This window comes from Halichoerus grypus, chromosome 4 (assembly GCF_964656455.1).
Source record: "Halichoerus grypus chromosome 4, mHalGry1.hap1.1, whole genome shotgun sequence".
NCBI classification, from domain to species: Eukaryota; Metazoa; Chordata; class Mammalia; order Carnivora; family Phocidae; genus Halichoerus; species Halichoerus grypus.
This window is the reverse complement of record NC_135715.1, coordinates 181,557,554-182,710,986: the sequence shown is the minus strand read 5'-3', so window position 1 is coordinate 182,710,986 and position 1,153,433 is coordinate 181,557,554. Positions and strand designations below refer to the sequence as shown.

General features: G+C 40.2%; 7 protein-coding genes, 5 long non-coding RNA genes and 3 pseudogenes across 37 annotated transcripts; 9 read left to right on the top strand and 6 right to left on the bottom strand.

The window, feature by feature from the left end:
• Positions 1-21,936: 21,936 nt before the first annotated feature.
• On the top strand, positions 21,937-25,372 carry LOC118523833 (protein mago nashi homolog pseudogene; annotated as a pseudogene).
• Positions 25,373-25,590: 218 nt separating this feature from the next.
• Positions 25,591-36,680, top strand: TM4SF20 (transmembrane 4 L six family member 20). Its single transcript, XM_036073989.2, has 4 exons — positions 25,591-25,773; positions 30,948-31,013; positions 34,519-34,670; positions 36,392-36,680. The coding sequence occupies exons 1-4, from the start codon at positions 25,591-25,593 to the stop codon at positions 36,678-36,680; spliced, it is 690 nt and encodes a 229-aa protein (XP_035929882.1).
• A 6,859-nt stretch (positions 36,681-43,539) lies between these two features.
• MFF (mitochondrial fission factor) lies at positions 43,540-74,940 on the bottom strand. Of its 14 annotated transcripts, XM_078071391.1 has the most exons (13): positions 74,749-74,939; positions 71,369-71,480; positions 70,412-70,589; positions 69,276-69,496; positions 68,162-68,331; positions 62,366-62,454; positions 59,675-59,749; positions 58,590-58,667; positions 55,090-55,248; positions 51,731-51,763; positions 50,112-50,171; positions 47,213-47,297; positions 43,540-44,389 (listed from the first exon to the last, which is right to left on the bottom strand). In XM_078071391.1, the coding sequence occupies exons 3-13, from the start codon at positions 70,447-70,449 to the stop codon at positions 44,258-44,260; spliced, it is 1,140 nt and encodes a 379-aa protein (XP_077927517.1). In that variant the 5' UTR covers positions 70,450-70,589; positions 71,369-71,480; positions 74,749-74,939; the 3' UTR covers positions 43,540-44,257. The 14 variants fall into 14 exon arrangements, with proteins under 14 accessions (XP_077927517.1, XP_077927522.1, XP_077927520.1 ...); XM_078071396.1 differs by lacking the exon at positions 58,590-58,667; XM_078071394.1 differs by lacking the exon at positions 59,675-59,749.
• Positions 74,941-74,997: 57 nt separating this feature from the next.
• On the top strand, positions 74,998-118,403 carry LOC118524033 (uncharacterized). 2 transcript variants are annotated; one of them, XR_013447399.1, is made up of 4 exons: positions 74,998-75,146; positions 86,880-86,963; positions 95,468-95,639; positions 117,354-118,403. It is a non-coding gene; the product is annotated as an uncharacterized LOC118524033 (long non-coding RNA). The 2 variants fall into 2 exon arrangements; XR_004911398.2 differs by lacking the exons at positions 86,880-86,963; positions 117,354-118,403 and adding an exon at positions 97,662-97,761.
• COL4A3 (collagen type IV alpha 3 chain) lies at positions 79,336-202,712 on the bottom strand. Its single transcript, XM_036073797.2, has 52 exons — positions 202,625-202,712; positions 146,234-146,290; positions 144,108-144,197; positions 141,203-141,247; positions 140,468-140,512; positions 139,677-139,739; positions 138,948-139,001; positions 137,669-137,695; positions 137,050-137,124; positions 134,847-134,909; positions 134,656-134,691; positions 132,735-132,776; positions 132,441-132,518; positions 130,671-130,733; positions 130,217-130,276; positions 128,959-129,003; positions 128,400-128,453; positions 127,420-127,461; positions 125,266-125,350; positions 124,004-124,039; positions 121,632-121,796; positions 118,740-118,832; positions 117,944-118,039; positions 115,689-115,759; positions 114,685-114,867; positions 112,640-112,808; positions 110,573-110,665; positions 109,816-109,920; positions 107,693-107,790; positions 107,017-107,167; positions 106,559-106,672; positions 105,419-105,586; positions 103,889-103,978; positions 103,452-103,586; positions 102,663-102,761; positions 101,388-101,477; positions 100,918-101,057; positions 100,335-100,461; positions 99,008-99,088; positions 98,579-98,677; positions 98,300-98,347; positions 95,487-95,672; positions 94,714-94,844; positions 92,041-92,113; positions 89,700-89,771; positions 89,487-89,612; positions 88,570-88,668; positions 85,517-85,729; positions 84,734-84,911; positions 84,269-84,383; positions 82,889-83,061; positions 79,336-82,095 (listed from the first exon to the last, which is right to left on the bottom strand). Exons 1-52 carry the CDS (start codon positions 202,709-202,711, stop codon positions 82,011-82,013), a joined length of 5,013 nt encoding a protein of 1,670 aa, XP_035929690.2. The 5' UTR covers position 202,712; the 3' UTR covers positions 79,336-82,010.
• A 2,373-nt stretch (positions 202,713-205,085) lies between these two features.
• On the top strand, positions 205,086-323,456 carry COL4A4 (collagen type IV alpha 4 chain). Its single transcript, XM_036073722.2, has 48 exons — positions 205,086-205,236; positions 220,417-220,569; positions 221,704-221,746; positions 225,700-225,777; positions 241,531-241,665; positions 243,226-243,270; positions 243,929-244,045; positions 247,561-247,629; positions 251,450-251,485; positions 252,846-252,908; positions 253,252-253,287; positions 253,511-253,552; positions 257,022-257,102; positions 257,905-257,958; positions 258,224-258,283; positions 259,183-259,227; positions 259,543-259,596; positions 260,358-260,427; positions 260,973-261,077; positions 264,594-264,758; positions 266,923-267,012; positions 268,083-268,246; positions 273,384-273,456; positions 274,424-274,530; positions 276,199-276,382; positions 277,800-277,868; positions 278,832-278,939; positions 279,426-279,644; positions 281,450-281,611; positions 282,689-282,859; positions 283,454-283,597; positions 286,132-286,239; positions 287,152-287,333; positions 288,171-288,234; positions 292,132-292,206; positions 296,299-296,406; positions 297,012-297,119; positions 302,761-302,832; positions 304,017-304,145; positions 304,236-304,349; positions 305,516-305,671; positions 307,794-307,901; positions 308,977-308,985; positions 311,667-311,792; positions 317,394-317,510; positions 319,301-319,489; positions 321,274-321,560; positions 321,923-323,456. The coding sequence occupies exons 2-48, from the start codon at positions 220,508-220,510 to the stop codon at positions 322,184-322,186; spliced, it is 5,067 nt and encodes a 1,688-aa protein (XP_035929615.2). The 5' UTR covers positions 205,086-205,236; positions 220,417-220,507; the 3' UTR covers positions 322,187-323,456.
• On the bottom strand, positions 312,960-313,360 carry LOC118524024 (large ribosomal subunit protein eL31 pseudogene; annotated as a pseudogene).
• Positions 323,457-330,327: 6,871 nt separating the features above from the next.
• On the bottom strand, positions 330,328-1,014,240 carry RHBDD1 (rhomboid domain containing 1). Of its 10 annotated transcripts, XM_078071379.1 has the most exons (8): positions 452,304-452,465; positions 432,500-432,600; positions 425,349-425,857; positions 423,959-424,091; positions 390,302-390,390; positions 387,102-387,158; positions 380,185-380,328; positions 330,328-334,069 (listed from the first exon to the last, which is right to left on the bottom strand). In XM_078071379.1, exons 3-8 carry the CDS (start codon positions 425,779-425,781, stop codon positions 333,975-333,977), a joined length of 951 nt encoding a protein of 316 aa, XP_077927505.1. In that variant the 5' UTR covers positions 425,782-425,857; positions 432,500-432,600; positions 452,304-452,465; the 3' UTR covers positions 330,328-333,974. The 10 variants fall into 10 exon arrangements, with proteins under 10 accessions (XP_077927505.1, XP_077927506.1, XP_077927507.1 ...); XM_078071380.1 differs by lacking the exons at positions 432,500-432,600; positions 452,304-452,465 and adding an exon at positions 1,014,114-1,014,240; XM_078071381.1 differs by lacking the exons at positions 432,500-432,600; positions 452,304-452,465 and adding an exon at positions 452,729-452,873.
• On the top strand, positions 481,959-544,811 carry IRS1 (insulin receptor substrate 1). The gene is made up of 2 exons (XM_036073842.2): positions 481,959-486,222; positions 540,291-544,811. Exon 1 carries the CDS (start codon positions 482,494-482,496, stop codon positions 486,199-486,201), a length of 3,708 nt encoding a protein of 1,235 aa, XP_035929735.1. The 5' UTR covers positions 481,959-482,493; the 3' UTR covers positions 486,202-486,222; positions 540,291-544,811.
• Positions 984,991-1,001,624, bottom strand: LOC144381528 (uncharacterized). Its single transcript, XR_013446801.1, has 3 exons — positions 1,001,564-1,001,624; positions 1,000,675-1,000,938; positions 984,991-985,032 (listed from the first exon to the last, which is right to left on the bottom strand). It is a non-coding gene; the product is annotated as an uncharacterized LOC144381528 (long non-coding RNA).
• LOC118524254 (U6 spliceosomal RNA) lies at positions 989,133-989,216 on the top strand (annotated as a pseudogene).
• An 11,038-nt stretch (positions 1,014,241-1,025,278) lies between the features above and the next one.
• On the top strand, positions 1,025,279-1,030,148 carry LOC118523855 (uncharacterized). The gene is made up of 4 exons (XR_004911294.2): positions 1,025,279-1,025,624; positions 1,025,779-1,025,919; positions 1,026,707-1,028,955; positions 1,029,868-1,030,148. It is a non-coding gene; the product is annotated as an uncharacterized LOC118523855 (long non-coding RNA).
• A 39,279-nt stretch (positions 1,030,149-1,069,427) lies between these two features.
• Positions 1,069,428-1,146,531, bottom strand: LOC144381662 (uncharacterized). 3 transcript variants are annotated; one of them, XM_078071387.1, is made up of 4 exons: positions 1,146,061-1,146,531; positions 1,111,894-1,111,962; positions 1,109,323-1,109,382; positions 1,069,428-1,069,525 (listed from the first exon to the last, which is right to left on the bottom strand). In XM_078071387.1, the coding sequence occupies exons 1-4, from the start codon at positions 1,146,107-1,146,109 to the stop codon at positions 1,069,476-1,069,478; spliced, it is 228 nt and encodes a 75-aa protein (XP_077927513.1). In that variant the 5' UTR covers positions 1,146,110-1,146,531; the 3' UTR covers positions 1,069,428-1,069,475. The 3 variants fall into 3 exon arrangements, with proteins under 3 accessions (XP_077927513.1, XP_077927512.1, XP_077927511.1); XM_078071386.1 differs by lacking the exon at positions 1,069,428-1,069,525 and adding an exon at positions 1,100,902-1,101,536 and having other exon boundaries at positions 1,146,057-1,146,531; XM_078071385.1 differs by lacking the exon at positions 1,069,428-1,069,525 and adding an exon at positions 1,100,902-1,101,536.
• LOC118523912 (uncharacterized) lies at positions 1,098,035-1,107,983 on the top strand. Its single transcript, XR_013447398.1, has 4 exons — positions 1,098,035-1,098,371; positions 1,098,471-1,098,684; positions 1,106,783-1,106,911; positions 1,107,870-1,107,983. It is a non-coding gene; the product is annotated as an uncharacterized LOC118523912 (long non-coding RNA).
• LOC118523914 (uncharacterized) lies at positions 1,145,962-1,152,053 on the top strand. Its single transcript, XR_004911329.2, has 3 exons — positions 1,145,962-1,146,095; positions 1,147,753-1,148,019; positions 1,151,844-1,152,053. It is a non-coding gene; the product is annotated as an uncharacterized LOC118523914 (long non-coding RNA).
• Positions 1,152,054-1,153,433: the final 1,380 nt, after the last annotated feature.

Sequence of the window (1,153,433 nt, the reverse complement as noted above, 5' to 3'; positions counted from 1 at the left end):
TTTAGCTTTTTGTGAGGATTAAATGAAATATTACATGAGGACACTTAGCCCAGTGTCTGGCATTAATTAAGTGCTTGAAATAAAGTTAGATACTGTTTTGTCAAGGGGAAAAATACAGTTACAAAATAAGTTCATAAATACCAGCTACCAGTTCCATAAAAAGTCAGCGAACAGAGAGCTACAGACCTTGAGTAGCAAGAGGAACTTCTGTATTGGTGAGAATCTTTGACTAGGACCCAAGCTCTTCTGCCCTAAAAGTGAAGTTAGTTAGGAAAGAAAGTTACCACTTAAACAGTGCTTGAGCAAATAGATGTAGATGATTTTAAAAAAAAAAAAAAGCAATATATATTTTGCTGTTTGTATTTGTAAATCTCGGACCACACTGTATCTCTGAGTCTGTTTCTAGGAATTATAATAAATTTGAAATTTTATTTTTAAAAGTTCAGTCTGGAACCATGAGAGACTATGGACTCTGAGAAACAAACTGAAGGTTCTAGAGGGGAGGGGGGTGGGGGGATGGGTTAGCCTGGTGATGGGTATTAAGGAGGGCACGTATTGAATGGAACACTGGGTGTTATATGCAAACAATGAATCATGGAACACTACATCAAAAACTGATGATGTAATGTATGGTTATTAACATAACATAATAAAATTAAATTAAAAAAAAGTTCAGTCTGTTGTTTAATGGGTATAGAGTTTCAGTCTTGCAAGAGAAAAAGTTCAGGAGGTAGGGCAATGTTAACATACCTAACGTTAATGAACTATGCACTTACAATGGTTAAAAAAGATAGGGGGCCTGAGTGGCTCAGTTGGTTAAGCAGCCGACTCTTTTGATTTCAGCTCAGGTCATGATCTCAGGGTCCTGGGATCGAGGCCTGTGTCAGGCTCTGTGCTCAGCGGGAAGTCTGCTTGAGGATTCTCTCTCTCCCTCTACCCCTCCCCACCACTCGTTCTGTCTCTCTAAGATAAATAAATAAATCGTTTTAAAAAATGGTTAAGAAGGCCAATATTTATGTTATGAATTTTTTTTTAACCACCCATCAAAACAAAAAAAGATAGAGAGAGAGAAAAGAGTTTGATCTGTATCTTATCTTCACATGGTCTGTAGTACAGGGCCTGCCCTCAGGGTTGAAAGTAAATAGCACGCTCAGGGGCCCCATCTCCATCAGTAGGAGCAGGGGATGTGAGCAGACACCGAACGGCTTTCGAAAATCTCTTGATTCCACTCAAGATTTGGTGAGAAATTAGGGTGACTCATGGAACGTGGGGTTGGGCCTTAAGTGGGCTCTGCTTTTACCCTTTTGAAAGTAGCCTATTACAATTGGGAAATAGGTCCAAAACTGAACTCCATTTTCTTTGCAAAACTGCTCCTTTTGTGTCCCAGCACCCCACCAACCTTCTCACCTACACCAGAAACCTGAGCTATGGTGTGCTGATAAATGCATCACAAGCTCTCCTGGAAACAAAACAGCATGCCTTCATGCACATATGTGTATGAAAACTATTACTAAGATAGAGAACGTATGGCACAAAATTTACAAATAGAATAAAATATATAATAATCTTTACTGTAAATTCTTACTGAATGCTTCTGTCGGTTTTTACCGACCTCTCGTAACCACAGCCATTGTATTGTGGAACAGATGGAAGACAGTGGCTCCAACATGAATGTTGCCTAATATTTATATTTTTGTTTGCAATAGTGAATATGAGGCAAGGAAGATATATATTGGCTCTTCACTCATTCATCTATGATGTGGATGACTTCTTAGCTGAATCAGATAATAGATTTGAGTACCAGAAGTTTCAGGGTTTTATGCTACTCACAATGTAATGCCTTCAGACATGAAATCCTTTAATGTTTAACTTACATTATTAACAATTTCTCCATCACTTTTTTAAAAGATTTTATTTATTTATTAGAGAGAGAGAGAAAGAGAGAGAGCACGAGCAGGGGTAGGGGCAGAGGGAGAAACAGAACCCCCTTGAGAAGGGAGCCTGACACGGGGCTCGATCCCAGGACCCAGAGATCATGACCTGAGTGGAAATCAAGAGTCGGACACTCAACCGACTGAGCCACCCAGGCGCCTCTCTCTGTCACTTTCTTAAATCTAGAACAAGCGTTGGCAAACTATGGCTGGGCAGAAAACAAAAGGAAAACCAAAATATCGGGCTGCTGCCTGCTTTTGTCAACAAAATTCTACTGGAAAACAAGTTCACTCGTTTATGGATTGTCCACGGCTGCTTTCACGCCTCAGTGGCAGAGTTGAATGTTTTGACGGGGACTGTTTGGCCCAGAAAGCCCTGTCTGGCCCTTTGTAGTAAAAGTTTGCTGACCTCCTGATCTAAAAAATCAACAAAGCAACAAGGTAAGTCCTGATTTGTAGCTTTTTCCCATTTCCATAGTATAAATGTCGCCACCATGGCAGATTTCAAGCAACTAGTGTCAAGTTAGGAAGAGATGCTCAGGAGCACATCCTTATGTGGTAATTCCAGCGGACAGATAGGGGAGATGCAAATAACCCCAAAAGCTTAGATAACAGTAAAAGGTAGTTAAATAATTAGCGATGACTTTTGAGAATTTATTACCTTTGTATTTAATATAATTTATTTTATTGTCCATGTATATAATTTAAATTTTAGTAATAGCTATGTATACATACAATGGGATTGCCTCCTGGCTCTGCCGTACCACCCTTTGAAGGTCATGGGAGCTCCCCACTTCCCTCATGCCACCTACCCCAGTTTTCAAGTCCTATAATTCCATCCCCTGAACCTCTGTAACGTCTGCTCTCCTTCCTTAGCGTTAGTGCTTTCGCTCTGGACATCTTCATCTCGTGGCCAGACTATTATAATTTCTTAAATTGTCTCTTGACATCCGAACACATCCCTCCAATCCGTCCTCTGGACAAAGCTTCCTAAACTATAAAGTGCATCTGCATCATCTGGGATTCTTATTAAAATGAAGATTTCCCTCTTCATGGGAGGTCTTGGGATTCTGCATTTCTAACAGGCTCTGGGGCGGTGGTGATGCTGCTGTTCCTCCGACACTTGAAGTAGCAGAGCTGGGCTGCTGCTAAGCACTCTTGCTAACATGTAACTCTGACCTTGTTACTCCCTTCTTCCCAAATACCGCCGGCTGTTTCACACCTTAGCGCTTTATAAATATTGCCCCCTGTGCTTGAAATCTCTCTGCTCCCTTTTGCTCCCTCTTGCCGCTGGCTGGGAAATGCCTTCTCTTAAATACTGCTGTGTGGCAGTCCCCTGTTAAAGGAGCGCCCTCCCATCGTCGGGTCCCCGCTGCTCCGGGCCAGCACATTCATCTAATGACACTGCTGCGTTTATTTGTGTCGCTGTCTTCGTCATTAAATTCTGACAACCCAAATTCCCTAAGCCATATTCTGACCTCAACTCAAATACCATTTCCTCAGAGAGTTCCTCCGATGCTCCTGAGAAGCCCTCACATCCTTGCCTGGTCACTCTCCATTCTACCAGGCCTGTTTTTTTGTTTGTTTTGGTTTTGGTTTTGTTTTTGTTTTTTGAGAGCACTGTTCACACCCTACAATTACCTTGTTTTAATTTTTAACAGAAGCAGTCTCGTTTAATGTAATTGAGACCAATAGTTAGTAGGTTGCTTGCACATGAGGCACAAAAATTGGGGAATCATAAAAAAGTGATCTATGTCTATGTCAAATATTTTTGTGAAAATTTAAGTAAATGCATGTTAATTTGCCTCAGTATTAACCTAGAGACAAGGTCACCATCCTGAACAGGAGTTCACTGATTCAAGTTCAGCATCATATTTCTTGCATAAACTACAACCCTAGAGCATCATCTCTAATTTCTGGTTTCTGTTGCTTTAACGTGGAGCATGAACATACAGAAACTTGGAAAGCAAGATTGAAACATTTTTCCTTGTCTTTTACAATTACGCCTTGCCCACATCTAATTTAAAGGCATTGTTTGAAAGCAACCCACAATTATCAAATCTTCCAAAGCATGTAATTTAGTTTTTTGGTTTTTTTTTTTTTTTTTTTTACAACAAACATTTTATTTTGGAGTAATTTTAGATTTACAAAGAACTTGCAAAGATTGTGCAGGGGGTTCCTAAATACCCCTCGCCCCACTTCTCCCAGTCATTAACATATCAGCATTTGTCAAAACTAAAAAATTGACAATGATATATTATTATTAACTATTAATAACTCCAGGCTTTCTTTGGATTTCCCCCCCTTGGCCATTGCCTCTTCCTGTCCCAGGAGCGAGCCCCCAGTGCCACATGGCATTTGGTTGACCCATCTTCCCCTGATTCCTCTGGTCTTTGAGAGTTTCTCCATCTTTTCTTGTTTTTCATAACCTTGACCACCTGGAGAAGTACTGGCCAGGTATCTGCAGAATGTCTCCCAATACCTGACATTCTTTTCATGAGACTGGAGTTGTGGATTTTTGGAAAGGACACACAGAGATGAGATGCCCTTCAGGCACATACTATCTATCCACTGGCACCGCTGTTGATAATAACCTTCATATCGTTTACTTTTTATAAAAAGAATGCTCGTCCTTTGAGCACTTACATTTTGTTGAGTTATGTACTATTTCGTTGAATAAGGTAACCAGAAACATAAATATAAGAGGCACCCACAGGATCCGCAGCAAACACAATGGCTCCGGATCAGCGTGGGTGTCGCCTGGCGGGAGCGGGGGGCTAGGAACGCGACCAGCAGCCTGACAGCGTCTGTTTCCCTCCTCCCCCCATGAGTGCTGGGGCTGGTCTGACTTACTCCGCCCTGAATCCCCAGTACTGCGCGCAGGGCCTGGCCCTCAGCGGGGACTCAGCACGTGCTTGTTGAATGAATACAAGCACAGAGCAAACTTCAGGTGTCTGTCAGTCAGGGTCCAGTCAGGAGATGGTTGAACAGAGAGAACTTAATGATCCACTAAGTGCCAAGCTGTTAACTAGATAACAGAAATGGCAGAAAGAAGGCAATAAATGATCACGGAAGCAGCAAGTGTAGGAAGCAGCCATCACCCCTAGGGCTTGGAAACAAAGAGAAGAGGCCGAAACTGTTGAATCTTGGGTGCTCAAAGGAAAAGCCCCCCAGTGTTGAAAACCAGACCAGGAGCAAAGATGGCTCCCTGCCGGAGCGTGAGGAGCGCGGCTTCCGGAGCGCCGGAAATGCCGCAGACCGCAGACCGGAAGCGGAGGCTGCCCTGGGCCCTGCGGAAGCGTTGCCAGGCTGCCGCTCACAGCCGCGGGGAGTGGTCAGGAAGGAGCCTACCTTTCTCCCTCCTCCAGCCTTGCAGTCCCCCTCCAGCGTCTTCTGGGCAGAGCCTTACAGGGAGCCGGCTTCACAGCAAAAATGTGGTCAACAGCGCTTCAGCCCAGAATCACAGAGCAGGGTGTGGAAGGTTGGGTTTGGAGCGGGGAGAAGACAGCTTCGTGCCTGCCCAGGTATAAATTAGGTCAGATTGGCAATGCAATTTCCCCTTCCCACCCACACCTCTGCAGGGGTTCAGCCGCCCTTTCTTGGCTCCTTTCCCTTCTGGTATCTTGCGGGGGGGGGGGCGGGGAGGGGTCCCTAGAAGTGTCTCAGCTACAGTAGGAATGCCTTTGGTGCACAGATTTCAACGCTGCCCACGTCTGCAGGTCAGTGACCAGGGTTGTGATGATCCAGGCTGGTGGTCTCATCTCGCCCTTTTCACTAAGGGGCAGTTCCTCCTCTTCTGGGTTCTGTGCTTAAATGGGCCCATACCCAGAGTTACTTGGACCCAAGGTGTAACACGGTTAAGTCAACAATTCTTTTAATTTTACATAAAATCCTTTTCTCCGCAGGTCATTGACACACCTCCATTTATCTGGCTGGGTCAGGTGTGGGCTCAAGAGCAGGTGACTCCAGATTTAAGACCTGCTTGGTTTCTGAATAATAGTCACACACGGAGGAGGCTGAAGTCGAACCTTTACTATCTACCCCAATTCTAGAAGCCTATTCAAACCATGAATCTACAGACATTTATTTTGATGACAAAATAAAAGCTGATGAAGTTATAAACAGTTAAGGATGTGAATCCAAACATTTAATATAAAAGCTGTTTTGCACATGTTTCATGGAGGAGATTTTTTTCTTCACTGAGGTTTCCAAAAATATAAGTCCAGTAGAGTTTGGACTGAAGATGCCTTCCTTTTCTGGTAAATCTGCTCAGCAAATATAGCCGTTCCTCATTGCAATGAGGAATTTCAAATCAAATTAAAAGGATTATCTTTCTTAAACAAATAAGGGGTATTGTCGGTGTGTTAAGCACCGAGGCCTGCCGGTGCTTGGAGTGGTAAAGGGACAGGCTAGGGCTTTTGCGATGGCTTCATGAATGGCCTTGCTGCTGTTTCCTCAGTTGACTGCCTAATGCTAGTCAATCATTTTAACTAATTTGGGCGGAAATCTCCCATGTTCCTGTAGGACAACCTGCAGCTGCCCCCTGAACTCTGATATGCAACTGACTCATTTCCTAAATTTGATTGAACCATCCTCTTCTTGGGCTACAGACATTTTACTGAGCCTCTTCTTGAGCATTTCAAAATTTCAGAAATACTGTCAATAGGGAGAGAATTTTTTAGGGCAGTGAAGCTCTTCTCTATGACACCATAAGGTGGATCTGTGTCATCATACACTTATCAGATACCATAGAATGTACAACACCAAGAGCCAACCCTAAGGTAGACTATGGGCTCTGAGTGATAATGACATGTCCATGGACGTTCATCGACAGTGGCAAATGAACTACTCTGGTATGGGGGTGTTCTGACAGCCGTGTGTATGTAGGGGCAGGAGTATATGGGAAATCTCTTTACCTTCTGCTCAATGTTCCTGTGAATATAGAACTGCTTTGAAAAATAAAGTCCATTAAGAAAAATTAAAAAGTAAAATATAATAATGCCTTTGCTAAAATCATTATTTGGCTTAAAGGCAAGCCACCATGATGATGACTTTTTCTCCTAAGGAACCTTAGGTTTCCCTTTCAATTTGGTGTCTATTGTCCACTTCCACCTTCCCAAGCCAAATTCACCATACCTGGGAGGGGGTGGCCAGGAAGAAGGGTTGTGGTCACCAGACATACTCAAGCCTCAGTTTTGGATCATCCAAGAACCCATGTCACCCTAAACCTTTCTTTCTCTCTCTCTCTCTCTCTTTTTAAAGATTTATTTATTTGAGAGAGAGAGAGAGTGCATGCACGAGCGGGGGAAGGGGGCAGAGGGAGAGGAAGATGCAGACTCCCTGCTGAGCAGGGAGCCAGCCCAGGACCCCAGCACCCCGAGATCATGACCTGAGAGCCAAAGGCAGACGCTTAACGGACTGAGCCCCCCAGTCATGTCACCATAAGCCTTTCAATGGCAGGGACCGAGTCTGATTTATGTGGGCTTTCCCAGCACCTAACGTAGTGCCTGGCACATACCATTTGCTTAATAAATGTTTACTGAGTGGATGAATAAAGAACAAACGAGAAAAACAAATGGAGATTCAGGATTTGGTTAGAGGCGTTTGGTGGAGAAAAAGATAAAAAAAAAAAAGAGAACGATGACAAAGCTTGTATTTTTAGTATCCCTTCTTCTGTTCCTTGGCAACTCCCATGTGAAGAGCAGCAGAGACTGAGTCAGGAAGCCTCACTCCAGGTTTAGAAAACACTGTCAGGGTGGCAGGAGAACCTAGTCCCATCCTTCCTACCGGCCACGCCCAGCCTGACTCCGTGCTCGGGAACACGCAGTTCGGAAGCTGACATTTCCAACAGCAGCGGCTTAGAGAGCCCCACGAATTTCAGCATCCCGAAATCTAGGGCAGAGAGAAATTGGTCAGGGACTGGGTGGGTCAGATACAGCCACATAAATACGCGCGCGCAGACCCTCGTTGCGGCGAGGCATTCGTAGACATGAACACAAAGGAGTTTGGGCACATTTCGACCTTCAGTTTTGCCCTCCAGGCTGCCCCGGGCAGGATTCATAAACTGTTGGATCCCGTCCACAAGGGGGGCAGAAAAAAGTTCTGGCATAGGTGTTCTTTTGGGTTTTGTTGGTTTTTTTGTTTGTTTCTTTTTTTGTTTTTTTGTTTTTTAATTCTAATTCATTGCCAAGATTTAGAAATTGAGAAATTTCAGATCAAATCTGGATTTCCGGCTTCTGGTGAAAAAGCAGATCTGGGAACAGCTGGCCTGTGTTTCCTCATGGCCACAATATGCTGGCGGGGGGAGGGGCAGCTTTCTTCACCTGACTGGCCTCTCTCTTTAACCCACCAGCCTGGCCCTGTGGGTACCGGCTGGTACACCCCCCCACTTCTCCGAACACCACCCAGCAAGGGCCTTCATGGGACTGAAGCTGATGGTGAGGGCAGACTTGTGTGATAGAGTCCAGCAAGTTCCACCCAGCCATTCTGTGTAGCAGGAATCGAAGCTTCCTGGAGCCTCTCCAGTACAAGCCCCAGTAGAGAATGTCACAATACTGTAATTGTATTGGGTGATTTAAAGATCCAAGGATTAGGTTTTATCAATAGGACTGATTGTTCCTCTCTTTGCTCTGGTCCATTTGGCCCATTTCAGATGGCAGGAGAATGCCTTCATTTTTATATCACGTGTCTATCTGGGCCAAATGTCCAAATGGAGGTACGTTTTCTTCCACATTTAACATTTCACCATAACTCAAATTAAGGAAAGACTGCTGCGAGAAATAGTCTTAAAAAAATTGGCTGAATTATGAAATTTGCACTTATTTGAAATACCATTTCCTACTGACATTTCCCTTCCGGCTGCCTTGGCATTAATGTAAGAATTATTTATGACTCAGCATTTCCCCACAACAGCTGCCCGCAGGACAGAGCACGAACGGAGGAAAAGAAAAGAACCACGCTGACTTCACCAGTGCGGCGTCAGCACTCCCAGCCGAGAAGAGGCAACCGCTCCAGGAGGCAGGGCACGGACGGGCTTCCCTGGGGCCGAGCTGAGTTCAAATCCCAGCTCTGGAATGTTCCAGCTATGTGACCTTGAAACTATTATCTGCAACAGGGGTCAGCAAATAATTTTTATAAAGGGCCAGCTCGCAGATACCTTCCACTTTGCTCTCCAGACAGTCCCCGTCACAATTACCCAACTGTTAGCAGCTGTTGCTGCCCAAACCCAGCTGAACACAGGGTATTAGTCTACCGGGGCTGCCATAATGAAATACCACAGACTGAGTGGCTTAAACACCACAAATTAATTTTCTCTGGGTTCTGGAGGCTAGGAGTCCAAGATCGAGGTGTGGGCAGGGTTGGTTTCTTCTGAGGCCTCCTTCCTTGGTTTGTAGATGGCCGTCTTCTTGCTGCGTCTTCACGTGGTGATTCATCTCTGACGGTGTCCTCTGTGTCCTCATCTCTTTCTGTCAGGACATTACTCCTATTGGATTAGGACCCATCCTAATCATTCTAACTTAATCACCTCTTTAAAGGCCCTATCTCCAAATGCAGTCATATACTCAAGTACTGGGGGTTAGGACTTCAACATTCGGATTTTGGGGGTGACACAATTCAGCCCATAACAGCACGTAAATGAGAAGTCTCGCTGTGTTCGAAATGAAACTTCGCAAAACGAGGCCTGTGGCCACATTTGGCCTGTGGACCCAGGTTTGTAGACGGCTGGTCTCTACTCTCCCCCTCCCTGGAATCCCTCCCTCTCCTTAGACTCCCTCACATCCTTCCACCTAGAGGCCTCCCCTTAAGGTCACCAGTGGCCTTGTCTCTCTTGCCCCAGCAGTGTCAGCTCCACACAGGTGACCTCCTAGTGAGTCTCTCTTCCCTGGACTCTAGTGAAGCCACACTCCTTGGATTTCCGACTCTTCTAGCCCGCCCCTTCCCTGATTCTTTGCTGGCACTTTCTCCTCTTCCCAACCACTAAATGTTCTATGGTCTTAAAGCTCAGCGAGGGGCTCTCCTCCCTTCTTGCTGTATAATTTCTTCCAAGGTAATCTCATCAACACTTCTAATGTCAGTTACCCTCTAGAGCTGAGGACTTCCAAATATATAGCTCTAGCCCATACATCTGATTCCCTCCCCCAGATTTCCTCTTGTCAGTGTTTCTGTAATTTTGTGTGGTGCCTCCTGGCTGTTTACTATTTGCTTTTCTTTCACTACTATAATCTCCAGGGTAAATTTAGTTGCATCCTAAAACCATTTCACAGCTCATCTTCCCTGACCTGCCTCCCTGCCCCACAGTAAAGGCCAGAACCCTCTTTTACCTGTTCCCCAGGCATGCCATATATTTCTTCTTCCTTCTTCACAGTTTATAATCACAAATGTGCATGATTGATTGATGTCTCTCTAACTTTGGAGGACAGTAAACCCAAGTAAACCCAAGAGAAGGGAGGATCTTGTCTTTTGTTCTCTTAGCATAGAGCCTGGCACATGCTGGGGCTCAGTCACTATGCATGAGACGATCAAGAACTTTAAGTAAAATAATGAAATTCTCTGAGATACTGAGAATTATTTGATTTCAGTTCAGAATATTTTCTGTTAGGCTCTGCTTTTTTTTTTTTTTTTTTTTTTTAAGGTTTTATTTATTTATTTGACAGAGAGAGACACAGCGAGAGAGGAAACACAAGCAGGGGGAGGGGGAGAGGGAGAAGCAGGCTTCCCGCGGAGCAGGGAGCCCGATGCGGGGCTCAATCCCGGGACCCTGGGATCATGACCTGAGCCGAAGGCAGACGCTTAACGACTGAGCCACCCAGGCGCCCTAGGCTCTGCTTGTTTAAGTTGTGACCTTCAGGAAGGTGTTCCCTATATATTTCCATTCCTTCTATTTTTCTACCTGTGTGGAAAATGGAGGTCATTGGAAGAATGAACATGCTGGCTTCTCTGTATTTCTTTAGTTTTGTGCATAAAAGGAGGGATAGCACCCTGGAGGCAGACAATCTTGGTTCAAATTCCAAGTCCACTCCTTACTAACTGTGTGACCTTGAGTAACTTGCTTAACTTCATTATTCCTCAGTTTCTTCACCTGTGAAATGGTGATGCTAACACTTGGGTTAAATGTACGGTGTATGGACAGGTGTATGGACAGGACTGATGCAGTGCTGGCGTTAGTCGGGTTTCCTTATTTGTTTCACAAATATTTTTTATGGGCCCACAAATGGGAAAGGTACAGCAGTAAGGGAGTCAGCCCAGTCCTACGCTTGGGGGCTCACGTCCTGTTTGGGGAGACAGAAGTAAAGACAAAGCCAGGCGACGGTACAGAGATTGATGGTGAAGGGGTAGATGGGGGGCATTTTAGCTGTGGGGATCAGAGAAAGCCTCCCTGCTGAGCTGAATGGAAGTAGGTAAGAAGGAGACACCCGAGTGAAACAAGGATCCCCAGATGTTGGTTTTTCTCCCATTTTGCTCCCCTCCCCCCGGAAGGGCAAATTCTCCCTCCACCTGGTCACTAGGGAGAATGCCTCACCCCTATTCATTTCTGTCTGGGCAGGGGCGGTGCCAACAGAAATAGGAGGTGGGAATCAGGGGGCCCTGGGCTTTTATAGGCACAGATTGTTCCAGTCAGCTGGGGGTCAGATGTCAAGGTCTTGGGCGTGGTTTCCAAACTCCATAATAGTTGATATGCAGACTAGATAAGGCATAGAGACATGCTGCTGTGTGATGGAACTTCTGCTCTGAAAACAATAGGTAAAAATAAAACTGCAAGAAATCCCACGTCTCTTTCAGTTGGGTTTGAGGTAGAAGTTGGCAGGTTTGTTTTGCCTTTGCTCGCCTGTGAACAGAAAACTGAAATGAGTCAAAATGCAGCCAGAATGGCATAACTTGAACCTAAAGAACCTTAAGAGTGCCCTGGGAATCCTCAAGGATTAGATCCAGGGATCTAAGGAGGCAATGTGGCTAGTTTGGCTATGCCCTGGTGTGGTTGCTTGTCTTTCCACACTGTACCTACTCCTAGAAGAGCAGGAGTGGCTTGGTTGAGTTACTACCTTGGCATGCTGGACTTGAATAAAATTTGAAAGACTTAAGATCTTCGCACTCAGTAATTTCTCCCCAGGAGGCCGCATACACTTTCTCTTGTCTGGTCTAAGTGAGGGAATGAGGAGCAAAGAACCCTGTCTCTCACAAAGAACCCAGATATATTTTGTAGAACTAATAAACCCAAGTAAAAGGACTTACCCCCCCCCTTATCTCCAGAATCCCTCTCCAGCCATATAGCTTGTAGCAATGAGCAGGTGGGTCCTTATTATGTGAGAGGTAAATTTGGCTGCCTGGGGGTACCAAGAATTGTCAACTTGTAAATAAAACATTTCAGTCAGATAAACAGCTGAACCTCAGAAGCAGTTGAGAGATTAGAGAGGGTACTGATACATTAAGATTTAAGAAGCTGAGGATTTTCAGAAGCATTTGATTGGTCACCACGTCTCAAGTTCTTAGAGTTTCCAAGCTCCAATGTAGCCACAGCTGCGGAGCATACCCCCAAGAACCACCCCTCTCAAAGTGCTGAGGAGGGGAATTTGAAAGTTGATATGCATCTAATTCCTGAGGCAAATTCCTTAGCAAGGAAGTCAGACTCTTCTCTCAGACATCTAAAAGTATCGAACAAAAACAATTAAGTGTCCAGGTATCTTTGAGTCCAGATCAAAGTGAAGAACTTTAATTCAAAAACAGTACATCAATAAAATAAGGGTATAGACGACAGAAGAAATTTGGTCATCCCCATTTCTTCCTTACAGCCAGCATGTATGGGGGTCTTCTTTGTACAAGACACTCTTCCAGATGCTATAGAAGAAGAAGAAGATGAATTCGACCCACTCTTGGGCCTGGAGAGCTTTCCCTTGGGGGTTGTATGAGGTGGAGCAGAGCATAGCAAAAGACAAAAGCAACTGATTTCTTGTGTCTGAGTGATGGCCCTTGGCTAAAAGCTGTGTTGGTCTGGCTGAGCCCGGCCTGTTAATGTCGGCTCATGCCACTTGACCAGCTGCTGTGGTTCCATTCAACTCCAAGCTTTGGGACCATCACAGGTGTGTCCTCCCAGACTCAGCCAATTCCCTAGACGACCCAATATGCTCTCAATGACCAAGTGTCCCCTCTTGGAGTGTGGCTATTTGGATCCCAACTAGCTTTTTCCTAGTTTTTAATAACAAAAGACCTCATCTTAAGAACTCTATTCCTTCATTTTCAATGTTTGAGGCTCTTCTCTTCATTTCAAGGGGAAATGACTAATAACCATAAGTAAGGAATGACGAACTGGATATTAAGGCACAAGAAACATGCTGTAATTTGTTTGGTTTTTGTTACATTGCTCTAACAGAGATGTGACTGAACTCGTAAATCAGTCTGGAAACATCTTAGGGATTCTGAAGTTGGCTACAGCATGTTTCTTGTGCCTTAATATCCAGTTTTAATTGGACGACCATTTTAGTGCATTTAGTATACTTGAATGTATACTTAATATATGGCTGTCAGAATTCATCTGAACTGAAATTAAAAAAAGATGCTCTCAAGAGACAAATGACGAATATCTCTGCTAATTTATATAGAGACTCTGTTCAGGAAGATGTAAGACCTGGTACCCGTGGTTGCCTCTGTTGGGAGGAGCCAGGTGCCTGGGAAGTAGGGTGGACATCTGGAGGTTTCTCCCCTGTCCTCACCTTTGAACTTCCTGCATTTTGTACTCAACATTAAGTAATTTTTTATTACATATTAAGTAATTTTTTATTACATATGAAGAAAGAGCTGTAATGCTTATTTATTTTTGTCATGAAGTCACTCCCTCTGACACTTTTTCTCTCAAGTCAGAAATTCTCTCAAGCCCTGAGGAAAATGATGATTCGAACTTTTCCTGACAGGAAAGAAAAGGTCTGAAAATTCTGCCTGACGGAGAGAAGGAAGAGTCCTGGCAAGAGCCGAGGCGCTGACAGACGAAGACATGTGCATCTGACAGAATCTGGACTTTTCACCAAAACTGAGTTACAGCAAGATGTGAAATGTGTTTGGAATTATATCTGCCTTCTTATTGTCAATCTATTCAGCCAATCAATGTCCTTTTTAGTCATGGCATCCACTTGCCAGCCTCACTCAACTCACTGTGGAGCCTTTCTCATTTCTTCTGAACCGACATGAAAGTCAAGAGCCCCACGTGGGGTTCGGCACCTGTTGCTGACTGGGTGCAGTTTTCACTGCACGATGGTTCCCCGCGCCCTGGCAATGACCTGTGAAGGCCTCTGTGCCAGGAAATTGCGAGATCCAGCTACGCAACCGCGGTTATAGGAAGGGATTAGCGGCCAAACAGCCCGTTGGACACATGGGGCGGGGAGGGGTGCTCCCATCAGGCTGTTTAACAGAAGGGTGCCAAGGTTTATGGATTAGGTCATAGCCAAGTAGCTCTTTCTGTGGTGCCCTTTGAGCTTTTTTGGAAGGTGAACCACACACAGCCAATGATAGGCTCCAAACTTGAACATGCTGCCCTGACGCGAAAGGGATAACAAGGGGCTGGATCCAGAGTTTTTCATTACATCATTCACTGTAGGATTAAAAAACAAAAAAAAAAGTCTTTTCTGGGGAGGGTTCACGAGTGTTGCCGCCTAACGGGCGAGACGTGTGTTGTGTGGGGAGCCGGGCTGTAGTGTACGTAACACAATCAGCCCTTCTGTTCCGTCTTTCCTCAAATCCTGATTTTTTTTTAAATAGCTAATGGCACGGCAGCTTCTAGAAGACGGGAAAAGCTGGCAAGGAGCTAAAACGGGGTACTATGGGCAGGCATCTGAGGGAGCCGTGGTCTCCCACAGAAGCGCCATGTCGTGCGGGATTTAGAGGGGTCGGAGTTGGCCTCTGGCTAAAGAGATTAGGGAAGGTTCGGCGAAGAGGAGCATGCATTGTTCCTTTTGTGGAATAAACCCCCAAATCCATGAAGTGCAAGCAGGCTAAGCCAGAAATCATCTCTAGGGCCAAGACCACACGCATTTCCCACATCCCCTTTCACTTGGTAAAAGGTTGTTGCAATCGCCACTTTCCACTAGGCAGTCAGAGCCACTGGGACCAGATGGTATCTCTAAAAATGTGGCCTGCAGCCATGATTGGAGAGTCGAATGTGTGACTTGCATTCTCTCAGAATAAGAATAGATAATGTACGATTGTGCTGGTAAGGACTGGCTGGGAGAGGAAAGAAGCTGATAGATAGGTGGAAATGCGAGCCTGAGCTTATTCACTGTTGTCCTCATTTATTCATCCTGCCCTCCTGTGAGCAAATAAGCTTCAGGAGGCCAGGCGCTTGGGCTCTCCGACTCAGGGCTGCATCCGAGCCCCTAGACTCACGTCGGGCACAGAGCAAACATACAGTGCATTTTCCTCGAATGCATGAGGGGCTTTCCCAGAATAAAGTGTTTGTGAACAGTGATCAACACAGCTGCTGATGCTCTGCAGTCTTCAAGTCTGCCGTTTCTGAATGTCCCAACAGAGGACAAGTCTTGATTACAGTCATCCTGAGCCTGGATTGCACTACAAACTGCCTACGGTTGGTCCTGAACTCAAGGACAAGAATTCTTCCCAGCTCCCGATAGGCTGCCTGCACAGTCTCACTTTACATCCAGCCTCTTTGACTAGGCTTCGGGGCCAAGGTTGCCCCTGCCAAACATATTTTATTAATCCCTTTCAGCTCTGGGAGTTAGCCAACAATTCCAGGAGGAGGTTGAGTCCTTTTCCCCTGCCCAGGTTGACGTTTGAGCACACACCGCCCCCTAGTGTCTACCGCACACTTGACAACATGATTCTCAACATCTGCTAAAGCCCCGCAGAATGAAGTCTTCCACGGCTCAGGCCCAAGGATCTCCGCATTCGTGGGGAGGGAGAACAAACATCCCAGTTTGCCCAGAATAATCCAGCATGTTGTGAAGATGGCACTAACTACCCAACCCAGAGCTTTGAAAATATAATCAAATAAAATAAAATCAGCCCTGTCGGAATCCAAAGTCAAGAGCCCATAAATAGAGGATTCTACTTTGAAACGGAGTTGGACATTTTCTATAAACTGAAACTTGGACTATGAAGTAGAAGCATGAGGATGTACCACCAGCTTTTTCATGTTCAAGGCTTTGCCTTTTGAATCCCCTTTCATGTCCTTTTTTGTGTTGTTTGTACACACACACACACACACATATGCAGAAATAAACCCATGGACTGGGTTACGCTTTCAGTCTCAGTGTAAGACTGCTTGTCTTGCTCACGTGCCTTCTCGTGGAGGGAGAGGGACCTTGGGTCTCTAACCCTGACGCATCCCCTGCTCTCCATTCCGTTAAGCAGGTGCAAGGTGGGTTTCTGGCACAGACTGACAAGCACCTGAATCTAAAATTCTCATATTCACTGGCCCAAGCATGGCCCTGGATGAGACCGGTGGATGGAAACCTCTGTTCTATTGTTTTTTTGTTTTTGTTTTTGTTTTTAAGAAACTAGAACAAAGACACTTTCACCATTGACATTATAAAAATCATCTTCTGAACACTCAAGTATGTGTTGTCCTGGGTTACATACTACAAATAAAGAATAAAGCCACACTTTGCATTGAAGGAGCATGCTTTTTACGGATGCCCCTCATACAGGTGCAAAAACTGCAATTAGGACCTCTGTGGGAGGTCCCAGATGCTATGTAAACAATGCCTCCGAGGGTGTGCAGTGCACAACCCGGACACCTTTGTGAAGCAGCCCCGATAAAATACCTTTTTGACAAAAGAGCGTGAGTGCTCAGACTACGCCTTTCAAACCCCACTTTGGTCACTACTCAGCAAACTCAAGAAGTCAAGCTTGGCTTTCCTCTGTCTCCTTCTGAATCCCCATTCCATCAGTACTCTGCCTCCTCCCTGCCCCCATTGACCCCTCCCCCACTTTGTGCTTTGAGGTACACCCTGTTTTTAATGGGGCACAATCCCTTAGCTCAGAGGAAGAGAGCTCACAGGCCTTGTTACTGACCAGCAGATGAGGGAGATGCGGGGATGGCACTTCTCTGATATCCCTTTAAGCACACTTCCTATGTCTGTCCTTGTTATGTCTGTGACAAGAGGCCTCTCTCTCTTCTTATTTCTTATCCCAAACTCACTGACCAGAGGACACTGGCCCCTTCGCCGTGTAAGTCTGACCTTTGCCTCGAGAGCCTGCAGGGGGCAGCACTGATCCCACCTGTGTAACTGGCGGGGAGGACTGGGACTTGCTCTGAGCTAAATTCTTCCGGTACATTTTTTTCTGACTTCTCTTTAAAGTGAATTGAAGCTACAGGTAAACAGCAGGGCTCCCGGGGTCACAGTTTTCTCCTGTAAAAGAGACAAGATTAGAAACATAACAACAACTCAGTTACCTCCAGGCTAGTTTCTAAGGTGTCCGATGCCCAACTGGGTTGATTAGGTAAGTAGGTTGGTTAGCCCGTCAAAGTGATTCCTGGAGACATTTTCCTTTTCCTGAGGCTGGAGAGGGGTCTCTTCTGGGTGGAGAATCTAAGAGAAGTCTAAATGTACACACACACACACACACACACACACACACACACACCACCGCTCGAGCCAGTCCTTCAGCCTGTTTTAATCGAGCCCATCACACCATCCAGAAGGTTCGTGCAAGTTCTTATATTGCTAAATCCAGGGCACCATGTCTGGTTCTCCTCATCCTCGAGCTCTTTGTAGGATCTGCCCTCTCGGAAGTTGCTCATTCTCTCCAGAAACATTCTCTTTTCTTGGCACCTTTCCTGGCTTTCCTACCACAGCTCTGCCTCTCCCTCCGTAGCTCCTGTTGGGGCTTCCCTGACCTGGTCCTTTTCTGGGTCTCAGGCACGTTCATCCCACAGCCTACGTGGCATCTCCATGACATTATCACAGGTATTTCCAGTCCTTCGTGAGTGACCCCCAATCTTGTGTTCACCCCCAGCCACCCAACAGCAAGACTGCTCCTCCCACACCAGGTCATTCCAAACCCGGAGCCATTCTTGATCATGCCCCTCCCTCATCAACCTTTAAGTCCCTTCTAAGAAAATGGCAACCCATTGACTTCTTCCCACAGCAGGTTGTCACAGTGGTCCTTCCAGCTCTCTGCCTGTCACAACAGCTCCCTCACTGTCTCCCCATCTCCATCTTCATCCCTTTCCATGCCATTCTCCACACTTCGGCCAGTGGACTCCCCCTGTCCTGCTTAGAGCATACCCCCTGCTCTCAGGAGAGAGTCCAGAATTCCACAGGTCCTGAAACGCTCTCCTCAATGCAAGCCATTCCCCCTTCCTTCGGCCACAACCCATGCGCTCTAGCTTTCTTTCAGTTCCTCAAAGTCCAGAACCTTCCTATTGCAGACCCTACAAACCTGTTCTTGCCTTTCCCTGGCACGCTCTCGTCCCCCCGTGTTTGTGGCCAGCTCCTGGTCAGACATCAGCCCTCAGCTATTTTCTCCAGGGACCCCTTCCCTGGCCCACAAGCTAGGGTAAGATCCTTCTGCTATATGTTTCTCCTTCAGAGCACCCCTCACCACTGTAACCAAAATATATCTTTAGTTCTTCATAACTACCACTGCCTTCCAAGGAAGGTGGAACCCAGGAAGTCAAAGGACCTCGTGGCTGTTGAATATCTTAAGGACTCTGCCTGTGAATGTTTATGGGAGAAATAAAACGTTCTACCAAATACAGTGGTAAGAAGTAACAACAACGACTGGATTTTTCTGAGCAAGCCCAGAAGCATGAGCAAAGGTGGGCAGTGAATGGGTGCTGTGGGCCCAATGGAGTGACTGGAAAAGCCTTTGGGAAGAACAGAGTTAGCATCAACAATCAAACATTGTGCTTACCCAGGACTCTACGAACGGCTGCACCTGTCTATGTGAAACATTTGTCCTTGCATAACTCAACTCCTGGTGAACGTGAGTTCATGACAAATTTCTCTTTCAAGTAACCAGAGAACTGTCTGTAGGAGCAGCGGACAGGATCGAGATAGAATCGCGTGAGGGATCTCCACCCCACCCAAACCCCCACCTGCCAGGGTCTGCGCTCAGATTCCAGGAGGAAGCCAAGCGCAAGAAGGAAGTGAGAGGACAGGCAGGGGGAGATGCAGAGGCAGGGCAGGGGGGAGGGGAAGTTGACAGGCAGGCGGCCTACATTCGGTCCTCCTCTTTTCTCAGAATGAGTTGGCCCAAGGCTGGTAAGGAAAGCCAGAAGTATCACCTTGGAAATTCCCCAAGATCAATCGTTAGCTGGTAATCCATTCAGTGTTTCCAAAGACGTGCCATTAAGGCACATTTATAGCTAATCTGTGCATTCCTAGTCACACGTGGGTGGGAATAAATCCTCAGCCAGGACAGAGACCAATACAGCCAACATCTCTGCAGTGAGGCCCCACTGGCCTGTGCACCCTTGTTTTTATCAGTTTTTTGGAAAATTTCCCAGAATAGTAGTATTTTCTTAGTTAAGAAAAAAATTGCATTCTAGTCAATTAAGTATATGTGCTGCCGAAGCGAGCACATCTAGTCAATTAAGTAAAGGAAGCCAAAAGGAAGTTATGCCTTTGAACAGGGAGGGTCACCAACTTTTTCTGCAAAGGGTCAGGTGGTAGATCAGTCAGGCTTTGTGGCCACCTACTGTCCCTGCCCCATCTTCTTATTTTTTCTTTCTTATTTTTACAACCCTTTTGCAATGTAAAAACCATTCTGAGCTTGGGCACGGTACAAAACCAGGCCAAAAACAGACTTGACCATGAACTGTCATTTGCTGACCCTTACTTTACATAAGGAGAAAGAGTAACAAGAGTACTAGATGACACCTTCTGAGCGCTCATTATGTGCCTTAGGAGGCGGCATCAGACGGAGGGGCTGAGGTCAGGTCAAGCTCCATAAACAAGAACATGCAGTGCCCAGCTTCCAACTCGGGCCACCTGACTCCAGAGCCAGGTTCTTCATCTCTGTGCCAGCCAGAATTTACAGTGCTCGTCTCTCTGCGGGATGCACGCCCACAGACCTGAAAAGGGTGGTCCTATGGGACGCTCACCACCACCAAAGCACATGCAACAGTTTCACATGTGAGCAACCACCCAAAAGACTCCTGAGAACCAAGAGGGAAGGACTCAAAACCCATGCTCCTCTCACAGTGGGTCCACGGTGCTTTCCTCATATTTGTAAAGTCACTCATAATTATTTTTATCGCCTATAGAATTCAGAGAAAACTCTCCTTCTATATTTGGTTGGGAGTGAAGGTTGGGATGAGGAAAGACAATGTTTATTCTGTTTTTACTGTGTGCCATTCACTGTTGTGAGTGCAGGGTTTCCCCTGTGAGTTCAGGGTCTCCAGCTCTGAGTGTAGAGTCTACACTGAGTGTAGGATTTACACTGAGTGCAGAGTCTACATGTGAGTGCAGGGTCCCTGTTGATGAGGGAGCAGAAGACCAGCTGAGGACAAAGCACAAGCTGACACATTTCTCAGGCACTCCTGGCTGCTCTAAAATTAACGGAAGGAAAAACAAATGGTTAACTAGTAGAGATGCCAGTCCTGCAGGCCAGGAGTCTCCATCAGTTCACAAATGTCTTAGTGATTAACAAGAAAAAAGCATTCTTTGGGTCTCTGGAAGTTAGGTTATTGATAGACCCAGAGACTGCATTTCCTGAGCCATCACCCCACCCATCCATAGTGATGTAGGAAACAAAGATAAAAGGAAATGCAGATAAAATTAAATGTCCTTATAACCTGCAGCCCATTGACAAATACTTGAGGCAGAGTATAACCTTCCTCCAGGAAGCTCCCAATTGTCTTAATGTTAATGCTTTGCTAGAAGGAAAAACCTTAGCTTGGCACAGCCAGGCCTCCAGGATCCTGGGAGTCTTCTTTAGCACATCAAAGCCCTTTTGGACACCTCCCTTTTTCCTTACGTCCCCCAACTCCCAAGTATGTAATCAGTCATCCCTCACAACCCCGGGGCAGCCGCTCTCTCTGACCACAGGTCCTGTCCCCGTGCTTTCATGAAATCACCTTTTTGCCCCAAAGTCGTCTCAAGAATTCTTTCTTGGCTGTGGGCTCCGGACCTCGCCAACATTCCCAAAACGATATTACTGTGAGTGCGGGGTCTGCAGCTCTGAGTGCAGGGTCTACAGCTGAGAGCTGTTTGCTCTCACCACAATCGTATTACAGTGAGGGAAGATAGACAATAGACAAGTAAACCAATAAGGGATCTCAGGTGCTAAGAAGTGCCAAGAGAAGGAAGGTCACATGAGCAAGAGGATCCTGTAGAGGAGTGGTTAGGATCCTTGGAAAGAGCAGATCTTGATGAGAACAGAGAGCCTCTGGAAGAAGAGGGGCTGGAGGGTTGAAGCAGCAGGAGCAGCTCTGTCTGTTGGTCTTTCCACTCTCACTCCACCATGCACCCCCCCCCCCATACACACAAGGGTAGCCACTGGGACCCATGTTCTGCAGGCAGATGAGGCCACTCTTCCTCTCACACTGCAGTGGAATGTGTGGGCCTTGGCAGATGGGAGCTTTGGCGTTACACGTGCCCTTGCACACCTGGCGGGTGTGCCCATCAGCAGTGGTTTCTGACACACACACACACACGCACGCACACACGCACACACCATTCTCTGGTGCTCAGCTCTGGCTGTGAGGCTAAAAGCACCTGTCCCCTTCCAGTCCTTTCATTGTTATGCATCAGGGTCTCAATGAAATCTTTGCCCTTTAAAACAATTGCTAGAGTGGCTTCTCTTTTCCTGATTCAGTTCCAACTGCTACACACCATGAACACACAGTCCTGAGGTGGGAACAAGTTTATTGGGGTCTGGCAGCACTGGGGCAGGGCGAGCGTGGTGAAACGGGGGAGGATGGGAGCCAGAAGTAATCCACAAACCAGGAAGGGCCTCATAAGGTACTCCAACAAGTCCGGATTCTATTCTGGAAGCTCTAGGAAGGCACTGGGAGTTTAAGGAGGGGAAGGGAATCAAACAGGAAAGAGGAGAAATGGGCAGGACCAGACTGAAGAAACAGACAGAAAGAAGTAAGGAAGTATAAATCATCATCATCATCATCATAATAAAACTTAGAATAACATGTTCTGGTGAAGAATAAAATGGCTAAAAGGTAATTTGGTAACTGTTACTTAACACGTGTAGGGCTCTTCGATTTTTTACTTTTGCCAGATATTCCACCTATTCTGTTTTCCACCGGCTTTAAGCTACAGAAGAGTTCAGGTTAGTTACATGGGGGAAAAAAAATCCTTGACTGCAGAGAAAGAGGTTAAATAACCTGTTTTCTGGAGAATCTATAAGGATAATACAGACAACTAATGATTTTTGATGGATGAAATCTGGTTTAAGACAGTGTTAGAGGGATGCCAGGGTGGCTCAGTCAGTTAAGTGTCTGGCTCTTGATTTCGGCTCAGGTCAGGATCTCAGGGTCCTGGGATGGAGCCCTCTGTAGGGCTCTGCGCTCAACGGGGAGTCTGCTTCTCTCCCTCTGCTCCTCCCCCTGCTCGCGCTCTCTCCCTAAAATAAATAAATAAATAAATCTTAAAAAAAAAAAAAAGACCACGTTTGAGTGTCCCTAGCAATTGGATCCACATGGTTATTAGTTATTTGGCCTCGTGTGTACACCTGGCCCGTGAAAACTGGGACTTGATCCTAACGCTGTGTGTTGCCTGGCCTCTGTGTGTTCAGAAAGTCTAGGCACCTGGAAGGGCAGAATACACAATCGGCACATTAAGGAAACAGATAATCTGGAAATAACATACCTCGTATAATATGGTCACGAGTATGTTATAAACTACGTCAACAAGGATAAGAAGTCACTAGTCACTGCGTATTATAAATTACTTACTGACCATGCGATAAGTCTGTGGCAGGAGCCCGGGTGATGGCCCCATAGACAGGGAATGATGAAGGGAACAGAGCTGCCATGGTAGACATCCGAGACTCAGCCCTCCCACTGACACAGGCACCCAGCCAGCAGGGTCAACTCTCCAACCCCAAGCTAATCACGATGGTATCTCGGGAACAGGGTATGAGACATGACCTTCAACACCCCTCATCTGTCAGCTCTGGGCTCAGAAGGAGACTGGCTCATGTGAATCAGGCCACCAGCCCATGGGTCTGTCACCTGGAGCTGTGACGGGGGGGCCTATGAGAGAAATGGAGAGTTTCTACCCTCAAGCTGGAAGCCAGGAGAGCAAACCTAAAATTGGATCCCCCTTTCCTGGGGCCAAACATTTCAGGAGACCCAGATAGGGGAGGGAGGAGTGAGAAGCAAGAAGGGAGCAGGCCAACGGAGAGGTGGGCCAGAGTGAGACCCCGGGTACAGGCCCCTCCCTCGCTGGCTGCCCCACAGAATGGTCAGAGCCTGCTCTACATCACTATTTGGGGGACCTTGGGCAAAGTACTTGACTTCTTCGAGTCTCAATATCTCACCTTTGAAACTGGAATACTAGAGTCTTCATTATCCAGGAGTAATTAGCACAGAGGGCAGATAACTTGAAGTGAATCTAGTTAAATAGGACCTGAAGTGTCACAGCAAATAATTTAGTAACGAGTGTGATTCCAACCTTATCTTTAAAAAGGAAACTAAAAACAAAGAAGAAGAAGAAACAAAACAAGCAAAGGAAAAGAGAGACAAACCAAGAAACAGACTCAACTCTAGAGCACAAACTGGTGGTTACCAGAGGGGAGGCGGGTGGGGGGATGGGGGAAATATCTCGGTGAGCACTGAGGACTTATAGAATCCTCAAATCACTATATTGGACACCTCAAACTAATGTAACACTGCATGTTAATTATACTGGAATTAAAATAAAAATGTAAAAAATAAAGTAATTATTGATAGGTTGAAAAAAAACTAAAAATTATGCATATAAATTATTTTGTTTTAGAGTTAATGAAACATAGGTTATCATTCCAACTATGTGCTAATTTCTAGAACAGCGAATGACTCAGATGTGATTGCAGGGTTTTTGGCATGTTTTTCCTGACAACATTATCCATGCTGAAGGGCTCTGCCAGTTTTCCTGAGGGTTTCTCCTCACATTTTGCTAGGCGAAGAATTCTTTCCCTGTGATGTGGCATCCAGTTGTCAATGTATCCCTTTCAAGAACAGCTATAGAATGAACAAATCTAATTGTTGTTTTTCACTTTAATGTCAGCTTTATATACCTTTCTAAAAAATTCTACGGATCACTTCCATTTCTGGCAGGATGGTAGATCCGACACCCCAAAAAGTCTTCCCTCTCTACAAAATATTTAGAACATGGGAAGAAGAGGAAGAGGACTACAAACTCAGTGGGTGAGGGGGAGAACTGAAGCAGGGACCCCTGTAGAAAGTGTGGACCCTCACAGGGTCACTCTCAATGAGAGCAGGGCTTGGAAAAACCCACCGGGGATGAAGTGACCTACCTAGTGTGTCTGCCACAGTTTGGGTGGTGGGGAGATGGGAGATGTGCAGAAGCACATCAAAAAAATTTCTTAATTTTGTGTATGTGAGCATACAGTCTGAAACCGAGCCCTAACATTTTGATGAATCAAGAACATTTGCAGCAGAGAAAATTATTTTGTTTCATATATGTTCATTTTCTTATTGAACATTTTCAAAATAAGGAACTTCCATAGGTGGTAATAATATCAATACAACAGGAAAACATACTTTTTATAAAATGGATAATCTTGTTTTTACTTTTTATAAGGCATACTAGTAAAATGTAAATTAAGGAAACATATCCTAAACCCATCCTTTTTCTCCTTTTTTCCTTTTTTTTTTTTTTTTAGTTTTCATCTCTTTATTTTCTTGCATAAATGTATCTAACAGAAACTACAGATTTTTTTTCCCACTTTCCTTCCCCTATGGAGCCAGGGAGAGTGACCTTTATCTGCATTATTACGTGGGTCACAAGGGCAAGTTTGACCTCAGATTCCTGTAGTTTCAGTTCCCACCTGATGGGAAATCGAGATGTGTCATCAATTGCAATTACACAAATGATGTCACGATCAGGCTTTATGTACATCAAAGTGCGATGGAGATACTGAGGAGAATGATTGTTGGCAGCATGATAACCAGAAAGGATGATGCTCTGTGGCCTCCTCCTGATAGGGTGGGCTGGCAGGAGTTTGAAATTGTCATTGGAGATGAACACGTTTCTTTAACATCAAAAATTGGCTATCTTATTGATGTCACTCAATCCAAGGGTCCAGAAGGCTTACAGGTATTTTATTATCTTGCCCAGGACCTGAAGTGTTTTGTCTTCAGTCTTACTGGATTACATTTCCAGATTAAGCCAGTGTAGATTGACTATTGAGGTGGACACAAGGGGAGTGGGTGGGAGTAGCTGTTTTTAATAACCATTATCAGGAAATTTTTGTGTATATCAGGGCAATTTTTTTATAAACTATAAATAGTTGTTGTTAATAAATATATAACGAACGGCAAAAAAAAAAAAAAAAAGAAATCCAACTTACTTCCTCTAACAGTTCTCATAATAATGCCCTGCCCTGCCCTACTGGATGGACTCTGAACTTTCTGCAGTTATTCTTCATAAGTTCTAGACTTTAACCAGAAGGCTCAGGATAAAAGGCAAGACAGTGCCATGCCAGCCGCCACTTTGACAAGGGTTTCTCACTGAACCAGGGGGTGACCATGACCTGCTGTGAAGGGTGGACATCCTGCAATGGATTCAGCTTGCTTGTTCTACTTCTATTCGGAATAGTTCTCAATGCAATCCCTCTAATTGTCAACTTTGTGGATGGAGGCCAATTTTTTCACAACCCCATCTCTTGCTTTGAGTGGTTGTTCCCAGGGATTATAGGAGCAGGTCTGATGGTGAGTAACATTTATTTGGCTTGATTTGGAGAAAGGACTGCCTATTTTACCAAACTCCTAAACACCGCCTTTCAGCTTTACAGTGGACTATGTCTTGGCTCAGGATACTGTCAGGAGCAGTGGAATGGTATTAGTTTATACCCTCATCAGTGAAGAATGACAATTTAAATAAACTGTGGTATGGACTAGGGAGTCTGGGCAAAAAAATTAATAATTTGATAAAAGTTGGTTGGATTGTTACCTATCCTATTTCTTCACATGTGTTATGCCGTTCTTCTAAGCTTTAAAGTTAGTGTTCAAGGTGTTTTGAATCCCTTCCCTCAGCTTTCCTTTGCCAATACTAGTCTCTAAGTATTCACTCCAGGAATACGGGAGTGGTAAGTGGTACCTAAGGGAGTCTGGTTAATGTCCGAGAAATGAGCTTTTGTTTGAACGTGTGTGCATTTCAGTGGTGCTGAGTGCCGCTGCTGGTCTTAGCCCAGACTTTATGAAAACGCTCTTGGGTCATTACATGTTAAACTTTAGATAAAAATTTGTCCTTACACAAAGTTATTTGTTTTTAAAATCAGTACTTTTTAATGAAAACAACTTGACCAAAAATCTGTCACAGAATTTTGAGACCCATTAAAACAAAAGTTTAATGAGAAAAAAAAAAAATTTGTCCTTTGGCTGGCACACTGGATTTGAGACCACATTGGCCCCAAAAAGCCATTTTAGGAAGCATTCCCCAAAAGTTGATGGTTTCTTTCCCTCTAACATCGTGAGCAATCTATTCACCTTGCTTTAGGCAGAGGGGCTATTTCTTCAAACAACCCTGAGAGTTCCCTTCCAGGCTGAGAGAAAGTGATCAACAGTGCTCAGCCCTGATGCAACTGCCAATCCTTGTGTCTGCTTTCTGCCCTTCTAGAAGCTTCTCTCCACTTAAATAGCATGAGCTTCCTTGCATCTTGCTTAGACCAAAAGACAGGAGCAGCTCGCCAAATCTAACCAATGAGGGCAATTTCCACGAGGCCCCAAAAGTTCCTCAGTTAAAACAATCCATTTAGAATAAGTCACGTCTTTTTAACTATAAATTGGCTCTACTACAAAACCTGTCTCAGTTAAAAACAATTTCTTGCTCGCATTAATGGAGCCTGAGTTGGTGATTGTACACACCTACATTCCATGTGTGTTTATGTTGGTGGGGGGCGGGGGGGAAGGTGAGGGGGTGAAGACAGAGAAGGGCGCACAGAGAGTACTCTTAAGTGCCAGCTACTGGGTTTACACTATCTCATTTCATCTAATAATCTGGCTAAGCAGATATTACCATTTGTATTTTAACAGATCAGCAAACAGAAGGTTAGGACTGTTAACAAGGCGCATAGTAGGTGTGAAACTCAATTCCAGATTTATCTGATTCCAAAGCTCTGTTTTCCACCAGTATTAGCACCATAATCCTCAACAGCTGTCTCCAGTTGACAAAGGGGAAAGATAAAATCCATAACCTAATCCATAAATTTAAGTGGCCAGGAAACAGAAGCATAGAAAGGTGAAATAAATCTGCGAAACAGTTCCAGAAAATCTGGACTTCTTGGTTCTATGACTAGGTTTACTTTATCATCCTCAATAAATATTAATGAAGACCCGGAATCACATGAGGGATCTCTTTACGCAGTACCGTAGAAGGTCATCAAGGCAGCAAACAACCTGAAAATTTCAATAGGCGTTTTATAGACTGAGCCTCAAACTCTAGACTAGGCTCACAAGCAGACTGGTAGGTGATAGAAGGGCTCAGAGTACAGGTACATCTTCATGCTCCTTGGCTATAAATAGAATGTGAAAGAATATCTTTTTCAAAGGGATTCATTCAAAATATTGAACTCTTCATATACTTGTAAACACGCAGAAAAGTTAATAAGGAAGCATTCACTACCTGTGAGAGTACTCTTGTCATAGCTCTTGAAATCTTTCTAAAATTGCTGTGGCATTTTAAATTTTCTTCAAAAACGGGATTTTGCAGGAAGTAGCTAGTAATAACTATGGAATTCATTATTGATTACTTCATAAAATACACATTCATTTTATGGTTTTATGATTTAGTGAAAAGAGAAGTGAACATTTTCATCTTTTGAAACCATGACTACGAGTAGATATTACATAATTATCTACAATCATTGTCTGCTAAGTGGAAAAATCAATACATGTTATTTTTTTTTTCAGGTACTAAAAAGAAAGACTTGAAATGTTTCCTCTAAAAAATATAAAGGACACTTTATTTTTATGTGAGATCAGTTGGAAGTCTGATCTTAGTCATGCTTATTCATTGAGTGTGCTTATTACATAATGATAATTTATCAGTTACTAAAGTCTTAACAAATTGTTGAACATTAACCAAATTAGAAGATATTATGTACAGCAAGAATTCTCAAAATGTAGTTTTTATATTTATGATGAACTATGGCTTTGTGTGTTACTCTCATGTTCAAGTACTTAGAAAAATCCCAAAAGTTGCATTCTGTCCAAGTTTTAATGATCTAAAAGCTTTCTATTACTTCATTTGTAAAATTGTTTACTACCTTACTTCTAAAGCTGGATAAAAGTATGGGTTTCTATTAAAATAAATGAACAATACTACTTTTTTATAAAAACAAATGTCTATCAAGATTTTTAATTTCACAAAAACTCATGCATTCAAGCGTGCTTAAGAATTGAAGAGAAAGAGTATTTTCCTAATTACTCATTTTCACAGGAGATTATCTGGAAGATTTATTATAATTCAGTTACATATGCACGCACATACTTTCATATTTTACTGTCCAGGGGTGCCTGTCTCAGTCGGTGGAGGGTGCAACTTGATCTCTAGGTTGTGGGTTCGAGCCCCATGGTGGGTATAGAAATGACTTAAAAAAAATAAAATAAAATCACATTTTATTGTCCATCTTATAAAGAGCCCCTCCAACTTCCAAAACTTTGAATGGACAAAATGGTTGAAATACAGTGAATTATCAAGTTACCTATAATGATGGAACAAAGATGTCATGAAGTCAACTGGGTGAGGATTCATATACTGCAAGCCATTATTACTTTATAAAACACCTTTGCAAGGGAGAAGAACTACAAAAGTAAATGTTCAGCATTTCTGAGATAAATTAATCCTCCAGAAAGTTAAAGTTTAATTTACATCAATAAGGAAAATGGAATGATTTATCCATTTAAGTTGTAACTTAATGTTGTTCCACCTTTAACAGACTCATTACATTTCTAAATCAGGGGTTGGGAAATTTTTTATTCTATAAAGAGCCAGATAGTGAGTATTTGCAGCTTTGCAATCCAGTCTCTCTCACAACTATTCAACTGTACCATTGATGTGTGAAAGCAGCCATGCACAATATGTAAGTGAATGGGCATGGCTGTATTCTAATAAAACTTTATTTATAAAAAAAGAGATGGTGGGCCACAGTTTGCCAGTTTCTGTTCTAAATTATTTGTTCCTTAAATTCAGAAGACAGTATAGCTTATGAGTACAACAAAGGAAGCTTAGTCCATGAATGCTAACACCTATTTGGGAGCTAAAATTTATTTTTCCTTTTCTTCTGGGCTCTCAAGCTATGCCCCAGAGTGGCTGGGCTGTCATACATACCTGTGCCCCCTGAATTATAAGAGTGTTGGTGTTCAAGGCAATATATAAGCAAAGCTTGATAACAATACTCTTCTCCACAAGTGACATGGAGTCAGCACATGGTCAGAACGGGGTGAAGTTTGTCAGGAAAGCTGCCTTGTAAGGTGCAGATCTTAGACCTGTTCTAAAAGAACAAAGGTGGATGTGGACTTGAAAAGAAGCATCAGGGAAAGAGCAGTAAGGAGGATGATGAGATGAATCAGGTGGTGGTGTGGGGGCGGTGGGGGCGGGGGGGAGGATGAGAATGAATAGACTCTATGGAGGAAGAGAAAACTGTCAGAATTGGCCAGTGTAGAGTCATGGTTGAGAGTCTGGGCTCTGGACCCCAAATGCCTAGCTTTGGATCCCCACTCATCCACTTTCTTACGTCAGTCACTCAAACTTGCTGTGTCTCAGTTTTTTCCTCGGTAAACTGGGAGTAATACTAGCGCCTACCTCATGGGATTGTTATGAGGCTGGAATGAACTGAACCATGTTCAACACCTACAACAGAACCTGGCCTGTTGTTGGAACTCAATAAAACATTAGAAAACAAGAGTGGGAAGAAGAAGAGAGAACTGCTTTAGGGCAGTTGTGCTGAGAGAGCAGAAAAAGCTCACAGCTAAAATTTCTACAGTGGAAGGAAATGATTTACATTTCACTCTTCAATGATACAAAACTTTTTCCAGTAAGAATTTCTAGTCATGGCTACTGACTAGATATTACTCAAAAGTGAAACCTAATCCTGAGAATGAGGCATCATTTCTCACAGTTTTCCTCAGCAATGTGCATCTCCCTTGACATAGAAAGCACTATATGCAGGATTCCCAAAAAGTGAGCTCATGACCTGTCATGGATCCATGAGCAGAAAGGAGAACGTGGAACCAAAAACAATTCTCCGGTCATAAGCTTGGTGACGGGTGAGATGGTGGTGACCCTCTCTAAATCAGGGGTTGGGAAATTTTTTCCCAAAAAATTTCCCCAAAATCAGGGGGTAGGAGGGAAGTTAGGAAGTGGGAGAGGGTGGGGACAGAATTCTTAGTTCCCAACTGCCAACCAAACAATTCCTTTTCTGGATGTTTGCCAGATTAATTTATACAATTTTTGGGAAATTGGGTAAGTGGTCATAGATTATAGTAACTTAAAAAAAAAAAAAAAGAAGAGGAAGAAAGGAAAAAGAAAAAAAAAAGAGAATTTTGGATGATGCAAACAATTCTTTCAGAAACATTCCTTCCAAAACAATGAATAACTAACTCATTCTAATCCATTTAAAATCCAAGTCTCTCTAAAGATGAGAGTAAGAATGTAGATGGAAGAGTTGGAAGCTGTTATCCTGAGATGTCCCAGCCCTCCCCCACTTTAATCTTCGTGGTTGAAATGGGGATCCCAAAGTGCACGAGATCAAGGGATATTGCCAAATTTCCCCTTTTGTTCTCTTGAGCCTTGATTTCCCACAACTGTGGGAGGTGGTGATGAGTGCTTTTTCCATCTGATGGGAAGTAATCATACTCATCGTTCCTGTTGATGTGATTTCCAGGCCATTCCAGCAACAACAATGTCCTTGGCAGCAAGAAAAAGAGCGTGCTGCAACAACAGAACTGGAGTGAGTATCGTGCCATCGGCCTGGAGCCAAAGCACAAGAAGAGTTGGTGACTGATGAGTCATCAGTATCTGCCCAGTCAGTGGCAGGACCACAGCCATAGAAACGTGCAATTTACAACGATTACATGATATTATGGAAAGCGTGAAGTTTTTCTTTTTTCTTTTTGTCCCCATAAGAATTTAGCTTTGGAGTCAGTCTTCAGACCTTTCCTCAATCTCCAGTTTCACTACCCAAAGGTTTTCAAAGAAAGGAGATTTGGAAGGCACACCCAGAGCTGTAACCAATTTCATAATTCTTGAATACTTGTTATTTTCGTGATGTGTATAAAGACTTCGGGAAAGTGTACCCGCAATTCTATGAAAGATGGCTTTGCTAGGATCAGAATAATTTGTCCTTATCCAGTTAAAGGAGACAATGGTTATTTTTTTCAAACATTTACTGTGCACCCATTATGTATAAAATTGGAACTAAGTTAAAAGTAAAGGAAGTGAATATTTGTTAACCTTCTGTTACTATGCTCAGAACACTTCCAACTCTACAACCTTATTTAATTCTCTCAAAACCACTAAGTGGGAAATATTATGGTCTCTGTTTCATTGACTGAGAAATTGATCCTCAGAGAAAGCAAATAATTTGCCAGGGTAGTACAGCTGGTAAGTAGGTGAATTTTTATCCAAATCTATCAGACTCCAAAATTCACAATCTTCACACTATTTATGCCATGGCCATTGTTATTAAGTAACACTGAGGACTCTAATAATTCTCTAAGGGCAGGGGGTAGATCAATAAACAAGCAGTCATAGTAAATATTCCTGGCTGAGCTTGAGGTTTGAAAACAATGGTGCTCAGCCTTAGGAGAACATTAGAATCACCCAGAGTGATCTTAAAAATATCAATGCCTGGTGGCCCCCAGAGATTCAGTATTTTTCAAAAGCACCCTAGGTGATTCCAATGCAACCCCAGGGGGGAGACCCAGTGTTTAAAAGCGTGCATATTTATATCTGTATTACATATTTATATTTTTAAAAATTACCCTTTTCTGACATTTGATATTTATCTAGGATTATAATTACTTTGCTAATTGTTGATAGTCCATCTTTGTTCCTGATACACCATAGATACTTGGAAGATACACGATATGACTTAAACACCAAACTTTTGCTGTGCACCCATTATGTATAAAATTATAACTAAGTTAAAAGTAAAGGAAGTGAATATTTAACCTTCTGTTACTATGCTCAGAACACTTCCAACTCTACAACCTTATTTAATTCTCTCAAAACCACTAAGATAACTAATGATAACTATGATAATTAATATCAATAAATATTAGTTTTCAGTTTCCCCTCTCTGGCACTTTTCTTTTTAAATTATAATTTGCAGTTTGACTTTGTCTTACCTCTATATTCTACTTACATTCTTGAGAAAGACATCTTGAGATATTTCTAAATCCCTGAACTCTAAAATATCAGAACACTTCTCTAGATTTTTGTCTCAAATCATATTTCCATTAAGAATCTTTTCCCCCCACATGTCTTTAATGACAAGTCAGCTTTTCAACGATCACTTAGGTTTTTTCTGTCCTTGGAGGGCCGTACATTGAGAATAAGCAAGACACCTTTTCATGCAGGTGTGGGGCTTAACTCAGCAGGATTTTCTTCCCCATGCCAACCTTGAAAATCATTGGAATTCATGCCTCAGCAACATTACAGATTATTATGTGCCAAGGAGCTATAGGAACTCTGGAGTGCCGGAGGGGGGGTGCTATATAATACAGCTCATGCTCTATTAATAATAGTGGTGCTGGCTATTTATTTAAAATTTCCAGCTTATATTGATTATATGCAATAAAGTGTTCCTAGGCACTTTTCTCACTTCGTGGCAGTCGTGGGAAGACTGGTGTTTAAGTCATATTATGTATCTTCCAAGTATAGAAAAGACCAAGACATCATAAAGGTGATAAAGGCTAGATCTTAAGGTGGAAGATGGGGTCACCAAGGTTTATCTCCCGTATTAACTGTTCCAACTATTTCCTGTACTTTAACTGTTCCTTGCTCCTTCCCTTTGTCCAATTCTTGGTTTTGTTTCCACATGCTTTGGTTTTGCGGAGTCATTTACATGAACCCCCACAGGATCAGTTCTAAAGCCAGGCCCCTTTGTAGTGATAAGAAGTTAGAAATAATAAATGACCAAAATATAAATAGCGCACTTCTTGATGAGCAAATTAACTGGCACAGGCCACAGTAGCGTGGAAGAATCTGGATTTGAATTAGACCCCAGGTCCATCATTCTGTGCTTTCAGCTCGATGAATTCTGGTGTAGTGATTAAAATCTGAGCACTAGCATTTCTCAGCTGTGAGATTCCGACAAGTTTGCCAACCTCCCTGAATTATATTTTTCTCATCCATAAAGTGGGAATAATAGTATCTATCTCTTGGGGTTATTGAAGGGGTTAAATGAGATAATATATGTAAAGCCCAATATCCCACAACATGCATAAGGTACATAAGGAAGCCACTTCTTCTGCCTACTCATTTAAGCCAGGTCTCCTAAACCCTCTGGAAGTGGTAGTATTATTGCATCCAAGGAAAAGGACAAGTATTCCTTCATCTCTGCAGATTTTAAATCATAATTATCATTGACTAACAACTTCACTGAAGCAACATAGAGCTTTTTTTTGGAAAGCATACACATATACCAACATTCACTTGGGCCATAACATTTCCTATTGGCAAATTCCATGCTTTTTTTCTGCTTTCTCTGATTCTCTTTCATGAAATGAAAGGTGCTTAAAGCCTTACAATCTTTCTCCCTAACACAATATAATTCTCCATCAGGGGCAGTTCTGCCCCCCAGAGGGACATTCAGCAGTGTCCAGGACACATTTGGTTGTCAACAGTTTGGAGGGGTGGAGGGACTGCTGCTGGTATCTAGTGGGTAGAGACCAGGGATGCTGCCAAACATCCCAGAATATACAGGAAAGGCCCCAAAACAAAATGCCCAATGTCAGCAGTGCTGAGGTTGAGAAACTCTGCTTAACACTACACTATTGATTGATCCCTGCAGAATGGGGACCACTAGCCACTCACAGCATCGGGGCCAAATCTGGATGAAAGAGTTGGGAGTCAGAAGACCAGACACCAAAATGTGGGTGGTTAGGATCTAGTCCAGGTTCTGTGGAGTAGGAAGTACACAGAATGCGGAGGAGGTACCAGATGTCAGTGGTCTCTTGAAACGGACAAGACTCAGGTACATAAAGGTGCAGATTTTCTGGAGACAGTAGCAAGCCCAACACTCTTTTAATAAGTCTAATCAAATGGCAGAGACTTTGCCCTCCTTGTTCTTTGATAATTCAGACCTAATCAAATGGAGATCTTAAGACCTAGGACCACGGGGGCTCTGGAGACCAGCAGCAGTTGATCAGAAGCCTGCACCTGCTGCCGAGTCTCGAAACAGACCAGGAACACGTAAGAACGTGTGCCAATGCTCCTCCTTTATTTTCCAGATGCTTCTGTCATCATTTCTGAATGTAATCACGGTCATTGGTGCTGTGTATTGCATGTTGGTATCTATCCAGGCTCTCTCGGAAGGTCCTCTCATTTGTAACTCTCAAGAGAACAGCACTTCCAGCTGTGAATTTTCATTCAATAACTTGACGTGAGTATCCTGATTTTCACAGATTGTCTTACATGCTGCAGCTAGCTCCATGAGAATAGTGTGGTGCTGACACGGTGCCATGCTGTGCTTTGATGGAATGAGTGGAACACAGGTTCTTAGGGATTTAGCGCCTTAATGCCACTTGGTACAATCTCACAGAAATGGAGGAAACACTCAGAATGGTTTGGGGGGGGGGCGGGCAGGAAGGGCAGGAATCTTGTCCAAAAGGAGTACTTGACTCAGATGGCTTATCCCATGGCTGCGTGTGCGTCTGTGTCTAAAGAATTTCTAGAAATATACACCAGAAACTTAACTTTTATCCTTGAAGAATGGCCATGGGGGACGCCCTGGGGAAGTGAAGGGAGCACAAAATTTCTACACTTCCGAACTAACTCAGGTTCTCAGTCCTAATCATGTGTTACCTTTATAATTTAAAAAATGGAATAAAAACACAATACATAAAATCTAGAGCCTTACTTATAAGCTCTAAAAGAAACAAAAGCAGTTGATGGATTCATGCAGAAGTACTATAAATATACTGCAGGCATGGGAATGGATCAAGGTTAACTCATATAGTGACAGTATTGAGGAGTTACTTGTAAGTGGCTCATTTCAGACTTGTCACATGGTTCTGTGCCTGAATCTAGGCACAATCTGTAAAACTGGAAGAAAAAAAACAATCTGACTCTTGGTTATCTGTATGTTGCTCAGTTTGGATAAGAACCAGAATTCGCTTTTATAATTACATGAAAAAAAAAAATCCCCCTCCTTTTCTCTTGCTACCTTAAGAAAGAAAAATCTCTCAAAATTTGCATACTGCAGTTGTTGTGACTCAAAATTAAAAAAAAAAAAATCCCTTTCCTAGTAGATCTATAGTTTAAAATAAGACATTTCAAGCACAGATGCTCTACACGTTTGGCCCTTAGGAGAGAATAGGTCACCAGGCACCAGGCTAAGCTCTGGAGATAAGAGCCACTGCAACTGGGGAGACATAGTAACGCAAACAGTTACAAGACGGATCCTATGCTTGCAGCAAACTGCAAAAAGTATACTCCCATTCCATGTGTTGAAGATACTATTGTCTTCCCAGGATAAATGTCAGTTGTTGGTATCCAGAAATGCAAACTCTCTAAGAATACTTAGCCTTACTCTAGAAAAACCGGGGGGGGAAATCATCTTAGGGCAGATGGCGTTTGGGCTAGAAGTCTCTCATTTTCCATACCTTGTTACAATGGGTACAAATCCCTTTAATCAGACATTTTTTAACATGCCTTTTGTCAGTAAAAGTTGTATAGCCAGTTTAAGAGCAGATGCAACACTGCAGTTTTGTACTAAGAATTGAGTTCCGTGCAGGGAGGGGAGGGGGCTCCTTAATTTACCTGTCTTTAGCAAGTAGAGGACCGCCTGTATAATTAGGTTGAATCATGTGAGATTAAGAATATTCGACCATTTCTGACATAGAAAATTTCATATGGTTCAACCCAAGAGTAGGTACTATAGAAATGCTGGTTAGAGGATGGACAGATACTCAATAAAAGTTTTGTAGCTGTCAGAGTACATGGAGAGATGATCAGAAACCCAGATCTTAGCTACAGCTTCTGGGCACAGTATTTCAAAGGACTTGCTGTTTTAGTATACTTGCCCTTTCCTGGGCACGATGATGCATTCTTTTCATGGTAAGTGATATTCCTGAAAATCTTATATTGTTTCTTTCATTTCAGTGACATTCATCCAGAATCCTTCAATCTGCAGTGGTTCTTCAGTGAGTCTTGCCTCGCTCCTACTGATTTCAGTAATCTCACCATCGATGGCTTCATGGCCAGTGACTGGAGAAAACATACCTTGCACTTCAATTCTAAAGAAAACAAACACAGGGTGATCCATTTCTCAGTGTTTTTAGGCCTACTACTTGTGGGGATTCTGGAGCTCCTGTGTGGGCTCAGTCAGATGGTCATCGGTTTCCTTGGCTGTCTGTGTGGAGTCACTAAGCGGAGAAGTAGAATTGTATAGTTTCATGGTAATAAAATGGAAATATTAGCAGTTTTGAATCATTTGAGAATTGCATTTAAAAGACATTCTTTGGGGCGCCTGGGTGGGTCAGGTCTTGATCCTGGGGGGGGCTGCTCAGCGGGGAGCCTGCTCCTCCCTCTGGTTTGTGCTCTCTCAAATAAATAAATAAAATCTTAAAAAAAAAATAAAAGACACTCTTTTAGAATTTCAAAAATGGAACACTGTCTAGAAAGCCGTATGAGTCTCTTTACGCCAAAAATCATCTTTGAGGTGATTAAAAAAAAATCAGCCTTTCATGTATTAAAGCAAAAACAATCCTCAGTGGTTGACTTTGGGGAAAGGTGGAGAGGAGTTTTCAATTTGTTTTGTATCTTTTGGTACTTCTGTAATATTCAAATTTTGTAATTCTATATTCTTGTGTGTGGAGGGAGAAGGGAGGGAGGGGGAAAGGAGAAGGAAGACGGGGAGGAAGGGGGACAGGAAGGAACAGAAGTTATCCTGGAAGTGAAAATATGGAACTTCTTTATGGTATTTCTTTATACTTAAAAAAAAAAAAAGAATAGACAGATAACCTGAATGGTTTTAGACCTAATTTCCAGCTTATAGGCAATCTGGGGAAGAGGACATAGACAAATCCAAAAGGTGGGGCAGTAAGCAGACAATAGCCCCGTTTTCAACAAGAAAATATATAGGAAAAATAAAAGGTGGGGCGGGCTGAGGGAATTAATCCAGATTAAGAGAACAAAGAGACAGGATTCAATGAAAGGTGTTCCGTAGACTCATTTAATTGGGGGTAACTGGGGAGACTTGTACAAGGATTGGTTTAGGGGGATGCCTGGCTGGCTCAGTCAATGGAGTTTTTGACTCTTGATCTCTGGGTCGTGAGTTCAAGCCCCATGTTGGGCATAGAGCCTACTTAGACAGACAGACAGACAGACAGGGATAGGAAGGAAGAAGAAGGAAGGGAGGGAGGGAGGGAGGGAGGAAGGAAGGGAGGAAGGAAGGAAGGAAGGAAGGAAGGGGATTGGTTTAAGTCATATCAAAGAATTACTGTTAACATTTTTAGTCCTGACAATGGCTTTATGGTTACACAGGAAAATGTTCTTATTTTTAAAGAAATGTATATTTTTGTGTTTGGGGGGAAGTATGTTTTTAAAATACTTCACTCAAAAAATGAAGCTATGGAAAAATGTTGTATTTAGGTGACAGGTATATGGCAATCCATTACACTCTTCTATTTTCCTGTTTGCATTCTTCCACAATTAAAAAAAATAAATGCCTCGAAACAAAAAAGCCAGTCTTTCAAAAGCTGCTTTCTACACATGCCAATCTTTAAAAGACAGGGTAACAAAACCATGCATTTACCATATTAAAGTGTTTTATAAAACAGACAAAACTGAAAATCCAATTTTTTTTTTTAAAGATTTTATTTATTTATTTGAGAGAGAGAGAATGAGAGAGAGAGAGCACATGAGAGGGGGGAGGGTCAGAGGGAGAAGCAGACTCCCTGCCGAGCAGGGAGCCCGATGCGGGACTCGATCCAGGGACTCCAGGATCATGACCTGAGCCGAAGGCAATTGCTTAACCAACTGAGCCACCCAGGCGCCCTGAAAATCCAATTTTCTGAATGTGATCATTCCTGCATTTTATTTCAATTATTTATATTTTCTGGGCTTAAGTTCTAGAAATAATTTTCAATACCTATATAGCCGCCCCCTCAAAATTAGTAACATCAAGGACACACAGGCATTTTTTTCTGAATCCATTTGCTGTATAAAGACCTTCTCCCTATACTCCTTTATAGGCCTATTTATCCTTGAGGTCTAGCTTCAGTGTCTCTCACTTGAGAAAGCTTTCCCAGGGTGCAGGATTCCAACAAACTAAGTTAGCACTTACCCAGACCACTGTTATCATACCTGTCACAATGCAACATAAATGTTTGTGTGTCCACTACTACCAGAAAATGTGAGAGAACAGGAACCATGTCCTTCTCATCCATTTATTCATCAGCTCTTTTAAAAAATTTTATTTAAATTCGAGTTAACGTATAAGTGTATTATTAGTTTCAGAGGTAGAATTTAGTGATTCATCAATTGCATAGAACACCCAGTACTCATTACATCACGTGCCCTCCTTAATGCCCACCACCCAGTTACCCCATCTCCCTGCCCCCTCCCCTCCAGCAACCCTCAGTTTGTTCCCTATAGTTAAAAATCTCCTTTGGTTTCCCTCCCACTCTATTTTTATTTTATTTTTCCTCCCTTCTTCTATGTTCATCTGTTTTGTTTCTTAAATCCCACATGAGTGAAATCTTATGCTATTTGTCTTTCTCTGATTTATTTAGCTTAGCATAATACCTTCTAGTTCCATCCATGTCGCTGCAACTGGCAAGATTTCATCCTTTTTGATGTCTGAGTAATATTCCGTTGTATGTATATACCACATCTTCTTTATCCATTCATCTGTTGATGGACATTTGAGCTCTTTTTGTATTTTGGCTATTGTAGATAATACTGCTATAAACATTGGGGTGCACGTGCCCCTCTGAATTAGTATTTTTATATCCTTTGGGTGCATACCTAATAGTGCAATTACTGGGTCATAGGGTAGTTCTATTTTTAACTTTTTGAGGAACCTGTTTTCCAGAGTGGCTGCACCAGCTTGCATTCCCACCAACAGTGTAGGAGGGTTCCCCTTTCTCCGCATCCCCGCCAACATCTGCTGTTTCCTGAGTTGCTAATTTTAGCCATTCTGACTGGTGTGAGGTGGTATCTCATTGAGGTTTTGATTTGTATTGCCCTGATGCCGAGTGATGTTGAGCATTTCTTCATGTGTCTGTTGGCCATAGTTGTAGGTCTTCTTTGGAGAAATGTCTGTTCCTGTCGTCTAGTTTTTAACTGGATTTTTTATTTTTGGGGTGTTAGGTCTGGTAAGTTCTTTATAGATTCTGGATACTAGACCTTTATCCAATGTCATTTGCAAATACCTTCTCTCATTCTGTTGGTTGCCATTTAGTTTTGTTGATTGTTTCCTTTGCTGTGCAGAAGCTTTTTATCCTGATGACTTTCAATAGTTCATTTTTGCTTTTGTTTCCCTTGCCTCCGGAGATGTGTTAAGGAGTTGCCGTGGCCAAGGTTGAAGAGGTTGCTGCCTGTGTTCTCCTCTAGGATTTTGATGAATTCCTGTCTCACGTTTAGGTCTTTCATCCATTTTGAGTCTATTTTTGTGTGCGGTGTAAGGAAATGGTCCAGTTTCATTCTTCTGCATGTGGCTGTCCAATTTCCCCACCACCATTTGTTGAAGAGACGGCCTTTTTTCCGCTGGATATTCCTTCCTGCTTTGTCGAAGGTTAGTTGACCATAGAGTTGAGGGTCCATTTCTGGGCTCTCTATTCTGTTGCATTGATTTATGTGTCTGTTTTTGTGCCAGTACCATACTGTCTTGATGATGACAGCTTTGTAATAGAGCTTGAAGTCTGGAATTGTGATGCCCCCAGCTTTGGTCTTCTTTTTCAACATTACTGTGGCTATTCGAGGTCTTTTCTGGTTTCATACAAATTTTAGAATTGTTTGTTCTATCTCTGTGAAAAATGCTGGTGTTATTTTGATAGGGATTGCATTAAACGTGTAGATTGCTTCGGGTAGTATAGACATTTAAACATATTTGTTCTTCCAATCCAGGAGCATGAAATGTTTTTCCATTTCTTTGTGTCTTCAATTTCTTTTGTAAGTGTTCTATAGTTGTCAGAGTACAGAGTACTATTCCATTGTATGTATGTATCCACCCATCCATCCATCCATCCATCCATCCCACATCTTCTTTATCCATTCATCAGTCGACAGACATCTGCGCTCTTTCCATAGTTTGGCTATTGTGGACATTACTGCTATAAACACTGGGGTGCAGGTACCCCTTCAAATCACTATTTTGTATCCTTTGGATAAACACCTAGCAGTGCAATTGCTGGGTTGTAGTGTCTATCTTTAACTTTTTGAGGAACCCCTTGGTTGCTTCTGGTCCTTAGCAAGGTCTCTCCTCTGCCCAGTCCCCAGCCCCCACTCATCTCATCTCTCTGGCTAAGGCCTCTTCATCTTCAGACTTCAGCAAAACCATCAAGTTTTTCTGAGGGGACTTCCCTAACCACCTAATAAAGATTTCCCTTAATTTTCTCCTTTAGCATTCTGCCGTTGATAGTACTCATCACAATGGCAACAGCACTTTTATTTGTGCTTGTTTCTTAAATTTTACTCTCCCCCCATAAGACCATAAGCTCCATGATTGCAGAGATGTTTCTTTTATTCACTCCTGGTATACTTGGTGCCAAATACAGTGCCCGATACAGAGTAAGGTAATTATAAATATTTTGTTGAATTAATGAATCTTTTTTACTTAGCTTTTAGTGAGACTCAATGCTTACTGAATCAATGCCAAACTGCTAATAGCCATAAAATTAAAACACAAGTGAAACGAACATGACCGCTCATGGACTTGACTGAACAATACAAGGGTCAGTGACGGTGCAACCACTCTTCTCATCACCTTGGAAATGGGTGAGATGATTCTAGTTCTCCACAAGGTCATGAAGAGATAGGAACTCAAGCCTCTCGTGTCAGAGGGCACAAGAGAGGATGGTTGGCAGTAGCACAATCAGCTGAAGTGGCTGGTAAGTTATTTCTTTGCTTTTAGTCTTGTGGACACTACTGCCATGGATTAAATGCTAAAGCCTACGGGCCACTGGTGGTTAAAGATCTTTTGGGGTGATGCCATCTCTGCTCTGGTACCTAAACTTACAAATGCATGTATGTACACACACACACACAGTCCACATCTAGTCATTTACAAAGCTCCCTTGTCTTTTTTTCACTTCTGCCCCCATGTTCAATCTCATTTTGGAATCTTTACACTTTCATTTTTTTGCTGTGTCCACCATCCAAAACACTCTCCTCTCCCTATCCTTCAGCCTGTATCTCAAGTTCCTCCTCATTTTTATAATCCTCTAATTCTTTAATAAGCCTCCCCCCGCCCTCCTCCATGAATCTGTCAGCTCCTTAGGGTCAGGGCTTGTGGCCTCCCTGCTGTAACTGCTCACTACAGAGGTGTGGTGCACAAGTGAGTTTCCATTTAGTGACAGAACAACACATTGTAAGTAAACAGCAGTTACGGTAAATTAAACCTTTCTGAACTTGGGGCCCAGAAAAAGAGTTCGATTTCAATGTCAAACATAATTAAGAAGCTAGAAAACAGACATTCATGCAAGAAAGGAAGGAAATTCCTCTTGCAAATATATTTTCCTAAAATTATCCCTCAAACTGTAAATAACCTGCTACTGTTTCAGGAAGTATTCCCAGAAGTAGAGAAAAAAGAAACTCCCTTAGGTAGAGTTCTGTACTTAGTTGTCGATGACACTAGCCTGTTAGGTTGAGCACTGTATTACTGGCCCTACCTGTAAACTCTTTTCCCACCTTCCCTGTCCCAGGAATCTTTTCTTCATTCTCTGCTTTTTGAAATCGTGTGTGTGTAAGTATGTATTTCAATGTTCAGCTCAAATATCTGCAAGTGTTTCTTGACCATCCTGACCAGGAATGAATTTGTTCCTCTGAACTCCAAAACCACTTTCTTACAATGATGAACAACTTCCAGGCGAGGGAGGCTGGTGGACCAGGGCTTGGCTCTGGAGTGAGAGATTCAAGCTCTTCTACTTTTTACATCTGTGACAAGGCGAAGACACGTGTCTTTATTGTCCCCTTTTGGGTGGTAAGTTGATTTCCTATCTACCCTTTCCCTGAGGGCACAGTCTTTTGGGGTCCCAGCTTCACGCAGAAATCTCCTGTCACCGCTAGTGCCTTGCCTAAGCCATGGGACTGTACTCTCCTGCCTTCCGTACAGCCACTACGGGAGAAAGTTCTAGATCTCCAGGGTTTGGTAAAAACTAACAGGAGAAAACAGCTTTTATATTTGCTTATCTCCTGGAATGCCTGCTTTTATTTCATTTTTAGCTCTAGCAGAATCCTTTTCATGCCTGCCCAGCAAAAGAAGTGCTAATTTTACCCATCATTTCTATCATTTTTGTGGTTTCAATTGGGAGGATCACTCAGAAATTACCCTGTGATATATATATATATCACAGGGTGTGTGTGTGTGTGTGTGTATACACACACACACACACACACACACACACATATATATATATATAAAGCTAGAATTAATATAATCACATCATTAGGCTGTTATAAAGGCAGACTTTCATGGGTAAAAAAAAAAAAAGTCATCAAACTCATGATAAACTCTAGGAAGCAAAGAGAAGAATCCTTCCTCCAAGTATTTTATTTTGGAAGGACAGGGGAGAAGCAAGAACAGAAACATTAAATCTACCTCTATCTAAGGAATTTCCCTCAACTGCCTTTCCTAACACTGACCGCCTGGGTGGAGAGATACTGAAGATGTGTGGTGAATACTACATTTAACTAAAATGCTATCTGTTTCTGAATACAAAATCGGGGGGATAATTCTGAGAGCTAAAGGCTCCCAGGATTTGGTTTCATTGGTACACTTAAAGCTCACAAGATTTAGTATCTTAGCTAAATACTACAGTGCAGAAAGCATACACCAACCAAGCTCTTCTCCTCTGAAGCACCTGACAGACACCACGACTTAGAAAACCACCCGTAATGCTACCAGCGCCGGCTGCTGACAGGATGGGAATCGGAAAGGAACCACGGTAGGTTCTTGCTACCAGCCAAGTCATTAGTGGCATTACCTCCTCCTGAGACAGGAGGACTCGGGTTCATTCATGGTAATATGATATGAAATACAACTCACACCACAATATGATGAAATAAAATTTTTCGACAAACATTGCTTTAGTTGACAGTTTATTAAATATACTACATTTGTACCTTATTCTGTAGTTTTTTAAATCATTCACACAGGGACTTAGTAAAAACATACTTTATAGAAAACCATCTGCAAAACTGAAATAAAAATAAGAACACACATTTTACACACATATTAGATAAACTGCTGGAAATGTTAGGAATTACTGTAATGAAGGTGACTGGAAACATGAAGTGCCTTGACTTTATCAGATCTAACACCAGACCATGACTTCAGAAGTGTTAATGTTGAAACGTGGATGCAAAAGTGTCTATTAACAAAACTGCTCAGCCTAACAGTGTTTGAGAAACAGGACAAAATAAAGTACTGTTTTTCTTCTACAGATACTTTTCTAAATCCATTTCCTATGCACTCTCTCTCCCATTCAGAGAATTAATTGTGTGAGCTGATGAGGCAAAAATTCCTTTAAAAAAACAAACAAGAGCCTATTTACAAAACATGCAAAGGGAGAATTTTAAGGTGTTTGTTACTGCAGATCTGCGTAAAAGTGACTACAGCTGAGTGAGAGAAATATACCTTGACTTCTGCAAATATCAGTCCTTCCCCCCTCCTCTCTGGAAGAAATACATGTTCAGTGCATGGACTATAAAACGGCATACAATGCAGAGACAGAAACAAAGAAGTTTGCCAATTCTTTATATTTCCAGCTGTTGGGAGCGTATTTTTGGGAGCTGAGGTCACCTCTAGCGGCGAAACCAGAGCCAGCTATTAAGCAGCCAGAACGCTACAGTAATGGAATACATGACCATTTCTCTTTTCGCACGCTCTTTGTTCTCCTCTTCTAGAAGTTGTAGACGTCTATTTAGTTTGATTATCTAAGTGAAAAACAACAACAACAAACAAAAGAGAAACTTTAATGCACGGAGCAATTCGGTTCTTATAAAGCAGTATGATTTTTCAGAAGAATTCTTATAAACATGGAAAGTTTCGTGGGGAGCAAAATAAACTATATGTAGAAAAAATGTTACCCATGACAGCTTAAATTCACTGAAATAATCTTCTCCTTTTCCCTTCTCCAAATTTCTGAGTCAGAAAAAGTGTAGTTTCCTTCCTTCCTCGAGTCAATGTGGGGCGAGGAAACTGTTGCGTATTGCGTGCTATTCTGATCGAAAAGACCCAAGTACACATTTAGGCAGGCCTAGCACAGCAGAAAGGATGAGGGGCTCCGGCTCCTTTCTAGAAGCTTCTGTCACTCAGCTTCAGTTGTTCATCTTTAACCTGCTTTAAGTGCTTTCTCCGTCCACTTCTGAGTGACTGGGAGAATCTCCTAAAATAACCTATTACAGCGGGCCCTGTGCTCTGCCACCCAGACCCTTTGGGACTGAAAGGCTAGTAATTCTCGGGCTGAAGGAGTGTCACTGGTGGACAGCACCCTGCCCTCGGCTGTTGGTCCCTACTGTGCACAGCGCACACACACGGGGCTGAACGACTGCCCTGGCTTAGGCTCCTTCACTGGGGCAGCAGCATCTATAACCAGTCAGTGATGGGGTGAAAGGCCCAGGCCCCTCATTCCAACTCTGAATGGTCGCCCGGCTTCAGAGCTCCGCAGGAGGCTGGCCACATGCAGCCCCTGTTCTGACTACACTGTAGCCCAACACTCCCCTCTCGCCCCATCCTGCTTCCTTTCCTTCCCTGAAGGTGGTCGCCTCAGGAGCACTCCCTGGGAAGCTCTCTTCGTGCAAACCGTCATCCCAGAATCTGCTTTCTGAGGAGTCTGACCTGCAACACCTATGTAAAAACACATTATAAAAGCAAAAGGGATTACTAATGTTTTATCAGAGAGGTTGAAGGAGGAGCATTTTCATAATGCAGAATCCTTAGCACTTCAAGGACTGAGAGAACTACAAATTGGGGGTGCGGGGTGGGTGGAGCCAGGAATGGGAGTCTATGGGCAGAACCAGACATAGAGGTGCAGAGATAACCATTTTAACCACCTGAAAAAGTACTTCAGTTTTGGTCAGTGCTGAGCAACCATTTTTCACCTACAGCCAATTCAGTTATATATATATATAAAAAAAGGAGTGCATAAAGATTACCTTTTCCCAACCATTCACAATGAGAAGGGCTTATTCGGTCCCATGGGATATAAGGTTCTTACACTAAACAATCCATTTTATTGTCAATGAAAAAAATCGGCATTGATCGTGAGCCGTTAAAATATTTTTATCTGGGCTCATCTGAGAAGTGGCAACACCAAGGCAGCTTTTGAATGTCCCACGCTGATCGTGGACTACACTGTGTGTCTTGGAGCCAGGTGGCCCGCGAGTCCCTCATCCCTAGCCTGGACCCGATGGCGTGCAGCTTGCTGAGTCTTCACGTTGGCAACAGGGCAATGACAGCCAGAGAAGCATAGCTTCCAAAGCCGCCAGGGTCACAAATGTGAATTCTGCAGAATCTTCCTGGGACTCCGTTTTGTTACTGATCTCAGAAACTCATAGTTTCCCAGATGGCTTCCTACTACTTTTAAATTCTCACAGAATGTGTGTGACTTGCTTATAATGACTGGTATCTTTGTCCTCCACTCGTTCACGCTCTAAGGTAAAGACTGAATGGATGTTGTTAAAACTCTGAGGCTCTTATTACACTTTCAGGAAGGCAAGGTTGTTGGTGTAATGGTGAATTCAAAGACAAATGCCAAAGAAACCCCCTTCCTTCGATAGGCAAGGTGTAAATAAGTATAAGAAAATATGTAAGAACTTATAATACAGCATCCATTGTTTTAATAAGTGAGACTCAAAAAAGTAGTATTTGCTTCATATTATCTTTTTATTATATTAAACCTTTAAAATGATATTCTGATTTATTCTTAATGCTAAAATAGTTTCTTCATCTTAGAAATACTTTATTTCATTCACCTCTCCTCGGCACAGACACAATTACAACACCGACTATGCCTTCTCCACATGTACGTGTCTATGTGATGCTAGAGGCTGAGGGACGCATATTAAAAACGTGTGTATGCAACTATAGTTCCAAGACAGGACTTTTCATAGAACACAAGAACTGTGTTTATAAAGACACTGTGTGAAGTGGAAGCAGTGACTTCCAAAATGGAATTCTCAGGGTAACACAGGTCCCCAAAGTGACTGTTCCACTTTTCAAAAAGTCAAACAAGCAATTTATGACTATACCAGTTTGCTAAAACTTCAAGATTCTTTGTTATTGGCCAGAATTATACCAATCCATCCTGGTAATACTGTTTTATGCTGATCAAAACATGTAAATGGTGGTTTAACATATCTTTAATGAAAATGGAAGTCAGGGCCCCTGGGTGGCTCAGTCAGTTAAGCGTCCGCCCTGTGGTTTCAGCGCAGGTCATGATCTCAGGGTCGTGAGATCGAGCCCTGCGTCGAGCTCCGAGCTCAGCAAGGAGTCTGCTAAAGTTTCTCTCTCACTGCCCCCCACCCCGTGCTCACTCGCTCTCTTTCTCTCTAAAATAAATAAATAAATAAACAAACAAATAAATCCTTTTAAAAAAAATGGAAAAGTCAATTACGGCTTATTAAACAGCATAACAAATAAAATATTTCAATTCATGGGTTCCATAGGACAGAAAATGATAAAATGTTAAAAAAGTATCATTTAAGATATTGTATGACTATAATTTAGGATTACATCTTATCTGGTACGTTAAATACCTGTCGTCTTAACGAAGCTGCATCTACAACAGTCATGTCGTCTGAAGTTCCTTCAATTGTTGTATCTATATGTGACATGCCATGCCTAGCAGATGAGAAATAAAAATACAATTTAGTATTAGAATAGAACTAAGAGTATCTGGCAAGTCATGTCGTGTGATGGGTTACGCTCAAAGAACTGTTCAAAAGACTGATATTATTTCACAATATGAATTTGACTAAAATATTTTACCATCTGAATTAGTACTAACAAAGGAAAGCAGAGGAAAAAGTACAAGTATTTTGAGCACTGATTTAAGAGCTGCCACTCTAGGATATAACAATGCATAATTCTTCCACAAACTCATGTCCGTATGTACTTCACAAGAGTCCCTGCTGAGACTCACTGGCAGGGAACACAAAGTAAACTAACTCTAGCTAAAAAGATAAGACAGATTTTTTATTTCTCCTCCTCTTCTTACTGCCTTTTCTCTTGCCATTTCTACTCTTTAACTTATTTCTAATTACCTATCTCGACTGTGTCTCCCACAGAAGCAATTATAAAATTGCCTGAGTACATCCTGTCACTACGTTCAGATCCAGAATTGGCTCAATGATAAGTCATTTAGAGGCTTGGTGTATAAAATAACATTGGAAAGCCACTAAGAACAACTCCAGAGAAAGCACATTAAGAAATACTTCTTTTGCAAATACAGTTACTTCTAAAAGAGCACTGATTTTTAAATGCATGACAATAAACCTCTGAGAAACAAATACACACAAATGCTATTCTTCCCCTTGCCTGGATTTCCACTTTTTAAGCTTATTTTAATTAAAGGCTTAACTGACATATAATTTACATGCCATACAATTCACCTCACATGTTTATATCCTATTTTAATCCTGTATGGTTATTTCAGTACAATGGCATAGTAACTTTCCTGAATGAGCAGAATATAAATAAACTGAATTAAAAAGTAACTCTTTTGTAATCCATAGAGAGTTGGCACATAGATCATATATTCTAATCTTTCAAGCAAGTCCCCATTACAGAAAGCACATTATCACACAAAGGGGTATGAAGAGAATTACAGTTTTCATCCAGACATGTTAAAGACACGTCTATTCAGAAAATCCTTGTTTCATATGCTATTGAAAATTTAATAAAGTATGTGGAACAGAATTTATAATTTTTCAGTGTGCTCCCAGCCAGTGTCGTCATTCTGAACACTGATGATAACTATACGTGTTGCAGTTTCAAGGACTGATGGGTGTGCACTGACTCTAGATAATCTAGAACAATCTCTAAATGTTCCTTTTATGGTGAAATGAACTTGCTTTCTCAACTCCCCGCCCCTTCCTTCACTGTTAAGACTAAATATCCTGCAAGACTGAGAGCAACTGCATCAGTAAGGTGAGCTAAGTGAGTAGATGCTGGGACTATGGGTTTATAAATATCTGAGTTAATTATTCTCTTAAACATTAAGACAGAATTATTAAAGGATTAGAGGAGAAAATAAGGGTAGAAGATTCCTTTTCTCTACACTTGATCTTCAAAATAAAACTTTTCTATTTCTCTGAGATTACCTATGAGATATAAACTGGGCGGGGGGAGAGGGGGAAGGGAAGCAATGGCTTCAAAGGTAGAGGGACCTAGGCTGAACATGGAGAAGGAAGTGTAAGTGAAAGGGATTATTCAATTTAAATCTTGAATTAAGTAAGGTGTTAAACATCTGTAAAGGAAATCTTCATTTGCAAAGAAATCTAAGGATATGGCAAAAGGCTTTACCTATATAACTCAACGTACAACAGAAAAAAAATTACTTTAAGGTGTGTCTTAAACTAAAAGCTGTATTTATCAGAACTAAAAACTGTAAAAAATGCTAAGTCAGATCACAGACCGAAAGTTCTTTCACAGAAAGAGAAAAGGATCACAAACCTAAGTTCTAACTTCGGGAAATATGCAAGGGTAAACTTACAATGGATTGAATTAATACTGTGAAAGAAACCAGTCAGCAGAGTGGTAAGGGACCACCAAGGATACACGTTTCAATTCCTCTAACCTGAATTCAATATTATTAAGAAACTGATGTTTCCCTCTTCTCTTGCCTAAAAATCAATGTGCCAGATTCCTCTCATCATAGAAATAACGTGGACAGTTTTAAATCTACTGCAACAGAGCATATATTTCTGCTTAAAATAAAATTAGCTCGGAGAAAACGACAGTAATGGTATCTGTGAATACCAACCAATTTTCTTTTCCCCAGAAGGTGGGAGATGGGGATTTTGGCACTAGAACCCTGAGAATTCCTATGTGCCATTCGATCTGTCTTTGTGCATGACGGGAAGAATTAATTACTCAGGCTAGGAATCCTGTGTGAAAGCGCTAAAAGGGCAAAAGTAAGAGGGAAAAGCTTAAATCAACAGATGATAAAAACTCTTCAAACTAAATTCCTTTTTTAAACGTTGAGCTTTCTAGACTGTGAATGCTGATTTCTCCCCATTCAAGATTACGCCTTACACAAAGGTTTCTCCACACACTGCAAGTGACACTACAATTAACAACTAAAAAGGAAATGGTAGACAGAACCCTGGGCAACAATTATAATGATGCACATAAAACAAGATTTAAGATGACTTTTTCTGTGTTTCAGCATGATCCTCTGTAAGCTCCTAAAACTGTATTTAAATAAAATATCTCAGATGTTCCCATGATACCATTTTTCTTCAACCTGTAGTAGGCAAATGTCATGAATGACCAGGCTCGCTGTTCTCAGAGAAAAACAGGATGTACTCAGAGAGGAAAACTGTGGAAGTTCGAGCTATAATATACAGGCATGGCTACTACATGCATTATGTCCTGCAAAATACAAATTCAGTCAACTATTTACCCTGATAATTACAAAGTCTCAAAATTTACCTGACGTTGTCATGATGAGGATTAGAAGTGGCGGCAGCAGACCCACCACGCAACACAGGTCTAAGGCAGGTTTTTGCGGGAGAAGGCACAAGACAGAATCAGGAAACAGAGAAGTAATAAAACAAAAGCAAAAACAAGACAAAAAAATGTCAAATAGGATTATATTGTATGTCGTAATACAATATAATATCTTTCAAATACTTTAAAAATTTTTGTATCACATGGCCTCCATTTTGATTTTCATAAATTTAATGTTTCACCATGGGCTAGAAAACAAAAGGGATCTATCTTGTGTGACAAGATAGCACACACATCAAAAAGTTTTCTTTGGTGCCTATTATTTTAATTTATGAAATTCAAGACAGAGGACAACCCTATTTAAGAAGTCTAATTTCTCTTTTCTAGTTGGAAAAAGAAAATCACTAGCCACTTTTGGAAGCATGTCAACAACCGGTTAGTAACACCTGCATGATCATGGTTGCTCGTCTGATAACAACAGCCCTGTCTCGAAAACTAAACATGTCAAGTAACTCCCATTTCCCACAAGTCCTTCCCTCCCACCTCATTTGATTCACGCCTGATATCTTAACGTAGCTGTGTCTCATTCAAACTTCGGCTCTGGAGAGCAAAGCCGTAAGCCTTGGTTCTGGAGCTGGGGCGGTCTGAGCACAGGCTCTGAGGGCTACGTGACGGCACATTACAAAGTACAATCACATGTGTGAGTCTCATCCTGAGACAGCCAGGAGTGACATACAGGGCTGCTGGGAATGAAGACTAAGGTGCACTGGAAAACTTTGTGGGGCTTTTCATCAGTTTCAGTACATACTTTGGTTCTAGAGGACAGTTAGTTCTCTACCTAGGTAAGCAGTAACCTTTGCAATGAATTTCATTTTTAAAAATCAGAAAACAAAAGCTCTCTGTGGTTGCTGGTCAATTCCCCCAAAAGTAATCAGCAACATTTACAAACCAGAGAAAGGAGGCTGAGCTATAGGGTCCATATGAGGATTTTAAGAATTATTACCTTCTGTTTTAAATGTCTCATTCTCTAAATACTGATGAGGTTTTTGCCTGAATTGGAAGTATCAAGGCAATACTTAATTTTGGTAAACATTTAATACCAAACGAATTAGTTTTTTCTGTAAGTTGGTACAGCTGTAGAATTTTGGTTACAATACAAATCACTACTTTCTGTCGAGTTAATTCATACAAGGAAGTTTTAATGTTTAGCTTGTACATTTCCTAAAGGCACTACTGGTGCTTAAAGAAATTTCTGGGGCCTAGAGAATAAGAGATTCAGAGACTTTCGGGGGAGACATGTTAGACTTCTATCGTGCTGGCTAAATAAAGAACAGTGAGAAATCACGTATGCTTGAAACAGGTTTTTAAACCGTCCCATCCTACTCATATATTCACTCTGTGGCATTAGGAAAACTTACTTCACTACAGTCTTGTTACACTAATAGGAGAATGGTCAACTAGATGAAGCACCCGCGGTGTGCTACCTAAAGCTCTTCTTAAAAAATTCATACTGGTATGTTCAAATGGATCTGCCATATTCAACATATTCCACCACAGAGATTTCCCTTTTATAATGCAGAGCCAGAAAATAATACAGTTACCTTTCACAACGTATTTCATTTTGTCTTCTCACACTGGCAATTGACACATATAATATAAAAGTAAATTAGACAGGTATTTGGCAAAGTTAGAAACTTCATTCAAGTACCACTTTCTACCATAAGTATGATTTAATACATTAAAAAAAATCTTTTTAAGTTTGATCATATATTCGACAATAAAGTTTTGTAACTGAAGCGGCAAAAGGGAAAGAGATCCAAGATTCTCCAAGTTCTAGCACTAACTTGTATATTAACATTTTTGAGTAAATAAGTGCTCTGACTTAATAAAGTATGTGCTTCTTCACTAAAAAAACGGACACCGCTATGGTGAATAAACAGTAATATATTTATATGCATACTTGCAAAAATATCAATTATTTACACAATGATTTTGTATTCTATTCACTCAAAGCCAATACAATCTGCTCAAGAAAAACTGTATAAAAATAATCAAGCTCCTTCTAAAGATAAAACTTAAGCATGCTAAGCATGACTAATCTGTTGATATTTAAATAATGTTCTTACATGAGAATTAAGTTTCTTTTTTTAAATGTCAATATTTTGCACTGGAGAATGAGATATGGAGTTCTAGGAGATGTCAGGAGACCAGCCAAGGACTAAACATAACAGAATAGCAATAAAGTTTTTGATACATCAATTTTCCAAATGCACAGCACTGACCTGTGTAAATAAACTTTTCTAATGTGTACCAAGGATTTAGCTTTGTCTCCATGTGGAGCTTGGTTTTAGACCAAATAAGTTCTCATAAGAGGAGAAAACAAAAATATAGTACATAAACCTTTCCACAATGTTCCTTAAAATGTCAACTAAAAATTGTTCTTCCATCAAGCAACTGTGAATCTGCATTGATAATAAGGCAGGCAGGAAGTTTTTTTCTTTCTTTCTTTCTGCCAAATAGTTCTAGCTTAATTTAACTGTACCTAATGTGAGGGCAGAAGACCAAAGATAGGATATTGCATTAGCATAACCACCAAGAGTAATAAAATTGAAAAGAAAAAAATGATATACAGAGCAAGGAACATAAAAGCACTTAAAACTTTATAAGCAGTATTATTTTAATAATCATGCAAGTAGAACATTATCCAAATTTCACATTCCTACTTCTTATATCTGCAAAGTCATGCCAGACAGTTCTCTTGTAGAAATAAAAACTGATTTGGTACTTATAATTCTGATTAAATCTTGTTCAACATTTAGATCATAAGAAATTTAAATATAATCATGGAGGGGAAAAAAAAAAAAAAGGAACCCTTTCAATAATGAAAGCATCCAGTAAGACTAATAAGAATCTAACCCTCCAGGTTCCAAGGTAACAACTAATGGTGTGTATCCAGGAGCAAAGAATTATTAATACAATTACTTCATGAATTTTAAAAATCTCATTTAAGTAAACAAGAAAAGATCATTCCTTTTCAGAAAATGGATTTTAAAGCTATCAATTCATTACATTAAAAAATAAAGAAAATTTCATTTAGGGCTCAAAACAGTTTTTCATAATAAAAGAATACAAAGTAAATTCTAGAATAGTAAGATTTCTGATTTTGTATTTTTGAACTTGAAGCAAAATTCTTTTCCATTATGGAGAAGGACTGTTTTGTGAAGCCATAATTACTTAATTTATATCAAATTTATAAATATCTTTCTCATTCAGATATTTTCCCTGTAATAGCATTTGATATGACAAAATTTGACCTCATAACCTGGTCTCTTCTAAGGACCTACTGTAATTAAAAAGTGAAAGAGGGTACCTGGTGAAGAATAAACCTATTTTAAGGAGGGAGTTTTAGAAAATAGGCCTTTGGGAAGATCAGTTCTTAAGTGCCAGGTACTTTATATTCAATATCGTTGGAAGCATCTGCCATGACCCTAAATAAGGAATTTGATTGAGGCCATTATTACCTATATCTTATATAAAGATGGTGGTGGGGGCGGAAAGAGTCCTCACCAGAATCTAGAAGACTAGGTAATACTATTACTATCCTTCTATTTATAGATGAAGAAAATGAGGCCCAGAGAAGCTAAGCAATTTGTCCAAAGTCCTCATGCAGCTAGCTATTCAGTGGGGCGGATCATGACGAATCTGACTGGCCCCCTGAATCCATGCTTTTTCTTCTGAACCATGCTGCTTCTTACAGAATACAAATACTCTCAGATAGTCCTCTAAACCCTTGGGGAGGGGGATGCATATGTATACACACATGCATACATACACATACATGTACATATAATTTTTCCCTGCTACGAGCTTTCTGTTTTAAGCTCTTTCCTGGTGCAGCTTTAAGTTCTGGGGCCCAAATGGATAGCACTGCATCAGCCCTGGGAAGGCTTAGAAACACCAGTCGACAGTAAGGACAAGTGTTCACGAAGTATGGTAAAACCTCTGAGGCTTGTATGAGGATCAAAAGCACTCAACAAGAAAGTCTGTTCAGAGCGAGCCACAAGACATATCAATTCCTAAGGTAAGAAACAAGGTTTACTAGAAGGGCCAGCTTAATTTACTGGGAATTCTTCAAAAGTTAACAGTCTACTAAAATGACCATGAAAATTCAAACACTGGCTCACAGAGTCACTAGATCAAATGCTTGGAGTTGAAATGAAACTGCCTATACCTTTCCCACACTATGCCAAAAAGCTCCCCAAATGTTATCTTTTAAAAACACTATGTAGTGAAGAAGCAAGGGCAAAAAAAATATCTGAAATAATGGCCAAAAAGAATTTGTATGAGCAAGCCTAAGTGTACTACTACTGATTTCACTTGGGGATGTTCAAAAGTGAGAGAAGTTATCAATACTGAAAAATATCAGTATTTCCAAAAAGATAACAGCACTTGGGATTTTCAGTATAGGCCTAGAAATCCGTAGCTAAAAGGAAAGTAAAAAAGTGTCCTGGCAGCTACACTGATACTGTCCTCTCAGATTTGCTTCATTAATCCAACAATATTAGTATCATAAATGCTTCAATCAAAAGACTTACTACAGAAAATCAGTACGCTTCAGTCCAACAGCCTACACTCAGTCCAACAGGAGGCCTCCCCATATTCCAATGGAGTCAAGTACTCAGAACAGGTCAACAAAGCCTTTGAAAAAAATCATTATACTTCCTGTATATAGTTATTAACTGAATACTCTCCCTGACCGAAGAGAAGCTAACAGAATCTTGTGAAATGTGAATTTTGGACAATAATTTCAAATTAAAAGAAAGCAAAGCAAGTTGTTTAAAACCACTTCATCTTGGAAAGAGACGAAGGTGCAAACACAAAAGGAAGACACCACAGTCCACTAACAAGGAGCCAAAAAAATATGCATTACAGCCAGCAAGAGTCACTGATGGCCAATCACCTGCGGTTTTCATCCAGCACATCCAAGATCTGCTGGTAAGCCCTACGGGTGGAAGACTGGATAAGCGACAAAATGCCTCGAGCAGAGGAAAGGTTAGCTCCATCTTCAGGTAACACTGGGGGAGGACAGACCCGAATCTGCTGTGGCGACGGTGTCACACTGTTCACACGAGCACAGCAAATGAAGAGAAAAACACTCCAGTCAGATTTTTATAAAACTTCAGCTGAGCCGTTTCCCCAAACCCTTAATATTTTAAGAATTATCTTCGTTTTCTTGTCCCTTGTCCCACCCTTCACTTTCCCCGACGAAAACAGTCAAACCAAACAAGTTAATAAAAGTATTAAATTGTTTTTTAAAAAAAAGCAGCTACGGTGCGACACCTGTGACTGTGCACCCTTACACATCGAATTAAGCCAACTGAATGCGAAAACCCACTCTGGAGCAGGAAGAGAACTACAGCGAGCGGCGGGGTCAACCCCGAGCTTTGGAGAAGCGGCGTTCTTTACTCGGTGTATGTGTTCCAATCCAGTCAATCAAACCGCTCACAAGCAACACTGCCCTGTGACTCAGCGGTGGTGAGAAGGTTCAGACAGAGTTCTAGTAGAACAGGTGTCGGAGCTCAAACACACGAATCAAAGTGATTCCATGAAAACGCCATTTCAAATACTTCACAAACAAAGACAATGAAGCAAGCCGAGTTTATGATGTGTAAATTAAAAATGAATTAAAGTTTCAGGAAGCTGTAACAAAAGCATTTTGATAGCTTCATTATATTAAAGCATATGGTCTCTAGCTAAATGACTAAAACATAAAACTACTCCCAATTCTGTGCAGAGAGTGAACAGAGGCAGGAGAGTTCTTAATTCTCCAGATGGGTGTTAAACAACCATTTCTGGGCTTCTTGGTGACATAATCTTAATCTTTCTTCCCTGTGTAAGCCGAGAGTCACAATTTCCTTGGCTCCACTGCCAGTGCTTAATAGAAGCTAAACATACTTGAATGAAGCGATTTTAGTTCTAACATAAACTCTTGAGCTTGGTGTATTTTCACAGAGCAGCTTAATGGTAGGGCATGATCAGCGGTGTGAGGTATTTAAGTGATACCAGGACTTGGCCATCTGGTTTGTCATGTTAAGAGGCTTTGTTGCAATAGAAGGACCATGACCCTGGGATGTGGGCTCAACGCTTTTTCTCAGGGTCAGGGCAAAACCCCTTAGGCTAAAACTCATCCTTGTATATTTCATCCAAAAGAATGAAAGTGGAGCAGACAGTGAACAACTGAAAAGAGGAAAATCTTTTATTTTGACTTGTGTAATCTTTTCTCACTTAACATGCATTTTGTTTGGAAACCACAACATAAGTGGGATCATTTTTGAAAGGACAGCTGACATCTAATATTATTCCCAGAGTCCCCAGAACATTAAAAACATTAAAAACAAAATCCACAATTTTGTGAATAACTTTGAATGTCTTGATAATCCAAAGTGAGAAGTATTATAAATACGAAAGCCATGTTCTCCAAAGACTATTTAGAAGAGAAAGATCTAAGCCATATCTTGGCATATTGAGAAATTAACTTATCACGGCTGATTCTTCACAGGAATTTGGCCTATTGCTGTCAAGATAAATGCAAACTTCTAGGTATAGGCTCATGGATGATTACCCTAAATGTCTGTCCAGAGATTCTGGAATATATATAAGCCAATTTAACAACTGACCCATGATACTTGGCCAAACCCATATTGAGCATCCAAGAAGAGTAAAAAGAAATCAGTATTATTTGGGATACAAAGTCTAGGTACAAACCTTCTACTCAGCCTTCACTTTAGGGAGTACAGGGAAAACCTGAAGTTCTTGCTCTTTGTAAGAGACCAGACTGAATTCATGTTAGAAAAGTGTCACCAGAAGCAGAAATAAGAAGGCCAGTTCTGCATTACTATAATCAAACAATCCAACTTACACTCTCTTGATAGAGCTGCCAACAAACTGGGCTAAATTTACTTAGGTTGTAAAAGACTAACCGGTACAATATTCTGATTTAATAATTAAAGTTTTTGTCTTTGCATTTTAGGGCTTAAATCGAACACTTCGCACATCATTCTGCATCAGTAAATACATTAGCTACACACTAACATATTAAAGGCTATAATAATAATCAATATTTAGAATTATAATCTTAGAGCAACAATGTCAATAAACTAAATCCAAATTCACGACAAAAGTTTGACGGATTTTTGTCCACTAAAAATTACAGAAAGGTTACTTCCTTTGAGAGAAATAATTTTGTCAGAAACAAGTGATAGGAACTATTTATTTAAAGTTCTAAAAGTACAAGTATTTCCTGTCCATACATGTGAAATCAGGTGGTCATTTATAAAGTAGTCAAGCATAAACTAATTTCAGAATAGCTGCAAAGAATTCTTAGGAGGGAATGCAGAGAAGGTTGAGTATGAAAACAGTCAACAAGATCTCTGCTGATTCTAAGATTCTACGCATGATCATATGAAAATTGGGATATGATAACAAATGAAAAAAACTTACAGGTTCCTCAATTGTAACTTAATGAGAAAAAATATTGTAGAAAGATAAAAGATGAAATTAAGTCTTTATCAATACTAGTAAAGATATTTATTTCATCAAAAGCACACTTGGATTTCTGGTTGTTTCTCAAAAGAAGTTAAAGTTCCAAAGAGTAGTAAGAAATTTAACTTATTACTTTTCTGTATTTATTTGGTAATCCTTCATAAATACCAAAAACAGAACAGGAACTATTTTTAAAACTGTTGACCACTTTGGGCAGTATATGTATAGATTAAATGCCCTTGATTAACATTTATTTCCATCTACAGTTGAACCAAATGATTAAATCACACATGACCAAAATTACCCTAGTTAGAAGCAATAAATACTTTAGCAATTTTTTCTTTTTTAAAGCTTCAAGTGGTCTTGCAGGTGTCTTTTTACGAATAAATTTAAGAACAAAAAAGAATAAGCCCATTTTAGCAATCAGCCTGATGCTAGCTGGAACTTCCACCACTGACTGGCATCAGCTGTGGAAGGAAACAGTGCTTTTAGGATTTTCATCTCTGTCCACTCATCCACGCAACCAAGGTGTAGTGACTTTTTGTTTTGACAAGTGAACTATTGTGAAAAACAAAAAAGTAAACATATTGCTAAGGCACTGGGATTATTAAAGCAAATGTTATAATATTAGTAATTTAATAGAAATGTACTTCGATAATAAATTGATCCAAGTAATGTTATAAAACAGCAAAATCTCAACTTTATCTTTTTCTTTTACAAAAGATTAGGAAACTTTGAAGAAAGCACTCATGTTTACCATATCATTTCATCAGTAATAGATCCACCTCATGCCTATATGAAATCTTACTACATGAATGTTAAGTAAACAACACTAGCCAATGTGAGAACTAAAATTTAAATGAAAATTTATTTGGCATAACTATGTCATTATTAAAAGATCAGTCCAAAGTCAAGTACCTCTTTCCCCAAGGGTTTTCACAGGAACAATGTTTCTCAAACTGTGAGGGTATAACCTCTTTGGTGAGGCTCCAACCTCTTCCAAAAAAACAGTAAAAGTAAAATCATGAAAAGGGGGAGAAAAAATTTTCATGGAAACACAAATTTTGTACCATTTCTCTTGAAAACATTTTTTTTTTTAAGATTTTATTTATTTGACAGAGACAGAGACTGAGAGAGAGTGAGAGAGAGCACAAGCAGGGGGAGCAGCAAGCAGCGGCAGAGGGAGAAGCAGGCTCTTTGTGGAGCAGGAGCCTGATGTGGGGCTCAATCCCAGGACCCTGAGATCATGGCCTGAGCCGAAGGCAGATGCTTAACCAACTGAGCCACCCAGGTGCCCCATTTCTCTTGAAATTTTAAATAGAAAACTTTAATTTTTTGCCACTGTCTAAGGCAATTTCCTGGTTCCTAGAAGCATAATAAGAGAACTAGAATAAGAGAAAAATCAACTTCTGTGATGAACTGCATTGGCTGTTGAATTCCTATACAGCAGGCTGAAATATCTCCACAAGAGGTCAGTCACTCCCACACCTTGTTCTGTCACACTTATAGAAAGAATGGGTTTAAATGATCTCAAAACATTCTTCTAAGCATTATTTTAATCTATGGAATTAAAAAAAAAAAACTTAATGACAAAACACTCTTAAACCCCATTCTCCTTCTGGATGAAAATAAGGCAGACACCAAACCTGGTTAAGTTGAATCTATAGAGAACTAATATGCCAACGAAAGCAAAAAAAAAGAAAATAAAAGAGGATGCTTGGTCCTTATGTGCAAATTATTCCATTTTACTTTCACCGTTATACTCCAAATCATACATAACTTCCTTAATTGGTCTAGTTGTCTTTTTCTTCTTCTTTTTTTTTTCTTAACAAAGTGTATGATGACAGTTCGAGAAATCCTAAAACCCAGGTACTGAAAAGCCAGACAGTAAGAGCATTAGGGTATTATGTGATGATAATTACTTAGCGAAATATTAGTATAACACAAGCCTGCAAAATCAAAACAACTGCTAGTTGTGAAAAGCACAGCAGATAAAATCTTACGTGTACTCCGGTGCAGAAATCGGTGCCTGGAACCTTGAAATTTTATTTCTTGGGGCAGAATCTGATCTGTGCCACCTTAAATAATAATTATGCTTCTTTTACATATTCAGCTTTTATAACAGAAAGAAAAAGCTAGATACAAGTCTACTGGTCAGAATTCATTTTTGTGTCAATAGCGGACAATAATCAATCCTACTAACTCTTGAAAGCAATTAAGAAAACAAAGGCCAGTGCTCCTGCTCTTACGTCTGTACGAACTTCCTACTCTTAAAGCCAAGGAATAAAATAAAATGGAGGCAGGCAAAGGTTCATGCACAATGACACAATTAATTTTACATTACAAAGAAGAGACTAAAATAGGCAAAGACAGCAAAAGTTTAATAACTACATTAGTGGAAGTAAAACGTAGCTGTTTTACATCAACAATTTCTTCGTTACCACATTACCAACACTGAATATATAATAAAGCTCATTATATAAAATTCCTAACGTTAATTACATATAGAAGGCTTACAAATGAATTCAATTATAAATTTTAAAATTAATAGTGGTAGGGGAAGAAAAAGCAAGGTTACATTATTAACAAAAAGATGGTCAAGCATCTTTCCATAACATGGCAACATACATAATAAAAAAGTATGGTTAATCTAAGTATGGTAATATAAGAATTTCACTGTGAAAATGTAGTTAAATATGCATGTTATTTTTACCACCAAAAATTAAAACATGAGATTTTCAGTTTTATTAAACATCTAGAAAGTGCCATTAAGGCAAGTGAAACACAAAAAGAAAGCAAACATTAGTTAACTCTGTTAATCTTCTCTGTCATAAGGAACTTAGGTTATTGGTAAACTACAAAAATACCTATGAACTAATCATCTACTCTAAATTATACCTCTCTAGGCTGGTTTTCAAACATAGTAAAGCTGTTTCCTTTCTCTTCAACTCAACTCAGCTACCGATAGTTACTTAAAAACCAAAAGTGATGCTATACTAAAATAGTCCTGTTTTTATCTCACTAGTGTGAAATTTCAAGTTTATTAGAGACCTGAATAATAAACCACATCTTCATATAACAGAAAAGTTTATTAGAACCCTTTGCTACCTTGAAAAATATTACAAATAGAAAATAACAAAAGCCCTTTGCTGTATGCTTAATCATTCTGATAGGTACTAAATATCCAGAAGCTATCCCAGCCATCAACTAGGTAGCCTTTTTACTATTTGTGTAATATATCTGGAAATATTCTAGAAAAATGGATTTCATGGACCAGCTGACATCCCTGACAACCAGGTATCTTCAGAGAAACATAACTACCGTAAAAAATTGTCATATTAATGGTTGAACTTTTCAGATATTTCCTGAAGAAGAGACATGTTCATTTTCACTTACTGTCTTCCTATATAACCCTTCAGAATAACTAGAACTACTTTGGGAGACATTTCAAGATTTTCCAAGAAATCAGAGCAGTTACAGCTCTCTTTTGCACCCACCACAAGAGGAGAGAGAGCCTAATCCCATCAAAGCCCCTTCTGCATCCGTATATTCTTCAGTCAGTTCCAAACTAGAACTTGATGTGGTTTAACACAAATGGTATATTGTACTGTGCTCTACTTTATCTGTATATACATTTAAGTGTTTCGCTTTTATCTAGATTTGCAAACTCTGAGAGAGATGTACCATCTCCTGATTCTGTTGCAGTTCCCAGAGAAGCTAACAGGATGCTTGGCATCAAATATGGTTCATGATGAATGAGTTCATGAAAACTGACCAAAAATGTAATGAGGAAGATATATTAATTTACATAAACAATCTAAATCATCTATTTAAAAAAGCTACAATCACCAATGGATTTGACACTTAAAATTCTGAACAGATTAGATTTTAAAGGGATATTTTATCTGTAAAAATCCATTAATTTTAATGAAACAACAAAAAAATCTGCCTGATCTAAAACATCTTATAGCGGGGTAGCTTTAAGATCACAGTATGATAATATAACCAAATAAAAAAGAAAAGTTTAAACAAACAGCCCTTTAAACAACATACTTGTATTTTTGGAAGATGAAATGGATCTAACAATTCAATGACTCAGTAGGCAGAGAGCTAAACAATAACCCAAGGAAAGTAAGACAATTCCACTTGCCTAAGCTACATTGTTTACCATGGCTCTTTAGAAGCAGAGCTGGAAGGGCTGGTTCACAATCTGAGGACAAATTGAATAACTTGAAAATAAAGACACTTGCTTAGAGTGTTTTCCTTTTGTTTTGTTTTTTCAACCTACATGCTAAACATTTTTGAAGGTTGCACAGAACTGAGCACTTACATTTATCAATCTCTCTTAAGTATACTTTATAAGCAATTCCCCAAATAAGTAAATCATACTTCTAGAATTCTGCCATACACATAAAAGAGGATATTGCTACTGGAAACTTCTCACAGCATATTTTAAGGCTATAAAAATAACTGCAAAAATGTAAAATTGATGTAAATGTAAAATAGATTTCAAACACTTAAAAGCAAATTATTTACTTTTTTCTTAGGTTCTTAGGCAGGAAACACATACTTCCCCTCTTTTTTTTTTTTTTTTTTCATATTTGGGAGTAAAAAAAAGAATTATATAGAAAAAGACGGGAGAATACATGGAGAAAACTAATGAAGGAGATACACTGCTCAGTGGTTCTACTCACATGGAGTCAGCTCTGACCAGCTGTCCGTTTTGGCGAACAGCATTTTCACTCATAGAGCGCTCTCTTTTTAGCCTGCCAACTGCACGGATCTGTGGGGCACAAAGAAAGGGAGAGGAATAGAAAATATTCTTAGTAGCCTAGTAGCTACTTAGCATCAAAAGAACCTTAATCCAAGGTTATTCACAAAATTTACAGAGAACATAACCAAGATTGCTGCCAAGCATGAGTACTAAAGACAGGTTAAAACAAAACAAAACAAAACAAAAACCACCTACTTATTATAATGCAGATAAACTTAGGAATGCTTCTTTACCTACTGAAAAAAACTACTTCTGGTTTCTATTTTTTTTTTTTATAAAGATTTATTTATTTATTTGACAGAGAGAGAGACAGCGAGAGAGGGAACACAAGCAGGGGGAGTGGGAGAGGAAGCAGGCTTCCCGCGGAGCAGGGAGCCCGATGCGGGGCTCGATCCCAGGACCTTGGGATCATGACCTGAGCCGAAGGCAGACGCTTAACGACTGAGCCACCCAGGCGCCCCTGGTTTCTATTTAAGTATCAATCTTACTTGGTACAATTATATTTTTATTTATTGTAATTCATATAATACATTTATATTAAGAACAATTTACAACAGTTTTTAAAGGCATGTATATTATAGGAAATGGCATGTAGTTGTATTACAAATAAATGTTCCAGGCTTCTGGCGTTAAAACAAATTCAGATTTGGTTGGATATTTGAAAACTAGACCAAAAAAAGCCTTGGTACTAGCTTAAAGGTTTTGGCATTCCAGAAATGGCCACAATCTCCCATCCCACATGCTCTTCTTACAGAATATATCACTGACCTTCTCCATTAAGGGATAGGATTTATGTTCCCTTCCTTTGAAATTGGTTGGGCTGGTGACTGCTGTAGAGATGATGCAATGTGACTTCTGAGACTAGGTCATAAACAGCAATAAGGCTTCTGCCTTTCTTCCCTAAGCCGTTCATGTTTGGAACGGGGGCACCATGATGTGAAGATGCCCACGAGTCACATGGAAAGGCCATGTGTAGGTGCACCCACCAGCAACTGAGCCAGTATCACCAGACATGGGAGTAAACCGTCAGATGATCGTAGACTCAGGCTGTAGAGTCATCCAGAGCCATCCCCAGCTTTGAGACTTCCTAGCTTAGACCCAGATGTTGTAAAACAGAAACAAGCTTTCCCCATCATGTCAGCTGCAAATTCCTCACACACAGAATCCGGGTCCATGAGCAAAATGAAATTTTGGTTCTTCCTTTTTGTTTTAAGCCACTTCATGTGGGTTATTACAGAGCAATAGAACAATGGTAATCACTAACTTTCCTGTTTAGGGGTTTTTTGTTTTTAACTAGAAACAGCCATGGCAACTTCATGGTTTTTTTTTAAAAAGTAAACTTTACTATAAAGGACAATTGGTATGTGAACCAAGGGACTTGAAAGTTAAGATTTTAAAAAACACAAATCAGTACCTAGTGATGATGTTTTAAAAACCTGAGAGTAGATTACCAGGTTACAAGCACCTTTGATGGAGAATAAATCCAGATTCCATGACAACAAAATTTAAAACCACACTATACAGTACATAATTTCAGAGCATGGTTTAAATTCGGTTATGGGCTATGAAACACTTAACCACTTGAGCAAAAGGAAAAAAACACTTCTAGAAACAAAAAAGGAGTCAGTTTGGAGCCTACTATAGGAACTCTTTACAGTTAAACCAAAAATAAAAATTACTTTAAAGCAATATATATGTGTGTGTTAAGTTATATACAACTTAAATATATATATATAACTTAACAATATATTGTTATATATGCATATATATATACACATATATATTGGTATTATATATATGTATATAGCTTAACACCTCCTCAATCAAGTACACTTGATTCAGAAAACAGTACTGGGGTGATCTGTGAGAATCCCAATGATCCCTGCCTTCCTACCTACTGCACACCTGTGCTCGCTTTCCCTAGACAACAGCTCTTCCATGTTGCAGGGATCAAGATGAATTCTCTACTATTTCTGCTGTGTTTTGAGAACTAAGATTTAAGCAGGACAGGAAGTGACAGAAGACAAATTATGTCTACGACTTCAACACAGACTGGAAACTAGAGGATCCTAAGCCTGTTACTTTCACCATCTGAAATCTGATTTAAAGATAACTTACCAGGAACACTAAACTTGATACTACTGCCATAATGGAGGGAAAAAGCAACTTCAGACAAAAACATACATTTGTCATGCCTTCTAATATGACCAACTTGTATCCTATAATACCAAAGTGCATGGACACAGCCTGAGGTGATAAGGAACATATCTTTCAAAAACTTCCATGCTTTAGTTCAGTCATGGTGGTGGTTTTTTCAATCCAAGGTTTTTATTTATTTTTAAAAATTATTTTTTTCCAGCTTTATTGAAATCTAGTTGACAATTCAATTCATTCAGACCCGACCGGCACTGATTACCCATTTAAAAACTTGTATTCAGTCCGGAAGCTGAGAAAGTTTCCCAGCTTCAGGTAACCTCCTGTAGGTCTCAGGGTCTTCTGTGTCTGATAATAGGCTTAAAATTCCTCCCTCCTCATTTATACTGCCTAATCAATGCTAAGAACACTAAGAACTGCCATGATTTGGTTATTTTGCAGTTTCTTACCCAGATCAGTTTACCGCTCAGTTCCTTTATTAGTTTCCTGCAGGTAGAATCATCAAGCAATGGTCATGTCCCAGAGTTGTCTTCCAAGTACAGATTAGGTATACTGAAAGGGTTCATCAACTTCCTCTCTACCAGCCAAGCCTCCAGATTTTATAAACCCTGTCTATGCAAGGGGATTATCTGCATCATGCTTTAAGCCCTCTCCATGGGTTCCCTGGGGTTCTTCAAGCCAGTTTAGGAATCCAAGTGCAGTTACTTTCTGCAAACTTATTCCTCGTATCAGACAACATTTTAGACAACAATTTCTATAGCCTTCTTCATAAGCCACCTTCTTGTAGTCTCCTTTCTTGCCATAGACCAGTGGTTCTCAACTAGGGATGATTTTGCCCTCGGGGACATTTGGCAATGAATGGAGAGAATTTTTCCTTTATTTTTATTGTGATAAACTACACATAACATAAAATTCACCATTTTAAACTACTATACAATACAGTGTATTTGACGCATTCAAATGTGTAACCATCACCTCTACCTAGTTCCAGAACATTTTTATCACCCCAAAAGGAAATCCTATAATGATTAAGCAGTCATTCCCAATTCCCCTTTTCCTCAATCCAGCGGATTTGGGGGGCCAGGAAGCAGGGCCTCTAACTGAAAGCATGCTATGATTGATACCTTTCCTCTCACATGACGATACTCATACCTTTCATTATTCTCTGCTATTAAGAACTTATGACCACTAATCTGCTTTCTGTCTCTATAGATTTGCCTATTCTGGATATTTCATGTAAGTGAAATCATAAAATACATGGCCTTTTCTGTCTGGCTTCTTCGATGTAGCATAATGTTTTCAAGGTTCATCCACGTTGTATAATGTATAAGTACTTCATTCCTTATTATGGCTGAGTAATATTCCACTATATGGATATACCACATTTGGTGTACCTATTCTTCAGTTGATGGACACTGGGGTTATTTCCACCTTTTTTAGCTATTAGAGACATTTCTGATTCATGACTTGGAGGATTCCACTGGTATCTAGTACACAAAGATCAAGAATGCTGTCAAACATTCTACAATGCAAAAGGACAGCCTTCACCACAACAAAGAATTATCCAGTCTAAAATGTCAACAGTGCTGAGGTTGAGAAACCTTGGCATATGCTGTAAAATGACTACTACAGAGTCAATGATTCAGGGGATCTCACTTGATAGGTTCTGACTAGCATCTGAATGAATCATCAATGCAGCACTCAGGGCCTTACTGCCCTCCTCTTTCAATCCATCTTCTAGAAGCTACTAGAACTCTGGTTCTTTTTCCTTTCTCCTCTAGTCAAGAGGTTGATTGCCTTGAAGGCTGCCGGACCCTTCCGTGGACTTGAAATACAGATCATCGTCTTTGCTTTCCTTTCAATAGGCAGCTGGTACTAATGTCTGAAACGCCTCTCTTGCATCTCAGGATTTGGCTCCTGCCACAGGATCTTAACTTTTATAACAATAATATTTAAACATACAAGCTTTTAACATAAATTAGAACATGTGCTAAACACACTACACACAGTATTATAGTTAATTCTCACAATAATCTTAAGCACTTGGCATTATTCTTATCTTTCTTTTAGAGATGAGCCTTGGAATTGTTAAGTAAGTTACCCAAGGTTATGTCATTAGTAAGTAGCAAAGTAGGCCTTCAGAAGTAGGTCTCATTCTCAGCCTAAGTTTTTCACTCCAGTGCTATGTACTTTGGGCATTTATCACTTTTGACTAAATATACTCCTACTACTGCAGGAGTAAACCCCATAGGTCTATTGAGGGCAATCCTGGGAAAGTAATCACTCCAGAAAGTGCCTGACTTGTTTTCACTCAGTTCTTCTCACCAAGTAGACAGTTAAGTATCTAAAATAGTGGGAGCAGAAAGATCAAAAGGAAAACAAAACTCGAAGCGTATTCTCCCCTGGTAGAATCCTCACTCCAAGATATTATTATCCACAGCAGTAATTTCCACTGGGAACTTTTGGGGGGCCAGGAAGCAGGGCCTCTAACTGAAAGCATGCTATGATTGATACCTTTCCTCTCACATGACGATACTCATACCTTTCATTATTCTCTGCTATTAAGAACTTCGTATCTTCTGTGTGTATTGGTGTCTTTCCCTCACTCATGCCACCATGCGGGAACTCTATCTCACCACACAGGGTCTTACACAAAAGCTCAAATAATGTTTGTAAATAAATACAATTCTACAAGTATCTCAGTGCCTTTTCACCATGTGAACACTCAAATTTAGTGCTTTTCACCAAGCATATATCTAGAATGTCCAAACTGGCACCTATATTACCTCAGTTACCTCAGCAGAAACTTTCAACCTAAGAATAGGCCATCCCCGGCACCAGGACACTGCACTCCCCTGGGTTATGTGGATACTTTACCCTCGTCGGTAAGGACTAACATGAACAATGACACACAGGCAGTTCCACTCTCAATAAAAACATGTTTGCACATTGTCTTATACTAGCTTCATGACAACACAGAAGTTCAGAAGCTACAGTGTAAAAGCTGCAACTCTAAGTATCATCACAGAAAAGAAATTTTACAAGATTGGCCCTGAATCAATGGGAGAGGCAAGATCTGAACTTTGCTACTAACACCTCATTAGTCCAAGCTGCCATATTTAGGTCAACAGGGCTATTAATGTTACAAGGTACATTAACTCAGTCAGGCTTTTCAGCAAGGAGGGAGACGAGGTGGTATCAAGGAAAAAAAGAGCTTTCCTTGCCCTGTTTGCCAGACTTCTTTTGTAACAAAGTGACGCATTAATTTTCTATGCTAAACTCCCAACTCTTTCAGTATTGCTTAAGGTAACCCCTGGCTATAACTCCTAGACCATGTGAATGTTAATAATTTCCACAAAACTTCCATTTTCCTGAAACATAACATTTAAATTTTAAAAAATTATTTGGGGTATCTATATACCAGAATTTATAGTAAGCAATGGTCCATGTGGAAGGCTTTCATTACATATTGCTAATGTAGGATTTATAGCTTTCAATCCTCTTTACCTTTTGCTTTTGTCTATATTATTTCAAATTCAGTTGATGTTAAAACTCTACTTACTTCTTCATTTTGAGGGGTTGGAGGAGGTCTTTCTAAATCCAGAAAATCTAGTGGTCTTTCACTTAGCGTAAGTACACGAGGTGGTGTTTTTAGTGCCAGAGGTTTAAAGGGAGTTGACTGAATAAGGTCAAGATCTGCTGGTCTTGAAAATGGAATGTCTTCATTATTTCCTGGGAGTAAAAAAATAAAAAGGAAAGGAGGGAGGTTTTAAAAGACAGTGGTTTTATTAAAATGTATCTGCCACTACACATCCCCTACAATGACTAAAATTAAAGACTGAGAGTACAAAGTGTTGGCAAGGATGTGGAGCGATGGAAACTCTCATACACCACTGTTGGGAACATAATATGTACAATCAATTTCAAAAACAGCTTGACAGGTTTTCATAAAGTTAAACATAACTTATGGTATAATCTAGCAATTCCACTCCTAGAAATACGAAAACACACATCTCTACAAGAACTTGTACTTTAATGAAGCTTTATTCCTAACAGACCCAAACAAGAAACAACCCAAATCTCCATCAATAGGTGAATTCACAAACAAATTGTGGTATATGCAAATAGTGGAATAGGACTCAGCAATAAAATGGAATGAACAACTGATACAAGCAAGAACAGGAAAGAATTTCAAAAAACATTACACTAAGCAAAAGCCAGACCCAAGAGTATGAACTGTATCATTCCATTTATATGAAACTCTAGAAGAGATGAATCTAGTCTCTGGTTATAGAAAGGAGATTATGGTTGCCTGGAATTGAGGGGGGAGGAACTTAAGGAGATGGGGCACAAGGAAACCTTTCAGGGTAATGAAAATGTTCTATATCTAGACTGTGGTGGAAGGTCACTGGAGTACATGCATTTGTCAAAACTCATCAAGCTTCACACTTAAAAATTACATGTATTTTATGTATGTAAATTATGTCTCAATTAGTTGAATTAGTAAAAAATACTGTCTGAAATTTCAGGCGATTATAATAAACCTTTTGAAAATAATGTAAAGTTGTATTTCCCATCCCCTTTTCTAAATAGTATTTTGAAAAACCCAGAAGTTTTCATAAAAATACATAAAACAAAGACTTATCAGATAACTTTATAAACAAATGTAAAAATACCTGCTACAACAATCCTCTCTGGAACCTGCATAATGACACTAGCGTTTGGAACTCCTTCTTGGAATCCTTGTTCCAGGTCAGCATTTGGTGGTGCTACCTTTAATTTCTCCGGGACCCTCATTTGCTGACTAATACCTTCGGTGTATTCCATTTCATACTGAATTCGACTAATCTCCGCCATCTCAGCAGCAGTGGGAGAAGGAAATGCTGCCCCACTCACTCTGTGGGCAAAAATTTAAAGACGGGGTGACTGTTAAAATGTCAGTCTTCTTTACGAAGTGAAGTTAGAAGACAATACCTTGTAGGAAGCGCAAAAGGAGACTTCTCATTTGTGAGTAGTGAATACATACAAAGGAAAAGTAAAAGACTGAAGAAAATGTTTTCCTCAACATAATGCCTTCTCACTTATCAGCTGAAATGGCACCCTAAGGATATTGGTTAAAAGCAAAATTTAAAATTATTGTATAACCACAAAACAAATGTGCACACACATATACACTACCTTTCTCTCTGCATAGCTATGCATGCAGCTTATAAATCAAAAATGAATGAAATAAAACTTAAATTAAAATTTCCTAGTTAATAATTTGAGGGAAAGCTGCTAGGATTTTATAAAAATAAATTAAGAATTGCTGTCATGCATGAAAAAAATAAAACCTTTTAATGATGAAAATCAAATTCATAAAGTAAATAAGGCTAATTCTAAATTTATTTAAAAAATGTATTCCCCTGAAAAATCACAAGATACAAATTCAAACTTCTCTTACTGAATGTATACCTGGTGACTGAGATGCAATGAACACCAAATATAGAATATGTAGCAATGAATCCTTCCTGGATGCATTCGTTTCGTGGGATTAAAAGCTTCACATTAACCTGTATTTAATTTCATATTTACATGTATATTTTTTAAAAAGCATGACATGCCTTAATGGGGAAAGACAGTACAAATGCATTGAATAACTTTCTAAATTAGAGAAGGATCCATGCTTCAGGAAAATGCAGAGGAAAGTTACCCCCAAATACAAAATGTTGAAAGAAGTGTAAAAGAGCATGGTTAGCCGATGGCAATCAGCTTTAAAGCCACTATCTCTCAAGCCTACAGCACCAGCTCAACTGAATAAAATGTCACTGACCTTCCTAGGGGTGTGTCACTGCTTGTTCTTTTACTCATTTTTAATACAGTAAATACACGTCTAGAATAGCTATTAAGATACTGCTACCCTGCAGTTGAGTTTACTTTATACAACAATTCCCCTACAGATCTGAACTTTTTTGGAGGTGTACATAACAACACGGACACTGCTTTTCCAGCTGTAAAAAAGAAAGAATAAAAATCAGTATTTCAACAATTCATTAAAAAAAAACCATGAATAAAAGTAAATATCTACTTAAAATTATCTCTAAGACTTGATTTACAAAACCAATTTTCATATTTCTCCCAAACAGAGTTATTCTATACCTCAAAACTCATAAAGATGATTTTACACACAGTCACTATTTTATGATTTCCCAAACAGGATAATCAAACGTATATAAATATATGAAGTCAGAGTAAAAAAAAAAAAAGAAAAAAAAAAATTTGCCATAAGACTCCTTTAATCATTATATTCTGAAAGGGGAAAAAGTCCTTTTCTTTTTTAAGGCTTAAGTACAATACAAGGAAGAAATCATGAAGAGAATGTAAAGGGCAGAAGTAAATATATCTGACATAACCTAAAAAATTGATGTATAAGTAATGGTTTCCTTAAAAGGAAATGACTTCAAAAGCCAAATTACACTGAATTTTCAGCAAAAGATATTATATATAAATCAAGGGCAATAAAAAGTAAAGACGGTATAAAGGTGAGTCATACCTAGGGTATTTCCTAAACTCCATGTCAGAGATGTGTTACAACCCTTGAACTACCTCAATAAGATGCTTAGGAGAGTTCTTGGAGGTTGCTCAGAGTGCTAAGCCCTGACAACTGGTTAATTATGACTGCTAAATTGCTTCCTTTATTCTTTACCAAAATGTGTGAATTTTAAGGATCTGGCATGCAGATGGTTTAAAGACTAAGAAAATAGATTCAAAAGACAAAATTTTTACTCACAAATGTGTACCAACTACAGCTTGCTATTTGGCACTATCTGCTTCTGTGCTTCATATTAAATCCTTTAACTCGCTTCAATGTGCCTGTGCTGGATTTAGAGCCACTTTTGTCCCTAGGGGAGAAAAATAGGAGCTCATTGAAAACCTACATGATACCAACATTAGGGATTCATTGCTGGAAATCCTCTACATGATAAGTCACCAAAGATACACAACCTTATATTAAGAAACCAATACAACACAGAAAAAATTAACAAGCTTACCACCAATTTTAGTCCCACGGACAGGGCCCTACAATCATTCATTAGTTAATGCAAGATAAGATAAAGAACTGTCATCATTTCTGATTTGAATTCAGGAAGATGTGACAGATGAAAAATATTTAAGTTTGAAAGACTCTTAATACTTATGTGTATATAGATATATATTAAGGAGGAAAAAATGCATTTTGGCTAAATTTTCATTCAGCTATTTTCATGCAATACTTGATTTAATTTCATATTTATTTCATTCACAACTTTCAGTCAGTATTTGAATTTGAACCAGTAATATATGCACATGGTACAAAGCACACAAGAACATTCAGAGAAAACACAGTGTCCCACCAGACCCTATCCTACAACCACCTAGGTCCCCACAGGCAATCTCTATTATAATTTTTGTGCATCTTTCTAGAGGAGAAACTCCTCCAATACTTGTGTGTAGATGAAGCACAATAAAAGCTTATATTCAGATATGATATTGAAAAGAGGTATCTCAAAATAATTATAGTCTTGGGACATTATAAATTCAAGTTTTATAATAAACAAGGGACACAAATAACCAGAACATTATCTCCCTGAAATGTGCTGTTCTCCCCACTCCATTTACTGCATTTCAGTCATATTGACTTTCCACCAATACATCATCCCATGAGTGTCAAAATTTCATTAGTTTCATTCTATAGCAGCATCTTATGAGAATCTGTCAGCCTGTAAAATATCACAGACTCAGATCATAAAGATAGATGCTGAAAAGACAACCTCTAGAAAAAGCCAAATTTTCCTGTAGCCTATTTGAGCTACTTAAATTTAAAAAGTAAATAGAGGGGCGCCTGGGTGGCTCAGTCTTTAAGCATCTGCCTTCAGCTCAGGTCATGATCCCAGGGTCCTGGGATGGAACCCCGCATCCGGCTCCCTGCTCAGCGGGAAGCCTGCTTCTCCCTCTCCCACTCCCCCTGCTTGTGTTCCCTCTCTCGCTCGCTCTCTGTCAAATAAATAATAAAAATAAAAATAAAATAAAAAAATAAAAAGTAAATAGAACTTTTCTAAGATATAACACTGTACTGTCCTAATTAGATCAGAATCTATCTTTTTTCCTCCCTCATTAGACTGTAGCATTTTTGGTATTATCTTTTGGCAATACGTAAAATAAACTTCTCATTTGGAGTTAAGATATTAATTCCAGGGGTTCTGTCATTAGAATCTATTAGGCAGCCAGTACACGATTCTCCGTCATATAATTAAGGAGACAAAATCTCTCTCAGAATCACAGATGATTTTAGACCTCTAATCTCTAAGCCTACAAGTTCCCAAATACCAGTAATTTACCAATTTTATAGTTTTTCCACATTCCCACAGTGCATTTACTCTCAACCTACATTTAAGTTTTTCTTTAACTCAACTTTTAAACATCTTAAATGTATTTTATTTTTTTACTGCCTTAAACCATACATGTATAAATACATGTAACCAAAACATAACTAAAAGAAAAAATCCTCATCCATATATTATTTAGAATCAAGTCAAATTCCACTCCTGGAAAGTGTCCCAAATTTGGGACAAATGATTCAAGCTTGACTTTCTTATTTTCTATATTAGAACACTGGAACCCAGAGAAATCGTCCAGGAAGTCGCAGAAACAACTTGGGTCAAATTGATTGTGGTTGCAAAGATTTATATAATTCTCCAATTATTAAAAAAAAAAAAGTCCGGTTCTTTATCACTTATTGTGTGGACCTAGTTCAAGGTTTTTATATAGGTCACCCTGTTTCCATTCTCTTTTCAAGCAACTATACTTAAAAAATAGGTGCATTAGCAAATCAGGTTGTAGTAATGCAGGATTAATTGTAGTTTGGAAAGAAAAGCCACAAAAACTTGAAAAAAAACACAAATCCACAAATTTTAAAATAAGCTTATGAATCCACAGAAAACAAGTTTCAACAGCAGAAGGGAGGAAAGCAACTGCTAAACTTTGTAATCCTGAAACGAGGCAGCCCTATCGGACAGGAAGGGATAGAACACACAATTTCCTTTTGGAAAGAACAGCTAAACCAATTCCCAAGTGTTTGAAACCAAAAAGATAGCAGGTCCTACACATAATTTAATTACACGGGGAGAAGACTACTAAGTATAACTAAGTCGTTCTAATTCTTTCCAAATCCATTTTCCTGAGGGTTTTTCCTTTGGGATCTCATTAGCCGACGAAACTGACACAGAAACAAATGCTTTTAATCTAGGGAGAGAAAACACTTAAGGTCCTTCAGGTCAAGTCTCTCAGCGGACGGGAGCCTTGAATACAACTGGCTCCACACTGGGGAACAAGGGCTGTGGGGCGTTTCTTATCTGTCGCAATGAAAAGCTGTCACCACTTGGAAAGGGTACTCATGCCTACAGAGCGCCCCTTGCTCTAACGCTGTAGGACGCGGCCCGGGGTGTTCTTGCACCATCCAAGGGGCCTCGTCCTGCAGGTGAAGGTCGGAGGCTCGGCGGAACCGGCGCCCGAGCTTTCCTCCTCCGGCTTCCCGGCTCCTGGAAGGAAATCCGAGGAGCGACTAACTCCCAGCATCCACACCTGGGAGCAAGCGCGCTTACAGACCCACCCGACCCGGGGCCTCCCGCCGCCGACCGGCTTCCAGCACCGCCTTCCTTTCCGAACACACGTATTTCCCACAAAGCAAAACAAAACAAAACAAAACAAAAAACTACTTGTCAAGCTGGCTGGCGTCTGGTCCAAGGTCATTCTGAAAGGGGCCAGAGCCTCGGCCGGGAAGGATGAGGGGAAACCCCCAGCAAAGCTCCGCGTTCAAGCTCTCAGGACGCCCCCAGTGTTTCCCCCACCCCCTCTCCCAGACTGTCAAAATGAGACCCCGACCTAGAAAGGTGGGGGCAGGTTAGCCCCAAAACGTTCGCAGGAGCGTGTGCTGCTCTCCTCAGGGACCGAGGAGGTGGCAAGGTCCTGAGGAGGAGGAAAGGCCAGAGCCCGGAGGTCGGGACTCGCGGGGACGCCATGGACCGGCCGGGGCCACCGCGGGCCCCTCCGTCGGCCGGACGGTCACGGCCGCGGCGCTAGGCCTCGGGCCGCGGGTCGCGGGTCCCGGGTCGGGAAGGCATCAGCACTCACCCCTGGGCCCGCTGGAGGGTCCCCGGCGAGGGCCGCCGCCCGCCGGCTCCCGGGGCGTTCGGCTGGGCGCTCCTAGAGGCGGTTGGCCGAGCGCACTGCGGCGCCGGGGCAAAGCACCGGCCGAAGCGGCCCAAAGCGGGCCGGCAGAGACGCGAGAACGGCCGGGGCTGACCCTTGCCAGGAGCCGTAGCTGAGGCGGGTTCGTGGTCATGTGACGCAGGGAAGGGCGGATGTGAGGCTCACGCACAGGAGCGGGGGCAGTGCGACGGCGATACGGGGACATATTTGTTGAGGGCAAAGTGCGCCAACCGGAGGCAACAACCCTTCCGTGGTATGAGTTTGGTTCACGCTTGAACTTAACTAGAGTTCGTGATCTGTAAGACCCACGTGTTTACAAGGTAAACCTTCGATAGCCAGTTAAAATGACTATTTTTCAGGACTGTTTGCATCAAAATCTCTGTGGCGTGAGGCCTAATACTCTGAATATTTCACCAACACTGCAGGTGATACTCCAATTTTGATTACTGGTCGAGCCCTCTAATTATTAGATGTCTTCTTGACGGTGACCGCTGCCCTGACTGGCTTCACTAATCCCTCACTATGAGAATGCTGGAAAAGGAGAAGTTCGGTTTCACAGTAGTTAGCAGCCTTGTTTAGCTTCGGGAGAGCCCTCTCTGGATCTAACCAGCTAACTAACTTCCCGTGGGAAACTCGGGGCTATGCTCCCCAACATTGGGACAGACTGAAGCCAAATCGCGGGATATTTTGTATGCCTGAACTTTAACAGTCGAACAAGGACATACACGTGAGTAGGTACTTCTCTAGAATCTAGAGATATTCCAGAGCGGTTACCATTCTTCAAAATAATTTGGGAAGCACTTTGAGAATTATGTTCTTGGGTCCCTTCGTAATAGTGGCAAACCATTCTTCTGTGAGAATAGATAGATTTTAGGAATGATGCGTCATTCCAAACCAACCTTTTGGGGGAGGATAGAAAGACCAAGCTGGGTAAGCCATCCATAACTAAGACTTGTGGAAATGAGGGCCCTGCTGCTTCCCACACCCTTCCACTTCTTAATTACTTGCAGTTTGCGTTTTACTCCTGCCCCCTCCGCACAAGAAAAACGTTTTGAACAAATGAAGGTTGTGAACCAGTTGCCAGATCCGGTCTTCTCCCTTAATTCTGATCACGCTTAATCTTCCTGAATCATTTGATTCTGTTAAAGGAGTCAGTGTGGTACATGAAACCACCAAACATTGGTAGTAGATTCTCAACGGAAAAAAAAAAAAAAGAAGGCTTTTTCTCTCCCTTACCTGGAAACTCTGCCCCCTTGTTTTTTGTGATACAGCTTCATGCTGGGTCTTCCATCATTAATGTAGACATTCCTGTTTAGGATTCAATCCATCACTGACTATCTTTGCATCCATAACTGTCTCAAATCTTTTGTGGGGAAAAGGTGGCATATAAATCTAAATAAATTAGCACATACATTTCGTCTCATCCTGTTGCACTAGTTCTAGCCAATTCTTCATAAGTGCCCCTTTAGAGTTTTAATCCTAACAGGGTTTCAAACTCAGATTTTCTCCTTCTTCCCAGTCCAGATACCTTCTCTTGATTTTTTTTTCAGGTAATGGCAAGATTATTTTCCAATCATCAAGTTTCAAAATTCTGAAGTCATCATTCACTGTTTCCCAAGCCCCCATCCTCAATGCCAACTGCCCTCTTTCTCTGTCTGTTCTGTTCCCACTGCTAAATCACTACCCATCATCTGGGCTGATAACCTTTTAATTGGCCTCCTGAGCTCCAATCATTTTTCTCCTCTAATTGTTACCAGAGGTTGAATCCACAAAGAACCTAGTTTTAAAAATTGTGAAATCCCAAATTTGAAGCCCCAGGTTTAAAAGAAATTGATGATTTATAGTTCTCTACAATTCAAAAGTCCATTAACAGCAATCCAGTAATTTTTAAAAACACTTGAAATTATGAAATAGCCTGGCAAGGGCAGTATATAAAATACTGGGCCTTCTAGGTTACCGTTTATATGATCATTCTACTCTTGTCAGAATCTTCACTGCTCTTATACCGGCCAATGAAATACAAGTTCAACCTGGTATTTGAAACTCTATCTAATATGGCCCTAACTCCTACAATGCCAGTTTATTTACCACTGTGTATGTGTATGCACATGTGATGTTTACATATACAGAGAATACATATATTCCATATATTCCTATCTATTCCATGTATGTTCTTGTACTCTATATATTCTTGACCATTAATTATTCTCTGAGATTGCTTCATGCTTTCCTAACTGCTTACCCTTATCCATAATATTCCTGCTACCTGGAATGCCATCCTGCTTCTGGCCTCCTTCTGCTTCTTGAAATCCTAACTGCCCTTAAAGGACCACCTAAAAATTTCTTCTTTCATAATTATTTCCTGAGGCCTCCAACTTTTGAATCACTATTTGTCATCTCTTACGGCACTTATTCTGTCCAGTGTTATAATTAATCTATGTATTTGCCTTATTTTCTGCCACCAGATTAAGTTCTATGTTTGAGACCAAGGTCTATGTCTCACTCATCTGGATGTCTTCTGTGTAGCCAGATATCTTGAGCATGCTGTAGGTCTCGGGTATAAAGTGATGGGACCTACTTCCTGGTTTGGCTGATAAACCCAATTCCAAAGCAATAGTTTAAAAAGGTTTTGAGCAATGTCAGCATTTTTAGAAAAACTATAGAGTCTACAAACACCTGGAGAGGGTCATATTTTATCTGGATGTTTAGATTTAGCCTGGTTATTCAAAATCAGTTACTTTTTCCTCTGTGTTTGGTTGTTTCTCAGTTTCCAGTAGGCAGAGCTGGAAATAGGATGAGGTGAACTAGGCAGTGTTAGGGCTCTGCAAGTCCCCCATCAGTAGGTTGCTAAGAATCCATTAGAGACTGATCACAATTTTTCCTTCCAAACAGACTTGCAAGTAGAGAGAGAGAGATCACAAATACAATGTTCATCCCTCTACTTGCCAGCAGTAAAAATATGTTCATTTAAAGGTATTAACACATTTTTTGGGCTCAAAATGTTTTCAATGTAGATTTTTTGGCCCAATTATTAAAATATTTCTAATATATTTGAGCAACAATCTTCTTTGTCTTCTTAGAACTATTACCCAAGATCACTGTTCAGTTTCTTCCTTTGATAATCTTGATTGGCATTTAACACAGCCTGAAAGTTCCTTACTTACAAAATTTCTTATTTTGTATATTAAAAGCATTCCTCTTTACCATTTTTCTACATTTAAAATTTTATGAATATTTTTCCTTGAATGAGGAATATTTATATTATAAATGGGAAACATTTATCAAAATGTATGACCCATAATTTCTGTAATCTATACGTTTTCTTACTGATTTGTAAAAATTTCTTAAACACCCTAATAGAAAATGAGCAAAGATGTGATTACGCCCTCCAAAGGAAAACAAAAAACAGGCACTAATACAAAATAAGCAAATACAAATAAAAATAAAAAAGCAAATACGAATTAATTAAAAGAGCAAATACTAATTAAGTGACAAATATGCAGCATCACTGGTAGTGAGCAGAATGTAAATTAAAGTGGGATAGGCAAAATTGTAAAAGAACAGCTATATCCAGAATTGGTAAAAGCATATGGAGATGGGTGTTTACATTGTTGATATAGCTGGAAATTCTAACCTTCCTGGAGAACATTTTTTTTTTTTTTAAGATTTTATTTATTTATTTGACAGAGAGAGACACAGCGAGAGAGGGAACATAAGCAGGGAGAGTGGGTGAGGGAGAAACAGGCTTCCTGCCCAGCAGGAAGCCCGATGCGGGGCTTGATCCCAGGACCCTGGGATCATGACCTGAGCCGAAGGCAGCCACTTAACAACTAAGCCACCCAGGCACCCCTGGAGAACATTTTTATATGTATACCAAAGACCTAAGATCCTGTGAGTCCTTTGATTCTATAATTTTCCTTCTAGAGATTGATCCTGAGGAAGTAACTGGAAAATGTTAAATGAAATGTGTACAGTATTTCCATAATAAAACTAAATTAAGTGTCCATCAATTGGGGGATTCATTGACTTATGTTGTAAATCCATGCAGTGGACTATGGTGTAAATAATGATTAGTTCTTGTCTATTGATGTGAAAAAATATCCATAGAGTATTAAGTTAAAAAAAAACTGGTTACAACCAGCATGTTTTTATTCTATTTTTGTTCAAAAACATATTTATAGGGAAAAACTCTGGAAGGGCATATACCTTAATTATTTTGGGTGAGGGTGACTGGTTAGATCATGGCAATTTTTATATTCTTCATAACTTTTGTATTGTCTGTTGTTTTTACAGTGAACATTTATTTTTACAATTCAAAAAAATTATTTCCACTTTGAAAAAAATAAGACCAGAAAGAATTTTTTCAATTTTATTTTTAGACAATACAATAAAATAATTTTAGCTATAATTACAGAAATATTAGTCCATTACAATATTGTAATGTTGTCAGGATAATAATATAAAATATTCAATATATTTTAAATATATTTCATTTGGTTATAGAGTAAACATTAAATTAAGTTTAGTTGCAGTAAGTTACATTTGCTGCATAGAAAGATCTTTGTAAGTTAAATTAGCAATAAAATTCAAATTCAGCATTATTGTAATACTTTTATAAATAAGTTAATAATGTTTACCTTGCAAAAAGAGAGACTGCTGAGAAATCCATTATTTTAGTACACTGTGAAATTCAAAAGTTGAAGCCCCATTTAGAAAAGAAACAAGTTATTTACATTTTATCTACAAAGTTAAGTCTTCATAACATTGTAAGCTACTCATAGGCATCTGGAAAGTAATGCATGAGAGCCGTGTTTTAAGGTTCAGTCTCAAAGGTATTACTGAGCAACTGTTAATATGGCTTCACTGGAATGTAAGGCTTTAGCATCACCTGGCTTTCTCAGAAGTTAAACACTGCTAAGAGGGCAAGAGAACATGGAGGCTTGGATAAGCAGAGGCCAGTAATTAGGCATTAGCACCAATCTAGGGGTTTTACGTATTAGTAAAATTAGACGATCTTAGGGTCGTTTGTGATTTTGGACTTTAAAGCGAGGCACAGATGGAGTAGTTATGGCCAGCTGTACCTCGTAACTGCCTGTAGAATCGTTTCTCGGCTGTTTACCTACAGCACTTTGTTCTTAATTTTGAGTGTGTCGGAAATGACGTGGAGGGCTTGTGAAAATGCAGATTTCTGGGCTTTACCCCTAGAGTTTCTGAATCTGTAGGTCTGAGGTCAGCCCTAAAATTTGCATTTGTAGCAAGTTCCCAGAGGCTGCTGATGCAGCTGGCCCAGGGACCACACTTTGAGAACTATTGTCCTATAGAGGGTTTGTGGCCATCAGTTAGCCCCTATACGCCATTATGGTACAACTGGGACAGGAGGATATTTTTCGAGCAAAAAAGTCTTAGTATCAGGTGAGTCTAAGTAAATAAGCTAAGTAAAATGCCCTTTATAATGTTTAAATGTAAAAATGGCTTGAGAGCAGTCACCTGAGCAGTGAAGGGTGGGAACCAAGGTCACAGTCTGTGCTGTCCTCTGGGGTCCCACCTTCACCTTCATTTACAGAGCAACTGAGACTGAAGCAATAACCTGAATTTAAATATCAGCACCACCAACGCCACCTGGGTGGATCAGGAAGCATCTTCAGAGCTTTGCCTCAGGATACCTGGCCTCTGAGATCCATCAAATAGCGCTACCATCAAGTTCAAGTGGTTCTTAGTTTCTTGCAGATCTTTGTTTTCTTAACGTTGTTCCTACTTTGGCTTCCGTGATGCCTAAGAGAAGCTAGATGTCCTGGGCTTTCCCTGGGCAGAGATCTTTTTGTAAACCTTTATTGAGGCCTACTGAATGATGATGATGGAATATAAGAACAGTGACGAAGAAAAGGGGCGAAAAAGCCAGCTCAGAAACGTGGGAGTCATAACAGCAACAGTAAGTTAGTTACTTTTCTGGGATATCAGATCAGAAACATTAGTCTCTTTTTCTCCCTCTTCCTATCTGTAATTTAGCACAGTGCCTGGGGCATGGCTTGGTGCTAAATGAAATGCTTGTTCAGTTGAATTAAGTAACCTTGGGAATGTATCAACACACTGAAAAGCAAGTCTTAAGTCTTATATCTGTAAAGCTATACAATTTGTGCATTAAGATTTTTACAGGACTCTTTCAACATGGTTGGTGAGACTATGTAATATAAAACACATAATTTTTTACAAAAGAAGAATTAGAGAAGTAGTCAGGGAATAAATCTGGAAATACCCATGTTACACGGAATATGAATGGATCACAACAAAGGAAAAATATTTTGAGCCTGATTAGCCAGCAAATGTCTTAAGTTTTCTCAACATTTATAGGGATGGGGATAAAGTACATATCTAATAAGTAGTATCCTTGTTATTTGGGTGGGTGAACTGGTAAAAAAAAAAAAAAAAGATACATTTCAGAGTATGTGTGTAACATCATCCTATTAAAATTAATTCACTAAGGGTAAAAATTTGAATGCAAGCAGGTTACATTGCTGCGGTGAAATGAATTCAATGGACAAACAAAAAATCTTTTTAAAAATATGAACAAAACCATTCAGAGAAACCCTCTTTTGGCCTTAGTCTTGGGTACAATTGAAAGAGCCCTAGAATAACCATGAACCTTAGTTCAGTTCTGGTTTCCTCAGGCTTTAGTTTACTGAACAGGTCTGAAAGTCCAGTCCAGTTAACGAGGCGCCATTACTCCACCTGACCCCGTCTCCATCCAGTCTCAGGGGCTAAAGGGGGTGGTGGCAACAATCTAAAACCAATTTAGCCTCCCTGAGTTTCAAAGACTGGAATAGAAGGGGCAAATCTTGGGAATCCAGTGACCAAATAGCTCTTAACTTGTAGCGTGAGACTTTATACAATTGCCATTGAGATCATGCAATGGATACAAGTGGCATAGGATTTCAGTGGTATTTTTTGAAAAGTCTGCTGCCTTGCCCTAGGAAACTTCGCAAGAGCACAGATTTAGATACCAGGATGGCAGAACTGACTTAAAAGAAATGCTTTGTTGTGTGGGGAAACAAATAGAAACTTTGTACTAAGTCATCACAGAACCATATTGTTTGGTTAGAGAAAAATACCTAAATAAATGTATATTCTGCATCATTACTTGGTTATTTAGGATGAAAAATAACAGTTCTGTTTTTCTTTCGATTTCTTCATTGTCTTCTCTTCATGCACACCCGACAGCGACTTATTATCTTTTCTAACTCCCCAGCTTTCACAGTTGATGGAATAGGTTTTCTGAAATAAAAGCAAAAAACGCAAACAAAAAAATCTCATCAATGTATAGATAAAGAGGGAATACTTGCTGGGTTTGAGATTTATTAATAAATATTGTAGCTCATCTACGGGTGCCTGAGTGGCTCAGTCGGTTAAGCGTCTGCCTTTGGCTCTGGTCATGATCACAGGGTCCTGGGATTGAGCCCCACCCACATCGGGCTCCCTGCTTAGTGGGGAGTCTGCTTCTCCCTCTGCCCCTCCCCCTGCTTGTGTTCTTTCTCTCTCTCTGAAATAAATTAATAAAATCTTAAAAAATATTGTAGCTCATCTAAACTTTATTATAGGAGGCATATTTCTGAAAGGTATATATGTCAACATTTTATAATTTAGTTGTATTTCAGCAGCAGTGAGGAAAACATAGGCTGTGATGCAAACTTACAGATTCTCTATTTTGTAATAAAAACCACCCTTACCCTTTAAATAGTCTGTATTACTCACAAGTCTTGCAGTACAGTAAATTAAGAGCAGCAGATCATTTCGTGGTTTTATTCAGTAACTTGCTATAAGTTCATATACAGATGTTAAATATATTTGGTGGGTGACAAAAATCACATTTTTGGCTCTTTATTGGTGCAATAGTACAAACCCATGGCTACTTGTTGACTGTAGAACACTTGTAAACAGGATTTTGTTGGCACGGGGAGCTCTTTTAAATGTGAGTTCATCAACACACAGGTAATGAAAATCTAACATGGCAACCTCTGAATAGTTCTGCAACTGAGTCATCAGATTAAACTTGACTTTGAATAGTTACCTGAACATTCTTTGGGGGTTTAATGAAGCCAACCAGAAACTGTAGGAATTTGAATAGTAGTTGCACGCTCCTCTTCCATGACATTCTATAAATGGACTGGCTCGGAATTCTTCCAGGCAGGAGCCAGGGGAGGCCAGTGCTTGCCCAGCGCCCTCAGAACCCGCACTTGTGAACTATCACGATAAAAATATCTGGATAAGAATTCTGTGCATGGTGTTCAAATTTTCAGTGCTCTACTTTTTTTTTTTTTTTTTGTAATAGTAAGAAAAAAAATAGTATGAAATAAACTTCTTATGCTTCTTTACCCAGATCTGCTAATACTCCAGGTACTTTCCAAGTTGAGGATTAGTCATCAAAAAGAAAGGAAAAGCTATTTCTTCTGCCTGAAATGCTCCTTTTCCTCAGTCAGCTAGCTCGTTCTCATAGTTCAGGGGTCTGCTTAAATATAACCTCCAGGAGGCTTTCCTTGACCTTGTCCCTTTCACAATCTCCTATTTCCTTCAGAGTACCAATCACCATCTGAATTCATTACCATTATGGTTATTTTGTCTCCTTGCTTGTTGTCTACCTTCACCACTAAGATATAAGTTCCATGACCAGCAGGAACTTTGGTTCATTGTTGGTGTTCTTCTTAGTGCTTAGAACAGTCATGGCACATGGTAGGTGTTCAATAAATACTTGTTGAATTAATGGTTGCATGAATGGATGTCTGTGAGTAAAGAAGGGGGAATAATGTGTCATAACTGATGCTATACAAAATATGAATAACCACCAACCACATATGTGTGGCTATCAGAATCACTGATGGTCAGTCCATAGATTTCTTCATTTAGCACTTAACATCTGGGGCATCTTTCTTTAAAAGGCTTTTTCTCTTAGCCCCCATCTTCATATGAATGTCAAAGGGGCATAGTGTAAGGCAAAAAGAGTTTGGAGCAGACAGACTCAGGTTCAAACCCTAGCTTTACCACTTCCTAGTTGTGAGACCCTGGGGTCTTCATTTTTATTTATGAAACTGTAGAAGACAGGAACTACCTCCAGGGCTTCCATAAGAGTTATGGAACATCTATATAAAGCAGCTGCCGCATTAAAAAAAAAAAAAAAAAAAAAGGCATTCTATTACTAATATGGCATTACTCATCACCTAAATGTCTTATTTAGAATTTGTGGGTAGAGTCATTTTTTTAAAACGCTCCATTATTTACAAAAAACCAACTTACTTAAAAAAAGTATATTTCCAGATTTTAAAGCAAATGTCCATGGAATATTGTGCACATGAATGTCAGGCAGCATCATTCTTGGGGGCCACATTTCACCCAGTCCAATGTAAGGTTCTAAGGGTAATCTTTACTGTGAATTCACTGTTCCTTTCCTCCTTACCATGATAAACGAAAATCCTTTCCAGAGAGAAATCCAGCCATTGGGACATGAGGGAATGTCAGTGGTTTGGCTGTGAATGGCTATGGCATTCGTAGGACCTTCACAGACAGTGCATCTGTAATGTGAAATACAGAATATGGCAGCTGGGCATCTGGGTGGCTCAGTTGGTTAAGTGTCTGACTCTTGGTTTTGGCTCAGTTCATGGTCTCAGGGTTGGGAGATCGAGCCCCACATCAGGGTCCGAGCTCAGCATGCAATTTTTCTCTCTCCCTCTGCCCCTCCCCCCACTCACACACTCTCTCTCTCTCTCTCTCTCTCTAAAATAAATAAATAAAATCTTAAAAAAAAAAAAAAAGAATATGGCAGCATCACCACTTTCTGCACCGTGATGTGTTGCCTTACGTTCCGTTACAAATGAAATGATTCACCTGGTCCCATCACAAAACTAAGGGATTAGATCCTTACCTGCTAATATAAGGCTCCAGGGCCCTGCCAGTAATTGGAGCCATGTCCATCGGCATCAGAGCTGGAGTTGACAGCCAGTATGAATAATCATTTCGAGATGCAAAATTACATACATCATTGATGTTACAGAACAAGAATGGCATTGTGGTAAACCGCTGCAAACAGCTGCCAAGAGTTCCTAATGAAACATCAGACTGAGTATCACTTTCAGTAAGTTAAAATTATTTTGAGCATCATTACTAGGTAGAGGCTAATTAAAACAACCTATGGCAAGAATAAGACAACCAAAAGTTATTTGCAGAATGTGTTATTAAAAAGTTTTTATGATGATAGAAATCAAAGATCCAATAAAAGCAAACAAATTCTCCTTCTCCTCCCACCCCCTTAATACTCCGGGTGACCTTTTCTAATCAGTCTAGCACTTGCAGACTAGTCGAGGTCAGTTGGGAAAATGTCTTTGTTTCAAAGTATTCCCAGTTCTTCATATATATATAATAGCTAATAACTAAGCTTCAGAAAAGATGCTGCTTTTAAGATTAAAAAGCAAACAGATGATTTAAGAGGATGAGCTAGACTGACATTCATTAGCTAGGCTCCTTCCAGAGCTGTACATTCCAGAATGAAAATTAGACATTAGGCCAATGTTGTTTTATTTACTCTCTTTAAAAAGTGCTGTAAGGTACTCAGGCTTGTTCACACTTCAGAGAGAAGTACCCCCATGCTATAAAAGTTGACAATCAGTATGTGGAACAAAATGACTGAAAAGTAGGGCTGGGACATTACCCAGGTCTTGTCCATGGGCTTGTTCATTTCCTTGTACAAAAAGAAGAGAAAACCCACTATAGAGCGGCTCTGTCCCTTCTGGACAGGAGGGAATCGCTGTGGTCTGACTATGCCTGGTGAAGATAAAGCCTCTCATCATTGTCGCAGTTACACGTGGTCCAATGTGTCCAGGTTTCCCCTTCAAGCCTGGCAGTCCATCTGATCCAGGTGGTCCTTTAAAAAACACATTATACGTGTTGTGATACAAACAAAACCTCAAACTCATTTTCCCAAAGTACTAATTTCAATGTTTATGTATATCTGTTGAGCCCCACTTTAAGGGGTCCTAAAGGAGAGTGGCTTACAAAATGGCCAAACAATATTAAATGTTGACTAGTTTATCGCACAATGCTTCTTCTTATAAATATCTGTGTATATTGTATGATGAATTTTTGAGATCAGGTCTTCTTTCTCTTTTCATTCTGTGGTACCTAGCACAGTGGCCTGCATCTAGTAGGTCTTACGTACATTTTTTATGTATGAGTGAATGCATCCTACGACGTGGGTGACTAAGTCAAATATCTATTTGTCTATTCAAGTGGATAATAAAAAATTACATGTGCTTTTGATAAAGTCAGTAAACACTCATGGAAAACACCGGAAGTTCTTTTTAAAGGTGTAAACTTCGAGAAAGTTTTTACTCAGTAAGGCAAATAGGAACAGAAAATACTTTTTTTTTTTTACTGTTATAAGTTACTTTCTTTTATCTATATGAGTTTAGGGCAAAGTAAGTGGTTTTTATACTTTTTTCCTCTGCACTAGAGTAGGCAAATACATGTTTGTCACTTTCTAAATAAGGACCAGAGAGCTCTCCTTTCTCTCCATCCTCCTGTTCTTTCCTCTCCTTTTATTCATCAGATAGCTATTATTTATGATATCGGCACTGGCTTCCATCCCCCTTTGGACCCTAACCCATTTCCACTGCCAGTGCACCCCAAGCTCCACCCAACCCACCTTGGTTCCTAAAGAAATGCAAGAGGGTAGAGACTGTTGGATTTGGGGCCCACGAGTCAAGGGAGGTATTATTGTTTCCCACAAACAGCCAGGCCCTGGAGTCAGGCGGTACCCCCGTGTAGTCTTGCCTCAGAAGTCAATGCCTTTCCCCAGGATTTGTTACAGCCCCAAGATTCTGTATTTTTCAGTCTACCCATCATTCCTGTCTTTTCCGGGGTCTTGGCTTATTCTTTGAAATTAAAAATTAGGTCATACCTAAATTCATCAAAGTCTCATGTCTTACTTGAATCATCCAAAATTGTATGTTTTTAATATCAGATAGAGAAGATACACCTTCTTCACTTTTCCCCACATCTACCCTCATTCCCAGGGGGCTGTAACTGGCCACAAGCAAAAGATGCCTCCAGATCTCTGCACGGGAATTGTGATTAGAGGAGCAGGACGGGAACTGGAGGTGAGCTGCCATGCAGGTATGCGTGATCAAGGATCTTCTGCATTTCTGAGAGAGGCCAGGACTCTCAATTTATACCTGTGCTATTTAACTCTTAGATCCTTTAATCATTCTTGTGAGGCGTTTATGGCATCAGGACTAATTCTATCTACTTGCTAATGGTTCTCAACACAATTTGTATTGTAGGACCCTCACTCTTGCGAGGGCCCCATTCTGAAACTTGGTCAATAAAGTTTTTAATTAGTAGAATTAATTAGTAGAATTACTAATAAAAGTTTTACATTTTCCCACTTTGGAAAACACATTTTAAGGAAAGTTGAATGATTAAGCGTGCTCTAAAGTGCACTCATGACAATACTAAATCATGAGTGATTATGCAATTAATATCATAATTAATATTATTAGCATTATATTTGAATTTTTAAAGATTTAAGTCTTTAGTCTTTACAGTTTTATTACAGTGGATCTGGTCATATGTCAATAAATTGGAAAATTGCATTTAGAATTTTTTTTATTTACAAAATCAGCATTTCTAAAAAATAAGTTTTGGATATGTGGGTATTTTCTAGAAAGTGCTTTTGAAACTTTTGCAGAAGGTAGATTTTGATCCAGATATATCAAATTGACATATATAGCTTATGTTCAGACTAAATTTTTTTTTTTACAGGAGAGCAAATCTACACCTTTATTTATTTTTCAGTAAGTTAAATCCTTGGGGGGTACAGCATCACACGGATTCTGTGGTCAGTGGCTTTAGCAGGAAGGTTGCTTTCGAATTTGGCAGAAGCAGGAGCATGAGTTACTTTTCCCCAGGTTACTCTGGCTTTGTTCAGTTTGCCACCAGGTCACTGTGTTGTTCTTTGCTTTGTACACATAAGCAAGCACATCTCTTGCCTAAATAGAATTTAGTTTCATCTCCAGCATAAACACCTTCAATTTTAAGAAGAGCTGTGTGCTTCCTCTGGTTCTGGAGACCCTGTGTATAGCCAGCAAAAATGGCCTTCGACCATAGCCTTCTAGACATATTTGTCATTTTCGGCATCCTGTTCCCAAAAGGCCCCACATATTTGCCCCCGAAGTTCAGCACCCTTACCTCCACCCTAAAATATTTAAGAGGACCTTTTTCAGAGTAACACATGAGCTGTTCAGTCATTCAATATTCACAAATGGCATAGCATAGTTGAAAGATGGCTTTCCTAGATAAAGATACAAAGTTGCTCTTCTATTCACATCAAGATAATATTTTTTCGAACTATGTACTTATGTGCCACTCCTATAAGTAGATACTATTAAATAAGTACTCCTATAAATAATTAAAAACAGTACTGACCTTTCCAAAAATAGAATTCATGCTTTATTAGGTCTACTTGTCCCCAGGCTAAAAATTTGGAGTACATGTGCCCAGATAAGAGATAGGAAGAATGGTGTATTCCAGTAACTCTTCGTTTTTCATCTTCTTCCAAATGAACATTTTGTTCCTGGCTTTCAATGTGAACAACACAAACTGAAAGACCTAGATGACTCTTAGAGTCATGTATTCAAACAAGACTTCTCTGTATATTGAAACAGCATTCATTCAGTGAAGAGAACAAACCAGCTGTCTATTTACCTTGCTCTCCTTTACAACCTTTGTTTCCTTTTTCTCCAATTGGCCCAGGAATTCCTGGTATTCCATCCTTGCCTGGTTTACCTCTTGGCCCACAGGGTCCTAGGCAAAAAAACAACACTGTGTTGAATGGTTCATACGGGATAAAATGTAGGGTAGCCAACCATCCCAGTTTCCCTGGGGCTTCCCCAGTTTCAGCAATGAAAGTCCTACAAACTGAGCTGCGGACAAACTGGGACAGTTGGTCATCCAGCTTGTTATACCCTCAAAAACAAACTAGGAACATACGAAATAACAGCAGTTTAAAATTGTGCTGCCATTTTGATTGACACTGTTCCAGAATTTGCTATGCCCTTGTACTGATCAAAGTAATATCTCTTTTATATCCCAGGTAATTCAGGCAAACTTAAACATAACCATTCTGCTCAGAAGGCTATTACAGTGTGCTAACCCCAAATAGGGGGTTAGTTCAGTTTCCATAAACCAATACTTGGAAAAGATTTCATAAGATTAAGCATACATTTACATTTACTGCTCTTCCAAGTGCTGTACAAAGTGTGAGAAAAGTGTACATACACAGAACTCAGGTTTATTCAGGCAATCATTTCGAAATAGAGCTCTAAGACTGAGAGTGTCAGAGAAGACAGACATAATACTTGAGCTTAATAAAAAAACACCTGTAAGTGCCCTAGAGTATATTTCCTCAAGCTTATACTATACACAACAGTTTTCAGTAGATTCAAAAGATCTTTTATCTGCTGGCCAAGAGTAAAATAAGTTCAATCCTAAAACTGATTGTAAAAAACACTGTAACGTGTAACATATTCTGTGAAGTTGTATCGCTTGCTTCCAAAGCACTTTGCAGGTATTTTAGTTTGACCCCTTCCTAGTAATCCATGTCAATGCTGCCAGTGCCACACCTAGAATTCCTGGTGGCCCCGGTGGCCCAGGTTCTCCTTGCATTCCTGGTCCTCCAGGACGGCCAGGGGGCCCTGGGCTTCCTGGAAGGGAGATGATCTTAACGGTGCCAGGGTCCCCACGTACACCTATTGATATGAACATAAGAGAATGATGACTTCACTGATGAGTTACCTTTTCTTCATGAAGAGCAACACTAAGGAAATAATATTTACCGGGTGGTCCTTTTGGCCCAATTTGCCCTGGAGGTCCAGCTGGTCCTAGAAATCCTGGATTACCCTTCTCCCCTTAAAAAAAAAAAAAAAAAGGTGATTTGATTTCATTTAGAACAATGGGTTCCCTAGCTCTTCAGGTTTATGATCAACCGGAAAAATAGACTCTGGAAGTTAGGACTAGAGGTGCTGGGCACTGTGATAATGGCTACAACTTTTGGCATTTTATTTGGACTCAATCAGTCATGTTTAATGTCTATTAAAAAATATACTCTAGAAGTTGGCATTAAGATCTTGTAGTTTAGTATAGAAGGAGAAGAATTCCTAAGAGTTCACTTTTTAAGTCCAGAAACCAATCCAATTTAATATTTGACTTAGAGTATGAAGTGACATTAAAACCTCTTCTAGTGCTTATGTCGATTGTTATAGTCATCTGTTTTCTTGGCTTATTACTCTAGATTTACTAAGAGCCTGTTATGTTAGGAACTCTCATGAACACATATAGAATATCTGCTTTCATGTAAACTTTCCAAATGGTACGATTTCTCTCCCAAATAGTCTTTGACAGGAATAAAAGTTTACCAAGAATCACTGATTTGGAGAAATACTCTCTTTTTAAAAATCTTGAAATATTGTAGCTATTACATCTGATCACTTAGAAAGACTTTAATACTAAATATGATATTCACAGAAGAAATACAAGGGGTCCCTGGGTGACTCATTCAGTTAAGTGCCTGACTTTGGCTCAGGTCATGATCCTGGGTCCTGGGTCCTGGGATCTAGCCCTGCGTTGTCAGGCTCCCCATTCAGTTGGGAGTCTGCTTCTCCCTCTCCCTCTCCCTTCGCCCCTCCCCCTGCTTGTGCTCTCTCTCTTTCAAATAAATAAAATATTTTTTAAAAAGAAGAAGAAATACAATAAAATAATTATAGTACCAAAAGTTAACTGGAAACTACACTCTATCCACTTGGTATCAGAACTTAAGGAAGATGTCCATATTTATATACATCAGAAGAAGCCTAACCATTTTTCCTTTTGGGGATTAAAAATTTACAAATAAAGTACAAACTTGTCAGTAGTGCCAGCTGATAGATGGTGTTATTCTGAAATCTAAGAAAAACTGTATGTGTTTCATGGGACATATTTCAAAAGAACTGATTTTATGAATCTCCCATCTAAATACCTCTAAATATTTCACCGGAATGTTTTTCTCTAGTGAAGCCTTTATATAATTTTTTTAAAAGATTTTCTTTATTTGAGAGGAGAGAAGGACAGGGGGAGGGGGAGGGGCAGGGAGAAAGGGAGGGGCAGAGGGAGAGGGAGAAGCAGACTCTTGGCTGAGGGCAGAAATGTGAGGCACATCTGGATCCAGGACCCCAAGCCTTTATATAATCTTTTCCAATCTTAGATATTTCTGTTCTGAGAGGTAGGGAGTGACAGGTGGGACACGTTTCTCAGGCTGCCTGCCAGTGTTCACCCTTCCCCACAATGTCTAGTGGGACACCTCAGAATCAATTGCTTTGATTTATTCTTAACTAACTTGCTCCTTGAAGAGTCAGCAGTTGGAAGCATTGAGAAGGCTCTCTTTGAACTCTATACCTTGTCCTCTCTTGGACCTGGAAAAGGTTTTCCTTTGTGAAAATGTGGCTTTGTTCCCTTTGGCTCCACATTCACTATTTAGCACCTGCATAGTCTATAGTAATAGATTCCCTGCTGACAAAAACAATGCCAGAGGATTTAATCAGTGAAGACAACAAATACAATATTCAAAACCTTATTTAAAGTCATAGCATCCTTATGGAAGACTTGAGAATTATTTTCTGAAACCTGAAGTTTAAATTTATGTGCATGAAAATTTTAAACTTACCCCCCAAATTATAGTTCTCTTCCAATTAAAACATTAATACATGTGCCTAAACAAATATTTAAATCTTCATATAAAAATTTACTCACCCTCCCCCATTCACAGTTGAGTAAATATTCATTTAGATTTTCAGCTTTTTAAAATTATAACACATACACAAGTTAAAATAAGCAAATTCAAAGCAATACTATTGATATTGATGTAGTTCTCCATCCCCAATCCAACATACATCAGTATTCTCAAAGGTAATTACTTTAATCTGTTTATTTTTTTTATAGTTTCTATTCTTAAGGTATGGATTTAATTATTAAGACCCCTGGGGTTGGGTGCTGGTGGTCTTCCTTCTTCACTCATAACTGAGGTCCTCTTTGCACCCCAGCTGTCCGTGGCGACTGGAGTTGTTCAGTAAACATTTTCATGCCCTAAAATATAAATCAAAATCATTGTCTTTGCATCCAAAGGGTAGTGCACAAAGACAGTACCTTTTACACCTGGAAATCCATGGAATCCAGGATCACCTCTGAGTCCTGGCAGACCTGGGCTTCCTGGTGCTCCCTGTATTTCAGATAAAAGGGAGCAGAACCAGAGACAAATTTTAAAAATCACAATAGTCACTGCCGTTCTTTTTTTTTTTTTTTTTTTAAGTGAATAGTATATAATATGTTGGGTCAGAATGAGCTGAATTGACAGACATCATTTTTACCTTCCCATCCATCCAATCCCCCTATAGCTCTTCCACCACCTAGACCTCTCCTTAGCATTGTCAATAAAACAGAAGCAAAACCTGTCCTTACCCTCAAGAGGAAACACAACTTCTGGATATTAATGTCTGTTGTATGAGTATTTATTACAATTGAATATTCTATATCCTAAATGGAACTGCCCAATATTTGGAGATCTTTCAGGAAGAGCAGGCACTGGACTGCCAGAATGAAAATTATAATTTTTCTTTGTAATTTTTGCAAACACAGCAGGGCCAATATTGAATTGTGGCACCCACCATTGTTCTAATTCTAAGCTGGCAGAGTTATAAATTACTCCTGGTCAGAGTGGTAGACAAGTCAAGTGTCTAGGGATTGGGATGAAGGGATTGTCAGGGGAGCTCTGACATGCACTTTTGGCAGGGATATAGTGATCTGACCAGGAGGAGATGCTCCCTCTTTATGAGGCCCACACTAGATGCCCTTGTAGCCATGGAATACTCAAGCAAGCCCACAGGAGTAGAGGGAAGGGAGCAGAGCTTCAGAGAGGAGCTACATGTCAGAATGTAAGTTAAATCTACTATTACACTGCCCATATGAGTTGAGACAGGATACTGTTACTTGGAAACAATGAACTGAAGGTCATTCAAAATGCCAAGAATAGCAAAACTGGCCTCTGAGCCAACTGTCTTTGGAGCAAGAAGACAAAAGAAGGAATAGTCCTAATGCTTGAATAAGGTGTTTTGAGGTGAAAAAAGAAGAGAGAGAAAACAGAACCACCTGGTCAAGGACTCTCAGGCTCCCGAGGTCTGGCCTATTCTCCCGAGGCACATGTTACCAGGGAGGAGGGCCTGGTGCCAGGCCCAGCCCTTGGGTAAGGAGGGAGCAGCTCCATGCAAGGAGAGGGTTGTTCAGGGCACAGAGCCAGTTTAGACATCCTTCAGGAAGAATTACCTTTCAAGTGCAAATGTTGAAGCCCAGTGGACTTAAGAGAGATCACATTTCCAAACAATACTTTCCACTGCCCAGTGTCCTTGGAAGGACTTTCCCTGTGATTATAGGATCAGTGTTTGCCACTTTCAAAGAATCATGGAGAACATAAGAGATACCGAAGACTGGGCAAATATTTCATTTAAAAAAAAGTCTTAAAAAGGTAGATTCTGGAAACCAAATACCAAGAGAACTCAAGAGAACATAACATGATTCCTGACACGCCACCATGTTAAAGTATCTCATTGCGCATCACTGATGAAAACACAGAGCGTCTATGACATAACTCTGACTTCCTCATCAGTCTCCCAGAATTTGATGTAAACAGGGGTGTCTGGTGAGAAATTCAGAGAATTTCATAGGCTGGGAACATAAGCCTAACTGAACACAATGACAACTATAAAAAATAAATGTGAAATTTCTGCACCCCAGTCACAAATAAACAGACAAGAACTAAAAGTAATGGAGAAAACTTAGAAGCCATTTATGAGGAAAAGGCAGACAGACACACACACACACACACACACATATACACACACAGGCTCTGGCTGACCAGAAGCTCACTGTGTAGTGACGATGTGGTGACATGGGAGCTGAACAGCCCAAGTGGAATTTTAGGTTGGATTATAAAATGATGATGTTCAAGGTGGTGAGACTCTTCTCTCCTTTAACCACTCCATGGGGGACCTGAGTTCTTACTCCCAGGGGGTGCTTGTCTCAGGGGCTGTGTTTTTAAGGGAGATATTGACCAACTAGGATATATTCAGAATACAGGCAGGGTTGATGAAGGGTTAAACTGAATTTGAAAAACACAGGTATTTATTAGGGGAGAAAAATACTGGAAGGAAGTGGCAGCTATTTATAAACACTGGAAGGTATGTCAACAGGAAAAAGTAAATAGGGGATAGCTCAGATAACTTTGAAAGCATTATTAATAGAGAAAAATTATGTTGTCCTCTAGAGTGATCCCAAACTCTTAGGTGTTTTTTAAAGATTCCATTACTGGAATTGTTCAGTGTCTAAACAAGAAAAAGTCAGGAATGACATAGAAAATAGTCCCCTGGGACGCCTGGGTGGGTCAGTCAGTTAGGCGTCTGCCCTTGGCTCAGGTCATGATCCCAGGGTCCTGGGATCAAGCCCCGCATCCGGGTCCCTGCTCTGCAGGAGCTTGCTTCTCCCTCTCCTGCTCCCCCTGCTTGTCAAATAAATAAATAAAATCTTCCTCTCTCTGTCAAATAAATAAAATCTTAAAAAAAAAAAAAGGGTCCCCTACAAATCAAACTTCTAGAGGCCAAATCTGTCCAACTCTTAAGATTCTTTGAACCTTCCAGACTCTTCCTTAGGTGCACAGAAGCAACATAAATGGTAATCTTTTTTTTTTTTTTTTTTTTGCCTCTGGGTACATCTGCTCCTGGCAATTGATTTAGAGGAATATAAGAAGTCAAAATAATTTCCCACACTTACCGGCGGACCCGGTGGCCCCTCGGCTCCTACAGTTCCGGGCAGACCCCTGGGGCCAGGCTCGCCCAGGAGTCCCTTGTCTCCTTTGATGCCTCTTACGTGGCTCCCTGGAGGTCCCGGAGGACCAGTCTCACCTGAATTTACAAAGGGCCTGTCAGTATTGCCTGTCCCGGAGCGTGGCCGGTTCTGTGGGTGATGTTTTTGGATGACAGGCAAACTCTGCACCTTTTGTTACCCCGCATGTTCTTTGTGTTGAGTGTGATGGGCTTGTGGTAAAGACTGAATGAGATAATGCCAGGGAAGCACCTGGCTCAAGGCAGGAACTGGTTCTCCGTCCCGAAGGTCTGTTAGAGCAGGATCTGCACCCAGCACAGTCCTCAACACATAGTAGCAACTCCATAAATCTTGGTGATGGGATACATCTCTCTCACTCTTTTAGGCTTGTTACTTTGGTATTTACTAATTTTCCAAAAGCCTCAACAACACCAACAGCTTTGATGAGCACCGGGTGTTATACGGAAGTGTTAAATCAATGTTGTACACCTGAAACTAATATTACATTGTATGTAACTAACTGGAATTAAAATAAAAACAACAAGACCACCACCACCACCAGCAGTTTGCTGCTTTCTATGCAAGAATGAGAGCGAGTGGGTGGGAGAAGGTGAAGAGCAGAGGGAAAAAGAAGCAACGAGGTCGCACCAGCGGAAGGTTGAAAGCTTCTGTTGTCAAACGCTCTTTTCATTCTTTATCTTAGGTAAAAGTAGGCCCTCTACCTGGGTTTCCTCTGAAGCCTGGTGGGCCTCGATTTCCTTTCTGGCCAGGGATGATTGCGCCAGGAACACCTGGTGGCCCTGGGAGTCCTGTCACGCCAGTGGGTCCCTGTGGCCCCGCATCTCCCACTGCCCCTTTCCTGCCCGGGAGGCCAGGTAAGCCCGGGGTGCCCCTGTCTCCTTTGGCTCCTGCAAAGAAAATGGTTTGGTAAGTTTCCGTAATGCCCTTATACTTGGAGTTACAGTTTAGGGGTAACTCTGGTAATGCAGAGACACTGTGCTTAAAGATTCACAAAATATTTTTTAATAGAGGCTGGTAAAAGAACTATAGGTCTACCAGGAAGTGAGTCGAGGCTTATTTCTGCCTTAGTTCAGTTCTTTGATTTTGGCAAAGTCACCTTACTGTTGTATGTGTCACTTTTCTTATTTTAAAAAATGATGGTTAATACCTGATGTAGCTCAGTCTTTAAAGGTCAAGTGAGATGATACACAGATGGAAAAGTGTAGTGTAAGCTCCAAAGTGTTCTGTAACTATATGCTACAATTATTATCTGATGAACTTTAATTATAATGCCATTATTTAATCACTGACAATTCAAGAGAGCATTCAGAGCCAAACGTCCCGATACTGATGTGTGCATTTGAAGAATCACCCAGCTACACCCAAAGGAGCAACAAAGTTGGGATCCCTATTCTGTCCGCTGGTTGCTTCTCCCCCCAGAACACAAACACTAGTCTGGAAGGGACAAATGTGGCTGGAGGTTTGGATTTACCAAAGAGGATACCCAAAAGGTCACCACTTAATTACTAATATTTTTCATCTTGGAGAACCTTCAAGGAAATTGTGCTTTGATGTTCATGAATGGGAAATGTTGTATGAACTGAAAATAATCACTCCCTCCTCTTTCCTATCTCTGGGTTATTCTAGAAATAGTGAATGGCACACTTGTAGGAGACAGACAGGAAGGAGAAGAAGGGAAAGTGACGGTGAGGCTGCTAGCACAGGGAAAGGCTTGGGAAGTTATTGTGCAGGAAGACAGAGTGATCAGGGCACCTGGGTGGCTCAGTCAGTTAAGCATCCGCCTTCTGCTCAGGTCATGATCCCAGGGTTCTGGGATCGAGCCAGAGTCAGGCTCCCTGCTCAGCGGGGAGCCTGCTTCTCCCTCTCCTCCCTGCTTCTTCCTCTCCTCCCTGCTTCTCCCTCTCCTCCCTGCTCATGCTCTCTCGCTGTCTCTGCTATCTCTGTCTCTCTCTCTCAAATAAATAAATAAAATCTTAAAAAAAGAGCAATGATGAGATGAAATGGATGAATATTGAAATATTGAATATCTAGACTTTTTCTATCATGTTCTTTAGCTTTTTTATGCCTGTAATTTGTGCTTTTTGAAGACGGGGGGTAGATGATTTCAGCTCACTTCGAGCTCTGAAATGCTGTATTTGTTTGACAGGGTCTGGCAATGGTCGGAGGCACCAAGATGCAGTCTTAGGTTATATAGTCCATGCCCATGAAGATGCTTCCTTGTTTACAATATGATTTCTTTTTAGCATTTGGGAGAATTAAAACTAAATAAAATGATTCATACCTTCCAAGTCTCGATGAACTTTTCTCCATATTTAGTTATCCTACGGGGATTGAGGTGCATAATCATTTGCTTATATAATTAGGCTAGTTGTTATGTTTTTAAGGCCTTTTTACTTAAGGTATGATCATTTTACATCAAATTTTATTTCCAAATAGATGCCAAAGTGTTCTCATTCCAAATGGTTAAACTCTGAGCCTAGCCTAGGGAAATAGGCCAGAAACTCTCCTTTTGACCATATTTCTAAAACTGATCTATGACGTGGGAGAAGCCTTTATGCTCTTAGGGGAAGGGGGAGCCTGGGAGGTTTGAGGACGTTGAGCTCAGCCAAAGAGACTATGTCATTATCAAGAAACAAATGAGAAAGGACAGCTCTTGTAGACTTTGCGCAGTTGAGCTGGTAGGTCAAGAGGCAGTTCCTGCCCCTCTGAGCTTCTCTATAGCACCTAGCTACTCCTTGCTGGTTCCTGTAAGCCTCAGTACCCTGAGGTCTTCGTTAACTAGAGCCCTTTCTGCTAATAACATACTCCTCTCCCCAGGACCCACATCTGGGAAGGGTCAATAGAAGGTGCAAACAATCTAATATTTCTTATGGCAGGTTTCTCTACGACACGGAAAAAGTTTGAAGAAGCTGCTTATCTTGTCAAACACTGGCATGAGAAATCCAGACCCACAGTCTGGCAACCTAAAAACCTGTATATCCTTTGAATGACATGTTTGGTAAACTGCCATGTTTGGTGTTGAGGGACTTATTGGTAGCCCTTAATAAAAAGTAGCATGAACCACGAGCTGGCTCTGGGGGTGGGCATCACCCCCATTCCCACAAGCTGGGAAAGAATTCGTGGTATGGCTGCTTTTACTGCCCTCCCTACTCAGAATAGCAGGGAGGGAAGCTCTTGGAGAAGCCAGCTACGCCTCCTCTACCCTTTTAGGGGGTGGTACATTTAAACCATGCCAACAACCACAACGAAGGAACACATAGCAAATCTTTTGATTTTTAAAGACTTTCAGTAGAAGGAAATTCCAAAACTGGATCCCCATTTCTAATTCACTCACTTTGTTGTGATGGTAATAATTTTTAAGCATTTTTACTTGAACAACCGAGAATATAAATATCCTATATTCCCACTGGGACTTCTTTCATTCAATATGTGGAGTTTATTTGATATATCAGGCATTTCTATTAGCTTCTGTTCTTGAAGCTATCGCCAGGGTCAGGGAGGAAGCACTTCTCACCTGGAGCACCAGGGCTTCCTCTCGGGCCTGGATGTGCCCCCAGCAAACCTGAAAGAGATAATTTTGGTGCGTTAATATTTTATATGTGGGTAATTTCATTTATGCCGCTTGGTCAGTTTCACTTTGGCAATAGAAGGCAGTTTAATTACCATACATCTGGACATTAAAGATCATCAGTTCTGTGGGAGAAGAATCTCTAGAGCCGTGAAGAATTACACTGCCGCTAACCATTCAATGGAAAATAAAGCCAGGGGATCCGAGCTAATGAGCAAGTGGTACCTGTTTCTCCTTTTTCTCCCGCTGGACCAGGAATTCCATCATGTCCCTGGCTGCCTCTCATACCCATTGGTCCAGGAGATCCTAGGAATCCTGGAGGTCCTGAGAAAAGAAACGTCATGTGTTGAATTCTGTTAAAGGTGCTCCTTTCCCAGAACTGTGATTATGTGATGCTCAATTCACAGTGAAAACTATGAACAGAATAATACTATCATGAGGATTATCACGTGAGAATGTGTGGGTTGGCAGATCTTTGAGTTAGATAGGTATAAATATCTAAGCTCACAGTTTTTGCATTTTTGTCCGGGGACCGAGTAACTGGGAGCTACCTTCTAAAGGGCAGCAGATAGGTAGATATACAGAGATTCCAACCTCAGGAGAAAATGTGCCTCCCTTGTGAAGGGGAAATAGACAAAAGTACAAAAATGGAACCTGGAGGGCCTTTGACTCCTGGAGAACCAGGGAAGCCTTTGATGCCTTTTAACCCCAAATCACCATCAGGGCCCGGCTTGCCTATAAATGAAGAGAGACGAGAAGGAAGGAGAACAGCACAAGATGAATGGTTACGATGATGGCTGAAGTGGTCAGTTCTTACACCCCCTGTGCTCACACTGGCCCTCAGGCTTTGTCCCGGCTACGGTTTCTCCACAGAAGCACAGCAGAGATGTGTCGAATCCCTTTCAAAGGTGTGTGTGCATCTCCCACATGGACCACTCAGTATCTGATCTGTTACTTTAATTGGGAGTTAACAGCAAATCCACTGAACCTTTCAGTATTTGAAAAGATCGTTTAAATAGTATCTTCAAGTAAGCTGTAACCCAGTAGCTTGGCAGTTGTTTTTAATAAAACAAAACAAAAACTTAAACTCAAATGATAAGCAACTAAGAAGGCCAATGCTCAACCTGGAAACAGGCCAGAAAAAAAACTGCAACACTGTTACAGATTAATTGTGTTGCCCCCCCCCCCAATTCACATGTTGAATTCTAACCCCAGTACCTCAGAATATCACTGTATTTGGAGATAGGGTCTTTAAAAAAGCAATTAAGTTAAAAGGAGGTCATTGGGGTGGGCCCTGATCCCATATGCCTGGTGTCCTCGTAAGAATTGATAAGGACACAGACACACAGAGAAGACCATGTGAAGACACAGCAAGACGATGCCCAATACAAGCCCAGGAGAGAGGCCTCGGAAGAGACCAACCCTGCTGACACCTTGATCTCGGACTCCCAGCCTCCAGAGCTTTGAGAACAAATTTCTCTTATTTTAGCTACCCAGTCTGTGTTGTTATGGAAGCCCTAGAAAACTAATACGAATATCATGAGATTGGACAATGAACTAACATTTTGTGTTTTTAGGCTAAATTCTTTGGGACAGCACTTAAGTTTTGTTTATAGGATCAGGTTTTGTTGTTGTTGTTGTTGTTTGTTTTAAGTAGGCTCCACACCCAACATGGGGCTTGAACTCACCACCCTAGGATCAAGAGTTAGATGCTCTCCTAACTGAGCCAGCCAGGCGCCCTGTAGAGGATCTGGATTTTAGAGGTCAGCCCACCAAACTGGCTGATCAGTAAAATTTGCCCCCCCCACCCCGATTAATTTACTGTTCCTTAGTGTCTAAGAATTTGAAAATCAAAGTTGAATGAAAGCAATTGTAGTACAAAAACCTAAATAGCTTCCTGTTTACAGAGCTGATTCCAGGAGGTAAGGGCTATGCTAAGTGTCACGCTTCTGGCTTTCAGAGTTACAAAGCCCTCGCTCACCTGGATGGCCGGGACTTCCGGGATTTCCAGGGGCTCCCTCAGTTCCAGTAGGCCCCGAATGTCCAGGGGTGCCAGGTAGCCCTCTTTCTCCTTTCCTTCCCATGTCACCTGGCAATCCTGGATCTCCCTTAAAGTCAGTCAAACACCTTTAAAATCCTCATATAAGCAGGATATGTGATCAGAATTGAGTATGAACTACGTTTGCTTGCATTTAGTTATTCGGTTACTTAGTGAGCAATGCGTATGACATGTCTGCCGTGTACCAGCACTGTGATCGGGGCCAGGCATGGGATGGCAACGGTATTTGTGGGAACCAGTGCAAAATGCAAAGACGGTACACATAAAGTGCAGGGACAGTGATGAGCCATTCCTAGGGGATTGAAACAGGAGGGATGAGCTCGTAAGCTGATAGCTGTATGGTAGGTATTCTGAGCTGTGGAAAGAGGGTAAAGAACCCAAGTAGTTGCCTGAAAACGCAGAGGTATTGTTAATGTCCTTTGCCCACACTGAGTCCAGACACTTGCTGATACTTGCTGAGACTCACTCCACCACCAAAACATAACTACTTCAGTGGCCAGTATACCTTTGGTCCTGGTGGTCCTGGCCTTGTATCTGCCGAATAACCTGGCTCTCCCTTATCTCCTCGGAGACCGTGAACGCCTGGGAGACCCGTTCTTCCAGTTAAACCTGGTAGTCCCGAAGTTCCCCTGTGTCCTTTAGGACCTGAAATTAGGAAAGAAGTCAGGTAAGATGGGGCAACACAGGGATCTTGAAGCATTCTACTTCTAACTTTTGCACAAACCACCTTTCTCCTAAGAAGCTGGCTTTTCAGAATCACGAATGCATTGGGGAGTTATAATGGATGATTTTTACACAATATGACTATTTTGTTCTCACTTGTGTTCTAAGGGCACACAGTACATTGTCTAAAAGTAAATCTCATTTTACACCAACTTTCTGCCAAGTGGAAAACCAAAACAACAAGCAATACAGAAAATTTAGAATTGAGAGCCATCATGAGCTTTAAGCTCATAATAGGATCTTATACCTTACCTGGCACCCCCATGTTCCCCATTCTTCCTGGCCCGCCATGCAGTCCCGGTTCTCCAGGATTCCCAGTGCTGCCTGGATCTCCCCTGAGGCCTTGAGAACAAATAAATAGTCACATGCCCTGCACAGTTCTGGACAGTGTAGGTGCTCAATGAATATTTGTTGCCTGCATGAACGAATGAATTCTGAGCAGCCAAACCAGCTAGTTTAAGTGCTCGTGTAGTGCCTTTTTGCCTCCAAATGAGGAGGGGACTGAGGACCCGGACAAGGTAAAATTAGAGAAAGTTAGATTCTTGGATTTCAAACATCACAGTCATCCTAGGACCAATGCCAGCAGACAAGAGGGGGCTCCTGCCACCATATAACAATAGATTTCCAAATGCAATACTGAAATGTGATTGCCCACGTAACATATTTTGTCACCAATGTGGCCATAGAGAAGAAGGGGCTATGTTAATTCAGTTTGAAAATTTTCTTTGCAAAATCAATAGCTTGTTTAAAAAAGAAAAAGGCAGATCTGAAAACCTCTAAATCGTTATCTGATTTTCTTCTCTGATATGTAATATCGTGATAAACTATAGTATGTGTATTTCATAATATGTATCAGCAGTGTCAAAATAACATTCATAGTACAAAAATGGAACTTTGTGCAAGTTAATATTTTTTTAGTTAATATAGGCTGACTATAAACAGCTTAATTTGGGTTTAATTTCAAAGCAAATGTCTGTTGGAACACTATGCGAGCAAAATTCATATTCAACCCAGTAAGTCAAGAGACACATTTTGGCTACATTTAGATCTGGGAACACTTAGAGCCTGAGATTTCTTTTTTTTTTAATTATTATTATGTTATGTTAATCACCATACATTACATCATTAGTTTTTGATATAGTGTTCCATGATTCATTGTTTGCGTATAACACCCAGTGCTCATGCAGAACGTGCCCTCCTTAATACCCATCACCAGGCTAACCAATCCCCCCTCCCCCCTCCCCTCTAGAACCCTCAGTTTGTTTCTCAGAGTCCATAGTCTCTCATGGTTCATCTCCCCCTCCGATTTCCCCCCCTTCATTCTTACCTCCTGCTATCTTCTTTTTTTTTTAACATATAATGTATTATTTGTTTCAGAGGTACAGATCTGTGATTCAACAGTCTTGCACAATTCACAGCGCTCACCATAGCACATACACTCCCAGTGTCTATCACCCAACCACCCCATCCCTCCCACCCCCCCACCACTCCTAGAGCCTGAGGTTTCTATCAGAGAATCAGCTATACCTGGTGGACCTGGTGGTCCAGGTGGTCCTTCCAGTCCTTTTAAACCTGGGAACCCTGGAATGCCTCTGTTTCCTTTCTCACCAGGCTTTCCAGCAAATCCTAAAGTTAAAAACCATGTATGAGGGAACACAGGTTAGAATTTTATCAGACTTCTCTACATCCTGATTAAACTTGATGACGTGTTAGTGTAATACCGCGTAACATATTTGTTAAGAGCACGGGCAGATGTGGGCTCTTTTCCAAAAGAGGATTAAATGAGATAATACGTATAAAGCATTAGCACAGTGCCTGGCACAAGTTGGTTCTTAAATAACACTAGCGATGATAATATTTACACTTTAAATGAACATTTTAACAATTAGTGGCCTGGGGCGCCTGAGTGGCTCAGTCCTTAAGTGCCTGCCTTTGCTTCTCCCTCCCCCACTCCCCCTGCTTGTGTTCCCTCTCCCGCTGTGTCTCTCTCTGTCAAATAAATAAACAAGATCTTTAAAAAAATAAAACAAAATGGACTAGTAGCCATTTAAATAAAGCGGACCAAATGCAGAATTAACGTAGAATTATCATAGAAATAAAAAGTCATGCATTGAGGAGGCAACAGATTATTGTGCAAGGCATAGAAGATCCAGTTTTCATCCAGGCTGGGGCCACCAGCTGGCTTTGTGACGGTGGGCAGGACATGAAACACCAGCTCTCACTGTCCTCATTTGTCAACTACAGAGATTTTCTTGGATAATTCTTAGTCTCAGAACCAGCTCCGATGTTCTGATTCTAAACAGAAGAAGGCTGTACCTTTGAGACCTGGTTCTCCTTTGTCCCCCAGTAACTTGGATATTTGAGAAGGCCCCCGAGGTCCTCTATCTCCTTCTTCCCCCTTGGCTCCTGGGGGCCCTTTCTCACCCTTTGCTCCTGGAATTCCAAAGCTACCTAGAAAACAGAAGGAGCAACATCAGTTCCTTATTTCTTGAAGTAGTTTGTAAGGATTCAAAAGTTGACAGTGCTTACCATAAAACAAAACAAAAGAGGACAGATAAGCCAAAAATGGCAGGGAGAAAATTCAGCTCCATTCAAATGGAAAAAGGAATACAGAAAAGAGCAAGATCAAAGACATGGTTCTCTCGGGGAAACTACTTTTCCCTCAAAGGATAAAACAGAATTTATTTTGCTGCTAAATAAGAGAACATTGTTGCTCATGCCTCCTGATCCTGGGAAGATACTCTGTCACTTACCCCTCTGTCCTGGGGTGCCTGGGTTCCCGGGGGGCCCAGGAGGGCCAGTGTTTCCCGGATAGCCCATCATCCCCATCATTCCTTTTTCACCTATAGAAACAAGTTCACACAAAGCAGGTCAGGTTGTGCAGAATGAGAGAAGTGACATATTCCATAAAATAAAATAACTTATACCTCTAAAGAGGGTTGAAGGAATGGTTTCTGTAAATAGAATAATAACTGTATTTGTCTGGGAGATAGGTTAGTACACGGTCTTTATTACATTATGTATGTGGAGGTCATTGGTAGCAAATCACATTTGCAGATGAAAGGAGAACATGTTAAAGTTTTGGAGCACTCCCTCCCCCCAGTCCTCGACCAGCGACTTTCTATTATAGTCCCTTATTTTATTTTCCTCAAAGCAGTTGAACTTAGTTTTTAAATGCATTTGTTATGGTCTCCTCCAGTTCAGAGGTGGAGTCTTGTCCTCTGATGTGTCTCTAGGACTTGGAACAGTGCTGACATGTGGTAGGAGCTTAATAATATAAACGAAACGGGGTGCCTGGGTGGTTCAGTCGTTAAGCGTCTGCCTTTGGCTCAGGTCATGATCCCAGGGTCCTGGGATTGAGCCCCATATCGGGCTCCCTGCTCCGCGGGAAGCCTGCTTCTCTCTCTCCCACTCCCCCTGCTTGTGTTCCCTCTCTCACTGTGTCTCTCTGTCAAATAAATAAATAAAATCTTTAAAAAAAATAATATAAATGAAAGAACACTTTGCAGATTAAGTTGTTCTGGGTTCTTCTCTGGAGGAGAGAGATCAGTGAGGTCCTTATGCCATGAGGAGACTACTGGAATATTCTTCCCAAACATATAAACTATAAAAATAGTGATGAAATAAAAAGAATGATAAGGGAATACTATGAACTCTATGCCTGCAAATCAGATGACTTAGATAAAATGCACAGCTTCCTAGAGAGGCATAACTGACTGAAGAAGAAACAGAAAATCTGAGTAGACCTATAACAAGAAATTGAATTGGTAATGTAAAGACTTCCCACAAAGAAAAGCCCAGACTCAGATGACTTCATTGGTGAATTCAACCAAATGTTTAAGGAATATCAATTCTTCACTAACTCTTCTAGAAAATACAAAAGAAGGAAATACTTCCCATCTTGTTCTATAAGGCCAGCATTACCCTGATACCAAAACCAGGCAAAGATATCATGAGCAAAGAAAAGGACAGACTAGTATCCCTCACAAATATAGATGCAAAAATTCTGAAGAAAATACTAGCAAATGTTCTTTAGTAGTAACATATAAAAAGGATTGCACAGCCAAAGTTGTTATACCTTGGGTAATTGTGAAATGTGATCATCCCACCACCACCATTGCGCTGCTCTCTAACCCCTTGCAAGTAATTCAGTAGGAAACACTTATATTAACTGAAAGAGGAGTGTAGAGTTGAAAGCCTAGGCCTATGTCCAATTTATACAGCCACCTTAAAAGAAAATGTGGAAGAAGATGGAAGAAAAATAAAATCACAAAAAAGGATACCTGGTAGTCCAAAAAATCCTGGATTTCCTGGATATCCTTTTTGACCAGGTGGTCCCATTTCACCTCGATGACCTGGCATTCCTGGTGGTCCAGGTTCTCCAGGAAAGCCTGACCTATCCAAGCCTGGAATACCTGGGTCTCCCTTTGGCCCTGTTTCACCTCTTCTGCCTATATATGAATAAATGAATGAATGAATGAATGAATGAACGAACGAACACACAGCTGCCTTCCCCAGCAACTCCAGAAATATATTTTTTATGGCTATAAATATGTAGCTGTGTGATTATGGACAAACCACACATTTATCTGATTGATTGATTGATTGATTGATTGACATCCCCTTCTGTACAATTTCTAAGATCCCTTCTAGCTTTAACATTCTGTTTCAGTGATTCATGCAGTAATAAAAGTGTAGAATTTAGATCTATTCTCTAGTCCTGCAGACACATCCTGGGACTGCGCTTTACGACTGTAGCTCAGTCTTTCACCTGCAGAATATATCACACAACCACAGGTGGACACAAGCCACCAGATACCTCTGGAAGTAATAATAGCACGACTACAACCATTAATGTCTTGGCCAAAAATTGGTTTGTGAACATAAAAGCAATGTGACAGCCCATAGGCATTAGCTGAGTTCTAAAGGATTTTTCTCAGTTCACAGATCTGAATGAGAAGAACCAGCAAAATAGAGTAAGTTTCTCATAATCTGGGCCACCTAGCCTGCAGCATTTAGAGTTATTTCACACCCTTATTTTATGTTGCTTGGGAAGCAATTAACTACATAATCTATTTACCACTTGATATACTTAGGGAGGTAAAGATAAAACTTTCTCTGAGAGTTTATATGTATATAAATATACGTGCAAATATAAGTTTATATGTATCTTCAGTGTTCACATTGTCTTGCATACAAGACACAAACCAATTTTACTGTATTAATTTCAGGTCTCTTACTCTCTAGGTGCTACTCACTGCAACCAATCCATGACAAGGTTTAGATTGCTAAAATAACATTTCCCACTGAACAGTGGTCAGGTCTTGTTGTTGGGCAGTTCCCATGTTAAGCAGCAAAGCACAGAGCAGGAGTTCCATGTCACCTGTCCACATAATGACTAGTTTTCAAGGCCTTCCTCTTACCTTGTTGCCCTTCCAATCCATTTAATCCTGGAAGTCCTTGGGCTCCCCTGGGACCCTCCATGCACCTTCCTGGGGGTCCTTTTTCTCCAGGTGGTCCAGGCTTCCCTGGATCCCCTGCAAAATAGAGGCCAGGAATATATTCAGGTGCCAAAACCCAAGGTCCTAGTACTGCTATCACAATCCTTCTCCTGTAAATTCCCCCCCTAAATTGAACCTATATTTAATACCACTGATATGCCTTTTATAAAGGACACTCATTATAAAGGACAGAAGGAAGGAAGGAGGAAGAAAAGAAAAAAACAAAGGGAGGGCAGCAATGTTGAATGGAAAAATAATTAGACCCCACAGATTGTATTTGTTAAACTAGAAGTCTGAGAAGAATTCTTCGTCCCAGAGTGCCTTCAACTTGCTGCATTTTAGCTCACTATGGAGAAAAGTAATCACACTTGCTATTATACCTTGGGGTCCATCAAGCCCTCCAGTTCCTGGAATCCCAGGGAGACCTGGAGGTCCAGGAAGTCCAATTTCTCCATTTTCCCCAGAACTGCCTCTTTCTCCTGGAAAACCTGGTGTTCCTGGTTCTCCAGGCATGGCTAGTCCTGGTTCTCCCTGTGGCACAGAAATTGTATTAGTTTCACTATGTAACACTTCCAACTCTTTCTTGGCTATTGACTGGTCTTTAGGGCTATTGACTTGAAAATAATCCTTCTTGCACAGTTACCACCAATCTACCATTCTTTCCTTTTCAACTCTAGTTGCTGAGTTTCTATAAAATTATGCTTGACCATTCTTGAGGCTCTGTAACTGCCACTTTTGCAGAAGACTGAAATTGTAAACAGTCTAGATGTCTCTATTTGTGACAGCTTTTCTCAGTGATCCACACTTTTTTAGAGCCCTTCCATTTTAAATACTCTGAATGTTCCTAAAGATTAGGGAGGAAACGGTGAGGCAAAACTGTCTTCTAACACCACTTTTCCTTTCTAAAAGGGAGGGAGAGAATCGTTAAAAAGTATTTAATATCTTCATCATCTACTAATATATAGATAATTCCTATACCCAGAGGATCCTAACTGGATGATTGTGATTGCCCCCCGTCATCCCCACACATCCATCTGAGTTTTAATTCTTGAAGACCTTGGCTCCTGGGAGACCCGGTTCTCCAGGTGACCCGGGCTTCCCCATTTCTCCTGGACAACCCGATGCTCCTTTTGCTCCTGGAAAACCTTGCTCTCCTACAGAGGAAACATAATACAAGTTGCAGGAGTATGCTTAGTAAAAGATTTAGAGCAGTATCTCTGTTATTTTATCTATGTTTTTATGGGGCAAGTTGCTAGAGATGTTTTTATGAAAGTCTGAATGATGAAAAAGCCAACTGCTACATTAGCAAAAAAAAAAAAAAAAAAACCCATTCCAAATCAGAGCCTCAATTGAAAAAATGACTTTCTCCATTTTGTTGTGTAGAATGGCTACAATTTTGATGCCCCCGTTGAAAAGACTTTTTCTTTTGGAGTGTATTTTACACAAAATATACAGCCAAATGAATATTTGCATGTCCAGAAACCTATCCAAGCATGACCCAGACGAAGATAAAAAGCATATCCAGGGGCGCCCGTGTGGCTCAGTCGTTGAGCGTCTGCCTTCAGCTCGGGTCATGATCCCAGGGTCCTGGGATCGAGCCCCGCATCGGGCTCCCTGCTCAGCGGGAAGCCGGCTTCTCCCTCTCCCACTCCCCCTGCTTGTGTTCCCTCTCTCGCTGTCTCTGTCTCTGTCAAATAAATAAATAAAATCTTAAAAAAAAAAAAGATATAAAACATATCTGGTGCCCTAGGTAGCCTTTCTCAAGAGAATTACTTTCTAATGCCATTGAACATAATGGATTAATTTCTTTCTCATATATTTATATTAGAATTTAGAAAGGAATCACACATATCATTTGTTCTGTTCCGTGGTTCGCAAGAGGAAACCCTGGTGAAGAAGGGCTGCGTTCAGAGAGTTCTTTTGTGCCTCTAATCTGACCAGTTTTTAAAAGATTTTATTTATTTATTTGACAGAGAGAGACACAGCGAGAGAGGGAACACAAGCAGAGGGGAGTGAAAGTGGGAGAAGCAGGCTTCCCACTGAGCAGGGAGCCCGATGCTGGTCTTGATCGCAGGACGCTGGGATCATGACCTGAGCCGAAGGCCGTCAACTTAACGACTGAGCCACCCAGGCTCCCGGACCAGTTTTTAATTCATCATTAGTTTATGGGATTATTATAGGTTCAACTGGGAAATTTTGAGTCTGAACTTTCAAGGATTTCTTAGGCTACTTCTGGTCCCCATAATTTACAGTCTCCTTTCAGAGGGTGAATCCGTAGGGTTACAAACAAGGATACAATTTCTTAATGCAGGGTCCAAGATGGAGTAGGCAAAAATACGGGCCAGGCTGCATGAGATCATTGGGAAGACATCCAAGAAATTGGAGTCAAAGACATTCTTGAAGCTATTACATTTTCTATTTCAAATATTCATAAACTGAGATCAATATTCCCATTTTTGTGTAGGACTAATGCATGATAAGCACTGATGACATATTAATCTAGGAGATCAAGTACCAAAGAGTGGATTATAGTTTGACAGTCACTTTAAATAATATTGAAACAAACATAAAAAGATTATAAAAATTTGAAAATCTATGCAACAGCCCAGGGACTGAAATGGCTAGTATGTCATCCTGGACAAGACTCTGATGTATTTGTTAGGTTATGGTTTGAGTTCTCAGCATCTGGATTTCTTTGGGGTGATTTCCCTTCGATGGGAAACAGCATTTGTTCCCAAAGGAAAGTAACTTCTGTAATTTATAGGGGAGTGTATAGGAAAACCAATTATTGGTGATTTAATAGTTCTTTTTTAATTATAAAAGAAATGTATAAAGTGAAAAAAATGCGTAAGTGTAAAAAGTGCAGACATTTATTAAGAAGTAAAGAAAAAATTCCTCGTAACTCCACACTCAAAAAGAACCACTACTACCGTTTTGGTGAATTTTCTTTCAACTTTTCCTATGTATTTTAAAAAACGTAATTGAGATGACACGCATAAATATATGTGAATTCTGCCTTTTGCATAACATCATTGTAAGATTTTTTTTTCCCATTTAAGATGGGTGGAAAACGTTATTTTAAATATCACATTATGGATCTTTTCTATGTTATTCAGACCTGTATTTATATTTTCTAAATATCCACAACAAAATTTATGTTTTAAAATTTGTACATTTACCCTTAGGTCCAGGGGGCCCAGGGAAGCCGATTCCTGGAATTCCTGGTTCGCCATCAGGCCCAGGAAGACCTGGATCACCACATTTTCCTGTGGATCCAGGAACACCTGAAAACACACACACATCCACATAAGAAACTTCCCTTCATCTTGTCTTGAAACAAAAATCTAAGTTTCTGTGTCATCCTAGGCCTTTTTGGAAATTAAGAAATAATTTTAACATAACCCCAAGTGTATACTCTTCCTCCCTCTCCATTCTTATCCAATGGACTAATCATTAGGAGCAACAAATAATGTTTAATATAGAAGTTAATTCCTACAAAGAAATATTCTAGATATCTTGAGCTACATAAGACTCCCATCATGCATGCAAAGTTAAGTTTTAGATCATATTGGCAAAGAAGTTACATTTTCAAATGAAGAAGCTGCAGGAACTGGCTTGACTAACTGCTGGCAAACATCACTTATTCCTCCACCAAAAATCCATGGAGATTGTTCTGCTCTCGAATTCCTTTTAAGTAATTATATTGATTCTTTTTTCTTTTTTGGAATCAGAGGCACCAATGGGAATAATTTGGATAATCCCAAAGAACAATGACAAGTCCCCTGCCTGTGGGCTTGTTATCTAACAGAACTCTGGCCTCTGCTCTCTTTGGCACCAACAAATCTAGTTTTTCCTTACATAGGGGACAATATTTTTTGAGGACAGTCAGGCTGCCATTTGATGTCATGCACCAGACTTGGCAGAGGGGATACTCACCAGGTGGACCTTGGGGGCCAGCACGGCCAGGGGGCCCTGGAGGTCCTGGGGGCCCTGGGACTGGTGTCGAAATACCGAATTCTCCCTTAGGACCTTAAGAAAGTTTGTGATCATAAGATTGGTGTGCATATTGAAGCTTTTTTTGGTTCAGAGGGAACAAATGTGATATAAGGGGTTTACAAACATATCCCCAGAAATAGAAAATAATAGTCTCTGCTTCATAGGCTTCAAAACTGGCGTAAAGATGACTAACCCACTGAAACTTTCTTATTCAGTTGAAGAATATTTATAAGCACTGACTATTGCCTAAGCTTTGTTTTAATTAATAGCCCACCTCAATGCTGGTCTATTGAAAGAGAGGCTGTTCTAAAAAAAAAATCGATAATATGGAATTCATCTTAAACATTGGCAAATATTTATTTGGTAGGATATTTATTTATTGGGCCACTAGTTTGCATGGGAAGGAAGTACAGTATGCTGAACAAAACATGAAGTGTGGCTTGGGCACATATCTTAACCTCTGATTAAGTTCTTCATGTGTCATTGGGGAGATAAAGCCTACTCAGCCCATAAATATTTGAGATAATGTGGCTATGGGGGCCAACATTAAAAACATGTTAGTGATTTGTATTATGCATATATTTATAGGAAAAAAATAAGTTTACAGTAGTGTGATGGGAAAAGCTTGATAATATATTTTACGACAATGGAGTCCTTTGCTAGAAATTCGCACGTAGAAAGAACAGAAGAAGATTTGAAGATGGATTAGAAGGACTTCTGTAAAGGGCCAGATAGTAAAAAATCTGGGCTTTGTAGTCCAGATGGTTGTGCCACTACTCAATGCTGCCATTGTAGCGTGGGAACCGCCGGAAACAGTATGTAAGTGAATGAGTGTGACCGTGGGCCAGCAGAATGTATTTATGGACACTGAAACTTGAATTTCATATAATTTTCACGTGCCAAAAAGGATTATTCAAAGGTCTTTTTCCCCCAATCATTTAAAAATAGAAAAACTATTTTTAGCTTGTAGGTCATACATAAATACGTGGTAGGCTGGATTTAGACGATGGGCCGCCATGGTTTGCCAATCCTTGGATTAGCACCGTAGCCTCAAAAGTAAGATGCAGAATATATATATATATATATACATACCTACATATATAATCATAAAAGAAGCTTTATGTAAATGTATGGACAGGAATGCATGTAAACAATTTAAAAAATATATAAATACTTGGGGGGAGGCACTTACACATTTTTTACTAATGAAGGATACCATAAAAAGATTTAGAGGCCATTATTTTATTGGGTCTAACCCTTTAAAAAGTGATGTTAGAAGTAAAAAATGATAGGGGGACATTATTTGTTAAAAACTGTCAGTAACATGGCAATTCTCATCTTCTGCCATGTTCTCTGCCACAGGTTAACATTGAGGATAGGCTCCCTCCTGAATCCACCAACTATGTTCAGTACGTGTGGATCCCAAAAGTTACTGGGACTTTAGAGCTATTATCAGAAAGCCTTTCTTCATTTATCTTAGATATTTTGAAGTTTTATTTATAAACCATCCATTTGATTATGGGTCAAAAAGAACAAATTTGTAATAACATTAGTGGGCCCTTGAGACTTATAAGAGGCTTCTCAAGATCAATTTCATAGATTTCTGCCTCCCCTTTGTTTACCGTAACTGACTTCCACTCATTCCATATATTTTTTTAAGATTTTTTTTTAAGTAATCTCTACACCCAACATGGGGCTCAAACTCATGACCCCGAGATCAAGAGTCTCAAACTCCACCAACTGAGCCAGCCAGGTGCTCCCCATCCCATATATTTCTATTAGTAAATGTAGAGAGACTATCAGGAAATTTCAGCTGAACTCAGTAAAGGGAAAATGAATGTTCTCTAACCTATCCTACATATTCTTTCCCAGTGTCTGTGAATTGACATATTCTACTTATTAGAAGCAAGTTTCTATGCCTTCATTAGTCTTGGGGGAGCTTCACTTGCTCTAGGAACCATGGACCCACTCCACAGGAAAACAGGACTGGAAAGAAAACTAACCAACCGGCTTCTCCAGGTGGTCCAGGGGCTCCAGGAACTCCTTGGGTGCCCTTTGGACCAGGCTCTCCCTGTGGTCCATAGTTTGATGGTCCAGGTGGTCCTGCAGGTCCTGGGGACCCAGGGGTGCCAGGATACCCTGGAGGACCCTGGTCCCCCTTCTCACCTCTCAGGGCCTGTGACAATAGGAATATGTTTGGATAGTGCTTCAGTCCAGTATCTCCTTACACGGGTTAATCTTACCATGAAGAGGAGGACCAGATAAGCAGCCAATGAGAAAATCTTGAATTACAAAGCAGTTGGCATTTGAAGGGAATTATTACTAAAATCAGAGCGCGGTCTGGTTTCTGCCGTTTTGTGCCCTTTGGATTTCAGCAACATTTCATGAACTTGCAGTCTCTTGAGCCCCACTGGAGGTGTCCTCCAGCAGGATGTTATACATAGAATAGCCCCTAAAACTTTGTTCATATCAGCCAACAGTTCAAATAGCTTAGAGCGGCATTCATGGGAATAGCGCGTTTCTAAAGTAAAGCCAGCACAGCAAGCCTTTGTTTGGTCTTCACCGGCTATTTTCATCACAAAGGAGATACAGATGCAGATAGGCTGTGTGCATTTTTTTTCTTATAAAATATCTTTTTGGCTTTTTAAAGATTTTATTCGTCAGAGAGAGAGAGAGAGAGCAGAAGCTGGGGGAGCTGTAGGCAGAGGGAGAAGCAGACTTCCCAATGAGCAAGGAGCCCGATGCGGGGCTCGATCCCAGGACCCTGAGATCATGACCTGAGCTGAAGGCAGACGCTTAACCGACTGAGCCACCCAGGTGCTCCATAAATATTTTTTTGTAACTGCACAGGCTATAACTTTGGAAATGGCTTGTATATTTTAAACAAGTCAAATGTGACACAATAATCGAGCTCCTCTTCCTCCCCAATATGGCCCCAAATAATAAAATTGACTCGATTTTTCATTGTTCAGTATCATTGGGTGACCTAAGTGTTGTTTTTTTTCTCCTTCTTCTGTAATGACAGGGTGTAAGACTCAACATATCACCGCCTTAATTTTCTTCTTTACTTTACTTTTACTGGAACTAATAAGGAAATTAGTGAGATGCAAAAGGAAGCATCATGTCAACTGTCTTAATACTAGACCAGAGAATTCTAGACTCTGTCCCTCTATAAAGTATAACTGCACCGCCCCCTGTCCCGGGACAGCCAACCCCTTTGCCAGAGGAGAGTCTGAGAAACACTGAACCTGCTAGCTGGTCTCAGCCAGAAAATATTTTGTCGTCAAAAAGCTGTTGGGAAGACTGTATACCACATCTATATTCTGATACTAAAGGGTGTGTAAACGAATCTTCAAATTTATTTGCCAAATTTTCCTGTTCAAGGCGGGACCCTCTTAACTGGATAACACTGATAAATCCTGGAAGAACCTGGTATTTCCTGGAGCTGACTGGGCAGCATGCCTGGCAAGCTTCTCACAAATACACTGGGGGGAGGTGCTCAGCCTCTGATCCCATGATGGTTTAAAATTGCTCCTGGTAGGAATCTCTCAAGTGAACATGTGAGAGATTCTATCCCTATCTCATGAAAAGAGAATCTACAGAAGCTTAAATATTTTAGATGACAAAACATTTGATCTGTTTTATTTGATGGCGCTACTCCTAAATATTCTGGTCTTTAAGTATTTTTTTTCACTTAAAAGAATGAACACTGCCCCCAAAATATTGACCAAAACTTTCCATTATTTATCATTTTCTGACCTTGTGTATAAACTCACCGGACACAAACGAGGGATTGTAACTTGTGTAGGAGACAAGGTCATTATCAACACAGAATTTCATCTGGGCTAAAAGCACCATCAAGTCTGTGTCGAAATACTATACATACTTGCTGGGGTTATTACTGCTCCTTCCAAGGCACCTCATTGTGCAGTTGGAAGGACCCACTGTGCTGAGTGGCCAACCATTTTCTGAATGGAAATTGCCCAATGTCGTCCCCTCAGAGCATTTCAGTTGCAGGGAAGGTAATCTGAAAAAAGTTACTTGATACCAACCGGTTCACCTTTGGGTCCTTGTGATCCTTTGATCCCGGGAGTTCCAGGAATTCCATCCAAGCCCCTTCTTCCAGGATACCCTCTGGGCCCGGGGTCCCCTGGGGCACCCACTTCTCCCTCAGGCTGAGACACTTCACCTTTTTCTCCTTTAAGTCCTGGATCCCCCGGAGCACCCGGGAATCCCTAGGGCGGTACAGAAACAAGGCTGCATTGCATTTGGGTACGGCTGTTCTTCTGCCAATCTTAAAAAGAAAATGTCAACCAGGATTTTTCAATTTTAATGAATGTGGGTTTTTTTTTTTAAAGACACTTTCTTTGGCCTACAAGTATAATGTCAAGTTTTTTGGTTTTCTTTTCTCTCTATTTGCTTCCAAAACTGGAAAAGAATACGGTTAGTGCAATTCAATGCCACACACCCAGTAATATTATTCAATATGATACAAACATCATCATAATTTAGATTATGTTAGAATATTGGTAAATTTTAACATGCATCTATGGATAATTTGATTTAAATATATTTATCTTTATATAACTTTCTGATTCACCGTGATAATCAAAATTTTAATTTCTGAAAGTTTATTGAGGTATAATTTACATATCATGAGATGTATCTGTATACGAAAACAATTCAATGATTTTTAGTAAATTTGTAATTTATGCCACAGTCAATGCAATCCAGTGTTAAAACTTTTCCATCACCCCCCCCAAATTCCCTCAAATCCATCTGCAGTCAGTCCCTGTTCCCAACCTCAGCCCCAGGCAACAACAGATCCGCCTACTATCTCTGATACCGTTTTAAATGATTATAAATTCATTACTTCATTCCCTTATTCATTCACACATCATTCATTCATTCATTTAGTCAAGTATCGATCAAATGCTCTAATATTAAGCACTCTTTGCCAGGAACCAAACTGATAAACTTTGTGTGGCACAACTGTATTTCCAGAGTGTGCTATTTCCCAAATTGACACTAAAGCTTCCAAAGCATGAAATCTTACTGGAAATCCTGGAAGACCCGTACTTCCTGGGGACCCCGGGCTTCCTGTAATGCCAGATGGCCCTTGTCCTCCTGGAAAGCAGTAAATTATTAAATATTCATTGAATGCCAACTCTGAGTAGCCAGGGTAATGCAGTATATGAAGAGAATAGGGTGTTTTCTTCTGAGGAAAGAAAGACAACTGCATCTTAAAACACCCAGTGCAGGGAGTGAATGGGAGTACATAAGTGGAATAAGAGGTGATGTAAAAAAAAATAAAAGGCATTAAAAAAAAATCTTACCTTCCTAAAATTCTTGTCTTTATAATTTTAAGGAGAAACACTTATTTGTTTTGATCATAAAAGTACCATATGCTCATTGTAAAAAACAGATTCAGCAAGAAGAGAATAAAAAATCACCCATAAATCTACCACCAGAAGACAATATTTGCTAAAATTTTCATGTATGTTACTCATAAAATTTTATATCCATAACACACTGGACATATACATGGTATTTTGGAATCATATGTCAATAAATACAGATTTATAGCTTCACTTAAAGGGTTGCGTAGTAGCCTATTGTGTGGGTCAACCAACATTTATTGAACCAACTGCTGTTTTTAGAATTTAGATCTTTTCCCAACTTTAGTTCTAGTAAACAATGCTATGATAGGTATCCCTAAGTATTTAGTACTTCAAAGTTATCCAATAATTTAAATAAATTCCTAAAAGTGTAAGTGCAAGACCAAATGGACACAAACTTGTCCGAGGCTTTGGATATCTGTTGCCAAATTACATTTTACTGTACAATTTTATACTTCCTATATGTATTTAAATATCTCTGTAAAGATGATCCTTTAGAAGGTCTTTTGGACGGATCTCAAGCCAATGCGTTAACAAATGTATATTCAGATTTTATTTTTTGCAAGATTTGAGTCAGGGTATATTTTTTGATACTCATCCAAATGGTTTTCCTGTTTATATATCTTCTGTGAGCTATACCTGTAATATGCCAAATGTAGAGAAACCAAGGAAAATTCAACACGGCTAGTTGGTCATCAGTGAGCTGCCCTCTTGCATTCTACCCTTGGGCTAGAGGTCACTCAAAGGGAATGTAGGGAAATAATGATTGCTTTCCTCCTATTCTTTCCCTCCCTCCCTCTCTCCCCAGCTCCTTCCCTTCCTTTTTAGTTTTTGTTTTAATAGGACATTTCACCCAGAGTCTTAGGCACTGAATAGGAGCTGCATGAGGAATAGTCCGCCCCTTGCCCCAGCCCTTTGTCCCCTCTTTCCCTCCCCATCCTTCCCTCTCAGGCCCATCTCAGGGAGTCAGGGGGCAGAGACTACAGAGTAACTAAGGCATTTATGAAGGAGCAGGAGAGTGGCAGGAGGGGCAGAGGAACCCAACTAATGAGACTTTCTCTGCCTCAGGGTTTTGTCTACGGCCAGTTCTGTGCCCGAGGAAGGGGGAGGAGGTAGGGCAGCAGGGATGTGATGCCTGGAGCAGCCAGGTGTGGGGGAGGGTCCTGGTTTGGCACAGAGTTCGACAGGAGAAGTGAGAGGGCTCTACTTAGCTCTCAGAATATTGGCCTCTGAGATGGTTTCTTCCCTCAAAAATGGAGTTAGTAGCTAATATTGAAAAAAAGTAAGACTTCAGATAAAAACCCTCATTTCTTTCTTCTCAGGAAAAATTGGAAGATTTATCAACACAGGGCCTAAAATGTTGAAAAGTAACAATAGGCTGGAGCTGGTGCAGGATGGCCCCTCCAGTGTGCCTTCCAGTTTACCAGAGTCCTCACCGCGCCATCGCCCCCCATCAGTGTGCTGATTTATTGCACTTACATCCTTCTAAAGAATGAAACCGAGCATCTGCCCTTGGCTCTACCAAAAGTGGGGACCTTAAAAAAACAGACTGAGGAGAGTTGTGTCTTTTAAGAAGAAAAAATGAGAGAGCTTATTTCTTTATGGAAGAAAAGGTGGTGTGTGTGTGGGATAGCTGCCTTACCCCTCCTAAGTCCTACCCCTGGAGGAACCCCAGTCTATAATTCATGGGGAACCCCATGGTTTGCTAGAATTCAGCAACTAAAATGCAACGGGGGAAATGCCAGTTTTTGTGTTATTTTGGCTTGCTTTATGTTAACAGAGTATGCTTTTGAAAATCTCTAAGTTCATGCAAACCACATCATGACATCCAGATGTCTGATACCTTTTTTCACCACCCAGTGAGCTGACCCTTTTGTACTTGCCTAAACCCTCGTGTGCAAAATGTCTGTACCTGGGATTCCTTTTATGCCGTCCAACCCTGGCAGTCCTGGGAGACCTGGGGGCCCTGGGACACAAGGACATTGTATGCACAAGAGGCCAGGTTCCCCTGCAATGAGAGCATGCGTACATTACTCATAAACCCACACCAAGTCTGCAGAAAGGACAGATGTTTCCCAAACACACAGTCATTTATTACATTAAAAATTTGGGCGGGGGTAGTGAAAATCATCAAGGACATTGTGCATGTTAATAAAAAATCATTCATCTTGGGGCACCTGGGTGGCTCAGTCAGTTAAGCATCTGCCCCCCGCTCAGGTCCTAGTCCTGGAATCTTAGGATCAAGCCCCATATTGCATTGGGCTCCCTGCTCAGCAGGGGGTCTGCTTTTCCCTCTCCTTCTGCTCCTCCCCCTGCTCATGCTCTTGCTCTCTCTCCCTCTCTCAAATAAATAAACAAAATCTTTAAAAAATTGTTCATGTATTATATTGGCTTACTTTTTCTATCCGACCTTCTTAATATTCTTAGAGGAAATCCTGAATCAAGAATAAAATATCTACTCTCTCAGTACCTCTCTCCTTCAGTGCAGGATAAAACTCATATTCTAGGCATATCCCACAATTTATTGCATGGGTGCTAAATACATGATTGATCTGCAGATAAATGAATACTTTTAGGCAATTCTTTTGCAAAAGAAGCCACCCCTGACTGCAGTTTGGGATCATTGTTGTTTCGAGGGGCGAATCAGTGATAGGAATGATGATGAGAATGGCTTGCTTTCATAGAGCATCACCACTGATTGAACCAACCTTTGGGCCCATCGGCTCCCGGGATTCCTGGAAACCCTACAAGGCCTGGGAGTCCACCATCTCCAGGTGGACCTTTGCGAAAAACGATGTCACCTGCAAAAAGACAACACCAAAGCTAGTGTTTTGTTTCTTTTTGTGTTTTTTATTCAATTAGCAAGTGTTTCAGTAAGATGTATTATTCTATGTGCATTTCCCCCATATTTGTTTTGGAGGCTGCATCTTTTGAAGGTTATCTGCAATTGAAGACTGAAGTGTGTTGACCAGCTTTTCCTTTCTCACTACAGACATGTGATATTTTTTGATACTAGTGCGGTGATTCTTTGAAAGTTTGTTATCTGGTTAGTTCTCATCATAAAATCAACCCATGTTATTTTAGCCAATTATTTCCAATTATTCCAAGACTATCCTTTAGAATGTTTAGGCAAAGGGTCACATCGCATTCTATTATCTCAGGTACACTGAATCTTCCTGATATATTGTAGATGCTTAATACATATTGAGTGAAAAGGTTTTGATAGAGTATCATCTGTTTTCTCTGCATGGCTTGCTCACATCAATCGAGTTTGTCATTCTTCAAGAAACGTCTTCCCAGTTTTTCACATGTATCTGCTACCATAATGTTACAATGAACAGCTAATGCTCTTAAACTCTTGTGTTCTATGACTGGATTTTTTTGGTCTTGCCATTTCAAATCTAGGTTGAAGGAAATGCTGATGAAACTAAATATTTCAAAACAATGCCTATAGCTGCTCCAAATTTCAGAGCAACAAGGTATCAGTGGAGACATTTAATTGAGATGGAATGGGGTGTGGGTAATGTTTGCTTGACTCTGAAAGGAATGCTCATTTTGTGATCCAGTTTTCTGTGTCTTTAAGATGGCTGGATAGTTATCTTTATTTTTATTTATTTATTTATTTATTTTTAATTTTTAAAAATTTTATTATGTTATGTTAATCACCGTACATTACATCATTAGTTTTTGATGTAGTGTTCCATGATTCATTGTTTGCATATAACACCCAGTGCTCCATTCAGTATGTGCCCTCTTTAATACCCATCACCAGGCTAACCCATCCTCCCACCCCCTCCCCTCTAGAACCCTCAGTTTGTTTCTCAGAGTCCATAGTCTCTCATGGTTCATCTCCCCCTCCAATTTCCCCCCCTTCATTTTTCCCTTCTTACTTGGATAGTTATCTTTAAACAGTAAAATGTAATGGCAGTTTTATACTTAAGGTAGACATATATGTATACTTACATACTTATACATTTGTATTTACTTGCACATTTTCCTAGTCATTTCATACTTAAGTCAACAAATATTTGAGTACCTCCAATGTTCCAGCCCCTGTGCTACATGCTGAGCTTAAAAGAGCAAACCAGACACAGTGTCTGACCTCAAAGAGCTTTGAAGTCTAGTAGGGGAAACTGACAAAGACCGGCAATGTGAGAAACGCTACTATCGGGACAAGCTTGGGTGTTACAGGATGTGGGCTCAGTGTAAACATTCTGCAGGACTTCAAGCTGAAGCTGCAATTGGATGGACAGACAGGTGTTGCTTAGGTAAGAGAAGACAGGCAACCAGGGCCACCTCTATGGGGAGAGGATGCATGGTGTCTTGCAGAGGGAGCTGTATTACCTCAGGCGCCCGGGGTCCAGAGCCCGATTACCACACTCATTAGCGCCAAGAGCTCTGCACATCAGGCCCCTGGTCGATAAAATGAGCACATTAAACCTACATCCTGAAAAAGACTTGGAGGACTAGAAATTGTTAAAATCCCCGACACAATGAAAGGTTTTAGTTAAGTTTTATTTTGCTTTGTTTTCCACATAGGTTCACACCAGAGCTTGACAGCTTTTGTTCTTGGACATTGTATTGTTTTATTAATGGGATAATTTCTTAAATAGCCATTGGCCTAAAGGCAAGCTTTTATTTTTTTTCAAATATTGCTCAAGTAGCCAGACATTTAGCTGAATTATCTTATTAACACTAAGAGTTTTCCAGATTATTCTTTTGGATCTTCCAGATTTATAATCACACTGTCTATAAGTAATAAATCCTTTCTTAAAAACAAAATCTCTGACACAACAGAAGATTCTTAGGGCTGTTAGGAAGGTTGAGTATAAAACACAAGACCTCCCAGGCACCTTCCAGAGAGGTGTTTTAAGAGACAAAGAGTGACCCATATGTTCTGAGGTTCTGTGTACCTGTCAGCCAGCAGAGAATGCTAGGTGGCTGTGGGGGGCTAGAGAGGTGAAGACAGCTCCAGGCACTGGAGTTGTGTGGTCTCTGACCTACTTTATCTGTCAGCATCTTGCCCCATGCCCCTGCTGCACCTCCAGCCCACACCTCCTTGCCCTGGGTCTTCCTGCTGATGCCAGGGCATGGGATGCCCTGGGAGCCATGCTAACACAGCCTGGAAGAGTGTGTGTGTGTGTGGGGGGGGGTTAGTGTGGTCCTGTGGGATATATCTTCGACCCATGACTAATAGGAATGGGTAGATAAATTCTTGCCTCTTGTTCCCCTGGGACAAACTGTCCTGACACAAAGTTGTAGCTTTTAGGAAGATATTCTCCAGGGACCAGGCAAGCAGTTGCAGACTTGGCCGAGGCCAACCTGATAACCATCCCTCCTTCTCTGCTTCACTGTCCCTTGTCCCTGCCTCGCACTCCGCCCTCTGTGGGAGCTCAGGCTAAAGCCTTGCTGCACCTGCGATGTCCTTATTCTACCCAAGCTGTCTTCACAGATAGCTCATCAGATGAAATGGCAGCAGAAAGATTGCTCCTAAGGTCGACACAGACTGACGGCCAAGATGCAAGTAAGGTTCATTGCCATTGATTTGCACACATCTGTTATTGGGCAATGTACACAATAGGGGCCCGTTAGGTATCTACCTGGTGGTCCTGGATATCCCTGCAACCCAATAGGGCCTGGTGAACCAGGACAACCTGGGGACCCAGGAGGCCCCACTGCAGTCTTTCCTGGGGGCCCTCGTTCCCCTTTACTTCCTTTCACTCCTGGAGATCCAGGGGCTCCTCTGGGGCCAAGCCTCAATGACCCTTGGAGAAAAGAATCATGTTAGTGCATTTTCAATGTTTTCCTGACTCATATATATTACTTTTTTAATTGCAGAAAGTAACGTATTCTTATTAACAAAAGTTACACAATCGAGAGGCATAGAAACCATATAAAACAAAAAGAGAGTATCTTCCTTCCTTCATCTGTGGCCTTGTTAAACTTTCACGGCACAGCGAAGCCCAGAACGTCCCAGTCCCATGAGGTAAGTAAGACAGGGACTTATTTATTACAAGGGACTGAAACAGAGTTAGAGACACACTGTTGTCTTTTTGTTTAAAAGGACCTCATGAGAAATTCTTCGATATGTGCTGCTTTGTGGATTTTTTCATTAGCGACTAGAAGATACCTACCTTTCAGTGTCTGAAATGAGAAAGAGAGACTGTCCTAATTGGACTTCATTCCTGCCAAACATCTTAGTTATAAAAGAGCATGGTGGGGAGGTAGGCATCTCCTGGGAGACAAGCCTTGCCAGGTGGTACAAAGCCATTTCATCTGTCCCTCTTAAGGTGACAAGGATGTGAGGAGAGGGCCCGTCTCGAATCCATGCCTTGCAAACAGTTTAACTATAAAGAAGAAAGACCTCACCACCAAAGGGCTGAGAACCAGCAGGGGCAATATCTGATTATTTCTGATTATTGAGCATAAGGATTTTGCCATAAAAGCAAATCCCTGTGATTGGCATCTGTTTTAGAGATTTGTAATTTTTTACTTCCTAAAGGAGCCTATTCATTACTTGGGGGGCGCTGGTGGAGAGAAAAAAACTCTTCCCTAATCTTTGGCCAGATCTCTAAAATATCCTTTTGTATTCCAACTTCAAGAGATACTCATTGTTGGGGCGCCTGGGTGGCTCAGTCGTTAAGCGTCTGCCTTCGGCTCAGGTCATGATCCCAGAGTCCTGGGATCGAGCCCTGCATCAGGCTCCCTGCTCAGTGGGAGGCCTGCTTCTCCCTCTCCCACTCCCCCTGCTTGTGTTCCCTCTCTCGCTCTGTTTCTCTCTGTCAAATAAATAAATAAAATCTTAAAAAAAAAAAGAGAGAGATACCCATTGTTAACAATTTGGTGTATATTTTTCCGTGCACATGCAGGTACCTATAATATTTATCCATTTATCTATTTTTTTTACAATGGGATTATAAGATACATATAGTTCTGCAATCACTTAATTTCAATTCATTTTCAAAATTATGAAATAGTTTAAATATACAACAAGGTATGGAGAAAAATGTAATCAATGGCAGGGCTTATCAAATCTTTGGTATTTTTTTCATGGTTTCGTTTCCTCTACAAAATGACACATGACAGCATTTTAGTTATAATTAAAGCCACTTAGGTTAATCCTTGATTAAATGTCCTTGATCCTAGTCTTCCTCTCTCAAGAGGCAACCACTCCAGTGACTCATGGGTGTTTTTATAAAACATAAACACATAAAAGGTTAATCTATGGGGTGCCTGGGTGGCTCAGTTGGTTAAGCCAGCTACTCTTGGTATCGGCTCAGGTCATGAGATCAAGGTGTGGGATCGAGCCCCGTGTAGGGCTCCACGCTCAGCAGGGAGTCTGTTTGAGATTCTTTCCCTCTGCCCCTCTCCCGGCTTGTGCGCGCTCTGTCTCTCAAATAAATAAATAAATCTAAAAAAAAAAGTGCAATCTATGTACTTACACAACATGGGGTACACTATGAAAACTACCACTTTTAACCAACCTAATTACTATAAATTACTGTTTTCTACCTCTCTGCCTCCTCTGAGCTTCAAGGCTTCTGCTCCTACACCAGTTATTGCCTTACACTTTAGTTAAAACCACTGAGAAGTAAAAGAGCATTCCTAAGTCGCTTTGTGTCAGCTTCCACTCCCTTTTCTGCTATGAGTCACAAAGCTAACAATGAAGAAGCTGGAATCATTTTTAGATCAATTAATGAAACATTTTATGTAAGCAATGCAAACGTGATTTTCCTTTTTTTTTTTTAAGATTTGTTATTTATTCAATGGAGAGAGAGAGAGCATGAGCGGGGGGAGGAGCAGAGGGAGAGGGAGAAGCAGGCTTCCCGCTGAGCAGGGAGCCCGATGTGGGGCTCCATCCCAGGACCTCGAGATCACGACCTGAGCCGAAGGCAGATGCTTAACCGACTGAGCCTCCCAGGCACCCCCGTGATTTTCCATTCTATTGGTGCCCCAAGAAACATGTACATACCAGCACTTCCAGGAACCCCAGGGGAGCCGCTGGGACCTACAAATCCGTAACAGTAACTGATTACTCATAAGGACATAAATACTTCCCTCCCCCCATTTTTGAAATCTTGGCTGACCACATTATCGTAATTAATAAGAAATACTTTCATACTTTTTCTTCCACTCTCACATAGATAAGTATTAGAAAGCTTCACTTATTTAGACAAACTACAGAGAAGAAACTAGTCTGAGATGCCTAACACTCAGAAGCGGATCACGGCACCTTACCACCTGCAAACAAGTCAGCAGACATTTACTAGGAGTCTGCTCTGCTTTTGACGCTTGGCTGGAATGGTGCAGACGGAAGAATAGCAAATAGCTGGAACTGTCCAGGTCCTGTGGTTTGTCCAGCTGTTACCTCTCAGATCACTTCTAGCCGTGACAGTGCAACGGGGTTCTAATTCTCTGATACATATGAGTGATTTATAGTGGACATACCAGATTAAAAAAAAATCTATGTCCGTGTCTATACTTCTCTGTCCATTTATTTAAGAACACTGGGAATTTGTACTCTTGTAAGTGAAATTCTCCTTTGAAATCTTATTTGTATCAACAATTTGCCTTAGGTTGGTGGTTCTCGATCCTGCCTGCACACTAGAATAATCTGGGGAGCTTTTACAATCTCCCAGTGCCCAGGGCCCCCCTCCAGACAGTTACATCAGAATGCCAGGGATGGGACCTTGGCATGTCATTATTTAGAAGTTCCCAGGGATTCTCTGATGTGTGGCCACAGAGGAGAGCTCTTGGCCTACACCTTTCTAATCTATCCAAAGGGACAGCATCTGAGTAGATGTGACTCTACTTCATGGTGCCAGGAGTCAGGAAACCCAGGTTTCAGGCCCCTCTTGTCACGATTGGGTGGATTTTCTCAAGTTACAGTTTTTCAGGGTCTCTGTTTTTTTCTTTTCTATCCCCCTGAGATTGCCGATTCTTCCCATTCCCTCCTCCTGCCCTCTGGCCACATTTGTGTTTTCTTGTCAGACTTGAACTTAATGCTTTCACACACAAAGAGAATTTAATTACCTTCTATGGTATAGTACCTATGGAATTTTCATATAAAAGTATGAAAATTAGGACATACCAATACTACCATCCATGAAAATTGGGAAACCTTCCTTTTGCCCCCTGCAAATTCTAGGTCTATAAGCACGTTTGTTATACATTGCCTGGAAATAAACACATGGACATGGTCAGCAAATGCTTTAGGAAGAAATTTATTCTCACCCTGTGGGCCACGAGCTCCTTTGGGCCCTGGTGGGCCTGGAAGTCCTTCATCTCCCTTTTCCTGGTATGAATCATAATATTCTGTCTTCAAGGAAAAAATAAACAAATAAAGAGAAAGGATAGCTATTTATGGTGAGCTCACCAAATGCAATATTTCAATGTCCTTTCCCCCCACCCCCAAATGGTATTTTCCTGAATTCGTAAGTTTATGTGTTAGCAGGAATAAAGTCATGTATACATGATGGATAAATTTAAAGATCAAAGTTGATGTTTCTGGTATCACCATATCATATATTTCATGGGCTTTCAGTGAGAAACACATTTTATGATGTGAGCCAGCTCACACACTCACAGTTCTATCCATATCTAGATATGTGGGGATATGTATACTGAAATTAAAGTTTCACAAGCAGTGACTTACCATTTTGACATATTATCAACTCTGATTTGTTTTTAATTATATTCTATTTCACTTTTTTTAAAAAACGCTTGTCCTCATGGACTAACTTTATTTCAGAGTATGTTGGGACCCACACATCAAAAAATACTCCATTGATTGTTTCTTTGAATTTCAGGATACCATTGGTCTGCAATAATATTGAGGGTTATTGTTTCTAACATGCTTGGTGGACCTACTGCTGGTCTCCTTAACCGTCTGCTTCCTAAGTAGAACTTCCAAGGAAGTTACTAGAAGCTGCAGAATTATATAGAATTGAAGCACACACAGCAAGCTAGGAATGCTAAGAATTTCTCTCAAGCGCAACTGACAAATCGATTTCACTTAGAATTCAGTACACTTATCTTGAAGGAAAGAAGATGGAAATATAAAAGTTTTGGTGTTGTTTTGTTTTCTCATATGCTGCATGGGGCCAATTACTTTGTTGGTGTGTTTAAAAAAGATAACAAAAGTATTGTGGTTAATCAGTTATGTATAAAATCACAAAAATAATTCATAATAGTGACAGTAATGATAATGTAATAATCTCCATCACAAAATCCATAATGACATACGTGCACCTGCCAAGCGCTGGCTAAGTGCTTTCACAAAATGGCTCATTTCTTCTTCCTGGCAACTCCATAAAAGTATTTTGGGACTACTTGCATCTGGATCATTGGCTTGTTGTGTGAAGATGTGAATTTCCAGGATGCTCCTCCAGTTACTGAGTTAAATTGCTTAGCCTGAGGGGTCTGAGAACTGCAACGCAGTAATGGAACCCCCTCATCCCCACCCCACGAGTGTTTTATCATCATGGACCTTTCCATACAACCAGCATAATCACAAATGGCAGCTCTGCTCAGCACACTGAATGTGAGAACTAGTGTTTTAAAGGCAGGAGAGAAAGGGATACCAGAATTCAGAGCCTGGGTCCCTTTTACTCATCTCCTTAAGCTACAGGGTCCCAAAATAGAGAATATGGGCACTCTGAAGTCAGGAGCTGACAGACATCAAATCCATGTCCATGCTGGAGACAGGAGACTGCCTGCTGAGAGAGTTTGAGCTGGGGGGTGGGTCACTGGTTTTCGCTGGCCCTGGTTGAGCTCCTGGTGCATGGAAATACAGGTTGTCATATGTGGGCCCAGCTGGAGTGGGTGGAGCGGGCTCCCTCTCCCCTGGGTGCCCCAGCTGACCTCCAGTGCACCCTTCCTACTCTGCTCAAGGGCACAGGTCTCTTTGGGCCATGTCTGATTGGACAAGGGGTTTCTTCTTTCCCACGGCCCAGGGTGGGCATCTCTAGTGCCTTCCAGAGACCAAATAGGACCAAATAGAAATATTTATCCATTGTCCAATGGACAAATAATGACAACAGCTATTTTCTTCCCTGGTTTGATAAAAAAGTAAATACCATAATCTCTATCTTTAATGAGAGATTCAAAATTTCCTTGATACTTTGAAGGACTTGATCAAATATGACATGGATACTGTCTTTTTTTTTTTAAGATTTTTTTATTTTTATTTATTTGACAGAGAGACAGCGAGAGAGGAACACAAGCAGGGGGAGTGGGAGAGGGAGAAGCAGGCTTCCCGCTGAGCAGGGAGCCCGATGCGGGGCTCGATCCCAGGACCCTGGGATCATGACCTGAGCTGAAGGCACACACTTAACCACTGAGCCACCCAGGTGCACCGACATGGATACTGTCTTTAGTTACACTTACTGGACCACGAAATCCTGGAGGGCCAATGTCCCCTTTCCACCCCTGTATTGAAAGACAGTTACAAATTATGAGGACATTAATCCAAAGTATTTACATATTTAGTATGCTTAAAAAGCAAAACAGTTAAACAATAAATGCTAAAAGTCATGTTATTTCCATGTAATGTACAAACCAAGTTAAAATGAAAGGGACATTGACTTTGGGTCATTTCCCTGGAGGGCCATATCTGGGACAAGAATCCTGTCATCAAGGTCTTGGGAAGAGGTTGTTGTTCTAGTAGCTTTTACGTGTTTCTTCCATGTCAATACCTTCAGAGGGTGTTCCTATGCATTTCACATCCCCATGTTCTCCCCCAGATTACAGGCACAGCAAAACCAGCCTGCAGGTTGTGTGCAATTCCCAGGGTCCCAACTAACCTGTAACCAACCCCCTTCCTTACCAAATCAGGACAGCACTTTCAGAATTCTACCAGAAGTCATATTAGTATAGGATAAATCTTGAATCTGCCCATATGCCTACAATGACTTGAAACGACAATCTTTGAAAACATCTGTAACATGTTGTCAGCAACAAATGAAATGGAATACAGTTCATAATTCACTGATCATGACCTTTGAGTGTGTCATGACCCAGAATGAGACTCATGGGGTTCAGCCTACACTTGACCTCCAGTGACCAGAAACCTTCACTTGCAGGACTTGTCCAACTCCTTCCTCATGAAGAAACTAAATCTCACTGGTCATGATGTCAGGCAGCTTCCACCACACAGACAAGTTTTAGATCTTTCCCACAAAACTGCCCTTTGGGTGTCTAAGGAAATTTGTCACATCTCTCATTTCCTCTTAACAAATAAAACTAAGCTACTTTAATGAACTCTGATTGCAATCCCTTGTACCTCTTTTCAGGGCATGACCGGGAAAGGGTGGGCAAAACCCAACCAACTAAAAAGCCTGAAGACAGGATGTTAGAGAGGGGATCACCTTAATGCCGTCTTTACCCCGTAACCCAGGGAAGCCCCTGTTGCCTTTGGCTCCCTGTGGAAAAAGAGAATAGGTCAGAAGACATACAAGTCAATTTCTTCTGTGGGAAGCAGGAACAGTTGGAACTCCCCCCCCCCCCATTTTTTTAAGATTTATTTATTTATTTGAGAGAGAGAGAGAGCATGTGCACCCATGAGTGGGGGAGGGAAAGAGGGAGAGGGAGAGAGAGAATCTTCAAGCAGACTCCCGGCTGAGCATGGAGCCCATTTCGGGGCTCAATCCCATAATGCTGAGATCAGGACCTGAGCCAAAATCAAGAGTCGGACACTTAACTGACTGAGCCACCCAGGCGCCCTGGAAATCCTTTTTGAAAAGACAAAATAAGATGTGTTCGGATGATCTCTCTTCGCAGTGAGGGTGTAACACTATGATTCTCAAATACAGGTTTAAAAAGCTACATGCTTTTGCTAGCTTCATAACTAATAGTGATTCCCCAAATCCTTCTTTGTCTAATGGGACTGACATTTCAACAACATCAATGGGCCAAACATGTCTTTACCTCAGTGCCAGGGAAACCAGGGGCCCCATCTTTGCCAGGTTTTCCCTAAAACAAAAACAAAGCAAAAACACATAATTTAATAAATATGGATAACTTTAATAAATATGGAAAACGTAAATGATATGATCATTTCCTCTTGACCTCGGGCAAGACAGCCTGACTGAAACTTCCCACCCATTTGTTAGAAGAAAAACCAATTAATCACAGACCTTCTCTTGCTGAGGAAGGCAGAAGCCAGTCAGAATGGGAAATTAGGGAGGGAAAGAAAGATTGGAAAGTAAGATTAGCTAATTAAATGAGGTTTGATACTGCCCATCCCAGCTTGGAAGAAAAATTGAAAAACCAGAGAAATGGACAAAAAGACCTAGAAAGAGGGAGGAGTTCACATTCAAATTATTTATTTGAAATGTTGGCAATTCCTGACCCGCACACGTGCCAATATTTGAATGTATTTATAAAGGCATATTGCAGTGTCCCAAACAGACAAGGCTTTTAGATGAACTATCACAATGTTTACCCTCTGTGATAGAGAATATTGACTGAACACTTTTTCTTAGAAAAAAATACTTTTCTTGATGTATAATCTTGAGAGTCTTTAAACAATATATGTGTTTAAATCTTTCCAAAATAGAGCTGGGTGGGTGAGTGGACCCCGGTTGCTTCTGTCTTCCCAGCACCCATGCCACAGTGTGCCCCATCTTCTGTGGAGAGCTGCCCTTTCCTCACTCTGTGTGGGTCTCATGCGACTGTCGGTCACAGTAGCCCCCACCCCGCTGGCCTGGCCAATCCTGGGAACTTTCCCTCCTGGCCACAGTCGTCTCTCCAGGGTGAGACATAGGACCAAGCTGGGCCAATTAGAGCGATTCTTGGGGGTGTTATTAGTGGACACAGGGAGACACACTATCTTCTTGGATGCCATTAACCCGAAGCGGTCCTCTGCTACCTCCTGCTCTTCCTCCCCATTGACGCCTACGTGGAAGATCAGTGTCAAAGGAGACCACGAAGCCAATACCCACAGAGGAGGAGACATGATAGGGAGAGTCCTGCCCATCTTGTTTCAGGCTCTGAAGTCCTCGAAGGCTGTTTTAGCCTTGAAATCCTCAGATACTTGAACAAATAAGTTTCATTTCTTAAATCTTTAAAAAAAAACTTACAAAAATCAAAGCGAGTTTGAATTGGGCATCTTACACTTGCCTTCTAAAGAGACCTAAGCATTGACTGATACACGCTGCACACGATACTGAGTTTCCAAATTTACCTGCAGGCCAGGCTCTCCAGGAGCACCTTTCTGAGATCCATAAGATTCTCCAGGCGGTCCCTGTAATTAATGAGAGTTACGTCAAATTTTATGAATTGATTTTTTGACTCACCTCGATTGTCATTAAGTTTTTCCTTCTGATTATTCTGTTATATTTTAAAATGTTCAAATGGGGGGTCATCTCATGTATAAGTGTTCATTTAAAAACAGATGCTAAAATACCAGATGCTGAAGATAAATCATAAGATGGGAGAGAGGCAGTGGGTGGGTGTACAACCTCGCAGGGATTTCAGCTAGAAGAGGCTGTGAAGTAATTCTAGTATATTCCATGATGTCTGTGGTGAAATATCATGCTTTAGCTAATATTAAGATTTAAAAGTAGATCATACATCCAAATACACACTAAGGCTCTACTTCATGTTTCGAGGGAACAGCATGACTCTGAAGAACCTACTGAGGGTCCAGGAGGTCCGGATTTCCCCAGGGCTCCCTTGTCTCCCTTTTCCCCCTTGAGATCCTGCGACAAAAACAATTTAAAGTCATTACACACAGATCAAACAAGATTATACCGCTTTTACTTGAAAATTTTCTCCATCTGTTCAACGAACTGGATCTACAAACTACTTATGTATCTCCTGTTAACATGACAGATTATCATTTTTCCTATTTCAGATTTTATACTTGTGAACCCATTGAAGCCATATATGAACTTTTGTTGTTTTAAAGAAAGTATCTTTTGGATCCAAATATGTTAAATCAATTTAATTCCTGAATCAGTTTTCAATAACCACATTCAAATCATTCCCAATGTATCTTATTTTCATTTTTAATATAAATATACAGAATTATTTTCATTGGGATCAATTAATTTCTGATCATATGTTATAAGGAGGATTTGATTGTGTTGATCAGGTTTGTTTGTGTTCTTATCACATTTATTGACTGTATTTTCTCCAGTGTGGGTCTCCTCTTGGAGCATCATTTTTTTCAAACTCAAAGATTTTCGCCTAGGTCAAATCTTCCAGATCTAGTTTTTGTCAAGATAAGATATATTTTTCTGTCCATTTCCAGCCAATAAAATTTTAGACTTCATTAATTTTATTTTTGTTGATTACCTCTGAGAAGTTTAGTTATTTTCCTTACATCAATTTTTTCCAATCTTCAGTGATATTATTTTGGTCATATCAAATTTCACCATGTTTTGTTTTAACTCTTCTCAGTTCTGTTTTGATAAACAAAACTTCTATCATTAAGAATTAATTATATTGGAGAGGCTAAGGGGTTTATTTTTTAGGTGATGAAAATGTTCTAAAATTGCATGTGGTAATAGTTGTACAACCCCACAAATACACTAAAAGCCACTGAATTGTGTACTAAATAAGTGAGTTTCATGGTATATAAATTATATCTGAATAATGTTGTTAAAATTAATTATAACTAAAACCCATGAGTTTTATTCTTTAAAACAGTGAATTATATGGTATGTGAATTATATTTCAATCAAGCTATTACTAAAAACAATCAGAAGTTTAAAAGAGAACAAGAATTTATATTTATTTCTTAGTTAATCCACAAAAAAATTGTTAATTAACCCCTCACTTCCGCACCCCCCCAGACATTCTGGGATCAACCTTGTGTCTAGGTTTGGGGTATTATATTGTGATTCACTTTTTCTGAGCATTCAGTTCAGTTCGATATCCTGGTCCTTCTAGCTACCTCATGGTGGAAGCAAAAAGCAGATGTTCATTTTGAAAAACAGGGCCACAGTGTCCTTGGAGAAGAATGCAGGCCACATTGCCCTTGGGGATATAATGGCAGGTAAAAATGTCCCCTTTGATTATAATACCATTCCACTGATATCTTTAGGTCATTACTATTCAGTTGGATCACAGCCATACACCTATTTTGTTATCATTTATCAAAAGTACTCACCAAATCCCCATCTGAGTTAGGAACAATGAGAGGGGGTGAGGATAAAAGGTGAGCAAAATTAGATCCAAGCTCTACCTTCTAGAATCGTGGAAGCTGCTAGCCTCTGATCTTGCCTCAGATCTCTGTCTCATGTTTTCTGGTTCACGAGTAAAAGATGGGGAAAAAATAAACTCCAGAGGCTCAGGCTGGCTGAGAGAGCTCAGAGGGCAAAGCTTATAAAAGGTAAGGGATCACGAGGACCTCACCCCGGAAGTGAGAACGTACAACCCGAGTAATAAAATGGAAGAGTTACCGTTCTGTTATCTGGGCCTGTTAGCGTGACAATAACCGTTCCTGGTGGTCCAGGGGGTCCTGTTAATCCTTTCACACCCTAAAGACAAACACATTCAGGAATGCAAAACCAAACAACATCACCTTTGCTTTTTGGAGAGAAAGACTCTCCTCTTTGGTTCTTAGGTAAGAAGATAGCGCAAATGACAGAGCAAACATGTTTGTTCCAGGGTCACTTAGTGACTAAGATGTACAGGATGATTGCTATAAAACATAAAATGTCTTGCCCACAAATAAACCACAATATTTGAATTACCCGCTCTCCTTTTTGTCCTATCACTTTATCGCCCATGTGACCCTGTAAGAAAAGACAACACTAAATTATTTTTTAAAAATGGAGATGAAGAGTCTAAATCCATTGACGTTCCAATGTTTGTAACTGAACGTTTATATTTTAATGGTAATGTTAGTATTATAAAAATTACTTTAGCTATTTCTTGGAGGAGAGGGGCAATATGTTTCTTTCAAAAGTGGAGATCACGAAGTGCAGAAAGCTTAATGGATTGACTTTCTATGGCAAATGATGACATGATGTGTGGCGGGATCAGAAAGGGAAACCAGCTCAGAGGACATTTTCTGGCTCAGCCACTGGCTGGTTATCTAATTTTCTGATGCCCTAGTTTTCTCGTCTTAAAGATACGAAGGAAGGGTGGCTGAACTTCTGGATTCTGAAATTCAAAAGTTGATAGGGAGGTAAGAAAACATTTCAGGCTATCTGACTTCACTAATAATTTAGTGAAATGAGCTATGTCTAATGTGAACAGTCTGTCTCACTAACAATGGCTGATCTATCATTTCAACCAATGCCTCCTTGCCTTTTTTTAATTATTTATTTAAATTTTGTTAGTTACCATACAGTGCAATACTGATTTCTGGAGTAGAGGTCAGTGATTCATCACTTCCATACTATAGCCAGTGCGCATCACAAGTGCCTCCTTGCTGTTTTACTCTTGAGTATACAGATCTTCCCCCCATTAGCCCACAAGGTATAGGACAAAAGCTCAAGATGAGGAATCAAAAGACTTTAAATCTCAGCTCTGTCATTTACTGTCTCTTTGACAACTCACGTAAATAATGAGATAATAATTGTGAAAGCACCTTGGCAAGTTCCCTACACACAAAGTCTAGCTGGTAGTAGCAAGAGATATGGCGTTAGGACTAATTTCCTAGGGGCCTCAGCCTCACTCAGCATTTTCCTACTTAGTTAAACAAGGGGCTCAGAATAAGCCACCCCAAAATATCACTTTGGCATAAGAATTATTTTGAGCTCCAGACAATTGAGTAACAGCAAATGCAGAAAAAGTTCTCTACCCTCCTCCGTCTACCTAAGGGCAGGGCATGGAGGCATCTTCCCTTGGTGAAGATGTCACCTGGCTCTTCTCCTGTACCAGGAAGAGGAGACAACTCTTATCTCTGGAGCCAGCACTGACTGAAATCTGCATCAGCAAACCTTACTGAAATAACCCTCATCTTCCATTAGTTTCCCCCTTATACTTACTTTCCCACAATTTACTACCCCTACCAGCTCAAAACCCCTTTCCTTTGTCTTGTCACTCCTCCACAAATGTATCACCCTTTGTTAAAATGTTACACAAGCCTCTGGCCTGACAGCCTCTTTGGGGTTTTCATTTCATTTCTGTGAGGCCCCCACATGCATATGAAATAAACCTTCTTCTCCTGTTAATCGGTCTTTTTTCAGTTCCATATGCATGTCCCCACGCAGGAACCTAAGAGGATAGAGAAAAGTTTTTCCTCCCCAAAACTAGCAATCGGTCTTTTCATGAGAAAGACATGCAGGACTCTGTTTAATGAGCACATGAATATTCACCCTTCGTTTCCTAGCATCAAGATCAGGTTGGTGTTGGGAAGCAGGCCACCACAAATTTTATAGGATGAAGTGTTGGATGATCAGTAGGATTATTGGAAATGAGAAATCTATGGACTTGCCCTTTCTTAATAGGGAGCTCCTTATAACTGAATTATCAGGGATCAAGTTACTAAGTGCAGGGAGAAGAGAGTGAGGGGTACAGAGCTGCCTGTCCTGTTCCCTTCCCTGCCGGGAATCCTGTGGCTTCTAGAGAGGGGCCAGGCAGTGACCACGTGTCCAATCAGACCAGGTTTGGCTTTTAACTTGTTCTCAGTGTTCTGGCTGTTGTGATATATGAACTGTAATCTACCTTAGGTCCTGGAGGTCCCATGGCTCCTGGAAAGCCCTAGAAAAAGCCACAAGTAAAAAAAAAAAAAAAAAAAAGCCACAAGTTAAAATTACAGCAGAAAATGTGCCAAGCCGAAAACTCTGTGTAAAGTTTTTCGCTATAATGAATTTATTAGGTTACAGGGTCTATAGCAGTGATGACTTCATACTCACTGAGAATCCCGGAGGGCCAGGTGGACCAACAGGTCCTGGAAAGCCTGGAAGGCCTGGTAAACCCTGTAAATTAAGAGAATAGAGTGAGTTTGAATTTACTTCTCACCTAAGAACAATGTCCATTAATTAAATCCATTACAATATTTTAATGAAACCTGAGGAACATGACGCCTGTCATTTATGGCTGCAGTTAATTACAAAAAAAGAAAAAAACAAGATGCCTGAAAGTGCGTTGCCATGTATAACAGGCAGCCAGGAATATCCTGATGGCAACATTTCCAGGAGAATGACCAGAGCAGTAGCTTTATTTTAGAGGAGGTTTTTAAATTTTTAAAATTTTGCTTTTCTGTCTATCTCTCTGTCTGCCTGTCTGTCTCTCTCAGCCAAGCATGCTCCTTTGGTAGGGCCTTCCACCTGCTCTCCTTATGCCTAGAACCTCTTTCCCCAGACATATTTATGACTCATTTCTTCTCCCTTTTCTTATTTTCACTCAAATGTCATCCTTTCCCTGTCCATCCAATCTAAAGCCACAACCCTCCTTCCAACCTGGACACTTCCTCTCCCCTGCCCCTGCATTATTTTCCTCCTTGAAATTTACTATTTAACACACCATGCACTTACTAATTTATATCTTTTCTGTTTTCCCCTACTAGAATGTCAGATCCATGAGGGCAAGAAATTTTTTTTAACCCTTTCTTGGCTAACTTATGCACCATGGTATCTCTAGAGCCTAGGACAGCTGCTGACACATAATTGGGATGTAATAAATATTTCTTGTATAGATGAATGTCCTACTGCTCTATCTTCATCAGCAGCACTTGGTAGTACCTAGCCAACACTCAAGGTACATTTAAGGGGCACATTGATGTCCCAGATCGCTGCTAATCTCTTCTTACTAGATCCCTTTCCTCCAGCATCAGGCCCCATAAATGTTTCCTAAGCAAGAAAAATGAAGAGCCATCATGTTCTGCATCTTTCCTCAAAGGTCAGTAAAGGCTCCTAACTGCATCGTTGTGTCATTTTGTGGATCACGATCAGTTGGCATGGCTCACCATCAGGGAGTTCGACAACCTACACTCAAACTCTTTGGCTCACTTAGACAAATTTCCAGAAATTTCCACATACACTTCTGAACTAAGTTAAGATATTTCTGGTTAATTAACCTGGAAGTTAGTACCTGTGCCTTAGGTTTATCAAAAGACCCTTTTGAATCCCAAAGTAAAGCATACACAGTCCCCCAAATAGCTGTGTCTCTTCGTACCCATTAGGGATCACACTCAGATCTACATACATATAGATCAGAAGGTAAACCACTCAACAGGAGAAAGATGCATTTAAATAAAACCCAGTTACTTACTGTCATGCAAAATTTGAAACAGGGCTGTTATTTAACATTATAGTTTTAAATGATATTCAATGTATGATACAAACCTATCCTTGATTTCAACAAATACAGAATAAGTGGAGCATAACTATTCCTTGAAGATTCCTCCTTAGGTTTAGGAAAGCCTGGGTAATTGAGATTTAAGAAGAGATTAAAAGACTTAAGCACAAAATCATCCTTTTATATTAGTTTCATGGAGTTTCTTATGAGGTGAATGTTTTAGAATGAAATGAAGTCAATGCCAACAGAAGAAATACGAATGTCTACTTCAAATGTTCTTGTGGTTGTCAGAGGTGGGGTTGAAGGGAGGGCAAAATGGGTAAAGGGGGTCAAAAGGTAGAAACCTCCCGTTATAAATAAATAAGTCTTGGGGGTATAAGGTACAGCACAGTGACTACAGCTAACAATACCGTACCCCAGATCTGAAGGTTGCTAAGAAAGTAAAGTTCTCATCACAAGAAAAAAAGAGTATTTGTCACTGTGGTTATGGAGGTTAACTAGACTTATTGTGGGGATCATTCCACAATATGTACAAATATCCCATCATTACCTTGCACATCTGAAATGAATGTAATGTCATATGTCAATAATACCTCAATAAAAAAAGAAAATGAAACAAAAAAGAAAACAGAAAACAAACCATAAAAATGTTCCTAAGAGAGTGAGAAAGAGATTTGGGGGAAAAGAGAAAGAGGAGAGACAGACAAAGACAGAGTCCACAGAGACAGAGAGGAGAAAAAGGAGAGGGACAGATAGACAGAGAGCCAGAGTCAGAGCCAGAGGACTGAGAATAATGAGACCTTCTCTGACGTGCAATACCTGGAATCCCGGAGCTCCTGGCAACCCGGGGTCACCTCTTCCATCAAGTTCTATACCTTCTGCAGCAGGAGCACCCTTGAAAATGAAGAACTTCATTAAACATAGTCAATGTTATATTTTCAAAACTCCTTTAAATGCTTCTTCAAGGTCCTACTCCTTCAAGGATAAAAGTGCTTTTCAGGATATAAACTTGGGGAAATGATTTAGGATTATGTAGTTACTCCATTTTGAAGAAATAAAAGATTTTCCTATCTCCTAAAATTGACAGTTTACTGTGGAAGGAAGAAAGACACAAGGATGAGAAACCATTTCTCAAGATACCAAAATTAGTGGCAACTCTTGATCTAGAAGGTGGGGCCCCCAGGCTGAGGTTAGTTCTCTTCCCCTAGACTCTATTCCCTAAAAGGATTTTACAAACATTGTATTCCTTAAGAGATATTTATGACAAGAGCTAAAAGAAGTTGTTGAATAGGAATAAATATCATGTCCCAATTATTAATTGGTTTCTGAATTAATTATGAAGCCTAATTTGTAATTTCTTATACCTCATTATTTAATAGAAATCTTTTCATATGTCCACTTAGAGATTTTCAATAATAATATGCCACACGTGACTTACCTTTTCTCCTTTCAAACCAACAGCACCCTAAAAAAAGGAAACCAAATACTTAACATCACTGCTTTGTCCTTGCTGCTGTTCTGCCCCCTCTCCCACTGTCTACTTCCCACCGTTTTTTAAAATTTTTTATTGAAATTCAATTAATCAACATACAATGTATTATTAGTTTCAGAGGTAGAGTTCAGTGATTCATCAGTCTTATATAACACCCAGTGCTCATTACATCACGTGCCCTCCTTAATGTCCATCACCCAGTGACCCCATCCCTCCACCACCTCCCCTCCAGCAACCCTCAATTTGTTTTCTATGATTAGGAGTCTCTTATGGTTTGTCTCCCTCTCTGATTGCATCTTGTTTTCTTTTTCCCTCCCTTCCCCTATGCTCCTCTGTTTTGTTTCTTAAATTCCACATATGAGTGAAATCATACGATCATTGTCTTTCTCTGATTGACTTATTTCGCTTAGCATAATGCCCTCTAGTTCCAGCCACGTCGTTGCAAATGGCAAGATTTCATTTTTTTTGATGGCTGAGTAGTATTCCATTGCACATATATTCCCACTGGTTTTTAAACATGCTCAAGTTTCTTTCATTTAAACAAACAAAATCTCCCCCCACCAGTCTCTCCTTCGTGTCATCTGCCATCTTCCCATTCTGTTCATTCCTCAGTGCCCCACCTGCCTTCTGCCTCCATCCATGCTGGAAATATCCCTTTCTAAGGCTTGCAATGATAATGACGTTGCTAGAATCAATGACAAGACCTCAGATCTTACTGGACATCTCAGCAGCATTAGTCAGCTGTCAGCCACTACAGCCACTACTCCAAGAGGAGTATATTATGGAAGCCCAGGAAAGATGTCAAAAACATCTTTCCTGGGCTTCCATAATATACTCCTCTTGGTCTTCTTTCTACCACGAGGCCCCTCCTCTTTACAGGTGTATTCTCCTTGACCCAGACATCCTGTGCTGGGGCTTGTCTGTTCTGAGGTTCTTTTCCCCTCCTTCTCTCGCTCCTTGTGTCACCACCATCTGGGGCCTCTCCTCTAAGCGAATCCAGCTGCCTATCACTCATCTCTGCTTGGATGTCTCAAAAGCGAAATAAAACCTCAAAGCACAAACCTGAACTCAAAATGCATTTATTCATTCCTCCCCCCACCCATGCGCTGAATGTCTACTACCCGCGGCCCCCGACTTCCGCAAAGTTGTGATGGATTTCAGCACACGGCCATTCTGTAAATGACTCGTGTTTGTACTTTATACAGAGTTAGAAATGGATACCTACTGGGATCCCTGGGTAGCCTGGTGTCCCCGGAAGGCCTGGAAACCCTTGCTCACCCTGGAAGGCATACAAAGCTTGTTACTCTTTTTAGTTGTTCTAGAACAGCCTATTGAGATATTTACCCTGTTTCTCTCTTCCAGCCCTGCAGTGGTAAATCTAGACTAAGTAACCCAAATTCCTTATGGCTACTGGGTCATGAGGCTGAAGGCCAGAAAACCATTATCTTAATTGAAAACAGGATTAGAATCTACTGTTTCTCAAATTGTGCATAAACGGCAAAAGTGTAATTGTGCCAAGAACTTTTTAATTGCTGTTTCCTTGAAACTTGAGTAATTAGTTCTTTCATGGCCACCATTCTGGGGGAAAGGAGGGTGCTGTCACCAAACAAATGGCATGAGTGAACACTGGAAAGCTCAGTCACTTTTCTCAAAAGACCAATTTTGCATTCCAAGCTTTCGTTTCTGATTTACATACACTCACAACCTTAGGTGAAGGGTGAGCCCCCAGTTGTCCTTCTGTGGAAGAACATGAGAGAATGTCCTCAAAAGACAATCAGAAACCAAGCCATAAGAAGAAAGAAGACCATCATGTTTCTGTCCTGAAGACACATACCAATGGTTCTGGCTAAAAGAGTCTCTCAAGGAAAGTCTGTGCCTTCTCTTTCCTCCTTCCCCTTGATTGATTCATTCTGCAAAATGTTTCCTAACCATCTCCTGTGTGAGAAGTACATACCTTAGACCCATTGCATCCTGGGACACCAGCAGGTCCATAAGGCCCAGGATGGCCCGGGATGCCCTGAAAACAGAGCAAGTCTCAGAGAGGTGGCATCACCACCCGGGCCCCAGGAACAAGTAGCCATCGTGAAGGACCCAAGGCGAGGGAAGAGATGGCCTAATTTAGATACTTATTTAAATACAAATGGCTATTAAATAGTTAAATAGTATATTTAGTTATTTTAGATAATTTAAATAAAAATTATAGCAAATAAAATGGGCTAATCAAAACCCAAAATTATCAAGTGAGATACAGATATTTTAGATAAAACAGAAGACCTTTCTATATAAAATGAAGTCCCTTAACATGCTGTTTTAAACTGGAAGAAAGGAAAGGAAAAAGAAGAAGGATGTATACACAAGGTAACTATTATTTTATTATTCTACACTATTAAATAGAGTTAATCTATTCTATTCCATCTATTCTATTCTATTCTATTCTATTCTATCCTATCCCATTCATTCTAGTCCATTCCATCCCATCCCATTCTATCCCATCTCATACTGTCAAGTCCCATTCTGTCCCATTCCATTCTATTCCATTCTGTTCTGCTTGGATTTTAGGAAATCCAACTGGACTTGTGTGTCCTACAAATCCACACTCTAATATATTATGTGATTCTACTGTAACATTTTCATCATGTAGCACATGTCTCAGTACCTATTTCTTTGTGCTATTGCTTTAACCTCTTTATTAAAATGAGCTTTCTTTTTATTTTTTAAAATTTACACATTTTCCCCATTACTTACTGGAAGTCCAGGAGGACCTGAAAATCCCGGCAATCCAGTTATTCCCTGCAGACGTAGAAAAGGGGAAGGTGACAAGAAAAACACTTAAAAGTGTTTCAACCTATAAACATAAAAGTATTTACCATTCTGACAACCCCATCCTGCAACTCTAATTAGGAATGGCTAAACACTATTTGGAAAACAAAACAAAACAACAACAAAAAAAGGTTTGACAAACTTTTCAAAATCTTACATTTATCAAACTTCTTTTTTGAAATTTTTATTTAAATTTTAGTTAACATACAGTGCAATATTTAAAAAGAGATGATTAAGATTATTTTTGCCTTTTTTGGGTGGACTTTTAAGGTATAATTTGCATAGAGTAGAGTACCCCAAGCTTCTGCAAACAGTTTAAGGAATGTTTGCATATGTGTACATGTTCATATTGGTATCACCACCATCCCATCCAAACAGGGAACATCTCCACCCCCCATGGTTCTCTCACACCCTGTCCCAGTCCATTAATACCCACCCCCAACAGAATGACCACTGTTTTCTGCCGTGACAGATTCCTTTTACCTGTTCTTGAACTTCATCTATAGAGTGTATCGTACAGAATGTACTCCTTTGTGACATTTGTATAACTTTTACAGAGCAGAGTTCTTATTTTTTATTTTTTATTTTTTCAGAGTTCTTATTTTTTAAAGAAGAAGAATTTTCATCAAACAATCAGGATGGACCAGTTGGACTACTAACCCTCACACCTTTGGGACCAGTGAGTCCTGGGAGTCCTGGTGAGCCCTAGATCCAAGAAAAAAAAAAAGGCACTGGAAATTATTTGGCACTAAGAAACCATAAATTAAAAGTCCCCATTCTATTCACACGCCAAACTGTTTTGTTCTTGTGATTATTTCAGTGTTAACACAGTGAAATTGCTTGTTTGCTTAATTGAAGCTAAAACATTTATCAGAAAGGACCAACAGAAATTCGTTCAAAGCCCCGCTGCTCAATGTGGGGTCCAGGGGCCTGCAGGATTAACATCACCTGGGAGCTTGCGAGCAACGCAGGCTCTCAGGCCTCCGCCACGTCTCAGACGGATTGATTCTGAATCTACATTTTCACCAGATTAGAAAATAACTCTTGTTCACATTAATGTCTGAGAAGAGCTGCTGTAAAAACCCCACATTAGCCAGACAGCTGCAGAGGTCTGATAAGGATGATGATACAATTACAATGGGGGGATGAGAATGGCAGCCAATATTTCTGTGCAAGAGAAAGACTTTATTAACAAAATGGGCCTGGCATGCACAAATAAATAAATAGCCAAGTAAGAACTGCCTGAACCAGAGATAAACTTGCTTCGGGCAAGTTTTTTATCATTCCTGGGAGTTTCAGTATGTTTTGGTATTTTTGATATTTTTTTTGAGAAAAGGGTTGTTACAGAGTCTTCTGAGATTGGATGGTCAAGGCCACAGTTGGCCTTCGCTGACTGAGGTGGAATGCCTGGGCGTGTGCCCATGTTCTCCTTCTCTGCAGGATGCTATTTGTGTTATGCACAAGACCCCAAAATTGTAATTCTTTTCATGCATACAATATTTAAAATTAAGAGGAAATTTTTAAACCTGAAAAATATTTTTGGTCAGGTTTTTTTTTTTTATATTTTATTTATTTATGTGACAGAGAGAGACACAGTGAGAGAGGGAACACAAGCAGGGGCAGTGGGAGTGGGAGAAGCAGGCTCCCCGCTGAGCAGGGAGCCTGATGCGGGGCTTGATCCCACTTAAAAATCTTTTTGGTCAGGTTTTAATATGCAATAATTGTCTGCCTTTGATCAAATTATCTTTTGTAGCTACATCTATAAAGTACACTGTCGTATACAAACTCCATGACAACATGGCCCCCAAATTTTCTGGATTAACTTTATGGAATACCTCCACATCACATAACCCATCGTAAGCACCATATGTTTGCAATGATTATTTTAATTGATTGTTGGCTTCTCTAAAGAAATGCCAGCATAACGAGAGGAATGGGAGTAAAGAACAAAACAAAAAGGAAGAAGTTGACATGAGTTGATCCAAGTCCAGAGTTGAAGTGGCAAATTCATTTTATTAGTGAAAAGTGGGACTATCCTGGAATAAGGCAGTGGGAATGGTCAGACACTGAATGGGTCCAAATTCAGACACTAAATGTCCAGAATCTGAATGATTTTTTTTTTTTTTTTCAAAATTAGGGTCAGAAGAAAGAGAAATGGAGAAACTACACATACATGAATCAGACAGACACGAAATGGTAGAATTCCTGGAATACCACAACATTTTGCTTGTTTACTTAGAAACTGTAGGTGTGGGTTTAGTTTCTTTGGTTATGGGAGTTTGATTCTGGCATCATATAAAACCAGATTTGAACTCTGATTTTGTCACCTTTAACCATGGAGCACAGGATAAGTTACTTAAGTGCTCTGAGCATCGGTTTCCTCATCCCTAAAACGGAGAGACTGAGTCACCATAGTCATGATTTCTGGGGTTCAACGTGAAGAGTAGCTGAGAGACAGTCAACAGTAAACGTCCCAATGCCTGACACAGAAGAAATTCGCAGTAACTGTTGCCTTTGATGACCAAGTAAGTAGTCGACACATTTATGAAATTTAAAAAGACTCTGTGGGGATCAATTACAATGATCTTTCATAGCTTATTCATTAGTTCATAGCTTGCTGGAGGCCTGCAGTCAGGGGAACAACCACGTGAGAGCGAGAGCCCAGGCTTAAGTCTAGCTAATGTCCGCAGCAGGAAAGAGCCATCAGCACATCTAGTGGTTATGTAGTTCTTTAGCAAATCCTCTAGGGTATTTATTTGAACAAAGCCCTTTGTTGTATCACGGACTTTAGGATAAAAATGTGTGATGAGTTGAGAAAGAGGAACCCATGAAAGAAGAGAATCGGAGGAGGGATGATTCCAGAAACAAAGAGAGACAAGTGTTTCAAGGAGAGTGATCCACATGGTGAAACAAAGCAGAAGGACACAAAAGTCATGGGTGATTTCTGCAGGAGCGTTTTCAGGGCAGGGGGATCAAAGGAAAATTATGGCGGCTGAGGAGCGAATAGGAGATGAATTACAGTTAGCCTGGTTAGTTACTTTGTTTGTGTTTAAAATCTTGACAGAGAAAGGGAAGACAGGGAAAGGATGGCAATCCTTTGCTTACAGGACCTGAAATAGCCAGAGGAAATTTTATATAAGCATGGGGGGCCATTTGCATTCTTGAGGATTAAAAGAGAAAAGCTAACAACAAAAAAGAAAGGAATGGCCAAGAGGCATGGTTCTGGTGGGAATCCCAGGACCAGGACACAGGGGTAAGAATAGGTCCTGAATGAAAGGCCAAAAGAACTCACCCTTTCATGCAAGACGAAAGAAAACAGGCAGGTATAGAAGCTATCTGGATCAGGGAGGAGGAGGAGGAAGTTGAGTAGGGAACTTCAAGGTGATGAGCATTTGAATCTCTTGGGATAAGAGAGGACCTGGCTAAGCCTGGAGAGCAGTAATTCACCATGGCACCCACCAATTGGCTGAGATGCCGAATTCTCTCCAGGTTCCCAGCAACCTAGGGGTAGGCATAAAGAAGGTTAGGTGAATTGGGGATGTTCCAAGCTTATACACTGACATACCTTGGGTCCCTGTGGTCCAGGCAAGCCTTCGGGACCTGGGAATCCTTTCTGGCCTGGATAACCAGGAGGTCCAGGAAAGCCTTTCTCCCCCTGTTAAAAACCAACACAGGATAAGAAACACACAGAATAGCACTGTCCAGCAATAAACATACCCACAACCATTGCTTTCTTTTCTTTACAACTTAATGAGGACATTTGACCTATCTTTTTTTCCCCTTGGAACAACAAAATTGACACTCAGCAGTAAGTATAACAGTAAATGGAAAGCTACCCGCTTTTAGTATGTGTCTATAATAGGCTTGAAAGTGTTTGCCTTTGGTCTTGTAGGAACTACTTTTCCCCAAACGGTGGCGCTACACAGAGCAGAGATCAAGAGAGAGGGAATCAAGAACTGGAGGGGGTAAGGCCAGTGAGAAAGTTGAGATTGGTGTGGTGTGTTTGCTTGGGGATGGAGAGAGAGTGAGGCTAAGGCACAAGAATGTGTTTGGGGGTGCGCATAATTGCTTTGTAGCTTGAAAAGAACAACATGCAGGCTATCAGTTTTAGCCCTTTCTTGATTGCACAGGAATTAGTAATTCAATCTGCTCTTTGTGTAGGAGATGCAGGAGATATCGAGAATGGCATAACCAAAAGGGTGAGCTAAATTGTTTTTTAGAAAGAGATGATATTATGAGAATGACCCTAGTAATGAGTGAGTGAAAATAATTTAGGCCCCATGAGTGACACGTTTCTGCCAACAAATAATTTTCTGGTGAACATGGGTCCTGGGATCACTCTTTAATAATAAAGGTCACTGGTTGATTCAGTCAATTTAATTACACAATTGGTAAGTTAAATTTTTAAAAAGTTTAGAAAGAGATCAAGTGAGCTATTTCACATGGTTATGTGCACACACATTCCATAAAAAGAGAAACAAAAGAATTTGCTAGTCCTCTCTCAATACTCAGTTACTCTCACACATCCTAGAATAGCATCTTGCACATAGTAGGGACTCAATAAATTCTTGAGAGCAAAAATGAATCCCGGCTTTCCAACCTGCATCTGAATATACTACATTCATAGCTTTAGGGAAAAACCTAAATCAAAGTCCGTGTTAATTATAGAATAACTGAAAATAAGCAGAATAATTATTATATAGTTAGTATATAAATTATATGCAGATTATTTGATCTAAAGAGCTAAAAATACATTCTAAAAATATTTTTAGTCACTCTTCAACATCGTTAAGCAATTCATTAGCGTCCCTGAGGAAAGGGTCTGATAAACAAAGAAAAAACTTTAGTTCGGCCTCTGTCTTAATTATCACAAATTGCAAGTTAATGGAGCGAATTAATGAGATTTCGTGGCGTTCTTTTTTTTCTTGAATTCTGTAATGGAGCTACGGGCTTGCCCCGCTATCTGAAGGCACAGAGTTCCTACGAAACTTTTCCTAAATTGAAATGGTGTAAAATGGTGTAAAATCCCCGCTTTCTGAAAGTTCGAATTACACCACTTTGCTTTTATGAAAAACCTACGTTGGTATGGTAATGTTTGTTTGTTGTTGCTGTTTTCATAGAAGCAAAATCCTCTTTGCATTTCTTTTGGTTAGCAAAACGAATGGCAACGTGGGTCTTTGCTAAAAGCGGAGTGGCGCAAGGCGAGCTTTCAGAAAGCGGGGGACACCGGGAGTACTTCCGGGGGCTGCATTTTGGCCTCAACCAGGGGGCTGTTGCAGGATTCTTTCGCCAGGGGGCGCGCCTGCACCAGTGCTGCAGGCCTGGAGGTCTTGGGATTTCAGTGCCCGTGTCAAAGTGAGTGAATCCAGTTGTTTTCAGTTCTCTCGTGTTTATCAACATTTCTACATAGAGAGGCATTCTGATAAGCTTTCTTTTTTGCTAACTTGCTCCTTTTTCTTTACAGACCGAAAGAGTTACATTTTTACCTGACGGTATTTACGCAAGTTGTCTGAAACTTACCAGAAGGTTTTTTGTTTTTGTTTTTTTCCTTTTCTTTGGTTAATGTTTATATACAATTTCTTTAAAATTGGATTGGGGAATGGAATAACACACTGCGGGTCTTTCTGATAAGAACAAATTCCTGGATGAGCTCTACAGAAGAAAGAAGCAATATTAAGATTTTGTTTTTACCTTCTCCCCTTTGATCCCATCACAGAAGCACGGGCCTTTGTCTTTACAGACACAAGCCTAGGAAAAGGGAAAAAGAGAGAGTTTGGTTTAAAAACAGCTTAATAGGGGCGCCTGGGTGGCTCAGTCGGTTAAGCATCTGCCTTCGGCTCAGGTCATGGTCCCAGGGTCCTGGCATCGGGCCCCGCATCGGGCTCCCTGCTCGGTGGGGAGCCTGCTTCTCCCTCTCCCTCTGCTGCTCCCCCTGCTTGTGCTCTCTCTCTGTCAAATAAATAAATAAAATCTTTAAAAAAAAAAAAAAAACAGCTTAATAAATCCTGGCTGGCAGGGCAAAAGCAAACATATTTTTCTGTTCTTTGAGCGTTAAACACCATTTATTAGGAGCCATGCTATACTGGGGCAATAATAAATCAAGAGAAACAGAGCCGAGAAGTGACAAGATGTTGCACGTAAGAGAACTGTCTGGTGAGTGTGCATCATTTTTATTGTATTTGGGAATTCTAAGTTATTTATGGAAAAGGCGAAGTCATCTTTCCTTTTTTCAGGATAACGTGTAGTTGTACCATATGAAATTGCCATAACCGTAAGCAGAAAGTGGTCTAATGTTGGCAACTTAGATTTAACATAATATATATAATATGTATATTATATATGTAAATATGTATATCATATATATAATATATGCATATGTGTGTATTAACTGGTCATATCTTCTATAAGTGATTCGAAGGTTTTCTTTTCCTGAAACGATGTTCAAGACTGAGAAAAGATGATCAATACCCACTATGTGTCTTTAAGGAGAACAAACTAATTCACTAATGTAGTGACATATTCTTGGTATAAAGCAAAAACAAAAATTCAGCTGTGAGCTTGAGAACTCTTATCCTGTCTCAGTTACTCTGACACGTTTTAGAACCTATGGACAGGCCAACTCTAGTGAAGGTTGATTTTTAAAGATTTCTCTGCCAGCAGAGGACCAAAGAGGTAGTTGAAAATACTGAATTTAAAATGTGTTTTGACACATGTTCTATGTTTATGTATTTACCTTTTAAATTTTTTTCTTCAGGTTAATATTAACTGAGAATGAGTTTGCTTTCCACAGGAAAAGAATATTAATTCACAGCAAAGGCAGGGCAAGTCTAGGACCTGTGCTGGCTGGTTGGTAGAAAAAATAAAAGAGAAATTGCTTCAGACATTTCCAAAGTGGAGGACCCTATTTGTTCAATTAAAATAAAATGCTCAAGCAAAAACATCTTTAATTAAATATATTTCCTGAGCCTAGAGCACTAGGCCATGCTACCTTTCAAGGAAGGGAAGTGTATAGTAATTTTCAAACACCACGTTTATACATACCTCACAATTTGTATGAATGGAAAGTGGTTGACTGAAAAGGAAAATCTATGTTCTCTCCAAGTGTTGGATATTTGGTACTTTTTAGAAGACTAGATTTTTCTGATTTTCCTCCTAGATGTTTGGGGTCATTAAGTCATACCTTGACATAATATTTTTAATCTTGTCTTTCTAGATTTTTCAACTTTTATGTTCATTTCAATCACATATTCAAGCATACTCTACTAAAGCAATAGTTCTCAAAGTGGGGATCCCCTGATCAGCAGCATCCACATCACCTGTAAACTTGTCAGAAATGCAAACTATCGGCCCACCCCAGACACACTAAATCACAAACCCTGGGGGTGGGTCTCAGTATTCTGTTTTAATGGGCCCTCTGGGTGATTCTGATTCCACTAGTCTAAGCTATCACCCAAAATCTGAGTCTGCAAGCTAGAGCTAATCCTCTAAATGTTTCTGAACACTAGATCATTTGACACACTAATTTGCACATCTGTTTTTTGTTTGCGATGTCTTTTTTCCTGTCATCCCAAGCAAGTAACCAGGCTTTTCTGTCCCTCACTTTTGGGAAAGCAAAAGCTGCCTGAAGACAAGAGCCTTAGTTTTTGTTTCTGGTTAAAGTACCTGCTGACAGGTGGCCCCAAGGGTTGGAGGGACAAGCACGCTGCTCCCACACAGCATTTGGAGGGGGCAGCAGGGCTTCAGAAAGGAGTCTGAGTCCTACACCCAAGAGCACTAGATATTGGGCAAGGAAGTGCCACCCGCGCGAGGACCCAATGCTCGAGTTCCCATGGTGGTGGCGGGCCACGGTTTCAAGTGGACAATGAGCATCTCTGACCCTTCTGCCTCCCAGACACAACACAGCACTCTCTGAGACTCTCTGGGCCACGGGTAAGAGGAGGCAAATTACCAATCCTCTAACCTCTGAGAAGGTACATGGAGGTCATGAGACAGGCCTTATTTTATTTCTTGGAGTAAAAGCCATGTTTGCTGTACGTTACTGGAAATCTTTCAATGTTAGCTTGAACAAGTGTTCGCCCCCAAATGACATGAGGTCCTCCTTCTTATTTGCTCCTATGTTTAATGTATATTTTCCCTGGTGCCTGTAAGCCCTAGGAGGGAAGGAATTCTAGTCTAATTCACATCAGTAACCCTGATGTATAATATATCCTCAACCAATGCTTGTGGATTGATTAAATGGATCAATGGGTAGATGGAAAACTGGTAATTTTTTTACAGCCAATTTGGACCTGGAATTTCAAGACATATGAATCATATTGCTATTGTTTTGCTCTACTGTGACTGAGATATTTTCTTTACGCATGAATTATGCACAACTATCCATGAAGTGGCAGAAAATGAAACTAAAAGCCTTGGTTATTTTAATACAAGTTAAAATTAACACCAGGCTAATTAGTTGTTAGTTGCTTGGACTGAAAAGGTTTTTTTGGAAAATTTTAAACCCTCCGAGAAGTTGAAAAATATGCCCTTTTAAAAATATACAACAAAATAAAAAGGCTTCTCTGCATTTACTGCTTCATCGTTGCTTTCAGTTCAAAATAATTTTTATGTCGGAGAGACATATTTGGGGTGACATATTCTGGTTTCCTGCCTGTCCCCCAGCCTCTCCTCCCCCACGCCCAGCCTGGCCTGGTTTAGGGTAAGGGGAAGTTGGCAGCGTTCAAAGCTGGTTAACACTCTACTGAGCAGGTCTGTTGATTCTGCATTATGATTATTGATCCTTTGCCCAGCCAATAGCCTGAGGCGAACGTTTTTGTGTGTGAAAAGAGCTGACCAAGTGTGGCTGACTGAGCCAGACAGACTCCATGAACTGCTCTTCGCAGGGCCCCTCCATCCCGTGTCTGCCTTAAGCAACTGACCGTGAGCCTTGGCAGCATGCCCTCCAGTAAAGGGGAATGACACCCGTGCGCCGCTCTCGCGGTGGCCCCTTCTTCCCCACCCAGAGCCGCTGTCGCCCCACTTGGGTATCGCAGAAATCTCACTGGAGATGCCACTTCCTATCTTTCAAGCCCTGTCCAGGGAGACACCACTAGTCTAGACATCTAAATCAGCCACCCGTTTTTGTTTTTCTGGACGACAGCAAGCATGCACATTACTGGCTCTGACAAAGAAGGGGGCAATCAGAGGTCTCTGGTACATTTGGGAATAAATCGGTAAGAAAGTTCCATCCATCTCATGTAAGGCAGTGAGTGGGATTTATAATCGTTAACTCCAGGTTTTTTTTTTTCCTTGTCCTAAAATGTTTTGAGTCTAGCAGGTCTAAGAGGCCTTCACCATTCATTTAAGATTAATAGACTCTGAAGGATCCCATGATAAGGATGCTGTAGAGGAAATGAACTTGGATCCATCCTATGATGATTTCAGTAGTTAACATTTTTTTTAAGATTTTATTTATTTGTTTGATAGATAGAGAGAGCGCAGGCAGAGGGAGAGGGAGAAGCAGAGTCCCCGCTGAGCAGGGAGGCTGACATGGGGCTCGATTCCGGGACCCGGAGATCATGACCTGAACTGAAGGCAGACGCTTAACTGACTGAGCCACCCAGGCGCCCCGATAGTTAACATTTTTTGAGCAGTGACTGCATAGGGCACTGCTCAGGCTCCCTGCCTCATGCACGGCCTCATTTACACCCAATAACAATTCTGTGAGGCAGGTACTAGAATTAACTCCACCTTATAGCTAAGAAAACTGGATGTCGGAGGCTAGAGGTTGTTGTGAATGGAGCTGGGGGATATGAATCCAGGTGGTTTGACCCACAGCCATATTCTCAAGCACTGTGCTATATTTAATTATCGGCTGGCTTTGTGGGCTACTGAGGCATTGGGGGAGGGACTCAGATGTATCTCTTCCCCTCACACTGCCGCTGTGCCCCCGACAATGGGATGTAAAATCCCAGTGATGAACATAACGTGGTAGTTCATGGACTTCGCAGTATAAATCAGGAGTTGGCATGCTGCAACCCACAGGCCAAATCCAGTCTGCGGTCTGTTTTTGCACTACTTTTGAGCTAAGAATGATTTTTCTATTTTCAAATAGTTGGAAAAAAAGAAAAAGAAAAATAATATTTTGTGACGTGCGAAAATTATCAGAATGGCACACAGGCATCTCTCTCTTCCCCCCTTTCCCTCCCTTATGTTCCTCCCCTTCTTCCTACGACACTTCAGTCTAAGGGTTGTTGGCAGGGAGGGCCCAGGTGATGCAAATTGTGGGTGGGAAGAATCCAGAAGATCGTCTAATCTAAAAGTTCCTTATATTTTGAACTTCACAGGGCAATAAAATAAAAAAAATTAATGGAGACCAACAGTGGATTGTTTTATTTATATTTTGATATGTAAGGGCAATGGCTTTCTTCAAACACAAACAAGCAAATCTACCCTCCCACCCATGAGCCAACAGCAAATCTATCATCTACTATCATCATTCCATAAGAAAAAAACAAGATTTTTTTTTTTTAAGATTCCCCTATTCATTTGAGAGAGAGGGAAAGTGAGCATGCAAGGGTTCTTGCCCGAAAGGGGGAGGGACAGAGAGAGTCTTAAGCCCAGTCAGCACTGAGCCTGCAGTGCAACCTGACTCAGGGCTTGATCTCACAACCCCAATCACGACCCCAATCATGACCCCGATCGTGACCCCAGCCAAAAACAAGGGTCGGGCACTTAACCAACTGTGCCACCAAGGCGCCCCAAGAAAAAGCAAATTAAAACACTGTAAAGGAAGCAAGCAAATAAATGCTCACGGACTACAAGGTGCTCCTTTAAAGTGAAAATAAATAACTTTTACTTCATAAGCAATATCTACGCTGTTCTTACTTTTCTCATTTCCCTTGGTCTGGTGAAAGTCTACACTGTCCAACACAAGCATGACTTTGGGAAGCACGAAACTAGTCACAACTGTCTCCGCTCTTCCATCCACAATCCTTCTGGTCAACCACTATCTGCTTTGTTTACTACTACGGTTTTCCCTCTGAGAGGTATCAGCAAGCTAAACTCATACAGTGTAATGCACACTAGTGAACTAATTTTTAAAAATATGCCCTGTAACTGACACATTTTTTTACTGATAAATGCCTCTTTTTTTTTTAAACATTTTTTTTTTTTTTAAGACTTTATTTATTAGAGAGAGACAGCGAGAGAGAGCACAAGCAGGGAGGAGAGGGAGAAGCAGGCCCCCTGCCCAGCAGGGAGCCTCATGCGGGGCTCGATCCCAGGACCCTGGGATCATGACCTGAGCCAAAGGCAGCCGCTCAACCAACTGAGCCACCCAGGTGCCCCACTGATAAATGCTTCTTAACACACACACACACACACACACACACACACACACACACACACAGTGTGCATAAATGCCCCAAGTGGTAGAAAATTCAAACAACTCCGGACTGACAGGTGAGACACATGTTGGGGCAGATGGGACCCCTTAGCTTGCCTGCTTGGTTTGCCTGTATGTAGGACCAAGTTTTTCAGAAAATATCTTTGATACTATTACTTGTTTAAAAAAGTAGCTTGTATATAAAACTCATCTATTCCTTTTTCATGTGAACAACCAGTGAAGAAGGATATTCGAACCAGGCATGTCAGAGTTCTTGTTGATCTCTCCAGGGATGGTACTTCCGATGGGAGAAATCTGGAGAAGCAGCCCTGAGCTCTTGTCCATGTGGAGGATGATCATGTGCCTTTCACCACTTCCGGGATTTTCAAAGTTTTACATTTTTCAGCTTTGGGTTCTGGGAGAGTTGCTAGAAGTGTTTAGAAACCTTGCACTTCATCACATAAATATAAGGCATTTCAAGGGAAAATCCATTTTCTATCTGTGAACCTAAAGGTAACCTAAAAGGAATATAAGAAGCTGAAGGTCACCCTTACGACTAGGCCAGTTTTCCAAATGGAGGCCTTCTTTGGATTTTTGGGAAGACTCTGATGTGATACTATCTGAAAATATGGACACTACTTGGGTAGCAATATTATTTTGAATAATAAGGAGAAAAAAAAACAGGCTCACTTATGTATGTAAAAGTTAATCCAGGGGCGCCTGGGTGGCTCAGTCGTTAAGCGTCTGTTTTTGGCTCAGGTCATGATCCCAGGGTCCTGGGATCTAGCCCCGCATCAGGCTCCCTGCTCAGCCGGAAGCCTGATTCTCCCTCTCGCACTCCCCCTGCTTGCGTTCCCTCTCTTGCTGTCTCTCTCTCTGTCAAATAAATAAATAAAATCTTTAAAAGAAAAACATTAATCCAGAAAGATAGTTGTTTAAATACTTTTGCATTTGTCCTTTTGTGTGTGTGTGTGTGTGTGTGTATGAAAACCAGAATAAGATGAGGGATAAAGAATAAAAAAGAGTACCAACTCACAAGATGAGAAAAACAGGTGAGCAGACAAAAACAGATGAAAAGTGTCAACTGTTGGAACCTGGGTGGCCAGTGAAAGCGTCACGTCAACTGGACCATTGCATTTGTAAATACTTTGACACATATCCTCTGTTCCAATAAAAGATAAGACACAAAACCAGAAAATAAAAAAGACAAACTCAAAAACAAGATAAATATTTCTGGTGAGCAACATTCAATGACAACACAAAGCAGTGGGGGGGGGGGGGACTGAATCATCCCATGTTTGGACTGAGTCTAGAAGCCAACTGTGGTGGTTTGGAATTTGGCTCCTGTGCATAATAGGGAACATGAGCCAAGAAACACCATTTTAAAATTATTTGGATTGGGGTCATGAAGTATTCCCAACAGGGGCCATTCCAAAAGGGTGGGTACACACAGAGGAGAAAGAAAAAAGAAACAACAAAAATTGGAATACAGAGCTGTGGTAGCCAGTCTCCCACATGGCCCCCAGTGATCCCTCCTCCTGGCATTCATGCAGTTTCGTAGTCCCATCCCATATTGAACCAGGGCTGGTCTGTAGGACCAATAGAATAGGACAAGTGTGATGCTATGTCACTCTGAGACTAAGTCATAAAAATAACATTGTGATATCTGCTCTGTCTTGGGTTACTTGCTTTGAGGAAGCCAGCTGCCATGTCAAGTCAAGGAGCATTATGAAGAGGCCCATGTATTGAGGAACTGAGGCCTCTGGCAACAATCCTGTGAATGAGCTATCTTGCAAGCTAGTCTTCCAACTCTGTCAAGACTTAGATGACTATTGCCCCAGCCTACAGCTTCTGAACCCCATGAGGGACCTGGAGACAGCATCACCCAGACTCCTACTCAGGATTCCTGACCCTCAAAGAATGTATGAGATGATAAATGTTTGCTGTTTTAAACTGAAAAATCGGGGGATAATCAATTAGGTAGTAGTAAATAATACAGGGGTCCAACTAAAATTAAAAGTTTGCTGGAAATGATAAAAGAGAAATTCAAAAATCTTCTCAGAAAATAGGGCAAAAGAAAAAGGGGTGAACAATAAGGAAAAAAGTGCAGAAGTTTTGAGGATCAATTCAGGATGTCCAGTATCTGACCAAATGGAGTTTCAAAAAGGCCATGGAGAGAAAATTGGAGGAAATTATTAAAGAAATAATATAATAAATGATTTTCTCAGTAAAGAAAATAAATGTTTTAATTGATAGGGCCCACTGAATGTCCCCCTCTTACAAATACACACACACATCTGAGGCACATTATCAAAGCATCCCAGAACACTGGGGACAATGAGAAGATTCTAGAAGGAAACAACAACAAGAAGAAACAGTCATATACAAAGATCTTGGAGTCAAAACGGCTTTGGATGTGTCAACCGTAATACTATGAAGGAGATATGGCATGAGGCTTTCAGAATTCTGGGGTGAAATTGATTTTCAATGTAGACTTTTATACTCACCAAATGATACATTAAGTTTGAGGAGACACAGATTATTTTCAGGTCCATAATGAAGCAAAAATACTACCATCGAGGCATACTTCCATGGTTAACTACCAGAGGATGTGCTCCACCAAAAAAACAAATTAGGTCAAGAAAGGGGAAGACCTGGGATCTAGGAGTGAGGATCTAACTCAGAATGAGTGTCTCAGGATGACCATGGTATAAATAACTTAGACTGGAGCCAGAGGCTGGCAGTCCCTGGGGGACACCAAGAAAATTGTCTGACAAGTGTGACTAGAAAATTTAAAAAGCTTCAGGAAAAACAAAAGTTTGTCCAAGAAAGTTCACAAACATGAAAAGCAGTGGCTTAGCAATGAACATACTTTCTAAAACCATATACTGCTGATTTAACCAAAAGTTTTGATCTAAGCATGTTGGGAACATTTGAGGAAAAGGAGGGTTGTAGGTCACAGAAGTGTCCTCACCTACTGAGCTGCAAGTCAATAGTGTTAAAATAACTCTTATGAGCCTGTTTTTCAGAAATATGGAAGTAAATAAGTGGAAGAAATAGCTGGAAGATTTAAAAGCGTTTGCCTCTTTGGAGGGGGAGGTGGGGGAGGGTAGGCTGGACGGGGACTTTGCTTTTGTTCCAGGTCTTTTAATACTACAAGTATTTTATTATTATTATTTACTATCCATATTTTTTTACTCTGCTCAAAATTCACAATAAAAAAGAAAGTTCATCTCAAAACCAGAAAACTTCCTGTTAATTTCACATTTGAAGTCTAATAACGTATTGTTTTCTCAACCTAAGAAGCATTCTAAGTTCATCTTCAGTGATGTTTTTCTCCAATTTGGAAAATCACCAATCTAGCTTTGACTTCCTGGTAGAAAAAAAACACAGTAAAAATAAACATAGGAAAATTTTAAAGAAAAATGATTCAATCACTTGATGAAGACACCTTCAGCTGATGCTCTGCCGATGAAGGTCAGTTCTGGAGGTTGCCTGACCTCCCACTTGCTAGTGGTAGGGTGGGGGACTTACACTCTCTGTTGTTCTAAGTCATATGCTATTAAGACTGTAAGAGGCCTTAGGGTTTATCTGTCTCATACTGAGTCCAAGGTTGGTCCAGATTTTATGTGGAGCTCAGAACCTCTCCTTTTCTCTTGGGCAGAGGAGCTGACTACATTTTAGGGAGACTGGCAAACTTCTAAGCAGAGAGGCCATTATACATGCTAGTTCTCCTGCCCACTGCCCAGGCTAGATTGGAGAGGTAGGGCCCACAAACCTGTGGGCTTTGTCTCAGCTGTGCCCACATTAGAGAAGAATAATTCTTTATGGCTGAATTAGGTTGGGGCTCCATTCCTGGCTCACGCTGGCCACTATCGTGAAACTGTCTTCTCCCTAAGCCTGGAGGACAGTAAATGCTGTCTACCTAACACTTTGATTGGGGCAGGACATAAGCCAACAAATCACAAACATAAAATCTCTATAAAGGATAAGGAGAGAATCTGATATCCCGAATCTGCTTTTTAAAACAAACTATAGAAATGTTTGGGGTGTTTTTGTTGCATTTGTTATGATTAACACGCTTTTTTGATGGCAGTAGTTCAAATCAAATTGTGATCAAGAAAAATCTCTCCGTTTAGTTTCATGGTATTCCAACTGAAAGTTAGGATAGTGGTTCTCAACCACTAGTGTACAAAAATTATCTGGAGCCCTTAGTAGTCTTAATTTCTCCAGGACCCCAAGTCTAGAGAATAGCCCAGGAGACTGGGTTGCAGGGATTCCCCAGACCACACTTTGAGAATCAACTTTACCTTTTGAGCATTAAACAGAAATGGAGACTCATCTGGAAAACTATTACACTTACATCTGCGGTATTTATGAAATAAGGAAACAGTATTTCTTTTTAAAAATAGAAGTTAGGATTAATTATCAACCATAAATAAATTTCCCAGATTGTATTATGTCACTCCCCTGATTAAAATTGTTCGTTCATTCCTTACGGCTGGCGGTGCCAAGTCTAAACTCATCAGCGTGACGTACGAGGCTCTTTGTATTCTGGTCCCCCCTATTTCCTCAGGCTCAGAGGCCACTGGTCACCCCGAGCTCTCTTTTACATTCCTGGGATTTTCCACATGGTCCTTTGGCCTGAATGCCCACTTCTCAATACCCCTTACTCTGCTTGGCTAAGTTGTACTCATTCTGGAGCAGTTCAAAGGTTACCTCTTTCCAGAAGACTACCTCCCTAAATCCTCTAGGTAGTTACTTGTTCTCTCCTCTGTTTTGTGCATAACTGCTCTTATAACACATATCTAATTGCATTGTAATTATTTGTTTCTTCATCATCTAACAAAGCTTCTCATAAGAACCAGTCATAGTTCGGGGCACCTGGGTGGCTCAGTCGTTAAGCGTCTGCCTTCAGCTCAGGTCATGATCCCAGGGTCCTGGGATTGAGTCCCACATCGGGCTCCCTGCTCAGCGGGGAGCCTGCTTCTCCCTCTCCCACTCCCCCTGCTTGTGTTCCCTCTCTCTGTCAAATAAATAAATAAAAAGTCTTTAAAAAAAAAAAAGAACCAGTCATAGTTCATATGACTATGAACATAGTCATCTCTATGTTCCTAGGAGAGGGGAGAGTTTACAGAGCAGGGGAGGATGAGAGCTGTACTCCCAGGGGGGAAATTCGGCTTAGCTGTGTCACGTGACATCCGGGCTTGTTTGATTAAAAAACGAGGCCCTCAAGACGAACCTGAGTGGTGGTGGGGGGGGGGGTCCATATATATGGGATATATATGGAAAGGTATAAAGAGAAATGTAACAAATACCCTTTCACCTACGCCCCAGCGTAAGAAATAGCACATTACAAATATGGTTGAAGTCCCCTGTCTTGTCTCTGAATCTTCAATAAAGTTTGTTCTGTAAAAAACTGCCTTATCCTGGGAAAACTGAACAAGAAGGACACTGTCCTGCTCTGCTCTACAAGTGAAAGAATAATTGTGGAAATTGAGATGTTGGTGCGATTCAGTCTTCAGCAAGTACAGGAAATCAGGAGAAGCTACCGAGAGAATGCAGGCCCCAGGGACTTTGCAGAAATCTTGGGCAGAATTTGGATTTCCCATGGATTTGAGATGGTATTCAAAGAATTTCAAGTAGTTTTAAATCTCAAAGGACAGGATCCTCCTACATAACATTGGAGTTATAGTCGCTAATAGTAGATGTTCAATAAATATTGACCCTATGAAAAAATAGATTACCGGGTACTAAATACATCAAGTTGGTAGGCATAATTTATATAACTATATAAGATAGATAACTATTATTAAAGCAACAAAACAAAGTTAAAAGTGAAACTGGGCACATGTCAAGAATAATACAATGCTCCATGGGACTGAAAACAGACTATGGAGAGATAAGCATATAAATATGATGATGACAGCTGGAGTGAGACATCATACAAAAATAAATAAGAAAGTGTAAGCTATGTCTCCAGAAAAACAAACATTTGGATATTTTAGACATTTTAATGATTGAATTTTTTCTTCTCATCCAGACGACTAATGCCAAGTAAATAAAAATCATAGGAGCAGGTAGATGAGAAAGCCAGGGGAGAATTATCCAGAGTCCTTAGGATCTGCACTCGGAAAAAAGAAATGTTCTAGCTGGAACAGTGTAGTATTACAAGTAGGAGGGACTAAGAGAAGGTAAAGGGCATGAGCCTCAAAGCACAGTGAGCGGAAAAGGCAAAGATAAGGTAGAAATAATGGGTCAGGGGACAGAAACTTCATTCCGTGCTTTTATTTTAGATCGATAGAAGGGAAATTCTGCACGATGGTGACATCTGTTTTGGAAGGATACAAAAGAATATGAAAAACGGAGTTTTTATTAATTCCCTATTTTAGAATAAAAAGGAAAAATAGGCAAAAATAAAAATTTAGAATTCAAAGCAATTGAGATCTAGGTCACTAAATCTCTAAACGTTAAGCATCGGATATCTTTTGGAGCTCTATGAAGATGATTGTATTTTCACACTTCCCTAGTATCTGCTTTGCTCTTCATATTAAAAATAGTGTTTGTTGTTGCTAAAATAGAGTTTGATTGTTGAACTTGGATCAACAGAGCAGGCATCTAGATAGCTTGCTTCACTGTTAGTTTTGGAAAGAAGACTACAGAAAGAACAACAAAAGCATATTTAAATTAGTTTTCTTAAGACAGAGATGTAATCAGTATCATATCCCAATAGAAAAATGCAGAGCTTTGACTTTTACATGACATCTTTTCAAATGTGCAACTGTATTTAGAAAACCCTAAGGAAAGGTTTAGCCATTCTGGCAAATTCAAAAGAATTACACACACACACACACACACACACACACACGCATGTGCATATACACACGCATGTGCATACACACACGTAGACAATGGTGCAGCTATCCTTTGATAAGACTTTGGTAGCTAGGGCTCATGGCGGCAGCAGGGACGGGTGTTGTGCGTAGTCTTTATACAATGTTGGTATTCAGTCACATTCAGGTATTTCAAAAGTCATTCATTCTGGAAGTTTGAATATGAATATCACAGCAGGGTTGAGAGTATCTTCAGCCCTCCCGCAAGCAAGCATGGTCTTGTTTGCAGGAACGTTCTGCACCATGGAACGAGCAAAGCCAGTAATGTCCCAAATAATGTTTAACTTTCAGGCCTCTAAATTTTTTTTAAGGATTTTTATTTATTTATTTGAGTGAGAGCGAGAGAGAGGGTGCACAAGCAGGGCAAGGGGCAGAGGAAGAGGGAGAAGCAGACTCCCCGCTGAGCAGGGAACCCGATGCGGGGGGCTCGATCCCAGGACCTTGGGATCATGACCTGAGCTGAAGGCAGATGCTTAACCGACTGAGCCACCCAGGTACCCCCAGGCCTCTAAATTTTAATACTTTATCTCCAAAGAAAAATACTTAGGTCCCATCGGAGACTATGGCAACCAAGGATTCTGTATGAGCACATTTCTTCTGAGTCATTATCTCTACTACTGAATCCACTTGCTAAAACCACACATTTTATTTCTGAATCTTCATGTGGTAAATAAACTCCTAGATAACATACAGATGATTCTCACAATTTGCAATGTTCCTAGAAAAAGAGAGGAAGACCCCTAAATTAACCATTATGTAGTGATGGTATACCCAGCATTATTTTTTTCTGTCCTGTGTCAGGTTTTTCTATAACCCAAACCTACGAACTGCGGTTATTGGCACAAATACCCAAATAAAACAGAGCTATAGCCAAGAAAACAGGGTGATTAAAATGAAGTTATTGCAAATGTTTAAAACCAGCAAATATGACTTCATAATGTGCACACCTGTTGCTTGGTGAATAACATGCTTACAAATGGCTTGTTTACAAAAGTTGGTTGAAATCAGCATAAATAGATAAAGTCACTAATCCATATACGATTGTTGAACAAGAGTCTCATTTGGACCCAAGGCTGTTGGGAAACATGAAACATTCTAAGAAATACAATTTCTAGATAACTGAAGTTTACCCCTGAAGTACCCAATCTTTGATCAACTGTCATTGTGTTTCATGGTCTTTTGCCTTTGTAAATAGACTGTAAGTGACATAATCTTCCCTTTCTAAACATTGCTGTCACTGTCAACACTTTTGTGCCCCAGTGGATTCTTGGCACCCAACTGATGATGAAGAAATATTTGTTGAGTGATGCTATTGCATATATTGAGATATTTGCATCTGTATCATTTGATTGCAGGATGGTATATGGTTTCAGTTGTTAAATATGCTTTTCTTTTTCTTTTGAGGGAGGCTCTTTTCATTAGGCATTCTGCTTTTCCTTCTTTCTACTCTTGACTTCCTGCCTGTAGCTGTCTGTACCTCTCCCCACATTTCTAACTGTTTCATACGTGCTATTAATTAAGAACTCAGGTAACTAAAGTTTGATAGAATTGCTTATAAATTCAGAATAAAGAGACTCTGGGTAAGGTTTGAGGGCCTCAGTGATAAACAAAGTTCAGGAGATTTGTAGCATTGTTCTGGTTTTTGTTTATCTTTAGATAATTGAAATCGTTAGGTAATGATGTGTTTATATAATGAATAAGTAAATAGTTACAATAAAATATATACAGTCATATTTAAACATCCTCTTATTTAAAAAACTTTTTGTGGTACATATTCATAACATAAAATTAATCATAACCATTTTTATGTGTGCAGTTCAATAGTGTTAAGTACATTTGCATTGTTGTGTGACCCATCTCCAGAATTCTTTTCATTTTGCAAAATTGAAATTCTGTTCCCATTAAACAACTCCCCATTTCCCTTCCCCCCAGCCTGTAACAACCACCATTCCTTCTTTCTCTATGAATTTGACTACTCTAGGTACTCCATATAAGTGGAATCATGCATTATTTGTCTTTTGGCGTGTGTAATGAGCATAATGCCCTCAAGGTCCATCCATGCTGCAACATGTAAATACCCTCTTACTTGTTTTGTCATCATTCAATTTTTTAAAAGATCTTATTTATTTATTTATTTATTTATTTGAGAGAGAGAGCGTGAGCACTAGCAGAAGAAGGGGCAGAGAGAGAAGGGGAGGGAGAAGCAGACTCCCCACTGAGTGTGGAGCTCAATGTGGGACTCAATCCCAGGACCCTGAGATCATGACCTGAGCTGAAGTCAGACGCTTAACCGACTGAGCCACCCATGCACCCCATAATTAAATTTTTAATATCAAAACATCTGTCATTGAAAGCCAAGGTCATGAGATGCATACCCACACATATGATGCTAGGAAAAGCTGAGGGAATATAAATGTGCCCATAAGACAGACAAGATTTCCTAAGGACTCAGTTGCGTACATTATGGCATATCAATACAGTGGAATATTATGGAGATGTCTAGAAAGATGAGGCAGATCCAGGTGTTTTACCTTGGAGAGAAGATATGACACTAAGTGAAGAAAATATACTGCTAAACAGTATGATCATAGTTTTGTATGAAACACATGTGTATGCACAGAAGTATGTCTGGAAGTATATACATAGAATAGTTAAAAATGGTTATCTCTGGGGCACCTGGGTGGCTCAGTCTGTTAAGCATCTCACTTTGGCTCAGGTTGTGATCTCGGGGTCCTGGGATCGAGGCCCGCATTGGGCTCTGTGCTGAATAAGGAGTCTGCTTGAGGATTCTCTCCCGATGCCCCTCTCCTCTCTCTCTCTCTCTCAAATAAATAAAATCTTTTTAAAAAATGGTTCTTTCTAGCGGTGGAATTAAGGTGTCTTTCAAATTTGACTTTTTACTTCCTTGAATTATCTTATAACTTTGGCATCTACATTATTTCACAATCAGGGAGAAAAAACAATAATAACATTTTCATTTTTTTTTAAAAGGAAATCATAATAATGATGAGGGAATGGTAGATTGGTGACCCTTCCACAAAAATGAAAAACAAAAATGCTTTGCTGAGAAAAGTCTATTTTAGGTTTAGTTTATGTTACTTTCTCATTTCAATCCTACATTCTAAGCCAATTAAACAAACAAACAAAAAAAAAACAATAAAAGTTTCAGACATTCAAGAATGAGTCAGTCTGAAAAATATTTTCAGGTACACTTTTCATTTTTGTGGAGTTGATAAATAGCGTCCTTTGTAGGTAATGATGTGATAAGAAAGTTCTTAAAGGAGACACCCAGACTATAGAGCCCTATGAGTTTACAACAAGCCTCTTCAGAATATGAATAAATGGGAAGGAAGTGAACATACCTAGCAACCATATTTCAAAGGACTCAGCAGTGAGTCTCAAGTTCTCTACACACAAATCTTTGAAATGTTTTTCACCTTACACAGCCGTGCCTATAATAATGAACAGGTATTTGAAGAATGGAAAGCTAGTTGTATGCCTAGAGATAGGATTGTCAAGTGTTTTTATAGACTCCGGCTTAAGGAATAAAAAATGAAAAAAGACACAACCCTGGACACACTCTATAGGGATCTGGATTTACAGCAAGAAACAGAGAAAAGTTTCTGACGTTAAGCTGTCGTGAAAACACATCTTCCTTTAAAATGTGTGAGAGACAAACAACTTTTGTCTAAGCCACAGAAAATACAAACAAAATAATCCCCATCAAAGAAGACATCTCTAATAGAACAGTAGAAATACTATTGGCATGTCTATATGCTCGTAGTTATAATATACTTGGGTTTGAAGAAACTCTAAGAATTACTCAATACAACCTTTTAATCTTCAAATGAAGGAAAAGTATGATATATATTAATAACCCTGTTGTCCCCTTGTGCATATTTAAGGGATTGTAATACACATGCATGATATTTTACCAGATGATCAAGAAATCTCACATCAATTTCTATTCCTAATTTTGTGGTTTGGTACCAATGAGTCCCTGAGGCATACAGACTTCTCAATGTGTGGAAGTTAAAATGAACCAGATTTCAAATGTCTTAAGCCATCTTCAGAATGGATGCTCAAATATATACAGTACAGAACTAAGTTTCTGTCTGGGAACAGTGTTTCACCTGTGCTTGCTTGTAACACACAATCAGAATCTTTGTTACTTTGGGGCTTTGACTTTGTTTTCATGTGCTCCTTATCATCAAAAGGGCAGAAACAAGAGTTTTCATCTCCTAGGTGTGGATTAGAGCAGGGGGGCGGGGGAAGAATACAGCCTGTGGGGAACATCTTGTCCGCTATTTTTGTCTGGACCTCAGGCTAAGAATGGTTTTACATCTTCAGATGTAAAAAGACTATTAGCCTTTCCAGGAGAACAGTTGCTCAGAATGTTGAGGACATTGCCTCTTGCCTCACAAGCCTAAATATTTACTATTTGACTCTCCAGAAAAAGTTTGCTGACCCCTAATGTAGAGGAGAAAGATTTGGAACTGGACAGAAGGCAAAAATACTTGAGTAACTTTTCAGACTGTATGACTTTGGGCTGGTTGAAGACCCTCTCTGGGTCTCCATCCGCTTACACACATGGTCTCTTTGTCATTTAACTCAAGTTTGTGTTTTGTGCTACACTGTAGCTATTTAAGAAATCCTAACAAACCTAATTTAATTTGCACAGCATGCAGAGAATAGCACTGTGACCTTGATTTGCTTTGGAAGAAGCCAATCTGGGTCAGGATGAAGGGAAGACATGATGATGTTTACAACTTTCTAAATATTAAACCCAAAAGTTTAACCAAAACAGGTTTGTTTGTGAATGGCTGTGGCCCTTCTGATGGAGTCAAGAAGCATCTCTAGGGCAAGGGTCTTGGGTTTTACTTTAAACAGGTTTATAGTAAATAAGGGCAATGTTTGTCTTGACTCTGAAACCTCTCAACTACCTTCCCCAGGACCTTATAAGTCATGGATGTTCACCCAGGCTGTTGCCTGACATCTGAAGCCCCACAGTAAGAACTGAGAATGTTCCTTTAACATAAAGACAGTAGCAATATGCACTGGGGAATGACCGAGAGCCACAAAAAATTGGAAACACCATTCTAAAACATATATGGAAGGGAAATGGGCCCATAATAGGCAAAATATATCTGAATAAAAGAACCAGGGAGGGAGGATGCTTTTCGAGATTTCAAGACTTATTATCCAAAGCTTTAGGAATGAATACACTGTGGTGTTGGTGTAGAGATGGAACAACATAAAGAACCAAGAAATAGACCTGCCATATATATGTTATATATATGCCATATATATATGTTATATATTATATACATATATTTTTAAATTTATTGATTTATTTTAGAGAGAGAAAGATAGAGAGCATGCACAAGAGGAGGGGGACAGAGGGCAAGGGAGAAACAGAAGTTCAAGCAGACTCCGCACTGAGCTCGATCACATGACCCTGAGATCATGACCTAAACTAAAACCAAGAGTCAGATGCTCAACCAACTGAGCCACCCAGGCGCCCTTGGATCTGCCATATATCGAAACCTTACATATGACTGAGCCAGCAAAGCAGATCTCTGGGGAAAGGATAGACATGCAATTAATGGTGCTGAGTCAATTGGTCATCCATCTAGAAAACAATGCAAAGTTTCTCCAACTCGTACTTTGCAAAGGGCCAATGCCAAATGGACTAAGGACTGAAATGAAAAAGACAAAATGTTTAAACTTTTTGAAGAACATTTAAGAGTATTCCTTTATGACTTCAGGGTAGGGAAACGTATCTTAAACATGATGCAAAAGCACACTGTCAATGAAAAGACTAATACATTCTACCATATTAAAGTGAAAAAACTTTCGTTTTTCAAAAGATCACATAAAGACAATGAAAAGATAAGTCATAAACTGTGATAAGGTATGTGCAGCATATATCACCAACAAAGAATTAGTATCTTAGGAATCAATAAGAAAAAGACAAAACAATGGATAACAGATATGACCAGTTATTTCACAGATGGGGGAACACAAACAGACCATAAACATATACAAACGTGCTTAACACCTTCAGTGATCAGAAAAACTGCAAGTTTAATCCAAACTCAGGTATGACTTCATGCACACCATTTTCGTGAAAATTAAAAGTGGGCTGCAGAATGGCAAAAATTAAGTCCTACAGCACCAACCATTGGTGAAGATCAAGAGAAACTGAAACTCATATCCCTCAGGAGACACTATAAGCTGTTTTCCAACATGAACATAGCATTTCCTAATCAAGATAAACATGTGCATACTGTATCCCACAGCCTTCTAGAATATTCTCTAGAGAAAACCTGACACAAGTGCACCAGGAGAGATGTACAAACGTGTTCAGCACACTATATTGTTTGTAATAGTGAAAATAGAAAATCTCCACATATGCTTCAAGGGAGAATGGAAAAATATATATGTATATTTATATATTTATTTAGAAATACATACATATATGTGTGTGTATATCTATGTATATATACACTATATATATATCTATATAAATCTATATATCTATCTATATAAATCTAGATATCTATCTATATATATATATATATACACACACACACACATATATATGTATATATATAGTGAAACTGTAAAGAAAAAAAAAAATAACATGAAATTCCAGATCGCATTTGGTGGCCAGGAGATTGTGGGAAGGGAACACAGTTGTGATAGATCAATAATATCCTGATAATATCCTATATATTAAAGCATGCACACACCAGGGAGTTTACTTTGTATTCTTTATACTGAAATAGGAGTCTAGTGCTTGAATCCCTGTTCCACTACTTTCTAGGTGAACAAGGTACCAAAACTTCCTGAGTTTTCAGTTTCTTCATTTGGAAAATGGGGCGGTGATAAAGAACCCTTCCTTCTGGGTTCATAGGAAGCTTAGCAGAGATGATAACCCACACCATCGAACACCATAGTGTCAGTGTTTGTCATCAGTATTATTAATCTGTGATCTAGCTTGACCTCAGTGTGCATACAAATCACCCGGGGGGCTTGTTAAAATGCAGATTCTGATTCAGTGAGTCTGGAGTGGGGCCTGAGAGTCTGCATTTCTAGCAAGTTCTCAGGTGAAACTCATGGTGTGACTAGAAGGATCCAGACAATTCCTTTATTCCTATTGTTCCCACATTGACTCTCTTTTGCTACCTTCCTGGTCCTCTTTCTTCTGCTCTCTCATCTTCTCTTATTATTCCTGTCCTCTGCCTGGTCCGCTTCCCAATCTATCAAAATCCTACTCATTCTTTAGACCCCCAAATCGAATTGATTGCACATTAGAATTGCCCAGGGAGCTCTGAAAAACCTGTGAAGTCCCAGAATACACTGCAGACCAACTGAATCAGGATTTCTGGAGGCTGAACTCAGTTGTCATATTTTTTAAAGCTGTCCAGATGATTTCCATTGGAAGTCCAGGGGGAGAACATCTGCCCTAGAGCCTCTGCTGAGTAGCTCCTGATCGCCCCAGATATGGTGGGGTAACTTACCAAGACAGTTCTCTTACGACATTTGGCATCTTGCTGTTTTATTTAGTTACTTAGGTCCTTGTCCTATTCTACTTCATCAAATGAAAGTTCCTCCAAAGTGGAGACTTGTCTTGGTAATATTTAAAGCTCATGTAACTCACAAGAAGAGCATTTTGAATGAGATTTCCTGTATTGAGTTGTGTACTAGTATGAGTTTCAATTATGAGATGGAACATAGTAACATCATTGATAAATATTAAAAAAATAATTTACTTGCTTCCATGTTATTTTAATTTCAGTTGATAGTAATCTCAGATATAAATTAATATTTTCAAAAAATGTATACATCTCTGGGATTATTTACAACGGTAAAAGTAATTTCCAACATAAAACATCAATTCTGAGGCTCCTGGGCGGCTCAGTCGGTTAAGCATCTGCCTTCTGCTCAGGTCACCATCCCAGGGTCCTGGGATGGAGCCCTGAATTGGCGGGGGGGGGGGGGGGGGGGCGGCGCACGCTGCTCAGGGAGAAGCCTGCTTCTCCCTCTGCCCCTCCCCCCACTCATACTTGCACTCTCTCTCTCTGAAATAAATAAAATCTTAAAAAAACATCAGTTCTGTAATTATGGAATATAATGAAAACACTGTAGGTCCTAAGGTTTTGAAAATAAATTCTCTGTTAAAAGGAATATCATATGTTTGTGCTACTGCAGATATTGTCAATCTAGAACAACAGAATTTTATTGTTGTGTTTTCACTCCAATATATGGATTCGATTGGTTAAAACTGTGAAATAAAAGAAAATACATCAGACCTTTACATTTCAAGATAACACATGAAGTTTTATACAATTTTCGTTAAGTAACCAAATCTACGTTTCCGCCTAAAGAAACTTCTGTTTCTTGTGTGGAATATAATTGAATCTTTCCATCATTTTCATTTACACATTTTAAAGGTGAACCAAGAGGACATACGAATCCTGTTTTTCATCACGGCTGCTGCACGCATACACACTCTTAGCACCGTGTGCCTGCCCCTGCATACAACCGGTCGTTAGTCAAGCATACTGGAAATATTAAAAACGATTTTGATTTTTAAGATTTGTGTTCATGTGTGTATACATTCACAAACACACTTGACACCACACATTTTTGTTCTGAGGATCCAGACACAGTGAGGGAATGTCATAGTTTCCTTCATTAAACATTTCCCTGATTAAACAGGGAAGCTACATAAACAACTTAAGAGAAAAAGGGTGGTTGAGGCAAGTCTGGGGATAAAATTGGAAAATCCCTGGATTCTTGGTCCTGTGTCCAGCTGGGCAATTGTTGGGTAACAGGATTAAGCTAAGAAAGAGGCATTCATAAGGAAAGCACAAACAAGGAATTCTGTGAGCCTGTCTCCAGAAGCTACAAAATTCTGTATTTTTGAGCCATCATTTGCATGGGCCCCTTCATGTATAGTGGATTAAGTAATGTCTGTGAGAGTCTCTAGCAGGATTGTAGTGAAGGAGAGGAGGGAGGAGAAGGGGAGAAGGAAAAAAAAAGGAGGTAAGAGGACAGATGGAGAGAAATAGAAGCAAGAGAAGAAAAGAGAGCAATAAGCATAGCACCAGGGCATCTAAAAATAATACCTTAGATTTACTGAATACTCACATGCCCAGACATTGCTCTAAGTGTGCTATTTTTAAAATTCATTTAATCCTTACAACATATTACAGATAAAAGAAAATCAAGGCACCGAGAGACTAAGTGATTTTCCCAAGGTCACCCAGCTAGTAAATAATGGAAACTGGATTTGAATCCAGGTAGTCTAGATCTACTACGTGCTATCAAGATGACACCCAATGATATGCATGCTGTAAATTGCTGCTCTCATGAAGAAGGCAAGCTCCACACTGCCAAAGATCTTATCATTTTTTCAGTACTGCATACCCAGCTTCCATTTAAAAGTGAATATAAGTCAGTGAATATTTATTAAGTCCTTACTATGTGCCTGGCACTGGTCTAAGTGCTGGAAATCCAGCAGCAAACATTCCACACCCACTCAAGCTTATGTTCTGGGGGAATGTGCTTGATATGTAGAAAATATGTGTGGAGAATGCTGAAAATAAAATGAACTAGGAGATAAAAATGGACTGTCATATGGGGCTCTTTTTTTTTCTTTTAATACTAGTAAACCGATATCCTCGGTCTAATACAGACAGCAAACTTCAGGTGCTAAAGAAAGACGCCATTGTTAAAGAAGTTAGGACTTCAGGAAATACATATAGCAAAAATTGTAACATTTGACAGGAAGGACAATGAAACATGAAAAAACATGGGAATAACCACAAAGAAAATACAGACAAGTATAAATTACGCAGTTGTCTGAACACAGGTGAACTACATAGCTCAGGCAAGCTAGCACTTTGAATGCCCTGCTATTGAAACACTAAAATGTTAACCCTGCAATCGAAACATCGAGGTCCAATGAAACTTTATTTAGGAGTACACCGTACTACAATAATTCTGGAAAAGAATTCTGCACCTGGATTTTTATGCTGTTAACCAACCTTGAAATCCCACTGCTAAATAGGGCTTAGTGCACTGGCAAATCTTGAAGTCCTTTTTCATCAGCGCTCAGGTTAATGGTTAAGGGTTGGTATTTAGAGTATACCACAGTTTCTTTTAGTTAATAATACATCATCCCATGGGGTCTAAAGGATCTGTCAAAACAAGTAATGGCAAACTAGACCAATGCCTCATTTGGAATTAGAGGGTGTTTTGGACAAAATGAGCCTGGTTATCTGATTCCAATAGACACAAGTCATTCATTTCAATTGGAGAAATATATCCAACTGGAATGCTTGAGTCTCATTGATGGTTTTAAATCCCGTGTTCCATTTAGAATCCTTTCTATTTTACAGTTGTTTCTCTCTGGTGCCTGTAGTAACATCAAGTATTTCTCAGTTTTGAGAATGAACTATTTGTTTCTTTAAACACAGGACCCCACACCTTGGATTTCACGTCTATTGAAATCAAGGTCAACTGGAAACTAATACTCTGCTTCCATTCTTCTTTTTGTGTCTTCAGACTTCAGCTGAAACCACTGAGTGAGAGGATATCCCAAATACAATGTGAGTCTGGGATGTGACAATTTGCTTTCCAATCCCAAATAGGTTGGGTTCTCTTTCTTCCTTCCTTTCTCTTTCTTTTTCTTTTCCTTCCTTCCTTCCTTTCTTTTCTCTTATTTTTGATTTTGCTTTTTGATCCTACTCAGCTATGTTGCTCCTATTATATTACTGTTAACATTTTACCAACAAGGAAATTTTTTTATTCCTTCTCAGTGGAAATATTTCATGTCTTAAAACTATTCATGAATTTGTAAATAGGAAGTTTTTTTTTTTTTTTGCAGAAAATATTCCCTTGGTATTTACACAGATGCTAAGTCAAATTTGTTCAACTTTTTTTTTTTTTTTTTAAGATTTTATTTATTTATTTGACAGAGAGAGACAGCGAGAGCAGGAACACAAGCAGGGGGAGTGGGAGAGGGAGAAGCGGGCTTCCCGCCGAGCAGGGAGCCCGATGTGGGACTCGATCCCAGGACCCTGGGATCATGACCTGAGCCGAAGGCAGACGCTTAACGACTGAGCCACCCAGGCGCCCAAATTTGTCCAACTTTTATTCTCTTGGTTCTTTCTTTTTTTTTTTTAAGATTTATTTATTCATTTTAGAAAGGGAGAGAGTGCATGAGCAGGGGGAGGGGCAGAGGGAGAGGGAGAGAGAGAATCTCAAGCAGACTCCCTGGTGACCGTGGAGCCTGATGCAGGGCTCAATCCCAGGACCCCAAGATCATAACCTGAGCCAAAATTAAGAGTTGGCTGCCCAATCAACTGAGCCATCCAGGTGTCCTCTCTTGTTTCTTTCTTTTGGGGGATGTTTGGTTCTAGAATACAGATTCATCAAGATAACATCTCAATCCAACTTTATAAAATGCATTTGTTCAAACAAAACTATTCTAAAAAACAAGCAAGACACTTTGTGATTTTCACATTAAAATTAAATGTGAAAAATACAATTTCTAACCTAAGTTTAAGTAAATGTAAGGGAAAAATTCTTTCAAATTTCCTGCAAGGTTGAAAATCCCTATAATAGAACTTTAGAAAAAAATGCAAAACAAAACCAAGTAAAAAATATGCAGAGATGTTACCCTTGCAGTTGAAAACTGAAGTCGTAATCATTATTGTGAATTAATGTCATGTACCTGATTATAGAGACAAATTTACAAGTACAAAGCACAGAGAACTAAGATGTTCTTTTAGTTCTCTTAGAGAACCCCGCTTTTGGGTGTGCATAGGTTTCTAAAATTAACAGTCTAGACTATAAACATTTTAGCTCTATGTGTGTTGCTGAAGGGGATCAGGATATGCCACCTCAAAATATGCCACTTTGGTATAAGGATTATTTTGAGGTGAAGGCAACTGAGAACAAAAGAGATAGAGGGTACATGATGTGCTGCTCTCTGTCCTCCCTTGATCTGCCTCAAAGCAACGCATGCATTCCCCTTGAGAAGGTGTTCTCCACTCCCCCATACCAGGAAGAGGAGAAAAACCCTTACCACCAGAGACAGAGACAGTATTGAGATGAGTCTGCATAAATAAACTTTAATAAATAACTCTTATTTACCATTAGTTTCCCTCACATATTTATCACTCACAAGCCTCAACCCCCTTTTCCCTGTCAGTCATTTCTCCATAATTTATTGCCCTTTGTTAAAATAGTATTTAAGCCCCAAGTCTAACCACTTCCTTGGGTTTTTCGATTCTTCTCTGTGAGGTCCCTGTGCGTGTAAAAATATTACCATCACATAAAAGTTGTATGCTATTCTTCTGTTAATCTGTCTTTTGTCAGTTTAATTCACAAGCCTCTGGCATACCACCTAAGAGGGTGGAGGAAAAGATTTTCCTCTCCTACCCAGACAAAGGGCCTGCTATCAATGATTTTGCGAGTCTGAGCAGTTTTTTAAGTCCTAGCACCCGTGTAAACTAGAAACCTCCACCATCGCCTTTCTTATTTTCTAAAAATGGGCAACTATTAAATCCACATGCATTCTTTAACCACCTATGGTGTGCCATAGCTAGGTTTGGAACCATGAAAAAATCCCATGGTGGGCCAGCCTCCAAGGAGCCAAAGATGTAGACAGAAGAGAGAGAAGAATGAATCAGAGAACAATCAGTGGTTGAAACGCTATGTGGAACGAGTGCTGAAGACCGTGGAGAGAAGAGGGTGCCAGGGATTTCTGGAACCTGGGAAAGACTCTGTGAATGCCTGAATCCAGTATTCTCATGGAAAGTAGCTTTACATTAAAGACAAGGAAAAAAAGAAAAAACAGCCCCTGCCTAGAACTATATATACATATATACACTACGTAAAGATACAAAACTGTTTCTGCTTTCTCTTCCCATGAATATCCAGATCACAAAAAGAAATGTCTTTTTTTTTAAAGGTTTTATTTATTTATTTGACAGAGAGAGACACACTGAGGGAGGGAACACAAGCAGGGGGAGCGGGAGAGGGAGAAGCAGGCTTCCCGCGGAGCAGGGAGCCCGATGCGGGGCTCGATCCCAGGACCCTGGGATCATGACCTGAGCAGAAGGCAGACGCTTAACGACTGAGCCACCCAGGCGCCCCAAAAAGAAATGTCTTAAGATGGTAGGGTGAGAGGACTCATCCCACAGTCGGCTCTGCCAGTATTTAGCCTTGCGCACCTGGAAAAGGCTTCACTCCTGATCCTCAGCTTCCTTAGACTGGTCAAAGCCACCTCTAATAGCACCTTCTACTTCCAGCATTCTATGCCAAGGTCAAACTGCTCTGCCTACACAATGGGATATCTTGAAGGCTGTGCATAAACATGCAATGTAATTTACTAATTAACATATACTATGTAAAGATAAGCACTTACCTCAACTTACCTACCCTAAAAATCATTGAAGGCATGAGCCATCTTTCTAGTTTTTTGTTTTGTTTTGTTTTGTTTTATTTTTAACATTTTTCTGTGCACAAGAATTACCCAGGAAACAGGGCAAAAGTACAAGCCCTTCTGAACTTCTGCTCCCTACAACCAGTCCTCATTCTGATTCAGTGAATCTGGGCTGGGCCCGGGAATTTGCATATTTACTTTCCCCCAGGTGATTCTGATGCCAAGGATTGTTGTCCTGCCTTGTGGGCAACAAACAATTCAGGAACACTGAAGCAGGGGATTAAGCCTGACCCTGAGCCATTTCTCCAGCTGAGTACTTTCAGAGAGTTTAGGGAAGTTTCAAATCAATCTCTTTGGAATGCTTCAGATTAGAGATAAACCCCTTAGATCTGTTTTGATCCAGTCATAGTTGTAGACCGAACCAAAACGAACTACAACAGCGCATTGATTATCTGGTTATATTTAAATCTCTAAAATACTTTTTATTTTTTTCTTTCTAGAATGATGGTGTGCCAGGGGTAGGAATTTCCACAGGCAAAAATTTCCAAGTTGTATCAGTGATAGAAACAACACAAAGGGGGGGCGGCGGGGAGAATAGACAAGGAAATTAGTAACTAACTCTGCTATAAAACTACTGAGTTTGCAATTACCAAGGTAAATCCTCCAGAGGAACACAGAATTTTTCTTGTGATAAACTTCTCAAGATGTTTATTTTGAAATGCCCCCTTGCCATGCTGACTGGTCTTCACTTATGGGTAATGTGCTTCTCTGTGCCGAGCCTCAATTTTTATTCCTGAACTCATTTTTCTCTATTCTGTTCTTAGCTAAGAGTAAAAAACAAATGGTACTCTCCACTGTAAACCAAACCAACAAACAGAGAAAACCTTTTACATACAAGGAAAATATTAAAATAGCCCCTCAGTTTAGTCATCTTATTTTCAAGTGTGCTGAACGCTATTTTGGATCTTCTGTGAACATGCCTAAATTTTCAGAGACGTAAGTCATTTGTCCAAAGCCATATCCCCACTGGTGGGCCAGCCTGCGTGCAGCGATGGGATGCTAGGACAGGGTGGGCTCTAACGTCCCAGGCCCTTGCTTTGATTCCTTGGATTCAGTAGGACCACCCCAGTTCCTAGGATTTTCAGTCAATTTTCTTTCCAGCCACCCTTTATACCCTCTTTGGAATATAAGGCTATGTTGATTCCCTGCTAAAAACCCTACATTGCCTTCAATATAAAATTGTAATTACTCTAAAATGGAAAAAGAAGAGGAGGGGCTTTCATAAATATGGACTATTTCTCCCCCTCCTTCTCCCCACCTTCTCTTTCTCCCTCTCCTTCTACTTCCCAAGAACCTTCAACTAGGCCCCTAGAGCTCTTCTCTCTTTGAATGCTTACCTCACTATAGCAGTTCTATAAGTAGTTTGGAAACTTTTCTAATCTACCACTCTGATAGGAATTACTTGGGCTCATTGTTCTTCAAATCCCCAGCACTAGCACATGGCCTGGAGTTTTTGTTAAATGAATATATTTTTGAAAGAAAGTAAGAAAGAAGAATTTATTTGTCTCAAAAATTAATGTATATATTTCTTTTTTAAATTTTTATTGTTATGTTAATCACCATACATTACATCATTAGTTTTTGATGTAGTGTTCCATGATTCATTGTTTGCGTATAACACCCAGTGCTCCATGCAGAACGTGCCCTCTTTAATACCCATCACCAGGCTAACCCATCCCCCCACCCCCCTCCCCTCTAGAACCCTCAGTTTGTTTTTCAGAGTCCATCGTCTCTCATGGTTCGTCTCCCCCTCCAATTTGCCCCCCTTCATTCTTACCCTCCTGCTATCTTCTTCTTCTTCTTTTTTTTTTTTTTTTTAACATATATTGTATTATTTGTTTCAGAGGTACAGGTCTGTGATTCAACAGTCTTGCACAATTCACAGTGCTCACCATAGCATAATGTATATATTTCACGTGCTTCATTTAAAGTAATAAGAAATAATACGTTTGTAACCATATTCAATTCTCCTTAGCTCATTTGAAACACTTTAGTACTTAATTGATGTAACAGTTCATGTTCTTCATGAACGATACATTATATATATTTTTTCTGTTTTTATAGACGTTTTGTTTCTTTAAAAAATTTTTAATTGAAGTATAGTTGACATAAAATATTATATTCATTTCCAGTGTACAGCATAGTGATTTGACACTTACATACATTATGAAATGCTCACCAGGATAGGCCTACCATCTTCACCTTACAAGGTTATTACGATGTTATTGACTCTATTCCTGAGGCTGTACTTTTCATTCCCATGAGTTACTTATTTTATTAACTGGAAATTTTTACCTCTTAATTCCTTTCACCTGTTTTACCCATCCTGCCACCTCCCCTCCTCACTGGCAATCATCAGTTTTCTGTATTTATGTCTGTTTCTGTTTGTTTTGTTTTGAGATTCCCCACGTAAGTGAAATCATATGGTATACTTGTCTTTCTCTGTTTGACTTATTTCACTTAGCATAATACCTTCTAGGTCCAGTGATATGTTATAGTTAAATTTTTAAACAAGCATTGTGATAATTAAAAAAAAAAAATCAACATTTGAGGTTAAGTACCTACTTCTAATCAAACTCTGATAGCCATTCACCAATCCAAGTTTGCTTGATTAAAGCTTGATTCAGGAAACAAACATCTCAGTTCCAGACTTTGGTTTCAATGCCATGAGGGGTTACAAAATGAAGATATCTGCCCCCACTATCACTTACAGAAGATGACCCACATAGATAGCTAAGAACTGAATAAAATCTATTCTAACCAAGAGAAAAATGCAACAATCCAATGAGTGGGCCTCACTAATACACAGGTAAGAGGAAAACAGGGGCTATTTCCTTTCTTTCTTTCTTTCTTTCTTTCTTTCTTTCTTTCTTTCTTTCTTTCTTTCTTTCCTTTCTTTCTTTCTTTCTTCTTTTCTTTTTGAAACAGGGGCTATTTCCAAGACATTTGACATTTTGACTATTGTTCACTTGGGCATAAAAATGATTTCCATATTTACAGAGGACATGGAAAAGGCAGAATATTGGAGTGCTCACACCCAGGGTTCTGGAGCCAGAATGCCAGGCCACTTTACCATTCACCACTCTCAACACTTCACCTGTCTCTGCCATTTCCCCATTAGTAAAATAGAATAATTGTAACCTCCCTCATGGGAGTATAGGGGCATTCTAATTAACAGGGTGGAACGCTTACCACCATGCCTGGCACATGGTAATTAGGCTCTGTAAGTGTTAGCTCTTATAATTATCCACTTACATCTACTCTTCCAAGTTTTGTGTGTGTGTGTGTGTGTGTGTGTGTGTTGTGAGAAATGGAGAAATGACCGGAAGTTTTTCAAATGCTTTCTAGTATCTATAGGGAAAAGGTTATGTTTTTCTTTTTTGACCCATAAACGTGGCCAATTTATTCATTGATTTTCAAAGATTTTATTTATTTATTTAAGAGAGGGAGAGAGAGCATGAGTGGGGGAGGGGGCAGAGGGAGAGGGAGAAGCAGACTCCCCCAGTGAGCAGGGAGCCCGATGCGGAACTCGATCCCAGGACCCTGGGATCATGACCTGAGCCGAAGGCAGACGCTTAACTGACTAAGCCACCTAGGCGCCCCTAAAAATGGTCAGTTTATAAAGAAAAGTATTAAATAATTTTTCATTTCTGTAATGATATGACTTGTTCTTGGTGTTTTATTATTTTTTTAAAATACTGTACTGTTTTTAATTTTCTTACTTTATTTTATTTTGCCAATGTTTTATTCAGGACTTTTTCATCGGGACACTTACAGGATTAACACTCCTGTTGCTTTTTCTGCAATATCTTGCTCAAGTTTAGAATTGATTTATGGTGGTTTGTAAAGTAACAAAAATGGAAACAAAAAATTAGGACACCTGTTGTTTTGTTTTATGTACTGGGACCATTTAATAGCCTGAAGCTTAACTACTTCCTGAAATGGAGAAACATTCACTTGTGACAACTTTGGGGTAAGAGTTTCCTTAGAGGGTAATTATTAGAGAACTTTATTATTTCTTTCAATATTATTGGCTAATTCTATTAATTCTCTTAATTTTTCTCTTAATAGTTTTAATAATTCTCTTATAAAATTCTCAATTTTGATAATATATATTCTAATTGAAAATCACCCCAATTCATCTACGTTTCAAATTTATTAGCATAGAACAAACTATTTTTACTTTCACTTGTATGTGTCATTATTTCCACACTCTCGTTTTGTATATCAATGATTTTTCTATTTTTTAAAAATTAGATGAGCTCGTATTTTTCTACTTCCAACTATTTGCCAACAACCTAGGTATCGTATTTATGAATTTACAGTTTTTCTATTTTCACTGAGACTCACTTTTATGTTTTTAGTTGATTTTCCCCCTTCTGATTTAGTTTTGTATATTTGAATTTTTAAAGAAGCCTTTTCAGTTGATGGCTTACTACATGTATCTTCTTTATTTTGGGAAGAATGTGATTTTACAGCACGGGCAGGTAACTCTGGACCTCCTTCCAGGCCTGCTCCTGGTCCTGGGAGGCTGACTGTGAGGTCCACAGCCCGGCTCCACCGCAAGCGGTTCCTGAGATGTCAAGTATTTGGACAGAGATGGAGGGAGGGAGGGATCAGATGAGGTTAGGGTCTTCATTGTCCTGGCTCCCTCCCTGCCTGGTTGCCTTAACCACCATAAATCAATTCCAAACTTGAGCAAGAAATGATCCCTCTATCTGTGTTCCCTGCACCCCTCCATTTAATGACCAGCTCAGTACCACTGTATTCCTGGGTCCCAGGAAAGGAAGCAGAGGGGGGAACACCTTGGATGCTATAGTATCTCTGCTGGTTTCCCTGGACCTCAATTTGTAAACAGGGCATCCATAAATAAACTCTGCTCAAATCATCTGATTTTGAATGTGCCACGTGTGTCTTGTTGGGACATTGACTGACACAATAGCTATGCATTTTCCTCAGAGGACATTTGAATACATCCCATAGGATTTTATTCCTCATCTTCTCATTATCGATAGTTATTTAAATATCATGCCATTGCGATCTTGACTTCTTCCTTAAGCTAAGAGTTTTTGTTGATGTTTGTTTCTAATTTTATTTGTTTATAATTTTATTGCATGGTGAGCATTTTGATTCTTACTCTATTTGTGGAATTTGTGGGATTCCATCAGGTTTTCTTTGTGGTAAATTATGGTCAATTTTTTATAAACATTTTATGAGCACTGGAAAAGATGTATTTTTGTATTCAGGTAATAGTTTGCATATCAGATTAATTATTAATTGCATTACTCAGGCCCTCTAAACCAGTGCAATTCAAAGCATGGGTCTTAGTTTCTAAACCTGCTCATAATTAAATAAATACAGAACTGGGCAGTAAGGATTTAGAAAGTTTAGAGCAATTTGACAGAGCTAACAATGCCGGTTGAATCTAAAACAAAATGTTTGGGCTTATACTTTATATATTTCCTATTCCACTTTCTTATAATTCATTTTCATCATATTTTATAATAGTAATGTTCCAAGATAAAATGGAAAGTAAACCACAAACGAAACTGTTCCTTCACTATAGAAAGTTTAAGAAACATTGCTCTAAACTCTTCCTTATTTTGGTCAACTTGATTTATCAAAGATCTTTTATTCCCTCTTCACTTTCACCCACACAGAGGACACATCTGTATGCTCTTCTTCCAGGCCACTTCTCCCTACTCCCCCACCCCTAACCCCCCCCCCCACACACACACAGCAAAGTCCCAGGAAAAGGGACACTTTCAGAGATTGAGGATTTTTGTCACAGAAGAGGACTATCATGTAGTCTCTTTCCAGTGACAGTACTACTACTTTCAAAGAGTTTTCACAGTTCCATCATCAACCCCAAGACAAGAGGGACATATTCACATCTGCTACATCATTTCATCCCCACAATAAGCTGAGATGTATGTAGCAAGAGGAAATTGAGACATAGATGATAGGTTGCCAGGACCTGGAATAAGGGGATTGATTAACCATTTGTCTTTCAAATACATTTTGCCTCCAAATGGTATAATGTAACTTAGTATTTATACTCTGTGTCTTACTTTTCATCCTATAACCAGAGAAATTAGAATGAGTACTTGAATTTAAAGCAAACTAATTCTTTCTTCTAAATGGTGTGCTTCAGTGAATGGAGAAATGACACACTCACAGAGAAACTTAAGCAAATAAAAATTTCTTTCTTTCAATGATTTTTTTTTTAACTCTCCATGACTCTTATTGCCCTGTTTTTGATAAGGGCACTGCCCTTGAAGAAATGATCAAACTTATTCCAATGTCTTTGTGCTTTGTAAGGAAAAAAAAGAGAGAATTAGCATCATTCTAGATTCTTACTATTCTTAGTGTTTCAGAAATGGATTATGAAAAAAACTTTATTTTTAGGCTTTGCAATTACCAAAATAAGAAAGTGGTTTCCATTAAAAGTTATGTGAGATTTCACAGTCGATTTCTATTAGAATTACACGGAAATTTCTTGAAGTTGAAGCCAAGGGTGTAAAATTTTAGCCACATCTGTCTCCAAGATGAGTTATTAGGCTGACTTTGAAATCTGATAACTCTGTTTTGCTGAGTCACTGTAATCTACTGCGGCCCCTTGGCACGTTTTGCTTTGAATCCTTGATATGGGCCTGGCCACCAGGGGTGCTTCATAAATGCTTCTTGGATGGAGCCGTTCGACATTTTTTATATTACTGATGCAGAGTGATTTTGTGGAGTGTTTTTCAAAACACTTTCATAAAGCTGATTGTATTTCCTGCCTTCTCACTTTTTTTCCCATAATATTTGAATTCAATAAATGGGTCTTTTGTATGTATCGAGAATCTTAAACATTCACATCTTTTGACGTAACAATTCCATTTCTGGGAATTTATACAGAGAACAGAATCCTAAACCGGAAGCAGAGTGCCATATGCAAATATGATTATAGCAGCATTATTTTCAGTAATAAAAAACTTGGAATGTCCTGAGTGTTCACCAAGAGAGAAGCAGCCAATAAAGATGGAATCTTAAAAAATGTTTACAAGACCACATAAATATTATTTAGAGTCTATTTTTGTAAGAAAAAAAAGACCATAGAATTGTATACACAATATTTACATCTATATTTGTAAATATCCTACACATAATAAAAATGCTAATGGAAAATACTAAAAACATTAATGATATTGTCTTTAAATAGTGAAACTACGACTGACTTTTTCCTTTCAAATTTTCAGAATTTTGCACATTTTCTTTCATTAAGCACACATTACTTTTATCATTGAAAATCACACATTTTATTATTAATCATTATAAATCTTAGCCTTATTACAGAGAATACAGAAAGTCCCTCATCTGTTACATATTTAGTTCTGAAATAATAAAATTATGTATGTTCTTAAATAACACATAAAATACATGTATCGATTTATGTGTTTGCTTTAGACTGCAACAGTATTTCAATTTTAGTTATTCAGGAATGGATATAGACTGCTAGGAGAGCATCATTTTATGTCCAAGTTTTAAAAGAGTATCAGGATCTGCAAAAGATGAGATTCAAGGTGTGTCTGCAGAACCAGCAGAGAAAGTAAGTGGGTCACAGGGCAGATGGCCCAGGGCACCGGTGAGGGAGAAGCACCCCTCTCTTGAGCATGCTCCTAGCTTTATGGGGACCTGCATGCCCCTGGCACTAAAAGATGAAAATTTATTTCAAAATATCCTTGTTTGGTGAACTATTTCAACTCATTTACAACAGCGAACTTCAGTTAAGAGGCAAAGAGAAATTTACTGAATGTAATGGATACTTGGTTTCTTTCCCTATGCTTGACATTCTTTTCCTTCCTCTTAGTTGGAGCACGTCTTTCTCTCTGGCCACTGTGATGGCTCCAAGAGCATGAGACTCCAAAAAAGTTCCCTGAGTGTTTCTGGGCAATGAAACTTGCAGTTTGGGGAGGTAATAACTGGTGGAGATGGTTTCTCTTCATGGTAGTCATGACACAAACATGGAAGTATACTGTGGAGGCCATGCAGACATCATATAAAGAACAGGAGCAAAAGAAACCAGGTCTTTGATGATATCATTGAACCAGTGGGTCCAGCCTCACCTGAAACTCTCCTAGCCACTGGATTTTTAAGTTATGGGAACAAAAAATATTCTTTTTATTGTTTATGCCATTAAAAAAAACAACAACAACAGACTGTTCTTTGTGTGTGCTGTTTTTATTTTAGTAATCTCTAGACCCAATGTGGGGCTCAAACTCATGACCCTGAGATCAAGAGTCACATGCTCCACCGACTGAGCCAGGTAGGAGCCCCTGTTTGTGCCATTTTGTATAGGGTTTTAGGTTGCTTACAATTACCGGGCTGCTAATTGAAACTCTGGGTTATTTCATTCTTACTTGATAAAAGGAATGCATACTAATATGGTAAAACAGATAAGCTCCTTACACTAATTTATAATATGAATGTAGCACAAGTCCTTAGTTGAGGCCAGGGCTTTGATGCTGACTTTGGGTAGATGGAGAGCCATCCATCTACCATCATATGGATTAGACCTAAACAACCTCACAAATCTGCTTGCTTCCTTCCACCCTCTTGACTCTTATCCTCTTTCAGACCACCTCCATCTTGTACCTGGGTCACTACCATGCCTCAGTTTCTCCCTGCCTCCAGTCCATTCCCCACACCACAGCCAACGTGCTGTTTCCAAAGCATAAATCTGATCGTATCTCTGTCCTGTTCAAGACCTTCCTGTGCTTGCCATTACTCTCAGGATCAAGTTCAAACTCCTTAACCATGATCCGGTGCGATAGAATCCTACCCACCTCTCCAACCTCCTTTCTCCTTCCTCCCCTATCTCTCCACATCCAGGCGCATTGGCCCTTTCTCCGGCCCTCAGATAGGAAGCCCTAGTCCAGTATGGATTGTTCTCTCTACTGGAAGATTCTTCTCTCCCATCCTTCCTGGCTGGCTTTTCCTCATCTTTCAGGGCTCAGCATGGATCTCACTTTCTTGGGGAAGCCTTCTCTACCACCACCCTACGGGCCTATTGCCCCGCTCTTACTGGCCTGGAAGCTCTGTGAGGTCAGGCCCACCTTCCTCACCCTTCGGTCCCCAGCTGTAACACAGAGCCTGGCGCACAATAAGAGTTCTATAAATACTTGTTGAATGAATTAATTAGAAGATTATTCATATGGTAAACCAAACACATAATACTATCTATATATATATATATATAGTATATTGTGCATACATATATGTGTGTCTCATCCTGAAAGTTAGTTTTTTGGCATTGTAGCACACTAAGTAAAAGTGGTTCCAGTTTTAAAGAAGTTAAAAACATTTCATTTGGGTTTTCATTTCATGAATTGCAGAACCTGTGCCAATTTTCTAAGCAAACTGCTCTAACTCTGTTACGTGAGATGGTGTGGGGGAGAGGGCTTTAAAAATAGCCGACCGGATATCCCTCTTGGTGGCTTGGGTTATGTAAAAGTATTTTGTGTTAAGCCAATGTCTCACAATGGATCACTGAGCTTTGAAAAGGCTATTTGGGATCCCTTTTTCAGTGTTAAATATCTGCTTATGAACAGAATCGGACTGAAAATCTCCTAGAGAAAGGGTACAATGTCCAAAGAGTTATCACTTTTTAACTCCAGGTACTAAAAAAATTCCCATGTTAATACTGAAAGTGATTTAAGAGAAATAAATAAAGTCCCTTAACAACTCAGTGAGAAAGAAGCCAGGATTCCTATAAAGAAAAGTTGTTAGATTTGGGCTTAAAATACTTTTCTAATAGAGCAGAACAATCAGATAATATCTGGCTTTATTAAATATTTACTTTAGTTTTTAAAAAGAAGTAATCTGGGGACACTGCTCTCATGAAGACCCCATAAAAGCAAAATGATAGGGATTGTTGTTTGAGAGTTTATTAGGGACTGAAGCCTTGGACACAGCCGAGTGGACTGAAGTAGATGAGTCCATTGTCCTGTGCTATGCCCTGAACCAAAAGCTATATCCAGGCAAAGATGGTATGATTAGCTGGATGAATAAGATTCTCTCTGAAGTGGAGAATTATGTGTTTGGTAGTGGGAGTGGATGCCCAGACCAACAGAGAGAAGGGGAAAGGGAGCCACTTTGGCAGAAGATGTGAATGAACAGAAACCATGAGATAGGACACACACAAGGGAGGGGATGAGCTGGTTGGTTAGCTGGGGCAGGAATGACAGAAACAGAAACTTCTACTGAGTTGCTGCTGATGAAGGGACAATGAGATAACTTGGTCACTAAACCTGCATCTTCCTACAGTAACTTCCATTATCCATGAGACCTGCCTCAAGACTTAGATGCCTATTTCTCTTATTGGTAGGTGTGTATACCTACAAAAAATGTCTTTCTTGAGATATCAGAAGAATCTCTGTTCCCCATCAAAAAAGCCTCCTCCAGACAGAGATATTCAAAACAGCACGCAGACTCATGTGGGTTCTACACAACAGTTCCCTGCAGCCATACTTTCTCCTGGGCGTGGCCACACCATTCAAAGCCCATTAGTGCAAAAGCCTTGCCAGATTCACCAATCTCATCCCAGTTAGAGTGGTGTGATCGCCATCATTCCCCCCTCTTCACTCCCATCCTTCCTCCAATTTTCTCAGTTTGCAGAAGAACCCATTTAGCATCTTGGTAACTCAATATCTGAATGGTTTCTGCGATCCCTGATTCATGAAGAAGATGGGGAATTACTCTGTTATCCTGAGTAAGGTGTTCTGAACTTTTAAAAACATTATGGCATCTGGATTACAAGACAGAAGAAATGCATTGCCAGACACCTGCAGTTTGGCCATGTGTACTGAAAATACCTGGGAAATGACTAATAAATGAGAAAACCTTCAATGAGAGGAGTTCCAAGTAGTTTCTAACTAGTTGTTCCAGGTGGGATTTTCTGTCCTATTGACAAGCACCTAAATGTATGACATTGTCAAGAACTAAATTTTCTTCATTTTCTCTACATTTTGGCTCTGCATTGCTAGTATCGATGTATTATTTAATTTTCCTGCCAAGTGTGCTAAAGATACAGTAAATACTAAATAGGAGGCTGATTCTTAAATGCTTATTTCTTGATGTGTTCAAAACCTCTTTGAAGATAAAGGTTAACTTAACAATACAGTTGGATTTTTGAATATATGTTTCCTGGAGCCTTTTCTAAAATGCATCTGTTTTATATAGTAAATTACACTGATGACCAAACACTAGTTTTTTTTCCAACTAAATTAATTGTATTTTTCTTCAACCTTCACACAACAAAGTCTAATTGCTACACAGTGTGTTACATAGATGCATATATATTTCATTGTCCAACACACAACCAAATAATTAACATAAACATGTGGCAAAGTGAATCTATAAGATAATTATTAATATGATTCTGAAAGCTGACTTATGAAAAAGAATTAGGAAGAGAACCTCTCCTATTCTTCTCCTGTGTCCTGAAACAAGGACATTTCATCTTATAGAATACCTCTCAAAAACGTATGGTTTACACTCCTCCCATGACATACCAATCATATTAAAATCTACAAGTAGGGGAGCCTGCTTGCTCCCTTATAAAACCCAACTCGGGATCATCCTACATTGGTAGAGAGGAAGAATCTCCTTGCAGGAAGAAGTGGCTTGACTTTGTAGCTTCGTTTTGGGGTCAATCAAAGTCAAATTCGCCTTGGAAGGTCTCTCACTGTGAGCTCCCACCTGTGCTAGTGAAGAGACTAGAAGCATTGATACCAACATAAATAACTGGCTTGGGGGAGAGGGGTCGATACCACATTCTGCCCTTAATTCTTAGTAGGACAGCAGAGACCATGTTGTCATCATAGTTATCACCGCCGGACAGTCATCGTCAACCAACCTCACTATCAAAAGAGCCAACATTGTTTGACTTATTCCTGTGTAATATCCCTGATCTCGGTCAATTCTAACAGCGGTATGATGGACATACAGTGGAGCCCTGAACATAGAGCAAAAATCATATCGAATAGTCCCTTCTCCCTCCCCCAAAAATCTTCACCAAAGGAGTAAGTAACACACAGCCAGCCACAGTGATTTACAGTGTACGGTCCACTCTCCTATTTTGCTAGAGTCCTCCCTGCCCAATGTAGAGCAGACCCTCCGTAGGAGAGGCTGACTTGTTCGACTTTGTTTAACTGTGGGAACTTTTTCAGTGGCCGGAGGAGGAGGTCTAGAGAGAGGCAGGCATTCCTCTCTCCCATCAGCATGAGGCAGTGTTTCTACAAGAGAGCTTGAAGGACCCCTTGTACCAGAATCATCTGAGATGTGACAAGTGAAGATTCCCAGGCCACACCATGAGGATTTTGTCAGGAAATCTGCACTCTAGAATAAGCTCCACACAGGACTAATACACAGACTGAAGTTTGAGAACTGGTCTAAGGCTTTCCTTCTGAATTTCACTTCTCCTTTTACTTCTTTCCTGTCAACTGACAGATTATTCACCCTTTTCTGTGGGGATCATAATTATCCATGAACTAGGGCCTCACCCCTCTGGTCTCAACAGGGCCAAATATGTATAAAAGAGGGGAACCGGCGCACCATATGACACATGAAATGAAATCTATTCCTTTTATATTTGAAGATGAACACAGTATCTTAAACTTACATTTATATCGCTCCTCCAGTAGTGACTACTGATTTGCCAGATATACAAGAGCAAAGACAACTTGTAGGACTGGTCTTTCCCTCGGACAGCTAGAAGTCAACCAGTCCATATGGAGATTTTATGTGATCTTTGTATACTGACTAACAGCACCACGTACTACCTACCTGGGGTGATCACTGAGAGCCCTGTGGCAAACCGCCTCAAGCTACCCATTCTTCATTTAATCAGTAATCAACTGAACCTTGCACTTGGCCAGAAGCTCTTGATTTTTTACAATTTGGTTGACCAAATCCACTTCTAAAAAACAAATTCAACCTGCTGTCAAAAGTTCAGTGAGGCAGCTATGCAGAGTAAGGGTCAAGAATGCGTACACCAGTTTACAGAGAATTTTTCCAAAATGTGCATAACGAAGAAAACAGGATTAGATTTTTGTATGTACTTAAAATGCTTTATTTGGTTTGTATGGTTCTGTCTACGAACTTGAAATGTGTTCAAGTTGAATTATTGAAAACAGCTAAAAAACCCACAAATATTGCTGGTGAAGAAAAGGCACAAAGTGAAAAGACATATTTCATGACAGTAGACTTAGAAATGAATACCAAAAGATAGAGTGCAGCAAAAATTTTGACAAGATCCTTCTTGGTACAAAAGGCAAGGGCCATAACTTCTCGAGAGGCCTGGATGAGCAAGGCAGAGGGCTGCAACTAAGCTGGAGAGCGAGCTTACCTCAGCAAAGGTCTAAGTCAAGTAGCTAGTCCAAGTTACATCTTCTGGGAAGAGATAATAGTTCAATAGCTATCATTTCTTCTATACATTGATTGAGCCAATCTTGATTTTTACCTGGGCTGGCGCTCCTACTAGAGGCATTCAAAATGGACAGTGCCTCATAATTTGGTGATAAGCAATGATTAACCATTAACTCAGTTCTCACATTCCCCTAGTCCATCTTGGGTAACTGCCAGACCAGTTTTCTAGCAAGAGTTCACCCATGTGCACTTGCTGGCCTGAATTTGTTGCTCCTGAGGGGAACTCTCTCCTCACATGTTAATATAAGAGACTTCTTGGCTAGGGGAGAAGGTTGCTGACCCACCAGTTCTGCTGGCCAGACTGGTGTCTGGATTCCTGGATCCTTGCCAGGGTTCTTTGGTGGCAAGCAACAGAAATTATTTAGGCTAATTCAATGATAAAAGAGGAATTTGTTGGAATGACATGGGGCAGCACACAGAAGTTGAAGAAAAGTTAAACAAACAGGCCTCAGAAAAGACCAGCCTCAGGGCTGTTGTGAGGATCAAGGTACAAAAACTAACAGAAAGTTTTTCAGAGCACTGCTGTCAGGATAAATAAGCTCCTTGCATTTTCGGTTGAAGATCCAAATTCCTGGGGGAGGGCACTTACTGGCTCAGCTTAGGTCATGTGCCCACGCCCTTGGCAATGAAGGGATGATAGTCCCCTAAAGTAAAATCAACATGCTACCACCAGAGAGGGACAGGGGAGAGGTCAGGAAAAAAGAGCAGATGTCCACTGCACTTTGTTTTCTGGGGTCACCTGGTTTCCATCCGCCTGCCCTGCCTATTGACCTTGGGCACACTGTCTCCTCTCTGTTTAGGTCCTTCTGGCCAAGTCTGATAACCACTAAGTTTGAGTCAATCTTCTACCTGGCCTGACCTAAAGTCTGAAGTCAAATGAATTCCAACGAGCCTTCTGATTTGTGTTGCCCTTATTCCCACACACTTCTTTGCTCTGGTCTCTGCTTGGAACATTCAGATGTTCCTGGATCATCAGTTTCTCCAGAAATCCCCCAGATTCACCCTGTTTTTATGCTGGTCACTATTATCCCGGACTCTCTGGCCCCAAATGCTTATTTTAAGCAGAACAATTCAAGCTGTTTATATATGTACTTCCAAATCTTTTTAAAAATGGCAAAGCAAGCAAGCAAACAGAACCACTGTACTTCCTTTGGAAATGCAGAACCCTTGAGAATCTATTTACATAGAAATGACTTCACGTATGTTCAAAAGTCAGATCTTTCAAAAATCCAATGTCAGTGAGTACAATGCCATGAGGAACAATTCTAATTTAATTTATGTTTATTCCTGCTGGTAAACTGAAATAAAAAATTAAAACAAATATTTTGTGATACCATCAGAATCCCGTTTTTAAAAATGAATATCCCACCTGATCTCCCAGGTGTTTCACAAGAGACTGGAAAGTAAACTGAAAGACTTTTGACTGCTGGGTTCTAGTAGGTAAAAACCCAGATGATGGTTTGGTCAAATACTGCCAAATATCACCACTCACTACCAGCAACACTTAACTGAGTTCCTAACATGCCAGGCACGGCGCTAAGCTTTTATAGACATTATCGTATTTAATCATTATGATATATATGAACCGATACACGCATATTTTTATCCCCTTTTTACAAATAAGAAAAACAAAGCTCAACAAAGTTCGCCAGGGACACGCAGCTAATTCTTGGTGAAGTGAGTTATGTAAGGACTGACTTTCTATCTTCTCAAATAAGTTTGTGAAAATGTTTTGCCCAGGGAAAAGGTTCTCCTAGTAAAAATGGTGAGAAATGATGGATTTAAGAATTCAGGGAGAAAATATGATTGGAATTAAGAATCCCTTGATTTTATTCTAATGCGTAACTCTGTTCAGTTGTACTTCTCCAGAAGGCCCCCGATACAGACCACTGGAGATCACCTCTTGGCCGTGGCTCATTGTGGTGGTTCTGATGAACACCATCACCTTCAACGTGCCTGTAGAATTAGGAACTACCACTCCAATATTAGAAACACAAAGCACTGCTCTTCTTCATAGTGAATAAACAGGAAAATTCTAGGCCAAGAAAAGCTTATAATAACAACAACAAAGAGCCCACTCTATTTAGCCCAAGTCAGTGATTTATCCAAATGAAAAAGCACAGCAGTTTCACATGTGAAACAAGTCTGGCTTTTGTGAAACTTTTCTGACTGCTACTTTCTGAAGGTGAACTGTATGGAAATAGATTCCCAAGTAAATCATTTACAGTATGTTAGTGGGTGGATGTTAAGAGTAATTGGTATTAGTCTTCTGTTTTTACATCAGAAAATGTTAAATGCGTTGCATTCATGCCAACCTTAAATAAAAGGTTCCTGAGTAGTATATGTGATGAGGTTCAAGAGGGGTCCAGGTGGTATTTGTTGCAATAGGTCAAAATTTCCAACAGTTTTCCTTTACCCCCTTTATGGGTCTTAAGGTTTTCCTTTATTGCAATTTTTTTCTGCAACCATATTTGCTTCTGAGGTTACAATGTAGCCATTATACAATCTCCTGAGATTGTATGATTGAGTTACTGCTCAGCTTGTCATAAGGAAATCAATTTGATTTCGATGCATGGTTTAGGCCAGATTGGCCTTCAAAAACCTAGAAAAAAGTCTAAGAGATTCTAGGCCCAAATGTCACCTGCTGGGAAGTCGTAAAAATGGGTGAGAGAAGCAAGAGGAGATGGGGTAGATGGAATGGCGTTGTGAGAGAAAAAAATATTGCTCTTAGGCATATTGATTGGAAATGGTCCATTTTCTCCAAATGACTGGAATGATCTAAAACCAATGGGATGTCCTATGGTGATGACTAGTGGGGGTCTTTGAGCCTGAGAAGGAAAATCTGTGTCCTAAGATGGCCAACTGAGCCAGTGAGAGAGTCCCAGTCCTTGCCCCGGGGCTCTTCCGGGTTCTTCTCCCTGCCCCGCTTCACACACGCGCCAAAAGTGCCCAGTAGGCAGAAGCAGAAGTGTATAAATTGCCCCCTTTGTTTGTGCTTGGGGCTCAGATCTTTGGAGACAACTCTCCTCTGACCCCGCCGGCCTTAAATAAACCTCCTATTCTCCAAGATCTCCGGGTGCCGCTTGGTTCTTCCGTCGGGTGATCCAGTCCAGGTTCCGGTTCCGTAACAAGCCTACCCCCTTCCAGATGCAGAGCTAAGAGTGAGGGATGAAGGGGCACTGAGAAATGGTAAACTGATTGAGGCAAGAGTCTTTAAATCTATCTAATGCTACACTGACTCTGGGTCTATAACAAAGAAAATAACTGGTAAACCCCATATTTTATTTGTGGCCATTAGCCATGCATCTCATCATCAGCTCTGTGTTCTAAGAAAATCCTGGCTCTATTCAAGATATTCTTTTGGTTCATTTTTGAGCAGAGCTGAGATCACAAGAAGTCAATGGGGGAACAGGTAAATTATTATAAAACTAATGTTGGGAAAATTGACTAGTTTGGGAAATTTTAAAAATTTAGATCCTTGGCTCAGGTCATACACCAAATCATATTTTGGATTAAGTAAAAAAAGACAATAGAGTATATATCAAAATATTATCTCTAGTTATATTTACATGATAGGATTTGGACTGATTTTTTTCTTTCTACTTACCAGTATTAAAACTATGTCTATCATTTGACAAGTAGAATTTGTGGTATAAAAAAAGAAAAAAATTATACCAGTTGATCTAATTAATAATTTTACTATAAAAGTCTATTACAAAAAGGTACATGGGCAAGAATTCATCATAGCTTTGTTTATAATATCAAAAATTTAGGTTACATAAACCTAATCATGGTATATAAACATGATGGAATAGTATGGAATCATTTTTAGAAGATGTTTAATGATGTGAAAAACAATAATATAATGTCAAAAAAGCAGGATACAAAATACCTTATACGATACAATCTCATTTTTATACAAATATAACAAAAGATTAACACTGGCTACTCCTGGGTTCTTTGACTAGGAGAGCTTTTTAAAAATATACTTATCTATGTATCTTGAATGTTCACAAATGGGCATAGATTACTTTTATTGTTAGGAAAAAAAGATCAACATAGAAAAAATATTTTCACTTAGTCTGATAATTAGTTCCAGCAGCCTCATTATCAACCTTCCCAAGGAGCCATCCTGTTTAGAGGATATTCCAAGAGTTTCCTTACCATAGTGCACTGTACTTAAGATGTTCAGTGAATGTGCACCAAGTGAATTTACACTGTTGCTGCCCATTACACATTAATGGGATCTGAAGGAGGCTGTGTGCCAAAGCTGGTTGCATCTCTTCTAAATTCATGCCAAAAAACCTATATTTGAAAGATAAGAAAGGACCAAATTATGACTATCAAATGTTCCCCAGCATTATCTCTGTAATTAACAGGTATTTTAGGCGAGGTGTTTGGAAAGTCACCATGAAAGTGATGAAATCACCAGATGAGTTTTAGCATTAGTATTTACATGGGGTGGTGTAAGGTAAACACACTGTTCATTTTTTAATGGGGACAGTGCTCAGGGAGGATGCCATTTCTGCTGATGTTTCCAAATAACGTTATTAGAAAATACCAGCAGCAAAGAATGCACTGAATATTTTTGAAAATAAGAAACTCCTTAATACATTCCAGGAAGTTGATACTGAGTCACAAAGTAACAGGAGAATTAAATGAGTGTAAGAAACTTTGGACTATTGCTTTTCTGATATTGAAATTCATTCCTGTCTCAATACTACTTGGCATTTGTAGAATGCAAAATGTGTTTAGTTAAATGATTTCTGGAGATAGAAGGGATGGGTTTTATCTGCCACATTTCATGATTGAGGCAATGGAGAGCCTTGGAATTCAAGGGACTTGCCCCAACTGTCCCAACAGTGACTCTTGGATGGTGGCATGTCTCAGATATCCTTGTCTCCATGACTGGTCTCCTAGGGTCTGGGGTTGCTGCTCCTTCGAGTCACGTGTGCTCTGAATGCTCTAGCTCTGAAAGGCCTGAGCAGGTCACAGTGAGTAGAAGCTCTGAAGGTTCCATGGGCACAGCCACGGGCACATGCAGTGCTAGATCAATCCACCTCTTGGTGGTCCTCTCCAGAGGATGTGGGCATTAGAGAGTGTTGGCGCTTGCATGGGCATGTCGTGTGGCTTCCAACCCGTAGGATTCTTATCTCATGAGATTTCAGATACCGTACTGTTCTTAGTTTTTTTCTTTTTTTCACTTTTTGGAAGGGATTGCAGGATTGCTTTTGCCTAACATGGCGAAATAAAGAGAATCCCGCCCATGTGTGTAAACTCTGGGGCTCTGCTAACTGAATGCTAACGAGGGCTCCGGTGGGGGTGGAGGCTGGAAGCAGGTAGGAGGACAGCTAGTAACTCTACATGCTGCTTTCTGCACTCATTACAACAGTTTTAAGTGCTTTACTTTGAAGATGAGCTGCGTTTTCAAGCCACTGAGACCTTTCTGGCTCCATTGTCGTTACACGATTTATTGCCGTTACATAATAAAGCCCACATGTCCACTGTTCTGGACATTTAACCGATCTTTATTCTTCCTTTTCAACTCCAGTCAAATTTTGCTTTTCTGTATTTGGCCTGTTATAGCATATCTGATTTTATTGTTATTGTCTGTGTACTTATCTAAAGCCCTCATTTGGGGGTATTCTCTGTGAGGGCGGGAGGGACCATGTTGGCTTTATCTACCTTTGTTCCCAGCATCTAGCTGAATTAATGGGTGATGCATTCAACATTTCACCTGAAGAATAATGTTTTGTTTTTATTCTTGTGCCAAAGGACTCAAGAATCTACTAATTCTTTATTGCCTTTTTAGTTTTACTGTTTAAAATAAAATGTTGGTCCAATTCCATAAACCTTCATTGAGGACTACTAATAGTCATGCCAAGAGCTGTCATGCCAAGAGCTGAAACCAAAAAGAGGCATAAGATAGAACACTTGTCTTCCAGGGCATCAGTAGGGGAAGCAACATGGAAATAGGATAAACTCTTTCTAGATTGCAGAGACAAATAACACTTCAGTAAATAAAAGTATTGCATTGATGTTTTGATTGTAACGGGATAAAAGTTTCAGAAATCATTCTTTCTGAATAACCAAAGCCTTTTAAAAACCAATCTTATTTCAAATAGTGCATAGTTATTTAAATAATGAATAAAGTGATATCTGGTACTCCTTTTTAATCATCTGGGAAGTTTTGGTAAGACAGAGTCCTACTAAAAAACCCAAATAACCAGAACTCCTAATTCTAAACCTACTTCCTCCACGAATTTGATGGGTTCTCTTGTTTCAGACTCTTACCTGTTAATCAGGAATGATACTACCTTGCCATCTTATTCAGAAATGCACAAAACCAGACATCTGATAAGAAAGCATCTACATACACAATTATTTAAAATATGAGTTTAGTAAGTGTTAGTCTTCAAGGAGTTCCATTGTAGCTTTATTTCTAAACAATTGGAAAGACCCCAAAAATTCAACAGAAGGGTATTACCTAAATAAGTTATGGTACCAATCTACAATGAAGTGCTCTGTAGACATTTAGAGATGATATTTGTAATAATTAATAACTCAGAAAATTTTCACAGTCCACTGTTACATGAAAAAAGTAGAATAAAAAAAATAATAATCTGGTAGGGAATAGAGAACAGTAATCTTCTATGGGTAATATGATTATGGATCATTTCTATTTTTAAATTTCTTTTGGTACTTTTAAATGTTTTCCAGATTTTGTACAACACAGGAAACCTTTTTTTAAAGCCAGCATGTGAATGCTTCAGCTTTGCCGATATCATACACAAATAAACAGAATAAAATCATCCTATCATCTAGTTAAACAAGGAAAATGAATATTAACCTTGTTGTTTCGGGTCTCTCCAGACATACTTTGACATTTGATTCAAGGGAAAATATTGCAGATTTCTCAACTTTCCACTTGTAGAACTTTTTCCTTGAGAAATTCATGTAACAACAAAATATCCTGGTGGGAAAAAAATCCAGTGACCTGACTGTTTTGTCTACCTAATGACAAATCTCCCAAGGTTTCTAAATACACTTGAACTCCTTTTTAAACATTGGGATCACTTCTCTAAGAAACGAAGTTGGAAATATGATCTAATTAACAAACATCAATCTTAAAGATTAAAAATGGAAAATTCCTAACTTACCCCAAAACTACTGTCAGAAAAATAAAAGATCTTTATACAATTACATTTTAAATAGCTCTGAGGATTACACTTTTTAAAAAAAACAGTTATCTTATTGCAGTAATACCAAAATATGAGATTACCAAATACTCCTTAAATGTGTATTTATATGTGCATACACACATACACATATATACTACCTACAATGATGTGTGGAAGTATTTGTTTGGTAGCCTGACATTGTATGTACAGGGCACCCGACTGGATTTTTAACCCTCTCTCATTGCATGAATCATTATCAAGTTAATTGCACTGAATCAATTAACAGGGACACATCGAGCAACTGCTGCGTTGATCTAGACTTTTCTCCTCCATTCCTCTCTGACTGCAAAGCCAACAGAATCCAAAAAAAAAAAAAAAAAAAGCACCACCAAGATTTGCTTCCTGCTCTGTCACCTCTCCTTTACCTAGGCTCGTTTCCCAAGGAGAACAGTCAACCTTCTCTGTGTGTCAGTCATACAAGTCTTTAAAATAGAGATCATGTGACAGTTCTTTTGAAATGCCCCAGTGCCATCCCCCTGCACCTTGAGGGACCCTTTAGAGTCCTTACCAAGGCTGGCACAGTTCTCAGATGATAATGTACCCAGGAATGGAATCTCCTGGGGAACTGATCAGTATGCAGATTTTAGTTGGGGTGGGCTTGGGGAAGGGCTCAACATGACATTCTGCCTTCCTAACTAGCACCCACCAGGAGAGGAAGCTGGTGCTGTGGGTCCTATGAGTGAGGAGCTCTTCACCTCCTCTGGGAGAGCCTTCGCTGGGTTTCATTCTTCCCTGGCTTGGAACGCTCTCTGGCCCGGGACCTGTCAGCTAGGACAAGGGCTCTTTGGCCCAGCTTTAGCTTCTGGCCCTGGGCCTCACAGCCACATTTGGCAAATTCAAACCCGTCCCAGTGAGGTTGAAGCGAGGATGACAGAGACACATCAACAAGAAGGAAAGAAGAACATTTTCATCACATCTCTTTACATGTGGGCCCGTTACCAAGTTATAGTGTGAATTCATTACTCATCCATTATTAATGCAACAACTGTCTTGTGAATAGCATAAATATACTATATTGTCTCTTTTTTGTTAAAATATTAATTTGTTAAGTGCAAACATTAAAATTATAGGATGATCACCCACATGCTATCCTGTGGATTTATTTCAGCTTACCCAGGGAGCAATTCCCCTGCTTAATTAGCACAACCACCATGAGCCTGTCCCCCTCTGGAGCACCCTGCCTCCCTGCTTCCCATCCCCTGCCCCACCTCTAGTAAAATACCCAGTATATGTATTCCCTCATGGTGAGTAAATAAACTCAGCATTTTCTTTTTCTTTTTCTAAAACTTCTGTTGGTCTTGGTTTTATTCTTTGACAACCCAGGAGCCATAACATCAGAAGCATCTCACCTCTCTTCACTCTTGAGAGGCCTTGGCCTGAATCACATTCCTCAGTGCTTCCTACATTTCCCAGTCTCCATATAACGCTGTGAGTCATTTCGTCAGAAAGGTTTTCCCCAAGGACCTCTAGCTAAGGTAAATGCTCTCCTTCTCCATCACCACATTATTCTCTCCTAGCAGGTACCCCAATCTACGGTTATACGTTTGTTTACTGAGCTGCTGTCTCTCTCCCCTATTCCCCTGGACACCCAACTCCACCATGGCCAGGGATGCAGACTGTTCATCAGTGAATCTCCAGTACCTAGCCCACATGCCTATGTCTCTGTCCTATTATCTCCTTCCTGCTTTTAATAATAATAATAAAATAATTGTAGCTAGATGATAAGAGCTGTGGGTCCTGGCGAGTAGTTTATCTGCAATAAATATGTACTATAGTTATATATAACTATCACTTTAAGAAAAGCAGAGATTCTTTTGGAAGTAACTTGCTTAAAGGAACACTAAACCTCTTGCCTGGCTAAGTTGTAGTGATACTTAGTTTATAGTTTAAGAGGAAGGCAAGTTGGTTTCCAATATATTTCTCCTTTTCTCCTTTCCTTTTGCCAAATGGTCACTGCTTTGTGATGTTCTTTCGACTCCTCAGGTACACAACTTACTCATATTTTGATACTGGAGCAATATAAATAAAACTGTACAAAGTAATTTGTGCAACTTTAAGCATTGTAGCCAAGGTCAACCATCTTAACTTTCTGGAGAAAAAGTTGCACAGATACTTAGGCACAATCCGTGCTGATTTATTGTCTTTAACTGAAGTTTGTCATCTTGACAACGTGCTTATTTCCTATGGCAAATCAGCAAACAAAACGTGTTCCATTCAGAGATATGACCTTATGGACAACATCTCCCTCTCATATCTGGACACCACGTATATGGGTCTGAGCTATCGAAGATGGTAGCCCCACGGGGCTGTAGACACTTGAAGTGTAGATACTCCGAAGTAGGATGTTCTAGAAAGGCAAAATAGATACCAGATTTTGAAAACTTAATATGAAAAAAAGATTGTAAAATATCTACTAGTGTTTTTACTAGTGATTACATGTTGAAATGATAAAGTTATGGATGTGTTGGTGTAAGTGAAATATATTCAAGTTAATTTTACCTGTTTCTTTTTATTTTTTAATGTGGCTACTGAGAAACTTAAAATTACATATGTGGCTCATCGGTATGGCTCACGTTCTTCTATTGCATAATGTGGACACCGATGTTCATTTATCTGAACTTACAAAACCATGTAAGGTGGAAAAATGATAGAACCAATATACTTTCCTTCAGTCTTGGCTAGAAAATGTATCTGAAGCCAGAGGTCTTAGCTGGCAGATGCACAAGGAAGCCCAGGAAGGCTGAAAAGACTGACATGGGTGCTTTCAGAAGACAAGAGCCAGCGATGATACCTTGGGAGATAAACACAGAACTCAGAGTGAGAGGCTTTCTTATCTGATTTTTAGAGATGAAGACATCTCAGAGGGATTATGTAACTGGTCAAGGCCACAGTGGGAGGCCTGAGAGGGAAAATGTCTATTCTGTTAAGAAGTTGATATGATCTCAGTTTCCTTATTTTCTGAAACTGAAAACAGAGGTGAAATAAATAACTTACAGTGAAAGTCTGTTATGATTAAAAAGTCTAGGCGGGGGCCAGATATATACTTTGTAGAACAAAAATGCTCTGGGCACCATGTGCTTTCACTGATCTTGGAAAATCTTTTACTCCATGGTGGATGGACGCTTTTTGGCTGAAGGCCACAGCATGCGTATGGTCAGATGCACACGGATGAAGGACCACAGGGCATTTGCAAGCCAGACAGCTCTGTTGTTGGAATCGGACACTGAATTTGAGGGTTTTCATCAATTGTAATATTTGACAAAGTTATCCTTACTCATAGTTAACACTAGACAGTTAAGGCTGTGCTCTCCATAACAGGGAAATTTTATAAGGGAAATGCAAAGACAGATTTCATTTAATTCAGTTTTTCCAAGGATCATATCTGAAAGCAAACTAGTTACTATAAGCCCAGAGAAATGCTCAAGGAGGAAGGCCTGCCTCAGAGAGGTTGAGGAGGCTGAGAGAGAAAGCTGGTGGCTTTGCTGTTGTTGGCCTTGACCCCCACCTCATCTAATGGAAGTCAGAATGTTTGGAGGAAATGGGCAGTGGGAGGGTCTGGAGGAGGGTGGCCCTGAGAAGACAAAAGGAAACATGTTTGGGGCCCTCCATCCTCCCAAACCATTACGACGTAAGTCTATTCTAATGGGAAAAAATTCTCCTGGGAGCCACAGAACTACTTTGTTCTTTTTTTTCCTCCCAGGGCAGAACAGCTCCGATCTGTGAGCAATGAGGTGAAATGGAGGGGGTGGGGCAGGCTGAGTGATGACAGAGGAGGCTTTTATTTCCCTAAACTTCTCATTCACATGGTCTCTCCATGGGTGATAATAGAAGACACATAGAAATCATAGAAAAACAATGAGAAGGGGATTGGGTATAAAATGAGTATGTGTAAAATGATTAAAAGCATAAGATGGAGGGGGAAATCTACAAAAAAAGGCAAAAAAACAAAACAAAACAAAACAAAAAACCCAACCCCAGACAGACTTAGACTCCAAAAAGGACTCCTAGAGTAGTCACTGAAATTAAAATTTAATGAATAAAAATAATTATAGTTAACATTTATTGAATGATTACTCTGTGACAGGCATGGTAAAGTATGTGTTATGTGTATCAAATCACTGAATCCTCATAAAATCCTGAGCTCTGTCTCTTACTTCCATTTTAAGATAAAAAAAATTGAGACAAAAAATGTAGAAGCTGGTAATGAATGGATCTGGGGTTATAAACCCAGTTGAACGGTTCCATCCAGAGTTCTTTTTCATTACTGAAAATTACAATAGATTGAACAATCTACTGAAACTTACAAACAGCAGAAGAGAGAATTAGAAATTGAAAGAAAGATGTGAGGCAGCTTCACAGACATGGGAGAAGCAGCGCCTGGGACAGAAGCTGGATATGCTACCCCTGGGTCTAAAGTCCATCTGATGATTGGTCTAATGGTGAGGCTGGGTGAACCTCTGCACTTCTAACCAAGTTCTTCTGTGAGGAGAAGAGAAGTTATGCAATGGCTCCCATCGCCCACGGGTTAAAGATGTGCCCCACAGGGGTTAATACCCTCCATCTAAAGGACAACAGGGAGCCATGAGTGGAGTCTAGAGAAACCATAGACTGTTTCATGTGCAAAATCTGTGGTCAAGCTGGCAGCTGGGGTAAGTCAGTGGCCATAGCCCACGAGCAAGGTGGGGCCCAGAGGATCCAAATGGCATATGAAAGGTCTCCGTTATAAGAAGTTAGGAGAATTGGAAGAGAAGACGAGAAAGTCCAGGATGCATCCTAAGAATGCCAGGAGTAGAGATAGCTGGAAAGGAGAAGTATAAAAAGGGGATATCTGAGAATTTTGAAGATTTGATGAAAAATGTACTCTCAGATTAAATATCCACTGAGTAGGATTCATAAGAAATACATGGGCACAGGTAATTTTAATAACATGATTAAAAAATCTTGACCTAATTGAGATATATATATATATCTATCTTTGAAGCCAGAATATCATCTCTATCATAATTTCATAAAAAAAAAAGATTAACTAGAAAAATCTCCCCATGTTTGGAAATTAAGAAATAAGTATCTAAATAACCCATAGGGTGAAGAAATCAATTAGAAAGGATGCTGAACATAATTATGCTAAAATAGTGCTTGTTAAAATGTGTGTGTGTAGTTAAAGCAGTATTTGGGGGAAGGTTTTTAGCCTCAAATGCATTTGAAAGATTCAAAGTTGCTTATGTAAAGTCAAAATACAAAATTCAACCAGTTTGCTATATCTTTGATAGTTAGGCTATTAAATTTTGAAAAAAAAAAAACCATTTACAATTGTACTGAAAATATCTGAAAAATTAAAGAAACAGAAAACTCTAAAACATAGTGAAAAGTGAAAGCCCTAAATAAACAGACCCATAAATGAATACAAACAGACCTATATATGAATGAGTGATTGGTACACATGTTTGCAGATATAACAGTGCAAAACACTGAGGGAAAGAATGCATTGTTTAATAAATAATGTTGGAACAATTTGTCATCTATATGGAAAAAGATAAAATCATATCCCTTAAGTAGAAAAACAATTCCAGGATTAAGAGTCCCAAATGTAAAAGAGTTAAATCGTAAAACTTTCTTTTTTTTTTTTTTAAGGTCAGAGAACATTTTTATACTCTCAGGGAAGAAAAGGATTACTTCAACAAGACACAAAACACAAAATATCAAGAAAACATGAATTGGTTTGAGAGTCTAGTGAAAAACAACGTTGTATGTTAAGGCACCAGTAACTAAATGAAAAGATAAACCAGAGAATGGAATGAAATCTTTGCTGCACACTTAAATGGCAAAAGTTTGGCATCCAAATACATAAATAACTCCTAATTATTAGCAACGAAAAGGGCAAGGCCACAAGAGATCAAAGGGTTGTCCATGCAATTCACCCGGAGGTAAATCTAAACTGCCAATTAAAACATGAAAAGATCCACAAACTCACTAGTCAAAACAGGATCCAATTTTGTACTCATGAACATCTAAACACACCAAATTTTGCTGAGGATGTAGGGAAACAGGTGCAACTCTTTTGGAGTCCATTTCACAATTCCTAATACAATTTAAAATATGCTCTCTCTCATAGCCCTCTTTGAATCCTGTGTAGGAATTCACAATCTAGTTGTCACAATGGCACCTATACAAAGATGTTACATTCCAACTTCCCCAAACAAGACCATGGAAACAAACTTCCTGTGTTTAGGGGGATGGAAAAATAAACTGTGCTTTATTTACATCCATATGTATGTGCATGAATCACATCTATATGTATCAACATGGATGAAATCCAAAACCGTTATATTGATTGATGCAAGCAAGCTCCAAAAGGTACCTATTAATGTGAAACCATTCATTGCATTTGAAGGACCACGAAACAATAGTATTTATTTTTCACCGTGACTAACACACACACACACGCACACACACACAGTGTGTGTAAATACAAAACCATGCACAAAAGAGGGGGCAAAGAATGTGTGTATGACTTTTTGCATTCATATACTGTTTTCCCTAAAGGGAGAGATGTTACTCTTATGTAACTTAATGTTGCTGTTACGTTACTTTTTGTTTGTTTGGAATGTTTCCCAGTTCAACTTACTTTTTCTTAAAATTTAAAATGAAATCAGTCGAGAAAGCATCCTCCCTAAAATGTAGCTGTTACTCAGCTTCTGATAGTTGCTTGCTGCATTTCTGCTGTCTGGAATTTTAAGGCAAAAAGAGGAAGTAGAAGCCGTGTTTCAGACATGAACTTCACCTTCTGCAGCTATCAGAGAAGGAGCTCCCTCTAGCCCATCTCCCAGATCTATGGCCTGAGGCAACAAGCAATGCGCCTCCCAGTTTCAGGTTGACCAGCTGGGCCTGGGAATAGCGATAAACCTGAGGATGCACTGAGCAGCCAGGCCTGGAACCACAGAGGGATTTCACTGACGGGACTTCAGAACAAATTGTGTGGGTGTACAGTTCCACCCTGTCTGAACTCAGAATGTGGGGTCAACACCACTACTACCTCCCTGGTTTGAGAAATCGCTAAAGTACAATTGCAGAAATTGAAAGCAAAATATGTTCTTTAGGAGCTCAGCCCCAAGATGATAGATACGATGGCCCAAAGGCTAAATTTAGCCTGCACATGTACATTATTTGGCCCTGTGTTTGTTCAGCACTTTACAAAAAAACAAAAAACAAAAAACCCACAAAAAACCACTGTGTGTTTTGCAAAGTTTTGACTTATTTGCTAACATCTAGAGTTTGAGAGATTTCTAATAGAAATTGGATCCATCCACTCCCCACCCCACCCCCCTTCTCTCCCGAAGAAAGCAGGGATTCTGGCATTGCTGAGCCTGAATTCTAGAATGCCAACAAATGGTTGGCCCTGAAGACGGTCCCCCACCCCACAGACTGACTCATTCATTATCTCACCTGCTGGCCCCTCCAGGGCTTTCAACTCCCTCATTTTACAGAGGAGAAACCTGAGGCTCAGAGAGGTCAAGTGCCCTGTCCAGCACCAGAGTTACCTTGTGGAGGGAGGCATGCTGGCATCCTCTCGACCAGTGACCGGTTAACTTATGATTCCTTTTCTCTACACACATTTCATGGTGTCTAATGACAATTTTTATATAATTCAGCAGGTGCAATGGAAATGATCATTCTCATCAATTTTAACAAGAACTTGCTTCAAGCAATGATAAAAATAATACAATGGGTTAATTGTATTATCAGCAAGAAGGCATCAAGATTTGGCCAAACTCAAGACAAAAAAAAAAAGTTACATGTAAAAAGTAATAAGGGAATATGACAATATAATTAAAAATTGGCATAATTAGAGTTTGTATGATCACAGAGCATCACTTTTCCAGGCTGATCTTTATGTACCCCTCATTTCCCAACACTTCCCCTACCTCTCCTCTTCTTTGGAGTCTAGAAGGATGTGCAAACCCTGCTCAGGACCTCTGCCCTGGCCTTCCCACAACATATACTTTCTTTAGGTTTTTTGCTTGTTGTATTTACTTGCTCTTGGATTAAAGTTGGTAGATAATCTACACCGACTTGGATGAGTTTAATATACCATGCCCAGAAGTATTGAGTTGGGCATTCCTAGTCTATGCAAAGGGCATTTTTGTTGGAACCAGCTACATGAAGAGATTACATGGATTACAAAATCCCTTAGAATGTAAAACACTCAATAACCTAAATGTAAATTGACAGGGAGATGGTTCAATTGACTTTGGCATATTCGTATACTGTGGAAAATCATGCAACAGGGCAAAAAGAAAAAGAGGTGAATGTATCTCACATACTAACACAGACAGATCCATAGGTTGCAAAAGGATGCATATAACATGGTATCGATTATGTTAAAAAAACACCAACACAACCATATGTTGTTTGTGGGTCTATTTGTGTGTACCTAAATGCATAGAAAATGTCCAGAAAGAAACATGAAGTGGTGAGTGGATGACCTTTGTTTAGATGGGAAGGGGGAGAAGAATAAGGATGCTCAAAGAGGGTTTTAGCTTCATCTTTCATGTCTTAATTTAAAAGAAAAAGTACTTAGATTACATATGGTCATAACACATATTTGTGTGACTGTTGACTTCCAATTATAGTCTCAATCATGAAGTTGTAAAACTGCTCATCTTTGGAAATGAAACTTATGCTACACCAATCCCCAATTAACTTTTTAAGTGTATAAATCACAGACTCATCTGACAAGTTAAATTTTACTCTCACAAGTTCAAATCAAGTAAGTCAACTAGGAGTTATAATAGTTTGGGGGACACCCAATTTATCTTTGCAAAGAATAAGAAATATGGAGTGCATTTAAATGAATCTGGGATCTTTCAAATTATGAATCAAAATCAAAGTGACAGATTGCTTAATTCATCCTAACATGAGTTTTATTTCTAAGGTGCTAATAAGTTTTCAGTGATGGCATTAGCTTTTCCCAACAATAGTGATGAACACTGGAGTGTGAGTTTTGACAAGGGGGAAATCGAGCCCCAGAGAGGTCAGAGTTCAGTGTGAGGTGACATCTAGGAAATGTCCCAGCCCTCCATGCTTTATGCCAGGCTAGGCTGCCTGCTCTGATTCACCAGTATGACATAGCATGTCTCTGTAGCTGGTGTTCTCATCCTTAACCATTATCTCAGACCTATGTCTCTATCTATCTATCTATCTATCTATCTATCTATCTATCTATCTATCTACCTACCTACCATCTATCTACCTACTATCTATCTATCTATCATTTATCTATCCATCCATCCATCCATCCATCCATCTATCCATCTGTCCATCTATCATCTACCTCTGGAGGCCTTTCCGCAGGATCCCTGACTCAGAGGGAACCAGACAAGCTTGCTCCTCTCCTCTTCCACCGGCCTTCCTCCAGCGCATTCCACCTGTTACCCGGGCATGCCCGCCTGCACGCATTCCCATGCCGCCCGCCCAGACACCGGCGTGGAGCCCAAAGTCACGCACGCACCGGGGGGCTCAAGGCCTGAGCCCCGCGGGTGGGGCCCGCGCGTTCCCGGGCCGAGGGGCTGGGTGTCGCCCGTCGCTCACCTTGCCTGTCGTGGGCGCCGCCGCCAGGAGCACCAGCAGGAGCGGCAGTAGCAGCGCGGGCGGCCTGGGCGCCGTCCCGGGGCTCATGGTGGGCGCCCGCTCAGAGCCCCGGCGTGTCCAGTGACCCGCAGGCTCTGCGGCCACCGCGTCCCTTGCGCGACGCGGGTTGGGGAGCCTGGCTGTGAAGCTCGCCTCGCCAGCCCGCCCGGGGCGGGTTTTGTAGGGCTCAGCCACGCCGTCCGTCCCTCCCCACTGTTTTTGACTGTGGCTCCAAGGGAGGGAAGAAGTGGCTTAGGTCCCGCCCTCGTCCCCCCTCCCCTTCAACTCACCAGGCAATGTCCCTCCGACCTGGGCATCGTGCCCAGCGGGCGAGAAAAAAAAAAAAACTGTGCGCTGCGGGGCAGGTGGGCGCGGATCCAGGGTAAGGGGTTAGGAGAGGATGCTCCCAAGGTCCCGGGGCCGAGGCGGGGCCGGGGGGCGCGGGTCGGAGGTGGGGAATTTGGGGGTGTGCGCTGGGGAGGCGGCTGAGCGGGGCGGGGGGGAGTGGCCAGCGGCGGTGCCCAGATTAAGCGGGAGGCGCGCCGGGCGTCCGCACTCGAGCGGCCCAGCCTGCTGCCGGCTCCCGCGGTGGTGCCATCGCGCCGCTCTCCGCTTCTCAACCCGCCGCGGACTCGCAGCCGCCGCCCTGGGCGGTGGGAGCGCCGAGACCCGGCCGCCGAGGCGCGCGTGGATTTGGACGCGGCCGAGCCGGGAGGTGCGGTGCCGCGCGCGCTGCGACCAGGCGGCTTCCGGCGCGGAGGGTGTCTCCCGAGGTAAGGCGCCCACCACCCAGTCTGGGCAATCGCTGTCCCTGGGCACCTGTCTGGGGTGGGGGTGGGGGGTGTGGGCAGTGGAGGAAGGGTGGCAACTGAGGGTGGGGCGCGCGGGGTGGCGGGCGGGGCTGGGGAGTTGGGGTCCCGGGGTCACCAGAGGAGAGCTTGTCTGGCTCCCGGGCTTGTGTGCCCGGGCTTGAACTGGGCGCTGTGTTTTGATGAATTTGGAGGCTCGAGTTATCAGCCTGGCAGTCTGGGCACTCCGGAATGCCAAGAGCAAGAGGCAGCTGAGGGGAAAGAGAAAGCCCATCCTATTCTCTGCTGCGCTGAACTGGCTTTTCAGGGTAAATCTTATCTGCGGAAATGCAGAGGAAACCAAAAGCCAACTCTGTCCAGGGTGTCTCCCTCCTGAGGGTGCCCTTCGTGGCGGTGCAGGACCTGGCTTGTTAGGGCGCTATCTTCAGAGCAGGGCTCCTGCCCTTTCTTGTGCCACTGACCACGTTGGCCCTGGGGAAACATTTAGACCCCTTTTCGGAATCATGTCATTAAATACACAAAATCACAGAATTAAATCAGAATCAGTTTTACTGGAATACAGGTATCAGTGTATTAAAGTCAGGATATCGTGACAGATGTGCGACATTATTATTGCACTAAATACCTGCAGCTAACAACAGATCTGTCAAACACCTGTAATCCCAAACTAGTGGTGACAGCAAAACTAAAATGTGACGTGGAAACACCAACAGGTGCCCTCTCAAGAGCTGCCAAAACGATTGTAGTTTGTTGCCTATATTCATAACTGCATGAAATGCTGAACTTCCAGGAAAGGTTAGTGAAAAGAGACTGTACTTTTTGTTGCCGTACAAGTTCACAGACCACCTGAATTCCATCTCCACCTTAAGGACCAATCTGCAGTAGTTGGTCATCAAGTACCATGTGTGAAATATGTGCTTTGGTCACTGATTGTGGAGAATCACTTGCTCGCAATTAGAATACGGTCTATTACTATATTAGACCTACGTAGCTATGTAGGTAGGCAAAACCCTGACAGTGAATGAAGACATCTCCCCCCCTTTTTGGGTGAGTGAATTTTACTGTCTTCCCTCTGTTTTTCATGACAGCGATTGTTGACTGTGGCTATGCATTAGAATCTCCTAAGGAACCTCTAAGAACCCTGATACCCAATTCATCCCAAACCAATCACACCAGATCTTCCAATGGTAGGACTCAGGTATGTTTAGAAGTTCCCTGGAGATTCCCATTTGCGGCCAAGTTTGAGAACTACCGTTTTATGCATATTTCAGTTAGCTGAATTGAATTAGGGCCTCTCCTTTGTGGAAAAATCAAAAGGACATATATTAAACTCTCTATTAAGACTTATGTGTGTTCAGGCCACAAATATTGCAGTGTGGGACATAGTAGCTTCTCCCTATTGACAGGGAAGCCTCTTATGGAAACTTGTCTTGTCACTCTTGTTAGATAGAACATCAGGTGCTCGGTTGATGAAATAAAAGTGTCCAAGAATTCCAAGTGTGATAATATTGCATGAACTGACATTACTTCCTAGAGGAAAAAAAGAAAAAAAAACCCTCAATGCTAGTGCTAAATATTTTTTATTTTTGCCGAATTCCAGAAGATCTCTCAATTTTGGTTTTTAATTGCTTTTTCCTGAAACCAAGTCATTTTTACAGAAGATCAGACTTGGCTTTATTAACTTTGAACTGGGAGGCAGCAGTCAACGGCAAGTCACTTCTGATGCTGCAACACAGCAGGAAAGAACCCTGTGATGTAAACACGGTAAGGAGGAAGCAGTGGCGAAGAGCTTGGTCTCTGGGGTAGCCAATGGATTTTGAATCCTTTGCACACTTACTAGTATGAGCTAACCTCTCTGGTCTGGGGTCTTCTCTTCTGTAAAATGGGCCATAATCATAGCACCCACCGCCAGGAGTTGCAGGAATCCAGTGCAGTAATGCATTAGAAGCCCCCTGTCCAGGGTCTTCACAAAATAATCTTATCTTGGGATCTGATTCTCCAGTTGCATAAAGGAAAAGTGGGGGAACCTAATGAGAAATGGTGGCACAAGATGGAGATACTCTTCTCAGCTCAGTAGGAAAGCAGTGATAGCCAAGCACACCCCACCTGCTCCCTTGAGGTCAACCAACTACTAAGGCATCTAGAACCTTGTTACTTGGCATTCCTGGGAGCAGTAGCTTTGGCATCCTGGAGAGCTGGTTAGAAATGCAGAGTCTCAGGTACCACCCCAGACCCATTGATTCAGAGCCTGCATTCACCAAGGTCTCCAGCTGATCCTCCTCACATTAAACTTTGAGAAGTGGCTTGTCTAAAAGCCAAATTTCACCTCCCATTCCTCACCGCATTCCCCTCCCCCATACATACATTCCCTTTGGTACAGTGATGTATACTTGAAACTAATATAACATTCTAGGTCAACTATACATAAATATAAATAAAAAAGAATAGTCACACACACAAAATGTTTGGTACACTCACTAGGTGGTATTAGTAAACCAGAATTCTTGATTTTTAAAAAATAGGCTTGGGGTCAAGAGAGTTGATTTTTCCACTGTTGTTTCTCTATTTTTCTATTTTTATTTTGTTTGTTTTTTTTTCAATTTGTCTTTATTTTTTTTAGTACATCACTAGTTTTTGATATAATGTTCAATGATTCATTAGTTGCGTATAACACCCAGTGCTCATCACATCACCTGCCCTCCTTAATACCCATCACCCAGTTACCCCATCCAGTGTAATAAAGCAAAAGTAAAGTGGGGATGGTTCTTTTTGTCTGTACAACGGACACAGAGACCTCTACGTTTTACACTGATGGCAGATGAGGGTTTTTGAACCAAGTGAAGTGGCCATCGCCTCTGACAAGCTCGATATTATTATTTTGCTCCTTTTTCAAAATCTCAATATCATGTCTGTCTTCTACACAGTGCTTAAATGCATAGCATTTGCTTCCCTACATGGGAGTGGAAGCCCCATGAGGGCAGGGGTCTTTTTGGAGTTCTTTACTGTTGTTGAATGAAGGGAGTTGAATGATGTAACCAATTCCCTCAGGATTCACATGGCCTCATGCTGCGCTCATCATCTAAGGATGGCGGTAGCTTTCTAGCTCGTCCCCTGCAAGTTCTCTCTGCAACTCATCTCCTAAAACATTGTCAGAGCTCTACCTAAAATAGCATGTTGTGTGGAAAAGGACAGCTTACTCTTGGAGCACTTATAAGCAGTCTCCAAATTTCAGAGGCTTACGGTAATAAGACTTTTTTCTCCCCATTTTCCTTACATTTTCATCACAGAGTGTGGGGAGGTAAGGAAGGGGAAGATGCTCTGCTTATCATAGTCACTCAGGAACCTCTTCGAAATTCCCATGCAACACATTCTCTGATCTCTTCAGAAGGGAAAGAGAATGTGCCAAATCAGAAGCTGCTCTAGCACATACTACTTATACACTCACATTTCATTGGCCACACTTCATTTTGTAAGTGATGGGGAAATGAAGTCTACCACGTGCCTGGAAAGAGAGCTGGAAATATTTGGTGAATGTTAGTAATGCCTATCACTTACATCACCCTGCTTGCTTATTTTAAAGCATCCAGAAACCCTTCTTTGTCTACTTTATGGCTAATTTTACACTACTTAGAATAGAATAGGGTGGTCCCAAATCAACTTTTTGTACTGTATGTTACTTTTCTGGATTACAAGGCCTTCGAGGGCAGGGACAGAGGGTGATTTTTTTTAACATAATAAATGCAGCACAAAAATTAATTTACTGCACTGTAATTTCTGTACCAAGAACAGTACCTATTTAAAGTACACAATCCGGGGCGCCTGGGTGGCTCAGTCGTTAGGCGTCTGCCTTCGGCTCAGGTCATGGTCCCAGGGTCCTGGGATCGAGCCCCGCATCAGGCTCCCTGCTCAGCGGGAGGCCTGCTTCTCCCTCTCCCACTCCCCCTGCTTGTGTTCCCTCTCTAGCTGTCTCTCTCTCTGTCAAATAAATAAATAAAATCTTTAAAAAAAAAAATAAATAAATAAAGTACACAATCCAAGATGCATTCATCCTGTGAAACCATGATACAGAGCTTTTCTCTCATTTCTTGCCCCTTGGTAGTCCATCTCTCTTTAATCCTGTTCCCAGGCAAACATGGATCTGCTTTCTGTCACTGTAGATTACTTGGTGTTTTCTAGAATTTTATATACATGGAATCAAACAGTATGTGCCCTTCTGTGTCTGGCTTCTTTGACTCAGCGGAATGATGCTGAAACCCATCCATGTCGTGTGTAACGGTGGTTTGTTTCTACTGCTGAGTCGGGTTCCATTGTAAGGATAGCAGCTTTTTAAATGTCATTTACCAGTGGTTGGACATGTGATTTGTTTCCAGTTTGGGGACTATTATAAATAAAGCTGCTCTGAATATTTTTGTATAAGACTTTGTGTGGACACCTGTTTCCATTCTCTTGAATATATACCTAGAAGTGAAATGGCTAGATGTATGTTTAATTATAAAAGAAACCGTTTTCCAAAGGAGTTATATCGCTCTACATTCTCATCGGCAATGTATGGGAGTTCCAGTTTCTCCATATATTTGTGGTGCATTCTTTTGGTATCCTCAATGTTTTTAATTTTATTGTAATAGTTATACAGTGGTATGTTGGTGTGCTTTTCATTTGCCTGATAACTAATGATGTTGAATATCTTTTCATGTACTTATTAACCATTCATAGAACTTCTTTTGTGATGTGACTATTCAAATGTATTCCCCATTTAAAAAAAAACATTGATTGTTTCTCTTCTTACTGTTGAGTTATAATAGTTATTTATATATTCTGGATACAATATCCTTGCCAGATATATTTACTATGAATATTTTCTCCCATTCTCTGGCTCATCTTTTCATTTCTTTATTGGCGTCTTTTTAAAGCAGATATTTTTCTTTTAATGAAGCCTAATTTATCAATGTTTTCTTATTTGGTTTGTGCTTTTCTTGTTATCTGAGTAATCTTCACTTACACTAAGGTTACAAAGATTTCGCCTATGTTTTCTTCTTCGGTAGTATTTTTACGGTTTAAGTCAATGATCCATTTTAAGTTAATTTAGGAGTATGGTGTGAAGCAAGGATCTATTTTAAATTTTCCTTTCTGTATTGTTATCCAGTTGTTCCAGCACCATTCACTGAAAAGATTTCTCTTTCTCCACTAAATTGTCTTAGCACCTTCATAGAAAACCAATTAATCATCTATATTTGGGTCTTTTTTTTTTTTTTTTAAGATTTTATTTATTTATTTGAGAGAGGTGAGCAAGAGAAAGCATGAGTGGGGGCAAAGGGAGAGGGAGAAGCAGGCTCCCTGCTGAGCTGGGAGACCGATGTGGGACTCAATCCCAGGACCCTGAGATCATGACCTGAGCCGAAGGCAGATGCTTAACCAACTGAGCCACCCAGGTGCCCCTGGGTCTTTTGTTTGTTTGTTCCCCTGATGGACATGTCTCTTCTTTCACCAATACCGCATTTCTTTATTACTATAGCTTTAGAGCAAGTCTTGAAATCAGGGTATGTAAGTTTTCCAACTTTGTTGTTGTTATTTTAAAAAATAGCTTATGCTATCCTAGGTAATTTGAACTACATATATGTGGATTTGATTAGCTAATGTTGTGCTAAGGAGAGTTGTGTCTATGTTCATGAGGGATATCGATCTGTAGTTTTCTTGTAATATCCTTGCCTGTTTGGTATCTGAGTAATACTAGCCTCATAAAGTGAGTTGTCCAGCATTCTCTCTTCTGTCTTCTATAAGATTATGTGAAGAATTGGTATCATTTCTTCCTTAAATATTTGATAGAATTCACTAGTGAAGCCAGCTGACCCTGGAGCTTTCCTTGTGGAAGGTTTTGAATGACTTAATTAATTAATCATGAATTTAATTGATATAGGCTAGACAGATTTTCTATTGCTTCCTGTGTCAGTTTGGATAATATTCATCTTTCATGAAATGTGTTCATTTTTTATACATTGTCAAATTTATTGGTATATAAGTGTTCAGAAGATTCTGTAATGATCATTTTAATACCTGTAGATCTGTAATGTTTTCCCCTTTGTCATTTCTGACATGGGTAATTTCTCAAGTAGATCCATTTTATTTACCCTTTCAAAAAACTGAAGAACTAACTTAGAATTTCTTTCATTTTTCTCTATTGCTTGAGTGCTTTCTCTTTTACTGAGTTCCTTTTCTACCTTCATGATTCCTTAGCCTTTACTTCAGGATTAATTTATTCTTCTTTTCCTAGTTTTCTAAATAGGGGCTTAGATCATTGATTTTAGACTTTTCTTCTTTCCTACTATGAACACTTATAGGTATATTTTCTTTCTCTGAGCTGGGTAAGTTGTATCCCATACATTTTGATATGCTGTTTATCGTTCAGTTCAAAATATTGTCTTTGACCCATGGGTTATTTGGAGTGTGTTGATTTCCAAATATTTGGGAATTTCCTAGATGGTTTATGGTTGAGTTCGGATTCAGTTCTCTGCAAGATTTCAGTCTTTTGAAATCTAGAGACTTGTTTTATAGTCCAGTGTATGGTCTGTCTTGGTGAACACACAACATCCATTTAGAAAGTATATATTTTGCAGTTGTTGAGTGTAGTGTTTATATATATGTATATAAATTAGGGCAAGGTGGTTGATGGTGTTGTTCAGATCTTCTGTATCTTGACTAATATTTTCTACCTTGTTCTATCAGTTACCAAGAGAAGCATTAGTCTCCAACTATGTTTGAGAATTTATTTATTTCTTCTTTTAGTTTTTCAGTTTTTACTTCAGGTATTTTGGTGTTCTGCTATGAAGCCCATATATTTATAATATTTATATAGCTTTCTGGTATATTAACTTTTTGATCATAATTGTGTATTCAAATCTATTTTATGTGCTGTTGGCAAAGCCAGTCTGTCTTTCTTATGTGTACTGTTTGTATGGATATCTTTTCCTAGCCTTTGCTTGCAGTCTATTTGTGTCTTTTTATTTAAAGTGTACATCTTACAGCACATAGTTGGCTTTTTTTTTTAATCCAGTATGACAATCTTTGCCTTTTAATAGGAATTTCTAGTCTGTTTTCATGTAAAGCAGTTGATATGGCCATATTTTTAAAAAAGATTTTATTTATTTATTTGACCAAGAGAGACACAGCGAGAGAGGGAACACAAGCAGGGGGAGTGGGAGAGGGAGAAACAGGCTTCCCGCGGAGCAGGGAGCCCAATGCGGGGCTCCATCCCAGGACCCTGGGATCATGACCTGAGCCAAAGTCAGACGCTTAGTGACTGAGCCACTCAGGCGCCCTGATATGGCCATATTTAGGTCTGCCATTTCTCCATTTCTTTTCTATCTGTCTCATCTATTTTTTGTCCCTTTCTTTCTTTTTGCCATTCTTTTGTGTTATTCATTTTTAGTATTCCATTTTAATTTTTCTTTGGCTTCTAGTTACATCTTTTTGCATTGTTTTTAGTGTTTACTTTAGTGATTACAATATATGTCTTTAACTTTTCCCAATCCCCTTAAAAGTAATATTTTATTATTTCAGGTAAATCAAATTCATTTTTGTATCTACAGTGCCTAGCATGGTATTTGATACCAAATGGGAGATTGATAGATATTTCTTGGATGAACAAAGTCATAGGTATTTATTTATGTTGTACCAAAAATACATGGAATTGACTCCAGAAAAAATTTTTTGGTTAATGCTGGGCAAGTTAAGTGAAAATCACTTCAAATTTTAAACATTATTATATTTTTAGTGGATTTGAATTTACAAATCTTGTTATTTTCATATATAATCAAGATTCTATGTATTATTTTATTTTCTATATGCTTGATATTTTTGTTCTAAAACATATAGACCTCTTCCTATCTTTAATTTCTGAAGTTTCAAAAAATCTCACTTTCAAATTTTAGAATGGGAGACAGTCTTACTTTAACAGTGGAATTCTGTATGATTTTGCGAAACTTCCGGCTGTTAATTGTCTTGGCCACTCTGCCCGCATGACATCCTCATCCAATACCCAGCACATTGCCTTGGCTTTGCGCTGTTATTTACTGATGTGTAATGTCCACAGTGAAACACTGAATGTGTTCTTATGGTCTGTAGCAGATTATAGGATGGCCTAGCTCTGAAGCCCAGGTTTGAGGGATGCCCTTAAGATGTTTCTTAGGTTCTAGAGTGGCAGAAGCATTCCTAGAGGAGTCTAGCTCCAGGACTTGCCCAAAGGGGAGACCCAGTAGGAGATCCTGAGTTTCTAGGAGCCAGCTCCTGGCAGAAGCAAGACAGATGGACACTCGGCAGAAGATGCGAACACAGCCAGAGGAAAAGGAGGTAGTTAAGCTTTCCTCAGAAAAGGTCTAAGAGTTTCATGAGTACTGTGCTCCTTCTCACCAAGACAAAGCTTTCCTCCTATTTTGGAACCAATTGCATGCTCACCCCAGTATTTTTGTTTAACTTTCAAGTTCGTTTGGACACTTTGGTGAACTCTCCTTCTTTTTTGGCCTACACAGCCGCCTTAGATGCTTGGATATTTGACTTCTCTACATTCTAGTTAGAAATGGTGCCTTTTAAGATCTCCAACCATCCTATAGCAGTTTCCAGACATTAAGACCTTCCCACAAGAATTCAAGTTTCCTGGGATTCACAGGAAACGAATGTCTTTGGGTCCTAGCGCATCACTGCATTCAGCACTGAGTGTCCTTGTTGTTGCTATGTTGGGGGCTAAGAGTCGTTCTTCCTGGACACGCATCCCTGAAGCTCACCCAGGAATTTTCATGAACTTTGGAGTTGTGTAGTGTAATAGTCAATAGGGAAAGCTTTGGCGTTTGGATCCTGGGTGTGCCACTTACTGCCCGTGTGACTTACTTGTAATCATATTACTTACCTCACAGGGTGACTGTGGCGGCTGCGGCACTGAGTTAAGCCCTTAGCTGTGCTTAGCACCTAGGTGGCCCTCTGGAGATGCCGCTCATTATACTTCCTTGTGGTGGGGATGGTGGTGACGATGGTGATGATGAAGAGGAGGAAGGAAAGGAAGGCAGAAGAAGAGAAGGAGGTCTAAGAAGAGTGTGTGTAATGGGGTGGGGGTGGGGAGAGCTGCAGCAGTTACCACAGAAGGGGCTGGTTTTCTGGTTGGTGACACCAAATGCCAACCTTTTCCTGGTGTCCTCTAAGAGTCAACTTAAGTTGACTCGGTGACTGTCTGCTAACCGAAGATTCATCCCCCTCCATAATTTCTCTCTCCTCATGTTTAAAAGGTACTTTAGGAGGGACTCTCATAGCTTATTCCTCTTTTCATTTCCCCAGATCTTCCTGCCTCCTCAGATCAATCTTGCCCTCTCTCTGAGTTCTTTCCAGGCTTGCTCTAGTTCCCAATTTTCTAACCTTTTTCTAATATAGTATATACGGGAGCTCTTTTGCTCCTACAAGGAATTAGGAAGGAAGGAAACAAACATTTCTCGAGCCACTGTGCCAGGCATTATGCTGGGTGCTAATTTAGACTCCTGTAATTTCACATGCTGAGAAGTCAGGGGTTAAGAGGAGTTACATACTTGCTTGGGGTTCTGCTGCTAAGTGATCAAGATCTAAACACAAGTCTTTCTAACTCCAGAGACTGTTTTTATCCCTAACATGAGAGCACATGGTACCAGGAGTAGAAGGCAGAGTGTATCTGTGGAGGAGGGGAGAAGTCACTGAAGGTAGACATTAGCCTCACAGTGGGCCCTGCCTGCTGGGATTGTAGGGTGTTACTTCCAGAGCTCAACACAAAGGCAGTTCCCAGAGGTCTGAAAGTTCCAGAGAATTCATACAGAGTCACCCCAGTCCTGCCCCGAGGGGAAAATCACAGACCAAGAACAACCTGGGGGATTACTGTTTTTGGCAAGAGACATACAGCATTCTGAGTCAAGAATGTCATTCTTGGGCGCCTGGGTGGCTCAGTCGTTAAGCGTCTGCCTTCAGCTCAGGTCATGATCCCGGGGTCCTGGGATCGAGCCCCGCGTCGGGCTCTCCGCTCAGCGGGAAGCCTGCTTCTCCCTCTCCCACTCCCCCTGCTTGTGTTCCCTCTCTTGCTGTCTCTCTCTCTGTCAAATAAATAAAAATTAAAAAAAAAAAATCTTTAAAAAGAATGTCATTCTTAACTTAGAGGTAAAGGGACCATCTGGTTTTGAAAATCAATTGTATATTTTTGGAACATATATCACCTCCATGTGGTTTCCGAGTGGTGACATTATTACGTTTATTGTCAACTTTTCTGTTGATATTCAGAGGAGTTCTCAAGGAGAAAATGATAATAAAAGCCTATGTTGGCAGAGTAGTAGGTGAGCTGAAATATGGTCCAATTGGCTCTGGATTAGCAAACTGAACTCCAAGGTCAACTAAAGACTCCATAGCACTCTCGGGCGCCTGGGTGGCTCAGTCGTTAAGCGTCTGCCTTCGGCTCAGGTCATGATCCCAGGGTCCTGGGATCGAGTCCCACATCGGGCTCCCTGCTCGGCAGGAAGCCTGCTTCTCCCTTTCCCACTCCCCCTGCTTGTGTTCCTGCTCTCGCTGTCTCTCTCTCTGTCAAATAAATAAATAAAATCTTAAAAAAACAAAAACAAAGACTCCATAGCACTCTCAAACAATTCAACTGAACCTGGAGGGGGGGGCAAGGTGGGAGTGGGCTTGGTCATAATCCAACAACATTCTGGTCAAGTTGGAACTGAGTCATTCTCAAGAATTTACTTGAGTAGTTCTCAAAGTTTTCCCATGTTGCTTCTCAGAGAACAACATGGAGCTGCAACCACATTCCAGTGGTCCATGGACCACCCAGATTCATGACCTGCTTTAAAAACCTTGTGATATTTGTTGAGATTGACTGTTTTTGCTAAAAAGCTCAAACCAACCTGAACTCTTTGAAAGTCTGAAGGTAGAGTCAATCTAAGAATATGGGATTTTCAAAGGACCAAAACCAAATAATCAGCTTGAATGTTGAGGAAAGGTCAGATCATCTCTTAACAGGGAAAGTGTAAACCTCAAAGGGAGATATCCAGCCACCAAGGTGGACAGAGCATGTCATTCTTCTCCTGGAAGCACTATCCTTCTATCTTTTGAGGCCTTTTGCTTATTTCTTTGCAAAGATGAGCCTTTAGGAATTCTATTTAGAAAAGATAAAGGTATATTCAAACAGGTGTTCAGACCACAAAAAAATTTTTTTTTGCCTTGGAAAGAGAGTCTTCAGATAGCTCAGTGTCAGAAGGTCAAAGGAAAGAACATGTAGATGTTAAGTTAATAGGAATTTATTTCACTGAAAGAACAAAAATGTTATTATTAAGAAGAGGTTAAAGACTTAATGTTCCTTGGAAAGAAAAAAGACATTGTACTTATACTACCTTTTTGTGACTGGAAGATTTTAATACTCAGTCTCCTGCAATCTGGTCCTCTAATCTTGGCCATTGCCCGCCCCATCCCCCAATCGATGAGAACCCAAGCAGGGTGTATTTCTTTTCAAGATTGGGTTTCAGAGAAAACAAATTCCTCATAGTAGAAATAATGATTTGGAAGATCTCAGATCTTGTTCCCAGACATAGTATTTGGAAAACATCAAGTGGAGACTCATAAGGAATCCCAGGGGAATTGGAGTCCAGGAACTTTCATAAAGGAGTGAAGAAAAAGAAGAACCAGCCCAGGGAGTTGGAGGAAGAGAAGCTGATGACATTTACTGAATATACATGCTAGAAATGACTGAAATAAGTAGAGGCTGGGAAAGAGCCTGGGCACCTTACTTGGGTTGTGGAGTGAAACCTGTGTCGAAGGTCCAGAGTGCTTATGTTCCACCTCTGGCAGAACCTCCAAGAGAGCTTCCGTTGGGGTGTCCTAGCCTTGGGACCAGCTGCGGGGATGGGGCAATGCTTTTCATCAGATTTTGCTGGACAGGTCAGTTTGCTCAGGTAAAGGGAACAAACTATAAGCTTGCATCAGAAATGGGGCAGCTCTTAGGAAGGAGCTAGTCTTTCATTCTCTCATCATAGACACTCCGTCTTTCTACTTTTGCATTTTCTTCTCTTAAAAACAGCATTTTATGATTACTGAGAATATCTGTTTCCTCTGAATTCAGGCTTGTCCTTCACCTTGACCTGTCCCAGCCTTCGAGTGGCTGACTATACCTCAGGTGTATCTCCTGATGCCCCCTTACTCCTTTATCCCCCCTTTCCTCTCTTTCCTAATTTCAGCTCCAAGAGGACTGATCCAGATTATCTTCTTGCACCATCCTCCCCAGCCCTGAGTCAGAGTTCTAGGTCCAGCTCTGGGTCCGGCTGCCTTCGGGTCCAGTGGTTCTCCTCCTCTGCACTGTGGCTGGGTGATGAAAATCTGGCCGCACCCTTGCTTAGCTGGGCTGAAGGTGGGGCCTGAGTGGGTCCTGACGCAGTAGCTTCGGGAGAATGCTCCCTTCCTGAGAATAACAGTTGGCCAAACAAAGCATGTGCTTTGAAAGGTGCAGAACTTTGGCAGAAGTTTCCTGGGTAGGCACTCTCCCAAAGCTGCTGTTTGCATACCTTTTAGTGGCACAGCCCTTTGGGTTGTTAAAGCTTTTTTTCTTTTTTTTTTTTTAATGTACTAATGATAGACTCCATTGGAAATTCACCGCCTTGGTCAGTGAGTCCAATCCCTTGGAATGACAGCCATGTATTTGGAGAAGGTAGGTTAGAAGGACAGTGTTCTGAGCGAGAGTATTTTTGTTTGTTTGGTGCAGTCAACAGCTTGGTTGAGACAAAAGTTTTTATGCTCTTAACACAGGCAGTTGCAGCAAAGAAAATCCTCTCAGATTGCTGTGGATTTCCTATGTGAACCGTAGGGCACAGTGCACACCGATGTTCATGGTATCCAGCTGATAATGAGATGGGCCCTCTGCTCAGCTATTGGTGCAACTTAGACAGGAGAACAGTTATAAATTCTCCATGACTTCTTCATGGCTAGTTTTGGGCTCAACAGACATGCGGGATAAGCACATGGTCCCTCCAAGGCTTGCTCCAGGTCAAACAGTGAACATGGCAGGTTTTTTGTTTGTTTGTTTTTGTTTTTTACCTTTAGCAGCTCATCTAGAGCAGAGATCTTCAAGATGACGTACATACACCTCGGGACACAAATAGATTCCTAACAGTTGTGTAGGCATCTTGGAAAATTAAGTAAAGGAATCAATTTTTAGATTCTCAACTGCTATAGATACTCGTTCTTAGAATTGTTCAATCTGAAGATGGGCCTTTGATTCAGGTTCTAACCAAGCCCTTCATAATTTTCCTTTTGCTACTTTACACCAAGGAAGCACAACCCCACCCCCAGCCATCCCAGATGTTACCACCCTGCTTTGCCCCAAAGACAAGAACTGTTTGCAGGCCAGACACGGCAGCGTAAACGCAGGTGCTAAGAACAGAGAGCACTCTACCTCTCAGACTCCACATCCCAGGGCCAGGTGGTTCCCAACTTTTTGCTTTCATCACAATTGAGGAAGACTTATCAGATAGATCACTCAAAATGATTCTTGATGATGAATTCTGTATTGCTTTTGGTATACAACTCAGGAGAAGTTCAAAGCATTGAGTGATATATAGAACAAATTCCTTCCATTCACAGCTTGTTTTTTTCTGTGAATAGGTTTATTAGAATTTACAGTTTTAAGACACTAAAATGGAAGCAGGACAGTTGCTTGATCATTTCTTGACCAGATCTCCTTATTGATCTGGGCTAAATAAACTATTTGAGAAACCAAAAAGCCCAATTCATTCATTGTCAACTACATTTCCAGTAAAATTTCATTTGTAATGTGTTGAATAATTATTTATCAAGATTTAAATTTACTTGGTTTTGGTGGATTATATACTACTTCTCATCATAATGACAAATAAATTCAGGTGAAAAAAATTTAAGACTTAGAGATTTGTGATCATAGAAAATAAAAAGTAATTTATATACATATTTTTGTTGCAGAGAAGTATGGTAGGGTGATCAATATAAGATTTTCAAGTATAAAAATATATTGCACTATGATATATGTAGGGGAGTGGAATGGAAATATGAATTCAAGAAGAAAAATGATATAAAATTTCTAGCTGTTAAAGAACTTGTGTGCATGAATTTTAAACTGATGGTGGTGAGAACCATCCTTATGATGGTTATGATGGTCCATTAGCTACATCTAAAATAGTGCTGTAGGGCACCTGGGTGGCTCAGTCGGTTGAGCATCCAATTCTTGACTATTGAGTGTCCAGCTCAGGTCATAATCTCAGGATCATAAGATTGAGCCCTGCGTTGGGCTCTGTGCTCAGTGGGGATTCTCCTTGAAATTCTCTCTTCCTCTCCCTCTGCCCTCTCCCACTCATTCTCTCTCTCTCTTGCTCTCTCTCAAATCAATCAATCGATCAATCTTTTAAAAAATTTTAAAAAATAGTGCTGCAACTGTTGTTATTTTCTAGGTCACCGTGTACAATGTTCCAAATTCTACTTTGCAACTATTTAAAGAGAAAATGAAAGTTTTTAGAGGTTAACTTGTAAAAAAAGAAGAGGGGGTGTGCATAATTTAAAAACCATTCCTAGGGGAGTATGAGAGCAGACATCTGCAGGCTGCCATGCTTAGGTGTCTACTGGGAGAAGAGATACATATTGGAATCAAAAAACCCCAATTCTACCATTTATTAGCTCTGTGATTTTGCACCAATTACTTAAATGGACCTAATTTGGTTTTCTTTTACAACAGAATCAATACTTTCCTTACTAAATTGTGGTGAAGTAAGTGACTTGATGTGCACAGCACTCTTAGCAGAGGGTCCCGGATGTAATCAGCATCACTCTCTCTCCACTTCCCCCAAGGCTGTATGATCCCTCTTTCCATCTCCCTCTTTCTCCTTTCCTCCATCAACCCATGTGTATTGGCCTTATCTTATATCCTCTATTAAATATATTTGATTCACATTCTAAAGGTCCCAAAGTAGCTTCTGTAAATTCATTCATCCAACAAATTTATATATATATATATATATATATAAAGCACTAAATGTATTCCAGGCACTACTATGGCACTGGGGATAACTGTGAATAAAAAAAGACAAAATCCCTATTGTCACAGGGCTTACTAAGTGCATAGTGATGAGGATGCATTGGCGGCTCCCAATCAGCAAGGTCCTTTCACTCATGAGAGACTAGTTAGATTTCTGCGGATTGGTCCATCTGTCCACCCAACCATGCATCCAGCTGGCCAGCCATTCAATTACAAAATGTATTGAGAAACTCCTAAGTGTTAGGGCCATGATCAGGCATTCTTGTTCTGAAAGTGACCACAACAACACTCTATTTTAATAAAATCCCTTTTTGTACACCCTTTATCACAATATGTGTGGAGCTTAATTGCATCATGTGTCTGTTTGGGGGTTAAATGCAAATGTCCCTGGTTTTCTTTAATTTTTGACTGTTTCCTATTTGTTTAAAATAACGAGTACCTTTTGAATGATTCAAGCCAGTTTGTGTATTCCTTCCAAGTCAATAATTTGTTTTATTGAGACTTGCTCCCAGAATGCAGCTTCAAAAACTATTTAAAATGATGGATTTGGGGATAGGAAATGATCTGGGCACTCAGAGTGATTCTGCTTCTACTTGATTTTCAAACTGGATCATGGAAGGTGGTTCTACCACCTACTTGGAGAACTAGTCTCCCGTAAATACAGCATTGAGTTAGTTTATCCAGATTTTATCCAGAAATTTAAAAATAGCTCCAACACTCCCAATTTTCCTCTCTCTACCCAATTCTCATTGGTACAGGTCTTCAGAGAAGCCAGGGTTTTTAAGATGAGGCATTTCAATTTCAAGACACTTCAATTTCAAGACATTCCTTTAAGTCAGAGATCTTTTATCAAAGATACAGAGTGCTTGGAGTCAAATTATTTTTTCTTTTTTTTATTGAGATAAAGTTCACAAAATAAAATTCACTGTTTGAAGCCTTTTAAAGTTTATAATTCAGTGGTTTTTAGTATATTCATAATGTTGCACAACCATTACCGCTAATTCCAGAACATTCCATCACCTCAAGAAGAAACCCTGTACCTCCCAATTCTCTCCTCCTCCAACCCCTGACAATTACTACTCTATTTTCTGTCTTCATGGATTTGCCTATTCTGGGTTTTTCATATACATGATACCATGTAATATGCGACTTCTTTCACTTAATATAATGTTTTCAAGGTTCATGTATGTATCAGTACTTCATTCATTTTTATGGCCAAATCCATTATGTGGATGTAGCACATTTTGCTTGCCCATTCATCAGTTGGTGGAAATTTGGACATTTTTGGCTACTATGATTATTTATATACAAGTTTATGCATGAACATAGTGTCACTTCTCATGGTATATACCTAGGATTGGAATTGCTAGATCATATGGTAATTCTGTGTTTACTTTTTGAGGAACTGCCAAAATGTTTTCCATAGCAGTTGTACCATTTTATATAAAAATATTTTTATATGTATTTGCTGTTTGTGTGCAAAGTGTGTCTTTCTATACTAAAGGGTTCCTTTCCTAGTTTCAAAAAGTAAAAAACAAAAACAAAAAAACTCACTTAAGTGAATTTTAACTTGGATTTTCAAGGGCAAATGTTATGTAGTAGAAAATACCACATAACAAAATGAAACAATAACTTTTATATGAGCATTATATACACCTCTCTTTCATTTCTCAAAAATATATTTATGACATAAATAACTGGAAATTATTTTTATTTCCAAGAATGAAATTGATATTTATTCAGTTTAATCATCACTAAGATTCTTATAAAAAAATTGAATTCCCCTTTTAGGAAATATTTCCATTACTATGAATGATGAAAGTCATTGTTTTCAACATTATAATGCATGTTGTGTTTTAAGAGATATACTTATATTTAATATATATAAACTTTAAACCCAGGGCATAGAACCTCTCTTATAAGTCAGAGTCTTCTGGAAGAGAAGAGAAACCTGACAGAATTTTTTTTAAGTACCAAGACTTGAAGTAATCCATGCACATGGCGTCAATAAGGTGCTCATTCAGGTGGATCAAGCCCTTGGCCGCAGATCCCTGGTGAGTGTCCTTAGTGTGATCACTTGCTTTTATTCAATAATTTCTCCTAAACGTTGGTTTTATAGTTATGAATTGTCTGAATGTTTCATGTGTCAAAAAGCCAAATTGTTCCAGAAATCTGTGCATTATGACTGCTTTTTTTTTGTGATTCATTTTTATTAAACACCAGTACTCTCCTTGAATTACACTCCCGTCATCACCAATGGGAAAGACACTCATCTAAAGGCTGTGGATTCTTGCTCTATTACTAGGTTTGAAGAGCAAATCCTTCCTAATGTCCAGAGCAGCAGGGGCCCTTTAACTAGCAGAGTTAGGACAGGGTGCTTCACGGGTATGGTAGGCAGGATAACAGCCCCTGAGGAGGTCCACATCTTAATCCCTGGATCCTGAGAATATGTTCTGTTACATGGCAACAGGGAATTATGCTTGTGGATGACATTAAGTTTGCTCATCAGCTGACCTTGGGGAGATTATTCTGGATTATCTGGGTGGGCCCAGTATAATCACAAGGGTCCTTAAAAGTGAAAGAGGGGGAAGGAGAGTGAGAGGCAAAGAAGGAGATGGGACAATGGAAGCAGAGGTCAGAGGGATAGACAGACTCGACTGGCCATTGCTGGCTCTGAAGATGGAAGAGACCATCTGAACTACTTAACTCTTCCCTAACTGGTTCATATTATTTTCCTTCCCTTCCAAACCATCTCCCCAGTCCAGATAGGTTTTCTTCCCTCCTCCCTCCTTCCAGCTGGTTCCACTTAATGTCATTCAGGGTACACTGGTCTTTGCACTGTCTCTGAACACAGCTGCCTCCTTCCCTCGCTCCTCTGCATTTCATTCAGAGAGTCGTCTCCCTTCCCTCAGCTACCCATCTGGGTCTCGCCTTCAGAGTGTCCCCAGGGTCCCAGGCACAGTGAGGATCCCATTAAAGGGCTGTGAGTACTTCTTGACTGATTAGCAAGAGGGAAGGTAATGATGGCAGCCAGAGAGGGGATAACATTTATCTTGTCACTGATGACAACGGCCTATTAGAAATAAAAAGAAGCTTTCTGGGATTTATTCCTTTGTTCTTTCTCTTTTTAGTTTGTTTTGCATGAAAATGAACAGTTTAAATTAATCTGCATTTTTGCTGTTTCATAGGTCACTTATACTTATCCTCTTTTCTGTACAACATGTATATGGGGTAAGTACATTAATTAGCTCTGACTGCATGCATTACTCTCGTTATAAACCTTTTTGTTTCAAGCAAGCCACTCGTGGGACTCAGTTTTCTTATCTGCAAAATGAAGGGTTGGATTAGGTGAGCTCTGAGATTTCTTTTCTATTTTACAGTCAAGACTGCTTAAAAATTACCCAGGTATTGGAGATTTCTTTATTTGATAACATAATCTTTTGTTAAAATCTTTTTTTTTGGAGAGGGGCAGGAAGCAGTTGGGCCACTTCAAGATTAAATCAAGAAATATAAGATTAAATGTGAACATTTTAACTCTGGAGAAAGATAAGCCTAGAATATTCTGTAATAAGATCTCCTTCTTCTGCTTCCTCACTGAGGAATCTGAGTTATTAAACCCAACCCAGACATTTCTGGGAAATTACACCACAGACCGCCTGTAACTCGGGTAGATGTTGAGACAACGGAACTGGTTCAATCACTATTGAGCTCATCTGCATCTGTCCATCCTCTCTAGCTTGAATTTACCCAATCCAATTTCTGTATTATTTAAGTTAATAACATAGGTCTTTTCAAAGCAAATCAAAATAGAAAGTTGCCTTCTATTCTCCTTTTCCTACCAGTCAGGAACAGAAAGCACACATGTCAAGGAATGAGAAGCTCTCCCCAATTAGGGATAGTCAGACTTGCTTCACTTAGTTCACATGCATTTGAGAGCATCATCTGAAATAATGAATGGAAACACATTGAAATATATATGCCTGGATTTTTTTTTACCTGATTTTTCCAAGTTTATTTTCTGTATTATATTCTTTTTTTTTCTCCCATTATAAGAGTCTAGAGAGTCTTAAATTTCACTTCCTTTGTTTCTTATGTTCCATATGAGTGGATATAATAATTCTTGAACCAGACTGTTCTAGCCTGGATCCTCTTAGCAAATTGTGCTATGCAGAGGTTTTAAAGATTTCGCACAAAAAGTAGCTTATACTATAGTTGGGTTTTAAAGGTAGTGATGTAAATCAATGCAGTACCTATGGAAGGCAGCTTGGCATTATCCACCCAAATTGCTGTCAATCCTGTTGACACAGGGATTTCCCTTTTTGGAATTTATCATACGTATTTATACTGACTTGGGCATAAAGAAAATGCACAAGAATACTGGTTGCAGGGGAGCGTTCAGTAACAAAAGAAGGGAGATAGCTAAACACCCATCAAGAAGGACTAGTTAAACAAGCTATTGTACTTCATCTGATGGAGAGCCGTTCTGTTAACCTGGAATGATTGTGAAGGTGTCTGATTAAGAGAAAACAGAAAGGTACAGAGAAATATACCATTTGGGTAAAAATAAAACAAGACGAAAATCACCAAAGAGTGCATGTGTGTGTGTGTACGTGTGCCTGGGTGTACATGTGAGTGCATGTGTGTATGTCTGCATGTGCGTGCGTGTACATGTATGTGCGTGTGCATGTACGTGCTCGTATGTGATCATGGCGTGAGCATGCTCATAGCTATCCAGACCCTGAGTGAGAACAGTGACTACCTCTCGGTGAGGGAACGGGGAGCCTGGGTTGGAAAAGACAATTTATTTTTCCATTATACTTTTGCCCTATTTGAATTTTTAATTATGTGCAAATGTTTTTCAAAAAAAATCGAGGTAGACATGTAGGACTGGTTATTAATCTAGAAATTAAGAACTTCTTAAACTTTTTATTCAACATACGTTTGTTTAAAAATATCTGAGATAAAACGGATGGGTATTTTTCTGGTTTCCTCTTTGAGGAGTAGTAACATTAGTTTTTGAGAATGCCAGTGTATTGCTGGTGAATATGGTTTATACTTTGAATGTTTCCTTGTCTAAGATAAGGTCTTTATCTTTGTCAAATGGTTTTATATGATCTGTTTTTGAGGCACAGCTTCTTCCGTTACAAATGCCTCCCCCTTTTAAGGTGGCATTTATTGAGAAATGTCTAATGTAGAAGAACTTCAGAGACTAAAATTACCTCTTGCCTTTTTCTCTTATCAGTACTAGTCAAAGCTTTATATGTGACTATTTCTGTTTCTTTATTATAATCTGCTAATTTATTTTAAACTGATTCTTTCCTGAAATGTAATTTTGCTGCAAACATCTCTGTGATGCTTGGCACAATTAAGTAAAAAACAAAACAAAACAAAACAAACAAAAAACAAACAATAAGAGAACAAACTTGCCTTTATTATCAAGCCAGCTAATCAACCGACCTTCTTTCTCTGGTTGTTTTGATATCTCACTGAACACATAGTAATGAATCCCAACCTTAAGTGAACCCAAGTGTTCAGACTAGTTATTTTAAGTGTTTTCATGCTGTCCTGGACCTGGCATTTCATTTTTTTTCACCTTATCAGAGTTTTGAACTTGATGTTTCTGCATTCATAGATAACAATGTGACTCAAAACTCAAGAGGCATATATTTCTGAAACTTCAAATACATTTTTTTAACTTAACTCTTGTCAAGGTTCACATTCTTATATACTTCCAATGACCTTAAGGAGTTTTGTTTATAATAATGTTTTTTTATTAATGCTTAATTTAAAGATTTTTTTTATTGCGTCTGAGCATATTTTTCTAGAAAAAAGAGGTCTAAATTGTGTGATTGAAAAAAAAAATTCTGGATAGACTCTTTTCCCTCCCATACACATATTCGTATACATGTGTATGTGTACATGTGTGTATTCATATGTACACATAGTCAGATGTAATTTACATTTATACTTATGCACATAGGTGTGTATGTATGTATAGAGGTCTTCCATCAGAACTATAACTATTGGTTCGAATGTTTTATGTTCCCCGTCATACTTTGGCGTAAAGGCTTAAATTTACAGCCTTGAGTGTAAAAGCTCTGTCAGTCATAGAGATGTGTGGTTAATACCTAAGCATTGCGGTGAGGGCTGGCCCAGGCAAGATCATGAACTAGGCCAAGTTTATCCCTGGTGCCCTTCTGATATTCCTATCCATGTTCTCAGCTCCTAGCACCTGGAGCTGCTTTTGCCACCCCCTCCCTCCCAACCCACAGCCCCAGGCTCTGAAGGAATGCTCAGTGTGTCCATTGTCAGCGCAGGTGCGTCATGGTGGCTGTTTTGTTGTTAAGGTGTCTGCTTATGGAAATAGTTACTCTGGGATTATGCTTTTGTACCGAAGTGACAGATGACTCTGGATACAGACCATGAGGATTTGTGAGAACAAGGGGCTGATTCTTCCCAAAAGGCACGTGTGTGTGTGTGTGTGTGTGTGTGTGTGTGTGTGAATGTTAAGAAAATATGTGAGGGTGGAGTAACTCTTTAAAGAGAATGTTGGAGAGAAGTTAGGGAGAAGTGGAGAAGGGGCCCAAAGGATTCAAGTTCAGGAGATTTCTGGTTGAGAGACACATTAGAAGAACCATCTTAGAGTTTCAGCAACTTCCTGGAAAGAGTTGTCACGTGAAGTTCAAGGCTGTGATTCAAGCAGTGACCAGGAAGGACTCGATGGTCTTGGAGGGGAAGCAAGAAGGTCCTGAAAAGCAACCGAATTTATATTTAAGTGAGACACCATTGTGTACTTATGATTTTCCCAACCATATAGTTTACACTCTAAGATGATCCACAACTTAGTAAGTGATGTCTTGGTAGAAGAGAGACATTGCAGAAGATTCTGGCCAATGAAAAGTGGCTTCAGAAGCGGGCTTTTTTTTTTTTTTTCTTTTTAATGCTAGCTCACATGAACTTTTATTTTGCTTGCATAATCATCTGCCCTCTTATCAAGCCACAGTGTAAGTTCTTTGCCTTTTTATATATCAACATTAGCCTTTTCTTTTGCAGATCCAAAGGTCAAAGTACACTGTGGAATTCTCATGGGTTAGGGAAACCAAGGTGCTCCTTAGAATGTACACGTCAGGTACTCAGCTAAGTGAGGAATACTGCTTTACTAAACCAGATGCTTCACTTTCCAGAGTGGAAAGAAGTTTGTGGGTCCTTGCGGAGGAAGAGATTGCTCAGTGTGCCAGTGCTTTCATGAAAAAGGGTCTCGGGTAAGTGATGTAAAAATCAGCATGGCCAGTGGGAGGGAGATATGGGGAGTTGCTAGTCAAAGGGCATAAAGTTTCAGTTGTGCAAGATGAATAAGCCCTAGAGACCTGCTGTACAAAATCTTCCTACAGTCAACAATGACGTAATGTTCACTTAAAAATTGGGGGAGAGGGTAGATCTCATATTAGGTGTCCTTACCGCAATAACATTTTTAAAAAAGGTAAGCATGGACAGCATACTGAAATTTGAGCCATTGTGAATGCTTAATATTAAGTAGCCCCAGATTCTTAGCATGTTCTGGTAATTGTCAGTGTTTATATGTTTCACAGTTAAAGTTCTGTATATCCCGACAAGAGATCCCAATTATATTACGCTACGTGTCATGCTTGGAAGTGCAAGCCATGATTCGCCCAGTGTTTTCTACGACACTAGTCTTGTGAACTGCTTTATGCAAAAAGGGTCGTCGTGTCAAATGGTCTGTACTGGGTCACCACCATCTTGAAACTCAGGTTGTATATCAGCATTTTAAAGGCTCTGAGAAGTACCGCAGTGAGGGGAGAAAGAAGGCTTGTTTAACCTTATTTAAAGTGGTATATCCGGACATTTGACTCCAAGACCCTTTTTTGGATAACGCCTATTGAAATCACGTGGAATAGTGTTCTATAGTTGAAGTGATAGCTACATTGATTGTGTGCTTCTCATGTGTCAGGCGCTGTTCTGTGTTCTGAAAATGCTTTAGCTCTCTGGCTCCTCGCGACAGCTCTCTTACCATCTCATCATGCCGACTTTGTGGGGCAGAAGATCAAAGCTCAGAGAGGTGCAGTGTCTTGATCAAGTCCACCCGGGATGGCCCTCTGGGGGACTACACAAGATTCTCTGTCCTGCTTTGCACGAGAGGCCTCTTGGCTACTGTGTATCAGGTCATTGGGATATTTGTGGACCTCTCCCTTACATCTGACAGTAGCAGTTGGCAGCCCACTAACTCATTTGGGCTAGAGCATTAGATCCAACAATTCTTTTGATTAAAAATACTCCCACGATCTTACAAGAAAAGAACATGCTTCAGAAACTTCAGACGGGTCTTTTTTTGAGTCAGATCAATGATTCTGTTGGAACGAGTCCACATCAATCCTATAGGGCGTGATGCTCAAAAAGCACAATTCGGTAAAGATCAGTCTACAAGGACGCAAAACATCTCCTAAAAGAAGGGGCCGTGTATTTTCCCCAGAGCTTCACTTTATCTGCACACAATACATGTGCGATCTGCCAGAGGCCCCTCTGTTCGGCTCTCTCCCTGAAGGCAGCTACCTTATTGAGCTTCTGCTGTGGCAAGTCCCTTTCTGCTTAAGCTGCTTTGTTTCTTTAGTACTTCAAAAACTTTGGTGCTCAGAATTTATCTTGAGCTTTTTAAAGCTGCCTTCATGATATAATTTAAAAACAAAAGGGGCAAACTTCTAGTTTTAAAATAGTAAGTCCTGGGAATATACTGTTCTGTATATTTGGAAGTTGCTGAGAGTAGATCTTAATAGTTGTCGTCCCAAGAGAGAGAAAACCAGTAGCTGTGGGATGATGGATGCTAACGAAACTCATTGTGGTCATCGTTTTGCAATATACACACGTAACAAATTTTGTTGCCGTATACCTGAAACTAACATGGTGTTATATGCCAATCATATCTCAATAAAAATTCTTTTAAAAAGTGAGGATGCCTAAAGCTAGCAATCTAAGAAGTGCTTTAACTTTTTTTCATATAAATGTACACATTATTCAGGGGGGGAAAAAGCCTGGCCTTTGTGTGAATTTTTTTAATATAAACATACCAAGATCGTATAAATGAGAAGGAAAAGAAACCAGTGCATCTAAATATTAAGACCCTTTGAGTTTAAGACCCAAGAAAAATGGATCGATCAGCTTTGTGAGAGGAAGGGGATGGGGGCACCACAAAACAAAGAGGAACAGTTGCTTGGATAAAGCTCTGATTTAAATGAGGCCGAGAGCCATTTTTAGTGGGGACATTTGGCGATGTCTAGAGACGTTTTTTTGGTCATCACAGCTGGGTGGCGGGGGCGCTCTTGGTGTCTAGTGGCTACAGGCGGGGAGGTGCTCAGCACCTACGATGCACTGGCCGCCCCCACACCATAAACTTACCCGTCTCCAAAAGCCAGCCGTGCTGAGGTCGGGAAACCCTGCTCTAATCCCACCACAGCTCTGTGAGGCCGCTGCAACAAATACTGTCCTCTTTCCATATAAGGAACCTGAATTTCCAATTGCTAGTGTGTGGAAGAGGCGGGAGCCACACCCTGGTATCTGACTTCAGTTTCAGCGTTTGGCCCACCATCACGAGAAGATGACGTCACTCAGATTCGAACACCAGACTTTCGTCATAACTTTGTGAACTCGGGTGCGCACCCGAGCCTCGGCTTCCTCGTATTTACACCATTAGTCCTTTCTGTTCTGTTTCCTGGGGTGTTCGGCAGTCACAAGCAATGCACCTTGCGTCCCATAGCGCAGTGTCCGGTGCCAGGGGTGGCGAGGGCTCAGGCGCTGGGCCACACTCTGCCGTCGGTGTCCCTGTTCCTGGGTGGTCAGCGAGAGCAGAATGCACGACACCGGTCCACCTCTGCCCTTTCGGAGACAGATGGCTCCCACGCGAAGGCTGCGAGTTGCCGGCAGCGATTTCGATTTCGGGCTGGGAGTTGGGGAGCTCGGCTTGTGCATAACTGGGAGGTGGTGTGGGAGGTGGGTGCTCGCAAGTGCCCAGCAGCCGGCCAGCTCACGTACCATCTCTGGGGCTGCAGTGACAGCTCAAGGGGGACTGGAGAAACAGGGCTATGCCGAATCCCGCAGGGTCGAGGAGCCTGTGAGTGGCACAGGGCAGGCATTCCTCAGAAGGAAATGACTCCCCCTCTAGGGGTGAATGCCTGAGTGAGTAGTTCAAGCCCGTGTCTGGAGCAACTGCTGGGAAGCCAGGCTGGCGCCGCGCCCGTGGAAGGACTGGGGTTAGGGTTGGAACTGGGGACCCACGCGGGAGTTTGAGGTGGCGCTGGGGTGTATCGAAGGCAGGGAACCGAGGACGGGTGCCTTCAGTTCTGACAGAGTGAAGTTCAGCCGCATCAGTGGACCCTGGAGGCCCCCGGTCTAGCTTCCCCGTGTGTTTCCACCAGCGACCACTGCTGCTTCCCCTTTGCCTCCGCCCCCCCTCCCCCCCTCCCCCGCCAAGCTGCATCGGTTGCGCCGCTCACTCTCCCTTGGGCATAATCTGAACCTTCTCACCGGCCTACCCTTTTCCCGACTGTCTTCCCACTTGCACTCAGCCTCTGTCTTTCCTGCCCTCCCCAGGGGAGCTCGGTGGAGACCCCAGCCCTCCCAAGGCGTCCCCTCCAACTCCTCCCAGCCAGTGCTGATGCCCCTGTTGGGGACCCCGTTCCCTTCCCTCGTACTGCTCATACCCGGGCCTGTAGCTCTGTTTGGGTGTGAGCGCGGATGCCCCTGACCCTCTTGCTGAGATCGTAAGCATGCGCTCCTTCAAGGTGCTCGTATGGACACGTGTACAATGTTGATGTTGGCTCCTGGCCCACAGTGGACACTCTAGAATCGAAGCTGCTTACTTGTGTTTCACCCCTTAAGAACTGGGGGTCCATTTCTTGTACTACTTCGAGATGATCACGTAGATGGCACATAAAAGTCTCTTAGTCATGAATCAATACATTAAAACCAGACTCCAGCCTGGGCAGGGTTGGGAGCCTGGAGCGTGCGGGCAGGGACACCTACCATATCTGCAGGGGGGAGCAGAGTTAGCAGGGAGCCCCTCACTTCCGTCCTCCCCCCACCCCCACACACACATGGTTTAAACCTGTTATTAAATGCATAATCTCAAGTAAATTCAAATTCCCCTGTGGCGGGACGCCTGGGTGTCTCAGTCGGTTAAGCCCTTTGCCTTCGGCTCAGGTCATGATCCCGGGGTCCTGGGATGGAGTCCCTCATCGAGCTCCCTGCTCAGTGGGGAGCCTGCTTCTCCCTCTGCCTTTGCCCCTCCCCCTGCTTGTGCTCTCTCTCAAAATAAATAAATAAAATCTTTAAAAAATATTCCCTTGTGGCTTCAGGTAGGGCCAGAAATAAGTACTTAGAGCAGTGGCAGCAATCAGGACCCTTTAGCTCTAGGTAGAGGGTGGGAGATTGGAACGCCTGTGGCTTCTTTCGGGTTCAGAGTCTCAGCTGGGAAGTAAGGGTTTGTACTCTGGGGCTGGTCCTGTCCCTCCAGGCCCTAACAGCTTCAGGTTCTGTGATGTGGGCATGGCCTTTTACATATAACAGCTATATAATGGGCTTCCAAAATATTTTGCAACTGTGCCCTAACATCTCCCCTAACCTCATGGTAGTCCCTCTTTAAGGATATGAATGAGGTGGCATTGGGCAAGATTTTAAAGTTTTCTTTACTAATTTCAGTGGAGGAATCTTCATGTTTTTGATGGCTGCCTCTATGCAAGGAAAATTATGTGTCTTTACAGACTAGGATGGGGCCTTTTATAAGTTCCACTTTAGTAACTAGCAGGATACTAAAGACACTTTCTACAGCTTTTTTCAGAATAAAATATATATATCCATATTGTTTTTCATTCAAGGGAGTCTAGCAGCTGTTGAACTGTTAACTGTTGTATTAAGAACTTTGTAATTTGGTGGTTTTTATACAAGGGGTCAAATAACTTAAAACTCAAGACCTGTCTTAGTTTTTGTGGTTTGAAAGCTAAAATCACACATTAGCAAATCAGTGTTCCATGTGGGAATTTTAAATCATTAAAAAATGTACAAGTATTTTTCCCCACAATCTCATTCATTTGTCCCTCACACTCCTAAGAGCCTGCATTCCATGATAAAAATGGAATTTGCTTGGGGGATTTTAATTATTAACATTTTTCACCGTTAAATTATTTGCACACAAAGTTCTAGACCTCTATCCCTCACACAGCTGTATTCTAGTACACTCTATAACTGTAGCCTGATAAATGGTACAGAGCAATTATTTTTAGGTCCCAAAGCTCACATAAGTCACTTATGTTATATTTTGGTGTAAGCCGATTCCATGGACAACTGACAAATTTGATCTGTCACCCACCTCTTAGATTTTTGGTTCTGCTTTCTTCTCTTCCTTCCACATCTTTCTCCTCCAAGAATGCACTCCCTAGCTCATTTTGTCTCTGTTGGAGAATTCTCTGAGAAATGATGCCGTGCCTGAGGGAAGTCTCAGGGGCTTTCAGGGGACAGCAGGTAACCTGAGTGAGGGGCCCCGGGAAGGGACGTTGGCCTTGGGGACTGTGGGGAGCTGGATAGTGCATTTGTCACGTAAAGGCATCAGGACCCAGAATTGGAGAAAACATAGTGCCTACGAAACAAATTTCCCAGTACAATTTAGCTCACCAGCTGTTTACAACTTTGGCTTTGCTTGTTAAAGTGTTCCCCTGTCAGGAATAGTAACCTTGATTTCTGAAGAATGAAAAATTTGCAGACGTGAAAAGAATGGATCTTCAGTCATAGGTGCTGGAGGGAGTATTTCTGAACAGGGCGTGGGAAACCAAGTGGGGAGAGGGAGGATACATGCCTATCATTTCATACTATTTGGCCCATTAATAATCATAGTGGTAGAAGTTGCAGTGGCAGCTCGTGTTCATACACAAGAATGACTCCAACTAACTAACATGGCTTTCAGTATGCTGACAGAGCTCTCTCTAAATCTAGCATTTGTGTTGGAGAAGGCAGGAGAGAAAACCAGCTTATATTTGCCTACAATGTTGTAGAACATGTTGTTTTTCCAAACAGGCCAGGGGTGCAGAATCTCACCGGGGAATCCTAGTGGCAGAGTGGGTCTGAAGGTAGGTTTTGGCGTATCTGCCCTGATCAGTCACCTCATTAAATTGCCAGTGATTTGCAGCAGAGCCTTTGGCCTCCTCATGTGGAGTTCAATTCCATAGCAACGAAGACTGCTGAGCTCTGCGACCCAGCGTGAACTGAGGCCGGGCGGCCGCAGAGCTCAGCAAATGTGGGACTACGCTGAACTTGAGAGGATCAAGGTCATTACCAAAGGGGAGACAGCCTTGTTGTTGGTGAGAAATAAGGGCTAGCAATACAGGTGCTTCCCAAAGCAGGCCATATTCCCCACAGGAAAATGGGAAGCAGTATTTGTAGCTCTAGAAAACCTCTCTAGTGCAAGGGTAACATCTGACTAAATTAATTAAAATGCCGAATTACAAAGAAGGTAAAAGTAGATTTCTTCTTTCAAATACCATTTTCAGTAAGTTGCCAAGAAATCCACAGGGAAACAGCCATGTCTCAAAGGTGCTAATTTTTTCACTCCTCAGTCATAGGAGCTTATCTGCAATTCATTCAGCAGATGGCCATTCATTCGTCCCATTCATTCATAGTCATTGAGCATTTGCCCTGTGCCTGCCATCATGAGGCTTTGATGATAAAGAAAAGGTCCTGTGGCCTGGAGCTCAGAGACCAGCAGAAGGGACAGAGATTCACCTTTTGGCCATTATTTCTGGGTGCCTGAAGAGTGCCAGGCACTGTTAGGAGCTTGGGGTGCATCAGGGTAAGAACTGACAGAGATCCTTGCTCTCTCCCTGGGATAACTTGATGCCCTAATTCAGTTTTATATGGGAGCCTGTGTGGGGGGTGGGGCGGGGCAGGCGGAGACCCCAATTGAGTCAGAGGCCACCTAGTGATGGCCTGGAAGCATGTCCCGACAGTTCCTAGGGCGGCCATAACAAATTACCACATGCTTGGTGGCTTAAAACCACAGAAGTTTATCTTCTCGCGAGTTCTAGAGCCAGAAGTGCACAAGCAAGGGGTTGCTATTGCCGTACTCCCTCCACAGGCGAGAGGGGAGGCCCCGTTCACTGCCTCCTCCAGCTTCTGTGGCTACCAGCATCGCTTGGCTTGTGCCCATGTCGCTCCAATCTCTGCCTGCCTTCACACCGCCTTCTCTGTGTATCTGTGACAAATCTTCCTCTGTGTCCCTCTTATAAGGGTACATGTAATGGCATTGAGGACCCATCGGATGATCCAAGATCAACCCCTCCTCTCAAGGTCCTTAACTTTAGCACCTCTTTTGCCATCCAAGGCAATATCCGCAAATCCTATCTTTTTGTGGCCACCATTCAACCCATTGTGCAAGGGTCTGGGCTGAGAGAACGGCCTCTGTTCGGGTCCTGAAGTGAGAAGGAGACGGGCTGGCATGTTTGAGCAACCAAAAAGTGGCCAGAAAGGTTTGGTTGTAGTAGGTGAGGGAGCAAGGGACATGAGGTGCAGTGGGAAAGGCAGGTACAGGTCCTCCTGTCTGTAATAGGAAGGCTCTGAAGGATTCGGAGAAGGGTGGAAGCGTGTTGGACATAGGTTATAAAAAGATCATTCAGGCTGCTGTTTGGAGAATATAGTGAGTGTGCGTGGGGGGCGGTGTTAGGGGAAACCTGTCAGGGGGCTACTGCAGTCCCCAGGTGGGAGGTGAGGTTGCTTAGCAAGGGAGGTGCGTGAAGAGGTAGGGGAAGCAGATGGGTGGCAGGAATATTTGGGAGGCAGGATTGATAGGAACGAGGGGGACAGTGCAGGTAGGTGGGAGAGGTGTGAACAGCTGTACGGGCAGTGATGTATGACCGAGGAGCACATTCGGGGGCATGATCGTGGGTCTATAAGTCCCGTTTTGGATTTGTAGAGCTGGAGGTCAATTGAATATGGCCAGGGCTCCACAGAGAAGTCTGGGCTAGGGAGGGACGTGGAAGGGTTGGTTGTTCAGCATTAGATGCCATTAACTCCATGGAAAAGGTCAAGTTTGCCCAAGAGAAAGTGAGAAGAGGCCAGGGCAGCCCTGTGGAGCTCCAAGGGGCTTCTCCCAGTAGGAGGAAGGGGATGGGCACAGAAGACACAGGAAAAACATACGGAGAGGACAAGGGGCGGGGACACTGGGAGAACAGAGTGGGGGTCAGTTGGTTCCAGCTCCTCAGGGAGGCTACCAAGAGCTCTCCACACTGCCTCATTCAGTTCCCACAGCAGCTGTATGATGTTGGGCTGCTCTTACACCGTTTTTAAAAATGGGGAAACCATTCTTCAATAACCAGGTTCAAGAGGTGACTATTTATGGCTCAGCGGCAAAGCCCTATCTTCTGGTTCTCAGAGCAGTGTTCTTTCCGCGGCACCACGCAGCCTCTTAAGAACACAGCTGGAAATCCTGAGTCAGTGCTACTCCAGGCTTAATGGACCAGTTTATCCTCTTATTAACAAGAGAGGTGATCTTAAGGTACAAGAAAATACCCCGCCACTGCAGTCCAGTCTCCTTTGACTGTCTACTCCATGAATAACATCTTTTTATTATTTATTTTTAAAACCCTTTATGATATCCAGCAGTTTTTCCCATTATAGGGGAAGACCCTGGAGGCACTTATTTAAAGGATCTACGCTATGCATGGAGTCCTTGGCGAGGCTTTAAGTGATGTTACAGTGTCACCTAGTGGATAAATCTTTGAATTACAGTCAAGCGTGAAAAAGGCAGGAGGGGGTGCCACTGAATTGTTCATTTTAATTATAAAGTCTTAATCCATTCAGTAGTCCATGGGTTCATGTTTAGAATGTATATCGTGCAAGGCAGTGGCCACGGTTCTGGAGTGGTAATAAAATGTACACAGATCCCTGACCCCAAAAAGCTTATCAGAATACATCACCCCAAGCAGATATTAATTAAAGTAACATGCATGAAATAATAGTGAAAAATAGGTCATGAGTCTATTTACGTGTTATTTTAGGGTGGACAGAAGAGTTTGTACAAGAGTGAGATTGATCAGGACTGGGGTAAAAAGAGAAGCAGCGACTGAAGTCTGAGGACCTGAGTTCGAATCTCTGCTTCCCTAGGTGATAGTCCAGTGGCCTCTGGTCACTTGCTTCATCTCTCTGAGCCTCAGTTTCCTCATCTGGGAGACAGGGTGGCCTCCGGCTTTATGGATGTAAGGATTCCATGAGACGAATGCACAGTGCTCTGTCAGTGCCTAGAACAAGTACCATTGCTCCACCACCACCATGATGGTTTTGGTTGGAGGAAGGTCGAATCTGAGCTACAGAAGGCACACGTGTGATTGGAGCAGAAGGTGTAGGTGAGCAAATGACAGGGAGTAGGTTTGGCTGCGGTGGAGAAGGGCAGACTGTCCCCATTATAGGGGGTGATGAAAGCAGTGACGGGGGCAAGAGAAGACTGAGGAGGAGTTGGCAGTTGTCTGTAGAAGTGGGTAGAAGCCCAGAGTGAAGGAAGGGAGGGCGGCTGGTGCTTGGGTAACCCACGCGAGATGACAAGACCAGGACAGGGAGTCTCCGCAGGGGGATGACAGTAAGACAGACACATGAGATTTGAGTCAAGGCAGGAAGGGTGACCTTGGCTGCAGGGTGGACATGGAAAGCAGGGGAGAGCTGACAGCCGTGGGGTGAGCTTACATGATGGAAGGAAAAAAGTTGCCATCTGCTGGGGTCTGGGAAGAGGAGAGCAGGGAAGCCAGTCTGGGAGCGATGTGCTCAGCTTCTGACGTGATGAGTGTGAATTAACGGAGGAGGAAGGTTCAAGAAGGCGTCTAGAAAACAGCTGGACCTACAGGATAGGATTAGAACATTGGATTTGAGAACGACAAAAAGAGAGGTCTTTAATTAATTTGATGAATACTGCTGTTTACTAAAGAAACTTTACAAAAGAACATAGAGTACATTAAGATAATTTTCTTTTAAGTTTAAAATAAGACAAGGCTGGAGGCAACGGACAAAGCAATGACAAGGTCTGGGGAGTGGTGGGCACATAACCGAACTCCATAAATAAATTCCTTCCCTTCCTGGACACTTTGATGATCACTGTCATGGTCTTAGAGACCAAGGGTGATTTGGGAATGTGTGCATAATTAGTATAATAAAAGCATCTTTCATAGTCATTTGTTCATTCGTTAACGAATGAAGGAGGGAACAAACGTACATTTATACTTCTTCGCACTGATTCAGCTTCTGGTTGGGAAGGAACAGAGAGCTGTCACAGACAAAGTGTGAATGGATATATATTTGCAGTTGTCTCTGTAGTTATTTCTCCCAAGCCTCATACTGCTAAAATGACAAAGGGTTTCTTAGATTTTTGTCATTCCCCAAAGGGTTTGGTCCCTGGGGGCAAGCACATCAGTGGCAGCCCAAAGGCTGAGTTGAAGATTTTGGTTTTAAAAATGTACATAATTTCTCATCTGTTCGTCTGTTCTACCAAGTTGTGAAATAAAAATGATTTGATCTTAGCCCTGCTCAAGAGCCGTGCCTGATAGAGATGATTCACAAGTGACAGAATCCTGAAGGAATGCCCTGGCCCCAGAGGGCTGGGTGACTCTCTCTCCTCTCTGATCACCGTGATCCTCTATTTGTACAGCTGGCCTGGGAGCCTACTGCTTCTGCAGCCTCAGGAGGGAGGCACGTAGGGCAGGTCCAATGACATGGTGTCAGCGTGGGCTTCCAGGAGGACGGAGGGGATGACCTGTGGGACATCACAGGGCTTTCCACAGGTCCCTCAGCTGCCAAGATGACTGTCATTTCTGGATTCAGTGAATCTTTTCTGATTTCGCTCTCGCTGGAAGTCATAAGCCACAGAGGCAATTCTGTGCACACAGCAGCAAAAAAAGAAAAAAAAAAGGAGAAAACAAAAGAAAAGAAAAAAAGAAAGACAGAGAAAGGAAAGGAAAGGGAAGGGAAAGAAAGGAAAGGGAAGAAGGAAAGAAAGATCAGGGAAACTACATCTGAAAGTCAGTCATTCATTCCACTAGTGTGCATTTCTTTTTTCCTTTTTGCTAGCCTGAATCCAGTGTAGAGCAATCCAGTGTATATCATGTTATTGTTCCTAGGTGGACAGGGCATAGTTAGGAGCAAAATATTTCTTTAAAATTCTTTTTTAAAGATGCAAAATTCTTTTGATTATTTAATGATTCTCTAGTTACAGAAATATCTCCTATGGGCTTGTTATTTATGTCTGTTCATCCTGAAGTTAATTCCATTATAGCCTTATAAATGAGTAAGCTCAAATATTTACTTGTATGTTACAGTTTTTTTTTTTTTTTTTTTAAGATTTTATTTATTTGACAGAGAGAGACACAGCGAGAGAGGGAACACAAGCAGGGGGAGTGGGAGAGGGAGAAGCAGGCTTCCCGCGGAGCAGGGAGCCCGATGCAGGGCTCGATCCCAGGACCCTGGGATCATGACCTGAGCCGAAGGCAGATGCTTAACAACTGAGCCACCCAGGTGCCCCTATGTTACAGTTTTTTAAAAACTGACCTACTTTTAAATATGAAATAGTTTAAGGAGATTGGCATTATTCTCTACATTGCTGTGGATAAATTATTTACTCAAACCGGATGAACTAGCAATGACTATTTCTAAGACTGGTGTTTGGAAAAATTTCATGAGCAGCTTTCTGACAGATTTAATATTGTGATACAAGGTTTAGTGTATTTCTTTAAAAAATTTATCCTATAATGAATTACCTGTTAATATGCAAAAAAAAACTAGTACTAACTATAAAACAAACCACAGGTTTCCCCAGCGGTTGTAAATAAGTTGGCATTTAATATTTTATGCTAGTTTTTCCACCTGCAAAGTAGGGGTTATATTTACCATTTAATATGGTTGAAATGAAGGTATGACAATGCCTGTGTTCTCTCTCAACGAGAAGTTACGGTATCATTGCGATCAGAGCCATTGCTCATGATGTGGGGCTGTGCTCTGCTCACCTCAATGTGGAATCAATGACTGTTTCACTGTTTGTATTATTTTCTTAAGTATTTATTGTCCTTCCTACCATCATAATCTTGGGCATATAGCCTGTGCCCTGCAGGAGCTCATGGTTAGCAGTTGTGGGGTTGGGGGATAAAGAGATGGTCACTGTAATAGGCGAGGGTGTTATTATAGAAGCATCTTGGAGAGCCATCTAGTTCTGAAGGGTGTGTGAGGGGAGGGCAGGAGGTTGGGGAGTCTTTCCATGCGAGCACTAAGAGATGACCTTGGGAGTGGGAGGGACAATTCTGGGACAGGACGCCAAGTCTGTGAAAGAACAGAGCTTATTCAGAGAAGGCAAGGAAGTCAGTGTAACAGATCAGGGCAAGGGAGGAGGAAGGGCATGGGGTCCAGAGTTGAATAATGCAAATAACCATTCCTTGTTTTATTTTATTTTAAAAGCATTTTAGATGGCACCTTCTCAAATCAGAACCCATTTCTATCATTTCTTTACTGAGTGGCGTTTTATCATTCTTACCACCATTTGGACATTTCCACTCCTTTTTTTTTTCTTTCTTTCCTTCCCAAAGTTCCATTAGCTCACTGGATCTGGCCTTGTATGTCCAGAATGAAGCACATTAAGGAGATTTATAGGCAGTTAATTGGCTGTCTCTTTCTCACTTACCCTTTTATGTTGAAACGTACATTTTGTTGTTTCTAAATGTTACATTATTGTGAAGTACAGCATTCACAAAAGATAATTTAGGAGGTTTTTTTGGTAAATTACCTGTAAGATGAAAAGGTAAATTCCCAAACTTAATGAAAAAGCAGTTAATTTCCTGAGGCTTATATTCAGGAAATCTTACTAAGAGCAATTAACATAGGTTTAAAAAAAGTAGTTGAAGTCATTATTTATTCTTTTAGATTGTTGTTTACAATTTGTGCAATATTTAAATTGATATGCCCTTGAAATGCCCCCAAATGATTTGTGCCTATATAATTACATTTCATATTTTATTGTTGTCGATTTTGTAATACATATTTATACATTTAAGCTTCCTTGAAAATTCTAAGCTTTTAGTATTTTTATGGATACTCAATAAATAGTAGCTGTTATGATGATGATGAAAAAGCTTGAAGAGAAGGGCAGATTCAAATGAAGTACGATTTTGATTTGTGAAGTTTAGGCAGGTGTTAAAGGTTGTTGATAATGTTTGTTGAGTCGGTGACTTCATGGTGAAAGAGAAATGTTAGTCTTTATTATAAAGGTTGCATTTGCTGTTGGTAAATGGTAACATTGCCCTGGCTTGCATTTTCCCTCCTGGGGCATGACAAAATGCTATTTCTTGTATATCCTTCAAGAAATATTCCTTTATAAACATGCATTTAGAGAAGATGTCTGTCCATTTGTTTCTCTACAGGTGGGATATGACATGCAGCTTGTTTTCCCCCCTTTGAACAATGAACTAAATAGATACTATAATAATTATAATAATATTATAAATATAATAATAACAATAGTTAGCATTGTTGTGCCAGGCACTGTGCCATAAACATATGCCATGCATTATTCTTTTTACGTTCACCAGCCACTGACAGAGAAAGAAGCTGAGGAACAGAGAGGGTAAGAAACATGCCCAAGGTCACACAGCTAGTGGGCCCGGGCTTCAAACGCAGGGGCCTGACTGCAGAGCCTGGATGTTCAGTCACTGTCTTCCTCATGAGCATCGTGAGGGTGATCTGTGTCAGCTCAGAAAGCCTTGCTTGCTCTCTTTGATGTTCAGGCCTTCCACATTTCCATCAGGTCTGTTACGTCTGTGCTCTGCTCTGTGCCCGGGGCGTCTCCAGCTGCCAGTCTCTGCGTCTCTCTGCGGGCGCTCTCAGAGCCCCAGTTGCCCGCTTGGCAGCAGGCACTCTGCACCCACCACCGTGGTCCTCCAGCGAGGAGCTAAACACCGCAGCTCCCTCGCTCTTGGATGGGATCACACTGAGGGTGTGTAATCTACCCTGATTCCCCGAGTGCCTGATCTGGGGTGTGTTCCAGTGACCCACCGGTAATGTTACTGGAGTCGGATTCTTGGGCCCCACAAGAGAAACGAGGCTGGACCCCAAAATCAAAGGCCCAGGCAAGGCTTTCTTGTGGCTGCCACTTGAACTGAAGGGAGACTCAGCACCAACAGAGTGTGGTTAGGCTGACCCCTCCGAGCAATGAGCAACAGGGAGGCCTCGCTTATCTGGAGAAAGTTCCAGTTCACTATGCTAATGAGGGAAGGGGGAAAAAAATGCCTCTATCTGATTGGTTAGCAAGGGCCTAGTTCTGATTGGTTGGCAAGGCCTCGTCCTGATTGGTTGGCAGAGCCTCGTCCTGATTGGTTGGCAGGGCCTCATCCTGATTGGTTGATATTGGCAGGCAATTCAGGCAGCTTACTGGTGCTTTTGGAGCAGGGGCTTCAGGTTGGTGGAGCCTCTGTTTTCAGTCAAGGTTGTGTATGGAGCTGGGTCCTGGTTCTGCTCTGTAGGAGAAGCGGTTTAACAATACAGCAAACAGAAAGCGCCCCAGGTGCATAAGGTTTTTCATTTGGGGCTTGTTCCCATGGTCCTAACTGTCTCAGTGACTGGCTTGATTCTGCACCCTGATTGCGGGCCTTCCCTTTTCTTTAATTTTTTTAATTGTTATGTTAATCACCATACACGAGCCTTCCCTTTTCTGTGTCACGTCCCCGCTTCCTTACCCTATCTCCTTTGATTCTCAAACAAATGGTTTGCATTGACTCCTTGTCCTATGCTTTGCTTCTGGGGCACCCAGGCTAAGGCTGTGTGGTGTTCCATTGTATGAAGGAACCAGAAAGAAGAATATCAAGATGACTCCAGGATTCTGGCTGGATTAAATGGGTAGTTCAGGAAGGTTGACAGTGGATTAAATTTCGGAGGAAAATCAAGAATTCCATTTTGGATCTTTTTTTAAGTTGGAGGTATCATTATATCCAAGCAGATGTCAAGGAGGCAGCTGGATATGCTCAGTCTTCCGGAAGTTAGAGAGGTCTGTGCTGAGATATATAAGTGGTGCTATTTGAACCCATGATATTTAAAACTTCAGTCCTAGAGGGAACCATGAGTGTGCAGACTGTGGAGAGAGAGAAGGGAGCCTGGAACAGAGAAGAGAGCAAATCATGGGGGGGCCAGGGAGCGTGTTCCTCTGAGGCCAGTCTTCCCTACTCCAGAATAGAGAGAGCTGTGAGACTCAAAGCTGCTTCTAGTGGGAATAACTCAATGTCCATGTGGTGCATCAGCCCGTCTAAATGCAATGGAGGACAGGCAACAAGGGAGCAGAGAGTTTCTCATGTTTGTACTGGAAGTGTACCCACTGTGGGTTCAGGGGGAGAACTGAGCTCATGAAACTTCTTCACCTAAAGTAAGAGGTGACCCTTTCATTCATGGAAAGTCAGATTGCACAAATATAAATTGACATGGAGAGTCTACTTCCAAATTAAATAGATATTAGGTAAAAAGCAGCTAAAAAAAAGAAACGTTTTCCACTAAAAGGACAGAAAAATCATTAGCCATATGAAATTTTAAAAAAGATCTGGCATATTTCTCCACTCTTGATTTGTGTCACTAACATAATCGTAATGACACTTTGATTTTTTTTCTTGCTTTGTTTTGCAAGTTCCTTGCTTTGCTAAACAGCTCAAGATTTATAAATGTCATCGACAGAATGAAAGTAGTAGGGGAACTATAACCAAGTTGTGTGTACGTGTGTGTGTGTGTGTGTATACACATGGAATAATTCAAGCTTATTGTATGCTTTAAATTCCGATTGAAAAGGGCAAGGTTGATGTTTCTTATTTTTGTGATTAATAGATCATTTGTGCTTTTATTATTAGAATTTGCTCAAACTCTAATTTTCCAGGCTTTTGTCAGCCAAGTGAGCATGTTTGTGTTAGAAGACAATACTTAAGAATCAGCCAGCCCTCTGCCTTTTTAATCTTCCTTCTTAGGGTCAACCAGGACCACTGGGGCCACAAGGTCCTATTGGACCCCTGGGACTGCCGGGACCCATTGGCATTCCAGGAGAGAAAGGGATGAGAGGTGACAGTGGTCCTCCTGGGGCAGCAGGTGACAAAGGTGATAAGGTAAGACTCTTCTTAAGTGAGAAATTCTTACTAACAACTCACCAGTGCTACCATGCCTGATTTTTTTTCCAGCATAAAGTTTGTATTTCTTTTTTTTAATTTTATTTTATTATGTTATGTTAATTACCATACATTACATCATTAGTTTTTGATGTAGTGTTTCATGATTCATTGTTTGCGTATAACACCCAGTGCTCCATGCAGAACGTGCCCTCTTTAATACTCATCACCAGGCTAACCCATCCCCCCACCCCCCTCCCCTCTAGAACCCTCCGTTTGTTTCTCAGAGTCCATAGTCTCTCATGGTTCGTCTCCCCCTCTGAGTCCCCCCCTTCATTTTTCCCTTCCTGCTATCTTCTTCTTCTTCTTCTTCTTTTTTTTTTTTTTAACATATAATGTATTATTTGTTTCAGAGGTACAGGTCTGTGATTCATCAGTCTTAAGCGTTCACCATAGCACATACCCTCCCCAGTGTCTATCACCCAGCCACCCCATCCCTCCCAACCCCCACCACTCCAGCAACCCTCAGTTTGTTTCATGAGATTAAGAATTCCTCATATCAGTGAGATCATATGATACATGACTTTCTCTGATTGACTTATTTTGCTTAGCATAATACCCTCTAGTTCCATCCACGTCATTACAAATGCATGCCAGATTTTTTTTATAATCACAAGTAGTCCGTACTAGCACCTTATAATAAATTAAGTCTAAACTTATCTTCCGTAATCAGCCCTCATTCCCTAACTCTTTTCCAGAGGAGCATGTCTTTCTAGACTTTTCTATGCACTTAAATACATGTGTGTACCCAATGAAGGGTTGTATTCTTTGATGGCTTTCCTAAAAACCTAAGTGATATATTTATCATGCTAAGCCTTTCTTTTTTTAGTCAACCATATGGCTTAGAGATCATTGCATATCAATTTATGTAGATTAAACTTATTCTCTCAAAAATACTGCACAATATGCCACAATATAGATAAAACTATAGTTTATTCCCTGTTGATATCCTGTCCCAACTTTGTGTTGTGCCAGGTGCAAAAGCAATCCTGTAAATTACCTGTGTTAAATTTAAGAGTTTATTTCTCTTGGAGAGACAGATTCTGAGAAGTTGAATTTCTGGCATATAGGGTATCGAATGTTTTCTTTGAACAGATGCTGCCAAGTTGGCTTCCTAAGTACAAAAAGAAAAGTACAAAAGGTTTTTTCAAATATTGGCATTTAAGTTAATTAATGTAAAAAGGGGCGCCCGGGTGGCTCAGTCAGTTAAGCGTCCAACTCTTGGTTTCAGCTTAGGTCACGATCTCAGGGTTCTGAGATCGAGCCCTGTGTAGTGCTCTGCACTCAGGGAGGAGTCGGCTTGGGATTCTCTCTCTCCCTCTGCCCGCCTCCTTTCTCTAAAATAAATAAATCTTTTAAAAAAAGTTAATGTAAAAAATAAATGACAACTGCTAAGAGTTTTTTAAAAAATGAGTTATTAATTATTTATGTTTTCAAGTAAATCAGTCTGTTAATCTAATACTTTAGTAACTTTTGTATCTTTGTTTTCTGGGATGTTAGGGTCCAACTGGTGTTCCTGGATTTCCAGGTTTGGATGGCATACCTGTAAGTATCCTTAAATTTTTTCCATTTTTTTTTAAAAGGAAAAGCACTCATCAAAGCCCTTAAAATCACATTTTATCTCTCACTATATATATTTATTTGGCAAACTCTTCTTTATTTTCTCCTGGTAGTACATGGAAGGATGCTTGCATTTTAATGTTGTGTAATAACTTTGAGACCAAAACACTACTTGAAAAGCAAGGTTTTCAAACAGATTAGAGAAAAACATTCCAAAATCTAAGCTACATGTACTTGCCATGTTCTAGAAATAAATGTATACTCATAGTGAAAGTTTTTATTTGCTGGTTAGTTTTAACAGAGGAAGGGGGCTTAATCTCTCATTTCTAATATGAAAACCAAATGAAAGGAGAGAAAGGTGTTTCAAGGGCTTTATAATCCATTAGAGTCTTTCTAAGGATTTTTAAAAAGGTGCTCTCCCAAATCTCTCAGAATATTCCAAACTAAATTAATTTCAGTTGGGCTATATTAAAATTTATCTGTATTTTTAATGCGCTACATAGTACTTGTGGGCGGGAAGGAAGTTTCACAAATTCAATAACACATGAGTCAAAGTTGCCATAATTTGGGTACCCATATTGCAGAAACTTTGTGTTACAGTATTCCTGCAAAAACACCTCACTCATCAGCTTGTTTCTTACAGGGGCACCCAGGGCCTCCTGGATCCAGAGGCAAGCCTGGCATGCACGGCTATAATGGTTCACGAGGTGATCCAGGGCTTCCAGGAGAGAGAGGAGTTCCTGGCCCAGGAGGCCCCCCAGTAAGACCCCCACAGCTCATCCTAAGGGGAATCTTAAGTGAAGGGCTCTACAAGGGGCACGAACTTGATGTGTTCAAGAAACAGTGTTCATACAAGTGTGCTGGGAGCATGGTGAATGAATGGGGGTGGCTGGAGGGTGAAGACAGAGAGGTGTGCAAGACCCAGAGCTCTTGGGCCTTGCACACTGTGGGAGGAGTTTCTCTACATGCCATGGGAAGGCACCGGGGGGGGGGGGGTTACAAGGAAGGAAGCAGTATGATCTGATTGATGTTCCATTAAGATGCTCTAGGCTGTCGTGCGGACAATGGATAGTAAGGGAAGGAGCAGGGAGGTCAGTAAGCAAAACTTCCATTGTTTATCATTCAGGGTTCACAGCAGACTCATAAACCCGCTAGGTATTTCAAACAGGAAGGCATTTCATAGAGGGAATTTGACACATATTGGAAAGGTTGGAGGAGTGGATTTCAGGGACCACTGCTGGACTGTGATTCCAAGGGCTTGCACTTAGCTGAGATCCAGCAGCCAGGAGGCTTTCCTGCACATGACCACTGCCTCCCACCCCCATGTCCAGACACCGGCAAACAAACACTCAAGTTTCTAACCTTACCTGCTTGGCAGTAACGACAATACAGGAAGAGGATGTCTTCCTCACTTCTGCCTTCCAAATCTCATAAGCACATCTCCTCGGTGGATCCTAAGTCCCATTTCAGCTGCAAAGGGATCTGGGAGATGTAGTGTTAGCTTTCTCATCCCCATGATGCAATAAGAAAAAGGGAAGGCATTTGAATGGATGTTTAGAAACAGTTGACAATATCCAGCACTTCAGAAAACGTTACTGCTTTTAGGTTTTTTTTTATTCAGAAATGTGGACTTTTATTTAAATATGAATTTAGCAAGAACTATTCTTTCCGTACCCCTGATATTCCCTTTCTCTCTCTTTTCCTTTTTCTCACATAAAGATTGGAGATGATTTGGCCTTTTAAAACTGGTTTTCTGAGACTTCGGGAGCCTTTCCACTTCCCTGTAAATACTATTTCCCAAGATTCCTTCTAAAAGGTTTTCTTACCATCACCACTGTAATCATCCTGCTTTCTCCTCATGGGTTTTCCATTTGCTCTCAATTCTTGTGTGACTGACCTGAACACAGAACTCAAAAACAATTTCCAAATTTACATCTTTCTTTAATACCAAGGAAGAACAACAACCATCTTCTGTAGTTAAGCTTCTCAACCACCCTTTGTTTTCAAACTCAGCCATTTGAAGGCTCAAGTGCAGTCTGGTGAATGCACGTTTCTTAAGATCTTCAAATTGGGTCAAACCCCATTCTGCTGAGTGTCCATGAATGTTCAGAAGAGGAGGAATTCTCGATTTTAGCTTTCCCACAGCGTGCCGTGGTGACCACGATACTGAAGTTTGCCATAATGGTGTCTTTGCAAAGCAGCTTTCTTCCCCTTGGCCCATTTCATTTACAGTCGGTCCTCACTTTGCCCAGTAGTGTGAGGCATGAAGAATGACCATGCAAGCTGGCCCCACACAAGCAACCTTAACATCCAATGGGAAAAAGTAGTATTGTTCCATGACCTCTAATACGTTTTGTTAAAATATTAAAAACTCTCTTCGTGTGAGTTATAAATACATAGGGAAAATTTTTAAAAAACTAATATTGATTTAGTACACTGTCATTTAAAACACACACAGTGAGAATTGAAGTGTCTCAGGTCTTTGCAAACACTTACCGAGAGTGTGTTAAACAGGGCCTTCTGGCCGTGTGACTTACAGTAATGAAGTGAGTACGTCTTTCTGTGCTCTGGTGAACTGTCATACTATTTCTGAGTTTGGATCAGCTTTTAGTGCTGTGAACTGTATCTCAGAGTCCCTTTGCGATGAGGGTCTTGAGCCTGCGCCATGTCCTCTGGCAATCTTTAACCTTTTTGTCCCAGCCATTTCCCTTTTTTGTGTTGAGAACTTTGTCTTCGTGGAGTCCCTCTGGCTCAGGAGTTTCAACATTCCACGATTGCTCAGTTATTTCTTCTAAGACTCCACTTACATTCTGTCTGTATTTCACTGCCAGCTTTATCATTTTTCATTCCCTCACTTATTTTCATCTTTGATGGCCAATTGCCTCTTGCGGTGGGGTCTATTTTCATGAAATATCATTTGGGTTTATCACTGGGAGATAAGGAGGGAACACAACTACACACTTTGCTCGTGTGTGTGCGTGCGTGTGCGCACGCGTTTGCGCCTACTGACTCACAGATGTGCAATGATCAATCATTAACAGACTGAAAAGAGTGATGGGACCAGGGATCATGATTCCCATCTGTTACTTATCCATGCCGATGAGCTAGTGGTGTAGTTACTCAGTTAATAGAAGGTGGTAACTGAAATTTGAACCATTTAGTTGGAGGACTGGTGCTATTTAACTTAACTGTGGAACTAAAATTCATGCATATTGGAACTGTGTGAAGCAAGGACTGCCTGTGTAGGCCCATCTGATTTCTCAAGGGAAACAGTTGCTGTAACTTACCATAAAAGCCTTAAGTGTCTCCCATTGGAAGCACAGTCAGGACTTTTCCAGAAGGGATTAACTTTGAAATCTGCATGTCCTGCACGGGAGCTTGATACATGAAGATGGTAGAATTCTTATGTGATAACCAAGTTAAGATATGTTAAGATATCCAGTAGGAAACCTTTGGGGGAAAAAAGAATATATTGAGTTATTTCATTCACTTTTTAAAAATACTCTCAGTAAGCTTGCAGCTGCTTACAAAAACCTTCCAAAAAGAAGATATGTTTTTAAAAGTTAATCTTAGGACGCCTGGGTGGCTCAGTCGTTAAGCGTCTGCCTTCGGCTCAGGTCATGATCCCGGGGTCCTGGGATCGAGTCCCACATCGGGCTCCCTGCTCGGCGGGAAGCCTGCTTCTCCCTCTCCCACTCCCCCTGCTTACATTCCCTCTCTCACTGTGTCTCTCTCTGTCAAATAAATAAATAAAATCTTTAAAAAAAAAAAAAATAAATAAAAAAAAATAAAATAAAAGTTAATCTTAAAAGAATACAGAGGCTCTATTTTGAACACAACAACTGAAATGAAATCAATTTTTAAAAAACGATGTCTAGGGCATAAATTATTAACTGACAATTGCAAAATTGTTTACTTGTAAGAATAATACATATGAATTATTGTGTTTGAGGAAAAATGTAATTTTCCTGTTGAATAATTAGTAAATGGCTATGTATATTATTATATAATGTAACACTTACATATATATTTATAACATATGTGTATATTAATAGATACTCTGTCTTTGGAGATTCATTAATAGATCTTAACTGAATATTGAATAAATATGTATGAGAACCTTAGGATGATAGCAATAATGAAGAGAAAAAAGAAATCTCCACTAATAAAACATGACTATAATGGTATTTTACTGGTAATATTTCATACAAAAAAGAAAATGCTGAAATAGTAATATGCTTTTTTCCCCCTCTTAAGTGAATATTTTATTTTCAGGGCCTTCCTGGGGAAAGTGGAGAAAAAGGAAATTCAGTGTTCATTTTAGGTGCCATTAAAGGTATTCAGGTAAGCTTTATGATCATGGTGGGTTGAAAAAAATTATTTTTCCATCTAGGTAAACCCAGCCAGGAAACACATGGACATATCTCTTTTGAAGTGTCATGGAGCACACTGTTTTTATCATTACCCTGCCTCTCTCGATGGCACCATACTTCTTGTGTGAAGGCACTTGGCTTTAATTGCTCTGGCTGTAAATTCCAGTATCTCCTAACTGTTCTTGCAAAGTGTGACAGACACAGTTATTTCAGGGTTTCTCAGTCTTGGTACTATTGGCATCTGGGGCCAGATAATCATTTGTTGTGGGTGCTGACCCTGTGCATTTTAGGATGTTGAACAGTATCCCTGCCTTTACCTACTAGATGCCAATAGTATCCCCCCACCTAAATAATATCTCCAGATATTACCAAATGTGCCCAGGGAAGAAAAATCACCCCAGCTGAGAAGCACTGATTTATTTCTAGATAGAATGTTGTAATGATAATACTTACCATCCAGGATAAGAGAAGTCACCACTTTTGAACTTGAAAATTATGGAAACCTTATAGCACTATCCTGGGTAAATTAAATGCTTTCGTGTTTTTGTATACAATGATATACAAACATTCAGAAATAAACTCTTGAATGACCACCTATATCTCTAATATGAGTACCCTGAATAAGCAGAAGATCAGTAGATATAAATCAAGAGGAAAAATATGGTACATTTGCAAAACATGGTCATTTCTCTTAAGGAAGAATATTCTACAACGGTTAGATAAAACTTAAATTTCTGCTGTTAGACCCTAAGTTTCACCTGAGTGGTGATTCCTTTAGTGAGCTCACAGTATTCATTTGTAACCTCTGAGCCTATACACACTTGTTAAGCAGCAGGAACTATGCTTTTGTTTATGGCTTAAATGATATGTTAAGCTTAGCATCAAAAGCAGGGTCATTCTAGGAACCAGTATGGTGTATTAGAAGGAGTAAACTGACCCTTACCAACCACTGTGACTTTGGGCAACCCCCTCAACCTCTCTGAGCCTCATTTTCCTTATTTGTGAAGGAAAATAAAGTAATATCTACCCTGCCTTCCTCTCAGTGCTGATGATCCATTGTAATAATTTATATGAAAACACGTCAACTATAATGCACGGTACAATAATAGTCATGATGAGTTTTTAAAATTTAAATTCAGTATAGTTGACATACAGTATTTTATTAGTTTCAGGGGTAGAATTTAGTGATTCATTAGTTGCATATAATACCCAGTGCTCATTACATCAAGTTCCCTCCTTAATGCCCATCATCCAATTATCCCTTCCCCCCACCTACCTCCCCTTCAGCAACCCTCAGTTTGTTCCCATAGTAAGAGTCTCTTATGGTTGGCCTCCCTCTTTGATTTCATCTTATTTTATTTTTCTTTCCTCCCCTATGTTCATCTGTTTTATTTATTAAATTCCACATATGAGTGAAATCATATGGTATTTGTCTTTCTCATTTCGCTTAGCATAATATCCTCTAGTTCCATCCATGTCGTTGCAGATGGCAAGATTTCATTCTTTCTGATGGCTGAGTAATATTCCATTGTGTGTATATACCACATCTTCTTTATCCATTCATCTGTCAATGGACATCTGGGCTTGTTCCATATTTTGGCTATTGTGAACATTGCTGCTATGAACATTGGGGTGCATGTGCCCCTTCAAATCACTGTTTGTATCCTTTGGATAAATGTCTACTAGTGCAATTGCTGGGTCATATAGTAGCTCTCTTTTTAACTTTTTGAGGAACCTCCATACTGTTTTCCAGAGTGGCTGCACCAGTTTGCATTCCCATCAACAGTGCAAGAAGGTTCCCCTTTTTCCACCTCCTCGTCAACATCTGTTGTTTCCTGAGTTGTTAATTTTAGCTATTCTGAACAATTTTAGTCATGATGCATATTTTTTTTGCAATAGTGCAAGAAAGAATAAGTGAGATAGAAGGAGAAGTGGATATAGAGAATTCCTCATCTTAAAGAGAAACAGAAGATCCCAAATAAAAATGGTCTGCAGAGGGGCACCTGGGAGGCTCAGTTGGTTAAGTGTCTGACTCTTGATTTTGGCTCCAGTCATGATCTCAGAGTTGTGAGATTGAGCCCCACTTAAGATCCTCTCTCCTGCTCCCTCTGCCCCTATCCCTGCTCTCTCCCTCTCTAAAAAACAAACAAAAAAAGGTCTGCAGATCAATAACCTTAGAGAACCAATACTTTTAAGAGCTCATATCTACTTCACAGCCATTTGGATGGTTATTAAAAAAAACCCAGAAAATCCTAAGTGTTGACAATTATAGGGAGAAATCTGAGCTCTTCTGCATTGCTGGTGGGAATGGAATTAGTATCGCTGCTCTGGAAAATGGTATGATGGCTCCTCAAAAAATTAAATGTAGAATTACCTTATGATCCAGCAATTCCATTTCCAGGTATATACCCAAAAGAAATGAAAGCAGGGTCTCAAACAGATATTTGTACACCCATGTTCCTAGTAGCATTATTCACAATAGCCAAGAGGTGGAAGCAACCCACGTGCCCATTGTTGGATGAATGGATAAACAGAATGGGATCTATACATACAACCCAGTATTATTCAGCCTTCAAAAGGATGGGAATCATGACACCTGCTACAATGTGGATGAAGCCTGGAGGTCATCATGCTAAGTGACATAAGCCAGTCACAAAAGGACAGATAATGTATGATTCCACTTATATGAGGTTCCTAGAGTAGTCACATTCACAGAGACCAAGAGTAGAATGGTGCTTGCTAGGAGCCAGGGGGAGGGGAAATGTATTTAATGGCTCCAGTTTCCACCAGGGAAGAGGAAAATGTTCTGGAGATGGAAGATTGTGATGGTTGCACAACAGTGTGAGTGTACTTCACACCGCAGAATTGTACACTTCAAAAGGGCTATAATGCTAACTCTTATCTTATGTAGACTTTATCATATATTTTACATTAAAAAAGAAGCTTTATTCAAGAGAATATACACCCTTGATTCTTTTTTTTCAGCTACTTTTATTTTTATTTTTTTATTATGTTAATCACCATACATTACATCATTAGTTTTTGATGTAGTGTTCCATGATTCACTGTTTGCGTATAACACCCAGTGCTCCATGCAGAACGTGCCCTCCTTAATACCCATCACCAGGCTAACTCATCCCCCCACCCCCTCCCCTCTAGAACCCTCAGTTTGTTTCTCAGAGTCCATCATCTCTCATGGTTCGTCTCCCCCTCCGATATCCCCCCCTTCATTTTTTCCTTCCTACTATCTTTTTTTTTTTTTTTTTTTTTTTTAACATATATGAATTGTGTAAGACTGTTGAATCACAGACCTATCCCTCTGAAACACCCTTTGGTTCTTTAAAGCACTGTAGATGCGCACAGAGGCAGGTGCGAGAGAATTTCCATAAGAATTCCCTTTACATCTACTCTAGGGGGATAAAAAGCAGCAAAGTGTCTATTAGGGGAGGCAAGTTCTGGCAGTTAGACCAGAGACAGTTAAACTGTGATCAAATGGGACCACTGGATTGAGAATTTAGATTGTAAATGGAAAGATGAAAGTCTCACCTTGACTCCGTGTCATCACGACTCGAGCAATCTTTGGTTTCAGCCAAGTAGAAGCAGGATTCTGGGGTTAGGAATGGACACAGAAAGTCCTCTCCACAGAGCCCTCCACGGGTGTCAACGCCGGACAATCGAACAGCCTGCACGGACGGTCCAAATAATTCCTGTGTGGACTCCTCCTTTTACATCATGTGTGTTTTAGGAAAGTGGTGTCGCTCTTCTAAAGCAGTGCATCGTTCCTATTGCAGGGCGACAGAGGGGACCCAGGACCTCCTGGCTTGCCGGTAAGTCTCCCGAGCAGGCCCTGTGCTTCTCTTTGCTCCTCGGTCAGCCTGTGGTCTGCACTGTTTGCATCCTAGCAGGACCAGCTGCATCATTTACAGAGCACACCGGTGCAAAATCAAAGGGTAGATCTCTTGCTCAAAAATTATTAAGAATTTCAAGGTAGTGCCAGCAGAGCGTTAAATCAGGCATGAGCCCCTATGTGACCACACAGGTCCCAGGCCCATGGAACTGTCCTGGAGTCTCAGCAAGCTTCTACTTACCTTCCTCTTCTGTCTTTTAATGATCATTTGGCATTACTCGGGGACATACAGTCTCTTAATATTTGGGAAGCTAAGTTTCCCTCAAGTCTACCTAAATAATACATGTCAAGTAGAAATGATTTTCTCTGTACTATTCTGCCTGCTGAATCAGTAAGTGTGTGTTGCATTTAATTTTTTGCTTCATCTTTATCTCCCTGAAATTTGTAATTCAGTGATTATATTAGTGTTTGCAATTAATCAATCAGTGTTCACAAGATTAAAATTGAAAGTAGTTTGCCTCCAAATTGATTAATATATATAATTTTTGCTTGGTAACTTCTGGCTGTAGACAGGATTACTCTCCCACATTACTTTCCTCGCTATCCCTGAAGCGAGGGTAATCAATGTAATCGATGAGATACTTTCGTGTCACTGTTAAAATAAATACCAATTCATCCTCCTAGAGAGAGTAATTTCTTGCACACTCGCAAATTATTTGATGTGGGCAGGTTTGGCGGGAGAACAGAGAGCCTCTCTCCACACTTCTAGGAACGCACAGCTATAACCCCTCCTTGTGAATTTGTGTGGAATTATGCTACAACCTACATGTTACAGAAAGTGGTGGCTGAGTCACCACCTTAATCTTGAATTGGGGGCATTTCTATTCACATTAATCTGATGGGGCATATTTTAAAAACATAACGAAGAGTATAAATACATTCATATTTTAAAATCAATTATTAATTACTATGAATATTTTAAAAAACATCCGGATGTATGTCAAAGTTGTAACATTTATGCAATTTAGGAATAGCTGGTAACAAGTTTTCTTTGTGCTCTACTTTTGCTATTACAAGATTTATTTGCAAACAAGTAGATTGATTTCTCGGTCTTAATTCAATCCTAAACATAGGAGTTGGTCACACCTGCCGGAGTGCTGCTATCATGGACCTTTTAATGGCCGTGTCAACTGCGGTGAAGGTGCTCCTGCTACAGGGCAGGTGTGTCTGTGACCGTGATTTTTTGGAGGTTTTTATCCATGTGGGATTACACGTAGGTTTTGCTGTGAACGATGAGTTTGAGTTTTGGTAACCAATGCACTGACTGTTCTCATGTTTAGGGATTGAGGGGGGCAAGAGGACCGGCGGGCCCAATGGGACATCCGGGAGAGCCCGGGTTAGCCGTAAGTAGAGCACTGCTCGTTCTGTCCCTCTAAAAACCTGGCCTGGATGTTTAAATTAAACCGACAAACAAACAAAAAGGCAAATTGCAGCCGTGGGTGGGGCGCAGGTGGGTCATTTGAGAGGTTATCACTGATGAATCCACGTACACCCCCCATCACCAGGGTGAGTTTATCGTGAAGCATGGGTCCCCAGGGCAACAAGGAGCCCAGCTGTGAGGGGCAGTCCAGCAGGCATGTCTTAAAATTCAGGGTTTCCTAAGGAGGAACTTGGGGCAACCAACGCCGACACATTGTGATTTCTGTGACTGATAAATTGATTTGTGCATTTTCGCCCTTGATTTAGGGTGCTCCAGGCCATCCTGGGAGACCGGGCTTGAAGGTGGGTGGTCATGAGTAACATGCAACAAATAGAGACTGTCCATGTCCAATGAGCTAAGTGACCGCTGAGCTCTGTCTGAATTATGTCTTTCCCTTAGTAGACTTCCCCAAATACTTTGTAAACTTCAATTAATTGCTTAACCAGAAGTCTTACTTGTTTGTAATTACCTTTTTAATATTCAAAAGCAATTACATTTTTTTTTTTTTTTCCTTTTCTTTCCCAGGGTAATCCTGGCGTGGGAGTCAAGGGGCAAATGGGAGACCCGGTAAGAATCCCCTTTCACCCGGAGGAGCAGGTGCTAAAATGCATGTGCTGCCCAGGTGGCAGAGGCTGTTTTGATTATCACTTAAATTGTGTTCATTATCCAGTCGCTGCCCAATTTTATGGCCGAGAATTTTTTTGCTGAATTATTATGGCGCCATTACCCTTGACCGTAAAATGACAGTTCTGACAAAATTTAACACTAAATTCAAGTTAATGTATATGACGCATTTTACCCTAGCAGAAAGAGATTGAACATTTCTGATAATTTAGTATATCGCAGGGACAGTTTGTTTAATTACTGGTTTGTGTGGCTTAATTTCACAAATTTCCTCAGAATCCTAAACTCCGCCGATAAATAAAAGTATAAATACCTGCAAGCAAAAGCATTTAGCAACAGTCTCCCACTCCCTCCCACCTCACACCCATCCTCACCATCCCTTCCCTCCCTCCCTCACACCCACAGTCCTTTCTGCTGAGGCAGGAAACTTAGCAAAGATAAGCTTTAGAGAGGTATTTTAAGATGGCAGCTCATCTGCAAACAATCTGAATGGCTACCAATTGGTAAGTGGCTCGTGCCACAACTGTGGGCAAGGAGATATTGAACGTCTACTCTGTGCCAAACCAGGACTGGTGCTGGACGTGGGGAGTTAGTAAGACAGACCTGATCCCACTTGCGTGGAGTCCCAGTGTGGTTGGGTAAGTTATGGTAGAGCCGTTGAACAAAATGACTCGATTGCCCGAAATATATTGGAAGACGTCACGATGTGCAGATGTGCCTATGTTATAATGTTGATCAGAAAGCACAGGTTACAAAAGTATAAGCTCAATTTTGTAAAAACAACACGAGACATTAAAATAGACACTTAGAGCAGGATTTTACAACGTCGACACTGCTATTTCCTTGTTGTGGAGGCTGTCCCGTGCATTGTAGGGTAGGATAGTTAGCTGCATCCCTGGCTTCTACCCACTAGATGCCTGAAACTGCCCTTCCTCCCCAGTGGTGACAACCTAAAATGTGTCACGACCTTGCCAGATGTCCCTGGGGGGAGTAGTATGTCCAGTTGCTTACCCCCTCTCGTTAAAAACCACTGACTTAGAGAAATGACTGAAAGGAAACACACTAAAACAAGGTTTTTCAGACTTGGGAAGTCGTGGACCCCTGATAATGTGCTTGTCGAAGCCCCAGAGGCTCATGCAGCCCGGCTTGAGACCCTCCGCCTTGTGGAGTGAGGCAGGCTATGCTAGTCTCGGGACCTCAGCACCAGTGCAATCAGATGCAGTCGCAAATTCAGGCCATAGAATCATGTGGAAATGTTTGGCTATGAGGCGGCCATTCAGATGATACAAAATAGGCTTATTTTAATTCTTTTGGATTATCTGCTAAAGGAAAACACCATTTTGAAATTTCGATGCAGAACTCTCAGATGGGCAAGAACATGTTTGCCCACAAAACGCTACCCCACGCGGTGGCTGCTGGTTTGTCCCAGGTGATGCGATTATGGGTCGTCTACATTTTGTTCTTCATGATTTATGTTCCTTGCACTTCTGATTAAATGAATGTCTGGTACTTTTTCAATGTGAAAAAATAGTGGCATGACCAACATTTTGAAGAGGCTCCCTTGCTTGTCAGCCGTTGTGGGTTTCGGTCGGGCTCATTACAGCGGCAAGAATAAGAGCGGTTGTGTTTACCAGCGCACGTTACTCACTCGTGTACGCAGCGTCTAAGCGTTTGTTCAATCATTCGTTCACGTAACAGACATCTTCAGAACAGCCGCTGCAACAACACTGTGTTAGGTATTGGGGTACAGCGACAAAAAGAGGCCAGCGTCCCTAACCTGGTTCTTCTGTAGTTTCCAGGGGTAGGGAGGCATTGAAGTGCAGGCTGTCTGACTTCATTTACGCTGGAAATAGTATTCTTCTTCCCCAAATCCCACTTACCAAAAACATTAATGACTTAATAATCATATATTTGAGAATCTTCTTTGTTCCACTCAGTGTAGTAAGTACTAAGCATTTTATGTGCATTATCTATTTAATAAAATAGAATACTTTGAAGTAGGCAGCAATATAACCCCCATTTCACAGAGAAGGAAAGTGAGATTCAGAGGAATCAAGGAAAAAAGGCTAAGAGAGATTTTAAGGAATTTGTCTGAAGTAGCAGTCAGTCAGGGCCTGGTTTGCAAACACAGGTGACCGGCTCTATCACCTGCTCTTAACTGTGTCTCAGTGCAGAATAGTAGATACAGTCCGAAAAGTAAAAAATAGTTATCTGCTAGTTAAGGGTGAGAATTTATGCTTATTTATGACAAACCCAATTCAAGCGACATTTTATTCCCAAGAGAGTAACATTTCTAATGACATAAATGACAACTTTTGGCTAATTATTTTATACAGAGAGTTTAAACGTATTATTGAAAACAAATTAGAAATAACCTAAATCTGGGGCACCTGGGTGGCTCAGTTGGTGAAGCATCTGACTCTTGATTTTGGCTCAGGTCATGATCTCAGGGTGGTGAGATCGAGTCCCATGTCAGACTCCGCACTCAGCAGGGAGTCTGCTGGAGATTCTCCCCACCCTCTGCTTGTGTGAGCACTTGCTCGCTCTCTCTCTCTAAAATAAATAAATAAATCTTAAAAAAAAAGAGATAACCTAAATCTAACCAGAGTGGAATGGCTTAATAAATGATAGCGTATTCTTATGATGGGCACTAAAAATCAGGTTTTTGAAAAATTTCTAGTATAATTGGAAAATGTGCAAAAAATAGTATTATAAAAGACAAATGTAAAATTATTTTAAAATTTAAAACTTTAAAAAATATAAAAATAAAAACCATACTGTGTATTTTAAATTATGTTTACATATGTTATATAGCATTCTGATTATATTTTAAATTGTATTTAACATCTCATTTGGTTACATATACATGTATATACATATGTACATTATTTGCATACATGTATGTTTATAGACACATCCACACAAGCACACACATCACAAAGATTTATACCAAAGTTTTTATTTATTTTAAAGATTTTATTTATTTGAGAGAGAGCGAGCACAAGCAGTGGGGAGCGGCAGGCAGAGGGAGAAGCAGGCTCCCCGCTGAGCAGGGAGCCCAAGGTGGGGCTCGATCCCAGGACCCTGAGATCATGACCTGAGCCAAAGGCAGACGCTTAACCAACTGAGCCACCCAGGCACCCTATACCAAAGTTTTAATAGAGATTTCTGACGGTAGGATTAGGAATCACTTTTGTTTTTGAAACTTATTTTTAATGATAAATATCATTACTTATAAAAAACAATAAATACTTCAAATTACATGACGTATTTGCCATGATTTATCTTTTAAATCCATGACACACGGGATTGCATGCATTATATCATGATACGTGGGTGAAAATCTTCACTTCAAATCTTATTTCAAAATAAAGTTAATATGAAATTCCTACTATCTTGATTTTTTTGAAAGGGTGAAGTTGGCCAGCAGGGTTCTCCTGGACCCACCTTATTGGTACAGCCACCTGATTCTTGTCTGTATAAAGGAGAAAAGGTAATTGCCAATCCATATGTTTCCTGGATAAAGTAGTAACAGCCAGCATTTCCCAAACATGCCCCTGTGCCAGCAAAGTGCTGGGCACCTGCAGGCATCACTGCATTAATCCCAAAGCAACCTCAGCAGATTGGTACTGCTAGTAGTCCCATTGTACAGACGTGAAGAATGAGGCTTAGAAAAGTTACCCATATTCTCAAGTTTATTCAGTTGCTGAATCACAGACCTAGCGTGGGCTGCTAAACCGTGACGTGTCCCCCAGTGTCCCCCATTGACACTGTATTTGATATATGGGCTGAAAGGACCACAGGAAGCCCAGTTGTTATTACATATGGGCTTGAGGTTTTGATGATTGAAAAGGTAGCAGGTGCATAGTACTGGGCACGAAATAGACTCCTGGCGAATATCACATCCTCTACCAGCCTGCAGTACGGATGTTACTGATGCCACCTGAAGATTCTGTTGTCAATTTTCAGTTACTGGATTAAATTTCACTAATTTGATCCAAATGAGTCACTCCTCTCGAGGACGACATTCCCAGCTTGGATCTGCTGCCCTGGCTCCGTGGTGGTCACATCCCCTGCGCCCCACGAAGCTACAGCTCTCACACAGAGCTGGCCTGAATTGTGTCAGCTTTATAAATGCACCTGGACCTTAGTCGCTAACTAGCAACAACTGAAGAGTAATCCTTTATTTTAAAAATTAGTACAATGTTTCTTGAAAGAGATAATTTCTGAAAGACATGGCATTCAGTATGTTAAATAATAAGAGTGAGCCTGATTATATTCAGTGTGATTTTTAGGGCATAAAAGGAATGCCTGGCATGACTGGACCTCCAGGACCACCGGGACCCAAGGTAGTTTATTAAAATACCCTTTTTTATTTGATGATACGATATCTTAATTAAAAATTTTTTTGCATGGTCTTTATCATTGCTTTAATGCTAATATATATTACTCCAAGTTTTCACTATTTTATCCTGATTCTGTAGGGCATCTCTTCTAAGGTGGTTGTTTTCGTTAAGCTGCTGGCAAGAATTTTTCTCTCTCATTTTGTGTTTGCATTCCATGTTGCTGAAATATTGTTGCTTGAACACCTCCAAATGTTGTCATCTCTTTAAGGGAGAACCTGGAATTGGGGCAAAAGGAGAGAAGGGTATCCCTGGGTTCTCAGGACCTCGGGTAAGGATCATTCATGCCATTCAGGCTGCCCCTAACATCAGTGAGTTGGAGGCCTTCCTCTCTCACATTTTTACAAAACTAGATCTATATTTCTAACAACTCAAAAGTAGAGATTTTCTCAAATAGGAACAATACATTTTGGACAAAAATTATGTCATAGCTAACTGTCCCAACAAGACATCCCTTCCAGTGACATCGTTTAGATAAAATGGGCAAGCGGAAGATAGAATTGGTGGGAAGTAACAGGATCGTGGCATTTCCTTCCACAACTGGGGCTCAGTGTCAGTGTGATAGCAGCTTGGAATTGTTCATTTAAGCCTACTTGATAAAAGAGGGTACTGATCTCGGGGCAGTAGCTACCAAAAACTATAGCATCAGGACTCAAACATCACCAAACATGCCACTAATGGGGTCACCATTGATAGGGTCACTCTAGAGGCCAGAGCCCCCATGGGCAAGGGCCCTGAGTTTATTTGGCTCCAGATTCAGTAGTTAATGGGATGACATTGGCTTCCATGGTAATTTTTTTGCTGGTAATGCACAGAGTGCCTATTAATTTCTACACAAAGTATATTGCAATGATTCCAAAAATATTTAGCCCAGTGCAAGCATTAGGGTAAATAAGTTAAAACACAAGAACAACAACAACAAAAATATGTTCTTACTTTAAAACACTGGCAAGGACATGAATTTTTAAAGTAAAACCGAAGATCAGTTGAAATAGCAAATGTTAAAAAGAAACAGACTCTATTTTATACGTATTTCCTTTTATTCAGCTACCTTTGCAGACGAGTTGAAATATCCATAAAGCAGCTTCGTAAGATGAAAAATAATGCATTGAACTGGTTTCAAGCACTTTGATTTGATTCTGCTTGTGTTGATTTTTGTGAATTTATTAGGGTGATCCCGGTTCCTATGGATCTCCAGGTTTTCCAGGATTAAAGGTAAATGCACACAATTATAGAGATGATAAGTACATTTTTATTCATAAATGCAATTCAGTGTATTCAAAAGTTGTACTAGGGCATGCAGCTATGCACACACTAATTGGAAAAGGAGACACATTTATTTTGCAAATTGCAGAATCTAGCTGTAGATGCAAAAACTAACACCCAAAACTGTCTGATACAACCCAAAAGCAGTGTTAAGATTTTGCACAGAATCTTAGTGAGTATGTGTCATTCAAATTAAACAAGAATGAGATAATTTGTCACCCAGCCAGATTTTTCTTTTAAAGGCATGTTTGTGGTTATTTGTAGGGGGAACCAGGACTGTTTGGAGAGCCTGGATCATTTGGATTTTTTGGCCCAAAGGTAAAAAGGCAGGTGTATTTGGGTACAGCCTGATAAAATTCTGTATCCCTTATGTTAACTAATTCCTTTTAAAAAATACTTGAATCATTAAAAAACATAACTTTTAAAAGAGACAGAGTTAATTGTGTATTATTCCAGTGCATGTTGTAATGATTACGTTTTGCATTTGAGAAAGTGTTCAACCTTTTGAAGGTGAATAGTAACAGAAATTTCAAGAATTCCATGAGGATTATAATCAGATGGAGCAGTGGAGAGCTCCTGACTTTTTCTAGTGCATTTTTTTTTTGTCTTTCCTTTGTACCTCTGTGACCTCACATCCAGCATTTGCTCAGGACAAGCCATGGTGGCAGTAAGGGGACACAGTTGAGGGGAACAATATTTGCTGTTAAAATAAGATGTAGATTCAGGTTCTATAGGTGAATAGACTATTTGTCCTAGAGTGCCAAGTTCAACGTGAATGCTCATAGGACATCTAAAGAAACTTCATGGTTTCAGAGGTATCTAATTTATGAGCATGAAATCGTTTTTTGGGAATTAATTTTTTTTCTTTTGTGAGAGTTTTGTCAGTTGGTCATCTTCTGCTTGTAGGTGGGAGGCTGGGTGCCTTTGTTATCCCAGAACTCCATGAACCATTCATGTTTCCAGTCAGCCTATAATCTTCATTTCTTATATGAATGCACTCTTGTTCCTTCCAATAGTTATGGGCAGCATGAGAAAAATACTAATATTTCTAAGAAAAGCATATGAATGAATGATTTCAGGGGGATCCCGGAGACCGTGGGTACCCAGGACCACCGGGGGTTTTGGTAACTCCATCTCTTCCACTCAAAGGTTTGTGTTCAGTTTGCTTCCTTCATAAATTATTAGGAAATGGGATTTGGGTGCCCTGACAGAAGAGTCTGGCCCAGTATTTCTGTACATTGCATACCTGGTATGCTAAATACATTAATTTTGGCAAGAATGTATAATTTACAGGTGCCAGTAGATAGGTGCATCTGAATCATCTCTATGGGCATACGACTCCAAATGTGGTTTTAGGATGCAGAAACTGTTATCTCACCTTTCCAAAAGTAGGGTTTTTTTTAATTGCTAAACCATTTGATTAAGACCTACCGAGATGCTGCCTCCAAGAAAAAAGTGACCCATATCACTGAGAGAGACAGTGCTTCCCCCAGTTCATGTGTTTGCAGAGCAGGGGCAGCTGAAGAAGGGGGTTCTAGTTTGAGATCCTGCAATTTTTTTTTTAAATGTCGGGAGAAATCGCAAGAACAGTCTCTTAGTTGTGCTCAACCAAGTCTTACAAGAAGTAATTGTGTGTGAATTTTAAAATGTATGTATATAGTTATTATATTGACATGTGTTGTTGTTTTGGGCAGGCCCTCCAGGGGATCCGGGGCACCCTGGCCGCTACGGAGAAACGGGGTCTGTTGGACCACCTGGTCCTCCCGGCCCCTCCGGTCCACCAGGGGAGGACTGTGCAGGTAGAACTCTCCTGGCTCTTGTACGCCAGGTTTCCTACATCCTCATCCTTAACTCTAGCTGATACTGAGATCAACTAGGAGCGTTTCAGAAAAACTCATGACTGTCCCGCCCCCCAGACCAAGCATGTTGGGCTCTCTGGGACATGGATCTAGGTGTCTGCTATTATAAAAGCACCTCCTATTTCTAATGGACAGCTGGACTTAAGAGCCACTGAACTCAAACCAATGAGTGGCTTCCTTGGAAGAAAGCCAGGCTCCTCAACTGCACCTCAGAAATATTCAGTCAGCATCTCGGGGCGGCGGGGAGGTGAGGAATATGTGTGGGTAAGAAGCATCCCGCAAGGTTGTCACAGGCAGATAAGATTTGGAAATGGGTGCCAGGGTAGAATGTTTTTTCAGGTCTTAAAACCCTCTTGGAAGGCTCTCCCTGTCGACATCTGTTCGTTAAAATTGAGTTCCTCTCCTATGTGAAAGGCGCAAATCAGATTATGAATTTAAAAATGTTATTAATTAAAAAATTTAAAAAATGAAATGTGATTCAGCCTTAGTTAAGAAACCAAAACCAAAACAAAAGTCCTCACCTCCCCCCCCTCCCCCCGCCAAATCCGCACCCCCTCCAAAAACAAACAAACCAAGCAAAAACACCTTAGAGCTCATGGTAATAGTGGAGGAAGAGCCTGGGAAAGAATCCTATTGATAGAGGACTTTGAACTCCTTCAAGTGCTGTGCTGACTGATATTCCCAAGTAAGATTAGGAATAGAAGTTTAGAGGATATTTGCATTCTGTGAACTCAGGAGAACTGATTTAACATGTGAAGAGAGAGTCTTGAATAGATGTAATTTTATCCAGTCTGTGTCTCTTGTTATATTTACTGAGAAGGAGTAAGAAGTTTCCTGAGATTCATCTGTTAACTACCAAGTTCTTTAACTATCCCCGATTCTAGCTTCCACTTTGTGGGATCTGATAACCCACTACAAAGGGGGGCAAAGCTTTGTTTAGTTGACTTAACTGTAGATACTGTGGCCTTGGCTTAATTGACCAAGGACTATAAAAGTCATAGAGAGAGTACTCAACTGGTCAGGAATCATTAGCACCTGGTCTTAGATATCTCCTTTCGGGCTTGGTCATAATAAAATAGGGGTTCCAACAGATTGAAATAAAAACCCAGTGGGAGTAAGCAACACATATCTCTAGCGGACTGAAAACCAAATGTAATAGAAAGACTCTTATGTCCACAAGATTTTTAAAAAGAATTAACCCAGTGGCTTTCAAATCTTGACTACAACCCATTATAAAAAATACATTTTATGTTATATTGCATTTACATTGCATTGCACACACATACATGTATCCACATCCACATACGATTAAAATACAAATTTCAAAAGAAAAAAAGAAACACAAATTTCACAAAATAATACCTTTTTGTGTATGATATATTATATTTTCTGTGCCACTTTTTTCTTTTGAAAAAAAATTTTTAATGCTGGCCACAACTTAATTGATTTCATGGGTGGTCAGGGCTGCTATATGCCAGACACTGTAACCCATTTTCCCTGTTGAAAGGCTGTTGAGGATTTTCCATGGCACCGGGACAAGATACCAGGTAGCATCCAGGTCCATCCAATGACCGTAGGGGTTTGGAGACAGGTCTTAGGAGTGACATGAAGACAAGATGGCAGCCAAGTCCACAGGAGCACGTTTCATTTAAGTACACCAATGTCTATAGCCTTTATTATACATATTTTATAATCATCTAAAGTATTTACCATGAGATAAGCAGGAGTTTGGACCTGTGACTGAATCCCAGCCTTGCCCCACTTCATGTAGTATACTGAAATAGATATGCATTTACACTATGGTCTAAAATCATTCCACGTTCTACTGCATACAAACTGTGTGACCTTGGGCATTTACTAAACCTGTGCCTCAGTTTTCTCATCCTCAGAGGGCAGTTCTCGTTAGGGTTGAAAGAAGTAATATGTATACAGTTCTTAGAATGTTAGCTATTATTATTACTCATGTGTGGCCTAAATTTTCTGTGCCCTATCTATAAGGTACAAACTTTTTGCAGGATTGTTTGAGGAGTAAGGATAACATTTGAAAGTGTATGTAAAGACCCAGCACATGCACACAATAAGGAATGCTGCTAATTTGGCTAGAGTGCCACTTAACTGATTACTGACAGGGTTTCAGTTGTCTATTGCTGAAAAAATTACCCAAACCTTAGTGGCTTAAAACAACAACCAGCCTATTACCCCTCACTCTGTGGTTCAAGAGTTCAGGAAGGGCTAAGCTGAGCAATTCTAGATAGAGATGTTCCTATGGTGGCAGCCACGTAATGGCCGGAACCAGAACGTGAGGACTGGCTGGGCGTCTCTGTCCTCTACCTTTCGTGTAGTCTCATGGCCTCTCTGTCCTGCTCTGTACTTATTTAGGCGTCCTTATAGCATGGTGGCTTCAGAGCAGTGATACTGCTTCCATGGTGGCTCAGGCCTGCAATCCCAAGCATTTCAGCTCACAAGACAGAAGCTGAATCATCTTTAATGACCTAACCTTGACCTTATATATATATAGTGTCACTCCTGTTGTACTTCATTAGTCCAAACAATCACGAAAAGCTGTCACATTCAAGGGGAAGGGGACATGTCACCTCTTGCTAGGAGAGCGTCAAGCTTCTACAACAGTGTGAGGGAGAAGAGCTACCATGGCGGCCATCTTTGAAAACTACGGTCTTCCACTGAGAGATTCATGCTCAGGAAGAAGGAGCTGTGAGAAGTGGTCACTCTCATAGGAAGGCTTCGAGCTGTCTTTAGCCAAAGTCCCCAGCAAGGGGGTTGGATGCCACAGGAAAGCAGGATTTAGCTTTGACTCACTCTGACCTCTGAACACACTGAACATCTCAGCATTCCTTGAGCGTGTGCAATTACCAGCTATTGCACTAAGGTCCTTACATGAATTATTTTATTTATTCCTCATAACAAGCCTCTGAGGTAAATACAGATGAGTAGAGAAGTTCAGTAACTTACTTAAGTACATGTGGCTGGAGAGACAGAGGTTGGGTTCAAATCCAGCACCTCTCTGCCTCCCCACCAACCTAGGTTGCTATGAAAGGTATGGTATTCTATGTCTCGCATAGATGATACATGAGTCTGTATTTTTATTTACTACATGTGCTAATATGTTCATTCAGATTATTTTTAACCAAATTATCAAAGTGGCAAGATTAAAAAATAGTATTTTTAATTAAATAATATGTATTTTCCCCCAATAACCCTAAATAATAGGGGAAAAGTAAGAAAATCTGATTCCTCAAACCTGTTTCCATTTGTGTGCTTATTTCAAAGAAGGTAAGGTATTTTTGTGGCTGGGATATTAAGTCATTTTGAAGTACATTTTTTTTTTCCTTTAAAAGTATTTACAGCCTAAGGAAGAATGTACTGATTTTCATTTCTTCTAAACAAGAGTTTACTCTGAGAGATATATGTGGTTTTAATTCTTGATTTCTCTTTGAGGCATGATGGGACCTCCTGGGCCAAGAGGGCTTCCTGGTCATCCGGGATTTCCAGGCGCAGCTGGTATCCCTGGGAGAGCTGAATCCAGTCCAGGAAAGCCAGGGAACCCGGGACCACCCGGGTTGCCTGGAGCCCCAGGGCTGCAGGGACCTCCGGGATCAGATGGTAAAGTGCTCCTCGTTCACATTCATTGGCATTTATGTTGCATGTGATATTTGCAGTGTCATGCAGAAAATGTGACTTTCTAAATATTTTTAAAAATTATCTGATATTTCATGAGCCAAGTTAGTATTATTAATAATACTAAAAAGTAGACTGATGTTGGATATCACATCAGCTACAGCATATGAAAATATTTGGTTGAGCATTTAAGTGTGAATTACGGAATTTTGTAAGTGGATATGATTTTTATTTTTTAAGTGTAGTTTTAATTTTTATCAGAGGTACAGATGGACTGCTTGAGAATCAAACAGTTCTATGAAGAACTTCCATCCCAGGCAACCTTCTCCTGTTCCTTCCTCCCCAGGGGACATTATTTTCACACAAGTAGTTGGATTTTCTGTTATTTGACTTTCTAGTGACCTTCAATGTACTTGTATTGCTATTTCTTAATTTTTTTGGGGGGGGGCAGAGGGCGAAAGAGAGAATCCTAAGCAGGTTCCATGCCTAGAATGGAGCCCCATGTGGGGCTCAATCTCATGACCCTGAGATCCTGACCTGAGTCGAAATCAAGAGTCAGTCGCTTAACCAACGGAGCCTCCCAGGTGCCCCACTGTTTTTTTCATTCTTGAGTTTGAGCCTAATCTTTTGACTTCCTTCCATAGAAGATGATCAGATCATCTGATCCCGGAGGTCCCTGCAGCCCTGGGGATCCAGGCAACCCGGGTGGTGACTAACAACGTAATAAAATAAAATTTAAAATAATAAAATAATAAAATAAAATAAAAATTTCTTGAAGTGTTTCTCTGAAGATACTTCATATCTTCAGTTTTCTCCTTCTGGACTCTATACATTTGCCTGTTAGAGAATCCACCCTACGTGTCTCTTTCTCTCATCCTTATTCTTCTTCACCTTTATATTTTTCTGTAACACTTTCTAGTAGACTTCCCCAACTCCATCTTACAACTCTGCTCCAGAATTTTTCAATTTCTGCTTTCATAATAATTTTTTTTAATTTCTTAGGGTTTTGTTGTTGCTATTGTTTTGATGTTTTCTTTTGTAGCCATCTGTTCATGTTTTAGGGATGAAATGCCTTCTTTCATCTACTTTTTAAATTTTATAGTTTACTTCAAAGTTTTCTTCTTGCTATGTTGTCGGTTACCTCCAGTTCTGAGGGGTCACGGTTACTGCTGTAATTTTTGAGAAGGAGATCTTAAGATTGAACTGTTTCTTTAACCAGTCATTCAGATTGAGGCATCACTGTTATTCTACTTCAAGGTACCAATTCCTGGGGCACCTGGGTGGCTCAGTCAGTTAAGTATCCAATTCTTGATTTCAGCTCAGGTCATGATCTCAGGGTCATGAGATTGAACCCTGCATTGGGCTCTGTGTGGGGCATGGAGTCTGCTGAAGATTCTCTCTCTCCCTTTCTCTCTGCTCCTCCCTCCCCTGCTCCCATGCACATGCTCTCTTTCTCTCTCTTTCAAAAAAAAGGGGCCAATTCCTGAAGTCTGGGAGAGATTTCTCATGTAAATTGTGCTCTTTTTTGCCTTTCCCCACAGCCTGCTTAGATGTCAGCTTTTCAGGGTCTGCTAGGTTCTCTCATATTTTTTTGCTGTTGTTTTCTGTCCCCTTTTCTTTGTCCTGCAGGCTTACGCATTTTTATAATATTCCTGTACTATTTGCTATGTTACTGGGATTTGGGAAGAATAAGGAATTTATTGTTTGTGTTTAATGTCACCTTTAATCAGATGTCTCTGGATTTATACTTCTATGAGCTATGTGTTATGCTTTCTTTAATTTGGTAATTATTCATAATTGGAGGAGAAAAAGATCCTTGTCATACAGTTATTTTGTTTGTTTTGTTGGTTGTTGGTTTGGTTTGGTTTGTTTGTTTTGTTGTCCGTTGCCTTGCTCTGCCACCCACTAAGTTGGGATTGAGAGTAGGATGGCTTTATTGCTGGCTGTGGTAGCAGGAATATGCTGTGACATTTGTATGATCTATTTGTATATATATGTTCTTCTATCAGAGAGAAAGAATCATGGGGAAGGAGTGGAAACAAGGTGGGCTTGAGAGGAAGATGGGAGTGCAAGAGGCACTCCCACTTGTTCTCTAGAAGACATTCACAGAGACTATGTGATTCTCTCGCCCCCCTTCCCTACTATAAAGTTATATATTGTAGTGTTGGACACCCTGGACCACAAGGAATAAAAGGCAAAGTGGGTCCTCCAGGAAGAAGAGGCTCAAAAGGAGAAAAAGGCAAGTATGCATCAAAGGTAGGATTTCCAGAAGACTGCAGCATACGGAGGGTTGGGGGCATTTATGACGTGAGCAATGCGCCACTTCACTTTGACGCGTTATATGCCTTACTTACCCCTGTGAGCATTCCTTTTCATCATGTGCTTATGAGGTGATTAGAACTTACCAGAAGTCAAGTCCTTCTTTTCTTCTCTTTTTTAAAATTTTATTTATTTATTTTTATTTAAATTCAATTAGCCAACATATAGTAGTATATCATTAGTTTTTGATGCATTGATCAATGATTCATTAGTTGCATATCACAAAATCAAGTCCTTCTATCTGAGGGTCTACAGGAGACACTTGCCTGCTGTGAAATTTGCCTCAGAGTGGTGACTTGTTTCATGAGGTCCTTTTTATTCCTTGAAAAAGCAGAGATAGGATAGTATGGATCTTTTATTTCCCTTTCTCTCTGTGCGTCCATATTTCCCAGACACATCAAATGTCTCTGGCTTTAGGTTTCTCCACCCTAAAGGTTGTTTAATGCCTTTTTGACCATCTGAGATAGGTGGGTATGAGAGCATAAACACAGCTGAGTTCGACTATCCTAAAGGCATTTCTTTTAGACTGAAAGTCCCAATGATTAGAAAATGCATTGTAGTGAATTATCAATTATAATACGCAATGCACTCAATAGTCCTTTTTCACATATTCGTTTGTTTATTTGTTTAGAGTTTATGCTCCAACCCATTTTTTTTTCTGTTTCTTCAGTAGAAACTGAATAAAAGATTTTCACACTTTAAAAAATAAGATCGCTTTTTTAAAGTTTCTTTGGTAGAGTTGGATATCAACTTTCCCCCTAGAGTTTGTCAGGATGGGTTTCTTAAGACCCCAAATACCCCATTTGTCTAAAAATGATATATCTGCCCCACACAGACCATGCCTAGCAGCCCCTGCACAGTGCCCCATGCCCCCACGTCACACATTATCAGAACCTTTTGTTCTTATTTCATTTCTGGTTTTGTTTAGTAAAGGCTTTTTGGGGTTTTATGCAGGAGATATGACAAAGCTGCCTTTTATCCTCTGTCTAGGAAACACGGGGCTCTGTGCCTGTGAGCCCGGTCCCATGGGCCCACCAGGACCTCCGGGACTTCCTGGGAGGCAGGGTAGTAAGGGAGACTTGGGGCTCCCTGGGTGGCTTGGAGAGAAAGGTCACCCAGGCCCTCCTGGAGCTGAAGGATCTCCAGGACCACCAGTGAGTAGCTCTTATCAGTAACAAACTTTCTAGTTGAAAGAGACAGATAGAGATAAAATTCAACTGTCCTTCTTTCTGATGTATGGTGTGATATATATATTTTATGTTTTGAACCTATATATATATGTATATTAATGACCCAAAAAATCATCTATATTCATTCATTCATTCATTCATTCATCAAACTAATATTTATTGAAGACCTACTATGTTCCAGGTGCCGTTCTAGGTGCTGGGGATACAATAAGGAGCAGAACACAGTCTCTGCCCTCCTGGGGACTCCAGGGGTTGGGTGGAGACACACTATGTAACAAATAGATGAGTGTTTATGGATGATGATGATAAAGGCCATCACCATCTAGTGTGGCTTGAGGGGCAGAGCTGGAGGAGATGAACTCAGGGGAGTGGCTGGAGGTTAGGAGGGGCTGTGGAGCATGGGGTTTGGTAGGTGGGTTGGATTTGAGCTTTTGCTCTGGATGACATGGGACAGACAGTGGAAAGTTTTAAGAAGAGAGAGACATAATCTGACATTAGCTTCAAATGGATCACTCTGATAGCGCTGGTAAGAACAGATCACAGGGGACAAGGGAAGAAGTGGGGAGATGAGCTGGATGATGATTACAGTAATCTTGGTGAAATGTGATGGTAGACAGATTAACATGTTGGTGCTGGGTATGCCAAGAAGTGGTCAGATTCTCAAGATGTTTTGAGGACAGTGCTACTAGATGGGCTGTTAGGCTAGACACGGGATATTAGAAGAAAAGTAAAGGCTGAGGCCCAAATGGGGAAGACAATGTGAGGTGTCGATGTGCAATGGGGGGAAGGAAGCAGTATTATTGGTAACGTCTTAGATTTGAGGTGCCTGTTGGGGCGCCTGGGTGGCTCAGTCGTTAAGCATCTGCCTTCAGCTCAGGTCATGATCCCAGCGTCCTGGGATCGAGCCCCGCATCAGGCTCCCTGCTCGGCGGGAAGCCTGCTTCTCCCTCTCCCACTCCCCCTGCTTGTGTTCCCTCTTTCGCTGTGTTTCTCTCTGTCAAATAAATAAAATCTTCAAAAAAAAAATTGAGGTGCCTGTTAGATCAGTCGAGGTGTTGAGTAGGTAGTGAGATGATATTCAAGTAAGGGATTCAGATGAGAGGTCCAAACTCAAAATACAAACATTGGCTTTGCCAGGTTTTTCGTGATATTTCGTGCACAGAGTAGATGGATCTGTTTTGAAATGGTTCGCATCCGCTGACCGTTATAAGTGACTCGAGTTGAGGAACAACCTTTCAGCTACTTGGCTGCTCAGAACAAAGTCACTGCCCCATAGGGCACTCCTCTGAAGGCTAGACAGTGCCCACCTGTCCCATCGTTATTGAAGAGCCTTCATCCCGGGATGACCTGGAGCCTAACCATCAGCCCCAACGTGCTCTTTTCCATTTTCCCCAGGGAATGCCATGAAAATAGGGCTCCAGTCTGAAAGCCTTAAGTGAGGGTGACAGTTAGGCTCTCCTTGTACCACCCTTGACACCCGTGCAAAGCACCCTGGCAAAGTCCACTCAGCAAGAAGCTAATTCCTTAATGCATGTGTGTTGAATGAACATGGCTGCAGCTGTTAAGTACTTTGTATTTTATTGCTGCTTTTTTAATTAAATATTTTAGCATAGTCATTTTTTTATGTTGGTACTTAATCTTCTTAATGAAGCGTATACTGGCTCTAAAATATTTCTGTGGCTTCCTCTTGAGTTGCTTCTCAGGGCTAACATCTTTTAGTGTGAATGACTAGTTCATCCAGGGTTGTCCTGGCTGAGCTTTCTGCAATTCATTTGCTCTAGGGCTCACCTCTTTGGGGAGGTTCTATTTCTAACGTCCTTTTTCTGTGTCTGATTCTGTCCATACGACTTCTCTGCATTAAATTCATCACAGGGTGGTCATAGTGAGGGACTAGGTCCATAGCATGGGCACCATGAAAGGAAAAATGGTGGAGGGAGAAGAATGGGTAGAAGGAGAGAGCACAGAGGAGCCATGGGTGATCATTGTGGGTGCTCTCACTTCCCCTGACATGTCCTCTCTCAGCATCTGGTCCCTGGCCTCAGCAGCCACAGATGGGTAGGAGAGTAGAAAAAAGAAAAGTAGGTTTAGATTCTTTGCAATTTTTTCTGTGGTTAGACCAGTGCTTTGTATTTATCACCATAGTCTGAGGATGGGGGTTTCCCACCAAGATGCTATAGTGCAAGGCACGGGGCCTTAGGGGCACGTGGACCCACCTTCACATCCCAACTATGACATTGGTGAGCTCTACAGTCTTCTTGAGCTTCAGTGCCTCATTTATAATATGGATATAATGACACCTGTCTTACAGGCTTCTTGGTAAGGATTCAATTCAGCAGTATATTTTGAGGACTGTAAGGTATACACACCAGTGAACAACCAGGGTCAGTGCCCCCAGTGAGTTGCAGAGCAAACCAAAGGTCACAAACTGACATGGGCTAAATCTGATCCACTGGCATGTTGATTTTGCCTTTGTGGTGTTTGTTTTTGTATTATTAATAAGATTTATGGCTACCCTTGAGAGATTGGAAGTTCATTAACACAGGGTCAGTGCATTCCTACAGTTTCCAGGAGCTGAGAGGTGGCCATGCCTGTGGGAGTAGGGCTGGGTGCTCATGTCCCCACGCAGTCCATCCATCTGCTTCCCTTGGTAGGCACGGCCCCTCAGCCTCTGTGGCTAAAGTCCCTAATGTAGACCATGTTTTAAACAACCGGTACATGCCTGGCAGAGAGGGGTTCTTTTATTGCTGCTGAGATTTTGTGGTTGTATTAACACATGTATTTAGTGATCTCAGATCTTAGAACAGTGACAAGTAGCTCTTGATCCCACAGCTGCTGGGAACCTTTGGCCCAAGAATCTTTTAGATTCAACATTTGTTTCACTAAGAATCTAAGTGCCATGAAGGCAAGATGGTCTGCTGTTATCTGTTGTGTCCTTGTAATGTGTATTATTGAATATTAATCCATGTCAAAAACCTGGAAACCTACCATTTGCTTTGCACGGGTGTCAAGGGTGGTACAAGGAGAGCCTAACTGTCACCCTCACTTAAGGCTTTCAGACTGGAGCCCTATTTTCATGGCATTCCCTGGGGAAAATGGAAAAGAGCACATTGGGGCTGATGGTTAGGCTCCAGGTCATCCCGGGATGAAGGCTCTTCAATAACGATGGGACAGGTGGGCACTGTCTAGCCTTCAGAGGAGTGCCCTATGGGGCAGTGACTTTGTTCTGAGCAGCCAAGTAGCTGAAAGGTTGTTCCTCAACTCGAGTCACTTATAACGGTCAGCGGATGCGAACCATTTCAAAACAGATCCATCTACTCTGTGCACGAAATATCACGAAAAACCTGGCAAAGCCAATGTTTGTATCTCGAGTTTGGACCTCTCATCTGAATCCCTTACCTGCTGTTATCTGTTGTGTCCAAGTAAAGCCTGGCACTTTAGGTTCTCAGTAAATGTCTCTTTAGTGAATTCCAAAATAAGTGCTGGCTATCACTTTTTTTCCTTACTAGCTCACCTAAGTCTGTGATCTGACTCTAGTGCTTCAAATTCTGTATCTGCAGAGCATTAGAGCAATTGAGAGTACATTCTAAATCTCCAATGTGCTAACTAACAAACTGCTCAGACTCCCAGGAGCACTCCACCGGCATTGGCCTTCTGGAGTGGACTTGGTTCACAAGCTTAGTGAATGGTTTTATGTGTTGATAGTTTATCAGAAGGACGTTATCATTATCTGCCTCTTGGACTGAATACTTTGGCCCTGTCTGGTTGTCACTTACGACATAGCATATACCGGAAAATTAAGAATTAAAGCAACATTCAACCCATATTAGCACTTTATAATTTCTAAAGTTCCTTTCCTGTCTAATTCAGCTATTTCTACTTGGAAATTTGTTCCACCCACCTTTTTGGTGTCTCATAAACATTGTTACACAGTATGCTATACTATAGTGATGCTTCTGGGGGTTTCGAGGGGGTGCGTGGAAATGCTTTTTCTCTACATCAAATGGCTCCCACGCATTTTTGCCATTTGGGTTTTTAAGCCTGTTGCATAGGGTTTTGGCTTCTTCTTCATTCTTACTGCTTAATACTGCCATTATGCTTATCTCTACTGGCACCTTCTTCTCTTAGTAGTTAACTGCTTATAAAGTGCCTGTTAAGAAGGTAATTAAGCTTGCATGAACATGTTGTTAGATTGTATGAAAATAAGACAAGGTGGCATCTCTGTGAGAGAAGAATTGTTTGCTCAGTCATTTTCACCTCCATCTAAATTCTTGATTTAGAGTTTCTTGATTTTTGAGATCATGGGATAAGTAACCTTAAGCTATGTATGGTGTTTCTGTAGCTGTGTTTACTATGATGCTTGGCCACTCTAATATACTGATGGTAGGTTTCCAGGTTTTTGACATGGATTAATATTTAATAATACATAATGCTTATAAAAACCATGACCCAAATAGTCGAGTCTCAGAGCAATGTGGAGGTCAAAAGATGATGAGCCCATTGGCCAAAATTAGCTGTTTACTTGCTATAGAGAGGAAATATATGAACTATAACAAAGGTTCTTATTTTCCCTCCTCTTGCTCATCAACTTCCCGCAATATCACACACTTGTTGCTAAACCTCTCCCTTCAGCTTTAGTGGCAGCTCTTGTGGTTAACCTACCCTCCTCCTCTTTCCTCTACACTCTACATTAAAATGCCCAAGATAGTTAAAGATTTTATTTTGAGATAAATTTTATTTTTGACCCAAAGAGGTTGCACAATCATGCAGAGAGTTCCCATGGACCCTTCATTCAGCTTCCCCCATGATAGCATACATAACCATAGTACATTGCCCATACCAGGGAATTGATATTGGTATACATTTCTGTTGAATCTGGTACAGACCTTTTCCAGAGTCCACAAACTTTTAAATGCAGATCAAGAGCCTCAGTTTTGTAAGGTAGGACCCACGTTAGAGGGCAAGGAAGAGAATGATACTAAGAGTACCAAACCAGAATCTAGAACAGGTGATTTAGAAGGAAAGAAGAGAGAGATTAGATGTACATGCATAACTTTTACCTCATCAAAATTAAACTGATTTGTTCCTCTTATTTTTCACCAAGGGGAAACATGGTGCCTCAGGACCACCTGGCAGCAAAGGAGAAAAGGGTGACATGGTTGTATCAAGAGTGAAAGGTGAGCCTAGTCAATCACGTAGCTCCCTGCCATTCAATGAATGATACAGGAACCATCCTCTTGCATTCTTTTCCCTTGTGACCACAGATCAATTCTCTAACAAGATTCAGGGTTGTTGAGATTGCTTAAAATATATTCCTTGCCCCTCCCGTTTCTTGTGAGAATGTTGAGCCTCAAATCCTCTATCCCTTATTTGAAAACATAAAAAACATATTAGAGTCCTCATTATTGTGAATCTGGGTTTGACACAAGACCACCTTTGACTTGCCTACTGTTTATCCAGTGCATTATAGCATCCTGTATTAATCAAGACTATTTTGGTCAAGAGAGAAACCCAGCTTGAAGTCATTTTAGAGAAAAAAAGTAATTTATTGACTCACCCAAACAAAATTTGAAGCAATAGATGTAGGGTTCGCACTGGGACGGCTGGATCCAGGAGATTCTTCCTGCATTTTGCATCTTTCATTACACCATCTACATTTCTCCCCAAGACTAGCTTTCCTGGGCTGTGGGTATGCTGCCCTTCCTGCCAAAAGCTCCAAGTTCTTACAAAAAGAAAGAGAGCTCTACGTTCTCAGTTCTAGTTTGAAAAAAAAAAAATCAAGAAGAAGTGGACTAGGCTGGGGGCAGTGCACAACCACAGACTGCCCACCCCCCCCATTCACCACTGCCAGGGGATGGGGCACCATGTTTGGTGCCATACAAGCAGGGGCAGATGCTGTTCTGACTGGTGCCTCCACACACAGCCTCCCTGGCAAATAAGAGAGTCAGTGGGTTTGGCAATTGTCATTCTTCTCTCCGACTTTTGCATGGTTGTCTTTGTGTGACTGTAGTCAACTGAGACACTCCGAGGCGTCTCTACCAGCCCACGCAGAGGCAAGGTCATTGCTTTTATCTTTGTCCTGTGTTTCCTTCTACTTCACCTGCTGCTGAGAAGGCTTGAATATCTTTTGGCCTTTGTTTCCAGGGCAGAAAGGAGAAAGAGGTCTTGATGGGCTCCCAGGATTTCCAGGACAAGAGGGACAGCATGGTCAGGATGGACTTCCTGGAAAAAAGGGGGATCCAGGCCCCCCAGTATGTATAATTCTTCTTTGGCTATCGAATTTCCTTTTCTTATATGGCCATGAAGCTTCTGTTTTCACCTTCTCAATTTAAAACTATAATGCAGTCAAGTGTCAACGTGCTAGAAATCAGAGTTGCCTTCTAGTGACTGCCACGAAAAGATGATTGTTATAAAAGGTGTGGCGTAATTGCAGATGGTCTGAAATCCTGAGTAATGGTTTAGTTATAGCAAGACTCCCTGTCCTGTCTTCGGTCTTTGTATCATTCTCATGGTGTGTATCTGTTTCAGGGGCCCTCACATCTATGAAGCCCCCAGTGACCTCAGGCCTGTTCAGTTAACTCTATAGGACGGAGGATAGAACACAGGTCCTGATAATGACCTTTGGTTCTGTCCCCAGATGAAGAGGCACATGAGGGGAGGTCGCAAGCAAGGGAGGGTCAACTAGTGCAAATCCCCTGAATTTTTACATATTGGCTGATGGGAAATCCCACTGACAAGTGATATTTCTGCACTTTTCAAACACGTTTTGGGTGGAGACCATGTGTAGGTAACGCAAGTCATAAGAAAAGACTATGAGACATGATCCAGTGCTAAGGAACTTAAAATATCTTGGGTACATGAGGCATTTTTGATTGATTACAATGTCACAAGAACTGAATGAGGTGTTTCGTGCGTATCATCAGTCTTCTGAAGAGCAATTCGCTTCTAGATTTTACCATCAGAAATGGAGGCTAAGGGTATGTTACTCCAGGTCACCTACCTATCAAGTAGGCTAAACTAGAGTGAAAACCCCAGTCTGTCTTACGCCAACACACGTGCTGCTTCTGTTAGACATGCTCCCTGCCATTGAGAACATCAGGCCTTCCTTGTCCGTGAGAGTCCTGGAAACTGTTCATTCCTTTGGAGTGAACGAGATGAGCCCCACATGGGGCAGACGCGGTGGCAGCCGGGGCTTGAGAGGCTTCTTCTCCACCGGAGCACAGCTTGCAGGGACCCTATGGGGAACTTGCCAGTTCCAGGAACCACCGCTCGAGGAAGCCCCAACAAGGGCTCCACAAAGATCTTTCTAGTTTTCCAGACCAGGTGCAAGCTTTGCAGCGGGGATTGATTTTACCATAAGCAATGCTGCCTTGTGATGTACTTGACACCCTGTTTTTATGAAGTTGCCTGAGGAACAAAACTAGACGATTAAGCAAAGGTCAAATTCTTAAGCAGGAGCAGAAAGTGTTTGTCAGCCCTTGGCCTGCAGATGTGGAGGGTGGTAGAGTCTATCCCTGTGTCTCCTCATAAGAATACAGGACAACAATTTCAAATACGTAAGAACTTATTTGTTCAATTTGTAAGCCTTCTACCTCCCTCAAATTATATATTTCTGTATTTCATTATTTTGGTATCAGCGAGTTGTTCTCACATAAAATTTCTCAAGTGTATTTAACATATAACACACACATGGCTTTCTGTATTTGAGGCTCAACCCCCCCACCAGCATATAAGTGTTTGTAAATATTTATGTAAAATATGAATAAGAAGCTGAGTTAATCATTTAAAATTACGTTTGCTATTGAGTCTCCTGGAATTATGAGGTTTTTCTATGTGTTTCTATAGCTTATGACAATGACTGCTTTGAACTCATGGACTAGCAAAGATTGCTAACTGACTCATGATGCAAACATTCCCAGGGGGATCATGAAGACGCATTACCAGGTGATGAAGGGTCTCCTGGACCGCCGGGCCTCCCGGGCAGAGCAGGACCTAGGGGACAACCAGGTCTGGGATTTCCCGGCCCACCAGGAGAGAGAGGGCCACCAGGAGCTCCAGGCCGCCCTGGTGAGAGGGGCCTCGAGGGCTTGAAGGGTCAGAAAGGTAATTTTGAATGTTTTGTGTTACAGAATGGCAAGGGAAATAATGGAAGCTAAAGTGATCCTCTCTCCTGGGCAAAGTTATTATAGCTATGGTTAGAACCGCTAAATAACATTCCTTCTAGCTGCTGTTCAAACCTTGATTGTTGTCTAACAAATAAAAACATTATAGCACAATCAATATTTAAAACAAATTCTTAAAATACTAAAATGTCTTTGTTGCTGTATTTGTCTGGCATACCAAAATTGCCTTTCATTCAATTTCTCAGTACCAACTCGTGCAATCTGTATTTAAATTTACATACATATTCAAAATATCTATTTGTTTACAGTCTTTTGAGACAGTGCAGTGTATCTTAATAAAAAACACTAACATTTCATTTTAAAAATACATCATTGTCCTTGAAAACCCGTGTGTAAGCATTCTAGGAAGAAAAACAAAGAAGGGATTTCAAATATATTTGACAGTTATCTGAATTTAAACGGTAAAGTGACTTGCAGTATTAGAGCGGAAAGCTTTTGAAAAGGCTGGAGGAAGATTTATTTAAGATTTTTTTCCTTTGTAATATGTACATATGCCTCAGGCTACATTATTAATTGTGAAGTGTTAGAACTGAGATAGTATTGTTCGTTCTTGCTTTGAAAACATAGGCAATAATTTGGTCCTCAATAAGGCTTAAGGTTATGGTTCTGGACCCATCAGAATCTAACATTATTTTTATTCAGTTGATACATTTTTGATTTGAGAGCATATGAAGCAATACATTATAATCCATTTGTTCTCTTATAAAAGAGAAATATTCCATTTCAAAGGGGGAGGGAACCAAGAGGCCCAAGCTTTGGAGTCTTCCTGTCTTCACCAGTGAAAATGGGGGGATGACAGTGACCACAGTGCAGAGTCATTAACAAAACCAAGAGACGATACATATGAAGGCCCAGATCCATGGCAGGCCCTCCGGAAATGGCTACTGGCATTAATACCTCACCGAGTGTCCTCATCTACACAGGCCTCCCACCCCCAAACCAGGAGTCCAGTCCTCTGAGCTCACTGTTCGATGTCGCTCCTACTTCATGATTTGCTAGGTCTTCCGATTCCATTGTATTGGGTGTCATTGGGCCTGTCAATACATTATTTTTTTTTTCCTAGGCTATTAAAACTGAAACTTCTTGGGATTTTTCTTATTCCCCTTATGTTCATAGCTGTCTGATAGTTGAAGCTCAGATTTCAGGACCCATCTTTTAAAAATTCAGAATAAAGGTAGTTCAGATGATCTAAGAACACTTGGGAGTCTTCTTTTCCCTTGAAATCCACATATACTATATGAAAAAATATCTTGATTGAGTTATCATTGAGATTCACTTTACGTGGGGTTATCGGTGGTGTGAATGCCACTTTGTTTGTTTGTTTGTTTTCATTCCAGGCGATACAATTTCTTGTAACGTCACTTACCCTGGGAGGCCAGGGCCCCCAGGATTTGATGGGCCTCCAGGTAGGATCAATGAGAAATTGCTGTTTTACACATTCCCCAGAGTAAAGGAACTGGTGACAGATGAACCGATAGTTAATCATCTGGCAACTAGTGAGGATAATTATCATCAGGTTTTGAGGGACTCTGGGAAAACAGCATTTGTGGTAAGTCACACTGGGGCTCAAGTCTACTGGTTTGGACATACTCTAGGTGGGGTTGTTTGATTTATTTTTTAAATTTCTGTGCAACAAAATTTACCTTGATGTGATCACGTATCAGTAGAAATGTCTGCCCTTTGAGAATTTTAAAACTGTACCTTCTTTCTTTTCTTATGCCCCAAGAGTGAAAAATGATAATGTGCTTAGTGATTGTAAGTTTTACTCTATTATTCTTTCCAAGCCTCAAGGGATGTGAACACTCAAATTTTAACTTGGCGGTTATACCTCCTTTAAAGTTATTTTAGCTGAGAGAACTTCCAGTAAGAAATCACAGAACGTTTAAAAAAAAAATCTCGATTCCTTTTGCAGGTGCTTCTAGCCTATACTTCCTTTGAGGGCCATATAATAAGGTGCAGGGAAATAGATTTTGGCCTTTATCCTGGTGGTTTCTTAGCAGGCCACACGCTGGCTGCCGTCTCCTTCCTCCTACAAGGAGGAGGTTTGCTCGAATATTTGTGTTGAGACGGAGCATGGGAAGGCACCAAAAGATTTATTGGAGTGGTGGTATGTGTCTCAAAGGCTTTTAGGGAGAATCCTTTAAAGTATGGCTTCTGAGAAAGTGCTTTAACAAAATCACTCTCTTTGAAACACTTACTTGGAGCACAGGATTCATAAAATGATTATGTAAACCAGGTGAGGCAACATCATTACTTACATAAAGTAGAAATACTCTGAAAATGACAGTGTAGATTCTTTTTAAATCACTTGATTTTGTTCTCATTTGATTTGTGTTTTATTGAGCCTGTGTTTTGTTATTATTATTTAGGACCAAAGGGATTTCCAGGTCCTCGGGGCACTCCGGGGTTGAGGTGTTTGGATGGGCAAAAAGGTCAGCGTGGCAAACCAGGAATATCAGAAATACCTGGTCCACCTGGTAAATAAGTGTTTTTCATTTAAGAATGTGTATATGCCTCCTAAACTCAATGAGCTTAGTAAGCAGACGGCCCAGGGAGCCCTACATAATGGGGGGGAGGGATGTTTTTTCTTGAAACCTTAAGCTCTTAGCTATGTTTTGATAACTTTTAGGTGCTGGTAATTTTGTAAATTCTCAGGGCTCCTTCCACCTGAAGCATGAGTTCCAGCCTATTATTGGTCTGTTATTTGATAGAAACTGCTCAGTCCAGACAGACTGTCAGTGAATGAAAGCAATGAGGGAAACATCGTTGGCTTCTAGGAGATACAAAATCACAATGTATTTTCTTACAAAAGGTGGCAAAGCAACATTGCCTAGTAAGTTATTCTTAATTTTAGTTAATACTCTTGTATTTTTAAAAAATGTGTTTTTATCAAAGTAGTAGCCTTCCATTTGTATTGGTTCTATATTTGTACATTTAAAAATTTAAACTATTTTTTTCAATAGGGTTTCGTGGTGACGTGGGCGATCCAGGTTTTGGAGGTGAAAAGGGGTCCTCCGTTCTCGGGCCCCCAGGCTCACCTGGTTCTCGTGGAGCAAATGGTCAGAAAGGAGTCATGGGAGACACTGCCTATGGCCGACCAGGTGCCCCAGGCAAGAGAGGTCTTTCAGGAGTGCCAGGGTCAAAAGGACACAGAGGTGACCCGGGACGTCCAGGCTTTTCAGGTATGAGGGCCGCTCTGTCCCTGTGGTCCATAAAGCTGGCTCAGCTCTGGAACAGGTCACTGCAGAGTATTTAGACTATCTAGCCATAGAAATCTAGAATGCAAGATTTCCCCCCTAAGCATCTTCCCTCCTAGATGAGCACTGGTCACATTTCAAGGAACTTGCATCTGTAGCGTTGTCTTTATATTTTATGGGTTGTTTTCAAATTCAGGGCAGCTCACTGTGGCTCAGTCCATTCGGGTTGATTCAGCAGCTACTGGACATCTGTCTGCTTCGGACTCAGGATAGCGTGTGAGCACTGTAAACGCCCAAGGAGCAGGCACCGGGTCACCTGCCCACTGCCGAGGCCAGGTTGAAGGAGGACAGGCTGCAAGAGGAGGGGCAGCTCAGGGGGGCAGAGCAGTGTGCAATGGTGTTCAGGGAAGCTGGCTGTGGGCTGGGCCCTGGCAGACACACTGTGTTATTTGGACAGGTGACAGGATGGAGGGACTTTCATTCCAGCAGGGGCAGCGGGTGAGGAAGGTGGGAGGATGGCCCTGGCACTGACTTACGTCTGTTTCCAAAATCACTAAGGATTCCTCAGGATCCTCAGTACAAGTCTTTAATGTATTTAGCAGTAACCCTGGGTAAGGATCCTTAAAATCATCATCTTTGGGGCCCCAGTCTCAGGAATTTTGATTCATTACATCAGAATTGGCTGGGTCCCAGCAGTCCAGCCCCTTGGGTGATGGTGACCAAGAGTGGACCCCAGACCAGACTTTTACAAACACTGTTCTGGTTCTTTTCGAGCAGTAGATGGGCCAGTATTTATTAGGTATCCGCAATAGTATCATAGTACAGGGCAAATGGAGGGCAGGGGATTAAGTCACCTTCTCTGTCACCAGGGAGCTTACTTACTCTGTAGTTGGTAAGTCAAAGTATTCATATACAAAACCCCAATTAGTTGGAAAGTAACAGGAGAATACATTCTGTGAGTCAATGAAAAATATTTTGACTTAGTAATCCTACTCTCTCACTTATGACAATGTATCTAAGGAAAGTGTTCAGCAGAAAATAAAGGTTATTGTGAAAATACTCTTGTATTATCCACAGTAGATGAACAAATGGGAACAATAAAGAGAGTTAAGTAGTACACACACACACACTCAAAGGAATACCATTCAGCTATTTTCAACTAAAATTATTTCAACTAAAATTATAAAGATTATAACAAAATGGAAAACATTTGCAGATTAATATGCAATGTGAAATAATCCAACAATTATGCGCTGTGATTACTACTTAAAAGATGTAAACTTATGAACAGAAGTATAATGAAAACATGGAAAAATAGAATAGATTTTTAGGTTAGGGCATGGGATGATGGGGGGATTGATTTTCTTTCCTGAAAATTATTACTCTGCCTTTCCAATATATAGAAATTTAAGAGTTCAAGGGATGAAATAGCTTACAAAAAGCACATCCATAAACTGCAAACTGGGTGTGTAAGCACTGTGGAGATTTGGTGTAATGTGAGAGGTTAATTAAAATCAAGAAGAACTGCATGGTGTTTAAATTTGCCCAAGCAACTTCTTTGTTGCCTACGTAACCATAACAAGTAACTCTATTAGTAATGCATGGTTTTCCCATTCATTTGGAGCTCACTACCATCCAGGATAAGAAAATCCTTTGAGAGACTTCACTCGTTTGAGCCCTGAGCTGGATGGAAATGCTTGTTTCTGGTATTGCTATGCATGCCCCTGTTGCGTCAGGCTGACTCCCTAGTTTCATACCAAGAGTGTCACGAGTGCGTTGTATCATTTCAGGGCAAGCTGGCAGGCCGGGATTCCCAGGTCTCAAAGGCCCCAGAGGCAGAGAGGGAAGTGCTGGGTTTCCAGGAATCCCAGGTCCACCTGGTCAGTCCTGCAAAGGAGGCGCCCCAGGGATAGCAGGACCACCGGGAGTCCCCGGGGCTCCAGGCCGGCCAGGTAAGTGTGAGCATGCACCAAGCCCTGTGAAGAGTCTGGGACTTGACCCTACTTCCGGAGGAATGAGCCCACCTGCTGCTCTTTTACGGACCAGCGCAACCAAGACCCTGCAGCAGAGATGAAGGACTTTCCTGTTCTAGAATGGCAAGTGGCATGTGCTTCCTGGTGGTTCGGGTCATTTCCCCTTGTCACCCTAGTCTCACGGGGACACCGAAGTGGGGCTTGGGGATGTTGCATTGCATGCACAGTGGGTCCCAGGATCTGCAGGGAGCACGGAGCCTGGGGAGCTGCTGCTTCATAGCCGCGGGCAGGACAGCCTGCTCCTTATGCTGGGGCAGGTGCTGTGTCATCCGTGGGCAGCACACACAAGCTTGAGAGCTAGCCCAGTTCTAGCCCATAAAGAGCGGCCAGGACCTTGTATTTTTGGTGCACCCAGCAAGACACGTAGGGGCTCAAGAGACCCAGGAAGAAGTGTGTCTCAACCCAAGGTGCTAGAGGGCTGTTTCCAGTGTGATCTTCATTTCACCATTTGGTTTGTCACCTGTTATTTAAATCCTATTGCATTTATCCAAAAATGGCAGCAAAATGCCCTCTGAATGGATCAAAATGAGATTGGGGCAAACCCTGCCACTACAGCTTTATTTCTAGCACCAGTAAAAACTAGATGATGTTGCTGTGATTTCTACAGTTCTCTCTGGTGAACAATCTGACCAAGTTTACTTGGCCAGAGCTGCAGGAAACACCTGAAAAGTTTACTTCCATTGGTTTCAAGAGTAAATACAAATAATATTTTTGTTCTTCACCCTTCCCCATTTTCCATTTTTAAAATGCTCTTTATAGTATTCGTGTATCTCTACTGGGAAATATTTATTCAAGTAATCTGCCTTTCCTTTTATAGCAGCCAGAAAAAGACGTTCCGAGACTGATGGAGAATTGCCACTGTGGTTTTAGCTGATAAACATTGTTTGTTTCATAGGAACGGATACACAATTTAAGCTATCGGGAACTTTCTTTCCTGCCCGTGTGTGAAGCCAGTGTTCGGTCTTCACATGTTGTTGTCCTTGTGTTTTTTCTCAGGTGCCCCAGGTTGGAAAGGACAGCGAGGGGATATGGGGCCTCCTGGTCCATCTGGAATGAAGGGCCTCCCAGGAGTTCCAGGACGGCCAGGGGCACATGGTCCCTTAGGACTCCCAGGTGTCCCAGGCCCTTCAGGGGATGATGGACTGCCTGGTCTTCCAGGCCCAAAGGGTGGGTAGCACTTTTCCATTATTTACCCCTATTTTATAAACTTGAAATCCACTGCCAAGTGAAGACTATTACATATGATCATACTATTGAATTACTGTTATTTCAGCCTGATATTGTCCTTCTCTTAGTGACAGCTCCCTTCTTCTTATCTCCTATATTTTTATTTCCAGTGGCAGAATGTTTTGGCATATGTAAATGGGAAAAGGTGGGTAGGGAGATTAAGCCCACAGAACCCACAAACACTTCTGCTCAACACACTAGGTAGAGCAGATCAGGTGTTGGGTCAGGGCTAATGTACTTCCACATCGGATGAGCCCCCACACGCCAGCCCCACGTCCCCCCCCCACATCTTAAAGCGTCATGAGATCAGGACTTAGAAACGTAAAGGCTCCCACTTCAGCCCTATGGGGTGGAAAGCTGAGTAGGCGAGCACAGCCAATACATGTGGCGGGGCTGATAGTGGTCATTCACCTTCGGTACAAACTGAGGTCCGAGGGAGGGCAAATCTCCATGCTGACGACAAGGAACGCAAACCTAGGAAGCATGCTAGCCTTTAAAATGTCTTTCTACAAATTCATGTTCTCATTTCATCAGGATCCCAGGGGCTGCCTGGCTTCCCCGGTTTTCCGGGGCAAAGAGGAAAGCCTGGCCCCGAGGGACGTGCTGGCCGTAAGGGGGACCCGGGAGAAGACGGTCGGCCTGGCTTCCTCGGAGACCGTGGGGTGAAAGGTGCCAAAGGTAAATGCACTTGACAGCACGATGATGCCACATTGGTGGTTTTGGTATTTGATCAGAACGTATAGAGATGGTCTTTGAAAAATAAATGGGACGATTCTGCAGCTTGGATTCCTCTTCCTTTTGGATTGCTGGTGTTTGTTTTAGAATCTTTTTTTTTTTTTTTTTTTTTAAAGATTTTATTTATTTATTTGACAGAGAGAGACACAGCGAGAGAGGGAACACAAGCAGGGGGAGTGGGAGAGGGAGAAGCAGGCCTCCTGCCGAGCAGGGAGCTTGATGCGGGGCTCGATCCCAGGACCCTGGGATCACGACCCGAGCCGAAGGCAGTCGCTTAACCGACTGAGCCCCCCAGGCGCCCCTGTTTTAGAATCTTAAACCAAATTCATTTTCCAACCTCTCAGTCTTATTGCATATAACTGATAAATGAATTGCTCTATTAATAGAAAAAATAACAAGGGCTTTGATATATGGCTATTGGGTTGAAAAGAACCTTCTCACCAGTTGGGAAGGGGGTGAGGCCCCCAGTCTCTGTTTCAATCTTTTCTTTCTTTTTTTTTGGTAAAGAGCCAGATAGTAAATATTACAGGCCCCTGTGGTCCCTGTTGAAACCACTCAGGTCAGCTTCTGCAGCATGGAAGCAGCCAGACATTGCAGGGAAACACGCTAATATAACTTGCGTTCCAATCGAATTTTCTTCATGGACACTGAAATTTGAACTTCATTTATTTCACATGTCACAAAATGTTATTTATTCCCATTTTGAGTTCTATCCCCTAATAATTTAAAAATGTAAAAACCGTAGCTCACGGATTATACGTAAACTGGTCACAGGTGGGATTTGGCTCTCAGGTTGTAACTTGCTGACCTCTGAAATAGAGTAAGTCCACTTTCATCTGAGCCATGAGTTACGCCTCCCCAGCTTCCTTTAAAGGAAGAGTTTTCAGGGCACCCTGGTGGCTCAGTCGGTTAAGTGTCCAACTCTTGATTTTGTCTCAGGTCATGATCTTGGGGTCCTGAGACCCAGCCCTGTGTCAGGCTCCAGGTTCAGTGAGGGGTAAGGGGGTCCTGTTTGAGATTCTCTCCCTCTCCCTCTGCCCCTCTGCCTGCTCATGCTCTCTCTCTCTCTCTAAAATAAATAATAAATCTTTAAAAAAATTAAAGTTTTCAAATAAATAAAATCTTAAAAAAATAGTTGTCCTTACTATTAAAAAATAAAAATTTCTAGATTACTGGTGTAAATGTTCTGTGTCCATCCCTGTTACATATTTACTTTTACCACTTAGCTAGGAGGCCATAGTGAGTGAAGGTAAAATCTCATTTCCAGTTTTGAGAATGAATGCTTGACAATTTGAGAAACAAGTTTTTTGTCCTTAAAGCACTTTGGGTAAATAGCCTCCTATATAATTTAAATTACTTTTACTTCTTAGTGGATTGATTCTACTCTTATTTTTGTTTTACTAGCCTGTAAATTTTTTTATTTTTTTATTTATTTTATTTATTTTTTTTTTTTTTAAAGATTTTATTTATTTATTTGACAGAGAGAGACACAGTGAGAGAGGGAACACAAGCAAGGGGGAGTGGGAGAGGGAGAAGCAGGCTTCCCGTGGAGCAGAGAGCCCGATGCGGGGCTCGATCCCAGGACCCTGGGACCATGACCTGAGCTGAAGGCAGACGCTTAATGACTGAGCCACCCAGGCGCCCCAGTAAATTTTTTTATAAAAGAATCAAGGGATCAGAGTCACTCTTAGCTAGCTTAGATTAAGTGATGTTTGCTATGCTATTATGGTCTCCAAAATAAAACAAATTTAAGAAACTGATATTACACTGTATGTTAACTAACTGGAATTTAAATAAAAACTTTTTAAAAAAATGCCCTAATTGGTGTTTGCTCCCGTGGTAGAAATACTCCCACCATGGCTGATTTAAAGCTGCCAGCACTTTAATAACTGGTTTACAAAATTCTTGGCTTGTTAGTAATTGGCTCTCACCATGCTGGTATGAGCCCACTTGAGCACACTTCTACAACTGGACAATGTTTATGAAAATCAGGTAGAAATACCGTATATTCGTCCTACCTTTCAGAATTCTCTATGTGGAGAAGCAAGTTGAAATAAGTGTTCTTTTAATGTAAGGAAAATAATAGAGGGTGGCTAGGAAGGGAAAGACAGGGAACTGTAAAATATGAGATGGGCAGTTCACGTTTTACTGGATGAAGAGACATATTTCAGATTTGGAACTTTTCAAGCCTATCTGTTTTCACCTAAGACTCGGACACCCATTTGGCTGAATTTAGCAAGTATCCACTGATCACTGCCTGTACCCCAGACCCTGTTGCTGGACACACTGGGAGGGGGATGTAAAAAGGTGCGGCCCTTCCTTTGGGAAATCCATTGTGATATTGTGCAAGCTATAAACATAAATATGGTTTAGGAAATGAAATGTGGATTTGCAAACTGGACCTGAAGTGTCGTAACAGAAAAATCATGTGTGTGGTGCTTCTGTTTGTTCTTCTCTTTCATAATTAATATCTGAAGGGGAGAGAGGACCCCCAGGAGATGAAGGAGAGATGGCTATCATTTCCCAAAAGGGGAAAACTGGGGAACCCGGACCTCCAGGAGATGGTGGATTCCCAGGAGAAGAAGGTAGGTAAAAGCTCATTCTTTTTAACTGTATCAAATGAGTTGGCCTTTCTAGATCATTCAAAGAAGCATGCATAAGGGGCAGCTTTCCTAATAATGCTGAGATTAGAGAAGGTCACTTTTTTTAGATACAAATATACACGGATTAACCTCATGTTGCATTTTTCTTTGGCTTTTCCATGCCAGAACTTAGTTAAAGTTCATACGTATGTATAGGTCTGGATATTCCAAACTAGGATCAGTCCTAAGATTGTACATCTAATACCAGTTCCAGCTTCCCAGTACCCCCAGTTGTGGTGACTGGTATTAAAATGAGTAACACAGTGATGACTGTCCAGGTCGTTTTGACCCATGCTTCTCCATCTTCAGCATGCCCACGAACCCCTGGGGCTCTTGTGAAAATGCAGATTCTGGATTGGCACGTCTGGGGCAGGCCCCACTCTTCCTTTCTAACAAGCACCCCAATGCCTGTGCTCCCCAGAAGCAGTATATGGCAAGGATTTTGGCCACCACATTTGTATTCTCTTGCCCCCCAAGTTCAGGTTTAGTCTGCGTGAGGCCCGGGCTCTTGTCTTGGCTCTCTCCTTAACTAGTTGTTAGGGGGCGAATGTTTTTTAACTGAGCTAGGTAAGTTCTTCATTTGTGAGATGAGTGTGTGACAAAGCAGATGGATGACCCTGCAGGCTCATTCCTCCCTTGGAGTCCCTTCATTCCTCCCTGAGTCAATTCATGGGCGCTTCTTTCCCAGTGAGGTCACTGAAGCCCAAAACCATCATGATGGGGCTTAGGGCAGGAACCAGGACTCCCCAAAACCTTGGGCTTCATCTCCTAAATAGAGGACCCAAACTCTCAGCCTCACTACTGCTCCACCCAGGATTTCCTCGAAGAGGTTTGTCACACTTGTAACCCCACCAGGTGATAAAGGCGATCCTGGGATGCAGGGGAGGAAAGGAGAGCCGGGAAGACACGGAGCACCCGGATTTCACAGAGGGGAGCCTGGTAGAACCGGGCAGCCAGGGCTTCCCGGCTCCCCAGGCCCCCCAGGCTCCCCTGGGCCAAGAGGGATTATTGGTTTTCCGGGATTTCCAGGTGACCAGGTAAGTGGCTTTGGTTGGGGAGGACAGAAATAATACAACCCTTTTGCTCTCGGATGCCCATAGGAGTCATAATTTGCCAGTGTACATCATTGCTCTTTGACTGGCTTTTAGAATGTAAGCGAAAAGAATGGAAGCTTCTGGAAGGCCATGATGTGACTATAATTTCTAAGCAGGGCTCATGCCTGTTTTCCCGTGACAGATGACAGAGTCACTTACTCCACATACTACCCTACCCCCCCCCCCAAGCCTAGTTTAAACAGCTCCACAGAAACTTTCCTCGTGATTACTGGTTTATCAGAGTAAAGAATCCTCTGAAAAATAACCCAAATTCCAGTGTCTAAACCTTCCTATCTGGTTGCAGATATCACAGATTTTGCTGTAAATACATTTGGTCTTCAAAACCATGAGTAAAATACCCCACTGAGAAGCCAGGAGGTACAATATGTGTCATAGACTACATCACAACTTCTAGAAGATGGATATAATTTGCTACCCATCTTTTGGAATCAAATAGATTTTTCAAGTTTTTGGTAAAAAAAAAAAAAGTCTTCTAACAATATTTTATTTGGTAATAATTTGCTCAATCAATCCTTAAAATTCAAATTATGTGATACATTTACTGTTTTGTAATCATGCTACCTGTTGGTACCTCTAATTCTGGAGTTTTAGTCACTTTTAAAAAGCTAGACACATGTATTAGTATGCTGCAATGCACTTCTGATTTTCTTTACCATTGCAAATATATGGAAATGGGTTATGGAAGATTATAACTGGATAATGTTATGAATATGTCATTTGTATTTGAAACCAAATTAAAGTCTTTTGTTACACTGTCAGGGTGAGCCAGGTTCTCCAGGGTCCCCCGGACGTTCAGGAATTGATGGAATGAGAGGACCTAAAGGTATGCTTTGGACATACAGCAGCCATCCACCAAGTTCATGTTTGTAATATTGTGAGCATGCACATTTGGTATGAAAATTAAAGTATATCCAACAAACTGCAACATCAAAGGGCTTCTTTTTTACTTTTTATTTTTTAAGTTTTTATTTAAATTCCAGTTAGTTAACATACAGTGTAATATTAGCTTCAGGTATATAATATAGTGATTCAACACTTCCATGCATGACCCGGTGCTCGTCACAAGTGCCCTCCTTCATCCCCATCACCTTTTTCACCCATCCTCTGACCCACCTCCCTTCTGGTAACCAGCAGTTTGTTCTCTATAGGTAAGACGCTGTTTCTTGGTTTGCCCCCCTTCTCTCTCTTTTTCCCCTTTGCTCATTTGTTTCTTAAATTCCACATATAAGTGAAATCATATGGTGTTTGTCTTTCTCTGACTGACTTATTTCACTTAGCATAATATCCTCTAGCTCCATCCATGTCGTTGCAAATGGCAAGATTTCATTCTTTTTATGGCTGAATAATATTCCATTGTATATGTATATACCACATCTTCTTTATCCATTCATGAAATGCTAGATGCTTGGACTGTTTCCATAGTTTGGTTATTGTAGATAATGCTGCTATAAACATCGGGGTGCATGTATCCCTTTGAATTAGTAGTGTATTTTGGGGTTAAATACCTAGTAGTGTGATTGCTGGATCATAGGGTAGTTCTATTTTTAACTTTTTGAGGAACCTCCATACTGTTTTCCAGAGTGGCTGCACCAGTTTGCATTCCCACCAACAGGGCAAGAGGGTTCCCCTTTCTCCACATCCTTGCCGACATCTGTTGTTTCTTGTGTTGCTGATTTTAGTCATTCTGACAGGTGTGAGGTGATATCTCATTGTAGTTTTGATTTGCATTTCCCTGACGATGAGTGATGTTGAGCATCTTTTCATGTATCTGTTGGCTGCCTGGATGTCTTCTTTGGAAAAATGTCTGTTCTTGTCTTCTTCCCATTTTAAATTGGATTATTTGTTTTGGGGGGCATTGTAAGGGTTTTGATATATTTTGGATTCTAATGAATTATTCATTATGGGGGTTTTGTAAGTTCTTGATATATTTTGGGTACTAACCAAGGGGTTCTTCTTAGACTCTGTTAGACGTCAAACACTCAAGACCCAAATCATCCACATTTGTCATTCAGATCCGAGGGTAGCAGGTAGAGAACAGCATGCTTGCGAGCACAGAGGTCTTTCTCCTCAGTGGGGGTCCTTGAGCAGTCTGTGTGGTGACTGAAGCTCCCTAAGTGGCAGCACAAGTACAAGGAGACCAGATCCACATTGTGGGCAGCGTCTACCTTGGCTTGGAAGCCTCCTGCCCCATAGGAGGTAATGTCTCTTCTAAAGACTCTGTAGATAGGGCTTTTAGGTTCCCAGTGACAAGAGTCACAGGACACAGAGAAGGCCAGAGCCATGACTTCCCTCCAGGTGTTAATACGTCACTTAAGAATTTCTGGGCCACATTTAATTTTCAGTTGGGTTATTTTTACCGTAAGCCAAGGGTCAGCAAGTGTGTTTTTTCAAGGGGTCAGATCACAGATATTTTCAGCTCTGTGGGCTCTGTTGTAGCTACTCAACTGTGCATGAAAGCAGCCAGACAATATGCAAACAAGGGGTGTGGCTGTGTTTCATTAAAAAGTTATTTACAGAAAGCTACAGGTTAGATTTGGCTTCATAGTCTTGGTTTACCTTGTGCCAAAAACAATGCTGCCTCATAACACAGCTGACATTCTACCTTAATCAGATTTGTAGGGAAACAGAAACACAAAGTTACCTGTGGATAAAAATATTCTTAGAGGTTTCATTTAACTTTTATTCAGACAAACAAGCAAACAAAAATCAGGATATCTTAAATTGTGATGTTTACGTAAACTTTTTTTTTTTTTAAAGATTTTATTTATTTATTTGACAGAGAGAGACACAGTGAGGGAGGGAACACAAGCAGGGGGAGTGGGAGAGGGAGAAGCAGGCTCCCCACTGAGCAGGGAGCCCGATGTGGGGCTCGATCCCAGGACCCCAGGATCATGACCTGAGCCGAAGGCAGACGCTTAACCACTGAGCCACCCAGGCGCCCCTTATGTAAACTCTTTAACATTGTTACTGTCCTTGTATACCAGTGGGTTAATATTTTTCTTTAAATCTATTTAAATATGATTCACTGTTTTAACCTTAGCTTTAACCTCACTATCTGTGAATTCACAGGTTTGATGAGCAGTTATATTTTACTTTATACAGATGAAAATGAATAACTTTAAAATATAAAAGAGTAGGGGCACCTGGTTGGCTCAGTCAGAATAGCATGCGACTCTTGATCTCAGGGTTGTAAGTTTAAGCCCCATGTTGGGTGTAGAGATTACTTAAAAATAAAATCTTTAAAAAAAAATACAATGAACTATAAAAGAGTAATTAATGAACCACCTAAAAATCTCCTCCCTTACCACAAAATGCTTTGCATTTTGAGAGACACTCCATAAGTAATAGGATAACTGCTATAAGAAAAAATGAACTGTGCAACTTATTTTTTCAGAAGGAATAATCTATATATTTTCCTCAGAAATAGTTACAAGAAGGGAAGTTCTCATATTTGAGTTGACATTTTATAGCTTCATGGTTTAAAACTCAGTCCTCTTCTAATTCCCTATGCATTTATTATAGTCCCTTTGCCTCTCTCAAAGTACAAACCTACCTCTTCTTATGTTCTTCATTCTTGTATCTGGCCATGTTTGCAAGGAACTGAAATGCACTCGTGGTCCCTGGAGTAAAAGTGGTCTCATGAAGCCCACCATAAGGCTAATGAAACCCAGCCCTTAGGCAACCCATGGTTTCTCTCTTGAGACTGTTCTGCTTTTCTTTATGGGCTGGCTTTTACTTACCTGCCAACTGGCTTCATCACCAGTATCCTTTCTGGATCTTTCTGGATATGTCTGGATTGCAAACATGCTCTGCATCAAAGCATCATGCTAATGACATCGTGATGATCCTTTTGGTCGCTGCCTCAATAACCAATGACCTCAAACTCTTGCTTTTTATCCCAACTTCTCAAGGAAAGACTTGCTGACCTGAGATGGACCAGATTTCTATCCCTCAAAGCCACAACTATGAGCAGGGTCAGGTGGAAGAGAAACTTCCACAAATGTGGGTGGGACCCCTTTGAAAGGGGTGTGGGTAGGAAGATATTATAAATCATACCTAATTGACTCTTACTCTCTCTTATAAACCCATCTGTTGTCTTGCCCGTCCCTGCCACACCATTTTGAGACCTCCGTTTATAACTGGCCCCCAGCTAGAAGTCCTGTGTCGGGAAGAGCACAGCCACAATGTGGCACAGCCCTGTGGTACTGTGGGAACCATTGCCTTCCGTGGCCTGCGAATATGTGGTCTCTTGTGAAGTCATCAATAAAGTGTGCCTTTTAATTTTGTTTTTACAAGGACACTGAGTTGAACTTCCTTGCAGAGAGCTTAAAATGTGATTACAGCAGCTAAAACAGGGGCAATTTCTGCTTTTTGTTTCTAAAACACCATATAAGAATATAGTCAATCAGTACCAAATAATTTCTTAAATAGATACCTAAATTTGAAACTATTTTTGGGAACTTAAAAACTCAAACTTATTAAGATCTATAGTTTCTTATGATTGTTATGAACTATAAAAATGATGTGTGTGTGTTTTTAAATCACATCTTGCCTCTATGTTTCCATTTGTTTTTATATAGGAAAAAAAGTATTTTTTCAAAAACTCTTCTGTAATATTTGAAGATAAATTATAAAGACAAATATGACAGTTATTAAGTCATGTGTATGAAACAAAATTAAATTATCTTAAATAATGTTATGTGCATTTTATCACTTACAGGAGACAAAGGTGATCCTGCAAGTCAGTTCGGCTCACCTGGTCCAAAGGGTGAACCAGGTAGCCTTGGATGTCCAGGTATAGCCACATGTTTTTCTTATTAAAACAAAAACGAATAGGGGCGACTGGATGGCTCAGTCAGTTGAGCGTCTGCGTCTTGGTCTCACCCAGGTCTTGAGCTCAGGGTCATGAATTTGGGCTCCATGTTGGGCTCCACGTTGGGCATGGAATCTACTTAAAAAGCAAACAAACAAAACAAAACAGAATAAATTTAGTTTGAAAAATAGAGCAATTACTTTATACTCCTAGCCGGCAATACTTATATCAGTATTTTCTTCCCCTCTTTACACACTAAGGTACATCCCGAAGGATTATGTATAAATGCTGCCACCACATCCTTGGCCCAGAAGGACATCAGGATTATATCCCAGGGATTCTCAGGCTTTTTCCACCATGGCTCACATGACCTATGATGTTGACATAACAATCCACTCCCCTTGGCATGCCCAGATTTTGACATGGTCAGAAATGATTATGGCAAGCAACCAAAAGCTGAACTATTTCACAATCTCTAGAATTATAAATGATACATTGGCAGTAACCATTCACACTGACCACAGCCTCAGGTTGTCATTCCTGCCCTTTCTTTCCTACTCAGAAAATCATATGTGAATGCCAGTGAGGAGTGCCATTGTTGAGCTATCATTGAATATCTCATTTACTAAATATCTAATTTACTAAAAACCAAACCAAAAAAAAAAAGTAAAATTTCACCACCAACAATGAATCTAAATTGTTCAAAACGGTACTTTATCAGTGATGATTGACATGTAATCCCTCAGAACGGATTACGATGTACCTGTGATCTTTTGCCTTCCGCTCAAGGCTGTGGCTGGGCTACAGTACATGACCCATCGTTGATGAAATATACATGCCTTTTAGCTTAGTAATTTTACTTGTAAGAATTTATCTGAAGTCAATTATCAGACAAATGTATAAAGATACATGCACAGGAATATTCATTGCATGGAAAGAACAAATGCCATCCACAAATGATAGGTTAAAGAAGTACACACGATCTCATTCAGCTGGTAGTGGATAGGTTTCGATGCGTCCCTTGTAAGTTAAAATATCTCCTATTAATAGTTTTGTGCATTTTTTAAATTTATGTATTTGAGAGAGAGAGGGAGAGTGGGAGGAGGGGCAGAGGGAGAGGGAGAGAGAGAGAATCTCAGGCAGACTGCCCATCGGGCTTGGAGCCCGACTCGGGGCTGGATCCCAGGACCCTGAGATCATGACCTGAGCTGAAATCAAGAGTCAGCCACCCAACTGACTGAGCCACCCAGGTGCCCATCGTTTTGTGCATTATCTTAAAATTGTCTTCGACATTAGTCATGTTTCATTACATACAACAGAAAGAATATATGAGCAGAAGTATTATCTGAAATTTTTGTTTGTTTTTATGCCATAAGATTGCTAAAATAGAAGTCCAACAGAAAAACAAGCTATTACAATGGCAAGAACTTTCCCACTCTCTTTCATATTGGTCTTCCCTCTGACATGGTCAAATAGATTTAGATAATATAGTATTTTAACCAAAGTGTGCAGCTGAAGTGTACATTTGGAGGGGAAAATAGTTTTGAGCTTAACATTATGGGGGTTCATAATAAGTACCAGAGTGAGAAAGAAGCCTGAAGAAGGGAAACCAGTGGTTCAAAGTCAGTCTCCATTATTACTGTCCGTGTGGTCTTGGGCAAGTTGCTTATCATCTTTGAGCTCAGTTTCCTCACTTGTAAACTGGCCCCATGCATAATTATAGGATTGTTCTGAGGATCAAATAAGATTCCTTGAAAGCAGGGGGTAAACTGAAAATTCCACCTTTACTGATATTTTTATGTAAACCATTAAGACAGTAAGATTTTATAAGCTGAAACTAGTCCAAAATGGAAGCCTTGGTATTACCTAGTATTTTAAGTGAAAAATTATAAATCTGAGTTATTTTACACTTAGGCTAACTTTTTCAAGAAAATTTGCCTTAGCCTAATTTCCCTGGTGTCCTGCAGTTGTCACCATTTAATCTGTTCCCTTTCTCATATGCCATAGCTTTAGCTTAAAATTTCCAAATTACATCATATGTTATTCACCAGCACAGAGTTTACCTAAATACACAAGTTCCATTGACTGGGAAAAGCTGCGTTGATTGAATTTGAATGAGCCCAACGAGAAGGCATCGAGCTGCTGCCTGTCTCAGGGGATTTTAAATGATTGTACTGGGTATAGTTCTACCCCCCCATCACCCCATTCAATTCAGCGAGAAAATTCGGCACAGATTAACTCAGAAGCTCTGTTCTTAACACAGGTGCAACTGGGGAGGCAAGCCTCAGTCTTTCCATTTGGAAATGAGAATCACACTGTTGTACCTTTACTGCAGGAATGTTTTCAGGATAAATAAAATAACACACAGTGAGGCTCATAGATCTTAAAGCTGATCAGGGACCAGGTATAGACTAACACAGGCTTGTTTCATGTGTGTTCTAATAAATAATGACTGTGCCTCCCACCACGGGTTTGTAAATCCAGAGGCATATATTTTATTTGCAGATTCAACTGGCTAATTTCAGCATGGACTATTGGGTTATCCTGTAAATCTGAATTGTATTAAAGTAATACATTGTAAATAAACAAGGGGAAATAGTCATCTTCTCTAGTAATCAAAGAAATGTAACTAAAGGAAGTCTGAGTTATTTTCTTCTTACTGAATTAGCAGGAAAACAAACCAACAAACTCACAAGTCCCCAGTGAGCACAGGGCAGGCACTTACAGTTGCTGTAACCAGTTACACGCAGTGGTGTGCATTCGGGCAGCACTTACCCAAACCACCTGGCCACCTCTGTCGAGAACAGAATGGTCTATTCTGAAAGACTAAACAGCAGCTGGACTGTTCTCGTCAGCAAGTCTCTGTCCTGAGATAGAGACTGTAGTAGATTGTTTCCTTTAACTTAAGGGATGTAGCCACCAGACGCAATGTGTGTTTCTGGAATGAGAGTCAGTGTGGAGAAACCAGCTGTGAAGGACATTAAGGGCCCAAGTGGGGGAACTCAAGTATGGAATGAGTACGGGATGATATTAACAATTGGTATTAATTTTCTTGGCTGCGATGATGTTATTTTGGCCATGTAGAAAAATGGTTTTTTCAGGCATACTTCCTGAAGTATTTAGGGATGGAATTCCATGATGCCTGTGATTTACTTTAAAATACTTCAGCAGCTTAAAATGCATAAAAATGAACCAAAATATAACCTAGAAATTCTATGCCTAGGAATTTTTCCTAAGGAAATAATTTGAGAAAAATGGATTAAAAATATATAAAGATCATTATGCATAGCAGCAAAGAGAAATAACTTGCATGGCTAATAGTAAGAGAAAATTAGGTTAATTAATTAAGATTAACCCAATAAGCGGGCGCCTGGGTGGCTCAGTCGGTTAAGCGACTGCCTTCGGCTCAGGTCATGATCCTGGAGTCCCGGGATCGAGTCCCGCATCGGGCTCCCTGCTCAGCGGGGAGTCTGCTTCTCCCTCTGACCCTCCTCCCTCTCGTGCTCTCTGTCTCTCATTCTCTCTCTCGCAAATAAATAAATAAAATCTTAAAAAAAAAAAAAAAAAGATTAACCCAATAAGCTATCAGCTGGTCATTTCAAAACAACAATTAGAGGGGTGCCTGGGTGGCTCAGTTGGTTAAACATTTGACTCTTGATCTCAGCTCAGGTCTTGGTCTCAGGGTTGTGAATTCAAGCCCTGTGTTGGACTCCACGCTGGGCATGGAGCCTACTTTAATAATAATAATAAGAAGAAGAAGGAGGAGGAGGAGGAGGAGGAGGAAGAGGAGGAGGAGAAAATAATAGCAAATTTGGAAAATTACTTATAATATGCTAATTTAAAAAATCAGAATATAAAATTGTGGGTCTTATTTGCACATTGTTGTACACATGAGAAATTGTATTAAGGTGGTAGGATTAAAGGTGTTTTGTATTCTTCCTTAGTGTTATCTTTTCAACAAGTAAACAAGTACTACTAGAAAATAATGTCAGGTGCTGAAGTTGGAGGTTTTATAGATGCCCCGCCTCAAAGACCAATCACAATTACTCAGATGTTTGATTCTTCTTTCTTTAGGACATCCCGGAGCACCCGGGGAGCAGGGCTTGCCCGGTGTTCAAGGGCCCACAGGACCACCAGGAAGTCAAGGACTACCTGGTGCCTTCGGACCACCAGGGTGTCCAGGTATTTTGAAAGGAGCCTGGAAATTTCCAGAGCACTCATCTATCTTCTAGGTTATCAGAAAGAGCCAACCTTCGCTTAGACTCTGCCACTTCCCAGATCTGTGACTTTGGACAAGTCACTCACACTTAACTGTTCCTCACCCATAGGGTGGAGCTAGTCCAATCCCAGTGGGTTGGTCTGGGAGTAAACCAAGACAACACCTGTTAAGAGCCTAGCAAGGTGCCAGGCACAAAGTGAGGGGCTGACAGATAAAAGCTCCTTTCCATCCCTCCTTAATCCCCCTGCGACTCAGATGCTGGTTTTCTTTTCTCCTTTAGACTTAAGACACATATCACATTGACAGCACAACATGTTAATGGCTCCTCGTCTTGCCGATTCAGAATATAGTGAAAGTTTAAAATTATAAATGGCAGCTGTAATCATTCCAAAGTGATTTGCTGCATCTGAGGTTAAGTGTGCTTTTCTCTCTAGAGTTAGGAGGTCTAGGGGAAAAAAGTGATGACAATGTTCCCAATTACCCATCTGTTAAGAGCACAGATGACCTTCCCCATTAAGGTAACTCCTACCTCATGCGGGTGTCTGCAGAACCTCCCTCTCATCCTCAGGTAATCAAGGGGTGCCTGGGCTGCAGGGACCTCCAGGAGAAACAGGGGATCCTGGGCCAAGAGGCATGATGGGAGATCCAGGGGCATCAGGTCTTCCAGGAATAAAAGGTGAGTGGAAAGGAAACCCCACCCATGAGGGCAAATCAATAGCGCTTTTCTCGTGCTGCATGTCACCTCTGTTGGTCATGGCTCCTTACTCTTTCCCACATGCCCACCAAGTCCTTCCTCTTCTTTCTCACTCAGAGCTTCAGGCAGCTCATCTAGGCTCTCCACTTGCCTTCTACCAAAATATGGTGCTGCCTTTGTTGAGAGCATTTCCCCCAGTGTTTTCCATAATGTTCAGGCCTCTTCACTTACTCTCTCCTTGGATAGTTAAGCTCCTATTATGTTCCAAATTGTGTGTTAGACACTAGATGTACAATTCTGAAGAGAATAGACCTTGTTCTTGCCTTCAGGGATCTCATAGTGTAGTCGTGGAGACATATTAAAAACATACGTGTAAATAAATCTACATTTACCAATTGTGATAAGTGGAAGGAAAAGAATAAAAATGCTATGGAGAAAGAGTTACCAATATTCTTTATCTTTGTTAGATTAAAAAAACATTTTTTCCTGGTTGAATTTTTGGTCTTTATGGGTAATAGTAAACTGGTTATAAGTTTGGTTACAATAATACCATATATCCTATCGTATGTCATATTTATTTGTTGTTAACAAAGCTTCATGCCCCTCCATTCCTCCGTAGTCCTTACTCCTCTTCAGTCCATTTTTTCCCATTTTAGAAAAAAAAAAATGTTTTTCCTGGTTACTTTGTATATACTTCTAGCATGGCACCTATGTCCTACACATTTGTATGTTTAGAGGTCTTTCTCACCAAGTAGAATATGATTTTTGTATCCTTGGCACCCAGTGGATACCCAGTAAATCTCCTGGATGGTTATTGTAAGTATTTTTAAATTTGTGAATAAATTAATAGAGGACTGGACAAGTAGAAGAATGGACAACTGAGCTAATAGCTATGAAGTTGAGGGTCTTCACTTGAATAAGCAGACGAAGGGTCAAGCCTTACTTAGTAGATTTCTATAACTAACCTCCTCTCTCTCCTCCTTCCTCCCCTTAGCTTCTGCTAGGTGACTCATCCATGTACTAAATTTTGGCCAAATGGAAATTACCTCCACTCGGAAGAGTTGGAAACCCCTCCTTTGGGCTTAATTGTTTTATTGTTTTGAAAATCCAAATTAAAATTTTCCACGCTTTCATCTCTTCTCTCACCAAATAGCTTTCAAATCATGTTTGTTTTCCAACACGCAGTAGTGTGGTACATGTGACATGGTAGTATTCTGCAGAGAGGGGGGCCCTTTATTTTGGAGCGCTGGTACCTTACGTATTTCCATGTGGCCAAATATTACTTGGCTTCTGGTTCCCATAACTAAACAAGACATCTTTGTACTGTTCTTCTCCCTCTTCATTGACATTTAATGCAAAGTCCAGTGATTTGTGATAAATTTAGGATTTCAAGCAATGCCATAATTTTTTTAACGTTAAAAGTTTATCTAGTGATTGTGGCTGTTTGCTGTCCCTGGAAAATCCCTGTAGCCTCGGTGGGGTGTCCTTGGACACTTTTTCGAGTGTCTGGAAGATGAAATTGGTAAAAACCCAAAAGAAAACTTTTCCATTATTAACCACTCCTACTGCATTTCCCCTTCATCTCACCCTCCTAGTTTAATAAAAATAGCAAGGATTTTCAAACCTCTCAGTGCCATAACAATATAGACACTCAGTTTGACTAAAATCACTAGGCTCAGGTTGCTGTTGTTGATTTGTCCTGCCCTTGAATTAGTTTGCATTTATCACATAATTTCACTATGATATGTTATTTAAAAACTAATAGCCAATGACGTTGATTGAGTAACAGAATTACTCGAAAAATAATCTCCAACCACATCGGAGTTCTGTGCTATAAAATAATGAGTTTGTCACGAGAAGGTGAGGCAGTGACTCTGTCACCCCAAATACTCACCCCAGCACACAGACGACGGACGCGGCAGTGGTGCTTCCTGGCCACGCAGGGACACTGTGTCCCTGCAAACTGCCCAATGAACAACCGGTCTTTAAAAACCCAACCCGACCCAACTAAACCGCGAATACATTCCTAAAAACGAAAACGTCCACAATATAAATCCATTGTTGCAGTTTATCATGCTGATATAAAAATGAACCGTACTCCAGCAGAAACACTTTGATCTGAGAAACTAAATATTTGAAGTATGTTCTAAATAAGTCAAGGGGACTGATTATCTTGTTTGAACAAACCAGCTGTTGAACTCCAAAGTTGTTTGCTCTGCTGGAACGGGCCATGTGGATTCTGAGTCCTGCTTGTGTTCAGTCAGATTTAAACTCTAACTTAAACATATGCTAAAAATGGCTTGATTTGTAGATTTAAATTAAGTTCAAGCACATATGCCCTCTAAAGGGAAGACACTCGGTTCCTCGTTAGGCGTTCATGAGATTGGAATAATGAAAACCTAAAGACAACTGTCTGCTCCATGGCAACAACCATAACGATGTGGTTTGGGGTGTTTTGGCTGGTGGCAAGCGAAATGTTTCCTCAGAAATAAAGGCACCTAGAAATGTCGTTTATCTGGAAAGAAATGCCATGCATGTTACAGCTGTGGAAGTCATGGGAATGTTCTCCCCTCTTCTCCACTGAGAGGAGTGTCTTTCCAGCCCTGCCCCCACAGCACTTACCATTCCTGAAGTAATTGCCCATTTGTTCTGTCAGGTCAGGGACTGCTTCTCTCGTGCTCTCCATTGTCTTGTCAGCAGCTGTCACCGAGGACATTTGGGGACAGAAGCTCTGGGGCTTAGGAGACCATGTCTTTATGCTCTTGTCTCCTCAGTAGGCACTCATGTAGTTTCTGAACCAAAAATCATATATATCTTATTTCAGAATCTGTTTTGATACGTTTTCAACTGTGTTCGACCATTACCTGTAGTTACGTGGGTCCCTTTCCCATTGGCTTTCACGTTCGGGTGACCAGCTGTCCGGGTTTGCCTGGGATGGAGGGGTGCCTCAGGATGCCAGAACTGGGCAAGTCCCCCATGCACAGGGACGAGATGGTCACCCCATTTAAAGTATAAACCTGTACAAAGGCCACCGGGGATAGAGTAGCATTTTCAGGCTTTAGAACAAAAGAAAACCTCAGTGAGAACCCAGTCTCTGAGTGGGCTGGCTAACTGGGATGGAGGCTGTGATTCCCATTAGGTCTGGGGCAGGAGTTTCGATTCTCTGACTGGGGGGAGCGCGTGCTGTCCCATGAGCATAGGGAGGTGCAGCCTTATGTGAAGGGTGTTAAGCAGGAGGACGGCCAGAGAGGTGAATAAAAAATCCTCATTACCAAGGAATGTGCTTTGTTAGCCTAATTGCCTCTCATCTGCACTGTATATATTTTATGCATGAACAACTTTCTGATTTAGAGATGGGATTGATAAAAAGCTTTCAGTAAAAAGGAAAAATTGCCCTTAAAATCCTACCCAGATGTAGCTGCATTCGATTTAGAAAGATAACATTGGGTCAGATAAGGGTCGGCCAGTTCAACAATGGTGAGGGCCTGGGCCTGTGACAGCCCGGGATCTGGATGCGTTGATGGGACAATGGAGAGTTGGCAGAAGCTGAGACATTCCACCCCAGCTAAGTCCCCCAAGCCATCAATCTTGGTGGCTCCAGCTGGAGATCAAAACACATTGAAATAGCAAAGTGTTCTCAAAAAATTTATTATCATTTCAGATAGATTGCAATAAATATCCAGATTTGGCAGATGAAGAAGGTCTGTGTGTGCTTTTGGTGCAGACTTGAAAGGTTGGCTCATTAAGAGGAAAGAGGATTGAAAAATAAACTCAGCCAGAACTGTGAAAAGTGGTTAGGAAATAAGAGCTTTAGGAAAAATAAGGGTGCATTCCCATTTTTTTTTTTTTTTTTGGGTGGGGATGAGAGAATATGGCTCATTTGCACCAATCTAAAGTTTGAGTTTAAAAATAGAATAATGTCCATTTCAAGTACTGATAATAAATAGAGTGGAACTAGCTTAGTGTTCTCTCTTTTAATAAGAAGCCCACAGAGGACTTGCATTAATGAGTAGATAATAATTAGCACTTAAATTATTTATACACAAATGGATGCCTCTAACTTAATCAAATCTTATTCCTCCCATAAATCTACCAAAGAACATGTAACATGCAAATAGACATTGTACCCCCTCCTTCCCACAGCTTTCTCTCCACCCATTCACGTCCCAGCCCTCCCTGTGGTAAATTTTCTCATTCACTCATTCATGCATCCACTCACCCATTCAACCAACACGTATTGAACACCAACTGTGTGTCAGGAGACATGATAAATGGGGGCATGGGATGACTAATAAGACTTTATCTTGCACTCAATTAATTTACCCAAGTAATCCAGTCACCCAAAGACTTGCTTGTGGCATGGTGTGGGACAGGCACCAGCAGAAGGGCATCGGGGAGCTCTGTGTAGGTATCATGGGGTAGCTGAGGGCCATTTGATGTTTACTAAGGCATTACGATTGCAAAGGACAGGAATGTGGCCCTAAACTGAGTGAGGGGCTGGCTGGCTCTCAGCCTCCAATAAAGATCCACCAATGAATTTGGAAGGTCACCAGGTTTGGCCAGGGGCTGGGGAGAAGATTCTTTCCCCCAAATCAATGAGACAAGACATGTATGAGTCACCTGGCGGAGGGCTCAGCTCCCGGAACTGTTCTGTAGGTCTCAGTCGTCTGCCTTCTTCCTTTCCTCCCTCTGTCCTTCCCTCTGTCTGTCCCTTGTTTCCTTCCTCTACTCCCTCCCTATAAATCTATACACTTATATATCTATATGTTATAATATAAATGTATTATAGATACCTTAAACATTTATATATTTATGAATCTATAGATTGATAGGTGTTCAGTGTTCACGTGAAGTCAGGCTGGTAGATATCTCCTTGGAGGACTACCCTGATGCCTGGCAGAAAGAGATCATACCTAATTACAGAGACAGGAATTTTCAGTGATCGTTATGAAATAAATTTAGTTTCAGTAAAGAGATATCAGAGTGGTTTGTTTTGAAAGAAGTAGTGGCAAAGAAATAGCGCCAACCAAAGTTGGCCTGCAAGCTTCTTCTTTCTGAGTAGTATGGTACTTGAAGAAAAGTTAGGTAGGTCATGTATTCCCCAGTTTGTCACAGACCCCACCTGTCCTTATTGTCTTACTACATTTACCTGACTAGATCCTGAAGAAATTAGTATCTACAGACCATGGTGGAGTGGACAGGTTCTGAGCCTGGGAGGAAGGAGGCCTGGGTTTGCTCTAGTCCAATCTCTTTTCTCTCGTCTAGGATGAGTTCATTGTCATAGAACCGAAGGTCCCTTCCTACACCAAGATTCAGTAATTCTAGACTGTATCTGGATAGAGAGAGAGATGGTCATAAACCAAGAGAAGTATGTTAAAACCAAAGAAATGTGTTAAGCTGTCTTGCAGACAATGTCCATCAAATGAATGTGTTAAGTAATAACCACTGGCATGGATTTAGCCTTGATAATGACATCTAGACAGTGCGACCTCATGGCTCCCGCCTGGACAATCTGTCGGTGGCCATCAGCGAGTCGTCCCCTGGGCGGTGCCTGTGCCCGGTGGCCGGTGAACTTCAACACTGGGTCTTCCCTGGTGGATCACAGGCCTGTGATGTGTTTCAGGTCCCTCCGGGTCGCCCGGTCTGAACGGCTTGCATGGTTTAAAGGGTCAGAAAGGAGCCAAGGGCACTTCAGGTAAGAGAAAATCCTTTGCAGAAGATTGAACTGCGGTCAGCAGCCTCAGATACTGGTGGTATTCCTTCACTACACAGGATTTGGGGTGCCGAACTAAGAAATTGGCTTACCTGAGAGACACAGTATTGGACTGTTCTTAGTACTGAAGACGACTTCTCTAAAAAGGACCCCTGAGAAAACCCAATTTAAGAAGGAATAGATGGTTACCAGTGACTTCTGTTGATGTTGCTTGGGATTATCTCTCTGCTAAAAATATTCTGAATAATTGCATAGGTGGAACTCGAATTTTAAATGTTACAAATAACAGATAGTTGGGAGGTTTTTTCTTTTTGGTATTCAGTGTAGTGATGGCAAGTACGACCACGTGGGTCTAATGAGTACCTTTTGCGCCCCCAGTGGGCTGCTGCTTAAACAAATGACCTGAACAAGTCGCTGTTATCTTTGCTATCCCGAACAGGCTAATCATCAACAACTGCATTGGAGCTTGTTCTGGTATCTTAACATAGTGCTTGTTTGTTGCTTAAGTGTCTCAGAAAAACAGCCCACAACCAGACAGGGCAGATGGACTCAGACATGGAGGTTTGAGGGTGTTTGGGCAGAGGGTTGGATTGTCGCACCACCGGGTTTGACGCAATTGCTGGAGAGAGACAGAATCTTGATACAGTGTGGAAGGCCAAGAATTAATTTAGATCACATTGGATTCATTTTAGAGGCTCCTCCACATGGCCTGATAAAATGTGTGCCTCCCCCAAGAAACCAGTGATGTTCTCCCGCTTCAGTGTGAAATTCCGCAATGGTTATTTACATGCCAGTTTCCACCTTAAATTTCAAACCAGTGTATTCATAATTCCTTATGGCTGGATCTCATTTGGTTTCACTCTGGGGTAGAGGTTGGAACGTTGATACGCTTTTGTTTTTTTGGTTTTGTTTTAACCGGGGAAATAACCATAAAATAAGCCCATGGCTGACCTGCGGCTGACCTGCGCTGTGGTGGGGCGTAAGAGGGTACGTAACGGCCCACCCAGGGAGCGTTTTCAGCCTTGGGGCCACCCTGCAGCAGGTGGTCGGTCTCAGCACAACCCGCTGGGTCCCTGTCACCCCGTCTGGAAGCAGTTCTTTTCCAGGAGCCACAACAGGGACAAACAGGGAGAAGACGCAGTACTAATGCTGTTTCCCTCGCCAAGGTTTGCACGACGTGGGCCCACCTGGTCCAGTGGGCGTACCCGGGCTGAAGGGGGAGACGGGAGACCCTGGGAGCCCGGGAATTTCTCCCCCAGGCCTTTCTGGAGGAAGAGGTCCCCCCGGCCCCCCAGGTAAGACGCAGCATGCTTTGCCCCTCTTAATAACTAAATCAGAACCTTCCAACCGTGAGGAGGCTGACATCTGAACACGTCCCTCCCCAGGGAGACCTGGATCCCCTGGTCCTGCAGGTGCCGCCGGAAGAGCTCCTAAAGGGGACATTCCTGACCCAGGTCCCCCTGGAGATCAGGGACCTCCTGGCCCCGACGGTCCAAGAGGTATGAGAAAATCCTGGCAAAGGATGGTGACACTCCCTTCCTTAGATGCCGCCAGCTCCGGAGGGACGTCGGACCGGAGAACGGCAGAGCTGAAGCCCCTTAGCAGCGCCGCCAGGCGGGCGGATGGGGAAGGCGGGGGGTGTGGGCGGTGCGGGGCTGTCAGGCCCAGCCCGGGCCGGGGCTCTCGGGCACCAGCTCTCTGGGGACGCGCTCTGACCCTCAGCGGGGCACTCCAGGCGCCAGCCCCAGCACGGTGCTGAGCACGAGGGTGCAGAAGCCTCCGGCCGGAGGGAGTCTCACGCTGCCCGGTGGTCTCCGGCTCCGGCCATGAGAACCACCGCGCCCCCGGCCAGTGTGACTGTGCCCGGGCCTGGCACACACACAAACAGAGTCTCTTCAAGTGCGGCTCCCAGTACATGTCGTTCCTCTCGGCACTTGGCAGGGACGAAGTCCAGCAAGGCAGTATTTCACAGAGTGGGGTCTGACCGGAGCCGGCTGGGGCCTGGGGCTTTTGCAAAGGGCGGACAATCATGTTGGTGATAGCTCCTAGCGCTCCTTCAGACAGACCCAACCCACTGCCTTTACAGCTTTAGGATTTTGGTCAGGGTGAGCTAAAAGATTATGGGATTCTGTCTGATGCTGGGAAAAATTAAAATGCTCAAAAATACCCTAGGCAGTGTAGAAGTTAAGTAGGAGTAGAATTTTGGCTCACTTCCTGGGTGTAGACCCCTGTTTTCAAATAGGATTAAATATTTAATTGAGTGAATATTCCTTTTCCATCAGCCAGATTTTTCTCAAAAGCCTGTCATCTATGTGTCTGTTCGCCCGTCCATCCATCCTTCTACCTATCATATTAAAGCAGTGGGATGACAATGCAAAGAAAAGCCATAAACCCCTGCTTCCAAAAGGGCTGGCTTGGAAGGGAAGGAAGGCTTTCTGTAGCCTCATTTGTCTAACAGTTACTAACACCATTTACACCGTCTCCCAGCTTGGGGGCTCCGTGAGACAATCCCTGTTTCGCTTCTGATATTGTTGACTTTTTTATTCTTCTGATTCCCTCCATCTCTTGCTTGCATTCAGTTACTTTTCTTAAGGAGCTCTCAGGTAGCCCGCAGTCACATTTGTCTTTGACTGAAAGAAGTTTTTTGCCTCCTCCCTGTGGTTAGGAGTGCCCGGGCCCCCAGGCCCCCCTGGGAGTGTCGACGTTCTGAAAGGGGAACCAGGAGACTGTGGTCTGCCGGGGCCTCCTGGTCCCCCGGGCCCACCCGGCCCTCCAGGACACAAAGGCTTCCCAGGATGTGATGGAAAAGATGGCCAGAAAGGTAGGAATGCACATTGTTCCTTAAGTAGTGCCTGAAGACTTTTATTATCTTGCCCTTCAGGGTCTGGGTTTCTGCACCCCTGGGAGGTAACTTCATTTCCTATGGATGTAGTCACTGCATTTCTAAAGTGCCCTGAATTTCCCAGAGTCCTCAAGTTTGGGGAACAGTTGGACGAGTGAAAAGAAGAAACACAAGTTCATCTTCAGCCCCTAATAACATACTTGATAATCTTCTAGACCAGAACTAACAACAGAAATAGAACACAAGCTATGCATGTAATGAAAAGGCATGGTAGCCCCATTTGAAAAAGTAAAAAGAAATAAGTGACATGAACTTTCATATTTCCTTTAACAGAATATATTCAAGTATTACTGCGTTAGCATATCATCATTGATATAAATTACAAGTGCAACGACCAGGGCTGTTGGTACGACCTAATCCCTCTCCCAGCTAAGACACTCCTCCTCCCCAGCTTTGAAGTCTGGTTCGTGTCTCAGCATACAAGACACCCCAGTTTGGACGCGCTGATTCCAAGTGTTGAGTAGCCACATGCTGTTTGTGGCTTCTGTAGTGGACAGTTCGATTTTAGACTGCTGACCTTGCTCTTTTATTTTCATGAGAGAGTCTCCATTATTGGATTCCCCCAATTTTTAAAGCCAAAATATTTTTTAATTCACTTTTACCTAACTGCTAATATTTGGGGATGTGAGCTTTTGGTCACCAGGTTTCAGAGAATTATTCAGTTCATAGAACTTTTTTGTTGAAAAGGGACCAATAATGGTTATCATTTTGTTCCTTATGTCATAGATAAGGAAGCTGGATAGAGAAGCAACTGTCAAAGTCAGCCCAATAACTGGCACTCTGCCTGACTTCTGAACCGAGTGTGAAATAAAGCAAAAGATTAGGGCAAAATGAAGATCAAAATTACCACAAGGCTGCCATGACAACAGTGCAAATGGCATCCCTGTAATGGTGCAGTGCACAACCTGCACAACAGTACACAACAACCCTCTTCAACTTTATTAGCAATAAAATCAATTTTAGAGAATGTGGCTTATATCTGCAGGTATGTGGGCTTCCAATTATCGAACCCCAGAATTGGATAAACAGGCAAGCATGCTGGTTACCAAAGGGAAGGAAGAGGCTAGCTATATAACCTTGTTCCTTTCCCAAATAGACACTCCTTCTTCCCAGTTGCTACTCTAGAGAATGAACCTCCACCTGGAAATATTCTTCAGGATTGGGAAAATATTATGCAGTATAAGTAACAGCAACCAACAAAAGGATATACAACGACTTAGAAATATTGATGAAACCACTAAGCATGCTTCTTAACTCCCATCCCTGTGGGCGTATGGTCCAAAGAGTGTTTAACTGTGGAAAGGAGGAGGGATTTTCTTCATTTTACCTTTTCAGACTTAAACAGTGGGAAATATTTGATCTAGTCCACAAACATTTATTAGGTACCTACAGGAATATAACAGTGAGCAGGTTTAAACAGTCCCCACTCATACTCAGTGTAGAGTTTCATTGGGGAAGACAGACATTCACACTAAAGGATCCATCAATATAAACTGAGGCAGGTGCTCCGAGTAAGGGACACTCTTCTATGACAGCACATCAAGAGCAAGTGGAGTTGGGTTGGGGTCCCAGAGGGGGTTTCCCCAAGGAAGTGAGGCTTGGTAGGCATAGAAGAAGAGAGGGAACCTCACGCATGAGGCGCTGAGTGGCTGGCGGGGCTGAAACAGGAGATTGTGAGGAAGAGAGGCAGGAGCTCAGGGCCAGGAGGCACATTGTCCCACGTGGCCAAGCCCATCCCCTATTTTCCCTTCACTCCCAGTCCTCTGTCTCCAGAGAAAGTTCAGGATGACAGGGCTTTTCATTCTATTTTAGTCTTGTCTTGATCATGAAACCATTTTCCTTACTCCTTTTGATGGACTCTTGTTTTTCCTTCAGACAGAGGCAGCTCTTAGCTTTACAGAAAAAGTGAGAGGCTCATCTGGATTCTAAGGCTGACTTTGCCCTGAATTTTGTTGGGGTGAATCTCTGAGTTCAGTCCACCTGACTGTCATTGTCTTGATATTGCTCCATTCCAGTGCCCCTGTCTTTATGTTCCTTTTAGGACCAATAGGATTCCCAGGGCTGCAGGGGCCACAAGGACTTCCTGGGCTCCCCGGGGAGAAGGGTTTACCTGGCATTCCAGGCAGACAAGGGCAACCCGGTCTTCCAGGTAAGCTCCTAATGCCTAATGATCTCACCCAGCAGCCTACAGGCAGCCTTTTGTTTCAATATTTACTGTGAGGGTCGACTTGAAGCAAGTAATTTATTCTCAAATTGCCTGCAATTTCTAAGAGTTAAGCTGTATTTATTTCAGGCCTCACTACACAATCTTATGTTTGGTAAACTAATATTTATTATTAGAATGAGTAAGTTTGCAAATTAGGAGCTGATTTTACAGAAACATTTCTAAGTTAAATAAATCTGTGTTTCCCTCACACAAGAGGCAAAGGCTGATTTGATTACTGTATGTGAGGACCATATTCATTTCTCTCCCTGAATTCCCACTGATTTTCCTAGATGTTTTATTTAACTTTTTTTGTAAAACACATTAGTTCCTACAAAGACAAAAAGGCTATTCAATTTAAGCTCAGTCGACAGCATGTTTTCAACATAGGATCAAAATAGGCCAAGGAAAATTTGGGAGGGCAAACAGACATGCGTATTTGAGATTGGCAGAAATAATATCTTTTGAGATCCTAAACCAATATTACGGTAATGTGATGTCAGTTCGGAATATTTTGCAATCTCCTAAATTAGTGCTTTAGTCCAAAGAATAAATAAATTGCACTGCTTTACGATGGATCACAGAACAACATGACAAATAGCTTATACTTGGATTCATCTCATATTTCCTTTCTGTGCATAACCTATAAACCTTGGCTAAATAATATGAAATTTTCAGAAGCCTGCCTATAGAACAGAATTTCTATATATGTAAAATTAGGGTATATTTGCTATAAGAAATCAACTCATTTTATATTGTACAAGAGAGCTTCATTTCACATTTTTCTAGATGTGAAAGCTCTATTATTAAATCAGAGCTGTTCTTGTCAGTAACATTGATGTGGACTTAGTTATGTAAATAAGATGCTGTCATTTTGCTCATCATTGATGCCATCCTCAGGTTATTATGTATATTCTCAAATAACCCATGTCACTTTTGTCCTAATTGACAAATTCAAAATCTCTTTCCACCATATGAAAATCGTTGCATGGCTTCAATTTTTGACTTTGGATCACTCCAGGTCCCAGAGGTAAGTGCTGTTATAAAATCAGTAATTTCCTCTACATCTGGCTTCTACTTATTTCTATACTGGCCTTTTTCATTGTACTTGTGAGTTATACTTTGTTACATTTTCATAGATGGGATGCTGTAATTATATGAGGCATCAGTACCCTCGCTTCCTCATTACAGATATGGTAACCATATATTAGAGCATTCTAAAGCCGAGTCTCATTATAGGTTGTCAGGGCAGAGTAGACACTCAGCTTACATAATTTCAATTCAGGCGCAGAGTGTGAGTGCTTTCTCTGTCAAATGCTACAGCACATACCCATATAAGTTTCTTTTATAAATTCTACAATATAAATACATAGAACATCCCTAAGATAAGTAGTATCAACAACCTGAAAAGATGGGTCCTTCACACCCAGTAAGGGGCTGTGACAAGGTTTTCCCATAACATTGAAGTCCATTTCCAAGGAACAAATTTCTTTGCGTGTTACAAGGAAAATGCTGTTATTCTTTTCAACTAAGTGTTCACCACAATGCAGAAACAACATATTATTTCATGTCTGGGGTTTCCAAAGAGACTAAAAAGAGTTTCTTAAAAGAAAAAAAGAAACTCAGTGAGTGTACACATTTTTGTTCTTTCCAGGCATCTCTTTATTAACCCTAATGAAAATTTGCCCTGAATGCAGGGTCCTTACACAAGAGACACTTTGGCCCCTTTCATTCAGCTTCTGGTTTATTAAAAAGTAAAGAAAAGCAAAATCAGAATTTAAAAAGAATCCTACTCTTTTAAATGTTTCTATTTAAAAATTACAGTTGCAGGATGCCTGGGTGGCTCAGTTGGGTAAGTGTCTGCCTTTGGCTCAGGTCATGATCCTGGGGTCCTGGGATGGAGCCCCGCATCAGGCTCTTTGCTGGGTGGGGAGCCTGCTTCTCCCTCTGCCTGCCACTCCCCCTGCTCGTGCGTACGCTCTCTCTCTGCCAAATAAATAAATAAAATCTTTTAAAAAATAAAAATAAAAATTACAGTTTCATATTTAATGTTTCCACTTCCATCCTTTTAGTGTCTCTCTGTGTTTGCATGTATAAACTCATTTGAAGATAACATTAGAGTCCTAACTATGAAGCACCAGCCAAATGCCTACCCTCCCCCCCCCACCCCCGTTCCCTTACCTGCTTCCTTCACTCCACCAGAATCCACAAGGTGATTCAGGGAAAATAGGAAATATTCATATGCATCTCCCTCAAGTCACCGAGAGTGGAAAAGCCACATTTTACATTAAACTGTATGTACTGTAAAAATACACATGTGGTTTTATACAATATTTTATAAGAGATTAAATTCCAAACAGCTGACAAGGGTTCAAGTCTGTTTTTTTTTAAAAGGTTTATTTATTTGAGAGCAAGAGAGAGAGCATGAGCTGGAGGAGGGGCAGAAGGAGAGGGAGAGAGAGAGAGAGAATCCTCAGGCAGGCTCCCACTGAGCACGGAGCTGGATGCGGGACTCGATCTCAGGACCCTGAAATCATGACCTGAGCTGAAATCAAGAGCCGGACGCTCAACCAACTGAGTCACATGGGTGCCCTGGGTTCGAGTCTGTTTTGCACAGACATACTAACTACTGGGTCACCTACGTTGTCACTATGGCCAGATTTTCTACAGTTTTCTTGCTGCCTAATCACTGCTGTTCTTACACTTATTTTGCACATTTGCATGAATTTTAACAAAACCACAACTGATAAGCAGTGTGTTTTTAAAATATGTTGTATTTCTTGGAATTCATCACGCAGATGTGAAGAGTTCTGTAGGTCTTATGGTGTCCTGGTTACGGGCACAGGTTTAGACCCAGGCCATCTTTGATTTAATCTAGACTCTGCCATGTGTTAGCTGTGTGACCTTAGATATGTCAATCATTTCCCTGAGCCTGGGTTTTCTTACCTGTAATACTCTAATAACAGCGGCGCATACACACACAGGCTTGTTGGGAGCCTTTCATTGTAAAGCACTTAGCACGGGACCTCGCACATGATAAGGCATTCAAGAAGTGTTAGCTGTTATCATTATTGGTTAGTGTTATTATGATTTCTTTTCCCTTGTGGAGTATTTGCAGGGTGACCGAATGAAGCTTTAGGAAAAACTATCTTAAACATGTGAACATAACCAAAAAGGAAAAACACGCAAATCTTTAGAGCAGTGATTCTCCAATAAGATCTGCAGATCAGCACCGTTAGCCTCACCCGGGAACATGTTACACTAGCCCAGACCTATGTGCTCAGAAACTCTGGGCTCTGACCAGCCGGCCAGATGATTGTGATGCGCTAAAGTCAGAACTAGAGCTTCTTAGCGCTGAACAGTGAGGGAGCCCTGGCTGACACTGGAGTCATCCGGGGAGCTCTCCCACTGCTACCTGTGACCGGCACCTGAAGATCGGAAATCCAGTGAAGGTCACCAAACTATTGCTGCCCCAATCAGCCTTCACTATTCTGTTCTTGTTTGGCTTCCTCTGAGATCCCATTCACTCACTCACTCACTCAGTCGTGTATTTAACACAGTGCTTTCTGGAAAGTTTCTCACGCGACCCCCAGTGAACAGAAGTCCCGTTTTCATGGAGCTTATTTTGGGCTGTTGAACACTCTGGAGGGGACAGAAGGAGCTTGTTTGTAAGGTTGGAATCTGTCACACAAGTGGTGATTGCAATTTCAGGTGAACCAGGGCCACCTGCCGATGTGGAGTCCTGCCCCCGAATCCCTGGGCTTCCCGGGGTACCAGGCCCAAGAGGACCAGAAGGAGCCATGGGGGTCCCTGGAGCAAGAGGGCCTCCAGGACCAGGTATGAGGCTCACACTGGTTGTTCATTTATCTGCATCAGATGCTGTTGGAAGGAAAATCTAGGTGTCTTGCTATGTAGTTTTTAGCATGGAGCCTAAACACCTCGTGAGTAGGAAGCAATGTAATCTCCTTCCTCTTACACAGTTTTCTACATTTCTTCCAAGGTTTGCTCATGTCCTCACTGGATCGGCACAAGCCTACTATTTTTATGTTGAACTCCTACTTGAATGTCTCCTACGTGGGCAGCTTTGGGGCACGAGGTTTTGAAGCCCCTTGTACGACAGAGTAGATGCTCTATTAATAGTCATTAATAGCTGTTGACTTGATTTTGAATTACAAACACTTGAATTGAAGCTCAGTGGAGCAGAAACAGCCTAGGAGAAGGGGGGAAGGAAGTGTCTCGCTTGGAGGAAGGACAGAGAAAGGGGAAGGGTCATTCTAAATTATGGTCATGACCGGAGTGTTCATTTAATTGATTTGCTCATTGCTCATTGTCAGGGGTAGCAGGATCCTTATTTAAGCACTCCAACCAAACCATTCCTTTAAAAACTATCTTCCAGATGCTTTATTTTCTCTTCACAGATCCCCATCACACTGGTCACTGACAAAGAAATTAGGGAGTCCAGGCTGGCAGCTCAAGGTCACTGATCTCTTCAGACCAATTGGCAGTGCCCGGGATTCTAGATAGCCTGTGTGCAAATTACCCGAGGAGGCAGGAGGCCATTCTCTCTCCTGGCTTCCCACTGCCCAGGTGTGGCCTTGGCTCTTTCTGGTTCGGGGACAAAGGAATTGGAAATAGAACTTGAGTTTTGCATCACCTGTGTGTGTGTGTGTGTGTGTGTGTGTGTGTGTGTGTTTCCCCAAAGCCAAATAGCTAAGGGCCCAAAAGATATCCCCTCTGTTGGCGTCTGAGAAGTTGTTGGGTAGCGTCCAGAACCTGGAGCCTCCCTCATACTGGTAGGCGTTTTGGTTTGTTTGTGTTTGCTGCACCGCATCGTGTTTATGCACTAAGTTAATTGGGTGTCACTTGGAGCAACTTCCATTAACAGCGTGGGGGACACTGGGAAGTGAGCATAGGTCTTTGTCACTCACTGCATGGATCAAGCTCTGCGTCCGTCAGAATCACTCGTCACTCAACCTACTTTTTTTGTGTGTGTGTGTTGTTTTATACCTTTATTTGACAATCAGCGATTAGTTCTCATCCACATTAACTGTCTGTAGATTTTTGAAAGTGGAGACAGGTACATAGGTAACCAGTGTGTAGAGCTTGTTTGGTGAATCTTCCTCCTCGGTATGTTTTCTGGACAACTGCATAGGGATACGGTATGGAACATTCCTTATTCCTTTGGCCCAGACAGCTTTGTTGAGCCTGGTGTCAATGCGCTCATCTGGAGTTCCCATCTCCTTCATGACAAATTTCTGGATCTCTTTGAGTGCCCGAGGGGCACGCTTCCTGAAACCCACTCCATGGATGTGCTCGTGAATGTTGATGGTGTATTCTCTGGTCACTACCTTGTTGATGGCAGAACGGCCCTTCTTCTTCTTGCCACCCTTCTTCGCGGGAGCCATTCTGCCGGGGCCCCGGTTGGAAAGGAAGCCACTCAACCTACTTTTCAAACCAACCCCGTTGTTATGTATACAGTTGCAACTGAGGGCTGGGACCCCCCCACACACACATATATACACACCCCTTTAAAAAAATCCACTTTCAAGTAGACGATATGGCCAGTACTGGGGTTCTGCAAATTTATTTCAGTAAATACTTCCAGATCCTCTGTGCTCTTTAGAAAGTATGGTACTAGGTGTTGTGGGCAACACAAACATGAGTAAGATGTGTTTTTCCCTCCAGTGCCTCACAGCCTCATGGCAGAAATCGCTGGCCGAACATAAGTAACTCTAAATAATGGGAGTTCATAGTCTGTGTTTTCGAGGAGTTTCTGGCAAAGGGCTGAGGACAATGGGACCGGAGAGGTGAACTTTAGTGTGGAGGGCTGCAGGACTGCTGAGACCGAGGCAAGAGCCGGCCTTTGAACAGAGCCTATAAGGAGAGACAGGGCTTTGAGGAACCAGACTTTCCAACAGGGAGATGGCGGGGGCACAGGTGGGGTAGGTCAGCTGCATACTTGCTACTCAAAGTGTGGTCCAAGGACCAGTAGCCACTCAGGCACAGACCTACCAAGTTAAAATCTGCATTTTAACAAGATCCCAGAATATTTATATGTATATTCAAGTTTGAGAAACCCTAACCATATGATATGAGTGCTGTCCTTAAAAGAGTCAGCTAAGAGCGACACCATCCCTAGGGACTCAGTCCTCGCTATGGAGGGGCTGGAAACGAGAGCGATGCCTCCTCCCAGACCAATGGGATGCAGAAGGGGGCAGACCCCGAGGATCAGTGTTTTGGAAAAGCTCCCCAGATGACCCGCTGCTGCCCCCAATACCAGTTGAGACCAGTTGGGCGGTTGGGCTCACCCATTGAGGTGGCTTTGGAAAAGAACCAAAGAAAGTAACTGAGAAGAAAAAAACAAATGGGCAAATAGTTATCTTGGGCACATTCAGGATTCTCTGTCCATAGATTGTGGGTTTCTGAAAGAGCGCTGACAGGCAACACTACATGGGCCCAGCTGCGACTGATCACCTGTCATCTCTCGTTCTGCCCAACTTGGGGTCGGATGAGCTTATCTGGTTGCAGGTGGCCTCAGAAGGTCTTCTCTGGCTTCCTGTGCCCTCTCCTTATTGATGTCACTGACCCTGCCTGCTGGCAGTGGGGGCACCTGAGGCCACTGTTGCGCCACAAAATGTGACAGTTATGTTAAAAAAAAAAGACAATTGCACAGCCCTTCCCGTGAGGGGCCACCCATTGGTCTCACAGTGGTGCTGCGCTGCTCCATGGCTCAGCTTCCCTGGAGCTCCTTTCTGCCCTCCCCCCAAGCACCCACTCCCACGCCAGTGTTCCCTTTTGGCTCCCTCTTCTCTGACATGGGCCTCCAGCTCTTGCTATAAAGGACCCTCTTTGCCTGCAGTATATTCCTTGGCCCCCTTCCCCTGCCTGTTTCTGCTGGTCACCCTGGATACATTGGCCACACTGTCCAGTTGCTGAAAAGCAATAAGTCTATCCTGAGGGTCCAAAGTGGCTGAACCCTGACTGACTTGGGTCATCTTCAGGGCATGTGGCTCGTCATCTGTCCTCTCCTGAAGGTGATTCTTTCAGCTCGGTGTTGGGGGTCATATGTGCTGCCCCCGAGGTCGGTTGCGAAGGATCAGCTGCCACTGGGAAGGACCACCTCCACTTCAAATGACATTGTTGGCTTCTTCTTGTTTTCCCTTCCGAACCTCTTTCATTGCTAAGCTGATTTTGTAACCTGGTGCTGTAGCCGAGATCTATACAGAAAAAAACAAAGTTCTGGCTCTTTGCTGCCCAGTGTGAGTGGGTAACAGCCACACTAAATATAATTTGTTTCTGTTAAGAGTCCTCCACCATGGAAGGCCTCCAGTTTTTCTGCTAGCACGTCTCTTTGATCTATAACTTTTCCTTCCCCGGGGGGCCCTCAAAGGCTGGGGCTTCCTGGGATGAACACAAAGGTGGTTTCCATAACAGTTTGAACTGTTACTGCCTAATGGACATCCCCACATCCTGTTAGAGTGTGTTTAATCTTCAAGTCAACATGTGACGCTTTCCGAGGAGGTAATCCATCAAACACTGGAGGGCTTTTAGATGTAGCCCTAGTCCTTAAAACAAGTTCCAAGTGGAGAACAACTCCACATAGGGAAAGCCGTAGGCACACAACTCGGTTAAAAAGGCCTTCCTTCCTATCTCTGGAAATTGCCTGACAATTTCTCCAAAGGGAACAAAGCCTATATCTCAATATCTTGTGGGGGAGCTCTTTCCCCAGATCGACAGTGATCCTGCCACACGTTGATATTTCAGGAAGATGCCTGTGGCCTTTTCAATGATCAGACCGTTTGTTGGCTTGTCAACACTTGGGCAGCCCTTTCCAGAATAGCACAGTGGCCCCAGGTTGCAATCATCTCGTGGGGTGGGAGAGATAAAAGAATGCTCTGAGCTCACCATCAGGGCCCTGTGTTCCTTCCGAAGTAACTGATGTTCCCTTTGAAGCTGATGGCACGGAATATGCCAGCCAGCGCACAGCAGCCCCACCCGGAAAGAGGTTTCTGCCCAGTTACTGGAAAGGAGAGGGCATCTCTCACCCAGATGGGGAGAGGGAGAGGTTTCCTTTCTCACCTCCTGAATGATGATCATGGACAGAATGCAGTCCAGGAACTGCATGACAATCCAAGGGAATTTGTTTAAAACCCAAGGAAGTGGAAAGTGAAATGACAGTACCCCAAAAGCCAGGCATACTGGGGATACCAGCATGGGATGTGGAGGGGATGGACTGGCTGGTGGTGGGGACAGAGGAGATTTGCATGGGACACTCTCAAGCAGGCAATATTAGAACAGGATTTCAAAAGCAGTGAGGTTTGGAGGGGCATGCATTTCAAATGGCTGTAAGAGGGGGTTCTGTGGGAGACAGGAAACTGAGTGGGACATTCAGCTGATCACCCGAGCATCCAGTCCCCCGCTCTCAACCCTCAGGTAGCTCCCCACTCCCTTGAAGAACAAGTCCAAGAGTGAAAACGTGAGCCCTCTCTGACTTCATGGTTCGTTTTAGGCTAATTCGTGGCAGAGAGAAAGATAGAACAGAGAGAGCGGGAAAGGGAGAGTGAAGAACAGGTAGAAACCAGAACCCTTGGGGGGCTAGTAATGCAGGGAATTCAGGCTAATGGCAAAACACTCCTCCACAGCCAAGGACCCTATCTGCTACTCATGAGAGGAGATTGTGGCTAATGATTTGATGCCTCGGACATAAGGAACCAAACATTGAACCCCTCGAGTATCCGTGTGACTGCTGCCAGGCCCCCAGTTTACGTCCTCCAGGGGGCGCACCTGAGCTCCGCAGCTTGTCATGAAGCCTGCCTGGGCGCGGTTGGTTCCTCAACACGCAGGACTGGCTCTGTCACCTTCCTGACCCTCAGTCTCCCCACTGGCAGGCTGGCATACGAGAGCGCCTGGTCATGTGGCTGTTGAGAAGACCAAATTGGCTAATCCACGTAAAGGGTGGTACCTCCCACCCTGTGAACCCTCAATTATTATTTTAAAAAACTGCTGCTCTTATCTTGCTCCAAATGTAACTTGACTCCCAACTGAATCCTATTAAGTTTTACTTATTCCTCCACTCAGCTTTCTTAAAAAAATCATTAATAAGGATAATATTTAATTATAGACATCATATATGTTCGATATAAAAAAAAATTAAATATACAAGAATATAAAGAAACGTGAAGACCTCTCTTCCAACATCTCCCTGGTCTGGCTCCAAATCCTGGCTCTGCCCATGACTGGCTTATTACTTAAGCAAATGGCTTGATCTCTCAGAGCCTAATGACCCCACCACCAAGCCGAGATAGTACAATCCCAACTCCATGTATCTGGCAAGACGACGTGAGCGAATGCAGTGTAGTCCGAAGGGGGAGCCCCGGGCCGGAAGGGCTAGCCGCTGTCCTGCTGTTCTCACCAATGCCGTCGTGAACTCTCATGCAGGGTGCAAAGGAGAGTCTGGGCCAGATGGCAGGAGGGGTGAGGATGGACTCCCAGGGTCCCCTGGGCCTCCTGGAAGCAAAGGGGACACGGGAGAAGCCGGCTGCCCTGGAGTACCAGGTAAAAATTTTCAGCTTCTCTTTTTTTCATTGACACCATAGATCTGGGAACTGTGTATGAGATCCCTGGCCTCTCAAGCGGCTTTCCAAACTGATCCTATTAAAAGCATTTGCCTCAGATGTGGACTCACCAGGTATTAGGGAGGCAGAAGCAGCAAGAGTGGAACAGGATGAATCCCCCATGTTCTGACTGATCCCCAGCCACCAAAAAGATGAGTCAAGGCCTTCTTCCCCCGTTTAGTATTTCCCCAAACCACTATGCATTACCATAAAAGACTCAGCCTTTCCCAAGGCAAGCCTGGCCTTGTGTGGGATCGCTACTGAGAGGCCGTGAGGAAGATGAGGGTGGCAGGGGTGTTCTCGCCCTCCACGACTGGCCGAATCACTTGGCCTCAGTTTTCGGAGTTCCCTTCATCTTATTGCACAACTGTGGATGCATTTATATAGAATACAAGGCTCCTTCTTAAGAAAAAAATTGGGGAGTAGGCATTGGGTGAGGAGAGAGGTAAGACATGACAGAATAGTAATTTGAAATATAACGTGCCAGGTAACATTGCTGGATGCTGGGGACCCCAAGACTCCCAGGTACAGTCTCATCTTCGCAGAGGATCTCCCGGGTTGTTAATGAGGAGTGAAGGGGGCTAGTGATGTCTGTAACAAAACGGAGCCTACAGCTCAGCCTCAGTCAGTTGCTGTGTGTAGAGGGGAGAGTTCCATGCTGCCTACACCCTGCTTTCCAAGTCCAAGACCCCCGCCGTGCAGTCTGGACTGGTCAAACGGAACAGGGGGTCAGGCCAGATCCAGCGTACAAGCTACCACGTTGTAACCTCTGGTTTACAGTATAGATGGGGAGAGCCTGCCAATCTTCCAGAAATGAGTTTAAAAAAAAACAAACAACTTTTGGTTTCCCCTTGGCTCTTGGCAATTAGAAGTAGCCATTGGCTTCCTTCAGTGGGCCAGCCCCTTAGAGATGCTACAAGAGACAGCCCTGCTGGCATCGTGCAGAGCTACTCAGTTCCCACCTGCCGGCAAGAATGCCCGAACTAGGGCTTCCTTCCTCCTCCCTGCCTCCTAAAAGAAGGTCCAAGTGGTGCATGTGGGTCCCAATCCCTTGCCTTTCCTGGATATGCCAGAACTGTGGGAGAGGTCTGGGAGGGGTAAGGAAGACCCGCTTTGACAATCACCAGGCTCCCAGTCCAGTCTGAGAAGGTCACACATACCTGGGAGGTCACACGGCAGGGGTGACACCACCCCATCTTTTTCTTCTCAGCATTTATCACTTCCTAACACATTTTATGGTTTGTCATTTCTCTTGTTCAAGTAGAATGTAAGCTCTAGGAGGGCAGGGAGTTTTGTCTGCTCACTGTTTTCTTTTTGTTTTGTTTTTTGTAGTTTCAAGTTCTTATTTAAATCCCAGCTGGTTAACATACAGTGTAACATTAGTTTCAGGAGTAGAAGTTAGTGATCCATCACTTACATGTAACACCCAGGGCTCTTCCCAACAAGTGCCCTCCTTAATCCCCATCAGCCATTTAACCCATCCCCCCTTCACCTCCCCTCCCGCATCTGTTTTTATGCTAAATTAATCTGACCACCTGGGAGATGCTTGGAATAAATACTTGCTGAGTGAGTTGTTTGTATATTATTGCAGTCCTGTCAGGGGCCACTCCTGAGACCGGCCCTGTCATGCTCCTCTCTGCTCCCTGGGTGCTCAGAACGGAGGTGCTCAGAAGTGCTTGTTAAAGCAACCCCCTTAACCTGCCTCCATTTTTTTTTTCTTTATTCCTCCAGGCCCTCCTGGGCCCATTGGGGACCCTGGGCCCAAAGGGTTTGGGCCTGGATACCTCAGTGGCTTCCTCCTGGTTCTCCACAGTCAGACGGATCGCGAACCCGCCTGCCCCGCGGGCATGCCCAGGCTCTGGACGGGCTACAGCCTCTTATACTTGGAAGGACAGGAGAAGGCGCACAATCAGGACCTTGGTATGTGTGGGGCACGTGGTCGTCCACGGCCGTCGCTTAGGAGGACAGCTTTTGGGTTAATTTTACAGACTCATCAACATCTTCAGGGATCACTCCTCTCCCGTGGAGTTTTCTCTTTTGAAACAAGCATGCTAATTGCCAGTGAATTCTATGAAAGCAGCGATCCTGTGGGGCACCAGAGCAGCTCAGTCTGGCTACAGTACTTACCATCTGGCTACTGACTCATTTTTAGAAAATGATCCTTCCTCAGCAGGTTCAATTTAACTCTTATATAAAGTGTAGTCTTTACCTCCAAAAGTACATTATTTAATCAGGCCGTGGTCAGTTCCTGTGTTTACATGTCAAATGGCGCATCCACAGCGGCCGGGGGGCGGTTAGATGATGTGCGATTAGCCGGCACCAGCTCCCCGCCCCACTCCAGCTGGTTTTTTAAATTATAGGACTTGATTTTGGGAGTCATCCCTTGGTGCTGCTTGTCTGTTTTCTTATTTCTTTGAGAGAGTATGCGCAGGCACACATGGGAGTCAGGCGAGGGGCAGAGGGAGAGAAACTCAAGCTGACTCCCCGCTGAGCCAGGAGCCTGACACGGGTTGATCCCAGGACCCTGAGACCAGGACCTGAGCCGAAACCAAGTCAGACGCTTAACTGACTGAGCCACTCAGGCGCCCCACGTGTCCATTCGCATTAGTAGATCTGTAAGCTGCAAGGACTGATTTCGAGTCAGGAGTTTACCCCGGTGCTGGCAAACGCGGTCTCACCCAGATGGTGGTGGTTGGGTAGTGGGTGCAGGAGGGACATGACAGCAGGGGGCGCTGATGGAGGGGGAGCCTCTCACTGCCCTCCCTGGGCTATGACCCCTGCTCTTAGCAGGGGTGGGCAGGAGCGCAGGCCTAGCTGTGGCAGTTGCTTACAGGTCGTTCCCCGTTGGGCTTAGCCGTGGCCCTTCCCAGTAGAGGGCCTGGGGTCAGGGGGAAGGAAGAAGTAATGTTAGTATTTTGGCTCTTTTACTTCTCGCCTCCTCGCCGCCCCCTTGCCTGGCCTCTGTGCCATCCGTCTCCTCCCACCCCGGTCAGCCAGAGCGTCCTCACAAAGCTCTGCAGAGCCCTGGGATAAAATCTAAGCTCCTTACAAGACAGACAAAACCCCGCAGCCTCTGGTCTGACTTCTCTCTGGACCCCTGAGACACACAGACACACAGACACACAGACGTCCACCCCCCCCCACCCCCCCACGGAATTCCTTTGATTTCTTTGAGCTCCACACTCCCTCACCTCTGGCCCTCTCTCCTGCTCTGTCTCCTCCTCTGAAGAGTCACCATCTTCAAACCTGGCCAAATCCCGTTCGTATTTCAGGTCCTAGCATAGATCCATTCTTCCGGGTATCCTCTCCGAAGTCCCCGTGCGCCTGCCTCCTCACTCCTAGGGCTGGCCATGCTGTGTGTTGACGGCCCAAATGCCCAGCCGTGTCCCCAGCCAAGCCAGGGCGTGAGCTTTGTGGAGACAGAACTGGACTAACCGCACCCCTCCAGCGGCTGGCCCATTGCTCGGTTCGGTTCCCGAGGGAATGAGGAGTGACTGAGTGGATGAGGGCTGGCCCCGGGACCAGGGAGGTGGCAGAAACGGTCGGGCGCGTACCCTGCGCTCCCCGCCTGCCACAGAAGCGGGCTTTGGCAGGTGCATCTGGGCGGCGGAACGCGTGGCTGCGGAGGGCGCGCGCGGGCAAGGTCCCTGCGCACCGCCGGCCCGGCGCCTCGCCCACCACCTTGCCTCGTGTTCCCTCCCAAGGGCTGGCAGGGTCTTGCCTCCCCATGTTTAGCACGCTGCCCTTCGCCTACTGCAACATCCACCAAGTGTGCCACTACGGCCAGAGGAACGACCGGTCCTACTGGCTGGCGAGCGCCGCGCCGCTGCCCGGGACGCCGCTGTCGGAGGAGGAGATCCGCCCGTACATCAGCCGCTGTGCGGTGTGCGAGGCCCCGGGGCCCGTGGTGGCTCTGCACAGCCAGGACCAGTCCATCCCCCCGTGCCCGCGGACCTGGAGGAGCCTGTGGATCGGGTACTCGTTCCTGATGGTGAGCCCCTGCGCGCCCCCCGTGCCCCCCGGGGACCCCAGGAGCTCTGCCGGAGGGACAGACAGCACTAGGACGTGGGGTCGTGAAGCCCACCCCAAACCCCAGCCTGTCGAGATGCGGGGCCGTTCCTTCTTACTGCCGATCCGGGTTTTTTTGTTTGTTTGTTTGTTTTTATGATTCTGCGAGGGTGTAGACATTGGATTTGTCTCAGTCCCCCCAGAGAAAGTGGTTTCATTTTGTGTCCCCCGCTCCTTGCCTCGGGGGATCCTAGTCAGCTATTCCTGGGAGCCCTCCACGTGGCGCGGACTGGGCCTGGGGTCGTCTGCCCGTGTCTGAGCCCTAACTCTGTCTTGTCCTGGCAGCACACAGGGGCCGGGGACCAGGGAGGAGGGCAGGCCCTCATGTCCCCTGGCAGCTGTCTGGAAGATTTCCGAGCCGCACCGTTCCTCGAATGCCAAGGCAGGCAGGGAACTTGCCACTTTTTTGCAAACGAGTATAGCTTCTGGCTGACGACAGTGAGACCTGACTTGCAGTTTTCGTCGGCACCCTCACCAGACACCTTAAAAGAGAGTCAGGCCCAGCGCCGGAGGGTCAGCAGGTGCCAGGTGTGCCTGAAGCACAGCTAGAGAACCCACAGCTCGCCAGCGTGTGGCCAGGAGAAACTTCCTCGGGGCCCCCGGGGGCCCAGGCTGCGCTAAGACATTAATGGTGCTCATTTCAGACTCCGGCTTCAGCTGCCCCTTCCGTTTATGTGGTTTTTCCCACTGACCTCTCATCCCTTCCTCTGTTCGGGGCAGATTAGCAAATGCTCCTCGTATGGATTTGTTTGGACCGACCAATCTTGATGAAACCCAGATATCCTTATGTTTTTGCGGATGATGGAAGAGCCAGCTTTATTGAAAATGATGCTAATTCACAGGAAGGCAAAGAGATGATAAAGGCCAGATTACAAATTACATTACTGAGAACTTCACTCATTGGTTAATAGCACCTCAAACAATTGAAGTCAATTACTCTGTAATACAGTGGGCTTCCGGATGGATTTTTATAGGAAAAAAAATAAATAGGCCGACAAATGAAACTAGAAAGTAGAGATTTCCAACATCTCAAAATGATTTCTTCTGTAATCTGTTTCCCCATGCACTTTAAATAATTGTGAAACCGTGACCCAAGAAGATGTAAAAAAAAAAAAAAAAAAAAAAAGAAGAAAGAAAGAAAGAAAGAAAAGAAAGAAAAAACCCACACAGCCAGTGTTAACAGTTCATTTCAAAGCAGAATGAATCATTATGCCAGGAAGGACCCCAGTGGCTGGATTCCGGAGATGCTACATTAGCATAAACACATCACAGATGAACATAAAACGTGTTCTCTTCTGCATTTTTCAGAGAATGGAAATGCCTACTTTGGCAACCCTTTTTGAAAAGTAGCATTTATGGAAAAAATTATATTCAATAAGGGATTAAGAGCCTTAGAGCTATTAATGAATATTAAGGCAGTGATTCACAAAAATGGACTCCCCATTGCAGTGAACTTCCAAACAGACGGCATTTGCCCAGTCGGGGTCCAGCTAGTCTTCGGTGTGCGCACGCTAATGGGACTGAAGCCACATGGGGCTCACTCAGACGCACCAGCTCACACAAAGCATCCTGCTCCCCTCCCCAGGAGCGCCTGCAGAGCTGCCTCGAACGAAGCCTGCCACGGACGCTTTTCCTCCAAAACATAATGGCATTTCATACCGGGAAGTGACAGAGCTATCATTATGCACTTGGGAGAAAATTAAGGGCCGGCTTAATTAAACTTAGGTAAGAAGATTCATTTAAGTCATGGTCACCCCGCCAGGAAGATATGGTGCTATTTTAGAAAAAAATAAAAAATAAAAACAACCTACAATTTGAATTTTATGTGCCTGTTACTGGTTTTTACAGAAGCATCTTGTTTTTCCAATTTCAAAAAAATTCTTCTATTTTTTGTCAGTATCCTACCAAGGCAGCAGTTTGACATTTGGTATTAATATTTTCTATAAAAGTTTAGAAGATATGTCAATTTAGAATGAGTAGTTTTCTGAATAGCAAAAGATACATTTCCTATTCTGATAGGGATTCAGTGGTCTAATCCTAAAAACCAGAAACCTTGTTGGAAATAAATTGGAGGAAACCTGCCTTCCTTATTTAAAAACACGTCATTTTAGAAAAAACTAAAGAAATTTCTCATGAGCAAGTGACACTCATTTTCGTGCTTAGTTTCAACGCGCTTAAAAATAATTGAGAGAAGAAAAACGTAATAAAATTTTGTTTATAAGATGTTTTCCTTGCCAAACATTGATTAGCAATGAGCTCTTATATGTAGAACATATTTCAAATGAGCCTTGTTATGGGCTACTCCCGGGATGGCAATTTATTTTCATACTTTCCAGTAAAAAGAAAAAAAAATGTACATTTTAAGATGAAAACAGAGTATTTCCTGGTTCATTTGACCCATTTATTGATTGTTTTTAATCGTGCTATGGCATGTTACGTATTTTTGAGCACCTGAAATTAAGCCAATTTCAACCTCGTTTATAATTATTACACTTTTCTGTTCCCCAAGTTTTGTTATGTGTTACCAAATGTCAAGCCTTCTAAAATTTCATCTTGTTCATTCATGAATTTGGTCTGAGAACATTTTCTGGGAAGAGATAAGGGTGAGAAATAGAACGTTAGAGACATACCTTGCTTGCTGAAGTATTTTATGCACATTAGAATATTATCTTAGTAAGCTTGCCAGATACATCTTAAAACACAGGCTGAATTAAGTGGGCAATTTACTCACGGTGAGCCTGGGATTGTGTTTGAGACTGTTCAAAATACTGCTATTGCAAGAACCCCTCTCTAAATGCTGCACAATTGTTGCCTTCCAATTTTGGAAAATTATTGTAACTGGTCTAAAGGGCAAAACTGTGGAACAGATAACTCCTCAGATTAGAAGACTCTGCTTTCTTCACCTGGTTAAATATCAGTGTACTTTGAAATGTCCTTTCTCTGTGAAGGATGAACAAAGCTTAGTGGTGGCTAATCCATGACTGGTGATGATCCTTATCAAAATTTCCTTCCCAGGAAGCCCCTTGGTTAGAAAGCATATACACTGTCCAGTGGGCATTGCTCTGGGTCACGCGGGGGAGGATGGGATGTTTCCTCCTGGGTTCTTGTTCTCAGTGAGTGGAGCCCCATCCATACAGGTGTCCAGGTACCCAGGTCTCTGTGCTGCCAGTGGGTGGCTCATTCCTTGTCCTCTCATATTTCCCAGACCGAAACTCAGAGGCCACTTCCTGTGGATTGCCACCTTCCCCTCTGGTCTCACAGTGCCTTAATGCAGCCTTTGTCTTTCCCCCATACTTTTGATGGTAAACAGCTCCCAACGGACGCCTCCACTTTTCAAATCCCAGTCGTTTCTCCAAGATGCAAACTTGTTCTTGTTTTTCTTGGGCTTAAAAAATCGTTCAATGTCTCCTGTGCCTGTGAGGTCCAAGTGACTTCCGGTGGGGTGACAGGCTGCCCGCAGCTCACCTGTGCACACACCCCAGAGGCCTGTTCCCAGCTCTGTGACCCGGCTCCTGCTCTTTCTCCCAGTGACGTCCCCGCTCAGGGAAGTCCCCTGGAATGCAACAGCTTCTTGACAGAGGGAATGAGCTGGAGGGGAGAGGTGGGTGCGAATTTCCCCAGGGAGACTCGGACTCCCTTCCACTGCTCCCAGGACAACAGATGGGCCTGGCCACTCTCCTATGGCCCTCTTCGCCCCGGTAAGGTCTGCTCACACTTCCTCCATGCTCTCTGGTCCAGTGCAGGCCCCTGGAGGGCAGGGCCAAGCTTCACTCAACTGTACACCAAGTGCCTACACAGAGCTGAGTGCATTACTGATAATTCTGCTTTCAGTGACAGTTCAATAAGTACCATTAGGCGTTAGGTGCAAGTAGGGCTCTCGTGGACAAAACGGTAACAAGTATAAACCATTTCTTACTTCAAAATATGTGAATGCACCCACAGATCTGCACACCCACCATCTCCCCTTAACAGTTACTGACAGAAAGCCAACTGATAAGCTGTGACCCTTACCCCCTCCTGAAATACAGCTTACTTTTCCAAAACTGAAATTTCAGAAAGGATAGGATCCTTGAGATTTGGCTGAGAGAAGGCTCTTCACTGAAATGTGACAAGACTAAACTCATGCCGTAACCTGTACTCCCTCCTCACGTGAGAGCTTCCTAGTACAAGACCACATTGACGAAGCTTGTATACGTGTTTTCTGTGCTTAGAAAAAGAGTCAACGGAATGGTCCACTGAAACTGGATTGTATCAGATTTTATTTTGAGCCTCTTGTAGATTATAACAAAGCAAACCATTCTGTGCATTCCAGGAAATTGCATTAGATTTGTTTTGATCAGCTCGCCAAACGAATTTGATAATTTTTACTTTTATTTTGTACGACTGCAGGAATAGTGGGAAAATGTGGACTTTGGAGTTGGTTTGGAGCTGGCTCTGTCACTTCCCCGCTGTGTCACCCGGGGTGAGTTACACCTACTCTCTGAACCCCATTTTCCTCATTTATAAAATGGGACATAACACCTACTCTTACATCGAAAATTAAGTTAGATTATACGTCTAGCACGTAACAATCATTGCGCATTTATTCTGGTCACATCTTCTATTTAAAACAATTTAATATGAAAAAACATTTCTTGGGTTTTTTTCCGTAGTAGAATTATATTATGATTCTTACAGGGCATATAAATTACTGATTAGAATTATTATACCTGGCAATTCTTTGTGTCTTTGGGAATGTTATTTTATTTCAATTCTCAAAGTTACTGTAACCTGCCCCCCCCTCCATGCACACACAAAATCACAATTTCCTACAGGGACATTATCAGGAAGTTCTGCAGGGGACAAAACAATTGACATTAAAAATCAGTACTCTGCAATTGTCACTGTTATTATCTGCCAGAGACTCTGCATAATGCATTTTAAACCGCCAAGGCTGGCTGCCACATCCATGTGAAATGCTTGAATTTTATGGTGCTTAAATATTTAATGATTCATAGGAAAAAATGTGAGATGTGTCCAATAAATTGCATCCCTCTCTCTAACCTATGGTTGTAAAGTATAAAGATTTTTAACCACGTAACACTTGCAAGATACCTGGTCTGCTATTGTCACCTAAATCTTGGTTGTATTATAAGTTATAATATTGTTCATTATATATAAAATTCTGTGATGACCTCCAAAAACAGCTGTTTTATCTGGTGCATTTATTTTCTTTCAAGCTAGAGTCAGTTTACTTTCTGATGTACCTCACTCCTACTGTGGCTCGTTTTGGAGCTGGCTTAGTGGGGAGAATGGGTTACATGGTCAAGGTATAGACTTTAGGGGGGAAGAGCATGGGCAGAGTGTAGGAAGTGCCCCCTTTGAGGAAAGGATGGGATTCGGAGGCTCTGGGAAGTGTTGGCCGCACACCGTGACAGGGTGGGTGATGGACAAGGAACCGGGTCTCAGGGCCAAAGGTTCTGCATCAACCCCTGTTGAGTTGTGTGGGCAGTAGCCCGGGGGCTCAGACCCTGCGGACCTCAGTTGTCCTACTAGTTGAAGGAGAATGAGACCACCTGCTTCACAGGGTTGTCCTGAGGATTAAAAGTTAGAGATACAACTACAAAGAGAAAAAAAAGTAAGGTACTGTCACTGATAACCATAGTAACTGGAAGTTAGGGGTTAGGCATTGATAGTCAATAACTTTTCATAGAGAAAGAACAGTATTTAGCATTTCTTGAGCGCCTGCTAAATGACAGGAACTGTATTAACCCTGTTGTCTGTGCTCCCCCCAACCTCCCAACGATCCTATTTTACAGACAAGAAGACTGAAGTGTAGGGAGAATAAGTAACTTGCTCAAGGTCACAGTCAGCAGCCAGGGGAACATGAACCCTGGTCTGTCACTAGAGATTGTGCTCTTACCTGTTAAACCATCACCTCCCAGAAGCTTCCCCATTTGTAGGTTGGCTAGTAAATGAAGGGTCTCATGTAGATGTCACTGTGAACCGTTGCTATCACTGGAAAGTCCCAGTCCTTAGGCAGTCTGCCCAGCTCGATGTGGAGACGGTCTTCAACTGTCCTTGGAGGGAGGGAGGTGGGGGGACCAATGAGGGCAGAGTGATCTGGGGGAGCCGGAAAGGCCCACTGTATCTCAGGGTCTGCTGAAAACTGGCCAGGCCTCCGGAGCCCCTGGATGTCCATTCCAGTTCAGCCATTCAGGAGAACCTCTCTGAGTTGGAGAAATAAGTATCTGGAGGTCCTTCCCTGGAGGCTCGGTCACTGTGGCACCAGCCAACTTAGCTGTTTTTATTCTCCTGTTTGCCAGCAAGGCACTTTCTGTGATGCATTATTCTGGGCTTGCACCCTCAGTGATAAAATACCTAGGCTTTATAATTTTATCAGCTCACCGTGCAATTCTCAACCAGTAATCATTTTCATCTCTTTATCTGGAAAAAGTAAGACAATTTTAAAAATGAATAAAAAGCTTTGGTCGCCAAGTAGCCCCTCTGCTTTGCAATACACACAATACACGGGGATCACCAACCTGTGAGCACGTGTGCAGGCTGGATCCACCGTTTATGCTGCTCTCACAATAAACCAGGAGTAACCAGCACCTTGCACATCTAGAGTACGTCAGGCCGGTCCGGTTCGGACCCCACAGCTCTGCGCACAAGTACTTCTGATTGGTACCTTGCGTGCAAGAGGGAGGTGGTATGTGGCTGCAAGTAAGTTCTTCCCCTCGGGCTCCCTTCTGCTGAGACCAAGCCCTCTCTTTCCTGCTCCACACAACAGAAACAGCAGGGGTGCTGCCAGGTACAGGCTGCTGACCCCGGGGTCCCTCACCTCACCCCTCTGAGCCTCGGGATCCTGGTTGAAAACAGGGTGCCTGGTTCTCGGACAGGATGGTTGTCACAATCCTAGCAGATAACGGATGATCATCTCTCTCGCTTTTTAAAGGTTTTATTTATTTAGGAGAGAGAGAACGGGGGGAGGAGCAGGGGAGGGACAAGCAGACTCCACACTGAGCACAGAGCCCGGCACGGGCTCGATCCCACGACCCTGAGATCACGGACCTGAGCTGAAACCAAGAGTCTGACGCTTCACCGACTGAGCCACCCAGGCGCCCCCCCGATGATCATCTTCAAATGCATTTGTGCACACTGAAATTTGAGAAGGATTTTGGTGCCTATAAACTACTTGAGACCAGTTTTTTTTTTTCCCCCACTTCTACCTCCATATTCTCATTATTTTTCCCTGGTGATGAGAACCATTAAGACCCACTTTCTTAGCAAATTTCAAGTATACAATACAGTTTTATTAAGTATAGTCACCGTGCTGTTAAGATACCCAGAAGTCATTCTTCTTGTAACTGAAAGCTTGTGTCATCATCTTCCCATTCTCCCCACTCCCTGGTAACCACCATTCTATTCTGTTTCTGGGTTGGATTTTTTTTTTCTTTTTCTAAGATTCCACACATAAAAGAGATCATGGAGTATTTGTCTTATTTCACTTAGCATAATGTCCTCAAGGTCCAGCCATGTTGTCACAAATGGCAGGATTTCCTCCTTTCTCATGGCTGAATAATATCCCGTTATAAATATATACCACATCGTCTTTATCCACTCATGCACACGTGGGACCTATTAAAATGCAGATTATGATTCATTTGGTCTGGCAACAGGAGTCAGAATTTCCAGTGAGTTCTAGGTGCTGCTAGATGTGTTGGCCCAGGGCCCACACTCTGAATAGCCGGCAAGTTGGCCCTGGTGCTGTTCTTTAATGAGATCCTCAAGACCTTGTTCAGTTGTCTTAAGAATCATCTGCTACTACTAAGGACGTGCAGGATATTTTTAAATTATTGATGGGGGGGTGATCTTACAAGGAGACCACATCTCAAGGTTAAAGTCAGACAATAACTTTTAAGGACCTCAAATAAGTACCAAGAATCTATGAAGTCACATACTTTGATTTGTTCTTGCTTTTAACACTTGCCTCCAGACACTACACTGGGTATTCAGGAGGGAATAAATTGAGAGAAACAACTTCGCCACTTCCTGGCAGGAAGCCCGGCCAGTGGGTGAACAGCTTGTTTCAATGTTTAGGAAAGGGACCCGCATCAGTTGTGTTTACAGGGAGCCATGCGGTGGGGTGCTGTTTCTCGGGTTCTGCTTGTGTGTGCCCCAGATACCAAGAGCCTCTTTAAGCCACACGATACTATTGATCATCCCAGTCTCTTCCCGAGCACCAATATGTATTACTACCAAATTTAATGATTTCTACTGGCCATGTTCTAGTTTTCGCTGATAAAGCATAAATCACACGTTCAAATCGGCCAGTTCATTTCTGTCATCTGAACAAGATGTCAAGATCACTCTCCCCTACCCCTAAATATAATAGAAAGAAAAAAGGTTAATATGGACACATCAAAAGCATTCCTGCAAAGTATAATGACCCGATTTGGTGGTATACACACGGAGGCCTCAGTGACATTTTTTGGATGTACTGGGATCTTGAATGTTGTGCCATGACGTGGGGTGTGTCTTCAGACAGACTCATGAGGGTGGTGGTCCCTCCCCACCTTCTGATCAGTAAGCGAGCTATCCTATGAAGCCTGGGAAAAGCCTGAAATTCTTTCTAGGGGCAAATCCTCTCCTTCAAGTTATTCCTTCCTTGATGTGATTCAAGAAAACACCAAAAAACCACAACAGTATCAATTAGCAACATGCGTATCTTTTTATATGTGCCACTGGGGATGGTATCAATGAGTTTGTTTCAATCCACAGGCATTTATTGGTTCTGAATTCCAGACAGAGCACTGCTCGAGGTACTGTGAGGAGATACACAGAAACGGCCATGGTCCCTGCCCTCATGACGCTTACAATCTAGAGAGAAAAATTCTCTCACTGCAGGATACCTAGCAGTTCCAAGAGGCTGTGGAAACTATGACCAACAGCCAACAAGAGCAGTAGATCATTCTGGGCTGTGGTATCTGGGGGCAGGATGGGGAGGTCTGGATGGGCTGAGAGAGAGGAAGAGACTGTCCCACGTCAAAGCACGTCACAGTTAAGTCACGGGTCAGGAAAGCCCATGCCTTAGACGGGGAGACCCGTGAGCAGAAGTGCAGACTCTGTTACGGATAACTGGGAATGAGGTCTAAAGCTTGGCTGTTGAGTTTGATCTTCGTGCTTTGGCCAAAAGAGACAATAAAGGGTATGGAGATGAGTGCTCAGCACAAGAGTCAATTTTGGAAGATGAGCTAGCAGAGCTGGTAGAGCTGAGTGAAGAGGTATTTTAAGTATCGAGTAGAGCAATGAATTGAGACATGTTAAGGTCCTCTAAGTAGAGTCTGTGGTTCTAAGATGCAAGAATGGGGCAAAAACAAAAACAAAAAACAAAAAACCAGGAAAGGATTGCAATACCTCATAGGAAGAGAAAGGAAGAGCTGTATATACAAGGTTTGATAAAAATGACCAACTGAATACAATTCTTTACTGAATACTGAACCTCTCAAGAGACACAAAGCCTGGGAACGAGGAGGCCAGGGCTGCCACACCCTGTCTTACGGGCTGTTGTGGGTGGCGGGTCTCATCTCTTCTATACCCGCTCCCGCAGGGGCAGAACGGGTGTCAGATACGTAGGCTGGCCCTGCTCCTACCAAACCCTGCCACTCACTGCAGGCCCGTGCCTCGGCAGCACACGGCTCAAAGGAATGAAGGAGCCCGAACTAGCAATGGAGGACTTTGGAATCACAGGCAGTGCACTCAAGGTCATTACAAGCCACTGTAACCGTTCCCTCAGCTTCAGAAAGATTCTGAATTGAGAGGTCTCCTAAGGGGGCTGATCAGAACCAAAGTATGGCGACTGGATGCTTAATAAGACAGGAAATTGCTATTAACCACACTACCAACCAGATTTTAAAAAGAGCCCGAAATGCTTATTCTCTCTTAGAGGTAATTCGTCTAATACACTTGCTTTTGTTCGTCTTCCTCCTCCCAATTCCAGTTCGTTGACATAACTGTGGGGATTCCTTATCGCTGGAAAAAAAAATAAGATGGACACTGAAAATAATAAGCATTGGTCACAGGCCAGTCTATCAGCAACAAAGTAATTATAATGATTTCCAGAACATCTTCGTTGTTGCGCTGAGATATTTGGTTTGTATTTGTAACTAAGACCTTTCCCACATCTCTGAAGTTGAGTGATGTTCCACTCCATAAATAAAGGTGTGCATGTTATATTACTTATACCATTCAAAATCCAATTCCAGTGTCTTTGCATCTATTTGTTTAGGAACGGAGCAAGGAGCTATTACTACCAGACTCAACAGCCGTTAAGAAAAATACTTCCAGATACAGAGGTTGGACTTGAATGTCATAAAAAGAACAGTTTGGGAAAACATTCAGGGAGTGCGTCCCAGGAGCCAGGGCTCCTGGTGGCAGGGGAGAGAGGGACAGTGCAGCAAGATAAGACACAGTCCTTGTCCCTGAGCCATTCGCAGTCCACGCTCCCCGGGCAGAAGTCACGCTTTTGTGTAGCTGTGCACAAATAGTAACAGGGCAAGACATCAGAGAAGGCAGTGTAAGAATTGGGGGAACTGGGAGAGAAATCCGGAGAGTCTGGGAGTGAGAGAAATGACATTTAACTTGAACATTTTAACATGTTTAAGGCAACCAGACTCACAGACACGACTCATTATTACAAACAAGCTGCGTGTAGCTTCACATCGATTATAAATGAACCCTCGGAGCTCAGGTATCCCTGTCCAGGCCAGAACGGCCCCCAGGACCTGAGGGTCTTCTTAGCTCATCTGGATCCAGGTATCAGAGCCTCTCCCAGATCAATTCAGATGAGAAAGTGGATACGAAAGCGCATGGCTGGTATGCTCCAACTTCGTCAAACATGTACAAAGATGAGAAAGTCGTGCCCCCAAAATGTTAACCTTGGGTACCTATAAATGGTGAGAATACAGCTGATTTTAATACTGTACATGTATTTATTTGTAGTTTTTATATTGTGAATCTTCTCAGTGCCGACATAGTACTTATTAAGTGCATTATATAGTTCTTGCTTTATTATTACATAAATCAGTTTTCCTGATGGCAAACGCAATACACATACATACAAATACACACATTTGAAAAAGACTGCAATATAAAACTGTAAAAAACCAGAAAGCAAAATCCTATGTGCTCTACCCCCAAAGGTAACTTTAGTTAATGTACGGGCATAATTCCTTCAGGTGTTTGCTTTGTGCATATAGAAGGCATATATATTACTTTATCAGAAAACTAGATATAAATGCTAGGAATATAAATGAAAATAGGAGGATCCTTTTCTGCTTCCAACGCTCTTTAAACACAAGTATCTCAGTGACAGTAAGACAGCAGAGATATCGGACTTTGTCTTTTTATTCATGGAACCCAAGCACCAGGAGTGACCTGGACGGCCTGTGGGCTGATGCTGCAGGGATCCTGGGCCTGGACAGGACAAGTGGCTGTTACCGTGGCCATTTAAAAGGCACTTTTTATGAGGAAAAAATACCTCCTCCGGAGGGATTTCTCAGTGACCAGCCCACCAGACGAGTTTGCTTTCCTCTGCCCGTCGCACCTGCTGGCTGCTTCACTAACACAGGTCACAGCTCTGGGAACCCGTCCTGTCACCAGAAGGGCTGGTGCGAGCCCCAAATGTCGGTGCCACCTGGCTTCTAACGGAGTGTGTGGGTGGCCTCCCCACCTGAGATCTTACCCAAGCTTTTTCAGCCAAACCATAAAGGCAGAGCCACGTACGAACGGAGAGAGGACGTGGTGAGCGCCACCCAGACGTAGGGGCGCAGGAGCCGGGGCGCCTGGGCAGGGGTGACCACAACAACGTCCTGTTACGGTGGCCACCTTGTGTTCCCGGGAGGTCACCAGGACAGCGTGTCAGGAGGCCCAGGGACGGCTTCTCACTTCCTGCCAGGTCGAGCCGGGGCGCGCCGGGCACGGCGCGGGTCGGGGGGGCTGATCTTCCAGGCTGGTGAAAGTCACGGTCTTCGTGGACTGAACGAGGCAGGGGCACCACGGAGTGAGCAGCAGGAGAGAGGCGTGTGGAGGAGGCTGGTGCCTGCGAGGTGGAACCGCCCTTCTGCATGTGGGGCGGACGGGGGGGGGCGGCAGGAGAAGGGCCACTCCCCGACAGCTGTGAGCTGCACCCAGAGGGCTGGTTTCAAGGCAAGTCAAAGTGGCCGTGCGCAGAGACCCACGGGGGCCATGGGACGGCGGGCCGAAGCCGACGGCAGAGCAGGCTGCACTCGGCTTCGGTGCAGAGTCAGGGCTCGGGGGACGAACCACATGGGCAGTAATCCCGCAACTGGACCCCTCACTGGTGGTCAAATCTGCGCAGCCGCTGCCTTCTCATTTCTTCTTCTGCTGAGAGATGGAACCCGTAGGGCGGGGGGCTCGGCTGGCTGGTTCCTGTCGGGGGAAAGCACGAGGGAAAAACGTCAAGCGCTGCTCATCCATCGTTCTGGCATTTACAGGGCACTGTTTCCGAGGATTTCAAGGGGGAAGAAAGACTGATGGCTTGGGTGTCATCTTTATTTTAGCACGAAGCAGAAACATAACAAACATATTTCAACCTCTGCTGTCAATACTCAATTTCAACATCAAGTAAATATTTTTGGTGTGGTCCAGTCTACGAATCTAATCCACTCATTTCGAAGATTCTTGACAAAACTCCCCACTTTTATTTTTTTTTTCCATCATGCTTTGTAATTGACATCATCTAATGTCTACAAGGTCCCCAGGGCTTATTTATTTATGCCCAGAAGTAACTCGTTGCTGTTTCTAACTTCCCCACCAAGTATACAGTTTGGTGTCTCTTCCTCAGCCCCGGGTCCTCCCTTTTCCTCCCTCTGCCCCGCGGCCTCCTGCAGCCCCCCACGCCCAGCCCAGCCAGACAGAATCACGTCTGCTTGAAGCACACACGCACCACAGAGTACCAGGGGCCCCAGAGCGGCGGCCCTGTTACTGTGATGACCAATATCTGGGCAGGCAGACAAAAATGCAGGCGTAACATCTGAAAATCACATGAAGGACCATGGACACCGTTCCTGGAAAGGGTTTCTGCTCATTCTCCAAGAGCAGTGCCTTTTCAAAGACGTTCCCAGGTCATAGGTTTTGATAGGATGATTGTTAAGAAACACTATGGTGAAAAAAATGTTAGAGAAAGCCCAGGAAACTAAGTCAGCCTTCTCCCAAAGGAAGACAAACACCATAGGACATCACCTACACGTGGAACTGGAAAAACCGAGCGTGGGAAAGCAGAGAGTGGAATGGCAGCTCCCCGGGGCTGTGGGGGGAGGTGTTGGGGAGCTTCTGTTTAAGGGCACAAACTTGTAACTCGTAGATAAGATCTGGAGATCTAATGCACAACACTGTGATTACAGTCAAGAATACGGTATTACAAACTTCGAGGTTGCTAGGAGACTAAATCAACTGTTTTCAACACAAAAAAGGAGCTGGGAAGTATGTGACATGTACAAGTCCTGGTTGACACCCCTGTAGTAATCATACCGCAATGTACAAATGTATTAAACCAGCACGTACACGCCTTACGTTTACACGATGTTGTATGTCAGTTACAATGGATAAAAGAAAAAATTGATAAAAAAATCAGTCTGCTCAGTCCACCACTGGAACTTCAGAGGTCAGAAGACAAGAAATTTTTTAAAAGGCAGGCAAAAGGTAACCCTGCTTTCATTCTGTTGCTTCCCTAACACTTACCCTTGTTTGGTTCTCCTTTCTTTTTGAGACCATGGGAGAAGTACCCCCCAGAAACCCTGCAGCCTTTCCTGCCCAGGAACCCACACGTGAGCTGGGCAGGCCTGGCCCCATGCTCACTCCTGCTGGCTACACTCTCCTCCAAGAGTTTTTGGGACAGTGTAACCTATGTCAATTCATCAACCTTCATTAAAGATGACATTCAAACATAGAACGGGCTTATAAGACTTTAACCATAAAGAGTTTATGAATACTATTAAGACTGAAGTTTAACTGGATACGGTTTTGACTGTCTATATTTAAAAAGGAATTTCTCTTTTAACAAAGAGGCAAATGCCTTGAAATTACAGAAAGGGGCACCTGGGTGGCTCAATCGCTTAAGCATCTGAACTCTTGATTTTGGCTCAGGTTGTGATCTCAGGGTGGTGAGATCGAGCCCTGTGTTGGGAGGGAGAGCTGTGGGCAGAGCCGGACGCAAGCTCGATGTGGCATGTTGAGTCTGGGCTACGGGGCACAAGCCCGTGGAAGCTGCAGGAGCACTCAGACTCCCAAAGTGAATCACGGTGTTGCAAGAGAAAGCCCGAGAATGAACATTTCCATGGAGGGAGGGACTTAGAGCTGCAGACTGTGAAGGCTCCTGGGGTCCAGCTCTCAAAATGAGCAGCCCGCACACATGCACTTCGGACCCGCTCACAGGGCATTTGGGGAGAATGGGGCTGAGCCAAGGAAGTGCCACGTATTGAAGCCGATAATCACATCAAGGAGCAATGATCACTCTTTTGCTCACAGAGCCCTTTTAAGGTGCCCTAGGTCAGTCAGCTCGCACTCCCAATTTTGTGATCCCAAGTTTACAGACGAGGGAGCAGAGGCACAGAGAGCGTTAGGGACACACATAAGGTCATGAAGCCGGCCCGAGTGGCAGCCAAATCTTGCACCTGGGGCTCCCACCCACTGTCCCCACGACCCCACATCATTGTCATCACCTCTGGCATTTTGCCATCCCGTGCGCTCCTGCCCAAACCTAGACGGGTATGTGCAGAGCTCATGAGATCTGGAAAGAGAAGATCCAGCTGAAAGCTGTCAACTCGGCAGGACTCTGCTGTCATCACAGACATGACTACAACGTTCCCACATGGGTCCCCTTAAGTTCCTGGCTTTCCGGGACCAGCAGAGGGCCCTGGTTCTAACAGTAACACAACAACAACACCTGATTTGTAATCAGGCCTGATGTTGTGGGTATTTAAAATCCTTCAAACTCAGTGTTTCTGGTATCATCAAAGCCACCCCACTCTCTGAAGAATGCCTTATTTGCTTCATTTCAGGCTCTGAACACTACACTGTCCTTAATCCCAGTGCTTAATTTTTTTGGAAAGTTCTCAAGTGTAAATTAATCTTTGCTGTTTTGGAGACAGTAACACATTTGATGTCAGTCATGAACGATGACACCATTTGTCACGTCGGTACTTTCGGTCAGTGCCACCCTGGGGACAAGGCCTCTGCTGTCCCATTCAAGTCTCAGCTAAGCTCTGTCTTCCAATCCCCTGCTATTCACTCACTTTTAAATGCGCTTCTCTGTTTCTATAGTTTTCAGTTGTGTCACATGATCTATCACTTCCCTCCGCAGCCTCCAGGATCCTCTGCAGGCATTTCTCAAAGGGTCTTAGAAGTGGTTTTGATATGTACTTACATTTATTAAGCACTTGGAAAAGATGTGGACAGGCCTCTGCTGGGTGGTAGGAGGAGATGCAATCCGCTCCCCGGGGACGTCATGGGAAAGGTGCTGGGAGGGCATCAGGCAATGCTTCCAGCCCTACCTGGAACCAGACGGTAGAGCCCAGGCAAGTCTCTGTTCTGCAGCTTCTTGTGCGGGGGGGGAAGGGGGGGCTCATGTGTGAGGGGAGGCTGCGCAGCAAGGTCACTGCTGGGTCCCTCCCAGCACGGTGTGGTCCGATCACCTGGGACTAAATCCCAACCCCTCTACTTTTAACTGCACATCCTGAAGCAAGCTGGTTACTTCATTTGGTCTTAGTTTCCCTATCTATAAAAAAGGACTAAAGAGGAATTCCTTCCCTGGATTGTTGAGAGGCAAGAAGAGAGATGTTGCTCATGAAATGCTTAGCTGAGTACCAGGCATGCAGTGAGTGCCTGATGAGGGCTGGATGTTATCATTTTTCATCTCTAACATCATCATGAATCATGTGTCAGATGTCTACTCGTTAGCATCGTGAACTAACTTGGTAGAAGATACAAAATAAAATGACAAAAACAGTGACTGCTCAGAAGACAGATCCCAATTCTGTCTGAAGCCCATTTGGCAGGGTTTCGTACAAAATGTGGAGTTGCTGCTTACTGAAGATTTGCTTTCTAAGAAACAGATACCGACAAAAGGTAATGATGAATAGCCTCCCGTTCACAGCAGCTTTTGTAACACGGAGGAGCCTTGCAGTCACTGGGAAAGCTGGTGGCCCAGCCAAGACCTCCTTCTCTCTGCCGAGTTAAAGCATGCACTGAACATTTACAGGCCTGGCTGAGACAGCCCTGCTCCGGTGAACCTGGTACAGAATATTAGTATTTATGAGCCTTGCCTCCGCGTCCCTGTAAATGGAGGTCAGTCCTCAGTGTTACTCAAAGAAACGGTGAGCATGCTTCAAAGAACCTCAGGAACAGTGCCCATTTTAAGACGATTTAGCTCAATTATAGCACCAGAAGTGAGATCATAAGATTTATTGATTCGTGGTTCTTGATGGAAAAATTTTCAGTTCTCTACCCTTATGTATAATGCAGTAACCTCTGCATTTTACATCGAAGGGAGGAGAAGCAATTTCATCCAGATAAGAATTGCTAAAAAGAGCACCACGAGTTGATAGCCATTTTGCCTCCTGTCCGCCAGCCCTGTAAATAGAGATGTTTAATTTGCTGGTATTCACAGACCTTGCCCATGATCTGAGGAGCACTCTATACCATTCAGTGAAATCATACTGATGTGAGTCACAGGATAGCATATCATTCCCTTATATTAGGAAGCTAAAGAGGCAATCACTTTTTTTTTTTAACCAGGAAACCTCTAAATAAATCACCAGTGTTCTCAGGGATTTCTACTGTCAAATGAGGGCAGAAGCATGGGACCCACATTCTCTCTTTTAAGAAAGTTACTTTATTAGAATTCCATGAATTACAAAGCTCCCAAAATGCCTTCTGAAAGGATGATTGCTAAGTCATTGACTGACAAAGACCAAAAAGGCTGGAAGAAATTCCAAGTCCAACAATTTGGCAAGACATTCTTTGAAAAGGGGAGATATTTAAGGACATAAGACCACTTTACTTTTGAGTCACTAATTGTAACATCTCTCTATCCATCTATCTCTTTAAAAAGACTTTGAAATTCACCTAAAACCTCCTAACTCCATACAAACGGAAGCTTTGTTACAGTTTACAGGAAAGGTAACATTTAGAAGTGACCTGAGAGAGAAAATAATCCCATTTCTACTCCTCAACCAATCAAGTCAGCCACAGTGGGGATATTTCTTTGTTCTGAAATAGTATCTGGAATCTCAAAACGAGAAGCTTTGAAACGGAGACCCACTCAGTTGCTACGACGTGACCTGTTGTCCTTTTCTCTCTGATCTCAAGTCAGTTAATTTGGGAAATCTTTATGGCTACAATGAACTTAAAATAAATAGAGTATTATCCAGTTAGCAATTCAAGTAACCCAAAATATTGGGTCTACTGTGTCAGTTTTCTTGCAGTATAGACAATGTATGGTCTGACCTCTAGAACAAAGAGAAAGTTCCAGAGACAAGGGATGTCTGCTGGACCATTGCTACATGCTCACCCTACTTAGTCTCTCTACTTTTAAACAAGTGCACAGCTTAATTAATTTTCATGAACTCAACATGTGGTACCAATATCCAGATCAAAATACAGAACATTTCCAGCATTCACAAACCTCTATGTGTACCCTTCTAGTCACGGCTCCACACTCAACAATACCCACTATCCTGATTTCCAACGGTGTGGATTCCTTTGTCTATTTTTGCACATAAATGGGTTCATATAATATGCAACCTTTGTGAGTGGCTTCATTTTGTTTTGTTTGTGATCCATATTGCTCTATGTGGTTTTTATTCTACTCACCCCTCCAAGTAAGAACTTTCTCATCTATTTACAGACAGAGGAACTGAGGCTTAAAGATTTCAAGTACCTTGCCAAGGACCCATAGTCAGGCAGTAAGTGGCTGAGTCAAGACTCAAACCCAGATGGATCCCTTTCTACTCTGCTCCAGATTTGAGGTGTATGAGTTGTCTTCCTTAATCCCAAACCAGACTCTGTAAACCTAAACAATACTATTGCTTTAATCATGACTTGGAGGCAGGATCTGAAGTTTGCCTTCTGCCGTAGATAGGGCTCGCGGCCAGCAGTAACCTTTCTTGGGTAATTGGAGGGATCTGGGATTAGGATCTCCTTTGATGAGGCATGTAGTTTTAGCAACAGGCCCAGCGCTCAAGGGCAGCCTTGGTAGTTCCCTATCAAGTATTTTTTTTTTTAACAGAGAACAGTTTATAACTTCTTGCAGAAATAGTTCTTGGTGCACTTTCTCCCTCACTATGCTGGAGGAACAGCACGGGAGGAAGGAGAGGCTGAGTGTCCACCTGTCCTCAGCAATCACTGGAACACGAGGCTTTTCTTTCTAACTGGAGTCTAGTTGACGCGCAATGTTACACCAGTTTCAAGTGCACCACACAGCGATTCCACAGTGCTGTGCATGATGCTAGGCTCACCACAGTGAAGCAACCATCTGTCACCACGCTAGCATACCGGTGACTATATTCCTTACATTGTGCCTTTTATCACCATGATGTGTTCCTTCCAGAACGGGAAGCTCGGATCTCCCAAAACCATTTACCCATTTTGCCCATCCCATCCTCCCCGTCCCTCCCCTCCGGCAACCATCAGTTTGTTCTCTGTATTCATGGGTCTGTTTCTGCTTTTTGCTTGTTTATTCATTTATTTTTCAGATTCCATATGTAAGTAAAATCATATGGCATTTGCTTTTCTCTGACTTATTTCACTGAGCATCATGCCCTCTAGGTTCATCCATGTGGTGCAAATGGCAAGATCTCATCCTTTCCTTTACGGCTGAGGAACGCTCCATTGTATATGAGACCACCTCTTCTTTATCCGTTCATCTATCGACAGACACTTGGATTGCTTTTTTTTTTTTTAACGAATGAATGTGAATTTTAATACTAAAAGACTTTCCTCTTTTTAAAATCAATCTGTCTTAAATCCTTTGAAAATACCATCGCCACCTTCATACTTGAGCAAGATGGGTTTTCATGACACTAGAAATGGTTTTCAAACACCTTTTACATACATTTAATGATGCTTTGGAATGTTTCATATTTCCCTTGATCTAAAACAAAATGCCGTTTGGTCAGCAATCTGGAGGTGTCTCAGTTTACCCATCCTACCTGCTGATTTTGGGAACTGAAGAGGTTGACTATCTCTGAGAATATCCATGTACTTTGGGACTGAATTTTTTTTTTTTTTTTTTCAATTCAAAATCATCCAGGGATATTCGCTGGACAAACACACGCAAATCTTGGAAAACCAGACACAGTGCTCCCTGGGGACAGAGGCTGGCTCTCACTTCTGTATTCTCCTTGTCTGGTACATATGAGGGACCCTATGTGTCTGCCTGGGATGACAGAAACCAAACGTGGGCCTCGTCCTGAGACACAGATTTGAGAACACACTTTACAACAGAAAAAAGGAAACTGAAGGCAGAACTTCCCATCTGCAAGGGAGGAAGGAGTTCTGATCAAACACATACATACACGAGTGTGGACAATGCTAGAAAAAAAGAGGCCAACTCTTCGGGAAATGAGAATTCTACAGTCCTCTCAGAAGCTTCAGGGCCTGTGCTGACTGGTCTTCAGAATGAGGGCAGCTGTTGAGCACACCCACCCAGCCTGCCTCTCTGCTGGACCCCACTCCAGGAACCCTCAGAGGCATGAAGGATTCCCCAGGTCCAAATGGCTATCTGCACCAGTCTCCGGGCTCCTCAGCCCTGGGTCAGCTCTGACCCTCTGGCCTTTTATCTCTTGGGCAGAAGCTTACCCGTGGGGGAAGGGCTGGCAGGAAACCTAGGAAGCTGCATTTTAATGAGCACCCAAGGGATTCTGTTGTAAGAAGTGTATCTAATCACTGAGAAGTGCTGTGGAAAAAAAGCACACCTCACCAGACGTAGGTTTACATCCTGACTCCGCCAGGACCCTGGACAAGTCACTTCTCCTCCCCAGGCTTTGCGCTCATCTGTGCCTTGATGGTGCTGGACTAGACATTTCACCCTCTGCACAGAGATTCCGAGACTTGTGTGGTTCCCAGTGAGACATCTGGTTGGCCTAAGATGGGAGAGTGCAACGGGCCACATGGGCCACGGCCTCCTCCTCTGTTGTCCCCAGCCTGGGCCGCTACGCTGGAGGACCCGGCCTGCCCCCGGTGGCCAGCCTGGCTGTGACCTCCGGCAGCTGAGCACACAGTGGGCCATGCTGTGCTCCTTGGCAATGTCCTCCAACTCAGCTGGTCTATTTCAGTGCCCCTCTGCTCTGACATTTTAACTTTTAGTAAACTTTTTATTTTGGAATAATTTTAGATTTGCAGAAAAGTTACAAAAATAATACAGACAATTCAATTCCACTAATGTTAACATCTAACACCACCATGGTATGGTTGTCAAAACTAAGGACTCATTTCCAGGGACGGGTGCAATCACTATTATCTGAATTCTAGACTTCATCTGGGTATTACCAGTTTTTCCACGAATTTTCTTTCTCTGTACTAGGATCCAATGGCACATTTAGTTGGCCATGTCCCCTTAGCCCCTTCTGGTCTGTGGAAGCTTCTCCCATCTTTTCTTGCTTCCTATGACCTTGACGATCTCGGGGAGTACCGGCCAGGAAGCCTTTAGGAACGGCCCTCAGTTTGGTTTGTCTGATGTTTTTCCTCATGTCTGGACTGGGGTTATGGGTCTTAGGAAGAAGGCCACAGAGGTGAGGCACCCTTTCCGTGATCATATCCGGGGTTCCCGCTATCAACATGACTAATCACACGTCATGTATGTAACCTTGAGCACACTTGGTTCAGTCGTGTTTGCCAGGTTCCTCCACTTTTAAACTTTTTTGATGAGTTCTGAGGGAATGAAGCATTGACTCTCGCCACCAAGTGTTACCAGGATAAAATGGGAGGAACAGGCATGGGGACCTCCAGCGGGCTTTGTCCCGGGGCTCCAGGTCCCTGAACTGCTGTGCTTTTCTCATACTGATGTGAGTGTGCAAATCGCCGCACCAGCTGGTTTGAGAGTTTCCAGTTCCGTCGGCTTGGCGTGGAACCCAGGTCACTGTATTTCTAATGAGCTCCCAGGTGATTCTGACCTGCACTAGCTCTGGGGAACCACGGAGCTACAGCTTGGATTTCTCTTCCAACCCCGGTTTCGGTCCCGTTTTTACACTTGCCAGCAGGTGGACCCAGAGGCCTGTGACACGGAGTCGGCTGACGAAAACTAGGGCAAATTCCAGCCCACAAAGCATTCCGCATCGTAAGCAGAATCGGGGTTATTTTGAAACAGATGGGCTCTACAGAAGCTGCTGCACTGAACATGAAGGAGTTGTTTATTGTCTCGATGGTCTGAAACGCGGGGATTATTTGCCAGCATCTAGCAGCTTCTAGGTCCCATCAGACTTCTTCAAGAGCAGAGGGCGCTGACGGGGCACTCAGAGGGTTAGACCTGGGTACGGACGTGCATGTGGAGACATATTTTAACCAGCTCTAAACTCAGAATCTACTCCTGCTGTCTTGCATCCCAGAGTGCTTTTTACTGCAATGATTTGTTTCACCCCAACTCCAAATTAGAAAAGATAAACAGATACAATCTGTGGTAATAAGGCAATCTTGGATGCAGTGATACTAGAAACGATTTATTTTAAAACCTAATCAAAGCGGTTCTGCTTACAGGTCCACATTTTCACCCAAGCCCCCACTTATACCTGCCCCCGATCCTCTTTCCTTCTGCCCCTTCTCCTCGTACCACCCCAGCAGAATATCAGGAGGAAGGAAGCGAGATCAAGAAGGGCCTTCTGGGTCCTTCTGCCTGTGCCTGATGCGGTGGTTCAGAGTGTGCAGGGCCAGGACTTATAAACGGAGTATTCTGTGAGTTCTGGAAGTCTGCAAAGAACTCCAGCATCGATGGTTCCTCCCTGGAAGATGTTTTTAATTCCTTAGACTATGACCCCAGACACTTAGCTGCCGTCCTGGCCAGCCACGGCCCAGAGGGGCCATGAAGGGGTCTTGGAAATTGGCAGCTTGGTAACTGGTGGTCTGGCGTTCTTGGCTGCTGGGCAGCCCCCAGCGATCTGAGGGAGGCGGAGATGTGCTTCCTGGTGGCTGAGGCCCAGCCTGAGGTGGTGGGTCCATAACCGCCTGGCCCGCAGCTTCCCGGATCCAAGGGGTAAGATGCCAGGTGCGTAGTCCACCCCCTTTCATGCTCAGGGAGAGGTCCTTCACTCAGAAACAACAAAGTCCCCAATGCTATTGTTTTTTATTCTGGCTTTCAAAGCCCCTGTTCAGACAGAGGTACAGAGAAGCATTTTGGATGACATTTAGACCTATTTCATTTTTTTCTCACTCCCTCTGCCTTGAATTCCAAATCAGAGACAGCTCAAGTTCCAGCTCTTTAAGCAAAGGCTTCCAATAATGTTTTCATTGATTTTTGAAATCACAGACCATTTAAAATTAGACAATATTTCACTCAAAAAACCTCCATCTTCTGAAAAACACTGTTTAGCCTTTGGGCATGAAAATACAAATAAACGTCATCACAAGAAATCAAGGAATAAGGAAAAGAATATGGAGAGCCAGTGTGAGGAGAACTTTGGAAAGGGACAAGGGAACCTAGGTTGGAAACCTCTGCTGACAGCGACCACTCGGGGGTCAAATCCAGGTCGTCCTGGACAACCAGGGCAGGTACCCGCATGTCAGGAGGAATGAGGCTGTGGGGCCTGGGGAGGCACGGGGGTTGGGACAGCTGACTCCTAGGCTCGGTGGCCACAGGTACCAGGCCCCACAGCTACCCAACGCTGCCCTGTCACCCGGGTCCTGCAAGAAACATGGCGTGTTGAAGCACTAAAGGCCAGATACTGGATCTAGAACAGGAAGTCCCAAAGCTGGATGTGGAGGAGCTAGGTGAGAGGCAGATTCTAGGTTGTAACTTGGGAAATGCCAGGCCAATGTCTGTGCTGGGGCCCAGGAATCTGCATTTTTTTCCTTCAAGCACCTACAGTGAGCTGCTGGCCCCACCTGGAGAAACCTGGATCAAAAGAATGCCAAAATGTGTTTTGGGTGGCGGGGGGGGGGGGGTCGTTTGGCCTTGACCATCAGCACCAGCATGGCGACTGGTTTCGTACAAGGAGGTCTTTGGTCACATTTTTCATGAGCCGGAGATGCTGCTGGTTTCATGGGATGTTTGTGCTCAATCCTGGATGATGTGTAAGATATCAGCGTAACCCAGCTCTCCTGAAGAATATGACAAATACCATTATGGTACTGCCCGGGAGATTCTATGAGTCGTAACATCAGAGTAGAGGAAACTGGCCCACCATCCCTCCCCCAGTCCTCGGAACGAAGTGGTTCACCTCTGGGTCCCTGATGCCTGGTACATGGTGCGTGCATCACAAATGTCTGGTGAATGGGCAAAGAACCAACTGATGTTCTATCCATTGGGGCTGGGCAGAGAGGGGGTCAGGATGACCCGGCCAGAACAGTGGGGCCAGAGGGCACCGAGAGAAACGAAGATAAATGGTGGCAGGTAGGGAATTTCAAGGTCTGGGGATCTTGGTTTCTGGCCTGGGCCGCTAGCCAGCTCCCAAACCCTGAGATGTTCATAGGTGAGGAACAGGTGAGGGGAGGCCACACACCCAGAGGCTTCAGAACACAATTCAGCCTGTTTCCTCTATGAAATTCCTGAAGTTTTCCTGGGCTCTGGGGCTCACCATACTTTAGAGAACGTTCAGTAGCCAGAAGCAGGCCAAGATAGGAGATGGATTACGTACATCCCAGCTGAATGCATCTTAAACACTTTAAAAATTCCAATTATTTCTGCTTTTCAAATACCATAGGCCTGATTAGTGCATAACCGCATGTCCAGAGATACTGATATCAACACAGAATTGAAAAACAATCCCTGACCTAGGAAACCGTCCCTGACACTGTTGATGGCCACGGGGAACATCGTGGTTTAGAGCTCTCACGAAAGCTGAACGCCGCCTGCAGTGAGATTGCTCTAAGAAACCCCACCACAGAGCAGGCCACGTCCATGGGGCGTAGGGGGGGGCAGGCGGAGGGCCTCCGCGGCAAACAAGCTCTGCACCCTGCCACGAGCAGATGAAACAGTGAGTACTGTGCCCCGATGGTTTAAAGAAAAAAAAAAAGGGCAGGAGAGGGAGGAGGTGGAAATAAGGGAAAGAAGGATGAGGCACCCTTGTCGAAAGTATGATAGCCGTGAATTCTCAATGGTGATGGCTGGTGGCTCTGAAAACAGGGGTGGGCTCCTCTTACCAAGGCGTCCATACCAGGGAAGGGGAGGACAGCACAAGCTTTGAGCCTTTCCCAGATCAGCCCCAGGAGATAGGCGGGCGAGAGAGGCCATTGGGGGAAGGACACAAACCAGCAGGAGCCTTGTTCTCTGCGCCCCAGAGCCGAGAAATTCTCCACCTTGAGCTGTGCTGCTTATGGATTTCTGGGATGTGATAAACTATCCCACAAGTATGACGGTCGTTTTAAAAACATGCTTGCTTCTGCATTCGATGGTATTTAGCCCAACCCTGGGCCTAACTGCCACTTCTTGTGTGTTCTTTTAGGTCTGGTTAGCTCACTGCTACCCACACCCCATTCTGATCTTGTGCCCCATTAGTGTGTGTGCGCGCGCATGCACCTGCTTCTGCGTGGGCGCGTGTACGTGGGCGTACACACACACACACACACACACACACCGTGACAGGAGCATCTCTCATAAACAAGCCCTCCCCTCCCAGCCTTGGGAAGACCTGGGGGCTTTCTCAGACTGTTCTCAGCCCCTGAAACGGCCTGGCTCGAACTGCCTTGAACTGACCTAGAACTGCTCAGAAAGGGTTCTAAAATGGCCTCTGCTCTTGAGAGGTACTCAGTAACAACAAACAGTGACTTATTCTTACAGGTCTGTTAATAATTTCTAGTAAAATAAAACTTACTTTATGAACATTAAGGGAGACCTCGGGACTAAATTTTTGGAACTTTAAGTGCCAAGTTCGGAGTCTAAAACTTGGCTTATCTTGGAAAATGGATGATTTCAATGAAGGAAAGGATTATGTTGCTTTCTGAGCCTTTTTGGAAGTGTGGGCTATGTGTGTGCTACAGCCAGATTAAAAGCTCCTCCTGGAAGGCCTGTCCATGGCTTTAAGAAGGAAGCTCTGAAGATTCGATCAAGTGTGGGCAGGAGATTCTCTGTGAGAAGCGTCCAGTCCATCCTAAAAATCCCAGGTTTTCAGAGCGGGGGTGGGGGGGTCACTCGGGATGGTGGCATCCAATCGGCTCATTTCGGAGATGGGAGACAGAAGCCCAGAGAGGGTAAATTGTTTTCCAGTTCATGCAGGACCAGGAGCCAGGTCTGTTCTTACCGCCCGGCTTCCTTATTTTCTCTTCTAGGCGTTGCATCCTGCATAACCCACAGCTCCCTTGTCACACCTGGAGCAGACACTGGTGGTTTACCTGGCTCTGGCAGGGGACAGTGGGAGGGAACGATTTCTGGAGCCAGACAGACTGGAGTTTGAATAGCACCTCTGCTCCCTGTTCTGTGTCCTTGGTCAAGTTACTCTCCTCCCTGACCCTTGGTAAGTGGTGCCTATTATTTTACTAATGACCCCCCTTTCCAGGCTGCCCCGTCTGGGGAATGTCCCCACCCCACAGCCAGTGAGTCACACATACCCAGACCCTAGTCATCCTGGACACCTCCCTCTTCCTCGCTGCCCCTCTGGGACACACCACCAAATCCTGGCATTTTAACCTGAACATTTCCTGAACTCGTCCATTTCTTCCCAACCCAGCCTGAGCCACCTGTTTCGTGAGCCTGGACTGGCGTCTCAGCCCCTAAATGATCCCCCCACATTCTCTCTGGTCTTCCTATGGGCCATTCCCCACACAGTTTGTGGGAGAGCTTTTGGAAAACACACACCTCATCAAGTTCATCCTCTGCCTGCCAAGGGCTTCCTTTTATTTAAGTATAAACATCAAAATTTGTACCTAGCCCAGGACGCCTGCCTTCCATCACCTCCCACTCACCGCTTATCCCTTCCCCAGCAAATACTGGATCCTCAGGAAAGGGACTGCGTTCCCTGGAACTCTCAGTGAGGAGGTCCTCTGCCCTCCGCTCTCACAGGAGCACGTCCCCTTCCTTCAAAGCACAGGAGGCTGCTATTAGTAATTTGACAGGACTCATTAGTTCAGTAATGTATGTCCTCACTGGGCTGTGAGCTCTGCGGGGTAAGAGGAGTGAGGGGCTGTGTTCACATTCTCTCTCCAGGGGTGATTAAATGAACGAATGGATGCATGAATGAGAGAGAGGGAGGCAGGGACGGGTAGAGGAGTAACTACTGTCCTCATTTTACAGATGGCCAAACTGAGGCTCCAGAAGGTGTGCGATTCCCTGAGGTCTCATAGCCAGCAAATAATGTGGCCTGGACACCAGGGGTTGGATCTAAGCCCGCTGTTCTCTGTACACCACCAGGCTGCTCTGGAAACCAGCACCCACATCTTTCCCTTTAACATCCAACTTTCTTCACTTTAACCAGTGGCTCAGCAAAAAATTAGTGGGTTTTTTTAAAATGGGAGGCTATGAGGGCACGGGAGGGGCCGTAATTGGTACATGAAAAAGGAAGAAATTGCAAGTTGATACACTGGATATTTTGAGTTAAGAAAAAAAAAAAAGATGACCATGAAAGGCACAGAATTCGTTGCTATTTAGACCAAGTATAACCACATTTCCAGAATTGTTTCTATGGGTCTGAAGATAGTAGATTAAGGGCAACTGACTTGGCAAAAGGCCTAGACCTGTTTTCAGATGCTCTTACGTTAGAAAAAATAAGGACAGTAAAAAGCCCCGATGAGGACATTATACCAACATGACTGATAAAAATGGAACATACTTCTATGAGTCATTTGCAGCTTTAAATACTATAGAAAAAAAGAATTTATAAAACATGCCCAAACAGCCTCCCTTTGATGTGGTGAACCCTTTTAAAACCACATTGTTCAAATTTATGTTAAAATGCAAACCCTTCATGTTTACAATGGTACTCTTGAAGGAATGCAATATAAAAGTACAACTGTTAAATTTCAAAGACAAGACTTATAACCTCAGAACAATAGGGCATTCCCAGTGCAAATTTATGAGCTGTTAAACCTCAAAAGGTTTCTTCAATTAGCAGGGAAGGCTTTTGACATATTTGCAGCCTGATATAGGGGCTGCTCTTTATCTAATTTGGGGTGTACCGCTTTTATCAGAACTTTTCCTCACTTTTATTGACCTCGGCCGACAACTATTGTGCTTCTCTCTACACAGCGTTTGATCCTGCTAATTATGCTGTGGGGCCGGGACGGCATTTCACGGTTTACCATCGCTCCTGGGGCGCGCTACAAATTATACATAATGCATTGCATTGTAATTGCTGCATTGTGAACTTGGCTCGCCTTTCCAACATAAAATACTGACATCCAAGTAGTTTTATTATATATATAAAAAAAAAAAAAACAAAAAAAACAACCCATAAGGGATTCTTTCGGATTATAAACATCTGAAGACATAACATTCTCATGAATTCCAGCTGGCTATTTTGGACACACGGAGGGCAGACAAGGCTGAAAAGCAAAGCAAATATACTTCATATGAATGTTTACAGAGAAAAAGAGGAGGCAGTCCTAAAGGCAAGGCTCTACTGAATGCAAAACGAAACGGAAGGAGCACAAACCGAAGGGCAGACAGAAGTCCAAACTGAGAAACCAGAGACGCAAATTCTCGTGACGGTCCCTTCGCCTCACTGGGCCTCAGTGCCTCATTTTGAAAACAAAGGCATGGACCCAAATGCCCACAAAAGTCGCTTTTCCCCAAGGATGGGGGCCTCAGGAGAGCAGCCGCTTGTTTTCCGAGTGCAGTTTGTAGGAACCTGCGTCTTGTACCAAATGTGAGGCCTCTCGCCAGGGCCCTATTGGTTTGGGGCCTCTTACATGCCTCTTTAAGGGGGGGAGGGGCAGAATGAATGAAGCTGCAAGTTTTATATATGCAATACTGCCAGGTGGAATCAAAATCACAAGAACAGCACTGGGGGCAATGAGGCTTATCGCCGCTGCCTGCCTGCCCCAGGCCAGAAGTCCACGCTCCAGCCACCCCACCGCAGGCTGCTTGGAGTTCCGGACCTGCAGTTCCTGTACCAAGCAACTCCTAGGTACCAGGCGACTACTCCTGATCCTCTTTTCTCACCGCCCCCCCCCCAAAGTGAGACGGTAACCTGATCTATGAATTCAGACTGTTTCTTTTCACTTCCTTTCAGGGAGAAGAATGTTCTAGAAGAGCTTAAGTGGAGGTGGCACTCAGCCTGAGCACATTCCGCATCAGTGAGGAGGCCATGATCAGAGAAGTGGAGGCGGTGGGGGTGAGGGTGGGGTGGGTGTGGGTCGGGCTCACACATCTTAGCAATTCACAACCAATCATCACTGTCGCTGTTCGCCACAGTGGCTGGAGTTAGGAAGTCGGTGACTTGGCATCCTCGTTTCTCTTGTCTAATGGTGTTTCTGGGTGGAGGGTGGGGGGGTTGATGTCGAAGATCCAGGATGAGCGGAGGGTACCGGCTGCCCCCAGAGGCCCTGCCTGCAAGCTATGTTTGGGCTGGCTCTGAAGGGACAGCGGCCAGTCCTGTCACACCTTCACAGCGTCCCTCGTGCCAAAGACTTGGGAGGTTTCATCCTTGTTCCAATCCACACTGCGTTTAGTCTCCAAACAAAAAACTGAGACTTGTAACCAGGCAGGTCGGCCATGCCAGTGGAGATGGAAAGGTTGACTATTTTAAACCGAGCCCACTAGTGTAACTGCTCTCGTATTTTCTCCGTTGCTCAGACCTAGAGACGGAACACAGCGCCCCGGGTTCAATCAGCTGACTCCTGCAGCCGGACACGCTCAGCAGAGCCCACAGGGGGACGTTTTCAGCTCTCGCTTGCCGTCAGCAATGGCGAAACTTGGCTTATGTGTAACATCTCTTTTCAACTATTCCCTAAATCATATGTAGTTTCTATAAGCAACACCACAACTTCTAATGTGCCCGTAAAAAGCAGTATCTATGTTTAGATTGTCATTGAAAATTCCAAGCCTAACAGATTTTCAAGGGTTCCTTGTTTGTGTAGAAATACACCCATTTCCATGCCCTTCTGCACTAGACAACATTGGACAGTGTCTTTGCATCCAAGCAGACTTCCTGTTCTGCACCAAACCACCCCCTTTCATCAAGAGCCTGGGTGGCTCAGGTGGTTAAGTGTCTGCCTTCGGCTCAAGGTCATGATCTCAGGGTCCTGGGATTGAGCCCCATGTTGGGCTTCCCACTCAGTGGGGAGTCTGCTTGTCCCTCTCCTTCTGCCCCTCCCCCCACTCATGCTCACATTCTCTCTCTCTCTCTTAAATAAGTAAGTAAATTCTTTAAAAAAAGAGAGAGAGAGACTAACCAACAGTTTCTGTTCTCTAGGTGGGACTGGCCTGGCTTCTGAGGGCTCCAAGGGGAAATGAGAACATGTCAGGAAAATTGAGAACTGGCTCGCTCCAGGAGGAAGGGCCCTTCTTCAAGGGGTTGACCACTCTGAGGAAGGCAAGCAAACTGTTCCTGAGGGAGGGCCTCAAGGGCATCTACTCCACAGGTGTCCGACACGGTCCTGTCAGAAAGAGTCTCTTTATGCTCCTTTATCCTCCGGGCACCACGTTAAACCTTGGGAGACCCCACATGAGCTCAGGTCTGAAAGCTCAAATGTTAGAAATGGAACTGCTGACTAAAGGGAAGGAACACACTGGCAGCTTTAAAAACACAATTTTCTTAGCACCACCGGGAGACCCGACTCTCCCCACGCCCTCCGCGGGGTCACGGCACTGAATGAGCTAGGGCAGCCAGCGCTGCTGCTGGTCCATATGTGGGCCCAGGCCTCACGTGTGCCGTGGGAACACAGCCTAGAAGAGATACATGGCCTGAAAATGGTAAAGGGGGCACCAGGTCACCTACGTGTGAGGCCAGGCACCTTACAGGAGCAAGCTCCAATTACAGGACAACGCCCTTGGCTCCAGATGGGTCACCACCACACTGCCCTCAGTGAGGGGTACCAGTCACTAAAGGGTAGCCTTCGCAAATCACTTCCAGGGTAAACTCCTAATTTATTTTTCAACCAACTAGAAGAATCAAATGGCCAGATGTCTCTTCTGAACATCTTCATTAATGAACAAGAGACCAGACAGAAGTCACCACCTGGATCATCGGGACTTGAAAAAGGCAACACTCACACAACACCATGGGGTCAGGTCCTGGCTCAGCTGAACCACATTTGAGTTCCACCCTCACCACAGTGCCCAGAGACCTGCCCTTCCGGGGACTGACCCTGCAAAGATCCTGTGAGCCAAATGTTAAGTCTAGTAAAATTTGATGGAAAGGAAACGTGCTCTCAAATTTCAGTTCTATTGAGTGATGACCCACCTCGTTTGATAATCTTCAGCTAACGAGAAAACTCACAGTCTTCTTCCTATGATGAGAGCTGACATTCTGCTGTGTGTCTTCCAGGCGTCAGGTGCAGAGTGAAGGACTGAACGTGCATCATGTGACGTGACCCTCTCGCGGTGATGGACAGGAGTGTGCCTTACCAGCCAGTGACAGCCAAGAGAGAACACAGCTAGTTTTCTCATTTTCATCTCTCTAACCTCCTTTATTTTGGTTTAGCGCTTGTAATTTCTAATTCTACCAAAGTTTCTGAGGCAGTCTGAAATTTTAGCAACTTGCCTCTCCCCTCTTTCCTTAATTTATATGACCAACATTAACTGAAAACACCAACTGGGGGTCAGGCACCATTCTAGATTAAGGACGAATAAGGTACAGTTTCTTCTCTTGAGGAGCCCATTTAACCTAAGATGAATATGGCTATATGGTTTAAATGAGTACATATGTTCACATCCATGAGACCTAAAGTGCATGAAAACCAGTATTAAACGTATAGAGAATTTCTAAAGCTAACGAGGCCACCTAGACACCCCCTTGTCTTACAGATCCTGAAACAGAGTTCACAAAAGCTAAGAAAACTTTCCCAGCTCCCTCAGCTAGCCTGCATAACTCTGGAACTAGAACCTCGCCCTCCTCATTCTTACGGACTACAGACATGCCTCCGAGTCAGCACTCAAACAATGTATGTGCTGCAACCAGGTTTCCAGCAAAAGGGGTCATTCTGATGGCTCAGCCGGCCACAGGGCATTGCTGGCCTTGCTCACATAACACATAACCCGACTCTGTTAGAACTTCTCTTTGATGTCAGGCCACAAATACTCAAACATGCAGTTGGTGGGCAGTGAACCTCCCATCAAAGAGTTCTGTGTTCCTCAACGAACTGCTCCTCCCACCTGGTTCAATAGCGAGCAAACAGCGCAACTAATTTCAAACCAAACTTCAGACCTATATTTGACAGCAAAGTATGTTCAGAACTTTTGAGTGCTGGGCAAACACGACAGTCGGAATCCTAACTATTTATTCAAATTGTTACACCCAGTGCCGTGTAAAAGGAATCTTTGACTCTGGTCACTTGTCAAGGTGTAGGCTACTGGGTAAGGATGCCAAAGTGTGGGAAGGCTGTGAGGCAGCCCCACCACAGACCCTGCAAACCCACAAGTCCAGCACATGCCCGGCGGCCAATCTAGTACCTGAACAAAGACGGGACTCTCAAGAGGGAGCAGCTAGGAGGGTCAACGGTCAGGATTATGATTTTAGGACCAAAGGCTCTATTGACCGTAGAGATGTTCTAAGGCTCACAGAAATTCTGGAGGGGGATACAATCAGTGGCAATTTTGTCCATGAATGAAGGAGCTCTACATTCTTCTAATTTGGTTTTCACTCCTTAAGACAATAATGGTGATAGTCACGAAAGACATTTTCGAGAATGATGATCTCTAGAACTTGCAGGCTTGTTTCCTCGTGGTCTAATTTACCATCTTCTCTAAAAAGAACAACTCGAATATAACATATTAGAAAAGTTCTTGCTGAAGGGGGCTGGGCAGGGACGAAAGAGTCAATAGGAGAGGTGACATCTAGGAATTGCTTGGGAAATACACCCAAGGCCATGGAGCTTTACTCTAAATAAATAAATACCAATCTTCCGATGGGGATAGTTTTGGGTATGCTATTGCAAATAACATGAGGAAGCAGAGTAGAAAAGGGAATATGAAAATACCACCTTCCCAATTTCCTTAGACAAAGAGGCCAGACGTCTCCCCTCAGGTACCCACTTATCCTTAAATTGATGGCAGGCAAATCTTGTTCTTTCTCTGGTGAGAATATGCTTTGGGATTCCTGCCACAAATTAAATGCCCTCAATGAGTTTAGGAAAAGGTCACTTAAGAACCATATAGGTATATACATGCATGCAGAAAGGAAATACTGAAAGTGAACAAGAGTCTCTGGGTTGGAGTTCAGGGAGGAACCGCCATGAGGAAGGGCAGTGCCAGAAGGCCCAGTATAAACTCAAGAAGGGCTCTGCATCTTCTTATTCTGCAGGCCAGGTCTACTAAGAGATTTGAAAAGAAATACAGAAGACTAATTTAGCAGTGGAGAAACTGAACTTTTACATGCCCAATTTTTATGCAATAGGCTTCCTTCTCCATTCTAGCTTTAGCTTATATACAGAAGGATTCAGGAATATACAAGGTCACTTGTGCATGTGCAAAAAATGAGCAATAAAAAAGCAAGACATGTCAAATATACTTCAAAAAGGTACCCTGAGGAGCAAGAGCTTGATCCAGTGTGGAGAGACAGACCCTCTGGACAAGTCTGTCCTGGTCACTGTGGTGTTGCTAGTGCAGGTGGCCAATGAGTATTTGCTGAATGACAGAATCCCAAAGAATTTTCATGGATGGAGGGCAAGTTGCACCATTTCTGCCTTAATCCAGAAACTCAGCCCATCAACCAGCTTTGCAGGCTTTTGAGTTTAGTTCAAGTATACTCTGGTGGCCTCCAAAGAGGTTTGTGAGGAGCAAGTACTCCCATTGTCCATCCACATAATCGTGGACCCCTTTTCTAGGGTGAAATCAGGTCTGAGTAAGAAAAGGATGGCTTTTTAGATAATCCTAGCCTCGCCCCTCCTCATTTAGTCCCTTTGTATTTCTTTCTTTCATAAGAAAGGAGCTCTCTCTCTAGCTTTCCACCATGTTCAATAGGTCACTCGCTACCAGATCCTAGAGCTTTGAAGAAAGATGAAGAGTCACCTTCGGATTAAAAAAAGTCCCACAGTCATATGTTTTAATATGTTTGACATGCTATAAGGTAGGACTTCCAAAAATAAAAGCCCACAAAGTCTTCAAACATCCCCACATGATGGACGGACATCTCTGCTCTCACGGAGCTTATAGTCGAGTGGGGTCTTAGGCACACACCAACAGCCACCATCCCCTTGTGAAAGAGCTGAGAAAGTAACTTCTCTGAACCTCAATTCCCTTATGAAAAAACAACCGACCCAAACCCAGAAACCACAGCCTTCACGGCAGTTTTGAGGACCGAAATAAAAACAAACAAACAAACAAACAGCAAGATAGGGAAGTATTTCACAAGCTCAAACTGATGAGAAGTCAAATTGTTAACCCCTGAAATCTGGGGACCTCTGGGTGGTAAATGTCTCTTACTATGTTTGACGCTGCACCTGCTGCCTCTGAAGGACTGGGTCTCAGGATGGACACATCTCTACCCAACCCTAAAAAGATGTTCACGATGGACAGACACACGTAAACCAGGATGCTTCACGCACAGACAAATCTTGGTCCGTATCACGGGACTCCAAAGAGACAGAGGTTTAAAAAAAAACAAACTTCTTTTTGGAAAAAAACATGAAACCAATTAGCTTCAGCCCTAAGCAGGCACCACTATTTACTTGCCCTAAGAATGAAAAGCCATAGGCTGCTCCTGAATTCAATTTTACTTCTCTCTTTTGTAGACATTTTATGAAACACCTAAATCCTCCCAGCTGGCAATGCTAGTAGGTAAAAGGGGAAAATGAACTCCGTTTTGGGAAGAAAGGATTACGTGGCACAGCAGAGAAACAGACCCTAGGAGGCAGTCTGGCTCTATTATTTTCCTTTTTTCTTTTCCCTCTTCTTTTTCGTGGGCACCCGTTCGGGGAGCAGCATGGGAGAGAGCAGGGGTGGGATACGACCAGGTTAAAAGCAGCCCAGGACACAACAGAAAACACTGAAGGATAAATGATAACATTTACCAACTTGTGTGAAGAGGAAACTGGTGGCTTCAAACGTGTTAGACTAGACCCTCCTTCTGGCTTCAAGACTCCCTTTGTGTCTCACCACAGGATGTGTGTTAAGATGATGGGCAGTGTGTTTAAGTAAAACAAGAAAACAAACCAAGAAAAATTTAGCGTGATGAAGAAGGAAAATCTCCTAAAAATACTTTACTACGACTTCAAACATGAAATCACATTTACAAAATAACATTTTAATGACTTAGGCATAAGTGACTCAGGAACATATGGATTAAATTTCCTTCAAAATGCATATGGCTTGAACAATTGGGGGGGGGACTTGCTTGGCAAAATTAGCTTGGTTTGTAGAGCACAGCTCTGGAAAAAGGAGAAAAAAAAGCAGCGTGTCAAACTGCACTCACTGGAGCGTCCCTTTCTGGAATTCTCTCTGGTGACTGAGTCAATTGGCTCCATCAGCCATTACCTAAGAAACTTGGAACAACTTTCTTGGAAATGGTTTAATTCTTTTTCCCTATTTAGGCAAAGTATTTAATAAGTTTATAATAAATGACTCTTCTTCATCCCCAATATCGTGTCAAAAACAGAGGTCCGCTTCTGTAAAAAAAAAAAAAGTTGAGTCGTCTTAGGCCCAGAGCAAATGGCGTCTGTGTCTTTTCGACAATGGGGCGCAGCTACGTACACAGAAATGTTTTTATTTCCTTTCAGTCCATTTGGAACAAACTTTTGAGAATACCTTTCTTCCCCCTGAGTTAAAGCTGCAAATTTTAGGCAAAGTCCACAATAATCAGGCACTGTTTTACCTGCTCAGACTTTTTTTTTTTTTAACCAAACTTCACATGCAAATACTACCACCACCATCATCACTATAAACTACCTTAGCATCCGTAGTGTTTACTGATTCCAAAATGTACCTTCAAGTATCATCTCATTCCATCCTAGGGGACAGTCATGATGAGCATTCGACCCTTAAATGAGCAAACTGAGATCAGGTTCACAGGAAGGTCCTAGAGCACCTACCAGCCAATGTGGCAACACCAATTATACATTCCTGTCTTGGTATCTTTTATTGTCCATTTTTATTTTTATTTTTTTAGAAAGAGAGAGAAAGGGAGAGGGTGCGGGGGGTAGGGAAGGGCAGAGGGAGGGAGAGAGAGAATCTCGAGCAGGCTCCACGCTGGGTGTGGAGCCCGACGTGGGGCTCGATCCCACGACCCTGAGACCATGACCTGAGCCACAGAGTCAGGCGCTCAACGGACAGAGCCACCCAGGCGCCCCTGCTCATTTTTATTAATATTTAATAGTGGTGCTCTCTAGAATGCCTCCTCCCTTTATCCCTGAGTCCTAGAATCTCCATTCTTTAAGGACTGGAACAAATGCCACACCTGTCAAGATAGGATCCTTGAACACTCAGCCTCTAAGTGTGATGGTCTTTTTTTTAATGTGTCAACAGGGCTCAGCTGTGGTCTGCAGTTACTCCATCAAACCCCAACCGGGGTGCCGTTGTGAAGGTATTCAATAGATATGATTACAGTCCATAACCAGTTGACTTTAAGGGAGATTATTCTAGATAACCTGGGTGGGCATAATCCAGAACGGCCCTAAGACCAGAGCTCAGGTTTCCTTGAAAAAGAAGAAATCCCACTTGTGGATGGCAGCTTCAGCCTGCCCGCCCTGCAGGCATGCCCTATATATTTCAGACTACCCTGTTCAGTGCCCTCCAGTGCATAAGCCAATTCCTTGCAATGAATCTCCTAATACATGTCTCCCACTGGTTGTTTCTCCCTCTAAATGATGTTCCTGTCATTTATATAATTCTTAAGCCATTTCTCTAGCTCATTGCTAGTACTGTAAGTTCTTTGCAGGCAGGCCCAGGTCTCGGGCCTCTCTGTAAGCCACACAGTACTTAGCCTTACGTATGAATAAATATTCACGGAAGAATTAAATTATGTAATGCAAGAGCAGAAGAGAGTGCCTCCTCCTCCTGTGAAACAAGTAAACCTGATGACAAGATGCTCACGGGGAAGGAGGACAAGCAAAGGAGGGTCACAGCCTTACAGGTGATTTCACCAAGGGGAGATTTCTGTCACCTACAAACCGGTTACTGGTTTCTCCTTGCTAGACAGGACAATCCTCTGCACGCAGGACAGTTAACATTCCTGGGCCTGCGGCACTCAACGATGATTACAACCTTTCTCCTTCTACCCTGTCGATGCGACAACAAAAAAAGACACGTTTCCAAATGAGCCCCCTGCAGGGGCCATACGATGCTTATCAAAAATTGCCTTCTTAGCATTATAGCAATTAAAATTTATCAAAATACACAGTAAAAAATTATACCGACAATGGCTTCTCCTAAAACAAGTTGCGGAATTATGGATCACAGAAGTGGAAACAGACTAGCAGGTTATCATGAATGCCAACAAGCGACCCCATACAGGAAGTCATAGGCAGGCGGGATAAGGGATCTCAACTTCAGACACTTTACCCAGGCTAAGGATATACATCTCTGTATTAATTCAACAAATACTCAGGAGCCCTTCTGTGAGCGAGAAACTCGTTGTTACTAGCTCATGAGAAAACAGCTAGAAAGATTTTCAGGGAGTGCAGAGGGGGTACATTTGGGATGTCCTGACTTTAAATATTAGTTATGTGGCATTCATGGGATTCGTTCTGGGGGATCTGGGGACCTCATAAACAGGTGATCCATCTTCTACATCACGGCCTCAAGGTGATTTCCAGACCAGCATCAGAGCATCATCTGGGAACTTGTTAGCAAAGCAAATTCTCAGACCCCCATCCCAGCCCTGCTAATTCAGGAACTCTGAGGATGGGGCATTCTGCTTAGTGGGTATCAGACTCCTCTGCAGAGCCTGCTGAAACAGACAGTGGGTCTCACCCCCTGGTGCTTCTGGTTCAGCAGGTCTGGGGTGGTGTCCCAGATTTTGTATTTCTAACGGGTTCCCCAGGACACATTTTGAGAAACCGTGCTCTAGATCTGCACTAGTCCAGTGGCCACTAGCCACACATGGCTATTTACACTTAAGTGAATTCAAATGAAGTAAACTAAAAATTCAGTTTCTCAGCTGTATTGACTACAGTAGCAGTCCGTGGTTTTGCTTTCCACTGTGAACCATGTATCGTCACGAGATCAACAGCAGCCCAAGGCTACGTCATTCCCTTCACTTCACCTCATCCCGTAGTCATCTTATCAGCTCACATCATCACAAGAAGGGTGAGTACAAGGTATTTTGAGAGAGACAGAGACCACATTCACTTAGTTTCTTATTATAGTCTATTGTCACAATCATTCTATTTTACTATTGTTGTTCATCTCGTACTGAGCCTAATTTCTAAATTAAACTTTATCATAGGTATGTATGTATAGGAAAAAATGTAGTTTATGCAGGGTTCAGTAGTATCTGCGGTCCCAGACGCCCATGGGGGGCCTTGGAATGTACGGAATGGACAAGGATAAGGGAGAACTGTTGTACATTCCCAGGGCTCAGCACAAGTAGCTAGTGGCTCATCTACTGGACACCGAGGACACAGACCATGTCCACCACTGCGGGAAGTCCTGTTGGACCGTGCTGCTCTCAGTTACTGACAAGCCCCCTAGAAGACCCTTTCCATATATAGTCAGGTACTGTAGGCAGAGAAAAGACCAATTTCACGTATTAACCTTACAATGAAAAGCACAAGGCCAGATGGTCCAAGTCAAAGGCAAAAACCGCTTTGTGATGAAGCTTCTTCTCACATGGACAATTCTCTGTAGCTCCAGGAGGAGTAACATCAGGGGTTTCTTTATTAAACACCAGCTAAGGCTGGGGAATCCAGTGGCAGTAATGCAACTGATGTCAGGTATCAGGTTCCTTTTCATTAGTTATCAGGGGTAGAGGTGGGGGTTAAGAAACTCAAGCCTTTAAAAGCACAGGACCCCTGTTCTAACTCCGATGGAACAAGAGACAAAAGCAGAATCTATAGCACCAGCCACTGTTCATTTCCTAAGGAGCTCTTGTCAAGGCTCTTGCTGACCTTGGCCTTCCTGAATCCAGGGCCCATTTCTCAGCTGTCATCCCACAAGGACTACAAGGGCCATCTGGCACAGCTGAGCGCTCCTTCCTCCTGGATTTATCTTCAAGGAGCCACCCTCTCTTCTTCTCCATTTTCTCCCCACATTGCTGGCTCCTTCTTCTCACTCTCCTTTGCTGGTACCTTCTTTTCTCTCCAAACTTCATGTCGGAGCGCAGGCACTCGGTCCTCGATCCTCTTCTCTATTTACACTCACTTCCTTGGAGATTCCATCCAGTTTTATGAGTTTAAATACCATTTATGCCATGCTGAGGACTTGCAAACATATTTCCAGACCACACCTATCCTCTGGCCTCTTACAAACCACCTCCTCACCATCCCTACGTGGAGCTCTCCTCTCACCCTCTCCAGGTCCAAGACTGAACTCTGTTTTTTCCCCACAGATCTGTTCTCTCTGCATGTTCAGGTTAATGGAAATTCCAACTTTCCAGTGCCCTCAGCCAAAACCTCTCTCTCCTCTTTTTCTTACCATCACAACTATTCTGTCAAAAAATCCTTCTGCACCACTTTCAAAATGTACCCAGAAGCTGACCTCTTTGCATCTCCTCCAGGGCAGCTGCCTGATGGGAGCTGTGGTCCCCGCTTACTTAGACTGATCTGTCATTGGGTTTAGGGTCCACCATCTTGAGATCGTTACCTTAGTTACATCTGCAAAGACACTTCAGATACGGTCACATTCTGATGGGGTCTTTTGGGAGTCACCACTCAACCCACTATGCTGCTCTACAGACCACTGTCAACACAGCAGCCCAAGTGATCCTTTAAAAAAGTTAAATTATGTTACTCTGCTGCTCAAAACCCTCTCATGGCCTCATGTCAGAGGAAAACTAAAGGGCTTAGACTGGCCTAAAAGGCCCTATGTGATCTGGCTTTTTTACCTATCTTCACCTACCTTCTGGGCACAGAGAGCACTGGCTCAGACTAGTGCATGTGGAAAGAACTGGAAGAACGTGAGCCATGTTTTGAATTAGCACCAACAGGACTTGGTTACTGACAGCACTTGATGAGGAATAAGTCATGGAGGTAGAAAGGTATTATGAATTTGGTTTTGTACGTGCTGCATTTGGAATGTCCTTGAGTGTGTTATATGTAATTTCAGAAGCTCAAAAAGAGCTTCCTCTGGTCTGAGGAGATAAATTTGGAAGTTGCTGGCATACAAACAGAAACTGAAGCCTTGGGAGAAGAAAAGAACAGCTAGGGGCGCCTGGGTGGCACAGCTGGTTGAGCGTCCAACTCTTGGTTTCAACTCTCACGTCCTGGGATTGAGCCCCACGTTGGGCTCTGTGCTCAGTGTGGAGTCTGCTTGGGATTCTCTCCCTCTGCCTCTCCTGCTTGTGCTCTCTAAAATAAATAAATCAATCTTTCTAGGCAAGTGTCCTAAATACAACTTCTACCTGATTTCTTTTTTAAAGCTTCTCTCTACTGCAGTGGTTCTCAACTGGGGGTGACTGCGCCCCCCAGGAGACTGTCGACAAGGTCTGGAGATATTTTTGGCTGTCACAACTAGGCGGGCAGGTGCACTCCATCCAGTGGGTGGGACCATGTACTACTCAATATTCTATGATGCACAGGACAGCCCCCTGCCACCTCAACAAGGGACTATCCGGCCCAAAAGGTCAATACTGCTAAAGACAGCCCGCTCCAGAGCAAAGCTCCTTGAAAATGCAGGCCATTTACAACAGACAGAAGAGGGCTCAACTGTGGGATCGAAGTAACTATCTTCAAATTTTCTGTCCCAGAAACATCCCAACGGCCTAAACAAAACCAACTTAGTTTTTGGAAAAGGCATCAAAACAAGTACACAAAAAGGCACAAGGTTTAGATAGTAAGAAAGCCTATGGATGCACTTGACTTCTCCCTCCTTCCTTGCCTTGCTTTCCCATCCTCTCGTTTACTTCTTTCCCGCGTGCTGGAGAGTTAAGTTCTAATGATAAATTCATCTCGACAAAATTCCTTTACCAGAAGTAAATGTGAAAGTTGGAAGAATTTAGTAAGACAGCCTTTTGCCCATATATAGAAATGATGAAAGACCAGGCCACGATTAAAGTCTGAGCAGAGTAACATAATTAGCAAATTTATGAATGGGTCTTCTTTTCACGGTTCCACTGTCAGGACTAATTACTTATATTAATTAGAACTGTCAACACATGAATATGCTTGTTGAGGCTGCTTCCTATGGTAAAATACGAGGCTTGTAAATATCAAGACACTTGGAAAGATGCAAAGACTTTCATTTATTAGCAGCTCTAAATGATGTGGAGGCACCGCCTACACAATGAGCCTTGGGAATGGACTGTAAATAGGTTCCTAGTTAATGAATTTGCTGTTTGTTCTTCCTTGCTTAGGCATTAGTCTCCGTGTAGCCTCTAGATGAAACAGCTGATACATCACTCCTTTGGAAGGACTGTGGCAAGGATAAGGAAAGAACGTGCACGTTACTGAAAACTGGAAAGCGTAGCCAGGATGGTTAAGGTAGGCAGGAGGGAGGTCCTGTCTCTTCTCTGAGTTGTCAGATCTACTGTAAAATAAGTTTTAAGAACCGCTTGAGCAAGAGGGGAAAGACAGCTGGGGGACGAAGAACCAGAGTTGGAACACCACTTTTAACTCTGTGTGACCCCGGGTAAGCAGACAAGTTACTTAGCCTCTCTGTGCCTTGGTTTTCTCACCTGAAAAATGGGGCTAGTGACCAAGCTTGTCCAGAGTTGTGGTGAGCTTCTAATGAGGCCGTACACGCAAGGGGCTTCGAGCAGCACCCAGGTGAAGCATGTACTAGCTCTTAACTGTTTTCATAACACTCGTCATCTGGGATGGGGGCAGAGACAGAAGTGAAGACTCCTGGAAGGAGATCTGTAGAGTGACCTGCACAGTGATGAAGAGCTCTGGAGTCAGACAGGTCTCGATTCATACCTTGACTCTATTACATTTAATTTCTGAGCCTCAACGGTGCCTGTCTTGGAAGTTCTTGTGAATAGTAAACAGAAAAAAAAAAATGCATGTAATGTACATGCTCTGCGTGGTCTGTAAGAGGCTTGCTAAATGTTAGTGCCTTAAGTGTTCATTACCATTATTACCTTTTGGGAGAAATCTCGGAAATCGAAATGGATGCCAAAAGAAAGGTTTCGGTAAGTGATCTAAGATAAGTGGAGAGAGAAAACGTGTGGCAAAGAAGAAAGGAAAGCGAAGTGGCAAGAAGAGGTGCTAGAGTGAGTGCCTTCTGTGCCATGTGTCCTTCATCCATGTCTCAGGTGGCGGCCACCACCACGGGCCTCGAGCACGGCTTAACTCCCTAGCCACCAAATCTCCATAAATCCCTTAATGACCCTGCTCATTGGTGAAGGAGGGACAGCTGGGATTCCAACTGGGGACCTGACTGACTGCAAAGCCCAGACCCAGACTGTGTTGAGGTGGGAAAGTAAGGCTGCAAAGAGCTTCATCACAGACTGAGGGGTATACAGACACTAAGCTCTTTCTGCTTCCTTTTTCCTTTTTCCCTTTACATACAAAAAATAGTAATCAGGAGCGCTTGGGTGGCTCTGGCGGTTAAGCATCTGCTTTCGGCTCAGGTCATGGTCCCAGGGTCCTGGGATCGAGCCCCACCCACATCAGGCTCCCTGATTAGTGGGAAACCTGCTTCTCCCTCTCTCTCTAACCCTCCCCCTCCCTCTGCCCCTCCCCACTGCTTGTGCTCTCTCTCTCTCTCAACCTCTCTCTCTCTCTCTGGCAAATAAATAAAATCTTTAAAAAATTAGTAATCAAATTCTTGATAGGCAAAAGCTTGTTCTGGCTGGTTGGCTAAACTTTACCTGATAACTACCATAAAATACCATAAAATGTTAAATTAGGGTCAGTTAATCATTTCACTTTTAATTCCCTTAAGTACCAACTTGGCACCAGTCCACAAAAGGTGGAATCATTCTGTGTTTTATTTGAGAAGGTCCTTCCAGGGACTCCTATTTCTGACAGTGTAAGATGGCCTATCTCACCAGTGCTGCAGGGAGTGGTCCAGAAATGACTGAAGAGGGCATCTGCTAAGGTCTCTCCCAGTCCAAAGGTTTTCTATTTCCGAGTATCGCAAGATGTCGGTACTACAATTGATTTCTTTTTTTTTTTTTAATTTTTTTATTGTTATGTTAATCCCCATACATTACATCATTAGTTTTAGATATAGTGTTCCATGATTCATTGTTTGTGCATAACACCCAGTGCTCCATGCAGAACGTGCCCTCCTCAATACCCATCACCAGGCTAACCCATCCTCCCACCCCCCTCCCCTCTAGAACCCTCAGTTTGTTTTTCAGAGCCCATCGTCTCTCATGGTTCTTCTCCCCCTCCGATTTCCCCCCCTTCATTCTTCCCCTCCTGCTACATTCTTCTTCTTCTTTTTTTCTTTCTTAACATATATTGCATTATTTGTTTCAGAGGTACAGATCTGAGATTCAACAGTCTTGCACAATTCACAGCGCTTACCAGAACACATACCCTCCCCAGTGTCCATCACCCAGTCACCCCATCCCTCCCACCCCACCCCCCATACTCTGGTTTCTCTTCAGATCGCATAAATCTTTTGCCTTTTACTACAATTGATTTCAATTGAAAATCCATTTCTGTATAAAACATATAAAACTAGACAACTAATAAAATGTGGTAAGTTTGACACCTAATCTTGTCTAAACATCGTGCAATACCTTAAAACCAATCGGGTCAAAAGTTTATAGCATCAAAATACTATATGAAGAGAACATCTAGTTGGAGAATGTTCTGGATCATTTCACAAGGATATTTGTTAAATGCAAGATAACAGAAAATCCACAGAAGTTCCTAAAGACATATTAAAAAGGAAGCTGATCCACACTAACCACTGGAACCTGTTAAAATTTATTTTAAGGATATATCTTCCCACCTCTACTCTAGTTGCTCACTAATTGCTTTCAAAGCAAAACAGGCACCAAAGGATCCTCCTGACAATCCTCTAAGGTAGTGGAGAATCTTTAGTAATGGTTAGAATGTGCATTATTGCACATCAAAGAACTCCGTTGTTTTTTTTGTTTGTTTTTTTTTCGATTGCACATTATGCTTAAAAATGAACTTGCATGATACAGTAGAAACAGCTCTAAGAGGGGAGTGTAATGATGTGGATTCCAGGACAAGCCCCAGGATGGATAAGCCATGAAGCTCTAGCCAATAACAACCTTTTTCCCCAGGGTGCACATTGCCAAGGTGGTTAGGACCAGGCCATTCCTAACGCACTTACAGACTTAGAATCCCAGGAATCACTATGTTAACAAGAACTCTGGGTGATTCTCATAAGGCCAAACCACTGCCACGGGGCCCATAGACGAACAGTTCTGCAGTTGCTAGGAGTGTTAGCTGAACTCTTTAAATGGCACAGCCGACCCGTCAGGTTAGAATTGTCTCTAATTGGTGATCTCGTGAACTGCAACTTCCCTAACCATGAAAAGGCCTGTAAATTTCATTCCTCTACGAAGAAACATGTTAAAAGGCAAAATAATAATACAAAGAAGGACTACGAGCAATAATCATTAAAATTCACTGCATTATTCAGTAATATTTAAGTCTGGAGAATAGAATAAACAAAAACCAAACATGTTATAATTTCTAAATTGCAAGATTTCCAATAAGAATTTGTATGTGATATAAGACGGGCTTAATGTTTGTTTTTTGTTTTGTTTTTTCGTTTTTTGTCATGGAGATATGTCAAGAAACCATGTACCACCCCTTCTTCCATCCTTCACATCCCTAAACATTCCCAACCAGCCTTCCCCCTTCTCTTTTACTAACAATGGTTTCACCTAAATAAGAGCTATTTTTGCTGATGCCTTAGTACTTCCCTCCCTCCATACACCCTTCCTCTTTCTCCCACTTGACCAAGTTCTCTGAAGGCAGGAAATGTGGTCTTCATCTTCATTTTGGGGGAAGAAGGGGAGCTATCTCGCCCCTATTTGGCACAATATGTGTTTTCCATACATTCTAAAAATTATATACAAAGAATTTAGAAATCTAGGTACTATTGAAATGGGTGGTATTATCTGTACCTCCAACTTAAAAAAACGAAAGCACTCACTGCCTTCTGTTAGAGCTCCTTAAGGAGCAATGCAAAGATTAATGGGAACCTCTCACCTTGGTCTTCAAGGATCTCTCCACCTGAAGACTGGGCAAGATTACAAAGAATCTCTGTGCACACTCCCTCAGCCCAACCCCACCAGCTGTGGATCCCGACTCATAATTTTAAAAAGGTCCCCATGTGATTCTAACAGAAGGGCAGCTAAGCACCACTAAAATCTCTAAACCATCTCCTCTAGTTACTTAAATACTAGTCAACTGTATGTTTGGTCTTTCTTGAATTACAGTCCTTGGATGCACCCACGGTCACCATTCACTTATGGAAACACATGGGACAACAATGGTTATTCTGTTTTCAGAAACCAAGTGAGGTCACCGAAGTTAGGAATATATTCAGTTCTCCTTGCTGACGGTGAGCTGTATCTTTCAGAAAAGTCCACTCTCCTTTATTCTTAATATTGCCTTTCCTGTCTTTCCACTGAATTGGGAGATTCCATCTACAGTTAGCTGATGTTACCTGTGGGCTGGAAAACATTTTGGGATTTCATATCCCCTGGACTCTCACATGTATCCACTGCTGGCCCTGAAAAGACTCAACCATGAAATCTGCCACACATGTTCCCATACAAAGCTTAAAGTGGGCCAAGAAGACATACATTAACCTCTCCTTGGAAAACTTAACCTGAAACTTTTTGATGAATAATTTACACAGCTCTGATTCACTAAAATTTCTAAAATTTCATTCCAATAGGAATGAGTATGAATACGAAAAAAGAATTCACTAAGCTAGTAAAGTACTAGCAGCATTTCATAGAATACTAGTACTATTATTATTAATTAAAATATGGTGATGACAACCCTACCGATAGAGTATGAGAGGGAAAGTAACAGTGACTGAGTCCAGAGACTCTGGAGCCAAGACTGTTTGGGCTCACATCTACCGCCTACTAGTTGTGTGACCTCAGTCGGCATCCGTTTGGTTTCGTCTTCTCTGGAATCGGTAAATAGTAAAACTCACCTCATTGTTGTTGGATCAACACGTGTACACGCACACGCATGTATACACACCGATGCGGGTCACTTACAATGGCGCCTGGTATGCCAGGACTCACTCAAACTCCGTCTCTCCCCCTGCAACCCGATCCTCACACACAGCACAGTGACCTTCAAATCCGTATTTGCTCTTATTGCTCCCCTACTTAAAACTCTCCCTGGCTTCCACCGTCCCCAGGGCCAGCTACAAAACCCTTAAACACCATGGACAGGACCTTTCACAAGTGGATTCCCACCTAGCTCGCCACTTGGGGGCTCCACGTGAAAAATATCTTGCAGGCCCAGACAACTTAGTTTTTCCAATGGGCCATCCTCTCAGCTCGGGGTCTTCATCCATTTTCTCTGTTCCCCTCTTGGTTCAAACCCTTCACGACTCATCACTTTCAGCGGAACAACCATAATCCTTAGATGGTCCATGGTCTGGAACCCACTAATTGAAACTTAGGGTCAATAACCCAGATCACCCCCAACTTAGATACTATACATCCATTCATATGAGAAAGGATGCTCACTACCCACGTGTTCCGCCTGCCGAACTTTATGACACGTAAGGTGACGGCAGATGTTATGTATGACGTCACTACTCCGGAGGAAGATCCCTGAATTCTGAGTCTCGAGTGAATGGCGTCCTCTCTGTATGCCTCTGTCTTCTGCTTGCTGTAGGTGCAATTTTTAAGTTATTTTCACGTTAAGGAGTTGTTTCTCTGTTCATGGAACTGCAAAGAGCAGAGCAAGGCATGCTTTTTAGAAAATACAAGTCTGGGTGATTTTAAGGACAGCGCTCACTTGATCTCATTATTCGGCCAGGTAATTGACAGGAAAGAATGTCCTAATTGCTCATTAACTCTGAAGATGTCCCCCTTGCACGGTGTCAAGGTCTAAGCGACACAGGGCACGCAGCATCTGTCCAAACAGCTGCTGCTTTGGGGGACAAAGCTTTAGTTTCATGCAGCTAAAAAAACAGCAGCTGTTTTTGATTTTGGCTTTAAACAATCTTATCTATAATCGAGTAGAATTTGGTGGGGAGTTATTTTCTCCTCGGGCTAATAAGATGAACCACATTGCTGGTTAAATGCTATTTTTCTGGGGCCACATGGTTTTTCACAACCTTTGCTGATGGAAATCATTTTTGGTTCGATTGTAATCTGCCAAAATGGCAGTGGATTTTTATTTTATTTTTTTATTTTTTTTTTAAGATTTTATTTATTTGCGAGAGAGAGAATGAGAGACAGAGAGCATGAGAGGGAGGAGGGTCAGAGGGAGAGGCAGACTCCCCGCTGAGCAGGGAGCCTGATGCGGGACTCGATCCAGGGACTCCAGGATCATGACCTGAGCCGAAGGCAGTCGCTTAACCAACTGAGCCACCCAGGCACCCGGCAGTGGATTTTTAAAAGGTCCTCCAGAGAAAGGCTCTCCCTGTGAAGCTCTTTCACGTCCACCCACCCGTCCCTATATGCAGGGGACTGTAATGAGTAAAATCAGAGCAGAAACACGCCGTCAGCATAGGCACACCTCAGGTCTCTTCCTCACAGTGTACAAAGAAATCCAGAATTCCACTGAACAGCTATGCCCACATACCAAGAAGAATGGTCTACATGTTTCTGTGATACGGAAAACATTAACATGATAATTAGCAAATCATTAGGGCTACCAAGGGCTAGGATATGTTGTAACTTGACAACCATCATCGTGTCAAAATTATGCTCAAAATGGGCCTTCCTGGCCTGAGTTATCTAAGTCAGGGGCTTAGTCCCCTCTGCACCCCCAAATGTCTCACCAAAAAGCATCCTCTACACAACAGCAAATTACTTGGGGTTTAGAATTTATCTTTGTCACAGCAGTGTGTGCCAAAAGAAGGGCCCTGCGAACCCCCAGAGATGCAGCTTATTTAAAGTTGTAATGAAGACAGCAGGTGTTCTATACAGATGTCACTTCTTCTAGAAGACACTTATTAAACACTTTATCTCCCTTAATGTCGAAGGACTAGCTACATTTTATTTTCTTTCAGCATCACTGTAGCCAAAAGCAAACTGTTTCTTTTTAGTCTCACTGAGCTGAAAATTAAAAACTACTGGGCTTTGGGTGGTTTAGGTTGATTTGTAAAGAATTCTAAATGCAGTGATTCAAGAGTCAGCCCATACTGTTTTCTGGTAACACAAAACTGTATTTTGCAATACAAAAATGCTCTTCCACAGAAAGCACGCCATACTTCTCCTCTCCCTGGTGACCCAAACCTCTGCGTTCCAACTACCACACAACCTTTCGCTCAGATGAAGCAGAACAGATAGGAAAGGACCACTCTCCATAAAATGTACGAAGCTTTACATTTCATATACATACTGTCAGGTAAAATGGAACTGCCTGGTGCCATGGTTCCTAACCTGTGTGCTAAAGCAGCCACAAACTAGGAATCCAGTGTGTTCTGGGACCTTAAGAAGGAAATCACTACAGTAGGCAGGGAGAGCTAGCTACTGATGACAGGAGCAGTGGGCCTTCTTGTCTGCAGGGTGTGGATAACTTTAGCCTGGAAGGTTCAGAATAGAGAGGAGAAGGGAAAGAGATAAGCAAAAAGGAAAAGGGGAGACAGGATCTCACTGGGCTCTTCTCAGTCTCCCCCATCACTCTGACTGCCCATCAGGAGCCTGCAGAGGTTGGAAGCACGAATGCATGACGTAGAGGTGTCTGAATTTCTCTGCAGCAACCTGATGCCTTCAACAGAATGGGGCCTGGAGAGAACATCAGAGAAGAGCATGGCTAATACTGAATATTTTTAGCAATGCATAGATTCATTTTAATAATATGTTTTTCCTTCTAAAGGTTCCACATGATTTTGCAGAAATTTTAGAAAATGGAGTTAAGCCAAAACAAGAAAATAAAAGTCACCATAATCTTATTCTTGAGAAATAAGGATAATTGGCATTTTGTTAAATATTATCCCAATCTTTTTTACAGCACATTTACTAGGTCTTCCAAAAATAAAATGGGTTTTTACTAAGAATACTGCTTATATCCCTGCTTCTCATCTGATACACCGTGAACCTGCCTCTCTGTCTTTTTAATGGCTGAGTATTATTCTACATCATGATTTATTACTCTGTCCCTTATCGTGGCATGATTAGGCCATTTGCAATTTTTCCAAAGCAGATGATTTCAATGTAATTTTAATCAGCTTAATATTTATAGTAATCTTCATAACATTGCACAATTTCAGTCCTGTGTTATAACAAAAATAGATTTAAATAACACAGATGTGACACAGGAAGATTTCTGGTCCCTAATTGAGATTCATGAAGATATATAAATACATATTATGCATGATTCTCACATCTGGCTCTCCATAACTAAGTACAACAGAATTATAAATAGTTCTGGACCCTTGGAGAACCGCCATGTGATGAAACTAGACCACTGTGAAAGCTATTTGTGATTCTATAATAAATGGAAATCAACATATGACTCTTGGTTTTTCTTACTAGCAACACAACACAACAAAATGGATAGAAGACTGCACGACTCTGAGCAAGAGGACTTTGAGAGGCAGAGCGGACAGCATTAGAAATTCTCTCGGGAATAATTCCCACTCACAAGGAGCGGGAGAAATGTGTAACAGCCTGATGTAAAATTCTGATGTCTTCAGCCACACTTAATGTGAGCACATATTCTTTTTTTGTTCTGAATCATTTCTCTTCAAAAAGGAAAGCTACTGAACAAAAATAGAGCCCTATTTAAATGAATGATACAAATATCTTTAATTAAAATGTCACTAATGTATCTGTATTAAAAATATTTTCATGCTCATATGCTATAAATTTTTGTAGAAATGAATGACAGCCAAGCAGATGATTTATGATTGTGTACAGTAAGCATTTTTTTTTTTTTTTTTTTTGGTGTGTGTGTCCTGTAAGGTACCTGAGATGCAGGTTTCTTGTGTAAAAGGGTGTTCTTTCCCTACATAAATGATTTATTTTGCTTTTTCAAATACTATCAAGATCTGTTGCTTCAACAAAACCAAAAACCAACCAAACAAAAGAACTTAGCCAACCATTTATGGACAGGTGAGGACCACAGTAAGAGAAATGTCCTTGTTATTCTAGAAGTAATAGTCTTTCTAAATGTAGCCCAGACTGTTCCTGAGCGGCCACACCCATCTCAGTTCTCAGAATTCTGAATTCGGGAAGATCACAACAGCCAATCCACCTGCCAGAGCACAAACAAAACTCTAGCTCAGTACCGTCCTGACTATATGGAGAGCAGTCTCTACTGTAACTGACAATTCGGTGGCAGCCTAGAAAAGCTTCTTCTAAAAAGGCTCTGTTGTATGATACAAAAGTGTCCCAACTAGGAACAGAGAAGCCTGGCCTCCTTGTCTGTTGTTTACAACTTAGAATGTGACCCTGGGCAAATCATTTAACTTCTCTGTGCCACCGCTTCACAATCTGAAAAACGAAGCTAACTACAAATGCTTATTTCGTAGCGCAGTGTGGGTATGTGAACCTTCCCAGCACCATGGACAGGCACTTAATTCTTGTTGACTTGGAAATAATTTCACCAAAGCATTTGCGGTGCTTTCTTTTGGGCGCCCATATTATGGATAGCTGCAAGGATACACCTCAAATGTTATGTGGTTTTTCTCTGGGTGGTGGGGTTATGGATTATTTTTTTGTCTTCTTTTCTTATTTGTATTTTCCACAGTGAATATATATTGCTTTTTATAACTAGAATGACAAATGCTGCCCAAATCGTAAAAGACCGTGATAGATGAGCTCAGGTACCCGTCATCACCTGTCTCAGGTCCTCAGCACCATCTACCTTAGGACATCTGGAATTCAGGTAGAACTTCCAGAAAAGGAGTTGAGTGCTGCCCACTCCCATGGCAAAACAAAAGCAGACCCACACAGCGCACATCTTAACCGGTGTTAGCACACATACATGAGAGCCACCTGTCACACTTCCTCACCCATCTCCCCCTTCCCTGGAAGGCCAGGTGGACTCTGCCCCTGGCGACAGGGGAAAGCTGAAAGTCTGTCTGGGGTCAAGAACAGAAGGCTCACACAGGGGTTCAGCTCTAGGGTAGCCTCATAGGAGCCCTAGAAATGTGGGTTCAATCTCGCACCTTCTAGGGAGGTCCTGACTTCCAAGCTCCTCACACCTGCCTACTTTACACCTGCGTCCCCAGGGCAGGACACTGTCAACAGTAACCGAGGCCAAACTCACAGACATGTATATAGATGGTGAAGGGCTTCTCTGAGTCTGTTTCCTCATTGGGTGAAAGCAGGTGTCAGATATGATGACCTCTAAGGTCATGCTCACTGCCAGCATATCACAGTTACATTTGAAAATGGTGCTGCTTTGTCTCATTCTTTGTCACTGACTTTAAAAATAATTTAAATAAATTAAGCAAAGGATCACAACAACACATCCTCCCCAAGATTTAAACTGAAGTCATGTGCTTAATATGCTCAACGATGTGGCTCTTTACAGACCCCAAACTCATGACTGGTGTTGTAGTTCAACTCACAGATGAAGATGGAATATTAAGGCACAATCATGCAAAATATTATATATACTTTTGATGTGTAATTATAATGCTGAAAGAGGAATTATAAAGGCTCAAATAAAAAGAAAATAAAATCCGATTCACTGAAAATATCAACTACTGAGTCTATGTAACAAAGTCTGAGCCTTCAGCTCAAAAAAAAAAAAAGACTGTTTTGTTTTATATTTTAGTATAAATACGTAGGATTAGAAACTTCCTCATACCCTCAATTGTTTGATTAATAAGAACGTAAGATCCACTGTAATTTTAAAGCACTCTATGATATCTCTTTTCCAAATTAATACACTTCTGTAGAAACAACAAGAGTTTCTTAGGCCTAAATTGTTTTCTGCAATTATTTGATTTTATGAAAGACTGAATATACACGTCAAATACTTCTGAGATTAAAAACTGTATAGAGAGCTTGAGTATACAAATCATTGTATTAGTAAACTTGATAGTCTATAAAATTCTTATATAACTTAGGGAATCACGGTTGCTGAAATATTTCACAGATGGGTTAAGTAAAGTGATCAACTCATTTTGAAAGTTACTAGGGGCACCTGGGTGACTCAGTTGGTTAAGTGTCCGACTCTTGATTTTGGCTCAGGCATGATCTCAAGGTCCTGAGATTGAGCCCTGGGCAGGCCCAGTGGGAGCCTGCTTAAGATTCTCTCTCTGCCCCTCCCCTGCCCCTCTCCCCACTGGTGCTCTCTTTCTCTGTCGCTCTCTCTTAAAAATATTTCAAGAGTTACTATATCTCTTTCGAGAATCTAATATATTGGTTCGCTGAAGTGAAGTAAGTCACTTAAATCTCCTATTGTTCAGCAAAAAGAATAATATTTTTGGTTTGATAGTAAAGAACAGGATTTATTCCTTTTTGTAGCCTACAATGCTTAACAGTATCTGACACTTACAAGAGGCTCAAATGCAGATTTGCTGAGTAACAGAATGAATGATGATCTGAGCAACATGAGCGTGCAAGGTAGTATTTCTGAAACCGTTAAGATTTGGTAGCCCAAAAGCAGTCTCCAAGTGTGGGGAGGATGGCGGGGACATGGGTGGGTGGAATTAATTCATTAGCGTTGTGTTTATACTTTTTTTGTTAAATCTACTCATTAGCATCTGAATAATGCTTTCAATAAATGGTGATTGTGGGGGGTGGCAGAGGAAAAATTATAAATATACACATAACCATTACTGTCAAGTTCCCAAATATGTTTAAATTTCATGTATCTTTATTTCTATTTTGTTATTCCAGTAACAGCAGGCTATGGTTAATATTTTAAAATTTGGGATCTCAAGAGAAGTGGGCTCCTTTACAATAGGGACCTACACAGAACTCTGTCCCACTCATTTTATTATTTTTCTCCCTGGCTGGGATATTCACATGTTGTTTCACAGATTTTAAAACTCATATACTTATGTTTCTTTATGTGTACAATTTGACATCTAGACACAGTCTCGAATATGAAACTTCACTCACCGAAGTGAGTATCTCCAACACAGAGTAGCAAGTGAGAATCATAATCCAAAGGAAGTGTTCTGCAATGAAACTGCTTTTAGACAATCTGGCAGATGGTACTTTTTCATTACATAGAAACTTTTCCTAGGGGAAAACACAGCAATTTACTTTAAAAAAAAAAAAAAAGTGAAGCGGTTACACAGAAGTAGCTGCACATCTCTGTCCCGGCCTCCAATGCCTCTTCGAAGCCAAGCAGGCCAGCCACGGACATTTGCATATGTTAAAAAACGGCCCAACTGCATTATGCCTGCACTGGGCCAAGGAAGGACCATATAATCGTGCAACCGAATAAGATACCACCTCGTAATCTACGTATGGATCGGCTGAGATCTGCTGTCGATAGTTGTGTCAATTTATATTCCTGAAACGGTCTTTCATCCGTGAGCCCTGAGATCCACGTGCCACACGCCAATATTCCTGACGGTTCCCAGTGCCTCCACCTCTTTCTTGCTACACCCCTCCTTCTCAGTCCATTACCACAGAATAATGGAAAAGGAAGAGAGTACCCAATTCAACTCTTTGCTATAAAAAAATGATAATAAAACAAAGGTCTGATTAGACTCAGTCATTCACACCTCAAGTAAAGCTAAGTTCATTAATAAGCCAGGACTGAATGCAGGCCACTGACATTCCCATCATTTTCCCTTTGTACCACACCGGGAAAGATAAAAAGAACGAACATAATGCATTTCATTTTTCTCAAAAATGTCCACACAATAAAGAAACAAGACAAATGCTGCTCTTATATACGTTGGTGTAGCTTCAGTAGAAGGAAAAATGTACAGTAGTTCTCTTTCTTTACCTAAAGTGTGTCTCAATTGGTCCCTACAAACACATGATGCTTATAAACAAGATTCAAAGATACTGTCAAATCATCTGTTAACAACAAAAGCACGATATTAATTTGGAACCTAAATATTTCTTTTTCCCCAAAATGGCTTCCCTGGTAATTTCACATCCAAAGACCGAGAGACAAAGCAGCAACCAGTTTCATTCTGGAGCCAAGACCTCTGTAGTCTATTCCACCATAGTTTCACATACGGCTAACCAGCAACCCCAACGTACAGTGTGGGGAGGGGGTGGGGGGCGACAGAGCTGCTTGATTTTCACAAGAGAGCCAAAGTGTGACTGCGGCCATTTGCCTTGCAGAGGAGTCTAAGAAAATCAGCACAAGTTACGCCACGTGCCAGTAAGGATTTCCAGCTTTAACCAGTACACATGCTCCAGGCTGGCAGATAGGAGCTGAGAAGGACACAGCTTTGTACCCAGTCACTGGCTGAACTTGGTGGCAGGCTATTTAAAAAAAAAAAAAAAAAAGTCACAAATTATACATGGAAGGATGTGGGGGAGTGGGGAGAGGAAAATGCAATGAGCTAATGTTCCTACTTGGCATCTGCCTTTTGACTCAAAGAAAGGGATGGCTCTTTTCCAGAATTTTTCTATTATTGTGGTATCAGCTGCCTCTTGGACTTGCTTATAAAAGCGGAGACTGCCAACAGAACAAGACAAGATTTCTGTTGATAGTAGTAAACGTGCATGTTCCTTGAAATAATACGGATTTCGAGATTTCTCCTACAAAGGCTACTTTGGTATTACTATTCCCGGCATGAGCTTCTGGACCTGTACGGCCAGGTACTGGTGGGGACCATGAAAACAGCAAATTCTGAACTTAAAAAGGTGCTACCTTGATTCTTTAATTTACTCCTCCAGTATATTTAACTAAAGAATAGTTTGAAACTAATTGGCGCTGGATGTTTCTTGCTGGACTGGCATTCTACCAAATGAATTTCTATTAGTTGGCCCTTGCAAGTCTCAGTGTTACTCTATTACACTAACTTCTTACTCTGAAAACTATAAATCAAAGAGAAAAAATTAAGCATTTATCCAGGCATTTAAAAAAGGACTATAGATTCTACCTACTTCATAAGGGAAAGATCTTCTTTACTTAAAACAAAAAAAAGGTAGTAAATAAATGTACTAAGAATGACAGATTCAAACCCCAATGAAGAATAAGGAATGTTTCCAGCTTCCCTTTGGGGTGTAGAAAGCTAGGAAGAGCATCACTCCTGTCTTATAATAAACATAAATGTGAGACAATCTGCAAATTAGTGACTTTTTCTCAACCCATCACGAGTTGAAGCAGTCAGACAACTAACTAAACAGAGGCCTAAAGAGGTATGGGAGCACTTGCTCACCTAGGTCACACTCCACTGAACACTAATAAAAAGAAGAAAAAATATGTAATAATCTCAACATATAGAATTTTTAAAAAAAATTACTATTTACAATAGCACACCTCCCCCTCCAAAAAACATACTTAGGTATAAATCTAAGATAATACACGGAGGACCTGTACGTTCAAAACATTTAGTGGTATGAAAATCTGATTACAAGATAACACTGAATGAAAGCAAGTAAGGTACAAAGTAGTATGTATATATGGTCAGAATTTTATAAAATAAAACTCAAACCAAGTATTTTTTCCATAGGGAAAAAAAGGCTAAAAAATATTAAGGTCTTTAAAACAATGTCTCTTTGGTTTCTTGTTCTTAATAAGGCAATCACAAAGTGTTTTAAAGAAAATAAAACTGAAATTAATATAAACAATTTGTAAAGCTAATTTCTTTGCTGCCACCTGTTATTATATAATGCACTTCACGACGTCTCCTTAGGTCAGTTTTCTTGGAACTAGTTCCATATGCTCTTAGAAAACATTAATTTAATAAATTGGTTTCCTAATTGCAGAACTAATTAGAATCGTTAGTATACCAGTGATATTCTGGATCTTTAACGGGGTATAGTTTGCTATATGTTCACAGTTTTGTGGCGTTTTCCATATTTATTTGAATACAGTACTTGTGCATAGGCTGGTGAGAGAGACAGGACAGGTTGCCTTGGCTGACCTTCCAAAGTAGGTTGCAGACATCACATTATTTTGCTTCTAAATACTTCAGTGTGTATCTCCCAAGAATAAGGGACATTCTGCTACTTATCTACAACACCATTATCACATCCAAGAAAGTCTGATTACTTCCCTAACAACTTCTAATATCTACCCAAATACAAAATTCCCGTTTTATAAAAAAAATGTTTTTATAGTCAGTTTTTCAAGGTTTTCATGTTATGTTTGGTTGTTATGTCCTTTTAATAAAAACCACACCCTGTTTTTTTCTTTTTGACACAGATTTTTTTTTCCCCCCCAGACCAGTCTCATTGAATTGCAGAAATCCCATGTTTTGTTTGATTATTTCTCCATGGTGTTACTTAGCTTGTTCCTCTATCCCATGTGTTTCCAGTATGTTGACGCTTACACTGGAAGACTCAGAGTCAGGTTAAACACTTATAGCAAGAACCTGAAGCTATGTTCCTCAGACTGCATCATATCAGGAGACACGCAACAGGCCAGCTCACTGATAATACCACCGAGCTTGATCACAGCATTTAGGTGGCGACTGCCAAATCTCTCCCTTGCAAAGGGACATCTTTCCCTTTGTTATTAGCACTTCCACCATGAGGTGATACATTATCACTGTCCTGTCTCTCAGTAACCTTCTAAGTGATGGTTTTTGTAGTCCTTGATGGTCTTTGCAGGACTACCAGTTATTTCATTGGGTTCCTTATTAATTCTTATTTACCTCTTTAAAATTTCTTGATAGGAAAATTCGGGTCTTTGTGATATACAGGTAGGTGAGTTCTGACAAACACAGAGTTTCGTATCCACCACAATAATCAAGATACAGAATAGTTACATCACCTCAAAAAATTCCCTCTCACTGTCCCTTTGGGGTCCTAAATAAAGCTTGGTACAAAGTCCATTTTCAGTAGATTTACTCCAACCTTACTTGTCCCATAATATTCCCTGTCTCGCCTAGTAGTGATTAAACTGCTGTGTGCATAGGAATAAAACCACGAAAATTTATTTTAGTACAGGCTCTGGGGCCCTACCCCCCAAATTTAGGAAGGCTAAGGCAGGCTGCTTGCGATCATGATACTATTAAACCACTGAGTATATGCGATACAATGACTACGGGCATGGCCCTAATTCTCTACTTTTCTTTCTATCCATACTCTTTGCAGCTCCTGCCATGAGGAGGTGGAGTGTGTTTCTGAATCCCATGGGTCTGGGCGGTCACTTGTTTCAGCAACAAAATCCAGTGGCATTGGCGTGGCAGCAGCACAAGCCTTGCTTGTTTCTACTCTCCTGGAACCCGTGGCCTGAGGCCTGGCAGATGAGCCTGGGCCAGCCTGCTGGACGAGGTGGGGTGTGCGGCCTCACCTCCACCATCACCTCCAATGACAGTCAGTGAGGCAAGTCAATGGGGTCATCCCAGAGCAGCCAGCTCCACGCGACCCCCTGCAGACCCCTTAGCACACGGGCCAGGCCAAGATCCTGTAAGCTTGGCCAGCGGACCCATATGCTCAAGAGCAAGAAGAAATGTTTATTGGTTTCAGCCATGTCAGGGTGATTCGTTACGTAGTAACAGATGACTTATACACCACAATTCTGATACTCTTTACCCAAGGAATACTGACTTATCTCTTCCTCTCCATTCCCCACCACGACCCCGCCCCCTTCCTCATTTGGGCTTTTATTCCTTGTTCAGACTGCTGTTGTCATTCTACCTCCGGGACGCTGCTGCTCTGGACTGTGTTCTCTAAAGTCAGAGGCCAGGTTGCCATAATGTATGCATTCCTACCATCTAGCATAATGCCCGGTGCCCCCCACAGGTGCTCAGTCCTTGTCTGTGGAATCACTGTTGCCAGATTCATAAAGCACAGCTCTGGTCACATCACTCCCGATGCAGGACCCTACCAGCACTTACAGGACATACCAGGTCCGTTTTCCACCTGGCTTACTTGATTCTAGGACCTCTGTGATCAGGCCAAAGCCTCGCTCCCCACTCTTCTTCCCCTTCTTCTCTTAAGGCTCCGTTCCAAAGTGAGGGCTGGCTGACCACGTCCTTACTTCCTGTCTGTGTGATACTGACTCTCCCCACATCTCTGTAAACGTGACACATTCTTGAAGGTCCGAGTCTTCTGTGAGAGTCTGGTAGGTCTAGTGAAGGAAGAGCTCACCCCTTCTCCCTGGATCTAGCAATTAGCCTGAGCCTCCCGTAGCTGAGCGCTCTCACCTGAGCACCTGATACTATGCTTACCTGTCCACTGTCCATGCATCTAGATGTCCATGCATCTAGCAGGCATCTCCTCTACCTGAGATTGTGAACTTTTTGAGGGAGAGTACATCTTTTACCTGTCTGTATTCCCTATGGTACCTCACGCAGACCGCAAAACATAGTAAGACCTTCATAAATGCTTACCGAATGAATGGATGGTTTTTTGTCACTACTAAAACAAGAATAACAGTAGTAAGTCAACCCCACGCCAAAGATGGCACAATAAATACAGTGGTTTTCATATATCAGTCTATAAAAGAATCTTCTGGAAGGCCTGTTGAAGATACAAATTCCTAGGCTCTGCCCCCAAAGAGATGGGTTCAGTAGGTCTGGAGTAGAACCCTAAGTTTGAATTCCTACCAAGCTGTCCATGTGACTTTGGGGAAGGTTTGCGGGCAACACTTTGATATACACAGTGACATACAGCCTGCTTTGTAGATATGAAGTCCAAAGTAAACTCCTTTTTTCACACACCTAAGATTTTTTTTTTTTTTTTTAAGTTTCTTAACTTTAATGCCAAGGCACTGAGGAGCGCAGCAGGCCTAAAAAAGAACAACTTTAACAATACATACATAGTCTGGCACCTTATTAGCTTAGGTTGCTGGGAATATGGCATCACACCCCATTCTTTGTAATCACAATCTGCACACATTTTTTTTCATCTACATACCCTTTTTATAAACTATTTAAAGTTTAATTTGCTACAAATAGTCCTTTTTCAGACCATCTCACCATGTGAGGTATGCTTTAAAATAAGTGAAGGGCGCAAAATTCCTACCTCGGTCCCAGAGGCTGGCTCTTAATGCTCTCTCTAGCTGTTCCTCCTCACTCAGTCCTGCTGTGTATGCATCATAGTTCCTGGATATGTCTTCAGAGTAACCTGGCTGGCCATATGGGTAATAATCCTGATACCTGGAGTAGCCTACAGGCACAAGGGAAAGGTTATAGAGCACAGCTGTGTACTGTTCTTGCCATTCTTCCCATTTGTAAGCAAACACAATAAAATAATCTGTCATCATTCTGAGTATAGTAATAATCAAAATAAGAAAAGATGACAAATGCAGAATTCCTCCATGACCGTGGGCAATGACAGTCTTATCACTGTTGCACCAACAGTGCCCAGCGTGGGACTGGACATATGTGAGTCCTTATGAGCTGAAGAGGAAGAAGATACTAATTTAGAAGGTCTGAGGGGTACTGGAGAGGGGCTGGTATGAGCTATTTTCATCTGGAGTGGATTCTTGCAGTTTAGAGCTATACACTACTTGGAGTATTTTCTGTAAAGTCCTGACTAGGGTCAAGGGAATGGTTGAAATAATAGTTGATCAAGCATTTCTGTCTGCTGGCTCCATACGATGAGAGGCAGACTAACATTTAATGCAGATACTGCAGGATTTCTGTGCTGGGTGTGATACTTTGTACAGTAATAACTACATTGAGATAAACAAGGCGATGTCTCTATAATTATAATTTTATGTCAAAGAACACAGTTTCTATTAATAGCACTTTCAAGAAATTGGTTGCTAGATAAAATGAGAGAAGAAACAACCTGCTCATTAAATAATGCTTTAAGTATCAGACTTACATATCCCATTAATGAAGGTCAATTACAGAGCAGAGTTCACTTTTGCAAGGTGTTTCCATCAATATTTTCAAGTTGGTTTGAGTTTACTCCTTACATCTTCTTTAACTGCCCACTTTTATGTAGTTTGTTTGGAAGAGAATTTTTCCCCCCAAAAGATTACCAGTCTAATTCTGGTGTAATGAGAGAGAAGAGTCTGTTTAGCTTTATTCCTTCTTTTCTTCCATTATCTTACCCTTTGGGGATGAGTTTTCAAATAGTTAATTAATGTGCTTTTTGTTGTTGATGAACATTCCTACCCTTTACTTTGAGTCATGTGTCATAGGTCTCCATATCATCAACAGAGTACACACCTGAGTCTAAATTTCTTATTGCTTTAAGACTAAAGGAAACACACACACACACACACACACACACATAACAAGACCAAAAAGAGGAACAGTATATGGCAGAATCTGGTTAATTAAGATTTAATATTCAGAATATTTGATAATTAGTCCTGAGGCTATTTTATTTTTTTTTAAGATTATTTATTTATTTATTTATTTGACAGAGAGATAGAGAGCACAAGTAGGCAGAGTGGCAGGCAGAGGGAGAGGGAGAAGCAGGCTCTCCGCTGAGCAGGGAGCTGGATGTGGAGCTCGAGCCCAGGACCCTGGGATCATGACCTGAGCTGAAGGCAGCTGCTTAACCAACTGAGCCACCCAGGCGCCCCTGTCCTGAGGCTATTTTAAAGTTTACTTTTGTGCTGGTTATAAATAAAATGCAAGCTTAAAAAGGAAACAGTTTAACTCCTTCCCATAAGAATTTTCAGGTACTCCAAAAGTATTTTCATATAAACAATGAAATGATAACACACTGATCTAGTTTCAGCTGATAATCTAATGTAACTATACACATTTACAATAAATATCTGTCATGTTATATGTGTCTATTGGTTATGTTTTTAGAGCAGCCTTAATGAGACATAATTGACATACTATATAATCCATCAATTTAAAGTGTACAGTTCAATGGCTTTTAGTATATATTCATAGAGTTCTGCCCTCACCACAATCAATGTTAGAACATTTTCATCACCCCCCAAAAGAAAACTGTACCCTTTAGCTATCATCCCCCATCTCTCCCAGCCCTAAGTAACCACTAATCTATTTTCTGTCTCTATAGCTATCTATGCCTATTCTGGACAATTATATAAATGGGATCATAGAACATGTGGTGTTTTGTGTCTGGCTTATTTCATTTTACATAACATTTTCAAGGTTCGTCCATGTTGTAGCATGATTCAGTACTTCACTCCTTTTTGTGGCCAAATAATATTCCATTGCATGATTATATAGCATCCATCAATTGATAGACATTTGGGTTATTTCCACCTTTGGACTCTTGTCAATAATGCTGCTATAAACCTTCATGGACAAGTTTTTATATGGACATATGTTTTCATTTCTCTTGGGTCCATAACCAAGAGTGGGATTCCTGGGTCATATGGAACTTCTATGTTTAACCATTTGGAACTGCCAGAATGTTTCCCAAAGTTGTACCATTTTACATTTCCACAAAGCTATGTTAATGGGTTCAGATTTCTCCATTTACTATCTATCTTTGTAATTATAGCCATCCTAGTAGGTGTAAGTGGTACCTCATTATGGTTTGCATGACTAATGATATTGAGTGGATATGGTTTGGATGACTAATGACTAATGATAATGATAGATAATGATATCTAGTGTTTAGATAAACCCTCTTTTCACGGGTTTATTGGTCATTTGTACATCTTTCTTTGGACAGCAGTCTATTCAGAGCCCTTGCCCATTCTTACTGATTATTACAACACTCTTCTTTTTTGGTAATATTTTACAATGTCCTTGAAAGTCACAAAGTGAGTGATTTAAATAAACATTAAATAAAATTGTTGAGGATTTGGGGGACTGATTCTGACAAGGCTTGCTCCTAAAGTAGTAAAAATTAGTGGGAATTTACTAAATACCTCCAATAACCCAACTTCCACATTCTCTCTCCTGTTTCCCATGTCAGAATATTAACATCATGATATTTGTAACAGGGGAAGGATATAAGTAAATTTCCCAAATCGTCACACTAGTGTAGGACTGAAGTTGGATCTGGATTCCAATTTAAAAATCAACAACCTTCCTCAAATTGGTCTCTACTCAACAGACCCATGAAAAAAAAGTTAGCTCCCCCTGCTATGTTGGGGAACACCCACCAGCAAGTTTCGTATCCTGAGAGTAAAGAAGACTGTGGCACTGTTACAAATACTGCTTTCTAGATTTCCCACCAAAACGACAACAACGAAAAACCTTTATTATAAGGGCAAATGGTTAAAATACAATCAATATGTCTACTTCACAAAGAACAAAAGAAAGGGGCAACCATTCCAAAACATAATAGAATACTTATGGAGAAGTCGCTGAACACCATGGTATGCTTCAGCAATCCCTGAACAGAGAGACTGCCTAATTCCCTAAGAGTGCCAACTACCACTTTCAAACCCCTGTGGAAAGTCATTCTATTATAGAAGGGTCGAAGCAGGACTTCTACCTATCTACCCTCGAAAATGTTCAGCTCACTCAGAACCCAAAATAACCCCAAAGCTCTGAATACCCATCTATACAGATATCAGAAATACTGCATACATCTATAGAGTTTCAACTGCCAGGTAAATTCGCTATAATTTGAGGCAATATTTTCTTGACATAGAAAAACTTTTCTTCATGTTATTTCTTATTTAAAAAACAACCCAGCATGACCTTAATGAAATAAGGTCTACAACTCTAAACATCTGAATATTATAAAATCTAATTTGGTACTTGTCAGACAAAACATGGGGGGAAAAAGGGAAAGCTTCACCGTGTTAAGTCAAAAAGACTAGTGTGGTTAAAAGTTCTATATCATCAGTCATAAATCATCAAGAAGATCAAAACTCCTATCAATATCTATTATAATGAGAGAAGGTTTCCTAGGACAAAAAATTTTCTTCAGCTGTTCCTCTGGCCCAATCAGATATTTTTAAATCTTCATAATAAACACGGTTGGAAAAACCCAACAATCAAACACTTAGGATAAGTAAGTTTAAATTATATCCTGCAATGAACAGCAGTTTAATATTCTTTTGTAGCTATATACTTTGGCTCTGTAGTAAAAGAAATTCTGGTTATCATTATTCTATTAACTACTCCATCTGTTCTTTATACACATACCAGGATTTCATGGCAAAAGAGATCAAGAAACACCACCAAGATTAGAAAAATTGGTAACAGCTTTTTAAACATTCATGAGGTTCTTTGACCTATAAAGACTCTTCCAGCTAAGGACGGCCATATTAAGAATAAATCATTACTTGTAAGAGATACATATGCTCTCATACAAGTTCCCTAGATGAACATTAGCATGGCCACCTGGCCTTATGTAGCTCTGCTTTTGAAGAAATCCAGTCACTTCAGAGGAAGGAATATAAATATGGTAATCTTACAGGGGATAAGAGAGAAAGGTAAAAGGGGCTTTTATTTTTGCCTTTAATTCTATGGTCTGTGTCTGCTAGGCTTATGCCTCTTCCACACGAAGGAGGAAAAGATGTTTCCCTTTTTCCTTTTTTTTTAAATAAATGCAAAAAAAAAAAAAAAAGGGAAGTCTAAAAGACAGTAAGGGGAACTGTCCTATTTCGTAAGGATAAATCAGGAGAATGGCCATCTCCTATCCCTGTAATATATAAAAAGCAGAGGCTAGGAATCAGTGAGTTGCATTTTTGGTCCCTGTTTTATCACTATTTGTATGATGTTAGCCAAATGACTTAACATTTCCAAACTTCAGTTTCCTTGTTGTCACACAAGACGTTAGGACTAGGGAATCTACAATAGTTAAAGGCATGTCTGTGCACAGTTATGTTCTTTTTCTCTTTGTCCAGAGGAACACTTCTGTTACTTTCGGGGATTTAATAAATCAACCAGGCGAAAAGCCCTTTATCCTCTACCAACTTCCAGGTGTTAGGGGCCATGTTCCCTGTGAAGTGGAGAAAATCAAGTCAATAAGAGGTGAGAAATCACAATGGGAGAGAGAACCAATATGGTCTTCCTGTCCAACTCACCTCTTCCTAGTCACGTAGGCCAATAAAGCTCTTATACTTCAGTCAGTGTAAGCTTGGTGTCCAGGACCAACAACAAAAAGGAATGGACACTCTTCCAAATGAGTGTATTTATCAGCTTAGTCAATAACTAATCATCACCCTTCTCTTTAGGTGAGCTGGCATTGTCCAACAACCATTCCTCTCCTGCACCAAGACCACATTTCTAGTGTTTTAATCATTCAGATTGGCAGAGGCAAAAGCCTCAGAAGTGAGGCTTTTCTTGGGCATCAACAGTATTCACTTCTGTGGCCCCCAGGTCTAGGTAAACCCCATCATCTAGGCCTCTGTTCTTGATCTCATTAAAATCACCTGGGAAGCTTTGGAAAAAAAAAAAGTCCAAGTTCCTGTCTCTATCCTCATTCTAATTTAATTGGTTTGGGATGAATTCAAGGCATGGATATATTAAAAAAAAAAAAAATCCTCAGGAGATTCATATATATAGCCAGGATTGATAATCATGATCCAAGCCTTTATAACTACATCAAAAACAGAGCTTGAATGTAACTCCAATAGTATTACTCCACTGATTAAATCCTTCAGTAGCACTCCAGCATATTCTGGATAATCTCAAACAGGCCCTTTAATAAGAACCTGAAAAGCCCTTTCCTCCCCAGTGCTTTCCTTAACTTCTACTTACTCATTCAAGACCCTGCCCTCCACTTCCTCTGAATAACCTGCACTAACCTGCACTACTCCTCCCTCACAGGCTGAACACTGCTAATACTGCAGAACTAGACTTCTACCTCTGCCAGAAGGAGTAACTGGGACTTAACTAGCCCTTCCACCATAATCAGCTAGAAAACTGGAGAACATATATGAAACAAACGTTTTCAGACATCGTCTAACAGGCAATACAAGACTTTGAACATTGAGAGAAAGGAAAAGGAGCCTGGAGGTACTTTCTAGACTGTGGTATAGGGACAGGGGACACAGCAGATGCAACAGACTCCTAGAGCAGAGCTGAAATTTGCAGGGCAGAGAATAGCAAAGGAGGAAACTAAGTGTACAGAAAGACCTTCAGAAATCTGCGAGGGTTGCCTGGAGATGTTGCTGAATTATTAAGCCACACATGTGTGAGTGAAATGCCACAGGACCAGACAAAGAATGACAAAGAGCTACGAGCTGAACAATTCTAGGAGCTTGGGTGGGGCTGGGAGACCTTCGCTTTTCAACCAACCAGAACAGAGAGCCCATTTAGGAGAGATCCCAGAAAAGTGATACCTCAATAGCAGCACAGAATTAACCCTAGAATAAAAGTTACTTTAGACCCACCTTAAAGGACTTAAAAACAAGCGCTAGAGGGATCAAACGGTCCTCCAATGGAATGACTATAAAAGACACCCAGACTTTCATAGCCTACGGCTTCTCTAACTCCTGTCTGCTGGAACTGGCCCTGGGAACCGCAGGGCAGCCTCCCCAGCATGGGATGTAAGGGCCTTCGTCTAAAACAGGGCAGATGCTTGAACAGGAAGTCCCTTCTACGTATTTGCAAAGACATCTAGAAAAAATATATTCTCTTCTTTAAGTCACATGGTATTAACTCTTAGAGGAATGCCTATCTTAGCCTCGGAGGTTAGGCGTGATTCTTCCTGAATGTGTAGGTGGGGTGGAATGTGGAGAATCGTAGATCAAAAACTGACTTCTAACACTCAGCAGGCAGTCTGGACTTGCAGACTGAGAATCAAGGGACCCAGGTCTAGTCTGAATCTTACCATGGTTGAGAGACCTCACACCAATCATACAATACCTTCAGGCGAGAGTGACCTCCTTCCCTGGCCTTCTCTACCAGTTCACCCAAATATCTCCCTGGGGTCTGGCTCCATCTAGCTTCCAGGCATGTTAGTGGCACGAGTACGTAAGGGCAGATGACTCCACAGCAGCGCAAGCTGGTATTACCCTTCACAGCTCGATGGCGGCAAACACCAGGATTTTTGAAGATAAAATGTATTAAATCAAATAAAGTGCTTACCTGAACTATTAAAGTGGTACTGATGTCCGTAATAATGCATATTGGAGGAAAAAATGCCTAAATGAAGGAAACAAACATTTTAATTGTAGCCCTAAGGACTCCCCCACCCCAGCTTTATTGAGGTCTGACTGACAAATAAAAAACCGCATGTACTCAGGTTGTGTAACATGAATTCTTAAAAAGTATATCTCATGATGATGTGATATACACACACATATGAAATGATTACAACAATCAAGTTAATACCCTATTACCTTACATAGTTACCATATTGTGCATGTGTAAACATAAGATCTACTCTCAGTAAATTTCAAGTATGCAAGACCATATTATTAACTGTAGTCACTATACTGTACATTAGACCCCCATAATTTATTCATCTTATAACTAGAAATGTGTAGCCTTTGACCAACATCTTCCCATTTCTCCCATGTCCCCGGCCCCTGGAAACCACTGTTGTACCCTCTGATTCTAGAGCTCACCTTTTTTAGATTCCACATATAAGTGCGATCATTTAGTATTTGTCTTTCTCTGACTTATTTCACTTAGCATGATGTCTTCTGGGTTCATCCATTTTGTCACAAACGATAGGATTTCTTTCATTTTTATAGCTGAGTAAGTCCATCATACACACACACACACACACACTCTCTCTCTCTCTCTCCACATCTTCTTTATCCATTTATCCGATGGACATTCACCCTCTCTTGGCTATTCTGAATAATGCTGTAATGAACCTGGGAGTGCGAATCTCTCTTTGAGACACTGATTTCATTTCCCTTTGAATATATACTCAGAAGTAGGACTGCTATACCATAAGGTAGTTCTAAGTCTTTGAGGAACCTCCATACTGTGTCCCACAATGGCTGTGCCAATTTACATTCTCACCAACAGTACACAAGGGTTTCCTTTTCTCCAAATCCTCACCAATGCTTATTTCCTGTCTTTCTGATAGCAGCCGTCCTAACACTTCCCTACTTCAATCTGTATTACAAAGCCATAGTAATCAAAACTGTATGGTCCTGGCATAAGAACAGACACATCAACCAATGGAACAAAACAGCCATAAGTAACTGATAATCCTTCCAACAGTTAGGAGGTTCTTTATAACAAAGCCAAGTCATTTCAAATGATTTCTAAACAACTGTTAAAATAAACTCCCTTTTGTTTGGGGCTAGCCCTATAGGGAACAGAATGTGGGGAACCTTGAAACTCTTCAATCCTTTCTGCAGTTCCTGAGAGGTTTCTGTTGACCTAAGAGGGTCTTTGCCTTCCGAGGTACTGAGCTTGGGCTTTGAGGCCCCGTCCCAGTAGAGATGCTCTGGATATCCAGAGGACTTGCCCCCAACAAGACTGTTAGAGGAGCCGTGGTTCTTACTCTTCTTCCTCTGTCCCTAGAAGGGCAGTACGACCGACCGTCAGTTCAGCCCTGCTGAAGGGACAGACAGTGGGTGCAAGAGGCACACCTCAGCGTAATGCTGCTTTTCTCCAGGAGCTGTCAGAAAACAGCTTCATGCACTTGGCTCTTTTCCACAGGCTTCCTGTGGTGCCTCAATTCTCAGGTCACTCTAGAACTTTCTCAGGCTGCCCCGGAAAAAAAAAAAAAAGGCAGAGAGATTTCAGGCTATTTGTAAATAGCACTGAGTGTTTGTTTCAATTTTTCATGTCCAATTTTCTATTGGATTACTTTGAAAACGACACGATGTAAAAAGTAAGTCTCCATAGAAGGTAGGCAAGGTTTTAAGAAGGAAAGCTGAGAGTGTACGTGGTATAATTGTGGGGGAAATCCTCTTTAAAATCAAAATACTCCCCTAAATTCCATAAAACGTCTGCAGAAGGCTTTACAAACCACTTCAACTTCAGACACACATAGAAAATGAAAGAAAACATTAAACTCCCAAGAATCATTTCCTTTCCTTTATTCGTACTGAGAGCATTTGGGCAACAAAGCTCGTTACTAGATTTCCATAATTAAGTTGTATCAAAAATATAATGGAACTGGACATTTTCAATAAATGCAGTTCCCGCTGCCTCCTCCAAGCACACACATTGAAAACACAGTAATAAGCAAATGTAGGAAAATGGGAATGTGTTTAGATGCAACACAGCCTGTAAAAATGATCTGAAAGTGAACACAACCCACTAATAAAGACGGCAGCACAGTGCCTGGAAAGCTTTCTAATATCATGAATATTATATAGTTCTCAAGAATACCAGTCATCGGCACAAACTGTGAAAACAAATTATTTATGGTTCAAGGAAAGGTAAAATAGTCTCAGAAGATTTCCCATGAATAAAAGATGAAATATTGGAACTCATATGGTCTATAAAACAAGTGTTTGCAAAATAGTTTTCCTATAAGTCAAAGCCGGTATAGCATTTTAAATTAAGAGGGCTAAAAAATTCATATATTTCTTTCTTTTTTTTTTTTTAAAGATTTTATTTATTTATTCATGAGAGAGAGAGAGAGAAGCAGAGGGAGAAGCAGGCTCCTAAGGAGCAGGGAGCCCGATGTGGGACTCGATCCCAGGACCCTGGGATCATGACCTGAGCTGAAGGCAGACGCTTAACCATCTGAGCCACCCAGGTGCCCAAAATTCATATATTTCTAAATAAAATAAAGTATTTTCATTGAGCATCAATTTGACAGGGAAAAAAGCCAAACAAAACAAAACAACCAACAACAAAACTTTTAAAAGCAGGAGACATGCTTCAAGCAATAGGAGACTTGCTCTGGCCATGCATGAAGATTCATCTTGCCTGCCGAGAACCTAACGGTCATTCTGACTTCTTTCAAATACTGGCCTTGCACTTCAGTACAGATTTGTTTTTCTTTTTTAACTCTGCCTTGCACATATATTAATTCGTGGAATACTACAGAAGAATGCATCATTTTAAACCCACTTTAGTTCTCTGTATTTTCAAGAAAATCACGGTTTTCTGTGAGTGCCATTACTGCTGAAGGTAAACATACTGCTATTTGTCTCTTAAGAAAGCTTCAGGTTTACAATTTGGGTTTGCTGCCTTTTCCCTGGAGCAGTGTGAGGAACTGCACCAGCTGTTTTGCCTCTTGGTTTAAAAAGAGCCTATTAGGGAATTCCTAAGCGGAACCACAGGGAAACCTGGGGTTGCCTCTGTTTCCATTAAAATTAAGATGAACTTCCAGCCTGTTGTCGGGCCAAAGGTGTTTTGTTCTGTACCTGCACATTTTTTCATGATTTTCTGCAGAGGCCCGTGAGTGTACATTAGTCCAACAAGAATCCCGGCCAGATGCCCAGCGAAGGAAGTCCTAGGAGAGAAGGAGACCCTTTGTGAGTATATTTGTTCTGCCTCTGAGTAGATACATTCTGTCTTCTCATTAGTCCGGGGCATGTCAATTTGTCACAGTCTGCAGGCTTTGTTCCGTATCACGTCCTTTATGCTGTGCGGCATTTAACGCCGTCCAAAGAACGTTTCCTACCTTAAAAAAAAAAGGTACAATGAATAACAACCACCACGTGTTTAAGATGCAGTATCCTTCCTTGGCCAAGAGAAGTGGGCTGGCTCCTTCCAGAGCAATGGAAGCGTTTGGTCAAGACAACGCATACTGTTTCTTCCAGTTTTTCTCTGTGGCTCTTATCTTAAAACATAAATGAAACCAGTTTTCTCTGAATTACATCTTGAACTTTCCAGCCACTGTGAGGCCCACTAGCTATCTGTGTAGTAGAGCAGATTGCTGCATTTTTATTCACCGCTGACCAGTGAGGCAAAGAGCAGGAGAAACCCAGCAGAGGAGAGAGACTAGAATGTCCACACCCATCCCCCTGAAGTTGTCTTCGTAGGTACCTTTCGGTCACTCAGCAAAAAGAAACAAAACTGTAAACTTCTAGCTTGAAAGATGAGTTAGGGCATTAAATTGGCTCCATTCCTCTTAAAGTAGCATCTAAGCTTGGCAACTCAAGCTTATAAATTCAAGGCAAGCCCCAGCTAAGTCTTTGTTGAATGAGTAAAAGAATAAATGAAAGAAAATCATCTCGCCGTCTCCCTGCCCCCAGCTCTTGCTCTCAGTGCATCCCACACGGCCATCAGCTGTTCTAGAACAGTGGGGATGTCATGTCACCACCAACCGGGGACACTCTGACCCGTCTGCTTACAGTCGTGGCCTCTGGGCACTTGGCCTTGCTCATCCCTCCCCTCCACCCTCATAGCCCACTAAGCCCATCTCCTCGGCCCACTGCCAGACCCCCATGTGCTCACAGGTGACCACAAGGCTGAGCTGAATGGCAGGCACCCCTATCACAAAGATCATGTCCCTCTTTCCTTCCACCTTCCCCCAGTCATTGCCTCTGCATTTCCCATAGCCTGTATTCGGCCTGCTGGGTCGTGACGCATTTACACGCTGGCATGTCCGTCTCTCTCTTACAAATTCCCTGAGGGCAGCAATGATGTCTTCTTACTCATCTGTTATGCTACATTAGGAGCTAAAAGCAAAAACAAAAAAGGTCAAGTGCATGAATACTTCCACAGCTTGGGGAAATGACCCTCACTCCAGAAGTGGGGGCAACCGAAAGTTATTAAGGAGCTGATGTAAGCTCCAGGAGTACAGTGAATTTTGCGGTTTTCACTCATGTGTTGCACACTCCTCGGGCTATGCCTGGCACAGGACAGACACTCGAATGTGGGTTAAATGAGTGATCCGAGTGTCCCAGGACCAGAAGGCAAGCTAAACCCATTACATCTTCAACTCAGAGCACACACGGAGCCACGGCAGTGATGGAGCTCGGGGGCTGATGTTCTGCCCCCTCACCCCCACCCGCCCTGCCAGGAGACCTAGAATCAGAGCCAACACACTTCCCCTCTCCCTGCGGCAAAGACCCTGGAGAAGCACAAGCAAGACAGCCACGAGTCATTCTCCCTGTCATGGAGCTACCAAAAAGACCTGTTGGCTTCCAGGAAAAGAACAGACAATGGAACACTTAGAGAAAAGACGAGAGGCAGCCTTCTATGGACAGGAAGGCACTGCTGTTCATTCCATCAGCCAATTCAAACCCACTGTTGCTCAAACAAGCTCTTGCAAACGTCCACACACACGGCAAGTGACAGTACGTGTGCTTGCATGCATATGCACATACAAGCTTCATGCACACGGTCATTCCTTCAAGAGAGCTATTACTTTCATCACATAGATTTACCTCAAAGTATGTGTAAACTGATAATAAAAACATGGGATCAGATGCTTGGGCTCCCATTTTTCAGGGAAGAATAGCATGAACTATGCTTTTCTTTAGCTTTTCCAAAAAAAATAAAATTGTGCTTATTTTACTCTATTTTTAGGCTACATAAAACTCTTCAAATAGTGCTAGGAATGGCAAAGAAAGTGGTAGTTTGAGGGATAGAAAGAAGCCAGAATCAATTTTTTAAAAATAGTAACCTCGATTTAACTGAAAAGAACAAAACGGCATCAACATTTTTAAACTTTTTAAACCAATCTTTATGGTGAATCATATAGACATAAAATAACATGGGAGAAAATTTCAATTTAAAACCCCAACCTATTAAACAATCAGTCCTGAGCCTCATTTACAATTTAGAGTACAATACAGTGAAATGAATTTCTTATCTCTCTAAATGAGTTTGCAGAAGTTTGAGTTAGAATCTAATTGTCCTAATATAATTGCGAATAACCAGGGATGGAAAGCTGGCTGGCCAGAGACCAGACTACATTATCACCCAAATTCCAAATTTTCACAAAAGCCCCATCTCAAAACCCTAGCTGTCCTTATCCCTACATTTAAGCTCTATACGGGTGTTTTTCTTTTAAAATAAGAAGAGATTATGATCTGATCAACTCAAACTGAGAATTTCCCAACATGACACACAAAAAAAGGGAGATGCCGCCAACGAAGAAGGAAATCCAGGCCCATTTTAAGAGGCATATCAACGTTCTCCATACCTTTGTTAAGCATTTGACAAACCACCTCCTGGGCCCTCGAAGAGACACCTGTGTCCTGAGAGAGGAAATGGAACTGGAGACTGTCTCCTTCCCAGCAGGACAGGGAGCCCCCGTCCCAGCGCTAGGATGCTTCATCCCTGCCTGGGGGTGCTGCGGAGCCACAAGGAGGCCCCTGCCTGGGCTTTGGAGGAAGACCGTTAACAGCTTCAGAAGCAGATTGTCTTATTATGATCATCACTCTACACATAAAGCAGACGTTTTGATGTTTGTGCTGTCCGAGGAGGCCCATGGTTGAGTTATAACCTAATTGTTTGGCGGTCTGGGACAGCCCACTGCTGTCCTCCAAGTGTGCACGCTGCTCTGTTCGGAGTTACACCCACGGGCTGATCCCCATGCGTCAGGTTCTCAGCAACATGGCTTTCTCTGGACCTGACTGGGTCTTACACCGGGACTGAGGATTTGGTGACGGCCTGCCACCCTCCATCCTAATTCAAAGTAATCCTCAGGGACAGCACCACCATATTCAACCCTATACCCATGACCTTACTTGTGCGGTAAACAGCCTGACACTAGCACTCAACAAGTAACTACTGAAGGAGTGGAGAGGTGGAATTAAAATTACATATAAAATGCACATTTCTAGCATACATTACAGTGTATTATAAAAACACAAGTTATGCAAGGTCACCCATTAATAGTTGTTTTAGTATCAAATCTCATCAGGAGAGAGAGTGATTGAACACAACACCCTCCCCATCCCGCATACCTGGACAATGTGTTACACAAAACATGCTCTCCATTAACAAAACAGCAGGACTAAACCTAGGATTACATCCCAAAAGTGGTCACTTAGAAGCTTTATTTCTTCTGATAGCTCAATACTAACTCCTTTCAGAAATCCTAAGAGCTATAATCAAACCCTTACTGTGATTTGTAAGACACTTCGCGGCCATGTACAGTCATATAGGTTGTGCACTGCACGGATGGACTACAGGGAGAAGAAATATCATTTGTCTGGGGTCTCAAGAGTGCTGCAGAGATCCTATATTCAAATTCAGGTCACCATTTCTCAACTTCGGGGCAGGTACCAATGTAATTTCATTTCAGTAGGGGACAATTTCTTGATCCAGTAGTTCTTAAGCTTGCTCAGGTTCTAAGCCCCTTTAAGTGTCTGATGAAAGCCACGAATCCTGTCTGCAGAAAAATTACATGCACAAAATATGTCACCTATAATTCTAAGATGTTCATGGATGGCTTGAATTCCAGACCCTTGCCTGAAGTGAAAATCATTCATCACAAACACAGGAATTCCAAACCTCAGTGCCAAGTTTAAGTACTTATACACTCAGTTGGAAAAACATCTTGTTTGTCCTCAAATCCTAAGACAGAGGCAGCCATTTTGTTTAGATGGTTATTAATGAGCCCAATCTGTCTGAGGCACCACTGCTCTGTAATAGCGTAACTTACTCCTGGATTCAATTTCCTTCCTGCGAAAGTCTGCCTGTTAGTCATTCTTCCAGTTCAAGTCTGAGGGTAAAAAATTCTGCCATTCTCTGTATGTCTGAAAAGGTCTTTATTTCAGTCTCCTACTCGAATGATAGGCATAGGATCAACGGCTCCAGCTAAGAAATGTAAGCTGCACAGTCCTTCATCTGTCTTTTCTCTGGGCTTTTAAGATTTTCTATTTATTTTGGGTACACTGTCATTATGCCACAGTCACTCCGGTTGTAGATTTATTTTATTTACCCTCCTTGAGATTCGCCATGCTTTTTCCATCTGAGGTCTCATGTTTTTCTACAACTCTGAAAAATCTTTAGCCATTATTTTTTGTTCTCTGGACCTCCAGAGATGTAGCACGGACACAGAATGGGGGCTCAATTCGTGTTTGTAGGGGAAAAAAAAAAAAAAAACTAAAAGAAAAAAAATGGAAAGTTAAAATCAAACCAATGCTGGTACACATTACTTGTAAGGGACAGGGATGGTAGAAAAGTAATTCTGAAGCAAAACTAAGATGAAGATATTATAGATATTATTGTGTGTTACATGTCAAATATATTTCAATAAGGCTGGAAAGAAGATGATTGTGGATTTCAGTTATGCAAACTATATGCAGATATTATTAACACCAGTACAGAGTGTTCTTTCCTATCATGCCGGCATAAACTGCTCCCTCACTCCTTTCAGAGGCGACTTGGAAGGTTGAGCTAAGTGGTTATGCAAAATGTTCCTGCTCCCATGTGCCACTGTTAAAGAATCAAAAGCTAAAGCTATGATTGAAAGCTGTGACAAGCTATAAAGGTCCTCCTCTGCTAAATGGCAAATTCCTTCCACAGCTGAAGAAGCTTCCATCTCAGGCATAGCTCAGAAAGCAGAAAATGTATGACTCTGAGACATAATCTCATGGTGTATGCAGAGCAAACGACCTCATTAAGGACAGAGCTTGATGGAGACACAATGTTAGACAAGGCAAGAGAACAAGGTAAGGGAGGAGGCAGTCAGCTAGGAGTGGTCTATCATATCATATGTCCCATAATTTCCTCCTGCAAAAGCAGTTAATACCAGGCAGGGACTGCACTGATCAGAAGTTCTGCATTGTTTGGGGATCTTAATAAATGGTCTTAATAAACTGGCATTACAACAAGAAGATGTGGCAAGAAGTTTTCAGACTTTGAACAGTCATGCCACTAGGAAAGACCTTGATAGGATTGCTTCTTCCCAACATAAACTGTTCTTAAATTGTCTAGTTTCTGTCCTGGATGCTTTCTCCAACCACTATGCCACTGTGTGTCTTTGGCAATGGCAATGTGGGAGACACTTGGTCTATATGTTCTTTCTCTTTACCACATTCCCTGGCACACCCCCCTCCTGCCACCTTGGGCTGCAGAAGTAAAAACTATCCCCCTTCCAATATTATATTCCCTCTCAAGGGAGGCATTGCAATATTGGCCATGCAACCTCTAATATCCATGTTGATTTATTAAACATGGCACCAACCTCCAGCCTAGGGCTGGGAGCTGACCACTGACATTTACTTGAGTCCCAGACAAACACGATCTGGAGAAAAACAAGGGTATTGCAAAGGGAGAAAAAGCCTCTTCTACAAAAGAGCCTCCAAGAGAATAGACGATGCCTAGCCATTCCTTCGTTCTCAATTCCATGCCCCTCAGTCTGGCAGCAAGAGAATTTCATGAGCTGGTTCAAGAAGGTAGCATTCATTCATTCATCAAATATTTACTGACTGGTTACTGCATAAATAAGACAAACATGGTCACTGCCTCATGGAGCTTACAAGCTGGTGGGAGCATGTGTGTGCGCATGCACACACACACACACACACACACACTCTCTCTCTCTCTCTCTCTTTCCCTAACTGCAAATTGTGCTAAGTATAAGGAAGTGAGTCTACTTTTCCTAGAGTGGTCTGGGATGGCTCCTTAAATGACATTTAAAGTGACATCCATATGGGACGCCTAGGTGGCTCAGTCGGTTAAGCGTCTGCCTTCGGCTCAGGTCATGATCTCAGGGTCCTGGGATCGAGCCCCGCATTGGGCTCCCTGCTCATCAAGGAGTCTGCTTCTCCTTCTCCCTCTGCTCCTCCCCCCTGCCGTGCTCGCTCGCTCTCTCTCAAATAAATAAATAAAATTAAAAAGAAAAAGAAAGTGACACCCATAGCATTTGGAGCTTGCATGCTCCAAGGTGGCGGGGTGGGGGGGGGGTTCCTGCAGGGAAAAGCTGTGACGCTGGGAAGAACCTGGTATCTTTCAGGTGACTGGAGCATCGTGAGGTAGCATAAGGACATCCTACGGCCTGAGATGAATTTGGAAATATGGGCAAGAGCCAGATCCTATAGGCCTACGTGCATGGGGAAGAATTCAGGTTGTTTCCTAAGTACAGTGGGAGGCCGTAGAAGAATTTTAAATGGGAGAATTTTTAAAAGTGCTCTATTCCGTCCGCGGGGAGAGCAGACTCTAGAGAGGCAAGAATGGCCAGTGGAACAGACCAGTAAGCAGGCTAATGTAGCTCAGATGGAGAGTGATGGCAGCTGAAAGGAGGTGGGCACAGCAGAGGGGGAGAGAAGTGAGTGGGGCGGAGTGTATTCTGGCAGCAGAGAGAAGAGAACTTGCAGAAGGACTCCATGTGGGGGGTGTGGGAAAGGGAGAAATCTAGGCCCCTGGCTTGTGCAACAAGATGGACAGTGGAACCCATTACTGGGATGGGGGAGACTGGGAAGAGGAGAGGACCGGGTGCAGAGAATTCAAGGCTCGGTATTGATGTGTTTATGGAGAGATACCTGCAAGACAACTAAGTAAAGGCACCTAGTATCATATTCAGTAGGTAGCTGGGTACTAAGTTAGAAACTGAGGGGAAGGATGGTTCAAAATATTGCTCTCATATCTCACTTTATTGGATTTCTGGACTATCTGTATACACTATATCTTTATGTATATAACATAAAACACATTATACACATACAAATATACATATACCTAAAAAATAAGATTACTTTAAAAAAAAATAAAAAAATAAAAAAAATAAGATTACTTTTTAAAAGATTTTTTTTAAGTTTATTCATTTGACAGAGAGAGAGAGCACAAGCAGGGTGAGTGATAGGCAGAGAGAGAGGGAGAAGCAGGCTTCCCGTTGAGCAGGGAGCCCGACACAGGGCTCGATCCCAGGACCCCGGGATCATGGCCCGAGCTGAAGGCAGAAGCTTAACCCACTGAGCCACCCAGGAGCCCCTAAAAATAAGATTTAAAGGAAATACATTAAAACAGCAACAGATAATGTGTGTGTGTGGCAGGGGAGTAACATCCCCCTATTTTCCAAACTTCTTATAATACTGTTTTAATGACTACATAATTATTTTTCAAATATAAAGGGCACAGAAATTGGGCAAGGCCCTCATTTAAAAAACAGTATTACTCTCATCAGTGTGGTGGATAAATCTAAATATTTTTGTTGTTGTTAGGGTAAATCGTGAAGAATGCTTTCCCCCATTTGGCACCGGCAAGTGTTTTTAAATAGCACTCCAGATGAAATCTGTAGTTCGGCAGTATTACTAGGTTTCTTAAGAGTCTGTTGTGGTTACTCAGATTTTCAAAACAAAATGAAAGGTGTGCCAAATAAATTGAAAGCAACAGGTAAGTTTTATTCTACACGCGAAATAAATGAGCAACCATCCCCTCCCCAACACACACACACTTAATTGGGGCACGGACGTGAAAGAGTCAATGCAATTCCAGAAGGGAGGCTTGTGTTCCTTTCCCTGCCAGACACTTCACATGACCAGACACATCCTAGACCTCCCTGCCCCTCATTTCCCATATTCACTGTTCAGTAGCTATCACGTGCCAAAAGTCTCTCCGTCTGCTCTGCACCATCCCACACACACCCCAGCCCCTCGGGTAATCCAGGCAAGTGTCTGAGAACACAGAACTGGAGTTAGACTGGGACTGAATCCTGGGTCTGACACAGCTTCAGGACCAATGTGCACCTTCCCTGGCTCTCCCAGAGGCCACCACCTTAGCTCAGGCCTCTCCCTGGCTCAGTCCCCCGTGCCCTGCTCCAGCCCCGTTCAGGTTCACCGCTGTGACAAGCATTCTCTCTAACAAGCAAGCCTCCTCCCAATCCATAAGCCTCTTGGTAGCTCCCCAGTGTTCCTAGAATAAAATGCAAGCGAGGCTTATTGCATCTTCCATGTGCCTCTGTCTGCCTCCTAGGCTCCACTCTCTACTGCCAGCCCCCAGCCCTACTGCACGCCAAGCTTGAGCCATTGCTTTCGCCCTTCTTGACTTGGTTAGTAATATTCCCTTTGCCCTCCACTTCACCCAGCTAAGCCCTAGCAAAACGGCCTCCCTAATCACACTCCTGGCCAGTGCGTTCCCGCAGGACAGGGTAGGGCTGCTCCTCTGGCTCCTGCAAAGTATCCTCTGCATTTGCCTAGCATCCAGGCCTTTCCTTGTCTGCTGATTTATCTGCTGTTGCCCTGCTGCATAATCTAATGGCTCTCAACCCTATCACAGCCAATGCCCCCTTAAGCCCCAACAGTTTGTAATGCTCCCTCTGTTTTCTTGAAATGGAATTTACAAACAAACACATACTTTTTAAAACACAGACACATACACAAACACAATCTCAACTCAACATAATGCCCTGGCTGTAATATAAGGAAAAAATTTCACAAGTGATACAACGAAATAATAGGAACGATTTTACACATACCACCACCAGAAGACACAGAAAATGGTCCTTTGCTGGCCCCGATGTACAGAATCTGCATGAAGGTGAGAATAATAAATGCAGGCAGATACAGATGGGCTTTCTGTGACTCAAAGACCATATGCAGGGTTCCATCAGTGACATGATTTTATGTGAGGGAAAATAACTTTTGATTCCAAAAAGAGCGAAGTATAATTTTCCCTTAAGTTACATTTACAATTCAATTTACAATTTTCCTGGAAAAAGTCATTGTATATTAAATCCATGCCAAGAAAAACAAAAAACAAAAAAAACAGAACACAAATCTTGTGTTTATATGAAAAGCACAATTAGGTTTCAGGCTTGGATAATCATAAACAGCTTGTTCACCTACATAAATGTTCTCTCGACAGATGTGGGGGCAGGGGAGTTACGTAGGATCATTTTTGTAGGGGACTGTCCCGCACGGTGTAGGGCAGTTAGGACCTCTGGCCCCTCCGTACCAAATGCCCCAATGATTAGCACCCCCACTAATCATTATGATAAGAAAACACAACCCAGCAAATTTCCAAACTCCTTCCTGGGGTCTAAGCCACCTATCCCAGTGGAAAACCACGGGCTTAGCACACAGTAAATGCTTATTAAATGTTTGTTGAATTGATGACCTTTACTCATTAGGCCTCAAAAATATTTCTTTCCAAAGTACTTCCCATGTGACTACACTATGCACAGATTCCAAGGATTCCAAGTAAATCTACAACATATTGAACTGATATGCAAGAAAACTTCCCACCGACTGAAAGGCACATGGGGAGTTAGAATATTTGAAAGAGGCCATGATCACTTCCACATTGCACTGTGGTAGAGTGAATGCAACTTGGCACGTGAAAAATGCTCTGCCATCTGCTATTACTATAGACAAAAATATTTCTGGATACCACATGAATGATTATTTGCACATCACCTCCAGAAAGTAAATATAAAACGAAAGAGAAGTTGGATTGTTTATAGCCTGATTTTAACATGTGCTACTGTTATGAAGCAAATAGATGTTCCTGTGAGCTCAGCCTTATGGAGGGGTTTGCAGAAGCAGCGTGGATACCTGAGAATCCCGTGGCCCTTCGCTAGCAGGGCTCTCAGACTGCAGGAAGAGACTGGCATAAGTGACCTCGACTAACAGGGGTCATCACAGGGACACACAAGGAAGAAAGGGCGGCAGGGAATGATCTCAACTGTGAACCATGGAAATGACTTTTACACGTTCTTTCTAGCCACCGTAACACAAGTAGATGGGCTGCCCTTGCCAGCAGGGAGTCTAGATCCACTGTTTCTCAGCCTTGGCTGGACATGAGAATCTCTTAAAGAGGTTTTAGAAGTTACAGCTCCTTGGACTCCACCCTCAGAAATTCTTCAAAACTGCTCTAGAAGTAGGACCCTGACGTCATTTTGTTTGGTTATTTTCTGGTTTTGTTAATTCCCTAGGCGATGTTAATGTGTTGAGGTCTCCTGATCTTAAGCCAAAGTTCAAATTCTAATGGTGAGAGTACAGCTGCCATAACAGGCCAATAAGAAAAACATTTTGAGTATCGGCAACACTCTCTACCCTGCAAATTACCCCATAGAAGTGACATCTGTTTCCCTTCTTGGTAAGTTGGTCGTAATATAGTCTGCTGTAATGCTGCAAGAGAGTAAGTATAACTTCGGAAATTCATGCAAGGAAGCATGTGAGCTGACTTCAAAAGATCTGCAAGTTCTTCGGACTTATAAAAACCTGGTAATTCAGCGAGTGTACCCACATATCCAAGAAAGTCATATATACACGGCCAAAGATGACAACAGTAAAGAGTTAAGGTAATCCCCAGATCCGTAGATCCAACACAAAGACTGGGACACAAAACTGGATCCTAAAGTTAGCCTACAATTTCAGAAAAATCAAACTCTACTTGTGGTTAAATCTGGACTGAATCAAAATTCTGAGTCTGGATGCCCCACCTCCTGTCTGACTCAGAGACCTGGGCGTGCCACTGCTATCCCAGATGGCTCCCACAGCAGCTCTGCTGGGATGCCTAGAAGGTACGGGAGCACGGTCCCACCGGCGACACAGTTCTGAAAACAGCCTAGGAGAGGAGACTGTGTATGCGATGTAAGCTGCTAGGCTGAACATCTGTGGAAGCCGTGAGACCCATATGAGCTCATCTGAGAGCACTACCACAGTCAAAGAAACAGTCCCCCCTCCAACGGAGGTCCAAGGCGGGTAGATACCCCTCATCTCTCTTCCTCGCAGCTCGTCCACAGGCAGGGGGCCTCTACTTGGCCAGTGAGATACACCTTGCATTGAATCTTGAGAATCTAGTGACGAGAAGCCAGTGAAGCAGCGTCCAGGGTCCATCTAGTTCTCTCAGGTGTTTCCAGCCCAGTGCTTCAGTATTCTCAGCAATTCTAGAAAACGACAGCCTTCCAATTAGTCCTTTTGTGGTTAAGTGTGCCGGAGCTGATTTCTAATGTGTTCAGCCAAGAATCCCAACTGGTAGGTTCCAGGTACATAAATGGAAGCTGAGGAGATATGCTGCTCTATTTTCTCTAGAAGTGCCACTCACCCTAAGATGATGCAAGACAGGAGCCTGTGGTCAACTCTGCCACCATGTGGGAGAGCTTCTGCATGTGAAGAATGAAGTTGTGGTAGACAGATTCTAAGATGGGCCCTGATGATCCTTGATTCCTGGTATTCAAACCTTTTACAATCCTCTCTTCCTGCACATGGGTGGGACCTGTGACTTTCTCCAAAACAGCATACAGAATGCCACTTCCACTACTGTGTTACGTAAGATTATAACTTCTACCTAACTAGCAGACTTTTTTTGCTGACTTTAATGAAGGAAACTTCCATACTCTGAGCTAACCTATGGAGAGATTCCAGTGGCAAGGGACTGAGGTTGCCCCTGGCTGACGGGTGACAGCAAAGCTCTTAATCCAACAACCCACAAGGAACTATGTTCTTTGATCAACCACATAGCTTGATCCTTCCCAGGTGAAGCCTTCAGATGAGACCTTAGTGCCGGCTGACACCTTTGTTGCAGTCTTGTGAGAAATCGGGCAGCCAGAGACCCAGATAAACCATTCCCAGCCTCCTGCCCCACAAACACCATGAGATAAAAAGTGTGTTCTCTTAAGTCACTACACTTAGCATTTATTACAGAGCAATAAATAACTAACACAGAAGCCAACACAGGAAGAGACAAAATCCTGATGCCCTTGCTTGCACACCCAAATTCCATCATATCTCATGTCTCTAAAACACTGACCTGCAGCACTGGAAATTTTAGTTATGTAAGCCAACAGAGGTCCTTTCCTTTGATCAAGTTAGTTTGAGCCAGGCTTCTTTGACCTATAACTAGAAGAATCGCAACGAAAGTGTCCAAAGATGACAGAGGCAATGTAGAACCAACAGATCTCAAAGTCTGAAGGGGAATTCTGTGATACACTATCTCATTTCCAGTGTAAGCTAAGACTCCAGGTGGAATGGGGGACTTGATGATCCTAATAACAGAGTCAAAAGAATGTCACCACACTGAAGAATTATTAACCCAGACGTTCATGTCACTGAACTAATTCTCAGAACCTACACCCTTATATTAGATACAGCTCCGTTCCTCATGTGCAGGAGATAATAATAATGACATTGAAAGGATTAATAGAGAAAATACATATAAAAGTATTCCATATAATGCCTGACATACTGTAGGTATCAAGCAAAATGGGAGAAAAAAATTCAAACATCTCACTTTTTTAACTGAGAAACGCTATTTGCTATTTCTATGAAGGAGCTCTTTGAAATTCATAGATATTTTATTCAGTAAGTTGTTAGCACATACTTCCAAGGGGGTTGTGGGACTCACATAGCTCTGGAAGACTTTATATGCTCGGACTAGCTTCAGTTATTCTTCCCGTAGCCACACAAGACAACTTAGGGGCACTGAAGTGGGGGTAGCTCTTTCGAGGAGCCAGACACTGAGCTCAGGGCTTTCCCCAAGGTATCTTTTTAATTCTCCCAGAAAGTCCATTAGACAGGTACTATTATTGGTCCCATTTCACAGATGATGAACTGAGATTTAGAGAAGTAAAACCAAGGGCCAAGGTTATGAAGTGGAGAGCCAGGAGAAAGTGGGAGTGGCAGTCAATAAATGTGTGCAGAAAGGCGGTCTCAAGAATGGATCCATCCCCAGGATGCCCTCGCTGATGAATACACCTTCTGCTCGACGTTGCCTTAGACACCGTACATCTAAGAAAGTTTAACTAGGATGTATAATATGCAATGAGACTCCAAAAGTATGACTAGAAGCCAGATAACTGTTCATGTGATTTAAGTCTAGCGATACTATGGGTCACGTTTTGACCCTCAAGGCACGTCCCCAAAAAATCAAACAATCTACTCTGATTTCTAAGTTGCATTCCTCAATGATCTTTTTCAAAAAAGAGTCTGCACCTTCTTCAAATCTACTGAAAGTTCTATTTCACCAGGTGATTTTAATTTCCTTTACTATTTTCTAAGATCTTTTGCTGCCCATTCCCCATCCAGTCTTCTTTTTACCACTGATCCTGAGCAGGACCTTAAGAAAACTCAACTGAAATTAACATGCAAAAATTTATGAAACCCAGACTTGAGCCATCATTAAAGACGAAGCCCTCTGAGGAAGATCTTGGAATAATACGGAGCACATGCAGAACACCCCTCTCATTAAGCAGGCAGTCTACCTCCACCCGTATCGGGAACAACAGCGCTGATGAATCCTTCCAGACTAAATACGTGGGACGAGTCAGTCTGCGGCACTTGAAATACATTACAAACGATGTGTGTCACAGTGTATAATCAGCGTGCTCGAGAAGCCTGAGAGCAATCACCGGCAGCGTACGCACAGAGACGCTGGAGTGGAATTTATGAATTTTAAATGAATTTCTACTGTTTCTTCCATCAAATCTTTAAAATGACTGCTACAATGCAAAAAGCGTTCAACTTACCGTTCCAAGACAGGTGTTCTCACCATTCCTGTGTCTACTATCTAACCATAACCCTCCATTTTCTGTGGCTATGACTCAGTTGGCTCCCAAGCCCTGCAAATACACCTTAAATCTTTTGCCATGAAACTGATCTAATTCCTAACTCTGAGAATCTCAGAGATTTGATAATTCCTGAACATGAATAATACGATTATGACTAGTACAAAATACTCAACTGAAGAAAACGAAACCAAGTAACACTCATAATGATGACAATGAAGAAAATTGTTCTGCCTTCAGAAAAGCCACAATTCTTTATTGGCAAATACTGTGCATTCCATTCAGCCTTTTCACATAAACAAGGTTGGCTTTGTCACTCCTTAGAAAAAGAAACTGGGGACAGGAAGATCAGGAGAAAAATAAGTTTTGAGTAATGAGTCTATGAGAAATATGGCTAAGATTCATAATAATCTATGACCCCTACTTTTTCACACAATTAGACTTTTGAAGGAGGGGGCTCTTCTAAGCAAACCATCCTCCCTGTCTACTCTATCCTTCCTCATTCAGCAGCTCACAGGAGGGAAACAAAGGGAGAGAGGCTGCCATGAGTCACCATCAAGTTAGATAAACTAGACAAGGCTTGCTTTCAGAAACCTATTTCTCGGGGCACCTGGGTGGCTCAGTCGTTGAGCGTCTGCCTTCGGCTCAGGTCATGATCCCAGGGTCCTGGGATGGAGCCCCGCATCGGGCTCCCTGCTCGGCAGGAAACCTGCTTCTCCGTCTCCCACTCCCCCTGATTGTGTTCCTTCTCTCGCTGTCTCTCTCTCCCTTGTCAAATAAATAAATAAAATCTTAAAAAAAAAAAAAAGAAACCTATTCTCCATATGCACACATGTAGTGTCTATGCCGAAATGACTTTAAGGAATCACCTTAAACCCTGCATTTTCTGTGGGGTTTTTTTTCCCCCCCAAAAAAACCCCAAAACATTAGTAACAGCAAATTTTTATCACTACTACACTGGTTATTAGTAAAAAGATGGATCGGATAGTGTTCATTTTTAATTTATATACTCTATTTGTATATTCAGTACAAAAGAGCATTGCAAGTTTATAAAGTCATTTTTCTGCCGCCCGCGTAAGTACTGAATTATTTAAAACTCATTTGAAAAACACACACACACACCTGACAGTTTTTAAAATACTGTTTGACAACAGCATTTTCAACATCTATAAAAATACGTGCTAGAAAAGCAGATTCTGTACACACTGTCTTTCGTTAACAAGTCCTAAGATATTTTTACCCACCGGTGTATCACACTTCACAAAATCACTTGAGAGAAATGGGGGGAATGTGACCCTTCGTTCAGAATTCAAATCACTCGGTATATATCATCCAGTGAACCTATACCACCCTTAAAGTAAAATTAACTGGTTCATCAAAATCTGCACAATGTCAGTTACACTGGGAAATCCTCCCTCCACAGTTATAGGGTCAGGAGTCCTGGATAAACTGACTCTACAAATGAGCGTTCTCTCGGTAAGAGCTCATCAACTCTATGGCTTTGGATGCAACAGTGATGTAGCGGTTGGAATACATCAGAGAAACTCAAAGACTTAACAAATTATATATTAAATATTCCTTGGATCACAAAATCTCCATGTTCTCGCTCTTAGAAAATCTGGCTTTAATAATACCAGTCCAAAACTTTAATGAAAACACACACACAGAAACCCAGTGATCTCTTAAACCAGGAAAAGATATTTCCCTTCAAACATACGTCCTTCCAGAAGTTGAGCTAGCTTCCTCCACACCAATGCTTCCATTTCCTTTTTCATATCTGCTGTTTCAGCTAATTCTAATTCTCTTAGTCAAACCTGCCACAGGCTTGCCTACTTGATTTGTCTTTTCAAAGACAAGACTCCTCAATGATCAATTCTATCATATTTTCCCTTTTTGGTTTATTAAATTTTGCTTTCATCTTTACCTTCCTCTAACATTTTATTTGTTCCATTCGTAGCTTCTTAAATTGAGGGCTTAAGTTATTCACTCTGTAAACTTTCTTGTTGTATTATAAAAAAAACACTTCAGAATTTGCCACAGCCCCTGGATTTGATATGGAGTGTTCTTAACTGTTCATTCATAAAATTCTTTTTTAAATTTCCTCTTAAATCAGGGAGTTATTTAAATTTCCAAGTGATTAGGATTATTGGGATTGTACATTCCTTTGGCTCATATTTAGTTTTTTAAGTCTTTATTATTACTTTGTGATCACAGAATATGGCCTATGAAATCTCCCTGTTTCCAGAGCTGATTGAAGGTGCCCTGGTAGGCTCATGGACAACGCCCGTCCATCTCATGCAGGCATCTGTAGTCTCCGTGTGGGATGAGGCAGGGCGCTTCATCCATTCTCGCATGGGTGTTGAGCTGCCTTTTCAGTCTTCTGAAGCCTATTTTCCCTTCTCTTGTTTGAATCCTAGACTTTGCCTTCCAGCTCTGTACTCAGATTTTCGATCTGACTTTTCTTTACTACCCATCCTATACTTCTGGACATGGGGCAATTACCTGGCTATTTACACTTTGCCTTTTGTCTTTAATCGGGCCAGCCACCCTACACTCTGGCTTTATTCTACAAACAAATTTACTGAGTAACTGTGATGTGCTAGGCACCATCTCAGACACTGAGGATAAGTTGTGAATGGGATAGACAGATGATATTCTTGCCCTCCTGGAACTTACAGGAGACCAGCAAGTTAAGATTGATGATAGTATGAAGATACTCATGAAAATATTCTACTATATATTTATATCTTAATAACTCCTTTTCTCTACTGTAAATAATACATGTTCACTATAGAGAATTTAGAAAAAAAGATAAAAGAAAAAATGATAAACAATTCCACAACCTTGAATTAAACATTAAGCCTATTCTTACAGGTTTTTTTCTAGTCCTTTCTGTGACTATTCTTTAGGAAAAAAATTGAAATCATATTACGCATAATACATTGCATTCTACTTTCTACCCTTATCTCACGGATTTTCAAATTTAATTCTAATATTTCCAATATTTAATTCCATTAAAATAACCTCTGAACATGCCATTTTAATGGCTGTATAATATTCTATTGCATCATGATTTATTAAATTATTTACCTGTTATTGGACATTTAAGTGGTTTCCAATACTTCATGACAATAAGTATACTTCTATTGATCTTTTTCTGTATTTCTGGTTATTTATAATTTGGGCAGGTTCCTAGATGGACAGTTACTGAATTAAAGGGTATAAACTTTTTATAGCTCTTGATATGGATCATCAGATTACTTTTCAGAAAGTTTGTACCAATATGGAATCCCATCAGAAGTTTATGTATACTCCCATTTCACCGAATCCTCAACAACAGTGATAATTATTTAATCTCATTAATTTAATTAGTAAAATAGCTTATTATTGTAATTTGCCTTTATTTGATTAACAATGTTCATGTCATACAATTATTAGCCACTGATGTTTTTTTCTGTCAACTGTCTGTTGATGAACTTTTTCAATTTGCCTATATTTTTCTTATAGTATTATTCATCACAAAAGTGACCCTCTTTTTCCTAATTTATGCCCTTTTTGCCTTTTATTTTGCCACATAACCTATTAGGATCCAGAAAAAACTGTGTTGCTTTGCCTTCATTTGAGATTATGTTCATTGCATTTATGCTTAGAAATTTTCTCCCAACTCAAGAACTGAAAAACTTCCTTCCCATAGTCTTAGATATTTTTTACGTGTTTTTAAAATAGTCTAAACATAATCTATAAGAAATTTGTTTTGAAGTGTAGTGAGGTAAAGCTCTAACTTTAGTTTCTTCCAAGTAGTTAATTTTTCAAGTACCATTTGCTAAATAACTCTATTTTCCCTACTGATTTTTGATGGTATCTTTATTATGTTTGTAGCCTATTTGGTCCTAAAAAGGTGTAGAAAAAAAAAAAAGTGTGTCTTAGAATCAAAGAACTATGCTGATATAAATAACAGAGGAGACATATGTTGCTAGAAATAAAACTTGTTTATTTGACCTGTGTGTTATAAATGACTACAAAATTAAAATGCTCTCCTCTTGAATTCAGAGGGGAACAATGTTCATTTAAAGAGAGATAAATTAGAATCAAATTATTTTATCTCTCACATAAGCTAATGAGAAGCCAACTTTTAAATGGAAGGAGGCTGCAGCCTGTTCTCAGCTGGTTATCACAGAATAATTGATGCACTAATGATTTCAATTCATAGCACTGACTGCCTTCATTTTGCATAATTTGAACCAAACCTGAATGTAAATGGAAAACAGTCCTCTTGCCTATTTAACTCCCATGACTTTTAACTAAAAATCACTTAAGACTGCAGAAGTGGAAGGAAGAAATTAGCAAATATAAAGAACTTTCTATTTAAAAACATCCCTTCCTATACTGAAAGGGAATTCAGTAAATATATCAGAAATCTCCAGAGATGTGATTTATCAGCTTATTAGTTGAGAGTGAATACTTAATTGTATAACATTTATCTCCAACAGTGACTCCTGAAAAAACAATTCCAAATAGCCCAAAGTGCATTCTAAATACTCCAAAGGGAAACAGATGTGCTTCACAGAGTTCATTATTTTTTTAATGAAAAAATACTAGTAAAATGAAAATCAAGTCAAAATAATTGCTACATTTGGTAATCAACTTCTGGGATTAAAAAATATCCCTTTTCAGTAAGACACATTACACAGAGCTCTTCAATTTAATAAGATGCACTTACTGATATCACCTTTGAGCACAGAATATATAACTTTTCAATTTTTAAAAATACCTTTTTAAAATAACCCCCAGTCATTATTACCTGAGACATCCAACACCGTGAACCCATGTCTTGCACCTGTCACCAAGTCACCAGAATTGATCATTAACAAGTCTAGTTAGTTAAGATTTGGTGGGTGCCACCATCCACACACCCACAGTTACATCACAGCATGATGGCCAATTAGTTTTAACCTGGGTAGTGAGCCTTATTCCAGACAACTCTATGTTCAACTGGAAAACCAGCTGCCTCCTTATTTCTACCTACTGCTCTTCTCCGTTATTCTGAGCCAGCCAATTGGGTAAAGCAGGCCCCAAACAAGGTCTAATTTACAGACAGCAGACAGCTTCTATTCCGGTGCGCTCTGGTTGGGATGGAAATTTCTCATACTCCCCTCTGTGATGACGTATACATTTTAAAATGGAACCACAGCAAGACTGTCCAATTACAGAAAACAATATGGGTTCATACACCTAAATTAAAACTTCCTTAGAAGTCATGTTAGTGGCTAGCTGAACACAGCTTCTGAATCACATGAGGACAAATAAAAGGAAGTTAATGCTTATACACACAGACATTTAGGAATAATATTTTACAACTACTCATTAAAAATTAAAAAAAAAAAAAAAACTATCACAGCCAAGAGAAGCTACTATGGACTGAATTTTGTCTCCACCCAAATTCCTATGTTGAAGCCCTAACTCTCCAAGTGATAGTATTTGGAGATGAGGCCTTTTGGAGGTAGTCAGTTTGGATGAGGTCATGAGGGTGGGGCCCTCATGCTGGCATTGGCACCTTTAGAGGACAAGAGACCAAAGATTAAGCCTGTGTCCCTCTCTTGTTCTCTCTCCCTACCATGTGAGGACACAGTGAGAAGGTAATCATCCACAGGCCAGGAAGAGATTCTGCACCAGAAACTGGTCATGCTAGCATCTTCATCTTGGGTGTCTAGCCTCTAGAACCGTAAGAATATAAATTTCTGTTGTTTAAGCCACCATCTATCTTATCTTGTCATGGCCGTTGACACTGACACAGGGATCTAAGCAGATATGAAGGCTAAATGTTATATGGCATCCCAGATGAGATTCTGGAATGCAAAAAGGACCTTAGGAAAGTATGAATAAAGTACAGACTTTAGTTAATAATGTGTCAATACTAGCTCATTAATTATAAGAAATGTACTATACTAATGTTAAGACGTCAAATGGGTGAAAATGGGTATGGATTATATGGGAACTTTCTATAGAGCTTCACAATTTTTCTGCAAATCTAAGGACATTCTAAAAAATAAAATTTATTTAAGATATATAAGTAAATAAAACCTGTCTTCAGTCTTCCCCCAAAACACTCCATCATATATCATTTATTTTTGTAGTAAAGAAGTTTCTGTTCTTAGCTATAGTTTAGAAAATATCTTCAACCATTAATATCAGCAAGAAAAAAAGTCCCCATAAACACTGTCTGCAGGGGCACCTGGGTGGCTCAGTCAGTTAAGCGTCCAACTCTTGATCTCGGCTCAGGTCATGGTCTTGGGGTCGTGCGATCGAACACTGAGTCGGGCTCTGAGCTCACCATGGAATCTGCTTGAGATTCTCTCTCCCTCTCCCTCTGCTCCTCCCTCCAACTCATGCTCTCTAAACAAACAAATCTTAAAACAACAACAACAACAACAACAAACCATTGGCTCTGTTATTATTTATAGAACATAAGATTGTACTGGGTACTTAAGGTCTCTCAGTATATAATCGAATAAGAACTACATGGTATTCAATAACACAACTTCTTAAAAACAACGTAAGGGACACAGACAAATCACACACAACGAAACACAGCTTACTGAAAAGGAAAAGGAAATGATGCGTTGTCCTAGTTCACTAATAAAAAAAAAACTGTTGTAAATAATAGCAATGGAATAATTTTTGTTATATATCAAATTTAAAAAAAAAAAAAAAAAAAACAACCGAAGAGAATATTCAGGCTGGCCAGGAAGTGGGCCCCTTCATAGGCTGTCAGTGGACTATCAACCAGAACAAACTTAACAGAAAGCAAGTTGGTAATATGTATAAAAAGCCATGAAAATAAGTCAAAGCCTGAGCTCACTGATTTTATTTCTGGGAATCGATTCCGAGGACGTCTTCAGGCCTGGGAGCCAAGACTTGCAAATAATGCGCTGACAGACATCCTCACTTGTAATTTGAATGATTAGGTAGTAAAATTAGTATGTAAAATTAGTGAATGAGAAAATAGACTCAAGGAACCACAACAGGAATCCTGACACAGCCATTAAAACCGAGGCTTTTGAAGAAACTGTGCTTACAAGTTAACAGGAATTAAGTGGGAAACATAATTGTGTATGAGGGCAGTGGTGTGTGATAGAATGAATGCTAAGAGTAGTTTTCTCAGGGTGAGGGACCACGGGCAATCTGTTTTCTTCATCATACGTTGACATATTTTCAACTTTTCTACAATGAATATGCAGATAATTGGAAGATTAGCAACTGAGAAATTAGATCACACTTCCACTTAGCTGCTGCTTTTTTTCAGTTCAATTATTTATGTAATTTAACCAATTTTTAAAAGAAATCGTTATACAGATCTCTTAGAAAAGAATAACTAAAGAAAACTCAGTAGTCAGATGAAATTGTCTTTTCTGTTCTCCCCAAGCCTCCTATGCAGCTCAAAGTTCACTCTGTCCAAGTGGTTCAGGGCAGGACTGGGTCTCCCTGCTGTCCACAGGCTTGGACTCCAGAGCCAGAGAGATGATTTATACACCCCCTTCCCCTCAAGGAGTTCCAATTCTAGAGGCAGGGAAAGTTCCCTGCCTCGAAATTTCTCATTCTCTTCTCATAAAATCTAACTCCAGGGAATCATTGCTTTGGTTAAGTATTGCTCTCACCTTGAGTTCTGTTCAAATATAAGCCCTCCTGGGAGACAGACAAATTAACTAACTCTTTTATATGATTCATATAACTTTCGTTTATGGGAGCCTATAAAGAGGGGAGGGAGGAAGTGTATAAATGGACATCCAAGGAATGCAGAAGAAAAATTTCCCCTACTTCACAAAATTTGCTCGGAATAGTCCTGGAATGTTGATTCAAACTGCTCTCCTTAATAGGCTGTGAAAACATGTTTCCATGAAATGAAACAGAAGGTGAGTAACAATGCTATAAACATTTGTCATCCAAGCTTATTAGAAAAATACAACAGCCCAGTAGAAACAAACGAAAGTTGTGAGTATATATTATAAACAGAACACCGACACTTCAGAAAATGCTCATCCTGGACAATGAATAAACAGATTTGTATATGCACACATATACATGTACATACATAAACACAAACACACACGAAACAACCTGGCAACATTATATTAGACCTACTAAAAAAGTTTATGTTTTAAATAATGATACCGAATGCAGGTCAATTGCAGACAAAAATGATATAAGAAATTGGCCTAAGTTCTTGAAAAACAACTTAACCCACCCTTGAAAAACATGAATCCCTCTCTCCTCTCAATGAGCTGCCAAAACACCGCCCCAACCCTAAAGGGACCACAGTTCCTTCTCAGGCTCATCCATCAGGCCATGTCTGAAGGAGCTTTCTCTCCCCAGCATGATTAATTTGGGTATCACTGGAATTACTTATTTGTCACTTGCTTGTTTATACAACCCTCCCCCCCCAATGTATATTTTGACCCTATAGCCATTTGGGTTTTGTTTTATTTTCTACTAAGCTCTTGGAAATATTTCCACATTTAAACAGTTTAGAAAGGAATGTTATGCTTTCATTTGGGAAAAAGTGTTAACTCTTCTACCTCATTTTCTGCTTTGCTCTAAATAACCCCCCTCCTTCGATTTTCAAAGGATTTTATTAATAATGTTGTTTATGACTGAACAACTGTGACTAGCAGGTTTGGTTTAGGTGAACTCTAAATCTGTTAGCACATATTTCTATACAGAGAACTATCCTGAGAGCTGGTACAGCCTTTACCAAGCCTCGTGAACAAATAATACTCATTCTAATTAAAGACAATAAATTAGTAAAAATCCGTGATCACAGCCTGTTCTTCTCATTGCCACCAACGTCCTGGCAGTTCATTACCGCTGAGGACAATGAATGACACTGTTCCTAAACATATACATTTCGCTCTAGTTTAAGCAACTAGTAGCTGCTTGAACACAGTACCTCTTGAAATTTGTACAGGGTCCCACAATAAAAATACATTTTAGATTTGACCTAGCTCACATACACATACAGCTAGGGTTCCTGGATATAATACTTATTCTTACTGTATCCAACACTAGTATCTCTAGTCCTCCCCCCACCTTCCACTTCCTTCTTTGCTTTCTGTATACCAGCTGTAACCAACTAAACTGACTTCAGGGTCTCTTAAAGGGTTAGAACCCACAGTTGAAAACCACTGCTTTTAAAGCCCCGTTACTGCTGGCCAAGGTTGCGATGACTCAGGGCAGCCCAGCATCTGGGCATGGATTTGCCCCACACCTCTGTCCTTTGCTTCCCCTCCAACCTCTGCCACTCCCCAAACACTGTCCTCTGTACTCACTGTTCTTCATTCTACTTTCCCCCTTTTCATCCAACTCATTATTGTCATGACAGCTTCTGCGGAGCGTATCTGCCCAAACGCCGTGGCATAACACAAGCATTTTCTTTGACTCACATTCAGGAATTTAGAAAGACCACGGAGGGGTGGATAGTCTCTGCTCCATAACATCGAGGCTAGGTGGATTCACGGCTGTCTCTAAAGGCCATCCACTCCCATGGCACACGCCACCTCTTCATGATGGAATCAGGGGAGCTGGACTTCCTACATGGACCCCAGGGCCAAGTATTTCAGCTCACCAAGCAAGAAACATGTTGCCTCAGAAGTAATGAGGCCCCTTTGCAGCCATCTACTGATTACACTGGGTCACAAACCATCCAATTCATGGGGAGGTGAACTGGACCCCTCCTCGTGATGGTGGAGTGGTCAAGTTCTAGAAGAACATGGGACAGGAGATGGTGTCAGAGTCATGTTCTAAACAGTTCTTCCCCAACCTCACTCCTAACTCCCAGGCAGAGAACCAACAGTCTACCACGTACGTAGATCCACATGGGTGTCAAATGGCACTTAAAATGCAACGTAGCCAAGCTGATCACTGTCTTCTTCCTTTGTGTTCCCTATCTCAGTACTACTGGGGGAAAAAAAACCCCGTATGTTGTGTTTTAGACAAATATGCCAGAAGCAACTTACCACAAACTGTAAGCAGATGGAAGAAGAGAACTCAACGTAGCATGGACGTTCCATGCAGTCTAAGGGATTCTGTCCCACATAGAACACAGGCAGATTTTATAGTCAGTCTCCGGGATAAGAGGGACAAGTAGCCATTCTCCTTTGGACAAAGAGTTAACCGCTCACCTTAACAGTTGTTACTGAGCAGTTTCAGTGGTTATGTATATTTTCACACACCCCACCGTGTCCCTCCCTCTCCCATCTCTGACTGCATGAAGCATCCCTGGAAAAGATTCTAGTTGCCCAGGTTCTATGTCACCACTTTTCCTTTCATACAAGCTATGAAACCTTCACATGACTAGAGAGGCAGCATAAGCGCTTACAGCAGCAGTTCTCCAAGTGTGTTCCGTGGACCTGTTAGCCTTTAAGAAAGTACCACTTGCCAAGTTTTTGTATGGTACAAAGAAGAGTATCCACAATTATCTGAAAAGGCTATTCAAATGCTCCCTCCTAATCTTTCTAAGCATACATCTGTGTGAGGCCAAATTGTCTTTCACCAAAATGATATAGCTCAACAGATTAACTGGGGAAATAAATACAGGAGTGAGATTTTTTTCTATTAAGCTAATCATCAGTGAGTTTTGCAAAAAATTTTTATTGCCATTCATTTCCCCTTTTGCGGTGTAGGAAATACACTTACTTTCCATAAAAAATATTATTTATGTGGACATATATTGGGTTAGGCTTACTATTATTTTAAATGAATTATTACTAGTAATTGAGGTTATGATTTTAAGTGAATTATTATGAATATTAATTTTTAAAAAAATTCTCAGTTTTAATTTCCAGTATGATCAAAATTGATAGATGTAATCCACATAAACCAAAGTCCTTTGGGGTCACCAATAATTTTTAAGACCTTAAGTTTTTCTAATGACCAAAAAGTTTAAGAACCACTGGTTTAGAGGTTGAATTCACAGACCTGATTGCTGAAGCTTAACTTCATTGACTATCCCATTTATTACCTGGTATTTGACTAACTTTATTTTATTTATTTATTTATATTTATTTATTTATTTAATTTGAGAGAGAGAGAGAGAGAGCACAGAGTGAGAGTCAGAGAGCACACGCAGGGCTAGGGGCAGAGGGAGAAGCAGATCCCCATTGAGCAGGGAGCCTGACTCGGGGCTTGATCCCAGGACCCTGGGATCATGACCTGGGCCGAAGGCAGATGCTTAACCGCTGAGCCACCCAGGCGCCCCTATTTGACTAACTTTAATAAGGTATTTAAAAATGTTCATGCCTCAGTTTCCTTATCTGCTGAGAGAAGTAATTACTCCTCCCTTGCAAAGTAGGTGAAGAAATACAAGAGATAATAGATACAGAGCTTACAAAGGTACTTGGCAGGTAGGAAGTCCCCCATACAGGAAAGTCATGATGATTATGCCCCAGGGACCATCTTATTGGCCTCAGCAACCTCTCCCCCATGTGTTCCCTCCTGTTCTTTTCTCTCAGCCCCTGCACTAGTTCTGGTCTCTGGTTTCTTCTCTAGTCTAGGTCAACGTTTAAGTTAGACTCCTACCACCAAATCTAAAGACAATTTCTGGTCTTCTGTCCTAAGCCACAGGTCAGTTCATGGCTGTACCTCCTCAGAAACCAAAGCCGTCTCCCTGCAAGCAAGGTCAGAATCCATTAACCTGCCATCCAGTTTGGTAACCAAGGCCCTCTACAAAGTGGCCTCATCCCAACACTGGTGCCAGGTGCTTATAGAACGTACCTTGAGGAACACTTGTTCTGTAGAGACTGTTTCATGCTAGTACTGAACAAAAGGGTGCCACCATCAAATAAAGTGGGGAAGCTAATTGGTTACCCTGATTTCTTTCTTTCTGAAGTCACTTCCTGAACCTTTCAGGTGTTCTGTGTTGTGTGGCCACTGGACTGAACACAGAATTACACATGTGCTGTGTTTACTGACTAGGGAACCTTGTTGCGGGGATGTCTCAGCAACTAGTGTTTGAAAGGACACATGTGGGGGAATACTGCTAGTCTTATCTCAGTGTTTGGGGGTAGATTCTTTGCTGTTTCCTAAACTTGACATGCTTCCTGGTTTTTGTTCTTTCTATTCTCACTGCAAAGAGTAGTCTACCTATTATCTCCCAACGCTCGATGCACATACCCTCCCCTCTGCAAAGCCTCCTAATTTCTCAAATTGGAGTTAATTATCCTCCTTTTTTGTTCCTCTGCTTTTATTGAACTAAAATTTCTGCCTTCTGCTTTGTTTCAGTTAGTTGTTGGTATGTGTTTCTTTCACTAAATTGTGAAGTTGTGCGGGGGGGGGCAGCGAGGGATAGCACATTGATTCAGGTCAATATTTAACAAGAACCCCAAAAGCAAAGGCACAAGAGAAATAAATCTGTTCTTACTCAAAATTTAATTCAAAATTGCTCAAGATTACTCCCTCCTTACAGTTGAATGAGATACCAAGTTCTAAAACAATGAGATATTGGTCCACCTTATCAACTGAAAAAGTAATAAAATTAAAATATTTGACAGATGTCATAAAGGAATCCATCAGAAGATTTCAGACCAAAAGTAACTGCAGAAACTACAGGTCCCTTCAATGACTATACTAGGGTTCTCCAGAGAAACACCCCAATAGGATGCGTGGATATATAACATATTTAGCTATTGTATATATAACGTATGTATTTATATTTACACATAATTTATATATAAATTTATCATAAGGAGTTGGCTCACATGATTATGGAAGTTTAGAAGTCCTGTGATCTGTCATTTGCAGGTTGGAGATGCAGGGAAGCCAATGGTGTAAATTCCAATCTGCGTCTGAAGGCCTGAGGACCAGGAACCCCGACGGTGTGAGTCCCAGTCGAAGGGCAAGAGAAGGCTGATGTCTCAGTCCAAATAGACAGACAGAAAGAGAAGACTTCAACCTCCCTCCACCTTTTTGTTCTATTCAGTCCCTCCATGGACTGGATGACGCCCATTCACAGTGAACTTATGTTCATTCAACCATAAATATTTACTCAGTGCCTACTATGTGTCAGGCGGGTGAGGAAGATACAAAGATGAGTAAGGAAAGATGCTTAGTCTCAAGAAGCTCCTCGCCTAGAGAAGAAGGAAAAGAAAAGGATAAATTATATGAAGAAAGTGCTTATGGTAGAGAAATCTACAAACACTATTGGAACAAAAATAAAGAATTAACTCTGCCTGGAGGAATCCAGGAAAGCAGCACAGAACAGGTTATCATTTGATTTGGGTTTTGAAGGATAACCAGGAATTCACAGGAGAAAAGAATAAAGGGTATGCCAAAGAAAGGAAAAGGAGATGCACTCCCAGAGGCCCAGACACTTGTGGTCGGTATTTTGAGTTTGGGTCTTCACCACCTTCTCTACCCATCTTTGATGGTGTGGTAGGCCAAATAATGACTCCTTGAAATATATCCACGTCCTCATCTAAGTTAAAGACTCTGAGATGGGGTGATTATGGTGCATTATCAGGGTGAGTCCTAAATGCAATTCCAAGTGTCTTTATAAGAGGGAGACAGAGGGAAATTGGACACAGGTAGAAGAGGAGAAGGCAATGTGATTTTGGTGGCTTTTGGGTGATGTGCCCACAAGCCAAGTAACGCCAGCAGCCACAAGAAGCTGAAAGAGGTAAGGAATGGATATCCTCCAGAGCCTCCAGAGAAAGTACAGCCCTGCCAACACCCTGATTTCAGCCCAGTGTTACTGATTTTGGACACTTAATTTCAGAAATCATGAAAGCATAAATTTCTGTTATTATAAGTCACCACATTTGGGGTAATTTGTTACAGCAAAAATAGGAGCCTAATACAGACGTTGTCTGCTATCTGTCTCTAGTATCATTTCCTGACATCCATGGAGGATTCTGGAATAATCTCACTATCTTCATCTCTACCCTATCTCCTATAATTACCCCAGGTGATATCACTGCCCATGTAGATAATCCAGCCAACACCTGAACCCTACCATCTCTTAAGCTCTTTGAGTCCAATGAGCCACCATTTCTCCAGTTTCACACCTACACAGACATACCAGTAAAAACTCCAACATCCTGTCTTCTGACTGCCAATTCCTATTCTCAAAGCTCTCTCAATTCCAAACTTGACAAAACCTCCTAGGTCTTAACCCCTCCATTTGTCCATCATGTCTAGGCCTCTCCAGTTCCCTTCCCTTCCCCATATGCATCACTGGGACAACCCTTTCAACAGAATCCACAGGTGAATTTGCCAAGACGCTCACGGAGCAATAGGCCTCTCACTTGCCAGGGATCCTTCAGAGCATGAGAGAGGTCCCAGCAATGTGTTCATAGGGTCATATACTTTTGTAGAATTGTGAAAGTGGGATTTCTTAACCACACTGGTTAAAACTGCTATCTCTGTGTACTCCAACTTCCGCTCTATCACACTTCCTTTGTCAGGTGGCACTGGTGTGGCCATAGACATTTTCTGGATTCAGCTAAAGGGAAGCTGAGTTGAACCTACATTTAGTTGGGATTCAGTGGGGTTTATTTACATGGTTCATGGTCATTTCAGTGCAGAGTAATGGCTTCAGGAAATCCTCTTAAGGCCCACTCTGCATCTTTAACCTGAATTGTAACAGGAGGCCGAGGGGCAGAAGTCCTTCGGCACTCTCAAGTGTCCTGGGGCAGCGAGCACCACCAATGTAGTGTCAGAGCCCAGTGTCTGGGAAGTTCTCCCGATCGCCAAACATGTAAAACTATAAATGGGGGAATTCAGTTCCCACTAATACACAGTAAAAACAGCCATGGAACAGAAACTCTCTTCTGCCGGGAATCTACTCAGTAACGCAGCGTTTGCAATCATAAATGCGCCATCCATTTGCTGCTTCTTTTTTGAGAATCATGCAAAATCAACTTTATTGGAATTCCTGTGTTTGTAGCTCTCAAAAATATTTTCAAATCAAATCAAAAGCTGTAAACTGAAGGAATAAATAGGCTCTTAGAGTTCTGGTAATCCAATTAATGAAGAGCTTTAATATTTAAATTTCTTATTGATTTGGCACAAAGTATTAGTATCAGTGAAGAAAACGTGAATCTCCTACCATGCCACTGAAGATCAGGGACAACACTCAAATCATTCAAAGTACACTAGATATTGGTCACTGCACAAATAATCTTGAAAAGCCCTGAAATTTTACAGCTTCTATGTAAAAACGCTTTGATGGAGATTTTTTCCAAATCAGAAAACAATGCTAAAAATTTACAAAAGCTGTAAAAGTTCTCCTAAACTTTCGATAAAAAATTAATTTTGATACACCATGCTATTCTCTCTACAGAAATGTTATTGCCAAATTACTGTCAGATGAAGAAGAGATCAAAAGCACTCAGCCAAACCTGGAGGAAAATATTATAAAGGCCTGGCAGGGAGTTAACAGAATATTATATTACTTTTAGGGATTTTATAATGTTTATGGTATTTGTCAGCTCTTTAAAATTTATAAATTGTTGTGCTTTGTATTGTCATTTAAAATTCTTACTTTTGTTTCCAATTTTGTATTTTTTTTTTTTTCCTAAAAAGAACCCACAAAACTGAATAGCTTCAAGCCTACCAAAATCAGATCGTCCCTTGACAGAACACTCATCTTCCTCAATCCCTTGCCTCTGGGTCTTAACCTCTAACCCTGGATTAACCCCACCTAATAAATGTAGAAGGAATGATAGATTTAGAAAATCATTCTTCATAGCTCCCCCTAGCATATACTGAAAAGGTAGAAGGTTATTAACAAGCTATCTGCATGATGTCCAATTATCACCCCACAGATTACTTTCTAAGTTGCAAAGGGATAGATGTATCCTCACAACGGAGACTATCCTAATTGATCAAATTTAGAATTCCTAATAGAGGGACAATCAGGCATTATGTCCTTCCTGTCATGATGCAATATGGTCTTGGGTAGGCTTATGGCATCACCCCTATGAAGTATTCTTGCCAACAACCCAGTTTAATCTGAATGTAAGTAAACCTTTGTACCTACCTCCCAGTTTACAGAAATGCAGGGGCTAAAGGAAGGAGTTAAGTAACCCTACAAGTAAACAAGAAATCTAGAAGTTGGAACATTCTACAAAATCTAGTCTCTTCACAACTCTTCCATGAGTTATTTCTCAATGTCATAGGAAAATAAAAAGGTAGAGGACTGCCTTAGAGTAAAAGGGAACAAAAAAATATAATCAAATGTGCGAACTTTAACTATATCCTAATCCTCTTACATCTCTACCGCCCTCCCCCAAAAAAGCACAACAGTTACAAAAGATGTTTGAAAAATGGGGAATTTTAAATCTAAACTAATCACTAAACAACACTGGGGGAACTCCTGTTAATTTTCTTCAATATGACAACAGTAATGTGTTTATATAAAGCAATATATTTTTAGGAGACAACACGCTAGAAGTTCTTAGGGGTGAAGTTAGCCTGATGTTTGCAACTTACTTTCAAATGGTTTAGCAACTTCTCTTTATGTTTGAAAATTTTTACAGTTAAAAAACTGAAATAAGTAAAAAATGTATTAAATCTATTTTTCTCTCACTTGGTCAATCTAACCAATAAGTTTTTCAGAGTCAGAGTAAATTCCTCTCATCAAACATTAGCAGTGAAGCAGTACCAAAGCCCAGGGGCTAATGTTTTCAGAACAGCCATATTACACGAAAGAATCTCCTAGGGTCTAAATGCAGCCATGGCCTGCTTAATTTGTGTTTATGAGTAGCCCAAGGGAATTTTTAGACTGCTAACTGCCATTCTGGGTGGAAAAGTCAAGCAGGAACAACGGGGCAGGGGAGAGACAGAACTGAAGCAAACAAAATTCTGTTTGACTTACTTTATTGATTTTAGGAATAAAAAGAAGTAGGATTCATTTCAGGGACACTACACACTCCCAGTGACTTATCTCATAATAAAAATGATGAGTGAAGTACTTTATAATTTATAAACACCCTCATTTAGACCACCTCTTGGACTCCTTAAAACGGACTTAGCAAACAGAGAAAGCAAGTAATATTCCCAATGGGCAGAGGAGGAAAATGAGGCTCAGAGAGGCTGCAGGAGTCTCCTGAGGTCCCACGGCTAGCAGGTGGGCCCAGCTCCTTCACACGTGACCACTGACCTGCAGCAGGGTCACTAAGGGGCTGTCTCACGGTGGGCAACACTCATTTCTCTGAGCTTCAGTTTGGGACTAAATAGCCTTGGGTCCATATGAGAAATTGCAGAGGTTGGAGGCAACACTTGGCATTAGACCCCCTCTCTTCCATCAACAGGAGGGGGAGGAGGTGGGAAGGACCAAGAGCCCAGTGGACAAGGAGGCAGCCTCCTGAAGGGGCCCGCACACGTCCCTGCTGGGCCGCCTCAGGGGCAGGGACACTTCTTCAAACACAGTCCCCTCCCTAGCAGGGTCCCAGGACACACCAGGGAATGAAAGGACCATGTGAGGCACAGCAATCACGGAAAACAAGGTACAAACAAGGACTGTGAAAAGCGAAAGCACCACATATGAGTGTGATTCCTTCACTCCGCTGGTCAAGTCCAGCCCCTCACAGTGCCTAACGGCCGGCTGTTTGGAGTGGCTTGCCTCCATAAGACGCTGTAACTGGGGGAAATTACTAATTCCGTGGCTTTCATAAGACACAGAGGTCCACCAAATGTTTGCTTGGCAGGTTTTTTTTTTTCTCCCCAGAGGGCAGCTCATTAAGTCTGACAATAAAGCGGGCTTTGTTCTAAAGATTTACAGTGTTTTCCCAGTGCAAATTCTAATTGACAACCAGCAGGAGAGCAACAATGCAGAGCAAAGAGAGCCCTGGTCTCTCCCATTCTTCCAAGATCCATCTCAAAGAAGCACTCACTTCTTAGTTTCCTGGACCAGTGTTTAGCTTGGTCTTTATGTAGACGCAGGCAGAAGCAGATGCTTGGGTATCAGAAGTTTATCATTCAAAGTAGTCAAATCTTAAAACACCAAAAGAGATTTATTCTTTCAAACTTCAAAGATAGGAAATTTCATGTAATTCCCAGGCTCAGGATATCAGGTCCCTCCATGCAGAATAAGCATATTACATAAAAATGCAACCATGCCTTTTCCAGGGAAAGCGGGGGTGGGGGGGGGACGCTAAAAAAAAATAAAGTGCATGATGATTGAGAGTCTTCAGAAATGGTTGCATGAGAATATTAAAGGCACAGCCATTCAAACGGACCCATCGTGGAATAAAAGTTCAAGTATCAGAGGGAGTGATTTCAATATGAATGTTGGGTGTTGCGGTCACAAACAAGAGTCTCGCGTCTACACAGAGAACCAAGTCACATCAAGCAAGTCAGGGAACTGTGAGTGACAAGGTATAGAGAGGCCTGTTCAGACAAGGGACAGACATTACTGGGCCCTTTTTCAAAGAAAACTTTGAAGATTTTGTTAGGCTTTCTTCGTGGAACTGTCACAAGGTAACAATACAGTTGCAAATGAGTGGTGCTCAGTGGTCACATCCCTGCCTTTTGCAGACCAGCTGCCAATGGCTGCCCATGATGGGAAGTCAGCATTAGAGAAGGGACTCTCTCTGGAGGTTACTGGGCTGAGGCACAGCACAAAGAGAAAATTATCAAATAGAGTCCAACACCCAACACACCCACACGAACCAAAAGCAAAATAAAACTGCTGTCTGGAAAGAAAAGTGGCCAAAAATACAAAACAAAACAAAACAAAAAAACACACCTCCTGACTTCTTCCTGAATCTTCCTGAATTTCCCCCTTCTCCAAAGAGTATCTAGGTGCTTACAGTAAAAATAAACAAAAAACCATGTGCTTCCAGTAGCCGATACAGACTAAGAGAAGGGAAACTGGTGGGAGGTGGGAGAAAAGCACAATTCACCCTCCCTTTTCTAAACAAAAGCAGAGAAAGGAACCAAAGTGGGAAAGCATAGCACCCCAGTCAGGAGCACCAGACCAGGAGTCAGGAGGTCTGCGTCCTTACTACGCTAGTGTCTACCAGGAGCTGTTTGGAAAGTACCTTAACCTCACGACTTTTCCTGTCCTCATCCGAAAAGGAAGGGATTCATCTAGATCAATGGTTCTCCCACGTATTGCTTGGAGCACAGGGGGTAAGGCAAAGGGAATGGGGTCCCATGCTTGCTCTCAACCTTAAAGAGTTCATCACTGATCCATTTAACTTATTGAGGTTGTGAGTCAAGTCTTTTGTTTAAAGAGATCTATCACCAAGACACCTCACAACTGAGATGGTTTAAAAGCACTGGACCAACATGTCTTGTGATTTTTTATCTTTATGATTATGTGGTTTCTACGTGCCTCTCTGCATTACTATTATTAGAATTCATGAATAGATAGTCTCATTGATACGGATCCTCCAATCTGTATATTGGGTTCTCTTATTCCTACTTAAAGGGTAAGGGCACTGAACGTCAGATAAGGCACAGTGACCAAAATCACAGGGCTCAGTAGTTGACAGGATTCAAACTCAGGAATGACATTGAAACAAGTAAGCTCAGTGCCGTCCTTAAAGAATAAACTTCACTGCAAAAAAAAAAAAAAAAAAAAAAAAAACCCAACTGGTTACCTCATTATTATTGCAATTATTTCTCCATGGAACATCAGGTTCTTCACTTGTATTCTCTGGGAGGAAACACTTACCCTGGTGAGATGAAGTGAATAGCCACAAGTTCTGCCCAACAAGCAAATCTGTTGGGTACAGGAAAGCCCAAAATGTTGGCAAAGCCTCCAGGGCAATAATGGTTGTTAAGAACTTTCAAAGCAAACAAAACTCCTAGAAGAGAATAAAGAGCATACAAATATCAACAATCCAAATGTGGAGATAATCCACACTTAACAAAGAAAACTAACTGAAAGCGAAAATGATTATTTGACTTAACCCCCCTTCTTGTTTTGAAACACTCTCTTCTTTACAAGTCAACCCAGCTTTTGGTAGAAAGACAAATATGTTCAAGGTAATCATTCTTTTGATGTTTCTTGATGCAGAAGTTCGTACTGACTTTCAGTATGCTAGAAAATATACAACACGTAAAATGGGAATAAAACACCTGAAATGGTGCTAAATGCCACTTAACTGTTCACGTCAGCATCGTTAATTTTTTGCTATGTGGTTTTTTTTTTAAAGATTTTATTTATTTATTTGACACAGAGAGAGAGACACAGCGAGAAAGGGAACACAAGCAGGGGGAGTGGGAGAGGGAGAAGCAGGCTTCCCACAGAGCAGGGAGCCCAGTGCGGGGCTTGATCCCAGGACCCTGGGCTCATGACCTGAGCCAAAGGCAGACGCTCAACGACTGAGCCACCCAGGTGCCCCTATGCATCATGATTTTTAAGTCCATGAAAAAAAATAGCAGTAATGTGTATTTTTCGAACCTCTATGCAAAGACATGTTGAGGGCAGGGCATGTTTCCTTTTTTTCCCACAACTGGCTGCATGAGGATGTATCTTAAAGGAAAGGGGGCCAGATGGCAGGGAAAGTAGAGGGAAGAGTTAGATTTCCTTCTGTTCCAGCACTATTTCCCTCCTGCCCGTCACATTCTAACTCTTAAGACTACCTCATTTTGGCCCCGATGGCCATTCCGTCCTCCGAGATACAGGCAGAGTGACTATCATGGTCCCTGAAACATAGTGAGCGTGCCACGGTAAGGTGTCGTACGTGTATTTTAATGCGGTTACTGAGAGGCATACTCATCGTTTTAGAGAATTCCTTATCACAGATACACCAGCGGGTCTTTCTACCATGAAGGAGCCAGTGTGTATTTCTAGAACTATCTCCTCCAAAACTACCTTGCAGCAGACCCTGGTCCAAACTGTCCAAGAGTGAATGATGCAGCGTTAAAATAGAATAGCAAGATCTATGTCCCTCCTCTGCTCCAATCATCCTTCTCTCCAAAATCCAAGCCCCAGCGATCCTTAGCCACTCAGAATTCAGTCCGCTCCCCAAACAGGGACCCCCGTTTCATAAAATGACAACAGTCACACCTCCCTTACTGTCTTCATGCATGCTCCCTTAGAAATGTGTCTGCCTTACCTGAGAAACCTACAGCACAGTTCCTTCTGAAGCCAGGTTCATCCATGAATTCTGCAAGAGCAAATTCTAAGAACAGGTACACTGCTCCAGTGAGTAGGGAGAATGTGACGATGATGTAGGCAAACCATCTACTTCCAAGTCTTCTTTCTAGATTTATTCCTTTCCACAGCATGGATGCCATGTTGAAATACAAATGCCAGTCGTCTGCATGGTGAAAGGGAGAAAGCAGCAAGCGCTGCCAGTCTTTTTGCTGGTAACACTTCTCCACGCTAAGGCAGGACTCAAACAGCGGTTTCAGAGGATTCAAAAAGAACCAGATGTTGAGAACCAAAGTTGCTAGGGTGACAGGTGGAATATTACTGATCCCAACATGGAAGATTTGAGAGAGTAGCAGAATCAGTCCAGTGTTAATTCCCCTTGATCTCCGCTGCATGGTTAGGTTATCAACCCAGTATTGGGAAAATGTGATCAGGTTTTAGGAATCGGGAAAGATATATAGGCAGCTGAACCTAAAACACAAAATGCACGTGGAAATCCATCAATGAAGACTTAATAAACCGATAAGGCATACTCATTTAAAGATGAGCTTACATGATATATACCCCACCTCCCATCTGACAGAAACATTTTTTTTTAGTGTTTTCCAGAGTAACATCAGGATGCTGGCTGCCATCCTTCCTCATTTTACATTCTAAAATAGGAATTTTCTCCCAAATCCCAAAGGAGCAGTTAATGGATGGGTATGCTTTCTCTGACAAATACGCCATGAAAAAAAGACTTGTCTTCCTTATAAATAAGCTTGTAACCTCATAAAAACCCTACAAAGATAGTGTGTAAATATTTAATAATGATTTCTACTCCAGATGCTGAACAGGATTCTTTATCCCCTTAATTTTTTTTTTTAAAGAAATATTCAATTTTGATATATTCAATACAGTCTGCCCCAAAGTTTTTAAACTTCCACAGGCAGGTTTTAAAGTGCAAGCATTTACTATCTTCTACTCCATATCGCCAGTTATCAACGGCTAGGATGCTTTATATCGTCACAAAAGTGAGTCCGGCAGAGCCCAGCCTAATTTACTGACCCACAGAACAGTGAGCTAAATAAATCAGTCTGTAGCTTTGCCAAGTGTTAGAGTGCTACGTTATGCAGCAATTACTAACCAATACAGAAGGTATTTGCTTTGGTGGGGGCCTCGGTTATGCTTACGGGAAGAAGCTGGCAAAGAAAGAGACACAGACTAAAGATGCAAAAGATACACAAAAAGAATCAACTCCTTAGGGGGAACCAGCCTTCTCCATAGTAACAGGAAGGAAGAAGAAAAATGTCAGTTGCAGATACGGGTCAAGAGGCAGATTAGGGGCAGGATGCTGGAAAAAGTTCTCATCTAGTGGTTTTTCTCTGTGGAGCTTCTTGGGCTCCCAAACAAATACGTGACTTACTCTGATCCCCTAAAGATTCTCATTCGGACAGGACACTGGAAGGTATGTGAGCTTTGGGGCAAAAATGGTTACAGTTCTACTTAGAAGCTCTGAGACCTAGGGCAAATTACTTAAACTCTCTGAACCTCACTTTCTTCACTTTAAACTAGAAATGATAATACCTCCTTCCCAGGATTACTGTAACACGTCTGGAACGAAGCAGATGCTAAATATATAGTGGCTACACTTTTCAATACTCTAAGGTAATCTCACCTATGTGAAAAAGCTTTGCAAATGGTAGCATCCTAATAAGGCTCAAAGGTACTCCCCCCATCCTCTTCCCATATGCATTCTAAGAAATGACCAAGAAAAAATTACACATTAATGTATGTATGCATTTGTGCACACCCCCGTTATTAGCACAATCCAAGTTTTTTTTTATTGCCATGGGCTTATTATTATAGCTCTGTAGCATTCTCAGGAACTAGAGAACTTAATAAAATTTCAACTGAAGAGCTCCCAGGCTATTTTAGAGAAACAGTCTATATTTTTCACATTGACATTCAAGTCGATTTTCAAATCTCCAATTAGTCTGACTTTTTGCAACATTCCCTAAATAATTTTACTATCAAACCTCAATACCTATAATAGGAGCAATGGAAAAATCCGGCCTTGATCATTAAGTAATCAGCTTACAAGAAATCGCAAAATGAACCCTTCAATCTCAGTATAAATAGTGTCCTAAGATGCCAGGCTATGCACAGCACGAATCAAAACTAATTAGGTCTTTGCTTAAGAAAAATGACCCCCCTCCACCGCGATGGGAATCATTAGTGATGAGCAGTATAAACAAAAAGATAGTGGAACTTCCTCAATATTATTTCACCCTGCACCCAGGCTCGTTTTGCACTTGCTTGACTTCTGCCCAAATCCGGTGGTTCCTTTCCCTGAGCATCCCTCTCACCACCACCTCCGGCTGGTGAAGGCCCCTGTCTCCCTGGGACCCGCTCTCCGGAACCTCCCCCCCCCCAGCAATCCCCCTTCCTCTGCTTTTCCTTCTGCCTCTATTCTTGCTCTCTTCAACACACACTCATGCAATTCTACTCTCGTGGCTTCTAAAATTCGTTTTGTCATTTGGATCCCCAAATTTCTATTTTGCATCCTTGATTTCTCAGTAGGTTTCAGGGGCATAATCTTATTGGAAGAATACAGCCTGTCTGATCTCTTGGTTTCTGAAACCTGAATTACCCCCACCTTCTCACAAAATGTCTACTTAGCCATTCCTTAGGTCACTCATCTGTTTAATAAATATCAAGTGCCAAGCACATGCCGGTCTCCATGCCAGACAGCAGAGGTATCGCAAAGAACAGAAACCCTCACTATCTCAGCCCCTAAATGACCCATTTCTATTTGCTGAAAAAAATAAAAATATTGGCTATAGAAAATCAAAGGATGAATAAAATGATGTGGTTCACATTCCCAACAAATGTATACTCAATGGGAAGGCAGACAGAACCATAGCCAATTTGAGAAGTGCAGAATATATTTTGGGCTCCACGATTACAAATAAAGGCCACTAGAGTACCAGTGTGGGTAGAACGTAAGTCTGGGGTGTTCAGTAGCACAAATAAATGGGCATATTTCATACCAACTCTACGGCCCACTTTCCTTCCAAATAAGCTATCAAGTCAGCCTTCAAAAGTGAGGGATGCAGCCTCTAACAGGGTAACAGAAAATCCATGTGGTCCATGCGAAGGTCACATCTGTAACTTGACCCTGTGGGCCCAACAGGCAGGGTTCTAAGAATACCAAAGAGAAGAGATCACAATAAGCCAGCACTGACTGTAAATGAATGTTGTTTTGTTCTGCTCATCAAATGTATAAAAACGTTCAGACTGCTGAGCTGTAAGAGAGACCACAGAGGCATGATTGGTTATAGCAACTCATCTATAAGCTGGAAACCAGTTCAGCCTGTTTGGTTTGGGAAGTGATTTATTTATTCTAACTTGTACCCGGACCATAAAGCAGTTACCAGAGCCCAAGGAAGAGCAGGCTAGTCCCTGCACTCCCCCAGCTCATAAACCCATCCTTCCCTCACGTTCAACCTGCCTCAAGCTGAACGCTGGACCCATCCCTTCCAATTCCGTTCCTCCTCTGTGTTCAGCATCTCAGGATACAGAATCTCCCGCTCCCCTGCTGTTCAAGTCAGAGATGCAGGAAACATCCCTGACCCACCCTCTACCCTCATCGCCCTCCTATCCTCCCATCCCATCCACCACACTTCGTTAATTCGTCCACAGTTTCTGTCAATCTACTTCTTTCTAGCTCTTGAGACCTACTCCAATCTAAGCCACGATCATACCTTGCCTAGATTATAACAAACTCCCTAACTGGATTCTCTGCTTATCCTCCTACAACCCACCAACCATTTTTCCACCACCGCCCAGAATAATCCCTGTAAAACTGAAGTTGGATTTCCCTGCAGTAAGCCTGCGACGGCTTATCATTACAGTTAGAATAAAGTCCAAACTCTTCACCATAACCACACACTTGTGACAACCACTACCCCGCCCACCTCTCTGGTCTCTGCCCCAGTCACGGTGCTCCCTCCACAAGGTGCTCCCAACACAGGAGCTCCGGGATTGCAGCAGAAATGGCCAAGGGCAGAATCACTTTGTTTTGATTACCACTAATTACCCAGAGCCTAGTACAATGACTGACATACAGTCAGTGCTTACAAGTTCTTTGCCCAAGGACTCAAAATGAGTATTTTTTAATATATCCACATTATACAATTAATAAGACTGACTGAAAAGACTACGATCTGTTCATCTTCTAAGTATTTTTCCTACAATTGTAGCGACCTTCCCCATAGCATTATGCATACTATTCCATTTACATTTTAGTTCTAGAAGAATGTTTATAACATTTATCTCAACTTTACAGAAATAAACCTCTGATCCATGTAAAGTGTATTTAATAGGTTGTTTTGCCAGAACTATTTGATTAAAAAATGGCATTTTAATTATGTAGTAATACACACTAGATAGCACTATATCAAAGTTGTGACAGAGAGAAATGGAAGACTTCTTGAAATATTGAAAGGAAAAATAGCCATATCTACTTTTAATAAGAAATTAAAAATTAAACAGGTATGTAATAAGAAAAACTAAGTGGCTAAAACAAACAAAAGAAACCGAAATCTTAACTTGGGAAACCAATGTGTCTCAAAGGGGAGAGAAAGGAGTTTTATAAAAAGGGGAAAAAATCTAATTACAGTGATTTTCAATTCTACTTACAAAGCACAAAATACTTCATCATTAGAATTTACTAGAGTGGTAAATGTCTCAATTTTCAGTTAAAATGTCCTATATCCCCAAAGGGGCATCTGATAATAACAGTGTTCATCCGTTCACCAGTTGATGGACATTTGGGTTGTCTCTGCTTCTTGACTCGAATGGATAATGTTGCTAGGAATATTCATGTATATATTTTTTTGGTAGGCACACGTTTTCAGTTCTCTTAGATACCTAGAAGTGGAATTGCTGGGTCATATGGTAACTCTATGTTTAACTCTTTGAGGAAATGCCAAACCGTTTTCCAAATTTCGGCATCATTTTGTATTCCCTCCAGCGGTGTATGAGGATTCCAATGTCTCCACATCCTTAACACTGCTTGTTTTCATCCACCTTTTTCATTTTAGCAAGCTGAGTAGGTGTGAAGTGGTACTGACTTAGACTTTCCTAATGACTAATGACATTGAGCAAACGCCTAAATTTTCATTGCTTAAAATATAATATAAACACGCATATTGATAGGTATGCAAAACCATACAGAGAAGCTCACGCCCTCTCTCTCCCTCTCTCTCTCTCTCTCTCTCTCTGAGAAACAGTTTAACAAGCTCAGGTCAAAAGAAAGCTTCAGAAAGAAAGACGGAACCACAAAGAAATCATTGTGGTTAACCTGCCAGGATTTCAGCACTGCCGTGCCCCTGGATGGGACGTGTTAAGAGTGAATGTGAGTGTACCTCACTAGCAGGGGCATAGGCTCCAGCCCACTCATTTGACAATAAATACTGTAAAATCATTTTGAAAGAAACAGAGGGTTAGTATGTTTTATTGCTTCAAACAAAGCAAAAATGCTATGGAAATAGCAGATTATGTTAAACATAAAAGTATCCTCTGCTTTTTAATTTACGAGAGCTGCGCAACAAATTAGCACATTGTAAATGCTGCATTAACTTGGTCAAAATATACACAAAACACAATGCATTTTTTTTCTCTAAGAATGAACTCTCTCTAGGAATGAACTGGACTCAACCATTTCTTCTCACTCCCTAACTCTCTCAGGAATCCTATCATTCATGGCTTTTCTAATCCAAACACAAGATTGTCTTCTTTACTTCTTACTATAGGGCCAATAGATGGGAGCATTTTAGTCTGGCACAAAATAATAAAATTCTTTGTTCTTCCAATAAAATTTCTTAGAATACTTTTATTTGTCCTAAAAGGTAGTAGCTTCCTTAGGTCCCGAGAGAACCCAATTAGAAAATGTACATTTCCAAAATATTTTTGAAAATAAGAAAATGGTACAGTGTCATATGTATTTGCATTTAGCAAAAAACAATAATTAACTAAACACTTGCAAAGTAATTTGTTTCCTCTTTTCAAATATATGAAATTCCAAAAAGTTTACGTAGCTCATAGGCAATATATGGTTGTTAAATGTAATACACAGTCATATGAGTAACATGTAAATTATGCTTTTAAAACTTAGTATTTCGGGCGCCTGGGTGGCTCAGTCGTTAAGCGTCTGCCTTCGGCTCAGGTCATGATCCCAGGGTCCTGGGATCGAGCCCCGCGTCGGGCTCTCTGCTCGGCGGGAAGCCTGCTTCTCCCTCTCCACTCCCCCTGCCTTGTGTTCCTTCTCTCGCTGTGTCTCTCTGTCAAATAAATAAAATCTTTAAAAAAAATAAAATAGAACTTAATATTTAAATATTAAGTGTAACAGCAAATGGTATGGCTTCACATCACTACCCCATGTTCAATTTACCAGAATGCATCATCCACCTAGGCTGATTAGTAAATGGGGAGTCCTGGGGGTCCTGGGTGGAATCTTTGTCAGAGTACCATAATTGTTTAATGGCAAGTTGCACATAAATGACAAATTTCTTCTAGCCATCTGGATCTAAGTGGCTTCATGAACCACAATAATGTTAAGGTCAAAGAATCAGAGTAGGACTCTGTTTTCCTATTTCATATTAAAGGCACAGAGATCTAAAGAAATGAAAACACTCAAGTGAATGAAAATTGACTTCATGAATAAAAAATGAAAACAGGAATCAAATTATATTAAGAAGGTAATGGGGATCTAGTCATGAACATTATGACACTCTCAGTAATTGCATCCTACTCACAGAAATATCCACAACTTGGACTCTTCCAGAAGAAACTGGGAATTGAAAGCACTTTTCCCTTTTGAGGGCTTCTGAGACTTCAGAACCCATTCAATGGTTCTCCACCCTCATACGCTTCATCATTACAACCACATAAGAAATTGTCTTACATGGCTCGATATAACCATTAGACTATCTCCCGAATGCCAACGGGCTAAATCGTTTTGACTTTAAGCTACCAGACATAGAGTTTTTAAGACACAAGACTTCCTCCTTCCTCTTTTCCCTCATCTACCATCTCTCCCAATGAAAACAAATGTAAGATTTTGCATACCTTAATAAGACACTGCCGAAATGTTGTTTAGAATAGCCTGCCTTGAGTATGAATATCAAGGCAGAATCCTTGACCTCTGAGGGGGATGGGATTTGAGACCACTAAAACAACATAAGAAGTAACAAAATGTTCCAGATAAGTAAGAAACCATTAACAAGGGCATATACTATGCAGTGACAGACCGCACCAAAAGTCAAACACTTATCACTGGACACTCTTCCCCCAATCCACTTATATGATGCCTGACTAGATTTGCTGAAAATCCAATCTCATCATATTATCCCCTGCCCCCAATCCATCTTGTTTCTTATGTATGACGGCATTCTCTACAACATCTTCATAAGACTGAAGAGTGTCGTAGTGAACAGCATGGACTCCGAAGCCTAAGGCCTGCATTCAAATTCTGACTCAACTGCTTGGAATTGTATGATCTTGGTCAAATTCTCAGTCAGCCTGTGCCTAAGTTCCCTCATTTATAAAATATATACTAAATAATAATAAGACTTGCCTCATAGAGTTGTTGATGAGTTAATACTTGTCATCCATGCAGGACTATACCTGAAACCTAACAAGCACCCTACCGATGTTAGCAGATATTAAATTTTTACCCTCATACCTGATCAACTTGAAGCATTTCAGCCTAGGATTCAAAGTCTTATAATATTTACATACTTCCACAATAATAACTAATATCTAACACATTTATTTATAGTTTTCAAAGTATTTATATCTAATTTGTTTCATATAATTCTCACAAATGTCTGAACACAAACTTAGTTCCATGTTATCCTCTAGCTGGTCTACCCAGCACTTGCCAAGAAAATCACCTAACTGTCCCGGTATCTGTGCTGAAGCATACTCTTTAGAGCTACCTATATGAGGAGCAGCTCAATGTAGCTTCTGCCCTTGAGACTTTCTGGGGATGTTCAAACTTCAGCCCTCGGCTTTCTCTGTCCAAGGTGCTTAGTTAGTGGCCATCTCCACAGATGGACAGTAACGCTTGGGGCGCTCTCATCACCAGAGGTCGCCAAAGCAAATTTCCCACACGTCCCATAGCTTGCATTTTAAGTCTGCCCATTCCAAACACAACTGCCCAATTTGATAGAAATCCTTTCAGCAGTTTTGGTGGGAAACCATGAGACAGAGAAAGAAATTCCATTTTTCTCGTATAGATAAACCAAGATGGTAGTGCTTATAAACTGGACTATTAGGACTCAAATCCAGCCCTTCCCACCAGGCGGAACTGCTTATCTGGTGCTCTCTCTCACTACTGTGACCCTTCCTATGAGAAGCTGTCCTCAAAGGTCTGCACGTCCACAGCATATAACAAATGCCTCCAAGGTCTGCAAGTGGTTAAATAAAAATCTTTGAAAATTCTAGGCTGTGATCTAGAGGCAGGCCAGAAAATAGTTCAAAGTTCTGCTTCATAACCAATATTTTTTAACTTAACTCACTACCCTAGGAACTCTGAAAATGCCAGCTACCTTTCTTTCACATAAACCCTTCTTGGGAGGGTAAACTCAAGTTTGGGAGAACTTTTTAAAAGTACGAAAAGGGAATAAAACAATGTTTAATATTTAGTTCAATCGCTACTTACATGGTGTAAAGTTTTATTAGAACTAATTTAAGTAATAATGAGGAAAAAGTGAATAAAAGTGTGAAGATTTCAATACTTAACCATTTAGCAAAGGGCTTCCTTTTATGAAAAGATCTCACCAAGAGCAATAAGGCAGAGCAATACATTTTAAGTTAGATATTGCTTTCAACAATGAGGGTCACTGAAATACAATGTCTCTTTAAAAAAATTATTATAAGGAGACAATTATGTTTTTAACACTTCAAAAGAAGTAAAAGGCATCTTAAAGTAAAATTCCTAGAAAACAAACCAATGTGAAGAAATTCTGGGGCTTAAACCGTAAAGTTGCTGAGGGCAGAAGGGAATGTTAGCAAGATTGGAAAAAAAAATGGGTAAGACTTGCATAGTTCAGAAATATGGAGACAGTGTTCACTGGCGGAGAAAGTTAATCTTCATGATCATCCCCCCTTAAATTAACATAAATCTAATTAAAAACAGCATGCTTGCTATAAAACACAGCTTCAAGGCATCCCCTAGTTACTAGCCCCCAAACCTGCACCCCACTTCCAATCAGATTTCTACTTCTGAGACCCTTAGATACAGAAATTCTAGAGCCATCAGAATTTCTGGAGCCGCTGCACGCAGATATTTTAATAAAATTTATTTTATACACACAAAAATAACTGAGGCAGAGCTAGGTGGTAGCTATGAAAAGAGTAGTTTCAATTAAAGATGGGAAAGTGATTTCAAATAATACAATCATCTACTCTGAGCCACAGAAATACATGCCCACTGCAATAAATGGAATCACCAAAAGAAACTGTCAGGTCAGGACCTGATAATCTGTTCTTTCCTGTGGATTCTTAATATTCAGGAAGTGATAAGATTCAGAGTGCTTAAGGCAAAGGTTCCATCAGCTTCACCTAAGAGGGAATATGGTGCAGTAGAAAGTACACAAGTTTAAAAAGAAGACATCAGCTTCCATCCCGGCCCCACCATTAAGAAAGAGGACAGAAAGGCTGAAGAAGTAAAAGATAAAACAAGAAAACACAGAAAGCCACCAACACTATCACAACAAAAACCAAGTTTTTCTACTTCACTAGGGACTGACTGAGGATGGGAAAAGGCTTCACCCAGGGCTGAAAGTGTTGGTGATCATGGATTATCTTGATGGGTTACTGGGTGTCTGTCCTGCTCTCACTGTCTACCAGAGCCCGGAGCTCCTCCACTGTCCCATCTGACTCAGTGATCTTGGTCAAGAGATAACTCTTGAAGTAGTACTTGGGCTGAGGCTGCAGAACTAGGCCAAGCCCTTCTAGGAATGAGAGAATCAAGATCATTGTCTCCTCTGGCTCTATCATGGGGCCACATGTCATCAAACTTGTGGAAAAGTCTCTGCTTTGGGGAACAATGAGCTGGCTTCACATAAAGGCAAAAGACTCAGGAAAGGAACTTCAGATTTAGGAAATGCTTTAAAATAGTTTCAAGAACAGTAACAACAGAAGAGCTATGGGTGCCAATTTATTTACACAGAATAGAGGAAATTAAGATTCACCATACATTCCAAGGAACCAGGGATTTTGTCAAAGTGAAAGGAAAAGACAAAGCCTTGGTCATGCTGAGCAATATTCTGGGGATTCCCCCCAGCAATTTGAAAACTTCAGGTCAAAAGCATAGTGAAGATTAAAAGGAACCAGAGAGGGGCACCTGGGTGGCTCAGTTGGTTAAGCGACTGCCTTCAGCTCAGGTCATGATCTCAGGGTCCTGGGATCGAGCCCCGCATCGGGCTCCCTGCTCGGCGGGAAGCCTGCTTCTCCCTTTCCCACTCCCCGTGCTTGTGTTCCCTCTCTCTCTGTCTCTCTCTGTCAAATAAATAAAATCTTAAAAAAAAAATAAATAAATAAATAAAAGGAACCAGAGAAACTATTCTTGATGAGATAGCACTCTGTCCCCAACTTCTGCTAGCTGTCCTGGTTTTACTCAGCCTAGGTCTGCTCCTTGCTTTGGGGTTCTGAGTGTCCAAGAACACCAGCCTCTGGAATGGGCCGTTTCTTCAGGCTGAGTTGGATCATCAAGCTGCTTTGTGGCACATAAAGCTCAGAAAGTATGAGTCTAGTCATAAGAATGATCTATCTTCCCCAAACACACGCATCAAACACGGAGACTGATATACAGATGGAGAAAGAGACACAGAGATGCACACACAGGGAGAAATCCATCCATTCGGCCTGGCAGAAGAAAGTTTAACTCCTTCTCAGCCTGGAAGAGGCTAAATTTTAACAAGGTCACCTATGCGATCAGTCAACAAACAACATACTGACCATCTACCATAGGCGAGGCAGAATTAGGCTCAGAGAAAGAAAAAGACAAAGTGCATACAACTGTTTCTTGTTTCCAACGAGATAAGAAGTTGCTCTGGGGCGCCTGGGTGGTGCAGTCGGTTGAGCACCCAACTCTTGGTTTTGGCTCAGGTCGGGATCTCGGGGTCATGGGATCAAGTGTCATGTCGGGCTCCACACTCAGCAGAGTCTGCTTGAGACTCTCTCTCCCTCTCCCTGCCTCCCCTCTCTAAAATAAATAAATCTTAAAAAAACAAAAGTTGCTCTGATTATTCCATGCACATAATGAGAGAAGCAACAGTGCTTCACCCCCACAGGGTGATAAAGGATGTAGATTTAGAGAAACACAAAATAGTTCTACAGAATTACCCTGCTTTTGCAGAACATGATTCTGTAGTAAGCAGGAGTCCTTTTATGCACACAGATCCTTCTACTCCATTACCGCTGCCCATTTGCTGGATGGCTTTCAAACAATTTCAGTGGAATCGGGGAGGGCTGCTCAGAAAATCATACACAGACACAGGGCCTCTTAAGTCACCTTGCCTTAGATTTCTCAGGGATAAGATCATCAGGAAAGGGGGACAGTGTAAAGGTCCCCTCCACTATAAACCTGCCCAGAATCGTGCACATGCATGTGCAAGACCAGGATGGTGGCCCCTGAGAAGGGCGGTCAGGCCTTGTTCCTCCCTGCACTTTCCTAACTCTGGAAAATCACCAACGTGCCAAAGTCTAGATAATGTGGGGGCCTTCTGATTTCATAAATCCAACCCAAGCAACCACTAAAAGGAAGAACCTCTTTGTGCAGCTTTGTAATGGCAGAACAAGAGACCCTCCCCTTAGGCCCCTGTAATTATTAAACTTAAAACACTGAGTACTTGACCTTATTTTCTATTACTCTTCTGTGCCTACTTTCCCGATCAGGTCATGCTTGTCTCTAGGTCTTTGCTCAGCAAAAGCGGTGGTTACGAGGGTTGCCTTAGATCAGATCACCCAGCTGTTCTGTTTATTAGCTATGTTAGTCACCCTGAGCAAACTAGCTCATCAATCCAAGCCTTGGTTTCCCCATCTGTAAAAGGGGTTGCTATGAGGATTTAATTAGCACACTCTTGATGATTACAGCAGTTTGTTTTGGTATTATTATACATTGTTTGGGCTTCACCAAGAAGCAGATGCTAAGACAAGGGTCTCTGTGCAAGTAATTTATTTTGGAGGTGACACACTTGGGATTTATGGTAATTTATTTAGGAGGCAACTGACTAGTAGAGGAGTGGGAAAGCAAAACAGGGAAGGCAAAACAGCCAAAACTGTGTGCATTATCAAGCAAGCCATCATGATGGGTGCCTGGGGCTTAATTTCACTGGGAAATCTGGGAGCTAGTATAGATATGCCCCAGTGCTATCACCCAAAGGGCTGAGGGTCTGCCTTAAGTCCCTGTCACTTGTGGCTTGCCACAGCAGGCAAAGCAAGCGACAGGGGCCAGAGAAAGCACTCAGGCAAAGAACTGCAGGTCTTGGAGGCTAGAAGTCTGTCAGAATGCATGAAGGGCATGTGGGCAGGGCCCTGCTGGCATCACTCCCGGACCCAGGACACATTCCCCCGCCCCCCCATACCTCCCAACCCATTCAATTCCTCCTCAGTCGCAGAGCCCAGCTCTCATCCAGGCTCCTCACTGACAGGCTCCCTGACCACAGCACTCATGTCCCACACTGCTCTCAGAATGGATGGCCCACCACTGTCAATAGGATGTCACCAGAACCTATTATCATTTTCTCCAAACTCCATGTTTTCAGTGTATCTTGGGGATTGAGAGCACACGCTCCAGAGTCCAAATTGGTCCCACAGACTGGCGTTAGCATTAAGTGCTGTGAGAACTTACGCAAGTCACCTAAAGTAAGCCTCAGCTTCCCGCTACGTAAAACGGGGTTGTAAGTACAATAGCTAAACATGATCCTAGGATTCTTGTAAATATTAAATGACTGAAAACATCAAAGTTTTTAAAATACTGTCAAGCACACAGTAAACACTCATTAAATCTTAGCTATTGTTTTAATGACTTAAAACAGAAATACTCATTTTCCACTGATTGATAGTTTTTCTAAAATACAGGTCTAAAAGAAAAGTCAAATCACTGCCTACCATTACACACACGTATTACTAGTTCATCTTTGGTAGTACTGCTCTCAAACCTTACATGTGTGCTATTATCTGATAAAGTTAATTCATAGATCTGGACCCACAGATGGAGGCCATACCAATGGCCCAGCCCATATCACAAACCTAAACTGTAGTCAGTCTATACTTACAAGAAAGGCCTCACTGTCAAGGAAATCTAAACACTAATACCAATCCTCCATTTTTGGTTTTAGGTAGCTCATCTTACTCTAGAAAACAGGACCTGCCAGCCTCATAAGGAAATCCCTCACCCCCTAGGCAACCATACCCTGTTTCCACATTGCCTCTTCTAATATCCTATACCATTCTCTCTTGCCCAAAATCCCCAGGGAAGAGTGATCCACTGCTTGTTGAGTATTATATTGCCTGCCCCCAAATCCATGGATTGTTTTCCTTTGGATAAAGATACCAAACTCATTACTAAATGGTCTTAGTTTTGTTATTTCACGTGTCTCATTCAGTCCTCTAAACTTTATTACAGGTATTATTATTATTATTTCCCCATTTTATAGATGAGCAGAAATTTTAACCACAATAAAATCTAGCTCCAGAGTCCCTGTTCTTCAAATGAAGTTATGAGTCAGGTTTGTCTCTGCAGAAAAGTTGAGTGTTTTTAACTCTCAAAGTAGCCTACACTTAGGCTCCAGAAAGTCACTGAAATTACCATTTAAATGGTCCTACTAGTTACTACCTTCAGTGGACCCAGATCCAGGTAAGCTAATCACAGGGTAGCAGAATATGCCACCAATATATGTTACCTGGCATAACCATTTTTTCTGAGCTGAAGGCAACTGAGAAGAAGCAGATATAAGTAAAGGTCTTTGCCCTCTCATTTACCTAACAGCAGGACACGAATTTACAGGTGTTCCCGTCCCTATCTACCAGGAAGGACAAAAGTTAATCACTAGGGACAACCTTTGATCTGCCACCTGTGGAATCTACATAACAAACTTTACTAACTAGTCTGTATCTTTCATTAGTTCCCCCACATATATGCCTCCTATAGAAACTCAAAGTCCTTTTTGTCTTGTCACTTCTCCAAAAAAGTACTATTCTTTTTTTTAAAATTTTTTTATTGTTATGTTAATCCCCATACATTACATCATTAGTTTTAGATATAGTGTTCCATGATTCATTGTTTGTGCATAACACCCAGTGCTCCATGCAGAACGTGCCCTCCCCAATACCCATCACCAGGCTAACCCATCCTCCCAACCCCCTCCCCTCTAGAACCCTCAGTTTGTTTTTCAGAGTCCATCGTCTCTCATGGTTCTTCTCCCCCTCCGATTTCCCCCCCTTCATTCTTCCCCTCCTGCTACATTCTTCTTCTTCTTTTTTTCTTTCTTAACATATATTGCATTATTTGTTTCAGAGGTACAGATCTGAGATTCAACAGTCTTGCACAGTTCACAGCGCTTACCAGAGCACATACCCTCCCCAGTGACCATAACCCAGTCACCCCATCCCTCCCACCCCACCCCCCACTCCAGCAACCCTCAGTTTGTTTCCTGAGATTAAGAATTCCTCATATCAGTGAGGTCATATGATACATGTCTTTCTCTGTTTGACTTATTTCGCTCAGCATAATACCCTCCAGTTCCATCCACGTCGTTGCAAATGGCAAGCTCTCATTCCTTTTGATGGCTGCATAATATTCCATTGTATATATATACCACATCTTCTTTATCCATTCATCTGTTGATGGACATCTTGGCTCTTTCCACAGTTTGGCTATTGTGGACATTGCTGCTATAAACATCGGGATGCATGCAAAAAAGTACTATTCTTTTGTTAAGATGCTATATAAGCCCAAGTTCTAACCATCCCTTTGAGTTATTCATCTCTGTGTACCCCCAAATGCTAATAAAGTTGTTTTTCTTTTGTTGATGTGTGTTTTGTCAGTCAGGTTTACAGGGCTCCAACTGGAGAACCCAGGAGCATAGAAGGGAACAGAAATTTTTCCTCCCCTACACAAATTTGTCTATGATTCTCGATATCAGCCTTTTCAGATTTGGGAGTGAGTTTGCCTATGTCCTCAGTTCTCTGATGGATCTAAGAAGTCTTGATTTTCAGGTTGTTCAGCCTTTGTCCTGTTGTGAGGACCAGGGTAACAACTTCTAAACTCTACAAATGTCAGAGCTGAAACAGGAAGTCACCCCACTGTCTTTTAATAAGAGATATGATACTTTAACCACCAAAAAAATTAGGAAGGGCATAACCTCAGCCTGAAGAATAGTCTTTCCCAAGAAAGGGCAGTTGGTGACTTCCACTAAACATGTCAAAATGTGTATGTATTTTGAAAATATTTCAAACACAGAAAATCTTACTACAGAAAACTTTTACTCTATCAAATCTAATTGTTTTCTTGATACAAGTCAATTTGTAGATCTATATTTAAGAGAGTAGTACAAAGTAACATTCAAATACCCCACCTCTTTTGGTTAATTATCACAGAGCCAATGGAAACAAGAAAAAAATCAATTTAAGAATCAAGTTAAAAACAAAAAAGTAACAATAACCCAAATGTCATTTTTTCTCATTTTGGAATATACATGCTATACAAACAGAGAAGCTGAGGAACAAAAGCCTCCATGCCTTCTCTGACTTTCTCCCACCAGGGCCAGGCACCTTGCTGGGAAGGCCTCTGGAAAGGTGGGTCGGGGGGGAGGGGCAGTGAAATGCACCCTGCTTGGCATTCTTTCACACACACACACCTGCAGTCCTATCCTACAAAGTAAGGTTTAATCTGAGAATGAAGTCATGTAGAAGCAAAAATATCTTTTCTACCTTTTAAGAATTGCTGGAATAAAGGATCACTATCCCAACTTATAGCCCTGTGTTTTACCAAATCTCCAAAAGCTGCATGGTCACATCATGTCACTTTGCCTTTGAAGAATGACTGTTACAGAAATGCACCTTCATATTATTTGAAGCCTTGACATCGATCTCCCCCACGGGACTGCCACATAGGAATCAACTTCACATTATACAATCAAACTTACTATTCCTTGTGCAAAATCCCATCAGAGCTAGAAAAAACTTAATTTCTCCTAATAAATGGATATGCTTTCTTCTGCTAAGAACCACTTAGCCATTTTGTTGTTTATCCCCCCTTTACTTGTGTCTTGTGTCATTTCTAAACCCAACACTTTTTGGAAATAGGCAAGTAATGTACAAATATGTGCCAATTATAGAAATGTTAAGTCAATCCAATTCAGAGAATACCTTAATGAAGCTTCCTCGCCTGCACCAGGCTTTGAAAGATAAAAGGAGGGAAGATATTTCTAAGAAAGGAAACAGCATGCATGTGCTGTTAGCATAAATGCTTGAACTGTATTAGAGAAGTGTAAGTTAATTAGTCTGGTCAGTTCTGCTATAGTGCTTGTTTTGTAACAAGCAAATTTGTTCAAATGCAATTAATATATCAGGGAACAACTGAAGCATAATGCAAATTTCCCATTTGATTATGTGTGATTTCATCTGCAAAAAGCATTAGATGAAAGCAGAACACTGCACCCAGCTGAAGCAAACTACAAAGAAATTCACCAAATGCACATACTCACACACCTCAAACATCTACCAGCTACATAAGTTCGGAGAGTATTTTAGGAGTTATACCCATTCACATCTGCAATTACAACTTGCCTCCCAATTCCAGATAATCCTTATTCTACCACTTGACAATAATTCACAAGTTGCAATCCCCTGACAACCACTTTCACTAGCACAGTTCAGGATTTTTGGAAAGCAACATGCCGTATTTATTGTAGTATTTTTGTATGTCTTAACCACTTAACATGTGTAACTGTGCTACCATTTTTTTTTTTTTTTTAAATGTACCACTGACAAAGTTTTGTGAGTGTTTTGCTCCTGCCACCATCTATTTGCACCGTAAACTCTGTGGTTTTACCGCATGATTTTGCACAGCATGGTGATTTCAGGAATGCCTACGTCTCATCCCAGCAGAGCTGCTATAAGGCCAGTGTCAAGTGTATGGGAGGCAGGATAGCTAACTTAAGAACTGCTGCTTGTCAGTCATTATTACCACACTTCACTCCATGTTTCACTCCTACAATCCTATCTTTTAACCAAACTCACCGAAGCTAGAGGCTCCCATCACTCAAAGATTTAGAATACCATGTGCCCTGACCTTTCTCAGACAAATTAGAGTAAGAGGGGACAAACTCTCTCTCTCAACCTATCAAATATGCCCTTACCTTTCCCCTTTATGTCTTCTCTACCAAAAGTTGTTTTACCTTCCTTCACGTGGAATTTAAAATCAAGATTCCTTTAATTTTGGCAGTTGTTTACTTGACCACATTTCCTTAATGTGCCAATGTTTATCTCTGATTATAATTACTCAAGGACATAGACCACACTTGTGTTTGGCCAGATGCTTTTCGTCAGAGAAATCAGTATAATATATAGTTTGAGTGTACCAATTTCAGCAAAGAGGGAAGAGTAAAACTAAGAACGCAAGATCAGATGCTCTGACAATACACGCAGCTCAATGAAAAAAACTGCATTTACATGCATTGTGCATGTTTCACTTCTAGACAGCATACAAGGTCAAACCACTAACTGTCAGTTACAATAAGCTTCCAAACTTCTGGTCAATTACCTGGTTAATAACAAAAGACAAGGCTGTGACATCATTACAGGTATAATTAATTTACACACATCAGCTTCCAGTTAATCAAATACATCTTTTAAAACCATTTAATTATTTTTCACCTAGAAAGCAACACTCAGCTTTGTTAAATGAAAAGCAATCTTGCTGAGCTCAACATGAAAGGCTGTCAGGCTACTCTAAGAAGACACAAAGGACAAAAGGCTTCACAGGGCATATTGTTGCAATGAAGGAACATTCACAGCAAACACAAGCTCAAGGTGATGGCTAATAACAACACATCTGGACAGTTTCCGAACATAAAGAAGTTGTCAGGGAACAGGGTAAACAGATAGGCTTTGGGAGGAGAAATGTCCCAATACTTTTTGTCAAAAAGATACATGGGGGCAGCAATATTAACGTATGCAGTATAGGACAGTAGTTAAGGGCATGGTCTTTGCTAAAAATTCTACAATATGCCTTAGAAATTTGTTTGCCAGTTTCTCACCTGCAAAAGGACATGAGGCAGGCTCGTTTGGTTTTGCAAGGATTAAATAAGATTACATATATAAAATTGTAAGTTGGGAAATAATAGTGCTTTTATCCATGTAAACAAATAAACTAAAATAAGACTGAAGATTAAAGATTCTAAATAGCTTTAAAGTATTTTTACAACTTAGTAACCGATTATCATTTTTCTGGGCTTTCTGTGATCCATTATTTTTAAACTGCATATGATTCAAGTATACATACATTTTAAAAACAATATGATGGGGTATGTGGAAGGTATATGAAAGCAGAAATCATTTTTTAATTAAATTTTATAATAAAGTCTCAAACCAGAGTTTCTGTCAACATTATCTGATAATTTGAGAATTTAATGAGCCTCCATTTTAGGATTAAAAAAATCTCAATATGTCAGATGACAAGGTTTTCATTTTTTTCCACCTTTTTAAAGTGTTACAGTCTTAACAGAAATGATTAGATTATCTTTATACAGGTAAAAATGAAACTACTGGATTTTGTATATAATCTTGACTTTTGCTCCATGGTGAGGTGAATTAGTGTCAACTCCAATTCTGATCCATCAGCACTTATGATTTCCAATATCAATCATAAGCCGGTTCCTTCTCTCACAGACTACACATCTTAGTGTAATGAGGGCTCATTAAAGTTCTCCGACTGACAGCCACTCAGACGTAGGCCCATAACCAGGAGACGCACGTGGAGCAGCAATGCCAGCACCCACCATCACTCCCTTCAGGAGGATTCGAGCAATTCCATGCTCACCTTTGCTCCACACCAGATTTCTTCATTTATCTGCCTAAAGTTAATGAAAAAAATGATAGCCATCCCCCCACTTAATCTCTGTGTAAGAACTGTTAGTGAATTATGTACGTGACTGAAATCCTCCCAGCACAAGAACTAGTCAAGAGGGAGATGAGCATGGCTGACTTCAGAGATGCTGTTCATGTTCCCACAAAGCACATAGGACGTCCACTAATCACTGGGTGGTGGGGGCAGCTTGGAGTTTTGGCCTGCCCAGCAGCAACAATACCTCATTCTTTCAGGAACAGGAAGCTGCCTCCCACCCTCACTGGATATGGTCCTGGGAAGGACCAACAATCAAAGGTGCCCTTTCCCACACTGACTCAAGGGTGATAGTGACCAGAGCTGACATAATAACTCTCTCCCTGGAATCTAAAACTTGTGCAGAGACACTAAGACCAACAACATCTGGAGTGGATAGAGCTTTAAACTTAAAGTACTGTCCAAGCCCACCAAGTCTACCCAACCCTTGAGAGCTCACCTAGCTATTACCCTTTACCAAGGCTTGGTTGTTTGCTTTTCTGTCTATTCCCTGAGCTTATCCATAGACTTCCAGTAAATCTCTTGTTCTTGAATAAGCTATCCCGATACCACAGTTAACCTACTTTCCTTTGTTTTCAAAACGCTACCCAAACCACTACACTTGCAAAGGGCTAGCAAGCAGATTCTAGTCTATTTCAAGCATTACTAACTCTCATTGTCTCCTGGTACAGCACTCTAGCCCATGGGAGAACCAAAACATGCTGTGTATATAAATGGTAGCAAAGGTCTGCTATGGCCATGCTATCACCAGAGAAAGAAGAGCACACCCAGCTAAGGATGGGAGTACAAGAGCCAACTTCTGCATAAATAAGGCAAAGCCCTCTTAAAGCCATAAACTAAGTGTCTAAACTTGGACACTGGATGAAAAATGCAATCACAGAAGGAAAAATGTATGGTCTAAAATTTGTCTTTTGTTTATATAAGGTTGTTTTTAAAAGAATACATCTAATTACTGACTTTCAAAACATACTCCTTGCCTTTGTTTTTCATTGAAAATAAGATTACTCTCTACATTTAATAAAATGTTGTCACTTGAACACTTCTGACTAAACTTTGAGACAATGAATCATTTAGATTCACCTACAAAAAAAAAAAAAAAAAAAGGAAAGGAAAGAAGGAGGAAAGAAATTAAGAGGTTCCTTCAACCTGATAGCCTTCTTAAAGGCTATTAAGAAAGATCATGGAGGGGCGCCTGAGTGGCTCAGTCGTTAAGCGTCTGCCTTCAGCTCAGGTCATGGTTCCAGGGTCCTGGGATCGAGCCCCACATCGGGCTCCCTGCTCAGTGGGAAGCCTGCTTCTCCCTCTCCCACTCACCCTGCTTGTGTTCTGTCTCTCTCTGTCAGATAAATAAAATCTTTAAAAAAAAAGAAAGATCATGGAATTATCCTGCATGCTTTTCTGTGGGTTTATCCCTTTGTTCCACCATCCTGTAATTCATCACATTTCTCTAATTATAAGCCCCAGAGAAGAAAATCAATGAATGTGAAACTATAGCAGTAAAAGCATTAAGCAGATAATTTTATATCTCACTGTCTGTATTCTTTCATTTAATAAATAGGAATGCCTATGAAGGGAGAGGTACTGTCCTTTCAGGCAACCACAGCCTAGAAGCCTAGAGAGCAGAAATACAAACAGAGACATTATGGTGTGATAACGAAAACAGGAATGCATATAAAGGTGCACGGAATGTTTAGACAATAGCAAAAATAAGTTTTAAGGTTTTGTATGGGGTGTGGGATAAAGAATGAAAATACTGGGCAGCCATTATCCTGTGGGCAATGCAAAAGGAGATGAAATGATCCGTGAAACTCATAATCAAAAGCAGGAGAGTAATCTCACAAAAATAAAAGGATTTAAGTCATCACGTGGTGGACATAATAGCTATAAGCTAAAAATTTGGAAAGCCAAAAGGTCCCTTATTAATACAAAATTAACATATCTTGAAAGAAACGAGTAAATCTTGAATACTTTGGTAGAAAGGAAGGGACTAGGTGGGAAGTATGCACAATATTTATTCCTACATTGGTTCCAACTTAGAATCAAACTGATTCATTACAACCACATGACTGCAAATTGCTAGTATTTGTAACATAAAAAAACGTAGCAAAGTTTCAGTGTTGCCCAAGAGAATCCCTCAAGGGAAAAAAAAAATCCAAAATTAGAAGTAGCTGCCAACACACACAGACCCTACACAGACACATACACACTCCCCTATATATTATTTATAAGGTTGAAGTCATTGTAATATGTATTAAATTTCATTCATAACTATCCTGATATTGTGACTTTGGATTAAAAATGCATAAGCAAGTTTACACCATGCAGAAACAGCTGTTGGTATAATGAGAACATTCCTGGAGCTGAAGCCAGATTTGGGGTCAAATATGGATGCCATCGTTTACTAGCATGTAGCCTTAGGCAAATCATATAATCAATCCTGCTGAGCTTCTGCTTCTTTATCCATAGATGAGAAAAATTCTACTTACTTACTGGAGTCATTGTGAAGAATAAATGAAATAGCATATTATGTGAAAGCACGTAGCACACTCCCAAAGTTTGTTTTCCAATCTCCCTTCCTCTCCATAAAGTAATGAGCCTTTCCCCCCATGGAACTAGACTTTATTGCTTTATAATTATGATGTGCATGTAACAATGTCCAAGAAACTAGATGGTAAAATAACACCAACACGCAAACCTGAATGCACACATTGTTAGTTGACTATCATCTAGATCCCAGAGGGCTCTTATATGGCTCTTCTGCACTATCTATTGCTTCCCAGAAATTTGACACATTTTATTCTCTGAATACAGCCAAAATTATCCCACAGGCTTTGAACTATGGCCATCATGATGTTGCACCGAGCAGCAGGCTGACTGAAAGTGACTCCCCCTCCCCCACACTCCAGCTGTCACCAGGAAACCCTGCTCAATGTGTGAAAAAAGACAAATGTGATATTACTACTACCCCTATTAATAACAACCTTACAAATACTTAGTGTTTGAGATTATTTTTCTTATGAAAGCTCACTATTAACTAAAAATTAACTCTTTAAGAAAAACCCTTTACCATACAAATTGCAAACCAGCTGCTTTCATACAACAAAAAAACAGAGGGACAGTAAACACAGGTAATATATTTCCATTGACCTCTTGTTTCTTTTTCCTTGAGTCATCTGTAATGCTAAACAATATCCAGTTAAAATATTAAATAGCTTTAACAGTGATACAGCTGTCACGGCTTAGAGGGAGCAAAAAAAAAAAAAAACAGATGATTTCTCAAAACGCATTCATAGAACTCCTCTTTTTTGTAAAAAAATGGGTCATATTGAAGACTGGATCTTTTCCTTTTTTTTTTTTTTTTAAATAACCACTCACTCCTCTGCATGAGAAGTTACACATACATTTGACATTGCCAAAAATCCTGGGAATTGTCTTCAGAACAAGTTTGCGAATCCCATTCACAATAATTCTTAATGCCATGACTTTTTAGATATAACTGTCTCTTGACGATTTCTATCCCACAGATGAAGAGTTTCATACCCAGTGCCCTGGACTCCAGGGTTCTGGGGACATGCCTTGGAGTATCACTGCAAAAAGTTCAAGATGAGCACCAGCAAGCAGAACTGTGCCCTTCAACCTCTCTTAAAGCCTCTCAGCTCCTAAGCTTTTTGGGTAAGATTCTGCTAAAAAGGGTTCCCTGCTTAAAAAAAAAAAAAAAAAAATCTAAGGACCACTGTTTATGCGACTAGAACTAAAGCATAAAAGGAAATCTATCTTCTTTTTTTTTTTTTTTTTATTTATTTGCGAGAGAGAGAATGAGAGACAGAGAGCATGAGAGGGAGGAGGGTCAGAGGGAGAAGCAGACCCCCCCCCCCCCCCCCGAGCAGGGAGCCCGATGTGGGACTCGATCCCGGGACTCCAGGATCATGACCCGAGCCGAAGGCAGTCGCTCAACCAACTGAGCCACCCGGGCGCCCCAGGAACTCTATCTTCTTAAAGCATCATTTCTATCTTTTAAATGGCTTTTATTTATCTTTTAAATGGTTTTTTAAAAGAATGTTTAGGGGCGCGTGGGTGGCTCAGTCAGTTAAGTGTCCGACTCTTGAGTTCTGTTCAGGTCATGATCTCCTGATTGTGAAATCCAGCTGTGTTGGGCTCCCTACTCAGCATGGAGTCTCCTGGATTCTCTCTCCCTCTCCCTCTGCCCCTCCCCCAGTCGCTCGTGCTTTCTCTCTCAAATAAATAAACAAAATCTTAAAAATAAATTAAAAAAAATGTTTAGGGGCACCTGGGTGGCACAGTCGGTTGAGCATCCGACTCTTGGTTTCAGCTCAGGTCGTGATCTCAGGGTCATGAGATGGAGCCCAGCATCAGGCTCCAGACCCAGCATAGAGACTGCTTGAGATTCTCCCCTCTCCTGCTTATGCTCTCTTTCTCTCTAAAATAAATAAATCTTTTTTTTTAAAGGATGTTTATATATACATGCACCCATGTAACTTTACATAAATGTACAGATTATTTATCCCCATCTCCATATTATAATACATTGCCAAGTAAACAAAATTATGACCTGGTATGACTCCTTTCAAGTATTTTCCATGCTCATATATATTATATACACAAAAATACAGGATAATTTTTTTTTTTTAAATGGAAGATAAATGCACAGTGCATATTTTCAGTGAGGTTCCACCTCCTGGAACATAGTGTCCCCTCTATAGTGGACTGTCCTGGTTAACTAACTGAAGATACTTAAATATTAATCATCCCCTGACCTTGACCTTCCAATAAACACCCGAAACAATTTTATGGAATTTGTTCTGTTACAGTGATAAAACTGAAGATAGTGTTTTTCTACCAGGTTTTAGAGTTTTAATTTTTTCCATGTGTTTGCTTTCTCTCAACGTGAAAGCTTTGACTCTTCGGGATTTTAGCATTTAAAAAGAAAAGCAGTGCAGTTAGGTAATAACAAAATTACCTCATTTATAAAAATAGTATGAGGAAATGAATGAGGTAAAGTTAGGTTTGGGGTGATAACTACCTTTTTTCCCCCTGTCCAACTGCAGCATTTATTGGGTCTCTCTGCCTTCACATGGTAGACATGCTTTGCACTTTCAGTTAATTCAGTGTCCTGAGGTAGGCACACACCATGACTCCTACTCTACAAAAGAGAGAATTAAGGCCGAGAGGATGTTAATTTGTTTAACGAACGCAGTAAGTAGTGGAGGCAGGGTTCAAAACAAGGTCTGACCAAAACCACTGCCATAGATCTGCCTCTTTAACACAGAGAACAAGAGGGCGCCTGGGTGGCTCAGTTGGTTAAGCGACTGCCTTCAGCTCAGGTCATGATCCTGGAGTCCCTGGATCGAGTCCCGCATCAGGCTCCCTGCTCGGCGGGGAGTCTGCTTCTCCCTCTGACCCTCCCCCCTCTCATGTGCTCTCTCTCATTCTCTCTCTCCCAAATAAATAAATAAAATCTTTAAAAAAAAAAAAAAGAACAAGAAAATTGTTTAGGGCCTTTGAAAAATGAATGTTTCATGATGGGACAGTGTTAATTTAGTGGTAGTATTAACAAATTTATTCACAGAAGCAGATATCCAAAGTGACTCATGTTTATCCGAAAACTCTCACCCACAGTATCTAAGAGCCATGGTGTGGCTCAGGAGCAGTGTGCTCTAATCAAAGTGACATGTTGTTTAGCCACGGTGTGGCACTGATCCTTCTCAAAATTGAATGAGTCTAGGTTTTACCGCAACTGCTTCAAATCCAAAATATCCCCCCCCCCCCCCCCCCCCCCCGGAAAAGGGAAGGGAAAAGTTGTAAGTAAACATTGCAACTGACAATCCAAAAAAAAAACAGCAGGTGAAGGGCACAGCTAACTTAGCTCCTGTGATGCTTCCAGAAAACAGGGGTATAGGGAGTAGTTACCATGAGGCCTCCTCCACTTCCTGGATCTACATGACACATGGGAAATAAAGATAAGGACAGAAACATCTTCAGCCTAGGCTTCTGCATGCAAGTCATGGACACCCCTCAGCTCTATGGCTAAGGCTTATCTCTGGTTATCCACCCAACTTGTTTACCAAGTTCTGGATCAAGAGAAGGTATAATTAAGCTGAAAAGACCAAAAGGCCAAAGAATTAAAAGCTACTCTTTAACACAATTACTTATCTCATTCTTAAAAATACTACAGTTCCAGGGGGCCTGGCTGGCTCAGTTGGTAGAGCCTGCAACTCTTGATCTTCGGTGGTGAGTTCAAGACCCACATTGGGCATGGGGCATATTTTAAAAAACAAACCAACCAACCTGTAAAAAAAAAAAAAAAAAAAAAAAATACTACAGCCCCAATAGCACTGGTATTAGCACATACTGCTATAACTTTCAACAGAATATCCTGCATCCAACAATCTTGACTATATAGACTATAATTAGAATCCAGAAATAAACAAGTAAAATGCCCTCTAAGCCATGGTCACCATACTCAGGAACTTCAACTCACATTGAACACCATGAAAATCCTTTCAGCACGATCTAAGTAGTTAACTTTATGCAGTTCTAACAAGCTATTAAATAACATCTCATCTTTGAGTGTTTTCTTACATGTGTTAGTGTTAAACTTATCTTCCCTGCTTTTTCACACTGAATATTTACAGCCCTACGAAGAAACTTTTAACTGGTCCCAAGGTCTTACACCTAGGAAAGGCTTCACCTGGTTTCACATTCCATTCTGTGACTTCCCCTCTTTATCACGACAGCAATATTCACATTAGCACCCACGTGCAGTGGATTAACTGCAAATCTTGTTAAAATAGATTTCTGGTTAAGTCTGGGATAAGACCCCAAAATTTGCATCTCCAACAAGTTCCCAGGTGATGCTGATGCTAGTAGTCCTGGTACTATTAGGAGTGTATTGCTGCTATTCTTTGTAAAATTACTTGCTTCCCCAAGCTGCCATGTGAGCAGCAAATTATAAGTCTTTAAATTTATACTTTATTGGAGCTGGCAAAAAAAAAAAAAAAAGCGACATAAATGTGAGACATTAGACTTTTAGACTAAAAGCAGCAAAATCCAGCTGCCTCTGAGTGTCCTGCAAAAAGACCTACACAACTCGATGACTGAATCATGACAATGCAGAAATTCCTTCTAATAGCAATCCTGAGTCTTCAAAAGTTTATGCACAGTTTGGAAAAATGAAGCATGTGATCCATTTTTGGACAGGCTTTTTAAGGTGTGACTAGAAAAAGGGTTAAATCCACATGCGGATTTCCTATCCCCTATTAAGAGAAATACCACTATTTAGTTAGGATGGGGTTTGCCACACACTTGTTCATAGAAACAAAGTTACCCCTCCGGCGCCTGAAACTGCAAGTTGTTGCTGATGCAACGTCACTTTCAACTTCCTGCTTTCCGAAGGAATCTTTTAAAACTCCCACAGAGCCAACCCCATCCTCCCAGCACGTAGTTCCCGGGGCGGTCAGCCCCAAGAAGAGGCCGCTGTGCAGACGATGGGACCCCAGGGCGACTCGCTGCGGGAAGCACCCACCGGGCTCCCGGACTTGACCAGGGTGCCCAGAATGCGGAAGCGCGCCACCAGCCCGGCCCGCAGCGCGGCCCCGGGAAGTGCCGACTGGCGCCCCGCATCCCCTCAGCGCCCCACGCCACGGCCCTGGGAAAAGGGCGAGAGACACCCGGCAGAACAGACGACGCATAGGGTGCCAAACAGACGCGGAAACTCACGCTCTCTACGGCCCGCCTGCGTCCCCACGTCTTCGCGCGCATGTGCGTCATCACGCACGGGCGCCAGATACCCAACGCTCCTGGTCCCCGGGGCCTGCGGGGCGGGGAGAAGAGAGCGAGGGCGGCGCGGCTCGCGCAGCATGGCTGGCAGGGCAGGGGTTGGAGAGGGACGTAAAGCAAGAGGGCCAGTCTCCTTCCGCGCATGCTCAGTTGCGCGCTCGCGCTCTTTTTTTTTTTTTTTTTTTTTTTTTTCCCCCCCGCGTGCTATGGCGGTTCCTCGGGGCAGGTTACGAGGGTCCCGCGGAAGAAGGTCCACCACAGAGAGCCGTATGGGGGCCTTGTACCCTCGACTCATCCCCCTGGCTCCGAGTGACACGAGGATAATATTCCTTCCTGCCATAAATAACTGGTGGTCGCCTACTCACACGTGAAGCAAAGGAGCGACCTGCTTTCCAGGGACTGGACGTGGGGACAAGCGGCGAGTGGGCCCGGTGGCGGCTGAGGACCTGGCTCATCCCTGCCGTGAGGTCCTGCTTCTGCGTGGCGGAGTCGGACACTGGCTGTGAAGTGCTGGTGGGAGAGACAGAAACTCCCACCTTCGTGGCTTAGCCGCAGACAGCAGGAGAGCGGCCGTCTGGTTGGCGGAGCCCCCAGTTAGAAAGTTGGCCACCCAAACAAGGTCATGGGCATGCTGCTCACTCCCCAAAGCTTAGGTTGGAGCCGGCATTTATTAGTCTGTTTGCCCATTTAAAGGCTTCGGGTGTGAAGTATTTCGATGGAAGTATCCTTTGATGCTATTTTAATTAGGGGTTCTGCTTCTACTGTGGAACGAGTTTTATGTTTAGTTGTAGGAGTCAGGTTAAGTTAAATGCAGTAATGCTGTTATTTATTTCCTGCAATATGGAGAAGCTATCATACTGGCTGGTATGGAATTTTCTCATAACTAGGAGGAAGACACGCATTTTTCAAGGAGGACTCCAAATGCAGGTGGTGGTATGCTGTTCTGTATTTATTGGAAGTTGTGGCAGCTGTGTTTAGCGAGGCTACCTAAAAACTGCCTAAATCGGAAGAGTTTTGATTGTCTTTTGTTTTGTTTATTGCAAGCACTCTTCATGGAAATGTTTATTTTGGAGTTTGAAATTTAAATGAAAATTTGGCTCATGTACAGGGGACAGGGGAATATAACAGATTTTCAAGTGACAGGAAAGATTCTTAGGAAATTGCAAGTTATTCTTTGAGCCTTACAAGTTATCTCTTTCTTCTGAAAACAATATGCTGATCAGAAAGCTTGCCCACAATGAGAAACTGCATTCCTAGAAAGTCAACTGAAGGGGGATGTGGAGTAGATGAATTGCCTATAGAAGTATTTTATAGACTTTTCTAAGGAAAAAAAAGGTAATTCTTCAGAAAGGTCTCCATTTATCCTTCTGATCCATGATCATATGCATCAATTCAATTAATACTAATCCTGTCTTCCATTCTCTCACACCCCTTGCACCTTTCTATAATTGCATCATTTTTCTTGCTCTTATCTTAATCCATCAAATACAGAAGTAATTTTAAGGGAGCCACAAGTCAAGAAGTCTCAATACAGTAATCTCAAAAATGTCATATATAGAGGTTAAGAATATACTTAGGCAATTAGATTCCATTTCAAATATTATCTGTGATAAATTTCATAGACATTTAAGAGGACGGAAGAAGTCTACCTTTTAAAAAATGACCTTTTTTGTCCTATATGATTCATTCAGTAGACCAGAACTTTTTAAAATTCCTATTGAAATCAGCATGTTGTATACTCAAGTCCTATTTAAATTGGCACACATCACTTAGATAATAATTGTACATCTTTAACATGAGGCAGTCGCGCATCCTTTCACTGAGGCAGGGCTTTAATAGCAAATAATAGAACAAATAACAAAGAATCAGTGCCAGAAGAAGACCTTTAACATTAAATTTATGCAGTTGTTACATTACTTTGTAGGATGATTCCTAAACACTCGAAGTATTCATTATCTTAATCATGAGAAAAAGCAGCATTATGCACATTGTGTATGATATTCAAGACCCATCTAATGATCTGAACAATTTTCTAATTTTATCAAAGGTTTGTAAGAGAGCAACAATACCTGGGATTAAGCCATTTGACGTAAATGAATGTTCCTAAAATGTGGTCCTTGCATACAAATAGAGAAGTTGTGGTAACAACATTTATACAGTTCATAAATGTAGGATTGCTGCTGGCAGGAAGGCAGATTAGTCATTTTCAGCTTTCAAAACCTGGCCTGAAGGAGAGAGGACATCAAGCAACAACACCATGAGCAAATAACAACTGGATTATTTTTTTAAAATAATTTTTAAAATTTTTCTATCCTCTTCTTATTAGGACACTACTAATAGAGGATTAAGAGCCAATCCTACTCCAGAATGACCTCACCTTGACTAATTACATCTGCAATGACCTCATTTCCAAATAAGAATACATTTTGAGGTCCTAGGGGTTAGGACTTCAACATATCTTTTTGGGTGATGCAATTCAACCCCTAACAGATCTATAACAACCTAGGTCTATTTTAAAAAGTTAAACATACACTACAATACAACCCAGCAATTCCATAGTTAAGAATTTACCCAAGAGAAATGAAACATATGTCCACAAAAGACTTGAATGCAAATTTCACAGCGCTATTATTCATAATAACCAAAACCTGCAAACAATCCAAATGCTTATCAACTGTTGATTGGATAAAGCAATAAAAAAGATACAAGCTACTGATTATTCCTACAACATTCATGAACCTCAAAAACAGTATGCTAATTGAGAGAAAGCAGACCCTAAAAACTATATATTGTAGAATTCCATTCTTATGAAATTCCCAGAAAATGCAAATCTATACAGACATGAAACAGATCAGTGGTTGCTTGGGACTGGAGGTGGGAGTCAGGTTAACTAAATGGACAGGAGGGAACTGTGAGGGATGATGGAAATGTTCCAAGACTGGATTGTGAAGATGGTTTCCCAACTCTACAAATGTATTAAAAATTACATAGGGACACTATACACACACAATGGGTGAATTTTATGGTATGTAAATTCCATCTCAACAAAGCTGTTTAAAGAGAAAAGATAACCAGTCTGTGGACACAGGTGGCCAGTCATCCACAAGGCCTAATAAAGAAGGAGCATGGCAAACTACACAGGGCCTACCCATCCACATGCCATGTTCACAGCATAATTCTTGAGTCAGGGGATACCAATCAGATATGGATGCCATACTCTAGGAAAGTCTAGTCCTAAAAAGGAGCCAAGGGATCTACATAAATTTCAGTGAAGCCAGATAGAGCTAACTTTTTAAAGATTTTTTAAGATTATATTTGTTTATTTGAGAGAGAGAATGGGGCAAGGGGCAGAGGGAGAAGCAGACTCCCCACTGAGCAGGGAGCCAGATGTGGGGCTTGATCCCAGGACCTTGAGATCATGACCTGAACCAAAGGCAGACACTTAACCAACTGAGCCACTCATGTGCCCCAAGAGCTAACTGTTCTTTATAATGTTTAGTGCAATTAATTTGGGACTTCAAGGAAGAGAATATTAATAGGAGTTGGAGAGATGAGGGGGTGCTTTGTGGAGTGGACATTTGAAGAGTATCCTTGATACAGAAGTAGGATTGGACCCATGAGCATGAATGGAATGGAGCATTCTAGGCCAAAAAGAAAACAATAAAGAACAATATTGTGAGGAATCACTAGGGTGGTTTATGCTCTATGTATTATTTGAACCAGGGTATTATTTTGATCAGTAGTAACAGATGAAAAAGGTGTCCATGATGTCCAATATTCTTGGTATATGAGCATTACAATGTAGATACTGGACTAAAGGGAATGGAGAATATCGGAGAATAACAGGAAAGGTTAGCTATAGAATATGGATGTAAGATAGAGAATGTTAAATCTTACTTGAAAAAAAAACCATTAATAATAAAAATGCAGTCAATTAACATGTTTTAGAAATTCTTATAATGATCTTGTCTTTGAGTCTTTATATGGAAATGTGTGCTTTAGAATTCAAATGGTTTTTTATTGGCTTAAAGGAAGAATGTAGAATTAAGGATCTATCATGATTGAGTTTATTCTACAGCCAGTGAGAAAAGTTCTGGTGGTAATAAGGTATACTAAAACCACAAATAACAATGGACTTGCAGTAGACCTGTGATGGTTAATTATCCTGACATTATTATGGACATTATTATAATTGCGTATGAATTTTCACTAATCAACTCTCAATTAGTCTACTGTGACTGAGAAGAGCTGTGATAACACTAAAATAATTCATGTTACTCTGCAGGTATTTTAAAACTTACAATTTAATGCTTAAACTCCTGCCCCTAAATCAACCTCTTCCTGATTTCCAATCATACCATAAACAGATAATTTTATTTCTTGTATTGGGGCATTAAACCAATAAAACTTCATTCTCTCCTCATGTATTGTCTAAATTTTTGTCTAAGAAGTAATCCCCTCCCATCATAGAAGATAAATAAACCTAAATTTCCTTGTCCCTATCCCAGTAACCACTAGAGAACAGGAATATAACATGGAATCTGTTAGTCAAAGCTTCTCTCTTGAGACTTGGACTCTTAGGAGATCTGGAAATGGTTGGAGACCATCATCATCTCAGCACCAGGAATGACAGTGCTTCAGCGGGAGAGCTGGAGGCTGAGTACTCTTTAAAGCACCTTTAGCATGACTATCTCAAGAGACCCTGAACTTTGGGGCACGTGGGTGGCTCAATTGGTTGAGTGGTTGAGCATTGGATTCTTGGTTTTGGCTGAAGTCATGATCTCTGAGTCGTGGGATTGAGCCCTGTGTCTGGCTCAGCAGACAGCACGGAGTCTGCTTGTCCCTCTCCCCTCAGCCCATTCCCCCCACTCTCCCTCTTTCTCTCTCTAATAAATAAATAAAATCTAAAAAAAAAAAAAAGATACTTTGAACTTTAACTCAACCCTTGACCTACTCCTGCTAAGACCTTCAGATACAGATTTTGTTTTCGTACAACTCAATATTATTTTGGTAAATTGTAAAATTGTTTTCTTAATCCTCTAACATCCTACAAAATCTCACTTTTACCACCACTATGACCCCCACTTCTTATGTAAGTTAGTACATTTTGAGGTCTTACCAAAGTGCCTGTTACACAAATATTCAATACATGTTCACTGTCATTATAACTACTATTAGCTACCATTTGTTGAGCGTCTACCGTGTGCCAGGCACCTCACCTCTCTTTTAAAAAGGAGGAGGGGAACCTGGGTGGCTCAGTAGGTTGAGTGTCCCACTCTCGGTTTCAGCTCAGGTCATGATCTCAGGGTCCTGAGGTCGACCCCATGTCAGGCTCCGCACTCAGCGGGGGTCTGCTTGAGCTTCTCTCCCTCTCCCCCTACCTTTCCCCCCAATAGTGCATGCTTGCTCTCTCTAAAATAAATAAATCTTAAAAAAATAGAATAATAAAATAAAAATGAGGAAACAGAGAGTCAGAGTCTAAGTAATATATCAAAGCTCACATACCTAGTGGGTAAAGGGAATGATGGCTCAAACTTTCTATTATTTTTACTTCTAAATATTAAATATCCAGTACTGTATGCCACTAGATGCAGAATCATCTATGTAAGAGGTAATTTTGTTTTTATTCGTATACATGCTTAAAGTTTTCATTGTTTCATTAATTAAACTGTTAAAAATGGAAATAACAACCATTCACTATCCATTTCAGAATTATTTTGAATGATTGTGTTTCTTTCAATTTTCCATATTTTTCTACTTTGAAAAGTAGTTTTTCTATTGTTTTGGATAGATCTTCCTTAATCTTGTTTTCACTCATGATTATCTAAAAATTAAATTGGGTTTACAGTTTTCCCATTGTTTTTATGTTTACAAGATAGTAGAGAATATTGTTTGAAAGTCCCTGTTTCTTTCAAATAATAAATCCTAAATAATCTATTTTAATAATTATTTTTAACAGTTTAGTATTTTTCTATTACATCTGCAAATGCCTTTCTGTTTTTATATCAACTAAAACTCTGATGCCTCCATGACTACAATGAATGGTTTGACTCCGATCTGCCAAATCATATTTTCTATGTGCTATCTGGGACCTCACAGGAGAACCCCTAAACCACATCTCCTCAAATCTGGCAGAATGTATCATGAATACAGAACATGTGCTTTATGAAAAACTTAGATAACGAATTCTTAGAAAAGGAAGAGCTGTTAATTTTCTTGCTAGGGGAAAAAAAATGTCCAAAAAGGAATTTGCATCAAAATATGGGACACGAGGGCGCCTGGGTGGCTCAGTCGTTAAGCGTCTGCCTTCAGCTCAGGTCATGATCCCAGGGTCCTGGGATCGAGCCCCACATCGGGCTCCCTGCTTGGTGGGAAGCCTGCTTCTCCCTCTCCCACTCCCCCTGCTTGTGTTCCCTCTCTCGCTGTGTCTCTCTCTGTCAAATAAATAAATTAAAAATCTTAAAAAAAAAAAAATATGGGAAATGAGGCTATGATCATAGCAGTAGTAGGTGACTCAGGTATCTGGGCCAACTTCCCATTTGCCTGTAGCCCGAGTGATTTCAGGACTTACCCTGGACACATAACAAGCCTGTCCACACCCACGTACACACAGCTTTACCTCAACCACTGCTTGCTAATAATGAAAATCACTTCGAAAAGGCCTTTCCAACCACACTCAAACATAACGTGTTTAAAATGGAGCACTGTTGAGGGAACACTTAGAAGAGAATGAATGTCAGTGAAAGGTCAATGGGTCAACCTGTCCACCAGCACATGGCAGTCCTGGGTAGTGCCTGGGGTGGGGGGGGGGACTGGACACAGAGGGATCTCAGGTGGAGGGATCCAGGGACCAAAGACGTAGTTGAAAAACGTGCAAAATTATTGCTAAGGTTCTACCCAATGTATTACAATAGGCTAGGAAAAATAGAAACCACGGGGCAGAGCACGGGGTGGGAGGAGTTCTCAATATCACCTATAATGACAGAGAGCTCCACTTTACCTCATTTAGATTTGTCTTTTTGTGTTTTAACACACCTGATTTCCAATCAAAGCATGTCTTTCCCAGGGGATATGTGTTTTTGAGCACTAACCACATAAGTAAAGACTGTCATTTGTCTGAGAACATTAACTATATATATGTAAGAAAAGGTTTTTTACAGGTAATTGTTTGTTTTTCTTAAATTATAAGTGTGCCAGCCATTAAGTGGATGTCAGATCATACAAGGTTTTATGTTGTTAATTACTTTTTTAATTTATTTTGAAATAATTGCAGGGGCGCCTGGGTGGCTCAGTCGTTAAGCGTCTGCCTTCGGCTCAGGTCGTGATCCCAGGGTCCTGGGATCGAGCCCCGCATCGGGCTCCCTGCTCCGCGGGAAGCCTGCTTCTCCCTCTCCCGCTCCCCCTGCTTGTGTTCCCTCTCTCGCTGTGTCTCTGTCAAATAAATAAATAAATCTTAAAAAAAAAAAAAAAAAGAAATAATTGCAGACTTTATAGAAAAGTTGTACACAAAATGTCCTAAGTGTTAACATTTCTCTCTCTTCCTCTCCCTGTCTTTATATATAAATTAATATTAGTATATTAATATATGTACACACACAATTTTTCTCAGTTGTTTTAATGTAAATTGCAGATAAGATGCTCCTTTGCTTCTGTATGCATTTCCTAGAACAAGATTTGCTTTCTAAGAAAAGGTTATTAATCTTAAATTTCCAGGGTCAATCTAGCACACTATTCTATCCATTTTACGCTGCAAACCACCCAAGTGCCATGAGGCCCAGTTGTGAGGAAATGTTGCCATCCATTCTATTCTAGACCATACATTTAACTATTAAGTAGAGCACAACCTGGATTTAAAAAAAATAAAATGCAAATTGACCCTTTGGGCTGAACTGCCAACATGACTCCTAAACTTCTTTCTACATGTGCACAAAAGAACAAACATTCCAACAAAATTTAATTCATTTGACTAATAGCCCAGAACCTTAAAATTAATTGATTGATTGACTGTAATATAATCCATAAGGAACAAGATATCAAGGATGGGGCAAGGTGGGGGTGGGTATGGGTCTAACAGCCTGTGGTAGAAATTATTGTTATATAAACCTTTAAAGCTATTTGAAGGCCTGATACAGGTTTTTATTTCTTTTTTTTTTTTAATTTTTTAAAGATTTATTTATTTATTTGAGTGTGGGGAGAGGCAGAGGGGGAGAGAGAAAGAGCCTTAAGCAGACTCCACACTGAGAGTAGAGCCAGATGCGGGGCTCCATCTCAGGACTCTGAGATCACGACCTGAGCAGAAACCAAGAGTCAAACACTCAACGGACTGGGCCACCCAGGAGCCCCCAGGTTTTTGTTTCTAATGTTTCTGACTTAGAATAAGCAAGAAAGCATCAAAAATTGGAAAATGCACAGAATATGGTTTCAACTCTGCTGCTGTTATGAGGCCTTGAGTTAGCTATTTGGAGCCTCTGAAACTTCATTTTCTCCACTGTAAGATGAGGGAATCACATGAAGTTATTTCAGTTCTCCTTCAGCTTAAATATTTTAAGATTCTAAGATGTAGAAGAAGAAAAAAATAAACAGCATGCTAGAAAAAAAAATCAAAGTAGCCAAAAAATATAAAATGTGACTAAAAGTAAAAGTTGCTGAGCCAAAGGAAAGTTTTAAGATACAGATTAAAAATCACCGTAATTTTTAACACTTAAAAATTCACACGAGTTTAACTAAAACTTTAATAGTGAAGTAAAAGGAATAAAACATATAGTTTTGCTATATTTTAGAATGAAGAAAATAGAACCAAGAAGCAGTCAATAAACTTTGTACAACTCACAATTACTTAATAAATATGCCTTGTGTTATGATGAGAGGCAATTAGAGCTCTGGACAAAGAAATCTAAGTTATAGATAATGCATAATGTGAAAAATAAATCAGCATAAATTTAAAACATTTGTATCTATTGAGAGCCTGTAAGTCATAGGGGGAAAAAAGAAAAATATATAAGCAAAGTCAACAACTGCAAAACCAACTCAAAGAATAAACTGATTATTTTTAATGTAACAGGAAAAAATACAAAAATTCTTTCACTGCCTTTAAAAAAATACAGAAAACACTAGTAATCATTATTGCATTCATAAGTAGCTTGAATTCAGACAAACCAGACTTCAGTCCCAGCCCTAGCCAAGGGCCTCAGTGATCTGACCAACCTCTTACCTGGGGCAAGAATTCCTTCCAGGGTTAACGGAAATAAGGCATGTGAAATGTATAGCTCAGTGACTGGCACGTAGTTAAGGGTTCAAGAAAAAATTAACTGTAATATCAGCCTTTCCATTATTCATACTCAGTTTTCTGCTTTGAGGAGGAAAAGGCTAGATGAAGAGCAGAAAAGTTCTGACTGAGGCTGGGGGTGCTGGGTACCCACCTTCCTGGGCCAGCTAACAGGCCCCATTTCTTCAACACTGTTCTCTGGAACAACAGCTAACTTTCCACCAGCTCCTTTTTCCATTTGTGTTAATAGCTTTTCTGATCTAACTTCCAAAAATTAAAAGTTAATCTTTAAAACAAATATTTACTTCTCTGTGGCCTTCTTTTGAATATGCTCGGGATTAACGGAAGAATCAGCATGAGTCTTGGGAGTGATGACTAGGTCTTAGCCTAAACAACGCTCTGTCATAGATAATATATTCATTCGCCTTTTCCTTTTGTGGCGTGAACAAACTCCTTAAGAGACAAATTGAAACAAGGGTTGACTAGTTACTTTTCGGGGGAGTTTTTCCCAGGCCTTCGGAAATACTGTTTAGTCGGTATCAGAAAAAGAATCACTGATTAAAATAAAGGCTATCATTTATTGAACCTGGGCCATGCACTTTACTCATCAAACTTCATTTCTCCTTCTAGTAAGTCTCTGAAGTAGGACTATTCTCTCCTTTTATAGACTCGAAGCTCTGAAACAAAATGACTGGTACAAGTTCACAAAGACAGAAAGTGGGAGACTCGGTACCTAAACCTAAATCACCATGAGTTCGTCCACAAATCTTCAGTTGCCCTAGCTACAAGGGGGACCTGATTTGTAGGAGAAAAATACCAGCTTAAGTAGTTTTCTTACTTAAACCTCGACTTGTTATTTTATTAACAGGTTTTTACCTTGAATTTTCTTGAAACTTATTTTCAGGGCACATGATCAAGGGACAAAAAGTAATGAACGAAAGGCTGATTTTTCCAGTGCCAGGTTACATTTAATCTTGGGGAAAGGCAACATATTGTTTAATTTTGAAGTCCCTACTGAGAAATAATATGACATATTTTAACTATATTTTTATGGAATAAATATAAGACAGGTTGCTTACTGAATATTTTTGGGCTTTTAACCACATGTGATTGATTTAAGGTGAGTTTTTAAAAGTAGTTTTTAAAATTATTTAATTTATTTTTTGGTAAATGATTCTAACCAACTGCGTTTCCTATAAAACAACAGTCTCTATTAGCAGTGTCTTTCTTTTGGCTGTAAAAAAATATTCACAAAATAAAATATGCACATCAATTAGATGTGGCAAATTGTGTAACCTCTTAGAAAGACTTGAGTTAGATTAGACCTTCTTTTGATTAATGGGCAATCTTTAAATGAATTAGCCCAGATTCTGCTCAGGAGCATAGTCTGGCCATCCCAGGGGAAGGCACTAGAACAAGTCGGAACGTGGAATATCTGTCTTCATCATCAAATACTGCTCAAAAGCAATTGGTTTTGAAGTACTCTTCAGACAGAGGTCGCAAACTCCAGTGCCTGGAGGAGGTAGGCAGGTGATACAGAGTCAAGCGGGCTGAGTGGAGGAAAGAACCTGACACATGATGGTGATAAATGGCACCTGACACTTGGCCATGGAGTCAGAGAGATGATCTGGAGCCATGGGACTATGGCAAACTGGCCATCCAAAGGGGCAGCTGCTTTTCCATTTTGGCTGACTGAGGCCATTTGGGAATTGGGGCTCAGTGCTTTCAGATCATTTGATTTTTAAAGAGAGATTAGAATTTCAAATTTTAATGGATCATCTTCTAATGTTTAATGTTGACAATTAATTTTAAAAATGCTATTTGGGCCAATTTACAAAACCACCCTGGACCACATCTGGTCAACAAGCTACCAGGTTACCACCTCTGATTTAAGGAAATAAGGCAAATAGTAATAGAAATAATACCTGAAAATGATCTCATGGTTCTGAGTTCTTTTATCTCCTTATTAGCCTTTAGATAACATTAAAAATGCACTTGAGTTATACTTTACCAAAACAAACAGGAAAGATGGTGTAGGCCTAGCATACTATATGAAACCATACGGTGTGTTTCTTGATACGTGAACCATACACCACTTCCTTCGGAATTAACTAAAGAGCTTATTTGAAATGCGCATGCTGGATTTACATTAATTAGGTCTCAGGTGGCTCCTATAAATCTGACTGTGCAAGCACCTCAATCCCCAGATGATTCTAACAGCCATTAATGGAGTTCCCCACTTTGAGAATTTGCAGGCTGTGTGGTCACTTCCCTGCCAGCCCACACGACTGTATCTTCTCTATTCTCCCAGGCAGGGACAGCTCTGATTTAAAGGGATCCTTTGGATCCCTGCTTGGTTGGGTGATCCAGAACACGTCTGTGCTTTTGGGTCATTCAATTCCAAAGTTACAGGTTGATACTTCATAATGACAAATGTCTACCTCATTAGTTTGCAGTTTATGGTTGCTCAGTATATGTCTTCATTTAGCTAATGTCTTAGTGGGTTATTTCCTCTTGGCTCCCTACTGAGTATCAGTGTAATGTACCTGATCGGTGCCCAGTAAGTAATTTTTGATTGACTATTATAATGTATTAATTACAACACTGTCAACTAGGCACGCTGTCTGTGACTGAACCAAACAATCACTTACTTTAACCCACTAGGCATTTTAGGTAAGCCAGTGATTTGACTAATTTTTAGCTCTCAGAAAATTATTTGATGACATTGACCAAATGAGCCCATTGTCAAATAATATGACTGCTGACCTCACCTGCTCTTAAATTCAGGAAGTAAACATATTATAAGGAGTATATATCTCATTATGCATTCTTATCCAGGATGAAAATAGTATCATGAAAGTGTTAGAGTGACACCATTTTAGACACTGGAAACATTAGCTGCAGAAAATGCTGATCGACTGACACGTTCAATGAACTACGCATTTTAGTGTGTCTAGGGAAAACCACAACTGAAATGTAAATTGTTATTTTGTTTCAGTGAAAAATGAACCAAAATGCAAGTTGTCTTTTAGAAACATTGAGATCAGGAAAAGGTATTAGACCTGTGTTTTCTATCTGGTGTTCATACCCTGTCGACAACAGAACCTGGGTGTGAGGCCCAGTTTAAGAGATTATTCATCACTTAGCTGAGACTATAAATAAGCTGCTTCTTAAAGCATTCCACCCATTGTTAGACGAAAGAAATGTTTGGCCTCCAAGGTAACCTTCTCCAGAAGATAAACTGATAATTTCTTGCACAGCTTGTCTTTTCCCATCATTTCCATGCTATTCTAGTTAACGCAACCAGCCTTGCAGTTCAGAATATTCAAATATGCTATTAGGGTCCTGGACACAGTGATGGGTCTTGAATTCACCCTTGCAGAGGTGAAGTAACATTAAATTTGTCACCGCCTCCTCTCAGTCAGCAAGATGGCCCTGGATAATATCTTTAGAAATACTAAGTTAAGAAGTCCATGGGGAAGAAGGTGAAAAGAAGGTTAGTGTAGACATAAAATCAGGCACCAGTTGTGATGACCCTTCATCAGAGGCTTTGTAGCCTGCAAGTCAGCATAATGTTATCGAATTCACCTCCTAGCTGAAGCCAGACGCATTGACAAAGGCCACCCCACCTGCACACTAATAGATAAGCCATCAGCATCCCCTCACAAACTAGAGACACAGAGCAGGAACAATTTATGAAAAGAACTTAAAACTATAAATAGCCTCTTTTATTTTCTATTCCCCTCACCCCAAAGGATTGACCTTTTATTTTAATGCCTCAAGAACCCGTGAATATAACTTAGAGAGACATAAAAATTAACCTTTGGATGCCAGAATCCTGAAAATTATACTTTGAAGAACTTATGGAAAACTCAGGCTTCCGTTTGTTGAGCAACTGGGATAAAAAAGAGGGACAGATAGAGTGATGAGTCTTCAAATAAGCTTTTTCTTACACAGAACACACTTGGCAGAAATAACTTCAACTAGAATTAATGGAGTGGAATAGAAATTGCAAGTTCTAATTTTTATTTTTGCTTTCTATTATGTAGGTAAAGTTCATGGTCTTGGAATTGATCAACCTTGATATGCTTTGATTAATACAATATAAAAACTTCCAAAAGAGTTCTGTGTTACCTAGAGGAATTAAAAAGTAAAATACCCAATGCCTTTTTAAAGCTTGGATGAAATGTATAGTAACTGTATTATCCGATATGCAGATCTTTATTTTAGAAAAGAGAATCCCCAAACTGGATGAGAAGTGGGATTCCAGAAGGCAGATTCTAGGAAATTGTTCATGATGAAATGTGATTTTTGAAATTAGAAAAATAATTTCAACTGTGCCCATTGCAGAAATTAATTCATCACATAATTACATTATGTGGATGGGAAATTACATGAAGACAACCAATGCCCTCATAGTAACTAACAATTAGAGTTCATGAATAAGGATCGTGGGAAGAAAAAATTAATTTGGTTGAGTTTGGGCCAAGAAAAGAAAATAAATTCAAGCCAGTTAAACCTAACAAGTAATCCAATGCATGCACTTTAAAGAATGGTGTTGGGAGGGCATCCGCCACCGGCAGGAAGAAGTCTCAAAAAATTCTGAGTGGTCAGCCTGCAGGCTTCTCCAATTGCTGATGCTGAGCAGTTTCTGTAGCTGGTCACACAGGCAACCACAGAGGTCAATGTGCACACAGCATGACTGCCCTAACTGCCCACTCCAGGGGACAGCAAGGATGGGAGGGTGGCTTGTTGGCTGCTTGCTGGGCTGGGGGCCTGGGCTCTTCTCCTGCCCCAACCCCCCCTTTATGTGCAGCCTCCATCTCAGCCACCTGTGTTCCCCTGGTGGACTTGGGGGGATAGGGAACTGGCGCAAACCTGTCGACTTCTGGATCCTGCCTTTTCTATGAGTAATAGAATCTTTCATCTCAGAGAAAAAGAAAAGTGATGAGATGTTCCACCAGCCTCGCAATCACTTGGGATTAAAATTCCAGTCATCTTTGACTTCTCTCGCAATTGTCCCGGACATCCAACCTGTTTTCAAAGCCCGTTGTCTCCACCTCTGGATTTTTTCTGTATCTGTTCCTTCCTCTTCATTTCTACCACCATAGACCTAACCCCGACCCACATTATCTCATTAGGTCTGTTGAAATGGACTCCTTACTAGCCTACCCCCGCCCATTTTATTCTATTTCCTGGGTCTGCTCATGTCACTTTGCCTGTTTCTCATACCCAGTGCTCTTCTTTATGAATGAAATAAGCCCAAACTCTTCGATCTGCATTCACAGTCCTCTCTGTGGGACTCAAGGTTACGTAATGGCATTCTGTCCTACAGTTGAGTATCAAGTGCCTGGTATACAACAAGGACATGGCACTAAATGTCCTGAACAATTCTTGAATGAAGTGGACACTCTTCTCAAAGACTTTGTAGTTGCCACTTCTTATCGTGGCTATCATGATGGTTAATGGGTGCTAAATACTTTCCACGCATGATCTCATTTATAGACCAGCCACATGTTCTCCTTACTCCGGTCCACATGGAATGCCCGTGTTTCTTCATGATTTTCCCACCATTGTTCATATAGTCCCCTGCCAGGAATGCTTTCTTCAGCCACCTTTCTTTTCTTTTCTTTTTTCTTTTTTTAAAGATTTTATTTATTTATTTGACAGAGAGAGAGACAGCAAGAGAGGGGACACAAGCAAGGGGAGTGGGAGAGGGAGAAGCAGGCTTCCTGTGGAGCAGGGAGCCAGATGCGGGGCTCGATCCCAGGACCCTGGGATCATGACCTTAGCGGAAGGCAGACACTTAGCGACTGAGCCACCCAGGCGCCCCAGCCACCTTTCTTTATTGCTCACCCAAAGACAGCAGTGAACAAATCACACACATTCTCTACTTTTTGAGAATAAATAAGTATAAAATGTGTCTGGTGATATTTAAGAAAAATAAAGTAAGTTAAGAGTGTCAAACTGACAAAGTCTTGCCCCTTCTTTAGGGACAGGATTTCTGTGATCCTCACCACTCTATGGTAGGCTCTGTTCTGCGATGGGGTGTGGATTGAAGGGCGGGGGGAGATGAGGAGTGGTGGGACTAATCCCATTCAAAACACATGGTTGAGGACAACAATAATAATGCTGATGATGACTAATATTTACTGAGCACTCATAATATAAGCTCTATCTGCTTAAAACCTCACAATGATTCAGTGAAATGCTATTTTATTCCCATGTTACTGATACTTGAAACATGAGAGAGATTGAATGAATTGTCAGCATTTACAGTGATGGTAAGTGGCAGAGCCAGTTGACCCAAGGCAGTCCAGATCTGAGATCTAACCTAATAGTCATTCTATGAATTGACCTATGGAATATGAGGGTGTTCTTGGCAAAAGATGGGGAAACTTAGTGCTGGGTAGATGCCCAAGAAATTTCCATGTCAACTACCTCTGTGCCTCCAATCTCCTCTCTTCTAAACCGGTCCTTCAAAACTACAAGAGCTATCTATTCAATATGAAAGTCCAACTTCGTCGTTATCCTGATTAAACAACCGAACGTCGTCCACTGATGGAGAGAGACACCATTACTATATATTGCTCTCTAATAAAATTTATGAGGTGGTGTATACCTTGGCTGTCAGTTTAAGAAAATCTCTACACCACACACACCTGGTACAGAAGGAAAAGTTTATTTAGTGATTTGTTTTATTAGCCATTATGAAGAGAATCCTTATTGGATATCATTGATAAACTACAGGGAGATTTAGTTTTTTTTTTTTTAAGATATTTTATTTATTTATTTGAGAGGGAGCGCACATGAGCAGGCGGAGGGGCAGAGGGAGAAGCAGACTCCTTGCTGAGCAGGGAAGCCCAACGCAGGGTTCAATCCCAGGACCCCAGGATCACGACCTGAGCAGAGGGCAGCCATTTAACCCACTGAGCCACCCAGGCACCCTGGAGACTTAGTTTTTATCCACAGAAATAAGTCCTCATGGGTACAACAACAAAGTCAGAGGCAGTTCAGGGTGGCAAAAAGAAGAATAAACACAAGGGTTTTGGAGCCAGAGTTTGGAATCATGGCATGATGCCTCTCAGAGCTCCTGCCCCCTTATCTGCAGCAGCCTCAAGTGCAATTTGAGGAAATGTTTTCTTCTTCATAAGGTTGCTGTGATGATTGAATGAGATAATATATTAATGGGCTTGAAACAATGTCTACATAGAAATTCTTAAGCAAGCGATAACCACTATATATCATTAAAATTCATTGCTCTACCCTTGTTATATTTAGTGATAGTAGTTTAATTCAAGTAGTAATATGTGAATGTTGTTTCAAAGACAAGCAAGAAATCTTAGATTGCTTGAACATGGGATAAAAATTCCTTCTTCCAGAGAAAACCATGCTAAGATTTCTTATTTGCCCTTCTAGAATTTTTCCGTATGAAAATATACATGTGCTCTTTAAAAAAAAATACATGATAGTATTTATTATACAGTTTGCATCTTACCTTTTTTTTTTCCCTGTAAGGATGATTCCGTAATGGCACTTATAGATCTACTGAATTATCTTCAACAGCGATGTGGTATTTCAATATGTAAATTTAACAAATTTTCTACTGATGGACATGTATGTTGTTTTCAGTTATTTTCTATGACAAAAGAACATTTTGATGAATATCCTTATATATTTATTTTTTAGAATTCATTTCTAGAAGTAGAATTGCTGCATCAAATGGTATATGCATTTGAAACTTGGATAGCTCTTGTTCAACTGCCTTCTGAAAAGGCTGAAAGAATTCATACTCCTACTCAGTTTAGTATAAAGAAGCTATTTAAAAAACACTCAATATTCTTAAACCAATTTTCTCACTATCCCAGAAAACCCCAAGCTACATTCCTACCTCCTTTCCTGTAATCTTCTTTGCTCCTAGCCTAGAATTATCCTTTTTCTCATTTGTCTATCTAAATCTTGCCTATCTGCATTAGTAGGACATATCCAGTTGCAAGTAAGAGAACTCAAGTGAAACTAGATTAAGGAAAATTAAAAGACAGGGGAGGATAATAACTGAATGGATTCTAAGTAGTTCACAGAATTGAAAGATGAGCTGCAGGTTCTAGAGCAGTTCTAGAGACCTGGGAGCAGACACTGCACACATGGCTCTAACTATTCAATTACAACTCTGTGAATCTCTGTATGATTTAATTTTCTTCAATGGTAGGCTGGTGGGTCTCATAACTGTCAGAAATGTGAAAATGGGGACGCCTGGGTGGCTCAGATGGTTAAGCATCTGCCTTCGGCTCAGGTCATGATCCCAGGGTCCTGGGATCGAGCCCCACATCGGGCTCTGTGCTCAGCAGGGAGCCTGCTTCTCCCTCTCCCTCTGCCTGCCTGTCTGCCTACTTGTGATCTCTCTCTCTCTGTGTCAAATAAATAAATAAAATCTTTAAAAAAAAAAAGAAAAGAAATGTGAAAATGTAGCAAAGTATAAACATGAAACTTCAAAAGATGTTTTACACTGGCAACTTTCGGCTATCCATACTTTTGGTATCTTCTCCTTAGATGGAATTCAAATGAGACGTTTAGAAAGCTGGTAGAACGTCCAGAGAAATCATTCCTCCTAAATATCAGGGAGTCGGAATTTCACTGTTATTCTTTATAATAATGTCCTTTAAGTGAAAGATGTCCAGCAACAATTCCAGAATCATCTCTTCTTCCACCTACATGACTAGGGTATTTTGGAAGCGCCCCCCTTGGTCACGCTCTCCGTGGTCCTGAACTACCACATAGTGCACTGTTTCAAAGTCCATTGAAATGTGATAGGAGGAGGAAAAGGGAATAGAGAAAGTGAAGAAGCTGTTGAGAGAGATAAGAAAATATTTTTGTTTTGTTAATTTTTAAATACTCTCAGTAACCAACAAAGAAACCATGATCAACCTTGTCCAAACAGAAAGAGAGCAAGCAATTTCGTGGGAAGCATGGTCATCTGTGCAAATGTCTGCATAAGCAAGGTCACAGGGGGGAGTCAGCAGATCATTACTGGGTAGAGGCAGGATGGATCAACTGTCATTCACAGCAGACATATAACAAATTACATGGATTTTCTTTATTTTTACTTTTATATTATGGTGGGGAAATTGCAGAACTAAAATCATAATAAAGTCTCACAATTCACAAAACTGTGTTTAAGTATATTTTGTAGTTCTATAAAGATTCTAAGAGGTATGGTTTCTACTCTGGTAAATTGTGTGCCTATCGATGACACAGTCATTTTTATCTTACATAATTATATTGTTGGTATTGATTTATTTTACATAAAATTTTATTTCTTATTTTTCCAGCTTAAAATTAAGTGCTAGTATTAATATTTGCCTTTTGGATGCACTGCATTACTTTCCATTAATCTTTAACAGTAATTCAAGATAAAGGGGAGAGCTATCATTTGTTTGGGAAATTTTTTAATCAGTAAAATTTGATTAATCTAGAAGTAAATTTCTAGAAATAAGCTTTCATCTAAAAATATTATTTAAAAGTTTGGTAAAAAAAAATTAGGACATATTCTCTTGGAAATTTTTTCTATGGCTCTCTCTCCCTCATCACCCTTCCCCCTTCCCTCCTTCTGTCTGAATTTTAAGAAATGTCTAGAAGTCTAGGTTTCAAAGATAAGAAGGTAAAAGTCCTTGTTGAGAATTATCTAATATAGCATCAAACATACCAATACCTTTATCCTCATGGCAATTTTTCAAGTTAGAGTTATTTAGGAAATATGAAATATGTTGCCATAATTATCCATGTAAGCCCTACAGATTTTATTATATACATTTACTGTACTATATACATGTGAGGAGTGGATTGAACACTAGTGATTTCCCTGAAGAATCAAATCATACCCCAAGCATGTTGTGTGTACCTGAGATAAATGCTGATTGGTCTCATATATAACACAAACACAATAAGGCTAAAGCCTGTGCCAATTCCAAGGTTTACTCTGATTAGACCATCAGCAGCAATTGACTCAATAGTTTCTTCTCCCTGATACAGTACCTTCCCTTCTCCTTAAAGAGAACAACCGTAGTAGTTGCTCTTCTCAGTCTCCTTTGCTGGTTCTTCTGCACTACTCTGTTCTCTACTTTCTGTCTCTTGATGGTCTTGTCCAGTATCATGGGCTTTCAATTCCACATATGCTGACAACCTTCACATTTACATCTTCTGCCCAGGCCAGTCTTTTCAACGGCAACTTTATATATACAAATGCCTACTTGATATCTCCACTTACGGGTTCAACAAGCATCCGAAAATCAACATTCTCTTCAATCAGGAACTGAATCTTCCTGATCTTCCCATCATCCCTGTACCTGTTTACCCACAGTCATCTAATCTGTGGTACTTAAAAAAAAAATGGCTACAAATTCTTTGTTATTCCTCCCAGGAAGAAATACGGTCCAGGTTCCCTCCCCTTTAATCTGGCAGGGGTCGGTGACTGCTTCGACCAACAGAGTACATACAGAAGTGAAGCTCTATGATCTCTGAGATGAGATCATAAAAGTCTACACAACTTCTGCCTGGTTCTCTTGGAACACCCCTCTCTGCATGTTTGCTCTTGGGGTGCTCCATCTGCAGCCTTGAGCCTTTGGAATTTAGCCTTCATGCTGAGAGAAGCTCTAGCCACATGTTGAGAGCAGGTGTAAGGACTCTGATTGACCTAGACTTTCAGTCATCCCAATCCAAGTGCCCAACATAGGAGTGAAGACACTTTCAGATGATTCCAGGCTCCAGCCATTCAATTTGCCCCCAACTAGTCATTCCATCTCATCCAGGGTCCTAGACATCATGGAACAGAGGCAGCCAACCTCACAGAGCCCTGACTGAATTCCTGACCCACAGAATCCTAGAGCATAATGAAACGGTTGACATTTTAAGAGACTTCCTTTGGAGCGGTTTCTTAACCCACTAATAGAAAACTGACACACTACCTCAGCTCATGGAAACTTTACCTTTCTGGATGCACAGATTAAAAAGGCCTTTTTCTCTCATGTCACATCCAAACTACCTGCAAATCCTGCTGACTCCACCTTCAAAATATATTCAGAATTTGACCACTTCCTTCCATCTCCACTGCCAGCTGGATTTCCACCTCTTGATTAGATTTCTGCAATAGCCATTTAACAGGTCTCCCCACCTCTGCCTTCATTCCTGTCCCCTCTCCCCTGACAGTCTGTTCGCAACAGAACCAGCAGAATGGGTCTTTGAAATATAAGTCAGATTCTGCCCATGCTCTGTGAAACACCCTCCAGTGGCTTCCATCTCCTTCAGCGTAAAAACCAAAGTCCTTAAAATGACCCACATGATCTTTTATGATTTCATCTACTGTGCTGTCTTGAATCTCTCTTCTTCCTATTCTCCCTTCCCCTGCTTGGCCACAGCAACTCTTCCTTCCTCACCGTTTCCTTGAATGTGGCAAGCATGTTCCTAAACTTGGGCCTTTTGCACTGGCTACTTCCTCTGCATAAACACTTCACCATTTTCCAGTTGGCTATTAGCTCACCTTTGTTGGGTCTCAATGTTACCTTCTTGAATGAGACGTACCTGGGTGGACCATCTACTTATAATTGCAACCCTCTGCTACTACCAGCACTCCCAAACCTCCTAATCTTGATTTAGTTTTTTTTTCCATGGCACTTATCACCTTCTAACATACTAGATGTTCTAATCATTTAGGATGTTTAGTTTTATGGCCATTTGTCTTCCCTTACTAGAATATAAGTTCCTTGAGAGCAGATACCTATCTGCTTTGTTTGTGCTGTACCTCAAGCACTTGAAATAGCGACTGACAGATAGTAAATGTTCAATAAATATTTGTTGAGTGAATGAATGAAAATTAACCCTTCAAAATGGAATTTCCTAGTACTTGGAGAAATTTATGTTTGGTAAGTTGGGTACAAAATGGCATTTAACATTTTAACTAGTTTAATGAAATTAATGTTGATAAGCCTAATTTAAATTACTAATAAGTAATTCATTTTTAAATACATCTCCTTTACAAAAAAGGACAGTCCTTTCCTATGTAACCTCAATCCAAACACTGGTGGAAAATAAAATATAAATTTATATGAGTATATTTTACATGCATTTATGTCTACTTCACCTCTCTCCCCCAAATACTTTATACACAGTGCAAGGTAAATGACATTAACTCAATATTACAAGAGACTAAAATTGGGAAATGATAATAAACGTTTGTAATGTTCAAGAAAATAGTAATTGAATTACTTTGTGTTCTTAATTTGTCTTTTACCTGTATTTAGATTTCCATTGTTAAAATAGATGGAAAATTTGAGTGTAGCAGATTTCATTGCTTAGCAGGTACAGATTGGCTTCAGCTTAAGAAAAAAAGTAGTGGAAAAATCATATTTGGTTTATACTAAAAATAGTATAATTTAAATGAACTAGAATCCATCAGAAGTACGATGTGCATTTCCTCCTTAAGAGACTTGTGGTTAGCACAACCAAGGAACTAGAGGTGGTGGTTGTTTTGCTTTTGAATTCAGAAATACTCATGTAGTGAGCCGAATTGCAGATCGTGACACCTTAATGTGCTCGGAAACTAACTTAGTGGGTCTTAGCAAGCATTAAAAGAAGAAGAGCATGCGAAGGAGAGAGATAGGAGTAAAGAGATCCGAGTGCACTGCAAGGCATAAGGGTAGGTTGTATTTCAGTTGCTTGCCTGCATTTGTACAGGGCTTGATGTACATTGTGTTTGTAAATATTTTTAACTGGGGGTCATGGTCAAAAGTTTTCAAGTCACGGGGCACCTGGGTGGTGCAGTCGGTTAGGTGGCCAACTCTTTGTTTCGGCTGGGGTCGTGATCTTGGCATTGTGGGATTGAGCTCCATATTGGGCTCTGTGCTCAGCCTGGAGTTTGTTTAGATTTCTCTCCCTCTCCCCTGCTCTCTCTCTCTCTCTAATAAATAAATAAATCTTTACCAAAAAAAAATTTTTTTAAGTCACTGCAGTAGAGTATTTCAGAATAAAACTATTGACCAAAGGTGAGTCCTTATGTATTTCATATAATATTTTCATTTAAAATATATGGTTTTAGGTATAAGCTGATGAGTCATTTTCAAATCTTAGCACATGTAAAACTCAATGGAGGAAGTACACATTAACCTAGACAGCATCCGATTTCGTAGAGTCGGGGTGGGATAGAAAAAGCTGCACATTTAACAAGCACCCAGGTGATTCTGATGTGGCTGACCCTCTGGCAACACCAGAGGTATCGATGTAATTACAAATGTCTTGAGTTCAAATTAACTCACATGTTCCTAGTACACACATATTCCTAAGCTTCTAATCAGTTGTGTAGTTGTGGTTTTTGTTTTTTTTTTTTTAAGATTTTATTTATTTATTTGAGAGAGAGAGCAGGAGCAGGGGGAGGAGGGGAGAGGGAGAAGCAGACTCCCCACTGAGCAGGGAGCCCGATGCGGTGCTCGATCCCAGGACCCTGGGATCATGACCTGAGCCGAAGGCAGAGGCTTAACCGACTGAGCCACCCAGGCATCCCTGGGTTTGTTTTTAAGTAAAGGACCTTGAAATCATGAGCCATCCTCAGTCTGAGGAATTACTTCAAAAAGAAGAAGGAGGAGGAGGAGGAGGAGGAGGAGGAGGAGGAGGAGGAGGAGGAGAAGAAGAAGAAGAAGAAGAAGAAGAAGAAGAAGAAGAAGAAGAAGAAGGAGAAGGAGAAGGAGAAGGAGAAGGAGAAGGAGAAGAAGAAGAAGAAGGGAAACAAAAGATATGATTATTAATCTTGCCATTAAGGGTGGTGGGTGGGAGAAAAGTGAGGGGCCATGGGAGACCCGGGGATTCTTTGTTAGGAAAACCAAATTATTTTACCTCCAGACCCTGACTACTAAATAAAAGGCATTGCAACTTCATCGTTAGGGAAATTCTTATTAAAAAACAAGTAAAGTTGCAGAATTATTTTGAAGACATTTTTTGGTTATCAAATTTTAGACTGAGGGCACCAAAAAGACAACTTTAAGATGAACAATGGGTCAAAACCAGTAAGAGTTGTTGTAAAGTCTATAAATCCTTCTAGGCATATGCTTTTCTAGATACAACAGATGTCTCTTTGAATACAAGAAACAGCTGGGGGTTCCTTCCTTGGATTAAGTGACCAAAAGAGTTGGTAGCATTATCTAAGATGAAATATTGACTGGCAAACCTCCAGTCCTTACCAAGGAATGCAGAAAACGAGAATATATTAAATCAATAAAATTTTTAAAAAGACAAAGCAAGTCTTTTAGATAGGCGTCAGTGATTAGGGACTAATCTAAAAAATCACCAGTCAACAAAATTTCTGAAATGGAAGAACTAAATAGTGACAGAGTTTTCACCTTCTCCCTCTCCTCCAACCTCAGTCATCTGTTTATTTGATGCTTTGTTTATACCAAAAACAGCAAAAGGTTTGAAATTGTCTGTTGAGGGTATTAATGCCTTTCTAAAATCCTGTGTTAGTTTGCAGTGCGTTTATCTTCTCTGAGTTCTCTAGGATAGAGGGAGGATGAAATCAAGACCAGAGCAGAACTGGATTTTTACTGGCTGACGGCCTGTAATTGGTTTTTCCCAAAGACTCAGAGACTTACAAGGCCTGGGTCACCGCCTACTCCACGGTAGAGACTTTTGTTTACTAGTTAAGGCTGTACATTCACCTGTTCCCAAGATATTTAATTAAACATTTCCCTTTGTACCTAAGCCACTGATTCTTAAATTTTAGTGTAAATAAGAGTCTCTTGGAATGCTTCTTAAAATGCAGATGGTGGGGGTCCAGCGTTCTCTAAGAGATTCTGATTCAGTAGGACTTGGATGTGGCCAGAACTCTATATTTTTAATCACACCTTGGAAAACACTCACACAAGTGCTTAAGAGACATAATAACTCTTCACACTTGTCAGAAAGATTTGATACCAGTGAATGAAAAGAGAGAAGCCCCAATGCAATAACGCCTCAGTTAAGTAGAATCGTTATTGCTGTTGTTCTCTTGGAATGTCTAGAATACTGAAATGTAAGTACTCTGCTTGCATTTCCCAGGAGCATATTATGGTGCCTTTCGACCAATCATCAGTCATCTGAAACTGTGCTAGAGAAAAGGTGGTGCCCACATGTACCCAGAAGAATCAGTATCCCTGGGAATGTGTCAGAAATGTATGCCCTAGACCTGAATCAGAACCTGCACTTTAGTAACATTCTCAGGTTTGAGAAGCATTGATCTAGCAGATTCTCAAGCCCAATGTGACTTTCTAGGTCACTTTCAATTTCCCTACTTCACATTTTTTTTTTTTTTAATCTGAAAGGATGAGAGATTTTAATTATAAGAGAGAACAAGGTTGTGGCGCCTGGGTGGCTCAGTGGGTTAAGCAGCCTACTCTTGGTTTTGGCCCAGGCTATGATCTCGTGGGTTGTGGGATCAAGCCCTGAGCTGGGCTCCACACTCTGCCGGGAGTCTGCTTGAGGAGTCTCTCCCTCTGCCCCTTCCCCCACTTGCGAGCTCTCTCTCTCTCTCTCAAATAAATAAATAAATCTTAAAAGAGAGAGAGACAGAGAGAGAGAAAAAGGTTATTAAGGGGAGGGGCATCTCCAGGCTCCCAAATCATATTGTTTGTGATTGATGACTTTTAAATCAGAAGGTAATAGGGCGTTATGGGATCTCATTTGTGCTGTGTATACTGTTTTTTTTTTTTTTTAAGATTTTATTTATTCGAGAGAGAGAATGAGATAGAGAGAGCGTGAGAGGGGGGAGGGTCAGAGGGAGAAGCAGACTCCCAGCTGAGCAGGGACCCCCGATGCGGGACCCGATCCCGGGACTCCGGGATCATGACCTGAACCGAAGGCAGTCGCTTAACCAACTGAGCCACCCAGGCGCCCCTGTGTCTACTGTTTTTTACAAGAGAGATCACAGTGCTCTGTAATTGTATTCATTTGTTTCCCACCTTTACTGTAAGCTTCTTGTGGGCAGGATCATATGTCAGGAATCTAAATCTTAAGCACCCAGCTTCATGCCTGACAAAGGAGGTGCTCCACAGCACTTGAATGGGGAAAAAAATTGCCTATCACTTATCTGAGTGATAGCCACCCTTCAAGTTCAAGCTTAAAGCTTCTCTCCTCCACAAAGATTTCTTAGTTATTTCATCCGCCATGATCTCTACCTGCTCTCAGTGAATACCCTTTATTCCACATTTAACACACACACACACACACACACACACACACACACTCCTTTGGGTATCATTCATCTGTATTTTGTATCTCTTATTATGCCATCAAAGCTATAAGAAGCTGTCTCTTTTATGTATTTTATACCACCTTGCAGAGTAGGCATTCAAATATTTGTTACCATGAAGCTATCTTAAAATAACAAATAGACATTACAATGAAAAAATTGGCAAGTTTTTATTTCCCTTCAAGCATCATTCTAAATTGCCCAAATCTTAAAGATGACAATATTTAAACAGCTCCTCCAGGTATAAGCTATTTATCCTAAGTAGAACATGTTTTGATATAAGAAATACTTTCTAATTGTCAAATTCTTAGTTGTACCTTCAGCCAATTCAAATTTAATTTCTGTTATTTTTGACAGTAACTTCCACTTCTCTATGTTGACAATATGTAAAATGTTTAATTTATAACAGATTAATTCATAACCAAAATAAGTTTCTAGTTAGAGATCACTTTAAGGATATATGTAATAATTTATAAAGTTTGTATAATGTCCCTGATAGCATTACACAGTGCACCCATGGAATACGAAGTCTTAGCTCCTGGAATCATAACTGCATTTGTGAATATCAACATAACTGTCCCAGTGTTCCCATGAACCATTTCAGCTCTGTTTTAGTTTTAAAATGCACTTTAGTCTATTACACAAATCATCTCTAACTATCCTATAGATGGCGGCATTGAGCAATACATTTGGTAATAGGTTGCTTTTTGGTTTCTGTGCATTTTCAGCTAAGACTGAATATTTCATACGGTGTATTTCATTACAGTATGCCACACGACTAATTTAGCGTACGGTGACAGGATAATACTACTACTTCAGATTCCACAAAAGCATCTCTTTCTAGTCTATATCTTGTATGAACCAAATGTGCATTTCCAGAGTTATCTCAACCCATTAATAAAAAAAGTGAATAACAAATGAACTTACTATAGTATAATTAGAATAAATATTAACCACCTTTAACGTTGGTTAATATTTCCTGTTATTTGGTAAAACATCAGCATGTAGGAAGAGATGGCAGTAACATCCCATGATCAGCAATTACCCTCCGCCTGAAACCCACTGGTCTGAACAGAATTTGTTGCAGCAATCTGGCTTATCCCATGATTTCTATAGAACATTTTAGCCACTGAAATTGAATTTTTAAGGCATAAATCCTTTCCCACTGAGACATTAAAAAAAAAAAAAGCTTTTATATAATTATGTAGTAATTTGTTTTATATGATTAAAATCCAAACTTTTCTGTGAAGGTTATTGGAGAATATTTGCAAATTAAATCGATCTTCCTGCCTTCTTTTAGCAAGAGTATTTTGTTTTCCATAGAGGTATATTCCCTTTAGCTTTTGGGGGGAGGGCGGGGAAGGAAAGGATCATTTGAAAAGTGAAAGTCTATGGATTTGGACTGTTTTCCTACAAAATGTGAAATATCCTCCACTCCCATCCGCGCTAACCATCAAACCTGTAAAAAGCCCTTTGGCCTTAGATTACGTTGTTACTAACAAACAACCCTTTTATCCGACTTTTTTCTTGCCAAGGTTAAAACCCCACACAATCACACTTTACTACTAACTTCAGTCTTCCCTGCTCCGCATCCCCCCTCCCCTGCTCCCCATAAAGCAAGCTACGCTCCCAGAATCTCGGTCACTGTTGTTACCGCCTCCTTACCAGCTCCAAATATCTGCTATTTATAGCTTTGCAGTAGTGGGCACGTGTGCCCCCATCACCAAGCTGTCAGAGGGAGAGAAGGGCGGGCTCTCAATTCAACAGTGTGTACACAAATGATAGATTAACCAGGTTTAGATGAGCCCGCATGATGTTGGGGAACCTGAAGGTAAGAGGAGAAATGAGGAGCTCCCAGGCTTCCGCAGATGCCGGGTCCCCCAATTCACGTACCACACGCCACTGAATGGCGCCTATGGCTCTTCTCTTTTATTTTATTTTTTTACTACGCTTTGCAACCTACCTTGGTACCCTCACCCTCTGTCCCCACCTCCCCTCCTGCAATGCAAGGCTTGAAAGACAGCCAGCCCTACCAATCAGCAGCTTTCCCAAGAAACAGTCCCCGCCCCTCACCCCCGCTTTAGGCCCAGGCGCGCTCCTCCGCGGCCCAGCCGGCCGGGCCACGGAGCATGCCCAGCACTTCCACTGCCGCCTTTCCCCGCGAGCATCCCGCAGTGTCTGAGAGCTGGAGGCAAAGGACGGTCCCCGGCGTGGAGAGGGGGCGGAAACCCCAAACCGGCCAGGAATGGGGTGGATAAATAAGATAGCAGTACACCAAATGACAAACGTCATCTTCGTAGGGTCCTTACTGCCGACTGGGCAAGCAAGGGACACACTGCTTGCTTATAGGTCAGCTTAAAAAAAAAGAACAACTTCGGGGAGCGTTTGCTTGTAGTGCGACTGATACCCCAAGGTGACTGTAAGAGTCTGTTCAAGTAGATCCAGGATGCTGGCCTGTTCTACTCGTGAAGTACCCATTTTCCCATAGCGTCGAGGTGGCACGATCCTTGTTTTCTCCCGATTATCCTTGTGGTCAAGGGTAAAAATTTTATGGGGTGATTCAATGGGTGTGGAAGCTGTGCGTGAAACAAACACTTAAGCCAATATTTACACAGTAGGGTTTTGGCCTTATGAACCCTCTGTAGGTCCCTAACCTCTTTTTAAAAACACAGGTAGATTCCGGAATGTGATAACGGGCATCTCGTTTTCTCGCCTAGCCTTTACTCCTGTGGATTCCCGCCCCTTCCCTAGGAAGGATGGGTTGGGGCGGAGGGGGAGCCGAGATATTTACATTTTCTCCCTAATTGATCAGCAGCTAGCCCCACAGCGCCGGACAGAGGACACTCTACCGGGATCCCTCTTTTCATTTCGGAGTGATCAGAATCCCCCAATATACGCCCTTGGGCGCACCTCTGTTCCTTCGAAGTACCTCCCTGCAGTGATTTCGGGGATTCCAAGGTGGAAGGCTGGCCCAGAAGTCCCTTAGTAGACCTTATAAAAATCCAGATTTCCGCGCTGTGGCCTATCACCCTGAAACTGAAATCTAGGTTTTATATTTTCTGGGAGAAAAAAGCTTGACTAGAAACCTCCCTCTCTAGGGGTCGATCTTACCTGTTAGGTAAGATATAGTCCAGCTCCCGCGCCCCCTCCTCCCCGGACCCTCCCACTCAGGGCCCCGTAGCCGCAGTGCCCCCCCGCCGCCCCCCACCCTCACTCCTGCGTCTTCCCGAGCTCGCCCCCCCGCCGCCGTTTTCCCAGACTCCCCTCGTGCTTTCGGGTAGCCACCCAAACACACCCGCCCGCACCCGCGGCGGGGATTCCTGCGGGCCGGGGGCGCCGCGGGTGGCGCGCGCGGAGGACGGCTCTGCGCCGGGGCGGGCGGCCGCGCAGGGGCGCTGCCCAAGCGCTGGTCCTGGGCCCGGCGCGGGCGCCGCTGCGGCACGGCCGGGGGGCGGAGAGGGGCGGGCGCGGGGCGGGCTCGGCCGGGAATGTAGAGACCCGGGCGGGAGCCTCCCGGCGGCGGTGGCGGCGGCAGCGGCGGCGGTCGGGCTGCGGAGCGCGGAGGCTCCGTCACGTGTTTTTCTCCTCCGAGTGAGACGGCGGCGCGGTCGGCGGGGGCCGGCGCACAGAGCCAGACGCCGCCGCTTGTTTTGGTTGGGGCTCTCGGCAACTCTCCGAGGAGGAGGAGGGAGGAGGGGAGAAGTAACTGCAGAGGCAGCGCCTCCCGGGGAAGAGGCGTCTTCCCCGACTCCTTCCCAAACCTCCCTCTTTGCCTCCCGCCCTCGTCCCCTCCCCTCCTCCCCTGCCGACTGGAGCGAGGGGCAGGGATGAGCCTGTCCCTCCGGCGCGTCCCCAGCTCCCTCGGCTGCCCAGTAGCGTTTTGCGTGGAGAAGGCACTTTCTCCGCCCGCCGAGATGGGCCCGAATGGGGGCTGCAGCGGACCCGTCCGCGGACGGCGGCAGCAGCAGCAGCAACAGCCGCAGCGCCGCGGTCTCTGCGATTGAGCTGGTATTTGGGCGGCTGGTGGCGGCGGGGCGGTTGGGGGGTGGGAGGAGGCGGAGGAGGAGGCGAAGGAGGAGGAGGAGGGAGAACCCCGTGCAACGTTGGGACTTGGCAGCTCGCCTCCCCCTGCCCAAGGATATTTAATTTGCCTCGGGAATCGCTACTTCCAGAGGGGAACTCAAGAGGGAAGGCGCGCGCGCCTGGAGGGGCAACGCGGGGACCCCCCGGCCGCCGCCGCCCGCCTGCGCCAGACTCCAGCCCGGGCGGCGAGAGATGCATCTTCGCCCCTTTCTGGCCGCGGCGGCTGCGAGGAGACTTGGTTCTCGGAGGATCCGGGCTTCCCTCACCCTGGACGCACTGCCTCCCCCCCGGGGCATGAAACGCCCGTAAACTCCGGCCGAGGCCATCTCCTGGGCGCAGCAGCTGCGTCCCCGTTCGGCTGCCCCTCCCCAGCGCGGGGGGCGGCGTGGTTTTCGGAGTCGGGGGTTCGGCAGTCTCCAGCCCTGTTTGCATGTGCGGGGCCGCGGCGAGGAGCCTCCGCCCCCCACCCGGTTGTTTTTCGGCGCCTCCCTCTCCTCGGCGGCGGTGGCGGCGGCAGCATGGCTAGCCCTCCGGAGACCGACGGCTTCTCGGACGTGCGCAAGGTGGGCTACCTGCGCAAACCCAAGAGCATGCACAAGCGCTTCTTCGTGCTGCGGGCGGCCAGCGAGGCGGGGGGCCCGGCGCGCCTCGAGTACTACGAGAACGAGAAGAAGTGGCGGCACAAGTCGAGCGCCCCCAAACGCTCGATCCCCCTCGAGAGCTGCTTCAACATCAACAAGCGGGCGGACTCCAAGAACAAGCACCTGGTGGCCCTTTACACCCGGGACGAGCACTTTGCCATCGCGGCGGACAGCGAGGCCGAGCAGGACAGCTGGTACCAGGCCCTCCTGCAGCTGCACAACCGGGCCAAGGGCCACCACGACGGGGCCACGGCCCCCGGGGCAGGAGGCGGCGGGGGCAGCTGCAGCGGCAGCTCGGGCCTTGGGGAGGCTGGGGAGGACCTGAGCTACGGGGACGTGCCCCCAGGACCTGCGTTCAAGGAGGTCTGGCAGGTGATCCTGAAACCCAAGGGCCTGGGTCAGACAAAGAACCTGATTGGCATCTACCGCCTCTGCCTGACCAGCAAGACCATCAGCTTCGTGAAGCTGAACTCGGAGGCGGCGGCCGTGGTGCTGCAGCTGATGAACATCAGACGCTGCGGCCACTCCGAGAACTTCTTCTTCATCGAAGTGGGCCGTTCCGCAGTGACAGGACCTGGGGAGTTCTGGATGCAGGTGGATGACTCTGTGGTTGCCCAGAACATGCACGAGACCATCCTGGAGGCCATGCGGGCCATGAGCGATGAGTTCCGTCCTCGAAGTAAGAGCCAGTCCTCCTCCAACTGCTCCAACCCCATCAGCGTCCCCCTGCGCAGGCACCACCTCAACAACCCCCCGCCCAGCCAGGTGGGGCTGACGCGCCGCTCGCGGACCGAGAGCATCACCGCCACCTCACCGGCCAGCATGGTGGGCGGCAAGCAGGGCTCCTTCCGTGTGCGCGCGTCCAGCGACGGCGAAGGCACCATGTCCCGCCCGGCCTCGGTGGACGGCAGCCCCGTGAGTCCCAGCACCAACAGGACCCACGCCCACCGGCATCGCGGCAGCTCCCGGCTGCACCCCCCTCTCAACCACAGCCGCTCCATCCCCATGCCTTCTTCCCGCTGCTCGCCTTCCGCCACCAGCCCGGTCAGCCTGTCGTCCAGCAGCACCAGCGGCCACGGCTCCACCTCGGACTGTCTCTTCCCGCGGCGGTCTAGTGCTTCTGTGTCGGGTTCCCCCAGCGATGGCGGCTTCATCTCCTCCGATGAGTACGGCTCCAGCCCTTGCGATTTCCGAAGTTCCTTCCGCAGTGTCACCCCGGATTCCCTGGGCCACACGCCACCGGCCCGCGGTGAGGAGGAGCTGAGCAACTACATCTGCATGGGAGGCAAAGGGTCCTCCACCCTCACCGCCCCCAATGGTCACTACATTTTGCCTCGGGGTGGCAACGGTCACCGCTGCGTCCCAGGAGCTGGCTTGGGCACGAGCCCAGCCCTGGCTGGGGATGAAGCAGCCAGTGCTGCAGAACTGGATAATCGGTTCCGCAAGCGGACTCACTCCGCGGGCACATCCCCTACCATTTCCCACCAGAAGACCCCGTCCCAGTCGTCTGTGGCTTCCATTGAGGAATACACAGAGATGATGATGCCTCCCTACCCGCCAGGAGGTGGCAGTGGAGGCCGGCTGCCTGGCTACCGGCACTCTGCCTTCGTGCCCACCCACTCCTACCCTGAGGAGGGTCTGGAAATGCACCCTTTGGACAGGCGTGGGGGCCACCACCGCCCAGACTCCTCCACTCTCCACACGGATGATGGCTACATGCCCATGTCCCCAGGAGTGGCGCTAGTGCCCAGCAGCCGAAAGGGCAGTGGCGACTATATGCCCATGAGCCCCAAGAGCGTGTCGGCGCCACAGCAGATCATCAACCCGATCAGACGCCATCCCCAGAGAGTGGACCCCAATGGCTACATGATGATGTCCCCAAGCAGCAGCTGCTCCCCGGACACTGGAGGCGGACCCAGCAGCAGCGCCGCCCCTTCTGGGAGCAGCTACGGCAAGCTGTGGACAAATGGGGTAGGGGGCCACCACGCTCACGCCCTGCCGCATCCCAAACTGCCCATGGAGAGCGGGAGTGGCAAGCTCTTGTCTTGTACTGGTGACTACATGAACATGTCGCCAGTGGGGGACTCCAACACCAGCAGCCCCTCCGACTGCTACTACGGCCCGGAGGACCCCCAGCACAAGCCAGTTCTCTCCTACTACTCATTGCCAAGGTCCTTTAAGCACACCCAGCGGCCTGGGGAGCTGGAGGAGGGTGCTCGGCACCAGCACCTCCGCCTTTCCTCCAGCTCTGGCCGCCTTCTCTATGCTACAACGGCGGAAGATTCCTCCTCGTCCACCAGCAGCGACAGCCTGGGCGGGGGATACTGTGGGGTGAGGCCGGATCCTGGCCTCCCGCATGTCCACCATCAGGTCCTGCAGCCCCATCTGCCTCGAAAGGTGGACACAGCTGCCCAGACCCACAGCCGCCTGGCTCGGCCCACGAGGCTGTCCCTGGGGGACCCCAAGGCCAGCACCTTACCTCGGGTCCGGGAGCAACAGCAGCTCCCGCCCCTGCTGCGCCCTCCCCCGGAGCCCAAGAGCCCCGGCGAATATGTGAATATTGAATTTGGGAGTGATCAGCCAGCTTATTTATCTGGTCCTGTGGCTTCCCGCAGCTCGCCTTCTGTCAGGTGCCCATCCCAGCTCCAGCCAGCTCCCCGAGAGGACGAGACTGGCACCGAGGAATACATGAACATGGACCTGGGGCCAGGCCGGAGGGCGACCTGGCAGGAGAGTGCTGGGGTCCAGCCAGGCAGTGCGGGCCCTGCACCTCCCGGGGCTGCTAGCATGTGCAGGCCTACCCGGGCAGTGCCCAGCAGCCGGGGGGACTACATGACCATGCAGATGGGCTGTCCTGGGCAGGGCTACGTGGACACCTCACCAGTTGCCCCCATCAGCTATGCCGACATGCGGACAGGCATTGTGGAGGAGGCCAGCCTTCCAGGGGCCACAGTGGCCGCTCCCTCCTCATCCTCTGCAGCCTCTGCTTCCCCCACCGCGCCTCAAAAAGCAGGGGAGCTGGTGGCCCGCTCTTCCCTTCTGGGGGGCCCCCAGGGACCTGGGGGCGTGAGCGCCTTCACCCGGGTGAACCTCAGTCCCAACCGTACGCAGAGTGCCAAAGTGATCCGTGCGGACCCACAAGGGTGCCGGAGGCGGCATAGCTCTGAGACCTTCTCCTCCACACCGAGTGCCACCCGGGCGGGCAACGCAGTGCCCTTTGGAGGGGGTGCTGCTGTAGGGGGCAGCGGTGCTGGCAGCAGCAGCACAGAGGATATGAAACGCCACAGTTCTGCTTCCTTTGAGAATGTGTGGCTGAGGCCTGGGGAGCTCGGGGGAGCCCCCAAGGAGCCGGCCCAGGTGTGCGGGGCTGCTGGGGGTTTGGAGAATGGGCTTAACTACATAGACCTGGATTTGGTCAAGGACTTCAAACAGCGCCCTCAGGAGCGCCCCCCTCAACCGCCCCTGCCCCCGCCCCCTCATCAGCCTCTGGGCAGCAGGGAGAGCCGCTCAAGCAGCCGCTCCAGCGAGGATTTAAGCGCCTATGCCAGCATCAGTTTCCAGAAGCAGCCAGAGGACCTCCAGTAGCTCAACTGGACATCACAGCAGGTGCGTTTCATGGTGACAAAGTCAGAAGACAAAACTGCTTTTAACCTTGTGCTGCAGTTCTATTCCTCTTTGCCTAGGCCCCTTTCCTCTCCTTCCCACTGCTTCCTTAGGGAGTGCTTTCACAGCATGGGGGAGGGGAGGGCACACAAGGGGCTCCCCCCACCAGGACACTTGGCTGACTGTCAATAAACCTGTTGGAGCCTCGGCCCAGGAGGCCTTTCATTTGAGGCTCCCAAGTGAAGTACTTATTGTAGTATTTTCAAAATATATACCCTATACCAGTTCTGAGGCTTGTGAAGTTCATACATAACAACCTTGTTCTCTTTACTGAAGTTTTCTTTTGACTATATATTTAGGTCAGTCCCTAGAAGGAACAGCTCTACAAAAATATTTGTTAGCACAGGGGCTGATCCAAACCCTTCATTTCAGATAGTTTCTTGGAGCTCTTAAGGGTGATCTTATCAAGTTGCTCTGTGTACTTTAATTCTGTGATTTCACAGTACCGAGGCAACATAAATAGCAGTGGAAACATCAATTTTTATTCTTGCTGCCCTAAAAAGATTCAGGAGTAAGAGCTTGTTTAGGCTGACATATTTAGGGAGAAATACCTGTCTATTTATGACTCTCTGTAGAAAGTAATTATGGGTGACATTCTCTTTTGGCTCCTGAACCAGGATTTGTGAAATTTTTTTTTTAAGATTTTATTTACTTATTTGACAGAGAGCAGGAGAGCACAGGCAGGGGGAGCAGCAGAGGGAGAGGGAGAAGCAGGCCCCCCCTGAGCAGGGAGCCCCATGTGGGGCTCTTGATGTGGGGCTCTTGATCCCAGGACTCTGGGATCATGACCTGAGCCAAAGGCAGATGCTTAACCGACTGAGCCACCCAGGCGCCCCAGGATTTGTGAAATATTATTCACACACTGACCCACCACCTCACAGGCGTGGCTGCTTTTTGCACGGGGTCTGCAGTAAAGTCTGCATGTGTCTGGGACCCATTATTAGTGAAGAGTTAGGAAATTCATCCCAGCGTGTCTGCCTTACAGTTGTCTGTTCTTGCAAAGGCCTGCAGGGAGACATCACACAGATCATTTGGGGGCTACTGTATATCTTCTGTAAAATTACTTAACATTTTTACTTTGAAAAGGAGTATTATGTTAGGGAAATGCCGAGCTTTGGTTTTGTTTTGCACTAATGTAAAGGCTAGGAGTACTCTTCCATTTTTAGAGCATTTATTGTGTGCCTTTAAGTGCTGGAATAGACACCTCAGTACATGTTGAAAGTTGGCTTTACGTCTTCTGTGGCTAAGGCTCTATTGAAAATGAAAAACATTTGTAATAGGAAATTTGCCTGTCCTTCATTCTGTTGAGCCTGTTTTCTGGTGGTCATAATTGTGGGAAGAAGAGAGTATAGTCTGCAAATAATGTGATGAGTTGGCAGTGCAGAAGTTTCCAGCATTTGGAAACACTTTATTCTGACAAACTGATTATCTTGTGATAGTCTTTTTGATGTATACTTCATAGAATGAGCTTTTAAATATGTGTCCATTCATAAGAAATTGTGCATTGGGTTCCTCTTGGTAGGTATTTGTTTATTAGGTAGTCTCAGTCTCCTTGATTCTAACCAACTTCTAATATTTGACCCATATCATGTGCTGGTTTCTGGAACAAGATATAGGTACACATTCAGACTAAGATTTTAGGTGAGATGATATAGAAAGCATTATTTGATTAGCAGTCAGTGTTTATTTTCGTGATTGACTAGAAGAGATTTAATTATATTTGTCAACATCAAAAGTTAAAAACTTTGGTTATTTTTAAATGATAAAAAAAATGACTTTTTAAGGAATGTGAATCCCTCTAATGCTTTAACCATTTATGTTGCAAAATGTTTCATTTATAAAGTAATGAGGATTTGTAGGAAACAAACCCAGCAGAGCCAAAATTTTCATTTTAGAGAAGACGAAAGAAGAAGCTAAGAAACAATAAATTTTCCTCACCTGTTTTCTTAGTTTGAACAGGTTTCTTTTTATAGAGAGAAGAAATAATATTTTGCTCTGAAAGAAATTGATGACCAAATAGAGTTTTCCTCTCTTAAAGGAGCTTTAAAATAAAGTCCTCTTTATGTGGAAGGTACATTAAAAACAAAGTAACCAAAGCAAAACGATCTTCTATTCTTAGCTTTCTTAGGGAGAATGTAACATTCTGGAATAAACTTATAATCATATCCCTAATAATCTTGGAGTAAGCAATACACCATGCTTGGGCAGCCCCATGGCAGAAAAATTCTACAGTGTGTATTTTGTAAGCTGTAGATGGAGAGATGAGAGGTGTTTGCAGTGTGTTTTAAATGAGGCACCAAATGCTACTTGACACCCTTCCATCCTGAATTCTCCCTCCTTTGCCCTGTTGAGTTTAAAGATGTGATCTGATCGTCAATTATCTGAAACAAAAAATCCGACCTTCCTTGGCAAACAACTTTTCCTAGGAATGAGTATTTTAGTTGTGAAAACATCCTTTTCCTAACTTCCTCAGAAATTCCTATCTTTGCCTCTCTTGTGCATGGCTCTGGTAAAACCTGAAACAGGAACGGAATGGGGAGCTAGAAGGGGTGTGTGCTTTCTCCCAACCCCTCATTTTAAACATTGAGGCTTGTCTAGTATTTTTCACTGACTGTTAAAGGAGAACATCAGTGACGCACGCAGCTCAGGTGCTCAGGACTGGTGCTTGTCCTTCCGAATGACCTCATGTCCAGTGACCAATTTTTGTCCACCTGTGCTTCCTCTAACTTCGTTCTGATTTTGAGTTCTTGTTTTCCAGCATCCCCTTCTCCCATTCCCTTTGTTTCCCACCTCTTATTTCATGTTTCCGGCCATGTCTTTTTTTCTCTTTTTCTCCATTTCAGAATTTCGCAGTCCTTGTGGCCTACTCTCTGCAGAGAGTGGATTGAGAGCCCAAGAGGACAGAAAGGACACAGCAGCCCAGTTATCTTTAACCAGCTTTTACCTCAAATTTGTTTTTTGTTTTGAAACTGCAGCTCCGACAGATAGAGCAGGCTTTGGCAAAGGCACAGACCCAAGCCGCCCCGTTTAAGTTCCCTTTATTTATTTTTTTGTCATTTTGTTATGCCCCCCCCCCCAAAAAGGGGGGGCATTTCTCTTCCTTTCACTCCATTTCCTTGTTGTGATTTCAAGGATTCCGTACCTCCAGGACTACCTCTCCTCTCTCCCTCCTCCTCCCTCCTTCCCTTCCCCTCTCTGTGTGGCCTTTTTTTTGTCTGGCGCATACCGTCTCGGCTCTGGCACTTTCCCGTTTCCCGGGTCACCTCCGCTTCCTGCATTCCTCCCTATTTATTTGGCACTTGGCTCCCCTCCCTCTTCCAAGCCCCTTTAGCCGGGGGTTGGGGAATCTGCAGCGGGGCTGAGGCCGCCCTCACAAATCTCCCACCCCGCCCACCTCCGGTCGCCTGGAGGCGCCGGGCTGCCTGGCCCCTTCCCCGCCCCGCCGCGTGGTCCGCGGAGGCTGGTGAGCCCCGGCCTTTCCGTGCAGGTCTGGCTCTGAGTGGGCGGAGCGGACGGGTCCTGATTGGCTCCGGCCAGAGCCAATCTGCGCGAGTATCTGCCGTGCTGCCGAGGGCGCGGGGTGGGGCCTCGGGTCGGGGGATGGGGTGGGGGCCGGGGGCTGGGTTCAGCGGTGGCCCCCGGGGCTGGGCGTCAGGGCCATCAGCCCTCGCAACTCTCTCCCTCCACCTCTTCCCTCTAGTGCCTGTGGAACTGAGCCAAATACGCACCCCCTCCTACTCCCCTCCCAGAGGATGTTATGCGCTCAGCCTTATTCGTGCATCCAGCCCAGAATCCTAAGAATGAGAAAGTCCAACCAGCCCACTGACAGAGGCCGGAAACACACACTTCCTCTTATTTTTAATTGAGAAAAATCCAGGCCATGACCATGTGACGTGCCCCATTTTGTTTCCCTCCTCTCTTTACTACGGTTTACTACGACGCCACGTTCCTTCATCTTCCTGTCTGGAAATCCACGAGCACGTGGTTGTAGGATTGATTGGGTTGGCTCAAGATTCTAACATTTATGTCCCTTACTAATGGGAAGGAGGAGGGGAAAAAAAAAAAAAAGGAAACACAAGTTCCTGGCTGGAACTGTTTGGGGATCATTCAGGAAAAACTCATTTGGCTGGAAATTGTATTAGGGTCAACACTATATATCGAGCGGCTGCAGTTTGCAAAGCTTGGAGCCAGATAAGATCAACAAAAACTGACCCTTCTAGGCCCAGGGGAGCTCACAGTGAAATGAAAACGCCGGATATAGCTTGCAAATCATGAGAATCTAGAGATTCATTGCAAGGGCCTGGGTAGAGTTTGGTACTGAGGTTGGAGGAAATGCTGCTTAAGCTCTCAAAACCAGATTTGTTTTTTTGACCAGTGACAGCCCAAGTGAAAGCTCATCAGGGCAGCCTGGGCTAACTCTCTGAAAGCTTGCTAGATTTGTGTTGTGGCCTCAAATAACCAACGTTATGTGATGTATTACTTTATGGGATGGAAAATTTGTTCTGATTTTCCCTTCTAAAATAAAGGAAAGTAAGAGAGAAATTAATGGAGGTGTTCCCCCCTCCCCTTTCCCTCTCCAGTAAGTCTTTTTTTGCCAGCCAGCCTCCCTCCCTCATGCATCACTGAATCATAAGCCCCAAAGGCAACGTTTGTCCATAGGTGTAAATGTAAGGCAGAAGGACTGCCCTGGTGTAAATGCTATGCCTCATGCAGCTTCTGAGCTATGGGAGAGAGTTTCTCTGTTGTTCCAGAAAACTTGGAACAATCTTCTTAATCTCTGACATTGTTTAAGTAGCTTTTTATGGTAAAAAATAAATCCGTAGAAAATTCCACATATTGTAATCATTTCTCTGCCCCCCCCAATAAATACTGTTATATTGCCTACTACTGTAAGGGACTTGGAATTCAAAAATTCATGCCTCCCCTGCTCCCTGCTGTTTGGTTTTTTTATTTTGTTTTGTTTTACTTTTTTTTTTTGGTTTGTTTGTTTATCAAAATTCCTGGAAAATAGCTTTATGTTATCTTGAATGATGCAATGGAAAAAGCAGTTCCTGGGAGCCAGAGATCTTGAGTTGTAACACAGCCTGTGCCCTTCATTAGCTAAGTGACCTTGGGCAAGTCACTTAATTTCTCTGGACCTATTTCCTCATCAGTAACTTGAGAGTTTTGTTCTAAATTATTCTGACCTCCTTTGCAGCACTAAACATAGGAATATTTTGGAGAGAATGACTGATATACTTTAATGGGTCAGTTGTAATGAGGATTCTTTCTGAAGAAGCTGTTGATAGGGTCATAATGAAGTGTATTAGAATATTCTGTTTCCTCCTGTTCTAGCTTTTGGATCACTCTTTATGGTTTGATTCAGGACTTATTTTAACCTTTCTGGTTTGGAGGGGAGCAGATTTTAACAGACCTTAAGACAAACCCTCCAGACTGTACAAGTCTAAATTTTTGGAACCTTCTCTAGACTGAACTGGGCTCCTCCCTCTCCTCCCCTTTTAAAACATTAAATGTGTGTGAGAATGCAAGTCAACTGCTAGTTCCTTGCATCCTAAGGTCAACTGTTGGAAGCATCCCACCCCAGGATACAGGTCAAGCTTTAACCAATCCATGTCTATGACATTATTCTGTCTTCAATTAGAAATCACCCCTTCTTCTGCAGGTGTTCTGTGTATGGATAATGTTTCTCATTTGTACCATCAGAATCCTTCCTTCAGTGAGGTATATCCACTTGAGTGAATAACAAGGAAATCTGAGAGGCCAACTGAGGACTATAAGAAGTCTTCCACAATTTTTTGTTTGGTTTCAGTTTTCTCTGTCAGGTGTGTGAAAAAGCTCAATATTTCTCTTGCCGGCAGCATGAGTGTTTGTCCAGCTTTTTGTGTTTTAGGATTTTTGATTTGTTAGTTGAGCTGTATACTGCTTTGCTGACCTAGTATTATCTTGGCTGTCAAGATGCCAGTGTATTCAGAAATTCTGACCCTTTGGGTAGCTCTGTGTGGATTGCATTAGAATAGTCTATTGACTCTTTCATTCAGAACTTCGTTGACTTATTCTTTTCCAGTCCTTCTGCTACAATCATATATATTTCTTAGCTGTATAGTATATAAATGGTTCCTTTTATTTTGGTGGGTTGGTAATTTTAGGATAATGGAACACTTCGCAATTGTAAGGTTTTGTTTTAAAGCTATTTTCCCAATGATTTCCTCATGTTACAGAGTTACTGGAAATTGTATTCAAGTAAAATAGTGTCTCATGAATTCAGTTTGAAGTCAGTTTCACACTAAAAATTCTGTAACTTTCTTTACCACGTTTACAGCTATGTACTTGATTTATTCCCTGCCTTACAAGTCCGTAGCTACGTGGAAAACTCTAAAAAGCACTTTTTAAAATGTTATTGAAACATGTTTGGAAGCTGTAATCACTTTGAATTTTAATCTAATACAATTACACTCTAATATGTGTATGGTATAATAGTATGCTAATTTCTAACTAATATGAAATAGTTGCAAAAAAAAGTTACTGTAAAGCTTTTTAAAATGATGGTCAGGAAATGTTCTTGTCTGACATCGTGTTCTTGTCTGACATTGTGGAAATGGTAGCATCTCTCCCATTCTTGATTCACAGAAAAAAGGGAGAAGATGGATTAGATGAGTATAAGGTACTGTCATCTGTGGAGAAAGGAACATTTTCCATCTTAATAATATTCTTGCTGCAGGCTCTGTTATAATCTATTTGTTAAAATAAAGTTGGTTGGATAAATGTTATTTGTGCTTCCTCAATGAGCCAGTGATCTTTGAATAATAGAGCTTTTAAAAATGATGTGTTTATATTTAAAAGGCAGCTTTTCTTTTTCAAGTCCCTTTCTGCATTTTCATTCATGATGGCAGGAGAATTGAATATGTTGGTCAGTCTATAATTTTAATTGGATCTTCGAATCTGTCTTCAAGCAGAGAGGAAATTTTGTGGTTTTATTACCCCTACCCTGAATGTTTAATTGAGTAACGTTTTACTAAGTAAGTATTAACTGCTTTCCTTTTGCCCTTCCATGTTTGTTCCTTTGTTTGCTCCCCACTCTGTGTCACTTTCTGCCCTCCACCCTGGTCCTGTTTGAACCAAACCCACATACACTGGATGCTAATTGGTTGGCCTGAAGAAGATGCCAGTAAACCCAAGTTCATAAACTTTCCCCCATTTTCTGTTAACCGAAAAATACTTTGATACGAGTTCTCTGATCAGCCCTGACGTATTTAGGTCATGTTGCTGAACAGTTTCACTTAATCTTGAGAAATTGATAGTTGTGTTATGTTTGTTGAAATGATTAAAGAAACATTCTCTCTCTCTTTTTTTTTTCTTTAAACGTATATAGCATGGCAAACAAATTCTATTTTGCACAGAAAGTCATGATTCTTAGTTCTAGGAAGGTTATAGATCCATGTGAAACAGGCAAAAATATAAGAAAGACATTTATAAAAATATAGCAGTTAGTTTAAGGTCTCCAAAATATTCAGTAATTGCTCTGTCTTCCACTGTTATTCATCTATTATTCTCTAAGGATGGTGTCCCTGTTTATTTTAAAATTATTTGAAGGGCTCGCTAGGATACTGGAAATAATCACACTTACCCTTGAATTTTAGGGATTGTGGGAATAATCAGAAGAACATTAGCTTCTCTGGTACAAGATCAGAGGCCACCTGCCTCCCAACCTCAACATGAATGGTCTGCCTTCAGTCAAATAGGCCCCAGACCTCAGTTTCGTGTTGGTCCCATTTCCTCTTTTCTTCAGTAAACAGCAATGAACACCTATTGTGTTCCAATAATGCATATTTTGTTGTAAGAGAATAGGGGTGGACACATGGAAATGGAGGGGGGAAAAAGATAGTAAATGGAGTTCATCCAAGTAATTACCAAATTTCTTCTGGCACAACTTATCTGGGGGAAAAAATCAAGATTCAGGATATGTAATCCATGAAAGCATTTTTCACATACTTACTGGGTGAAAGTGCCCATCTACCTCAAAGTATTATGGTTTTCTTAATCATTCTAACCCTGGCTTCCTGGCTGGCAATAACATCAGCTTACTTAAATAGCTCATGAGCCTCTTGAAACTATTTGGAAGAGTGGCCCCTTTTTAGATATTCAGCTGGCAAACATAATATTAGCAAGAAGTAAAAAAAAGATAATCTTTGGCTCTTTTGTCCAAGTGAAGCAGTCAGGAGAGGTGTCCAGGTGTTAAATGAACAGGAGTTCATGAGTAGGAAGCATGGGGTGAATATTGGGGCTGTAAAAGAAATTGTAGTCTTTTCTTTCCATCCTAGAAGCTCTATCATTGGAGAACTTTTTTTCCCCTTTGGGTGGGTGGTTTTTATTTTTAGTAGTGAAAGGCTTTAACCCTCTGACCTCTGGTTCCTGTGCTTGCTTCTGGCTGGAAGTATAACCTCCTTTGAGATTTTGTCATTGCTGTTTTTAAGTGTGTTCGCTTGCACTCTCTCCGCTTTGATGATGTGCAGTCATATTTGTTTTTAAGTTCAGAGTAGTTTCTTACAGAAACCTAAAAAAGCATTTTTTTTTTAAGACCACCTAGTTTTATGATAGCTTGCTGGGTCTATTCACAGCTTTTTTCTTTCATTTTTTGGTGTTGGCAATTAATGCACATGCTATAAGTAGTTTAAAACAATGTTTTAAAGGTATAAAGTGAAAAATAAGATTCTTTCCCACTCTTGTTCCCCAGCTTCTCTTCTCAGAGGCCACCATCGATGCTGGATTTTGTTTATGTTTCCAGAGATGAACTGCTCATAAATTTTGAAGCTTAGTAATAGAGAGTTGGTGAAATGCCCAATTGCTTAGAGTCTTCCGTGGAAGAACATGCTCAGATCCCCACGTTTTGCATTGAAGGAACACAGCATACAGCATACCTCTTACAGTAGACTCGTTGCTTTTTTGTTTGTTTATTAAAAGGAAAGAGAAAAGTACTCTTTATTTCCCATGCCTCTTGTGACTCTTCAGGTTATAAAAAAAAGCATCATCTAGTATAACCCAGTGATGGGGGGAAAGCATTAGTTAGGAAATGATCTGCTTTTCTAATTTTGAAGCATTTGTGAAGGGAAAGGTGTCCAAGTGTGAGTCTTTATTACTCTGTTTTCTCCCCTGTTTTTCTGAAGTATGTCAGCACTTCCCTGCCCCTCCACGGGAGTGAATAACTAGTTCTTAATATAGTGTGGTAGGATTAACTATAAAGGTTAAGGAGCCTTTTGAAGACGTTCTGGTCACCAAGGTCTCCTATTTGTGAGAGTTCAGAGGAATTAAAGCTTTCTATTGGAATAAGAAAGAATGGCAAAAACGATTTCAAATTCTGGGAGCGGGTTATTTTAGTCATAATAATTGCATGTAAATAATAGAATAAATTGTTTAGTGACTTCCTCTCACTCCAAGTATTAATAACTTTGGAGGAAATTAGTGGAATTTAGAGAATCTGTTCCATCTCCTAAGGAGATGTGTGTTACTATGAGTATGACTGAGATAATCTCTACTTTGAACCAGAGAGGAACTCAAATAGTTAAAAACATTTATAATTGATGCCCTGATGTTCTTGCTGATTGTGGTCTAGGTACAGTGTGAATAGGATGGAGTAGTTATCATTACAAAATAGAAACTTTCAAGAATATGATAACAGATGACCTTTAAATCACAATTATCAGTATTGTATCATTTTTGGTGACCTGTCAATATGAATATGCTAAAACAATACCAGTTTTCTTCCAGATCATCTGGAGTGAAGACTGAAATTCAACAACCTGCAGAAACTTTTAAGAAAGCTGTTAAAGGATTTAATCTATGAAACAAGCTAGTTTCTTAGGGGTATGCATCATTTAGCTTTGATCTGTAAGAAACCACCCCAAAACCCATGGCCTTAGACCATCGGTCATTTGTTAGATCGCAGTTCTGAGGGTTGGTGATTTAGGCTGTGTTCAGGGTGGGGAGTGCCTGTCTCACCTGGGAAAGCTTACGTGGACGGTTGGATGGTTAGCTGCGGGCTGGTTGGTTTAGGACTGTTTCCCTCACTTGTCTGGTGGATGATGCTGGCTGTCAGTTGGTGCTTGCTGTTGATTGAGCCACAGCACGCTAATCCAAACTTTACATAGTATTTGGATGAGCAACCAGCAGCAGTGAGAGAGGGGCACAAGTATTTTTCAAGCCTCTGCTTATATCGCATTTGCTCCTATCCCGTTGTCCAAAGCAAGTCACAAAGCCATGCCCAGTTTCAAGGGATAGAAAAATAGATTCTTCTTGATGGGAGAAGCCATTGTGTCTGATTTATACATTGTACAAGTGTATTTATAAATGCAGTTGTTTATACCATCATTGACCATTTATTGGTTGCATGTTGAATGCCTAAAGTTATTCTTAAATGTTTATAATGAATATTCCTAGCTTTGGATGAAATATCAGTGATTTCCTTCGTATTGGTGCTATCACTTCTTTCCTTCTAATTTTCCTTTGAGAAACATGAAAGTTTATATTGTCTCGGTAAACTTTTATTGAGTTCATACTGTGAGTCAGGCACTGGGGACTGAAATAGGTGTGTCCCAGTCTTCCCTGTGCTTGTAGAAGGCAGAGAACAAAGAAGGAAACAATGAATTGCATTACTGCAAGATGTGGGGACAGGAAATGATTTGAGAAAATAGTAAATAATGTGGTTCTGTCATTCAGGTTCCTGAAGGGATGGCAAGGATTTTTATATCACAGATTCAGATCTTTCTTTAGAGTTTGATTCCCTCTTGAGATCGGCCTCTTATGGAATGAGTGAAAGCTGGAAGTTCACCTCTAAGGAAAATGTGAACAATGACTACTGGGGTTTCTTACCAGAGATTGTCGTCTATATTTTTAGTGCCATTGGTGGTTGGTGAAAATAGTTAATGCTCTTTGCCCGAGGCTAGAGGACTACACCGTGTTCAGGCAGCTCCCACAGGCCTGCAGATGAAATATGGTGCTAGAAAGTAGCCCAGAGCCACGGGACATCAGGCATCTTGTACCATCCTCCCTCCGTCCCTTCGCCAAGACTGCCTGCCCTTTCTCCACATACACAGCAAGCTGGACCAGAGCAGCACTTGCTCAGAGAATGAGGCTTTTTGTGGGGAGCGGTGGGGAGCAGTGGGTGAAATGGAGCCAAAGACTTCAGTGGTTTGAAAGTCGTGTTCCCACCTGAGCACAGATAGGGACTCTGGTAATGCGGAGCTGCTGATTCTCGGGAAGCAAATGCAGATGGTTGGCAGTATCCCACTCAAAGCCACGGTAGTGGTTTCTTGAACCCTGTCTCAGATCTCTTACCAGCCAGTATTTACATTTTTCCTACACCAGAACCTCGAATGCCTTAACGTTCCTGAGGTTACAGAACAAAACAAAATCGACACACTGGGTAACATACGTCATATTGGGAGGAGGGAAGGGAGTCCCTAAAGGGTTTTGAGGGGCCCGTTGAGTGGTGTATTTATATCCTGATCTTGGCAGCTCCCACCCACCCCCCAGCTCCTCTTTGGCTTGCCCTTTCTGCCCCCTTCCCAATGCCAAGGCACTCTTTGAACCACAGTTAACAATACCTTCCTTTCAAAGCTGATCCCATTCCCTCTGGTTAGATTAAGGAATATAAATATTACATGTTTTTCTAAAGAATGGGTAATGACTTGACTTCTGAAAATATTTTACTTCCATTGGTAGGATACCCTGGAAGTCATTGGGATTATAATGAAAACTTTCCCTTTTGCCTAAACTTGTCTCTGTGTGTGTGTGTGTGAGTGTGTGTGTGTGTATGTGTGTGTGTGTGTGTGTGTGTGTGTGTGTGTGTGTGTTTGGAGGTGAGGAGGGTTAGGGAGTGGAAACTGCATTCCAATAAAAAATGTTACATTCCTAAAACTAGGTCTTTAAAAATATTTTGCAGCCTGAGCCTTTGGTCCCTCACAAGTTCCTACAAGGGCAACCTTCAGACAGTGTACAGGGTTGTTGATTCTCGGGCCTTTGAACTGGGTGAGGAATGTGTCTCAAGTCGGAAAAGGGAATGGTTCATTCGTGCTTTTAGCCTCTAGCTTGAAAGCTGGAAGAATGTTATTGTGTCTTCAAAGCCTCTTTCCCAGCACGCTGTATTAGATGGGCTCTTGGAAAGCCTCTTTGCATTATCAAGTACACAACAGAAACCCATGCCACCCAATTCGATTTAATTCAATGGCTACTTTTAGGTGCATTTGAAATTAATGTGTCTGTTCTGTAAGAATAGAGCCCCATTCCACTCCTCCCTCTTTACCCCAATTGAGGTGATTTATAGTTATTCACTAGATAAGAAGACTTTTGGTCTTCGTTTGGAGGGGGGGCTTGGGGAATATTATTTTAAAAAATAGTGGCAGAGGTATTTAGGAAGGTAAGAGTGCTTAGCTTCCTAGAATTGCGAATGCATTTCCATGGGAAGTAAGTCAAATTGCATTTGCATTGTAAAATCAATACATTTAAATGATCAAAGAAAACATTTAGAGTATGTTATTGGCTGGGTTCAAGTACACCTACCGCCCTGTCTCCCTCCTTGCTTTCAAAAAGTTTACCCCTTCCTGCAGGGATGGAAACCCCCATCCTTGCTCTAGTTACTCATTTCCCACCCCTCTTTGCTAATAAAAATTGTGAGTGTGTTGAGAGCAGACGCCAGTGTCTGAGGAGGAGAGGACCCCGAGCCCTTGCCAAATTAAAAACTTGTTTATCAACAGTCCAGAGGATAGTTGTTGAAGCAAGGCAGAGGATAGCTTTAGAAAAGTCCCAAACAGAAACAATGCTATGGATATATTCTGGGTACCTCAAACCATTTCATTCGCTGGATATTTTAAAAATCAAATTCAAGGGGCACCTGGGTGGCTTAGTCAGTCTGCCTTTGGCTCAGGTCAAGATCTCAGGGTCCTGGGATTGAGCCCCCTGTCCTTGGACTCCCTGCTCAGCGGGGAGTCTTCTCCCTCTCCTTCTGCCCCTGCCTTGTGTGCTCTCTCTCTCTCTCTCTCCCAAATAAATAAATAAAATCTTAAAATCAAATTCAAATTCAGATTTCACATGATATTAAACATAATCAAACAAAATGACAAGAGTTCTTGCAATCTGATAGGACTGGAAATGCAGGCTCCAGTGAAATTAATTAGTCGCCTCATTCCTATGTCTGAAATCCTGGGATACTTCCTCTGTTTCCCCCAAACCGTTCTTTTAAAGGTTGACGGAAACTTTGCCTTATTTTGAGGAGTTTTATTTCTCTGCTTCCAACAGTCTGTTACCAATTTTTCTTCTACTAGTATAGTAGAGTTGTTCTGATGTTAATTGCAGTTTACTAATGTAGGTCAGAGCTTAGTGTTTTCACTGAGGCTTAAAGATACCAAAAGTGATGAGAAAATGATTTGAAAAATAATTATTGTATCATAGTTACCTCTATTTTTAAAAAAGAGGCCAGTTACTCAGTGTGTGATTTGGAGAGTCCCCTTCTAATTTGTCCCCTATGCTCATGCCTTTTCTTCCTCTTGAGTATAAGGTTGCTAGTTAGCCCTTCTACTGAAGTACCAGTAAGATCTGGGAAAAGGAATTAAATTTACATGAATGCATTTTGCCACTGTGGCACTTGTTAGCTACAATGTTAACCTTGGTCTGGGAAGTTGAACCTACTTGCCAAGATAGGAGACTGTTTGCCTGTGTTCTGGTTCCACACTTCATGGAAGCTGGGCTGTTTTGATGGCCACAGTGATAGAATGTGTATTCTAAACTAGTTTGTCACCTTTTATAGCCATTCTTCTTTTTTTTTTTTTAATTTTTTTATTGTTATGTTAATCCCCATACATTACATCATTAGTTTTAGATATAGTGTTCCATGATTCATTGTTTGTGCATAACACCCAGTGCTCCATGCAGAACGTGCCCTCCTCAATACCCATCACCAGGCTAACCCATCCTCCCAACCCCCTCCCCTCTAGAACCCTCAGTTTGTTTTTCAGAGTCCATCGTCTCTCATGGTTCTTCTCCCCCTCCGATTTCCCCCCCTTCATTCTTCCCCTCCTGCTACATTCTTCTTCTTCTTTTTTTCTTTCTTAACATATATTGCATTATTTGTTTCAGAGGTACAGATCTGAGATTCAACAGTCTTGCACAATTCACAGCGCTTACCAGAACGCATACCCTCCCCAGTGTCCATCACCCAGTCACCCCAGCCCTCCCACCCCACCCCCCACTCCAGCAACCCTCAGTTTGTTTCCTGAGATTAAGAATTCCTCATATCAATGAGGTCATATGATACATGTCTTTCTGTGTTTGACTTATTTCGCTCAGCATAATACCCTCCAGTTCCATCCACGTCGTTGCAAATGGCAAGATCTCATTCCTTTTGATGGCTGCATAATATTCCATTGTATATATATACCACATCTTCTTTAGCCATTCATCTGTTGATGGACATCTTTATAGCCATTCTTCTTAAACATTGCTTGATATTTCAAGTATTAACCTAAAACGTAGGGTCCAAGCAATGTGACACATAGCAAAGCATTTGTCACCCTTTGTTCTAAAACCATGCAACTCCCCAAGATCTTGTAACATAAATGTGTTCTATTTTATTTTAAAGAGGATTTCCATTTTCCTGGCCCTTCACAGTCATTTGACATTTATGCTACTTTCTAAAACTTAGTAGTGTTTTCTAGCAGGTGTGCGGCTGGTGTCGAGCTAGGCTATTTCTCTCTCCACCAGTGTGGTGACTAAGTTCAAATGCTTAGTGTAGTGAGTTTGGCATTTGGTTGATACTGTTTGTTGTAGATACTGAATGAATGTGGGACCATATGTTTTTAAATCACAGTATGGGAAGTATGCCAGTACTTCATTTATCTGTAGACCAGAATCATATTCTGAATATTCAGGGGGACAGAGAGTTTTTAACTACACTATTGCTACCTCACACTTGGTGAGTACTTGTCTGAAATTTTTCCGCTCATTCCATAATTAAGCTGTTGTAATTACTGAACCTGGACATTTGAAGAAATTGTAACTGTTCATAAAGATAGTGGTGAGGAATTGCCAAAGAGTTAAATGTTTATAGGCCAGACGTGAGAGAATGTTCTGGTTCATTAATGCAACAAGTAGTCCGTGAGTTGCTGCGGAGTACCAGGCATATTCCTAAATTCTGGAGTTATAAATGAAAAGAAAACAGATGCTAATTCAGGCCCTTATAGAGCTTCTTTTCTCTGGGACTGGTTGAGGGAGAAAGCTGTCAAGGATCAGCTTCCCCAGGGGACAAATGAGACCCACTGAGAGATGGGACAAGAGTGGGATTTCTGGCCCACTTCACGGACTGGAGAGGTAGACAACATTCATTTGTACACACACTTTTACCTTAAAATTCATCACAGTCTCTCTGCCTGGATGGAAGTACGTCATTTGCACTCTTCATGGCTTATCAGTCATGATTATGTTTACCTTGTGACTCATAAATGCAGCAAAGTCAGATTTTTCTGCTGTAATAGGACAGTATATGAAAGAGAAGGAAGTAGGAGTTGAAACTGATATGTGTCCGCTTGGAAGAGATGGTCTCATATGTAAAGTCAAGATCTGCTACAGATGACAACGAGGGAAAGAGGGTGCGGAGTACGTGATACCTCTGGGGGGCCCTGGGAAAGACCGGGATTGGCCAAAGGTATGGCTGCCATTGTGTGTTGGGCCACATGTGTGTGTTGGTTTCATGAATCATAGCCCATGTTGCAGTGTTAAGCTTAGTAATTTTCACTGGGTATTAAAGCTTTTTCTTTTGAGCATTGTTATGCAAAACTGCATAATACCCATCCTTTTCTGAAATTTTGTATGAAAATTCTGTTGGAAAAGTATTTAGTATGTTTGCTTTTCTCTACATTTATTCCTTGTGCAAAATGTTGGTGAGGAAAGACCAAACTCTTGAAACTACTCTTATATGAAAAGCTTTTATTTCAATATTGTTGTGTATTTTACTAGTAAGGATCTTCGGGTATATTCCTGTTGGATCCATACATCAGAAGAGGAAATCCCACAGTTTGAGGTAACTTCTTCTAGTGGTTTAAAGCTTTTATGGTGAGGAAATTTCTTTATACCTAACTTAAAATCCCTTATTGACAAGGGAGAGCATTTCCCTCCTTCTGATTTTAGTCGTGGTGACAAGTAATGGGACAAGTGGTGACAAGTAAAAGGACAAGTAATGTCCTTTTTTTTTTAAATTGGGTGTATAAATTTTATTTTTACCGAAAGATTTAAATATACATATAAAATCGACTGTAAGGGACAGTAAGGTTGTAAAAACAAATTAAAAAATAAAACATAATGGCTATGTTTAAATGTTCAGAAGATAAAACAGGAAATCATAACAACCTTGGTATTGTTACTAGTCAGTTTGCTAAAAGAGGAAATAAGGCTGGAAATGAATTTAAACAAATTCTTAGAAGAAAATCGCCATAAACACAAAACGTTTCATAAGTGATTAGAAATGCTAATTAACCTGGGTATGACTTTTAGGTTTCAAATACAATATATATTCATTTGCTGAAATTACATAGTCAAGTTCCTCTGAAAGAAACTTTCCATCATCCAAATTTTTGATAAAAAACAATGCACCCATTATAGTTACAATTTGGTGTTCTTTAAAGATTTTAATTTTAGTAATCTCTACACCCAATGTGGGGCCCAAACTCAAAACCCTGAGATAAAGAGTCACCCAACTGAGCCAGCCAGGCACCCCCAATTTGGGGTTCTTAACAGTGTCCAGGAAGTTTAAAGGTGTTTGAAAACCAGTTAGCAGAAGTCATGAATATTTATAGAATTTGTTTTTTCAAGCAAACTTGTCTTATCATTTATTTTTTAAGGATTTATTTATTTATTTGAGAGAGAGAGAGAGAAAGCCAGTGCACAAAAGGAGGGAGGGCAGAGGGAGGGGGACAGAGAGAATCTCAAGCTGACTCCACGTGGAGCACAGAGCCTGACTCGGGCTTGATCCCACAACCCTGAGATCATGACCTGAAGCCGAAACCGAGTTAGTCACTTAACTGACTGCGCCACCTAGGTGCCCCGCCTATATTTTTAATTCAGTAGTATTTTTTTTTTCAAGCATTTCCTTACTTTCTGACACTATAAGATGCTCCAGGATCATCTTATTTATTTCCTGTCCCAGTCCTGGAATCTTCCGTTTCTCCAAGAGGCCCTGGTTCCTCTTATTAAGAGAATTGTATTGGACACCCCCATATTGGCACTAGATGTGTTTGTTGCTCCTGGGCCGTCATTTATTTTCTGCCCTCTCAATTGCCAGAACAAGGAAATACATGTGTGTATCATAAGCCACATATATACACATATCTATAAATATTTCTATATGTAACCATCTGTATCTATACTAAGCTACGCATAAGTTCATACCGATGTCTCTTAACTCTAATGGATTTCCATATGGATTATTCTAGCGTTTTCCCTTGTTTATCTGTCACCTCCCACTCCCAACAGTGAGAAACTTGGCTGTCACCGTCCTCCATCCATTTACTTCCTTGTTCAATTCTACTGCGTGCATACACAGAACACTTCCAGAATTGTTAACCTATGCCCCCTAGGAAGCAACTTTATCAACCAGAGCATGGTGCTTGTGTACGGTTTCTTTTGCCTTAAGTCTTACAGATTCACCTCATTTCCAAAGTTACACTTTGGTCAGCACCTTGTTCCTTTGCCCCCTTCAGTGACGTAGTCTTGTGCGTTTGTGATACATTTCAATTCTGTCACATTTTGCGTTCCACCTGTGATCACTAACCTCTGAATGATTTTTAAAAATTTGCATCCGCAAGGTTTATTCTTTGTGCCAAGAAAGCGCTATGTTTTGACAAGTGCTTGATATCTTGTGTTTGCGACAATAGTGTCATGAAAAAGAGTTTCCCCACACAAAACATCACCCGTGCTTCGCTAGGCAATCCTTCCCTCTCCCCGGCCTCTGGCAACCACTGATCTCTTTATCATCTCTGCAGCTTTGCCTCTTCCTGAATGGCATATAATTGGAATCATACATGCACACATTTATCAGACTGGCTTCTTTTACTTAGCAGTATGCATTTCACATTCATCTAAGCTTTTTTGTGCCTTCATACGCTCCTTTCTCTTCACTGCCGAATAGTATTCCATTGTGTGGATGTACCACAGTTTGTTTATCCAGCCCACTGGCCTTTTATGGGATATTTCCCTACATGCGTTTGAAGACCCTCATGAAGTGAGCTCTCAGTTTTCCCTTAATATTAACCATTTTTAAGTATTACTCATCATTCTGATTTCTCAAACCTGCAATCAGTTTTGTGGTTCTTTCCAAGACCTATACAATTTTCCCAATTACTCCTGCCCAGAATTGGCCAGTGTTCTATAGTTGAGTGTTTCAGACCAACCCAGGGTACAGGTGAAGGTCGGCTTCCTGATTTCTCTGCATTCTTCCCATTTTAATCTGCTCTCTGTCAGAGTTTAGTTGTGCAGTAACAGCAGAATGGTACAGATTTTTGTACCACCTTGGAGCCACATGTGATTGTCAGAGCCCATTTTGGCCCTCTTCCTTGAAGGACTTAGCTATCTGGATGTTTTGAAACCGTGTTATTTGAATCCTTCTACTGGTAGTCTTTTTAAAAAATTATTTTGTAATCTTGCCTCATGGTAGATATTTATAAAATCTTCATTTTGCCTCTGCATAATTGACTTCCCGGTCTCCGGGAATCCAGTGAATACAGTTAACTTGAGCCTGGTCAGCATCAGCTCTAGACGCCCAGTGGGAATCTGGAATTGGCTGCACACTCCTGCGGGGGGCCGGACACAGTCTGGGTCACGTGAGGCAGCCACAGGGCTCATCCCCATCTGAATTTGTCATCTGGGGACTGGGCTTTCCTTGCTGGACTGCAGGAAATTGTTCCTGGGCTTATAAAGGGGCCACTCTTTATTCATGCTGATCACCTTTGAATTCATGCTGATCACCTTTGCACGAGAAAAGGCAGCTACTTAGCAATTGGCCGAAAGGGGCTTGAAGATCATATTTATACACAGTCTTTCAACACTCAATGAGGTTTTTTTGAGCATTTACTACATACAAGCTGTAATCTGCCTTAAGGCTGCTCTCTCCTGGGGTGGTGCCACTGACCAAGAGGAGACCCCTTCCTAGCCATGGGGGAGTGGGTGTGCTGTGGGGCAGGTAAGCAGAGGAGGGGGTGACAAGGGGGCCATAAAGGCACAGATGTTTTGTTCAAATACTGGGACACAAAAGACAAATAAAATCCAGGTCATTTGTGCTCCATAGTCTCATTCCATACAGCTTTTTTTTTTTTCCTTTAAAAACACAGACATTGATTTTTTTTTTTTCTCTCTCTCTGAAATTGTCTCAACTTGTGTTTCTGGCAGTGGAATTCCTGACATACTAGATCATAAAGATTACAGCTAGGCATCTTTTATATCTGTGTGTGTGTCTGTGTGTGTGTGTCTTCTCCATATATTTAACCTTGGGTTACATGTGTAATTTTTCAAACATTCCCTTATAATCAGTTTTGTTGCCTGTACTTGTTGGCTATGAAAGCCTCTGGAAAAGTTGCTTAAAATACAGGACTTGGGTTTCTTGATACGTATCCTTTTCACCAAAAAGAATCTCTGGATAAAAGTTATTTTTAAAACTGCTTGAAAATTAACAGACCTAAAGCAAATCTTATATTCTTTTTGAACCTTATATTAAAAAATAGGAATATATATATCTGTTAATGGCCATGATTTCAAAATGTCGAGAAATATCCAAGTAGTGTTCCATAGGTCATTGACTAGAGACATTCCTGGTGTCCTCCATACAGTTTCTGGGGCTGCTTGATTTTGCACATTCCAGATTGTCACCAGAGTCTAAAAAGAATTGGTATGACCAGACTATATTTGCATTTAGAGTGTTAGCAACCCTCCAGAGTATACACACTGGGCTATTTATGAAGCAACTTCAGCTGACAGCTGAAGATCAGAAGATTCTATTTTGGGAAGTGTCCTAAATGTGAGGTTCTGTGGTGAAAAAATTTAGTGCCCTACAGATAAGAATACTTAAAACAGGAAGCAGTGGTAATTTATTGCTTCCTGTGTAAGTATTCTTATCACTATGATAAGCTTTAGGTTTCAGTTCTGCTTTCCTGATCCCAAGATTTCTTTTCTTGTAATCAACACCTATAAGAGGATTAAAAATGGGGGAAAAAAAAAGGCAAATGTAAAGGGGGGTGAGGGGGGTGGAGAGAATTTACTAGCATGATTTTTCCTGTGTCGGGAAGATTCTTGTATTTCCTACCACTCAATAGTAATTGGTAGGCTAAGAGAAAAACTGTCTACCACTGTTGGCTCATTCCTTTGGCTCCATCTGTTGTGTGTGTGCATATGGCATCATTTCCAGGTTCCTGTAGTGCAAGACTGGGTTGACTGTTGCATACGAGAGGTCGAATAATGCACATGACTCTTGTACATGATAGAACCAGCATGGGTAAGGAAAGAGGAGATGGGAATTTTATTCCTGATTCTGCCACTTCCTGGGATCTACCATTCTTTGGCCTAGTTTTCTGGTTTTTAAAATTAGAGGTAGTAGCATTTCCCCAATCTATCTGATAATGCTGTCCCGAGGAGCAAGCGAAGGACTCTATGGAAGTTCAGTTCTGAACTGTGAATTTCATCTTGAGCCCGAGGTTTATAGTGGTTTCACTCAATTCCTACCACTCCCTTTTTGCCCTTAGAATACAAGGGTGCTTTTGGTTCATGTTCCTTCCTTATTAAAAATATTTTTCAAATTCAGTCAGCTTCCTAGACTTCTTGGCTGGATGACTGCATCGTGATTGAGTGCCTGAAAGGAAAGATGCATCGACATTGACTCTCTATTTCAGATATTTGTTTCATGAAGTAGGAGTGTGTTGTACTGTTAAATTCAAGGGAACTGGGTTGCATTTATTAGCTTGGCATAGAAAAATCAAAGTTCTACACATGGGCTAAATTATTTTATAAGCTGTAAGTATAAATCAGGATTAAAGACTGGAACGTATTTATTAAATTTAAAAAGGAAGTACGTACATGCATTTTATAGTTCCTATGGATTTAATTATATACTAAATACGGAAAGTAAAAGTATTATTGGGTCACACTGAATGTTTTCTTCCACAAAATTCCTGTTGATAAATGTCTTTACTCTTGAGTCTCTGCCCTCTTTGCCCGAGAGATCTGGTGTTACGTGCTGTGCTAGGCAGAAGGGACGACCATCTTGAAGAGATGGGTAAAGGAAAGTCAACAGCATGACTTACTTATTTAAGTGAAGGAGCTAGATCAACTCTTTAAGGTTAGTCATAGAATCTAGATGATGCAATTCACTTTTCCCAAAGAAAGGCAGCTTTGGAGAGTGCAAACCAGTTCAGTCATCTCCTAGTTCACTCTTGCTCTTACAGAATGACTTTTTGTAGTGTTGGCTGTGTGGTGATTTTATAGGGTACCATGTTTCTATGTGAGTATTCAGGTGTGAGCTCATTCTTGGTCCTGACTTGGCATTTGTCAAGGTCACAGGTTTATAGGAAGGATGATGACAAGAGGGTACACATGGCTTGTGGAGGAGTTCACAGTTCGGTCCCCTTTCCTGTGCTCAAGTGTATGATATTAGCCAACTATCCCAGTTATTTCAGTGGCTCACTAGGCTCATTTGTGTTCCAGAATTATTTCAGAGCTTTGGCTCCATTGGTGAAGGAAAAACAAAATAGAGATAAAATGAGAAGATCAAAGAGGTTAGCGGAGGAGTAAAATTCATACAACAGTTTGGTAGGTAGCCATTGACCATAGTTAATTAATGGTTTATAATTACCCAGAGGTCAGAAGTTAGAATTTTTGTTATTTTTCTATTTTGTTTTCCATGTAGAATGGATTATGCAAACCTTATATGAATCTTTGAATTTATCATGAAAAAATATTAGGCCTAAATTGTCCTTGAAGATGATAACATTAAAACAGTCATTCTATAGATAAGTAAATTCAGGCCCAGAGAAGTTAAGTAAATTCGTCAAGATGATACAGCTGTTTCATGGTAGAATCAGCAAAGAACCCTAATATATCTCCAGCCTGATGCTTCCCCCCGCCATGCTATACTGTATAAAGATGGATATGCATATAATGCTTTGTCAATTTTATATTATATATATATATATATATATATATATATATATATAATGATGTTACTTATGTTAGGGGCACCTGGGTGGCTCAATCGTTAAGCATCTGCCTTCAGCTCAGGTCATGATCCCAGGGTCCTGGGATCAAGCCCCACATTGGGCTCCCTGCTCAGCGGGGAGTCTGCTTCTCCCTCTTCCTCTGCCTGTGGCTTCCCCTGCTCTCCCTCCCTCTCTCTCTCTCTGTCAAATAGATAAATCTTTTAAAAAAATGTTACTTACTGGGCGCCTGGGTGGCTCAGTTGGTTAAGTGACTGCCTTCGGCTCAGGTCATGATCCTGGAGTCCCTGGATCGAGTCCCGCATCGGGCTCCCTGCTTGGCAGGGAGTCTGCTTCTCCCTCTGACCCTCTCCCCTCTCATGTGCTCTCTCTCATTCTCTCTCTCTCAAATAAATAAATAAAATCTTAAAAAAAAAAATGTTACTTATGTTACATTCTTATATATGTGTGTGTACAAAGGATATGTGTTATAGATTTAATTGTTTAATTTGAGGAACAAATAAATGAACAGGTACTGTTTTGAGTGCTTACAATATAGCTAGGTACTGTTTGGGGTGCTAGGTACTATATTGGGTGCTAGGAAAGAAGAGTCAGTGTCTTCCCTCATGGAGTGCGTATTCTAGTGGGACGGACAATAAACAGATCAATGTATTTCAGATAGTGGTAAGTACTCTTAGGAACAATTGAGCAGGATGGAGGTAATGGGCAAAATGCATGATCATCAGTTTATCAAAGAAGCTAAGTAGACTACACTCAGATTTAATTTTAATTTTTGTTTTTGAAGTAGTTTTGAAAACTTGTATTGGGCCAGAAGCGTTCGGATTTTCAAAGATATGTTTGGGAAAAAATTGTAAATTTATGAGACTAATTAAAGGATTTAAAAGATTGCTTGTTAAATGCAGTTTCCTCTTTTATATGCAGAGTGTTTGATTATTAGCCATCCATGAAAATAATTTATGAGCACTGGTAATTAACTGCCTGTATCCATGACTTAGTCAACCCTATCCATAAAGTTTTAAAAATGCATTTATGACTACTAGGACTTTATTAGAGCTCTTTTTTCAACCTCCTGTTTCCTTTTTGGGGAGGAAGTGCTTATACTGCTCTGCCCACGTAGGAGAGCAGATAGGAGAGCCCTGAAAATGGTGATACTATATTTTATGTAACTTGGAAGGCCATACCTTAAATAATAGTAAGGAAGTCAATGGATAATATGTCTTAACTAAGACAAATGTATGCTTGTTATCAGTGAATAGCCCTAGTTCATTCAGAAAAGTCCAAAGACTCTTATTTCATTGGTTTATGGCTTATTTTTATATGTACCAGTTTTCCTGCAGTCATAGATAAAACGTTTCCTGAAGATAATGACAGAGGAGTCCTTCCCTACTATCTCTCCTATTGCCACTAGAAAGCTCGCTTTGTTAAACTACTTTGATGTTGTAGCAATGAGTTGATAAGTTGTTGCTGCCTCCCGTGAAACTCTCAGGAAGCCTAAGATGGCATGCCCCGCATGTCTAGGTCTTCCATCCATAAGCTGGGTGGCTGGAAGGACAGGCCCAGAAATGGCTCTCTGTCCCATGGGGTGCTGGGGGCCTGCATTGTTTTGACCTGATGTTTGGACTTTCTGAAGACACTCTGGGCAGTTTGGCTTGAACTTGTTTTCCTTTTGGTCACTGATCATTTGAACCTGGACTGTCCTGATTTTAATGTCCATGTCCCACATGGCCAGTGTCCATTCTTGGCTGGGCATTGGCTGGTGTCCTAATTGTCTTTAGTTTCATTGTTTGTTCACGGCTCTTTTCTGAGTGTACTCAGTTGATGGCAATCTTTGGCATGCCTTCTGTGCTTTGAGAGCATACTTGTGGCCACAGAACAATTTGGTGATGGTGATAGAGTTGAATTAGGAAAATTCTAGTATCAGTTTTTAGGTTCTGATTGTCTTTCCATTTGCATAAACTGTTTTGAAATATATTAAACATAGTCACATAAAATACATAGAATGTGAGTGGTCCCGTTACACGAACAAGTGTTACAATGTTGGGGAACAGGTTGCGGATAGGGACATCTATCTTGCCTCAGTCAGTTCTGATGACTTTAAAGAAGAATCAGGATCTTGGTGAATTTCTGAGGGCCTCCAGATTGGTTTCGTAACAGCCAAAGCTAGTTTCAAATGGATTTTGAGGTCAGCAAATATAGGGGAGTACTCAAGGCAATTTTACCAATCAACTCTTGACATACTCTGCGGTATACAAACATCTAAATCTTTGATTAGCCCTTGGGCTTTGGTTTGGTTCATTTTCATCTTATCAGTGGTTATTTGCTTATTATATTCATTATTATTTCATAAAATATATTTGTATCCATGCAACTAATATATGTCCATTCACTCATTTCATAGGTATTTACTTACTGAGTGACTACTGTGTACCCAGCTACTTTTTTTGGAAGATGGAGAGTCTAGTAAATTAGGCAGAATTAGTTTTTTGTCATCACGGAGTATGTATTATCCTAGTGGAAGAGGCAAATGATAAACAAGAAAACAAAAGTATGTAATTTCAGGGACTAAGAGCTACCAGGAAAATTAAATAGTGCAAAGTGATAGAGAAGAAGGGGGAGGGTGGGCTGTTTCTGCGAAGGGTGGTCAGAAAGGAAGGAGCAAATACCTGAGTGAAGTGAAGGAGAAGGCCACGTAACTATTGGTGAAGAGTGTTCTCAGGAGCAGCAGATGCAGTTCTGCAAAGGGAACAATTCTAGCATATTCTGGTGCGTCTGGAACAGCAGAGAGCGGGGTAGCAGATGCGACTGGAGTAGCAGGTTAGGGCCAGACTTTGGAGGGCTTGATAGATCATGCCGAGTAGTTTGTATTTCATTCCAAGTGAGGTGGGAAGCCCAGTTAGAAGGTTAGCTTCTGTTCAGGGACCACCCTGAAGGCCTACCACCGTTTACACTGGAGAAACATGGAATTCTTCTGTATAATCTCTTGCTCCCCACATCTTCACTTTTGATTGAGGCCAATCGACTGGGGCCTCTTCTATGAACTAAAGCTACCTCTGACCTGGATTTTCATAGGTTCCTTCCTAGCATCACTCAGGCAGGCATATTCTAGGGGTACCTCAAGGAGATCTCATCTTTAGTCTTGCCATGGCAACATGTTGCCCAAGCTGCTGAGATGCTCGTGGACCAAATCAGACCCTTGGGATATTGTGACTACAATTCAGTCCTCGTTCCAGGACTGTCTGGATGCTTGGCCACCCACCTAAGGATTGTTGACACATTCCTTGAAAGACACGCCTACTCTGGTTTCTTTCCAGCCAGATCCCAATTATTCTATAAAGAATGGCAAGGGCCCTTCCTTCTGGAGTAGGATCCTCGATGTAAGCCTCCAACAAGCATTCTAGCTGTAAATAATAGAACCCAGTTTTGATCTGTCTAGATTTGGTCATTTTGTTTTGGAATCTGTGTCACCCGCCATGACCCGCTCGCATATTGGCCCTGTTAGTGCTCACACTTATTTCAGCCCTCTTTTTTATCTTAAGTGGTTTTTAGGTTATAAGATCCAAATTTAGACTTGCTGATAACACTTGGCTGCCAGTGGACTGGCACTGAGTAGAAGTCTGTATGTTTTAGGAAGTACAGTATTAGTTCATTTTAATCCTTTAATCTTCCCATATGCTAGATACTGGTCTGCTCTAACACCTACATTTCAGAGCACTTTTTTTTTTCTGTGACATTTAAAAGCTATAATGAAACATATGGCACCAATCAGGTCGAGTGAGTTAGCTTTGACTTTTATTGCTTTTTTTGTTTTTTAACTGGATTTTACCTACTTCCTGGAAAATGTTGGCGGAGTGCACTTTCAATGATGTTTTTGATATGCCATTTGCTTTTAGGTGTTACTTCTGCGATCATTCTTGTTTTGAGCTACTCTGGACAGCTGGTTCTAGTGGTTTCATGGGGACATCCTCGTGGGTTGATGAGCCCTGAATATGTGTGTGGCACGGGGAGAGTGATCTTCATTAGCTGAGGTCCTGCAATCATAAGGATTTAGCAGGGAAGTAGAAGCTATAAAAATATTCACTAAGGAACTAACCACTTCTAGAATCTCTTCTTGCTTATTATCTCTCTATACTTATTACCAGGGACTGCTCCCCCCCAGTTTTTATTCAAACTTGAAAATGTTCATCTTGCAAAAGATGCAGGATTTCATGAAGTCCGTGAAAATGATGTTGAAGAACTGCTGGGATTCCCAAGTAGTCACTGACAAGTACAGATCTAGCAGAATTAGATGAGCCAACTGTGGAAGAAACAAATCAAAAATGATGACTCCTGGGGTGCCTGGGCGGCTCAGTCAGTTAAGTGTCTGACTCTTGATCTCGGCTCAGGTTGTGATCCTCAGAGCCGTGAGATCGAGCCCCACTTCTGGCTCCCTGCTCAGCTCCGAGTCTGCTGGAGAGAACTCTCCCTCTCCCTCTGCCCCTCCCCCCCCCCCCCCCCCGCTCTAAAATAAATAAATCTTTAAAACAAAAACAAAAAGATGATGACTCCTTTAGGGAATGGTAAAAAATATAGGATTAAGAAAGGCCCATGGGAAATGGATAAATATTTGAATATTTCTATAAATATGATCTTTTTTATGATTGTTCCATGCAAACCAGAGAACTCAAAGATGAAATATGCAGGAAAAATATTCCAAAAAAACGAACACTTTGATCACACTTTGACATTCTAAGACTTTGCCAGTAGATGCAACTGACTTATATTTTGCTAAAGATAGGTAAAATAGCTTTTCCCATATATTTTAGTTTTAATATTTATAATATTTTAGTTTTCCAATGTAAAATTCCATCAAAGTGCTTTTTGCTATAAAAATGGGCTCCCTCTTTTAAGTGGATTTTACTTTTTTAAATGGCCTTTTTCTGGTACCAGTTATGGTCAGCTGATAAAGGCACTCTGTGTATTTCTTTCATGCATGTGACATAAGACAGTCATGGGGAGCCCTTCCCTTTTCCTGCCCAAATGTTGCAAAACAGAACCTGGAATTTCTCACTGTCAAGTAGGCAGGTAGCAAAACTCCGGGATACTTCACTCTTGTAAGCCCATTAGTGCTCACGGGTTGTTTTTAAAAACTCATTGGAACGGAATGATGCTAGCCAACTTATAGAAAACACAAATATGTTGTCAATTCCACAGGGTCCCAGTAAAAATTCTTCCTGGCCCTTCCAGCTGGATATGGATCAGTCCATAGAGAGGACCTTCTAAAGACCTTTGTCTGACAACAAATAGCCATTTGTGAAAAGCTTGCTACTGGCTAGTTGATAAAATTTAAAAATTTTAAGGGTATTGTCTCATGTCTAATTCCCATTTCAGCTCAACTGTGTTTTTCCTGAAGGAGGTGAGTTAGAGTAGATTTTTTTCCAAAGAAAGGAATATGAATCGATGAAGCCAGAATGTGAGGTTGGACTAGATAGGGATCCAAGAGGAGGGAAATGAAAATATAAACAGATTTTCTTGGCTCTGAAGAGAATTACCAAGAAACAAAGTTTGTTTAATAGAGTTCTAAGCACTCTATTGATGGCATTCCCATAATCACCATTTTAGTGTGATGGTGCACTGTTAGGTCTTCAGGGAGCACTTAATTAGTGTCCTGTAGAAAACAGGCAGCTGACCAGTTTCTGATCTGCTCACACATAAATGAGCATTAAGACCTTAAGAACTGCAACACAAAGGATAAATTGTAGTATCATTTTTGTACAGAGATGATGCTGCGAATGGCCACCATGATCTGCTTTACCTCCTTCTGGATTCATCACAGTGTCCTCATTCATTCTTCTCTTTTTCCTGGTCTTCATGTTTCAGGCTTATGGAGTCCTTTCCATAGCAATTTAAAAAATCCATATTTCAAAATCTGATTCTTTGTCACATTCTTTTGGTGATTCTGTGTTACTGCCAAGCGAACACATACTTTCATTAGTGCAGTGAAAGCAAAAGCAAAATATTGTTTAGAAAATCTGGTAGAGGGAGAAACCATAAAATGTATTTTCAGATGGAATATTTTCAGATGAAATGGTATTGGATTGTGTGCTGTTAAAGTTTATCCATGTTCTATCTTTCATCATTTGGCATGAACTACAGAGTTATGTATAGGGATTTTCATTTTATTGGTACTTACTGTAAAACATTGATACAGATGAGTTTTGAAGCCCTGACTACTAAGTGATTGGCCTAAAGATTATCATATGAAATAGGACATATTAATGCCCTGAGGCTCATTGTTGGTATTGACAACGAAGAGAACAGTAGCTTGGGTATTGCTCAAGAAAAATTTGATTCAAAAGTTGACGTTTTTGTGAATGGAGGATTTATGTAGGGTCTTTTTTGATGGCATTTGAAGTTGATTTAGAGTTATTGGGAGGGTAATGAGTAATTGCAGATGGAGTAAAACTTGACTTATAGAAACCAAAACAAAAAGACCACAAAAATGTTGATACCTTGGCCATTAGAAATCAAATGCACTATGATCTAATATTTTGAATTGCTGATGCTAGAGAAGAAGGAAACTATTTCTCTTGCTGTTTTGCTTTTGGAAAGCAGATGGCATCTTTTTAAAAATACCCTTGAAATTCAAGCTCTCTGGATCGCTCATTTCATTTTCACGTTGGCATTAAAGGGGGTAACCACTGGGATCTGAGATGTGGCATCTATGGCACTTTTTGTGGATTTTGTTTGTAATATTTTTGTCAGAAATGTGGATAGCAGCCTTCCAGAGAGCCTTAATACAGGACTCTCAGAATCTTGCATAATTTCAGGACTGAAGAAACCACACCATGGTATAAAAAGAAAAACCCCAAAAATGTAGTAATTTGAATAAAAAGGAACCCAAAATAGGATGGTATGGGAAATGTTTAGGGAATGACGAGTTAGAACTAACAAGACCCTCCAGTGTAAGGCTGGCAGCCGTGCATTCTCTCCTCTTCCTGTATTTCTTATGCTAGCCATTTTCCCTCCTTGCCTTGAAGGGTTTTGTCTCTTCTCCTTTTGTCTTTCCATTCAGAAAATTACTGTACAGTCTTCACTATAAAGGCATTTAAAAGAAGAGGGGCGCCTGGGTGGCTTAGTCAGTTAAGTGTCCGACCCTTGATTACTGCCTCAGGGTCATGAGATCGAGCCCCCGGTCGGGCTCCGCGTTCAGTGAGGAGTCTGCTTGAAATTCTCCTGCTCCCTCTATCCCTTCTCTCTCTCTCTCTCAAATAAATAAATCTTTAAAAGATTTAAAAAGTATTTAAAAGAAGATAATGACACAGAATGCTCTAAGTTAGTCTTACTCTCTTCTGGATGATCAAAATAGTATTATAATATTTTGTAAGAATAACAAATACATATTTATCCTTGACAGACTCCTCATTAGCTGTTTGCTTGCCTGATTCCTTGCATTAGAAACGTGTTCATACTCAAAGGGTTGTTACTCTGAGCTGATCTGGGTTTTATGTGTGGTCCTCTTTGTCTTCTTATTCCTGACTTACAGTAAAATATGTAAGTCTACTTTACACTACATAAGGAGTTGACAAACTAGAGCCTGTGGGCCAAAATCTGGCTGTCGCCTGTCTTTTATAGTTTTATGGGGATAGAGCCACCCTGTTCTTTATGTATTGTCTGGCTGCTTTCGAGCTGTAAGAGGAGAACTGAGTTGTTTCCATAGAGATTGTAGGTAGAGATGGTAGGTAAAACTTACATTGTGATTGCTCTTTAGTTATTTTGTGCATTTCTATGGTCTCATGGCATTTTAGATGGCTGTACCAAAGGAGGCATGAGCTGTGTGTCTTTAATGTGACATCTGGAATGACTTCCCAAAGAATCCTGGACCATGGATTCCAAGTCAGGATGCCACCTTCAAATGGTGATAGTGCCTTTTTATAGTCACTAAGAGCAAGGTTTTTATTTTTTATTTTATTTTTTTATTTTTATTTATTTATTTTTTAAGAGAAAGGTTTTTAAAAACTTAACTAAATGAATAAATCATACCAAATTTGAATGTGTCTTTCTGGAAGGTAATGATTGCCAGTTGTTGAAAGAAAGTGAACCTTAGGGAGCCTTCTAGTTTGTATTTGGAGTGTTTCTGTAGTGAGCAAAGCCTGGCTAGATAAAGGGCTATGGATCAGCCCTTCGTATTGATGAATCATCCTAGTCCTGTTTTATAGGTTTCTCGGATAATCAGGATGAAGTGCCTGTGTGATCCAGTACAGGGGTCTTTGCTAAAATTAATGAGAATCTTTAATCCTCCTATAGTTTATGATGGAAAATAATAGCACGTAGCAATCTCTATTCATGACCATGCTTATGGCTCTGTCATAATTTCTAAATTACACTCATGAAACAGTTATTCAATATTCAAGATTCAAAGTTCGTAGTTGAATCAGGTTAGACAATGCTTCCTTGGGCAGATTCCTTGGATCTGGAGAATTTCAGGTTTATCGGAATACCTATAAATTCTTAGTTCTGTTCAAATGTTAGAACTTGTATCATCCACAGTTTGGATTCTTTGGGGGAAGAAGAAGGCTCTTTGAAACCTCAACCAGCCTGTATTCAGCATAAGGTTTAATAAGAAGCAAAACTTCGTCACTGTGAATGGCAGTTGACCGGTATGACAAAGGTGGCTGTTAAGAATTACACCGGAAAGTATCAGATAAAATGGATAATTTCCAGCTTTTTCTGAGGCATAGCTCTCGGTAACTGGTTTAGAATGACTTAATAAAACTTACAACCACCAGACTGTGTATGGCGCCATTCACAGGGCTGTTTTCACACAGTGGTATAAATAGCGCCCCCTATAGTTGTGCCATCCTAACCTCAGTTACAACAAAAGCCAAATTAATACCAAAACACATTGCCCCTCCCTCCCCCATTCATGTGCTCTCTCACTCTAAAATAAATAAATAAACCTTTAAAAATAAATAAGATAAAACTGGGAGTTGAGAATTGGCATTGTTTGTAGGTTCACACTCCTGCAGGTTAGGGGGTGTAGCTTGCTGCCGAACTCAGCTTGATTCTAAGTTTAACTTCACATCATGAGCCAGCAGTGAAACCTAGAAGTATTGGTTTTCAGGGAAGCAGTGTGGAAAACCTCAGCGGTTCCTGCCTCTCTACCGAAATGCACATGTGTAAGTCCACTGCTCTGAGGAGGACCGAGCTCAGGGTCGGTCGGTCACAAGAGCTCACAAGATCGGCCTCAGCATTCTGCATATTTGCTCCCAAGTCTTCTAGTGAGGGTAAAAGACCGCACCTTGGACTTCATATAGCTTCAAGGACAAATTTTCAAGTTTTGTTCTTGCAACAAGGAATTATTTGGTGTCTGATAAAACTACAGAATTTATTTATTTATTTTTAAAGATTTTGTTTATTTATTTATTTGACAGAGAGAGAGAGAGAGAGCACAGCAGGGGGAGTGGCAGGCAGAGGGAGAAGCAGGCTCTCCGCTGAGCAGGGAGCCCAATGTAGGGCTCGATCCCAGGACGCTGGGATCATGACCTGAGCCAAAGGCAGATGCTTAACCGACTGAGCCAGGCAGGCACCCCAAAGTACGGAATTTAATTAAAAAAAACAACAAACCCAACTCATATTTTTTTTTTCTAGCTTCATTCAAAAGTGGGAAGAAGAGGGTGCTGGAGGGATTCACCATTTAGCCAGTGTCTGCAGACACATAAGTGGGTCCCTTCATACGTGCCCAGATCTCGACCAGCTGTGTACTTGTTCATCTTTCACGGGGGTGAGGGTTTTCTTCTGACGTAGAGACATTCCAGATGGACCAGAGTATAAATGCCAGGTTACATTTTTAGGGGCTTACTAATGGAGCCACAGCAGATTAAGAGGGGGGGAAAAAAAAAGTATGACTGCATATATTTGTAGGGAAGTGTGGACCGGACACCATTAGATTAGCTCTTCGTGAGATCCTCTTTTATTGACATTTTATAAACTCATTGGGTATTTTCAGCTGTCTCCAAGGAATAGAAAGTAGATTCTTAATGTCACCTTTTGTTGAAATAATATTTCAGGCAACCTTTTAGTAAAGCCACTTATTGAATCTTGGTTTTAAAGTTAATTGTTAATCTTGTCTTAGGGCAAAAGACAACAACGCAAGGGAAAAAAAAAAACAAATTTAATTTGTGCAATTGAAAGACTTGTTTGAAGGGTGAGCTTACTCTGTGAGTGACTTTCCTTTCTTATCCAAGCCTGTGGACATGTTCTAACAGCACGAGGTCAAAGCATTTCAGTTGTATTTTCATGGTTTCATTATTCACGGTGCTGGTGCCGTATTTGTGTTTTATTATGATTTTTGGTTCTCTTTTTTAGTTTTCTCTAGTGTAAAGAAAGTGCCATGTTTTAAATTATAATTTAAAAAAATGGATTTTGTTTGTCTTTGCCTGATTTTTGAAAAAAGAAGTTGCTATGTTGCTTTTCATTCAGTTTTTAAATGCATTTGAAAACGTGTATCTGCTTTGATCATAATAGTCCTTTTCTGCTTGCATAATCTCATTCAGCCTTAGTGAGGAAATAAATTTCACTGCATATCAACATTTTACTATATTATAGGAAGGGCTACAGAGTTTTGGAATGTGTCTTGCTTCAGCTGCTGTTGGTGGTTAATGGCTCAGGACATTCGCCAGCTGCCGTGGTTTGCTGGATGTCCAAACCTTTGTAACTTCAGACTCAAGAGCCCACTACTTATTTGCCCCTTTATTAAATTCAGGTGCCATGTTTAGAAGTTCCTTTGCTCCAGACCTCCATAAAAGTTTTCTCTGAGCAAAATGTTTTGCTTTGTAGAACGACCTTTTTCCATTGACCAACATGGCATCATAAAAATATGGCAACTTTATCTCACATTTATAAATAAGCATTTGGATTTGGCTTTCAAAGCCACATGGATGCCTAATGAACATTACTTGCTAGTTGTGACTTTTATTTGTGCTTTGAGCCTTGTGTAATATTTTTCCCCCTGAAACAGGCAATTTTGGGTATTAGGGCTTATTTTTTCATTATCCCCCATTGGGCCTCTATGAGTCATATTCTGGGCACAAACAGAAGTGAATGTATAATTGTAGAGCCTCTCTTATTCCACAGTTACTGGATAAAATAATTTCTAATGTGCACTGAGTGTCTTTGTTAGAGGAATTTACAAAAATGTCTTCAAGACAATCTCCATATCTATCTGTAGTTTCAAAAATTCCACTTACTTGGACATTTTATTTTATTTTATTTTATTTATTTTTATTTTTTTTTAAAGATTTTATTTATTTATTTGACAGAGAGAGACATAGCGAGAGAGGGAACACAAGCAGGGGGAGTGGGAGAGGGAGAAGCAGGCTCCCCGCAGAGCAGGGAGCCCGATGTGGGACTCGATCCCAGGACCCTGGGATCATGACCTGAGCCGAAGGCAGTCGCTTAACCAACTGAGCCACCCAGGCGCCCTACTTGGACATTTTAAAAACCTTGGATTATGTCCTATCTGGCTAATTGTGGGGGTTGTTCTCATTTGCATCTGATAACTTAAGGTCATCCCTTCCTTACCACCTTTTCCTTTTTCCTCCCTGTAAACATTATGCTCGTTGTGTTTCATTTCTGTATTTCTGGCAGTATATGATCTATACACATAAAGATATTTTAGAAAATATGTAAATCATTCCAGCCTTTTGGAAACCAAGAAAGGGATGCAAGTAATAGTCTGCCACATTGTAATTATTTCTATATTATAGAAGAGTTTAACCCCATATAGTAAAACTTCTACCCAAGTCCAAATAGTCACATTTAGACATTCAAACTTCACGTGTTCCCAGTATCCATAGCTGTATATTGAGAAAATATTTAGGCTAAAAGGGAATATAACATTCTTTTTAATATTTTGAAAAAGTATGGTGTTTTCATTTACGATGTTTTTTTGTAATTTTAAAGTACTCATTGGGGATACCTGGATGGCTCGGTCGGTTAAGCGTCTGCCTTCGGCTCAGGTCATGATCCCAGGGTCCAGGGATTGAGCCCCGCATCGGGCTCCCTGCTAGGTGGGGAGCCTGCTTCTCCCTCTCTCTCTCTCTCTGCTGCTCCCCCTGCTTGTGCTCTCTTTCTCTCTCCCTGTCAAATACATAAATAAAAATCTTTTAAAAAAAGGTAAAAATAAAACAGCTTTCATACATGAGCCTTGAAAACTGAAGAGTGGTTTTCTGAATTCAAATTGAGTTTGAATAATGAGGGGACGAAGCTTGCTATCTCCACTCTTCATTCTCTCTCCCCACCCATAAATAAATAAGTTCATTTTCCTTCAAAACCTGAGCAGCCAACAATTCTTTTGACATATAAATTGTATGCCAAATTATAAATTATTGGTGTATTAACATCTTATTGACTATAATATGAAATAAGATCTGCATATTTTCTGATCCTAAGTTTGGGAAACACCGGGTTAAACAAAATGTGAAGGCTCTGATATCAAGAGGGAGATAGTTCCTAAATGGTGTGGGCCAGGGAAGCTTCTTTCTCATGGAGCTCATGATCGAATGTGTTTGCTACTGCCAGCTTACTACCTGCCCAGAACTGGGTTTGCAGGAGGGCATGAATTTGGGGGCACCAACCATCCTCCCTGATGGAAGCTTCTTACTTTGTATGTTGCAGGTTCCCCCAAATGTCAGTATGACTTGGAGTCATTGTCATGACCCATTAGTTGTAGTACTTTGTAAGTAGACAAATATATTTGTGCTTCTTACACATGCCCTTCATCATTGAAAGCAAGCACACAGGCATTGAGACCTTTCTTTGGCTATATAAATGGCTGCCTTCTCAGAAGCCTGTTAAGGAGAGGAGGAACCATTATATTTCACAGGAGACAATTTCGGGCTTCCCCAGAATTCTGTCCCATTTGTGGTTTGGACCATTGCGTTTGAATTCACACTGCTATTGTAATGCATTGATAAGGATATAATTGATCAATAAGTCATCTGATTTCTAAAACTATCTTCTTTACTTGTATTCTGAAGGCAAAATATATTAGTTCTGTGTATTCATCCTCCTAAACCTTCAGATGTGTGTTAACACATAGAGCTTTGGATGTCAGGACATTGACTTCTAGTCGTGCGGTGAATGTTTTCAAACAGTGCCCGGTAACTTTTGGGCCACGGATTCGCTGATCTAGGAAGCATATCCAGGACTGTTTCACCACCTTCAGGAGAGAATATGTTTTCATTCAATGAGGTCATTGGTGCCAGATTTGAACATCAGAATTTTCTCAGTAAGATGAAGTTGGTGATTCACCTTGGCTCATCCCTCAGACATGTGGGTATAGGATAAATGCTTTCTTAATGAAAGTTCAGGGCAGCCAACTCTTTTATCTGCCTGAACTTCCTGGCTCTCTTACCATTGATATTAATTGGCTACTCCTGATGGAAGTGAGCTTATGTTACAATTTAAAAGTACTTAGAATGAAGTATCTCCCTTTCTAAGGACAATTGAAAGTACATGTGTCAAGTCTGTAGATGGACACTGTGTTTTAAAGACTTTTGCCAACTGTTGATCTCTTGGAAATGTAACAGAATGTTAGAGATTTGACTCCTCCCTGCCCTCTTCTACCTACATGTGTTGGGATGGGGAGATCCAGGCTTGTCGGGTTAGCTTTTTGTGCCATTCGTGCTTTAATGCTTGAAGGCAAGGATTTAAAAACTAGTTGTTGGGATGGGGCCACCCTGTTTTCTAAGCCTGAGGATCAGTAATAAGGCTGATCAGTCTTTATGGGTGGCCCTCATTGATAGGGAGAAGCTATTAAGGGAAAGTTAAAAAAAAAAAAAAGTTGGGAGGACGAGGGGGGAGGGAAGCAAGGATGAAAGGACAGGGTGTCTCCAATAACGGCATCCCCTGTCACCCACGCCGGTGCCCCCCAAGTTCAACGCGCAGAGCTTTTGGATTGTTTTGATTTGTTAAGCCGCTTGTATCCCCTACAATGCGATAGGGAACACACACCCGGGCTAGATGCCATTTTAAAGGTTACATATATATTTTAGAGTTTTCTGTAGACAGAGATAATTAACACAATTACAGCTCTCCACTTGAGCCATGTAGATCAGTTGCTGCCAACTAGAATAATGACACCGAAGCTCTGTTTATATGTAAACTGTATAATATCTTAAAGCTAACGTCATTGTTTTCCTCTCCTCCAGTACAGCATGTTTTGATCTACATAGGGAATATTTTTAAAAAGTGGATGTCTAAGAATGTAAACAGTTGGAAGGGGAGATGCAGCTGTTTATGATTTACTTTTTAATCTTCTGTTCTTTGGTGGCTGCTAATGTCAAAGGACTTCTCTTTACATATTATAGTGTATGGCTTATGACGATCAATATGCTCTTTCTGGTTTTTATTTTGGCTTTCTAAATAAAGGGCGGAAGGACTGAAGGACGATGAGGTGGATAAAAATATCTCCCCCGCAGACTGGATCCTGCAACTGGGAGCACTGGGCCAGAAGAGCCTGCAGTCTTAGAGGGACAGGGTTTCTATTTTATGGGGCCCATAAATGTCAGGCCGTGCGCTTTACCTTTCGTCTCTGTTTGTGTGTGTTTGTCAGAATCTATTAGTCACAGCCAGTTGCTTGCATCTACCACTGTCTAGACTCTTCAAGAAATGAGCGATTCCGTAGTTAGTATTTTTACAGGAGGGCACATAACAAGGGAGAAAAGCATGCTTTTTGATGGCAATCTCTTTGGCAGACTGTTTTCCAGAAGTGGAGGTCTTTCTGATATCCAGGTGCCTGCCTCTTGTGTGAAATGGTGTTTTAGCTGATTTCGTGTAGATTTATCAGAATGGCATTTTGCTATGTAATTTCTCATTATGCTCTGTAAACAACGAAGCTTACCCCCATTTCCTGTTATAAAAATAACTTTGTCTATTCCGGTGGACTGTGTTTAGATGAGAGGCTTGCCAATACTTCTACCCATGCTTTTTCTAGCATTGTCTGTAAATGTGTGGTCACGAGCAGGGATTTTGAATCCCGGTGGCCCCATTTACTTAGCTTTGAGATCTTGAGGAATTTACTATCCTTTCCAAACCTCAGTTTCTCAGTTTTAAAACAGGAATAGTAATACAATCTCAGGATGGTCCTGAGGATTAGGTGAAATAATGCGCATTCAAACTCATAACATAGTGGTTGACACGGAACAAACGTGGGGTGTATTGCTGGTGGGGACTCTGTGTGTGTGTTTCTGTGTGTGTGTGTGTGTGTGTGTGTGTGTGTGTGTGATGTGTTTACCTTTATTTTTTAGTCATATTTAATTTGTAGTATTAAAAACTAGATTGAGCTTTTTTAAAAAAAAATTTATCAAAAGGGGGATAACACTGTTAAAAGGTTAACAAACCCCTACTTACTGTTAAATGTAAGGGAAACTGCAAAAACTTAAGAACCATTTTTCTTTGCCTAAAATTACTTTTTTTAAAAAAGATTTATTTATTCATTTATTTATTTATTTATTTGAGAGAGAGAGAGAGAGAGAGAGGGAGGGAGAGAGTCTCAAGCCGACTCTGTGCTGAGCATGGAGCCCGATGCAGGGCTCCATCCCATGACCCTGAGATCATCACCTGAGGCGAAACCAAGAGTTGGATGCTTAACTGACTGAGCCACCCAGGTGCCCCTAAAATTACTCTCAATCAAGTCATAGGGACCTTAGAATATGTGTGTATGTGCATCTGATTTTCTTATATATACCTTTATATCTATAAACAGTTATTTATTGAGTGCCAATTATGTATGAAACACAATGATAAATCAGGTAGAGGTGGAGATGACAAGCATCAAGAACAATTTGGCAAATGATGTTAATCAAACCGAAGTTTATTCACAGAGTCAGAAAATTAAATTTCATGGCATATGGGGAATATAGTATGATTCTACCATGCCTAGATAGAATTTTACCTTTCGGCTAATGAAGTATAAAAATTCAGGTTATAAAAGTTTGGGGTGCTGGGGGTACCTGGGTGGCTCAGTCGGTTAAGCATCCAACTCTTGATTTTGGGTCAGATCATGATCTCAGGGTCCTGAGATCGAGCCCCATGTCAGGCTCTGAGCTCAGCACAGTGTCCGCTCGACCCTCTCCCTCTGCTCCTTCCCCCTCTTGCGTGCACATGCACATACGCTCTCTTTCTCTCTCTCTCTCTCAAATAAATAATTAAAATCTTAAAAAAAAGTTTGGGGTGCTTTAGAATTGCTAAGGGCAATCCATTTTAAATCATGGATCAACTACTAAAATGATAAGTTCAGAGCAAAACAGGAAGCCCCTTCATACCCAGTGATAAAACAATGGGACAGTATTCCTTATGGATGATGAGTATCATTAGCGGGCTTCTACTGACACCATTTTTTGAGGTGCTTCTCTCTGCAGACACCCCAGAAGTATTGTAAAGAGCGGGGAGCTTACGTGGCAAATACCTTCCTTTTCCTTTGAGTTCCTCTTTCTCCCCCCACCCCAGTGGCTTCTTGCTTCTGGATGGGCTAGATTAATTGTTCTATAATTGCTGAATGGTCAGGGTCTGGGCCGCGTATTTTACAGTCAGTATCTCATTTAATCCTCACAACAACCCAATGAGTGGGCACTTTTATCACCATTTTACGAGGAACAGCAGCTCAGTGATGTTGATTGAGTGCCTGATTGCCAGGGGGAGCTAGGGTCTTACCCCCATCAGGTAGCCACAAGGGCAAGTGCCTTGCAGACAGTTTCTATTCCTGCTATATCCCATAACCCTTGATGAAATGCATTTTCATTCTGTCCCCACTGCTTAGGAAAACAACTCATGGGCATTGCATAGCTTGCGAATTGCCCACCCCAGCAGTGGTTTTAGAATTAGCTCTTGGGGAGTATCTCTGGCCACCCCATGTTCCTTCCATTTCCTAAAGCCATTAGAAACCTCTGCTTGCCTCCCTGGGGCTTCTCTTCCAGAGCAGTAAAGCTGCACCTCCTGGTCAGAGCAGCGGGTCAGGCCCAGTGAATGAAATTGCAACTTCATTGATGTGAAAATGGAACCTTGTAGTAACGAACTTGCTATTAAGTTGGACTGAAGGGCAAGCTCTTGATTCGGGGCTGTTTGCCTTCTTCTAGCAATTGGACCAGTTTGCTACTGTCTGTTGATGTGAATGGAAGTTACTAGTACACACAGACCATCCTTCTGTGCTTAATTTTGAGTCTTTTCCATATTTTGATACCTTGGAGTCATGATGGCTTTACTGCTTCCCCGGATGCAAAATGTGCTTCTTCTGGATCTTCCTCTGCATGCATCCTATGTTTCTGGGGATGAGATCCCTGCACAGAGAGTTAGCCTTTTTCTACAGAAACATTATGGAGGATGAATTAATGCTCTGTGGAAAAATGGGAGCATATTTTGATATCAGTACTTTTGATGCTTCAAAGTTGAAGGTGTTGTAGATCGCTATAAGCATTTCGTTGTTTATGTTGTTTATATTTATGTTGATTCTACTCTTGTATTACAGATGAGATCTGAGTTGGCTTTTCCTACCTGCTGGTCCCCTCGAATAATAAAGACAGGGAGTTAAGAACTAACCTCCAATTTGTGCCTTGAGGTTTATTTGATAAAAGACGGCTGGAGGGCAGGGTGTCTGTATTCCTTTGGGTTGTGGTGAATGCTTGTTTATTTGGGTTCTATCATCTGTGAGCTAACACACATGGCCCTGCTCACTTCCTCTTGACCAGGACCTCCAGACATCAAAGTAATCTGCGTCCGTGTTTTAAAGAGATAGAAATGTATTGGATCACAGTTTCCAGCCCTCTTTTCCCAGTCCAACTGTCTTTAGTCTCCCGCAGCCTGAACACTAAGCAGGTAGAAACCCATCAGTGTGGAGTCTATTGTCTTCCCAGTGTCTTCTTTGCAGTCATCCAGATCTTCTGTGTTTTTTTCAGGAGTCCCGAGGCAGAGGTTTCTCATTCTTGTCCAGTTAACTCTTCTAGAAACTTTCGGCCTGGAAATTTTTCTTTGTGTTTCAGTTCAAAACTATTGCTGTAATTTAAGCTCATTTACCCTACTGAGATGGAGAACAGATGTCTTATCATGTAGCCTTCCTTAAAGTCCCCAGTTAAGCCCTCTTATTATTCTTTTACTGAAATTAAATAGTATGTTTCTCCTTTTCTTCAAGGTTCTTTCCTCCTTTGCTGCTCAGAGTGTGGTCCTCAGACCAGCAACATTGGGTCACCTGACAGCAGGTTAGACATGCAGAATCTTGGGCCCTACCACAAACCTGGTGAATCAGAGTCTACATTTTAACGAAACCCCCAAGAGATCCTGAGCTCATTAAAGTCTGAGAAGGATGACTTTATTTTATCGCTTAATAATTTAGTTATTATTTTCTCCAGTAAGCCTGAGAGACCAAAGCTAGATGTGGTATTGTAATAAGTGGAAATACCTAGTGTTTATCTATATCTCAATTCCCTATTAATTTAATACCTTGATATTATAATAATTTTGAACAAAATTGATGTGTATTCTTCATTTACAATAAATTTGTAGTCTTCAGAGACTTTTTGGGGTCTTTTTCTACTATATGTTTGCCCCTTTTACCTAATGGAAGTCCCCACTGTATAGTTGAATGACTTGGCTGCTAAGAATCTTGCTTTGCATTCTTATTGGATACCAACTTGCTTTTCCTTCTTGGGGGGTCTTTTCTTTTTGGGGGGGAGACTGTTTTCTTTTCTGAATAGTTGGGCTATTAAGATTTTAATGACTCATGGTTAGAAAAAGGATTGTTAGGCGTGAGGAGACCCCAAATCTTACCTCAGTGCTACTCTTCACCATTTTCATGGGCTCAGGCAACATGATTCTAAGTCTTAACAATAACCATATGATCGAGGAAGTCCCCGTAATACCAGGTGTGGGACTACTTTGATTGTTCTGTTTATATTAATCTATGAACCCTTTCTACGATGACTTGGTCACACAGTGGAAGTCACCTGTTGAAATGGGAATGGAGCATCTAAAACAAAAATTGGAATAATTGTCATCCAGATGCATATTTTGGTTAGTCCTTATACTACGCTTCCCACCAGGTTATTTACTTATGCCGAATGGTTCTCAAGTCACCTTCCTGTTAATTCCCTCTAGCTATGCATTAAAAGAGGAAATCAGCAAGGATCTGGCTGCTCTTAATCCTTGCACCTCTGTTTGGAAGACTCTGGGAAGGTCTTTGTTTCTCCTGGAAGCTCTGTGGGGAAGATCCAGCAGAAATGATGTGTGTGAAGTCAGTGGCTGTGTTTAGAGGCTCTGTTTGGTGCTGCTGATGGTTGGGAGTGAGGAGAGCTCAGGGTGGAAGGACAGGAAGGAAGAGAAGCATCTCCTAAGAAGAAGATTTGACATGGACACTTAACATAGTGATGCTCTTCCTTATACCATTCAGAAAGGAAAGTGGGAGTAACCAAATGAAGAGGTAGACTGTTGCCCATTTGTGACATGGTTTTATGGGAAAAACATAAGGCATTTTTTGAGCAGAATTAAGCAAAGTACATCATAGGGATGTTCATTAAATGTTAATTATAGCCTGCCACTGTTGGGAAGTAATGGTGAAATTGTGTGGTTGGGTTTTACTCGGAAGGCATTCCGTCAGCTTCGTCGGCCACGGTGTAGAAAGAATAGAAGCTATTGTTTTCTTTATGAACTAAAGCACCACAGTAACTTCTGTGGCTTTATTTCAGGAGGATTTGTTCTTATTTACCATTACCTTTGGGTTCCATCTGAAAAGCTTCATACTTAACTACCTGGAGATCAACTTGTTCTTTCTGTTCATCATCTAATTTTTGGAATCTTGAACGCTGCATACTCTCATTGATGATGGTCTCTGTGCCCTGCCCCCCACCCAGCTATTTTTCAAGTTTAAGTTTTAGGGAAAACAGACCCAAAAAGTATCCTCCTAGAAAGACATCTTATACTTAGAAACAGCAACTGAAATTTCTATCTTGAACTTTGACTTTTTTTTTTTTTTGTAATAAATCATCTTCCAAGGTGAATATTTCATAAAGTGAAAAAATTCTCTAGGAAATAGTCTGACTTAGGAGTTGCCTCTTAGCAAAATTAGTGGATTTATTTTAAAAAGTTGACTAATTCTGGAAGAGAGGGGACCTAATTCTTAACTTCCTTTTACTCCCAGATATTTGAGGACGATGAGCATGACTAATAGTCACAAATAACAAAAGGAAAGTCTCTTCTTTCTCGCTGAGTTTTACAAATGATTGTGAAGACTAGATATTTTCTCCATTTCATTAAATTGTGGAGGCAAAGAGAGGTCAAGTGACTTGTCCAAGACCATCCACAAAGTACTGGCTCAGTCGGATGAGATACAAGCCTGGGAGTGATCAAGGGTATCTCCTTGTGGGGTCTGTCTCTCATGGTCAATGTAGATGGAGCAACCTCACACCTGCTAGCCTTCCCCAGACTCTGCTGCTTTGGCCTCCACCATGTCTGGTATTCTCCCCTCTTTAGTCATTGCTTTTATATCCCAACCAGACATTCTTGTTTTCCTGTGGAGGAGGGACAGAGGAAAACATGGGCCTGGACTGGTTAATCAGATCGGCTATCTTCTAGTAGAAAAGGAAGGGAATGGGATACAGCAAAAGTAAGTTTCCAGCAGTGACAAGTTGCGAAAGGCCATGAGCCTGGAGTGTACCCATTGGGATTCTGAAGTGTGGCCATCATAAATAAAGGAAGGCCTTGGAACAGGACACCTACCTCTTCCCTCACTCTCTCCCACGGAACTGGTGTGAACCCCAGAAACAGTTAACAAGCACGTTTGGTGGCTTCGGCAACAGCTCTGGAGCGTGGTTTCTCAGCCTCGGCACTCTTGACATTTGGGCCCAGATAGTTCTTTGTTGTAGGTGGCCGTCCTGTTCGTCGTGGGAGGTTTTAGGAGTATTCCCGGCCTCCACCCACTAGATGCCAACAGCTTCTCTCCCACCTCATCCCAACCCCAGTTGTGACAACCAAAAATGTTTCCAGGCATTGCCAAACATCTCTTGTAGGGAGAAATTATTCCTGCCCACCCGAATTGAGAACTCGAGATTTAGTGAAATGCTTGGAGGCTAGAAGGTCTCCGCAGAGAACAGTGGTTTAGCCCCATGAGTGTGTTTCAGCTGAAATCCAGATAGCTCCCTGCCTGGCACACCGGTGGGCCTGAGGATCACCTTCACAGACCCCCCTCTATCGCCCCTGGGGCTGTGATCCCCTCAGGGTCACTGATAAATATTCTTTTTTTAAAGATTGATTTATTTATTTGAGAGAGAGCACATGCTAGTAGGGGTCTGGGGGAGGGAAGAAGCAGAGGGAGGGGCCCAAGCAGACTCCTTGCTGAGCATGGAGCCTGACATAGGGCTCGATCCCACAACCCTGAGATCATGACCGGAGCCGAAATCAAGAGTTGAACATTCAACCGACTGAGCTGCCCGGGCGCCCCTGAGAAACAGCCTTCATAAGGAAGTTATGAGTTATGAGTTATGAGAAGTTAAGAGTTGCCACCACCTCTTAGTGAGGAATTTGTCCCAGCTGTCCTCAGGAGGCTTCTAGTTCAGCCAGGCAGCCAGCTCAGGAGCTGGTGTAGGTCAGTTCAGCATCCTGTCCCCAGGGAACTTCTCAGCAGATTCTCCAAATGAAAAAGTGAATGGCCGAGCTGTCAGATAATGGGGAACAGAGAGAGGAACAAGAGCAACGTGGAAGTGAGACTTGAGAGATGAAAGCAAAGGACCACGAACTCTGGGGTCAGCGGGTGAAAGGTCAGCCGCTCCTTGTCAACGGGAAGAATTTGGCCTCCTTCTCCTGGACAATAGGGAAGTGTTTGCAGTCACTTAGAAATCTGCATCATTGTCTGCTTCAAAGACCTTAGCGATGCAAGCAATGTCTACATTATCAGTTATTTCAGATTATCTTTCCAGATCCCCCCTCCCCACCGCCCCCCCCGCCACACACTAGCTCCCCAACCATTAGCCGTGTGCGTCTGGCAGCAATTTCAGTTTTTTGTCAAGTAAGTCAGGCAGCGTTGACTGCCTCTGTCACACTCCTATTCTGTTCCTTCAGACACAAGACTGGGGACAAGAATTCGGAAACAAAAGCCACCCATTTCCTCCCCCAACAATTAGAAACATGCTTCTTCGGAACCTGGAAATAGTGCAGGAGAATCTCACTGAACATCCATTTAAGCCTTTGTGAATCCTTTCATGGAGCATTATAAGTCTTTCATTAGCAGGGACTTAAAAGGGATGGGGGGAGGGAGGACTTCAGGCTTCTAATGTCTTCTGAGAAAGCAAGAGAAGTGGGCTCTCAGCAGTGTTTCTCTAGATGGCATTAATTTAAGATCCGCTCAAAGATATGCTAATGCTCTCTGTCCTAATATTTAACTCCTGCTGTTCCCTGTGTAGGTAGACGGGTCTTTGTCTAAAATCCTATCCCAGGGTCTTATTTTTAGCTTTACCTCTATGACGTTTACCTTCTCTTTTTGTTTGGGCACTTCCGTGATACCACCACCCCCTCTCTCAAATATTGTTGTCTCCCTTCCCAAAACACATTCTGATCTGGGCTTTGGCCTCAGCCCTTGGCTGGCATCTGGCCAATGGATTCATTCTTACTTGTTAGTTCCACCAATGCATTTTTGGTTGGTGTATGTTTTCAGGTTATCAGGAAAAAATCGGAGATCCAGGGCTATCTAGTTCTTCATAAGAATTCTTACCATAAGAGCTAATGTTCGAGGGCTCATTGTGTGTTAGGCACAGCGATGAGAATTTTTCATGTATTATCACATTTAACTTCAAGGCATAACCCTATGAAATGGGTATTGTTATCCCGGTGTTACAAATGAAAATGTTGAGATGGAAGAGAGTTAGTAACGTGCCCGAAGTCACAAAGAAAAGAATGAGAGATCATATAAGTTGTCTTAGTCTCCTTTTAAATTTTAACTTGGAAATAAGTTTTGAGTTAAAATTGATCAGGCTTTAAAAAGCTAACAGCCATGTGGTAGGACCATCCTCCTTCTCAAAGTAACTTTTTTGGATTGAAATTCCTAAATTACATTTTGGGATTGAGAATCCCATACAGGATACTCATCACTCAAGGTTGCATTACTTTATTGCGAGCCATGTTACACCTTATCTTGAACATAACCCAGTTACAAAGAGGTCCCACCTGTGGCCTTCTGTAGCCTAAGATGGATGGGACAGTTTTCCATCCGCCTTCACATTGACTTTTAAAAAGGCTTGCTTTCATAGCCCAGAAATCTTTATGACTTGCACTTCTGTAACAAGAATTCTTAAGGTAAGACAAGCCACAGTTGTGCACTGAATACATTTGAAATATGCTTCCCTATACTTCTGTATTGATGACCAGTTTCAATCGGTTTCATTCAGTTTTCATTCATCATTTAGACCCCAGAAATAACAACAGCTCACTTAACTGTGAAGAATCTGTATCGAATTCTTCCCCACAATCTCCCCTTAGCCTTCTCAAGGCAAGAAGGAAGACAAAGAGTAAAACCTTTTTCTTTGTGATTTATGATGATGGCCTCCAGGAGATGTTAATTAGATGTGCGCAGTAGGGAAAGTCTTCTATTGAGCTTGACCTTACTGGGAACAGTTGGGAATGGCCCTGCCCTCCATTAGGCCCGTTTAATGACCAGAATACCTCCAGATCAGGGCCACACAGCTGAGGTACCTCGTGGTTTCTTTTAAAGATGCTTGTTCGGTTCAGTACATTTTTCTTGCATTACCAAGTTCTTCCATAAAGTCAACCACAACCCATATTATCGGGGACTCCGGCTGAAACTTGTGGTGAGTAGGAAGTAGATTAACCACAGGTTTTCCTTTTTCTCTGGCTGCCAAAAGTGATGTCAGTGGTGTTAATGATCCTTACCTCAGCCCACTGCAGACCCCGGGCTGTCTGTGTGAACGCTTGTTCTGTGCTGTGCTTCTTAGGCTATTACGGAAAAGCTGCTGATGGTTGATAAGAAACAATTGGGTAGTCAGACAATTACTCAAATGTAAAATCAGCCCCTTGCTTTCTTGAAGCCATTTCTGATACGACTCTGGGGAGGGTGCAAAGAATGCAAAATCTGTTCAGTGTTTAGCAGAAAAATTAAAGGCAGTACAACCGGGCTGAGCCCGCTGGATTCCCTTTTGCCTAATTACAGAAACGGTATTGCAAACACTTTTTTACTATCTCTACACCACATTGTAAACTAAGTTGTGATTTTAACTTAAGTCTACTGGTTTGTATCAAAGCCAGACCAATAAAACCTATATCCTGTATTTCTGAACATTAAAAACAAAACAAATCAACAAACTGGTGTGAAATTACAATATAAACTATAAACCTCAGAACTGGAATTTAATTCCTAGGAGCGAGAATATACTGCAGAAATAGGTCCCATGAAAGGAGAAGAAAGACCGACTTTTATGACTTGTTTTCTCAGGTAGGGAAGAAGGCGTCATATTACTTTCATGTCTTCAAGCAACAGGTTGATTTTGGTTGAGCTCCATTAAAATTAAAGCTTCCTGTTCTACATTATGTGGTCTGACTTGTAATGGAGAGGGATTGTTTTTCTGAGTTCCTCTACCTTGACTGTCATGTATGGGGGGATGCATTCTAATTTCAGTAGAAGAGAGATTGGAGACGTTTTGAGTTACGTTGCGGGGGGATGGGGGAAGGGCTCTTATGGTGTTGGCCCCCCATTTACCTTATTTTTTGCTTTATCAGCACACTCCCTATTAATAAAAAGAATGGGAAATAACTAAAGTGAATATTCTTCGGCTTAAAAGATTTCTGAATGCTTTTTCAGATTTCTTTAATACATTATTGCCAGAATACTGTTTTTTTTTTTTTTTAAAGATTTTATGTTTAAGTATTCTCCACACCCAACGTGGGGCTCGAACTTAGGACCCCAAGATCAAGAGTCACACGCTCCAGGGACTGAGCCAGCCGGGCGCCCCTGGCAGAATGCTTTTAATTGTTGTGAACCATATGTTGTTGTTGTTGTTTTCATCTGTCTTCTCCATAAATCTCAAACCCTCTTGACAAGTTTCCCGCCCCAGCTCCTGCCCTTTGTTGCTGGGGCGGGAGAGGTCCGTAACGCTGCTGGGATTCCCAGCGGGGGCGCACAGGCTGGGGGGTCAGCTCCTGGGTCAGCCCCTCTCTTCTCTTCTTTTCATAATACATGTGCCTTTCTTCGCTGGTGGGCTCCTGAAGTCACCAGCCCTGCCAGAAGGACTTTCACTGGGACACAAGGGGAACTGGAGCGAGGTGGCCTCTCACATGTTGGCAGCTCTCCCTGAATGTTCCTGCCTGGCAGCCCTGCTAGCTGGAAGGCGCGGCCGGCAACCTTGTTATCTGCACCCGCTCTCGCCCATGTGACTCGCACCAGGCAAAGTGCTCCTTAAGCAGCCCCGTGAAAGCACCCGCCTGGCTGGTCACTTACCCTTTGCCTTTTAAGACCATGAAACCAAGTCTTGCCAGCTCTGTTCTGGCCTCTTTGAAAAGATGTTGGTTTAGCTTCTTGTTAACATAAAGTAGCAAACGTCTTGTGGTCTTAATCTCTAACTTTAATTCTTTAGTTCAGTTCTGGGACGCCTGCGTGGCTCAGTCGGTTGAGCATCTACCTTCAATTCGCATCAAGATCCCAGGGTCCTGGGATTGAGTCCTGCATCGGGCTCCTTGCTGAGGGGGGAGCCTGGTGCTCCCCCTGCTTGTGCTCCCTCTCTCTCTTCCTCTTTCTCTGACAAATAGACAAAACCTTTTAAAGAAATTCTTTAGTTCAATCCTACCTTGATTTTTGTTTTCTTTTTCTTCTTTTTCTTTCTTTCCCTCCTTCCCTCCTTCCCTCCTTCCCTCCCTCCCTCCCTCCCTCCCTTCCTTCCTTCCTTCCTTCCTTCCTTCCTTCCTTCCTTCCTTCCTTCCTTCCCTCCCTCCCTCCCTCCCTTTCTCCTCTCTCTCCACTTAGGTCTGTCCTTTACCAGAGTCTCAGCTTGCCGACACTTCCCAGGTGTACCTTCTAAAGAGCAGAGTGATTCTCCCTGTGTCCAGAACGTGAAGCCCGCTGGAGTTAGCTTTTCTAACTTGGTGTTAGCTTCGGTTAACTTGGTTAGCTTTTTCTTTACTTGGGTGATTACCATAGCTAACAGGACTGAGCTCCTCCCTAAATGCTGCCATCCAATCCCCCCGTGGTAGAACCAAACTCTAAGCCAGGAAACTTCTTTAATAAGTGTTTCATACCCATCAAATGGGTCAGCGGTCTCCTTTATCCATCAGAGATTGAATAGTGTAAATGTTAAAATGCAGGGCACCTCTACGCTCCCAGAACTATGAATTTATTTATACTGATGATTTCTTTTAATTTGCTGGCCTGTTCACCAGAATCAGGTATGCTTAAAAGCAGAATACTTTTGCAGTGTTTTTGTAAGGTGCCTTATGAATAGGTAAGCATTCTAGAAGACTTGCTCTTCTTTAAATGAGTGGTAGCATGAATTACTACATCAGCATCAATGAGGTGGCTGAAGAAATGAATTGCGGTCACAGTAGTGCTATGCAGTTGAATATAATTGTGTCAAATCAGAAATCAACAGGCTTGGGAAGACAAGATATAGAGAGAGGTCACAGGTGCCATATTCAGCGTCCTACCAGGTATGGAGCTACACACCACGCCGACCATTTCTCTCTTTATTCCCAGGCGAGGGGAACCGTTTTCTCTTCTGAGAGGAATCCTCCCCTCCTGTTCTGAATACTTTCCCTGTGCCGTTCCCTTAAGGACGTGGGCTTTTGGACATCAAAGCCAGGAAGCCAGAGGCTTTTTCTACTTCAAACTGCCATACTCCTCCCCATACACAATGAATTGGGAGGAAGGGAAAGGAATAGAATACCAAGAACGTTTAAAAGTTGGTTAACATTTCAAATATCTTCCCATCACAGATTTTTTTTTTTAAGAACAGGGAAGATCTAAATATGATGGGAACATTATTTTCCTGTCCTATTGAAACATTTTTGACACTGGATGCAGAATTTTAAAAGTTCAAGTCCTTTAAGCAAATAGTAGCTTTAGAACCACATCTGAACCGTGGCTTTCCCTGGGTGACAAGAATTCGAGAAATGTTTATTGCTTCTTTACATTTTCCTGTGGTCTATAAATTTTCTATATTATAGTCAAGAATTTTTTTTTAAGTCACAGCTGTTTATTTTAAGTGAAAGAGAAATGTGCTGTTTTGACACATTTCTTTAAGTGGAGGAATTCATTTATACCAATTTTTCTAGTTGAATCTACAATATAAGATTTCAAACAATGATCTCCATTGAAGAAAAGTCATTACGGTAGTCATTTTTTTTTCACCCGTAGTTGGGTGAGGAAGAGTTACTTTGTGGCTACATTTTGGTATATGACAATAGCCAAGCAACTAAGACTATTTTACTTCTAATTTCTTAGTGGAAGTAGACTGCTAGTCATGCTTTAACCAGATATTTATAACTGTGTTGCCCTTGACTCAACAAATTGGCAGGAGGTTTCCAGGCATTTGAATACAAGATAAAACTTTTAGTCAATGGGTTGGACCAAAAATTCATTGTTGAAAGGGTGTGGGTCCTTCGTTGTACACGCATCGTAATCTTTCGCTGTTTTCAGCTGCTTTACAGTGAAGCCTAATCAGTAGGCTGAGTGTGAAGGAAAGCAGAAGCTTTATCTGTTTCTCAGCTCTCATAGGCATAGTTTAAGTGGGTCAAGTCCGGAAGATGTAAATTCCTACCGGATGCAATAATGCAGTAATCCATAGGTCTCAAGTAGCATTGCTCAAGTGTTGACTTATTTGATAATGCTTTAAAAATTACCTTTTTCATTACCGGCAACACGATTAGGTGGGTTTTATCTTAAGAGAAGACACAGGGAAGGGGACAAGAGATGCTGATGTGGCGATGAAATTTTGTCAAAATGTAATTTCCTGCTACTAAATCTCGTGACAGGTGCATCATCTTTCTGGGTTCAGAAGTTATTCCCCAGTGAGGTAACTAGAGAGGATGTATCCTAGGAACATCACCATTTGATATTTGCCCAGCTCTTCTCCAAGGAAATGTTTTGCTTTTTTGTTTCCACTTCATGGGTGTTACAGATGAGTTTCTGTATTTGTAAAACATTGTTGCAATATATCCCTCATATGGTTGGTGTGAGTCAGTCCGGGTTGTATATATAAAGTGCATCAAAGGTACCTCTACCCATGTCATCCTTTTCAGTGCTTAGGATAGTCCTTATCGCTGCCTTTTTGTCAGTCAACAGATGTTTCTTGAATTGAATGACTGCGGGAGCCTAGTATCGGTATTGGTTTTTTGTTTTTTATTTTTTTAAAGATTTTATTTATTTATTTGACAGAGAGAGAGAGACAGTGAGAGAGGGAACACAAGCAGGGGGAGTGGGAGAGGGAGAAGCAGGCTTCCCGAGGAGCAGGGAGCCCGATGCGGGACTCGATCCCAGGACCCCGGGATCATGACCTGAGCTGAAGGCAGACGCCTAACGACTGAGCCACCCAGGCGCCCCGGTATTGGTTTTTTAAAAACATATCCCAAAAATGTATGATCTGCATGCGGGCCTTTCTTCGAGTGCAGTTGTGGCCTTCTTGACCGCTGTTGTGTAGAGGCGGGAATAAAGGCAAATGAACGTTAGCCCCATGAACATTACCCTAAGGTCTGTCTGTAATGTCCTCAGAGTTCATTTCCAACAAAGCTCATCAGAGCAATTGTGAACAGCTATGTTTTGGGAACTTTAGTTTTGGGGTTCTTTGGATTTAGATAATACCTCACTGGGAACCATTACCCGGCTTAATCGGCCCCTTTATTCACCATATTTGGCTCCCAGAGCTTTTTGGCCATTTCCACAGATCAAATGTGCCCTCAAAGGGCCGAGACCGGCTGCTAGAGAGACCGTTCAAAAGAATACACCCAAGGCTGAGAAGGCAGTCACAAAAAAGAAATGGGAACTTGAGAAAGCATTCCAAAAATGCTTCCAGCGATGGCTGCTTGCTTGAAATAAGTGTACAGACCCCAAAGAGGCTGCAGGAAAGGACAGTTCTCACTCAGGGATGTCTGTTAAAAATCCGTATCATTTACCCAGGAGCTACATTTTCTGTACACACACACACACACACACACACACACACACACACACACGCCCTTGAACAAAGATAAACAGATGTGAACTTCAGACTTTCGCTTGAAATTTTTCCCGGCCTCTGTTGCCTGCTGAGCTCCTCTGTGCCCATCCCCTGCCTGTCAGCATAACCTCCCTCTTTCCCACTTGCTCGCTTTTTCAGAGATCCCCAAGCTGATGGCACCAGTAGGTAGCATTAGGGGCTGAGACATGTGTTGATCAGGATTTACGATAAAGGGCTTTGAAAAGTAGTATGCTGAGACTTTAGAGGGCAAGTTTATGGTGACATTGGTAGATCCTTTTGTTTCCTGCTCTTTGAACATAAATACTTGTGGGAAATTACAGGGAGGGGTTCAGAGTGGCCCAGAGCAATAGATTTCAGCATCTGGCAAAGCCAGAGGGTTTTCCCTCCCCAGAGAGGCCCCCAGTCTCTGCCCCTCTGCATCCATGCGGGGTTGGCACGTGTGAGGACAAAACTGGATACAATTTGTTCCTGTGCTGAGCTGTGCATTCAGCCATTCTGGATGAGAGCCAGCTATAAAATGAAAAGCATACCGTGTGCCCTTCGCTTGCCCCCCCCCCATTTTCTATAAATGAGCAGTTTGTTTGTTTATCTCAAGCCCTTTAATAAAGTGTGGACTTCCCACTTCATCTCGGGCCCAGAGCTGTGAAGCTGTGTGGAGCTCTGTCTAGATATTCTTGTAGGAACATTCTGATAGATTGCAGTGTGAGTTCAGGAAAAACTTGAAAGTAAGTAAGAGATCTGGAGATCAGTCTTCAGGGTTTTTGAAGGGATGGGTTTTCTTTTCACTTGTAGGAACCACACAAAGTAAGTCCTGTTTCTCTGGCAATCAGAGGGATAAAGCCTGGAGTCCTTTTTTGTTTTTACATTGGTGTCTCCATGGGAAGTCTTTGTTTGTCTATAGAGAAACAGACTGTTCACCTGTCATTTAGGGGCAGAGTTAATATTAAAACAACAACAGAAATCTCATAAAGTAGAGTCCATGTTTAGTAAATTTCAGCTTACATGAAAGCCAAATGGTGAATGCTGACTGGTCCCAGCTAATACTCTCCTTCAAGGGAAGAGAGAGAAAAACAGTTATGTTGATCAGCATATACATTGTATGGATTGTAGACTCTGTTCCTTTTCTTGGAGCTGACATGGATTAGTACTGCTACACCTGGATGTATCCTGAAACATGTCCTGGTTGTCCCTAGACTTAGAAAAAGATACCTTAGCCTTTCATTCGGGTTTCTTCACCATCTGTCCCACCTACATTTGCAGATTTACCTCCTTCGACCCCTTTTCACATACCTTAGGATCCAACACAACGCATCCTTCTCCATGTGGCCTGCCGTGGCCATACCCTTCCCGGCCTTGTTTTATCACGTGCTATCAGTGGGACCTGTGCTTTGTCCCTTTGATTTGTTCCACTCGTATTTAGTGAGTCCTTACTGTGCGCCAGGCCCTGGGGACACAGCCCTGAAGCAGCAAAGATACGATCCCGTTTCCACATCCCCAAGCTATTCCTTTTCTTCCAGGCCAAGCCAGATGTGTCAGGTACTTCCTTTCTCTTCCCAGCTAGAAGCATTCTTTACCTCCCTCCATGCAGCTAAAGCTTCTTTCCTGCGCATCTGCCATGGGATTTACCCCCTTTTTCTTTTGCATTCTTTCTATTTATGAATGGAGCTTACCTTCCTCCCTAGATTTTCTAGAAAGCAGGGCCTGTAGCAGAGTTCAGCTTTATATCCCCCCGTAGTATTTAATGCAACCAGTTATCCATTCGGCAATATTTACTATCTACTCAGCGCCATTCTATAAGCATTGATATGTATAGATAACTTTGAAATACATAAAAAATGTGGGCTTCAGAAGGCCTATCTAATATTAATACTGGAGAGCAAAAGAGGGCTTATGAGGTTGAACAAGGGGTCTCCTCTCTGGAAGGGCATGGGTGATGCCCCACGAGGTCTGCCTTCTGGACTTGCATAGAAGCAATGTGCTTCTGCCAGAATAGCATTTCTATTAGATCTAAATCAGAATCCCTTTCTTTTTTTAATTTAATGATTCACTATGCCTGTTTCACTTGGGTCTCCTTCTGCATCTAAAATCCTCACGTCGAGCCATGTCACATTAAAAACTGACTTCAGATTTTGTGATGTTAGGCCCCGCAACTTCAAATTTTAAAATCTGCAGTTGACTTTGAACCAAAAGAAGATGAAGCATAGCCTGACTGTAACCTGCTTACCATATTTTATAGTACTTTAACACAACAACTGTAATTCACATTTTTGTTTGGACCCTCAGAACATCAAAGTATTTTGTGTTTTTGTGTTACTAAACTCTGAAACCTCCAAATCCCATCGATCTGTTGACTGATTCAATATTGACTATTTTGAGTTTGTATTTGCTTTAGACTCTTGCATTTTGAAAGGGGGAAAAGTTAAATACAGTTTGTTGATTTTATTTAAGTACACAGTACTGTTCGTGCCTGTGACTTCTGCCTATCCGATACCGCCTCCTTTTTAAAGAAAAACCCTTAAAAACTGATACAACGTGTGTTTTGCGATATGCCCGTGGTGACAAATCCTTTCGTTTTCCTTTTCAGAATGAAGACCTGAATGACCTCAGCAAATCCTCCCTTTCCTCATGGGTACCCAGACTCTGAATATTTCATGATTCACAACCAGGACCTCACATCTTCCTCCTCAGTAGATGGTACGATGCATCCATTTCAGTTTGTTTACTTTCTACAATCCTCAGGAGCTCCTTGACTGAACTGCACGTACTATATTGTGCCAAGCAAAAAAGCACTGTGACACCAGAACTATGAGTCTGCATAAACTTCATCTTCAACCTTAAGGACTTAGCTGGCCACGTGAGCTGATGGGCCCACCACCATGTCACAAGAGAATGGGTTTACTCTCATTGCATTTACAAGATCCATTTCATCTGCTGCTGAAACTGTGTATGACAAAGCATCGTTGTAAATTATTTCATACAAAACTGTTCGCGTTGGGTGGAGAGACTATTAAATATTTAACATAGGTTTTGATTTATATGTGTAATTTTTTTTAATTAAAATGTAACTTTTCTTACAGCACATCTTTTTTTTGGATGTGGAACTGAGGTATACAATGTTCTGTTGTAAAGAGTGGAGCAAATACTTAAAACAAGGCTAACAAGAGTAGACTAGGGTACGATCCTTGTTTTAAGATTGTAATTCAGAAAAATAATATAATAAGAATCATAGTGCCATTAGATGGTTCTCAGTTGTATAGTTATATTTGCGGATACTATCTCTTGTAATATAGCCCTGATGTTGAGCTGAGATCCTTACAAGAATTGATCTTAATTTTGTATTTTTCCTGTAAGGCAATAGGCCATGTTAATTAAACTGAAGAAGGATATATTCTCCTGGGTATTTTCAAGTGTCAGCTTAAAATTGGCCATTGAATGGAAGCAAAATTACAAGCAAAGGAAATCAAAGTCTTCCATTGTATATACTGTAAAGAGGAGGAGACTTGGGTGATCCCTTTAAATCAAAAGCTCTCTTTGGAATGAACAATGTGGGTGTTTGTAAATTCTGGAAATTTCTTTCTATTCATAATAAACTAGAGACTGTCGATCTTTTCTTCTCCCCCTCCCCCCACTTCTGTAAGTTTCCTGCTACCATTTTTTTTTTTCCGTGCACACGTTAGGGTATTTTATTTCTGGCATTTCTCGAGAAAGGTGGTAAGACAAGTGAGTGCTTGTCTTTGACTTCTAACCAGAAGTTAAAATTCCAGAAAAATGGTTTTTATCACGACCAGGGCTATGTGTCACTTTCCACAGGACGCTTCTCTCTTTATTTTCTGAGACCATCCCATGTTACATGATTTAACTGAATGTAAGCGGTTCCATTTGCCCTGGTGGGTACTGGCCTATTAGCGATTAGTTAATAAAACCCAGTGTACAGAGAGCCTGTCAAAGCATAATGACCAGCTCCTGAAACATCTAGCCAGCAGTGAAGGTGTTAATCGTCCTCTTGTTTGGAAAGCACACACATCTTGGAATTTTTCCTTGTGAAAAAGAAAAGGCCGTGGACGTACTTAAAGATACTGCCTACCGTGTTTTTAATCTTTTTTGCCAGGAAACTTCCTAAAGGTTAAGTGAATTAATGCCCAGGTCAGGCTCCCTCAGAGTCCATGTAAACTATCCGAAGTTCCCAGCCCTGCTGTGGAGAGGAGCAACATTTCATTTCTCTGATGGGTTGAGCTCCCCGGGTCGGGGAGGGGCTACAAGGAAGGGACAAGGTTGGGGGCCATTGCAGGGGCTGCTGCCCGTCGTCCAGCTGGTCGGGGGGGACCCCTACTCTACTCAACAGGGAGTGGAGATAAATGGAACCCCTCATGCTGCTGAGGCCTGTGTTACTGTTAATTCAACCGGACGGCATGGACCTCACAGACTGTTGTGCGACGTTCATTGTTGCAGATTCTAATCATTTGCATGCTCATCAATTTCTAAGATGAATAGGTCTGTAGTCATAAGAATCCATTGTTTTCAAGGAACTTGCTGAATTACATCATTTCCTATGAGGCGAGAACACTACCGATTTTAAAAATCTGCTACGAATATTTTTTTTTACACTTTTATAAAAACGACTTTCTTGGTCAAACCAACTTAAATTTTTGCAAGTATTCTGACTACTACTCCTGCTAATGTAGGAAGAAAGCAAGCTGTCCTGCTTTCTTCCAATGAGGGCATAAGTAGTTACACAGACATCAATGAACAAAGTCAGCCCTGACCGTTTTCCTGTAAAGCTGGTTATTATTTCTCAAGGAAACTATACTTTGAATATGTGTTACCGACATACCTCTGCACATAGAATATCAACGTGTTTTGGGTGAGAACAGAAGTGAACAGACTGGAAAAGCCATTTCTTGGTTAATTTCTCTGATGTTTTGTTGAGTCAAATAGCATAAAGGTAGAAATTCTTATTTAATAAGCTGCTTCTAGTGGTCCCTGAGCTGGGTTTGGTGGTGGTATCAGACTTCACCAATTTAAAACTGGAAGTTGCTGGTATTTAAGGCAAAAACGCATGCTCTGCCTACAGAGGGGTTGACCTTGAGCAACATCAGCTGCTAAAATCCTTGTGTTCAGTTCCTATTGAAAACTGGCTTTTATCCATTTCCAAGTATTTGTAGGCCAGCCAAGGAATTACATTAATGGGGCTTCTCGTGGCCTCTGGTTAACCTATAAGTTAGTGGCTTTTTCCTCATGAGACCAACCTTTTACAGTGTTCTTTCTTAGAGACCTAGGCAGAGTTTTAAAATTCTCCTTTGTGGAAAGAACAAATATAGTTCATGACTTTGATGATATCTTCATTCTGGGCAAAAAAAAAAAAGTCCTAGAACCAGCTAGAAGTGAAGAGAATCCATTAATGATCAACCACCTGAGTCAATAATGACAATTCAGTACCGATGTTACGTTTGTGGCTATTTCTTGCTAACTTTCAAAGGTCAGGGACTCTTAACTAATCTAGGTTGACTGCAAAAATGGATTTACTAAAAATCATCTAGCCAAAAGTAGAGATTTTTAACCTTTATTTTCCCCTATTGTCTCCTGTCTTTTAAATTTGAGACATTTAAAGTACTAGGAAACAATTTTACTATACTGTAAGGAACAGTATTGCACAATACTGAAGCCCTGTTTTGTTCAGTCTTGCATCCTGAATGCAATATGCCAGGTAGTTGAAAACTTTAATTTTATTTGCTGCAGGTGGTTTAAAAATGGGAGGGGAGTTCATCATCCACTGACAGTAGAGCCATGACAAATGGGAAGAGCTCCGAGTGCTTTGGCGGAGCTCTGTGGGGTCAGTCCATCACGCAAAGAGGCCCTGAAACCAGAGACACTGTGGGAATTAAGACCTTGACTGGGGAGAGGAGGACCCTTTGGAAGGCATGCGAAGGAGAGTGGATGGAAGCCAAACATGAAATCGCTTCTTTGCAATGACTTGACGGGGGAGTTAGGGTTCCTAGGACATCGTGTGTACCTAGGAGGTAATGCTGCATTCATAAAGGCTGCTGAAAAACTTTAGGAGAAGAAGCATGCACTTCTTGGGAGGTGAGGAAATATGGCCTTGCCAATACTAAGAGAAAGACCTCCAGTCTTGTGAGCTTAGTTTTGGAGAGACTTTGGTGCCTTTGATCATTTCCAAAGTCAAGCCAGATAAGATCTTGGGAGTTCCCACTATAGCTCTGTCCATCCATCTTCTAAGCATGGGTAGAGAATGTGTGGGTCGGATGGCATGTTGGGTTTCCCAATGCTTGTAACCAGAGCATCCAGTTAGGTGCTGAGAGGAGGTAGAAAGATCGTGAAGGTGTTTGACCCTATTCTTAAGGAATTTACCAGTAATAAAGAGCTTATAATCAGCTAATAAGATTAGAAAACATGACTTAGCTGGAGAGTTGTCTTCCTTTCATCGTTTGTTGATGACTTGGCATTTGTGATGTGTACACCAGGAGCTCTGGTGTTCTAGATCCTTGCCATTCACCTGGCATTTAAATCTCTCTTTGCTTATGTTCATTTCCCCAGCGTTAACCAATATGCGCGTGATAGGACAAATTCAGTAAACAGGAAAACTTGTCTGTATTTGTATAGGCATCTTTAGTGCTGTTCTGTTTTTGTTTTTGTTTTGTTTGTTGATCTTAGAGCTTTGCTATTGGCTTAAGAATGTAGTTCCCGGAACAATTTTTCTTACAAAGTTCTTTCCTTACACCTCTTGGCTGCAGGGTGGGCCAGATTAAATACATAGATATTTTTTCATTTAATGTATGTGCAGTTGGGTTTCTCATCTTCAGATGGTGGTGCTGCCGATGGTGCTACTTCATCTGTGTACAGAAGGACCAATGCATGGTCTGTGTTGCTACCAAAACATTTATTGTATATACGTGTAGAACATATGTATTATGTATATATGTAATGGGTACCAGGCCAGGTATATACTTTTTATTTAGAAGTGTTTCACTTTTCTGAGTTTTCTTTATAGTGTTATGCTTATTTTCAATTTTTTTTTTCCCCCTGATTCTGTCTGGTACTTAGAACTGTAGTGTCTTCATCGTTAATTAAAGAAAACTGTCTAAATGAATTCAAGGATGTGAATGCTAGTGATCCTTAATGTTTTTGGTTTGGGACATGAAACAGAAACTGCCAATTAAAAGTTGCTGGGGCATTTGGGTAAGAGTGGTGGACGCTATTTAACATACTTCAATTAATAAATGATTTTGGAACAGAGAGCTTTGCCTCACACTATCCCTCTTCAGTTGGCTTTCAGTGGCCAAGAGGATAAAGAAATAGACATCTGGAAAGATTTTAAGCTGCTTTTGTTGGTAGTGGTAAAATGGGAAGAGGGAGTGGGGAGCAAAACTCCATCCTCCTCGGGATGGAAAGTTAGATGTTCTGTTGATAGGCCCTTTCACAGCCTTGTCAAAACCTTCAGTTGCACATGGATTCCCCCAAGAGGTTGTTCAAATGCAGATTGCCATTGAGGGTTTGTGCACAGGGGGCCAAGTCCAGAGGTGCTGATTCACTTTGGGGTGAGGTCTGGGCATTGGTCGTGGCTATGGGCTGGGCTGCCGCTTTTTACGCTCTCCAGACTAGTACAGGGTCAGGGCTGAAAACCACTGTGGAGAAGGGCTGCCCAAACTTGTTGGATTACTAGAGTCACTTAGAAATGCTGATTCCCTGGAGCTGTCTAGGAATGTGTGTTTAAAAGGTAACTCATGGTGGGCAAGTTGGGAAAGCCCGATTTCTGTGCCAGCAGAACCTTTTGGATTGTTTCACCACTAGAAGGGATAGGACACTGATGGTTTTTGAAAATAATAAGCCACCTTGCCAATAGAGAAACAGCCAACTCCCCCACCTTCTCCCAACTGAGCTTTCTTGCTCGAACAATTTAAATAGATGATTGGTGTGTCTTACATTGTTAGGGCAAACTCAAATTATTGAACATTGTGGAAACAGATTGAAGATTAATTTTTTAATTTCATTTTTTTAATAAGCATGCTTCTCCACTGAGAGTAAGAAGCTTGAGTTTTCTTACTTGGCGCATCAGGCTAGAGGGGTCTTCCCTCTGCCCAGCGTTGTAAATGATATCTTCATTGTTCCCAGGGGGCACAGAACGTGATTGAATAAATGCTTGAAGTCATTATTTCATCTTCACTGTCTATTAACTGTGTCCATTTACTTTTAAAAGAAAAACAATGACCACAACTGATTTTTCCCTCCCAGTGGTGTCACACAGCAAACATCACTCTAACCTCTATTGAAATCATACGCAGACATCAACTATTAGGCGGTAATTGAAGGAAGTCTAGTTGGAACGGATCGGTGGTGCAATTTATAGCATAATTGTCTTATTGCCTTCTGCACGTATACAAAAACAAAGTATATCAAGTAAACCATCAATAAAGGGCCTGCGAGAATTAATAATCAAGAATTTGGGATTATCTCTCTGGTTCTGCTACAAATAGTGTCATTTATTCTGCATTCATCATAGGTTAGCTACCAGGATTCACATCAATTATCTCACTTCTTCCTTCCAGTAACCCAGAGGTAGGTACTGTCTTTATCCCTCTTTCCCAGATATGCAAGCAGAGGGGGGAAGGGGCGTGTCTATGTCACCATCTCCGATGCAACAGAGCAGCCTCTCCAGTGAGGATGGCTTGACAGCCGAGTCTGTATTTTCATCGGCGCCGCTACAAGTCTCTGGGTTCCAAGTACTTAAACAAAAAATAAGTTCTGTACACAAAAAGCATTTATCACTCCAGCTGCCTTGTGTCATGAATTTGCTGAGCAAGTATGATCTCACAGAGCCCAAAAGTGAAGCTCTGTCCATCCTACAACTTCCACCCTACAAAGTAACAGGGCCTCATCAGGTTTGTTTCCAGTCTTTATCTTTATGCCTAGCTTAGTTTATTTGTGTCAGAAATCTCTTTCTGATTCCCTATTGTTTTTCTCAATAAGTACCCCCCTTTGCAGCAACAATAGAAATACTCGGCTTTATTTTAGGAACAAGGGCAGCAGGTGAAATGTGAAAGCCAGATAAAACCCAAACCCCTGGGTTTTTAGGCATTAGGTTTTATGTATTAACTCTGTAAACAGAAGTAAATCAGAGCTTCTTAAAATCTCTGTTAGAGATATGGATGATCAGATAAATGACCATGATTGGCCAGAGGGAAACACGTAAGGAGGTGGATGCCTGAGTCTCAACTGAACTGAAGAACGAGACCTTACCTGAAGTGAAAGAATGGTGGGAGCACCTCCAGTCCAGGAATTCCCTCCCTGGTAGACCCTGCAGGGGAGGAAAGAGTTTTCCTCCACTTTTGAGGTCCCTGAAAATTAAACTGACCAAGATAGATTGACAGGAGGAGAGCATCCAAATGTATTCAGTCTAAGTTTTGCATAACATGGGCGCTTTCCTCAGGAATGAAGATCCAAAGAAACAGCTAGATGAGGATGTTTAGGCTTGGTTTGATGAAAAGTGCGCAATTGTGGAGGAAAGCAAAAGGTTAAGGAGTCTGAGGCTATGGTAGTAAACAGGGAAACAGCAAAGCCTGTTAATTCTGATTCTTCTCAGACACCCCTTTGTCTTCAGAGATAAGTACGCTTTTTTCCTGTGGGTGTTGGGCAGGCACCACTCACATGAGGGTGTCATGACCTGTTTCACAGGAGAATGTCAGAATGATCTTCCTGCTTCTGCTGTTTTCTTAAATTTCTTCAGCTTAAAATATATAATATGTCAAGGTGTCCTATTTTGGGGTAGCATGTCCTGAACCTCATCAATCCACAGTGCTTCTCAAAGCTTGGACTATACATGAACTGCACAGAATTTCCTGAAGAGCTGATACCAAATAGATTTTAACACAGACCTCATGAGACTGTATTAGTAATCAGTTGTTTCCCCAGAACACACATCTCTCCAGGGTTATTTTATACCCTGAGCTTAGAGGAACGTGTTGTTGATGTTCACTAGGCATTATCCTTTCTGATCTCTTCTGTATGTGTACTGCTCCAAATCTGAAGCATCATGAGCTTAGTTGTAAATGTGAGAGAAGAAATGATATTGCTGGAGATCCTCACTGTGTCTGGAAAAAGCATTCTATAAAGTAGAAATTAGTAAAATTGGCCTAAATTTAGGTAGGAAATAGTATAAAAATAAAGGCATTAAGTAAACTTGCACTTATAGTATTATACAGCATTATCCTGAGTCTATGGAACAAAATCCTAAATGAAACAAAATATCCTAAAATATTAAGAAGTGGTATGTCTGATGGCATTATAGATGATTTTAATTTTAGCTTTTCTATTTTTCCGTAAGTTTTAACAATGATCATGTCTTACTTTCATAATGCAAAACAAAACAAAATATTATTTAAAAAACACAAAGGGGATTTGATGGGAATCTCAGTGAATCCCCACATGTCTATATTACATCACACCATGCCATGATCAGTCAATCAGGGGTCAGATGACTGTGGCCTGTAAGCCAAATCCAGCCAGCTGCCTGTTTTTGTAAATAAAGTTTTATTGGAACACAGTCATGCTCATTCGTTTATGTATTGCATGTAACACTATCACAGCAGAGTTGAGTAGTTGGGACCAAGACCAAATGGCCCCTCAAATAAAATACTATCTGACCTTTAAAGGAAATGTTTGCTGACCCCTATGACTGATGTTTTTCAAGAGAGATATTTGGGATGAGGCAAAGTTTTGTGCACTGGGATTCTGGAATTCTCCCCAATGTGCTGAAAGAGTGTCATGAAGCTCTGCAGCCACCAATATATTGCTGTTGGACAGAGTTTATGATCAAATTTATCAGAGTTTATTAGTCCCTGTACAGTTGGTCACTGAGCTACCTAAAGGACTTCTTTAAACTTCATTTACAAATCCTGAAATACTTCTATAGTTAGGCATGTAGAGTTGAATTAGAGTAAATCTAGGATGATACTTTTTTCTTGGTACTTCTAGATTAACAGCTAAAAAAAGGGGAGGGGGTAGAAACCAATTACAGGTTGTGCTTTTCTGAGGAGGGTTGGATTTCCTCAAGAAATTCCAAATGGAGTTCAAAGTAGATTTTAGTATCCTCAACCAATCGGAGAGACAACAAACAGGCACCCTTTTCCAGTCTCCTTTTCTAACTTGTCATCAGCTGCCATGCTGAGAATTGAAATCAGTGCCTGGCATGAATTCCAGTCAGGAAGATAATACCTGGTAACCTACAAGACAAAGATAAGAGATTTCAGGATTATTGGATTAAAAAAGAAAAAGAGCCATTGTCATAAATTGAGTCATTAGCTAGGAAGACAATTCCTTGGGTATTTTTTAAATTATTATAGAGTATTAATATTTTATTCATTCATCACACCCACAATAATATTGAGGAACTATTCTATGCTGTGTGTGAGAGATACCCTCATAATGACACAGTTCTTGCCTCCTTGGAGCTCCCACTGCAAGTAATCTCAGATCTGGACCACTTGTTTTACGGATAAGGAAATTGTATTTTAGTCCCACTCTCATTGACTGTGACTTTATTTTAAAATTGAATTTATACCAGATTGATTAAGTGGATTCCTTATGGAATCCACTCCTGGCGAGTTTGGGGGGGTTCTTCCAGGGGCCCAGTATGCAGTGTGTGAAGCTGATGCACAGATTTGAGAAGTCCTGACTTTCAAAGAGACAAGAAAGCATCCTAGAATCACAAAGTGTTGCTGCTGGGCAGAGTCCTTTACCTGTTGTCTGGTGCAACTTCTTATTCTCAGGTAAAGTCAAGAAACTAAGGTCCCATGAGTTCACAACTTCCCCTGGATCAGATACAGTGAAAACCCAAGTAACCCCCCAGCTCACCTTTACTGAGCATTTTGCTACGTGCCTGTCTGGTCATGGATCAGCTCATGTGCCCGTGTAAACTTTCATTCCAAAGGCTTGTAGATATTATATAAAACACCATTTTAGAGAGTAAAAAAAAATCAAAGGCCTAGAGAAGAACTTGTCTAAGGTCACTCAGTGGGTAAGTGTAGAGCTGGAAGCCCAACTCAGTTCCAGTGAAGTCCAGAGCTTTGTTTTTAAAGTGTAATAATTGAAAGACATGGAAACAACAACAAAAATCCATGTTCCTTGAAAACCTGTGAGGGTATCTCTCACACACAGCATAGAATTTATATAGAGTTTACATTTATGACCCTAGGTTGTCAGAAAATGCCATGTGGGAAGTTCCTGATTTACAGTTCAGTACTCCAGACACAACCTGTGCCCCTCCCCGAGTCCCTCACCCCCATGTCCAACTTTCTCCAGTGCTTTTGAGAGTTTCTGGTGAAGTCAGGATGAAAGTGTCACTTGGACGTCTCTTACTAGTTTCTTAAAACTTGATTCTTAATTAAGTGATTTTCCTCACCAGGTTAAATGCAGCTTCAAATTTGCTTGTCACAGAAGTTGGCAGCCAAAAGCACACACACACACACACACACACACACACACACACACACACACACACACCCCAATTCAGGGAGGAAATGTTAATGAGGCATCTAAAACACCCAACTTATTTTTTCTATCAGCAGCATGTTTCTGGTTTAAATTTGAATTGTTCATTTAATTTTACACCCCTCTCTCATCCCCACCACACACCAACTTTTCCAGTTAGCAGGGACCCATGCCCCATATGTGAACAAAAGTGTAGACTTCTGAATCTGGCTTACTTCATCTGTTGAAAAATAAAATGAGTTTGGCTGAGCTAAACAAACTTCTCCCTGAATCGAGTAACTCTACTATTTGTGTTTGCTGAAATATTTGACAGACAGGAATCTGATTTGGGGAGGGGGGGGGATTTCTTTTAATGGCTGTGTGACTACTTCAGTTCTTGTCTTTGCTTTGCCACCACCTGTGTGACTTTGGGCAAAGCGCTTCTCTCTGGCCTTCCACTTCTTTGTTTATAAAATATGAGGGCTACTTAACCGTAACCTGGGGTTCAGAAACTTGTCAACACGAAAATCTGAAGCAATGTTTTTCACAGGGTTGTCAGTGTTCATCCCCTCCCCCCCCGGGGGGGTGGGGAGAAGGGACTGTGATTTCTAGTGGATTCACCAAAGATTCAGAGCAGAGAGATAGTTTCTTGGAATCACAGAATTTTACAATTTTTATGATGCCCTGGCAAATGGTATAGAATTAGGGACTGGCCCAGGTCAAAAATAATTAGGTCAGCAAAGTTTATCTCTAGAGCTTTCTCTCTTCAATTGTACACATTGGTTGAGGTGGGGTACTCTCCTTCACCAAATATTTTCATGAGGTCCAGGGTATTTCTGGAGTGGAGAAAACACATGTGATAAACTATTTTTTTTCCAGAGGTATATGACATCAATGTATTAGCTCCCAGGGCATTTGGCTCAAAAAAGAAAACATACCCAGAAGGAAGAGAACACTTTGGCAAACAGAAAGTAATTGCTAATGGTGGGATTTTAGCTATCCATGTGGGGCTTAATAGGGGGTATTTAGTTTAGTTGAAGCAGATTTAATGCTTTATAGGCACTGAGCCTTGAAAAGGAGTATGATGAGGCGATCCCTTTCTTCTACATGAAATTAAAATAAAACTTTACTTTGACAATGACATAATACTTGCTAAATTAATGATAACCTCACTTTCTAGATTTTCGGAATCATTCCAATTCTGAGTAAGTTCATCAAAGCTAAACTTTTTCTCTCCTTTGTTTTTGGGGCGTGGGGGTCCTTGCCTGGCTGGTGCTCTCAACTCTTTTCCGGGTTCAACACCCTTGGCTTTACATCCCTGAGGTCATCTTAGTAGGTGACCACCTACGCCACCCATTCGTGAAGTTGGCTCAGACCCACGCAATGATGAACCTTGCTTAATTGTTGGCAGAAAAAGAACTGAAGCAGGAAAAGAATGAAAGAATTTCCTTCTGGCAGACAAACAACTCCTACTTGTTGCTACTAACGGGAAATCTATTTTTACTCTTCTGTGCCCTAGCAAAGGAGTTGATCTTCATGACACAAAGAAACCCTCAGCCAAAAATTGAAAAAGAGCATTTCTCTTTGGAAATTACAAACTCAAAATAGGAAACCACACTATGGTATTCCAAGTAATGGAATGCCCACCGTGTGCGTTCCATACAAATGTTGAGCCTCCAATGAAAACATTACCAACTATCAAAGATTTTCAACAAAGATGACCACACAGTTGAAATCTGCCATTTAATTTTTCCTTTTGCGGTCATGGAGAGATAAGTTTTTATTCTAGGAAAGGGTTGGAAAGTGTTGGAATTAAACAGTTCTAGGCCAACCAGGAAATCCTGTTTACTAGCTAAGAGACCATGGGAAAATTGCTTAGCTTCTCAGAGCTATAGTTTTACCATGTATAAAGTGGGGATGATGTTATTTACTCTGCAAAGGTTTGGTACGCATTATAGGTCCTCCCGCCATACCCAGCGCGCCTGGAATCATGCTTTGCCCATAGTTGGCACCCTATGCATGCAGACCCTGGATGGTAATTTTGATTCTAAATATTTTCACGACTTTTGGACGATAGTTCTTCCTTTGTGCCAAAGCGGTTTGGTCTATCTTTTTATTTCTGTAACTTTTAAAGGGCCTTAGACACAAGGTGTCTACCTTGCCTGGTCTTTATTCTGTATTTCTGGCGAAAAAGGCCCATGCTCCAGGGAAAGTTGATGACGGAGCCCCAGGTGGAATTTTGTGATCTCCGTGTGGTTTCTTAGAAATGCACTCGTGCAGCTTTCTGAGTGCAAGACTGGCACCCATGAGGAACCTGGGCATTAAGAACAACAAATACGTTAGCTGGTTCTACCTTTCATTCCAGCTACTGCATTATTCTCCTCAAGGTAGGAGCCGGGACGGGACACTCGCCTCCCATCCAGGCACCGTAACCTTTCCGTTGGATTCAGCTTGGGTCCCCGGGTCTCATCCTCTCACACTCCCTGCTCATCCAAACACTGCTCTTCTGGTCTTACTGCAGCACTCTTTTGGGGATGCTTGTCTATAACAAATGCCCCCTGCACCATTTGGTCTCTGGGGTTGGCCAGGCTTGAGCCCACCTCTTTTCATATTTAAGATCAAACTTTATGAAGAAAAAATATTGAAGAGGAAGCTGTCGTTTCTGCTTCATTTGTAGGGTAGGTTCTCCCCGTCACAGGGCTCTTAGAGAGGGGGGCGTCCAGGGGACCCCAAGAGGGTAGGTTCAGCCACCCCACGCTGTGGAGGGAGCCTTCTGCCCAAGACAAAGAAGCCCGGCAGCCCTGAGCAGGCCCTGCCTCTGGCCAACGTCCTCTCATCCTGTTTCATGCCTTCTCCTGCCTTTCATTTCTCTTTCCCTCCATTTTAGGGCCGGGCCAACCTCACACGGCATTATTTTTAGTTCTCACATGGGAACACTGACTTGTCTCTCTCCTGCTTTCTTTCTCCCCCCTTACCAAGGATGTGCGATTGTTTTTCTGCTGTGCGTTCAGGGGCCCGGGAACATCATGTGCTTACGTTTAACCCCTTGCATTTCCCCGAGGTGCTTCGTTCAGTTGCTCATGAACTTTTAATTTTTTCCAGGCTTGTGTGTTTTGTCCAGACTGCAGCTTTTCTGGAGCTTGGCCGGCCTCTTTGTTTTGGGGAAGCTTATTGCTTCACAGTGAGACCATCTGACAGTTGTTATCTGTGACCTGAGAGCCAGAGGCAGCCAGGAGCCTGTTCTTCTGGAAGACCTCCCAGCTCCCCAGCCCCCACCGCCATCTGGGACCACCCCAGGGAAGAGACCAGTGTGACACCAAATGTTCACAGGAGGATGAAAGTTTTCTCTACCTACCAAGGCCAGCCTCGAGCTGTCCTTGCGGCACCGACAAGGGGGAGAGCCATCAGATTCGTCTGTGCGGGTGTCTACTAGGATCTTCTCTCCCTCCCTCCGGCTCTCCTTCGCTCTCTCTCTCTCCCTTCCTGGCTTCCTCCCTTCCCTTCCTCTCTACCTTTCACAAAAATCTGTGGGCCCACTACTGGCTAACAGCTCTTCAGGAGGCAAACACAATGGCAGATAGAAACCTGAATACAAGCCAGGGAACCGTGTCTTTTCAGGAGGTTCCCAATCCCATTGAGAATAAAATCTGTGCGCTTGACCAGGGCCAGCATAGCTCTGAGGGACTGGCCCCTGCCTGTTTCTTCCCGCCTGACCTCTAGCATGCTCTCCTTCGCTCACTCGGCTGTCAGCTCATTCCCCACCCAGACCCTTCACATTCCTGCCCCCTCCTCTGAAATGCCCTGGCTTCAGAACTTCTCATAGACGCTTCCCTCCCATCCACCAGGAGACCGCTCAGTCCAAGCTCCCTTCCCAGAGTGGCCTTCACTCATCTCCCCTGCCTCTCCTGCTCTCTACAAAATATTTTGAGTTTCTTCACAGTGCAATCTTCATCTGAAATTATCTCTGTATTTCTTAGTTTGCTTGTTTGCCTTCTGCCTTTATCCCGCAAACCCTCTGTCTTTTGCTCCACGCAGGCCCCCCGTGCCTGACACAGACTTTGTCTTCAATAAATACCTGTTGAAGAAATGGATAAATAAATACTTTGGTAGGGGACATAAGAATTAACCAGAATAACATCACAAATAACGATAATAATAATAATAGTGATTGACTTCTCTTGGTATTTTACCAAGAGCTGTTTTATGTATGCTATCTCCAATCTTCAAAACAATTCTGAGAGAGAATATTATTTTTATATTTTGCACGCCCCCCCCAAAAAAGGAGGCTTCCAAGAATCGGTATTTTCCCAAGGCCACCCACCTAGTGAGGGATGGACCTGGGATCCATCCTCAGACAGGTCTGCCTCTACAGCCAGCAGTCCTTTCCTCTTGACCATGATGTCTAATACACGCAAACAACTATAATACAAGCCAGAAAGAGATAAGCTCCATGAGAGGCACAGATAAAACATCATGGGAATTCAAAGGAGGAAGAAGTGGCCTCTGGAGGAGTGTAACAGGAAAGCCTTGTGACAAGGTGATTTTGTTTTTCTGGACCTGTGCCCCTGACGACTCGGGACGGGGGGAGGATTTGGACAGTTGGAGGTGGGACGTGAAATCCCAGGGCGTGCTGAAGTCACACACCAGAGGGCCCCGTGTGTGCACGTGCGCACGCGCGCATCGGAGCTGCGGGCAGAAAGGCAAGAACTTTCTGCCCGCAACTAAGGGCAGAATTTAAAATGGTATTTTAAATTCAATTCAGAGAAAGCTACGAGTTGTAATAAGGGAGTATTTTCTTCTTGTCTCCAGTTCTAACTCTGATTATTATTTAAAGACAAAAGCACACATCCGTATCTATTAGGGTAAGAGCTTCATATAAACAGCTATTATCTCGCATTTCTGTTTAAGCAAACCTCACTATTTATCTACAAAAAAAAATGTATTTTCCTACCGACTCACATCTGAATCTCAGATGTAGTCTAAATGTTCCCAGGCCTATCTGGCCTGAGGGTCACATGAGACCACGATGCCACTGAAATCCAAGTTTTCATGATTCAGTGTCCCCATCTCCTTAGTAGGATTTATGTTCCCTGTGAAATCTCTGACCTGATTTTCCTTGAGTTTTCAGGGACACATCAGCTGTGTTTATAGCCAAGTCCTTCCTGCTTGCTCTGCTTTGCCCTCTTTCTGCTGCTGGGCACTTCAGCCTCCACAGGCTCATGAACCGGGTGCTTTGGGCCAAGCCCCTGCCTATGGCTCCAAACCCAGATTCCCAGTCTCCAAACCGGCTGCATTCCTCTCAAGTCTTCCTGGCACTGGGGCTGTGCGCTCTGCTCCTCACAGGACAGGGACAAAGGCCTTCTCTCTTCTGAGCCTAAGACCTGTTGGCGGAGGGCTGGCAACCAGAGTCGAAAGCACAGCAAAAGGCCTGGCAGTCACAATAGATTCCATTTAGATCGATACTAATTTGTTGTTAAGGAACTGAATGTAAATGTTATAAACCCTGATGATGTCAAGGTGATCATAACAGTGTGACATAGCAGAGGTTGCCTGGGTGAGCTGATTTCCTGATCTCTCAGCTGAAGAGAAAACATAACTTATAGCTGATACACCAATGGTAGAAGTAAAAGTATATTCAAAGTGTAAAAATAAATATTTGAAACTAAAATTGATAATGCAGGAAAGAGCCGTGGGGAGGAAATAGAACTGTAATAATTCTGATCTACTGGTTGCCTTCCTAACTATCATATATCACAGTTTAGTATGATAAAGAGTTCAATTCAGAGCAAGTTTCTAACAGTTTCGAATACATAAGCCTAAGAATGTAGTATCAACATGCATAAAGAAAAAAAATTTCAGTACAACAAGATACAGGCAAAAATAGTTTCTAGGAAGAGACTTGAATGCATTCTCCTAGTCCATGGCAGATCAAGGGAATAAAAAGTAATAAAAGCAGTAAAAGATCTACACAACAAAATTCACAATGGAAATCCAATTGCTATATCTCATACTCTGTTCCATGAACACAGAGCATATACTTTTTCCCTAAGTGTCCATGGAACAGTCACAAAAAAATACCGTATATTAGGACACAGAGAAACTAGGCAAAGTCCAATCTGTACAAAAATCATCTGATCATCATGGAAAAAAATTAGAAGAAAACAAACAGTAAGAAAAGCTCTACTCACCTGGAATTTTTTTTTTTTTTTATGTTTCTTAGGTAACTCTTGGGTCACACAGGAATCCAAAACCAAAATTTCAGGGCGTTCAGAAAATAATGAAAATGAAAATATTACCTATCAGAACTTGTGTTCTAAAACTATAAATTCTACTCTATTCTCTTTATATGTAATAAAATATGAAAATAAACTAATAAAGAGGAGAGAACAAACCAAAGGAAAGTAAGAGAAAGTATGAAAGAGCAAAACATAAATTAATTGAGAAAATAAAAAGTAGACTCAAAAAACTCCCCCAAATCTGTTTTTTTTAAAAAAAGAAGCAATGCAAAGCAAAACTATCAGCTAATCTAAGTAAGTGAAAAAAGAAGACACAAAATGAAAACTATATAAACTAATAATAAGGAAATAACCAAGATGGGCGACTGGCTGGCTCAGTCTGAGGAGCATGGGACTCTTGATCTCTCAGGGTTGTGAGTTCGAGCCCCATGTTGGGTGTAGAGATTATGTAAATAAATAAATAAATAAACTTAAAAGAAGAGAAAAGAAAAGAATCACAGAAAAAAGGGGGATTAAAAGACTTTCAGGGAATGCAGTGCATCCCTTCATCAAAATAAATGTATGAACTTGGTTGTAAGGGATAGTTTTTCTAGGATAACAAGTTATAAAAACTGATCCCAGAATAGATAGGAGTTGGAAATACTAGAAAATAACAAAAAGAAAGCCTAAAACTCATATATTTGGAAACTAAGTAACATAATTATATAACTCTCAGGTTAAAGTGGAAATTATAAAGAAAATTGGAAAGTATTTAGTAATGACCAATATGAGAATACTAGAGTTCAAAATTTGTGGGACAACACAAATACTCATACTCAAATGTTCACAGAAGACTTATCTATATTAACCCCAAGTTGGAAACAAGTCGAATGCTCATTAACAGGTGAATGGCTAAACAAATTGTGGTATATCTGTAGAGTGGAATAATACTCAGGAATAACAAGGAATGAAGTATTGTTTCACTCAACAGCAGAGATGGACCTCAAAGACATTATACTGAGTAAAAGACACTGGGCATAAAATAGTACCTTGTGTATGTTTCCATTTATATAAAGTTCCAGAAAAGGCAAAACTGATATATAGATCAGTGGTTGCTTTGGTGAAGGATCAGAAAAGATTGACTGACAAGGGGCATGAGGGAACATTTTGGAAAGTAGCTGAGATGTGATTGTGGCTGGTTATTCAGTGGGCTGCATAAGTTAAAACAGCAACCTGTCCACTTAAAATGATTACATTTTATTTAATTTAAATTACGTCTCAATAAAGTTGGTTTTTAGCAGCACTTTGAAATAAATTTACTTGCAAACAAGGAAGATTAAAAAACAAAGATGCTAATCAAAGAAATGGAGAGATATTCATGCTCTTGGCTGCAACGAATTTACCCATAATTTCGGTGCAACCCTAATCAAAATTACATTTGGATTTTCAAAAAGAAACTTGATAAATTTATCCTAAAATGTACACGGAAGAGTGAAGTTCTACAAATTGTTAAGTTAATCAAAAAAGGAGGCAAGGAGTGGGATTTGTCCTACCAGGTGTAATGACAGAAATCACAGACTTAGTTTTACAAAAGAAGGGTTAATACTAAATCATTCCATCAGACCAACAATCAGGATACAGAGCTTAAGGCCAAAGCCCTGAATGTATGGTCTTTAATAAATTGTGTTTAAAGCTAAAACTATAGTACAAGTCAGGGTTCTCTAGAGAGACAGAACCAGTAGGATATGTGTGTATATAGATTTATTTTAAGGAATTGGCTCTCAGAATGTTCACAGTTTATCTGAACTCCTCCATGGTACTGCTGCTTTGGCATCCATTTTATTTGGCCAAGCAGGCATTGGGGGCCTTAATCTGACTCTTGCCCCTCATGCAAGCCCATGCCCTAGATAACAGCCCACAGGGTCGCAAGTAAGTGTAGGTTACTGTTGTGACTTCCACAAAGGCCTTTGTAGTAAATAGTCTCCCATAGTCTCAGGACCTTCTGCTTGGATAGAATCCCCATGGAGCTTAGCAAAACCCTGCTTTTTAAATTTGAATTTACCAATCTTGACTTAATCTGAGAACCCCAAAGCACTCTACCCACAGATCCTAATAAAGGCATGTGCCCCAGATCCTGTCACTTTCTCTACCTGCTCCTTCCCTTGCCTTTCCTGTGTAGAACTTCCAAGAGTGCTGTGTACTTCCTCCAGCACCTCTGAGTAATAAAATTCTCTATTTTAATTTCTCCTGTGGTCTTTTATTGAACCATGACTCACCATCCAGCTCCCTGAACCTTCACTTAACGAGTGTTAATTTAACAAAGTAATAACACATGATTATGAAGGCTGGCAGATCCAAAGTCTACAGGTGAGCCAGCAAACTGAATACCCAACAGAAGTGATGGTGATGCTGCAGTTTAAATCTAAAGATGATCTGCTCCAGAATTTCCTCTTGCTCAGAGGAGGTCCATCTTTTGTTCTTTTCATGCCTTCAACTGATTGGACAAGACCCACCCACATTATGGAGAGCAATCTGCTTTACTCAAGTCTACCTATTTAAATGGTAATTTCAACCAAAAATACCCTCACAAAAGCATCCAGAATAATGTATGACCACATATCTGGGCACCATGCCCAGGTAAGCTGACACATAAAGTTAACCATCACAACTACACAACCAGTTAAGGTGGTATTAGAAAAACTTGGAGGAAAATTCAGCTAGATTCTTCCTGAATATCTCAAATAAAGGTAAACTTTAAATGGATTTAATCAGATAGTTAAATCTCAAAGGAAAAATAAAACCAAGTCAATAGAAGAAAATATGGAAGAATATATTTGTTACCTAGAGCAGGTGTGATATTGTGATTTGTGATCATAAATAAATGTTTGGTCTTTGTCCCACTTCTGGCACAGAGCTCCTAAAACCATTGGGATTTCCCAAGTGATAAGAGGAAAAACTATGCCTGTTGTGATACTAATGAAGTAACTTTTGAAAAGCACCTAGGTAACCTAAGGATGGGAGCTGGTCGCTAGGAGAGCTGACCTACAGGCTTAGAACTTTTAGCCCCATACCCCAACCTCCAGTGAGGGGAGAGAGGATGTAGACTGAGTTCAATTACCAATGGCCAATGATTTAATCAATCATGCCTGTGGAACAAAGCCTCCATAAAACCCCCAAAGGGAGGGGTTCAGAGAGCTTCTGGGTTGATAAACACATGGAGATTTGGAGAGAGTGGAGTGCGCAGAGAGTGCTTGAAAGCTCTACATCCTTTTCCCATACCTTGCTCTTTGCACCTTTTCCAGCTGGCTATTCTTTTTTTTTTTTTTTTTTTTTTTAAAGATTTTATTTATTTATTTGACAGAGAGAGACATAGCGAGAGAGGGAACACAACCAGGGGGAGTAGGAGAGGGAGAAGCAGGTTTCCCGGCGGTGCAGGGAGCCCGATGTGGGGCTCGATCCCAGGACCCTGGGATCACGACCTGAGCTGAAGGCAGACGCTTAACGACTGAGCCACCCAGGCGCCCCTCCAGCTGGCTATTCTTATTTATACCCTTTTATAATAAGCCAGTGATCTAGTGAGTTAAATATTTCTCTGAGTTCTGCGAGCTGCTCTAGCAAATTAATCGAACCCAAGGAAGGGGGTCATTGGAACCTCCAATCTATAGCCTGTCACTCAGAAGCACAGGTGACAACATGAACTTATGACTGGCACCTCAAGTGGCAAGCAGTCTTTGGACTGAGGGACTGAGCCCTTAAGCCCTTAAGCTGTGGGGTCTGATGTTACCTCCAGGTAACATGACGGATGGGGTCACAATTGAGTTGTGCTGTAGGACATTCAGCTGGTGCCAGAGAATCACTTGGGTGTGTAGGAAAGCCCCTGCTCCCCCCAATTAGAATTGGTGATCAGAAAGTTAGCAGGAAAAATTTTTCAAGTGAAACCTCAAAAGCAAGATCATAAACTAAAATTCTGAGAAGATCGATTACATCAAAATTAAGGATTTCTAGTCCACAAAGGTCATCATGAATAAAGCAGAGAGATCAATGACAGAAGAAGAGAAGGCATATGCAATGTCTAAAGCCAAGGATTAATATCCAGATTAATCAAGAAACCCTTGAAAACCAAAAAGGAAAAATAGAGCAAGTCCATTAGAAAAATGGGCAAGGAATATGAAAGGGAGGATGCGGAAGACCAGTATTTGGGTAACTGATATTTGAAGAGAAATCAGAATCAAAATTAAAGTAACAATGATATTATTGGTGGGCACCTACTGGGCTGACAACAATCAGAAAGCTAGATAATCAGTGGGGTTCATGGAGTAGAAATCCTTATACATTGCTAGCAGGAGTGTAGGCGGCTCAGCCATTTTACTCAGAAGAAATAATATGTCCCCTGTGGCTTCAGCCATTCCACCTGTGAATTCTCACATAGGTTTCCAAGGAGCCAGATACAAGGATATTAATTGCACAGCCACTTGGTGGGGGAGGGAGGAGTTGAGGACCACCTGGGTGCCCACCGCTGGAAGAGTACAGGTTTTAAAATCAAGAGGCTGCACACTTTGGAGTCATTGTGCCAGTTAGAAGCAGTGGATTTCGTTTGCCAAGTAACATGAATGGCTCTTAACACATAGTGCTTGAGAGACAAGATGATGAATGGAGTAAGATACACAGCACAACACCATCTATGTAGGTAAAGGAATGCATGCTCACACACACACACAAATGCAGTATATATATATGTTTTTAGAAAGATGCTTAGGAAACATGAGAATGGTTGCCTATATGAGGGGAAAGCGAATGGGAAGAGAGACGTGGGGGCAAAAGGAAGAGATGCTTTTACAAAAAATGAATAAGGAGGGGCCCTTATGGAACAGGATAATGATGTACCATGAAATGAGGCGTCTGATAAACCCAACGTTCTGTTCCTGAGCCTTCAAAAACAAAACTAAACCAAAATACACTCTGGGCAAATAACATAACTAAAACAGAGGCGTTTGTGAAAGCAAAACCTTGGAAAGCCCCATGCCCAAACACTTTCACAAAGAAGTTCTACCAAATCTTTAGAAAAATGGAGAACTCCCATGTTACTCAGGCTGTTTCAGAGCAGAACAAGGAAAGCCTCAAAAAAAGAACAAGGAAAGCCACTAAATGATTCTTATGAGTGAGGCAAGGACAGTACTGATCTCACAACCCAACAAATATAGCGCAAAAAGAAAGCTGTAAACAATATTATGTGGTTATCAATGCAAAACTCCTCAATAAAATATTAGCAAACAGAACTCTAGCAAGAAGTATCATTATTAAAAGAAATAAATCACCATAGTCAAAAGGGAATTATTTCAGGAACATAAGGGATGATTTAAAAATAAGAAGTTTAACATAATTTAGCAAATCAGTAGCTAAAACTATGAGAGTCATTTGTCTCAATGTATGTGGAAAAGGCATTTGATAATATTCAATGTCCATTTTTTTAATTAAAAAGGCTCCTTAATAAAATAGAAAGAACTGGACACCTGTGTAGTCGTCAATGGGGATTCGTTATATAAATTACGGTGCATACACACAATGAAATGTTCTGTTCCTATAAGAGAGAGAATGAGGGAAATCTTCATTGCTGACATGGAAAGATCTCTAAGATACATTGTTCAGTGATAAAAAAAGCAAGGTACAGAAGAGAGAGCATTACATATTATTAGCATGTAGAAAGGAGGAAAAAAAGACATATTTGTGTTGCCTTGAATGTAAAAATGTATAAATAATATCTAGAAGGATATTAAAGTGAAATCATGGTAAATGGTGTGTGTGTACACACGTGTGTGTGAGGGAGTAGTTGGAACCGAATGGGGGAAGGCAGCCTTTTTATACATACTTTTTTATACCTTTAGTTTTGGGATCACAGGAATCTATTATCTATTCAAAATCTTAAATAGATAATTTGAAAAAGAAGTTACAGGTTTGTGCTACTATGGTTATCTGTGCTTTCACTATAAATGATAATATTTCCAATGTTGCTTTCTGATCCAATCTTGGATCACACTGCAAATAAATGAACAGTCACAATGATTTTGGGAGTGTACCCATAGGACTTTTAAATCTGGAGTGAACACTAATGGTCATCTGACGAAATCCAAAATCTCATTTGCCAAGGGCTAAACATGCCACCCAGAGAAGTGAAGTGGTCAGAGCTAAGCAAGAATGAAGGCATCTTGCATTTTCCTATTGATTCACTGGTGAATTTAGTTATTATCATATAATACATTTTAGGCTATTTTAACTCCCCTGCTCTACTTAGGTGGTTCTTCCTCAGTATTAATTGTGTAATAACTATTCCATGGTTCTTCCAAGTTTGTTTTTCCCCACTAGGGAATTAGATCCTTGAAATTCATGGCCAAAGCCTGGAGTGATAACTAAATTCATCTGTATACAGAGACATTTTGCTTGGGGTCTTATTCTGAATTTATGTCTCACATAACTCCAAGGAATAGAAATTTGATTCTGAGAGTCAAGAATTTTCAGTAATTTGGGGATGCTGTGCAAGCTTTCTGTTTTCCTGGAATACTAGCAATAATAAATAATACAGCTAACATTTATTGGGTTCTCTCTATAAGTAAGGATACAAACAAGGTACTCTACCTGCATTAACCCATTTAACCTTCTTTATAGTCTTATGAGACAGACAACTGTCATGAAACCTATTTTACAGAGGAAGAAATAGTCAATAAATGCATGAAAAGATGGTCAACATCAGTGGTCATTAGAGAAATGAAAACCAAAACCACAATGAGACACCATTTCTCATCCACTTGGGTGGCTGCAGTAGAAAAGACGGGCAGTACAGAATAGAATGTAGAGAAATCAGAACCTTCACACATTTGGGATTATAAAATGGTATAGCCATTTGAAAAACAGTCTTGCTGTTCCTCAAAAGTTTCAACATAGAGACACCATGGAATACAGCAATGTCACTCTTGGGTATATATGCAAGAGAACTGAAAGCAGATGTCCTCACAAAAACTTTTAGGTATTACTCATAATAGCCAAAAAAAAAAAAAAAAATGAAGACAGCCCAAATGCCCATCAACTGATGAATGGATAAACAAAACTTGGTATGCCTATACAATGGTATTGTTCAACTGGAATGGAGGTGGGTGGGGGGATGGGTGGAACAGGTGATGGGGATTATGGAGTGCACCTGTGATGAGCGCCAGGTGTTGTTTGGAAGCATTGAATCACCATATTGCACACCTGAAACTAATACTATACTCTATGAACTAACTGGAATTTTTTTTTTTAAAGATTTTATTTATTTGACTGAGAGATAGAGAGAGCACAAGTAGGCAGAGTGGCAGGCAGAGGGAGAGGGAGAAGCAGACTCCCCGCTGAGCAGGGAGCCCAATGTGGGACTCGATCCCAGGACCCTAGGATCATGACCTGAGCCGAAGGCAGACGCCCAACGACTGAGCCACCCAGGCGCCCCACTAACTGGAATTTTTAAAAAAGATTTATTTACTTGAGAGAGAGAGAGAGAGAGCAGGAGGGGCAGAGGGAGAGAGAGAATTTCAAGCAGACTCCACACTGAGCATGGAGCCCCATGCAGGGTTCGATGTCATGACCCTGAGATCATGCCCTGAGCAGAAACCAAGAGTTGGATGCTTAACTGACTGAGCCACCCAGGTGCCCCATGAACTAACTGGAATTTAAATAAAAACTTAAAACAAAGAATGAAATAGTGATACATGCTACAATTTGAATGACTCTTGAAAACACTATGCTAAGTAAAAGAAGCCACATAGTGGATGACTCCATGTACATGAAACATGAAATGTCCGGAACACACAGATCCATAGAGACAGAGAGTAGATTAGGAGTTGTCAGGGGCTGCAGTGAGGCTGCTAATAAATACGGGGTTTCTTTTTAGGATGATGGTAATGTTCTGGAATTAGTGGTGATAGTTGCACAACCTCATGAATACACTAACAATCTGAACTGTTAAACAAGTGAATTTTATGATTTATAAATTATATCTCCGTTAAAAAAAATGTGATAAAAGTCAGATACCAAATGGACCTATGAAAAGATTAACCATATGTACATTTCAAAAGATATATTTCAGATTCTCTTGGATTCCTAACCCAAGTGACTCTCACCTAGATGAAAGATATAAAGTGCGGCCTTGTGCAGACCTCCAGAATCACATCTCCCACGTTTTCTGGGAAATATTCATTTGTGCAGAGGGTCTTGCCAACCTTCCAGCTCTGCTTTCCAGCAAATTAAATGCTTTCCTCTGAAAGGTAAAGAGAAAGAGGGAGCCCTTGCAAAATAAATAACACAGTTAACAGCCCGATGAGCTGCAAATGCATTTTCTTAGCAGGTTGATGATCGAGGAAAATATTCACCGATAAGCGCTTTCTCACCTATGCCACCTCTGGCACTGCATAAATTAATTTCTTTGACAAGTAATGATCAGCACTTTCTACAGAGGATCTTGATTTTAGAGGCTTCATAAGTTTATTTCAGGAGGTGCTTAAAGACAAAGTATATGTTAGAAATTCTACACGTTTATATCATTCATTAAAGTTCAGGAAGGGATCTAACAACACAGACACATGTTTATACCGAGGGTCAAAAGAGGGACTTTGAAATATGCTATTTGGTTAAATGGTATAGAAGTCGATGATCACAAATACGATAGTTATACCAACTGGCATTATTTTGATGGCTGTCTTGAAATACTCCCTTCAAAAAATAGTCATTTCTACTGAGAGTTTTAAAGGGATGCTTCTTATTCTATACATTTTTATCTATGGAAGGAAAAATAATTTTTACTGGATTTATATTCTAAAAGAACCCTGCACTATTTGTAAGCTATACATTGAGCACTGATTTTAAACTATTTGAAATCAATAAATAAGGGATTCTGGTGTGCACTGACCTAATCCAACCCTCACATTTTATAGATGAGGACATTGAGGCCCAGATGTGATATGTCAAAGGTGAGTTCTAATTCTAACTCTAATTAGAATATAGTCTAATTAGTCTAATTCTAAGACCAACCTACTTTCTACCACCCCATGCTGATGGCAGATCAGACGTGCCACCGTTTATCAACTGTCTGGAACAGTTTCCTCAAAGCTCTTACTCAAAGTCAACTTGGCCCAAACAATAGGAATGGAGTTATAGTAGCTAAGCCCATGTTGTCCTGTCGCTTCCTGTTGAGGATGAGATGGAGGAACTTTATACCTTGCCCTTGATCCCTGGACATCATTGCAACACTGTGATTTCCTCTCTTGTATACCTAGGGGAGGTGGGGTTGCAGGGAAGCAGTGGTTTGGAACTGTAGCGTCATGATGATCTCTGTGAATTTGCAGTGTTTTACCTTGCTACTGTTGTTGAGGAAAAGCAGGTGATCTTAACAGAGTTTAGGACACGCGGATCCTACTGAAGCCTGCCCTGTAGTCACACCTTCCTCCAAGCTAACACACCAAAGGCCAGAAGAAATGAGAAGTCAGTCTTTTAGCGGTCATCAGTGGCATGTGATTGACCAGCTGTTGCCCTTCTTTGTTCCCAAAGCATCTGATGATTGTTTGCTACTTATTTAATAGAAAGAAAAATGGACGTACTCAATGAATGCAGAACAAACCGGTTATTCATGAGTGAGAATGAGTCTGCGTATTAGTTACCTGTCCCTGCTGTAACAAAAGACTGCTAACTAGATGGCTTAAAACAGCACACATTTATTCTCTCATGGGTCTGGAGATCAGAAGCCTGGACTGAGTTTCACTGGGCCAAAATAAAAATGTCAGCAGGACTGTGTTCCTTTGGAGTTTCGAGGGAGTGATTACATTTAGCACCCACGTGGATAACCCAGGATAATTTCTCCATCTCAAGATGCTTAATTTAATCACACCTGCAAAGTCTCAGAAGGTTCCAAAGACTGCACACTCAATATATTTGGGGGACCATTATTCAGCTGATTACAGTCTGCAAGGTCAACAGGCTTTCTCAAGGGTACACATGAGCCCTGCTTCCAAGCATTATTTTAAGCATAATTAATTCTTCAGGGCCACTGTGTACAATCACCATGCCAAAGTGGATCTTAGAAGCCCAAAGAAGTTCATCTACTTTCCAAAAGTCCCAATTTACGCCCAGGAAGGGGCTTTGGAACCAGGTTAGATTTTTATCCTTAACAGCTACTACTCTTACTTTATATTCAGTCTGTACGGCTATTAGGAGTAGGCTGAGTTTGCTTAAATGTGTGCAGATTTGGAGATAAGCAGAAGAAGGATTATTCCTTCCTCCTCTTGTGTTCTTCATTCTTCCAAATATAGGTCTAATCACCACACAGGAGCGTTGAGGGGAAGCCCTATTGGCTGGGATCCTACTGGACCTCAGCTAGATCCGGAAGGATCCTGCGGGAGGCTCTGGGTTTGGCTGCTTTCTACTCCATGATTGGGAGCCCCACCCATGACACTGGCCAGTGACTTTTCTCCCAGTCTGCTGGACATATAAGCCTTTAGACTTAAGGTATGTGTGCTCGAACCTCTGGAGGCCGGGATGCTACAGATAGAGGAGGGGGTGAGTGAATCTTATGGCTGGATACCACGAATAATCCAGATGATGTCAGAAGAAGAATCTGGCTAAAGATTTAAAGGCTCAGGCTCTGGAGTGAGACTGCCTGGGTCTGGATTTAGTCTGTGTGACCCTGGGCAAGTTGAGAAACCTTTGGGAGCCTCGGTTTTCTTCACTGTAAAATGGGGGACAATTGCAGTTCTTAGCTTCTAGGGTTGCTGGGAAGATTGAATAATAATCTGAGTCAAGTTTTTAACACGATGACTGGCATCTAGATGCACTCAATCCATGTATATTCTACTTTACCTTCCTATATCCAGGAGATCCTTACTCCTTCAACTCCCTGAGATGTCCTCTCCAGATCAGGCTGACTGTATTAGCTTCCCAGGGCTGCCATATAGCAAAGTATCACAAACTGGATGGCTTACAACAACAGAAATTTATTTGCTCACAGCTCTGGGGTCCATAAGTCCTAAATGAAGATGTTGGCAGGGTTGGTTCCTTCTAGAGACTCTGAAAGAGAATCTATTCTGTGCCTCTCTCATAGCTTCTGATAGCTGTTGGCCATCTTTGATGTTCTTTGGCTTGTGGTTACATCACACCATTTTTGCCTCTAGTTGTCACATGGCCTTCCCCTGTGTCTCTTTCTTGTCCTGTCTCTAATAAGGGCTCTCCTCTTCAGATTTAGGATCCACCTTTTTTTTAAAAAATATTTTTAAATTTATTCATTTAAGACACAGAGATACAGAGAGAGAGAGAGAGAGAGCATGAGCAGGGGGAGAGGCAGAGGGAGAAGCAGGCTGAGCAGTGAGCCCGATTCGGGACTCGATCCCAGGGCCCTGGGATCATGACCTGAGCCGAAGGCAGACGCTTAACCATCTGAGCCACCCAGGTGCTCCTAGGATCCACCTTCATTCAAAGTGGTCTCATTTCGAGATCTTTACCTTCATTACATCTGCAAAGATTACTCTAAATAAGGTCACACTCTAAGGTTGAAGGTGGATATCTTTTGAGGGACACAATTCAACCCAATACAGTGACTATATATATATATTTTGTTGTTCAAGCCAAGACATTTTGGGATTGACAAATGCTAAATTGGATGAAATGCCAGCCAACTGTCCTTGCTTGGGCAGGCTGTATGACGACCTTCTAGATAAGCATATACCATGTTCCCCTAGGAGGAACATCAGTCAGGCCATGTGGGTTAGAAGAGGAAATGTGAGGATTGAATTATTCTCTCTCTCTCTGTTTTATTAAGATTTATTTATTTACTTGAGAGAAAGAGAGAGAGAGGGCGCATGGGCAGGGGAAGAAGGAGAGTGACAGAGAAAGAATGCTCAGACAGACTCCTACTGAACATGGAGCCTGACATTGGGCTCAATCCCAGGACCCTGAGATCATCCTGAGCCAAAATTAAGAGTCCACACTTAACCAACTGAGCCACCCAGGTGCCCCGGATTGAACTATTCTTAATACCGACTTCTGAGTTTTTCCAATATTCTTTGGCAAAAATTCACTTGCTTGTTGAGTCTTCTCCTTTAGGGACACTGAATTTGAAACCTAAGTCACTTCCTGTTTGTCCATCACTTTCCCTCTTTCAAACTTTGTGGTGTCTTCTTCCGCCATTCTCCCCTCTTCTTTTTGTTAACGATTATACGTCACTTTAGTGGGAAAAAAGACAGCGAGGAAAAGAGTACCTCAGGAGTTAGGAAGGAGGAAGGATAAGTATGGATGTTTCATCTGCTTTTGTGGACACGGATGTGTGCAATGCACAATTGCAGTTTGGTTTTACTTTAATGTTAAAACAGAAGGAGTGAATAAGTATAAGGAAACCCTCACCCATAATTTAAGAAATTGCAATTTAAATGACAATTGATACTTATATTTAAATGTCAACCCAACAGATTCTTTTTACAGTGATCTTGTGATATTTACCATTAGTGGGGACATGGGGAGAATAGGTAAGTCTAATGCATTGCTGGTAAAATGTAGATCACCAGACTTTTCTGGAGGACAGTTTGACATCAGGTATCAAATGCCTGAAAAACATACACAGCTATTCACCCAGTTTCACCTCTAGGAAGTTACCTGGAAGAAAAACAAAACAAAAAAAAGATTTGTTACAAACTATGTATGAGGGATATGCATAACAAACTCTGCATAAGTCCGAATCAGTTGAAATGTTAATATGGTAACAGCTAAATTAGAGGACATCCACAGGACAGCATTGCACGCAGCTGTTAAGAATCATGTTTTGAAAGAATATTTAATGACATTGCCAAGTGATCAGGATATTATTGAAAATTTGAGAGGCAGGTTACAAAGCAGTCTGTTGATAGTAATCCCTGATTTTAAAAACCCAAACAACTTTATACATGGTAAAAAACAAAACAAAAAAAAAACAAAAAAAAACCCAGCTGGATAGATACATGTCCGAATGTTAAAGTTCAGTATCTCTGAATGATGAGATGACAGGTGGCATTTTATTCCTATTTTTGTGTTATTTTGCATCCCTATATTTCCTACAGTAAGCATGTATTACTATGTATTGCTGTTATATTAAGAAATTAGCCCAGGAGAGCAAAGACAAATGAGAAGGGGCGCCTGGGTGGCTCAGTCGTTAAGCGTCTGCCTTCGGCTCAGGTCATGATCCCAGGGTCCTGGGATCAAGCCCCACATCGGGCTCCCTGCTCGGTGGGAAGCCTGCTTCTCCCTCTCCCACTCCCCCTGCTTGTGTTCCCTCTCTCGCTGTGTCTCTCTGTGTCAAATAAATAAATAAAATCTTTAAAAAAAAAAAAAAAAGACAAATGAGAAAAATGAACACAACAGAAAAATGTAATCTGAGTCCCTGTCCCTTCCCCTTCTGTAGTGTTCCTCACATGGGGCAGTGGCAAGATATTTAGGGAATGGAATCTATATGTATATCTATATGTATATCTATATCTACTCCCCTGGGACGGCTGGTCTCTTCCTACCACCTGTGTCTTTGGAATCCAGCCCTTGGTGGCCTTGTTTCATTGAGATCTGACCCCCATAACGTTTCCCTAAGCCTGCCTTGTTCATATGTCATAGTCGGGAAACTCTTTAGACCTTGGGGATGAAAGAGATTTCTTTTCTTTTAGCTACCAATGTAGAGCAACGTTCGAACAGTCTTTTGTATTGCTTACTATCTCTCCATGGTGACCCCTTTCTGCAAGTCACTGGGTTGAAACAGAGTTGTCACTCCTTAGTGTACAAGTAGTGAAGAATTTAAGGTGAACCTGCCATTCTTCCCTTTCATGTAGTCATTGGCTTTACCTGACAGCTAATCTTTTGGTCAGACAGATAATCTTGAACTTCTCTGGCTTTGGGTGTTAGTAAAGTGTTTGAAGCTTTTTTTTTTTTTCTTCAGAGGTGTTGACTGGTCAGTTCCACATACTTGAGAAAAATCCAACACCCACTCTCCCCCGACCCCATATCCCACCTTCTCCAAATTCACTAATCAGAGCTGAGATGGTATAATTTCTTATCTTTATCTCATTGTCCTATAAGTCACTTTCACCCAATTTATGCCTTCAAGGCACCCTCTTCCTGCTCAGCACTGTTTCTTTCTCAACTTCGTGTGTGTGTACGTGTGTGTGTGAGTGTGAGTGTGTATGACTTGCAGATAAACAGCAAAATGACAGTTGAACAATTGGATGTTTGCACACATGTGATAATCTGTTTGGGATTAAAATGTAAGACTCTCCATTTGGGGTACTCCATGAACATTTATATGCTGCTCTTTGTTTAGGTGACCTTAGATTTTGAAGGAAAAATTGGGATACATAATGTGATATATTTTATTCTAGTGTTTAAATATCTATTAGGTCAGTCTTACAAAGGGATTAAAAATTAAGGAATGTTTAGTTTAAAGGTTACCCATATTGATAAAATAAAATTCTATGACATTAGGGCTGTTTTAGAAAATCTTCAGCATCTGGCCACTATTGTATTTTACCCTTGGTTGGGGGTGTGTGTGTGTGTGTGTGTGTGTATAATGCTCACAGATTTTCAATCCACTTTGTATACAAGAGGTATTATATAAATAATTCCCTGGTATTAGAATACATAATATCTCAAAATGCAGTTTACATTGACCTATCAGCTCGTTAACTTAGCCCCAAACACATTTAACACCAAGCAGGTTTAATGTTTAATGTTTAAATGTTTATGGCAGGTTATTGCTTGCTCTTCTTGCCTGCCAGAAGAAGGAATGCTAAAAATGGCTTTGTAGATTGGGAAATTTATACCTTTATACCTGTAGATTGGGAAAAATTTATACCTGTAGATTGGGAAAAATATACCCTAAAAAAGTGATATTATTTATTAGAAACACAGAGTGGGAATTTTTAGAGCAAGAGTTCCAGGTTCCTGTGGCTCAGATGGGTGTGTGACCCGTTGTCCAACCTCCTCCATTGTTTATCTGACTATACAATTTGTTTATTGAAAATAATTTATTAAATATTGAAATATAGAAAAGCATAAAGAAAAACAACAATAATTCAATTTCAACACTCAGAGACAACTTCTATTAAGAATTTGACTTTTAGGGGGCGGAGCAAGATGGCGGAGGAGTAGGAGACCTGGATTTCGTCTCCTCTCAGGAATTCAGCTGGATAGGGATCAAACCATTCTGAACACCTACAAACTCAACAGGAGATCGAAGAAAAGAAGAGCAACAACTCTCTGAACAGAAAAGCGACCACTTTCTGGAAGGTAGGACGTGCGGAGAAGTGAATCCGAGGCGATATTCGGGAGGATAGACGGCGGGGGAGGGGCCTCCGTCGGCCGCTTCTGGCAAGTGATAGAGCCGCGGGGCACAAAATCGGAACTTTTAGAAGTCTGCTCCGCTGAGGGACGTCACTCTGGTGGCGAAGTGGGGGGTGGAACCCTCGCGGGACAGTGTGGTCTCAGGGCCCTCGGGGTCACAGAAAGACCGGGGGTGCCTGAGTGCGGCAGAGCTCCCAGGTATCGGAGCCGGGAAGCCGGCTGCAGAGACGGAGCCCAGGCGCGGGCTCTCAGCTCGGGGTTGCTATAAACTGTGATCCGCGGCACAGTCGGGCCACTGCTCCTCCAGCAGGGACCCAACAAGCGGCAGATCCAGGGAGACTCACCTTCTTCCCCCGGGAGGAGAGGTGCGGGAGCGCACCGCGGGGATCTGCTGGGTTTGGAGACTCCACCCGGGGTCAGGTGCCAGAGATAGAAGTGCGCGGTCACAGGCCGGGTGAGCGCGGAGTGCGGCCAGAGACCGGGGAGACGGGAGTGACTGACTGCTTTTCTCTGGGGGCTCGCTGAGGAGCGGGACCCCGAGTTCTCGGCTCCGCCGGGGCGGAGACTGGGAGGCCGCCATTTTCACTCTCCGCCTCCAAAGCTGTACGGAAAGCTTGCAGGGAACAAAAGCTCCGGAGAGCAAACCCGAGCAGATTACTCAGCCCGGACCGGCAAGGGCGGGGCAATTTTGCCTCCGGCAAAGACATTTGGGAACCACGGCAACAGGCCCCTCCCCCAGAAGATCAGCGAGAACAGCCAGCCAAGACCAAGTTTACCGATCAGTGAGAACAGCAGAACTCCAGTGCTAGGGGAATACTGCACATAGAATTCATGGCTTTTTTACCATGATTCTTTAGTCTTTCAAAGTTAATTATTTTTTTTTAACTGTCTTTTTTTCTTTTTTCCTTTTTTCTTTTTTTTTGAATTTTTCTTTTTCCCTTTTTCAACCAACATCTTATCAATCCCTTTTTTAAAAAAAAAACATTTTTATTTTTCATTTTTAAAGTCATATTCTATCCCTTCATAGTAGTTACCCGTATTTTTGGCATATATATATAAGTTGTTCTCTCTTTAAAATCTTGAGATAGTTTCTTCTAACAGATCAAAATATACTCTAAATCTCTAGTGTATGGTTTTTTTCTACTCCCCTGCCTGATCACATTCTCTCCCTTTTTTCTTTCTTTCTTTCTTTTTTTTTTTAATCCTCTTCTTTCTTTTTTCAAACAACTTATCAAATCCTTTTTAAAAATTTTTTATACTTTCCATCGTTACAGTCATATTCCATCCCTTCATCATATCAACCCTTATTTTTGTACATATATAAGTTTTTCTTTCTTTAAAATTTTGGGAGGGACTTTCTTTTAACAGACGAAAATACACCCAAAATCTAGTGTGTGGCACTGATCTATAATCCAGCCTGATCATATTTGATCACATTCTGTTTTTGTTTTGTTTTGTTCTGCTTTTGTTTGTTTTTATCTTTATCTTTTTCTTTTTTCTTTTTTTCTTTCCTTTTCTTTTCTCTCTCTTTCCCTTTCTTTTCCCACTGCTTCAGGTCTTTTCTGATTTGTTTAGAGTATATTTTCTGGGGACGTTGTTACCCTGCTAGCATTTTGTTCTCTCATTAATCTATTCTCCTCTGCACAAAATGACAAGACGGAAAAAATCACCTCAACAAAAAGAACAAGAGGTAGTACCGACTGCCAGGGACCTACTCAATACGGACATTAGTACGATGTCAGATCTAGAGTTCAGAATCATCACTTTAAAGATACTAGCTGGGCTTGAAAAAAACATGGAAGTTATTAGAGAAACCCTTTCTGGAGAAGTAAAAGAACTAAAATCGAACCAAGTAGAAATCAAAAAGGCTATCAATGAGGTGCAATCAAATATGGGGGCGCTAACCGCTAGGATAAATGAGGCAGAAGAAAGAATCAGTGAGATAGAAGACCAAATGATGGAAAATAAAGAAGCTGAGAAAAAGAGAGAAAAACAACTACTGGATCACGAGGGCAGAATTCGAGAGATAAACGATACCATAAGACGAAACAACATTAGAATAATTGGGATCCCAGAAGAAGAAGAAAGAGAGAGAGGGGCAGAAGGTATAATGGAGCAAATTATAGCAGAGAACTTCCCTAATTTGGGGAAGGAAACAGGCAACAAAATCCAGGAAGCACAGAGAACCCCTCTCAAAATCAATAAAAATAGGTCAACACCCCGACATCTAATAGTAAAACTTACGAGTCTCAGAGACAAAGAGAAAATCCTGAAAGCAGCTCAGGAGAAGAGATATGTAACCTACAATGGTAGAAACATTAGATTGGCAACAGACTTATCCACAGAGACCTGGCAGGCCAGAAAGGACTGGCAGGACATATTCAGAGCACTAAATGAGAAAAATATGCAGCCAAGAATACTATATCCAGCTAGGCTGTCATTGAAAATTGAAGGAGAGATAAAAAGCTTCCAGGACAAACAAAAACTAAAGGAATTTGCAAACACGAAACCAGCCCTACAACAAATATTGAAAGGGGTCCTCTAAGCAAAGAGAGAGCCTAAAAGCAACATAGACCAGAAAGGAACACAAACAATATACAGTAACAGTCACTTTACAGGCAATACAATGGCACTGAATTCCTATCTTTCAATAGTTACCCTGAATGTAAATGGGCTAAATGCCCCAATCAAAAGACACAGGCTATCAGATTGGATTAAAAAACAAGACCCATCGATATGCTGTCTGCAAGAGACTCATTTTAGACCCAAAGACACCCCCAGATTGAAAGTGAGGGGGTGGAAAACCATTTACCATGCTAATGGACACCAAAAGAAAGCTGGGGTGGCAATCCTTATATCAGACAAATTAGATTTTAAACCAAAGACTGTAATAAGAGATGAGGAAGGACACTATATCATACTTAAAGGGTCTATCCAACAAGAAGATCTAACAATTGTAAATATCTATGCCCCTAACATGGGAGCAGCCAATTATATAAGGCAATTAATAACAAAAGCAAAGAAACACATTGACAACAATACAATAATAGTGGGGGACTTTAACACCCCCCTCACTGAAATGGACAGGTCGTCTAAGCAAAAGATCAACAAGGAAATAAAGACTTTAAATGACACACTGGACCAAATGGACTTCACAGACATATTCAGAACATTCCATCCCAAAGCAACGGAATACACATTCTTCTCTAGTGCCCATGGAACATTCTCCAGAATAGATCACATCCTAGGTCATAAATCAGGTCTCAACCGGTACCAGAAGATTGGGATCATCCCCTGCCTATTTTCAGACCACAATGCTTTGAAACTAGAACTCAATCACAAGAGGAAAGTCGGAAAGAACTCAAATACATGGAGGCTAAAGAGCATCCTACTAAAGAATGAATGGGTCAACCAGGAAATTAAAGAAGAATTAAAAAAATTCATGGAAACCAATGAAAATGAAAACACAACTATTCAAAATCTTTGGGATACAGCAAAGGCAGTCCTAAGAGGAAAGTATATAGCAATACAAGCCTTTCTCAAGAAACAAGAAAGGTCTCAAGTACACAACCTAACCCTACACCTAAAGGAGCTGGAGAAAGAACAGCAAATAAAGCCTAAACCCAGCAGGAGAAGAGAAATAATAAAGATCAGAGCAGAAATCAATGAAATAGAAACCAAAAGAACAGTAGAACAGATCAACGAAACTAGGAGCTGGTTCTTTGAAAGAATTAACAAGATTGATAAGCCCCTGGCCAGACTTATCAAAAAGAAAAGAGAAATGACCCAAATCAACAAAATCATGAATGAAAGAGGAGAGATCACAACCAACACCAAAGAAATACAAACAATTATAAGAACATATTATGAGCAACTCTATGCCAGCAAATTAGATAACCTGGAAGTAATGGATGCATTCCTAGAGATGTATCAACTACCAAAACTGAACCAGGAAGAAATAGAAAACCTGAACAGACCTATAACCACTAAGGAAATAGAAGCAGTCATCAAAAATCTCCCAAAACACAAAAGCCCAGGGCCAGATGGCTTCCCAGGGGAATTCTACCAAACATTTCAAGAAGAATTAATACCTATCCTTCTGAAACTGTTCCAAAAAATAGAAATGGAAGGAAAACTTCCAAACTCATTTTATGAGGCCAGCATTACCTTGATCCCAAAACCAGACAAAGACCCCATCAAAAAGGAGAATTACAGACCAATATCCCTGATGAACATGGATGCAAAAATTCTCACCAAAATACTAGCCAATAGGATCCAACAGTACATTAAAAGGATTATTCACCACGACCAAGTGGGATTTATCCCTGGGCTACAAGGTTGGTTCAACATCCGCAAATCAATCAACGTGATACAATACATTAACAAAAGAAAGAACAAGAATCATATGATCCTCTCAATAGATGCAGAAAAAGCATTTGACAAAGTACAGCATCCTTTCTTGATCAAAACTCTTCAGAGTATAGGGATAGAGGGTACATACCTCAATATCATAAAAGCCATCTATGAAAAACCTACAGCGAATATCATTCTCAATGGGGAAAAACTGAGAGCTTTCCCCCTAAGGTCAGGAACGCGGCAGGGATGTCCACTATCACCACTGCTATTCAACATAGTATTGGAAGTCCTAGCCACAGCAATCAGACAACAAAAAGAAATCAAAGGCATCCAAATTGGCAAAGAAGAAGTCAAACTCTCACTCTTTGCAGATGATATGATACTTTATGTGGAAAATCCCAAAGACTCCACCCCAAAACTGCTAGAACTCATACAGGAATTCAGTAAAGTGGCAGGATATAAAATCAATGCACAGAAGTCAGTGGCATTCCTATACACCAACAACAAGTCAGAAGAAAGAGAAATTAAGGAGTTGATCCCATTTACAATTGCACCCAAAACCATAAGATACCTAGGAATAAATCTAACCAAAGAGGCAAAGGATCTGTACTCAGAAAACTATAAAATACTCATGAAAGAAATTGAGGAAGACACAAAGAAATGGAAAAACGTTCCATGCTCATGGATTGGAAGAACAAATATTGTGAAGATGTCAATCCTACCTAGAGCAATCTACACATTCAATGCAATCACCATCAAAATACCATCCACTTTCTTCAAAGAAATGGAACAAATAATCCTAAAATTTGTATGGAACCAGAAAAGACCCCGCATAGCCAGAGGAATGTTGAAAAAGAAAAGCAAAGCTGGCGGCATCACAATTCCAGACTTCCAGCTCTACTACAAAGCTGTCATCATCAAGACAGTATGGTACTGGCACAAAAACAGACACATAGATCAATGGAACAGAATAGAGAGCCCAGAAATGGACCCTCAACTCTATGGTCAACTCATCTTTGACAAAGCAGGAAAGAATGTCCAATGGAAAAAAGACAGTCTCTTCAACAAATGGTGTTGGGAAAATTGGACAGCCACATGCAGAAGAATGAAACTGGACCATTTCCTTACACCACACACAAAAATAGACTCCAAATGGTTGAAAGACCTCAATGTGAGACAGGAGTCCATCAAAATCCTAAAGGAGAACACAGGCAGCAACCTCTTCGACCTCAGCCGCAGCAACTTCTTCCTAGAAACATCACCAAAGGCAAGGGAAGCAAGGGCAAAAATGAACTATTGGGACTTCATCAAGATAAAAAGCTTTTGCACAGCAAAGGAAACAGTCAACAAAACCAAAAGACAACTGACAGAATGGGAGAAGATATTTGCAAATGACATATCAGATAAAGGGCTAGTATCCAAAATCTATAAAGAACTCATCAAACTCAACACCAAAAGAACAAAGAATCCAATCAAGAAATGGGCAGAAGACATGAACAGACATTTTTCCAAAGAAGACATCCAAATGGCCAACAGACACATGAAAAAGTGTTCAATATCGCTCGGCATCAGGGAAATCCAAATCAAAACCTCAATGAGATACCACCTCACACCAGTCAGAATGGCTAAAATTAACAAGTCAGGAAATGACAGATGTTGGCGGGGATGCAGAGAAAGGGGAACCCTCCTACACTGTTGGTGGGAATGCAAGCTGGTGCAGCCCCTCTGGAAAACAGTATGGAGGTTCCTCAAAAAGTTGAAAATAGAGCTACCATACGATCCAGCAATTGCACTACTGGGTATTTACCCCAAAGATACAAAAGTAGGGACCCGAAAGGCTACGTGCACCCCGATGTTTATAGCAGCAATGTCCACAATAGCCAAACTGTGGAAAGAGCCAAGATGTCCATCAACAGATGAATGGATAAAGAAGATGTGGTATATATATACAATGGAATATTATGCAGCCATCAAAAGGAATAAGATCTTGCCATTTGCAACGACGTGGATGGAACTGGAGGGTATTATGCTGAGCGAAATAAGTCAAACAGAGAAAGACATGTATCATATGACCTCACTGATATGAGGAATTCTTAATCTCAGGAAACAAACTGAGGGTTGCTGGAGTGGGGGGTGGGGTGGGAGGGATGGGGTGACTGGGTGATGGACACTGGGGAGGGTATGTGTTCTGGTAAGCGCTGTGAATTGTGCAAGACTGTTGAATCTCAGATCTGTACCTCTGAAACAAATAATGCAATATATGTTAAGAAAGAAAAAAAGAAGAAGAAGAATATAGCAGGAGGGGAAGAATGAAGGGGGTAAATCAGAGGGGGAGAAGAACCATGAGAGACGATGGACTCTGAAAAACAAACTGAGGGTTCTAGAGGGGAGGGGGTTGGGAGGATGGGTTAGCCTGGTGATGGGTATTGAGGAGGGCACGTTCTGCATGGAGCACTGGGTGTTATGCACAAACAATGAATCATGGAACACTATATCTAAAACTAATGATGTAATGTATGGGGATTAACATAACAATAAAAAAAAAATTAAAAAAAAAAAGAATTTGACTTTTAAAATGATTTCTGTGGATATATAAATATATAAAGATCTTATTGCATATATAATTTCGTATCCTGCTTTTTTCACTTAACCACATATGTTAAGCATCTTCTATATAACGAAAAACTCTTAAGAACATAATTTTTTTTTTTAAAGATTTTATTTATTTATTTGACAGAGAGATAGACAGAAGAGCACAAGCAGAGGGAGTGGCAGAGGGAGAGGGAGAAGCAGGCTCTCCGCCGTGCAGTGAGCCCAATGCGGGGCTCGATCCCAGGACCCTGGGATCATGACCTGAGCCGAAGGCAGATGCTTAACCGACTGAGCCACTCAGGCGCCCCAAGAACATAATTTTTAAATCATGTAAACTCTACTGGGGCAGAGATGATTGGATAGTGACTGGACATAGTAGACACTTGATAGCTATTGAATGTACTCTAACTTATGTGTTTACTCTCTAGTTGTGGGCAGTTTCTTTCTTTTATAAATTGTATTACTATGGATGCTTCTGGACGTATTATAAATCATAAGTTTTGGGAGTTATTTCCTAAAATTTGATACCCTAAAAGTATAACTATCAAGTCAAACAGCACAAATGTATTTATGGCCCTTGATACAAACCGTTTTTCAGTTATGGTGCCAACTTCAAGAAGACCAGTAGAAATTGTAGATTAAAATGATCTCTTCGGACAGAACATAGGTAACCAGTTGATAGAAGAATCAAACCATGACTTCCCTGAAATAATTTAACTAAGATAGTTTACTAGTCACAGGGGAGAGGGACCAGTGGAGTCAATATATCTAAATGTGGATCACCCTACAGTTAACCCTAGAAGGATTTATTATTTATTCAATAACTGTGTATGGAGTGCTAATAATGAATTGTGTGCAAACCCTGGGAAAACCATGTTGAGGACAGTCTCTGCTTTGAGAAAAATCAAGGGCTTACAGTTGATTGGGGCAGACTAAGGTCTATGGAGGTCTAGCACCATCTGGGAGTGTTGAGTCAGAGAGATCTCAGAGCTCACTTCTTTGAATGCATTGGGGAAACTACATGTAATTTACATATTTCTTAAGACATGCTGTTTCTTCTCTTAGAGAAGGGATATTCAACATCATTAGGTAGAGTTTGGAGGGAGAGGAGACTGAAAGTGAACCTTTTATAAGGCATGTGTGAACCATGTATGAACCACGTGTGAAGCATGTACAAGGCACATACAAACCATGTATGAAACGTGCATGAGGCACGTGTGAAACATGTACACTGCACTGTGGACCATGCGTGAAACATGTATGAGGCATGTGTGAACATGTATGAACCATGTGTGAACTCCAGCAGAGGTCTTGGTCTCACCATTTAACTTCCCCAGGTCTTGGTTTTTCACTTGTAAAGTAAAGAATTATAAATTCAAACTCAGCTCCAGTCTTTGAAATCTAAGCTTCCAGGGTCTCTGCTTAGCAGTTTAGAGGTGATCTCTAGGCCACCAGATAATATTCATTGATCTCTAAAGGCAGGACTTTGTGCTCCCAGACAAACATAGGATTTTGGAAACTTCCTGAGATGGTCTATGAGTAGTTTTTCTTTAAAAAAAAAAAAACTTTATACTCAAAATTGGCAAAATTGAGCCCCCATCTGTCTTCTGCCCACTGATCTTGACACCACATCTCTGCCCACTGATCTTGACACCACATCTTTTTTTTTTTTTTTTGGCCAATGTTTTGGCCATATCCAGAGCCCAGAGCCTCTAGGAGCCAATATTGATTCCTTTTACACTCTTCTTTGGCTTAAAATGTGTTTTAGCACGATAGAATGACAGATTTATATTGTTGCGCAGATACGGAGTACATGCCTTTTCTTTCATCTGTTTTATATTGTTTTCTGTTGTGGGGTCCTGGATGATACCTCATCTGTGTCCTTTCCTAGATGAGCAGGAGCTGAGACACTTATTGGCTGGTCCTGAGGGGGCCAGGGGTTGGCTGTTCCATGCCTTTGGATGCTAATGCTCAATCACTGAGGGAACAGTCTGGAGAGGCACCATCTGGGGCAGAATCTGAAAACAAAATCACATAAAACTATCCAGCTGGTTTGTCGATCAGAAGGACCCAGCAGAGGAAGAAAGTCCTGTCGATGGGAAGGAAACCAGTTGAGTCCAGAGGGTTCGAACTGGAAGGGCAATGGAGCCGGAGCTGTGGGAGTGGCTCTAGCAGCTTTTTGTAGGCACCTTGTCACCTCTGGGGACCGCAGGGAGTTACCATTAAGAGCAACATCTGGACTTGGCCAGCTATTAAATGACTCGAACAGTACTAGTAAACAGGATCCTGGCTGGCCAGCAGCCAACAGCAGATTTCACTGGAACTGCCACACCAGCTCAGGGCCAAGGAACATATGGCAGGACCCCTGAGTTATCTGTGCTCTCTCTCAGGTCTTCAAGAGACACTGTGCAGTGCTCACAGCGGAGCATCGACTGATACTGAATGATTTTGTTAAGCTTGTGTATCGACTACAGTTGCAATAGATTTTATATGATTGGAGTAAACTTCCTTGGGATGCTTTGTTGCCAGAGAGCTCATCAGCAGGTGAGCTGGTGGTGTCAGCCTTCAGGGCTGCTCAATAGATGGCCTTTCTCAGGTGAAGAGCCGTTCGGACATGACTAGATGACAGAGCGCTAGATTTCTCTGCCTCGGGGGCTCTCAGAGTCAATAAGGGGACTGAAGATGAGTTAAGAGAGAAAGGAAACGTCTCTTCCATGAGGTAGAAATTGGCACTCTTCACATGCCCTCCCCCAACTTAAAAGCCAGCAACAAAGTTATGTCTTTACACAACCATGATTATGCCAAGGAGCCTGATGGTTGTCTTATTAGTCCTTGAGTTTTTGGATGACTTGAACTGTACTTTTTCCTCATGTTAATAACTGTAGGGCTAAATTAGTACTGTGTGTGCTAATTTAAAGTTTTCCTTTGGGAACCGGCATTATTGCTTCCGGTACTAGCTATTCTTCTTTTATTGAACAGTAGCAGATATGCTACCCGGTTTTAAATCCATATTTGGCAAGTTCTCCATGGGTCAGTGTCAAAAAAGGAGATGGGGCCAGCTTTACTTGATCATTATAAGAAATTTAATTCTTTATTTTAAAAGACGTTTGCTAAATGTTTACATTAAAAATAAATATATCTATGCAAACATTATTTGACTCAAATTAGGATAGGCTATGCTTTGAATTTAGATGAGATGAATTGTTTGCTAGAATGGAGACTTATTCAATATTCAACAAACATTTATTGACTTCTCACTGTTGGCCAGGAATTGTGCTAAATACTATGAGGTTTGTATTGATAAATGAGATAATCCCCACCTTCAAATCACTCACAGTCTCTTGAGGGAGATATATAATAAAAGATTAATGGCACGGTGTGGAGCACCTGGGTGGCTCAGTCGGTTAAGCGTCCCACTCCTGATTTCAGTTCAGGTCATGATCCCAGGCTAGTGAGATCGAGCTTCATGTTGGGCTCTGCACTGGCCATGGAGCCTGCTTAAGATTCTCTCTCTCCCTCTCCTTCTACTCTGCCCCGCCCCCCGCCCACCTCGTGCTCTCTCTCTCTTTCTCTCAAAATAATAATAATAATAATGGCACGTTGTAATTAATATTTAGGTATAAGTAAGCACAGGAGGCTTTAAAGCCATTTTCAGGGCTCCAGACATGGAACACTAGGCTCAGAATATCAACAACTACCTATGTGGATCCTTAGTTTTTTGAGTTTCCCAAATGTTCTCTACATGTTACAAGGTTTGATAGCCTGTTCTCTTCAGGTCTTTCCTCAAATATCACCTTCTTACTGACCATCAGATTTAAAATTGTGTCTTCTGCCCCCTTCCACCCAACCCCCTCCCCCCACCCTGTAGTCTCTACTCTTCTGCTCTTTCTTTCTCTTCAGCAACTGTCACCATTGGATAGAATATATGTTCCACTTACTTGTTCAACTATTTTTCTCTCCCATCACTGGAAATATAAACTCTGTTCTTATATAGTCATATTCTGAGCACCTAGAATAGTGGCTTTCACATAAGAGGGGCTCAGTAAATATTTGTTGACCAAAATTAAGGATGAGGACTTTTATCATTTGTACAAAGTTAAGGATATATCTAAAGCCCTCTGCATTTTATTTTTATTCTTTGCATAGCCAAAAAATTCTAAAGGGGGAAAATATTAGATAAAAGTTAGACAGGAAAGTTACCCTGCAATTAATTAATTAATACTTATTGAGTGCCTGTTACACACTAGGCATAGTGCTGGATAGTATGGTAAATACTGGAAGCTCAAGACACATCTTTGCCTTCAAGTATCTTCAGGTATCAAGTATCTTCAATTTAAGTGGTGAAGGAGATATAGAACCAGGCACAAAAAGGTAAGAACACAGAAAAATAGTATGAGGTGTCTTAAGAAGAAAAAGAGAAAGAGCTAAGGGAACATCTAAGCAACCTTGGCTGAGTGGATGGAGGATAGACTGGTTGGTCAGGGAAATTTCCTGGAAAACACTGGACTTGATCTGGGGTGCAGGATTTAGGGAGAAACAAAGGAAGACTATGGGGCAGGGGTGATGGAGGCAGAGAAATGTGCAACTGTGCAACACCATGGCACTGGGTGGCATAACCTAGCATGAAACAGCCCTTAGATTTTTGCATGAGTGTTCTTGAGCAAAGTTATCTTGGGACACAGTAAACTTATTCCCATAATACTACCTTTGCTCCAAACATTGTGAGATGGCCCTTTGGAAATGATCGTTGGAGACTGTGACTTGTGTTTTTGAACTTTCTCATTGGGGACATCCTTCATTACTGGAGAATGTATTTAATATTTTGAGAAAAGCCAACACTGGTTCAGGGTCAAGCTAGGTGCTATAGACTGAATATTTGTGTCTCCCACACTCCCAAATTCACATGTAAAATCCTAATGCCCAAGGTGATGGTATTAGGAGGTGGGGCCTTTGGGAGGTGATTAGGTCATGAGGGCTCTCACAGGATTAGTGCCCTTATAAAAGAGACTTCAAAGAACTCCCTCACTCCTTCCACCATGTGAGGACACAAAAAAAGATGGCTGTCTATGAATTAGAAAGTAGGCTTTTCTGAGACCGCAGTCAGCTGGCACCTTGATCTTAAACTTTGAAACCTCTAGAACTGTGAGAAATAAATGTTGCTTATAAACCACCCAGTCTCTGGTATTTTATTATACCAGCCTGGATGAACTGAGACACTGGGTTAATAAAGTGACCGATCAAGCTGGACAATACCATTTGGGCCTCCACTGAAGTAAGATTTTAAAGTAATGGGCCAAATTTTCAGAAGTGTCTCCTACACTGGAGCTGAAGGCAACTCCAAAGTCAGGGTTTATTTTATTTTAAGATTTTATTTATATTCTTGAGAGAGAGAGAAAGCATGAGCAGAGGGAAGGGCAGAGGGAGAGGGAGAAGAAGACTCCCCACCCAGCAGGGAGCCTGACGCAAGGCTCAATCCCAGGACCCTGAGATCATGACCTGAGCCAAAGGCAGTAACCAACTGAGCCACCCAGATGCCCCAAAAGTAGGGGGTTAAAAATGTGTTGGGGGACAAAAAAAGATGGTGGAGGAGTAGGGGACCCTATTCCAACTAGTCCCCGGAATTGAGCTGGATATCTACCAGACCACTCTGAACACCCAGCCTGAGATGTAAGAAGATAGATCTGGATCTCTACAAACAGAATATCGCAGATGGTTGGTTTCGAGGTATGAAGCGGGAAGCTGTGATTCCATGGGCAGATATTGGAAGATAAATGGAAGGGGAAGGGAGCCCTCGGGATCCTGCACCATGGATGAGCAAAAGCCTCCCACCCCTGGTCAGGGCACAGACTCACAGACTGGTAGCAGCAGGGAAAGGACTTTAGGGCAGCCCCTGAACAGAAACCCGGAGTGGCGGGGTGCAGGTACAAACTGGGGGTGGCTGGCGGTTTTAGAAGCATGAAGGGCAGAGATGGCCCGACCTGGAGGTGAGGACTGGGAGCCCTGTTGAGGGGTGCACAACCAAGGATGTTGCAGTTTATAGCAGCACGGACAGAAACGGAGACGGTGTGACCTGGAGAGCTCTCTGAAGAACAGACTGCGATCTCTCTGTTCTGAGGCAGAGCATTGGAAATAGTCTCTTCTGCTCTGACTCTTGGAAGAGATGTGGAAAGCCGCCAGGGAAAGCAGCCAGAGAACAAAAGCCCCAAAAAACTGGTTTTCACTGAGCCCATATCCCCCCACAGGCGGCAGGGCAACTCTGCCCAAACAGGGTTGCCTGAGTAACAGCGGGGCAGGCCCATCCCCCAGAAGACAGGCTGGGAGAACAAGAGGCCGACAACCCTAAGGTCCCTACAAAACAGGTGCATTTTGCTTGGCTTGTGGTCAATAATTTGGACTCTGTAATTCCCTCAACCACCCCTCAACAGAATGACTAAGAGGAGGAACCCCCAAAATAGGAAAGACTCAGAGATTGTGACTTCTGCCACAGATTTACAAATGGATGCAGATATAACCAATATGTTGGAAATGGACTTCAAGGTAACAGTTATGAAGACAATAGCTAGAATGGAGAAATCAATTAATGGCAACATAGAGTCTCTAAGGGCAGAAATGAAAGCTGAACTGGCAGAACTTAAAAATGCTATCAATGAGATCCAATCTAATCTGGATACTCTAACAGCTAGGGTAAATGAGGCAGAAGAAAGAATTAGTGACCTAGAAGAAAAATTGATAGAAAAGAAGGAAAAAGAGGCCTAGGAAATAGAGGAGGCCTGGGAAAAACAGCTTATAATCCATGAAAACAGAATTAGAGAAATAAGTGACGCCATGAAACATTCCAATGTCCGAATTATTGGGATCCCTGAGGGGGTGGAGAGAGAGAGAGGACTAAAAGTTATATTTGAGAAAATCGTAGCTGAGAACTTCCCTAATCTGGGGAATGAAACAAACATTCGTGTCCTAGAGGCAGAGACGATCCCTCCCAAAATCAAGGGAAACAGACCAACACCCTGGCATGTAATAGTAAAACTCGCAAATCATAGAACCAAGGAAACCATCTTAAGGGCAGTTAGGGGGAAGAGATTCCTTACATACAGAGGGAGGAACATCAGAATAACGTCAGATCTATCCATAGAGACCTGGCAAGCCAGAAAGGGCTGGCAAGACATATTCAGAGTACTAAATGAGAAGAACATGCAGCCAAGAATACTTTATCCAGCAAGGCTGTCATTTAGAATGGATGGAGAGATGCTGAGTTTCCAAGACTGGCAGAAACTGAAAGAATATGTAACCACTAAGCCGGCCCTGCAGAAATATTAAGGGGGGGTTCTATAAAAGGAGAAGGACTCCAAGAGTGATATAGAACAGAAATTTACAGAGACAATCTATACAAACAGGACTTCACAGGTAACATGATGACAATAAATTCATATCTTTCAACAATCACTCTCAACGTGAATGGCCTAACTGCTCCCGTAAAACGGCACAGGGTTGCAGATTGGATAAAAAGACAGGACCCATCCATATGCTGCCTACAAGAGACTCATTTTGAACCTAAAGATACATCCAGACTGAAAGTGAAGGGATGAAGATCCATCTTCCATGCGAGTGGACTTCAAAAAAAACCTGGGGTAGCAATTCTTATATCAGACAAATTAGATTTTAAGCTAAAGACTGTAGTTAGAGACACAGAAGGACACTATATCACTCTTAAAGGGTCTATCCAACAAGAGGATCTAACAATTGTAAATATCTACGCCCTCAACATTGGAGCAGCCATCTACATAAGCCAACTGTTAACCAAAATAGTCATATTGATAATAATACGTTAATTGTATTGTACTCCACTCTCAGCAATAGACAGATCATCTAAGCAGAAAATCAAGAAACAAGAGCTTTGAATGACACACTGGACCAGATGGACCTCATAGATATATACAGAACATTCCACCCTAAAACAACAGAATACTCATTCTTCTCGAGTGCATATGGAACTTTCTCCAGAATAGACCACATACTGGGTCACAAATCAGGTCTCAACCAACACCAAAAGATTGAGATTATTCCCTCCATATTCTCAGACCATAATGCTTTAAAACTGGAACTCAATCACAAGAAAAAATTTGGCAGAAATTCAAACACTTGGAAGCTAAAGACCACTCTGCTCAAGAATGTTTGGGTCAAACAGGAACTCAAAGAAGGACTTAAACAATTCATAGAAACCAATGAGAACGAAAACACATTGGTCCAAAACCTATGGGATACTGCAAAGGTGGTCCTAAGGGGGAAATACATAGCCATCCAAGCCTCACTCAAAAAAATAGAAGAATCCCGAATTCACCAACTAACTCTACACCTTAAAGAACTGAGAAAAAGCAACAAACGATGCCCAAGCCACGCATTAGAAGAGAAATAATTAAGATTAGAGCAGAGATCAATGAATTAGAAACCAGAAACACAGTAGATCAGATCAATGAAACTAGAAGCTGGTTCTTTGAATTAATAAGATCAATAAACCACTGGTCAGACTTACCCAAAAGAAAAGAGTAAGGACCCAAAATAATAAAATTATGAAAGGGGAGAGATCACGACTAACACCAAGGAAATAGAAACAATTATTAGAAATTATTATCAACAAATCTATGCCAGTAAATTAAGCAACCTGGAAGAAATGGATGTCTCCTGGGAAACCTATAAACTACCAGGACTGAAACAGGAAGAATTGACAACCTGAATAGGCCAATAACCAGTAACGAGATTGAAGCAGTGATCAAAAACCTCCCAAAAAACAAGAGTCCAGGGCCTGATGGATTCCCTGGGGAGTTCTACCAAACGTTCAAAGAAGAAATAATACCTATTCTACTGAAGCTGTTTCAAAAAATAGAAACATAAGGAAAGCTTCCAAACTCATTCTATGAGGCCAGCATTACCTTAATCCCCAAACCAGGCAAAGACCCCATCAAAAAGGAGAATTTCAGACCGATATCCCTGATGAATATGGATTCCAAAATTCTCAACAAAATCCTACCTAATAGGATCCAACAATACATTAAAAGGATTTTAAAAGTTTCAGGCATCTAGTGGGCATCTTGGATTTACCCCAGGGATGCAAGGGTGGTTCAACATTTGCAAATTAATCAGTGTGATAGAACACATTGATAAGAGGAGAGAGAAGAACCATATGGTCCTCTCAATTGATGCAGAAAAAGCATTTGACAAAATACAGCATCCTTTCCTGATTAAAACTCTTCAGAGTATAGGCATAGAAGGAACATTCCTCAATTTCATAAAATCCACCTATGAAAAACCCACAGCCAATATCTTCCTCAATGGGGAAAAGCTGAGAGCCTTTCCCCTAAGATCAGGAACACAACAAGGATGCCCACTCTCACCACTATTGTTCAGCATAGTACTAAAAGTCCTAGCAACAGCAATCAGACAACAAAAAGAAATAAAAAGTATCCAGATTGTCAAAGAAGAAGTCAAACTCTCTCTCTTCACAGATGACATGATACTTTATGTGGAAAATCCAAAAGACTCCACCCCCAAATTACTAGAACTCATAGAGCAATTCAGTAATGTGGCAGAATACAAAGTCAATGCACAGGAACCAGTTGTTTTCTTATACACTAACGCAACTGTAGAAAGAGAAATTAGAGAATCTATTCCATTTACAACAGCACCAAAAACCATAAGATTCCTTGGAATAAACCTAACCAAAAAGGTAAAGGATCTATACTCTAGGAACTACAGAACACTCATGAAAGAAATTGAAGAAGACACAAAAAGATGGAGAAACATTCCATGTTCATGGATTGGAAGAATAAACATTGTTAAAATGTCTATTCTGCCCTGAGCAATCTATACCTTCAATGCCATCCCGATCAAAATTCCAATGACGTTTTTCAAAGTGCTGGAACAAACAATCCTAAAATTTGTATGGAATCAGAAAAGACCCCGAATCGCCAAGGAAATGTTGAAAAAGAAAAACAAAGCTGGGGGCATCATGTTGTCTGATTTCAAGCTATATTACAAAGCCATGATCACCAAGACAGCATGGTATTGGCACAAAAACAGACATATAGACCAATGGAACGGAATAGAGAACCCAGATATGGACCCTCAACTCTATGGTCAAATAATCTTTGACAAAGCAGGAAAAAACATGCAATGGAAAAAAGACAGTTACGGGATGCCTGGGTGGCTCAGTCGTTAAGCGTCTGCCTTCGGCTCAGGTCATGATCCCAGGGTCCTGGGATCGAGCCCCGCGTCAGGCTCCCTGCTCTGCGGGAAGCCTGCTTCTCCCTCTCCCACTCCCCCTGCTTGTGTTCCCTCTCTGGCTGTCTTTCTCTCTGTCAAATAAATAAAAAAAAAAAAACCTTTAAAAAAAAAAAGAAAAAAGACAGTTCCTTCAATAAATGGTGCTGGGAAAATTGGACGTCTATATACAGAAGAATGAAACTCGACCATTCTCTAACACCATACACAAAGATAAACTCAAAATGGATGAAAGACCTCAATTTAAACAGGAATCCATCAAAATCCTAGAGAAGAACATAGGCAGTGACCTCTTTGACATCGGCCACAGCAACTTCTTTCAAGATACATCTCCAAAGGCAAGTGAAACAAAAGGGAAAATGAACTTTTGGGACTTCATCAAGATAAAAAGCTTCTGCACAGCAAAGGAAACAGTCAACAAGACAAAGAGGCAACCCACAGAATAGGAGAAGATATTTGCAAATGACACTACAGACAAAGGGCTGATATCCAAGATCTATAAAGAACTTCTCAAACTCAACACCCAAAAAACAAATAATCAAGTCAAAAAATGAGCAGAAGACATGAATAGACACTTCTCCAAAGAAGACATACAAATGGCTAACAGACACATGAAAAAATGTTCATCATCATTAGCCATCAGGGAAATTCAAATCAAAACCACATTGAGATACCACCTTACACCAGTTAGAATGGCAAAAATGGACAAGGCAAGAAACAACAAATGTTGGAGAGGTTGTGGAGAAAGGGGAACCCTCTTACACTGTTGGTGGGAATGCAAGTTGGTACAGCCACTTTGGAAGACAATGTGGAGGTTCCTCAAAAAATTAAAAATAGAGCTACCCTATGACCCAGCAACGGCACTTCTGGGTATTTACCCCAAAGACACAGATGTAGTGAAAAGAAGGGCCATATGCACCCCAATATTCATAGCAGCAATGCCCACAATAGCCAAACTGTGGAAAGAGCTGAGATGCCCTTCAATAGACGAATGGATAAAGAAGATGTGGTCCATGTATACAATGGAATACTACTCAGCATTCAGAAAAGATGAATACCCAACTTTTACATCAACACAGATGGGACTGGAGGAGATTATGCTAAGTGAAATAAGTCAAGCAGAGAAAGTCAATTATCATATGGTTTCACTTATTTGTGGAACATAAGGAATAGCATGGAGGACATTAAGAGAAGGAAGGGAAAAATGAAGGGGGCGATCAGAGGGGGAGACAAACCATGAGAGACTATGGACTCTGAGAAACAAACTGAGGGTTTTGGAGGGGAAATGGGTGGGGGGATGGGTTAGCCCAGTGATGGGTATTCAGGAGGGCATGTACTGCATGGAGCACTGGGTGTTATACAAAAACAGTGAATCATGGAACACTACATCAAAAACTAATGATGTACTGTATGGTGACTAACATAACATAATAAAATAAAATAAAATTAAAAAAAAAGAATTACATTTTTGGGATGCCTGGGTGACTCAGCCGATAAAGCATCTGACTTTGGCTCAGGTCATGATCTCAGGGTCCTGGGATTGAGCCCCACGTCAGGCTCCGCACTCAGCAGGGAATCTGCTTGCCCTCTTCCTTTTGTGATCTTTCTGTCTCTCTCAAATAAATTAAATCTTTTTTTTTTTTAAAGATTTTATTTATTTATTTGACAGAGAGAGACACAGCGAGAGAGGGAACACAAGCAAGGGGGAGTGGGAGAGGGAGAAGCAGGCTTCCCGCGGAGCAGAGAGCCCGATATGGGACTCGATCCCAGGACCCTGGGACCATGACCTGAGCCGAAGGCAGTTGCTTAACAACTGAGCCACCCAGGCGCCCTCAAATAAATAAAATCTTAAAAAACCAAAAAAAAAAGTGTTGAGGAGAACTGTGTCTTTGTCATACATCACCTTCTAAGATGACTGTTTTGAAAGCCATTGCTCCTTTGGATGAATAAGTGCTTAAAAAAGCAGCATTACTCCTTAATATATTAGTCACTCTTCATGATTGTAAAAATGGATTCCTTTCTAATTTCTCTGGGATTCCTTCTATGAGCCCTTTGCATGTGGAAATGTTTTCTCTCTGTATTTATTGGAATTGAACCAATTAGCTGTGATGTTGAGAAATGACCTCTCTGACCCAAGAAAATCATAGGGAAGAGAGCATAAACTCAGCTGTTACTTAATTATTACATGAGCACTATTGGTGTGGTCAAAGGAGATAATTAACTTTGATTTTGTCCTTAATAAAAGAAAAATCAGGCGGTGGCTACATCATGTGAACAAGACCCAGTGCCCACTTGGGAATACACGTCCCTTTATGTTCTGTCATATCCAGCTTTATGCGTCAAACTTTGGCCTCAGGCCTGAGTCCTGAGATGCTCTGATGACCGGCTAGCTGTGTGCATGATCATCTCTAAACTTTGCCTCAGCTTTCCTGAGTAGATGCCATTTCCATGTTCTTCCACATTGGATTTTTTTGGTGATAGAGGGATTATAATCACCAAACCATTTCTATTTTATGTGTAAATGGGCAGAACAATAATCCCATCTGATATTTGGCATCCATAGAAATTATTCATTACAGGAGCTTACAGAAGACTTTGACAGAACCAAGTGCTGATGGAGAATATTCAAAAGGCCAATCTGGTCACTGTGGCTTTGAAAGTAATTCACCTCCATGCATCTATCCCAGGGTGGACCATTGGAGAGAGAAGAGGTAAGTGTAGATATCCACTCGGCTAGAGTTTCACTAGCTGCTGACAAATAGATCCTAAGTTCAAGGGATCACTTGGTAAGAACCAGCCTTGTTAAAAGGGGCAAGGTCAAGTTTCAGGAATGGCAGTTCAATTGTCACCTCAGGTCTTAATATCCACAAGACTTATAGGCCGCAAGGCATAATGGAGCCCCCTAGTTATGCTGTCCTTGAATACATAGAGCATTACGGTAGAAAAGGACTGGGGAAAAGAATTCATTTTCCCAGATTCACATGTAATTAATCTACAATTTGTCATTGTTGCTTAAGGCGAGTTAGACGTATCTCCAAGGCTAGATTGCATGTTTCTTGGGCATAATACAGAATATATGCACTTATGCCGTCTCCACTTAGGTTAGCAAGTGTTGGACTATTTGGAAACACACAGTTAAGTATGTTGAGTTACTGTGAGGACCAACCATTTGTACTTGTGTTTGGGTTTCATAATATCTGTAGAGATACACAGAGTGCAGAAATAAAGCAAGTGGGGGGATACAGTGCATTCTGTTACAGGCAAAGTGACGAGAAACAAATTATTTTACAGCAGACTTTCCTACCTCTCCGTAGTTCTCATAGCTATATAAGTCACTTAGCTATGTGTTTTTAGCTTTTTACTGGTGATCACTGTCAGGTCTATAATCTTAAAGGCAACGTACTAACTGGTGTTTAAGGAGGAAAAGAAAGACTACGGTATTTGCAATGAAACGCAGGGAGAACAGGAAAACACGAACATGTTGGCACTTTGTAGATCATTATTGCCCTTGCTTAATAAAGTAATAGATGCTTCAAAATTGCTTTGAAGTGGTTGCCAACTTCCTCCCAGCACTGTGAAACCTGATACTTCTGCCTTTAAACCATGCGTGAAAGTGCAAATAGTAGTACTTGTGAATTCATTCAGCGACTTCCAAACTGTAGTCTAAGCAGGGAATGGGAACCCAAGACTGAGGAAGGAGGGAGAAATGGCCTCTGCAAGATTCGGTGGTTGGATGTCAGATGTGGCTGACTTTTAGTTATGCAGACTTGAACTTTACAGAGATAAACATTGGTTTCCCCAAAGGATCTAAAGGAATTAAAAGGAGGAACTTTGATCTTCTCAACAATTTTCTTTTAATTTAATAAGCTCATGGCAGAGTTAAGTGAAAGCCAGCTCAACCCATATTTAATCAAACACTTATCGGACTACCAAATTTAATAGATGTGTTTTAGAAGGTGGAAATTAGCATCCAAATAATAAAAGGGTAAGTCAGAGGAATATTGTCTGTGCTTGAACCAAGATGATGAGTGCGAGAGACTGGCTCAGTCCTAAGGCTGAAATCGTTTTCTGGTATCTGTCCTCCCTCTCTGAGCAAGTGGTCCATGCGCTGGGGTTCTTGAAAAGGTCAAGAGTCATTTTCATAAGTGTCCTAAAGGCCACACAAGAAACCGAGGAAAATAAAAGCCTTATTTTTAGAACTGCATTATGGCCTTGGTTACAGACGCATAATCTCTGTTGTATTTGGGGAGAACATGACAACAGATTGTTGTTCTTGCCAATTTGCTTGCTAACAAAGTGGTTTAGAACAAAGGTTGACTCCTCAGCTTCTCCTTGCCTGCTGGGTTGTATAACAAAGTCAGAAGGCTGAAATCTGTGACTTCAGCTATTCCTGAAGCAACTAGCCACTAAGTCAGACAAGCAGAGAGATGATTTTCTTGTGCAACACAGTGGGCAGGACCACAGAGTCATGTGGTGAAATGGAGAAGTCTTTATGGGAATACCGGTCCAGAACAGCAAGTCTCTCTCCAATCTGGCTTTAGTGCCAATCTCCATAAAAGCTCCATGCCTCACAGCAGCGTCGTTCGGTGAAAGCCTTGCCACAGCTAAGGAACTGTTCTCTATCCGCACCGTCCACTAGGGTAGCCACAGGCCACACGTGGCTACTGAGACTAAGAAAGTGAAATTTAGTTTTGCTTATTTTTAATTCATTTTAATTTCAGTTCTCACTCACATGCGTCTAGTGGATTCTCTGATGGACAGCACAGTTCTAGAGGGACCACAGCGGGGCTATTTGTGAACACCTGCTTCGTGTGTAATACAAAATTCACGGACACAATGTCTGGTGTCTTTTTTTAAAGTTGGGGAACTCCCGTTTATTTTTCTCACGAAGCTGCAGTGCTGATCATAAAAACAAGACACATTCCTGCAATATGATAAAGCCCTCATTAAAAACCAGAAAGAAATGAAATGAAAAGGAAAGAAAAAAAAAGCTAAAGTTACAGGTGTTTCTTGAGAAGCACTGATGATTATTTCTTGGCCAGACGTTTGCTGTGATGAAAAGCAGTAATGTCTCAGCAAGCAGACTACTCTCCTACTGTCATTCATTTCTGGATGCTGGGTTCCTGCGCTTTTATCTGTGTTGGAGAGCTGTCTAACTCCTTTCCAAGCCACATCTTAGGGAAAAACAAAACAAAACAACAAAACAGAGAGAGGAAGATGTGCTAGGTGTGGGAAAAATGCTTAACGACGCAGGTTTCAACTTGCTACCAAGTCATTCCGTATGTGACTGTGACTTACTTACTTGGAATCTGGAACACGCCGTCTATGGAGGCACTTATAATTTGCTAGCTTCCAAGGCTAATCTCTGGTAGTCTATTTTCCTGGTCATGGAGTTGATGTATGCATATTTGCAAAAAATATGAGAGAATACTACTGTGGAATACTTGTTGTTGGAAACTGACATCAAAACACAGCAATATTAATTATTTGATCCTGCTCTCCAAAAATACGTATGAAGTTTGAAGAATTGCATAAGAACTGATTTTTTGTTTTGTTTGGAAGTGTTGATGCTCAAAGAAAAGCAGATTAAACTTAGAAGAACTGTAGTCTAAGCAGGGAATGGGAACCCAAGACTGAGGAAGGAGGGAGAAATGGCCTCTGCATTAGAAGAAGAGGGAGACTTTGGAGGACATTCTGAAGAAGGTATTTAGGGTATTCTGGCCTTATTTTTAAGAGTGTTTGCGCTTTTTAGTGCACTATATTTCACTTCAAATATTTTATTTCAAAGTCCATAGCTTTCCTTTTCTTGTCTGTGGGTATAGCAGTAGTGTTGCTCTTAGAATCATTAAGTAGCCTTGTTTGGATTTGTGACTGGAACGAATTGGTGGAGAGAAAGAAACATTGAGAGGGAAACAGACTGATATATAATGGACAGAAGTTGAAAGAAAGTAAAAGGATCAAGCCAAGGTTTAGGATGATTGCTGGAGGTGAAATTCACAGACTTGGGAATAATAATTGTCTCCACTTACAGAGCATTTCCTTCCAACACCAGGAACTGAGCTGGATGATTTACATTAATTGTTTCTTGTAATTTTCATGACAACCCTATGAAGTTGATCCTCTCCCCCTGTGCCTCAATGGGGAAACCAAAATTGAGAGTTGAAACAATTCACTCAAGGCACCCCCCTCACCCCCTCCAGGTAAAAGTAGATGAGTCTGGATTTGAATGCAAGGCTGTTGAGTGCCAACGCCCCTACCCTTCTACCACGCTGACTGGTGAAAAATGGAAGATGTGGGTGGTTATGATGGGTATGAGCCCCTCGGGAGGGATGAAAAGGGCCACGGAAGAGGGTGTGGGTGGCTCCCACTGCTTGTCAGGAAATAGATGATGAGCTCGTGAGGAGCGAAATGGGATCCATCATGGAGCAACTAGCTGGTCGCAGTATGAGAATTTTAAGAAGCCAGGAGATCCAAACTGAGGAATGCCTCTTGTTGCCTCTGTGTGAAGGAAAGCTCACTACCAGGGAGAAACAACTGAGACAACTTGCGGACTCCGACTGGTGGTCCCATTGCTGGGAATGTGTTGGACGTTGGTGGGTTTGCAATGCTTACTGTTCCAGGGAATTTGCTTCAGAGCATGTTCTCTCTGATCTCAAAGGGTAAACTGTGCAAAATGATACATTCATTCAAGCGATCTACCTTTGCTGAAGACCTGTTGCTCATTGTCAGTCTTGCCACATTCCACAAACACGGAATGAATGCCTTTTATGTGTCAGGTGTTCTTCAGTACCACCTACTGTGAACGCTGACTCCATGTATTGGAATAATGTATTTAAAAAGTCAAATTCTAATTTACTTGACCTCTTATTTTAATACCCTCACTACCCTTTATATCACAACACTGTGTGGCCCTAAAATGGTACTTAAAGTAAATGAGAGCATTTTCCTTGCAGTGTATTTATAACTTTCTCTGGATTTAGGGCTTGACAGGGCTGAGTAGAAAACTAAATATAACCAGCATTTGTATTTTTCCCTCATAAGCCTGTTGGGCATTTAAAAGGAAGGATGAGAACACAAGCTTTGTGAAAAAGGCTTCCAGTGTTAATGAGCAGCTGTATGTATCTCAGGAAAACAGTTTGTAACTAAAAATAGAGTCTATCTAACTATAGCAACTCAGAGCATTTAATACCCAGATTCTACAGGGGCAGAAATGAATTCCAAACAAGTGTGCGATTGAGGAGGGTGGAATGGTCCCCCTGAAGGGGTCTGAAGAACCAGGGCCCCAAATCCAGGGTTGCATCAGTCCTCCTCAGGAACTTCAGTCAAATATGCTTAGTACATTCACAGGAGATTTTCCGAGTCTCAAAGACAATTAGAAATCAGTTTGTAACAATGAAGCTAAAAGGAGAAATAGTGCACACAGGCTATTTTTAGCCCACTTCACCAAATTGGGTTTTTTGTTTGTTTGTTTGTTTTTAGGTACAAAGACTAAGTAGAAAGAAGGAAATATAAATACTCAGAAAAAGGTAATGTAAGTTACTTGGTTTGTAGCCCTAGTTTACTAAAGATTCCAGGTATGTCCAGAACATCGAGGACATCAGTTTTAAAATGGCCATCTCTGTTATTTTATTAATATTTGTTAAATTTGGAGATCTCCAAAGTGCTTTCTAAGCTGAATTAGAACTTTTGAGAGGTATCTGTTGTTGTCGTTGTTGTCGTTAACCAGTGCCATGCACTGAATTATGCCCCACCCCCACCCCCCATTCCTAAGTTGAAACCCTAACCCCCACTGTGTTGGCATTTGGAGGTCGAGCCTTCCGGAGGCAGTGGAGGAGTTCATGGGTGCAGGGGCCTCATGAGTGGATTAGTGCCCCCATCAGAAGACACGCCAGAGTGCTCTCTCTCCCCCTCTCCCTCCCTCTGCTCTGTGAGGACACAGTGCAAAGGGGCCATTCGCGAGTCAGGAAGAGATCCCTCATCAAGACCAAATCTGCTGGCATCTTGATCTTGAACCTCCCAGCCTCTGGGACTGTGGGAAATCAGTGTCTGTTGTTGTAGCCACCCAGTCTATGGTATTCTGTTATAGCAGCCTGTGTGAACTCATACAACTAGCATTGACCTCGTTGTGTTGAAAAAATAAGTTGTATGGCTATTGTTGAGTAATTGAGGAATGACCAATCAAGCATTTTTATTCCTCTCCATATTCTTTTTTCCTTCCTCCGTGATGAATGAAATCTGTTAGAAATGTCAACAGGTAAAGATATCTCCTAATACCTGTTCTGATCTGGACTGGCTTTCTCTTGATAAAGCCTTTCTACCATGTGCAGATTTTTAAGTTTTAATTAAAGGCAAGACCCGCGAAGCTAAGCATTTTCGTGTCTTTGGCAGTTTAGTACTGAAAAGAGGAAGAGGGAGGCTGCTAATGTTCCAATGACTGATAGCCACACCTTTGTTTTGAAATCGTAATTGTTACGTTCTTGGCCATGGAGGATGACCTGATTCCGTAAATACCTGTAAACACATTAAGGAAATAAAACTTCCCACATTGAAGGATCTCCACGATGGTAATGCTGACTTAAAATATAGTTGGTGAGTTCCCTCCTTGTAAAAACAACCGATTACCTTGAGAAATGAAAATATAACAAAATTTTAAAAAGAATACAATCATTCTTAAATCCTTGATACACATTATCTCATTGTTATTTGTGTTTTGGGGTCAAATCACAGTGGCAGGTATCACTGTACCCTATTACTGATGGAGAAACCCAGTCAGAAAAGTTCAAATAAAAGGATAATTTGTTCCTCTCTGTTGGATGCTTTCTCAGAAACTTTAAAATAATAGCTTTCCATTACTCGAGGACTGAGACCGACCATTCTTAAACTCTGTTGATGCACTTTTTTGCAGTGATGAAGGGTCCAGAGCTGAGGAAGAAATTCCATTACTATTCTCAGATGTATATTCCCAAACATGGGTAAAAACAGGGAAGCATTTCTAGCACTGTGTATTGTTGAAGTCCCCTTGGGTAAAAATGGAATAAAACAAAACAACAGAAAACAAAATAAAAACATTGTGGGCAGCCTCCTTCCACCGACTGCCTATCCATTGGGTAGGACTGGGTGATTCTTCTCAGTCTCTTCCCAGGTCATTTGAAGTGCAATGTGAATACTAAATTGACCCAGACCAAATTGTTATTTTTGTGGGTCAGAAATGGCAAAGTATTGGCAATTCCTGACAGTCCTACTTACAAGAGATATTTCCCAGTTTATAGTGCTCTGGCTGATTGTAAAACTGATCAGTAGAAGCTCAGGCTCTTTAAACTTTCTTCTCTCCCTCCTCCTTCCTCCACTACAATGATTAGTTGACATTTCCAGGTGCTACACTCTCACTGGACGTATTCAGATTTTATTGAAACACCAAAATAGGAGGGGAGTCAAGGGATGGACTAAGGACAATAATGGGTTTTATCATCATAAGAATTAAGAGCCTCTGGCTTAGCTAACATAGGCCATAGGATATATTTTATTCCAGAGCAGAAGTCTACAGCTCTCTCTCTCACAAAAGAAAGGGTGAATGCAGTTGCCACTGATATAGGAATAACCTAGAATTGGCTCTGACTTATTACAATCATTTTCCAACATCGGTAATGAATTATTTCCAGGACATTTTATGCCTAATATACCTGGCATCCTGACCCCATGGGTGAGAACCCTTAGCATTGCCTACAAGTCCATGGGCACGAAAGGGTTAAACTCTAAAGCCTTGAGCCTGGGCCCCAGGGAGCAGGTATAAGGGGCTGCCCAGGGACTATCAAGATGACCAGGAATTCCACAGGCCTGGGAAACCTCTTCCAGCTTGTAAGTTACAGTCAGTTGCGTTAAAAACCCTCCCAGATACTGCGGTCCCTTGGAGGAGGCTGGATGGAGCCTCAGGGGCCAAGATCACTCAAGGTACAGAGTAAAGGCAGAGCTGGAGGGCCTCAGGAGCACAGCCAACAAGCCCATGTCAGATAGGAGCCGACATTTCCGAGGGTACAGAATGAAAGCAATCGCAGTAGCACTGGGGTTGATAGACTGTTCACCTGAAATCACCACTTAACGCATCGCAGACTGAGGACCATTTGCAGCTGATATGAAATACTTTGCTGCAAAGAAACAGTCCACCAGGACTCATAGGTTTAGAGCCCCTTGAAATGGTCTTCAGGTGACAGAATTGGGACTCTAACCGCAGGAGAGGATGCAGACGAGGCCAGGGACAGGCTAAATCCTACCTGGCTAAGAATTTCCACCGATTCTTTAGTTAGCAAGGAATTCACTTAGAAGAGAATACCAGAACTTCATGAAACAGTGTTTGTAGTTTGTTTTCTGGGTGCGGTGGTGGTAGCTGGGGTCCAGTTTGTGTGTGGGAGTATGTGCTTATATGAATTAGTAAGTCATCTGTCTCTAGTTTTTTATTTCGTAGCATGGGTTTTATCACTTTCAATGGACTCTTTATAAAGGATGGAGCTAAAGAGCCTGTTGAGATATTTTTATAGACATAGCTGCACCAGGTGGAATCAACTGATAAGGTCACAGGAGATTTAGATACTCCGAGGAGGCAGGCCAGACAGAGTTCTTACAGAGTGCTGAGACAAGGCTTGTTGCAGCCTGGGCATATCCCACCCGCCCCGCCCCGTACCCCAGGACGAGGGCATGCTTGTTCATGCTCACCAACTCATTCTTATATTTGCCAGAGATAGGGAAGGAAACCCATTTACATATTTTTTTTCTAAAATCAGAGTTTTGCGATAAATAGAATTAAATTTGAGGGATACCTAGGTGGCTCAGTCGGTTAAGCATCTGCCTTTGGCTCAGGTCATGATCCCAGGGTCCTGAGATCGAGTCCCACATCAGGCTCCCTGCTCAGTGGAGAGTCTGTTTCCCCCTCTGCCTCTGCCTCTTTCCCCTGCTTGTGCTCTCTCTCTGTCAAATAAATAAATAAAATCTTAAAAAAAAAGATAATTAAATTCTAAAGGCTTTCAAAATAGGTATATAAATGAAGAGAATTGGATATTATGATAATGGTTGAAAAAAGGGACAAAGGCTTGAATCTTAGGAGGAAATACTTGTGCTATTAATTAAATAATAGTAATAAAGAAATTCCATAAAAGAGGCTCGTATAAGACAATAAAATTCACATGAAGACTTGAACACTAGGTCAGCATTAGATCATCAAGGTTTTGTTTTTGTTTTTTTCTCTCTTAATTTCGATTTCCTGGTTGGACAATGAGATTATAGTGAGGGGAAGAAAGTCTGAACTCTACCGGGTCATGGGCACCGAGGGTAACGCGGAGTCTGACCCCACCACAACTTCTGCAAACACCCACAAACTCTGAACTTGATGGGAAAGAAATTTCCTTCCAGAAACGTGTAGCTTACATACGAAGTGGTATCTGAAGTGAGAATTTCTAAATCTATTTTTTGTCAATTAGCAGTGAAGCACCCCTCGTTGCTGGCGCCTGCAGTTTCTTACCTGTTTCTCCGGGAAGAAGTGGCGCTTTTCTCTGTAGGGAAAGCAGGACTGGAATGGGCTGATTCTAGGGCATGGAACTCGGGCATCAGTAAGCTGCAGAACTGCCAGTCACTGTAATTAGGCATATTGGGGTGTGATGGTCCCAAAAGGCATGCATTTTAATAATCTCTAAAAATATTTTTGGAAGAAGGCAGGGCAAAGTAAAAATTTACATTTAACACTTTTGCCTCGTTTCAGCAAGTTGTGATCAGAGAAGACAGAAGAGAAAGAAAACAAAATCTCCCACCCACCCGTCTGGTCTGAGAGATTTCCATTTCACAGCCTTGAGTTTTGAGGGGTCTGATGGAAAGATGTGACAGAATTTGTGGCAAGGAGGGAGGAGAAGTCAAACCTAGAGAAACAAGATTATTTAGTTAGTTATTATTTATTAACATCGCTTGAGGGGAGGGCAGGGATTGGGAGGGGCTTCGTTTCTACTGCCCTGCATTTCTACATGGAGGCCCTTCATTTCAAGCAGAGATTCTTACATGTTGGGGGGTCTTTTCGGAAGTCTGGCAAAACTGACGAACCCCTTCTCAGAATAATGTTTTTATTTTTATTTTATATGTATTTTTTAAAAAGTTTTGTTTTCTTTATTTTAGAGAGAGAGAGAGCATGAGCAGGAAAGGCAGGGGGAGAGGGAGAGAGACTCTCAGGCAGATTCCCCTCGGAGCGCACAGCCTGACACGGGGCTCAATCCCAGGACCCTGAGATCATGACCTGAGCTGAAACCAAGAGGCAGATGCTTAACAGACTGCACCACCCAGGCGCCCCTCAGAATGGTTTTCGATTATATAATATATATATTATATACACGTATATTGTGTTAGTCGAGGAAATTATATCCTATCATAGAGGAAATCAGTTATATCAAAATGCCATTATTAAAATACTGAAACAAATCTAAATTTGTGATGTAACATATATGTTTCTTAATATATACTAAATAACAAGGTCTAGCAGCACGTCTGCACCTCCTTAATTTCGAAGTGCTGAAGCACATGAGTGGGATTCTGCCTCTCTGCACCGTGATAATGTGGTGTGGAAGCATCTGAGACGTCTACTGCCTACAGAATCACATGTACTACTCATGCAAGTCTGGCTTATTGCCTCCTTTCATAACTGGAGGAAATGCTAAATTTCAGCTAGAGGTGAGTAGGTCAGATAGAGTTCCATGACAATAAAGAAGTAATTTTTCCCCTCTCCAATTTCATAGCCCCCTGAATTTTCTCCGGGGACATCTTGTTAAGAACCTCTGGCTCTGCTTCCTTCCCTCATTTCCACGGGATGGGGGTGGGTGGGTGTTGGTTATCTGCCTGCTGACTTGGGGAAAACAAATGCAACCTGCTCCTCTCTGCTCAGCTGCTTTGCAGGCTTCTCTCTGTTCCAGTTCGCCTGTCTGCACGATGCCTTCTTTCCCACGGCTCTCTGTCCCGCAGGGAGGCCTGCCCTGTAAGGGAGACCCACAGTTGTCATGCTGGGCCAGACACTAAGTGGGCAGCTCTGTCTCTTTCAGGGCTCCTGCACACTCTCCTTATAATGGTACTGAGTCTTGTGTTCCAACCCCGTTTTTTAAAGGGAATAAAGCTACCGTCTTGAGCTCCAAATGCCTTGCTGCGGTCAGCCTCCTTCGTCAACCTCCCTTTGCATCCCCAGGCAGCCCGAGTGTGTGGCTGAAGCCCATAGATTCTGGAAGCAGACAGCTTGGGTGCCAAGCCAGTCTCTGCTGCTACCTGCCGGGGACTTTGGAAAGTGATTTAGTTCTCTGCCTCAGTTTCTTCATTTGTAAAATGGGGCTAATAGAACCCCACCCCATAGGGTTGTATGAAAATGTAATGAGTTAATCCACATAAAGGTCTTGGAATGATGCTGGGAACAGGGGAGCCAGCTGTTTATTCTGAATGGGGAGTGCGGGAATGGGATGCTACTGATTGAACCCCTGACCCCAGCAACTTCCACTTGAGATCTCTAACATCTAGTTGCTTGTGTGGGTTAAGTTAACTAGATACTTGCCAGATCGTGCCTACTTGTGCTGGGTGGCCGGAGTGTCAGACTCTGCTTATTTTGGGAGACATAACCTCTGTGCGTGCACCGACATTGGTGTGCTGGTTGTGAAAATGGGGAAGCTTTATGAAATCAACAGTTTTGTAGGCCGAAAATGGTTATATATCGGTAATTTCATGCGATTTAACCTGATACTTCCATACTGGTTGCTAAATAGCCACTGTTTCCCAGTCCCCAGGGGGATTGCCCCCAGATTCCCTAGAACTCGCCAACCAAAGGGGACCCCAGGATCTTGCTGTGGTGCTGAGGCTGACATCCGTTCTGGCTGTTTGGTGCCCTTTCAGTTTCTTTTTTTTTTTTTAAGATTTTATTTATTATTCAGTTTTTTTTTTTAAGATTTTATTATTCAAGAGAAAGAGAGTGCGCATGCGCATGCATGAGCAGGTGGAGGGGCGGAGGGAGAGGGAGAAGCAGACTCTCCGCTGAGCAGGGAGCCCACCGTGGGTCTCCATCCAAGGATTCTGGGATCATGACCTGAACCGAAGGCAGACGCTTAACCAACTGAGCCACCCAGGCGCCCTGTGCCCTTTCAGTGAAAGAAAGGGTTTTAAAAGTCTAGTATTTATTCAGTATCTGAGGACTTGTGTTGGATGTTGAGACCATATAAGGCCCTCAACTAATGGTCTGGACTTCAGTTTTCTGAAGCAATCCCTAACCTCCCCCCACCAAAAAAAAAAAAAAACAACCCTTAAAAGACAAAACAAAAATCCAAACCACCCTCCCCAAAACAAAACAAAACAAAAAAACAACAAAAAACCAAACAACACACAAAAAAACCACTAAGATTCAGAGCTTCTGATTGTCTGCTTGGAAACATCAAGGCATCTGTGGTGTTTCTTGAACCTCTACGCTGTGTTCCTAGAAATCTAATTATCTCAGTGCTCAGACACAGAAGACTTAACGTCTAGTTCTCTTAGGAGAAGCACAGCATGAGGACTGATTAAGCAGAAGCTCCTGAAAGGATTATCAGCAGGCACAGGGCTCCCAGGGCCCACAGGCTGAGTACCGCCTCCTGGGGTGTGAGGAGAGATCCTGTTATGGCGTTACTTCTGGCCACTGTGTAAGTCACCCCATGCACACATCCACTCTGACATCTGAGCTAATCTGGGGGAGCAGACGGTGAGAGAATAATTACTTTGGCTTTTAAGAACTGCTGGGATCTGACACTATTTCCTAGCCTCTTGGCCAACAGGTGGTCCCATGGGGATGTTCACCTCTGTGTTTTTGGTTCTGTTTCCCCCCAGAAGTATCTTTTTCTTCCACCATTCGCTGTGGAGACGTACAATCCAGCTCAAACGCCACTTCCTTCTCAGAGCCTCACTGGGCAGACTGTACAACATGACGGTTTCTGGATCACATCAAGGCTATACACAGGCTTCTTTCACTGTGGGGGACTCAGGTCAGAGCTTCCTTTTTCAAAGGCTGGAACAGTAGGAGGAAGAGGGTTGATGGAGATAAACACCAGTTGAGCTCTTGTTATGAATCAAATACTTCTGAGAACTATTGTTTGATCACTCATAGGGCAAATATTTATGTGCCAACCATGTTCTAGGCACTGGAGATAGAATGATAAGCAGGACATAGTTCCTAAGTTACCCTTAAAATCTAGATCTTTCTATTTATGAAGCATGGCTTTTAGTAAGGTTGTTTGCTATTCTCTCTCTCTGTCCAATCATGTACACAAACACACAAATGCAAATGGAACAAGAACTAGAAATATTTCTTCCACTGCAAAATTTCCTCTTTCTCCAAATTAAGAATTATGATCACTACTTTTCTAACCTAACCCCTACGGGCACTAGCATAAAATAGAACAGTCATAGAAACAAACTGAGATGAAAAAGCCCAGGGTCTGTGTGCCTATTTTCACTTGTGACTTAAGACCCACTGACTTCCGCCACGTCTCTCTGGACATCGGTGTGTCACCCCCCCATAGCACCAAGCATTTGTCACTGGGTTACAGGGACAGTGTATATGCAAGGCAGGCCACCTGCATGCAGAGGCCTGCTTAATTTACCAGCCAGCGTGTGTAGATATGGAGAGGTCCAGACTGAACTCAGTGGCGAGCTCATGCTCAGATAAGCAAGGTCAGGTGTCCCTGGGGACACAGGCAATTACACGAATGACAGCTCATTGCAGCCCCATAGATAGGTTGCCATTTGCTTCTTGCTTTGTTTTGGGCTTGGGGCCAATGTTATACAGGGAGAATTATATTGTAGTATTCACTTGCCAAAAAGAAAAAACAGCCTGTGCTTGGTTTTTTTGTTTTTTTTTTTTTTAAGTATAACAAATAATCTTGTTAATGTAACCCATTTTGAATTTTATAGTTCTACAGGCCTCATTTTTCATTTTTAAGGTGAGTGGTTTTTGAAAAATATTGTTTGCTTTTTGCTTATTTTTGCAAGCATTTTGTGAAGTGTAAAAAAAATGATATGTGTGATCCACTGTCATATATAGTAAGCATTTTTTTTTTTTTGTGTGAGAGCAATGTAACTGCTGCATATTACCAGGTGAAGATATTATATATAAAGTACTCGGTCGATATTTGTGTCCAAAGATACTTTTGATTGGGGAAGTTTCTCAGAGATGTTAGCTTGAAGATAGTGTTTGGATGAGGATACTTACAAAGAGTTATGCATATTAATGTAGCAATTTCTAGTTAGCAAAATGACTTTCCAATAAACAATCTAGCTATGTGTCTAAGGAGCAATGTCTTTAATTGCCCTGTGATAAACTACTAAGGAAACCCACAGCTGGATAACAGATAGCAGTAAAATCTGTCAATAAAACCAATATTGTTATGCTTCACCAGCTCTGCTCACTTGTTAGAGTGCGTTAAGCAGAATTTTAATGGAGAATTATTTGAAAGACATTTAGGCATGCTGGAACATATTTCTGCTCGTATGATGTGATTTGCTGGAATGTATTATCCTTCAAAGCTAATCATAAAAAAGCAAAACACTTACAAAAACATTTAGGTAAAAGTTTCCTTCTTTTTTTTTTTTTTTTTTTTTTTAAGAGTTTCTTCCTTTAAAGGCTTATGTGTCTAAACGGAAAACCTGGCCAGGATTATTGCCCCTGTATCACGTGTGTGAACTCCTTGTACCGGCCCAATGTGGTTACCTTCTAATGAGGCCAAACTTCACTCAAGGTTAGTAAACACTTTCATTACAGTAGTATTCTTGGTCTGCTTGATGATGTTTGTTATTAAACCTTTAGTTATATTGGGGCACTTGGGTGGCGTAAGTCGGTTAAGCATCTGGCTCTTACATTTGGCTCAGGTCGTGATCTCAGGGTTGTGAGATCAAGCCCGGAATCGGGCTCCACACTCAGTTCGGAGTCTGCTTGAGATTCTCTCTCCCTTTCCCTTTGCCCCTCCCACTGGTGCGCTCTCTCTCTAAAATAAATAAATAAAACTTTTAAAAAGCCACATTTTGTTATATTAAATTTTCTGAACTCAATCTACAGTGTGATTTTTTAAATAATCTACTATGTGATTTTTTGATATGACTCTGATTTATATGGATGGGAATTACCATGATTTTATATTCAAGGTGGAGAATTGAACATAGTCAGATTACCTTTCAGAAAGTCGTAAAATAAAGAGTAAGACCCAGAGAGCAGGTCAGCCTGTGGTTAACCATGGCCTCTCACTGCCCTGCATGCTTTTCCAGTGTTCTTCTGATAACAGACCTTTGTTTTCCTTTCGGTGTCAACCCTGCCCATTCCATGTGAACTTTGTGGGGCTGGCAGTCACATTGGCCTACCCTCTCATGACCACAGAAGCCAGACACACAATTCAGAGTACCCGTTTGGTATGGCTATGGTGATTAATTCAAAGATTGGCACATGGACTGATTTGAGCCCATCACTAATGACATCCCCTAAAATCTGAGTTAACTGTTTTCTGCTGGAGTTGCTAAGCTGAGAGAATGTGGTAGGCAGCCACTGGAGGTTGTCTTGGAAAGACACGGGTTGAAGAATGAAGCCAAGCGAAGTCAAAAGAGATGAGGAATGGAGAAATGGAGACCTGAAGGCTTTATTTAGTTCCTGACACCAGCTGTCCCTGAAATCAGGGATAATTCTAGACCCTCCAGAAATATGGGATTGGCCTTTTTTTGGCAAGAGCTAGTTTGAATTGAATTTCCATTATTTGAAATTCAGAGTCATGATTAATACAGAGGGTTACCTCTTTGTTTGGGCAACGTTGAAAGCACACTTACCTTGATTAGAAAGCCTAAGTATAATTACTAACAAATCCCACCAAAACAGGGGTCTTCTGCTAAGGTGGAAGTTTGGAAGACAATCATGCTAATTCAACAAAGTATATCGATAAATGTTGCTCGAGACTTTCGAGAATGATTTTATACTATTTTCCCACATACTTTCTGCTTCGGTTAAACACTGTATATTTATAGAGAGTCTCCACTTTGTGAGATAATTCATTTAGTTTGTTGATTTATGCATACAAAGCGGTAAAGAAAACAAAAAGCACGCTGCACAATAAAAGCAAAAGAGAGCATACTTCTTTCTTACATGGTAGTTATAAATACTACCTCCGAATTGGCTGAGTCTTGTTTCTGTGGCTCCTCTGAGAAGGTAGTAGCCCTCCCCTTATTTGTGGTTTCAGTTCCCTGAAGTCAACTGCGGTCCAGAAGCAGATGATCCTCCTTCTGATGTATTGGCAGAAGGTCAGTCGTAGGCTAACGCTATGTCACAACGTTGACATCATTAACATCACTTCATCTCATCACATAGGCGTTTTGTTCATCTCATATCATCACAAGAAGAAGGGTGAATACAGTACAATAAGATATTTTAAGCGAGGGAGACACCATATTCACGTAACTTTTATAAAAGTATGTTATTATAATTGTTCTAGTTTATTACTAGTTATGATTGTTGATCTCTTACCCTGCCTAATTTATAAATTGAACTTTATCATCGGTATGTATGTATAGGGAAAAACATAGCATATATAGGGTTCGATACTATCTGCAGTTTCAGGCATCTAGTGGGCATCTGGGGATGTATCCCATGTGGGTAAAGGGGGGCTACTCTACCACTGTTAGGCTTGCCCCAAAGACCTCATGTCCCCATGTTTTTCTGATTTGAGTCCCCAATTTTCTGACCCCATTGACTGACCCCCCAGCTTCCTCTAGGTCTTCATACCTTCATCCTGTCTTTGTTTTGCTATTTCTCGGCCTTGATCCAATTTCAGAGACTCCCTTTTCCACCCCCAAACTGTCATTCCTTCTGGGCTCTGTGTGTTTAACCAGAGTTCTTTAGGTAAAACTCCTCCTGGACTAACCTATACTCCAGGACTCTGACTCTTTCTTTACTCACACTGACTTTGAGAAGTCTCCTTGCCTCCCGAATCCAGTCTGTCATTTCTAGTATAAGACATGAGAATCATTAAGGGAGACTTCCCCATCAGGTCTCTGAAATCTAAATTTCAGAGATACATTCTCTTGTCTTGTTTCCTTCCTTGATAAAATGTCATTGATAATGATTTTTTTTGGGGGGGGGCTGTGTTAGACCTTGTGATTGACTCTACAATGTCCATTCCACTGCCACCCCACCCAGCGGGGGTTGGGGGATTGCGCCAGCTCCAGGGTAGGTGGGACCCTGATTAGTCTCAGTCAATAATGGCCCTTCTTCCCCTTATCAGCCCTTGGTTCAGGAACTCAGACAGAGCACAGCATTCCATGTATGACAGATTAGGGGTAAATGACATCTGTTGGTCTAAACAGAAAGAAGGCTTTGATTCAATGGCTGGGGAAAGCGTCTATCTGTCTCTCCCTCTCCTGTCCCTCTTCATTTGCCCTTCCGGGAGACATGAAAGAAGAAGGATATGGCTCTAAGTGACACACTCAGCCATCCTATAACCACAGCGAAAACAATCTTAGGCTGAAGCCGACATTGTGTTTGGCAGAGCAGAGAGATAGAAAGAAGCTGAGTGTTTTGTGACATTGTCCAGTCCCAGGATCTCCCAATCCTTATCAACACGTCCAGAAAAGTGAGTCATACATTCTGCATTCAAACCCTTAACTTTAAAAAAGCGAATGTAACTAATACAATGGGTTTATTGGTGTTCTTTTCTGTGATCAGGTTTTGAATCCAGGAGAATAAACAGAGCCTGGAAAGAGGTCAAAGGAAAATATTTCCCAGCGGAAGACTGAATAGGGTAGAGTCTAGAGTGAGGGAGTGAGGAACACCAGAAATAAACTCTTCATGCTTCGCAACGTGCTGGAGGTCAGCTCTCTGTCCAAGTAGCCTGGAGATATGATTATTTTTTTTTTCCCCATCAATCAGGGATAAAGGCTCCTTTTCAGAAATTTTCCTTGAAACCCTTTCAATCATGCTACAGTGATGGAGAGACTTGTCCAGTGTTTCCAAGCAAAGATCATAAGGTTGGGCCACAAGTCCAGCAAATAATAAGAGCTAACATTAACATTTATAAACCATTTTTCACTTTACAAAGGGCTGCCACTACCTGATTTTATTTGAGCCCAAGAACAATTCTCTGGAGTAAATGTGTATCATCTACCCTGTACAAATGAGGGAACGAAGACGCGGAGAGACAAACTGAATGAATGGCACAGAGCCACCCAGCAGGAGATAAAGAATCCAGGCCCACATGCTGGAGTTCTGACTCGGGGCTTCGCGGCTATGACCACCCCACGCCACCTTTTCATGTGGTTTCTCTGTTCCCTGGGGACACATGGGCTGCCTCAACATTCAGAATTAGTTTTCCTGGTTGGCATCTCTTTGGGAAGGCAGCCCCAGGGCCTTCCTTATCTGTTTGCGGTTGCTGGACTTCTCTTACCATGAAAAGGGCTTTATTTCTTGGCATCTAATCCCCTTCCTTATCCACTCCCTCTTCTCCATGACTTCACCGGACTTCCTGTTGGTTTTGGGTTCTGAACCCGGTGGGTTGACAACTGGAGTCAATTTCTGCATTTGATTCAAAGGAAACTGGGAGGGATGCATTCCACACAATGGTGAACTCAGTGGATCATTACATCTGAAGTAATTCCCAGGAAATGTGATGAAACTATAGAAAAGGTATCCTTAATCCTAAATCACGTGAACTGAGAGTGAATAAGCTCTTTGGTTCTTAATAACACCCAGGAGACTGTTGATATCTGACTGTAAATGTGGAAGGAAGAAAAAAAGAAGAAAGAATGAACAGACCGACGTGAACAAGTAGAAGGAGAGAGGGAGAAAAATAAACATAGGTACAAACATTGGGAGTCAGAGTTTGTATATGCAATAATTTTCTAACCTCTAAAGTTTTTCTCCCATTTTTGAGTTAAAGTAGGCATTGCTTAGTAAGCACACTTGGCCATTCCGCAGAGGCTTTGGAGTACCACTGAACACATTAAATCAGTAATTCATGTGATGGGCTGATAGAGTTAGCAGCTGACAAAATGGCAGATGTAATCGATAACTTACTGACTCACAAAACGGTTGATTTGGCCCCCAAATACCTATTATGTTTATTTGTGAATCTCATGTACAGAATATAAATTACAAGACAGTGTTGATCATTTTCTAGAATTGTTTATTTTTCTTTCCCTCCATAAGCCCTTACAAATTAAAATGCAAAGTAGAGGTTAGGAATTCATAGGTCAAATCTTGTTTTGCTCATTTTTCCCAGTGCACATTTGCATTTTCCATGGCTAACATCTTTCCCTCCCTGCCTTAGCAAGGCATGCAGTTGTTTTATTCTGCCTTATAAATATTATGATTTAGCTAAGGTGAAACTTGGATAAGGATCAGAACATGTCAACCAGGAACTATTAGGTTAAGAGAACTTTCAATCATATTTGTCCTAGACCTCTAACCTCTCTTTGTGGCTCGTGATGTCTTTGAATCCCCTGACATGGGAGGTTTGGGTACTGGGGTATCCACACTCAAGAAAATGATAGGATGAGTTTCAGATAGACTTAAATGTTGTCTTTTATAACCAGGTGGCAGCCAATTTATTTAAAGCACTGATGAATTAGAGCAACTCGGGAAGGGAGCATCTGACTCATCCTTATCTTGACTTTGAGGATGACGATAATCCTTGGAATCAAGGAGCATTCAAATAAACCATGTAATGACGGATCCATCTGATTAGCTTCATTAGTAGAACCGTGAGATTTATTGAGAATAATTAAAAGTTGGATTTGGCACATATCTTAATTGTTAATATACAGAAGGCAATAGAAGAAAAGATTTCAAATATTCCAGATGAGAGAGTTATAATGTAGATAAGTGTGGGAAAACATTTGCAAAGTTTGTCCGTATAGCATTCCTTAAGTTGTCATACAATATATTTGTGTAGTAAAAAGTGTTCAAGGAACAGACACCATGGGATGCCCGTCCTGAGTGCTGTTTCTCTGTACTGATTCGGGGGAACTTGGTAACTAGAGCAAAGCCATAAGCAGTGCAATCATTCTGAATTTGCATTCACTTAAGAAAAGATTTTTAGTTTTTAATTTAATTTAATTTTTAAATTTTTTTTTTTTTAGATTTTATTTATTTATTTGAGAGAGAGAGAGAATGAGAGAGAGAACACGAGAGGGGGAGGGTCAGAGGGAGAAGCAGAGTCCCTGCTGAGCAGGGAGCCCGATGTGGGGCTCGATCCTGGGACTCCAGGATCATGACCTGAGCCGAGGGCAGTCGCTTAACCAACTGAGCCACCCAGGCGCCCCTAATTTTTAATTTTTAAAAAGAATTTTTAAAGGATTTTATTTATTTAAGAGAGAGAGGCAGAGAGAGCACAAGCAGGGGGAGGGACCAAGAGAGAGGGAGAGGGAGAAGCAGACTCCCCGCTGAGTTTGGAGCCCAATGCTGGGCCTGGATCCCAGGACCCTGGGATCATGACCTGAGCTGAAGGCAGACGCTTAAGCGGTTGAGCCACCCAGGCGCCTGTTAAGGAAAGATTTGTAATGTTCTAAGTTGCTTTTACTTTTTCTGAACTTCATGATTCCTATCTCATTGCCATAGTGTGCATTTACATAGCAGAGCTCAGCTGTGCAGGGTTTTTCATTTTTCGTTTTTTGTTTTGTTTTTCTACTTTTAATTTCCTATCCAATCCGAAGTGAAGCTCACCTGAGGGATGAGGGCTGGCTGCTGCTAGTGAGTTACGAACAGGTGAAGGGATATAAGCAAGCCACGCTCCGCCTCCATGCTATTCAAGCTTTTCTCTCTTAAGGTTTCTGAAGTGTGTGTGTCTGGCAATGCTGAGAGATAAAGGGAGGTCATCTTTCCAGTTCCTACTTCAGAGAGACTAACCGGCACAACAGCCACAGCAAATACCACCATTACTGGGGGCGCCTGGTGGCTCAGTCGGTGAAGCATCTGCCTTCGGCTCAGGTCATGATCTCTGCGTCCTGGGATCGAGCCCCGCATCGGACTCCCTGTTCAGCGGGGAGTCTGCTTCTCCCTCTGTTGCTGCCCCTAACCCCACTCATGTACTCGCACTCTCACTCTCAAATATATAAATAAAGCCTTAAAAAGAAATAAAATACCACCATTATTTAGTACACAGTAGAAATGCTTTTATATCCACTGTCTCATTTAGTCCTCTCACTACCCGGGGAGGATGGTGATGCTATTGCATTTGACAGATGAGGAAAGGGAGAGGCAGAGAAGTTAGGTAAATGGGCCCACCCTTGCACAGCTGGTGACTGAAAGTGTGAGAGTGTAAACCCAGACTTGGCGCCTGCCGAAGCCCGTGCATTTATTACTGTGCCCTGCTGCTTATTTATTTATTTATTTTTTACAGATTTTATTTATCTGAGAGACAGCAAGAGCACAAGCAAGGGGAGTGGCAGGCAGAGGGAGAGGGAGAAGCAGACTCCCTGCTGAGCAGGGAGCCCAATGCAGAACTCGATCCCAGGACCCTGGGATCATGACCTGAGCCAAAGGCAGACGCTTAACCAACTGAGCCACCCAGGTGCCCCTGCCCTGCTGCTTTTTTAAAGCAAGGTTGTGAGAAGGTAGAGGATGAGATGGGGCCACTGGTTATAGGAGTCCTTCTATAATGGCCTTATTCTCTCCCGGTTACATTTCCCCCTTGCTTTTTTACCCACCACACCCAAGCAGGAAATTATGGGACAGAACCAAAAAAGAGACACTACTAGTTGTTACTGATTTAGAAGGAAAGGAAGCTAGTCTTCTAAAGTAGACTTTAGAACGTAATTTGGCCATGTTCCCACATTCTAAACTTGGAGGCGCAGCTCTTTCCATTGAGCAAATTATCAAGAAAATCATTTAGATGGGATTTCCTCTGAAATGTAGATAAATCTTATTTCAGAATTTTGTCTATGTAAGACCCATTATCATTTATTTGCTTTTCAGTCTTACTCTGTGGGTCTGATCCAGTGGTTCTCAAACCTTCGTATGAATAAGACTCATCCAGGGGTGAGTCAGTTAGTGTTCTTCAGTTGTAAGTAACAGAAATCTTCCCTGGTTACTATAAGCAGCAAGGTTTTGGGCAGCTCGCAGAAATAAAGGGAAGCCAGGAGAACAGGGGCCAGAAAAAGGAGAGAGACAGGCAGCTCTCAGGGTGTAGGTAGGAGGGAACTGATTTTGTTTTCTATATGCATTCAACTTTGTGATGTCATTGAATCCCAAGATGTTTAAGTAACTATCTCTAGCGGTCAGAATTCTAAGATGGGCCTCAAGATTCCCACCCACTGTGTCTTAGTGTTCTTCAAAGAAACAGAACCAGTAGAATATATATATATATATATATATATATATATATATATATATATATTCTGGATATAAAAAATCTACACTGTATTTATATTTATAAATAATATTTATATGTATTCTCTCTATATATATTCTGGATAAAAAAATAAAAATAAAAATATATAAGAGATATATTTAAAATAAAAATAAAGCAAATATAAATATTTTATATTATATGGATTATAAAATAAAATAAAAATATAAAAAATATATGATAGATATAAATTCTGAAATATTTAAATATATATCATACACATATAACATACATATATATATTCAGAATTTATTCAGAATCCTGGTTCACAGGATTATGGAGGCTAAGGCCCACAGTCTGCTGTTTGCAAGATGGAGACCAATGAAGGCCAGTGGTGGTACAGTCCTAGTCCAAACCAAAAGGCTGGAGAACCAGGAGCTCCTATGTCTAAGGGCAGGAGAAGATGGATATCCTGCCTTAACAGAGAGCAAATTCACCCTTCCTCAGTCTTTTTGTTTTACTCAGACCCTCAACAGATTGGGTGATGACCACTTGCATTGATGAGGACCACCTTTTTTATTCAGTCTGCCATTCAAGTGCTAATGTCTTTTGGAAACACCCTCACCGAGAGACCCAGAAATAATATTTTACCAGCTATCTTGGGCACCCCTTAGCCCAGTCAAGTTGACACATAAAATTAACCATCATGCCCTGGTATACACATCCCGTGTAATCCCTTGAGTGTGGGTGAGATTATGAATGATGGGGTATCACTTACGTCAACAGGTTACTTACTAATCAGTGGACTTTGAGTTTATCAAAAGAAGGATTATCCTAGTTCACCTGATCTAATCAGGTGAGATCTTAAATGAGGGCTGGGCCCTTTCCATGGTGAGAGATTGTATGAGAAAGAGATTCTCTTACTGACCTTGAAGCAGAAAACTGCTGTAGACAAGGCCATGTGGCAGGGAGCTGTGGGTACCTCCAGGAGCTCAGAGTGACCCTGAGCAATAGCTAGCCAGACAGTGGGACTTCAGTCCTACAGTTGCCAGGAGCTGAATTCCGCCATGAAGCAGCTGGGTTGGGAGAGGACTGAAGCCTCACTGCAGCTCCAGCCAACACCTTGATTTTAACTGTGAGAGCCCAAGCAGAGAACCAGCCACACTGTGTCTGGACTTCTGACCCACACCACTGCTGACATCATAAATGGGTATTGTTTTAAGATGCTCAGTTTGAGGTGATTGAATCTCTACCATCTACATGGTGATGACTCTGCAATCCAGACCTCTCTCCTAGCTTCTGTCTGATATCCAACCACCTCCTTGATATCTCTGCTTGGATGTCTGATAGACATGCAAACATAACATGTCCCAAACTGAGTTCCCCATGTACCTTCCCCTCAACTCACTCTTCCTACAGTCCTTTTATGTCAAAAGTGACAACTCTATGTTTATAGTTGCTTATGTCAAAAACTTTGAATTACGTTTCACTTTCAATCCATCAGTTTTAACCTTTGACTCTCGTTTCCCAGTATTTCCAGAATTAACCACTTCTCACTAATGGCTCTGCTGTCATTCTGATCTATGCCACCCAGTGTGTTTCACATGAGATAGTTCAATAGCTTCTAACTGGCTTCTCAGATTTCACCTTGGCTCTCCTACAGCTGGTTTTCGACACACCATCCAGGCTGATGTCGTTAAACGAAAGATCAGGTCAGTCATCTGCATAGAGCCTCTCTGGTAGCCTGAGTTATTAGTCCCTATTCTCATCTCTCCCTTTGCCGTGTGGCTTTGCAGTCCCTCTCACTAGAGGTGAACTATGTGGTCCCACTCCTTGACTTGGGCTTGGCCATGTACTTGCTTCGAGTAAGTAGACAGAAGTGGGGAGAGGTGTGCAGAAATGACAATGTATCAGTTTTGAGTTTAGACCTTTAGTGCCTGTTTTCACTTGCCCTCTGCACCCTCCTGTTGCTGAGAGAACATGCCCTGGCTAGTCCAGTTGTTCAAAGAGGATGAGAGACACTTGGAGCAGACATGACTCAGCCCGCCACACTTAATGCTGTCCAGTTGAGTCCAGCCTCAATTTGGCTGGCTCTAAGCTGACCTGTAGGTACATGAGCAAAATAAATGTAGTATGCTACAGAGAGTCTGTGACTGGTTCTTTCCAAGCAATAGCTGATTGAGACAGGCTCAGAAGAGAAACCAAAGTGCTTGCAATGGCCTGGAAGGCTCTGCCCATTCGTCCCCACAAGAGACCTCATCTCTCCCTACCACTCTCCCTCTCACTTGTTGTAACTCCAGCCGCATTGGTCTCTTTGCTTGTTTTGGAACTTGCTGGGTGCACTTTCACACAGTCCTTTGTATTTATTTCCTGTTTGGAATCCGTCTGCCTGTGAGAACCTCTTGGTTCCTCTACTGCCTTCAGGTTTTCACTCAAATAGCATCTTCTCGGTAAGCTGTTTGCAATCTCAACCCAGCCATTTCCCTGCCCTGTCTCCCTTCCTCGGTCTGTTTTTCTCTACAGTACCTATTACAGTACTATATATTGACAACCTCCCCCCATCCCGGCCCCCCCCAATGTAAGCTTCCCAAGGGCAGGGTTTTTTGTCTGATTTGCTCACTCCTGAATCCCTAGTTCTTGGAATGGAGCTCAGTAATATTTATTCAATCAATGCAATTCAGTTCTGATAATTTTAACAGGGAGTCACTTTTTTTTTTTTTTCTCATTCTATATCATTCTGCCCAAGCACTAATGTCTCAGGAGGGATTAGGCCTGGCTTGGATCCCAGTCCCATGCCTTTGTCAGGGCAGAGCAGGACACCTTTACTCATAGTCCTTCCAGTTGGGAGGGAGGACTCCCACAAAGGAACTGGGCATGCTGTAACCCAAACCAGGGGAAATGGATGGCAGGAAGCCAAGTAACAGAGTGGTCTATAATATCTAGCTCGAGTTAACTAGGTCCATCCTCATACCATTCTAGAGCTTCCATCTCACAGTGTCAGCAGCTCACATTTTGAGAAACATCAGATGCAGTAAAACATCTTACAAAAGTCCTTTGAGAATTCCAAAGAAACACGGGGAGATTTGAATCTCTTTTCTATGTGCAAGCGAAAGAGAAATCTCCATGTGAAGCCATCGGAAGAGGTAAACCTTGGACACTGGGAATAGGGGACTCACACAGGATAGGAAGCATCCCCAGAGACTTCCAAGAGTTTCCAGCCTTGCCTAGTTGTTGGCATCTGGAACCCCTGACTGAGCCCTTCAGCATCCCCCTGGCCTTTTCTCCACCGGAGCCATTGTCCCAGGCCTCAGAGGCCCAGTGGACCTTAGCTCCTACTTCCTGGTTAGCAAGTAAGAGGGGAAAGGTGGCCAGGGCTATGGCATGGGAGATGCATACTTTCCCCTGTTGGCCATGGTGTGAGGTCGCTGGGCCTACAGTGCACTTGAGTCATGTGGTGAGTGTAACAGACTTCTGTGGGGTGGCCCCAGGACCTGACTACACCATCAAATGTGTGAAATAGCATTTTGGGTGGCAGACACACAGTAGCTCTCCTGTTGGTGGGATGCAGATCGTTTGTGAGTTGGAAATTGTTCATACTTCTAGAGAAGGAGAATTATACAGTCTTTCTAGGTAAAGTACTCAGCATTTAATAACTTGCTGAGATTGACTTCCTGCCGTACCAAGCTCCCTGTCATTTTGATGTACGCATCAAGTTGGGATGTCTGTTGTGAAGCTGGGATAAAGTCTTTGGTTTGCACAATAACAAACACTTGTCCCTTATGTTCCAGAAGCTTGTTACCAGCGTGCCTTTACCATAGTTAAGTAACTCAGTTATCCATTTTCAAGATTTCTGCCTAATGGGAATAAATTTACTTCTCATCTCGACGGCTTGTGGAAAAATGGATTAAGAAAATGAAATTATGTGACTAACTGTGAGCCCTTTAGAGATAGTTGTTATTTAAATTCATTCATTTATTCATTTATGCATTTTGATAACATGCCTATTGACTTGTTATTATCTTATCTCCTGTTACCAGTTTAAGGCATTTAAAGCTTTACTTACAATTTTAACACTATAGGTATTTCTATGTCCTGGAAATGAGGCTTGAAGGGTCCGAGTATTTGAATAGTGATTACAAGAGTAGTAGTGGTAGTAGAAATGACAGTAATAATGAAAACCACCATAATCATCATAGAAGCCATCATTTTGAGGATTTATCGTGTGCGATGGGCAGGGCTGGCATATATAGTATGTCACTTAAGCTTGCAAATCTGATTCTTCTCGTAGCAGGAAAATTCAGGTTCATTTGGGGCGTGCAGGTTTTAAAGTCAGATAAACGTGGGTCCGAATATCTCCTCTGCCACTTAGCTGGCTGGGTGATATTGGGCCAGTTAGTCAACCTCTCTGTAGGGTGGGGGGTCGCAATCCCCTATCTCACGGGATCTTTGTGAAACAAAGCTAAACGCAAGTACGTACATAAAAGATTTGGTATGGAGTCAACTAGTCATCTCTTACCAGACGGTGGCTATTTGCAACGATCATAAATTTATCACATGTTACACACAGCAAAGTTCCTTCTTGCGAATAATCAAAGAGGAGTGAATGAGTAGGGAAAACTACCACTCAGAGCTCCTAGAGAGAATGCACGCATTTCGATTTTGACTGATGGTCACTATTTGCCAACCATTATTAAACGTGAAGATTAGAGGACCCTACAAGGACTCTGCCCGTAACTACATCTCCAAATCTGAGCTGCGCTGACCATCAACCATTCCTTCTAAACCCTTTATTACTTTCTCATTAAGGTCTCAGTCCTCAAGCTGTGAGCACCATCAATAAAAAGCGCAGTTCATGGGAGGTGGGGGTGGGGAAGCAGGAAAGCCTCCCTTTAAAGAGTACTTAGCCCAAGATAATTATAACCACTGTAGAAGGATGCAGGCAAATTAGCATCATAATCTATGGGAGCAGAAGGCGCAGCGATGATTTTCCCATAAGAAATACATCTATTTTGGAATTCTCAGTAGTCTACCACTTTCTCTACCATGGGAGTCAACACAGTTTTGATTTACTGACTCATTGTCTCTGGAGTGTTTTTCTCTGAATTTTAAACCAAAAAAAAAAAAAAAAATTGGAGATAAAGAGTAGTAGAAGAAATGCAAGGCAAGAAGGAAAAACAGTGAGAAAGAAAAGGAAATGAGAGACAAAGAGGGAAGGAGAGAAAATAAAACAGTGTACTGTCACAGAGGTTTAGAATCAAAACATAACATTTCGCTTTGTTCCAATTGGGTGGCTCAGTCATTAAGCGTCTGCCTTCGGCTCAGATCATGATCCCAGGGTCCTGGGATCGAGCCCCGCATAGGGCTCCCTGCTCCGCGGAAAGCCTGCTTCTCCCTCTCCCACTCCCCCTGCTTGTGTTCCCTCTCTCACTCTCTCTCTCTGTCAAATAAATAAATAAAATCTTAAAAAAAAAGTTGAAAATATCATTCTGATTATTTAAGTATTACTGAAATATCAGTAAGTTCAAAATTTGAGTATTTATTCAATCTGGAAGCATCCTGTTAACCTAATTGCAAGTGTTTGCTGAGTATTTGTTGTGGGTCTAATTTTGCCAGGTACTGGGGGGTGGGCAGTCTGGGCTTCTGCTCCCTAAGCACTTGTGATTTGGTTGGGGATATAAAACAATTAGAAAATTAGATATTCTATAATCAGGAAGCAAAACTGATAGAAAGGTGGTTTGCTGTCGTTCCACAAGCTTCCAGAAGGGGAAAGAAATGGCCCAGTCAAATACCTTTGGGAAGTTCTGCAATCTGCCTCTTCTAGGAGACTCTCTGTGTGTATTAGTGTAGTCAAGTTTCCCTCTTCAGTAAAGTAACTTCTTAGCCCGGGTTCCCTCGGGGACAGAGGCTGCTAAAGCTGTGTGCAGGGAGTTTATTAGGGGCAGTGAACCCAGACAACACGGGCAAGGGCTCGGCAGTAGGGAAGGGAAGGGCATGAAGGAGAGGAAGCCAACACAAGCATGTTACTGACCTTGAGTCAGCCAACATCAAGGGCACCTGGTACTTGACCTTGTGGGGCTTTTTGCTGGAAAATGAAACCAAAACATGGAAAAGCAGGGCAAAAATTTGAGAGAGAGTGAGTTGAATCTTGGGAACTATCCTTTCAGCCTCTGACTAGAGCCCTATCAAATACGTCTCAGAATTGTCCGCCTAGGAGACAAGAGGGGGCTGTTAATTCACTGGCTCTTGAATGCTTTGGTCAAGGGCAACCCCCATGTGTATTGACTCCCTGCCCCTTTGGGTTGCACATCAAGGATTGTTTAGCAGTTCCCACGGGAGAATCTGCTCCATACCCAGTGGCTGGAGGATGTGGTGGGCCCAGGAGGGCTTGGAGTGGTATGCAAGTGCTGGCCAATCCAGATGCCTAGTGGAGCTTTAATTCTTGTTATCTGCCATCCTGTGGAATGATTATTCTGCTGAATACATTTTAGTAAATCCAGGAATGCTTTCTTTGACCGTAGGAAGAAGAGCTGGCCCAACTTCAGGCATAGCTCTATCCAGGAGCTCAAATAATGTTTCTCAGATATTTTTTTTTTTCCCTCAGCTTTTGCCCTGTTTTGCTATATTTTGGTTTCATTTTCTAGCAGGCTCCTTTTCCACATGGTAGGAAAGAGGGACCCTAGTAACTCATTCGTCCACTTGCCCATTCTTCCTGTTGCTCTGGGACACCTAATTAGATGATTTTCCCAGTCTTGCTTTGCAATTCGGTGTGAACACATGATGGGTTCTGGTGAGCGGGAGGTGGACAGAGAGATTCATGGCAGCCTTCCTCAAGGGCCTTCACTCTCTCCCTCTTACAGTCTTTTCCCAGCTGCCTGTAGGTGTAGGGGATGCAGGGAGGACTCCCCAAATAGAGGGAGCCTGGCTTCCTGATTCTCTGTGTGGAGGGTCACCTGCCAAACACCCACAGGGGACTATTAGGTGAATAAGAAAAAAAAAAGTCTATAGTGGGAAGCCACTGCAATTTTGGTGTTGTTACCGCAGCTAGCCTGCCTTAATACAGCACTCATGATGCCCATGTCTAGATCAGCTCTCGGACAGAATTCTCGTGATCGCAACTGAGGTTATTTGACCACACACTAGAGAAATCAGGGTTTCTAGGGGGTTGGGGAGAGGTAGAAACACTTGCTTCCCATCAGAAACACGTGGAATGGGAGCAGGATAAAGTGAAGAGAGGCGGGAGGGGAAAAAAAAAAGATGCTATGGCAGTTGTTACAGGATCATATTGGCATTGGATTCCAGACTTGGCTTTGCCGTAACTTACGTGTGTGGCTGGGGGCATGCTGCGCAACCATTCCGGGTCTTCTCTGCTCCCTCGGTACAGTGTGAGAATTGAGCTAGACAGTTACTTTCTTTCTTCTTTTTCTTTTTTCTTTAGAGTGGCAGGGAAGGCAGGGGCAGGGGTGGTGGTGGGGGAGACAGGCTCCACACTGAGCACAGAGCCCTGTGCGGGGCTCGATCCCACAACCCTGAGATCATGACCTGAGCCGAAATCAAGAGTTGGACACTTTTTTTTTTTTTTAAGATTTTATTTATTTATTTGACAGAGAGAGACCCACAGTGAGAGAGGGAACACAAGCAGGGGGAGTGGGAGAGGGAGAAGCAGGCTTCCCGCGGAGCAGAGAGCCCGATGTGGGACTCGATCCCAGGACCCTGGGATCATGACCTGAGCCGAAGGCAGACGCTTAACGACTGAGCCACCCAGGCGCCCAAGAGTTGGACACTTAACTGATTGAACCACTCAGGTGCCCCTGGGCTGGATTGTTTCTAATGTCTTTTTCAACTTTGAGATTGGTAACAAAATGGTAAAAAATTAAACTGGACAGATTTCTCTTTCCTTTGTTGATCGAGTGGCTTCTGCTCCCCTCAGTTTTGCAAGCGTTTTTAAGAAATACGGACTGCTGCCTGCCATCCTTGGCATGCCTTCCGCTGTGCTGGTGAATCCAAGCTATGGCCACGGAAGTTGTAGACCCGGAGGGTCAGGGTCACCCACATGCAGTAAAGAGGAAATGTAGGCAACTCTTCGGCTCGCTCTACATCTGTAGGGGCAGAGTGGCCGTGGGTCCCGCATCTCGCTTGCGTCAGGGTGTTTGAAAGGAGGAAGCTAGGAAGTGCCAGCGTTAGAGCTATTTCCCTTGTGGATGCTCTCCCTGGTGGCCCTGTCTTAAAGATCTGGAGCTTTCTTCGCATGCACTGGGTATGATGAGGGAAATCCTTGCCCTGCTCACTTGGTAGATGCTTAGTGAAGAAAAAGATTGAGTGTAGACTTAGAAATGGCAGAGGCAGGGTCAGCTCAGCGGCTGGTGGCCATGTGGGCAGAACTGAGAACAGAGGGATCCAGTGAGAAAATGCAGAAGGAAAGAGAATGTTTCCAGAAGCGTGTACAGTACCCTGAAGGGTGCAAGGCTGTAAGAAGTGACATTTGTAAGGATTTACAGGGATAATAGCAAAATACCAAAATAAACAGTAATAACCACATGCTGAGTCACTTTGGAACTATAATTTCTTAGCTGCCACCTTAAGAACAGAGCGGAATGTAACAAAAGAGGAAAAGGGAAAAAAGAATCGGGATAGACAGGCAGAGATGCGGACCTAGTCAGTCCTGGCCAGATGACCTTCACCCTATTTCTATGAGGTAGGATCTGTGGTCACCGATAGTAAGTGAATTGTTTGAATGATGTGTTACTTTTCCTCATACTACTCTCTTTTTGTGGGGAATCCTTTTGCAGGACTCTAATGAGATACTGTTTCTATAGCAGGGGTCCTATTTTGAATCCAAGTTGATGTCTTTGCATGTTAGGAAGACTAACGGGGAGAGCCCTGACATCTTGTCACGAGGGACCAAGTTGTGTCCTAGGAGAGGGATGCCCTTGAGAAAAGATCTGGGCTCACATTCTAGATTCAGTAGAAAGTGACTCAGTGTTTTGGGACAGTCTGTGGAAGCGGTTGTCATGGCGACGGATCTTATAAGTGCACATCTGAGTTGGTGGGGATGTGCAACCAAAAACCTGGGGAGAAGTGCATTCACTTGAACTGTCTAACAGTCTCAGAGGGCCACATGGTTGAGGGAGGCCTCACCGAGAGCTTATAGAAGCTGGCCCTACCAAGGCAGGGCAGAGAAGCTCGTCCATGGAGCAGCTGAGAATCCACCCCCCCGCCCCGGCCAGGACCTTCCTACTAATGAGCGGACAGAACTTTCGGTGGGGCTGGAGAAATGTCAGGAGAGGTGACAGTCAAGGACGTACAGTCACTGCTGTTTGGTGATGATATTTTAACTCCCAGGCTGGTGCCGCGAAACCAGGGACGTAGATATATGAGAAATACCTCAATGTAGTTGTCCCTTATGGCCTGGTGGTCTCAAAACAGTGCACAGGTATGGATAGACTCTCCGTTTGCAACCTGATTCGGAGGGCACAAGTCCAGGGATAAATATATCTGCACTCTCCGCTGGTGGGAGCACCCTTTGAGAGGCTCTTCCATAGCCAAATGAACATACCTGACTTTTAACGGACAAAAAACAGAAGACACATCATCTCACGGGATATCTGGAAGTTGGATTCTTTCCCAAGAGAGGCTGGAGGGAAGAGGAAAAGTGGTTTCTTCTCTCTTTCCTGCTAGGAAAATTCTCGGGTTTGCTGATTCGAAGGGGAGATTGAAGAGAAGCTTCTTTTTATAGATGCTGGTTTTGGAGTAAGTTCCAGTCATTGGAGGTATCCGTCCTGTCTGCTCAGTAAACTTGCTGTGACCTGACTATGAGGGAAAGCTTTGGCGGCCTCCCCTCCTGGGCTATGTTGCTGACCCAACCTGAAATCCTTCTTTAGGTTGAGTCAGCAACATATCCCATGACTTTTGGGTGATAGGTTTTTTTATATAAGACCATAAAGCAGAAGGCCCTTTCTGCATCGTGTTGAATTTCCCAGACGCTATGACCAGGGATTAGATCGAGGTAAGAAGTTCAAGAGATAATGCTAAGAAGCACTGAGGAATGTATAACTTGGCTTAGGCATGCCCTTCAAGCGTTTGTGGAGAGCAAATAAGACCATGGGTCATTGAGAATAAAATGTGTTGCTTTTCACACGTTGGAATAGCTCAAGTGAAAATAAATCCCTTTAAACATTTTAATTTCAATTAACTTCATATTATAAGACACACACATACGCAGTCACACATTTTTTTGGCTTGCATCGCTTTTGCTATGGATGTAGTTCTCCAAGTCCAATGTTACGTAAGCACAAAAAAGTTTTTCTTAAAAATTATCCAATTTATAATCTAAATATTAAAGTCTGAAAAGAAGGCTGTGTCAACACATAACTAAGCAAATAGTTCCGATCTTTACTCTTCTAGCCTTTGTTTATTTGTTTGTTTTGGCCTTCTGATACTCATTCTAGGTCACTGGTTATCCACTATGCCCACCCTCCCCACCCCCTTCACTGATGCTGCCCTTGGCAACCTTGCTGCTGGTCACAGCAGCTCCCTCTGGATGCTACACAGACTCTAAAGTTCTCCTTTCGCATGTATTGATCTCAGACACTTCAACACCATGGCGACCCAACGTCATGGTCAACAACTGCTGGTCTAGGTTATAAGATGGTCAGTATGATAGGAGCATGACATCTCAGACTCTAACTGGTAGGATGGTATCATCCAGATCTGTTCACTTCAGCATTTTATTTAAACAGGAGGCCTAGTTTGGCCAAGCATGAACAAAAACGGATATTCCTTAATGAGGAAGTGTTTGTAGTAAAAAAAAATAATAATAATAACAATTCTCCCCTTCCTCCACCCAAAAGCAACAAACTTCGTTCCTTGTCCATAAGAAATCTGGTCACGGTCAAATCCAAGAGGTGACATGACCAGCTCTGTGACTGAGCAGATGGTTCAACTTATTCTGCATTTCAGTTTCCTTATCTCTAAAGTGGAGCTAATAATAATCAGCCCTAACTCACACCCGGGGTTATAATAATCACTCACAGTGAGATAAGAGAGAGTGGTTGTTAGTTTGAAAGCATCAGGCTTATGTAAAACTGCATTCGGTCACGAATAATTATTGAGCACTTACTAACATGCTGTCATCCTTTGTGCGCTAAGCTTGAAGTTCAAGATCCACTACAGGGTATAAATAGGTAAGACATGGTCCCTTGCCCTCAGGGATTGCACTAGGAGAAGCCCGTGAAATAAGAAGAAACTGACATTCTCTAACATTACATAAATGTAACATTACTAAGAAGTAATGAGAATTTAAACTGTGGTGAATCAGCTTCACAAAGATTCAAATAGCATCGATTGAATTTTTGTGCTTCGGGTTCAATTTTGGTTTTGAATCAAGGTGGTAAGGGTTGACACCTTCACTTCTTTATTAAAACAGAACTTTCGTTCAGATTACACGAATAAACTATACGTATTTGAACTAAAGGCTACAGAATTGCGGAAAGTAGAAATTATAAATACCTTGGCTCCAACTGGGTTTGAATCCTTAACTATGGCCGTGACACCTCAGACTGGCAATTCCTTATCACTAAAGTGAGGTTAATAAATACAAGTGCAAAATCTTGTCACAATTATGAGAAAACTGATTTAAAATGTCAAGGATGATATTTGGTGCGTGTTTAATAAATGTGGGGTTTTTTTCCCCCTTCCTTTATTTTGAAAGTTAATTTGAGAGGAATTAACTTTATATGTAATATAGTCATCTGAAGAAAGCCCAGTCTGTTATGAATATATATTTGGCTCATTTCAGGTTCCATTTGTGCATCATGAATGTCTCCAAATCCCAAGTGCCCCAAGGAAGGCCCTTCTATGCCATATTACGAATGAACCTTCTCAAGGACTTTCCAGAGAGTCTACCATTTACTCTCAGGAAATGCCTCATCCTCATATTCTTCTGGCTTTTTTTGAGGAAAAGGTACATTTAAAGAATTGTCTTTTTGTTTGTTGAATAACTAACCCCCAAACACAGTCATTTCTTTTCCTGTGGCCACATAGTAAAGTGTCCTCTCCGAATACTGGAAGACTGAAGTAATCAAAATAAGTAAATAGTGAAGTTTCACTTTTATTATTCTGTAGGAGTGGTTTTATTGTAAATTATGGAAAGAGAACTTACTGCTTGGCCAAGAAACAGAAAAAAGTTTACTCTCTCTCTCTCTCTTTTTTAATTAATTTATTTGTGTTAGACAGAGGGGGGTAGGGAGGGGCAGAGGGAGAGGGAGAGAGAGAATTTCAAGTGGACTCCACGCTGAGCACAGGGCCCAACACGGGGCTTGATCTCATGACCCTGAGCCGAAATCAAGAGTTGGACGCTCAACCAACTGAGCCCCCCGAGCGCCCTGGTTTTCTCTTTTGTCTCACATGTTGTGAGTCAGGGCATCTCAGATGGAACAACAACACTAATGAAAGCAGGTTGTGTTTGCTCCTCGGTGAAAGCAAGAGGTCCCACAGAAGAGTGGACATGCTGAAAGGACTTCTCCAAGGTCTTCCATGGGGTAGTAGGGCTCTCCTGGTGACATGGAATGATGATTTTCTTTTTGCAGGAGGAAGGCATGCTATTACAGACCGAGTCTGCCCTTTGGTGTCACAGAGCTGTGTTCACACGGGACTCTAAATCCTATCCCAAGATCTAGGCAAGTTGGCAAGCTTCCCTGAGCCTCAGTGTCCTCATCTCTGATTTGTGGCCCCGTAAGAAGGTTGAGAGGACAGCATGGCAGAATAGATTCCTATTTCTGGTATATAGTAGGCATATAGTAAATCTCTGTTCTTTTACTCTCTGCCTCCCTCACTAAAAATCTTAGGCTAGGTAGTTTTAAAACTAAATATCTGTCATTATACGGCAGGCTGCAAAGTGCTTTCCCATCGTCATCTCCTTTGATTTTTCTAAACAACCCTGTGAAGGAGGTGGTCTTGGACATAATACGAACACCATGTACATATAAAGAAACAGCGCTCCAAGAGGTTTTGAGAATTAGCCACCCAAACTCACTTGGCTGGTGAAGCAAGATGCAAGGAGAGGGTCCAGGCCATTTGGCACCTAAGTCTCTGTTTTCCGACCCCTTACTTTATAACCCCATCCTTTGTGGAAGATCCAAATGGCAAACTGGAATGGATTCTTCTTGTTCTCTGATGATAACTCTATCTATCAGGGTTCAAACCAGAGAAGCAGAACTGGTATCAGACTTATCACAAGGAATTGGCTTACACGCCTAAGGGGACTGGCCACGCAGGCCTGGAGTCTGGGGGGCAGGAATCAAGAAAGGAACGTCATGAGATGCCAGAACCCCAGAAGTGTGAGCCTTCTTTTAAAGGGCTTCCAACCGATTAAGTCAGGTCCACCAGGATGGCCTCCCTACGGAGGAACTTGACGTCAGCTAATTAGGGGCCTTAATCACATCTGCAAAATTCCTTCACAGCAGCACCTAGATTAGCGTTTGACTGAATCCCCAGGAAAAGGCATGTGTCTGCCACCACATGGCTTCTGCCTACCTTCCTTTCTCGAACTCCCAGGAGAGGATATCCAGTTTGGTCCACCCTAACCAGAACATACTAGAAATGGAACTCTTGGAATCATAGTTCAGTTGGGTCAAGTTGAAAAATCACACAGCTATTGTAATAGAAACCTGAAGCCCCCCACTGAAACAGAGTTTTCTAGTACCATCTTTCTCTGGCATCTGTGCACACCTTCTGGTCACTCAGAGGAGCCTGAGCAAACTGGGGAAGTGACGGCTCATCATGAGTTTAGTCTTAGCATTTCTGCTATCAGGTTCCAGGGACAGAGCTCTCGTGGATTAGATCTCTGGGACATTCCCAGAGGAATCGCACACATGGCAAGTGTCTGCTGGTGGTTGTAATGGGTGCAGGACTCACGGCTGAACTGGAGGTATTTCACTGTCTCAGGCAAAACCAAATCAAAGCAAAAACAGCTGAACCAAACAAAAACGACACCTATAGCAATAACAACAAAGCAAGATCAACGGCAATGATACTAATGACATTATCATGTGTAAAGTTTTTATTCTCGATGACTTGAATTATTTGGTAATACTGAAAAAATCAAGGGATGGCATACCTGGGGACAGACCAGCCATTTGTCTTTACCAAGCAGGGAGTACTCTTTTGTCTTTATGCCTGGCACAGTATCCCACTAGTTGTATTATTTGGGATTCTTCAGAGAAAAAGAACCAGTAGATGTGAGCGCGTGCACGCACACACACACACACACACATTTATTATAAGGACCTGGCTCCTGTGATTTTGGAGGCTGACAAATCCCAAGATCAGCAGTCAACAAGCTGGAGACTCAGGAGAGCCAATGTCTTAGTTTGAATCCCAAGGCAGAAGAAAATCCCATATCCTAGCTCAAGGGCAGTCAGGCAGGAGGAATTATGGGAGTCTCAGCCTTTTGTTCTATTTAGGCCTTCAACTGCTTGGATGAGGCCCACCCAAATTAGAGAAGTCAATCTGCTTCATTCGTTCAATCAATTTAAATGTTAAACTCATACAAAAGCACCTTGCAGAAATACCCGGAATAATGTTTGACCAGATAACTGGGTAGCCTGTGGCCCAGTCAAGGGGACATAGAAAATCAACCATCATAGTAGTTTCAGTTTATACCAAGCATAAAAGAAATTCCCTGAAGGGGCTCTAATCCTCTTTTCTCGGGGTCCCCAGATTTTTCTTCTGGTTTTCCCAGCTTAGAGCATTCCAAATGTACTTTCCTTCAAGCTCCCCACTCCCAGTGTTTCTGCCCGGAAACACGAGGTTGAGCTTTTACTGCAGATGTAGTTACCTGAGGCCCCTTCCTCTCTGCTACTCCTCCCACCTCAGGAGCTGCAAATGGTGGGATCAGGTATTTGTTGCCAAGCTCTGATCTGACGGATCCGAATGCTGTACTCAGTCCCTGCTGACACGTGCCCTTACCCTGGAAGGTTTAGAGAGTATGGCATTAGGGAACACATGTATGAGAGGTTTGGGGGAGATTGCAAAAATCGCCCCAGTTTTTCATGCCTGCAATTTGACTTCGAAGCTCCTCTTATCAAAAAGCGGGGTTAATTTCCCTATTGAAATAGGGTGGCCTTGGAACTTGCTTTGGCCACTGAATGCAGTGGAAGTGATAACGTGTTTGTTGGTTTTGAGCTCAGGCTCCAAGAGGCCTTGCACATTTCCATACTTTCTCTTCGAACCCTGTCCAGATAATTTATGAATAAGCCCAAGCTAGTCTGTTGGAAGATGAGAGAATGTGGAACAGAGATGAGCGAGTGCAGCTGAGACATTTCTAGACCAGTGTACTTCAACTGGCCTAGCAGCCAACCACAAATGCATTAATGACCCCAGCTGGGATCAGAAGAGCCCCGCCCATTGATCACTGATCACAGCCCCAATTACCAACCTGAAGGACTGTGAGCTAAATAAATGGCTGTTGTTTTAAGTCATGAAGTTTTGGGGTGGTTTGTTAGGATCTTCATTTGTAGCATACAAGCCTGGATGACATAAGACACTAGGCTTTGATTATCTGTTTCCGTAGCAGTTCCATGGACCTTAAAGGTTTAAGAAGGCAGGGGGGCTCTATTCTTGTTCAAGTAAATGCAGGTTCTAACTGGCCAAGTGGCCTGAGCAGGTGATAACTACACTCATTTCCTACTGCATTTATAATCTCCTGCTGAATTTCCTTGACCTCAGTGGGGTCACAGATTTGAAGAATTACAGAGCAATGTACTAGAAGTGAAAGAACAATTTCAGAGGAGATTCATAGATTTTGATGACTATGAATCATACCTTAAGAATTTGTGGCTACCTTTGAAGTGCAGACCACAGGATGTATCTGATTTATTCAGCATCTGTGCTATTCCTGTGGTTCAGTTTCCAAAGGACCTGACTGAGCTGAAAATGAACAGTACTCACCAACGAGACCACTGGTAAAAACGGGGGCTGTATTAACCAGAATTGTTCTGAATTTTCTGGCCACGGGGCCAAAATCTTGCTCAGGTTTGGGTTTTGTTCACGGAAATGTTTTCTTCCAGGAGACTTTTAAGATCAAAGCTGAGTCTCTCTTAGGGATGTAGATTGTGATTCAGCAATGCAATGTGCCCTCACTGAATGTCCTCCTGAGATTCTTCAGAGTAGCTCAGTTTAGGATCAGTTTTCTTATTGACTGATCAGGATGTGCAAGTGATGGGCACTTGGCTTCCAAGAATGGATTTTTGAATGTGTTTGGTCTAACAACTTTTTTTTTAGATTTTTTTCATATTGAGTGAAAAGAAAGTATATACCAGAGTGTCCTCTAATTATAAGGCTAATCTAATTAGTGTACCAATCTGGCAGATATTTTAGCGTAACACAAATGGATATTTTCATTTGCTTTACCTGCTTTGTTTAGTTGAAGGGCTTGGTAGAATGCCATGCAACTTTCTAGGAACTATATTCACTGAAATGATTATATAATTTGTTGGAGAAATTACCGCTCAGGCCGCACCCCAGCAACCTGCACTGTTTTGAAATATTTTCTGTTTTGATGGAAAAAAGATACTATTTTTCAACTGACAAATCATCCCTTTAGATGATTTCAGAAACATCTTCCCTTTAGAGGCCTTGTTTCATTTGGCAGAAGAGACTATATCTTCCTAAGGGAAGACATGATGCTTTCGGCTGAGCCAAGCCCAGCTTTTTCAGCCTCTAATGAAAAAACTGAATCCAATGACTATTGATTAACTTATTATTATTATTATTATTATTATTAATAGTGGTAATAGTAGTAATTACATTTACTGTGTCCTGGGCAAGACACTAAGTAAAATTACCCATAGTGTCATCTCTTTTAATCCCCACAACAATCTTCTGAGATGAGCACTGCTATTATCGCCATTTTCAAAAAAGAAAAAAATAAAACTGAGGCAGAGAGGAGTAAAATGACTTATCCAAATGGCTTAGCTAAAAAACAGAAGAGTTGGGGCCCAAACACAGTTTTGAAATAGCTATGAGCTTTGAGCCTCACAAAGCTCATAGCTATTTCAAAATACTGTATAATATTAAAAGAAGTACTAAATAATCTTTTTTTTTCTTATTTTATCAAAACACGATAGTGAGTGGCAGTCCCTTTGCATAGGCAAAGTGGGTGATTAGAACTGTATGGGAGACAAAATAATTTTCCATCTACCCTTCTGAGTTCTTGGCTGAGACCCCTGCCATCAGGGACAGATCAACAAGAGAAAAACAAGTTTATTAACTTGTAACCCTCATGTATACATGGGAGATACCCAGGGAAGATGAGTCATTCAAAGTAATTCAGGCTTACATCCCATCTTAATAGGGAAAGGGGAGGGGGCACGCAGGCCTCTTAGGGGAGAGTAAATGATTTTGGGAAAAGATGAATGGACCCTTAGAAGAACAGGTGGGAGATGACAGTTTGTGACAGTTTGTCTCCTCTCCTGGGACAAGAGTCAGTCTTCCTCAGTTGATGAGTTTCCTGGGGAGAAATTTGTACCAACTGCGTTCCTTCTGGAGGATATGTCTTTCAGGCAGATAAGAGTTCAGAGAAAGCCGCTCCCACCTTTGCTGGTGTTCAAATGACTGCAGCTGGAAACAATGAATGTACTCGAGTGGCATATTTTGGGGTGGCACGTCCTGTGACCCTCCAGAACTTAATGTCTGTTGGTTTCACTTTTGGTTAAGGGACACTGTGTGCTGGCTGACTCCTAGAATAGAGGATGGGGGATGATGTCAATCAAGTTCAATGTCTCTGTTGGGTCCCACTCTCAAAGATCTTTTAGACTCTAGATTCCATTCATGGCAGAATATTTTACCACAATCCTGGAGTTAGGGGAGAGGAAGAGAGGAAGAAAGGGGCAGGGAGAGAGAGAGGCAAAGATGGAGGATGAGAGAGAGCTGCCTTTACCACAACCAACCGCTGACCATCCGGTGTCTTTCCAGCTTCCATGTCTTGCACCCAGGACATAGCTTAGTATTTCAGTTGCATTACCTGAAAAATGAAAGGTCAGAACACAGTATCAGGTGTGGTCTCTCTTTGGTCACAATCTACTGAATTGTATACACAGCTGGTTTCATTTCGGCTCAGTTAGCCGTCTGCCCTTCTGCAAGTGGCTGCTGCGTCCCACCTGGCCCAGCATGTGTCTGTCGGCACATGGGGCAGAGTTCGTGTGCCTCGAAAAGCCCGTGAAACGTAGGTAATTTGACATTTCTTAGAGCAAGCCCCAGTGGTCCTTCCCTTGCAGAGGGGGCTTCCTGGCTGGAGGGAAACTCATGGCCAATGCCCTTCCCCACCCAAACATGTTTGTGACATTTTCCTGTGTAACCATGGACTTTGTTGGGTAGGGGGAGATCCTCTGGTGCCTGGAGAGGTGGGGGACTGATTCTGAAAATGGGGACTTGGTGGGCCTGCAGCTGCCTTTGAGACAGCCTCTGACAAAGAAGAAGGAAGCCCCCAGTTCTCTGGGATGACTCACTCCACGTTCTTTGCTGGGTGGTTCGCACCCCCGCCCGCCTGCCGGAACAGGAAGGCCCTCATTGTGCTCAATTGTTTTCCTGAATGCCTTTCTCAACAACAGCAAAAGGAAACATTACTGTTTGGCTTCAAGCCATCCAGGCCCCTTGGTACTTACAGGGCTTAGAATGTGAAAGTCGGGCTCAGCCGAGATACCAGGGACGCAGGGACGCTGTTACTTCTGTGTTTCACATTAAACGGCTGCCTCTCGCAGTAAACAGTCCCGGGTGATTTAAGACAAACGGGAACTCCCTTTACTAGCAACAACCCCCGACCCGAAGTCGGACCGTTTGTTTTATGAGCCTGTTTCTTGTCCAGTAACCCCAAGGGCGGGGTTGAGGGGGGCGGCTGACACCACCACCCACCGAGTCGCTGGAATAAAATATGAAAGACCCGGCGTGCCAGCTACCTCCTTCTTGGCTCTGACTGCCCCAGCGGACTGGGCGGGTGGGGAAAGTGTGGCCTGGGGAAAAGAGGGAGGAGGAAACCAGAAGTTTCCTTCATATATAAAGGGAGGAGAATCAGGATGGCCCCTCCTGCCTGGGGCTCTCCAGCCTCTGGGTGGAGTTACGGGGACAGTAAGGTCCACATGGCAGCCCTCCTATCACCCGAGGCTCCTAGGAGACCTCACCCCTCGCCCCCATCATTGCGGGGGTGGGGGGGCTCCTGCTTGGTGGTGTTCCTCCATGCTCAGTAATGCGTCTGGATGCTTCTTCCTCTGCGGACACCTTGACCTGACCGGCCCTCTGCCTCTTTCTCAGCTGTTGCCACTGTTCTCCCAGAGAAGCCTACTCCACTGGGCTCAGGGGCCAGTTAGGCTGCAGTTTGTGGCGGAAAGTGGGGTCTGGGCATAGGGTGGCAAGGAGGCTTTTGGGCCCCAGCGGCCTCACTGTGGGCACAGTCTAACCCGCATCCTTCCGGCCAGTGTCCTAAACTTCTCTCCACTGAGGCTCAAGCTGGAGGCCATGGCGGGGGTGGGGGGTCGCAGCCCCAGGCCGATTCTGCTTCATTCTTCCCCTGAGGCCTCCTCACTCTCCTCCTGCTCGCTTCCTTCTTTCAGGTTTTCCTGCACCAGCTCTGCCCACTTCTTCAGCCCCGACCAGCCCACTGACGGATCACCTGGGGGAAAGCGACACAGGTGGAGGGTCGCAAGGAAAGCTGAAATCAGTTCGGGCTCCCCCAGAAAATCTGCCTCATGAGCTTATTTCATATCCTTAGGGGGTTTTTGTCATTCTATATCAATACATACCCAAAACAAGTGGGTTGCCAAAAAGTGAGCCACGCTCAAAATAGTTTGGACAACTAGAGTAGAGAAAAGCAAACAGGTTCTTTGCTGGAGGACTTTTCAGGGACGTAACTGTGCAGCTGTGGGCAATGGTTTTGCAAAGAGGTAAGAGTGTGCATAGGTCACCTTGTGCCTTCATCTGGTTAAGTAATACTCTTTCTAGTTGCAAAGGGGGGACGATAGGCAGGTGCTTCAGCTGAGTGGTCCTCTCTTAGAGAATGCAGATTCACTAGACAGGAGTTAAACTTGAGTGAGCTTTGTGGCTGCCTCCAGCACCCTAAACCCATTGCGGGGGGCAGGGGAGAGTCCAAGCTCAGGAGAGGGGCAGACTTGCAGCTTTCAGAGCCCAGGGGAGGGTAACATGTGTGCTGCTGACGGGTGGAAGCAGCCAGAGTCCAAATTTAATGCACTTCATTGGGAGTGGGGTGGGGACAGCAGGGGAGCTGGCTAAGAAAGGGCCAGAAGCCTCATCCTCTTGGCAGGGCCAACTGGGTAGAGTAGGGGCTCCCGATGCAAACAGCCAGGCTTGCACAGCTAGGGTGTGTTTGCTGACATCACACAGTTCCCTCAGGTGCCTCAATAAGTAAGCAAGCCGAATCTCACCCGTACAAAGAAAACCGGTCACACTCTTAAACTCACACATCACATTTGCACACACATCACGCTGCCAGTGTCTTATAATCAGATGGAATCATCTTGCTCATTGCTTGGGCCCAGAGTGAAAACCTTATTACGGAGCCCAAAACCTGGGGTCCAGGGGCGAGGGGAGGGGAAGTTCTGAAAAACACAGTCGATGCACAGTTTTGCTAATGTTGGAACCACTTCTACCTTTTGTTTTGTTTTAAAAAGAAACATCTCCTATTCAAACTTCTTGGAAATAACATTTCACAGAGCCCTGTTAGGAAAGTGCCTGTCTATACAGATTCCGACTTTCTTTGTCCTCTTTACAGAGACAGAAGAGATAAGCAGAATACCGGAATCAAAAAATGAACAAGATTCCAGCCCATGTGGGAGCACGACGAGTAAGTGTATAAGAGGCATTATCTTCCAATTTCCTTTCCTCTTCTGTGACATTCTAAGTGAGCAAAGTGAAGGATAAAGCGCTGGATGGAGGGAGGAGGGAGAAGGACGTACCAAGAAGAGGGCCAGGCTATGGCTTGTGTCACTAGAACTGACAATCGGTGTTCACCAAGAATGGGAAAAAGGAAGCAGGCATAGTCTTTGGGAGAGAGGGAACTGAGAGAGGGAACTGACAGGAAGTTGCTTTTGGAGACATCCAAGAGGAACTATCCACCAGGCAGGCAGATATATGAGGCTGGAGCTCAGAGATGTCTGGGCTGGAGGCATAACTTGGGGTCAACAGAGAATTGAAGCCATGAATGTGCATGAGATCATCGTAGTAGATTGTTCTGCGTGAGCAGCAGGGGGCCCTGCGCTGGGCTCAAGGCAGAAACGGGGAGGGAGGCCAGGCGAGGAGGCTGTGGGAAGCAGGTGCGCTCATGAGATGCACACAAACCCGCCTGAGCCAGGATGGAGTCAGCGGTGCGCAGATCTGCATCAGACAGTTACAAGGGGCGTGTTTTTGGTTGCCAGTGTTACTTTTCATTTGCATTCTAAAGTAGGGTTTTCAGAGCACTTTGTCAGTGATTTTATTTTATTTTTTAAAGAGTTTATTTATTTTAGAGAGGGAGAGAAAGTGAGCAAGCTGAGGAGCAGAGAAGGGGAGGGAGAGGGACGAGCAGACTCTGCACAGAGCTCGGAGCCCAAGGAGGGGCGGTGTCTCTAACCAACATCTCACATACTATCTTTTCTTTCTCCATTTTTTTGGTAAGAACAAGTGAGTGCTACTCTCAGCAAATTTCAGTTAAACAATACAGTGTTACCAACTGGAGTCACCATGTTTTACATTTGATCCTCAGACCTTATTCCTCTCGGAGCTGAAAGTTTGTACCCTTTTCCCAACCTCTCCCTAGTTCCCTCACCGCCCCCCCCCCCCCCCCCCCGCCAGCCCCTGGCAACCACTTTTCTACTGTGTCTATGAGTTGGATGATTGCACACATAAGTGATGCATGTGGTATTTTTATGAGCTTCTTTTTAAGGATAAGGAAGTTGAAGCTCACCTGTGGGGGAGACAGGGCAACCGTAGTTAATTGGCACTTGGCATTAGTGTCTCTTTCTTTGTACTTCACTTTGGCTCATCAGATATGACTTGTGCACTTTCCTCCTGGATTGCGTGCGATGTACTTGCATTGGGAATCCTCCCGGGTTCCTTTCCCCGCAGGCTCACCCTCCTCCATCCAGCACCTTCCTTTGTAACTCCAAAGCATTTGATAAATTGGGGGAGAATGGAATCCACAGTAGGACCAAAGCATCCATGGGTTGCATGCTTTGAAGCTTTCATCTATGGCTCAGCAATTCCCTACTACACAGCAATGGCTGTGATGGGTTTTGTTGTAATCAGCAACAGAGCCTCAAGAAGAGATTAATACATCCTGTGAGGGAGGCTTCCTAGGGAATTCAATATGACCAGCTCAACAAACACTTTTTGGATCAGTATGTATTTTTACACAGTTCTCCCTCCTTTTTTTCTCTCCCTAATCACACACAAAACTGCATTGGAATCTGCTTTTGGAAACGTGGAGAAGCAATCTTCCTTCATTTTTTTAGAGTTTAAAAAATATAATTTTTTTTATAACTTTAATTTTTGGCTTGTTTTCCCCCCCCTATATATTCTATTTTGCATAACTTTAAATTTATTTCCTCTGAGTTTAGACACTCATAGGATTCCTAATATTGGCCAGTTTCTGCCCTGGGCTGTTCAAAATGAGGGCAATTCATAAAGCAGAGGGGAGAGAATGTGGGCTTTGACTTTAGTAGATCTAGTGTGGGCCCTGGGGGGTGACCTCAGGAAGTTACTTAGCCTCTCGGGTCTCTTGCTTTATCTGTGGAAGAAATCCTATGGCCTTCATAGGGCTTGAAATGAGAATTAAGTGAAATGTACCCTAAAGGTAGCTGAGACTTGCCTATACTATGTGCTAGATGCATGTTTATTTCCATCTACTTCCTCTATTTTAAACTCCGACACATATTTATTATGTAAACTTGAGCGAGCTCTTTCAACACGGAGGCGTATCTGTTGTAGCTGCCATTTACCACTTCTTACTTCTCCCATTAAGCTGTGCTTCCCACAATAGATTCTAAATACCTTGAAGATAGAACGATATATTTGATATTTTATTTTTCAGGTGTTTTTATGTCCAACCCCCTGCGATATGCTCATCGTCAAGTAGGTGGGCAGATACTTTTTAACTAGCTTTTCTTTACTTCGAGGACATCATTTGTCATGTAGTGATGACGACAGTGTTTGTCCCTGTGAAAGAAATTAATTAGAAATTTAAAACAATCCATCAATGACAGGTATTCATGGTGGAGATGTGAGGTGGTGGTATTGTTACCATTGATTTACCCCACGATTTCCCTGATCAGAGGATACTCGGATCTATATTCATCCCTCTTTTCTCTCTGTGTGGCAGGATTCCCAGCACAATCTGCAAATTGGCAAGCAGTGAAGTTTGTGCAGACACGAGTGTCAGTTAGAAATAGAGTGACTATATAATTTGTTGTTCAAATGGTAACACATGTGAAAGTGAAAAGAGGAGCTTTTTATGATTGTGTTGGCTCAACAGTGGTAAAGCAGGGCCATCCCGGGCCAGCACAGCAACTCTGATTATCACAGAGGGGTACCGAGGTTATCTCTGCCTTGTAACAGCACCCCCCCCCAAACTAACCTCATTAATAAGATATGGAAGCGATTATAATGCTAATTGAATTTTGTATGCACTCAGCAGCATGCATTTCTTTACCACCGTCTATTAGTATCTAAGGGGGGCTGGTGTTGGCTAAATTAAGCACATCATGTGGTAGAGAAGGAAGAGAAGTAACCTAAGTAAGAGAAGATTCCAAGTTTGGCAGAAGAGAAATCATATGGTGTCTTTAATTCGTGTAACTCACAATTTGAGGAGGGCCACGGGTGTGTGCTACGGACCTATCTTGAGGATATTCTCCCCTGACCCTGAACCCCAGGCTACCTGCTACTTGGTATCTCTGGATAGCATAATGCCAGTTCTAAAAATCTTCTCTGAAAGGAAACATCATCAGTTTACTCCAGGAGAACTTACTGCAATTTACTTTGTAGAACTGGGGGAGAAATTTCTTTGCAAACAGAAGATGCGTGAATACTACTGTTATTAATACTCTGCATTTGTCCTCATTTTATTAGAAAAAGTGGCTCTCTGAGGACTTGTAATGTCTTCGGTGATATGGAATAACCGCTGAGATCATAACCTTGTCTTTCACGAAATAAATCGGCAAAGAATTTAAAATAAAGATGGATATTTAAACTGTTTCATCTATAAGTTCCTGTTATCCAGATGGAAATGAGATGCCTCCTGATTTGCAGTCAGTCAGTAAATGTCTTTTTTTTTTTTTGTAAATAAAAAATGATCTTTCTGAGCAAGGTCGAGGCTGTCTTTTGCTATTGCTCACCTAAGCAATAGGTTTTTGCGGCTTACCAAAGAACCTACTAGTCACTGTAACAGCATCTTAACGGTAAATTTTGTTCATCAGGGTATTAGAAAGAGGACAGAACTCAAAGAAAATCAGGTTCAGACCCATAGCCTGCCTTTTATCTTGGCTTGAGACCAGTCGCTTTATCATGATGGCCCTCAGTATTCTTATTTGCCTATTTCTTTTATGGATCAAATGAGATCACATGTGTCCAACACGTTAGGTAGCCCCTATAGGCACAAAGTTAATAAACCTAATCAGGATGTAAGCATCATGAGAGTGGGCATTTTGTTTACATCTCTACACTGTATGCCTGTGCACTCAATGCATATTAGTTGAATGAATCAATAGTATTCACTGGAAGAAGAGTTGATAATTTTAACATGTTACCACGGATTCACTTAGTACGGTGTTGTACCTTCCATCTTTCCTGTTCTGAGCCCAGAAGCAAAAAATGTGAAAGATAGGGTCAGCCCATGTCCATAGTTCTTTAAGTGAATTCCTAGTGAACAAAATTTACCAGTAAGACATTGTTAGAGTGGTAATTAGGCTCTTCAGCCAGGCCACAAAAACCTATTGCTAGGTGAGGAATAGCAAAAGACAGCCTCCCCTGACTCAAAAAGATCAATCATCATTATATTTGTTTGTTCCTCCCTTGACTCCAGCATCTAATACATGTGTAGGTCATTATGAATCTCTGTCGCCTTGCTTCTTGTGACCAGCAGGATCTCAGAACTTGTCAGAAGTGAAGAATCTTGGGCCGGCTGTGGTTTTACTGGATCAGAATCTGTATTTTAACAAGATACAAGTGATATAAGTGAACCTGAGAAGTCCTGCTCCAAGAAGGAAGGAGATCTGTTTGGGGCCTTCTAGGAGCTCATGATTTATTGGGAAGCAAACATGTGCACAGGTAACTAGCCTAGATTTCAGGCCACAAGCCTCAGTGTGCGCAGAATAAGACTTTATTTTTCCTATAATTCAATTTGATTCCTGTTTCCAGCTCCAAAGTGCTGGCATGATAGAAACTTCATCTTAAGCAATTTGGAGTTTCCCTCACTCTCTCCTGATGTATTAATAGCAAGCTGTTGGGGATGAGGGATGATCAGTTCATTAGTCTTGCGTTCAATGGGGTGTCCTCTGAGATTCCCACAGGCTGCTTTGATCCTTGGTCTCTTACAAATGTGATAGTCTTTTTTTTTTCCTTATGGGCTCCTTTGAGTCCAATGACTTAAGGCCTATAAACTGATGCCATGTTGGGGATTTCGGTGAGACTTCCCAGGGCCCAGGGGGCTTGGACACAGTCCATGAGTCTCTGCTCAAGAAGGAGAACAGGTAAAGAGTATGTGTCTCTGTGTGTGTGTCCACATGTGTGTCTATTTGTATATGGGTGTCCGTGTGTGTCCCTGTGTGTGTGTGTGTGTGTGTGTTAGTGGGAAGGGGTTTCTTTCTGAGACCCACTCAGGACTTTGCTCTCATTTCTCCATCTCTTATTCTTACATCAGGTCAAGGAAACCTTTTTCTACCCTAGAGGATATTCTTTCTTTTCTTGTTTTCTTCTGTTTCTTCAGAGGCAAACTGTACAGTGATGTCTACCTCAGAGGCTCTAGCACGATCTCTTAAGTGTAAGTTCTTAGAACCACAAATGCCAGGAGATTCTGCCACAATTATTGCCTGGGGCACTGCGCCTACCCTTTGCTTATATGGGGGAAGAGGGGAAATTACTTTGGGGTAAAACCAAATAAAATCATGTCTCAGAAATATCATTTCACTACAGGAACGGAAAAGGGAAGAGAAATCAACCAGGTAAGACATCCACAGGGGCCTGACAGTAGTAACAGGTGAATGAGTGAATCATTCACGAGGGACAAGTCATGCAAGTTACCATCTTTAACCAATAAAGACCGAGTGCTTTTCTGTGTTAACGTGCACATGCCTGGCCCAGCACTCCACAACCTTCAAGGATGGATTTAAAGATGCCCGGTGCTTCTGGAGGGTGCTAACCTTCGATCCACCTGCACTGTCGTTACCTAGTCATGAACGGTAAGCTGTTGTTGGAAGTGAAACCATGTCCCTCTGGCCACAGCGAATCTCTTAAGGGCTCTGTGGCTGAGCCACTTTTGACTGTTTATGCTCCCTCAGCTGACCACATGGAGATTGTTTGGATGTTCAGCTATTTTCTGTCCCCTTCACGATCCCCTTCCAAATGACAAACATCCCAAAGGGTGAAAGGTGTTGAGTATAGAATTAAATAATGTGCTGTCTTACAGATACATAGACAGTCTGCTCACCGGGCGACTCAGGCTTGAGTTTTCAATGCAAATAAGGCTTTCTTTTTCTTTCTTTTTGTCTCCCTTTGTCTACCTGCTTCATTCACTTCAGCTTGTGGGACTAGTGGATATTTTCCCAAGCTAGTACCTTCTATGATGATGGAATAGTGGCCTCTATGGTAATAGACCCTGGCCTGGGGCCTCATGAAGACTGTCCCAACTTGCCTGGTATGCAGACAAATAGCCATCTGTCTTCCTCCTTCAGTCTTTAGGTATGCTACCAAGAAGGTATGCATCTTCTTCCTCTGATTGTAAATAATTAAATGGGAAAGGTGTCTCTTACCTGCTGGCATTTGTAGGTAAAATAGCATTTAGGCACATGATTTGGAATCAGTGTCATTGGACACAGAAGAGTTGCTGTAACATTAGAATCATCTTATAGTTTTTAAAGCACTTTTGTATACATGTCTGTTAATGCATTTGAGCTTCACAACAATCTACAGAAAGAGACAACTGGTTTTCCCTGTTTTATAAATGAAGAGATTCAGCTAAGTGACTTGTCCAGGGTCATATAAGTCGTAAATGGTAGACCTGGAACTTCAGCCAATTTTAGAAGCTTCTGGTTCTAAGACTTCTGATGTACAATGTTTAGTAGAGTGACATAGATTGATTTCTTCATTCTGTGTAAGTGGGTTGGCATAACATACTGCTTTTGACCTCCTTAAAATTTAAATAGATTGGCTTTTATGGTAACAAGTGTGCACACCTGTGGATTTCGCTTTCTTAGCATCCAGCCCTCTTCTTTTCATAACGAAACATTGATTTTCCTTTGAGGACAAAAATCTTCCCTGTTACATAGATTTATGGGCTAGTACACTGGTTTCTCACTGGCCTAGGGATGAGCAGCTTCTCTCAGCTAGATTATCTTGGGAATTTGAATCTTCAGCTGAGTGACTTAAGGATGGGACCGCTCTCCCCAGTCCATGGCAGCATGTCCCCGGAGACTATGAACTTCCGTTACCTAGAACTTTGGAAACTTCTTGTCCCTAATCCTTTTTTGAGGTCTGTATAATCAGATTTTTCTTTGATTTTATGAATTCCTCCATATTTTTCCAATGGATTCCTTTGTGATTAGTTTAGCCAGATTAATTTTAGTTGCTTACACCAAAAGCTTCCTAACTTATACAGGAATTATGAAAGAAATCACAAGGAGAAACAAGATTTTTCTTGTGGCATATTTAACTATAGTATTGTCAGAGATATTCTCCCTTTTTCTCACTTCTGTGGAAGAAGAATACCTTCCCACTCCATGAGACTTGACCACGTGACTGTCTTTGGCTTCATAATAGAGGATACTTCCTTACCCCCTTTGTTTTGGGTTTAGAATGTGATTTGCTTTGGCTAATGGAACATTAGCAGGTGTGACTCAACGGAGGCTAGAAATGCTCTTGTAGGGTAGGTCTCGGGCTCTCCCATTCTGCTATTGCCATTCCCAGATTAGTCCACAGGTTGCAGGAGGAGGATGAGAGACATGGTTCAGAGTCACCCAGCTGAGCTGCTCCAGCCTGGCTCAGCACCTCCCCAGCCAATCCACAGACATGTGAGCTAAATAAATGTTTATTGTTGCATACCACTGAGATTTTGTAGCTGTCTTTTATGCGACATTTTTGTAGCAAGAGCAAACCTATACAGGAATTTGTATTATTAATAAGTACTGTGCTGGCTGTGCAGAAAAACCCAAGATATGTGGGCTGAGTGGTGGGTGTAGGTTGGAAAAATGTTGAAGAAACTCTCATAAAAGCCTGAAGAAATGGTGACTCATGTTATCTAACCGCGAAGCATTTGGTATAACGATCTTCTGTGGCAAACTGGAAGATAGAAATGTAACCAATGAACTCGTGGACTTGGGCAAGATGGTTTCTATTAGAATGTTGAAGTACTAGCTGGCTTCTTTTAGCTACATATGATGAGCTCAGAAAATAACTAGCTGGTTTGTAATAGAAGTTTGAGGAACTTGCCTGTTTAGGGAAAAACAAGTTTCTCATACCAGCTTTCCATTCAGTAAGAGATTCTTAAGTGAAGGCATAGGTCGAGAGTGTATGTGGAGTCCTCATCTCCAACAAGAGGTAGACCTCCACTCCAAACTTTGCTCCAAGGCTTAAAGACCAAAAGCAAATGTTGGGTTGTAACACCTCTAAAAATCCCTGGAAAGGAATCAAATGGCAACTAGAACACGCTTTCAGGTGAAACTTAGAAAGCTAAGCGTGTGTCCAGTAGCAGCCAGATACATCCAGTACCTGTAATTAAATCGAGAGAGAGAGAGGCGGTTTGGAAAATAATGGTGGGTGTGGCTTTTGTAGACCATGAACTATATATAAGTATAGCAGATGTTCATTCATTTAAAGAATAGTCAAAATAATTCTAAAGAAAGGACTTTTTTCTTTTACATACTGAAAATGTCTAAGCAACTAAAACCTAGATATCTACCATATGCAAATATGCCCTGAGACAATGCACAATAAAGAAATATAAATTTTAATGTAATGGGACATCAATTAGAATGAAATGTCAGATATTTCCCTTCCCTGCCAGAAACAAGTTGAAATTATATGTCATTAGTGGACTATGACCATGCAGAGGTTTACAACAATAAAAGGCCAGTATCAGTGATATAGGGGGATATTCATAAGGCATATGATAAATATTAGGAAACAAGCTTAGAGCAGGAAGTTCAGAATTAGAGGCAGGTGAAATAACAGCACTTCTAACAAGATCTTTGAAACTGAAGAGACAGCATTGAAAAACAAGGAAGACCAAAATTAAAGTTGGCTACAACGGGTCTGTTATGTCTTGGGTTTTATTCAGTCCATTTTATAACATTCTGTTCCCAAACCACCAACATTTATGAAGTTAAAAATGGAATTAATGTACTATTAAAAAAAACACAATAATTTTAACAACGGGAGAGGTAGATTTGGTCTTCCTTATCTTTTACCAGTAAAAATTAGGATCAGCTTTCCAAAATCTTTATATTGTATAGTCCAATGAACTTGGCCCATGTTTAGTTGTGGTAAAGAGCCCATTATCCTCTGTTTTCTAAAACTTTTTCTTTTTTCTTTTTTTAAGTAGGATCCTTTCCTTATTGAAAGGTAAGATCCAAGGATCGAGGACCACCATAAATGTCCTTTACATAGCCGAGTCATTAGAAATATACTGTCCAATACAATAGCCCCTAGCCACATGTAGCCACTGATTGCCCATCCATTATACTCTAGTCACATTTCAGGCACTCAATAGCTGCATGAAGCTAGTGGCTACCATATTGGACAATGCAGATATAGAATGTTTCCATCATCACAGAAAGTTTTAGAAAGAACAATGTTGCCCAAGAATATAATACAGTGTCTTGCATATCATAGGTACTTAATAAGTATTTGTCAGCTAGAATTATCATAATGAGTTACAACTTTCAAAAATTTTAAGAAAATATGCAGATGATCCTATGCCAAGGGACTGTCATTACCAAGTGTGGTCTGGGGGCACCCCGATGTTATAAGTTTCAAGGAGGAAGCGGTAAGGAGGACCAAGAAGGAATGAGTGAAGTAGGAGAACAATCCTGAGACCTGGCAACCAAATGAAGCAAGATATCAAGGAGGGATTTATCAACTGCTCAAATGTTGCCCACAGATCAAGTAAGATGACAACTGGGATTTAACCATTTCAGGTTTTATTTTCCTGATAGCTGACTGGCAGTGCAAAATAATATACTTCTACTTCTCTTTTTTTATCAAATGTATCAGTGCTGATCTCTGCTCTTTGAGGTAAAAGATTTGTCTTACTTACACCCGCTTTTCTTAAACTCTCCTTTATGTTATATCTAGTTCATGATCACCTATGTAACTCCATGCACTATGCATATTTATACTTTGCCTTAGCCCATTCAGGCTGCTATAACAAAATACCACAGACTGGGGGGCTTATAAACAAAAGAAATTTATTTCTCACAGTTCTGGACCCCAGAGAGTCTAAGAGCAGGGTACCAATATGATCAAATTCTGGTGATGGCCCTCTTTGGGGTTGCAGACTGCTGACTTCTTTTGTCCTCACATGGTGGAAAGAGATGAGAGAGCTCTCTGGGCTCGTCTTCATAAGAGCACTAATCCCATTCATGAGGTTCCACCCTCACGACCTAATTACCTCCCAAAGGCCTACCTCCTAATACCATCGTCTTCGTCATTAGGTTTTTAACATGTGAATTTTGGGGACACATTCAGACCATAGCATATTTATATCTCTCTCTTTTAACTCCTTGGTTTTAGGTAGTATTTCTTCAAGTCCTCACTACAGAGGTTGAGGAAATTTGTCTCCCATGTGTCAGTCAGCTTTTTCTCTTCTGACTGACTGCTGACTTTCATTGGTTCTGCCTTTCCTTTTACATTATTCAGGTTTTGAGCATTTACATTCTGTTCTATAAATGGAATTAAGCTTCTCATACTTAATCTATGTCTTTAGTTTGATTATAAAAATGTAAAAACAATAAATATAAATTATGATGTTATAATACATCTCTGTTGGTTGTTAATCGGTCCATTAGATTAAAAAAGCTGTTTACTTTGGGAATCATAAAAAATGGTATACTTACCTTAATTATTATATTTTACCCTAAAACATTTAAATGTTTAAATAGGTTTATTTGTCCATATTCTAATGTAAGGTCAGGACCTTACATGTCTAATAATCACTATAAGAGATCTGTAATATTTGAATCCCAGCATCTCTTGGAAGCAAGCTCTACTGAAAATAATGATATATTTTGGGTCACTATAATGATAGTTTCCATGAATGAATAATATTGTCCAATAATTGACCTATTAAATGATGTGAAAACATTCTTTCTGATGAAAACTTATTACATTCCCATGGTTGATGCTGTGTTAATAACATTCGAATTGGTTACAGAAATATGTGTACATGAACAAAGCTATTGCTTTTATGCTACAAACCCCCCATGTTTTTGGTGTTATTCAGTGCCAAAGCAATAATGAAAATCACAAATAATACTGAAGCAGTAAAAATTCAAATTATCTGCAAAGTAATTGTATAATTTATATGAATGAGGTAACTTCCTCTGCATGTGAAATTTCTTTATTGGCCTTCCACAGCCTTCCTTTGTGGTAGTTCAAGCCCCTGCCCCAGAAGTCCCATCTGAAAGGTGAAGAAACTCTTTTAACAAATGGTGAATTGAGTTTTTGCTCTGTGCTACTCAAACAGGTTTTGGGGGTGGATTCCAAGTTTGGCAACTTTGATGCTCGGAGCTGTGGTTAATTTTTCATCCCTGGGTTCGAAGTAATGATACTTGATGAGAACTTTTTTTTTTGAATCATTAAGTGCTCCTCTTAGGACAGAACATGAGCTCACGAATTCTTATGGAGTCTTGTTATTTCTGGGTGATAACTTGGTGTAAGCCGAAGAGCCCAAGAACTTTCTTTGTATGTGAAAAGCTCTGTGCTCTTCATACCTAGAAGTATACTTGAACATTTGCTCATATTTGCCTCTGGTCTTTTTTTCTTAATAAAAGAAATAAAATGCCCTCTGTTCTTTTTAGTACAATTCTACACACATACCCTGAGAACAAAGGACTGTTTTGACAGTGTAGAGTTCTAAGAAAGAGAAGCCTAGATTAAACAAATAGGAGTGCCACTACATCGCCTGGCAAAGGAACAACAGTGCTTGGGTGATGTTTTCCAGGCAACTCCGTGGCATAAATCTTTAATCCCACTGCCTTTCATGTGACATTTATATATAAAAACTGTTTATAGAGAAATGAAACCGTTCCTTGTGTTCATTAGGGTTTATCGGGGCTGCCAATGCTTCGATTCTCATGATATAACTGCTCACAGTACGACAGCAAATATTATCGAGGCATTTTGCTTTTGCTCTTTGTTTGGATTCTCACCAGAACCAAATAAGGTGCTGATCTACCAGTTACAAAACAAGGTCAATGTCAAGAAGACAGCGGACCTTGTGCAGCTCGTGCTTGCAGGCTCCCGTGAATGTTTTGCATCAGACCGGAAGGGAAGATTTGCTCGTCCCAGCATCCGTGAATTTTGACTTAATTAATCTTCACAGAAAATGTAGGCATGATAACTTTGATTTAATTTAAATAAAAGAAAACTGGTCCAGGAATGGATAAATTGGCATTCTATATTAGAAAATAATCTGCCCAATTTAGAGAATAGAGTATGTTTTAGAATCATAGATCTGGAAAAAGCCACTGAGAATAATTTTTCCATTTATTGAGTAAATTAGAAAACCAATTTTCAGGGATATTCAGCAAACTCTATGAGGCTCTTGATTGCAAATGATGAAAACGCAACTCAAACTATATTTTGTGAAAAGGTTAATCGACTGGCACAGGTAACTGGGGAGGCAAAGAGGTACACTTGACTTTGGGCATAGTGGCTCCAGACCTTGTAGATAGACTTCCGTCAGCTGGCTTCCCTCTCATCCTCACCCCAGGAGGGCGCACAATGGCCCCCAGATGTTCCAGATGCAGATGGTTTTCAGTATTCCTAGTTGTAGAGAAGTAACAGCTGCCTCTCAGGACAAGAGTCCTAGGGATGTTATGATTGGCTCGTTCCTGATCTAATCACCTCACCCAGAGAGATGGGCTCAGTCCTGTGGCTGACCTAGCCTAGGTCATGGCCACTTCTTTAGCAGGAAGATGGTATTAACACCACCTGTACTATGTGGTCTAAGGAGGCTTCTAGAGAATAGTGGTGGGATCACTCCCCAAAGGAAGGGTTGCTGGACAGATCAGAAAAATATATGCTTGCTATAACTAGTCATTTGACAGCTCTAAGTGGGACATGAGGTATGTGACTCTCAACGCCATGTTTCTTTGTATTGGTTGATTCTTAGTTTCTGTTGCCTGCCTAATCAGTATTTCTAGTCGAGAGAAGGTGGATGTGTGTAGGTTTGTAAAAATCAGTGTATACACATTTGTGCTTGGGTTTGGAAGGCTAAGGGTTAACAGAGGAGTAGGCTGATGACTGGAAGGAGCTCTTTACTAGGAAGTTCACAGATGGATCATAGACCAAAAAATATTGAGAAACTTTGTTCGTCACTAGGGCATGCTTTCTTCTCAATGTGGTTACATGTGAATTACTATAAAATTCAACAGTAGTCTGGGCTTTAAGGTGGTGGCCGATGGACAAACTAAAAATGTGCATTTGGGATAAAGAACCTAATGCCTGGAGTTTTATCTGAACCTTTTGAGTGTAAAGAAGGAAAATCATAAAATAAAACAAAATAAGACAAACAAACAAACACTGGTTTGTGTTTTCGTGAGAAAAAAGGTGCCTCCTGAGATTCATATCTCTTTTGCTGATAGTCCCAACTGGAATAAGGAAATTTAGCAAGTGAAATTTAACAAATGAAAACTTTTTTAATATTCTGGAAACTTGCAAACCTCAAAACAATTCTGTTATTGTTTTTTCAGTTTTTATTCAATCAGGTCCACTTAAATGTCCTCATACTTCAATTGAGTAAAACTGGAAGAACAAAGACTACGGTGGGAATATATCCGTTATAAGGTATTAAAAAGTTAATACATGAACAGGTTCCATTTGAGCATGGCATCATCACAATCTGTGTGAAGGAAGAGAAGAAGGAAGATGTTTTGTCTTTTATCAGGTGTCAATAGATTTTCTAGTACATTTCCCTTTTCCCTAAAACAGTGGTCCTCAAACTATAAAGCACATCAGAATCACTTGGGAGGCATGTTGAAACCCAGATGGCTTGGCCCCATCTCCAGAGTTTCTGATTCAGTAGGTCTGTGGTGGGCCCTATAATTTGCATTTCTAGCAAGTTACCGGCGTGATGCTGATGCTGCTCATCTGGGACCACACTTGGAGAACCACTCCTCTAGGCAAATCTCAAAGCTCAGCTCTGGATGAATCATCATGATCCATAGTTCCAGCTGAGATGGGGGTTGAGGCTGCCTTGGGGGCATCAGTAGCCAGTTTCCAGTAATGGTGATAGTCTGAGTTATGCCATAGGCACAGTTCCAGAAAAGAAGCTTATGGGTGAACAGAGGACTCCAGCTCATGTGTGGGGTAAAATGGCAGGGTTTGCATCCTTGGGAAGATGTTCCAAGCAATAATTAAGCAGGTTGTTAGGGCGCTCACCTGGATTTTAAGGGCAGTTTCTAGGACTAGCTAGGAATTTGAGTGCCAATTAGGATAGAAACCTAGTCAAAGAGCCTGGTGCTATGAATGTCATAAGAAAGGCTGAAACCGGAGGCCATGTGAATTCCCAGGCAGCTTACCTGGACTAGGCTGAGGCAATAAGGCTAATTCTAGTCTCATGCAAGAGGGAGGCTGGTGCTGAGCAAATGTGGAGCCAAGATTAACCCAGGATGCAGGCCTAACTCTATCTGAATGTTGCCTGTTCAGTGTCATGGTCAGGATTAGGGTGGGCAGGGCCTATCTGAAAAATTATTTTGTTTCTCAAACTTCTTTTGACATTGACATACACTAAGAAACACAAAATACATTACAGAATAGTACACACACACACACACTTTCCCCAAATAATATTTCCCTTACCAGGTACAATGTACCTTATTCTGTTTTGTTCTATTTATTCTATCATATTGCATTATTTTGTGAAAATAACAAAAACCTTTTGCTATCCAATAATTTATTTTATGACCCACTAATGGGCAGAGACCCGCAGACTGAAAATGTTCACTTAGAATTTGCAATGTATGCCATCCATAGCCTTGACTTACAATGGGCCTTCCTAGCCCCCATGCAACAGCTAACACATCAAAACCAGCTGCAGAACACAAAGGCATTTCCAGTGAAGAGGCCAAGCCCTTCCTGCTTCACCCAGACCACACTGTTACTTCCTGGAGGCTCACTTCTGGGGTTAGCCTCCTTCATCTCAGAGCTCCGTGGCTTACTGCATCCTATGCCTTGCACAATTTTTGGTTTTGACTTCTTTTGACATTGTGAAAAACCTCGGGGAAGAGGCTTTTTCCTCCAGGCTTGGCTTTGGGAACCCCATCTGTTAGGCTGACCCTCCCTTCTGCACCGTTGAGGTTGGACCAAGACAGAAAGCAAGGCTTATCTTGCTTTCTCCTTTGTTTAAGTTCTCTTCTTCTAGTTAAATGTTTGGCTAACAATTTCTTAAAAGCCCCTATTTATGTTAGAAATAATAACTACGTAAGTTAAAATAACTGCTGATAAGTTCCAGTTGATAAACAAAACCACACTAGTGTGAAAACTGAAACCATGGTACTATTCGATAAGGAAGCAGTTCTAATATCTGTAGCAACCACAGTGTGGACAAGAGGGATATTAACCAATCAGTCTATCAACCAAACAAAATTCCCAACAACCCAAGTGTTTGAAGAAGCAAGCCATAGTTAAAGCCATATGCAAACATAACCAGAAAGATGGCGTGGTAATAAAGCCACATTTAAAAAGGACAATCTGTGTGTGTCTATCACAGTAATAAAACAATGATAAAATAACTATTTTCAGGCCACCAAATCAATCTCTGCCCAAAGATATATTCCAACATTTTAATGCTTTAAAGACTATTGTCACTTGTAAATTGTTATAGTCACTATGGGACACAGTATGGAGGTTCGTGAAAAAATTGAAAATAGAGCTGCCATATGATCCAGCAATCCCACTTCTGGGTATAAATCCAAAGGAAATGAAATCACTGTCTCAAAGAGAAGTCTCTACACCCGTGTTCATTGTAACATTATTCACAATAGCCAAGACATGAAGGCAATATAAGTTTGTCTATAGATGAATGCATAAAGAAAATGTGATCTATGCATACGGAATATTATTCAGCCATAAATAGACGGAAATCCTGTCATTTATGAAAACATGGGTGGGCCTTGAAGATGTTGTGCTAACTGAAATAAGTCAGACAGAGAAAGACAAATGCCATATGATCCCACTTACATGTGGAATCAAAAAAAAAAAAAAAAAAAAAGCCAAGCCAAACTCGTAGAAACAGAGAATGGCACGGTGGTTACCACAGGCTGGAGGGTAGAGGAAATGGGGAGATGTTGGATAAATGGTACAAACTTCCAGTTATAAGATGAATAAGTTCTAGGGATTTACTATCCAGCATGGTAATGACAATTAACAATACTGTATCATGCACTTAAAAGTTGCTAAAATAGTAGATCTTACATTTTCTCACCACACACACAAAAATTAATTGCGTGAGATGATAAGATGTTGGCTAAACCTTACTCTGGAGATCATTTCATAATATATACATGTATCAAATGATCAGGTAATACACCTTAATCATGTGTCATTTATACTTCAATAAAGCCGAAAAAAAACTATAGTCACAATGGCCAAGAAATGTCATAGAAGGTACACTTCATTTCTCACCACTGTTCAATTTTCAATCCAAGATGGTACTTTCTTGCATAGGTTAATTTACCTCTTTAAATAGCTGTTTTTAAGAAATCAAAATGCATAAGGCTTACCCCAGGAAATGCAGATTCCAATTTCTAATGCTGCATTAGAGATTCTGATCCACTACCTCTGGGGTGGGGAAAATGAATCTGCATTTTTAACACTACTGTTTCTTCCCTTGTGCCTCTCCTTTCCCAACACTGCTGCAAGTGATTTTGATACACAGGTGAGTCACAAAGGCCACATTTGGAAAACATTATCAGGGGATAAAACAGTTTATTTCAAGGGCTCACTGAGCCTCTTCCATAGATGCGTATTTCGGTGAGCTGACATTTGATGGAAGGATGAAGTTGTTTTTCATATTTCTTCTCTCACTTGATGAATGGTCAATTTCTAGAACTTCCCATGTGACTGTTCTCAAACTCTGGCAGGCCGGCTTGGCGTGAGACCTCTCAGTTCCAAAGGCAACACAGGCTGTGAGAATACAAGGATGGGCAGGGGAGGTAGAGAGGTGCCGCTGGTGTCCTGGCTACTTCTAGAACAGCGTGTGAGTCAGCACCTGCCGCCGTGTGCAGTCACGATGCCCACCTCCTCCCTCACAAGCATTTTTTATCCTCAGGAAGTTCCAGAAAACTTCACGACTCAAACTCCGAGATCACAAGTAGAAAGCAAATTTTACCTCGTGAAATCAAGGACAAATACAAAAATAAAATGAAATACTAGGTCATTTCCAGACAGACGTACCAAAAAGAGGATCTGGAACAACACCATGATCTTAAAAAAAGAAAATGCAGTTGTAAAACATACCTAAGGAGGGAAATGTGGTTTTTAAGAACTTGCTGGCTCATAGTCTGGCTTAGTTTCAGAGACCTAGAACTTACCATCCCCAAAAAGTCATTTATGCCTCTCTGGCTGAGTTTCTTATCTGTGAAATGGGACACAACGGCTATTTGCTTCTTTTTTTTTTTTTTTTAAAGATTTTATTTCTTTATTTGACAGAGAGAGACACAGCGAGAGAGGGAGCACAAGCAGGGGGAGTGGGAGAGGGAGAAGCAGACTTCCCGCCAAGCAGGAGCCCGATGCGGGGCTCGATCCCAGGACCCTGGGATCATGACCTGAGCTGAAGGCAGACGCTTAACGACTGAGCCACCCAGGCGCCCCACGGCTATTTGCTTCTTAAATGATGCACAGGAATATCATGCGAAACTATTAGGCAAATCTGTGTTTTTTGAAACAATATTCTTGTGATTTTCTTGTGCAAATGAAAGAATTTAGCTGATTAGTGCCTTCAGTCAGAGAGAGAGAAACTTTTTTGGGCATGCCATTATAAATGACAGTAAATATCAGCTCCTTATTGAAAAATAAATAAATAAAAAGAATTTCTCAGAAGCTCCAGTGTGCTTAAATAAAGAATCAAGTCCTCTGCAGGTTGAAGTGATTTATTCTCAGACAATTCACCTAGAGACATTTTTCTCCAATTACTAAAGGTCTGGCGAAGAAGAATTTTGAATGACATATTCAACAGAAGATAACTTGGAAGGTCCTCTTAGTTCCTCTTTGGGATCCAACAAGGGGACAAAGTTAGAAACTGGGAAACATTTGGCTGGCTCCTCATCAGAAAAAGAGATATTTAATCCCATCTAGTATTACATGCAGCTTCGCTCAAAATAAAGCAGCTGCTTGGGAACTGATTTCAGCCTGTTCTGTTTAAGCAGATCCATTTTTTTGTGTGTGTGTCTTCTTCAGCTGAATCTGACTTGTCAGGCTGAAAACATATGTGTGTGCCATTCTAGAGAGAATGCACATTTATTTTCCTCCCATTTAATGTTTGAACATGATCACAGTCACCAGATGGGTCAGAAAAACAATGACAGCATGGTATAAATCTTCAGAGGGTTTATCAATCTGATTGAATTGAGAAGATAAAGTGGATTTTGCTAGAAATCCAATAAACTCTCTTCACCACAAAGAATAATAAGGGTTTGTGCCAATTTTCTCCTTTATTACCACCTCTGCCCTTTTGCTTTTTATTCTCTTTCTGTTTCACTTCCTTCATATTATGAGGCTCATTTTACTCTCTAAAGATGTTCGGTGAACCTCAGTTCTTCTAGACTAATTAATCAAAGAAATTGGAGACAGCATATTGGCAATGGAAACAGCACAGGGCTTAGAACTGGACACACAGGAGTTTGAAAACAGCTCTTCCTCTACCCCACTGTGTGGTCCTCGAGGCTCAGTGTCCTTGTGTAAAAAAAAAAAAAAAAAAATGAGGCTAACCTTTCCAGTGGTTGTGAGTTCTGGAGATTATGGATGTGAGGCACATAGCGTGATTTCTGGCCCTGTCAAGGGTGACTATTGTTATCTCGGGCACCCGAGGTTAGATTTGTTAGCCAGAAGTTCATTCTCGTTAAGGAGGCAGAAATTGTTACCAAGAGGGGAGGAACATTCTTTACCAAAGATCTTTAATAGTACCATAGGATATAACCTGTATCCTCTGATTTTGCGGTGGTCCTGACTGTGAGAAGCTGTCCAGGTCAGTGATTTTTTTTCGAAGCATCGAAATGTTCAATTTGCTATTGTGCACTAATCAGAAAATTGCAGGTCATATTTCTACATGCAGCGATGGGCAAAATCAAACGCCAGTACCCTATTCCACTCAGATGTGACGCTTCGGATATCTGCATTTAAAAATATAAGTGGTGAAGTTCTGCTGGAACTTACTAGAGTTCCTGGTGATCTTACTTCCCACTGTAATTAGCACATGGAAATTTGCAAAATTTACCTACTGAAGACATCTGAGATTAAAATGCCTTCATTTTGGCTAATGAACTTAATAGCTGGTAAGATAAAAGACAAAAGATTTCACTTAGGTCACGGTTCTTTATGGCTGCTTTCACTGGGAAAAGTAGACACCATTCTTTTTTATTTTATTTTATTATGTTATGTTAATCACCATACATTACATCATTAGTTTTTGATGTAGTGTTTCATGATTCATTGTTTGTGCATAACACCCAGTGCTCCATTCAGTACGTGTTCTCTTTAATATCACCAGGCTAACCCATTCCGCCACCCCCCTCCCCTCTAAAGCCCTCAGTTTGTTTCTCAGAGTCCATAGTCTCTCATGGTTCGTCTCCCCCTCCAATTCCCCCCCCTTCATTTTTCCCTTCCTACTATCTTCTTTTTTTTTTTTTTTAACATATAACGTATTATTTGTTTCAGAGGTACAGAGTAGACACCATTCTTAAAATGACTTAGAAAACAAGAGAGGGAGATTTTTAAATTCAATAACAAACAAGGTCATTTTTATGATCACATTTTAAGACTTCATATTTAAGGAAAAAAAAAAAACCTCTTTGAAGAGGGGCAGTTTGAATTGAGCCACGTGAGGAAGCCCAGCATGCAAAGATTTGACAAGAACATTCCAGCAGAGTACTCATGATATCCTCAAGTGGGAATGGATTGGTGGTTGAAGAACAGTAAGAAGGATAATATAGCTGGGATGTAGGGGATAAGGGGAGAAAGGTACAGGGTGATGGGGGTTAGGGAACAGAACATGGGAACAGGGGGCGCCAAGCAAGATCTTAAAGCTGGACAGGTCACCAGTGGATGTCTTTAGGCAGATAATGAAATGCCTGGCAGAGAATGGATTGGGGGGGGCATGCATAAAGGCAGGAGCCCAGGTGGGAGGCTAGTACAGTGGTACAGGTAGGAGATATTAGGAGATGTTAGTGCCCTGTGCTAGGGAGTGGCAGCAGAGATGGAGACAAGTGAATGGACCCAGGATACATTTTGGAAGTAGCCTCTGAATAGAATGTGCTGATGGGTTGGCTGTTGGGAGCAGAAGGGATGAGGCAAAGAGAGAAATCAAAGATGACCCTTTGGTTTTCAGTTTATCAAAGCAGCTGGTGGTGGGTGCTGATGCTGAGCTGGGACAGTGGATGGAGCATGGATGGGATGACACAAGTCGAGGAGTCAAAACCACAGATGTTGCTTTGGCTGTGCTAGTTTAACCCTAGCGATGGTCTTTAGAATTGGATATGAATCAGCTATGTGATTAGTGGAAGGATGGGAGGTAAGTTCACCCTCATAAAGATCAAATTACTGAAGATCCTGTGCAAAGACAAACCTAAGCTATGGAGAAAACTGAATGTAACTCTGAAATGTCATTTAGACCTGCCACTTTTCCTTCTTCCTACAACTCTCAGATGCTCCTTTTGGGTGCCTCCTCCTCACCTCGCTTCCCCGGAGCATACCTAGAGAGAGCCCGGTGTTTTCTTTTCTCTTTGCCTGCTGGGCTTTGTTCTTGACATCTTCACCAGTTCCTGGCACCTAGCAAAAGGCTGGCACAGAGCTGGTGGTCACAAAATGTTTTTTAAATGAATGAGAGAATGAACGAAGGCATGCTGAGGCCCCTAGATCTCCACTTCTGGTCCATCTCATTCCAGACTGTGATTTGGGGGTTGGGGGACCTTGGATTGAAGATATGCATCAGCAGTGCCTTGGTTCTGATGTGAGCTTCTACTCATGCATGGCACAGAGTTTTCTTCTTCCACTCTCAGTTTGGTAAATGGCTGTTCATTCTGTTGTGCCTAAAGTCTTACCTTGTTAACCTAGCCACACTTCCAGGCTATTGAGGACAGATGCCCACCTGCTTTCCAGCGTCTTACCAGCTCCCTGTCCTGACTGTATTCCATCCTCTTCCTGCTCCCTTGAGCCCAGGCTTGTGATGAAGCTTTGGCCATTTTCCTGAAAACTATTGCCTTCTCCCAGGTCCCTGTTTCTGAGCCTTCTGGCCCAGCAGGTCAATCCATCATTCCTTCTTGGACCTGCCCAGTGACAGCTGGTTGCTAGCATTCCTATTTGCTGCCCATCACTGTTTGCTTTAACCATATACTACTTAACCATAAGCCACCACAAACCTTAACCACACCTCGATTAATGTGCCAACTCAAGGAACATAGCCAATTGGATTTACAGGCACCTTCAACTATCCAATCACAGCTATCATTCTTCAATCTGGCCAAGTCATAAGAGACAACTAATATCATCAAACAAAACACAGAGGGGAGAAAATAAAATATCCTACTGGTGTAAAGAAAAGCAGCAGGCACGGGTCACATGACTCCAGAAGGTCACATGGTTATAAGGTCTATTGCACACAGAGAGAGAGAGAGAACAAATAACCTGACACATTTATCTATGAATACTTCCATTTTTCAGTTGTTTACTCTCTTCATCTTCTAGGAGAAAACTTAAGCTCTGCCACACTGCCATAAATCAACAAACGTTAAACCCTTACGGAGGAGTTGGATATATGCTAGGAACTAGGGATACCAGTTTCCGTCCATTCACTTATTTAACCAATAGAACTGAACCCCTGCCATGTGCCAGGCATTGTTCTGGCTCCAAACCCATCCTCGAACGTCTTTGACCAAGATGAATTTCGGAGGTTCCCTCTCTTCTAGGGACTTGCAAAGAATGACAGATAAATTCCTTGGTGGCCCTTTTTTACCCACGATATGATTCAAATCCAAACAACTCTAAACTAAAAAATGAGTATAAGGAAGTCCAACAAGGTACTGATTTTTTTCCTGTGATGATAATTTCAATAATTTGTTAAAATAAATATTAAATACCAAAATATTTTTATTTTTCATTTTTGTTGTGGCTGTTGACTCTTTTGCTAAGGGCCCATACATATTTCCTGGTTGGTAATCCGGCACTGCTCCTGGTTAATGGGAGTAATAGACAGGTAAACAGATTTGAATAAATAATTGTGAATATAAAGAGACACACCCTATAATAGAAGCATATCCAGACTAACAGGGATGTAAACACAGTTCTGTGTGAACATAGCACTCCCTGCCCCTCCCTCCTTTTTTTTTTTTTTTTTGCCTCTACATTCATACTCAGGGGAAATTATTTCCAGATTCAGGACAAAATGGAATGTATGAATGTAAATCACAGCTCTCACAAAAAATAAGGTAACATATGGTGATTTAGGTCTTTGTGTGAGATGAAGGAACGAACTCAGAAATATCCGCCTGTACTTTTGAAGCTTTGTAGGTCTTGTTATTGCAACCCTAAGGTGTGAATTGTGTGCACTGTGTCTGAAATTAAAGTTTAGGATAGCCACTAGCTCAAAAGCTTCATATGCTGCTTTTTTCTTCTTCACTAAGTTTTAGCTTACACAACTTGTTCAAAGGATAGCATCAAAGGCTCATTTTATCAGTTAGTTTAGGGTAATAGACTGGGGCCGAACTCTAGTCAGTAAAGGGAAACTTTTCAGACTTGGAGTTAAAGTTCAATCTGTTATTCTTGGCAAATGGCCCAAGAGGGAAACAGAATTCATGGAGGAGGCTCGTTGGCTGGACAGCTATCTGATCCCACAGTTGCTATGAACAGATCACAGAATGGAATCATCAAATGAATGTTCACGCACTACTGACAGCATGGAAATATTTCCTTTTCCTTGCATATCTGTTTCTTTAAATGCTGTTCTTAGTGCTCCTTCAATATAGCAAAATCTCAGTCACTGTGAGTGAAAGAATAAATGTCTCCATGTGGACTCAATTCTTGTGTTCATTAGATTACAGCAATCAGGAATGTATTTCCCTTGGGACTCATGTTTCTGCTTCATGTTAAAGGTGATTACTTGATATTCAGATCAGATTGGTAATGATTTCCTCCCCTCTGAGGTCCAAAGACAAGAAAGAATTCATGTCTGGTGCCACTTGTGGAATGATTGAGACCAGTGGTCAGCGGGGGCGGTGCCAGGATGCTCCTTCTGGGTCTAATGAGTAGTCTTCCCTGCTCTTGTCTTAGAACCAACATGAAGGAGGGGTCACAGGAGTAGAAAGAGAGGGAGAGAGAGGCAAGAAATTGGGTAATGAGGGCCCAGGACTGTTCGATGAATGGGCATGCTCCTACTTGATCACGCATGGGCACTGCCGGTGGCTGCTGAAAGGAAGTCATTGCTGGACCCAACCCCACTGCTCCTGAGCGCAGGCCACGCCCCCTCTGCTGTTCCGGTGGAGCCTGGCCAGCCTGCGTGTACGTGAAAGGTGTGCAGAGAACGGAGGCTGGTCTGTGTCTAGGGATCGATACCACCTGTGAGTCTGTGGCCTCCCCTTGTCCAGTCACTTTTCTGGGCTCCACTGACCTCTTTCTGCTTTGTGTCTCACTCTGCCAAACCCAGAGAAACATTCCGGTGTCTGGTAGAAGTTTTGCCCTTCCCCCGCCACCCCCTTGGCAAACACGTACGTTTTTCCTAATCTATTACTTAGGCACAGTCGTCATTTCAAAAGTATTATCTCACTAGTATCACTTTCCTCATCATCCCATAGGGCTCACAGGGGAGGATGGAGAGTGGAAGTGTCAGTGCAAATGCAAACATGTGACAAGATGATAAACCTATTCAGAGGTAAGATATTTAAAAAATATATAAATGGGGCGCCTGGGTGGCTCAGTTGGTTAAGCGACTGCCTTCGGCTCAGGTCATGATCCCGGAGTGCTGGGATCGAGTCCCACATCGGGCTCCCGGCTCAGCAGGGAGCCTGCTTCTCCCTCTGACCCTCTCCCCTCTCATGCTGTTTCTCTCTCTCTCAAATAAATAAATAAATAAAATCTTTAAAAAAAAAAAAAATATATATATATATAAATGGGGGGGCACCTGGGTGGCTCAGTCAGTTGAGTGTGTGACTCTTGATTTTGGCTCAGGTGTTGGACTCTTGATTTGGTCTCAGGGTTGTGGGATTGAGCCCACTGTAGGGCTCCATGCTCAGCCGGAAGTCTGCTTCTCTCCCTCTCCCTCTGCCCCTCCCCCTGCTCATGTGTGCATGCTATCTCTCTCTCTCTCTCTCTAATAAATACACAAATAAATAAATCTTTAAAAATATACATATAAATGGAAAGGTAACGAATATGATTGAAATCCAATTGCTCAAACATATGATGATAATAATAGCGAACACCTACAGAGTGATTCCAAGCACTGTTTGAGGGTTCTGCTTGTAGGAACTCACTTATCTTCACAATAACTCGGTGAGCTTGGTGCAGTTATTGTCTCCATTTTAACAGGTGGGGAAATTGAGGTGCAGAGATGTGAAGTATTTAGTCACACGATTGGTAATCCAGACCTGGATCAGGGTCTGTGTACTTCACCAGGGCAACACATGAATATAACATATTAGTTGAAGCAAGAGGACATTCTGCAAATAGGCAAACCACATGGATTTGGATTCAGAGGGCTCTACTGCTGGACAAGTCACTCAACTAATCTGAGTCTCAGTGTCCTCAGTAGAACACAGAGATAATGTGCCTGCTTCACAAAGCTTTGTACTGAGGAGGACTTTCATGGGAAGGCACCTAGCTCTAGGCCTGGGGCAGAATGAGCATGCAATAGTGTTTTCTTTTTCCCTCCCATATCCATCCAAGTCCTCAGCTGTCAGACTCACTCTTCAGGTATATTGCTGCACGGTGGAGACAATATTATTAGTGTGTACTCCAAGTGGAATTTTTAATTTATTTAAAATATTGAGTGTTGTGGCTTATACAAAAATGGCTCCCCAAAGATGTCCATGATGTAACCCCCAGAATCAGTGACTTTATTTATTAGCATTGTATGGCCAAAGAGACTTTGCAGTTGGAAGACAGGTTGCTAATCTTTAAGTAGGGAGATTGTCCTGAATTACTCTGGTTGGCCCAATATAATCACATGGGCCCTTAAATGTGGAAGAGGAAGGCAGAAGAGTGAAGGAGAAATGCAGTAGAAGAGGAGGCAGGAGAGATTCAAAGTGTGAGAGGGACCCCACTGACCACTCTTGGCTTTGAAGATGAAGGGGGTCATGAACCAGGGAATGCAGAAGGCTTCCAGAGGCTAGGGATGGCCCAGTGCCCATAGCCAGCAAATGAGCAGGGGCCTCCGTCTTCCAATCACAAGGCACTGAGTTTGGCCAGCACCAGGAGTGAACTTGGAAGTGGCTTCATCCACACAGCCTCCTGAAGGGAAGGCAGTGCTGCAGACACCTTGATTTCTGCCTCTGAGATCCTATGCTGAGGGCTCCTGCTGAGCCGTGATGTTCCCGGACCTTGGACCTGCAGAACTGTGAGATAATAAACGTGGTTTTCAACTGCTAACTTTGTGGGAATTTGTTACCATGGCAGTAGAGAATCATACAAGTATCCAGTTTGTCCCAAGAACTTGGCGAGGTCCTGGGAATACAGCTCTGAGCTGCACAGATTGCTATCTGGGCAATAGGCACACCCAAGTCCAGAGATCGGCAGAGGCCATTTCTTTTTCAATCCTGTTTGCCAATTGTCCCTAAAGCAAGTTGCTTGCTGGTGTGTGCCTCAGTCTGCAGCTGTCAGATAGTCATAACCACACAGGGCTTTTCTCTGGAACTGAGGTGTAAACACTTGTGAACTGTTTTCCATATAGTCCTTGGATGACCTGTGGAAACCCAACTTCCTCCTAACGCTGTCTGTGTCCTTCCCAGATGTTGCTGTGCCCCTGTGTTCACAGATGTGGTTTGGAAACATGCTGCCTCCAGCTTAAGGGGGAGTGCTTATTGGATGGGATAATTAGATTAGTTGCCCAAATTAGTTTTTAGGAAATATCCCCATGTGTGTCTTTTTTGACTGTAGCCCCTTTTGTAATTCTTTAGACAATGGTAATTATCAGATGAAGGAAAGAATTAAAATGGAAAGACAACAAAAGTGTTCTCACTGTACTGATCTCAGACAATTTGAGATCATCAGACAATTGGTTGCAACAAACCAAGGTCACATGCAAACAAACGCAATTATCTAAAAATACAAAATACTGTCCTCAGCAAACAAACCTTAAGAACTGAACAAATATTTAGATTTGTCAACATCTGTTGAAAATCTGTGTGAAATGTCTCCAATAAACTGAACAATGCTTGAGAAACACTTGGGCTAAATAACCTGGAAAGAAATTATTCATATTTACTAAGGAATTACATAAATCAAAGCCACGCATGCCGTAATATAACCCTATCTGGAGAATTTACCTCCTGGGATAAGCTTTTCCTGACCATCTTGTCTAATTTATTACACTAGTTAAGTCTCACTTCATCCTATTTATTTTCTTTAGAGTATTTAACACTGTTTGGCATTATCTTCTTAAAGTGGTTTGCTGATTGTCTCTCTCTCTTTCTAGAATGTGAGCTCTATGAGGGCAGGGCCTTGTCATTCAGTTGAGATGCCATTCAGGCATCTGGCAATTAATGTGATTTTCCCCTGGAGATCCTCAACTTTCTTCTGCCCAAGTATTTTCAAGGAAGTAGAAACTACCCTGAACTCCAGATTGGTTGACCGATGTATTGTCATGAGATAAGATAGCTGTAGTTCTGGATACACTGGTGACAGTGGGAGGTACAGTAATCTGACTGGTGCTATATCTCAACCTGTGGTTCAGTGACTTGTTCTTAGTCAATATTTTAATGTGAAGAAGAAAGAGAAAGAGGTGGAGCACCGCTCTAGAGAATTATGTGGAGGCAAAAGAGCAGACTTGCAAGAACAATCTTAATACAAGAGGAAGAAAATCAAGAATTAATCATTAGTCCTGCTCTTAGACCAACCCACTGGGCACATTGTGAAGTTGTAGGTATTTATTAGTGAGGACATTTTTGTTAGATCATAGATAGGAACAGAAGAACTTATTCGGAAGGCCAGGTCTTGATAATCTCAAAAATCTCATAGAAAAGAGAAAAGCAAAGAGACATTGTAGGAACAGACATTTAGATATACATCTAAAGGTATGTCCTAAACTGCATGCTTCAGTTCTACAGGAAGGTCTTGGCAAACTCCACAGAACACACCACATGTGCCTTCAGCAAATGTCCAAAATTACTTCATGTAGATGCATGTGTGACTAAAGGGAAAGGTTGAGATTTCAGAGGGCTGGCTAAATACCTGGCAAGTGTTGGAAATCTGGGCCCAGGAAGACAGGTGATTCTTTTCCCCTATTTGGATCACTCAACCTTAGTGAGGGGGAAAAACGTGAATCTAGTACATCAAGAATCAAAATATCAAGACTGATTCAACACTGAGCTAGTAAATAGCTGACCTAAAATCCTCTGATTGACTACAGATAATAGGAGATAAATGACTCTAGCTTCAAAGGAAGGAAGCACAAAGTGGGGGTCGCTGTGGAAAATGTGCCCTCTACCTATCAGATCCCAGGCTTAGTCAGCAGGCTGGCAGATGAAGGACAGGCACTGTGAGAGAGTTGTGCCAAGGCAGACAGTCTGACCAAGTCTAGCAACAGGTCATAAGAGGAAATGTGGGGGGGTGGGTGGGTTGAGTAACTGGGAGTTGGTGATAAACAAATTGCAGAGGTGCGGAGAAATAGGTGGTCCCAGGAAGGTAGGATACAGCTCTCCAGAAGTGAGAACTGTGGCTCAAACAAGGCAAAGAGTCCTTGTTTAAAAGGCTTGGAGTAGGGGGTAAGACATAAAGAACAAATGTCAAATGTAGGAGAATTGGATAAATGAGATTTCTAGATCTCAAGCACAAGGATGAGACGATGTTGGGGTGGCAGGGATCTCCTGTGGCTGAGTCTTGGTTCTGCACTCTTTTAACTTTAGGGTGAAGGTCAGTCTGCTGTGGACAGCTTGAAATCACAGCTCTGGAGATCTGAGGGCCATGTGGATAAATAGGATGTAGAAACTCATTATAGGTCTTTATTCCTCAAATTTCTGTTCTTGGCCGTTCTCTCTTCACTCTTCTTGGATGTTTTTCCTCCTGATTTCAGCTTCCAGCTACAAACTGAAACTTTCCTCAGCCCTTTCTCTCAATTACCTATCATCTATCATCTATCTATCTCTATCTATCTATCTATCATCTATCTATCTATCATCTATCTATCTATCATCTATCATCTATCTATATCTATCATCTATCTATCTATCTATCTATCTGTCTATCTATCTATCATCTATCTATCATCTATCTATCAAATGTTAAAAATTGCCCTCAAATGCCCCTGGGACATTTTTGGCCATAACAGCATGGGACATAACAATGTAACCCCAGGAGATTAGGAAACTATCTTGAAAGACTACCTTATTGGAAGTTAATGATTCATGTGATAGCATTACTCATTCATTCATTCATTCATTCATCTGTCCATTCAAAACATATTTACTTAATTAAATCCCTGCTTTCATGGAACTTACAGTCTAGAACTCAGTTTCATTTCTAGTCCTGAGTCTTACATACATTTCAGATTTAGTGTGTTCATGTCACATTCATGAGAAAACATGTTATTTGTTATGTTGTATGGTTGGTCTGAAATGCTGCATATTTTGATGGCTTTATATTAACAAACAACTTTGACCTGAGAAAGTAGCTTGGTAAAGATCTTCAGCAGTTTCTAGGACTCTTTCAAGCCAAACTGCTGCACTTCCAAGCAGTCCATAGATTAGGGATGCACAGGTAAAAAGTAACGATAGGAAAATAAGTTAATGTTTCTTATTAGAGATATATGTTTCTTATGGAAAATATAAATAATCAAAAATAATAAAATCTCCTATAATCCTACTTAGAGATAATCACTGCTAATTATCCAATGTATTGCTTGCCAGTTTTTATACATATATATAGCTATCTTATACTGTCTCATGTTCTTCTTTTTATATATTATATCACAAATTACCTTTCTATACTATAACCTTAGTGGCTATCCATGTCCCATCCTACAGATGTACTGTAATTTATATAATTTATCTCATATTACTTGAATATAGGTTGTCGCCAATATTTTCAGTGTTACAAATGATGCTACAACAAACATAATGTTATTTTTGTGTCCATTTCTTTTAGGACAAATACTCAGAAGAATTTGTGGCTCAAAAGATATGCAAAACTTTCAGTGCTTTTGTTATATGTATATCACCAAATTTCACTCCAGAAAGCTTTTATGCCCACATTTACAGTGAACAATTATGATCAATTCCTTAATTATGCTATGAACCTGACTCTACAAACTCTCCTGATAAGTGAATGCAACTGAATTGACTGTTAAAACTTCTGCTTTCCTTTCTTTGCACTGTACCCTTTTCCTGGCAAATAAAGTATTTCATATTCAGACCAAATACCTGAAATTCTGGTGGTGAGGTCCTATTAGACCATGTGTAATGGTGTATTAGATAAAACTATTTTCAAAAATTTATTTAAATATGTTAAATGTATCAAGTGGCCGGAGTCCTGATGTCAGGGTAACCTCATGTTGATTGCACTTCTGGGTTGTGGTTGAACATGGAGAGTTTGGGGCTCTTTGGAATGCATGTCTTCATTGCAGTTCTGGCTACAAGAAACTTTGTTTCCTTAGGCATCTAGAGAGAAAACAGATGAAATTGGTGGCTACTCCCCAACCCCTCATTGTTCTTGAGCCATGTTAAAGCTGGAGTTTTTTAAAACTTTGGAAAGTGGGTTATGGCATCTCTTTTCTTTTTTCTTTTTCTTTCTTTTCTTTTTTTTTTATGGCATCTCTTTTCTTAACTTTTGTTTTAAGTTCCTTCTGGCACAGTTTTACATGGTCTTCTTAATTTCTCAAAGACCTCTATCCCCAAAGCAGATCTTTAACTTCTTGCAGTATTTTAACCTGGAAAAATCTCGCTGTTTGTGAGGGAAGTGTGGTGGTTTAAACATGGCCATAGATCCTTTGCTGCTCCTCCCAATAGGAAATATAGTCTGTTTCCCTTCCTCTAGAATTTGGGATAGTTTTATGATCTGCTTTGATCAATGAAAAGTGAAGGAAGTAATGCTGAACAAATTTTAGACCTAGCCCTTAAGAAGTCTAGCAACTTCACCTTTCCTGTCTTGGAGTGCAGCCTCTATGCTGCAAGGAGGCTCAAGATAGGCTGCTGAGTGATGAACTAGCAAGCGGAGAGATGCCTTGGCCAATGAGAGGCTCTCCTTGATGTCCCGGCTCCAGGTGTGCTCCCACCTGGACCCTGCTGCCTGAATAACCTCAGTCAGTTATTACTATACTTGTGGAGTAGAACTACCCCGCTGAACCCATTTGGCCCATAAAATTATGAAAAAAACTTTCTAAAATGTTGTTTTTTTTTTTTTTTTAAGATTGAGGCCTGAGCCTTTTTTTTTTTTTTAAGATTTTTTTTATTTATTTATTTGAGAGAGAGAATGAGAGACAGCACAAGAGGGAAGAGGGTCAGAGGGAGAAGCAGACTCCCTGCTGAGCAGGGAGCCCGATGTGGGACTCGATCCCGGGACTCCAGGATCATGACCCGAGCCGAAGGCAGTCGCTTAACCAACTGAGCCACCCAGGCGCCCTCTAAAATGTTGTTTTAAGCTAGTAAGTTTTGGGGTGGCATGTTATGCACAAATAAATAACTGAAACAAAAATAAACGTACAATTTCAATTCATAGTAATACTGGCTATAAAGAAATAAGTGATAAACATGAGTAGATATCAACACTTACTGAGGAAGTCAGAAAAGTCTTCTTTGGAGGAATGATCCTTGACTTCAATTTTGAGGAATGAATCAGAGTTTCTGGGCAGATGGAGGGAAAGAGTCTTTTCAGTGAAATAAGCCGCCCAAAAGATGAGTTGGAGACTTGAAATAATGGGACATCCTCAAGGGAACTGATAATATTGACGGGTTTAATCGGGTGGTCTAGAGAGCACCTCTGTGTAAAATTAAGAGAAGGAATAATAACAGTAATCTCACACTTTTCTTTATTTTGTATCATTTTATCAGGGGGAAAGAACCTGTAGTTGATGCATTTCACCTACTCACATTTTCCAGGGCCAAACATTTTCTCAAGTATTAATGAGACAAAAGGAACTGCTTTTGTTGAAAGGCAGTGTCTGATCCTCATTTACTATTCTAACTAAATGATTAATTCATTCCAGAAACAAAAACAAAGACACAGCCATATTATAAACATGAATTCCTCAAGAAACCCGTCTATGGACCACCTAGAAGGCTCTCAGGGACCACCAGTCAGGATTGGTCTGGGCAAGATTATGACGTGGTTGGAGTTTATCTTGGTGTTCCCAGCCTCCCATCTCTGTGTCTTCAATTCATTGTCTCAGTAGCACCAGGATCTCATCTTCTCTGAGAAAATCTGCTTCCCAGAAAGGATCAGATACACGTGTTCTTACTTAGAAGCATGACCCCAAAAAGAGGGGTATTGCCTCTCCCCCAGAGGGATGTCCATTATACTTGTTAGAAGACAAGGACTTAAGCTAAAGGGATGATTCTGTGATGGTGGACTTTTTTTTTTTCAACAAGGAGGTGCCTGGGTGGCTTAATCAGTTAAGCATCTGACTCTTTGTATTGGCTCAGGTCATGATCTCAGGGTTGTGGGATCGAGCCCCAAGTCGGGCTCTGCACTTGGTGCAGTCTCTGCTTGTCCCTCTTCCTCTGCTCCTCCCCCCCAACTTGTGTGCTTTCTCTCAAATAAATAAATAAATACATAAAAAGTCTTTCAAAAAATAAGCAATTTAGTGTGAAAGAATTTGGAGTTGGGGTAAGGAAAGAGAACATGTTGCCTTCTCAGTTTTTTTATAATCACATCCTTTTAAGAGACTGCCTATGACTCTCATAATCAATCCATTCAAGAAGTTATCAAAAGAAATAGGCTAGGGTCAGGTTAGGTGCTGTGGAGAATACAATTGTTAAAAATAGTAGCTGACCTCAAGGAGCCATAGCCTAGTAAAAGAGGTAAGAATTGATAATGCATGAGAATAAAGCAAGCCAGAATAAATCGTAGATAAAGACATACACAAAGTACTATATGGGACTGCTCCCCAACCCTTGGCAAAAAATAAAATAAAATAAAATAAAAATTACATGATTATGTCTCAAAGGTGAAAGTCACCAGAGTGGAGTAGTGGTCAGGGCAAGAGAAGGGCATTGTGTGGTCGGTATTTTTAGCCCTATATAGGAAGCATTAGAAAGTAGAAGTTCATGAATTTAAGTTACTTCCTGAGTAACCTAGCTCATGATGTGTTCTGGAGCTTAGGGTAAGTGGAGGCATGGAGTGGGAGATGGTGTAGGGGTCATACTTTAATTCCAGAAATAAGGGGAGGCATTGAAGTTCTCTTGTTCATTTGTGGGGTGGAGTGTGTTGTGGGTAAAATATGACATGATATACATTTAAGATGGCTTCTCTGATATTGTGAAGGGTGCGGTTAGAAGGGAAAGAGACTGCAGGCAAGGAGACACATTACAAGGATTTATCTATTCATTCATCCATCTATTCAACAGAAGTTTAATCAGTATCTACTATTTGCCAGGCATTATGAAGAACTTTACAATAACCCACGTAAAAGAAGGTGAGATATGGAGTGAGCTGGAGAGATGGAAGTAGGATTTTAAGGGGATGGGATCATCCTTCTGATATCTTCTCTTTGGTATTTTTCTCAAAAGCAGGGCATGGCCCTTGCCAGTTGGCTCTCTGCATATTGCAACTGGCTGGCTATAAGAAGAAGGGGTGTGGGTAATGATGAAGCTCTGGGAGGGGCCTTTGTTCTCTGGATGGAAGTGGAGATTCTGAATCCAGAGCTTCTTCCCTGAAGTCCAGAAGGAGCAGGAGCTTCTATATGTCTCCATCTCATTCGAGCCTCCTCCTTAATAAGACCCTATTAATTTTCTCTAAATGTTTTGTTGCCAGGACTATCTTTCTCTGCAGACTTATAGGGACCCAGGGACCAGAGAATTAGATTCAGTGCTTCTCTGCAAATTGTAGAGAAAAATGTCTGAATACAAAAATTAACCTCAAAACATCTAAACCACATATTCAAATGATACCACCTTCTAGCAGCCTTTGGGAATGTTCCCTCTTCAATAGCACTAACTTGGGAATGTGGTCAAAGAATCTGGATGGTGTTGATCAGTGTGGGTGTTCTAACTGCAGAGGTGACATGTCACTAGGGAGAGGGTGAAGGTGAGTAATGGGGTGGGAGGAGCTGTGGGTTGAAGGGGGAAAATGACAGGATGATATATCCACCCAAAAAACTCCAGGGCAATTGGAATATTACCAGTTTGCATTTATTTCTTTCAAATTTGTTCATTTTCTTTCTTTACTATCTGATCTCACCTTTCTACCATTTCTTTAAAATGAATAGTATAGTCAAAGTTGCTTTCTCTTTGTAGATTTCTTGATTTTCCTTTACTCACATTAATATCCTGTTCAAAGTACACTATGATCTGTTGTGTTCTTTTGCCTCTGGTGGAATTATCTTTATTTTTGAGCAATGTCTAGTGAATTTAAGTGAGGAGATTTTCCTGGGATCAGTTTAATAAAATAGGGGAAGCCATGTCCTTCATACAAATATTTTATTCCATGGTGCCATTCAGAGAGAATTTTATTACCATGCTCTCAAATTAAGTCTATGGTGTCAGTTGGGAGACAATATCCTCAGTGACTGAGACTTTATGTGTTTGTAATTATTTATTTATTTATTTATTTATTTATTTATTTATTTATTTTTAGAGAGGGAGAGAAAGGGAGGGGAGGGTTGGAGGAAGAGGGAGAGGGAGAGAGAAAATCTTAAGCAGGTTCCACACCCACTGTGGAGCCTGAGTCAGGGCTTGATCTCATGACCCTGAGATCATGACCTGAGCTGAAATCAAGAGTCAAACCCTTTACTAACTGAGTCACCCAGGTGCCCCTATGTGTTTGCAATCAGAGACCAATTAGGGCTGTCTCTCCCAGGGCCAGAACATGTGGGTCTGGGATGTGGACCTGGGAGTGGATCCTCTCACTAATAACCCAATTGTGACTATTTTGCTTTTCATTTGTTTTGGAGGTCTTGGTTCCTGAGAGCTAAAAGCTTCAACCGGTGCCCACAACAGCAGCAACCGTGGTTTCGTTGCATTGGAAGGTGAGACTACCACCTGGCCATTTTGGGATCCTTGTGCCACTGAGCCAGCAGGCCAAGAATGGGTTACTCTACTGGCTAGGGGATTGACATGATTATCAAGGTAAATTGGTTTGCTACTCACAGTGAGAGCAAGGAGGAGTATGTGGTAGCTGCTTTCTGCAGTTGCTATCTCTGTGATACCTTAGGGCTCTGTTTCTGGCTTTTCAGTTATGGGTAGCTGAGGAATATCTAGGAGATAAGGTTCATTTGGAAACATGAGTAGAGATTTCCTATGGAAGAAAAGGACAGACTTCAAATATAGGTGTTTTGATCTTTCAATTTCCATTAGCTGCACAGGAGCCAGCTACCTGAAAATTTACTGATAAGCATCCTTTGGCGGGATGGGTGAGGCTGATGTCTCTTTTTGGTCACTGTCATTTTTTACCTACTCTATGTTTATATTAAACTTCTCACATAACTTTTTGCTGTCTCCTGATAGGACCCTGACTGATACAGTCCTTCATAAGACTCAGTATCATATATATAATAAGATTTGCTGTAGAGAGGTCAACTTTAGACAGGTAATCCCAAATTCCAGTCCCACCACCTGTGATTCACTAACTTAGAGTGCATTGATGAGTGAAATGCATTTTTGTAAGTTAGAGTCCCTGGGGTAAATGGGGGAGGATGCCATCTGCTCTGGCTTGTCCATAAGGTTGAGGTAGGAACTGAATACAATAGTGTCTGAGGCTGTGCTTGGTCAATCATGAAGAGCTGTACACATTTCAGGAACTACGATCACAAAAGCTGAAGACAGTCTCAAATGAAGACACCGACCTCATCTGTCCCACTAAGAGATGCTTATTGGTAACTTTTCAGGTAGCTGGCTCATTTGCAGCTAATGGAAACTGAGAGGACCAAGAGGTCCATAGATGAGTCTCGGTGCTTTTTTTAGATGGAATATCTCTACTCATATTTCCAAATGGACTTCATCTCTTCCCGATTGCTACTTCCAAATGTTACCCATGTTCTATTTTAGTCTTGGCCAGTTATGAGAAAAATGTCAACATTATTATCATTGCAATTTTGCTTTTATATTCTGGATTAAATCTGGTCCTCTTGTGCTATAAGGCATTCCGGATTTGCTTGTTCCAGGGCTCGGATTCTAATTCCATTTCTGCCTCTTGCCAACTGTAAGCCAGTTATTTACCCTTGCTGGTGTCAATTCCCTCACCTGTTAAATGGAAATAATGTTGTTTTGCTATCTGTCTCACAAGACTTTTATATTTCATAAAAAAGTGCTTTGTCAATTCAAAAAGGGGTGTTACTATTATTGTCAGTAGTGTTCATGGTAGTGGGAATTCAGGATTGTTTAAAAGGATCCTGCAAGCAGTATCTGGAAATAGCACCTTATGAATTAGCATTAAAATGTGCTGTTTCAAATCTTTTCCATTGACGCGCATTAAACATATCCTTGTAAAATACGTGGCATTGAATTTCAACAAAGCATTAGTTTCTGGAACAAGATCAGACACTTCAGCATCTTTCCTGGCAGTTTTGATCTCATGAATTTATCCTAATACTGCAGCCACTTGCTCATGTCTGAAAGAATGATTACATCGAAGAGACATTCATGCATTAGGAAAGGAAAGACTGACAAATGAATACTCAGAGATTCCAGAATCAGGAACAACTGATTCCAAGGTTTTAAATATCAGAGATGTGTATGTTAGAAGTGACATGCATGATAGAGCCATTGAACAGAAGTGTGGAAAATATCCCAGACCAAATTACTTCTCTGATGGACTCCAGAATAAATGTTCACCAACCAAAGCTTACTTGCCATACGTTTTTCTTTTGGCTACTGTTTTAAGCTGCTTCCAGACACAGGAGGGAAATGGAGAATGGAGTCAATTATCTGCAGAACTCCTGCTAACAAGCAGTAAAGGCTCATTACATACTTATTAATTCATACAAAATCAGTTATGTCTGACTTATTTGTGTTGGCTGTCTATATTGATTGGATTCATTATATAATTGCTAACCAGTTGAAAGATGAAAGGATATCGCTCACTTAAGAAACAACGAAGACATGATTTGTATGTGTGTGTGCTGCTTTTATTTCCACTGTAAAACTAATCAGATTTAATAAGACAATCAAACCAACTCCTGCCAAAGAAACACAATTGAAATACTTAATAGTTATTGAGTCTCAAAATCATATAACAGGCTGTTTCTTGATTAAAAGGGCATATGTTCATACAGAAAAATGCTGGCAAATCACTACTCCTTCCTGGTGAATTATTGGCTGTCTATCCAGTTGTGAATGTGTGAAGATCACAAGATGAACTAATTTTAGCTTTTTGTTAGATTTTCCGTTGGGTAGATGAGAAATAATTTACAGGTTTCCCCAACTGTCTCTCAAATCATTCCTCACTTTGAAAAGAATGTCTTCATTTAAGGCTACTATTTCATGTGATGTTTTCCTGTTTCTCAGAATTTCATAGTTAGACTTCTCAAAATCATTAAACTGCCAGTGGTTCACCACAAAACTCTCATCTGTGTCTGCAAGCTCAAAACTGTTAAACACTTATGGCTTTTTAGGTATTTTATTTCCAGGACATACCTGGTTTTCTAGTGAGCTAGCTCCTTTTCCAGCAGCCTTGATTTAGCATGGGAATGTGATTGGTAACACAGCTTACAACTTAGGAACTGAGGACTCTTAGGTGCATACTGTCGTGCCTCCAAGGGTTGAAAGAACTCCCTGACGAAAGTATGGTCATCTCCAGATATGGGGTGGAGATGGTCTGAATCTGGCTGACCTGAAGTAGGATCCTGGTAAGGTGTTCCTTAATGCTATGGATCACTGGGCCCTATTTTGTGTTTTTTATCTGCTTTAAGGGGGAAAGGCAAATCTTTTATACTGGTTAGGCAGCAACAGTTCTTAACTGAGATGTTTTTTTTGACTAATACATTTGTTTGTCAGTGAAGAGCACCGCCTTAACAGTCCCCATTGCTGTGGTGAATCCTCTCACTTACCGTTTATGTTGGGAGGAAATTCAGACGTAATTGTTAGCAAGCGCCTTCACCTCATTTTACCAAAGAGCAGCGCAAGGCCTGGAGAGATTAACTGGCACAGAGCCTGTGGCAGAGCCAGGTATTTTGACCCTTGGCCCACCGCCTATAGACTTTTCCAGTAATAATGAGGTGAACAACACAAGATGGCTACCTTTGTCCTTCAGGATTTCTGAAATCAGTGTTCTTCATTCTCTGCAGATATAAATGAGCCATGTCAAATTAAAAATGACTCTTCTCAGGAAGAGCCTATTATGGGAGAAGGAGGTTTTATGTTATCTACCACTGCATAACAGATTACCCTAAAACTTAACAGCTGAAAAAAACCACACTTGTTATCTCACAGTTTATGCGGGTTAGGAGTCTGGGAATATCTTAGCTGGGTTCTCTGCTTCAAGGTCTCTCACAATGCAGGTGTTGGCCAGGACTGCGGTCTCATCTGAAGGCTCGCCTGGAGAATGATCCACTTGTAAACTCACTCACATGGTTGTTGGCAGGATTCAGTACTTTATGTGCTGTTCAGCTGTGGGCCTTAGTTCCTCACTGGCTGTTGGCAGGAGGTAACCCTCAGTTCCTTGCCATATGGGCTTCTTCAACATGATGGCTTGTTTCACGGAAGCCAGAAAGCTGAGAAGGCAAGAGAAAGAGAGAACTCTAGCAAGACACAAGTTATAGTTCTTTATTGCCTAATCTCAGGAGTGACAGCCCATCACTTTTGCTATGTTCTATATTCATATTCATTAGAAGCAAGTCCCAAGGTCCAGCCCATCCTCAAAGGGAGCAGGCCACACAATGAATACCAGGAGGAAGGAAACACTGGGGAGAAAATTTTCTGCCATTTTAGAAAGTCATCTACCACAGAGGTGTCATCCTACTTGTCACATATTTAACACGTATTAAATCTCATTTACTTTGGTTTGTTAGAGTTCATCAAAATGTACTGTCATAACTTGAGTTCACGTTATCGCCACTAGAATACAAATGGGGATAAAGAGTGGATAATCCCCCTCTACCTTCTTCATCCTCTTCAGTTCCTGTCTTCCCACTCTGAGGCACACAGAGGAAACCGTGCTTACAGGAAGTGCTTCAAGATCTTCTGTATCCTTCTAGATCAAGATAATCACAAATTTTTCTCCAGAGAGTCACAGCAATGATACTGTAAAGCGGGGCTGATGAGAGGCACAGCACCATCCATCTATGCCTCTACACTTTAGGGAAGAGGAGGCTTGACTGAATCTCAAGTCTTCTCAAAGCTTTATTGATTATTTTAAGCACTAAACTGACATTTTGAATTATTTCTCAGTAAAAATAGGGAGTTACCTATTTGTAATGACACAAACAAATACCTTTTATTATTTAAGAAAAAAGTCAAACTCTATAAAGTACAGTTGTCAAAGAAAAGAAAATTCTAACCCCTATAATCACCGTTTTCTATCTCTCCTAACAGAACCAAGAGTTTGATTTAGGCCTTTACACATACATAGAGGAAGAAACAAGTGTGAGAGCCAAACACAAAAAAAGTTATTTTTGGCCACTATGCTCTCATACATCATGTGGGTGATGAGCCTGAGATCCCCAAAGACCACATATGAGATTTACATGATAGTATCACATTCAAATGGCCTTTTTTTCATAGGCTAATCTCTTTGGTTTCAGCTACTCATTCTCTGTGCTCGGTTAGCATTTCGCTCACCAAAGTGGATGGATACACGTGCTCTTTGATGTCAGTTTGACTTGCTTTCCTCTTGAATAGTTGCTGCAGAAATTTAGCCCTGGTTTAAACATATCAAATTCACCCATTATCCTCAGAGAAGCAGGCTGGTTTTCTTCCCTGGGAAGAAGTTCTCTTATAAAAAGGGATTCTCCTGGACAATGATGAAAATTAGAGGTTTTAAACATCCAAGAAAGGATATTCAGAGCAATATTTGGCCAGAGAGAGAGAGAATGAAAGCAAGAGTATGTTCATGAAAGGGAGAGGCAGAGAGAGAAAGAGAGAGAGAAAGAGCAAGAGGGGAGAAAGAAAAATCCCTTTGTAAATAGTCATTGAAATACAACTTCAAATACTCTGTGTTTCTGGGAAGAAAGCCTCTATGTAAAAAAAGTAGCATCCCTCCAGTAAGTTCTAAATTAAGTTAATAAAAACAAATCGAAGCAAGGGCCAAGTCTGCTTTCTGGAGACCACTGTGAGAGTTGGACTCTGGCAACTGTTTCCGTGAGAAAAATTGGTTGACTGTGGGAACCTAATGATTTCTGTAGATTTATTTCTGCTGCAGATATATGGTGAATCAGGGCATCATGTCACTCTTCCTCTCTTGTCCTCTCTCTTTTTAATCTTCCTTAAAATTTTCCCTTTATCATCCCAAAGCAAAACAAATAAAGTCCCCCTGTCTCCCTGCCTTTGGGGGCCAAAAAGCAAGTGAATAGATTTGTCACGGGCCATTCAGCACTCTTGAATTGGAACAGAGCTGGAACAGCTCAGGTGTCTGTAATACAGATAAAAGGGGGTTGCCCAGTTCCAAAAGAATCTGTTTTTCTTTGACTGCACCTCAGGAAAGGTCAAATAGGATTAAATTTTTAAGTTGGCCAGAACAAAGATAGATGACTTGATTTTCAGTGCAAATTTGGTTATGTCAAACCAAGTAGCACCAGAAATATGATCGATTAACCTCTGGAGAGTCAGTGGCATATTTCATTTCACTCCCTTCGGTGTCACCGTGGGCACAGGGCTGTCTTTCAGGATGATGGATTTACAGGGATTTCCAAATGTCTATTAATGCCCTTCACCCACTTTGCCAAGATCAGTCATGTGAACAAATGGTTTGAAGATTTTGTATGAAGATGCTATAAAAAGAATCATTGGTTTTTCTTGTTCATAGTAGTTATCATGTACATAGGTAGGGAGACTTGAATTTGAGAATTAATGTCATTGAACATTAGAGCAATGTTTGAGAGCCTTGAATTCCCTGAAGAGTTCAAATAAAAGTATCTATTTTGAAGAGCATCTTTATTTTCCTACCTATTTTCTGGAAGTACATTTTTCTACAGCTTTCCTTACACATGTTTTATTTTACATATTCCTACATGCCACGCAAGTTACAAAAATCCCAAATTTTCTGTACCTGAGTACAATGGGGTTGGTAGAAAGGAAAATGTAAGAATAAAAGCAAAATGGAGAATGTTTAGGGACAGTGATAATCATCATGGAGAGCGGTGGTAATTTTCAACCTACACGTTCTGTGCTAAGGTGAGGGAGGGCCAGCAAGGAGTATGCAAGCTGCTAGAATCTTCTCAAAAACAGAACTGAAGACATTGTCTGAAAACTGCATTTTTTAAACATTTCCAATGGAAATAGCATTTAAAACGTGTAAGATAGATACACACACACACACACACACACACATATAAAATAGACACTTAACAATTTTCTATTGAGAGATTGCTATATATTAGGAAATGTGGTAGTTAAAATGGTCATTTTGGACAGTCCACCCTGAACACTGAATATGAGGTGAGGAAAATGATCACATGAGCTAAAAAAAACAAAAGAAAAAGATCATACAAACTCTAATACAACGTGAATAAAACCTAAATGCTGGGCAAGAATGATAAATCATGCACTACAGGGAAAACAGAGGGGGATGGATTGATTTGATTAAGGAGGAAGAAGAGGGAGAGGGGAGGAGAAAAGAGGAGACATCCCCAAGGAGGTGAAAGCGGGAGGCTTGAGGTGTGAATAAAATTTAGGCTTCTTAAACAAAAGGGTAATGAATGAAGGATAGGGTTAACAGGAAGAGGGGAAGATGTGGGTGATAATAACATTCATTCCATAAATATATATTTACTGAATACCATATACCAGGCACTGTTCTAGCACATTCTAGCTGATGGTGTTCTCTGTGTGTGTTCCTCAGGAAACCTAGTGGGGAGATATTGGGAGAGATAAACAATGTTAAATGCTAAGGAGAAAGAAATAAAAGAGGGGAGGGGAATAGGAAGTCTGGAGGAAGGGTGGGACTTTTAGATGGGTGGCCAAGGATGTTCTCACTGAGAACCAAAATCTTGAGTGAAGACCTGAAGGGAGGAAGGGAGGGAGCTCTGTGGCTCCTGGGGAAAGAACATTCTAACAGAGGGAACAGCAAGTGCAAAGGCCCCGGGTGGGAACATGCTTGCGAGAGAGAGCACAGAGCACAGGGGCCACTGGGGCTGGAGTGGAGGAGGGTGACAGGTTCAGAGGGTGACAGGTTCAGGGGGTGACAGTGAGGGGAGGAGCTTTGGGGGGAGGAGCTCTGAAATAGGGGCAGGCCTCTGGCCTTTGGTCTGAGTGAGATAGGAAGATGTTGAAGGGTTTAGAACAGAAGTGTGGCCCTATCCGACAGGATTTCAGCGTCTCCCCAGATACTGAGTTGAGAGCTTACATTTTTGTACCACTTTGCAGTTTGTAAAGTGCTTTCACATTCAACCCCACACAACTCCTCATTCCCCTGATAAAGAGAGTGAAGCCCAGAGATGTTAGAGTAACTTGTCTGAAATCTTTTAGCTCACGAGGAGTTAGACCAGAATAAACCATCCTCTGCAGGATCTAAGTTGGGGCTGTTTCCATCACATCCCCTGACTCCACCATTGTAGGAAAACACACAGGGACACTCCAAAAAAAGGGAGAAACTCCAAAATTCCCAGTTTATTCATTTTTCTTTTTTTCTTCTCTCTTTCAACCAAAAACACTTTATAAAGTTGCTGTCCCCACCCTTTACTTCAAATGCTGTTTTGGTGAAATGCAGTGTTCTTAAAGATTGGGCGTATGAGAATCAAGGCCTGAATCACAGATGTTGATGTTCAGTTTATCAACACGTAAGCGTTTGGCTGAAGAACATAGGCTTACACTCTTTCTTAAGGCTGGAGATAGATTGGGGGTTGGAGCTGGTCATGACTCTGAGTTTCAGAAAGTAATTCTGTCAAAATCAAGGGCTGGCTGTTCAGCTTTCTGGCGGTATAAATCCCATCTCCAAGTTAGGATAGACGGACGAGAAGGAGTGGATTCAAATGTCCTCCTATCTACTTCCTCGCTGGTTGCGCTATTGCATTGTAAGAGTAGTGTATGTAGGCAACAGATCCTGTTTCTCAATTCACTCATGTCTTTGCCAGAAATGTTTCCCTGATTCTAGAAAAAATTTGTGCTATTTTTAATTTTCAATGCCTTTATGAATTTTTACTTTTTTGGAGGGCTTTATGTTAGCATTGCTGTATAAAGATAACTAGCATGGCCTCATTTTTAACTTTTTAGATGAAATTAGTGCACTTAAGTTTTGATGAATATTTACATAAATAAAGCTGTGTAACCATTACCCAAGATGGACAACAGTTCCAGCCCCCTAGAAAGGCTCTCATGTGTCGTTTTCCAACAATTAGCCCTTATCTTAACTCAAAAGCTTCTGTGGTTTTGACCTTCCATTTTGGCTTATTTTCAGTAAAAATTTTACTCCTGGTTCAAAATAGAAGATGTTGTGATTATATGGTTATTATTAATGTCTGTTATAAACATCTGTTTTTGATGAAAACGTGTAAGAAAACACTAATTACATTTTACTTATCATCCATGTGTGTTTAAATAACCAAAGAAGGAAGATTTGGGGTCAATTACCATTAAAGTTTTTATTCAACACAAAGATACAACAACAAACACTTGGAAACAGAGTGCCAAGCCCCAATTGCCTACTGCCCTTCCATTTATCACATGTTCTAAAACCACAAAATTGAGGTACTTAATGGACACTTCTTTTAGGAAAAAAATAAAATCTTCATCATCACTTTTTTTGTTGACTTGGTATGCTGCACCTATCCACAAGTAATGTGGAGGAAGCTATTTGCAGCAATTTTCACTTTATTCAAACTGAAGAGAAACTGACTGATTCCCAACTGGGAAAGAAAATCAATATCCTGCTACCAATACTTCAGTTTCAAGTATAGATGTAGATTATCAACCAGTGATCATATTTACTGTTTCTTCTTCAGTGAACATTTTAACATTTGTGTTGATTTGATAATGCATATTTACTCATGTTAACTAGTTTCTCAATAAATTCATTGCTGAAATATGGAACATGTATCTAACATAAAAATGTGAGTGATAGAGGTGACTTTAGAGAGACTTCTGGCAATTGTTTAAAATTAAGATGTATATTGTGTTTGCTCGTGTCTTAGCTCTCCACACTCAGGGAAACCACAGCACATACTCCCACAAAAAAGTGCTTTATTCTCAAGCCATGGGACTGAAGCTTATTGGACTGACTTAGGGAACATGCCCATTCCTCAACCAATCACTAGGGCCAAAGGAATAAAATGTAATGATGGGTCAGATTTGGAAAATGCGCCTATCCCTGGGTATGGAGGGATATAGGAGGTGGCTCACTCTACAGAACCACTTTAGACAAAAAGGGAGGGAACAGCATATTCCAAAGGAAATTCTAATGTTTCCAGAACCAGAAGGAGTGTAGGCTCAGTAGACAAAAGGCTTGCAGGTACATGGGAGGTGTGGGGAGTAAGTGAGCTCCGAGTTCAAAGTTCAGGGTAGGAAGGACCATTTATAAAGCTGATATTTTAACACCCATCTGATCCTTTGAATGACCTGTGGGAAATTGGAGAGGTGATGATGTATCCTCCAATCTCCAAAAATATGACCCACCCTGAAAAGTTGTGTGGATTTCCTGTGATATATATGAGCTGCCTACTCTAGCACCTTTTGCAAAGAAAGTTCTTCCAAAATACATTTCCCTTTTCCTTCCCCTTTGCCTTATAACTGCTCCTTAGCATTCCTGCAGAGGGCCAAGACTCGAATTTGGTTGAAGGTATTACCAAAAGGGGGAAGATGGTTATTCTTGGCTAATATTAATTGATTTTTAAAAAAGATTTTATTTATTTAAGAGAGAGCGAGTGCACCCTAGCAGTGGGAGGGGCAGAGGGAGAGAATCTCAAGCGGATTTTATGCTGAGTGCAGAGCCCGACACAGGGCTGTATTCGGGGCTTGATCTCACCACCCTGAGATCATGACCTGAGCACAAACCAAGAGTCGGACGCTTAACCAACTGAGCCACGCAGGCATCCCTAATATTAACTGATTTTTTCCACATTCTTCTGAACCATAATAGCAACTCATCTTACTTAGAATTGACTATGCTCTTCCAACTCATACATATGGTGAAAGTTAATTTCTTAAAGAGGGTCTTAGTAAATGTGGTTGTTTTTTGTATTTTTCTATCCTTAGTATCCAGTTCTGAAATTTTAGAATATTTTTTAAAATGTTCTTAAAAATGATTTGAATGTTCTTTTGGGTTCCAGATCGATTCTCACATATTTGTAAACAAATAATCACATAAGCAAAACCATGGCAGCAATGAACTAACCAGTTTCAATATCATATGTATGTTTGGGCCCCACAATCTGGCTTTTGTTGTCCTGTTGAATCTTGTTTTCTCCTTGATCTTCTGGTGATTTTTGGTGTAGTGGATTCTTTTTATTTGCTAAGAGATGTGCTATTAATGAGCTCAGAATGAGGATTATTTGGATCAAAGCTTATTTATATTTTTCTCTATTTTTTTAGGCATGGAGTCAATCAGTGTTTCCTTCCTAATACTACGTTATTTCTCTCCTCCAGAGTCTCTCCTCAATGTGAATTTTTTTTTGGGGGGGTTGTTAGTGGGGAAGGGCTCTTGATATGCACTGCGAAAACCCATCTCTTATTTTCAATATGTGGGCTGTACGCTTCTCTGCTCATCCTGCCAAATTCTGTCTTCAGTGTCTTTGTTCTCTTCTCACTGCCTTATATGGGTATGGGAAGTGTTAATTAATTAACACTTAGAAAGAGCTTTGAAGATGAAAGTGCTTTGCTAGTACCACCATCTTCTCTTGGCTTCCCCTGCCTCTGGATTTTACTATGTGGAGGTTCCTCCCCATTCTGGGCAGCAACCCCTCCCTCAAGGCAGAGACTCTGTTTGGACTTGTAGGGATAGATTACTGGATTTTCAAAGAAAGAAAACCTGGGTTTTGTAGGAGAGGATAAAATAAAACCAATGGAAGCATTCATTTTATTACTGGACTTGACAAAACATAACAATCAAATTTTAGGTCAAACTCCTTAACTTTAGATACTTTTTTGAGGTGGGGGGCACTGAATATATGTAATGGATTTATATTCCCAAACTTTTTTTTAAAAAAGATTTTATTTAATTTTGTGACAGAGAGAGAGAGACAGCGAGAGAGGGAACACAAGCAGGGAAGTGGGAGAGGGAGAAGCAGGCTTCCCGTGGAGCAGAGAGCCCGATGCAGGGCTCGATCCCAGGACCCTGGGATCATGACCTGAGCCGAAGGCAGACGTTTAACGACTGAGCCACCCAGGCATCCCTATATTTCCAAACTTCTTATAACCCGAAATGCCCTTACCACCATGAGACAATCTCCAAGTTAGTCATTTTCACTAACTTTTTCTCCTCACCCCCACTTTCACTGCAGCTGACTGGGGTCCTGGTCTCCTCACACTCCCCTGAGGTTCCAGCCTCAATTTTCTGTCATAATGAAATCTCACATCTTCAGAATATCTCTGCTAACTTCTTCATTAAACCACAGAGAGAACACTATTATTACTATGTCAACATTTTTCCAGCTTGATGCCCCTTGTCATACCAGCATCCTATCCAGAAAGTGGATTGGTCATTGATGGGCTTTGGTGGACACAACAGATGTAGTCATAGATTCCACCCACTCACTGTCATGTGAGCATGGCCCTTCTACAAACAGTACCATGGAGTCTTGCCCCTTCCTACTAGTGCCAGTGAGCTCTGAGACCAGCCTCAAAATCTTAGTGATCTATTACTCTCCTTTTTGAGTGACCTGAAATGGCTTTTTGTAAGTGGAAGGAAGAGAAACTTTTGTGAAAATTTCAAAGACATGTAGAATCCAAACCAAATGAAGACTATATTTCTTAATTTTCAGAGACAATGGTGATGACTTGTAAATAGATGTACAGCCAAATAAAATATTGCTTTGGTACATTTTGCCCTCATGAAAATGATTCCTTCGTTTGGGATTGCTGAGCGAGTATTCAGGTTTGAGTTCTTGTTGTATGTTTTATTTGTCCTAAAATTGTGTTTAAAAAATAAATTTATTTCTCATGTCTTTATATGATCTTGCTATATATACTTCTGTTTTCTCATTTGGTTTAGAGGAGTTTTACAGAATAATTATGATAATTACCATAGAAGAGCACCTGCAGTATGCCAGGCACACACGAAATGCTTTTCTTCCAATATTTCATTTAATCCTCACTAGAGTTCTCTGAAGTAGATTTTACTGTTCTCATTTTATAGCTAAGGAAATGGAGGCTAAGAGAGCTTACTAATTTGCCCAAAGTCATGGAGCCTGTAAACAGTGAAACTGGGATCTAAACCCAGGCCAGACTGTGTCCTGATTCCATGCCCAGAGTCCATGCTCCCACTGATGTTCTGCCCTCTTTAGGACTGCATTTACTGTAGCAAGAGAAAGCTGATTCTCCTCTGGTGCATAAAATGGATGAAGGACTCTACAACCCACCCCAAGTGTCATCTAGCATGGTAGAAAATCTTCAAGATTTTCCAAGCTGATTCTCTAGTCTCTTTGGGTTGCAATGGGTACATATTGGTGGGGGTGACACTGAACAGGCTTCTTTAACCCCTTTGAGCTTCAATATTTGCTCCTGTAAAATTAGGATAATGATAATACCCACCACAGGGGATTTTTGCTATGGGATTATGTACAGGAAGTGTAGAGTAGTGAGTTGCTATATCACATCGGTTAGGATGTGATTACATTATTCTTTATGAGAGATTGTGAAACTCTGAACTAATGATAATGGAAAGGAGACTACAGGCAGGGATCACAGGAGGAGAAGCAGGCTTATCAGGAGAGATAGGGAGTTCAGTTTGAAACATGTGTTCAAGGTGGTGGGAGAATTTCTCTGTTGATAAGTTTAGCAGGACTTTGCATGGGAAGTGAGAAGGCCAAGTTAAAGATGTAGGCTTGAGAGTCATCTGGACAAAGGAGATATTTTGAGATATCAAAGTGAATGAGATTTTCCAGGAGGAGAGTGTGAAATCTGAAACAAATTCTGGATACAGAAACTTGTGAAAGCCTACACTTAAAGAACAGGCATGTAAAGGGGATTCCGAGAAAGTTCTGAGAGGAAGTGACAGAGAGAGAAAACTGAGGGAATGAATTCTACCACAAATAAGGAGGGGGTTTCAAGAAAAGGTTGACATTAGAGTTGAGTGCGGCAGAAATTGACAAGGATCACAGAGTTGTGATTTTGTAATTCAGAGGTTGTTGGAAACTGTTGAGAAAATAGTTTCTGAAGAGGAGTGGGAGCCAAAGCCATAGTTGCAAGGGTAGGGTCTACAGAATGATTTAGTTTTGCAATGCTGGAGCAAGTGAATGAACACTACTCGATGGATCTCAAGTGAGACCTTGAGCATGTCTTATCCATTGAGGAGTAAGAGGGTCTAAAATATTTGGTTGGGTAATTTAGCCTCTTGGGTTGGGTTCAACCAAAAGCTGACTTAGGCAAGAATTTGAGTACAAGCAGTTTATTTGGGAGATGGTGCCAGGAAGAACCAATAAGGAAATGAGGAGTTGAGACGGGGAAGGGAAAAAAACCAATACAGGTGTTATGCTCAATTACTGCTGGAGCCCATTTTTGCTGGAGACAATATAGAACACACCTCAGACTTGCCCTTTTGGGGAGGTAAGGAAGCTCAGTTATTTATTCTCCAACTCTTATCTGTATCGACTGAAAGTTGTTCTCAGGGTGTCAACCCCTAGCACCCCTGACCTGCTTCATGCTTGCAGAGAGCCACCAAAAATAAACAAAACCCTCCAAACAAAAAACCAAAAATAAACGTGAGATAGAGTCTCAAGTGCTTGTAGTAGGAGGCTGTCCATATGCATGGTGAGTTCAGAGGGCAGTGGGCAGAGTCTGTTACAACTAGGAATGGGCAGGGCAGGATGGAGACTAAGGAAGGGGAAGGAGGAAGATATTAACCTTTATTGAGTACCTAATATATATAAAGGATACTGTGGGTGCTCTCGGGTGTATTTCAGCCCACTTCATCCTCAAACTTCCACATGAGAAAACTGAAGTTCAGAGAGATAAAGTAACTTTGCAATGAGCAACAGAGATTCATTTCTTCCTTAGATCATTTAAACACAGAGTTTCCCCACCATGGGGTAAGTGAACCTGGTGCCTTAACGGGGGCATAGCTGAAGTAGTGGCCCGTGGTGTGTTTGGACAGATCATCTCATTGAAGTGATGCTCTTTGTTTCAGAATTTGTGCTTTCATACCTTCTCTCATTTGGAAGGAGTAATTAACAGTCTGGTTTTTAAAAGGTCCCCTGCACGCTTACAGGCTGCACACGGAAATCAAAATAACGAAAAGAATAATGAAATGTGTTAACAAAGGATATTATTATCTCTTCTAATTATTTATGTTGTTGGAAACTTGAGCATAAGATTTGCTATGATTATCCTGGGTTGCTGCAAATAGAAATTATTACACTCATCTTGTCCCTCTTGGTTTCCTTCCTCTTTTTTCCTTGTCCTCTTTCCGGAGCTGTGTCCTATGAGTCTCCTACCTACGCTCAGGCCTTCAGATTCCTTCCCCACCTGCTGCCCATTTAGGGCTCTGCCTGACAACACTAATTTACTTGCCATTCCTGGTTGACTCTGCCCTTTTCTTCCTATTCATCTTTTTACCCCCTTTCCTTGAAGGTCCCTTTCTATATCTACTCAACTGATCGTGCATCTCAGGCAGTTGTGTTGTTTCTGGCTTCCTTCTGCTTCCCTTGATACTTTTCTGTGTCCCAATCCTCAGGCTCCTGGCACCAACTCCAGCTAATCTGATAAAGATCATTCTGGTGAGTGCTCTCGGTGGGAGAGACCAGAGCAGCAGGAAGCCCTCCAGGCAAGCCCCACCTCCCTTCCCAGGAAGAGTCTCCCTGTAAATGGTAGTATTCTGTTAATGATTTTCCAGTTTGGGTTTCATGTTTTTTAAAATGTAAGATGTAAAGATAACAGCAAAGAATGTTACACACACACACACACACAAAATAATGGAAATGAAAAAAAAAAAAAGAACCCAACCCACCACCTCAACATCCTAGTTAGTTTCTTTCTGCTTATTTCCTGCATGTCTTTTTTCTAGTTTGGAGTCTGGATTACTGCATTTTTTTTTTTTTTAACATGACATTATTTCAGAATCATTTTAAGTCTATTTAGACACAATTGCTGTAACCGTCCTTTTTAATGACTGATTAATGTTCCACTGTGTTGGTGGCATCATATTGAACAATTCTCTTCATGAAAACACATTTTCATGTCTCTAGGACTAATGACCAAGAGTGCAATTGCTGAGCCATTATGATAAATCTATTTTTAGTTTTAAAAAAAACTGCCAACTGTTTTCCAGAGTGGCTGTACCATTTTACATGCCCATTGGCAATGTGGGAGAGATCCAGTTTTTCCACATCCTCCTTAGCATTTATTTGTTACTAGCACTATTTTTTATTTGATTCATTCTAAAAGGCTTGTCTGCAGTAGTCTCAGATCTAGCTTGTTGCACTGAAATTATTGTTTTTAAGATTTATTTATTTATTTGAGAGAGAGAGATAGTGGGGGGGGCAAGGGAGAGAACCCCCAAGCAGACTCCTTGGTGAGTGCAGAGCCCAACTCGGGGCTCAGTCCCATGACCCATGAGATCACTACCTAAGCCAAAACCGAGAATTGGATGCTCAACCAACTGAGCCACCCAGGTGCCCCTCCACTGAAATTAATAGTGTGCCTTCTACCTTCATATGGTAGCAGTTTCCCTAGTGCAAGGTATGGTCACCCTGCAGGGTCACATTATAGAAGTAGCCACCTACTTCACCCCTACCTACTCACTGTAGTTATACCTCTTGGTGGTTTAATTGGCACTTCCCTAATGGCTAGTGATGCTGAACAGCTTTTCATGTGCTTTTTTGTCATCCATGTGTCCTCTTCAGTGAAATGAATGTTTATGTCCTTTATCCGTTGGATTATTTATGTTTTAATATTGAGGTTTTTAAAAATGTGTTGAAATACCTATAGCATGATATATACCATCTTCACTAATTTTTTTTTTAAGAAAGAGAGAGAGAGAAAACAAGTGAGCATGAGCAGGGGGAGGTACAGAGGGAGAGGGAGAGAGAGAATCTTAAGCAGACTCCACTCGGGGCTCAACTTCATGATCCTGAGATCATGACCTGAGCCCAAACTAAGAGTCTGAAGCTCAGCTGACTGAGCCACCCAGGCGCCCCCCCACCATCTTCACCATTTTTAAGTGTGCAGCTCAGTAGTGTTAAGTACATTCACATTGCTGTACAAACAAATTTCCAGAACTGTTTTCACTGCAGAACTGATATTCTGTACCCATTAAACAACAACTCCACATTCCTCCCTCCCTCAGTCCCTGGTGATCAGGAGTCCTGCTTTCTGTCTCTATGCATGTGACTACTCTAGGGACCTTATGTAAGTGGAATCATATAGTATTTATCTTTTTGTGACTGGCTTAATTCACTTAGCCTAATATCCTCAAGGTTCATCCATGTTTTAGTCTGTGTCAGTTTCCTTTTTTTAAAAATATGGAGTGATATTCCACTATGTAGATGAACTACATTTTGTTTATTCATTTATCCATAGATGGATAATGCTGAGTTTTAGAGTTCTTTGTATATTCTACAATTCATTTATTGGAGTTATAATTTGCAAATATTTCTCCCGGTCTGTGATTTGTTGTTTATTCTGTTAACAGGGTCCTTCACAGACAAAAAGCCTTTAATTTGGATGACATCCAATTTATCATTTTTCTTTTTATGAGTCATGCTTTTGGTATCAAGTCGAAGAACTCTTCACCTAATCCTGTGTCTGGAAGACTTTCTCCTATTTTTTTTTTTTTTCTAAAACTTTTGTAGTTTTATGTTGTGATTTTAGTCTGTGATCCATCTTGAGTTCATTTTTGTATAAGGTGTGAAGCTCAGGTCAAGATTCATGTGACTTTTTAAATGTAGGGAACCTTATTTAGAACAGTAGTGGGATTAATAAGGCAGAAAGTATGCAACTTTTAAAAAAATGTGGGTTTTACTTCTAATTTAGAGGGTGACTATGATAATGGGAATCTCAAGTGCTGGGAAATTCAGACTCAGTGTGAGGAAGGAGGACAATGTAGCACTTATTTTCATTTTATAGGCAAGGCCACTGGGGGACGGAGCTAAGGAACATGCCCAAGTTTTTGTGGCTGGGAATGATAAAGCTCTGATTCAATCTGGGCAGAGTGGCCCCAGAGGCTGCACTTACCCACTGCTCGTCCACCCCTCTCTCCATGGCGTTCAACACATGTGCAAAAAGAGCTGAAGACTGAAAATGTTAGAGTGGTGAAGGAGACTGCTCCAAGTTTCCATACTGTAACCAGCTTAACAATGATGTGTGGCAAGTAAAATAGACTGTAGACTAATAAAGCCAGAATATTTCTCTGTGTGTGGGAAGCACAGGTGTAATAAAGACTTGGTTAGAGTTGCAGTTACACATCGTGAGACCTTGGGCAAGTCAACCTCTTCATTAAAGGGGGATCATGGAATATCTAATTCGCATAAGGTGTGAGTTTGTAGGCAGGTGATGAAGGTTGGTGGTGTTACCTGAGTTACATATCAGGAAATCATTGGAGGGGCACCGGGGTGGCTCAGTTGGTTGAGCATCTGACTCTTGGTTTTGGCTCAGATCGTGGGATCGAGCCCACACTCTATACTCGGTGTGGGGAGTCTGCTTGAGATTCTCTCCCTCTGCCCTTCTCCCTTCTCTCTCTCTCTCTAAAAATATAAATAAAATCTTAAAAAAAAAAAAAAAAAGGAAATCATTGGAATGCATTGAAGTTGTGGTGTTTATACCTTGGTCTGAAAAGTCACAGTTCATTCTTTTGTGTTCCTCTGTCTGCTCTTGAACAGTGGCAGAGAAGCTTCCCTCTCACACCCTAACCGTTTAGTAGGTAAAGACAGAAATGACCTGAACATACATGTCAAAAGAAGCTGAAACTTGGGTTGATATCCAGGTCTTGTCTTTGTTTCTGAAGCAACTTTGCTCTTACTTTCCATCACATCCCTGAATGGAATAGACGTTTAGAGCTTGTTGGTAAGGTCCAGTTTATAGCACAAAACTAGAGGCAGCATAAAGAGACACTTCGTTCTGACACTGCATTGAAATTCCCACTGAATATATGGGAAGCTGTGTGAGTGCTCTGGGTATGATACCATTAAGCTCTGAGTAATTTTTATCAGAACAATATGCATTCCCATCCATATGGATGGTGCTGGAGCGTTTCAAGTTGTATCACTCTGCAAGGGTTTGAAGAAAAACAACAGCAGATTCAGTTAAAAGTAAAAGAGAAACTTAACTGTCCCTTCTAATCCAGCTCGAAATGATGACCAGAGAAGAGACCTATTTTGACTGTGTGGATGTTGTGGAAAACACAAATTAAAACCATGGTAAGGAGAGGCATTACAGACGCTCTGGGGTTATGTGCTCTGGAAGCAAGTTTTGAATCCTGATGTGACTCTCTGAGCTGCCATGCACTAGCCGGGGCCCTGACCAGTTCCTTATTCCTTGTGACTCAGTTTCCTCATCCTCAAGATGGGGATAATAACCCTGCGCCTGTCTCATAGACAAACGAGACAAATGAGTCTTTGCTGGCAAAGACTCAACGAGGGAGCCCACGGAGAGTGTTTAAAACACCAGCCGCCACATAGCAAGTCCACAGTATGCACTGATTTTTGTTTATATTAGCTAAAAACCCGTGCTTCTAAGGCAGCTTTTCAATGAAGAGGTTGTGGAAACTTACCTATAACATCACATATAATCTCTTGGTAGACCAGGACTTCTCAACACGTCTGTTGAGGGGGAACAGTTTTTAAGGATCTCAGTTTCTGATCTGCCTGAGCGGACTGATTATTTCGTAAAACAATTACATTTTGTAGCAACGTGAAATTGCTGTAAGAGTTTCTAAACGCCTCCTCTCACTTTTTCTCCTTCCCTCATCACTGGCTAGCAACACCAGTCCAGATACCGGCGGCCCCAGTCCTTTGACGGTACTCTGAGTGGCACTGGCCTGTATTTTCCACTTTGCCCTTTGCTGTCTGCAGTGGATGTGGGTTCCTCAGCATCCCTTCACCTTTGCCCTCGAAACAGCATCTCCTTTCCCTTTGGGAAATGCCCCTCCACCATCCCATATGCTCCAGTGGGGTTCTAAAGCAGAGGGCTCTGCCCCTCCTGAATACAGGGTGGGTCCATCCCGGTCCCAAAAAGAAAGAGATAGCACCTTCAAACTGGGTAATGTGAGGACAATTTAATAATGACAATGTTTACATACTTAGGGGGCAGGATTTAGAGAAACAAATAAGAGATAATGCAAGACTTTGGAGCTGAGAAGAGTGAGGCACTCTTGCTACCCCTGAGCCTAAAAGGCGAGAGGAAGAAGTGGGTACTGGGCCCTGGAGAGGGCAGCTAATGAAGAGGGCTGTCTGAAAGTAGCTGAGGTGTTTAAATGAGCCATGATTCAGGGACCAAACACCATGACCCCACGCTTCTCCCATTCTTCAATCTCATGTAAGCACCTCCCATTGGCCAAACCCAACTGGAAGCCAGAGAGAAGGGAGCCCTGATGCTTTCTATGCAGGTCAGGCTCTTGGGCAGACGATAGGGATAGGTGGAGAGTGGATCAGAGGATGACCACCCACTCAGGTTTGCCTGGGTCAGGAGGGTTTCCCGGCCCAGGGATCTTCCAGTGCTAAAGCTGAGCCAGTCCCAGGGATCCTGGGACTGTTGGTGACCCTAGATATGGAGGAGCAGAGAGGGTGGCTTAGGTCCAAGTCTGACCAATCATAATACATCCATTTTCTTAGCCACAACAATGTGCCTACTTTGTCCATTCATCACCCCAAGCTCTGTGTGTGTGTGTGTGTGTGTGTGTGTGTGCATGCGCTCACGTGAGAGTAGTGAGTAATCTAATGCAATTAAGTCTAATAATGAGTGTGAGGCCCTTAGGCCTCATTGAAATCACTGGGTGTTCTGGGCAGGGGCTGGCCCATTAGGGATCCATAGTGATTGGTATAATCTTAATCACACTGACCAGTTGTTCTCAATTTTGGCTGCACTCTGGAATCACCTGGGGAGCTTTAAAATTACTGTTGCCTTGGCTCTTCTCCCTGATAATCTGATTTAATTGGTGGAGATGTAGCCTAGGTGATTCCAATGTGCAGCTGGGGTTGAGAAATAGAATGACCTCAAATGGGGATACTAAGGGACTTTGTGAAGAAAGAGCAGTGCTCCAGTTTGCTGTCCGGAATGCTGGAGACAGGCTGAGAGCTAAATGATTAGCTTCATGTTCCATCAGCTGGGATCAGGGCTTTATGCAAATATCCTGCCTTGGTAGGAACTGAGACACCGCACATCTCAGGCTCTCCCAGTGACCCCATCTGGAGAGGGGGAGGGGCGTCTAAGCTCTTCCAACAGTCTCCTCCCCTAGAGTCGTATTTTCGGAGTATGAGGCTGGGTCTTTAGTGGGAGGCTCTGCCATGCTCCTGATGTCTGAGGGAGAGCTTGCCATCCTAAGTGCGGGCAGCAAGCCCTGTCCTGCAGAGCACTGGGACAAGCCCATCAAATATATTATCCTGCTGAGCACTTAGCTGGCCTCCCAGGAAGCATTTGGGAGAATCATCCACACGAAGTAAGTACCACCTGCAGCACAGGATCGGGACTAGGTGAGGCAACAGTGTGTCCGGGAACAGAATTTAAGGAGGCATCTACTCTGGCCCTGAGATCAGGTGCCTGCTTAAAATTTGCACTTTTGGCACCTTGCCTCACCTCATCTTTGCCCTCTGCTGCAATTCCTAAGTCATCCAGAATTGCCCATTTGACAAGCAGCTCACACGTGTAGTTTGGAGCATATGCTTCCCTAACAGGTTGACTGGGCTGGGAGGGGGGTAAGTCACATCAGATTCCACTACTCGTTTTTTTCTCCCCAGTCCACAGTGACCCAGATAGCAGCCACTTCCCGGGGTCCCAGGGTCGCTCCCTCCCTGTATCACATTTCAGCTTCTCTGAGGGATCCACCTACATCTCTTGGAAGTAACTTCTTGGTTGGGCTCTCCCGGTGGATTTTTGTTGAGTGTTATACCGCCTCTATTTTAAGGCAGACAAGCTGGAATATCCCTTCCAAATTGGAAACTAATCTGGACCTATTATCTCCAGGAGCTATGGCACATGACTGTCTGCCTATTTCTTTCAGGTGCCTTGCTGATTTTTAAACTATCAGCTGCAAGCCTATTCTCCACATTTAGTACAACTCAAATCAGTTTTACATGATATGTTTCCAAACAGAAACTTCACTGTATTATTCGAATTGACCTTTGTGTACTCAATAATTGTTTCTACAGAAAATTGCCTTCATTTCCAATAATGAACTTAGGAGTTTAGTTATGAATCAATTTATGCATCTGTATATTTATTTTTTTCCCTTAAATTACAAGTCAGTATTATTTCTTCCCAACAACGAAGGCACTTTCTGCTCTTTCGTCAAGAGAGGTTCCTAGTATTGGAGCTCTAAAGTTTCTTTCAAGTGAAGAGTGCTTTAGAACCCGGCTCTGGCTTTTGCTGGTGGTATGGGGTGCTGAGCACTTTCCAATACTTAACACAGCAAAACTATAACAGCCACTTTGTACTCATCGTGCAATAAAAGCATTGCCTATCACGGAACACACCACAAAGTTAATGTTTCATAGTTGTAATGGCCACCAGCAAGAATGTATCCTGACCTGACCCTTTTTGTTTGTATAATGCAACATAAACTGAAGAATCCACACAAAGGGCCCTGTTGGGGGATGGCTGTTGGCTATTGTCTATTTCCCTGGGACAAAGAAAATGGCCTAGAGAATCCGGGAGTATAAGAACTTTGGAATGATTACCAAATGAAAGCCTAAAGGGTGATTGTAGGATCCTTTCCCTGGAAGCCTGCGGGACATTCTTCATGCCTTTTGGAGGGAAACAAGGACAAAGGTGCATTGCCTGAGGTCACAGAGTGAATCAGCATCTACTTGGAGATTGATTCCTAAGCCTTGGCTCAGGCCGTGGCAGTGGTGCGGGCAGGGATGGAGTGGTGGGGGGAGTGGTGGGGGGAGTGGTGGTGTGGACAATCATTGACACCGAACTTTAATTTTTTTTTTAACATGAATAAAAGCTTTGGAAATCAGTTTCCTTTCACCACCACTATTGATTTTCTGCTATTGATAGATTTTTTTAAAAAGACCATTTGCATGTAAATTGAGCAGACACGCAGACATTTGCATTTATATTAGCAGGGTGCTCATTGTCATTAATTATTTATCATTTTTAGTTATCCTGAAAGGTGGGTTCGCTGGTCTCCCTCTCACAGCTGAATCAGGTTTCTGAGGACTGTGCTGCTAATTCCAAGTCAGGTGGGCTTTCGTAGCTCATTTAAGCCGGAGCGGAGGACCTTCCTTCCCTGGGGTGGGTACTCCTGTGTTTACTGAATGAATGTTTACATAGATTATCATTTGTGAAAATAATCACCAGCGTTTTGAGATTTTATTCACTGTGTTATGGAAACCTTTTGGTGATTTGTTGTCAGCATTGTTGGTGAACTTTCACTATGGAAATTGTCAAGCATCCACACAAGCAGAGAGAGCAGTATAATGACCCCCAGGGATGCACATCCACCTTCCCCAATGATCAACATTTTGCCAGTTTTATCCCCTCTACCTCTAGCCTCTTGTTTTATTTTTTATTTTTGTTTTCTGAAATACTTTAAAGCAAATCTGAGATCCTGTAGACTTTTACCCATAAATGCTTCAGAGAACAGATAAAGACTTTAAAAAAAACCAGAATCCTAATACTATTATCACACTTAATAAAATTAATGCCATCATATAATGCTATCTTAATCCCAACCCATGATTTAAAAATGCCTTAGTTTAGGGGCGCCTGGGTGGCTCAACCATTAAGCGTCTGCCTTCGGTTCAGGTCATGATCCCAGGGTCCTGGGATCGAGCCCCGCATCCGGCTCCCTGCTCGGCGGGAAGCCTGCTTCTCCCTCTCCCACTCCCACTGTTTGTGTTCCCTCTCTCTCTCTCTCTGTCTCTCTGTCAAATAAATAAATAAAATCTTTAAAAAAAATAAAAAGTAAAAATGCCTTATTTTATTTGGTTTCTTGAGTCAGAATCAAATATTTGTTGCTGTTGATTTTCATTCTTTCAATTTGATAAGCATTGCCAAACATCAATTATGGGCCAGGAGCAGAGGGCAGTGAAGACCAGTACAGCTTAGTCCCTGACCTGGGTGTGGTCACAGTCTTGCAGTGAAGACAGGCACAGAAATAAATCACTCTAATATAGATACAGTGCAGGGAAGGCTAAAACCAAGTTGTGTATTATGGGTCATGCGCACACTGGTGAGGGTTTTGGGAAGCTGCAGGGGTGACAGCAGGACATTTCAGATCCCATTAGCTACATTTATAAAGCTGTTGCTATGTGCCAGGGATTATTTCAGTTGTTTATTTCTTTTTAAAGTAAACTCTACCCCCAATGTGGTGCTCAAACTCAGGACCCTAAGATCAAGGGTCACATGTTCTACTGACTGAGCCAGCCAGGTGCCCCACCAGAGACTATTTCAAATGTGTATCAACACATTTAGTCCCTTCAACATTTCATATTGTTGTTTTAATAGCTTTTGTACACATTGAGGCCCCAGGATGTTTAAATAATGTAATTATTGAAAGATGAGTAAGAGTGACAGGTAGCAAATTGGGCAGGGTATTTGAGTAGAGGAAATCCAGTGAAGAGGTAACTCTGATGTGAAAGTTTACAGTAAGGTGCCCACAGTGGCTAGTGTGTGTGTGGGGGGTCAGTAATAGGGGTGGGAGGTGACAGAAGTGGAGGAGGGGTGACTGGAGGTTGGGAATGCTTTATAGATACCAACAGAGGAGCCTGGACTCTTTAGGAAATGGGGTATCACTGAAAGTTTTAAAGAAGACAATGATAAAATTGGATTTGTATTTTGGAAAGCAAAATATGCAGTCATCATGAAGGATACAATAGAATACAGATTGCCTTGAGAAATCTTTGGGAAGGAGACTGTCAGTGGGACAATCCAGGAAAGATCAACTCCACACTGATTTTTTTCCCTAAAGAAAGTTAGGATGTTATTTTCTTACTATAAAAAGTAATCCATGCTCATTATAGAAAATTTGGAAAAGATAGCTTTTGCCTCTTGGGGAAAGATACCCAAAAGAGGTATCTTCTAATATTTTGCTATGTCTCCTTCCAGTTTTATGTACATATGTGTGCACACATTTTCTTTCTTAAAATTTGGATCGTAATAATTATTTTGAATCCTGTCTCTTTCACTTAATATTATGACTTAATATTTTCAGTGTCACCAGGGATTACAAAACATGATTTTGAATGAACATGTTATTCCATCAAATAGTGGCATCATCATCATTTATTAATTATCCTCCTCTTGTTGGACATTTAGGTTATTTACTCATTCCTATTTTCTTTGTTTGAATTTCAGAGGGTAATCTTTGCTTGCATTTATACCAAACTTCTACACCTATGTCAGAATTATAGTACTTGATCCCCCATTGTTCTGACTCAAGCAATTACTCAAGTTTTCCACTGAAACTGTCCTCTCATGTCCAAAAGCAACCAAGCAGTAACCACAAGAAGAGGAGACATTGAACTTCAAGAAGCTGGAGTGTAGTCTGGACTTGCAGCTCCAAACTCCACCCACCGAGTGTATTTTGGATAACAGCTCATCAAGCAAGTGGGTTGACTGCGCTTTGACCTGGGTCTGTAAATCAGGTTGGCACTCCTGTTGTTACTGGTGCCCACAGCAACACATTTTTTCTGGATATTCTTCGCTTACCACAATAACCACCCTTTTAATCTATTAATAATAGCTACTTCCATAACAGAAGGGAGTGAGAATGAATATCTTTGACTTTTGAGAATCTGCAAAGAAGGGGCAGGTTGCTCAGCTGCTGCCAGTAGATGCTATTTTTTGGAAAACATTAGAAATACTCCAAGGGTCATTTGTATGCCATCATGGACGTTGTTAGAGTGAGTTCATCTATTTTCTCCTAAATTATTTTTTACTGAAAACCTACATCGATCCTTTGAATTCTTTTGAAGAATGCTATGGTTGGATTACTTGGGAATCTGTCTGTATAAAATAAAATACAATCTGTCCAGTGTTTATATGTAATCTTATCACACCATATCTAATTGAACAATAGGAATTAGAGGTAAAGGATCAAATCAATTATTTACCCTCTTCCAAAGTAATACAATAAGCCAGCAGAACAGTGTGAGAATACAAGAAATTTAGTTGGTGGTGCTTCTGATTAAAAGAGAGGAGAAACAAAAATAAAATGACAAAAACAATAGAAAGTTGAGGTATGTTTCCAAGGAAGTTATTTCTTCAGTAGAGTCCATTTTGATGTGCCCAAATTTTGCTGTTTATATTCAATGCATTTGGACTACTATTAAAGTCGATGGTTTATTAATGTAATTGCTGACTTTGAGAAACAACCATCATGTACCACTTAAAAGCTGGTCACACCTGAATATTGTGTGTGCACCATGAGAGTGGAAGGCCCTGAGTATCCAGGCAGACCTCTGGAAGATGGAAACCAGGGAGCTTTCCTCAAGAGAGAGCCCTGTGATCCGTGAAAACTCACTTCTGCAGAGGCAGCCACATGTCTGTTAGGGATGCTTGTGTGAAGTCGTATTTCCCCACCTACCTCAAAAGAGTGGAGAAAATTTTCTTGCAGGTTGGGCAGGATTTGGTTGGGATTGGTAGTCTGGATCTGAGGTTCCAAATTCCTCTTTATATTTTTAGAAACATGATTCTCAAATACCAACCTTGAAGTTCCTTCTCAGACATCTCTGCTGTGATGCAGTAAGGAGCACAGAGCAGGCATTTGTTAATTGTGGTTTACTAAAAAATTGAAATACAGCATCCTAAGGAATTGTGTCTATGGAAGGTGAGAAAAATGGAATGTTGGAAAAAGAAAACAGTTCATTGAAATACTGTCATTTGGCAGGATGTAGATATGAACTCATCTAGTGAAAGGCAACCATTACTATTGTGATGTTCCCCTCCCCTTCCTTTTCATTGAGTTGCTCAGAAAAGAAATTGAGGAGGGAGGAACCAGGGTAGAGATCCAGGTGGTGTGATGGGCTATGGGGTGGGGTAGGGGACAGAGGAAGGAAGCAACTGGTTTATGTAATGCCTTTGCATTTCATTTCTTGTTTTCCTAGGATGGGTTTTCGATTCTATTTGTGTATGTAGGAGTCATCATATCTCAGGGCTCTCACGAGGGGTTGATCGGACAATTTTACCCTTAATTCTGATATTGGGAGATAGTACTGGAATTCCTATTTGTTGACTTTTAAACGTCACTCTTCTTTTTTATTTTTTTATTTTTAAACATTTTTATTTTTTTATTTAACAGAGATAGAGAGCACAAGTAGGCAGAGCGGCAGGCAGTGGGAGAGGGAGAAGCAGGCTCTCCGCTGAGCAGGGAGTCTGATGCAAGGCTCGATCCCAGGACCCTGGGATCATTATCTGAGCCGAAGGCAGCTGTTTAACCGACTGAGCCACCCAGGTGCCCCAAGTCACTCTTCTTTCTTTATTAAGGTACGTTATGAAGAGTCTGAAAAATACAGAGAAATAAGGGAAAAAATAAGATAATTCCCATAATATCATTATCCAAAGAAAGCCTTTGTTAGTGTCTGCGTCTCTTTTTCTGGTCTTTGTGGTTTTCCATGTACGTGTACGAGCACAATGTCAATATTTTTGGAATCAAGTGGATATCAGCTCAAGTACCTATTCTTCTACCTTCCAGCCAGGAAGAGAGGTCTCAGCAAAAACCAGGCCTGCTAATACCTTGATCTTGGACTTCCAGCCTCCAGAACTGTGAGAAATAAATGTCTGTTGGTTAAGTCCCCCAGTCTGTGGTATTTTGTTGTGGTAGCCTCAGCAGACTTATACCCCACCTTACCCACCCTACGTGCTCACACACACATGCACACAAATGCACCCTCACACACATACTGGTGAGAGAGAGAGGGCACCCAAGTGATCTACTTTATATCTTTGCCAACACTATGACCCTATGGGATATTCTTTGTGAAATGTACCAATTAAGAAAATACACATATGAAAAAAATGATCCTTAATTCGTAAGTAGTTGGTATGAATCACTGTGACTAATAGGACAGCTAAAAGGCAAGAGGAGGAAGCTTCCGGCGAAGGGAGGAGCTAAAATTAACTTGAAGAAAAAATGAGTCTCCCATTAAGCAATAGAAGGCTAAGGTGTGTCCACCTTGATGTCCTCCCAGGCCTGCACCTGTGTTACCCATCACCAAGAGATGACTTCCTCTCCTGAGCACCTGCTCAGCGCCCCGTGTCCTCATACCACCTCTCTGTGTGCCCTGCGCCTGTCCTCAGCCACTGTAGTTCATGCCCCATCTGAAGAACTCTTCGTGGCACTCACAGGAGGCCAGGGTTCCTGCCGTACAGCTATATGGAGGTTTTAAATGTCGTAGGTATTCTTCAAAGATTCCCAGGGGATTTCAAAGCACGCTTATCTCAGGGACTCTAGCCAAAACCCTGAAAATGTATTGCTCTACAAACCTGAATCCATGCATCACATACTTTATTTAATAACTTGAAACTGCACTCTTTTTAGTGCTACCTGCTCGTCAGCACGTAGTAAAGCATTCCTGCACTCTGGGCTGTCAAAGGGTGCTTATTTCTGGTTTGGACATCAGCTATTAACTTTGTTTGCAAGCCCACCATTGTCTTGCCAGATTATAAATGGAAAGATTTAAGTCATCTCATGTCCTCAAGCCACATTGTGTATCAAATCAAATCAAATCAAATCAAATCAAATCAAATCAAAGCCCTACCACCTGAAAGCTTCTTAGATAGGTGTAGTTTGGGATGCAGAGAAATTTAAATTATATGCCTTGGCTTTAAGGAATTGATAGTCTAGCCTTAGACTAGGGGCTTGCATCTTTTTGACCTCAAGAACATGAGAGATCAAAATAAGACATTTCAGAAAGAAAGGAAAAATGATGATCATTAGTCATGGAGTCATGGGGGTTTGTTGGTGGTGATGGACATAGCGACAAGGTAACAAGATAGAATAAATGAAAATCTAGCTCCTGGAGTCTGTGTTTGGTGATATCCTGTTTCTTGCTTACCCAGATTCTCAGCCTCTCTCAGCCTTGGCTTCCCTGTGGCAATAGGGAGATAGTAACCAAAGCCCATCACCAGATACCACTGTAAAGGGTAGTAAGCAAGGAAATGCATATAAAGCGCTTCACAAGTGCTTGCTAGGGAGTAACCTTTCAATAAATTCTAGGATAGTTCATTGGCTTTTGTCTTTTAAATTTAAAATGCATTTCCCCATAGGTGGGATTTTCAGAATAAACCACACATTTTTCTTTGTATTTATATGAGCTATATTTTTAATTTGATCGGGGGCCTTAAGTGTAATAGCAGGAGGAAGAGAGTTTTTTCATTCCTAATGTGAGATTTTGCTATTTTCTTCCTTCACCTTTTTTTGTTGTTGTTGTTGTTGTTGTTGTTAATATCAGGAACGAAGAGGAGGAAGCAGGCCCCACCTGGGAGACTGGGGCTGGGAGAGACATTGATCTGTTCCCAACTGCCTTGCTATTTCCTCTCTTTAAGTTCTAAACCTTATGATTCTTTAAAAGCTCTAAGGGTCTTCAGTTTCTCTCCTCATGGGAACAGTTGGCACACCCTCTAGTGTGCTCTGATTTGGGGGCTGGGGAGATGGGTTAAGAGCAAAGTGTCTATGAGAATCTGCCATCTGTAACTTGAGAGTTTGGAAGTTGTTTCTTTCTATATACCAACGGTAAGCTGGAATATAAACTGAAGTTCTACATAGAGTTTACTGTGGTCAAATTGTCACTTTTCATGTGTGTGCGTGGACATGGGAGAGAATTTTTCTCTTGTGCTTGGACACAAAAAATCATTCTGGACTAATTTATAAGGGTCAGTCTTTTTTTTCCCTCATATTTTAAAAGCAGTATCATAGAATGATACCTATATTCATTCCAAGTCTCTTTTGTGTGTATGTTTTTCTCTTTCTATAGCCTAGAACATTTTCTTCTGCATTTCATCACCTTTTATAGCCAGGAAGTAATTTCTTTCAATTGATTAAACTGCAAGGCTGAATATCATAATTATATTATGACAGATATCATTAAAAATACATACAACTGAATAACAACAACAAAAAATTCCTTCGACTGCATTTTTCTTTGTTCTTTATCCACAGAGGAAATAAATTCCAAGTACCTAATTTTGACGGGTGAGGTTGGCTAGCCTTAGGGTTAAAATTCATGGTAGATATTAAATTTGCTAGAAAGCCAAGCAATTGACTGTATACTTAAGTTGTAAATTAACATGCTCTTTATATAAATATAGACTCACACAATCTTCTCCTTTAGTATCTTCTCCAATTTGTGTGTGTGTGTGTGTGTGTGTGTGTGTGGTGTGGTGTTTTAGGTTCTAATGAAACCATAAAGAAAGGACAAAGAAAGAAGTTCACAAATTTTTTTTTTTTTTTAAAGATTTTATTTATTTATTTGACAGAGAGAGACACAGCGAGAGAAGGAACACAAGCAGGGGGAGTGGGAGAGAGAGAAGCAGGCTTCCCACTGAGCAGGGAGCCCGATGCGGGGCTCGATCCCAGGACCCTGGGATCATGACCTGAGCCGAAGGCAGATGCTTAACGACTGAGCCACCCAGGTGCCCCAGAAGTTCACAAATTTTATAAAATGTAAATATATAGAGAATTATAGGTGTTGTGTTAATGAGAGAATTATAGGTGTTGTGTTAATGACTTTACTAGATAAATACTGCTTCTTAGGTAGTTGCATTAATCTTAAGAAATAGGTGCTTCACTGAGGTATTTAAATGTTTGTGACTGCTGTGTACAAGGCAGTTCTCTTCAGAAAAAAAGGGAAGCCAGCTATTATAAAAAAACTAATAACTTTTTCAGTTTAGATTTATTTATATTTCTTAAAGATCTAATAATGATTTTTCTAGATCCACTTGGTGTTCAATTCTGCCAGACAAGGAATCCTATTGTTTTAAATTCAACAATGTTATTTTCCAACGTTTTGTTTTTGTTTTTGTTTTTTTTTCCCAGAGGGAGTCTTTCACCTCTATCTGTACTGATTGTTTATGTACTTTGCTGTTTATAATGGGTAAAATACAACTGAGGGGACTCTTAATTGCCAAACATGGTTGAGAAATAGGATTCATGACAAATAAGAGTGTTGGAGCAAATGTCAGTTTTAATGCATGGATGCAGAGATGCTCAGGGAAAATGAACATGGGCTTCTCTTTGTCAGAGGGAAGAACCTTACTGCTAAGTGGGAGGAGGCACGTGGTAATGATTTGGACATATATCAGGTCACTTGTGAGTCGTCTTCAGGCACACCCACCTCCCTAGCTGACTCCTCTCTGACCTGTTCTTTCCAAGGTGTGGATCCCTGTTGCATTCAGCCAGGCACTGAGTCTCTACACTGGGAGGCGAGGAGCAACTCAAATTGTTAACTTTTGACTGGAAAAACAAAATTAAACATTTTTATTCTTATGCTGTATATTAAGAGAAGGAACATCTTGTTATTTAGATTTTAGGTTTTACTTACTTTATAGAGTCATTGATTTATACTCTTTGCTGTGGACTGAATTGTGTCCCCCTCCCAAATTCATTATTTTGAAGTCCTAATCCCCAGTGTAACTGTATTTGGAAATAGGGCCTTTTAAGAGGTGATTGGGATTAAATGAGGTCATAAGAACGGGGCCCTAATCCAATCGGGCTGGTGTCCTTATAAAAAGAAGGGATGTGTATGCACAGAGAAAAGCCCACGTGAACATGGTGAGAGGGTGACTGTCTGCATGTCAAGGAGAAAAGTCCTAGGAGAAAACTGCCCTGTTGACACCTTGATCTTGCATTTTTTAGCCCCCCCAGAACTGTGAGAAATAAATGCCTGTTGTTTAAGCCACCCAATCTGTGGTATTTTATGACATCCCTAGCAGACTAATACACTATTGATTAGTGATTCTAAAGGAGTTGTGCATCAAAAATAAGTCCATTGTATTTATTTCTACCATTTGCATATATGGTTGAGTATTGTTAGCAAATTGTCCTCTTATTTATTGAAAATAATATATCTCAAGCCTTACCAGCTTTATTGTCCTATAATTAAAGAGACTGCAGAACCCTAGAATCTTTTCTGAGAGTACGGTAACCCAGCCACTATTGGAAGATCCGGGTGATTAAGAATAGTCAATCTAGGGCGCCTGAGTGGTTCAGTCAGTTAAGCAGCTGCCTTCGGCTCAGGTCATGATCCCAGGGTCCTGGGATCGAGTCCCACATCGGGCTCCCTGCTCAGCAGAGAGCCTGCTTCTCCCTCTCCCTCTCCCTGCCTCTCTGCCTACTTGTATTCTCTCTCTGTCAAATAAATAAATAAAATCTTTAAATTAAAAAAAAAAAAGAATAGTCAATCTAATTATCAGAAGCACTTATGAATACAAGTCCATCAGCATGTGAGCTCATAAAGAGACTGAAAAAATCTACATGTATTACATTCATCTATATTTCAGGAAGACTCAGCAGCCTTAAATGGGAAAGTCTGAAACATAAGTGAAAACAGGATAGCTGGCCACACACACGTTGCTTGAACTAACTCACCCTTAAAAGTAGGTGCTCTTGCCATTTGATTATATAGTAGGAAGACAGTTTGGGATATTAAATTAACTTATAAATATCAAGAGATGCCTCATATGGATCATTACAGTAGAACAAAAGAACTAAATTCTTGGCTTGTTGTTTAAGCTTTAAAAATGAAGCTTTTTTATGTATGCATATAACACTGATGGAGTAAGAGAGAGCAACCTCTTTCTCTACTTACCTTTCCTTTTCTAGATAAAGATTCCATGCGCTTGGCATGAGGTAAGGCAAATTTGAAGAAGAAAGTTTTGATGCCAGTAGGTTCTTGAGACGTGGCCCAGAGCTAACTTGGGCAAGGAGTAGGGAACACATTGTTGAAACCTCAGGTAGGTTAGGTCACGTGAGAGTTGGGGAGACCTATTCCTTCCTAGGTACAGCTCTTAGATATAAAAATGTGCTCAGTTTATGAGATGCTCTGCAAGGCAGGGGTACTCTGAGCAGAAGTGTTTGGTCATGTGGGTCAGAAATCACCACGTGGAGTTTCTTCACTCCGAGTCATAGATTTCCTGTGTGTTCACCAGGGGCTCCGATATGGACCTAGGAAGGTCTTATGCTGGGAGGAGGAAATCTCACAGCATTGTCTCTGAAGCTCCACCACCAAAGAGCTGAGACCATGAAGACATTTTAGGGGCATGGACACTTGGTGTGTCTGCGCTACTAGGCTTTGATCTATGCGTGCCCACAGGAGTCCTCAGGGCTATCTCTGGGGACAACCCTGAATTTTGTGAGATTATGTTTCTCTCTTCCTTATCCTTGCCCAATGAAATGGGCACTCTGAATGAAAACTTGAGTTTATTGTAAACATGGAAAATGTTGGAAGATATTTCTTTCTTATTGATCTGAGTTTGGGCTTGAAGGTCAACTGTATGTCAGCAGTTGATCTTAACCATTCCACTCACCTGGCAGAGTGGAAGCATTTTTTATTTGGAAAGCACATGTAGAAAGGGGAGATATTGTCCAGCAGGTCACTTCCTTGGGCCTTGAATATCTACTTCTCTAATTGGTTAACTTTGAAATATTGGGAACTTATGTTCTAAAGGTTGATTGCTCTATTAGGGCTTTTGGGAGGGGGCATCGCTTCTAGTTCTTTATTTTTGGTCTTGTTTCAAATCCCCTAAAGAGACTACTCATAGCCTAATCCTCAACCTGGCAATGTGTATAGATTGAAGGTTGGGGGTGGTTCCAAGTAACCCAAAGCAAACTAGATTCTTACTACCAACTGGAGTAAATGCAGTCAGACTGACCTTGGAGCTAGGCTGGCTTTCTTAGAACATGATGAATCTGGGAGGAACTGGATCAGGGACAGAGGTACTAGCTTGAGAATAGTCTAGGGTTTGCCATTCCCCACTATGCACTCATCTTCAGTTTCAGCTAGAACCAGAATGGTCTTCAGATGAGTAGATCTTCCCTTATATTTAGCCCTGAAGGCATTTTCCTAAGTGCACCTAAACAAGTCTCATTTACCTAAATGACTTTATGCCAGATTCTGTTCCAGGCCACATTCTTAATGACTTGAGAGCAAATCTGATTTTATTCTTTGTGCATCTTCTTATATAAACTACCCTCCCCACCCCATGCTTTGCGAATAGCTCTTTAGCTCTTTTTTGCTTGTTAAGCCCCTGAAGGTCTGCAAATATTTCCTCCTCGGGATGGAAACTCCAATTTCTCCTTTGAGCACCTTGAAAGCACAACCCACCCAGTGTATAATGATTAGATTTTCTTACTCCTTTGCCATCTATTGATCTTCTTAGAATGACCTGCTTCTTTTCTGCCTTCTGTTACAGAGCTGTTGTAGAAAGCCAGGTAGAAAACAGGGCACACAATTTGCTGTTTGCTCCCTGAATGAGTGTGTTTTGTCTTCGGAGGCAAGGCTGGGGTGTGCAGTGTCAGAGAAAGCTACAGTGGCATTAATGACCTAAATAGGAGATATTTAGTAGCTGGTAAGGGACTGGGTGTTGAACACTGGGGAGACCCAAAGGTAGGACTAATAGCCCAAAGCTTCCTTCCAGAACTTACTTACTTACAGAACTCATTAGCTGAAAACAGGGAGTGTCCTCTTCCTCAACATGAGCAGGATTGTAGTTCCAGCCACGAAGAGCTACATACTAGCTGAGATTGACAAATTACAAATACAAGAATGCAGTGAACCCCAATAACACATTTGGGCAAGGGAGAACCACACCTTCAGGCATCCAAATATATTCATTTCCTCCAGCCAAGAATAAAGAGTCCTGCTCACTTCTAGAGCAATCACAGCTTAGCAAGGGCCATGGGACAGTGGTTCTCAACCAGGGACTATCTTTCCCACCCTTCCCTACCTCATAACACGAGGGACATCTGGCCATGCCTGGAGATATTTTTAGTGATCACAAATTGGTGAAGGAGAATTCTACAGGCATCTAGTGAATAGAAACCAGGCTTGCTGCTAAATGTCCTACAATTCAAAGGACAGCCCCTGACACCCAAGAATTATCCAGCTCAAATGTGAATATGCTACTGTTGAGAAAGTCTTGTCTAATGTTAATTCCAAATGTTTCAAAATCAAGTAGGTGCTCAAAACACAATATCTCTCATCAAAAGATTGCTTTTTAGACAACTGCCATGGATTAGACATAAAGAAAAGTGATTTATAGTTGAAATCACTGTAAAAAAATGACTTACAGCTAAAATATAAGCTGATAAACCTTCTTCTCTTTTTGAAGGAACTGATTTATAAAGAAAGGATTCTGCTTTTTTGTTGTTGTTTTCAAAATTTGTTTCTTTATTTCCAGAAAATATTCTTGCTTTTATGTGTGTCAATGAATGTGAAGTCTTCATAGAATTTCCACACATTTTTGAACATGAATAGTGAACAGACACTTAAAAACCAATTTATTAGACTATGGGATGATTACCTCACTCTGATGTACACATGGATTTTTTTTATTCCAGATCTTGTGGGGAATAAAAGTGCTTATTTTAGATGAAAATGGACACTGTACTCAAATGCCCCACAAAATATGCATGTATTTCAGCCTCGGGAAGAAAATTGATTGTTTGTTATGAGAAAGATTACAGCTTGTTCCTGCCATATTTAAAGCCTGAATCATTAAAGTTTAAAAGTTTCACAAGGATCTTATACTTTAACCACTTAGAAACTGTCACTGGCTGAGATGTCCTTGGGAACGAATGGGGAGATGGCCCAGTGTTTACAGTGGCATTCTGTGTGTGTGTGGTCGTTCACCTTGCTGTGGGACCACTCCATTTTGCCCGTTGAGAGACAATCAGAGTGTTGTAAGACTCTTAAATCAATAAGAGCATGACTTTTCTCTATGATGTTTCATCAAGCAGTTGGATTGATAATGAGAAACACTTTCAAAGACAGAATCTTAATATAGACCTTTTAAGCTCTTAGAATTCACATCAATAGAATTAATAAGCTCACTGTCGCTAGGCTAGTGTGTGTGTCTATTAAGTGAAACTAATTTCACTTAATCTTAATTAATTTTCAATTTCTATCTTGTCTCCTCAGTTCCTGCATATTCTCTTAATTACAGCTTATGCTTAGCTTTGCTGATACTAGAAATAAAAATTAAATGAGGAAAGGAAGCCAAGTCCAAGGCTGCTTAGGTGGCAGGGTCTCTATGACCAAACTGTTACTTGAATATGGAGATGGAATTTCCTCTGTATGTGTGTGTGTGTGTGTGTGTGTGTGTTTACCTCAAGTTTCGATTTCCACAGAAACTAGCCCCTTTCCCAAAGTGTCAGTTTCCTTTTGAAATGGTTGGGGACTTTTTCTATCTAGAAATACCTTTTTGAACTATCCATAATCATACTACTGTTAGTACTTAGCAGTTGTATAAACTTACTAGAATATAAATTATAAACTATAGCAACCATTCTTCCTAAATTGACCTAATTACTTTACTATATATATATATATATATATAGAGAGAGAGAGAGAGAGAGAGAGAGAGAACTGAAGAATCCTAGAGCCTTTTCTGAAGGGAATTGTAGACTGTCATAGCCAGTCACAAACTGAACACTCAGTGTCAGTTGATATTTATTTAATCTAATTTCTAAGTACCCGGTCTTGCTTCCTAAATTAATTTTTTTTAAGTAGGCTCCATGCCCACTGTGGAACCCAGCACAGGGCTGGAACTCACAACCCTCAGAGCAAGACCTGAGCTGAGATCAAGAGTTGGATGCTAAACTGACTGAGCCACCTGGGAGCCCCCTAAATTAATTTTTTATTTTATAAGATTGGGTTGATTTTTTAATCTTAATTCCTGTTTTTTTTTTTTTATACTTAGGAATTAAATTTTAGAGATTGATCTTAGAAATTAAAAAAAATAAAAAGAGTTTTCTTGCAAATTTTATTCTGAAAAGTAGTTGTATCACCCTGGGCCAGTATGAAGGCTGTTCCTGAGCTCCCTCTGCCTCTTCAAATGCAGTCCTACTGAGCCGCTGGGGACTCTCAGGGAAGCTGCATCTTATTCATTGTGGCTCCATGCACTGCTAGAAGAGCTTACATGTCTGAATTTTTATCCTTCTCGCTAACACGGTCAGAAGAGGAATACAGGTATCTCATGACTCTGGTCAGTGGACTGCCATGCCCATCTTTTCATGAATAATACTGGATTGAGGACAGAGGAAAACTCCTTCCTCAGGATCCACTTCAGAATTGACCTCTGGCCAGTAGCTAGAACAACCACAACTAAGCATTGATGGCTGGTTTCCACCATTGAGTCTGAACAATATCCTCCTCAGTGGTCCTGAAAGTGGACAGGACACCCATTTTCCACCCTCTGCTAGCAACATAGAACTCAAGTCTTTTGTTCTTTAGTCTTTAGTTCTTTAGCATCTTTGGATGCAGGGTATGCCAATCCTTCTACTTCTCCTTCTATTCCCAGACTAACAGTTCTAGAAAGCAACTCACCGAAAGGGAGAAGGGTGATGAGGCAGGGGAGGGGGTGGGGTGGATGGAAATGATAAGGGTAGATGCAAGTGGAAACAGAAGGTATCCGGGTTGTATTGTATTTTCTTACTTACATTTCTTCAAAGCCAGAGAGCTGAACAATGAGGTTGAGTTGATCCCATTTCATTCATGAGAGGTATGTGTGTTAGTGAAGAGAAATTCGCTTAGGAGCTCTGTACACATCCATCTGCCATCCACATGGAGATCTGAGAAAGAAGAGAGAAATTTGACCAGGACCCAACTGGGCAAAGAGAGCCAAAGTTAATGCATACATCCTGCTTTTTAGATGCAGGTCTGGACAGATCTCTTATTTAAACAGAAACACACACACATATGTTTATATAAGCCTAATATATATATATATAATATATATGCATATATATAGTTTTTATATATAGTTTATATATATAATTGATATATATTTATATAAAAACTATATATGTACACACACACATATATATCTTGTTCTGTCATATATATATACACACACGTATATATCAGAACAAGAGAAATAGGACATCATTCAGAAGATACAAAGGAAAAGCAGAGCCCTGAAAAAGATTTACTGTAGGAGTAAGAAAAAAATGTAGAAAAGTGGCAATATCTATGGGATTAAAAAACAAAAAGACAAGGGTACTATAACATAGGAACAGAAATCCATATTAGATGAAATTATAGTTGGGTCAATTAGAAATATGGAAAAAATAAAGATGCACTAACAGAATTAAAGCAGCGGAGTTGAAGAGGTGTTATAAACAATCAAAGCAAAAAGGAGAGAGAAATTCTATCAGGATATGGAGGAAAAAACAAGGGTTGGGAACAGTGACAGAAAATGATATGTCTAAAGGATAGAGAATGGAGAGGCAACCTGAGAATTACAGGTGTTCCAGGAGAAAAGTAAGTAACAAGCAGAACAGAAGCAATTATTCAAAGATATAATTAAATAAAAGTTTCCTGAGTTGAAAAAGAGTGAACAAGAACAGATCAAAAGGGCTCACTGTGTTCAAAGTAAATTAAATGAACAGAGAACTTTGTAACATTTGAATTACAGGGATGGAGAAAAAGAGACTATAAGCATTCATGCAGAAAAAATAGGTGAAAAACAAAAGAACAAAGCTAGGCTGGCCTTAGATGGACTTTTCTGTGGACACAATGGAGCTATGTCTGCAGAATTTTGAAGGAAAAAGTTGTTACATGACCATTTTATGCTTAGCCAAGTTTTAAAAATATCTGTTAATATAAAAAATAAGACATTTACAGATACACTGAAAATATGCCAATCATCTGATTTTCCTGAAAAAAAAAATTATCCTTTAATATATGAAATTCAAGAAGAGTGAAGGCAAGGTGAAACATGACTGCTACAGTACCCAGTGGTACAAGAGATGGGCAAGAATACAGTTTATTTCTCAAGTCCAGAGGCAAACTGTCCTCCCAGCAAATGGTTAAACTGGCCACGTTAACAAAGCTGCAAGAATCTGAAGGAATTGTTGCCTCTTTCTGCAATGTCATCTGGGGGTAGACTATAAGGAAATTCTTTCATTATTCATTGTTGCTCATTATTTTGGGAATAGCTTTTTAACTAGCCACAAGTTCCTCTGAAGAAGCTCCTTGTATTTTTCAGATGAAATTTACCACTAATCTCAGAAATACATATTTTTAGTGATTGTGAAACAGGGAATACATACAAATATATTTATGTTTTCTTTGCACTATGGTGGTTTCTTTCTTTTTTTAAATTTTAATAAAAATTTTTTTCCTTTGAAGTACAATCGACATACAACATTTTATTAATTTCAGGTATGCAGCATAGTGATTGGATATTTTAATCATTGCAAAATGATCACCACAATAAATCTAGTTAATATTCATCACCCTACGTAGTTAAGAAAAATTTTGTGCGTGTGTGGTAACTTTTTTTTAGCATTGATGAGCACTTTTAAGATTTCTTCTCTTAGCAACCTCCAAATATGCAAGACAATATTATTAATGTACTCACCATGTTGTACAATATATCCCCATGACTTATTTTATAACTGGAAGTTTGACCCACTTCATCCATTTCTCTTCCCTAGCCCCTGTTCTCTGGCAACCAATCTGTTCTCTTAATCTATGAGCTTGTTTTTTGCTGTTGTTGTTGTTTTGTTTTTAGATTTCACATATAAGTGAAATCATATAGTATTTGCTTTTCTCTGTCTGACTTATTTTACTTAGCATAATGCCCTGGAAGTTCATCTTTGCTGTTGCAAATGTTAAGACTTCACTCATTCTTTTTATATGGCTGAATAATATTACATTGTATCTATATTGTGGTGATTTCTTTCTTTTTGTGTTTCTCTAGTTTACAAGATTTTACTTAATGAACTTGCATTACTAGTTAAACAGAGTATAAGTTTAAAGAAAAATGATCATTTAAAAATAAAAACAAATTATAGCTCTATAATTTCACATTTATTATAGCAATAACGGGTTTTACAATTGGAGATAGTTCTAATCCTACCACTTTCCTGTTACCTGGACTTGAATTTTTCTTAGAATCTAGGAGGGGGTGATGGCATTTCCTTCTAGGGGTTCCTGCAAGTAGACATTGTTTTTACCCTCATCTTGGCCATGATTGGTTGAGGATTCCAGCCCTATGCTTTTCTGTATAAAAGAATTTGTCCTAAAAAAGTGAGTTGGAAGAGAGAAGAGCCAAGAAGGTTCTGGGGCAAAATAGTTACTCAGATCTGTCCCATTTCTGTCATTCCAGTTCGCTGCATCAATCTGTCCCCAACTACAAGCAGTGAAGGAATAAATTTGTTCCAACTGCCTTTGCGGTGTTCATGGTATGGAAGCAATTCTCCACTGTCTCATACGTCCACATTGAACATGACTGTGGAATCAAACAGCCAGCTTCAGCTTCATCCTAGTGGGGAAACTACGCAGATTTAGGCACCTACCAGACGACTACAGTTTTGAAATGATGGGAGAATGCTATTGGACTGGTCTAGATTTCCTAGTTTTTAATTTTTACCTCTTGGCCTGCCCTTTGTTCTTTGGTGCTTTACTCCAGGATATAGAATGTGGTACAGCGCTTTTAAAAAACCATTCTTCCATCTGTGCTATAATGCCACATTTCATTCTTACAAAACCTCTATGGTTTTAGTGGCCAAGCCCTAGACCATGTATTCCATGTCAGTAATTGAACATTTCACTTTTGGAGAAAACCAGGCATGTAACCATGGTTTGTAAGTAACTCATAAAGTGTATTTTGAGCTGCGTGTGTGCGCGTGCATGTGTGTGTATGTTTACCAAGCTTTTTTTTGCACATTATCTCATTTCTCCTGAATAATATTTTTTGTTCAATGACACCATTAACATACTGCTTACTTTGAAATCAATCTCTCCAGCTGTTTTAAATTTTTCTAAATTTGTGTGGTTGTTGTTGTTGTTTACTGGCATTCCTTAGGTCTCCCTCCTTAAGGATTTTAATTTAGTGTCTGACTAATGTGCGGTTGTTATTAGCATCCTTTTTACATCAGTTTTATGAAAGTCAACTTCCCAGATAGGGGATAACTCTAAAAACAACCCCCCCATGGTAACTGTCTAGAGTTTTGGTTGCTAATAATGATGAGCTAAAATTATCGAGAAAGCTAACTGTGTGCTGGGCACTGAGCTAAGTTCTTTATTTTTGTTTTACTTTGACCCTATCTTACATAAGAGCACGGAGCTCTAATAAACCCAGTGCACGGACTTACTAGCTGTTAAATTAGAAAATGCCACTTATCTTTTCAAATGACTCTTTTTTAAAGATATTTTTTAAAATAATACATTTATCAAAACTACTAAAACCCTCCCGATAACAATAAGATTCAGGCACTATTTTTGATCATTATTTTACAAACAGGACAACTGTGGTTTGGAGAGGTCAAACGGTTGTCCAAGTTTATGCAGAGATGACAAGGGTCTTGGGTCTGATTATTTCCAAAGCCCATTCTCTTAATTTCTACACTGAATTGCCTCTAGTTGGACAACTCCTGGGTATTTCTGCTAGGTTTCAGTGGACGAATTTTGTACCTAAGAGACCAGTTTGTCTTGAACACTACAAGGATGTTTCTTCTTTGCCATTTCCAAGAAGAGTGATAAAAATCAGAAAAAAAAAATTTCCTAGAATCATCAAATATTAGGAGGTTCCAGGAAGTTCATTTCTGACTAGTGTTAGTAATCTGTTAACAAGTAGATCGAAACAGAATTAAATGAATTTGTAACTATATGGAAGTGTTTAAAAAATGAGGAGTTGCGTGTGATCGGGGCACCTCTGAACTTTGGGAGGCAGGTTTGCAGGAATCTTTCCTTTTGTTTTAGTTTGGGCAATGGGCATGTTGTAATGGAAAAGCAAAGGAAAAACATTTCAACTCCAAGTGACACGTGCTCAGAAACCACACCTCTTCTGAATATCATCGACTGTTTAAAAAAATAGGTTTTGTTCTTTATGGCGCATGTCATAAAGCACCAAACACACTGAGAAGCTTTAGCTTGTCTTCTGAGTTAAAAAAAAAAAAAAAAAAAAAGGCAGCTCTGTCTTGTCTGAAAAATGTTTACATCACCGATGGTTTTGCTTTTGAAGTTCTAGACAGGTGACTGTACCTGCCGGAACAGACCTAACTCATCCAAATCCTTGCTCTCAGCAAAGGGTGAGGGGAGGTTTGGTGGCAGACAAATGCCGATGGTGTTGGACCTAGAGCCCCACTGTGAGAAGAAATCCTTTCCACGCCCTGTACTTTGACAAACCTGTTCTTGCTTTGCTGCCCGTGTGCAAGGAAGCAGTTTTCTAAATAGCTATGTTTAGATTAGAACTTGGTCTAACAGAGGTTCTAACATGTTGTACTGATTAAACAAATTGAGATCAAAACAGACAGGCAGAGATACAAACAAACAGGTATCCTTCTCTGAAATGTCCCATTTCTTAGAGAGCATGGAAAAATCCCTGTGTAATTTTGGAAAAGGTCGCTCTAACTCTGAGTAGAACAAAGAGACTTTGGGAAATAGACTTGCTCTTTATTTGGTTGGAATAAATGAAATGCAGGAATAAAAAAAGACTCGCTTTTGCTTTGAAGATGGGACTGCACGCCTGAGACTGAGAGCCTCGCTGTGAGGGATGGAGCGGTGACCCTGAGTCATTTGGGGGTCACAGCAATTGAGAATCAAGAAATCTTGCCTGGGGATGTGTCCTTGCACCAAATCCCTCCAGCCCGTTTGCCAGATGCTAACTCAATTGGAGGAGAGGGGATTATGCCCAAGGAATGGATAAGTCTTCTCACTGATACTCAGACATGGATGTTATTTTATGGTTCTTTTTACAAAGGCAGATGATCGGATTTAAGGGAGGAAAGTGGAGAGCAGGGACAAGTGTAAGCTGTCATGGTGATCTTACTACTTTAATCTTTTAAGTGCATTACCTTATTTTCTATAGTAGATAGAGTTCCTCAAAAGCTGCAATGCCGTTAGGTTTTATGTAGTTTCAGTAGTTTTGATAAATGTATTATTTTAAAAAATATCTTGAAAAAAGTCATTTAAAAAGATAAATGGCATTTTCTAATTTAATTATTTAATAACTAGTAAGTCCGTGCATTGGATTTGTTAGAGCTTGGTGCTCTTATATAAGACAGGGCCAAAGTAAAACATAACATGGATGGTGATATTTACCAAATGATTACGTAATGATTGCTTATCTATATAATTGTAACTTGCTGAGTAATAAAGCAGAAAACTGATTTTGATATCCCCAGTTCCAGCTGTATTGTATTAAAATAGAAAAGCTCTAATACTTCTCCTGGAGTTGTGCTCAGGAGTCTCCGAGATGCTTTACTCTGCTGTGTACTTGCTCTGATTCAGAGTAGAATACTTCCCCTTTCAAGTGGATCAAAGACATATAATTTGGAATCTGAAATGCAGGCAGTAAGGAAAGTATGTTTGGCATAACTTCTAAGTTTAAAAAAAAGTATTCGTATCCTAATAAAGATCTTTTACAATATCTTTCAGTGTCGGGCTTAATTGTAGGTGCTTAATAAATGCACTTGTGATTCTTTTCTTTTCTTTTTTTTTTTTTTAAAGATTTTATTTATTTCACAGAGAGAGACATAGCGAGAGAGGGAACACAAGCAGGGGGAGTGGGAGAGGGAGAAGCAGGCTTCCTGCTGAGCAGGGAGCCCGATGTGGGGCTCGAACCCAGGACCCTGGGATCATGACCTGAGCCGAAGGCAGATACTTAACGACTGAGCCACCCAGGCGCCCCGATTCTTTTCTAAGACATAATAAAGGCAATAGTATTTGAAGCTTTGATAAAGCATGACCCAGTGGGTGTAGGGAGAGGGGGACAGGGCAGGGATGGAAACATTTTTGGCCTTTCATCACAGACACTAAAGCACAGCTGTTAATTGCCAGTTGTCATAGACTTTTGGAAAACCTGACCTTTGACACCTCTTAGGAAATATCTTCCTTGCCTCCCTCTGGCTGTGTTGAATTCCTAGCCCAGTCTAGACTTGGACACATCCCTGTAGAGACCACAAAGCCTCTTTCCAATTCTCCTTTGAGCGTCCAGTTATGTACAGATCCCTTAACTGTCAGCTTACTCATAGTAAATCACACTGCACTCCACTGGGTAGCTTGCACCCTGATGAGCGGAGCTAAGCCTTCCATCTTGTTTTCTTTCAATAGGGTGGCTCATTAAGGTCAATATGCTTACCTGTGCCTTGGCCTCACCCAGCCCATTCCTTACTCAAATTCTGCTTGTCCTCTGAAGACACACCTGGGGGTCCCTATGATGCTACCCATGCACACCTATGCACACACACACCCTCATACACTCTTCCTTTAAAGGCTCCCATCCAGGTTTCTGTACCTTCCAGCCTTGTTTGAGAGAAGGGGACCTGGACTGGCTTAACCAAGAACTGGGCTTGGGGCTGGATCCAGAGACTTGCCAAGATGTCCTCACCTAAGATAAGGGGAGTTGGCAGTACTGGGAGACCTGGGTAGGAGAGCTGAGGGCCAAATGCCATGAGAAGAGTTGGTAGAAGCACCTAATCCAGGAGGCACTGGACACAGAGAAGGAAGAGAATCAGGCATTTGAAACAAACCCACTGCTAACAAAGCAGTGTTCATGAAGGAGGGAGGGCCGGATATTTACCTGAGAGGGTGCTTAAGCAGACAGGTGGCAGTTTAGGTTTGTTTTCATGGGCGACAGCAATCAGGCACGTATGTGAGTGGGTTAGTGAACAGAGGCATTGGTTGGCATGCATGCGATTTCTGTTTTTCCTTTGATCATCAGGTTTCATGAATGAATGGACTATACCTTTCATATCCCCTCTATAATGTCTACTCTCTCCTTTTCTGCCTGTGTAGAGGAAATCCTCAATTCATTAAAAGCCAGGGGGAGGTTGGTTGATAATCGCTGTGTTAGTGTGCGAGGGCTACCATACCAGAATACCACAGACTGGGGCATTAAACAACAGAAATTTATTTTCTCACAGTTCTAGAGGCTGGAAGTCCAAGATCAAGGTACTGGCAGGTTTGGTTTCTACTATGGCCTCTCTCTTTGGCTTACAGATGGCTGCCTTCTTGCTGTGTCCTCACATGGTCTTTCCTCTGTATCCAAATTTCCTCTTCTTACAAGAACAGTCAGTCAGATTGGATGAGAGCCCACCCTAATGGTATCATTGAACTTAATCACTGCTGTAAAGGTCCTATCTCCAAATATAGTCACATTTTGAGGTACCAGGGGTTTGAGAATCAACATGTGAATTTCGGGAGCACAAAATTCAGCCCATAAAGCTCTCCAGTCTCCAAAGCCATGCAGACTGGGCTCACTCCCAGGGGGTGGGATGAGGTGCCATCATTAGGGTCCCATCAAATCCCATGTCACATGCTGGTGCTCTGCTGACAGCTTGGGCCATCCCTTCATGTCCTCTGATAGCTTTTCTTCCTTGAGGTTGGAACTGGTCTGCTCTCAAGCCAGGGTTGGCCTGGGGCTGGGTTTTGTTTGACTCACCCTGTGTTTGAAAAGTTTTAATTAGTGGCTAAGATTAAAAGGCAGATGTTGATATTTTACATAAGTATCTCACTTTCTGGCCTTTCTTCAAAGGCCGGAAGACCTGTGAACACTGGGTTTGATTTCCACAAGACCGCCCCCGGCGAGGACTCTGGTGGCCGCCTCCAGCCTCAGGTCCATTCAGCTTACGTCTCTCCTGTAATTGACTGACCTGAGCCCTGAAGGCATTTGGATTTTTGACTCCTAAATTATTGACAGACCCACTACCCACCCCCGGTTCCCAATGCTTTGACCTGGTTCTAGTCTCACGCCTCTGTTAGCAGCTAGAACCTTTCCATTTGATCCCGTTCTGGCACTTGAAATCAAACCTCTTCTCATATGTTAGCACAGGTCAGTTCAAATGCCTGGCTTTTTATGTTAATAAAGCCTTCTCTGTACTTAGTTCTTGGGAGTGGGCTCATCACTGACCTTCATCTCCAATGCCTCCCTCTATTTCATCCCATTCACCTGCCCAAAGTGCCGTGCTTATCTATTACTTCACTCTTGGTCAGGCCCTCACCACCATGTGATGAGTCTGGATTGTTGCAAAAACTCCTTAGCTCATCTCTTCTCTTCTAGATTCTATCTACTGTCTCCAAAACACTTACTAAAACATTATTTTCAATATGTTACCTTTTTGTTTACTCTTTTACCTACAAGTCTAGCCTTTTACAGCCCTGTTTGCCATTTTAGCTTCGTTTCCTTCCTTTTTGCTCAGTGATTGGCACGTTAGTAGGTGTTCAGTCATGATTTGTTGAGGAGTGAGTGGTCCATTCAGAACCCCTGAGTGTGTCATTGTGTTTGCCTTGACTTGCCTGGCTTCATCCATATCCTCCCACCCCCAGATCTCCAAATTCTTCTTAATCTAATCCAAAAAAGTGCCTTAAACATGTCTTTGCCTTTTCTTTTGTGTGTGGTCTAAAGCTTTGCACATAGTAGGTATGCTACCAATAGCTACAGATTTCATTTTAAATCACTAACATACCCAACAGAAGTCTCTATGTTCTCTGATCCCCAACCTAATTCACTTACGGTGAGATGGCCCTCAGCAAGCCTTGTGGTTTTCTTTTACTTGTTATCTTAGTAAATATTAATGAAATAAATACACAGATTTTAATTACAGTGAAGACACTATGGAATTTACTCTCCTACTCAGTTAGTCAGCCAGGAATTACAACCTGACTTTGACTTAAGGAAAGTTTGAGGTTTCTATCAATCAGAACAATGGAATAGTCTACCTCATAAGCAGAAAGCTTCCTGTTCATTCATTCCTTTATTCAACAAATAACCATTAAGGATACTGTACATTAAAACTGCCTTCTTTTCTACTTTTTTTTGGAGAAATGCAGTTCAAGGACAAAATTTTAAGGAACAGGAAGAAAGTGTATTTGTTTCCTATTGTTGCTGTAACAAATTACCACAGATACTGTGGCTTGAAACCACACAAATTTATTATCTTATAGTTCTGGATTTCAGAAGTTTGAAATGGTTCTCACTGAACTAAAACCAAGGTATTGGTAGGGTTGTTCCCTCTGAAGGTGCTAAGGAGAATTATTTTCATTGTCCTTTTCCAGCTTCTAGAGACCACACTGCTCACATTCCTTGTCTTAGGGCCATAGACCCATTTTAATTGGTCCAGAACAACTGTCTCAAACTGAATCTTGCATTATCTTTCAACAGTCTGAGCTCAAAATTGAATTTATCAAAAATTATCTAGCATAACATACCAACATATTAATGTAAAGTTCATTTTACAAATGCAAAAGAGCTATTTTACATAAACACTCAAAGTCTATTTTTATAAATGTACTCATTAGATATTTTCCTTTGAGAAATGGTTCAATAGAGCTCTTACTGTTTCTTCCAATTAGTAATCATTAATGTTATGTAGCATTTCCCTGAGAAAGAATATTAAAGGGCTAAAACAATGTCACTGGGGGCAGAACTTCTAAATTTGGAAGCTATGTGAAAATCAATGATTCTGGGATCAAACACTTAGTTGGTCTTATGACTGCATAACATCGTTCTTAGTCTTTAGGATGAAGATCATCAATATAGATGGACGTTAAGAGAATCATTCTTTTGTTCTTTTGGCACACTACAATTAAGGAAGCATTGGCTTCAGTTCAAAATTTAACTTATACTTATAAAATTATAGATTTTCTGTGAGTTACTAAAAGCTAAATAGGCATGGAAGAAAATACCATTCAACTGAAATGTTATTTGAATGCCAGTGATGGACTCCTTGACTTGAAATCCAGAAGGCTTTTCTTGACTGTTATTCTTAATAATAATAATAGTACTTTACATGTATAGCATTTTACAGTCTATAGATTTGTAAATAAATTATTTGATAATCCCTAACTTCTCTGTGTGTTCCTGTACAATGATATTCATCTTTCTGTATTGAATTGTCTGTTCTATGAATTCTTTGAGGGCAGAAACTGTCTCTTCTGAGCACCTATCAAAATTACTAGGTCATAGCTGTGATTCACTGCTGTTGAATGAATAAAGGGATGGTGTCCATGTTTCTTATTGTTGCTCAGTCTTCTCTTTTTGAAATTTTCTTCTCCTTTGGGTTTATCATGACATGCTCCCCAGCTCTCCTGCCCTTTCTTCTTCTCCTTTTTTTTTTTTTTTTAAATATTTATTTATTTATTTGAGAGAGACAGAGAGAGAGAGAGAAACAAGTGTGGGGGGACAGGCAGAGGGAGAGAGACAGTCTTCAGCAGACTCCCCATTGAGCGTGGAGCTCAACTCAGAGCTTGATCCCATGACCCTGAGATCATGACTTGAGCTGAAATCAAGAGTCAGACACTTAACCGACTGAATTACCCAGGTGCCCCATCTCCAGCCATCTTTCTTGACCATATTTCCTTCTTTGTCCTTCTAACTTTCATTTCTCTCCTTTGACTCTAAAGTTCTATGTTCATCCTTTGCTACACTCTCTTGCTACTCCCCCCACCCCCCTTCTTGGCTCATTCACTAGCAATTCTCATTGTGTCAACTCTGGCTATTTAATGCCCATGTTATTTCCAACCTTGATTGCTCACCTGCATTCCAGTTCTGTACCTCTCAGGTATTCTTCTGACACTGAGAATATAATGTTGAAACAAAGTCCATGGTTGTATTATTCAAGCCATTCAAGATTTTATCATAAAGAATTCCTGATTTCTTTAATGCCATTAATAGTCTACTTATCACCCAATCTCAAAACCATGAATTCATTTTTTATTCATTTTTCCCCTCCTGAACCCCAACCAGACAGCTATCCCAATTCAGCACTGAGTTTCAGTGTTTTTCACATTGGAACAAAATGTTTTGATCCTTCCCTTCCCTTCCCTTTTCTTTTCTTTTCTTTTCTTTTCTTTTCTCTTCTCTTCTCTTCTCTTTCCTTCCTACCTTCCTTCCATCCATCCTTCCTTCCTTCCTTCTTTCCTTCCTTCCTTCCTTCCTTCCTTCCTTCCTTCCTTCCTTCCTTCCTTCCTTCCTTCTTTCCTTCCTTCCTTCTTTCCTTTCTTTCTCACTACTTTTCTACATTTTCCTGTTATTCTGCTCTTCTCAAGAAGGTGTCTTCTTTCAAGATCATCCCCTTCCTTCTCATCCGTCTGAATCTTTCCTGTTTTCTGCACCTAACTTTAGTACCACCTCCTCAGAGAGACCTTCTCTTATCTTCTCCTAAACAAATGTGAGGTCTCTCCTGGCAACAAACCCAGAACTTTATTTTTATGTGGTGGGACTTTGCACATTTGTCTTTGCTCTCTACCAGAACATCTAAGTTCTATAAGGGTAGGGATTATTCTTGAAGGGCTTTTGAAATCTGAACAGGTCTGGCACAGTTTCTTACACATGTTAAGTGCTCATTAACTATTTGCTGTTCAACTATATGAAGACAAGAGGTGACAAGATGTTTCTGTGGAGACCAACTTGGTAAGAGTCGTGTCCCTCTGTAGGATAAGCTTACATGTTCAGCTTGAGGCCCAGTGGACACAGAGGTGGAGAGGTAACTGGCAGTGAATCAGACATTTCTAAGATGTAAAATTTTCTTGTAAATACTTCTAGACTCTCTATTATTTCTCCTCTTGTGTCTACCTCTAAAATACTTTCCTTAATAACTATGCACTTGGAAAACAAATAATGCATTATATTCTCATCTGTATGTATTTTCCTCTTTCTTTATGAAATTCACATTCAGAAATTTATTTTATTCAAATATTTTATTTATTTCAGAGAGACAGAGTGAGAGGGAGAGAGAGAGAGAGATCACAAGCAGTGGAGAGGAGTAGAGGGAGAAGCAGACTCCCCGCCGAGCAGGGAGCCCAATGTGGGACTTGATCTTAGGCCCCCGGGATCCTGACCTGAGTTGAAGGCAGATGCTTAACTGCTTGAGCCACCCAGGTGTCCCTCACATTCAGAAATTTAGAGAGAGGGCCTGGTGTTGGGAAGAGATGCTTCCTATAGGAAGGGTATTGATTTGACCCTGCAATATTAGTGGTTGGCATTTGCTTAAAGATAGCAGTGTTTCCAACCACTTCACAAGTGTCTGAAGTCCATCTGCTAGAAATATTCCTGACTTCCCTATTAGTCAGAAGCTTATTTTAAATTTCTGACTTTCATAGAAATGAAATTTCTCTACTTAGAAATCAAATGTTCACTATTTCACTTTCTTACATATTTGCCCAACTCTAAAGTTGGTCCAAGTTAGTCTCTGCTTCATTACTCTATCTTGGCACTTTTTTGTTTCTTGACTTCTCACTGATTACACATTTTCAAAGATTCTACTAGCATTTTTATACTCAAGAAAAAAGGTAAACATGATCATACTTTCGGAAAGCCCTGGGAGCATTTGCTTGTCTCTGGTCCTTATTACTAAGAACTTTGATAATGATGTACCGCTATGAAAAAAGTCACAATATGCTTTAACTTTTTCCATTATGAGCTAATAAATTACCAATTATTTTCCCTTAATCCAGAACATTATTTTGTTATTATCTATCAGTTTAAATAAGAGTAGAAATTAAGCATATCAGGATGATCTCACTAGCTCAAATAATTGGTAAAAGAGCATGAGATATTTAGGATGAATTAATTTATACGTACCTGAGTTTGTGATGAGAAAGGGAACAAGGTTGGCAAAGGAGGTTACAAACATGGCTTTGTTATTTGGCTTTCATCTAATCAGTCTCAGCCATATGAAATTTTCAGGTACCTATGGAGAGATTTAAATGCAATTGCTGATTTTCTGTCCAAATAAGCAATATGGTTACTACCAATATATTTCTAGTCTAATGGGAAAAATGACATATCAGAACTTTGCAGATCTGAAGAAATTCTAAAGATTTCCAACCTCCTTTTATAGGAAGCAATTTTCTCAGGTTCTAGACTCTTGAAAATTTTCCTCACCCAAAGAATGTAACTATACTAATAAAACAGCCATTTTCTCTTTAAGTGCAAACCATCCTGCAGATTGTGGTACTAGAGACATTTTTGTTATTTCCCCCTGTTAATTAACACATAGAAATCAATTAGGTTTGCTCCTGTAATTTTCATTTAGAATAGAGCATTAAATTTAACAGATGATCAGTCTCATTACTTTCACTGAGAGGTTTCTTGTAGCTAGTAGCCACCTGCTTGCAAGCATTTTTATATGAAGTTCCACACTTGTTTCTGAAAGCAGATTCTCACACCATCTGTATCAGAATCACCTGGGATGCTCATTAAATATGCATGTTGTTGGTTCTTAGGGAGGTCTACTGAGTGTGGCCGGGGAATGTTAACCTTAATGAACACCTTCAGTAATTCTGATGTACATCAACATTTGAGGAATGATGCATTCATGAGTATGCTCTCAGACAATTGGGATGATTCACATGACAATGAATTATGGCGATACAAATAATCAGTGTCAATAAGTAGTTATAGCCAAGAATTCCTGTGTATACTCTCACTTTTGACATAAAGTGGAATGGTCATTTGTGTGTTGCCATTGAAATGAATTCAGAAAATTCACTCCAGAATTGCAAGATAATTGCTATAGATAAAAGCTTAGTTTGAATTGATAGTGTCACCTCAGCCTTAAGGGTATCATTGGTTCTGAATGCAAAAGATGGCCAGGGAAAAATGGTCAGAATGGAGAGAAGTCAATGCCATTGAAGGTATAGTTTTAAGGAAACAAAAAATTCAATTGTTAACAGATATATACTGTTCTGATTCAAAGGAAAGTACAAATGTATATTGGTAAATCTCAGGATTGCATATGGAAAATACTACTCATCATCTTTTAGAATTATGCATAAAAGCCTAAAACAGACAAAGTCAAGTGGATTTTTTATGTTCTTTTTTACTTGATCTTTTTTCTTTTAAAATAAGAGATAGGGAGGAGCAAGATGGCAGAGGAGTAGGAGACCTAAATTTCGTCTGGTCCCAGGAATTCAGCTGGATAGGGATCAAACCATTCTGAACACCTACGAACTCAACAGGAGATTGAAGAAAAGAATAGCAGCAACTCTCTGAACAGAAAAGCAACCACTTTCTGGAAGGTAGGATGTGCAGCTAAGTGAATCCGAGGCGATATTCAGGAAGATAGAGGGCGGGGGGAGGGGCCTCCATCACCCGCTACCAGCAAGTGATAGAGCAGCAGAGCACAAAATTGGAACTTTTAGAAGTCTGCTCCCCTCAGGGATGTCGCTCCAGTGGCTAAGCAGGGGGTGGAACCCTCGCTGGGACACTGTGGTCTCAGGACCCTCGGGGTCACAGGAAGACCGGGGGTGCCTGAGTGCGGCAGAGCTCCCAGGTATCGGAGCGGGGAAGCCAGCTGCAGAGACGGAGCCGAGTAGTGGGCTCTCAGCTCGGGGTTGCCATAAACCGTGATCCACCACACAGTCGGGCCACTGCTCCTCCAGCAGGGACCCAACAAGTGGCAGATCCGGGGAGACTCCCCTTCCTCCCCCGGGAGGAGCGGTGCAGGAGCGCACCACAGGGACCTGCTGGGTTTGGACACTCCACACGGGTCGTGTGCCAGAGATAGAAACGCTCGGTCACAGGCCAGGTGAGCACGGAGTGTGGCCGGAGACTGGGGAGATGGGAGTGACTGACTGCTTTTCTCTGGGGGCTCACTGAGGAGTGGGACCTCGAGTTCTCAGCTCCTCTGGGGCGGAGATTGGGAGGCCGCCATTTTCACTCTCCTCCTCCAAAGCTGTAGGGGAAGCTTGCAGGGAACAAAAGCTCCTGAGCGCAAACCCCAGCAGATTACTTAGCCCGGACCGGGCAAGGGCGGGGCAATTCCGCCTCCGGCAAAGACATTTGGGAACCACGGCAACAGGCCCCTCCCCCAGAAGATCAGCAAGAACAGCCAGCCAAGACCAAGGTTAACAAGCAATGAGAACGGCAGAACTCCAGCACTAGGGGAATACTGCACATAAAATTAATGGCTCTTTCCCCCCATAATTCTGTAGTCTTTCAAAGTTAATTTTTTAAATTTTCTTTTTCTTTTTCTTTTTGAATTTTTCTTTTTCCCTTTTTCAACCAACATCTTATCAATCCCTTTTAAAAAAATCTTTTTTATTTTTCATTTTTAGAGTCATATTTTATCTCTTCGTAGTAGTTAACCTTATTTTTGCTATATATACAGAAGTTGTTCTCTCTTTAAATTTTTGGGATACAGTTTCTTCTAACAGACCAAAATATACCCTACATCTCCAGTGTATGGCTTTGTTCTAGTCTCCTGCCTGATCACATTCTCTCCCTATTTTTTTTTTAATTTCTCTTCTTTCTTTTTTCAACCAACTTTATCTTATCAATTCCTTTTATAAAATCTTTTATAATTTTCACCTTTACATTCATATTCCATCCCTTCATCATATTTACCCTTACTTTTGTACATATACAAGCTTTTCTTTCTTTAAAATTTTGGGAGGCAGTTTCTTCTAACAGACCAAAATATGCCCAAAATTTAGTGTGTGGCACTGATCTATTCACCAGCCTGATCATATTTAAGCATATTCTTTTTTTTTATTCATCTTTTTCTTTTTCTTTTTTCTTTCTTTCCCTTTCTTTTCCCAAGGTTTCAGTTCTCTTCTGATTTGTTTAGTGTATATTTTTCTGGGGTCATTTTTACCCTGTTAGCATTTTGTTCTCTCATTCATCTATTCTCCTCTGGACACAATGACAAGACGGAAAAAATCACCTCAGAAAAAAGAACAAGAGGCAGTACCGACTGCCAGGGACCTAATCAATATGGACATTAGTAAGATGTTGGAACTAGAGTTCAGAATGACGATTATAAAGATACTAGATGGGCTTGAAAAAAGCATGGAAGATATTAGAGAAACACTTTCTGGAGAAATAAAAGAACTAAAATCTAACCAAGTCAAAATCAAAAAGGCTATTAATGAGGTGCAATCAAAAATGGAGGCTCTAACTGCTAAGATAAATGAGGCAGAAGAGAGAATTAGTGATATAGAAGACCAAATGATGGAAAATAAAGAAGCTGAGAAAAAGAGATAAACAACTACTGGATCATGAGGGCAGAATTTGAGAGAAAAGTGATACCATAAGACAAAACAATATTAGATTAATTGGGATCCCAGAAGAAGAAGAGAGGTATATTGGAGCAAATTATAGCAGAGAAATTCCCTAATTTGGGGAAGGAAACAGGCATCAAAATCCAGGAGGCACAGTGAACCCCCCCCCAAAATCAATAAAAATAGGTCAACACCCCGACATCTAATAGTAAAACTTACGAGTCTCAGAGACAAAGAGAAAATCCTGAAAACAGCTCGGGACAAGAGATCTGTAACCTACAATGGTAGAAACATTAGATTGGCAACAGACCTATTCACAGAGAGCTGGCAGGCCAGAAAGGACTGGCATGATATATTCAGAGCACTAAATGAGAAAAATATGCAGCCAAGAATACTGACCTGAACAGATCTATAACCACTAAAGAAATTGAAGCAGTAATCAAAAATCTCCCAACAAACAGCCCAGGGCCAGATGGCTTCCCAGGGGAATTCTACCAAACATTTAAATAATTAATACCTATTCTTCTGAAACTGTTCCAAAAAATAGAAATGGAAGGAAAACTTCTAAACTCGTTTTATGAGGCCACCATTACCTTGATCCCCAAACCAGACAAAGGCCCCATCAAAAAGAATTACAGACCAATATCCCTGATGAACATGGATGCAAAAATTCTCACCAAAATACTAGCCAATAGATCCCACAGTACATTAAAAGGATTATTCACCACGACCAAGTGGGATTTATCCCTGGGCTGCAAGTTTGGTTCAACATCCACAAATCAATCAATGTGATACAATACATTAATAAAAGAAAGAACAAGAACCATATGATCCTCTCAATAGATGCAGAAAAAAGCATTTGACAAAGTACAGCATCCTTTCTTGATTAAAACTCTTCACAGTGTAGGGATAGAGGGTACATACCTCAATATCATAAAAGCCATCTATGAAAAACCCACAGCGAGTATCATTCTCAATGGGCAAAAACTGAGAGCTTTCCCCTTATGGTCAGGAACACTGCAGGGATGTCCACTATCACCACTGCTATTCAACATAGTCCTAGAAGTCCTAGCCACAGCAATCTGACAACAAAAAGAAATAAAACGCATCCGAATCAGCAAAGAAGAAGTCAAACTCTCACTCTTTGCAGATGATCTGATGCTTTATGTGGAAAACCCAAAAGACTTCACCCCAAAACTGCTAGAACTCATACAGGAATTCAGTAAAGTGGCAGGATATAAAATTAATGCTCCGAATTCAGTGGTATTTCTGTACACCAAGAACAAGACAGAAGAAAGAGAAATTAAGGAGTTGATGCCATTTGCAATTGCACCCAAAACCATAAGATAGCTAGGAATAAATCTAACCAAAGAGGCAAAGAATCTGTACTCAGAAAACTATAAAATACCCATGAAAGAAATTGAGGAAGACACAAAGAAATGGAAAAACATTCCATGCTCTTGGATTGGAAGAGAATGTATTGTGAAAAAGATGTTAATGCTACCTAGAGCAATCTACACATTTAATGCAATCCCTATCAAAATACTATCAACTTTTTTCAAAGAAATGGAACAAATAATCCTAAAATTTGTATTGGAAATACAATGGATGTAATGTAATACATAACATCAACTTTTTTCAAAGAAATGGAACAAAAAATCCTAAAAATTGTAAAATTCTGAACCAGAAAAGACCCCGAATAGCCAGAGGAATGTTGAAAAAGAAAAGCAAAGCTGGTGGCATCACAATTCCAGACTTCAAGCTCTATTACAAAGATGTAATCATCAAGACAGTATGGTACTGGCACAAAAACAGACACATAGATCAATGGAACAGAATAGAGAACCCAGAAATGGACCCTCAACTCTATGGTCAACTAATCTTTGACAAAGCAGGGAAGAATATCCAATGGAAAAAAGACAGTCTCTTCAACAAATGGTGTTGGGAAAATTGGACAGCCACATGCAGAAGAATGAAACTGAACCACTTCCTTACACCACACACAAAAATAGACTCAAAATGGATGAAAGACTTAATGTGAGACAGGAATCCATCAAAATCCTTGCGGAGAACACAGGGAGCAACCTCTTTGACCCCAGCCGCAGCAACGTCTTCATAGAAACATTGCCAAAGGCAAGGGAAGCAAGGGCAAAAATGAACTATTGGAACTTCATCAAGATAAAAAGCTTTTGCACAGCAAAGGAAACAGTCAACACAACCAAAAGGCAACTGACAGAATGGGAGAAGATATTTGCAAATGACATATCAGATAAAGGGCTAGTATCCAAAATCTATAAAGAACTTATGAAACTCAACACCCAAAGAATAAATAATCCAATCAAGAAGTGGGCAGAAGACATGAACGGACATTTTTCCAAAGAAGACATCGAAATGGCCAACAGACACATGAAAAAGTGCTCAACATCGCTCAGCATCAGGGAAATCCAAATCAAAACCTCAATGAGATATCACCTCACACCAATCAGAATGGCTAAAATTAACAAGTCAGGAAATGACAGATGTTGGCAGGGATGCGGAGAAAGGGGAACCCTCCTACACTGTTGGTGGGAATGCAAGCTGGTGCAGCCACTCTGGAAGACAGGTTCCTCAAAAAGTTGAAAATAGAGCTACCCTATGACCCAGCAATTGCACTACTGGGTATTTACTCCAAAGATACAAATGTAGGGATCCGAAGGGGTATGTGCACCCTGATTTTTATAGCAGCAACGTCCACAATAGCCAAACTATGGAAAGAGCCAAGATGTCCATCGACAGATGAATGGATAAAGAAGAAGTTGTATATATACATGTATATATATATGCAGCCATCAAAAGGAATGAAATCTTGCCATTTGCAACGACGTGGATAGAACTAGAGGGTATTATGCTGAGTGAAATAAGTCAATCAGAGAAAGACATGTATCATATGACCTCACTGATATGAGGAATTCTTAATCTTAGGAAACAAACTGAGGGTTGCTGGAGTGGTGGGGGGTGGGAGGGATGGGGTGGCTGGGTGATAGACATTGGGGAGGGTATGTGCTATGGTGAGTGCTGTGAATTGTGTAAGACTGTTGAATCACAGACCTGTACCTCTGAAACAAATAATACATTATATGTTAAAAAAAGAAGATAGCAGGAAGGGTAAAATGAAGGGGGGGAAATCAGAGGGGGAGATGAACCATGAGAGACTGTGGACTCTGAGAAACAAACTGAGGGTTCTAAAGGGGAGAGGCCTGGGGGGATGGGTTAGCCTGGTGCTGGGTATTAAAGAGGACACATATTGAATGGAGCACTGGGTGTTATATGCAAACAATGAATCATGGAACACTACATCAAAAACTAATGATGCAATGTATGGTGATTAACATAACATCATAAAATTAAAAAAATAAAATAAAAGCTAGAAGTCAGAAAATGATAGAATAATGTATTTTCAAAGGAGGACACATGCAAATACTTGTACAATTAAAACAAGTTATAGATTTAGTGCAAGTAAGACTATTTGGTATCTTTTCTGTGACCAGAACTATAGTATGTCCCAAGAAATCAAAAAGCCACTGAATCCATGCAGGAAACTTAAATGCATGTTACTAAGTGAAAGAAGCTGATCTGAAAAGGCTGCATGCTGTGTGATTCCACCTATAAGACATTCTGCAAAATGCAAGACTCTGGAGATAGTAAAAAGTTTAGTGATTGTGAAGAGTTAATGGGGAGGAATGAATAGAGGAACATAGAGGATTTTTAGGGCAGTGAAACTACTCTGTATGATACTGTAATGGTGGATACATGTCATTATACATTTGCTCAAACCCATTGAATGTACAACACCAAGAGTGAACCCTATTGGAAACTATGGACTTTGGGTGATAATGATGTGTCTGTGTAGGTTCATTGATTGTAAAAAATGTACCTTTGTGGTATAGGATGTTGTTAGTGGAGGAGGCTACAAGTATGGGGTTAGGGGTGGAGGTTAGTGGATATATGGAAACCCTCTGTATGTTCTGCTCAATTTCCTGTGAACCTAAAATTGCTTTAACAAATAAAATTTATTAAGAATAGTTACTGAGGGATACCTGGGTGGCTCAGTTGGTTAAGCATCTGCCTTTGGCTCAGGTCATGATCCCAGGGTCATGGAATCGAGTCCCACATCGGGCTCCCTGCTGAATGGGGAGCCTGCTTCCCCCTCTACCTGCCACTTCCCTGCTTGTGTTCTTTCTCTCTCTCTGACAAATAAATAAAATTAAAAAAATAAAAATAAAAAACTTATATGTATAAAAAAAAGAATAGTTACTGAGACTTCTTGAAAGAGACTAACAGCTTAATGGTTGGGATTGAGCTAAAATACCCAGTAGAGTCCAGAGTCATCAAGGCAAAAGGCGAAGTAAATACTAAGAAGTGGGACCACATGGAGGAGGAAACAGTTAACTATGGAGAGGGAAGGATCAGAGAAGACCTTCAAAAATGGGACATCTGAACTGGATTGTGAGGAGACAAACCTGTCAGATACATTCAATCATATTGACATTCCAGTGTATTGGCCTTGGTTGGGGAACTGTAAATCATCTGGTATTGTTGGAGCAAAACTGGAATAGTGGGGAGAGCAGTACGAATGAGGCTGGACAAGTAGGCAGGGGCCAAGTTAGGAAGGCTGACATGCTCACACATCCATAGATATATATATATATATAATATACATATATATACATATACATATACATAATAATATACATATACATATATATATACATAAATGCACATACACAAATGCATACATACACATGCATGTACACAAACATACACACATATTCTAAAAGATTAAGGTCTTTAAACCTGTTGGGAAACCACTGAAAAACTTTTAGCAGGAAAGAGATGTGGACTAATTTGCATTTTATCAAGAACCCTAGGGTAATTATGGGGAAGTAGAAGGGAACAGAAGCTGGTTGGAAATATCCAGTCAAGTTAACTGGCTGAAGTTAAGATTTTATGGCAATAAAGGAAAGAGAAGATTCAGATTCAAGAGATATTTAAGAAATTGGATCAGCTGAACTTGCTGAGTGCTTCCTTGTGAGGGTTAAAAGAGGGAGGAATCAGAAATTTTCTCTCAAGTTTTGAGCTTAAGAAAATGAAAGGATGCTACACTTCTCATGGTGATAACCACCTGGGCTAGTTACTGGGGATTCAACAATGAACAACAGGTCCTTGTCCTTGTGGAGATTACTGTTAGTGAGAAAAGAAGACTTCCCACAGTAGCTACAGGTATGATGTCTGTTATGAAAGAGGAAGTGTAGCTATCTATATAAGAGAGGTCTAGAATGGAGACAGTTTTGAAAGCCATCAATATATAAACAAGGGTTGACATCATAAAGATGGATGAGGTGGCCAAGAGAGGATGACAAATGAGAAGAGGAGAGCGTTGCAGAACAAAGGAGCCCATGAAGGAATGGTCAGAGAATTATGGAGGGAGAATGATGGCATCAAGGGAGGGACTTAAAGACAAATGAAGTGGTCAGAACATGCTATGGAGAAGTGAAATTAGATAAAGCCTCAGAGTCATCTCTGGGTCTTGCAGTGTAGAAGACTTTGTGATGTTTGTGAGAGCTGCTCTTGGCATGGCTGGAGTCTCATCAGAGTGTGTTGAGGCTGAAGAAGTTATAAAGGAAGACAACCAAAGATGACATCTTTCTGATGTTTGGTCTTAGAAGGAATGAGAGAGAGGGGAATGTAAATAGACACAGGATAAGGGGCAGGTGCTTGAAAATGGGAGGCATTTGAACACACTGATTAATGAATGAAAAGAAGCTAGTAAAGAAGGAAGGGTTGAAAATGAAACAGAGAAGGGCTAATTTATGAAGCTACATCCTTTAAGACCAGGAGGACATGGGGTTCATTGATAGGTCTTAAGTTAGCTTTAGACAAGGAGAAGATAGTTTTCCTTCAAAGCTAAGTGGAAAGAGGAAGAGTGTGTATGGATATATGGAAGCAAAGAAGGGGAGGCTGGGGGGGATCTTAGGGGACAGGTTACTAAAATAGAAATACAATTTTTTAGATGTCATTAAAATTGTCAGTCTTGATCATTTTGATATTTATATCCCATAGCATACTATCTCACACTTAAACTTTTGGCTTATCTGATTAAGAAAAATAATAATAAAAAAAAAACTGTAGGTCCAATATGAAGTGAATGTCAAACATAAAAAATGGATTCGATTTTTAAAGGTCCTCCCTAGGGCTTTATATTTAAACAAGGCAAGGGCCTCTGAACCCTATAGATCACAACAGGAATATGATTCCAGAAAATTCAGAGGTCATGTCATTCTTGGAGATTTTTCTAACAAACAGAAGCTTTGCTGTGGAGTTCTATAAATATTTATCAGCCACGACTTTTACCCACGGGAGGTTAAAGATCTCTGAGTTTTGGATGAGAATGCATGGTTGTCTGATTTGACCTGAATAGGCAGGCAAAAAGAAATCTTCAGATTCAAAACTACTAAGTGCAACAAAATAATGACATCTTTTGCAAAACATTACAAGATAATAGGAGTTGGTCCAGTCACTTATGAAACAATGTAAGTACTGTAATAACTTTTATCATTATAATCACATTTAATACATTATATTTGCTTTCAGATTGGTTTTGATTGCCTCAGAAAAAAATAAAATGGGACATATTCTTAAAATACATGAGATGTTAACTGGGTTAATTTTAATGTTAGAAATTTGTTAACCTCCTTTCTTTTCAACTGTTTCTGGTTCAAATCTGTCATATGGCATGCCGTTTTAGTCAAAGATTTACCAGGTGTTCCCATTAAAATGCATGATTTTTTTTAAAGATTTATTTATTTATTTGAGAGAAGCGGGGAGGGGCTGAGGGAGAGGGAGAGAAAGAATCTCAAGCAGATTCCTTGCTGAGCACGGAATCTGACGAGGGGCTCAATCCCATGACCTTGAGATCATGGCCTGAGCCGAAATCAAGAGTCAGATGCTTAACCGGCTGATCCACCCAGGCACCTCTGCATGATGATTTTTTACTTTATAACATTAAAAATTTTAAGCTTCCTAACATAGGTAACTTCTTGATGGTTTTATTACATTGGTAGATCATTTTATTGATTTAAAAAACAGCCATGAGATGATGTATTCAACAGGTCATTCAAGAGAGAGATGAAGGACAGAAAGGAAACAGATACCATTATCAATCACTTTAGAAATATAATTATTTGTGATTACTTGGATCACCTGCAAAGTGTTTCAAAATAATAAAGAATATTAAGGTGAAATAAATACAATTTTTCTCTTAATAATTTATTGGTGTTTATTAAGATAAACAGAAGTGTTTTGGTGTGAGGCAAAGTGGAATAGAGAACTATTGTTATATTTTATGGCTCCCTCCTGTCAGCAATATATTTGACAAGGTGGGGTATATCGTTATTAGTGTGACAAGCAGCACATAAAGGAGAAGCTTGATAGAGGTTTCCTAAATGTAACAACTCTGAAATTTACATGATATTACAGAAAATAAGCCATGAAGCTGAAAAGAAGTTTTATAAACTGTCAATAATAATAAATAGATTTCAACCAACCATGCTAGAGGAAAGTGCGTTTTTTCTCTTCTCTCTATGGAAAATGATATTACAACATAATTTTCATATGAAAAGGCCATCAAACAGTATGCATTCAAAAATATAGGAATAAGTCTTATAAATATGTTTAATTAATAAAAGCTGTTTAATTAATAAAAATGCTGTTTTTCCAGATTTTGTGTTGTTGGCTATAAAAACTTTGTGATGTGTGATTTATTTTCTCATTATAAATAAATATTCATTTGCATACTTAATTTTGTATTTTGCATACTTTTTTTTTAAAGGCTCCACAAAATCCTTATCTGCCCTAAGGCAAATTTTATATTTTTCATTGAAAATAGCTTTTCCCAGCGAATTTTCAAAAATGTTTCAGTGTTTGATGTTCCCCCGGAGAAGCTTCATTTAGCCCTGTCCAAAGGGTCAAAGTATTTTCCTTACATTTTCATTGCTGTGAAATCTTATATTTTACAGTACTTATATCTTCCTTAATGATCAATGCCTCTTTTTATAGTCTATTCGACTTTATCTTTTTTCATACTAGTGGTTCCCATCCCGCAAAAGAACAAAACCAAGGTGTCCCTGTTTACAGTATAAATCATAAGACAACATTTAGATAGATGTGTGTGATTTGAAGGGTGTACATAGAAGTAAACATAGCTGCTGAGTGTTTCTTAGCAAAAATAGCTAAAATGTTTCTTCCTCTTGTAGTATACTTTCTGCAATTAGAAGCATTTCTAAAAACCAATACATACAAAATCCTGAATTTATAGGGAACTTCTCATTGAAGGGGTACTGATGTTCGATGCATGTGTCATTAGCAACAGACGTATTGCCCTGAAATAATGGCAGTTTTAAAAACTCTACTAGTCTATTTCTATTTCAGGAAAGATTCAAAAGTAGTTCTTTTCATATTAGTTTTCTAGAGTTTTGTATCTGGGGAAACAAATATGTATTTTTATATATCTGAATAGCACACGTTTGGCAATCACATATGAACTGATGATTACAGAGTGACTTGGGGTTTTCTTCTCCCTGATATCTTGTCATGGCTGCCTTAATATTCTTTTTTTTTTTTTTTAAAGATTTTATTTATTTATTTGACAGAGAGAGAGACAACGAGAGAGGGAACACAAGCGGGGGGAGTGGGGGAGGGAGAAGCAGGCTTCCCGCTGAGCAGGGAGCCCGATGCGGGGCTCGATCCCAGGACCCTGGGACCATGACCTGAGCCGAAGGCAGACGCTTAACGATATTCTTGAACCTTACATTAATAAGGTGTCTAAAAGGGTCATTGAAGTTCTTCCAAGTCTGAGAAGACTTATAACTTCTTAGAAGTCAGGGCAACTTTGGTTCTCAGCGTACGTAAGCTTTTCTTTTTTTTTTTTCTAAATGGACGTGGTGGAAAGCAGGAAGGATATGGTAAGGTTGTGTTTTGACTTGTCTGTATGAGAAGGCAGTGTCCCAGAAAACAGCTGATTGCTCTAATTCTGCAGCATCTGATAATTTATGGATGTTGTCTCCCAGTGGCTTTCACAAGGTCAAGATTGAGATTGACCCTGAGGACAGAGCCATGGCTGCTGTCTGTACCCGGTTCCCAGCCAACTGTCTGAAGATGTGTGCTGGTGTTCACATGTTTGAGGAGAAAGGGGAAATTAGGCAGAGATAAGTGCAAATGTATTCCTACTAGTGACAGACTAATTCACTATCTACCTACCCTGGCCTGGAAAATGGCAAATCCATAGCATCATCTCCGTAAATGAAGGAGTGCATGTTATTGTAGACACCAATTAGTGGGGGGTGGGGGGGGAAGAGTTGCTAGTTTGAAAACAGTTTGTCACTTTGAAAATCAAGCTCAGTAAACAGGATTGCATAAAAAGCAATCCTGAAATATTGCATAATTGTCCTACTCTGGCATGTTTGGCAATATTTCCATTTATGTGAAATTGTATGATGCTAGTTTTTCTGTACTTGTATCTATGCATTTCTGTTGACAATTGGCTAGAAGTTAAAAGGCTCTATGTAGTAGAGCCAAAATTTCATCCATACAAATGAAATAAAGGATATTTACTTTGACTCATATTTTTTCATGTGTGGCAGCTATGGATTCCAACTAGACACAGTGTACATTTTCCCCTAGACTTGATGTTCTTTAATGTTAACACAGCAACAGATCACAGGATTTATTTTCCTCTGTAGAATCTACTGCAAGCTACAACTACCTTGTTTTCCTGAATTCCACTTACAGCAGTACTTTGTCTTAGGAAATCGAGTTAGAATTGAGTGTGGCTGTGAAACATATAAATGGTATGATGATAGTTCTTGATGAACTATAGTGCTTGGCAAAAGTGGTTTCCATCCAGGGCTGATACAAATCAAGATGGGAATATGATCCTTTATACCTAATTGATAAAAGATTTCTCTGCTCACCCTATGAATCATTGACTCCCATAAATGAAAATAGGAGCTCATTAGGCATTGCCAAGCAGTAAAGTCTGTGGACTAGCAAGAGTAATTATAGAGCAGCTTTATCCATAGGGCAATGGAGCTCACAGACAATTTAGGAACAAAACAGTTTGTCACATATTTTCTTTCCTTTGTAAAAATCTATTCCTTAACACAATGAATTTTACTACATAGCTAGTACTACCCTATCATGTTATTGCATTTTGGGGGCATATTTAAAGATCAACACTTTCAATAGCAGAAAGCTCATGAAAGCCCATGTAATTCAAGCATTGATTTTAATTCTCTTGTACTGTTTTAATGCCAAATTAGATTTCATTTTGAAAGCTTGAATTCTTAATGAGTTTTTATTATTTTTTTATTGGTCCGTGGTTGGAGTCTTAGAACAGTTTTTAAGGCATTGGTATTTTTCCTTTTTTGCAGTTCTCAAGCAGATTACAGAGAAATAAGTATGCTGTATAGAGTCTCCCATTCCTTCCCCCCCAACGACATCAAAAAACCCCACCCCATAAAAAACCCCTGTGAGGCTGAATTTTATTTTTAACTCAATGGAAATTCACTACTAATTTGTAATAGGTGGCTTATCCATGACAATAAATGTATGAGTTCATTATATATTTACTAAACATACTTATTTATAAAAAGCCATGCTGAGCTGTTCTTTATCATTTCAAATGACAACCTGTGTTTTGGTCATAAATAGAATTATCAAGTTGACTGCGTCTGACTGTTTTAAATTAGGATGATATAACATGTTTTTGCCTGCTGATGAGTAGGGAATGAAATCAAGGTAAGGCAGATGTAGAGCAAGATTGGAAAGACTAGCTGTGATGGAAGACATAGTTTATTACCCCTGGTTCTGCTCAGAAGTCCAACTGAATTCAAACAGGCCTTCTCCATGGGTACCGATGCCTGTTTGAGCAAACGACCAGGAAGGTGAAGGTAAAAGTCAAGGTAGAAGGGAAGGAGAGCAGAAATGAAATTCACCTCTGGGTAAAGACACATTGGAGTAACTTAACTGACAAGCAAACAAACAAAAAACACCTCTTTTTCATCATTCAGTGACTAGAGTTCTTCAGGGGGGACTTGTTAGCTAGTGGAGAGCTGCAGTGAGCACCAGGAGCTGTCCGTGGTTCAGAAAGATAGGGAGACACCATGTTCTGTTTTCTTAGACTCTGTATTGGTCTATTTGGCATCTGTTCATCACAGCGCCAATTGTATTAACTATATTTTCTTATTTTTTGTATCCTTGATGCTCTGGCATTTGTGGCCTCACTTACTGGAGAGTCAGCAACCCTCCCCACCCCACCACAAAGGCCACCAAGGTTTTAGAGAAAATGTAAAGCTCATCTGGGAATACAACTTTCCTATGTAAACTAACAAATTAGGAGCCCACACCCCCTAACTATCTCCTTTAACAAACTGTCTCATACCAAGCCAACATTCTCTTTCCCTAGATCAACCCAGGTCAGGTACCCGACAACTAGGGAGAGCCTTTATGCCCCAAGGTTTGCTGGAATTATTCAAACCATCCTGTCCTAAGCTGTTTAGCCTGCCTTGCCTTGTCTTCCCCATGAAAGCCACTAAGGTCTCTGATCTGGATTTTCCTCTCTCTCTTTCTGCTTTCTGACCAAAACTGGTGCTTCCTTATGTGCCCCTGTATGATGTGGCATGTCCCTTCTTCTTGGGAAATGTAAATAGTAAAATTCTTCTCTCAATGCTATTGGTCTCTCTGTGTCATCATTCAGTCACTTCTATAAATTAAAATATTTTGGGTACGTTTGGAGACCTACAGTCTTGTTTATGTAGTGAGTGGTTAGGGGATAAGCGCTCTTCTCTAAGGCTCTATTTTCCAGTAGTTAGGGTATTTGTAAGGATCTTTCTTGGCTCAGCACTGAATGGACCAAGCTTTTATGTGACAGTCATCACCTTGGGTAGTTAGAGCAGGCAGAGACAAAGAAATGGCTGAACAGTATCAGTGTACAGCAATAGTTCAGCCAATTTGGAAAAAGAAACAGAGAATTTACATCCTATATTAAGAATGCTTTTCCCTTTTTTAAAAGTCAAGTCTTATGTTCATTAGTTAGATTATTAAACTTAATTCTGTGGCTCAATTTATCAACATATATCTGCTAAGCACCCTGCCAAGTGCTGTGGAGGCTGAAAACAGAGGCAAAACATTATTTTTACTCTTAAAGGCTATAACAATCTAAGTAGTAACACCATTTATGCTAGCCTGAGTTTCCTAGAAGTTGAAGCCAAGATAAGATTAGATGTAAAAGAAACTTTCTGGATGAAATGAGAGACAAATGGATCTCTTGCATTTCTGTACATCTCGTGAGAAAAGGCACTGACTGCCCTTGTTCTAGATTATCTTCTCAAGGACGTTTGTATAGTGAACAGCCTTGAAATCAGAGGTAGTGTCTCCTTCCAGAGCATAAGTCAGAATGTTTACTGTCTAGTATAATGAAAATAATGTCTCCCTTCAGAGTGAAGTTCAGACAGACCTAATACTTGTTATAAGAAATTCAAGTTTTTCTAAGCTTGGGGAAATTTTCTCAAAAAAAAAAATCTCAAAAATAAAACCCAAAAATAACCACCCCCCATATGTAAGGGTGTCACTTGGCCTTAATATCATCCTGTGGGTGTTGCAGTTTGAGTAACTAGAGCAAATGTTGATATTGTAGCTACTGCTATTGCTGTGAGCAAGACACTCTCCTTTGTCTTTCATCCAATGGTCTCTTGTCTTCTGCCAGCATCCATGAAATGGTGGCAAGCTAACTTGCTATCTTGTAAGCAGGATAAGAAAATCTCAGACCCTTCAAAATTCTTGACAAAATACCTGAGAAGGAAAATAAGAAGGCAACTGGAATATCCTGAGACAGCTTTTAGACCATGATACAGGTTCTTGTATTAGAGAAAGGGAAGGAAAAAAGGTTGGGTGGAAGAATCTTGGACAGTGTGTAGTTATAAGAAATTTTGGAAAGGCTGATGGGGAGTCTTCCAGCCAATGACACTCTTCATAGCTGCCCCACATCTCATACAAATGGCTTGCTCACTGTTCCTGCTACACTCAGTCATTGGCTGGAATCAGCCTGTGGGAAACATGGCCTTGGATGAAAAGTGCTGGTGGATTCAGAACATAGCATCTGGGACATTGGTCAGTACTTTATAGTGAAAGATCTGAGAGGCACATTTTCATGGCTGTCACATCAATTAAGGATCCCATGATTCCAAAATGTTTTATTTTAAAAACAAAGTTGACCACACCAGTTCAGAAAATTTAGCACATGGAATGTTTAAAGGTTAAGTTGAAGAGTGTGTTGAATAGGACTCTTGGTTATAAGCTCTGAAATCCAAGTCATAGTAATTTGAACAAACAAAAAAGAAAAAGGGAGTTTATGGCCTCATGTACTGAAGAGTGAAGAGTCAAAGCTGGTATCGTATCTTTCAGAGATATCTGGACTGGGAGATCAGATGATGTCTCTTATTCAACCTTCTCCTCTGCTTTCCTCTGTGCTGGTTTTTCTTCAGGCAGGTTTTCTGTGTAATGCTCTATTGTCCTTGTAGGTATTGATCCCAGAGAAAATGGAGGTTCTCCTCTCTGAGAGTGCCCGCCAGAGCCCTTGGACTGACACTCATCGGCTCAGTTTGGATCAAATCCCTTGTCACAACCAATTGCTTGATTTGAGGGACGTTTTCTGCTTGCTCAACCTTAGCCATGTGCTCAGCCTTATGCCAGGAGAAGTGACCTGAAGCAAATCAGTAACGGCCCAGGAAGTGGAAGAGCAACAGTTGCTAAAAAGGAATGATGTTGGGTAAATAAAGATGTTCATTAGAAGGGGAACATTTTTTTTTTTTCTCAAAGCTTCAGTGATGGTGATAACTATTGAGATTGGTTGGTTGTGGCTGAAGAAGCTGAGAAGTTTGGTGTCAGCTGAGGATATAGAGGTTAAGAAAGGTGTTGACAGAGAAAGCAGATTAAATCAATGGTTAGATTTAGAACACTCTCAGGCAAACTGGAGCCTGTAGGCTGTATATTGATGCCCTCTACATTGTTGTTACTCTTTGTAATATGACTTTGGTCACTCAAAGATATCTTCAGATGACATGGCCTCTAAGAATAGAGGTTATACTGGAACGTAAAAGCATAGCTAGATAATAAGATTTTTAGAAATTCAGAGAAAGAAGAGATACCTTTGACTTTTCCCTTAGTTATATTGCTCTTTGGTAGAGAAGTGTTTAAAAATTTGTTTTCCAGAATACTTGAGTTAGTAATTAGTAAATTTGGCTTTGTGAAGACTGTCTTCAAATACACCAAAGTACAAGACAATTTTTGGGTTCCAAGTGGGCTTGTCCTGTTTCTTTCCTTCATTGAAGTTCAAGGTATCAACAGACTAACCTGATGAATGACGTTCTTTAGAGTGCAGTTTATCTAATGTTTTCTCAGACCCAACGGTCTCAATATTTCTTTTCTAACTCATTCTCAGAGGCAACTTGGTACTAAGGCTAGGAGTTAGAATATCTGGGTTTTTGATCACTGCTCACTATGTCCTGAGGAAAACCCTTTAGCTTCATGAGGAAAAATGGGTATAATGATATATTTCTTAAATTGTTGAGCCAATCAACTGAGGTAATACATGCGAAGCTCTACTGAGATGCAAAAGATGAGAGCTATTTTATTCTCAGAGATGGGACATTCAGGCCAAAGATGGAGATATAATGAAATCACCTTCTTTGTTTCTTTTAAATTATAACACATAGGGTGGAATCTCTTTTGCCTACGCTGAGGATGATTTTTGCCAATCAGTTTGCTTTAAAAAAAGAGTTGAGTTGTCGTAACTCAGAACTCAGGCAAACCTGCAGATCCCCATGACACTATGAAGGAACACACTTATATTTTCCTCTCTTTGTTTTGGTAATTGTCAGTCTTTAATTTATGTCCTTTGAGGAAAAGCTTATCTCACCATCAACTCATTAGTGGCTTGATATAGGGAAAGCTGATTATAGGCAATCTGAACAGCAAATGTTCACCCTGCAGAGCAATCAAGCTAATAATACCTTTCAAGAATATTTCCCCTGAATCTATCATTTTGGTTGATCTTGTCAGATTTTATGTGTATGGGCATCTTCAGTGCTTCTTACCACTCTGTTTCTGTGAGGCTGCATGCGCTGTAGTCTTTCCAGAGAAAGGCCGCATGAAGTCATATGTCTAGGGGGAGCGGAAATGAAATTGTTTATACATTACCACTTGTTTCTCAGTTTGGTACTTGATCAAGATATCCCAAGATTTGGTCTGAAAGAAAATATGAGATAATGTTACCATAGGGTGTGGGGATTAGGTAACCAAAGTGGAAGCAAAGAAGATTCACACTGAGTACCCAGGGAGAAATGAGGGAATTTGAAACCCATCTGAATCCTTTCCTTTTAGTCTGTCTCCACGAGGCTAAAACATCTGGTGAATCACATCAAAGACTCAGTTTTTTGGTTTTTATGATGCCAGACATCTGGATTGACTGAGTTTCTCTTTTCTTTAATTAAATCAACTAGATGTTTTTGCTTCCTGAAGAATCAGCTTCAGTCTAAGTAATAGACATCACTGTCCTGTTTGTACTCCTATTCAGTTGGGATACTTTTTGTTTTAGTTTTCATTTCTATTAACTGAAAGATTGGTTGAAAATAGTTTTGAATACTGTATAATATATTTGAGCATTAATGTAAGTTTTAATAAATAAATCCAAAAAACAAAATTGACTTGATTGCCTTGCTTTTTTTAAAAGGAACCTGGGATGTTACCTACAATGAACAGTAGTTGGAGAGTCAAAGAAATGTTCAATAATTATATGGCTGGTTCCCAGCAGAGATCAAAATATCCTCTTTGATATAAAGACAGCTGGCAACAACAGTCCTTTTAACTGTGTGTGACAAGAAAACACAGTTTATATAATTCATGCATTCCTAGGTTTTCTGGTCTGTAAGGATTTGTTCTGGTTTTGTATTCTTTTCAGATACTCTTTGCATTCTTATCTGGAAAGGCTTCTGGGCAACTTGATAATGGGAGGACATTATTATCATTGAGCCAAACTGGAAATTTTATAACTCTGTTGTAAGAATTATATGATACACATCTAAAAACAATACCTAAAAGTTTTCACCAAAATCAGGCGCAGCCCCATTCCTGCAGAAAACCCCCTAGCGTGCCTTTAGTCAGACCAGTTACTTAAGTAAAAACTAAAGTGAACTTTGATGCTATTCTACCAGATGTGGATATTTCTTTATACTTTTTCTGGAGTTGACCTTGCAGATGTTTCCAGTGCATTAAGTAGCTTTCTCGGGACTCTCCACTGATACTCTATTAGTCGATAGAAAGTTCCAGATACTCCCGTGCACTTTATGTATATTATCTCATAGCTACTGCTCATAACAAGCCTATGAAGAAGATACTGTTATTAACAGTGGCCCAAACTGAAGCTCAGAGAGGTTAAGCAACTGACTCAGAGTTAAATCAATTTTTGAATTAGCAGTATTTATTTTAAAAATATGTTTGTGTGTTTACACACATATTCACGGCAGACATTTTGGAAAAGATAGAAAATTTTTTAAAAAAGAAAAACATATACTCAAAATGTCATTTCCCTGAGATAATGATTATTGATTTTTGGTGTACTGACTTATTTACACATATTTGCATAACTTTTTAAATAAATGCATTTAAAACCATAAACTCCTATTAAGCACATTATTTTGTACTATTCCTTTTCATAAACATAATTGACAACTTCTTCCATATCATATGGCTTTTTCTATAGCAGGGATCAACAAACTTTCTATAAAGGGCCAGAGGGTAAATTTTTTTTTTTTTTAAGATTTTATGTATTTATTTGACACAGAGAGAGAGAGAGAGAGAGAGCACGCAAGCACAAGTAGGCAGAGCAGGAGCAGAGGGAGAGGGAGAAGCAGACTCCCTGCTGAGCAAGGAGCTTGACAGGGGGGCTCCATCCCAGCTGAAGGCAGACGCTTAACCAACTGAGCCACCAACGTGCCCCCAGAGGTAAGTATTTTATGATTTGTGGGCAATACTATCCCAGCTACTTAACCTTGAGAAGTCAACAATACACAATGCATAAATGAATGTGTATGATTCTGTTCCAATGATACTTTATTTACAAAAACAGCAATGGGTCAGATTTAGCCTGTGGGCTATGGTTTCCTGATCCTTGTTCTATAGAATCATTTTAAAAAATGACACCAATCAGAGTTTATCACATGGCTATATTATTATTTACTTGTAAGTATTTACTTAGCTTGTGTCTATTTAGTAGCAATAATGTGATGAAAATTCTGGTAACTAAAAGTTCATACACATGCACTAGATTTTCCTTAAGATAATTTCCTAGGAAAAGAATTTCTGGGTCATATGGAAAGTCTTTTCATAAAGTATGTGATATTTATTACCAAATTATTATCCAAAGGGTTATAATTTCCATTCTTACCAGTGGTGTTAAGGAGGACCGTTTTATCTATACCCTTGTTAATCAAGAATACTAGAGAGTTTTGTTTTTTTTGTTTGGTAAATCTTGGCCAATTTGACAGACAAACACAACAGCCACTTGTTTGATTTTACATGTTTTGATTTTTATTCACATTGATAATATTTTCTGCTTCTTACATGCTTAATATTTAACCATAAATCAGTTATTTCTTTAGGCCAACCTAATTTTATAAATGATGGAAACATGCAAATTTAGTTTTAGTACATTTAATGATTTATATCCATAGTTAGATCAGCTCATAAAGAGTTAGATTAACACTCAGGTGCTATCAAAGCAGTCCCTGCCAGTCCCCGGCATCTACTCTAATGGTAGAATAAACTGTTTCTCTTCTAATTTTACTTCCTTTGACTCTGTCCATAAAATAAGGAAGTGTCTTTTTTTGAAAGTTTTTGCTCTTCATTTCCCCCTCACTGGACCCTCTCAATGGAAAGCACATTTTATCTGACTTACTGGATGGCAAAATTTTGATATCCCTTTATCCTGACTTCTCTATGTGGTGGAATAAATGTACTAAATATCATGTGGGCATTGTTATGGGTTGAAGTATATCTTCCCAAAAATCTGTTGAAGTCCAAACCCCCCAGTACCTGTGAATGTAACCTTATTTGGAAATAGGGTCTGTGCAGATGTAATCAAGTTAAGATGAAGTTGTTAGTGTGGGCCCTGATCCAATACAACTGCTATCCTTATAAGAAGTGAAAGAGACGGAGAGAGATAGGGAAAAGGTAAAGGGGGAGACAGAGTTTAGAATTGTGCTGCCACAAGCCAAGGAACACCTGGGCTACCAAAAGGTAGAAGAGAGAAGGAAGCGTCCCTCCTAAGAGACTTAGGAGGGAACATGGCCTCACCAACACCTTGATTTCAGACTTCTAGCCTACAGAACTGTGAGAGAATGTTTTAAGCCATGCAGTTTGTAGTACTTTGTTATGGCCACCCCAGGACACTTGCACAGGCATAGATGACCGTCAACTATTTTGGAACTACACAGTCCAGAGGTTCTGCCCACTCTCCTCTCCTTCAAGTGGGGCTTTCATCAGAGCAAAGCTCTTGTTCTCTGATGGCTGATCTGCCAGGGGGTTATTTATTATAAGAAGGAAGAAGGAGGAAGCTTTTTGGGCTTTGGGTCAGACCTCTGTCTTATACCTAGCCAAGCTATCATTACAGCTGATATTTTGATCTCCTACATCTTTCCTCCAAAATCTCCACAGGAAGATGGACCTAGAAGTCTCAAGAACAACACAGGAGACTGGCATTTTGGTGACCAGAATACCACCTTGAGAGGCGTGGCTCCTTGCTTTGGGTATGGTGGCTGAGGTCTGAGTGGGGATATAGATGATTTAGCTTAGATTTACAATGAGTGTGGCTTCAGTGCCCCTGTATCTCATACTGATCCAAGAAGGCGTGTTGTGGTCACATCTAGTATCACAGATCTTTGATTGTTGGAAAGGGAGATTTTAAATTCCAGTTAAGTTTTACCTTAAAATGAATAACACCATTGTACAGATTTTTTTCAACACTGGTGGAAGAAATGATTTGTTTCCCTTTATCTATATATTTTTTTCCAGCCAAGACTTTGAACTGGAAAGGCAGGTACATTTCCATTGGGACTCACAGCACTTGTGCATGAGGATTAACATTTCATTTAGTTTTATCCTGAATAGGCAGCACACAAGGTGCATTGCCCTGTAACTACTCCTTCTTGTCTTATTTTGAGGGATGAGGAAGGAGCTGTAGAAGGGTTAATCTCATGAATTCATGAAGAATGGAAGTCCTTATCACACCCGAGATAAATAATCTTGAGTTAAAAAAAGAAATACTCTGTGATTATTTTTAGAAACTCAAAGGTTAGAATGAAATCTAAAAAGGTTGTTCCTGGAGCACTGATTTTAGAAAAGCTTACCCAGAAAAGCTGGGAGGGATGCAATTGGTGTATGTAACATGTTTTCATCTTCATGTCAAAACATGAGCAGTAGGAGAGGGAAAGTAAAGTCATGCTGATTTCAGGGGGGCAGGTGAAGTATTTTATTAGTAGAAACATTAAACCCTTGGTTGATAGATAAAAAGGTGGTTGGTAGAGATTGGTTTATAAAGGCGGGACCGGGGGCTCTCTGCAATGAAGTTATAGGGTCAAGGGCTGAAGGAGAGAATCAGAGAGATGTTGGCATGACTGAGAGAGGAGGCAAAGTCCTATCAGCCAGAGTTCATGACCAAGCTGTGATGGAGATGGAGGGATCAGGCCTTGGGTGATACCATCACAAGTTCCAGCAACAGGCAGATTCCCAAGGGTGAGGCCAGTTCAGAGCAGCAGGCTTGGGGTGGGGGCCATCGGGGCCAGCCATTCAGCTGCAGGGGGCAAGGGACACAGAAGGTACCAGTGGATTCGAAGACTCCATCTCTTCTTTTCTGACATAAGGCACTGACAGCCATGCCTTGACCTCATATAGCCAGAAGCAATTTTAGAGAAGAGGACCCGGGAAACCGAGCCCTGATCCCAAGGGACTGCTTAAACTATTGCTTCAAACCAAGTTTATCTATTGAACTGAAGTATAGTTTATTTCCCCTGCTACCCATCAGATAGGGTGTCACGAATGATTGGATGAAAGATCAGATTATATTTCTCAGTTTTAGAGAAATAAAGTACCATGTCTTTTTGTTGCACATTTGAGTACACTGGAAGTAAATTTAGTCCTCTAGTATACAAGGGTTTTATTATGGAAACACAGGTTCATGGGCATATACTATTTCTAGCAGGCTCCCAGAAGAGGTGGGCCTTCTCCTTGCCCACTGGCCCCTAGATTTTATCCTAATCCCACAATCTCTACATACCCCCTCTTCATGCTTGGACTCTTCTAGAATGTTCTTTACTTATTGGGCTACTCTAGAAATAGGTGTGGAGGATGAAGAGCCAGGTACATAATTTTAGGCCACCGTCTCCTCCAAGTTAGCCTTTCATCCAGTTTTGAAAAGCTGATCTGTGAATGAGGATCCAGGATGAGACTCACTGAAGTGATGGTTGTGTGCTTGCAGAGCTACCTTGTGACCTGGGCTGACCATCAGCCTGGGCTACTGATTCCTTGTCCATTTATTCCTTCATTCATTAAGTATGTGCTGATGAGGCTAAGCAGTGCTCTTACAACCAAGAAAGAAGAGTTGTTACATATTTTCCCCTTAAGGAGCTTACAGTCTGAGAAGTGAACAAGGAGCAAAAAGTGCAGAAGGGGGATGGTGAATTAAACCAGTATTTTTCACACCAAACTTGTTTCAGAAGTTGAATGTGGGAGAATAGGGCTTGGTAAAATATGAAAAATGAAATTATGTATTTTGGGTAGACATAGTAGATTGATGCTTTCTGAATGTCTTTGGCAACTAGATATCATGAAAGGTCAGAGAAAGAACACTGAGCAATAATGACCTTGTCCAATTACCTCTGTATCTGACTTAATAAAAGAATTTCTTAGAGAAAGAGCTACTTTATACAATAACAGCAAACTGAGGAAAGAGGGGTATGGAACATCAGAAACTTCTTCCTTAATGTGGAAAAAAAAAATTTTTTTTTCTGTTGTTGGTTTGTGATGTCATCTTTGAATACCAGGGAAAAACTATGTTTATACACATTAGGAAAAGGAAGCCCAAGTATAGCCAATATTTATGCAGGAAATGAGCACAACATGTGGGACCCAAACTTGCTTCTGTCTTATTTCCCAGTCTTTTGCTGTTTTGCCACACTTGGCCACCCAGTGTCATCGACTTTTGAGGCCCACCCAGGGGATCTTGGTGTCAGCAAGAAGACACACAATTGCAGTTAGGCGTAAACATGAAAATTTGTGTTAAATGTGCTAAATCACAGCTAATGGGATTCCAGGCATTCCCCTGTAATATGCAGTGGGATTTATAACAGTATGCTTGTATAAACCATGCTAGTAGGACTACTGGGCTTCCAACCTTTAAATAAAAATAAAAATTAAACATGAAGATAGTTAATATGAAGAAATATGGTAAGTGATAAAGATTATGTTCTCCAAAAGAGATGAGGGTGTTTTGATTTCTGGTCACTTCTGGTGCTTTGAACTCAGTTCTCCAGCACAGTCTACAGAGCTAGGAAAAACATTAGCACCAGCGTCACTTCCTGACCTGGGCTGAAGGCTGGTGGTGTCCCTTCTTCAGACTCTTCTTTTCTTGAGTGTGAGAGCAGCTATACGTTGTTTACAGATAGATGTTTTGTAACTGACCTATACTTGCTTTACATGAATACATGACTTTCTCACCTTTATAATTAAAAAACTATAACCTATTAATATCCTCGCTAATGGCAAGGCCAGCTCAAGCATACTAATTATACATGTCATAATTTATTTAGCTTTACAGTGACCATACTTTTCAGTTTGTCTCTGAGAAATCTTCATGTATATTTGTGATCCAGTGTGTTTATTAATAGCAGTCTCTGACTCAGAAATATCCTGTTTTGGGCGGGAAATTATAAAGTCAACTTAATTTAGCACCGTTTATGTCCTGGCTCTATGCTAAATATCTGATAGGTGTTGTCTCATCGAATCCTAAGCAAGGAAGCAAGCAAACAAACTTTCATGATTTCTGCCACTGCCTTTAACAGATGAATCAGACTCATTTTCACACTGAGATTTGATGGGTGAAGATCTCAGAGAAAAAGAAAGCACATTCTCTGCTGCTTTTCTCCTTAGGACATTTGTCTGTTTGTTGACCATGAAAAAGGAAAGAGGCTAAGAAGAAATAGTGGTTCAGAATTTTAACATATACATTATATACAGAAAAGTACATAAATCATAAGTATATGGCTCAGTAAATTTTTACAAAGTAAAGACTTCCAGGTAACTACTGCCCCCATCAAGAAACAGCATTTCCGGGGCGCCTGGGTGGCTCAGTTGGTTAAGCGACTGCCTTCGGCTCAGGTCATGATCCTGGAGTCCCTGGATCGAGTCCCGCATCGGGCTCCCTGCTCGGCGGGGAGTCTGCTTCTCCCTCTGACCCTCCCCCCTCTCATGTGCTTTCTCTCTCATTCTCTCTCTGTCAAATAAATAAATAAATAAATAAATCTTAAAAAAAAAAAAAAAAAAGAAACAGCATTTCCAGCATCCTCTCATGTGCCCATATATCTTTTCAAGGGCATTACCTGCCACAACAGTGGTCACTGTCTTGACTCCTCTCATATGTTAGTTTTGCTTATTTGTGAACTTTATATAAATAGAATCATATAATATATACTCTTTGTGTCTGGCTTTTTTTCACTCAATTTTATTGTGTGAGATTCACCCATGTTGTTCTGTAAGGTAATAGTTTGTTCATTTTCGTTGCTGTATTCTATTGTATGAATGGGCCACAATTTATTTGCTCATACTACTGTTTGATAGAGATTGTTTCCAGTGTTTGGCTATTATGAATAGTGCTGATACAAACACACTTTTGTTTAATATATACCTAGTGTAGAATAAGGTAACAGAGTATATGTCTGTCCACTGTTAGTAGATGTTATTATCTGAGGTGGTTGTACCAGCATATATTCTTAACTCCCAATATAAGATATATTCAGGCAAAATTTATGATTTAGCAAAACCATTAAATTAGGGAACTGTTATATGGTTTTCAAAAAGATTCTTGTTTTATAAGAGAACACTTAAGAGTAAGCTTATTTCATATATTTAAAGATATATCCAAGTTTTCACCTAATTTCTGGGATAAAAACTTAATGGGAAAAGCAATATGCAGAGCAATTTTCTATTTGTTGGTTCTCTAGGTAAAAACCCTGAAAGTGAGACAAAGGTTATAAAATCATATTATTTAGCTGTTACTTAATCAAAATTGGAAATTCAAACTATGCGTATTATTATTCTGCACTCACTACTTGAGGGTTGTGGGGAGGAAATAATTTCTTAGAGGACCAATTTTCCAGGTATTCCAAGATAAATTTTGGAATTTAGCCACATAGAGAGCTTGTTCTTAGAGTGAAAAAATATTTCAATGTTATTTATATTTGCATTTATTTGATATTTACTGAGGTTGATGACTTTTTTAGAGGGTTTATATTTCTTAGTTTGGGAATTGCCTGTTCATATGTTTTGCCTATTTTTTATTAGTACTGTAGGTAGAGGAAGGAATGGTGGCTCCCAAAATACATGTCCATGTTTTGACCCCTGGGACCTATGAATGTGAACTTATTTGGAGAAATAATTATTTTGTCCATTCCAGCCTATTGATGGTGATGCTCTTGACTAGAATGCTGAGATTCCTACCTAGGCTGTGTTACTAGTTGCAAGCCCCACAGACATTTCCCCCACTAGAGTCAATGTTGTGGATGGACGAGCCCTTTTATTTTCTGTTATGATCACAGGATACACTCCAGCAAAAAGCCATAAGGGAACATTGAGTAACAAGATTTATTACTCATAAGTCCTGAAAGGCACATGACATGAGGACACAGGAGGAGGGGGAAGAGACAAAGAAAGAGGGAAAACCTGGGGCTTTGCCTTTATTAGGATCCAAGGGTGGGATGTCCGAGGTTTCAAGGCCACCCATCATTGGCTAACTTGATTAATTTGGGAATTAAGGTGTGGGAAAGTGATGGCAGGGTCATCCAAGCCATCATTACCTAGGTTGCCCTGGGTTTTCTGAAAGGAGAACTTCATGGGTGTGGGGGACCTGGTTCCTTATCGTTTGCTTGCTTATTTATTTATTTATTTATTTATTTATTTGCTTTGTTTCAAATGATTTTTTTTTAATGATTGCCTTGGTAATCAAAAGCTTGTAATGTCAGTCACTTACATTGCACTGGTCTTTGCAGCTATAATTAATGATCTCAAGATGAGATCATCCTGGGTTATTTGGGTGGGTCCTAAATCCAATGATAAGTATCCTTATAAGGGTATGAGTAGATGACACACACACAGAGGAGAAGGCCACCTGAAGAATGGAGGCGAAGACTGGAGTTTTGTAGCCACAAACCAAGAGACTCTTGGCTCATCAGAAGGAAGCTAAGAGTGGAAAAGAAGGATTTTTCCCTACAGACTTTAAATGTTCACTGTGACACCTTGATTTTGGACTTTTGGCTTCCATGACTGTGAGAGAATAAATTTCTGTTTTTTTTTCTTTTTTTAAGATTTTATTTATTTATTTATTTATTTGAGAAAGAGAGTAAGCATGAGACAGATCACAGGGAGAGGAAGAAGGAGAAGCAGACTTGCCCCTGAGCAGGGAGCCTCATGTGGGGCTTGATCCCAGGACCCCGAGATCATGACCTGAGCTGAAGGCAGATGCTTAACTGACTGAGCCACCCAGGTGCCTCCAAATTTCTGTAGTTTTAAGCCATTAATTTATAATTCCTTACAGCAGCTCTAGGAAATTAATATAGTGTATTTACAGATTTTTTATACTGCGAGCACAATTTAAATATTAAAGCTATTAACCATTTTCCTATTATGCATATGACAAGTATTTTCCCCTTAATTTTTAATTTTTTTTAATTTAAAAAATTTTGTTATGGTTGTATTGTTCCAAGGTCCTATGCATCCTTGCCCATGCATAATGTTTGCTCTGCCTGCTGCCAGCACGGATTGTGCCCGGAAGCAGATATTGGCCTCGTAGACCAGTTCCCAGGGATCCTAGTGCCATCTGCCTGTTCTCTGCTAGGTAGGGGAGATCTCATGTGCATCTCTTCATGGGCATATTTCAATTTGGGCAGCAGTGATGTTAGAGGTGCAGAGCCTCTTTGTCAAGTAGACTTTATTCATTTACTATGCTTTGTGTTTGAGTCTTGATATATATTTCATAATCCAGATCCAACTCTTTTATAATTAATGCCGATTCCTTCTGGATTCTGTTTTTAGGATGATGATCAATCACAGTTTTTCTGAGAGTTGTCAGTGTGTGCCTTTTTTGTGAGTGTTCATTTGTATTTAATGAGAAACTGGGGGAGGTTATGATGGGGACTGCTTGCCATTCATCATTTTGAACTTGTCTAATGTATGGTTACTCCTAAAGATACCTGTTTATATTTAACTTACCCTGGTCAAATCTCATAAGGTTAAACTTGGTCAAAACATGTTGGTTGTGTTTCAAAATCTTGTACTCTGATCTCTTTGAAAAATTTGCAGAGTCATGCTGAGTCATGCACAAGAGACCTTCCGGAGTTGGTTAATTACAAGTAGTTTAAATAAACTCTTTCATAGGAATAAAACACAGGTATAAAGAATAGGGCAACAATGGTTGAAGAAGAAGGGGATAACTCTAAAGAGTCTCCCAGTTACCAATCTATTTTTCTTCTTTATAAAACTTATCACAAATACGATTAAATTATTGCATAATTAATGTCTTCTACTCTTTCTAATGCAAATTTGATGAGGATGAGCACTATGTCTCTTTCTTTTTTTTTTTTTAAAGATTTTATTTATTTATTTGAAGAGAGGGACACAGCGAGAGAGCAAACACAAGCAGGGGGAGTGGCAGAGGGAGAAGCAGGCTTCCCGCCGAGCAGGGAGCCCAATGCGGGGCTCGATCCCAGGACCCTGGGATCACGACCTGAGCCGAAGGCAGACGCTTAACGACTGAGCCACCCAGGCGCCCCCACTATGTCTCTTTCACATAGAACCTTGCACATAGTGAGTGCTCAAAAATATGTATCAAATAAATGAATAAGGGTTACTATTGTCACAACCTACTCTCACGCCACACTTAAAAAAGCATTCTAGCCTCAAAAGAAATGGTAATATTTAGTAGAAACTAGCTCTTTTGAAAAATTCTGACCAGATGAAGGAAAAATGACAATTCTGTATGTATCAAAGAACCCCACTTTTTATGTGCTTGAACTTTGGGCTGGGAAATGCTAAGACAGAGATGACCAAGGAAAATGATCATGATTAACTTTCTATTTCATTTAAAAAAGTAAAACACCAAAACAAAACAACAGTAAAAAATAACTGTCCTCAAAAGTGTTTGTAGTGAGTTTAAAAAACTAAAATATAATTTAAAACAATAGTATTAACCACCCATATATGTTTGTACATCTTTTGGATGTACAGATTTTTGGACAGTGATTGTCAGAAATATAAAGCAATTGCATGGTTTTTCCAAACATTCTCAAATTATGGTCTAATGTCTTAAATCATAAGAAGTACCTCTAGTCACTAAAGTAAGCATCTCTGTTTGGCTTGATGTATGTTTAGTCTATTTCTTCTTGGCAAAAATATTTTAGTGTAAGTGTCCGAGCATAAGGCTGACAAAATGTTTTCTTTCCTACCCATTTGTGTGGTCTTCTTTAACAAAAATTATATAGACAAACTCGTATTTGTTCAGAGGAAAGATAGATAGATAGATACACACACACACACACACACACACACACACACACACACATATATATATATAAGCAGTTTACTTGGCATTAAGAATAATTGAAAGGTAGATGAATTCTAAGTGAGAAAAAGCAAGAGAACATTTCTATCATCAGTGTTCCAGCTATTAATTACAGTTTTGCCTTATTTCATTAGAAAAAAATGAACATCACACAATAATAAAATGATTATAATTTTTAAAAATAATTGTATTCATAATACCTAACCACTTTTGTTCTCACTATTTAATAATACATAGGTGTGGATTTGTTTCTACTTTTTTCTTTTTTGAAGCTGTGGACAGGAAATTCTGCATTCCATTACATTGTTCTTACAATATTAATACATAGGTACCTGGGATGACAATTAATCTTAATTCAGAAAGTATGTATTGAATTTGTTTTAGGTCCATCGTCAATAATGTTGCTGAAGTGTTCTAAGGACCTTACAACATAAATGACAAGATATATTCACATGGTGTAATTATATGTCACACAAATCATAGTGTGACAAGCTACTGTAGTGGACAGTTGAGATTTGCTATAAAAATAAAGAGAAGAATGTTGCAGTGGGCTAGAAGCGATTGAGTATGACTTATAGTTTTATCTTAATATGGATTCCGAGAAGAGTAATTTTATTTATTTATTTATTTATTTATTTATTTTTAAGATTTTATTTATTTGACAGAGAGAAACACAGCGAAAGAGGGAACACAAGCAGGGGGAGTGGGAGAGGGAGAAGCAGGCTTCCCACCGAGCAGAAGCCTGATGCAGGGCTCGATCCCAGGACCCTGGGATCATGACCTGAGCCGAAGGCAGACGCTTAACAACTGAGCCACCCAGGCGCCCCTGAGAAGAGTAATTTTAAATAAAATAAATGAATGGTGGAGGTCATGTCCTCTCAGGAAAACAGTATGAGGAAAGATTTTAAGTTGAAACTGGGCATAGGGCAGAAAGTTTGAGTGTAATGAGGTTGGCCATGAAGGGTGGGACTAATTTCAGGAGGGTCTTGAAGACCAGACTCATGAGATTGGTTTCCTTATTTCAGACAATTAGGATGAAAGTTTTGAAAAGGGGAATGAAATGTTGACATTTATTTAAATTCAGAAACAACATATAGGATCAATTGGAATATGGAGGGGTTAAAGGCAAAAAGACTATATCTGGTGTTCAGATAGTGCCAATGTTAGGATTATGGTTGTGGCTTTCTTTTCTTTCATACTTTGTGTTCTTAGATGTCTTCAAATTTTTTGCCTGGGCCAACTAGGAGAATGAAAGTGCTGAAGAGGCTGAGGTGGAAGAGTCTTTTCTAGGGATGATGAATTTGGTTTTGATTATGTTGATTTGGAGGCAAAGCTTGGTTGTACACATATGAATGTCCCTGAGGTAGTTGGAGATCCAAGTTAGAACTAACCAAGAAAACAGAATGGAGATGCAAGTCTGAATCCTCAGCATAGGAGCAATGATTAAAATAATGAGAAATGATAACATATAATGATGCTTTAGATAAAGGGTCAAAGGTAGCTTTGGACAATTTCCCCAGTTAGTGACTGGGGGAAGAAAGAAAAAGTAGAAATGAACAGTGGGACTCAGGAAAAAATAAAACAAAAAACAAAACAGTGTCAGTCAAGTAGGTAGCTGAGTTCTACCTACTTCAAGAAAGGTAGATGAGTTGTAAATGAGAGGTCAAGTCTGAGGATTGTGAAAAAATATCTTTAATTTGCCAAGAAGAGAGTGATTTAGCCTTTTGTGGGGGTGGGGCACATGTAGGTGGAAAAGTATGAAGAGAAGTAAAATAGAATTTCAGGGCACTGGGGAGTAGACTGGGGTTGTAGAAACAAGTTCATGATTGTATGTTGTTAGTTTAAGAAATTTGGCACGGAAAAGGATGGGAGCACGACTGTAATTAGGGAAAACAGGAGTGAAGAAAGACATTTTTAGAATGGGTAAATGTGTGAAATATACAAAATAAAGAGATTTTATCAGGGAAAAAGGAGCTTTTAAAGGTCACTGGGGAGTGAAAGAATATGTGAGCTGCAAGAAGACAGGAGACAGGTGGAGCTTCACCTTTAAAGGGATCACGTTTTATTTTTTAAGACATTGGGAACAGGGTCTAAGGGAGGGTAGGTGAGGGAACTAAGGGCTGACAGCTTTGTTTTTTGCAGGAAAATAAGGGCAGGAATTTGCTGGCAAGACTAGAATGGAGGGGTGAAAAGAATAGAAATATTTATATAGTAGAGTCATATATCAGTCCCATATTTAATTTATGTGAATATTACCAAATATTCTTTGGAGAAAAAAGCAAGGTAATAAGTGCCTTCAGTTTCATATGGATAAAATTATTGAATCTGTTCTTTATATAAAAAATGATTTATTTTTGTTTTTCCTTGGCCGTGAAGTGAAAATATTAAGTGTATCTTGCATGGTGATATGAACCCAGATCTTCCTGGGTTGAAGGATCTATTTCCCCAGATGCAGGGAATACTGCCAGACAATACTCTTTAGCTGTCATTCCACTTTGGAAATTGCCTTGGCTGAAGAGATATGCCTCACCCAAGTTCATGTCCCCTTCTGGATGGCCCACAACCACTGACTGATCAATATAGGAGGTAAGACCCAATCCCTTTTCCCCAGCAGAGAACCAACCAATCTGAAGATCTATCCAAGCTCTAGAGCTTCCTACAAGGTCTGCTAAGTTCTTCACTAGGATATATCACAGCTCTTGCTTTTCTTTCCTCTCCTTTTAACAAGTGCTCAGGAACACTCCCTAAACAACCTTTATCTACGTTTTGAAGTCTGCTTCCCAGAAAAACAAACCTGCACCAGTCGAGAGACTTGTTTGGCCAGTAAGTGGAAAGGCTGCTAGAAGAGAGCCATCAGATGTTAGTCTCCTTTAGGATTTATCTCAGTTGAAGAATACTTTATCTACCAAGTCATCTCTCCTTCCAGAAATAGTCCACATTCAATGGCTAATCAATGTGGTGATGTAAAGGGCTTGTCATTCTCACTCTAACTTGGGACAATTCTGATAGGCCAACCCACATTTTTACGGCATTGACCAAGGCCTTAGTTGGGACTGCATTACTGTTCAACTTTTCCCCCTGCCCAATTCTCCTTCCTTTCTTTCCCTTCCATAAGGGCCCTCCTTAATCAGCCTTCTGCATGCTCAACTCCATCTGAGAGTCTGCTTCTTGTGATACTTAACCTGTGCCATTTGCTGACCCTGGTATTATTTTTTAACACTGTTTTTTTACCTTAGCAAAGGACTCCAATAAAGTTCCATTCTCTTATTCGACTTTTCTAAAAATAAGTAAGTTGTTAATACATTTTATTTCTTTTCGTGAAGATATTTTCCACCAGTGCCCATAGTTTAAAGTTTTAAGGCTCACTGATAATGCCACCTGGGTTAGAATGTTTATGTGTCATCTTTCACTTTATTGATCTCAATTATTGAATATTCTTAAACTTTGAGTTTCTTTTTATTAAATTAAATTTCTAATTACTTGATACTCTATAGAATATTAGTTAATACCTATGCCTATTTTAGCCACAATATCTAGAGGATGATTTCTGTTATTCTTTTACTAAATATTGAACAAGTGGTCTTATCATGCTGATAACTTTAATTGAATAGGACAGAACTTGCTGGTTGTTCTCCAATATCCATTTCCCTTTATGATTTAGTTGTAGTTTTTCCCTTTTTCTTTTTCTTTCTTTCTTTCTTTCTCTTTCTTTCTTTCTTTCTTTCTTTCTTTCTTTCTTTCTTTCTTTCTTTTCTTTCTTTCTTTCTTCTTTCTTTCTTTTTTCTTTCTCTCTCTTTCTTTCTCTTTTTTTCTTTCTTTCTTTCTTTTTCTTTCTTTCTTTCTTTCTCCCTTCTTTCATGAGCATAAGGCTATCTTGTTAAATACTATCTTCCCTTGCAACTAGGTGTGGCCATGTGACTAAATTCTGGGCATTTGCAATACGAATGGGAATGATGTGTGCAACTTCCAGGAAGAACAACTGCCTGCTGATGGATGTGAACACAAGAGCAAGAGCTAGAGGAGGGACCTTGAACCACGTTGAGGATGGCAGGATGGCAAGACAGATGGAGCTTGGCTTCCAACAAGGGCCAACACATTAGCCAAGACTTTTATATGAGACAGAAACACATATCTTATTTAAGCCATTATTATTTTGGGTCTTTCCATTACAGCAGCCAAATCAATTCCTTAACTAATCCTCTAGGAATATGCATATTTTAGGATGCTTCCTAATGTTATATTCATGTAATCAGTTAGTAGTTGCTTGCCAATAGATTGGGAAATACAAGAATTCTGCTAAAACTATGCTTATTAACCGGAGCTTTTTGTGCCTCTCTAGATAAGTGGTGGTGTGCAAAGTTTGAGAATGCTTAGAATCAACATGACACATCCTCCCTGAGTATTGACTTTACACAAAGTTTAATAAAATATTAAACGTCAAAAATTTCCCAAAGATAATTAAATTAAGTCATTAAAAGTTTTATACAGATATATATAAATGTTTAATGCAAAGCTACCATGATATTGTAGGAGAAACACAAAACTTAAAGACATTTAATGCTTGAGATGAGCTATTTTTGCTATGTCTCCTGCCTACCAGTAGGCTCATGTTCCCAGTCCATTTGTTTTTATGGTGCTTCTGGGGAAATTTTTGGAAAGCACTTTTCTATGGAGATGCTCTGTCTCAATGTCAGGAGCTCCCAGGCTGCATCAAAATGATGTTTTCCTTATTTATATCGGCATTTAATTTGTTGCATGGAAGTCAAGATACCATTTATTAAACTGATGCTTTGATGTTTTAGAAATAACATGTTTTAGAAATTTTAGAACTAAGTTTTGTAGTTTTTCTTGACTTTATTCCTTGAGTTTTTTTAAGATATTCTCATTACCATTTTCAACAGAGGTCTTATTTATTCCAGCTCAGTAGTTATACATGGTTGAGTCTGGCTCAGACCACGGAGGCCAATTTATTGTTTTTGGCTGTCCTTTTCTAACTTTGTTATTCAAACCCTTGGGTGGCTGTATGCTCATTTTTGAGTGTCTGATAGAGTTTGAGAGATTCCAAGCACATAAAACGGGATGTTAGAATGCTTCTTGGGTTCTATTCAGTGATATAAGTTTTGGTATAAAGCTCAAAACTACAAATATAAATGGATTTTCTTCCTGATTGCAATTAAACTTTAGCCTCATTTCAACCTCCAGAATATTAAACCTAGGAGTTAACAGTGGGGACACAGTTCAGATAGAGAGTTGAACATGTTTAATATAGTTTTGAAGAGGGACATTTTGGGGGAGCTTTGGAATGTTGAATGGAGCTAATCAAGATACATAGTAGCTGGCATTTATGAAACCCAGGTAGAACACCTTCTGTCTGTGGCCTTATGAAATGGGTGTATTCTTGAAGGTGATGCAGAAAGGGTTAGGGAACACGCTGGCTTCGTACTAATCATCAACAAAGGGTCCCTTCTCCTTAGTAGGGTCACTACTGAAATTAAAATATTGGATAACATGAGGCAATTATCTTATATTTGTAGTTTCAGATGAACCTCAGAGTGCTAACCTTATGCTGAGCAGCATGAGGAGAATAAAGATCAAGGGACAAACAAACAAATGGGAGAAATGGCACAAGAAACAAAGAACAATGCAAAGCCACTAGTGATTAACTGCCAAAATGCTGTGGAAGTTGCACTTGGAGCATGTTGGGCAATTGATCATGGTACTTGGCAAAGTCCACTGCAGCTGAAGAAAAGCCTGAAAAACAAAAAACAGAAAAACTGAGGTGTTGTAAAGGCGACTCTTTACACAACCACAGTTATGTTTCAGCAACTCAGTAACAAAAGCTGTCACTTGGCAAGAAGATGGAGTGGAGAAATGAGCAGTGGTGAGGGGCCTGATACTTGTGCCTGCTCTGTGTGGGGAAATGCCAGCAAGTCACAGGTCTGCTCTGGCTCTTGTTCTTGTCACTCTAAGATGTTTCTCCCTGATTCAGCTAGGGTACTTGGTCTGCTACCATGGAACCCAGTTTTGCCTATTTAAGCAGAAGAGGAATTTATTGGAAAGCTGTGAGGTTTTTACAGAATCAAGGGGAATGCTGAAAGAACCAAGTTAACTTTGGGAGTTTAGGAAGTAAAAAAGGAAGAATGTCAACCCTGGGATGAATCCAGTATTTGTGCCCTTTGGTCTAGGATCAACTTTCAAGAAGACAGAATCTGATTTGCCTAGTTTGGGTCACATGGAGGAGACTGGGGTTGGACAGGAGATTTTGCTTGACAGAACTTTGAAACTTTTTTCAGTGAAGAAGGTAGAAAAGGGGAAGATCATACTATCTTTTTGTATTTTCCAGTTAATGCATAGCACCATTCTGGCTTTGAGTGTTGGTTGTTACGTTATATTGAGGAAGTTAATTAAAATGTTTTGAACTTCAGCTTCCTCTTCTGTAATGACAGTGTCTGATTCCAAGCATTGTTGAAAGTATACATTGAGGTCTGTTAAATCTTAGGCTATTGAACGGAACACAGTGAATACTCAATGAATATTCTTCTTTCTCTTACTCTTTGGAAGATGGTCCAGTGTATGCTTTAGGATCTGTCACATATCTATAAGTATATTCTTGTAGGCACAGATGTGTTGATGGTGCTCTCATGTCTATCTATGCTTGTCTATTTCTGATTGTATCATTATCAAGGAATATTTATGAGTACTTCTTTGGGTACACTGTGCTAGAGATACAAAGATGTATAATATGGTATTTGCCCTCAAGGGAAATTGTAAAATGCTAAAAAAAATAAGTTTATGACTGCATTAAATGTAAAATATATATGGTAATGTTTTCAAGTGCTAAATAATAACTTCTAAGCAAAGTATAACCACTGAAGGTTAGAGTGGTTATATAGTTTTTTCTAAAGAAAACTGGACCACTTTCTTACACCATACACAAAAATAAACTCAAATGGGTTAAGGACCTAAATGTGAGACCAGAAACCATAAAAATCTTAGAAGAGAGCACAGCCAGTAATTTCTCTGACATTGGCCATAGCAACATTTTCTAGACATGTCTCCTGAGGCAAAGGAAATAAAAGCAAAAATAAACTATTGGGAGTATATCAAAATAAGAAGCTTCTGTACAGCAATGGAAACAATCAACAAAACTAAACAACAGCCTACTGAGTGGGAGAAGATGATTGCAGATGACATATCCAATAAAAGGTTAGTATCCAGATTAAAGAACTGATATAATTCAACACCAAAAAACCAAGTAATCTGATTAGAAAACGGGTGGAAGACATGAATAGACATTTCTCCAAAGAAGACATACACATGGCCAACAGACATGAAAAGATGCTCAATATCACTCATCATCAGGGAAATGCAAATCAAAACTACAAAGAGATTTCATCTCACACCTATCAGATAAAATAAAAAAAACACAAGAAAAAACAAGTGTGATGAGGATGTGGAGAAAAAGGAACCCTCGTGCACTGTTGGTAGGAATGCAAACTGGTGCAGCCACTGTGGAAAACAGTATAAAGGTTCCTCAAAAAATTAAAAATAGAACTACCCTACAATCCAGTTATTGCACTATTGGGTATTTACCCAAAGAATATGAAAACACTAATTTGAAAGAATATATTCATTCCTTTTTATTTGCAACAGCCAAATTATGGAAGCAGCCCAAATGCCCACCAATAGATGAATGAATAAAAATGTGCTATATATATAATATATATACAGTGGAATATTATTCAGTCATAAAAAAGAAAAAAATCTTGACATTTGCAACAACATGATGGAGCTGGAGGGTATAATGCTAAGCAAAATAAGTCGGTCAGAGAAAGACAAATACCATACAATTTCACTCATATGTGGAATTTAAGAAACAAAACAAACAAACAAAGGGAAAAAAAAAGACAAACCATAAAACACTCTTAACTATAGAGAACAGAGGATGACCAGAGGAAAGGTAGGTAGGAAGTGGGTGAAATAGGTGATGGGAATTAGGAGTACATTTACCATGATGAGCACTGAGTAGTGTATAGAATTGTTGAGTCACTACATTTCACAACTGAAACTAATAAAACACTATATGTTAACTATATTGGAATTAAAAAAAACTTAATAAACTAAAAAACTGGAAATATATCATATATTCAGGAAAGTTTATATATTATAAATAAGTGGCTCGATGAATTTTCAGTGAATACCTTCTAGTGTCTGACAAGCTCCCCTTTGGGCTCTATCCTTTCAATAACCACCTTTCACAAAAGGCTAAAATTCCTGACTTTTACCATCAAAGATTAGTATTGTCTATTTCTGAATTTTGTGTGAACAGAATCGTACATTATGTATTTCTTTGTATCTGGTTTCTTTTGCTCAATGTTGTATTTGTGAGATTCTTCCATGTTGTGAATAGTGGTGGTTTGTTTATTCCTGTTGCTGTTTGGCATTCCATCGTGTGCCTATATTAACATTTACGTATCTATTCTACTGTTGGTGGACATTAGGGTTGTTTCTGATTTGGGCTATTATAGACAGAGATGCTATGAGCATTCTTGTCCCAGTCCAACAATCTTGGATAATTATGAGAAATTAGAAGTTTGAGGATATGGTAGTAAAAGGAACCACTGTGTATTAGTTCCCTAGGGCTGCTGTAACAAAACCACATACTGGATAGCTCAAACAATAGAAATGTATTGTCATACAATTCAGGAGCCGGAAAGTTTGAGATCAAGGAGTTGGCACGGTTGTTTCCTTCTGAGGGCTGTGAGGAGAATATGTCCTCTGTCTCTTTTCTAGTGTCTGGTGATTTGCTGGCAATCTCTGGCACTCCTTGTAGATACATCTCCCTGATCTCCATCTTCACTTTCATCATTATATGGCATTTTCCTTTGTGTGTGTCTTTGTTTCTAAATTTCTCCTTTTTGTAAGGATGCCAGTGGTATTCGATAGAGCTTATTCTAATGACCTCATCTTAAGTTGATCATCTTCAAAGATCCTATTTGCTTAAATAGGATCATCATATGGTCCTGGGGGTTAGAACTTCAGCATTTTTTTTGAAGACACAGTTCAACCTATAACACAGAGCATGGGCTATATCAGAGTACATTGCTATTGAGAAGGGTACAATATTTAAAGTAGGAATTAGAGATTTTATTATCATTTATGATATTTTATTATATTTTATCACATATTGTCATATTTCACCACCATATATGAATGTGTGGCATGCAAAAGTTGAACATCAGAGTATAAGAATATCTGGTGAATGTTTGTTTTCTAAGGAGTGATAATTTTTATTTTAATTCCTTTTCCTTCTAGAATTGCCTGCAACTATTTGTATGCTAGATTCTGTCTAAAGATATTCTGAATTACATTATTATTTTTAATTAAGGGTTTTCTCATCTGTAATCGGTTACTAGCTCCTTCCATCTTCCCTTCCTTGTCAATATTTTCTTCTCGACAATGGGAAATTGGCTTCCTGATGCTATATGCTTGAGCCACTGGAACTGAGCACATACTCTACGCCAGCAGCTCCTGCCTCCTCCATACTCCTATAGTCTCTGTCTAGCTACTTAATTATGAAGTTAATCTTGCCCATAGGAAAGGGAATCTAAAAGTGCTTCAGGCCAGCAGCTCACTGAGACAGATTCCCTTATGATGCCGGCCCACGGTTCTTAACGCAGCTTTGCAGGCCCCTATCTCCTTTCCTTTGTATACATTGCCTAGACCTTTTAGTCTTATGCTTCGATCTCTGAATCACCTTCATTTTCACATTTTCTGGAGCCTTCTATGAGAGTCAGCAGAATGAGAGGACTTTGGAAGAACAGGTGTTTGCTCACTGAAGCTATGCTATCAAGACTTTCTTGTATGCATATTCTTCTCTTTAGTATCTTTTGGTATCTCCTTTCGCATGAGCTTCGTTCAGCTACCCTGGCCTTGTTCTCAGAATATACCTGTATGTTTTATCAGTGCTTCCAGTTCTTTCCAACCAAGAAGTACTGCTCTCAGCACTCTTCATCTTTCCTTTTCTTTCTAATTTAATCACTCAAGCTCTGGGCCCAGCAGTGATCAGCACCCATAACATTACATATGTATGCTCAGAATCTAGGTCTTCTAATTGATCCAAGAGAAAACATCAAGGCAGCATATTCATTATAACAAGGCCTTAGTTTATTAAAAAACCATTAAAAAAACCAAAAAAACCCCATTGTACATTTGAAGTAAATTGACCACTTTTTATGAAGGAATGTTTAAATATAGCAATAGGAAAATGGATGCATATTAAAAAAATTGGGTGCCAATAATTGGTTCTGAAGCTCATTAAAACAAATGAAAGATTTGGAATATTTTCTTGCATGTGTTTTTTTTTGGCAGAAATTACACATCCACATTGCAAGTTTAATGATTCTAAGCTTGTGATTAAAACTCGAGTAATAATTTTTTTCCTTTGAAGAACATAAAAAAATGCATGTGGCATCCATAATATTCAGTACTTCTCTGTCATATGGTAGAGTTTCTGGGTGCTTAAAAATATTAACTCCTCTGCATAATACCACTTGGGAATAATTTCCATCTTATGGATCCCATTATATCAGAGAAAATAAAAATAGAAGGATTGTGTCAGGTTAGTGGCAGGATCCCAACAAAAATCCAATCACTCATGTAACCCAAGCCCAAGGTTAGAGTCCCAGGTGGGGAACTGGGAAGACCTTATTGGATTATCTACCATATGGGCTCATGAAGTCAGAATCATATCACCTTGCCTCCTCCCTTTCTTCTTATCATATGGACCTTCCATGGATGGAATTAATTTCTAGGAATCCTTATGCAATTCCACTTATACTTAATCTACACAGAATTAAAAACACAAATCTTGTTCCCAATGGGTAATACAGAACGCATCGTTGCCGAACTACTCGTTTGTTCCCTGCTTTCCCGAACAAACCACTTTATTAATTCATTAGTGTGTTTCCCCTATTCCAACACCCCACCCCCAACAAAAAGGAATCCAAGTGCAGGGGAAACACACAGTAGGTTCCTCAATTTTATAAAGGCAAAATCAAATTGAAACTCTTCACAGGAAACCTTCACCTTTTTTGATCAATGAGCCGCTCTCCGAGTTCTGGCAGTCCTGCCAGCTTAGGAGCTTGCCAGGTTGGCTCTGGGCAGCTAGGCATCAAAGGATGACCCTGCTTGTCTGTTTCCTGAAGGTGGAGTGTTTACTCTTGGCTTTGCTCAGTTGCCTGGCCAATCAAATAGGATTCTGTTTAAAATAGCAGTTTTTTTCAACCTTGGCCTCTGAAGTCTTCCAGAATATTGGAAATCTGCTAAAGCATAAACATATGTCATGCAGAGAGAGGGATAGTCAAAGAAATCAGGATAGCAAAGTCAAAGATGCAAATTAAAACCCAAGAAGAATCAATTAAAAAGGCACCAAAGGTCTGTTTAAATGATTAAATGAGACAGAAGTGCATCTTGAGATGAATAAATTACAGGAATGTGCGAGAAAAGAAATGAAGGCATGAGATCCTGAGGGGGAGGATAAGTGAATAGATGTGAGAGAAGAGATTTAATACATAGGTGATGTGCATATAGTCTCAGGTTTTGATTATTAGATAGATTAAGAATGCAAAAATGTCACCATACCCTCCAGGTAATCGTACAAAACATGACTACAAATGGTGATCTCTCCCTGCTAGAAGAATAACAAGAGGAAAGCCATTGCATTCCTCATGGTGCTAGCGAGCACGTGTCTCCTAATCCCCCACTGTTCCTCTTTGTACCAAATGCAGCGTGTCCTCAAGCCTAATCATGACCAACTGTGCCTTTCGGTCTCCCTCCTCCCTACTGCTTGGCTAGAGAGACCTGGGTTAGGCCGCTCTGTAATAATCTCTGTCATTGTATATGCTTCCCTAAGTGCTTTCACATACATCACGTAATCCTTAAAACCAGGTGAGAGTGGAAGCACGATTAGAATTCCAGGTCTTCAGGGACAGAAACCAGAAAGCAGAGAAACCTGGGTACCCATGTTCACAGAGAACCGGGAGTTGGCTTGTGCAGTTGGGTAGGTTGTGCAGTGCACAGGATTATCAGCTATGAAGACAAATGTGGGCTGAAATGACAACCCTGTCCACAGCACCACACTGGGCAGCTTGGCATGGGGCTTGTTTGCTTGGGGCAGGAGCCTTGTTTCCTAGTTTGCAAGGGAATGATTTAAAGGCCAGTGGTGGCCCTGAGCTGGACTTGGGTCTCTTGATGCTCCTCCTCTCTGTTTTGGTCCTGCCCTAAGATAGTTCTCTTCCTTCCCTATTCCTATCCAAGTCAGGGTCCTTTCTTCATCTCAGAGCCACCAACCTGAAAACACAGTAACCCTTGAGCAATGCAGGGGTTGGGGTTCCAAACTCCTTGCACAGTCTAAAATCCACATACAACTTTTGACTCCCCTCAGACTTAACTACTAATAACCTACTGTTGACCAGAAGCCTTACTGGTAATAAACAGTCCATTAACACATATTTTGTATGTTATATGTATTATATACTCTATTCTTACAATAAAGTAAGTTAGAGAAAAGAAAAATGTTATTAAGAAAATTATGTGAAGAGAAAATACATTCACACTACTACACTGCGTTTACTGAAAAAAAATCTGCAAATAAGTGGACCCACGTGATTTACTCCCGTGTTCTTCAAGTGTCAATGTACTACTGTATTCAGTTATCTTTTAATGGTTTTCCAGTTTGCTTCACATAATAGTCCCTTCAATTTTTATTGTTCTTTACTATTTCTTAGGATTTTCCATATATCGTCTTAAAAGCAACCTTATGCAGAAATGATTATTCTCATCTGACAGAAAAGCACCTCAGAGAGAATGTCTCAAGGCCATGGTGCTCACAGGAGGCAAAGCCTGGATTAGAACCCAGTGCAGATGCCTGGTTCTAGGCTCTGTCCACTGCACTACACTGCGCCAAACCTGCTTCCTCCCCTACTCTATCCTAATCCCTCCTGGCTTCTCTCCAAGTAACTGTAACCATTTTTACCTCTTCCATGAATCTATGTATGGATTCATCAGAGGTGGGCCAATAACATCTGGTGTCTTCCCTGCTGAAGTGTGATGAAACGTCCACTGAGTCTTGGCCCAAGGCAAGTTAAGATCAAGATTTTGGCCTTGGCTCAGTTCCTTTTGTTAACATCCCCATCTGATGCACATATTCCATGGGGTCTATCACTCGTCCCCTCCTCTCCTCACAAAACCCTCTAAAGGGGCCAGTTTATCTCATCTCCATTTTTCTCCTCACCAGACTCTGAATCAATTCTGAAATTGTCTCTGGGGTTCAGGAGAAGAAACGAGTTTTGTTTATGGATAGGAGGAGGATGTGGTTAGGACCCAAAGCCAAAGTGTAGTTCTGATTATCTACCTTCCCTGCTAGAGCTGGCACAGGTGGGGGAGGAAGACTTCCTGCAAGACAGGTGGACAGACATAAGGAAAAAAAACGTGCTTGCTTCAGAGATAGATTGTGTCCAGAGTGAAATCCATGAGCAAGAAGTATTGCCCATTAACTCCTACTCCCACCCCCCAAGAGAGGCTCCTGCCATCTTCCTCCTCACTTGGGATGAGAGAATGGGTGGTGGGGAGAGAAGCAGGAGTTCTCCCTGGGTATCTTCTTTTTTGGGATAGTGGAAGGAGTGGCAAAAGAGCAGAAGGGCTGTGGCAGGAACGTGTGCAGCAAGACTATCTGGTTCACAGGAATGGAAGGGCCTCAAAATAACCTTTAGGTGAGCTCATTCTTGGAGCGAGCACCTCTGAAGTTTTCCCTGCCCTCCCCATAGAAGAGCCACACAGAGTGTACCGCCTCCTCTCCAAAATGGTTCTACAGAGAAAATCTTCTGGAGTAGAATGCACTCTGTAGAGCTAGAGGAATGGTTCTGCCTGTTCCATGTAATGGGAATTCCTGCCCTGTGGGTATATTTGCAGGGGATGACATTCCTGGGGCAGAGGGAAAAACTCCACTCTTTTTCTCGGCAAGCTATTGCTGTTTGGCCAGACCATCCACTGAACTGGAATTTTATCCTTTATGCATAGCAAATGAGAAACACATCCATTATAAAATTATTTACATGTAAATATGTTACTGGATAATTTGAAGACCGAGAACACTGAGACTTAATTCAGTCAGACTTAAGCCACGAAGACTCGCCTGGGATTTAGGAGACAGATGATTGTTCAGATCCTGGCCCCTGTGGGATGTTGGATATGTCTGGATACATCCCTTCTCCGCTTTGGCTGTCAGTGTTTTTCCTCACATAGCAAGATTATTTGAGGGGGATCCTTCGAGGCTCCCTGTGTAATGTCCGCTGTGTAATGACCTCTGCGATCTTAAGAACAGTAAGAAGGCTCCTGGTTGACTTGGTGCTAAACATCAACTTGCTCATCTCCAAAATAATTTTTCAGAGCAGTAGGAAGAAGCTGAATTTGACACAGATGTGTGCAGTATCTCTAGTTGTCACCGTCCCAGCAAGTGGCCAGACTTTTTCCTTATCTGGTTTAGTAGTAGAAATATTTTATTTACAAACACTATCTAATCAGAAATGATGAAATGCACCACAGAGCAGAGTAATGGTAACAGGTCAAAAGACTGTTGGTTAATATTTCACAGGCAAATTATCTCTATGAATATAATCTTGTTGCTACTGAGAATGGGTTGTTTCTTTACGTCTCTGGAGCATTAAGAAAGACATTGATTTCCGATAGATATAAATCAGCAGAGAGGGTTAATATACATTTTATAGAAAAATCTATAGAGGAGGAAATAGGGAAGAATAAATGGATTTCTTTAGTGGTAAGGATTAAGTATGTGAAAGGCTATATTGTTATAGATACTCACCTTCATTTCTCCAGGATGTTAAATGAAGATAGTCTTGCAACAAAGAAAGAATCATGTTAATTGGACAATGTCCCTTTTTTACAGAAATGTGAAGGTAAGGGGAAAAAGTGAGACAGCAATAAGCAGGATTCCAGGAATATATGTGGCAAGGTTTTATTCTTTAAAGTTCAAAATTGGTATTCTGCCCTTTTCTTTTTTTTTTTTCTTTTAAAGGAAATATTTTGAAAACTGAAACTTGTACTGGAAACTAGTGACCAGTCATAAGTCTTTTCTACCCCGGAAACTTGGTTGAAATCCAATTTGGATAGATTAGCTAAGTGTTATTCCAGTTATAGTCCAGCTTGGTTTTCGTTTTTAGAATTGGGTAGTTTTATTACAATTAATTCACCTTAACTTCAGCTAAGAGAAAATATTACACCATCTGTCAGAATTCCCAATTTTCTTCTAAGCTTGAGATGTTTTTTATGTCCTGACAGCAATATTCAGCTTGTCTTTGCTGTTGAACCCCCTGAGTACAGATTCTGTGTATTTCTAAACCTATTAAGTAGACCATCAGCAACTAATAAATTTTCACCCTCTTTAAATTAAATATGCAACTTAAAAATTACAGTACAACTCAAAAGTGAAAGTGACTTGTATAGGCTCACGTAATTAGTTCCTGATATGGTTAGACACCTGTTCTCTAGATTTATAGTGAACTTTCTTCATGACTGCCATAGTTCTGAGTCTCTCTGTGTCTCTGTCTTTGTCACACAAACACACACACACACACCCATACATGCACTCATGTACACATCTTAGAATTATATATATTATAGGAAGAAAGAAAGCAAATGGATTATTTAAAATTATGGATAATGCATATATGTCTAGAAAATACAGTCATAATTTACAGCTCATCAAAATTAAAATGACAGTAGGGAGAGATGAATAACTTGGGTTAGCTTCCATGTTACAAATGCATTGGGAAATTCCAAACTAATACACTATCTGTTGAGTAGAGGAAAAATTTCTGAAAGCCTAAAGCTAATTTGAGAAATGTGTAGATGTAGATGTAGGTATAGATATATGTGTATGCACACGCACACACACACACACACACCACATTTTAAGAGAATGGCATATATATTGGGTCATTGCATTGCATACCTTCAGGGGCCACCATTCATATGAAGTACAACATGTATGGGAACTCCCCTCCCCCCAAGAACAGTACAATGTGGAGTGCTGAACATTTATATTTGAATGTGTCAGAGCTGTCATCATATAAATGCATAATTTCCTCGGGCATGTTCTCAGATTCTTTTAAAACTTCTGAATCACATATGAGTTCTTACATATCATTTTTTAAATGAGTGTAATAGTTTTGCCAGAAAACTAATTGTATTTAGAAAATCAACCTAATTTGGAGGAGACTGGTGGACTTAACAAGACTTATATCTGAGGTTGTTACTTTAGTATCAGTAGATTTAATGTAGATGAAACCCATTCTACTTGTTGGCAAAATAAATAGTGAAATCAGAAAGTCCCCAATAAAACACAAGCTAAGACAATTCTCCCCTTGGCATCTACCATGATGTCTGGAATTCCTGATATTAGTCATTTCTTTGAGTTATGGTGTTGTCTCCAGGACTCCTATAGGGCCTTGTTAAGATTATCATGCGTCCCACTCAAGTGGGGCAACGTGTACGCTTTTAGTCATTATTATGAATTCAATAATACTTTTATTAAGGACCTGATATTTTCCTGACAATAAGCTATAGTTCAGATATAACTCCATTTAATTCCAAAGAGAATTTGAAGCAACCTAAAATTAAAAAGTTTATACAAACAAACTTGTTCTAAATGTATTATGATAGTTATCTGAAAAGGCAGATGATGAGAAGTGTGTATGTTTCAGTGGGTGTGTGAATGGGTCGAAGAATTGTGATTGCAAAGTGCTGGTGGTGGTTTACTATCACACTAGCTAAAAGTGTGATCTGCTGTGGGATGAAACATTCATATGCATTTATGAGCTTTCCTCCTTCTCCCCACCCCTGGAACTAAGCAGTGCTCTCAGAGCTATTATGCATTTTCCACAATTGAGTAGAAAGTCTTGAGAACAGAGCAGCATTGATGGACAAACCACCCAGGGAGTAGTCTGGTTCCTTCCTGCTTTGCTGACCATCCTTTCCCACTCCCTGTCCATTTGACTCAAGTAGGCTGGCATATCTGATGCCAGGAATGGAGTCTGTGACCCAAGCTTGGCCATTAAGAGCATGAAAACCCCTTAACTATAGCGATGGTTTCAAAGGTGGAAAGGAGCGAATCCAGGGGATGTTCAGGAGTTCCTGGGAAGAAACATCTTCTCTTCTCTGCTGGATTGAACATGGGACAATGAGCCTAGAGTTGTCAGAAGTCCTCAACACAGCAGGAGGCTGAGTCAAAAGATCGAGAAATTTTGATTCAAGCACTTTATTTGAGCCCCTGAATTAAAACCTACCTGACGCTAAAGCTCTTCCCCGTGAGCTTCACGAACGTGGGTATTACTGATGACAAACCCATACCAACCAAAATGTTCTGGTTAAGTCCCTCAGTTACCTGAAGTTATTAGACACAATCATATGTTGAAGCCTTCAGACACAAGGGGCATTGAGTATTATCTTGTTAAAGACTTGTGAACTATAATGAATTTGATTTTTATCCCTCCCCTTTTTAAACACTGTCTTAAAGATTTTAAATTAAATTAAAAGAAAAACGATCTTTCTGAATTCTTTCAATGAAATGTAACCCCTTTACCTCTTGAACACTCATAGTAATTTGCATTACTTTGTCATAAAGCTGTTTGTATACTTGCCTTATCATCATAATCAATTTTAGGATCCTTTTGAGAAAGGGCAGGTCTTACACATATTATAACACAATTCTCTCATAGCACACCAGGATCCATTAATTGAAGTTACCTGGAAGCATGTGAGAAGTCAGGTTATGGAGGTCTGAAATTCAGGATGTGAGTCAAAAATTAGGTAAAGAAATTAACGTGGAGCCAAGATTCACTGATACTTGAAATTAGCCATATTTAATGGTTGGCCACCCACTAAGGGAAGGAGACATAGGCAGAACCCCAAACAACAGCTAATCCCTGTATGAGATAGGTTTCATTTCAAAACCATTCAAAAACTTATATGCATGTAAACACACATGGCCATTCACAAAATGGCTGACTTTAAACGATGGTAAATGTTCTCTGTGTTGTCATTTGTTTGTGTGTCTATCTCTTGCACTAGACTGGCAGCTCCTTAACTTATATCCATAAAGCTTGATACTCAGTAATATTTAATGAATGAATGATTACAGAATAGAATGAATGAAAGATTTTCCCCCTCTCATTTTTATTGCTCATTTGAAACATTTCATTCTAATTTTGCCTACTGACTGTTTTTGCCTGCCATTTGGGTGGATCATTGTAGACTATGCATGTGTATATGTGTGTGTGTGTGTGTGTGCAGGTGTGTATGGCAGCAGTGGGGAGAGTTGGGGTACTGTAAACCTCAGATCTTTCTAGAACTCTAATATCAAAATATTTCTGCCTTTGTCCTCAGTTCCTTGTGTAATCATGGGTTTGTATATTTTACTTACCTTTTATTTCAGGTCTCAGGTGGAGTATCAGAACACAAATGGATATCTCTGATAGTATGTACTATGGATATATTGGTGGGAGGGTGGTGAAAAATACATATCAGGGAGGTGCCTGTGTTCTCCACATTGCCATAGACTGGCCTTGCTGACAGAGATTCTGGCTTTGTCTGTATGAAAGGAATAGCCAGACTGTGAAACAGTTTGCTTGTTTTGGCCCCTTATATTTTTGGATCATTTCATAGCCCAATCAGTTGTGTAGCAATTGGCTCTAAATTTGCCCAAATGTAGTTAGTTGAATATATATGCACACTTAGGCACTTGCACACCCACCCTCACTGTGCCTGGCCTGAGCATCTTGTAGGTGGGCGCAGACTCAGTGGCTCAGGACCTGCATTGATATCATGGGAGGCAGAAGAGAGTAGGGATTAGTGGCCCAAGTTCTAGAGTAGGATTGTCTGGTTTCAAGCTCAGTTTCTGTCACTTACTAGTGTGTGGCCTTGAGTAGGTTATTTGCCTAATACTTCTGTGCTCCAGTTTTCTTACTTATTAAATGGGAATGAGTCTTACATTATAGGTTTGTAACGATTGGACAAGACAAACTGTGAGAAATGCTGAGGTTAATGCCTGCCAGATAGTAACTCTCAATAGTTGTTGGCTATCATCTTTGCCATCACCATCATCATCATCAACACCTTTATTAACATCAAAATCAGCATCATCTCTGAAGGACAGCTATTCTGATAACAGGCCAGAGGAGGGACTGTTGGGATTTGAGGAAGGGATAACAAATTTCATGTCAGTGCACATAATCTCTGGAAGTTGGGCACCACATGCAAATTAGGTTAGGATGTATTTGCTTCTCTTGGATGAGTGACTACCTAGATGTGGTCCTAGAGGACCAGGCCAAAAGATGGATCATGATTTAATTATTGAAAATTCTTGATAATTCCCAGGAAATTTATTATGTGTTAACTTTTTGATGAAAAGTCATAAATATTACCTTTATGTGAAAAGATACATGCACAGAAAAACAGTCACAGGTAAGATGGGGAAAGAAGTTCAGAAGATCTATCTACAGTGGCTCCTGGGTGGCGCAGCTGGTTAAGTGGCTGAGTCTTGGTTTCAGTTCAAGTCGTGATCTCAGGGTCTTGAGATCGAGCCCTGCGTAGGGCTATGCACTCAGCGTGGAGTCCACTTGAGAGTCTCACTCCTTCTCCCTCTGCCCCTCCAACTTGTGTTCTTGTTCTTGCTCTCTCTCTCAAATAAATAAATCTTTAAAAAATTTTTAAAAAATGATCTATCATCTACCTATATCTACCTACCTATCATCTATCTATCTATCATCTATCTATCTATCTTTCTATCATCTATCTATCATCTATCTATCTATCATCTATCTATTATCTATCATCTATCTATCATCTATCTATAATCTATCATTTTATCATCTATTATCTATCTATCATCTATCATCTATCTATCTATCTATCATCTATCTATCTATCTATCTATCTATCTATCTATCATCTATCTATCATCTATCTTTCTATCATCTATCATCTATCTATCATCTATCTATCATCTATCTATTATCTATCATCTATCTATCTATCATCTATCTATCTATAATCTATCATTTTATCATCTATTATCTATCTATCTATCTAATCTATCATCTATCTATCCATCCATCATCTATCATCTCTCTATCATTTATCTATCATCTCTTTCTCTCTCTCTCTATATACACACACACACACACACATATATGTATACATATGTTTTCTAATATACATATGCATTTTGGAGATCTTTGTCATATCTTTATACATAATTCTTTTCAATTCTAGAAATGACAGCAAAATATCTCTTGGGTAGAAATGTAGTTATATGTGAGTGACTGCTTGCCTGCATAGTATAATCTAGGGTGGGTGCAGCTGTGAGATTTGCTGTGGAAGGCAGACTTGAAAGGACTCTGGAAGAGGGCTGTTTCTCTTGTCTCAAAGCCTGGCATGGATGGAAGGAATGCATCAAAACAAGTTCTCCAAAGTAAACAACAAACTAGAAGCCCTTATTGTGTTTTTGTGACTCTATTAGTTTGTTTTTTAACTGCAAGTTGTCCCCACATGGGAAATATACATTTCAATGATTTCTAGGACATTAGCTCCATGATTCTGGTGTCCAGGCTCACTCATTTTCCCTCCTAAACAAGAGCTCTGCCTAAGATGAATGCTCCTTGATGGCTTAGAATTCTTGACATTATTCTTCCACATTCCCAGGCGTGTAATAGTCATTTATGGAAGGCCTCCTTCTATTCCCTTTCTGAGGAGGAGTAAAGAAGAAGAAGGAGAAGGAGAAGGAGAAGGAGAAGGAGAAGGGGAGGGGGGAAGGGGGAAGAAGAGGAAGAAGAAAGAAGGAAGGAAAATGTGAGATATGGTGACAAAAACACAGAAACATCCAAGACACTGGACAGAGATAGGAGAAGTTGACCCACATGTTCCACCTCTGGTCTCCAAAGGAAATGATAGTTCATAAATCCACACATGAACTGCAATTCTGCTGGGTGTTTTTTTGCTCTCTTGAAATATTTTCCTTTTTACAGAGCTGAAAATATTTTGTTTTCCTTTCCTCTAGTTTTCTTTCTTATCCTGGGTTGTATACTTTTTTAACATGTATTTCTCTTTTTCTTTTTAAAGCTTTGTCTTCCTTTCCGATTTTCCTTTGTTTTCTTCAAATTGTGTGTGTGTGTGTGTGTGTGTGTGTGTGTGTACCTGTGCATGTGTCTGTTTGAATAAAGAGTGTGAGGGAGAGGAAATTTGAAAATTAGGGAAACCAACTGAATTTGGAAAAACTTGTGTTCTCTGAGGCACATTCTCTTTGCCATGTGCTTTGAAAGACATGTCCTCAGGCGTGTGGTACACCAAAAACCCACAGTGAGTGCAAACAGTGGAAAATATGTCTCTTTTCCTGCTTTCATACAGGCTACACTAACTGAGGTCATGGGCTCTTGGGTTGAGCCGTGTCTCTTCTGCTTTCCAGAGAAAAGTCAGTCAAGAGATAGCACGCTGAGCCTGGTGTCAGAGGCTGCAACAGGACACAAAAGCGGAGTTATTTTACAAGTTGCACAATGAAAGAACGTTGTTTGTGCAAGATCTGATGAGGACAAGTGCTTATTAGGTGTACCTTGTTAAACCAGTGCCCGATTTAATCATAATGATTGTCGTTGGTGGTGGGGATTAAATTACAGAGCCTCTTCTGTGTAAACAGGTAGACAATTGAAATCTTGCTGAAATGAAAGGCACCCATCTTGGTGCTCCCGGAAATATCTAATTCCTCCGAGGTAGAGAAGAATTTGAAAAATCTGACATTATAGCCTTCAGGCAGTTGGGGAAAGGAGCAAATATATATGTATATATATTTCAGTCTGATATTCATTCCTGCAAGATGAAAACCAAACCCAAACACAAGCCAACTCATAATCACCTTTCCTATTCTGGAAAACCCTTAGGAACTGCTTTGAAAAGTTATGATTCTTTTGTGTTTGTTTGACTTTTAAGTCTTAGGTAGAGACTGCAATTATAATTACTGTGCCTCTCCCTTCCAAGACCTGAAAAATTTAATAGATACCTGAGCAGGGAGGTTTAATTTTTGTTTTCAAACTCTGTTATGATAAAGCTTGGAAATGTTATCGTTTATTTTCTCATTTCAAATCAAAGTCATTATAAACAAGTCATTTTTTGGAGACTAAATTATAACCGCAAGGCCGAAGTCTTTACAATGGCAATTCCCATGGAAATTACAAAATCTAGCGTACAAGGTTCATCAACAAGATAAGAAATAACAAGTGTTAGTGAGGATGTGGAGGAAAAGGAACCCTTGTGCGCTGTTGGTGGGAATGGAAATTGATGCAGCCACTGTGGAAAACAGTATGAAAATTCCTAAAAATATAAAAAAAATAGGAATACCGTATGATCCAGTAATTCCACCACTGGGTATTTACCTAAAGAAAATAAAAACACTAATTTGAAAAGATATATATTGCAGTATTATTTACAATAGCCAAGCTATGGAAGCAACCCAGGAGCCCATTGATAGATGAGTGGGTAAAGAAGATGTGGTATAAACACACACACACACACACAGAGGAATATTACTAAGCCATAAAAAGAATGAGATCTTGCCATTTGTGGGTGTATATCTATGGTTGGACCTAGAAGGTATTATGCTAAGTGAAATAAGTGAGACAACAAAAGATAAATACCATACGATTTCACTTATATGTGGAATCTAAAAAATGAAACAAATGAACAAACAAAGCAGAAACAGACCCATAAATATGGATGGTTGCCAGAGGGGTAGACAATGGGCAAAATGTGTAAACGGGAGTGGGAGATACAGGCTTCCAGTTATGCAATCAGTAAGTCACAAAGATAAAAGGTACAGCATAGGGCATATAGTCACTGACACTATGATAGTATCGTATGGTAACAGATGGGAGCTACACTTGTGGTGAGCACAGCATAACCGACAAAGTTGTCCAATCACTATGTTGTACTCCTGAAACTAACGTCACATTGTGTGTCAACTATACTTCAACAACAACAGAAATAGTAACTGTGCCCATCATCATCATGATTCTGATCTAGAATAATGGTTTGTTTTTCCTATTCATTTTAATGCAGAATAATTTTCATTAAAATGCTATAATGATTTGAGAAGAAAGTGATTTAAAGAGCTAAAGACTTTGCAACCCACTGAAATAGCCTACATTTATCAGTTGGAAAAAATTCAATCCAAATTTATGTCTCATACTAAATATAAATGTAGAGTCTAATTATGATGTACATAATAAAATAATGAATATGTAATGTTAGAAAATTTTAAAAATACAAGGTTCATTATTTGAGATTATTTGAAAAGTAATTGAAAGGTTTTTTTTTTTTCATCTTAAGATGTACACATACAGTACATTTAGAATGATTAAGATGATTTACCTAGTCAGATACAATTTATTGATTATCTCTTTTAACAATTGTCCTGATTAACATGTAAAGTTCTGCTAGATTCTGCTGCATCATTTGGTGCCTGTGAGTTGAAATGCTATTTGAAAAACTCTCTGTAAGATATCATGGAAAAAAGAAAGGAAAAGGAAATGAATTTGAAATAAATACCAAATATATTCACACTCAAGTGTAAATGATACCAAGGAAAAAAATTAATGAAAAGTTTTATTTTGAAGTAGTGCCTTCAACTCTGTAATTTCATGCCTATAAGGCACACATATGCTGTCTAAATTGGCTCCAAAAGCCTTTCGTGATTGTTCATGACACACATGCCTGGTTCTGGACCTCAATTTCTACCCAATCCCCAATATGATGTAAATTTTATAAGTGTGAAATTAAGTTAAATGATGTATATCTTATAAGAGTTATAACTATGTAAAAGCATGACCTAATTTCCTTGATTTTCTGATTATGTACTATTCTATTTTCTAATAAATATTTGTTTTATTCAAACAAAGGAAAGAAGTTTGAGCTACATATGATTTTCTAAATTGGGTTATTAAGCAAATCACTTTTGTTTTCTTTCCTAGGAAGTATAACGTTTGACCCATTTGAGATGAACTTTTCCTTCTGATAAACTTTGCTCTTAAGTGATAGTTTAAAGATACAAATCAAACACTATCATATTATGAACAAGTCAAAAGCAACCAAAATAAAATATCTCAACTTTCACTACACCTCTGGGTTTGAAGGCTTTTAAATGACCAATCTGTGCAATGAAATTCAAGTACCACCCCAGACTGTAGGCACAAGAGATTCCACATCTCAACCTTTACGTAAGACAGTCTGTCTTCTTGGAATGCCTTTCTCTGTGTTTTTCCAAGTCACCTATTTTTCAAGGACAAATAAAATGCCACTCTGTGAAGACTTTCCCTTGCCTTCTGTCTGCTTTCCATCACATGCAGGATTAGAGGTCCCCTTTGCCATGTCCCCAAGATAACTCTTCATCCATCTGTTGTAGTATTCATTTTATTATAATGATTTGTGCGTATACATTAAAGGGTAAAATATTTGAGGGAAGTAACCATGTATTGGGCTTTCTGTTCTTGTAACCGAATCCATTATCAGACATAGAATAGATGCTTAGTCACATGGAACAATATATTCAGCCAGGAAACCAAATCCTGTCATCTGTAATGAGTGGCTTTCAAGCTCTCTGTACAGTAATGCTTTGTAAAAAATACTTATTTTCATCACAACTCAGAACATACTTACACAAACACAATTGACAGAGTTGTATGACACAGCATTTCCCTCCCTCAGTATGTGTGATATACATTGATAGTTTCTATTCTATTCTATTCTATTCTATTCTATTCTATTCTATTCTATTCTATTCTATTCTATTCCATTCCTTTCATTTTTAAATTTGGTTCTAATCCACTAAATTGATTTCCTGACTTCTGCGGTTGTGACCCAGTTTAAAAAACACCAATCTTTGTGGTTTTAGGCATATCTCTTTCTTCATTATCATTTCAAGGCAATCTATCCTGTTTTTAAAGGTTACCAGAGATTCACATTATTATAGCTACCTTCTAAACACTTGTTCCACGGGAGACACCAATGTATAAATAAAATGTTCCAAAATCTTCCTATTACTAATTTTCCCCCAATGCTTCTCTCTTATATTTTATCACAGAGATTACTAGCAAGTGAAAGGTTGTCTAATTCTGGTTTTACTTAGTCTGCTACAGTGTCCCATATGAGGTCCTAAGGGGTAATTAAAATGGTCATGTGTCCTGATAGCCAGGACGTACAGTGTATCTAAATTCATGTAACAAGGAATCTGTTTCCAAGAAAATTGCAAAAGTTTGTTCTTAAAATAACTGCATGGAAAACTCAAAGTGAAAGTCTTAGGAACTGATCATAATTCTTGACTCCAAACCCACAGAGGAAAAAATATTGAACAAAATCATTTCTATGATCCAGAAAGTGAAGACCACAAATCAACTTACAAAAACATTTAACTACACACCATGGTCATCCGGCTGTGCTTCAGTTACAATGGGGCAATGACTCATTGGGCAACTTTTAGTGGAAAATGTATAGTCAGGAGCAGATCCTTCTCCCTGTGGAGTCAGAGGGAATTAGCCAACCTCTTCATGACTTCCATAATATTATCCACCACTGATAGGGCTATCAAAGCAGATCTAGAGATTAGATAATACTTCTGACTAACTCAAAGGAATCCCTTTTGGAAGTGAAAATGTTTTTGAAGTTTTGTTACACTTGAGCTAAATATAAGCACAGCATCGTATTTATTTATGTGGGGCTTTTGATAGGTAGATAGGTATCATCTTTAAAATCCAGCAAAGCCACTATAGTCTGATAATTGGTAGAAAAATAATGTAAATTTTTCAGAAATGTTTTGAATGTCTTGACTCAGTCAGTGAAATTTTATTCTCTAGAGCTGCACTGTTCAATATGGTGGCATTTAGCCACATGGGGTTATGTAAATTATAATTAATTAATATTAAATAAAATTTAAAAATCCAATTATGGAGTCACAGTGGCCACATTTCAAGTGATCCATTACTGCAGAAGTTTCTATTGGACAGCACTGTTCTTGATAGAGAACATTTTATTCAATTAACATCTGACTTCTTTGGTCACTTGTTTGATTGTTGAAAAGGAAGGGTGGGAGAAGTTGAGATGTGACAATGAAGCGTAGTCCATACCGGAAAAACATTGACTTCAGCCTCTACGGGCCTGCTTTCTTACAATCTTCTATCCCCACTGTAACTTGGTCATTGACATGAATCTATTTTAGCTTCTGACTTGAGTCTCTTCAATCTGTCTTTCTTGCTGTTTCCAGAATTACCATTCTAAATCAGAGGTCAGTGTAAGTCTTTGTTTTTGTCCTAAGAAAACTTCACATGCTCCCCGTTATCCAGAGTAACTTTTTATTCTTCTTGGTTTGCATCCAACCTGGCCCCAATCAGCAGCCCTTTATTCAATTCCTCTATGTAGATGATGTGCTGGTGACACTCTTAGCCACCTACCCATGAGTCTTTAGTCCTTTGCTTGCACACATCTTGGAGTTCCAGGAAAGGTGTTTTCCCTGTTGGTTCTGCTTACCTGCCAGAACCATTGTGGAAACTTCTGTGATCCCATCAAACAGAAACTTGCCACATTTTATTTGCACCTCTGTTACCAAATCTTTTTCCAATTAAATGTTTCGTTGCCTAACTCTCCCACCAGTGTATAAGCTTGTATATCTCAGTATCCTCCATAGCTTTCTACACATGACTGCTTAACAAGAAATAGAGGGCCACTTCCATTTAATTTGGAGTGAGGAAGAGAAAAACTGGTTAACTGGAATCGAGGGAGCTTTTGCCTAGAGAAATGTCCCTGGGGGCTGTGTAGGGTTTTAAAAGATGCAGACAGGAGGAGGGCTGAGGTTAAGACCAGAAATCTAACCTTGGCAGTGCCGAAGAGCGTAACGGAATTGTGAGGCGGCACTGCGGACTGCCAGGGCTTCATAGGTCACAAAACACCACAAGGCATTCCTCCTGATGGAGATCAACCTCAGGCAGCATGACTCATTCTCTCCCTGAGCTCATATGGCACTTAATCCATAGCTCTGCTGTGTTCCATGTTCCCAGGCTGGGCACTTCCTGGTGTCAATGCCACCATCTTACTCTATCTGCTCTCTGCTCCCTTTGCCCTGTCCTTCGTAGGTCCCAGTTTCAGACATCCAGGAAGGAGGTTCTCTGTAAATTGTGGCTGCACAAGTCCCACTGTGAGCTGAGTGAAAGGTAGAATGTAAAACATGTACCATTATCGAGTACAAATAGGAATGTGGAACATGTTGCTGGAGTTATTTCATTTCTTTTCAAACAGTGCAGGGTCTTTGGGTCATCTCTACCATTTAACCTAGCAACATCTTGGCATGCCTGGAATCCTGAATACCGTTTGATCAATCATCGCTTCTTTTTTCCACAAAGGGCCTGTTTTTACTAGAGATAAACCTCCTTCCTCATCTTCACAAGGAAGCTCAAACTGTTAAAAAACAAACAAACAAAAAACCCCTCAAAACAAATAACCAAATGCTCCCCCACCTCCCCCTCCTTTGACTTTTCTCCATCTATGTTTCCTAGGGTCAATGTGAAGTGAAGGTGAATTTGGAGACTCAGAACTGGAAGTGTCAGGAATGTGGAACTCTTTTCCATGAGTGGGTGGGAAGTTCATCAAAGTACCTGTGTGGTCAGGGAAGCTTAAAAATAAGGCTGATTTCTAAAGGAGAAAAAGTAGAATTAATTAAGCTTTCAATAAGCTACTTTTTTTCTTAAGGAATCAGTTGATTTACTTACAAAAAAAAAAAAAAAAGAAAGAAAGAAGGAAAGAAAGAAAGAAAAAAAAAACTGCCAGCAGAGGAAAAGTCAATGCACTCTTCCAAAAAGATCCTTTGACTAGAAGGAACACGTAAATTCCAAGAAAAGTTAGTTAGAAAGAACAGTTTATTCTCACTGGTTCCTTCTCATCACATCAGTATTTATTTCCCCCAAATGCCCTTTATTTATTCATTTTAACCATCCTAGGTGTCTACATGTTGGTTCAGGGCATAAAGAACTTTTCTTACCACAAAGACCCTTTTGGGACACCAAGTGGAGACCTCAGCTATCCTTTTAAATTCTCAGGACTCTAAAACCTAATGTCTGCAGAGACAAACAGGAGGGCTACTGCAAGAAGGCAGGAGCCTAAGTAGTTAGGATGTAGGCCGCTTACCAAGAAAAATCACGGGGCTGTTCCAACATGAGCTGGTTTGCCATCAATCCATAAGATGGAGATAGGGTGTGCCAATTTCAGACTGTGTAACTTCTATTTACTGAAACTGTAACACATATTCATTGTAAGCTACAATTATCCACAGTTTAGTCTGTTTATGAAACCGTTTTGTGGTTATTTATTAAAAATAAAATTTATGTGTGCTTATTGAAGCTATATTTTGGCAGGCAAAGGAGGTTGGCAGAAATGTCTGAGTCAACAGCCAGGCTCCAGCCACTCTGTATGTCGTCATATAAAAACTTGTCAAATAATATTTAGTTTTTAATCTTTAGTTGCAAACATAAGGTTAGTCATGAAAATATTCTGTGAGTAGTTCTCCTTGAAACAAGAATCCGGGTGTTTGGATTTCAGTAAAGGTGATAATTAAGTTTCTGGCTTGTTTAGGGGCGATTTGTCATTCCTTTTCTTCCACCAACTTCTATTACCTGTTGTTTGTCCAGGTTCCTCACATCTTTAAAGAGCTGTTTTATAATGATTTTTAAAATATAAGCCATCTGTTTATCTATCAAATATAAAACCCCAAACAAATATGTCATTCATGATTAAGGAGACGTTATCCTGCCAGTTAAGTCATGGTTGTCTCCTACTGGAGATCTTTTGAATGCAAATGGATTATTTTTCCAGAACTTTTCAGTTATTTAAATCGTTATACAGTTGACCCTTAAACAATAAGTGCTTGGACCTTGCAGGTCCATTTATACACAGTTCTTTTTTTTTCTTCTGATAAATACAGTACAGTCCTGTAAATGTATTTTTTCTTATGATTTTCTTAATAACTTTGTCTTTTCTCTAGCTTACTTTAAGAATACAGTATGTAATACATATAGCATACACAATATGTGTTAATTGACTATTTATGTTATTGGTATAGCTTGTGGTCAACAACAGGCTTTTAGTAGTTGAATTTTGGGGGAGTCAAAGTTATATGTGGATTTTTCACTGTGGAGGGGGTCAGTGCTCCTAACCCCTATGCTGCTCAAAGGTCAACTGTACTTACTTTTCTAATGAGGAAGTTTCTTTTAAAGGGGCCACAGTTGTTAGCTTTAAAAATGTATAGTTGGTTCAGTTGGTTAAGCAACTGCCTTCAGCTCAGGTCATGATCCTGGAGTCCCGGGATCGAGTCCCACATCGGGCTCCCTGCTCAGCGGGGAGTCTGCTTCTCCCTCTGACCCTCCCCCTCTCATGCTCTCTGTCTCACTCTTTCTCTCTCAAATAAATAAATAAAATCTTTAAAAAAAAAAAGAATGTATAGTTCATCTCATTTAGCTGTGTGCACTTATATATAAGCCAAAATGATAGGAGTTTGTTGATAGGGATCCTGAATAGAAAGGAAAATGTCATTAAATAAAGGGTCTTGGAATTGAAGAGAAGGGATGTACTATGAATAGGGAGAATAAAGTAATTCTTTGCTTTGGATCCACTTGCACACGATTCAGTGAGGGAAGAGAAAGGACTTAATGGAACAGAATAGATCAAGCATGAATTAATCGAGAAGAAACTTTACCTGAAAGGGAGTTCCTGAGATGTGATAATCAGGAGTTGAGGAAAGATAGCCCACTACACTTGCTACTTCCTTCAATACCTTGCATCCAAGTCATTGCTGAGGTTGTGCTTTAGTTTGCCTTAAAAGACTTTCTGATCCCAACTTTATAAGGCAGTTAAACACTTTATATATCAATTGTCTCCTGTCTTTCCATCCCCTTTCTCCATTGGAGTTTGGCTTTAGCTGTAGTAGAAAGCTGTTTGAGGATTCCCTCACTGATAGTGACTTGGTCCTGCAATTTAGAATTTGTTGCCAAGACACATACCTCAATTCCATACACATTTTATTTATTGGGCATCTGCTGTGAGCAAAGCTCTGTGCCAGGTGCTATAGAGAATGTTAAGTGGCTCTAAGACAGAGCCATTCCTATAAGAAGCTTATAAAGTGATGAAATGTGTTATCTATGAATGATCTGCATCCCATAGTCTATAGTGGTTTGGATACCATTAACATGATGAAACTTTATTTTGTATCCTCCAGTGCACAAATCCTGAGGAGTTTGCTAAAACACCTGTAGGAGTTTGGTGCATTTGAAGACAGAGACTCAGCATGACTGGAGCAGGAGGGTCATAAGAGAGGAATCTTTCTAGATCAGAACCCCCAAAATACGATTGTGGGGTTTCAAGCAGGGAAGCAAAAGACAGCTGCAGATTGCTTTCCAAGGATGCAAACTGAGGCAGAATTGAGTGGAAAAGATGCTTATTAAGGAGTGCTCTTAGGATTAGCATCTGTGGGAGAAGGGATAAAACAATTGGGCAGAGAGAGAAGGTGACTTGGGGTTTGAGTCTAACCACAGCCTATTTAAATGGAGCAGTGGTCTTTCGTAGTCCCAGTGATGCCAAGATGTTTGGGCATTTATTCTTCTACCTCAAATTGGATATGGGCTTCCCTGGGATGGGGTGTGACCTGGGGCAAGGCAGTTCTTTGCAGCCATGGCCACTCTAAAGGGATTGACATCAGTCTCACTTTCTGGATGCCAAGTCTCTCATTGAAGCAGAATCTGAGGGATGCATCTTGGTGCCCAGCACAAAAAGCTTATTTGCTTTTAAAAAAATGAGGCTGGTAGTTTGGGGAGAATGGATTAAAGTGGAAAAGAGTAGGAATGGGAAACCAGTTAGGTGCTCTTGGAATTGTTCAGTGGGAGATGATGATGGTTTGAACTCTAGGGAAACTATAGGGTCTCAAAAAAGTGAATGGAGTCAAGAGATATTTTTGACACAGATCCTATAGGAATAGGGGGTGAATTGGATGAGGGAAGTAAGGAGGCTAAAGGTACCAAGGATGAATCTCCGAGTTTTGGCATAATGAAACAAGAGGATGGAGAAACCACATACAGAAGAGTGGAGTACTTGAGGAAGAGAACTGTGAGTCAGAGTTGATATGTTCACCATTCAACCAAGTGGAGACACCAAGCAGAAAGTCAGATACACCATTCCTGAGCTTAGAAAGGAGGTCTGCCATGTTGTTTTACATTGTTGCTATTGTTGGTACAGAGCCAGTTGCAAGGGCAAATTTCTAGGGAGGGAATGTGGTAAAATGGGAAGGGAGTTCAGCAGAGAAGCCTAGGGAATGGCCACCCCTAGAAGCAGAGGAATGAACAAGGGAGACAGAAGAATGAGGAAAACCAGGACAATATGATGTTGTGGAAGTTTAGGGAGGAGAGCATTGCAGGAGGTGTTGTTTTGTTAGCATTTCTTTGAATATTAATGAGGAAGAACATCTCTTTTAATGTTTATTGGTCCTTTTATTAATAACTTTATTGAGGCATATTTAACATATCATATAATTCACCCATTTCAAGTGTGCAATTCAATGATTTTCTTTTTTCCTTTTTAGTAAATTTACCAAGTTGTGCAACCATCACCATAAAATCAGTTTCAGAACATTTCATCACCCAAATAAGATCCCTCATGCAGAGTCATTTGTTTTTCTTTTGTGAAGTGGCTTTAAAAGTCTCTTGCTTTCTATTTTTTTAAATATCGATTTGCTAAAACTTAAATAGATATTTTAATTTTTGAAATTTTTAGGGGAATAAGCTTGAAAATAGTTTTGTTTTTGTTTTTGTTTTTTCAGGTTGTCCTTTATCCTTCAGTCTCGTTTTGGAGAAATATTGCAATGTAGAACTTCACAGTTTTATGGAGTTAAATGTGCTGATCTTTTTCCTTTATGGATGTTTACTTTGTTTTTGATTTTTGAGATTGTTAGAAAGTCTTTTTTTCCAAGATTATTAAAATATTTTTTAGTATTCTTATGGTTTCATTTTTTTTTTTTTTTTACATATTGATTTCTGATTCATCTGAAATTTGTTTTAACTAAAGAAGTAATCCAGTTTTACCTGTGTTTCCAAACTGTTGGCCCTTTGTTCACAAATTATTTACTAGACCACCCTCCCTCCTACCCTTGTTTGGTTAAATTACCATAACCTGTCCATTGTTGACTCTATTCTTGCCTCGGTACCACTCTGTTTTATTTACTACCCCTTGGCAATGCATTTTACTGTCTAATAGCCTGAGTCTACAATAGCACTTGGCTAAATCTCTATGTGATGGAGTTGATTCAGAAATTTACTATCATTTACTATCCTCTCTCTAGTATCCCCCCCTGGCCTTTTTCCCTGCCTTTGGCTGCAATCTGGCCCTCAACCCAAGTAGAACCTGCCCATCCTCAGGCTTTAAGTCTATTTATTTTAGTCACCAAACTCTCAAAATAAATCTGTTTCTTCAGCCAGACTGGTAATTTAGAAGTTTGACTGTTTTGTTCGCATGAACATCCAAACTGGCGTGGCTGCCTGGTAATCTGAGGGTAGCTCACCATCACCTGCAAGCAGCCTATTTTGTGGGTAATGTAAGGTAAACAGTATCTTGTGATGCTGAAAAGAAGGGTTGACTATTACAGTTTTATTGGCCATTTGACCTATTTAATTGAGTTCCCTGTAAGTAACAGACTTTTGTGTCAGTTTCGTGTTGTTTTATTCTTTCTGGTCGTCTTCAAATAAATCTGGAGTTGAGGGTTGTTTTTCCACTGGCTGCATAATGACATTGACTATCTTTATTTATTTCATCAGCTCAAAGCATTGCCCTGATCCTGCAGAGCAGTTTGGTGCATGCTCTTTTTATTATTATTTTTTTTAATTTCTTTTTCTGCATACAAGAAGGCTTCTGTCTATCAGCATGAAGACCCTGGAATTTTGATGACTGTGGCCTGTGAAATTAAAGGAATTCAAAGGATAGGAAGTGATTTCACAACCGGTTTCTTTGCCTGTTGTTATTCATGAATACAGAATGATACTGGGTAAGATTCTTATATCAAATGCCTTTCCTCTACACTGATGGGTGAGAGGTTGTCAGTTACAACCAAAGTTGTACCTAGTTGATAGACCTTGGTTACAGTGTAGGATAGTAGGACTTTTATTCAGAGCACAAGCCTAGAGGTAATCATGGAGGGGTAGTAGAAGAAGCAGAGCCAGTGCCCAAGATGTGCATTTGGCTCCTGGCTCCTTGAGTTAGTGACCTTGTGCAGGGGAGTTAACTTCCTGGACCTCTGATTCCCGGTCTGTGAAAAGAAGTGATAATAAACACCTATCTCATAGGTTTGGCATGAGTACAAAATAACACATGTGGAAATGTGTTCGGTAAGAGCCATAGAAATCTTGAGTACTGTTGAGGCTAAGTGTCTAGCCTTTCCTTGGCTTGGAAGTGGTCAGGTTAATTGAAGGCAAAGTAAATAATGTTGTTCATCTAATCTAATATGCCATAGATTGTAAGATACATCATTATTTTATGTACTGCTAGGGAAAAATATGCCCAATATTATCGTCAAGGGTAAGACATAACCTGATTTCTGTGATGATAATATCTGAAACAATTCTGTGTCTTAGAATGGATGAAATATAGTAAGTAGAGAAAATATTGAAGATTTGGACCAACTGAGGAGAAGGCCAGTCTGAATTAGTGATAAGTCAGACCTACTGAATCTTTTATGAAGGAATACGGGTTGTAACTTTTGAGTTATAATAGCTGAAATGGATTAATGAGTCACAAGAGCAATTGCCTTAATGAATAGATAATTGATTTATAATTGGCTTGTTTTCAGGAGTCAGAATAGGATAATTGTTTGGGTCCATTATATATCCATGCCACCTGGCCCCAGCTGGGCTCTCAGTTCCTCCTCTGATTGAGCTCTTTGGGGACCTTGTTGAATTTTTCACAGGAGACCTTTCAAGTGCTTTTTACACTCTCAAATTTCCAACCCCTGTGTCTATTAGTCAGCCAATGATTTCTCCTCTTATACTTGAATGTGAGCAACTACACTTTCCCTGATCTTCAAATCAACGTGTCTTTCCTTCTATTTTAATTAAAAATGTGTCTTTTCTCTTCCACGATTAAAATTACATGAGTTCCTTTCTCACCTTTTTTGAGATTTTGCTTTACTGTTTTCTCTCAACTTTCTCCACTAGCTTTTTCTATTTTGCTTATTAGTGGGTTAACATTTTCCAAATTAAAAAAAAGAATCCCTATAACCTATTATTATTCAGAGGCAATATAATTAAGCAGATAAAAGCATGAGCTATGGAATCACATTCTCTGAGTTCAAATCCTAGTTGTCCTACCTCTCAGCTGGACACACTGGGCAAATTATTTAACACATCTCTTCTTCAGTTATTTTCATCTGGAAATTTGGGCCGTAAAATTGTGTTTGCATCTTAGATTTGGTGAAGGACTAAGTGAATTATATATAACACACTTAAGACATTGCCTGGCATATAGTAAGTGCTGAATAACTGTTATCTATTATGATTATTATTCCTCATTTTATCAGTTTGTTTCATTTCTTTTATTCTCATCCCAACATTAACAAAGTTTTTTTTTTTTTTTTTTAAACCACTGCATTGGACTGATGTCTGGTTTTGCCATATTTCCTTTCATGCCACTTTCTTTTATACCACTTCTTTTGGGGAAACTTAGAGAGGTAAAGTCTAATGGACGTAAAAATGTTACCAATTCCCCAAATCTATTTCAGTACATCTTCACATCTGATAACCAAGGCTAGCTTTCCTGTTTCGTTCTATCCAGGACAGTGAATTCCTACTGTCTTGTAATGGTTGCAAATTTGATTCTTGTGTTTTTAACTGCCAAGGATCAACAGTTCTATCTATAGAAAATTACAGAAAGACATGTAAACACATTTCTGAACACTCCATTTTGCAAATGCAAAAAAAAAAAGCTAACTTTACATAAAGAGCAGATATCTATTTGTATAAATGTACTCATTATATTTTCCTTTAAAAAACTGTTCAATAGAATTCTCACTGTTTTCTGATTTGGTATCCCTTAATGTTCCCCAGCACTTTCTTTGAGAAGGTGAGATAAATGATTTGAGTACAACCTACATCTTGTAAACCCTGAAATGATAACATGTGCATGGCTTTCTGTACCCGAGAAGCAGTGTAAGCTCTTGAAATACTGATTAACTGAAAGCAGGGGTTGACAAATTGCAGCCTGGCTGCTCAATATGGCCCATCACTTGATTTTTGTAAATAAAGTTTTATTGGAATGGAGCCATACTCATTCATTTATATATTGTCTGTGGCCACTTTTGCCTCCCAGTGGCAGAGCAGAGCAGTTGTAGTAAATACCATATGCCCCACAAAGTCTAAAATATTTATTATCCGGTCCTTTACAGAAAAGATTTGCAGATGTCTGACATAGAGTATCAAAGAAATCTTGCTTTTTGTCCTAGTTCTACTCAGTTACTCTCATATATGCATGGCCTTGGATTCATGACCTGTCTTTTTTAGGAAATAGCTTATTTGTAGGTGCCTGTTATGAAGTGACACAACAGAGATGATAGAAGTTAGATTTTGGAAGTTAAAGTTTAGGAACCTGAAGTTGTCTTACAAGGGTGAGGAGGCTGATGTTAATCTTGAGGGTAGGTGACAGTCATCTCAGGTGCCAAGACCTAGGGGAGGAGGGGTTGAAGTTTAGAGAAATTGTTAACCAATTTGCTCTGTTGGTACCCTCTATAGTGCTCTTTAAGGAAAAATATTTTGTATTTGCTAAGTTAAAAGTGCCCTATTTTGTACGTCTTCTGTGATTGCAGACCTGGCCCAGGTGAGAAAATAATTTCCATGTTTTTTTTTCCCCATGCAAGAGCAACAATTATTGGTTTTAATTTGCTTAAAAATCCTCTGGAAAAGGCATGAGTCAGGATGCACAACAGCATGAATTTTGTGACCCATTCCAGTTTAGAGCAAGCATGATGTCTGTCTTATTGAGCACCTTTAACGATCTGGCTCATTCATTCATTCATTCATTCAAAAGTTATTTACTAAATGACTATTCTGTTCCAGCACCTCTTCCACATAATTGAGATTCAGCAAGAAAACAAACCAACAAAGAATGAACAAGGCAGGTCATTCCCCCTTTAGGGGGCCTAATCTTATAAATCGCATAGCATTTTTGAAGTAGATAAGGATATGGAGAGGCATAAGGCAAGGAGGGAGGATAAGTCCTACTGGGAAAAGGGTGGTAAAGCCAACCCCACAGAGAAGATGACATTTTTGTAAAGACTTGAGGGAAGTGAGGAAGTGAGTCATCTATTCTAGTAAGTGCAAAGGCCCTGAGGTAAGAGCACAGCTGGCATGCACTACAACCAGCAAGGAGACAAACACGGCTGGGGCAGGACTACTGAAGGGGATAATATTATCAGTGAGTTGGTGATATAATGGGGAGCAGGTCAGATCATATAGGATGTTGTAGGTCACTATAAGGACTTTGGATTTTTGACTAGATTTTCAACTTGATGGATTTTCTACTAGAAGACCTTGTAGAGCTCTGAGGAGAGGAGAGATCTGATAGATGTTTTTAAAAGATTACTCCGACTGATTGACTAAAAGGTGAGGTGATAATGTTGAGAAACTGTCTCAATAATCCAAGTGAGAGATAATCTAGTTTAGGCTTTGTGTTATCAGTGAAAAGTGGTTAAATTTGAGGTATATTTTAAGGCTAACAGGGTTACTGATGGAGTGATTGTGAGATGTGGGAGATAAAAAAAGAAGCCAAGGATGTTTGAAAGTTTTTGATCTTAGCATCTGGAAGCATGTGCTTACCCTTCACAGAGATAGGCAGACTGTGGTCAGAGCTGGTTTGCTGAGGAAGAAGAGAAGTTCAGTGTAGATCCTACTGAGTTTTCGATGTCTGCAGGCCAGTGGAGATGGTGAGTCTGCAGTTGAATACATCAGCATGGACTTTGCTCATGGCCTGAGCTACAGATAGAAAATAGAGTTTACAGGATAAAGGGTATTTAAAGCCTTGAGACTGATGATATCACCAAGGGAGAAAGAGAAAGAAATAGGAGTCAGGACTGAGACGTGAACAATTCCAGTATATCGTAGGCAGGGAGGTGAGAAGGGAGCTAGAGAAGGAGGGATTGGCCAAGGGGCAGGAACATGGGGAGAGCCAAGGGAAGGAAGGGCTGGTGGGGAAGAAAAGTCATGTCAAGTATGGCTGACAGGTTAAAGAAGTGGAAAACAAACGTCAGTGGTGACCTTTACCGAAACACTTCAGTGGAGTGTTGTGGTTGTTTAATACGGTAGAATAACAGTATGACCAAATAGAGAGGGAGAAGCTGGTGAAGCAGAAAAGAGTGGATAGTTACTAGAACAACAACCTTGAGTAGGCAAGAGGGCATGAAATCGGGTGCACAGGTGGGAGAAGTTGATTTTACTCAGAAGTGCACACAATCTGGGGAAACTGGAGGGAAGGCAAAGGATAAGGGTGCAGAAGCTGGTCGGTGAATAGAAGTGATGGAAGTTCTATTCTGGTTGTTGCTGTTCTCAGTAACATCGTAAGCAAAGTCATCAGGGAAGAGTGAAGACTGAGGAAGAAGTGTGAAGTTTCACCATAGTCACCCAGGTGGTGGGAACACGGAGAGAATCGGAAAATCTACAGGGATTGGAAGGGCCCCCTGAAGACAGTAGCTGCAAATTTAAAGTGATACTAGATTTTCTTTAGCCACATTTAGCTCTTCTGCTATAGACCAGAAATGGGTTGAAGTTTGGTCTTAACCAGGGTTGAGGTTGTTTTTTTGTTTTGTTTTGTTTTTGCTGAATGAGTAAAATAACAACAATATGAATAAGTGATTTGAAATACACAGCATGTTCAAGGTATGTTCAAGGGAGAGATGAGTTCCTGGCCAGGGTCAAAGGGCCATTACAGTGAAGGCACTATAGTTAAATTGAGGTCAGAGTGTGGCATTCTTGGAATTGGATTATAAAGGTGTTGCATTTTTTTGGTAATGGTGAGGTCAAATCTGAGCAAGTATCAGAATCACATGGAGAGCTTATTAAACAGGAATTGCTGTGCCTCACCCCACATTTCCTGATTCAGTAGGTCAATGTGAGGTCTGAGAATTTTTATTTCTAACAAGTTCCCAGGTGATAGTGAGGCTGAACTTTGAAAACCACTGCTCCGGTATATGAGCACAATAAATAAATGGCTGAGATAAGTTGAAGAACATTAGCATTAGAATACAGGGATTCAAGAATCTCAGAAGTCAGAATGTAGGAAGAATCATCTAGTTGGATATAGGAAATGTCCAAGAGAAGGAACAGTAGGTCCAGGAGCTGAAGCACTGAGAAATGAAGGGGATGGCTGCCATAGGGAGGGGAGCTTGGTGGTAAAGTTTGATAACATGAAATTTAATTTTGGTTGTTTTAATGAAGGGAGAGTGTATGCAGGAGTGCTCTGTGAAAGGTTGGGCAGGTCGTGCCCTGTATATCTCTAGGGAGTGCCATCCACATCATGATCCTGAGAACAAGAATGGTCTGTCAACTTGATTGAAACATAGAAAAAATAAACTTACTTCTTAGATTCCAAGTCCACAGGTATATGGGCTGGATATATGCTTGAATAATTTCTGCCCTAAAGGAAGATGCTTGGGTCTGCTTAAAATTGTGGGGCTCTTAAAAAGCTTTCCCTTGGGGTAACCAATGCAGGAAAAAACCCACAAATAATCACATACGGCCCTCCCTATACACATGCAACCCTGTGCCCAAATGGGAATGAGTTCTTCTGACATCCAAAGTCCTTAAAATAGGGTCCTCAAAGTTCAAAGAATATCACAAATGTCTCCCAATAAAAAATTAAACAAAAGCAAGGGGTATTTTGATATTTGCTATTTAACATAAAAAAAGTCTGCTTCACAGTCTTGTGAGGCAAAGGATCATGTCGTTTTAGAGACAGCAGCTCAGAAGTATTAAGTCTGCTGCCCTGTCCCTGCCTTCTTTATTTGTTCTTCCAGCATGTTCTTTCTTCCCTTTACTCTCTCTTTTTCTGCTAATTATATGTATATCCTTTTAAGTCATCCCTACACTCAACATGGGGCTCGAACTCACAACCCCAAGATCAAGAGTCACGTGTTCTACCCACCGAGCCACACAGGTGCCTTATATATATCTTTTGGCCAAACATCATCATCCATTAAATCAGATGCCCAACTCTTACTCATTTTCTGGATCGCTCTGATGGAGGACAAGAGAAGTTGAGGGAGCATGCAGGATAGGATGGGTCCATCCCTTTGCTGAAGTTACACGTGTCCTGTGTGTGTCCAAGGACCCCAGCGAGGTCCCTCCTTTCTGTGGGCATGGTATTACCTGCTGGAGGATCTGGTTCTCCTGAGTTTGTAAATAGTATCTGATGATAGCCCAGAATTGGCAAGTAAAATGAAACTTTAATTTTCATAATTTAAAAATCCTGCCTTTACTTTCAGGCTTATGTTTTAGTACCAACTAACAACAAAACATAGAAGTGACTTTACAAGGAGAGTTTTAGTTGGCTGGATGGATAATACCCTCAGAACACAGGTGCAGTGCAATTATTTTCAAATGGCCATGAAGATCCATATTAATGTGTAATTTCCTCAGATGAGATGAAATTAAAAAAAAAGGATCAGAGCATGAAGAAAACAATTGGGTTTAAACTAACCTTAGAAAAGGTTTTTATTTTAAAGAATCGCTTTGGGTTTAAGTTTGCCTCTTGTTTTTATTTTTATTTTCTTGTTTTTTGCTTTTTCTGGTATTGTATTTAAAGTTCTTAAGGAAAAATGATGTGTTTTAATATTTTCCCTAGAGTATTTGAGATATCTTAATTATGTTTGGAGCTTGTTTTTATGAAGATGGAAATATGCTCACTCTGTAACAGCAATGCGTAAATAATTGCAGAGATTATATGTGAAGGGTGATAAAAAGTAATTTACTTTTCATGGTCCTTCTTAAAAATACCATTGAGGTATAAATACATGCAATACAGTGCATGGATCTTAAGTGTTCATGTTGAGGGATATTGACAATTGTATATGAACAAATAATCATTACTGGAAAGATTTTCGTCACCACAGAAAATCCAATTGTGCCCCTTTATGGCCAATATCCACCCACATTGTCTGAATGGCACTACTTACTGAATTTTAATTTTATACAGTAACTTTGTCTATTTTTGAAAGTCAAATAGAGATGACCATAGATATGTATTTTTGCTGTGTGTGTGTGTGTGTGTGTGTGTGTGTGTGTGTGTGACTGTGTGTGTGTCTTTTTTTCTCAACACAATGTTTAGGATTTATCCATGTTTAATGGTTTTAAGATTCATTCATGCTGTACCCTGTATTAATAATTTATTTCCTTTTATTACTAAATAATATTCCATGGTATGGGTAGATCAGTTTGTTTATCCATTTATATATTCATGGGCATTTTGGTTGTTTTCACATTTGGGCTATTATAAATAAAGTGGTCATTGATAGTCATGTATAAATCTTGGCATGGACACAAGTCTTAACTTTTCTTAGATCCAGAATTTAAGAATGGCTGGGTGATATGTTAGTTGTACAGTTAATCTATTAAGAAACTTCCAGACCACTTTCCTAAGTGGCTGAACCATTTTACATTCCCAAAAGAGCAGTATTTGAGAGTTTCAGTTTCTCCACATCCTTGCCAACACTTTGTATGGTTAGTCTTTTAAATTTTAGCTATTCTAATTGATGTATGGTGATAGCTCATTGTGGTCTTAAATTTTCATTTTCTTAATGAATAATAATGTTCAATATCTTTTCATGTGCTTATCTGTGAAGTGTCTGTTCAAATCTTTTATTCGTTTTTGTAACTGGGTTGGTTTTCTTATTATTGAGTTTTGAGAATTATTTATATATTCTTAATACAAGTCCTTTTTCAGATATATGATTTATAAATTTTTCTTCTTAGCCTGCGACTTGTCTTTTCATTCTCTTTACATTGTTGTTTGAAGAACAGAAATCTTAATTTTGAGGCCCAATTTATCAATTGATACTTTTGTAGATTATGCTTTTGGTTTTAGATCTAAGATATCTTTGCTCAATCCAAGGTCACATATACCAAGCCACTTAAGGTTGTCTCATAGCTCTCTAATGTTCTGTTTATTTTTTAGATTTATCATTTTTTCATGTGCTTTATTTTGGATCATTTCTATTGCTATGTCTTCAAGTTCACTATTCTTTTTTCTGCAATTTTTTCTTATCTGCATGTCAATCCCACCCCATGTATCTTAAATCTCACACATTATAATATCATTTCTAGAAGTTTGATTTTGAGTCTTTTAAAATATCTTCCAGGCCTTTACTTAACTTTTTGAAAATATGAAATATTTTTCTGATAACCATCTTAATGTCTTTGTCTGCTAACTTTAACATCTGTATCAGTTCTTGGTTGGCTTTAATTGCTTGTTTATCTCCTCATTATGGGTAATATTTTTCTCTTTCTTTTCATGTGTGGTAATTTTTTATTAGAGGCTGGACATTATGGTCTTTCCTTGTGGAAAAAACACCTTGTGGGTGTTAATTATTTTTGTATTATAAATATTCTAGAGCTTAGTCCTAGAAACAGTTTGATACTTTTGGATCTTGCTTTTAAGATTTGTTAGGAGAAAGTGGAGCAATGCTTGGGGAAGTCCTAGTTATTCTCCATTACTGAGGAGAGACTCTTAATTCACTTTCTGCAATTCTCTATAGGTCATGAAGGTTTTCAGTATGTCTCCTGGGAAAATATACTATAGCCAGCTCTCTATGAGTGTGAAGAACTATATCTTCTAATTCTTTTGGGTAGTTTCCTTGCACGTGTATATATATCAATACTCAACTGGATATTTGAGGGAGACCCTCTGAGAAACCCCAGGGTTTTTTCTTTGTGCAGCTCTCTCCTTTTTTAGTCCTCTGTCCAGAGGACTTTAGATGTGCTTGTCTTCCTGAATTCTCAACTCTTTCTCACCTCAGGGAGTCCACTGGGCTCCACCAGGTACTGTCTGAGTTTCCCTTCCCTATGCTGCAAACTGGAGGCAGTAAGCTTGGGGAAATTGTAGAGCTCACCTCATTTGCTTCCCATCTCTCAGGGATCATGAGCTTTCAATGCACTTATACAGTATTTTGTAAATCAGTGTGTCATATATGCTGTTAAAAACATTGTCTTAGGCAGGAGAGTAAGTTCAGTTCCTGTTATTCCATCTTGAGCTGAAGCAGAAGTCCTCTCTTACTCTTGTTAGTTTTTGCTTCATGTATTTTGAAGCTTCGCATTTGGTGCATACACATTTAGGATTGCTCTTAAGCATTATCTACTTGACGAATTGATCATTTTCTCATTATGAAATGTTTTTCTTTATCCTTGATGAAACTTCTTGTTCTAAATTCCACTTTGTCTTATACTGGTATAGCTATACCAGATTTCCCATGTTTGGTGTTTATCTTGTATACCTTTTCCCACCTTTTTACCTTCGGTTTGTCTCTCTTATATTTAAAGTGTCTATCTTTTTTTTTTTTTTAATTTTTTTTAAGATTTTATTATTTATTTGAGAGAGAGAGAGGGATAGAGCACAAGCAGGGGGAGCAGCAGAGAGAGAGGGAGAAGCAGGCTCCCCGCCGAGCAGGGAGCCCGATGCGGGGCTCGATCCCAGGACCCTGGGATCATGACCCGAGCTGAAGGCAGACGCTTAACCGACTGAGCCACCCAGGCGCCCCTAAAGTGTCTATCTTATAAAGAATATACAAGACTTGCTTTCTCACCTTCCACCCCAGTTTGATAATATTTGCCTTTTAGCAAAGTGTTTATTTACCTATTCCATTTACTATGTTTATTAGTATTATTAATATGGCGTGCTTCATCTCCCATCTTGGTTTTTGAATTTTATTTTGTTTTAGTAATCTTATTTATTTTTGTTCCTCTTTTCTTCTTTCTGTTATTATTTTGAATGAATCACATAATTTAGGTATATCTTTGGAGTTATCTTATTAATTATTCTAGATATTGTGATGCACATTTTTATGTTATCAAAGTTTACTTCCAATTAAATTAACAGTGTAGGAACTTTCACAGTGGTATCATTTCAATTACCCTCTCCCATCACTTGTGCTATTTTTATCTCATATTTACTTCAATACATATGCTATATTCCTCCCAATACAAAGATACTATTTTTATTTTAAATGGCCAATAGTCTTTTAAATTCAAAAGTATATATTCATGTAAAATAATAACACACATTGCTAATTCATATTTACACAGATTTATTCCTTCTGCTACTCTCCATTCCTTCTACAAGTCTGAGTTCCTTCTGATACTATTTTCCTTCAGATTAAAGAATTTCTTTTATCATTTCTTATAGTGTATGTTCCTGGATGAATACTTTGTTTTGAACTGTTGAAAGCATCTTTATTTTACTTTATTTTAAAAGAACATCCAAGATCTATAAAGAACTTCTCAAACTCAACACCCAAAAAACAAATAATCAAGTCAAAAAATGGGCAGAAGACATGAACAGACACTTCTCCAAAGAAGACATACAAATGGCTAACAGACACATGAAAAAATGTTCATCATCATTAGCCATCAGGGAAATCCAAATCAAAACCACATTGAGATACCACCTTACACCAGTTAGAATGGCAAAAATGGACAGGGAAAGAAACAACAAATGTTGGAGAAGTTGTGGAGAAAGGGGAACCCTCTTACACTGTTGGTGGGAATGCAGGTTGGTGCAGCCACTTTGGAAAACAGTGTGGAGGTTCCTCAGGAATTTAAAAATAGAGCTACCCTATGACCCAGCAATTGCACTACTGGGTATTTACCCCAAAGACACAGATGTAGTGAAAAGAAGGGCCATATGCACCCCAATGTTCATAGCAGCAATGTCCACAATAGCCAAACTGTGGAAAGAGCCGAGATGCCCTTCAACAGATGAATGGATAAAGAAGATGTGGTCCATATATACAATGGAATATTACTCAGCCATCAGAAAAGATGAATACCCAACTTTTACATCAACATGGATGGGACTGGAGGAGATTATGCTAAGTGAACTAAGTCAAGCAGAGAAAGTCAATTATCATATGGTTTCACTTATTTGTGGAACATAAGGAAGAGCATGGAGGACATTAGGAGAAGGAAGGGAAAAATGGGCGGGGGGAACTGGAGGGAGAGATGAACCATGAGAGACTATGGACTCTGAGAAACAAACAGGGTTTTAGAGGGGAGGTGGGAGGGGGGATTGGTTAGCCCGGTGATGGGTATTAAGGAGGGCACGTACTGCATGGAGCACTGGGTGTTATACGAAAACAATGGATCGTGGATCACCACATCAAAAACCAATGATGTATTGTATGGTGACTAACATAACATAATAAAATTTAAAAAAAAAGAAGAAGATGTGGTATATATAACATATATGGAGTAATATTACTCAACCATCAAAAAGAATGAAATCTTGCCATTTGCCATGCCATTTGCAAAAAAATCGAGAGGGAGGCAAGCTGTAAAAGATGCTGAACTCTAGGGGAAAAACTGAGGGTTGCTAGAGGGGCGGTGGGTGGGAGGAAGGGGTAATTGGGTGTTGGGCATTAAGGAGCGCACTTGATGTAATGAGCACTAGGTGTTATATGCAACTGATGAATCACTAAATTCTACCTCTGAAACTAATAAAAATAATAATGATAACAATAATAATATCTATGTAATCATTAGCCTGAATGATAAGCAAATTAATGAAGTATTATACAAATTAAGCCCCGGACGTGGGGCTTGATCCCAGGACGCTGGGATCATGACCCGAGCCGAAGGCAGATGCTTAACCATCTGAGCCACCCAGGTGCCCCCAAATATGTTTTCTGTTTAATCTCTGTCTTCTCTCCTTCTGGACCTCTATTTAGATCATTTAATATTGTACCATAAATTATGAATATACCATAATTCTGAACTCTCCTCCTCCTCCTTCTTGTCTTTTCATTTCTGTTTCCATTTGCATACTTCAAAATGACTTGACTTGCAGTTCGTTGATTTTTTTCTTCTGGTGAATCCAGTTTTCCCTAAAACCAATCAAATCAATACTTCACTTTTATTTTTTTCTAGCATTTTTATTTCTTTTTTTTTTTGTTTTATAATCTACTCAAATTTCCCATTCATTTAATGCATGTGGAATTTAGTTCCCTTCAGTTTCTTTGCATTCTCATATTATGGACAATTCAGAATCTACTATTTTTTATAACTGGAATAGTTTTTATGATTATGTGGATAAGAGCAAAAGTCTCTTGCAAATTTCTATGTCCTAACCAAAAGCAGAAATCTTCCACTGATCTTTTTTTTTAAAGGTTTATTTATTTATTTTAGAGAGAGAGAGAGATAAAGAGAAAGAGAGCATGAGGGGAAGGAGAGGGGGAGAGAGAGAATCTCAAGCAGACTCCCCACTGAGCATAGACCTTGACATGGGGCGCCATCACATGACACTGAGATCATGACCTGAGTCAAAATCAAGAGTTGGACACTTAACTGACTGAGCCACCCAGGGGCTCCCCACTCATCTACTTTTAAAAACTATACATTTGAGTGATCTTTTAAGATCTTTTAAGATATAAGCTCTATGTTCATTCAGATAGGGCTTCCTTTTATTCTCCTAAATAGAATTTTTATTTGTACCTGTTAAAGAATAAGTGATTGGTTAATATAGACATATGATTTCAATAATTAATAACCTGATAAATTTTATACTGCTTTGTTAATGTATTATATGCTGAAAAAAGAGAAATGATAATACATGGCTTATATAGTCATGCGCCAACACTTACTGGAAATTTTTAAAAAAAGGTAGTTGTTTTATCCTTCTATGTTAGGAAAATTCTGAGTAAAATCTGTATTAATTGACATTAGTAAAAATTAAAGAGGAGAAAAGACAAAATTTCTTAGAATGGCAAAGGAATATTTTCTAAATCCTTACAGTTAAACCTTACTTTATGATAGAATTGAAATTGTCATTTTAAATTCTAATCAATGGAATTTGAGAATTGATTAAGGTTGCATTTACTGAGCCAAAGAGAAGTTTTATATAAAATGATAAGAATCCTTTCCATAGCAAAAATGTTTTTATTTGCTGTACAGGGTTTAGAGATGAAGAGGTAAGAATATTAGGAAATAAGGTGATGACTATTTGAATATCTAACCATAGGAGTTGATAAGGCCAGAACACTATTGGCAAAAGGCTCTCTAAAGTCTGTCTTAAATAAATACAGTGTATTTTCTTCCAGTTATGAGACTCCACTTAGCACAAAGAAGATGGAGTTATGTGAATAAAATTGGAGCCCATTTAAATTATTTGGCTTGTAGCTGAAATTTACGTAAAGTTTGTTCTATTTGGTTAGAGTGGAGATTATGTTACTGCTCCTAGTTATTGTTGGCCTCTTTGTAAGAAGATTGTATATTCCAACCCTTTGTTGTAAGAACCAAAGCGTCCTGGATGGTATGCATCCTGATCCCATTGTGTCAGGCTTTTTACTGAGTTGCATAAGCTAATGAATGTGGATAGAAGTGACTGATATGAGCAGAAACTTCAGGAGTTTTGTATGATTCTTCCACTGCTCTTTCTTTCTCTTTGCCCAAGGTTAAAGTCATTGCTGCCTTATTGCCTCTGTCCACTGAATTACTATTTAGAAATATAGCACCTGAAATTTTATTTAAGTATAATCTGAATACTTGGAAACTATGGCTGGCATCATTCTTTTATAATTTTAATATATGTGTGAAAACTGATCATGAGTTGACAATTATTCAGTGAAGTGAGGTTATTAGAGCAAAGTTTAAGATATTCTAATAGAGACCATCAAATTACAGTGGCTTGAAAAGAGAAAAAGTTTTCAATTCCTCATACAACCATCTGTCTAGTTTAGCCTGGTTGGGAAACCCTGCTCCGTGAAGTCATTAAGGGACTTGATCTCCATCCATTTTATTTTTCCACCCACTGAGTCACAGTCCTTTTCTGTGTGATCAAAGTTGGGCATTGATTTATCTATATTTATAGCTCATGATAAGGGGAAAGAGAAGAGGTCTTGGGCACGGCATTTTCTTTCAAATAAACAATTTGGAAGTTGTACACAGGGGAGTCTCATTCATATTCCATTGCAAAGGAAGCTGAAAATGTAGTCTTGAGAAGGTTGCCCATGATTCCAGTCAAAACTAAAGGGAGTAACTATTATCATGAGGAAGAAGTGAGCTGATAAAGTGAGACAGCGATCCTCACCTCACAAACTAAGATGGTCATCCAGATCATTTGGCCTCCCTATAGATTACTTTCTTCAGAATTCTTGAGTTGAAAGAGGTTCTAGACGCTCTTACACTCAGACCCCTGAGAGAAATAAATCTCTCTCTTAATTTTTAGCTTTCTGAGGCAAACAATTTAGAGCTCTTCTTGGTTGCTTACTTTGGTACCCTGGGACACTAAATTATGAAGTTCTTCACAATGCCTGGCACATAAAAGATGCCTGATTGAAAACAATATTAAATGAATGCATAGTATATTTATTAGGCTTTTAGGACAATGCTTGTTAGTTAGAAAATATTCAACAAATGTTTGTTGAATATGGAATGAATGGCTAATGAAGTAAATTTTAAATTATTAAGTATAAACAGGCTTCCCATTGAAAATGGTGAACTGTGTACTTGGATTAATTTTTCTGCCTCCAGAGACTTAATAAAAATGATAATAAAAGAATAAAAATCAGGCATTTTTCTAGGAAAAAATCTAGCTGGGGCAAACTGAAGTAAACAAGATATTTCAAAAAAATTCTTGGATGATGAAATATAGAACATACAGCCTATGTTCTGTATTTCAGAACAGTCATAGACTCGAGCACTCTCAGAGAAAGATGCAGCCAGCTAGGAATGCAGCTGTCAGAGGCTGCAGGGATGAGGAGACATGGGAATGAGAAGGTGATTAGAAATGAAGGGAATAATTTAAAGTCTGTATATAGATGAATCAGCTCTATCCAAACCCCTTTCTTCTCCTACCTCCAAAGGGAAAAATATATATTTTTTCCAATTGTGCAACCCACTCTCCCAAACTCAAGTTTTTATAAAGAAGTAGAATCAACTTTATGGCAGGTGTGGGGAGAGATGCTGCCTCAAAGCTTCCTCACTTTGTCATCTGGGCCCTCAGAACAGAGGCCTCCTGCCTCAAAGAGGTGAAGAGCCTGCAGGTCCAAGAGCCCTGCAATACACATGGAAAAGACATGAAGATACCATTGCAGGAATAAAAGCACTTTTAAAAGTGGTTGACTATTATAGATGGATTAAATATCCAGAAGGAGCTATTACTTTTTGCAATGGACTGAATCGTGTCCCACCTCAAATTCGTTTGTTGAAGCTCTAAACCCCAATGTGATTGTATCTAGAGATAACATCTTTAACAGATGATTAAGGTTAATGAAGTCATAAGGTAGATCCCTAATCTGATAAAATGGTGGCCTATAAGAAGAGAGAGAGTCGCACCCCCATCCCCCCATTTTATCTTGGTCATGTGAAGACACAGCAAGAAGGTGGCCATCTACAAGCCAGGAAGAGGGCTCTCACAGAACCTGACCATGCTGGCACCCTGATCTTGGACTCCCAGACTCCAGAACTGTGAAAAGATACATTTCTGTCATTTAATCTACCCAGTCAATCATATTTTGTTACAGCAGCCCCAGCTTCCTGGTACACCTTCATTAAAACACCTTTTTGCTCTTTGATTTTTAGTATTTTGTGGATGTCTAAATTGCTTTGAAAAACCCAGACTAAACAACAGTAACAACAACAAGAAATAAATGAGACCTTCAAGCTGGTTCAGAGTGGACCAATCAGCTTCCCTTTTCATAGGTGGAAAACACTTCTAAAAAGCTAAAGGATTTGCCTAGGGCCACTTAATTTGAAATTCAGCCTATTTAAAAACTTATGATAGTTGGATTCCGTGTCAAGCACTGCCAGTGTTTGGTGCATATTCTGTAATATATTTATATCTTAAATGTATTTGCTAATTTCAATATTTTGGCTAGATTGAAAACGTACCATTTTCTGATTTAAAATTGCCTGATTATATGTAATGGCACCAGAATATTTTGATAGTATAAGTGGAATCATTATCTATACAGACAGCTTACACAGGGAAAATACTATATCCACAACATACAAACATTCCAAAGAATTTAGGAATATCTGAGCATTTTCATGTTCCCGTGTTTGAGAAATTGCCTAGTTTAGTGAAAAGTCGGAAAAGGTTGGAATTGTGGCTTTCCTCTATATTATCCATATGACAATGGCAATACCTGAAACTTTCTAAGTCTCAGTTTCCTCATCTTAGCATGAGGACAAGGCTTGCATACCCTACAAAGATGTTGCAATGATCAAAAGAATTATAAATTATTGGACATAAATATAGTTTATATGACGATAGACCCTGACACGGAAGAATCCACAGATCTGACTACCTGGATGCTTTATTATACAACTCTCTTCAGATTATTGGATCTGTGGCCCTGATTGATTCTGTTTAGGTGCCCGTGGATTGTTTCACCAACTGTTACTATGCATCATATTTGGGGATGTACTATGGATGTTGCGGGTGCATGATCTCAGAAATAGGCTGAGACTTCTTCAAATCTCAGAACCAGTGTTTTCCAAGATTGCTATTCTCTTACTTTTGATGGTGGGCTTTAGCAGGGAAAATGTTTGGAAAGCTAGAAGTGACTGAAGAAAGAGGATACTTTTTCCCATCAAGTCCTGAGTTACTTTTGATAAGGTTTCTCCTACTATTGGCTTTTTGAAAACCGACCTTAACTTTCTCTCGGCTCTAACAAATGGTTTCATATATCCATTTACTCCCCTCTGGATCTATTGAAAAGGGCTCAGAAAAACAGACTGTGATTTCTAGAATATTCAATAATGCAGCCATCCTGGTAGTCCCCTAATTGGTCTCACACGTTATTTGCTAGCTCTTGAATTCAAAATAGATTCTTTGTAAAAGAAACAAAATGAACTTAAACCTTATGTAAATGTTGGGGTTTTTTCCCTAGTATTAGTTTATAGGAATCATTTTTCTTATTTTACATGACAATAATACGCTTTAATGTTGATAACACTATTGTAACATTTATATGAAAGTATCAAGGAGCATTTTGTGTCCAAATGCATATTAGTCTCTATTAATTATTTGCCTGTTTAGGGTGATGGCTGTCTAGCCAAGCATCTCCAGTTGCTGTAGAAAATTTATAATTTTTTTCCATTTTTGTCTCTCCTGTCCTGAGACAGGAGGAACCACTGACACCACAGGAAATGCTGATATTGCATGCTAAACGAACTTTTCAGACCCAGCAATCCCAGGCTGGAGCATGATTCATTGCTCCCTCTGTGCATCTACCATCTTTGAGCACAGAGCCAACTGTGCTTTGCAGTGGTGTGGGTTTCTGCCAACCTGCTTGGGCCAAACGAGTTCCTAATTTAAAATCTGCTATGACTAACATAACATAATAAAATAAAATTAAATTAAAAAAAATAAAATCTGCTATGATCTATTTCCGTAGATACCCTTGGGACTGAATGCATATATGTGCTTGATCTCGTGTCTGAAACTAAGAAACAAAAAGGAAGAAAGATCAGAGTTGATAGTAAAGCCAATTACCCATTTGCCTGTTTCCACAGGCTTGGGATTCCCCATGACTTCTCATGGTCATCAAAATACAGAACCTAAAGGTAGGAGCATAGTAGGATAGTTAAGAATGGGATTCAAGTTTCAGATTGTATGAATTCAGGAATATAGTTAACGCCTCTAATTATTAAGGAAACATTAGCTTCGGTATTTATAATATTTAGATAGTAATTTCATTACCATAAAAGGCAGTTGTGAAGAGAGGAGAAATGAGGGCTTGAGAGTTCCCAGCATTTTACTGGACTCCTAAGTCAGGAAAGGTTGGCTGCCATTACCATAGGTTTGGTGCTTAAGAGAACTTAAAAAATTATGTGTTTGTAAAATAAAAATGAGTGCTGGCCAGAAGAATCCTACTTAACCTTACCCGTGGGACTTCCTTAATAAAATATTAACCAAAATGCTTCATATACTTCTCTGTAGAAACCAATACTAAATTTATTTCACGAACAGTTGAATTCCCAGTGTGTGTGTAGTGTGGGCAAAGTAGACCCAAATGAAGCTTTTACTTTCTAGCAGCTCACACTCCAGCAGAAGAGACAGACCAATAAATGAATCGCAAAGGTTTAGACATCCTAAAATAAATTCAATTACAATTACAAAATTCATGTTGGTGCTAAATTTGTATACCGAAGAGTTATCGTGTTGCTAGTACATGGCAGAAATGCAGAAAGTCAAGGTCATCAAGCACATAATGCAAATGTGAGCTTGATCTTAGTTTCGAATTGAATAGTCTAATGAATCAGGATTGATATCTCAACACATCTTAAATACTCTATTTGAAGAAGCTCTTGTAATTTTTTTGGATAAGAGACAAAAACCCACTGCAGGTATTAAATTGTGTTGCCTTACATGGTTTGGAGAAGTAAGGCCAAAAAGCATCTACCGGATATTCCACTAAATGTTGTTTATGTGAGCCAACAGAAAGAATTAGTTTGCACATCCATATCAAATGCCCACACTCCCAACTCCCAGCTCTTTATATAGCTGTCATGAAACAAAGATACGCCTAATTGGCTTTGCCAGCGGTAAGGGATAAGCTATCTTTTTTTTTTTTCCCCCATCTTCACTGGCTGCAAATCTCATTCCTGATTTGACACAGAACGCTTAGCTCCCTTTGAAAATGATTCATATTAAAATGAATGCATGTTCAGATGCATTTTTGCATATAGTCTCCAAAAAAGCAGTGACATGCTGGAAGTCTCTGGTGTTGTGGAAACTTGTTATTTAGGACACGTGACTGGCATTTCCTTTAGGGGTGTAAGTGGTTCAAGTAGCTCAAGATAGAATGCCACTCTATGCCTGGTATTACATTATGCACTGTCAGAAACCCTGACACTGATTTATTATTGCTGCTTATGTGTTTTACACCACCTAGTATCTTATAAGAAATAGGCTCCTAATTCAGTTCCAAACATTGTTTCACTAATAAGAAACAACCCAGACATATTAACATGCACCATACAGTAATTGTATTCACAATAACTAAATTTTTTTTCCAACCTTTTAGGGAACCCCATTTAAGTATTTTTCCCTTATTTCTTCTGTTCTTATAGCCTTCTCTATAGAAGTAAAATTTTAATAATAGGACAAGATAGCTGAGAGTGTGTACCCTAACTTCTATTGCTCTTTGTGTATTAAAATTAAATTTTGCTGAATCTGTGAAGTAGAGATACTAAGTAGTTAAATTGTACATTCGGAAATTTTGTGTCTTCTCACCCAAGTGATGGATGATGCTATTTCTGTCATAAATGAATGGGAACAACTGGGAGTTTCATCATCACAAGTGAATGTTTTAAGGTGTTTTTTTTAAAGATTTTATTTATTTATTTATTTGACAGAGAGAGAGAGAGAGACAGAGCACAAGCAGGGGGAGCGACAGGCCAAGGGAGAGGGAGAAGCAGGTTCCCCACCGAGCAGGGAGCCCAATGTGGGGCTCGATCCCAGGACGCTGGGATCATAACCTGAGCCGAAGGCAGATGCTTAACCAACTGAGCCACCCAGGTGCCCAATGTTTTAATGTTTATTAAAAAGCTTGTTCTGTAAATTTATTTCTGGGCTATATATTTACTTACAGAAATCTCTACCCAGTAGAGAAGAAAGAAAGTAGGAAAGCTTACTGTTCACAAGAGCACCCTTAGCCACATGTTACTTAGAGCACTACATTTGTCATTTGTTCTGTACCTCACTGCACTTTCAGGCAACTTTTTCTTTTTCCTCTTAGATTTTCTCTTGAGAGTAGCTTTATCTGTGAGGACTTATTTGGTTCCAGGAGATACGAATTTAAACCCTGGCTTTTTGAGGGAAAAGGAGCAATTTATTGATGCACGCTGTGTACAGCGGGTAGGGCTAGTTTTAGGTGAGGCTTGAGTCAGATCCTAAAAAAAAAAAAAATGGCATCTTTCTTTTCAGTCTCGAGACTCATACAGACTCACTCCTTGTCCCATCAAAATGCTGCTTAGCCTAATGCTTTACAGTTTCAAATCCATCTAGAACGGACAAGGGTCTTTTTGCTGGAAGTTCCAGCCACAGTCCATGCTTCTGTTCTGTGTTGACTGATTTCTCGGGACTAATCACCATCACCAGGCTAGTGGTTTGCGTTTGCCATATTTTCTGCTTTTGAGTGGAAGTGGTGATACACTTGGCTAAGAGTAACTGGAAGGTAAAGCCCCAAATAACATTATGGAGCTAATATTGGAAAAAGAGAACGTGTATGCAGAGCCTGAAAACAAGCAAACAAATACAACAGTGTCCACCACAGAAGGGACACGTTAGTGTTCCTGACAATAACAATTTAGGCCGTGGTATAAATAGCTGTGCCCAAGAATGATTAAGTATGGGCGCCCCTGGAGGCACTCTGACCTTTCCAGTGCAGCACCTCACATCCCCAGAGTTTAGCTTCCTGAGTGAGCGCTGCCGCGCTCGGTAGAATATGGCTCTGGGCCACAGGGACGTTCTCAGTCCAGAATCAACGCCTGCATAGCATGCTACGTGAAACATCAGCTGTCCTTTCTTCTCTCTTCCTTCACCTCTGTGATTTTTCCTTCCTTTCCACTTTAAGTTTCTGGAAGAGTGTCCTTCCTCACCCCTTCCTTATTATATTTAGTGCTCAGATAACTGATACTGTGATTTCTCATAGCTTAGTGCAAATTTCATATTAGTTAGGACATAAATTTTGAGCCTTGATCTTTATTGGCAAGCCAACTTCAAAGGCAAGACGTTTAGTGGAGCTTTTAGGTGCAGTACAGAGGCCTTTTTCTAGGGTCAGTGAAAATCTTTTCCCAAATGTGAAGTCAGTCCTAATGGAAAAGAAAGTATCTCGGTTGAATGAGGTTGAATACAGATCACATTTTACAGGACTCCAGAAGATTTCATTTTGGAGTCATCCCTCTGCCTTGGTATCTCTCTAGGAAGGGTGCTAGAGTACTATCGCATTCTCTAGTTTCTCTGTTCAAAAAAACAACTCTGAGTTTTTATCCCCTTAGAGAGCCAGCCCTATAAAGAAACGTTTTAGAGAAGCATTTAATAAATTCTGATGGGTGTGGACGTCACCTGGGATTCCTGGTAAAATGCAGATTCTGTTTGGAGATCTGTGAACAGGGGATGTCAAGGCTTTGGGTCCCCAGAGCATACTTTGGGTAGTAAATCTCTAGTTCTGGGCTGTCTGACAGAGTAACTACTTGTCAGGGGTGGCTATTCATATTAAATTTAATTTAAAAATTTAGTCCTTAGCCATGTTTTAAGTGCTCAATAGACTTTCATTCTAGTGTCTGAGGTATTGGGCAGCACAGAATAGAAGATTTCCATTATCTTGGAAGTATCTGTTGGACAACCTTGCTCTAGAAGATGGATAGTCCAACTCTGGAATGACTACAATGCTGTAAACAAGGCATAGCTACTTTTTGAAATATAAAGGTAGCACCATTTCCCAGAGAAATGGTCTGTTTCTTCAGAAGGTACCTAACCAAAATATCTAGCGTTTACTAAGCCCTGGTGTAATCTAAGCTATGTGAGATTACTCTTGAGACTTTCTTTTCCTATTTGAACACGAGATGCCCAGCACCTGTTACCACACATACATCTAATTTAGTCCTGTGTTTCTGTTGTTGGCTGTGGTTCTCATCTTGGTACTCTTGATATATTTTTGATCAAATAATTTAAAAACTGTGGAGTAGCTCCTTAGCTGTCCAGAAGTCTTGTATGGCAATCACATATATTGTAATGTAGGTAAAAAAAACAAGAATTAGAAAGGTTGCTAGTGGCCAAACAACAAACAAGAAAAACTTAGCCATCAAACAGTTAAACACACATCTATAAAACATCCTATAAACATATCTATAGAACTTTGCTGTATATAGGTCCTGGTGATAAGGGAATAACCCAGCCCCTGCTCTCGTGGCGGGCTTATGTAGCTTTGATTTTACACACAATTAGCTCTGTTTTACTTGAGCCTATCAGTTTCAATGTCTTAGAGACGCAAGATATACAAATGCCCCAAGCAATGCTTAGCTGCTTCCAATTTAGCTCTGAAACCCTTCTCCAGTGTATAAATGTCACTGTCTTACGCATGGCACTTGAGAATGCTCCCTGAGCACAGGAGGACTTATGTAATTCAGTCAATCTTATCCTTTGGATTTGCTTCAAAAAGGATAGGACTTTTGTGGTGATAAGTACATGGCACACTTCTCAACACTTCTCTGTGACTGAGACATGGTTTGGATTTTGGCGTCACACGTCCTCCTGTGCCATTCCTCCAGAGTCACATGAGTCTTTAGTATTTCTGTCTCCTGAGGGCTGGCATGACAAGTATACATTTGGCCTCAGCAGGTAGTTATGTGAGATCATTGGCCTGGGTGAAGATATGGGGTAAATTCCTTCAAGTTTCTATAAGAAGAAGTACAGTGCATATTTGCTACAGGTTAAGGTTAATATTCTTGGCAAGATTCTGCCTTACATCAGGATAAATGTTCATAGTCAAGAAAGGGACTAGAGATCAACCTTACTTGCCACTGAAAGGTTGTTTAGCTATGAACTAAATAATCTCAGGGATGGGTATTGGTGACTCGAGGGGGCCCTATAAATGGCATCCTTCTTCCCCTCCTGAGACTGGAACCAATGGAGAAATGGGCATTGGAATCAGACTCATGGGAATACAAATATCATATTTATGATTTTTGATACAGCTCCTGGGCAGTGGGCCTTAGGTGTTGTAGAAGGCAGCTTCCGACATGACCTCCAATGACATCCATCCCCTGATATTCGCATCTGTGTGCAATCTCTTCCCCTTGAGACCTAGTAACTTGCTTTAACAATAGCATGGTGACAGAGATACCCATCTATAAGACTGTAACTTCCATTTTGCTAGTAGACTGTCTGTTGACCCTCTCCCTTACTGGCTTTGATGAACCAAGATGGAGACACTCAAGAGGCAAGAAATTGAGGGCAGCCTCTGGACAGCAGCCCATTTGGAACTGAGGCCCTCAGTCCAATATGATGTAAGAAACTGATCCTGTCAACAGCCATGTTAGTGTGGAAGCAGATATTTCTCCAGTTGAAACCTCAGATGAAATCTCAGCTCTGGCTGACACCTTGATTGCAGCCTTATGAGAAACCCTGAAGCAGAGGACACAGCTAAGCCATGTCAAGACTCCTGACCCACAGAAACTGTGAGATAATAAGTTGTTTTAAGCAGCTAAATTTTGAGCAACTTTTTCCTAAGCAGTAAATAACTAACACAAATGTGTTTACCAAGGGGACTTGCTAATCTACTCCCAAAGCAGACAAATATACTTGTTCTCTGCAGCTACATACTTCATCCTTGGGGGCTCCCCTGCATAGTTTGCCAAAGTGGAGAAGACAATATGCTTTCTTTTTTTTTTTTAAGGATCAACTGGGGAAGAGGAAGGATCAATTCCTTTTACCAAACTTACCTGCTAATAAGTCAGTTTCTCCTCCACTGGGAAAAACTGAGGGTTGAGAAAAGCCAGGAGTGTTGTTCCAAATATATCTCTCTACATATGCAAATGTAAATGGATGAGTGTCTTTAAGTCACATGGTTATCTAGTGACCAGGTAAGTTACTTCACTTCTACAGGTAAGAATGAAGTTGGAGCCATAGGCCAGGAATGTTTTTGGAAAATCCCTTCTCATAGAAGTGATAGTGAAAAAAAAAAAAAAGTATTTCTCTTTTACAATGAGAAACTCTCCATGTTAAAGAAACTTGCATAGATGGGGCACCTGGGTGGCTCAGCAGGTTAAGCATTGGACTCTTGGTTTTGGCTCAGGTCATTATCTCATGGATTGAGCTCCATGTCGAGGTCCAAATTCAGGACAGAATCTGCTGGAGATTCTCTCCCTCTGCCCCTCCCCCCACTTGTGCTTGCACTCCCTTTCTTTCAAATAAATAAATAAATCTGTTTTGTTTTTTTTAAAGATCCCTTGCATAGAAAAGTCTTCCTGTGCTGATTTGAAATCTTGCATTTCACTTTCTCATCCTGGTTTTGATGTCTTATATTAAATGAAAATCCTGTGCCCCTTCCCATGCGTCAGGTCTCAGCAATGCAAAGATGCATTAAGATCCATTTCTGCCCTCAAGGGACTTACAGCCTGGGAGGCAGATGTGTTTGAAAGTATGCCACTAGAACATACTATTGAAAGTTTGATTCCTGTGGAAGCTGACTCAGAGGAAATTTAGCATATAAAATGTTTATTGGGAAAGGCCATGGGATCAACACCTGTTGAAGGAAAAGGAATGCTGCAGGATTGGGCAGAGGGATTTGTTGAGCTATGAAGGAGCCCTCAGGTGAAGTTCTGGTGTTAAAATGGCCATTTGGAGTTGACCTGATAGGCTGAAATAGTGTAGCCTCGTACATCACTGGATTCTTCATTGGATGTGGGCCATCCTGGTAGGGCAGGATCTTGAAATAGGCTTTTTTTCTGCACCTGAGGTAGTCCCTGCAGGGGCTGAAAGCTGAAAGCTTTTCTTGATGGGGTACTTTAGAAGGTAGGATTCCCACATCCCTCTCCAAAAAGATAAAGGTAAGACTGCATGGCAACAGTCTCTTTAGTGGAAATATTCCACAGAATCCCCTCCCTCCACACTCAGGCCCATTTTATTTATCCTAAATGGGGTTGGGGGTGGTGAAGACACTCAGGGTCCTTATTTCCTTTGCCTACTTCTGCTAACCCACGTCAGCCACACCCTTGCTTTGGCATCTGGGAAGAAGTGGGAGAAGATCCCCCCCATTGGAACAGCCCACCCTATACACTTAGGTGCAAATGGCAGTGCCGAGGGAGCGCCTGGCTGTGACTGAAAGGTTACCTGGGATCAGTTTGTCACAGTCAGGAATTTGAATATTTTGGTTAATGAGATCTTATTGGAAGATTGTTTTTCACGGTGCCCACGGTGCCCAGGGGTAATCCAGAAATGGGTGGCAATGTAGAACATGGGTTGAAGAATAAGATTGGAGGCATGGAGACAAAGTAAGAGACCAAGTTGTCGGAAAGGGTGGTGGTGAGGTCCGGGGCAGAGCAGGGGCAGAGACAAGAGCAGGGATGGGGTCTCTGAAGGAGGGTTTTAGAGATTTAGATTGACAGGATTTGAAAATTGATTTGAGAAAAAAGTTAAAATAAATTTAGTTTTCCAGCTTGAGCAAATTTGTATGTGTGAGGGAGAAGAATGGGGCTCTTTTCCATTGCAAAAATGTACTTATTCTAAAACAAACATATATAAATATGCTATTATTTAGATAATATTGTATTTTTCACTTGTTTCATAACTAACAGTTTTTCAGGCATAGAAAATTTGGTGGACATTCAATCATTCCAAAACGTTAGCTCACAGTTGATAAGAATAACAGCAACCCTTTTTTGGGTGTTTTCTGTGTCCTGGCCATTGGGGCACTCATCTGAAATTATCTTATTAAACTTCACAACAACGCTACTATCCTGTGGATTATTATTATGCCAATCTACAGAAGGGAAAAGGAAAAAGGTGTAATCAAGACTGGAATGACCACGGTTTGGCATTAAAGCTCATGCTTTATTCATCTAACCAATTCAAAGCCTCACTCAAGGTATTTTCAGTTTTCCCCTGTGCCTGTCCTCTGGGCCATTCCATCTCTGCTGATAATGTGTACTTCCCATTCCTTGGCAACCAAAGGGTTAAGGGTAAGGTAGCTGATTCTGCAGGCAGTCTATGCCAGTAATTTGTGGTATGGAATGTTGATGTGCTGAGAAAAAAAGATGCTCTAGTTGCCAGGATTTCTTGCATAGAAACAAAACTTCCATTCACATCCTGCTGAATTTCCAGGACCTAATTAGATGTGGGACCAAATATTACAGTTTCTTCACTCAACAAGAGCACAGATGAACACTGATGAAGGTTGGAATAGGATTTTCAGCTTTTTTTCTTCTTAAGAATTATAGATTTATTTGATGGTAAGCTTTGATTTAAATACTACCTACACACAAATGTGTTCTCTCTTAATTTTCTTGTATATCATGTTACATTTGAATGGGACTTTGTCTTTTACCAGACATGGAATCCTATTTGATGTTCCAATAATGTGAGGCTGGGTGACTCAGAGGGTTGAGTGAGTTGTCAAATCTCTCCCAGCTACTAAGAGTCAGGACCAAGTTTCAGACTTGGCACTTCCAATTTCAGGTTCAGTACTTTTTAAAAAATTTTCACTACATTTAAGAATTTTGTTGGCCAAACGGTAATCAAAAGCACATGATGTCAATTGTATTTTTCTTCTTTGTATATCAACGTATAGTAAAATTATTTTAATTCTACTCCTGTTAAAAATAAAGTTTGAGTGAAATGGATGAAAGTTTAGATGTGTTTGTTTTTTTTTTTTTTCTTGGCCTAGAAAAGCAAAACAAAGCAGAAAACAGGAGACAAATTCATTTTTTTATAGTGACACGGGACTGATGACATCCAGTTAACCCAAGGATTTGCATAGAGTTCGCATTGTTTTTGTGAAATGTGGTGGACTGCTATGCTATTGAATTGAGGAATGACATTAGAATTTGGACTTTGAAATAAAGACAAACAGGTAAGTCTTGGTGATACACAAAAGCTGGCCTCTTTTGCCTTAGATTTGCAGACAGGGATTTCTGTGTCGTACAGTGATTAAGGGTGCCAAATGTAGCCAGGAACTGTTTCAGCAATCATAGATGTTGTTTTTCCAATTGGGCCAATCTGCCAGACTGGCAGACAGAAAACTGACAGAAATATTAAATGTAGACAGCTTCTATAGTTGAATCTTGTTTTTTCCTCTCTCTGCTGGAAGCCACTATAAAATAGTAACCTGTGTGTAGGTCATTAAAAACATACACAGATACACACACTATATTGTATATTCTCACTGTTAAATAAGTCTTTGTGAGTTCAATTGAACTGGGTGCCAAAACAGCTGTTGCAGCTGTATTAGGTGACTGAAGCGGTCCTTCATATACGATGTTATACCCAGATACTCTCTCCTGGCTCCGTGTCACACTGTGAAGGATTCTATCCTCTGTTGACCTACACACCTTGGGGAATCATTTCAGGGGAAGCACCACTCTTGAGTTTCCAAATTCACACTCTTGAGGTCTGGTAAATTTGATGGATATGTGCTTGGAGAACTTGAAAGAAGAGTTGGTTTCATTTCCGGGATTTGTTTCCACGTATGGCCAACAAAGATGCATAATTACGTGCAATTCTTCTCCTGGCCACAAATGTAACAGAAGTGAGCTCAGTTAGCTTCTGTGACCACAATTTATAGAGAGCAAACCCTCCCCTCAGATTCAGGGAAATGATGACACAATTCCATTGCAACATACATATGTGGCTTCCCCAGATGCCCCTGGGGTACAAAAGGGCCTTATGCAGCTTTCGTGGCACCATGAACCCTCTTTTCTATGAATATTCTGCTCTCTTCTCAGTTTTCTTATGAAATGTATTTCTACCTCTTTTGCTCTATATTTCTTAGGAAGAAAAGAGTTTAATAAAATGATATAAAGAGAACTCTTGTTTGGGAGAACTGATCGATGTTCATTTAGAAAGAATATCTTCCAAATAATTTTCTCTCATTGGTAGGAAGCATACAGGAGTAGTGGGCTCCATTATAGCTGAGTTGAAATGACCTCTTCTTTCCTTTCCATCAGGAAAAGTGGCAAATGAAATGATGCCATCTTTGGAAATCTGTGTTCATTATAAATGGCTTGAGAAATAGTACTCTCCAATATTAAAAGTAACATTAAATGGACATGTTCTAGATGGATTGGGAATGATGCCTTTTCTCTCTGTTTTCAAGGGTTTGGAAAGCCTGACCCTTTGACCGAAGCCATGAGTGAATTTCAGGAGCAATAAACAATGTCATCTTCCATCTAGCACTCTTTGTTTCTTGACAGTCTTAGAAGTGTGAATCTGAATTGAATAAATTGGTCTATTTCCCCTTTCTTATGTCTGAGAGGTGGAGAACAAGAAGGAGGGGGTAGAAAAGTTGCATTCCTCAAGCAATCCACACCCCAGAATAAGCAGCATATATATATAGTCATTTCTGGATAATTATGTGTTGGCAATGCTTGCTAACTAGTTTTGTCTGACTTCTCAACCTCGATTCTTCACCATTATAGTGCATAGCAACACATTCCTCGTACCCAAAAGACATTTGTGGCGTAGTCACCTTATACATGTGGGAAGACACCAATTACCATCTTTCTCTTTAATGTGGGAACTTTTCTCTGCATAGAAGACCCCTCTTGTCTTGCATGTGAATGCTTCATTCATGGCTCAGCACCAGTCGGTGCCTTTTGGAAATTATGTTTTCTATGGAAACTTTAAAAATCACCATAAATTTGTGGTTTACGACAACATAAATTTATTATCTTACAGTTTTGTAGGCCAAAAGTCTGTTGTGGGTCTCACTAGGCTAAAATGAAAGTATTGGCTGGCATGTGTTCCTTTCTGGAAGTTGTAGGGGAGAATCTGTTTCCTTGCCTTTTCCATCTTCTAGAGGCTGCTGGCATTTCTTGCCCCATGGCTCCCTTCCAATTTTGAAGCCAGCAATGGGGTGTTGGGTCCTTCTCATAGGTATGACTCCAATCTCAGCCTTCATCATCACATCTCCTTCGCTTCTACCTCCTTCTTCTACTTAAAAAAAAACCCATGTGATTACATTGGGTCCACCCAGATAATCCGGTATAATTTCTCCATTTAAGGTTAGCTGATTAGCCAACTTAATTCCATCTGCAACATTTATTCTCCCTTGCCATGTAACATAACATATTCCTGAGTACTAGGGATTAGGGTGCGGACATCTTTGGGTGGCCATTATTCTGTCTACCATACCTCCCCTCATCTCAGATTTCATTAAGGAAGGGATGAGGTTGAGTTCTTGAACTGGATTAGCAAAGGTTAGCTGATCTTGGCAGAAGTGAAAAGGTATTACTTGGATAAATGATCAGGAGTCTTACCCTAAGCTTGAGCATCGTCCTTCAGAGTAGCTCGGCATGACTGCATAAGCACACTCTGCAGAATCAGGTCAGAACCAAGACATTAGGTTGAGAGGATTCCCAGAAGAGTGTCATAAAGGAACACTGCTCTTTTCTAATGTAAGTATAGTAGTCCTAAAAAGGAGGGAATTTGCATTTAGTGACTATACCCTCTTTGGTTCTAGTCAATAAATATATTATTATTCTTTATACAGATTTGCCTTTGAGAAAACAACACATTCCCTGAGACAGTGCTCAATTACTCACCAAGCCTTGTCCATCTGTGGGAGAGGCACCTTAGCCCCTGTCGGGTGGTTTAAGATGGTGTTTCAGACCAAGCTGTCTTGGTTCAACCTTCCCACTCCAGTTGCTGAGGTGTGTCTTCAAGTCTTGTGAAATGTGCAATCTTTTCCTTTATCATTTGAATTCCAGAATTCTAGCTGCGTAGATAGGTTTTAGATTTGACTTCTTCCCCTCTGTCCAGCCTGGACTTCTGGACATGACTCCTGAACTCAGCTCCTTTGGCTTTGCTCATTATGTTTGATTGGGCCAGTAACTCCAAATTGGATTTTCGATAATGTTTTCTTATTCCTCTCTTCTTACCTCTCTCCTTTTCTACCTTCACTCCTATACTTGGGACCTCCTAAGGTGTGCAGAACTCTCTGCCAGGTCTCACTGACCTTGCCAGGCTTTATCTCAGTCCTTTCTGATTTTTCCCTTTTCCCTGATTTCCTGTAACTATGAGCAGATACTTAGACAATGGTGAGGCTCTTTAATGTAGAAGAAGATGTTTTAATAGGGAAACAAGGTAACTTCTGATAGAACACACTACACATAATTTCTCAGCAAAACTTTATAAGGAATGGGAGTATAGGGAGTCACTCTCTCTTATTTTTATGTCCATCACAGCTAGAGCACAGCTGTGGAAAAAAAGAGAATCTCAAATACCTTCCACTGAATAGAGAGATTATCATGATCAGGAAAGAAGATTTTGGCCACAGAAATTGGAGTCACTGTATAAAAAAAGTCTCCCTTTAAACTGACAAGTTATTGTTTTTTTAATAAAAAAAACTGTTTTTGGCTTTTAGTTGGAAACCTTTCTCAAAATTCTAATTACTTCAAGGTAGTTTTCTCCAGGACCTTTTGGAAATAAAATGAAGGATCCAGAGAGGAGGAGAAAAGTAGCTGAATGCCAAAAGAAAAGTTAAGGTAGAATGTTGTGTTTCTGTGGGATATTTTTCAAACTGTCAAGAGTGTTTGTGGGCAGTCTGGGGATGCCGAGGGAGTAAGGCAACTGTATCTTCGAGAGTGGAATGAGGCACACCATGGCTGTTCAGGGTGGGATGGAAGCTGAATGGCCAAAGGTACTCTGAAACCAGTCCTTCTTCTCAGGGGAAAAAAAAAATTCTCCCTCTTCCTTTAGCTATAAGACAAGAACAAAGAGGAGAGACGACAGTGGGCATGTGGCCTTGGAGCCTCATAGGTCATAAAATTCTCTAAAGGAATTCTTCACAACATGAAAGGGATCTGACTGAGAGTATGAGAGACTTAAATGAGAATTTTACAGAGAACATACGACAAGGGCTAGAGATTCATTTGCAGCCCCCACATTCCTGCAAAAACCTGTAGGCTACAGCTCCAGGAGTCACAAAATGTTGAAAGGTAAATGGTTTCAGAGTCAGGCAAGTGTTGAAGGAAGTCTGCCCTGCAGCTTCTACTGCCCATCTGCTGCTTCCCGACCAGAGATTCTTGCCTCAGAATACATGTTTTGTCATAGTTTGTGCTCCATGAAGTCAGGTGGCCTGAATTTGGATCCTGGCTTCTCTGATTACTCTCCAAGCAATATAGGTAGCCTCTATCTACCTTCTGTGTAATATAGGAGTAAAAGGTACTCTCCCTTATTGTGGACTCTTGATGTGTATGTGAGGTCAAACACTTAGCACACTTCAGGGTACGTAGTAGGGATCATTAAAATGGAGCTATAACTGTTATCATTATTAATATTATTACAGTTAGTTGAGCTCAATAACTTGAGAGATGTGCTTATAGTAGTAGCTGGAGTTCTGTTTCCTGATCTTGTCCTACCTAAGGGTTAACTTGCAGATATAAGCAAGCTCTCCCTTCCACTTTCCAGGGCATTGACTTCAAAGTTTTAGGCTCTCCACACCCTACAATTTGAATTTGTACTACTTTTGGTTCAACAGTGAAATTGTGGTATGATAGAACTTACTCAGCCAGGCTTACTTTTTCTATTTTCCCTTGCAGCCAGTTCGGCATTACATAGATCTTAAAGCTGGTTTCACAGTCCATTGTATCAAAGGTTAGAGGTCAATTTCATACATGGCAGGAGTGGACAGTAATAACATTTGGCACCTAGATCCCCCTTTTATACAGTGTGAGGCATTTTAGAAACACTAACCTCAGTGGGCTGCTCAGATTAGTTCTGTTTTGAATTAGTCCCTCCAATCTGGGTGGTAAAATGCAAGCAGGGAGGTTAAATGAACTTATTCAAGTTCAGAAACAGAGAGCTTTTCGAAACTGATATTCATATTTAGAACATAAGCCTTACTGCTTTCCACTTCCTGCCCCTTCCTCTTGGCCTTCTCTGGGGTCAAATGCATTCTCTGACATTTACAAATCTTCTATATATAGAAGGAAATGGCATTAAAGTACAATATTTGTCTAATTTTTTCCTCTTTCTGGTGGATTTTGTTATTGGACAGAGGCATCAGGAGGAAAAGAAGGGAAAAATCTTGTCCTGGGTCTGCTACCGGTCACCACCATGTTTACAAAGTCCTCGGAAGTGAAGGAGATTGCAAAGACTTCCCCGGGAACCAGCCATCCTCACTGGTAGTCCAGCAAGGGTACTCTGGAGGCTTGGTGTTGGAGAGGGAACGGTTTACAACTGATGCTGAATATTCACTTTAATTTTTCTAAAAGTAGAATTTTCAGCAGATGACACCACCACCCCCCAGGAAGGCTCTAAGGCTGCAGTTGTTGGCTCTGACATCTTCCTAAGGTAGAAATGCTACAGAAGGAGGACAAGCAAAAGAGGGAAGAGGAGGAAGAGAAGAGCTAGGGAAGGAGGAGAAGGAGGAAAAGGAGGGGAAAAATATGATTTCTCCTAAACAATTGCTGAAGATAAGCATGTCTCTTAGCAAAATTGAAACATCCCAACATTTCTTTATTTCTATCATTATTTTTTCTTCTATGATAAGAAAACACTTCAAATATTTGAACACAGGTTCAACCATAACTGCATTCGAATAACAGGCAAACATGTTAATGAGAGGTGTCTCCAATATTAATGGATGGGTGGTAAGGTAATCTAATTACAGATGACTTCTTTTTCTTTGGTGTCCCTGCTCTACAATGTAATGCTCAGCTTTTGGATTTATGACAAAGGGAATTATTCTATTGTGGCTAAAACTTCTACTGATGCTTAGATTGTTGACCCACCTATAAAATTAGACATCTTTTTTGTTATTTGTCTTATCAGTTTCCTGATTGGTAATAGTTATTGTAAATTATTTAGCAGGGATTTTAAATTTCTCTCCTATCACTTGGCTAGGAGTAGCTTTCCAGTTGTTTTCTATTTTAGGCTTTATGAATGCGTCCACTTTATGAAGCTAACAAACGCCTTTTTAACATTCTGGACAATGTGCACTCATTTCATTATATGACTCTTTCTATTAAGCATTGGCTATATCTATAGACAAAGACAAGCAAGAGAGGTAGGATTTTATTTCCTTAGCCTCATGGTATGTTGAATAGAAGCTCAACCATCCCAACCTTTAGAGATCATGCTAGAACATACATCAGTGCTCAGTCTAGGCTCTCAGTCAAACATCACAAAACTCAGTCAAACATCAAAATGTTATTTTGGAGGGTGTTATAGGTGTGTTTCTGGCAAATTTCACGTAGTGCTATTCAACTGTTCTGAAGAGCATCCATTGGGAATGTTGAATCTCAGTGTTTCCTAGTAACTTTTAAAGTCCCACCTGGATGGAAAGTTGGAAAATATACAGCATATTTTCTCATAGATCCGAGCAATATGTTCACAGAATCCTCAAATATACATTCAAATAAAATCATTAGAATACAGCTCATTTATTGATGTTCCACTTTGAGAAATAGAAAGTTGGTGCCCATTGGACTTCTAGATCTTTCCTCCTATGGTTAGTTTTGATGTCTCCAGGCAACTAGGGCCAATGAGTCTGAGTAGATATGACATTCAGCATCCTTTCCTTTTTAGAGGCTTAAGGATATCATGGAGAACCTCAAGCTTTAAAATATTCACCTTTGGGCAGTACCAGTTAGTTTTGCAAATCAAAATAAATTGACATAAGATGCACTTTAATGGATATAAGATGTACTTAAAGTCATGTGGCATGTCATTCTAACTTGAAAAATGCCTTATGGGGGCCAAATGGAAATCTTTCTCTGACAGTATTCACATATAATATTCACTGATAGATTAATACTGAAAACTGCTTGGCTCTCAGCAAGCAGTCTAAACTCTGCAAGCCACAAGACCATACTGAAATGGCTTGCCTTGGTTAGTAGGTTTGGATGCTTCTAGTTTATACGTATTCTATTTTGAGTTTTATGCCATCAGGAAGAGAATAGGATTTTGAAAAAAAATATCCCTGAGTAGTAACTCTTTTATGATCATTCCCAGATCCTCTAATTGTGAATGTGAAAATTCTTCGATAGTCTAAGTTCATCTAACGTTTTGGTGGGATAACAGATACTGTGTTGTTAATTCTATTTAAAATTCTTCTGGACAATGAACCTGAAGAATGAAGCATCTTTTACTACGCTACTGTATCCCAGCTGAAACTCTGTGGGCTAGTTACCAGTTTAGAATTTGTTGCAAATTATCTTGAGCCCCTATCTAATTGAAGGGGGGTCAGGCTCCAGTACCATTTCCTAGTGAGAAATTATTATTTTTTTCTCTTCTCATGAAGGTATAGTAATAAAAAAAACACAAAAAACTCCAACATTTTTCCTGATGTTTTGTTGGGTAATAGTGGTGGTACCACTCCTCCCCAGGATGACTTGCCCTGGGAAGATTTCAAATAGTGGGGGGGGGGGGGCACCCTAGGCAGCCGTCTCTTTTGTGTCTGAATGGCTCTTTCCACAGCTATGCCCATCCATCACCAGTGACACCCTTGACGACTGCAATCTAGAAGTGCCTCAAGGAACACCGACTTCATGGCTTTTCACGCTATACATGGTGAAGGACCAGGTTTTATGCTTTATTTCCAAGAAAATACTTACAAACACAAGTCTGCTGATTAGGCAAGTCAATTGACTAAAAAGTTTCTAAATACTTCCATCTCCTGTGCTTATGGCACTATGGACAGGTAATAAACAGTTTGAAGACCAGCACCAATCCCTAGAGGAAACTTTAAATAGCACTGACCTAGGTCCCTTCGTAGAAGGACATCTTAGTTCTACGCTCTGGACAAACTAGCATCCTGGCTGAGCCATGGGATGGAGACTGATATTCAGAGTCATCTCAGGTTGCTTTGTGAAAGAATTTTCTGTAACAATCCGGCATGCCACCCTTCTCACAATCTAGTCAAGTTCCCTGATATAAAGGCTTGTTTTACTGTCTTCCTTTGATGAGGAGGTGTTTTTCTGCTCAGAGGATACCCTTTGGATTTCCTGTTTCATCGTATTTAAACTGTTAGAATTCAAGAATTTAGAGAATTTGGCAAAAGTCCTAAATTCCTCTCGAATTTCTCCCATGTGACACAAGGACAAATATGCAATTGAGTGTCGGAAAGAAAGGGGGGTAAATATTTCCTGGGAGTAGGTATGTAAATCAAACATTAATAGGAATTCTAGGCTACATGTATTAGCATTCATATGTAGACAATGAAACTTTTAGAGCCAGGGAACAATTGCACAATTTTAATATGGGAAGCTTCTTGTCTCCATATATGTGAAAACATTATTTATAAAAGGATGACAACAGCAGCGAAAACCCGATAGTAAACAGACAAGTTCTTAGAGTTTTATTCTGCAAAACAAATACTGCAATGCTGTCTTTCCAATGTTTGTTATTCCAGATATGTCTTAATTGTGCAGTTTGAAGAGCTTTAAAAAAAATTTTTTTGTAACCTCTTTTTTCTCTCAGCTCAATTGTTATTCCTTGTAGCTCTCTTTGTTGTGAATTCAGTGGTGCCAACAGGGACTTAGTGGGTCTTTGAGGAATCTTCCCTAAGCCATTTTTAGTATTTAGGACAAATCTTGTTCTATGATTACCGAGAATTTGACAAAATCAAACTCTCTCATATATATATTTCTAGAATAATAAGGGAAAATGATTGACAGGATTTTTACTATCTAACTAGATGTAGCTTGGACTTAGAAACAATGAGCTTTTACTTGACAGTTATGCTCAACCTAAGGCAAAATATTTTAGAGTCGGTCAACTCAGAAGAATCCAAGGAAAAGAAAAAAAATCATACTTAGTAGACAAAGATGATGTGTACTAATATCACATCTTTTATTGGAAGGGAGATTTCGGGTGGCATGTCATAAAAAATGTCAATTAATTAAAGTAAGCATCTCTTAATAATACTCAATTGGCATTTAGCCACCCCTAAGCTCTTTAAGTAAAGATAAATTAACAGTATTTACTTATCAAATTCCAGAAAAATAATTTCTGTCAAGTAACAAAATATAAAAATTTACTTTTCTTTCATGCTGTGAAACTTATTTGGATGCAACTCATTCTTTGCAGATGAATCCACGGTAGTTTTTCTACATTTTCAGAAGGTGTAGATGCAAAATGAGAAGTTCTCATAAAACACCACAGTGATCAATCCAGTGCCCTGTAGTTATTGACAGAGTTCCAATACAAGGAAGCTTTGTTGGTGTTTTTCTCGTCTTTAACTTTTAAAGAGGGAAGGAGCAGAGATGGGCTTTTTGCATGGGTCAAGGCAGGATCTAACAGAGATATTAGGGTTAAGATTGATCCAACCCATGGTGAGGTCCCTTCTGTTCTCATCTCCCTTGAATCAGAACACCTTACCTTAAGAAGTTGTGAAAGGAGAGGAATACATAAACTTCAACCTATGTTTTTGGGAGACTTTCAACAAAATAAGAGTTTTCTACATGCATAGAAAAATAACTTATCTAGAGTAACTTATACAGGGAAAAAGCTTATCCAGGGGATATTTCTCGCTGTTTCAGTCCCTACAGAAGAGAGCTAAAAAGAAAGCTAGTGTTCCAAAATCTTGCATCATGTTTTTTTATAGGGAGCTTCATGGTCATTTGGGCTTATTGATTTCCTGAATGAATAAAGGTGCTTTTTCACTAAGGCCCCTGGCCCATACCCCATTTCTTCTTGCATGCCAGGACCCGTGCTAGGGCTGTGGGACAGTGAAGGTAAGCCCCTTCCCTCCAGCTGTACCCGGTCTGATGAAGCGAGATAGACAATTATATCAAAGTGGTAGGGATATTATGGAAGTCCCCAGGGGAGGCATATAATCCGAGATTTAGAGCTTCACAGAAGGTGCCCCAGAGGTGGTGATGTCTCTTTGGGACCAGAGAAACAGTAAGAAGGTGGGGCAAGGTGTTGAGTGTCCTGGTGGAAGAAGCACTTTCAGGGCTGAAGTATGAGTGTGAAGATTGGGAGTGTGGGGAATGGTTGGCAGGATGGCTTTTCACAGGGAGAAGGGCTGAGAATGGAACTTCTAGAACTGGAGGGGATTTCAAGATCCTGTCACTCACATACCTTTCAGATCAGGTAACTGAAGCTGGAGCAGAGGGATTGCCCAAGCTCATATCATTGGTTAAGAATTAATCAGGACTAGAGCTCAGGCTTTCTGACTCCCAGCCCCTACTGGCTTGTACTCTTCTTATAATTCCAAGGACATGGTCATTTTGCTTGAAGCTAAAACACATTGGAAAGAGCTGATAAAGGAAGGGAAGACTGAAGAAAGAAGATAAACCAACAACAACAAAACAAGTCTAAATTTTAATTATAAGATTGGTAGTCATAATGTTAATAATCTAGAAGGAGTAGATTAAATTTAGAATTTTGTATTTAATAAAGCAAACAAGTGTGTCATATGGTTTGGAAATACTTAATGTAAAATAATTAAGATTGAAATATCATACCCTTTTCAAAAAAGAGCTTTGAACATCTACTTGATGAAACACACATAAGGGTGAAGTTTTAATTTAAGATTATTTATGTAGAATACATAATTCCCTAATAATAACTGGTAAATAGGGTATAAGAATACAACTGGAAATCTTGAGTAGACTATATTATCAAAGGAGAAAATATGTTTTGCGTGCTTGTCATAACATGTTGCCTTTACAATCATTCTTCAGCTAATCTTGAATACTATCTATAAGAATAGTACCATTTTTAGACTGCCTTTGCACTTGACCCAGAAATAGCCAAGAGCTTGGGGATGGCTTTAGGAACACCAAAAGCATTACATGCAGAGTCCAAACATTTTCAGGGCAGCAGTTAAAGGGGAGTTATAATACTTCTGCTGAAGGCAAATCAATAATTCACTGAGAAAGGCATTGATGTTTAGCTGGAAAACTTTTTGAAGAACAAATGTATCCTAAGATGGAAAAAATATAGTAGAAAGACAATTGACCAAAACTTGATGTCAGCTGAAAATCCTAGAGTAGCAAGTATATTTAGAATACCAGGACAGGTGGTAAAACCTATGGAGGTAGTTAATGATTAAGGTGGGAATTTGGAATTCTCTTTTACCAGGGACGGACAGACAGACAGACACACACACACACAAACACACCGGTTAGGTCCAGTTAAATCTCCAAGGGTAGGGCCAGGCATAAAATTTTTTAAAAGTCACACTGACATTGCAATATGCAGCCAGGATTGGGAACCAAGCTCTAATCTAACCAGGTATGTGTATGTGCATGTGTGTGCATGTGTGTATGCACACACATGTAGGGGAAGGGAGTAGTTAGGAAAACTTTCAAAGGGGAATTTTGAAGGATGAATGGAGTCATCCAGATGGAGAATTCACCCTAGATGCTACAAGAACACATAGAGGACTGGAAAAGGCAGCTGGGTTCTGGGAACTGGAGTGGAGGGAAATAAAGCTGGAGGGACCAGAGCATGTCCAAAGTCCACAAAAGTCGAGGTGGGACTTAATCCACACACAACGAGGAACCACAGAAGTGGGAGAAGTAGATTTGTATTTTGGATAGATCACTCAACTGACGGGGTGGAAAACAGATACTGGGATGACTCCAGCTCAGAGTTCTCATCAACTGGGTATCTCTCATTCCTGAGCTGTTTCATGTCAGTGACTTACGGCCAATAATCTTTTCACATTTTTGATGACACACGCTAGGAGGAGAGGGGAGGAGACAACAGAAGAGGAGAGAAAAGTAGGCTTAGGCTCTGGTAGAAAGAACTACTTTAGTCAGTTTCTGTGGTGGGACGCTCCTCATGCTACCTGGGTATCTGGAGTGGGATACATGTGAATATAGAGTTTCATTTGCCATTCCTGTAGAGGGCTAGTCTTCCTCTGCACATGACTTGTGGCTCTTCCTCTAGGGTGTTGCTACTCAAACTGTGTTCCCCTGGGCCAGCAACATCAGAATGACTTCAGAGTTTTTTGGAAATGCAAAATGTAATACCCTACCACGGATCGATGGAATCAGAAACTGCATTTTAACAGGATTCTCAGGTAATTTTTATGCATTAAATAATGAGAGGTATTAGTCTAGGGCAATGTTTTTCAAGGTTTTTAACCCAAACCCTTCCACATGGCAAGACATTCATTTTATATTGTGTCCTAAAAGATGGGCACACATGCACTTGCACCTGAAAACAAATTTTCAGGAGGAGGAATGTATGTGGTCTGTGCTATGCTATCTTATTTTGTCCTATTCTAAAAAAAAAAAAAAATACTGGCCAACACCTACTCCACTGATTTCATAAGTCACTAATAGTTTGTGACACATTTAGTTTGTGCTCCTAAAGAAACCAAAGTGGCCTAGCCCCAAAATAGAATGCACGAAGTACTTTTTTCAGAAAAAAAATAAATTAAATGGAAAACAGTTTGTCTATTCGAAGATATTTTTTCCTAAACATCTTTTAAAAAAGATATGGCTTTTGCCATTACTTGATTGCTAGCAACTGTCAGTAAACATAATAAAGAATAAAGGAAGAGGAAACAAATATTCATGGGAAGAGAACTGGAATGAGTCGATCATGCTTAGTCTAATTTAAAAAAATAGTGATGTGATTTTGATTGAAATTTTATTGTCATAAAATTAATATTTCTTGGTGTGACATTTTTCTTGATATGAAAAATTTCACCTAATGATAACATTTTTGTATTAGCATTTAATATCACCTGATTACAGTTGACTATCACTATTCTAGAAAAGAATTTTTCATATGATTTTTTACCATAGTGTGATTGGCAGGGCAAAAGACCCCAAAGCCCACTTATTCTAGCCATTCCCACCCTACAGAGGAAAAAGAATATAGTAATAAGAGGGAACGTGTCACTGTATAAGCAAATTTTTGTGGTTTGCCCTAGCAGAGTGGTAGAAATGACTCGTATTTGAATCACAATATATATATGACTTAAAGTCTAGTGATTGCAAAATTATGGTCCTCAAGTACCATTGATAGAAGCATATATCACTGTATACTCTGGGTTAACCAAACACTCCACAACAAAGTCCAATGTGAATGAAGGAGCTAAGCCAAAAGTAATTCATAAGTAGAAGACATTTGGAAACCATGGCCATGTGAAGACCACATCGATAACCAAGTATGCTTCCTGAAATCTTCAGGAATTCCACAAGTTGCACTCAGAGTTGTGCAACCTTTTAGCATTACACGGTGATGTAGGACCCTGAATTAGAGTCATCAGTAAGCTCTACTCAAACAAGAATTTAATTTTGCAAATACACTGTATTAGTAACTTTAACTCATTCACTAGGTGACCAATATGTGGTCACTGAATGTATATAAAAATGACAGTATGTGAATTATGCATCATTTCGCTGTAAGAACCAAAGAATGTGCATTATCAGGAGACCTAATGTAGATTACAATCCATATTTTCAGAGCCACTACCAGAGAATCATTTATATCAAGGTCCCAGCTGAGCTATCTAGTAACAAATCTGGAATTTTATAGCTTTTTAAGGTAATGGGTTTTTTCCCCTTGTTTTTCAGGGAATATGAGAAAATGCACTGAGATTTGCCTGGAAACTAAGCCTGAGTAATTCTACATATTTCCACCTTCTCAGTCCTGTCAAGGCCAAGGATTACTAAAAAGTTTCATCTCACAAGGAAGATCTGATTGATTTGTAATAGATGCCTGAGGGGCCGTGTTGAAACCCGAAAGGGGTATCTTGACTGATCAAGGATGTTGGCCATGGGTGTTGGGCAAGGGAAGGGCAGTTGCCTGCCTTGATTTGCTCTTCTTGTTACAGCCTCTCCTAAACTCTGCGGCAGGGTATGGATCGTCTGTCACTTTGTTGAGCCATGCTCCTGGGATATTACCAGTTAATTGAGATTTGACTTCCTCACCATGTCCAGACTCGGCTAAGGTTGTCAGATAAAAAACTGGATGTTCAGCAAAACCTGAAGGTCAGCTGAACAACAAATACGTTTTGGTTTTAAGTATGCCCTGAATATTGCAAAGGACACGCTTCTACAAAAGATATTGTTTATCTGAAATTCAGATTTAATTGGATACCTTCCATTTTTATTTGCTAAATCTGGCATGCTAAGTTTAGTATTTGGACACGTGTTAGTGTTCTAGTATCTGGATTTATAGGTCACCTACCTCTAACTTCCTCAGGGTACAGCAAACTCACCGAGCTCTTGAATAGTTCTGTGTATCCCAGAGTGACCCAAGGTAAATAAGCAAACTAATCCTGAATTACAAAAGTTTGATAAATCCAAGGAATGTAGAAAAGGGGAGTGGGGAAGTGATTTGAAGGATTAGGGGTCAGTGGAATGTGGGAGTCAGGAATGTTCAATATTCTAGGTTGGGATTAAGCTGTCCCTGGAGGAAGCTGAGATAGGTAGAACCGGTTGGCTAGAGGTGACTCTTAGGGAAGGATTTAGGAGGAGAAAAGCAGTGTGGCTTTGTGTTTGGTCCTTTCAAACTTTCAATGACTTCCACATTAGGAATTTCATCAATAGTGGGAGGGGGCAAGAACAAGGTATTTCCTGGGGCTCAGGCTGGCACTTGGCTGGGAATGGAAATTATAATTCTATGAGAGATTCTGAAATATGGTGGTGGTAATCTTTGGAATCCTGCAAAAGCATTCTAAAATAATATTCTTCACACTTTCACAAGGAGGCAGGTAGAGAGAAAATACATTTGTACACAGAGTGCCATAAAGGTTTCTTTGTACTCTTTCTCTCTGCCTCTCTTTCTCTCTCTCTCTCTCTCTTTTATTCTATCTGGTTTCTGGGAGTAAAATCTAATTGTTGATGTTTGCTTCAAATGAATTGTGTGTGTGTGTGTGTGTGTGTGTGTGTGTGTACGCGTGCACGCATGTGTGTGTGTGTGTGTGAGAGAGAGAGAGAGAGAGAGAGAGTGAAAGAGAGAGAGAGAGAGAGAATATGGTTTAAACCATGATCATTTTTGGCAATGATTCAGATGCACCCTAAGCTTTGCAAGGCAATACAATGGAAAAGCTGAAAACCAGAGCTTAGCCAAAGATTAAATTTGTGACCAGCCATAGAAAGATTTACAGTTAGGCACTATGGTTAAAACTAATTTCCCCAGTGGTTTCATTAGATTTTCTGTATGCGGAAGAGTTACACTGCAGTGTGGTGGATCTTTTTCATTCTGGTAAATTGCACGAAATCAACAAAGTGTCTGATGGCTGTGATTTGGAACTGTGATTGAGTTCTGTATTATCCATCTTAGTTTGCAGTAGATGTTTGACTTTGAGCTTCTTAGAATTCAGCACAGTCCTTTCTTTTGCTTTATTGACATGTTTTATTAAGCACTGAAATACCTGTAGAGGGCCCAAAGGACTGCAGGCAAAATGGGGTTAAAGATATTCATCTGATCACTTTCACATAAAGTCTAGATATTCGGCAATTTAGGATGAAATGTGCCTACTGGCTCCCAAATGAAGCTTCCGGTAAACAGACTATACTGCCTTGGGTCCCAAGAACTCTCTGTGGTGCTTTCTAAAATATAATGGTCATTTGTGCATTACTTACTTCAAGGTCCCTGAGAAGATGAATGCAGGGGGAACAGATTATGTGCCAGGCAGCTGGATTTCCTCTAAAGCCTTTTCCTCTTAAAGAAGCTTCCTTTCGCAGGTTTATAAACAGCCCTTCCTGTGATTTTGCAGCATAGAATATGGTGAGTGCCCCTGCCAGCTCACAGCACAGCCAGGTGCTAAGCATCTGCTGCAGTGAGCTAGCGCCTCTGCAAGCTTCCTGTGCCCTGTAGGTGTGTGATAGGCATTGTGGCATTGTTCCGGAAGCCAGGAGGCTGACTGTAACTGACACGCAAGCCTCCCCAATTGGTCTTGCAGGTAGCAAGAATATCACTTTAATGTGAATTGCTGATGCTCTGCTTCTGCTTTGTTTTCCCTGCTAAGCCAATCCAGTCGTATCAAAAGAAGCAGGAAGCGCAGCTTGGGTGGTGCATTATTGCTTTGTGCCCAAGAGGTCCTGGAGAATATGGCAGAGATAGTTTCTCTCTTCCATGATGAACAAGGGCAATTTCCATTTGCTTTGTGTAATTTCCTTTTTTCATAGAACTGTTGAATTTCATGGTAGGAAAAGCATAGTGAAAGAAGATATTCTGGATGGAAAAACTTGTGAAGCCCATGCAGGTATATGTGTAACGGAATGGGTTAGCAGTTTGTCCTTCAAGAGGTAAAAAAACAAATAATGGGGAAGTCATCCCATAGGCATGATTACTAAATTCTGGATAGCCCACCGACTATAAGTGACATGAAATTAAGATCAGGGAATAGCTGAGCAACTGTTCTACCTTAATAATTATGGATTTGATTTATAAATTACATTAATAATTAGTAACCAAGGGCAGAATTGGTGGTATCAAAATTAACCCTGTCTCATATTTCTGCATGATCTCATCCCACTCCAAATGTATCCCAGATGCACCTCATTTCATATGCTTTATATAATAGAAAAGTGTGTATAACTTGAATTTTAATAAATTGAACTGAATTTTAACTCTATGAGGGTAAGACTGTGTATGACAGTTGATATTTCTGTAGTGATTATTATGTGCCACGCACAGTGTTAAGTACGTTGTGTGAATTTTTAAATTTTAATTCCTGCAACAACCTCATGATTTATCTACTATAATAATCAGCATTTGATCCATGTAAAAATTGCCCTGGAAAGGTTTAATAATTTACTGTAAGTACTTATGATGAAGTTCAGATTTCAACTCAGGCAGTCTGGTACTCCTGGGGTCCATACTAGAATGGCAAAAAGTGATCTGGACATAGTTGTCACATAGGTAAACCTTAGACTTGCCATGGTTCAGACTAGAACCAACTAGATAATTCTGACTAGACAACTGGGTACCTCATTTTGCCCTCATTGCCAAATCTCCTTTGTAAGACTAATGTACATGAAGCCAGACTTTGTTATTCATCTCTATATTTTGAACTATAGTTAGCTTGGACACAGAAGGCAAGTAACATCATTCAGTAACATTGTTGAATAAATGAGTAGGGTATTTATAAATGTAAATTAGTTTTGTAATATGGGTTTTTGTATTTTGCCATATATAAGAGGTTAAGGTAATATCACTATAGTTATCAATATTATTCTGCTTATCTTTAGGGCCTTTATCCTGCTAGAGTGGTAGAAAAACAATTTTAGTCAACTTAGGTTTTCCTATGCTTTTCATATACGTTATAGCTATGTTTGGGGTGAAGTGAAGGCCCTAACCAGGTGAAATGGACACTGGGGTATGCTGCCCAGATTCCCTTTTCAGCACGGAGGTATCCATTCCCCCAGCTGCCAAGAATGTTGTCTATTGACAGCTCACAGCTTCATTCCACCCTGGGACTTGACCTTGGCTGATAAGAGGTACCCCAGGTTATAGTCCTTCTCTGGGGGCAAGACACATCCAACAATGATTGAAATGGGAGTACAAAGGCTTATCCTCCTAGCTTCAATATGGGACAATTCTGAGAGTCCCTCTTAACCCCCGGCTCCCTAAAGAGTTGTCTGAGATCTCAGTTACAACTGCTTTGCTCTTCACCTCCTTCTCTGCCCAAATCTGCTTCATTCACTTCTTTATCTGTGTTCCCAAATATATTTCCCAACAAACAAACTTCCAGCACACAATTCTCTCTTTTAGGGAACCTGACCTAAGGCAGTAGGCATTAGGAGCAGTCCTAGGAAGCAGACTCTAAAAATGAACTTTTGGGGCTGGACTACTTGCCCCAAGGACTCAGTCATAGATGGGAACACAAGCAGCCCCTGGCATACCAGGGTTGGCTAGTATTCACGTGTTCACTGGGGGTGAGATGGAGATGTGATCTCTGTGGAAGGGAATAGCATTGGCTGGTACTATTTCTCAGGCATTTGAGAGATACAGGGGGAGAATCCTACTTATAAGGACCATGGAATCAAATTGCTGCTGTTGGGTGCTGTGGATGCATTGCAGAAAGCTGAGTGATTCATCACCAACTGAAGATGAAGTGTGAATCTCAGAGGGCCTCCTTGACTCCATATAATGAGACTTTCATTTCTTGTATTCAGAAGCCAGAAAAATCTGGTGATGAGGATAGGTCTTTATTATAAGTGTAGCAGAGTTCTAGGTAAGGTCTAATTTCCAACTCTGGCAAATGTGCTATGCTAAGGTCAAGGCTCTGATTAGAAATGCATGAAACATTGAGACTTGATGTGAAGTCATCTAAGTTGATGCACTCAAGAACCTTGAAACCCAGATTCCTGTAAAACTTTGTGCCTACTGAATTGGCCTTCTCATTTCTGTTAGAGGATAGTGCTCTCTTTTGCTTGAAGACATTTCAGTAACCTCTAGCTTATAAGACAACATGCATCTTACCTGCCATAGTGTTCACCCCACTTCCCTTCCTAGCCACCAAATTAAGACCAAGTTATAATATGATCCAGCTGGGGAAATGCTATCCTGCTAAGGAAGGCAATAGGATATATGCTGACATTGCTTCATGGTCCAGCCAATATGTACCTGCAGGAGCCACGAGAGTAAATATAAGGATGATCCTGGGAGCATTGGACTATAAAATTGGACAAAGAAAAATTGATCAGTATAGGAATACTTCTCAGGACACAGAATTTATCACCTGACCAGAATCCTGGGAGACTGCACTAATATACTGCTAGGATGGCTTTTATGAGCTGAAAAAAAGAAATGGCCTATGCAAAACAAAATACAAATTAGATTAGAATCTCCATGGAAGACAATGGAGTAATGTATCAAGGGCTTAGAGGAGTGGGTATGCTTGATGTACCTTGGATATTCCAAGGGAGGCTGGAGAGCTCACCAGTTAACTATGTTTGTGGGGGGGATCAGGAATACACCTCATTTACCAAAGTGTTGGGGAATATGATGGTGAGGGGCACTCACATTGTTGGGGGTTCAGTAGTGGCTGTATTCTGTATGCTGGGGCTAATGATAGGAGATGTTATACACCTTGGCTTCCTAATAGCAAAGGGGATTATAGGATTCCAAAATAATAGAGACCAAGTAAAAAACTTAACTCTGAGAAACAAACAGGGTTTTAAAGGGGAGGGGGGTGGGGAGATTGATTAGCCCGGTGATGGGTATTAAGGAGGGCACGTACTGCATGGAGCACTGGGTGTTATATGAAAACAATGGATCGTGGATCACCACATCAAAAACTAATGATGTATTGTATGGTGACTAACATAACAGAATAAAATTAAAAAAAAAAAAAGCTTAATCTCTGAATGAAAGAGGGCTTAATTTTTGTAAGGAGGGTCAAGGGTGGGTAGCAGTGGAGAAGCCTGAAATGCCGAGAGCTAGGTTGTTAATAGAGTATAGTATCCTAGAAGGGGGCTAGATGGATGGTCAATAAAGATACTGCTTAATCTATGTAATCAAAAGAAATCACGACGGATGATCAGGAGGCTGAGGACAGCTGTACCAAAGAAAGTCATGATTCCCCACCCAGTTTCTGGATCTATAATCCTCAGATTTGTTCCTTGGCCTGTGGGGATAAGAACTATCTTAGCACATAATATATAAGACCAAAGAGAAATTTTTGAAACTGTCCCTGTCCCTACTCCACACCACTACCCCAGCTAAGAGGTAAACAAAACAAAACAAAATAAAGCAGTGTCACATACCAGGAGAAATGGAAGATATTAATGTCACTTTTAAAGACTTAGAAGTGTGCATTCTATCCGGACTTTATCCATCACTTGGGCCCAACAAAAAACAGGTCCTGGTGGATAAGAGCGGACTACTTCAAACTTAACCAAGTGATAGTCCCTGGCTGCTGGGCCAGGTCTGTTACTTTGCTACTGTAGATTAACACAGCCTCGGTACATGGTATGAAGTAGTCAATCTGGTGAATATTTTTTCCATCCTTATCAGGAAGGAGGTTAAGATGCAATTTGCATTTATGTGGGACAAAAAATAATATACATTTATTATGTTTTCTCAAGGCTAATTAATCCTCCCCACTTTTGTTATAATATAGTCCAAAGGGACTGGATCATTTGGACATCTGCAGAACCTAGTCTACTGTATTGATGAGATAATATTAATTGGACTGATAAAGCAATAAATAGCAGATATTTGAATTCTTTGTAACATACACGGGCTCCAGAGGATGAGAGAGAAATTGTACCAAATTTCAAGAGCCTGCCACGTCAGTGAAGCTGTAGGGTTCCAATGGTTTAGAGTATGTTGTAAAATATCTTGCAAAGAAAAGGGAAAAATATTGCATCTTGCATCTTCTACCACTGAGAAAGAAGCACAATACTCGGTAGGCTTCTTCTCTTGCCACCATATACCACGTTTGCAGATGCTATTCTTGCCTATTTACTGGGTAGGAATCTGACCTTAGCTGTGCCAAAATACTTGCAGTGAAGGATGTATAATGCCTTCAGTCCTTGATGTCATCTATCAACAGACACCCATCATCCTGTCGGGTTCTTAGTTACCACTTTTTTATGTGACTATGAATATGCCCTCATTCCCACCTGCAAGTCCCTTATGTTTGGGTGTGTCCTATGCAAGCACATGAGAATTATTTTGCTTTTTCTGTGCCATGCCAGAACATGAGAACCCGTGGGGCACCTGGGTGGCTCAGATGGTTAAGTGTCTGCCTTCGGCTCAGGTCTGATCCCGGGGTCCTGGGATCGAGCCCCACATTGGGCTCCTGGCTCAGCGTGGAACCTGCTTCTCCCTCTCCCTCTGCCTCTCCCCCTGTCATGCTCTCTCTCTCTCTCTATATCTCTGTGTCTCAAATGAATAAAATCTTAAAAAAAAAAAAAAAGAACATGACAAAACATCAAGCAGTCTCTTGTTTTGTATACCTAGGAGCACCTACACTGTGAAGCCATTCTCATTCTTTTTATCTCTTTGATTTTGCTGCCTGCCTGCTGCTCTTGGGTTTCCTAATATTGGGGGCTCTCTTGGGAGGCCAGTTGGCCCCTATGATTAGGATCAATTCACTTCTCTCTTCTCCCACTTCCTTTCTCTTCCCTTCTCTCTTGTCCAGGGAGAAGATATCAACCACTGGGGGACAGGTGTTGGTTGAACAATTCACTTCTTAAATTCCCAGAATGACTAAAATCAGGAGCTTTTCAACTCCCTTAGGGTAGAGTCTTTTGAAATAGAAAAGAGAGTGAGTGGTCTTCAGCACCTTTGCTTTGGCCTGCCTCCCTTAAGATAATAAATGAGGAAGGCTTAGGTGGTTGGATTGGACAAAGGGTGAAAGATAGGGTACAGAAGTAAATACTCTTAAATATCCATAAAAGTCAGTTCGTATATTTCAAAAATATAATATCACTACATCTAGCACTTTACTGTAGTGAATATCTACTTGCCCTATATAATTCTGTTAAGGCAACATCAATCTCTCTCTCAGTAAATCTAGGATCTAGTAACTGTTCTGTGTGTGAGTGTTAATAATTGTTCTTCTTGTTATTGAAATCGTTAACTATAACCAACACACAAGATAATAAAATGCTTAATTTGAAATATAAATATTGACATTAAATTCTTGAAACTTGACATTGACTATATCAGCCATACAGATGGGAATTTGCAGTCCTATCCTCAAAGTTGACCGACTTAGGCTTTCTTTCATATTTTGAAACTTACAAGCATCTTTCTTAGTATCCACAAGAATCTATTTATAATGTTCACACACTTCAATGATTCACTGTAGTCAACACTTGCAAGTAAATATCTCATTTCCTGGTTAGATAATGAGATTTCATGAATGAAGCTGGTATTATGAATGAAAGGGTTGCCAAGGAGAGGAAACAAACCAAATCCAGAATTCAAGTGTACCTTGTTTCCTCCATTTGTTCCTGAGATGAGTAAGGAAAGTGTCAAGGAGGTCTGAACTAATAACACTTTGGGTTTATCACTAGAAGGGAATACTCGATCGATAGAAATCACCATGTTCAATCATGTTAATTGTTAAGAAAATGCACGTAAAACTAACAGTGATGTACCATGTCATGACTCTTAAATTGTCAAAGATAAATATAAAAGTGATTTCTATGGGTTCAAGAAATGGACTCTTTTCACTCAACAGGTGGGACTATAAATTAGCCTGCTCTTTCAGAAGGAGCCTCAACATATTTGTCTTCCCTTTGATTTGGTAATTTCATATTCAGGGATTTAGCCTAAGAAGATGATCAGAGATTAAGCAAAGATTTATGTACAAAGATGCCTATTAAATATTTATTTATGATATTGGAAAATTAGAACCAACCTAGTATTTGATAACAGAATATGGTCAAACAAATGATATCATGGTTATACTATGGAATAAAATGCATCAATTCAATTTTTTGAAAACATTTAATGACATAGAAGATACTTATGACATTATTTTAAATGAAAATTATTGTATTTACAGAATCATCAGAATTTTATAAGAAAGAAATAAACTTTCTGGGTGTGAAAAAATTCCAGGAAGAACCAACCATGCCAACCCTTTGATCTTGGACTTCTAGCCTCCAGAACTATGAGACAATACATTGCCATTTTTTAAGGAAAAAAATAATTCCAGTAAGAAAATACATCAAAGTGTGATCAGTGTTTTTGTTGGGGTAGCAGAGTTAAGAGGAATTATAATTTTTTCTTTATAATTTCTGTAGGTTCAAAATTGTCCACATTAGCTATGTGCTACTTAAAATTATGAAGGAATAATAAAAGTATTCTCATACAAGGGATATTTGTCTTTAGTGACAACGTTGGTGCCCTTCATGGGGTGAGGAAGAAAGCATTCTGTATGCACATAGTGCCATGCAATGATGGACATATCTGAAGTTTATTCCCAAAAAGTGCCTCACCATTCTCTGTTCTATTCTCAAATTCTCAGTCCTGGGTTTCTTTGGCACGCACGTATTATAAGCATAGCATTTAAAGCTCAATCTCTTCCTTTGTAGGGTGCCAATGGGAATTGATTTCTTTTGTTATTCCTTGATGATTACTTACTAAAATGCTTCCTTCTTAACTATGCATAATTTGGAAACTTCAATTTCTTCTTGGAAGCAGCAAACTTGTTAAGCTCTAAGGAAAGCATAGAATTTTGTGACCCATAATCTTTGTCAACTGCTGAGACATGAATTTTGACTTATACCCCCGGGGGATATTTATGAGAAAGGAATTTGTACATCATCGTGTGGAAGGAGAAAATGTCAACTTGCAGAGAAACAAGAATGGCAAGATCTAGTTTCCGTTTCTACCAAATTAGAAAAGGAATTACGAGTTGGTGTGAACAGAAACTCATTCAGTGATGAGTACAATGCAAGGTTGCAATGTTTAGTATTTCTCCAGGGAAATTGTTTTCTTCATCTGATCCTATATACCCCTTTTATTTTGATCCACTCCTTCCAAGATTTCTCCCAGCACAGGCTTTACATAGTGCAATGTAGAAAATAAATGAAAATAAATAAAATGCCATAAAATAGCCATATATGTTCTAGGAATACCGAAAAGAGACCCTCCCTCCTTTTCCATCTTCCCTCTGTCCTTCCGACTCTCCCTTCCTTCCTTCCTTTTTTTTTCTTGTTCTTATTCTCACTCTCTTGCTCTCTCCTTTTTTTTTTTTTTTTTGCTTCCTGATTTAAGTTGTTACATAAAGCCTGATCCTACTTGTTCCGTTAGAGGTAAGGATATATAAAATCTGAGTTTTAAAAATGGCACCTTAACGTGCACAAGCCATAACTGCTGTGATAGGAACCTTCTCTGCTGTGTGAGATGGTATCTTCTTTTGGGATTCAACTTGTGATGTGTTTGCTTGGATAAGGATATTGACAAAAAGAGTGCGTTTCCAATTTTTAGATTTTGCAATGCCTGGTTGCTGTTTTTGAATGATTTACTCAAGGTGGATTTAAAACCAGGGAATGTCTTGTTTCTTGTTTCTTTCAATAATTTTACCAAACATCTGCTAAGAGCTCCCAAGGGTATATTTTGCACAGGACTGAAAAATGACTGCCGGTAATACCAAGAGCCTGCTACTTTCAGAATATGTAACACAGCTAATATGCATTATGATTTAATAAATCCATGAATGGATATTATGTGGAGATTGCAGACCAGCTGTTTCCTCCTAAAATAAGCCAGAGGAACAAGGCTGCAGCTAGAGGGATAGGGTTCAATATGAGGAACTGGAAGAAGTTGCTAGGGAGATTTTCGAATCCCTTAGGAAGATCCTTACTTAGAATTTTGAATGTTGTCAGCTCTGGCCTGTGATTTCCAAGTCTTACAAGTTAAAAAAAGAACAAAATATCGACTTGGATTTTAAACTTAGATGAAAATCATTTTATTCACTGGAACAAGTTCTCAAGCAGTACTGAAAATAGGGACAAAATTTTCAATCAAAATTTCTGGAGTTAAAATAGGTCTTGTTCACCCTCCCCTTCTCTGTCTCAACATAGCAAAAACTGAATCCCCACAGACTGTAGAAGCGAATTCAGGTCTTGCACCAACCCCCCACCCCCACCCTAGGATTCCCAATAGACTCCCTGTCCATTACCCTGCCAACCAGAGTAGTCCTGCCATAAGACTGAAGCAACAACAGGTCCTTCAGTTTGTTCTGTAATCTTCTAATGGCAAATGTTTTCTTGTTCAGTGTCTCATTTAATCTTCTCAAAAACCCTACAAAATGGCATAATTATACCCATTTCCCAATGAGAAAAGAATTGAAGGGTAACCTATGCAAAATCACCCACTTTGTAATTGGCAAAGGCCGGGAAAACTAAGTCTTTTGGATGCTAGTTAAGGGCTCTTTGTACTACAGCTCAGTAATTTTGATGCACTCATCATTTTTTATTCAGAGGTGTTCCATCTTCTAACAGTGTGGCTTATTCATTTGGAATGACCTTGGATATCCACCTTCTAGGAAATTGCAAGGAAAATGCTCAGCTGAAGTTTTCCAGAAAGTATCCTTGATGCACACATTCTTACTTAGCCATTTACTATATGCATTGATGGTCTGGTTTTTCCACTCACCAACTGTGTGGCAAGTTATTTAACATATCTCAGTGTCCTCATCTGTATAAATGGAAATAATAAAGTACCTACCTCATAGGGCTGTTGCGAGGGAAAATTGAGTTCATGTATGCAAAGTGTTTAGAACAGTCTTTGCTTGGAACAAAGTAAGTAGAGTGAAAATGTTGGCTGCAAACTTGGCTTTCCCATGTGACAGCAGAATAATTAACTAATTTTATAAAAGTCATCTATAAACGTACCTCTTTTTAAGTCATTGGAAGAATGTAGGGATGAATAAAAATGTAGTGTCTGTCACCAGGAGGCATGTTATTCAGTGGAAGAGATATGGAATTTATGCACATTTCTATAGTCCAATTAAATAATGTAAGATCAGAGCACCAAAGGAAGGAGATATTCTTATCAGCTGGAAAGATATAATAAGATTTCTAGGATTGGTGGGACTTTGAATATCTTGTTTGCCTTGCGTTTCCACAGGACTTGGTGCCTGCTACGTAGAAGGTGCTCAGTGGTTAAGTATGAAGTGACTGAGTATAGCAGGTAGAGGTCAAGAGTTTGGGAAAGCATCCTGGGAAGGTAAATTGAATAAGCCACACATGGAGGCATGGAAAGGATCCATTTAGGAAGTTAATGGCTGATGAATTCACGAGTTGGAGTAAATGAATGAAGAAATTATAAAGGTAAGTTTCGTCCTAGATATTGGATAGTATCGCATGACATTCTACAGATTTAAATTTTAAATTATACCAGTGGAGGCAAGCAGAACATCAAATAGTTCCAAGAAGGATCTGCCATTATTGGATATGGACTGTAGAACCATGCCTTTTTTGGTTCCGAGGAATGTTAGAACTGGTGGTCTGGTATCCAAATATTAACAGGACTACAGCTACTCCTCTCATAAGGTTGCCAAGGGAAATATCCATGTGGGGGTCAAAGGTAAAGAAAAACAAAATAATATTTTATTATTAGTTGGACTGTTAGTCCTCAACTTGTGAGAACTCTAGTAAGATGAGCTTGGAAGGTGGTATGTAGACTAGAAGCCAAAGGGGCCTCTTTATTATCCCTAAGTCTAGACACTAAGCTGGGCACTGTGCTCTTGTTGGCCTTAAGGAAAGACAGAAACTTTTGAGATTAGTGGACTGAAATGAATATGAAAGAGAAGTGATGAGCAGGACGTTTGGATGACTCAGTCTCCCCCATATGGGAGAAGTCCTGGACCACTTTGACATTCCAAGTCCATAAAAGGAGAAAGCAAAAGAAAGAGCCATACCCATGGGTCTGATCATTAATTCACAGTGACCTTGCTCATTAGTAAATGCGGTCCAGGCACATGCCTGGGATCTGACTCATTAAGTGAGTGTTCCTCCCCCTACAGGGAAGAAAAAGAAGGCACAAGGGAAAGTAGCTCTTTGTCTTTTCAAAGGCCTCCCTGGAAGGTGACTTAAAGAGGAGAACCATTAGAAGCTGAGAGAATTTGAGCTAGGTCAATGTCCATGAGACTAGAAAAGGAGTGCGTTCAAAGACATTGAAGACGCTGATGTTGAGGAGAGAGATGCAAAGGCATTGAAACGGCTTACCAGTTTCCTACCTCCCATTGACTGTTGGATGGTGCTGCTGCCATTAACTGAGATAGCAATGAAGAGGCCACAATGATTTCTGGTTTTTTCCACTTTTAGTGTAGCCTTTAAACAAAACACATCTGCTTGTATTCTGAGGCTAAGCAGAACTATAAGTTCATTAACAAGTAATATTACAGTGAGGAAAAAGGGAAGGATCAAAACCACCTTTCTTCTTTTCTTAGAGAATAAAGAATAAGTAGGTAGAATTCTTCAGGAGGGAGGTAGACTCAGGGTGCTAGAACAAATGCCTGCTTGTTTCACATGTTTTTGTGTGTGTCTCAGAGGATCTCAGAAAACATTTAAGAGGTGCTGAAAGCTTTTAGAAGGATTATGTCAAAAAAAGTTGCAAGAGAAAGCAGTCATAGAAATTACTCTCTGAGCAACATTTTCATAGTTGAGCAGAGAGCCTTTGCTCTGGGAATTGTTTAAATATGTTACAGAGAAGAAGAAATTCCTCTTAAAAGCCAACAATTGTATTTTAAAAAGAAGGAAAAGAGCAACATGATGATGCTAAGCTCATGAAGAAAAATACATTGTGTATCTTACCATTTACTCTAGAATCACAGAAGGGAATTGCTGATAGGTGCAGGATAAACAACTGAGATTAGAAATGATAAAATGTAGTTGACAGTCCAGGTAAATATTCTAAGAATACAAGAAAAAGCCTTGTGACAGAGAATGGGCACAAACTCAGTGATTGCTAACAAATCATGTAATTTCAGAGAATACCATGGTTCATGAGGGTCGACTCCAGGCAAAGATTGGAAGACTCACGGGCTATATACTTAGGCAACCATCACAAGCAAGAACAGACAATAACCAAGATACAAAATGGTAGCTAAGGGGGGTGGGAGGGTGGTGGTAAAAGTAGGGCTACAACTTCTAGGAACCCAGTGTAGAAACAGAAAGAAGGACCATGATAAGTGAGAATGTTTTCATTTGGGTTCTTGTTAGGGCAAAAGCCAGTTCTCAAAATGGGTTACCTTGAGCCCTTATAAAAGAGTGAGTGAGCTCTTCATGTATGTACATAGAATGATCTCAGATTAAGCAAAAGAAATACAGAGTACTCAGTATAGTATGCTAGCAGTTGTGTAAAATAAAAGTTGTGTGGCTTAGAAATTCTGAACTGAATCACAGGGATCTTTAATAGTGGTTGCTTGGTTAGTGGGAGTGGTTGTGATGAAGAACAAAAAGGGGCGGAAGGAAGACTTTAACTTATACCTACCAATTGTTATATAACCTATGGAAAAAAATTAAAGATATACATTTTAAAAGAGTGTGTTGCTTGGGGTTTTCATGTGAGAGTAAATGGGGTTATATGTCTTGGAAAGGGTAGAGAATGAAGTGAGCAGTCATCTCACATCATGGAAGGAAATATTTTATCTTAACAAGTTGTTTCAAATATGCATCATCCGTATACTTAAGTAATGTATAAGTTAAAAACCTGAACACAAAATCAAAAGTGTGACGTGTATGTAGATTAGAGACCCATTTCTTTGGAGAACAGAAATCAATCAAAACCTCCCATTTTGGGGACTGTATGAATTTCTGATTCTCTCTTGCTATCTTTAGTGGTATGGTTAAAATTCAGGAGCAAACCTAGAGGATGAACAAATCTCATGTATGGGAGACTCCGGAGTAAATTCCATGTGGCAACAGCTTTGTGATCAAGCTCACCCTAATTGCAGGTGTTTCTGTTTTGTTTTGTTTTCTAGTTGGAATTAGCAACGTTTTGATTTAAAAACACCAAGAAATCAACCTAACCCAACAAATGAAACCAAACCCAACAAAATAAACCAGAAAAGAGAGACAGAGTTGATAGAAGGAAAGATGATAAGAAACACTGTACTTCACAGTTCTGCTCAGGACTAGTTTTGCTCAAAACATTTTTCCATTAAGTCACAGCAGCTTACAATACCAATCCATGGTTCATTCAAAGCCTTTCTCTTGCTGGTAACTCTCAGTTGTGGCCAGTGGCGACAAAAATGGAAAGTGATTTTCAGAGTGACTGAAGGATTGATTTGGGCATGTTATGGAGCCTGCATTAATTGTAAATAGGTGTTGGGTTCCACTTTGGAAGAACTAGAAATTCTATTGGAGTACAGATTTATATTTGGGCATTACTATCTCAAGACAATGCTAAGAATTATGGTCAGTAAACATGTTTTAACAGCATAAAAAGAAATACTTAAGTAATTATAAAGAAAATATTAAAAACAAGGATTTTTGGATACAATCCTGATTCTGGCATTTCCTCCTTTTATTTTCATCCTCTGCAACCTCAATGCCTTCATTCTTATCATCTCTGAAATGGGGAGATCAATGCTGCTTCCAATGCTACTAGAAGAAACAACTTAAGAAAGGTTATATTGGGGCACCTAGGTGGTACAATTGGTTGAGCATCTGACTCTTGGTTTTGGCTCAGGTCATGATCTCAACGTCTTGAGATTGGGTCCCACTTTGGGCTCCATGCTCAGCAGGGAGTCTGCTTGAAGATTTGCTCTCTCCCCCTCTGCCTGCCCCTCTCCCTGCTCATGCTCTCTCTAAATAAATAAATAATAAATAAAATCTTGAAAAAAAGAAACGTTATTGAGTCATTCTGCATCATTGAAATGTTATAATTGTAGAAAAACTATTTATGTCGATGCAAAATGATCATTGATTGGATTTATTGATAACTCTCACATTCTTACCTACTCTTTTGGATTATGTTCCCCTGACACATAAATCGTTGTTCCTTTTTTTAAAAGATTTATTTATTAAAAAAAGATTTATTTATTTATTTTAAAGAGAGAGAGAGCAATCATGGGGTGGGGTCTGAGGGGGAAGGAAAGAAAGAATCCTTAAACAGACTCCTCACGGAGCGTGGAGGCTGATGCAAGGATCCATCTCAAGATCCTGAGATCATGCCCTGAGCCAAAATCAAGAGTCAGATGCTTAACGGACTGAGCCACCGAGGCACCCTGACTTAGCTGCTTTTTTGGAGACATTCTGATTGCAATTGAACCAACAGTGCTCCTTTCCTTATTTATGTAAGTTCTCCTTTCCATTTTTAAACATCCCTTCTTTGATCTAAAGTGATCTTGGAGCCTTTTTCCTCTTTTCAACTGTAAGATAGATTCATGAAAAAGAATTTTTTTTCCAGTGCTCTAGTCTTGTTTATAATATTAAGTTCTTTAGAAATTTCCTAACTGATATTTCCAAGGGTTCATGATTAAATATTAATGTATTGGGGCTGAACTACCAAAGAGCAATTTCTGAAGGAAAGAATAAAATGGTCCACAAACCAACAAATAGGGAGAGCTATTAAGTACTCTGAAATTCTAGCTATTTATCATTGGTGTTTTGGTAATTGTGATTTATTGAGGAAAGTTACAATGCTCTGAGTTCATCAGGCCCCACTTCTGTACTGTGGCCCAGGCTCACTGCTTTTGTTTGTAACATAAATCATGTCTGGATACCAAAGACTCCAGATCTACTAAGCTTTAAGCTTTTTGTTTTGTTTTGTTTTGTTTGTATTCTTTGTGTTTCCTTATTAGGAAATTCTGATGCTATGCTTTAATGCATATTATTTCCCTTAAAAGAAATATGGCCCAGAAATATTTGATATAAACGTACTAAAAGGCAGATGAGCTTCGATTTTATGGCACTGATTCCCCTTCTCCCTGTTTTTAAACTTTTATTGGTGTCATTTAGAATTAGAATCACCTAACTCAAAGGCTATTGTTTTTTGAAATCTTGACAATAAGTAGTTCATTCTTATTTGGGATAATTAAAAAATTAGCATACTAAATATTGCTTTGTGAAGTCACAGGTTACCTTCTCTTTTTTTAAAACAGAAAAATTTTTTTGAGAGAGAGAGCTCAAGTGGAGGGCTCACTTCCTATTTTTTTATCAAACTATATTTTTATGTGCAGGTTTCTATGATAAAAATTATTTTAATAACTATTTTTATTTTATTATTTTTTAAAGATTTATTTATTTATATGAGAGAGAGAGAGCACACTACTCGCAGTGGGGTGTGGCAGGGGGGAGAGGGAGAGAGAGAATCACAAGCAGACTCCCCACTGAAGGCAGAGCCCCATGTGGGGCTCGATCTGATTCCACCACTCTGAGATTCTGACCTGAGCCAAAATCAAGAGTAAGCCACTTAACTGACTAAGCCAGCCAGGCGCCTCTTTAATAACTCTATTTAAAATAGGATAAGGAATCAGGCCTTTTCAATTCCCTTCTCATGTTAATTTCCTCCTTGGGGTACTTAACAGTTTATCACCATTTAACATTACACACACACACACACACACACCACCCTATTTATTTATCTAACTTCATTTTCTGTTTCTCTTCAATGGATTGTAAGTTGCACATCAAAGATTTTTTCCATTTTTGTCTGTTTTGTTCTTGTGTCTACTATGTATCTGTCACCTAGTAAAAACATAACAAATATTTGTTGAATGAATAAATAAATATTTCCATACATAATTTCTAGACTTTTTTTTCATTTTATCTGTTGCCAGAAAAGCAGGACCAATGCTTGCTTCCCACTTCACATTGTCTGTACTATGAAGCTGGAAATCTGTGGGCAGAATTATAATTCAGCAAAAATAAATCCTTAAAAAAACAGTAATTACATAAGGACTTAATTTTGTCATTGTTTAGGGCATACTAAATGTGTTAAATGCAGGTTTTTCTTTGGAAGGGGAATTAAGAAAAAAACCCGTAAGAAGATACTCAAATTAGCTTGAATGCAAAAAGTCAACCTCATGTTTCTGATGAATAGGAAAGGGAGCATTTAAAAAAATATGATTCTATGGGTATACAGTTTAATAATCTCACAAAAAAGTTTTCCTATTTTTTTTCAGTTTTCATTAAGGAAGAGGAAAAAAATTTTCTCTATGATGTGACCACCATACTTCTTTATATCTTGCCTATGAAGTAGGAGCAAAAAGTTTGCTATTTACATGAGTTGAAACTTCCATAAATTTCACTTTTTTTCAGGACAATTTGAGCTTTTTGAGTGCCAAGCACCCCTTCCTTTTCTCATTTAAACTAGATTAAACTCAGGAGAAAGAATATGTTGAGCAGCATTTCTTGCTTTCCAGTACATAAAAGTAAAGTTTGGTCGATGTTTCAAGCAGGTTGGGGTTGCCCTGTGAAGTATTTTCTTTTACAGAAAAAACGTGGCATCTACTGTTCATAAGACTCGCAAGCAGAACAACAAAGAGAGCTAAGGAGCAAATCGTCAGGACTTAAAATAAAAATTTGAATGACCTTTCCTTCCTATAGGAAAGTGTTACTGATCCAGAGCATGCTATTGACACCAACAAGAAAGAAAAATGAATATATGGGGTTGGGAAAGTAAATTTTAGGTCAGTTAAAAGGAAGCCACCTATTGTCCCCAATTTATAGTTTATAAAATAAACTCAAAGTGTTAGAAATCCCAGATTATTGAAAGCTATTTTTTTTGGCATTAAACGAAGCAAAAGCAATAATTTCCCCTTCTGAAACACATCCCCTCCATTCATTTTCTCACTCATTCATTCCTTTTTTCCAACGGCTCATTGTTTACTAGACAGATCAACCTGGAAATAATTACAATGGTATGACAAATGTCCTTATAAAAGTGTGAGCAATGCAGAGAAAGATTTGGTTAGCTCTGCCTGAGAATTTAGACAAGGTTTTTGTCAGAGAGTGACATTTGAACCATGTTTTAAAGAATAAGGAGGATTTTTCTAGCAGGACAACGTGGAAGGAACATATTGAACAAAAGGAAATGGCGTTTTCAAAGCAATCAAGATGAAAAAGAGGAAATCAAAAACATGTAAGTCCTTGCCTTGTTCATGAGAAGATTTGCTAGGCCATATTCCTGAATGCTAATACCTCAAATGTTCTTCTAACAATTATATACACGCTTTTCATATCCAGCCCAGCAGAGTTCCCAATAAACCAAATTTAAATGACTGACTCCAGAGTGTCACAAAGACATATTTTCAAAGGAAATCATTTGCTTGAATCACTATGGTGAAGAAATGTGCTCACAGACTGGCCAGTTACACAGTCTTCACGTTCTGCGAGCATTTCCAGGATACCTATTCATAATGATCGGTCCTCTTGTGGGTGAAATGTTGCTGTTTTCCCATTACTGGTGATGGAATGTCTTGATTAATATCTCTCACTTTTCTTCGTTCTACCTCCTGGGTGTTTTGGCCATGACTTCATGGGAATTCAACGGTTGCTTAGTAGAAATATTTGTGCAGTTAAGACAGCTCATATATTCTTTTGAAACAGATATTTGTTTGCTCCCTTCACTCCTTCTGGCCTCTTGCCTCCTTTCTTACTGCCTTCACCTTCTTCTCAATCCCCCAAAAGCAGTTAGGACTCTTTCATGGCATGATCTTGGTATTCATTTTCCTTAATCCTCATCATTTACTCAATGTGGTGGATATAATAAAATTAAATAAATATTCTAAGTCTAGTTATTCTTGCTTAATACTTTAAATAAATGTACAATCATTTGAGTCTTAAGGTTAAAATAGAAGTATTTTGTTGTGTGGAAGTAATAATAATGCTTCCTGTTTTATGATAAAAATGTTTTCTATTTTATGGTAATATTATGTTTGATTTAATCCGTCTTTATGAATTAGTGTAACATTATGAAAAATTATAATATTTAATGAAATAGAATATTAACCTTTACATGTAGCTTTTAGGTGTATACTTACACGTAGGCAATGAAAAAGGAAAAAGCACTATTATACAGAACCTTCTATTTTTCTGTTTATATTTATCACATCTAAACATAAATCATGACAATTATTACTTATTCCCATAAGCATTAATTTCTATAAGTGAATCATTTGTATTTTCACTTTTCTTACACATGCTTAAATATCTGAAAGAGAGTACAGCCAACATATTAGTTACCAAGTAGCCAAAAAAAGAAAAGAAACTTTCTCAAAATATAGACATAAAGATTCTTAAGTCTTTATGTTTTTAACACTATAGTTGACCCTTGAACAACATGGGGGTTAAAGGCACCAACCTCCCCCCCTTCCACCAGTGCAGTTAAAAATCTGCATATTGCTTTCGACTCCCCCAAAACTTAACTATTAATAGCCTCCTGTTGCTCAGAAACCTTACTGATAACATTAACAATTGATTAACACCTATTTTGTATGTTACATGTATTGTAACTCTGTTCTTATGATAGAGTAAGCTAGAGAAAGAAAATGTTATTAAGAAAATCATAAGGAAGGGAAAATACATTTACAGTACTGCTGTATTTATCGAAAAATTTTGTGTGTAAATAGACCTGTGCAGTTCACACTTGTGTGTTCAAGGGTCAACTGTAGTAGATGTCAATAACATTTAGGATGAGGTGCTTAGGTGATCCCGTTTTGTATATATATTTAAACATGGTTAAGCGAGAGTCTGATTAGTTTTTAAATTAAGTGGCATTATTTAGGTTGAAAAACTGAATTACCCTGTAAATACAATTTTTTGTCAACTTAATCTCATAGGTCATCATTTCCATGGAATCATTAATTTTTAATATTACATAATAATACTTACTTTGTACAGCCATCATTTAAACTGTTTTGTATTTATTACCTTATCCAGTAATCGGAGCAGCCTTATGAGTAAAGGCACTATGGACCATCCCTGTTTTGTAGGTATGGAAATGAAGGCAGAGAGTGGTGAAGATCCAGGCCATGTAACCAAGACAGCGCTGTCAGAATCAGTTCTTCGCAAGGTCTGTCATATTAACCACTGAATTTCATTGGTTTTAATAATTAGGAGTCCAGTTGGACTACTCCTTCTGCTAAATTAGCTGTGTACTGGAGGAAAATTTAATGAGTAACAGAAAATGATATATAGAATCATGATCAACGAAAAACCAACAGTAATACTGGTTAGGAACACTTTATATTTAGTTATGTCACTTTGTGCAAATCTAATTTCTCTGGTCATGGTTTCTTGATTTATGAAATAGGAATAATGATATATCTTTTACCAGGTGATTTTAAAGATTCAAGAAGATAACTTAAGGCTAAGTATTTGTGACCTGCAAAGAAACTTCTGTGAAACAAAAGTTATTACACAACACAAGATATTTGCAACTTGTTTCTCCTGCACTTAAAACGTGCATGTTTTTGTTGCTTCTGTTGGTGTTGGTGGTAGAAGTCAGTGAAAACCCCCATCCAAGTTAAGAAGAAATGACTTTAAAAACTTATAGATCCTTAGGAGTTGCTAGATCATTATTGAATTTGTCTTTTGTAAAAGTAACTAAACTATAATAAATATTTTGACTTTTGCATTGGCTCAAATAATTGATTTGACCCATTTCTATTTATAAAACCTCTTATTGTTATGTACTTGATAACTAGAAATTTTGGAAGGTCTACCACCAGCAATTTCACCAGAAGGCATTGTGGTGGCAATTCAAACAAAAATCTCGTTCAAGCATTTATTTAGTGCCCAGTATGTGCCTGACCTTTTTTTCTAAGTATTGTGGCATAAAAGTGAATAAAACAAGTGAACTCCTTCAAACATGAATCATGCTTGCAGACAGATATTTAAACTTTTTATAATACTCAATGGGGTAAGTGTGATGATAGGTGGTGGCATCAGAGGAAAGAGTAGAATCTTTAAGCCAGGAGTCTTAAAGGAGGTGATACTTGATCTGAGATTCAGAGAAGGGCAAGACTTAACATGCGAGTGGTGGTATGGAAAAGGTGTCCTGCTGAAGGACTTACATAATAAACTGGAGATAAGAACTATCATGTTGGTTTAAAGGACTGGAGTATTTGGTATGCCTGGAATGAGAGATTCATAATAAGGAACAGGAAGAGACAAGGCAGGTCTAGATCATCTAGAGCCCTGAACACTTACCTAGACTGTTAGAACTTGATCATAATACCTCTATGGGGACCATTGAAAAAATGTATAACTGTTGCATTACCAGATTTTAAATTTGGAAATATCACTCTGACAGTACAAAAGGAAAGCCACCCATCCAGGAGTTAAGAGTGAAAAGAAGCCTTCTTTGCCTATCCAGATAGGCTGTGAGGAGAGCTTGGAAAGAGGAAGAAGAGAAAAGATGTGAAAAATGGAATCTTTTTGATTTTGTGACCACTCTATTAAAGGTTCCTTTGTTTTTCATCTGGGCAATTGGGAATGGATGGTGGGATCATTAACTAAGATAGGAAACACAAGAGGAGAGAAGTGGGAATGCTTAGGAAAATTTGTGTCTAGAATTTAAGGTCATAGTTTGGGGTTTAGATATAGGTTTGAGAGTGTTTTCTAGCGTGTGTGACTGACTTTCATCTGGATAAAAAGTCCCCTCAAACATTAGATGCTCCTTACTTGACCTCCTTTATCCTCAAGTGGACATTCCCCTTGAGTCACATTTCTGATCTCTCTAGAGCATTCAATATCAGATGCATTCTTGCTTGAGAATAGAATCAAGGCAACTGCCAAATAAGGCAACTCTTCCCTAATTCTAAAGTCCTTGTGAAGATATGTTTCATTGGACAACCATCGACAGGTTTCCAGATAAGAGGACTTTGGTCACTGGTCTTAGCTGGTACCACGAACAGAATCAGAAACAGTTTAGATGTAACATAATTAAAGTGAGGTGGGTGTAAGGCAGAAGCAGAATTCTGTGTTAACTATAGTTATAGATAAGCAGAAGAGATACTAGAATTTGGAAAGACCCATACAGTGGTTATGGAATCGCAACTCTCACCTGTTGATATACATAACATACTCAGAAAAAGTGCCTGACGTAACACAAAGACTATGCAAATGTTTGCTTGAATATCAAGTTGCTTCTTTTTTTTTTTTTTTTTAAGATTTTATTTATTTACTTGACAGAGAAAGAGACAGCGAGAGAGGGAACACAAGCAGGGGGAGTGGGAGAGGGAGAAGAAGGCTTCCTGCAGAGCAGTGACCCCAATGCAGGGCTCGATCCCAGGACCCTGGGATCATGACCTGAGCTGAAGGCAGACGCTTAAGGACTGAGCCACACAGGCGCCTCTCACATTGCTTCTTTGTAAACAGTAAGTGAGGAATATCCTATAGAGAGGGAGAGTTGTTTTAATTTTCCTTCAGAGACAGAAGGAAATGAGGAATAACGTTTCAAATAGATAGGTAGAATTTTTCTGTGGTTTGATAGTTCCCATGTTTTCAGAGAGGACTTAAAGTCTCTACATGAACAGTAGAATCTTAATCTTTCCTGACTAGCTGGGTCCAAAGCTTCCGTAAGTGAGCAAGCAGGTAATGGGTTAGAAGTTTTGAGGAAAGAAATGAAATTTAGAACACTTGCTGAGGAGCATAGAAAAGATGAGTATGGATAGCTGGAAGAGCTCCTGGGGTTATTAATGTATGAGTTTGGAAATTATTAATCCTGATTTTCTTCATCAAGATCACTGAGTGAAATTCTTTAGCAGTGTTCAGTAGTCTGGGAGACAGAAAAGACAAGTTAGGCAATTAGATTTATCCAGGTCTAAACTATTCCAGGGCAGATGAGGCAGAAAAATAAGAGAGCAAGAAAACAAGGGTTTAGGGAAAAGACAAGGAAGTGTTTATGTGACAGTCCTAAGCCAATGGGCTGGAAAGGGAAGGAAATAAACTTGGAAAATGCAGGTAATGAGGAAGCATTGATGGGTGCCACAGGCAGACCATCTCTATGACGGCAAGAAATAGAGAGCTGGAATGATGAGTTTGTGGTGGAAGAGTGTAATATTGGAATTTAACTAACACTACATGGAATTTTACAAATATATCACCAAGGTTTATAGAAACTGATTGTGTGAAGATAAAAATCGCTGAAATGGAGGAGGTCAAGAAGCACTTTGTCTAAGATAGTAGGACCATCAAAACGGACATGGATGTCAAGATGATGTCAAGACTAAGGATCTATCCTCATCAAAGACCACATATCTACTGCTAAAAAATCATTAGTGAATGTGGAGAAGGAAGTAGAATGTAAGTAGATGACAGGGATGAGAAGTTCCAAAGAGATATAATTACTCTAGGGAGTCAGATTCATAATGCTGTACAAGTAGCAATGGGTAACAAGAAATTATTGAATAATTTCCACATGCTTCCTCGTCTCCACACCTGCTCTCTCCTCTTAGTCTTGTGGGAACATGGAGAGTATGCAGCCTCTACTTGAGTGGACTGAAAGCAAATGGAAAGAAAAGTCTTAAGGAGAAACAATTTTATCTTAAGGAAAAATAGAGGGAAATGTGAACTTAGCAATGGTTTTAGATAGAGGGAACCTTTTGTGAGCAAATTGAGGGTGATGACAGATGTAGAGTTTACACTTGAACATGCATTCCAGAGCATCCTTAAATGTAATGGCAAGGAGAGACTCAAAGTGATGATGAGTTGAATGAAATGGGGTTTGCCTGAGAGTTTGCCTGGAAATGGAGTACAAAAAGACTTGAATTTTGGATAGAAGCCAACAATGCCAGTGATGTGAGAGATAATGGCATTCAATGGTCTAAAGACTTGGAATGAACTCTGATGTATAATTGTTTTTGTGCCAACAGAACACTGGGCCCAAGGAAAGATCTTATTCTGTATGTGGTCTGATAGGCAGTTTGTAGCCTTTGCTCATTTTTACAAATAGAACCTTGATAAAATGATGTTCTTGACTTGGCAAAGCTCAAAATTGTGTATAAAGAACAATGTAGTCAGAACCCAATCAGGATGTTGTCACCAATCCCTTAAGACCCATTGGATCTAATGGGCTCAAATATTTGCCAAATAGCTGATAGTGCTCATTCATATTCATTTTCTCTTCTCCCTGCTCACATGTCCAGACTAAACTATCCAGTCTTCCTATGGTTAGATCCATACCTAACTCCTATGATTGAGTTCTACCCATAAGATTGATGGGGATGATATATATATCACTTATGGGCCTATCTCACAAAACCCTCGCCAAGCCCCTTTTCCTAATGCCTTTCTGAATGGGGAGGTGTCTGAGAACCTGTAGGAATCACAAGATGGGAAGGACTTAGAGCAAAGGATATTTCCCTCACTGCCTCCAGTGACCCATATTTCAATGGGACAAAAAAAAAAAAAATCTTTATGGTGTTAAACTAGTAAGAATTGGGGATTATTTATCATAGCAATGGCCTTATCAATCTGAGACAGTATCTGTGGAAGACATCTTTGTTGTATGAGCTGAGGGTAAACTCCATAGAGTTTTGGAGCAAAGGCACATTTTCTCAGCAAATAATTTTTTATTTTGGGGAGGAGACCCTAACTTGTTATTGCAACCTCATAGAGACTAAACATAGGGTTACGGTGCTATCCAATCACAATATCTCCATCATCAGTTCAGCCACATCTGATTGGCTGAGCCATGAAGTCAAGTGTTTCCTTGGGCACTGCCTCATCAAATGGAAGTTGAATTTACAGGTCATGATCCAAGTATGTCCTGATGGCACAGCGTGGCTAATATACCCACAATGCCTTCTTCTAACATACTGCTACTTCTGTCTCAAAATACTATTATGGCCCTAAGAGCAGTTTCTTATGAACAAATGACAGTGGAGAGAAAAAGAGCCTTATTTAAGATGCCTGTGTATGATATGCTGGCACCAGTAATACAGCCTGCCGCATGGGTGGCTCTGAGGGACAATAGGGGAAGAGAAATCCTCTCAGTGGGTAGAATTTTGCATAATAATTACCATATTGGAAGTTCACAGATAAATCAGCTCTTCTCAAAATACATTCTTTACTTTGTGAATAGTCTTTAAATATTAATTAGATAATATCACTTGCTTGCTTCAAGTCCTTCTGTAGCTTACTATTATATTTTGTATTATTTTATATTTCTAACTGGTCGACCAGGCCCTAGGTGGTATGTTCCCTGCTTTACACTAGAACTTTAATGTGGACTGCCCTTTGTTTTACCTCTCTAGCTACTGGCCTTATTTTAATTCCCAAGCATCAAACTCTTGACCCCGTACAGACCTTCACTTCTGCTAACTTGCAACTTGGCTGGCTTTCTCTTCTTTTGGACTTTGGCTTAAATTTGGTCTCTTCGGATGGGCTTTCACTAATATTCCAACATCAATTAAGCTTCCTCTGTGACTCTACCTTTTCCAACTTTTCTTCTGCATCTTGCTCTTTTTCTTTATAAAAGGTATCCATATTTATGTAATTGTTTATGTATTATTTTACTAAGGGACACCTGGGAGGCTCAGTCAGTTAAGCATCTACTATTGATATTGGCTCAGGTCATGATCTCAGGGACATGAGATGGAGTCCTGCATCTGGCTCCATGCTCAGAGGGAGTCTGAGATTCATTCTCTCTTTCCCTCTGCCCCTCCTGCCACTTGGGTATGCTCTTTCTCTAAACAAATAAATAAATAAAATCTCTAAGAAAAAGTTGTCATCTTCATTGTATTCTAGATTTGGTAAAAGTGAAGACCCCATCTGTTTTGTTTGCCATCAAATATATGACACCTAGCACAATTCCTGGCTCTCAGTGGATAGATGAGAAACTTTTGGATGGAGTGCAACTGTACCAGGAAATTCATTTGATTTATAAGCCATGGCAAAGAAGAAAACCAGGAAGCTGATAGGACAAAGTTAGTAATCCTGTGAGGAACAAGAAGAGGTAGGTATGATATAGATACGGAGGGTGGTGGAACAAGGTAAGTCATGTGGATGTTAGAGATCAGCCAAAAGATGAATAGAAACTTGCCCAGGGCCTCTGGTGGCATCCTCTAAGAGAAAGTCTATTCTACTCTGACTGGCAGCTTACATTTCTTCTTTTCATTTTTTATTTTTCTTTTCTCATTATTTTCTTTACTTTTCCTAAACAAAATAAAACAACAAATCAGACAAACAAAACTCTAATCTTCCAAGATTTGGAGCTAAAATATTGAGGAAAATAAAGGTCATTTATAGTGAGTGAAATTTCCAGAAGCCTCTTAATTTACTCATTAAAGAAAAAAGTATCTACATTGCTGTTCATTAACAAAATAAAGACTAATTTCCCTCATGAAATATTTAAATTTTACTGCCAAATTATTGTAATGATGTTTTCCTTGGCCGAGATAATCTGGGAAATACAGCTTCTAATAAAAACTCCTAAAAATATCAAGAGGGAAAATTCCAGATTTCCAACTAGAGTGTATCCCTAAAGATGATTAAACATTAATATCAAAGGAATACACACCCATATATAAAAAGCAAGCCATCAAAGGTCACATTTTTGAAAGTAGAAGAGTAAGGAAACAGATATCCCAGAGGGTGACTGAATGTTACTGCTAACTTCAAAATACTCTTAGTTCCAGTTATTTTTTCAAAATGTCAAAAAATCCTGTAGTCATTCTAGTCATTTCATGCCTAAAGTTTTCCCCAAGGAATTACAGTATTTTTCAGGAAAATGTTATGAAAGGAATGAAGGACAATTGTATTAAACATCTGCAGAAGATCTGTAAGATTCAACAAGACTTGGTTGTTTCATGGTATGTTTATTCCTTTCTCCTCCTTGCTTGTAGAGTTCCTTGTGACACAAGAATTTTCTTTACTAAAAAAAAAAAGATTGCTCTGAAGTATATGTAGTATATGTATCTTCAGAAATTACACCTGTTTAAATATTCAAATGTGACCCCCAGAAAAAAAATATCTATCGCTTAGACCAGTGGTGGGTACATTGAATAGTGTAATTAATTGAAAACAACAAAAATAAACTAATTTAAGTAGTAAAGCAATTTATTAGGAAATCAGCAGCAGCTCCTCAAGTCTGTCTCCAAGAGGATCAGAGAACTGGTTTGGGCAATGCAGCCAGGAACAATACCTCAAATCATGCCCTAAAATGACACATAAACTATTACTATGGGACACAACCAGGGTGGCAGAGTAACATCAACATCCTTGCTGGGCACTTCTGCCCCTGAAAATTGATGCAGATGATAATTCTTCTGCATCTCCACCCCACCATCCAAAACCAACCACAATGGATTTTATGTGGGCCATTTTCTTGTCTTTCTATCTCAAGATTCAAAATTCAGGAAAGGTGCTTATGATCGGAGAAACTTAGGTCTTGCATCTGTGCCCTAGCTTCAGGGGAGGCCAGCATTCTCCAAGTCTACGTTGGGAGATAGTCTTTCCTATAAGCTAGGCATATATCTTGGACATAGAAAGGATGATTGGTTCAAAGATAGCCTAAAGGAATAAAAATATCTGGTACTATGGATATTAGTTTCATTAAATATAGGTTTTGGTATGAAAGAATGTGTAATTTTTTAAGCAGTTAGTAAAACCAAAATGTGCTTGGAGTCAAAAGTTCCGGGTTTAAATGAAGTCTTGAGCATTTAAACTCATCAAACCTGAGTATTCTCTGTGTGTTTGTGTGCGTACACATGTGCGTGCAAACATATGCCTTAGATAGGATAATATTTTTCTGCCTCACATTGTTATTGAAATAGTCCAATGAGACGTATGTGAGAAGAATTTGAAAATATAGAGCAAAGGGATTTAAACTCAGGTAAGAGCAGATTCAAATCTGCACTCCACCTCTTACTTGACATATGACCTTAGATTTGTTATTTAAATTATCCAAGCTTTAGTTTCCTATTATGTTAAAAGGGGCTAAAAATGCCTACTTTTCAGAGTTCTCAAAGAGTTTAAATTGGATAAAATGGTTAAGAACTCATAACATAACTTAGACCTAAAAAGCACTCAACAAACAACAAACCCAGCAAGGAGCTGTGGGCATGTCAAAGTATCAGATGGTTTGTTGTTTAGTAAAAATTGTTGTATACAAGATAGGCGTACACATTATTTCTATATCTTCCTAAGGATACATACATATGTATACATCTTTTCGAAGTTTCAAACGTCTTTTTACTCTAAGGAATAATATAACACATTCATCTAAATCACATTATGAAAAGAGGAAAGGTTCTTGACATCTGTTTGGAAATATTAGTGCAGAGATGTTTGAGCTGGTCAGGCCTATAATATTTCTTTTGTTCTGCATGTGATATCACGCATGTGGCAGTTTGTGTGCTAAAACAAGCTTTCTTTCTGATTGGGATTTGCAAATGTTTCCAGGGAGCTGATCACACTTGTTAAAACAAAGCGGGAAATTCCTCTCAGATGAAAGAGTATATTACCTTTAGGACGGGTGGGATTAGGTACTAAGCCCTTAGAAGTGGACTGCTAGAAAGGGCTATGACTTGGAGAGGATAACTGCGTGATGACATCTGTTGCCCAGTGACACCTTGGTGCTCAAATGAATTTGGGCCCAACTGTCTTGTGATATTTTTCCTATCTGGGAAAAATGCCATCCCTTTTCATGCTTCAATGCAGCGAAGTTTGAGATAAAAGAAAATGAATCTCCCTCTTTATTCAACAGCATTTATTGAACTCTACTATATTCTGGTCATTATTGGCTCTAGAAATAAACTGAAAATTAAATGAGACATCTCCTCCTTTTACATTCTAGTAGAATAAAACAAATTTTTTTAACAATTATAAGATGACAATTGCAGATAAAGCAAGGAAGGCAGATAAAGCAGGGAAGATAATCCACATGTGCTTTGGGAAGTCAGAGGAAGTCACAGGAGCTAAGACTTCAACAATACATAGAGATGTGCTTGGGGAAAATGGGCAAAGGAGAAGAATGTAGGCTGAGGAAATTTAGGTACAAAATCCCAGGGGTTTGGAGTCAACATAGGTCTGGTTCACAGAAGGGCCAGTAATCTGGTGTGGTCATATGAGGTGAGTAGTGGGAGATGAGATAGGGTCAGAACACAATGGGTGTTACATGACTGCTAAGGATTGCTAAATTTTATCCTGGGAAGAAGTATTATTGCCTTTGGCTAGCTCCTTTAAATCAAATGGTTTAGCACTACATTGGGTAATAAAAGGAGGATTAACTCACTGTGAAATTTTGATGTATGTCTTACTAAGTGTCAAGTACTGATCTGAAATTTAATTCTTACAAGCCCCTTTTTTTGTTAACTAGCATTATTGTCTGCCATCTTGGTTAAGCTCCCATCTCAGAGTCAGATACCCAGAGAGCAGCAAAGCAAGGCTCAAACACAGGAAGTCTGGCCCCAGGGACCACCCACTTTAGCCTCTGGTTCTCTCCAGACAGGTCTTCCATTCCTTTCATCCTTAGCCAATATAGTAGGCTGTACTGTTTAATGATAAGTCACTAATATTTGCCAATGGATCCAGATCTTTCAAAGTTCAGAGGCTTAATGGATGTGATAGTTAAATGTCACATGTTAAGACAGAAAGCTGTCTTCTTAGGGCTCTTCAAATGTAACACCTGACATGAGAGAGGATTAAGGACAATCCTCATCCTTACCTTGGGTATTGAAAACTGAAGCTGGGAAACGGAGAGCCATTTGTGCTTTTGGCCAAAGGCCGTCAGGATGTGACCTCAGAGCTGTCAGTGGCTTTGTCTCCACCATGCAGAGAAGCATGAGAGCAGGGACCCAACCAGCAGAGAGATAAAGAGTGAGATTTAGAGAGAGAGGGGACTGACTGTGTTCTAGACCTAAGTCCTTGTGCCTTAGTTAGAGAATCCTTTGCCTTCCTAATATCCAAAGATGTTAAACTATCAAGCCCCCCTTTTTTTTGACTGAGCTACTTAGAGAGTTAGGATATTTGTGGCATCAACTCGGAGTATATGACAACATATGTTCCTCATTTTTAGAATAGTTTAGTTCTTAAAATATAAATTTTCATCGCATAAACCGATATAATACTACTAATAATACTGAAATGCGATGATATAAAATGATTCTACTCCAAACTATCTTCTTTCTTTGATCTCATACAAGTAAATTTTTATGTTATTGGCATTTAACCATCCAGCGCCATCCAATATTGGCACTTAACCGTGTTTCCTTCTGGATCCATAATAAGTGACAACATGAAGGAAAGATAACAGATACATGACTCAGAAAGAGACTGAGGGAAATAGTCCCTATAATACAGTGTATGACCCCTTTTTAAATAATAATTCTCTTTTGAGACCTCTAGAAAATTTCAACTGATAGGCAAATTAGGCTTTTGGGTGCTAAGAAATTTTAGGAGACTCTTGTCTGAGTGTGATATTAAAAAGATGTAATGACTGTAATGCATGAATATTGACCCGTCAGAATGGATATTGGCCTTCAGTAACTGGTGTATAGTGATACTAGGGTGGTGAGTACTTACTGAACACGGGTTGGTCCTCATTCCAGGCTCTAACTGCCCTGAAGCATTATTTTGCTCCTGTGTCCAACCCTATATTCTCCATCATTACACTAAAAGACCTACCACACACACACACACACACACACACACACGCACACACACGCACGCACACACACACACCCCCTACTGACTTAAGCAGGAATTCCGGGTTTTCACTGAAAGCAGAATTGGGCCCATGGGCTTAACAAACACATGTTTTTCCTATTAAGGTGAAGGCGGCTTGTTTTAAAATTTAAACAAGGGCTCTGTTTTGTATGACTATCATTTGACTATTTTCTGGCATTTTAATAACCTTTATTTATGGAATTCTTTTCCTATTACAACTTCTTCTGTGTCTTTTGAGAAAACATTAAATTTCAGTGTTCAAAAGAAAACTCATTTGACCTCAGAAACAATTTTTCCCGCCGGGAGTTCAAAATGCTTTGGCCTTTGTGCTTTGTGTTTGAAGGTGCTGCTTGTGCCGATTTTAGGTTCTGTGCTTGGCCTGCTCACTGGCAGGAAGACTTATGTATGGATTGTCGGAAGCAGGGATGACTGGGATGTCTCACCTTTGACGTGGGACCAAGAAGCCCCCACGGTGAGGGCCAGTTTAGTGAGAAATGTAGTGACTGATGGATTCTCTGTGTGGTTCTTCAGTCGTTTCATCAACATATAGCTCAGAGGCTCATGCTCTTCTCCCTTAAATCCCGCTCCACCCTTGACTGTTAATTAATATAGAGAATTTTAACATACATATAATTATGATGAAAAGGTTGAAGCACAGACAGAATTTTGAGGACAGATCTCAAAGTGGAGGGGCATTCCTTTTGGGTTGGGAGAAAGGCATCTCACAGGAATTGGGTAGTATGAGAGGGAAAAGTCCAGAAAACAGGGAGTTGAGAGGTGCAAGTAATGACAAAAGGATAAACTGTGTAGATCAGCAAGGGCAGTAGAAAGTAAATAGGATGATATCATACGAGGAGGACAAAGTTATCAGGAAAGATATCCTGGAATTCTTCACTTCCACAGCAAGGAATCTCTCTAGATATTCAGGCTGCCAAGGAGAGAGACCAAGTCATTGGAGTCATTGATGGAGAATCGGGATTTCACTTACACTGATTCTCAGACTTACACTAAGACCATTCTCCAACTCCATGGAGGTCCAGCAGAGATCCACCATATGTTTTTCTGTTATAATCTAGTAACAAGAACTTACTGAAATCTAGAAATCATGCTAGCCACTTTGATAGAAAAGAAATGCAGATTGTCCTATAAGTTCAGCATCATAGGACAATTACTATTTAAAAGACAGCAACACAAAGCCTTCATTCATACAAATTCTGATGTGATTACTCCACAAAAGCACGGTAAATCAGGTCAGCAGTAATGAGGTTACATCCCTCACTAATGTGCTATAACACATGCTCAAATCTTGCAATTTTCACTACTTAGGTTTGCATTTTCAAATGGCTCCAAAGATTTAAAAAATATTGTATTACTTCTTCCTTCGTGAGAGACTTTCAGGTCTGTAGAACTAGGAAAGTATGAACAATGGATAGAAAAGTGTACATTTTTTTCTTTGAGGCTGGACTTATTGGGACCCTATAAAATATGTAGTTACTGTTATTAAGAAATCAAAGACCTAATGTGAGAAAGGAAAGGAAAAAGGCTGAGAAACACAAAATTAAAGCTTTGAGGAATCAGGCAGTTTGTCCCTCACATGCTTACTTATTAGCAGAATACTAGGTTACACTAAACTTTAGACCAGGGGTCAACAAACTACGGCCCATGGGTCAAATCCAGCTACCATCTGTTTTTGTCAATAAAGTTTTACTAGAGAAAGCCACATTCATTGGTTTCTCACTACAATGGCAGGGTTGAGCAATTGCTACAGAGACCATATGGCCTGGAAACCTAAAATATTTATTCTCTGTCCATTTCCAGAAACAGTTTGCCAACACTTGTTTTAGATCTCGAAGCTGCAGGAATACTTTGAGACATTCCTAAAGATTTATAGGCATAGGTTAGATCACAATGAGCATAGTCTCCCCATGCTTTATAGGAAATATTGAGGTTAAGATGAATTTCAAGGGTGGGTTTGAAGGCAAAAAGAAGAAAAGTGCACATTCCCAACAGAGTATGTGGAAGGGGTTGCTGCCCTCAGGGTCGTTATGATTCACTGACTGCATCGACACCAGCCTCAGATCTGTTTTCTGACCAGTTAGCAGCTCCTACCCTTCATTCCTGTCATGTGAAACTTAAGCCACCTGGTCCCTGGAGCAGTGAGGGCCCCCCCAAAGTGAGGGGCTCAAGCTGATTAGCCCAATTTGTTATACCCTAGGATTTGGTTGTGAGAAGTCACACAAAACTGGGACACTGTGAAACATAGGGCACTTATTGAACAGGGTGGTAAGTGATAAAACACCCATCATGCGATGCACACAAAAGACATAAAATGTGTAACTTGAGAGAGAAAGAGCCACCAGCTGGCCATCATGAACCAAGAATGCCCAAGAATGGTGGGATTTGAGGTAGGCTCTGAGGAATGGTGATAAATGGAGAAGAGTGAGAAATGCTCCCCTGTGGAATCAGTGGAGATTTTCTCTTCTCTGCCTAGAGCGGAGCTAAGCGACAGCTGGCTGACTTCCTACAGAGAATGGCCTTTGTGTGCAGGAACTGAAGACTCAGTCCAGGCTTTACGCGCTAGGATTAAACTACCTCAGACCTTAAAGACACGGCATCCCTGAGCACAATTCTCACCATTGTTCATTCAGGAATTTTTATTTGTCTTATCAAATTTCTCCCCAGTGCTATCACAGTGGAAAGCCACAGGAAATATTTTGCAATTTACACTTTGAGAAAGAAAGAAATGTGTATACATAAATCAATTTAAATGGAATTCACATGGAATGAATGTAGGGAGAAATAGTAGTAAACTTATTTTCAAAGTAGGGGAAATTGGGGGTGTGAGAACGATTTTCCAGAGGGACAATTAGTGCCAGATTCGTTACTGAATTCAAGCCTCTTGCCTGAGTGTGTAGTTCTGATATGTAGTCAACATGCATGGATGAGACTTTACTTTGGTAACATATTTTAAAGAAATTTTCCTTTTTGGTTGGTAAATAGTCATTGCCTTGAGTTCCAAAAAAAACTGAAGTGACCACAATTCCTACTTTACCCAGGACAGTCCTGGTTTATACTTATTATCCTGGTGACATTAATAGAGTGTCCTTTATCACTCTCAAAACTGTTTTAGTTTGGGTGATACGTTATGTGGTTACTCTACCAAGGGTCCTCCACCGTATCCTCCGCTTGGATCTCCCTACAAATAGCAACGGGAGGGTTAATGGCAATGCCGGCAGGCCGTGCAGAAGGGAGCATGGCCCAGTACCAAGGCTGTAACCCTGCCTAATCAGTTAATAAATATTTTGACTATTATCCCTGCGGATCTAGCCTTTTTCAGATTTTCAAATTCTGTAGACGGTTGAGAGAGATTCTCCTTTAGCCTATGGCTATAAACTGCACTCCCCCCCTTCCCCATAGAGAGGAGGACTCAAGTCCTCTCTTGGCTTACAATGCCCTGGATGATATGGCCCAACCCATATACCCATATCTGTCTCCATACTCACCCTTATTCTCTGTCCTCTTGCCATGTGGGCCTCCTCTCAGTTTTATGAGAGCAGCTCTTCACTCTTATTATCCCCATAATGGGGCGCCTGGGTGGCTCAGTCGTTAAGCGTCTGCCTTCGGCTCAAGTCATGATCCCAGGGTCCTGGGATCGAGTCCCACATCGGGCTCCCTGCTCCGCAGGAAGCCTGCTTCTCCCTCTCCCACTCCCCCTGCTTGTGTTCCTGCTCTCGCTATGTCTCTCTCTGTCAAATAAATAAATAAAATCTTAAAAAAAAAAAAAAATATTATCCCCATAATGGTCCATCTCTTTCCTCATCTAGCTAAGGCAGATTTTAGTCTCATATTCATGATGACTTCCTCAGGCAAGCTTGCCTTGGCCCACTATGGTAGCAGAATTATAAGATGGTGCTTAAGAAATCTGCCCCCAGTATATATACACCTTGTCCTAGTTACTCAGTGAAACCCTAATGTAGGTGCTGCTGTCAAGGGATTTTGCAAATATGATTAAGGTCCCAGATAAGTTGACTTTAAGATAGGGAGCCTAATTTTGGTGAGCTTAACCCAATCAGGTAAACCCTTAAAAGGGACTTGTTCTAAAAAAAAAAAAAAAAAAAAAAAAAAAAAAAAAAAAAAAAGGGACTTGTTCTTCTGAAAGAAAGAGCTTTGAATCATGAGAGGTTTACCACAAAGAAGATTTTCTGTTGCTTGTTTAAAGAGGGAGACAACTCTGTGACCAGGGAAGTAGGCAGCCTTTAGGAGTCAAGCACAGTCCCCAGCTGTCAGCCAGCAAAGAAACATGAACTTCAGTCCATCAACCACAAGGAACTGATTTCTTCCAACCATCTGAATGGAGCTTATTAGTTAATTGTTCCCCAGAGGCTCCAGACTAAAATTCAGTCTGGCCAACACTTTGATTTTAGTTTCTAAGACCCTGGGTAGAGAATCCAGCCATACTGTGCCTGAGTTTTGACTTGCAGAAGTTCGAGATATTAAGTGAATATTGTTTTAAACTGCTAAGTTTGTGGTAGTTTGTTACATAGCAAGTGAAAACTATATCTACAGTTTAGCTCACATTTTTTTCTTATCCTTGTATAAGATCATATTCTTTCCTTTACTTGGTCTCATTTAATTTCTAGTTTTGTATTAAGATGTGTGGTGGATTGAATAGTGTTTCCAAAAAATTCATATCTACCAAGAACATCAGAATGTGATCTTATATGGTGATAGGACCTTTGCAGATGTAATTAACTAAGGATCTTGAGATGAAATTGTCCTGGATTTGGGGTAGGCTCTAAATATATCTGCTCTCCTCATAAAAAAGAGGGCACAAGGACACAGAGGAGAAGATGATGAAAGTAGAGACTGAATGAAGTGTTTATTACCCAAGAAATGCCAGAAGCTGGGAAAGACAAGGAAAGATTCTGTCCTAGAACCTTCAGAAGGAGCTGGGCCCTGCCAACATCTTGACTTCAGAACCGTGAAAGAATAGATTTCTGAGGTTTTAAACCACCTAATTTGTGGTACTTTATTATGGCAGTGTTGAGAAACTAATATAAGGTATATGATTTAAAAATTTTTGGACTCTCTCTGCCAAGCTCCTTGAATTAAGGGTTGGGTCTATTTTTGCCCAGGATGGCATCTCCAGTGCCTTTCCCAATGGTTGGCATGGAATCGACACTCAAAAAGTAAATTGCCATCTAATTAATGTGTATATGATTGTATGAATGGAAAATGACTAAAAGCTTTGCCCCACTTCTCATTATTTAATTTTCCTTTGCAACACACTAGGGAATAAATATCTCTAAAGAAATAAACTGCACAAGTCCAATTTTGAGATCAGTCAGGATGCTGTACATTTGGGGACCACAGCCTCTAATAGCCTCCTCTTGGATTATTCCCATTCAGTGCTAGATGTGGATTTTGACAAAAACGTACCTTTAGTTCTGGACTTTGAAGGTACTGTGGACTACTCAAGTGCCTGTGCAAATAGCTCAGTGGTGTTCAGACTCTGGGGCTGCACTCACCAGAAACTGACCTTGACTAATGTAGGCAATAAAAGAAAACAGTGGGTATACACTGAGTAGACCACAGAATTGAAGGAAGAGTTGAGCATCTAGACATCTTGAAGGGCAGGAACCATAGCCTCAAAGATACTTTGGGTATCTTAGAAAAGGCACTCATGGCCATCCTGTTATATTGGCTGACTCAGCTCCAACCACCTCTGATACCTCAGAGCTGAAGATTACATTTCCCAGGATGGCAGATCTGATTGGCTAACTTGAGTCATCTGTTCACCCATTGGTCATGGTCCCATGATTGGCAATTCCACTAAACCATGTTCCACAAATAGAGATGGTACTATTACCAAAAGACAGAGAAGGGAAGCTGGACAGACAACAAAGGAAACTTCTTCTATACCCTCCATGTCAGTTCATCCTCAACTGCAGTGACCTGACCAAAATTTGTTCTGTGATTTTTGCTTTTCTAGAGTCCACCTTCCCTTATGGTATCAGTGTCCTCTTATTCTTGGACGAACACTTTCTGCATCCATTTGGTATGAATGGAGTTCCAGATTTGTATGGGAGACCTATCCAGGCCAATTCAAACCAAGAAGTGTCCAAGGATTTTTGTGTTGTTTGTTTTCTGGGAAGTATTCAAGAAAAAGTATTCTTTTTCTTCTGGATGTTGCTAAGAATTTAACTCTTGAAGTCTAATTTCCATACAAAGGGAGGAGCCTGGGTGAGAGTGGGCCAACACAGAGGAAATCAGAACTGAGGAAGAAGGGGAACAAAATTGAGCCATGATGATGTGATTTGTGTCCCAAATCTGACCCAAATTCTGGACTTTTCAGTTGAATGGGGCTTCTTCCTTCCTCCCAACTTCCCACCTGTTTTCCTCCCTTCTTCCTTCCTTTTCCTTCCTCTTTCTGCTTCTTTTTCCTCTTTTCAGCCTTGAGCAAGTATGAATTGTAGTTTCTGTTACTTGCAACGAAAAGAATTCTGAGTAAGTTGGAGGAAGGGAGAGACAATTCCATTCACACACAGTGAGTCCCCCAACTGGTTTCTGTAGATGCTCACTCTGCTATGGTGCATACAGATAGAGCTGTCTTCCACCTTCTCTCCTCCAGCTCTGATTGATTGTGTCCAATCCCTGGTGTCCTCCGATATGGCCCCTTGAATGGTTTCCCTACTCTTTCTGTGCCTGCTTTGACAGTTGCTTTCACTCAGAAGTTGCAAATGTTTCTCACTGTTGATCTGAAAAGTGGGAACGGTGCGGAGATGCAGCATAGCATCATTGTGAGATTGGCTTGCCAAGTTGGCGAGACCCTTCACATTGTTTCCCTCGGGGTGTGGAGCTTTGTGAAGGTCTGTTTTACTTTTTCTGTAAAGGAGTCAATGCAGGAAGGCACGTGTGCCTGCCCTGTGTGCAGACAGCACCTGCCTGCAGCTGTCTGGGTCACAAGGAGGGCCTATGTGAGGACCCAGCGTCATCCATCACTTTTGCTACAGCTCCTGGCCCCTGCTTTGAGAAATGTGATTTGCCGAGCTAAGACCCTGATCTGAGCCATGGCCGAACTAGGATAGACAAAGTTAGGAGAGGGCTTCTCAGGGCTTCCCTGTTTATCCTGGAGCAGCTGTTGGCATGGATGTAATTTCTCGCTGCCTTCCTCTGACACAGCGGCCTAGTGACCGTTAGAATGATTGGTGACTAAGTGGAGAGCAGCCATTTGATGGTAAAGTAGAACATCGCCTTTATGGAACCTCAAATATATTGTTTCAGCAGACGGGTGGCCTTCCAAATCCATTCCTATGGAGGTGGGATGCCTTTCTCTGTGCAGTCATGAAAGTGGGAGTCTATCACTACTGTACTGTGTTCATGGCTTTTATTATGATCATGACCTTTGTCTGAGCTGATAGAATCATTTTGTTTGTAAGCCCAAATAACAGCAGTTGCTTTTTCATTTAAAAGAAAGCTTTACATTTCTATCAGTAAGCTGTTAAATCTCTCATGAAGAAATTCTGCAATTATAAACAGAAGGCTCCTCAATGTTCATTTATTTATAATTTACAAAAGGTATTCTGGTAGAGCTCCCAGAAGAGCATGGAGGGTGCTTTGAGGACACATTAGAAGTCTCAGAGGGTATTTTGGAGAAGGCTTCTGCAGGAGAATGATTTAGGGAAAGGCAATAAAAGTCACCCAGGTGGAAAAAAACAAACAAAAAAAACAAAACAGCAAGGGCATTACAGACAAAGGGGATGACAAAATAAACATGGTCTTTCCAAACATTCCCATAATATTCATAAGATTCACTCTTAAGAATGCAAGATGCAACAGAAAACTCCTTGACGAATTTTTTCATACAAGAATATTAGAAGTTGGTATTAAATTTTCCATGAAAACTTTCTATCACTTGGACACTTTAAAGCCAGTAAAGGAGAAAACACTGTCCTATGTCATGCCAATTACCCTTCATTTGAAGAGAGAACTGGGCATGTCCATCTCCAGGGATGAGCCCACAGATCTGTGCTCTCAGGTAAGGAAGCTTCCTGTCTTTCCAACCTGCACAATCTGGAGAGATCAGATCCAGATTTCACTTTCTACTAGCTCTGTGATCTTTGAAAATTGTTTAACTTATTTAAATACATTTCTTCATCTGTAAAATGGAGCTAATTATTGGTATCTCCTGAGCTCTTGCTACGGTCAAATAAGAAATTACATTTAAAGTGTTTGTCACTGGCTCTATAGAAAGAATAAAAATAAACCACTTCATCCTTAAATATGATTAAAGAAAAAACCTGAAGGAAAGTATGGAAAATGGTATAACACAGATAAAAGCAAAAATTGTGAATTAAACAGAAAGCTGACTTGATAAACTCAAGACATTTTTATATTGGAAAAAAATAAGATGAATACTCAAATTTAACAAAAACTAGAAAAAAACACAAAAGACAATTTTATCTATTAAATGCTTTAAACAACTCATGCACTTTGATCTGGGATTTCTGATTCTAGAAAATTCTCATGAGAAAATAATCACAGAAGTACATGAAGATTCACAAATGTATGTATTATTTGTTTTAGTAAAGTAATAGAAACAACATCCATTAGGATGAAACTGATCAGATAAATTATGTAACTCATTAGGTAAGTAATGGTAAAGCCAAACGGAATCAAAATCTATGCAGAATATTTATGGGTATAGGAAAAGACTCATAATATAACCAAGTGTAAAATTAAGCTAAAAAGCTATCTACTTAGATACCAATTTGATTTTTTAAAAATCGATATGAATTTGTAGGCATAGGGGATGGGAGTTGGGGGATAGCTAATGATAAAGCCTAGGATATTCAGATACAATGGAGTGAGAGGATTATATAGTGAGTCTGATTTTCTTCTGTATATTAAAAAGAAAATTCTAATTTTGTGCAATAAGCCTATATTGCTCTAGTATCAGGAAAAAAAATACTGAAATTTGCCAATTTTTTAAGCCTTATTTCAACATAGAAATTACTGAAAAATCTGTCTCCTTCTCCCCCTTTCTCTCCCTTCCTTTCTCTTTTTCTTAATTCCCTCCCTCCCTCTCTCCCTCCTGTAAGACACTTTGCTGGATGGGGTAAAGTCCAAGAATTCTTGCACAAACAGGCATTGACATGAAGAAACTTTTAGGTGCAAAAATGATTGCTTTTCAAAACTCCTCAAGGAGCTATGGGGGCCGGGAGGGTGGATAGGTTGAAAGTGTCCATCATTCCCATGCACATTTCTCACATTCATTTATTTCCTTTTATACTCTCTGATTTGAATATCAAATCATATTCACATGACTGTAAATGCAACTTGCATGCATAACTGGTTAATTTTTTAAAAAGCCAGCTTCACATTTTAGGTCTCCTTTCATTTAGGAAATTTGGATGGAAAATTAAGTCCATTCAGCAGTTTCCTGAAGAAGTCAGGAGAAAAGATCCAGTTTCTACAAAGTTGCATAAACTTCATACAGTGGATTAATTTCTCTATACGTACGCTTATTTCTTAAACTGGTTTGCATTTCACACTTGTAAGGTTTGTATTTCCTATCAATTTTATTGCCTGTACCTTACAGCAAGGGAGTCCAGCAGAGCAATAAACACAGGGCAAGGGTTGAGTTCCTTGGGTCAGTGCAAGGAAAACACTGGATCTTCCTGTGCAGCAACATTCTCTTCTGTAAAAGGAGACGTTTATTTGCGTAAATTCTCTCTTGGTTGTTCTGGAAGGATTAAATAGCCAATGTCTGGAAACAACATGAGCAATTCTGAAAATAAGGCCTTGGGAATCTGTGATTTTCTTTCTCAGAAGGATTTATTGCTTCAGCATTGGAGCTTGCGTGCGTTGTGTGTACAGAGCTGGGAGTGACGTTCCTGGTTCAAGAAAGGAATCTATTTCTTTAACAAACACATGTGAGTGCTTAGGATGTGCCAAGCACCATGCTAAGGTCCCTACACGTTTTAACTCCTTGAATCCTTGCAGTAACCCTATGAAATAGGCACTATTATTTCTTTTTTCATTTTATAAGGTAAGGAAACTGAACCCCAGAGCAGTTAAGTCATTTGCCCCAAATGTTTCACTTACTGCGTGACAGAGCCAGGTTGTAAACTAGGCTACCCGTCTCTAGATGCCATGTTTTTAAACCACAGTTCTATGCTGCTTCAAAGGAAGTTTTGAGAATGGACTGAAAGTTACCATTTTATATTGTTGAGGTCTGTTTGTTTTAAATATAATCTGACTAATGCTGCCTACTTCCTGATTTCTAGCTTATATTTATCCCACATGGGAAAGTGATTCCTGAACTTAACTTTCAAGGGTGATTCTTCCTCTTAAATGCCTTCCGTGAACTCACGGAACCCTTTTCGTCACGCGTACTTGAAGGTATTTGAACTCGTAGGTTGAGAACTGCCAAGGGAGAGAGGGAAGGTCCTCGTCTGCATCCACAGAGGAGGAAGTCAGCGTGACTCTCTCCATCAGAGAGCTCAGAGCATGTTGCAGCTAAACTGTTCTGAGGATTTTACATCCACGAGCCCAGCAGATTCCCCACTGCACCAATGGACAAGATTCGCTGGACTAGCCCTGCCTCAATGTAACACCATCGGCGTGGTCCTCAGTGGAAATTAGCTTGGCTGTAGATGACATTCGGCATTTGATCGAAATTAATGTAATGCAGCTGCAGTTCCAAATAACATTTGCTATTTTTTTAAAAAAAATCTGTTTGCTCTTTTACCTAACATGCAACATGGGCCCATTGTGGTGATTATTATTATTATTATTATTATTATTATTATTATTTGCTTTGAACAAGTAATGCCAATGGAAGTACCTGCTTTTTCAATTTAATAAAAGAAAAAAAATCCTGAAATGTATGTTGCCATCAAATTATCTCATTTCTTTCTGAATACACACACAGAATTTAAATGCCACCAATCTCAAAATTGACTCTGGGGAACAGAATAAAGCAATCTCCTTGAAATAACTGCTATCTGTAAGAGCTATAATAAAACTTGTGAACATCCTCTTCGTCCTCCCTAAGTGACTTGGTATGATATTCTTAGTCTTGGTGGCACTTTACAATCAGAATTGTTCTATAATAAACTCTTCCCTAACAACCTCACACCGCTCATTCAATAATTAATTTCATAATCCACTTAAGGGGCAGATGAATATTATTACCTTTATAATTCAAAGGAAAAAATTGTCAATTACCGTATTTTCAAAGTGGTTGTTAGCGTTAAGGCTATAATAATGAATAACGACGACAAAGACAATGTTAAAAATCAAACATAGAAGAGACAATAGGACAAAAGAGCAGTTTAAAAACTTCTACAGACAATGGACAATACTTCTTATTTTTATTTTAAAATACTTAGTTACAGAATGCCTCTAACCAAATTCCTCCGTTTCTTTTATTTTTTTTTGGTGGAACAGTTGTTTTGTGTAGGTCTAGGTCAAACCAAGAGATTTCAAGTAAATTGACAAGGGTGGTATATAAGTCTGCTGCAGTAACACTGTTGTTTAATTACAGATCTAAAGGCTTCTAAGCAACGCTCTTGCGTTTTATACTTGCTCTCTGGAAACAGAGTCTCCAACATTTCTGCAGCAAAGGGAGGCTGTGAAGTCCAGCCCAGGGGTAGTGCTGTGCTTCTGCTCTCTGGGTATCAACGCTGTTTCCTTTTTGCCTCCTATTTGCTCAACACCTCTTTAAACAATTTCTTGTATTAATGCCCTTCTGTTTAAAATGACTTAATTTTCCTGAATGGACCCAAAGCTTAATTTCAGGACACTTAGAAAATGAATGGTATTTCTTTGATTTTAATGATGTCACTTAGAAACTATTCTTCCACTGGTGCATATTTTTATAAGAAGCTTTTAGAGATAGGCTAATAGCACTGCAAAAGTTATTATCAGGCAATGATTAATTAATTGCATTTATTCATTAAACATTTATTGAGGTACACAATATTATATTTACTATATACATCTAATATTTAGTTCTAGATTTTACTGAACTTTCTTCTCTTATTTCTTACTTAGGTTTAACAAGATTATATAATAAGAATTTGATCAGAAGCAGAAATAAATGCTAATTTTTATTAAAACCCTTGTTAACAAGGAACGGTGTAACTCTGATCAATCTAAGCAAGACAGCTAAAAATTTGGAACTGTCAAAGGAACTTGAAACATAGCTAGAAAACTGCCAAGCATCTATAAACTTCTAAAGTACATTTTAAAACACCTTCAAAGAAAATAAACATTAATTCTAAAATGAACTTTGCAATTTTCTAATAGTAATATGGTGTTTCTAGATGCAGAAAGTACTGCTTTCAACTTCTGTAAGGCTCATATAAATCTCAAAAAAAGTGAAACTGGTTAATGGTTGGCTTGGAGAATAAGAGAAGCAGACTCAGGTGCCCAGAGGCAGGTGTGGAGTCTGTCTGAGTCAGTATCCTGGCCCTGCCATCATTACTTATGAGTTGTGCAGTGTAGATTTCCCATTTGCAGGCGATGACTATGATTATAATAATAGAAAAAACTCACAAGGTTACGGTGAAAATTACATCTAAAGTACTTAGAATAGCATCTGGGAAATAATAAACACTCAGTAAATGTTATTATTAACAATGGTTATTATGACTGGTATGATCATGGAGCACAGGCAGCCTAGACATTAGTGAGTAATTTACCTCTGATCAGTATGCTCACCTCAAATCTCTTCCTTCCTCCCTTTCTCCCTCTCTTCCTTCCTTCCTCCCTCCCTTCCTCCCTCCCTCCCTCCCTTCCTTCCATCCTTTCCTCTCTCGCCCTCCCTCTGTTCCTACCTCCCTCCCTCCTCCCTTCCTCCCTTCCCTTCCTTCCTTCCTTCCTTCCTCCCTCCCTTCCCTCTTCACTCTCTCCCTCCCACTTACTCTCTCACTCTTTCTTCTCTCTGTGAGTGTCATTCTGTCTCTTTCTGTTTTCTTTCACCTCTCTCTCTCCATTACTCTGCCTTCTTTGCGCATTGACTTTCAATCTTCCCACTCCTGTTTTTCCCTACCATCTTCCTCCCATTCCCATCAATCTCATTAGTGTCTTTCCCCAACTTATGATCTGCTTGAAATGCCTGTTCCATCACTTACTCTTTCTAAATAATCTAAAATTTTTATGTCTCTCTTTTACTTCTTCAAAAGCAAAGCCCTCAAAACCAACTGAATTTATTTTACACATGCTATGTCATTGCCCTGGTTGGATATTTTTCTTCATGGGGCAAGAGCAAAGAAAGCTTTCTACCCTTTCACCATAGTAAAGCATCAATGGCTTCCTACCCTCAAAACAGTAAAGAGAGAAAAAGGGAAATAAAGAAGTTAGGGCTTCTACAGGGTCTAATAGATTAGCACCTGCAGTTTGAATGTCACTGAAACACACGGTCAGGAAGTTGGGCAGCACGCAAATCTGGGGCCACATGCTCCAACCACTGAAGGGCTGGCCAAGTAGAGAGTGGCCAGCAGCCACGGCCAGGCATGTGGCAGGGGAATTCCTGTCCCAGGAGGAGGAGAACCAGAGGCCTTCCCATGACCCTTCTTGGACATTATGAAGGTAACAGTTCTGTGTTTTTTAGGTCGACATATCTGGAGTGATGCTTTTCTCTCTTCTTGCCCATATTTCAGAACAACTAAGACCTTCAACAGGATTCAGGATGAGAGGACTAAGAGAAAGTTCGAGTACATTCTAAGTGCTCATGATATCACCAGTGTTTGGGAAAGCATATATCTGTGTGCATTCACTTATTTAGTGGAAGGTCTCATATGATACGGAGACAGGAAACTTTTTATTATGAAGTACTTATGTAAAGCTACTTTATGAGAAGGGATTATTTTTTCCATAATTTTTTAATCATTATTTCTATAGCTTTTAATAATACACAAGCCTCTCTGTTATAAACAGAAGGAAAATTGAAATGGAAACAAAAGTCGCTTTTCCTTCCCCACTGAAAAGCTTTCTACTTGGCACCTCGTTCATCTGTGGGTGTCGCAAGATGATGCAGCATCTATCCAGGTCCCATGGTACGCTCAACAGAATTAAGATGGAAGCCCAAAAAAGTATCAAAGCTAAAATCACTAGCACGATAACTGTGCATTAAACTAAGTGTCTCTATGTCCTTATACACTATGTTTTCATCAGAATTCTTAATAGAAAGAGTGATTAAAGGAGGTGGCTGCTAAGTTGCTGTCTTCCAGAACACCTGGTCTTGGTTTCTGCCGTGTATCTGACATTTACAGTGTTGCTCACAGCACCCTTCCATCTTTCCGCTACTTTGCATTTGTGGAACATATTTAGCTTCATAAAGATCTTTTACATGCATCATGTTATTTTCCATTTGTGGAAGCACCTTTCACCTACATGGAGGCATTTGATCATCACAGCAGTTGTGGTGCATTAAAGAGGGACCCACTGAAGACCAGAAATGATATATCATCCCCAGGTCACACAGGGAAGAGGTAACTCAATCTCCTAATAAGGGCACATTTGGAGACAGGGCTTCTGATTCCTTTTCTCACTGGAAACCACGAATCAGCACGAAAAAATCTTGCATGTTTGTGCGAAGAGGAAATAGTGAACAGAACCTGAAGAGAACAGAATTCACAACATAAAATTCCCCCATGTGAAGTGCAGCCCTTACTAAGGGTGGAGGTGTTGCCCTTTTCCATATTAAATCATTCCAGCTATATGAAATGCATCAAGATGACGCCAGCAGAGCACTGACTTGATTTAGAACCGAGCCACACACCTGTTCTTCTAAATATAAACAAATTTGCAACCTGAGCCATTGGCAGTCCCTGGAGGGTAAGCGAGTGAGAGCTGGGGCTGGGGCTTGCCTGCAGCCTGGCTCTGGGCTTGCAAATGCACGAGGGCCAAGGAAGCATGATGCCAGGCAGGATATTTGGGATTGTTATCTGGTGGTCACAGTGACCTTTTATCTCACCGGAGGGATAATAATTAGCTTTATTATCCTTATTGTTATTTTTAAACGTGCTTAGTTTGTTCTTGTGGCTTGGCCTGTACCCAGCTTGTTGCACATTACCAGTCCTCTTGGTTTATATATATGAGCATTGCCTGAGTTGCTATGTTCTCAGGGAAGTTGTTTGCTGAGCTCCAGAACACTAAATTAAATCATGAGGTATTTTTATTGTATATGTGAAGGCAATGCTGTTTTGGATTCTAGAGGTCTTGGCTATTCAAAGTATGTGACTACTCCTTAATATTGATTGTCATGTCTCTTTCCATTCTCGCTCAGAGGGAACGAGATCATGCTGAGGTCCTCAGAAACATTCTACATTATTCTTAACTGACAGGATACTACAGAGGTGATGTGGACATAAGGAGCCCAGTGACAGACATGTTATTATGCATGTGGTGGAATATACAGAACTGGGAGACTTGATTGATCTCATTGGCCACAGCTCTTGAGATGGTCCGGATTATGATCATCAGTAAGTTCTGAAAGCATTATTTCTAGATGCCCAGAATCAGCGATCTCTTAATTCTCTTTCAAAATTAGCAGTTAAAAATCTTCTTTTGTACAATGGCGAGTCTTGCATGTTGACTTTTTGAATATACAGAAAACTGAAACTATTACCATCTTTTGTTTGCTTATATGTTCTCCCCACCTCCAACCCAGTAATTTGATGAATTCTACTAAAATGTCTTCTAATGTGACTAAATATTTGAATTCAAGGGGTAAATCTTACTTGTGTATGATGAAATGTTACATATTTGGCCATAGATAGAGGTATGGAGATTGGTATATTCATGTAGCTTGATCCAGCTGTGGTAACCAGAGAGGTAGAGTTCATTTCTGCAAGGAGTAGTTGGTGGACAGTCTCGGTTGCTGCACCTTGGAATCCACCTTAGTATTAAGGCTCTGGCTGCCTTCTCTTAGTCTGTTCTCAGCCAATGACTGAGTACAGCAGGAGGATTAGAATTGGGCCATTCTCCCTCGTTCCTATCCTCTGCCAGCAGGGTAAATCAAAACAGTATTGTAGCCCAGGGGAATGGTGAAGCTTAATGCCACCATTAATGAGCTGAAAGATACAGGGGCAGTGCTCCTCACCATCTCCTCATTTAATTCACCAGTCTGGCCCCTGCAAAAACTGGATTAATCCAAAAGAATGACTACAGACTGCCACAAGCAATCAAGTGGCTCTGATCACAGCTGCTGTACTCAATGTGGTATCATTGCTAGAGTAGATTTGTAAGGCCTTATGTACATGGCATGTGGCTATTGATTTGGTGAATGCATTCCGTTTTATTCCAATCAAAAGACAGGGGCAGAAACAGTTCACATTCATGAGGAATACATGAATGTGATTAGTTTTGCCTCATGGCTATGTCAACTCTCTCTCCCTTTTCCATAATACAATCCAAAGAGATCTTGACCGTCTACCTCTCCTAAAGAACATCACATTGCTAGTAAATCAATGACATGTTGATGTGGCAGACCGAGCAAGATGTTGTTAGTACGCTGGAGAACTTGGTGAGATCACATGCACTCTAGAGGCTGGGAATTAAATTCAGTGATGAATCAGGGATCCATCTCTCTACTAAACGTTTAGAAATCCAGTTGTCAGTAGAGTTCCAAGACATAACCTTCAAAATAAAAGCCAAATGGCTACATCTTGCACTGCATACTACTAAGAAAGCAGGGAGCACAGCTCCTTGTAAACTTCTCCAGGTTCTGGAGGTATCACCCCAGTCCTAGTAATGCAGCTCTGCCCCATGTGCTGGGTGACATGAAGGGCTGCCAACTCTGAGTGGGGCTTGCAGTAGGAAAGGACTCTACAGTCGGTCGGGCTGTAGTGTATGTTGTTCTGCCATTTGGGCAATAGCACCCAGTCGACTCTATGTTGGAAATACCAGGGACAGGAAAAGATAAAGTGTGGAACTAATAGCAAGCCTGACGGGGAGAATTACAGAGAAAATCCTGAAGTTCTGAAGCAAGTGTACTCCATTTGAGTGAGCATCATATGCTTTTTGAAAAACAGATCTTGACATTTGGTTGGCGTAGAGGCAGAACACTTCACTATGGGACAAGTGATCGCGCATCTAGAACTACTTATTATGAGCTGGATCCTATTGGGCCACCAAGTGATGCAGTCAGCTGGGCACAGCAGCCATCCATTGTAATGCAGATCGTACATCCTGGATGGAGCCCAAACAGGACCAGACACTATGAGCAAGCAGCATGAGCAAGTAGCTCAGATTCCCATCCCTCCCACCAAAGTTGTACCAGCATCCCTCTCTCAGTTTGTTCCTCTGGCTACACTGTAGGGAGGGGTTCCCATGTGGCCAGCTGAAGGAGCAGAAAAAGCCCAAATGTGATTTGCAGATGGGTGAGCTTGATAGGTTGGTGCAAACTAAAAACAAAAGGAGGGCTCATTACTGCTACTATCAGAGGTCACTCTGAAAGTCAGTTGAGAAGAAAAAAATCTTTCCAAAGATGGAGATGTGGGCAGTGCTCCCATGCCAAAGGAGAAGTAACTGAAGGTGGAGAAGTAGCTAAACGTGGTCAGAGCCTGTGAGGGAAAGGATGGGAAAATTGGAGACAAGGAGGTCTGGAGCAGAAGCATGTGGATGGACATATGTGAGTGGGCATGGGGTGTGATTTCTGTATGCCTGCCACAAAGCACCGACCTCTGAAAAGGCACTGGAAAACTAGGGAGACAGATGATTCTGCCAGTTCCTATTAGCCAGTTTGCATCATGAGCCATCCCAGAACTGGCAGAGTGCGCATATGAACTGAATGGCTGAGGTAGAAGCTACGCACGGACTCCCATTTCCTGTAGTCAATGCTACATCTGCCTCTGAAGGTTTAACCTAGTAGGAACAGAGACCAATGCTGATACCCAGTTGGATACTTTTCTCCAAGAATCTCATTCTCTACTTGGTAGCAAGTTGACTACACTGGGTGTCTCCCATTTTGCAGGGCAGATCCTTGCAGGGACAGAGATTTATTTGGTATGGTTTTGACTTTCTCACCCAAAGGGCCTCAGCTGGCACCACTTGTAGGGGCTCATGATTACTGATCCACAGACATGGGATGCCACGTAATATAGAATCCAACCAGGATACCCACATCCCAGCCAAAAGGGTGTAGGAGTGAGCCTGTTACTATGGATTCATGGGTCCGTTGTATACCATCCAGAAAGAGGCAGTCTAATAGCACGTTAGAATACCCTACTGAAGGCAGAGCTGAAATGTTAGCCTGCTTGCAGTCTTCCGCGAGGCCAAGTGCTGTATTTCAGGATGCATGTGCACTGAATAGGAGAGAGTCTGTATGATGCTGTGTCCCTAAGAGGAAGAATATGAGTCCACAGACCAAAGGGAAGAAGCAGGAGCAGTTTGCTAGGGACACTGTAACAAAGTTTCCATTTAAATATAAACTATGGCCGGCCCCAGGGCATGGACTCGGTCTGCCCAGGGACCAGCAGGTAAAAGGAGGAGTTGCTTTCGGTCTAGAGGCAACTGACCCTGACCAGCAGGAGAATGAAAGGCTGCTTTTACATAATGGAGAAACACGTATGGAAGCCAGGTGCTCTTTTGCTCCACTGTAACCATGAACAGATTTGTTTAGCAATCCCAGGCTGAGGATGGGGTCATGACCAAGTGCTCATACCCCAAGGAATAAAGGTTTGGATCACCCCACTAAGTAAACTACCAAGACCAGCTGAGGTGATAGACGAGGATGAGGGGAATTTTAAGTAGAGGATGGAAAGGAAGAGAATGGGTACCAGATACGGCCCTAGGTCCAACCACAGAGATGGGGGCTGCATTTTATCCCATCGACTTCCTTCTCTTATGTGTGTCCTCAGGAAGAGAGGCTGTAGGGACTGTGGACATATTGCTCCCTGATTGAATGTTTGAAGTGGGTTCATGAGATGAGAGGGGTGTGTGATGATGGCCATCAAGTTGTGTCACCGGATATCACTCTAAGAGAATCGGGTGGGTCCAGCGTGGTTAGGTGACAGCCCCCGGGTGCTGCACTTTTGGACCCACCACAGTGTTCAGGCCGTGGCTATGCTCTCTTCAGGTTCCTCCCAGGCAGTAGCTGAGCAGGCAAGAGTGCTGGAGCCCAGCTATTCCTGCCCCTCATGGGCGTCCTTTGATTTCTTCGCTCTGGGGCTTCTCATCAGTCTGGCCAGGACTTTCTCTGAGCTGCTCTGCAATCTAAGTCTCTTCCTACAGAAATCTCTTTGCTTCCCTCACTGCTTCAAGTGTCATATCAGTGGTGCAAACTGAAGGCTCTTCCTGTCCTCTCTGGATTCCTCCTCCACTTACCCTTCACAGGCATTTCTCCTAAGTCAACGCTTCATGTCTAATCACATCTTGGCATCCTCTCTGTAAAGACCTGAAGTGACACCTGAGATTTAAAGCTTCAATGCTGGCTTCCACTCTTTCTCTGGTTCTCCCACTGCCACTGCCTCCCTCAGGTCTGCTTTCCTTCTGTCAGACTTTCATCCTCAGATCGGCTCTCTCCACCTGGTGGCATGGACAGCTGCAGGCAGGGCTGGCCTCAAGGGCACGCAAACTGTGCAGTGGCACAGGGCCCCGAGCTTAGAAGGGCCCAGTGTTTGCTTTAATTCTCTGTTGTCACTGTGTCTGCTTGCTAGGGCTGCCGGAACAAAGTACCACCAACTGGGGGGCTTACACAATTAAGTCTAGAGGCTGGAAGGGATCTCTTGTCCAAGATCAAAGTGTTGGCTGGGTTGTTTCCTTCTGAGGCTGTGAGGAAGAATCTGTTCCAGGCCTTTCTCCTAGCCTCTGCTGGTTTGCTGGCAATCCCTGGTGTTCCTTGGCCTGTGGATGCATCGCCATGATCTGTGCCTTCATGTTCACATGGTGTTCTGGGTCTCTGTGACCAAGTTTCCCCTTTTTACAAGGACACCAGTCATATTGAATTAGGGCCCACCCTAATGACCTCATCTTAACTAATTATATCTGTAATGACCCTATATCCAAACAAGATCATATTCTGAGACACTGGGGATTAGGACTTCAATATATGAATTTGGGGGGACACAATTCAACCCATAACAGTCATTTTAAAATTCCTAGTGATTTTCATTTTGCATTGGTCTCCACAAATTATGTAGCCAGTCCTGGCTCTGGACTGTTAATTCCAGGCTTTAATTGGCCTTAACATCTTGGATCCCAGGAGAGAGTGCTTTTTTTCCCTATAATTACAGCAAGTCTCCCTAGAAGACTTGATTGGTTTTGACTCCATCATCTAGACGTTTTTAACCAGTTGTATGGCCACAAAGACCTGGAACTCTGGACAGCCAGGCCTGGGGCTTGTGACTCCCAAATCACATCGCTTGCCAATGGGAAAGGGGATGGCAGCAGAGTCTTTGGTCCACTAGAGCATTCTTGTCAGGATTTGGGACCAGGTTTATACTTGTTTTATGGAATAGGGTTTATAGCTTTCCTATAATTCTTTGATCTGGAATGGTTTATGTTGCTTAAGAAGTATCTGTGATTTGAATGTCTATAAAAAAGCATCAGTGAAGTCCTCGGTTTCTCATTTCAAAATATTTTTTCAAAAATTTTATAGATTTTTACATCATTACTCATCTCAGAGTTTTCTGTTTTTTGAGTCAAAATCTAAAATTTGCATTTTCCTTAAAAATTTGCTCATTAATGAAATGGCCATTTTAACATTTTCTCCTACGTGTCGCTTTTATGCCTGTTATGGGCTGAATTGTGGTCTCTCAAAATCCCTATGCTGAAGTCCTAACTCCCAGTACCTTAGTGACTATTTTTTGAAGATAAGGTCTTTAAAAAGGTTATTAAAGGGAGGTCGTTAGAGTGGGCTCTAATCCGGTGTGACTGGCATATGTGGAAGAAGAGGGGGCAACATAGACATTTCTGTGTACAGAGGGAAGACCATGTGAGGATACAGAGGGAAGACAGTCATCTATAAGCCTGCAAGAGAAGCCCTCTGAAGAAACCAACCCTGCCAACACCTTGATTCTGGACTTCGAGCTGTTTAAGGCAGCAAGTCTAGGTTCCTTGGCTATGGCAATCCCTTATAAACAAAGACAACACCTAAGAGTTGCACTTTCTTATATTTTCTCACTTAAGATTCTTAAACTTACAATTTTTTTTCCCAGAAAATATATTTGGTTGAAAAAGCTCCTGAGGCTTCCTATGTTTGATAATATCTGCTTCTCTTCTCTCGTCTTGCTATAAATTTCTTGTTTCACGGCCATTTTTCATCAAAACTCTGTGGACATTGTTTCATTGCTTTCTGTCATGTTGTGCTATGAAAAGAATTTTAGTATAAAATGAATACTTCACCCTTTGTAGACAACCCCTTTATTATTCTCTCTGAATTCATTCGGAATGTTGTTTCCTTTATTTCTGAAATGAAAACATATCATAAGAATATATAGCTTTTCTCATTTGTTTTGTCTGGCAATCACGGGCCCCTTTGACCCCAAGCCTCAAACCTGTCTTCAGTTTGGGGACAGTTCTCTCTGAAGGTATTTTGAGTCTGCCTCTCACCTGCCTCCTGTTTTCTCTTGAAACTGCTGCTACACTTGTGTCTTGGTGCCCAGATATCTTTCTGTGTCCCATCTTTTCTCTCATCATCTGCAGGTCTTTATTCTCAACTCATGGTTATTGAGTAGTCTCTGAACAATCTCCCTTTATTTAATAAAAGAGCTCATCTCTTCTCTAATCGGCAAGGGTTTTCAGGATTCTCATGAAGGTGGTGCTGCTTCCATGGCGTTTGTAAATCTAAAAATCGGTATCCCTTCTAGATCTCCAAGACGGCCGCTTTGTACTTGATTAATATTATAGATTCATAAATGCAATATTCTCTTTAACTTTTCCTCAGATCGTTCTCCTTTCATTGCAGTAAATCCAGCGACATCGAGGAATATTTGCTTGATTTCTCGGATTGGCTCATTTCTTTTGGACTGAAGTCTCTTTTTTTGTGTTTGGTTATTTTTCTCTGTTCATCTTTACATGTCCAGGGTTGTCTAATGTCACAGATTTTGGTAAGTTTAATAAATGTTGTATGGTCCCTTGTTGGATCTTATAGGCTCAGATGAGGGAAAAGGAACACTTTTATATTTATGATAATTGTATTGACCAGACAGAGGCACGAAGTGTGAGGGATAGTGAGGTAATGAGAGCTTAGCCCCTCTGTCAAGCAGTTTCTTTTGTTTCTTTTCCTTTCTTTTTATTTTTTTTTTCAGCTTCACTGAGGTATAATTGACAAATAAATTGTAAGGTATTTAAAGTGTACAACATGATGATTTAATACATGAATACATGGTGAAAATATTCCCCCCAGCAAGTTAACTAACACATTAATATCTCACATATTTATCTTTTGTGTGTGTGAGAGAACATTTCAGTTCTACTCTCCCAGCAAATTTCAATCATACAACAGTGTTAACCAACTATAGTCACCATGTTGTACATCAGATCCTCTGGCCTTATTCATTTCATACCTGAAAGTTTGGAACACTTCACCAACCTCTCTCTCTTTTCCCCACCCCCAGCTGCTGATGACCACTTTTCTATTCTGTTTCTGTGAATTTAATTTTTTTAAAGATTTTATTTATTTATTTGACGAAGAGAGAGACAGCAAGAGAGGAAGGAGTGGGAGAGGGAGAAGCAGGCTTCCCGCTGTGTAGGGAGACCGATGTGGGGCTCGATCCCAGGACCCTGGGATCATGACCTGAACTGAAGGCAGACGTTTAACAACTGAGCCACCCAGGCACCCCTCTGTAAATTTAATTTTTTTCTTTTTTCTTTTTAAAGATTCTATTATAAGTGATATCATGCAGTATCTGTCTTTCTCTTTGTGGCTTATTTCACTTAACATAATGCCCTCTAGGTTCATCTATGTCATCATGCATGACAGGATTTCCTTCTTTTTTAAGGCTGAATAATATTCCATTGTCTAGATGCCACATTTTCTTTATCCATTCATTACACTGACAGACACTTAGGCTGTTTCCATGCATGGATTATAGCAAATAATGCTATAATGAACATGGGTGTACAAATATCTCTTTGAGACAATGACTTTGCTTCCTTTGGATATATACCCAGAAGTGGGATTGCTAGATCATAAGGTAGTTCTATTTTTAATTTCTTGAGGAACCTCCATATTATTTTCGAGAGTGGCTGCCCCCGTTTACATTCTTACCAACAGTGTGCAAGTGTTCCCTTTCTCCACATCCTCACAAACACTTGTTATCTCCACCTTTTTTTTTTTTTTTTTTTTTTAGAAAGAGAGAGAGAGCAAACACAAGCAGGAGGGGAGAGGGTCAGAGGGAGAGGGAGAGAGAGAATCTTAAGCAGGATCCACACCCAGCCACGGAACCCAATGCAAGGCTCAATCCCACAACCCTGAGATCATGACCTGAGCTGAACTCAAGAGTTAGATACTTTACTGAATGAGCCACCCAGGTGCCCCATTATCTCTTGTCTTTGTGATAATAGCCAAGATCAGTGTCAAGAAGCTTACCCATTAACTTCAAATGTGTGAAATGATATCTCACTGTAGTTTTGATTTGCATTTCTCTGATAATCAGTGATGTTGAGTACCTTTTTATGTGCCGCTTGGTCAGCCGTGTGTCTTCTTTGGAAAAAATCTCTATTCAGTTCCACTGCCCATTTTTTAATTGAATTATTTGTTTTGTTGCTATTGAGTTGTATGAGTTCCTTGTACTTTTTGGATATGAACCTTTTATCGGATATGTGCTTTGCAAGTATATCCTCCTTTATCATAGTTGCCTTTTCATTTTGTTGATTATTTCCTTTGCTCTACAGAAGCTTTTTAGTTTGAGGCAGTCCTATTTGCTTGTTTTGGCTTTTGTTGGCTGTGCTTTTGGTATCTTATCCAAGAAATTATTGTCAAGAGCAGTGTCAAGGAGCTTACCCATTTGTTCTCTTCTAGGAGTTTTTTGATTTCAGATCTATGTTTAAATCTCTAATTCATTTTGAGTTGATTTTTGTGTGTGGTGTAAGATATCAATCCAGTTTCATTCTTTTGCATGTGGCTGTCCAGTTTTCCCAACACCATTTATTAAAGAGACTATCCTTTCCCCCTTGTATGTTATTGGCTATTCTGTGGAAAATTAATTGACCATACATACATGGGTTTATTTCTGGAATCTCTATTATGTTTTATTTTTTTGTTTTGAGAGAGAGAGAGAGAGAAGAGTGTGTGTGAGTGGGGGGAGGGCAGGGGGTGACTGGGAGGGGAGGGGCAGAGGGAGAGGGAGAGAGAGAATCTTAGTCTCCATGCCCGGAATGGAGCCCAACACAGGGCTCGGTCTCACGACCCTGATATCATGACCCAAGCTGAAATCAAGAGTCAGATGCTTAACCCACTGACCCATCTAGGCACCCGTCTATTATGTTCTATTAACCTATGTGTATCTTTATGCCAATGCCATACTGTTTTGATTACTATAGCTTTGTAATATGGTTTGAAACCGAGAAGTGTGATTCCTCCAGCTTTGTTCTTTCCCTGTGGCTGTTGGGGTCTTCTATGGTTCCATACAAATTTTAGGATTTTTTTTTAATTATGAAAAAATGCCATTAGAATTTTGATGGAAATTGCATTAAGTCTGTAGACTGCATTAGGTGTATGGACATTTTGACAATATTAATTCTTTAAATGCATAAGCATGGAATATCTTGTCATATATTTGTGTCTTTTTCAATTATTTTCATTAATGTCTTACAGTTTTTAGTGTACAGATCTTTCAGCTTAGTTATATTTATTCCTAGGAATTTTATTCTTTTTGATGCAGTTGCAAATGGGAGAGTTGTCTTAATTTTTCTTTCTGATAGTTTATTGGTGTATAGAGAGGTAAGTGATGTTTGTATATTGATATTGTATCCTGCGACTTTTTAAAATTTGTTTATTAGTTCTAACAGTATTCTGGTGCAGTCTTTAGGGTTTTCTATACATAATATCATGTCATCCACAAATATAGACAGCTTTAATTCTGCCTTTTTTATTTGGATGGCTTTTATTTCATTTATTTATTTATTTATTTATTTATTTATTTAACCTTAGTGCTATGGCCAGAATTTCCCATACTATATTGAATAAAAGAGTCGAGAGAGGGCATCCTTATCTTGTTTCTGATCTTAAAGAAAAAGCTTTTGATGCGTCACAGCTAAATATGATGTTAGCCGGGGCCTTTTCATTTATGGCCTTTATTATGTTGAGATATGTTTCCTTTATATTCTGTTTGTTGAGAGTTTTTATTATGAAAGGATGTTGAATTTTTTCAAATTATTTTATCAGCATCTATAGAGAAGATATGACTTTTATCCTTCATTTTGTTAATGTGGTGTACACATTTATTAATTTGTGGATGTCAAACCATCCTTGCATCCCTGAAATAAATCCCACTTGATTGTGTTGTATGATCTTTTTAATATTGTTGAATTCAGGTTGCTAAGATTTTTGAGGATTTTTGCATCTATGTTTATCAGGGATATTGGCCTGTAATTTTCTTTTCTTGCAGAGTCCTTGTCTGGCTTGGTGTCAAAGTAATGCTGGCCTCATAAAATAAGATTGGGAGTATTCCCTCCTTTTTAACTTTTTTTGGAAGAGTTTGAAAAGGATTGGTATTATTTCTCTTTAAATATTGGGTAGAATTTGCCAGTGGAACCATCTGGTCCTGGACTTTTTTGGGGGGAGGATTTTTTAATTAACAGACTTCTTACTAGTAATTGGTCTGTTCAGATTTTCTATTTCTTCATAATTCAGTCTTGGTAGGTTGTATGTTTCTAGGAATTTATCTACTTCTAGGTTGTCTAATTTGTTGGCATTTAATAGTAATCTTTTATGATCCTATATATTTCTTTGGTATCAGTTGTAATTTCTCACTTTTCATTTATAATTCTGTTTATTTGAGTCCTCTTTTTCTTGGTAAGTCTAACTAAAAACTGTCTATTTTTTTCCTCTTTAAAAAAACTCAGCTTTTAGTTTCATTGATTTTTTTAAAAATGTCCTTTTAGTCCTTATTTCATTTATTTCCACTCTATCATTGTTATTTCCTTACTTGTGCTAACTTTGAGGTTAATTTGTTCTTTTTGTCCTAGTTCCTTGGGTTGTAAAGTTAGGTTGTTTATATTAGATCTTGTTTTTTTTTTTTCTTTTTTACATTTTTCAGTGTTCTTGTTATTTTGACTATATAAAAACTATTGTTAGGGCAAGCATTTTGCTATTGTTACTTTTTATACATCATGTTTTTTTCCTATAGTTAAAAACTGCATTAAAAAATGAGATAATTATAGATTCCTATACAGTTATAAGATAATATAGTAAAACCTTCTTTATATTTTGCCCAGTTTCCCCCAATAGTAACATTTTACAAAACTATGGTATAATATCACAAGCAGAATATTGGCATCGATACAATCTATCTTATTCAGATTTCCCCAGTTTTATCTGTTTATTTGCACCCAGTTTTACTTGTGTGTGTGTGTGTGTGTGTGTGTGTGTGTGTGTGTTAAGTTCTATACAATTTCATTAGCTGTGTAGGTTCATATGCTCACCACCACAGTCAATATTCTGAACATTTCCAACACCACAAAGATGTTTTGTGTTGCTCTTTTATAACCATGTGTTTCTCTCTCACCTTTAACTCTGTGCCTAACCCCTGGTAACCCTAGTATTTTCTCCATTCCTAAAATTTTGTCCTTTCATGAATATTATATAAATAGAATTATACTGTATGGAAACTTTTGGAATTGCTTTTGTTTGCTCATTACATTCCCTAGAGATTGACCGAAGTTGTTTTGTGTATCAATACTTTATTTCTGAATACTGGTGACTAGTATTCCATGGTGTAGAAACAAGGTTTATCCATTCACCCACTGAAGTACATTTGGGTCACCTGCAGCTTGAGGCCACTGCAAATAAAGCTGTCATACACATAAACATTACTGTATAGGTTTTTGTGTGAACATAAAAGCTTTCTTTTCTCTGGAATAAATGCCCAGGAATGTCATTGCTAGGTTGTATGGTAGTTTTATGTTTAGCTTTAAAATAAACTGCCTAACTTTTCCAGAATGGCTCTATCACTCTACCCTCTTACCAGCAACGTGTGGGTGATCCAGTTTTTCAGTGTCTTCACTAGCATTTGTTGTCACTGCTTTTTATTTTAGCCACTATCATAGGTGTACAGTGGTATCTCGCTGCGTGAGGTCTTTTTTTTTTTTCTCTTTTTGTAGGTATTTATCACCAGAAACTTCTTTCCTGTAACTGCTTTTGCTGCATCCCATAAGATTTGGTATGTTGTGTTTCCATTTTCATTTGTCGCAAGATATTTTTTTAATTTTTCTTTTGATTTCTTCTTTGACCCATTGGTTTTTCAGGAGCATGTTGTTTAATTTTTACATATTTGTGAATTTTCCAGTCTTCTTCTCGTGACTGATTTCTAGTTTCGTACTATTGTGGTTGGAAAAGATGCTTGATATGATTTCAGTCTTAAATTGATTAAGGCTTGTTTTGTGGTCTAACGTGATCTCCCCTGGAGAATGTCCCATGTGCACTTGAGAAGAATGTGTATTCTGCTGCTATTGATGGAATGTTCTGTATGTGTCTGTTTGGTCCATCTGGTCTAACGACTAGCTGAAGTCCAATATTCCCTTATTTTTTTTGTTTGTTTGTTTCTTTATCTTGTTGAAATAGTCAAATCAAAGAATTCTTCCATTCTCTATTATTGTTTTCATCACTTGGAAACATGGTGGCATTACCTTCATTTTTTGGGCTAATAAATCAATCTGGGCTGAATTTACATGTGTTTGAATGAATATTTTTGAGGAACTGGTCTGTTTCTGTGGTAGGGGTTTACTCTACTTACAGTATCTATAAAGCCACCTTCTCCACGCCATCCACGGCCCCACAGCACTATCTTACAGATGCTGCTTTCTTCTTCAAATTTTGATATGCTGTTGGGTTCAAGTCAGTGTGCTCCCTCTTACCTGTGTTTGGGGCATTTCTTTAACATATAGTAAACTGTGTTGACTAATCATCACTCATTTTAGATTTATCAATATCCTGAAGAAATCCTGTGTTGAAGAAATCCTGAAGTTTCTGGCCTATCAACAGCATATTTCCTTGACTTCTAAAACTTGTACAGAATTTCCCCAATTTTATATTTCTTTGACTGTTTAAACACATGAGCTTAAGTTGTCAGTAACAGTGTAACGAATCCTTAATGAACTTTATTTTGTGTGAAAATATTTATGACGAGTCACTTTCTTCCTGGCAATAGTAAGCCTAGGAAATGCCTCTTCATTCTGTGATCACAGTAGTATTACTGATAGCAAATGTGATGATTAAAGATTTTATTTATTTATTTGACAGAGAGAGACACAGCGAGAGAGGGAACACAGGCAGGGAGAATGGGAGAGGGAGAAGCAGGCTTCCCGCTGAGCAGGGAGCCTGATGCGGGGCTCGATCCCAGGACCCTGGGATCATGACCTGAGCTGAAGGCAGACGCTTAACAACTGAGCCACCCAGGTGCCCCCGCAAATGTGATGATTAAAAGGGCATATGCTTTGGTTTCAGACTCACATACCTGTTTTCAAATCCCACTGAGTCCCTTACTAGCTGTGAGCCCTTAGGAAAATTATGAAGATTCTCAGAGCCTCAGGACTCCCTTTTAAAAATCAGTAATAATAATTCCCTTGTAGGATGTTTCTGGCAAGTTCACAATCATTGCAAATACACATTGATCACTATGTGGTAGCCATTGCTGTAATATATACATGTGTGTATATACACATATGATAAATGTTATGCATAACATATATTATACATAATATAATGTTATAATATATATGATATGTATTATGTTCAACAGAATATTATATTTTATATTTATAAAATTATATTTATATTTATTTTTATTTTATATATTTATTATGAGATATATAATCATTAAGCTTCACAAGAACCCCCATAAGGTAGGTACTATTAATTCCCCATTTTATAGGTTATAAAAATGAAGCATAGGAAGGTTATGCAGGAGGTAAGTTAGCCCAACTATTGAGTCATGGAACCAAGATATGGCCAAGACTGGTTGGCTCTTAAGCACCTACTTCAATCATCTAGCACAGTCTATCTACCTTACAAATAATATATGCTCCAAATAAGAAAGTAATTTAAATTCAAGTAAGTACCATTGTACTTACTTAGGAGTACCATTGTATAGCCAATGTGTTAATGTGCATAAACATATACTCACAAACACACATATAAAAATAATACAAAATCTTGTCTTTATAATATGCACACTTCTAATATAATAGATGAATAGTACAGATGCCAAAATGTTAACCATGACTTTTTAAATTGATTATTGATGATTAAAACATAGAGTACTCTTTTTTAAATAAACCTTTTCTGGGGTGCCTGGGTGGCTCAGTCGGTTAAGCAGCTGCCTTCGGCTCAGGTCATGATCCCTGGGTCCTGGGATTGAGCCCCACGTCCGCCTCCCTGCTCAGTGGAGAGCCTGCTTCTCCCTCTCTCTCTGCCTGCCTCTCTGTCTACTTGTGCTTTCTCTCTCTGTGTCAAATAAATAAATAAAATCTTTAAAAAATAAATAAATAAATAAATAAATAAACCTTTTCTTTTGGAACAATTATAAATTTACAGAAAGATTACTAAAATAGTATAGAAAATTTCTATATACACCATATCAATTTCCTCTATTATTAACATCCTTCATTAGTCTAACACATTTGTTGCAATTTATAAACCGATGCTTATACATTATTTTAAATAAAATGCACATGTTATCTGGATTTCCTTAGTTTTTACCCCAGTTTTTTTTTTTTTTTCTGTTCCAAGATTCCGTATCGGCTATCTCATCAAACTTAATTATCGTGTGTTGTTTGCCTTCTCTTGGCTATAAGAGTTTCTCCGACTTTCCTTGTTTTTGCTGCCCTTGACAGTTTTGGGGATCACTGGTCAGGTATTTTGTATAACTTTCCTTAGTTGGGATTTGTCTGACGTTTTGCAGCACCATTTGTTGAAAAGATCCTACTTTCCTCATTGATTTGTCTTTATTTCTTTGCCAAAGACCCGCATTTATTGTTATTTGTTTGTTTATTTATATTATTTTTATTAGTTATTTATTTATTTGAGAGAGAGAAGGGAGGGATGAGCTGGGGGAGGGCAGAGGGAGAGGGAGAAGCAAATACCGCTCTGCTGAGCAAGGCGCCAGACTTGAGCTCGATCCCAGGACCCTGGTATCATGACTTGAGCAGAAGAGAGACGCTTAACTGACTGAGCCACCCAGGCACCCAAGTATGTCTTTTAGTAGGACATTTAATAGGAATAGTGAGAGAGAACATCCTTGCCTAGTTTCTAAATGTAAAGAGAAGGTGTCCAGTTTTTCACCATTAAATATGTTACCTGTAGATTTTTTTTTAATGGATGTTCTTTATTCAGTTGAGGAAATTCCACTCTATGTTTGCTGAGTTTTAGGTAACAAATGGTTTTGTATTTTGTTGTATGCTTTTTCTGCATCAATTGATATAATCATATGATTTTTTTTCTCTAGCTTATTGATGAGGTGTATTATATTGATTGATTTTGGATTGTTGCACCAGTCTTGCGTACTTGGAACAAAGCTCACTTGGTAATAGTGTATAATTCTCTTTACATTTTGCTGAATTCTATTTGATAATACTTTGTAGGGGATTTTGCTTCTATGCTTATAAGCAATATTGGCCTGTAGTTTTCATTTTGTGTTGTGTTTGTCTGGTTTCGATATAAGGATAGTTTCATAAAACTAATTGAGCATTGTTTCTTCCTTTTCCATTTTGTGGAAGAGATTGTGTAGATTTGGTGTTAATTCCCCTTTAAACCTTTGGTAGACTCTCCACAGAAATCTGGGCTTGAAGATCTCATTTTTAGTAGTTTCTAAATCATTAATTCAATTTTCATAATAGTAGTAGGGCCATTGAATGATTTAATTCATATTGGGTGAGTTATGGTAGTTTTTGTAATTCTTATCTTTGTTCTTCTATGGGTAAAGTGTTTTTTCCTCTGGCTTCTGTGAAATTTTTTTCTGTGTTTTGTTTTCTGCAGTTTGTTTATATGTAGCTGTTTCTTTTTTTTATTTTTGATATTTATTCTGCTTAGTATTCTCTCAGTTTCTTGGACCTAGGTGTTAGTGGCTGTCATTAATTCTGGAATATTCTTGGCCACTGTTATTTCAAATATTTCTTCTGCTCTGTTCTTTGTTTTCCTTCTGATATTTCAATTGTGTGTATGTTACACCTCTTGAAATTGTCCTATTACTCTTGGATGTTCTGTCCGAAACCATTCATTCTTTTTTCTCTTTGCATTTCAGTTTGGGAAGTTTCTGTTGACCTATTTTCTCATTCATTCACTAATTCCTTTCCTCAGTCTGTTGATGAACCCCATTCAAGGCATTCTGTAATTCTCTGGCATTGTTTTTAATTTCTAGCATTTCCTTTTAATTATTTTTTTAGTACTTCTATCTTCTGATATCCAGAGTACTGATGAACTCACCAAAGGAACTCATTTATAGACTTTCCTTTGATTCTTTTTTAGAGGTTTCATCTCTCTGCTTACATTACTCATCTGTTCTTGAATTTTGTCTACTTTTCCATTGAATTTTTGACATATTAATCATAGTTATTTTAAATTCTTGTTTAATAATTCCAACATCTGTATCATATCTGAATCTGTTTCTGATGCTTGCTATGTCTTTTCAGACTGTTCTTTATTTCTTCCTTCCTCCCTTTCTCCATACTTCCTTCCCTTTCTAATTCCCTCCTTTTCTTTTTCTTTCTTTCTTTCTTTCTTTCTTTCTTTCTTTCTTTCTTTCTTTCTTTCTTTCTTTCTTCTTTTCTTCTTTCTTTCTTGTTTGGAATGCTTTAAACTCTTTTGAAAGCTAGATATGTTGCATTGGGTAATAGGAACTCAGGTACATAGGACTTTAGTGTGAGGACTTGTGTCAATATGGCTAGGAATTTGACTGTATTTATTGTTTGCTGTAGTTACAAATACCCGAGGCTTCAAATTCCTCTACTGTCCCTGCTTTGGTTTTTGTCCTTTGAGTTTCCCTAAGTACTCCTCCTCAATGAGCGTGCACTCCGTTATTATAACCACCATTAGTTTGATGGTTTGTGTGGGGTAGGGGGAGTGTTCTGTAATCTTATGATTAAATCTCAGTTGTACAGTGGACTTGCTTCTCTAGGCTGTGAGCTTCCCAAGTCTTGTTCTAGGTGGTATCCCTCCTTTCCTTTTAGGTGAGATGAGAAAGCTGAAGAGGGCTACAGCAAGGGGAATGCCCTTTCCAGCTGACATAAGGCCTGGTAAATGCCTTTTCCTCAGGAAATAAGCCTTTGTTGTGGAGAACTTTCTGGGTGAATTTCACAATGATTTCTCTTCTCCTCCCCTTGTCTGAGCCAGGCGGGGATCTTTTGGGGGATCTCCACTGGAAATACCTTATGTGGTTCCTGCAGGTAAAACCCACAAAAAATGTGGGGGATCTTCTTAAGTTTGCAGCCTCAGGGGTTCCTTATTGTAGTTAATATTCAGCCTCCAGCAACTTATCAAAACTATCCTTAAGTGTCCTACTAGTTTATGTCTCCAGCAGTCATGTCTATCTGCTCTAGGTAAGCAACCCTGACTCTAGATTTATCTATCTTTCCAGATTTTGGGATGATGGTTTGCTCTGTAACCTCAGTTTTCTGATGGTTCTGAGATTTTAAGTTTAGCTATTTTCTCTATGGATAGTAGTGAAAACTTTCAAGGTCTTTATTATGTCAAGGCTGATTATTGAAGTCCACATGTTGTTTTTTGGTGCATTTTCTTACTTCCATCTTTGAATTATCCACAGTTATACTTAATGCTTATATAGTAGGAAGTATTTGTGAAAAAACGTTGTTTTAAATGTGGGAGGTACAGCACAAGAAAGAATTGGTACACGAATGATACAAATGCTTTTATATTATTTACTAGCTCTCAGACAGTGTGCTAAGTATCTTCCTTTAATCCATTTAGTCTTCATAACAACCTTATGAAGTAGTTTATTCTCATTTTATAGATGAGGAAACAGAGGCACAGAGATGTTAAGTCACTCTCCTCTATTCTTGCAGCTATGAAGTGGCAGAGCTGGAACCCGAACCCTAGTAGACTGCCTCTAGAGTCTGCTTGGTTAAACACTGCTGCATGCAATCTCTCTTCTTTGTTAGTTGAACACGTCTAAAAGTACAAAACCCTGCAAACATTGTACAAATACCAGTGGTAGATACACAGTCTCTCTGAAAGTCCTGATAGTACAGCAGAAATATTTTACTGGGCAATTTTGATCAGCACTAGGTTTGCTATTGCTTTAGATGATTTATCTACTTATAATCTTTAAAGATAGTTATATAGTATTAAACCTACATACAAGATAAAAATACATGTAAGGGAGAAAATGATGAACTAAGAAAACATAAGGTGCACTAAGGGTTAAGTTAGCTCCCATGCTGCAAGGCTCTGCAAGGCCAGAACTGGCGTAATGCAGGTGAAGCATCCTGAGTGACTCCTTGATTCTTGGGCTTTATGTGCCTCATTGGCCTCACTCCAGCTGTCGTCCTGAGGCCATTCACGAAGATATGGATTATGGACTTGTCTGGACTGGGTTTTATAGCAATAAATACAAAAAGAGAAATGTGATAAATTCTACAACTCACAACATTCATAGGATAAAAAACAAAATTAGTAACAGGAGAAACAGAAAAATTGTTGGAACCTGAAATAAGAAGAAATTCTCCAATGGTTTCTCATAGAGAGACATTTGTGTAATATCACAAAAAAAAAATGTTCTCAACAACATCAGAGTGGTAAAAATGAGGAGTGTCATGGGAAGAGGCCCATGGCATGATAATATAAATGTAATTCAGTTACAGTGGTGACCTCATATGAGGTTTTAAGGCAAGATAGTTCCATGGTTCAGGATTATCCTTTATTGCATTACTTACTTTTAAGTCCCATCCAGGGGAATAAAGGTCTTAAATTTTATTGATCCAGCTTGTCGATTTTATTTAGCGTGACCAAATATAGTGAATAGTCATAATGTGTGTGTGTGTGTGTGTGTGTGTGTGTGTGTTTGGGGTTGGGGAGAGCCAGGACTCCATCACATTTATCTTCAACTCTAACAATATGAGGCATTTCTGAATGACTTTAAGTGTCTTTAATGATAGTTCAGAATACAAGATTGATAAACACAGAAAATTAGATCTAACAATAAGAGGGAATGTGTAATTACTGGAGTTGTAGCGGCAGCAAGAACAATAGGAAGCTAGAGACAGTAGCAAATTAACACTGACTTGGCTTGACTCTTGCAATGCAGGAAGCCCAGAAGGAATTAATTGGATTAGTTCTTCAATCACTTATTTATTTAATGATCAGTCATATTTGGTATCATGACAGATGGTAGAGTTCTGTGAAATCAAGACAGTTTTGAATAAGGAAATGTGTGAAAACTCAGTAGCTCCTCCTACAAAAACTTCATTAATATTTGGTAATTAGATTTAACTTGTGGTTGAATGTGTGCATTGTTGGGGCTCGGGCTTGTTAGAGATGGAAGCACTTCTATAAAGCAGCACCAGATTACACAGTGGTAAAGAAATTTAAGTGCTCACACTGTTAGTAATGGGGCTAGGGTAATATTCTTTTGAAGAAATCTGCTTCCTCCCATTACAATTACACTTTTAATTGGAGTTTATGCACTCCTATGGGATCGAATTATCTCTGTTGTATAATTCAAGAGATAAAGTAAAAAGAAAATTATTTCTTAGACTAATCAGACTTTATATCTTTGGGGCAACGTTACTGGGATTCAGCTTCTGTAATTCTCTATTCCCCATTTTGACCCCTACTCTTGAAGGGCAATGCCACGGTTTTGGAAAGAGGAGACATATTTCGGGTGCCCATAAAGAGTGACTATTTTAAATGAGAATGAGTTAAGTGGGTCACAGGGGCTCCGTGACTGTATCTGATACAACAGGGCTGGTTTTACCCACATTGTTTCCCTTTCTAAGGGTAGAATGGTCCAGCAACAATTTGGTTACCCCTCTATTCCTCAGGAAAGGTAAAATATCAAAGAATTTAGACTATATATTACATTTAACATCTCCCAAGCACATAAGGTTTTCTTCTTGTTATTCTCCCTTGACATGTTTGGTTCTTATAGGTGGGAGTGTGAATTGCATAATGGATTTGTTCTATTACCCAAATTTTATTCTTTGGACTGTGAGCTTTGCATGGGGGTGGGAGGCTTTACCATAGAAACCCTCAGCGTAACAAAATTCTGAGTTGTGGATCACATTGTGTTTTTTGGAAACATCTGACTCGTTTATTTCGGTTGATTTCAAATCTCTTCTTAGATTCAACTGAAGTGCTAACCCTTCCACATATTCTTTCTTAATTCCCTTTCCCTATAGCAAATCTTTTAATCTTTCATCCTTACAGTGTTTTTTTTTTTTGTTTTGTTTTTTTGTTTTTTTGCTTTCTTCCCTGCATTGTAAGTAACAGTGTCAGGGTCTTGTGTCCTTATTAGACTGTGTTCCACTTAAAGGCAAGACGGACATTTGATTCAACACTGTATTCTTAAAAAACCTAGCTGTGTCTCCTAAAGAGTTGGTGTTCAATGTACATTATTGAATGAATATGCAAAAGGTGCTAATTGGCCGGTGCAAAGACAATGAGTGAGAAAAAGGTACTCAACTTTTAATGGGTTTTGAGAATCTTTTGGAAAAAAGGCTTTATTCCATACATGGGATATAGCTGAAACTACTGAAAAATGCCATAAGTGACCAAAATGTCAGTTATACCTTCATCTTCCTCTTGAAATTACCTGTTCATGTTCTCCACATTCTAGTAAGAGAAAATCAAGTGTTAGTGTAGAATCGATTGAATATGTGCTTTAAAAAGCACAGGATTGGGTTATAACATAAACAATTTAAAACTTAGAAAAAGTTCATGCATTAGTCTTTCCTTGTTTTCTTCTCCCAAGTTCCTCTTGTCCCTTTACATCTTTCCTTTCACACACCATCCAGCTTTTCCTAAAATACAATCTCCTTCTCTCAAATATTTCTCAAGGTCTCCAAATCCCTTGCCCCTCTATTAAATGTAGAAATTTGCTTCTCCTGGCTTATTACAGTGCTCAGCAAAATGCCCTCTGGTTAGCATCATCTAACCTCCTTAAATGGTATTGGGGGATTATATTCATTCAATAATTCAAAATAACCTTTATTAAAATGATTAAATGTTATTAATAATTAATGCATTAACAAAAATTAACATTATCTGATAGTATGTGGCAGGAAAATTCTGTAATATACACAGGATTATAGTCATTTTTTTTTTGGTTTGAAGAAGATTAAAATAAATGAGCCCAAGGAAAATGCAAGTTATAACCCGTCTCAGGAATCTTTCAATTTTGTGGGCCTAACTGGAAATGAGCAGGGGTTCCTAATTCTTTGTGAACACCATTTCTGTTAATGAAATACACCTTTACATGTTTGCTGATGGTCAATGGGAATAAATTACTTGGATATTGCTCAACAAGAATAAAGAACATGTGAACTCCACGAAGCCATTTTAAGAAAGATTGCCTGAAGCAAAATTTGGAAAAAGGTTTTACTGTTGTTTGCAGTACCCCCAAGCTCTTTTCTTTCCATACTTTTATCATAAAATGGCCCTACCTCTATTCTTTTTTCTGCAATGTATTTGATGACTCTAAAAGAGAATCTAATTAGTATTAATTTGTATAATGCTTCATTAATTTGCTTATCATTCAGACTAATGATTACATAGATATTATTATTGTTATCATTATTATTTTTATTAGTTTCAGAGGTAGAATTTAGTGATTCATCAGTTGCATATAACACCTAGTGCTCATTACATCAAGTGCGCTCCTTAATGCCCAACACCCAATTACCCCTTCCTCCCACCCACCGCCCCTCTAGCAACCCTCAGTTTTTCCCCTAGAGTTCAGCATCTTTTACAGCTTGCCTCCCTCTCGATTTTTTTGCAAATGGCATGGCAAATGGCAAGATTTCATTCTTTTTGATGGTTGAGTAATATTACTCCATATATGTTATATATACCACATCTTCTTCTTTTTTTTTAAATTTTATTATGTTATGTTAGTCACCATACAATACATCATTGGTTTTTGATGTGGTGATCCACGATCCATTGTTTTCGTATAACACCCAGTGCTCCATGCAGTACGTGCCCTCCTTAATACCCATCACCGGGCTAACCAATCCCCCCTCCCACCTCCCCTCTAAAACCCTGTTTGTTTCTCAGAGTCCATAGTCTCTCATGGTTCATCTCTCCCTCCAGTTCCCCCCGCCCATTTTTCCCTTCCTTCTCCTAATGTCCTCCATGCTCTTCCTTATGTTCCACAAATAAGTGAAACCATATGATAATTGACTTTCTCTGCTTGACTTAGTTCACTTAGCATAATCTCCTCCAGTCCCATCCATGTTGATGTAAAAGTTGGGTATTCATCTTTTCTGATGGCTGAGTAATATTCCATTGTATATATGGACCACATCTTCTTTATCCATTCATCTGTTGAAGGGCATCTCGGCTCTTTCCACAGTTTGGCTATTGTGGACATTGCTGCTATGAACATTGGGGTGCATATGGCCCTTCTTTTCACTACATCTGTGTCTTTGGGGTAAATACCCAGTAGTGCAATTGCTGGGTCATAGGGTAGCTCTTTTTAAATTTCTGAGGAACCTCCACACTGTTTTCCAAAGTGGCTGCACCAACCTGCCTTCCCACCAACAGTGTAAGAGGGTTCCCCTTTCTCCACAACCTCTCCAACATTTGTTGTTTCTTTCCCTGTCCATCTTTGCCATTCTAACTGGTGTAAGGTGGTATCTCAGTGTGGTTTTGAATTGGATTTCCCTGATGGCTAATGATGATGAACATTTTTTCATGTGTCTGTTAGCCATTTGTATGTCTTCTTCAGAGAAGTGTCTTTTCATATCTTCTGCCCACTTTTTGACTTGATTATTTGTTTTTTGGGTGTTGAGTTTGAGAAGTTCTTTATAGATCTTGGATACCAGCCCTTTATCTGTAGTGTCATTTGCAAATATCTTCTCCCATTCTGTGGGTTGCCTCTTTGTTGTGTTGACTGTTTCCTTTGCTGTGCAGAAGCTTTTTAATTGATGAAGTCCCAAAAGTTCATTTTTGCTTTTGTTTCACTAGCTTTTGGAGATGTATCTTGAAAGAAGTTGCTGTGGCCGATGTCAAAGAGTTTACTGCCTATGTTCTTTTCCAGGATTTTGATGGATTCCTGTCTCACATTGAGGTCTTTCATCCACTTTGAGTTTATCTTTGTGAATGGTGTTAGAGAATGGTCGAGTTTCATTCTTCTGCATGTGGCTGTCCAATTTTCCCAGCACCATTTATTGAAGAGACTGTCTTTTTTTCATTGCATGTTTTTTCCTGCTTTGTCGAAGATTATTTGACCATAGTGTTGAGGGTCTATATCTGGGTTCTCTATTCTGTTCCATTGGTCTATATGTCTGTTTTTGTGCCAGTACCATGCTGTCTTGGTGATCACAGCTTTGTAATATAGCTTGAAATTGGGCAACGTGCTGCCCCCAGCTTTGTTTTTCTTCTTCAACATTTCCTTGGCGATTAGGGGTCTTTTCTGATTCCATACAAATTTTAGGATTGTTTGTTCCAGCACTTTGAAAAATGTCATTGGAATTTTGATCAGGACGACATTGAAGGTATAGATTGCTCTGGGTAGCATAGACATTTTAACAATGTTTATTCTTCCGATCCATGAGCATGGAATATTTTTCCATCTTTTTGTGTCTTCTTCAATTTCTTTCATGAGTGTTTTGTAGTTCCTAGAGTATAGATCCTTTACCTCTTGGGTTAGGTTTATTCCGAGCTATCTTACGGTTTTTGGTGCTATTGTAAATGGAATCGTTTCTCTAATTTCTCTTTCTACAGTTGCGTTGTTAGTGTATAAGAAAGCAACTGATTTCTGTGCATTGCTTTTGTATCCTGCCACATTACTGAATTGCTGGATGAGTTCTAGTAATTTGGGGGTGGAGTCTTTTGGGTTTTCCACATAGAGTATCATGTCATCTGCGAAAAGAGAGGGTTTGACTTCTTTGCCAATTTGAATACCTTTTATTTCTTTTTGTTGTCTGATTGCTGTTGCTAAGACTTCTAGTACTATGTTGAACAATAGTGGTGAGAGTGGGCATCCTTGACGTGTTCCTGATCTTAAGGGAAAGGCTCTCAGCTTTTCCCCATTGAGGATGATATTTGCTGTGGGTTTTTCATAGATGGATTTTATGAACTTGAGGAATGTTCCCTCTATCCCTATACTCTGGAGAGTTTTAATCAGGAAAGGATGTTGTATTTTGTCAAATGCTTTTTCTGCATCAATTGAGAGGACCATATGGTTCTTCTCCCTCCTCTTATTAATGTGTTCTATCACATTGATTGATTTGTGAATATTGAACCACGCTTGCATCCCGGGGATAAATCCCACTTGGTCATGGTGGATGATCCTTTTAATGTATTGTTGGATCCTATTAGCTAGGATTTTGTTGAGGATTTTGGAATCCATATTCATCAGGGATATCGGTCTGAAATTCTCCTTTTTGATGGGGTCTTTGCCTGGTTTGAGGATTAAGGTAATGCCGGCCTCATAGAATGAGTTTGGAAGTTTTCCTTCTGTTTCTATTTTTTGAAACAGCTTCAGTAGAATAGGTATTATTTCTTCTTTGAATGTTTGGTAGAATTCCCCAGGGAATCCATCAGGCCCTGGACTCTTGTTTTTTGGGAGGTTTTTGATCACTGCTTCAATCACGTTACTGGTTATTGGCCTATTCAGGTTGTCAATTTCTTCCTGTTTCAGTCTTGGCAGCTTATAGGTTTCCAGGAAGGCCTCCATTTCATCCAGATTGCTCAGTTTATTGGCATATAGTTGTTGATAATAATTTCTAATAATTGTTTCTATTTCCTTGGTGTTAGTCGTGATCTCTCCCCTTTCATTCATAATTTTATTAATTTGGGTCCTTTCTCTTTTCTTTTGGATAAGTCTGGCCAGTGGTTTATCGATCTTATTAATTCTTTCAAAGAACCAACTTCTAGTTTCATTGATTGGATCTACTGTGTTTCTGGTTTCTAATTCATTGATTTCTGCTCTAATTTTAATTATTTCTCTTCTAATGCGTGGCTTAGGCATCATTTGTTGCTGTTTCTCTAGTTCTTTAAGGTGTAGAGTTAGTTGGTCAATTCAGGATTTTTCTATTTTTTTGAGTGAGGCTTGGATGGCTATGTATTTCCCCCTTAGGACTGCCTTTGCAGTATCCCATAGGTTTTGGACCGATGTGTTTTCATTCTCATTGATTTCCATGAATTGTTTAAGTTCTTCTTTGATTTCCTGGTTGACCCAAACATTCTTGAGCAGAGTGGTCTTTAACTTCCAAGTGTTTGAATTTCTGCCAAATTTTTTCTTGTGATTGAGTTCTAGTTTTAAAGCATTGTGGTCTGAGAATATGCAGGGAATAATCTCAGTCTTTTGGTATCGGTTGAGACCTGATTTGTGACCCAGTATGTGGTCTATTCTGGAGAAAGTTCCATGTGTGGTTGAGAAGAATGAGTATTCTGTTGTTTTAGGGTGGAATGTTCTGTAAATATCTATGAGGTCCATTTGGTCCAATGTATCATTCAAAGCTCTTGTTTCCTTGTTGATTTCCTGCTTAGATGATCTGTCCATTGCTGAGAGTGGAGTATTGAGGTCTCCTACAATTAACGTATTGTTATCAATATGACTCTTTATTTTGGTTAACAGTTGGCTTATATAGATGGCTGCTCCCATGTTGGGGGCATAGATATTTACAATTGTTAGATCTTCTTGTTGGATAGACCCTTTAAGAATGATATAGTGTCCTTCTGTGTCTCTAATTACAGACTTTAGTTTAAAATCTAATTTGTCTGATATAAGAATTGCTACCCCAGCTTTCTTTTGAGGTCCGCTGGCATGGAAGATGGATCTCCATCCCTTCACTTTCAGTCTGGATGTATCTATAGGTTCAAAATGAGTCTCTTGTAGACAGCATATGGATGGGCCCTGTCTTTTTATCCAATCTGCAACCCTGTGCCGTTTTATGGGAGCATTTAGGCCATTCACGTTGAGAGTGATTATTGAAAGATATGAATTAATTGTCATAATGTTGCCTGTGAAGACGTTGTTTTTATAGATTGTCCCTGTAAATTTCTGTTGTATATCACTCTTGGGGTCTTTCTCTTTTTATAGAACCCCCCTTAATATTTCTTGCAGGGCCGGCTTAGTGGTCACATATTTTTTCAACTTCTGCCGGTCGTGGAAGCTCTGCATCTCTCCATCCATTCTAAATGAAAGCCTTGCCGGATAAAGTATTCTTGGCTGCATGTTCTTCTCATTTAGTACCCTGAATATGTCTTGCCAGGCCTTTCTGGCTTTCCAGGTCTCTGTGGATAGGTCTGACATTATTCTGATGTTCCTCCCTCTGTACGTAAGGAATCTCTTCCCCCTAACTGCCCTTAAGATGGTTTCCTTGGTTCTAAGATTTGCAAGTTTTACTATTACATGCCAGGGTGTTGGCCTGTTTTCCTTGATCTTAGGAGGGGTCCTCTCTGCCTCTAGGACTCGAATGTTTGTTTCATTCCCCAGATTAGGGAAGTTCTCAGCTACGATTTGCTCAAATACATCTTCTAGCCCTCTCTCTCTCTCCACTCCCTCCGGGATTCCAGTTATTCTGACATTGGAACGCTTCATGGTGTCACTTATTTCTCTGATTCTATTTTCATGGATTTTGAGTTGTTTTTCCCTGGCCTCCTCTTTTCCCTTTTTATCTATTATATTTTCTTCCAGGTCGCTTATTCTCTCTTCTGCTTCAGTTACCCTAGCTGTTAGATTATCTAGATTGGATTGGATCTCATTGATAGCATTTTTAAGTTCTGCCAATTCACCTTTTATTTCTGCCCTTGGAGACTGTATGTTGCCATTAATTGATTTCTCCATTGTAGCCATTGTCTTCACAATTGCTAGCCTGAATTCCATCTCCGACATCTTGGTTATATCTGCATCCATTTGTAAATCTGCAGCATAAGTCATAATCTCTGAGTCTTTTCTATTTTGGGAGTTCCTCCTAGTCATTCTGTTGATGGGTGTTTGAGGGAATGTATAGAGTCCAAATTATTGACCAGAACCCAAGCAAGATGCACCTGTTTTCTTGGGATCTTAGGGTTGCTGGCCTCTTGTTTTCCCAGCCTGTCTTCTGCGGGTGGGGCCTGCCGCGCTGTTACTCAGGCAACCCTGTTTGGGCGGAGTTGCCCTGCCCCCCTGTGGCGGGGGATGGGCTCAGTGGGAATCAGCTTTTGGGGCTTTTGTTCTCTGGCGGCTTTCCCTGGCGGCTTTCCACGTCTCTTCCGCGAGTCAGAGCAGAAGAGACCGTTTCCAACCCTCTGCCTCAGAGCAGAGAGACCGCAGTCTGTTCTTTAGTGAGCTCCCCAGGCCACACTGTCTCCGTTTCTGTCCGTGCTGCTATAAACTGCAGCGGCCTGGGTTGTGAGCCGCTCCACAGCGCTCCCAGTCCTGCCTCTAGGTCGGAGCACGTCTCTGCCCTTGTGCTTCTAAAACTGCCAGCCGCTCGCAGTTCGTGCAAGTGCGACCCCGCCAATCTGGGTTTCCATCCTGGGGGCTGCAGTTCGCAGGCACAACCCCGCCGCTCCAGGTTTCCACCCCGGGGGCTGCCCTAAAGTCCTTTTCCCGCCGCTACCGGTCTCCGAGTCTGTGCCCCTCTGCAGGGGGCGAGGCTGTCACTCACCAGCGGTGTAGGATCCCCACGGCCAGGCACCCTCCCACTGCTGTTTATCCTCCGATATCTGCCCGCGGAATCATGGCTTCCCGCTTCGTACCTCAAAACCAACTGCCTGCGATATTCTGTTTGTAGAGATCCAGATCTTCTTACATCTCAGGCTGGTTTCGTGGGTGCTCAGAGTGGTCTGGTAGATATCCAGCTCAATTCCGGGGACCAGTTGAAATAGGGTCCCCTACTCCTCCGCTATCTTTCCCCCTTCTATACCACATCTTCTTTATCCATTCATCTGTCGATGGACATCTGGGCTCTTTCCATATTTTGGCTATTGTGGACATTGCTGCTATAAACATTGGGGTGCGTATGCCCCTTTGAATCACTATGTTTGTATCCTTTGGATAATTACTTAGTAGTGCAATTGCTGGATCATAGGGTAGCTCTATTTTTAACTTTTTGAGGATCATTATTATTTTTAAAGAGCACAGCTAATTTCACCATTTCTCAGATGCTTTGTCTTGCTGCAAATATTTTACTGCAATAGATGGTTTCCAATAGATGGCTTGTCTTTTCACAAGAAGCTGTAAATGAGCCACCGTATGGCCCATTGTACCTTTTCCTTCCAACTCTGCTTGCCTTAATTTTACTTCTCTACCTAGATCTTTTGAGACCATCAAGATTGAATTTATTTAACATTAACCTGTAAGAATGAAAAAAAATCTCAGTTGGATTTGGTCAGGAAACTGACAGCATGGGTGTAATAGAGGTTGTCCCATGAGGTTACATGCCTTTATCAGAATGAAAAGGAGCCGAAGGTTTACAGCAAGCATAGCCCACTGTTGGTTAAATGTGTCTACTCTTCTAGTTACCAAGGGGATCTCCTTGACCACATTTTAAGAAACAGTCCAATAGGTTGATAGTCACAGAGTGATTAAAAGGGAGCAAGGTAGCTAAGAGTAGGTGACCAGAAGGTAGGCAGGCTTTTAGAAGTATCCTCCCATCTATACAGGTGCCTCTGTGTAAGAGCCACATGATGCTGAGCAATCACAGCTGGAGTGACTCATCCAATGCTTGAAGTAAAATGGCAGAGCCACCAAAAACAAAAGAAAACAAACAAAAAAACACACACAGAAGCTACAAACCAGTGGTTACTTTTCTGAATTCCCTGTCCTTTCTATGGAATCCCCCATGAATGTCTTTAGTCAGTCCTACTACTGTTCCATCTTATAAATTTAATTTTAAGGCAAACAAATTTCCCTTAAAGGGCATAGAGTTAAACACACTTTATTTTTTATAAGAACATCACTGTTAAAGACATATTTAAACAAACTATAACAAGTATTATGAAGTCTTTTCCCACACTGCCTTATGGATAACCATAATTAAAGTCATCTTCAAATATGAAGGACAAACCCTTCTCTATTTTAAGAAATAAGTATTTGGGAGTAATTTACACTCCAATTATCTCAACCTGAATGTCAGTTGCATTTAGTCTGCATTGCTGAAAAGGTGAATAAAGCCAGCTGCTAAACCACTATGATCATTTTTTAGAACTATTTCTTTTATTAGGTCAATTGAAGCAAATTGAAGCATCTTTGTTTTCATTCATTCTTTTTTTTTTTTCGAGGAGCAAGAGGGGAAGGCATTACAGAGGACAGGATGGCTGATGAATAAGTAGGAAATGCCTATGTCCAGTGTAATAGTCATTGAGGTATCTTCAGTGTGCTGTGAAGTTAGGTAATAGGTAGGTCAGTGAACATTTTGAGCTATAATATGATGATGCCAAATATATCTCTATGGTTCAATTTTAGGAACATCTTCATTTTTATACATATAGTAGTATTTATTTGTGTAACTTAAAATGTTTTCTTACATTTTAATTTATTTTACAAAACTAGTAATTGGAAAAATATGAGCTCTAAGCGTTCTTTTACTTATAATAATAACAAGGGAGAATTTACTATTATAGTAATTGATGGATATCATTAATCTCAACTGGGTGTTCAATGGACAAATGCAGTTCATTGAAATTGCATGAGAAGCATGAGTTTCTGCTTTTTATATATAACATCTAATTTACTATTTTACTTGGAAACACATTGCAGAAAACATGCTTTTTGCATCACAGGGCTTTTTCCCTTTCTAGGCACTGAACAGTTCCCCCACTAATAAAGATCTCCTTGCATCCCAAAGCCTCACCCTTTGTGAGAACATTGCTTTCAGCACACGCATGACAGTGCTGGAGGAGTGAGCTGAACTGGAGCCTCAGGGCTGAGTGTTGGGACAGAAAGAGCTATCTAGAAAAAAGCCCTGAGACCTAATGCAGGAATCTCAAACCATGAGGTGGAACAGAGGAGAGACTGCAACTGTCAGCAGGTTGTTAACTGGCTTCATCATCATGGATTCATAAAATCCCAAAGCCTTCTCTGATTTACATTAAACAAGCAATAAATAAAACAAGCAATAAATAAAAATCTCCTTTAACAATCTGTCTTCCTGGTGCGCCTGAGTGGCTCAGTCGGTTAAGCATCTGCCTTCAGCTCAGCTCATGATCCCAGGACCCTGGGATCGAGCCCCGCATCAGGCTTTCTGCTCAGCGGAGAGCCTGCTTCTCCCTCTGCCTGCCACTCTGCCTATCTGTGTTCTCTATCTTTCTGTCAAATAAATAAATAAAATCTTTAAAAAAAAACACAATCTGTCTTCCTTGCCAAAAATATAAATATATTTTAAATAAGGTATTTAAGAAATGGATACCAATCGCATATGTAAATAACTATGCATATATGTTCGAGATTGGGCTATAATACAAACAAAAATCAGCTGGATCGTGGCATTTTCCCTCAATGTTCTTTAAAGTTTTTGGATATGTTTAATAAGTACAAGTTTTAATTTCTAAAAGCATAAGAAATACATGCTGTTTCTTAGTTGCCTTTTTACATTATAACTCTACAGAAATATCTGTTTCAATAACCATAGACATATGACATTTCAAATTGCTACACATTATCCCCCTGTATCATTATATAGTACCATAATTAATTAACCAAATCACTATTAATGGATATTTACAGTGTTTCTCATGATGTACTCAACAACTTGTTACTAAACATCTTTGAGTATTATTTGTCTGCATATTTATTTTAAGGATAGATTCCTATAAGTGAAATTTCTGTGTCAGTGTGGATAGGTGAAATTTTTAATTTAGTTTTCTAAAGTGCTCTCCAGAAACAGCAAATTTACACTTGTAACACCAATGCATGAAAGTGACTTCCCACATGCATACTGATATCATGTGATATGATTCTTTTACATTTTTGCAAATCTGAATTTTACTTTGATTTGATTTGCTTATTTTACTTTTTATTATCAGTGAGTATAAACATCTTTTCAGAAATATGTTGGCCATTTAGTGCATTATCTTTTCATCTTCCTGTGCTATTTTTATATTGTGATTTCTAGGTTTTTTTCCCCTGATATGTAAGAATAATTTGTGTAGTAGAGATATTAACACTATATCACAAGTTGCCAGTACTTTTCTTGTGTGTCATTTGATTTTTGACTTGGTGGAGTTTTTTTGTTTGTTTATTTTGGAGGGAGTTTGTTGTGTGATAAAAGTTTTAACTGTAAGGTAATCAGTCTTCTCCATGATGACTTTTGAAATTAGTGTCATGTTAAAAAACAGTGAAATAACAATTTGGTCTTGGTTCATACTTATACTGTATGAAGAATATATGTTTATATTTTTGGAGTATATTAGCAGTGTATGGGGAGGGAAAATATGCAAGAAATTAAATTAAGTTGCCATCTTGGAAAATTGGAAAGATCTTTTTATTTATTTTTAATTTTTTAAAGATTTATTTATTTATTTTAGAGAAGAGAGTGTGTTTGTGCAAGCAGGAGGAGGGTGGAGGGAGAGAAATTCAAGCAGACTGCCCTTTGAGCAGTGAGCCCAACGTGGGGCTTGTTCTCATGACCGTGAGATCATGACCTGAACTGAAACCAAGAGTCAGAGGCTCAACCAACTGAGCCACCCAGGCACCCTAGTATCTTTTTATTTTTAATTAAAATAAGATTATAAAATTTAAACAGTTTATGGGGAGTCCCTTATCCTCTTTATTTATTGTTTAAAGAGGAACAAAAAGTACTTTGAATTCCCATTTTACATCAATGTATATTAAAAGAAAAGAAATCAGTGATTATATGAATATAAGTGCTTTCTTTCTCAATATTTTTTTCATCAGAAGACTGAATTCAGTTATGTTTCTATTATTGGAAAAATAAGTAGTTTTTAAAAGAGACAAAAACAGTCAATTAATTGGGTAGGTTTTGTATTTAGTTTGCTTTGCTAGGATAAATAGAATTATATGTTACGGCTGGCAAATGAAAGATTAGGCAGATGTTATATAAATTCACATTAGTACTTACATTACTATAAAACCATGAATCAAATTGGCACATTCAGTATTTATTAGTGACTTTACAGTGGATTCTTCAGTCTTTGTTGAAAGGCATGATCTAAGTGGTATAACTTAATAAATAGTCTACACCTAGAATTAATAATGTTTCTTTATCCTTATATTTCATGGGGAAGAGGGGGAGATGACCAGGAATCTCTAAAAATTATCTATTTCTTAATCCCTGCCCCAAAAGTATGCTTTCTAATGAGAGGTTAAGAATGTATAGAATCCTTAGCGGAGTGGGCCAAAGAAAGTGGAAAAACAGTGAGAAATTGTGGCCTGGGCTGAACATTCCACCTATGTATGCTCTCCCTGATCCCTGAGTCCTCCTGGGTCTCTAAGTGATCGCCTTTGATAGTGGCATGCCAGCAGACCAAACAGGGGCTGCTGTCGACTTGGCTCCTTGGAACTTTCATTGGCCAACAAACTGAATATGCAATGGGCAATCTTTAAATTCTACTCCAAATAATTATATTTACACAGTAGAGATAGAGTACTCATGACAAGATGGAGGGGAGGTACTGAAGGGCCCTGAATTAGCCACTTCGATCTGTGCAAGTGATGGATATATTCCCCACTGCAGGGTAGAACCACGCAGGTTGAAGAGCTTTATCTTCTATTTAAAAACCCTATGGACAAATCTATCAGGATATTTGACAAGTAAATTAAGCAGAGTTCTAGCTTCCAAGAAGCCCAACTCATATTCCTACCTGGCAGCAACAAATCACAGTCCTTTCCACCCACTGGGCTCCCTCTTTAAGAGCTTAACTGGCTTTAAAGCCAGCCTGAGAATTTATGCCTCTAAGTCTTCTTTACCATCCGAGCCAGGTCATTGAGAGCCACCCACAGCTGTTTCTCTTGGATGTGGCTATTCCCGGAACAGGTAGGCTTTTCTTCTTGCACAACCCACCCAAAGGGCATTTCATTCATTCGCTGCGCTTGGGGAAAGCTGTGGCAGTTACAAGACACATGACACTGAAGTAAGTGAATTCCACTGGGAGCAGAGACACCCAATGCCTTCCACTTAATTTCACTATAATTGGAGAAGAAAACACCCCCAGCCAAGAGGAGGAGGCAGGGGAGAGAAGGGGGAAGGGGGGAGGAGAAGGAGGGCTACAGAGGTCAATTTCCTGAAGAGAGGGGCACCTGGGTGGCTCAACTGGTTAAGCGTCTGCCTTCGACTCAGGTCATGATCCTGGGGGTCCTGGGATCGAGCCCCGCATCAGGTTCCCTGATCAGTGGAGTGTCTGCTTCTCCCTCTGCCCCTCACCCCACTCTCATGCTCTTTCTCACTCTTTCTCTCAAATAAATAAATAAAATCTTTTTAAAAAATTCCTGAAGAGAGACACTCTGTAGGGAACAGGAAGGCAGTAATAAGCAAACTCTATGTCAGATATTTATGAAACGTATAGTATATCTGAGTACCTTAGACGCAATGGTGAATGGTGAATAATACACCTGAGGCCTTATCCACAAGGAATAATAAAATCCCCATGCCTTATATATATGTCTCGAAAGTGCTAATATCTAACTAGATTGCTAACTAAGGGCAACGTAAAGAAATACCTGGTCACGGTAAAGAAAAACACCATAAAGAAATAACCTCTGCCTCTTTCATCATGTGGCTACAGCCTTTCTAGTCCTTTCCATGAGCCTAGCTCTGAACTAAATATCTTAGTCTAATTTAACCCTATCAGTTATTTATTATCAGTGTGACTTCACAGGAGAGGAGACTGATGCTCAGGGTGTTTCTTTCATCCACTCTTTTCTTTTCTTCAACCTATGTTGTCAGCCATGTGGCAAACACTGTTCTGGGGTCTGGGGGACTCCAAAGTCTCTCAGGCACTAAGCTATCCCTTCCCCTGGTAAGTAGGCTCCATTCCGTGTTGGAGGGGTAGGTCTAGGTTGGGCCATAATTAGGGGCTACTCAGAAAATATGACACGTGCTGAATGGCACTAGAATGTCAAAGAGGCTTCTTCGTTCAATTATTCAACAAAGAGTTCTTTGTTGAGTTCATTAGGTTAACAGAATGGGAATCATCATTAAACTGAAGGTGGTTTCTATTGTGGCAAATTCAAATGTGGTTTTTGATTCCCATTTGAGAAATGGGACTTCTGTTGGATTCCTTTGGGCCCTCGCTTTGTGTCTGAGTCCTCTGAGGAACCTGACATGTTGTCTTGATAAGCCACCTGGTGATCTGGTGGTGTTTAAATTGAGGTGCTTTCTGGTTCTTGCCAATCCTCCCAAGGACTGGATTCCTGTACTCACTCCCCAGCTCCATATTAGGAGGTCATCCACTTCCCATCCCCCTCTGATGGTCTACTCATAGCTCAGAGTCATGTCTATGATCTACTGACATGCCAGATATACAGAAACCTAGGGGTCATCCTTGACCCCTCCCTCTCCTTCACCCCATAGGCAATCCACCAAATTTCCCTGGTTAGTCCACTATAAAAATAGCCCTGTCTATCTCCCGGCCAAAGTTACTATCATCTTCTTCTGGGCTCCCGAGGAGAAAGACCTATTTTGATCTTCCTGAAGCCAGAGGGACCTAGGCCATTCTGATAGCCACCCTGCCATGCTCAAATGTTTTTTATATCTCTATGTTCTTCTTAGATAAAGACAAAACTCCATAACTTTCTTCCCCTTTAGGTTATTTTTTGTTGTTGTTGTTATTTTATCAATAGACTTTTGGAATACTTTTAAATTTATATAAAGAAGTTGCAAAGGAAGTACAGAGAATTCCCATACCTTCACCCAGTTTCCCTTAAGGCTAAAAGTTTACTGTGGTATATTTGTCAAAATTAACAAATTAGCATTGATGCATTGCTATTAACTAAACTTCAGACTTTATTAGGGTTTTATCTGTTTCTGCACTAATGTCCTTTTTCTATTTTAACATCCACTGCAGGAAATATACTGCAGTTAGCCTAATTTGGTTTTTGACAAAGAGAACTATAGAATTTAATGTCTGATCTAGAATATTTTTGAGGAAGGAGACACCATGGGAAGCAGGTGTAACATGATATTGTCCCAGATTACCCTATCTAGAATGGCCAGGAGGTAATGCTCCTCCTGCCTTCAAGCTCATCTCACACTCTCAAGGCCTCCATGTTCAAGAAATGCCAGCCTTCTTTCGCTCCTGCTACTCATTTTTCCTTCCTTATATGCTCTTCCCACACATCTTCAGCTAGTCATGAGCCGTAAACCTTCCCTGACCTCCTGCACTAGGTCAAATCTCCATCCTCACATTTCCATAGCACCATATGCTTTCCTTTCTAGCTTGTCAATTGCAATTCTACTGATTTTTTGTGAGATTATTTGATTGCCTTCTATTGTCTCCTCCATGCCAAGAATACAGAGTGGGTATTGAGAACTCTTTGTTGAATAATTGAACGAAGAAGCCTCTTTGACATTCTAGTGCCATTCAGCACGTGTCATATTTTCCGAGTAGCATGCTCCTTCTGCTTGGCGGGCATCCCTCCCCCTGGGGTTCTTCGCTAAGCCTTTGATTCACTACTGGGCATGTCTAGTTTTCATGCTTTGTCCATAGTAGGTACTGGATACATAGTTGTTCAGTGAATAAATGTCTATTTTCATATACTTGTCTTTGCACCCTGTATGAGTCAGGACTCTTTCAGTTGTAAGCAACAAATCCCTATATGTTTATCAAAAATGATATGGAAGAGGGAAGTGGTGATATATATATTATATATATATATATTATATATATATATATATATATATGGGAAGTGTATGGGCTGGCTAGTTTCCACTCTGACCTTGATTCAGGTACTTAGCTGAAGCCACCAGGATGCTCTCTCTCCATCTCTCTCTACTCTGCTTGCCTTTGTGTTGACTCCATTCTCAGACATGTTTTTGTCACATGGTGAAAATGACCAGTGGCTGCTTCAGAATTACAAGGTCCTTAAGAGTCAAAACTCAGAAGACGAAGAACTTTCATCCTATGAATATTAATCTCCATTCCCCACAGAAGATTCTGATTATTAGACTTGTCTGAATGTCTGTCTTAATGGGGTCTGGAAACACACTGGGCTTTCTATATTACCCACTTGCTTTCTTCATTATCATAGACAATGGAGGCTGCTGTTAAATGTGGCTTGTGAAAAGAATGCATATGTCAGGTTCTAAAATATGCAGTGCCACAAATCATGAGGATTGACACACAGACAAAATCTATGTAAATGAATCACGGATCAAAGATAAACTTGTTAGGAAAACAGACTTTCCATGACACCAATCTATACATTTCTGAGGTTTTCACTGCATTATTCATTTATAGAAAGTGTTCGTGGGTCTTGGCATTTACTTTTAAGAAAAGTGTATAATAGATAGACTTTGGAAATGTCTTTTCAAACATACTCTTTTCTAAGGGCACGATTTAGAACATTTTGGGATAAGACTATTTGACATATGTTATTTAAACAGGTTTTGGAATCAAACTGCTAAGTTTCAAATTCAGGTGTTATGTGTTATTTAATCTCACTAACCCTCAGTTTTAGTAACAGTAAAAGTGGAAGGATAATATGACAACAGCACTTATCTAATTTGTGTTCATCTGTGTGTGTGTGAGAGAGAGAGGCAGACAGACAGATAGAAAGGGAGAGAGACGGAGAGAGCTGAGAAGATCTTGGTAAAAGTACTCAGTACAGTGTTTGGCACATTATTTACTCCCAGTTAATACACTTTTATTTAGGTTCAATTACATGAAGGGGTTTTCTAAAGCTTGTTATTAAGCATCTATTTGTATGAACATATTACCCTTCCATTTCTCTGTTCTTTTCTCCTTCTCTAATTTACTCCAAAATACAACCATTACTGACTCTTTCAGGAAAAGGCAGGCCACTGTTTCAGAGAAGTTGAAGCAAGAACATGTAGCTTCGTAAGACATGCATGTGCTGGTGGTGGTGTGTGGGTGGGTGAACCATGAGTGATCTCATCCAGTGAAGTCATTGTCATCTTTTAGATTAGTTGTCATGTTAGGAAGTACAGACTGCAGTGCCTAGCAGGGCTTGTATGCTTGATTGATTTATGGCATTCATGGTCATCACTCTTCAGTCATCCCTGTAACCATTCTCTTTGACATGTGAGTTGTAGCGCCTCTCATGAAATACCTGGGGTGTGTTTCCCCACCCTCTTTGTTCTGAGTTGGCCATGTGTTTTTCTCTGGACAAAAGAATGTTAGTGGATATGACTCTTGCAGAGACTTATAAAAGCTCTTAAACATTTCTCTTCTTATTCCTCTACCTCCCCGTGAGAACATGCCCAGAGTTGAGACACATGATGTAGTCTCCCCAGCCAAAGTCATCCTAGAACGGCTAATTAATGACCAGCTGACCCCCAGACATGTCAGTGGGTCCAGCTGAGACCAAAAGAATATGCAACCTTCACCCCCCTGAAGATTCATGAGCCAAATAAATATTCATTGCTTTAAGCCACTGAGAGTTGGATAGTTTGTTACTCAGCATTATTGTGGAAATGTATACCTGATATTGAATAGGTGATGAACAGTCTCCTGGAATCCAATGTAGAATCTTTCCAATGTATACCTAATTCTACCGTGTCACATCTAAATGGCTCTACATTAGTTAGGCCCTGCCTGTGTCATACCTTTTTACCTCTACACCCCAAACACTATACTTCTCTCAAAATTATACTTGTATTTCTGAATATAGCATATTACCTCAGTATCAGGCCCTAGATGGTGCTGCCTGGAAAGATTTCTTCCATTCCCAGTGAATTAAATTTCATTTGTCTCTGGTTTTCATTTTAGGGATCATTCCCTTTGGAAAACCTACTCAGGCTCATTTTTTAAAAAAATTTTATTTATTTAAATTCAATTAGCCAACATATAGTACATCATTAGTTTCAGATGTAATGTTCAATAATTCATCAGTTGCGTATAACACCCAGTGCTCATCACATCAAGTGCCCTCCGTAATGCCCATCACCCAGTCACCCCATCCCCCACCCACCCACCTCCCCTTCAGCAACCCTTAGTTTGTTTCCCAGAGTTAAGAGTCTCTCATGGTTTGTCTCCCTCTCTGATTTCTTCCCATTCAGTTTTCCCTCTTCGCCTATGATCCTCGGCACTGTTTCTTATATTCCACATATGAGTGAAACCATATGATAATTGTCTTTCTCCTATTGACTTATTTCACTTAGCATAATACCCTCGAGTTCCATCCATGTTGATGTAAATGGTAAGTAGTCATCCTTTCTGATGGATGAATGGCTTATCCGTTCATCTGTTGAAGGATGTCTCAGCTTCTTCCATAGTTTGTGGACATTGTGGACATTGTTGTTATGAACATTGGGGTGCAGGTGTCCCTTCATTTCACTACATCTGTATCTTTGGGGTAAATTCCCAGTAGTGCCATTGCTGGGTCCTAGGGTAACTCTATTTTTAACTTCTTTTTTTTTTTAAACATTTTATTTATTTATTTGACAGAGAGAGACACAGCAAGAGAGGGAACACAAGCAGCGGGAGTGGGAGAGGGAGAAGCAGGCTTCCCGCTGAGCAGGGAGCCCGATGCAGGGCTCCATCCCAGAACCCCGGGATCATGACCTGAGCTGAAGGCAGACACTTAATGACTGAGCCACCCAGGTGCCCCTATTTTTAACTTCTTGAGGAACTTCCATACTGTTTTTGAGTGTTTTTGCCAGCTTGCATTCCCACCAACAGTGTAAGAGGGCTCCCCTTTCTCCACATCCTCAGGTTCATTAAAAGAAAGTTAGGTGACTCTCATTGCGTGCCCATGGCGTTCTGTGGTTTCACATTCCTGGTACTTGCCATATGTTGGTGTCAATGCCTGTTTCCCATTCTGCCCCCTGGGGTCCATGTTCTTAGAGGATAAGAAACATGTGCTTTGTGTTTTGTGAGCCATTCTATCCCAGGACGAAGCTCAATGCCTGACACATAGTATGTGCTCAACTAACAGTCAAAAACGTGAGTGAATAGATATTGAATTCATGGGCAAATGGGGAAAAGATGATATTGTGGGAGCCCCATGCCCCAAAACAAAGATAAGTGGAACTGACAGAAAAGAGAATGTTAGGCTCATCTGCAACCTGGTAATATTCAAACTGCATAGAATAGCTTTCCATTCTGTGGATCTCTTGTATAGGTTTCAAATAAAGATCCAACACCATCCAGAGTGCTAAAATAAAATTAGAATTTTGGGTTTATAAGTAAACCATCTTAAAAGGGGTAATTGGAATGGCATCTGCAAGCTAGGCAGCAGGGGCTGAGCTTCAATTTCTTCTCGAAGTTAAAGAAGATGAGAAAGAAAGATCCTGTTTAGAATTCCCTTTACAAAGAGCCACTTCCAAATTTTGGATATTATTTTAGGCATTGCATGTACAGATTTAAAAACAAACACAAAGAAAATGAGGGACACAATCTTCTTTGCAATAAAGATCTATTCTTATGTTAACAGGAGAATTCATGAGTCAGTGACTTAGAAATGCATAATCTTATGGCCATAGGATTTTAGAGAAAGAGAAAAATCATTAGTATGATCTAACCCTGAGTGTTTTGGAAACTAGTGGAGCACATGTTTGATGCCTTATGTCTATTCTGACCCACTTCTGCTACAATTAAAATTCAGCCCCTCTAGGCCTTTCCTTTGGACCCCTTACCCTTGTTTTCTTGAGAATTTAAACCATTAAAATTTGAGTTTTGACCCACTCGTTGAGTGTTCCCTCTCTCACTTTCCAAATAAAGGAAATAATTCCCCAAAGTTGTGATTGCCAGAGATAACCAAATGGTGATGAGAAAGGTAAAATCCAGATCTAGAGACTTGCAGCTTAACCAGCACTATTTTCACTACGGTGCACTCTCTTTGACCCCTTTCCTCACACATTCCATTGGGTTGTACAGAATCTGCATGGCTGGAATGAATACAAGTTGAAGGGGAAGTTAAATCCATCTAAACTTTAAAATGTAGGGGAGATTTAACATCCTTATGTCCTTTGGAATGCTATGGTGCATTCATGGTTCATGCAGTCAGCAAACTAAAGGTCGGGCTTTAGTTGGTATTCAGCATAAAGTGTGTCGTAACATTGACAAGCTATATTTATACAGTGGTGCTGAAAGATTAAAATAAATATATACCAATGTTGATCCTAACAAATGTATTCACTGCAGCTGATAGAGTTCACATCAGTTTTTGAGTTTGTAATTGTTTACCCATATGTTGCAAATGGCAGTTTTTCCAAGATATAATAATTTGGCACTTCATTCTGTGGATTTTTTTTTGGAGGAGGAGACTATAATATCTTTAATATTGGGAGGCCTCGATTTCTAGACAATATTAGTGAGGGGAAAAATTAGGGCTTGGCTTTCAATCAAATCTTCAACAAGTTTTATGAGAATTCCATCCCTACAAACCTTTGTAGACAGCAATTTACACTCCTCCAAGTGAGAAAGGAATAAATACTGCAGCTCTCTAATTTTTCACAAGGGAGCACGTCAGGGGTCTATGGTCTTTGGATCTGTAGGATAATGTATTACTTGTGCTCCCAATCTGTGCCCACATTTCTTTTGTCCCTGGCGCCCCAGGGACCCCAAACTCCTGATAAAAAGGTTCAATCCATACTCCATTTTCTGCTCACATCTCCAAAGCTAATGACATGGTTCCTACGCTTCTCTTGAGAATAACTGCCCCCAGGAGAAGATTATTCTCTTTCAAGATGATGGTTCTTTTGGTTCAACTGGTGTGAACCTCTCAGCACTAAAAGGTTGCCTTGTCATATCCACTGTGGAGCTCTTTCCGATGAGGTCGTTGACAAAGGAGCACATCTGGTAGCTATTCAGTACAGCTCCACTGGATCCTGCTGCCCGTGACACGGACTCAGTGTCTCACAGCTGCGCACATGCCCTTCTTCTCCTCTCCATGTCCCTGTCTCACTGGGGGACACTCCCGAAGAGATGACAGCCTTCAGCTTCCCTCCTTTGCATTCAGTCTTAAGCCTAATGATCCAGGGAGCATTCCTTTTCCCAAGCAGCTGAGTGTATGTCATGCAAGTTGTACCTCTGGTATCCTTCATTGATATCCAAGAGCTCCTGAGATCCTTCTCTGGTTTTCTATATTGGTGATTCCCCCCGCAACCCCACCCCAGGTGAAGTGTCTACATTGACATTTTAATAATGTGCTGGAGATAATGTTTAAATTGGATATAAATGTGTGATTGTATGGAAGGCTATGTAGGCCAGTATAAGGGCAGTATACTATTTAATAGGCTCCTTATCTTTAGACTTATCGAGAGATTTAAAATTTCCATCTAGGAGACTATTTCTATTGTTTTTAACAATCTCTTCCTAGACTACTTTTCCAATCTAACATTCTAGTTTTTCCTCCTTTCTAATTCTTTATTTATATATTACCATTCCCTATATTCAGTTGTAGGAGGCATTTGTTTGTCTTTACTCATGGTGCTCCCCACCCAAAATGCCTTTCCTGGATTTTCCACTTAATGAAATATATTTAAATGACAGGGCACAGGCAGATGTCCCAGGAGATATGAGCAACACTTCCTTATTATCGATCAGAAGTAATTGTTTCCTCCCCTGTACTCCAACTGCATGTTACTCACATTGCTAGGAGTTTGTTTACCCTATCATGTACTGTTATTTGTGTTGGGTATATATATATAATATATTGTATGTATATCTATAATAGTTAATATTGTGTATTTATATATATATAATATTATCATGGATTCACACAGGGCCTTAAAAATAGAAGGTTCTCAAAAACTATCAAATAAATGGATATTTTGTGGCAGGTAATTGAACAAATGATTTTATTTCAAACCAACTTGATTAGATTATTTTAATGAACAAACATTAAAATGAGTAGAGGTGACTATTTTGCTAACAGCCAATTGTTGACCATGATTCTCATGAGAGTAACCTATGTCTTCTAGAAGCTTATATTCATTCTGAATTTCCTAAACACAATTTAGCAAAGCACTCAACTCTGGACCCACATCATTTCATAGAAAAATAAAAAACAGTATAGACAGTTGCTGATAAACGTTAATTCATGAGTGTCCATGGGAATTTTTTTCCCCTCTTGTAAATGTGCTGTCCCCATTGGATTAAATATTTGTGCAAACATTTGTGTCATGGAGCACCATAATAGGAAAAAGGCAAGTGGATTACTGAACAGAGATGAAAATATTGTATTCTACCAAGAGCCATGGCTTTTCTCTTTAATAATAGAAAAATAGCAAAGACATAAATAAATAAGAGTTTAAAAAAAGAGGTCAGGAAGATGTTGTCTACAGATGGGTATAATTTTTGTGCTGACAAATTAGGCAGAAGGAAAATCACTATTAGCCCCTTGACTTTCAAGTACTGAACACAAAACTGTAGACACTATGAAGCCTAAGAAAGCATTTTCATCAACAAAGGTTGCAGGCCTCTCCAGCTGCTTGGCATCTTCTTGAGGTTTCTGTGCTTTCTGTCCCTTGTTCCAGGTGACCCAGGACAAGACAGAGAAAGGTCTTTGACTAGGTGAAGCGCTGGAGGAATCACCCATGGTGACCACCCATTGAACTGCTTTCATCACCAACTGAGCTATGAAGAGACTAGAGTACAGGACAATAGTATATCATTATGGAATTCAGGTGGATCTGGATGAATGGGTTGTTGGTTTGTGAAAAAATATTTATTTATAAGCAATGTTAGGGTAAAGAAATATATTTATTTGGAATTTAGGGTTTGTCAGTTATTTTCCTTATTGGAGTCTCACTTATCCTAATCTATAACATGGGGTAATACTACCTACATGGTAGAGTTGCTCTGACAACTAAAATAATATATAAAGTGTTTAGCCTTGCACTTCAGGCATAAAGCATTTTCAGCTCATGCTTGTTCTCCTAATGACAATAACATTGACTTAACACTTACTCTTGCAGGTGGTGTTTTAAGGACTTCATTCTCTTAACAAACTCTCTGAGTCCCCCAAATGCTAAATATAAGAAGTTTAGTGTAAGCTTTGTCTGCTGATTGCTAAAGTGGTATATGTAAAATATCCTTTCATAATTTAGTGCTCAAAGATTAGGTCAAAGAAATTCTACTAATGGGGCTAGAGCATATTATGCTCATTATTAGAAATATTATGATAGCATAACAATTTCTTTACAACTGTTTTACAGTTATAAAAACTTTTCTCAATTAATCTTCAGAATAGTTCTAGTAAATAGGAAAAGTAGTTACTATTGTCACTCTTTACATTTGAAGGCGCTGAAACTCAGAGATAAAGCAATCTACATTATCACATACTAGAAATGAAAAACCAGGTCTCTAAATTCTAGTGACGTTTCAGGTGTCATACTGGTCCAAATCATAGCATCCCCCAACATTCATTCAATAACTAGTTTATAATACAAGATTTATTAACCATCTAGCAATCCCCAGGCCCTATGGCAAGTACAAGGGTATTGTGGGATACCTTACTATGGGAACTCCCTGGATGGAAAACCAACTCTTTTCAGAGAAAGCCAGAGACTACCCTGTTTCCAAGATCTATATTCATTTCCCAAACACACAGCTAAACCACATTTCCCAAACTCTCTTGCCATTAGATATGGCCATGGGCATGCATTCCAGTTGATAGAATGTGAGCAGAATTGTCATGCATCTTCTTCAATTTCCTTTGTCCTTCACTGTCTCAGTTCAGATGACTACAGGGATTGTGGAAGCCACAGAATGGAAGAAGTCTCTGTCCCTGAATCACCATGTGAGGAAGCTGACCAGGGATACTTCAAACAGGAACTGAAATTATTACCTAAGTGAAAAATAAGCTTCTTTTTGTTTGAGCCATTATACATTTTGAGACTTAAGTGTGCTAGAAAGCCTTCCTTTTCTGAAACTCAGGGACTATTAGGAGGGGCTTCCTGAAGCAAGTGATTACTACTCAGAAATCTAGGAATTACATAGGTAAAGCAGATGGGGAAGAATAGGAAAACACATAAAAAGTACAGCAGATGTAAAAGCCTAGGATTGGAGAGAATGTGATGTCCATTCAGCCTTGTTACTCAAAGTGCATCAGCTTCAGTGTCACCAGCTTGTTAGAAATGCTGAATCTTGGGCCCCACTTGAGACCTACTGAACCAGGATTGCATTTTAAGAAGATTCCCGGGCAATTCATATGACACTAAACTTTGAAAATGAGGATAAGGTGTGGGATAGGGAGGCAATAAGCCATAGGGATAAGTAAAGGCCAGAACTTCCAGGGTCTTGCAAGTGATTCCTATACTAAAATAAAAGGAGTGTCTTACTCAGCTAAGACTTCTATAACAAGATAACATAGACTGGTGGCTTAAACCACAGAAATTTATTTGTTCACAGTCCTGGAGACTGGAAGTCTAAGATCAGAATATCAGTGTGGTCAGGTTCTGGTGAGATCCTCTTCCTGATTTGCAGATGGCTGGCCACTTTCTCACTGTGCTTTTTAAGGTGGAAAGAGAGAGAATCTCTGGTTTCTTCCTCTTCTTATAAGGACACTAATGCTATCATGAGGGTCCCAGTCTCATGTCCTCATCTAAATCTGATTCCATCGAAAAAGCCCCACTTCCGAATACATTTACATTGGGGGTTAGGGTTTCAACATATGAATTTTGGGGGAACAAAAGCATTCAGTCCATAACAAGGAGTTAACATTGCCTTAAAAAATAAGTTCATTAAATTTTTTTACATACCTGGCACTGTGAGGGACATAAAAGGCAGAAGACTGTTGCCAAAACAACTTCCCTGGCTGCGTGCTGCTGGTTGAGCTGGGAGTCACCCTTCTGTTTGCCTTGAAACTCCAAATCCTTTCTCTTCAGTCCCACTGACTCCACTATGAGAAGCCTGGATGAGAAATGCACACTGAAATGAAGATTTAAGATTGTAGCCAGTAGGACTCAGTTAACGTTATAGGGTCTTGAACAAAAAACAACTACATTGGAAGTGATAGTTCAGAAAATTTAACAGGGGAGATGTGTACAAGATCACTTACAACTTATCCCTCAGATAGTTATTGAGTACCTACTATGTTCTGTGCACATATCACTTCCAGCCTACTCCTATATACATCTTTCAGGTCTATGTGCTTCCTTACTAATGGAAGATCAGATGTTTCTGAACGGTAGAGAACAGAAGAGGAAAGAGAGTAGTGGGAAGGGGAGGGAGAGAGAGGGAGAAAGAGAGAGAGCGGAGAAAGGGGGAGATATTGAAATGAGAATTTTTCATATACGCATATAAGCACACATTCTTATAGATCTTGAACAGTAATCTTATCTTGGAGATATATATGTTCAACGCCTAGAATATGTACAACAGATGAGACTGCATGACACAATGATGAGAGAGACTTTAGAACATGTTTATTTCCCCCCATCCCTTCTAGTCATGCATGAAGAAAATTAAATTATTTTCCCAGGGGAACTTATGCAGAGACTGGCAGACATGAGATTGGCAGTCAGGTGTCTCCACTCTCAACCAGAAATATCACTAGATATTCAATGAAACACTATTTCTACAATGAAACAAAGGGTTTCATGGACACATACATTTTGGAACATTCTGGGTTATACAATGTATAATAGGTTCATTTGCAGCAGAACCTCTCAGGGCCTTAATTTAATGCACCAATGAGCTCTGTGAGTCTCCCAGAGGGCAGCACACAATTTTCAGAATTTTCCAAAGTAATTTACTGGAAATCAGTGGTCCACAGGACATACTTGTTCTCCATTGCACCACACTGAGCTTTTTCTCTAATTTATACACTGCTTGTCTGTGTGGTGAAAAAAGGAGGCAAGATCTCTTTACTGTCAGATTGACTCTAAGCTGGCAACTAGTTATTTCTTTGGGTCTTAACTTTCCCATCTATAAAACAAAGGGATTTGTTAAAATAGTTTTCTTCTAAGGATTTCATTATCTGTGCTAAATGTAGATCAGTTGTATGAGGAGGCGAACCATGCATGTCAGGATATCTCAGGGTCAAGTTCTGGCTCTGTCACTGTCACTAACAAGCCTGGTGATTCATAGAAGTTCACAGTACCTCTCCAGGCCTTGGCCTTTTTATCTGAAACCCAATGGCATTGAACTACGTAGTCTAGTCCACAGCAACTTGTTTCAGAGGCCAAAGGCTACATGTCCTACAGAGCCTAGACTCGTACTAAAAAAGTGAGTTAAAAAAAATAATGAAATATACAAAATTGATGAATCCAACCTCAGATAAAAGGGAGACTGCTAATGTTTGGAATAATGTTGTCTGTGTAATAGGAGAGAAAATGGTGGTGGCCCTTTTTTTTTCTGAAAAGGAGGGAAAAAGAGAAGAATGAAGGAAATCAAAGATGGGTGTGTAAGTATAAAGAGGAAAAGTCAAGGTGTTGTTGTTAGAAGTGTGTTGGCAACTTTTGAAATTAACTCCTTTATCTCCTATAATATCACAAATTTTATACCATGAAAAGGTAAAATAAGAAAGTGTAACAACTTTACATAATTGAAGTGAAACTAACATAATCAAAAAATATATTATCAATTCAAATGACTTAGCTGAGAAAAACCAGGTTCCAAATAAATCAATGTCTAAAATATAAGCTAACAAACTGTAAATATTGCCCAATGCATAATTACGAGTTTTGGGGAATGGATATTGTTCTCTGATTACAAGGTACTAGTACATGCTCATTAAAAAGATTAGATAACACAAAAAATATAAGGAAGAAAATGAAAATTATTTGTATTCTCATTAACAAACACAGTTAATATTTAGTTACAAATTCTTAGGTTTAATTGTGCCTATTTATATATAAATTATACATATTATGAGTATTTTATTGATAACACATATTATTAAAATTACAATAGAATGGAACCATACTATATATGATATTTGACAACATACTTTATTCATTTAAAATATTATATAGAATTTTTCACATCAATAAATATGGATTTCCTAATTTTTATTAGCTAAAGGGTATTTTAATGATATACCATTATATATATATTTTTTAAATCTTTTTTTTGGAGATTTTTTTTGTTTATTCATGAGAGAGCGAGAGAGAGAGGCAGAAGTAGATCATAAATAAATAAATAAATAAAATCTAAAAAAAAAAATTAGATCATGACCTGAGCCAAAGGCAGATGCTTAACAAACTGAGCCGCCCAGGCGCCCGATATACCATTATATATTTGATCAATCTCTTATGAGTGTCCATTATAGCTACTCTTATGAACATCTTCGTGTTATATATGTTTTAAATATATTTGTATATAAATATGTGTATTTATCTCATTATCTCCTTGTAATAAAATCCAAACAGTGGAACTGCTAAGGCAGAAGCTATGAACACTTAAGATATTGATATGGATAGCTAAACTGCCCAGTAAAAAATTGTACCAATTTTATTGTCACTGACAATAGACAATAGAATCATTTATTTACACCATTTCTAGTACAGAGTCTTTTTTATTTTCATTTTTGTTAAACTAAAAAGCAAATATTGTCATCTAATTACTTAATGAGAACTTAATTAGTTATCAACATGGTTTAACTTTTTTCTGTAAATGTATTGAATATTTACATTCTTCTGCAAGGTTTGTTCACATCTACTCATTTGGGGTGTTGGTCTTTCCTTTCTAATTTATAAAAGTGCTTTCTATATTAATGTTATTGATTACTTGTACATATATTGGAAATACTTTCCCCATGTTATCACCTAGTGTTTGATCCCTTATATAATTTTACAATAGAAAATATTTTTTAGAAATAAATGTCCTTTATGGAATTCCCGATTGATACTGTCCATACAAATTTTTCTCACTTTAAGATTATAAAAGTGGGAGCCTGGGTGGCTCAGTTGGTTAAGCGACTGCCTTTGGCTCAGGTCATGATCCTGGAGTCCCTGGATCGCATCCCGCATCGGGCTCCCTGCTCGGCAGGGAGCCTGCTTCTCCCTCTGACCCTCCCCCATCTCATGTGCTCTCTCTCTCTCATTCTCTCTGTCTCAAATAAATAAATAAAATCTTTAAAAAAAAAAAAAGATTATAAAAGTATAATTTGTATTTTCTTTAGTTTATGGCTTTTTTTTTCCAATTACATTTTTGACCCATTTGGGAGGGTTTTTGTTTATGATGAGGAGTAAGGTAAGGATAAGCTTCCTCTTTTTCCCCACATGGCTAGCCATTTGTGTCAAAACAACTTATTTAATAAGGCATTATTTTTTCACTAATTTAAAACGTCTTTCAAAAGAAGGAAACTACAAAGAAAATAAGGAAGTAACATTTTTATGTAGTTAAATCATCAATATTATCCTTTGTAGTTCATTTTTAAAAATTTTTTTAAATTTTATTTTATTATGTTATGTTAGTCACCATACAATACATCATTAGTTTTTGATGTGCTGATCCACGATTCATTGTTTGCGTATAACACCCAGTGCTCCATGCAGTACGTGCCCTCTTTAATACCCATCACCGGGCTAACCCATCCCCTCAACTGCCTCCCCTCTAGAACCCTTAGTTTGTTTCTCAGGGTCCATAGTCTCTCATGGTTCATCTCTCCCTCCGATTCCCCCACCTTCATTTTTCCCTTCCTTCTCCTAATGTCCTCCTTTGTAGTTTAAATTCTGAAAGAAAACTATTTCTTCTAGTAATTTTATGAATGTGTATTTTACTTTGTTTTCCAAAAATTATTTGCAGTAAAAGGCATGAGAAAGAAATTTTTATTTATTATTTATTTATTTTTCTTTGCCAGTATTTACCCAGTTCTTTCAGGACCATCTAACCATTCTTCTCCCACTGATTGCAAATGTCATCTTTCTTGTACAATAGAGTTTGCTTTTGTTCTTTCTGCTTTATTTATGCGCCATTATTACACCTTTGAAATTACTGTGGATTCATAATATATTTTGATATCTGATTCCTTTAATTATAAATAGCTGGTAAAGTCCCTCTCATTATCCTTCTTTTTTTCTCTGAATGCTCTTGGCTATCTTCATATTTATTTTTAGATGAAACTTATTATCCTTTTTTAAATCTCAGTATATACAAACATTATTAGATGTAGAGATTTTAATGTCCTATAGGATGTACTGAGATATAATAGGGAAGTTCTTATAAAAAAAATAGAAACTTATAGAAGTAAGTCCCTTTGCTTTTGATCAGTAACCTGTCTGAAGAAGAGCATAGGACACTTATAACTTTTTATTTCTGGTATGTTTGGAGATTTTTTAAAAAAAGAAATCGTCCTCTAATTCCATGTATTTCCTAAAATTTCACAACCGTCATCACAAAACTGTTAATACCTATTTGAACATTAATGAACTGGTAGCTGTCTCCAGAGCTATTAATGAATAGATGAGGTTTTGAAGAGGGACTTAAAACCAGTCCTTTTTTAAGTCTATGGCAGTTGGGACCCTAGGAGAATAGCACATGAACTCCAGCATAACAGCAAGATTTGGTTTCAAGGACTCTGTCTATATATCACAGAATAACAGAGAATATTACTAACACTCAGCTTGTATGATGCCCACGATCTCTCCCCTCCCTTCCCCACTTACAAACAGATCACCAGTTAACAGCTATTCTTGTGGTTCTATTTAGTTTTCCTTGAGCACTATTATAATAGCTCTTTCTGATGATAACCAGCTTAAGTAGAAAAGAAAAAAGTGAGTGAGAGTTTTCCTATAAACCAAATAGAATCAAGGATGCCACAATCGAGTATTAGCAGTGTGCTATACTGAAAGAATCATATCTAACAACCAATATTATTACAAATTAGTGCCAATTTTTACTTATTTTTCGAAGAATTTTTAAATGGATTCAAGAAATCATCCCAAACACAACTTCTTAAAACCCTTTTCCTCTGTTCCACCATTCTCTGAAGCCCTGAGGCTTCCCCAGAGTCTGAGTATTCAGGGTCCTCCTGTCTATCCACAGTGTTTTCTTCACTAATAACCTTACATGCATAATGTCTGTCTCCTCTTTTCTCACCTTTTAAACTTACTTTTCTTTTTCTTACTTTTTCATTTTTAGTTTCCAGTCCTTTCTATGCTCTCAAGTCTGCATCACATGATTATTTTTTATTGAAGTATATAATTGATGTATAGCATATTAGTTTGAGGTGTATTATATAATGCTTTAATATTTGTGTATATTGCAAAATGATCACCAACAAGAAGTCTAGTTAACATCCATGGCTTTATAAACTAACGAGACTTAACTCTTCTTCAAAGAGTAAAGATTGGTGGTAGGAGGAAGGGGTGTGATGAGCTAATACAAGATTCTCCTTGACAAATGGAATGGCAGGGCAGAGATAGTTCAAAGCTAAGAAAACCTGCATATTAAATAATTTTGTCACTGTCACATTTGTACAGATTAATAGAATCCTGTCTAGGTCATATCAAGTTGTGCAATTAGGACTGGCATCTGTCGAAGGAAAAAGACATTCATAATTATTGCTATCTTTTACTTAAGGAAAGGATTGAAGTTTTCTGAAGCACAACTTGGGAAGAAATAAGACAAATAAAAGGTGGGGAGAGCTATTAATAGCTCTCATTTATGAAGTGATCACTACATTTTATGCAGTGGGCTAAGCGCTTTATGTCATAAACAACAAGACTTTGTGTATTTGTTCTTTTCCCAATTTTTCAAGGACACAACAGATAACCAGAACTATAATTGAGTTGTCTCAAAGAATATAACTAGCAGCTGGTGATCAGTCTTTCATTGTATGTTCTCTGGTTCTACATTTATAAGAATTCCAATAGACAACAAGATAGGCAGAATATAGTCAAAGTAGAAAATGGAAAGTAAAAGCAGCTATTGTAAAATATCCACAAAATTTTCAGTGAAGAAAAACTGTATACTCTTTCTAGTACTGAGGAAGTTCAATGTTTTTCAGTGAAATGAATGAATAAATGAAAAGGTAAATTTCCTTAATCATTAGGACTGTGAATCTATTTTATTGTATTGTATTTCATGTTCTAGCTGATTTTTAGTTTATTTTTTCATCTTGCTATATTTTATGAAGCACTAGAAGTTACCTTAAATTATCTTTGTAATGATGAAAGGGTTGTAAATAATTACATGCAGTTTTGACAAATCATGCGAGTCAGTTTATTGAGCATAATTCAAAAGTGTTTACTGTTGGATTATTTCTAATTTTTACATTGCCTTGGAGATATTATTGTGAATCAAGCGAATCAAGAGCTATCCACTTAAGGCTCTTCCTCAGAATTTCTGAGAAAAATCCATAGGATGTTAAATTCTCTGTTGGACTAGAAGCTCATGTTATTCATAATCACATATTTGGATAATCAGGTTAATATGTAAGTGGCTTTGAATGTGATCTATGGTGTCCGTATTTTCTTTCAAAGCTTCGGCAAAGTCTGTGTTCTCCAGAGACAGTGCAGTCGATATCTGTGACTTACACGAGCCAGAAATGTGACATTTAAGGAATCGAGTGCCATAGAAGAATGGATTCTGTTCTCATTTGCACACTGCACAAAGATTAGCAATCATAGTAAAGATGACACCAGCATGAAAAATCCTTCCTCCCGATTGTAGGCTGGACTTGTTGTTCCATTAGTTCAATACAAATTATTTCTGAGCAATTCCCCCTGCAATTACCTGATTAGCAATCCCAATTGCTTCTCCCTGTTTCGAAGACCTTGATTAAATGATATCCCCTCCTGATTACTTTATCAAGTCCAGCTACTATGGATTATTGACAGCTCTGTGTTAACTGTCTTGTTTCTTTGGCAAGCTGCCAGGCAAATGGAAAAGCAGCTGTTTCTTGAGATGGGGAGAAGAGAAATGCCCATTGATAGCATCCTTATGGTTTTTGCAAACTGACAGACCATTAGCTGACCTTGAAATTGTTTTGGTGGTTGTTATGTGTTTGACATCCCTTTGGATTACCAAAGATTGACAACTAGATAGCAGAGGTGGTTGATACTCCGATCAAACCCCCATCACGTTACAGCTTGTAGGCATATTATGGGTTGTTTGGGAGGTTTGCCTGATGGAGGAAATGAACTGCTTCAGCCTACTTCTCAGTTCTGACTGCACAGATTGTCCAAAGCCACAAGGTTTAAATTCAACTTTCGCCTTGCTTTTCTGTGGAGCTGAAATCATGTGTGAAGGCTGCTGAACATGCTGATTCTTACCAAATAGCTCTATATAGCAGGGATGGCTATCTTTTTGTATATCTTACAAGCTCACAGAGGCTTTGACACGTGGCCAAAGATGACTTAAATATCTTTTTAATCATCCTCCCCACATGATCTTTAAGCATAGATTATTTCATTTTTAGTTGTTTTTTTCTCTTTCAAAATATTAAGTCCCTTTTTATGTCCTGTCATCTCCTCCTCCTCCTCCTCTTCCTCTTCCTCCTCCTCCTCCTCTTCCTCCTCCTCCTCCTCCTCCTCCTCCTTCTTCTTCTTCTTTCCTATTCCAAATGGCTGTTCAATCTGAATCTTGTAGAAGGCGGGCAGGCAAAATGTTGAGAGAGAAAGCAAAATGCTGAGAGAGAATAAGACCAATGTATTATTTAAATACAACAGTGACGTTTGCCTTTCCTTGCATTTTAACTACATTTTTTTCTTTTTCTTTTTCTTTTTTTTTTGTTTAAATAAACTTTATTTCAGAAAGTTTTGGATTGGCAGAATTTTTTCCTTAAATATCCTATATCAGTATGGAATATTTGTCATACTTGATTAACCAAAGGTGATAAATTATTACTAAATAGTTTATTCATATTTCCTTAGTTTTTACCTAATGCCTTCTTTCTGTCCCAGGATCCAATCCAACATATCATATCATATTTAATTGTCATGTCTCCTGAGGTTCCTCTTGGCTGTGAATTTCTGACTTTCTTTGTTTTTGATAACCTTGATAGTTTTCTTTTTTAAAGATTTTATTTATTTATTTGACAGAGAGAGACACAGCGAGAGAGGGAACACAAGCAGGGAGAGTGGGAGAGGGAGAAGCAGGCTTCCTGGCTAGTGGGAAGCCCAATGTGGGGCCCGATCCCAGGACCCTGGGATCATGACCTGAGCCGAAGGCAGACGCTTAATGACTGAGCCACCCAGGCGCCCTGATAACCTTGATAGTTTTGAGGCATACTACTCACATATTTTGTAGACTGACTGCCCCTACATGTAAAGAATGATTTTACAGTGGAGAAGCCTAACAAACATACCTCAAGCCAGATGAACAAGGTCAACATCAACAGTTATAAATCTTGGTGGTGGTACGTACTCTTGATATGATGTGATGGGAATAGCACTTTATGTCTGTGGTTTTCTTTTCCAAAACCCATTATCCCAATCTAGTCATAAGGAAAATAGAAGAAAATTAGAGAAATTCTAATTAAAAGACTTTCTATAAAATTCTTGAACAGTACACCTCAAAACTGTCAAGGTCATCAAAAACTAACTAACTAGATAGATAGATAGATATAGATAGATAGAAAAAGGAAGGAGAATAGACAAATTTCTTGGACAGAAGAAATTTATGTAGATATTTCATATTTACTATGAAATTATGAATATTTATTTTGTACTTTGGGTTAGAGTCCAATACCACTGTACTTATTTTGTTACTTACATTCTTGCAATTTGAACTCTTTTAGGTGACTCTTGTAAGCCTTTGACATATCCCCAGCATTGTGGGTGGTGGGTTTTTTGTTGGGGGGGAAGTATCTTTCTACTCCAAAAACATTTTTAATTGTGGTAAAGTACACAAAACATACGATATATATACCATCTTAACCATTTTTAAGTATGTAGTTCAGTAGAGTTAGGTATATTCATTGTTGTGCAACCAATCTCCAGAACTTTTCATTTTGCAAAACTGAAACTCTATACCCATTAAACAACGACTCCCTCTTTCTTCTTTCTCCAGCCCCTGGAAGCCACCATTCTAGTTTCTGCTTCTGTGAATTGGACTACTCTAGATACCACAGACATCATATCAGTATTTATCTTTTTGTGACTGGCTTCCTTCACTTAGCATAATATCCTTATGATGCATCTATGAGTCAGAATTTTCTTCCTTGTTAAGGCTAATATTTCATTGTGTGTATATACCGCATTTTGTTTATCTATTCATCCATCAGTGGACACATGGGTTACTTTCACCTGTGACTACCTTGAATAATGCTGCTATGAACGTGAGTGTACACATTTTTCTTCCAGACCCAACTTTCAATTACTTTGGACATATGACCAAAGTGGAATTGCTGGAACATATGATAATTCTATTTCTGTTTTTCCTTTTAGAAATTGCCATACTGTTTTCCATAGTGGCTACACCATTTTACATATCCATCAACAGTGCACATGGGTTTCAATTTCTGCACATCTTACCAAACTTGTTATTTTCTCTCTCTCTCTCACTTTTTTTTGTTATTTGATAGTAGCCATCCTAATAGATGTGAGATTATATCTTATTGTGGTTTTGGTTTGCATTGTGCTAATTATTAGTGATATTGAGCATTGTTTCATATGTTTATTGGATATTTATATATCTGTTTTGGAGGAATGTCTATTTAAGTCATTTTCCCATTTTAAAATCAGGTTATTTGTTTTTTGTTGTTGTTGACTAGTAAGATTTCTTTATATATTCTGGATATTAATCACTTATCACAGATATATGACTTAAAAATATTTTCTCCCTTTCCATAGATTACCTTTTCACTCTGTTGATTGTGTCCTTTGATGCACAGTAGTTTTAAATTTTGACATAGTCTGATTTAGCTATTTTTACTTTTGTTACCCATGCTTTTGGTATCATATCCCGGAAATCATTGTCAAATCCAACATTATGAATCTTCCCACCTATCTTTTCTTCTAAGAAACTTATAGCTTTAGCTTTTACCTTTAGTTCTTTGATTTATTTTGAGTTGATAATTGTATATAGTATAAGGTAATAGTCCAACTTCATTTTTTTTTGCATGTGTATATCCAGTTTTCCAACATCATTTAGTAAAAAGACTGTCCTTGTCCCACTGAATGGCCTTGAGACCCTTGTCAAAAATCATTTGACCATATCTGTGAGGGTTTACTTCTAGGCCATTTTTTCTATTTCTTTGGCAATATGTTTGTCATTATGGCAGTGCCACACTGTTTTGATAACTGTAGCTTGGTAAATAAGTTCTGAAGTCAAAAAGTGTGATAGCTCCAACTTTATTCTCTTTCAAGGTGTTTTGGCTATTCCATATGAGTTTTACAATAGATTTTTCTATTTCTGCATAAAACACCATTGGGATTTTGATAGGTGTTGCATTAAATCTGTAGATCACTTTGGATTGTATTGACATCTTAACAATATTAAGTCTTCCAATCCATGAACATGGGATGTCTTTCCATTTATTTGCATCTTCTTTAATTTCTTTCAGCATTGTTTTGTAGTTTTTGGTGTACAAGTCTTTTGTCTCCTTGGTTAAGTTTATTCCTAAGAATTTTATTCTTGGGGCACCTGGGTGGCTCAGTCAGTTAAACGTCTGACTCTTGATTTTGGATCAGGTCATGAGCTCAGGGTCATGAGATCAAGTCCTATTTTGGGCACCATGCTGGACATGGAGCCTGCTTAAGATTTCTCTCTCTCTTCCTCTCTCTGCCCCTCATCCCCCACACAAAAATAAATAAATAAAAATTTTTTAAAAGAACTTTATTCTTTCTAATCCTATTGTAAATTGAATTGTTTTCTTAATTTCCTTTTGGATTGTTCATTGTTAGTGTATAGAGATATGCTGATTTTTGTGTCTAATAACATTTAATTCTAATTTAACTCATAGCTTCAGAAAACAAGTATAGAATTTTAAGGTCTATTTTGGGACTTATTAGTTTGCCTGAAGAGGAATCTATGACCTCAGTATTTTGATTTCAGTTCTTTCAGTCATGTATGTGACTCAGCAACTAATTTATTTAAATTGGTTCTTGACTTAAGGACTTTCCCTCTTACCATCTTGCTTTCATTTTCATGAAAGTGGATATGCTTGTCCCTCTTGGTAATGGGAAAAAGACAGACAGGATTAGTCTCATCGTGTTGGGCAGATTCTCTGAGATAGTGATGGTGTCATTGCTACTGGCAGAAAACCTTGTATCACATGAGCCAATTAGAATGTACTTAGTTGCTAAGAATATGGTTTTGAGGTTAGAAAAATCTGGTTTCACTCTAACTCCAAGATTTACTAGCTGTGAAAATTTGCTGAATTCCTTACTATCATTAAACCTTAATATTATTATTATTTATTAAAATAGTGAAAATACTAATACCTACCTTCTAAAACTCTTATGTACACAATCTAAGCACAAACATGTGGAATGCAATGCATTGCATTAATTGCTATCATGCTTGTCACTGATAAATTGTCAGGTAGTACAATAAATTTAATGTTTAACACCAGAGTTTTTCCACTTCACTATTACTGAATGCAGTAGAAAGAAATACTAGTCTCAACTGGGAAACCCAGCAGCACTAATGATTTTTTTTGTGATGGTGGTGGAAAGGATTTGCACCAGAAGGCATGACCAGATAGCCATGTTTCCTAGTCTTATCTTTTTATTTGGAAGTTGGTTGAGAAAGATCAGCTGTGGCAAGAGGGCTCAATAAGGATAACACATGTAACAGGGGACAGAATGTGATGTGTGGTGCAGAATTCATAATCTGTGATGATTAGAAATTCAGATACCAAATTTCACAAACTGGCACCATTCCAACTCTCCTGAACGTGTGCCTGAATCCAAATAGCATAGTTAAGGAGAAAAGAACAGCAAAACTGTGAAATGTGCAGTTTAATGAACTTCCCAAATATAGGGCCTCAAAAAACCCAGCTCTAAATGAAATAAATAAATGTGCGCTAAATGAAATTCTATCTTCCAACACTCTGAAAGCCACTTGTCCAGAAGTCCTCCTACAGCAAATATGCTTGGGATTTTCTTAGCAAATGTGTATCACTTCAGATGAAAATAGTTGAAATGGAAACAAGTGGGTGAAAAAGTAGAATTAGAGGAGTGAACAGATGGTATGTAAGTATAATGATGATCCAATTGCACCATATTATAAATGAGCTATCACAGAATCTCGGAGGAGCTTCTGGCCAAACACTTGAACATAATGGAGAAAAGCCCTACTTGTATCACCCCTCCTTTTTTTTTTTTCTTTCACAATTTAAGAACGTTGCAAACAAATGAAACAACTTACCAGAAAGTGTAACACAGGATACCTACTCACACAAGCCAAATCCTTCCTAACATCCTCTACTGGAAACTGAAAAAGGCCAGGTGGCCCTTGGTCAGAATAAGATGTCTAAAAACTCTTTCTGTGGATCTTGCAGCACAAAGTGTTGATCACTAAAAGGGCCTTTAGAACAACAAGATACCACAGCACTTTCCCTTTCCTGGTCTCTCAGACCAGCCATGCATTTCATCTCCCTCTGTGGTAGTATGGTTTTCTGGCGTCTTTTCTAATTTCCTCAAATTGTTGGTGGAAATTGCTTCAAACCACTTTGTTATCTCTCTCAGATGTTCTCACTGAAACTGAAATAGATATGTCATCTGCAATCATTTAACAGTTTTTAAAAGCACTTCTGTGAGAACTTTAGAACATAATTTTGCATTCAGTTCAAGTCCTTTCAGCTAGGCGGAAACACTAGCAGAAATATTTGCAAGGGCCCAAAGATTATTCTACTAGTTTGAACATCAAATTAATTTCAATTCTGTTCAGCAAATAATTCCAGAACATCTACCATCACCTTAGACCTGAGTTACACAGAAGGTCTACACGTTCTTAGGGGACACTGGAATTTCCATGCACAGGGGAATCTGTTGAGCCTAAACAGTTCACACTAGCAAGTGTCAGAAGAAGATATTAATGCTTATTTACAGCTGAATCCTTAGTTATAAGAATTGGCACAAATACCTATAATATTAAATGATGAATTTTGAAGATTCCTGTAAAAAATGGTTTCTCAACTTTAGCATTACTAAGCTCAGGGTTCAGTTCTTTGTTGGTGATGGTGGAGGGAGCTGTGCTGTGCATTGGAGGATATTTATTAGCATTATTGAACTCTACCCACGAGATGCGAATAGTACCTCCTCACCCTGGAACCAACCAAAATGGTCTCCAGAATTTTCTAAATGTCTCCGGAGGGGCAAAATCATCCCTGGTTGAGATGCTGCTATAAAAGATGTATCCTTTGCCCTCAAAGAGTTTCTATTCAGTGGGAAAAGAAATAGTACACATAGTAAGTGGTTAAGTCAATAATAGTGCTAAGATGATTCAGTGCTGAATGAGACAGACCAAACATACTATAGAACCTGAGAAGAAATCCTTAAGTCAACTGATCTGGCTTCTTACTTGGAGGACTTCTGATAGCACCACTTCTCGGAACTCTCATGCTATAAATAAGTTTTCCTTTTCATAAAATTTTCATCAGTTGCTTTCAGTATTACCCACTGACTGACAATTACCTTTCAGATGGTGGTGAGTAATTAGAGGAATTATGGTACTAGGTCTTCTAATCAAATTTTCTCTTTGTTATATGATGTCTTGTCTTATTCTTGATTTTCTGCCTATGCTATTTTTTTTTTCCTAAAAAGTCTAAGTTGAAAATCTAACTAAAGAAAATTGGAGGTAATATGTACAGTACCTCTTCTTTGATTGGAAATTATAGGGATCAAATATCTAATATTAAAGGAAATCTCTTATGGAGTCTAGAGTTCACTCTAAGAAAATAGTAACCACTGACATCATTGACTTTCTATCAGCAGGATTATGCCTTATTCACCCATTACATATTTATTGAGGATTTATCATGGAAGACATTGTCCTTCTGATCCTCCTTATAATTTGAAGGCAGTCTTGCCCTCATAAAAATGGAGACTACAAGATACCCAATACCTTGTCTCCCTAGAAAGGAGGGCATATGATGCAATCCTGAGTTCCCTAAAGGAAATCTGCAAGAGCTGGTGGATATGTTTCCTAGGAAAATTTTGACTCTGTGGTGGAACAAAAACAAAAACAAAAAACCAAAAATAACCTGTTAGAAGTAACTCTCCTTCTTTTCTTTGATCATAATCGTGTGAGGATATAATGTTTGGAGCTGCAGCAGCCATCTTGGAATGATGAGGGGACAACCAGAGAGTCACAACACTTGATGAATGGCAGAAATGAAAAATAATCAGTCCAACATCCTTGATGACATAACTGAGTGGCTGAATGATTTAATCCTGTATTTGCCTGCCATCATACTTCTTGTTAGGGAAGATTATAGATGTGCTTGTAGGAAAAGCTTCTATTAACAAGATGTTCTGTGAATTGTGGCTAAATTTTTTTCAGATAATATTTCTACTATATTCAAGACACAATGTGGGTGAAATTAAAAACCAACAAACAAGCAAAAAGAATGACAAATCCTGTCTTCAAGAATTGCATTTTGACATTATTAGGGGCATTCTGTTTTCAAATTAATTATTATTATGTATTCAGAATAACCCTCAACCTAGAGAGGACACAGATAACACAGCATTTTGTCAACTTGATCTTATTATATCTATTATGTGTTGAAATGTGGTCATATGTTGAAGTCCTAACATCCAGTCCTTGAGAATGTGACCTTACTTGGAGATAAGGTCCTTACAGTAGTAATGAAGTTAAAGGGAAATCACTGGGCTGGGCCCTAGTCCAACGTGACTAATGTCCTTATAAAAAAGGGAAATTTGGACCCAGCAACACACAAGGAAGGAAGATACTGTGAAGACAGAGAAAAGATAGCTGTCTACAGGCCAACAAGAGAGATCTGGAACAGATCCTTCCCTCACACCCCCAGAAGGAAACAACTCTGCTGGCACTTTGATTTTAGACTTCTAGCTTCCAGAGGTGTGAGACAATAAGCGTATGATATTCGAGGCACCTTATTTGTCTTACAGCAGCCTAGCAAACTAATACAATGTCTAAACTGAAGTCCTCATATGCTCTCTAAAACCTGCTCTTTCACTGTCTTTTCGTCCTAGTTAATCCTTCCAACTCCATCCCTCCCAAGCTCTGGCAGAAAACCTTGGCATCATCTTTGACTGCTTCTCTCTCACTTCACATCCAATCAGTTGGCACATTCTTTTGGGTCTGCTTTCAAAGTTATTCGAGTTTCTTTGTTTCTCACTGCCTCTGCAACCACTGCCCTAGTCAATGTCACTGTTGTCCTCCTATTCGGTTATAGCAAAAGCTGTAGAGCATGGTCTCTTTGACCCCATTGCAGTCTCTTTCTATCTCTTTCCTTGTTAAAATACAAGATGGGTCATGTCATGATCCAGTTCAGAATCTCCAATGCCTTCCATAGGACTCAAGTGAAAACCAAAAATTTACTGGCAATGCCCTGTGACCTCTCTTACTTTTCTCTTATTATGCTTTCCCTCGGCTAAGGCCATACTGGTGTGCTAGCTGTTCTTTGAGCTTCCAGGTATTCTCTCTTGAACTTGCAGTTCTTCTGCTTGAGTAATTATTTCTCCCAGATATTTGCTTGGCTCATTCTTATCTCCTTTAGATAAGTCATTTGGGAAAATCTCATTTTTTAGTGAGATCTTTCCTGACTACCTATTTAAGTATGTAATTGCTCCCCTTTCCCAAGCCTAGACAGAACTCACTCCCTTCCTGAATGATTATTTGTTCCAATAGCATTTGTTGCTATCATATTATATATTTTTTTCTCATTTTTTTTTAAATCAATGTCTGTCTCTTATTATAATGCTGTATTTATGAAGGCAGGGGCTTTTGTCTACTTTGCTTACTGCTTTGTCTCTAGTGCCTACAGCAATCTTAAGAAATACAGATGTTTAAAAACTATCAGTACGATAAACACATGAGTGAACAAGAACTCACTTTACCACCATTTTTTACAATACTGGGAGTTTCAGGAAGTTTGGCATCATCAAGAAATTCTTATGCTTTGTTAGCATGTTAGTGTTAGCTTTGAAAATTAAAATTCCTTGCAGGATATGTATAATGTTTTAATGCCAGGGAATAAATAATTAAGCGTTTACTATGTAAATCTCTGTCACACAAGCTCACAGCACCACATTTAAGACATATTAAGGGTTTAGAAAAGTTTTGTTTAGGGAATGAAACCAAAAGTACTGTGCTTTATTACCTTAAATATCACACTCCCTAACTCTCTGAGTGACTAAGATAAGTGAAAGTTATTATTCTTATTGTTTTTCCTCTTTATTCAGAGCTGTTCCCGGGACCAGGATTTTGAGAGTTATCTGAATAGAAAGCTACGTTAGTAAATAGTTTCCAATCTTTCTTGATGCAAGTAACAGACCTAACTTTTGTTGCTACATAGTTATAATCTCACTGGGGGAGTTAACATAAAATAAATCTGTTTCTACTTTAGATTCTTCCAACCCCTCTGAACAAGAACAAAAATATCTTCCTTTGATTTCTAGCAAATACATTGTATAGAAATATTTAGCGTATCAACTGTAAACATTTTGTACAAAAGCCGCATAAGTATCCTTTTTCATCTATCTTATGCTTGATACAGATTTAGATGCTGTGATTTTAAGGCCTGTCATTTACCTGAAATCATCCCTCAGAGGGGATTTCCTGGGGAATTCTGAGCATGGTCATGAACTCAGGTTAATTTACACTCAAACCATCAAGCACAGGTGTTTTAAAATTTTTATTTATTTTTCTTTAAGAACTTCCAGGGTAAGAAAATCTACAAGGGCCTACCTTACCTCCTGATTTTAAATCATGCCTTAAAAAAAATCTATATCTAACTTAAGTCATTCTTCATTCATACATTTATTTTGTTGTAGTTGTTCAGTTCTTAGTGGATAAGGGTGGGCAATGTCATAAGGAGAAAAAACATACTTCAAGGTTATACACAAAATATAAAAGCAAACTTGTAAACTATAGGCTTCTGGCAAATGATACCCATAGAAATTCTTGCCAGAAATTTTGTAATGAAAAATATTGCAACTCCTTTTGGAGCAAATCTATGTAGAGTTATAAAGGAGAGATCTTTGAGAATGTCTCTCCTCTCTCTAATGTATCAATTCCAAGACCACACCTTTTGTGTGATAATTAGTAATGCAGGGGCAACCATTTCCCTTAATTCTTTCTCCAGGCTGTTGCCAGACGAATCATCTTCAAGCACAGTTGCTCTAAAACTTTCAATAGCTCCCCATTGCTTTTTTTTTTTTAATTTTTTAATTTAAATTCCCCATTGTTTTTATAATGCAATTGAAATTTCTTAGCTTGGCACTCCTGACAGTCTTAGCTCAGATCCCCTAGAAGTGAATATGAGATAAGAGTTCTTGTGCAAGTAAATGATGAAGGAGTTGTTCCCTGAAGAACCCATTAAGGAAGAGAGAGAAGCAGAGGAGGCCAAAGGAAGAAGCTAAGCACAGACATGCTTTCAGCTGACATCTAGCCTTAGCCTGATCCCAAGGGAGCTCTGGAGTATGAATGCTTTAGGAGTTTTTCCATCTTGAGGGCAAGGAGACTGCATTTTGTTCCTTTGTCTCCGGGGCGGCAGCCCACTATGGATGCAGTATGTCCTAGGCATCTCCAGCTGAGGCAGCTCCCTTCAGCCATCAGGGATTTGCAGGGAATGCTATGGCTGTGAGCCTTTGCCGCCAACACTCATGTCACTTATGGGATGGGTGCACCAGCCCAGTGATGGGACCCTGGGTGAGGATTCCTAGGAACGAGTACATAGTCTCCTATGACCTGGCTTCAGTCTTTTATATCATTGCCCCTTTTCCATTTCCCTCTGCTCCTTCCTGTAAACATTTATTCCCCTTCCTCTTCCTTTATAAATATCAGGTTTAAGGATCTACAGCTTCTTTAACCTACCCTTCAGGGACCTGGATGATGGTTCACTGGGATATTCTCTTGACAGTTGATAAACCAGGAGAGCATTTATGACACTATGTGTGCATCAGATTGGATCCTCATAGCTGCATGCCTGATAACCGTTCCCATCTCCTTTCTTCCTTGTGGGCAAGACTCTCCCTCCCCCCACACTATTACAGAGGCTAGAAAAGCTGGAGACTCCATTTCTCAGCCTCCCCTGTTGCCATAACATGGGCATGTGACCTAACCCCGGCCATGGGAGTTACAGAGTTGCCTGAAGACTGGTGGGAGGAGATACTCTCACCCTGCTGTTGATTTTGGACAACATCGTGTGAAGATAGGATGCGTGAAACTGCTTCAGAACTTTCCCAATTCCAAGACAAAGGCCACAGAATCCATCTGCAGCCCTGCTGTCATTGAGTCTCTGGATTAACTCTGGGGTCTGACATGGATATCTTCTTTTTTTTTTTTTTGGTACGTAAGTGAAATCAATCCCAACTGTTTAAATCATTTTTATTGGGTATTTTGTTCTTTGCAGCTGAAGGCACCCTATGTTTTCTTTTGTAGAACTTCCTGGTAAGAGCTGGATTAGAGAATGTGGGCCTAAGATCATGAGGATATTTCCACTCTCACTTTTCTGAATTAACGGCAGCTGGACACATCGAGCTGTGTGGATGTGGACCCATCGAGCTGTGTGAAATGTGGACCTATTTCATATAGGAGGGGAAAAAGGAATAAAGGCTCCAGCAGCTTCTATGCCAAGCAGGAAGAAGGAAGCTCAAGAGTACTACCAATGAGAGGTCCAAATGGTCTTCTATGCTCAAACACAGGCAGGCCAGAGAGGACCCAGCACTGGAAGGTCCTCCTTTAAGGCACAGTGACTCTGACCACTAGGGCCACATGTCCTGATAAAGGCATGTTCTACCCCATCAGGCTAGGCATGCTTTCTCCCCAGGAGAAGGAAGTCGGGGGGGGGGAGAGAAGGGAGGTACAGTGAATGTCTGCAATACTCTCCAAGAGGGAGGGGTGCTTTTGATTTCTTCTCTTTGGTCAGAAAATAGAAGATAGAGAAAGGAATTCTCCTGTGACAATTAATCATGGTAATAATAATTGTAAGCCCATCCTGTGTAAGACACATTTTGCTCAGAGCTTTATATGAATTATCTCCAGCCAAGTTCAAAATAACTTCAGAAATCTGCTGCTTCTTTTCCCTCTCTGACTTTCCTTTATGTTCTCTTCTCTTAAAATGTCTTCTCTTTTGTTCTGGCCTGTACAAAATCCACCAATATTCGGTTCCTATGCATCTTTGATAGACTCACCAGAAGCAAAGTTCTCTTCAACTGCAGTGCTCTGCAAATCTCTCCCCTTGGTTTTGTGTACAAGGAAAGGAAAGACGGGGAATTAGAATACGAGTGATGGACGAAACAGCTCCTGGAAGAAAAAAAAAAAAATAACCATCTTTTTCTCTTCCCAGTCCTTCAGGTTTGGGAACATTTTTATTATTTTATACATTCCTGCTGGTTACTTAAAACATTTTCTACAGACCACAGTAAAACATGTGCAGTAGGAAATATTCACTATTTTGTAGAGCCTGAAACTGGAACTACAACTAAGTATAGAAAAAAAAAAATTGATGCAAGACTATTCTTGCAGAACATTTCCCATGAGATATTAATAGATGTCCTTTGGAAAAGAGTCCTTTAGTCAAATAAATTTGAGAGCATTCTGGATTTCACTAAATGAAGGAATTTTAATACCTCAATGACCGTTCTAGACTTGTCACGCATTTATCTTAATTAGAACTTTCCAAGAATGGCATGCAGCCTGAAGAGTTGCTCAACTGTATCTGACCATAAATTCCATTTGATGAGGAGCACCTATTAACATTTCTGGGATGAGTGTTCTGTGGATGATGCTTTGGGAAATGCTTCTTCAGCAGACACGAATAAGCTTCCTCATGAAAATTCCTTATGTCCTTAAACTGATAATCTATTAACGTCACAATGTGCACATTGATCATCATCAAAAGTGCTGCCTCAATCACACTGAATGTGGAAATGTACATCACTTGATGCTCATATTTTCTATTATTAAGACCACTTACACTGAACTTTCCTTTTTTTCCTTTTCTGTTGCTGTCCCTCATTTTCTTGCCTTAAGTTAAACCAATCAAGACCATCCAAATATGTTAAAAAGACGCTTCAGTAGAAATGAGAATATGTTTTTTTTAAAATGTGAATTAAGCTCGGGGCGCCTGGGTGGCTCAGTTGGTTAAGCCACTGCCTTCGGCTCAGGTCATGATCCTGGAGTCCCGGGATCGAGTCCCGCATCGGGCTCCCTGCTCGGCGGGGAGTCTGCTTCTCCCTCTGACCCTCCCCCTTCTCATGCTCTCTATCTCATTCTCTCTCTCAAATAAATAAATAAAATCTTTAAAAAAAAAAAATGTGAATTAAGCTCTAACACAAGAAAGAGAAAAAAATAAAACCAACAATCAAAAATATTATAAATTTCTCTATCTTGAAGAGCATGGAGTTAACTTTTCTCTGATCTTTTTTAGAAGTTCTTGTCCCTCATCAGTAACAGGCAAATTAGGACCAAATAGTCCTAATATTAATACAAGATTTCATATATATCAGAGTTGTGTAATGGCATAATAATTCATATAATTTATTAACTCATAATAATCCATGTGATTCAAAGATAAGGACAGCTTGGAATGCCTGGGTGGCTCAGTTGGCTAAGTATCTGACTTTGGCTCAGGTCATGATCTTAGGGTCCTGGGATGGAGCCCCCCATAGGGCTCCCTGCTCTGCAGGGTGTCTGCTTGTCCCTCTGCGCCTCCCCCCACTCATGCTCTCTCTCTCTGTCTCTCAAGTAAATAAAATATTGAAAAAGAAAAAGATAAGGACAGCTCACTTTTTTATATTCCTAATTTATTAAGCAGATAGGTAGAGGCTTAGGATACAGAAAAAGCCCATTACAATATTGGTAACGCCAAGAAGATGAGAAACAGGGACTAAGAGAACAAAGAAAAATGTGTAAGAAATTGCAAAATACATAGTGTAAGGGGAATAAAAGTTGGTTTTCTGTTTGGGTAACAACTTGAAAAGTATCTTCTGTATTTTTACTATTATTGTATACATTGTAGAGTAAAAACTCAGAAAGCTGCACTCTGAAAGTTACAGGAAAGTATTCACCAAGATGTGAGGATCATGAAATACCAGAAAGGTAATAGGAAAAGTACTGGTCATAGTATCAACATAAAGGGGTTCTAGGCCTGACATTATCACAGAGAGAACTGTGTGCTCTCTTGGAAGAGGGTTGTGGGCTATTAGATTATCATTAAGGCCAATGCTATTTCTAAATATTTGCCATTACCTTAAAGGTATTTGAAAATAACTAGCTAGATGCTAAATGTGTTGGGTAGACATAACTTTGTCATATTTATATTTGTTTGGGCTTCCTGGAGAATGTCACAATTATATGTTAAACATAATTAATTGGCTATCTCAGGAAATATGTGAAAGAAACCTGACTACATGAGAGGGGATTGACATAAAACATGAATGCATGGTTATGTGGCTTGTGATTGTTGTGTGTCACCTTAGAGATGCTTCAGTCTAATTGGTCTTGAAATTTTCTTCACAAAGCCCTCGATAATGTAGAACTTGGTAAGGTGTAGGCATTGAGAGGAGGTGTCTGGGTGCTCTTGTGTTCCATCTGACTGGCCAGCACAGCTGACTTTTACATTGGCTCCAAAGATGTCTTTTTCAACCAGGCAGGACTGTCTCACATAAATGGAATGCTTACCTTTCCCCCTAAATCCTTAAGAAGGGATAGCTGGAGGATGGGCTGATGGTTGGTTTTCCTTTCAAATATATAATTATTCATGCTTTATTTATAATCACTCTAAAAATCTAATTTTGGGAGACTTAATATCTGCACTGTGGCTGGTTAAGTGACAGATGATGACAAACAGAGCAGCTTCTCATCTATTTCTCATCTCACGGTTTCTGGGTCTGAAGTTCAGGCACTGGTTCCTTGCTCAGAGCCTCAGAACATGGTTGTGTCCCTTTCTGGAGGCTCAAGGGAGAAATTCATTTCCAAGTCATTCAGGATGTTGGTTGAATTCAGAGCCACACAGCTGCTGGCTGAAGGTTGTTCTCAGCTTCTGGAGGCCACCTGCATGAGAAAGGCTCTTGGCCTCCTTCAAGCAAGCAAAGGAGGATGGAGAGATCCTTTTGACACTTTTCCTTTCTCCAGCTCCTCTCCTTCCTTCCTCTTCTGCAACATCCATCTTTGGACTCCAGCCAGAGAAACTTCTCTGCTTTTAAGGATTCACATGTTGAGATGGGGCTCATGTGGCTATTCCAGGATCATCTCTCTATCTTAAGATTCATAACCTTAATGACAATTGGAAAGTCCCTTTACAGAGGTACCTCAATTAGGGTTGAAAAATCAGGAGATGTGGATTTTTGGAGGCATCTCTTTATAATTCTGCCTACCACAGTGGCATAGTTTGGAATTTCATTCAATGTGAGTTTTAACGCTTATGTACAAATGAGCAATTAAATGTCATTCTCCTTCCATACTGATTCATTCATTTACTCATTTAGCGATGATTTCTGGAAAGCTTCTTTATTATTTTCCAGGCACTGATCTGGGCATTGAGAATATAGTGATGAATGACACCAGACCTATGTTAGGCAGGAGGGTCGCCGCTAACCACATATATGGTTATGGCAAGCTTGACTGTGGCTAATGAGACTCAGGAACTAAATTTTAAATTTCATTTTATTGTAATTAATTTAAATTTAAATAGCATGTGTTTGGTGGCTACCGTACTGACAGCACAGATAAAATATTTTAATCAAAGCAGAAACTTATCTTGACAGTGCTGTGCTAGATAGATGAAGTTCCTGCCCTCTTGTAGTTTATATTCTAGTGTGGAATTGACATTTTTTTTTCTGAAAAGGGCTAGATAGTAAATTTTTTAGGCTTTATGGGCCAAATGGTTTCTGTTTTAAGTACTCAACTTTGCCATTGTAGCTGGAAACTGCCATAGAGACATTGTAAATGAATGAGCACAACTATGTCTTTCAATTAATATTTTAAATTAATTAATTTATTTTTTAAGATATTATTTATTTATTTGAGAAAGAGAGAGAAAGAGAGAGAGAGAGAAAGGACAGAGGGAGAGTGGGAGGGAGAAGCAGGCTCCCTGCTGAGCAGGGAGCTTGATGCGGGGCTTGATCCCAGTACCCTGAGATCATGACCTGAGCTGAAGGCAGACATTTAACCAAATGAGCTACCCAGGCACCCCTCAATAAATTTTTTTAAAAGATTTTATTTATTTATTTGAGAAAGAGAGATAGAGCACAAGTGGGGAAAGGGCCAGAGTGAGAGGGAGAAGAAGGCTCCCAGCTGAGCAGGAAGCCCAACACGGGGCCTGATCCCAGGACCCTGAGATCACGACCTGAGCCAAAGTCAGATGCTTAACTGACTGAGCCACTCAGGTGCCCCTGTCTTTCAATAACATTTTATTGACAAGAATAGGTAATGGGGAAGATTTGTCCAGTGGGTTCTAGTTTGCACATCCCAGTTCTTATGGATGATTCCCCAATCACTCATTTTCTAGCTGTTGCTGGGTCTTCTCCACTTTGCTCTCACCTTCACTTTTCTCACTAGACCAAGTATTCTAACTTCATTTTATTCGGCGTTCTGTGGGATTTCAGCCTTTATCAGTGTCAAGGGCTGCCACAACAAAATAGCGCAGACTGGGTGGCTCAAACAACAAAGTTATTTTCTCAGTTCTGGAGTCCAAGATCAAGGGGTTGGCAGGCTGGGTTTCTTCTGAGGCCCCTTTCCTTGCCTTGCAGGTGGCCACCTTCTTCCTGTGTGCTCACATGGTCATTCCACTGTGGATGCCCTTTCCTGCTGTCTCTCTGTATGTGAAGATTTCCTCTTCTTATAAAGACACCAGTCAGATTGACTAGGGCCCACCCTAATGGCCTCATTTTAGCTTTATTACTTCCTTAAAGATCTTATCTCCAAATATAGTTATATTCTGAGGTTCTGGCAGTTAAGGATTCAACATATGAATTTGTGGGCACACCATTCAGCCCATCAGAAGCCTTAAGTTTTAAACATACTTCTTTTCAAACTTGCCCCAAAGTAGGACCACTTGAGAGCTTAAAATAATACATCCCTAGGTCTTCCTTAAGAGACTCATTGAGTACATTTGGAATATGATCTGAGAATTTAGACTTTTAAAGTTCCCTGGATAAGAATGATGATCAACCAGGTTGGGAATTACTCTTCTAACATGTATCCAAATGCCGCATACTAAGAAATCCAGACTAGCATGTGTGATGCACCATATGTGACTCTTCAAAGGCATGGTATTTGCATCTTTATGCACCAGTTGTGAAAATTAATTCAACTTAAACTAATTTTTCTCGAGCTTTTTCCTGATCTATGATACTTTTGAGCAGAGCCAGGTGCACTTGGGAAAAAGATTAAGTTCCAGGGATGAGGCCAGTTCCCCAGGATGAAGTGGGTTCTCTCTGTCTGCTTTTTTTTTTTTTTTTTTTTTTGCTTTTCTATAAGTGATACTGCTCACATGCACAAAAGTAGTGGTGATGAGGGCCCCAGATAAAGACACTCTCTGTATGCTGCTAAAAAATATTTAAAATTATGATGTGCTCTTGATTCTAAGGATCATTAAAATTATGAGTAACTGAAATCATTAGCATGCATGCAATAGAGAGCCCAAGACCGTGTGGCCCCAAGCTGTCTATTCCAGTTCACTTCCCACCATTCTTATATAGGATTGCTCTGTTGCAACCACCCAGCACTTCTCACTATGCTCATGCACATGCTTTCCTCTCTATGGAAAGTTATTTCCCTCATATTATGCCTTCTGTGGTATATATATACAATGGAATATTATGCAGCCATCAAAAGGAATGAAATCTTGCCATTTGCAATGACGTGGATAGAACTGGAGAGTGTTATGCTGAGCGAAATAAGTCAATCAGAGAAAGACATGTATCATACGACCTCACTGATATGAGGAATTCTTAATCTCAGGAAACAAACTGAGGGTTGCTGGACTGGTGGGGGTGGGAGGGATGGGGCGGCTGGGTGATAGACATTGGGGAGGGTATGTGCTATGGTGAGCCCTGTGAATTGTGCAAGACTGTTGAATCACAGATCTGTACCTCTGAAACAAATAATACATTATATGTTAAAAAAAAAAAAAAAGAAGAAGAAGAAGAAGATAGCAGGAGGGGAAGAATGAAGGGGGGGAAATCAGAGGGGGAGATGAACCATGAGAGACGATGGACTCTGAAAAACAAGCTGAGAGTTCTGGAGGGGAGGGGGTAGGAGGATGGGTTAGCCTGGTGATGGATATTAAAGAGGGCATGTTCTGCATGGAGCACTGGGTGTTATACACAAATAATGAATCATGGAACACTACATCAAAAACTAATGATGTAATGTATGGTGATTAACATAACATTAAAAAAGGAGCGAAAAAAATTAATTAACATTTTTAAAAAATTTTACTTCAATTAATTAACATATAATGTATTTTTAATTTTTTTAATTTTTAATTTTTTAAATTTTATTATGTTAATCACCATACATTACATCATTAGTTTTTGATGTAGTGTTCCATGATTCATTGTTTGCGTATAACACCCAGTGCTCCGTTCAGTATGTGCCCTCTTTAATACCCATAACCAGGCTAACCCATGCCCCCACCATCCTCCCCTCTAGAACCCTCAGTTTGTTTCTCAGAGTCCATAGTCTCTCATGGTTCGTCTCCCCCTCCGATTTCCCCCGCTTCATTTTTCCCTTCCTGCTATCTTCTTCTTCTTCTTTTTTTTAAACATGTAATGTATTATTTGTTTCAAAGGTACAGGTCTTGATTCAACAGTCTTACACAATTCACAGTGCTCACCATAGCACATACCCTCCCTAATGTCTATCACCCAGCCACCCCATCCCTCCCACCCCCCACCACTCCAGCAACTCTGTTTCCTGAGATTAAGAATTCCTCATATCAGTGAGATCATATGATACATGTCTTTCCCTGATTGACTTATTTCGCTCAGCATAATACCCTCCAGTTCCATCCACGTTGTTGCAAATGGCAAGATCTCATTCTTTTTGATGGCTGCATAATATTCTATTGTATATATATACCACATCTTCTTTATCCATTCATCTGTTGATGGACATCTTGGCTCTTTCCATAGTTTGGCTATTGTGGCCATTGCTGCTATAAACATTGGGATGCACGTACCCCTTTGGATCCCTTCATTTGTATCTTTGGGCTAAATACCCAGTAGTGCAATTGCTGGGTCATATGGTAGCTCTATTTTCAAATTTTGAGGAACCTCCATACTGTTTTCCAGAGTGGCTGCACCAGCTTGCATTCCCACCAACTGTGTAGGAGGGATCCCCATTCTCCGCATCCTTGCCAACATCTGTCATTTCCCGACTTGTTAATTTTAGCCTTTCTGACTGGTGTGAGGTGGTATCTCATTGAGATTTTGATTTTGATTTCCCTGATGCTGAGCAATGTTGAACACTTTTTCATGTGTTTGTTGGCCATTTGGATGTCTTCTTTGGAAAAATGTCTGTTCATGTCTTCTGCCCATTTCTTGATTGGATCATTTGTTCTTTGGGTGTTGAGTTTGATGAGTTCATTATAGATTTTGGATACTAGCCCTTTATCTGATATGTCATTTGCAAATATCTTCTCCCATTCTGTCGGTTGTCCTTTGGTTTTATTGGCTGTTTCTTTTGCTGTGCAAAAGCTTCTTATCTTGATGAAGTCCCAATAGTTCATTTTTGCCCTTGCTTCCCTTGCCTTTGGCGATGTTTCTAGGAAGAAGTTGCTGTGGCTGAGGTCGAAGAGGTTGCTGCCTGTGTTCTCCTTTAGGATTTTGATGGACTCCTGTCTCACATTGAGGTCTTTCAACCATTTGGAGTCTATTTTTGTGTGTGGTGTAAGGAAATGGTCCAGTTTCATTCTTCTGCATGTGGCTGTCCAATTTTCCCAACACTATTTGTTGAAGAGACTGTCTTTTTTCCATTGGATATTCTTTCCTGTTTTGTCGAAGGTTTGTTGACCATAGAGATGAGGGTCCATTTCTGGGCTCTCTATTCTGTTCCATTGATCTATGTGTCTGTTTTTGTGCCAGTACCATACTGTCTTGATGATGACAGCTTTGTAATAGAGCTGGAAGTCCAGAATTGTGATGCCACCAGCTTTGCTTTTCTTTTTCAATATTCCTCTGGCTATTCGGGGTCTTTTCTGTTTCCATACAAATTTTAGGATTATTTGTTCCCTTTCTTTGAAAAAAGTTGATGGTATTTTGATAGGGATTGCATTAAATGTGTAGATAGCTCTAGGTAGCATTGACATCTTCACCATATTTGTTCTTCCAATCCATGAGCATGGAATGTTTTTCCATTTCTTTGTGTCTTCCACAATTTCTTTCATAAGTATTTTATTGTTTTCTGAGAAAGGATTCTTTGCCTCTTTGGTTAGATTTATTCCTAAGTATCTTATGGTTTTGGGTGCAATTATAAATGGGATCAACTTCTTAATTTCTCTTTCTTCTGTCTTATTGTTTGTGTATAGGAATGCCACTGATTTCTGTGCATTGATTTTATGTCCTGCCACCTTACCGAATTCCTGTATGAGTTCTAGCAGTTTTTGGGTGGAGTATTTTGGGTTTTCCACATAAAGTATCATATCATCTGCAAAGAGTGAGAGTTTGACTTCTTCTTTGCTGATTTGGATGCCTTTTATTTCTTTTTGTTGTCTGATTTCTGTGGCTAGGACTTCTAATATTATGTTGAATAGCAGTGGTGATAGTGGACATCCCTGCCATGTTCCTGACCTTAGGGGGAAAGCTCTGTTTTTCCCCATTGAGAACGATATTCGCTGTGGGGTTTCCATAGATGGATTTTATGATATTGAGGTATGTACCCTCGATCCCTATACTCTGAAGAGTTTTGATCAAGAAAGGATGCTGTACTTTGTCAAATGCTTTTTCTGCATCTACTGAGAGGATCATATGGTCCTTGTTCTTTCTTTTATTAATATATTGAACCACATTGGTTGATTTGTGGATGTTGAACCAACCTTGCAGCCCAGCGATAAATCCCACTTGGTCGTGGTGAATAATCCTTTTAATGTACTGTGGGATCCTATTGGCTAGTATTTTGGTGAGAATTTTTGCATCCATGTTCTTCAAGGATATTGGTCTGTAATTCTCCTTTTTGATGGGTCTTTGTCTGGTTTGGGGATCAAGGTAATGCTGTCTTCATAAAATGGGTTTGGAAGTTTTCCTTCCATTTCTATTTTTGAAACAGTTTCAGAAGAATAGGTATTAATTCTTCTTGAAATGTTTGATAGAATTCCCCTGGGAAGCCATCTGACCCTGGGCTTGTGTTTGTTGGGAGATTTTTGATTACTCTTTCAATTTCTTTAGTGGTTATAGGTCTGTTCAGGTTTTCTATTTCTTCCTGGTTCAGTTTTGGTAGTTGATACATCTCTAGGAATGCATCCATTTCTTCCAGATTATCTAATTTGCTGGCATATAGCTGCTTATAATATGTTCTTATAATTGTTTGTATTTCTTTGGTGTTGGTTGTGATCTCTCCTCTTTCATTCATGATTTTATTTATTTGGGTCCTTTCTCTTTTCTTTTTGATAAGTCTGGCCAGGGTTTTTTATGTTATGTTAATCACCATACATTATATCATTAGTTTTTGATGTAGTGTTCCATGATTCATTGTTTGCCTATAACACCCAGTGCTCCATGCAGAACGTGCCCTCTTTAATACCCATCACCAGGCTAACCCATCCTCCCACCCCTCTCCCCTCTAGAACCCTCAGTTTGTTTTTCAGATTCCATAGTCTCTCATGGTTCATCTCCCCCTCCAATTTCCCCCCCTTCAGAATGGCCAGGGATTTATCAATCTTGCTAATTCTTTAAAAAAACCAGCCCCTAGTTTCGTTGATCTGTTCTACTGTTCTTTTGGTTTCTATTTCATTGATTTCTGATCTGACCTTTATTATTTCTCTTCTCCTGCTGGGTTTAGGCTTTATTTGCTGTTCTTTCTCCAGCTCCTTTAGGTGTAGGGTTAGGTTGTGTATTTGAGACCTTTCTTGTTTCTTGAGAAAGGCTTGTATTGCTATATACTTTCTTCTTAGAACTACCTTTGCTCCATCCCAAAGATTTTGAACAGTTGTGTTTTCATTTTCATTTGTTTCCATGAATTTTTTAAATTCTTCATTAATTTCCTGGTTGACCCATTCATTCTTTAGTAGGATGCTCTTTAGCTTCCATGTATTTCAGTTCTTTCCGACTTTCCTCTTGTAATTGAGTTCTAGTTTCAAAGCACTGTGGTCCGAAAATATGCAGGGAATGATCCCAATCTTTTGGTACTGGTTGAGACCTGATTTGTGGCCCAGGATGTGATCTGTTCTGGAGAATGTTCCATGGGCACTAGAGAGGAATGTGTATTCTGTTGCTTTGGGATGGAATGTTCTGAATATATCTGTGAAGTCCATCTGGTCCAGTGTGTCATTTAAAGTCTTTATTTCCTTGTTGATCTTTTGCTTAGATGATCTGTCCATTTCAGTGAGGTGGGTGTTAAAGTCCCCTACTATTATTGTATTGTTGTTGATGTGTTTCTTTGATTTTGTTATTAATTGGCTTATATAATTGGCTGGTCCCATGTTAGGGGCATAGATATTTACAATTGTTAGATCTTCTTGTTGGATAGACCCTTTAAGTAGGATATAGTGTCCTTCCTCATCTCTTATTATAGTCTTTGGTTTAAAATCTAATTTGTCTGATATAAGGATTGCCACCCCAGCTTTCCTTTGATGTCCATTAGCATGGTAAATGGTTTTCCACCCCCTCACTTTCAATCTGGAGGTGTCTTTGGATCTAACATGAGTCTCTTGCAGACAGCATATCAATGGGTCTTGTTTTTTTATCCAATCTGATACCCTGTGTCTTTTGATTGGGGCATTTAGCCCATTTACATTCAGGGTAACTATTGAAAGATATTAATTTAGTGCCATTGTATTGCCTGTAAGGTGACTGTTACTGTATATTGTCTGTGTTCCTTTCTGGTCTATGTTGCTTTTAGGCTCTCTCTTTGCTTAGAGGACCCCTTTCCATATTTCTTGTAGGGCTGGTTTCGTGTTTGCAAATTCCTTTAGTTTTTGTTTGTCCTGGAAGCTTTTTATCTCTCCTTCTATTTTCAATGACAGCCTAGCTGGATATAGTATTCTTGGCTGCATATTTTTCTCATTTAGTGCTCTGAATCTATCATGCCAGTCCTTTCTGGCCTGCCAGGTTTCTGTGGATAGGTCTGTTGCCAATCTAATGTTTCCACCATTGTAGGTTACAGATCTCTTGTCCCGAGCTGCTTTCAGGATTTTCTCTTTGTCTCTGAGTTTCGTAAGTTTTACCATTAGATGTTGGGGTATTGACCTATTTTTATTGATTTTGAGAGGGGTTCTCTGTGCCTCCTGGATTTTGATGCCTGTTTCCTTCCCCAAATTAAGGAAGTTCTCTGCTATAAGTTGCTCCAATATACCTTTTGCCCCCCTCTCTCTTTCTTCTTCTTCTGCAATCCCAATTATTCTAATACTGTTTCTTCTTATGGTATCACTTATATCTCAAATTCTCCCCTCGTGATCCAGTAGTTGTTTATCTCTCTTTTTCTCAGCTTCTTAATTTCCATCATTTGGTCTTCTATATCACTAATTCTGTCTTCTGCCTCATTTATCCTAGCAGTTAGAGCCTCCATTTTGGATTGCACCTCATTAATAGCCTTTTTGATTTTGACTTGGTTAGTTTTTAGTTCTTTTATTTCTCCAGAAAGGGTTTCTCTAATATCTTCCATGCTTTTTTCAAGCCCATCTTTAAAGTCATCATTCTGAACTCTAGTTCCAACATCTTACTAATGTCTGTATTAATTAGGTCCCTGGCAGTCAGTATTGCCTCTTGTTCTATTTTTTTTGAGGTGATTTTTTTCCATCTTGTCATTTTTCCAGAGAACAGATGAATGAGAGAACAAAATGCTAACAGGGTCAACAACTCCAGAAAAATATACAATAAACAAATCAGAAGAGACTTTCCAGAAAGTGGTTGCTTTTCTGTTCAGACAGTTGCTGCTATTCTTTTCTTCGATCTCCTGTTGAGTTCATAGGTATTCAGAATGGTTTGATCCCTATCTAGCTGAATTCCTGGGACCAGAAAAAATTTAGGTCTCCTACTCCTCTGCCATCTTGCTTCCCCCCCCACCCCAATATAATGTATTATTAGTTTCAGAGGTACAGGTCAGCGATTCATCAGTTTTACGTAACACCCAGTGCTCATTACATCACGTGCCCTCCTTAATGTCTATCACCCAGTTACCCCATTCCTCCACCCGTCTCCCCTCCAGCAACTCTCAGCTTGTTTCCTATGATTTAAGAGTCTCTTATGGTTTGTCTCCCTCTCTGGTTTTGTTTTGTTTTATTTTTTCTTCTCTTCCCCTACAATCCTCTGTTTTGTTTCTTAAATTCCACATATCAGTGAGATCATATGATAATTGTCTTTCTCTTTTTCACTTATTTCGCTTAGCTTAACACCCTCTAGTTCCATCCATGTTGTTGCAAATAATTATGCCTTTTTTAAAAAAAAAGCCTCCATAATTTTGGTGTCTTCCCTACATACTCAGGCAGAATTACTTATTACCTCTGTTTATTACTATTTACCCTCTAATATTGTAAATCTTGTTTATGTGTTGACACTGCTCAAGAGATCAGAGATGTCATCTGGCACCCTTCATCTCCACATTCATTGTAGACATTGATAGTCTATTATGGCACTCTTGCCTGCTTGGATATGTGTGGACTCACAACCCAGTTCGGCAAAGCACTCTAGGAAGCCACCATTAACTGATCATTTGGCTTGTGAGATTATACATGCTTGCCATTCAGGTACTGAATGGACTCTTAAGAATAGAGACTGACAATCAAAACTTGACAAATACTAATTGAATTAATGGAAACTTGACCTGAAAGAAAGCAAATGTAGCTTTTTTAAAAAAATTAAACTTTTTATTTATAATTATTTGTAGGTTCATAAGCAGTTGCAAGAAGTAATATGGAAAGATCCCAGGTACCCTTTATGCAATTTACCCCAATGGTAACACCTTGTATAACTGTGGAACATCACAACCAAGATGCTGACATTGGTATAGTAAGATACTGAACATTTCCATCACCCCAAGAATCCTTCTTGTTACCTTTTCATAGAGATACCTACCTTCCTCCCATCTCCACCCCTTCCTTAACCCATAGCAACTACTAATCTGTTTTCCATTTCTATAACATTTGTCATATTGAGAATATTATATAAATGGAATCTTACAGTATGTAACTTGGACTTGGCTTTATTCAGTCAGCATAATTCTCTGGAAATTCATTCAGGTTGTTTATGTACCAATAGTTTATGCTTTTTTGTTTGTGACTCGTATTCTATGGTGTGGATATACCATAGTTTGTTTAACAATTCACCTGTGGAAGGACATATGAGTTGTTTCCAGTGTGGGGATATTATGAATAAAGCTGCTATAATATTTGTGTATATAATTTGTATAAACATATGTCTTCATTTCTCTGGGATAAATGTCTAAAATACAATTCAGAAAAGTAGTTGCATGGTAGATTTTATAAAGAACTGCTAAACTATTTTCTAGGTGGCTGTAGCATTTTACATTTCTACCAACAATGTATGAATAACTGTTTTCCCACATACTTCCTGGTATTTGGTGTTGTCAATATATTTAATTTTAGTCATTCTGATAGGTGTAGTTTTGGGAACAATGAAAACATTCTGAAGATGTGTGGATCATGTGCAGAGTCATGTTTCAAGAATGAAATCAAGCTACTGAGTGCAGAATAGATTGAAAAACTAAAACAAAACAAAACAAAACAAAACACCAAGGAAACAAAAAAAAGAAGAGAAGGGATAAATTGTGAGCCTGTTGGCAAGTTCTGGAGACATATAATTAGGAACGGATTGGAGTATGGAGGAAGGGTGGTAATGATGGAAATCCACAACTTTCTCATTCCATAGCAAGGTTTATGTGGGTAGATGTTAATTATAATTCTTACTCTCATTCAGCCATTATTTTAACTTAAGTTATATGTTTTCCTTTCAAAAATTAGAAAACTAAGAGGTTCATAGGTTTAGTTCAAGTCCATCCCTTAAGTCATGTCCTCCATAATACCCCTTCCTTCCTAGTTATTGCAATTTTAAGTTCCCTCAAAATCATGCCCAATTCTGGGTTCTACCCATTCCTTTAACTTTGATGTACTTTTTTTTTTCATTTTTAAATAGCATATATCATCTTCTAATATAAAATATGTTTTGCTTCTTTATTATAGCTGTTGTCTGTCTCCTCTGTTAGAATGTAAGTTCTACAGGGTGGATATAGTATGAGCTCAATACAAGTTTGTTGAATGCATGCATGCATGAGGAATGAATGAATGAACAGTTCAGTTGCAGAGCTGGAATTAAATTGTACCACTCAGTCTTTCTAGACATGCTTCTCTGGCATTTTCTTTTATAGGTTTAATAAAGTGATAAATAACTTGGAAGGTATTCTATTGATATTTGCAAACTACAAAACCATTACTGTGCAGTAAGTAATTATATCGGAATTTGAAGCATTCACCTCAATTAGACTCCCCAGTGATATTACAAAAACAAAGTTGAATTAAATTGTGCACTCATACAGATCCTTCAGTACTTATCAGTCACCTGTTACATATTGACAAGGGGAATTCTGGGAGGGTCATTAAAAACAGATGACCTTTCACGTCACAGGCCACACCTTGGAAGGTGTGCTCTACAAATCTGTGGCCATACGACCATTCCCTGGTTAGCAAGCAGGCCTTGTGGGACCAGATTTTGGCTTACTCAAAGACAACAAAGGAAGCCAACCATATGGTGTTATTTCAAGGATGTCAGAAAAAAACTGTATGTATTCCCAAATGCTTTTCCTGCCTACTTGTTGCTGCTTTTACAAGGAGGGGGAAAAAAAAACTTTCTACAAATACATATGTGACTTAAAATACAAATTCCTTTGGCCAAAGTTCAATCCCGATTGAAAAATTCATAAGGTATGAGTGATAGCAATCTTTTCCCGAGAGGGTGTTTTAACGTGGAGATAGCAGTGCAGAGGCACCGCAAGCCTGACCAGAAGGAAGTTGAGAATGCCAGAGCAGGGGTTTACATACAAAGAAGGAACTGAGTGCATTCAGGGAAGCATCTTTCTCCGCTGCAACATTAATGAGGTCAGGCCTTCCATGTGTTCCAGAAGGTGGATTTACCTGCATAGTCCTCTTCCTTGGGTCATCTGCACAGCTAGTTGGTAGAATGCTTGTCTCATGCAGTTTATAGAATAAAATATTCTGATGTTCACTTGTGGTAGGTAAGTCACCAAATAAACTAAGCACCTTTTCCAAAGTTCATTGGGTTTAGAATAAGACTGAATCCTCTCTGCTCTGGGTGAACTATTGAATGGAGGGTAAAAGATCATTAACTCCCAATATTAACTAGTGAACTAATACACAGTCCTAAGGAAATAGTTTCTTGTGTCTGTCACTCTTCACGTCTCCATCTATTAACCAGTGGGATAAGGTGGCCTCTAACTGGCCTTCCATCTTGGAGATAATAGACCTCTTTATTTTTGCCAGCTCGTGAATAAAACAGATAAAACCTGACATCAGTGGACAAGGTCTCTGAAGGAGCTGTGTTCTAATTCCAGGACAATTTTGTTTAAATGCATCCAACTCTGGGGGCACCTAGTGGCACATTTGGTTAAGCATCTGACTCTTGATTTCAGCTCTGGTCATGATCTCAAGGTCCTGGGATTGAGCCCTGTGTCGGGCTCCACGTTGAACAGGGAGTCGGCTTGAGGAATTTCTCTCTCCCTCTGCCCCTCCCCCCTCTCATTCTCTCTCTCTAAAATAAATAAATAAATTCTTTAAAAAATAAATACATCTATCTCTGAAATGTGTTTTATTGTGTAACAACTATCCTTGTTGAGTCTCAGGTTCCCCTTCTATGAAATGAAAATGTTGGACTATAGATTCTGTTTCTTTCTGATGAATATTTCACATTTCTATAGTTCTGACATCAACATTAGGTTTTATAGTTGAGAAGTTATGTAGTGATTTCGTGCAATGAAATATTGGGGCTAACATTAATTAACGTAGTCTTTCCATTGGTAGGAGAAGAGCTGCCCAAAATCCCTTCCATTCCCTTATAACCCATTCAAGGTGGTAGGAAAATATATACAAAAATTATAAATTTAAAATAAACAAGAAACCCATACATAAGAGAAACCCATACATAAGAGAAGCAAGTTGAAGAATTTGATTTGTTTTTTATAATTTAAAGTTATACTGTCTACCTTGATCTTAGTATATAAGATTTCTTTTTTAATCAATCTGGAAATGTAGGCAGATCTTCTCAATGAGATTTGAGTTGCACAGATTTTCAAGTCCTTTTATGTAAGAAAATTCAAGGGAGACACAGATATATACCTGATCTCATTCATTTATTTGAGCATCCTCACAAATATTTTTCTAATCCATTTTATTCTAGAAGAATTGAAGAGGTACTGTTTTCATTCTTTTCTTCTATGTTTCACTTCTACTAGAATTTACAATTCTTAAATCACTGAGGTCACCATTAAACAAAGACAGGTCTGTCACTGTGTTTTCCAACATTTTAAGTTTGGATTCTTATAGATTCTATTGTAAAGGTTACATTTCAACTCCATCATGTTCAACCTCAATTTATTAATTAGCAGATTCTTTTCTGTTAGCCAAGCTTCTGCTTGCCAATTCCTTTATCCTTTATTTCATTATTTCCATCTATTTTGTTTTGTTCATCAGTCTACTATGGGAGAAATATCCTTCAGTCAGCAGATTTTTTCAGAATCTGTGAAGAGGGGGCTGAAGATCTACGTGCTTCCTCGTCATGAGAGGGGTGGGACAGCACCGGGGGTATCCCTCAAGTTAAGAAGTCACCTCGTTACCAGATTTGATAGACTGAAATCAAGGTACTGAAGTAGATGACATAGCAATATCTGGCTTTCGGTGCAGCTAGAAAAATGAAATGGCAGACTTTCTATTAGATTCCCAGAAAGTATGAGTTCCTGTAGATGGGCCTGTAATTGCAGCACTGTGCAGCTCGGCATAGTGGAAAACGTTATTGCTCTGTGTCCCTGCAACTCCCATTTGCATGTTTCTTGGATGACTGTGCTGGCAATAATCAAACACGTTCATATCTTGGCTGCCTCTTGGCTCACTAAAGGCCCTTTATGACAACGTGCTTTGTTGTTTACCTAGGTGTGTTTTCTGTTTTCCTAAAAGGAGACGTTCTGAGAGAAAAGGAGCAAAGGGACAATGTGCCATTCAGGAATGGGTTTATGTCAGGCCAGTTCCGTGCCAAATGCCAGGGAAGTCACAGGTGTGTTCCATCTGAGACAATGAAACCCATGTGCTTGGGCATATGAGTAGATAACTGGGATGGGATGCATCCATCATGAAGACTCAGCTCCATTAGGATGGCATTTTTCAAATATAAATCAGGTTAATAAGTACCATTTTAAATTAAAAAAAAATCAAGATCCAATAGGGATTGGGGAGGCTGCCATAATCCTCGTAAACTCCAACAATATAAAAATGTTGTCTACAAAAGAGACAGTCATTTTCTGGTTATGGTTTGTCATCATTTACATTCTCTTCCCAGAGCTAGCTGATCTCCGCTGGTTTCACTCTGCTTTTTAAGAACAGAGAGGCCAGGATATTTGTTTCACACAAACTGGGCCCTCATACTAGATTTTGAGTACTATAGAGTTCTAAGTTGATATAAGAGATTTTTATTTCTTTGAAAAGTAACTTTCTTTTTCACAAAATAATAATACTTTTTGTGTTTTTGTTGCTTTATAATAATAAACCCACTTTCACATATTTGCCCATTTAAGCAACACAGCACTCTTAGAAACTTTATTAAGCACTTTTCATAGGGTCATTAATTTTTATTATTATTTTGTTTTCTATATTTTCTGTAAGTCACCTCAGAATGTTGAAAGAATGAAATGGACATCATTTTTTAAAATATAAATAAATAAGTAAATAAATAAATAAAGCCAGCATAGCGGTCCTAAAATAATCCTGATTGGGACTCGGGTTCTTTAGTGCTTGGTTCAGTGGTTTCTGCCAACTTAGGAAGATATTCAGAATTAGTCTCACTCAGCAGTTTTCATTCCGTGACCTCTTATGCCCCACAATACTGTTAGAATAAATGTTTACATTGCTCTCAAAATTAGCATTTTTAATGACTATTGGGAAAGTTAGGGTTGAGGAATCTGACTGGCTCACTTCTGGGACACAAAGTGAGAATTGGCAGCTTGTCAAGGTGCATGCATTTCCTCAGTCACAAAGTCCTCCACTAATTTAAGAGGGATTAAACGTGATCTGTTTTCAAGATGGTGCTGCTACTTGCGTTTAGGACCAAGAGATGTAAAGAACCATTGTTTTAATTCTCTACTGATTAATACTACTAATATGAATTGCAGTAAGCTGTTGTATTTATACATGGTGGGCAGTACATAGGTGGTAGTTAAAGCTCTGTGGTAGATAAGGTCATTTCGGTAAATCACATAAAATGAGAGGGATAAAGGACTGAAAGTCAAACTCCGGTAAGTAACAACATTTACATATTAAATGGACAAATAAGATTAAACATCTGAAAAGAATTGGGAAATTTCAGAAAATAATGTAACGATGTCATGAGCATTAAAGTAAGGGAGTATATTAGTTTCTCAGGGCTGCCATAATCAATCCCATAAACTGGGTGGCTTAAAACAAGAGAAATGTATTCCCTCACAATTTAGAGGCTAGAAGTACAAATTCAAAGTGTCAGAAGAACCATGCTGTCCTCAAAACCTGGAGGGGAGGAACCTTCATTGGCTCTTCCAGCTTCTGGAGGTTCCAGGCATTACTTGCTTGTGGCTGCATCACTTCTGTCTCTGCCTCTGTTTTCATATGGCATCTGCCCTCTCTGTCTGTATTTTCACATGGCATTCACCTCTGTGTGTGTGTCTGCATTCAAATTTCCCTCTTTTTTTTTTAAGATTTTATTTATTTGAGAGAAAGAGAAAGAGCATGAGCAGGGGGAAGAGGGCAGAGGCAGAGGGAGAAGCAGACTCCCTGCTGAGCAGGGAGCCCGATGCAGGACTCAATCCCAGGACCCTGTGGTCATGACCCGAGCTGAAGGCAGATGCTTAACTGACTGAGCCAACCAGGCACCCCAAATTTCCCTCTTCTTATAAGGACATCAGTCACGTTAGATTAGGACCCACCCTAATGACTTCATCTTAATTTGATTACATCTGCAAAGCCCCTTTTTCCAAATCAGGTTATATGCACAGGTACAGGGAATTAGGACTTCATTATGTCTTTTGAGGGACATAATTCAAACCATACCAGTGTTTGCAGAAGAAAGGACAGTAAAACATATGAAATGAAGTAAAGAACTGGTAAGGTGAGGACTAAATGTGTCTGCTGGATTTCACGATTAGAAGTTGGTTAATAACCTTATTTTCAGCAGACTCATTAGAATGATGAGAACGGGGGCAGATTACATAGGTTTGGGAATTGGGTAATGTAGAAAATTCTGTGAAGAGGAAAAAGAGAGGGTAATGACTAGAATGAGATGTAGAGATGATGAGAGTTTGTGTGAGTGAATAGGAGTGTGTGCTGTGGGGCACTTACACGTATTTGCGCATTAGAACAGATTTTCCTGCCTCCTTCAATCTCGTTATTCCTTCCTATCAGTCTTTATTCCTAGGTAGTAAGGAGTTTTTGCCATAATAACACTTAAGTGATGCTCTTGAGGTCAATATTTGTGAGAAGAAGGTCTGTAGCAACCAAGAGTATACCAGCGTGAAGCCAAGACCATTCACCCAGAATGAGTTGATACAAATGATGAGAAAGCAATGAGATCTTCCACCCTACTTGTCTGTAAGGATTGTACACTTGTGTGCACTGTAGCTGAATAGAGTTGCCAGAATAAATACAGGATGTCCAGTTAAATTTAAATTTTAGATAAAAAAAAACCCAAATAATGTTTGTACAAGTATATCATGCAGTAATTGGGACATACTTAGATTAAATGTTTTTCATTCGTTATCTGAAATTTAATGGGATGTCATGTGTTTTTATTTGCTAAATTTGGCACCCCAATAGCTGAGTGAATATGTTTTAGTAGGGGAAAAGGGAGAGAGAGATTGAGAGAGAGAGAGTCTATGAATATAAAAGGAGTCCTAGACAATAAGAAGGGAAAAATCAGGAGCTCATGGGGAAGAATTAACTTGAAATATAAAAAATAATAATAATTTTTTCACTGAGGCAGAAAGAAAATATGTGGATTAAATATAAATATATCCAATTAGGGGAATAGGAATTTGTGAGAATTCATTTTTAATCATCTCTACTTTTAGCTGAATTAGGAGGCAGAGCCATTTTCTATGGTTGAAGAGGTAGACATGAACTTGGGAGGAGGAGCTTGGGGGGGAATAGTGAACATTTGTAATAGCCAATCTGGGGGACTATATCACAGGAAGGTGGAGGTGATGATTGGTGGTCTAGGAGACCACAAATTGAGCCTCCCTGTTGTGCAATATGAGTAGCAAGAAGAGCAACCTGACTTCTCAAGAGGCTGCAGAGGAAATGGTTTAAGTTGTAGGGTATGGAGAATTGCCAAGCTGGCAGGTCCCCAAGTCTGGAAAAGGGATTGGTGAGACTGGAAAGGGGAGAGAATACCGAAAAAGGATAATCTCTCTCTCTCTAATGTTTTCCTTTGTGTTAGTTTATTGTTAGACAGGCTCTTGTATCACTGTTGCAAGATGCCAACAGTAGCCTTAGTCTTAGGCTTGCATATTAGGTTGATAGAAAGAGTTGATTGGCTAATCCTGGGGATCAGCTACATGGACTAGGATTGGGGATCAGGGGTAAGAAAAACTGGAGTGCCATATTGTTTAATGGGCAGATATAATCTGTCACATATATGTCCAGAGTTTGGAGAGGACTAGAAAGACAGAAAATGACATTGGGGGGGGGGGGACATAAAAGAGCCAAACATAAATTGTATACTTTGGCCTAAGGTTTATCCTCCTTTTATAATTTTATATGTCCACTTCATATTCAACCCAATCATATAGAACTCACGGGTTGCAAAGGAGAATTATGGTGGACATAAGAAGTACCTTCCTATTTGCAGGTGAAACTGAGCTGAAGTATTTTAAGTTGATAGATGTCAGTCTCATTCTTCTAGATCCATAATTGCATACTGGCTAATAGTTATCCTAAGAGAAACACAGTAATTTGTGTTCTTCTGAGTAATAATGGCATGATCTAAATAAATTCAGCAATTCAATTTAACAAGCATCTATTGCATGTCTACTACGAAAAATCACTGTTTTAGAAATTAGAGAATATGCTGTGCTATGTACACAGGTGTTCTCAGAAAATATTGTTGAATAGATTTATTGCTATATGTGAGGGACAAAATAAGTTACATGGAATTTTTGTAAGAAAAGTTTAATACTAGTAAGGATTTATGTGTATGTTTTTGAGGGAAAAGTTATCATGAAGATTTAACTTTGAAATTTCTTCTTGTATAAATCGAGATAGTGTAGATTATACTGTCATAAGGGAAAACAATTTTTCCAAATTCAGGGGAAGAAAACAACACAGCCTTCATTTTTTGCTCACGTACATGTTCATCTTTCATTGGCAGGGTGCTCTGCTCCATGTGATCCTTACTGATGGTGTCAAGGTGGTATGGGCTGTGATCATCCAGAGCACCAGTAAATAGTTCAGAAGAAAGCCAGGATAAACGATAATGCAGGGACTCACATGCTTCCACCTAGAAATGACACTTCTGCTATCTGTCAATGGTCAGAGAAAGCCCCATGGTCACACCTAACTTCAAGGGGGCAAAGAAATAGTCTTTCCATGTGCATGGAGGTAGAGAGAAGTGAGATGGTTGCCAATTTTAATCTATCTCCATTTCTCAAAGCTGAGTTAAAATATTCAGTCATTAGCTGCTTCATGATGAGGATATCATTATGAGATTTTAATGGCAACCACCACTTATGAGCATCTATTAAATTCCAGGTATTACGCTTGCAACACTGGGTGGTTAATATTGGCTTTCTCTTTTTGTAGATGAGAAAAATGAGTTGCAGAAATTATATAGATTGTCCACAGTCACAAGAGCTAATGTATGACTATATAAAAGGTTCATATTGTCCAATTCTGAGAGAATTCACAAATCCTTCAGATGTTGTTACTCAGTGCCTGATAAATGCATGCTGACTAACATTCACTTAGTAATTAGTAAACCACGGACCTAAACACTGCCTGTGTATTTTTCCATTTAAGGAATAAACATCTGCCCAACTGCAGCAGTTCTGTAGTTTGCCCTTTCCTTGATGGACAGATAATAAATTATTTCATTGCTATAGTCTAATATTTATAAATATTCAAGTAGGCCAAAAAGAACACTCAAAGCAGAGAACATTACATAGAAAGAGCCTTAGACTTAGTATGGAGACTTCACTCTTCATTTCATCTCCATCTCTCACTCTCTGAATGAATCACTCAACCTTCTTCCACCCTGGCTTCCTTTCCTATAGTATGAGTGGGTTAGATCAGTGACCACTATTCACCTTGTTGGTACTATCTATGGTGGCTTTTCTTTATTCACTCTATATCCATTTAGACTAATTCAACAAGGCAGAATTTGAAGTCTCTATCAGTTTTTAAAAAGGGTCTCTAGAGCAAGAAAGAAGAAAGACTACAATAATGGTAAGAATCAGACAAAGATATGTTCAGTCCTCAGCAGAGGTAATAGCCTAGCAGGGCACTTTTGATTTCTGTCAGGTTTTGAGGGATTAACTTGCAGAGGAATCAGCATGGCTAATTAGAGCAAATGGTACTGAATTACTCCTTGGGTATAAGGTAGACCTACCTGCTTCTCAGCTTGTTGCAACTTCTCCTACAGCCTAACATTTTCTGCTTGGCATCAGACTTAATACTGTACAATAAATCTGAATCAAGTGGGAGGTGAAGTCAGAAGGACGTCAAATAAAAGGTTAAAAAAAAATCCAGCCATTCTTCCCTCATTTCCAGCTGTTTCATTCCTTAAAGACTTTGAGCTCATGAGTCTCAGCTGGTGACTGAAATCACCTCCCCTTCATGCTCCTACAATATTAAAATACCACATTTCTAGAATGAAGTGTTATACCAATGGTATGAAAAGTAGGCTATTTTATAGAGTCAAATAACAACTTTCTCTCTAGACAATAAACTTACCACACCAATTTTTCTCAAGTGACAATAAACATACCAAAGAATGACTTCTTTTTCAGAATTTTAAAGTTAAGTGTTTGCTAAAGAATAGGTTATATGATATGAAAAATGCATGCTGCATATAAAGTAAAGTTGTAATTATTTCAGTTCCATCATAGCATCATGTAGAAAAGGTAGAAGCTATTATATAATTCAGCTACAATGACCAACTGGGTCTCCAAACCTAGAGATTCAAGAAATATTGAACTACTTGGGAGCATTAATAAAGTATTTCAGGTGTCCAGACAATTATTACCATAGATCACATCCAAGGAGTACAAATGCCTTAATATAGTTTGAGGGCTCCAATCCACTACTTACTACTTCAGATAAATCAGCCAGATTTTCTTATTAAACAGAAATAGCCAATATTTCTATAACTTTTTTCCATATATAATTTTTTTTTCAGAAAAGTTATTTGATAACAGTTAACATCAAGAAGAGGGTATTATATTAATTCTCACTTTAAAGGCAAGGAAGCTGAAGTTCAGTGTCCAAAGCTCAGGTTGTAGTAGTGAGATCACGATGCAAACCCAGGTCCGTAGCCTCCAAAATCTGCACTATCTCGCAGTCACACAGCCCTAAGTTGACCATTATATTATCTATTGCCCTCAAAGAAATAGTGACAAATGAAGTAGGATACTTCTGATATAACCCAGATATACTGGCCAAGACAAATAATTAATTCAAGAAGCAGACATTTATTGAGTGCCTACTATGTGCAGGGCATAGCAATGGGCAAGACAGATCTAAATGCCTGCCTCATGGATTTTATTCTATTTTTTTTTGAGAGAGAGAGGATAGGGGCAGAGGGAGATGCTGAGAGATAATCTTAAGCAGGCTCCCCACCCAGCGCGGAGTTAAGGAAGATCTCCCTGAGAATGTGGTATTTAGCAATAATTTAAGTCAAGGGAAAGACATGGAAATGAAGGTAAACTGTAATTTAAAGGATTATCAGGAACAAAACTGAGAGTGCAACTCTATCACAGCCTCCCAAACCTCCAAAATCTTCCACATCTAACCGAGGGTAGAAGGTAGGAGAATAAGCCATGCTCAGCCATCAGGCGCTAGGGAGGAAATGAACTTTGGGCTGACTCCAGATGGTGTCAGTGGTGAGTGAAGTGTTGGCAGTAAAACACCGGGAGAGCCAAGCTGACAAAATGCCATTCCCTTGAGGGAACGGATGCTCTTCCATTTCCCATGTTGGGAGAGAGTTCCAAGACAAGGCTCTAACTTTTTCTCCCCCTTTTTTTCCTAAACACTTGTCCTCTTTGCTTTTTTTGTTTCTCTCATCTTTTATTTCTAATTTCTATATAATAGGAAAAGGAAAAGATTTTGAGAAATGGTAATTCCTCCTCTCCCACCCCCTACTCCTAATAATTTTACTCATAGCTCATCTTAAAAGTTGCTTTTTTCCCTGACTATAATAATTCTCTTTTCTCATGTAAACTCATTCTGTTTGAGAATTTAAAAAATAAAGACTATGTTTGCATGCATAAACAATTGATTCCATCCATCTGGTGATTGATGAGTTTAATCTTGGAAGGATTCAGCCAAAACCATTTTAACCTTTTGTTTGCTTTTATTTAGGGAAACATACCATTTCACAATTATTACAGCTAGACTGGTTAGTTTATTTTGCCAAGTGTGGGCACATCCTACAAAAAAGAAATAAAATTGAACCTAACCATCCATCTTCAGTTAATTTGGACTATATAAAAAGAAGTTGCCAAATATTTTTACTGTAATATTTCTGGATAATATTGGAAGATAAAAATATTCTCACTTTCTCCCTCCTTCTACCTCCAACAGGTGTATTCAATATTACACCAGATTGCCTTCTGTGATGCTGTCCCAATGAATCATCCATCTGGGTTGCCTTTATCCTTTTTAAATCACAGTGATGAATACCTGACTTTAAAATTTTACAGATGGAGTCTCGTTTTGGTTGGCCTTACTTTAAAAGAAAATTTATGATTTATCTGGGGGAAAAACAGCTCCTCATCTCACAGGTTTCTCAAAACTTTCCAACACTTTAAATATTTGCTGCTGTAGAAATAAATGTGATGCCCTAATCTGATTCATAGATGCCAGTAGGGTTAAATTCTGGGCTTAAATTATGTATGGAATTGGAAATGACATTTTGAAAATTTAGAGTTTCTATAAGCTTAGAAATGCACAGACTTAGAGAAAGTCTAATTGAAAAGGCTATTAGGAGTCATCAATCTGTACTCTTACTTGATGTATAAATCCAGTATATAACGGCCAATAAATGGTTGCCAGTTCATGCTTGAACACTAATAGCATGTCTTTCAAAATATACAGGAGGCTCATGCTGTGTTTGGTTGAGAAAAAAAGGAGAAGAAGAATTAATTAGAAATATGATACCCTCTACTGTCTCTATAGAGGTGAATACCTTTGTCCTTACATTTAAAGCATCCAATTTCAGGACAAACCTAAATATCCTCATGTGTTCTCAAAGATTCTGAAAAAAAACTTGGGTTTGTAAGAGGGTAATGACTGTATTTTCAAACAATAATAGCCAAGAAATCTAATTTCTGCAAAATTCTAATTTGGTCTATTTTTTCAAAGGCAGATACTTCTCTGAAAAGGATTCTAAGGTTGCCATCTTCTTTGAACATCTTTTCCCTAATTACAATGAGAACATAAAATGTGTTTTTATGAAATTATATTGCCAAAACTATTAAGACCAATATGTGAACTACTTAAATCCTCTTGTTTCTGTTTTAAGCACATGAAATTATTTGTATGCCTTTTTTATTGCCTTACACATGTATTAGTCACATTTATTTAAAAATTGAATTTAAAATTTAAAAAAATTAAAAAAAAAATAAAAATGGATTTCTCAGTATCAAAACCTGTCTTGAAATATCTAGCTTCATCTTACTTACTCCACGTATGGTATCTCTGTACCTTAACTCATTAACAATTTGAGATAAGAGTAATTATGTCATGGAAAATAGTACAACCTTTTTATTCTTAAGCAGACGGTCGATGTTTTCTACAGGTTTCAAATGATTTTAAAGACTTCATGTGTATTAGTGCTGTGGTTAAAAGCTCAAGCCCAAGAGTCAGATATCCTGTGTTTGAATGTTGGATCTTCTACTTTTTCATTATGTGACGTGAGCTAATTACTGAATCTCATCCTTAAGATGTGTAATAATTATACTTCTATTACAAGGCTAGATTTAAAAAAGCTATATTCCATGTGAAAGTGTTCATCTCTCTGCCTATCACAAAGTAAACTTCAATTTTAGTTATTACTACTTGTAATTTTTCCTAAGTACAAATTTGAATTGATAATGCTGACTAAGGATGAGTCATGCCACATTGGTCAAGAGTCAACAATGTCATCTGTCTATTTGCTTGGCCAGTTCATCCCAGTTTCCCAGAAATTTGCTGAGTGTTAGTGCTGACAGCCCAACGTCCTGGAACCTTTCTTTAACCTGGGCAAACAGGGATGAATGGTAAGCTTACCTCCAGCCTGGATTTATGATTCTCTAGTCTCACTTTCATCTCTCTATTTTTTTTCCTATGGAGTAACTCCTGAATTATGATAATTAATTTTAAAAACAGCTAAAATCTTACAATATGTATCATTTAGGAATGTAAAGGTTTACTCTAATTTTTAAGTTCTGGATTAAGAGAAACATGCTACCTTGTTAGGACAGGTATTATTAAAATGTGTGAGGATTATTATTTCTCTCCTCCACACTCTTGTGACAAATTTAGTGTTGACTGGTTCTCAGGGTTGGGGTCTAGAAAGCCTGAGCTAGCTGAAGAAACCTCAAAGTATAGGCTGATTTTACCCCAAGTAGTGATTATTTTCTTGGTGATCTATGAACTGACGCTCATGGCTGACACTCAGGGTATCTGGGAAACTCTTAAACATGTAATAAAATACATGTGCATATGTTTGTGTAAGCATTTTTCAGGGAGAATACTCCTAAGTTTCATCAGATTTCAAAAGGAAACAATGGTGCCCAAATGTGTAAGTTTCACTTTCTGGAGAAATCTTGAAAAACTAACATTTGTACAATTTGGGTCTACTTGCTGCTAGGTGTACATACTCCCAGCCCCCCACCACCCCACAACAAACACACTGATCCCTTTAAATCTTTGGATTTAGTGATTGAAATCCCCAAGAATCACTTCAGAATAACTCGATTCAAATCCTCTTGGAGATTCCTGCATTCACTCAATATTAGACAAGTACTGAGTTGGTCACAAATTTGATTTTATGAGGGGTGCCTGGGTGGCACAGTTGATTAAGCTTCTGACTCTTGGTTTCTGCTCAGGTCATGATTTCAGGGTTGTGGGATCGAGCCCTGCATCAGGCTCTGTGCTCAGCATGGGGTCTGCTTCATATTCTCTCTCCCTCTCTCTCTGCCGCTCCTGCTTGTTCTCTCTCTCTCTCTAAAATAAATAAATAAATCTTTTTAAAAAATTTGATTTTATCATATGGAAAGCCTGTATTTGATAGAGCATTTCAGGACTTTGTTGTTAGAAACAATGATTAATATTATTATTATGACAATAACAGAGAGAATGTGTTAGAAGATGGTAGACAAGAAGTCTGCTCTAGGTTGTATAGATGTTGTGTTATTTACCCTAATCATAGGCTTAGGTCAGTGACTAAAGAGCACTTCTAATTTTCTTTTTTTTTTTTAATTTTTTTAGATTTTATTTATTTGACAGAGAGAGAGATAGAGACAGAGAGAGGAGAGAGAGAGAGAACAAGCAGGGGAAGCAGCAGACTCTCCACTGAGGAGGGAGTCCAGTGCTAAATGTGAGAATAAGAGCATTAAAGGAGCATCTTTATGTGGTGACAATGCATGGGTGCATGGATGGACATGGCAATTTACAGGGGTATATATTCAAGATTTCATAGAGATGTAGCAAGAGATGAGTTCTCTCTCATCCAGGCAAAAACGCTCCTTGTTGGACATACTGAACTTAGTTGAAAAAGCACTGCATAAAACTTATCAGGTTACCTCTAAATACATGGTCGCTAATGTTAAATGGACTTTCAACATTGCTTGGCAGACCTGCTCCTTTTTTTTTAAATTGACTTGAAATTCCATAAAACATATTATTTCAGTATTTCACAGTACTGTCAAACCTCTAGCCCTCCACCATTTTTCATGCTCAGTAAATGATTACTTATTGCTTCACAGAGAAAATATAAGCTGCTAGAGAGGAAGGCGTTCAATTCCTGAAACCAAAAATGCCCATCTGCTACAATGGAAGTGATAGATCTTCTACTCCTTCTTCTGTTCAAGTCCAGCTTCTTCACTGTTGCTCAAGTCCCTCTCTTCCTGCCACCACAGGAATCTTGTACGTTATCTACTGTCTCCTGAGTCTTGTTACTCTACTTGAGCTTTCTTATCTCAGCTAAACTTGCCTCTTTCATTTAAATGAAAGAGAAAGAAAAAAGAAAGAAAGAAAGGAAGAAAGAAAGAAAGAAAGAAAGAAAGAAAGAAAGAAAGAAAGAAAGAAAGAAAGAAAGAAAATCTTCCTTCTGTTTTGTTTCCTTCCACTCCTCCACTTTACTTTCATTCCCTCCCAGTCAAAATTTTTAGTTGTCTCTACTCATTGTCTCTACCTGCTATACTCCATACTATCAGTTTTCCACTCCCAAACTGGCTATGCTAATGCCACCAATGACCTCAGCATCACAAACTCCAAAAGGCAAGCTTTCATTGCTATCTTAGTTGAAATCTCAAACATATTCAATGTATTTGATTTTCCTTGAAAAAATTTCTTTTTTTTCCTTGAAACAATTTCTTGATTTGACTCCACTGACATCAGAAACTTCTGTTTTTCATTCAACTCACTGGTCAATCTTTGCTGGTCCCCCCCTTCTATCTCCTTCTCTTCCACTCAATCTTCAAAGGTTGATATTCCTTCCAAAGCTTGACCCTTCCCTCTAGTGCTCCCTTTCCAGGCAATGTCTGGTCCACCCTTCCTTCAAACTCAACTGTTGACTTGGTCCATGTGTTAAATGCTTCAAACTCAAATCTTGAAAACCTAATCAGTTCTCTTTTACCACCCAGGATTCTCCATCTCAATAAATGACACCATCAACCAGTGTTCTGTTCAATGTAGAGTCCTGGTTATCACATTTGATGCCTCTTTCTACCCCCAACCACACTCATTTACTCTCCATTCTCTCAATTTTGCTTACCTCTCTCCATATCTAACATCCTCATCTAAATCAACAATGTCCTGTACTTGTTCTTTTCCTATTCACTGTTACTCCTTCAACAACCTGCCTCTTTTTCTTTCTTCTCTAAGCAGCCAGAGTGGTCTTTACAAACACAAATTTGTATCATATTATCCCTCTTCTCTTATCCATCAATGGTTTGCCAGTGCTCCTAGAATAGCCTTCAAAATCTGTAACATGAACTACAAAGTCTTGAAATTATGTCATGTGTTGATCTCTTAGCCTCATATCTTACCTTCCCCCAACACACTGTCTATGATATAGTCACTTTGGCTTCCTTTCAATTTTTCAATTACCCTGTGCTCCTTCACACCATAGAGATTTCATGCACATCTAAACACCTTTTTACCCACCCCAGCACCTAGCTTATTCATCCTTCAGTTCTTAGCTTATGAATCATTCCCTTTGACCCAGATTAATTTTCACTGTATCTCTCTTTCTTAATACTTGTAACAATTGTCATATGTGTAATTATTTACCATTATTTGTTTAAAGACTTTATTGTCAACAAGATAATAGGCTCCATGAGGCCAGGCATTATTTGCATTATTTACAACTGTATTGTTAATCATTTGTTGAATGAAAGAAGATACACCAATCAAATCCCCTTTGTGGTAACTTCTTGATTAATCTTGTTACAAAAAAAAATCACTTGGAAAGCTTATACAATAAAGCCACTGCTTTTAAAGTTTTCTCACGTGGCAGACAAAGGTACTTTAAGAATTCTTCTCAACTGTTTGTAAAGTCCATTTTTTAATGTGTGTATTTATTTGTTTGCCTGTTTGCTTACAAATATTATAAATATTGCAAATAGTATAAAAAGCTTATATCAAACAAACAAAATGCTGTGCTCCTGTGATTTGCAAAGTATTGTAAATAAATAACATCATCAAAGAGTTTAGCCAAAAAGAATCTAAATTACAGATGTGTGAGCAGGGGTAAGGAAACCAGCAAAGGATGGGGACACACCTGGGATCAGCCACAGAGTGAAACAATCATCACACAGAGGTCTGAGGGGGGAAGGGAGGTGTTCCTTGAGCCTGGAAGAGGGGTCTCTTACCTGAAGCTGAGACATGAAGGAGAACAGTTTCTGCTGAAGTGCAGCGAGACTGAAACGGTGCAGCAGCAAGGTATGTGGAGGGGTCATTCCTTCTCCTTCTCACACATAACTGCCCTTCAGTCTCTCACTGATGCCTGCCATTGGTCTAACCCAACAAGAAACCAGGAGACAAGGGGGAGAATGGGGTAGAGAAAAGTAGAAAATAGTCTGCTGGATCAAGTTTGAGTAGGAGAGAAAGCCTCAGAATTCTCTCAGCATGCCTCCTTTCTTTCTTAATATTATGTGAAGGTGGTTCTTTTTGTTGTTGTTGTTGTTTTTTAATGTCTGTGGTTTTATCTGTTCCAGATAGCCTAACAGTACAAATTTAGTTTTCTCGTTTCTAGTATGACCCTTAATAATTTTTTTCCTTATATTCTTTCCATGCCACACTGAATTAGGGAGGTAAGATGACTAAATAAGGATTTTCTAAATTAAAAGTACAACCCATAAAATGTAACTTTGCCAATGGAAACTTTTTTTCAGACCACCATATGAATAAGATACAGGAAGGAGATTTTATGAAGATATGACCAACATGTAACTGGTGTCATCATGACTAAAAGAAAACTAATGTCATGTCTTTAAGCCAGAGGTGAAATTTATTTGGATAAGGCAATATGGTAATAGGCAAGAAATAACAGAGGTAGATAATAGTCAATAAAAGAGTTTGTAACTAGAGCATAGGATTTAATTCTACCTTAGAACCCACTTAAATACTATTGTAGGTCAAGGCTCTTATTAGTTTGAAGTTTGGATAGCTGAGCCTCTTCTTGTCATCTCTGTTACTTGGACAATTAAGCAAGAATGGTGTGGCCTGATAATAGACATTCTGTTAGGTTGACCCCTATGAATTGCTGATAATTGCCCATTTTGACCTAGAAAAACAGTTAAACAGTGGTACCATCTAATATATAAATGCATGTTAGCTCTGTGAGTTTTCAAATAAATAGCTAGATAAATACATGCATTCTGGCTTTCTGAAGTTTATTAGTTTCATCAAAGTACTTGGCTTTTTAAAAATGGTATTCATTTATTTGGTAAAATATTAGCAATTTTTGAAGGAAATATATAATACTTGTATTATAGCCAACAAGTAATGCATCTGTGCCAGAATTAATCTCTTTGACATAGTACTTTCTGAAAGTAATTTGTTTATCTCTTCCATAGTACATGCTTGTACAAAATTCTTTTGTGAATATAACACATAGACTCATCTTTTTCATTAAGCTCTTTGAATGTAGCCAGATGCTGTAGTGATGGGGGAATTTCAAATCTCTCTAATATATTTTAAAAAATAGCATAGCTACTATTTCTTCTTTGACATTTTTACTATTTATAAAAATGCTCTATGGATATATTCTCTTATTTAATTTTCATGTTTTCACTTCTGTAGAATTTAACAGGAGCAGAGAGTGTTAATGAGAAAATCCTTTGGCAGTATTTTTCAAAGCTTTGAATCCAAAGACTTCTATTTCTTTGTTATTGGAAACAATAATTTTGCTGTGTTAAAGACTTAATAAGAAACATGTATAATACTTATTTTTAATACAAACTTTCTCACATTGGAATTATATATTGTATTTTTGTACAAGGGAGATATGAAATACCATCTAGAGAGAGGTTTATATTTAGGCTTGTGACAATTTGTAAGGTAAATAATTTGCTTTTAAATTGATATTCATATGATAAAATGCAATTGAAATTGCAAAAAACCACTTTCTACTCTAATAAAATGTAGTGTTTTTTTAGATGTTTTTGGGTATTAAATAAATAGGAGATTGAAAGTGAATATAAAATCCTTAATTTCATAAACTATTAATTAGCATATCTCAAAATCCTATTTCACTACAAATGAACTTCACTGTAAGAAAAATAAATAAAGAATAAAGAAAAGAAAACTCAAAATCAATACAAAATAATGGCAGGAAGTATACCCCGGGGTGCTGGAGAGTTTACTCTACATGTTTCCTAAATAGGCTTCACCCTTTAGTTGAGTAGAGATGGCAGGTGACACTGACCTGGGTCATGTGTGCTGAAGGTTGATAAAGGACAGGAGCAAAGCCCTCCCTCATTGCCTTGGCAGGCATTTCCCTCTACACCACCATGGTTCCAACTTTTGTTTTCAGGGGAGAAGTTTCCATGAAAGCAAGGAATCTGAGGTTACAGCCAAACATGAAGCAGAGGGAGTTACTATAGCAATTGCCACCTCTGCTCAGGTTTAGCTTGGATGTCAGCTCGACATTTGCTCCGGGCAGGTCGTCTCAAAGATTTGGCTTACAGAGTAGTTTTTCAACCCTTGATGGAACTGGAGAAGCTGCCAAAAATAAGACAAGAGTAAGAACCAGGCTGGCTGGACAGCTGATCAACCCCTCTCTATGTGTTAGTAATTAAATCATTTCATGTCTCTGAGCCTTCACATGTAAACTGGTCTCAGGGCGGAGTTACACACTTAGATGAGAGACTATATTCAAAAGTTCTTTAGCAGCTACCAAGTATTAAGGAGGTAGAAGGTGTAGGGTTACAATTATATTTAATAACTAATTTGAAGGCATTGATTTGGAAAACTTCTCTAAAAAAGAAACAGAAGGCATTACTTCAAAGAAAGTGAACTAACCCATTTGAACTTTTGAACAGTCTCTACTCAGAGGCTGTATATTTATCTCTGTTGTGAGGATTCAGTCTATTGCTGTGGGTCTTAAACATAAGAGGTATCTGATGCACTTAATAAAAATTCGATTCCCCAGCAATTCCCTTTGGTATTCAAAGTGAGTGCATTTTCTGAAGTCTGGTAACTCTGGTGAAGAGGTCAGTATGGAGTGGGACCGTCCAGCTTCTGTGCTCTTATGGAATATCCTAGCATTTAACGGTGTTAACCTTTGGTTAGCTGTGATGTTTATTACCTATATACTCTTGGGCAATGCTATGGACTGCATTTTTTGTCTCCGTAAAATTCATTTGTTCACCAATGTGAAGATATTTGGAAATAAAGCCTTTGGGAAATAATTTGGTTATGAGGATGCGATTAGTGTCCTTATTCGAAGAGACAGGAGAGCTTCCTTCCTTTTTCTGCTCCCAGGCATGTGAGTGTACAACTTGAAGATTGCCTTCTATAAACCAGAAGGAGGGGTCACACGAGAACCCGACCATGTTGGTACTCGGATCTTGGATTTTCATGCTCCAGAATTGTGAGAAATACATTTTTGGTCTTCAAGCCTATGGTAATTGTTACAGCAGCCTGAACTAACTAACACATGCAAATATGTTTATTTTTCCATTCATTTATCATTCATTCATTCATTCATTCAGTATTTATTGAGCATCTACTATGCTAAATACTGGAGACAAAAACAACCAGATTGAAAAACTCCTTCCTCTTGAAATTCTGATGCTAGTGGTAGAAAGGCAGATAACAAGCAAACAAAATTGAAGGACAATTCATACTAGGAAACTATCCATACATGTTTTAATAGAGAATAGTCATAGGATTTATTTTAGTAAGTTGGGTAGAGTTAATGAAAACACAGTATTATTTGGCCACTGACCCTATTAATGATGTTCATTCTGAGACTACAAATTTTTTAAACATTCTGTTTTCTCATCTGTAAAATGAGAATAAATTTGGGAACTCTTTCAAAAAGTTGTTGGGAGAATTAAATATGATCCATGTAAAGCATTTAGCAGATTGTCAGGTAGATAGCAAATGTTCAATAAGGGTTAGACATTACTATTATTATTATTATTTTGGCTCTTAGTATAGCTGAGAAACAAAAAGCACTAAATAAATAAAACCAAACTATTAGGTAAACAATGTGATCACTTTCCTCCTTTTTGGAATTTATTAGTGACTCAAGAGAGAAAATGGCTATACGATAACAGATTTAGACCTTATGTAAATTAAAATGTATATGTATATATATCATATATATCTGTGTATATATAATATATATGATATATGTGTATATATATATCATATATATCTGTTTATATATAATATATATGATATATATGATATATATGTACATACATATTTTTAATTATATATATATATATATATATATATATATATATATATATATATATATATTGCCACAAGTTATAGGAAAAAAAATCTGTTTAAAGTGGTCAAATAAGTAGATTTCATTGCCTTGCTGAAGATAAGGCTAGGATTAGGGCTTCAGGTTGAGGACAGACCAGGAGTTTCAATCAGCCTTCGTTCAGACCCAGTTTCCCATTAGTCACTGTCCTGCTTGGCTCTTCCAGTGCTGCTTCATCCAAGCAACCAAATAGTGATAATAGTGCCAGTCCTTATATCTGAACCCAACTAGATCCAGTGGAAAATAGATGAATGTTTCCAAAGGATTTTTCAGAAGTGAGAATTATTTTCTTTCTCAGAAACCTCAAGCAAACATCTCTTCATCTCCTTTGGCAATCGGGTCACTTGCTTATTCTTGACCAATCTCCCTAAGGAAGAGAAATGCCATTTGCTCATTGGCATAGACCTTCCCTTCATTCTCTAATCACTGTGGAAAGGGCAATTATCCTAATTGTTGTGGGCTAATCAGGGCCAAGCCCACAGTTTGAAAAAGATTCATAAGTCACTTGACTATACAATGCAGAAGGAACTGTTGAGATCACCACACACTCTATAAGTAATTCTGGAATCCTTCTTATTCTCACATCCTTATTCTCAATCCTATGACTATTCTCTATTAAAACATGTATGGATAGTCTCCTAGTATGAATTGTCATTCAATTTTGTTTGCTTGTTATCTGCCTTTCTACCACTAGCATCACATGGGGCTTTAGTGAGCTGGGTTGTAAGTCTAAGGGAACCAACGTGAAGTGCTCAGAAAACAAGTAAAGGTGACTTGAGGGGGCAATACTCTGGCCTCAAGAGCAGAGTTGTTGCTGATGGTGTGGGTGTGTGTGTGTGTGTGTGTTTGTGTGTGTGGTGTCAAGTTGAAGTTCAGAAATGTGTAGGGATAAAGCAGTTGTTCTTTCATTCTTACATTTATTAAGTGCGTGGACACTAAATGGCTGGAATGCAGAATCTATGTTCCGGGATGTGGAGATGAGAGTGAGAATGGAGTGAGGAAAAAAAATGGAGTATAAAACTGGGAACATAGAAAAATGTCATGCTGGTGCAGCCGGTAGATTAGTTGCATCATTCTGAAAGGTAAGTTAGGCTAAAAGAGGCTATCTTATACCCGCTATGTCCAGAGAAAGGAGACAAAGGGACAAAAGGAAGGAGGGTAATTGTTTTACTGAATGATGTTATGATCTGTTGCACAGTCTTAGTCCTTTGAGTACCATCTTTAGAGTATTTGTCCAAATCCACATGTCATGTAAATCATTATTTCCTTACTATTTTCCTTAAATAAATTCTTTTAAACTTAATTTAATTTTATTTTTATCTTACTAATCCCTGAACTGATCAGTTTAATATGCTCACTATATTTTAATATGTATTCATTAAATGCATAATCCAATTTTTAATAGGTAAAATGAAAAAAAAGTCTGCATACCACTTGAAATAGTCTTCCACCAGTGGAACCTATCTCACACTTCGGGAAGCATGGCTTCATTCTGGTCATCCCTTTGGGAGCCCCTGGATTTTAATTATAGCATGCAACACATCCACAGGGCTCTAAGTCTCTAGGTTTGGATGTCCTTTAGTTTAACAACTCTCAGGGATGTATTTTCTGGGAGTTTCAACTTTTATTTTTAAATCTCCCTAAGTCATTTTCACTCACTCTTGTGGGTGAGTCCTGAGGAAGTTCCCTTTATTCCTTTCCCAAGATGGAGTTAGAAGTCACATGCTTTTATCCTCCATCCTCTGCTCACAGCCCTGATGCCCTGGACTCAGCATCTGGAGTGAACACTTTCTCCATTGTAGTTTGGTCAATGTATCAACTATGACATTTGCCTTTTAGAGATTAAGAAAAAAAAAAGATGTCCCTTCATGTGTCACTTGTGCTAAATCTCCTGACACATTTATTTTTGATTTATTGCATATTAGATTTCAGGTCTTCAATCTGTACCTTTCTGGCAAATAGATAGTGTCAGAAGGTTATGTCTTAGCATATGTCTGGAGTGGTACGTACATAAAACAAGACACATTCAAATGGCAAAGCTCAAAGAGGGAAACAAAGGAAACACTGTAAGAGTTTAACCCAAATTGTTTTACCCTTTCTGTTGCAGAAGTGTCAGAATATAAAGGGGCATCATTTAAAGGTACTATAGATTATTTCTGAAGTTATTCATTGGTAGTTGTGTTTTGTCCTGCACTTAAGTTGAAAGCAATGACTGACTTTTGGAAGCATGTTTTTTTATTGCAAAATATACAACATGTACCAAAGAGAAGCTTTTAAAAAAAGTTCATGTCAATTTTCAAATTGTGTCATGATGAATAAAATCAGGAAAAACATGAACAAATTCCTTCTAACAGGACTTTCATCAGAATCATTTATAAAAGCAGGTTCTCTCTCCTCTTTCATGCAGTTAAGAATATTATTTAGACAATGATAACCATACAGGAGAATTAACTATTTAGTTTGAAATTTCTTATTTTCTTATTAATAAGCGTAGATGACTGGCTTCTGACTAACATTTATCAGTTAGGAGTCCAACAATCTGAGCTGGGCACAGCCTCTCAGTCAGTTTCCTTAACTGGAAAATGGGCATAATAATAACTGAGTTAACAGCTGCCTTGTAGACTTGTTAAGGGAATTGACTGAGAAAATTTATTTGAAACTGGTTTAAATATGGGACTATAAAATGTACAGCAACATTGTAACACATATATAGCACATGTAATTTATTTATAAATTACATAATTTATATAATATAAATTAGCACATATTACAATTATTTATTTAATTATTTAATTATTTAATACCATGCAACTTCATACATTTAAAGTGTGGCTAGGATTCATAAACATGCTTTCTATTTAAAATATTATTGTCTATCTACGTCTAAAAGGGCACTGACATGTAGTTGTTTTTCTGGTTCTGGATTATTTGTGATTAACATGGATTTTTTTTTTTTAAAAGATTTTATTTATTTATTTGACAGAGAGAGACACAGCGAGAGAGGGAACACAAGCAGGGGGAGTGGGAGAGGGAGAAGCAGGCTTCCCGCTGAGTGGAGAGCCCGACGCGGGGCTCGATCCCAGGACCCTGGGATCAAGACCTGAGCCGAAGGCAGACGCTTAACGATTGAGCCACCCAGGCGCCCCTAACATGGATTTTAATACTGAATTAATTGCTATAGTTGCTTAGAGTTTTAACTTTTATTTTGTGTGTTTTAAATGTCTTGTGCCGGAGTCATCTTGTTAAATTGGGCTGCATAAACATGTAATTATTTATACCAATTCATGTTAGGGCTATGGTGTAAGGACTGCCAATTTCCCACCATTGCAATTATAGCCATAACAGGTCTTAAGTTATTTGAATTAAACAGTTCACTGTCTTGAAACCATACTTTTAAGATTTTCCCTGCAAGTCATACCTTCATTAAATTTTTAAAAGCAAAATTACTTTATACATATATATGTTATATATACAGAAATTTAAACTGTGTGAGAGATGTATTCACAATTCTTAATAAGTTGGTAATTCTGACCTCCAATATATGTTTCAGAAATAGTAAATAAAACTTTCCCTTAAAAAGATGTTCTTCATACTTTAAAATAACTTTAATTTCCCTGGATGTGAGTACTATGTAATTAAGTAACCCCTGTTATACAGAAAAAAAAAAAAGTGTTAGATGTAAATACATAATTCTGCCACCACAGTTAACAGAAATGTTATCATTAAGGGTTTTCTACATTCTTGAGGAAAGTAATAAATACCCCAGAGCTGTCCTTTTTTTTTTTTAAAGAAGCATTAATCATATTGACTATAGAGTTCTAGCAGAGAAACAGAAAAACGAAGAAGACATAGCTAGCAACAAATATTTTTGAGGGAAAACATTCTGTTTGTCAAACTCGGTTAACATGAATGTCATTATTAACCAAGATTTGCTTGGTATCATAAAGTATCTTTTATAGTTCTCACAATTCTTAATTCTATAAATTGAAATAGATGCTCTTTGCTATTTTACAATTACCAAATTTACCCCTGGTTTTTAGATAATTTTATTTTCTTAATGGATAATTTTTACTAATTCATTTGGTTTGCTTTATGGGATATAATTAGTGTATGGTGGTTTGACTTGGTTCTAAACTTGATCTTTTACCTACTTCTGAATCATCAGCAAAATTCACATAATTGTGTCTAAGTAAACTCAACATCCACTGAATTTAGTTATGTTTTCACCATTAATTCTGGCAAAACTTTTTTATAGCAATGTGGAATGTTGGCGTAATTAAACTTTTCAAGGTAGATCAAAGAAGTTTATGTCTGAGAAAGGAAAGGTTGACATGATGTACTATTACATTTCAGAGCCAAATATGTACATTAGACCCATTTTCAACAAGCCCAAGCCACTTTCAGATTGTGCCTGATTTGGATCAAATTGTCTTTTTTTCCCCCCTTCAGAGCTTGGCTTCACTTATCTCTTTCATATTTTTCTTAGAACAAATGAGCTAAGAAATTCCTGAACAAAACTTGTGAAACTCCATAATCACCACTAAACAAATTTAATTTAGCAGTTTATCTGAAAACTATTCATCAACAGGGGAAAAAATACACCAGAAAAACACTTGTGGGTCTATGTGTTTTTCCAACGTTTCCTAAATGAATTTTCTTGATTGTGTATGCTGAATCATTTGGAGGCACACATAAAAGAAATTTGACATACATGTAAGTGATTTGTAGGCAGAGACAATATTTGTGCTCAAATTTAAGCTGATTTTCTCTATAGTTCCTTTGCTTTGCACTCATAAAAGATTGCATTTAATTCATTCAATTCAGATGATTTCAGACTTTGTCTCTGTAAGTAATATTAATTGTATTTGAATTGCAAATGACCACATAATCTCATTTTTAATTTCAAGCCTGGGGACCAAAAGATTCTACTAAAATCCAAACAGATGTTCAACATGAAGCATGTTTACAGACTTACTGAATATAAAATGTTTTTGGTCACTAAACTTTTTTGATATTAACAAAAGGTTTTTACGAAAAGAAACCCATTTTTCTGTGTGGCCACATTTACACAGCAATTGTATGTGCAATCAATTATTAACAATTCTTAGTTTCTACATTATAGAGTTGGGAGTACACAACAATATATTTATAAAGTAAATGTCTGGACTTCTACTTTTGGCAAGATAGGATAAAAGGGAAAACTTTAACCCTCCAGTGTTCAGTAAAATTTTATTTATTTAGGAAAAAAATATATGAGACAATGGTTTTTAGATACTGGACAACAAGCAGTGAAGGTCAGTGATACTGGAGAAGAGGGAAATAAACAAGCTAAGTTCTACAATTACCCCACCTTACTACTTGGAGAGTTTCCAGGCCACGGTACAGGAGGAAATGGAGGCAAAACCATGTGGTTACCCTACAATAAGGAGAAGAGTTGGAAGGTTTAAGAGGACCAGTAGTGGGGGTTCCCTGGACAGGCAAATGGTGAGGAGAAATTTGCACAGAAAGAAAATGAGCTTCAGAAATATGCCAAGGGTTCCCTCTTCCACATCCTTAGCTGAATGTTGATCAGTGCATAAGCAAAACTGCCAGTCCAGGAAAAGAGAAGATAGAAAAATCCTGGAGCTATACCGAGTCTTTAAGAGTTGATGTTCTCAGAAGTCAGCATGTAAAAACTTCATAAAACATGGGTCATGAGTAGAGTATTATAAAATAGTATAGCCTCAGGAATAGAGAAAAATCAACCCTGGACTAAAAGCTTTTCTGGTCCCACCTAGCAAAGCTCACAAATAAGCTTTTAAAAAGATCAAATTTTCCACATGACCTGAGAGTCCCAGAAAAGAATGGAAAAAAAAAAAAAGAAGAAGAAGAAGAGAAAAAAGGCTGGAGTATTTTTTATTTTTTTGAATATTAAAGAAAAACACAATATTTGAAGAAATAATCAGAAAAATTTCCAGAAAGAAAAAAGGAAGATCAGAAAAAATAAAGCACAGAAAAATTACTATAACAAGACACATCACAATCAAATTGATTAATACCAGTGATAGAGAAGAAAATCTTAAAAGCAGCTAGAGAAAAAGACATAGTACATATAGAGAAATGAGAATTAGGAATAGAAATGATTTCTTTCTGGAAACAATGCAAACCAGAAGACAGTGGAGCAATATTTTTAAAGTACTAAAAGAAAAGAAAATTGTCAACCTGGAAGTTTATACTCAGTATAAAATCTTTCTAAAACTAAGGCAAAATAATATATTTTTCTAGAATACAAAAGATGAAAAATTAATTACTATTAGACTTTCAATATAAGAATGTCAAAAGAAGTTCTTCAAATAGAAGGAAAATTATACCAGATAGATACCTGGATCTACACAGAAGAATGAAGAACACCAGAATTAGTTGCATGTTAGAGACATACAAATTAATTCTTTTATTTTAATAATCATTTTAAAAGATAATCATTTAACCAAAAATAATAACAGTGCATTGTGGGGTTATAACAGATGCAGAAGTAAAATTTATGACAATAATATTAAAAATGCTAGGATAGATGAAATGTGAATATTCAGTTGTATTTCCAGTAGTATAATACTTTTTGAAGGTAGACCATAATGAGTTAAAGATAATAACCAGAAAACCTGAAAGCAAGTACCAAAGAAATACATATAGGTAGTTAAAACTAATAAACCAACATGGAGATAAGATGAAATCATAAAAGATAATTAATTCTAAATAAGGCAGAAAAAGAGAGGAAAAAAAAGAACAAAGAAGAGACTGAATAAAGCAAAAAATAAAAAATAATAATAGGGTGGTAGATCTAAACCCAACTGTCAGTAATCACATTGTATATAAACAGTCTAAACACCTCAATTAAAAGGGAAAGATTTGTCAATTTGTCAGACTGTAAAAAAAATCAAGGTTCTACTATTTGCTGCCTATAAGAAACATACTATAATGCCACAAAAAAGTTGAAAGTAAAAGGATAGAAAAGGATACAAGGGATGGAAAAGGATATATCCTTCTAATATTAATGAAAGTAGGACTGTCTATATAATATTAGAAGATGGGATTACAGAAAAAAGTTTAATTAGTGATAAAGAAGGTCATTTAATAAGGATGAAGTGGCCACTTATTCATGAGGACATTAACAATTATGAATATTTATCTAGTAACAAACTTCCAAATACATGAAGCAAAAGCTGTCATAACTAAAAGGATAAATAAACCAATTCACAGTTATATCCAAATATATCAATACCACTCTCTACAATCAATAGGAAATTTACAGTGAAAATTAGATCTATAATGATTTGATACAAAAGACTTGAACAATACTTCACTTAGTTGATTATCACTTCACTCAACAGTAGCAGGATATATGTCTTTTCTAGCACATACAAATATTTTCAAAGCGGACTATATTCAAAGCCATAAAACAAGTCTCAGCAAATTGAAAAGTATTCAAATAACACAAAATATGACCATAATGGAATTAAATTAACAATATATAATAGAAAGATATCATTAAAAGTCTCTGAAGTTTGGGAACTAATAACCTACAGCAAAGCTGAAGAGTAAATAAAACAGAAAATTAGGAAGTATTGTGAACTGAATGAAAATGAAAATAATATATCAAAAATTGTGCTGTGCAGCAACAGCATTTTTGAGAGGAATTTATAGTAATAAAAAAGCCCAGAAAATTTATAGCATCATTAAAAACTAAAGCATTAAGAGTACATTAAACCCAAATTAAGGAGAACAAAGGAATTAATAAATATAGCAAAAGAAACCAAGGAAATACATAACAATAGCAATAAAGAAAACCAATGAGGGCTGCCTGGGCAGCTCAGTTGGTTAGGTGTTTGACTCTTGGTGCAGCTCAGGTCATGATCTCAGGTGGTGAGCTGGAGCCCCGCATAGGGCTCTGCATTCAGCGGAGAGTCTGCTTGGTATTCTCTCTCTTCCTCTTCCTCTGCCCCTACCCCTACTCACACTCAATAAATAAATAAATACAGTCTTTTAAATAAATAAATAGAAAAGCAATGACATCAAACTGGTTTTCTGAGAGAATCAATACAATTTATAAATCTGTAGTCAGACTGATCAGGAAAAAATGATATGACACAAATTGCCAAAATCAGAGATGACAGAGGGAAGATCACTGCAGAACTTAGGGAAATGGGTAAGGATTGTAAGGAAATAGTATAAACAAATTTGTGTCAATTTATTTTATAATTTAGGTGAAATGAAAAATCCTTTGAAAGACACAAACAACTAGAACTCCTCAAAAACACAGAAATACAGATAGAAAGGATAGATAAATATAGATAACATGAATAACCTACATCCATGAAATAAACTGAATTTGTAGTTGCAACCTCTCCCCCAAAGGAAACATTGGAGCCTGATGACATTACTGGTGAATTCTCCTTAACATTTAAGTATAAATGATGCCAATTCGACACAAATTTTTCCCAAAAGTTAAAGAGGAGCAGATACTTCTCAACTTATTTTATGAGGCCAGAATTGACCTGACTTCACAACAAAATAAAGACATTAAAAGAAAACTGCAGAACAATAATCACCATGAACATAGATGTCAACATTTTTAAAATTTAACAAATCAAGAAATGGTGCTAAAACTGTTGGATACCTATATGTAAGACAACAAAACCCCAAACCAAAGAACCAAAAAAGACTTTGATCTATACCCCCAACCATATAAAAAAGTAACTCTCAATAGATTATAAACCTAAATATAGAGCTAAAAATTATAAAACTTCTGTAAGAAAGTACATGAGAAAATATTTGTGAGCTTAAATTAGGCAAAGATTTCTTAGATTCAAGACCAACAGCACAATCCATAAAAGAAAATTTGATAAATTGAAATTTATTAAATTAATAACTTCTGTTCTTTGAGAGATATTGTTAAGAAAATGAAAATATGCACAGACTGGGGGACAATATTTGCAAGTCAAATATCTTAAAAATGACTTATAGGGCGCCTGGGTGGCTCAGTTGGTTAAGCGACTGCCTTCGGCTCGGGTCATGATCCCGGAGTCCTGGGATCGAGTCCCACATCGGGCTCCCGGCTCGGCGGGGAGCCTGCTTCTCCCTCTGACCCTATCCCCTCTCATGCTGTTTCTCTCTCTCTCTCTCAAATAAATAAATGGATAAAATCTTTAAAAAAAAAAATGACTTATATTCAGAATACATAAAGAAATTTCAAAAGTCAACAAGAAAACAACCAGTCAAATAAAGAAATGAACATGAGGTTTAAAAAACTTTTCACCAAAGGAAATACAAGAATGGCAAATAAGCACATGGAAGGTGTGCCACTTTGTTAATACTTACAGGAAAGCAAATTTAAACCACAATTATTTTAAAACCATACCTATAATAATAATAATAAAAATAGAACAACAATGCCAAATTCTGGTGAAGATGCAGAGCAAGTAAAACGTTCATACACTGCTGGGAGGAATGTAAAATGGGGAAGCTTCTTTAGTCAAAAGTTTGTCAATTTCTTCTATTCTTAAACATACAATTATCATATGGTTCAACAATCCTACTCTTTATTGTTTAAGTGAAATGAAAAATTATGTTCACCTACAAATCTGTACTCAAATGCTTATAGCAGTTCCATTTGTAATCATTGAAAATGAGAAGCAATCCAAATACCCTTCAATTGGTGAATGGGTGAACAATGTGTGATACATCCATACAATGGAATAAAACTCAGCAACAAAAAGAAATGAACTATGGATACATACAGTAACATGGAAGAACCTTGTATTTGTTTGCTAGGACTGTTGTAATAAAGTGCCACAAACTGGATGGCTTGAACAACAAAAAGGCATTTTCTCACAGTTCTGGAGACTGGAAATCCTGAAATCAAGAGGTCAGTAGAGTTGGTTCCTTCTGAGGGCAAATCTGTTTCATGCCTCTCTCCTAGCTTCTGCTGGTTTGCAGGCAATCTTTAGTGTTCCTTGGCTTGTAGAAGCATCACCCTGGTCTGCCTTCATCTTCACATGGCATTCTCCATATAAGCCTGTCCATATCCAAATTTCCTCTATGACACCAATCATATTAGACTAGGAGCCCATCATATGCCAGTATGACCTTATCTTGACTTAACTAATTATATCTACAGGTTCCTATTTTCAAAGTCACATTCCAGGACATGGGGGATTAGGAATTCAACATATGAACTTGTAGGGATGCACTTCAACTCATAACAAACCTCACATGTGTCATGCTAAGAGAAATAATCTAGACTCAAAAAGCTACATACTATGTTATTCCATTTATATGACTTTCTGAAAAAATAAAAACTGTAGGGACAGAAAACAGATCAGTGGTTTCCAGGTTGCTAGAGAGGAGAAGGGACTGACTACAAGCAGAGCTGGGCAATTTTTTAGAGTGACAAAACTGTTGTATATCTTGATTGTGGTGGTGCTTATATGACCACATTTGCTTGTTAAAACTTGTTAAACTGTACCAGAAAAGGGTGGCTTTTAATCTATATTAATTGTATTTTAATAAAAGAATGTGGAAAAAAGAAATGGTTACCAATTATATTTTTCATGTAAAGCCTTGAATTTCCATGAATAGGAATTATCTTTATTGTATCATGAGACTGGAAAAATAAGTACTTTCATTCATCCTTGGCCACCAACTAAGTACAAAATTGATGCAAAGGAAAGTATTTGGGCAAACTAAAAATCTCTATATATGCACAGATTTGAACCGTTTGTGGAAATTATTCCTAAGGAAATAATGTTTTGTGTTATGAAAGAAACAAATTTAGGCATCTTCGATGAAAGACAAATATCAAAGGCACCTCAATGAAAATGTTTTCTAAAGATTTTACATATGCAAATGTTAGGGACCATATGCTGAACCTTGCAGTGTAGCATGCAGAGAGCTCATCTTCCAATGGCCCAGGGGATCTTACCCAGATTTATGAAATTATTTAAAGTTATTTCAAATAACCAAATCTATTTAGTCTATAGAACCAAGTACAGTGTTAAAAAAAATCTATCCCAAGTAGGAAGAGGTCAGCTACATTATAAAAAACCAATGTGTTTGTTATATTTTTAATTCTCCTTTGGGTCAATTATGTCTGTATGCATTAATATTACCCCAAGAATGAAATCTATATTGGCCTGGAGCAGAAATATTATTCCTTCTAAGATCCATCTGGCCATTTTCAGTTTTACCTATTGGCAGGTTTCCAAAGAAGATCCAACATGCTGCAAAAATAGATTCTCTCTTATATTTAGGATTGCATATAAACTTTCAAATGTGTTGTCAATGCACATGAAATGCTTAAACTTCTTAAAAGCTCTCCATTGGTCAAGCAAAATCATACCTTAAAAAAATGATTTATAAGGTCCTCTGTGATCTGGCCCTTGCTTGCCCAACTTTTTCTATCTGTCATGATTGTCCTGTGCCTCAGTATGCTCGAATTAAACTGGATTTATTTCAGTTCCTAGATTGTGTCACACTTTCTTGTTTCTTGTGCCTTTGTAAATGCTGCTCCTTATGCTTAGAACATACTGCCCCTTCTTCTAACCAACTGCTACTCAACTTTGAAGGCTTGGCTGAGATGTCCTATTCCAACTGGGAACTAACAACATCATAGCAGTTTTCACAATGACAACAGTACAATCACCTGTTCACCTTGGTAGGGGATAGGAGCTGAGTCTCTCCTTCCCCATTGCATCTCCAGGTCCTCACATACAAAAGGTATACATTGAATATGTAATGATGAAGATCACACAGTTTGTTTTTGAACATTGTTATATTTTTACAGGATGAATTTGATTCTTCCTTTAAAATGGTGGGTAGAAAACACCAAGAGATGTGGAGCCAAAAGGTTCTGGTGCTTGGGTCCTGCATTTGCTGTGAATGTGATCTGTAATGAGTTACTCAACCTCCCTGACCCTTAGTTCCTTCAGCTGTAAATGGGGCCAATAAAAATATCCTTGTCGCTAGTTTAACTTCAGGAACAAATTAGGTCGTGCTTATGAAAGCATTTTTTGAAATGATGAAGCGCCATATATATGTCAGTTATTTTATTGTCCATGTTTCAGCAGAAGTCACATGATTAACATTTGGTGGTAGTTGAGTTGTCACTTCCAAAGCTCTATCAGTATCTATCAACAGTAATAAATGGATGTACAAACTAAATAAAAGCAGTATGTCTGGTTATGCAAATACATTGTCATACATCCTGAGTTGCTAATTTCAAACGTATTTTTGCTCCATCTATAAAAAAAAAAAAAATTCCAGAGGCATCACCATCATAACCTGCAAGTTTCTTATAGCTGCAAGCATATATCAATCAAAACCCATCCCACATGGGTTTGCTTAAAATTAAGTTGGCCAGATCTGTTATGGAAATTTTTTTAGTCTCCTTGTTCTATCATTGAATATCATTGAAGTGAAGTTTTGAGTAATGAAAAAAGTATAATTGGGCATAGAGTTAGCACCAAGATCAATAGAGGAAAAACTATTTTTTTTTTTTTTTTTTTTTTTTTTTTTTTTTTTTTAAAGATTTTATTTATTTATTTGACAGAGAGAGAGAGAGCACAAGTAGGCAGAGAGGCAGGCAGAGGGAGAGGGAGAAAGGAAAAACTATTTTTTAAGGGATTTTCAAAGGGGTTATCTATAAAAGAGCCTCCATTTAGGAAACAGTGACATTTGACTAATTAAAACCTGAGATCTCCAATGGCTCGGCTTCAACACTGTCTCCTCTTTTGACTGTCAAGGACTGTCTTTAAATAAGGTGTGTTGGGCTCATTGATTTGCATGAATTCTTCTGGTTTCTGTCATCTAAAAGTCTAAAAGTCATGTCTTATAATTTGGAATGTTTCTGGGCTTTGACAGTTCCCATCTGCTGCAGGGACATCTAAGTGCCCCAAGCCTAGTTGGCAAAACTCAGTTAAATCTTTGTTTTTACTTGATATAATTTAAATTATTTATAGTGGTTATGTCTCACTGATTATTAGAGAGATTTTTTTATTTTGATGACACAAGGATTTCCTGTCACCATTTTCCAGATGATGAATAAATGCAAGGTAAAATGACACACACTTCTTATTAACATGAAATTTCTGATATTGTGATTATAATTAGTTGGACTGCAGTCCCTTCATTAGTTATTTATTTATTCACCTTCATTTTCCACTTCATTTTGGAAAGGATTTGTGGTGTTGTCATTTCATTAACCAAAGTGCAAGGGCAATTGGATCAGAAATGTCAAGTATTCAGAAATTGATGACCTTGAAATAATCACCCTTACAACTCCACAGAGCAAAAATTTAACTATGGCAGAATGGCTTTCTACAAGAAAGGAACTAGGGTAGAGGCCAGCCATTAAAGTCACATGTGTTGAGATGGCTGACTCACATGCCGTAGTTGTTGATTATTTATGCTCAACTCATGGACATTCATGCTATCTGTACTGTTTTACTTAATAAATATTTATTAAGAACCTACTGTGTGCCAGTCATTTTCCTTAGTATTGAGGAAAGATAAAGAAAACAGAGAAGATAACTATTCTCATGGAGCATACATACTAATAAAACAAGTCAAGCAATAAATTATGAGCAAAAGAAATTTTTTTGACGAGTTCCGTGAAGGAAATACAGAGAACTATGTCTGAGAACAATGGAGATGGGGAGGTCAGGCAGAGAGACACTCTCCTGAATAAATTTCCAATTGCTCTGTTCCTATGTTTGTTGTAAAATACCCTTTCAAATTAAAATGTGAGGTTGTGATATTATATAAACAATGGACCTTGTGCTCTAATGTTATGGATTTAGGTACAACTTTTCACTTGTAAAATGATCTTTCTTCCCAAAGATAATATTGGCTACCTGGATGTAAGCAATATTTCAATTCCAATTACTGGCTTTGTAATAATAAAATTATGCTTCATAATATTTATTAAGCTCTTATGCTAAATCCATTCAATCTTCACAGACCATCAGATAGGTTATTTTTTTTTTAATATTTAAATCCTCCTTTTTTACCAAATTTCAATTACACAATAGTGTTATCACTGTTATAGTCACCACATGGGGCTCCTGGGTGGCTCAGTCTGTTAAGCATCTGCCTTAGGCTCAGGTCATGATCCCAGGGTCCTGGGATGGAGCCTCTCACTGGGCTCCCTGCTCAGCGGGGAGTCTACTTCTCCCTCTCCCTCTGCCCCTCTCCCCTGCTTGTGCTCTCTGTTGCTATCTCTGTCACTAGCTCTGTCTCTCTCTCTCAAAAAAAATAAATAAAATCTTTAAAAATAAAACTATGGTTACTGTGTTATACATTGGATTCTCAGACCTTATTCTTCTTACACCTGAAACTTTGTAACTTTTTATCAAATTCTCCCTATTTCCCTACCCCTTTCCCCAGTCCCTGGCAACCACTTTTCTATTCTCTGTTTCTATAAGATTGACACTTTTTTAAGATACCAATTATAAATTATACCATGCTGTATTTTGTCTTTTTCTGTCTGGCTTATTTCACTTAGTATAATGCCCTCAGTATCCACTCACATTGTCACAAATGGCAGGATTTCCTTCTTTCTTATGGCTGAATAATACTCCATTGTGTGCCGGGCGCCTGGGTGGCTCAGTTGGTTAAGCGACTGCCTTCGGCTCAGGTCATGATCCTGGAGTCCCTGGATCGAGTCCCGCATCGGGCTCCCTGCTCGGCAGGGAGTCTGCTTCTCCCTCTGACCCTCCCCCCTCTCATGTACTCGCTCTCTCTCATTCTCTCTCTCTCAAATAAATAAAATCTTTAAAAAAAAAAAAATACTCCATTGTGTGTGTGTGTGTGTGTGTGTGTGTGTATCTATCTATATCTATATCTTGATATATATATTATATATATAATAACAGGATATTATATATCAATATATATGTATATCTACCTATATCTATATACTCATATCTATATATATGTACACATACACATATATTTATATCACATCTTTATCCATTCATCCATTGATGGGCACTTAAATTGCTTCCATGCATTGGCTATAGCACATAATGCTACAATGAACATGGGAGTGTGGATATCCCCTCAACATCTTTTCATTTCCTTTGGATATATATCCAGAAGTGGGATTGTGTGGTCATATGGTAGTTATATTTCTTAATTTTTAAGGACCCTCCATACTATTTTCCATGGTGGCTGCAACAATTTACATTTCCACTAACTGGGCACAATGGTTCCCTTTTCTCTACATCCTTATCAACACTTGTAATCTGTTGCCTTTTTGATAATAGCCGTTCTAACAAGTGTGAGGTGCTTTCTCATTGTGGTTTTGATTTGCATGTCCCTAATGATTGGTAATGTTGAGCAACTTTTCAGTGCCTGTTGAGCATTTGTATGTCTTCTTTGGCAAAATGTCTATTCAGTTCCTCTGCCCAGATTTTAACTGGGTCATTTGGTTTTGGTTTTGGTTGTGGTTGTTATTGAGTTGTGTGAGTTCTTTATATTTTTTTATATTAACCCTTTATCAGATATCTGATTTGCAAATATTTTCTCCCATCCCATAGGATGCCTTTTTTATTTTAGTGATGGCTTCCATTATTTTGCAGAAGCTTTTTAAATTGACGTAGTCCCACTTGTTGATTTTAGCTTTTGTTGCCTCTGCTTTTGATGTCAAATCCAAAACATCATTGCAAAGATTGATGTCAAGGAGCTTATCCTTTATCTTTTCTTTTAGAAATATATGGTTTCAGTCTTTTCATTTAAGTCTAATACATTTTGAGTTGATTTTTGTTCATGGTGTAAGATGGGGGTCCAGTTTAATTTTTTTTACATGTGCTATCCAGGTTTCCCAACACCATATATGAAGAGATTATCCTTCCCCCATTGCATATTTTTGGCTCCTTTGTCATAGATTAATAGACCATATATGCCTGTGTTTATTACTGGGTTCCCTATTCTGTTTGATTGATCTGTATGTCTGTTTTTATGCCAATAGCACAGTGCTTTGATTACTATAGTTTTGTTATATAGTTTGAGATCAGGAAGCAATACCTCTAACTTTCTTTTTTCTCTATATTGCTTTGAAAATTTGTAGTCTTTCATGTTTTCCTTTTGGGTTGTTTTAGTATCATTTGTTACATTTTTTAATCATTTTGTTCAAGTATAACATGGAAGTAATAGAGTGCACAAATCTTAAGATTTATAATTTAATAAATTTTTATGATGTGAATACACCAGATATAACATTACCAGTGACCAGAAAATGCCCTTGTACCAACTCCAGTTAATACCTCCTCCTAACAGCAGCTATTTTCTTGAGTTCTATCACATTTGATTAGGGAATTTCTTGTGAATATGCTTTCTTTTATGTTGGGCTTACTTTTTTCTCAATGATATATCTTGAGATTCATCCATGGTATTGTATGAAGCAGAAGTTTTTTCCTTTTCATTGATGTATGTTACTCTAATGTGTGACTATACCATGATGGATTTATCCCTTCTACTGTTGATAGACATTTGATTATTTCCAGCTTTTGACTCTGATGAATAAGAACTATGGGCACTTTATTCATGTATATTTTTGCACATAGGTACTTGTTTCTGTGGGTGGACAGTTAGGACTGGACTTCCTGATTCACAAGGCATGCATATGTTCAGCTTTAGTAGATATTGATAAATAATTTTCTATCAGTTGATACTTTGTCAGAGAAACCAAACTATTATGAGTGATACAGAATAAGAAATTTATTATAGTAGTTAGACTTTACTCATTAGTTGAAGCTGGAGAAGCAGTCTATTGAGGATGCTGTCATGTATAGAGTTGAGCTCCAAATCACTCAAAGTCAGCCAGATCAGCAGCTGGGAAAAAAGTTGAATTCAGAAGAGAATAATAACAAACTGGAATTCACAAGGAAGAACTAGAACCCTTGAGGAAATGTTGGAACCCTTGAGAAAATCTCTAACCTGTTAGGAAAAGGCAAAACCTGTTTTTTGTCACTGACCATCTCCAATCTTGATGATGTGGATCATCTATAGGAATAGCTAGCATTGTTTGCCATGGAGGTGCACACATATTTGGCCCAGACCTTGGAGAGGCTGAAGGAAGAGATCACCCAGAGCTGACAAACTGTGAGTGAGCTGGAGATCAGTGACAACACATAATAACTGCCACCATGCCTGACTTCCTGCAATGACCCTCAGAGCAAAAAGGCTATGACTCCTGATTTACTCCTGTCTTCTAATATCACTTGTAATGTCTTTTCTGGTAATGTTAACCAAGAATCCTATGAGAAAAGAACTTCTATAAAACCTAGTTTCAGCTTAGTTTAGTCAACAAAGGACAAAGCCACCCTTGTCATCTTGACATCCATATATACCTTTTCTAACTATACTTAACTTTTTTTTTAACTACCCTTAACTTCTTTTAAAAAAAGAAAGAAAATAATCTTCCTACCTAATGGAATTCAACTATCTTTATGCAACTCAAAATGTGCTATCCATCTCCTCAAACAACATAAAATCCTTTAATTTATTTTTTTAGGTTGTGTTATTTACTCTTCTAGTTGAATTACATGCTTATCTTGAAATTCTGAACTTAAATCCTCAGATATAAGTTCAATGTCTGTGAATATATCTTATGGGAGGTGGTTGAGAAATGCAAGAGAAAAAAAAAGTTGATTAATATTTATACAAATAGAGTCACATCAAAATGAAGAAGGAATATTCATAACTTTCATAGACTTCATTTCCACAACTAGGCACATCATTGCAGCTCATATCTTTCAGCCTCATACTTAATTTTACCCTTAGTGAGCACTCAGCTGGTCACAGTTCCCTACTTGCTGTGGTGACTTAAACTTTTATTCCTAAAGGATCTGGGCTATTTACAGTCTTGCCTTTATTGGGTTATAATTTCCCACTGATTTTTTTTCCTTTCCAAGTTTTTATTTAAATTCCAGTTAGTTAACATACAGTGTAAATTTAGCTTCAGGTATACAATTTAGTGATTCATCACTTCCATACGTCACCCGGTGCTCATCACAAGTGTGCTTCTTTATCACCATCACCATCCCCCAGCTCCCTTCCCCTCTGGTAACCATTAGTTTGTTCTCTACAGTTAAGAGTCTGTGTCTTGGTTTTCCTCTCTCTTCTTCTCCCCTCTGTGTTCATTTATTTTGTTTCTTAAAGTCCACATATGAGTGAAATCATTTGGTATTTGTCTTTCTCTGACTGATGTAGCATAATACTTACTAGCTTTATCTGATTGTTGCAAATGGCAAGATTTCATTCTTGCTTTATGGCTGACTAATATTCCTGTGTGTGTGTGTGTGTGTGTGTGTGTGTGTGTGTATCTGTGTGTGTATACCACATCTTCTTTATCCGTTCCTCAGTCGCTGGGCATTTGGGCTATTTCCATAATTTGGCTTTTGTTGATAATGCTATAAGCATCAGGGTGCATATATCCCTTCAAACTGGTATTTCTGTATCCTTTGGGTAAATATCTAGTAGTGCAATTGCTGGATTGTAGGGTAGCTCTATTTTAAAATTTTTGAGGAACCTCTATACTCTTCTCAAGAGTGGCTGCATGAGTTTACACTCCCACCAGTAGTGCAAGAGGGTTCCCCTTCTTCTGCATCCTTACAAATAACTTGTTTCCTGTGTTGTTAATTTTAGCCATTCTGACTAGTGTGAGGTGATATCTCATTGTAGTTTTGATTTGTATTTTCCTGATGATGAATGAGGTTGAATATATTTTCATATATCTTGGCCATCTGTATATCCTCTCTGGAAAAATGTGTATTCACATCTTCTGTCCATTTCTTAATGTATTATTTGTTTTTGGGGTGTTGAATTTGATATGTTTTTTATAAATTTTGGATACTAACCCTTATCAGATATGTCACTTGCAAATATCTTCTCCCATTCCGTAGGTTGTCTTTTAGTTTTGTTGATTGTTTCCTTTGATGTGCAGAAGCTAATATCATCCACGATGGGGAAAAAGAGCTTTTCATCTATGGTCAGGAATAAGACAGAGATGTCCACTCTCAACACTGTTATTTAACATAGTACCAGAAGTCCTAGCCACAGCAATCAGATAATACAAAGAAATAGAACACATCCAAATTGGCAAGGAAGAAGTCAAACTTTCACTATTTGCAGATGACATGATACTTTATACAGAAACTCAAAATGGGGTGCCTGGGTGGCTCAGTGGGTTAAGCATCTGACTCTTAATTTCAGCTCAGGTCATGGCCTCAGGGTAGTGAGATCAATCCCTGCATCAGGCTCCAAACTGAGTTCAGAGCCTGCTTGACATTCTTTCTCTCCCTGTCCCTCTGCACCTACCCCCATCCCACTCATGCTTTCTATCTCTCTCAAAAAAAAAAAAAAAAGACTCCACCAAAAAATTGCTAGAACTGGTACACAATTCAGTCAAGTTGCAGGATACAAAATCAATGTATAGAAATCTATTGTATTTCTATACACCAATGTTGAAGCATCAGAAAGGGAAATCAAGGAATCAATCCCATTTACAACTGCGCCCAAACCCATAAGATACCAAGGAATAAATCTAACCAAAGAGGTAAAAATCTGTACTCTGAAAACTATAAAGCACTGATGAAAGAAATTGAAGATGACACAAAAAAATGGAAAAACATTCCTCACTCATGGATTGGAAGAACAACTATTGTTAGAATGTCTATATTATGCACTGATTTTAATGACAGGACATAGGTGTGTTAAGAGGCACTCAGATGATATTCTGCATTCCAGACCCCCATTGTTTAGTAATAATACAATTTCCTGTTGATAATTAGGATCGATTACTCCAGATAGTAGAGCAACTATTGAATCACTGCCATGGAAGCTTAAAGTGCCCAGCTATCAATTTTAACTTTCCAGTTTAATGGAACCATTACTATGCCCCCTGGTGTAAGTATACACCTTTTGGGAGCTCTAGACCTTGTGATATACATTAGCCCTATATTATAGTCACTGGTCACATGGGAATGTTTACATTAAATTTAAATTACTTTAAAATAAAAAAAATAAATTAATTTAAATTAAATACATTTTAAAATTTATTACTGCAGTTGCAGTAGCCATATTTCAAGATTTCAATGTGGCTCGTGTCTACATATTGGACTACACAGATATAGAACTGCACTAGATAGTCTAGAGATCAGCAGAATCCAAAATTTTGTTGACAGAAGCAAAAAATTTCACTAGAGGAATACAAAAGCTAATGGTGAGAAGAGTCTCCCTTTCCATGCATTGATTCTTGGACCAATGAATTTTGACTAGAAAAAGCAGTACTACATAGAGGTTGCTGATTTACAACATATATGGCATCCTGGAGGACCCGATTTCAGATGTTCGCACCAATTTAATCCATAATTGAGTCTTTAAAAAGCCATTCCACCGTGCTATTAGTAAAGCTGCTTCAGGATGATGGGAGAGATGGTAAGAGACTGTGTCCCTGATCAGAGCAAAGCTGTGTCGAATACAATGATGTTGAATAAGGTTTTCAATAAATCTTTCAATGAAGGTTTTTGGCAGAAGACTTATGGGCAAAAAAGGACAATCCATAATCAGAGTGTCTATTCTAGTGAGAATAGTACTGCTCTTTCCACTGTAGAATGGTCCAATGTAATCAACCTGTACCAGTTTACTGACTCATGTCCTTGGGAAATGGGGGGGATGGTGCAATACTGGGGATTCAGCATTTGTTCTACTGGCGGCATTTTGGGCATTCAGCAGTGTCTTAGCCAAAATTGTGTCAGTGGTGGTAATTTATGTGTTTGAGCCTATGTGTAAAGTTTACCCCTGAAATCATAGCTATTTTGTTCAAGGATCTATTGGACATGGATCTACTGGACAGCAGCGTCTGCAGAAATCTGACTGACCTCCATAGAATGGGTCATATTGTCTAGATGATCATTAAAATCCTCCTATTTGTGCTTGCTTTGGCAGCACATATACTAAAATTGGAACGATACAGAGAAGATGACAGACAAATTCATGAAGCGTTCCATATTTTTAATATCTACCATTTATATTGACATGGATGGAACTGGAGGGTATTATGTTAAGTGAAATAAGTCAATCAGAGAAACACAATTATCATACGGTTTCACTAATATGTGGAACATAAGGAATAGTGTAGAGGACAATAGAGGAAGGCAGGGAAAACTGAATGGGAAGAAATCAGAGAGGGAGACAAACCACATGAGGCTCTTGATTCCAGGAAACAAACTGAGGGTTGCAGAAAGGGAGGTAGGTGAGAGGATGGGGTAACTGGGTGATGGGAATTAAAGAGGGCACATGATATGATGAGCACTGGGTGTTATATTCAACTAATGAATCATTGAACATTATATCAAAAATTAATGATGTACTAAACCTTGGCTAATTGAAGTTAAAAAAAAAAGAAAACGGAAAAAAAAATAATTCAAAAAAATCCACCTGTTTGAGGTTACTCTTTTTAAGTGTTCACATGAAGAACAACTATCTTCACAATCCATGCATGCCCATTAACAGAACTAATATTGCAATTATATCCTTTTCAAGTTCTCCACCATTCATCTAATCATTACTCACTCTCCATTAAGTAGTATAGATTCATACCACTGGTCATTTCTTTTTCCTTCCAGGCAAAGCAAACAACCAGGTACATAGCTCAAAGCTTGGTCTACTGGAGGATTTTCCTTCATCACTATTCTCCAGGCCACTCCAGAGTAAACCTGTATAAATGACCCCATCTCTAAAAGAGGCCATTGTTTTCTTAGTCCACTGGTTGTAGGGAAATCTCCATATTGTTATGAGGGAAGGTTGAGAAGGGGGAGTCGATGCAGTGTGAATATGGTCTGTAGGCATATGAGCAAATTGCTCAGTTGAGCTCAATCTTGTACATACCACTACCATTTGACAATGAAGTATTGTTGTGCTGCCCAAATTTATGGTTTGAGGGTCAGATGACACCTACTTCATAATGAGCAGCTAAGGTCTTATGATAATCTGGTGGTCTATGATCAAGTATTCATTTGTTGCTTGACCCCGGTAGTAAGCCTGAAGCTGTTTCTCAAAATGATAATAGTAGTGTACAGAGGATGACACGGTTTGGATCCAAAATTTTAAATGTTTACTATGTGATCTAATTATAGAGTCTTGCCAAAGACTCTGTAAAGTATCCCAATCTGCCACAGATGTGTCAAGCCTCATCAGACCATGCAAGGTCATACCCAAGTGGTAGGGAAACTGAAGAATTATTTTTTCTTTGGGCCCTATTCAGATCTACCAGATTATCAAGCTACTCAATAAATTGGTCAGAGTAGCATGCCCAAATGAGGTTTATAGTTCTGCAAATTCAAAAGTGGCACACTAAACATTTCTGTTTTTTTTTTTTTTTAAACAATAGAAAGAAGCAGATGCAGCAGTTAGCCTTTTATTTTAAAAAGAGTATCTCAATATGCCTCAGACCACTTTGTCCCTAAAAATTCCACTGAGGTGACAGGTCTCTAAATTTTTGTGGGATTTCTTTCCCTCTCCTCTCTCATGCATGTATTCCACCAAAATGTCTAGAGTAGCTGCTGCTTCCTGCTCATCTGGCCCAATCAGCATGATCGCATAAATGTAATAGCTTATCAATGTAATGATGCCTTGTGGAATGAAAAGGCCATAATATAAGTCCCTATAGACAATATTATGGCATAGGGCTGTACATTTAATATGATTTTGTATTACTGGCCCTGCCAGAGGAAAGTAAATTATTTCTGATAATCTTTACTGATAGATAGGAGGGAGGAAGGCTGGGGGAGAGAGAGGGAGGGAGAGACATTTGTCAGATGCCAGGACTATGTTGATTTGTTCCAGTAATGATGCTGCATCTGGACCAGCAGCTGCAATTAGATTTCCCCACCTGATTAAGTTTTCAACACACTACCATCTTCTAAGTCCCATCTGTCTTCTGCTCAGGCCAAATAGGGAAGTTGAAGGAAAATGTGGTAGGATCATCACACTATATCTTTCAAAACCTTGTTGATAGAAACTATCTCTGAAATCCCTCCAGGAATATGTTATTTGTTTTGGTTTATTATTTTGGTAAATAGAGGAAGTTCTTCTACAAGTTTTCATCTGAACTTTTCTACTGTATTTGCTATGGAGCTGCTCATGTACTTGGCAAATGCCTATAAGAAGCTAATGGAGGAGGTCTTGTGGGAGCAGAAGGAGCTGAATGTCGACTGCTGCCCCGTGCTAACTAGGTGAGCTGGCAGATAAATGACAATATATATAACCTGTCCCAGTGCCTGTGCCCTGTGCTGGCTTCAGAGTATAAGAAATATGACCATGGCTTTACTTTGCCTTCTAAATATCATCTCAAAATCATGAAGATATTTTTTCTATTTTATTTTACAGAAGATTTATTGTTTATTATTCAAATTTAGATCTACAATCTATCTGGAATGGAATTTTATATGTGGTTTAAGATAAGCACCGAAATGCATACTTTCCCCATATTGATTCCCATTTGATTCAGCACCATATATTAGAAAGATCATCCTTTCCTCCATTGCATTGCTCTGTCACTTTGGTGAACAAACAGGTAACTGTACATAGAATGGAATAGAATAGAGTTTTTTCTTACTTTAATAGGAAGTCATGATGTCATAATGTCTGGGAGTTCAAATCCTCTAAAATTTTTGTCTTCATTATTTTGTCCTTTGCCTTTCCATACATATATTTCAGAATTCATTTGCCAATTGCCACAAAAATTCTTATGGCTTTGTTTGGGGTGCATTGAATGTAGACAATAATCTGTTGAGAATCAACAATTTGTCAGTATTGAGACTTCCAATCTATGAACATGGTGTATTCCTCTATTTTTTTAAGTCTTCTCATTCTTTTAATACAGTTTTTTTATTTTTTAGTCCAGAAGTTGTATGCATGTTGCTAGTTGGATTTATTCTTAGGTATTTGGTGTTTTTGATGCTATTGGAAATAGTAACTTTTTAAGAATTTTTAATAATTTTGTTACTATTTAGAAATTGTATATGATCTTTCACCCTGTAATTTTCTCCATTTTATTATTAATTACATTTACTGAATTTTCTTTTTCTCAATTATGCCAAATGAAAATAATGACCCCTAAATTTCTCCCTTTCTGATTCTGATAACTTCTATTTTTTTAAATTTCCTTTTTGAACTGTCTAGGACCCCAGTACACTTTTGACTAAATGTAATGATAACGGACTGTCTTGTCTCATCCACAGTGTTAGCTGTACATTGTTACTGTGTTTTGTATTTTACCAGATTGAGGTATAGAGAGTTTAAATAAATGATTAAAGCCAAACAGACAGTGATTTAGAGTGAGGGAATTTGATTCAAGAATATATTTCCATAACATTAAATTATTAAATAGCAGTTGCTGATTATAATGTTTTCAGAAAGTGATATGTAATGATGCTGTTGCTCTGTGAAGTCCCATATATTAAATTTGTATTTTTCTAGAAATTATACCACTTTGGCAAGTGTGACAGTTAATTCTATGTGTAACATGGCTGGGCTAAAGGATGTCCAGAGAACTGGTAAAACATTATTTCTGAGTATGTCTGTGAGGGTGTTTCCAGAAGAGATTAACATTTGACTTGAACGGTGAAAGATCATCCTCCCTAAGGCAAATGGGTGTCATCTGATGATGATGGGCCTGAGTAGAGTAAAAGGACCGAGAAAGGATGAATTTGCTGTCTTTGTTTGAACTGGGACATCCTTCTTCTCCTATGTATGCTCCTGGTTCTTGGACCCTCAGACTCACCTGAATTATTCCACGGGGTCTCCAGGTTCTCCAGCTCAGAGACAGCAGATCATGGGACTTCTTGGTCGCCATAATCACATGAGCCTATTTCTATAATAAATTCCTTCATATATATTATATATAATACATATTATATATATTATGTTATATCCCTAAAACAATATTATATATTTTCTTGGTTCCATTTCTCCAAACAACCCAGACCAGTATTGGCAAATCTTACTTTTTACTACACAGTGGTAATGCATTTTTACCACAGCTTACAAAACCCTAAATAATCTATTTTCCTTCTTTTTCTTTAAAAATTTCTTTTCCTTCACATGCACATACATTCATTATTATTCTTCAGCCACACTTACCACTTGCCAATTTTTGAATGCCAAAGCCAAGTGAGCTCCTGTTCATGTCATCACTCATGCCATTCCCTTTGCCTAGAACTTTCTCCCTGTAGACATCTGCATGGCTCATGCTCATTTCCTTCACTTCTCTACAGAAATGGCATCTCATTAAAAAGGACTTCCCTGACTCATGTCACCTTCTTGTGTAGATTATTAGCAGAGATACTCAGAGCCATGCTCCTTCCTTCCCTGTTTGCCCATAAACTAGTCCTCTTTACTAGTTCCCTTTACTTGTTTCCAGGCTCCGCAACCCATATTGACATCCAATATTTTAAATTTATTTCTCTAACTTCTCCAAAATAATCTAAACTCCTTAAAAAGACAGGACTTTATTCTGGATCTATTTCCAGAATAGATGTGCATATGATATATTATAGATTTTTTTTTTACAGATTTTTTTTCTGAATGAATAAATGAATGAATTAGTTTCAAAGTGTAAAAAGTTACCTAATTTCTCAGAAATTTTGCTAATTATTTTTTTCCTGTGAATCGAACCCTGAAGAAAGACAAGCTTGGGGCCTTCATTATTATCTTCTTTTTATAGCAATGATTCAGAAGGCATTGATAGATATTTAACACATCTTTCAGATGCATCCTGACTAGGCCCAAGGTAACTTGGAGGTGGGAGCATTCATCATTTGCCATATGATAAGCTTCGGTTGTTTGCTTGTAGTGCAAGGAGTTCATAATGCCTATTTTATATGCAATATGCTTGAAAAATGAAAGATTATTGTTGATATTACAGTAAGATATGTAATATTATATGTAATTCATTTTCCTCAATGTATGCCCTTTAGCTATATTCAAACCTGTCCTTCCCACCTAGTCCTAAGATAAATGTAAAAGTGGGATTCTGTATATAAATGGTGCATCTATCTACAAAATTGATTTCTGGGGCCAAAGAAATAATTGTAATTTATGAGATACACTTGTGATAGTCATGAATGTTAAGCAGAGTAGATAGGTCTGGGTGACATGACTTTGATTTTTAATTATAGGTCAACTCACTTAATTCCATAATGTGGCACTTCACCCTTCTTTTTTTAAACTGAAAGCTAAAAGTGCAAATGAACTAAACTTTGAATGTCAACCTGAGTTTCAGCAGCTAAATATGCAACTCTGAGCAAGTAACTTGACCTCCTGGGCCCTCAGTTTTCCTAGCTTGGCCCACATAATTTCTAATGTCCATCCTTAAATCTGCAAAAAATGCAATAGTGCTTTATCATCATTTATTAAAGGAACCAGCTTGGGAATTAGAACTTAGGTGAGAAGTGTTTTAGTCCTAAGTGTAATACACAGCTTTCTGATAATAAGAGAGTGAGGAAGAAAAGGAAGAGAGAGAGAGAGAGTGTGTGTGTCCTACATCAGAAATCTTTTTATTTTATTTTATAAATTTTTAAAAAAGATTGTTTTTATTTATTTTTTATTTGAGAGAGAGAGAGAGAGTGCAAGCAGACTCCACACTGAACACAGAGCCCAACGTGAGGCTTGATCCCACAACTGTGAGATTAGGACCTGAGCTGAAACCAAGAGTTCGGCCCTCAACTGACTGAGCCACCCAGGCACCCCCATCGGAAATCTTTTAAAAAAATACAACCCCAGTTTTAAAAACACAACCCCAGTTTGCCAGACCTTGCCTATTTGGGAGAACAGATGAGGTCAGAGTCACAGAGTACTCAAGTTTTATTGGAACTTTCCTTTGACTCAAGAATCTCACTGTCTTCTTGAACATCATTCTTCCTCAACATTAAGAGGTTTCTTAGAATCCCTAGGGATTGTGCTTAGCTGTGAGGAAAGGAGTTGGGGCAAGCCTGAGGGAAAGAAGTTTCAGTGATGTCAACAATAAGCATAAAGTTACCATTACCTGAAGGAGTTTGGTGCATTGAAGATAGGATTTGGTTAGATACTAAAGAATGGGAGTGGGGGTGGGAGGTGGGGGAGGTAACATAAGATTAGAAAGTGAGGTGAGGCTAGATCAAGCAGGGGCCTGTAGGGAGCTATTTTAACTTTCATGTGTGATACTTTTGCTTACCATAAATCTAGGTAGAGCTGAGGTAGAAGGAAAATTTGAGTGCCAGACACCATGATGTATTGAGATAGATCCTTCTCTCACTACCAAGGGTCTCCTCACTAGTTCATGTTCATCCTGGGTGGTTCTTTCTTACCTAAGTGTAAGAGGCCTCCCAGCAAGTCTTAGATCTTTCACAGATTTCTTGGAGATTGGCCCTGCTAACTCACCAGGTATGCCCAGTCATGTCAGAAGCACAATTTAGGTACAAGGCAAAAAACCCTGTACTCAGATTACATCATAATATAATATAATCAAAATTTGTGATGCCTTCAGGAATCTAGAAACTTAAATGCTAAGTGCACTTTAACTTCTAATTGGAGGTTAAAGATGATCTAGATAAGGTTACTGCTCGTGTCTCTCATCAAAAATGGATTTTTCATTAGTTCCTTTGTTATCTGCTTTCTGAGTCACTGATCCTAGCCCATTCCACAGTTCTAACACACAGATGAAGCCAATCCTCCTCTTGAGCTAGATCTCCTTATTAGTAGAACAAGCTGGTATCACTGGGACAATTTTCAAACTCTGACAAAATATAGGCAAACCCTTGCAGAAGGGCTGACAGAGAAGTAGCTGGCCTAATTGGAAGCTGATATTTAAAACAATGATATAGAATCTTCTGTATCACCTTAAAGGATCACTGACTTTATGCAAACATGCCGAGGGTGCCCTGCTTTCCCATTAGAAAATATGACCAAATATATTCTCGTATCATGTATATGTGGCAAGGCTAGTTGGTAATGACTAACAAAATACTTGTTTCAGCCACAGTGATGAAAACAAATGCCTGCATTTGGAAAAGGTCCACTAGTGAAACCAATCATTTCAATGAAAAGAACTATGTGCTGCTGAAGTCGTGTCCCAACACAAAATGTTCATTTGTGGAAACGATGTTTTATTTAGCAATGCTCTCAAAGCTCGATGAGGAAGTAAAAGGATCAACAAACGGAAGTGTAGTATGAATTTCTTTGCAAAATATTTTATGTGACTGAACTATTTTGTGGGTTGATTTAAGTGGTTTTTGTTTATGAAAAATTATTTAATGACAGTACTCTTGAAATTACATGCCTGTAGAGAAGGTCACAATAGTCTGACAATAAAGTTTGTTTCTGAGGGAGTAGAGAGCCAGGCTCACTTGAATAGCAGTTGGGAGTCTGGGTTCCTTTGTGTGTATGTGGTTGTGCTCTTGGTTGGTTTGGTTTTCAGTGGGGGATGGGCTGAGAGAAAAACAGTTTTAACTAAAAAGATATGCCCAGTTGATTAAAATTTACTAAAGAACATATCTACATTTTTAGGCTATCTTTCAAAATCAGTACTCTGTTCTGAATTATCCATTAACTTGCAGATTCAGGTTCACCCCCTTATTATTAAAATACATATTCATAAACCTTTTGCAGTTGTGATGTTCTAGTTACAAATAGCTTCTACTTTTCTAGGACATAATTTCACTTTGTTTAAGCAAGAATTCTTGGCTTGAGTGTTTTTTGTTTTTGTTTTTAAAGGGAAAGAATCCATTTGCTGATTTTTTCTCCTTATTGGGCTCATCAAATGATTTCAGGCACATTTTTTCAGGCCCTTTGTTGATAAGCTTTTATTGGGTTAGCATTGCATTTATTTGTTTCTAAGATTTGATTCTGGGGATGTTTGAGATGAACTCATTAACATCTAATTTTTCGTGAAAACAGAAACTTTTTCATCACAAAGTTGGGAGTAAGACCTGGGCGATTAGTTATATCTGCTTCCTGAACCCCATTATTTGTAAAGAAACCCAATAAGGACCCTTTGACTTTTGCCACACACCACTTAACAGAGTTATTAACTAAGAGATGTATGTTATTATATCAGACCTCTCAGCGCAGATAAAGATTTAATGCAGGATACCTTCCTAGCACTGATGACAGCATGAAGAATTACACACTCTGGGACAAGTGTTAAAATGCCTGGCAATTTCTGTGAGTCTATGGAAGAAATAGTTTAAAAAATAGCTTTTATCAGATAATTGTGTTGATTTCATTTGCCAGAGTAGAAGAGTATACATTAAGTTATGTAAGGCTAGTAAGGCTATTAAAATATAATTTTCTTAGAGGCGGAGATACAGTTTAAAACTTAAAATTAAAAAAAAAAAACCCTAAAATTCAAAGAAAAAAAAAACCCACAATTTTTTATGCTATTGACTCTTGGGAAGTTTGCATGAATGGCTGAGGACCAATGACATCATAACATGGACAGAATTGCTCCAACAGGGAAGGGTTTGCTAACTTGTACCTACGGCTTACACTTCATGTATATCATTTAATCCTCACAATAATTCTCTGGGGGAGCTTTACTATTGTTATCCCTCTTTTATTATTATTATTATTATTATTATTATTATTTTATTTTTTTTAGAGAGGGGTGGAGGGGCAGAAAGAATCTTAAGCATGCTCCATGTAGAAATTTTCAAAATGAATTTACATGTGACATAGTCTCTTGACAACCATTGGCCAAAGAGAGCATGCATCATAACATTTAGAAATAGCAGACACAGTCAGCCAGACTTGGATGAAAATTCTAGTTCTGATCATTATGAACCATGAGATCTTAGTCATGTTGTTTAACTTCCTGAGCCCCAACTTCTGTATCTGTTAAAAGGTCATAATAGTGTATTTATCTCTTAGGGTTCTTATGAGGATTAGATGAAATAATGCAAGTAAATTGATTAGGCGGGAGCTTGGCATTGGCACTTAGTATGCACTTAATAATCGTGAGCTGGGTGGGAAGGATTCTTCTATCCCATGTAGCCATTTTGCCCAGGGGGAAACTTTTACTGACAAAACCCCAAGTTTTTGGTAGAATTACCATGCTGTAAATATCAAGAGTTATGCCAGGCAACTCGCTCATTGCTTCTAGCATCCAAGCAGAGGTGCCCTTGCCTCCTTCCCTCCCTTAGGGTGCGGCTTGGCCAGTGACTAGCTGTGTAAATGGATTAAGAACCTCACCCACAGGCCAGTTATTCTGGATTCATATAAAGGGTGAATAAAACAGTGCTTTGAAATTCAGCCTGAGTCCCTTGATATAGCAGTGCTTTCCAGAGAAGTCCTGCATGAGGAGACGTATTGAATGTGCAGTAACTATCAATAAAATAGACTTCATGTTACACTTGGTTATTTTTTCCTTTGTGTCAGGGAATTCTAGAAGGCACCAAGGATGAAAAACCAAGACCTAGCTCTTTCAATTATTATAAAAAGGAATATCAGTCTTAGGATCCTACCCTTTATTTAAATGAGAAAATAAAATGTAGGTAACAATAGCAACTAGCTAAGGGTTTGAATCTGTATTTAAGTGGAGAAAATTGAACTATGATATTTAAATGATGAAAAGTAGAGGTGACTGGGTGGCACAGTCAGTCAGTTGTCCAACTCTTGGTTTGGCTCAGGTCATGATCTCAGGGCCATGAGATTGAGCCCCAAACCAGGCTCCACATTCAGTGCAGAGTCTGCTTAAGACTCTCTTTCCCTCTGCCCTTACCCCCACCCCCCATACTCTCTCTCTAAAATAAATAAATACATCTTTTAAAAAAATGATGAAAAGTATACTGAAAAATGTTGACTGCATTTTAATCCATCCCGCACCTCCATACATACTGCCATCATGTTATGGTAAATTGAATTAACATCTACTTACTTCTGAATAATGAAGTCACATACCTCCCTGATATGTGACTTTGGGTTTGCATATATAGACTTTTTGAGTCATTCAAGATGGATTAAGGAATGAGAAAACTAGGTGTTGTAGAACGATAAAGCAGAGGGCTGAACCAGATAGCACCCCCTTGAGGGAGATGAAGCAAAGCAAGGTAACAGCCCAGCCTGAAGAAAGCAAGAGGTGGGGGTGCTATTACAGATGGCAAATGTGGTCTCAGAGAATGGCTGTCTTCTGATGAGCACTGGCATTGCTGAACTGAGTAGATTGTAAAAAATAAAAATTAAGTAAAAAATTCAAAAATTACTTCATTTGTTTCTTCTTGAGTGTGAAAGTTTCTTTATGTCTCTGGGGCCACTGTGGGCAAGAGGCAGGAAGTCAAAAATTTTGAGACGTAAACAGACTTTGAGCACTCAAAGAGAGTATTCATTCATTCATTTGCTCATCACTCAGTCACTTATTTATTCCTTTAGTGAACATTTAGTGTGTTTCTTCTATGTCCTAGACAAGAAAAAAAAATTGATATTCACATCTCAAATGTTTTGAATCTCTTAATGAAAATCCTGGAGATAAAAAATTTGGAAAGATTATAGCAATCCAGAGATGGTATATTAAAAATAACTGAGCCATAGCTGTTACTGTAAAGGAGGCATGAAGAAATATATACTTTTTAAATTATTTTATGTATTAGAAAAAATATATAAAATATTTAATATATAATATAAAATATATATGTACAAATGTCTGCATACGTTTATTGATGTCCTGAACAGGCTTTAGATCTTAACAATTTTTTTAAATTTTTTTAAAGGTAATGGTTATACAGAACTGACACTCTAAATTTGGTTGTCACTGTTCTCTCTAATAACAGAATGATAAAAAGAAATATAACACTTTTTTAGATTAAATCATCTATCACCCACTTATAACTGGGTAAAAGATGATTAACATTACTTCATATTGTTGATTGGTTTTTTATGATAATTGCTTTTTGATCGGTTTTTGTAAATTGGAACTTGAAACTCCAAGGTGAGATTTATAACACCAGGAAGATTTTTTTTTTTTTTAAGATTTTATTTGACAGAGAAAGAGAGAGACAGTGAGAGAGGGAACACAAGCAGGGGGAGTGGGAGAGGGAGAAGCAGGCTTCCCGCAGAACAGGGAGCCCGATGCGGGGCTCGATCCCAGGACTCTGGGATCATGACCTGAGCCGAAGGCAGACGCTTAACCACTGAGCCACCCAGGCTCCCCAGAAAGATTTTTATTAAACCCTGAATAACAACAAAAAAATATGCTTATAAAGAGAACTTTAATTATATTCCTCTGCAAAAAAAAGTTCATATTTCAGAATTAAATAAAAACTACTTAGAAATAAGAAATTTCTATTGATGCAACATTCTGAGTTCCTTGAAAAAAATTAAGCCATAATATAATAGGGAAATGGGATGTGGGAAAATATTGTTCATTTCTCACTCTAATAATCAAAATCACACATAAGTTCCATAATTATAATCATAATAACAATAGTAATGGTAACTCACATTTATTGATCCCTTAGAGTGTGCCAATTCAGTGTCAAGCACTTGTCTACAAGTCATTTTACTTAATGCTCCAGAAGACAAGCATCATTACTCTTCTCATTCTATAGATTAGATGCTCTCGCACTGAGATGTAAAGTTCTTTGTCCAAAGTCACACAGCTGATAAGTGGAGGTTGGATTCTCCAAATCTGTGTGTCTTCTAAACCCACTGGATTAACTATGCTGGATGGCAAAATATAGAAATTCCTTTCTTTGATGCTGTCAGCTGAATTTGAATTAAGGAAAGAAAAAAAAAGTCTTACTGCAATCCTTGTTTGATTTCAGAACGTGGAGGAGAAAATGAAGAGGAAAGTGGACCCTGTCCTTGATGAATCATAAATTCTATCTCAAAGGGATGAACCCTTTCAGTATCCTTGCATTCTGAAACACAGCTTCCCACACAGCACGAAGAACCTACTTAGTTCTAAGAATATCATATGCAAAGCATACAGATTGTTTGAGGAAAATTTCTCTTGCGCATGCATTATAGGGGGAAATCTCAAATGTAACCCAAAATGAAATGAGATAAACAAAAGAAAAATGAAAAAAAAAAGAACTCTATTCTCCCATTCTGCCCAGCACTCTTCTCCCCGACAATCTCCATTTGAAAATACTTTCTCAGCCTTCTTATGGTTTTGAGCACATATTTAACATTTTGAAAAACTTCTATTTGTCTTTGGCTAGAATATCCTACATAAACATCCTCTGCCTACTTATTTAGAACAGCTCCTGTTTCTTCTCACATTCTCCTCTTGCAAGTTCACTACTGTGATAACAATCATATCCCTCCAAACGTAATAATTAACACTTAGTAATAGGAATGTAGGAAGTTTATTTTTGGTTTCCCTTACCCCAAAATGAAATTGCTTTTTCTTTATGGTCTCAGGGGAACACTAGTAGTGTGGCTGTATTCTTGAATTTCCAAATCTCATTCCTGAAGAATTCCACGGACAGAGATCAACCATTTGGCATTATGCTGGGGATTGTGCTTCTTCCTAAAAGCTCTCGAATGAAGAATGATATAAAAATGACATATTAGTCAGAGATCCTTAACTGGATTGACTTCCTCCCTTCTCATTATCCTTGAGCCAATCAGAGATGATTGCAGCATACATTTACTTGGAATGACAAGGCAGACAAATATCAGGATGATTGAAGAAAGATGAAAATAGAAAGTGGAGTTGGAAGATAGACTGAGAACGGAGATGCATATGCTGTGATTTGAAATGAAACATCAAATTTATTTGTGGTATGACCCCAAATATCAGTGTATGTATAATGTATTATTTGGGTAATAAGTATATTTAGAAATAGTTGGAATTCTTAATTTGATTTTCTAAACTTTATAATATTTTCATTTTCAGTGTTAGCTTGATTTTTTCCTCTAATCATTCAGCTGGATGGCTGGCCAACTTTTCCTAAAGTTGGTTTTAAAGAGCGTTTCCAGGGGCACCTGTGTGGCTCAGTCATTAAGCGTCTGCCTTCGGCTCAGGTCATGATCCCAGGGTCCTGGGATCGAGCCCCACATGGGGCTCCCTGCTCCTCGGGAAGCCTGCCTCTCCCTCTCCCACTCCCCCTGTTTGTGTTCCCTCTCTCATTGTGTCTCTCTCTGTCAAATAAATAAATAAAATCTTTAAGGAGCCTTTCCAAACTATTCTCATTGTCCCTACTTAAGTGGCCTACACCTCTTAGCATGCCCTCCCCTCCGTACCACTTTGAGTTCACTATTTCTTCACAACAGCTCACTTCCCCATTCCACATTTTGTATTTAATAATTTCTGATGCTCTCTAGTCATAGGAAAATTTGCTTCTACTTTTATAGGAGGGAAAAATGTTGAGTATTGTTCCTTTTTGAGCTGGAACCTCTTGATTACATAATTTCAAGGCATCACCTTTTGTTGTCTTTCAATTTTCCCAAGAGTGGTAAAATTGTCAAGATGGTAGAAAAATGTAATTGTTCCTTCATGAAAATATGAAAAAAAGAACTGATATGAAATATTTGCTTCTCTTTTCTGTGAAATAAAGCAACAAAAATGTATTGCACTTCTCGCTCTAGTCTTGAATGGTCATTTGTTTCCAGGATAGTTGAAGTGTTAGCCACTTGCTGCAGTGCTTCTACCCACAAGATGGAGAAAATTCCTATCAATTTTGAAGGTATAGCTTGAGTTATGGTTGTTGTTCTGTTCTTGAGAGACCTGTATCTTTATCACACTTGTGAAAACAAAAGAAAATAAACAAACCTATAGATCCAACTATTTGAAAATGGGTTAGCAAAGTCATCGACATGTGATGGGATTTGAAGGATCCTAGGAGAATCTGATTCCTGATTCCCTTCCCCAAACACTCTCCACCCCTCCCTATTGAGAGCCAAGTCTACATGCTGGGTTAACCCTCTATTTCCTCCACTTCAGTTACAACATTTTTTTTTTTTTTAAGTGAGCGAGAGACAGAGGGAGAGAGATTGGGCAGAGGGGAAGGCGGAGAGGGAGAGAGAGTATTTTAAGCAGTTTCCATGCCCAGCATGGAGCCTGATGCAAGGCTCCATCTCACAACCTGAACCAAATGAACCGAGAGTTGGTCACTTAACCGACTGAGCCACCCAGGAGCCCCTTGAGTTATAACTTTCTAATTTATAGTTTTAAATTCTATTAAAATGCAAGAGCATATTTTTTTGTTGTTGTTTTGTAGGAAAATGATGTATTTACTTTGCAGAGGTAGCGCTAAGGTTGCTGCAGAGCGTGAACATGATTAATACCACCTTAAACTGTTGCTTGGCCTAGATTTGCTTGTGTAGGATGTAACATCATTAACGTGGAATCCCATTCACCTTCCAAATGAAGAATGTGAAAGAAGATTTTGATAAGGCAACAAGAGCTTCGGGGGGTGAATTTAAATACCCGAAGTGCAGGTGGTGATGTCAGTGAATGGGTGGGAGGGCACAGAAGGAGGAGAGAAACCCTGACCACACACAAACCTGCCCTGCTTTACAATTTTGTTGAAAACAGCTTTGACAGAAGCCCTCGCTTATTTTCACCCAACTTGTTTACAGTTTTCAACCCACATTTTAACCTCACCTCAACCTTCAGCTAAAGTTGCTAAGACACATGCTTATATTTAAATAAGAACACCTAGCATCCAATAACAGACTGTTGGGTCCTGAGAAGCTAGGGTGACAAATGACAGTCCTGGATTGATACAATTGTGAATTTCTTTATTTCAAACCTCATCTTTCATTCAAACTCTGCTCATTCTCTCTTTTGCAGGTAAGGCTTTTCCACAGCAGTATCAGAATATAAATAGTTAACACTTCTATTAAAACAAGCTTTTAGATGAGGCTGAGTTGTTCTTTATTCTTCACCTATATCACATTAATAGTTGGGCATTTTAAGCATAAGTATATAACGTGTCTTTGTACCCACTGAATAATATTATCATATTATTATACATATATATATACAATATACACATATATATACATATATACATACATGTAATTCACATGTACATAAATGTGAAACTATCTTCTGTTTTCCTTATTAGCTTTAATGACTGGTAACACATCATCTCTTATGAGTCTATGATTACTAATATTGTTTCTCCTTTGACAAAGACGTTACCTTGGATAACCTATCCCCACACAGAGTTTTATGGCCTGCTTTCCAAATTATACAAATTACTCAGAAGTGAAAACCACAATGGAAATATTACAGAATCACATTCCTGGCTCTGGAACACAATGCCTTGGTTGTTAGCCAATTTTCTTTTCTTCATCGTTCAGAGTAGTTTATAAAAATGTTTTTCTATGCCAATATTGAGTACTGGCACTAATGTGTTCCCCTTTAAATTTATTGCTGGCATCTACCAGGATAATTTGGAAGGAACATATCAGTATAAACTGAATAGTACATCTCGATCCAGGAGTTCTCTCATTATCCTAAATAGGTCATTAATTTGTATCATGGAGACTCCATCTGAAATGTATGGGCAAAGAGTAAAAGAACGAACCAAGACTTATAGGAACTTGTTGATAGAACAAGATGTTACTGCTAATTTAGGGTTTCACCAGGGTAAATTTTCTGTGTCTCAATAGTTTCGTTACCAGTATCATTAAACAACCAGGTAAGAATTTTGTGCAGTGTCCCGGGCATTGAAACAGTGCCAAAGAAACGAGACAAGGCAAAGAACATATATTCTATGATCAACATACATAGCAGCTATAATACAGTATTACATTAAAAAGCATAAAACTTGATTATGTAAAATTCATTCAAGAATGCAAAGGGTTTTATTATTAGGAAATCTGCTTATCTACTTATATAGCTCATCATATTAAAAGGTTAAAGAAAGACATGCAACTCACTCAATAGATACTAAAGATATCCGATAAAATTTCATAGTATTCTTGTTGAAAAAAGTTTTGAAATGGTCATGTATATTTTCTTCGTAGGATAGGAATAATAAAACTAGACCAGTGACTTGCATCCCAGTGGGTGAATTCTCATTAAAATAAAGAACAAGACATGAATGCCACTATTACCATCACTATCTAGCATTATCCTCTGAGAGCCTGCTTATCCATTAGAAGATAACAACCAAAAAAAGAGGTGTGATAATGAGAAAAAGAAGGCAAAATTGTCAATATTTGAATTTTTGATTGTATATCTATAATCCAAGATAACCAGTTGGGTGGAAGGAAGGGTGTTAGCTCAGAGCTATTTAATTCACAATAATCAGTTAAAATATAATAGAAACAAAACTAAGGTGTCTAAGAATAGCAAGAAATATGTGATATCTTTATGAATAAAATTGTACAAAAATTTTTGGAAGCACAAAAATAAGAACTGAGATATGGACAGTTGTTTTCTGAGGATGTCAATTTTCTTTGAATTAATATATAAATTTAATTCAATTCCTATAAAAGTCTTCTTTTTTTCGAGAATATGATTAAATGATGCTAAGGTTGATCTGGAAAAGTAAATATCGGATTATAGGCAAACATCTTCTGAAAACGATGAATATTGAAGGGGATCTTAAAGTGCATTGAAAAGCCATGGTCATCAGAAGATTCTAGAGGGGAGAGGGGTGGGTGGATGGGTTAGCCTGGTGATGGGTATTAAAGAGGGCACATATTGAATGGAGCACTGGGTGTTATATGCAAACAATGAATCATGGAACACTACATCAAAAACTAATGATGTAATGTATGGTGATTAACATAACATAACAAAATAAAATTTAAAAAAAAGAAGATTCTGGCACTGAAATAAATATAAAGAAATAGGGGAATTTAATTCAATTTTGTACCACTATGATATTCCCTGAGTACATGTTAAGCAGCATCATTTCCTAGGCATGATTGTTAATCACTTCATAGCCATTACTCTGTAGCTATATACACAACTGATATTCACTGGAAAATGTACAGACAGTTCTTGCTATTGTGTTCAACCAGCTATTTGTCTTGATATGGGTAGATAGGTTACATCGATGCCAAAAAACACCACTTTTTAATGTCAAAGGTGTTAATTTCTTATTTCTATTTCCTATAAAAACCCATACATTTCATAACCAATTATATGTTCTATAATTTTAAAATATTTTTAAAGCAATAACTTATATGTAACACACGTTTAGTGAAAATTGGAAAATATACACCTTTACCCACTCTAGGATATTCTTCTTATTCATCACTGACAGTATGATGGCTGGGTTAGTATTTTATTCTTTAAATTTTATGTTTAATTATGAGTTTGAAATTTTGCCTTGTGTTTATGAACTACCTGTGTTTTCCTCTGTGGATTTTATGTCTATATTTAGGCAATTTTTCTTTCTAATTTGAGGTTTTTTTTTTTTTTTTTACAAATTAGTTTCTGAAAATGTATCTCCATAGTAAGGTTGCTAGACCTTTGTTTTTCAAACACATGGCAAACATTTTCCTATATTGTCCCTTGACTACTTATAATGCATTTCATCACAGAGAAATTTTAATTTTTATGTAGCCAGATTTATTGATCTTTTCCTTGTGCCTGTCATACTTAATGGGAGCTTCCTCATTCTTACTTAGTGGGAACTTCCCCATTCTTATATTCATTTATACTGCTCTTGTAAACTGGTGGTTTCATTTTCATATGTAAATCTTTAATCCATTTAGATTTATTACAGTGATAGATTAATCAACATTAATTTTAAACATATTAATATACACACATGACTTAAACTCTGAAATATCTTCTTTTCTTCCTTCTTCTTGCTACAGCAGACAGAATTGTAATGCTGACGTTGGATGAGAGAAAGCAGCTTCCATGGGGGCCCAGAGGACCCAACTCAGGGGCACATAGACCTGCTATATTTCAAACATAAGCAGTCAGCATTTTGAAAGGCCTATTGGAGTGGACCTAGAGGACTTTTACTCCATGCACACTCCAATTCCTCCTGCCCCCTTTATCCCTACTTCTATCGTCATCACCACCATTGGCAGCAAGGCTTCTCCATTATTCCATGAAGAAATCTCAGGTAGCAATGATGAATGGGTATACACTAAACAGTGTCCTTCATTGCTATTCTAATATATGAAAAATGTCATTGATATTATTTTTAGTTAAGGTACTACCTAAATTAAAGTACTTTATGTGAACATACACATACTTGCTTAGAGAAATTGTAATTGTCCAATCTTTTTTTCAATGCAATTTTATGTCCATTTGAACAGGTTCTCACACCAAAGAGAAACCTGGAAGGTACTACTTTACTCATGTGATCAAAGCCAATATTAACAGTAATGGGACAAATCTAAATTACTGATATGATCTAATGTGAAGAAGCCACCATAATTTCTGTAGTATTACTGACAGAATGGTTATCATGAATCTAATCATGAGAAAATATCAAAAATGTCAAGGTTATGAAAGTCAAAGAAGACTGAGAAATAATTCCAAACTGAAGGAGATTGGAGAGATATGTCAATTAATTGCAATGTGTGATTCTGAGCTAGGTGTTGTTGTTGTTGTTGTTGTTTTGTTGTTGTTTGCTTGTTTTATATGTTTTTTTGTTTGTCTTTATTAGTTTAATTGGAAAACCTGAAGGGGAGTCTGAAAAATTAGATGGTAATGATATATCTGTTGTAATTTCCTGGTTTTTGGTGGTAGTATTGTGGCTATGAGGAAGAATGTTCTTACTTGTAGAATATGACAGTAAATATTTAGGGATGATTGGGTTGGATATCTTGGTGGCAACTTACTTTCAAAAAGTAAAAGTTAAGAAGAGTTATTTCTACAGTACCTACAACTTTTCTGTAAGTGTGAGATTCTTTTAATTGTTTCAAAATAAAATAGAAAAAAATGATTAAACATGGCTTGATAGCAGGCAAGTTATTAAGATGTAGCTATTGATTTCCTACAATGTTGCTAGCATTCTGCCATGATCTATCAGTGATGGGTGGTCATTATTTAAGATATGCTTGCTACCTTTGTAGTGTTTACAGTCTACTTGAGTATATCATATATGAAATATAATTATTTAAGGCTAATGAAGTTCTTATGTGTTCAATAGGCATTTAGAGGTTGACTGATGTATGTAGAAATCAAAGAGAGTGCCTTTAGGGGATATTTTGCATGAAACATTCTTTAGAAGATAAGAAGAAACCTCTTTTGCTTACATCATTGAATTGTGGTTAAGCAAGGGGCAAAAAGTGACGGTGAGATTGGGCAGGCGCGAATGGATGACTGGCAGAGGATTGTCAGGTGAGCTACTTGTTGTACAGCTAAGGTCTGGATAGGAGCTTGTGTATTTAGAGTCCGCAAAATCCAACACTCCACTTCCAAATTGAAATAAGGCACATGGCAGATACTCATTATTCTTTCACACATAGAGACTGTATGGTAAAAGAGGGTTTTATATGTCAACAATTAAGTAATATGTAAGGAGAAATTATATAAGCTTAATAAATAGATATATAAGAGAAATAGAACAAGTTTTTAATATTTACATTATTTTTATAAAGGGTAAGAGTGACTGATTCGCCTGGTTTCCTGAAGGCTTTCCGGGATAATCAGCTTTATTATTCTTCCAAACCACATTAAGGTTACTTTCTTCATCCTTTGCCTCAACCACATCGTACTGCTTGAGCTTCCTTTCTGGGCATCACCAGTTACCCATTAGTGATATCCTAGTTCCCAGAGGGAATGAAAGAAAAAAAAAAGAAATTAGAATATGGAAACAAATATACAAAGTGACTAATCTTTTTTTTTTTTTTTTTTAAAGATTTTTTATTTATTTATTTGACAGGGAGAGACACAGCGAGAGAGGAAACACAAGCAGGGGGAGTGGGAGAGAGAGAAGCAGGCTTCCTGCAGAGCAGGGAGCCTGATGCAGGGCTCGATCCCAGGACGCTGGGATCATGACCTGAGCCGAAGGCAGACGCTTAACGACTGAGCCACCCAGGTGCCCCTACAAAGTGACTAATCTTAATGAAATCATATGTGTCATTAAAAAATGGAGGGAAGATATATCTAATCCACTATCTCTGGATCTCTGCTCCAAATATTAATTAATGGCCACCTAGAGTTCTGCTGAGGCATCTTCAGCTCCCAGATATACCACCATTTGAAGGAGTATGTATATATGTGTGTCTGTGGGCACAAGTCATGACAAAAGAAACAAAAGCTTTCACACTTCAAAAGGATTTTCCTTTTTTCTTGTCTGTAAGATATAAAGAGTTTTTGATGACTTTTGGAGCAGCATTGTGATAAGCTATCATGCCCACCTCCTTCAAATCGTGTCTTTAACATAATAAGTAAGAGGCACCATTGCTATTTTAGATTCATGAGGCTCTTGGGACAATTTTTTTTTCAAAAAAGATGAAGACATTTCTGGAGTCTGTATCAGCTTATTAGTCCTGCAAGCTCTCTTGAATAAAGGTGATGCTATCGTTTGATGTGAACATATCGAGGCCAGGTTAACACATCCTCTTGCCTAGTGTATGTATTTGCACATCAGTTTGAATGTTCTGCCTACAAGTATCCCCTCTTCATTTCATTGCTTGCATCAGAATGTCCCTAAAGCTTTTAATCACTTTGATCAACATAAAATGGTTCCCAACACTTGTGACATATTAGAATTATTTGGGAAGTTGAGGAAAAAAAGCCTATGACTGATTTAAAAACAAGGGGAATTAATTGATTTGGAGAAAAATCCAGTTATTGTGACTTTAAAAATATTCCCTGAGTTCTAAAATATGATCAGAGATGAACACTGGATGGATTAGCTGGGGAAGGCTTCCTAAAAAATGGACTTTTCTCCATCTTGTTGTACTGCTCAGATGACAACTGACATGTTAACATTTTTCTTTCATTGAACGGATGTGGTATACTCAGATTGTGTGGAAATTCAGAAGTTGCTTTGATGTCAGGAAAAGGAAACTCAATGTTGACAAATAAGGTAAAGAGATAGATGCAAAGCGTGCAATGAGTGTATTCCCTGGACCAGCTCTAAATAATGAGCTCAAATATGAGGCTACTGATCACAACATGATATTCATTCGGAATAAATTTATTCATTAACCCAGGACCTAACATGAGCCACATCCTACAGTAGACATATAGGACTGAAAGCTGAATCCAATTCAGTCTGCTTTATGGAACACACAGCATAGTAATGCAGCACAAGGCAAACACAGGGTAAATTCATTGAAACTGAACATGGGACCATAGTAAAATGCTGTGTAAGAAAAGGAAAAAGGTATTTGGTAACAAATAGGGAAGAGCATTATTCTTGCTGAAAAGTTAGCTTCCTTTATTATTTATTTATTTTTTTTACAATGGCAAACTCCCTACAATTCTTACTTTTATTGCAATATTGTTAGTCTTTACTTATATATTTTTTCTTCTTTGTTTGCTTATGTTTGCTTGCTAAATAACAGAACTGCATGACCTGGGAGTCTCAGTGTATTTGAATAAAAATGTTTATTTATGAGAACTTAAGAAAACAAATGGGTCAGTTTCAGTTAATTCTCCAGAGCCTGCAGCAATAGTTAATTGTTTCCGTCCTGGGACAATTATAACAAGCCTTTCCCAAGACTAGGACTTGGAACCTTTCCAGAGGTGGTTGATAGGCCTAGCTCCAACAGAAGGTTCCTAGTCAAATGAATCTGGGGAATTATGGATTAAGCAAAGTTACATATGTTTATTTACCTCAGGATTACTTAGAACCTTTAATATATTAGTGTACAATATGACTCAACAAGAAAGGGTATTTTGTTCAGGGGTTCTCAAACACAAAGAGCTGGGAACTGTTTTTTTTTTTTCCTGCTTAGGATTGGCAGCAATACAGCCCTGTGGCTCTTCCAGTTACATCTTATAACAGTCTATGTTTCAAATGTCATCCCATCAGAGAGACTTCTGCCAACTGCCCTATCTAAATGAACATCAGGCTTACATCAATTTCTACCCTCTCACCTTATTTCACATTGTTCTCTTTCCCCGTGTGTTTCTCACTCCCCCTTAGAATTTAAGGTCTCTGCTAGAGTAAAGCCCTGCTTCTCTTCAGTGCTTGACACACAGTAAATACTCAAAATATATGTGTTCACTGAGTTGCCATCTTTACTGTATGGCTTTTGTTGTCATGGCCTCAGGATGGCTGGTCTGTTTTCAGGCATCACAACCATGTTCTAGACAGAATGACAAGCAAATGATAAAAGTCATGTGCCTGCCGGTGCTGTCCTTCCCGTCTAGAAGACCACAGTTTTCCGAGTGGTTCCACCCTGTAGACCTCTGCTTATACATCACTGCTATGACTATGAGCTTCAGGGGGTTCTCCAAAAGATGAGCATCTTAACCAGGCAAACAGCCATTCTGAATGAAGTAAGATTTCTGTTATTAAGGAAGGAATAAGGCTACATTGGGTATTATGTATGCCGTTAGCATGCATCCCCACCAGCCCCAGGACACTGTGATTTTCACATAGTCGGCTTCACTTGTGTTACTTCTTTGGCTTCCATAGACATTTGAGTTTTCAGCCTTAAACTAGACATTTTTCTTTTTTTTTAAGATTTTGTTTATTTATTTGAGAGAGGGAGAGAGAGTGCAAGTGGCAGAACAGACATAGGGAGAGGGAGAGAGAGAATCTCAAGCAGACTCCATGCTGAGGTGGAGCCAGACCCAGGGTTTGATCCCAGGACCCTGAGATCATGACCCTGAGCAGAAATCAAGAGTTGGACACTTAACCAGCTGAGCCACCCAAGTGCCTCTGAACTAGACATTTCTTAAAGTCATTCCCAGTCTTTAAATTGTATGATTTTACGATCTATGCACCTCTAGCAAATGCCTTTGATTTATCTGTATACAGAACTTTTTTCACAAATTGGGTTTAAATTATTAACTTAATGATTATTTAAGGGAAAGAAAGCTTTCTTTTTTTTTTTCCTGTAAAAAAACCCAACCCAACCCAAACCAAACCAAACCAAACCAACCAAACAAACAAAAAAAACCCACTTCCAGGTAATGGTCAGCTTTGTTCTGAAGTCATTCTTGGTTGTGTTCGCTGAAGTAAAACAAATGCTCTGTAACAAGTGACCGTCTTTCCCCTGGGAAGGTTTGTCATGCAACCATCACGAGTCCTAATCACGGTCTTAGGAACAATGATGACGCTGTCACTAGAAGGTCAGGAGAGGAAGCTGAGAGGCTCTGCATTCTAAGCCAGAGCAAGCCTGACAGAGGACACAGAAAAAAAAAAAAAAGAAAGAAAAAAACAGACCCGCATAAAAGGAAATGAAGACACACAAAGAAAACACTTTGTGAAATGTATTGAAAATTGGAACATCTGGTTTTATGAAATATCCTGTCACCTTCTAACAATTTTCCATTTTGCTGTTTGATAAGTGACAAGTTTCACATTGCACAGGTGGCCAATTCCACTAAAAATAGTTTCTTGAGCCTTATCAGTGTCATTTATCAGAGGCAGCAGAAAATGTTGAACTGCACTAGAGATATTCATTCCTGTCCTATCTACACTCCTGAATGGCTAGTGAATTTCAGGATGGGCCAAGATGATACGCTGGTATTTACTGGGTGTGTACTAAATGGTAGGCAGTGTAGTAGACATGCTCACATTCATCATACTATTTATTTCTTGCAAGAAGCCTGCTAACCTATTACAAAAGAGGAAATTGAAGCATACGCTATAAACTGAGGCATATAACTTGAACCTGCTGACTTTCCATTTTCTCTAATCTTATTAGCATTGGACTGGTTGATACCCTTTTTCATTTGTACAGTGACTGTGTTTAATAATGTCCTTAAAATGGAGCTCCTCGTTTGTAGAACAGAGGTAATAATATCTGCCTTATTGTTGCAGGAAGGGAGGGAGGGCGGAGAGAGGGAGGGCACAAGGACAGAAGGAAAAAGGAAAGAAAGAAAACTAGAGGTATATATAAGCTCAGAATTAGACTACCTTTAGATTTCTTCTCTTTTTTTTTTAAGATTTATTTATTTGTTTTAGAGAGAGAGAGTGCAGGGTGAAGGAGTAGAGGGAGAGAGAGTCCTAATCAGACTCCCTGCTGAGCACGGAGCCCTACACGGGGCTCTGTCTCAGGACCCTGAGATCACGACCCGAGCCGAAATCAGGAGTGCTACCTCAACCGGCCGAGCCACCCAGGCGCCCCTGCCTTTAGATTTCTTAAGAGCAGCACTGGAAATAAAAAATAAATAAATTTAAAAATACATTAAGTAAATAAATAAATAAAACAATCATTTCAAAACCCTGCAGGAGAATTGTTTTCTCCTTGAGTTCTATACCTAGACAAACTATTAAGAAGGCATGAGGGCAGAATAGAGATATTTTCAGACATGGAAGATCTCCAAAAATTCACCCAATCCCATGTGACTCCTCTTCTATCATCTCTCTGTCCTCCAAATATAGCTATGCATACCCTTCTTCCCTTCATAATTATTGCAGCTGCGTTTCACATGCAACATTCCTTTGTACAATACAGTTAAAAAGGAATTACTAGAAAAAATGAAATAGGTCCCAAGTTATTATTAGATCGAACAGAAATTAAATTATATTTTAATAAATACAATGTGAAAAACTAACATAAGAAAAAAAGAATTACAAAATCTGTACATGTTTATCATTAAAAGGGAGGGTATGGATTAAATTGAATGTTTATTACACTTGAAAATTTTAGTTGTTCCACATATGTAACTTAACAGGTGTTATTAGTGACAGAGTGATTCCTTATTTTAGACAGATACATACATAGCTTAACACACCAAGTTTTTATCAGTATTTAATGTTTTTAATGTCACAAATATGCTTACTTCTTGCCTGTTAATTTATCCATTCTAGGCTGAATTGGTCACAGTGGTACCTCAGGGTATAACATATATCTAAAACATTTCGGGGCACCTGGGTGGCTCAGTTGTTAAGCGTCTGCCTTCGGCTCAGGTCATGATCCCAGGGTCCTGGGATCGAGCCCCGCATCGGGCTCCCTGCTCAGCGGGAAGCCTGCTTCTCCCTCTCCCACTCCCCCTGCTTGTGTTCCCTCTCTCGCTGTGTCTCTCTCTGTCAAATAAATAAGTAAAATCTTTAAAAAAAATAAAAAAATTAAAAAAATAAAACATTTCTATCTTTTGTTTCAATAACATTTGTAGGAGTAAAACTGATCTCCCAAAATGTGTGACAGAAGGATTTGAGAGTAATTTCAGCTTTCTCAGGACATTCAGTTATATCTTTTATTTAAAATGAAGGAAATGATAATATATTTTCAACATTTAATTTTTCACCAATAAGCTAGTTCTAACAATCTACCCTATAAAGTTTTAATTAAGTTTAAATTATCTTTCAGTGGAAGAAAAGGATTCCGGATCTATAAATAACCTATTGTACGAACCTCACATGTATATGTATATAACATATATATATGATAAAAATAAAAATGTTTTATCAAACTTATGATGTATTCAGTGATAACTTTCCCCAAATGCAGTATGAAGATTATCCCCTACTTCACTGATAATCATGTTAAATTACAAAATATGTCATAAGAATCTGCCAAAATTCTTGAAGCTGATCTGCCATTATAAAATATGTTGCATTCCTTCTTTACAGGAGAGTATTAAGGTAATTAAAAATATAAATGATATCAAACAAATAAGCAAATATGGCTATGTAATTTAATCTTTAGAATTTGGGACGTCAACTATTTTTTATTTTGCAGGAAAACCAAAAATTCGATCAGCCTACACAGAACCTTTCCCCTGAAAAACCAATGAACTTCAGTATGCATAAAAGCTGCTCATAGTCAGTTTTCATATTATCCCATAATTAGTGCAAAAAACTAAAATTTGGTACATTAGTCTTTGCGTAATTCATACCTTATAACCTAGCTGACTTTTTTTTTTTTTTTTCAGGACAGCAATTTAGTAGCAGGCATAGAGCACAACTTCCAGATTGAACAGAGACAGAGGACTCAAGGAAGAAGTTGCAAGAAAAAAAAACACATACACACACAAAAACAGTTGAATTCCTAGCTCCCTGAAGTGCGTGACCACGTGACAAAGAGCATTCAAGAGTCTTTTTAATTCACTTGGAGAGTTTGAAAGCATTAATGATAATGACAGAAAATCACGAAAGCAAATAAAAAAAAGATATATTTATTAGCTGAGAAAAACAAAGTAAGTAAATCATGCTTAAAATGATTGTAATGAAAGTATGATAAACTGCATTAAAGGATGCACAGAAAGAGATGCAGGACGTGAGGGAATGTAAGGATGCTTCTTGTTTTCTAGTAGAAATTTAATAGATGATGCCTACAAATTATAAATCGGAAGGTAGCAGGAAAAGCTTATTATTTAGAACTGTGGAGGTGGGTATCCAAATAAACTGCTAAAAGTCACTTGTCAGTAGTCACTTGTTGGGGGAGGGGGCATGGGATGAAGAATGGAAGTGAAATAGGGGACTTCTGATTTCAGGATAAGGTTTGTAAAACATTTTGACTTGTAAAACTGCACATGCATAAAATAATTTAATAAAAGATGCTACTCTGATTTAGTATTTTTGTACTAAATTATACTAAATTTATCAAAATTTTGATCTACTAAAATACCTGTTTCACACAATGTTTTCTCTAAATATATGTATATGTCAATCTCATAAACTGTTTAAAACTTCTCAGTTGCCATGACTAAACCTAATCTAATATAATTTTGAACCATTCTTAAAACTTTTAAAATTTTACCTGAAAAATCAACTGTTTCTCATTCCATGGGTCTTTGTGTTTAAAGTTCAAGAATTTTGACATTTTAAAGGTTCAATAGGGGTTATTGCTTTTTGTGCTTATGACTTTAAGTGGCTCGGAAGACTTCAAATTTTCTTTTTAGAAAGTCATCTCACCTCTGAGCAGAGAAACCCCTGCCCCTTAGAGGGAAAGCTTTTGTACAAATTTCAACCAAGAAGAAATGAGGTTAGAGTGGAAAGTATTTGGCAATGATAAATTTTAGCCCTTGCCAGAATTACAGTCATTGAGCTTTAAGTTGGTAAAATTTCATATTGCTATGCTTAATGGAAAATATAATGATGTTCTTTGGATAAATAAGTTAAATTTTATATTAAAGCAGGTAAAAGCGCAGATAAACTTGCCTTCATCAGCTTGCTCACAAATTCTGACTGTATCTTTGTTGAGATTTCTTTTCCTATGTCTTTTTTTACTATGAAGATTATAAAAGCACGAGGCAAATAGCTTAAACCTGAAACAAATTCCATTCTGTTTAGTGACCTGAAACATTTCCCTGGGAAATTTTTACTTGGACCACATGATCCTTGCTTGTTCTTTAGTCCTTCATAACCTGAAACCTTTCAGGGATTTCCATCCTTCTAAGTGAAAAATTATTCTTTGGCTGTAATTTAGAGCCTCTGAAATTCCCACTGGAAATTCTACTTGGGGGTGCCTAGAAAAAAACAAACAAACAAACGTGAGAAATTGCCTTGAGTTATTCTGTAGCAGATGACACTTTGTATTTAAAATGGGGAAGAGATTGCTTTCTTGCACAATACCTATGCTCCATGTAAATCATCCCCTCTGACTGAAGAGTCACTGTAGGGTTCACATTGACCTGGAAGCAATTCAGTCTACAGGGATCAAGGCCAAGGGGAAAGATAGATATGGCATAAGAGCCAATTCATTATGCTAGTCATCCTTTCCCAAAATAAGTGTGCAGTTGCAATCAGGTTAATACGAGCATCAGGGTCACAAAAGCATAAGGAGGCCATGTGAAATTCCAAGGGACAGAGCGACCTGCTCTGTTTGGGTCACATCATGGCAGATAGATTTTCATCTTATGCTGCTTTAGCAACATATTGTGTCAATGAAGGCTTCTTTTCTACAGGCTACCTTCCCAAGGCCCCTCTGAATCCTCTATTTCTAGAGAGTTCTTTTTTTTTTTTTAATTTTTTATTGTTATGTTAATCCCCATACATTACATCGTTAGTTTTAGATATAGTGTTCCATGACTCATTGTTTGTGCATAACACCCAGTGCTCCATGCAGAACGTGCCCTCCTCAATACCCATCACCAAGCCAACCCATCCTCCCAACCCCCTCCCCTCTAGAACCCTCAGTTTGTTTTTCAGAGTCCACTGGGTTTAGGTCTCCAATGCCATTCCCACACTCTTATTTGAGCAGCCATAGGGAGCATAGAAAAAGTGATTTTAAGGATCCATCGGATCCTATTTGATTTCCAGTCTCTGAATTACTCCAACCCATATAGTTTGATTTCATTGACTCGTGCCCTACACCCCCCATTGGAGGCTTAATTACCAGAACCAGTTCTGCCCTAAAGATGCAGCATCTGAACCACCTCTAAGTGTGGGAAGGTAACTAAGCACCACCATCCCTTTTCTCTGGGAATCTCTTCAATGCAAGTGAATTTCAGCCCAGACTCAGGATGACCCCCAGCTCTCTTTGACCTCAGAGTCTACAATCTGTGACTTGTCCAATACACTGCATGCTACATCCAGGAACTTGACTGGATTTTATCCCTTAGAGACATTAAAAGAAACCTCAAACACAAAATGTTTCAAAATGCAGTCATGATCCTTTCTCGAAACCCTCCAAACAGATCTCTTTTTCTGTTCACTTCCATTAAGTGGTGACATTGACTTCTGCCTTAATCAACTAAACCAGAAACAATGGTCTTTTCTGAGTCCTATTTCTTCCATGCCTTATTCCCCACATCCGCTGAATCACCAACTCTCGATAATTCTTACCCTATCCCGTTTCTGCTACTAATTTACACTGTCATCTCCCTCCTATACTGTTGTAAAATCTTCCTTCCTGCTATGCTCACCTAGCCTCCAGCGTTTTCTTACTCTTCATTCTGCCAATGTAAATCACAAATAGGATGACTACAACCTTGCAATGGCTCCCTATTGCCTCAGGGTAAAATTCTTTTTCTTTAGGAAGGCCTGAAAGGCTCTTTTGATCTGACCTGTCTTTGTCCTATCTCATAACCTTTGTTCTACCCAGATGTTCCATTCTTTTTAATGCCTTGTAGATGCTTCTGTTTTCTAAGCAAACTTCTTGTGTTTTCTTTTTTTTTTAAAGATTTTATTTATTTATTTGAGAGAGAGGAGAGAGAGAGAGTCTGTGCCTGCATGCACCAGTGGGGGAGGGGCAGAAGGAGAGGAAGGGGAGGGAGAAGCAGACTCCCCTCTGAGCAGAGGGCCAGACTCAGGGCTGGATCCTAGGACCTGAGATCATGACCTGAGCTGAAGGGCAGACACTTAGGCAACTGAGCCACTCAGGCACCCCCTTCTTGTGTTTTCTAAACAAACCAACTTATCTCAGACTTCTGTGCTTTGCAGGTGTTCTTCCTGTAAAGCCCCTTCTCAATCCACCTGGACCTAGCCTTCTTTCAAAGGCTATTAGGCTTCACCCTCTTGTGGGTCTTCCCAACACACAGTGTGGCTCAAGACAGTCCAATCTTACTGTCCCACTAGGTCATTTTCTTATGTCTTATTTACTCTCAGCCCACTGTATTCTGGCTTATCGTGTTGCTATTTCCAAAAGTGCTTTTGCTAAAACCCAAAATGACCTTCAATCTGCTAAGTCAAATGGAACTTTTTTGGAGTTTAGCTTTCTTGGCACAACTTTTGTGTTGGATACTGTGGATTATGTTCTTGTTTTGGAGCTCTTCGTATACTACTGGATTGTGGGACTCCCACATTATCCTAATTTTCCTTCCTTCCTTCCTTCCTTCCTTCCTTCCTTCCTTCCTTCCTGCATTCCTTCCTTCCTCCTCCTCTGACCAGTCCTCTGTCTAATCTTCCTCTGTGTACTCTCTTAATAATGGACATTCTTGGGCTACATTCTTAGCCCACCAGCTTACTTACCACCTCAATCTTATCCACATTGATAAATCTTACACTTATCTACAGCCCATTAAACTTCTCCATCCAAAAATCAGACAAGAGCCTGCCATCCAACATGCGTGAAACTGAGCTGTCTTTTCTGCTAATATCAGCTTTACTCCTCCACTCCTTTAGTAAGTGAAATCAAAGTTGTCCAATCATTCAAAATAGAAACCTGAGGTTTTCCTTGATCTCTCATTTTTCCTAAATCTCTAAACAATCACAAGGTCCTGTAGAATTCCCCTCAAACATGTGTTGACTCTATTGCACCCTCTCTGCCATAATGTTCCTTCTTGTTAGACTACTGGGCACCCTTGCAACTGGCTATGTGTCTTCCCCTGGACCTGTACAACCCCTCCTCCCCAGAACTGCCAGAGACATCTACCCTCAGCATATCACCTCCCACATCACTCCCTTACCCACACTTCCTCAACAGTTCCCTCTTACTTACAAGAGACTGAAGTCCATGCTCATCAACATCTCAATATAATTTATCTCCATCTTCCTTTCCTATGTCATCTCTTGCACCATCTACCTCCCACTTAATCAGCATCCACAGCGAGCCACTTTTAATTATCATGTCCAATATGGTGCTCTTTGTGTCTATGCTTTAGTTGACATTAACACCTCTCTCTGAAGACTCGGGAAGTTTCTTCTGCCTCCCACTCTTACTTCCAATCCTATTGCATTCACCTACAGATTGGATCATGTTGCTCTCTTCCTTGCTTTCTCCCATAAAGGACTCATTACTTCTACCTGTGTTCCAGACACACCCTTTCTTTTCTCCTCTGCAATCTGGCCTCTGAAATTATCCCTTGCTTTTATTCATGGACATGATTTCCAATTCCACTGCATATTTCCCTTCAACCTCCACATGTGATTTCCTCTTCCAATGTTTTTAAAAGTCTTTCTTTGATTGTACCTGCATTTCTTTTCTTTCTTTTATCATCACACATACTGGAAGAGTGTGGCTTCAATTCCCTTTCTCCTGCTTACTCCTCAGCCCACCGTAATGTCATTTCAAATTGCAACACATAGTTGAAACTGCTTTCTCAACCTCCCTGATTATCTACTGATTTTAAACTCAGAGATTGAATTTTTGTCCTTATCCTATTCAATCCCCCTGAATTAACTGAAATGAATGCAGGCTTCTCTTCTCTGATATTCTCTTTACTGTGGTTAAACTACAGCACATCATCCTACTTCTTCTGTATCTACCATCCTGCCTTCTCCTCCTCCTTCTACTTGTCCCAAACACAGGAATCCCACTAAGTAACTATTCCCTCTCCTTCTCTCCTTCTTTTCTTATACTGGAGCTTCAGCCTCACTTCTCTCCAAATGAAACCCAAACATGTACTTATTAACGTCTACTTATTTTTCAAATCTGTGTTTCTAATTTGAGTATCCCTCAGATTCAGAAGGGATAAAAGGACCTAATTAAATCTCACCTTGTTCTTCCCTCAATGATCCTGTTCTCCTGTGTCTTCCATATCAACTGCTTTAGAGCCTTACATTCATCTTTTCCCCACCCTCCATATCCAGAGGATATTCTAGTGCTGTTGGTCCTATGTCCACACTGCCTCTTACACCCTTTTTCTCCTTTTCATTCCTGTTGCTGTGACATTGGTTTATAGTCTCTCTTTTAAGCTTTTAAAGATTTTATTTATTTAATTATCTGAGAGAGAGAGAGAAAGAGCACAAGAGGGGGAAGGGGCAGAGGGAGAGGGAGAAGCCGACTCCTGGATGAGCAGGGAGCCTGACAGGACATGGGGCAAGGCTTGATCCCATGACCTTGAGATCATGACCTGTGCCAAAGGTGGCTGCTTCACCAACTGAGCCACCCAGGCGCCCCAAGCATTATATTCTTTTAAGCTTTTTAAAAGAGATGCCTCATTGGCTTATCTCATCTCTCCAACCTCTTCCATATGTTACCATCATTACCCTTTCCAAAAACCACGATCTGTTCACATCATTTTCTTGCGTACAGATCTGCTTTCTTTCCTATTGTTAATAAAATCAGATTAAAACATAAAAATTATAAAAAAAAAATCACCGTAGTTCAAGATTAACATTTCTCATCATCTGAATCAATCTCTTTCACCAGCCTTGATTTTTCCAATTATATCTCAAAATTATTAGAACACTAATTGTTTCAAAACTTGAGCTTTACATATCGATGTTATTTCTGTATCTAGAAGTAATAATTAGGCAGTTGCTATATGCCAGATTCTATGATGTGTATGGAGGATACATAATAAATAAGACAAAAACTTCCCTTAGTATTTATAGAGATCAGTTCTAGGGCAGAAAAAATAAAATAAATACATAAATAAGTAAGTAAATAAAGCATATTACATGCTATACTAGAGGAAATGTTAGATTTTAAATGTGAATAGTAAGTCACCTTACCTCATGCTTGTGGTGGTAGTGATGATGGTATGTTGGGTAGGAAAGTTGGTTACAGAAGTAGGCACTATTTAAACTGAGTCAATTAAAGATGGGGAAAATGGGTGAGTGTGCTGATTCTGAGCAAGAGAAAATGGCCACACATAATATAACAATTAAAGATGTTCAATGTAGTTATTGCACGGGATCCAAAGGGAAGAATGCTTACTGTGGTGAAGCTTGTCGGGTGAGAAAACACTAGATAATGAAAGTACTATCAACCAACACAAGTACCTTGGACATCATACAACAAACAATTGGAAGTCCGTTTTAAACACGGGTGTGCTAGAATCATATTTGCAGTGGGAAGAATCATTCTGGCTGCAGTGTGAAGGATAAAATAGAGAGAAAAGACCAGAGGAAGTGGGAGTGCTCAGGAACTGTTGCAGAAATTCTTGGGAACAACCACATTGACCTTACCGGGTTCTTTGTTACATGAACAGAGAGGTGGATTGGTATAGAAAACAGTTACGAGGAATAAAAATCAGGATTTGGTGATGACTTTATTGTTGTTGGTATCCAATTAAGTAGAATAGATGATAGTCAGTGGGCAGGGGATATATAAGTCTGGAACTCAGGAAAGGGATCAGCGCTTGAGATGTAGATTTGTAATTCATTAGCATATAGGGTTAGCTAAGCTATGGAAGTCAATGAGATTGACTTTTAAGAGTGGTTGAAACAAGAGGGCAATGGTGGTTCTAGGAAGGTCAGAGAAGCTGTTTCAATAAAGAAGGAGTCCAATATAGTCAAATATAGCCAAGAGGAGAAATAAGGATTGTTTTGGGGTTGGGGGAGGGAGCATGCAGTGTCAAGGATATCATTAGTGGAAGCACTTTCAGTAGAGAGTTGAGATAGAGGTTACTTTGCTTTGTTTATTAACATGCCTTCATGTCCATCTCTTGGATGGGACAGTAGGCAACAGTCCTGGCTGTGTACTTGGTGGTGGTTGTGGGAAGGGGCAAGACTACAGGCCACTATACCCTACTTCTCTTTTTGACCATAAGTACAAGTCAATTTTGACATTTTCATCTTTTGAAATCCCAAGGAGCCTATGAATGATAGTGGCAGCAAAGCCTCTTTTAAAGTGTGATTATCCTAGGCTCTCTGCCATAGCCGATTGTCCTAGGTCCCACCCTCTTCTAAGGCTAGAACTACCTGCCATCTCCTCTTTGTTGAAATTCCATTAATTTTCAAGAAATAGATCAAATATCACTTTCCCCTAAAGACATCCTGGCTTCATAAGAGAATTATTGCTCTTATTCTGTGTTCTCAGAGGATTCTGTATATAAATTCATTAAGTGTTTAAAACATTCTCCTTCATAAAATAGTTATATATGTAGGTCTGCTTTCCCCTCTTGGGACACTGTCTTATTTATCTTTGCATCCCAGATCTCACTTAGTAAATTGAGATATTTAATCATTGTTTATCAAATTAAGTTGAAATGTTTATATAGCATGGTTTGTCTAATTACAATAAATTATTTTAAAAGTCCAGATTCAGGAGAACTACATTTTTGTGGAGAAGAAAATAAATATGAGACAGTTGAGATCACTTTTGCTCCTTTCTCATACTATGATGGCTACTACCTTCAAGTGTAGTTCTAAATCAGGTAGAGCTCTACTCTTTGAGTCCGAGAAAGGCTTAGCTAATACTTTCCTGCATACAAAAGGAAGAGACTCAGTAAGTAATATTTTGTGACTATAGTCTGTGAGCAGCATTCTGAAAAGTGCACAGTAAGCTTGGATCTGTCTCTAAACTGAATTTGCTTTGGATAGGAAGCTTACATCATACGACAGATATAAGACTTGCTCCTAGAAGTGATGGTCTAATTTATAATCTTCACCTTCAAGAACGTATTGGAGCTGAATTGTGCCCTTATGTAAAAAAAATTCTAAGCTTGTGCTTAAACGAAGTTTATGTTTCCTGCCAATCTTCTGCCTTTAAAATTTTAATTTTATTTACATGGTCGCAGACCTAGAAAAGTTACATTTAGCACTTTAAGCTGATTATTGCCAATACAATGTTGGATTTGTGTCATGGTTTCTTGGCAGTAGGGCAACATTTGAAATCAAGTGTCAAATGGATTCTCAGTGTGCACGAATATCATAAAATCTGAATATCAACTAAAAATTTATGTAACTTCACATTGTAGTCAATAGCCTTAAAGAAGTTGTGAATTGCTAGATTGTTTTTCCTTTCTATCCAAACTATTGCCTTTCTGTGAGCAAATTGATATTTGGCAGAAGACTTGATGAAAATAAGTAGTATTGGAAAGTGCTTAGAATTCTTAAAATGTGCCCGTGCTTTAATTGCAATTTGACCCCATTCCTCTTCCCACCAGACAGAGCATAGAGCAAATGATATGATGGATGTCAAATGCAGATTCATAATTCACCACAGTTGGGAACACTTGTAATGGTGCATTTTCAAACTCAGTGAAAATGCCCAAGCAGATCAGCATCTCATTCAATAGAGTCAGTGTTGATATAATGGAGTGTTTTCTTCAGTACATTCAGTGAAGAAGAGTAAGGGCCAGGCTCCAGTTATTTCTTATGGTGGTGGAGGTTTGTTCATAAATGCAAATGGGGACATGAATCAAATGTGTGTCCTCTCCTATAGACAGAGAGAGAGACCGTGTGTGTGTTTGAGAGAGAAAGAGGGAGAAAGGGAGGTGATTCTAGAGAAAAACCTATATTTATGTATTAAAAATGGCTTAAGTTTCCTCAATTGTTACACAAGAAAGAGAATGTCATTGAAAAACCGAATACTTGTTTGTGTTAGGGTTTTGATAACATATTTTAATGAATGAGTTCCCTGTCATCAATGCTTTAATTAGAATATTAAGCAAAAATCTAATAAAGTGGAATCATTTCTTCAAACTAACAATGAAACTTTGCTTATATTTGTTTACCATGGAAACTGGCCATAGATATGTCTAAAAACGGTTCACTGAAAGTTTTCCATGAATAAATGATTTTTCCCCTCTGTGTCTAAATTCACTGCCAAAATATCTGGGACTGGACACCTGGGGCATTTGCTTCCTTCTTGCGCCCAGGCATCCTTCTCATTTCACATACCGTTGACCCAATCAATTCCATCTGTTATAGTCAGAACCCACATACAGCCAAATTCAAAGTGACCAAATTTGGCCTTGATGTCCACTTCACTTCCTGCTTCATCAACCCACTGGGTGGGGCCCCTCTAAAGCTCCCCACTTCTATGGAGGGAGGCATTCTTGATCTTCCTCTGCCACCTTTCACTAAAGCCTCAGGTAGGTTTCAGTCAGGTAGGGCTCATTGTGAATTTTATCCTACTGGTACTTTTCCAATGTCTTTGCATTTTTATCCAGGCTCTGACTGGGGCCTGAATGGTTCTGCTTCCCATTATAGGATTCCCAGGTATTGATTCCCATTCCGTGGGCATTCAGCACCATGTGACCGAGGTCCACCACAAATCTCTCTCCCCTTCACCTCTCTCTCTCCATATATATATATATATGAGAAATATATATATGTATATACTCTTCTAAGGTATATATTCTTCTAAGATATTCTTCAAATATATATATTTCAAATATATATATTCTTCTAAGCTTTTCTTGGAAAGACCCTCCCCTTCCATTCTATTTGTTCCCATTATTGAAACCTAACTGTATTCTGTGTGACAAAACAAACCATTAGATCCAACGTGAACCTAATTCCAGGGTCTTTTCTCCCGTTTTTTTTTTTTTTTTTTTTTAATATGTGCACACAATTTTTATGGGCTTCACCTCTGTTACTATTGGGCACACAATTCTGCTGAAGCCACAGTTATTTTGCAAGTCAGCAAGGACTTCTCCAGCACTGGGTTGGAGTTACATTGGTAACTTTGCTCTAAATTCCCTCTTTAATGGAAAAAAACATGGACGGAAGGCGGAGGAGCATAAATCTTGCAAGTTGCCTTTCTGAGACCAGCCAGAACTAGCCCTAAATGCAGACGCCGTGCGCTCCTCGCTGGGCTGCTGGCGGCTGTATTCTTCTCATTTCGATTTCAACAAGTAGTCCCAGCCAGAGAAGCATTAGAAGGTAATAGGGGATCAACCAGTTGTTAATCCAGTGGTGACTTCGGTTTGGGGTTCATTTCTTCAAACGGCCAAGCTGCGTGTTGTTCCGTGATCGAGTGCCTTTGTCCTGACAGCGCTTTTCATTTTGTACCTTTCACCATTGTTTTTGGCCGCAGATCAAGCCTCACATCTTCTGGTCATAGAATTCCTTTCTGCGGGCTCCACTGCAGGCTCAGGCCGCCGCGTAACCTGAGACGCCTCAATTTCCCAGCAGACAGCACATTAAAGGGAGGTCTGCCGGCCAGCTGCAGAGACAGGTGTTGTTCTCGCTTCATTTATACCCGCCCCCATTTATTTGTCCTAAGAATTCCTCTCCCAGGCTTCACAACCGCTGAAGGAATCGGGCAGATTTTGTAGGCGCTAGAGTGTGGGATTAAAATGCTTCACCTGCTTGGTAGTGTAGCTTGGTGAACAATGCTTCCAGATTGTAGCGCGATCTTTCTGTTGTTTTTGCCCTGCCCTCGTTAGGGAGCGAGAGGGGCTGCGGGGCCGCTCAGCGGTCCACCGCACAGTGTGTTTGCCGACTCGGATTCCATCACTGCTCTTTGGAGAGGGCTGACTCATGCTGCTTTCTGAGAAACTGGAGAAGTCCAGAAAATGCTCTGATTATTGTCCTTTTCTCATCCATATTGCAGAGCCATGAAAACCTGAACTGGTTTCGTCCTATCAGATTGAATGTTGGTAGGGCAAATCCAGATCGATTTTTATAGCGCTATTATGTAAGTGAAAAGGGTCAAATATCATAGTACTGTTGTTTCAAATATATCTTTGGGGAGTGTCGTGATTTTCATTGGACAATGAGCCTATAGGGTGAGTGAGGTGCCCACATGTGGCCTGTCTGGCACGGACCACCATGATCCATTATTAGGTCTTCTCCTATTAGCAACTAAGCTGCAGGTGTTTATTTCTCTTCCTGATCTGAAGTTTAGCTGTGAAAATCCCTCTTTGAGTGGCCTCAGCTTTTTATCACAAGCCACACCCACGTTCAACCCTCTGAGTCTCCTCACATGGGCTTGGGTAATCTGGTTCTTCTCTCCTTTGCAGGATTTGAGGTGAAAAGGAATATTTTTCACAACTAGACTAAGGGCTGGATAACATAAATTACTATTAGCCACCATTAACAGAAGATAACTACGTTTGTGACTTAGGTAAGGTGGAATAAGTAGATCCTATGCATCGGTGAAACCAGATGACTGTGACTTACGATCCTTCCTTCCTGACACTCAGAATCGTCTCTTTCAAGATGTTTGGATGGGACACGGGCCACCTAGGAGAGAGTATCCTGTTCCTGTCTTCCAAAACTCCTGGAAGCTGGTCCTTAAGGAAAGTGGCACGTTCTTCATTCAGATGCTGTCAGCCTCCTTGGACTCTGCCTTGCTTCCTTCGTGCAGGAAATCAGATAACCCAGGATGGTAGCAAGACTTCGGAAGTGGCCTTCCACCACCCTGTCACTTGTGGCCTTTTGAAAACACTGTGTCTTTACTATGTTCGGAAACTCCATGCCACCACAAAATGCCCTGCATTCCAACCACAAACATTACGAGGCACACTCCTTGCGCACGGAGCTCTTGTAGGCCTTGGTGTCTTTGCTGGGACATTTCTTCTGTCCATGCTGCTTCGTCATGCCCTCTTTTCTCCCTTTTTACCGGGTGAATTCCTACTTTCCTCGTAGCCCCACATCAACCCTCCCAACCTTTCCTAAGCAGTGCTAGACACTTCCTTCTCTCTTGGTCTCTTTCCTACACCTCATTTTGTCATGTATTACATGATTTTTGCTCTGATCATTGTTTGCCTTGGATCATTTGTTTTATGTGTCTCACGAGAGCATGCATTTCTTGAGGATCAGGATGGTGTCCTATTTATTCATCTTTGTGAACATAGGTCATTCTTGACACTCTTCCCCCCTACCTAGCTCCCATGCGGCTGCCTGGCAGAGTCCCAGACACATAGTAGGTGCTCAGTTAGTATTGGTTAAATTTATAAATGAAGACATGAGTGGATAAAGCCACACTTATAATTGATCTTGAAAGGTTTGGGAGGACCAAGGCAGTCTCTAAATCTGCGAAAGGGACAGTGAATGCGGGGCATAGAGAAGGAAGTCTCCTAACTCCAGCTGCCTGTTCTCTGGGACTTTACACCAATGGATTAAAATGGACTAGTGTTACCGTTTAGCCATCGTCTTCCTTTCCATCTATTTATTGCTACTGTGTTCAGGAAGGGCACATGATAAGTGAGACAATGTAGGAAATTCATAGCATGGCATCCTACCTCCCCGAAAAACTGCTGACCGTGGTCCATTTTATCTAGTAGTTCACATTTACAAGTAAAAGATTTACCTTTGCTTCAAAATAAAATGAGGATTAATATATTGGTGCCCCATAGGTAAATATCAAGGAGCACGGTGTTTTTCGTCTTGTGCAGAAAGTAGTTAGTTTTGATCCCATGGTATTCATGTGCTGGTCTGTTCTATCTTTCTTCTCTCTCTGCTCATCTCACAGAGCTATAGGCAAACTGTTCTGGCAACTTTCAAAAACACTCAGAACAATCATAGAGAAAGGGGTGCTATGAAATCCCAGTTTTACAGGGGAAGAAAGAGAGGCTCAGAGGTCAATAACTTACCCAAAGGGCACAGAGCTGGTCAGTGGCAGAGTTGGAATTTAAGCCCAGTCAGACTGGGTCCAGGGCTTGTGCTATCAACTGCCACGATAAGCTATCTCTTGTTCAGAAGTGGACTCCACACTCTATGGAGGACAAATCATTTATAGGGAAGGAAACTGAACTGATCATTTAAAGGATCCCTGCAAATGCTCCATAAAAGCATAAAAAGGAGAGAAAATTAATATTTTCACAGACCCTGGGAAACTTGTTCATGTTCACGCGATTTGTACCTTGAACTAAAGTAACTGAATATTTCCTGCAGTAAGTAACTAGTTCTGTAACTTGGAAAAAATCTCTGACTCCGCTTAACTCCTGCAGAGGACCATGGCATATGGCCTACATGCCCGAGAGTTTAAGTCAAGATACACTGACATAGTAAAACTATTCTTTTGTTGTTTTACTCTTTCCTTCCTGCTTGGAAAACTTTTCAAGTTTAAAGCCATCTACAAATTGTAATTTTTTCCCTAGAAAGCAGAGGTCACAGAGATAAACGTCAGCTGTCAGAAGAGCCGCAGATGAAGGTGATATTCATTTCTAATGGTTTCTGAGAAGAGAGACCATCAGAGTGAAATCCAGTAATCCCGCATTTCTGATCCCATGCCTACTGAGACGCTCAAACTTGAGTGCAGACCTTGGTAAAGTACTGAGTGCTGAAAGGTAGCTCTGTCTCCTGGGGGATCTGGAATGAGATCTAGTAGAAAGTTTCATTCAAGTTGAATGGAAAACATAAAAGAGAGTGTTCTATGGAACTCAGAAGTCTGGCAGTAATGGATTTGCTCCATGTGTGAAAGACTGGAATAAGTGTTCTTCCCACGGTTGATTTATTAATTGGTTTATTAAGAAAGTCCTACAAGTTAATATTTCACTACCTGCTTGAATATAGTTATAAATTCCTAAGTAGAGAGTCCACAAATCAAATAGAAACGGACACTCCAGTACCCATCAAATGATGTTTTCACATTTATCTACATATTTGCCTATAATCGAATAATTTCCTAAGAAATAGTCGTGTGCCTAATTTGAGTAGAATGCTGCATTTTAACTTTGTTTTTAAATTTAGATAGTTCTAAAGATGATCCTGAGTCAATTTATGGGGAAATTATTATACTGCTTCTTGGAATATGCCTGTCTAAATCTATGGTGTGAAATGCACCCATTTCTGAAAGGATTCCTTGGATAATAGTCTCTCATTTTATGAAATTCCATGGCACACCATAGCATGACTGAATAAATTATCCTCTGGACATAGCCTAATTTCCCATAGTCCTAATTCTGAATGATTTTTCAGATTTTTTTTTTTTTTCAGGAGGAGAAATGTTGTAAGATTATGAAATCCATGATTTTACTGATGAACAAAATTGTACCTGAACTGTCTTAAAAGTGCTTCTTTTCATTAAAAAAAAAAAAAAAAAGCTACAGCAAATGAAAGGCATCTATTATATAACTCCCTGGAGTGGATCCCTCTCCTGTTAACTCAAATTTTCAGGAAGCTTGAATTCCTCCAATTCCATTTTAATGCCTTTTTTCCCCGTCTCACTCTGTTTCAGTGGCAATGAAGAACAGCTGGACACCATCCTCTGTGATAATAACCTTCATATAGTGGAAACCCGAATGGTTTTGGACATGGTACTCACAAAAACATCTCCTTGCATGATGTCGCTTATTTGGTATTTCCCCCTGTAAATAGCTAGATTCCTTATAGCCAGCCCTTCCAGCCACGATCACATTTTGGCTCTGTTCAGTATAATGCAAGCATTTTCTGCCCCGTCTATTCAGGAATGTCTTCCGAGGAGGTTTCACAATAAAATTTATTGTGTTTAATTTATGACATACAATGTAAGAAGAATGGAATGCCTTTCTGTTAGGATTTGCATTGATAATGAAAGGTTACCATAGTGCCGGTCCGCTTTTACCAAATTTGCCAAATTCTGAAGGGAATGCCAATTAGAAGGTGGTAATGTTTCTCACTGCAGCAGATTGAGACCAATACCTGGTGGCGAGGACCCGTCACTGTTGGCTGGACCTTACTTCTAATTGGGAAAGAAGGCAAATGCTACATCAAATAGTGTTTATGAAGTGATATCAATCATTCCAAGTAAGAGCCACACCCCAAGGAAGCTGAGGAAGTGATTCAATCTTTCTGAGGTCATCTTTTCTATTAACATCGGGGTAGCCAAAAGTCTGAAAACGCTCACATTTTGCTCTCTTTAGGAAAAAACAACATTGATTTTAGAGGCTTTTGTTATGGAGGCCAGGGGGATTTTCCCACTGCAGCTAAGAGGAAGCTGGGTTTGGATTGGGAAGCCAGACATTTCTTGGCCTGAGTTTCTCACTTGAATGGGATTCTAGTTTGCCCCCTCCTCACCTCGCCAACCCCCAAGCAGCTAGAAGCCCCACCTCCTCCCTTGGACCATATGGGGAAGCTGGCTCAGTGGCTGTTATTCTACTGACTCCAAGTTCACGCAGCTGTTCATTCCCTGCTTAATGTACCGGTAATTACAGCAATGTGCTCTTCTCTTTTTCCAATCATGTAACTTTTTTCTAATGGAAAATGATTTGTTTTTAACAACTTCCATGCATTTTGTTCTTTAATAAGAAAGGGTGTCTCATGGTACTGAGAGATTGAATTCTTTATAAAAAGCAAAAGTCTCTATATCAGTTTCCAGCTCCATAGGAGGGCTCCGTGGGACTAGCCAAAATTGGGGGGGGGGGAACTTAAGTGGGTGTAACTAACTTGATATGAATAGGTCAGTTGGGAAACAAAGCAAGCTCATCGCCTTCTGCACATGGAGGTGGTGAAAGAACATTTTTAAAAAATATGAAACTGGGAAAAATCAAAAGTACAAATTGAGCTCTTCTTTCATGATCCAAATCCAGTGTGCTCTCAAAGGATTTTTAAAACAAATATCTGAAGAGCTTTTCACTTATCTGAGTTCTATCTTTTGGAGCATGTAAATTTTCTGCTTTGATGGTTGGGTTTGGGTGGAGGACTCAAATGATAGCAAGGGATGCATCTTTCCCTTCAGCCATGCCCAGCTCTGGGGCACAGATAAAACATATGTTTGTTCATGTTATCATTTCATTTGTGGATAAAACATATCACCCTTGGAATCTCTGCCTTTGCAGCTCCCTAAATGGCACTGGGAGTCATTGCAAGAGGATCATTTCTAAAGCAAAACTTTTCCAACTCATTAGAATACTTCGTTTTGGAGCTTTTATGTAAAAAAAAATATTAATTAAGCAACAGTTGTAGTAAAGAAAACCAAATCAAATCCCTGTGTGTAGATGGAACTGCTAGTTCTATACAAGACGTAAAGCTAATTTGATCAGGAGGATGATAGCAAAATGAATGTTTCCTTTATATGAAAATTCAAAATTCAAGGAAGTTGAGAGCATGATAGATTTCACGTGCAAATCGAATATGCCTCATTTGACATTTTAGGGATTCATAGAATTTAAGATTTAGCTGAAGTTATAAAATAGATGTTCGGAGCCCTAAATCCTTCAGTGCTAAAATGTATCCATATCTTCGAGGGGCATTAATTTTATTACTTGCGTATTCCCTTTACACTAATAATGGTGAGTAACAACATGATTTGCCAGGAACTACCTATCTCTTATCTAGCTCCCCCTCCAGAAATCTGTAGGTTTTCCTTAGAAGTTCCATCAGAAATTTTATGACACCAAAGTGAGGAAATTTAAAATACTCATTTTGGAACTTGGAAGTAAATGACTTCTAAATTTGTAATAACGTTGGCAAAACAGTTGTTTGCCTTAAGAACCATCAGAGGTACAGCAGCAAGGAGGACTGGCTTTGGTTCCTCTGAAGTCTTTAGTTAGAAGCTGCACACGTGGCCGCCTGCAGTGAGGGGGTCGGTGCTACCTCATGAATCCAGTGCATGAGTCTACATTTGATTTCACCCTCTAGGAAATCATCATTTCAGCTTCGTGAAAAGTAGAAATTCTACTTAACATATTTCAGCAAGCCTTGAGAATTAGGATCTTCAGAATTAGTAGCAAGACTCTAATCCAGGTGTCTATCTTACCTCAAATTCTATTTCTTCAGATGATTGCATCAGTTGCTTTGAGAAGATTTTATTTGTAAAGCTTTAAGTTACTTTGATATCCATTAGACTTTCAAAATTTATCATCTGATGAATGTCCAAATAAGTAGTTGTATGATTAATCATTGTCCTCATTCCTACTTATTCAGTCAGCAAATTTTTTTTTTATTTTTTCCAGTTTTATTGAGGAATAACTGACAAATTTGTATATATTTAAAATGTACAATGTGATGATTTGGTATATATTCTGAAGGGTCATCACAATCAAGTTCACTAACACATCCATCACCTCACACAGTTACCTTTTATTATGTGTGTAGTGAGAATGCTTAATTAAGATCTACTCTTATAGCAATTTTTAAGTATGCAATACAGTATTATTAACTATAGTTACCCTGCTGTACATTGGATTGCCAGGACTTACTGGTTTTATAACTAAAACTTTGTATCCTTTGACCAACATCTCCCCATTTCCTCCACCCCTAGTCCCTGGCGAGCACCGTTTTACTCTCTACTTCTATGAGTTCAAACTTTTTTTTTTTTTTTTAGATTCCACATATAAATGATGTCATGCAGTATTTGTTTTTCTCTGTTCTCTGTCTGGCTTATTTCACTTAACATAATGCCCTCCTGTTTCACTCATGATGTTGCAAATAATAGGATTTCCTTGTTTTTTGTTTTTTGTTTTTAAGCTGAATAATATTCCATCATATATGTACCACATCTTCTTTATTTATCTGTTGACAAACACTTGGGTTATTTTCCTACACTGGCTATTGTGAATAATGCTGCAATAAACATGGAGGTACAGATATTTCTTCCAGATAATGATTTTTCCCCCCCTTTGGGTACATGCCTAGAAGTGGGATTGCTGGGTCATAGGGTAGTTCTATTTTTAATGTCTTAAGGAACCTCCATACTGTTTTCCATAGTGGCTGCACCGGCTCGCATTCCCACCGACAGGCACGAGGGTTCCTTTTCTCCACATCCATGCCAGCCTTTGTTATATCTTTTTGATAATAGAGATCCTGATAGAGGTGAAGTAATATCTCGTTATGTTTTTTATTTGCATTCCTCTGATGGTAAGTGATGTCGAGCACCTTTTCATGTAATTGTTGGCCATTTGTATGTCTTCTTTGGAAAAATGTCTATTCAGGTCTTTTGCCCATTTTTTTTTAAAAAAAGGATTTATTTATTTATTTGAGGTGGGGCACAGAAGGAAAGAGTCTCAAGCAGACTGCCCACTGAGTGAGATCAATGACCTGAACCAACACCAAGAGTGATGCTTAACTGACTATGCCACCCAGGCGCCTCTCTTTTGCCCATTTTTAATCGGATTTATTTTGTTTTATTTTATTTTATTTTACTTTATTTGCTATTGAATTGTATAAGTCCCTTATATATTTAGATATTTATCCCTCACCAGATACATTGTTTGCAAATATTGTTTCCATTCCATTGGTTGCCTTTTCATTTTGTTGATTGTTTCCTTCGCTTGTTGAAAATCCATACGTGCCAGTCACTTTTAGGGACCAAGAATTCAGCAGCGAACAAAACAGACAAAAATCTCTGCCTCTTCTAGGTTACAATTTAATAAGAAGAGACAGACAAAATATATCATTAAAAATAGGTTAAATAGCAATAAGAGTCAAGGGAAAAAAAGCACTGTAAAAAAAGACAAGTGATGGGTTACAATTTTGCATGAGGTAGCAGAGAAGACTTCACTAATAGTGACTTGAAGCATGTATTTGAAGAAAGTGAGGTATATGCTATATGGATATCCGAGAGAGCTGTCCAGGCAAAGGAAATAGCAAGTGCAAAGGTCCTGAGGAAGTGTGGATCTAGTATGTTCAAAGAGTAGCAAGGAGGCCAGTGCGCCTAGAGTGAAGAGCGCAATGGGGCAGGTGTTAGGAAATAAGATCAGAAAAATAAGAGGGAGCAAGATCATGCAAAACCATAGTTTAGTATAAGGACTTTAGCTTTTACTTTGAGATATGGGAAGCCACTGGAGATTTTTAAACAGAAAGTGACAGAGTCCAACATACCTTTTAACAAGATCATTCCAGCTGTTATGTTGGAAGTTAATTCAAGGACAGCAAGGAAGGGAGAAGACTAGCCCAGAAGCTGTTATTATAAGCTGGGTGAGAGGCCAAGGTGGAAAAGCAGAGATAGTAGGTATTAAGGGAGTTCCTATTGTATACCAGGCACTCTTCTAGGCCTTATGGATATGGCAGGGGAAAACTGAGGCTCTGCTTCCATGGGACTTATGTTCTTCTGAGACAGAGAACAAGACAATCAACAAATTAACCAATGTATATATAAAATACAGGTGGTGGTAAGTTCTATTAAGAAGAACTCTAGAACATGTTCCTTAGGAACAGCCCAGCTTATGATAACAAATACCTACAAATAAATGAATGCCTGTGAAGAGGGGATTGAAAAACAAGTTGTGGCATATTCAATCAGGGAATAGTATGTAGCAATGAAAATGAATACTGTAACTCTATGCAACATTGTAGGTGGATTTTAGCAACGTCAATATCAGTGAAAATAAGTTTACAGATACTAAAAACATCTGGTGCATTTTTCATGAAGTCAAACACATACAACCAAAACATACTTTTAAGGTGTTACACATAGCTGTGTTTAATAATAAAAATAACTCTTTTAAAGTTGTTAATATAAGATTTGGGATAGTAATTATCTTGCATGAGGGGAGAGTTTTCATGTTGGATTTGAAACCATATGTTTAACTAGATTATTTTGAAGGAAAAAATGAAGGAAGGAAGGAAAGAGAGAAGAGAGGGAGGAATTGATGTAGGGAGGGAGGGAAGCCCTCTCATGAGTTAATACTGAGTGTATGTCATGAACGAAGGATTATGATTAATCTGATTTTATGCCCCTGAGGTAGAGGGTAGTTGTTTGTAGTTGTTTACTTGTTTTTTTGATAGAGTTGTTAAAGAAGTCCTCTGTAAGGAAATGGCATTTGAGCAGAGACATGGATGGAGGGAGAAGTCCAAAGAACAAAGATAGTGCTGTGGCTGGGGAGAAGTAAGAGAGAGGACCAGCAGCAGGAGATGAGTCAGGGAGGTAGCAGGAGTAGGTCACTTTTGGCATTATAGGCCAACGAAAAACACTTTGACGTGTACTCCAAAGGAAACTAGAAACCGCTGAAAGGTTCTGAGCAGGAGTAACACTATCTGTTGTACATTTTAAAAGGAGCATTCCTGTTGTGGTGTGGGGATGGATATACCAGCATTTTCTCAGCATAATTGACATCTTGGACTGGATAATTCTCTGCTGTGGAGGGTTGGCATGGTAGGATGTTTAGCAGCATCCTTGGCCTCTTATGGAGTTATAGCACTCCCCAACCTACTGGTAACAACCAAAAACGTCCGCAGACATTGTTGAGTGTCTCCTCGGGGCAAATTCATCCCTGGTTGTGAATCACTGGAGGGCACTAAAGTTGGAAAACTATAGAAGCAGAAAGAGGAGGTAGGGAATGCATCCACTGGAGACCATGGCTGTGACTAGGATAGCAATTCCTGGTGTCCTTCCCCCCACCCTTTCCTTTTCTTTTTTCTTTTTTTTTTTGTTTACTTATTTTTTTACTTTTTTATAATTCTCATTTTTTAAATTTTATTCAGCTTTAGTGAGGTATACATTACAAATAAAACTGGAAGACATTTTAGGTGTATATCATGCTGATTTGATGTATGTAGACATTGTGTAAGGAGTCCTCCCATGTAGGTTTTTTTTTAAGATTTTATTTATTTGTCAGAGAGAGAGCACAACAGGGGGAGCGACAGACAGAGGGAGAAGCAAGCTTCCCTCTGAGCAGGGGGCCTGACGTGGGACTCGATCCCAGGACCCTGGGATCATGACCTGAGCCAAAGGCAGATGCTTAACTGACTGAGCCACCCAGGGCGTCCCTCCCATGTAGTTAATTAATACCTCCATCACCTCGTATATTTACCTTTTGTGTGTGTGAGAAAATGGAAGTTCTACTCTCATAAATTTCAGTGATAGAGTACAGTGTTATCAATGATAGTCACCATGTTATGCATTAGATCCTCAGATTTTACTCATCTTCTAGCATGGCTCCCTCTTTTCTAAACACACATTTTCACAGTTTGGATTTATACCTACATGTCTGGAATTTCTACAATTTGAGAGTACTTTGAAACCCTCAAAGATGTAATGTCAAAAATTCATTCACAGGCAAAACAGATATTTTCCAGGTGCTCTAGAAACAGTATATTTGAGCATGAAATCATCCATATAGCTGTTCTTTAAGGACCAGGTCTTAACTATCCATTTCTTCTATTGGTTTTGTCAAGCCTGGCGACTCATTTTCTGACTCGCATCCAGGTGAGTTCTGAAGACCTGAAATGAAGACCTCCTCTCGGCCTTAGCTTTAGTCTATCTGAAAGTAAACTTACTGACAACATTTTTAACACAGACCACCAGTTAAAGAAAATATCAAAGGCATACTACTCATCCATAGAATGTGTACTTCTGCAGGCAAGTTTCTTTCAGAAGGCACAGGAAGCCATGACTGAGATCATCAGAGAATCAGCTTTGCACCCCAAACATGATAGGGCAAGAGAGTTGGATAAGAATTGTGTTCTGTGCAGGATGCTGAGCAGAAAGCCAAGGTCCTTGACATCAGTAGCATAGGAATTAAGGAATATTGTACAGCATGCTACAGCCGAGCCTGAGAACAAAGTTGACAACAGGAACCTTGAGTGCTTTCCCCTGAGGACTCTGTTCTGTTCTCACAAAGGCCAGGCATCTGAAAGGTAGAAATGTAAACACAAGGACACCGAGTGGCCTTTGGTCTGAGAGTGAGCCACACAAGCTTCTAAGTAAACAGTTTTTAGGATTCTGGAGTGGTAGTGGAAAATGGTTTTATAGGAGAGAAAAATCATCCAGATGCAGAAAATGCAACTCCACTCAAGCAAATCCAACTTCCTTCTCTGACAGGGAGAATGCAATTAAATCCTTCAGGCCAGAAGGTTAGCTGCCCCTGATGCTGGGGGTCTTAGCTCATGCTCATCACTGGTGGTTTACCAGATGACATTCTATGCCAGGCCTGATATGTTAAGGTAGCCCTGCCTTTGAAAAGGAGGTCATGGTGCACACAAGAGAAAGAGCCTGGATGAGATTCTGTTTTCGATTTACAGTGCTTAACTGTTCATCCCTCATATTCATGGACAAAATCAGAAGCCCACACCATGCTTGGTTTTTTCTAAATAAGGACTCTAATATAACACCAAAAAGAGCTGTGTCAACTCACTTTTGTGAAGTAGGTGGAGGGGCATATGTCATAACAGCATAACAACAGGAGTAATTATACAAATATTAAATGTTATTGCCACTAGCTAGAGTAGTTCTATGTGATGAACTGACTCAAGCATAGTTCATAATGTGATCAAAATGCACCTTTATTTATCTATTTATTTATTCAGCTGCTCACTCATATTTTAAAAATGTAATTACTGACAGTAATGCCATCTTATCCTCAATGAAAACTCCAAGAGGTCCTTGAATCTGCTACTTATTCTTGGACCTTTGGTCACATTATCTCACACAGTCTCAATTTAGAAAATGGAATGTCCTACACAAAAGATTAATCAAAACTGTAGCTCGTTATCAACATCAAATGATCTAATCTTCTTCCTTCCCAGAATGGACCTGCTTCTGGCTGGAAATCTACAAAGGGAAAAGGCCAGTATAGACATGGCATGGCATGTATCTGATTTCGTCTCTATTTTTTATAGCACTTCCTTCCTCTTCCTCCAACAGCTCACCGGCCAGTGTCTGTCCCCCCAAGTCACAGCAGTGGAGAAGACAGAGGAGGTCTTGAGCTGGGCCTCTCACCAGCATGCCTCAAGTTTTCTGGGTTTAACAGATGATTAAGGTTGACTTTTTTTCCCTCAAGAGTCTTTTGCATGGGTGTGCAGAAAACCCCACTCCTACAATCCCCTTGACTTGGGCAGATGCATCTCTAATTATGATGGTAGACTGTAGGAACTTAGGAACATGGCATTCTTTTCTATCTCCCCTGCCAGAGGTATCCTCAAGCATCTAGTTGGCCTTGTTAGAAGGACTTGAGGTCTCCCCCTTGGTTCTCTTTCCCATGTTGCATATGTAAGTGAGACACATGTACACCCTTACCCCAGAACTCTGGAATACAAGCAGGTTCACCCTAGGGCAACTACTCCTGTTCCCTTGCCTCAAGCTGCTGTACCTTCCTCAGTCATGAGTTAAGCTGAGCCCACATTTCACACACATTTCATAGCTGTCTGAGTCCTTATGTGGTCATCCCTCAGTAGGTTTGGAACAAACAGGGTATCACCAGCCTCCTTCCCAAGACAGTTTTTCAGTGTATTCTTTTTCTATTCTCTCCATAAAAACTTCTATATTTTTGAAGTTAATGAAGAGATACAAGAATCATGCCATAGATTCTTACCTATTTCCTTTATAAAATCTGTTTATGGTAAACTCTTTCACACGTTTCATTATCTGATGTTAATTTTCTTAGGACCTCATTCAAGTTAAGTCAGAAAAAGCCACCATTTTAACCTTCTGTTGAATTTGTGAAAGAAATTGTGCATACATAAAATTATAAAGAAAAGAAAGTTGATTTTCTGTGTTCTTCCATCCTTGGTCTTCCCATATGCTCATTGACCCATCCACCTATCATTTTTATTAGTTCTTTTCACCAGAAAATATAGAACTTATGGTGCCTAAAACAAGACAATGCTACCACCATTACTACCACCACCTCAAGCAGTAGACTTTCTAAACCTTTTAACTCCATTAAAATTCTTTATCACAAGACCCTTCTCCTAAAAACCCAGCACTGCACAGGTCAGAAGATAGTTCTTGACTGTCCTTCTTGTGCCAAGCACTGTAGAGTTCTAACTGCAGAAGGTGACAAAGGCAGTTCCCTGGACCAGAAGAGTTCAAGGTTTATTCTAGTTATTTTCATTAGAATATAAAGCAATGCATAGTTTTGCCAATATGTTTTGATCAAATGAAAATTAATTTTTGTGAGAGCTGGGGATATGTGTGTGTGTGTGTGTGTGTGTGTATATATATATATATAGTGATGTTGGTCTGAACAACTAAGTCTAAGGATTGAGTGGGACTGTGTGGAATGGAAGAGGACAGAACATGCTCCTTTAGGTCACAGGTAAGCCAATGTCACTGAAAAGGATCCTTGTTTACTACAAACCATGAGAATTTTTAACTGCTTTGTATTTGTATTTTCTTTTATAAGATAATATCAGGGACATGAACATTTCTACCCAAACCCCCATATGGGTACTGAAAAAATGCCAAGTGAATAGGGTTGTAATGAAATATATTAAAAATCACTCTTTTAAATAATCAGTATTCACCTTTAATCCCTTCAATATCACCTTAAATTCCAGTGCTAATAACTCAGAAAATTTAACAACCACTGGTCCATTCATTATTAGAGAAAACATTATAAACTCAGTTGGATTGACATGTTAATTGTTGATTTTAAGGTTAATGGTTGACATTAGTTTTTCTTAACCTCCCAGGATAACATTTGCATTTTATGCTAAAAAAAAAAAAAAAAAAACCTAAAATGTCCTTAAACCTGAAGGACTTGGTTAGATAAACAGTTGAGGAATGATAGCAAAGTCAGCTATAAAGATTTTTTTGATAGAGTAACTATGAGTACTAACCAATCCCCACCCCTTGCTCAACAAACACACCTAAGTCTTATGTTGGTACTCTGGGACACTGACACCAAAGTATCAGTGGTTATTTGAAGGACAGCTCTTCAATGTGCCATTTCTTTAAACAGGACCACCTCTTGGCCAAAAGGGATTATTTTCTGAACCATTCTTTTCTGAAAAGATATGGCATTGAGTTAGTTTTTTTTTTTTTTTTAAGATTTTATTTATTTATTTTGAGGGGGGAGGCAGAGGGAAAGGGAGAGAGAGAATCTCCAGCAGACTCCATACTGAGCAGAGAGCCTGACATGGGGCTCAAAGCCACGACCCTGAGATCATGACCTGAGCTGAAACCAAGAGTCGGACACTCAACCCAGTGAGCCATCAGGCACCCCATGACATTGAATTTTTAAGATATAATTTCTTAAGCTTCGAGTCCATTTTCCATTTTGAGAAATTATCTCATTATGTGTTGCTGAATTGGAGACAAGATGTCAAGAACTGGAAAAAAAAATTGATCAAAAATGGCCAAGAATTGATAAAATGCCATCTGGTCTGGTCCCTATGATGTGGTCCCTCCCTAGAGAAAGTCCCAAGATGAACCCTCCCCTCCTCACACTGCTCTCCCACCACAAGCTGGTAAAAATGTAGGCTGCCAGGAAAGGATCTGTCCTTCCGTGTCCTGCTGAACCACACTGGAGCCCGTAGCAGAAGGACAAAGTACACCTTATATATCCTTATCAGGATATTCTTCCACAATTTGAACCAAGTGGAAAAAGTTAACAAAAGCCCTACAGTCAAAACAATGACTATATATAAAGCTCTGCATTGCCCAATCTGTTTGTTCACCATTGTCAATCCTCATAAACCAGCCAGTGGTGGGAGCCAGCAACCCAGAATCAGGGGCTGATTGGAAAGGACGGCTCCCATTGCCCAATAATGCAGGGTCATAAAACAAACAACAGCTTGTCTTAATTTAAAATTCTGATATTTGGTTCAACATGGATTTTCAAAAATATTCCAATGAAGTGTTATTTATCTGGATTACTGGATTGTTTTAAAGACTCCTTATTTTTCATCTGAAGTGGGCACATCATTCACCTCATCTTAATCCTGGATCCGGGTTTGTTGCCATCTGAACACATCTAGATCTGTGGGGAAAAAAAAATCAAAGCTTGCCCACAGAACCAAAGGGTGTCCCTCAGTGGATATCTCATGGTGGATCTATAGAGGATGATGCTTTGTCTTGGTAATTATCAATACACATCTTGTAATGAATGAGAAGTTTGGATCCTTGTTAGTCAGACTCCGTGATCAGAAAATGTGCAGAAGGAACTGAAAGCAAGTGGCTAAATTGTCTGTAAAGACTTTAAAGGCAATTTAGATTTTACACAGTATGTAATGTATATATACATATATATACTTAATTTAAAATACGGTATAATATTTAAATGTAATATTATATGTATATATTTTAACAGACTTTTGTGGCAAAGTAATTTTTAGAGACGAGTCAAGAGTAAAGGCAGCTTCCCTATCTCTGACCCTAATTTAGGAATTTCTAACTTTCTTAGTTTCTGGTGCCAAATTGCCTGGTAGATATTTTATGTTGAGTATAGGCCAGAATTCCTAAGTTTTGCAGACAATTATTTTCCAAATGAAAAAAAAAAATAGGAAACTAAAGATCTCTGTAATAAATAGAGCATTGGGTTAGCTGAAGCACCCTCTCTGAATATTTGATATAGAACAATGCTTAGAATGGAGATGTATCAAACAAGAATTCAGAATCCATGGATGTTACTAAGGAATATTTTGGAACAGGCATGGCTGTTTTCTAGAATGACAATGCAGAAAAGTGAAGATGATACCACAAAAACTACTTATGTTGTCATGCTCATCTTTTATAAATCTACTATCTATTTAGTAATTTAAACTTTACTATAACTATCTCCTTTTTCAATAAACTTATTTTTAATATAGTTATAATTGTGTCTTTAAATGCTTTTTTTAAAGTTTTGGGGGTGCCTGGGTTGCTCAGTTGTTAAGCATCTGCCTTCGGCTCAGGTCATGGTCCCAGGGTCCTGGGATCGAGCCCCGCACCGGGCTCCCTGCTCTGCGGGAAGCCTGCTTCTCCCTCTCCCACTCCCTCTGCTTGTGTTCCTTCTCTCTCTGTGTCTCTCTCTGTCAAATAAATAAATATAATCTTAAAAAAAAATGCTTTTTTTTAAAGTTTTGAATGTAGTTGAAATGTTTAATTGTGGTAAAAACAATAACATAAAATTTAGCCTCTTCACCATTTCTAGGTATACAGTTCAATAGCGGTAATTGCATTCATGTTGTTGTGTAAACAGTGTCAAGAACTTTTTCATCTTGCACAACTGAAACTCTATACCCAATAAACTCTGCATTTTCCTCTCCCTCTAGCCCCTACCAGCCACCATTCTAATTTTTGTTTCTTTGAATTTGAATATGCTAGATAATTCATATAAGTGGAATCATATAGTATTTACATTTTTGTGACTGGCTTATTTCACTTAGCATTATGACCTCAGAGATTAGCCATGTTGTAGCATGTGTCATAATTTCCTTCCTTTTTAAGGTTAAATAATAGTTCATTGTATAAATGCACCACATTTTGTTCATCCATTCATCCACTGATGGACAATGTGTTGCTACAACCTCTTGGCTGTCTTGAATAGTGCTGCTATGAACATAGTTATGTAGGTATGCAAATATCTCTTCAAGATTCTGTGTTAGATTCTTATGGATATATACACAGAAGTGAGATTTATGTCTTTTTTGGTGAAAGATCGATTCAAATCCTTTGTCTATTTAAAAATCAAGTTCAGGGGTGCTTGGGTGGCTCAGTTGGTTAAGCGACTGCCTTTGGCTCAGGTCATGATCCTGGAGTCCCGGGATCGAGTCCCGCATCGGGCTCCCTGCTCAGCAGGGAGTCTGCTTCTCCCTCTGACCCTCCTCCTTCTCATGCTCTCTCTCTATCATTCTCTCTCTCTCTTAATAAATAAATAAAAATCTTTAAAAAAATCAAGTTCAGATGATTTTTAGTATTTATCTTAAATATAATTCTCAAGTTCTAGTTTCTGAATTTTGATGAGCATGGTATATTGTCTTTAGGCACAGCTCTCAGAGATGGAATCTTATCAATAGAAGAATAGATCAAATGGAACATGGTCAGATCCCAGAACTCAGGAGCAAGGAAGACAGTCCAGAGAGAAATCTATTTTGATCTAGGAATCAAAAACTGAAAAAGTCTTTGGTTGTTACAGGAAAGGGTAAGCAGCAAAGAATCAGAAGGTAGAGTTGCAGAAATGTGAGAAGAAAATAAACCCATGGATTATGTGAATTGATTTTTGTAGTGTTTTTCTTTGATTGTTTAAGTTATATATGATACTAGATGACAAGAGCCTGGTGGGCAGCCTGTCTTTCCTGGTCACATTTATAGCCTCAGATCTTGGCACAGTAGCCATAGTAGATGCTCAATAAATGTTTGTTAGGTGGAAGAAGGAAGAGAGGAAGGAAGAAAAGAATGAGGGGGAGTGAGGGAGAAAGGGAGGAATGAGGGAAGAAGGCAAGAAGGAACACATAAAACTGAAGAGTGATTTCTCTGTTGAGAGTGACAAGATCACGGTTGAATTACTCACCTTGTTCAGTAAAGTAGATCTGAAGATTTTCAGAAACAATATGGAAGAATGATGTTTCTTCTTGGAATCTATAAGCAGTGGGGATAGAATGGACATTTGAGGAAGAAGCTTGGAGATTATCCTTAGAAAACTTAGATCACTTTAAAGCAGTTTCCATTCATATTTCTAAAAGAAGGAGATTGGTTGGAATCATTTATTCATGTGGATATTCATTTATAAAGTTGAAGGTACTCAGAGATCCCCTAATCCAATGTCTTAATCGAAGATGCAGCTGCACTGAGGATTCTCCACTGGCACTTCCAACATACCTCTTTTAATTTCAAATTGTGGAGCATCTTTCTTTAGAATAATCAGAACTAACATTTATTTAGTGCTGATCATATGGTGCAGACACCTGTTCTAATTTGTTTTACTCTCTCTCTCTCACACACACACACATATAATGACATTTAATACTCACTAGAACCCAAGACACAGCCCAGATGTAAAGAGGAAGAAACTAAAGAATGAAAAGATTAAGTAACCTGTTTGGTAGACACAGAATTCAAGTTCAGGCTGACTCACTCCAGAGGCTATGTTTACCCTGCTCCATTGCACTTGCTGCTTATGTTACCTATTTATATGCATGTTTGTTTCTGCTCCTAGAATGGTGGTTTTTAAAAGGGGGCTTGTTAGCAAGTTTGGAAACATTATTTGGTTGCCGTGATTTCGGATGCTACTGTCAACTGGGGGAGAATTCAGAGATGCTGCCAAACATCCAAAAATGAACAAGTGAGTTCCTCATAACATGGAATTGTTCAGCCACAAGAATCAATAATCCCCAAGGTTGGGAGACCCTATTCTAGAATATGAGACACTAAAGGGCAAGAAGAATTATGCCTTACCCAGATTTATGTCATATCTGGAACAGAGCTGGATAAAAATAAAATGTTTATGGATGAAAAAATAACTTACCAAATTTGTTTAAGGGAAGGAATTGCACTTAATAAGGCACCACTCAGTTCTAACCAGTTAACTGATATCTCCATCCTGGAAACATACATGTTTAGGTATATATATATATATATATATGTATGGCCAAGGCACTGCCTTTTTCTGTCCCTTACCTGCATAATTCTATAGTATGAAATTGGCCTTTGCTAGAAAAAAAATCCAGATATATATGGGGTAGATTATAATGCAAGTGTGTTTGGATATTTGAGAAAAAAAGTAAGTAACACATTAAACATGGTAGAGTTTTACAAATATGATGAACAGATGGAATTGTGATAGCTGTGCCCTTTAAGAATTTACCAATTGCAAGGAGAATATATATTTATAAAATTCTACAAAGAGAAAATTTTATAACTAACCATTTGGGCTAGTAGCATTACATCTCATAAAAAAGAGATAAAATTTTACTCTAATAAGTCTTATGAAATTTGATCTTGTAAAATCCTTTGTGTTTATAAGACAACAGACACAAACTATGATTCCTTAGGGTACCCCAATCTGAAGGTCAGGCTTCTTGGTGTCTAACCGATCAACACAGAGCCCTCACTAGCTCAGAGATAATAGCATCTTCCTTCTCCTTTGCTTTTACTGTCTACTGGGAAGGTGCCCTGCTTGCTCTCTCTGTGGGAATGCTAAAATAAAAGTGCTACACAAAGAGTAATCGCTTCAAACAGATATCATCTCTTTCATGGACTTTCAGAAAACAGGCCACCAAGATACACTTGTGAACTAGCTCCCTGAGGGAGAGAAGTAGAAGATGTTCTGACAATGCTAGTAAGGTACCACTTGATTTCACAGGAAGCAGGACTCTTGGAAGCCTTTCGTGCCCTCCCAGGATGCTTCTTGCAACTGAAGAGTCTCTCTGGTTCAGAACCTCTTTCTTTGTTAAATCTAACAACAGTGTTACCTCACAGGTCCTTTTACCTGTTCCATCTTTATAGGATTTTGAATAGGATTGTTCTTGTTTTGCTGGAATCAGGATCTAGGGCTCAAATCTGGGGGCAAAGTGAGCCACAGAGAGCGGCAATAGCCTTCCACACTTTCTCTAGCCAATTCATTCTCCATGTGGCAGCCATGTTGTTCTGATCACTTGCGGTTCCTGTTTGAAACCCTTCAGAGACCTTTATTTTTTTTTCTAAGATAAAATCCAAATTTAAAAATACAACTTAAAATGTGTTTCAAGACCTGCCCCTTCTCCAGCCTCATATTTCACCCTCCACATACCCACACACTTGGCTCAGCCACACTGATCATCTTTTGATTCTTCCGGTTCTCCAAAAGACTGCAGCACATACTCTGTTTTCTGTGTAGGATATGCTTCTCTCTGCTTTTTGGCTTATTCACATTTACCTTTCACGTTGTAACTTACATGCAACTTCTTCCAGAAGTTCTCCCTTGACCAACACACCTAAACTATCTTTACTGTATTATCTTCTTCCAAAATGCCCCAAATTTCCCTTTAATAGCCCTTCTAATTACAAATTTAAAAAATGTAAAAACTGTTTTAAAAATTGTTAAGATTTGAATTCTCCTGCTCAAGTTATTATCCTGAGTGCTTTCTCAATGCCTGGTGCACTATAAACGTACAATACATCTTTGTTAAGTATGTGGAAAAAATGGTCAAATTAACAAATATGTGGTATAACTTGTTCCTATAATATTGAAATGGAGTTAAAACATTCTACTGCCAGCAGTATAATAAAAGGTATAATCTTTTAAATGATTTTCAATGACCAGGCACTTCAGTCTTTCCCCTTAAAATATATATATATATATATATATATATATATATATATATATATATATATATATGAATTACAAGCTACCAAAGCATTCATAAAATGATAATTCCAAACAATCACTTGGGTGACTTGTCTGCACAAAGACTGACTCCCTTATGTTTGAGACCTCGGTGACTCTTCTTATGAAAAGCAATGGAATATAGTGGAGGGAATATCTGATACTCCAGTGGGGCCATACAGTGTCTGAATGAGACTGGTTGGAAGCCGATGATGGAGAAAAGTGTAGGCTGAGCAGATCTGACTGGACACAGAAGGACACAGGAGGCAGATTTAGCCAGACACAAGATGGAAGCCTAAGAATTAATCATAAATATTGTGGCAGAGAATGCCAATGTTGAGTAAACAAAGGCAAAAGCCTAGACGGCATTCAGCAGGTCTGCTGGAACAGCACTTACTAGAAAAAAGTAAAAGGAACAAGAGCATTAGCAGGAGGGTGGGTCCTCTGTTGCAATCTTGCCGTTAGCAGAACCAGCATCAGACTCTAAAAAAGGAACACTAAACTTTGGCCCATGAAGTTTTTAAGCACTAGCTTCTCTCTGATATGATCAGAGGTTGAAACCAACATCAGTGTCATGTGGCAGAACTTTGGTTCCAGTCTAATTCCACAGGCTCAGCCTGTGTGGTTGCAGCAATCCCAGCTCCTACCGTGGTATAGTCAGTGGACTGGACATAATTCTTATGGATATAATTCACGTGAACTAGTGGATGCATAACCTAATTTACCACCTCAAAAACTCTTCCAAGATCAAGTGTCTTTAACAATTGACCATGGATGGTAACAATGATCACTTTGTGAGTGGCTAATCTGCAAAGAGTCAGTCTTGGACAAGTTACTCAACTCTTGGCCATCAATAGCCATGCATTTCCTCTTCTTTTTGGACACACAATCAGATGTTCTCATGAGGTCATTTGTGGCCATGTTACTGAGTTTTGGCCAATAGAATATTGACAAAAGTGATACATCATTTCTAGGTCTGATTTCTACAAACTCTTGGCCATTCTTCTACCTTTCTTTATTGTCTGCTGATTGTATGGGATCTATGGAAAATGCTAAAGCCTTAAAAGATAAAGGAGCCATATAATTGAAGGATCCTGGTCTTGGAATGACTGTACAAAACTAAGTTCCCTGCTAACACCCATTGTTATGTGGGCAAGAAATAAACCAGGGATTTATTAAACCACTGATATTTAGGGAGTGATATATCACAGCAACTAATATTATATAACCTGACTAATAAATATATAAAATAAGAACTACATAGAAAGAAGTAGAGAGCTAGATAGAACATGAAACACATGAAAGATCAAAGCCCACTTTTTGCAGATGAACAGATTCTATGGGACAAAAAAAGTACTATGTCAATTGCCTCTTTTGCTCTTTGTTTCCTAAATTATAAAGTGAGGAATATATATCTTGACATTGAAAATCTGCCTCTGTATCCTGATATATTTAATGAAATTGCATGATGAAACATCTCTTACTTCTCTCTTTCCTCTCCCAGTATCTCACTTAGTATCTTACCCATTCCAAAGCCAGTAGATACTGATATTTGCAAATGCTCCTGAATGAGTAGGTTCAACTTACATTCCTGAAACTCCTCCTGCTAAGTGCTGAGGCTGCAGAACTCAATAAGATTTGTTCTCTGCCTTCGAGGCATTAAGAAAGAAGCGTGAGATACAGATGTTTGAACAACACTAACTCTATGTGCTACAGTTGAGAGACATACAAGGCAAAAAATGAGAAACCTATTAGTTTCTTTGAGAAGGTGGCATAGGCTAGGGTCTGAGAAGTCTGTGAAATGTAAGAGCCATTTGGTTGAGGTGAGGAAGAAAGTGCCTGTATTCCTAGAGGAGAATGACATGAAAGAGAGGGAATGTCATGAACAAAGGTGCCAAGATGGGAAATGTAATGGCCTTTTTGTAGGAAAAAGAAAATGTTCTCTAAGTCCAGAGCTTAAGGTACAAATGGTGATAGAAAGCAGCAGGGAGGTTTTGGTCTCTTAGTTCATTGAGTTCCTTACTTCCAGCGAGTGTATTCTTCATCTTGTCTCAGCCAAGCATTTCCATGCCTATACCTCAAGCTTGTCATCACAAGTAATGCACCATTTCTGAATTCTACTGCAAGCCATTCTCTGTCTTATTACCACCTCCTACCTTTCCAGTTCACCTACTTAAGTGCTCTGACCCCAGAGATTCTTCAACTTAATTATGACCTTAATTCTAGTGTTCCCTCTTTTTTTAATCAACCACCTCTCTCATATTTTCACTTCTTACTGACCCCGTTCAAATTTTATCACCTATTATTGGACTTGGTAGTAGGTTCTTCTCTTTATTTATTTAGTTATCCTTCCTAGGTGGTCAGACTCATTCCTTTTGTTTTGAATGGCATCTGAATACATTTAATCCATAATACAAAAATATCACTCTAACTTCCCAGAAGCTCTAATTTGTACATTCACTTAATATGTCCCAAATTGAGAAATTTTGCTTGATTCTTATTTTCTCCTCCCCCATACCCAGCCATTAACAAAAGTCACCTACTTTGTCTTAAAAAAAATATGAGATCCAAACATCTCTCTCTATCTCAATGACTACTACCATACTAATCTGTATAACTCATATTCCTGTTACCATTTAGCTTTTGAAAAGCCCTATGATTTGCTTTCTACTTACCTCTCTAACATAGTAGTCTTCAACTCAAACTCTGCACTCCAACCTTTCTGCCTTTTCCTCTGTTCCTCTAACTTGTCAAGTTTGTCTCTGCCTTAGGACCTTTGCAATATTGTTCCCTCCACTAAGAATTTTCTTCTCAGGACTTTTCACTCCCTTCATTTACTCAAGCATCAGATTAAAAGTCACCTTCTCTTTGATGCCTTCCCTAACTTCCAACCCTATTACAGAGGAGCCATCTAGTTAATGTCAATTACATCATTCTATTTTAATTTTTCACATAGAATTTACCACTTTGTATGTGTGTGTGTTTATTGTTTTCTGTCACCTAAAATGTAAACTCCATTATTATTAGAAGCTTTCCTATCTTTTCCTTTCAGTATCCCTGGTGTCTAGAATATTGCCTGGTGATAATAAATATTTGTTGAGCAAATATATGAAACTATGTCAGCGAACTTTGCTCCTACTCAGCTGACAGTGGAGATCTAACATCAGGCTGAGGAATCTGGACTTCATCCGGTAAGTGGTGGGAGTTCAAAAGGGTTGTAATCCAGAGAGTGACATGATAAGAACTGCATTTTAAAAATGTACTCTGGGAGCCGAATGGAAGATAGATTGCAGAAAGCAGAGCTGGAGGCATGGTAATTACTTAAAAGATGATAATAATAGCCCAGACAAAAGATTAAACAATAAGAATATCAGTGAGGTAGGAAGTGTAGAACTTAATGAGACTGGCTGAGGAAGGAGAAACAATACGACTGAAGGACTCATCGGATGTGGTGAATAATGGAGAGAAAAGAAGGCCAAATGAAGCCCAGGATTTGCTTGGATAATTATAGGTGTAGATGTGCTGGATGGGAAATGGGTTTGAGAGAACAAAATAATGGATTCAACTCAAACAGTCTGAGTTAAAAGTGCTGGTAGGACATGTAGTTTGAGGTGGCAAGAAGCAGTTAAATATGTGAAGTTGGAACTCAGAAAATAGGTAAGAACTAAAGGTAAAAATTTGTGAGTCAAAAAAAAAAAAAAATTGTGAGTCATCTGCACATAGGTGGTAATGAAGTACTGGGCAGGGATGAGGTCAGCCAGAAAGAGTAAAAACCTTGAGTCGAGGAGAACAGCATGTCAGAATTGCCCAAGGTGCTTTTTCAAATTAAACACAATCTCCCTCCTTCAAGTTAGTTTTAGAAATGTAATTTTGCTGCTGCATATTGGGGTCCTCAGTGCTTGAAACATGCATGAGAACCACTGGGTTGGGAATGATACATGATGACCAAGCAAAGAACCCTGGAAAAGAAAACAATTTTAAGAGTTGACCCACAAACAGGGACTTAGGAAGGAGATCAAGACATACCACTGCAAGATGTAGGACAATAAACACAAGCAAAATAAAAAAAGACAAAGAAATGTCCCTGACACTATGGGTCTTGAAGGGTTCAAGAAGCAAGTGTGGTCAACAGTGCAATATCATTAAGTCAAGAAACACCAATATCTAGGAGTCACTAAATTGACAATTGGCTCATTTATGATCTTGGTGAGACTAACCAGATTTTATGGTGAATTTATCAGAGTAGAAAGTAAAGAACTAGAAAAAAAATGGATTATACTTTGTAACTCTTTTAAGAAGCTTGGGCTGTGAAAAGCGTGGATGATAAAGCAGAGAAGATCCAAGCATAATAAACAGTAGTTTTAGTAACAAACTATCAGAAAGAGAAAATAAGAAAACAATCCCACTTGCAATTGCATCAAAAGTAGTAAAACACCTGGGATTTAATTTAACCAAGGAGGCGAAAGACCTGTACATGGAAAACTATAAAACATTGACACAAATAAATGGAGAGATGATCTGTGCTCATGGTTGGAAGAATTGAAATTGTTGAAATGTTCACACTACCCAAGGCAATCTACAGATTCAACGCAATCTTTATCAAAATTCCAATGGCATTTTTCACAGAAATAGAACAAACAATCCTAAAACTTGTACAGAACCACAGAAAACCTCAAATGGCCAAAGCAATCTTGAAAAAGAATAAAGCTGGAGGTATCACCCTCCCTGATTTCAAACTATATTACAAAGCTATAGTAATCAAAACACTATGGTATTGGCATAAAAGCAGATACATAGACCATGTAATCATGGGTTTATTTCTACGCTCTCTATTCTGTTCCATTGATCTATGTGTCTAATTTTGTGCCAGTAATGTACTGTTTTGATTAGAGCTTTGTAGTGTATCTTGATATCTGGGATTGTGATACCTCCAGTTATTCTTCTTGTTCAAGATTATATAATATATATACATATATATGTGTATATATATATATATATATATATCCACACACACACATATATAGTTATGTGTATTTGTATATATATTATATGTATATAGTATATGTATATAGTAATAGTATATGTATACAGTATATGTATATAGTTATGTATATAGTAATATTCCATATATATAGAACAGAATATTCCTCAGCCATAAAAAGAATGAAATCTTGCCATTTGCAACTACATAGATGAATCTAGAGAGTATAATGCTAAGAGAAATAAGTCAGAGAAAGACAAATACCATATGATTTTACTCATATATGGAATCTAAGAAACAAAACAAACAAAAAAAGAGAGAAACCAAAAACAGACTCTTAACTATAGAGAACAAACTGGTGGTTGCCAGAGGGCAGGTGGTGGGAGGATGGGTGAAATAGGTGACCAGGATCAAGAGCACACTTATCACAATGAGCACTGAGTAATACACGGAATTGTTGAATCAGTATATTGTACACCTGAAACTAATACAATACCATATGTTAACTATATATTAACTAACTAAATAACAGAAGTACTAAAATGGAAAAAAGATAATTAATTCAGGTTGAGATATGTTGAAATTGTGATTCAAAAGAATTTTGCAGGTTGATATCCAAGGAAATATGTAGAAGGAACTCAATAAAAAGAGCTGGGATAGTTATGTATATTGGGGATTCCTTGGTAAATGGTCCTTTAATAAATCATGTTGTTAGATAAGAGGCATCTAGAGTGAACAGAGAAGCAGATACTAGATCCCAAATAAGGAAAATTTATTTGAAAAGCAGTCAAAGGAAGAGGTATCTCTAAAGAAGACTCGAGTGCTATAATCAGGGAAGTAGGAAGGAAGTTAGGAAAGATAAGAATTAAAAAATTTAAGACCCGGTGTAACTGACAGAATTGGTGATCAGTGAATATTAAGTTCAGCTGACTTGGTAACAAAAATCGTGACAGAGAAGGACCATAAAGACCAAGAAGATCAACTCAGATATGAGTTCAGGAATGTCTGTTTAGCATATTAGAGATCATTGGGTATCTTACTGGTCAGTTTTTTAAACTTGTGGTCCAGATGGAAAAAAAAAATTCAATTGGTTAAAGACCAAAAGGACTGTGGGGAAATTTTAAGATAAAACATGTTGAATCATCTTTTTAGACATTATCTAAAACCTTGTGCTTTTCTTACTCTTGAAATCTTTTAATAAACTCATTAATAAATATTCAGGGTTTACTTGATAATTCATGATAATAAAAATTTTATGCCTTCTACATTTTTCCCATGACTGTTTCATAAGTAGATCAGTGGAATGTGGAATAGGTTTCTAATACAAGTCTACTGTGATGGACCCCGGGTGGGTGTGCCTTATCAGACTCCAAGCATGGATGGCCATTTTGCAGTCATTTTTGAATTTACTTTTTCAAAAACGATTTAGTAAGAATATTAAATAAGATAATATTTGTTGAGGACTTACTTTTCATCAGGCATCATAGCCAGTATTTGATATAGGTCCTTTCATTTAACTTGTACGTCACTTAACCAGTGAGTACTAATACCATTCTTGTATTAGGAATGGTGAAAATTAGGTGCAGAAAGGTAGAGTAATCTGTCCACCATATGGCATGTGGCAAAATGTAATAAATGCATGAATAACAACTGTTTTCAGTGGGTGGCCCCATGTTTGGGGGTGGGTAAGGGGCAGGCCTAAGTGAAACAGCCAAGCACCACTTCTAAAATCCTCTTATTTTTTTGTCTTTTTTTCAGTCCTGCCCAACATATAACATTTTAGAATTTTCTTCATGAAAAATAGGAACTGGCAATAGACAATATCATTTATAATTTTCCTAAGAGTTCTAAATGCAGTTAGAATCAGTTAATTCTAGTAGTAAATTTTGCTTGCCTTCTATTTATTTTCTCTTCCGACCAGAAAACTTCAATTTTCCTTTGGGGACCCATTCTTTCCATTTCTTAGTGTCAGCTGTTGGCTGGGGTGCACATATTGACTAAGGTAGGACATGCCCCCAGACTTGTCCAATCAAGCTCCAAATCCCTCTTGGGTACATTAAATATTTCATATTTCCCAGGTTGTTCTAATCATAGTGAATCTGTATTTTTGTGCTATAGCAACAGGGAATAGATGCTCTCTTATTCTGTTGGGGCAGACACAACCTAGACCGAACCTTATCCCGATTAACATCATTTTTAGCTATAGGTTTTTCAATTACCTGAGCCAATACATTATCTTTTTTTTTCCAGTTTGAGTTTATTTTCTTGCAATTGATGAAATGGTGAATAAATATTTTATGTCTCTCATTTTGAAAAATATATATATAATATATCACTACTATGAAGTTCTTGAAATTCCACAGCATGTATTTGGGAAATTTACCAGGAACTTTTTTATTAAGCCTTTTTGGAGGGAGAAATTAGGTGAAAGAAATAATAAAACTTCTCTGAGTTCAGGTTAAGTATATATTAAATTACAGTATGTATCATATCAGATTTTGGTATGTATTCTGACCAAATTACCTATCCATAGGTATGTCAGTGCATGGAACTGAAGATGCAATGTCAGGAGTTTGCTTTACCATGCTCAAGGGTATATTTCCTAGTTTTTCCTGTTTTGAAAATAAATATGTGATTTGTCAAACAGAAACTAAATAAAAGAATTGGGAAGAATTACCATCCATTTTGTCAAAGAGCTATAAAAGTGATCATTGCTAGAGGAATAGACAGGTGATATTTCAAGATTTAACCTATGGCAATCATGTTTAATTACAACTTAATGGCCCATAGTCCATCGGTGGAATTGTTCCAGAAACCAGACATAATCTTGAACTTTTTTTGTAAAGGACCAGATAATAAATATGCGAGCCTTTGGGGGCCATACAGCCTCTTTTGCTGTACTGTGCCTCTGGGGCAAGAATGCAACCATAGACAATATAAAAATGGCAATATGTAAGTGATAAGCAAAGGCAATATGTAAATATAGGCAGTACGTAAATGAATGAGTATTGCTGAGTTCCAAAAAATGTTATTTATAGACACTGGAAATTCAATTTCATATATTTCTCACATTTCTTGAAATGTTATTTTTTCTTTTTTTTTAACCACTTAAAAACGTAGAAAATATTAGCTCACACACAAAAACAAGTGGTGGGCCAGTTTGGCCCATAGGCTGTATTTGTTTGTTTTTAATTTCACTACAAGAGAGTAAGAGAGAAGAGAGGAGTACAAATTGATGGACCTTATAAGTTAGAAGGGACATTAGGTATTGTTGTTAGACATATAATAATAGAATCCACCTATGTGACAGATACCAAGAATTCTCGGTGGTTTTTCAATGTTTTAGAACTATGTCTCAGAAGAGAATTAACCCAAATATTGAAAGATGGGTTGAAAAATGGACAAAAATAGGGAAAATGTCAAGAGAATATGAATTATTATTTTGGGTTGGTAAGCATTTGAGAAAGACACATGGACATTTTTCTTATGTGAGTTCAAAAATTAATCTTTTGGTAGATGTTTGATCAAATGGCAAGAGAATATTTTATTGGTGGCAGCTACTGTTATGATATTAAGAAAATACAGATTAGTGGCAAGTTTTGTAAAGTATAATCTGCCTTAAATAGGATCATTGGGAATAGTTTTAACAGCAGAATTTCCCAAATGGTCTTTCCTCTTCCACTTTTCAGGGACAGAGAAAGGGCTGTATTACAAACTTTAACCTCTAAAGCAAAATCCACAGAGTTAAACAAGGGTAGAGTTCAAATTTCAAAAGATGTCCTGGTTTAAAAAAAAAAAAGGGAACACAATGAAACAAACCGCTTTGGAAACTGACAAACATAAGCATCTCCTCTTGTTAAATTTAAATTTATCAAGAAGAGATACTTGTTAAATTTACCTTTGGGTTTAAAAACGGAAAATGCCAGGCAAAGCACAACTGAGCTTCCAGTCAAAGAAGTTATTGTCTCAGAAGCTGGGAAACTCACATTCTTGAAATTCTTCTCTAGATACACAAGACCCTTGAGACATTATTTTGCTGCCTCCAAACTATCATGTATTTGAAATAAAACCCAGAGATATCTTTAAAGAACACTCCTAGAATATTTATATATAAACAGATAATATTCCCAGATTTATGTGCTGTACATACAGATATGACTGGGAATAGATTTTTATTCACAGTTATATTTGAAATGAGAAGAAATGAACTTCCAGATTTTCTAAGGCCAGAAATAGCCCACAATCTCCAAAAAGAAATCAAGAACAACATGATTTATTGTTTACTTTAGGAAAAGATTGAAAAATTCTGCAGGTATTGAAAGGCAAGCACATAAAAAGAAAAAATATATATTAAAAAATGTTCAAGTGAAAAAGTGAAAATTGCTTTACAGAATGAGACATATAATGTATCTGTGGAATATATTAAAAACTCAATTTAATTATGTAGCTAATAGATGTATAGCTCAGGGATATATAACTTCCTGGTGGCCCTCAGTTCATTGATAAGCACAGATATAAAGATGTCAGATTATGTAAAAATAGAATATGGTAATGATCAATCAAAGAAATGGTACTGCAAAGGGCAATAGAAATTTGGAGGAAAGAATCAATGAGAGCTCGCAGTTAAATAAGACATTGCTGAAACAATGTATTTAGGCAGACCGGCTGGGTGGGTGGGGTGTGTGGGGCACTGCAAAGAAAAGCCTTTCCAGGCAAGAAGAAACCTGGGAGGCAGGACCTGACAGGGGGTCTGTGACTAAATAAAATGAGCTGGAGTGGAAGTTTTATGGATCTAACGAAAGAGACAAAAATCAGTAGAAATGTTATGCTGAGTGTACACTCTCATGGAGGGCAGCTACACCTCCACCTAATTTTGCATCCCCAGGTCTAGAGGGGGGATTTTTTTTCTCTGCCTGAGTTGTGTCTTTAGCTATGAAATGATGAAGCTAATAAGAAATTCTGCGGCTTCTTAAGTCACCAAACAGAATCTCGATTTAGAAATTAGAATGTCCAGATGTGTTTAATATGCAAAACTCCAGACTTGATTTAAAGTTAACTTTTCGCCCCTCCCCCTCGCTGGGAACTGCTAGAGACAGGAAGTCAAGGGAGTGTGTGTAGCGGGATGGTCTTCCTGGCCTCCATCTCTCCCTCCCCACCTTGCTAAGCATGGTTTCTGATTCCAAGCCCTGTTCCGGCATCAAGGTGGGGTAGGAACCAGGTAGGGGATAAGAAGAGGCAGGTCTCCCCTGACTTTCGTGGTTGCAAGTTGGCTCTGTGCTCTCTGGGCCCGGCAGGGGTTTCAAGCTGCCTCTTAGCTTGTAAGTATCTACCTGGGTTATTTGGAGGCTCCCCACGGGACACAGGTGATTCTGCTGCATTAATGCAGGCCACCACCCCCACCACGTTCACCTGGTGACAGTCCACCCTCATAGACTCCCTCTGTTTGGTCTCATCATTCCAGTTGTTCATGATGCGGGACACTCTTGTTTAGAGTTACCGGTAACTCAGAGGTTTAAAGGAAATAAAATCTCATCCTGAACCTCTCTCTCCCTGGCTGTTTTCTACGGCCCAAAAAGGGGCCTCAGGGAGTCTTAGGTCTATGTGAGGCCTCCACCCTTAAGTAAGTTATATATTGGGAATGTGTCCTAATATCTGATGTACTTACTTATTTCTTTTTAAAGATTTATTTATTTATTTTAGAGAGAGAGAGTGGAGGGGAGGGGCAGAGGGAGAAGTGGCCTAAGCGGACTCCCCACTGAGCTCAGAGCCTGCTGCGGGGCTCAATCTCAGGACCCTGAGATCTTGACCCGAGCCGAAACCAAGAGTCAGAGGCTTAACCGACTGAGCCACCCAGGCGCCCCTCTAACATATTTAAAAGCACATCTTATTCTAAATGCCATTGTTTTTAGATTCCGGTGCTGCATCTACACCTTTGACAGTGGGAAAAACAATTATTGGAAGTTGCCTGGGTCCATCATAGTGATCTGAATAGGTCTATGCCTGTGCATTGAGATCACACACACACATACAAACCCTGGAGGAACACTGTTAGGGGCTTTGCCTAATTGATTCAATCCTATATAAGACAAAATTTCTTAGGGTTTTTTTTTTGTGCTATGGACTCCATAGTATAGTGAAGCATATAGAAGGACCCCTTCTCAAAAAAAAAAAATGTTTTTGAATGCCCAAAATAAAATACAAAGGCATCCAAAGGAAATCAATTCTACTGAAATTTAGTTATCAAATTATTAAAAAGAGATATAATAAGGTATGCATTTCTTTTTTACATATCAAGGACTAGCGGCAGGTGCAAGAATACTATAGTTTTGTAATAGTGGTGGGTATAAACAGTATTTCATAATGATGAAGGAACAGAAGGCAAGCTGAGGACAAAGCAGAAGCTGACACCCCACACCCTCTCCTCCATGGGATTTATGTGACATTCCTCAGGGACTCCTGGCTGCCCTAAAGCTAAGGAAAAAAAAAACAAATACTTAACTTATAGAGATGACAATCCTGCAAGACAGGAGTCTCCCTCAGTTTACAAATGTTTTAGCAATCTACAAGAACGAAGCATTTCGATCAATAACCTAACTTCCAGAAGGAAATATAGATACAATTAAATGTCCTTATAACCTGCAACCCATTGACAGATACTGGAAACAGGCAGAGTATAATGTTCCTCCAGGAAACTCCCAACTATCTTAATGTTAATACCTTGCTAGAGGGAAAAATAACCTTAACTTGGTGATGGCAAGGCCTCAGGTATCCTGTGAGTCTTCTTTAACATATGAAAATCCTTTTGAAAACCTCCCTTTTCTTTACTTCCTCCAACCCCATAGTATAAAATCAGCCACCCCTCACAACCCTGGTGCAGCAGCTCTTTCTGCCCCTGGGTCCTGTTCTGTGCTTTCATAAACCACCATTTTGCACCAAAAATGTCTCAAGAATTCTTTCTGGTTGTCGGCTCCGGACCGCACTCCACCGCACTTCACCTATCTTCCAAAACCCCATCAATAATATCTCTCCAACTGAAAAGTGATAATTGTGATTTCTGCTGGTGACACAGTCAGAGGTATTGTGAATACAGCTGTGGTTTGCTTCATCAATTCCTAGTTAAGTACGGTGCTAAGTTTCAGTTAAAGAATATGGAAAATAAAAGTTTCTGAATGTCATCCCCACTCAAAAGCAATCTATTTACTCTCACGGCCCCTTCCAGTGAAACATGGCCAATTGCTCTAATGAGGTGGTTTAGTCCATAGGAGTTCAGTGAAAGATTTACCTTTTCCTCGAGTCACTCCTCCTATTCATTCCTCCCACCCTTGCTTCTCCTCAGGGAGATTGTCCCAGGATGTTTACAGCTCTCAGTAGGACCTGGCTTCCTCTAGCAGCAAGGCGTGGTCCCTAGCTACTGAAAAATATTGCCATTTCTCAGAACAGGAGTTTACTTTTTCTTAGAATTTTCCCGCACATCGACGCATCATCCACACAGGATGGGACTGTTGAAACAGCAGGAAGGGACTCTCAGGATCAACAGTTTTTCTTTTGCCTAGTAAGATGATGATGGCATCACAAATAAAACGCCTCCCTTCCCTCTGGTAGTGCAGGCTTCCTGATGGGATTTCTACTTTGCCTCTTCAGCAGTGTGAAATGACCCAGGGAAAGACTTAATAAGTAGATGTCAGCCACAGAGTAAGCAGGAAAAAATGATAAATGGACCACTGGGCAACCCTATCATGACACAGTTTGGCCGTGCACTTTGCATTCGATTCTAGAGTTTTTCTGTGTTAAATACGGTCAGGGATTCCCACGTAGTTTCAGCCTGAAGCTATTACTTCTCATAATTGAGACTGAAGAAAGGTCGTGGTATTTTTACAGCTTAGCTGTGACATGCAATATATCACTTTGCTTCTGTCAAAGAAAATATTATACACTTCATTGGCAAAAGGTTTGATCCTGAGTTTCCCACCCCCACCCCATGCTGTCTGCAATGTATTTGCTTGGGTTTACCAATAAATTTCACATTTAAAATGTTCCAGTAAATTGCCTGGTGCTAGAATAAGATCATTCAGGTATAAAGCAAATGTTTCAGGATCATTAGGAAATTAATTACATAAAGTGATTGACACATTGCCACGGGAGCAGGAGTGTTACCTACATTTTAACTTGTTTGAATACAACGCCGCCGATCCTTTGTGAGAAACTGCTTAATTGTGCTAAAATAGGAAAAGTCATTTAGAATGAAAACCAACTGTTCAGAAAATTGTACATTCATGGGATTTCAACTCTGTGGTGGTTAATTTCTTTTCCTTAGTTATCCTTAAAGTATTGGTAGTTTCTGAATTTTTAGCAAAGAGCTAGCACCCCAGCCATCGGCGCTTGGGGAATTTTTTTTTTTTTTTAATTAGAAAACATTTTAGTAGTTTTTTGGAAGAATGAAGAAAATCTGCAATAAAAAATTTTTTTTAATGATAAAGGAAACGGCACATATTAAAACCCAGGAAATCTGTTCAAAGGGGTATTGAAAGGAAAATTCACTTTGTAAAATTCTACATATGTTAATTTAGCCATACAGAAAAACAGAAAATAGTGACTTAACCTGTAACCTAAGAATCCTTCCAAAGTCTTAAAAATGACAAGAGAAACTGACAAGGATCGAAGTAAAAATAAGTATATTTTACAAAAGAGAAAGACTGGGTTTAATAAATCCTAGAATTATTTATTTGTGAAAATCTGGACAAATACCTTAAATTTTAATTTTAAAAAATCAGAAGTTAAACAAAAAAACAATGTATATAGCCAGACATAGAATGGTATAGCAGGAGCATCTAGGACCTGTTACCACAGTGACCTGGGCGGGGCTGCTGGCTGTGTTCTCCTAGATTCAGTCCTAGACAAACTACAGAAGCTCACGGAAGGCATGCATAAGGGAAACCAACACAAACTGAGAAAAAGACATGAGTGAAGACCACCAAGAAGTCATGCCTGTGTGGGGAGGGTCTCGATGCATTTGTGGTCAGGGTACAGGGTGCTAGGAGGCAAGTCAGGGAGAATAGTTTGGAGGAAAACTTTTCAGTTCTGCTTTGACTTTTTTTTTTAATTTAATTTTATTATGTTATGTTAATCACCATACATTACATCATTAGCCTTTGATGTAGTGTTCCTTGATTCATTGTTTGCGTATAACACCCAGTGCTCCATTCAGTATGCGCTCTGACTTTTACATGCATTACCTTATCAGGAGGCTATCTGTTCCTTTGCCCGGAGAGATGTCGGGATAGCCTGGGCCATGGGTGCTGTGGAGGAGTAGGATTGCAGTGGGAGGGTCTGGCTTGTGGCTGCCCCTGGATGTTCCCTCTACCATTCTACAAACCCCCAGGCCAGATTTATAAAGGAACTAACAGGCCTCTTCCCAAAACTTTCTTTCTTCTTGTTTAAAATAGTTTAAAAGAAGAAGATAGCAGGAAGGGAAAAATGAAGTGGGGGAAATCGGAGGGGGAGATGAACCATGAGAGACTATGGACTCTGAGAAACAAATTGAGGGTTCTAGAGGGGAAGGGGGTGGGGGGATGGGTTAGTCTGGTGATGGGTATTAAAGAGGGCACGTACTGCATGGAGCACTGGGTGTTATACGCAAACAATGAATCATGGAACACTACATCAAAAACTAATGATGTGATGTATGGTGATTAACATAACATAATAAAAAAATTTTTAAAAAAAGTTTAAAAGTAGGGGTCGCCTGGGTGGCTCAGTCAGTTAAGTGCCTTCAGCTCAGGTCATGATCCTGGGGTCCTGGGATCGAGTCCTGCATCGGGCTCCTCAATTAGCGGGGAGCCTGCTTCTCCCTCTGCTTCTGCCTGCCACTCCCCCAGCTTGTAATCACTCTCTCTCAAATAAATAAATAAATAAATAAATAAATAAAATCTTTAAAAATAAATAAAATAAAATAGTTTAAAAGTGAATCTCAGACCAGAAGACTTGAGTACCAGGTAACATAATTCCGAGGGGCTTGGGTCTCTCTGCCCTGGGACACATCCCCTCCCCTCTCCTTATGTACAGTAGAAAGACAAGGGCCTACCTTTTGGGCTTATTCCAGTACAGATTACCAGAAATAATAGCTGATAGTCACAGCTATTCACAAACCAAAATTCCTTGAAACCTTCAGTAAGTGAGTGGATAAACAGTGGTGCATCCGAACAATAGAGTATTATTAAGCACTAAAAAGAAATGAGCTCACAAGCCCTGAAAAGACATGGAGGAAATTTAAATGCACATTACTAAGTGAAAGAAGCCAATCTGAGAAGCTACATACTGTAGAATTCCCCTTCTTGAAAAGGTAAAACTATGGAATAGTAAAAAAAAAAAATCAGTGCTTGTGGGGGATGGGGTGGGGAAGGGATGAATATGCAGAGCACAGAGGATTTTAAGGCCACAAAACTATTCGTACAATACTGCAATAGTGGATACAATTATTATACATTTGTCAAAACTCATAGAATGTATAATACCAAGAGTGAACCCTAAGGTAAACTATGGATCCTGGCGATAATGAGGAGGGTCACCAGTTGTAACAAATGTAACACTCTGGTGTGAGGTGTTGATACTGAGAGAGGTTATACTTGCTTGACAACAGGCCGTGGATGGGACTTCTCTGTACTTTTGGTTCAATGTTGCTCTGAACCTAAAACTGGTCTAAAAATATAATTTCTTCATTAAAGAAGTAAAATACCATACATCTTAATAGAATCACAAAGTTTTTAATATATAAAATAGTCCTTCATATTTGGTTCATGTCTTTGATTCCAACCTGTTGAAGGGTCCACCAAAAAAAAGGTAAGAATGGTTCCTTTGCCCTATTCTGTTAGTGCCCCCTCCTCCTGCAACATTTTATAGTGAAAGTTTGCAAACATACAGAAACTCTGAAAGGACTTCAGAATGAATACCCATATGTCCACCAACTAAATCCTACAATTAGCATTTTACTATAGTCGTTTTTATGACACATACATTTATTTGTGCTTTCATTTATTTATTTATTTTTAAAGATTTTATTTATTTATTTGACAGAGAGAGACACAGCGAGAGAGGGAACACAAGCAGGGGGAGTGGGAGAGGGAGAAGCAGGCTTCCCGCTGAGCAGGGAGCCCGACGCGGGACTCGATCTCACGACTCTGGAATCATGACCTGAGCTGAAGGCAGACGCTTAATGACTGAGCCACCCAGGCGCCCCTATTTGTGCTTCTATTTTTAAGATTCAGACTTACATGTCATTGTACACATGTCATTAGTATGCATATCATTAACTAGGGCTCAATGCTTATTTACAGTTCTTTCTTCTTCTTTTCAGTAATATTTACATACAATGACATGTACAAACAATAAATGATCACTTGATGACCTGAACAAACCAACCTCCTATTAATAAACAGAACATGACTATCACTCCAGAGAGTTCACTAATGTTCCTTTCCAGTAAATCCTCACCTCCATGTCCACCATAAATTACTTTTGCCTATATGGAACTTTATATAAATAGAATCTTATAGTCTGTACTTTTTTTTGTCAGGCTTCTTTCACTCAGCATAAGTTTCTGAGATTCATCCATCTGAACGTATACACCAGTAGTTTCTTCTTTTTATTGCTGAGCAGAATCTCACTGTTGAAATATAGTGTGGTTTATTTATCAATCCTCCTTTGGCTGGACATGTAAGCTGTGTCCTTTCTGGAGTTATTATGAATAAAGCTGCAGTGAATGATTTTGTGCAAGTTTTTTTGGAGGGATATATTTTTCTGAATCACTAGGTGATGGGCTAGGGATTTGTCTACTTTCTTAAGAAAGTAGGAGAGATTTTTCTAAAATTGCCACAATTTACACTGCCCCCCACGGTGTATGAAAGTTCCAGTTGCTGCACATCATTTACCAACACTCAACAGTATCTATCTTTGGATTTTAGCTATTTTAGTGGGTGTATGGTGGCACTGCATTATAGTGTAAGTTTGAATTGTCCTGATGTTCAACAATATTCAGTGCTTATTCATGTATTCATTGTCCATTTACATATTATCCTTTGTGGAGCATAGGTTTAAATCTTCTCTTTTTTTTTTTTTTTTAAAGATTTTATTTATTTATTTGAGAGAGAGAGAATGAGAGGGAGAGAGCACATGAGAGAGGGGAGGGTCAGAGGGCGAAGCAGACTCCCTGCCGAGCAGGGAGCCCGATGTGGGACTCGATCCAGGGACTCCAGGATCATGACCTGAGCCGAAGGCAGTCGCTTAACCAACTGAGCCACCCAGGCGCCCCAAATCTTCTCATTTTTTTATTGTGCAGTTTGTCTTTTTATGACTGCCTTATGGAAGTTTTTTGTTTTGTCTTGTGTTTTTTGTTTTTAAAGTATTCCGGTTACCAGTCCTATGTTAGGTATGTCAGTTGTGAATATTTTACCATGGTCTACGGCTCCTCTATTCATTTACTTAAGGAGGTCTTTGGATGAGTCACTGTTGTTCACTTTTATGAAATATAATTTATCAATTTTTTAGAATGCATTTTGCTTTCTATGTTTTTTTTTTTAAAAAAAACTTTGCTTATCTTACTTTTTCACTCTCTCTTTTTCTTTAAGATTTATTTATTTATTTTAGAGAGAGAGCATGAGCGAGAGGGGCAAAGGGAGAGGGAGAGAGAATCTCAAGCAGACTCCTTGATGATCACAGAGGTCGACGCGTGGCTCGATCTCAGGACCCTGAGATGATGACCTGAGCTGAAACCCAGAGTTGGATGCCCAACTGACTGAGTCACCTAGGTGCCCCTTACATGTTCTCTTAAAAACTTTGTAGTTTCAGGACTTATGTTTAGGTATAAGATCCATTTCAAATTAATGTTTGTAGTGAGTGAGAGGTTAAGGTTTATTTTTGGGTTTGAATATCTAGTTGTTCCAGTATCGCTTGTTGAAACACTTTTCCTTTCCCTCTTAAATTGCCTTGTCACCTTTGGTGAATGTTAAATGATCATATAGTATGAATCTATTTCTGTGCTGTGTATTTATTTCATTGATTTAATTGTTGAGTCTTTGCCAGTACCCTACTGTCTTCATTAGTGTATTCTTTTTTTTTTTTTTGAAGATTTTTTATTTATTTGACAGAGAGAGACACAGCGGGAGAGGGAACACAAGCAGGGGGAGTGGGAGAGGGAGAAGCAGGCTTCCAGCTGAGCAAGGAGCCCCATGTGGGGCTCGATCCCAGAACCCTGGGATCATGACCTGAGCCGAAGGCAGACGCTTAACGTCTGAGCCACCCAGGCGCCCTTTATTAGTGTATTCTTATAGTAAGTCTTGAAATGATACAGAATGAAAGACTTAAGTTAATCATTAGTCAAAAAATATATGGAAAAGTAATATCATAAAGGAGTCATGTTCATTAATATAAATATTTCTTACAATTTAAAACCCATGAAATTGGCAAAAGGAGTTAACAAATAAACCAAAGAAAAACACAAAACACACATTACTAACACACACATATGTGGCCAAAATGATTGAGATAATACTTCACATGTTCCAAAATGGCAGCATTTTAAGTGATTATATTCAATGTTGCTAGAATATATGCACAGCTAATTTGGGCAAAAAACTCGGTGTCATTTATCTGGATACAATATTGTGACGTGTATATAAAACCTGCAAAAAACTAAAAAGTCTTGTCTTTTGACCAAGTAATTACACCTTTTGGACAACCCTGCAGTGAGGTAGAGAGTGATTCACATGCTGCAATACTTATGAAATTTTCCTAATTTTGGAAAAGAAGGAGCAACCTAACCATTTAAAATAGAGGAATGTTTACTTCAGAAGCTGTACATCCACTAATGCCAAATATCATTCTGACATTTAAAAAAATCAGGCTTTTGAGAAATGTTCATAGATATAGGGAAATGCTCAACATGGGAAATGCAATCCTAACTTTCCAAAGAAAAAAAAAAAACACATTTTTTTTTTTTTTAAAGATTTTATTTATTTATTTGACAGAGAGAGACACAGCGAGAGAGGGAAGACAAGCAGGGGGAGTGGGAGAGGGAGAAGCAGGCTTTCCGCCGAGTGGAGAGCCCGACGCGGGGCTCGATCCCAGGACCCTGGGATCATGACCTGGGCCGAAGGCAGACGCTTAACGACTGAGCCACCCAGGCGCCCCCCAAAAAAACCACATTTATACATGTGGGGCAAAAAAAGTACTGGGAAGAAATATTTTAAGAATTTAACTGTTGTTAGGGACACCTGGGTGGCTCAGTTGGTTAACTGTGTGCCTTAGGCTCCAGTCATGATTCCAAGGCCCTGGGATGGAGCCCCACATCATGCTCCCTGCTTAGTGGGGAGCCTGCTTCTCCCTCTCCCCCTGTCCTTCCCCCTGCTCGTTCTCTCTCTCTCTTCTCTCTCCCTCACATGCTCTCTCAAATAAATAAATAATTAAAATGTCTTAAAAAAAAAGAATGTAACCATTATTTATTTAATATCTGGTACTTTGACATGATAAGGTTCAAGATGAATTTGATTATTTCCTTTATGCTTTTCTGTCCCTGTATATTCTAACAATGGGTATTTATCTTTATAATTATGCAATATAAAAATTTTTTAGAAAATTCATTGGTTTAAGAAGTAGCAAAATGCTGTGAGAACACACATCCTCACAACATCTCTGAAAAATAGAACAGGTCATTACTGATGAAGGAATTGGGTGCCTTGGAAATGGATCCAGCCCTAGAAAGCTATGCAAGGAAGAGCCCAGTTAGGCACATGGGGCTTTGCCTCTTTGTCTGGGTTCTTCTACTCTCCAACACTGCATCTTTGGACAATTCCCAAATAACCAGTCCATTCACCCACCCAGGATTGTCATATCAAATAACAGATGGTTAACAGTTCTTTAGAACTCCCTGCTATTCTATCGGACTGCACGGGATAGCAGAAGTTAATGTTAACTTGTACCTACAAATTTGTTTCATCTTAATGTAATAATTTCATAGCGTTTAGGACCTTGTGGCATGAAATCAGAAAGCATGCATTTATTTAATCTCTATATAAGCCATTATGTAAGATCTTTGGGGGTTCATGGATGATGTTGGCACTGGTAGAACCAGCAACAAGTAGGGCTGCTTCCAGAATGACCAAGTTGAGACGTTCCAGCAGCCCCTGGAGCCGCTTTCAATGAGCCATGCCTGCTCTAGAAGCATCAGCCCCCCAGCTAAAGCTGAAATGTTAGCAGCTTCTTGTTGCCAAGCATAATGTAGTATATGCCTTTGGAGAGTGTAAGAAACAACATTTAATTAAGTGTAAATTGTTTCAGCAATAAGCGTTCATTTAGAATGCCCTATAACCAAAACAAACATTTCTCTTTCATCCTTGATCTGTTTTGCACACATTGACAGAGTGCTTTGGCTGGTGACCCATACTTCATCAGATTAGTGACCTGGGTGTATAATTGGGGGAATGGAAAATGCATAAATATATCAGAGACTTCCTTGGAATTGGGCTGGTTTATATCAGATAGATGTTTTCGTGCTTTAAAAATCCAATTGGTATGCCTGTTTCATGAGCATAAGCATGTGCAGTATAACTGTAAAAATAAGTAAGTGTCTTGGGGAAAAGTGCCCTGTAGCAGTTTATGTGGGAAAAGTAAACAAAATCCAATTTGGCTAACCTCCTCTCACTCCACGGAAGGTACTTAAACCACAGTAAAACGAGACCGTGAGGGAAAAAGGATTTGCTTTTTTTCTAATTCGAAAGAAGAAAACCAATTTGATCTTGGTTTTAGTGATTGGATGAAAATGAGAACATCATGAACAACACACAGTATATAAAACCAGTGAGGTCTCATTTACAATTTGACAAATAACCTCCAGCAAAGACATTACTTTTTTTTAATTGTCTAATGCAGAACAGAGTATATTGGGCAATGTGTCCTTGAGTGACTGTGTTTGTCAAGTTATCTCATGCAACATATCATGTATTGAACCCTATATTAACCCCCCATGGCTCGAACAGTCAGGCCCCCTTCACCATGTGGAGAACCTGGAGTTATCGCCTTCCTTGGAATGTTCACATGCTCACTTGGTGCTGAGATCTTGGCAAAATTAAAAGGAATGACCTTCAACACTGACATTCTTTTATATTTTCATTTTATTTTCATGCTGGGGTGGACTTGTTCATTCCTCTTTCATCCCCTGCTAGAGCAGAGCTCTCCTGATTTTTGCAGACAGAGTCTCTCTCCCACTTGATCATACCATCTGTCTCCACATTACAGTTTACTCTGCATGAGTACCAGGTAGCAGACGCGGTTTTGCCCAATAGCAAGTACAGTGGAAAGTCTTTCACAGGCTCCCCACAATCTGTGAACATATGATCAGTCTAGGATAACACATTGTCCTAAAAATATACCAGAGAAATGTGCATGTGGGTAATAAACAAGAAACCTGAATCGAGGGGGAAATGTGCCATGAACTTCTGAAATATATGTTTCTGTGTGTACCCGAATGATGATGGTCTGTCAATGGGAGATGATGGGACCAACTAATGTTTGTTTCTTTATTGCAAGTGTTAATGTACATTTAACGGTGTGGGCATAGTGTGTTTGGCCTAAAACCAAACTGTGAGTTAAATGAATGGAAATCTGAAAGTATTTGTCAAGAGGTGGTTGGTTTGATAAATAGAAATCTGCAGAATTTCCATGCGAACTTCTTAAACTATACATTGACATTGGCAGGAACATCTCAGTAGGTCCGAGAGAGCAATGCAAAAGAAAGGATTGTATCTCCTATATTTTATGCTATGTCATCACCCCTTATTTATACCATATTTTTTAATAGAACTTGACCATATTCTTCAAATGTTAGTGTACATATTGTAGAGACCTTATGCAGAAAGATTGTTTATGCAGAAAAGTTTTGTGTATATGTTTAATATGTCATTTTACTATTGGATACTGGGAACTGATTTCGCAAATTTAGAACTTGTAACTTGCTTTAGTTCATCTAAGATTCGATATCCACTTTTAGTCAATCAGCTAGGATGAACATTATCTTGTGCCGTATCTCTTCCCCACCTCTTCTTTCCAGTTCTGTTTTCTGGGGGAGGATAGGAATGGGAAGTTCGCTGCCTTCTTCGATTGGTCAAATGACTGTGTTGGGGTTTGAACTGCACCATATAGACCTGGATCCAAATTCTGGATCTTCATTTGGTGTAGCCATAGAAATTCTGAATCTCAGATGGTATCTGGTCCCCTAGGGGCAGGAGAGCAGTGGGGAGTAAGAAAGATATAGTACCCCGAGTATCAGAAGCTGGTGTTCACACATCAACCTTCTCTCTTGTGGCTGTGTGGCTTGAACCACTGATTTAAACCCTGTGTTTCACCTATAACGTTTGTGAAGTCATATTTATTTCACTGGGTTATTGTGCCTGAAAATGCCTGGTCCACAAACTTTCTTACTTGATCATTATGATCAGTTGGCATACAAGTAACATTGCCTCTACTGTCCTCCAATACACTGTTTTAAGTATAGATCTAAGACAATATGATGATTTCATGGTTAACAAAGCATGATAGCCAACAGTGTGGCAGACACCTGACTAAATCTGTCCCCACTAGCTGGGTAATGAGAACAAAGCACTGAAATTGAGCCTGTTCTGAAGATGAGAGCTGTATCTACTTCATGGCTGTGGGCTGTTGTGAGGATTGAACATCTATTAGAATAATATCAAATATGTAATATGTGATCCATAATAATTATCATTAACACCATACATGAATGTAGATTAAGATATACTGCTTCCATAGACTGCTTATTTGGGTCTCCTTCAAATGTTACCCAGGGAAAACAAAACAACAATCACAACCACAAACCTTGGCCCTAGCTCCTTCAGATACAGATTTTATTTTTCTTCTGTCTTCCCTACATGATATTCAGACAGCCATTCCAGTTGTCAGGTTGATTTTCTCCACTGGACTGTTAGCTATGCAATGACAAAAAAAAAAAAAAAAGTATTCTTTTAGATCTCTCAATATTGGGCCCAGTTTTTGTTGACAAATAAATAAGCAAAAAAATGTGGGCTTAATGTAGTTATTACTGAATAGAAGACAAATATTTATTCTTCATATTTTCCCCTATAAAAGTATGTTCTTAATCTGTGATCTGTGGATGTATCTGAGCTGGTGGGCGTTTGTGAATCATCTCACACTGTACGAAAAATTAATTATGATTGTGGGTTTCCCCAGAAAAGGGGTCCATAGTTTCATCAACTTCCCAGGGCAGCCTATGGCCCTAAATAGTTTGGGAACTATTAATATAGAATCTCCTTATATTTTTTTCTATGAACATCATTTTTAAAAAATCATTAATGCTTTAAAGTGATAATGGCCCCAGATTACAGGTGCCTGATGTCTAAGATTGGCCCCCTTTTAACCTTGATTCTTCAGTTCTGTCCAATATCTGCTGCCTAAAGAAATACAAGCACTTTCTATAACATTACATGGGCAATATCTGCCCATGAGCCTACAGTATGGTCAATCAGATTCCTTTAACAAATTATTTGGTTCTCCCATGTCAGCATATAATCAGTCTTGTCAATTGAGAAATAATCAATCATTATTATATCTACAAAATTCAAATTAACTCCAACCCATTATTTGCCTGACTAATGAAGCATAAATGTCATCTAAGGTCTTCCCTCTCCCCACCTTGCCTCTTAAGAAAGGAGTGGCAAAACGAGTCAAGTAGCAAATAGAAGTTTGGCTGATTCCTAGAATATTCAGTATTTTCATTATTTTCTATGTAAATGCATTTGACCTTTTATAGGCTATTTATAAAAGAATGAGAAACTTTTGGATATTTAAAAAAAAATAATCAAATACAAGATTCCTACTAATTATATTGTATTAATTAGAGTGAAGGCTGAAAAACAGACCCCAGAGACAATGGTTCAGCAAGAGAAGTTTACTTTGTGTCTCCTAATGGCACAGAACATGAGAAACTTTCTGTTTCCAGAAGTCATGCCCTTAACAGTAGGGAAGCTCTGACATCTTCAACGTATAGCTTCCAAGGGTGCTTTCTTATTCTCATTCTCAGCCAGCAGCTAGAAAATTGAGGCGCAATTTCAGAGCAAGTAATTTCTAAGCAAGTGAGACAGAAGTTGCACATTTTACTTCTGCTCATACTCCATTGATGAGAACTTAGTGACTTGGCTATACCTAGCTACCAAAAAACCAGGAAGATGTAGTATGCTTGAGCCACTCTGCACCCAGATACACCCTATTATTCTAAAAGGGCAGAAAAGATTTTGGGTGAGATGTAACAATCTCTTTTGGATGTGTAGAATTAGGATTTAGGCACATGCATCAAAATTGGGCAAAACCAACTACTTTTGGGACTTGATAAATGGATTCTTTGTTTCTCTTCCTTCTGAAGGCATTCAGTAATCTGGAGTACTATAAACTCAAAATAACCTCATTGTCTGAGAAGAATGTGAAAGCCACTTAAAGAAATTAACAGGACGTAGGTTTGGGTTTCAGCAGAATAGACAAAAGAGAATGATCAGGATCCAAAGATAAGTCAGTCCTCATTTGGACAAGTTAGGTGATCATGAAAGATACAGGCATAAGGTAGTAGAGAGGGTAAGAGAGGGCTCTGAGAGCAAACAGTAGGAATATAGGCATGGAGCCCAGGGCTGAGATTCACATTGCTGTAGCTCCTACAAAATCTGGGAAGGGCAGGCAGGGAACTGGAGCTGAGAACCAGAGCAACAGGCAGAAACTTAGCTCTGAAAAATAATGCTTGGCTGCTAGAACACTGATACATGATTGCCCAGAGTCCATTTAATGCGATTAGGATGAAAAGAAAGACCTAGATCACCTACAAAGGAGATTAACACAGCGTGGCCCTGCTAAACATATAGGTTCTTGTTAGTTTTTATTCTTAGGGGCTTAATAAAGTCCCACAGGCTAAGATGAGTTAAACCTGCAAGTGTCATTGAAATAAACCCAGCTGCAGATTTAAGGAACTGTAAGGGGCCAAGTTGTTTACCTGTCCTAACTTCTTGAATAAAACTCTACTCTCTGGGTTATTTTGAAGAGCGGATTGTTGCTTTTCAGACAGGAAGGCAAAAGTTATAAATTAAGAAAAGAATCAGTTAAAAACATTTCTAAGATGGGGCGCCTGGGTGGCTCAGTTGGTTAAGCGACTGCCTTCGGCTCGGGTCGTGATCCTGGAGTCCCGGGATCGAGTCCCGCATCGGGCTCCCTGCTCGGCAGGGAGTCTGCTTCTCCCTCTGACCCTCCTCCCTCTCATGCTCTCTGTCTCTCATTCTCTCTCTCGCAAATAAATAAAATCTTTAAAAAAAAAAAAAAAAAAAAAACATTTCTAAGCAACAAATGGTATTAAAACAACTGGACATTCACATGCAAAAAAAAAAAAAAAAAAAAAAGGTGATTCCAGACACAGACCTTACACCCTTCAGAAAAATTAACTCAAAATAGATCATGGACCCAAATTTAAGAAATAAAACTATAAAGCTCCTAGAAAATAACATAGGAGAACACAGATAACCTTGGGCATGGTGATTACTTTTTAGATACAACAATAAAGGCACAATCCATGAAAGAAATAATTGATAAACTGGACTTAATTGAGATGAAAGACTCTGCTCTCTGAAAGACAATCTCAAGTGAATGCGAAGACAACCACGGACTTGGAGAAAATATTTGCAAAAGGCATATCTGATTAAGGACTATTGTCCAAAATACAGAGAACTCTTAAAACTCAACAAGGAAATTTAAAACCTGATTAAAAGGTGGACCAAAAACCTTAACAGACACCTCACCAAGAAGTTTTACAGATAGCAAATAAGATATTAAAAGATGCTCTACATCATATGTCATCAGGGAAATAAAAATTAAAACGAGATACCACTACCAACCCATTAGAATGACCAAAATTCAAAACACTGACAATACCAAATGCTGTTGAAGGTGTGGAAAATGAGACCCTCTCATTCATTGCTGGTGGGAACACAAAACGGCAAGGCCATTCTAGAAGACAGTTTGTCAGTTTCTTACAAAAGTAAGCATACTCTTACCATATGATTTAGCAATTATGCCCACTGGTATTTACTGAAATGAACTGAAAATCTATGTCCACACAAAAACCTGCCTGCGAATGTTTATAGCAGCTTTTTCATAATTGACAAATCTTAGAAGCAGCCAAGTGGTCCTTCCGTAGATGAGCAGGTAAATAAACAGTGGTACATGCGCACAACGGAGTATTATTCAGTGCTAAGAAAAAGGAGCTATCAAGCCATGAAAAGACATGGAGGAAACTTATAAACCTTTTACTAAGTGAAAGAGGTCAATCTGAGAAGGCTACATTCTGTATGATCCCATTTACATGACATTCTAGGAAAGGTAAAACTATAGAGACAGTAAATGGATCAGGCATTGCCCAGGATTGGGGAAGGGAGAGATGAATAAGGAGAGCACGGAGGATTTTTAGGGATGTAAAAATAACCTGTATGATACCATCATGGTAGATAAACATCATTATAAATTTATCCAAACCCATATAATGTACAAAACCAATCGTGAACAGTAATATGAAGTATGGCCTTTGGGTGAGTATGTTGTATCCATGTAGATTCACCAGTCATATCAAATTTAACACTTTGGCGAGCAAGTTGATGGGGGAGGTTATGTGTGTGTAGGGACAGGGGACATGGGAAATCTGTTCCTTCTCCTCAGTTTTGCTGTGGACCTAAAACTGTTGTAAAAAATAAAGCCTTAATAAAAAATAATAAAAAAAAAGATTTCTGAGGCAGGAGAAAAATGTGACAGTAAGTGTTGAGGGTACAGTGATGAGTACAGAGTTTCAGTTTGGGAAGATGAAAAAGCTCTGGACACAATGGTAGTAATGGTCGCACAACAAAAATCTGGGACGCCTGGGTGGCCCAGTTACTTAAGCGTCTGCCTTTGGCTCTGGTCATGGCCCCAGGGTCCTGGGATCAAGTCCCACATCGGGGTCCCTGCTCAGCGGGAAGCCTGCTTCTCCCTCTCCCGCTCCCCCCTGCTTGTACTCTCTCTTTCTCTCTCTCTTACTCTCTCTCTGGAAATAAATAAATAAAATCTTTAAAAAAAATTAGCAAAAATTTAACTAATAAAACGTTTAGAAGCAATTATGGTGGATGTTTTAGAAATGTGTATCTGTCAATTGTTACAGTGAGTACGTGTAAAGAGCACAGCTTTCAGTGGGCCTGTTCATGCTGAACATAAATATTTTATCAGTTTACTTATGTCTGAGACCAATTATTGGATCTTGAAATTTTCATTGTTGAAGTTAAAGCAAGTAAAATAATGATAATGATAATGATAATAATAATAATAATAATAATAATAATAATAATAATAAAGTAATATAGAGAAAAACCATCTGTGAGAATGGGATGCTCAGGAGAATGATAGGGACCCCTGTTCAGGGCACATGCTTTAGAAGAGGGTCTGTTCTGCCCTGACTACCTGCTGCCTCCTACCACATGTTTTTTTGCTGCTCTGTTTGGGGACAGAAATTAGATGTATGGCCATCTTCCACTCTGGCTACCAAAGCAAGCACAGAGGTACTTGTTTATCTATTTTTAAATGCCAGAGACTACAGATGAAGAGACATAGGAAAAAGGAAACATATCTGGTCGCACTTCCCTTCCCCTTCATATCTTCACTAGGCAGCCTTAAAATTGGCTCCTGATGACCCCGGCCCCCTGGTTCTCACATCTGTGTGTATTTCTCTCCCCTTGAGCAGGGACTGGATCTGTGACTTGCTCCAGACAAATAAAATATGGCAAACTAGGTGCCGGGATGAAACTATCAAGGTTAAGCCACAAAAGGAATGTGACTTCTGTCCTAAGCTCCCTTTCTCACTCTCTTGCTACCTTGTGATGGAGGAAGCAGCTGCCCAGCAATGAGCTGCTCTATGGAGAGAGTTTGTGGCAAGGAGCCAATGTTTACCACCAGCCAAATGCCAGTAAGGAAGCGAGCCTGCCAATAGCCGAAGATTGAGCTTGGAAATAGATGCTCCTGGCAGCCCCTGCTGATGTCTACACAAGCACCAAATTGAGCCACACCTGTGTCCCTACCCACAGAAACTGTGGGATAAGAAGTGTGGGGTGTTTAAAGCGACTAAGTTTTGGGAAGTTTTTCTTCACAGCAATAGATTACCAATACCCTCCTGGAGAGTGTTATTCTCATGTAGGGTAGTGGGAGAAACGCTCTGCTTATCAAAAAGGTGCTAAGGCCAAGATGGCCGTGACCCACCCAGATCCACGACCATCTCCTCCAGGGTAGGACTGTGGCTGGAAGCACCTGCCAAGCCAGAGACTACATTCAGCACCACCTCCATCCCTCCACTCATATGTGGGGCCATGTGACTAGTTCTCACCCCTGGGACGGGTGTGGGAACGGTAAGTGTGGCACTTCTAGGCCTTGGGGTGGACACAGGTGTGGGTCTCTACCGTCTCTCTCCGTGTGCGCCAGGCTGAATTCCTGAACGGGTCTGAAGAGCAGTGCTGACTTGCTCGGAGGACAGACACATTTGTTCTCAATTAGTAAAAATGGAACATCTGTTCTGGACATGAAAGGAACTTTTAATGGGTTAAAGCCGCTGACATGTTGAGGTTTGCAGTTTTGTTACAGCAGCTACTGTTGCTCTAAATAATACAAGGATACAGGAGCTGGGTTTAAAAGACTGAGATGAGATGCACTCCACATGGAGACCTTCTACATGTCCAGCAATGTCTAAAGGCCCAAATCAAAAGCATTTCTACTTCAGAGCAATGCCCAGGCTATCCCAGGCAGGTGTGGCCTCTAGGGTAAGGCAAAGACAGAGGACGAAATGATACCATGTTGAGTTGGGGACCTCACTAAGTCCAGCGTTGCCACATCATCAGGGGGGAGAGGTGGAAGGAAAAGCCTTGTAAGTTCTTGTTTTTGTCCCTATTTCCTCACTACAAAACTCTTGTGAAGTAGGGGAATGTGGGTGGTTTAGTGTTTTGAACTGACTCACAGAAGATCCAACAGGGGAGCAAGGAGGTGGTCTGGGAAGAGAAAGGGAAGGGAAAGGTCAGACAGGTTGGGTAACTACTGCTCTATTTTAGCAAATTTGGACATTTCATAAACTGTTTCTGAAAAACCCGAAAATGGAAGCTCTTTACTTGGGGTTCAAAAAGGAGCTTCAGAGGTTTGGATTTATTTAACGTTCTCCACAAAATTTCAGCGCTTACACACACACACACACACACACACACACACACACACATTTTTCTGCGATTCATGACCCCCTCAAAAGTTTAAGAACTATTTCTCTAAAGTTACTTTGGTCATATTATTTGGGGCATTTTGATTTAATCTTGCTCTTGCCAATTTTTTTCACCTCTTTAAAAGTCTTCCTTAAAAGTTATTACCAAAGGGAAATTTTATAAAAGCCAGATGAAGAATGTGTTTTTAAAAGTGTGTTTGAACAATGTGTTTGAACAATGCTGGTTCTGTCTGTCTCTATGTTGCTTTCTTGGATTATAAACTTGATTAAAACAGAAACCATGTCTTTCTTTCCTGGAAACCTTCTTTTATCAGAATACCCCAAACCAGCTCCCAGGCAGAATAGAGAATTAAAAAAAAAAAAAAATGTGATTGGCTCCTGGTGATGAAGTGTCTAATCAAGTTCACTCAGAAGTCAATAGCAATACTGGAAATAAAAATTGCATTTTCTATGCCACTGTCTAGTTAATAAACTTTGACAGACACATGTAATTATTTTAGATGCAGGAAGACAAAACGATGGATGAGAGGAAACCACTGATAAGATGTTATTGACTTAAATAAGGAAGCCAATTTTATGTGATGGATGTATTGCACATCGCAGCAAGAGGCAAATATGATCATTCTTTAATCCCTATGTAGGGTGGCCTATTTAAAAGAAAGGTCAAGTATGGTGATTTAAGACATGTCTTTTGTGCATATTGTATGTTAATGAGACCTGTTCTTAATCTAGATTTTACTCCACTGGCCCGGACATCTTCTCCTAGGCCCAAATTCGCCTGAAGAACCCCTGGACAAATAGGACTATTGTTATGATTTCACTGCCAGGTTAATTAAAGCCTCCTTTCTTATGGAATTATTAAACAAAAACATTTGCTGGTGATTACCAAATAAAAAAATATGAAAATTAACCAACATTATCACTTCAAGATTCTTGACCAAGATAATAAAAAGGAAAAAGGCACACCTGGATGGGAATTTTAGTTAAACTATGAAACAAATGGATTGACATCTGAAAACAAATTAGTTACTAATCACTTTCTATTAATAGAATTATTTTAAATAGCCATTTTATAATAGACAATTCTGCCACTCACTTGTTTTTCGTAGGACCAATTTTATTAAGTTGATGAACTTGGAGATGAGAAAGACTTAGAGGGCTCATGAAGTGCTAGATTTGGAGTTGGGATCCATCTATAGCTAGTCCACAATTCCAGATGTAAGCAACACGAATCCAGGCTGAGCAAGATGCCTGTGGTTCTCGAGGAATCTACTTGTAACACTTGACATGCAGAGGAGTGGTGGGGAAATGGAGAAACCAGGTTGATGTTTCTTTTATCTGCCTCATATCGGTGACTAAGACTGACCACTGAAAGAATCACAGTGAAGGTGAAGATCCTGGTTGCACCATAGGCTTTACAAAGCACCGGGTCCCAGCAGCTCAGCTCTGGGGTATAGGTACAAAGCACAACACAGTTCGAGAGAAACACATCTCCATACCTCTGACAAACCACCGGATTTCAGGTGATGCAGAGAGGACTAGAGAGGAGACATTTGGCATTTTGCATATTTGCAGTTTGAGGATGCCCCAGGGGACAGCATCCCTAGAGGAGAACAGTGTGCCCAATGAGGTCATCTCTAGCCACATCCTGGAGAGACACATCCCTCAAGTGGCTGGCAGGCAGTGGATGTCCAAAAGAAGGCCCTCTCAGAAGGGCAGGATTGGGCTTTCTCCTAAGCATCCCTGGGGAGTGGGAAGAGCTGGAGAGGCGAGGTGAGATCTCAGGCAATGACCTTCACAGATCGCACCCTACGCCATTCCAGTTTGTGCTGCCTTGAGGCCAAGGAGGGGAGCTCAGAGTCACCTTCATTTGTCTGTCCAATCAGCCATCGCCTTGGGGCCTCCTGGCACTTGGTGGGTAGTCAGAGCACCTTGGCGAGGCCAAGGATAGTCCTCTGAAGAAAGTTGCAGATGGGAGTCCTTAAAAGCAAGGCCCTTGGAAACTGGAGGAGCAGGGGGGTTTGCATAGAGAAATGGTAAGAGGGACTCGAGAGGATCCAGATGGAGCCTTACCAGTGTTTGTTATACCATCTTCCTGAGAAACAGCTGGGGCTGACTTTGGAGAAAATAATATGGAGCCTGAGGCCTGTAGTCCTGCAGGCAAGGTCTAGTGAACCTGTGAGTGCAGTGTTCATGCAAACATGACCTTATCTATATGTGCAGAGTGCTGAAGGCTTAAAGGTTACAGATCAAAGAGCTCCAGAGCTGGAAGGGACCTCCTGGATCATCCAGTGTGAAGTCTCTTTTCCCATTTTGTAGCAAAGATACTGAAGGACCAAGAAAGAGAAATGATTTGCCAAAGGCCAAATAACCATCTAGTAGCAAAGCCAGGATTAAAATTCACATTTTCTGATCTCAGACCAATTTTTGTTTCAACTATACATTATTATGCAAGGTACATTATGTTACAGAAAATGTTGTAATTTGAAGATTTGCAATTCCTGTCCTGAAAATGTGTCCATCTTCATGTAAAATGATGGAGCTTTGGCATCATGGGCTCATGAATCTTATGTTCTTATTCATATCATTATAGTATTTAAAATTATCCTAAATATGAACTACTGTAACATTCATCTATGTTTACTATTGTTTATTACCCTCATTCTGTAGCACCAGAAATTTGAGCTTTGCACTATCCTCTTGTCTTTGCCAAGTCCCTTTACCTCCCCAGGGCCAGCTGTCCTAGAATAAATTCCTGTTTTTCCTTCTAGAAAATTGGGCAGTCCATCTCTGACTGTCTAACCCATTGCTTTCTTGAGCTCTGAAAGAGATTGTTCTATAGCTCATCAAACTGCTCTCAAATGCAGAGGGTGACACAAGGATGCCTTCTGTAACCTTATATGAATGGTAGAGAGAAAAAAAAACAAAAACAAAAACAAAAAACAATGCCTATAAAGCATTTGATTGATCACGGAAGATCCTACAGAGCAGCTATGGCTTTGGGTATTAACGCCAATGGGCTGCACTGGGAGCATAGCTGCCCTGCGCAGGCAGAGCAGTGACAGAGCCCAGAGCACATTGGGCCATGGCCAGGGAGGAAAGCCAGAAGAATAGCAAAAATAATCCTGCTATGTGACCCTGACTGCCTGGTGCAGAGCCACATTCCTCTCAAGGTGAGCCTGGTTTTTCCCTGTTCTGGTTATCACGTGGATAGAGAGGGTGTTCTCTATGATTTCCAGACTATTCTTAGGCTGGGTTCAAAGGGAATATACAAGGACACAAAAAGTAGATTTGGATACAGGATACTTATTTGAATTCCATATACGTCACTGGCTCTAGGACATTATCATTTAGAAATGCTATGCCTCAGCTTACCCATTTTACAGGGAAGGCTGCAAGAACATGGAAAAATACTCTGTTATTGTATTATTATGTATAGAGTAATTATGTATGTACTATACATTGAACACAGCATATATGTCTACTGATGGAGATTGGGAATAATTTGAGGATTGGAAATTAGAAGTCCTAGCTCTCCTTGGAGACAGTGCCAATCTTCTAAATTTCCCTCTGGCTTCTTAGTCCTTTCTTTTATTTCCTCCCTCCTCAAGCCACACGTTTTTTGTACTGAGTGCTGCCTTTATTTTCTTATTTTAGCTATCTTTCCTCCTCTTTTTAATAGGTAGAACACATCTAAGGTCTTCTCTGTAGTATATCATAGAGAATGAATTTTGTTCCTAATAATCATCTTGAATCATCAACAAAAGTTTAGATCCTCAGTAATTCCCTTAGGACAGGTTGTTTTATAATACATCTTAAGATATTTTTCGTCGAAATGATAAAAATTAGATAAACTGTTGGGGTTCAAAGTAATCACATTCAGTTATCTAGAAAATCCAATTTTGTAGCCCATTTTGATTCTATTCCATGACAGATGAGACGATACTATAATAGAATCATGGGACTAAAAAAAAATACCATTAGAAGAAAACAGAGATACATATTCAGGAAGTAAAAGTCAAGAGAAGATTGAGAGAGTATATAGAAGGATGCAGTTTCTAGTTCAGAGAAGCAGCCAGTGAGACTTGAGTTTCTATATTTCAGAGATGCTAAGGAGGTGGCCATTCTCTGTAACATTACGGTGAGAATACCTTGGACAGCGAATGTCCATGGAGGGCACTTTATCAGCAAGAGAGCCAACTGGTGGGATTTCAGAGAAATCCTGAAAAAGTTGGGATGCTTTATGATAACCTTCAAAGAATTTGAAAAAGTCCCACTTATCTCGTGTTTTAGTCTGGTCCGATATATAAATTGTACTTTTCATCATTTATGAGTGACCTTTCCTAAACAAATAAGCAAATATAAAACAAATCCTTACATACTTTCCCTTTTGATATGGCTCTCAGAACTAATTTGATTCTTGACGTATTGTCTTTGGTAGCTATATGTAGTTAGAGTCTTTCTTACAGTTAATATTAATTGTATCATACAATATTTATAACAGCATAATATGAAAATTCCGATGAACTGTGCTTGTTAAAAATAACTCAGTAAATATTTAGCAGATACTGTTTGCCTATGTCAAGGTCATTTTTCTCTTTCTCTTAATCACAGTTTAGTTTGGGGAATCCACTTTTTCTTCATTTGGTTTAGAACCTGGCTTTAAAAGTAGATCTCAGTTGGTCTAACACAGTGTTATTCTAACTGTGTGTTGCAAACACTCATAGATAATAAAATAAAATTAATGGCTTACATTATCTTTTTTCAAATTATACAGAATAGGAAATATGAAAGTGTTTCATACAGATTAAGGGTAAGAAAAATTTCATAAAAATTTTTTTTAACAATTATGCAAACTTACATAACTTGATGTAAAAACATACTTTTTATTGTGAGTCTCGGTCAAAAAGTCTGAAAACCATTGGTGTGAAGTGATCATCATGATGCTGTTTCCCTTGTGATTGGCTTATTTATGGATTTTGGACAATGAGCTTTGAGAGGAAATTCTCTAAGTGTCATCCAGAAAAGATTGTTCTTGGGTTGCAGGAATCTCAAGATAAGAGACAATCCCATTTCTTCCTCATATGTTTTCATGCATGTATGGATATGCTAAGCTGAACCTACTGCAGAATCTTGCAAACATGAGACAAAATGGCCTTTGGAAGAACCCACCTCAGGAACAAAAAGGCTGAAACCTAGAATGGACCTGGCTTCTTAATGACATCACTGAGTTGCTAAGTTACTCTGGTGTTCTCTTACCTTTGAACTTCCTGGTGTGATATAATAGTTTGTGACTAAGCTACTTGGCGTTTGGGTTTCAATTTTTTGAAGCTAAATAAATTCTAAGTGATGTGACTACCATCTTACATTTTGGTGCAAACATTGAGACTATGACTAGTTTATTCAATAAATTATGGAATAAGTGACTATTACATGTGAGGTCCCAAGTGCTGGGCAGCTGTGAAAAAGATAAATAATATATGCCCTCTATGGTTTACATTCCAGTGATATAGACAAGTAATAAATATGAAACAATAAGTGCATTTAGAATATGATTAATCTTCTAATGGAAATAAACAGAACGGCAAGATGGAGTGATTTATTTGGTTAACAAGTTCTTTAAGCAGGGTGCTAACTTTTCTGAGGAGGAGAGGCATTAGAACTGGGACTTGAAAAAGAAGTTAGCCATGGGAAGAGTGAGGGATAGATCATTCCTGAAAGAGGGATAATACAAATTATAGACTGTACTGCTAGGAGAGTGTACTCACATAATTTTTCTATTATAAACATTCAATTCTGGGAAGACTGAAACCATGGTAAACTTTTTATATTGATCCCTTGGTAAGAATTTTTTTTTTTTAAAGATTTTATTTATTTGACAGAGAGAGACACAGCGAGAGAGGGAACACAAGCAGGGGGAGTGGGAGAGGGAGAAGCAGGCTTCCCGCTGAGCAGGGAGCCCAATGCGGGGCTAGATCCCAGGACTCTGGGATCATGACCTGAGCTGAAGGCAGACACTTAACCACTGAGCCACCCAGGTGCCCCCTTTGGTAAGAATTTTAATATCAACTAGAATGCACACCTCTAGACACTGGAATTTACTGGATTATCCTTCACTAGACTGATTACCTTTTATTTTTATATTAACATATAATGTATTACTTGTTTCAGGGGTACAGGTCTGTGAATCATCAGTCTTACACAGTTCACAGGGCTCACCATAGCACATATTCTACACATTGTCCATCACCCAGCCACCCCATCCGTCCCATCCCTCTTCTTTATCCATTCATATGTTGATGGACTTTCCATAGTTTGGCTATTATAGACATTGCTGCTATAAACAGTGGGGTGCAGGTGCCCCTTCAGATCACTACATTTGTATCTTTGGGGTAAATACCTAGTAGTGCAATTGCTGGGTCGTAGGGTAGCTCTATTTTCAACTTTTTGAGGGACCTCCGTACTGTTTTCCAGAGTGGCTGCACTAGCTTGCATTCCCACCAACTGTGTAGGAGGGTTACCCTTTCTCTGCATCCTCTCCAACGTCTGTCATTTCCTAACTTGTTAACTTTAGCGATTTTGACTGGTGTAAGGTGGTATCTCATTGAGGTTTTGATTTGGATTTCCCTGATGCTGAGTGATGTTGAGCACTTTTTCATGTGTCTGTCGGCCATTTGGATGTCTTCGTTGCAGAAATTTCTGTTCATGTCTTCTGCCCATTTATTGATTGGATTATTTGTTGTCTGGGTGTTGAGTTTGATAAGTTCTTTATAGATTTTGGATACTAGCCCTTTATCTGACATGTCATTTGCAAATATCTTCTCCCATTCTGTCGGTTGTCTTTTGGTTTTATTGACTGTTTCTTTTGCTGTGCAAAAGCTTCTTATCTTGATGAAGTCCCAATAGTTCATTTTTGCCCTTGCTTCCCTTGCCTTTGGCAATGTTTCTAGGAAGAAGTTGTTGCGGCTGAGGTCGAAGAGGTTGCTGCCTGTGTTCTCCTCAAGGATTTTGATGGATTTCTGCCTCACATTTAGGTCTTTCACCCATTTTGAGTCTATTTTTGTGTGTGGTGTAAGGAAATGGTCCAGTTTCATTCTTCTGCATGTGGCTGTCCAATTATCCCAACACCATTTGTTGAAGAGACTGTCTTTTTTCCATTGGACATTCTTTCCTGCTTTGTCAAAGATTAGTTGACCATAGAGTTGAGGGTCCATTTCTGGGCTCTCTATTCTGTTCCATTGATCTATGTGTCTGTTTTTGTGCCAGTACCATACTGTCTTGATGATGACAGCTTTGTAATAGAGCTGGAAGTCCGGAATTGTGGTGCCACCACCTTTGCCTTTCTTTTTCAATATTCCTCTGGCTATTTGGGGTCTTTTCTGGTTCCATACAAATTTCAAGATTATTTGTTCCATTTCTTTGAAAAAAGTTGATGGTATTTTGATAGGGATTGCATTAAATGTGTAGATTGTTCGAGACAGCATAGACATTTTCACAATATTTGTTCTTCCGATCCATGAGCATAGAATGTTTCTCCATTTCTTTGTGTCTTTCTCAAATTCTTTCATGAGTATTCTATAGTTTTCTGAGTACAGATTCTTTGCCTCTTTGGTTAGATTTATTCCTAGGTATCTTATGGTTTTGGGTGCAATTGTAAATGGGATTGACTCCTTAATTTCTTTTTCTTCTGTCTCATTGTTGGTGTATAGAAATGCAACTGTTTTCTGTGCATTGATTTTATATCCTGCCACTTTACTGAATTCCTGTATGAGTTCTAGCAATTTTGGGGTGGGTTTTCCACATAAAGTATCATATCATCTGCAAAGAGTGAGAGTTTGACTTCTTCTTTGCTGATTTGGATGCCTTTTATTTCTTTTTGTTGTCTGATTTCTGTGGCTAGGACTTCTAATATTATGTTGAATAGCAGTGGTGATAGTGGACATCCCTGCCATGTTCCTGACCTTAGGGGAGAAACTGTCAGTTTTTGCCCATTGAGAATGATACTCGCTGTGGGTTTTTCATAGATGGCTCTTATGATATTGAGGTATGTACCCTCTATCCCTACACTGTGAAGACTTTTAATCAAGAAAGGATGCTGTACTTTGTCAATGCTTTTTTCTGCTTCTATTGAGAGGATCATATGGTTTTTGTTCTTTCTTTTATTAATGTATTGTATCACATTGATTGATTGGCTGATGTTGAACCAAACTTGCAGCCCAGGGATAAATACCACTTGGTTGTGGTGAATAATCCTTTTAATGTACTGTGGGATCCTATTGGCTAGTATTTTGGTGAGAATTTTTGCATCCATGTTCATCAGGGATATTGGTCTGTAGTTCTCCTTTTTGATGGGGTCTTTGTCTGGTTTTGGGATCAAGGTAATGCTGGCCTCATAAAACGGGTTTGGAAGTTTTCCTTCCATTTCTATTTTTTGGAACAGTTTCAGAAGAATAGGTCTTAATTCTTCTTGAAATGTTTGGTAGAATTCCCCTGGGAAGCCATCTGGCCCTGGGCTCTTGTTTGTTGGGAGATTTTTGATTACTGCTTCAATTTCCTTACTGGTTATGGGTCTGTTCAGGTTTTCTATTTCTTTCTGGTTCAGTTTTGGTAGTTTATACGTCACTAGGAATGCATCCATTTCTTCCAGATTATCTAATGTGCTGACATATAGTTGCTCATAATATGTTCTTATAATTGTTTGTATTTCTTTGGTGTTGGTTGTGATCTCTCCTCTTTCTTTCATGATTTTATTTATTTGGATCTTTTCTCTTTTCTTTTTGATAAATCTGGCCAGGGGTTTATCAATCTTATTAATTCTTTCAAAGAACCAGCTCTGAGTTTTTTTTAAATCTATTTTACTGTTCTTTTGTTTTCTATTTCATTGATTTCTCCTCTGATCTTTATTATTTCTCTTCTCCCGCTGGGTTTAGGCTTTATTTGTTGTTCTTTCTCCAGCTCCTTTAGGTGTAGGGTTAGGTTGTGTATTTGAGACCTTTCTTGTTTCTGAGGAAGCCTTGTATTGCTATATTCTTTCCTCTTAGGACTGCCTTTGTTGCATCCCAGAGATTTTGAACAGTTGTGTTTTCATTTTCATTTGTTTCCATGAATTTTTTAAATTCTTCTTTAATTTCCTGGTTGATCCATTCATTCTTTAGTAGGATGCTCTTTAGCTTCCATGTATTTCAGTTCTTTCCAACTTTCCTCTTGTGATTGAGTTCTAGTTTCAAAGCACTGTGGTCTGAAAATATGCAGGGAATGATCCCAATCTTTTGGTAACAGTTGACACCTGATTTATGACCCAGGATGTGATCTATTCTGGAAAATGTTCCATGTGCACTAGAGAAGAATGTGTATTCTGTTGCTTTGGGATGGAATGTTCTGAATATATCTGTGAAGTCCATCTGGTCCAGTGTGTCATTTAAAGTCTTTATTTCCTTGTTGATCTTTTGCTTAGATGATCTGTCCATTTCAGTGAGGGGGGGTGTTAAAGTCCCCTACTATTATTGTGTTATTGTTGTTGTGTTTCTTTGATTTTGTTATTAATTGGCTTATATAATTGGCTGTGCCCATGTCAGGGGCATAGATATTTAAAATTGTTAGATCTTCTTGTTGGATAGACCCTTTAAGTATGATATAGTGTCCTTCCTCATCTCTTAGTATAGTCTTTGGTTTAAAATATAATTTGTCTGACATAAGGATTGCCACCCCAGCTTTCTTTTGATGTCCATTAGCATGGTAAATTGTTTTCCACCCTCTCATTTTAAATCTGGAGGTGTCTTTGGATCTAACATGAGTCACTTGCAGACAGCATATCGATGGGTCTTCTTTTTTTATCCAATCTGATGCCCTCCCTTTTGATTGGGAATTTCTTCCATTTATATTCAGGGTAACTATTGAAAGATATGAATTTAGTGCCATTGTATTGTCTGTAAGGTGAGTATTACTGTATATTGTCTCTGTTCCTTTCTGGTCTATGTTACTTTTAGGCTCTTTCTTTGCTTAGAGGACCCCTTTCAATATTTCTTGTAGGGCTGGTTTGGTGTTCACAAATTCTTTTAGTTTTTGTTTGTCCTGGAAGCTTTTTATCTCCCCTTCTATTTTTAATGACAGCCTAGCTGAATATAGTATTCTTGGCTGCATATTTTTCTCGTTTAGTGCCCTGAATATATCATGCCAGTCTTTTCTGGCCTGCCAGGTCTCTGTGGATAGGTCTGCTGCCAATCTAATATTTCTACCATTGTAGGTTACAGACCTCTTGTCCCAAGCTTCTTTCAGGATTTCTGTTTGTCTCTGAGACTTGTAAGTTTTACTATTAGATGTCAGGGTATTGACCTGTTTTTATTGATTTTGAAGGGGGGTCTCTGTGCCTCCTGGATTTTGATGCCTGTTTCCTTCCCCAAGTTAGGGAAGTTCTCCACTATAATTTGCTCCAATATACCTTCTGCCCCTCTCTCTCTTTCTTTTTCTTCTGAGATCCAAATTATTCTACTATTGTTTCATCTTATGGTATCACTTATCTCTCAAATTCTCCCTTCATGATCCAGTAGTTGTTTATCTCTCTTTTTCTCAGCTTCTTTATTTTCCATCATTTGGTCTTCTATATCACTAATTCTGTCTTCTGCCTCATTTATCCTAGCAGTTAGAGCCTCCATTTTGGATTGCACCTCATTAATAGCCTTTTTGATTTCGACTTGGTTAGATTTTAGTTCTTTTATTTCTCCAGAAAGGGTTTCTCTAATATCTTCCATGCTTTTTTCAAGCCCAGCTAGTATCTTTATAATCGTCATTCTGAACTCTAGTTCCGGCATCTTACTAATGTCTGTATTGATTAGGTCCCTGGCAGTTGGTACTGCCTCTTGTTCTTTTTTTTGAAGTGAGTTTTTCCATCTTTTCATTTTGTCCAGAGAATAGATGAATGAGAGAACAAAATGCTAAAAGGGTAGTGATGACCCCAGACAAATATACACTAAACAAATCAGAAGAGACCCAAAACTGGGGGGAAAAGAAAGAAAGAAAAAAAAGAATATGATCAGGCTGGTGAATAGAACAGAGCCACACACTAAGTTTTGGGTGTATTTTGGTCTGCTCGAAGAAATTGTCTCCCAAAATTTTAAAGAAATTTTAAAGAAAGAAAAACTAAATAAGGCTAAATATGATGAAGGGATGGGATATGACTGTAAAGATGAAAATGAAAAAAGATTTTAAAAAGGAATTTTTAAGATAAGAAGTTGGCTGAGAAAAGAAAGCAGAAAAATTAAAAAAATAAAGGGGGGAGAGAATGTGATCAGGCGGGAGACTAGAACAAAGCCATACACTAGATTTAGGATATATTTTGGTCTGTTAGAAGAAACTGTATCCCAAAATTTTAAAGAAAGAAAAGCATATATATACAAAATATAAGGTTAAATACAGTGAAGGTATAGAATATGAGTGTAAAAATGAAAATTAAAAAAGATTTTAAAGAAGGAATTGATAAGATATTGGTTGAAAAAGGAAAGAAGAAAAAAAGAAATAGGAAAAGAAAAAAAATAAAATTAATAAAATTAACTCTGAAAACTAAAGAATCATGGGAAAAAAGCCACGAATTCTATGTTGCTGTTTTCACCTAATGCAGTAGTTTTGCTGTTCTCATTGATCAGTAAACTTGGTCTTGACTGGCTATTCTTGCTGATCTTCTGGGGGAGAGGCCTGTTGCAGCGGTTCTCAAATGTCTTTGCTCGAGGCGGAATTGCCCTACCCTTGCCAGGGGCCAGGCTAAGTAATCTGCTCAGGTTTGCTCTCAGTAGCTTTTGTTCCCTGAAAGCTTTCCGTACAGTTTTGGAGTAAGAGAAAGAAAATGGCAGCTTCTCAATCTGTGCCCCGGAGGAGCTGAGAACTCGGGTTCCCCCTCCTCAGTGCACCCCCAGAGGAAAGCAGTCAATCACTCCCGTCTCCCCAGTCTCTGGCTGCACTCTGTGCTCACCCGGCCTGTGACCAAGCATTTCTATCTCTGGCACATGATCCTGTTTGGAGCCTCCAAACCCAGCAGGTCCCTGCAGTGCACTCCGGCGCCACTTCTCCTGGGGGAGGAAAGGCAGTCTCCCGGGATCTGCTGCTTGTTGGGTCCCTGCTGTAAGAGCAGTGGTCCGACTGTGCCATGAATCATGGTTTATGGCAACCCCGAGCTAAGAGCCCACTCCTTGGCTCCGTCTCTGCAGCTGGCTTCCCCGCTCCAATACCTGGGAGCTCTGTCACACTCAGGCACCCCCGGTCTTTCTGTGACCCCGAGGGTCCTGAGACCACACTGTCCCAGCGAGGGTTCCACCCCTGCTTAGCCACTGGAGTGCTGTCCCTCAGTGGAGCTGACTTCTAAAAGTTCCAATTTTGTGCTCCACTGCTCTATCGCTTGCCAGTACCCCACTGACAGAGGCTCCCTCCCCCTGGGGTCTATCTTCCCAAATATCACCTCATATTCACTTCTCCCAATGTCCTACCTTCCAGAAAGTGGTCACTTTTCTGTTCACAGAGTTGCTGCTATTCTTTTCTTCGATCTCTTGTTGAGTTGGTAGGTATTCAGAATGGTTTGATAACTATGTAGCTGAATTCCTGGGACCAGACAAAATTTAGGTCTCCTACTCCTCTGCCATCTTGCTCTTCCTCCAGACTGATTACCTTTTACTTTATTGGATTATCCCAATTGAGTCCAGTTCTCCAAGCATACAGCTCAGTGCCTGGACTTCAAAAAGGCTCAATGTTGGGTGAAGAAATTAGTGAATGAAAACTCCTAGGGATCTCATCTATCTGGTAATGACTGATGGCTTATAGAAAACTCAAAGTCCCATGGGGAGCTTGGGTGGCTCAGTTTGTTGAACGTCCAACTCTTGGTTTCAGCTCAGGTCATGATCTCACTGCTTGAAGATTCTTTCCTTCTGCGCCTCCCCACCACTTGCATCCACACACTCTCTCTCTAAAATAAATTAATAAATCTTTAAAAAAATAAAAAAATAAAACTCAAAGTCCCTGGGAAGGTTTTTTCAGGTTGCTATGGTCCACTGCTAGGAGAGCGTGTCATCAAACCACAGGTAAGAACCCAAAGATATGGCTATAATGTTTCCCCTTAATGATTTCCACTTAAGATGTGTTATTGCATAGAAAAATAGTTTGGTAAAACCCATACCAAACGTTAATGATAGATATTGCTAGGTTAGAAGATGTTGTTGGTGATTTATATGAATTTCTTTTCATTTTATCTCTGTTTTTTATTTTACGAAATTATAACGTATCATAGATCTTAAACTTTAAAATATATCAATTCTGTATTAGAATAGAATTTTGTGTATCAAGTGACTCACTAATCCCTGATATCTACTTCTGAAAAAAATTCTCCTGATCCCCACTTCTTCTCTCCCATGTCTGAATAATTGATTGCCCTTAGGAGTGCCCATTGTATATGTAATGTGCAATTCTAGGATGACAATGACCAAGTTTATTGTGGCCTTATACTGCCTTGTGTCCCTCACTAAATTATAAAACCTTTCAATACAAGATGTAGGTTTTATTGTATTTTTACTCCAGTGGATACCATAGGGCCAAGATATGCTGAGGTTTCAATAAATCAAAATGAAAAAGGATGAAAATCAAATTCTCTGTAGAATCAAATTGTCTTGTTTTTCCTCTGTTGACTGAACCTCACAATATACTCTGTTTTTTCTCAGTTCCACTATTGCAGCAACTTCCTACAGGTTTTCCCCAATTCTCCCTCCTCCTGCCTAGTTGCCTCTCCTCACTCCTTAGTGTTAATGTACAATGTAGCTGAGCTTTAGAGTTGGAAGTTGGAATTTTAGCTGTGACATTGATTAACCATGTGATTGTTAGCAAATCCCTTTACCTCTCTGAGTCATAAGATCATTTGAAGAGTAGATTTTAAAAACCTAGATACTTATCAGAGTGAAAGACAAAGAAATATTGGCTATGTGATCAGATTATTCCCTTTTTTACTTTAAATACTTTCAAACACTCACCTAATTTTTTTTCTACCATTCTCTGTTTCTGTGTCAAAATTCATGATGAAACTTTCAAAACCTTCGATGTCTGAAGTCTCATCTGCTTCAGACTCTTCCACAAGGCAATCTCTCTGTCTTTTGCAATTCTGTCTGAAACCAAATATATAAATCTATCTACTTTTGAGATTTAATTGGCAGCCCCACCCGGGCAGTAGACCGAAGTTATCTTCTCTAGTCTGATCTTTGTTGGTAATGAAAGTGATATTTTGGTTCCTTTTTAAAATTTTTCAACTTTTTCACATGTGAGGTGAGGAAAAGTACTAGTATATATTGAAGACTTTTTGAAAAACCCCAACAAGAGCTGCCATTTACTGAGTGTTTACTATTTTCCTGAATTGGTGATAACGTGTTTTAGATATGTCATCTTCCCATAAATAATTATTTCAAACACTGTTTAAAAAAATAAACAGATATCCATGTCCCAGTTTAGACCTCTGAATCAAATTTTCTGGGAGAGGCCCCACTCCTCTGTTATTTAACATAAATACAGTTCTAGGAGAGCTTTGTTTTCAGGGTAAATTTGGGGAAACACTGAATTATCATATTTAGTATGTGCACCAAAATGGATCAATGGAAATTTCTTATAAGGAAAAAAAATGGAAACTGTGTCAAGAACTGTGATTGAATCCTACTTGTAAGCTAACAAGTTAGCCTTCACAGGTTCATGGGTGTTGGCAGAAAACACAAGATAACTTGCCCAGAGACAAAGGTGGTTTATTACTCACAGGAACAGCAGTAGCAAAAGGGTCTGAATTTTCTTCTGCTTGTTCCTTAAGCTCCAATTTCATAGAGCGATACAAAGACAGCCATGTGATACCTGCACAGGTAGTGGGTTATGTTATAGAAAACCCCAGGCTTGCTCAAGGAGACATTATCTCTGTCATCCTGGGCTGTTGGCTATACATACACACGTCTCTGAAGATAGTCTGGAACAAAACCAATCCATGCCTCTGCTCTTAAGATACGTAGAAACACAAGACACCCACAGAGAAATGTCTCCCAACAAGCTGGATGATGATAGTTCAAGCAAGAGGAATAACTAAACTAAATAAAGTTTTACAGATGAGAAAAAAATGGGAAATTTGAAGGCAATAGCAGCAAATGCTTAGGGTTTTTTGCAGAAGACTGGACCAGATATAGATTATGTTTAAGCTCAGTAAATTGAAAAAATTTGTATACAGAACGCCTGGTTGACTGAATTTGGTTCCTACTACTATGACTTCCAACAGAGCAGAAGTTCACAATAGAAGGAAGTACAAGGCTAGCTACCTTACAAGTCCTTGGCCTCTGTGCTCAGGTTTGGAAGACATGTAGGTCTGCAGCAATCACCTGATGATTCAGTACACCATGTACAACCTGCCTGGAACTAAATTACATCATGCAAATTTTTGAAATAAAATGATGAATGACAGGGCAGAATCAGAACTGATTAAGACCAATAACAAAAGGAATGTGTACTTGCAAAGTTGACCAGATTAAATTTATTAAGCAACTCCACTATAAAAAGCAGAAGTCTGAGTCTTACAGTATTTCACTTTGTTACTTAGCTGGGGGACACTACTATAGATAAATTAATTAACCTTTTGTGTATCTAATTCTCTCAAATGTCTTACTTAGGAACCTAAATGAGTCCGGTTTTGTTTCATTGATAGCTTTCTTTTTCATCTCTGTTTACTTCACATTTTCTTATCTTGCCACTACCCTGTGCCAAAAGTATTGCAAATACACGTTAATACAGACCACCTGGAACATCCTTTTTAAGAAGGGAAAGAAGAATGTGAGGGCTGATAGATTCAGTGCAGGCCCCCAACCAACATCTGTAACAAGAGTTGTGGCACATAGTAGGTTTCTTTAAATTCCATCTGAATGCCATTCACCCCCTGCTTTTTCCACAATGAAAAGGCTACTCGGACTCAGAGGGGTTTCCTGGATACTTCGGGAAGTGGTGACATTTCCACCCGATCTTTGAAGTTAAGTAACTTCAGAACTCTCAGGGAAAGCTTTGACACAATCCATGAAATGGGAACAGAGATATAGTAAGAGCAAAAAAGCACACTCAGCCACATAGAAGTAATATTGACTGCATTTTCCTAGCACTAGTGAAGTTTGAATACAGATGGAGATATCTCATGAAGGCAATTAATGAAGTAAACACATTATTTTACCTTTTTTTTTTTTTTTTTTAGAGGCAGGGAGGAGGGGAGAGGGAGAGAGAGAATCTTAAGTAGGCTCCATGCTCAGAGTGGGGCCTGACTCGGGGCTCGATCCCAGGACCCTGAGATCATGACCTGATCCAGATTCAAGAGTCAGATACTTAACTGACTGAGCCACCCAGGTGCCTCTGCTTATTTAATTATCCTCAAAACATATAGTTATCACAAGGTCTGCTATAAATATAATTTTATTCCAGAGTGCAGATTAAGATTCAAATATAAGTTTGTGTATTCCAGATAATAACAAAAATAGTAATATTAAGAGAAGGGCCATGTAGATTAAACTTAGTAGCTGAGAAACATGTCAATAAAGGAATTGGATGGGACACCTGTGTGGCTCGGTTAATCATCTGCCTTCTGCTCAGGTCATAATCTTGGGGTTCTGGGATCGAGCCCCACATCGGGCTCCCTGCTTAGGGGGGAGTCTGCTTCTCCCTCTCCCTCTGCCCTCCCACTCATGCTTGCTCCCTCTCTCTCTCAAATAAATGAATAAAATCTTTAATTTTTTTTAAATAAAGGAATTGACATTCTAGAGACGAAAATCTTTGTCCAACCCTGAGGATAGTTTATTAGATTACTAGACTAACACATGTTTGAATCCTCAGAGAAACCCATACTTCAATTAACATTAGTATAATTTTCCTTTTATGATAATTTAGCAAATGACTAAATATTACCTTTGGTGAGTAATCTTCAGAAGTAATGTAAAATGTGATAATTGTCCTGTAAAAGAAAATCTCTATTTTTTGCCACATGTTTATTTGGATGTAGTTTCACAAAGTATTTGAAAACAACCACTATTATAACAAAATTAGACTGGAAAAAATAGCACTTCTGAAGTCTGCGCATATGCTCCCAGAACAGTGGCTGACTGATGAGGAAAGATATTTTAAAGTCTGAAAATAAGAATAATTCTGTGGAATCTGGTCTGTAGCCATTTTACCTGTCTTGGATTAGGGCTCAACTTTTGGCAGAAAGAGCCCTTCTTCATATGCCAGGAATGGTCCAAAAGCATTCATCAATTCCATCACTGATGAGGCAAGCATGAAAGCAACTGCAGAAAAACTTAATGCCAAGTCATAGACCGTCCTTTCTCCCTTCTTGATAGGTAGGAGAAAAAATGGGAGGATTGACAAAATGAGTCGAGGTGAAGGAGGGAGCTCACATCAAGGCAAATTCTCTTTCTCAAAGAGAAAGAGAATGAAAATAATGTACCCAATCAGTTGATTTCTTGCTCTTACTACTCTATGTAATTCATCTGTTGGAGCAGTTGGCACTGTTTAAAGTACCACAAATGAGCATCATGAAGCTTTTTTCATTTTCATTTTATTGCTTGGCTGGCTCATCGCTGGGAAACAAAGACTGTTCACTTTAGTTAGCCATTACACTGACATTTGAATTCGAGAAAGAGGACACAATTGTACAGTGCAGTAAAAGAAATGTACTGAGGTTATAAACATCCTCTTGCTAATGTCTGATTTAGGTAGATGTGTTTATTTAGATAAAATGGTCATTTCTCTTCTTCTGCTTTTCCTTCTCTTCCTCTTCTTCATTCCACTTTCTCCCCCTTCATCTTTGTACAAAAACCTTTTGGGAAGCTATGTATTCAAAATAATGATGATTGAATCAGAGAATGCCAGTCTGACTTGATTCCAGTCAGAAGCTGCACACAAATGATAATAAATGCCAACTTCTTTTTCACTTCCTCCTTCTTCTCTCCCTCCTTCTACTTCTCTCCATCCTCTTCCTCCTCTTTTGCTTTTTCCTCTACATCTTCTTTTGCAACCGCACTTAGGTATAACATTTGCAGAAGTTACTCAAAGAAGAAAGGAAAAATGTGATTCTGGGACTCTAATTGCTTGAACTTAATTCTGATTCTATTACTTACTAGTCGTGAAACCTTGGGTCAGTTACTTAACATATGTAACTGGCAGGGGCTGAGAGTACCTGTCTTATCACATTATGAAAGATTTACATGATGTGGGATAAGTAAAGCTCTTAATGTGACTCCTAGCCATGGAAACATTAACTATCATCACAGTCATAATATTTTCTTCTATTTTGCTTTTGTCATGCTATCCTGTATTTTCATTGCCTCTGTAGCATGAACTTGGACCACTTGATTTGTTTCTGCAATTTAATGGGTAAGTGTATCATGCAGGTATGGAAGAATCTTTACAAATAATTGTCATATCTTTTAGTGTAAGAGGGAAGATTTATTTTGAAGTTGGCATGATATAGTCCCCTTTCCTCCCTGATTTAAATTTCTCTATTATGTAGAAACCTCAAATCTCTTTTGTTGTCTAGCAACTGCTACAATATGATAGGCTGGAATATGTATCAGGAAATGGACATGCCATAAATATGCTCAGTGTTTTCAAAGATGACAATTTTAAATGTGAAAACTGTGGAAGACATGAAATGAAGGAAATAGGAAGCTATTAAGACGGAAGAAAGCGGAAACATTTGGATTTAATTCCGTCTTGGACTCATTCCACCAAAGTTCAATGTAACTCAAGACCTGAGCAACTGTGATTGCTCTCCCATGCGCTTGTTCTTCAGTCTTCCTTGTACTTTTCCTCCGTAAGGCTAGGTTAATGCCACATATTTTTTTAAAGGATCATATCACAGTCAATTAGTAATATTATTTACTCTTTTCAAAGTTAAAAAAAAGAGAGAGAGCAAAAAAATAAATTCAATTTTAGACTCTAGATGTATCTGGAAGGGGTTATTTAAAGCTTCAAACCGTAAGAGAGCATTAAAGAGTGTTATGCAGACAGGATGCATTTCCATGAACTAACTCTGAACAGGAAAACTGCCTTTGTGAACATTTAAGAATGGTTCTTCCATAAAAGGTCTTTTGATCCAGAATTACAAATATGCTCCCATTGGGAAAGCAGTGAAACCAGTAAGAGGTGGCTTTTGGGGATGTGAATCTACTTGGTAACTCTTACAGATAACATATTGTCGACTTATATTTTATTTTTAAAGATTTATCTATTTATTTATTTGAGAGAGAGAATGAGAGAGAGCATGGTGGGGAGAAGCAGAGGGAAAGGGAGAGAGGATCTCAAGCAGACTCTATGCTGAGACTCTGCACTGAGCATGGAGCCCGATGCAGGGCTCTATTTTATGACCCCAAGATCATGACCTGAGCAGAAACCAAGAGTCCATCACTCAACCTACTGAGCCACTCAGGTGCCCCAACTTGTATTTTATTTTAAACTATTGTTTTGCTTATGAAAAAAGAAGAGAAATTCAATGGACAATGGATGGAGCAACACTTCTTATCCTTACCCATCAGCTGAATCCCATGGGTTTGCATGTGCAAAACAAATATTATTTCAAATCAGAAACTCACTTTTTTGAGGGTGTATAGGGAGATTAAAACCACAGTGAAAAATAATATCCTGAAAGATGACTAGATACTGTACTTCCAAAACTTCTTTAACCCCCAAATTTCACAAATGTTTGGGAAAAGATTTCTTAAGATAATTGGAATACTTTCCAAATGGTCTTATTTCATAATGTTTAAAGTATATATAAATTTTACCTAGAAAACAACTAATTTTTTGCTTATTTAAAAAATTATCTAGGGGCACCTGGGGTGGCCCAGTTGGTTAAACATCTGACTTCAGCTTTGGTCATGATCTCAGGGTCCTGGGGAGTATGCTTTTCTCTCTTCCTCTCCCTGTGCCCCTCCCCCCTGCTTGTGCTCTCTCTCTCTCCCTCTCAAATAAATAAATAAAATCTTTAAAAAAATTATCTAGAGATTATACTTACAAGAAAAACTTAATTATGGAGTCATTTTATAGCACATAAAATCATGTCAGCTCACTAACAATTGGGAGCAAATCATATTTGATGTTCTTGAAATTACCCAAACCATTTGTAATAAATAAATGTATCTTTTCACCATGTTGGAATCATGACAAACTATATGACAATTTCATACAAAAAGCTGTTAATGTCATAATGTAAGTATTTATGAAATATGTAAACATTAGTATAATAAAGATTTCCAGAAATTTTCAGAAGTAACTGATGCTCTGACATATTTTGGGTAAATACTGACTTGTGCTTAGGTGTTAGGATATGCTTGTGTGTATGTGTGTGTCTGTATGATGTGGCGTGCATTTTATCTATAAGATAAAAATGGTTAAATACAAGTATAAGGTTAAATGTTTAATTTGTTTTGTTTTGTCTGCTATGTATTTCTGTTTTCAGATTAATGAGCAAAACCTATAGGCAAATTGATGATTTCTGCTCATGTTCATAAATAATGTAGCATAAATATACCTTCCAGTTTTATGAAAGGATTTTCATGTGTTTTTGAAAATGGATTTAAGGACAAAATCTAATGTTTTGACTAACAACTAGAAACTAATTAGACTATAAATGTAAGATATAACATATATTTTGTGTATAGTAAACAATCATCTTGTCCTATCTGACCACAAATCTACCCCCAGATTTTCCTGTGAGCCCACAGGAATAGCTGTGGGAACAGCTATCACAAATTCTCATTTTTATAAGAACGTGAAATAACCTACATGATTTTTCTCTAGAAGAAGATCCTATATAGGAACAAAATACAAGAAGTCATATAGTGATTTTTAAAACTTTATTGGTGGAGTTAATATTAACCTATTTTATACTGTTTCCTTTACTTCTCGAAGGAAGAAAATTTGGCTCCCAATTAATTGAATCTTAATGGCTCTCTAAGTTAAATACTTATAAGAAAATGTCAATGACCTAATATTAATAATTGACAAGTATCTGCTATTATCACAGACCCTCTGTTGAAAGGTGAACACAGATATAAAGTGACACCGAATATATGAGTATGTGGCCATTAAGAAAGCCTAATATTTTGCAATATTTTTCCCCACCTATTTGTCAACTACATCTAATTGATTACCCTCCTGTAACATTTTATTCTGTTTGTGAAACCCTGTCCTTAGCCATCTTCTTCTTCCAAGTGTGTATCATAAATTATGAAATCAATGGAATAGCTTGTCTGGCACAAATAAATTTATAGCTTCCCTTTCTTATATTAGCATAATCTGCCAATTTATTAGGAAAGAGTGAACGACACGCTTGCCGTTAGAACCGGTCATAACAGGTCACTTGAAAACATTGATGGTGTGCGAGACATGCTTTTTAATTAAAATGTGGGACTGAGTTGGCTAGTCAAACACCCTTTTCTCCTTACTCATCACATTTAATAAGTCATGTATTTGCTTATTTATATTATTTTAAATGAACAATGATGAGTCAGGGTAGCATACAAAAGGCATGTCCCAGAGGGGGGAAAAACACAAAAAACAAAATAGCAAGCAAAATCACACTGCCTGGAAAACCCGTGTAAGAAGATACGAACATTCAACATGATAACTCGGATGAGAAACATTTTTAGCAGGGTTCCTGGTCACTTTTAAACAGCCTCCTGTCCACTTCACCCCGACTTGATTGTTTTAAGCAAGATCATTTCCCCACTTTTGCCTGCTTTCTTTCACAAAGTTATAATTTAGGCCAGAGATTCCAGTCCCCATTGCACAATAGTCTCGGGGGTTATTGTGATCTCAAAGGATGTTGTGAAATTCTCAAGGCGAAATTAATTGCGATGGGACTTAGGTTTTTCAAGTGAAATGTGTACAATAAAGCCGCCCTAGGAGGAGATTTGGTGGATGAAGAGGGAGGTTACAACGAGCGAGCCGATTACAGGGTGTCAGAGCCCCAGGACCCGGGTGGCTGGCAGCGACTTCTGCTTTCATCCCACAGACATGTGTGGGTGAGGGCACGAGATGAAAAGCCAAGCATCTTCTCTGTAATTTATATCGCCACAGCATTCCACCGTGGCCACACTGTTCAGCCCCAGGGAGCTCACATGTACTTTTGTTTGCTCAGAAGAGTTTCCAAAAGGCTTCAGTACGAGCTCTTCTTACTGTGGAAGAGGATCTTGCTGTTTTTTGATAAAACGTTGTGAGTTAGGGTCTGTTTTTTGTTTGTTAGTTTGACTTTGCCTCCTTGTTTGTTTCAGAATACAATGTCTGACTTCTAGGCACTCCGTTGGCTTTGAGACTGGACAGACCCTGGGTTCAGTCTGTCTTTTCCAGTAACATGACTGTGACATGTTAAGGAATATCCTCCTTGTATGTAAAATGGGCCAGCACCTACCTCCTAGGACTGTTGTTTAAGGGTTTTAAGCACTCTGACAAAATGCTGTCTGGATAGAAAAGACTCTATGAAGGTTCGTCCCGGATGGTTTCCTGATTGAAATATCTCAATTACAGCTGCTATTTCCACTGCCTTCCCTCTCTCAGTCTGTTTATCTTCTCTGTTTTTACAGCAAGTTCTAGGTCATTCGCAAGTGGAGTTGATCTCCTATTTATCAGCTCTAACCACATACTGCGTCAGCTTGCTGTGTTGCCATAAAAGGCAAAACCTGGAAAATGTCCTTTGGGTCATCTGGTTCAACCTCCCTTTTCTATGACTGAAGGAACGGAGATTTAATCAAATTTCACAGCCTTCCCATTACTGTTCAGGAACAATTAACGAAACAGGTGAGACTAAAATCCCATTCTCTAGACCAGACCCAGTCTTAGGCCTTTTGCCATATCACCTATCATTCCTCTGTATAACCATGTTTTTATTTCAAAGAGCTACCGGAGTACTTATGAATAAATAAGAGTGGAACTTGGTGGAACAGAAAAAAAAAAACCTCGGTTAATTGCTATAATTAAATTTGAAATCTGCTTCGTGCAATCCAGTTACTGTGAAGGGTTGATTTTATAGCGATAATATGAAATGTGTTTTGATACCACAGTCAGTGAGCTTAAATTTATCCCTTTAAGATGTGGAAGCTAAGCAGACAAAGCAAATTGAGTCACAAACAAGACAAAAAAGTGGATCCAGCTGTAAATAAAACAAACAAGAAACAAGGTTTTGGTTTTGTCCCTGGTACTGTCTCTGGTTTGTTCAGGTTTTAGGGAGTGATTGTCCCATGAAAATAGTCTAAAATAATGTTTTTAGACAGAGGAGAATTCATTCAACCTCCAGGTGTGATCAGCTAAGCACAAATTATTTGCTTGGAAATATCTTATCTTACGGAATGATAAAGAGTAGATTGGAGCTATTCAGGGAGATGATATGTAGCTCAGGTAGCTGCCATATCTGGCATGTTGGTATTTCTCAAAACCCTTCTGTATCTCTATGTTCTGGATCTTGGTTAGAAATAAGAGAAACTTTCTTATGCTTTTCAGGAACAGTTCACTATGATCATGTTGCATCATACTTATTATTGCTCCATATGCCCTGCAATAATCTAATTATAAGACATTACAGGGGTGCCTGGGTGGCTCAGTCCATTAAGCATCTGACTTCAGCTCAGGTCAAGATCTCGGGGTCCTGGGATCGAGTTCCATGTCAGGCTCCCTGCTCAGCAAGGAGTTTGCTTCTCCCTCTCTCTCTGTCCCTCTTCCCGCCCCAGCTCATGCTCTCTCTCTCTCAAATAAATAAATAAAATCTTTTTAATGAAAAGACATCACAATAAAATGGAGTCTAACAGTATGCAGACTCATTTCAGGAAGAATAGACACGGTGTAATTCCATCCTTCTGGAAATTTTGCTGCTTACATTCTCCAGGCACAGAGAATTCCTAGCCCTATCACAGGATTCCTTGGGTAGTTTTGCATTATTGTCAACAGTTGTCCAAGGCTCTTTTCCTAATTCTACTTTACTTTCCAGAATCATAGATCTGAGCTCATGGCTTATGAATTGTGATTTATACGCCAGGGTTTATGACTATGAATGTAATGATTTTTACTTGATTTTAATACATTTGTGCAACATCAAATTAAAGTTATTCTCTCTTAAATTTCTCATTGAGAAAATAGCTTATATTTTTTGTGAATCCAGGACTTTAAAAGTGCTAATAGTTTGCTTAAGTGTATTTTACAGACTGAGCTACACTGACTTCAAACTTTGTCTCTAGTTTTGCAATAAACTGACCTTAGTAAAAGATGTCAGCAAGTAATGTGGAATATTGCTAAAATCGTTGGGCTTGATGTTGGCTTGGAAAGGAATCCAGGAGATGAGATGTCTTTTGAAAGACAAATCCTGGGGTTCCTGGGTGGCTCAGTCGTTAAGCATCTGCCTTCAGCTCAGGTCATGATCCCAAGGTCCTGGGATTGAGCCCCTCATTGAGTCCCGCATCAGGCTCCCTGCTCAGCAGGAAGCCTGCTTCTCCCTCTCCCACTTCCTCTGCTTGTGATCCCTCTCTCGCTGTGTCTCTCTCTGTCAAATAAATAAAATCTTAAAAAAAAAAAGAAAATTAAAAAAAAGAAAGACAAATCCTTCTAGCACATGTCCTGTTATATATTTTTTTTCTTATGCTTCTGCAGATTTCTATCTTCCCTACCTGTTATCACCAAATGCTCTCTCAATGTACAACTGTGTAGCAGGGCAAGAACATGGACTTGGCATCACAATGTCTCAGATTTGATCCGAGACTCTGTTTGAACTATTTCTGTGACTTTGGATAAGTTATTTTACCTCTTCAAATCTAATTGGCTAATCTGGGAGGTAGAGAGTTGATTTCTAAATTTTAGGGCTGTTGTCATGTCAAATGAAACGTTTGTGTAGCACCAAGGGAGATACATTGAATCCGTAGTAATACTGGCCCTACTATACCACTGAAGAATCTATAGCACTAAGATGTATGATCTTGAGTAGATCCTTTTATCATTTTTGGCCTCAAATTTTTTATTCATTGATTCATTAGACAGTATTTTATTGAACAACTCAATATGCAACAATAGTTATAGGAAAGAATATTAGCAGTCATTAACATATATTTTCCTCTTCCTATTACTCACAGAAAAGATTCTATTTTTATTCATTTTATAAATAGTTACATAATACTTATTAAATGCTAAGCACTGTTGTAAGCACTTTACAGGTATTAACTCATCTGAATCTCACATAACTTTATGAGTGAGGTGGTGCTTTTATTTTACACATGAGGAACTGACACAGAGGAAGTTAATAATGTGTCCCAGGCTGCACTGTTAGTAGGTAATGTGGGCAGGATATGAGCCATAATCCACTGGCCCTGAGTCGTTGCTGTGAACCATGTAACTGTGTTGCTTCTCCAGGAAGAAAAATCTCTTAAAATAAGTAATTGAATATAATTAATATTAATTGTAATAAGTGATATGAAGGAGATGCACAGGGTGCTATACAATGAGAAGAGCAAAATCTGTCAACAAATGACTTTTTGAAGACCCATTATTCTCTATATTCCATGGCGTCCATGATTCCTTGAGTCTCCTTACCAAACACTTCTCACCATTGACAATCCATGATGCACTGGAGCTGAACACCTGCTGTTCTGACAACTGACCTGTGAGGTCTTCTGCAAAGAAGAAACAAAAAAGCCTCAAGAAGTTACTTGTAAGTATTATAGTGCGAATGCTACTTTAATTCAGAAAAAACATAGCCCAGTCCATTGCCATTCTTTTAACTCAAAATCGCATTTAATAAAACTTTTTTTGGTAACTGAATGGCATGATACCTTTAAGCATAGTTATCAAAAATGGTAATCAGGCACCTGTGCCCATTGCTGACAGTCAGTGGCAAGTCCTCACGCTAGCCTGATGGAGTTCATGCCAATAGAAAAAGACCATTCCAGATTAAATCTCAAGAAGAGTAGCCATGGTTGTCTTTTTCATTATCTTTTGTGTTTAAGCACTTTTTTTAAATTGATATGTTGTAAGTGGTTTTTAGCATAAAAGAAAATTGATCTTTGCTAGAAAGTAAACTCCCTCATAACAAAAACTTGTCCATCTGATCTACTGTTCCACATGCTATGCCTGAAACAGTACCATGTGCCTTGATACGAATCTCGATCAATATCAGTGGAATGTTGAATTTTGAAGAAATGTCTTTTTGGTTACATCAACACCAGTCAACCAAAGAAATCTGAATGGAAGGCAGTAGGATGTGGTTAAACATTAGACACTGTATTTGGATTCTAGACCAAGTTTTGCCACCTCCTTGGTTTGTGATCTGAGGTGAAGGATTTCATCTCCTTGTTTCTCTCCTTCCCTGGCTATGAAATATCCACTTTTACCTCTAAAAATACAGAGGCAAACATCCTTTTGATGTCTTGTTCTCAATTTTAGCTTGCCAGAGGCTTATAACTTCTTTTTTTCTTTTTTTAAAAGATTGTATTTATTTATTTGAGAGACAGAGAGAGCAAGCAGGGGTGGGGGGAGGGGCAGAGGGAGAGGGAGAGGTAGAAGCAGACTCCCTGCTGAGCATGGAACCCAAGGACATGGGGTTTGATCCCAGGACCCTGAGATCTTGACCTGAGCTGAAGTCAGACACTTAACCAACTGAACCACTCAGGTGCCCCATTATAACTTTATTTTTGACTGCAATTAATATCTTTGTCTTGTAGTAGCAGGAAGAAAAACATAATAATGTACAAAGAGAACCAAATATGCCAAAAGAGTGCATATATGTATATATATATATATAGACACTCTCTAAAATACACACACATATATATATATAGACACTCTCTAAAAATAGTCTTAGTAAATTTGCCATGGTCAGCAAGGAACCTCAACTTTACTCTGCCCCCGATTAGGACACTGACTCACTGTATGACTATATGACTAAATACACACCAGATATTTGTCTCAGGCCAACCCTGGTTGACTCATAATCTATGGTTTAAAATGAAGATCTGAGCTACCTTTGATCTTCTTCTTGCAAGAATTTCAAAGAGGATAACACCAGCAGAGCCAACTTGACAGTTACAGAGGATGTACCCAGCTCCCATTATTCTGATTCACTGGAGAAGAGGTTACCACCATAGCAACAGGGGTGAAATGTCACTTGCAAATTTGCACTTGGGGCTGTAAAAGCCAATAGAGGTTACGTTCAATTGTGTAGCTTTGAAGAAATAAACATCTAAAAGCATGATAGAGACTTTTAAAAAATTATGTACATCCTCATAACCTTAGACACAGAAAAGCATGTCAAAGAGGAACGACTTCTTTCCCCATTTTATAAGCATTTTCCACTTACAATTTTTTAGACTGTTGCAGATTATAATCTTTAGAAACAGAAGGCAAGCAGAGATTGGTGTGAAGGGTGTTTATCAGGCATCAACACCTAAGAAATGGAGGGACCAGCAGGAGGGTTGGGCTGAAAAAGAGAAGTCAGCCTTTGAGGCAAGCCCAGCAAAGCCTTGGCCAAGCACGAAGAGAGCCCTGGAGTACAGGTGACAAGTCTGTCAGACTTGCCCCTCACTGAGAAAAAATGACTGGCCTTTGGCACCTCCCAGAGGTCAGCCCCTGGATATGGGCTACCCCTGGAAAGGTATTATGTCACACAGGGGATCCCTGTCACTATGGAGGACCCTAGAGCTGTTGACAGCTAGAGGCTGCTTGTGGTCAGCACCACCAGCAACAGCAACGGTCCTTCTCTGGAGAGAATATAGGAGATGGATCTCCTGGTCTACCATGCATATCAAACAGTGAATGACCCTTAAGAAGAAAAAGGCAAAATATGGCCCAATTTCTATGGGATAAACATAATCACTTGAGAATAAAAATCCTATTAAGTGATTTAGTATGAATCTCTACGTGGGAAGCTGGCATGAAGCTTCTTTTCTGGAACCTACAAATCTCTTGAGGGTGAGGGCTAGGTCTCTAAACTCTGTATTTTATTTCAAAATATATTAAGGGATCATTAAACACCTATCTAGTAATAGGCTGGTTCTTCTAATCTGCCATTTTCCAGAATAAGGAGATGACTATATGCCTCAAGTAGTTAGGAGTTACTGTAGATGAAAAGCTTACCTTTATTGTGTATATATAAATTCTACACACATTAATATCACTTAAATATGTGTACATCTATGTATGTGAACTAACATGCACATGTATCTGGCTCACAAATGATAAACTGTATTTTACTAATGATATATATTTATATATATCGTATATATATACAGCAATATAACTTTGAAAATCTTTTTCATAGCTTAAATCAAGTACTATAATCACAATACACAGATTCAGTACCTGCACTCTGCTACTTAATTTTTACATGTAATAAACTTTGATTTTCTTAGAAACATGTTAATACACAGGACCTTTCAGGTCTCAGACGTATAAATGGTATCACAAACTATACAGAAGTTTTCCTGAGGGTTGTGAATACCTGAGTCTGATCCAATGTCTCTCTAAATTATTGGCACTTTTCCTAGAATTCTTCCATGGTGCAGGACAAAGCAGGAATAATAAGGAATAGGACTGATCAAGTGTTTTCATTGATTAAATTTCCTCTAGAGAAGCCAGGCTGCTCCAACACCTTTTTCTCATGAATTTCCTCCACTGCACTGTGCCACCTAATGCCTTGATTCAGGCCTTCATTAAATCTCGCAAACCTTCTTACTGTGTCTTTCTATTTTCAGTCTTAACTGTGCTCCTGCCAGGGATTCAAACTATTTAAAGCAAAAACTCACAAAACTTTAATGACAAATGAACGGATGCACCTCCTTCAGTGACTGATAAATAGAGCAACCGGAAAGAAAAAGAGTATAGGGTGTAGGATATTTGAACACAATTGCCAAGCTTCATCTGATAGACATGTATGAAATGTTTTATCCAACATTTGAGGGATATACATTCTTTTCAAGCACACACAGATTATTAATGAATATTTACCATATACTGGGCTATAAAACACATCTCAACAAATTCCGAAGGACAGCTATCATACAGAATATATGCTCTGACTGTCCCAAACGTGTATCAGGTATCCCTCCCCTAAAAATCTAGAGCATCCTATGCCTCCCGTTTTGCAATTAGGATTAGTCTTGGCTTTTATTATTTATTTCTGCATTTCTTTCTCTACCATTGTTCCACTCATCCCCTACTTCACTTCATTGTTGGAGCTTGTGTTGTTCTCCTGTTGACGTTCCCATTCATTCCTAATGCAGTGCCTGGGACTTAGTTAAGGCAATAAATAATGTGTATTTGTCTAATTTAATTTAAGCTTCGTGGAATAGACAACTACAGCCAGATCTATGTCTATAAAGCCCTGTGTAGTGGGTTGTTCTCATCATTTCTATGAGAGAGGAGACATTTGGGACAAGAAGACCAATGATATTACAGTATGAGCTTTGAGATTTTGGGCTGCACCGTTGCCTCAGTAGATCTCATCAGGCCACAATAAATGTAATATGTCTTACCTTCTTACAGAAATATTTATTTCTATAATTGTAGTGCTTTGGAAGACATCATAATCACCAATTGAGCTGAATTAATAGCATGAGACATTTAAGGAAAATATATATATTTCATATTTGTACATAGTAAATGGTGTCTAAAATCCAATTCAGAACAAAACATTACATTACAAATCTCTAAATAGGATTGCTAAACAAAATATGTCTAGCATACAGAAAAGCATAGAAGGGGGGTGCCTGAGTGCCAGTCAGTTAAACATCTGGCTCTTGGTTTCCACTCAGGTCATGATCTCATGGGTCATGGGATGGAGCCCTGCATCGGGCTCCAAGCTCAGGGTGGAGTCTGCTTCTCCCTCTCCCTCTGCTCCTCCCTGGCTCATGCTCTCTTCCTCTCTCTCTCTCAAATAAATAAATAAAATCTTAAAAAAAAAAAAAAGCATAGAGAATAATAATGAACCAAATCTTTTGTCAAATCTTAGCATTTTTAATATTAGTGTCACATATTCTTAAGCCAGCAGATATCACAGATGTAGTAAAAGACCATGATTTATCCTCACTCATCAAATAATAACTTTCAGTAGAAACTCTGACTCTATTCTAACTACAGGACTCAGTACCTAGTGTAATATACTCTGGAAGCATAAAACATTATTAAAAGTGACAATAGGTAAAAAAAAGCTGTCCATAGACTAAGGAGATACCTATTTAATATACTTTAAAAACCTATTGCTTAATCGTACCCACTCTTACGTTTTTAAGAATCACCAGTTATCTATTTCAACACCTTATCATTTATATTTTGGGGAAATCTGTCTATAACTTGAGTTAGAATTACAAGAATGTAAAGATCAAGAAAACGCTTGTAGACTTGGCTGCAAATGCACCACTCAATTTCACATAATTGGAGATGACAGATACTGAAGCTCAATGAATAATATGCTCTCTGTATGTGTCAAATCAGGTATGAAAAAGAGGTAGTTATGCCAGTGGGCAAAAAATATACATAATTTACTAAGAGTGGAATAGGCTTGCACCAATCTTATTTTTCAACATCTGAGTCGTTTGCTTTCAGCATCTCTTGTCATACATCCTAATAAGCTCTCCACTCTCTGAAACCCTAGCAGACGATCACAACAATACCTGGGAATAAAGAAAATAAAAAAAATTCAATGTAGCACAGCAGTGCTAAAGCTTTTCAGTTAAGAAGTCTTTGAAAATTGGGAAAATAGCTAAGGTTCCAAATGGAATTAGTGCAGAATAGACAAAAGATTTTCTACGTACCAGAAACATATTACATGCAAATATGTACAAAACTTAGAAATAAATTATGGTTCATTTCTATAAGTATTAAAGGCATTTCTATTTCTTTATATGGATTTTCTTTTCTTTTTCAGCTGTTTTGACAAACCAAAAAACAGATTTATAATGGAAAAAGTCTAAATTGCAGAGAGCAAAAAGAGCCTCCTACTGACCTCTGGAATTAGGCATACATATCTACTCCCTCACTACAGTGTTGAACACAGGTCAGTGAGCCTATGAGCTGCCCAGATGGGAAGAAAGGAGGATACAGTTCTTCTTGCGGGTGCCTTACGCCCCCAACAATACAGTACCTCAACTCCACATGCCAGTCCCTTTCTTAAACTCATTTATCCGGGAGCTCATTGGTTTTCCTTAAGATCATTTTTTAACAAATTAAAAACTTGATTATCCAAATGAATACAATGAAGTAGAGATAAGTAACTTTCTAGTTCAGCCCTAGATAAAAATAAGTGAGCCATGTGTGTAACTTAAAATTTTCTAGTAGCTAAATTAGAAAAAAAAAGCTAAAAAGAAATCAGTTTAATAATATATGTTACTTAACCCAATATATCCACTATATACACATATGTACCCAACTATGTCCAAAATATTCATTAACATGAAAAATTTATTAATAGATTACACTCTTTTCATATGAACTTTTCAAATTCGGGTGTGTCTTTTACACTGACTGGACATCTTAATTTGGATGAGACACATTTCAAGTGCTCAATAGCCACACATTGCCTAGTAGTTTCTTTATTGGACAGCACAAAATGGATTATCAAGTTAAGGAAGTTCTACTAGTATTCAGGAGGTTAAAAAAAGTTGCTTCCCTTTATCTGATATGTTAAGAAAAAAAAAAAAGAAGAAGAATGTAGCAGGAGGGGAAGAATGAAGGGGGGGGAATCGGAGGGGGAGAAGAACCATGAGAGACGATGGACTCTGAAAAACAAACTGAGGGTTCTAGAGGGGTGGGGGGTGGGAGGATGGGTTAGCCTGGTGATGGGTATTAAAGAGGGCATGTTCTGCATGGAGCACTGGGTGTTATGCACAAACAATGAATCATGGAACACTACATCAAAAACTAATGATGTAATGTATGGTGATTAACATAACAATAAAAATTTTTTTAAAAAGTTGTTTCCTCTTTTTTTATCCTTTCTTTCCATTCCTTTCCAGATTCAGTTGGAAGACAAGAATATAGTTGCCAAAAGCAGTACTAAATCTTCTTGGAATTCAATGAATTTTGTGTAAATTAATCCTCCCAATAAAGAAGAGGTGCTGTAAATGAGATGTATTATATGACTAAATTGACCTTTACATTTGTGTCAATATTAAGGTGCAGAAGTTAAGAGATATAGTAAATGTGTCCCTCCAACATGAAGTAGTTGGACTGAAAAGTAAATTTAATCATCCTGTGTGTTCAACCTATAATACATATGAAACTGAATTTTTTTCTTTTTGCTGAGAAACTTGCCAGGGGAATATTATCATTCGAGTTATGTGTCTAGATCAGAATATAATGTTTAAGGGTATATTTCAAAGTATCACTGCTACAATTCAAATATTCCTGTGAAGATTTGTTAATGGTAAATTTTAACACTAAAATTACACAGTATAGTAATACATGCACAGAGTGTGTATTCATGTCATCGAATTCATTATCCTAATCCAGCAAGAATTCTGTTTGCCTTTGCTATTCACTTTTGAGACTCAACTAATTCATGTTTCTTAAATGTTTGAAACATCTGTAATGTCATCATAAATCTACTATCTGGAATTTTTTTTGCTTTCCTCTTATATGGTTGTCTCCTGAAAATATTGACTGGTTTCACTAAGTAATTCCAAGAAAGTAGGTAATTCTTGAAAATCTTTCTCTCATAGGTTTAGAATGATGTTACAAGTCTTGGGAAAGTATTATTGTGTAAAGTCAGGAATCAATATGAAAAATATGAAAAATGAGACAAACATTATTTTCTTTCATTAATACTAATTTTATGGTTACCAAATTAAATATTTAGAAGAACAGACCAAAATCTAAGTCTAATTTCATAGTGATAATACTATTAAGTATACTATCCTAGATCCTGCTTTGAGTTCAAGAGGTTATGAGCCTTAACTCAACCATTTCATTTACTTATATATTTTTTTCATTTTTGTCAAATGAGACAATATAATTAGATTAACTTTTAAGGTTCCTCATTATAAAATCTGAAATTTAACTTTTATCTTATTTTTTGAAATATGTGGTTCCATAATGACTCCTCAAGTGACTTCCAGAGTTATAGAATTTATATATTAGCTGGAATGTAATTAGCAGATTAGCATCTGGAATGTTTTTCTGAAGCACCCATTGTGCAAGTACTAGAAAACACAGACTTATTTTTCTCAAATGTATTCTTAAAGATTTACTGCCCCTCCCAAAATTAATGTTGAAATTGTAACCCCTATTGTGTATTTGGAGATTGGGTCTTTCAAGAGGTAATTAAGGTTAAATGAAGTTATATGAGTGGGGCTCTAATCCAATATGACCAGTGTCCTTACAAGAAGAGGAGGGGACACCAGGGATGCATGCACATAGAGAAAAGGCATGTGAAGACACAGCCAGAAGATGGTCATTTGTAAGCCTCACCTTGAGAGGCCTCAGGAAAAACCAAACCAGCTGATAACTTGCTCTTGGACTTCCAACCTCCTGAACCATGAGAAAATAAATTTCTTTAGTTTAAGACAACTCATCTGTGGTCTTTTGTTATGACAGTTCTATTCCTATCGACAGATATATCCCCAAATCCAAGCAAAGACAGTTGTTTGCCTGTACTAGCACAGTTCTTTCTACATCAGCAGTCACTGTGACATATTTGTTGTTGTTAAGGCATCATTTATATACAGCAAAATTTACCGATCTTAAGTGTACAATTTGAAGAATATTGGTAATTATATCGCACAGTCGTCACCATAATCAAAATACAGGATGGTTTGTTTCTCCTGCATCTTTAGAGTATCTTTGCTATACTACACCCCCAAACCCAGCATCAGACAACCACTGATTTGCTGTCACCATATTTTTGCCTCCCTAGCGTATCATTTATATATAACTATACAATATGTTTTTGTGTGTCTGTGTGTGATTGTCTTCTCCTATCTAACATGCTTGTTTGCAAGTCATCCATATTCTTGCATATGTCAATATTTTTCTTGTTTCTATCATTGAACCACATTCACAGTATGAATTTGTCATAATTTGTTTATCCTTTCACCAGCTGATGGCCATTTGAGTTGCTTACAGTTTGGACTTTTATGATCGTATTACTAAGAAGATTTGCATAGCCTTTTTTTTTGTGGGATTAGGTTTTATTTCTGTTGGGTAAATACTTAAAAGTGGAATTGCTGAGTCACATGCTGAGTCACAGTGTGTCCCATTGTGTATTCCCATCAGCACAAAGGAGATTTCCAGTTGCTCCACATCTTTACTAGCACTTGGTAGTCAGACTTAACATGAGACATTCTAGTGGGTGTGCAGTGATATGTCATTATGGTTTTTTTCTATGTTTTTCTGAGGGCTAGTGATGTTGAGCATCTTTCCATAGAGTTATTGACAAACAACACTTTATTTTGCAAGTGTATGTTTACATCATTTGACCATTTTTTTGTGTGTTGTTTCTCTTACCATGTTTTAAGAATTCCATATATTTTCTAGGAAAAAAGTACTTTGCCAAGGGTTTTGCAAAAATATTGTGCCTGTCTGTGACTTGCCTTATTGTTTTCTTAACTATATCTTTTGAAGAGCAAAACTTGGAATGTTGATGAGGTCTAATTTTATCATGTTTTTCACTATGTTTGGGCTTGTTACATCCAATTGAGGAAGTTTTTCCTAATTGAAAGTCACAAAGATTTTTATCCTATGTTCTTTTAGAAGGTTAGTAACTTTACCTCATTCTGAGTTCATTTTGTGTATGATGTGAGGCATGTCAGATGTCTATTAGGTACATGAAAATGTGCTCAACATCACTAACGAGGGAAATGAAAATCAAAATCACAATGAGATATCATCTCACACCTCACATCCTGATAATAGGATGGCTATTGTCAAAAAGACAAGAGATAAAAGTGTGCTGAAGATGTGGAGTAAAGGGAACTCGTGGGCACTGTTGGTGGGAATGTAAATTTGTGCGGCCAGCATGGAAACAGAATAGAGATTTCTCAATAAAGTAGAAGTATAACTACAATATGATCAAGCAATTCCACTTTTGGGTATATATTTGAAGGAAATGAAATCATTATCTCAAAGAGATATCTGCACTCTCATGTTCATTGCAGTGTTATTTATAATAGCCAAGATATGGAAACAACTTAACTGTCCATCAAGAGATGAATGGATGAATGGATAAAGAAAATGTAACACACACACACACACACACACACACACACACACACACAGTGCAATATTATTCAGCCATGAGAAAGAAGGAAATCCTCCCATTTTTTAACAACATGGATGAACTTGGAGGACTTTATGCAAAGTGAAATAAGCCAGACACAGAAAGATAAATATTGCATGATCTCACTTAAATGTGGAATCCAAATCAGTTGAACTCACAGAAGCAGAGAGTAAAATAGTGGTGCTGATGGCTGGAGAGTGGGAAAATGGGGAGACAGATGTTGGTCAAACTTTCACTTATGAGATGAGTAAGTTCTGGGGTATTTAATATACACCATAATGAGGATAGTTAATAGTGCAGTATCGTATACTTGAAATTTGTTTAAAAAGTAAACAAGTAGATTTGTAGATTTTAAATGTTTTTACCACACACACACACACAACTGGTAACTATGTGAGGTTATGGATGTATTCATTATTCTGATAGTGGCAATCATTTCACAATGTATGCACATATCAAATCATCACATTGTACACCTTAAATACATACAATTTTTATTTGTCAATAACGCTGGAAACATTTTTTTCCTAAATGCAAGAAAGTATAAAAATAATAATCATAAAAATCTGACACACAATAAAGAAAATCACAAAATCAAAGTCAGCTCTTTGAAAAGATTAATTAAGCTGATATATTTCTAGCAAGACTGATTTTAAAAAACAAAGAGAGACAGAGACACTTCAAATTCATAGAACAGTGCCAGAAAAAAATGAGGACATCACATAGGAATCTGCAGGCACTTAAAGGAAAATCAGTTCTATTACCAGCCAAGAAGGATGAAGCCCACCATCTCTCACTGATGAAAAATAAACCTCTGGACACACTTGAGGACTCTGGAAAGTAAACAGTAGGAGACAGTTTGAGGAAAAGTTAAAATTCAGACAATGACCAATACAGCAGCAGTGAGTCTCCTATTTACTCCCTCCATATTTCATTTTCCATCTTTGACCACAGAGCTAGCTCAATAGCCCCATTGCATCTGTGGACAGCATTATCTTTGAGAAGAGCTCAACTTTTGGTCAGAAAACTAAAAAAAAAAAAAAAAAAGAGCCCCTCAGGATAGTGAGTTGGGGGGTTATGTTGTGTTGAGCTGTAGTTCATCCTCATGAGTAGATCACAATTTATTTTCCCATTTCAACAATGTTTGACATTTGGGTTGGTGTTGCCTAGGAGTTTTACAACAATGACTATTTGTATTTTGGGGACAGAAGTGTGTCAGTTTCTCTATGATGATGTTGCTAGACCTTGAGATTAACCAGATTCTAGGGAGTTTCTATACCATATTAATTAAGAATTATCTTTACCATTTAGTTATCTTTATAACCTTGCTTCTAGGACCAGCTTTGGATCTCATATACTCATCGATCAATTTACCTACTCTTTTTTTAGGTACTTGTTAAATGATGGTACATTACTTTTGCCAAAATAGCAGAGTCGCTTACCTAACAAAGAATCCAGGAGACTGCATCCTAATTCTTTCAGCTTAGGGAGGCTTATAGTGTACTTCTGTCATTACTAACACGCTACACATGATAGCTCTATTTTCCTTTATAAAATGACTCTGGGTGTGTGTGTGTGTGTGTGTGTGTAATAGAGAGACACAGAGAAGAGAGATAGAGAGGGTTATTTAAGAATAAAGTCAAGGATCTTCTAGCTCAGTTCAAAATTATGAAAGAACTCTTCATGCCAAATGTTGTGCTATTTTGCCCAACATTAAATGTTTATAGAGTTTAACTTCAGAATATAGTGGAAATTAATTCTCCTTTTCTTATTTTTTTATGGTGTTAAATTGAAACCAATCATCACTGTTTCACATATTTCCTAAAATTTTTAGGGAAACTCTATATTATTTTTGTTTTCAACTCTCAAATGTTCATATTCTGGGATCTCTTGTGATCATTTTTAAGGTTAGTTATACCAAATTATAGAAATAAAAAGTACCATTTATACATAATTATAGCTAAGAGATAAAACTAAAAATACATTACTTTTTTCCAATGCCTCAGAATAAAAGAATGTGCAGTATAAACTCTTATTTTGGATATGCATAAACTACATGCTTCATGTACTATCTTTTCTGAGATACATCAGAACATTTTAATTCAAGTACATATTTATTATCAGTGTCATCTGGCATTGTATGTTTATGATTAAATCATGAGATATTATGCATACAGGTTTGAATATTTCTTGACTCTTCTTTGTGTTTCATTTTAGATGTGTTAAATTATTGTTGAAAATTTCCCTGGAGAATGTTACACTGATAGGAGGTTTCCACGATGAATTCTGCATTGTAGTGCTGATGTGTCTCTCTAAGAGTCTGCCATTTCACTTTGAATACTAAAAGACAGATTACCTTTCTGTTAACTCAGAAGCAGCTTAAAGTCGGGCTCATGTTTTATTGAAATGAACAACATACCAACTTTTATCATATGTTATGAAATTCGGGAAGTGATGGGTTTTTTTGCCCCGGAGCATTTCTTTCTCACCCACTCACATTCTTCTCAACATCCTTTCTAAATTTTCCAAATTATAAAAGGGCAACAGTTCAGTGAAGATGGCATTGTTTATGTAACAATGCTCCTTTAAGCAGATCACCATTCAGTTACTAATTGAAAGAAAATAACAGGTCTAGGAAAGAACAGACACCCAGCCCCCAAACCATAGAAAGAAAAGCCTAGGATAATATCACATCACTATCCACACTCCTCAAATTCCTGTCCTACTGTTTCCAGTGTCTATAGTTTCAAGCTTGATATGGAAAAGGTGGGATGGCAGAAAGTGAGAAAAAGAACCATTACTGCAGAGTCCAGAATAATCAAAGGGAATAGGGAATATTTGCTCAGATTTGTGCTTACCATACACACTTGAACTCTGAGTCAGGTACAGGATGAGCATAAACCTGCCTTTCCATTTTTTTTGTTCTTTTTTATGGTATTTTTTAAGTTAAATAAAACCCACTGTCATATTTTTAAAAACTCTGGATAGTCTCTCAGTCGTGTACTATGTGCCTTATAATTAGCATCAATTCTTTTCAAATTAAAGTAGTATTCTTGATGGCACTTATCGTTTTTATGAACTTATTGGCATTTTTCAAAAAGGTGAGAAGAGGCTGCTGTTGTAATTGTCATTCACATGTCATGTGGTACCGTAACTAGTTTACATCTTTTTTTTTAAATTTTTAAAAAGATTTTATTTATCTATCAAAAGGAATGAAATCTTGCCATTTGCAACGACGTGGATGGAACTGGAGGGTATTATGCTGAGCGAAATAAGTCAATCAGAGAAAGACATGTATCATATGATCTCACTGATATGAGGAATTCTTAATCTCAGGAAACAAACTGAGGGTTGCTGGAGTGGTGGGGGGTGGGAGGGATGGGGTGGCTGGGTGATGGACATTGGGGAGGGTATGTGCTGTGGTGAGCGCTGTGAATTGTGTAAGACCGTTGAATCACAGACCTGTACCTCTGAAACAAATAATACATTATATGTTAAAAAAAAAGAAGAAGATAGTAGGAAGGGAAAAATGAAGGGGGGGAATCAGAGGGGGAGGCGAACCATGAGAGACTATGGACTCTGAGAAACAAACTGAGGGTTCTAGAGGGGAGCGGGGTGGGGGGATGGGTTAGCCTGGTGATGGGTATTAAAGAGGGCACGTACTGCATGGAGCACTGGGTGTTATACGCAAACAATGAATCATGGAACACTACATCAAAAACTAATGATGTAATGTATAGTGATTAACATAACATAATAAAAAAATAAATAAATAAAAGATTTGATTTATTTATTTGTCAGAGAGAGAGAGAGAGCACAAGCAGGGGGAGCTGCAGACAGAGGGAGAAGCAGACTCCCAGCTGAGCAAGGAGCACAAAGCAGGGCTCAATCCCAGGACCCTGAGACCATGACCTGAACCAAAGGCAGATGCCTAACCGACTGAGCCACCCAGGCGCCCCCATCCATCTCAATGACAGTTCTACACTGACTATAATTCTACATTGCTTATAGCCTTTAGCTATGTGACAACCAAGGCAAAAGAACAGGAAATGAAGTTATGCCTCGGATGACAAAGTGTAATCTCTTGCTTTCTCTCTTCCTTGATTCTAAAGGTTCGCTACATAAGGCAGATGTTGCACTAAATACTGTAGCTAGGTGTCTTCATAAAATTCATAGGGATATTAAAATCAACAAGACATTGAGATTTCTGATTCCGTTCCGTGTTTCCCTGCCCCTCCTCTCTGCTGGGCTTCTGCCTTCCACAGTGTGCAAGTACTGATGTGGAAGAATTGTAGGACTGACTGGAAGTCAAAATCAGCACATCTGAAAAGGGCAGTGAGGAGTCAGTGATGCAGAAACCCAGGGAAGAGGTTGCTCAGCAGGGGCTGTAGTACAAGGAAATGACTTCATCCAGCTGGTAAGGTTAAGTCGGGATCTTAAAGGAAGAGAGGGGTTTGTGAAGTCGACCCCATGAAGAGAGAGAAAGAAGAGGATGTTCAAGACCTTAAACTGGCCACCACGCATAAAAGAAGGGAACTAGTAAGTGTCCCTTGAAGCAACTGTAGCAAACAAAGAAAGCACAATCAATAAAATAAGGTATTCATCATCTCCCCAAGCAAAATTCCTCACAGTTGATATGGATACTTTCTTTGTAACCTGATTTTACTCTGAGAACATCACAAACATCTCAAATGATGGCTTTCTGCAATATGACACTACAATGCAGTATGTAATAACAGCATTATTTAGTAAAGCAAAAAAAAGTATTATTGCATATTTTACACATTAACAATTTTTGCTGTTATAAAAATGCTTCACTGACAATGCGTTATAGATAAATCTTTTGTAGACATGTAAATGTCTAAAAAATAACTACCTTGAATAACCAAAATGAGGGAATAAACTTAATAAACAATGGTGCATTCATGTAGTAAAATGCCATGAAAGCATGAAAATGATGGTATACATGTGGATCCTTGATATACTAAATATAAAGCAGATTTCAAAAGAATATGTATGGTGTAATCCTATTTGGAAAGACAATATATATGTACATAAATTTTAGATAAATATTTGAAAAGATATATAATATTATGTAAGACAGATTATTGGTAGCTTGTAGGACTTCAGATAATTAAAAAAATAATATTTGTTTTACTTTACCTTTGTCTGTATATCCCATTATTTTACTGTATACTTGTTTAAATATGGGGAATGCAGAGTTAAGAAAACACCATCATTTTTTCTAAAGATTTTATTTATTTATTTGAGAGAGAGAGAGCACAAGCTGTAGGGGTGCAGGTGGGCAGAGGGAGAGGGAGAAGCAGACTCCCCACTGAGTGCAGAACCTGACATAGGACTTGATCCCAGGACCCTGAGTTCATGACCTGAGCTGAAGTCAGACGCTTAACAGACTGAGCCACCCAGGTGCCCTTAAATAAATATAACTTGTGTGTGTTATCTTTTCATGTCTGGGAGCAAAAGTCCCTTCTCATTATTCTTTTATACAACTTTCCTAGCTACTCACACTTTAGTTTTTCATATAAAATTCATATAATTTTGTCATTTTATTAAAGTCCCATTGCTATCTTTATTGGAATTAAACAAATGGAAGAAATACTTTTCTCTCACACACACATATATTCTCTGTATAAGCCATGTATATATATTTTTAAGATTTTATTTATTTTATTTATTTTAGAGAGAGAGCACGAGTGTGAAGGGGGGTAGGCAGAGGGGGAGGGAGAGGGACAAGCAGACTCATGCCAAGCATGAGCCCAACATGGAGCTTGATCCCAGGACCCTGAGACCATGACATGAGCCAACTCAAGAGTCTGATGCTTCACCAACTGAGCCACCCAGGCACCTCTAGCCATGTATATTTCTTATTAAATTAATTACTTTGGTGTTTTTACTTTAATTTATATATTTATATTTATTATATATAATATTATATACATAATATTATATATAATATATATAATTATATATAATAGATATTTTATATGTATATATAATACACGCTTACTTATTTTGAATTTAATACTCATAATAAGTTTTGTTGTTACTTCCTATAGCTTTTCAGTTGATTTTCTTCAGTCTCCACGTGGAAAAGTCTATCTAGAAAAAGTGACAACCTGTGGCTTCTCCTTTACAATACTTACATGTCCTACTTATTTTCTTTACCTTCTTACATTGATTCTGATCATAAAACAATGCTAAATAATGTCAGTTATGGTTATATGATTACTTTTTCCTGATTTTAATGAAAATATCCTGTTACTTTAAAAATTTTATATTAGATTTAGTGGACGTGTTGAAGTTTTACTTTTTAATTACCATTTGTTTACTTCGCTTGTTTGTGTTCAGAATTTTTAAAGAATCAGAACAGAATTTTGAGATGTTGAAAGTATATTTTTGGCATCTATTGAAATAATTCAATGACTTCTTTGTTGTTTCTAGGCATGCCTGTTTTGAAGCCACATTCACTGTGTCTCTCAAATAATAGTAATAATCTCATGCAATAGCATATTTTATCTTGAAAGCGGTTTATGAATATATCCTTTTCCAATTGAAAAATAAATGGTTACTATGGCTAGAAAATCCATTCAATCAAGATTTAATTGTATTAGTTGTCTTAATTCCAATTTGGCTTATTGTATGGATTTGCTAGGGGTGATGTAACAAAGTGCCTCAGATTCGGTGCTTCAACAACAGAAATTTATCGTCTCGCAGTTCTGGAGACTCGGGCCATGCTTCCTTTGAAGGCTCCGGGGAAGCATCTCTTGTAGCCTTTCTCCTAGCTTCTGGTGTTTCCTTGGCATGTAGTAGCATAATTCCAGACCTCACATGGTATTGTCTCCGTGTACATGTCTGGGTCCAAATTTTATTTTCTTTCATAGGTCCACCCTAATGACCTCATTTTAATTTGATTACCCCTGTAAGATCCTATCTCTAAATAAGGTCACATTCTGAGGGACTGGACTCCAACATAGCTTTTTTTGAGGGACATAATTCAACCCATGACATTTACTTCCCATTTTAGAAAATATTGTTTTGTAGTCCATGAGATTTAAAAAAAACATACATAGAAACCACTAATAGGAAAAATGTTCTAACTAACATGAGATAACTTCAGTTCTGTGAAAGTTTTCTGAGTAAAGTACCAAGAAATTCACATAATTTTCCTACCAAAACTTCTTGCTGTATGAAATAAGTATCTTCTTGGTAACATTAAAAAGCATAATTGGATTATATCTGATGTGATATTCAACTATCAGTCAATGAAAACCAGTTGTATTCTAGAACTTCATTATATACTCAAGCTTATGTTTTTGGCAGTAACTTTTTTGTGTATGTTAAAAATTACTTTCTCACATGTTTTGGTAGTAAAGATGAGAGTGTGCTCGCAAAGAGGTTTTACTAGGTGCATATATTTTTCTACTTAAATTTTTTTCTTTTTTTAGTTTTATAATGAGTTTAGCTCCTACTTCTGAGCTGGAACTGTATCTTAACATGTTGCTATCCCCATTTCAAAAGTACTCATTTGGCCCACAATAAGAGCTGTGTAAATGTTTGTTGAATGAATCAATGGAGTCAGTAAGAAGCCATGCATTTTATCTGATATTCTGTGTGTTAATTTACAGAGGTGGCTTCAATTCCAATGGTGAATTTTATTAAAAATATTGGTCTGTGTTTTTCTTTAAAAACATTTCTCTTAATGTGGATATTCAATCATGTATTGATTATTTTGCAACCATTAGGATTGGATGTCTCCTTGGTGGTAGACGGTGTCCTATGTGTTAAGGACACAATAATAAATACAATGAACTGAGTCCTTGGATCTTGAAGCCCACAACGTTCTACGGGGGAAAGTCAGATAAGAAGTACATAGCCTCCCTTATCTGCAGTTTTGCTTTCTGTGGTCTCAGTTACCCACAGTCAACCGCAGTCTGGAAGCAGATGATCCTCCCTCTGACAGCAGGTCAATAGCATCCTAACGCTATGGCACAATGCCCGTATTACACACCTCACTTCATCTCATCATGTGAACATATATTGTTATAATTGTTCTGTTTCATTATTAGTTATGTTGTTAATCTCTTACTGTGACTAATTAATAAATTACACTTTATCAGAGGTTTGTACGTGCACGAAAAAACATAGTGTATATAGGGTGTGGGACTACCTGTGGTTTTAGGCATCCATCGGCGGTATTGGAATGTATCCCCAACAGATAAGGGCGAATGACTGTACTGAAACGCACAAGCCACTTGCAGATGATGGCAAGTACTATGAAAAAAATTTAAATAAATAATAGGAAAGGGTGTCATTAGGTCAGAGAGACAGGCTATTTTAATGGAGAGGCTCAGGGACAAGACAGCCTCTGTGTGTGGTAACTTTGAGCCAAAACCAAATCATCAGTACAAGATCCTGTGACTGTCATGTGCAAAATATTGAAGTCAGTTAGTTAACTCTTTTGAATAAACATACACTCAATTATATATCTATTGTTCCTGAAAGTGAGCCACTGCCTGTCAGTCCAACACAGACACTCCTTCTTGCAAATAATTCTTACTTTAGTCTTCTTTAGTGACAGATAGCTCAACACCATGAGGATATCTTTTTTTGCACTGTGGCAGTATCCTTCTTAGAGAAATGTATGGAAATTGCTATCAACATATCCCTTATAATTTTGAAAAAAAATTAAGATCAGTTAGAAAAGAAGATGAAAATGAAAAGGATATTTAAAATCACCTTTCTAGGGGCATCTGGGTGTCACAGTCAGTTGAGCAGCCGACTCTTGGTTTTGGCTCAGGTCTGATCTCAGGGTCACGAGATCGAACCCCCCACCACACCCCCACATCGGGCTCGCACTCAGCACCAAGTCTGCTTGTGTTTCTCTCTCCCTCTCCCTCTGTCCCTCCTCCTGCTCTCTCTCTCTCCAAAATAAATAAAATAAATCTTTAAAATAAAATAAAATAAAATCAGCTTTCTATTTTCCTGCACTTGGCTCTTGAGAAGATAGTCCCTCATATCTTATAGTTTCTTATGATTTAGTACTACTTGCCATTGACTGAGTTTCTAAATGATTTTTTGTGTTAAAACTTTGTAAAACAAGTGACAGATAACAGTGCAAGAAGTTTCATGAAGGCACAGTTCCAGTCATGCTAACCCCCAGGAGACATCAACCCCTGCTCACACTCTTTATGGCTTATTGGCCCCCACCTACTCCCAACAGAGGATACTGTGGTCAGCCAACTAAAATGAGGAGGGAACAAGGAACATGAACTAAGAAGAATGAACCCCAAGCATGGTTTGCTTAGCGTCTTGATAATTTAATGTACCGCCGTGCTTCTCAGTTTCAAGGCTCCCACATATGAAATGAAAGTGTACCAATGCATCTCTTCAGAATGCTGCAATCATGAGATCACCCTGCTTATGAAGATTCAAAGTCTTCAACATTTCCTCAGTGTTCTGGCCAGTTAATTTAGTGCATAATATGGATACAGATGATTTTTGGCAGATCTGTTAGTCGTTATGATTTGGACCTCCACAGTAATTATGAGTTTACTTCTAAATATAGGAGACTTGGTCCAGCTCTCCTCTTAGGAAAAGTATAGAAGCTTCTCCGTTGTCTTGGTTATAATTATGTTAATCCCCTCTCCAAAGTGAGGCTTTCTCCCCAATAGCTCTGATGGTTATAACCATCAGGTGGCAGTGAGTCATTAGATTTGGCTCATTTCCCTTGGTCCTTCTTCTAAGGTGGAACTATGCTGGAGAGAGCATAAAAACCTTGGGTTTTAAATCCAATTAGATTCCGCTCAGTCTTTCCATCTGTAAAAGATTAAAATAATTTCCTCCTTCTAGGATTGTTGTAATGATCAAATATGTTTTCACATCTTAGAGTAGCCATTATCATTTTTAAGATTTTAGCTAACATTCATTGAGCTTTTACAATATACTAGGCTCTGTTCAAATCCTTTCATATATACCATCCTATTCAAATCCCAACAACACTATGAACTAAATGCTATTATTATCCTCATTTTCAGATGGAGGAACTTTGGCACACAATAATTATGGCAGGGGTCAGAACAAGAACACAGGCAATCTGATCCCAGAGCCAGTAGTCTAGCTTGCCATTGATATGCGGTAGAGGCAACATTGGCTGGCAGGGAAATCCAGATCAGTTTAGAAAAGGCAGCAGGCCTGAATGGGCAGACACAGCCAAGCTAATAAAGGAAGATGAAGGAGATGTGCCTACACAGTGTGGCAGTTGAGCTACAACGTGGCAAGAATGCCACCATGTTCTTGATTAGTACAACCTGATGGGCATACGAGCTACCATGAATCTAATGCTTCACTATGAGATTAGAATACAGGTGTCAGGCCATCCCTGATAAAAGAGACTAGGAATGGAGTCTTAACTTTAGCAGAAAGGAATAAAAATGCAAGTTTAATATAAACTGAGTGCAAGGGAAATGGGCAAATAACAGAATCTGGGCAGTAAAAGGATTCAGGTACTTCTAGAGGACTGCCAAGGACGGATTATGGTAAGGCCTGGAGGATGGGACTTGTGCACTGGCTTAACTAACCTTCATGTGTGCTGATCATCACAGGGCTCAGCATTTTAGCCTGATGACTTTCATTATGGTGAAAAGCTTAGGTTAGGAGGACATCCTCCATGTTCAACAGAAGAAAACATTAGACTCTGACCTATAGTTAACAGTCATAATGATTTGTAAATGGTGGAGCGCAAATACCTTCACAACTGTATTAGTGTGCTAGGGCTGCCATAACAAAGGACCACAGCTGACTAACTTAAACAACAAAAATTAATTTTCTCACACTTCTGGAGACTGAAGGTCCAAGATCAAGGTGTTGGTAGGGTCAGTTTCTTCTGAGGCTTCTTTCCTAGGCTTATATGTAGATAGCTGTCTTCTCCCTGTGTCTCCACACGGTCTTCCTTCTGTGTGTGTGCCCTAATCTCCTCTTCTTATGAAGACACCGGTCATCCTGGATTAGAGTCTACCCCAATGATCTCATTATAAGTTCATTATTTGTTTAAATACAGGCAGATTCTGAGACACTGGGGATTAGGATTTCAATATATGAATTTAAGGGGACACAATTCCGCCCATAATAACATGTGATGCAAGTTTGTTGGTGAGTGACTAAGAAACATATCTCTTATACCACTGTTTCACAAACCCCAGAGACCCTGAAAAGATTGGGCTGTGTGAAAAGCATCAATCATGCAATCATCTCTTTGTGGACAAGAATTTATAGTCCTAAGTGAGTTATTATCATAACAATGCAATTCCCCTATAACCTTATGAAATAAATACTATATTATATCAAGATAATCTGATCAAGATGACTCCCAGGGCAGTTTTAAATATCGCCCAGAATAGGGGACAATATATGTCTGAGATTATTCACTGTAAACAAAACATTTTAGAATTACTGTGGAACCAGCTTTATAAGAAGCTAAGACAGATCTAGTCGGGCTTGCAAGTTTTAACAAAACTTTCAGATAAGACTTCATTCTCTATCTTCCCATCCTTACGTATTTCTGTTCTGAGGTCAAGGAAATGAAATGGAGATAAGCAAAGGCAAAGAAAATTATTGAAAATGGAAGTTTATTTGTGTTCATGGCCCTGAGGGATTCTTCACTCCTCAGATAGGTAAAGTATATGATAACATCGCTTTGAAGTCTTCTTGCTAAAACTTAACTGTTCTCCATTAAAGAACAAGTAACTTCTACCTTTCAGAAAAGATTTCCTAAAAAGAGAGAGTAAACCTCCAGTGTTTGGACCGAGGGTATAAGGGACATAAGGTATCTCAAAATAAGTTTTGAGAAATTTACCACATTTTGGTTTTCATCAATTCCAAGTATAACTTACCAGGCATTCTCTTCAGCTTATGTTTAAACCCATGTGTATCTCAATAGAAATCCAATCCATATGTTTCTGATTCATTTACACTTAGCTCATCAAAATATTGTTTTGCAAGAGCTATTTGAAGTCCAAAAAAGCTTTGAAAGCTTTTTTTCTTAGAAACAGGAAATCGGTTTTTGCCAAGTGTAAACAAACACATTCCCCTGCTCCCTGTGCTCACATTTTAATTGGAAATTTAGAAGACAGAAGGTTAAAACTCTCTAAACCTGTCCAAAAACAAATCTATCCTCTATATGGCTGAAGTGTGTCCCTTTTTTCTTTATCTTAATTTTTTAATGTCTTTTTTTTTGTAATTTTCTCTATAATTCGTCCACATGTTTAAATCAAGATTTTCTATTTTAATTTTCATTAAATTATGTGGTTTTTTAAATCTCAGTTTTCTTAAAAGAAATAATTTCTTCTAGGAGAACATTATGTTTAAGCTTTTGCCTGATAGAGTTCCAAATAAAATGGTACCCACTTAGATTTTTCTTGTAAACCTGTGAGTCAGGTCAAAAATAGCCCTGCTGGGGCACCTGGGTGGCTCAGTCAGTTAAGCGTCTGCTTTCGGCTCAGATCATGATTCCAGCGTCCTGGGATCGAGCCCCACATCGGGTTCCTTGCTCAGTGGGGAGTCTGCTTCTCCCTCTCCCTCTGCCTGCAACTCCTCCTGTTTGTGCTCTCTCTCTCTGTCAAATAAATAAATAAAATCTTAAAAAAAAAAAAAAAATAGCCCTGCTTTGGGTGCTTGGCTTAGATGACCACATGATGCCGTTTAATCATAGCATTGTTTTTGTTTATATTCCCTAGAGATTCAGTCAATGCATGGTGAAGGTCTCCAAAATACCATAGAATAAGACATTGGTGGGATGGGACCCAGAAAATTGAACTCAAATAGAAGGCACCCAGGAACCATCAGCCTATTGTAAGAATCCCTAAGTGTGCACAGGTGATATGTTATTATTTGGCATTTAGAAACACCATCTCTGTGGCGCCTGGGTGGCTCAGACAGTTAAGCGTCTGCCTTTGGCTCAGGTCATGATCCCGGGGTCCTGCGATTGAGCCCCGCGTCAGGCTCCCTGCTCAGCGGGGAGCCTGCTTCTCCCTCTGCCTGCTGCTCCCCCTGCTTGTACTCTCTCTCTCTCTGTCAAATAAAAAATAAAAAAATCTTAAAAAAAAAAAAAAAGAAACACCATCTCTGTGCTTCCCCAACAGTAATTTGGAAACAGGCCATTATCTTTCCATCTTCATGAATATTTAAGATAAGCCTCAAAGTAGATCCACCTGAATGTGCCAGTACCAGGGACTGGTGGGGTGGGATGGTAACTCAAACCAGGTGCTGATCAAATGGGTGAGTAACTCAGAGCATCCGGAGTAAGAGCACCAGAGGCCAAGTATAGCCTCTGACCTTGAAAAACATGCAGAATCAAAAACAAAGATTGAGTGAAGGGCCTGAATGAATAGGTGAAGATGAAAGTGGGCAATCATAAAAGGGCAGTAATGGAATGTGAAAAGGCAGGAACAGAAGCTGAAATGAAGCAATAAGATTCAACACTTTTTCCTTGAACAGTCTAGGATGACAAAAGAGGTCTATTCCCGATTCCTGTATGGGTAGGTGGAGGCCATGTGGCATGTGGATGGGTTACCCTGGTTTAAAATCTGTTAGGGAATCTGTGTAGATTTGATGCTTATCGTAGCCTCCCAAGTAAGCCAAATACCCCTTTCCCTATCAGCCCTGTAAGAACCTCCTGTGTGGGATGTAGCAAGGGATACAGGAAGGAGGACTGGAGTGCTGGAGAGCAAATCAACAGCCAGGCCAAGGCTCAAATCAAAACCCAGTAACCAGCTATTTTGAGGATACTTTAGGAATTTAAATGGAAACATACTAATGAAATAGAAACCCCATGCCATGCACAAGGTCCAATTTCTGCATTTTATTAACTTGACACCTATAACATGATAAAAATAGCTGATGAATTAGGTTGTACCTATTGCCTATCAAGATTCTTATAAAGACATATACCTACAAAGAAGATGTCAGGCTGTGGATCATGATAGCATTATTTGCTAATCAAATGAAATCTGTATTTAATCTTCATTGCCAAAGTTTCTGGAGAAAATAATGGTTTGTGGAATAGTGACACATCAAGCAGGCATGGCCCCATGACTGGGTTCAGGGTGTGCCCAGATGCTCAGACCAAGCCAGATCTTTACTAACTTGAAGGGTTGGAAAGACCTTAGAAGTCATGAAATTCAACACTGCTCCAATGCTTGATTACATGATCCAGACTTTGCTTCAGCATTCTCCCTGAGCCTGGAAACTACTCATGTAGTTTCTCCTAATGTAGGTCACTCTGGTAGAACCAAATTGTTAGAGAGTTCCTCCTTGCTTTGGCTAAGTTACATCTCCCTCAAACTACCCTGAACCGATCCTGGGTCTGCCCTTCATGGATCCAACCAGAACAATTCCCCACGAAGAGAACATTAGCTTTGTTTTGGGTTTTTGTTCCCCCATCTTTGCTTATGCTCTGCTTTTCAGATACTTGTAAATGCTGTTGCAAGCCTCTGTAACCAATCCCCGGTTCCTTCAGTGTTTCCTCATGTTTCCCAATTGCTTCTCATCTTCTCCTCTGGCCACTCTGCTCTGGCTAGACATGCTCCTTTTGCTCATGTGGCCTGCCCAGCTCTTCACGGTAGCTCCCACGATGTACATAGCTTTCAAGAATTCCTTCCACACCAGGGAGTTTCTTTTAATCTCAAATCCAAGTTCTTCGTAACAGAATCCCAGGTCTGACCCACTCTCTACTGATTTCTAAGAAGAAGCAATATGTTAGAATTTTACCATCATCCTTTGCTTGCCTTTTCTGTATCATATACCCAATGTTCAAGCTCTGTGACTCACGATTCATGGTTAGCAATGTCAGAGAAAGACCCCCTCAAAACAACCTGGAAGGGATTTTTGGGACTCACATTACTGCTTAGAGTAATGTGGCCCTGAGAGCAGAAACAGAGTTTGATTTTAGATAGGAGCCATAAATTAAACTCAAACTAAAGTGAATGGTGATGTGACAGCTAGCCCCTTAAATTACTGTAGGTCCAAACACATCCCTCCTCTGTCCAGTGTGTGTCAGAGAATGCGTCAGAACATTTTCTCACGATCACCTTCTCCAACTGATCCTGTCAGACTCCTACTTTCTTCTTTATGCACAAATGGTAGATTGAAGTTCTGTGCACTAACATATAAAAGGCAGGGCTTTATTAGCCCTCTTATAATCTCACAGATGCCATCTGTAGATGCTCAAAATAGTTTTTCAATTGGTTGTAGTACTTGTTTATTTGGTCTTCTTTTATTCTCAGACTGTGCTCAGAGAACATTCTCCATGGAGGTCTGGTAAAATGCCAAATTCACAAGTTATTACGCAGCATTTTTGGTCACTGTTTAAGGAAGGAAAGTTATAATACTTTAATTTTATCCTTTTAAAAATGTAATAAAATGATCTCCTCTACTCCTGTATCTCTTCTCTTCATATTCTCTTTCTACTGTTTTTTATTTTTTTTATCAAGTTATTGACTCTCCCTTGCATGCAAGTAGTTAGGTTTGTCATGAGAATTTTTCCTTGGAAAGTGTCCTGTTTCTTATAACAATGACCATATCGTCATTTACTCCAAGGACTGTTGGCTCAAGTGGCAGAGTGACCTTAAGAGTAACTTAGGATTGGTCTCACTGCAAATTCTGTTTTCTGTAAAATTTATAATTTATGATTGAGGGCTTCTATGAAACACATTTCTATTTTAAAATCAAATATCTTTTCTTAAAAGAATGTTTGAAACAGATTAATGGTGACTTCATAGCATTCATGATTGGGGCCAAAATAAAGACAAATGTCTTACTTGAATAAAATTTGAATTGATCATAAAAAATTATGGAAAGGAGCAAGACTGAATCTGGAAAGGATTTAAGAAGACTTGGTTTATATTTAAGAAAAATGATCATTATTGGTGCCTTTCCTATCTCTCTCGCTTTCCCTCTTCCTTTGTTTTTGCACGTGGTTTCTTTCACTCCTTTCCAAGAAGCCAACAAAACCATGAGGACACAGGGAAAAATATTGAAGTATACCACAAGATGTTAAAAAAGAAACCATGTTTTGCATTTTAGACAAGATTCTATTCAAGTCCTTTGAAAACATGCATTTTAAGTCTGGCTCTTCTCCAAATAGTGAGGGAAGATTAAAGTAAGATATATACTGGGTATAATATATTGGAGCCAAGAAAAGGGTGACACTTGCCTGTAATCAGATATTGGGTTTTGACATCTGACCTTAAATTTCCTGCTTAAAGGCGAAAACCTCTGTGCTCTTTACAGGGCAAAAAAGTAAGGGAGTTTCCTTTATTTAAATTAAAAACCTGTGTTCTGTTAAATGTCTCTTGGGGTTTCAACTTCTCTGAGGAAATACAGGTTTGGGACTCTGTTTCCAAAAATGTATTATTTTTATATTGCATTTTACATAAAGTTTTAGTACATGATAGTCATGAGACCTCAAGATTGTATTTGTCCTATAAAATTTGTCTTGATTCCACTAAACCTTACATTAAGGGGACATCATGCAAACCTGCCAGTGCAGAAAGGAGCAAGTAGACAAAAAATGATTTTTTTAAAGGCTTGGTAAAGAAAGAAAATTGAAGAGGGAAGGGCTTTGTTTAAAGATGGCAGATTGAATATATACATTTGGGTAAATTTCCTCCCCAAAACTTCTAAAATTATACTATAGGTATATTGACAACAAAAAGCCTAAATCTACAAGTACAAAAAGAAGGGAAACAAGGTAAGAGAAGAGATAATTTGGGTGCTTGGAAGCAGGAAGATGAGTGGTAAAAGGCCAAGGAAAAGAAATCCTAAGTCATCTGGAAGGAAACACTTTGAAGAATTACCCCAGATCAGGTGACTCTGGAAATGAGGAAGAAGATACAGTTAAAAAATAATTAATTGGGTCAAATCCTACTTAAGAGGCAGGGTCCCCGATCCTTCCCACATTCCTTCCCCCACTTTGAGCAGTGACACACATGTCCTTTTCTTATGGACAGAACATTTCTGGAAAAGGTTCTCAGCTTTTAAATGTTTATGTGGTTTGATTGGGTCCACCTGGATGATCAAGGATACTCTTCCCCACTCAAGGTTCTTAACCTTAATCATATCTGCAAAGTCCCTTTTGCCACATGAAGTAACATCTTTACAGATTCCAAGGATTAGGACGGGGACATCTTTGAGGGGCTATTATTCTGCCCATTACAGAGATTTAAGAAAGGGATTAGTTTTAGAAGCATGTTTTTCAGTATTCCAGAAAAGGAATCATACTTGCCTAAAATAAGCAGTACAGCAAGAGAGCAAATGGACTAACTCCAGAAATATTTTGAAAGTAGTACAGACATTACTGGGTAGTTGATTGGCTATGGAGAGTGTGAAAGAGGGAGCACTCAAATATAATTCACAGATTTCCCTGTTGGGTCACTGAATGTTGAAGCTATTTCTAAGAATTAGAATCAGAGGATAAGGAACAAGCATGAGGAAAGATGAACCTAGTTTAGGGCATGAAATGAGTCAGGAGCCAAAACGACTTTTCACTATTAAGACAAATCTCACTTGGATTTGTAGATTTGGGAATTATTAGTCATGATATATGAAGTCATGATACTAGGTAAAATCACCAATGGAAACGAGTAGAAAAAGAATGGAAGGATTTAGAGCAGAACTCAGAGATATATTTAAATAATAGATAGCAGAGGACAGGGGGGTGGGGATAAACTATGAAGGGTAGATGAAAAACCAGGAAGCTGGAAGCAAAGAGGACAGTGGGATCTGAGGAACTCTCATTCTCGGAAGACTTATATTTGTGTGCTGTAACACTGGGCATGCTATTTATCTTAGAAAGAGAACATAAAATTTGATCAAGTTAGCCATGTAAACATAAGTAATTACCACAGATTGCCCCCCAGCCAGGAAATAAGTATTTATTAATTGGTTCTGGGAGTTCTGAAAATTTAAAGCTTATTTCTCTGTCTTAGATAGGAAGAGCCTTTTCTATTCTTCCTACTCATCTTCTAAGTAGTTTTTTTTAAAAAGTTGTTTTCTCCTATACTCTTCTCTTATGTTTAAAACAGACACAGGAATAGATCTGTGCTAAGGACGTGAAAAAATGTTCAAATCGTATGAAAAATTTGCCTGTAAGAATTCAAATCTGTAGACTGGGAGACAGAGTGTAACATTTCTATCTACTGGCTTGCATAATTTTCACTTTTGTCTCTTCCAAATGAGCCGGATTTTAAATTTCATCCTAAGAGTACATGCCAAATCATGTTAGGATGTACCTGTTTACTTTCACTATTCTTAAAACCAATTGGATAGGGCGCCTGGGTGGCTCAGTAGGTTAAGCATCTGCCTTCCGCTCAGATCATGATCCCGGGGTCTTGGGATCAAGTCCCACACTGGGCTTCTTGCTCAGCAGGGAGCCTGCTTCTCCCTCTCCTCCTCCCTTGTGTTTTCTCTCTTTCTCAAATAAATAAATAAAATTAAAAAAAAAAATTGGATAATTACTCCAGGTATTGAGCTTTCACTGGGGCCAAGGTAATGCTGAGAATCATGTTGACTCTTTCACTGAACTGGTCTGTGGCTTTGCCTAAGGCTGCTGACACCTGTTGTGGGCTAACCCTGACACAACATGTCTTTTCAAGTGACTTACATGCATGAGCTAATATGAATATGGAAGTGAACAAGGCATTGTGATCAAAAGCCAGCTGGTATCGAATCCGGTAACCATGAAATTTGAATTAATATAGTAAAATTGTTAAAGGGCCTATGTTGAAACATTTCAAACAATTATTCATTTTCCAAATTATGAATGATACCATTTCTGAAGATATCCCAATGCAGACGCCTAGGCTAGTAGTAAGTCAATGTGTGATTTCTTACTTTAGTGATTAAACTATTTTAAGTGGCAGATATAAAATGTGTTAGGTTTTGTCAAAAGACTGTTTCTATCCAAGACAGTATTTTAATTTTTTTTTTTCAATAAAAAAAAGAAAATTCTACTTGGTGAAACTTTTTTCTATAAAGTTACATTGATTCTTTAGAAAGTTAACAATCCTGGTAGTTAGGTGTTAAGAATAGAATGGGTAATCGTAAAATGCCTCAGACATGTTTCGGTTAGATGCATTCTTGAATTTGTCATTGCAATGAGAGATCCTGGGATTTTGATGGCTATTTTCTCAGTCACTATTACCAAGTGCTTGGTGTCTTTCTATGCCACCAACATGGCTCAAAGTCATAAATTCTTGTTACCTTTGACCCTAAGTTCCTTAGTCACAATTTAAAAGTTACCCAAATGAAATGCATGCCAGGGCATTACAATGTAGAATCTCTTCTACCGTGGGATTCCCATCCTCAGTGTAAGGAGCTACATTCATTTCATTAAAACCAGAATATCGTATCCTGGGGAGGAGGCAGATATGGAGTTAGAGTTGTAGATGCCCCTAAAACCATAATATTGAACATTTTGAACAGTGGGATTTCTGCTGCTGCTCTTCTTCCCACTGAGACCAGGAAAACTGAGGAAACAGGATTGAGAAGGAACAAACATTGGCAAAAATTACAGTCTTAAAGGTATCCTGGACCAAGCCTTCAGCTCTGTGATCTGAGGAAGTCTGTTTTAGAATGATCCTAAAGTTATTGTATGTTTATTTTTTGCCTGGGTTTGTTCTGGAAATAGTATTTCAGCGTCTCCAGGATGTACACGTCACTCTAATTTTCAATCTTTCGAACTGGTTTAACTCAGTGCCTCCCTGGTATATAGTGGGTGATCAGTGTTTGGCTGGATAGCTGCCGTAAGCTTTAGTAAGACCAATCCTGGAGCAACGGAACCCAGCAGTAGGGTAATAAATTTGACCCAGACACTAATCTGATAGAAGTAGCCTTGCTAAGGAGCTCTAGTTACTTCACTTTTTGAAAATCAGTTCATATTTAAAAGAAAAATATACATAATCTCAAGAAGAGACTAGAAGGAAGAGGTATTGCTATTTATTGTCTATTCTGTAGGATCATTAGGCACTCCTACGTGCTATTATCACATTTAATCCCTGTAATCCTGAGATTACCATTATTATCTCTGTATTACAGATATGAAATGGAGTCTCCGAGAAGTAGCTAACAAACAGGTTTATGCCACAAAGAGCATGAGGGGAGTTTAAAACCAGATATCTAATGCTAAAGCTGATGTTCATTGTATTAGATGACATAGTCTTCTTAGTAAGGAAGAAAATACATGATTCTTTTCTGCTGTTGCCATAGAGGGTTATTTGATTATAGCTGTAGGTAATTTATCATTCTCAGGTTTTGGCACATATAATCCTGCAGTCCCAGTATACTTTTTGAACTATGACCTGCTAGTATTCAAACCCTAGCTAGAACATGTTTTTTTAGAGATAATAGGCATTGTATTCATCCCCATCAAGCCAATCAATCATGAGATTTTTTTATAAAGACTTTTTACATTAGCTAAATATTTCTAAATATCACTCATAGGTTTATTTAGTAATTGTTAATCCCAGTAGCATTTAAATAGAAATATATTTTGGCATTAAATGTCTTTTAACTATAGTTCTATGACTTTTTTTTAAGATTTTATTTATTTATTTGAGAGAGACAGTGAGAGAGAAGGCACGAGTGAGGGCAGGGGCAGAGGGAGAGGGAGAAAAGCAGACTCCCCACTGAGCAGGGAGCCTGACAGGGGCTCAATCCCAGGACCCTGAGATCATGACCTGAGCTGATGTCAGACACTTAATTGACTGAGACTCTTAGGTGCACCTTAGTTCTATGACTTTAAATTTATTTTGCACAGGATTTAATTTGTATGTATACAGTATAATATTTTCAATTTTTAAATGTTACTATAAAGAAATGTGGTTTATTTGTTTGCAAATGGGGCTTACATATTTAAAGCTATAACTTTAGAACATTATATACTTTTTAGAGTGGTCAAACTTTTTGGATTTTCCCGAATAGTCTCTGCACAGGAAATTATTTCTGAATTTTCCCTCCTAGGGCCTCAGATAAGAATGCATTTTCTAGCGGGCGCCTGGGTGGCTCAGTCGTTAAGCATCTGCCTTCGGCTCGGGTCATGATCCCAGGGTCCTGGGTTCGAGTCCCACATCGGGCTCCCTGCTCTGCGGGAAGCCTGCCTCTCCCTCTCCCACTCCCCCTGCTTGTGTTCCTGCTCTTGCTATGTCTCTCTCTGTCAAGTAAATAAATAAAATCTTTAAACAAAACAAAAAAAGAATGCATTTTCTAGCGATATTGAGTTCTGAGGAGTATTATATGATTAGGTTTAGCCAATGAGTCATAAGTAGAAGTCATAGATGTCAGTTTGGGCTAAAGACTTAATGACCTACTCATGACTCTTCACTTGTCCCTTAGCATGGGAATCACCAATATTTGAGACAGTGGTCTGTTAGCCTGGGTTCTAAAGTAATTAGAGTGATCAGAGACCCTTAGCCAAGTATTCATAGAGTATAATGTAAATGAGAAATAAAGCTTTGTAGATATAACACACTGATATTTGAGGACTATTTGTTAGAAGGCATAACCTGGACTGTCTAATATAGGTGACTGATACAGTGCACACCATGGTAATACTACTCCATACCTAGACACAGGTTGTTTTTCTGTATTGAAAACTTACAAACTTAAATGGCTTGCTAATAGCAAGCCATCTTTTTAAACTCAGAGCATATGTTCGCACTTCTGGAAAACCATCTCTCATAATTTATTCAGCAGCAAATCTGGATTAGATAATTTACCTTTTGGCTCCCATGTACACTGTGATTATACATATCACATTCTCTCTGTGTATTTTCTGTTTCCACTATGTTAGCTCTGTAAAGGACCAAGGCAGGTCATTTTATATACCATGCATATGCTATACTTAGCAGCATTCTTAGGAGAGGTAGATATAGTGGGGACTGAATAAATATATGTGGTTGATTGAATAATTGAGTTAATGTATACATGAAGAAATAAAAGCAGCATTATCAATGGTGGCAAGATTTCATTTTTGGAAAGAGAAAACGTGATAGGAGACAAATTATAGTAACTTAAGATAAAAAATTACATTTTAGGTATACTGGTAAAATTTATACAGTACCATTTATGTAGTACCATTTATATTTACATGGTACTTCAATGTTTATGAAGAATTCTCCCTTTGTGTATTGTCTACTGAATATTCCCAATAATCTAGTGATGTGGTGTGGGCATATGTAATATTTGCTTCATTTTACACATGAGGAACCTGATACCCAGTAATATAAAGTGATTTGTCCAAGACCAAAAGGCCTGGGGAGTTAAGTCTCCACGTTCGGTCATCTATTTAAATACATTCATTCATAGTTCCTCACTGACTTTGAGGTTTTAGTTCAGGTGAAAAAATTCATTAACCTAAACTTAAAAAAACGGACACCTACGTGGCTCAGTCAGTTAAGCATCCGACTCTTGATTTCTGCTCAGGTCATGATCTCAGTCTTTGGATTGAGTGCCACCTCAGGCTTTCCACTCAGTGAGGAGCCTGCTTGAGAATCTCTCCCTTTCTGTATGACCCTCCCCCCACTCATGTTCTCTCTAAAATAAATAAATAAATCTTTTCTAAAAATCTAAAGAAAGCTCTAGTCAAGAGAAGAACAGAGGTCAGGATTCATGCTTAAGAGACTCATGCATCTAGCATCAAAGATACAAAAGTAAAGGGAAAAAAGGTGTAAGGAGTGGGTGAGAGGAGGAGTATGGAGGAAAGAAAAAGTAAGAGAGAAACGGAAGCACCATACAATGCCAGAGGAGAGTGTGGTGTCCAGCAAAAAAGAAAGCAAAGAGCATGCTTGTGTGTAGGAGACTGAATTTCTAGAATAGATTCTATGGAGTGTGTAGATATCAAACAGTAAAATCTTTTTTTTTTTTAACAGCTTTATTGAAATATAGTTCACATATCATACAATTCACCCATTTAAAGTTTACAATTCAATGCCTTTTCGTATATTCACAGATATGTGCAACTATTACCACAGTCAATTTTAGAACATTTTCATCACCCTAAAAAGAAATTCCATATGTTTTAGCTATCATTTCCCTAAATTTTCACCCCCCTCTTCCCATCTTAGGCAGCCATTGATCCACTTTGTGTTTCTGTAGATTTCCCTGTTCTGAATATTTCATATGAATAGATGCATGTAATACGTGGTCTTTTGTGGCTGGCTTCTTTCAATTAGCTTAATGTTTTTAGGATTCATCCACGTTTTGTCATGTATCAGTACTGCGTTCTTTTCCATAGCTGAATAATATTCCACTGTATGGATAAATAAACCACATTTTTACAACCATTCATTAGTTAATGGACATTTGGATTTTTTCAGTCTTTTGACTATTATGAATAATGCTGCCATAAACATCCATGTACAAGTTTTGGTGTGAACATATGTTGTCATTCTCTTGGGTATATATCTAGGAGTGAAATTGCTGGGTCATACAATAACTTTATGCTTAATCATTTGAGGAACTATCAGACTGTTTTTCAAAGCAACTGCACCTCTAATTGTGAAGTCCTAACATAGTGATGAAGGTTATGAAGAAGAGATGTGTACCGACCCCTTTAAGATGGGGATTTTAGAGCTTTGAAGATTTTGGAGACAATGTGGCTGAGCTTGAAACTTGGCTCTGTCACTTGCTTGCTATATGACCCAAGGAAAGTTGCTAATCTTTTCTATTCATAAATTTCCACCTCCACAAAATGGGCACGATCATAGTAACTACCTCAAGCAGTTGCTGTGGATCTTAAAGGAGGTACATGTGTGGAGGACTTGTGGTGATCCCTGGCACACAAAAAGCACTATATTGGTGTCAGCCTTTACCAGGGATTTCTACACTGAAGAATGTGTTATTTGAGTAACAGGGCTGCTAAGGACTGAATTGTGTCCTCTCACCCAAAATTCATACGTTAAAGCCCTCACCCCCAATGTGGTGGTATTTGGAAATTGAGCCTTAGGGAGGTCATTAGGTTTAGATGAGGTCATGAGGGTGGAGCTTTCTAATAAGAAATTAGTGTTCTTATAAGAAGAGACACGAGAGAGCTAGCTAGCTTCCTTTCTCTTTCTCTCTTCTCCATGTAAGGGCATGGCAAGTAGGCAGACATCTGGAAGCCAGGAATAGAGCCCTCACTGGGAAATCAAATCAGTCAGCACCTTGATCTTGAACTTCCCAGCCCCAAGAACTAAGAGAAATAAATTCCTTTGTTTAAGCATTCAGTCTATGGTATTTTGTTATTGCAGCCCAAGCTGACCAATACAAGGACTCAAGGTATTTTTCTTTTTCTGTATTGGAGAAGCCTATACATATTTAAAAGCAGAGTGGCAAAAACTAATGGGCAGAGTCTGAAGATCCTTGAAATGGAAAGGTGAAATATCTACGTGGTCTTTTATGGGTTCCAAACTTCTACTCTGGAATTCACAACTTGCACTTTACTGAAGTTGGTGGGATCCTGATCACTTATTTTCTATATTGCATTAGAATTGAATTCTAGGGGGCACAAATATCAAATATTTCATAAAGGGCAGGTGACTTATGGATAGAAATAGTCTTGTTTTGCTTTGCTTTATTTTGCTTTGTTTTAGAAATGAGACTTTTGCATGTCTAACAAAACAACATCTTTCTTTCAGCTATAATATTGAATTCCTATTACCTGCTTTTTCCTAGTATTATGACTGAGATTAACAGTAATGTCATGGAAGATGGATGTTGGTGCCATGTATCTTACATTTCCTAATGAACAATGGTTATTTACCACTTTTTATCTAGTGCCCAGCATTGTACTCCATGCTTTGCAGGGAGTATGCATAGAAAAAAAAAAAAAAGTAGAATAAATTCTTTTAAACTTAAGGACATTACATTTTATACTGTAAACAAACCACAAATTCAGGATTAATTTAACACCATTACAAAACAACATTCCAGTAAGTTTCAGCAACTATCCTACCAAAAGAGGTATTGAGACTGGAAACAAAAACAATTCAAACACTGAAGAACTAGAATGGAGAAAACATCTAAATTGAAACATGGAAATGAGTTTGTTTGGAGATGAGCTGTACAGTTGATGGGTCAATGGGGGTGGAGACAAGGCAGAAAGACAATTCCAGGTATTGGTTATAAAACACACAGAGGCAGAAACTTGGACATTATAGGTAAGGGTTAGCACATTGTGGTTTGAATGTCATAGAGGTTATTATGCTGGGAAAATGCTCACAAAATTCTTATTCCCTGGTGATTTCCAAGTCTCTTCTCTTTCTCTTGTCATGCAGATGAACATGTGGGTCTTGAAGAAGTTGGTGGCAAGAAGTCATTGACCGAATAAGAAGTTCATTCAAAACACTAATTTTTAGGCTGATCCTTGAAACACATGATATTGTGCATCTTCCTTCATGTCATCATTTAACTTTGGGTACATAGATTCCTCCCTTTTTCTCCATTATAGCACAGACAAGATAGAGATTTCTAATAGATGGCCAGAATTCTGCTTTTGAAAATATGTTTATGTCTGTTTTATTTTACTGGACTTTGAAAATACAATCTTTTGATTTAAAAGACAAGAAGGAAGAATTAGGAAGGAAGGAAGGAAATTTGGACAGAAAGAAGAAAAGAAGGGAAGATGGGAGGGAAATACAGGTTTATTTACACGATTTGTTGTAAGTTCTCCTTTCTGTCTTTATCACTTTCCTGTCATCTGCTTAAATAGCTCAGCTTCCCAGTATGTGCTGAAGTGGGAAGCCGTGGGTTGGAAAGTTCCAAAGCAAAAGAGGATGCTCTGCATTCACCATGTAAGCTGTTGGCTACTTATGGCTCAGCTGAAAGTGACAGCAATTCCCATTAAGGCCATGGCTGTTAAATGTAAATATCCCCTGCACAGACCTGCTTTCTTTCTCTAGCTCTATCCCCCAAATGATTCTGGAAGCATAAGATTTACTAAGTTGACTTTTAAGAAGTAAAAGCTGATGGTAGTTCACAGGATGCCTTGCAAAATTGAGCAGTGGACGTGGAGAGCATCTCCTGCAACTGAGTAGACAGACATATTACAGGCTGGGATCCTGGGGTCAATGTCACTGATGGGAAACTGGATGAAGATAATCCAAGATTCATTAAAGGATTGTGTCTTCCTCCAGGGGGAAAAACCTGCAGAGGGGACTGTGACATTTCATGTTAGGGTAATGTGGCATGGTGAAATAGACCAAAGGACTGGTTATATCAGGGCTATACTTAGGGAATATGAGAGGCAGAGAAAATCTGAGTGTGTTCTATCTTCCTCCTCCTATCATCTCCTCATTATATTTATAGAACAGTAAATACAGATCAAAATAAATATCAAAACTATCCTTGAAGGGTAACTATAATAGTATATAAGAATATTACTACTACTAATAATAAATAATAGCTATTAAAATTATTTGAAGAGCAACATGAAAACTAAATGTGCAAATATGGACATAAAGATCAGTCAGTCAGCTCTGAAAAGAGGTAATAGATAGAAGGTAGGGTGGGTAGAATTATGGAGATTAATATAATATAATATATAACATAATAATTATATCATCAATATACATTATAAATACAATATACATATTGTATGTACATTATATACCATATATATATATATATATATATATATATAATGGCATTTGTATTTGAAAAAACACTGCCTCTTCCCATTGGCTGCCTTCTTGAGTTACTGCCATTTTGCTTGCAGTATGGTCTCCTTCAACTATGAGTGCCATCCTTCTCATTCAGCAGATTGTGTGAATGACATTGAGGCTCCAAATTAGGGCAGGTCTATGTAAATATTCATATATATGGATATGCATATGCACATTTTATATATATACATGTGTATATATATATGTATATGCAACGTGTATACATATGTGTGTATATATATATAATGTGCATATGTATATCCATATATATACATTATATATGTGACAGCTCCATGGAACATGGTAATTAAACTTTTATTTTTTAATGTGCATTCTAAGCTGAGAGCTTTCCCTGTCCTAATCCTTTTGAATTATGTTAAGGAAATGAATTCACTAGCTGGAATTTAAAATTCTTCAGTATGTTCACATTGTATACCCTCTTTCACCTCGTCTGCATCCTGCTGAATCAACACTTGAATTACTGTTAAGGGGAGGGAGACTCCAGTGAAGATCCTGAATCCTGACAGGCATCAACTTGAAAGGGGTTGGAAAGTGCAAAAGAGTCAAGGTATCACTTAATAATGGATGGAAGAAGAGGGATCAAGGGCAGAGGGGACTGCGGTAAGCTTATTTCAATTGCAAGTTTTAGCCATCTGAGACTCCAGGGTGGGAAGAACCTCCCAGAGATCAATCAATCCATTCTTCTGCCTTTGGGCAGAGCCACACCTAGGTAATTCCAGACTGATGAGATGCTACTTCCTTTAGGATGACTGCCTGATTGTGCTGACCAAAAAGTACTTCAACTAGAATTACTAATGACTCATGCACTTCAGAGTCACGATGTTGTCATTTATAGTTTAATTAACACCTTTTAAACCACATCATATTTTACTACATTTCTCATTGTCAGTTAGTTGTAACTAATGGGAAAAACCTAAATCCTAAACAACTTCATTATTTAAAATATTAAAAGGAATAAGCCAGACACATTATGTTGGCTTCCGAAATTGTAATAGTAGGATTTGTTTCAAACAGAGATGAACTATATAAAAATGCTCAATTTTTAAAAAAATGTTGAATCTAGCCCAGCCTATTAAATACAAGAGAATATGAATCATTTATATTTTTATGAATAAACATTAGAAGACCCTAATAAATGGATTTATTTTCAAACAGATGTAGATGAAAAATACTTTCACTTAAGTAAGGAAAAGCAAAAGTTCCAGTATTATTATTCATGTTAAAAATGTTTAAAATGGGGGCGCCTGGCTGGCTCAGTCGTTAAGCGTCTGCCTTCAGCTCAGGTCATGGTCCCGGGGTCCTAGGAGCGAGTCCCACATCGGGCTCCTTGCTCAGCGGGAAGCCTGCTTCTCCCTCTCCCACTCCTCCTGCTTGTGTCCCCTCTCTTGCTGTGTCTCTCTCTGTCGAATAAATGAATAAAATCTTTAAAAAAAAAAATTTTAAAATGGGAACAATGGAGGAACGCCTCAGTGGCTCAGTTGGTTAAGATTAGTGTTTGCCTTTGGCTCAGGTCATGATCCCAGGGTCCTGCGATCAAGTTCCACATCAGGCTCCCTGATCAGCAGAGAGCCTGCTTCTCCCTCTGCCTGCTCTGCCTGCCATTCCCCCTGCTTGTGCTCTCTCTCTCTCTGACAAATAAATAAATAAAATCTTTTAAAAAATTGAAAAAAAAGGATAGTAAAGTTTCTATCTCTATCATCTATCTACATTTATGTGCATTTTTTTTTTAATTTTAAGCTGTTGCTTTTTTTTCCTTTTTTTCTGCACTCTCAAAAGATTTTGCTGTATTAATTAATTAATTTATTTAAACGGTAGACTTTCTTTTTTTTATGAGCAGTTTTAGGCTTATAGGAAAACTGAGTGGAAAGTACGGAGTTCTCAGATACCCATTCACTCCTCCTGATACTAACACTATTAGCGTTTTGGATTTTCAGCATTCTAATAGGTGCAGAGTGGTATCTGATGGTTTAATTTGCAATTTCTAAATGCTCAGATGGCCAACACCTTTTCATATGCTTATTAGCTATCTGTATACCTTCTTGGGGAAGGTGTCTGTTCAGATCTTTTGCCCATTTCTGAATAGGTTGTTTGTTTTCTTGTTGAGAAGGGTGATATACAGATAGGCCTTCCTTGATGTGACAATAAGGTGTGTGTGGGGAAGTATTTTCTAGCCCTTGTTAGGTCTGCCTCTTAGTGGGCAAGCCTGTCTCTCTGGGCTGTGAGTACTTCTCATTCCCCCTTCTCCACCCTTCTTAGGTGGACAGGATGGCTATAGGGGGCTGGAGCTGGAGATTTCCCTCCCCCTAGGTCAGTTAGACTCTGATAAAACTCTAGTAGGTTAAGCTCTGGTAAAATATTTCCTCTTGAAGACAGCCTTTATTTATTTATTTTATTTTTAAAGATTTATTTATTTATTTAAGAGAGAGAAAGCACACACGACCAGGAGGGGCAGAAGGAATCTCAAGCTGACTCCTCAGTGAGTGCAGAGCCTGAGGCGGGGCTCAATCTCATGACCCTGAGATCATGACCTGAGACAAAACCAAGAGTGAGCCACTTAGCCAACCGCACCACCCAGGTGACCCCGAGGACAGACTTTACTAAGAACAGAATGCTCTGAACATATTTCCAAATGTCTACCCTGCCCCCATCCTTTTGGAAGCACAAGGGGATTTTTTTCTCAGATCTTCACTATGAAAACCTGGTAGGGGGGCACCTGGGTGGCTCAGTTGGTTAAGCGACTGCCTTCTGCTCAGGTCATGATCCTGGAGTCCCGGGATCGAGTTCCGCATCGGGCTCCCTGCTCAGCAGGGAGTCTGCTTCTCCCTCTCCCGCTCCCCCCTCTTGTGCTCTTTCTCTCTCTCACTCTCTCTCTTAAATAAATAAATAAATAAAATCTTTAAAAAAAAAAAAAAAAGAAAAGAAAACCTGGTAGGGCTCCTGCAGGTGAAACCCACAAAAGTGTGGGGCTCCTACAAGACTGGGCCTCCATGGGATTTTTAACTCTCAGCTTTGTCTCCATCAAGCATCCAGAAATTTGTCAATCATAATTTAGATTTTTCTACTCTAGTACTGGATCCCATAAAGGTTTCTGCTCCTGGGTTTCTGTTCAGGTAGGTTGTGATTCTCTGTATCCACCTAGTTCTCCAGTTTAGGGATATATACCTATTGTGTGACTTGAATTCTCTGACAGATCTAAGAAGAGTTCTAGATTTTTAGGCTGCTCAGGATTTTTCCTCTTGTGAGGATTTAAGTGACAACCTCTGTGCTCCTTACATGCTGGACCAGATACTGGATGTCCCCAAAATATTTATTTGCTAGAAAATTAACCTGGTCTTCCACTGGTCTGGTTAATGGTCTCACACTCATACTTGCTGTTTTCATATTCTCACAAAGCCTTTTAAATCATGTTATTTTTGGGGCGCCTGGGTGGCTGAGTTGGTTAAGCATCTGCCTTCAGCTCAGGTCATGATCCCAGCATCCTGGGATAGAGCCCCACATTGGGCTCCCTGCTCTGTGGGAAGCCTGCTTCTCCCTCTCCCTCTGCCCCTGCTTATGTTCCCTCTCTCGCTGTCTCTCTCTCTGTCAAATAAATAAATAAAATCTTTAAAAAAATAATAATCATGTTATTTTCTTGTCAACAGTAGTTATTTTTTCTTAAGTTACTATCAAGTGACAATTTCATAAAAAAGATCTTACTTTCATTGACATGCATTTTTGTCAATCAACGTCATTAAGATGTTTTAATGATATCAAAGCCTCGGGGTATCTCAAGATGATGCATATTTTCTCTGTGAGTTTAAATTTTCCAAATTTTTATTAAATATATCTGCTCTATAAATCCATCAGGGATGTAGAAACTCTCAAATCACATATAAAACTAAGTCTGAAACTATTAACTAACCTGAATCAGTGAATTTATAAGTCTACAGTAAAATCATAATCATGATGTAGTGACAAATGAGACTATAAAAATGTATTCGTTTCCTACTGAGTTGTCATTTTCTTTATTTCTATAACTGATCACTTAGATTGCTGTAGCTGCTAATTGAATTATATTTTAAAATACATACTCTTTATTTGGACTAGTGGAAACAGTGAGCCATGTAGATGATGACATAATTACACATCTAGTTTTCCTTTTTATAAATGATTTTTAAATGTCAGCAATCATATAAATATATGTATACACATACACATACGTATGTGTATATATATATTTTCTTTTTGTAATTGTAGTCTCTATGTCAGCACTTCTTCAAGCAGCATATTTTTCTCAGCTGGAATTTCACACCTCTTCACTCACTCATTCACTTACTTACTTAACCAGTGATGATAATAAATATGATGTAGGGCTCAAGGTTATTCCCTCTTCTGGTTTGTCTTTCCATTTGTGACAAAAAAGAAATGATAACCTTACCTAAAATGTATTAAGTAAAAAACAAACAAATAAAAATTACTAATTAGTTGATTTAATGAATAAGGCAAAAAGAGCAATTCTTTCTCTGCTCCTCGCCCCCTATTTATGCCATTAATAATCCACTTTTAAACATTTGATGAGGAGAAAAGCACCTATTATCTAAATGACTAATTTAGAAAGCAGTTTTTAGAATGCTTGCAAAATGCCATGTACTTGTACAATCGCTGCCATTTTTAAAAGTAGCTATGTGTCTGGCTAGAGTTTAAGACATTATAGAGGTACTACAAATGGATTTCCAAGTTAAAAGTTGGTAACACTGTCTTTAACTTCCATTAATGGTTATGTGAAATAAATTAACCCAAACCTGAATATATGGAGGAACTAAAATTGCAGAAATAGAGACATGATATGATGAGACATCTTGTCTTCCTATACAGAAGTCATTGAGAATCAATGGGAATATCCTTTGTTGAAAAAAAAAATTATGTGCTAAAATTAATGTGGATATACATTTTTATAATTTAATAAAGAGTAGCTAACATCTCTGATTTTATTATTGGTAAAAGAGAAGCTACTTTTGTGGGCGGGCATGTGTGTGTAATATCAACACCTATCAGACAGATAACCAATAAAGAAACATAGGGATGTTGAAGATTTATAGTTTGTACCATAAAGTTTTGCTGTGGAGGGCAGTGAGCGGCATAACTGAGCTATTGATTGCTGAATATAATCACTTTGTTCTGTGAAAGTTCAAAGGGTTCACTTTAAATAAAATCTTTATTCTTGGAGCAAACAAAAAGTCTTTATATTAAGATAGACCGAACCAAAGGCATTTAGCACCGCTAACTTTAAGTCATTTGGTTTGGCATTGAATATTGCAGGCCAAATCTCCCCTGGAGAGATGCTTTGGCTTTTTAGAAAAACGAAACAAAATAAGATCATTCTGTCCACCTTGCTGATGGTTCTTTGGTCAGCCTGGCTGAGGCACATGCTACACATTCAATAGTCCACAAAGATGAGTCTCTCTGCTCCCCTGTTACTATGTCAATTACCTGGTCTCCCTAGCCCTGTATGCTTATGTCTGAACTGCTCTTGTGCTAATCTCATTTTTGAGGCTTTGATAATAATAGCAATCACAGGGAATGCCTACTTAATGCTCACTATATGCCAGCCTCCTAAGTGCTTTGTAGGTATTAATCTTTTAATCTCCATGGCAATCCTATGAGACGTGCTGTTATTATCACTTTTTTACAGATGTACAAGAAGAGCAACCATCTGAGGTAGGTTCTATTATTATTTCTATTATACAGGTATAGGTCCTATTAGTATTTCCATTTTGCAGATGAGCATACTGCAGCACAAAGCGGTTAAGTAAACCCAGACATTTTGTTTCCTGAGTCCCTGCTCTTTACTTCATCAGCAAGCCTCAATCTTGCTTTGGATGCTGTTGGCTCAGTGGGTTTGATTTTCAGCTTCTCTGATGGACTTGATTTGGCTCTTGATGTTCTTTTCCTATGTGAAGTCCTTTAAAAATCATCCTCTTAAAAAATACCAGTCTATCGCCTCTTCATTGATACAAACAATTGTCCATGTGGTATGAATGTGTGTGTTTGTGTACATGCATGTACATGGATGTTCACAAGATTAAGCTTGGGGGTGGTATAAGACCTTGGAAAGCTACCTCTTACGAATACCAAGAACTCTAATAAAGAGCAGTTGAAGAGGGTCAAAGAAGATCCAATCCTCCACAACCCAGAGTTCAGCACAAGCCCTTAAACATGGTCTTGGTGATGTTTTCCTCTCAAAGCAAGTGTAGTGTGGATCTCCCCACACCCTGGCACAGATCACCTGATGTGTCCGCAGTCGAGGTCAAACATCAACTCTGGAAGAAAGTTATTTAAGACTCTACAAGCAGTTAAATAAAAGTATGTAAATAGAGAATTTGGATACTATTATCCAACTTCAAAATTTGCCTTGTTTTATGTGGTTTTAATTTTCAGTTTTATTCACAATTCATCACCCAGTCAAGATATCTGCAAATTCAAATCTTGTTAGGTACAATAGCAAAAAGAAAAAAAAATCTGTACCCATAAGTTATGTCACATTCTCTTTCTCTATCTTAAATTTATTTCCTTCCTTGAGCTTAGGGTGGAAATAAAGTAAAAGAAGCCAGGTGATGATGTTTAAGGTAATTGAAATTAATAGAAATGTGATGGTTTGCTGGCATTTATAAAATATTTTAAAGATGAATCAAAGCACAGATACACATATGCAGAGAAATATGGTTTAGCATTTGAATAAGATAATTGCATTATAAGTAACCTATACGGAGTACTTAGTATCTTTTAGACACTATTCTAAGTGCTTTATATTTCTTAACTAATTTAATCTTTGTAACAAGCCTACTAGAGAGATTTGATTAGCTTCCTGTTAAGAAGAGACAATGCGCTCCAGCTAGGAGGGAAGAGAGTCAGGATTGACACCCAGGCCCACAGCTCCGAGGCCAGGCTCTTAACTACTATAGCTCCCACTGCCTTTTCTGCAACCTTCGAACATTGATGCTGGTGGAAAGATTCTCCACGTTCTGTTTCTGAAAAGGGGAGGGAATATGAAACTTTGAGGAAAGAGCCTTCAGCATATCTGTCTTCACTCACCTTGCCCAGCGCGGGAGGAATGAGGTGCTTACCCTGAGTCAGGCAGCAGGAACTCAGTATCTCTCCCAGTCTCCTTCCCATTCAGAACTAGCCTCTCCTCTCTGCAGGGCATTTCTCTTCTCTGCCCTCTTTGCGGCCAGGTCAGCATGGCTATGTTCAGGGAGGCCTTAGGCTGTCCCGCTCTCACGCTGGTGATTGATGTGGGATAAAAAATAGCAAGCTCATTTAGAGCTGCATTCTCGAATCAGCTAGATTATTGACATTGTGTTTTCCTTGTGCTTAAAACCTATGTTTATTTCTCAATTGATTCTAATTTGGGAGCCTCAAGAAAGGGTCCTAAAACTTAATGCACTTCTGCCATAGTTCTCATGACCTTGATTATGTTCATTCTTCTGGACAAGGCATTCTTGGCATTTGAGTAGCAAAAACAAATATTAATCTATGGGTTTATGGGTAAGGTGTAAGGAAGCTGATTGGGTCTGTGTTCTCTAGGTCAGGTAGGAGTCCTGAATGATTCAGCTTAGCTCAATGGAATTCTCCATTGGACTGTCAGCCCTAATGGTAGTCAGGTGGTCACTTTCCAGGTGAATTCCATGTGTGTGATTTCCTGAGGGATCTCAAGTGTAGGGCAAGATGGAGAGGGCCTCATCTTCTCTTTCTCAGAGACAGAGCAAAAAGATGAGCATAACTGCTATAAAGAAGCAAAAAGGAGGAGATAATCCAGTGCCAATGCACGTCTGCCTCTCTTACTGCCTTCAAACCTTCTTAGTGGAAGTAAGATCTTTCCATAGAAACGCAGGCATGAAATCTCAGGTGGATGCATGCTTTTTATGATCAGTCATAGGTAATAAACAGGTCCTGTGGTCTCTTTAAGTGAGCAAACGAGTTTCAATTCAATAATTGCTATTGTTTGATATAATGTATTAATATTTTCTGTAATATTCATTTAGGGGAAGATTTTCTTTTCACTCAGCTGAGGCTGGCAGCCTGTAGCCCCAGTCTTTTCAGAAAGCTAACCACTGTCTCTATTGCTCACCTCCCCACCACTCCCTTTTCCATCGTCACCAGGATTAGCACAGAGGGAGATGCAAAGGAGAAAGACAAGAGATGAGGAAGGTTCTTACCTACCTGGCAATGTGGATCTGGCTTCATGTTCTTGGCAGGTATGCAAACCCATCTCCTTCTATCATGGGGGCCTTCCTGAGTTTCTCAACTTTTCCTCTGGAATATTCAGCTGTATTTTCCATAATCTGGGCAACATATTCTTCTCTGGCCATCAGAACTCCTGTCAGCCTCTGATTTCTGATGGTCCTTTTATATCAGCTCTCCTGTCGGTCCTATCATCCTTACAGGTGGTCTTCTTAGGGAGTGTCAGGTGGCTGTGTCTTTATGGTCCCCTTCTAGATTATGAGCATGACTCAAGCATTATTGTAGAATTGTAGATAACTTCAACATGGCCTCCCATTTCTTTTCCTGTCCCACTGTTTCCAGCTGAAAACTACAAATTCTTGCCTTTAAAGTCCTTAGTATTTGTTAGGCTCATGCTCACTGCATACCCTCTAACGCTTGGATCCATCTCACGCTCTCTGAGTGGCTCTGTTGAAGCTTATGTGTTGCAATGAGGGGCAAAGGGGTTTGGATGGAGAATAAACTCGCAGTACTCCACTGATTTCTCAATAATTTCTTTAGAAAGGAAAAAAAAAAAATTCTCTTCTGACCATCACAACCTTGGTCATCTTGTATACGTGCCCGAGGTGATATCCTATATATTTTTATTTTCACTGTTTCTCCGCCACCTACTTTGAAATACTGATAAGACTTCCTGTCTTATTGCTCCCTATGTTGCCTTGATGAAAACATTCAAGTTAACATCTAGTTTCATGAGCTCTCATTTTTTCAGACAGAAGAGAGAAGAGAAAGAAAGGAGGAATAGTTTTTCTTTAGAAGCCCTCACAGGAAATGTGAGCAAATAGGGTTTCCCTTTTCTTATCCCAGTGGAGGACAGAGGAGAGGTGAAGAAAGAAGATAGAAGCTTCCTTATCATCACTTCTGGCTGAAACTCTCTCCTAGGTAGGAAAATGCAGAGAGAAATGGCTCCAAGCTCCTCGCCACAGTGACGGTTTCCTACTCAACAGTCATTTTTTTCTCCTTTCTTACTAATAAGCCTGACTTATTTTTTTTAATTTAATTTTATTATGTTATGTTAGTCACCATACAATACATCATTAGTTTTTGATGTAGTGTTCCATGATTCATTGTTTTCATATAACATCCAGTGCTCCATGTAGAACGTGCCCTCCTTAATACCCATCACCGGGCTAACGCATCCCCCCACTCCCCTCCCCTCTAGAACCCTCAGTTTGTTTCTTGGATTCCATAGTCTCTCATGGTTCATCTCCCCCTCCGATTTCCTCCCTTCATTTTTCCTTTCCTTCTCCTAATGTCGTCCATGCTATTCCTTATGTTCCACAAATAAGTGAAACCATATGGTAATTGACTTTCTCTGCTTGACTTATTTTTTAAAGATTTATTTATTTATTTTAGAGAGAGAGTGTGTGAGAGCAAGGAGAGAGGCAGAAGGAAAGGGAGAGAGAGAATTTTCTCTCTGCTAAGTGCGGAACCAGACACAGGGCTCGATCCCAGGACCCTAAGATCATGACCTGAGCCAAAATCAAGAGTCTGCCACTTAACCAACTGAGCCACCCAGGGGCCCCACTAATAAGCCTGATTCTGATGGGTCAGCATTAAGCCCAGTTTAGAAAACACAAAAACAAAAACAATAACAAATTAAAACTCTGCATTTCTTATACTTATTTGCAGATGGAGCAGGCAATAAAATCTAAGTGATACTTTTGACTGGGATTTCTGGGAAAGCTGCCTGAGAGAGGAGCCGGCTCAGCCACTGCACTTCACTCTTCCTTCTGGCCTGGGATACTAACTTGTTGTTAAGGTGGAGTCACCATCTTGCAACAATGATTTAATAACCAAAAGAATCATGTAGAATTTCCAGTTGATGTGCCTGAGCTGTAAACACTCACCTTCAGACTTCTTGTTGCAAGAGAAAAATGTAAACCCTCATTTGTCTAAGTGAGTGTATTTAGGTCCTTATTAAAGCCACAATTGATTCTTAAATTATGTACTAGCTGTGGAATTTGGGGCTGGTTCCTAATGCTCTAGACCTCAGTTTCCCCATTTGTAAAATGGAAATCGTACCAGTACCCTCTTAGAAATATTTTGAAGATTAGAAAATATCATGCAAAGAGAGTATTTAGAGAGTTCCTGATGCACTGTGGTAGATAAATGTAAGTTGCCAATATTTATCTTCATATAAATATGGATATTCCTTCAATCCAATGTAGACTCTAAATCAGGAAAATATAGGCTGTGGCTGAGGGATGTAAGGTATCTTAAAAAATCACTGCAACTACCTTACAGTTCTCCTGATCAACTTTGATTTTTAAAATTTAGAAGAAATGAAGATGTATTCAGGTAATAAACATGAAGTCAGCCAAATCCATGTTAATTAATTCTGTACAAGAGTGGGTTATTCAGATGAAAGGAGCCCATATCTTAAGTTTAGAACATTATATAGGGGTTATTTAGATTCATCCTAATTCAAGGGGATTTTGTAATTTCCATATTTACTTTTGTGATTGCCAGATGTGATGTTCCAAAATTTTATTTATAACTAAAAATCTCACCTTCCAACAGATGTATCCTGCAACAGATGGTAACTGCCCTGGTTGTGACCACATAGATTAAAATATATGCATGTGTATGCATGTGTGTCCATGAATATATGCCTACGAAACTGTATTTTGAAATGAGATCACTTTTCTATTAAAATGTAACACAGGCAACTTATGAAAGAAGGACTTAAATGTAAGGGAAGACAGTGACTTGTTTATTAACCCTTCATGGTCATCAATCACAGCTTAAGCAAATGCTAGTTCTATCCTCAGACTTGATAATTCATTTTACGTTTTTTTAAAAAATTTTTCCTTGAATCTTTATCTGGCTTCATATTCATCCTGAAATTCTACCATGGAAACTTCAGGTCCAAGGTTTTATATTTTATGTCATCTTGGAGTCAAAGGCTTTTTAAGGTTGGCCTCTGCAGAGCTCCCTCTTCCTAAATACTGCCTTTCGCATGGAGCTGGCAACTCACTAGGCAACTGTTGTCAATAGTGGGAAAGATTATAGTGGAAAAGGTTACACATCACTGCCAAGAACTGATGCAAGTTCCCATAATATCTTATTTTTCATCTTTAGCCTACCTAAAGGTTCATATCTAGATACTTGATTCTTCTGTAACACACACACAAAAAGATTATAATTCAGTTATTAAATCTTTTTTTCAATGTAGTTCTTAAGTTCTTTGATAATGGAAATTTGAATTTTTCATTGGTGCCTCAGTTACTGTGTAAAGAGACATGGTACCTGGTTCTAGAGAACCCTGACTAGGCTTATGTAGCAAGTCAAGGGCAAGACCCACCTCATGGGCTGCAAACTATGCAATCACACAGGGCTCTGTGTTGGGTTTGGTTTATGCTCTGCTGTCCTCATATTGGAATTCATGTTTTTGAACAAAAGGCTCAACATGTATCTTGCACTAGACCTGCAGATTATTGTAGCTGGTCCTGGGCTCAGTATTTGACTAATTCTATTTAGTTGAAGCTCTAATTCTTCATATAAGTTGATTTTCCAGAGGCTAAGTCTTCCGGCAGCATTGTTTCCCAATGGACTTTCCTCTTATTTCAGGAATCCAATATTATATTAGCAAAGTCCCTAGGGTTTGGGATTTTACCAATGTTTTATAACTGACTTTGTTTTTACAGTAAAAATGAAGTTGGTGCGCCTTCATATTCTTTAAAGCTACCACGTATATGGAAATGCTGTATTTTATAGATGAATTCCCTTAATCTATATCAGCCATATTTCTCTTCTTTCTTCTACACATTCAAGGGTCATGATTGCTTGCAACTCAAATCTTAACATATAGCAATATAATCAGTGTTTTAACAAAGATTAACAATGAAAAAAATTCCATGTGACTTAATAGAATCTCTTTGACACAGACTCTGAACAGATTGTTTAAACTGAGATTGAGGGGCGCCTGGGTGGCTCAGTTGTTAAGCGTCTGCCTTCAGCTTAGGTCATGATCCCAGGGTCCTGGCATCGAGCCCCATATTGGGCTCCCTGCTCAGCGGGAAGCCTGCTTCTCCCTCTCCCACTCCCCCTGCTTGTGTTCCCTCTCTCACTGTGTCTCTCTCTGTCAAATGAATAAATAAAATCTTAAAAAAAAAAAAACAACTGAGATCAAATTTGGATCTTATACATGTATATATCCTTGCAATACTTTAAGTGGGACACAGTATTTGAAAGGTAAGAATGGCTGAAACGCTAAAAATGATGTTTTTTAATGCACAGAGAACTAATATATGATTATTAGGTACAAAGATCAATTGCAAGGTTCTATTTTCTCTCAACTGGTTCCTGAGTGCGATAGATTTATCTCTCAGAAAATAAACAGTTTAAGTCAATATCACTAACACTGTGTATGTTAGTGGCTTCAGGGGCTTTGAGGCTCTGATACTCTAGAGAATACTAAGGGTTGATGCAATTTAGTTATTAGGCATTATAATTTTTAAAAGTTTCAGTAAGTAGTGATTAATATGCTAGAGCAGTTAAGATAATGTCAGTTATTTAAAATGACTACATTTATTTGTAGATCTCTTCCAGCAAAACACATTCCGAGCTAACACATACAAGAAGCAAACTATGTACTAATCATACTTTTAAGAGCCAATGTTTTATTTTCTCCCAACAAGTGTTTATTTGCTTTATATTTGTTTTTTTTTATGTTAAGAAATTCCTTATAAGCTCTATTTTCCATTCTCTATCAACTGCATGTTCGTTTCTCACATACCTGACAATTTTTCATTTTTGTTCTCTTCCCATTTTTTCCCCTTTCTTCTGCTTCCAGTGAGCTTCACCCTTTTAGCTAATTCATCTCCTGACAACTTTCCAGACTCCAAAACTTAATAATTTCTGCTCTCTTCGAAGAGAGGTAAAAGGCAGATGTTTTTCATCCTTAAGATCATAATTCCCTTTGTTTTACATTTAAGAGCTTCATATTCGCTACCACTCATAGTTAAACATTCCAAACAACACCCCTGCATTAAGCACAAGTTTTCTCTTATTCCCTGTGTTCTCTAAGTGACCTTTCTGAGTGCTCATTCTCTAAAAAGTGTTCCTTATGTGACTCATATATCCTGATGGCTTCTTTCTCATTTACAAACACTGCATGCAATTTCAGGAGGCCCAGAGGCCCTTGAGGCCAGATCATGAACTGAATATTATGAACACCTGCTCTAATTTATCAATTCCTATTTTACACATATTGCATTGTGTGTATTTTCCATAATATTATTCATTCTTTGTTACCTACCTGTACTTTCTACTTTGCCACCTTCTTTACCACATCCCTTTTTTTTTTTTAAGAATGTCCTTCTCATCTTCAAGTTTCATTTCTGGTGTAACCCAAAAGTTTTTTTGTTTGTTTGTTTGTTTTTTGTTTTTTATTTTAATTCTGGGCATACTCTTGTCCTTATTTTGTCCATACTCTTGTCCTTATCTTGTAAATGAAACAAAATATATATATACCCTCATTCAGCCAGTATGACTTGAGTACCTTGTATATGCTAGACATCATGAGGTGCGTAAAACCAAACTGGAAAAGGATTTTCCTCTAATAATTATATTAATGCTAATTGATAATATTGATATTGTTAATGACTAATATTAAGAGAATATATTTTATTTTCTAAGAATCTGCTAAATATGTTATTACAATCCTTCATTCTTTTTTTCACGCCTTTACTTTCTTTTTGCTCCTCCTGCTTCGACAGGTAAAATGAAACAAATGGAAAGAAGTTAAGTAAACCTTACTCAAGGTCACAAATGGAAAACTAATGGAACCTGGTTTCAAACACAGATTTCTCTTACTTCAGAGACACTTCTAATGTCTTCACACATCTTAGATTGTGTCTACCTCTCACTTAGCCTACTTAAAAAAAAAAGTCAATAAAAATAAATAAAGTTCAGTGTTGGGATCTTCAGCCTTATTCCTTTTGCTGTATTTTTGCATCTCTTTCTTCTCTTGTTGGACTTGGGCACATTGCTCCTCATCTTTTGGTTGAAATACCACACTTGCATTATTTCAAGATTTTGTCGCACATTCTAGAGTTTCATAGGGACCACATCTCCTTGGTAGATACAGAAGAAAAAGCTATGATTTCTCTAATCTAGATTTTCCTTAACCAACGGTGGCATAGGTACCTCCATGATTTCTAGAAGCCTGTGCTGTTACTTTCCTGATCAGACTTGATTTTCATGAAAAACATGATTACATTATTGTCATTCATTATTCCACCTAAGCTGTTTTTTTTCCCTTCTGAAAAAAAATGTTTTGGCCTATATAGTGTAACACTTGGATAATTGCCTAGAAATCTCTCTCCTTCATGCATTGGGAATTCCTTGAAGGGTTTTAAAGAGTTGCCATGGAATTGCACTATTTCATAAGTAGGCACAGAATCCTATAACATGTTTTATGCCTTGGTCATTCACTCTGGTCCAGTATCTTAATTCTCATGTCAAGTAGAGGGAAGAAAGGCAGATACACAAGGAAGAACTTGAGGTCCATGTGATAGGAAACATGTGTTAAATGGAAACCATGATCCTTTCTTAGACTGAAATGATAGGAAGTATTTAGAAACTGGGTGATTTACCTATTTTCCTTGCAAAGGAGTTAATAAATTTGTTATGTGCATCAAATAAGTGATAAATTACTTGCACTTCATTACCAATAGCTTTCCAGTAAAATGTAGACAACTCCCTCCAAATGTGTTCCCCTCTTGCCTGCCTTTCCTCGAGACAACATTCCTCCTGATTCAGCAGCCTGAGCATGACATTAATGACAATATTTGGAGCCCCACTGGATGAGATAGGGAGGTCTGCCAATTTGTAAGGATAAGATGGAGGGGGCACTCTCTGCCATCTTTTTTGTCTGAATAAAAGCCGCATTCCTGGTAGCCACAGGCAGTGTGACTGGGCTTAAAGTTGTAAAATGGGAAGTTGAGGGTTATGGTTTATATAGCGTGCCCACATATATCAATTTTTGTGAGTCCATAGTTAAAATACTATATATATAACATATATATATTATGTGTTCTGATGACAAAGATCATTTGGCCTGTAAATATTTTTTTTAATAATCTAAAAAAGGCTTCACTAAAAATGTAAGTTCCTTTTTGAATAATTTAGAGAAGTAGAGAAATTTACTGTTATTAACAATCATTATTATTAACAATGATACTAGTAGTAGTCAAACTTTATAGAAAACACAAATGTTGTTACCTTGTAACTATCCCTGAATAATTTTATATAGATATATATTTTAAACTTGAATAATTTGAGCCCAGTTACTGCCATTTAATAGA

Excerpts from the sequence above, each read along its gene's own strand:
- TM4SF20 (XM_036073989.2), top strand. The coding sequence starts at position 25,591 with ATGACCTGCTGTGAAGGGTGGACATCCTGCAATGGATTCAGCTTGCTT. Across the intron at positions 31,014-34,518 it reads GCTGCAACAACAGAACTGGA|ATGCTTCTGTCATCATTTCT; the intron begins GTGAGTATCGTG and ends TTTATTTTCCAG. Across the intron at positions 34,671-36,391 it reads TTTTCATTCAATAACTTGAC|TGACATTCATCCAGAATCCT; the intron begins GTGAGTATCCTG and ends CTTTCATTTCAG.
- MFF (XM_078071391.1), bottom strand. The coding sequence starts at position 70,449 with ATGAGTAAAAGAACAAGCAGTGACACACCCCTAGGAAG. Across the intron at positions 59,750-62,365 it reads CTGGTCAGAGCTGACTCCAT|GTGGCACAGATCAGATTCTG; the intron begins GTGAGTAGAACC and ends TTATTATTTAAG. Across the intron at positions 47,298-50,111 it reads CCTCATCATGACAACGTCAG|GCATGGCATGTCACATATAG; the intron begins GTAAATTTTGAG and ends CTCATCTGCTAG.
- COL4A3 (XM_036073797.2), bottom strand. The coding sequence starts at position 202,711 with ATGAGCCCCGGGACGGCGCCCAGGCCGCCCGCGCTGCTACTGCCGCTC. Across the intron at positions 137,696-138,947 it reads CAGGCTACCCAGGGATCCCA|GGTGCTGTTGGTTTGAAAGG; the intron begins GTAGGTATCCAT and ends TCCTTTTTTTAG. Across the intron at positions 112,809-114,684 it reads AAGGACCCAAAGGTGAACCG|GCCCTGAGAGGTGAGAAGGG; the intron begins GTTGGTATCAAG and ends CTATTGTCACAG.
- COL4A4 (XM_036073722.2), top strand. The coding sequence starts at position 220,508 with ATGCACATGGCGTCAATAAGGTGCTCATTCAGGTGGATCAAGCCCTTG. Across the intron at positions 247,630-251,449 it reads GTGCCATTAAAGGTATTCAG|GGCGACAGAGGGGACCCAGG; the intron begins GTAAGCTTTATG and ends TTCCTATTGCAG. Across the intron at positions 257,103-257,904 it reads GTCTGTATAAAGGAGAAAAG|GGCATAAAAGGAATGCCTGG; the intron begins GTAATTGCCAAT and ends TGTGATTTTTAG.
- RHBDD1 (XM_078071380.1), bottom strand. The coding sequence starts at position 425,781 with ATGCAGCGGAGATCAAGGGGAATTAACACTGGACTGATTCTGCTACTC. Across the intron at positions 424,092-425,348 it reads CTGTGCTGTAGGTTTCTCAG|GAGTTTTGTTTGCTTTGAAA; the intron begins GTAAGGCAGACA and ends ATTCTCTTCTAG. Across the intron at positions 390,391-423,958 it reads ATTCACTTCATCTCACCAGG|GACTTCCTTCGCTGGGCATC; the intron begins GTAAGTGTTTCC and ends CTTCTCTCCTAG.
- IRS1 (XM_036073842.2), top strand. The coding sequence starts at position 482,494 with ATGGCTAGCCCTCCGGAGACCGACGGCTTCTCGGACGTGCGCAAGGTG.
- LOC144381662 (XM_078071385.1), bottom strand. The coding sequence starts at position 1,146,109 with ATGGGTTTGCATACCTGCCAAGAACATGAAGCCAGATCCACATTGCCA. Across the intron at positions 1,111,963-1,146,060 it reads AGCCAGATCCACATTGCCAG|AGTCCTCAAGTGTGTCCAGA; the intron begins GTAGGTAAGAAC and ends TTTACTTTCCAG. Across the intron at positions 1,109,383-1,111,893 it reads GGCTTCATCCTTCTTGGCTG|GAGGTTGGAAGTCCAAGAGC; the intron begins GTAATAGAACTG and ends CTCATGGTTCAG.